The sequence below is a fragment of the Podarcis vaucheri genome, assembly GCF_965113315.1.
Source record: "Podarcis vaucheri genome assembly, chromosome: 17".
NCBI classification, from domain to species: Eukaryota; Metazoa; Chordata; class Lepidosauria; order Squamata; family Lacertidae; genus Podarcis; species Podarcis vaucheri.
This window is the reverse complement of record NC_138755.1, coordinates 41,015,199-42,078,351: the sequence shown is the minus strand read 5'-3', so window position 1 is coordinate 42,078,351 and position 1,063,153 is coordinate 41,015,199. Positions and strand designations below refer to the sequence as shown.

Here is a 1,063,153-nt window from a genome sequence, read left to right as displayed (position 1 = left end):
AGGACCCCCCAAACATTTTTTTAAGAAAAAAAAGGACTGGATAAATCTTATCAGCTCTCCTTTCCTTTTTTAAAAACCATTTTTATTTGATTTGACAGATAAAAACGTATAACAAAACCAAATATGCAGTTCATTTTTCTGGGGGGGGGGACACGGGTACACATGCCCCTAAATATTTTGTGAACCTAAGTTTGGCCTCATTGAGGGGCAGTATTTCAATGAGTAGGAAAAGCAGAGTACGGTACCTCTAAACATTTTTAAATAAAAAAAGCACTGCAAATGCGTATCCATATAGAGAGTTTTCCTTGTATCTCGAGACTCCCCCCCCCCATCCCCTCCATGAGTCCTATTGTCAATGTTTCCAACTTCATATTATTTCATAATCTATATTTTATATCTAGCCACATTGTCCATAGTATTTGTTACACTACAAGTGAGATTAAAATCCTGCTAATGTTTTAATCTGTTTACAATGGTCTCCTAAGTAAATTATAATTTCCCCCCAATATTTCTTGAAATTTTTATCTTCTTGGTTCCAGAGCTTTCCGGTCAGTTTTGCCATTTCAGCATAGTCTAACAACTTGGTTTGCCATTCCTATCTGGTAGGGTATCGGCTCCCCTTTCCAAGCCATCCGACAGTTCATGGCATGGAGCCTTGTAAGCTTCTTGCATTTGAGCTCAGAAACTAGTAATAAACAGAGAACTTATTATTTTTTCAGGTATAAAACCACCTATTAAGGACTTGCATTTAAAGCCAAATGATGCTCCCTGCAGCATTGCAATGGTTCTATATTCTGAACACACAAGCTATTTTTCATGCCCCAAATAACTCTTAGGTAAAGGTAAAGGGACCCCTGACTGTTAGGTCCAGTCATGGCCGACTCTGGGGTTGTGGCGCTCATCTCGCTTTACTGGCCGAGGGAGCCGGTGTACAGCTTCCGGGTCATGTGGCCAGCAGGACTAAGCCGCTTCTGGCGAACCAGAGCAGCGCACGGAAACGCTGTTTACCTTCCCACCGGAGCCGTACCTATTTATCTACTTGCACTTGGATGTGCTTTCGAACTGCTAGGTTGGCAGGAGCAGGGACCGAGCAACGGGAGCTCACCCCGTCGCGGGGATTTGAACCACCAACCTTCTGATCGGCAAGTCCTAGGCTCCGTGGTTTAACCCACAGCGCCACCCGCTACCCAAATAACTCTTAAGACATTGCTATTAATTATGTGAAGGTCAATCTGATCTGTATCACGGAGACCTGGGTGGGTGAACAGAGAGAAGCTTATCTCACCCAGTTGTGCCCACCTGTGTTTTCGACAAAGCATCAGGACAGACTTCAGGGTCGGGGGGCGCTGTAGTCTAGAGATTTTCTTTCTTACTCCAGATTTTCTGACCAGCTGAATGGAGATCTACAGTGTTTGTGCCTGGTGTTGAGTAAATATTAGGGATTCTGCTGGTTTACCACCTGCCTCATTGACCAGCAGTCCCCCTACCTGAGCTGGTCTCATGGGCAGGGTTGAGGACTCTCAGGCTGCTGGTTCTGAGTGGGCTTCAATATCCACGCTGAGGTGTCCCAGGACTTCATGTCTGCCACATGTCATCAGCCCAACACATATTGCAGACTGCATTCTGAATCCTGTATTTTCCACCGGGCCGGGAAGAGGGTGATCTGAAAGTTGGGGGATATTGACGTCACTCCCTTGTCCTGGTCAAATCATCCAGGCTTTGACACCAAAAATGCCCTGGTCACCTTGTATGATGACCTCTGTCAGGAGAGATTGGGGAGATGCATCCCTGTTAATCCTCCTTGACCTCCATACTGTATGCACCAGTAAAAAAGGTAAAAGCACCCCTGGACGGTTAAGTCCAGTCAAAGGCGACTATGGAGTTGTGGCGCTCATCTCGCTTTCAGGCCAAAGGAGCCGGCATTTGTCCACAGACAGCTTTCCGGGTCATGTGGCCAGCATGACTAAACCGCTTCTGGCGCAACAGGACATCGTGACGGAAGCCAAAGCGCATGGAAACACTGTTTACCTTCCTGCCACAGCGGTACCTATTTATCTACTTGCACTGGCGTGGTTTCAAACTGCTACGTTGGCAGGAGCTGGGACAGAGCAACGGGACCTCAGTGATTTAGACCACAGCGCCACCCACATCCCCTTTACCATATACATCAGTACTCCCTGCTGGTGAGTACTGTAACAAAAAATGGTTGTATCTCTGCTGCTATTGTTTTTGCATGACTTGAGTTTGTTTGATCATCTGTGCTGCTCACCAGCACCAAGAAACCTCTTGAACGCACTGGGAAGTTCTTTGTATCTGTCTGTTCCAGATCCTGCTCTCCTGCAGCACCACGTGGGCTGTATTTTTGCATGACTTGAGTTTGTTTGATCATCTGTGCTGCTCACCAGCACCAAGAAACCTCTTGAACGCACTGGGAAGTTCTTTGTATCTGTCTGTTCCAGATCCTGCTCTCCTGCAGCACCACGTGGGCTGTATGGGTCTGTATGCCTGTGTGGGTCTTTGCAGTTCTGCGTTTCTGCCATTGCTGGCCCAGGCCGCTCCTGCAGCAACCATGGGCATAGAAGAAGAAGAAGAAGAAGAAGAAGAAGAAGAAGAAGAAGAAGAAGAAGAAGAATTTGGATTTGATATCCCGCCTTTCACTCCCTCTGTGAGGTGAGTGGGGCTGAGAGACTTCAGAGAAGTGTGACTAGCCAAGGTCACCCAGCAGCTGCAAGTGGAGGAGCGGAGACGCGAACCCGGTTCACCAGATTATGAGACTACCGCTCTTAACCCCTACACCACACATAGCCAAGGGGAGCAGCTGTCCCCCCTACCAGATCAAGTAAAACAATAGAAATACTCAACCAACTGACCAATCACGTCAGTTCTGCCCCCGCAAAAGTCCTTCCCCCCCCAACAATGTCTTGCCTCCCCTAACAAAAATCCTGGCTACGCCCATGGCAGCAACCCTGTTTTTACTTTATTCCAGAAAACAGCGAAGTAAGAAAGGATAAAGCAGGCAGACTTAGTAATGGCAGGGAGCAGCTTGCTGCTAGGACTCTCCCATCAATGAATCTGGTTGTACAGTGGTCAAAACTAGATGAGGGAGAAAACAACAGAAATTCGACAGGAGGGCAGAAGGTGAAATGTTTTCTTTTAAATATTTATATTTTTAAAATGAAATGTTTTACAGCTGTTTCCAGCGATGCCAGAAATGGGGCGAAAACTCTTCTCCATTGCAGAGATCCATAGCTCCAGGTATACAGCCTTTCCTCAGTTCCTATTTACTAAGAGGCCGATAAGGGAATCTGTGGGGAAACATTCAAAAATAATTAATGGTGAATAACACTGGCCAGTAAACCAGTTCCTGCAATGGGGAATTTTCCTTTTGGCTACTGATTCTCCACTTTCCACTAAAAAGAAAATAATTATATTTTGGGCTTTACCCCCCAATCATCTCCTCCTGCTCTGGGCATGAGAGAAGCAGGTCAAGGGCAAATAAGAGAGACCTGGAGGTCTGTACCCCCCCCCCCATGTCTAAGGTTCCCCACCCTATTATTCCAGAACTCACGTGAAGAATTTTCGTTTCTGACCCCGATGTCGCAGTCTGTCTGGCAATCTGGCTGACTGCAAACGAAACAGGGAAAAGTAGGCCGTAGTTGCACAGGATACTGCTTGATAGCTCCTTTACAGTTCCTCCTATTTCATTGCCCCCTTGAATCTCTACTCAGAGAAAGGAGTGTTTTGGGGAAGTCAGGATCTTGCATACTATTTTGCGACATTTTGGTTGGTTTAACAAAGTTCTGCCTTGGGTAAAGCTGCCTAATTTGGCTTCTATATTTGCTCCTTTTGCCTAGCATGGAAGACTGGCAGGCAGGAGGAAAAGATGTTGGAGCTTTTGCATCTGCTTGGCGATTCTCCCCTGCAAAGGCTCTCAAAAGCTGTCCAAGTGCCAGCCAGAAGTATGCCTCGTTTAATACTATTGCTTTATGAACATGGCATTGAGAATCCTAGCATCATCTGAAGTATTATTCATATTGTTTTATTTTGTTTATACCTGCCCTTCCCCCCCAAAGGGAGTAAAGATTCGTCCAACTGAGTGCTAAAAACAGTTTGGGGGGGCAGCAGGACAAGAGGAAGTGTGGCTAAGGTCTTAGTAAGGGCTAAACCATGGGTAGGCAAACTATGACCCGGGGGCTGGATCCGGCCCAATCGCCTTCTAAATCAAGCCCGTAGACGGTCCATGAATCAGCATGTTTTTACATGAGTAGAATGTATGCTTTTATTTAAAATGCATCTCTGGGTTATCTGTGGGGCATAGGAATTGGTTCATTCCCCCCCCAAAAATATAGTCTGGCCCCCCACAAGGTCTGAGGGACAGTGGACCGGCCCCCTGCTGAAAACGTTTGCTGACCCCTGGGCTAAACCCCTAGGATGCTGTTTTTCTACAAGGATGTACTCCCACCTTTTATGCAGGTAAGACAGATAACAAGGTTTCCCCCACCTGCTGCATGGGTAGCACTTGTTTTTTGGAGAAAGAATCCATGGAGGCACTCTCACATACTGTGTCACTGAATTTGGTACCTAGAAAGAAAAGATAAGCGAGAGAAGGAGATATTTTATTTCAGTGATTTGGATCTCACTCAAACACACTAGCACCTAAGCAGTGTTTATTATCTGGGGACAAGTTAGATGCGATGCAGAAGTTCCACATTCAGGATCACTTGTGGCTTTTAAGGCAATTCAACAACAGCAGAAGGGTGCCAAAATCTGATTCACATTTCCCATATGCAGTGGTTTTCCCATTGATAACTGTGGGGCCAATTTGCAGATGGAGACAGAACAGGTTCTCAGACAATACCTGCCTATTTTTCCTCATGGGGCAAACAGTAGCTTCAGAGATGGGATTTTAATCAAGAAAACAGCTCTGGAGAAGAAGAATCAGAGGGCATGAGAAGGAGCCGGCATCTTTTCCCAGCACTATGCTCCTGATCTGAATCAGGACCAGTGTTGCTGTTACATTAGGAAGAAATTGCAGGAGGTCCTGATCACAGATCTGTGTCAACACATTTAACTGTGCCCTCTGCAGGGCGAAAAGAGAATGGGTGAATTAACAGCATGGTTAGAAGAAAAGGAATCTGTTCTGACAGTGACACAGGAGGGAACGTTCAACCACTTCAATCATTGAAAACAAGCACCAAATAGTTACATATCAAAGGGAAAAGATGCGTCATTTTGCATTTAAAAAGCAAGATAAGACTGCAATTCTATGGATGTTTACTTGAAGGTGAACTCCATTGAGTAAAAATAAAAAAATTCCTTCCAGTAGCACCTTAAAGACCAACTAAGTTAGTTCTTGGTATGAGCTTTCATGTGCATGCACACTTCTTCAGAATACTGAACTAACTTAGTTGGTCTTTAAGGTGCTACTGGAAGAAATTTTTTTATTTTGACTATGGCAGACCAACATGGCTACCTATCTGTAACTGGATCCATTGAGTAAAGTAGGGGTTACCTCTGAGTAAACATGCATAGACATGGTTGTATATAATTGAAAATTATTATTTTCTAATGTTCAATCTATACTGAAAGGTTTTTTTAAAATTACAGCTGAATGAAGATTTTAGCTTCTTTCAACTTTGGATTTTGGAATTTGTTAAAAATTCCTCATGTTATGTTATGGCTCATCTGTTTGCTCATAATGTTATAATAGACAATTTATTGCATTCCTATTATTAAAGTAAGGTCATGGAACTGCAGAATAATTACTAGCTCCTGATATCATTTTTGCTTCAATTTATTAGGCTTTCTAAATCGAAACTTTGTAGACAAAATAGCTAATTTTGATTACTGTTAAGACCTCCTAAAATCTCCCCAGATAAAATTATATATATACCACAACTAAATATTTTGGAGCTTGCTTGGAAAAAATAAAGGTATTGTGTCCCTTAAAAGAAACCACCCCCAAAAAACCACAATGAAATGCAGCAGGGAGCTCAGAATTCTAGCCCAGGGGAACAAAATGTGGTGCTCTCCGGGTGTTTGGTTTTTTAAACTCCATTTTGTCCCGGATCTTAGAGAAGTCAATCGGAAATTGCTCACTGAGCGCTAAAAAGCAGCTACCCAACCCCCGAAAACCAGTGGGAAAACCATGAATTGCAAATATGTTTTTCTGCTATGCTCCTATGTGCCATGGCTCAAATGAAACAATTACTCTTGCCTTATTGGTTGAAATATTTTGTTCTTTCAACTGAGAGAATAAGTGTTTCAGATAATGAACATTTATTTGTTTGGGGGAGAATGCATTTAGAAGCTCAAGTTCATCACATTTTAGAAGTTTCTGTGTGTTGGTTTAGTTTCTTTGGCATTGGATGAGCAGGTGTTATTGAGTTCAAAAGTGTATGTCATGTGGCGGGGTTCTCAGTGAGAGATATGGAGTCAGTCTTGTCTGAAAGCCATATTGGGAATATCTTACATGGAAGCTGGAACTTTAAATATCATTTAAAAATTCAACATAAGCGCTAGTGCTATATTAGCACTAGGATTGTGTAGGAACAAAGGAATGTTTATGTTGATTAAACCTACATTTTATATACTCTGGTTTGGGATGTTTCACTTATTTGTTAGAGTCTGTGTCGTTCATATATAAAGTTTGAGAAGCTTGAATTAAATGCCAGCAGGAGAACTCAAAATTCTAGGCCAGGGGTAGACAATGTGCTGCTCTCCATATGTGGCATTAAGGGGGCATTGTGTAAGTTTCTAGGTGTCAGTTTTATGTACCAAGCTAAGAGTACATCCTGTAGTCAGAATAAGTGCGGGAGGAATCTTTGGTGTGGGTTCAGAACAAGGACATAGCATGTTTAAGAGAACATTCTCTGCTTAAGAAGACTCTTAAGAGAGTTAATAGGTTAGATTTTAAGGTATAGAGGCTATTTTAATGTCTTCAGGGTGTTTTTGCCTTTTAAAGAGTAATCCATTAAGTTGGTAGTTATAATAAGAGATTAATAGTCATTAGAAATGAGGTAAGAAGGCATACGGGACGTGGGTGGTGCTGTGGGTTAAACCACAGAGCCTAGGACTTGCCGATCAGACACCTCAGTGTATGGGGAAGGATTGTTGGGAACTCAGTGACGGTTCCCCCTTAGTCAGGCCCAGAGTTGGTAGCAAGTTTAATTTTCATCCCTAGCACCTCCCCTGTCCACAGATGTACAGAAAATAATTGCCGAAAACCCAGAAGGAATTGCTTCCATTCTCGAACGTGCCTTGGAAGTCGAACAGCTTCTTCTGCGTGTTTTTCGATTTTCTCAATGGATTTTGCTGACCGCCCATTGCGCCTCAGTTTTCAAACATTTCAACAGTTGAACGGTCTTCCGGAACGGATTACATTCGAAAACCAAGGCTACACTCTTTCTTTTAACCCCAAAGTGCTCAGAAAAATCTCTCAAAATCTTTCTACAATTTCTACTTTTAGTTACAGAAAGTATTTTTTATTTATTTTCTTGATTTAGTGGGGGCAACTGCCCCCTCCTTGGCCGCAACCATGTTAGGAGAGTACATTTAAAAATGGTATGGCTACCTTCTGCATTGATCTGCACACATGGGATACTGGCAAAAGTTCCTTCTGATTCTCCGCACCTCTTCCATAAATTTAGCACGTCGTTCTTAAGTTCTGCTCCTCCTGGCTCTCTTCCCATATCTACTTCATGACATAGTCCTAGTAGACCACCAAATGTGGCAAGTGTGGCTTGGCAAGTGTAGGAATTGTGAAAGCTACTTTTGTCTAGCAAAAGTCCAAAAAGATGCAACTTGTGTAACTCCTGCAATGTCACAAAGACTTTGGATACTTTGGAGGACCATAATGTGGAGGAACGATAATATGCATTTGATTTAGATATACGAAGGACCCCCGGAGGGTAGGAGGGAAATCATAAGATTCGGAAGAATCTCGTTTGATTTTAAAATTCAAATGTGGTAAATGTGAGATTTATTTTGTAAAACCAATAAAAAATATTTTAAAAGAAAAAGGGGGAAAGTAATTATAGTAGTAACAACAACAACAACAACAACAATAAAAACATAGACTATGATAGCAGAGGGAAGCTTGAAAAACTAGTCTCCGCTTTCTCACGGAAGGAAATGCATTTCCTCTTCTCTGCTTGTCTCTGTTTATGGAGGAAGAGAACTGGGAAGTGGATCCCAATTGCGTTGCAATATTTTGAATTAAAAAAACAGAGACATCACCTTGCTGACAAAGGTCCGTATAGTTAAAGCTCTGGTTTTCCCAGTAGTGTTGTATGGAAGTGAGAGCTGGACCATAAAGAAGACTGATCGCCGAAGAATGGATGCTTTTGAATTCTGGTGCTGGAGGAGACTCTTGAGAGATGGTGGGACAGTGTTCTTGAAGCTACCAGCATGAGTTTGACCAAACTGCGGGAGGCAGGGGAAGACAGGAGTGCCTGGCGTGCTCTGGTCCAGGGGGTCACGAAGAGGCGGACATGACTAAACAACAACAACAATTTTTTGTCCATGCCGGGTCGCTTAACCATTGCTGCTGTGTCCTTTTTTTTTAGCAGATCAAGATGATCTGGTGATAGCCAAAACTGCAAGATTTTTTTGGGAGGGCAATTATTTGATTATATATGTAAACCCGCAAAATGTATTTTCTATAGTTAAGTTTTTACCTCTGTCTTCAGTCCGTTTTATTTTGTTTTATTGCTATGGCTAGTGGCTGATGCATATAGCGATTCTTCTGAAGTGTAGCCTATCTCGACCTTAGTGCCCAAGTCGCTGTTGGACTACGACCCCCATCATCCCTGACAGCCGGCCCTTCCTGCTAGGGATGATGGGAGTTGTAGTCCAACAACATACTGGGACCCCCCAAAGTACAGGAGTGCCTGGCGTGCTCTGGTCCAGGGGGTCACGAAGAGGCGGACACCCCTAAACAACAACAACATGCTAGCAGAGGGAAGCTGGGAAAACTAGTCTCCGCTTTCTCACGGAAGGAAACGCCTCGCCTCTTCTCTGCTTGTCTCTCTTTGGTGGGGGAAGAGAACTGGGAAGTGGATCCCAAATGCGTTGCAAAAATTGCACTATTTGAATTTCTGCCTTGCTTTCCAAGAGCAGCTCCCTCCTCGGGGGAAGACCCAGGAAGTGGCGCTTCCGCGTCTGAGCCCCGGGGACGCGCGAGAGGCTGCTGCTGCCTGCGATTCTGGCGGCGCGCTCGGCTCTCTCCTCCTCTTCCGGAGAGAAATTTTGCGCGCCTGGGAGAGGCATGGATCCGCCGGGCTGCGCTGCCGGGGAAGCGGGCCGGGGGCCGCCCGGAGCCTCCCTCCCGGCCCTGGAGCAGCAGTGGCTGCAGGCGCTGCGGGGAATCAGCGGGAGCGACGCGGAAGCGGCGGGCGCAACGCTGCGCTGCCTGATGCGCGGGAGCCAAAAGGACCTCTGGCAATTGCAGGGCTACAGGTGAGCCAAGGGCTGGGAGAATTGCGGAGTTGGAAGAGACCGCCGGGTCACGTAGCTGAAGCCCCTGCGATGCAGGAATCTCAGAAAGATCACAAATGTCAGGTTGTGCACTTGGGCAGGAAGAGCCAGGTGCACAAATGTAAGATGCTAAAAGGTGTATTTCACATATTGTTAACTAGCTTTGTGTCCTCTTGTGAAATTTGGAAATCAGTTTTCTGAAGGGTATTTTAGTAATTGTTAATAAGTTTCGGTTTATATGTTGGTATTTCAACATATATATTTATTTTATTTTAATTTTATTGTGTATTATTAAATTATAATATATTATTGAATATTACTTTATTTGTTCATTTTAAAGTTACGTTTTTATTATGACTTTGTATTTCATCAGATTATTCTAAGGTGTCTGCACTTTGTTGTATATTTTGTTGTTGTAAACTGCCTTGTGTATAGTAATATAGAAAGGCGGTATACATATTAAAGGTGAAATGAAAATGGAATGAGCACAACGAGGCACTTAAAAAGTTTTGAGACCTATTCTTTTGGCTGATTCCCCCACCCCCAAGCTGAGCCAACTATTTTTTATGTATGTATTTTTTTATGGATGAATATTGACTCTTACATCTAGACGTCTTGCGGAATTCTATGTGGAAAATCAAAATTTTGTTTCCTAAATCAATCATTATTTCCCTTCCAGCCTTATTTCTGTCTCTGACCTCCAGTCTCAGCAGCGGATGCCTTGCTGCAGCCATCTAAGCTGGAGCTCCGATGAGTTCAGGGAATGGGTTCGCCAAGGTGAAGGCGTCTTGTCCAGCCAGAGAAGGTTGCAACGGACACACTTGATACTCGTGGGCTACTTGACGGACGAAAGACTTGGGGAGAAAGAAAAGTTGGTGGATGGTAGTTTGTATGTGCAAGACACCACTGGCGAGTTGCCCTGCACGGTACGGCTTGAGGACTGCCTTCTCTTTTGCTTTCTAACACTGTTTCTAACAAACAGAGATGTGGGTGGCGCTGGGGTCTAAGCCACTGAGTTTTTTGGGCTTGCCAATCTGAAGGACGGCAGTTCAAATCCCCACGACGGGGTGAGCTCCTGTTGCTCTGTCCCAACTCCTGCCAACCTAGCAGTTCGAAAGCACACCAGTGCAAGTAGATAAATAGGTACTGCTGCGGCGGGAAGGTAAACGGCGTTTCCGTGCGCTTTGGTTTTTGTCACGGTGTCCTGTTGTGCCAGAAGCAGTTTAATCATGCTGGCCGCATGACCCAGAAAGCTGTCTGTGGACAAACGCCAGCTCCCTCGGCCTGAAAGTGAAATGAGCGCCGCAACCCCATAGTCACCTTCGACTGGACTTAACCATCCAGGAGTCCTTTACCTTTACCTATTCAAAGTACCAATTTCATAGAAAATGTGTTCCTAATAGAGTCTCTTTCTCTTTTTGGTTCAGCTCCTGCGTTTTAAGCTTGAGTGGCTAGGGTGTCTGTTGCTGTTTCCCAGCTGGATATACATCCCCAAAGCAGGCAAGACCACAGCTGGATATTTGGAGATCATGCAAGACCCAATCCAAGTGATGCCTAGTCCAGAGAAAACTCTTGATATCCTCCCTGTTTTCTACCCGAGACAAGCTGCACAGCTGCTCAATGCCAGGTAAAGGTTCAGTGTTGCCTGCCAAATACTTCCAGCAGCCATGATTGTTCAACCGGTTGTCGTCTTCCACCAAGGGAGCAAGCTGTCTGAGAAAATGAATACAGTCGTAACTTGGATCCCAAACGCCTTGGTACTTGGACGTTTTGGCTCCCGAATGCCGCAAACCCGGAAGTGACTGTTCCGGTTTGCGAACTCTTTTTGAAAGCCGAATGTCCGACGGGAGTTTCCTGCAGCCGATCAGAAGCCGCGCTTTGGTTTCCGAATGTTTTGGAAGTCGAACAGACTTCCGGGATGGATTCCATTTGGCTTCCAAGGTATGACTGTACAGAAATACGATGTTCTGCAAGCTTCTGTTAGAGTGGTGAATGACTTGGCTTAAGTAAAGACAAGTCATTCAAGCTTGTAAAGTGAATTATTTTCCTGCCTTTGGCAGAACGTAACCTAGAGAAGGATGGTCTAGCCAGATTGGTTGCTGCTGTTGCAATTTTCTGTTTATATAGGTAGATCCACCTTGATCTCCTTTTTTTTTTAGGCCTCAGTATAAGGAGATTGCGAAGCTGAATGTGGCAGGCGAACTGTGTAGGCTGAGCACTATTCTCTACATCCACCAAAATACCTTTTTTTTCATCTTCCTGAAGTGCTTTAGTTCAGCTACGTGTATCCCAGTATTTGTGCAGGTAAGCTGTCCCAGAAAATTCACTGTTACAGTACTGTAGCTCAGCCAAGCTGAGTCAGAGCTATATTTCTTTTCTACGTTTCAAAATATTGCCTCTACACTAAGAGTTCATATTGTGATATATTCATTATGTAGAAGGTCATGATGTAAAGTTAGTCGTACCCTGGTTTTCGAACAGTTTAGTTCTCAAACGTTTTTGCTCCCAAACGTCACAAACCCGGAAGTGACTGTTCCAGTTTGCGAACAATTTTTGGAAGCCGAAGGTCCAACGGGGCTTCCACAGCTTCCGATTGGCTGCAGGAGCTTCCTGCAGCCGATCAGAAGCCACGCTTTGGTTTCCGAACGTTTTGGAAGTCGAACAGACTTCTGGAATGGATTCCATTTGACTTCCAAGGTACAAGTGTAATAGGTAGCACAGTCCAGGGTTCAAATCTCCCATTGTTCTAGGCGCATTTTGCGACAGTGAAATTCATTAGTGCGAGCAGTTTCCGAGTACTGGGCGCCTAAGATTTCAGATTAAAGCTGTAGAGTAGAAGGAAAGGAGGACTTTTTTCTGCCTCTCCACTTCCAGCTACGCTCTGAAGACTGGAGAAGAGACCCTCTTAAGAATATTAGGGGGGTGGGCAGGGGAAGGACTAGACCATGTGAAAAATGATCATAATATTTTAGCTGCAGCTCATTCATTTTCAGCTTTGTATTCTTGTTATAAAAAAGCACACCTAGACATTCCGTTGTTGCGCCCATAACCCAAGTCTAAGGTGCCATTTAGCTCCTGGCTTCCATATCTCAGTTTCTAACACTGGTGCAGTCATCTTAGAGGTGATGTGTAACTTCCATGACCCATAAATACCAGCTGAGATGCATTGCAGCTAGTTTTGAGGCTGGAGGATAAGGCCCTTGTTGGAAGAATATATTTCTTGAGAGTGTGCTGAATTCTGACTCACCTCCTGGTTTTTCTGTCCTAGAGATCTTCCCAGTTGGTTTGGCATCACGTGCTACAGCTTGGGCATCGGTATGTCCTCACTGCTCTTAAAAAAGCTTGCTTTAAAGCTTCTGGAATGAGGGTATTCATCACCAGCTCCTCCTCACACCTTCTACCTTACTGTGTGGAACGAGTGAAGGAACAGTCTTTGGGCAGTACTTCAGAAGGTAGTCCAACGGTGTCTGTTTCCACCAAGGCCTGTGAGCAGCTGAGCAGCTCGTTGGAGCTGGAGGAGAAAGCAAAGACGGTGGTTCCAGCTCGGAAGTCCCAGATGATCTCCTATGCAGTAAGCAAACAGTATCTCCTGCACAGAGAGAACCTCACCCTGAACTTGGTTCCTCTACCTTGAGATTCAAGAAGGTGTCTTTGGAATTCTCCAGAGCAGAGCACATCTTTTGTAATGTTTCCTTTCTCTGTTCCTTTTCCAGGGCACTATCACCCAGGTGCTAAATGCCCAAGCTGGGCTCTATGAACTGGACAACAAGTTCACTCTGTGCCTTGCTTATCAGCAGATGTTGAATTATGGCCGTGGGCTCCGACCAGGAGCAGGCGTAGAGGTGAGACTGAGGTCCTAGAGTTGGCGCTTTAAGAAGAAGTAGGGTTGGGTGACATCACCTAGAGGCATCACCTTGCCAACAAAGGTCCGTATAGTTCAAGCTCTGGTTTTCCCAGTAGTGATGTATGGAAGTGAGAGCTGGACCATAAAGAAGGCTGATTGCCGAAGAATGGATGCTTTTGAATTATGGTGCTGGAGGAGACTCTTGAGAGTCCCATGGACTGCAAGAAGATCCAACCCCTCCATTCTGAAGGAAATCAGCCCTGAGTGCTCCCTGGAAGGACAGATCCTGAAGCCGAGGCTCCAATACTTTGGCCACCTCATGAGAAGAGAAGACTTCCTGGAAAAGACCCTGATGTTGGGAAAGATGGAGGGCACAAGGAGAAGGGGATGACAGAGGACGAGATGGTTGGACAGTGTTCCCGAAGCTACCAGCATGAGTTTGACCAAACTGCAGGAGGAAGTGGAAGACAGGAGTGCCTGGCGTGCTCTGGTCCAGGGGGTCATGAAGGGTTGGACATGACTAAACGACAAGGGTTGGGTGATATCTGGTTTTCGACATCATAAATATATCAGCAGCTAAATACTACGATATTCTGATATATCTCAATGTCTGACTCTGGCATGTATCTCAGCTGCTGCTCACTCCCAACCTTAGAGAAGGAAAAAGCAGCTGAAGCACATCACTCAACCCTACTGCTCAAGCCCCCATGCTGCTCTAGCTCACATGAGCTGGGAGGGCATCAGGGCTTTGTTGAACTGAGCTGGGGGTGGGAAGCTCCCCGCAAGCCCCTATGCTGCTGGGGCTCACACGAGCCAAAGGGGCAGGGAGCAAGATTTTAAGCAATCTTGCTTAACATGTATATAGGAAGTGCAGTGTAAGCGATGGAAGTCAATGAAATTTTATTATTATTTTCATATTTGAGATATTTGTGGAATAAATTTGGAAGAAATTCTTCCAACTTTTCTTCTTCTTTTCTCTTTATTTTTTCTTCTTTTTTCTTTTCTTCTTTTCTCTTTTGTTCCTTTTTCATACATATGTGCTTATTTGAAGTGTATATGTGTGTATGCATTTGCAGTGTTTTGCTTATATTTTGTAACAATTATGTTAAATAAAATTTATTTATAAAAAAACCAAAAACAAAGAGGCAGGGAGCTTCCTCAAAGGCGCTGACAGGCAGGCTGACCTGTCTGCTTCTCTTGCAGCTCCAAGACGTCCACCTTGTGCAGAAGCCCTTGACCGCCTCGCCTTCCGTCCTTGGAGCTTGCCTGCGCAGCGTGCTTGTGCTGAAGAGCTTTTCTCCGTGCAGCACGTTCTACCAGCCCGTAGCCTTATTTGGGAATTTTTATATTCAGCTGCTTTTGCGTTTCAATTTGAGCCTGCCGCTCTATATCTGGCTGGTCAGCTTGCTAGAGACCTTTGAGCAGAGGTGAGTGAAGTGTCGGTGGGTTCCCACGAGGCAAGATGCAGCCATAACAGCAAGAACCTTATTGAACTACATAACTGGGAAACGGGCAAAGCAACAGCTTATATACATTCCTGAATTCTCTACAAAGGCCCTACGTTGTTGTGGGAAGGTCAGAGTCTCAAGGTAACGGGGCCTTGAGTGATTGGTCTTAATTTGGAGGTACAACAACAACAACAATTTATTTATTTATACCCCGCCCATCTGGCTGGGTTTCCCCAGCCACTCTGGGCGGCTTCCAACAAAATATTAAAAATACAATACAATACAAAAATACAATAAAACATCAGACATTAAAAACTTCCCTAAACAGTTGGAAGTTTAGAGCTAAGATTCCAACAGATGCCCTCATCATATTTAGAGGGGAGATATTGGGGAATTTCCCCATATGGATCGCAAATGTATATATGGATGCAATCAGGTAAAGGACATTACACACTATCTGCTGATTTGCACAGGAAGTGCCAGCTGTACTCCTAGCAGATACAGGTAGATGGCTGTGTTGGTCTAACACAGTTGAAATAAAAATAATAAAAATAAAAAATTGTCCAGTAGCACCTTATAGAACAAACTTAGCATCTATACATTACCAGGGAGCCAAATTTGCGCTAGCAGCCAAGAAGCTCCTTTCCAGATGTGCGAATGCTCTCCGATCTTAATTTTTAATGTTGTAAATTTATTTTACGTTGTAAACTGCTACGGCTTACGTTGTATACATTTTACAGGAAAGTTTTCCTTTTATTCTCTGTTGGCCTTTGGCTATATACAATAAAACTGACTGACTTGGATCACCGATTACAGTGGTACCTCGGGTTACATACGCTTCAGGTTACATACGCTTCAGGTTACAGCCTCCGCTAACCCAGAAATATTACCTCAGGTTAAGAACTTTGCTTCAGGATGAGAACAGAAATCGCGTGGCGGCGGCAGCAGGAGGCCCCATCAGCTAAAGTGGTGCTTCAGGTTAAGAACAGTTTCAGGTTAAGTACGGATCTCCGGAACAAATTAAGTACATAACCCAAGGTACCACTGTATATTAAATGTCTTAAAAACTTACAACAGATTAAAACTCTGACCCAACCCCTGGTAATTTCACGTACTGTAGAAGATGGCAGTTAATAACATAGTAATGAAGAACTTGAGAACAAAGTGTGAGGGTAACGAAGGACTTTGATCACAGAAGGTATAAAATGTCCCATTGTGTGGGAATATCTTAGACTGACCTTTTCTTGGATGTGTACATTCACATCCCATATCCTTTTCCCTTACTGTTGTCTCGGCTTGTTCTGCGCTTCCTTCCTACTATCTCCACTATCTGTTGTTTGCATTTCCCCCTTCCTGGGGTTTTTGTTTGAGGGTTGCTTGAACCTGGCAGGCGCTAATGCGTCCATAATTCCTCCTAGGTTTTGTATCCTTCCGCACCAGCAGTCCTTGCACTGCCTTAGCCACCAAGCCCAGGGGGCAGCAGAGAAGTTTATTGTTCCTATTCTGAATGTTCTGGTGCCGCTCGGAAAAGAAGAGAGAAACATCCATCAAGAGATTCTGGCAGAAGAGCACCACTGCCCCCTGCAGCAGGTAACTCTACTCCTGACTGTGCAGGGACGCGGGTGGCGCTGTGATCTAAACCACTGGGCCTCTTGGGCTTGCCACTCGGAAGGTTGGTGGTTCGAATCCCCACGATGGTGTGAGCATCACACCCCATAGTCAAATTCTTCTGGACTTAACTGTCCAGGGGTCCTTTACCTTTACCTCCATGAATGGAGGACTTGCTAGTAATATTGAGAGGATGTCTAAACCAATCGGAAGGTCGGTGGTTCGAATCCCCGCAATGGAGCGAGCTCCTGTTGCTTTGTCCCAGCTCCTGCCAACCTAGCAGTTCGAAAGCATGCCAGTGCAAGTAGATAAATAGGTACAACTGCGGCGGGAAGGTAAACAGCGTTTCTGTGTGCTCTGGTTTCCGTCACTGTCCTGTTGCACCAGAAGCGGTTTAGTCATGCTGGCCACATGACCCGGGAAAGCTGTCTGTGGACAAACGCCAGCTCCCTCGGCCTGAAAGCCAGATGAGCGCCACACCCCATTGTCACCTTTGACTGGGCTTAACCATCCAGGGGTCCTTTACCCTTTTTGACTCCTGATTGTAGCCCCGAGTGCTTCCATCTCTTCCTGGAGATAGAGGATAATTAGACCCTCTCAATCCTTTCCTAGTATGAGATTTTGGAGCCGCCATGTCAGATTCCGCCTTTCTCTCTGCTGTCTGCCATGGCTGAGAAGAAGGGCTGGGAAAGCCTCAGTCCACTGCAACAACTGAACTCAGCCCCCGAGCTCTGCAACGTGATCGCTGAGGAGCTGAATCGAAGATTGGCCTGGTCCTACTCCAGTTTATCTGCTGAGAGCTTTCAGCCTCGGATGGTGAGTGCTAAATTCAACTTCATAAAAGCAGCAACGTTCCTGAACTTGTTGTGGGTTGAACTAGATGACCCTCTGTCAGGGACCGTGCTGAGGAAGGCTGCACTGAGGAGGAATGGTAGGAGCCATCCCTTCCCTCTGCTCCTGAATCTTTCCAGGAGCAGGAGAACAATATAGATTTGGAACAGTGGTTTGCAGAGGGACTTAGTTCAGAAGGCAGAAGCTGGGAATAACTGGATGGGGAGCAGCTAGGAGAATAAACACTGGAAGGAGCGTCTCCTCCCCCATCGTTCTACCCAGACACTGAGGTCCAACGCCGAGGGCCTTCTGGTGGTTCCCTCACTGCGAGAAGCCAAGTTACAGGGAACCAGGCAGAGGGCCTTCTCGGTGGTGGCGCCTGCCCTGTGGAACGCCCTCCCACCAGATGTCAAAGAGAACAACAACTACCAGACCTTTAGAAGACATCTGAAGGCAGCCCTGTTTAGGGAAGCTTTTAATGTTTGATGTATTACAGTATTTTAATATTTTGTTGGAAGCTGTCCAGAGTGGCTGGGGAAGCCCAGCCAGATGGGTGAGGTATAAATAAATTATTATTATTATTATTATTATTATTATTATTATTATTATTAAAAGAGAGGGTTAAGAGATTCACAGTCGTTGGACAGCATTCCTCCAGCGCCCTCCCCAAGGTTGAGAAGAGCTCAGAAACTCTCAGAACAGAAAGCGCAGAGGGTACAAGATCAGATTACAAGATGTAGGAGCAACGTAGATTAATAGAGATGGAAGGGGTGTAAGCCTTAATTGGGAGCGCTGCCATTCTGGGTAGATGCTTTCTTTTGTCCTTCACTGTGTTTATTAAAGAGACTAATTGGTAATAATTCCCTTTCATTTGATCTGCTCACTAAGAGCCACAGGGGAGGAAGCCAATTTCCTGAAGCCTAACACCCTCAGGGGTCCCTTCCAACTCTACAATTCTGCGATCCTCTGATTTTAAGTGCTTTGCACACTCCCATCGTGTTATACAAATGCTTATTATTTCATTACAAAGAGATCCCTGGAAAATGTGTGGGAATAGCATCATTTAATCATTATGACTCGTCCATGTTCTTCACCTTTCTCTTTTCTCTTTTTGGGTGCGTAGGTGTTGCTTGGGTGGCTGGACTCTTCCAGCAGTGGCTCCCTCAAGTTACAAGACAGAAGCAAAGCAGTCCCTTGTATAATATTCCACAGAGATGGCCGGCCATTTGCTGATACGTCTTTAGTAGGTGTGTCCATCCTATATCGATTCTGTGATTTGAGTGCTGTTAAAAACCAACAATATGATGCTGGCTCTTGGACTTAGAAAATTATTACACAGCTTTGATTTTAAGAGGATAGCTTTCTTCAAAAGAAACCATTGTATTGGACCTTTAAACAAAAACCCCGGGAAGATAGATTAGCACATAGTAAGAACATAGTATAGTATTCTGAACAAACTTCCAAAATACAATACTAAGACAGCTTTTACATTTGAACAAAATTGCCAAAATAGATTGTTACACATCACAATAAAAAGGTCTGACACCTGACAAGGAAACCAAATAGCCTGTTCTTAGCCATGCAATCTTCACCAACCAAGTCAAGAAAATGCATTTTTTTTAAACCAGCTTTGTATTAATTAAGAAGCACGGAAACAAATATTTGCAATTCCTCGGACTTCAGAAAGGGGTGAAATAATGTTGCCTTTAATTTTAAAAGGGCTCTTGATTATCTGTGGTTTAATCTTGCTTTGGGTTCTAGCTCTGGAGAAGGCCTGTGCAACATTATGGACAAACATATTGTAACTTGTAACTAGCCTTTATTGGCATACGTTAAAACAGTAAAATCATACAAAGTCATCCAAATAGATTGATAATACAAACACATACAGTATATAAAAGACTATATAACCACCGTTGAATAAATCAGGCAACTTTATATTTAGCTTTAAAGATCTCGGCTAAGTACCCTGAAACAATCTTGGTAGTTTTGGGAGTATCGTCCCTCAACAAATATTGGATTGCAAGTTGATATTTTCAGTTGTTAGGGAGTCACCAGGAGAACTCTGCAATGTATAACCTGCTGCTTCTGTGGTTTGCGGGGCAGCGGGAAAAGGGGCTTTCCAATCCTTGCTAAATTTCTGATGCTGCTGAGAGCTCTAGCTTGGAGAAAGATCTTATTTTATCTTGCCCTCCAGCCTGCCTGCCCCTTCCCATACAGTGGTACCTCGGGTTACATACACTTCAGATTACATACACTTCAGGTTACAGACTCCGCTAACCCAGAAATATTACCTCGGGTTAAGAACTTTGCTTCGGGATAAGAACAGAAATTGTGCTATGGCGGCGCGGCAGCAGGAGGAGGCCCCATTAGCTAAAGTGGCGCTTTAACAGTTTCAGGTTAAGAACGGACCTCCGGAATGAATTAAGTACTTAACCCGAGGTACCACTGTAATTGGAGTCCCCCTCATCCCTATTTTACCTTCATAAACAGATTGCTAACTTTGTCTCAAGTGACTACAGATGGAAATGCACTGGTGTCCGGACTACTTTGTGCTCAAAGGAGGATTCTCAAAGCTAAGCCAGATTTCTCAGTCTCTCCCCCTGGAATGTACTGGGTCAGATAAGGATGAGTTTGGGGGTTGAGAAATAAGAGAGTTAGCCCAGAGAGTAGAATGGGCTTGCTTTAGATTTGAGGACCAAGCCTTCTGCAAGCACCTACATCTGCTTCACAGTTGACTTTTTATTTAGCCAGCTTTGCTTAACTGTTGATGTGGTGTCTATTTCTATTATTGTTGTTTGTTTATTGCAGGGTGCCTCCTGCAGGTAGAAATATTTCAGTTTGTAATCGAGCAATTCCTTCGAAGTGATTTCCCTTCTTGGCAGCAGCTGGGGTCACCCGAGCACATAAAGGAGAAGAAAACAAGGCAAGTCTCCACAAGCTGGCCTCCGACTGTAATAATAAATTATTATTATTATTAAGGCAAGTCTCCCCCTTTCTCTGAGCCCCCAAAAGAACCATGGCAGGGCCTTGGAGTGGTACAAAGCACACAAGTGGAAAGTTGGTATATACATCACCTACTTTTTGCATATATTATTGTCATTACTCTACTGTTTTACATTGGAGGTGTTATTCCAGTCCTGCTAGTGTCTTGATATTTTTGTTGTTCTCCTTGGTTTTCAAACAGAATTCATTCCGGGAGTCCATTTGACTCCCGGAACTGTTTAAAAACCAAAGCGTGGCTTCTGGTTTTCTGCAGGAGTGTCCTGCAGCCAATTGGAATCAGTGCCAGATGTTTGGCTTCCGAAAATCATTCAGAAACTGGAACACTAACTTCTAGGTTTCGATCGTTCAGGAGCCGATTTGTTCAGGAGCCAAGCCATTCAGCTTCCAAGGTACGACTGTAGTGTCCTTTTGGTAAATAATGGTACAGTCTTGGAGTCTGCTGCTCTTCTGCCCATGGGGCATTTAAAGCAGCTTCACAGCATAAGAATTCAAACAAAGAAAAAATTACCTACTGGGAAGTGGGCATACACTTTAATAACATACGTAAACTAAAATTCAGCAATAATATGAAAACTGGCAGCAGCAGTCAGCAAAAAAGTCCTGTCCAACAGAGAGATGTTTTTAGCATACACCCCCCGAAAGGCTTGCCTCTGCAGTCCTTTCCCACAGCTATGTTCACAGTGGTACCTTGGTTGTCTCAAACGCCTTGGTACTCAAACAACTTGGAACCCAAACACTCCAAACCCAGAAGTAAGTGTTCTGGTTTGCGATCTTTTTTTGGAAGCCAAACATGCTCCGTTTTGAGTGTTACACTTCCGATTTGAGTGCCATACTTTTTGGGTGTTACGCTGAGTTCTGTCTGTTTTTGCTATTTATTTTGCGTTTTTGTTTTTGTGGCTCATTTTGTTTTGTTTTTGTAACTGCGTGGAACCCAGTTCAGCTACTGATTGACTGACTGTGTGACTGCAGTACATTGTTTATTGCTTTCATTTTAGGGATCCATGGTCTCGTTAGATAGTGAAATTCATGTTAAATTGCTGTTTTAGGGGTTGTTTTTAAAAGCCTGGAACAGAGTAATCGATTTTGCATTACTTTCTATGGGAAAGCGCACCTTGGTTTTGGAACGCTTTGGTTTTGGAACGGACTTCCGGAACGGATTAAGTTTGAGAACCAAGGTCCCACCGGATTTATTTTTGTAAATAATGGGCTTGAGCTGTACTCACCCCTCTTCTCTGCTCTCCTCCAAGGCCTTGCATACAGTTTTGTTTTGAGGATGTGGAGATCCTTTATACTCCCGAAAAGAGAGCCTCCCAGGGTCGCCGAGCGAATGAAAGGACCTCTTCTCAAGCGGAAGGCGATGGCTCCTCAGCCGCTGAGCCAAGATCGCAAGAGGGGAGAATACCCAGCGCAGGAAGGGCAGAGTCGGGCGCTAGCACAGCAGAGCCTTCCCAGGGCAGCGCTGCGGAAGCCGGCTGCGTGTCCCGCCTGTTCCTCGTGACGCAGAAAGAGGGACTCGTCTGGCGCAACTATCTGCCGACTTCTGGAGACGGGGGCAAAGGCAGCCGGGCAGCGCAACTCTGCTTTCAAGCCACAGTGGTATGGATGGGCAGCCCTGAACTCTGCAAGAGTCTTGGAGAAACCGGGTGCCGGCAAGAGTTCACCACTTCCGCTCTGCAAGAGACCAGTGAAGCCCAGCAGAAAGTAAGACCGGCGAGGGGGCAAGGGATGTTTTCAGAATCCTCTCCGGGGTTGGAGTGGAGGTAGCTGGGTTGACTTTTGAGATAAGTGCTGCTTCCTGCATTGTTCCTCTACTGATGTGGCTGCCCTTGAGACTGACCCAGAAACTCCAGCGGGTGCAGAATGCTGCGGTGAGACTCCTTACGGGGTCTTCGCTGCGAGATCACATTCACCTGGTGCTATACCAACTGCGCTGGCTCCCGGTGGAGTACAGGATCAGGTTTAAGGTGCTGGTTTTAACCTTCAAAGCCTTATACAGCCTAGGACCCTTGTACCTACGGGACCGCCTCTCCTGGTATGTCCCACAGAAGAACTTACGGTCTTCAAACAAAAACATCCTGAAGGTCCCAGGCCACAGAGAGGTTAGGCTGGCCTCAACCAGAGCCAGGGCTTTTTCGGCCGTGGCCCCAATCTGGTGGAACGCTCTGTCCCAAGAGACTAGGGCCCTGCGGGACTTGACATCTTTCCGTAGGGCCTGCAAGACAGAGCTGTTCCACCAGGCCTTTGGCCAGGGCACAGCCTGACTCCCTCCTTTGGCAATCCTCACAGAACTCTAGCCAAATGGTTGCCATTAATCTGATTGGAATTAATTTTAGAATGAAATGATTTTAGAATGTTTTATCATTTTACTGTTGTTAGCCGCTCTGAGCCTGGCTTCAGCTGGGGAGGGCGGGATATAAATAAAATTTATTATATTATTATTATGTATATTGCATTTCCAGTGTTCTGCAGCCAGTTTTAATTCTCGTGTTCTCTCAAATGATCACCTGTTCTGCATGGAAGCCAATTCTGTTGCTTCTTAATGTGTTTTGCCTTTACATTTAAAATTGGCTTTCTTCTCTTACTGGCCTCCCCCCCCTTTTTTTTTTAAATCCTCTCACTTCAGCTGTTGCTCCTGTTCCTGAGGAAGTCGCTCCGGTGGTTCCCCTTCCTGCACCCGGATCACCTGTACCAGCTCACCATCCCCCAGTGCACGGTAAGGATGAAAAACGGCTCTGGCTCCAGCCCATTCCTGGAAACCTCACAAGAGACCTGCCAGTCATTTCTGGAGTTCTTTGATTTCCTGTGATCAAAATGCTTGTTCTTTGCTGGAGGCTTGTTTATGCTGTTCTTAACTTGAATCACCACTTTAGCTAATGGGGCCTCCTGCTGCCGCTGCACGATTTCTGTTCTCATCCTGAAGCAAAGTTCTTAACCTGAAGCACTATTTCTGGGTTAGCAGAGTCTGTAACCTGAAGCGTATGTAACCTGAAGCGTATGTAACCTGAGGTAACACTGTATAGGACCTTTGGTGGTCCTTCCAACTAACAGTACAGTGGTACCTCTGGTTACGTACTTAATTCGTTCCGGAGGTCCATTCTTAAGCTGAAACTGTTCTTAACCTGAAGCACCACTTTAGCTAATGGGGCCTCCCGCTGCTGCCGTGCCGCCGCCACCTTATTTCTGTTCTCATCCTGAAGCAAAGTTCTTAACCCGAGGTACTATTTCTGGGTTAGCACAGTCTGTAACCTGAAGTGTATGCAACCTGAAATGTATGTAACCCAGGGTACCACTGTACAGTCATACCTCGGGTTACAGCTGCTTCAGGTTGCGTTTTTTCAGGTTACGGACCGCTGAAACCCAAAGTACCGAGCGGGTTACTTCCGGGTTTCGGCGGTTGTGCATGTGCAGAAGCGCTAAATTGCACTTTGCGCATGCTCAGAAGCGCCGAATCGCAACCCGTGCGTGCCCAGACACTGGTTGCGAATGCTGTGGGTTGCGAATGTGCCTCCCGCATGGATCACATTCGCAACCCGATCATCCACTGTATTCTGTTGCACAATATTTTTCTATTCTGTACCACATCCAGTGCTTTTTTTAGGTAAAAGTGCCATGGCTGTCGGCATAAAATGGCTGCCATGTGCCTCAAGAAAAAGAGGTGACCGTACTCTTTAGTGAGTACTGTGACAGCAAGAAAAGCTCTGGCTGACTGTATCTTTGGTGCTCTTGCTTTTGCAGGACTTGGGTGTCTTTGATCAACTGTGCTGCTCACCAGCACCAGGAAACCTGAATACGCTGAGACGTTCCTTGTTTCTCCCTGTTCCAGATGGAGCCCTCCTGCACCACGTGGGCTCTATTTCTCAGGTAGGCCTGTGCGTGTTTCCTCGCTGTGAGAAGTGAAGTTACAGGGAAGCAAGCGGAAGGCCTTCGTGGTAATCGCCTTGTGGAACACCCTCCCACCAGATGTCAAGGAGATAAAGAACTATGCAACTTCTAGAAGACATCTGAAGGCAGCCGTGTGTCGTTTTAAGTGTTTGACATTGCATTGTGTTTTTATAAAGGAATGTTGTTTTCCAGCTGGTTTCGACAGTGCCGCAGATGGATCGAAAGCTGTTTTCCATTGCAGAGATTCTCAGCTCCAGGTAATCTAGCCTTCCCTCTGTTCCTATTTACTAAGAAGCTGATAAAAGAATCTGTGGGGAAACATAAAAAAAAAAAATTCACAGGGACCAACGCGGCCCAGTCAACTAGTTCCTGCAATGGGGAATTTTTGTATTGCTGCTGACTCTCCGCTAAAAAGAAAATGTAATGATATTCCAGCTTTTAATGCCAACATCTTGGGCTGTGGATATGAGAGAAGCTGTTTTTTGAGTACCAGTGCCTTGTATTGAGATGAGAGAGAGGGCTAGCTGAGGACATGAGGTGCACACAGACCTCGTCTTAATCTGAAGAGTAATTCGCATGCGCATGGGCAGGAGGATGAGGGAAGCAGCGCTCTCTTGAGCCCCACCAGCCCCCTCCATACACGAGTGCCGCCTCCGTAATGTATGGATTAATGTATGGATGCTTTTAAACAAGACCAAAAGGGATCATGTTAAGATTAAGCACCAGAGATGCCAGTAAGCACACACGTTGCTTGATATTCACCATGCGGCTGTGTCATGTTGTGATAGGAATTTTGAGGTCTTAATATGGTAATGTTCATAAGCGTACTAACCAAGCACATACATAGATCAGCACAGGAAGACCAACCTGGAACCATTTTGATTCCTAAACTGACCAAATGTTTTCTCTGCAAGGTCAAAGTGGGAAACCTCCCCATTGTCTCTTTCCTCACAAATCCTGTCTTAAGGGCACATTTAAGATATGAATAGGGTGTGAGCCTGTGACCTGGCCCAGGAAATAAGTATTTTACCACTACAAAAGACTGGCCAGGCTCCCCAGGAAATCCAGTCAAGTAACCTGCCAGACCGGAGATAAACAATGACAGGAGAAAAACAACATTCAAATTTCTGTTTAGACCACCTTTTTTGTGATGTAGGTATGATGTATCTGAGGGGTGGTCTTAGGTTACACCCCTTCTGTGATGTATGTATGCTGTTTCTGGGGGTGGTCTTGATCTACAGGGTGGCAATTTCAAAAGTCTTTATAAGGCCTTGCACACTATTTTTCTGGGTCTCTCCTCTCTCCTGCGTGTGAGGGGAGCACCCTGTTGCAACAGATCAATAAAGATCAGGCTTACGAGCTGCTTTGCTTCTCAATATTCTCTGGTTGGCCTCTGTTATCTTCTCCTACCAATAGGGAACCTACGTAAGGACTCTACATGGGCTCTTGGATATCCCATAAGGGAAAAGGGCATATTTTTATTTACAACAATGTCCTGACCCCTTCAATCCCATACCTCTGCCACACACCTTTGCTTGAATCTGCACCTCTTCTGCCTTCAGGTTCATGCCTGGAAATTGTTCCTTCGGAACTGGGAAGTTTCCACCATGATGATGCTATTAGGGAAGTGGTTACTGACTCAGCCTGTGCTGTTTTTGTGTGTGTGGGATGAGGAATATCTGATGCTTAGCTCCATCTGCTGCAATCTCTGTCTTCTCCCTGGATGTTAATGAAGGGTACAGTTTGGCAGTCCTTGCCTTTGTCTTGTGCCCGTCTGTCAGTTGCCTCCTTTCGTCAGCTTTTGCCTTCAGATTTATTCCACTTTCTCTGCTCTTGTCAAAGAACTTGCCCCTCTAATGGCGTTGATTTGCTGCCTCTACTTTTGCTCCCGTTTCCCCCGCCCCAATTTTGACCATAGATGTACCAAGTAGATACCACTTCGGGGTTTGCTACCCTGGACTACTTTGGGAAGAAAGGCAGGAGAGGAATTTAATCAATAAATCCTGCTCTCGCTCAACATGATGCCCCCTCAGGAGCCATAATTTTTTCCCGTTGAAGCATCTCTCCTATTGAGACATGCTGACACTCCAGGTGCTTTAATAATAATAATAATAATAATAATAATAATAATTTATTCCCCGCCCATCTGTGGCTGGGTTTCCCCAGCCACTCTAGGTGGCTCCCAACAGAATATTAAAAACAAGATAAAACATTAAACATTAAAAACTTCCCTAAACAGGGTTGCCTTCAGATGTCTTTTAAAGAGAGGATAGCTGCTTATTTCCTTCACATCTGAAGGGAGGGCATTCCACAGGGTGGGTGCCACCACCAAGAAGGCCCTCTGTCTGGTTCCCTATAACCTCACTTCTCGCAATGAGGGAACCGCCAGAAGGCCCTCGGCGCTGGACCTTGGTGTCCGGGCTGAACAATGTGGGTGGAGATGCTCCTTCAGGTATACAGGACCGAGGCCCTTTAGGGCTTGAAAGATCAGCACCAACACTTTGAATTGTGCTCGGAAATGTACTGGGAGTCAAAGTAGGTCTTTCAGGACCAATGTTCTATGATCACTTTAAGAGTACAAACATATTGGGTTGAGAATCTGGCCGTTCCCAGAGATGGAAAGAAGGTAAAGTCCCTACTAGAGAAGAATGGCAGATTAAGTTGATAGACTATGCCGAAATGGCAAAAATGACCGGAAGAATCAGAAATCAGGAGGGCCAAAACATTAATAAGGAATGGAGAAAATTTATAATTTACCTTAAAACCCGTTGTAAACAGTTAAAATTCTTGGTGCTATTGCAATAACGCTTGTAATGTAACGACAAATTATGGATATAACAGAGATACAAAAATATGGGTTATTATAAAAGATGCAGAAGGACAAGATTAGCAATAAGACCCACTAAAGGGAGGAGGGAAGTCCAGGAGTTTCTTTAGAATCTTGTTTTTATATTGTATGTTCTTTAGGTGGGTGTAAATTTTAATATGGAAAATCAAATAAAATTTTGGGGAGAGAATCTGGCCGTGCTCTCTCCATGTATTTGAGAACCTGGTAAAACTCTTAAACCTGTTCCCACTCATTAGTTTCACAGGCTCCCTGGTCTCTTTCTCTGGCCTAATAGTGCAAAGGAGTTTGGTTCAATCTTACGTTGGAAAGAAGTCGCCTGGAGAGGTTTTGATGCAGCAGATGGGTGAGAACCTTGAATGTACTGTAGAAGGAGCATTTCTGGCCCATGGCTGGGGACATGAATAAGACACATGGACCTGATCGGTGCGTCTGGGTCAGGCAGAATGATTCTGCAGAGCTGCTCTTGTGCCAAGTCTGTAGATCTGCCTTTCCTAACTTGGGGTATTTACTGGATGAGATCCAAGTGTGGCCTGTCTTCCTCACACTTAGGAAACCTCTTAACCCGGGATTACACCGTGAAGCTACGTGTATCACCTACAGCTGGTGCCCCAGAAGTGCTGGATGTGTACATTGAAGCGGCATTCTTGCCCTATCTATGGGGTCTGCTTCCTGGCGCCAGAATTCTCTTTCAGAACTTGCAGCGCAAGGTTTCCATCAGGTATGTGGATCCAAAAGGCGTTGAAATGGGCTTAGGCGCCTACTCTGGGCTGGTAGGTGTCTTTTTGCTGACCACCACCCAGGGCTGTAGCTACGGGGTGTTGAGAATTGCTCCCGCCAGGGGCACAGGCAGGGTGTGTGTGTGTGCAAAATCGGCTAAAACATATGTCCATAAATATGTCTATACAGTGGTACCTCTGGTTACGTACTTAATTAATAATAATAATAATTTATTATTTATACCCCGCCCATCTGGCTGGGTTTCCCCAGTCACTCTGGGCGGCTTCCAAAAGAATATTAAAATACTATAATACATCAAACATTAAAAGCTTCCCGAAACAGGGCTGCCTTCAGATGTCTTCTAAAAGCCTGGTAGTTGTTTATTTCCTTGACAACTGGTGGAAGGGTGTTCCACAGGGAGGGCGCCACCACCGAGAAGGCCCTCTGCCTGGTTCCCTGTAACTTGGCTTCTCGCAATGAGGGAACCGCCAGAAGGCCCTCAGAGCTGGATCTCAGTGTCCGGGCAGAACAATGGGGGAGGAGACGTTCCTTCAGGTATAATTCGTTCCGGAGGTCCATTCTTAACCTGAGGTACCACTTTAGCTAATGGGGTCTCCTGCTGCTGCTGCGCTGCTTGTGCGCGATTTGTGTTCTCATCCTGAGGTAATGCTCTTAACCCGAGGTAATACTTCTGGGTTAGCGGAGTCTGTAACCTGAAGTGTTTGTAACCCAAGGTGTTTGTAACCCGAGGTACCACTGTAAATAAAAATATTATTTCCGCATAGGAAAAGGTTTTAAATAGAGGGTCTTGAATGGGTGGAGGGTGGGGTTGGAGGAGAGGCGGAAAGAAGAGCTAATTTGTCCGTGGCGCAATCTGGACAGTTCTGCCAGGGGCGCAAGGTCACCTCGCTACGGCTCTGCCGCCACCCCAACCACCCCATGCTCTCCTTACTAGATACAGCACCTCTGTATCTGTGGATGTCAAGTCCGTTGGGGACACAACTGATTATATGTTGCACTGTTAAGTTATATGAAATTCCGAGGGCTCAACACGGACGTTTTAAGGCTGGCGCAGTTACAAACAGGACTGAGTCAACCCCGGATGTGGGAGTGGTGTGCTGTACTGGGGTGGGGTGGGGGTGGAATTAGCACCTACTCTGAGCTCCAGTTCTTTGGGAATCCCATTTCTGTCCCGTGGCATTGATACATTTCTTTAAGGATAACAGACAGGCTGCTTCCTCGAAAAACCAAAACCTCTGTATTACAGATTCAAAAACGTCTATTGTACATACATTATGTCCAGCTGCGTGTCTGTTCTGGCTGCTGCACCCCACGACCTTTCTTCCCTGTGAGTACAAAACTCTTCACAGCTCTGCCCTCTCACTCAACTCCTTACTGTGTTTGGCAAATGTGTTTCATTTTTTTCTTTTTTAAAAAATCTTTTTTATTTGCTTTTACCAGGACAAGTTTACAGTCAAACAGCTTATATAATCATTTCATGAGACTCTCTGTACAGTGGTACCTCGGGTTAAGAACTTAATTCGTTCCGGAGGTCCATTCTTAACCTGAAACTGTTCTTAACCCGAGGTACCACTTTAGCTAATGGGGCTTCCCCCTGTCGCCACACCGCCATGGCGTGATTTCTCTTCTCATGCTGAAGCAAAGTTCTTAACTCGAGGTACTACTTCTGGGTTAGTGGAGTCTGTAACCCAAAGTGTTTGTAACCCGAAGCGTTTGTAACCCGAGGTACCACTGTATTCCTGACTTCTCCCATCCCCTACATGGGTCCTTATTACAATATTTAAAATGACATATCCGTCCGTTCTCCAAATTTTCCATTTTTCCAAATTATCCATAGTTTTCGTTACTTTACAAGTGTATCTCAAAGTCCAGCTAGAGTTTTAACTTGCTTACAATGGTCTCCTAGATATATTATAAAATTTCCCCATTCTTTTTTAAAGTCCTTATCTTCTTGATTCCTGAGTTTCCCAGTTAGTTTTGCCATCTCAGCGTAGTCCAGCAACTTGGTTTGCCATTCATCCCTAGTTGGGATTATTTCTTCTTTCCATCTTTGGGCTAGCAACACCTGTGCAGCTGTTGTCGCACACATAAAACGTCTTTTCTGTTCCCTTGGGATCTCAGTACCTATAAGTCCTAATAGGAAAGCTTCAGGTTTTTTAACATAAGTTATTTTAAACATTTTTTCCCAATTCGTTATATACCATTTCCCAAAATGGTTTTGTTACCTTACATGTCCACCACATATGGTAAAAGGTTCCTTCCTTTTCTTTACACTTCCAGCAGAAATTTGAACTTGTTCTATACATTTTAGTTAATTTAGCAGAGCTCAAATACCCACCGGTACATCATTTTCATATTTAGCGTATAGGATGCTGTGAATTTCAGATCTGTTTCCCAAAGCCTCTCCCAATCTGCCCCCTGTATTATAAAGTCCTTTGCCCAATGCACCATAACCAATTTAACCTGTTCATCTTTTTTATGCCATTCCAGGAGCAAATTATCCATTTGCGACAGTATTTTAGTATTGCTTTCTAGAAGATCTTTTTGAAACTTTGATATCTCATAACTGAAACCTTTCTGTTTGTCTATCCTTTTTGTCTTTTTAATTTTAGGCAGCTGGGTGCCGCCTCTGCTCCTTCCGTGCTGTATTTGTCCAAGATAACGCCTGAGCCTTCTGGTCTGGGCCAAGCACAGGTTGCCTGTCACGTGACGTGTGTCCTGTCTTTGTCCCTGCACTGGAGCTGCTCCCTTTGCAACTGCATCTTCATAGAGGTGCCCAGCAAACTCCTATCCTCTAACTAGAACCTTTCTCCTGATATTGTTCTGTGCAAAGGGGGGCATAATTTTTAATAACAATAATTTTTATTAGCTTTCAATGATAATAATCCAATGTTAGCCTCATTATAACAGTGCCAAGTTATTATACAATTACTAATCCCAATCATTCAGATGCCAAATTATATAATTTAGGTGGCCTCCTGCATGCTAGAATTGATGGTTCGGTGATTTACTTTGTTTCTGCTTTCCAACATCTTATTCATCTCCATTACATTCCAGTCAAAATAACAACCCCTTATACTATAACTGCAATATTAACGACATCCGCTTCTCTTGACACATTAAATGATTTATAAACCCAGAGGTGAAGCATTCAAACTACAGTGGTACCTCGGTTTTCAAATGTCTCCATTGACGGACATTTTGGTTTGCAAACGCCGTAAACCCGGAAGTAAATGCTTTGGTTTTTGAACACGCCTCGGAATTCGAACATGCCATGAGCTTCCGCTGAGTGCAGGATCCTGAGGCTTAACTGTCGGCTTTTGAGTTTTCGGTTTTTGAACGTTTCAGAACTTGAACGCTTTTCCGGAATGGATTATGTTCGAAAACAGAGGTACCACTTTATATCCTTCTTCCTCCTGTGTGTGATAGTTACCGTATTTTTCGTTCCATAAGACACACTTTTCTTCCTAAAAAGTAAGGGGAAATGTCTGTGCGTCTTATGGAGCGAATGTGTGGTCCCTGGAGCCCAAGGGCAAAAAGCAGATCGTGCTTTTTCTTTTTTTTTTGAAAGAGGGAAGGGGGGTGTTGAAACAAAGCCGCTGATTGTTTGCCTATTGGGAAGGAGATAAGGGACACTAGAGATAAAGGAGGCTGCCTGAGAGGGGAGAGGCAAAGACAGCAAACTTGCAAAGGGGGGAGACAGGAAGACTAAAGCAATAAGGAGAGAAATTAGAAGAAGAGGAGGAGCAAAAAACTGCTCTAGCTAAGGAAAAGACACTAAGGCAAGCAAAAGGGAAGGGAGTGTTGAAAGGAAACAGCTAATCGGTGGGATCGGGAGAGCGATAAGGAGCGCTAGCGGAGGCTGCCTGGGAGGGGGGAGGTAAAAGCCCATGGAGCCTCAGGATTTTTACATTGGGTCACCCCAAATTCACCATCAGATCACATAGCATGTCCATGGCTACAGCCTGCACCAAAAAAATCATACATCCACGGTTTCGTTCAGAATATTTTTTCTTGTTTTCCTCCTCTAAAAACTAGGTGCGTCTTATGGTCAGGAGTGAAAAATACGGTATTCTGTCCGTGGTGTTCCCTCCTGTCCTTGTAAAATGTTATGTCTATCTATTCGCATTTTTGTGTGGAGAAAGCATTCAACTGTAGGAACCCCGCACCTCTATCCCGAAGGACATTTACTTGTTTACCCCCTCAGTGAGAAGTGACCTGAGTTTGCCATCTTTTTCTCTCTCATCCAGGGAAGATGCAGCCAGTATAACCCACCTTGCCTGTCGCGTACAGGAGTGTGCAAGGCCCGTGCCAGGTGAGTACAGTGGATTAGAGTTGAGGTGAATTTGCCTTCCACAATCTCCCTTTGCTGTGGCTTTGAAGGTTCTGTTTAGCCAGAGTCAGGATTTGAATGCAATGTCTGTGCAGCCTGAGCAAGTCTCAAAGTTTGCCTGGTTTTGCTCAGTCCCTTCCAGCCCCTTCAGCCAAGTTTTTACCTGCCCCATACCTGACATGGTATATGGCACCAGGTATAGGGTAGGCGGGTGTGGCTTGGCCAAAAAGTCCCCACGGGCCAAATGCCAGTCGTCTAGGTGGTCTAGGGGAGGTTCCTCACTTGGACTATACTGTAAGCCAGTTGAGTAGACCGTCAGGCATGGAGAGCCCTCCTCTCCCTTCGGTAACTCCACAAACAAGAAATAACAAGCCGTTTATAATTTATAGTTCTTTTATTCAAGCATCAGGTTGCGAGCAAAAATCCACATCTTTCCACAAGGAGAGCAGTTAGCCACTATAAATCCTCCCACTTCTGTCTCCCGCAACATCCTGGGCACCAACGGAAAGTCCCTCCTCCTCTTTGCATCCTTTGTTCTCAAATATGGACAGACCTCCTAGTTCAAGGGTAGGCAATCTAAGGCCCGGGGGCCGGATGCGGTCCAATCGCCTTCTCAATCCGGCCCGCAGACGGTCCAGGAATCAGCATGTTTTTACATGAGTAGAATGTGTGATTTTATTTAAAATGCATCTCTGGGTTATTTGTGGGGCACAGGAATTCGTTCATCCAACCCCCAAATATAGTCCGGCACCCCACATGGTCTGAGGGACAGTGGTCTGAGGGACAGCTCACGGCTGAAAAAGGTTGCTGATCCCTGGGCTAAACCCTGTTTTAGTTGTGGGGAAGGCGGTTCCCCCACACTAATGACGTCTCGGCTAGCTGCTCCCTCCCTTCTCTTTCCCTTGCTACTACCTCGTAGTTACGCAACACCTGTCTAAGCTGCTCTGCGTCTGTGTCTCTCGCTGAAGACGAGGGGGTGTGTGTGTGAATCTTCCCCCTCCGGCTCCTCTTCGGAGCTAAGCTGATCTGTCTGAGAATGCATTCCCCAGTCCTCTGCTTCAGGCCATTCCCTGACATAGACAGACCACCATTCCGAGTCAGAATAATTTTGTGATCTCCTTACTCCTTCAAACCTTCAGAATCATAGTAGAAGATGGAACAAGCGAATTTGTGGTGGTGTGCAAGAACCAACAGGTGCAGAAAGTGCTGGCTTTGAACGCCAAGGAGTGGGATGTTGTACAGAACCATGTTAAGAACACGGGCAGTATTGGCATTCAGCACAGTGAAGTTAATACGGCTCCTGGGGTGAGTGGCTTATTCTCCTCTTGTTGAACTGCTAACTCCGTATCTGAATTTCGAATTCTCCCTGGTGATCTTCTCTGTGTATTTCACTTGCTCAGTCCACTGCCAACAATCTTCTGTTTTTGATAGCAAACTGAGGAGCGTGAAGACCTGTTCACCGGGTACTTGAGAAGCTTATGCAGAAGCCCAGTTGTCTGTCGGCCTGTCCTGTTGACTTTCAGACCAGATAGAAAGCCCTCGGGAGATCACGAGGCAGGTATGTAGATATGTGTCCTCAGCTTATCGGAGCTGAGATGTCATGGACTGGTTGGATGAGTGGCGTTGTGGTCTAAACCACTGAGCCTCTTGGGCTTGCCAATCAGAAGGTCGGCGGTTTGAATCCCCGCGACGGAGTGAGCTCCCGTTGCTCGGTCCCTGCTCCTGCCAACCTAGCAGTTTGAAAGCACGCCAGTGCAAGTAGATAAATAGGTACCGCTGTGGTGGGAAGGTAAATGGCGTTTCTGTGCATTCTGGTTTCCGTCAGTGTGTTCCATTGTGCCAGAAGTGGTTTAGTCCTGCTGGCCACATGACCTGGAAAGCTGTCTGTGGACAACAGCATCTCCCTCGGCCTGAAAGCGAGATGAGCACCACAACTCCAGTCGCCTTTGACTGGATTTAATTTTTGTTGAAAAATATTTACGTATTAGGAATCAGAGGAAAAGGGCAAGTTGGCTGTTGGCCTGCACATTTTAAAACAAACAAACAAAAAAAAGCAGGTTTGGCAATTTGATTAATATACCTGTGGTTTTTTTTTTTGTGGGTTTATGATGGGTTGGAAGGGTTTGTCATCCATGGTCCTATAGACCTCTGGTGATTTATACTTTAAGGACCAAGAATCTGGAGATTGTGGCATGTTGTAAAGGCAATGAACTCTAACAGGATGTCAGCTTCTTAAATGTCCAGGTATCTTTTTCCATCTTATAGTCTGAGCTTAGTGTTGTCCTAACCAACTTTCCCTAAGAAAATATCTTGATTTTTTAGGTAGCTCAAATAATGTTTTAAAAGTAAATCAAATGAAAAACATAATACAATGGAATTGTACAATTGGCTACATGGTTGTTTGGTTTCAACACCCCAAATCTTACGTGGAATGTTGAGACTTCATGGTTTAAAGTGAAACTGTATTTTTGTTTTTCCCCAAGGCTTAGGACAGTTGAGGAGGTTTTTCTCCAATGGCTTGGAGTTCCTAAGTCAGACGAGGCAGCGGTGGAACTTGATATGTCTGGATGTCCAGGAGGCGACATGAACGTGAGGCTTGTAACAAACGGCTGTACATCTCGGGTCTTATCCTGCTGCGGAAGAGCAATTATGACATTTCTGCTTCTTCCATGCAACCCATCATTTGGAGACACGTCATTTACATTTCTCATATAAAATGCAGTAAATGTAATAAACCTGAACAAATCTATTTTGTGGCTTTTTAAAGATATTCCTAATTGCTGTCGCAAAAATAATACTAACACTCATTTTAAACATCTAGCTTGTTTTTCTCTCATGCAGATATGACCATTAATTTTCACCACCTTTCGTGTATTCTAGCCAATTTTTTGCAAATTCTGGCACTGACCGTTCTAGCTACTATGAATGCATAACATGCTAGATTTTATTTTTGCTGAGTGGTAGGTTTGATATACATCCCGAGACTCTGATGAGTTTTGGGACGAGGGGAATTCCATAGCTGAGAGCCCCTCAAAACACTTCCTTCACATTCTTGAGGTCTTGATTCATCAGAATTAAGAAGATTTCTGCGCAATCTTAAGGGTCATGTCAAAAACATGGGGACTGAGGTGCTCTCAGATTTGCTAAGCAGGCTTTTTTAAAAGCCTCTGGACCTCCACTAGTCGCTAAGTGGAAGCTGAGCCCTCTAGCTGAAAAAAATCAGTGAACATTTTTGCTACATAAGGAAGGACAGGTCAAGTATATTCTAAATCCATTTTTTATTCTCAGTTACTTCAACAATGTACACAGTTTCTAGCAACAGATAATGTACTTACTATACAGGCTTCCCCCCCTCCCCTCCCCACCTTGTCTCATTCCTCCACTTTTTGGTGAACCAAGAATTTGCAGCAGCACAGTAAGTTATTTTTCTAACACTGAAAAATAGACACAAAACAAGGAGACAAAATATATATGAAACTGAACTGGCCAGTTTTAGGCAGGTACAGCACAATAAATAGACATCTTTATTTCAGATATAGTTCGTAAAATTTTACAGCATCCTCTTAAAGTAGTTATCGGTTTCATAGGCATGAAATGCTACAGCACAGTACAGTCAATTAGGTTTTCAGCAAAAGTGGGGTTTGCACAAATCATTCATACGCCACGCTTGAGGAAACTGACACTCAATGCAGAACCAACAATAATGTCAATATGCAGTTAGGTTTTAACTGGCATTTAACTTAAAGACAAGATACGCCTGGGGGTTAGGAACCTAGAAACTTCCTGACAATGTTATTTTATTTTTGGGTGGAGAGAGAGATGGAGCATTTAACTTGTACAAGTGTCACCTGCAATTATAACCATTCTGCAACTCTGTTAAGTGGGTTTTCTGCTGTTTAGAATAGGAAACTGACCCAGAAGGGGCATTAGGTCTTTTTTGCTAGGAACCCGTGTTTTTGCAGCAGTGACACGATGGCACTAGATGTTTATTCAGTGAAAACTAAGGTTCTTCTTCATTACTGAAACTGTAATCAGAACATGAGCACCAGGAAAAGTAACTAACTTCTCCAAGGTGAGAAAATACTACCCTGCACACTAGAAGGTAACTGAGCAGTACTGCTCACGTGTCCTGCAAGACAAGACTAGCAGAGCAAACGTCCCAGTCATCAGCTCTGTAAAATGACAAATTCTCTATATTCTCTTACTCCACCACAGGGATGGGGAAACTTATAGGCTCCAGCTGCTATCTGCCTACAACTCCTATCATTCCTAACCACCAGCCATGCTACCTGAGACTGATGGGAGCTGGAGTCCAGTAAAATTCAGACAGCCAAAGGCTGGGAAAAATCAGAAAAATTGAGAGGGGACTAGGTCCACCCCCCATTCCCCCCCCAAGCTGTCGTCGTCCCCCCGGAAAAGCGGCTTTGGGGGGAAAATGACCCCCCCCAATTTTTCCAGTTTTCCCCCAGACCTTCCCATCTCTACCCTATAATGTTAATAACTACTGTTCCACAATTCCAGTGATTGAAACAAAAACAAAAATCCAAAGTAAAAAATGTGTGGCTTCCAATTTTGCTTTAATTGTTGCGGTAACTGCAAAGAATAACGCAGGCAAGGAGGCAGAGGAGAGGACTGCTGCCTTGTCCCACTGAAAAACAATGATTAAGTTTCTGCCTTGTCCCACTGCATATAGGCAAATATATATATTAAGCTGCAGCACACAGAGATGCGACTTAATTTCTGTGTTTGGGGGTAGAGATGCTCTAGGAAGGGAGTGGAACCTATTACTAGCTGGAAGCAACAATGGTTGTGAGTAATAAATGTAATTCGTATTTAAGGAAAATTGTGCTTCCTCAGATAAGATGAGCAGAAAGATTGCGGCTGGGCACTCCTCTTTGCCCCACAAGCCTGCAAATTTTCAACACACTGGATGAAACAGGAAAATAATGAAATAATATTGTAGCTAAGTAATTTATAGATTTGATTGTTTTCAGGGTAGCAGCAGCAGCAACAACATTAAAGTACAATAAATAAATCCCATCTCTGATGCATCAGAATTGCCTCAACTGAATAGCAGTAATCCAGGAAAAAGGGTTCAAGTGCCCCAATGCCATCTATACATATACAGCAGCATATGTGGGTTTTCTCTCTCTCCCAGAAAAACTCTTGATCTCCCCTGGTTCTCTTCCAAAGGAAGGGGAACTGCCGGCTAAGAGGTCAAATCTGGTAAAGGAGACTTTCAACCTCAGAGGGACCTTTACAAAACCTGTTTTACGCTCTTAAGCTCAGATTTACACACACAAACACACAGCTATCAAACTAAATGGGAATGTTTTCAAAGATAAAAGGAAATCTTCAGTGAAGTGTTTATCTTCTATCCATGGAAAAGCAAGAAGACGGAGATGAGGAACACACTCAGTTGGGGCTCCAGAAGAGTCGTGACTCTAGTCTTCCAAACTGCGGAACGCATTCTGCATGTCTTCAAAGAGCTGGGCGTAGTCTGCTTTGATCTTGGCCTCTCCATCTTTCACTGGGTCCTGAAATTGGACAGACCAAAACTCAGAAATTGCTGGAGCTTTGTGGTGCTTTGTCAGGAAGGAGGTTGCCTGGAGTGTTTCCTTCCTAGGCAATTTCTACCCCCAGTGCCCATATATGAGCTTACATTTATCAATACAGTGGTGCCTTGGAACCCAAACACTGCATACCCGGAAGTAAGCGTTCTGGTTTGAGAACTTTTTTCAGAAGCCAAACATGCTTTGCTTTGAGTGCCACACTTCCAATTTGAGTGCCACACTTCCGATTTTGGTGTTACGCTGAGGTCTGTCTGTTTTTGCTATTTTGCATTTTTGTGGCTCTTTTTTTGTGACTTTGTGGAACCCAGTTCAACTACTGATTGATTGATTATGTGTCTGCAGTACATTGTTTATTGCTTTCATTTTATGGATCAATGGTTTTGTTAGACGGTAAAATTCATGTTAAATGGCTGTTTGAGAGGTTGTTGTTAATCGTCTGGAACGGATTGCTTTACTTTCTATGGGAAAGTGCACCTTGGTTTTGGAACGCTTTGGTTTTGGAATGGACTTCCGCAACGGATTAAGTTTGAGAACCAAGGTACCACTGTACGTGGAAGGCATTCTACTCTCCTCTTCCCATTGGACTGAGGTAACACAGTTTTAAACTACTGTCTGGATGGACTAGAAAAAAGCAAAACTGTGAGCGTGGACAACGGCCATGTTCATGCCAGAAACAGCCAACTGCAGCCGTGGCAAGACTAGTCTAATCACTGATCTCAAATTGATAAATGAAATATGGCTTGTTGTCAGAGGAGAAGAGAATGTGGATCACTGTGACCGCTAATGTAGCCCTTTCCTTGAGTTTTGTTATTTTTAAAAAGGCTCACCTGGAGACAATTTTAATCTTACTTTATAGCTCATGTCAAACGACCACATAATAACACAATGGCCATTATGCTCATTTGCCTTCAGTAGTAGTAAAGCTCTGCTGAATTAAATATTAATTACCTCTGGTCTATTTTGGTGGAATCCTGCAATGTTTTTTAAGTTTTTACTCTGCTAACTATACATTGGAATCTGCTCTGGCTCAATATTGAGTAGAATTCTATGACACAATAACCTGCTGGCAGTGGGAGTGAAGAATGGAATATGAAAATTGCCTAATGCATCTTTTTGTTTTCTCTTAAATATAAAAACACAACACTGCCAAGTTGGGCCTCAAATGCTTGCCAAGTTAAATAGGGGGCATCCTGACAATGTCCAAAAATGGAGACCACCTAACACAGCAGGAGAAGGAATCTCGGTTTGTTTTGCTGTAACTCCCCCTCACGCAGAGGACATACCTTGAATTTCATTGATGTGAGTCGGTAAAGAATCTCATTCATGTTCTCTCTGATGATGGCCCAAGTGATCTTATTGTCACTCTGGGCAGTGGTCTCAACTGCTCGACGTGCCATATCATAAAAGGCGATCATGTTGGACAGTATTCCCACTGTCTTATAAAATGGGCAGAACCTAACAGAAAAAAGCAGAGAAGGCTTGCAAGTCCTGTCTAAAGGGCGCATTTGTGAATGAACAGGGTGAGCCTGTGACCTGGACTCAGGAACTAAAGTATTAACCATCATAAAAGAATGGCCAGGCTGCCCAGATAGGTCAATCAGTGACCATTATCAGTCATCCTGGCAGACAGGATTTCTGCTGTAGACCGCCTCCTTCTGTATGTATGATGTTTTGGGGGGCGGTCTTGGGCTACAGAGTGGGCAATTTCAAAAGTCTATATAAGGGTGTGCGCACCATTGTTCAGGGTTCTCCTCCCTCCTGCGTGTGGTGAGTGGGGACCCTGTTGCAACAGTTCCTTGAATAAAGATCAGGCTTAGTAGCTGCTTTGCTTCTCAATATTCTCTGGGTGGCCCCTGCTTTCTCCTACCGACAGGGAACCCACTTAAGGACTCTATATGGGCTCCGTAATACCCCATAAGGGAAAGGGAGCAGTTTTTCTTATAACACTACCATAAGCTCAACAGATTTCTACAGGTTAAGGAGTTCCAGGGCAGCTAATCAAATCTGAAAGCTGTTCTTGCTCCTGCTTTCTGGAGATGACATTTTATTATTGGCAGCAGATGAGTCATGGAACAGCAAACTGCGGCAGGAAGAGACCAAAATTCTAACGCCCTTCTTCGCCCATGAAAGTTAACTGGGAAACGTCTAGCGTGATACTGTCTACTTCTTCAGTGCCCATTTCAGCTCCTGAAACATCAGAAACTCTTGTGAAAATAGCTGCAAACCTGTCATATGGAGTGTAGCCATTCTGTTGCAGGAAGTCATCTTTAATGAGCTTGGCAACTTCCAATGTAATTTTGTCTGTTTCAGCCAAGGAAGCCTAGAAGTGAAAGAGACTCGTTAGCTTCCTGGCTCCCTGCTGCTCCTGATGTTACAGGTTCATTTATTTATTTTTTATTTTAAAAATTCTCTAGTCCACATTTCTAGTTCACCTGTTACTGAATCATCTGTCCGCCGTATTTCCCAACTACAACTTCTGTTCCGGCTTCTGATAACCTCCTCATCTCCGGACGCTTCTCATTTACTCACTGCCAGTCCTTAACTGCTCACTCTAAGCCTTGTTTTGCCAATAAGGGAGAAAAATCCCCTTTGAGAGGGAGCTTATCACTTATAATCTGCGTACCAGCACCTACCACTGTTTTAGGTAAAGGGACCCCTGACCATTAGGTCCAGTCGTGGCCAACTCTGGGGTTGCGGCGCTCATCTCACTTTATTGACCGAGGGAGCCAGCGTACAACTTCCAGGTCATGTGGCCAGCATGACTAAGCCGCTTCTGGTGAACCAGAGCAGCACACGGAAACGCCGTTTACCTTCCCGCCGGAGTGGTACCTATTTATCTACTTGCACTTTGACGTGCTTTCAAACTGCTAGGTTGGCAGGAGCAGGGACCGAGCAACGGGAGCTCACCCCGTCATGGGGATTCACTGTTTTAGATGCTAACTAAAATGTTTTAGTACTGCCGCTATCCTCGCCCACGTCCTTCACCCACCCCATTGATGCCAAGAGGCAGGCATCGTCGCTGGACTGTATTGCATTATCCCACAGACATGCCTATAGCAGTTGAGAATATGGAGGAAAAATGTCTCCCCAAAACATTGCTCCCCCTGCCGCTCCTCTACTCACCTTCCCCACCAGCTGAACAATCTCTGCAAGATCCTCCTCTTCCTGCAAGATCTCCTTTGCTTTAGTCCTCAAGGGGACAAACTCTGGGAAGTGCTTGTCATAGTACTCGTCCAGAGCGCGCGTGTACTTGCTGTAGCTGATCAGCCAGTTCACAGAGGGGAAGTGCTTCCGCTGAGCAAGCTTCTTATCCAAGCCCCAGAACACCTGCCAAGCAAGCAGGCCTCTCTATTCATTTAGTCAACTTACAGACGGCTTGCTACACAATGCGGGTCTCTCTCCAAGCAGTTTGCAATAAGAAAGTCAGAGACTCTAAAATAACCAGGGGTCAAGGTCTCTAAAACAGTGTTTCCCAACCGGTGTTCCGCGGCACACTAGTGTGCCGTGAGACACCGGCTGGTGTGCCGTGGGAGGGAGGCGGGCGAGTCGGGCGGCGAGAGGCGGCGGCGGCGAGGATCCGCATCAAGCCGGGGCCGGCTCCGTGGTGGTGGTGCCGAGCGGCGGGGCAGCACCCGCAAAAGGGAGGAGCGCGAGACAGCGGAGGAGGAGGAGGCCGGCATGTCCGGGCAGCAGCAGCAACTCCCGGCGACGGCTCCTCCTCCGCCCGCTATCGCCGCCACCACCACAACAGCTGCCGCCACCTCAGCTGCCGCCGTCCCTCAGTCCCTCGCTCTGCTGCCTCCTCCCACCCCGGCAAGGGGAAGGGAAAAAACGTTCACTTTTGTGCGTCCCTCCCGGCGTGACGCTGCGCGCTGACGTCACAGGGCGGGGCTTTAATGGTGGTGTGCCGCGAGATTTTTTTCCGGTAAACAGGTGTGCCGTTGCCCAAAAACGTTTGGGAAACACTGCTCTAAAACATAGAGCAGAGCGATACACACATACAGATAATAAATCACCACTGATAATAAAATCGTTTTTAAAAGAAGAAATACTGACTTCTGATACAAACTAAAAACAATAAACAGTATAATCGCATGATCCAGAGATTAACTGTCGAGAAACCCCCAAGCGAAAAACGCCATTTTTCATTCAGTGTCTAACACCGTCCAACAGTTGACATACAAACTGAAGCTGACTCCTTGCTACTGAAGTCATCTAATGACTACAACTGACCTTGGGGGTAACCTGAAACTATGTATAAGAGGGAGTGCAAAGGTAAAGGGGACCCCTGACCATTAGGTCCAGTCATGACCGACTCTGGGGTTGCGGTGCTCATCTCGCTTTATTGGCCAAGGGAGCCGGCGTACAGCTTCCGGGTCATGTGGCCAGCATGACTAAGCCGCTTCTGGTGAACCAGAGCAGTGCACGGAAACGCCGTTTACCTTCCCACCGGAGCGGTACCTATTTATCTACTTGCACTATGACGGGCTTTCGAACTGCTAGATTGGCAGTAACTGGGACCAAACAATGGGAGCTCACCCCGTCGCGGGGATTCGAACCACCAACCTTCTGATCGGCAAGCCCTAGGCTTTATGGATTAACCCACAGCGCCACCGGCGTCCCAGTCAAGAGGGAGTGTAACCCCATCCCAAACAGGAACTTTCCCAACTCTTGAACCCAGGAACCATTCACCATAAGGATTTAATTTCAGATGATTGGCTCTCGTCTGCCCATCAGCCCAGGTAATGCATGGCCCTGTCATGATTCAGATGTTAAAGAGAATCCCTCAAATATCAGCTCCCCTCTCCTTTCAGGTGTCCTGTGCCCTGGATATCAGCTACGCCAAACTTCTGTTGCCCTGTAGCTAGGCAGAGTCAGTCTTGGGATGGAGGGAAGACCCCACTCCCCTTTAATGGGGTACTTGCTAGAGAATCTTGCCCATCAGCCCAAGAGAAGGTAATTCCCAGAAATAAGTGCTGCCCAACCACTAGAGAAAGGCATTTGGCCAAGACCCCAATGAGCCACTGTTGATAGTGGACAACGCTGGGCTAGATGAATCAAGTCACTGGGCACAGGCAGCGGAAGACCACTGGAAAGTGAAGCTTGCGTTCGGTTAAGGAACCCGAACCTCAACATACCTGAACGATGCCCAGAGTAGCAGAAGTAACAGGGTCAGAGAAGTCACCGCCCGGAGGAGATACACTGAGCACAGATAGGAAAGAAGGAGAGAGAGAGAGAGAGATGTCAGTTTTTGTAATAATAATAAAAAAATTCTGACCTCCTTTTGTCACCTCAGCCTGCTCCTCGGACCCTTGTCGGCATAAAAGAGTCCATGAGAAGAATATCCTTGCAGAGTACTTTCTGCTTTTATTTTTAAAAGACTTTCTGCAAAAAGCGACTGACCAACTGTACACACCTCAACACCAGCAGCTTTCACTAACTAACTAACTAACTAACTAACTAACTAACTAACTAACCAACCAACCAACCAACCCACCCAACAACAAACTAACATTTCTCACTCTCTATATACAACCCAGTGCAGGCCACTGACTCATGCTGACCCAGCTTTTTAAGCATTAAAGAAATAGCGGCTAATTTTTAGCCGTGACACGAAAGAGAGAGAGAGAGAGGGAGGGAGAAAGGCATGAACAGCAGCAATAGACATTTCATGGGGAACGGCAGTTGTGTGACTTGGCAACTCGGTGCTCAGATTTGCACCCACCACACAACTTCTTCTGAAACGCAATCTGAGACAAGGGGATGGGGAAAATACCAAACCCAGATTTCATCCTTGATGCAGTGTGCTAAATCATAGTCTAGCATGAACTAGATGTTGCAGAAATAAGCCCAGTCCTTGGTGCCATACCAAGGGTTAAGACTAATTCAGTGCAGTTACAGACACACTCAAGCCACATTTATCATTTTACTCCTTTCTAGACCACAATGAAAATGTACCTATGTGGCGTGTAAGAACTCAAAGCATAACCATGAAATCAAAGCGAAATATTTTAAAGAAGCAGGAACACAGAACGGGTCACCTGACAAGAAGATTATCAAACACAATAAATGTAATTCAGTAAAAACAAGAGATCCACAGCAGTCTATGTCTCAGCACCAGACCCACCCCCAGTGACACTCTTCAAAGAGCAATGCCCAGTGTAAAAGTCTGGAAGGATAAAAATGTTTGTGTGGTGTCAGAAAATGGCCAAAATCTTGTGACGGAGGTTGTTCCATAGTTGGGGTGCCACCACAGAAAAGACCCCGTCCCCACACAATGTGCTCCAGGAATAGGTGGGAGAACAAGGGCCTCTTCAGCAGATCTTAATAGAGGGGGAGGTTGATACAAGGAGAGGCACTCCTAATATTTAAATCAGGTTTAGGGAACCAGCGGCCCTCCAGCTGATCTGACAACAACTCCCATCATCCCTGACCACTGACCAGTGCTGGCTGGGAATGATGGGACTTGTAGTCCAACGACTTGTTGAGGGCCACAGGTTCCCCATCCGTGACTCACTCCTTTTTTGAAGCTGCAGTGAAAATCAAGTAGGCTCAGCGAAAGCAGCCGTAACACAGACACATCAAAGCTGACTGGGTCAGACTAATGAGACTCTAATTGAAGACCTTTATCCAGTTTTGAAGAAGAAAGCACAAAGAGATGGGGTGGTTATCCCTACTCATTAGTTTCCCCTAGAAATGGCATGGTAATCCTACAGGTTCAAATTCTGACATGGGTACTGCATAGCTGGTTCCACTAAAGCAGCTGGCTCTGGATTCGACCTTCCCTAGCATGGCAGAGAATCAACAAACTGAAGACTGAATGTCTCCCTCTGGCTTTGTCATCCTCCACTGACTCGTCCTGGGCTTGGCCTTCCCTGCATTGCTTCCTATGACTAAACCCTTGTGCCATTGTGACCCTGACTTATCTCTTTCCAGCCTCTGACTCGCCTTCCTTATGCAGCTCCTTGGGGAACAGGGAATGTTCTGCTTTGCACAAGACAGACCTTGCAAATCCCAGCTCAAGAAACGAAGGACCAAGGGGCTTTGCCATACTTACGCTCCCACAATGCTGACGCTCCCTTCCCTCTCTGGGTTCCCCAGACACTTCACTCTGCCGGCCCGTTCATAGAAAGAAGCCAAGCGGGCGCCAAGATAGGCTGGATAACCGCTATCTGCAGACATCAACACAGACAAATGGAAAGTGAGCTCCCCCAACCACAGGAAGGTTCAGGGCTTTTGTCGGAGAAACCTCCCAAGGCGGTCGTCAGAAGCGGAAGACCTACCAGCAGGCATCTCAGCCAGGCGTCCCGAAATTTCTCGAAGGGCCTCCGCCCATCGGGATGTAGAGTCAGCCATCATGCTGACATTGTAGCCCATGTCGCGGAAATACTCAGACAAGGTGATCCCTACAAAAGAACAAGAATTGCAGGTCAGATGTCACAAACCGTAGAGAGCCTGGCTGATGAGGGCTCGACTGAGAAACCTCCTAGAAGCATTTATAGATTCTCAGATTTGTAAAAAAGTAATGGAAAGGTAAGCATCAGGAGGAAAGTTTCACCACTCGTTTCAATTCTCACCTGTGCCCTCCAATATTATTTGCAGACCATTTTGTCTCGTGTTCTTGCTCTTACCGTTACAGTTGTACCTTGGAAGTCAAACAGAATCTGTTCCGGAAGTCCGTTCCACTTCCAAAACATTCAGAAACCAAAAAGCGGCTTCTGATTGGCTGCAGGAGCCATGGAAGCCCCGTCGGACGTTCGGCTTCCAAAAATAGTTCGCAAACCGGAACAGTTACTTCCGGGTTTGCGGCGTTCAGGAGCCAAAACGTTCAAGAACTAAGCTGTTCGAAAACCAAGGTATGCCTGTATTTCATAGCAGAATTTACATGTTCCTAGACAGAAACCCAGAACCATTTTTAAATTTTATTTATTACAAAATTGGAAATAAACAGAAATGCCCATCATACTATAGAGCAAAGGGACCAGACTGCTTTCATTTAGCACATGTAGTTCTCAGTTAACAATAGCCCTTTTTCTAAGCACTTTGCATATACAACATTAACACTGTTGTTGTTAATAATAATAATAATAATATATTATTTATACCGCGCCCATCTGGCTGGGTTTCCCCAGCCACTCTGGCTGGCTTCCAACAAAGTATTAAAATACAGTAGTCTCTAAACATTAAAAGCTTCCCTAAAGAGGGCTGCCTTCAGATGTCTTCTAAAAGTCTGGTAGTTGTTCTTCTCTTTGACATCTGGTGGGAGGGTGTTCCACAGGGCAGGTGCCACTACCAAGAAGGCCCTCTGCCTGGTTCCCTGTAACTTGGCTTCTCGAAGTGAGGGAACCCCAGAAGGCCCTCTGCGCTGGACCTCAGTGTCCGGGCAGAACGATGGAGGTGGAGACACTCCTTCAGGTACACTGGACCGAGGCCATTTAGGGCTTTCAAGGTCAGCACCAACACTTTGAATTGTGCTCGGAAATTGTCAGGGAACTGACATCGGAGGAAAGGGAAGTGGTAGGGCTCCCAGAGACTGGGAGAGAGTCAACAGCCAAAGCAGGGACCAGCAGGGGGAGCGCGGGGTCTCTGGAGGAGGATCTCAGTAATGCTGAGAGAGACGCAGCAGCCCAGGCAGGAAGCAGCAGGGGAGAGAAAGGGGTGAGAGACACTTCGAGCGAAAATAGCGGGGAGGTGTCAGAAGCAACTGCAGGGAGACCTATGCTTCGCCGGAAGCTGTCACGTCGTGAGTCCAGGAGACGCGTTTCCGTTAAGGAACTTCTTTGCTGGAAGCGCTTCCGCAGGCAGCCACTGTCGGACTCTACAAGTGACTAGAGCAGACATGTCTGAGGAGCTCTGTCACACACAGAGGTTTGTGGGGTCGCACAAACTCTGAAGGGGCACTATTTTAAGCACAAGCAGCTAATCATCCCCTGATAGCAGTCCGACAGTCTCTGTACGCTGCCTGTGCAGGAGAAGGCATCATGAGCGACCCAGCAGGAGCCGGAGCCGCAGGGGGTGGAGCTGGTCCAAGCTTGGAAGACAGATACCGAGCATTGGAGGTCCAACTTGCGCTGCAGACGGCGAGGCTCGAGGAGAGGAGGGCTCAAGATGCAGACAAGAAGGGGAGAACCACTCAGTTCCCCAGAAAGGTACCAGGATTAGTGCAGAAGTTTGGGGGGGACCCCAAGGATTACCATGCCTTTAGGACTGAAATGCAATATGCCCTGAATGTGCAGTTTGATGAGTTCCCTGATGAGGAATCCCGAGTTGCTTTCGTAATTGGGCATCTTGAGAAGGGGGCGCGAGATTGGGTTCGACCCCTGATGGCAACGCACAACGATATCCTGAAGGACACTATGAAATTCTTTCGTGCAATGGATATCATGTTCTCCAGCGATATTGAGGAGGGGGTAGTGCGCAGACAGCTAATGGCTTGCAAGCAGGGAAGCAGATCTGTCCGTGAGTACTGGACTGAATTTACCATGCTGATTCACAGATTGGGGTGGGATTTATCGGCAGCACCCATTCAGATGCTATTTGAAGAAGGTCTTTCTTCAGCTGTGAAAGACGAGCTGGCCAGGAGCCCCAGGGCGGTGTCTATGGATCAGCTGACCAAATCTGCGCTGACCATTGGAGCGCGCCAGGAGGCAAGAGCCTTGGAGAGGCGGGAAGGGAGAGGGGAACGTTGGAAGGAGTTACGCATTCCAGACATTCCTGAGCCAGCTTTCCCGCCGGCAGAGCCGATGGAAATCGGAACCGCCCGCGCGCGCGCAGTTTCAAAGCCCAGTGAGGGGGCGAAGAAGGAGGGAAAGGGACCCCGGAAATGCTATCTCTGCCAACAGCCAGGCCACTTTGCCAGAGTCTGCCCCCAGAGGAAGGAATGGCAAGGGATGGTGGGAACTGTTGAGGGGGAAGAGCAGGGAGAAACGGAGCAGGTAAAAGCCAACGCCTGGTTGCCAGCAGGGCACTGCAGCCAGGCCAAAGAGCAGTGAAAGTGCCCCTTCCCCAAGTGCCAGTGCCAGAAGCTCCTCGACCTGCTCTAGTGATTGAAGTGTCGCTAGAGTTGCAAAATGGACACCCCCTAAAAATAAAGGCGCTGTTGGACTCAGGCAGCTCCTGCAATTTCATGAGCAAGGAGTTTGCGACTGAACACCAGATACAGACTATCCCCTTAAGCAACCCCCTGCAGGTGACCACGATCGATGGCAGAGAACTGTTGGGAGGAGGCGTCAGCTTGCAGACCATCCCAATGATAATGAGGGTGGCAAGGCACACAGAACTGATAGCGTTTAATGTGGCCACCTTGGGAGGCGCTCCCATTATTTTGGGAATGAGCTGGCTAGCCCTACATGATCCGCTGGTGGGCTGGCATCAAAGAGTGGTTTCCTTCGGTTCCGCACATTGCTTAGAACACTGCAGGGGGGAAAAGGGGTCAGCAGGGGCCCAAGCCACCCTAGCAGGGACGGAAGTGATGGAGAAGGGGAAGGTGCCATCACAGTATGCTGATCTCAGCGACGTGTTCAGCGAGAAGGAAGCTGACCAACTACCCCCGCATAGGCCCTTTGATTGCCAGATCAATTTACTCCCTGGAGCACAGCTTCCTGTAGGCAGGTTGTATGCCATGTCAGACAGGGAGATGCAGGAGTTGCGAGCGTTCATTGACAAGAACCTGAAGAGAGGCTTCATCAGAGAGTCCAAGGCAGCGGGGGGTAGCCCAGTGTTTTTTGTGGATAAAAAAAACACGGACAAGCCGAGGCTGGTATGTGACTTTCGGGCCCTAAATGCAGTGACAGAGCCGGTGGCTTTTCCTATGCCCAGGATTGATGATATTTTGACCAGGGTGCGAAAAGGAAAGATTTTTACAAAGCTGGACCTAAGGGGGGCGTACAACCTGATACGTATAAGGAAAGGGGATGAATGGAAGACCACCATGTTCACCCCTTTGGGGGCATTTGAATATCTCGTTATGCCTTTTGGATTACAAGCAGGCTCCGCGTGTTTTCAAGCCTTTATGAACCATGTACTGGGGCCTTTGCTCTACAAGAATTGCGTGGCCTTCTTAGATGACGTGTTGGTGTATTCGGAGAATGAGGAGCAACATGTGAGAGACGTCAGAGAAGTGTTGAGCAGGCTGCAAGCCAACAGACTGTGGGTGAAACTGGAGAAGTGTCAGTTTCATACCAAGGAGGTGGAATTCCTGGGGTACCGCTTGTCAGACAAGGGGTTGGCCATGGACCCCGGCAAGGTTCAAGCGGTGCTGGAATGGAAAACACCCAAGACTAAGAAGGATGTGCAGAGGTTCCTAGGGTTTGGAAACTTTTATCGTAAGTTCATCCGAAACTTCGCTCACCTGACGGCGCCCATCACGGACTGTCTCAGCAGCAAAAAGAAGTTTGTTTGGACGGGGGAGGCGGAGCGAGCGTTTGAGGAACTGAAAAAGGCCTTCGCCTCTGACGAACAACTTCTACATGTGGATTTACAAAAAAAGCTGAGGGTCGAAACAGACGCTTCTGACAGAGCCATAGGGGCGGTGCTTCTTCTGCAGCCGGGGAAGGAAGGGTCCGAGTGGCGACCGTGTGCCTTCTTTTCGCGAAAGCTGAACAAATCTGAGAGAAACTACACGGTGTACGACCGGGAACTTCTTGCGATTTATGAGGCCTTCCGGAGATGGAGGCACCTACTAATTGGTGCACAACAGAAGGTGCAAGTGCGCACGGACCATAAGAATCTAGAGTATTGGAGAACTGCGCGAGTGCTCAACCAACGGCAGTTGAGATGGGCCCAGGAGTTCTCCAAATTTAACTTTGAGATTTGTTACGTACCAGGCCCGGAGAACGTTAGGGCGGACGCTCTCTCACGCAAACCTGAATATTTGGAGGGAGAGGGTGCACCCGAAGAGACCCATGTCATTCCCGAGGACCGCTGGGTGTGTGGGGCGGCATTGGTGGGGCTAAGGGAACTGATAGAGGGAACGGTGCAGGATGAATATGCCCAGGACAAACTCAGGGGTCTCAGGAGGGAGGGAGACAAACCCGGGGGTTTTGAGGAGAGAAACGGGGCGTTGTACTACAAGGGAGCGTTATACGTACCTGAAGGAGAATTGAGGGGAAAGGTACTCAAGCAACTGCACGATAGCCCCACAGCAGGGCATTTTGGGCAACACAAAACCATGTGGCTGGTTACCAGGGAATTCTGGTGGCCCAAGGTCAGGGAAGATGTGAGGGAGTATGTGAGAGGGTGTGACCGATGTCAACGAGCCAAGGGGGAGAGGCGGGCACCGGCAGGTTTATTGGAACCACTACCCACGCCGGAAAGACCATGGGAGGCAGTGGCAATAGATTTTATGACTGATCTGCCCAGGTCCAAAGGGAAGACAGCCATTATGGTTGTGGTAGACCTGTTAACCAAGATGGCCCACTTTATAGCCTGCTCACATGCGGTCACAGCAGAAGAAACCGCTAAATTGTTTGTGGAAAATGTGTTTAGATTGCATGGTGCCCCCTTGAGGGTGGTTTCGGACCGAGGGAAACAATTTACTTCCAGGTTCTGGAGGAAGCTCATGAGCTTATTGCATGTAGAGGTGAATTTTTCCACTGCCCGCCATCCAGAAACCAACGGGCAGGCGGAAAGAGCTAATGGTGTCCTCCAGCAATATTTGAGGTGTTATGTGAATGACAGAGAGAATGATTGGGTGGAGAAGCTGGCGTTGGCAGAATTTGCCTATAACAATGCGGAGAACGTGTCCACGGGAATGAGCCCTTTTTTGGCCAATCACGGGTGTCATCCCCGAGCCTTCCCAGGGGGGGAGGGGGAGAACTGGAGCGTTCCAGCCGCAGAACAGTTCGTTGAAGAAATGGAAGCGATCCATCGCCAGCTCCAACTTAATTTAAACAGGGCGAAGGAGGAATATAAGAGGCAGGCAGACAAAACCAGAAGGGAAGGAGAAAGCATTAGGGTGGGGGACCAGGTGTGGTTGTCCACCCAAGGGTTACCATTTAAAGGAGGTTGTAAGAAGTTAAGACCCAAAAGGCTGGGCCCATTTGAAGTCACGCAACAGGTCAACCCAGTGGCTTTCAGACTCCGGTTACCGAACCACATGAAGTTGCACCCAGTGTTCCACAGATCATTGCTGTCACCGTATATAGGGGACAGAGAGGGGAGGGTCAATAGGGGACCAGCTATGGAGGAAAAAGAACACAGCTACCATGTAGCGGAGATTCTCGATTCCAGGTGGAGGGGAGAGCAAGTAGAGTATTTGGTAATGTGGGAAGGGGAGCCGGAGTCGGAAAACACCTGGGTCAGGGCAGAGGATGTAGATGACGAGGTTTTGATTGAAACTTTTCATCAGAGATTCCCTCGGAAACCCCAGCCAGTGGCGAGGTTCCGGAGGGAATACTTCGCCACCACCGACGAAGAAGAAGAGTTGGAGGGGTTCGCTGATTCCGAGGTGGAGGAGGATTCAGCGAGTCGGAACGAAGACCGATGGAGGGAAATGTTCGAGACGTCGGAAGATGAAGAGGATTCTTTTAGGGGTTTCAGCTCCTCACCGCCCAGAGGAGAGAGTAGGGGCGGGGGAGAGGGGGGCCCTGGAGGGGAGGTGGATGTCAGGGAACTGACATCGGAGGAAAGGGAAGTGGTAGGGCTCCCAGAGACTGGGAGAGAGTCAACAGCCAAAGCAGGGACCAGCAGGGGGAGCGCGGGGTCTCTGGAGGAGGATCTCAGTAATGCTGAGAGAGACGCAGCAGCCCAGGCAGGAAGCAGCAGGGGAGAGAAAGGGGTGAGAGACACTTCGAGCGAAAATAGCGGGGAGGTGTCAGAAGCAACTGCAGGGAGACCTATGCTTCGCCGGAAGCTGTCACGTCGTGAGTCCAGGAGACGCGTTTCCGTTAAGGAACTTCTTTGCTGGAAGCGCTTCCGCAGGCAGCCACTGTCGGACTCTACAAGTGACTAGAGCAGACATGTCTGAGGAGCTCTGTCACACACAGAGGTTTGTGGGGTCGCACAAACTCTGAAGGGGCACTATTTTAAGCACAAGCAGCTAATCATCCCCTGATAGAAATGTACTGGGAGCCAATGTAGGTCTTTCAAGACTGGTGTTATGTGATCTTGGCAGCCGCTCCCAGTCATCAGTCTAGTTGCCACATTCTGGATTAGTTGTTTTGCATTGCTTTTGATTATTACAATGTTTTTGGGGTACTGATGTTTATAGCTTACAGGTTAAGAACAACAACTACTACTACTAAAAACAGTCCCTTAAGGTATTTCCGAGAAAGCATGGCTTCCCAAAGTGGTGGAGCTGAGATGCAAAATAGGAGTCTGAGCTACACAACAAACCGGGCCTGTCTTGCAGCACCATGGGGTTACCGGGCTGCGGTGTGCTCAGTCCACAGAAATACTGGCAACCAACCGATTCAGAGGGATAGAGCTATAGGAACAGTTCCAACCATGGATAGAGGAAGCCAGCCCAAAGAGAGTCCGAACCAATTCTGGCACCACTGTTGTACACCTGGTACCTCATATCCAAAAGCGACGAAAAAATTGCGTCCCACTTCACTGTGTGAAGTTCTTCTTTTTGCCTGTCATTAATCCTTCAATACAGAGGTACCTTGGTTTAAAGGTACCACTTAAAGGTGGTTAAAGGTGTCGAACAGCTTGGCTCCCGAACAAATCGCTCCCAAACACTGCAGTGTTTTGGTTTGCGAACGTTTTTCAGAAGCCGAACATCCGACGTGGCTTCCGATTGAATGCAGGAAGCTCCTGCAGCCAATCAGAAGTCGCGCCTTGGTTTTCAAACCGTTTTGGGAGTTGGACGGCCTCCCGGAACAGATTAAGTCCAAGAACCAAGGTAGCATTGTATTTAGCTTCACTGAATGACAATGAAGAGAAGGACAAGCCAGTGAATCACGTCTAGTTGAAAAACAGCAACCGCCACAGATGCGTCAGAACTGGACGTGCTGTTGCCATATGACTTTGTTAGGGTCACCTTCCTAGGGGAGTCAACAGAGGCTCAGAGGCTGTAACTGTAGGCACATGCCTTCTGGAATGGTGAGGGGAGGGCGAGGAACTGAGGTAGGTACTGAGGTAGAGACAAGGTGCATGTAAAATAAATATCCATGTCAGTCCTCATCCCTTAAACTGCACAATGGGGATCTCTGATCCTAATGAAGGGGCCTAGAGCGCCAGTATTTGGAACAGAAGCCTTGGCACTGGGGTGGGAGGGAGACAGGGTACCTGCCAAAACTCTGGTCTAGCTCCAAAACCTTCCCAACTGAGGCTCTGCCCAGGCCGAGGGACTGCAGAAACCACAAAGGAGAACCAGTGGGAGGTAATTTACTACAGGCACCAATCTCTTCTACAGCAAATAGCAAGTCTTAAGCACAGAGTAAAATCCGTAATGATAAACTTAAGGACTGTCTGCACTGCCTTTGGCTGAAAAACCAGGAAAGAAGCCCGAGCCCCAAATAGCCTTTTGTATTCTCAGCTCTTACCAGTGTAGATGGAAGCTTCCCTGGCAGCCACAGGCATGTTGGAGGTGTTTGCTACCAGAGCAGTTCTCTTCATAATGCTTTCGACCTTACCATCAACCTCCATTGTCAGCTGCAGAGGCAAGAGAAACAGGACTGAAAACCCACTGGAAAATATGCAGGTAATAAGAGGCACATTGGACAAAATTGGGAGAAATAACAGGGTTGCAAATTAATTGGTCCAAATTATGGAGAAAACTAAAATGGAATATTAAGATTACCCCTTATAGCTTTGTTTACTCAATTTAAGTCAAGCTAAATTGTCTTGACATTAATCCCCTCCCCAAATCCACATACTTTGCTTAGATTAGAACTGCATTGAGGCACAAAGACCACCGTCTACATTTTGCTTGAACAGCATTTCCATACCCAATACTGACCTCTGGGAAGTCTCTGAGGACTTCAGACATTTCATTTCCTCGTTCCCCGCAGCCTACGTATATGATAACATCGCTGTTGGAATATTTGGATAGAGACTGAGAAATCACAGTCTTTCCGCAGCCAAAAGCCCCAGGAATAGCCGTCGTGCCTCCTTGAACACACCTAGAGGAAGAATATAGACTGGATTAGTATTTTAACTTAGAGGGAAAGACACAAGGGACAAACAGATAGAAGGGAAGTGCAACATATATTTTAAAACTGGCACAAGCCCCAAGATTTAAAGAGGACATGTTGAATCTGACCATTTAAGGTATCCTGCCCCACTCCAGCAGTATTTAAAATGTCAGAAGAGTAGCTGTACCCTGAGAGCACTCTTAATGAACGTTGAAAGCCACTTTGGAGCTCTTTCAGCTAAAGAGTGAAATAAAAATGTTTCAAAGAAATATGGGTCTGTTATAGCAAAAACAGAAACCTTTGCTCTTGCTTCTATGTAAACTGGCAGTTTGCATGGGCTGTATATGTTTGCTCGTTCTTGCCAAACCCTTTTCTCTCTATATGCAATGTTTTAAATGGAAAACACAACCGAAGACGTGGTTCAGCATTAATAGAAAGATCTTTCGCTTTTTAATATTAAAATCGTTATCGTGGTTTTAGTGCTCTAAGCATTGCACATGCCGTTATTCCAGTTATGCTGCCAGCGACAGTTCTACTATGCATAACTGGAGAACTTTTCTTCTACTAAAAGCAGCAGCAAAAAACAGACTTTGCAATCATGGTTGCTACTTACGGAAAGAGGGCATCAAGGACTCTCTGACCAGTTAAGAGAGGGTGATTGGCGGGCAACTTTTCTGTGACAGGGCGGACTTGCCGTACAGGCCAGACCTGGACCATAGTGAATTTTTCCTTCACTCCCTCAAACTCCAGCTCCAACATAACATCCTGCAAGAGGGCGGTGAAACCAAGAACAAACAAGAAATACTGGAAGCTGTGCTGGTAAAAAGTCAGCTAGGACGATGGCATGCTGCTGACTTCAGCAAAGTCACATTGATATTAAAAAGTGGGGTCCTGGCGTCATTTATAGTCAGTAGACAGGAAGCAAAGAGGTTTGCTGGTGGTGGCAGGTCCTGCGTCAAGCCACTTCTGCAAGCTGCCTCCATGACAGCAATTTTGGCATCCCTCAAGCAACCCTTATCTGCTAGGAATTTGTGGGAGTCAGTAGGACTCCCTGGTGGTGGAGAGACAGAGGGAATTTTACCAAGCCGGGTAACCTGTCTCTTCCCTGCCCAAGAGATTGCATATTCTGCACAAGTGCTGAGGCAGTGCTTGTAGAATATGGAGATCTGCTGGAAGGGCCACAGTTGTCTATACAGAGGGAATAACAGAGTGCATGGCCTCATAACAGAGCACTGGAGTTTTTCTTGCACACTAAGCGTATCAGTGAAATTGAGTCTATCGTACCTTCACCACCTTCTTCCCTAATCAGGCCCATTTTTCTCACACACACACACACACACACACACACACACACGTCCTGGCTGCTGTGAAATCCAGCCCAGTCAAGGCAAGAACGCAGGTGCTGGAAAAGGGAGAATGAGAGCAGAGTTTTTCTCTAGCTCCACTGTTTCCCCCTACTTAAAACACAGACCTGCAGAGACTTCATCGTCTGAGCAAGCGCAAAAATTTATGAAATGGGAAGTGTTTCCTCCAGCGTACTACCATGTCTGATACAGTTCACACAAAACCTGGCATCATGCAAGGACAAAACATTAGGCAGCGGAGAAAAACTTATTATTTGCAGAAAAACTTACAGACGCGTCGTAATTCCCAGGTGGAGCAATGTAGGTCACCGTCCCCCTGTTTCGCGGGGGCAGCATGATCTTGTGTTTGATAAGAGAGTTTTCAGTCACTAGGCCATAAATATCACCGCCTGTGATATGACTGCCAACCTGAAAGTCAAAGAGACTGCTAATATTAATATACAGAGGTATTATATGTCCACAGTACAAGATGCATTAAAAACATTATGGATACCCAACTGCAAAGCGGGTCAATTCAGGTTGGTCAACAGCGCTGCCAAAATACAATCAACAGCAAACATGTTCTCCGTAACTTACCCGCAGGTTTTTGACAGGCGAGAAGTCCCATTTGAGATCTCTGCTCAGAGCTGTCACATTTACTCCTCTGGGGATGTAAATGCTCTGGGTTTGAGTGCTGATGTCTGACAGAGGCCTCTGAATACCGTCAAAAATGGCTCCCATGATTCCGGGGCCAAGCTCCACCGAGAGGGGCTTGCCAGTACGAAGTACGGGGTCTCCTACAGAAACACCAGCTAAACAATTGGTTAAGGAAGGCATCCTAAAGGTGGTGTCAAGCTAACTAGAAATGTATTAACTGGTTCACTAACCAATTACCCTTCATGGTGGGCCACAAAAAAATCTTGCAACGGAACTTCAGGTTTCAGCCAACGGCTCCCATTCTGGGAGGGAGAAAAACATTTTGGTGAGGCAACAAGTACAGTCGTACCTTGGTTCTCAAACAGAATGCGTTCTGAGAGTCCAGAACTGTTCAAAAACCAAGGCGCAGCTTCCAATTGGCTGCAGGAGCTACGACGGATGTTCGGCTTCCAAAAATCGTTCAAAAACCGGAACACTCACTTCCAGATTTCGATCGTTTGGGGGCTGATTTGTTCAGGAGCCATTTGAGATCCAAGGTACGGCTGTATTTTCAGACATTCCAGAGAATAGCAAGAATGTTGTTTCAACTCCAGAGGTCTTTGACTTAACATAAACCAACCCAGAGAGTTTAGCAAGCCAATGTGGTTCTGAAGGTGGGCAGAATAAAGGTTGGCGCTATTTTTGCCTCCTCTTGGGAAAAAGGAAATGAGTCGCAGGCCAGACTACAATAAACTGTATAATTCTGATAAACCTACTGTGACATGAGTCTCTCTAACCTTCTACACATCATCCTTGTTTTGCTTACTTGTTTATACTTGTGATTTTTAATTTTTTTACAATTTCAAATACAAAATACAATTGTAAACCAAGAAAACTTTAATTATAATAAAAAAGAGCTAGGGTTTTGTTTTAAAAAAAATACAAAATGAATTGCTCAGTTCCCCAGGCAGATAGGATTATTCCCATTATGGATGGGGTTCCACTTGCTCTTAGGGATCAAACTGGAAGTCATGCCAGACCAAGAATGGTGTTCTGTTGTCTAGGCAATAACTTTGGCCCAGAAGCTTTGGCTGGTACACCAAGTGCACCCACTACTTGAAACCAAGGATCTTGGCTCCCACTGAAGTCATCATCCCGTTTTCATTTTTACTCTACTCAACATACCCTTGAATGGCAGAAATCACACACCAGCTGAAAGGATACAGGTTTCCTCATATACCTGAATAGTTGCCATGTCCCCCTCCAGCCGGATAATTTCTCCGACAAGCTCACAGTGGCCAACTCGTACCAATTCATACATAGCTGCACCTGCCATGTTGCAGGCAGTGACAACTAGGGGAAACAAAAGAAAGAGATGAATGCAGATTCAAAACTGTGATTTCCCGTTGGAAGATAAAAGGTAAAGGGACCCCTGACCATTAGGTCCAGTTGTGACCGACTCTGGGGTTGTGGCGCTCATCTCGCTTTATTGGCCGAGGGAGCCGGCGTACAGCTTCTGGGTCATGTGGCCAGCATGACTAAGCCGCTTCTGGCGAACCAGAGCAGCGCACAGAAACGCCGTTTACCTTCCCGCCAGAGAGGTACCTATTTATCTACTTGCACTTTGACGTGCTTTCGAACTGCTAGGTTGGCAGGAGCAGGGACCGAGCAACAGGAGCTCACCCCGTCGCGGGGATTCGAACCGCCGACCTTCTGATTGGCAAGCCCTAGGATCTGTGGTTTAACCCACAGCACCACCCACGTCCCTTCCCGTTGGTAGGAAGGGACAATTCAGTAGCTTTGCATTTTTAAATTTCTGCAAATACAGTGTTTTGTTTGCAACTGGAAGTAGAGCCCAAAATATTGCTGTAATGCATGATAGACTCCTATTACTGAAGTGGTAAGGGAACCACGTGTTTGGGCTTCTCGGCTGCGAGTCCTGGAAGTCCTGCTCCCTGTCTTGCTAGCCTTTTCCAACTGGCCTGGGAGGGTGGGGGCCGACTTACTAAAGCTACAAAATCTGGGGCTGCTGAGCAGACGAGTGGGTTGAGGTGTCATTTAGGGAGTTTTGTGGGGATAGCAGGTGTTGCTGCTATTGATATTAATCTTTGCATCTTTATTTTAGATCTTATGATTTATATGGAAATGTTCAATTTGGTTCTGTACTTTTTTGATGCTTTGCTTTAGCACTAATTTTGCTATGTTTGTAATTTTGCAAGTAGTTTCTGTTTTGCAAGCCGCCTCGAGCAAGGCATGGGTTGAACTGTGGAAAGGCGGGTCTACAATTAGAATGATGCATGTATGTTCCTTCCTTAAAGAAAGGTGGGTGCCAGGAAGCAGGGTTCTAGCCTAGCCTTCTCCCTGGCATGCTACTTTGTAGAGCAATTTTTGTGTGTGTGCAGAGGAGAATACTGTCATGAGGTCACAGAACAACAAAGATGGAAAGCTGGAAAAACCACAAAGTCTAGTCCAAGCCCTGCAATGCTGGAATCTTTCACCCAGCCCGGGGCTAGAACCCATGACCTTGAGATTTGCAGTTAAGAAAAGCCGTAAGGCCAGCAAGAAAGGAGATGGCTGGTGGATCCTAATGCCACAAAAGCTCTGATTTTTCTCAAAAGCAGGGGTGGGATCAATCTATGCAGATTTGCTCTTCCTTGAGAAAGGGGGCATTTAAGGGACTCTATCAGGTGAAAGGATGCCGGTTCCCAAATAACTCCTATCATCCTGTCCAGAGCTTTCAGACCACGCCTCTCCTGGACACGACTATGGAGGATAGTTCTTTCTAAGCACCATTTCACTGCTGCTCATTTAAAGTACACATACCAAGGGCACTTACCAGGTCCTGAAACTCCAAAGACATAGCCAAAGGCATCCTCTCTGTCTTCATCACGTACTTTGGGAAGCTTGGAGAAATCCATCTTTACTGTCCAGCTAGCTGAGAAGAGGGGGAGAAAAGTCTAGTTTGCATGTTTGGTTAAAGGTAAAGGGATCCCTGACCATTAAGTGCAGTCATGGCTGACTCTGGGGTTGCGGTGCTCATCTCGCTTTACTGGCCGAGGGAGCCGGTGTACAGCTTCTGGGTCATGTGGCCAGCATGACTAAGCCGCTTCTGGCGAACCAGAGCAGCGCACGGAAACGCCGTTTACCTTCCCGCTGGAGCGGTACCTATTTATCTACTTGCACTTTGACGTGCTTTCGAACTGCTAGGTTGGCAGGAGCTGGGATCGAGCAATGGGAACTCACCCCGTCGCGGGGATTCAAACCGCCAACCTTCTGATCGGCAAGTCCTAGGCTCTGTGGTTTAACCCACAGCGCCACCCGCATCTCTTTGTTCGGTTAGCCTACATCAAATCACAGCAAGGCCACTCACAATTAGCGCACAGTGGAATCCCCCCACATTACATGCATTCTCTCACTTTTTGAGTCTGAATCTTGTGTTCCCCCCACAACTGTCAGTTAAGTAGCTGAGCAACTATGCAGGACTGTATACCAAGGTTATTCTGCATCTTGAGGTGTATACGAAATCTTGCCATGAAATAATCAGAGTGCTAAAGAACTCAGTAAATATTCTTTTCAGTTCCCTATTTTAGCTGCTGATCTCTGTGGAATGCTCTTCTGGCTTGGACTCTTTACAAATGAGAATGAGATTATCACCCCTCTCTTATTGTCCATTCCAGGTCGCCTAGCCCCTGCCACAGCATCCTTTCTCCTGGCAGATCAAAAGGAGCAGATGACAGCAAAGGTTGCAAGGTTTTTAGCTGGAGCAATCAGAATAAGGTCCACTATTTGACTGCTCATTCTGGAGCCTAAAGTGTGTTTCATATAATCAACTTTTTATTTCTGTTCTCCGTATATTGCACTGCTGTTTTATTGCTATGGCTGATGGCTGACGAAAATAAAGATTCATTCAAGAAGGATATCTGTGAAAATCTGCAGGTACACAATATGTAATCACAACTGCTAGCTCAGCAGCCCTGGAATGTATTTGGTGTTGAGGAAGCTCTCAACACTATTCAGACACAGCTACAAAATAAGTGTGCTTATGGTTCAAACATTTGTTGCAGGCCTTCCTTTGTGCTGATCTGAAGCATCACCAAGATAGCCTTATACAACCCTGGCTACCTACAAGTGTTAGAAATTAGCCAGGCGCCAGGCGCGTTTTGCTACTGGCGTGGGTCCAGTTGCCACCACATGGGGGATCTCTGGATGCCAGGTTGGCAAATGACATCTCCATCTGGCTGGACCCCTTTCTTAATCAGGTAAGCAGAAGAGCTTATTTATCACATTTATATCCAAACTTTCCCCCCTCCAAAGCATAATTCAGGAGTTACTCCAGAACAGAGGGTGTGGAGAAAAACTATGAATAATTAGCACACTGTGAGAAAACATTATGCCCATAAACAAGAAGGGAGTATATTATGGTAACATATTTGGGTTTTGACCCTTTCAGCGGGTTCCTCTTTCCCTTAAACCTGTTTTTAACATTCCCACTATTTTATGAAGCTATCCACTTACAAAGGTTACACACTGTTTTGGAGATCAGGAAATGGGAGTTGCAGAGTTGAATACTGTACACACATTTCTACTACATTCTTTAAAGAATTCTGCTACAATAAACTTAAAACACATTTTCACCCATAACATGGCATGTTGATTGCCTGAGATCAATTTTAGCCAAACCAAATAACCATTTTACAGTGCAACGCCTAACAAGAGTTACCTTGTTCAGCTCACACTGGGGAGTCCAATATGTTTTGACCTAAGGTTTTTTTGTTAAAAAAAGACTGATTTCCCCCCCAACAAAATCTGAATCAGTTTGAAATTAAAATCACATGTGTGTCGCAACCAAGATTCTCGTCTGAAGCAATCAGCCAGAAAGCAATGCATGGAAAAATACAAAAAGGTCCATACCTTAGGGGAAGCAACAACAACAACAAAATAATCCACCAGTCTTATGAAGGAATCCAAACACAGGAAAAAGCAAACGATTTGCCTTCCTGGCTCTGAAGAGATAGGAAAAAAGGCATTTCAGGAAGACACAGCAAAGAAAAGATTGTCACCTGACCAGATGAGTCATCCATCCCTCCCCAAAAGGACTGCTGCAATAGCAAGTCACGTTGCTCAAGGCCCAACTAAATTTAAAATGTGCTCTTTTTGAATTTCAACACACTCCGTCGTGCTAAGGCTGAAAGCAAAATCAACTCTCAGTCACAAGCTGTTTCCATGCTTTGGCAAGACCCAAAGAAGAGGAGACACACTGTTTTTGCTATCTCAAGAGCCCATTTATAAAATGATCAAGTCAGAAAATAAAATGCCTCTGTTTTATTGCATTCTTCACTTCTGCAGAACTAATGAGTCACTGTCCAGTCTAACTGCAGCAATTACCTTGTGGGGCAAGAATGGGGATCTGGTGACCCTATGAAATTGTAGTCCAGGTAAAGGACCCCTAGATAAAGGGGTCCAGTCTAAGTCCAGTCAAAGGCAACTATAGGGTTGTGGCGCTCATCTTGCTTTCAGGGTGAGGGAGCCGGCGTTTGTCCGCAGACAGCTTTCCAGGTCATGTGACCAGAAGGACTAAACTGATTCTGGTGCAACGAAACACCGTGACGGAAGCCAGAGTGCATGGAAACGCTGTTTATCTTCCCGCTGGAGTGGTACCTATTTATCTACTTGCACAGGCGTGCTTTCGACCTGCTAGGTTGCAGGAGCTGGAACAGAGCAACGTGAGCTCACTCTGTTGCAGGGATTCCAACCGCTGAACTTGCGATCGGCAAGCCCAAGAGACTCAGTGGTTTAGATCACAGCGCCACCCATGTCCCTTTAAGTCCAGGTATGGCAGAAACATTGCCCACACATTCGCTCAGAATATGTTTTTGAGCTGTAAAACACTAATTCCACACTTTATTGCAATCATATATGAACAAATGTGGTGACACAACCAGGCACTGGTCCAGACCTGCTTAGTTGCAGCAAGGTGGACTTCATGTGCTTTCAGCTTATACCAATGGGGACATCCAGATTTTATTACAAAACCTTACTGCTCATGAGGGGTTGCTATGTAACAAAAGAAGCTGCCCCCTCCCATTACTACAGTGGTACCTTGGTTCTCAAACTTAATCCAAAGAGTTCCAAAACCAAGGGGCGCTTTCCCATAGAAAGTAATGCAAAACGGGTTAATCCGTCCCAGACAATTAACAACAACGCTCAAACAGCCATTTAACATGAATTTTAATATCTAATGAGACCACTGATCCATAAAATTAAAGCAACAAACGATGTACTGCAGTCACACAATCAATCAAGCAGTAGCTGAAGTGGGTATCACACAGTCACAAAAAAAGAGCTGCAAAAACAGAAATGCAAAATAAATAGCAAAAGGAGACAGACCTCAGTGAAACACTCAAAACAGAGGTGTGGCCCTCAAAATGGAGCACATTCACCTTCCGAAAAAAGTTCGCAAACCGGAACACTTATTCCAGGTTTGCGGTGTTTGGGTTCCAAGTTGTTTGAGTACCAAGGCGTTTGAGAACCAAGGTACCACCGTACTTTGCTAATAATCCTAATCCAAAAATATCAACGCTGCCTAAAGCTAAGGAACATCATGACAACTGAATGACCCAATCTGCAAGCCTGATTCTTCCAAGCCTTTAGGGTTGATTCTTCTACAGCCAGTCCAGGCACTGCCAAAAAATAGTGAAATCCAAGACATCATATACACATTTTGAACCACATTCTTCCCTTAATGACTTCAAGTACAAATTTGGTGGTGTGAACTATTGTGATACAATTGCCTATTATGAATTTTGTCCTCTCCTTTATAATTAAAAAGCTAGTTCAAACTCCCACATAGAAAAAAGTTGTAATTTTCAGTCAACAGACTTCTCCTTCAGCATTCAGTATCTTAGACTGTTTGAATAATTGGGGCTATATGCATTGACAGAGGACCAAACCGTTCTCGGCCATTTCTAAAAACTCCTGCAACACGACACTAGAGACAATTGTTTCAGAAAAGATCAAACCTAATCTTTCTAATTTGGTTCAAACTTCGCCCCAACTCAGACACAGTAGTTAGATCAGAAAGAATGATTAACAGTGAGTGACTAACAGTGAAACATACATGAATTATTCTCTTAAGTCTATTGCTTGGCTTGAGTTCTTCCATTCTACCATACAACAAACTGCTTTGCAACTAAAGGAGAATCAATTTTCCCAAGGCAAATTAAGCATTAAGTTGATGGAAAATACTGACATTACTTCCTCCACTTCTCAATTTGTTCTCTATTGAACTTTATTAAGACAACAAGAAATAGAACTCAAGCTATTTGCATATATAAGAACAATTAATTACACCATAGGAAGCCAATGGTGTTTAAATGGGGGAGGGGGAATATATGAACATATTACGTACTGCATATTATTGTGTAATCTTTTTAAAATGAATTTTGGATCACCTGCATAAAGAGAAATTGTACCAAAAAAAGGCAGAATATGTTTTCTAATTACGTAAAGCTCTGTTCAGATATAGTAAAGCTCTGTTCAGATAAAGTAAGATTACATCTATCAATTTAAGAGCCCCCATTTTCAATTTCCAAATGCACAATAAGCAAACCAGGGTTTAGAGAAGCTTCTCATCTTTCATTTTCTGTTCTCTCAGCTTAAGCTCATTCAGACACCACACAAAAATATAATCAGTGCAAATGATGGCTTGCAAGCCCACCTCCAATCATCCTTCTATTTTGGATTAACAGGTAATTGCAGACTATAGTTTTGAACTGGAAGAGGAACTTACAAAGAAATATGACTCAAGAAAGCAAGCCAAGCCCCAAGCTGCAAAGGGAGGCATAGCTATAAAAAATACCATGGATCACTAAATTAATCTAATTGGAAATGTGAACTCCTTCTTAACCACCAGACCTTGAGCAAAAGCAACTCAACCACCAGTCATGCCAAGGAAAATATTACTATGAGCAACTGTCATATTATCCAGCATTTGACTGCGGCTATTCCCAATACCTTGACAAAAATGATTTTACCTAGGAGCAGACAACTCCTCATTGTTCACAATGGGCCCCAAATCAGAAACATAAGAAAAAGCCAGCTTCTTGGCATGGTTTTAAAAAGAGATTATTAAAAATTAAAAAGCTTTCTTCCAGGCAAATTTCTCCCCAGCTTTTTGAATTCTGAATTAGAATAATAATAATAATAATTTATTATTTATACCCCGCCCATCTGGCTGAGCTTCCTTAGCCACTCTGGGCGGCTTCCAAAAAAATATTAAAATACTGTAATCCAATCTTAGAGTTAGAAGGGACCCAGGGGTCATCTAGTCCAACCCCCTGCAATGCAGGGATCTCAGCTAAAGCATCCAGGACAGATGGCCATCCAACCTCTGCTTAAAAACCTCCAAGTAGGTAAAATGTAAAGGACCCCTGTAAAGTTAATTCCATAGGGCTTGCCGATCGAAAGGTCGGCGGTTCGAATCCCCGCGGCGGGGTGCGCTCCCGCTGCTCGGTCCCAGCGCCTGCCAACCTAGCAGTTCGAAAGCACTCCCGGGTGCAAGTAGATAAATAGGTACCGCTTACCAGCGGGAAGGTAAACGGCGTTCCGTGTGCGGCTCTGGCTCGCCAGATGCAGCTTTGTCACGCTGGCCACGTGACCCGGAAGTGTCTCCGGACAGCGCTGGCCCCCGGCCAATAGATGTGAGATGGGCGCACAAACCCCAGAGTCTGTCAAGACTGGCCCGTTCGGGCAGGGGTACCTTTACCTTTACCTTTAAAGTTAATTCCAGGCAAGGGCGACTATGGGGTGCCGCACTCATCTTGCTTTTCAGGGCGAGGGAGCTGACATTTGTCCACAGACAGCTTTCCGTGTCACGTGGCCAAATAAGAAGAGTCCACAAGCTGAGCTTATTTAGGGAGAAGCATCCCACTCACGTCTCCTGGACCTCTCAGCAGCTTGTAAACATCCTTAAAGGTTTTCTAAGCTAAGGTGGTTTCATTCCTACCTGAGCTGATAAGATACCACTTCTCAAAACCTGGGCCTGTTTAAAAGTTCAGGGGGACAACTATGGTTATGTAAACACATAGGATTTGAAGTGGCCAGGGCTCATTTTTTCAGAGCACTTTTGCACATACAGTGGTACCTCGATTCCCGAATGGCTTAGTTGTCAAACAAATCGGCTCCCAAACGCCGCAAATCCGGAAGTGTTCCGGTTTGTGAACGTTTTTCGGAAACCAAACATCCGACGTGGCTTCCGACTGAGTGCAGGAAGCTCCTGCAGCAAATCAGAAGCCACGCCTTGGTTTTCAAATGCTTCCAGGAGCCGAACTGACTCAGATTAAGTTCGAGAACCAAGGTACCACCACTGTAACACTTTGCAATTGTACATATATTTGCACGATAATGTTGCCTTAAGCAGGCGTTTCTATATATGCTGTCTGTAACAAAGTAGTGGGCATCAGTGTTCTCCCCTCCCCTCCCCTCCCCTCCCTTACTCTATCCATGCCCCCTAAGTGATGGAAAGAACATAGCAGTTCACTGCACCCTATGCAGTTTCTTCCTTCCTTTCATAAAATAGTGCATCTGCCTATATGTTAAAATATTAAACAGAAGTGCTTCAGGTGCCGCCAGCATCAGAGGGGTGGTGAGCGACTACTGGAGAAAGGTCTTTTTTAGTGTGAGACACCCCAACTGTAGAATATTTTCCCCAGGGAGACTCACCTTCATGTCTGAGACCCTTTATTTCCCCAGGCTTTTAACCTAATCAGTTTTATCTCTGCCGATTATTTCTCTGCTCCACTTTAAAACAATGCAACACCACCATTTTTTTAATTTAAAAAATGTGTTTCCTGTAATTGTTATAAACCACCTGGGAACCTATTGAAGGTTAGGGTGCAAGTCCTTTACAATACACACCCAGAGACACAGATGCATTGGGGATCTACCTCTGCTCTTTCGCTTTTACAGTATTTTGTTTTCATGGCTGCACATGGGTAGTAGCTTGCTGCAGCTCTCATTAATGCACCCCTCCTTCTACAGTGTCAGTGGCCACCACACATGCATTCATTATCAGGCCTCATGCAACACATCGAAATGTCAACTGCATTGTTATGTGAAAGAGCAATTTTACGCAAGCAAATGAATACAGAAAGTGAGTCTTATTTACACAACAACAACACCCTAAGAACAACAACACCACCACCACCCTACGCTCCTCAACCACAGATTTCTAACTAAAACAGCAAAGACATAACTGAGGCAAGGATTTCAGAGGAGGGAAATGCCCCACCTCTGTAGTAATATGAGCTTTCATCCTGTTTTTCTCTGTAAGCTGCCTTGAGTCCCGTCAGGGAGAAAGGTGGGGTACAAATAAATATGATGATGGGTTAGTGACCAGCTGTAAGATGTTTTTTGCTTGTATCCGTTTGATTACGAGACTTCCCCTGCTGTTTGGTGCCATCTCATCAGCAATAAGCACCCAAAACACCGCCATATAAGCCCCCCATTTTTTTGAACTGGCCTAGAGGAGAGGACAAACCTAGACAGCATCTTCAAAAGCAGAGACATCACCTTACCAACAAAGGTCCGTATAGTTCAAGCTCTGGTTTTCCCAGTAGTGATGTATGGAAGTGAGAGCTGGACCACAAAGAAGGCTGATCACCAAAGAATGGATGCTTTTGAATTCTGGTGCTGGAGGAGACTCTTGAGAGTCCCATGGACTGCAAGAAGAACAAACTTATCCATTCTGAAGGAAATCAGCCCTGAGTGCTCACTGGAAGGACAGATCCTGAAGCTGAGGCTCCAAGACTTTGGCCACCTCATGAGAAGAGAAGACTCCCTGGAAAAGACCCTGATGTTGGGAAAGATGGAGGGCACAAGGAGAAGGGGACGACAGAGGACGAGATGGTGGGACAGTGTTCTCGAAGCTACCAGCATGAGGGAGGCAGTGGAAGGCAGGAGGGCCTGGCGTGCTCTGGTCCATATTCGGCCCTCTTTGAGGGGCCCCGGAGAGAAAGGCGCCCTTCAGCGCAAGGGCGAGGGGGGAGAAGCGCTGACGGGGCGGGAAGGAGCCGTGACACCTCCTGGGAAGCCGGTCTCAAGGGAGGGAGCCAGAGGGAGAGAAGGGCGGCGAGGCGGGAACTCACCTCACCTCACCTCGGGGGAATGACTGGAGCAGCTCCGCGCGCGGTGACTCAGGAAGCGGCCGACCCCCGACTGCCGACGCGCCCTTTCCCCGGCGGACTAATCCTGCAGGCGCCTCCGGAAGTGACGCCAGAGCACTTCCCGTCGAGCCTCTCGGGCTTCGGAGGACCTTTCTCGCGGCGCCTGCGCGCTGGGGGTGGCAAAATGCCGTAAAGGAAATCAGGGGCGGGGCGCCGAGGTTGCGACAAGCTGGGCGGGCGGGGGCGGCGGCGAGGATGCGGCCTTGACGGCTTTGCCTCACAGACGGGGGTTGAGCCCCGCAGAGGTACGAAAGTCAAGAGGTGCGCATCGTCCGGCCAGAGAAGGAGCTTCCGGGTTCGCGTGGCGCGCCATTGACAAAACTTCCCCGCAGAGTGAAAGCTGCCCGTCGGGGGAAGCGGGGGGGGGGGGGGAATCAAGGATTTCATCACAGCTGTTTGAACCCTAAAGTGCAACGCCCAAATAAAAGAAGCAGAGAGCGGGGCTTGGTATCTTTTTTTAAAAAAGCTCATTTCGTGTGAACATTTTTTAAAAATTAGGTTTTTAAACATTGGGAAATGACCCTCCCAAAATAAATGCAAAAGCAAAGCAAACACTTTCATGCGCTTTTACACAAGCGCGCGCACATATACACATTGCTGTTTTTCCTGGGGACACACATTGGGTACGCGTACCCCTAAACGCCCCTTCATGGATCACTGCCTTGCCGTGGCGAAGGGGCTTGAAGAACTCAGAGAAGCTATGAACTACGCCGAGCAGGGTACACAAGATGAACAGGTCATAGTGGAGAGTTTTGACCAAACGTGATCCACCTGGAGTAGGAATCGGCAAGCCACTCCAGTATCCCTGCCAAGAAAACTCCATGGACAAAGACAACAGGCATATAAAAGTTATGACACTGGAAGATGAGCCCCTCAGGTCGGAAGGTGTCCAACATGCTACTGGGGAAGAGCGGAGGACAAGTACAAGTAGATCCAGAGCTGATGAAGCGGCTGGGCCAAAGCCGAAAGGACGCTCAGTTGTGGATATGCATGGAAGCGAAAGGAAAGTCCAATGCTGTAAAGAAAAATATTGCATAGGAACCTGGAATGTAAGAACCATGAACCTGGGTAAGTTGGATGTGGTCAAAAATGAGATGGCAAGAATAAATATTGACATCCTGGGCATCAGTGAGCTAAAATGGACGGGAATGGGCGAATTCAGTTCGGATGACTACCATATCTACTACTGTGGGCAAGAAACCCGTAAGAGAAATGGAGTGGCCCTCATAGTCAACAAAAGAGTGGCGAAAGCTGTACTGGGATGCAGTCTCAAAAATGATAGAATGATCTCGATACGAATCCAAGGCAGACCTTTTAACATCACAGTAATCCAAGTTTATGCACCAACTACTGGTGCTGAAGAAACTGAAATTGACCAGTTCTATGAAGACTTACAAAACCTTATCGAAGTGACACCAAAGAAGGATGTTCTGCTCATTATAGGGGATTGGAATGCTAAAGTAGGGAATCAAGAGATAAAAGGAACAACTGGCAAGTTTGGCCTTGGAGATCAAAACGAAGCAGGGCAAAGGCTAATAGAGTTCTGTCAAGAGAACAAGCTGGTCATCACAAACACGCTTTTCCAACAACACAAGAGACGACTCTACACATGGACATCCCCAGATGGGCAACATCGAAATCAGATTGATTATATTCTCTGCAGCCAAAGATGGAGAAGCTCTATACAGTCAGCAAAAACAAGACCTGGAGCTGACTGTGGCTCAGATCATCAGCTCCTTATAGCAAAATTCAAGCTTAAACTGAAGAAAGTAGGAAAAACCACTGGACAGGTAAGATACAATCTAAACCAAATCCCTTATGAATACACAGTGGAAGTGAGGAACAGGTTTAAGGATTTAGATTTGCTGGACAGAGTGCCTGAAGAACTATGGATGGAGGCTCGCAACATTATACAGGAGGCAGCAACTAAAACCATCCCAATGAAAAAGAAATGCAAGAAAGCAAAGTGGCTGTCCAACGAGGCCTTACAAATAGCGGAGGAGAGAAGGCAAGCAAAATGCGAGGGAGATAGTGAAAGATACAGGAAATTGAATGCAGATTTCCAAAGAACAGCAAGGAGAGACAAGAAGGCCTTCTTAAACGAGCAATGCAAAGAAATAGAGGAAAGCAACAGAATGGGAAGAACCAGAGATCTGTTCAAGAAAATCGGAAATATGAAAGGAACATTTCGTACAAAGATTACCATAATAAAGGACAAAAGTGGTAAAGATCTAACTGAAGCAGAAGACATCAAGAAGAGGTGGCAAGAATACACAGAGGAATTATACCAGAAAGATATGGATGTCTCGTACACCCCAGGTAGTGTGGTTGCTGACCTTGAGCCAGACATCCTGGAGAGTGAAGTCAAATGGGCCTTAGAAAGCACTGCAAATAACAAGGCCAGTGGAAGTGATGGTATTCCAGCTGAACTGTTTAAAATTTTAAAAGATGATGCTGTTAAGGTGCTACACTCAATATGCCAGCAAGTTTGGAAAACTCAGCAGTGGCCAGAGGATTGGAGAAGATCAGTCTACATTCCAATCCCAAAGAAAGGCAGTGCCAAAGAATGCTCCAACTACCGCACAATTTCACTCATTTCACATGCTAGCAAGGTTATGCTTAAAATTCTACAAGGAAGGCTCAAGCAGTATGTGGACCGAGAACTCCCAGAAGTGCAAGCTGGATTTAGAAGAGGCAGAGGAACCAGAGACCAAATTGCAAACATGCGCTGGATTATGGAGAAAGCCAGAGAGTTCCAGAAAGACATCTACTTCTGCTTCATTGACTATGCAAAAGCCTTTGACTGTGTTGACCACAGCAAACTATGGCAAGTTCTTAAAGAAATGGGAGTGCCTGATCACCTCATCTGTCTCCTGCGAAATCTCTATGTGGGACAAGAAGCTACAGTTAGAACTGGATATGGAACAACTGATTGGTTCCAAATTGGGAAAGGAGTACGGCAAGGCTGTATATTGTCTCCCTGCTTATTTAACTTATATGCAGAATTCATCATGCGAAAGGCTGGGCTGGATGAATCCCAAGCCGGAATTAAGATTGCCGGAAGAAATATCAACAACCTCAGATATGCAGATGACACAACCTTGATGGCAGAAAGTGAAGAGGAATTAAAGAACCTTTTAATGAGGGTGAAAGAGGAGAGCGCAAAATATGGTCTGAAGCTCAACATCAAAAAAACGAAGATCATGGCCACTGGGCCCATCAACTCCTGGCAAATAGATGGGGAAGAAATGGAGGCAGTGAGAGATTTTACTTTCTTGGGCTCCATGATCAGTGCAGATGGTGACAGCAGTCACGAAATTAAAAGACGCCTGCTCCTTGGGAGAAAGGCGATGGCAAACCTAGACAACATCTTAAAAAGCAGAGACATCACCTTGCCAACAAAGGTCCGTATAGTAAAAGCCATGGTTTTCCCAGTAGTGATGTATGGAAGTGAGAGCTGGACCATAAAGAAGGCTGATCGCCGAAGAATTGATGCTTTTGAATTATGGTGCTGGAGGAGACTCTTGAGAGTCCCATGGACTGCAAGAAGATCAAACCTCTCCATTCTGAAGGAAATCAGCCCTGAGTGCTCACTGGAAGGACAGATCGTGAAGCTGAGGCTCCAATACTTTGGCCACCTCATGAGAAGAGAGGACTCCCTGGAAAAGACCCTGATGTTGGGAAAGATGGAGGGCACAAGGAGAAGGGGACGACAGAGAATGAGATGGTTGGATGGTGTTCTTGAAGCTACTAGCATGAGTTTGATCAAACTGCGGGAGGCAGTGGAGGACAGAAGTGCCTGGCGTGCTCTGGTCCATGGGGTCACAAAGAGTCGGACACGACTAAACGACTAAACAACAACAACCCCTAAACATTTTGTGACTCTTTGTACTTTTGTCCATTGAATGTCTTTATTTTTCACGATGTGAACTATACAATGGTGGGGGTTTTCTAGTCAAAAGGAGAGTACCCCTAAGCATTTTTTTAGGGGGGGGGAGCACTGCATATGCATACACAAGTTTAATTAAATATGCATTAAATGCAAAGTGTAATTTAACAGGGAGGGGAAAAACCTTCGCTGATGTTGACACCTGCTGTTTGTCTGTGCTGGGGCAGTTTAGTAACTGTGAGTTTTCACTTGTCATCGGTAAAATGATCAGCACAGAGTTCTCCCCCAATTTTACGTTAATGTAACTTTTCTGCCTTGAAGGAGGAGCAGAGAAAGTCTCTCAAGAGTGGATTTCAGCTTCTCGCAAGAATCTCTCCTGGGTTTTAAAGCTCTTTGGAAGGCATTGCGTGCAGCGGTCATACTGGGGAAAGTCTTCTGGTAGGAATATACAGTAAAAACAAAAATTGTTTTTCAAAAACAAAAACATAAATGCCATAAATGATCCCATGTTGCAAATAGGGGAGGGGCTGTGACAGCCCTGCGGTGTAATCCACGGTTCATAGGGCAGGCGGGAGTCAAAATGAGGGTGAGAGTGGTTCATAACAGCTCTGGAATACACCAGTAAAATTCTATCTTTTTTGCAGATTGAGGATTAGGCACAGGCAGAAAATGGCAGGCGGCGTCATGTAAAATCCTGAATTTTCATACTGATAGCTTTCATTTCTGCTTGAGAAAAAGCAGAAAGAACCCGGAAGTCGGTCTCGGAGTGACTTCTAAACGGGGGGCGGGACGAAAGAACCCGGAAGTCGATCTCTGAGTGACTTCTAAACGGGGGGGCGGGACGAAAGAACCCGGAAGTCGGTCTCGGAGTGACTTCTAACCGGAGGGGCGGGACAAAAGAACCCGGAAGTCGGTCTCTGAGTGACTTCTAAACGGGGGGGCGGGGCGAAGAGACGTTCGCCGGAGCGCGTGCGAAGCGTCGCCGTCGTCACGTCGGCGTGGGGTGAAAGGTCGAGCCGAGGCGGGGGCGGCGTTGTGCGCAGGCGCGCGCGGGAGCTCGGAGCGGCCTGAGGCCCATGTGGAGCAGCGGCGGCGGCGGCCAGAGCAGGAGCAGCGGCTGAACCGCCGCTGCTGGACCCCGCGGCCCCCGGCGGCAGCAGCAGCAGCAGCAGCTATGAAGGGGTGAGTGCGGGACCGGCGGCGGCGGCGGCCGCCACCCCTTTCCCTTCCCTTTCCTTCCCGCCTCCCGGCCCAGCCGGGTCTCCTCAGGCGCCCGCCAGGCTGGCTTTTCCCCTCAGGTTTCTCCCCCCCCCCCCGGGGCGGCGGCGGGTCTTTGTTTCCCGCGCTTCTTTCCGGGGGGGGGGAAGTAGAGGCGAAGCGGGCCCCCCGGATTCCTCCCCCGTTTCCTCCTCCGGAGAGGATGCGGTTCTGCTCCGAGGGAGGGAGCGGCTCGGGCTTGGCGGGTTCTGGGTTCAAGGTGCGCCATAAGGTTGCGGCGAGAGGGAGCCTTCCGGCCGCCTGATTTCCGCCAATGGGCCCGCAGGTTCTTGTTTCTCCCCTTCCCCACCCCCCCCCCAACTTTAGCTTCATTTTTTAAAATAATGTTTTTTTATTGGTTCTACACAGTTTTTTACCTTTTAACTTTAACCATTTCAGACATTAAAACAAAAGGTTCCTTCCATAGTTAATTCCACATTCCAAGTGTCATTACATCCCTGCCAGTGAATTTAACTGTTTACAGTGGTCTTTTAAATAAGTGAAGAATTTATTCCAGTCCTTTAAAAATACTTGATCTTCCTGGTTTCTGATCTTCCCCGACAGCTTTCCCATCTCTGCACAGGCCATCAGTTCCGCCTGCCATTCTTCTTTTGTTGGCACCCAGCCCAACTTTTTTCAAAAAAATATTTTTTGCTGGTTTTACACATTTTTTTACATTTTAACGTTAACCATTTTAAACGTTAAAATAAAAGGTTCTTTTGAACCTTTGGACCTCCTTCCCCCCCTCCATGGGTTCCATATTTAAGATTACAATTTTTTTGTATCTTTTCTGATTTCCCCCGTCAGTTTCACTCTGCCTAGTCCATCAGTTTCATCTCCCACCCAAATTTTAACTGTGCCAAGGAGGAGGTCACAGGACATTTTTTCCTTTCTTTTTAAGCAACAGCAATCCTTAATGCACATAAATATTTTGTATGTGTAGTAAATCAACATTATGTGTTGTGCCAGCTTTTAAAAGAGGTAGATTCTCCTCAGCATCTAGTCAGCCTAAAAGGGGGGGGGGCATGGAAGATGTATGTATGTAACAAAACAAACAACTCCCCCCAAAAGTTGCAGGTTAGGGATAAAAGTGAGTCCTTTGAAAAGACTGGTTGAACTCCCCCCCCCCTTTTGGAAATATTTTACAGTACTTGATTTAACAGATAGAATTTTTTTACAATATCACAAATATACTCAAAATACAAAATTCCCCTGAATCTCAGACTCCCCCCCCCCCCGCATTCCTTCCATGGGTCTTTATGTTGTCCTTTTCAACTGCATGTATTTCATCACCTATACTGTATTTTAAATCTTATCTCCATTGTTACATTACAAGTGTTGTTAAAAACTTGCTAATGTTTTCATTTGTTTACAATGGTCTCTAAGATAAAGTGATAATTTCTCCCATTCTATTTTGAAGCTTTCATCTACTTGGTTTCTGGTTTCTTCCGGTCATTTTTGCAATTTCTGCATGTTCCAGTTTAGTTTGCCATTCTTCTCTGGTAGGGACTTTGCCTTCTTTCCATCTTTGGTTAAACTTAAAACAACTGGAGAACTGTTCCAGGCATCAGGGCATCCTGGCACTGCTGAAGTAACATCTTGGATTCGAAATGACTATTTTATTTGATGTGTAATAGAGAAAAATAGCTACTATTGCTTACAGAAGAAGAGATTCCTACTGTGTGCAAGCCAAAGGATGGGCTGCTTTTGGTGTAACATTTGAAATACTGAGTTTTAATATACTTCTGATGGCAACCCATATAATGTATGGGCTTATGTGTTTGGGTGTTCATTTAAAACTACCACAGCTCTTTCAGAACTGAGCGCATACTAGGATGATTGTGAGATGTGACCCTAATGTAACTCAAATAGTGGTTTCACTGTGTTGGTACAAATCCTCCAGCTTTTGGATACTGACCTTTTACACATGTAATAGATATTGTAACTGGGCTTATTAATACCAGGCTTGAGCTGTATCTTTGTTTTGGAAGAGACTGTAAGAACAGTTTTTGATAGAACATCTCAGTATCGCCTAAAATCCCAGAGGCCACAAAGAGAGTGAGCTGTGGTCCCCAAACAGCCATGTCAGTAGGCTAGAAAGGGGCTTCTATTTGCTCTCCCTCCAGGAGCACAGGTATAAGGCAAGGAGGGTAAATCCTCAAAACCCACTACCACAATAGGCATAATGCTATCATAGGGCTTGCTGTGCCCCAAAAGGGCATCCCCTTTGGCTAGGCTCTCTTCAAAAGTGGTCTGCCATTTCCCCCTACGTAGAAGTCTCTCTTCTGTGGCAAACAAGCAAGTCATGGTGTGGATCAGGGGTAAGCAACTTAAGGCCCGTGGGCCACAAGCAGCCCACAGGGGTCATTTAACTGGCCCACAAGCAGCCCCCAAACCGAGCCGCCCACTCGGTGAGTCCCCATACGCTGCACTAAAGTGGTGCAGCGCGGTGCGGGGACTCGCTTGCGTGGTGCCAGAAATTGTGTCTGCGCAGATGCAGCCGCCGGAAATCATGGCCACGTGCACTCAGGCGTGCGCGATCTGGCCCACGGAAGGATCACTACTGGAGTGAACCGGCCCAGGTGAGGTAAAGCTTGCCGCCCCCTGGTGTGGATGGTACGCTGACTAGACCAGATCTGTCAGTAGCTTGAAAAACTGCAAGACTCCTTACTTAGAGCCTTAAAATCAGCTGGGGGAGCTGTATTTAATGGCCATTTAATGGTATGACTGTATATTGATGTTACACAGATGTTAGCAGCTACTATTGTAGCACCATAGGTTTGCTTTAGAGTTGGTCTTTCCTTAGGCTCTGATGAGCAATAGCAAACTTCCTTGACTATGCATTGTGCTAGTAGTCAGTGAGTGTCAAGGAAGGTCTGTTATTGTGCATTATTTTTCTAATCCCAGGCTCCCTTTTGGTGGTCCTGCAGTTTTGCTCTATAATTCCTGATAGAGGTCTTGGCGTTCTTCTCTGTCCTGATCTATCCTTATTACACTCTGATATTGTCTTTTGACTTGGCCTTGATGTAAATTTTTGGCAGGCTCTTAGTGGGTTGTAGACTGATCTGAGTCAGAACAGCAGTACCAGTAGACTACAGACATATGGTAAAATATTAAGAAATTGGCCCGCAAAAGCATGTTTAAGTTAAATGCAAGGCTGGATCTGAAAGGCTGAAGACTGCTGGTTTAAAAGAAGGCAATGCTAAATCAGATACCGTATTTTTCACACCATAGGACGCACCGGACAATAGGACGCATTTTGTTTTAGAGGGGGGAGAACAAGAAAAAAAAATTCTCCCCCTCTCTGCCCAGCGCCCCTTCAGTGAAGCGGCAGGAGGCGCTGCACAGAGAGGGGGAGAACTTTCCCCCTCTTGTTTTCCCGCTCTAAAACCAGGTGCGTTTAGGCGGCTACCTTGGAAGCCTGGAGAGCGAGAGGGGTGTGCACTGACCCCTCTCACTCTCCAGGCTTCAGGTTCCTTTCGACCTGCTCTTTGAGGCTGGCGGGGGGAAGCCCACCACCAGCCCCAAAGAGCAGGTCAGGGAGCAGAGGAAAGGCGCAGCAGAGAGGCTCCTGCCATAGCCGCGCATCACCTCTCCAGCCGGGAGAGGGTCGCGGGGCTATGGCTTCTTTAGCCCTGCGCACGCTCTCCCGGCTGCAGAGGTGACGCGCGGCTGTAGAGGCTCCTGCCATAGCCGCGCGTCACCTCTCCAGCCGGGAGAGGGTCGCGGGGCTATGGCTTCTTCGCTCCATAGGACGCACACACATTTCCCCTTCATTTTTGAAGGGGGAAAAGTGTGTCCTATGGAGTAAAAAATACGGTACTTTATGCATGCAGAGGGTCTCATGTTCAATCTCTGATATAATCAGGTAGGGCTGGGGAAGGCTTTTGTCTGAACCCCTTAAAGAGCCACTTCCAGTCAGAGTAGACATTTGCCCTTGATGGACTAACAGTATGATTCAGTATAAAGAAGCTTCCTCTACTTTATCAATAAATGTGCGCAGTATTCAGTGTTTTAAGTGTAAAATGCATTGATAAAATGCAGAAGACCCTTTATACAACTGTAGAGTATACTATAAATTTCTTAGACATTTAACTCCCAAATCCATGGTTGTGTAATACATTTTTTAAGAGCAACGAAGTGTCACAAAATAGTGCTCAAATGTTTGATTTCTCCAGAACTCTTCCGCAGGGATTGGGAGTATGTGAGTACGGGGGGGGGGGGATTAGACATTGAAGCCTTGTTCTCAGAGTTAGTCGGATGATGAAAATTGCAGGCTGATTTAATCTCTGCTAGGTGCTTGCAGGTATCTGGTTATGTTTAGTATTCTGTGATAAAGAAAGAAGGGCTAATCCCAATTTTAAAAAATTATTTTCAGTATGCAAAAGCAAAACAACATAATGAACTATCATTTGCAACTGACACTTAATGGAGAATTGCTGATCCTTTAAATATATATATATATATATATATATATATATATATATATTTGCTTTCGTAGATTTTCACGGGTACAGGAATGCAGGTTTTGGTGTCTTCGGGTGTCTTCCCGTGTAAGAGTCGGGGTGTCTGTGCGACGTTTCGACGAGGTCTCACTCGTCATCTTCAGGCTGGTGCTTTCGGCTTCTTGTTACTGGAACAGAGCAGAGTCTGGTGTTTGAGTTCCTATAAATACTGTTGAGGGGTGTGGTGTATAGCCTCCAACGTTCTGGGCAGAGGGGAAGTTCCTAGATTAGTGTGCCTTTTCTATTCCTATTAAGGAACAGCAGTATAATTTGACTGTAAAATCAAGATAAATCATATACATTCCCAGTTCAGCCCCCCTCGGTACACAACAGACACAACTGCAGCTTCAGAAAGATTACTACAATTTCTCACTTAATTAGAAACACATACACAAGCAACACTCAAAAAACTTGACTAATCTAAAACCTTTTGCAAAGTTGTTATTAGTGGCTGGAGCATGAGTTTATGCATAGATGCTTTTTCAGTTATTGCCTACTTAGTCTGCAATAAGCAACTACAAGTTGTATTTATATATTAAAAGGTGTTCCTTTCAAAACACTCCAAGACTTAAGTGAATAGGGTTTTTTATAAAAAAAACACACCTGCAAATAATGACACTCTCTCTCTCTCTCTCTCTCTCTCTCACACACACACACACTCGCATAGAATAGAAATATGAAAAGCATCAAAGAAAGCAGTATAAAGTTCTTTATAAGACACAGCTGTAGCTAGCCTTGAGATTCTTTGACTATATTTCTCATTTCATATCTCCTGATATAACCAGTTTTCTAAGTGTATGAGCAAGCCTGTTAAGGTTTTCAACCTCTACTATTCTGTCATTGCATTTGGATTCAGCTCCTGGGAGCTCAACACAGCTACTTCTCGGTTGTCGTCTCATGGAATAATAATACATAGTAATAATATTTGCCAGGTCAAGTATTATCCTCTCAGTGAAGTCAGTGATTGGATAGGAAATTGACCCCCCCCCCTTCTTGCTCAGTTTGGAATGGCAGGGCTTTCATTGCAGTGGTGCAGCACATCTCAAGCAGTGTATGAGCCCCGCGTGAGAGCAGAAGTCAGATGCTTAGACACACAGTATGGACTCGCTCTGGCCGTATTTCTCTCTGGAAATAGCCATGTGCCAGACACGTTTTACTACTGGCGTGGGTCTAATTGTGACCACATGGACAGTGTTCAAAACTCCCATTGTTCTAGGAGCGTTTTGTGACAGGGAATTTCATAAATGTGAGCAGTTTCTGAGCTCTGGGTGCAGTACTGCACCTAAGATTTCAGATTAAAACTGATGCTGAGGGTGTAGGAGGAGAACTTTCTCCCAGCTAGACTTCCAAAAGATCTTGGGGGCATCTTGTTCGAAATCCAAAGCATAGCTTCTGATTGGCTGCAGGAAGCTCCTGCAATCAATCAGAAGCTGCAGAATCCCCGTCGGACGTTTGGCTTCCAAAAATAGTTCGCCAACTGGAACAGTCACTTCTAGGTTTGGGAGACAAAATATTCGAGAACTAAGCTGTTGGAAAACCAAGGTATGATTGTACATGGAAAAATACAGTAAGTCTTAGGTTTGTGAACTGGACACTCAAGGTGGGTGTCTCTGCCATCAGTATAGGCCTTTAATATGTGTTAATTGTGGTGCCAAAAATATATATTTATATGAAGGAAAGGGGGAGTTGGGAGAATCCAGGGCTTGTCTGCAGAGTGGAAGGAAAGGAGGACCTTTTTCTGCCTCCCTGAGACCCTGACTCCTTTTGGGGGTGTTAACTTTCTTAATGTGAACAATAAACTATGGCTGTATGCGGTTTCACTGCTGGAAATGTGTTTTGGGTAATGGCTTATTATATGTGAAAATGTATTATATCTTATGTATGTTCCTGCTTACTTGTTCTGTTGTCTTGTTTATATGTTTGACTGAGCCTTGTAATGTGAACTTGGGAATTCTTTTCGTACAGCCAGTGGTTCAGGGCTCCAGCATGGCTCATGTTACTTCCTGCCATTCTGAGGAGCTAATTTAGCTTCCTTCTCAACTCTAAAGTGACAGGTTGCTTCCCAGGATCCACACATTATGGCTTGGTTTACTAGGTAGCTGCTATTTGTGGTTACCACTACCAGTCTCTCCCTTTCACTGAGGCTTGCAGACATGCCACAAAATTGTGGAAGAGGCAAAGTGTCCTGTTTCACTTTCTGATGAGTTTCAAAGTAAGTTTTTCTGGCTTCTTTCCTGGCGTCTTTAGATGTGTTGGGGAAGGAAGCAAGCAAGCTGTGAGTGTGACTTATGGGTCTTCTGTCCTCTGAAACTCCCAAAAGTCACATGTGCCAGTATTTCACCTCTTCTGTGGCTTTGTGTGAAGCAAGACACGCGACTTCTATGTTCTCTGCAGTGTTAGAGGACTTGCCCTTGAGAAGCTGGATAGATGATGGTTTGATCCTGTTGCTCTGGGTACAATCCATGTACCTCGGGTTACATACACTTCAGGTTACATACGCTTCAGGTTACAGACACCGCTAACCCAGAAATAGTATCTTGGGTTAAGAACTTTGCTTCAGGATGAGTACAGAAATCGTACTCTGGTGGGGCGGCAGCAGGAGGAGGCCCCATTAGCTAAAGTGGTGCTTCAGGTTAAGAACAATTTCAGACCTCCAGAATGAATTAAGTACTTAACCCGAGGTACCACTGTATAAATTTAATTGCCATAAGATCAGTGTAACCTGAAAGCACTGGGCCAAATTTCAGTTTGAGTAACTGCAAGGTGTTTGCTTTTTTTAAAAAAGAGTCCTACGAAATCCTGCATGATAGATTTAGGAGGGTTCTGTTCAGAATGGGGATATTGCACCAAAGTGCTTGGAGATGACAAGGTGACCAGTTCTACTGTTTCTAGTATAGCTTAATCACAGTGGGATTTCTAGAGGTATTAAGCATGTTTTGATTTGTTCCAGTAGCCGGATCGAGCTGGGTGATGTGACGCCACACAACATTAAGCAGCTGAAGCGGTTAAACCAAGTCATTTTCCCCGTCAGCTACAATGACAAGTTCTACAAGGATGTGTTGGAGGTTGGCGAGCTGGCCAAACTGGGTATAGTACCTTGCTTTTTTATTTGGTGGGTTCATAGATAGAGGGTTTTCCATTGTTCTTGGTTTATCTGCTAGATTCAGTACATCATCTGTTACGTGAGGATAGCTTTACCAGATACCTTAATTATTCTCACTGTATGAAGCCTTGCACGCCATGCAGCCTGGGCCTGCACATACAATGCAGATACTGCCTTTTATTCCGCCATCTTCCTCAGGTATGTACCTCTTTGGCCTGAGATAGTTGTCCATCCCATTTTCCCCTTGTCCGTGCCTTTTCCTTCCCCTCCAGCTCCTCCTGTTCTAGCCATAGAGAGCTACCAGCTTTTACCTTCCACAGCTGCTCAGAAAAACTAGTGCCCTTGTTGGTTGTTTAAAAGCTTCAACAAGTGCGGGAAGCAGTGGCCCATTTCCTCATGAAGATCCTTCATGCCAAGTTGTGAGTGTTTTAGCATCACCACTAGCCGCCTGTTGACTGCAGTATACAGAACTGACAGCTTATGCAGCCCTAAATTACTTTTCATATGTTACATTAGAAACCCGTTTTCCCTTTGTACTACATCATGGCCTTTAAAATGAATAATGTCATTCTTTCATGCTCAAATGCTTAACATATCTTCTCACATGTCTCAATGATATGCACAGAGAGAAACCCATTCATCAACTCCTCAGGTGTAAACCTTCCTCCTGCACACACAACAGGGTTTCACAGATTTTTTTTAAGGTGGTCCTCCCCTTCAGCCTATGCATGCTTTCTCAGAAGTACGTCCCATTGAACTGAATGGATTGGGTCCCAAATAAGTCATGCTTTGAGCAGCCCCATTGGAATCTTGGTCCATGACTAAAATACCGTATTTTTCCCTCTATAACACACAGATTTTTTTCTCCTAAAAAGTAAGGGGAAATGTCTATGCGTGTTATTGAGCGAATGTGTGGTCCCTGGAGCCGGCTGGCCCGAGTGCATCACACATTTTCTTCGAGGGTCGTCTTCGTTGCGGTCAGCAGAAGCCAGAGAAGTGCTTGCTAGGAGGTTTGGCCACTCTGATCGCTTGATTGTGTGTACAGCGCGACTGTGTGTTTGCTAGTGTGGGTGCTTGGAGGGAGTGAGAGAGTGACTGACTGCTGCATCTTCTCCTGCAATTTGCCTTTTAAAAAATTGGAAGCAGCGGGGCAGTAAAAACCACCTCCGAAAGCCCCATTTTCCCCTTCTAAGGCTGCAGCTCGGCTTTGGGAGACCTGAACCCCTGCCTTGTTCTTGAGGGATCTTTGAGGTTTTCCCTTTAGTTTTAACCCAGCCCCCTTATTTTACCAGTTTATCTTCATTCTCGGTGGGGTAAACTGATTGCAGGCAGCCACACGTGCATTCGAGCCTCCCGAGAGAGAAAGCTGTTGCTTTCCTGCATTCTGCCTCAGGGTCTTACTGCCCACCCTCTTCTGTTTCGTTACTGTGTTTGCTCAAACGGAACAAAGAGCAGAGAAAACCCCTCCCCTCCAGGCAAGCAGAGGGGAAAGCAGAGCGTCCTTCCTTCTAATTCCTCTCCGTGCTCCGGTGCTGCTGCTGCGTCTAGGGACTCGCAGGCAACATGCAGGTGGGGGGGAGAGAGAGAGAGCTGGCTGACTTGGGTGGGTGGGTGGGGGAACTTTTGCCTTCCTTTCCTCCCTCCGGTAAAACCCCTCTCCTGCATTCTTAGCCAGCTGCTTCTCCGCACACCCCTCTCGGTGCTCCTTGTCCCTTCTATGTTTTTCCTTCCCTCCCCACTTAAAACGTGGTTACAAAGCATGGATCCACATGGATCCTCAGGATCTTTGCATTGGGTCACCCCAAATTCACCATCAGATCACATAGCATGTCCATGGCTACAGCCTGCACCAAAAAAATCACGCACCCACTGTTGCCTGGGGCTGCAATGGTACAAAAACGTGGTTACAAAGCATGGATCCACATGGATCCTCAGGATCTTTGCATTGGGTCACCCCAAATTCACCATCAGATCACATAGCATGTCCATGGCTACAGTCTGCACCAAAAAAATCACGCACCCACTGTTGCCTGGGGCTGCAATGGTACAAAAACGTGGTTACAAAGCATGGATCCACATGGATTCTCAGGATTTTTGCATTGGGCTACCCCAAACTCACCGTCAAATCACATGTCTGTGGCCACAGCATGAAGCACAAAAATGATACACCCACTGTTTCATTCAGAATTTTTTTTTCTTGTTTTCCTCCTCTAAAAACGATGTGCGTGTTATGGTCAGGTGCGTGTTATCGAGCGAAAAATACGGTAAGCCCTGTTGATTTCATTGGGTCTGCTTTTAAGTATGGATTCAACCCAATGAGTCCTACTCTGAGGTGGGTATTCATAAGACTGCAACTCTGACCTCTTGCTGCACCCCTGCAGGAGTTCAGGGACCAGCCCCAGCTTCCCTCTCCAGCTCCAGGCTTTTGGAACTGAGGAGGGGGAGTAGGAGCTTGCTTTGGAGCTAGCTGGCTGAGGCATTCTGAGGGCCTTGACTATTCACCAACATTTTGGTGGCAGGCAGCAGAAGCAGGAAGAGTGCCATGGTCAACTCTAGCCTTCCTGTTTAGCTTGGAGCTGGAGAGGGGATTGAGGTCATCCCCCTTATTGCAGTCACAGACACCCTTTGAAATTCAGCACAACTCAGTTGATGATCCAAGGTAGAAAGAGGTTGCTTCCCCTCTCATTGTCCTTGCCATAAGGTAATGAAACACTCACTGTGGTGGGGGTGACAAGCAGAACTGCGGACCACTGTGCGTCAAAGTTTTCCTAAAGTATTGCAAGATCTAGCTCTTACTGCAGATGTAGAATTCTGTCTTGATTTTATCACTTTAGGCTGTACTTCAGGTCTGATGATGGAATTGTCCATTATACATAGTATTTCTGGCACATAGAATATGAGGGGAAAGGGTTGTACCCCAGCATTCTCTTTAATACGCTAGTTTTATGCATGCAGGATTATAGGTCTTATTTTTACAAGGGACTATTCTGTCCCCTTCAGCCTGCAGTTCTACCAGCATAGTACAGACTTCCCTTCAGTGAGAATTAGACCTTGTTTGACCTGATATTTGATATGTGGAGTTAAATTGGGATGTGTCAGGGGTTCAGAAGCAGAGACGCAGAGAAGGGTGGAAACAGAGAGCGAGGGGGAGGAAGCCGAAGGGAGAATGAGTGATGATGACGACCCGAGATCTCCAAGCCTAAGCAGTGAGTCAGAGGACTCCCAAAAGGGAGCCCCAGTGAGCAGAGCAAGGGGGGGATCCGGGGGGACACCCCAGGAGGAAGGGAACAGAGGAGATTCAGAGAGCAGCAGCTGGAAGTCGGGACCCACGCTCAAGACTGAGAGCAGCAGGGAGGAAGGCAGCCAGGCATCGGGTTCCGGAGGCCGTCAGCAGGAGGGAGGGCACGAGTCAGGGGTGGTCACGCCCTCCTCAGAGAGCGAGGCAACGGTCAAGAGGAAAGTAGAGAGTTGGGCGCGCGCGCCAAGTTCAAATGCAGCGGAAGCTGGAGCAGTAAGCAGCCCGGAGAGTGAGCCAGGTCCCAAAGCCCGCCGAAAGGAAGCGGAAGGATCAGGGGGGTCAGCGTCAGAGGAGAGTAGAAGGGAGGAGTCCCAGGGGGGCAGAAGGACCCAGAGACGTAGGGAGAGGCGAAGGAGGTGGAGCAAGGCTAGGGTATTAAGCTGGTGTGCAAGAGGCGGGGACTCAGATGGGTCTTCGCCGACCTAGGGCAGAAGGTGTAGAGCTGCACGCTGCAGTTCGGAAATGAAACCTGTAACTCAATAAAGACTCTTTTAAAGTGGACGCTGTGTGGCGTGGTCCTATGTGAGCTGGGACCTGGTAGCAGCTCTGACAGTAAGACCCATCTCTCAAAGCTTCAGAAACCTGAAACCTCGCAGCGGGAGCAGAAGCCGCTAGGGGAGGAAGAGGGGTGTCTGTAAGCAAGCTCACAAAGGTTAGCAAGATGACGGAAGAACAGAGGATCTCCGCGCTGCAAGAGGCAGTGACCCAGCTGTCCTCAGAGGTATTGGCTTCCAAGAAACGGGAGGAGGAGACTACAGCCGCCTACAGAGACCTACACGCCAGGTTTGAAATGCTTGTTAAGCAAGGGCAACCGGGACCCAGACCGGAGGGCGTGGGATTGGCACGGAGAGCAGGAGGGCTTGTGGCTCACTTCGATGGGACTTTGCAACAGTACCCTAATTTTAGAGCAGACGTAATGTGCGCACTGCAACTGCTGGCAAAAGACTTTAGAGATGAGGAAGAGAAGGTGGGGTTCATATTGTCCCATTTGCATGGGGATGCCAAAGCCTGGCTGCGCAATTTGTGGAGGGATAAAGATCCGGCGCTTCAGAATGCAGATGCCTTTATCAAAGCGATGGATGCGTGTTTTTTGTCTACTATTGATGTGGATCTTGCCAGACGGGAGATTCATGGACTAAAACAAGGGAGGGCGAGCGTCCGGCAGTATCACGCCCGATTTTTTGCGCTGGTCAGTGCTTTAGAATGGGATCGGGATTCGCCCCCTGTCAGAGACCTCTTCTGGGAGGGTCTAAGTTCTGCGGTTAAGGATGAAATTGCAAGGGGGGAGAGGCCCCGAAGCACGCAGGAGGTGGTCCAAAGGGCGCTGACTGTGGGGGTGAGGCTGGAAGAACGTCCATGGTGCAGAGATGAAGGACGTGGAGGGCGCGAAGCAGCGAGAAGTTTCTCTTTCGTTCCGAGGGAAGCAGCGCGTGCGCAATCCACACCTCCGCCAGGAGGGGGAGGGGAACCGATGGAGGTTGGAGGTGCAAGGGCTCAGTCAGCAGCCAGAGCCCTAGCACCGGCAGCAGTGAAAGCGAAGCCTCCTAGAGGGAACAGGAAGTGTTACATCTGCGAGGATCCAGGCCATTTGGCGAAGGAGTGTCCCCGGAGGCTCCACAAGCACACTGCAGCCTCAGCAATGGTGACTGCAGCAACGCAGCAAGGAGAACCACAGCAGGGAAACGACGATGTCTGGCTGGAGACGGAGGCACTGGGGCCCAGCCAGACGCATCTGTGAAGCAGTCCCCAGCGATATTGCAACCCACGGATCCCCTCCCACCCAAACCAGTAGTGCAGCTCACAGCATCTCTCCAGCTACCCGACGGCGTCACTATCGAAGTGCCGCTTTCTGTGGATTCTGGAAGCAACGCAGACTTTATAGCGCAGAGCTTTGTGGAGCAGCACGCTATACAGCTATTGCCTGCCACTCTGCCCCTGCAAGTCGTCACAGTGGATGGCAGAGAGTTGCTAGGGGGGCAGGTGGTGAAGCAGACGCCACCGATGGTGATGCGCCTTGGCAACCACAGGGAAGTCATCAGTTTTAATGTCACCCAACTGTCGGACACGCCCATTGTGTTGGGCATGAGTTGGCTGGACAGGCACAGTCCGACGCTGGCTTGGTACCAGAGACAACTGATCTTCGGCTCCTCTTATTGCGCAGAACACTGCATCCTGCCCCGACGGGAGGGAGAGGAGGAGGAATCACGACTGCAGTTGGGAACGTTGCAAGCGGTCCCCCACAAATACGCGAGCTTTTTGGAGGTCTTCTGCGAGAAGGAGGCGGACAAGCTACCCCCTCACCGGCCATATGACTGCAAGATTGACCTCCTACCGGGGGCGACGCTGCCGAAGGGGCGGCTATACTCCATGTCTGAAGATGAAATGCAGGAACTCAAACAGTTCATCGAGCATAATCTGGAGCGTGGCTTCATCAGAGAGTCCAAGGCAGTGGGGGGCAGTCCCGTTTTCTTCGTGAAAAAGAAAGACACGCCCCAAAAAAGACTCGTTGTGGACTACCGCCTTTTGAACCAGATGACCAAACCGTCTGATTACCCCATGCCCAGGATTGACGACCTCCTCGCGACGGTGCGCAAGGGACGCGTGTTCACCAAGTTGGACCTGCGAGGGGCGTACAATCTCATCCGCATGCGGGAGGGCGATGAGTGGAAGACGGCCATGTTCACACCGCTGGGCACCTACGAATACAGAGTTATGCCCTTTGGATTACAAAATGGCTCTCACTGTTTTCAAGCTTTTATGCATCACGTGTTGGAGGGACTCCTCTACAAGACATGCGTCTGCTTCCTGGATGACATCCTGATTTTCTCTGACTCGCAGCAAGCTCACGACCGAGACGTGAGGGAGGTGCTCAGCAGGTTGCAACAACATAGACTGTACGCCAAGCTGGAGAAGTGCCAGTTCGACACGATGGAGGTGGATTTCCTGGGATACAAGTTGTCGGACAAGGGGATAGCCATGGACAGCACCAAGGTTCGTGCGGTATTGGATTGGAAGAGCCCGCGCAACCGGAAGGAGGTCCAGCGGTTTGTCGGCTTCGCCAACTTCTATCGCAAGTTTATCAAGGGGTTCGCGATGCAGACGGCAGCAATTACGGACACGCTCAGCTCCAAAAAAAAGAAATTCATCTGGACGGAGCAGGCGGAACAGTCCTTTCAAGCGCTCAAGCATCTCTTCGCATCGGAGAAGCAACTGCTGCATATCGACCCCAGTAAACCGTTGAGAGTAGAGACAGACGCGTCAGACAGAGCCGTGGGAGCTGTCCTGCTGCAGCGAGACCCGCAGGGGGTGTGGCGGCCGGGAGCGTTCTACTCCAGAAAGCTCAGCAAGTCGGAGCAGAACTACACCATCTGGGACAGGGAGTTGCTGGCCATTCATGCAGCTTTCAAGGCGTGGAGGCACTTCCTAATCGGCGCCAAGCACACGGTGCAGGTCTGCACGGACCACAAGAATCTGGAGCACTGGCGCACGGCTCAGTTCCTGAACCAGAGGCAGATACGTTGGGCGGAGTTCTTTACTGACTTCAATTTCCGAATAGAGTACGTCCCAGGCGACACCAACATCATGGCGGATGCACTGTCCCGAAAACCGCAATACCTAGAAGAGGTGACGCCAGCGGCGGCCATGCACATCTTCGCACCGAAGGCGTGGGCGTGTGCCTCAGCTACAGTAGACCTGGATGCGGTGCGACGTGCATTGCGGGACGACTCATTCGCGCAAGACAAGATGGCGGAACTGCTCAGAGGCACGGCTACCACGGACGAGTTCCAGGTGCGGGACGGCTTGCTCCTACGCAAAGGGGCTGTCTATGTACCAGGAGACGACCTTCGCGCCAAGGTACTGCAACAGTTGCACGACGCACCCACGGCCGGTCACTTTGGCACGGAGAAAACGATGGAATTAGTCGCGAGAGACTTCTGGTGGCCCAGGCTGAGAGGGGAGGTCGCGGACTACGTCGCGAGGTGCGACACCTGCCAGAGGGCCAAGCCGGTACACAGACCACCGGCGGGACTGTTAGAACCGCTGCAAACACCGTTTGAACCGTGGGAGAGGGTGGCCCTGGACTTTGTGACGGATTTACCCAGCTCGAGAGGCAAGACAGCTGTGCTAGTGGTGGTGGACTTGTTCACCAAGATGGCACATTTCATTCCGTGTGCGAAGGTGGCCACGGCGGAACAAACCGCCAAACTGTTCATAGATCACGTGTTCAAAGTGCATGGCCTGCCACGGTCTATACTGTCCGACCGCGGACGCCAGTTCATCTCGTCTTTCTGGCAGAAGCTGATGGGTTTTCTAAATGTCAAGGTCAATCTGGCATCAGCAAGACACCCGCAGACCAACGGGCAAGCAGAGAGGGTCAATGCCATCATGCAGCAGTACCTGAGATGCTATGCCAATCAACAGCCTGCGACGTGGGTGGATTACCTGCCGCTAGCCGAGTTCGCTTACAACAACACGAAGCACGTGTCCACAGGAGTGACGCCGTTCTTTGCCAACAATGGGAGGAATCCCAGAACCTTCCCGGGACTGGAGAGAGTGGGGGAAGGAGAACCACAGACGGCGGACGCGTTCGCGTCAGAGCTGCAGGCGGTCCACGATCAACTCAGACGGCAGCTGGAGCTAGCTAAGCACGCCTACAAGGTGCAAGCTGACAAGCACAGGCGGGTTGGCGAAGTGATCCAAGTGGGAGACTGGGTCTGGTTGGCAGCCCACGCAGTGCCGACCAGGTCACTTGCCAAGAAGAAGTTGGGGCACAAGCAGATCGGTCCGTACCAAGTCGAAGCGCAGATCAACCCGGTAGCCTTCCGACTGGCGCTGCCGGAGGGTTCCAGAATGCATCCGGTGTTCCACAGGTCGGTGCTCACTCCCTACAAGGCACCTCACAGGTTCCAGGAGCCAGGGACGGCGCCAAGTCCGCTCAGGGAACGGACGGAGACGCGGGAGGTGAAGCACCAGGACCACATCAACGAGGTCACGGAGATTTTGGACTCCAGATGGGGGGAAGAGGGAGTCGAATACCTCTTAGCCAGAGAGGGCACCCGGGCCAGCGCCAATAGCTGGGTACCAGACTACGCTTTGGAGGAACCCCTGCTCAAGGACGAGTTTCATGCCCTCTTCCCACACAAACCCATGCCAGCGAGCTTCTTCGACGACTGGTTGTTCACACCCACACTTTCTTCCAGCACGTTCCATGGATTCGACTCAGAAGGGGAACCCGCACGGAGCACCCGTTCCCCAGAAGGTTCACCGGCAGGTTCGGCATCAGGCAACTCGTATTGGTGGGACGATCGACCAGAGGAGCAATGGCGCAGGAAGTGGCTGGAGATGCCAGGTCGAGCGACCGACGCAGAGACTGACATGGACGTGTTCGGGGAGGACCTCGGGTTCGAGCACGGCGGTACAGAGATGGAAGAGCAACAAGTCAACGTCGACGACCGCGAGGGGGAAGACTCGGAGGTCTTCAGTTGGCGGCCACCCACGGGGAGCGACCTGTATCCAGCATTCCCTCCCATGATGAGGGAGCACCCAGCACCCACACCTGACAGCGGGGAGGGGGGAAGGGGGGGCTTCGAGGGGGGGATGGATGTCAGGGGTTCAGAAGCAGAGACGCAGAGAAGGGTGGAAACAGAGAGCGAGGGGGAGGAAGCCGAAGGGAGAATGAGTGATGATGACGACCCGAGATCTCCAAGCCTAAGCAGTGAGTCAGAGGACTCCCAAAAGGGAGCCCCAGTGAGCAGAGCAAGGGGGGGATCCGGGGGGACACCCCAGGAGGAAGGGAACAGAGGAGATTCAGAGAGCAGCAGCTGGAAGTCGGGACCCACGCTCAAGACTGAGAGCAGCAGGGAGGAAGGCAGCCAGGCATCGGGTTCCGGAGGCCGTCAGCAGGAGGGAGGGCACGAGTCAGGGGTGGTCACGCCCTCCTCAGAGAGCGAGGCAACGGTCAAGAGGAAAGTAGAGAGTTGGGCGCGCGCGCCAAGTTCAAATGCAGCGGAAGCTGGAGCAGTAAGCAGCCCGGAGAGTGAGCCAGGTCCCAAAGCCCGCCGAAAGGAAGCGGAAGGATCAGGGGGGTCAGCGTCAGAGGAGAGTAGAAGGGAGGAGTCCCAGGGGGGCAGAAGGACCCAGAGACGTAGGGAGAGGCGAAGGAGGTGGAGCAAGGCTAGGGTATTAAGCTGGTGTGCAAGAGGCGGGGACTCAGATGGGTCTTCGCCGACCTAGGGCAGAAGGTGTAGAGCTGCACGCTGCAGTTCGGAAATGAAACCTGTAACTCAATAAAGACTCTTTTAAAATGGACGCTGTGTGGCGTGGTCCTATGTGAGCTGGGACCTGGTAGCAGCTCTGACAGGATGGGATTGTTTTTATTGTTACATATTTAGTTTGAGGCGTGGAGTTAAGCAGGGATGGGATCACATTTATTGTTATATATTTAATATATAATATGCAAGTGTGCCTTGCTGTGCTAGTTATGCAGTATTCTTAAATCTATATATTTATATTTATCCGAAACCCTCAGGATATGGTGGATTTAAAAAACCCAAAATAATATGCTTTCTTCCTCTCCCCACCCCTCTTTTTGGCAGCCTATTTCAATGATATTGCAGTGGGTGCAGTGTGCTGTAGAGTAGATCATTCTCAGAATCAGAAAAGACTGTACATCATGACGCTTGGATGTCTGGCCCCTTACCGAAGGTTGGGGATAGGTAAGGCTGTTTTGTAAATGATGCGGTGGCTCTTGGCTATGGAACACGTGCCTCTAAAGCTTACAAAATTTAGTACTTGCTTATAAAATAACAAATATTGCAAGATGCTGCAGTATTTGAAACTGGGAATAACTTTCTTCCATTTTGTCTTGCTTCCTTTGTAGGAACTAAAATGTTGAATCATGTGTTAAACATCTGTGAAAAAGATGGCACTTTCGACAATATCTATCTGTAAGTAGAAAGACATTGCTGGCCTAGGCAGGAGGAATTGGTTGCTTCCATGTGTAGTTGGCATGCATGGAAATGTTGGCGCTCAAGTCTTGTGGCGTAGTATTAAAGAACAACTAATATAAGACTTTTGCTTTCGAGTACTAGAGTTTGCTGGGACGCAGTAGGGGCACTAATTATATTGACACTACCACGCAGTGCAAATGCTAACCACAGGAGGTACATACATTACAGTCATACCTTGGTTCTCAAACGCCTTGTGACTCGAACATTTTGGCTCCCAAATGCCACAAACCTGGAAGTGTTTTCGAATGTTTTCAGAAGTTGAACGGATCTGGAATGGATTACGTTCGAGAACCAAGGTGTGACTGTACAATCTTGTTACTTTTTGGTAAGTGATGCCCTCTTTATTTTATCAGTATTGTGTCTGGATTGTTTATGATTAGTGCCTATATCCATTGACCAGGGACATGCTGAGCTCTGCAAGAGCTAAACTTATAAACAGCAGTTAAAAAAGGCTCCTAAGCATAATTCTTTACATGTAAACACAACCCTGTAAATATGTCCTCTAAAGTTACTAGCTGTCCCCCAATCTGAGATACAGCACATGAGCATGTAGGATAGGACTTGCTTGATCATGGCACCCCAGTTGTGGGATGCCTTCTCAAAGAAGGCCCACCTGGTGCAATTGCTGCTGTGCATCTGCAGCGCTATCAAGGTATAACTTTCTTGGGGGCCAGTTTGGTAGTATTGTTACCTTCTGGTTTATGAGAGCTCTGCAGTACTGTATGTTGTTTTCCTTCCCATCCTGGACTTAACTTCCATCATCCCTGGGATGGCCATGCTATCTGAGGCTGATGGGAGTTTTAGTCCAAAGTACTTGGCAGACAACAGGTTAGGACATGTGCTCTAGAGTAGCTTTTTTGTGTTAGAATAGTAGTTGTTTGTCGCTGAAGTCAGAAAGGCAAAAGGTAGGTAGTCGTTTACATAGGATGGTCATAGACAGTTGTACCTTGGATCCCAAACACCTTGGTACTTGTACATTTTGGCTCCCGAACGCCATAAACCCAGAAGTGAGTGTCTGGGTTTGCAAATGAACTTTGGAACCTGAATGTCCAACGGGGCTTCTGCAGCTTCTGATTGGCTGCAGGAGCTTCCTGCAGCCAATCAGAAGCCGCACTTTGGTTTCTGAACGTTTTGGAAGTTGAACGGACTTCCAGAAAGGATTCCATTCAGCTTCAAGGTACGACTGTACTTGATTTCTGGGCACTTGCGTTATAAGCCGGCATGCAAGATTTTTTCCCCAGCCGTAGTAAAGATGATAGGTGAAAGTAACATGGGATACAGAACTTGGATGGTTTAATCTCTTCTCTATCCTTGCTTTTCCATTTTCCCTTCCACTCTTCGGATAAACAGTTCATTAGCATATAGATCCAAGTTCCAGCCTTCATAAATGGTAATGCTTTTCTCCCTTGGTTTCTTTTTTTTTACCCAGACATGTCCAGATTAGCAATGAATCTGCTATTGACTTCTACAGAAAGTTTGGATTTGAGATCATTGAGACAAAGAAGAACTACTACAAGAGGATAGAACCAGCAGATGCTCACGTGCTGCAAAAAAACCTCAAAGTCCCTTGTCTCGGCCAGAACACAGATGTGCAAAAGTCTGACAACTGAACAAAACCCAAGGAACGCTTTCTTGCACTTTCTTGTCACCAAATAGGGAAAGAGAGGTCTGCTGTCTGTTTTTGGTCCCCCCCTCCCCCCCCCGCTCCTAATGTGTGTTGTATCCTCTCCAACAAATTAATAACTTCCCAAGGACTGTCAAATTGTGTGTTTGGGTTCTATAGCTCTACTTCTTTGCAATTTTGGGATGGAAGTAGTATGCGGTTCCAGCTGGGGTGGGGCCTTCATTCGGTCTTCCAAAGGTCAGCTTTTCCTCGGTATGTGTGTGATCCTCCTGCATTCCCACTGAAGGGCAGAGTTTAAGCAATACCTTGCATCCAGGCTCCTAACACCATGCCACTTTTTTATTTTTTTGTAATGGAGTCTCTCGGTCTCTAGTTTTGAACTTGGTTTGGCGGTTTTGGCCTTGTTTACTATTTGAACATGCATCAGTTTGGAAGCTAATTCAGAGCGTTTGAGCTGCCATTTCTTCATTGTGTTTTGAGACAAAGTGGCCGGCAAGAAGATTCAGCTTTCTGAGCGGTCGTCAAGTGACCAGCTGATGCAGTGTTTTCTTGGCTGATGTAGGTGAGGATTCAGAGTGGACTGTACCATCTTCCACTCTTCTCTCATTCGTTATAGGTATTGCACTAACAACAGAACGACCCTTGGCTCTGGCAACGGTGGAGGAGCCAAACATTAAAGATTACTAAAGAAGATCAGTCTGTGACTCTTACTTTGAAAGAAAGAAAGAAAGGAAGAGAAGGAAGGAAGGAAGCTTTGCCTTTAAATGGCTCTGCTGGTTTGAACTCTGTTTGCTTGCTGAGATTATATGCTCCCTAAGATAGAAGATGATTGAAACTGCTTCTCCCACCCCCCTCCATTACACTTCTGAAGATTTGGCACTCATCTTGGAAGAATATTAAAAGGGGATGCAATGGAACACCAGATGGAAGTGGCTTATTGGGGAGCATTGTGAGGATTCAGAAAATAACTGGTTTTCTCCTGATATTGTAATGTAAGAACTGTAGCCTACTTTACCAAGCTCTCGCTTTGTATTTTGTTACGCTTTTGTTTGCAATTTCATTTTGAGCTTCTAGCAATTCAGTACAGCAATGCCAGCTTAACATTGCAACTCTCCTCTCCATCTGGTGAAACGTACCAGAGAGGGGAGGGTACCTGCCCTATCACCTAAATCAATATTAAACTGCATTTCTTTCCTGATTTTGAACTTTTAACTGTATCTTGCGCTTTTCTGCTTTGAAAAATCTTTATTGAGGGTGGGTGGGTGGGGGTTACAATGTAACCTTGCTAGCAGATGTTATAATTTCACTGTGATGCTGAATTGAGAAACAAGGGGACATGGAGACCAGGAAAGTTCAAGCAATTTGCAATATTGCGCAGCCTTTAATTGCAGAGAAGTCAGGAAACAAGATTCCTTATCAGGCTAGCAGAGTATCCTGACACCTATTTGGTCCATTAGACACTTTGCCCAACTGCATGCTTATTCTTTTGATCAGAAAAAAAACAGCAAGTTCACCCTTTCCGAACCCTTGTACAGGAAATGTTCTTGTACTGCTTTTCTGGCCATAGTTTGCTATGTTTTATATTGTATTTCCTGAGGATTTGTTTTCCTTCTGCAAAGATGTTGAAGCACATCTAAATCTCAAGTGCCAACACTGTTTTCCCTGATCAGTTGTAGATAAGGCAAAGAAGTTCAAAGGGGAAGGTACTGCATTAAAGAATGTATATACAGCCCAAGTCAACATCTGCTCATAACTATCTTCTGGTGCTAAGGAAAGTGTGTCCCTTTCTTTTTTGGAACCGAATGGTAGATACGTGGAATTGGGGGTTGGGAAGTCAATGGCTTCTCTTGATCTGCAAATCACTTACAGGTAGTTTTCCGCTTAGACTTTAAAAACAAAACAAAACCCATTTATATATTTTTTAATCAACTGTCATTCTGTGAATGTATTTCTCAACGTTTCTTGGGGTTTCCATTGTGCAGTCAACCTTCCTTAGTAACTATGTTCTACAGGAGGTAGGAGGAAAAGAAATTGGAAATCAAAGCTCCACTTTTCATGACTATCAGTCCTGCCAGTGATTCCTTGCTTAAAAAGAACACAGGTTTTAATCCCTAGCCCCTGGAGCTGCATCCCCTCTGCTTGAGTGTGGCAAAGAGCAGCAGTTCGGATGGTTCCTTTCTTTGAGTGCTGCAAAAGTTTGCCAATTTGGAGGAAATGTCTTGTCTTTTGAAATAGTCAAGCAGGGGGTTGTCTAAAATGGGTGTTTTTTAATGCTTCATGTGACGACAGTACTTTCCATTCTCTTGCAAATCAGCTCATGTACAACTGCAGTAATTAGTTGGGAGGTTCAGTTAAATTACCATCATCAGTGCTTCTCTTGTAGAAGTTTACAAGGAGAATGCGCATAGCATACTTTACATATCCTATAGCAGGGTAAATGTAAAGGGGCTCAGTACAGGACTTTTCTCATCATATAACTATGAAACTGCTGGACTTCATAAATATTTTTTTTTCAGTATTAGGCAACTGATATATGCAACAAGAATGGGGGGGAAAATCACCCAGGACAGACACCCTTTACTTGGCATGGGAGGGGGAATATTTTTGTATACATAAAAGTGGCTGGGATTACTTGATTCAGTTAATGATTGAATATGTCCATTAAAGATGACATACTGTTACAGCTGAAATAAATTCTAGTTCTGTTTTCATTAACATTTAATGGTGCCTTGTGATGTCTAGTAAATGTGAACCTAATTATATATTTTTTACCCTCTGCACAAAATCAGTTTTAGTCTGCAGCTGCAGGGATTGTCTAAAACCACTCCTCTCCTGCCCCAGGTATATTGATTTAGGGTTTGTTTTGAATATGTTAATGTTCATCTTACATAGCAGTGAGTTACCATGCTGAGAACATATCTTGATCTTGGAGGAAATTTGCTGTCTACTCCTAGATAACTGAAACTGCTTTTATCCTTCACTTTGTGGATAAAAGTTATTCTTGCTTAATTGGCAGCCTGTTGTAATTATGTGAGAAGGGATGCTGTGGCATATAAAAAAGGAGGATGTTTTCTTTGTGACACGACTGTGATTATTGCTGGGGCATTTCACAAGGTAGAATACCTTGTTTAAATCTTACATGAATAAGCAAGGAAAACATGTTCACAAATTTTAGGCCGCCGCCGCCTTTGTGCATCAGAAGCAAGTTCACCTTTCTGAAATCCTAGGAAGCTAAATATTTTTTTTAAAAAAACCATTCTTAATAAAGGTGCACCACAAGTTACATGGCCCATGAGCTGGCCTTGTGTTTCTGGCTTCCTTTCTCTCTTACCTGCTTTTCTCTGTTAAAGATGGGAGCATTCTCCATTTACCACCCTCATGCAGTAAGAGTAGGACCAGCTTGCAGACTAACATCTCCAACCCAGACATGCCCTTTTCTCTTAAGGCAGGCTGAGAAAAGCTGCAGTGACTGTCAGGCAACAGCCTGAATTGTGTCTCACTTCTCACCTCTTCCTCTGCCCCCGCAAGAGAAATTGCCGGTCTCCAACCCTGCAAGGTATATGACATAGTTACATGCTAGCAAGCAGAGACTCTTCTGAAGCAGCTATAGTTGGGTCAGAGGATTTACAGAAAGCCCAAAATGCAGATTCTGCTAATAAATAAGAAAGACCGTGCAGAAGAGACCTGATTGCACTATCATGGTCTCGGGGAGAATCGGGCACCTAACTTTTAAACTGGGTGAAAAGCCTATTGCAGTACTGTTCCTGGCGGGGGTAATGACAGCAAAGAGACTAATAAAGCAGTTCTTTGTATATATGCTTGTGTAAGAATCCACAAAAGGGGCTCAGAAAACAAATATCATTAGATGTAGACAGGATGCAAGCATTAAAAAATGAGGCTGGATGAACTTCTACCAGAAGCTTATCTACCCAATTCGCAGGCACAAACTGTCCATACACTGACACAATTGTCAAATCCTCCATATAACAAGACTGTGATGCAACTTGACAAATTGGATAGTCCTCTCAAGCAAACTTCCCACCTAAGCTAGCTTTGTCCTTGCATGCTTTGAGTGAAGATGAGTTTATCTGGGGAGAAGGCCAGAAACTCATTTCCACAGACTCCAGCAAAGTAAGCTTGTAGCTCACAACTAGATTTACAGGAGAGAGGGAGCGCTCAATAAGGTTTAGTTGGCATACAATATGGAATCCTAAAGAATTTAGGACCAGGTTATTTGATTATTCTCCTATATAGGCCTGCCAGGTCACAAAGGTCATCTGATGAGGTCCTAGTGGTGCTGCCTGCTGCCGAGATCCTCTGGAGTGATACGGAACAGGCAGCACCTCTTGTCCCTTGTGGAATACCTTCTCCAGACACCATACATAAATTGTATAAACACCAACTGGAAACACTAGCCTGTGAGTGCTCCAATTGGAGAACAGCCTTTACCAAAGGTGTCATGGGTTCTGAAGATGCTTCAACTCAGGACAAAAGGGGAAGGAAGAGGAAGGCATGCTTGGCAAATCCACACCGTGATCAACTCCCACCTGGAAACCTATGTCCCCACTGTGGAAGGACGTGTGGATCCAGAATTGGCCTCCACAGTTAAACCCATGTTTATGGAAGACAATCTTACCCGGTTATGAGTGATTACCAAAGAAGAAGAAACTATTGTCAGTCTTAACTATGCAATGCACGTTAAAGACTTGCCTTCCCAAGCATTCCTGTTTTATTGACCTAACCTAGCCACTTGGTCACGCATTGGTTCTATTGGTTTTAAATTCTGTTTTATTGTTTGTATTGTTTTTGTGTCTGCTGTACAGCGCTTTGAAATGTTTATGGTCTGAAAAAGAACAAACAAATAAATAACATCATAGGTCCCTGCCAACAGGATATTCAAGGTAGGACAAGTCAAACCAGGCTTAAAACCTCACATTGGTTGCTGAGCTGTGTTCTTTCACAGATGGCATTTTATTTAGCAAAATGTACACAGCGCCTCATTTGTTAAAAATTACCTTTCAAGGCGTGAACAAGCTTAAGACATGTTGAGGATAAATGCGCCGTATGATCCAAGTGGGTCACTCAGTTCATTAGAGCATGGTGCCGATAACACCAAGGTTGCAGATTTGATCCCCGTATGGGACAGCTGCATATTCCTGCATTTCAGGGGGTTGAATTAGATAACCCTCAGGGTCCCTTCCAACTCTACAATTCTATTTCTAGCTAAATACGCTCTCAATATTTCGCTTCCCCTGTTGTAGTTTACATGTACAGAGTATGTTCTCTTTTTTTTATTCTCACCTGAGAAAAGCTTCATTTTTTAAAATGGAAGCTTCCTTCACTTCTTTCACACTTGATGGTATCTTTCTTCCTGAGCTATTATGGTTTTAAAATAACATCAAAGCAATTTGACTCTCTGTTTTTAGCGTATTTCCTTAACCAGTGCCCTCATGCTTCAAATTTATCTTCTGATGGCAAATGTGATACTTTTTTTGGCGATTTCACACACATACATATGTCAAATGCAAGAGCAAATCAGTCCTCATTCCCAGTGAGTTCTGAAGTATGTGCACCAGGCTCTGGGCATAATTTGGATTAACTCCAGGGTTGCATCTCTTCTGGTGTGGTTTCGTGACCAGCTGCTTTTAATTTGGCATATCTAAACCATTTATCTCTGTCATGCTCTAAGTTCATGCTCTAACTGTCACTTATGTGGGGATAGGCAAGAGAAGCTTGAAAGACTCCAGTCTAAACATTTAAATAACATTACCCCCAAAGGAATATTGGGAGTTGTAGTTTGTTACACGTGATGGGCATCTTCAAAGTTTGAGCATCTTCGAAGTCCATGACACCTTTGCTAAAAGCTGTTCTCCAATTGGGGCGCTTGCAGGCCAGTGTTTCCCAGTTGTCAGTGTTAATACATTTATTTTTAGATTTGCCTTGAGAGAGTCTTTAATTCTCTTCTTGACCACTTTGGCATTCCGCTTTCCATTTTTAAGTTCGGAATAGAGGAGTTGCTTTGGAAGATGATAGGCATCCGCACAACATGACCAGTCCAACGAAGTTGATGTTGAAGAATCATTGCTTTGACACTGGGGATCTTTGCTTCTTCCAGTTTGCCTGTCTTCCCAAGGGATGTGTACCATTTTTCAGATACACCCTTGATGGAATCTTTCCCAATGCCTAACCATGGGCATCAGTAAGTTCTCCATAAGGGCTGGCATAATTCGGAGGGAATCTGGAAAGAAAACAGGCCACACGGGGGGGGGGGGTGTTCACATGCGCCACTTCGAAAGCATCCTTTGTTGTTGTTTAGTCGTTTAGTCGTGTCCGCCTCTTCGTGACCCCCTGGACCAGAGCACACCAGGCACTCCTGTCTTCCACTGCCTCCCTCATGTTTGTAGCTTCGAGAACACCATCCAACCATCTCATTCTCTGTCGTCCCCTTCTCCTTGTGCCCTCCATCTTTCCCAACATCAGGGTCTTTTTCAGGGAGTCTTCTCTTCTCATGAGGTGGCCAAAGTCTTGGAGTCTCAGCTTCAGGATCTGTCCTTCCAGTGAGCACTCAGGGCTGATTCCCTTCAGAATGGAGAGGTTTGATCTTCTTGCAGTCCATGGGACTCTCAAGAGTCTCCTCCAGCACCAGAATTCAAAAGCATCCATTCTTCGGCCATCAGCCTTCTTTGTGGTCCAGCTCTCCCTTCCATACACACTACGAAAGCATCCTATTACCGCGCATATGTTTCCTGCTGCGCTTCTATCCGGCACACTTCGGCTTCTGGAGCAAGGCTCCTCCGCCCCGCCCTGCCAGCCGCTCATTGGCCTCTCCCGCAGTTCCTGTTCCCTCTCTCCCCGCCCCCCGCGCCTCACGTCAATCTAACTTTCGCGTTCTGCCCAAAGCCCGTGCGGGCCTCCGTCCGCGCCATATAAGGCTGGAAGTGGGCTGGGCCTCAGCCTTTCCTCCCGGGCTCGACCTGCCCTTCCCACCTCTCGCGGTCGCCGATTGGCTGTCGGGCGGCCGAGCCGGCTCTCCATTGGCTGTGGTGGCAGCGGAGGGGCGGCACCTGAGGAGACGGTGCCGAGGAGTCGGCGTGAGGGGAGGCGGAGGGGAGGAAGAGGCGGACGGCGAGCAGGATGGTCCCCGCGGTGGGGCCGCAGCCGCTCAGCCCCAAGCCCGGCGCTCCGGCGGTGAGTCCCTCAGGTCGCGGGCGGCGGCGGCGGCGTCGTGAGGGGGAGGCCGGCCCCGCTCCCCTCACGCACCCGGCCCGGCCCGGCCCGCGCCTTCCCCGCCTCACGGCCAAGTGACAGGTCGCCCGGCCGGTTGCCAGGGGCCCGCCGGGGCCGCCTCAAAACGGGTGTATGTGGGGGGGGGGCCCTCCCGCGACCCCGCCCCCGCCCCTCGGAGCTGCTGGGGGGCGTCAGGCGGGGGGGGCGCCCCCCTTCCCACCCCCGGCTCCCAGGAGGGGCTGCTGCAATACATGGGGGGAAGTAGCCAGGGGTTTTTTGGGGGGGACGCAGAGCCCTCAACGTTTTGGGCCTCTAAGTTTGGCCCCATGGAGGGGCAGTACAGTGGCACCTCGGGTTAAGGACTTAATTCGTACTGGAGGTCCGTTCTTAACCTGAAACTGTTCTTAACCTGAAGCACCACTTTAGCTAATGGGGCCTCCCGCTGCCGCCGCCAAGCAATTTCTGTTCTCATCCTGAAGCAAAATTCTGAACCCGAGGTACTATTTCTGGGTTAGCGGAGTCTGTAACCTGAAGCGTCTGTAACCACTGTATTTCAATATGAGTAGGAAAAGGAGAGTGCAGTGGTACCTTGGGTTACATACGCTTCAGGTTACATACGCTTCAGGTTACAGACTCTGCTAACCCAGAAATAGTGCTTCAGGTTAAGAACTTTGCTTCAGGATGAGACCAGAAATTGTGCTCTGGCGGCAAGGCGGCAGCAGCTAAGGTGGTGCTTAAGGTACCACTGTACTGTACCCCTAAACATTTTTTTTTAGAAAAAAAGCACTGGAATGATCATCTGGTGGGGTGAGAAGCGAGTACCTTCTTCTTTCACAGATTCACACATTATATTTCTACAAGAGTTCAGCTATGAGACAACCAACTACCGGAGACGGGTTATTGGGTTGTTGCTTTTATTTCGATGATCTATTTTGTGGTTTTATATTTGGGTTTTGTTCTGTGAATCCCCCTGAGACCTCCGGGTATAAGGCGGTGTATAAATTCAATAATAATAATAGGTTTTGTGGTGGTGGGGTGGCCTCCCTTCCCTGGGCTGCCCCAAATGTCCAGTGCTCCCTGTTGTGGCTTTCCCCCAGCTCCCAATATTGGGTTTTGGGATGGTGGGGCCCTGGAGCCCTCCCACCCTCAGGTTGCCCCAAATGTCCAGTGCTCCCGGTTGCGGCTTTCTTTGCCAGGCAGGGTGGGGGGGTGTTGAGGGGACTAGGCTTCCAAGGCTGACCCCGAAGTGCTGCAGGCCGTGCACTTCGTGTCTGGAGCGGGGAGGTCTGAACAGGGTGGCCTCCATGTGCAGAGGCAATGTACCTCCTGGAGCAGATACGATGCTGGGGATGCGCAAGGGAAGACTTGTAGCTCTGTGCCTTGTTTGTAAGTTTTGCAGGAAGGAGGCATCTTGGGGGCTGCTGTCGGAAACCAGCCTCAGGACTAGGTGATTGGTTGCAGTGGGACTCTCCCTGTGTAGCTGTTATCCATACAAGATAGATAGATAGATAGATAGATAGACAGATAGATAGATTGCAGTATGCTAAGCACTTTGCAGCGGACTATATAATGCATTATAATCTGGATTTTGCTTGTAGGAAAGGGAGCAAGGAGTCTAGTTACCAAAATACCCATTTGATAACATGGCTGGGTGCCACAGAAAAAAAAGCCTGGCAATAGTAGTGCATATTAATAATAATAATATAATATAATCTCAGTCTGGGACTGGCAATATGAAGAAAATAATAATGCTAAGTTTTTGTACAGGGCTTTTGTGAAGATTATTGAATTGAGATATGGAAACGTTTTGGAAGTTATGAGATGCCAGATTAAGATGCCATATAAAAATCACATCCTCCTAATTTGTATGACTAGTGAGTTTCCTTGCCCACATGGCTGTCCTGAGACACTGTTCTGTTATTATTGTTGTTTTATAGTTAGGACATACACTTTCATTATTCAAGCTAAATGTATTAATGGTAAATTTATTCTCTTGTTTTGTGCCCATTTTTTTATTAACCCCTTCATGTTTTATTTACACACACACACACACACACACACACACACACACTCCTACTCATCATAGGCAGACATACTCTGTACAGCTTTTTGTGATAATGCAATTATATTTTGTGTTTAAATGCTTGGCAAAAAAATGTAAAAAACATGAAAAAGGGGGCAAGCATTGGGGGAAGTTTTGGTACTCTCACTCGCCATTGAATTCAGTGTGTTTTGACTATATACTATTTTGGCTTTAGCCACTGTCCATGGAACATAACCTCGACATAAATTGGGAGTCGCCTGTACTTTTAAATTTTCTTCTATATACTTAACTTTACATTCTGACAACCATGTTAAGAAACACAGACTACAGTCCTAACAATTCAGTCCCACTTGTGTCGGTTGAGTTTAGAGGGATTTGTTCCCTGGTGATTGTATAGGATTGCAGCCTCCTCTTCAAAAGTAAATCAGTAAATACCACTTTCAAGTCAACATGGTTAGGATTAAGATTGACTGGTAGCATGCCCAAGCATTGTTTTTCTGGTTCCACTACAAATTTATAACACCAGCCCCCTCCCACACGCATCCCATAATCCCATCCAATACATACAGTTGCATGAGGCATTAAATAAAAGTTTGTCTTTTAATTCTGAAATTATATTTATTGCATTTCCAAAATTATACCATGGCCTACTGTAATTGGGGCTTTTCAACCATAGCCCCAAACACCTAGCCTGAATATGAGTCCTATAAATGGTTTTGCCTATTTTAACTTTTTGGTTGGTTCTTATGAATATAGTATCCTGTCAGTGCTTTTATTTTTTATTCTAATGGACCAACATGTGTACAAATATATATAGATCAGTTTATTTTTTGTGTTTTGTGTTCTTTTTCATTGCCAAATTAATTAACTCCTCAAAGTAAATTTCTCTTGCAAACTCACTCTTGTTAAGAGAAAGTAACTACACTGGTTAACTATTCTTATTCTGTAAATCACTTGCAGTTTTTGATGTCTGCCAGCTCACTGAAATTCATTTTCTACAAGAGTCATTTCCAATTGCTAAGAAAATCCACAAAGCAATGCATACATTACAGAAAATTCATTGCAGTTGGAGTGTTGTATGAACTGCATTTAATAAGAAGTGAGGATAGTTTATATTCTCCTCAAACGACATATCATAAGGAAAATACTCAAAAGATCTAGAGTGTATACTTGTGAGAGCCTGTAAATTCCACCAGCAATGCTGAGTCCCACTGTCCCTGGAATCAATGTCTTTGTTTATTATGATGCTTTGTCCACAGAGTTGCTTGTTCTGCTCTAACACTGCTTGCCATTGGCTTCTACTAAACTCACAATAGGTACAAAGACAGAGGGAAATAAAGTTTCCTTATCCCCAAGCATGATTTATATGATGCTAACTTACTAGATGCTATTAGTAGGAAACTGTCTATGGACAAACGCCGGCTCCCTTGGCCTGAAAGCAAGGTGAGCAACACAACCCCATAGTCGCCTTTGACTGGACTTAACCGTCCAGGGGGCCTTTACCTTTTTACCTTACTAGTAGGATACTAGGGTGGGGGGGGTCTGATTTGAAGTAACAGGTGCAAGTAAAAGAGAAAGAGAACCAGGTACCATATTGGCCTGAACATAAGCCGCACTTTCCCCTCAAATTCTGACCATGAAAAGTTAAAGTGCAGCTTACATTCATTACCTTACACCGCCAGCAAAGCGCTGCCTCTCCGCCGCTCCCAAGTGGGGGGGAGGGGAAGGCCGCTGGCAAAGTGGTGTGGGGACACCCCCCCCCCCGGAAGCAGCCCCGGTATTATTGTTTTTTTCTTTTTCCCCATTTACATTTAAAGGTGCAGCTTATATTCGGGCCAGTATAGTATCTCTCTTGATGTAAAAGCCATGATCACCCTTCCAGGCCTTATACATGAATGGAGCTGGCACATGAACAACAAATGTGGCTGTCTGGCCATGTTTAGCTTGGCCCTGTGCCTTAATCTCTGAAATTATTATTAATAATGAATATACCACTTAATGCCCAGTTGGTTTCTAAGTAGTTTACAAAACAAAAAACAACACTGTAAAAATACATAATGGTATGCCATAATTGAAGTCCACTGGAAAACAATCCAATTGGGATGTTAAAATGCAAACTCCAGTGATTAAAATATTCATTGAAACAGCCCCATTAAAACAGCGCAAGAATTAAAGCAGGAGACTTAGGTGAAGAGATCAAGGGTATGCCAGGTGTGTCTTCAAAAGGCAATGGGATGCCAGTACATTCCACAACACTGGTGCCATGAGTGAAAAAGCCTGACACCACATCATTAGGGCATGAATGATAAAACTAATCAGGTTCTGTTTGTTGATCTTAATGGTCTTACTGAGCAGTGGAAACTGATTTTTCAGGTAACCATGTCCAGTGTTGTTTAGGGCTGTATATGTAGGTAACAAGATGTTAAAACTGGTTCATTGACCTATAGAACCATAGCAGAACCTTTAGTGCTGCCCAGTACATGCCCAGTAAGAAGCACAATTAACCACCTGGGCTGTGGCATTCTGTACCAACTGCAGTCTCTGGACTAGTTGTAAGGCAGCCTCACACAGAGCACATTACAGTAATCCAAACGTGAGGTTTCCAGCACATGAGTCTCAGTAGCCAGCTCAAACCCAAGAAAAGTTGAGTTTGAAAATTCATAAATATTTGTGGAGTTCCACTTTACAAAGAGGGAGGATGTTGAACCAAATTTAAGCCATACTAATAGTTATTAGTGGTACACAAACCAGATCATTGTATCATTATATTGTAATGTGTCTTGGGAGGGCAGATATGCTGAAAGGTGGGGTAAAAAAATCTATTTAACTACAGTAAACTAAACAGAGCTTGGTTTCTCTCCCCCTCCTATTACTCAAGTTTCATTTAAAAGAATGTATTTAATTATTCCAATGACTGTAACCTTTAAATGTAAGCAGAGGTCCTTAGAATTCCAATAAATTCTATCTGTCTCACTTAGGATTGTGAAGTATGGTTTGAGAAACATCAACACAGTAGAAGCTGGAGTACTATTGCAGTCTTGTAAACAGCCACTCACCAGTGGTGAGTATAAATAATCTACCTAGTCACCTGTAGAGAAGCTTTGCATGGTTGCATCTTCTTTTAGGCTACAAATGAGGCCTAGCAGGCTAGCTAATGTCCTTTGTGGTGCAATTTATTAGGTTATGCTGATCTAAAAGAAGCCAGTGGAAGTTTAACTGTGTAGGAAAAAATACTTGAGAGTCAGGGTTTTCAGATGGAACAATAATGATCGGTGCTTCTAGACTCGTTACTTTTGGTTCTGTTCTTCTAGATCCTCATCTCTCAAACTATGCCAGAGATGACAGAGAAGGCTCCTCTTAAGAAACAACACCGGTAAGTGTCCTGTTCACAAATAGAATTACAATGCAATTCTTCGCCTATCTATTTGGAAGCAAGCTCTGTTGAGTTTTAACCCACATTTTATATCCTTGCATCTGCCAAGTTTCTTATATAAGACCTCTCCAGATAGGTTATGTTACTTCTCATGTTCACTAATGCATCTGCAGAGAAATGGAAGCTCAGCTGTGCCACTGTTCTTATTGCTGAGTTTCTTGGTCATCAATAAGTACAGTGGTACCTCAGTTTAAGAATAGTCCTGTTTACGAACTCTGCAAAACTGGAAGTAGTGTTCCGGTTTGCAAACTTTACCTCGGTCTAAGAACGGAAGCCGAACAGTGGAAGGGCACCAGCGGCGGGAGGCCTCATTAGGGAAAGTGTGCCTTGGTTTAAGAACGGTTGGACTTCTGTATAAAGGTGTGTCTCAGTAAGGTAGAGAAGGTATTTTGTTGTCTTTACCCAGCTCTGCATAGCCTGCACATGATGAGAAGTGGTTATAACTTAATTTGTTCTCTTTGGTCAAGTTTCTAGTCCCATGATTGGCATGCAAGTGTGCAGTCAAACCTACAAAATAAGGAAACTTAGTGCAAAAACATGCTTAGGATAGTAAGAATACATAAAATTATGATAATTTCCATCAGTATGAAAAATACAGCACCAACAGGGCAAGAGTTGCTTTGAAGTAAAGGATGGCTGTTCCTTTTATAACACAGTACACACATCATTAAGTAGTACTATGCCTTTGGCAGGCAATTGGCAAGCCAAAGTAGTAGGACCTTTTCTGGGGTGGCTCCCAGATTCTGAAACTTTTTTCATCATAGAGATTAGCATGGCCTCTATGCTGTGGATTTTTAAATGGGCTCTACAGACTCACCTTTTTCTTTCTGCCTTTTCCTAAAGGCTTTTTCTACAGAGGTATCTACAAAATGTAGCCCTGTTTTATTAATCTTTGTAACTGTTTCAAATGGCCTTTGTTAATGTGCTGCTTTTGTTAGGTTGTTTTATATTTATTTTTCTTTTTATGATATTGCAAACTGCCTTGGCTAGGCTGTGTCCCAAAATGTGGCATATATATAATTTATATTTACAGAAAAAATGCAAGCCAGATATATATCTTGGGGATCCTTACAGCAAATGTGGTTATTTCTTTTCTCCCTTTTGTTTATTTGCTGGCAGATTAAAGAAAATAGATTGATTAAATAAAACTTCCTAGATAGCAAATATTGTAATTTAGCCATTTACATGTTACCTTTTTTTTAACAGAAAGAAAAACCGTGAGACTCACAATGCAGGTAAGAGCTTCAGTGAAGTTGTTGTCAGAGTGGAGCGTTCATTCCACCAAGCATGCAAATATATGCCTTTGCAATCAAAAGAGAAGTCTTATTGTTTCTGGATATGCTATCAATGTATTGTTATACACCTTATGTGTTCTGTTTTTGCTAGTGGAGAGGCATCGAAAGAAGAAAATCAATGCTGGAATAAACCGAATTGGTGAACTAATTCCATGCTCCCCAGCGCTGAAACAAGTTAGTCTGCTCTTCGTGGTGGCTGAATATTTATTTATTTAACAGAATTTATATACCGCTTGGCTGTAATAAAACCTCTAAGTATGAAATATTTAAATTATCGATGAAAACAGTTAAAACAATTTAAACATTTAAAGATTATTAGAATGATCAGTAAAGAGATGAAAAGACGTCAAAATCTACATGTGTGGATAGGCTTGCTAAACAAAAATGATTGAAGCAGTCACCGAAAAGAGTACAGCGAAGGTGCTTGGGCGATGTCAGTAGGCAGGGATTTCCAAACTGGGTGCTGCCACACAAAAATATCAATTTCTTACAAGTGTGTAATGAGTATTATGTGGCACCTGCAGTGCCAGTTCCAGTCAAGTGGGCATATGCAGGAGACATGCTCCAGCAAGTAAACTGGTTTCAAATTGTTAATGTCTTCATATACTAATAGTAACACCTAAAGCTTGGCCCATAAACATATTGCCAACCATTGAACAGAGGTGTTAGGTACTGACAGGGTCTCACTTCTGTTCAGCAACCCTGCATTGCAGTAATCCAATACTGAAGTTGCTAGTGCCCGAACTGCTGTGGTATACAAATTTAATAATAATAATAAAAATAAATAAATAAATAAATAAATAAATAAGAAGTAGGCCTGTTTGTATTTCAGACTGAGTCTCTGAATGTTTTTCCTAATCATCCACATGTTCCCTTGCAGAGTAAGAACATGATCCTTGACCAGGCATATCAATATATAACAGAAATGAAAAGGCAAAACGACGAGCTCCTGCTGAATGGAGGAAACAATGAGCAAGGTGAATGGACTGGCTAGAATACTCTTGCTAGAATACCTCTGTTTTTATTGTACATACATTTCAAACTAAGCATTCTTTGTCTAACTGCTACTCCACCTTTCCTCCGGAACTGTTATCAAATGATAGATTCGCTATCCTGCAGATTGAATGCTGTTTGCTTAATATTTGTAGTCCCAATCTTTTATTAAAAAGCAGATTTGCTAATTTTATACCTTGCTAACAACATAATCTTGGTGTGCCGGTGTCCTAATTCTCTTTCACAATATAAATTTTATATGAAGAAGTTGAACATGATTGAAAAAAGCAACAGTAAAGTTAATTCTAAAAAATGTTGCCACACTTGTAAATTAAGTTATAGAAGAACTGTAATTTGATAGTTTTTCTAAGTGAAGTTGCCTCTCAGCTATAATTGGAGCTGTTTTCTTCATCCAAACTAAACAGAACGAATAGGGTATTTCTGAATATTCTGCAACATGGATGAAATCCAAGTCCCAGTAGTAGTTGTTTATTGGGATTTACATTAGATGACGCCTGTTCATTCTATGATCCTCTAATTTTCATATGACTAATTATCCGTTTTGGAAAAAAGCAGTGTGAACTGGAACAATAAAGAAATAATAGAATGAAAGCAATAGAAATATTTCCTTGCTGAGAGTATTTATAAGGCTGTAGTTTTCTTCAGATGATGAGTTTGTGAAATACAGTTAACATATTGCTCTCTACCAATTCAGGACAGTTGACCCCTCTGCCCAGTAATGACTGGCTCCAATTTGCAGTGGGTTTTCTTTCCTGTTACCTATAAATATTGTAGCTAGAGATGCCTGGGATGTGTTGCATGCAACTTGTGTTCTCTCCTTTTAATTCTAAGTCTCTAAGGATGTAATCTGAGTTTGAGTACATATTACCAGTGCTTTTTTCTTCAGGGATGCAGGGGTACACATACCCCTAAACATTTTGTGAATCTTTGTACTTTTGTCCATTTATTTGTCTTTATTGTTCCTGATTTGAACCATAAAATGGTGGTTTTCTTGAGTCAAAATGAGAGTACCTCTAAACATTTTTAAAGGAAAAAAAGCTCTGCATATTACAGCAGAAACCTATGTTGAGGTGATGAAATGGCCTTCTTTAATGCTATTTTCACTTGCTCCTAAAACAAATCAGCCGTACTAGACTTTTGCAGAACCTTTGGTCATTCGGATTTATTAATTTTTTATTTCTCTGCAGCTGAAGAAATAAAAAAGCTCCGGAAGCAGTTGGATGAACTTCAGAAAGAAAATGGGCGCTACATTGCATTATTGAAAGCCAACGACATTTGCCTTTATGATGACCCCACTGTCCACTGGAAACGGAACCTCAAGCACGCAAAAGTTTCTGTTGTTATCCCCAATGATCAGGAGCAAAAGAAGAAAGGGAACCTGAAAAATGCAAAAGTGTCTGTTGTTATCCCCAGCGACCAGCTGCAAAAGAACATCATTGTATATTCCAATGGCAGTCAGCTTGGTGGAAGCAACCAGGGCGCATCAGTCCAAGGAATAACCTTTAATATCAGTCATAATTTACAGAAGCAGACTGCTAATGTTGTTCCTGTCCAGAGGACTTGCAACCTAGTCACTCCTGTGACCATTTCTAGTATCTATTCCACGGAAACCAAATCAGGGCTTCAGACTTCAGTTTCTCCACTGGTATCAGGCCCATCAAATCCAGCCAAGAAAATTATTGAGCACTCTACCTCTGAGAATGAGCAAGGCCTACCTACTAGTTCTAGTGCTGACAGCTCCCTGAATCCCTTGCAGCTAGTGAGGCTACAGCCTGAAATGCAGAGTTCTCCACAAGATGAAGATGACATCTCCAAATCTAAAAATAAACCAGAGACTTTCAAGTTAATTGAGAAAGCGGGTTTGCCTAGCAACAGCCTTCCTGTCAGTGCTAGTGTAGACAGATCTCTGGCTCATCTGGCAGACATGCCCCCTAAAGAGGATCCAAGAAATGGATCCCTAGAAAGCTGTGTGGTTTCTGCAACTGATACCACTTGTACTCCATCTGTAATGCTCTCCATTGATGGAAAGCTGTCTGCAGGAAACATCTTCAAAAGCAGCGTAGGACCAGCAACATCTGCTGTAGAAATCCAGAAGGCTGTAACAGAAATTAACACTTTGCCTGCTGCTTCTGTAGATAAGTGGCCTTTTCCCAGTTCTTCAGCTGCTAGCACTTCAAATTCCAAAACCATGGGTAGCCTGACGCGAATGACTTCTGCTGGAAACACCCAGACTACTTGGACTACTTTGCAACTAGCAGGGAATACTGTTCAGCCTCTAAACCGTACTCTGTCCAGCATAAACGCAGCCCTCTTAAACCAGCCAGTTAACAATGCTAGCATTACAGCACCCACTCCTAACAGGATTTTGGCAACTGCTCCCAGTTTAAACAATCCTCTACCTGCTGGTGAACAAACAGCTGAGCAAATCATGGTTACTTTGCCATCTTACCCAGCCTTACCTATGCAGCCGCTAGTCACTAAGACGCAGGTTCTCGCACAACCTGCAAACGGCCTCCTTCCATTGAATCCACCCATGCAGCTGATTCAGGTGCCCCAGCCAGTAGGTCCATCTGTCACTGCACCACCTGCTAAACAAAATGTAGTCATTTTACAGCCTTCAAATGCCAGTGCAGGTCCACCAGTGTTGAGAACTGAAGTTCCCAACCAAACTGTTAGCCAGCAGATTGTAATTATACAGACTGCTAACCCAAATCCTCTCTCCCTTTTCTCTGCTCCTCCTCCTCCTCCTCCTCCTATCAGAATGCCTATAAATGGAGCCGCTCCCTCAGCAAGTGCTAGTAACCCTATGCAAAATGCCTCTGGCCCTCATATGTTTGGTGGGAAGCATCTTGTCCATATTTTGCCAAGGCCATCTTCTGCGCCATCTTCTGGCTCGACACAAACGTTTTCAGTTGCAATGGCGAACCAACATCTTCCGCAGACTATTTCTTTAAATGGGCAGCTGTTTGCATTGAAGCCTGTGAAGTCCTGTTCTGGAGGTTCGGATCAAACCCCTATGCAAGTTATTCAGCCTACCACCAGTGAAGATCCCAATACAAACGTAGCCCTCAATACATTTGGTGCTTTAGCTAGCCTCAATCAAAGCATATCGCAGATGGCTGGACAGAATTGTCTGCAGGTGTCTACCAGTCAGCCTACAAATCCATCAACGGTCAGCAGCCAAACCACACCAAGTACCCATGTTCTGTTGGCAACTACAGCAGCATCCTCTTCTGCTGCGGAGAATGTAATGTTAACCAGTGTTTCGTGCTCAGTGGGTGCTTCTCCCCCCAAAACCTCATTTGGTCTGGCTTCAAAATGGTCTAATAAAAGTACTAAAAAATGCTTGGTGGCCAGCAGCAATCTTGCATGTCGAGTGAATTCTTGCAAAGATTTGAAGAAACTAGATAGTGGGGATGTGGAGGCTACCCCTGAGCATTCAGGAAGTGACATCTTGCTTGAAAACATGCCTGATAATGTGGTGTTGCAAAGCTTAGCCATATCACAAGCAAATAGGGTAGCACCTAACGATGTTGCCCAAAATGATGCTTCCAATTCCCATCCCAAGGAGAGACTGAGAGCTGAACAAGACATGGAAAGTACCCTGGCCTCTGACCTGAATGCAGCTATAGTGCCGAGATCGTTGCCACTCGAATCGGCCTCCTCAGAACAGTTTGAAGTGGTTGCTCCCGTCTCCAGAGAGTGTGCATCTCTGCCTCCTCAAACTAATTCAGCAACAAATTCTAAGTTAACAGAATCATCCAAATGCATCCCCACCAGCCCTTTAACATCTTCTGACTCTCAGGTGACAGCTTCTCATATTTCTGGGACATCTGTGGCAAACAGTGGGGCGAGTGCAGAGGGTGTTCCCAGAACAGAGGTGTCTGAAATCTGCACAATGGAACAAAATTGTTCCATAGTCATGCAGGCCAGTGATTTGCTAGAAGAGCAAGGCCTGACCAAGATTTTCTCTGATTTCAGTAAAGTGGGAGAAGCTGTAGAAAAAAACTTCTCGGTCCAAGTTGAGCACCCTAATTTTCGCACCCAAAACACTAAATCAATTATAGACTCGAATGACTTGGCAGAGAAGCAGGAGGGGCTCTTGCTGGTGAACACTGAAGAGGAAAACCTTGCACAGTCTCATTCCTGTACCTCTGAACAAGAAACAGTCACGGCTAACAGACAAGCAGACTCTCCCATGTCAACTAGCTCAGGCAGCAGTTGTGGATTCTCAGTTGCATCCATGTTGCCAGACACGTGCAGGGAAAATGTTCCCAACAACACTTCAGTGAATACATGCAACAGCTGTACGTTTTCAGAGCAAACGGATATTGTAGCTTTGGCAGCAAAAGCCATTTTTGACCAAGAGGCCCATGCAAAAGCAGCCGTGTCGGGAGCTGCTGTTTCCAAGGATGGTGAAGTGGCATCTCTAAGAAGAGACCAGTCTCTTAAGTCTCACACCATTAAAGAGGCAGACCAGATAGAAACAGTGCCAGGAAATTTCAGCACCCAGAATGCAGTGAAAATAAACGTTGATCGGTCAGTCGAGAAACAAAGCTGTTCCGTTGGAGTGGAAGTGTCCAGTGTAACCTTGCAAATTCCAGCCTCCCAGTCTTCAAGCACATCAAGCTTAAGTGTCAATAATCTCATCCATCAAAGCTGCATCATCCACCCTGTTGTGAGCTGCTCAGGTTTACCCCCAACTTCAGACCAATCAGCTGTTCCTGTGACTATGACTCCATCCATGCCCACTAATCCATATATGACTCAGTCTCCAGGACATTCTCCAGTGCTAATGACAGATTATGCTTCAGAACAACTGTCTGCTGTTCGGACCGGCACCATGCCGACTTCTCAGATGCATGAGCCACACGTAAAGCAGCAAAGCCAGGAAAGCCGCAAAGACTCTGTCAAACGTTCTGTTCCAGACGATCACCTGCTTTCCACGCCGAAGAGACAGAAACACTGCCAGACGGCACCTATGCAGCTTGAAGGGATGGCTTTGCTGAACCAAACAGCTGATGATATTTCAGATCAAAGTCGAATCCTTGTCAACCAGATCTCCTCCAACTCCTCCAATATGGCAGTATCAGGGAGCAGTCAAGGGCACACAGATAGTCTTAGCCGGCTGTTCCCAAGCAGCAATTTTGTGCCCCCTGCTCTGAGGCAAGCTGAAATCCAGTGTAATTCTCAGCCTTCTGTCCCGGATCAGACAGGACAGCACCTGCAATCTATTCAACATGCTCCCACTCAAGGAATGACCCACCTTCATAGCAATCCGTATATAAAGCAGCAGCAGCAGCAACAACAACAACAGGCTGGACAGTTAAGAGACAGACATCAGTTGTATCAGCTCCAGCACCACATTCCTCATGCAGAAAGCCCCATCCATTCCCAAGCCCTCAGCGCCCACCAGCAAAGAGTGATGCACCAGGAGGCGCAAATGCAGAAGAAAAGGTCTCTCATCCAAGCAGCCCAGCCCACCCCACTTGCTCTGCAGCAGAAGCATCACGGAAGCGACCAGTCGCGGTCAAAGAGCAGCCAAGCCCACCCCCACCACCCACAGATGCAGCAGCAAATGCAGCAGCACTATACCTCTTCTCAGCCTGAGAAGACATGCGAGAACCCCACTGCAAACAGAACTCACCACAGCCATCCTCAGAGCCGTCTGAATCAGGACATTCTGCACCAGCAAGCACCAGATGTGGGCAACAGACAGACAGGCTCTGGAGTTTCTTCTGACCACGTGCCAGGACATGGCCAGATGCAAAGACTTATGACCTCCAGGGCTTTGGAGCAGCAAATGGTGTCCCAGCCTAGTATTGTCACCAGGTCATCCGACATGACCTGTGTCCCCCACAGACAAGAAAGAAACAGGGTTAGCAGCTACTCCGCAGAGGCACTTATTGGAAAGACGCCCTCTAATTCAGAGCAGAGACTAGGAATATCCATTCAGAGCTTGAGGGCTTCAGATAATCTTGAAATGAGAAATTACCTTGATGTGTCTAGGAATAAAGGATTGGTCATCCATAACATGCAAGGACGCATGTCAGTAGACCACACGGTTGGAGCAGATGTTCAAAGACTTTCTGAGTGCCAGACATTCAAGGCAAATGGCGCGAACCAGCAGTTTGATGTGCAGTCCTCAAGGAACAGTGAACTAGGGACCTCAATGTCATCCCTCAGAGGGATGCAGGCACAGGCTTTTCGAATAGCTCAGAATGCTGGACCACCCCTAGACAGACAGAAGAGGTTGCCCTATCAGCCAGTTCAGGCCATTTCAGCAGGAAATGTTCTTCCTCCCCCAAGAGACAATGAAAATACATGCCACCAAAGTTTTATGCAGAGTTTACTTGTCCCTCATCTTGGAGAGCAAGTCGGTGGAGGCCAAAGACCAATTGCAGAGCACCAGAGAAATCCACAGTGTGCCACTTCTTCTATTGTTGAATATAATTGCCCCCCAGCAAGAGACAGTATTCACATTCGAAGAGAAGGTGATGGTCAGAACAGGGAAAGTTGTGATATGTCTCTTGGTGCTATTAATAATAGGAACAATACATTAAATATTCCATTTTCAAGTTCCTCTGGAGATATTCAGGGTCGCAATACCAGCCCCAATATTTCTGTTCAGAAATCCAACCCCATGAGAATGACAGAGAGTCATGGAACCAAGGGTCACATGAATGCTCCAGTTTCTAGCAATGTGCATGGAGTCGTCCGACCTCCTCTCACCCACCCGCCCGTCTCTCGGAACGCCGAGCAAGTCCCACCATCAGTTCGTCAACCAAATTCTTCAGTTACTCAGCGATCAAGACATCCCCTCCAGGATAACAGTGGTTCTAAAATTCGCCAGCCTGAAAGAAATCGTTCTGGAAATCAAAGACACGGAAATGTCTTTGATCCTAGTCTTCCCCACCTTCCTTTGGCTGCCAGTGGTAGTATGATCCTTGGAAGGCAACAACCTGCTCTAGAGAAAAGAGGCAGCATTGTGCGATTCATGCCTGAAGGACCACAAATGACTAATGATAGCGCAGCTCCTGATCAGCACAGTCTGTCTCAAAATTTTGGATTCCCTTTTATTCCAGAGGGTGGAATGAATCCCCCCATAAATGCCAACGCACCGTTCATCCCACCGGTGACTCAGTCTAGTACTACTCGAACACCAGCCCTGATTCCAGTAGATCCTCAGAATACGTTGCCATCTTTTTATCCGCCATATTCTCCTGCCCATCCCACCCTTTCCAATGACATTTCAATCCCTTATTTTTCGAACCAGATGTTTCCAAATCCAAGCACAGAGAAGCCAAGCGGTGGAGGTTTAAACAATCGCTTTGGCTCCATCTTGTCTCCTCCCAGGCCAGTGAGCTTTGCCCAGCCAAGTTTCCCCCTCTTGACAGACATGCCCCCAATGCACATGGCCAATTCCTCTCACTTGTCCAATTTTAATTTGACTTCTTTATTCCCGGAGATTGCTACAGCTCTTCCTCCAGATGGTTCTGCAATCTCGCCTCTGCTCTCTATAGCGAACACATCTGCTTCTGAGTCTTCCAAGCAACCATCAAACCGGCCCGCTCACAACATAAGCCATATTCTGGGTCATGATTGCAGTTCGGCTGTATGAAATGCAGTGGCCAGGAGTTAGAATGGTGAATTGTTTTATGTGTGTAGTATGCATATTTGTGTATATACATGCATGTGTCCATGTATGCATTTGGGATTGCCATCCTTGAAAAGACCACTCGAAGCATCACTGTTTGTGGGGAGTATATATACAATAGCAGGTGCTTCTGTATTTCTACATACCCGTGTTGCTAAAGTAGCAGCTGCCTATCTCCATGCTTACTAGTAAGAGTAAGAATCCAACACCTTGATCTGTCTTAACAGAGTTCCAGATCATCACCCCCTGTGCCAAGATGAGCCTTGTGCAAAATTAAGTCCAGGGAAACTGAATTTATAGTTCTTGGAGAGTGATTTTTCTTTTTTGCCCGGGAAGTAGGCACGTGAGCGTCTCAAACACATCTCAAATTGGTACAAAGGTTTTGAGTCAATGCACACTAGATCACTTTTACTATTTGTGTTGAAGTTTATCATAGACATATTTCATAGGGCTGACTTCATGTGATAATTTCTGACGGGCATTTAAAGCTTAGTGCTATGCCTAGCTTCTGAGGAACTGTATTAACGTATCGTGTAATGGGAAATACTGCCTCTCTTCTGAAACACATAGTTTAATGCTCTCCTCCTGAGGCTTTTATTTTTAGCATTGTTTCTGCTAACAATCTATAGAATTTTTTTAAAAACCATTTATGTTCAGTTCAGTTCATACATGTTGATTTCTCCCCCGCAGCTTGTATGCTGTGAGTTTCTCAGGGTATCCTTTTTATGTCCTGCTTATCACTTTTTTGAGAAGGGGAATTATCTCCATTTTTACCATTGTAATGTTTTTCTTTCCTTTTCCCTCAGATAACTTTTGTAACCTGAGAGCATGTAATAGGAACATATTGTGTGACAAATATTGTTGGGTGAAACTGTAGGCAAATACAACATTAGTATTAAGTGCTTATTTAATTGTATTGGTTTGCACTTACAAAGCACCTTCTGTCCAGAAACTCTTTGCTGGGAACAGAAAGAGGAGTGTGTGAAGTTTTGAGCACTTAGCAAAATGGGATGGTCTTGATGAGGCAAAGTTACAGCGGAGAAGCACTTGTCAGTAACTTAATAGATGAAATGTGGCAAGTAACAGGTGAATGGCTCATTTTCTCTTGTAATTGTTACAAATGCTTTTTTTCTTTTTTGCACCCTTTTGGATAGTTTAAAGCATACAGCAATATTGTTTCAAAGAGTCTTCCTCAGCTGATGGTTGCCAGGCTGTGACCCTGGCAGTAAAAAAAATTGGCCTGGGCAATTCCTTGGTGATTGCTAACTTCTTTGTGGGACTTAAGGGAAAAAAATCTTAGGCAATTAGATAGCCAAGAAGAACCTTAGAGGTAGCATATAAAGGGATCTTAGAATGGGTCTAGTATATAGTCATTGCTTAGTAAATGTGCTGAAGTTACAGCGTGGGTCTGTCTCGGAATAGCGATTCAGCAATGTCCTCAGCAGCACCAGTTGCTTTTAGGGCCTCCTGTCTCAGAACAGGGATCCTCATGGGAATTTTTAATCTCCAGTGGGAAATCTGAAGTGGCTGGCTTGGTCAGAATCAGAACTGTGGGAATATCCACAAGCTCAGCTTTCTAATGAGTACCCCAGAAGGTTCACTTGGCCAAGTTAGCTTCCTAGTATTGCAGTGGCTGATTCACAAAGGGTAAGGTAAGACAGAACTGCTTCCATGGACCTGCGTGACACATGTCTGAAAACCGAGGGAATTTGAATCTTGGACTTTGACTTTCTGTGTACATCTAAAAGAAGGGTGTGCAAGCTTACCATTGATTTATAATAGCATATTTCTGCTTTGAAGGATGTGCCTTCAGTTTGCCCTGGAGTTCAAGTGTCCTTATGTGCTTCAAAATGCTATCCTCTTGGCTCACCTTTTCAGGGTAGGACCCATGGCTTGTTGCTTTCTTCTAACTCCAGCTATAGTAGCTGCCACATAACATACATTTCTGTCAATCAGCAATGGCAAAACAAGCCGTTTCCTCTTAGAATCCAGTGTGTGAAGGTAAACTTAGAACCCCAGGGCATCCAGATTATTTTTAAAACTGCGAACCATAGTTGGCCATAGTTTGTGCATAGCGTGTTGGGAAGCATCCAGCCTCATGGTGATTTCAGTTCATTGGCTTAGCAGGGTCATTCTCTGGGTCTCCAAGTGCTTGGGGAATTCATCACTGTGAAAGAATGTATGCTACCATAGTTGTAATCAAGAGCTTGATTCCATATATATTGTCTCAAGAAAAGGGTGGACACAGTAATTATTTTCAAAGGGCATACTAGCATGATAAGACATATGTATGTATGTGCAGACATCAAAAACACATGGATTCCTGGCATAATTTTTTCAAAAGCAATTGTCAAGTAACCAGTTATTTGGATTCTTCATTCTATATGTCATTCCAGCTACTTGGTTCAGTTTGGAGACTTCTCTGTGTTGTACGATTTAACTACTTAAGAGATGTCATAGAATTTCTGATAATATCACTTGGATAATGTCTGAAATGAACATCTGACTATTTCTTCGAAGGCTTTATCTCTTGCTGCATAAAAGTCTTGTCATTTGCCATGATTAATAAGTAAAAGTGGTGTATTTGACATGCCTTACTCCACATAACTCATGTCCTAAGGATGTGGAGTTGTTCCTTAGTGTTCTGCTCCCCCCAAAAAGCTGCAAGACCCCTTAAAAATCCTTAACTGTTCAGCCTGTTTAAGTTTGTTAGACATGCACTAATTGTGTTTGAGGGGTTTTTTTGTAGTGCAGAAATCAGAAGGACTACCTTGGTTGTCGATAGAAAAGTTAAAAATTCAAATCAAATTATTATTTGCTAAATTTATAACACACTCTACTGAAGGAGCCTAGGACAGCATTCACATCAAATTCCTGAAACTGCTACAAGTAATTTAATTCTGTAATGAAAGAGGACATAGCAGGTTAACTCTTTTCTGTTGGGGGCCCCATGCCAGGGGGTAGAAGGGGCACTTTGCTGTGCTACTTGTATACACATGCCAAGTTTCTGTTTTGTCCCAGTGAAAATGGAGAGCTCTGTGTTGCATTGGTTAGTCAAGTATTTTTTTTAAAGCACTTGAAAAGGTCTTGAAGCACTTGAAAAGGTCTGCAGTGTCTGATACAAACTTTATGGTCTGATACAGACTGATACAAACTTTATGGAACTATGAGCTATGAACATTAACTTTTTAAAAATTATTCATAATTAGTACACACTGGTTTTTCAAAAAAATATTCTGGTCTTGAAAATGGAAGGGAAAGAAAACTGCTACTTTATAAAAATTATGATGTTGTGCCTTGACACTGCGTTGGTCTTGCCTCACTGTTCTATAACTTACATTGTTAAACCACCTTCCACCCCCCGTTTTTAGTTGGTTGTGCTATACAGTTAGTGGGACTCCTAGTATTGAGAAGAATCAGTTATCATTTTGCATCAGAGGAATTGAGGTTAAACACTCAAATAATGAGGAGCTGAGGAAACTTAGAGTGACTTTCCAAGACAAACATGGCAAGTTAGAATCCTAGTTTTCCTGGGTTACCTTTATACGATTTTATATTTGTCATAGAGGTTCATTTCTATGCAAAAGGTTGTGCTTAGGTTGGGGATTCTGTAAACTGGTTAGATGTGGTTTAAGGGCAGAGAATGGGGAAGGGAGGAAAACAGGCCATTCAATATGAGAAAAGGCTTCTGCATGTTATTTCTTCTGAGCCAATATCTATTGTGACCCTCTCCATGGTTTTTATTTTAGTTCTGCCTCCGCCATCAAGTTAGCAAGACATCTACAGAGCTGGGAGGGTGTATGTTTTAAATTCTGTAAATTGGTGTCTATTTCCCACTTTTCTGACGAAGGAAAAAATTAAGACTGCTAAACCATTCAGTGTGTTCTGTGGTATAAGCTAATAGATCAACCACTTCTGTGGGCTTTACCTATATTGAATCTTCTTAGAAGGACTTTCTGGTAGACAGAACTGTGGTAGATAGTTGCTAATGTGAACCTTAGTGCTGTTAAGACATTTTTTAAATGTCTGTCTTGACATTGTCTGCGGTGGCAGTTTTGCTGTCATAAGTGCTGGAGGAGCTTGAGCGATCGCAGGGAGTTCCGTTTAGCCAAAAATTGTCATGTCTCAGTAGAATCCTTGGAGTACAAACTGATCCAAAGCCCATAAATTCAATCACATCTTATCTCCTCCTTTCAGGCGGTCGTGTTCTTCACTAAAGAGCCAACGTGCAGAGATCTTCTCTCTCTCCTTTGCAGAATGTGCTGAACAAATTGGTCTGTTATGTACTAGCAAGCCATTTGATTCATATATCTCTTAGCTTTATTTTCTTAATACCGCTGTCCAGTTTAGTAACATTGCTGTCCAATTTTGTAATCTCATCAAGATCTTTTGCATTATGCGTGACCTTCTAACCAGCACTGCTTAAGGGAGCTTTAAAAAAGCAACACCTGGCAGTTTGTAGGTCCAATGGGATGCCAGACTGGACACATGAACCATTGTGCTGTTCTCACAATCACATGCAAGTGAGTTGCATGTAAATATAGAAGCTTTAACGGAGTGTGCATATCACATCTTGTATTGTTTCTGCTGGGTGCAAGCAGACAGCCCCTTTTAATGGGAGCAATTATGGAAAACTGGATACCATACAGATTATAGGTTGTGTGGCATCCAGCTTTGGTAGATTGCTTCATCTCCAAGCCAGAAGCGGACATCCCGATCCCCTTATGATTCCCTTAAACAACTCAGAGTGAGCGACGCTTCCCTCTTCTCTTGAAAGTAACAAATGTATTCCCTTGATTTGCGCCACAGTTTTTCTGCAGTGCATCCCCTAAAGTCCTACATACAGCCTCTAGATTCTTTCAAGCCCTAGTACAGAAATGTGTGGTGATGCTGATCAGGCACACAAATGATTGTAAATAAGATTTTGTTCCATTTATTTTGACATCTTTTTACAAATTCGTCGCATTCAGATGTAAATATTTACAACAGTGGTTTTGATGAAAGGTCTCAGATTTTTATTAAATGTAACAATTTATTGATTGTAAAAATTGTATAGATACGAACAAAATGGTATTTTATTTTAAAAATGTACAGTTTGTGTACTTTCATTTTTGCGTACTCTAGATACTTTCTAGTTCCACTTCCTCTCCCCCTTCCAGGAAAAAAACCCCAATGCCTGTGATCCTGTGCTTAAATCCTGGCTGCAAGTTGCAGCCAAAGTTTATAAACTGTAATTTTTTAAAGAAAAATGTAAAGAATTTAAAGTCAAGAAATTCTTTTTGTGGTTTTTAACTAATTTTAACTTCTTTGATCTGCCTACTTCTGCACTGTAGATGGATTTATCATTTTAAATCGGCTAGCAAGTTTCACTTAAGAACGCCTCTATGTTTACAAACTGGGTCCATATACTCTCATGTTCCTTTTTTATCTGTTAGCAACTTTGACTAGCTGATCCAAATTCTGCCTGTCACCCCAACTCTGGCTAAAAGTTTGGGGGGATGAGACCAAAAGAAACAGCCTGATTTGGCCTATTCTCCTGGGTTCCCTTCCTTCTAGAACTTTATAGCATATGGTTGGTCTGTTCAGTATCTGGACTGTGCTTTTAAAGAAAGAAGAAAAGACTGGCATGAACATGAAATGAAAGGCTCTAAACTTACAAATCAAAAGCACAAGGAAACTACTGTTTAAACATCTATTTAGGTAATGGAACACTGAAAAAATGCAATGTATAATACATATAAAGTAACAACAGTGCTTCACTTACATTCTGTCAAAAGTTCTTAGCTGAAGGGCAGGCTGATATTTTAGCCATTGACAATGGAAGGCATCCTGAGTCTCAGAGACAGAATTGGGCCCATAGCTACCAAGTTTATGTCCGAGGTGGAATTTGAAACGGAGCCTTTCCACCTCACACTCTCCATTGCTGGCCACAAGTTTTATGAAATACAAAGCTTGATAAGGATTTGAAAAGGGGTTCAAGAATACCGTCTCTCCAGACTCTTGAGTTCAACCTCCAGGCAGCAGACATGGAGGAGGTACAAGTTAGGGGTGCAGAAGAAGCTTTGGGTGGGTTTGGTTTCTTTAGTTGATATAAGAATGGAACTAATCTTGTTCTGAGTTCTCAGGTTTCTTTTAAACATTTGATGGCATTTGACACGACGACATTGTAAAACACATCAGTGCAGAATGTCAGCACCTGGTACTTTGATACAAAAGTACTTTTGCCCAGGTAAGCAAACAGCACAGTCTGAGCTGGTTTAATAGCTGGTTTAAGAATTAACAGCAGAATGGGCAGATATTTTGGTAGATTCGATCGATACACTTTTGGAATAATTACTGCCTTACCTAGTCATAGTGAGCCAACTTTTCATTCAAAAATTTAGCAGAGCAGGGGGCAAACAAGAAACGCAGTGCCCTGCTATGTATAATCTAAAATAAAGCAATTTAGGAAAAATGTAAGAGTTGCTTCCTAAAACCATTCCTCTTCCTCTTCTCAAGAGAAAGGCATACTTAAGAAAATAATCCATTTGGCATTCACAGCAAATGTTAATAATAATAATAATAATTGCAGCTTTCGGAAAAGAATTCATGAGCAGTCTGCTGCAGCCACAGCCAGAAGAGAGAGGGGACTCCTAGACCTTGAAGTATCGTAACACTGCAATACACAGAGCCTTTTACCCTCTTTGAGAACAGAACCAACACTGTCATTTCAGTTCAAGGGGCCTGAAAAATGGCTTTCTAAATAATAACATGATGGCAGGGAGAGGAGTGGCAGATTGTGGATGAGGAAGAGAACACCTGTAGCCCAGATTGGAAAGCTCCTTTCTGAGGCGTGTGCTTTTCCCTTCAGCTGTGCTATTCAAATTAGCCAAGAAATAACTCTGAGGAAGAACGGTTCAGGGTGTGTGTAATTTTTAAATCGGAATTTAAAGAAAATGGTGGGCTGTTATTGGCAGACCAGGGTGGAGTCAAAGCATTCCTGTACAGGAGCAGATAGGATGCTGCTCCATTGTAAACTAATAGTGATAAATTAAGCAGTTGGGTATGAGTAGTAAAAAGGGTAACAGCTTACCATAAACATTGGAAGAATCAGATTAAGAACCATAGCTTCAATGGCCAATACATGCTTGGTTTTTCAATACAAGAGATCTCTCAAGTCTCAACACTATTGCACTTATACCCGCTGTTTCCAGGCAGTGAGTGGAAGCGTAAGTTCCACCACTAAAATTCACATTGGGGAGTAAATTTTATTCTTCATCAGATGGCTGAAAAAGATCTGAACCCTCAGATAATTATTCTCATCTCTTTACTTTCTACCAACAATCTGGCATACAAGCCTGAGCCCTCCAGGTGCAAAAAGATTCCTGTCCTCTGTTCAGGTCTTCCTTCTTTGCCAGTTGAACACGTTTCTTCCCAGTGTGTACTTGATGCGCTTTGTGTACAGTGACAAGTTTGTTTTCCATCAACTGCCCTGGGCTGGCAACACAATGGGTTTGAGCAAGCAACGCCAAAACTGCCTGCGGTTCAGAAAACGGGTATCTTGTCTCTCCGCACAGAATCCAAGTCGTCATCCAGAGTCAACAGGACCTGGAACAAAGCAGGGCAGAGATTGGAGTCTGGTCTTCCGGGTGGTTCTGCAGAACACACTCTCCCGTGTCAGGAAACCCCAAAGCAGGCAGGCAAAGGTCTACTCAGCCTCCTGTGGAAGCAGAGCCAACCCCCATGATTCCCCAGAAAAAAGGAACCTTTCAGTTTCTAGATGGTGTTGCCCACTCCCACCAACCTTTGGGAACAAATAACGGTGGGGAGATAGCTTAGTTGATACAACATGCGACTCCTCATGTCAAAGTCATGGGTTCAAGCCCCGTGTTGGATGAAAGATTCCTGCACTGCAGGGGATGGAAGTAAATTATCTTTGTGTTTCTCTTGCGTGATTATTTTAAGCAGGAAATGAGTACAGTGGTACCTCAGGTTAAGTACTTAATTCGTTCCGGAGGTCTGTACTTAACCTGAAACTGTTCTTAACCTGAAGCACCACTTTAGCTAATGGGGCCTCCTGCTGCCACTGCGCCACCGGAGCACGATTTCTGTTCTCATCCTGAAGCAAAGTTCTTAACCTGAGGTATTATTTCTGGCTTAGCAGAGCCTGTAACCTGAAGCGTATGTAACCTGAGGTGCCACGGTAAGTCTGACCTGCATGTCCATTAAAACCGCAACAAGTATTTAAGGTAATGTGTGGTAATGCACTGAGTGTGCTATGACATGGAACCAGGTGAGACAGGAAGCCTATCCAGCGTAACACTGATAGAGGGACTTTAAGGAAAACCTCACCAAGAAGGAGAAGAAGAGTGCAGCTGCCGAGAGGAAGTGCCAGACATCATGATCATCAAAGAATCCCAGAAGGATACACGGGCGGTTGATCTCTCGGGACTCTGCGGGAGTTTCCTACAGAAAAAATGGGCACAGGCAGTGAATTCCAGTTCGGTCTCAAAAGTTCTGTCTTTCTGGTGCTGTAGAGAAATTCCTAACACGTGTGTGCTCCCCACTCTCCCAGAAGCAGGGGGAAAATATTTTTTTTTGGGGGGAGAGGGGGATATATGCCACAATGCCTTCAGCAGATAATCATGACTTTGGAAGAGGCCTGGTTAATAATTCTTCAGCAAACCATTGGCAGTATCGTATCCCTTGACTACTGGGGCTGACCAGAATACAGGCAACTCTCCATTTACACGTGGATTATGTTCTGCCCCCCTGCATGCAGAAGTGAAATAAGGAGGACCCCACGGCGCCTCCAGCTCGCGAGGAGACCTTCCCCGGAGCCTAAACGGGATGCCCTCTCTGGGCTCCAGGGAGGGTCTCCTCACAAGCCAAGAAGCACACGGGGACTTTTTGGCTAACAGCTGATGCACAGGAACTGGAGCAGCAGCACCTGCTTTTCTGTGCCTCAGCTGTTAGCCAAGAGGATGAAGAGCCTCAGCAAAGCCCCGCTGCACCTCCGACTCATGAGGCAGAGCTTGGTTGAGGCTCTTCACGTCTCCCCCCCCCCCACTTCCGGGTTTCTGGGGTCGTGTGGTTTTAATATATGTTAATGGGGATGCCTGTGCAACAGCTTTCATTGCTTGCAACACTATTATTCCTGTAGTGCTTGGGGAGAGGCGAAGTTGTAAGATTATCACTTCCATGGATGTCCGGTGCATTTGGCTGCAAACCCCACTCATGCCTGCAATCCTGAATAGCAAGGATATTGGGTACATTGTATAAACTTTTTCACAGACCTCCCAAGAGCATGAGGTGGACAACTCTGCGTAAACAAAGGGCAGGTTCTGCACAACTGGTTCTCGTTAATATTTGGCGTGTCGCAGCATTTGAAACAACACAGAAATAAAACATTGCCCAGGAGCTTGAGATGCAAGTCTGAAGACATGGATTCAAATTGGAAGGCAGAGCAAATAAAGAGTTACAGGCTGCTCCCTCCAATACCTGCAGCTGTTTACTGCAGCAAGTCTTCAAGATTGCAAAGGCCATGCCAAGCAGACAGTCCTAGAAGGCCTTGCCCATCTAGCCTAATGCCTGGCAGCAGTTATTCAAGATCTCCAGCACAATTCCCAAGATCTTCTTTAACAGAAATTCCAGGGATTAAACTTTAAGTATGTGGATCATGTGCAGGTTTCTATTATTATTATTATTATAGGGCTGTGGAGGGTGGCTTTGGGCAGTTAAGATCATTTTGGAAATTCGTGAGTATTGCAAGGGTTAGAAAGCTTGGAGGAAATCAATTATACACTGTATTTCTAAATTTATGTATTTTGTGCCTGAAGCGCAAGAGAGGGCAACAAATGAGGAAACCTACCTCCCAGCTGCTAAGGTTTTGGAAGAAGAAATAAAGGGCTGCAGCCCAAACCACGGCTGTGGCCACAATGCAGAATAGAGGGATGAGCAGAAGCCGCTCTGAGCTGCGGAGCTGAAAAGGGAAAAGCATTAAAATAATCCCCTCAAATAAATGATATTTGAGCAGACACTTCCCAGGAGAACATTTAAGCCAAAGGGGTGCATCATAAAGACTTGGATCCCCACCCAAACACATCTCTGCTGCTGCTGCTGCTTCTTTTCTGCCAGTCACTGATTTGAACCTAGAGTGATAGAAATATGTTTCAGTTTGCTGGAAGTTACTTTTCATATTGTGGTGTTCTTGGCAATGCCAGCTGCCAGATGGCGATGGGAACCCTACATTCTCCCATGGCTACGGGAGAGTTACCCTGGAGGAAGAAGAACCAGGTGTTTGGTTCTGCCTCCTGTCCAAGAGCAGTGCTCTTCTAAGGGTTAGAACAGCCTCCTGGAATCACAGAAAACTGGAATTCGTAGCAAGGGATTTACCTTTTCAACAGGAATCCAATAATCCCCATGACATCTACGGTGGAGCCTCAGAAAGTAGATCAACCACTAGAGTGGGCGTGCAGTAGGTAATTATAGCCCAGCAAAGTGTTCAATCTAAAATTGCCTTCTTGCAAATACGTGCTATGACATAATATGGGAGATAGCACTTTGACACTAATTGGCACAACACAAAATAGCAAAAGGTGGCAAAACATAAATTTAATTTAATGTGGCTATTGGTCAAAAATAACAAAACAAAACAAAAATCAGCCCCCCCCCCCAATTCCCAGTCTTCTTGGAGAGGGTATTTGATACAGCTTTAGTTTTAGTAACTCTCTCTTTGGGGAATCTATCACACAGATTGGGGACTATGCTAGTTTGTGTGTTCAACGACAGCCATTCATTTGTAAAGTGAAAACTCAATAAAACTTATTATCCATAAGACTTGAGAAACACGCCCTGCGTTGCTATAGTTTGACACAAGACAGGTAGAACTGGTAAGTTCACACAATGCATCTTTTGGGCTCACGTATGAAAGCTAGTTGTTCAAGTTCTCACAATAATGACAGAAAAGAGCTGCAGGTGATACTCCTTTACCTTCATGATGACGTAGAAAGCAAGATACAGCAGAAGATTGCAAATGAAGATGCCCAGCATGTAGGAGGCAAAGTCTTTCGGCCGATATACCAGTCCAAAAATGGCACTAAGAAAGGGAAAGGACAAGGGTTATGTTTATCCAAGGTGCAGGCCCCCATAACTTGCCATCCTGATACATAGCTCATGATACCAATATCACCCGCCACCCTCACTGCACATACTGCAGAGGGATGCTGCCATCTTGCAGGTCAAGCATATAAGATGATGCTTGCATAGAATTAAGGAGCAACTAGTACTTATTCTAATTGGGTCTCCCTTTACAGCATTGGGACCTCCAGCCATGGGCCAATTTGCAGGATCAGGCCCCTCCGAATGGCTGACGAGGGAACTCTGAGCAGACTCCGCCCACCTGCCAAACATGTGATGTCATTTGACACCTGTCCGTTACATACGTCACATGTCCTGTATTTTACATGCAATTCTCCCCAAAACTAAGGGGGGATTGAATGGAAAATGGACATAAAATATATTTAAATGAAGTATGCAACATTTGCTTTTTTGGCTCTGGCCCTGCTCACCATTCAAAGCCCTAGAAGGCTGACCGGGTCTGAATCCAATCCTCAGGCTAAAAGTGGCTCCCCCACCGTGCATTTAAGGGAACTTAGGTTTCTCCACTAACAATAATCAGGGTGATATTTGGGAAATGTCTTAAATTTATCGGGCCGGGGCTGGAGAGAAGACGACAAAACGACTAGAGAGCAAAATCTTTACATTATTTCTAAGCTTCCTGCTTCAAAAGTATATAAAAAACCTCAACTATGAGGGGGGAATTTCTGGGGCTAATCCATGTAAGACCATTCTGATTGTATTTCCTGAGCGTGCTAAACATCCACAACCCCCCCCCCCCTACTTACAAGGACCAGTTTACTAGGTTCCCAACGACAAGCAGGACCATTCTGTCCTAGAGGAAAGAAGCAAGAACCCTCATTAGCAACCCAGAAATGTGCGTCAAGTCACAGTTGCCATTGCAGCTGGAGACTCAGAGGCCCAAGAGACAATACAAACATATGAGACATTTTTAAACCTCGCCTGATGTTTAAGTCCCATTGGCTTCAAAGGGAGAGAGTTAAGTACATGCTTAACTTTGGGACAGAAAAAAAAATGCCTCACTTTGGGCCGGATCATCCTTTTGATTCCAAAATACCTGCGAGGAAACTTTAAAAATGTTTTCAGGTAACTGTTGATGCTTTGCTACTAAGCATTTACCAAAAATGGAATGTTCTGAATACTCCACATAATTATGAGGTTATGTGCCTGGTTCAAATGCAATGGAAAACAAGTTTCTGACTAGTGAACAAGTCTGCAACCTTCCTCTTTTGTGGCCACAAAGGGGAAACCAGAAGCTTTCATTTCTGGTTTTAAACAAACTAATGAAGAGCACCTCCTACACGTCTTGTCTGATCTTTCACAAAGAGGGAGGCAGAGGGAGGGAGCAAGAGACAGCCCATGTTATCCTGGTGTTCCAACCTAAGAGGTTCTGCCCAGCCCAAGTGAAATGGGCAGGAGCGATGGAATCATTATTTCTTCAGCCATCTACCCATGTGAAAATTACCCTTGTGCTGCCGGCCAAAAGAGACATGATGGCTGAAGCCATGCTTGATCAACTGTGTGCCCTTAACACGAGAACGGATTTGTGGGAAGAGAAGAACTGAGCTGTGTCCTGCCTCCACTTCTGGAATGAATGCTGGGTGGTTGATGGCAGGGAGATAAAGTGTTCTACTCCCCTCACCTCCCCCTGTGACATTAAAATTTCCTCTCCTATGCAACTAGGATAGATATGCAAATAAACAAATGCAGTGGCTGCTTGACTAAGAAGCAGAGGGGATAAAAATTAAAAAAAAATTAAAAAAAAAACATTTTTTTTTATTTAAATTGGATTTTTAAAATGAAATGCTTTTGGAGGAAAAATATTTCTAAAGAGAGTTTTCTATTTAAGTTACATTATAGTCCAAAAGCTATTCTTCAGGAAATAAGGATATATATTTTTTAAGTTTTTCATGTGTGCTAAAACTCAGTCTAAGTTAACATCAGTTAACAAACATGGATACATAGGCTATAATGTTATTGTTTTAGTTAAATAAATTGTTTAAATTGTTATTAAGGAAATTATTCTTTTTTCCCTTCCAATAAAGTACAGCAGAAAAGTTGTCGAAATATAAAGTTAACTTATTAAACCTCACAATAATTTCATAATTATGTGTCTGTGTATTTCTAACAGTATAGCCAAATCAGTAATTTTTGATGTACCTGTAAAAACTACTCTGAAAAATTATTTTTCCAAAAAATGAAACCTTCCTCTGGTTGTAAATATTAAGAAGATGCCAGCAAGAACAAATCTTTCTGTAAAAAATGACTTAAATCAAGTCTTACTGACTAGTGATTTAAATCGATTTGATTTAAATCAAATCCATCATGCTAAGAAGTAATCTCTTTGCTAAAAAAACCACCTAGCGAGGTTCATGGCTGAGGTGACTTTTGAATCTCAGGCTTTCTGCCTCAAGGTTTGTGCTCTTAACCATTGCAACGCACCATTTCTCCTGAAAAAGTTAACCAGGAAGAACAACTTCTCTTGTTCCATTCATTCCCCACTCCAAAATTCTGATTTCCAGATGTTTTTGCTCCACGCCAGGTCAGTTGCTGACAGCATAGAATTCCACTCCACACTGATCTCACTGGTGTAAATCTCTCTTGGAGTTTGGCTCCAAAGATCCTGCCAGCACCCCTCTTGCTCTGTATGTGGTGAGTCTCTGGCCCTCTCTCAGTTTACTCCCAGAGACCAACAAGGGGAGCAGGAAAGTAAGTACGGATTTGAAATTTCTAAGTTTTATAATAAGGATTAGGCATGATCCGTTCGGTGGCGCGGGTGGCGCTGTGGGTTAAACCACAGAGCCTAGGGCTTGCTGATCGGAAGGTCGGCGGTTCGAATCCCCGCAATGACGGGGTGAGCTCCCGTTGCTCGGTCCCTGCTCCTGCCAACCTAGCAGTTCAAAAGCACGTCCAAGTGCAAGTAGATAAATAGGTACTGCTCTGGTGGGAAGGTAAACGGCGTTTCTGTGCGCTGCTCTGGTTCGCCAGAAGCGGCTTAGTCATGCTGGCCACATGACCCGGAAGCTGTACGCCGGCTCCCTCGGCCAATAAAGCGAGATGAGCGCCGCAACCCCAGAGTCGGCCACGACTGGACCTAATGGTCAGGGGTCCCTTTACCTTTACCTATGATCCATTCAGAGTTGAGGACTTTCCTTTTGATAATAAAAGCAAGATAGCAATTTCTCTCTCACCCATGTTTGCATGCTCAGATGCAAAAGGGAATAAGCAGCTCTCCAAGCCGGCCAGAGATGGCTAAAGAGAACAGGGGGAATACGTACCGTGTACATTGGCCAGCTGCACTGCTGGATGCAATCTGTGTAGAGGACCATAACCGCACGCTGGAAAATCCCAAAGTCTGCCAGAGATTGAGAGCACAGGGGGTGAAAACCTAACAGAGCACAGCTCCTAGGAAGGAGCTTCTTTTTATCTAAGGACACCGCCCACTCTACCATGACGATGTACCCTGCCAGGCGCTGGCGATTTCTGGCCAATTTCCGGCCAATTTCCATGCCAATTTTGGTTGAGATCTCCCCCAAAATTGTGAGATCTTGCACATTCAGCAAGATCTTGCCCAAAATAGATGCACTCTTGCCAAAAATCTGGGCCGGTAGTGCTGTTGTTTAATAGAGGAGTACAGTGTCTTGCTGGCATTGCTTATTTTACCGAGTTTTCAACTTCTATGTGTTTCTGCTTTTATTGCTGTTGATTGTGTTAAGGGTGCTGCATTCCTGCCCTCAGACCAGATAGTGAAGGGCAGGTTATAAATTCCACAAAAACAAATGAAACATCCCAGCGCTGTAAGGCAGGGGTAGCTAACAAGGTGAGATGCAAATGTTGTTGGACTACAACTCCCATCAGCCCCAGTCCGCACGGCCAGTGAATGATCTGGCGTGATGGAAGTTGTAGCTCAAGAACGACTGTGCCGTAAGGCTTGCAAAGGTTCTTAGAATAATAATGTACAGTGGTACCTTGGTTCTCAAACTTAATCCATTCTGGGAGTCCGTTCAACTCCCAAAACAGTTCAGAAACCAAGGCGCGGCTTCCGATTGGCTGCAGCAGCTTCCTACACTCAATTGGAAGCTGCAGAAGCGGCGTCGGATGTTCGGCTTCTGAAAAACGTTCACAAACCGGAACACTCACTTCCGGGTTTGTGGCGTTCGGGAGCTGATTTGTTCGGGAGCCAAGACATTCAAGGATCAGGCTACAGATGCTTCAGGTTACAGACTCCGCTAACCCAGAAATAGTACCTCGTGTTAAGAACTTTGCTTCAGGATGAGAACAGAAATTGTGCTCCGGTGGCACAGCGGCAGCAGGAGGCCCCATTAGCTAAAGTGGTGCTTCAGGTTAAGAACAGTTTCAGGTCAAGAACGGACCTCCAGAACGAATTAAGTACGTAACCAGAGGTACCACTGTACTAATAACGTAATAGTGCTGTGAGCTGACTACTAGTTGGCCTAATGTGGTACAAGAAATTGTTTCCAACCTGTTCTGAATGGAGTTGCATAAATCAGGTCTGCTGTTTGGACCCTGCTTGATCTAGAACCAATTCTTGATGGTCAAGGGGGGGGTGGAGTGACGCATCCTGTTTCGCCACTTGAGCTGAAATGGGAAGTGCCACACTGCCCTGCCGCTTAATCCGTTCCAGAAGTCTGTTCCAAAACCAAAGCGTTCCAAAACCAAAAGTCTGGAACAGATTAAGTTTGAGAACCAAGGTACCATTGTACATAGTTCCATCCTTCTTTCAGACATTGTGATATATTGTGATGTTTAGCTGGTGATATATCGCGATGTTGAAAATCAGGTATCGCCTAGCCCTAGCTCAAGCTATTGACCTTGCCCTAAAGCGTTAGAAGAATGAACATCCCTCCTATTCTGGCTGCCAAGGGTTCTGCATGCTCAGCCCAAAGGGAATGAGGATTCACATCAAGGGCTAGTTACCTGGATCAGAGACATCTGCAGCCAAGCGAAGCAGAAGAGAAAGGGGAAAAGATGCTAGTGAGAGGAGCATAACAGCACAGCAAAGAAGGATAAATGTATGTGCTGCCGTTGGAAAGCCCCCCAGCCCCCCAAATGCCCACTAAAGCAGAAGCTGGTTTGATTCCTACAGCATGCACTTACATACCCACATATACCCCAACCAGCCTCCTCCCTGTGTCACTGGCAGGAAGGTGAATAATTCCTCGCACAAAGCCCGGCACTAGCATGCAGTTAAGCACATTAGGCAGAGGCAAAGCCAGTACCAGATTCCATTGGGCAATCTATATTGGTCACAATATAGATATGGAAGCATGGGAACAATTGTGGAATATGGATATAAAATTTACAGCAGAAAAGTATATGAAAATGATATATCGATGGTATCTAACACTGAGTAAATTGGCAAAATGTATAAATCTAAATCAAATAAGTGTTGGAAATGTAAAGAGAAAGAAGGTTCTTTTTATCATATGTGGTGGGTCTTGTAGTAAAGTTAAAGCTTAGTGGGAAATGATATATAATGAAATGAAAAGGACGTTTAAAATAACCTTTGTAAAAAACAACAACCAGAAGCTTTCCTTTTGGGAATTATTGGGACAGAACTACCTAAACTGTATAGAAACTTATTTATGTATGTTACTACAGCAGCAATAATATTATTTGCCCCAAAATGGAAAGAAGCAGAAGTCTCAACAAAGGAAGAATGGATACAAAAACTTATGGAATATGCAGAAATGGTGAAACTTACCGGAAGAATAGAAATCAAGATAACAAACTTTTTATAAAATAATGGAAATGGTTTATTGACTATTTACAGATAAATTGTAAACAGATAAGAACATTGGCAGGATTATTGTAATAACCTGCAGTTTTATAAGAGTATATATTTAAAGAAGATGAGTAAATGAGAAAATTAAGTTAATTTGGATATGCAGAAGATATTAAAAATAAATTTAAGGAACTGCAGAAAGAGGGGGAAGGAAGTCAAGTTTTGAAATGTCAACATGATTGTAAATTAGTAAAATGTATAAACTTGTAAAGTATATATATATATATATATTTAAAGCAAGATTTCATAGGGAGTCAAGGTGAAACTCCCTAGTACCAAATCTCCAGGTCAGGCAATAAACAGAAATCATAAGGTCATGTGGCCTTTGTTTTTATTTAATAGACCAGAAACAAACAGTATGAAGGGAATAAACACCACTCCTATTCTATCTCTGGGGCTACAATCCTAAAGGTAAAAGGCTGAGCAGTTCCATGGATTTACCTCCTGGTGAATATATTTAGGAGGCCTGAAGTGTCAATCACCTGTCATCAAACTTACCTATCTTGAAACGGCCCATGTAGTAGATCTGGGTGCTGAGTCCAAGTGAGGCCACAACATGGATGGCTGAGAAGAGGATCCAAAACCACAAAGCATTTTTTCCAAAAACCTGGTAGTAAACAAAAAGAGAATTATTGTGCGTTATGTCCAGTTATGAAAAAGGTCTCCTTCTCTGCAATGAGAGGTTATAGATGCTCTACAGACAGGTGGCATTTTCCAAACCTATCTATGTCTGGTTGTTAGAATGGTTTGAAGATGTAGATACTCAAATAACCCAGAGTACAGAAACAGCCATCCCATGTCCTGGGAGACCTTGCACCTTTCCCGGCATCTGCGACAAGCAGCTGAAGTACTGGGGAGAGACATGCGCCGAGGGTAGCGCTGTTCCCAAAGCAGTTAGAGCAAAAGAATGGGCTTTAATCAGAGCACTTCTTTTGTATAAAGGGCCGTGAGTGTTAGTGTTTTGTACTGAAGTTCTCACCCTGGGCCAGCAGGGGGATACTGTAGATAGTTTTCACTCAGGTCCACATATTCAAATAAGGGATCGAAAGTGACGTTCAGTGATTGGATAGTTACTGAAAGTTGTTACAGTTACGTTGTACTGGAGCTCTATATAAGCAGGCTGGCTGAACCCTTCAGTTCTGTTCTGTTCTGGCTTGTGAATAAACAAGAGGTGTTTGGAGAATCGCTGTGTTGTCTGATATGTTCACCCACAACTTAACACTGGCGATGAAGGTGGGATTGATGGACCCAGATGCGGCCACTCTCTGAGCTGAGCTGAATCACTGAGCTGAAACACGGAGCAAAATCACTGAACATCACTTTCGATCCCTTATTTGCATATGTGGACCTGAGTAAAAACTATCTACAGTATCCCCCTGCTGGCCCAGGGTGAGATCTTCAGTACATAACACCCCTCCCCGCCGAGATAAGGCATTAGTTACAATCGTAATGGTTTCCTTATATACAGCACTACACGTAATGGTTCAATTAGGCACAAAAGCATTGCATTTCACATACTTCCATTAGACCAACAGTGTTACATGTCCAACAACATAGTCCTTTAAATAAGTTGGGCGCTTGGAAACTCTTAACAGTTAGGATAGCATGGAAGGAGCTGTAGCGGTTGTTTTTCTAATACTTGGCTGCTGCAGAACCCGAGCCTAAAACCACGGGAATCCTGCAGAGGTTGAGAGTAAGGCAGATGCTACAGCCTCTTTGCCTTTGACCCCATTCTCAGAGCTCTCCCCCAAGTTTTGCTGATTCGGTCCCTCTCTCTGAAGGGCAGAGGGTGTCAGATACGTGCGTACCACTCCGAGCACAGCAAGGCAAATGACCACTGCGAAGGATGCGTAGGCAGAGTAGGCGCTGGCGTTGATGTCCGGGTGGCGGGTCTGGTAGAGCTTCAGCATGCACAGCCCTGCGATCATGTACATGAAGGAGGTGTCTGTCAGAGGAGGAGAAAAGGCAGCAGATAGCTTCAATACACGGCCAAAATATATTTCTAAAATATATAAAAAAAGAGTATAAAATATTGATAGATACAAAAATAATATGAGGTTTTCCCCTGCCGGATATGAGACTGTCTTTGTTGGTTGAAGGAATGGATGACATTAGAGAATTAACATAGTCTAGATTTAGAAGGTCATGACAGTATTTTTGGTTGGCACACTTATTTATGGTATGAAAAGGTGAAAGTTCATAAAGGGATTTACAAATCATATAATTAGGAAGAATCTGTATAGAGTATTTTAGTGCTTTTTGGTTTCTATGGAAGCCGCCCAGAGTGGCTGGGGAAACCTAGCCAGATGGGCGGGGTACAAATAATAAATTATTATTATTATTATTATGGGATAAATATAAGAATTTATTAGAGGTAAAAAACCCCACTTTGGCTCTCACCGTTGGAAGCTATAGCGGTAAAAAAAAGAGAATATGATAGAAGGATGGACAAATTATTTATTAAAATTCATTAAAACAAGAGGGAGGAGAGTACATATTAAAAAAATTTAAGGAATTATCAGGAAAATTAACAACACGGATACAATATCATCATTTAATGAAGTATTTAAGAAAGATAGGATACAAGGGTTTGGGGAACAAATATCACAACTGGAGAGAGACCTGTTGGAATGTAATGTAAAAGTGCTGCCTAGAATGTATAAAGTATTATTGAAATGGGAGACACAGGATGAGCAAGTAAAATCCTCAATGATACACTGGGCAATAGATATTGGTCATAATATAGACAAGGAAGCATGGAAACGATTGTGGAATATGGAGATAAAATTTACAGCATGTTATGGTCTAAAAGAAAAGTATATGAAAATGATATATCGATGGTATCTTACAAATTGGCAACAGTGGTATTACTGGCAAATCTTTTTCTAAGGGAGAACTCCTCTCTTTGCACCAGAGGGCGCTATCACCACCCCATTGTGGCTCGTAAGGTTCTTGTTATTGTGAACTAAGACCACCACAGTGGGGTTCCTATTTTTCTTCAAGGTAAGCGTTCTGGGCTCCCGTGGGTGTGGCAAAAATTCGGACGAATGTGACTGAAGGAGAGTCTTTGTTCCAGTGCCCCAAACAACACATTATCTAAAGAATGTGGTCACTGATTCCCCTGCTCCACTTCTTAAGTTCTCAAAGCAACATCTCTCCCAAGCTTCTATAGTGTTCAGATCTATGTTCAGCCCAACTGAAAGAGGACCTTGAGCACACTGAGACCCAAAACATCCAGCCAGAGGCAGATTCAGGGGAGCGCAACCGGTTTGGTTGCCTTGGGGGAGATGCAGGGGCTGCTGCAACTATGATATGTTATGGAGCGCCAAATATTGGTGTCACACGGGATACCGCTGAAATTTGAGATCCCAAAATCCGCCACTGATTCAGCTATCCGAAATCAGTTCTTGGGGACTCTGTTCAAAATATCCATAGAAGAAAACAAACCTCTTAGCTCCTCGGCTAGAGGAAGCCAGGCACTTACCAAACTGGAAATTAGAGTAGTTGGGGCAGACGTGATAGCAAGCGCTGAGGACACCTTCCATCATCAAAGCTATGCCCATGGCATAGAAGAGGCCAAAGTGCTTGGGAATCCCATATTCCTGAAAGAGAGGGAGCAAGAACAGTATCTTACATTGGTAGTGTGCATAGAAGCTTGGAAAGTGTCTTTCATTCAACACTGCAGACAGAAATCCATCTGTCTAACTAACAGGCACTGCAGTTTTTGCTGGATGTGACAACTGTGGTAGCAACTCTGTTTGAAAAATATCTTGCTCTTTTACACCAGACACCTTCACGAGAAGAAATGTAGTCTGCCATATACATCCTTATTTGTGCTGCTGCTTAAAATGTTCAGCCAGATTAATGAATATTTACGCACTGCGGGTTGGGACCGATATATTGACAAAGATAAATAATTGCGGTATACAATTCAGCGGCAAGTTACTGTCTAATTAAGGCCTTATGGTGGATGCAGATTGCCACTAAACACGTAATATCTGCTTGAAAACTTATTGTATGACATGTAGCAGCCTCCGTAGGGTAGTAGCTATATGGTAAGCCCAACATTGCTATACTCTCACACCTAGTTGGAAAGCCAAGGAAGTCCTGGAATGTCAATGTTAGGCTTACTGTGTGGCTGAAAATGTCAGATAATCACCCCTCCATGTGATTAGAGTTACCGCTAGGTATATCATCCAAAACCATTTTGAAGGCCTTATACTGTATACTGTATACTGTATTGGTTTCATAATTTTTGACCAGGCAATATATTGCAAATCATGATGTTTGGAGTGTGCTATCCAAAAATCACAATGTGGGAGGAACTGTGAAGACAGCCAGTGCCTCTACATAGTTCCACCCTTATTTCAGACATTGTGATATATCAGTATACTATGATGTTGAGCTGGAGATATGCTGCAATGTTGAAAACCAGATATTGCCCAGTCCTGGTCAGCCCATGGCAACGCCCTCCCACCAGATGTCAAAGAGAACAACAACTACCAGACTTTTAGAAGACATCTGAAGGCAGCCCTGTTTAGGGAAGCTTTTAATGTTTGATGTATTACAGTATTTTAATATTGTGTTGGAAGCCACACAGAGTGGCTGGGGAAACCCAACCAGATGGACGGGGTATAAATAATATATTATTATTATTATTATTATTATTATTATTATTATTATTATTATTATTATTTGTACCGTTGTGTAGGCGTCTTTGGCTTCCAGGGAGCGTCTGTGGAGGATGTCTCTACGCAACACAATCAGGAGGAAGAGGAAGCCCAGCAGCAAGTGTCCCACATTGCTGAGGATGTTGTTAAAAGCACTGCAAAGAAGGAAATCTTATTAAATATTATTTTTGTAAACGTTACCAGCCAAACCAGAAGTTCAAAAATGTAGAAACTTCTGTACAGAACAGTCCATTTACAAACAGGAATAGATCACTATCTACTTCCTGATTGTAAAGGAAGGAGAGAGAAAACGTAAACCCAAGCAGTGGCCTGTGAGTCACCCACACCCACCTCAGGACGCCCAGTGGATGAGCGCACAGGAAATTATAATAGCAGATGTCCTGGTTTCCAGTCACATTCACCACCTAGGAAGAGCAGTAGAGAAGGCGTCACTTGCATTCTGGATGCACCATCCCAAAGATGATGAGCAAATGGAAAGGGAGGCAAAACAGCCTAAGAATGGAAAGCAGGACTGAAGACATGGCCTTCAAACTTCCTGCACAACCCGGCTACATTTCACTGTGGACACTGTAGCCTTCCTGACCTCAGCATCTTAATGGTTTGAGAATGATGGTGCGCCTGTAAGGGGATTGGCTGTGAGGACTAAGGACCAACCTCAGCCGACCTGAGATTTGGAGAAAAGGTGGAGTTGTCTAAACAAGGGTCCCTATACCTTTAAAAAACAAGAGGTAACAGGGGATCTGGAGACCTAATTTAAATGTCACCCTCTCTGTCATTGGTTCTCTGTTATCCTCTCTATCAAAGGGGTAGCCAATTAGCCATGACTTACAGCAGAAATTAAACAATAGTCAAGGAGCACTTCAGAGACTAGGAAATGTATTATCCCATAAACTTTCATAGATTACCAAAAATTATAAGTCTGATGAAGAGGATTTTAGCCCCCAAAATCTTTTACCTTAGTAAATTTATCAAGTCATCAAGATGTTAGCACCAAGATGAGTTTTTGGTCCTAAGATGTGGAGTGAAGGCAGAAAACTCACCGTCTGGTACGTGATCACCAGCTGGATCACAGGCAGGGCATAGAAGACTGCTATTGTGATGATGTTCCTTCAGGATCAAGAGACCGTAGGAAGAGAATAAATGGGCATAAGAAGATGCACACACATTTCCACCGAGTTTTAACCAACGGCATGTATTTTATCAGCTAAGAAAGGCAAATGGACCCTACAATTTGCCTGTACTGTAAATCCCATTATTTCCCCACCGCCATACCAATCCTCCAATTTCAAGACTTCCTACTTCTTGACTGCTCATATAAAACTTGAAGCTGGATCTTAGTGTCTTGAAATTTCTCATACAGCAATTTCTGTGTTGAGCAACAGCCAGGTTTTATAGGGTGCAGAACTTTCCCTTCCACTCCTAGATGACCACCATTCCTCCTCCCTCTTCAGCTTCTCTACACATGCCCAAAATATCTTCTTGACGGAGGATGTCACTAATGCTGGATTTAGGCAGGCAGCTCTTATTATACCAAGAAAACCTTGGGTCATCTGCATGGCCCTAAAATTAAGATATAGAAGGCTGAGCTTTGGCTATCAGCTACGTACCAGAAATAAATGTTATATTTTTTGCTGACAATTCTCCGATCCTTCCTGGATAAATCTGACAGATATAGCAGTCTCTAAAAAGAGAGAGAGAACAACTTTTTTTAAAAAATATTCTGTGACAGTTTATTTAAAGGCATGCAAGCTAGCAAAAAGCCCAGGACAGGACAGCTGCGCCAAGAACTTTTAAGAAGGAACTCAGGTAAGAATAGATGAATCACCATAGTGCCACCTTGAGCTGCTTCTGCAAAACCGGTTCCAGGTCATGTCTTTGTGTAGGTGGATTTCTAAGGGGAAACACTTTAAAAATTGCCGATTTCTGACAAAAGAAAAAAAATAGTGACATTGTGGGGGCAGCCATCTTTTGTTCTGGAAAGGATTCCACAACATGATGTACAGTCACTTCCTGGGAGCATTTTCCAAAGAGATATTTTACCATGTGGCCATGGAGCTGTTCTGAGCACCTTAAATTGTTAAACATGTTAAAAAGGCAAAAGTACTGCACGGATCTGTGTGTGGTTTGATCAGTGGATTAGATGGGTTAATTGGCAGATCAATGTTCTGATCTGCGCATAGGCCAGGGATGCATGTGAAATGTGAGAGTTCGCTCCAAAATGCAGAATGCACTGGAACCCTCCTCATCCCTATTCTCAGGATAAGCACATGAAGAAAAACCTCCTCCCTTAAGGACAGCACACACATAACTTACCTGTGCATGTTCTGCACAAGCTCAGAAAGGCATGTGCATTCATGCACTGAGACCATGAAAAAGAACAGGAACACAGACACACAGGGAGCAAGAAAGAAGAAGAGAAGAGTTTGGTTTTGATATCCCGCTTTATCACTACCCGAAGGAGTCTCAAAGCAGCTAACAATCTCCTTTCCCTTCCTCCCCCACAACAAACACTCTGTAAGGTGAGTGGGGCTGAGAGACGTCAAAGAAGTGTGACTGGCCCAAGGTCACCCAGCAGCTGCAGGTGGAGGAGCGGAGACGCAAACCCGGTTCCCCAGATTACGAAACTACCGCTCTTCACCACTACACCACACTGGTGTGAAGGCAGAAATGGGGAACCCTTGGCTCTCCAGATGTTGTTGGACTCCCAACTTCCACCCGCATGTCCAATGATAAAGGGACAATAGGAGTCCAACAACTGCTGAGAGCAACAAGTCCCTTCATAAATAAGGACCCAGCCATGTGCACATCAGAGTCTTCTGCACTGCTGCTCTCACTTTGGTTATGGCACCAGCACTCAGCAGATCAAGAGTAGCATGAAAGAGAATATTGCACAGCTTCTGACATGGGTTGCCTGCCCTGCACAAAGTGAGTGTGTGCCTGGGCTCCGCTTGCCACTTGCCTCTCACCCCGCAGTCAAAGAGATAAATGGTGCCCTCCATCTAGAGCTGTGGCCAGAATTGGCTACCTGTGGTCAAAACCACACGGGGTTCATATCTTTCATTTGGTGGGTTGTTGTTTTTACAACAGCTGGGTTCTTTAAATGCTTTGCAGTAAAATGCAGCAACATGGACTGCAAGAGCCCCTGTCATTTGAAGTGTGGCAGGTGGCGATGAGATGGAGGTGAACCTTCTTGACTATGGTATCGGAACCAGGGAACTGCCTGTCCCAGAAGGGGCATGTGGCGCCCTGCTTACCAGCGGCAGGTGGAAGCCTTTTCATCTCAAATAACCCTTGGTTTTTCGCTAGAGTCCCTGTCTTTCCTTCCTCGCCTTCATTGTTTTTATTTCATGAATGGTAACTTATCGGTTTTTATTGCTTCCCAGATAAATTATAATGCCAGGTGGGATGCGTGTGTTTTTGTGTGTGACACCTGGAAGGAGAAGTTCCTTACATAAATGATCCTGGACGAAATACCTTTGTGCGAATGACGTTCTTGTCGCTTTCAATTTCAGGCATGGTGTCAAAGTCGCTTTCCTCCTCCACTGAGCTGTCTGTGTCAGAGCCACGACGAGGCCTGCGCTCCAGAGACAGCTGCTGGCCCCCACTGGAGCTTGACTCATCTGGGAAGAAAACAGGAATATTTAAAGTACGAGATGCCTCTCTCGGGAGTATCAACCTCTTGGCTTAATGCACTGCCAAATATAATAATAATAATAATAATAATAATAATAATAATGGCATGTATTATTGGAACAAGACTAAGTGGACGAGCAAGACCTCCTCAAGATGCGGAAAGACATCAAGCTACAAAGGAAGTTGTTCAAACTTGTATAATTGATGTTGCTTTTCTTATATTTCATGGCATAGATGCACTGCATCATAATAATAATTTGCAGAATGAGGTGCTCTGCTCTTTCGTTGCTTATCTGTACCAGCTGTTTTCTTGGGTGTCTGCATCTCACCTCACATCCTGTTTCAACAAGTAGTAGTAGTAGTAGTAGTAGTAATAATAATAATTTATTTATACCCCATCCATCTAGCTGGGTTTTCCCAGCCACTCTAGGTGGCTCCCAACAGAATATTAAAAACACGATAAAACATCAAACATTAAAAGCTTCCTGTATACAGGGTTGTCTTCAGACATCTTCTAAAAGTCAGATATTTATTTCTTTGACATCTGATGGGAGGGAGTTCCTCAGGGCAGGCGCCACTACCGAGAAGGCCCTCTGCCTGGTTCCCTGTAACTTCACTTCTCGCAGTGAGGGAACCACCAGAAGGCCCTCAGAGCTGGACCTCAGTGTCCGGGCAGAACAATGGGGGTGGAGATGCTCCTTCAGGTCTACTGGGCCTTTGAGGCCGTTTAGGGCTTTCAAAGTCAGCACCAACACTTTGAATTGTGCTCGGAAATGTACTGGGAGTCAATTTAGGTCTTTCAGGACCGGTGTTATATGGTCTCTGCGGCCGCTCCCAGTCACCAGTCTAGCTGCCGCATTCTGGATTAATTGTGGTTTCCGGGTCACTTTCAGAGGTAGCCCCAAAACTACTCTCATGGTTCCACATCTTGCTATCACATACTTTAACTAACTGTTCTAATGTAACTTTACTACCTGCTTTATAAGCCACAGAGATATATCTAGCTGTGCCTTTGCAATTCCAGAGTTACTTTACCAATAGCTCCATAGCTGCTTCCCTCCGGCGTGCTGGCAGTGATCGGATGAGAGGAGGCTACAGTCCCAGACCCTGCAATGGGAACAAACATGTGAATAGCCTTCATCTGACTGGTCAAAAGTCCCCACAGACGTGGCAGGGAGACTACTCCTCGGAATGGAGAGCAGGTGCTTCCTATTCTATGGGCCTCTGGCACTGACGGGAAGGAGCTCAAGGAACAGAGGTTGCTGCCTCATGGAAGAGGTGAAGAATAGTGTGCTTGTTAGCACATTTGCTTCTGTCTGAAGCCACAGGGAGCCACCACAGGAACCAGAGAATGCTAACACATTCCCCAACTTTTACCCCCAGCCCACCCCAAGACAGGGCTTGCCCAATGCATTTTGGCACCTGAGGCGGTACCCACCCCCACCCCCCCGCTAGGGAAGAAGGGGTGAGGGAAGATCAAGAACAAGTAGGGAAGAAATTTCAACATTGGGATTTGCTCCCCCTGTGGATTCTCCCACCGCTTGTGATAGCCGCCTCCCCTTGCCTCATGGGTGGGCCGGCACTGCCCCACTTGCAGTGCTTTCCCCCCCTAAAAAAATGTTTAGGGGTACTGTCATTTTCCTACTCATGTTGAAATACTGCCCTTCAATGAGGCCAAACTTAGATTCACAAAATGTTTAGGGGTCTGCGTCCCCCCCCTAGGAAAAAGCACTGCCCGCTCGCACCTCAGTGTTGTACATGTGGATATACCTGGCATGTCACTGCATAAATTATCAGTTCTGAGTAAGAATGCTTTACGAGAGCAGTTGAGACATCAAATAGGAGACATTTGCAGGAGGCTCGTTTCAAACAAGTCTCCTCCGGCAAACTGGCAAAATGTACAACCCGTGTTTGATTAACAAGGTGTGATGAAGCAAAACTGGTTTCTGCAGCCCATCTCCCTCAGTGTAAGCGATGGGAGGAACCCAAAGAATGGAACAATCAGAGGGTGAGGTTACAAAAGGAAAAAGGTCAACAAAGCCCAGCTGGATTGCACATAATATTCAGGAAAGGGGAACAGGTGGACTATAGCATTTAGTAATGCATGCCATGCGCAAAGTGAGCAGTGAACCATTATAGAAGGAATAGAGGACTTATTGGCCTTCCAGATGCTGATGACTCCAACTCCCATTTCCTGGCAGGGCCGTTGGGCAGGGACGCTGAGAGTTATTTCAAATGCTGAAAGGCTATGAATACATTGTTTTGATTTCTGTTGTAGGTCAGTACGTATTGCCATTCCCTTTACTTCCCATCTTCACTTGAGACTGAGAATGCCGACACTTATGTCGCCAAAAAGGAATGGTGAATACTGGAAAAAGAGGGTGGAGGAAGACAGACACAGTTCCAAAAATTATAGTGAGAAATACTTCATTGTCTGGACAGGTAACTTCTTGGTTCACACACACACACAAACTATTTTTAAATGTCCCCAGGGATAAATAAATCCATCAAGAAACCCAAGGTTTTACTATGGTAGAGATTAGCAGCACTCCTAAAAACAAAACAAAAAAACCAACAGGTAACACTACAAAGTCCCTGCTCTTTATTAGTTCTTATTTAGGGTAAAACGTTTTTACAAAGAACTTTGCTCATGCAAATGCAGTTTAAATTGTATGTTGGAAGGGTGAGTGTGTGATGGGCCTTCAGTTCACAGGTCAGTCTCTGAATGGTTTACAACACCCCTGCAGTGTTGTCCATGGCTATTATTATTTATTTCCTGTGTGTTTGTGTGTGTGTGTGTGTGTTAGATAGGACTCCTGCAGTGGGCAGGAGTTTGGGTCCAGTAACCCACGAAGTGCCTTCCAGGTCTGTGATATAAGAACAGTATACTAGAAGGTTACCATCATCAGGACTGTGTCCGGCAATTGAAGGCTTCCTATGGTTCCTGCAATCAAGCACAAACATGGCTAATTATCTATCAGGCTACGCAGCTATTACCCTCATCTGTGAGATGTCCAGTGCCATCGTCCACATATGCTTTACAAAGCAGAGAAATTTGATTCTAGATATCATGCGAACCAAAGTCCTGGTGGATTATTTCCTGGTTTTTTTAACATCACATGGGTTAACCAAAAGAAAATGCTCTCCTGGAGAAGCAGAAGCAGGATGCTGGAATTGGTATTTGTAAAGTCCTGGCCTATCTTCCTTCATGCACAGAGTTTTCTTCCTACACTACAAACCAGGGGCAATCATTTCATCTAGAAACCATGGTAAAATGGAAAGGATGTGAGCCAAAAGAAGACATTGGGGGAGAAATAGGTGCAAAACAAATCCTTTTTCCAGGAAGAGGAATGAACCATGGGCAAAAGCGTGGAGAGAATTTTTTTTTGGGGGGGGCACTTTCTCTTTTGTGCAGGGAGGAATTATGGGAGGAATCAAGAAGCTCCATAGGTGAAAGGTCACGTGTAAAGAAGATGACGTTACAGTCAAAGAGGAAGTGGCAAAAAGGAAAGAGAGTACAAAGAGTGCCAAGCTAATTTATACCAGTCTTTAAAGGGATGGCACCTTCTTTGGCCAACTCTTCTCCTGACTTCCTGCAGGGTCAGGCATGTCAGTAAATGGAAAATGAGGCAACTGGCTTGCCCTCCACGCAGCCACTGCTGAATGCTTCACCCACCTGACGTAGTGCACAAATGCAACCACCAGTGCGCCCAGATAGAATGAGAAGAAACTCAGAAAGCTGAAAAGGATGGCGTTCACATAAACAGAACCTGGGGGAAGGAAAAAGGATCTGCCATCAGCATATGAAGAGGATGAACCCATAAGTCCATCCCTCTGCCGTTAGGCTGCTCTTGCTCCTAAAACGGTAGCACAAGTCTTTTCACTCTCTCCAAAGCCTTGCTGCAGCAGACCAGGGGTACCACGTCATTTTGAGGTGAACCGGGAAAATGTTGCCACTAGCTGTTGCCCTGCCCCCTTGCTGCCTCCCCACCACTCCGACCTGGGCGGTGGCGGTGGCTTCTGGTGAGATCTTGCGAGATCTCACTGAAGTCCCCCAAGATTACATTGAGATCTCATGAGATCTTGAAAGAAACCGGTGCTGCACCTGGCGCAGTTTCTCCCCTGGCAGCAGATGTGGCAGGGTGGGAGGCGGAGGCAAGGCGGGCAGCAGAGGTGAGTTGGGCGCTGCCTTTGGGGCTTCCACAGTTTGAGGCAAGCACCTCACCCTGCCTCATCAGTGGGCCAGGTCTGCAGCAGACCAAAAACTGGACAACAGAGAATATCCAGTTATTCCTCCTCCAATACACAAGCATATACTTCTGTCCTGCAACTGGAGTCAGAGCCAAGTGTGACCCACGCTCGGCAGTCTGCCCCACAACATAAACTGACTTTTCTCTGCTGCTCTGCAAGTTAATCTCTGTCTGTTTTTACCTAAATTACCATATTTTCTGTCTATAAGACGCCCCCATGTATAAGACACACCCTACTTTTGGGGACGCGGGTGGCGCTGTGGGTTAAACCACAGAGCCTTGGACTTGCTGATCAGAAGGTCAGCGGTTCGAATCCCCGCGACAGGGTGAGCTCCCGTTGCTCAGTCCCTGCTCCTGCCAACCTAGCAGTTCGAAAGCACGTCAGAGTGCAAGTAGATAAATAGGTACCACTCCGGCGGGAAGGTAAACGGCGTTTCCGTGCGCTGCTCTGGTTTGCCAGAAGCGGCTTAGTCCTGCTGACCACATGACCCGGAAGCTGTACGCTGGCTCCCTCGGCCAGTAAAGCGAGATGAGCGCCACAACCCCAGAGTCGGCTACGACTGGACCTAATGGTCAGGGGTCCCTTTATCTTACCTACTAGAAAATGGCCTCGGCACTATTTGTGTATAAGATGCTCCCTAAGTTTTGACATAATTTATTAGGAAAAAAGACCTAGTCTTATACACAGAAAAAGACAGTACGTTTTTAACTAGCTGTCATTTTTTTCATCTGCTCTTTTTGATTGTTGCATGGTTTTATTGTCATATTGCTTATTTGCTATGTATGGATTTTGTTGTTATCTGTCTTGGGCATTTTTCAGGGAGAGGGGTATGCGTAACAAATAAATACACTGAATAAACTGGGGGGCATGATAATCAGGAGGGAGATGTAATAGCTGATTGTGTCAGTATGTTCCAGTGCTTCTTTCAGAGAAGCAAGTTTCCTCGGGACTGCAGAGGGGAAGGAGAAGGTTGCATTGCCATTCTATGCCTGCTATGAGGCCAGCAACAATTATCAGCCCCACAACCTACAGATAAAACATAAAGGTGCATTTCAACATGTACCTACTTTGGCCTTGAAAGTGGAACAGTTCTGTGAAAACCAGCCATTTTGTACTAATTTTTAAAAGATCCTATTATTATTATTATTATTATTATTATTATTATTATTATTTTGAATTTATACACCGCCCTATACCTGCAGGTCTCAGGATGGTTCACAGAACAAAATCAAAATATAAAACCACAAAATATGTAATCGAAATAAAAACCCAGTACCCCCCCAAACCCCGCATTTTAAAAAGGCATGGGATGCAATTAGCACTTTCTAGACCCCTGTCCTATCTACAGGGACATTGTTCCCAAATAGTTTACTCCTCTTTCTGAGGCTCATCATAAGAAGAAGTTAACCTTATAGCCAGATACCTTTAATGGAGGGCACAACTGTCACTTCAAGACTCTTCATCCGCTGCAGGTTCCAGGTGTAGTTAGCCTTTCCTAGAGGAAGAAGATTGCAGGGTGGGAGGCAGAGAGAGAGAAAGAATTTATTGTGGCCTTGGTCATGGGCAGAACACGTTGGGGTGCTGTCTAACCCCTCACTCACTTGACCTCTCCAAGACGCAGCACAGGAATTGTTGTACAGTACTCTGGTATTTTTGAATGAAAATGCTTTCATAATTTTTCAAGGAAAGCAGGAAATGAATGAATGAATGAAATCAACAAATGCTAGATCAATTACAAGAATCCGCGTAATTTCAAAGAACAAATTTATTCAATGTGCACTTAAGACTTTTTGGAAAATTTTAACCAAGTTTTTCCCCAATTAATAAAAGTACTCTCAACTTTTTTCATATGCAAAATTCAAGCAACTACTGTTGATTGGTGCTATGCTGAATTTTTTTTTGGTTAGATTTGAGTTTTGCTGTGAAATTTGTCATTTTGGGATGTCTGAAAATGCACATTAAACCCTTGACCTTCCACCCTTTAATTTATCTGTCTGTCTGTCTGTCTATGCGTGCAACTGTGGGCAGCTATTGTTCCCATAATCCACTACTGCTTAGGGAACAAAAATGATAGAACACACTGAAGAGGCAACTGGGCAATATTCCTTTGAACTTTGATACATATCAAAGGCAGGATCCCATTGAAAGGTATGTGGTGCAGATGATATCATCTCTTGATAAGAACCCTTGTCAGATATTATTTATAGGGTTCGTAAGGAGATGCCCAACCTGGGAAGCTCCTTCCTTCTTTCCACAGCTGCTTGCTGGGCTTCTCTGGGATCCAACCACATTTAGACAACGGGTGAAATTTCATGCGGACATTGCCATTGCAGTCTAAGTGTGTCCAAGATGGTGCCTTATGAATAGGCTGCTTTCCCCAACCATACTGGTTCCAGTCCTCTTACCTCGAATGGAGGAAGGTATCGATCCGCCACAGGCATAGTCCTCAGGCTTTATGACAAATACAACAAAGAACTGCATGCTTGGGAAGTCCTTTTTCTGCACAAGAAGCAAAATTCATCTTAAAGGCTGAGTCTTTCAACAAATGAGAGGATCTCTGTAGTTCTGTAGAAACTTAGAGAGGGTCATAGAACCTTTCTCCATCTATTGTACATCCCTGTCTTAAGCTCAACATTTTTTTAACCTAGAGCTGCCTGTGGCTAGAACAATAAAGGGAAAAGGGAAAACAGGGAAATGGCTTAATGGATAACATAAGCAACTCACCTGCACAGTGATGGCTGCCTGTTTTGTCATGGATTGGTAAACGCCATTAAATTCCACATTATGGTCCAAATCATAAACTGGACACTGCAACAGAGACATTGCTTGTTAAAGGGTTGTCTTAGGTTCTCTCTTAAAGTTACTTTGCACAAATCTTTTCCTGAACTGCAATTTTGCACTGTACAATATACACCATATATTGAGGGCAGATGCCGTTTAATGTGGCAGCCTCCAGTCTCTACCAGTGTCTCCTCTTACTTTGTGAAAAAGCTAAGTAAGTATCCCCTCAAAAACCCACAATGCACATGGGATTGTTTGCCCTTTATTCTCAGTTCCTGTTTGTACTGTCTTGACCTGTCCTGAATTGATTACTCCCCTTAAACATGACTGCTTTTCATCGAAAGCCAACTTCTGTATTTTAAAACATTACTTGTTAATTCCAGCTGACCAAGAACAACCGACTTTCACGAGTCTGGAAGAAACTGGGTACAGCTCACAAACAGGGCAGTGGCTTCGGGAGGGGCTAGCCAGTTCTTTTGTATGATATTTTTTTTATTTGGTTTTACAAATATTAATGTATAACAATCCAAATTACATATCCATATTTAGAATTTGCTCCAAATCTCTGGACTTCCCACCTTCCCTTCCAAGGGTCTTATTGTACACCTTCTTAACTGCATATTTTTCCACAATCCATATTTTGTATCTTTCCATCTTATCCATAATATTTGTGTTATTAAGATCCTGCTAGTGTTTTCATCTGTTTACGGTGATCTCCTAGATAAATTATAAATTTCCCCCATTCTTTATTGAAGTTTAGGTCTTCCAGACAGTTTTGCAATTTCAGCATGGTCCAACAGCTTGATTTGCCATTCCTCTCTGGTAGGGACGTTATCTTCTTTCCATCTCTGGGCAAATAGCATCCCTGTGGCTGTTGTTGCATACATATGCGACAATAGCCAGTTCTTTTACCCCAGGTGAAGCACAGGTGAAGGCTCCCAGCCTGTGTATGTACGCAAATGCACATACAGGGGTGCCAAACTGGGTCTTTGACCCGGGTGAAATAAAGCCTAGTTTTGCCCCTGTCACAAGCCTTTCCCCTGACCAGTGACCACAAACACACCTAAGCATATTCTCACCATTTCAAAACATTTAGATCTTAAAAGCCCAGACAAAGCTCCCAGTACCTGAGACATAGTTATTGATGCGCAATGCTAAGCCTGGAAAAGCCACACCAAAATGTTCTACCAGGCTATTACAGCCCTTCTGTATGACCCAGCCTCCTGGAGCTTACCACAATATCTTGGATGGAGACAACGGAGCATGGGTAGACTGTCTCAGAAGTCACTCTGACTATGACAGAATCCACATCTGGAGGGAACTTGTACAGAAAATACTATGGAAAGAAGGAAAGGATTTTAAGGTTCTTTCTTGTCATGCGCTAAAAACATCCTTATGTCATGAGAAAAGCCATGCCCACTGGAGAGCCCACAGAAGAAGTAAAGGGAGTACGACCTGTTTGCCTGCCTTGGGCGCCAAGCTGAGAGGGCACGTCAGGGGACACGGCAACCATGAGAAGCAAGAGAAGGCGAGAGGTGGAGGGGCACCAAATTTGGGCTTTGTACAGGGCACCGCTGAAATTTTAAAGCCCAGTGTCCACTACGGCCAACTTAAGCAAGTCCCTCGTCGCAGAGCATTGGTCTGAAGGCACATGGCATAGTGTGCTGAAGGTAAGCAAGTCTGAACCTTCTCAGGGCCCAGAAGGAAGACTCCCTGGGCACACTGCCTTGAGTTCCAACATAGAGGAAAGGCTGAATTTCACAAGAAATAAATACTGAGACGTGGGGACGCGGGTGGCGCTGTGGGTTAAACCACAGAGAAGTGGGTTAAACCACAGAGCCTAGAACTTGCTGATCAGAAGGTCGGCGGTTTGAATCCCCGCGACGGGGTGAGCTCCCGTTGCTCAGTCCCTGCTCCTGCCAACCTAGCAGTTCGAAAGCACATCAAAGTGCAAGTAGATAAATAGGTACCACTCCGGCGGGAAGGTAAACGGCGTTTCCGTGCGCTGCTCTGGTTCGCCAGAAGCGGCTTAGTCATGCTGGCCACATGACCCGGAAGCTGTACGCCGGCTCCCTCGGCCAATAAAGCAAGATGAGCACCGCAACCCGAGAGTCGGTCACGACTGGACCTAATGGTCAGGGGTCCCCTTTAACCCCTTTTTTTAAATACTGAGATCTATCATGGCTTGGAGAAGATAGAAAACAGCCTTGTACCCGATTTTCCCTTTCCCTCCCTCCATCTCATTAGGGCACACCGTTGTTGTCATGACACACAAACTGAACCTCCCCTCTCACCAACTGTTGCACAAGGCCCAGTTTAAACGACAGCTGAGTGGCATGGGCATTGCCACTGTGACCCATGCCCACCAGCAGTTGGCCAATCAGCATCCATCACAGGCAAGGTTCAGACCCATGTGGCTGGAGACTTAAATGGGACTGTAGCAATTCAAGAGTGACCACAGTAGTGGCAACTTTCACACTGCCAAGCTGTGGTTGGGGTCAGCCCCAGTTAAGCAGTATGAAGAGTATGAAGTGGTGGCGCAAGCTGTTTATTTCCTCAGTATTCCTCAGTATTCCTCAGAGCAGTTACATGGTGGCAAACATAGATTAAACTGCATGCACATATGGCAAGGAGTTGCAGCCACTCCCAGGATCCGTCAAGTGCTCCTCTTCGGTTTACACAGTTGAAAAACATTCACCATTCACTCACACAATGGCAACTGCACAATAATATAAACTATGCATTGTGTTGGCTGCTGCTCTGGACGCCTTTGAGAAGAAGGGCAGGATAGGAATTTAAAATAAAATAATAATAGTAATAATAATGGCCATTAATCTCCTTGTTTGTACTGCACCTGTCCTTTGTACCCATCTTCACAGGGTCAAAAAGCTCACTGTTACAGTCATCTCTTGTTGAATGAGCTCAGCCTGTGTTTTGGCACAAAAAAATCCTAGCAGACACCATTCCGAAAACCAGAAAAACCAGTTCCTCAAAGATTCTCATTACTGTGGCCTACGAGGACTACAGTGTAGTCATTTCACAAATGCTTCCACTAGCCAGTGGGGGAAATAATAGGAACCTTTCTATTTATTTATCGTTGGCATTAATGAGCTGCTTCTCTGCTAAAAGTACCCCTAACACTGTTGCAATAAAGTAAAAAGAGGAGAAACGGGAGGGGTGGGAACTGGGCTGAGGCTGAAGGTTAATTGAGGAAAGGGATGGAGGAAAGTCCATCGACATATTTGGATCCAGAGATGATACATCTTTGAAAAGATAACTCACAAGATGCTTGTCCTCACACTCAGGTAATCAAGCTCAGATACAAATCTTCAAAAGCAGAGTAAACCAAAACAGGATGTTAAGTATGTAGGAATTCCTTATGCAAGATCTGGTAAACAGAGTTAAGACTGTTACACCTAAAGATGGCGGAAGCTTGAAAGAGGTGCTTGAATTCCACTATGGTCCAAGGGAGTCATTGCTTTTTGTGTGCTCCCTATTACTGAAGGAGCTGCTTTTGAATACATTTGCCCTTGTCCGCTATCAGTCCCATAAGCTGGTGCCTTTCAGCTAAGCAAATAGCTTTTCTCCCTTAGCAAATCAAACAAGAAGTGGACTTTGCAGCCATGGGTAAAAATGAACAACAATGTTCGAAGGAGGGGGGGGATGGGACACTTATATGGGACTGAAATACTTCTGCTCACAATGCACAAAGCTTATCCTCTCTACTATCTCTGCCACTTTTCATAGCTATGGTGTTTTGATTCAGAACTCTGCAAGTGTGTGAAATGTGGCAGGAAAAGGAAGGGACATGATTCGCCCACAGCAGGGGAGGGATGGGACCTTGTAGCCAGAAGCAGGACTCACAGAGGCCAGGCTCCAGCATCTGACCTCCTGGGCAACCAAGGCAAGTTGTCTGCTGAAGAAGATGCAGGCTGAACTATGCTCCTCAGTGGCGCCACCTTAGGGCGCCATTGCAAACCCCACCAGCTGGCTCAGAACCTCGCCAGAAAACCCAGGGTCAATGCACCTACAGCTACAAAGCCTGAGCCGCAGCACGGCCCACTATTCAGTCTGAACATTTCATAGACTTTGAAAATCCTGCTAGGCTGAGCTCCTGCTCTCCACCACTCCTCACACAAGCCACCACTTCTTACAAGGTGGTGGTGGTGATAATTATTATTATTATTATTATTATTATTATTATTAATTCCCCAGCCACTCTGGGCAGCTTCCAACAAAACACTAAAATACAATAACCTATTAAACATTAAAAGCTTCCCTAAACAGGGCTGCCTTCATATGTCTTCTAAAAGTTTGGTAGTTATTTTTCTCTTTGACATCTGGTGGGAGGGCGTTCCACAGGGTGGGTACCACTACCGAGAAGGCCCTCTGCCTGGTTCCCTGTAACTTGGCTTCTCACAGCAAGGGAACCACCAGAAGGCCCTCAGCGCTGGACCTCAGTGTCCGGGCAGAATGATAACAACAACAACAATTTATTATTTATACCCCACACATCTGGCTGGGTTTCCCCAGCCACTCTGGGGGGCTCACAACAGATTAAAAACAGAATACAACATCAAACATTAAAAACTTCCCTAAACAGGGCTGTCTTCAGATGTCTTCTAAAAGTCAGATACGTAGTTGTTTATTTCCTTGACATCTGATGGGAGCGCATTCTACAGGGCGGGTGCCACCACCAAGAAGGCCCGCTGCCTGCTTCCCTGTAACCTCACATCTCACAGTGAGGGAACCGCCAAAAGGACCTTAGAGCTGGACCTCAAAGTCCAGGCAGAATGATGGGGGTGGAGATGCTCCTTCAGGTATACTGGGCCGAGGCAGTTTAGGGATTAGAATACACTGCTTGCTAATGATTTGTTTCTGGGGACATGGCCTCCCCGTGTACCTGGACAGGCCAAGAGCCTGGTAGAAGTATGCAACGCAATATAATTCTTTCGAATGGCCACAAATAATGCCCTCTGCTGTCCTGAACGGGCGTTATAACAGGGTTCTGTACACAGACAGACTTTGTATTTGTGAGCAACCACAGCTGAAGGACATCCAGCACTATTTATTACACTGCCCACTATGTACAGAACCTAGGGAACGCTTTGTAAATGCCTTGTTTGTCCAAAAAAGCTACCTCTCCCACCCACGGAGAGTCTGCTATGGCTGCTCAGTGTTGCTAATGCTTCAGTGACTCAAACTGTGGCCCTGTTTGCACTGGCGGCAAGAAAGATCAGGAAGAAGAACCTGGACAAAATTGAAGTAAACTGTGAGGGAGATTCAGAGGCCTAAATAGGAAAATATTGTATATTGTGTGGAGTCCCCACTCTACAAATCATTCGTTAACGCATCTGCATTTTATTATTTTGATGGTTCAGGGAGTGGCTTTGTTTTTTATATATAATATATATATTTCTTTTCCTGGTGGTGTTTGTATGGTTTTGTTATGGCATTTGGCTAGTACAATAAAGCTTATCTACCATATTTTTCCATGTATAAGATGCCCCGATGTATAAGGTGACCCCCTTTTTTTAACCCAAAATTAAAAAAATCATTATTTTAGGGTTGCCATATCTCTAGAAATGAAAACCCGGACAATCAGAAGCGGCAGAAAGTTGTTGACCCAGACATTTGCTAAAGAATGAACAAATCCCACCAGTGGTCAGCCTGTAATGGTTGGTGGAACTGGTTCCAGCAGCTTCTTCATGGCAGCTGCAGGAAAGTAAGTAGTGGTTGTGGTTGTGTGTGTGTGTGTGTGTTTTAAACCCCATACACTCACCATCTGTGTATAAGACGCCCCCCCAATTTTTGACTAATTTTTTTTTAGCAGAAAATATCATCTCATACATGGGAAAATACAGTACTTACAATGGCCACAAGATAATGTTTTCTGGTATTGTGCAATTAGGGCATATCAGCATCTTAAGAAAGGAGAGGTAGAGATCCTAATAGTCAAACTACTAATTATACTCACTTGCCACTGCGGGGGGATGTATAATCTATACTTAACATCCAGTACTCTAACTTACCTGCGGTTGGGAAGGGCTGGCACTGAAGCTAAAAGGAGTGTTCAACCTGAAAACACAGGAGGGGGAAAGATTAGTATGGATACCAACATAAAACCCAAAATACACCAGAACATTGGCAGGAAGGTTTTTGAAGGTAAAGCCCATCATAGGAGCCAACTCCAGGGGGCCATGGGTGCTTGGGTACTCACAATAATATAATTGTGGAGGCCAGGCACCCGCAAAGTCAATGAGAAAAGCCGGCAGGTAATTTCCCTGCTCATCAGTTCATTTGGTATATAATAGGTGCCAAAGCAAAATTGAGAAGCTGGATTATGAAAGCATCTCTTTCTCCTTGAATCAGATGCCCTGAATTACCCTGTTCACCCTTCATAGAAGAAAGTGATCTCTGAACCTAAGGTCATTTCCTCAGAGGGGAAAAAGTCAAGCAGTTTCATTGCATCGCTTAAGGCAGGCTTCCTCAACTTCGGCCCTCCAGATGTTTTTGGCCTACAACTCCCATGATCCCTAGCTAGCAGGACCAGTGGTCAGGGATGATGGGAATTGTAGTCTCAAAACATCTGGCAGGCCGAGTTTGAGGAAGCCTGGCTTAAGACAATAGACCAATCATCAGGTGACTGATGGCTTCTTCAGCAGAGATCAAATTACAGATGTTTTGAGGGAAAATCAACACCTCCCTCCTGAAACCATCCTCTGTCCAATTCAATTTAGTTTCTGTCTGGAAATACAGAGGAACTGCCCCAACTTCCAGTCACTATGTGTCAATCTTGGGTGGAGTAAAAGCGCAAGAGGGAATATGCCAATCCCTCTTTTTCCACATTTGTTTTTGATAGCAGTGGTTCTCAGACTTTCTTTTCTGGGCTAGAATAAAAAGTTGTTCATACAAATACATTGGAAAACAAAATGAAACAACTCCTGGCAGTGTTTGCTTTATAACACAATTACTTTCTAATATGATCATGGGACATCCAGTAAGTATAAAATAAATGCAGCTACATAAGAACATGAGTCATTTCCAAAATATAATTATAAACGAGCCTCTTACATATGTACCTTATGTATGAACACATATTCAATGAGCTTGATTGTCTTTGAATCTTCCCACCAGACTTGCCACCCTCTCCTTCCACACCAGTTTGGTACACCACACTCTTTGAGAACCACAGATTTGTAGGGATCTGTTTTGTGCTACAAGTCTGTTTCAACTCTGTAAGCTGCACTAATGTTGTGGAAAGCGGTTACTTCCTTTATCTTTTTGTATGCTTTGTGATAATGGTGTGTGTGGTTTTTTTTTAAGGAAATCAAATTACCAATGGCTGAACAAACAAACTCTTAGAAAAGCCAGCAGGGGTTTCCATGGATATTCAATAGCACAAGGCAGAAAAGTGAGAAACTCCATGTATATAAAAGGGGGTGGGCTTCACACATCTGCATTTGTAACTGCCCAGCACAAACCCAGTGTGTCAGGACAAGCTAAGACAGATGGGTTGCAAGTTGAAGGTACACACACACACACTTGGGGATCCAACTAAAATTTATCCAAGAGTAAAAAAGAAGTTTTAGGCTTGGGCTCTGCCAGAAGAGAGTGATGCTGTCCACCAGGAGTGCCAGCTTGGCCCTGTGACCATGGGTGCCCTAGGCCATGGGTGCCATGCAGCGTGCCTGGCCCTGACACTGAAATGTGTGAGTGCCTGGCCCCTTCGTGGGGAATTTTGTGGGTGCCCGGGCACCCAGGGCCCCAGGGAGTTGGCACCTATGCTGTCCACCAGCTTTCCCTTGCAATCTGTCTCCAAGCTGTGCTAACAAGAAGCCAGAGCAACCTGAACCGATGATACCATATCTCAAAGTAGCCTAAGGTCTTCTAGTCAGAGTGGTAATACGTATGTGTAACTGACAGCAGCCGTGAATGCAGAACAAAAAAACACAGACAAGTCAAAACGTGAGCTACTCACATAAGTTGGAAGCTCTTCATCTTGGTGACCTGCAGTCTGTAGAGGGCATTATAGGGGGCCATGGAAGCCACATCTACAAATATGATCTGCTCAGAAGGTCCACTGTCAAGTGTGGGCTGTGAGGGGCAGAGGGTGCGGCTCACTTCCTGGTAGTTATAACTTCTTTGGTAACTGAAAAAACAAGAATAAAATCCAGAATTCTTCATACCCAAGAAAAATGACAATGCTAAATCCCAGAGGAACAGCCATGTTGAACCATATTCAGTATGCACTGATGAAAGGGCTCTAGGATTCTGCAGGAGAGACCCAGCATGCCAGCAGAATTGAGACACAACTCTGCCCCTGAAGACAGCCTCCCACCACTCCACAGATACAATGGGTGGGACCTGTGATGCAATGATATGCTCTCATCCCCTATTGGATGGAGGGGACTAAATATGGAAAACCTTAAACAGAATAGCATCCAGTATACACCAAGTCAGGCAATGACAATACTACAACTACTTACAGGCCTCGAAAAATAAGTGGGACCTGCCAGGATAGCACTCCTTTCTGCTGCCGAACTACAAACAAGACTGGATACTGAAGATCTTCAGAGTTACTCTGCACATTAACCCGGACTGCATCCACCTGCAAAGAGAAAAAAATATGTACAATCACTCACTAATTAAAAACCCACATAGCGTCATCTCCAAGGGTGCCCATGATGGGGAGGCAAGAGGAGGAACAGATGGTCCCCTACCCTCTGAACTTGAAGTTCCAGATTTCATTTAAAGAACAAGAACCAGATTGTTTCTAGGATTTGTCAAACCTGGGATATGAGGCAAACATTTGCAGGCACCATTCTCCTCATTAGCTTTCTGAGAAACTTGCCTCTGTTTTGCCAATGAACTTGCCATAGACGTTTAATATGTGGTTACCTGCCCCATGTAATAATCTAATTTGAGAGATAAGGCACTTGGAATATTGTCAGCAGTGTCTCTCATAGCAAATGCCACTTGGCATTCTGCTGGAGTGTCCTGTCCACACACACACCCCGCCCCGCGTCTTATAAAGATGCCCTCCACGGGGGCGTAGGAAGGCGGGTACGGCCCACCCCAGGCGTCATCCTTGAGGGGTGTGTGTGACAAAATGCCACACCGTGGGAGGCGGCACGGGGCCTGGCCTGCAGTGCGCCTGAGCCACTCGCCTCTCCTGGGAGTGACGCGGTGGCTCAGGGCCATGCGCTGCCCATAACGGCAGCATAGTGCTTGAATCCACCAGGCAGACTCTGTGGGCAGCTCGCCACGCCACCCCCCTGGGCGAATTGCCGTGCTGCCTCCGTGCAGCACCCCCATGCACGGATTGCCCCGTCCCCATGGATGGATCGCCCCACCCCTGCCACTCTGTGCCCCTGGCCCTTCGTCCTGAGATGGGCAGTAATCTTTCCTTGGGGTTGCCCTTACTGCCACTCCTGTTATCTCACATCAAAAACGTCAGAAGCCAAGCTTTTCCTGCTCACAATGTTCAGCAAAAGAGGAAGAATGTAGTATTGAAATGTAGGAGAACCTGTAACTGCCCATCAGCTACAGACCCAAAACATCCGCAGGGCAGAAGTGGCTCAAGAAGCCAGATGTCCTCATGGCAGATGTCTATTAATGTTGCCATGGCAACACAAGCTATGTGACAAGCATATCTCTCTCTCCTCCATAAAGTTTAATAAAAGCTGGCAAGGCACCCTCGAGTCCAGGATCCATGGGGACAAAATGAAACCTGTGATATTTCACACGTACATTCTCCCTGTCAACCCCACGCTTTATACTCTGCACCACGGCAATAGTGGCGACGCCCTGAGGCACTCCACAGGCTCAGCGCTCAGTGTGGCAGAACTGGTTGCACTGCTCTAAATCTACCTCTTGCCTAGGCCAGAGAGAGGGTGGGTTTTTTTTGGAAAAACTTGTAAGCAAGACAAATCCCTTCTCACCAGATCAATGTGGAATTAGAAGGATTAAGAATTGTAATTACCAGGAATTATAAAACCTCAAAGCTTATACATTTAGCCATTTGTCTTTTTATTTATTTATTTGGAACCTCTATGGCATTCTATCATTCCCATGTTCTCCACAGTCATGAAGTCTGAAAGCTCCCATCATAAAACAAGCCTATATTCTCAGAATATAGGATGTGGCCCACACCAAGGCTTTTTGCTGGCTAAAGCAAGGGGCAACCCCACCCCACCCCATTCCTCTTGCTGAAGCCAATAAGGTTCACACAGATGAATTTTACTTCCACAGGATCCCATCCTTCACTCCACCTCAAGAGAGGGGAGCAGGAGCCCTTCATAGCACACAGAGATCTATACTGCATTAGGGAGGGTGTCTCCCCCCCCCGTGTGTGTGTGGGGGGGCTACCACTGCCCCACTCCTTCCAGCAATCACTGCCTCTGGCAACTGCCTCACTCTGTCAGCCCTGAGCTACACAAAAGCCCTGATGCCAGCCACATGAGACTTCTGGTCCACACATTGCCATCTTTTGCACTGAATAACTTTTAAAGAACAGAAGCTCGTATTTTGAATCCTATAGCCCTTCTTTGAGGTGGTAGTTTGCAAACCACCCAGTATCATGGAAACAGCCTGAGATGCAAATTATAACACCTCAGCATTCTTTAGCGTGTGTGTGTGTCTGTGTCTGTGTGGTGTTGTGTAACGTGCATAAAAATGGAAAGTAGATGGTGACCAACCCCCTGGTCATAGTCTCCTTGGTTACCACCTAATGTTTGCTTCTATAAACTACACCATTAAAATATTTTACCGTTGTATCCCTTTTCTGGCAGCTAAAGGTAAAGGCAATCACAGCTTTGAAAAGGTGCACCTTATGTTGTGCCAATTGATGGCCACTTAAAGTAAAGCTTTATTTGCAAGTTTTCAAAGCCTTCTCAAACTAGAGATGTCTTGTAACTATCATTGCCTGAGAAATTTCTAATCAGGCAATGCTACCTTTGATATCTTGTATCTATGTCAATGCTTAAAGAGTTAATGAAATCCCCTCCAGGCTATATACATGTTCTTGAGAATGCAGCCCAGTCCACAACAGAAAAAAGGTTCCCCTTCTTTGCATCAAGGCTAAATTTCTTTCAGTGTTTCATTAAAGCAGAGAATGCTTTAATATTCAAGAATGGCTCTGAGCATCTGAATGTGTATCTGAAGAAGTGTGCATGCACACGAAAGCTTATACCCAGAACAAACGTAGTTGGTCTCTAAGGTGCTACTGGACAATTTTTAAATTTATTTCGACTGTGTCAGACCAACACAGCTACCTACCTGGCTCTGAGTATGAAAGTCAAAGATTTGTACCATTTTCACCCCAGAGGTGGGAGAAAAATGCCCCATGATTCTGGTCTCCTGCTGTGGCTGAGTGGTTAGGAAATGGCTCTGTGGTATCTGCTAGGTAATTTTAATCCCAGGCATGCCCCTCTCTTCTGCCCCTAATATGACTGGGTTTTGTGGGTGTGTGGGTGCGCCAGGAATGTAAAACATGAGTGAAGTGTGCTTTTTTTCTAGGAAAAAAGGTGCCAGAACTCACCACCTAAGTCGTGTGGGATGTGACATAAGCAGTCAAGCACAACACTTCCTGTTTGCCCAGAGTGGACACGCGGGGTCACTCCCGTTCCAGAAGGACTTCCTGTCATACCTGGTCTTGAGCTTCCTCCCCCTGTGTGTAACCAGGTAGTTGGGTGTGAACCTGGGAGACCCCATAAGAGGAGCTGGTTGCGCAGCCATCTTCCTCTTGATGCCATGCTCTCTGGATACTGATGTATTTTGCTGTCTGCTGGCTCTCAGCCACCAGGACATGGGCTCATTCCCATATGGGATGAGCTCAAACCTTCTTCTGTAACTCTAAGCAAAAGCCTGCCTTCAGGGATCCAACTGTGAACTGAATGTGAGTAAACTTCTTCTTCTTGTTTTGTTTTTTTTAAAGCTTCTTGTGTCTATATTCTTTTTAGGAGGGACAAAGGGGTCTTACCGGGAATATACTCCAATCTGGGCATGCCAGATTGGATTGCTTAACTAAAGAGATTCAAACGAATCTGCAACTAGCTTCCTGCTGTGTATAGAAGGGAATGAACTCTGCTGTATGACTCACTAGCGTGAGTTAGGAAGGATAATATTTAATCAATATTTATCCTCTCCTAGTATCCACAACATTCCCACAAGTCGCCAACCCAGGCACCACCATCACCAACATCTTGTAATGCAAGTCACGTGACAAGATGCCAGGTTGGCTGCTCTCCCCACTCCACTCAGGCCACTTTGGCTGCCATCCTGCGCACCTCACCACTTAGGGGCCTCCTTTCCTGGGTTGAGCAGACTTGTTGAGCAAAGCATGGCAAAAAAAGGTGCCAGAACTGTGTTCTGGCTGAAAAAAATCCCTGTGTGAGAGCATGATGTCCCTGGAGCCATTGGACTTGGGGTTCAATAGTATCCCTTTCCCCTTCATGGATCACTGCCTTGCCGTGGCGAAGGGGCTTGAAGAACTCAGGGAAGCTATGAACTACGCCGAGCAGGGCACACAAGATGAACAGGTCATAGTGGAGAGTTTTGACCAAACGTGATCCACCTGGAGTAGGAATCGGCAAGCCACTCCAGTATCCCTGCCAAGAAAACTCCATGGACAAAGACAACAGGCATATAAAAGTTATGACACTGGAAGATGAGCCCCTCAGGTCGGAAGGTGTCCAACATGCTACTGGGGAAGAGCGGAGGACAAGTACAAGTAGATCCAGAGCTGATGAAGCGGCTGGGCCAAAGCCGAAAGGACGCTCAGTTGTGGATATGCATGGAAGCGAAAGGAAAGTCCAATGCTGTAAAGAAAAATATTGCATAGGAACCTGGAATGTAAGAACCATGAACCTGGGTAAGTTGGATGTGGTCAAAAATGAGATGGCAAGAATAAATATTGACATCCTGGGCATCAGTGAGCTAAAATGGACGGGAATGGGCGAATTCAGTTCAGATGACTACCATATCTACTACTGTGGGCAAGAAACCCGTAAGAGAAATGGAGTGGCCCTCATAGTCAACAAAAGAGTGGCGAAAGCTGTACTGGGATGCAGTCTCAAAAATGATAGAATGATCTCGATACGAATCCAAGGCAGACCTTTTAACATCACAGTAATCCAAGTTTATGCACCAACTACTGGTGCTGAAGAAACTGAAATTGACCAGTTCTATGAAGACTTACAAAACCTTATCGAAGTGACACCAAAGAAGGATGTTCTGCTCATTATAGGGGATTGGAATGCTAAAGTAGGGAATCAAGAGATAAAAGGAACAACTGGCAAGTTTGGCCTTGGAGATCAAAACGAAGCAGGGCAAAGGCTAATAGAGTTCTGTCAAGAGAACAAGCTGGTCATCACAAACACGCTTTTCCAACAACACAAGAGACGACTCTACACATGGACATCCCCAGATGGGCAACATCGAAATCAGATTGATTATATTCTCTGCAGCCAAAGATGGAGAAGCTCTATACAGTCAGCAAAAACAAGACCTGGAGCTGACTGTGGCTCAGATCATCAGCTCCTTATAGCAAAATTCAAGCTTAAACTGAAGAAAGTAGGAAAAACCACTGGACAGGTAAGATACAATCTAAACCAAATCCCTTATGAATACACAGTGGAAGTGAGGAACAGGTTTAAGGATTTAGATTTGCTGGACAGAGTGCCTGAAGAACTATGGATGGAGGCTCGCAACATTATACAGGAGGCAGCAACTAAAACCATCCCAATGAAAAAGAAATGCAAGAAAGCAAAGTGGCTGTCCAACGAGGCCTTACAAATAGCGGAGGAGAGAAGGCAAGCAAAATGCGAGGGAGATAGTGAAAGATACAGGAAATTGAATGCAGATTTCCAAAGAACAGCAAGGAGAGACAAGAAGGCCTTCTTAAACGAGCAATGCAAAGAAATAGAGGAAAGCAACAGAATGGGAAGAACCAGAGATCTGTTCAAGAAAATTGGAAATATGAAAGGAACATTTCGTACAAAGATTACCATAATAAAGGACAAAAGTGGTAAAGATCTAACTGAAGCAGAAGACATCAAGAAGAGGTGGCAAGAATACACAGAGGAATTATACCAGAAAGATATGGATGTCTCATACACCCCAGATAGTGTGGTTGCTGACCTTGAGCCAGACATCCTGGAGAGTGAAGTCAAATGGGCCTTAGAAAGCACTGCAAATAACAAGGCCAGTGGAAGTGATGGTATTCCAGCTGAACTGTTTAAAATTTTAAAAGATGATGCTGTTAAGGTGCTACACTCAATATGCCAGCAAGTTTGGAAAACTCAGCAGTGGCCAGAGGATTGGAGAAGATCAGTCTACATTCCAATCCCAAAGAAAGGCAGTGCCAAAGAATGCTCCAACTACCGCACAATTTCACTCATTTCACATGCTAGCAAGGTTATGCTTAAAATTCTACAAGGAAGGCTCAAGCAGTATGTGGACCGAGAACTCCCAGAAGTGCAAGCTGGATTTAGAAGAGGCAGAGGAACCAGAGACCAAATTGCAAACATGCGCTGGATTATGGAGAAAGCCAGAGAGTTCCAGAAAGACATCTACTTCTGCTTCATTGACTATGCAAAAGCCTTTGACTGTGTTGACCACAGCAAACTATGGCAAGTTCTTAAAGAAATGGGAGTGCCTGATCACCTCATCTGTCTCCTGCGAAATCTCTATGTGGGACAAGAAGCTACAGTTAGAACTGGATATGGAACAACTGATTGGTTCCAAATTGGGAAAGGAGTACGGCAAGGCTGTATATTGTCTCCCTGCTTATTTAACTTATATGCAGAATTCATCATGCGAAAGGCTGGGCTGGATGAATCCCAAGCCGGAATTAAGATTGCCGGAAGAAATATCAACAACCTCAGATATGCAGATGACACAACCTTGATGGCAGAAAGTGAAGAGGAATTAAAGAACCTTTTAATGAGGGTGAAAGAGGAGAGCGCAAAATATGGTCTGAAGCTCAACATCAAAAAAACGAAGATCATGGCCACTGGGCCCATCACCTCCTGGCAAATAGATGGGGAAGAAATGGAGGCAGTGAGAGATTTTACTTTCTTGGGCTCCATGATCAGTGCAGATGGTGACAGCAGTCACGAAATTAAAAGACGCCTGCTCCTTGGGAGAAAGGCGATGGCAAACCTAGACAACATCTTAAAAAGCAGAGACATCACCTTGCCAACAAAGGTCCGTATAGTAAAAGCCATGGTTTTCCCAGTAGTGATGTATGGAAGTGAGAGCTGGACCATAAAGAAGGCTGATCGCCGAAGAATTGATGCTTTTGAATTATGGTGCTGGAGGAGACTCTTGAGAGTCCCATGGACTGCAAGAAGATCAAACCTCTCCATTCTGAAGGAAATCAGCCCTGAGTGCTCACTGGAAGGACAGATCGTGAAGCTGAGGCTCCAATACTTTGGCCACCTCATGAGAAGAGAGGACTCCCTGGAAAAGACCCTGATGTTGGGAAAGATGGAGGGCACAAGGAGAAGGGGACGACAGAGAATGAGATGGTTGGATGGTGTTCTTGAAGCTACTAGCATGAGTTTGATCAAACTGCGGGAGGCAGTGGAGGACAGAAGTGCCTGGCGTGCTCTGGTCCATGGGGTCACGAAGAGTCGGACACGACTAAACGACTAAACAACAACAAGTATCCCTTTGTGTGCTCTGTAGTCTGTAAGATACAAGATGGTGTGCTGGAGGTGTCCCCAATTGTCGCACTGTCACTGGCTGCTTCCATCGCCACACATAATGGGGTGTGTTGCCAGTCCCACCTGCAATTGGAGGGCAGTAGCAAAGCTTGGGCTTATCAGGGCTGGGTATCCTTCCATTTTCTATCTTTTTTATAAAAACGTATTTCCCCCTCTTGCCCTAGGCTGAATAAGCGTAGTATTTGGCAGGTGTACTGTGTATCTGTGGGCTGGTATCAAGGTGAGTAAAAGATTACTCTGTAATGGACTGACCTGTGGACCAGGAAGTTAAATCTTGCCTCAGGCACCGGACACAAACACATACACACCTTGCAACTATGAGAAAATACAGGGTTGCTGTAGGGCTTCCTGAGGCAAGGAATGGGAAGTGCTTTTAGTATTAGATAAACGCAAAGAATTATTGCAACATGTACCCACTGTACCCACCCCATGTGATGTTTTCTTCCAGCACGAATAGACGCCAGAAGGAGAGCTTGTTTTAAGCAGGACTATAGCAGAAGGAAAAGGTTGACAACCCCCCCCCCCATGTGTTACAGTACTAATGAAAATCGGGGCTCCCTGCAGCAGTTAACTATTAAAAAATAACTACAAGTTCAGGTTCACATCTAGCTTCAGCCTTAGGGGGGTATATTCACATTATGGCTTACTCCTCCATCTCATTATTTAAGTCCGCTCTAACAAGTATACCATACAACATAGAAACTGGGTACTCTAATAAATGTATCTAGCTATATCTGGGTAAGGTAAAGGTAAAGGGACCCCTGACCATTAGGTCCAGTCGTGGAAGACTCTGGGGTTGCGGCGCTCATCTCGCTTTACTGGCTGAGGGAGCCGGCGTATAGCTTCTGGGTCATGTGGCCAGCATGACTAAGCCGCTTCTGGTGAACCAGAGCAGTGCACGGAAATGCTGTTTACCTTCCTGCCAGAGTGGTACCTATTTATCTACTTGCACTTTGATGTGCTTTCAAACTGCTAGGTTGGCAGAAGCTGGGACCGAGTAACGGGAGCTCACCCTGTCGCGGGGATTCGAACCGCCAATCTTCTGATCGGCAAGCCCTAGGCTCTGTGGTTTAACCCACAGCGCCACCCATGTCCCATTATATCTGGGTAGGTAACTGCTATATCCCAATGTGTTCTATGGCATCTCCAAAGATTTTATGAATGCATTCTCATTAAACAATAGATGTTTCTTTTTTTTCCCTGACAAATATTCATCTATATATATATATACAGTACTGGACAGAACTAAGATGTTTCATGACTCAAAAGCTTCAGACAAACGTGGCCTCTCTCTCTTTTGAATAAAACTCCCAAATCAAGCAAAAAGCTTAAGACAAACGTGATGCCTCTTGCTTTTTCTGAATTAAACTGCCAAATCGAGCAATCAGCCACAGAAAATGTTTCATCAGAAAGAAGGGCAAGAAGTTAAGGATGGATGCATTTAAAACACACACACACCAAACAATGCAAGTGTTTCCTGGGCAACTGGGGAAGATAATGGACCAGACAAATGGACCTTTCTCCCACCCCCACTATAGACGCTCAAGGAGGGAAGATCAGCAGCCTGCGGTCGGTCCCAAACCGCATCTAAAGCGCACCCCCCCTCCAAAGAAGGGTTCGAGACATTAACGTTTCCCCACCGAATCGCCCCAAGGTCGATCCATCTCTCCCAGTATCAGCTGTCCAGCTGCAGCAGCCAGTCAGATGCAGGCGCGCAGGCGAGACGGGTCTCGCTTCCCCGCCGTGGCTCTCCTGCCCTTCCTATCCCAGCTCTGGCTGGCTGCTCTTCCGCAGAGAGGGCTCTCTGGACCCCCCGACCATCCATAACGGCGGCCACGCAGGCCTGCCTCTGCCTGGGGGGACGGGGGGGGGAATCCACGCTCCTCGCCCCGCCAGGTGAATCTGGCTCGGGAGTCTGATGGGGACCGCGCGCCCCTGGAGCCGGTCGCCCGGGCTCTGCTGCCGGGCGGTGGCGAGGAGGAGAGCAGCCCTGGGCGGTGCTTCGCCTTACCTGGCCCGGCTTGCTGGTGTAGTTGAAGGCGTAGAGGCGCTCGGCGGCTCGGTTGACCTGGCCGGAGTAGACGACGTCGAACTGGGCTGCCTCTTCCGCGCCGGCGGCCCCGGCGCCTCTCCTTTGCGCGCGGGGAGGCTGCAGCTCGCGGGATCCGGCCACGGCCAGCAGCAGCCCGGCGAGCCTGGCCCAGCCGCTCATGATCCCCCGGCCAGGTGAAGGGGAGGAGGAGGAGGAGGAGAAGAAACCGGGAGCGGCTGGAGCAGGGTCCGCTCTAGCGCCGGGCCTGGCGTCGCTAGGCGCTGCTCTCCGCGCCGGGGCTCTCCATGCGCCCGCCTGCAGCCGGAGTAGTGGTGGGTGAATCCGGATCGGAGGCGCCTATGCCGGATCTGCCTTCTCCCCCCGCTCTGCGTCTAATTGATAGACGCCGATCTCCCTCGGGTCGAGACGGCAGCTTCTCCTACTCGGCGCGCAGGGAGGTATCCGCGGAGAACGCAGCAGCAGCCGGCTGCGCAGCGCGCAGATCCCGCAGCAGAAACCCACCTGGGGTCTGGTCCCCGGGGAAGGGGAGCCGGCCGAGGGCTGGGAACTAACTGGCTGCCTTTCCCTTCTCGGCTGCCAGGAGGACGTGTCCTTCCAACTTTAGGTCTTGCGCAAGACGGAGGTCGCCGAAAGGCGCGACCCCCTTTTCGCCGGGGTAAAAAAATCCTTTATTGCGCGCGGGGCTCGGCAAGCAGAAAAACCCGGGCGGGAGGCGAACTCCGGCGGGAAACATCACTCGCGATCAACCTTTCACGATTGTTGTGTTTATTGTTATTTGGAGAGCCCCCCGCTTGCCTTTCTCGCAAGACATCGTCTCGTGGGCAGCGATCTGTAAAAATAATGCCCGGAGCCAATCCCACACTTTAGTGCCTGGGTGGTTTGCGCCAGCCTCTGCCACGTGTCCATTTGCAGGCTCCTGCTCATATAATCTCTCCGCTTCCTCCCGTGCGCAGCACTTTCGAGAAGGTTGCGAGTACTTATTATTGAAACGTCACATTTAGCTTTCGGATGGGGTGGTGGTGAACGGATTACTGAGATAGATGGTTACGGAAATCGGCCACTTGCATTAAGCCTACTGTATTTCTGTAGCCCTCATTAAATGCCAAATTCTACAGCTTCATTCTTGAGCAATTACTTTGATTCATTGATTTAAAAATAAACATAGCCCTCCCTTTCGTATGTTGTGTCATTCGAACAGCAAAAAACAATAAGTTATGCATGAAGAGTGAAATGACCAAACCTGGCTCCAACCCCCCCCCCAAAAAAAAAATGCTTGTTGCATTTGCAAAGGGATAGGTAAAGGGACCCCTGACCATTAGGTCCAGTCGTGGCCGACTCTGGGGTTGGCCGAGGGAGCCGGTGTACAGCTTCCGGGTCATGCGGCCAGCATGACCAAGCCACTTCTGGCGAACCAGAGCAGTGCACAGAAACACCATTTACCTTTCCGCCAGAGTGGTACCTATTTACTTGCACTTTGCCGTGCTATCGAACTGCTAGGTTGGCAGGAGCAGGGACTGAGCAACGGGAGCTCAACCCGTCAAGGGGGATTTGAACCGCCGACCTTCTGATCAGCAAGTCCTAGGCTCTGTGGTTTAACCCACAGCGCCACCTGCGTTTGCAAAGGGATAGCATCCCATAAATCAGAGAAAGACCTTCCTTTCTTCGCTGATGGTACCTGGACAAGTTACTGATTCAAACAAATAACACAATAAATTATGCAAGAACAATAACATAACCAAGGGAGGGGTTAATACAGACAGAGCCAACTAAATAAAGTCAGACTGTTTAAAACAGTAAAAACACTCAAATTACTTGAGTAAACAAAAAAAAAATGTTTTAACATGGTTCTGCAATAGAAGTGCTGAGGTTGTAAGCACCTTCCAAGGTAGGTGCCACTGCAAAGAAAGACCTAATACATGTGAACACAGAACAAGCTCCTGCCCCCACTGGAATGGGCATGTTGATACAGCGAGTCCTTCAGATGCCTAGCCATTTAGGGCTTCATAGGTAACCTCCCAAAACCTGGAATGGGCTTGGAAGCGAGTAGGCAGCCAACACAGTTCTTTTGTAATCTGCGCAATGTGATTTTATCTTGCTGCACTGGTCAAAATTCTGTCAACAACAATTTGCATTAAAGGAAGCTTCTGAGTAGTCTTCAAGCACGGCTCCATGTACAATGCATTATAGCAGTCCAGCTGGGGTCAGGCTATCCCTATCCAAGGATGGTGATGGCTGAAGAACTATCTTTTTCCTTTCCACCTTGCTGTATGTTGCAGTGAAGCTCTTTTATGCCAGGCCCCTTAGCAACCCAGGCCACTATCAAGTGTAAGAAGATAAAGCAAGCTAGTTCCTTCCTTTTCAGTATCCTGTTTCCCCACCTCACCCTTCAATGGACACCCTCAACTTTCCAGTAAATATTTCCTTCTAATCTTGGAACAACACAAGTTTTCTCCTTAGCTGCAATATTGTCATGCAACCTTTGTTAAAACTGCCAAAAGGCAATCTCCTTACCTCATGAGGCATTATGGGAATTGTAGTCCAACAACACCTGCAGGGGCCACAGGTTGCGGACACCTAGTCTAAAGCAATAAAATACCAGTTATTAAGATGGTAGCACTGAAGGCTTGCCTAAAAATAACTGTTTTTAGTGGTTCCCAACTTTTTTTTGGCCATGCCCCACCTAAGCGTCTCTAAAATCCTGATGCCGCCCCCCCCGACATATAATTCTTATATGTGCCCCGCATTGGGAACCATGGGTCTAGAAGGTTCACATTTTTTTTGGAAACCCAGTCATAATACATTTGAAAGGATGCATCTTTCAGATTGCTACAGCCTCCAGACTTCTGTAAAAAAAGGTATGGCTGGCTGACCTAAGGTAGCTTGAGATCTAATAAAAAGGGGGGAATTTCAGCACCACCCCACATCACCAGCCAGAGCCCAGAAGCCAGGTCAGAGCATGTGCCCATACCCATTCCCTTTGCCATCCCTTTGCATCCCATCCATCCTGTTGCCTCCATGCCTGCCTTTCCTAAATGAATGAGAACTTGCGGGAGGGAGGAAAAGGAACGGGGCTGCTGCTTATCATAACTTTGGCCAGTAGGACTCATAGGGCCTTGAGTGAATGGTAAAAGGAGGCAGTCAGTGGTGTCACAGGGGGGCGGTGTGCCCCAGGTGCCATGTCTGGGTGTGTGTGACAAGAAGGCACCCCGTGGGGTGCTCACCCTGCCACCCCCAGGCGTGGCGGCGTGAGCTGCCATCACGCTGCCGCAGCCGCATGTGAAGGATCCTCCATTCATGGCTGCAGCCATGAGCAAAGGATCCGGCCACTGTCCATATGGTGTTCAAGCGGTGCTGGCGGCAAACCGCTACCTAAAATGCATGCGCTGTGTCGCGCACATGCGCTGTACATAGCAGCGCCACGCATGCGTCGTACGTAGCGGTGCCACACATGCGTCGTATGTAGTGGTTTGGCTCACCCTGGGTGTCGGTTAGCCTTCGTTCGTCCCTGGAGGCAGTGGTGAAAGTAGCAAGGAGTTGGGCCCTGTCCAAAGGGCCTCTCAAACCTGGTTCTGCAGGTACCCTTAAAGGAAAAGGCAAAAACATTTAAACAGTTCTGAGGATAACTTTTTTGTGGAGGCTGAATATGGAAGGGAGTCCCCCACCTTATGGGTCTGAGTTATCATGTATAGTGAAAGGACAAGAATCAAAAAACCAGGAAGAAGCCCTACTCGCATAGAGAACAGTTCTTAAGAGATGACGGAAGGCAAAGTTTGGCTTGCGGGGGGTCCCAGGGCTCCTTTCTGAAATAATAGCACCTAGACGCCTTACCTTTTGAAGCACATTCGAAGCACTGTCTTCCCCTTAAGGAATTCTGGGCTCTGTAGTTTGCTATCGGTTGCTAGGATTTGTAACTCTATGTGATGGGTAAACTACATCGCCCAGAATTATGTGAAAGAAAAGATGTGTTTCCAATGCAATTTAAAGGTAAGGTGTGTAACATAGGAGTGACTTTCCCTCACTTGTATTAACTATTGCAGCCAGCCCCATTCTTATAGGTTATGACCTATAACAGGGGTCAGCAAGGCTTACCTTGCCTGGGCTGGTTCACTCCAGCAGAGATCCCTCTGTGGGCTGGATTGCAGGCATGTGAGGATGCACGCCCACAATTTCCAGCATCTGCATCTGTGCAGATGCATTTTTCAGCATCTGTGCCTGTCCAGACACAATTTCTGGCACCGCTAAAGTGAGTCCCCGCACTGCATTGCTGTGGTTTAGCGCAGCATGCGGGGACTCGAGCAGGCAGCTCAGTTGGGGGGCGGCTTGGGGGCTGGTTAAATGACCCCCATGGACCGCTTAATAACCTTTAATAACAATAATAATAATGATTTATTATTTATACCCCACCCATCTGGCTCGGCGGCTCCCAAAAGAATATTAAAAGCATCATAAAACATAAAAAACTTCCCTAAACAGGGTTGCCTTCAGATGTCTTCTGAAAGTCAGATCGTTGTTTATTTCCTTGACATCCAAAGGGAGGGCCCCACTACTGAGAAGGTTCCACAGGGAAGACACCACTACCGAGAAGGCCCTTTGCCTGGTTCCATGTAACTTTGCTTCTCGCAGTGAGGGAACCAGCAGAAGACCCTTGGAGGAGGACCTCAGTGTCCAAGCTGAGCGACGGGAGTAGAGACACTCCTTCAGGTATACTGGGCCAAGGCCGTAGGGCTTTAAAGGTCAGCACCAACAGTTTGAATTGTGCTCAGAAACATACTGGGAGCCAGTGAAGATCCTTTAGGACCGGTGTTATATGGTCCCAGTGGCCATTCTGGATTAGTTGCAGTTTCTGAGGCACCTTCAAAGGTAGAGTGCATTACAGTAGTCCAAGCGGGCGATAACCAGGGCATACACGACTCTGTTGAGACAGTCTGCAGGCAGCTAGGCTCTCAGCCTGCGTACCAGATGGAGCTGGTCTAGCTGCCCTGGACAAAGAATTGACCAAGACTCTGGAACTCCCTCCCTAGGGGATGTTAGACTGGCTCCCTCCTTGTTATCCTTCTGACTTGTTCCAACAGGTTCTTGGGAACTGACTGCTTTTAATGAAAGGGACCACACTGAGATCTTTGGATGAAGGGTGGTATACAAATTTAAATAATAATAATAATAATCTATGATTCTACTATGATGCTATTTGTATGGTTTAAACAGATTGTAGCAAAAAACCTGCTAGCACATTTGAAAAGCTATGCAGGGTCTGATATGGTTTCAGTTTGGAGGGGTACCATGTGTTGAGATTCCTGCATTGCAGACCCCTGGACTAGATGATCCTCATTGTCCCTTCCAACTCTACAATTCTATGATTGTGTTTATTTGGGTTTTTTAAATGATCTTTAGCTCAGTGGTCCTCAAACCTTTTCTCTGGGTCACAATTTCAGAATAAAAATTTGCTTGCACCACACCGTTTTTGTTTGTTGATAAGAAATACATCTAGGATTTCCTCACTATCACTTGATGCTCTTGCTCTCATTTTGAAAATGCCATACGTCCAGACATTACCTGGATTTCAAAGGCATCTCTGTCCTGAATCTTAGGCAAGTCAATCGAAAAATCAGTTTAAAAAAATATAGGGTATTCCTAAAAGAAGCTCAACAACCTTTGGGGTGTCCTGGTTTTTACTTCTGGAAATATGGTTACGCTATAAGGCCGTGGTTCCCAATCTGATTTTTAAGAGGGGTAATTCGAGAATGAGTTATTAACAGCTAATGGCATTTTAGGCTTTTCCCCTGTGAACAGGAGTTCACTTTTTGAATACAGTGGTACCTTGGGTTAAAAACTTAATTCGTTCCGGAGGTCTGTTCTTAACCTGAAACTGTTCTTATCCTGAAGCACCACTTTAGCTAATGGGGCCTCCCGCTGCTGCCGTGCCGCCGGAGCACGATTTCTGTTCTCATCCTGAAGCAAAGTTCTTAACCCGAGGTAATATTTCTGGGTTAGTGGAGTCTGTAACCTGAAGCGTATGTAACCCGAGGTACCACTGTAATAAGAATTATATGTCACAGTGGGGGAAGGAATCAGGATTTTAGAAATGCTTAGGTGGGGCATGGCCAAATAAAGTTTGGGAACCACTGCTATAAGGTATCTGACCCATAATCTGCAAAACAAACAAAACAAACATACATACATTCCTATCCTATCCTATCCTCTACAGTGGTACCTTGGTTGACAACCATAATCCGTTCTGGAGGTCCATTTGTAAACCAAAACAGGTTGTAACCCAAGGCGCACTTTCGCCAATGGGGCCTCAAAAAAATATGTGTTCGTAATCCCCCAAAATGGGTTGTGATCCAAAAAAAGTTTGCAAACCGGGACATGCACTTCCAGGTTTGATGTGTTTGTAATCCAAAGCATATGCAAACCAAGGTACCACTGTACTATACTATACTATACTGTACTAAAATGTTTAAAAGCCATTGAATCTCCTCACACTTGTCATCCTCTCCTGCCACATCAGTATGGACAGGCCACACCATGCGAGAACCACTGTTTTAGCTGTTCTTGTTTTTACAGTGGTACCTCGGGCTAAGTACTTAATTCGTTCCAGAGGTCCGTTCTTAACCTGAAACTGTTCTTAACCTGAAGCACCACTTTAGCTAATGGGGCCTCCTGCTGCTGCTGCGCCGCTGCACGATTTCTGTTCTCATCCTGAAGCAAAGTTCTTAACCCGAGGTACTATTTCTGGGTTAGCGGAGTCTGTAACCTGAAGCGTCTGTAACCCGAGGTACCACTGTATCTGTAAGCCGCCTTGAGTCCCTGGCAGGAAAAAAGGCGGGGTAATAATAATAATAATAATAATAATAATAATAATAATGATTTCATTAGGACGCGGCTTCCTCCGGAGGGAGGCACTGCGCTTGCCGGGCGCCCTGCCGACTCCTGAGGGGAAGCGGCCCGCCCGCCCGGCCTTCGCTCCGCCGCCGCGGCGCCGCCTCCCCTTCCCGCCCAGAGCCGGCGGGGTTGCCGGGGCAACGGGCGCCAGGCCTGCTCTCCTCCGCGCCGCCCGCCTCGATTTGTGCGCCGCGCCCGGCGCTTCTCTCTCCTCGCGCGGAGCCCCAGCCCTTCAAGGCACCGGCTTCGGGGGCCGCGGCTATTATTCTTATTCTTATATGATGTCCCTGCTGAGGGCGAGTCGCTTGCCGGCCTCGGGAGCCAAGAGGAAGCCGCCCAAGAAGGCGAGGAGGAAGAAGCAGGACTGGGACGTGAGTGCGAGCGGGGGGCGGGGGGGGGAGCCAAGCTGTGAATAATAATAACAATAATAATAATAATAATTAATAATAACCTATTTCCCTTTTTAGTCGCAAGAGTCGTAGATAATAATAATAATAATAATAATAATAATAATAATAACCTATTTCCCTTTTTAGTCGCAAGAGTCGTAGATAATAATAATAATAATAACCTATTTCCCTTTTTAGTCGCAAGAGTCGTAGATAATAATAATAATAATAATAATAATAATAATAACCTATTTCCCTTTTTAGTCGCAAGAGTCGTAGATAATAATAATAATAATAACCTATTTCCTTTTTTAGTCGCAAGAGTCGTAGATAATAATAATAATAACCTATTTCCCTTTTTAGCCGCAAGAGTCGTAGATAATAATAATAATAATAATAATAACCTATTTCCCTTTTTAGTCGCAAGAGTCGTAGATAATAATAATAATAATAATAATAATAATAATAACCTATTTCCCTTTTTAGTCGCAAGAGTCGTAGATAATAATAATAATAATAATAATAATAATAATAATAACCTATTTCCCTTTTTAGTCGCAAGAGTCGTAGATCTGATTCCTAAATGCAATTCACGCTTCCCAAATGCTTTATGACAGATTTGTTTTTTTAAAAAAAAATGAGTCAACCAAAAGCTTTCCTTTTCCAGTTTATCACCACAGCAGTTACTAACACTATTAATAACCAGCAGAGCAAATGATTTAATCAGACAGCGCCTCTAGGACATGGAGCCACAGAATAATCTGGCCCCAAGAAGGAAATGGGGTCCGTGGGGGGATTACTTTCCACCTGGCCGTCTTGACACTGGGTTAAATTGGCAAAAGTGAACGGTCCCCAAATGCAGACGTGCTTTCACTTTGGCAAGTTTGACTATACTGCACTTGAGAGTCGATTTCCCAAAAATCCCCTGTGGAGATGGCAGTCTTGAGTCAGTGGCTGATGTGCTTGTGGCTGCACTCTTTGTAAAGATTTGAGGAGTGAGGGGATTATTCCTCTATTATTGTCCATTATGGGTCACTCAGCCATTGCTACTGTGTCCTTCCAAGATGATCAGGTGACAGCAAAAACTGGAAGGGCAATTAGAATAATATCTCTTATTTGATTATTGATGTAAACCCCCCAAATGTATTTTCTATAGTTAAGTTTTTACCTCTGTCTTCAGTATATTTTATTCTATTTTATTGCTATGGCTAGTGGCTGATGCAAATAAAGATTCCTCTGAGTTGGAGAAGAAAGCAGGTTTTGCCCAGCGGGTTTGGAATCAAAACCTAAAAGGAACCAAACCCAATAAAATCTAGGGTGTAAGCTTTTGACCTTACCAACATTTCTGTTCAGGCTGGACCCCCTTTGGGGGTGGGCCCCACGTTGGGAACCATGGATATATATACAGTTGTGGTACCTCGGGTTAAGTACTTAATTCTTTCTGGAGGTCTGTTCTTAACCTGAAACTGTTCTTAACCTGAAGCGCCACTTTAGCTAATGGGGCCTCCCGCTGCTGCTGCGCCACTGCAATGCGATTTCTGTTCTCATCCTGAAGCAAAGTTCTTAACCTGAGGTACTATTTCTGGGTTAGCGGAGTCTGTAACCTGAAGCATATGTAACCTGAAGCGTCTGTAACCCGAGGTACCACTGTATAGAGGGAGAGAGAGGGTGGGGGGAGAAGGTGTTAGGGGTATAAAAGCTTTCTGCTTATGCAGGAATTGCTGCCCCAATGGGATACGGAGGGAGAGATTTGCGAGGCGTGGAAGTTCTCAGGCTGTGTACCACTTCATGATATTTTTGTTAGCCTCCATCCTCCACGGAGGAATTAATTCTGGAACTTTTAGTCCAGCTTGGTAACTTGTGCCTGAGTCTCCCCGATTTCACATGTCAAAACAATCACAGATGTGAGAGCCCAGGCTATCAAAATTTATGAGAATTTAAAACCATTTTTAAAAATGTTTCCTTGGAAGTATGCTTGCTTTAGCTATTATTTCCTTTGGTGTATGTGCACAGACATAATATTGCAGCAGTGCCATACTCAGTTTTCTTCTTCTTTCAGTAATGCAGTTCTTCTTGTCAGTAGCTTGCTGGCTTGGCAAAAGATTCCTGCATTGCAGGGGCTTGGATTAGATGACCCTCGTGGTCCCTTCCAACTCTTAGGATTATAAGAGGAGGCAGCGGTGCTCTTTCCATTGTATTGTATAGCCCTGCCCTCTAGGTTCCTGGGTGTGCTAAAATGGGGTGGGATGGTTAGAACTGACCCATAGAAGAACTTGGAGAACATATGTGATTAATTTGATGTACTTGGTTTCATGTTCTAACCTTGCATTTGGTATGCTTTGTTGCAGAACACTGTTCATGATCTCACCGTGCATCGTGCAACTCCTGAAGATCTCGTAAGCTGGAAATTTGTCTGTCTTGACATACTGGGGAGGCACTTAAGGAGGCTTGTCTTAGACATAATATTATACAAGCAAACCACAGACTTGCTCTTTTCAATTCTGGATGTGTCCCAGTCATGTATAAGGTGGAGGCTGGGGTCCAGTGCTGGATTTTGGATGAAGAGGAAATTGACTAGGGAGAGGGGTTACAAACTGCAATGCTGGAAGTGCAAAGGGTGTGTGCAGTTAGCATCCTGTATCCCTGTATGCTCCCTTCTGCTGCTGATAGTGCAGGTCTCCACTACATTTGATGGCTACCCCATTGGCCGTCCCTTATCCATCCCTTCCATGCTTCTCTGTTGCTTGTTCTTCTCTCTTTCTCTGACATGCTCATAGTCCATTGGAAATCTTGTATTAGGTGAACCATTTCCAAGTGTTTAGAAGAAGAAGAAGAAGAGTTTGGATTTTATATCCCGCTTTATCGCTACCCTAAGAAGTCTCAAAGCAGCTAACATTCTCCTTTCCCTTCCTCCCCCACAACAAACACTCTGTGAGGTGAGGCTGAGAGACTTCAGAGAAGTGTGACTGGCCCAAGGTCACCCAGCAGCTGCAGGTGGAGGAGCGGAGACGCGAACCCGGTTCCCCAGATTACGAGACTACCGCTCTTCACCACTACACCACACTGGCTGCTTGTGCTTTTGTAACAGTCTGCATATGGCGCTAAGATAGTGACCCTGCTGTCTAGTTTTGCCCAGTGTGTAGAAGTGTAAAGACAGAAAGCCTTCTAGTTGTTTTGTACCGTCACTATCATCTCCTTCATTTGTTCCTTGGCTCTGGTTTGAGGAAAATCTCTTCCTTTCCAGGTACGACGCCATGAGATGCACAAGTCAAAGAACAAAGGCATTGTACACTTTGAACTGCAAGAAAAAGCACTGAAGAGCAAATGGAAGAAGCAGAGACCAAGAGTTCCAGAATCTCTGGAAAAAAAGAAACTGGCCTTGATGAGAGAGGTAAGAAATGGTTATCGAGTTTCCTTGTGGCTTATATAGTAAGCTGGTCATCAGCTGTGGTTCAGCTGGGGGTGAGGAGAGCTCTGTCTGCCTGGTGGCATGCACAGTTCTTTCCTCCCAACTACCTGAGATCCAGCTTACTTTTCATGTGTGCAAGGCTTCCTGGTGAACTATTCATTCATTATATGCCTGGAGTTCTCTAATCTGGAGAGGGCACACTCAGCCTCATAGTGTGCTTCAACCTTGTAAAGTGAATAAGATCACAAAAGTATGTTTATGCTGGTTAAAAGGGAGTTGGAAACCACATCCTCTGTGACCAGGCGGCTGGGTTTTTCTAAAGCCTTCTACCAGGTGTCCTTGTAGAAAGGGGGTGGAATGGTCCATAATTTCTCCACTAGCCCAGTGAATTTGTTTGTTTGTTTATAAGGTCTCAGAGCAGGTTGCAACAATACAATTATACCTTTATAAAACCAAGTAAACCCAGTAAAATTGTTTCAGACAAAAACAGAACAGTACAGATTAAACAAAACCTGGATCCCTTTTTAAAAATTGGTGCTACATTGGCTACTTCCCAGCCCTCAAAAGATCTTAGGGACAAGTTATATATTTTTGTTATCCTTTTGTTAGCTATAATGTTGCCTTCATTAAGGCGGGTCATAAAATAACATCATTTTCAAAGAAGCATTTTGTGTTTTAGACAATGCTGTACAAATAAGCCTAAGATGAGTGCTAAAGAGCGACTGGCATAGACTGCCTTGGTCATGCCTCAAAATAAGTAATTTCAAATATTTGCCACATGTAGATGTATTTTTAAATGTGTTACTTATTGAATTAATCATGCCCATCTATTGGTCCTAATAAAAGGTAGCAGTATTAATAATTTATATGATTAATAGTGGCATGTAACCTGTTTTGAAGAGTGGGTAGGGAATGGGGAAGGAAAGAGAAGTATAAAATGTGTGTGTTCTGTGCTTTCATTTTTTTAGATTCTTTCTGATCAGTACCAGTTACAGGAGGTTCTGGAGAGATCTGATCAGGCCATGGCTGTGGTGAAGGATCTATTTGGAGATGCTCCTCGCAGGCATTTAGGTGAAGTTTTACTGAGTGAGATATAGTTTTGTTTAGCAGACCCAAGCAAACCCAAAATGAAAGCTGTTTACTGGAAACGTTAGCTTCATGTTTCCTAGTGTGATAATAACATAGAAATATGTTCTTTGACGACAGCCACAACCATGCCTCCAAATTTTCCTTGTAGCATACAGGCAACCCCCCCCCCCATTTACACGTGTTCACATCTATATGTGCATTGTGCCGACCCCGGAAGTAACCTGGAAATGTCATACAATACATTTTATGTATTTAACATAAAGGGTGGGTTGGGGCTGAATGGGGTGTTCACAGGCTTTTGCAGGCTTTTTCAATTACACACAATTTTACAGCAGTGCTTGATGATCCAGAAACCAAGCTCTGCACAAATCGGGGGTTGCCTGTATGTATAAGCAAGTGATCTATTTAAACTGAATTCTGTTGGTTTTGCTAAGAGAGTGATGGCTGGGTCTTGACTGGTGCTCCAGAGAGTTACACAGTGTAAATTGCCAGTGTGGAAACCATATTTTCTCCCTTTGCGTCTACAGATGTTTCACCTACAGCAGCATATACACGTCCATCCCATTTGGCCTGATAAATTCCACCACATACAGTCCTTTCCTCTGCATTTGTTACTCAGTTGGCAAACTATGAGCTGTATCACATTTCCTATGAGGAAAGAGTACAGGTTTATAAAGTGATACATATATTGTGGAGAAAGTGGATAAAAGACCCTTCTCTCTCTTTCTGGCCCACAAAAGCGTATCATGCAATAAAAACTTTAGTGTTTAAGAGCTTATGGTGCCACACAATGTTCTATTGTTTTTCTACAACAAACTAACGGTATCTATAATTCGTAGAAATATAAGATAGTGTCTCCATGGAAGGCAACAAAGGATTGCTACGTTTATGCAGTAGGCTCAACAGCTAATCTTGGGCCTAATGAATGGAAGTCTTTATTTCTTTTCTACCCTCTAGGTTTCCCAAATGTGACTGTGGCTCCTGATTATGATGTAGAATCCTCTCAAGGTCCCATCGTACAAAAATGTGATCCCCCCACACAGCTCTCTCTTCTTAGTGATTCTGTCATGGATCCACAGGTGGTGTATTTTCCATGTAAACTTTGTCACTAAATAAATAGAATAGACCAAGGAATGCGTCTTTTGCATTTGATACATAGTCATGCCTTTTCAAATTATACCAGTGTTAGTCATTCTGTGGAATGAAATGAAATGCCAAGCACATGCCAGTTAAGAGAAGATATCTGCAGATAAATTGTTGAGGATAAGATCCATAGTTGCAGCAGTGACTCTTAGGACATAACAGAAGAGGCGCTTGAAATAACTCTTAAGACTGCAATCCTTTGCATACTTATGTGGGATTAAGTACCATTGAACTTAGTGGGATTTACTTCTGAGTAGACATGCACAGGGTTGTGCTGCAAATACAAAATTGAATGCAGAAATATATGTTTGTACTCTTTTTATTTTAGCAAATTACCTCCTGACAGTAGTGGTACAAATAATGTTTATTGAAACCTGAACACTTCAGTTTTGACTTTAATGAAATCAAGGCAACATAGATTGAAAGCAATAGTGTGTTTGCACTTAGTTGTTTAAAAATGCTGTAGCATTGCAGTAAGTTTTCCCTTTCCACTTCTGGGCAATTGCGAATTGTCTTTCTGCCCTCTGTTGGTGTGAAATTAAATTTCTTGGGACACAAAACTGTGTGTTTCCTTTAGCTGGGCTTGCAGCAGTTGTGATTTCTGGCTATTGGCTCACTGTGTTTTGTCAGCCTATGAAATATGTCAGTTTATATTTCTCCCATGCAAATGTTTGAGATGTTATATCTGTCTCCTGAAAGGCTCTCAATGAAGTAGAAGGAGAAAATTATTTGATGTGCAAGACAAACAGTGAGAACGATACGTATTTGAGCTTCAGATCTGACACTGATACAGAGAGGTAAGTGTGTATCTCTCTACCTTCATAGTTTTGTATACCCTGCATAAGCACAAATAGTTTATTGCTTGATACATGATCTACTAATCCAGCTATTCAGCTCTGCTATTATCTCTCACGTATATGATCTTCTAAATGTTGCTATAATGCTTAAATAAAATCAAACTTTTGCCTTTTAAATTTATATTAAAAACAATATCACAATAAACCAGAACAAGATATAGTACATATCCTTTACATATTTGTAACATCACTGGGAGATATAATTTTAATATACAAATACAGGCATGTAACAATGAAGGTTAAGCTAACACACACTGTGGCAATAAATATTTCCAAAATATCTTCTTAAACTTAGGCAATATTATATTAGCATCTTGTCTAGTTGAAAATGTTGTGAAAGGCCTCCATATTGCTATGAAGTTATCATGACTTGCAGCACCTTTGAGGACTCTACTTTGCTTCCCAGCTACCACAATAAACCACATTTTGCCTGCCAGCGTTAAACTGTAAATGGTGATGAGTGAAGGCAGTGCTGGGCTATTTCTATTCATGGTGCTGCTAGCAAAAATATAATCAACTCTTTATAAAAGAGCTCTTGTGTGGCTTCTGGAATCACTGTCCAAAGAGCTAATGCTGGATCTAATGCGATCAATTTTGTTCCACTATAGCTGATATTTACCAAAATACACTTTGCCAAAAGAAGTCTAGTATGCGGCTATCAGGGGATGATTAGCTGCTTGTGCTTAAAATAGTGCCCCTTCAGAGTTTGTGCGACCCCACAAACCTCTGTGTGTGACAGAGCTCCTCAGACATGTCTGCTCTAGTCACTTGTAGAGTCCGACAGTGGCTGTCTGCGGAAGCGCTTCCAGCAAAGAAGTTCCTTAACGGAAACGCGTTTCCTGGACTCACGACGTGACAGCTTCCGGCGAAGCATAGGTCTCCCTGCAGTTGCTTCTGACACCTCCCCGCTATTTTCGCTCGAAGTGTCTCTCACCCCTTTCTCTCCCCTTCTGCTTCCTGCCTGGGCTGCTGCGTGTCTCTCAGCATTACTGAGATCCTCCTCCAGAGACCCCGCGCTCCCCCTACTGGTCCCTGCTTTAGCTGTTGACTCTCTCCCAGTCTCTGGGAGCCCTACCACTTCCCTTTCCTCCGATGTCAGTTCCCTGACATCCACCTCCCCTCCAGGGCCCCCCTCTCCCCCGCCCCTACTCTCTCCTCTGGGCGGTGAGGAGCTGAAACCCCTAAAAGAATCCTCTTCATCTTCCGACGTCTCGAACATTTCCCTCCATCGGTCTTCGTTCCGACTCGCTGAATCCTCCTCCACCTCGGAATCAGCGAACCCCTCCAACTCTTCTTCTTCGTCGGTGGTGGCGAAGTATTCCCTCCGGAACCTCGCCACTGGCTGGGGTTTCCGAGGGAATCTCTGATGAAAAGTTTCAATCAAAACCTCGTCATCTACATCCTCTGCCCTGACCCAGGTGTTTTCCGACTCCGGCTCCCCTTCCCACATTACCAAATACTCTACTTGCTCTCCCCTCCACCTGGAATCGAGAATCTCCGCTACATGGTAGCTGTGTTCTTTTTCCTCCATAGCTGGTCCCCTATTGACCCTCCCCTCTCTGTCCCCTATATACGGTGACAGCAATGATCTGTGGAACACTGGGTGCAACTTCATGTGGTTAGGTAACCGGAGTCTGAAAGCCACTGGGTTGACCTGTTGCGTGACTTCAAATGGGCCCAGTCTTTTGGGTCTTAACTTCTTACAACCTCCTTTAAATGGTAACCCTTGGGTGGACAACCACACCTGGTCCCCCACCCTAATGCTTTCTCCTTCCCTTCTGGTTTTGTCTGCCTGCCTCTTATATTCCTCCTTCGCCCTGTTTAAATTAAGTTGGAGCTGGCGATGGATCGCTTCCATTTCTTCAACGAACTGTTCTGCGGCTGGAACGCTCCAGTTCTCCCCCTCCCCCCCTGGGAAGGCTCGGGGATGACACCCGTGATTGGCCAAAAAAGGGCTCATTTCCGTGGACACGTTCTCCGCATTGTTATAGGCAAATTCTGCCAACGCCAGCTTCTCCACCCAATCATTCTCTCTGTCATTCACATAACACCTCAAATATTGCTGGAGGACACCATTAGCTCTTTCCGCCTGCCCGTTGGTTTCTGGATGACGGGCAGTTGAGAAATTCACCTCTACATGCAATAAGCTCATGAGCTTCCTCCAGAACCTGGAAGTAAATTGTTTCCCTCGGTCCGAAACCACCCTCAAGGGGGCACCATGCAATCTAAACACATTTTCCACAAACAATTTAGCGGTTTCTTCTGCTGTGACCGCATGTGAGCAGGCTATAAAGTGGGCCATCTTGGTTAACAGGTCTACCACAACCATAATGGCTGTCTTCCCTTTGGACCTGGGCAGATCAGTCATAAAATCTATTGCCACTGCCTCCCATGGTCTTTCCGGCGTGGGTAGTGGTTCTAATAAACCTGCCGGTGCCCGCCTCTCCCCCTTGGCTCGTTGACATCGGTCACACCCTCTCACATACTCCCGCACATCTTCCCTGACCTTGGGCCACCAGAATTCCCTGGTAACCAGCCACATGGTTTTGTGTTGCCCAAAATGCCCTGCTGTGGGGCTATCGTGCAGTTGCTTGAGTACCTTTTCCCTCAATTCTCCTTCAGGTACGTATAACGCTCCCTTGTAGTACAACGCCCCGTTTCTCTCCTCAAAACCCCCGGGTTTGTCTCCCTCCCTCCTGAGACCCCGGAGTTTGTCCTGGGCATATTCATCCTGCACCGTTCCCTCTATCAGTTCCCTTAGCCCCACCAGTGCCGCCCCACACACCCAGCGATCCTCGGGAATGACATGGGTCTCTTCGGGTGCACCCTCTCCCTCCAAATATTCAGGTTTGCGTGATAGAGCGTCCGCCCTAACGTTCTCCTGGCCTGGTACGTAACAAATCTCAAAGTTAAATTTGGAGAACTCCTGGGCCCATCTCAACTGCCGTTGGTTGAGCACTCGCGCAGTTCTCCAATACTCTAGATTCTTATGGTCCGTGCGTACTTGCACCTTCTGTTGTGCACCAATTAGTAGGTGCCTCCATCTCCGGAAGGCCTCATAAATCGCAAGAAGTTCCCGGTCATACACTGTGTAGTTTCTCTCAGATTTGTTCAGCTTTCGCGAAAAGAAGGCACACGGTCGCCACTCGGACCCCTCCTTCCCTGGCTGCAGAAGAAGCACCGCCCCTATGGCTCTGTCAGAAGCGTCTGTTTCGACCCTCAGCCTTTTTTGTAAATCCACATGTAGAAGTTGTTCGTCAGAGGCGAAGGCCTTTTTCAGTTCCTCAAACGCTCGCTCCGCCTCCCCCGTCCAAACAAACTTCTTTTTGCTGCTGAGACAGTCCGTGATGGGCGCCGTCAGGTGAGCGAAGTTTCGGATGAACTTACGATAAAAGTTTCCAAACCCTAGGAACCTCTGCACATCCTTCTTAGTCTTGGGGGTTTTCCATTCCAGCACCGCTTGAACCTTGCCGGGGTCCATGGCCAACCCATTGTCTGACAAGCGGTACCCCAGGAATTCCACCTCCTTGGTATGAAACTGACACTTCTCCAGTTTCACCCACAGTCTGTTGGCTTGCAGCCTGCTCAACACTTCTCTGACGTCTCTCACATGTTGCTCCTCATTCTCCGAATACACCAACACGTCATCTAAGAAGGCCACGCAATTCTTGTAGAGCAAAGGCCCCAGTACATGGTTCATAAAGGCTTGAAAACACGCGGAGCCTGCTTGTAATCCAAAAGGCATAACGAGATATTCAAATGCCCCCAAAGGGGTGAACATGGTGGTCTTCCATTCATCCCCTTTCCTTATACGTATCAGGTTGTACGCCCCCCTTAGGTCCAGCTTTGTAAAAATCTTTCCTTTTCGCACCCTGGTAAAAATATCATCAATCCTGGGCATAGGAAAAGCCACCGGCTCTGTCACTGCATTTAGGGCCCGAAAGTCACATACCAGTCTCGGCTTGTCCGTGTTCTTTTTATCCACAAAAAACACTGGGCTACCCCCCGCTGCCTTGGACTCTCTGATGAAGCCTCTCTTCAGGTTCTTGTCAATGAACGCTCGCAACTCCTGCATCTCCCTGTCTGACATGGCATACAACCTGCCTACAGGAAGCTGTGCTCCAGGGAGTAAATTGATCTGGCAATCAAAGGGCCTATGCGGGGGTAGTTGGTCAGCTTCCTTCTCGCTGAACACGTCGCTGAGATCAGCATACTGTGATGGCACCTTCCCCTTCTCCATCACTTCCGTCCCCGCTAGGGTGGCTTGGGCCCCTGCTGACCCCTTTTCCCCCCTGCAGTGTTCTAAGCAATGTGCGGAACCGAAGGAAACCACTCTTTGATGCCAGCCCACCAGCGGATCATGTAGGGCTAGCCAGCTCATTCCCAAAATAATGGGAGCGCCTCCCAAGGTGGCCACATTAAACGCTATCAGTTCTGTGTGCCTTGCCACCCTCATTATCATTGGGATGGTCTGCAAGCTGACGCCTCCTCCCAACAGTTCTCTGCCATCGATCGTGGTCACCTGCAGGGGGTTGCTTAAGGGGATAGTCTGTATCTGGTGTTCAGCCGCAAACTCCTTGCTCATGAAATTGCAGGAGCTGCCTGAGTCCAACAGCGCCTTTATTTTTAGGGGGTGTCCATTTTGCAACTCTAGCGACACTTCAATCACTAGAGCAGGTCGAGGAGCTTCTGGCACTGGCACTTGGGAAAGGGGCACTTTCACTGCTCTTTGGCCTGGCTGCAGTGCCCTGCTGGCAACCAGGCGTTGGCTTTTACCTGCTCCGTTTCTCCCTGCTCTTCCCCCTCAACAGTTCCCACCATCCCTTGCCATTCCTTCCTCTGGGGGCAGACTCTGGCAAAGTGGCCTGGCTGTTGGCAGAGATAGCATTTCCGGGGTCCCTTTCCCTCCTTCTTCGCCCCCTCACTGGGCTTTGGAACTGCGCGCGCGCGGGCTGTTCCAATTTCCATCGGCTCTGCCGGCGGGAAAGCTGGCTCAGGAATGTCTGGAATGCGTAACTCCTTCCAACGTTCCCCTCTCCCTTCCCGCCTCTCCAAGGCTCTTGCCTCCTGGCGCGCTCCAATGGTCAGCGCAGATTTGGTCAGCTGATCCATAGACACCGCCCTGGGGCTCCTGGCCAGCTCGTCTTTCACAGCTGAAGAAAGACCTTCTTCAAATAGCATCTGAATGGGTGCTGCCGATAAATCCCACCCCAATCTGTGAATCAGCATGGTAAATTCAGTCCAGTACTCACGGACAGATCTGCTTCCCTGCTTGCAAGCCATTAGCTGTCTGCGCACTCCCCCCTCCTCAATATCGCTGGAGAACATGATATCCATTGCACGAAAGAATTTCATAGTGTCCTTCAGGATATCGTTGTGCGTTGCCATCAGGGGTCGAACCCAATCTCGCGCCCCCTTCTCAAGATGCCCAATTACGAAAGCAACTCGGGATTCCTCATCAGGGAACTCATCAAACTGCACATTCAGGGCATATTGCATTTCAGTCCTAAAGGCATGGTAATCCTTGGGGTCCCCCCCAAACTTCTGCACTAATCCTGGTACCTTTCTGGGGAACTGAGTGGTTCTCCCCTTCTTGTCTGCATCTTGAGCCCTCCTCTCCTCGAGCCTCGCCGTCTGCAGCGCAAGTTGGACCTCCAATGCTCGGTATCTGTCTTCCAAGCTTGGACCAGCTCCACCCCCTGCGGCTCCGGCTCCTGCTGGGTCGCTCATGATGCCTTCTCCTGCACAGGCAGCGTACAGAGACTGTCGGACTGCTATCAGGGGATGATTAGCTGCTTGTGCTTAAAATAGTGCCCCTTCAGAGTTTGTGCGACCCCACAAACCTCTGTGTGTGACAGAGCTCCTCAGACATGTCTGCTCTAGTCACTTGTAGAGTCCGACAGTGGCTGTCTGCGGAAGCGCTTCCAGCAAAGAAGTTCCTTAACGGAAACGCGTCTCCTGGACTCACGACGTGACAGCTTCCGGCGAAGCATAGGTCTCCCTGCAGTTGCTTCTGACACCTCCCCGCTATTTTCGCTCGAAGTGTCTCTCACCCCTTTCTCTCCCCTTCTGCTTCCTGCCTGGGCTGCTGCGTGTCTCTCAGCATTACTGAGATCCTCCTCCAGAGACCCCGCGCTCCCCCTACTGGTCCCTGCTTTAGCTGTTGACTCTCTCCCAGTCTCTGGGAGCCCTACCACTTCCCTTTCCTCCGATGTCAGTTCCCTGACAGCGGCGCTGATAGCTATCTAGCTCCAAGGTAGGAATGATGCTGTAAACTAAGCACAGCATAGGGTACCAAACCATGTCCATTATGGCTAAAATAATGTTTCTGTTAAGGGCATGGCGATAAAATTGTAATCTTCCTAAAGTTGTTCTGCATCTCTGCTCTTCACTTAGGATGCTTCACCTTCTGAAAGAAGAAAACTCTGGGGCCGGTGCCCAGCATGAAGTTTCTAAGCAACAAGTATCATCACAGGAAGTCTATGTGCTTTCAACCCCAACAACAAACGTTCAGCCATTGGGATCCACAGGTTCATTTTACTCTCTTTTTAAACAACGAACCAGTCAGAAATGAAACAGTAGCTTCTGTGGCTTGCTGTAAGGAGGCCCTCCAGATGTCACACACCATCTCCTCTTAGCCCCAGCCAGCATGGCCAGTCGCCACAGATGATGGGAACTGTAGTTCAGCAAAACTGGAGGACCACAAGTCCCCCACCTTGCTGTAGGGCATGGATGGAGAATTGCAGGATCGGGAGCCAGATGTGGCCTCTAGATCTCTCTGCCTGGCCCTCAGGCCGCAGCCAACACTGGCCTTGTTCCATGCCCTCCTTATCCTGGCTGAAATGTAGCCAAGAGTCGTGGCTGGATGGAGGAATGAAGGAGGTGTTGGTGCATAGAAAGCGCTTTGCATAGATGGAACATAGGCTAGTGTACAAAGGTAAAAGTCCCATTCATTTCTCTGCTCACTTTTGCCTCTGGCCTCATCTGTCACTGGCATACAGTCCCCGGAAATTTCCCCATGAGTAAATGCAGCCCTCAGATTGAAAAGGTTCCCCAACCCTTCTGTAGGGGAAGGTATGTTCTGGATTATTTTAGACTAATTAAAACACTGCCTACATTTTTTTTTTTTTAATTCATTTAGCCCTTAATGCTACTAATGTAGTTAAGAAAGTCCACTCAAAACTTCGGTATGAAGAGCAGACTCCAGATGCCACATACATTGTGCAGCAAGTCCTGAACGCCAATGTAAGGAAGCAAAAGCAAACCACCAAAGGTATGTCTTAGTGTACCTCTCCTCGCGTATATTTCCCAGTCTCTGTTCGGTTGCAACCTCCCTTGTGCCCATCTGTGTGGAACAATTTGTCTTTTGGAAGGAGTGAATTAACCTTTTTAAAACCAGACTTTACTAAAGATACGTAGTGTGAAGATTCTTATGTGAAACAATCTGCACCCTTGGAAAATAATAATTCCTATGTATAATGTGTATGTATGTAGCACTCAAATCCAAGATGTGTTTCTACACCTAGAGGGTGCTGCTATCTCGAGGAAAGGAGCCAACAAGACCTGCATTTCTTGTGAACTGCTGCTAGCCTTCTGCTGCTCCTTAATCTAGTTTGGAATTTAATCTAGTTTATGCATAATACTGTTCTGTGAATTTCATAAATATGCCAGATAGAATTACAAAAGCAGTAAAAGCAAGAGTTTATATTTAATAAGAAAATAAGTACTGCATACATTCCAGCATATTACCCAAATTTATTGTTTCTCCTTCACATCCCCCCACCCCACAATGCTCCCCCCTCCATGGCCTAACAAGATAAGTTTTATTTTGTGCTGTTTTGCAGGTATCTGCAGTAAGGTAATAGCGTAGCATTCACAATTGGATCACCTTGTTGGTCTGCCTCTTACTATTTTGTGACTAGTATACCTTTGAAGGGACACGGGTGGCGCTGTGGGTTAAACCACTGAGCCTCTTGGGCTTGCCAATCAGAAGGTCGGCGGTTCAAATCCCCGCGATGGACTGAGCTCCCATTGCTCGGTCCCTGCTCCTGCCAGCCTAGCAGTTCAAAAGTATGAAGTGCAAGTAGATAAATAGGTACCGCTCCGGTGGGAAGGTAAACAGCGTTTCCGTGCGCTGCTCTGGTTCGCCAGAAGCGGCTTAGTCCTGCTGGCCACATGACCCAGAAGCTGTACACCGGGTCCCTCGGCCAATAAAGCGAGATGAGCGCCACAACCCCAGAGTCGGCCATGACTGGACCTAATGGTCAGGGGTCCCTTTACCTTTATATAATAATAATAATTTTCCCAGCCACTCTGTCTAATTGCTGTCTAAAGCTTGAGTTGTTTTGCAAGGATTTAAAATGTCTAAACCTTCATCAAAGTTTAGCAAAGTGGTGGGGAACCTTTGTAAGCACTTTAATTCCCTTCAGCTAAAGTCCCCCTCCCTCGCTTTTATTTGCGTCTAAGCACTCTGTTTAAGTGCTAACTTCTGCCTTGCTAAGGAGAACATGCTTCCTTGTCCTCTTCTCAGTGAAGAAGAAGCAAAGTGTGCAGACCCCGGAAGCACAGAAGAGGAGTAACTGGAGTCCTGCTGCTGCTGCAGCTTCCCTTGACCTCCCCAATGGCAACAGATCCAGCCTTGAGGTCTTGAACCAAATGGTGCGCGATATGGAGAATGAAATGGAAGAATATGAGAGATGGATGGGCCACGAAGTCCAGCAAGTCCACAGCAGCCGAGGTCTCTCTGGATTCACCCGCTCGCTGGTGAACGCTCTGTGTCGGGTGCTGCGCTATTTGAAGGAGGTGGGAAGATACAGCAAACGGCTGCTTTTAGCCACCGCAATATTTTGAGCAATGTTGACTGTGCTTTTTCAGTAGTTTGGGGCTGTTTGTTTTACGTTGTTTCCCATTGATTTCGAAGAAAGTAGTATTTGGTTTGGATTTATTCTATATATACCGTATTTTTAGCCCTATAGGGCGCACCGGCCCATAGGGCACACTTATTGGGGGGGGAAATAAAGGGGGGGATTATTCCCCCCCCCCGAGCCCCAAAGAGCAAAGAAGCCATGACAGTGAGTGGGATGGATCCCGCTAGCTGTCTTGGCTTTGGTTTTTAGCCTCGGGGCTGGGGGTCCGGGAGCGAAGGTGAGGTTGTGCTCAACCTCGCCATCGCTCCCAGAGCTTGCTGCTATCCGAAGCTCGAGGGGCGCAGCGCTGTAGCCCGCTGCACACCCCGGGCTTAGGGCAGCTATCCGCAAGCCTGTGGCGCCCAGCGGGAACTCCTGCTGGGCGCCGCAGGCTTGCGGATAGCTGCCCTAAGCCCGGGGTGCAGAGTGCCTAAGCCCGGGAGTTCCCACCGGGCTCCACAGGCTTGCGGATAGCTTCCTGAAGCCTGGAGAGCGAGTGGGGTCGGTGCGCACTGACCTCTCTCACTCTCCAGGCTTCAGTGAAAGCCTGCATTTGCCCCATAGGACGCACACACATTTCCCCTTCATTTTTGGAGGGGGAAAGGTGCGTCCTATAGGGCGAAAAATACGGTATTCTATTTATGCTATAACAGATTTATCCCTTCTGTTGCACCAGCCTCAGAACAGCTATTTTGAATATACATATAGTCAGATGATTAATGAACAAATGTAAACTTGTTTTTTTATATTAAAAAACACCACGAACTCCCTTATACCTCTAATAGTGAACTCGTGTGGTAGATGCCAAAGCAGGGCCACTGAGAAACAAGAGGGAGTGAGTGGCAAGCTAAAACCTTTAAAAACCATAAACTTAAGACCCCTGTCAGGATTGAGTACAGTCATTAACGAAGTAATATTGAGTGTTAATTGGACAATAGGTAGTGGGGTTGGACTATCACGACTTGGCTGTCTGGATGAAATCCTTTAAAATAACACATTGACATATGGATAAAGTTACATTGCATAATTTTGTTGCAGGTTCCACTTATAGTACCATTTTCAAAATTCCAGTTTGAGGTGCCAGTTACTGGTTTGATGCCACTCAAAGGTTTAGGCACAGCTGTCCATCCCGGGGAACACCATCCATCATTCCTTTTTCTCTAGGCCCATCCATATAGGATGGAATGACACCTCGCTTTGTTTGCCATAATAGTGCAGAAAAATGCAACCAGTTAACTCAGGGAATATTTCTAACTGTGGCCACCATGTTATGTTATGCTCTTCAAAGGAGACTCACCAGTTACTGTGGTGTGCTGTGCTTTGCCCAGTGCAATGGCTGCCTTTTAATACATTTAATAATTATAATTGTTTTTATGGGCGTTAGGTTGGATTTACTAGGTCAGACTTTGTTTAAATTGCTAGTTTTGTACTGCTGCATTGCAAAAAAGCATATGGGGATTATACCTGAATTTATTTTTATTTGAAAACATTTATTCTTTGAGCAGGAGAGAGGAAAAGGCACATCATGAGCCCTACATCCCATCAATTTACCTGAGATGAAAGTATATTTAGGATGAGCCAAACTTCATTACTGATGACATAGAGGCCCTCATTCTGATAATCTGCAAGTGTAGTTGGGGGAAATTGAGGGTGGCTCTGTACAGAGGATGTTATTCAATGCTACTCAGGTTAGACCCATTGAAGTCAATGGGTATGATTAATTTAGGTTCATTGATTTCAATTGGTCTACTCTCAGTAGGACTTAGTTGAATACCACCCACTGTACTTAATCCCTGGTTAATGCTGCCAAGGCAAAGCAGACAACACCAAAACATCCTCTTCCTTATAATTGAAGCTGGTAATAAGATCAGTTTCTGATCTATGTCCTGCAAGGAGAAGGGGCATTGAACATTCAGCTAGTGTAACATGCATCCTTTTCCTACTCCCCCCCCCCTTTATGCCCTAGTATTTTGGCTTTGACTTTGTAGGTACAGGAGGGAAAGCTTCGCCTTTCACTTTGAAGTCTGCCCTTCATTCAAATGCTGCTGAACCCTGATAACTCCTGCTTTCACAATGAATACTTCAGCTGTCACTTTACTGTGGCTGATTCCTCCCTCTCCCTCTTTCCCTGTCCCCAAAAGACGGAGACAAGGCTGCGTCAAGAAAAGCTGAAGAGGCAGCAGCTTGAAGGAGAGCTAAGTGAACACAGGGCCCTCATTGATGCTCTAACTGCTGAAGTCCTCCTGGCGAGAGAAGAAAATATTGCTATGCAGGTACTACCCAGAATCACTGTCAAGCTATGTATCCTAGGCACGACCTGCAATTGGAATTTAATGCCAGCTTATATTCCCTTTGTTTGGTGATGTGATATATTTCCAGACACAGTTCTTTGAATGCATTGGCAGAGCAGCAAGGGGCTAAACGACTTTAGGAGCTGAACTTGAGCAAGAGATGGACTTGTACCCCTTGTCATCTCATCTCTACGGGGATTCAAGTCTGTATCCTCACGATACATTTGCTGTGTTCTCCTTGTTCACACCTAGTATTTTTGCTTCCGCTGTGAGGGCATATCTGACCTTTTGGTTCCAACTTCAGAATTCATGTGATAAACACTTTAGTAGCACTCAGTTATTATTTATGTTATATGTCTATTGCATTCGTACAGTAGAAAGCAAATGTGTGCTTATGGGACTACTAGGGGTGTGGGCAGATGCTTGGGAATAACCCATTATGCTTCATGTTTGCCTGTTGCAAGTGAATCAGAATGGTGATTTTGGTCCCTTTCTTGCTCCCTTTTTGTCTTCTAGAATAAGTTTCAGCACTACACGGTTGTAACAGATGAACAACTGACTTCACTCACACGTGCATTTAAAGGGCTTCCCATTACAGATTCTGGAGAACTTTCAGTCAGGAGTCCAGAGGCAGCTCAAGGTAAAAGTCTTCACCAGGGAAACCTCAATAATCTGAGTGGCACGACAGTTTCAAAACTTAAAGTTTTAAAAAACAGCTGGACTGCTGCTTGATAGCTGTCTGATTTGTTCTGGTGGTGATTGGTTCTGAATGTGTAGGTACCTACACATGGTGTTCATTGTGGTTTTTCAGGCCTTTGCCCAATACAGTGGAACCTTGGTTCTCGAACTTAATCTGTTCGACTCCCAAAACCATTCAAAAACCAAGACGCGGCTTCCAATTGGCTGCAGGAGCTTCCTGCACCTCAAGCGGAAAACATTCAAAAACATTCAAAAACCGGAACACTTCCGGGTTTTCGGTGTTGGGGAGCCGATTTGTTCATCAGCTAAGCCGTTCACAAACCAAGGTTTGACTGTACTATATAAACATGGAAGAGTAAATAGCTGTTACGGTCCCCATTCCAACACTGCACTAAGTAAAGTAAAGGGATCCCTGACCATTAGGTCCAGTCGTGACCGACTCTGGGGTTGTGGCGCTCATCTCGCTTCACTGGCCGATGGAGCCATCGTTTGTCTGCAGACAGCTTCCGGGTCATGTGGCCAGCATGACAAAGCTGCTTCTGGCGAACCAGAACAGCACACGGAAACGCCGTTTACCTTCCCGTCGGAGTGGTACCTATTTATCTACTTGCACTTTGACGTGCTTTCAAACTGCTAGGTTGGCAGGAGCAGGGACCGAGCAATGGGGATTCGAACCACCGACCTTCTGATCGGCAAGTCCTACACTCTGTGGTTTAACCCACAGCGCCACCCGCATCCCCCAACACTGCACTACTTTCCCACTAAAATACCTCCAGGCCGTTGTTGGTCTCTGAAGGTGATATTTGAAGTCAACAGCAATTCTGGGGGAAATGGCAGTCACTGTCCATTTTTCCTTTAAAATGAAAAGCATCAAGCACATTTTTTAAAAGCATGGTTAACATAACATTTAGTTGGCCCTAAGATTCACTGTTAGATTTGATTAACTGTTTCAAGTTTTCCTCTGTCTAATATAATACATTGCCCTCTTTATTCTCTCGTCAGAAAAATGCCTCTCAAACTACGTTGGGCCAAAGAGAAATAGTCAAGTGGATATTCCCAATAAAGCCCCAGTCTTTCCAAATCCTTTGGATAAAATGCATCCAACCCCAACTTTACCTGCTTGCTTATTCCAACCAGCTGTTTTGTTATCTCCACCACAACAGAAGAGCAGCCAGGCATTCCCTCCTCTTCAGAATGGTAAGAGGGTCATTTTGACTGCCTGACAGCTTCCTGACTTTGTTTCCGTAATCAACCCTCCATCAGTCACATTGTGGACAAGTCCTTTTATGTCTTCTAATCTAGTGTAGTATCTAGTCCTAAAAACATCGGTGACTGTGGCTATTGTTCAGTTAGACAATGTCAGGTCTTTGGTCTCATGCCTAGGAAACCCAGACTGAATTTATAGGAGGACACTCCTTACTTTTAAACCAGCAAGCAATTGCTACACCTTGTACTTTTCCTCTTTCTCAGCTGGTTGGAGGCATCTTGTTAAATTTTGCCACCTTGAGGACAGGATAGTGCTTCACCTGGGAGCCCCATTGCTTAAAATAGATCTACTTCGAAGAAAACTAAGGGCCGTCAGAGTTGTGGAAGAAGTGATTAATATCATACCATATGTATTAATATATATTCTTCCCAATCATAAAATCGTCACAGCACAGATCTAATGAAACAGTACCAGATATTTGGGCAAGATTGCTTTTAAATTGCAGGGCACAAGCATTTGAGTTTCACCTCACTTGAAGGTCAACTCTGTAGGTGAACATTTCCAGTTAATAATCTGTGATGCTGAATACAAAATAAATGCACCTCCTGAAGTCTAAAAGGCCTCTAGGCCCAAGGCATTGACATTAGATTGCTTTGAACATTTTGAACTGTTTCATTTAGACCTGGGGGCAGGTATGTTTCTTTTGTATTCAGATATCAATCCTTGAGTGTTAAATTAAAAAATGAGAACTGACGCTCAAATTGGCATTATAACCAGCCTTCGCCTCTCTTTGGAACGTAGCCTTTTCGCTCCCATTTTTTATTAGTCTAGGAATAGGATTTAATATAGTCGTACAGATTTATTTGGTCTCCTGTGTTGTCTTTCCCTAGACTCCACTGGGAGAGAATCAGAAGGAGAGCAAAAGTCCTCTCTGTCGAACAAGCCACAGACAGTGGAAGAGGATGGCAGTTCGTTCACCCAGAAAGGTGCTGGTCCTTTGCAGAGTTCTGGACAGCCAGATGGCCAGCCATTAGTAAGTGCCTTCTCTGCGGTGCCAAGCCAAAGCTCTGACGGTTTTTCAGAGAGGCCTAATTCTGATGCGACCATGATGCTTACCCAGAGTGATGATCTGCAGGGACAAATAGCTGAGCTGACACTCCAGAACACTGTCATTAAAGCTCAGCTGAGCAAATTCAGGCATTGCCCTCAGGAGGCATGGGATATTTTGCAGCAGCCATTTTCGGCGCAGAATGGATCAGTGCTAGAGGGACAGGTAAGAATGTAAGAGAGTGTTGGATCTTGACATTCTCAATAAACATTGATAATTTGACATTATGCTTTGTGACTTGTGGAAAGGGAAGCTTGGGTGTGTATGCACACACACACGACTGTCAATTTTGCAAGAATTACAGTCATCAACCATCCATTCATGGCATTTGTGTCCCTGTGGGGCATCTTATTGGTGACCCATGTACTGAGTTGCCACTGAGCCTCTTGGGCTTGCCGATCAGAAGGTTGGCGGTTCGAATCCCCGTGACAGGGTGAGCTCCCGTTGCTCTGTCCCAGCTCCTGCCAACCTAGTAGTTCGAAAGCACGCCAGTGCAAGTAGATAAATAGGTACCGCTGTGGTGGGAAGGTAAATGCCATTTCCGTGCACTCTGGTTTCCGTCACAGTGTTCCGTTGCGCCAGAAGCAGCAGTTTAGTCATGCTGGCCACATGACCCGGAAAGCTGTGTACAAACTGGCCTGAAAGCAAGATGAGCACCGCAACTCCTTAGTCACCTTTGACTGTTCTTAACCGTCCAGAGGTCTTTTACCTTTTTACCTTTTACCGAGTTTTCTGAAGCCTAAATAGTTATAGAATCATATGGCTGGATGGGCTGTTGGAGCTCATCTGGTCCAACCGCCAGCTCAGCGCAGGGTCTTGAATACAGGATCTGCAATCATCCCTAACAGATCGCCGTCCATCCTCTGCTTAAATACCTCCTGCAAAGGAGAGCTCACTCACCGCCTCCTCAAGGCAGCCTGCCACTATTGAACAGCTCTTGCCAATAAAGTTTCTATTCCTGCCTTCTAGAGCAACAGAGGACAAATCAGTTCACATCATTAGTGTGATATTTTGATACCACGGTCATGTCTCCCCTTAATCTCTTCCTCAAGCAAACCATTCAGCCCCATCCTGATTACCCTCCTGTGGGTTCATTGCCCTTATTTCACTTCAGTGTCCTGATTTAAAAGGCAGGGCCTAGAGCTGGACATGGTATTTCAGTGGTACCTTTGGTTACAGATTTAATTCGTTTTGGTGTGCCACGCACACACCCAAAAATCCGTAACTAGAGGCACCACTTCTGCGTGCGTGCTTCTGCACATGCATGAGCGGCGAAACCCGAAAGTATACACTTCTGGGTTTGCCGCGGCTATAACCCAAAGATTCCGTAACCTGGAGGTTTCGCAACACGAGGTACCACTGTATCTTCCTTTTTACTTCATTGTTGTTAGCTGCCCTGAGCCCGGCTTCAGCTGGGGAGGGCGGGATATAAATAAAAAAATATTATTATTACTCTGGGAATGAGTGCAGCGCCAATGACAAAGTGTTTGTTCCCTCCACCCACAAATCTTATATGTGATATTATTTTAACTTATCACCTGTTCTTCACCTTAACATCCAATTTAAAAAAATGTTTAAAGCAACTTACTGAATGTCATTACTCCATTCAATGACATACTTTTTGAATGCTATTTTGTGTTCTATTTGAAAGCTGCTTAGCTTGATATATCCGGAATTCTGTTAGCTCACTTTTAAAACTCTACTCACAGGTCTCTAAAAAAATACTTTGAATAAGTTAAGATTGGTTGCTGTTCTCCAGCTAGAATTAATTATAGACTATTACATTTTGCTTCAAACCAGTGATCTATCATCTGTACCTTTACCTACCTGTACACCTACCTTTACTTGACCTTGTGCTGCCAGAATGCTTTTTTTGTGATTAAAGACCACATGAGGTGGCTAAAAGTAGATTGTAGGAAAAAAGGTTGCTGATAGCTGCTACTGTTGGGTAACTCAGATGCACTGAGTCTGCCAAGCAGCCAAGTTCAGTAATGAAAAGTATGAAAATGACTTTTAACTACCCTCTTGAATACTCGTTTAGGGACATGGTGATTCCGTAAGCAGCTTGAAAGAGTTACCAAGGAGCTTGGATGAACGAATAGCTGAACTGAACCGCCAGAGTGCAGAAGCACGCAGCAAACTGGTGCAGCTGACCAATCAGCAAACGTTACCAACATTCGTCTCTGTGTCTCCGCCAGTTTCACCAATTCCATCACCACCTGTAAATTTGCTTGGTATGTTACCCACGATTTAAAAGCTTTTCTTACATCTGTGTTGGCAATATGGGTTGGTGTATTCTGATGATGGCAGCTGTCTTCACTTGACAATCTTTTTTTTCTTATCTTTTTTTGAATTTTTGAAAACATTCTGTTTCTCTATTTAGTAATCGCTTGATGGGCTTTCTCATTACTGGAACACCTGGACACCTAATAATTCTCTAATCAGATACTGTCTTTTCTAGAAAACGGAAAGAGAAGAACAATTGAGGTGTCTGTTCCAGTTGCAGAAATTCTGGATAGTTCTAAAGAAAATAGTCCTTCTCCCGCCAGTGGAACCAGTACAAAGAGGTCAGCTGCTTAGCTATTCTATTTTTACAGGCAGGGTGGGTAGTACCGTATTTTTTGTCCTATAGGGCGCACCGCCCCATAGGACGCACCTCGTTTTTTGGGGGGGAAATGAATTTTTAAAAATTATTTCCCCCCCAAGCCGCGGCTGCAGCCCCAAGCCTTGCGCACACCTGCCTGAAGCACGGGGCGCCCTCCGGAGGGCGCCCCGTGCTTTGGGCTGCAGGTTGCCGCCCCAAGCCTCGCGCGCACGGTGGGACCTCCCGCCAGGCTAGCAAGGCTTGCGGATAGCTTCCTGAAGCCTGGAGAGCAAGAGGCATCGGTGCGCACCGACCCCTCTCACTCTCCAGGCTTCAGCGAAAGCCTGCATTCGCCCCATAGGATGCACACACATTTCCCCTTCATTTTTGGAGGGGGAAAAGTGCGTCCTATGGGGCGAAAAATACGGTATAAGCTTTTGTAAGGAATACAGCTGAGGGAAGGGGAGCAGGTTCTAGACAGGAGGCTAGATCCTGAGCCCTTCTCCCCTTCTGTATGAAGGGAGGTTTACCCCAAACTGCCTGGTGGGCCATTCTCAGCAGCCTGGTGGATCTCATTGGGTCCATGGGCCAGATGTTCTCCACCCCATGCTAACTTAGAGTCTGAAGATGTGGCTGCGATTTCCGGTGAATCGTTACAGATTTTGGCTCTAGAAATAGAAGGTGCCTAGCAGACAGCTTTCCTCACTTGAAATTCCTTGATAAGCAAATACAGTCGTACCTCTTAAGTCAAACGCCTTGTGAGTCGAACATTTTGGCTCCCGAATGCCGCAAACCCGGAAGTGAGTATTCCAGTTTGCGAACGTTCTTTGGAACCTGAATGTCTGACGCGGGTTCCTGCAGCCAATCAGAAGCTGCGCCTTGGTTTCCAAACATTTTGTAAGTCGACTGAGATACGACTGTACCTGGTTATTCTCTCAAATAATATCTGCCTCCTAATTAATGGAAAGTTAAATGTACATTAGAGCCTTGTTAAGGCATGTCAGAGGTCTGATGTGTTTCCATTAGCAGTTATCTATGGACTCAGATCATTAAATACATATTCATATTTCCATTCCTTTCTCACCTGTCTAGGTCTTAATTCATTTAGCTAGCCAATTCCATCAACGTGCATGCCTTTTTACTGAGTGACAGAGAAGCAGTCAAGTAATACACAGGCTTAGTTAAAATACACGCGCACACACACACATGGGGAAAGTTATGGGGATGCCCCAGCCTCTGATCTCCCTAATTTTAGTCAATTCGTGGGCCCCACTGGAGTCTTCTACAAAAAGTACCTAAGGGACCAGGCACCAAAGTAAGGAGGGCATAACCCTTTCTGACCCCCCTATAATTCAAACACTTATATAAAATTATTTCTGAAAATTGAATGACTAAATCATCCTGGTGGTGGTGGTTGTTATTGTTATGATTATGATTATTATAACAGTCATGGCCAAACGTGGCCCTCCAGATGTTTTGGGACTACAGTTCCCATCATCCCTGACCACTAGTCCTGTTAGCTAGGGATGATGGGAGTTGTAGTCCCAAAACATCTGGAGGGCCAAGTTTGGCCATGCCTGTTAGCAGCACCCGGACTCTAGGAGCTATATAATAAATTTAAGAGAAGACCATCTCTGCCTACATGTTTATAATATAAAGATAAAAGGCAATTAGGAAACGGGACAAGGCACTCAGCACCTGTAATTCTATACACTTCGTGTTTCCTAGCTCTCTATTATTTATGCCTACAGATCTGCAGATGTGTCTAGCCAGGTGTGCTTACCACTAAATACCTCCCTGGGAAATGTACAGTTGACTTACGACAGCCATAGAATAAAGGTAAGTCATTTTTAGACAGCCATACTTCCACCTTTTGGCAATGTTCAGGGTGAGTGTCAAGCCTTAGATAGTCTAAACAACCAGTAAGTTTAAACAAGGAATATTTGGTGTTATGTTGGAGGAGATGCCAGGAAACTGGGACTTACGTTCACATGTGGTGGGGGTGTAAATATGTACAGGGGTTTTTGGCAAAGGGTGTTTAAGGAGAAAACAGAAATCACTGGGTTGAAACTGACCGAAAGTCCATTGTTATCGATTTACAATGAGGTGGAAGGTTCGCAGGCTAGGAAGGACTTGCTCACAAATTTATTGACAGCTGCACGAGTTATTCTAGCTAGGAAGTGGAAGGGGCAAGCAGAAGATAAAATGGAAGAATGGTATAAAGAGGTGTGGAATATAGCTATTAATGATAAATTAACATGCGCTATTAAGGCAAGACAGGAAGTATGCAGGGGAAATTATTTTGAGGAGATATGGAAGGTATTTGTAGAATTTGTGTGTTAAAACGGAAAGGGGTCAAACCATCGCAAGAGGTGTTGAAAATTGGGAGGTTGGATAGTTACAATGGAATGGTCTTGGGGTGGGGTGCACATTATTATTTTTACATTATTATTACTTTCTTAAAATTAATAATAATAATAAGAAGAAGAAGAAGATAGTCAAAACAGAACCCCAAGATTGCAGAAGTAATATATGTATATATTTAAGGGGAGAACTGAAGGGGAGGCAAGGAATAAGTGACAGTGCAAGGAATGTAACACTTCACTTTTTCTCTCTCCATTCCTGTAGCCTAAAAAGCAAGGAGAAGATGGCTGGTTTGCCTTGTCAACACATATTGGTTAGCCCCAAGCCCAGATGTTGTTTTAAAAGTGTTTTAACCCTTATAAAGTTCTAGAACAGGGGTGGCAACTCGTGAACCTCCAGATGTTGCATTGGCCATGACAGGAGTTGGGGCGTCTGGCGGCCGCCCCTGTTCTAGAGCCTTTTCTGCCCGGCCATGGACAAGGTCAGTCCTGCTGGTTCTGCTGAGGTCTTTCCACATCTGTGGCTATGTGCTTCTTGTCCATATTACAGTTGAACATGGTCTTGCACTTGTGTCATGTGTGCAGTCTGGAGTACAGTCGGCACTTGAATCGAGCAGTGTTGCAAAGGCAGCTACGTGCAGCAGAATTGTGCAGACAACTGCTCGTGTCATTCCTTTGACGTGAACCACACAAGGATGGAGCTGCTCACATAGACAACTTGCTGTGCAGCTGCCTCCATGATATTGTGTTCCCACACTGCTGGCCTCAGCATCCATTTGAAACCAACATCCTGGATTTGTCCCTTGTTCTTTGCTACTCATATCTGAAACATTTGGTATTGTATGAAAAAGGAAACTGTAATTGATAATTGATATATGCAGTTAATATAAGAAGATTGAGGCAATGTTTTAACCCTGTTAATGCTGCTGAGCAAATACTTTCTGGAACTAAAGTATTTTTTAAATGGTTTCAATAGTGATAGGCTTTATATCACATAAAGCAAATCCCTGGACTGGAATGTATAACTTTTGGGGTCTAGTTAATTGTATACTGTGCCCATACGTTTGCCGGGCAAATTTATCCTGGCATTAAGTCTTATAGTCCATGTGCTGCTATTAAGAACTCGCCTATGCAAAACCACAGAAGGCAGCTATTTCCTGTTCCATGCGGTGTCTTAATTTTTTATCCAAAAAGTGGTGCTGTTACTATTGGCTCTGCAGAAGAAATACAAGCGTAGTATTTGTCTGTTCCATTACTGCAGTGAGAAAATGTATTAAAGTTATTTTGAAGGATAGGATTTTACTGTGTTACTTTACATTTACATTTTGCTCTTCTGGTGCAAATGCAACAAAAATCTGTCAGAATAAAACTGTACTGTATTTAGCAACTGACAAAAGACACTGAGGGGAAGGGACCAGTTGTACTTCATGGAACAAGGTATTCTGTAATCTAGGTGCAGCCACTGAGGAGACCTCTCTCATCCCACTCAAACCTCCTTCTACCCTAGGTGGGATGCAGAAAAGGGACTCTCCTGAGCAGAATATACAAAAGGAAGTTGCCCCTAAGGTGTATCCTAAGCTATCACAAGCACTTTGAATCTTGCCTAAAAGCTGACTGGTATCCTTTCAAACCTCCATCCCCAACTCTGTGTGAAATGGTATAATCACATTAATCTACATACAAATGTGGAAGGGCAATTTATAATGGCCACGTGAGTACCTTCCATCAATAGGTATTCGTCCCTTGATTCCCAACAGCTTGGGGTGCCTTTATGTTACTATCATTTCAGACAGCTGATTTGACAAGGTATGCCAGCACCATTGAAGCTGAACAAACCTGAAACAAAAAATCAACACGCAAATGTGAAAGTTTGACAGGTTCATTCTTGAATGGAAAAATCTGCCGGTGGGCAACATCGGAAGTTCCAATCAGGACCCACAATAATTTAATAGCTGAGTTTGAAGAATTATCCTGTCAGAGATGCTCAGATTTCTTAGCGGGTTGTTTAGGAGGCTAACTAAAAGTGACAACTGTATTGAAACCTGATTTCCATTCTTCAAGTATATTAATAAGGAGGTGAGCATATTTCAGGTGTGCAAGCTTCTTTTCAGGAAGATCTTCTGCAACTGAAGCTGTTAATAACTTTCCCATGTGTAGTGGAGATAGATGTGTTACACCTTACCTTGTTGCAGGAAGACATATATTTATAATTCTATTTTTCTCAATTGTTGGACAATTTACTCTGATTAAAATTCAATAAAAGCTATATTTTACAAATGGTACGTATGTATAAAAGACAGAATTCTTTCCTGTACTTCATTCACTTTATTGTTCAGAGGTTTTGAAGACTCTTTCTGTGCCTAAGAATACAGAATGTGAACTAGGCCTTTGCATGTGATTTGTTGCCCTGTTTGACGTGTGCATGTCGAGAAGCAACATGAAAACAAACGAATTTCCATAGACATTTTTACTGTCCTATTGTCTAGTCTAGTTTTCCTCTTCTTTCCGCTGCATCCGAGAACTGTGCAAAGCTGAAGAATTCATCTGTTGAAAGCAGTAAGGGCTTCTCTTTTCAAGTAGCTTGTGACCAGCTAACATTCTAATAATGATTGTACATATTATGGTATTTCCTCTCTGGAAAAAAATAAGAGAAAAAAAGGAAGTGTTGTGCAAGCTATCCCTCAAACAGTGCAATCCTATATATATCTATGCAGAAGCAAGTCCCATTGAGTTCAATGGGGCTTACTCCCAAGTAAGTGAATATAAAACTGTAGCCAGCATTAGATTTTGACTGCTCCACCCACTCTCATATAATTAATTCATACTGCAGGCAAGCAGATGCAAATAAACTGTAAAGGGATGTAATGTAGGCAATTTCTGATTCACTTGGTGTCCCAAAAGCACATTTCTTATACAGGAGCATGACAGGGAGTTGCGCTCCAGCCCATAATAGGCTGCATCAGTAGCAACTATCATAATTAAACAACTTGCTTTACTGCTGACATCTTTCTTTTTGTGAAAGAGATGGGAAGAAAGATTGGACCCGTTGTAAATTTAAGTGGGTTGGGGTCAAAAATGAGTCCGTTTTTGAAAAGGCTGAAATAGTAGCTTGTGTCAGGCAGGACAAACACTGTATAATCATGCATAATCTTATTTATGTATTTTAAAACATCGTTACCTTAAAGATGCACTTCAGGCATTCTTACTGGAAACTGAATCCCAATGAATTCAATAAAATCACCTTCTAAATATAGGTTTATAATTTAGTGCTAATCTGCATTAAAGAAAGAGAGGGCAATTTTGTGCCTTGATATTTTTGGCATCCTTACGTCTTTTAGGCAAGTAAGGAAAATGCAGTAGGCTGTTGCTTCTGATTTATGAACAGCCTCATGGCCCCCCCCAATCAATAAAAATAAATAAAAATACATAGCAAACAAGTTCTCCCCCCCCCCTAACAAAAGGCCTCCCCCGGAAAAAAATATCTGGCTATACCTTTGAGCAGCCTCATAATAATGATGATATACGGATGTTCTTCTGCACTACTGGAGAACTAGGTTATAATTTACCTGTGAAGTGCCCAATAATTTGATAGGCAAGCACTCTCCTCTTCCATGGGAAGATGTGTGACCAGAGGGACGCTCACACAGAGCTGGTCTGCATTAGAGAAGTGCTTCCCTCTTGTCCTGCTCTATCCCTCAAAATGCAAACAATTTACTGAAGGGCTCTGGTCCCTGCATGTTCCTGAAAGGGAGGGTTTAATGCAAGAAAGGAATGCTGTACTGCAAGCAAACTGAGTTTTAAGGATCTAAGTATTCGGGGAGAAGGTGTTCGCTAACACGATCCAGAAGGAAGGCTGGCATACATTAAGAAGCGCAATATAAAGGAAACCCCAAATAAATTCATATTCTGACAAGTTTGTCAGTAATAATACTAATAATAAATTTATACCCTGCCCATCTGGCTGGGTTTCCCAAGCCATTCTGAGTGGCTCCCATCATCACTGTCGTAATAGTAATAAAGTGGTAAAACATCAAACATTAAAAACTTCCCTAAACAGGGCTGCCTTCAGATGTCTTCTAAAAGATTGTTGTCTATTTCCTTGACATCTGATGAGAGGGCGTTTCACAGGGTGGCTGCCACTGCCGAGAAGGCCCTCTGCCTGGTTCCCTGTAGCTTCACTTCTCACAGTGAGGGAACCACCAGAAGGCCTTCTCGGTGGTGGCACCTGCCTTGTGGAACGCCCTCCCATCCGATGTCAAGGAAATACACAACTATCTGACTTCCAGAAGACATCTGAAGGCAGCCCTGTCAAGCCCGCTCAGAGTATGAAGCCCAGGTCTCCAGTTATCCTGCACCTTTCCCATTAGATCAAGCGGCCTTCATTTGTCCTGGAGAGGACAGGTGTGAAAGGAGCATGTCCTTTCTTGACCACAGGTCTGATGTCATGTTGCATCAGACCTGTCCAAGGGGAGAGCAGCAGACAGCAACAGATCACTAACTTGGGACTTTGTGGATGGATCGAACAGGCCTGTTGAGCACGTCGTCTTCTTCAATATGGCAAGTGTAGATCTCGTGGAGCAAGACAGGGTAGTGCAAGATGGATACCACCCTGTGGGACCCATCCTGCTTCTCCTCCAGGATGTCTGATTTGGCGTAGCTGGAAATGTCCTCTTCCTTTCGGTTCCGCCAAGTCACCTTTGGCATGTGATACCAGCCAGCGGAGATGCACTTGGCCACAAGTGTGTCGTTGACGGTGCTGAACTGCACCTGTGGCTCTTCAGCATCTAATTGTTATGGAAGGAAAAACAAAACAATTAGTGACTTAGCTAATTGCAGCTTGGTTAATAATTGCTCTGGGGTCTCTGAAGAAAGAGGCAATTTTGGAAAGAAAAAAATCTTGTTAGAACAACTATTTCCTTAAGATTAACCTACAGAAAACCAGCTCCGTGACCCTACCCTAATCTTAAATACCAAGTTTCTGAAGGAGAAAAATAAGAGAACTTACACAAGTCTAGACTGTGGGAGGGAATAAATTTTAACAGTTTTTATTCAGGCATATGCCATTTTGTAAAACCCATCCTGAAATTGCCCCATTCACTCTTATGGCCCATTTCTACACAGCATCTATATTCACGATCTTATCTTTTACTCTTTCCATTTTCACTTCTGCTTCTCTGAAACTTAGACTATTTATCCCTCTGTTCTTTTGTGGATGGCCAGGGTTGTGGGGCTTTTTTGGTGACCTATCCCCAATTCATTTCCTTTTATCCCTTACTCTGCCCAATCCACATTCATCTCATTCTTTGGTCCTCTTTCCTCACACAGCCACCCAACATACCACCATTGTAAAATATTTAAATGGTGGCTATACCAAGCCCATGTGTGGCTGCTATTGACTGCTTCCAAGTGATGGAGAAGTCTTCTAACCAAAGGCCACTGTGTATTGGATTTCCTCAAACCTGGAGTCAGCACTCTCTGTGATAATAGGGATATCAGACATACACACCTTCCTATTTTCACCTGTGCAATATTAAAGTGCATTTAAATGTTCTTACCTTGCACGAGGAGCTTCACTTTCCTTTGCCCTCTGCCCCTTGAATTGTATGCCTTACATATGTATATTGCCTCATCAGAAAACTGTGCTTGCTCCAACATGAGTGCCAGACTGCCATCGGAGATCTCCTCCTCATCTACCCAGACTCTCCCCTCATATAGCGAATTCCGCTCCTCCATCTGTTCCTGGTTGTTGCTAAAGCTGTATATCAGCTTTGGGTAAAACTGGTAAAAGTCGTGGAGCCCAACAAAAAATTTGTAAAATTCTTTATCTTCCACTTCATGTTCTTCCTTAATATCTTCCCTCTCCCACGTAAATGTCAAGCCATCGATGCCGTCCACAAAGGAGAACTGGCAGGGCAGAGAAATATTGTCGAAGGGACGTACTTTGAATTCCATCATTGCTGCATCTGTGGAATGGAACAGTTAGTACTCCACTGGCTCAACTGCTCTGCTGATGAAATCAATCCATCAGTTAATCAAGCCACTGGTTTCTTGAATCACTTACCTTTCGGGGTTGTTCTAAGAATTACATCAACATAACATGTGAAGCATTCTGAATATTTAACACACACAAAAACACCCTATATGAATGCTAAATCTTGTTATTGTGCCTAGTTCTGTAACTAAACCTTTGCCTTCCTAATTTAGCTCTCCTGTTTTCATCGACTTAAATTACTAGAAGTTTTTTTTAAGGATGTAAGTGCTTTACATTCACTAGTATTTTAGCTAGTAGAATTGTGCTGAGGTATTTTTAATCTTTCGTCTTTTTAAATAAACATATTAGTATGATGCTGTAGTCTTGTCAAAGCTCCATGCTCGGGGTAGATATATTTCTTGGTTTGTGCAGCAATTGTGGTTAAGTGAGATTCGTTAAAAAAAAAAAAAAAGTACCGTATTTTTCACTCTATAACACGCACCCAACCATAACACGCACGTAGTTTTTAGAGGAGGAAAACAAGAAAAAAAATATTCTAAATGAAATAGTGGATATATGATTTTTGTGGTTCATGCTGTGGCCACAGACATGTGATCTGACAGTGAGTTTGGAGTAGCCCAATGCAAAAATCCTGAGGATCCATGTGGATCCATGCTTTGTAACCACGGAGGGGGGAAGGAAGGGGAACCATGGATCCTCTGCTCACGACTGCAGCAGATCCCCACCACCACCCGCAGGCATTCGCTCCATAACACGCACAGGCATTTCCCCTTACTTCCTAGGAGGAAAAAAGTGAGTGTTATGGTGCAAAAAATATGGTAAATACTTAAATGGCAAAAGGTTAAAAACTGTTATAACCTAAGAAAGACACTTGCAGCTCTCAAAAGCTTGAAAGAGCATAAATGTGAAGTTTCAACTCCTCTCCAAACGAGAACATTTCATTCCACACTGACCACAGACATTCCACTTGCCTTCCTGACATTTTGAGCCACTTACCAACGTGATATATCAGCAACGTGAGCAGGAAGGGATAGATGAGGTTCAAAAGGGAAGCCATCCTTCCACAAAGCGAGAGATGCAGAGCTTTGGATCAGGCTTCCTGCGACCCCTTCCAAGCTCCAGGGCTCCACGCAGTCGGGTGCCACCTGCCACCGAAGAACGACTTCTCAGCCAGTGACTGCTCCTAACAACTGCACCACTGAGCTTCTTTGCCTCTGTGCTCATCCAGCACCATGTGTCTTAATTCCAGGAGGAGAAGTAATGAGCTTGCAGTACACATCACAGGAGCAGAACTCAGATGGAGGAGGTTTTTCCCCCCTATTTCAGTTCATGCACATTCTTACATTGATTACTTTGGTCTAGCTCTGTTGGCCTTTAAAACAGGTAAGGAGTGGTGCCTCCTTGGTTTTCCTGCCCATTTGTCCTGAAAATAGTGGTTTTCCCAGTAGTGATGTATGGAAGTGAGAGCTGGACCATCAAGAAGGCTGATCGCCGAAGAATTAATGCTTTTGAATTGCGGTGCTGGAAGAGACTCTTGAGAGTCCCATGGACTGCAAGAAGATCCAACCTCTCCATTCGGAAGGAAATCAGCCCTGAGTGCTCACTGGAAGGACAGATCCTGAAGCTGAGGCTCCAGTACTTTGGCCACCTCATGAGAAGAGAAGACTCCCTGGAAAAGACCCTGATGTTGGGAAAGATGGAGGGCACAAGGAGAAGGGGATGACAGAGGACGAGATGGTTGGACAGTGTTCTCGAAGCTACCACCATGAGTCTGACCAAACTGTGGGAGGCAGTGGAAGACAGGAGGGCCTGGCGTGCTCTGGTCCAGGGGGTCACGAAGAGGAGGACACGACTAAACAACTCAACAACAAAGCACATGGTAGTAATAATAATAATAATAATAATAATAATAATAATAATTTTATACCCCACCCATCTGGCTGGGTTTCCCCAGCCACTCTGGGTGGCTCCCAAAAGAATATTAAAAACAGAACAAAACATCAAACATTAAAACCTTCCCTAAACAGGGCTGCCTTCAGATGTCTTCGGAATGTCAGATAGTTGTTTATTTCCTTGACATCTGATGGGAGGGCGTTCCACAGGGTGGGCGCCACTACTGAGAAGGCCCTCTGCCTGGTTCCCAATGCAAATTAACTATTAGGTATGCTGTGGATGGGGGCCATTTCCCACCTACCCCCATCTTCCTGGTCAGTTGGCAACAATATGCAAGCAGACATAAGGAAGATAAAAGGTAGAGGGACCCCTGACCATTAGGTCCAGTCGTGACCGACTCTGGGGTTGCGGCGCTCATCTCGCTTTATTGGCCGAGGGAGCTGGCGTACAGCTTCCGGGTCATGTGGCCAGCATGACTAAGCCGCTTCTGGCGAATCAGAGCAGCGCACGGAAACGCCATTTACCTTCCCGCCGGAGCGGTACCTATTTATCTTCTTGCACTTTGACGTGCTTTTGAACTGCTAGGTTGGCAGGAGCAGGGACTGAGCAACGGGAGCTCACCCCGTCATGGGGATTCAAACCGCCGACCTTCTGATCGGCAAGTCCTAGGCTCTGTGGTTTAACCCACAGTGCCACCCGCATCCCTCATAAGGAAGATAAAAGGTAAAGGTACCCCTGTCCGTACGGGCCAGTCATGACCGACTCTAGGGTTGTGCGCTCATCTCACTTAAGAGGCCGGGAGCCAGCGCTGTCCGAAGACACTTCCGGGTCACATGGCCAGCGTGACGAAGCTGCTCTGGCGAGCCTGCACCAGCGCAGCACACGGAACGCCTTTTACCTTCCCGCTAGAAAGCGGTACCTATTTATCTACTTGTACTTAGGGGTGCTTTCGAACTGCTAGGTGGGCAGGAGCTGGGACCGAACGACGGGAGCTCACCCCGCTGCGAGGATTCGAACCGCCAACCACACGATCAGCAAGTCCTAGGCACTGAGGTTTTACTCACAGCGCCACCCGCGTCCCACAGCTATGGATAAAATCTGAATGCTTTCTGAACTGGGAAGAGGGTGAGGAGGGAGGTGCCAAACCCTGTCCCTTAAGTTGTCAGTTAAAAAATAAATCACCCAACCAACCCGAACTATTTTTCTACCCACAGTGAGGTAAAATAAGGAGCTAGCATTTTCTCCTGCAAGTGAGGAAGCAGGTGGACAGTAGTGGTTTTAACTGGAAACGTGGCCCATGACTAAAAAGTTAGGTGTCTCCTCACCCCTAAGTGCTGTATATTTGGATTAAAAGTTGAAAGGCTGCATTAAAATAGAAATTGCCACCAACATTTGGAGATACTTATTGTGCACCCGACCACCATGTCTAGTTTAACCCTCTGTTTGTTCCCTTTGCAAAGCCCAACATGGAAAATTATAGATACTTCTGACGGGAACACTTGCATTCTGTGCATGGGCAGAGGAACCACAGTTCCATTAAGTTCTTTTCTGCAGAAAGCAGCAACACAAAGGTTACTCTATCTGCCAGCTTCCCTGGACAAATGAGCCCGTATCCGGTGCCCAAATGTGCTGAAGCACCAAGGTGATTTCAGGAGACAACGATGCAGAAAAACTATTAGGAAAATGGGGAAGCTGTTTGGCAAAAGTGTTACTAAAAGGCATAGATAAATGAGATTGAATTCTCATTGGACAGGAAGATTATACATTCATTCATTCATTCATTCATTCCATGTATGACCTCCCTTTCTGCATAGAGCACTAATAACAGTTAAAATTAGGAAATAGAAGAGTGTTTAAAAGAGCACAATTCAAAGTGTTGGTGCTGACCTTTAAAGCCCTAAACGGCCTCGGTCCAGTATACCTGAAGGAGCGTCTCCACCCCCATCGTTCTGCCTGGACACTGAGGTCCAGCGCTGAGGGCCTTCTGGCGGTTCCCTCCCTGCAAGAAGCCAAGTTACAGGGAACCAGGCAGAGGGCCTTCTCTGTGGTGGCACCCGCCCTGTGGAACGCCCTCTCATCAGATGTCAAGGAAATAAACAACTACAATACAGTGGTACCTCGGGTTACATATGCTTCAGGTTACAGACTCCGCTAAGCCAGAAATAATACCTCGGGGTAAGAACTCTGCTTCAGGATGAGAACAGAAATTGTGCAGCAGCGGGAGACCCCATTAGCTAAAGTGGTGCTTCAGGTTAAGAACAGTTTCAGGTTAAGAACGGACCTCCAGAACGAATTAAGTACTTAATCTGAGTTGCCACTGTGTTCGGGTAGAAGGTGTTCACTAACACGATCCAGAAGGAAGGCTGGCATGCATTAAGAAGCGCAGCACAGTGGTACCTCGGGTTACGTACGCTTCAGGTTACAGACTCCGCTAACCTAGAAATAGTACCTCGGGTTAAGAACTTTGCTTCAGGATGAGAACAGAAATCGTGTTCTGGCAGCATCGGGAGGCCCCATTAGCTAAAGTGGTGCTTCAGGTTAAGAACAGTTTCAGGTTAAGAACGGACCTCCGGAACGAATTAAGTACTTAACCCGAGGTGCCACTGTATCTGACTTTTAGAAGACATCTGAAGGCAGTCATGTTTAGGGAAGTTTTTAATGTTTCATCTTTTATCCTGTTTTTAATATCCTGCTGGAAGCCGCTCTGAGTGGCTGGGGAGACCTGACCAGATGGGCAGGGTATTATTATTATTATTATTATTATTATTATTATTATTATTATTAAGATATTCCAGCCGTTCAGCCTTGCTTCGCCCCCCCACTCTTTGTGTAACCTGATGCGCCCCAGCGACGCGCCTTCTCGCCCTTAACCCTCCACTCAATCCCAGCCCCCGCCCCACTTTTCCTCCCCAGCCAGCCATGGGCTGCCTCGCTGGCGCCGCCACCCTCTCTCTCCCACATTCTCCAGAGATCTCCAGAGATCCCCAGATCGCGTTGCCAAGGCGCGCCTGGCCGTGCGTAAAGCAGGGCGCAGCTGCTCCGTGCGTAACCAAGTGAACGCTTTCTCTTTCCAGGGGAGGGCAGCAAGGAAGGAAGGAAGGAAGGAAGGAAGGGAAGGGAAGGAAAAGGGGCAGCTGACGGGCCTGAAAACTCCCCGAGAAGCCCCCGCCACTTTCCGAGGTAAGGGGGGTGGAGGAACAACTCCGGGGGGGGGAGCGAAGCGGAGAGAGACTCCGCCTGGAGAATCTGTTCTCTTGGCGCATTTGGCGACACCCAAGGAATGGGGAACGGTGGAAACGAAAGGGCGAGGGAGAAGCGAAATGCCACTTTATTTCGGGCGGAGAGGAGGGGAGCCAAGGGCTGAGTCGCTCCCCCCGGGAGAGGGCAGGGCGCTGGGTTGGTGGAGGCAGGGGCCGGACCTGCGTTGCCTCGGTTCAGGAGGAGATCGGCCCTCGTGGACTTTGTCCAGGGTCAGGAATGGAGTCCTCTGTGCCCCTCGGGTCTCCTGCAATTGAAAGGACAGATCACAGTTGGAGGCAGGGCCGGGAAAAGGGAGTGTGGCGCAAGCCATCTCGCAAATTCTGCTCTGTGCGCTTATGAAATGGTCAAAATAAAGCAAAGACAACGCTTTGTGGCTTCTTAAGGACAGTATGGCATGATCATTCGTGGGCTAGAGCCAATTCTAAATGAGAGACAGTTTGGCCAACTCAGGGCTTTCCTTCTGGGATAAGAGACTCAATCCCTTCTGACTCCCAGTGTAACCAAAGCTCTTGTGACATAAGGGGGCAATTAGTTTTGTTCAAGGCTGTCTTCAGATTTGCAGCATTATTATCACACACACACACCGTGACATACACCCAGCTTTATTCTGAGCACAAATACGTCAATATGAACTTAGCGCAGCAAGAACATTTGTGGAGTGGTTCGAATACCATTAGAGAGTTATAGAATGTGCTGTTTCTGTAGAGACGGATATGGGAGAGACATGTTTTGTTGCAGCTGGGGCAGATGCAACGTGGTATTTCTCTCTCTCTCTCTGCTTCTCCCAAGCACTCATTCCTCCTCTGGGCACTGCTATGGATACGCAATCTATCTGTCTCCAGGCACTGAGGTTGTCTGCAAGGGATTTCCATACGGCAGGGTTCATGTCACATTTGCAGACATCTTTGTAACTGCCTGAAGCCAGCTTTTTCATTAATATTTTGGGTGAAGCATGCCTTGCTGTAAATAGAGTGGAATAACCTGGGACTTTGAGGCTTCTTCCTTTTGTAGGGTGGGGGAATACTTTATTTGTATTTCCTCCTGTTTTTAAAGGGCAATAATGATTTTCTGATCGTATTGTGTATTAATTCTTCTTATTATAGGAATATTGGGTGGTTTTTTTATTTTTATCATCTATTTTGTGGTTTTATATCTTGATTTTATTCTGTGAAGCGACCTGAGACCTCCGGGTATAGGCTGGTATATAACTTCAACAAATAATACTAATAATAGTACTAACAATTGTTATTAAAAAGTTATTGTTCTTTGTTTTCCAGGAGATGTCTAACACTCAGGGTTTACAAGGGGAGCCGACTAGCGTGCGCAAGGCCCTTCCTGAGGCAAAGGAATGTTCCAGAAGCAAGTGCCCCCTTTGCGCTCAGCTCTTCTCTGCCCCTAAAATACTACCTTGTTTACACACCTTCTGCACAGCTTGCCTAGAGCAGCTGGAGCCCTTTTCAGACCTGGGCTTGCCAGGCGAAGACTCAGACTCGAGTTCAGAAGGGCCTTGTCTCCAGAGCTGCCGCCAGCCGCCATCGCCGCTGCTCAGCCTCCTCTGTCCCGTCTGTGATGCTGAGGTAGATTTGCCACCAGGAGGGATCAAAGACTTGACCACCGATCACATGGCTCTGAAAGAGGTGCTATTGGAGACCTTGCAAGGCGATGGCCTTGGCTTAGCATGTGACCTCTGCGTGGATGGAGAAGCCGTGAAGCACTGCCAGGCCTGCCGGGTCTGCCTTTGCCAGTTTTGCTGCCAAGCTCACAAGTACGTGTCCTGCCCAGACAGTGCTATAGAGTCACCCTACATACCATATTTTTTGCTCTATAAGACTCACTTTTTCCCTCCTAAAAAGTAAGGGGAAATGTGTGTGCGTCTTATGGAGCGAATGCAAGCTGCGCAGCTATCCCAGAAGCCAGAACAGCAAGAGGGATTGCTGCTTTCACTGCGCAGCGATCCCTCTTGCTGTTCTGGCTTCTGAGATTCGGAATATTTTTTTTCTTGTTTTCCTCCTCCAAAAACTAGGTGCATCTTGTGGTCTGGTGCGTCTTATAGAGCGAAAAATATGGTAATTTTGTGGTACCTTCCTGCCTTTTATGCCCATTTTACAATCACATTAAATAACATGCAGGAGACTTGAACAGCCCCCCCCTTTTATCCTTTAAACTGAACAACAGAATTGGAAGGCAGTGAAAAGGCTACAGAAAGTGGGGTAGACCCTTCACTCCCTGCCATTTCACTACTTCAGCTGCTTTCATGCCTGCAGGTAAAATGATATACAGTGGTACCTTGGGTTACATATGCTTCAGGTTACAGACTCCTCTAACCCAGAAATAGTACCTCGGGTTAAGAACTTTGCTTCAGGATGAGAACAGAAATCGTCCTCCGGCAGCGCAGCAGCAACAGGAGGCCCCATTATCTAAAGTGGTGCTTCAGGTTAAGAACAGTTTCAAGTTAAGAACGGACCTCCGGAACGAATTAAGAACTTAACCCAAGGTAGCACTGTAGTATCCTTTTTTCTTTTATACTGCAGGTGCAGTAGGTCTTTCAGGACCAGTGGTCCCAGCGGCCACTCCCAGTCACCAGTCTGGCAGTTGCATTCTGGATTAGTTGTAGTTCCCAAGTCACCTTCAAAGGTAGTCCCATGTAGAGTGCATTGCAGTAGTCCAAGCAGGAGATAACCAGAGCATGCACCACTCTGGCGAGGCAGTCCGCAGGCAGATAGGGTCTCAGCCTACGTACCAGATGGAGCTGATAAACAGCTGCCCTGGACACAGAATTGACCTGCACCTCCATGGACAGCTGTGAGTCCCAGGCTGCGCACCTGGTCCTTCAGGGGCACAGTTACCCCACTCAGGACCAGGGAGTCCTCCACACCTGCCCGCCTCCTGTCCCCCAAAACAGGATTACTGTCCCGGTGTGTGTGAGTAGGAATGGTTTTTCTTGTGCTTTGTGGATGTTCTTTTCTGGGATGCATAGACGGCTGAACTTTGCACCTTACTCTTCTAGGCGGCAGAAGAAAACCGCTGCCCACCCTGTGGTGGAGCTTCAGGACTTGAAGGGCTACGCCCACATGGAGAAGGCCATCCAGTGCCTTTTGCACCCTTCGGAGGAGCTGACGCTCTTCTGTGAGCAGTGCGACACGTCTGTGTGCCAGGAGTGTGTGGTGGGGACACACCGGCAGCATCCCTACAATCTCACCAGTAACGTTATCCACAAGCACGGAGATTCCATTCGGGAACTCTTGAAGATCACCCAGCTGAATATGAGAACTCTGGAAGGCGCGCTCAGCCGAATTGAAGAGGTGGGCAGCGCCCTCAGCAGCCACGTAGAAGCCGTGGCTCGAGAGATCTGCGCTTTTGCAGACGGGTACGTGAAAGCCGTCGAAGAGCACCGAGAGCGGCTGCTCAAGTTTCTGAACGAACTGAAGGTCCAAAGGGAGAGCCTGTTGCATTTGCAGAAAGCGCAGCTGCTCCAGCTGCTCCTGGATATGCAGACAGGAGTGGAATTCACTGAGCACCTGCTCACCAACGGCTCGGACCTTGAGATCCTCCTTACCAAAGGGGTGGTGGAGAACCGCCTGAGCAAGCTAACCAGCGTGGACTGCAATATCCACCCTCTTGCGGACGACAGAATCCACTTCTCTCCTCAAAAGAAGGCCGGCGTATACCATGGCTACGAAATCTTTGGGGCCGTTCTCAACAAAGCAGCTCATCCAGCCAAGTGTGTCCTGCAAGGAGCAGGTAAGGGGGTGGTTTGTAGCAGCATGAAAACATTATAAGATGCTCCACATCCAGTTGTGGAGCAGAGCACAGCCATCGTGGCCAGTAGCCATCAAGAGTGCTTTCCTCCGTGAATTTGTCTAATCCTCTTTTAAAGACATCCTAACTGGTGGCTTGGGACGTGGGTGGCACTGTGGGTTAAACCACAGAGCCTAGGGCTTGCCGATCAGAAGGTTGGCAGTTCGAATCCCCGCAATGACGGGCTGAGCTCCCGTTGCTCAGTCCCTGCTCCTGCCAACCTAGCAGTTCGAAAGCACGTCAAAGTGCAAGTAGATAAATAGGTACCACTCCGACGGGAAGGTAAACGGCGTTTCCGTGCGCTGCTCTGGTTCGCCAGAAGCAGCTTAGTCCTGCTGGCCACATGACCCGGAAGCTGTATGCCGGCTCCCTTGGCCAGTAAAGCGAGATGAGCGCCACAACCCCAGAGTCAGTCACGACTGGACCTAACGGTCAGGGGTCCCTTTACCTTTACCTGGTGGCTACCACTGCCACCGTAGGAAGGCTGTGAACCTGAGAATGTCTTTCTTTTTTTAATAATCATTTTTATTAGTTTTCAATTACAACAATCCAATAATAGCTTCATTATATCAAGGCCAAATTATAATACAATTAATAATGCCAATCATTGAGATGCCAAGTTATACAATTTAGGTGCCCCCCCCCCCGCATGCTAGAATTAATGGTTTGATGATTTTCTTTATTTCTGCGTTCGAAGATCTTATAACTTTCAATCACGCTCCAGTCCAAATCCCAATCCCTTATATCGCAGCTGCAGTTTTAGTGACTTCCATTTGTGGCTAAATATCTCTATTTGGTTTTTTGTCGTCAAAATACACTGCAGACATCTGATCTCCCTGGAGACGAAAAGATGTGACTATAGACAGCTCTGCCTCCTTTTTTTTATCAAATGTTTTGTGCCACTGGGGAAGTGGTAATTCTGTATTGATTTGTTTTGGATGTTTGTATGTGAAGCCAATAAAAGGTTTGATGTATTGACACATTGAATGATTTCTACGCTTACAGCTGAAGCATTCAAACTCTCTCCTTCCTGTGTGTGGCAATTATTCTGTCCATAGTGTTTCTTCCTGTCCTTGTAAAATATTATATCTATCTTTTGTCAGCTGTTGCTGTTCTCCAGCATGCCTTGGGCAGAGCTAGTGTCCCATTGTTCTTTCAGAAGATCTCTAACCTGAGAATGTCTTTACACACGTCTGTTTAAATGCAGGATTGTAGCTCAGAGGCAGAGAACATGTTTTGCATACAGAGAACAACACCTGAAATTCAGTGCCAGAAGCCTTGGACAGTAGTGAGGAAGAAAGGGCAGAGTCATTTAAGGGAGGTGAAATATACTCAGAGTCGAGAGTGGATTTCATGCTCTTTATGCAGCTCATGGTGGTGAGGGGGGATGGAAGTCTCCTCAAAGTATCTGCTTTATATACATTATTTACACAATGGGCTGCACGTGATTGGCTAATTCCAGAATTCTCCTGTAGGCCAATCAGGTTGTGGATTCACTTCCATCTGGAGCTGGATTGGGTGGCTCCTGCAGACCAATCATACTGTTTCATTGTTCTAGGACCAATCAGACTGCTGCATTCTGAATCCTATTGTTCTAGGACCAATCAGACTGCTGCATTTTGGATCCTATTCAACTGAGTACATAACAGGAGGACAAGACTCTTCACATTTGCTTCCCAATTCCTCTGCTCTGCTTTTCCAGATCTCGGCAGCACTCATCAGAACGAGCCAGCCGGCTTCACTCTGGTCTGCAAGGACGCTTCCGATGAGCAGATGGACAGAGGAGGGGAGCCCGTCCGGGTGTCCATTTCCCATAAAGACAGGAAGGATTGGTTGGTAGCTATTCTGCAAAGTGTTGTCTGCTTCGGTCTGTTTTGTGTTTCCTTTTAAGAGACCCTTCGCAAGCACATTCATGAGCACGAAAAGGGTAAGGAGGTGAATTGCCAGAATCAGAACAGTGGCGGAAGAATTGTACCTGAGAGCCCAGGTGAAGGGATGCATGCGGATTTGCGGCAGCCTGCGTTGATTTAGGAGTATATGGGCACTTGAATAGTGAATAAACGGGAAGACATGAGCCTCAGCCAATGAGGAGTGACTTGCATCTGGTGGTTGTAGCAGGTCCAGATATTCAGTTGCATAGTGGCAACTGGAACACCTGAAAACTAGGAAGATGGGATATGTATATATGCCTTTGCCCAGTGCTTTTTTTCTAAAAAAAAATATGTTTAGGGGCAATCTCCTTTTCCTACTCATATTGAAATCCTGCCCCTCAATGAGGCCAAACTTATATTCACAAAATGTTTAGGGGTATGCGTACCCCCAGAAAAAAAGCACTGCCTTTTCCCTATTTTAGCCTCTCTTGCCTATTTTATTTCACTTTAAATATGTTGTAAACTGCCTCAAGATCCTGATTAATAATAATAATAATAATAATAATAATAATAATAATAATAATAAAATTTATTATTTATACCCTGCCCTTCTGGCTGGGTTTCCCCAGCCCACTTTGGGCGGCTTCCAACAAAGATTAAAAATACATTAAATTAGTAGGAAAGGCATAAAGACTCCAAATTAATAGATATTAGGCATTTCCCTTCTGTCTTTCCAAAAGGAATCTTTGCTGGTGGCAGGCATGTTTGTCTCCTTCTGTGAGTCGCCCTCTGATAGTAGCTGCTCCTGTGAGTAAACCAGTCCTAGGCATTGCCATGGGTTGAGGTAAGCTGGCTGTGATGAGCAGCTCCCTGAGTCTCAAAGAGCTGGATGACAACCTTAAAATTGGATTAAGTCCAGTTTCTGATGGAAACACTCCATTGTGAGACTTACTAATTTAAGGCTTTCATCAATTCAATCTATTTCTATCACATCTTTCAACCAAAGTATCCAAATCGGTCCATCAGACCTTTTGGTACAACAGCAAGACATTATAAAGGTTTTCAGAGAACTGTGGCCCAAATACAAAAAGTTCCCATATATTCAGAAGTATAAAGTCTTCCTCTAGTGTATTTAAAAAGCCCCATAGATTATATCAAATTTGCTGGACTCTGGAGTTGCTTTATACTTTATTCTTCAGTCTACTAATTCCCAAGCATGTCATGCCTTTAATGAGCTGGATTCTAAATGTGTTTAACATTCCAGCAGGGTAATTCATTGCAGATATGCAAAAAGAAAACTTGTTGTTTCACAGCTTGTTCAAAGCTGGTTTCTGAGTTCAGGTTTACAGAGCAGTGTTTTTGTGTCTAAGGAATTTGCAGTCATTTAAAGTTCCTGAAGAAGGAATCTTGTGATTTGACATGCATAGAGAAGCAACAATAAGTACCCCTTTGTCCAATCTACCACACGGTGCCAAATTCCTGTAAATCAATTATTGGGGACTGGGGACTTGGTTAAAATATTCACTCAGGGCAGATAGGAAAGGAGCACTCAATCCTTTCCTAGTACAGTGGTACCTCGGTTCTCAAATGCTTTGGTACTCAAACGCCGAAAACCCGGAAGTGAGTGTTCTGGTTTTGGAACGTTTTTTGGAAGCTGACTGTCCGATGCAGCTGTCAGCTATTGTTTCCAGGGCACCTGCACCAATCAGGAGCTGCACCTTGGTTTTTGAACATTTCAGAAGTCAAACGGACTTCCGGAATGGATTAAGCTTGGCGCTTTTGTTTTTGCTATTTATTTTGCGTTTTTGTTTTTGAGGCTTTTTCGGTTAATTTGTTTTTGTGACTGTGTGGATAATTATCATCTACAATACAGTCTTATTTAATTTATAGTATAGTACATTGATGATTGCTTTCATTTTATGGACCAATGGTCTCATTAGATAATAAAATTTCATGTTAAATTGCCGTTTTAGGGGTTGTTTTCAAAAGTCTGGAACGGATTAATTTGTTTTGCATTCCTTTCTATGGGAAAGCGTGCCTTGGTTTTGGAACACTTTGGTTTTGGAATGGACTTCCAGAACAGATTAAGTTTGAGAACCAAGGTACCCCTGACCATTAGGTCTAGTTGTGGCCGACTCTGGGGTTGTGGCCTCATTTCGCTTTATTGGCTGAGGGAGGCGGCGCACAGCTTCCGGGTTTACCTTCCCGCCGGAGCGGTACCTATTTATCTACTTGCACTTTGACATGCTTTCAAACTGCTAGGTTGGCAGGAGCTGGGACTGAGCAACGGGAGCTCACCCTGTCGCGGGGATTTGAACCACCAACCTTCTGATCGGCAAGTCCTAGGCTCCGTGGTTTAACCCACAGCGCCACCCGCGTCCCTCCAGTCACCAGTAGTATACTTCAAATCCAGTCTTCATTTCTGCTTTACAGCAATGTCCTGATTCTGACACACAGGTCTACCACCATCAGATTGACTCTTCAGGTCCTGAAGTTGGAAAGAAGTTCATCAGTGGTTCAGAAATACCAGTTGTGGGATATCCTCAATTCTATTAAGCAACTCGCTACTTGAGACCTCTTAAAATAATCACCAACTTCATCAGTCACTGGATCAAAGTCTCTATACAAATGTCTTCTTTATTTTTGCATGCCAAGCAATTATTTTTCTTTCCTCTCTGTCTTCAATCCAGTGTCATCAAGGCCAGTGTAAGTGACAACCAAGATGGGACATACCATATTTCTTACATCCCTGAGGAACCGGGCAAGTACAAGGTCTGCGTCTTTGTCAGAGGTCAACATGTACAGGTAACACTTTCTGCTAGCTTTTGTGGGTGTGGCTGATTTTGGAGAGTCGACCAAGAATGAGCAGACCTATGGCCAGAGCAGAAAAGGAGAGAGAGGAGAGAGGAGTGAGAATTGGAGCTTAAGGCACTTCTGAGCTCAGCGCCCGCCCAGGGATGGGAATGGCTGAGAATGGCTGAGGAGCCTCAGCTGGCTTGAGCTTCAAGCTATCAAAGGGGAGTCAAGACACTTCTTCCTCAAACCTGGCTTTGAGTGTCACTGCCTTAGGTGAATCCACTGGCCTTTAGGGGGACAGAACATGTTCCCTCCATTTTCATTGGTTTGAGGGCTTTGGAAACATCTAAAGGCTTTCGCCTTTCATTGTCGTGAAGAAAGTGTACATGGGGAAAGTGTTGACAAGTTTGATTGTCAGAGAACCACAACAACGTAAGTTGGCCCAGAGGGTACATACCTACTTTTGGACACAACACAGCATAATTTATACAAACACTTTAATAAATACATAGTGTGATTGTGTGCAAAGGACTATGACCCTGCAGGCATTACACACATATACAGTGGAATCTTGGTTTTCGAGTGACTCGGAAGCTGAACGTTCTGGTTTTCAAACGCCAAAAACCTGGAAGTCATTGCTTCCATTTTTTAACAGGCCTTGGAAGTCGAACGGCTTCTGAGGCACATTTCTCAACTGAGTTTGCCGACCGACCGTTGCTCCTCAGTTGTCGAACGTTTCAGAATGGTCTTCCAGAACAGATTACGTTCGACAACCAAGGTTCCACTGTATTTAAGACTGGTACACATTACTCTAGGCAGAGGGCCTTCTCAGTAGTGGCATCCACTCTGTGGAACGCCCTCTGTCAGGTGTCAAGGAAATAAACCGCTATCTGACTTTTAGAAGACATCTGAAGGCAGCCCTGCAGAGGGAAGTTTGTGTTTTAATTTGTACTGTGTTTTAATTTGTTGGAAGTCACCCAGAGTGGCTGGGGCAAACCCTGTCAGATGGGTGGCATAATAATAATAATAATAATAATAATAATAATAATAATAATAATAAATAATAATAATGTAGTTGTTATACTGTTTCAGAAAATGGTTGCTAGTCCTTTCCCCCACTCAAAGTAAGTGTAAGGCCTGTAATAACACCTGCTGCTGCTGCAACCTTTGATGTCGTATTATCCTCTAGTATGACATGCATAGGGACGCAGGTGGCGCTGTGGGTTAAACCACAGAGCCTAGGACTTGCCAGTCAGAAGGTTGGTGGTTCGAATCCCCATGACGGGGTGAGCTCCCTGGCGGGAAGGTAAACAGCGTTTCCGTGCGCTCTCTGGTTCGCCAGAAGCGGCTTAGTCCTGCTGGCCACATGACCTGGAAGCTGTACGCCGGCTCCCTCGGCTGATAAAGCGAGATGAGCGCCACAACCCCAGAGTCGGCCACGACTGGACCTAATGGTCAGGGGTCCCTTTACCTATGACATGCAAATCTGTCCCTTTGGCAACTTGTTCTCTGCAGGGCTCCCCCTTCACCACGATTGTAAAGAACAAGTTCCGCCCCCACCGAGGCGTCTTCCATTGCTGCACGTTCTGCTCTAGTGGGGGGCAGAAGGCTGCTCAATGCGCTTGTGCAGGAGTCATGCCTGGTAAGTCACCCCTTTCCCATAAGCTACTGGGTCAGGCACAGTTGTCACTTTCTCTCTCTCTCTCTCTCTCTCTCTCTCTCTCTCCAGGGAACTTTTAACGGTCTACAGCAGTGGTTCCCAACCTTTTTTTGGACATGCTGCACCTAAGCGTCTCTAAAATCCTGGTGCCTGCCCCCCCCCCAATACTATATAATTCTTACTGTTCAAAAAGTGAACTCCTATTCGCATGGAGGAAGCCTGAAAGGCCATTAACTGTTATTAATAACTCATTCTCAAATTGCCTGCTGTAAAAATCAAATTGCCCCCCTGTGGGGCATGTGCCCCAAATTGGGAACCATGGGTCTACAGAAACGGGGCTTATTCGATTTATACAGCCATCAGGCTTTGCACATCGCAGAAATTAAAATTATCATGAAGACAAAGGATATATAATTTATTTCGATTCATCCGTCTTGTCTGAGAATAATTTTTACAATGCAATCCTGTGTGTGTGTACTCAGAAGTAAGTTCCACTGTGTTTACTGGGGTTTACTCCTAAGGAAGCATGTCAGGATCAAATGGCCTTTGGAGTGTTTCAAACACTTGACATGTGCAGGAGCTAGGTTGGTCTTGTTTATGCTGACAGAGTGGCTTACTTGAGCAGGTTGAAAGCAACAGTGACACTTGAATCAGGGATTCGAGTCGCACCTCAGCCCGTTAGCCACCTCCCTACACAGGATGCAAAAATGTCTCCGGCAAAATGGCCATAAGTGTAATAGCGCAGATGAAAGATTCCAGCCACCATCATTATAAAACAGACATCCAAGGTGGTAGATGGAAGGCAAAAGCTATTTTTACAGTCATAACCTGCAACATAATTTTTTTGTTTGTTCCCTGCTTTACCTTCATCTGTGTACAAGGTTGAATGTAATCTTATCTCCTCTGTTGATAAATGACCTAAGGCCAGTGGTTCTCAAACTTTTTCCTCTGGGTCACACTTTCTGAATAAAAAAATTATTGCACCACATCGAATATTTTATTGATAAGAAATACATTGGGGGGGGGAGGGGAGAGAGAAACAACTCCAAGCAGTGCTTGGTTTGTGATATAGAGCACAACAACTTTACGGGACACCCAGAAAGTAAAAACAACGCAGCTAAAGAAGAACTTGAATCATTCCCAAAATATAATTATAAACAATCCTCTTACTATGTGCCTACAATTCCCATCATCCCTGACCACTGGTCCTGTTAGCTAGGGATGATGGGAATTGTAGTCTGAAACATCTGGAGGGCCGGAGTTTGCCTGCCTCAGCATGCAGACAAGATCAGTGAGAGACTTATATTAAGTCTAGTTTGAGACAAACAAATTCTCATCTCCCCACCAGCAGAAATAAGCCTTTCTCTTTTCTAATTGCCCTTGAATCTTCCTGCCACGCTTGCCATCCTCTTCTGCCATGCCAGTGTGCAGCACACCACACCTGTGGAAAACCGCTGCCCAAAGTGCAGGAAATGGTGAGTTTACTTGGAGAGCTTTTCTAGCCTGTAAAACATTTTCTTTTCCAATGGGCAGGTGGCTATCAGGGCTGTGGTCACGGACACAAGGGCCACCCTGGCGCTCCTCACTGGTCCTGCTGTGGCAGCGTTGCTGAAGCCTCCGAGTGCTCCATTGTGCCGTCTGGCGAGACTTTGGGAAGGAGCCCCCTCAGGACCGTGGTGCTCTGAAGGGACTTCTGGCAAGGCAGCAAGGCTTCAGCCCACAAGGAGTTACTCAGCTGCACTAGTTGCCAGAGAATCTCCTGCACTGAGAAGATGAAACATGTCAAAATAAAAAAGTGCCTTCTATCCCACCTTTGCGCTGTTTGTGAGAATGTGTGTGTGTGTGTGTGTGATTGGGGCAAGCTCTGGGAATTGTATACAGTGGTACCTCAGGTTAAGAACTTAATTTGTTCTGGAGGTCCGTTCTTAACCTGAAACTGTTCTTAACCTGAACACCACTTTAGCTAATGGGGCCTCCTGCTGCTGCCGCACGATCGCTGCACGATTTCTGTTCTCATCCTGAAGCAAAGTTCTTGACCCGAAGTACTATTTCTGGGTTAGCGGAGTCTGTAACCTGAAGCATCTGTAACCCAAGGTACCACTGTAATTGACTTCTGCTCAGTTACTTTTAAAAAAATAGCTCAGTTGTTGGAACTATGCCAGGAAGTGCAAAATCCAGTTAAAGGTTTGTGTGTTTTCAAAAGCATCATTACACCCAAGGTCAAATATGATGTGTGCTCAATGCTTTCACGCTACACATGTAAAAATGAAGTTGGCAGGATCCTCCCTCTGCCCACCACAAGCTAGCTTGGCCTCTTATGGGTCTCTCTCCAACCGTTTAAAGGAGAAGGACACACTTAAAGTCTTCCTTTTGCTATCTGGCTCTTACTACTTGATATGCAACCCAAATCCTGTCCATACTTACCTGAAACTTGAAAGGTTGCATAGGACTGCAACCTGAATTTACATGCCTTTTCCCAGGTAGTTCTGGGCAGAATAAACACACTTGATCGTATCCAATTTCACATGTTCTTTCACCTCTAACTGCTTTCCTGTAAAATAACAGTCCAACTTCAGTGATGATTATCTGGAAAGTGACTTTATACATTGTGCTAAGATTTATCTGGTTTTGCAAGCTACAATAATTATGCAATCATGTCATGGCGGTTAAAGTTAAGTTAGAGATAGAACAGAGAAAGAACACTTAACTTTAAACCGAAAAAGACGCTCTTAAGGGTCAAACACCAAGGTTTTTAATTGTCAAAGTGAAATGAAATTTATTCTGTAATTATAAAAGGATGTCACATAGAGGAGGGAGAAAGGTTGTTTTCTGCTGCTCCAGAGAAGCGGACACGGAGCAATGGATCCAAACTACAAGAAAGAAGATTCCACCTAAACATTAGGAAGAACTTCCTGACAGTAAGAGCTGTTTGACAGTGGAATTTGCTGCCAAGGAGTGTGGTGGAGTCTCCTACTTTGGAGGTCTTTAAGCAGAGGCTTGACAACCATATGTCAGGAGTGCTCTGGTGGTGTTTCCTGCTTGGCAGGGGGTTGGACTCGATGGCCCTTGTGGTCTCTTCCAACTCTATCATTCTATGATTCTAGTGAGTGGAGCTGTACATCTAAAAGGGATGCAGGTGGCACTGTGGGTTAAACCACAGAGCCTAGGACTTGCCGATCAGAAGGTCGGCGGTTCAAATCCCCGTGACGGGGTGAGCTCCCATTGCTCGGTCCCTGCTCCTGCCATCCTAGCAGTTTGAAAGCACGTCAAAGTGCAAGTAGATAAATAGTTATCAGAGTATAATTCAGTACCACTTTGGCGGGAAGGTAAATGGCATTTCTGTGCGCTGCTCTGGTTTCACCAGAAGGCTTAGTCCTGCTGGCCACATGACCCGGACAAAAGTTGGCTCCCTCGGCCAGTAAAGCAAGATGAGCACCGTAACCCCAGAGTTGTTCACGACTGGACTTAACTGTCAGGGGTCCTTTACCTTTTTCTTACATCTATTGAAGTCACTCCAAACCCTTCCCATCCACCAACCAGGTATTATATTTCAACTAAGCAATTTTCAAGGGAAAGATGGCCAGTATGCTACAAACTGGAGCAATGATTTAAAATTACTGCCCCCCTTCTTTTAAAAAGCCATTTAAAAAAACAAACAAAAAACAAGCACCGAGTCTTCATTCACTCTATCACAGAATGTTGTGTATACACAGCATCAGGCCCCGGATTCAGCTACTGAAGGCAATGGGGCCCTTTATATGTCCAGCTGTCCTTTGTCAACAACAAATTGTCGCTTTTTTGTGTTGATTACATGCTATATGGTAATTTATGGATCTAATAGGTATCTAAAGCCATTTGCACATAACATGTAGGCACACTATATATAGAAATGAGCAAACCAGTGATCTTTTAGGGAGCAGGCTAGCAGGCTGGCACATGACTTACATCATACGAGCCCACACAACACAAAACACTGTTGCTATATGTAGGTTTTATTCTATTTGTTTATCTTATGTTTTGGAAATGTACATCCAGTTTTTTTTCCTTTAATTTTTTGGGGGGTCCCAAGAGAAGGGGGCCCTCAGCTAGAGCTTGTTTAGCTTATGCGTAAATCCGGCACTGGCTGCATGCTAGGAAATGTACTCCAGCCAAGAGTAGCTCAAATAGATAAACCTTTCCTGCAATTGAAGGGGCGTTTTGTATGGTGGGTTTTTATTTTATTTTGCTTAAAAGGAGAATCCAAGCGAAATTCAGCTCAAGGCCCATCATTTAATAGCGGGCTACACTGCAGGGCGATTGTCAGCCCAACTGCCAAGCTGCAATTAACTTGTTCTGTACTTGTTTAGCCCGATTCCAGATCCACAATAGGACAACGACACCGGATCCCATTACTTGGTCCCTGTCGACCTCGCCCTTCTCCCAGTTTGCAACGTTAACCGCCGGCCACACACTTGCAAGCCGCGCGCGCGCTCCTTTGCAACCGGCTGCCTTTGTTTTTGAACTAGCAGGGCCGTTTAGCAATAAATGCAATAAATAATCGACACCAGTCGAGGTCTGGGTTGGGCAGAGCATAAATTCTTGGAATGCGCGGAGGGCACTCCAGTCCTTGCAATGCAAGGCCCGGGCACATTTTGGAGCGAAATCCGGGCTTGCTTCTCGGATTTCTCTGCGTGTCTCTCTCGATCTTTGGGCTTGGAAAAAAAAATGGCTTCTGCAGCGCTGAACGAGAGAAATCCTCTCTTCCTTCCTTCCTGCGCTGCGTCAGCCTCCTCCTCTCCTCCCTCTCTCCGCCTGCCCAGCTGCATCACTGGCCCAGCTGACCGAGGGGCGGCCAGTGGCGAAGGGCGCCTTTGCGCACCGGAGTTTCGTTTTTACGCGCAAGGCGCCGCCCGAGGATGAAGTGCGGAGGGACCAGCGAGGCCAAGGCAGCCACGGCCGAGACGCAGCAAATCGCCCAGGAAGTAAGGAAGGGATCCTCCTGGCACTTGGACGCAGCTGGAGAAACCTCTGGAGGGGGACGGGGGGGCTGGATGGATAGATGGATGGATGGGGAGGTGGGGAAGGTGAAAGCGCAGCCTGGAGAGAGTCGCTCCCTTCTCTCTCCTCCTCCTCCTCCTCCTCCAGCGGCGCTTGCTCCTCGGCCTCCCAACACCTGGCATGAAAGGCGAGGCTCTCCCTTCTCCGCTTCCTCCCTTGACCCCCCCGGGGCTCATGAGGACTAGCCGCCCCCTTCGCCCACAGAAGTCCTGTAGTCGTCGCCATGTTAGTCCAGGTGCCAGAGAGGTCGACCTGGAAGTGCTGACGCGTGCAGAGCAACATATTTGTTAAAATAAAAAAATTCCTTCCAGTAGCACCTTAAAGACCAACTAAGTTAGTTCTTGGTATGAGCTTTCGTGTGCATGCACACTTCTTCAGATACGAAGAATCTGAAGAAGTGTGCATGCACACGAAAGCTCATACCAAGAACTAACTTAGTTGGTCTTTAAGGTGCTACTGGAAGGAATTTTTTTATTTTGACTATGGCAGACCAACATGGCTACCTATCTGTAACTGGAACATATTTGTTGTTTCCATACCTCTTTCATTGATGCTCAGGTGCCGATCATGTCGCTCCAAGGTTTATTCTAATACTAGGCGCATTTTGGGCAATTTCCCCAAAACGAAAAGTTGTGCATGGAGAAGGAAGTCTTTGTGCACTTGGGCAACTGGGGTTTCATTAAGGGGCTGGATAGATTTTAGAAAAGAAATGGAAGGAAGCACTTCGGAGCTGTGCATTGGTTTAAAAGTACATAAACCAGCCCCCCCCCCGTATTTCCGGGGACTAGTGCTTTAACTTATGGAGTCTTCCTTATCCAAAGCAAAAGACGGTGCTGAGATTGGTTCCTTAGTCCTAGTTCCTTATTTGTCCTTCCCAGGACATAGTGAAGTGGAATTAAGTGAGCAGCCTCAGTTAAGAGTAGGACTATATGTGAACCCGCATCCCAAAATAAGTTTGGGCTCCCCCAAATGATAGATCAACACTTCCAAGAGAGCATTCCCCACAATATGCATAACTTTTAAAAAAAGGGGTGTGTGTTTTTTTAACATTAAAAATACAAACAAAACATGATCAAAGTTACAAAATACAGGAGCAGCACAGAGGTTGTGTTTTCCAAATAAGCAGAGAGCAAATAATGTAGAAAAATAAAAACAGCAAAACGCATAATCAAAGCCAAATTTCATGATGTGGGGAGGCAGGGCAGTGTTTTGTATATGCAGATTTGATAAATAAGAAATTAATTCCCAACAAAAGGTGCAGAAATGCTTTGGGTCTTCCTTTCCCTTAGAAACAAGCATCCACATAAGAAGTTCGTTTCTTAGATTGGAAACTTGCCGTTTGATCATCCCACCTTAAAAATAGCAAGGAGGGCGTTTTCCCTGAGTCAGCCTTGCACAGAATTTGACTCAGTGCTTCCTTGTGGTTGACGTTTCCCAATCCCAAAGTGGACTTGCCCTAAGTTATGGAGATATATAGCAATGGGACGGCTCAAGGCTTATTTCAAGGGCACAGGAACACTTCTGGTTCCTTACTGGGGGTTGCTCATTCAGCTGTTTTGAACCAACATTACCCTCATCAACGAAATAAAATAAGCATTTGTGCAGTTTAAATCGTTCTTTTAGATCCTGTGATCCACCCCCCCCCCTGTAATTGCTCAGTTACTTTGGAACTTTGTGGTTTCAGCACGTTCCTCTTTCACTTCCTCTATCCCTCCTTGTAGTTGCATATTTTCCATTCTTGGCTACTTGGAACTGTCTGGGACATTTCATCCGGAGGCCACTCATAACTATGATCCATCCACAAGTATTGACAGGGCTCAGCTTTTCTGATAGGTCTTCTGCTGGTCCAGAGCAGTTGCCCAGCCTCATTGATGGATGAGCAGCAGAGGATGACGCTTGTTCCTTTGCAAGCGAGACTCCCTATTGGTGCTGATCAGCTGATAGATGTTGACAGGACACCCCACTGGGGTTGGCTGTGCTAGGGAACAGTATTAGAAAGTGATATATGAAAGTCCTGGGACGTCCAACTCTCAATAGTCTGTGATCTACTCACAGTATAAAAAAAAATTGGCAGTGATCTACCCGAAGTTGCTGAGCTTTTTTTAGGAAGCCAAAGTTGGGGGTTTTTTTTGGGGGGAGGAGAACACTGAGGGGCCAAAAATCTACCAGGATCCACCAGGTGCACCCCGCAATCTGATCTATCTGATCATGATCTACCTGTTGGACATCCGCTACCCACCGCCCTAATATTCTTAAGAGGGTCTCTTCCCCAGTCTTGACAGAGTAGCTGGAAGTGAGGAGTCAGAAAAAGGTCCTCCTTTCCTTCCACTCTGTAATTTTAATCTGAAATCTCAGGCACTGTACTGCACCCAGAGCTCAGAAACTGCTCGCGCTGACAAAATTCCCTGTTGCAAAATGCGCCTAGAACAATGGGAGTTTCGGAAATTGCTAGGGCAGGCTTCCTCAACCTCGGCCCTACAGATGTTTTGAGACTACAATTCCCAGCATCCCTGACTGCTGGACCTTCTAGCTAGGGATCATGGGAGTTGTAGGCATAAAACATCTGGAGGGCCGAGATGGAGGAAGCTTGGGAGTTTCCTAATGTTGGGTGGGTGGTGATGGGGTTTGCTCTATTTCAAAGCAGCTCGGATTCTATTTTCCACATTGTATTATAGGTCACCTAAAGCAGAGGAGAGGGAGGGGGGAGAAGCTTCCATGGGGTGGGGATACGGTCTTGAGCAGTTTCCCCACGGGGAGCAGAACTTTCCCAGCTCTCGGTTCTTCTTTCACCTCTACATCTGGTCTTTAAAACCCCTCCAGGCACAAATGGCAGAGATTTTGGCAGGCCTCACAATATTTTAAGCAGCAAACAAATTCTGATTCCTCCCCACCCCACCCCACCTTTTTCTGTTCCCAAAGGTGAAAGGACAAGTGGAAGAGAAAGAAGGCAGAAGCTTTGAAGTCTTCGAAGCAGTTGAGTTTAAGACGCAGATGGTTGCTGGAATAAACTATTTCATCAAGGTACCGTATATGCCTGCTGTTTTTGTTGTTGTAAAGCACACATTCGCTCTTGTGGCTAGCAAGTCAAATGCAGTATATCTGCTAATAATGAACAGTTTCTCCATTATATGTCAACACATTAAAGCATCCAGGGTATTTCCAGGTGATTTTGCCCAAGTTGAGCCTTTGGAAGCCAGGCTTAGGGCTGAGGCGGTAAATCCTGGGTAGTGGCTGGGTGTCAGGTACTGGGCAAAGGAGGAATGGTGGAGACCGCCTGCCCAGCATGACCCTTCCAGAGAAGAAGAAGACAGTTCAGAATTACAACAGTGGTTTGCGGGAGTTCGCAGCTCAGAGGCAGATAAGGAGAAAAGTTGGGAAATCATGGGAGAGCCCAGAACAACACCCGGCTGACCTGTTGTCATTGGAAAACATTCCAGACCCTCCACCTCCCAGAACCCGGCGAGCCTTAAAAGTAGGAGAGCAAAGAGCGCGAAGACAGAGGACCTGTAGCAGCACCCGTAGAAGTGATGAATGGGGAAGGGGGAGAGATGGGGGTGTGGAGATTCACCCGGGACAACAACATTATCCAAGAGGCTGGGTTCTATTAAGGGGCTGGAATTCTACTCTTGCCTTCTCCCCAGCATACTGCTTTTAAATGTGGAGATAAATTATTTTGGATGGTGGTAATAGCGTGATGCGGGTGGCGCTGTGGGTTAAACCACAGAGCCTAGGACTTGCTGATCAGAAGGTCGGCGGTTTGAATCCCCGCCACGGAGTGAGCTCCCGTTGCTTAGTCCCTGCTCCTGCCAACCTAGCAGTTTGAAAGCACGTCAGAGTGCAAGTAGATAAATAGGTACCACTCTGGTGGGAAGGTAAACGGCGTTTCTGTGCGCTGCTCTGGTTCGCCAGAAGCGGCTCAGTCCTGCTGGCCACATGACCCGGAAGCTGGACGCTGGCTCCCTCAGCCAGTAAAGCGAGATGAGCAGCGCAACCCCAGAGTTGTCCGCGACTGGACCTAATGGTCAGGGGTCCCTTTACCTTTTAATAGCATGAAAGAGAGTTCAGTCATTTGATTCCTCCCCCCACTGTCTGAACTGTTACATCTGCTACAGAAATTGATTGCTTCACTGAGAATTAGGCCCCATTTACTAAATCTTGGTTTTCATTCTAACAATAACAGCAGTAATGCATCTGTGCTGATACTGCAGTTTGCACCCGTGAAGCAATCTGTGTTGGTGCTGCTGAAGCCTCAGAGAAGTGAGGGATTGGATGATTTCCCTGAGGAACGTTAGGCAGATGAATCCTTTAGGACAGAGTAGGCTAAACAGGAGCTCCTGGCATTTGTTTGGCGTCACGGAGATGTGAAAAGCAATCCTTCCATAGGAAAGAAGCCTGATTCCTCCTCCCCTTCCCAACTGCAGTACAACTATAATGAAGCGAGACGAGTGCTGATGCCTAAGCTATAGAGGATGACCTTTCCCCTAAACGGCCTCCGTCCACTATACCTGAAGGAGCGTCTCCACCGCCATCGTTCAGCCCAGACACTGAGGTCTGAGGGCTTTCTGGTGGTTCCCTCCCTGCAAGAAGCCAAGTTACAGGGAACCAAGCAGAGGGCCTTCTCGGTGGTGGCACCCGCCCTGTGGAACGCCCTCCCACCAGATGTCAAAGAGAACAACAACTACCAGCCTTTCAGAAGACATCTGAAGGCAGCCCTGTTTAGGGAAGCTTTTAATGTTTGATGTATTACAGTATTTTAATATTTTTTCGGAAGCCGCCCAGAGTGGCTTGGGAAGCCCAGCCAGATGGGCAGGGTATTAATAATAATAATAATAATAATAATTACGCCTTCACTTCACACAATTTACAGGCCCCTTTTTCTTCCTTCCCAGGTCCACATTGGCAATGACGAGTTCCTTCACATGAGAGTGTACAAAAGACTCCCTCATGAAAACAAACCCCTGGAGCTCACCAGTTACCAAAGCAAGAAAGCAAAGCACGATGAACTGGCTTACTTCTAAGCAGTTCTGCAGAAGCCTTTCTCCCTCTGCAGTTTTTTTACTCAGTTGAAAACCGATGTTTATTTTGCCAAATGCAAATGATTTTTCTTTCTTTCTTAAAAAAAATAGTATCGTGCTATAAAACTGTAGTAATGTAGCCATGCTTTGATTGTATTAATTTTTGTTGTGCACAAGTATTTATGTGCTACTTGTGTGTAAACCGTAAGCGCATAGATCAAGGACTGGGACTGTGCTTTTTACCTCATGCTATCACCTCCCTCCCACACGTGTTTAGCAACATTTTGTATGAGCAGAAAGCCTAATTCATGACACTTGACTAATCAGGTGTCCCAGATGTGGAGACCCCCTACTTGTGAGCAGTTGCGCACATATTACTGGGGTTTCTGCTCACACAACCATGACCATGTTGTTACTAAAAAGAAAAAAGAGGAGGGGGAAGATGCTGAGTGGGGCTAAAACCAGGTCCCAATCCTCTATGCGCTTATGCCTGACATGTGAGCAACGTCTGAATAGGGCTACGTAGTCATTATATACCCAAGAAATCGTCTTGATGTGCATTTATTTTTGTATACCACTTCTTTGGATCCTTCTCAATAAATCAAGTTGCTTGCTTAAAAAAAAAAAAAAAGCCGATGTTAATAGGGGAAACTTCATAAGTGTTGAAGGTCAGGTTCAACTCAGCTCTTCATTAGGTTGGATGGTAAATGGGAAGTGAGTGAAGACTGGCTGATGGTGTCTGGATCTGGCCACAGTAGTTAAGATGGACTGTTATGGGCATAGCCAGGATTTTGGTTGGGGAGAAGGCAAAAAAGTTGTCGAACTTTTAGGGGAGATCACCTCCCAAGGTTACTGAGCTTTTTTTGGGAGATCATGGGTAAAGGCATTACAAAGGGAGGCTTCTGACTAGGGGAAACTGGCTTCTGCGACGGGAACAGAACCTCACCTAGTTGAGTATTTTTAATGCTTTTCAATAATTTCTGAGGATCTAGGGGGCAGCCTGCCGCCTCCCCTTGCCCACACCCATGTGGACTGTAGGAGGTGGTAACACAGATTCGAATGAGGCTGTGCAGGTTTCAGATTGTGCCTATGGCTGCTGACAAGGATCACAATGGTTGTGCCTTCATATCTGAGAATACCAGCTCTGTCTTCCACACAGTAATTGAAAGAGAAGCTTCTTCCCTGTATGTATTTCCTTTAAAAACAAAAACGACCAACTGACTGCCTTGTTTGGGTGTAGCAGGAAAGAGTGGACAATCTTTTTATTTATTTATTTGGATTTTCTATCTAAGACAAATGTTATGTGGGTCCCGTGAGTGTGAGGTAAGTTGCCTTTGCAATCATATCCTTAAATTCCGGAGAGATAAATTATGAAATTGTGCCTACTGGCTATCGTTTGCCTTGTTTTCCGGGAAGCCTGTAAGTGCACAAAGTATACTATTGACTTTCTATCCCTGTGTCTTACTAGTGGAAAAGGAGTATGAGGAATAAATGTTGCTATTACACAGAATACAATGCAGAATCACAACCTAAAACTTCCCAAACGAGATGTTTTATTTGTAGCTGATTTTGACATGTCAGTCTGCATCCTGTATTTGTTTAAAAAACATACACAAGATGGCAGCAGAAAGGGCTACTTCTCCTTAGAAGTAGTTCAGTGGATCATTCGCCGTCTTCCCAGTCTGGTAAGCGGTCAAAGAAGGGGCTTCGTTCTTGTGAGGAAGGGGCTGGAATACGCGCAAGTGCAAATGTTCACCCTGGCCAACATCGACCTGTAGGGAAGAGAGAATGGGCCAGGGTTAAAATGTTCGATGTTAATTACTGTCAGAGCTGCCCTAGGTCCCAGCTCACAAAGGACCAACGCTGATTCGTTGTTATATACAAAGGTCTTTATTGAAGTTCAGTTTCTCTTTCACAGTCGCAGCGTGCAGCTCTATGTCTGAGACTCTAGACCGCTGAAGCTCCGTCTGAGTCTCCTCCCCCCAGACACCAGTTTAAGACTCTAGCCTTGCTCCACCTCTTCCTCCGCTCTTTCCTCCTCTGGGCCCGCCTGTCCGCTGGGGTCTCGCCCTTCCTAGACTCTTCTGACGCTGAATCCCCTGATTCTTCTCCCTGCCTCCGGCGGGCTTTAGGACCTGGTTCCCGATCTGGGCTTTCTGCTGTCCCGCGTGCCTGTACATTTGAACTTGGCGCGCGCGCCCAGCCGGCAACCTTCCTCCTGACTGTTACACTGCTCCTGTCACTGCTTCCCCCTTCGGGGAGGCTGGCTGTACTCGACCTCCCCTCCGTTCCCCCACTCTCCGCTGGAGGTGTGGTCAGTCTCGACTCATCTTCTCTCCCTGCTGGAGGAGACGCTGGCCCTGACACCTGGGACTCCTCCCCCCCACTACGCTCTGGTGGGGAAGCTGGCCCTGATCTCCAGCTGCTGCTTTGGGAGTCCCCGCTGGCCCCTTGTTTCTGGTGTGTCCCCCCTGGGACCCCCCTTGCCCTGACCATTGGCGCCTCCTTCTGGGAATCTTCTGATTCGCTGGAGAAGCTCATGGAATCTCTCGGGTCACTGCCATACTCCCCTACGCTGCCCTCAGATCCTTCCCCTTCGCTCTCCATCTCCTCTCTCCCCTGTGCCTCTGTTCCTGAGCCCCTGACAATTACTACCCGAGTTCACATTAACAATCCTAAAATGTGACCCTCCAGCTACTGTTGGGATCCCAATTCCTAGCAGCCCCAGCCAAGACAGTTCAAAGTTTGGGGAGATTATGAAAGTAGGAGGCCGGCAGAATCACAAATTAGCTACTCCTGTGAAAAGCTTTTAGTTGAGAGAGGGAGGGATGATTGGAACCTAAGGCAAAAGTAGCTTGCATAAAAAGAATTGTGTTAAATAGGAAATGCACATTGCTTAGAGACCCTTCGACTGGACAATCTACTGGCCGGCTTTGCACAGTGAGAGGGACAACTTTTTCAGGGTTTTACTGTAGTAACCAAATGAAAAGGTAGAAGGACTAGGTAAAAAAAAAAAAAAAGGACCCCTGGACGGTTAAGTTTAAGAGGGGCTGGGGAAACCCAGCCAGATGGGCAGGGTATAAATAAAATGGATGATGATGATGATGATGTCCAATCAAAGGCAGCTATGGGCTTGTGGCGCTCATCTCACTTTCAGGCCGAGGGACAGACAGCTTTGTGGGTCATGTGGCCAGCATGACTAAACTGCTTCTGGCACAATGGAACACAGTGACGGAAGCCAGAGTGCACGGAAATGCCATTTACCTTCCCGCCACAGCGGTACCTATTTATCTACTTGCACTGGTGTGCTTTTGAACTGCTAGATTGGCAGGAGCTGGGACTGAGCAATGAGAGCTCACCCCATCACAGGGATTCAAACCGCCAACCTTCCGATCGGCAAGCCCAAGAGTCTCAGAGGTTTAGACCACAGCGCCACCTGCGTCTTACCCAACAGGCAGCACCAGGCAGCATTTCTCTCATTTTGAAGAACGAGTGAAGGGACGATACACGTCCATCTCTAAAGGCAAGCCAGCCTATTTTTAAAGTGATGCAAGAGCTTCCTGATGAAGTAGTTTTAAACGGCAAAGGTATTCAATAATTAATACTTCAAAGCAAATATATATATATATGGCTTGATTAAGCTTCTTCAATAAAAAATAGTGTGGCGATAACACACAGGGCCCCCGGACGTTTGACGGTCTAGTGACCCTGTGCCGCCACTGCGATTGCTTTTTCCGCTGCCACCACCCCGTATCTCATGGGGACACATGGAGTCCAGTCAGTTGTTAACATAACCAAATAATCAAGTTTATTTTTAAATGCAGGAACAAGCTTATGGTTACAGTTAATTTTTCTCTTGTCAGTTTCTTATTCTTAGTTCCTAACAACTCCAAACGGATTATTCCAACTATCTATTTGACTCCACCTAACAATTCCTCTCACTCTCTCACAATACAACTCGACCAACCCACACCTAAACCTCCCTCCTCCTTCTTCAACTCCCAAACCTCAACCTCAACTGACTTTCAAAACCTCCCACTCTAACTTTTATTCCCCCCTTGCATTCTCACTGGCCAATCACATCACACCTATTTTAACTCTTTCCTTATGACCCATCCTAGGAGGCAAACGCCACAACTAGTTTTAAAAATGTAGACTTTTTAGAATAGAAAGTTCATTAATAAAATTCCCGATCATTTCTCAGTTGGAGCACTGACCTTAATGAAATAGTTTGTTCCAGCAACCACCTGTGTTTTGTACTCAACAGCAGTGAAAACAGTGAAAGCCTTGTTTTCCTTCTGTTCTATCTGAGATTTCATCTGAAATTAAAAATAAGAAGAGTTGTCATTCTTGGGCAGCAAAGAACTGAGCCAAAGCCATAGGAAACGGTGGGCGTTTGCATTGCTCCGTTATTCATTTTATGTCTGAGAAATTTTGCAGACCCCCAAATCCATTTGGGACAAGTGCAGAAACAGCCGCTGTTTCAAGACAAGTCCTGATCTGAGGGCAAGGGTGGACGCTCAGGGCTGCCCTTCCCAGAGAAGCCAAACCTGCTTGCCTAGAAGAGAGACGCATTTTTGTATGCAACCAAACGCTTATGAGATGGAAGTTTTTATGAAGAAGAAACGCAGTAAAAATGGCACAAAAGGCTATATGACATTGTGGTCAAAATGCGTGGGCTGACTCAATACATTTGGCCACACCTAACAATTTAGTCTCTGAAAATATCATCATCAACCTTTATTACGGTCCAGAGACCCAACAAATCATTACAAAGCAATACACAATTCATACAGCCTACCTTCAGGTTAAACAAGCATTTTGTTCAGAATATAGGGATCATTGGTTCTTGCAACCACCGATAAAAACTTTGCCACTGCTACCGTTCTAGTGTTTGTCTGGTCTTCCAATAGGAGCCTGACATAGTGAGTCTCTGATTTTCCTGGGAAAGGTACCAGCAAGGGTAATATCAGTTCAGCCCTGGCTTGCTCATATTTTTCACAGTGCAACAAAATATGTTTTACGGAATAGATGTTTTGAGCACACGAGCAAAGTCTGTCCTGGTAGGGAACTCCTCTCAACCTGCCATCCAACACTGCAGAAGGAAAGACATTTAGTCCGGCTTTGGTGAAAAGCCTTTGGTAGTTAGGTACTGTCAGGTTTTTGATGTAAGATGTTAGCTTAAAGACATACCCATATTGAACTCCTACTGCCAACGGACTACAGACTACGTGTGATCGAGATTGCAAGTCACTGTGTGCATTGTCCCATAATCTTTGCTTTAACGTCTTTAGGGCACCTTCGTAACCCAGGTAATACAGTTGGGGGGTGACAGACCAATAGAGGTGGCTTTTTAGCCATGGTTTTCTGCCATTTGCTGACAAATTCCTCATTGGTCAGGTGTTGGTACAAACCCTTCCCTAGATTAAACACTGAAATCCTGAGCCAATGTTTTAGGGCAGCCCACCACGCTTTAGTTGAAATTGGGCATTCACCAGCTTTTAACAGAAGTGTGGAGTTGGGGACGCAGTTGGGTACCTGCAGCAGAGATCGCAGCAATTTTGCCTGAAAGCCATCTAGCTTTGGCAGGTCCCCATTATGCCAGACATTGGCAGCATACAGGAGTTGGGAAACGGGTTTTGCGTTGAAAACCCTTAAGGCTGCTGGAACATATTTGCCGCCCTTTGTGAAAAAGAATCTGAGTATGGCTAGCTTTGTGATCTCTGAAAATATTAAACTGCTCCCCTAGAACAAATAGCGTTCTTTCAAAATAAAGCTACAAAGTCTTGTGGCATCTAAGTTTTTGTAGGCTAGAGTCAAAAAAACCACACACCACCTTACTTGCGCCACAAGCAGTTTGTAAGCCTGTAAGGTGTCACAAAAACATATTCCATAATAACCTCCGAGCTGCCACAAGACTCTTTGTGACAGCTCCTATGGATTTTTATTTTACTTTATTTACAAAATAAAGGGAATCTGAAATCGTGAGACTATCAGCATTGATATTCATTTTCCAAATCTGGTCCCTGTGTGGATGACACAAGACCTGTCTGTAGCAGGACAGGAGAGCAAAGAGTTGGGGGGCGCTCAATGCCCCTCCCCATCACCATTAGTTAGAATAGGGCATTGTCACTGGCGCCCCCAAACTTTGAGTCAAGGGAGGTTATTGATTCTGAAATAACACATGCAATCTGTAGCCAGATAAACAGGTATTCTTATTTCACAACTGAATGACAGCTACTAAGTAAGGTGCATTTTCCACATTGGTTTAATTTATATACAAAATATAAATTTGTCAATGTTTAATGGGCTTTTACTTACCTTGTCAGCCAGCTGCTGAACATCTGGAGTAGAAGGACTGGCATCTGTTAAGCCTCCAGCCATCATGGTGACAAGTCAAACTTGAAGGTGCTGAGAAGTCTCCACAGGCAAATCAGCAGCAACTATGATCCAATAGTTTAGTCGGGTGTATTATATACTCTAACAGTGTCACATGACTCTTATGTAAATGAATTTGAAGAGTCATCACCTGAGAATAAGAAGAAAGAGGTAGACTTCTGTTACAATGGGTTGTTACAGTATGGGGAAATACAAATTTAACATGATTTATCTCCCTGAACATGCAGAAGATAAGATTTCCACACAACACAATCAAGCTTTTGTTTTGTGAGAGCTGAAGAGGGGTGAGGAATCTTCCTGACTCACCAGAAGCTTAACTGCTTGAGTGATGGACACATGACTGACTTTTGTTCTTTGGAACAGCACCTCTTCTTGGGTTGCTCAACCCAGAGTCAGATTCCTTGTTTCATTGGTCCAAGGCCAAACAAGAAGGGAGGACAGGATGCATGAAAAAGCTCAAAGGTCTATGAATTAAAACCAGTCTTCCTAAACCTGATGTGCCCCTCCTGATGTTGCTAGACTACAACTCCCATCATCCCTGAACACCGGTCACCCTGGATGGCGCTAGCCCAAAACCTCTGGAGGTCACCAGGCGGTTTAGGTCTATGTAAATAGCAGCTGAAGGAGGGCTTGGCAAGTGAGGAGGTTCTATCTTTCCAGTGAAAACCATTCCCACCCCACCCACCCTGCTATTTGCTATGGGAGGGGGGAAAACCATACTAACAAAGGGCCTTCTCGGTAGTGGCACCCGCCCTGTGGAACGCCCTCCCCTCAGATGTCAAGGAAATAAGCAACTATCTGAATTTTATAAGACATCTGAAGGCAGCCCTGTTTAGGGAAGTTTTTAATGTTTGATCTTTTATCGTGTTTTTATTGTTCTGTTGGGAGCCGCCCTGAGTGGCTGGGGAAACCCAGCCAGATGGGCGGGGTATAAGTAATAAAATTATTATTATTATTATTATTGCTTTTTTCTGTACCAGTGCCCACTTGGTATCAGCCTGGCAAATTACAATAGCTGACCTGTTTGATGTAGCCTAAGAACTAAAATGAGGTCCGTGAAAACCCACCACATCTAGGACTTTTTAAGTTAGGTGTTGGGAGCTGGAGTCACTGGCTTTCTATGTGAAGTTTCAGTGTTGCCCTGGATATGGATCAAGGGGCAGTTGTTGCACATTTTATGTCCTATGGGGGAAAAAATGGCTATAGAATGTGAAGAGCTGGCTTGTGTTTCTGTTACCCTACAGAAACCCCTAAATTAAGATGACCAGTCTTTTATTTAGAAATAATTAAAATCTCTTGCAGCATGAGGAAATGGGGGCTGCATGTGGCAATTTAAAAACTAAGTGATTTCTCAACACAATCAGATGCTGGTTACCTGCATCTGATGAAGTGGGCTATCCTTCAGTAATTTTGGCGGTCTTCAAGGTGCCACAAGAATAAGGCTGAAATCCTGTACATAGGTGAGTTCAGCGAGACTCTTCCATCCCTGTGTACATAGATTAGGACTGCGCTGTGCATTTAAATAAACTGGGCATTCCTATCCTCTTTGTGTTTACTGAGAGGCAAGGCTAAATCTTCTACATTGCGAAAGATTCAAGCGCTTTGGTTACCATTTCGCAATACCACAGATAATTAAGTTCTTTCTCTGTCCGTGTGTGTTTTAAAAAACCAGACTTCAGGCAAATTTAATAGTATCTGAAGAGTAATGATTGGGCATTATTTAAACAAGCAATTCCGAGTCTATACATCAATGACATTAAGCATTGCATGAGAGCCCACGCCGTAGAAAGACAAGCACTGAGAATCATTAAAAGGAAGAAGGCACAACCTGCCAATGGAACTGTGAAACAAGTTTTTTGGCCTAGAATCACAGGGTTTTTTTATTTATAATGTTTACATATTCCCTCCAAGGAACTAAGGATAGCATCCTCCCACCCCAATTTATCTGCACAACCAGCCTGTAAGGAAAGTTCAGCTGAAAGAAAGAGTGGCCTAAAGACGGGCCAGGGAGTTGTGGCTCCATGGAATTTTGGCCCCGGATCTCCTTAGTTATTTTCTTTTCTTTTATCACTATTCCACCCTGGCTTTCCTGAAGTGAGACTGCAGAGTACTTGGTCCAACCTCAAGGCAGCTTCTCACGGACAGGTGCTAGACCAACTTTGAAAAGGTAGATTTTATAGCCTCCAACCAGTTACCTTCTTGACTTCAGTTTTTCTATACATAGATGGAAATGGAGGACGCTACTAAGATCTATTTGCATGCCGCTCTTAGCCATCAATAGCTTTTGTCAACTTGGTCTAAATCAGTATTTCTCAATCTTGGGTCTCCAGCTGTTTTTGGACTACAACTCACACCATCCCTAAGCTAGCAGGACCAGTGGTCAGGGATGATGGGAACTGTAGTCCAAAACCAACTGGAGACCCAAGTTTGGGAAACACCAGTCTACATAATTGAACTGAGGGAAAGTTGGGTAGTTTGTTCTAGCTGGGACTTGAGAAGAGAATGCCTGAAGCAACAGCACACAGGGAGGTAACTGGAAGGACAGGAGATCAGCTTCCCTTTTTGGTGTTCTTCTATTGGGAAAATTAGACCCCACCCTCATGCTTTTATGACTCAATGGGGCAAGCACATGATTAACCAACATGGGTGTTCTTGTCACATCATGTCTGGCCCAAAGGTCATTCCAAATAGAAAAACCCAGGACTAGTGCATAGTTTTAAAATAAAATAAAAACCCTCAATGCTGATAAAAGCTAAGCAACTTTTAGGCATTAAGGAAGTGAAGGGGGAGGGTTTGAAAGTGTCAGTAGGGCCACACATTTTGCCCCCCCCCCCCCCCCGGACACAAAATAAGCCTTTTACACTTAAATCTTCCAAAATGCTGACAGCTCTCAAAACTTGGATATTTTGGCCAGGGTGGTTGTGATAGGGTTCTGCAACAGGAAATTCTGTATTTTCCCATTTGATGGAAGGTAAATGATCAAAGGTGACCTTTCCTAACTGTAAATGATAGTTTAGAAAATATGTTACCACATTTTAGAGAAAGTTCTCTCATTTTTCAAAACAGGTAAAATAAAAAGCACCCTTGTGACGTTTTGCAATATGTGTATTTTTAAAAAGCATTACCAGGGCTACCAAGAATTAAGAGAATGCAGAACCTGTTATGGGCATTAAAGCCCAATGTTAGAGGTTTTGTTTTATTTCCCCTCTGTCACTTTGGATCTCCAGCAGCCACAACAGGATTGCAGTCTTTCAGCTGTTTTGCACATAAAAATGCAGAAAGTGAGGAACCGTGAAATAAGTAAAGAACCAAAAGATAAAACTCTTCAGCTTAGGAAATCAAGTCCATCGGCCTGGAGGCTATGCAGACACCAAGCAATTTCATAGCTTGTCAAAAGAAAAAGACAAGACGGCCACATGGCTCACTCGCAACGCATCACATTACATGAAACTGGGAAATGTGGGAAGGCTCCAGGATTGTGCTCATTCAGAATGGGAGCCCGCCACATGCTATCAAGAGGACACACTCTATCGCCCCACCTGGGTACTTTCCTCTGCATTTCAGCTGCATGAAGGTGAAAACAGGGTCTCTGAATGATCTACAGGGCAATGATTACCATTGCATGAGGCATTGCAGTTGAAACATGCAGCACCTCCATTGTCTTATTAATGCACAAATGTGTGCTAAACAAAATTGCTTTGGCTGAAGCAATCTTAACTCCTAACCCTATGATCCCTGAATATATTCACAGAACAACATCATTCCAGTGGGCCAAGTAAATAACCGCTTGCACAATTTTCAAATCCAAGTCTACGTTTGGAAATGAAGTACTGTTTAAATAAAGGCATGCAGACTTTACACAGGACCTAAGCACACCGGCTTGGATGTGTGGTATCTGCTTCTATCATCTGTCTTGGCACATTATAAACAGGTTCCATTCATTATCTGGAATGTACAGCATTCCCTGAAAGGGTATGGATTATTCAATTCTTCTTTATTTTTAAAAAATGTGTTTCTACAGTTCTTCCTTTTGTTTCAGTTTAGATCATTACTTGCTGGAAATTCAGAGCTAAGGTGAGGTGTGTGGCAGGCCAACCCAGAAAACCCTCGTTACAGGAAATCCTACCCCCATATGCTAAAAATATAATTGGTCTTAATTAAAATAATTACAATCCAACCTCTACTTCCTGATAAAAGGATTTTTAAATAATGAATTAATCATTATAATGGGATGTGAAAAAAAGCAATCTGAAGCAGCCGTGTCTTGTCAGGGAGAGCATAAAGGTTTCTATGCACAGGTGGGTTTAGGAAATTGAGTCATCACACAGTGAGAGGCTTGCATCGATTCTGGAATGTTGGTAATTATGGCAGGATTTTATTTTTTGCTTTCTATACACCTTGATGCCTTTTGAAATGAAATATCTACACACTTTGTAGAGTGTAACCATGTGTTCTGTGTGCTTTTCAGAGCCAATTTCCCTCACACTGGAATCTCATGACGAGAGTAAGGCAATCTGTTGGTCTCCTAAAACAAGTCAATTAGATAGTATTTGTGCTTTATTATAAGGCTAAACTTTTAGAAAATTGTCAGTGCTTGAAAATTTATTTTATACATTTAAAATGGCATTAAAGAATTGTATTCAAAATTATATAAGGATAGAACTATTGGAAAGCCTGCCATGTTGTCCAGGTGGCGAGTAGTGTAAATTTCCTTTATTTGAATATCAGACAGTTAAATCTAACGAAGGCATATTCTCTCAAGTTCAATTTCTCTCTCTCTCTCTCTCTCTCTCACTCACTCACTCACACACACACACACACACTTTTCTCTCCCACGAATTAGAACTGTGACTCTTCTAGAACTTGATCAATAGGACTTACATTTCAAAAACTCTGTTGACATATTGGGGGGGAATTTCCGCAGGTGAGTAATTCTGCTGTGTAACTCCCTGGTAGGTCACTTATAAAGAGAGACTTATAGTTAACATGATATGAAGTGAATTTACCTATAGGTCTGTCCGCATTGGCATGTCATCCGTGAAACTGATGAAAGGCACTCAGTATTTGCTTCATGTAGCAAATTCATGAGTTGAATATCTTTCACTCTCAAATTATTTCAGCATCCAAGCCAAAAAGATACAGATGTCAACATCCACACTCCAAAAGTGTCCACTATAAAGCAATTCACAACTGGCACCATTGGATATGTCAGACTGCAACTGGAGTCCACAGTTTAAACTGGCTACATCGCCAGTCAAAATTGGATTTGTTTACAGAATGCTACATGTAGTTAAAAGGTAAATTCCCACTTTGTATCAAGTATTACCTATTAACTTCCTTTTATCACAGCAGTAATCTTTTAAGACCTATGCCAGTTTTAGAACCAGGCCAGATGATACAGCCCAAATTTAGCCATCCTAGAAACCAAAATAAAAAGGTGAAACTTTCTGGTCCAAGAAGAGATAGAGACATTATTCTCTCATCCTGTCTAAAGGATACTTGTAGATCTGGAAATGCTGAAGTTAAAATGCTGGCATCACATTCCATCTGGTTTTTTCTTTTCTTTAATAAAAAAGACTTCTTTCCATACAAAATAGCAGTTGATTTATCTTAATTAGCAAAACAATTCACTGGGCTGAGCCCCACAGATCTGATTTCCCCCCCTCAAAAGGTCCCAAGTGGCTTGTTCCATGTTTCTTCTCTTATTTGCATGATTGAAGTTCACTTTCAGGGGAAGACGCCCCCTCCTTTGCATCACTGACTCTTCGGAGGCTTATAATGAGCTCTGCAGCGTTCATTAAATACCTAAGACACCAAGACAGAGGGATTGGTTCTTGAAATAAATATTGTTAATACAAGTGAAGGTGCAATGAATGTTCAAAACACCTAATCTGCTGGGGAGCAAAATGCTGGGGAAACCCAGCCAGATGGGTGGGGTATAAATATATTATTATTATTATTATTATTATTATTACTCCTCCTCCTCCTCCTCCTCCAGTAATCGCACATCAGTGGGAAACAGCCCAAATCTTAAACTGGACGCCTGATACCGCTCACTCTGGAATATAGCTCTAATAGAGAAAATCATGCATAATTCGAGATTTTGGCAAGGACAAGAACCTCCAAACATTTTTATACGATCTGGCAGTCCCTTAAGAAGCATAAAGCAGAACCACCATTCTCAGCCTGGCAAATCTGGCAAATCTGGAACGATGCTTGACGATCTGATAAAGCTGATACCCTTTACTTGGACTTTGTTATTTTAACTCATGTGCGTATATTTTATAGTTTTGTTTTTCATCTTTAAATTTTTGACTGTTGTTATATTTTTAATCTCTGTTTTATATGCATTCTAAAATTATATAATACTAATAAAACTTTACCCCGCAAAATAAAGGATTAATTACAGTCCAATCAACTATGCATATGTTGCCAACAGATTTATCCATACATAAAATGTGTTTTGTTTTTATCATCTATTTTGTGTCCATCTTAGATACCTAGGCTAATTGTTTTATTTATTTAGAGCAATATTTCCCAAAGTGGGCAATACCACCCCCCCGGGGGGGGGGGGGAAGCTGCTATGATCCAGGGGGCATTAGTAGCCTTGGCTGCAATTGGGGGGGGGGTGTTGAATAAAAACAGGGGGCAGTAAAAGTATAAAGAAAGAAGAAAAATTTGAAAAAGCATTCATACGGGTTTCATCTGCTATGCAATGATGCTTACCACCAGGTTGGGCGCCACTGTGGGACAGTGACAATGCCTTGCCTGGATCCGGAGTGAGGGGTTTTCCCCAGTGTCAGGGACTGGACTGAGGAGGAATTGTGGGAGGCCTCCCCCACCCCATTGTCCTGAACCTTCCCAAGGGCAGGAGGGCAGTATTGGTTTAGAACAGTGGTTTGCAGAGGGGCATAGTCCAGAGGGGGAAAGCTGGGAAATACTAGGTGAGGAACAGCTAGAAGAGGAAACGCCAGGAGAGAGACGGCTGGCAGAGTCCCCCCTTCGCCTAAGACTAGACGGGCTTTTGAGAGTGATAGAACAGAGAGCGCAGTGACAATAAGGTCAGATTACTTGGCATAGGAGTGACGTAGATTAAGGGGGACGGAGGGGGTGAACCTTTACTGGGAGCAACACCATTTCTAGAGAGAGATGCATTCCTTTGTCTCTCACTGCGATTATTCAAGAAACTAACTGGTAAGAACGCTCCTTTTGTTCGATCTGCTTATTTACTGCCACTGAGGGAGGGATCCGATTCCCTGAAGCCTGACACCTGGGTTTGGGTGAACCCTTTTCAGGTTCTCTCAAGCCCTGGAAGTGAATTGCCGCTTGCCTGCCTATTCAGCCAATGGCAGGCGGGCTGAGGCGCTGGACCTGCCCCTGGGGTGGACCAGACTGAGTCGGCAGGCTTCACTCTGCTCCGCCCCATGGGTTTTTAATCCTGGGGCCTAGTCCACTTTGCAGAACCAAACATTAATAAACTGATAGCAGCACACCAGGTTCATCCTTCTCATTAGTATTATTTTTCATGTTATTCATAATTTTTATTTTAATATTATCTTTCGTTATCTTAGTTTTCTGTGTGTAGTGCAAATGATACTATGGTTGATTTTTATAAATAATTTTATAATTTCAAGCTTCAAGATGTCTTATTTACAACATCTTTCTTAACTATGTTGCAGGACGTAGGTAGAAATACAGATACATAAAAGAACCAAATTTGTCGCTGCATCTTTCTGTTTCTTTGCTTAAGAAGGTAGATTTGCAGAATGCGCTGAGTATGTATTTTTTTCTGAAAAGTGAGCAGCAGGCCAAACAAGTTTGAGAACTGCTTATTCACAGTATTTCTACTCCGCTCCTTATTTTAACCTAGCCTGCAGCCATCACGCTTCATCTCAGCACAGTCTTAATGTGTTGCATCAAACAAATATTCACACAGAGATCCGAAATCTCGAGTCAAGAGGATGCCATACCTTCCAGCTTCTATCATTTACCACTTCTTCAACGTTCAGCTCTGACTGCATTAATCTCAACTGTGGGAGAAAGGAAAGAAGGTGAGTACTCTCTGCGTTAGGAGCTTGGCAAGATGGATGGGTTCCTATCAGCAGCAGACTGACAGGGATCATGTTCTTTATCATCCAGTGAAACCATGTAGAAGCTGAAACATTTATTCGTGTAAATAAAAACATTATGATAAACACTGAAGATCCCAGAACATTAACTAGTAGTGGTCCAGACCTTACCATCCAGCAAGTGAACCTTTCCATGCAAATATGTGAATTTAACATAGGTATCGGGAGCCTGGCCTTGAACAGATATTAGAACATTTCACTGGTGGAAGGGGATTTTTTTTCCCTGTCCAAGAGGCCATAAAGCAGATGGGGAACCTTTTTTGGACGGAGGGGCAGGTTCCCTTGCCTTTGTACACTAGGCTGTTTTCTGCACAGTCTCGCACACACCCTCTAGCCTCCTTCCATGAAAATGCAAGAAGCGTCATCAGGGCTCAAGGGGATATTCTAGCCAGGCAAAACACTCACAAAGTGTTGGTAAGGGGTGCAAGGCTGAGGAGAAAGGATGGGACTGGTGAGAGGGAGAGGGGCCAGGGAAATCTCCCAAGGGCCAGACAGAAAGGCCTACGTTCAGTAAGCAAGACCTGCATGCACAGTGGTACCTCAGGTTAAGTACTTAATTCGTTCCGGAGGTCCGTTCTTAACCTGAAACTGTTCTTAACCTGAAGCACCATTTTAGCTAATGGGGCCTCCTGCTGCTGCCGGAGCACGATTTCTGTTCTCATCCTGAAGCAAAGTTCTGAACCCAAGGTACTATTTCTGGGTTAGCAGAGTCTGTAAACTGAAGCGTCTGTAACCTGAAGCGTATGTAACACGAGGTACCACTGTGCTATCTTTTTTCTGCTTGTGATTATGAATTGTACACTATTTTTCATATAATAATACCAAGGAAATAAGTCCTGAAACTCTTCCACTCACCTTTGTCTGTTCTTTCCTGAGCCTTTTTAACAGTGCCGTATCCTCCAGAGATTTCCTCCTCTCTTCCTGCAAAGATTCTACTACACTGGAAGCTTGGGCAATACAGGTTTTGATTATTCTCTCTCTACTTTCATGAGCCTGTGCCAGCTAAATAAATAGTGGAAAGAAAAGAGTCAACTACCCAATCACCTGTTAAAAGCAAGAAATAAATGGAATGATTTTTGTACAGAATGTAAATCTTTCAACGTGCATGCAGTGGATGTTCCACAAGATCGTTTTACTCCCAACCAGCTTTCTCGCCTTCCTACTCACAAATGCAGCCAGAAAACCTACAGCTCACCCAGTAACAGTGCAGTCAGTGATACCCCAGAGGTTACGCAGAAATTTAAATGGAAAGAAGAAGAAGAAGAGTTTGGATTTGATATCCCGCCTTTCACTCCCCTTCAGGAGTCTCAAAGCGGCTAACATTCTCCTTTCCCTTCCTCCCCCACAACAAACACTCTGTGAGGTGAGTGGGGCTGAGAGACTTCAGAGAAGTGTGACTGGCCCAAGGTCACCCAGCAGCTGCAGGTGGAGGAGCGGGGAAGCGAACCTGGTTCCCCAGATTACGTGACTACCGCTCTTAACCACTACACCACACTGGCTCTCAAAAAGGAAAATTTCTGCTACAGCGGAAAGCAAGGAAAAAGTCTGTCAATTTAGATGCTAGAGAGAAATCCTCACTGCTTGAGAATAATACAGCTTTAATGAACTGGTTCCACTCCTGTTCACTTTCTTTGAAATAGTAAGTGGAGGGGAGAGTGGCAACATACAGTTCTCGTATTTAAATGTTGTACATGAGATACATTCAAAACTACCTTTTCCAACTTTTAATGTACCCTGAAGTTCCAAGAGCTCCTTAGGCTGCTTCTCCAGGGTAGACCATATGCTGCTGGTTGCACCAGTAAGAATTCATTGCCTGATGTGTAAAAAGGTTCTCGCCTTTTTACATGGCAGACAATGAATTCTTACTGGTGTAACCAGCAGCATATAGACTCAACTTTTATTGTACATCCTTGTTAAGAGTACTGCTAAAGGGAGTAAACAAGCAAATGAAGAGCGAGCCTCTGAACCCATAATATAATGCTATTTAAAATGACAGAAAGCCAATTTAAGATATTTCAATTTAATTTACTTAAAATGCAGAAAGCTGTTTAAGAGGCTGTCTTAGATATGCACTAAGACCATAAGTGGGGTGGGGACAGATTCCTTTTCATACAGGATAAGGCCCAGATCATTGAGAACATTGGCACTGACTCGCCTGAGACTGACAGGAGCATTGAAAGATACTGACAGTATTTGGAGGAAGGGGGCAATGTGAGTGAGAGGCAGTTACAAGACTCATTCTTGAAGGAAGTGAGGCCATGGAGAGAGAGAGAGAGAGAGAACACAGAAAGGTAAAACTTTTTAGTTTATATTATTATTAAATATTATTCTATTTTACTGTTCCATGGGACTCCCACTGGTGTCCTGTCCAGGGGAATGACAGTTCCAATTTGCTTAACTTCAACTGCACTACAGTCTCTGATGCTTCTAAGACATTCACAATGCTGGTCTTTTCAGATTTATGGTTAACTATTATTAACTCGTCATGGGGATTATTGATTACAAGCAAAGCTTGAAATAAGATGTTGCAGCATAGGTTTCCAAGTTCCAGTCAGCCATGCTCTTTTCCAGAATAGTCCATATCCCCCATCCTCCTTCTCCCCTGCCCCACAAAAGCCTCGCAGAATTTTGTGCCCACTAAGCATGCTCAGTCCTTATTCATCTGTTTTGCGTGTTCCTCCTATCTCTTAGGGTTTACCCCAATTTTTTTTGTACTTCTGTTTATTATTAGACTTTAAAATAATTTATAACTATCCCTGTCTGAACCTACCTCTTGACAGTGACAAAAGCAGTAACAATCTCCTTCCAGAGAATGAAGTAGTTAAACATAGTCACTATGTAGCATGGCATTAATGAGTGACCTGCCTATTACCACTTGGTAACATTTTATGAGTTAAAAACCAAAACACAAATAATAGAACAGCAACAAATGCATTTACCGACTGATGAAGTTCTTTACACGTTTTGCTAGCATCAATTTTTCCTACAAAAGAAGCTGTTGGGACAGTGGTGTTTAATTCATGGACTATTCTGTCATCGATGGTTCTCATCACCCTGAGCAACTCCTGTAGAAGAAAGACAGACACGTTGATTCTAAGGTGAAAAAGAGTGAAAAAGAAAAAAAAAAAACCCAGGGAAATGAGTGAGGTTACAGGGAACAAGGCAGAGGGCCTTCTCGGTGGTGGCGCCCGCCCTGTGGAACGCCCTCCCATCAGATGACAAGGAAATAAACAACTATATGATTATTAGAAGACATCTGAAGGCAGCCCTGTTTAGGAAAGTTTTTAATGTTTGATGTTTTATCGCTTATTATTATCCGTTCCGGAGCCCCATTCGCATCCCGAAGTGAACATAACCCGTGTCCGCACGTGTCATGTTTTGGCGCTTCTGTGCATGCGTGTGACGTCATTTTGATGGTCTGCGCATGCGCACACGGCAAAACCCAGAAGTAACACGCCCTGTTACTTCCGGGTCGCTGCAGAGTGCAACTTGAATTTGCATAACCTGAAGCGTATTCATCCCGAGGTATGACTGTACTACTAATACAGTGGGACCTCGGGTTACATACGCTTCAGGTTACAGACTCCGCTAACCCAGAAACAGTGCTTCAGCTTAAGAACTTTGCTTCAGGATAAGAACAGAAATCATGCAGCAGCGGCAGCAGGAGGCTCCATTAGCTAAAGTGGTGCTTCAGGTTAAGAACAGTTTCAGGTTAAGTACAGACCTCTGGAATGAATTAAGTTCTTAACCCAAGGTACCACTGTATTCTGTTGTAGCCGCTCAGAGTGGCTGGGGAAATAATAATACAGTGGCGCCTCAGGTTAAGTACTTAATTCGTTCCAGAGGTCCGTTCTTAACCTGAAACTGTCCTTAACCTGAAGCACCACTTTAGCTAATGGGGTCTCCCACAGCACGATTTCTGTTCTCATCCTGAAGCAAAGTTCTTAACCTGAAGCACTATTTCTGGGTTAGCGGGGTCTGTAACCTGAAGCGTCTGTAACCCGAGGTACCACTGCACTCTCCTTTTCCTCCTCATATTGAAATCCTGCCCCTCAATGAGGCCAAACTTAGAGGCACAAAACGTTGAGGGGTCTGCGTCCCCCCAGAATAAAAGCCCTGGATAATTCCCAAAATACAACACCATGTATTGCAGCAGCAAATACAGTGGTACTGCTGGTTACGGGGTCTGTAACCTGAAGCACTATTTCTGGGTTAGTGGAGTCTGTAACCTGAAGCGTCTGTAACCCGAGGTCCCACTGTAATAATAAAAATAATATTTGGCCCCAGCTTGGCTGCAGGAGTTGCCTGAAAGAAGCGTCACGAGGCGCCGCCTGAAGAGGCTCCACTCCGGATTCGCGTGGGATTTTTGCCTCCTTAACCCTTTTCCCTTCTTCGGCCGCCCTCCCAGCGGCACGTGCGGAAACTGCCGGCGTCCCTTCCCTCTCCCCGCGCGGCTCCGAGCCCAGCCAGCTTCCCCCTCCGAGGCCGCGGGAGCCGGGCGACCCTGCCTGCCCTTGCCGCCCCCTCGTCCCGGGGGAGGGGGAAGGGGGCGCCGCCGCCGCCGCCGCCGGGCTGAATGGCCAGCCGCTTCTCCGGCCCCCCTCAGGCAGAGGCCTCTCCGGCCGTGAGGGCAGAGCCGGGCCGCCCGCCCCGACGAGGCACCCCCGCTCCCCCCCCCCGCTCCGCGCCTCCGACCTGGAACTCGGCGTACTCCTCGCAGTTGAGGAAAGAGCTGGGCGCCGCCATCTTGGAGAGGCCGGAGAGCCTCGGGGGCGGCCAATCGGGAGGCGCGGCGCCACGGCGGCCACGCCCCCCGCCCGGGCCTCCAATCCGGAGAGAGGCCGCTTGGGCCCGAGCGCGGCTTGCGGGGCTCGTTTCCCCGAGGGGCATCTAGTCCAACCCCCGGCCACGCTGCAGGGAGTTACGCTCCTGATTGACGTGCAGTGGTACCTCGGGTTACAGACGCTTCAGCTTACAGACTCGGCTAACCCAGAAATAGTCCCTCGGGTTCAGAACTTTGCTTCAGGACGAGAACAGTTTCGTATTTTTTAAAATGAATTAGCAGTTTACGAATATTCTTATAAATAAATGTGCATGAGCCCAAACTCACAAATATCCCAACCACCTTTGCTACTTGAAAGAAACAGGAACTATTAAGAAAGTGCAAATAAGGAAAATTAATATTATTAAAGTATTAAGTTCCATCAAACATGAGAGTAGTTTGTTTTATAACTATTAGCTTTTGAATACAAGTGGTTATCAGTTTATATGTCCATTATATGTCCACTTCCTTTCACAGCTCCAAACTTTGCACGGTAGTACAACCTGTTGGAAAGGTTATGTACAGCAGGCTGAAGCATAATTCACAGTACAGTGGTACCTCGGGTTACAGATGCTTCAGATTACAGACGCTTCAGGTTACAGACTCCACTAACCCAGAATTAGTACCTCGGGTTAAGAACTTTGCTTCAGGATGAGAACAGAAATGGGAGGCCCCATTAGCTAAAGTGATACCTCAGGTTAAGAATAGTTTCAGGTTAAGAACAGGCCTCTGGAACGAATTAAGTACTTAACCCGAGGCACCACTGCATTCTGGCTATTCTCTGTGTTGTACGAAACAGAGTCTGAAGAGAAGTGATACCACTCAGCACTACGCTGTCTATTATCATTGTTATGACTACTGCTATTATTACTATTGTTATCCTATGAAGATCACAGGGCAGTTCACAACATTAAAATTGCAAAATGAAAACACAAAATACATAATAAAAGAAAAACCAAAATGAACCAATAACCTCCCTTCCACAAACTCATTGAAAAGGATATACATACAGTGGTACCTCGGGTTACAGACGCTTCAGATTACAGACTCTGCTAACCCAGAAATAGTACCTCGGGTTAAGAACTTTGCTTCAGGATGAGAACAGAAATTGTGCTCCAGCAGCGCAGCAGCAGCAGGAGGCCCCATTAGCTAAAGTGGTGCTTCAGGTTAAGAACAATTTCAGGTTAAGAACGGACCTCTGGGACAAATTAAGTTCTTAACCCGAGGTACCACTGTATAAGCTAAACAAGTTCTAGCTTAGGGCCCCACACTCTTGGGGGGCCCCCAAAATTTTTTAAGGGGAAAAATAACGATGTACATTTTCAAATGTACATGACAACCTTGATGGCAGAAAGTGAGGAGGAATTAAAGAACCTTTTAATGAGGGTGAAAGAGGAGAGTGCAAAATATGGTCTGAAGCTCAACATCAAAAAAACTAAGATCATGGCCACTGGTCCCATCACCTCCTGGCAAATAGAAGGAGAAGAAATGGAGGCAGTGAGAGATTTTACTTTCTTGGGCTCCATGATGACTGCAGATGGTGGCAGTAGTCACAAAATTAAAAGACGTCTGCTTCTTGGGAGAAAAGCAATGACAAACCTAGACAGCATCTTAAAAAGCAAAGACATCACCTTGCCAACAAAGCTATGGTTTTCCCAGTAGTGATGTATGGAGGTGAGAGCTGGACCATCAAGAAGGCTGATTGCCGAAGAATGGATGCTTTTGAATTCTGGTGCTGGAGGAGACTCTGGAGAGTCCCATGGACTGCAAGAAGATCAAACCTCTGAAGGAAATCGGTCCTGAGTGCTCACTGGAAGGACAGATCCTGAAGCTGAGGCTCCAAAACGACCAGCATGAGTTTGACCAAACTGCGGGAGGCAGTGGAAGACAGGAGTGCCTGGCGTGCTCTGGTCCAGGGGGGCACGAAGAGGCGGACATGACTAAATGACTAAACAACATTTCCAAAATATAAGATACAAAACAAGTAAAATAAAACTTACATACGGTAACAGTGGCAAATGGCTTGAGATACCTATTAGGTCCATAAGTTACCTTATAGCATATATTCAACATAAAATAACAGTGACAATTTGTTGTTGACAAAGGACAGCTGGACATAGAAAGGGCCCCATTGCCTTCAGGAGCTGAGGGCCTCATCAAACCTAAATCCGGCCCTGGCCTTGCAGGAATCTCGATGACGTAATCCATGGCAGAATCACAGAATTGTCGAGTTGGAGGGCAGTCCCCACCCCGAAGGTCATCTAGTTCAACCCCCAGCAATGCAGGAATCTCGGTGGCAGAATCACAGAATTGCAGAGTTGGTGTCAGAGCTGCTGGAGCGCAGCAAAGGGAGAGTTGGGTTCATAGAGTCTACACACAACACAACATGTACAATCCAACACAACATGAAAATCATGCATGGAATTTACTAGTTGAAAGGGCTGGTTTCATAGAATGTTAAGAGTTGGAAGGGAACTGTGGGGCATTGACTCAAAATTGCCACCCATTTCTTTTTTTAATTTTCTCTTTTTTTGCGAGAACATTCCTGGATTTTTAAGAATTGGCTAGTGCCTAGGGATAAGGTTTTGCAACACTCTCTCAATGCTTTGCATGAGTTTCTAATTTCGTGTTTTTCATAAGTGGTCAAGAGCATGCCCGAGGCAGTGCATAGGAGAGACAACAATCAAAAGAGGTTAAAGACAGGAGGCAGCTAGGCCAGAGTAATTATCAACAGGATTACTGAAAGAACCAAGGAACAAAGTGATTCACTGACGAAGGAATGAAGAGCTGGCATGGAGATTGAGAGGGAGTGAAGGGAGGCAATGTAGAACATCAGCAAATAGAAGCAGTGTTGCACAGAATGCACTTCAACAGGTAGAAAAGTAGAGGGATGGGAAATGAAAATTCTTTTCATTTAGAAAACAATGTGAGGGATAAGGATTCTGGCCTGAACTTCTTGATGTACTTCTAAGTGTGGGATTTTTGTTGTTGTTTAGACTACTCATAAGATGGGTAAATGCTCTTCTAAAGTTGCGCAACCCTGACCGAAATTGGCGAGAACTAGGACCAAGGGCTGGAAGTAAAGAAGTGGTGTGTATGGGGTGGCTGCTTTGGCCCTGTTTTGCTAGAAATAACCAAGAGTAGTATTTCTAGTTCTCCCTGATTTGTGAGAGAGAGAGCAGTGAGAGTTGAAAAGCAGGAAAGACAGAATTTGGTTGGCATGGACCTTTGACCAGAGTCCAGGAAAGCCTTGAAACCACACAGTTGCCACAGGGGGAAGGAGTTGAGGTGAAAGGTTGCAGATCATACTGAAAACTATTTCTGCAAACTTAATGTTTCACCATGTATACATTATCTTTGTATTTGTGGGGTGTTCAGATCTAATCAGAAATAATCAAAATCAGCACTGGGAGAAAACCAGCAACAACATCAAAAAAACGAAGATCATGGCCACTGGACCCATCACCTCCTGGCAAATAGAAGGGGGGGAATGGAGGCATTTTTTTGCTGCAACAGACTGACTCGTGGTTACCCCTCTTGGAATCTAAACTTTTGAAAATGTGATATATACCTATAGGCTGCAGTATGCTGTATGCATCGATCAGGTTTTATTCTTGGTTAATTCAGCCTCAAATAATGGCAACTGCATGTACAACAAGTTGTGTATTCTTAAGCAAGTGCCAGCTGTTCATCCCCAGAGACAGAAGACTTGAGCAAGGCAGATTGAGCTTATTATGGTGTTTTTAAAAATTTATCCAGCACTATAATTCTTGCAGCTGCTTATAGAAAAATAACAAAATAATAAATTTATAAACAATAAAAAATCATGTCAGCGAACAGCATCCCCACCCCCAACAGTCAGCAGCCAAGATGTCTAGTGAAATCTCAGAGGGCATTTCTAGTGGAGAACAGCAGCAGGCTCCAGTTGACAGGCCTGGATTATCTGGATTGTAGTCAACTAATTTTAGTTAGAGTAGACCCATTGAAATTAATGACCTAGGTCCATTAATGTCAATGTGCAACAGGTACTGTTGTGGAAGCAATACAAGACCAGCAGTTCGCTGATCCAATTAATGTTGCTGGTTTTCTCCCAGTGCTGATTTTGATTAGTTTCCACCAATCTTACAAGATCTGAACACCCCACAAATACAAATATAATGTATACATGGTGGAACATTAAGTTTGCAGAAATATTTTTCAGTATGATCTGCAACCTTTTACCTCAACTCCTTCCCCCTGTGGCAACTGTGTAGTTTCAAGGCTTTCCTGGACTCTGGTCAAAGGTCTCATACTGTACATTGTTTCTCCTCCCCTTCGCAGGATTCTACCAAATGACCTCAACCCAGACTGCTCTGCCTTTATTTTAGTTATTTATGCAGTTATGCAACAGCTTTATTACACTGGCTTTCAGGGCCTAAAACCCTGTAGGCTTTTCTCCCTTTGTCCACAAGCAGAGAAAAAGATTAGCACTGCAGATATCCATTCAAATTTTTTCATCATTTTAGAGCCAGCCTAGACTGGGAGGGAGAAATACCAGGTGGAGCAGACTCCATTGAATTCAACAGGACTTGCTTCTGAGTAGACATGCCCAGGCCCATGTGGCTACCTTTGGGTGGTATCCAGCTGCGCTTTACTCAGCTTTAATGAACACAAGCAAGTTAGGTCCATAAAATTCACGGAGTCTATTCTGAGCAAATGTTCAGGCTTATCCAGATTTCATTTTGCACTTTCCAGGCACTGGCCTGGGCTTTAAAACTCCCTGCTCCTTGGTACTATGGGTTGCATTAAACTAAGCCATATTCAAGTCTGTTGAAATGAAAGAACCGAAGTAACAATGTCTCTTAACTTCTGTACTCTCAATTAGACTGTAATGGTGGGTGAAGATGGGGTGTCACACACAAATATACAGTGGAACCCTGGGTTGAGAAGGTGATCCGTGCGGGAGGCATGTTCACAACCCACATCAAGAAGACCTTTATGATCGTCAGAGCCATGGGTAGTGTCAGGATTTTTGTTGGGGGGGAGGAGGCAGTTTTTTTGTTGGGGGTGGGCAAAAAATCAGTTTGCTATGTTTTTTTTATTGATGGTGGGGCAGCTGCCCTTCCCTGTCCCCTCCCCATGACTACGCCCATGGTCAGAAGGTGGTGGACTCTCTTTTCCATGGAGGTTTTTAAGGGGGGTTGAATGGCAATTTGTTAGTACAGAGGCTTACTTGCTTCCTTGCTTTATTGATTGATTGACTGATTGATTGTCTCAAGGCGGCTCACTGAATAAAATCGAGATATAAAACCACAAAATACCTAACACAGTAAAAATAAAAACAATCCAATAGCTCCCCACCCAATGCTTTAGTTGAGATCCCTGCATGACAGGGGGTTGGTCTGGATGACCCATGGGAGCCCTTCCAATGCCGTGACTCCGTACGACTCGTGGCCCACCGATCCAGAGACCAGCGTTCTCCTGTTGTTTAGTCATGTCTGCCTCTTCCTGACCCCCTGGACCAGAGCACATCAGACACTCCTGTCTTCCACTGCCTCCCTCATGCTGGTAGCTTCGAGAACACTGTCCAACCACCTCATCCTCTGTGTTCCCTTCTCCTTGTGCCCTCCATCTTTCCCAACATCAGGGTCTTTTCCAGGGAGTCTTCTCTTCTCATGAGGTGGCCAAAGTCTTGGAGTCTCAGCTTCAGGATCTGTCCTTCCAGTGAGCACTCAGGGCTGATTTCCTTCAGAATGGAGAGGTTTGATCTTCTTGCAGTCCATGGGACTCTCTCCAGCACCAGAATTCAAAAGCATCCATTCTTCGGCGATAAGTTCGTACGGTAACCAGAGGTACCACTGTATTTGATGCTGCAATACATGGTGTTGTATTTTGGGAATTATCCAGTGCTTTTATTCTGGCAGGGGGACGCAGACCCCTCAACGTTTTGTGCCTCTAAGTTTGGCCTCATTGAGGGGCAGGATTTCAATATGAGGAGGAAAAGGAGATTATAGTGGTACCTCGGGTTACATATGCCTCAGGTTACAGACTCCACTAACCCAGAAATAGCACCTCGGGTTAAGAACTTTGCTTCAGGATGAGAACAGAAATCGTGCAGCGGCAGCAGGAGGCCCCATTAGCTAAAGTGGTGCTTCAGGTTAAGAACAGTTTCAGGTTAAGAACGGATGTCTAGAATGAATTGAGTTCTTAACCCGAGGTGCCACTGTATTGGGGTGGAAGGTGCTCGCCAACACGATCCCGAAGCGAGGCTGGCGCGCACGAAGAAGCCTCGCCGTCCTCCTTCCCCCAGTTGGACCCAATCCGTTGTTCCCTCTCCAGTTCTGCCTGCAGCTGCTTCTGGTCCCTCAGGGAGCTTTCTCAGGTGAGCGTCGTCCTCCTCGCGAGTAAAGCCCGGCAGCTGCGCGCCGACCAAGGAGGAGGAGGAGGAGGAGGCGGGGGGCCTGTGGGAGGCCGCCCAGTTGCCTCTTCCCCGCCCGCCAGCCCTTCGGCCTCCGGCCTCCCTCGGCCCGGCCTCCCACAGCTCCTCCTCCTCCTCCTCCTCCTGCTGCTGCTGCTTCTTCTTCTCGGCTCCGCTTCTGACCTTCCTTCCCTCCTCTCGTCAGCGGGGAGCCGGGGCCTCCGAGGCGGGGCCGAAGCGCCTCTTTCCTGGGGGCCATGGCGGGTGAGTGAGTGCCTCAGCAAGGCCGGGCCGGGCCTAGTCCTTGCCCGACCTCGGAGGGGAGCCGGAGCCCGGGGGTGGCAGACACCCAAAGCCGAGGGCCGGCTGGGAAGTCCCGGGGAGCCCCGGGCTCAGGTGGGGCAGCTCCCCGGGCGACCTCGGCGCCGCCTCTCCGCCTCCCTGGCGGGGACTCGGGGGGACTCGGGGCGCCCTTGCAGGAAAAGGGGAGAGAAAGGCCAAGTATTCTGGGCATCTCCAGGGGGCGAGAGGAGTAAGAATGTAGTGGGAAATATTAATACATTAAGAACGTATTGGGAAATATTGATGAGGGACGTGGGTTGCGCTGTGGGTTAAATGCCCTCCCACCAGATGTCAAAGAGAACAACAACTACCAGACTTTTAGAAGACATCTGAAGGCAGCCCTGTTTAGGGAAGCTTTTAATGTTTGATGCTTTACTGTATTTTAATACTGTAATACAGTATTAATACAGTATTAATACTTAATACTGTAATACAGTATTAATACTTCCCCAGAGTGGCTGGGGAAGCCCAGCCAGATGGGCGGGGTATAAATAAATTATTATTATTATTATTATTAAACCACTGAGCCTAGGACTTCCCGATCAGAAGGTTGGCAGTTCGAATCCCCGCGACGGCGTGAGCTCCCGTTGCTCAGTCCCTGCTCCTGCCAACCTAGCAGTTCAAAAGCACGTCGAAGTGCAAGTAGATAAATAGGTACCACTCCGGCGGAAAGTAAACAGCGTTTCCGTGCGCTGCTCTGGTTCGCCAGAAACGGCTTAGTCCTGCTGGCCACATGACCCGGGAGCTGGACGCCGGCTCCCTCGGCCAATAAAGCGAGGTGAGCGCCACAACCCCAGAGTCAGTCACGACTGGACCTAATGGCCAGGGGTCTCCTTTACCTTTACCTAAATATTGATTTGTGTTTGACTTATGGCAGGCCAAATACTTCTTCACTAAAAATGTTTTAAGGGCGCCTGACCAACTCTTAACTAGCTTGGAAAACCTAGTCTGTGGCTAATTTTTGACACTTTGAAAAATGTGTAGCTTTTTCTGCTTTTTCGTCTTAGTGTTTTGAACAATCCACTAGATACTTTGGTTATGACTTAAGTGTGAGATGGCAACTGAATATGTTTGAGTACCCAAAACCGTATCTTTTCCAGTTGTGACCTTATGGAACCTATCAGGGTACCTTCTGATGAGCTTTCTCCCCCACGGGATTTTGTTGCTGTTGCTCTTATTAAATTTTCCAAAAAGAAACAAAAGCAAAGGCAGCCAGAGAATACTCAAGGGCAGGCTTTGGGTAGCAGGTCGTCCTGGGTGAGCACAAAATTTGGCGCACCCCCCAAATAGGTCATTGTTCTTCCTACTGCTTTTGACCCCTCAGCGTGGCGCCTGGTGTGGGAGAACTGCCTGCACCATCTCGAATCTGGCGCTGTCGTACTTCTACCAGCACATCTTGCAGAGTTCAGTGGCGCTTTCCCTCTTAAATTCACGGTTTTGCTCAAGGACCTGAAGCCGAGAGTAGGGTCTTCTGCTTCATGTTACGTTTCTCTCTCTATGTTGCAACTTTTTCTAACGTGTCACCTTTCTCTCCCCCCCCCCTTCCTCCTCCCAGGTGTAGTTGTTAGGATTTTGGACAAACGTCTTCCTTCTGCTCTGCGTACAAGTGGAGGACCATGCCGGTTCGTGAACAGGAGGATGTGCAGCAAAACCCAAGCAGAGAATGTGCAGAAGCCAAAACCCCAGGCTTCAGGTAAACCAGAATTATCTTCGTGCTTGATTGGTAATATGGTGTTTCACGGAATCTGCTCCCCAAGTATTTGTGTGTAGGGTAGTAGCTTTCCCTTTGTGTAAACAACTGCTTTTTGATGACCCGTCATTGACTACTATGTATAAATTCATTTCTTTCTTTTCTGCCATGTTTGGTCATGCTGGAAAGAGCTGGGCATATAGCTATAGGTTCCAGCAGCATGCCTGGAAATCCAACATGTGTATTTGCATGTGACTGCCTCTGGTGCTGATTGGTAGTTTTTAAATTGTTTTATATGCATGCCCCAAATCAGATTTCTTTTTCCAGTATCTGAAAGAATGGTGGCATATCCACAAGTGTGCATGTAGCCCATTAACACTGAAGGAAAAGGTATAGCGCAATGGGAAGTAGTTGTTGACTGGAAATTAGGACAGTGAATGAACAGCATGCATCTTCTATATTGAGGATCTTACTTTCTTCGTTAAATTTGTGCAATTTAAAAATGAGGAAGTAGATCCATGTACATTGTATGCAATGTGTGTGCTAGCTTTATCTTCATGTGGTGACTTGCTGTTTGATTTCCTTTCCCTATAAACTTTTAACTAACCTTCCTTTCTATGGCTATGTTTGCTTAACTATGTATGCTACCATATTTTGCAAGCCAAAGTCCGTATGTGAGACTTGCTGAAATCAGGCCTTGTCTGTCTAAAGGGTTTTGGTGACTAAGGCTGCAATCCTAACCCAATTTATCTGGGAGTAAGCCCTACTTCTGAGTTGACAGGCAGCCACTAAGGCAGGCATCCCCAAACTCGGCCCTCCAGATGTTTTGAGACTACAATTCCCATCATCCCTGACCACTGGTCCTGTTAGCTAGGGATGATGGGAGTTGTAGTCCCAAAACACCTGGAGGGCCGAGTTTGGGGGTGCCCTCACTAAGGACTTGGAAGTGGTTGATCATTAGTAAATGAAGGTGTCTTTGTGTAGGAAGGTGGATAGCTTGAAGATACCTCAGCCCATATTTTCTGAACTTGTTACTGTCTAGAAGCATTAAATCCTTTAATCTCCTGTTGCACCTTTGCCTTTCCCACTGTTTAGCATTTGGGACCAGCTGTCCCCCCACCACACACTTTTTTTGGGTAGATAGACACTCATGAATAGGGAATGGGACGTGATTGTTGTGTTCAAACATACTGGTTGGTATGAGCTGAAGAATTTTCTTATCGGCAGTCTGAAACGCAGATAGCTTGCTACTGGTATTTTAAGCTCCTAACCCCCCCCCCCGGTCAAGACTCTTTAATTCTTTAATCATTCAGAAGTGGCTCAGTGTGCAAAGTGTTTTATCTAAATGCAGAAAAAAACCCATAGGGCTCAAAACCATAGTTGGTAGGATCAGGACTAGCAATAAGTAGAGCTAGCCTACACTCTTGCAGACATGTACATACATTACACCCCCTCCTTGCAGAGGAGACAGGCGCCATCCTTCTATCTCTCCTGCACACAGCTGAGAAGAGGGTGTCTTCTCAGAGTCCCAGGACTTACTACGCTGCTGGCTTGTTTCCCGATCAGCAGAGTGGGGAGAGATTGTGTAATCCCAGCCCATGTCTCTCCTCTGCCACTGCTAAGATGACCAGGAATAGCTGAGCAGCGGATAAAAGGGGAGAGTTTCAGGTACCTTGAGGTGGCAGCTCCTAATGAAACCAAGTTCCCCTGCCCCTCTCTTTCCCCAACAGGAAAGGTCAGGGACAAGATAAGCAAGCTAGGCTGAAGCTAGCTGGATTGGCTTCTGTATTGGTCACTGAGAAAGGGAATCCACTTCCTCTTCAGCCAGTACAGAGCTGATCAGGCTGGTGAAGCAATGACAGAGTGCTCTGCTTTGTCATCCTGACTGGTGCAGCAGGGACACTGAGGAGAGTCCAACAGAGACAGATGAAGGCCTGAGGGGGCCAAAGGCTCCCCATACCTCAAGTAATTGGCTGTGCTGCGAGAGATCGCTATCTCGATTCCACCTTCTGGATAAGGCGTTTGGTTCTCAAGCGCTGCATTTTCTCTCCCCTGCTTTCTACAGCCTCTTTCAAAGTTCCAGGACACAAGCCCAGTGACTGGGACAAGAAGTTGTTGCTATGGACGGGCCGTTTCAAGAAAGAAGAGGATATACCAGAAACAGTGTCGTAAGTTTGAGTTTCACAAACCAAGCATTTAAAAAACTGCTTTAAACTGTACTTCCAGTGTAGCTAAAATGACTCCATATTTGACTCCAGTAATTATTTCATGCTAAAGCTGGGATATGCCCTTCGCAAAGGAATAAAGATAATACTCTTTTCTCTCCACAACCCATTTTTTTAAATCAGTGAAATGCAGATAGCTGTTACAGCAAGATGTTCAAATTATTATTGGCTGCGTTCACACACAACGCAATAAGTCATGGCTTGTTTTAACCACGTCTTGTTCAGCAAACCATAGGTTGTCTCATAGGCAGGAAAGCAAGTCGCAGCTTGTGTCTTCAGCTTGTTTTCCAGCTACTCTTGCCTCGCACATCTGTAGCTTGGTGAAGGATAGGGGAACTATACAGACTGTGGCGAAGCAAGACACTTTGGTTTGAACATAATGCTAAACAGTGGGTCTTGTAAGTTAACCACAAATATTGGCTCCGCATTATGGTTTGTTGCTAGAAAACAGACCTTGCTTAGTTTGGGTTGGGTGTGGATGTTCAAACAAGCCATACTCTGGGAAAGCAAACCACAGTTTAGCATTAAGCACAAACCAGGCTAAAATTGCCATTTGCATAATTCTGGTTGTAATTCTTGGTAATATTCAGAGAATCCAGAATATTTTATAAAAGATGAGTGATCGCGGGTATGTGGATTAGGAGGTGTAATGTGGCTTGGCTACGTTTTAATCCCATCACAAGTTGTCCTGTGCAAGCTGCGCTCTGACTGAGGGTTCTGAAATTCTCCTTGGAGACAGGCAGACAAAGAAGGATCAACTTGTGTGCTCTCTACCTCTGCTTATTTGTCTTTCCCTCTGCCAATGTCTAGAAAACCAGTTTGTTACACAGAGTTGAACAGAGGCAGCCTATTTTTTCACTGCGTCATGTGATGAGCATAAGGTGTAGGCTGGTTTTTAGGCCTGAGCCCCTTGAGCACTGGCCATCTTGGGGTTCTGAGCTTTCAGTAGATACAGGCTGGATAAAATTGGTGTTCAAAGCCTTTTCCAGCCTTATGAAGACTATGTTAGTTTTACATGAAGCAGTGAAGCATTTCAGACAGCCTCACCTTCCTGTGCTGCTTTGGTCTGTGTGCTATTTGACTACATGTCTCAAGGAAATCCTATCAGCAAAGATTATTATTGGGCTTGCAGAGTGCTTTTGTAGCTTCCTATCATATGTTCTTTGTAGTAGTAGTCACCCAGTGTGAAAAATAGTAGCGTAGGGCCTCTGCAAGGCTGATCAAGGGATCCAGACACTCAAAGCTTGCTGCTTGTTTTCAGCTGTGTCAAAGAGCAAAGCAATCGGCAGCAGCTGCCAGAAGCAACTGACTTTGAACTGTGATTACATTATCAGTTCTGTTTCCAGAAGTTACTGACTCTGTCATGCATGTTACTGATTCCACCAATTAACTACTCAAACAGCAAACTCTTAATGAAATTGTAGAAACAGGCACAACGACAGATTCGGGCAGAATACAGTGGCACCTCGGGTTACGTACGCTTCAGGTTACACATGCGTCACGTTACCGACTCCGCCAACCCAGAAATACTACCTCGGGTTAAGAACTTTGCTTCAGGATGAGAACAGAAATTGTGCTCTGGCGGCGTGGCAGCAGCAGGAGGCCCCATTAGCTAAAGTGGTGCTTCAGGTTAAGAACAGTTTCAGGTTAAGTACGGACCTCTGGAACGAATTAAGTACTTAACCTGAGGTACCACTGTAGATTGCACAAAGCTTCCCAGGCTTTTGTGTTAGCTCTTCCTTGATACAGTTCTGGAGCAAGAATTATTTCGCAGATGGGCTTTTAGTGTTGAGTTCTTAAAAAGCTGCAAAGCAGATTTTGTGGGAACCCTGTTAGATTTATAGTGAGGGTGCTGAAGCACTAACCCAAATATTCTGAGATTTTGTCAGCTGTTTGCTTATTATCTTATTGAACATTTTTTCACACTGTTGTCAGAGGTGATGACTACATGTTGGCTTGGAAAGGCAACATTAGAAATGTTTCCTCTCATAGGTTCTTTCCAGCTTTGACTTAATTGTGGTAGCAAGTTCCACAGTTTAACTATGTGCTGTGTGAAGAGGTTTGGCCAAAATATTTCACCGTCCAGCTTCATTGGATGACTCCGAGCTCTAGAACCCCGGAGGACCCTTCTCTCTAGAACCCAGGTAAGAGTCTAGAACCCTGGGTTCTAGAGAGAAAAGTATCTCTACCCACATTCTTCTTTCTGTGCATCATTTTACATAGCTTTGTGGTGTTCCCCTTTACTTTTTTTTCCAAACTAAAAAGCCCCAAATGTTGTAACCTTTGCTCATTTTGATTGCCATCTTCTTAACCTTTTCCAGCTTTGCAATATCCTTTTGTGGGGTGAGGAGACCAGAAATGTAGACGGTTCAGTCACACCATTGATTTGTACAATGGTTCTGGCCGTTTTATTTTCAGCTCCTTTTCTCATGACTCCTAGCATGGAATTCGCCTTCCTCACAGCTGCCACAAATTGGGTTATCTGCAGTGACCCAAGAACCCTTTTGTAGTGACTGCCAGCTTAGATCCTATCAGATAATAATAATAATAATAATAATAATAATAATAATAATAATAATAATAAATTTTATTTATATCCCGCCCTCCCCAGCCGAAGCCGGGCTCAGGGCGGCTAACAACAATAAAACAGTATAAAAGTATAACATAAACAACACTCTAAAATCATTCATTGTAAAATTAATTAATTCAGGCCACTGGCAACCATTGGGCCAGAGCTCCGCAAAGATTGCCGAGGGAGGGAGTCAGGCTGTGCCCTGGCCAAAGGCCTGGTGGAACAGCTCTGTCTTGCAGGCCCTGCGGAAAGATGTCAAGTCCCGCAGGGCCCTGGTCTCTTGTGACAGAGTGTTCCACCAGATCGGAGCCACAGCCGAAAAAGCCCTGGCTCTAGTTGAGGCCAGCCTAACGTCTCTGTGGCCTGGGACCTTCAAGATGTTTTTATTTGAAGACCGTAAGTTTCACTGTGGGGCATACCAGGAGAGGCGGTCCCGTAGGTACGAGGGTCCTAGGCCGTATAGGGCTTTAAAGGTTAAAACCAGCACCTTAAACCTGATCCTGTACTCCACCGGGAGCCAGTGCAGCTGGTGTAGCACCGGGTGACCCCCTGGACCAGAGCATGCCAGGCACTCCTGTCTTCCACTGCCTCCCGCAGTTTGGTCAAACCCATGCTGGTAGCTTCGAGAACACTGTCCAACCACCTCATCCTCTGTGTTCCCTTCTCCTTGTGCCCTCCATCTTTCCCAACATCAGGGTCTTTTCCAGGGAGTCTTGTCTTCTCTTCTCATGAGGTGGCCAAAGTCTTGGAGCCTCAGCTTCAGGATCTGTCCTTCCAGTGAGCACTCAGGGCTGATTTCCTTCAGAATGCAGAGGTTTGATCTTCTTGCAGTCCATGGGACTCTCAAGAGTCTCCTCCAGCACCAGAATTCAAAAGCATCAATTCTTTGGCGATCAGCCTTCTTTATGGTCCAGCTTTCACTTCCATACATCACTCCATGGACTTGCATACAAAACTCCATGGACAAACGCAACAGGCCTTATGGCTTAGCAGCCTTTAACTAGATTCTTCCTTTTATTTCCCCCCATTAACAAGATGGTCAAGGCAGTGGAAGCAGCTATGGCTTGACAATGCTAATCCATGACGATTAATTTAGGATAATTCATTCTTGTAAAGGTTTGAGATGGTTGACGCGGCGAGGAACAAGATGCGTGTGAAGATCAGCTACGTAATGATTGCCTTGACAATAATGGGCTGCATATTGATGGTCATTCTGGGGAAGCGGGTGAGTACAAGAGAGCTAAGAGGTTGGCAGCAGCGTGGGGGGGGGGGGGAAGAGCTAAAGGACCAGCCTAATCTCTCAGGAAAAGCAATTAAATTGTGGGAATACTGTAGCAGGGAAAATGTGGGTGGTTGTATTCTTAATAAAGTAAATGGAAGGATAAACTATAGTTTACCTAAGAGATGGCGGGAGGGAGAGAGGAAGAAAGAGAGAATTAGAATCAAAGTCAGGGTAGGATAGGTATGAGAATGGGAATGTCCCCAAATGTGGAATTCAGTGCATTATCAACAGTTTATGTCAATAGCTCTGTGGGAGATTGCTTATAGTTTTCATAAAAAATATACCGTATTTTTTGCTCTATCGGACACACTTTTCCCCCTCCAAAAATAAAGGGGAAATGTGTGTGCGTCCTATGGAGCGAATGCAGGCTCCTTGGCTTCAGCGATAGCAACGCGAAGCCTCCAAAGCGCAGAGGGAGCGCTCCTTCCGCGCTCCGGAGGCTACGCGTTGCTTTCCCTGAAGCCTGGAGAGCAAGAGGGGTCAGTGAGTACCGCCCCCTCTCGCTCTCCAGCCTTCAGGGATAGCTGCCTGAAGCCTTTGGAGCGCAGCGGGACCTTGCGCTGGAGTGGTTGCGCGTGGCTAAAGAGGAAGCCAAGACAGCCAGCGGGATGGATCCTGCTCGCTGTCTTGGCTTCTTTGCTCTTTGGGGCTGGGGGAGGGTATTAAGATTTTTTTTCTTGATTCCCCACCTAAAAACTAGGTGCGCCTTATGGAGCGAAAAATACGGTACTGTAATGTTAGCTGGAAACTGCAATATGGAGAGGGATTGAAATGGCCCCCCACTGGCAGACAGGATTATAGCATCATGTTTGGCACCTCCATTTATTAATAATAATAATAATAATAATAAATTTTATTTATATCCCGCCCTCCCCAGCCGAAGCCGGGCTCAGGGCGGCTAACAACACTAAAATAGTGCAACATTATAAAAACATCATAAGAATTAATTAAAATCAGAATTGATGGCAACCATAAACTAAAGTATTGTAAAGATTGCCAAAGGAGGGAGTCAGGCTGTGCCCTAACCAAAGGCCTGGTGGAACAGCTCTGTCTTGCAGGCCCTGCGGAAAGATGTCAAGTCCTGCAGGGCCCTTGTCTCTTGTGACAGAGCATTCCACCAGGTTGGAGCCGCAGCCGAAAAAGCCCTGGCTCTAGTTGAGGCCAGCCTAACCTCTCTGAGGCCTGGGACCTATTGATGCTTAGTTACTCTTTTCTGCCTTTTCTTGAAAGCTCTGCTATTATCTGCTAGGCTCTTAAGGTGAGCAGGAGAGGATATATATGGGGGCTCTTCGTCCTGTTATCATTACTTGTTTCCTGAAATAAAGAAATTAACCTGTCTGACATAGAACCAAACAGTCTGGGTTCAAGTCTTGTAGTCCCTTCAAGTAGTGCGCAGTCTTCCATTGAGTGGTCATGTCACAAGTCCTGGAGTCTAAAAAGCCTTTCAGTTCTTCATACAGCAAACCCACAACTTACTTATTCCAGGAATCACACCTAAAGCCAAAATAATGTATAGTCACATGGTTACTTTCCTTGCATGCTTCTGTGGTCTCTCCTTTGCTGCAGGCTGTGGAGAGGCACGAATCCCTGACGAGCCAGAATCTGGAGAAAAAAGCACGCTGGAGAGAGGAGGCCGCTCAGAGTGTCTCTGCCAAACCATAGTCAAGAGGAAGGACAACACTTCAGAAGGCACAAGATGTATTGTTCTCTTTTAATTATAGAGGAGGAGGAGGAGGAGGGGCTGGGGGGAAGGCATATTCATTAGTCAAGGGTTGCTTCCGAGCTTCCAGAAAATAAAATTATTTTGTAGTAATCCTATGAAGATTTCATATTTTGCTAGTATCCAGTAACTATCCAGTTTCAAAGAAAGCTAAATACAGTATACAATTCCGTTCAGTTACTGTATGTATTAAAATATTCATTGCACCTTCTGTATTGGTCGATAGGCTTGTTGAAGCAAGGTATTGAATTCACCTTGAGTGACTAATAGCATACATAGGAATCTCTCTCTCTCTCTCTCTCTCTCTCTCTCTCTCTCTCTCTTACACACACATACACGGTAGTAGCACAGATATCTTAATGGTATGTGACCTAACGCTTTGAAACAGCAGTAATGGAATGTAGACGCTACCGCTTGCTCTCATATCATCTACCAGCCGTGAATGTTTTGGGATGCTAATATCTGTAATAATTCTGGTTTTCTGTTCTGTTGATATCATCCTAAAACCTTCGATTCTAAACTTCATAATCTCTGGCATCTTCATTATTTCAGGATATAACTGGCACATGTGATTCAGCTCCAGTGCAGAACAAGTGCTCAGAACATAAAACTCATACACTGAAGTTGACATGGCGCCCAATTCAAAAGTCTTTGATAAACACAGGGAAGTTCGGAGGTCAGAAAGTCTGGCTATGCATGAATAGAGAAGCCTTTGCCCTGAGGATCATGCACTCTAAATCCAACACAGAGGATAGCACTAAAAGGAGATACTATTCAGGACTTCAATCCTACACCCACTTACATGGGTGTGATACCCTAATGGCTTCAAGGAAGTATTCACAATTTTGGGGATAAAATGGGGGTCTGTGGAACCCACAGGAAAATTGGCAAGGGTCCTTGGAACACTTTCCTAACACTACTCTCTGGGATTAGTTGCTGATGTAGGAACAGAAACACAATAAAAGTGTGTTCCTGGTACTTAGCAATCTCCCTAAAATTGGCAACAAAAGCTGCAGAAAATTACTTATACAGTCATACCTTGATTCTCAAATATAATTGGTTCCAGAATTCCATTCGACTTCTGAAAACGTTCGAAAACCAAGGCGTGGCTTCCAGTTGGCTGCAGGACCTTCCTGCACTCAATTGGAAGCAGTGTTGGGACGTTCAGCTTCCAAAAGACGTTCACAAACCTGAACACTCACTTCTGGGGTTGCGGCGTTCGGGAGCCAAAATGTACGAGCACCAAAGCATTTGAGAACCAAGGTATGACTGTACTCACCCAGGGCTTGATCAGTCGGAATAAGGCCAGTTCCAGAAACCAGGCTTAGACCCAGACTGAAATGGGCCTAGATAATCAGCATCATCCACGATTACCTCCAGTTGCTCTGCCATTACCCTCTTGACCAATAACGGGGCATTTGCAACTTGTCAGTCACCATCTGGTCCAGGTTTGACTTCTTTAAGAAATAGGTGCACTGATGCCTCTAAGAGCAACAGAGTCCACAAAACAATGCTAGGCATAAGATGCCACAGCCGTTGCATTAAGATCATTCCAAAGACAAGTGTCTTCATCCTCGAAAGTGCTGCCCAAACATGTCAAAGTGGGACGTGGATAGATCCTCCAGGGTCAGCAGCGGCCATATGGCTACTTGATGCAATGGGAGGCAGCGCAGGATGACCCTGCAGTGCTCACCACCATATGGTAGGTGCAATTATGCACTCAAACCAGTTTTCATTATACCAGTATAGGTAAATAATTCCATGTAGGTAAGAAACAGCTACAGCAAAGATGTAGCAGAAACCACTCTTTCAGTTTGGGTCTACTTAGCCTTGCCATCATGCACAGGTAAAGGGACCCCTGACCGTTAGGTCCAGTCGCGGACGACTCTGGGATTGCAGCGCTCATCTCGCTTTACTGGCCAAGGGAGCTTCCGGGTCATGTGGCCAGCATGACTAAGCCGCTTCTGGCGAACCAGAGCAGCGCATGGAAACACCATTTACCTTCCTGCCAGAGCAGTACCTATTTATCTACTTGCATTTTGACGAGCTTTCAAACTGCTAGGTTGGCAGGAGCAGGGACCGAGCAACGGGAGCTCACCCTGTCGTGGGATTCCGACCTTCTGATCAGCAAGTCCTAGGCTCTGTGGTTTAGTCCACAGCGCCACCCGCGTCCCTTGCATACTAGTGCTCAAATTACACAGGCTTTCTGTTGTTGAAAAGTTGTGATATGATTTGGCAAAAACAGAGACGCCAAGGGAAGGGGTTATGGATCATTAGTGGCCCCTCACCCGTCTTTCCCCCATAAAGCACTGTGCATAGAAGCACACGCAGCATAGAACTGTAGAGTTGGAAGGGGCCACAAAGGTCGTCTAGTCCAACCCCCTGCCAAGCAGGAAACGTTTGCCCAGTGTGGGGTGTGAATCCACAATCTTGAGATCAAGGCCAAGTAAAAGTGGGGTTGTATGGAGTGTAGGTTGTAAAAAGCACAATTTGTTATGCTGCCCATCACTGCTGATCACAAGGCATGCCTTGGTCTGTAATCTACTAGCTTTGTGGAGCTTGAGTCAACATGAGATGACCTTTAACCAGCAGGGTTTTAAAAAAATAATTGAATAAATTATGTAATTCAGGAGGTCTCTTATCTCTCCTCCCCCCCCATCCCCCACCTACTGGTTGTCAAAAAAATCTACTGATGCCTTATGCAGACAACATGATCCTCATTCCATTTTCCCAATGATTATTATTGTTCTTAGCATTTGTTTGCTGTTTCATGCAAAAAAAAGGGGGTGTCTCCAAGCAACTTAAAATGATAAAACAGAAACAGGTAAAATTAATTAGAAACCACATTGAGAAAAGAAACATAATACACGAAGATTCTTAAAAGTGCTCATCCAGCGACACAAATGTACCTCCCTCCCTTGTCCCCATCACAGGATAGGCTAAAATAGCACACAAATGTTTTTCCTGAAGTGTAGGTAATCCAGATACTTTATGAAATATTAATTGTGCAATGTAGAAATGTTTTTTAATTGTGCGTTTTTGGTCTCATTTTATCTTGCACACTGCTCTGATGGCTTGTGATTTATAAATAATCTGATCAGTAATTTATAAATATGTAAAATAAAAAGGGCGAGGAGGGGAGAATGATCCATCACACCTGTGTAATATTTACCTTAGTGTTACATTGAATACAATCTTTTTTCAAGAGAGAGATGTTATTCCACTGGTGGATCAGGACTGGACACCAACTTCATTTGGGGTGCACTATTGCCACTACAGGAATGTTTTATAGAAAAGCCTTGAGCCACTAATCGCTCATTAACCCACTTGATAAAGAGTTCTTCTGAAGATAAAAATGGTAGGGGAGAACTCCATGCATTGAATAACCATGTAAGATGCATAGAATTCAAATTAAAAAAGGCCCACTTCCTAGGGCAGAGGGTGTTACTCTCAGTAGTTGCCTGTTATTTTCAAGGGCAATATATCTGAACTCACCTGGTTTATATAGGAGAAAGTAATGGCATACAGTCCAGGCATGGTCAAACTTGGCCCTCCAGCTGTTTTGGGACTGCAACTCCCATCATCCCTAGCTAACAGGCCCAGTGTTCAGGGATGATGGGAACTGTAGTCCAAAAACAGCTGGAGGGCCAAGTTTGGCCACGCCTGGCATACACTCAGGGGGGTTATGGGGGCTCCTGCTAATTGAAGCCTCTGCAAGCAAGGGCAGGTTTTTCTCAACTGAACCCCCAGCTCCAACCCAATGACTTTGTCCTGTAGAACTCCATGGCATTTTGGGAACATGCTCATATGGAGATCCATTTGCTCAGTCTATACCGTATCGCTGGCTTTTGTTACAAGGCAAACAGTCCACTTTTGGGGTTACAAAATTATCTCATCTGTAGCCTTTCAGAGTACAGTAGTTTGGCTTGGGCATAATGTATACCATATCCCATTTTTCTGGGTACCAAGAAGTTCCTTGAACACTGCGGGGTATGTCATACTACTATTGAGAGACTTTTAACTTCTCTAAGAAGAATGCCATGATCTCTGAATATACAAATTCAGTTCTTGATAGAGCCTAGAAATAGTTTTCATACTAATTCAGGTGTCTTGGGCTACATGTATACAGAATTGCTACCCAAAGCACATGGCTAAATGTACATATTTCAAAATATGTATCTTTAAATAATATATTCCTCCCCCTACCTTTTGTGGCCTGCCCCCCCAGTAAACAGGACATAATCCTCTCATGTTATTATTAGACACCCTATAGCTTTGGGAAATGATTTATAGATTATGGTATGGACCCTAAATGCTTCCTTCAATCAAATCACATTTGAATGAGGGTGCCGTCTCCCTTAAACCCAATATGCAACAATGGGGGGGGGGTCTCTCGGCCAGGGGCATTCAATACACCAGCTTTGGGCTAGTAGAGACAGAAGGCACAATCTCTGCCAGGTTCATATCCATCTCCTTCCTGCCCTTGACCCCCCCCCCAGCAAAAAATGCAGGCAGTGTTCTGCTCGTCCAGGTCAGCAGCAGGTCAACACTGAAATAATATTTAAGTGTTAGTGCAAGCCTTCAAAGGTTTAGGAAGTGTGGTTTGACGCTTCAACTCATTGTCCAGAACTTTTACGCAGCCACCTCCATCTCAAAGAGTTGACCCAACTTCCACATACCTGCCGCCTCTCAACTTTGGATTGTATATTCCGATTTGCGTATGTACATCACCACACCGGCTAACAGAAAGAAGCACCACATTAGCCCTACTTTTAAAAATGAAAGAAAAAGACAGCACTCCATTTCACTTCTATGTATTTATGGTTTAATTCACTCCTTTAAAGAGAGAATTCATTATTTCCTAGCGGGAACACCAATGCACCACGTTCTCACTAGCTTGGGAGAAAAACCTTCGGTGTGAGAAAGATATAGGATGTGTGTAAATATACATATATACATACACATTAGCACACACATTGGAGGAGTGTGCCTGTGCATATATACTCTAGGTAAGCACACACATATACACACTGTCAGTGTTTGCGCATGTGAGACATTTCTGCACCACATGCACCCTTCACTGAAATTGGCTTACAAAATATGCAGCTTGCTGCCCCCCGAAAAACTATCAATTAAAGTACATGATTTGAAACAAATCTTATAGAAATGACATGTCATCAGTAATTTACACTTTAAAAAACTCAGCCACAAAAAAAAATCTGGAAGCTGAAACGAGATTGCTATTCATCAGAGCTGCTACCTCCCTTAAAGAAACATGGTTTACTATGGGATATAAAGGCAACATTGAGGTTGCTATAAAGATTAGCCACCTAATTTAAAGAACAAACCAACCAGACGGTACTTCATTTTTTGCCCACAAGACACCCCATGAAACTACTCTTCTCACACCTCGCTTACACACCTTTCTTGTACATTGTTTGCTTCCTGTTCACTGCGGAGTCTTTCTCCCATCTGCAGTTTTGGTGCCTTCCCCCCCCTTTTTAAACATCAGTCCAGTCAATCCTGCTGGATTTGGTTACATGATGATCCCACGAGGCCAAATCAGAGAGAGGCCACAGATTGCTTCTCTCATAGCAGGGGGCCAACTTTTTTTGCCTAGTTTTAAATTTCCCCCGGAACAATAACCAAAATGGGAAATAAGTTTATTGCAAAACACATGCCCGCCCCCCCCCATCTCAGCCCAGCCCTAATTTTAAAGTTACAAACAACTGAAGTTGAAATGGTAACCTAAAGATGCTTCTTCATAAAGCAGCACAAAACTAAAGGAAGTTAACTTAAGAGGGTGGAGGCTGATGAAGAAAGGAGATAACGGGCGGCTGCAAGAGCTCCCATCCTAAAAGCACAGACATAGATACAAAGTGTTCAGGAGAAGGGTCAGTCACAGAGAAGAACACTGATGAGACCATACCTCCTAATAGGTTGACAAACTAGGTTTCGTTGCAGGCGATGTCAGTTTTCTTCCGTTAATTATAACATGAAGAATCTTGTCAAACCAATTCTGACAACAGAATTTATTATGTATTCACAATGTTTGTAATGGAAGGTCAAGTCCTGGAAAGTCAAACTGACTCAAGGTGCCGCCCGGTCAGGGAACAGGGTGCAAGCGTCCCGCAAGATCCATGCATTCACAAGAGAGTGAACAACACTGCTGATCATGGCTGATGCCAAGTTAAATTAAGACTATGCTGTCGGAGTCGGCTGGCCTTGGACTAGGTGAAGAGGTTCAAAACAATTGGCGTTCATATCCAATGTCTTCAGTCCGAGCGTATCGGAGAGCCACCATCTTGGTGCTAGTCAAGAGCGCATTCTACGGACACACAGAGACGGCACGACAACACCCCTGGTTGTTGCAGGAAGCTGATGTGATGGCGTTTGGCCAGAGATCAGCTGTACTAAGGATTAAATGAGCGGTGTCAGTCAAGAATATTAGATGATTTCAGAACTTAGGTTTCATTAGTCATAAGAGCGTTCTATGTGCCTTTAAGTGAAGTTTATAGAATCCAGGTGTCCCTTTCTGGCCTGACTTAGAAGCTACAGTCCACGTAAGCAGAGGTGGCCCAGGGAGCCAGTTATCTTCTTTGCTTCAATATTTTAGCATATCAAGAATTTACAACAGAATGTGATTTACAGACAGCCCTGTTCAACCAAGACGTTTACAAAAACTCAAGCGTGGATTTCTCAGCAGGAACCATGTTAATGAGGACCACTTTCGAAACTTGAAAGGGATTTCAGTCTGAATGTAGAGGGAGCCAATTGATGCTGTGGCAGATGGACAGGAACAGTTCCTCTATCCCTGACAGGATTTCGGACATCTTCAAAAGAGCCCTGGCTGCCCCACGGGAGGTACAGAGAAATGGGCTCCGTTCCTCATGCAGACAGAAGAGAACAAACCCCATGCGGTCGGAATGGCAGCATAGGAATCCTGCCTGCTGTCAACTGTTCATTGTTCCAAGAACCTGGAGCAGCTCATTCACTGGCGGCTGTAAGTGCAGGGAACAGAGAGCTCCTTCCTGTATCTCTGTGCATCATATATGTATATAGATAGCATACATACATATATATAGATTAACAGAAGCCCAAGCTGCCACACACAGAACCACCACCATTCAAAATTCTGTGTGAGCCTCAAATGAGACAGGCACTCAAGGACTGCCTGGAAAGGAAGAGTCTCTCGAATCCTCTTTGTCGATAGCAAGAACACTGCAACACACACACAGACACACAAAGGAAACTCCACCCTTGTTTTAGAATCTAGGATTACACCACTTTAGTGTGTACTTCATTGGGGAAAACTGACATCTTTGCAGAAGTGCCCAAGCTCTGGAGAGATGGGCACAGCAGCTAGGGTAAGCCCTTACCGAAGTGGCGTCCTACAACAAAGAGCCAAATGTTTTCCAGTTGTGTTTGTAAGGAAGCGTGTGTGCAAAGCAAGCAAATGTGCTCACACGGGTTTATGGAAAACAGGACCACTCTGTGGGCGACTCAGAGCTCTACAATAGGGCTGGATGGGCAAGTGCAACGCAGTGCACAGGAGCGCCTCACAGCTGGAAACCTTCCATGGGAGCCTCGCACTGCTGGAAGATGTACTGCTGCTGGCCAAGATCGACTTGGGGGGCAATGCTGCTATCTTCCTCCTCCGTCCCAAAGTAGTGCTCAATCAGATCAAAGGCCTTCTGGTAGATTTCTTGGTTCTCGTGACTCTGCAGGAATTCAATCTTATCCAGGCCTGCAAGAAAAATACACAGAGCCCCTCAGTTCTTGAGCATGAAGGTATACCCGAAGTGCTTCATCTTTGTCAACGATGGAGAACCTCTGGCTCTCCAGATGTTGGTGGATTCCCCATCACCCCGTATCATTTGCCATGCTGGTTGGGGCTGACGGTAGCTAGAGTCTCCAAACACCTGGAGGGCCACAGGTTCCCTATATGTGCATGTTGCTGAGAAGGCGGTGGGGCAAAGAGGGAGCGAGATACACAGACCAGGCTATCTGAGCTGTAGCTTCAATTAAAAACCAGGAGACTCCGCTGAGACCCCACAAAGATTCTAAAGGCAGAAGTTTCCATTGCTACTGGAGCTATCCCATCCCACAACTGCCTCTTCATTACTTCAGACTTTGCAGGTGCTGCTTAGGTAATGATGTGGTATAGAAATATTAAAATGCGCCCCCCCCCCGACACCGAAAGAGTACAATTTTGCTTGGAAAGTCTTCCATTTACTTTGAGGTCATAATGAACCATGAGAAACGAGGCAAAAGCTGGATAGTCTAATAGGGATGTCGCCCACCAGCACATCCCCTTACCGTAGGCTTCCTCAATGAGTGCACAGTATGGGTTAATGCCAGTGCCACTTCGCCTGGCTTCTTGCTCCCCCAGTCTCAGGATGTTTTCCAGCCCATTAAGAGCCACCTGCACAATCTTCGAGTCCATGACCGTCAGGAGGTCACAGAGGGGTTTGATGCAGCCAAGTTCTACCAGGTACCTGAAAACCACAATGGAGTGAGAATCAAGACAACGAGAGGATTCGGCTTGGCAAAGTGGCAGCACCACTTCTGGCACCTTGGTTAAGTCACCGTCAAAAGCACAAACAGCTTTGAAAGGTATGATGGAAATGGCTCGAGCCAAGAGGTGCTGGTTGTATGTTAGGAAGTGTTCTTGAGAGAGAGGAAGAGCGTTCCGTTCACCCATCTCCAGTGGATAACACTCAGTGGTATGAAGAATCTGGGCAGTTCTTCTAGAAAGTGAAGCCTTAGAAGAGGCTGGCCAAAATAGTGTAGCCTGGAGTGGGGAAATCTCCAGATATTGCTGGACTACCACTGCATAAACTCTGGCCATTAGCTATGCTGACCAGAGGTTCCCCACTCCTGACAGAGATATGAGAAAACATGTGCGAATAGAGCAGGCATCTTTTGGTCAAGGGGGATGAGGAGGGCAGGAGAAAAGAGAAACTTTGCAGCACCAGCTCTCAACCTTTCCACCGCGAAGATCTTTCTTTGGAAACCTTGCTGGCACTTACTTGATCTGCTCAGCAGAGCCTCCAGATGTTGCATTAGTAATAGCCCAAGCGGCTTCTTTTCTTGTCCGGAACTCGGCAGTTTGCAATATACTTATCAGGGCTGGGAAAATGTTGGCATCTATGACAGTCTGAAAAATAAACAAGGTCTTAATAGCAGATTTAAAAATCGGGATTATTTGCTTCAACACAGTAATGTGACACAGAGTGCTACAATGAGGGGGGAAAGTATTTGATCCCCTGCTAAATTTATCTGAGAACACAGCCGGTTACGTCTCGTGTGTTTATTGAGGATGCTTTACGTGACCATAGGTTTGTTTGTTGTTTAGACCAAAAAACCGGCTTGAGTCCAGCAGAAAGGGGGATGGCGCAGGTTACTCTAATCATGGAAATCTGGATTCAACAGTGGTTTTTGTTTGCTTGTTTTGTTTTGTATTCAACAGTATTGAGCATCCATCTCCAACTGGTCTAATATTTTGTGGGGGGAGGAGTAGAGTTATTCTCCTGCTCTCCTGACATTTTCCAGTTCTGATCTTGAATTTATAAAAGTCTGCTGAAAATGCCAAACGAGATACAAGCAAGAGCGTGCAATATTCTGCCAAAGTCTGCATGGACAGCAATAGATCTAAGAATCTGATTTTGTGTTGGCAAGTGAACCTCTGAGCCAGCCAGCTTCATTACCTGAATCTGCGCTCTGTTTCCAGCTGTGATGTTTGATATTGTCCAACATGCTTCCTTTTTTATTGATTCTTTAGGACTGCTAAGCAAGTGTAGTAAACTCTGCAGAGCCGAACAATTCAATATTACCTGGGAAAGGGAAAGAAAGAGATTGATTTTAGACTGCATCCAAAAGATGGATCTAAAAAATCCATGCACACTTACCTTAAGCAAACATGAGGAAGGCATAATAAAGAGATTTTCCCCCCTTATCTAAAATCAAAAGAATATGCTGAGAAAAAGCAGAAAGCTCAAGGAAGTAAAGGGGAGAATAAGATAGCAGTAGGTCTGCCTGAAGATAAAATCAAGTGGGAAGAAACGAAAAGAACGAAAGAGGCAGAAAAGGCAACATAAAGGCCTTTTCCATGCACAGAAAGTACTGTCAATGACAGGAGCAGATACTGAGCAGGGCATGAGAGTTTGAAGAACTTGACGGAGAAGACAGGTGCACTCAATACCTTTCTCGTCTCAGATTTAGTAGAAAGTAAGCTGTCACTGATGAGGCAGATATTCTAAGTAATGTAAGTATTAATAATGTTAAAGACTGCATAGGTAGGCATTTTCATGTTAACGAATCTAACCAATGAACCTAGATGTCTCACACTCTAACCCTGTAAATATAAGATGAGCAAGAAAGTAAATGTGAAAGAATGGAAAATATTATTTTGAAAGCTTAAATTTCTCCCGCAATGAAGTGGCAGGCTTTGCCAAAGAAGAGCAAGGAGGGGTTGTTTATCATTAGACTTTATGTAACAAGTCTCACAAGACTTGCTCTTGCAGCCCATGAAGGATACAAAGGGTGGGTATTGCCACTGTACAGCAGGTGCACAACTGACTGGAGCAAAGGACAGGAAGAAAGGATTCTGGAGAACATTACAAATATGTGTTTACAAATGCAGGTGCAAGAGATGCAAAGAAAGTCTACTCAAAATATCAGAGACCACCATGCTCAAAAGATAGGTTTACAATCTAACACTGAGCAAGGGTGCATGCTCAAACTTGACTTGAAAACTCCAAGATTCTGAACTGAAATAAGAAAGTTGAGTAGCACAAATAGTGCTTGGTTCCTAGGCACTAAAAAAATAATAATCAGTGAAAAGGATATGCACAGATACCCTATAGCCAACAAGCTCAGACAGTGTTTCCCAAACTGTGGGTCCTGGCACTTTTCCTGAGCAGATTCCAGAAAGAAAGTCTCCCTGCCACAACTAGGTGAACAGCACACTATCACTGGGAGCACCACTGAAGAGACGGACTCCTTCCCTTCCTGTCATGCTGAATTTCTATTCGGCTACATAGTGCCTATTTATACACCTATATTAGAATCATCATCATTTTACTCACTATATTGATATGCTCACGTTTTCTGTTGCAGGGGAGGAAGGTCAGGCTCAAAAAAGTGGAGTTAGCATATAGTTGGCTCTGACTACAAACATTTTGAGAAGCATGATACTAAAGAATGCCACGAGCAATTATGTATGTCTCAAAGATTTAGCCGTATCCTAGAGAGTTGGAACTAGCAACCACAGGAATGAGTATTTCAAGGAGAGCGCAGGCCAAGGACACCAGGAGTAAGGCCAATGTGGCTTTCTGAACACAGGATTTCAAGGCACAAAACCTCAAGGAGGTTTAAGGGGGGGAAAGGGTTGAATCCAACGAAGTCATTGCATGGGCAGAAAGAGTTCTATTTGCACAATAGAACTTCTCCTCCTCCAACCCCCATACCTGCTCCAGAGTGTTGGGAGTGAGGAGATTTCACCCCTCCCATTCCAAGAATCTGCTGATGTTCTCTGCTGATTCTCCAGAGAGGAGGGGGGCAGTTTCTGCTCACTACTTATTTCTCTCCAGCCTCACATCAAAGAGAGAGACTGAGTGTTAGAGAGAGAGAGTGTTATCTCAGTATAGATAAGGTTGCTGCTAAGAGCAGCTGCAGACACTCAGTGCAGTTCAGCTTCTTCATTTAGCTCTGTATATAGTTTGTATGATAGTTGTAGATAGAATAAAAGTAGTTATTCTACAGAGCTGTTCTCCGAGTGGTTTATGCTCTGCTGTACTCTGCTGTGCAACGACTGTCTTCGGAAGTGAATCTGGTGCTCACAACTCTGAGTTGTGAGTCCCCAGCACTTTGACCTGTTGCTGTGCAGAAGGTGGTCTCTGGAAGTGCTACCCCAGCTCGCCTGGCCCAGAGCGTGGCTGAAGTGGATGAGTCCAGTCGGTGGCACTGGCTCAAGGGTGATGCTGACAGGGAGAACCCCCAGGAAAGATTTGGAGGGGAATGTGTGAGGTGCACAGAGGGTGGAGAGGAAGGAAAAGTCCCATTGCATGAGCAGAAGCTCTTCTGCTTGTGCAACATTTTCATTGGATATAACCCACAATACATGTTCAACTCTATGAAGCCTCTTAAGGCTGAGGACTGAAAGAAAGAGATTTACTCCTATTCAGTTACTGTGAAAACTGGAATCAGTAAATGTTGTTGCCGTGAGCAGTGTCTATACCTGGGTCTGGATATCATCCCCTGTAACAATGTTCCCAACGGCTCGCAAAGCAGGAGATACCACTTTGTAGTCGTTATGCCTAGAAAAGGGAAAAAAAGAAAGGCTTCAGTTTAACAGAGTCAAATGTTATTTGTTTCACAGTCACGTCTTCAACTGTTGTGTCTTGCTGCCAGGATGCAAGGCCACTGTGTTCTATTTATTTCTTTGTTTCTTTAAGTAATAGGGACATAATAACCACTGTTCCTGCAATGTGGTTCAAAACAGGTAGCCCCCCAAATAATGTATTTACACCTGCACTTTCAGCAAGAAATAAAAGCCAAGGCCAACCTGACATGACGGCAAGTAAAAGGACATCATTTAATAGACTTGCTTGATTAAATAAATTTGCTTGATCTCAAGTCCTTACATCAGGAGTTCCACAAGTCTCCTACATACTCCTGCATCAATCACAGCCTGGATTTTATCATTGGGTCCATCAGACAAGTATGAGAGGGCCCAACACGCGTCTGCTAGGACATCTGTGTCGTTGACAAAGAGCAGCCATGACAGCACACTCAGACAGGGGGAGACCTACAAAGGAACGAGAGGGGTGAAAAATCAATGGAATAAGCATGCCTGTCATCACAATTACTACTATGCGCAGATCTTTTTCAACAAAGGACCTAAACCAGTGTTTCTCAAACTTGGCCCCCCAGCTGTGGTTGGACTATAACTCCCATCATCCCATCTGGAAGCATACATGACAGCAAACAATTTTTTTTTTAAACGAGATGAGAACTTTGTTTCCTTAAAAGCCTCCAGATATTTAAGAAGGCTGCTCCAGAAAGGAATGTTGTGAACTCCTTTTCTTATCCACAAAAGGCAATGCTTTTCAGACTTTATTTCCTACCTTAGCAAAGTCTGGGGGAGGATTCTTTCCTCTGCAAAGATTAGAGAGTGCCCACACGGCATTCCGAGTCATGGTGAGACGATTCTGTTTGGAAAGCAATCTGAAAATACAAAAAAGGGAAAAAGTATTGCAACAGAAAGCTTATGAGAAGAAGAGGACACTGAACACAAACTACCGGGTATCTGCTTTCTAACTTGAAATCATGCTTATAAAAGAAAACCCTGTTAAATTCCCATAGTTACAGTGGCACCTCGATTTCTGTTTTGAGTTTTGAGTTTTCGAACATTTTGGAACTCAAACGGTCTTCCAGAATGGATTATGTTCAAAAACCGAGGTACTACTGTATTTTTTATTCCCCAGAAGTTCAGGAGGAAATGTCATGCTTTCACAGAATGACATGGGGGGGGGGCAGAGAGTAAAACTTGCTGCTAATGAGGGAAGATATGGAGGTCGGTGTAAGAAATGCAAGTATAGCAACACCTCCTATGCGCACAATCCTATGTTTACTCAGAAGTAAGTCCCTAAAATTCAGTTGGGCTTACTCCTATGTTAGTGGAATTAGGATTCCAGCCTAAGCTTACCTTTTGCTTGTAGGGCTGGCCAAATGATGAAATATTTTCTCCTCTCTATGCATCCTTCCCAACAGACCACATTAAAGCAATAAATATCAACTACAAAGTTATCTAGGTAGAGTCAGACAATAAGTGTCTCTAATAGTTTGCACATGACACCAAATTCTTCTGTGCTAATACTGTAGTGCTCATCTGCATGAGCACATGCACACAGACACACACAAAACCACTCCGGTCAGGGTTATTCTATTGGGCACTGCTGGCAAATAAACCTGAACACCATCTAGAAAACTTACTGCAATAGAGGGGGTAAGATGTTGCAGTCCAGCACGTAATCTCTACACATAGTACTGTCCCCTGCAATATTGCCAAGGGCCCAAACAGCCTGAGAAAGAAGACAGGATACTGTTAGATCAACTTTTCTGAGAGTGCAACCCTCCCTTGTCCTGTATCTCAGCACCAATAATTATCTTAACGTCATATTCATATATGAGCCAGCCTGACTGCTCCCACCTATCAGTATTGAGCCAAGTCACACCTTGCTAGATAAGTTGAGTTGTTTGAACATGAGGCAATAGGAATCAATGAGGTTCTAAAGAGTTACTGTTTCCCTTTATTTATGTATTTAAATAGTTTATATACTAGAATCAGAAGTGTGCACCCACCAAAAATTACACCCAGAAACACATAATACCAACACACTGCCTTCTGCTCAGCTCCCCCTTCCCTTGGGATCCATGAAAATCAGTTAAGGAATGGAGGCATTATTTTAACCCCACAGGGATGAAAACCAGGCCCTCCACACGCCTCCCCTGATCCAGGCTGATCAGCCAGGAGGGCTGATCTGAATTCCCCAAGACGCTGCTCTAGGCAGAGAGGTTTACACCTCCCCTCCTGCTGCGCTGTGATCAGAAGGATGAGCACGCAAACACAGATCAGCTGGAAAGTGGCAAGCAATTTTCTTCCTGATTGCAGTGCACGGGGAAAAACTCAGAATACACCCAGGATTTTGTGAAGAGGATGAAAAGAACCCATCCCTCTTGCCCGGATTAAGTCCATGGGCCAAAGGTTCTGCATCTCGCAAGTTAAGACTTTTGTTTGCCATCTTTTTAAACCAGATGAGCGTCAGCAGCTGGAGGACTTGAAACTAGGAATAGGAGGAGAAAGAGTGGCATGCGCTATATGCAGCAGCCTCTATGCTATCTTGCCTTTAGAGACACTAACCTGTTCTTGCACATCTTCAAATTCTGAGCTGAGGAGCTCTATGAAGATAGGAACAGCTCCTGCTTGGATCACAATCCGAGTCTGAAGGGAATTTCCGGAGGCAATGTTAGTCAGCACCCAGGCAGCTTCAAACTGGAACAGGAGAGAGAGAGAGAGGAAGCCATTCTTCAGCAGCGGTTTGTCTATGACACGATGCTTGAACCAGAAATCTGCACTAATTTGGGGTAGTTGCCATGCCATGCACTTGGTCAGAGGTGGCAACAAGCGCAAGTCATCTAGCAGACACTTTAATCAGCTTTTCTCCCACATCCTGCTCATCTGCTTTCTATGTAAAACACAATTCTGCAAATAATATTGCATTATCAGACAGATATGCTGCAATGAGCATTCATTAAAAAGTGTGTGCAGAAGAAAAGTGTATGCCTCTAACAGGAAGGCTACTGTGAGAACAGAATGCTGGACTAGTGGCCTATGTTCTTAATACAGGGTGTATAGGTAACAGCAGAGTCAAATGTGTACCTATTTTTCTCCTGATATCACAAACCGAAGAGCTTTGTTGGGACATAATTTGAAGGGATCATATCCCAAATTGCTTCAACATAAAAAAAAAAATTCCCTGGACTTTTTTTTAAAAAAGTAAACTAAATGCAAAGAAACACGACAGCTAACCTTGAAGACACTTAAAGTTACTTTCACTGGGCACATTGTATAAAGGCAACTCAAACTGATGTAAAATGATGGCTGAGAGAGACCTGGAATTTGATTCTTGCCTCTTTCATGAGCTCACTGTTTAAGCCTTAGGCAAGTCACTCTCAGCCATTTGTAATATCATCACCACTCCCTCTAACTGTGACCTCAAGGTAGAGAGTGCCAACAGAAATGGGCCAAACTGGATCCACTTAGAAATGAGAGGGAGGTATTAGCACAGACCGGGAAACTCCTGAAGTTCACAGACGTACAAAAAGCTCTTTTAAAAAATACAAACCCAGGTCAAAAAAACACTGCATAACAACCCAATGAAGGCAAACTGTGCCCAGTAGCCAAAGAATGTTAGGGTTTTTTTGTGGGGGAAGCAAAAAGTCTTGCACAGAGGAAACAGGTCCCTGAGCAGATGTTATTATTCCCACTTGTTCACTCCAATGGTCAACTGTGAGACAACTGGAGCCCAAAGAGAGCACATCCCCCCTTAAAAAGAAACAAAAAACAGCCCAGTGAGGGCAGGGGATGCTCAGTGGCCTGCAGGAGCCCCAGGAGTGTCTACTGGAAAAGAGAAATGGAAAACCAGGAGTTGGGAGAAGGAGTGAATAGACTTTCCTGACCTTCTTATAGTCAAAAAATATCATGGAAGGAGGCACTGCTGGCACTCAGACCTATAAAGGCTGAAGATAAGTCTATAGCAGGCCATCTTCTCCTCGATGGAATTTCAAGGATATTTTCTAATTAACTCCCAAGGTTAAATCGAATGAGTCCTTTAGGATGGACAGCATTTATTGCAAGAACCCCACAGGCCTTTACTTAAGAAAATCCCACCTCTTTTTTTCCCTTTAATTATCAAAGTCTATTCTATAAAATTGAGGAACAGAACACACATACCTGTAAAGTGCAGTTTTCTTTCCGTTTGAGGAACTCTACAAACCTGGGCACCACTCCTGGTGTACTGATGACCTCATCTATAGGAGGATTCGGTTCTATTGAAAGCACAAAGATACCAGAGTAGGTTTTTCCACCCTTTTAAGTGAAGCTATGTGCTTGCACAAGAAACAGATAATATCAGTTGTCCAAGGCATTCAGTTTATTACTTTACATGCAATCTTCTACACCCTCCATTCTTATACTTGGGTCTTTCATGCCTGCAATGTGACATTTCCCATTTAGAAACAGGTAACAGCCATTTATTGTTTTATTAATTTAACTGATACCCTAGGACCTGTCCCATAAGAACTGCTGCCCCACTTAAGTGTTCCAAAACCACAGGTCCCAAAGTTTAATGACAAGATTAGGTAAAGGTAAAGAACCGCTGGACGGTTAAGTCCAGTCAAAGGCGACTATGGGGTTGTGGCGCTCATCTTGCTTTCAGGCCGAGGGAGCCAGCCTTTGTCCACAGACAGCTTCCCGGGTCATGACGAAACTGCTTCTGGCACAATGGAACACCGTGACGGAAACCAGAGCACGGAAACGCCGTTTACCTTCCCATCGAAGCAGTACCTATTTATTTACTTGCACTGGCATGTTTTCAAACTGCTAGGTTGGCAGGAGCTGGGACGGAGCAATGGGAGCTCACACGGTCGCAGGGATTTGAACCGCCGACCTTCTGATCGGCAAGCCCAATGGGCTCAGTGAAACCACAGTGCCACCTGCTGCCTAATGACAAGATTAGAAGCACCTCTATCCCTAAAACCCTTACATAAGAAAGGAGAACTGGGGAATGAGGTTGTAGCACAGGCACTGCCTGTCTAACATCAGTTTTGAGTGGCTCCACCATAACATCCCTCTTCTAATAACATCCTGGATCCAAGACTGCACAGGGAGAGGAGGGCAGCTGCTCAGTGGCTGCAGTCTCCATGCTGAGGTCAGCAGGAAGGCAGTGGCGGGTTGATTATTTGTATATAACCCCACCTGTTCTACCTTTGCGCACAGTGATGCCCAAACAACGAACAAGACGAAATATGACATAAAACACAAAAGGGTACATAAAACAAGCAGGTCAACAACACAGAATAAAATAGCCAACTGCCAATAGTCAAAGCAGTTCCAGCTCTCCCAACCATGCCCTGGCTCCACTCGTCCCCCTGACCCCAGCGCTTGGGGGGTGTTGGCTGGTTGTGAATGCAACTGGTGAGGAAAGGACCAACAGGGGATTCATGGGGTTACAGAAAAGTTAGTGGCAAGCATGCATATTGGGATACAAACAGGAACAGAAGCTGAGCTTTTTCATAACTACCTCTAGCACTCACCTTTTGAGAGTAGTTTTCGGAATTTCTGGGTAGCTGAGAGCTGCTGTTCTGGGCTATTGGAGAAAATCATCTCAGTCATATCAGATGTGATCACTGCACTCTGCAATGACAAAGGAAAAATATTGTCACTTTTGCCTCAAATTTAAGGGCAAATACTTCTCAGTGTGTTACTATAAAGAAGAAATGCAATGAAGGCAACTCCAAGTGCAAATGCAGAAGGGAGTAAGAGTATCTAAAATACAATTTCCTGTTTAAAATCCAGCCGGAAAAGTTCCTTCTCAAAACTACCACTGAAAACAGGAGCAGGAGATAGCGTGGCAGGGGCAAATGGTTAAAGCAGCTCCCCCCATGGCGAGGTCCTGATTTGATCCCCCCCACATCAGCTATTTAACAAAAACCACCTTTGTAATCCCTAATTATGTCATATACCTAGCCCAGTTCCAAATTTATCAAAGGTATCTATGTATTCACATTGCAAAGTAAGAAACTGAGTCTGGCTGGCACTAAAAAGCCCTAAGAACTGACTTTTTGCATCGTTATTATTTTTTTTTCATACCTACTGGTCTGCAAACTGCTTGAAGGAAGTGGAAAAGAGGTATATAATTAAGATAGCACCATTTGTTACTGGATGGGTTGAGCAATCCAAACACCCCTTACTCCAGACCAGGGGCTAGAATGAGTGGAAGTGACTGCCAGCCCAGCTTTCCTGGCTAAGCTGGCCTCCCAAGAGTCACCAGTGCTGACCTCCTGCTTCTGCCTGCCAAATATGCCAGGAGGACACTGGCAGGATCCCTGCCAACAGGGGTGAACAGAGAGCCCTGAAACACTGGATCCTAAGCTGGTTCCAATGCCATCATGTGATGGCGTGGTGCCCAACCTGGGCCTGAAAACTGCCAAAGATTCGCTTTCTACCCTGGCCCTCATGAGCAACAAGGCTGTGTTTGTGGCAATGGCCCCACTGCTCTGCAAAGTCCCACAGGCAGGGGCAAAGTCTAGATTGCTCCCTTAACAAGACTTTTACAGGGCACTTTCAGTGGCAGAGTGCAGCAACCGCTGCAAAATATACACAAGTTAGGCATGTCCAAGCGATCGTAGATGAACCGCTTTCCAGGGAAGTGTGTTTTGAGATTGCAGCCTTACAAATCACAGTTGGCACTACAGGAAAAGCAAACTGAATGGAGTTGTCAAGTCTTTGCTCCACTTACAGAAGTCATTTCCATGTTATTCATTTGGGTTTCATGGAAGCCGCCATCTGACATAACTTCCTCTTCCGCTTCTTCATCAGCTGTAGCAACATTTCTGCGTTTAAACAACTGGAGAGAGATATGCAGAGAAATTACAGAGTTACAACTAACACTGTTTATATGCTGAGAGAATATAACCAAAGATAGTGATTTATTAAACACTATATAGAAATCATAAAGTGGGGCCACAGATCAGTGAATTCCTGGTCTCCCATGTCCCAATCCGACACGCTACATCACACAATGTCAGAGTAAAACACTCTTGTGGGGAAGGTCCACACATCATCTTCTTTCAGCTGTGGCGAGCTAGGCTGCAAAATAAGGCTGTAGTAGATGCTGTTTTGCCAACCACACAGCGTTCAGCATGGTATGAATTCAGAGAAATGATAGTCTAGACACTCTTGTGCTCAGATAATAGTGAGCAAAGGAGAGCTGGTGCCCAAAATATCGCTGGCTTGAGGAGCGGAAATGATGACACACTGGGAGATCTTTATGTACATCCAAGGAAGACAGCTTCCATCAGCCTCTGTGTTTTGTCTCTGTTGGAGCTGCTAGACTGGTCTGACAGGGTAGCCTCCTTTGGGATAGTCTTACTACAGCAGAAGTCAGTCAGTTCATCAATGAGCTCATGCAGGTTCCACAGTGGCCTTGCCATGCTCAGTCTATACAGAAATGTGTGAAACAAGGCACAGAGGCAGGAGGCAGGGAGTATAAACATGAGAATCCTGAAGGCTACATCAGAGGCAGAAGCAAGATGGTGGCTGGTGTTCAAGAATGAATCATAGCAAGACTTGATGAAACTTGCTGTTTAAATTTATTATTAATTGATGTCATTACTTTCTATAGTTGTTTTATGATTACAAAGTAATGCTGTATGCTTAAGTAGGGTATGTTTTATCCAGGGAAACACGTGCTTTTTATTCAAATGTAGGTTTATCAAGCTAAATGTTGTCCAATCACAAAAATAAGAACAGGTATGAATTCCTCACACACAAAAACGTATTTTTAAGACCCCTCACTGAATAAATTTGCAAAAGTAAATTTGCAAAAATTATGTTTCACGCTCTAAAATGGTATGCCCTACTCCCCCGCCCATCCAAAGTTGGGTGACACCCAAGCCAAGAGATCCTGCAACTGAATATGGGATTTCTAATTTTCATTGCCTATGGAGGAGCGTACCTGCTCCTCTCGCTTCTGCTTCCGTAGCTGGAGGCCCTCTTCCTCCCGCCGGCGGCGCATTTCATCAGGATTCAGAGACTTGTTTTTATAGCTCTTCAGTCGGAAGTTCTCTTTTCCTGAAGTTGTCATGATTTCTAAACAGCAATGTAATTAGAAAGAAAATATGGGTCAAAGGAGCATTTTCTGTTCTGTTCTTTTGTTCAGTTGAATTTTTTATTGACTTTAGCAATGCCAATAGATTTCTTTCCAACCCTACAAGAGGTATAACATGTTAAAGGCAGGTATCAAGAGAGTAACTCTACCCCTAGCTCAGCAAATTTACTTGGCTATGATGAACAGCAGATTAAAATAATAATTCTGATGAAGATATAATCTCAAAGTGTGGTGTCAAACATACAGGGATAAAGGCAGAAGATCTGCACTTGGGTCAATTCTTCTGCGGAACTCTTTATTAAGCCCCCTTAAGTACCCCAACAGTGTTTTTAGGGAATTTCCTAATTCCTGGCCAGAGTAACCTCAAAGAGGCAAAAATTTAATATTCTTCCTGCAACATTTATTTGAATAAGTATGGTAGAGGGAAGGTTGGAAAAGTGTTTGTTCCTATGCAAGTGCTTCCAAGCATTTGAAGGTAGCAAGCAGTGGAGAAAAAACAACTTTATAGCTTTTGTAGGAGTAAGAGTGAATATAGATGTCAGATTAAGTGTCAGTTCTGGCTCCCCTTGAAGCCCACATGGCTTCAGCAGAAAGTCTTTGCTCTACTGGCATAGAACCTATCCCCAAATAACAAACAAGACAGCAAAAATTCTGTGCAGTATTTTAGCTCATATTTGCCCTAATCTGTGTAGTCACTTAAGTCCAGTACTTCTGGTCCCACTGATTTAATAGCCCTGGTTGAAATTATTTTTACACCCAGTTATGAGCAAACATGAGACATGTAAATGGAATTAAGTTAAACTGAGATCATGTTATTGTGGTTAAGATGGCAGATTAACAGTGTTAGGCTTTTCCCACATCATGAATTTCATTTATAGAGGGTTCTTGTAAGTCACTCCTACCACCACTCACAGAGCAGTATGACCCAGACATAGAGAGCAGTCAATCAGCTGCAAAGGAAGGAGGCAGATCTTGCCTTTCCTGGCAATCATCTCTTTTCGACTCCACCCCTGCCTGCCCCAATGCGCACTGCAATGCATCATTCCATTCTCAGAGGAACATGCTCTGCAGGCAGCAAGGGGGAAATTTCATTTCCAGGAGAAGCAGACGCCAGTTTCAAATGAGAGCTAAATATTCTCACTGTTGCAATATTCATCGACCCTTACTTACTTACACACACACACACACACACACACACACACACACACACACAGTTTGTGGCATCAAGGGAACGGAACACACAAGGTATGTGTGTGAACTTTGGGTTACAAGGAACAAAAAGCATACCACCCATTTAGATCAGCCACATGGTTTGCTTTCTGTAGACCTAAACAACCTCAATAGTGTGTGCAACACTATGGGGACTCTTTTTCCAATTAAGGGCTTTTGACTCATGGGAAAAGTCAACGGGAGCTGCTTTCAATGGAGGGCAGTGCTTGCAGCATTCCAGGACTAAATACCGCTTCCTTTCTCTGTGCCACCCCACTCCTCTCCCCCCCACACTCTGGGTGGTACTCTTTTACTCAGAGTAGACCTAGTTAAATTAATTAGCCACGTTCATTTGTTTAAATGGCTCTACGCTGAGTAGGACTTAGTTGATGCCATACCATCTCTGCATGAGGCATGAATCAGGGCCCCAAGAAACCTGGTCAAGGATTACACCTGGCTTGCAGCCCACAGGTAACCAGGTAACGTGAGAGACAACCCTTATTTATATATAAATTGAAGGTATTATCAAAGAATTATATAAAACCAAAAAGCAGAGGCAGAAATAAATCACACACTTTAAAAATTTCATAAAGCTCCAAGCTGCACTTAATATGAAAGCAACACGAGTTACAACTGTGTCACAAGTTGTCCATGTGTTATTGTGGTGTGCAAAAGTCCTTCATCCACATCTAAGGGGCTCAGCTTTGGAGACAAGTCGTTTTGAGATAGCTCAAAAGACACAAACATGCTGGACTCAAATGTGTTCTGATCCATCATGAATGCAGCTGCTCTTATCCTCCCCTTCACTATGCAAACCCAGTTGAAAAAATCTCTAGATGTCAGGCTACGTGGCGTGTGGTACCCTCAGCTGAAGCAGGAGGGTACAAAAGGGAAGATGTACTGTGCATTCCAATGCTTTCCCTACATACCCGTTCCATAAAATGGCAATGTTACATTTGCTGCTATATCTCTTAGTTGAAGAGACTGAGACATTATCAAGTTCAAGAGAAACATGCTCAAAGAATTGCCAGGGAAGTCTAAAATCATCATAATTAGTTTCAAAAAATAAGATTTCAAAAATGGAAGGAGATTTAAAATAAGGAAACTAAAAGGGAGAGTCAGAAGGGTAAAATATGTTCAGAAAATCTAGAGGTTGTCTTAAACATTATCTTAGGAGTTGATTACATAGCCAAGTCTAAGACGATACCAACATGTTTCAATAGCACCACTAGGGAAACTCTTGTTTTTAAAGGCAAGAATGCTTCCTTTAAAAATGCAGAAGTCTTGTCCAAATGGGAATTTAAAAAGAAAAGCAGAGACTCTGGAAAAACCAATATAAACTGATAAGGCACAGGAGGAATTTGTGCAAGTTGCTATAAAGCTGGTAAGAACAGATAATAAACTTTTCTCAAAATAACTCAGAAGGAGGCTAGCAAGAGTGAAAAGGAACATTAAGTGACAAAGGAACCGAACTATTACTGAAGGAGGACAAAGAAATGAAGTGAATTCACTGCAGAAAATATTGGGACAGATTCTCACACCTGAATCACTGGTCAGAAGCAGTGAATCTTCTCAGACAGAGGTGATAAAGGATGTGCTTCAGAACTAATTGACAAGAAAGGAAAGGAAAAGAAGAACTAATTGACAACTTAAAATCAATGAGGCTGCATCGTTCTGGTAGTGCCTGAATACAAGACCACCTGGGAATTCTACATACACCCATCACATTGAGTTCCATGATGGGAGAAATGGGAGATATAAATATACCTATACAGTCAAAGCAGACAAACTACATGAATTTAGCGGAAGCTGTCCTGTTTGTTTATATTTAATAAATTTCTATACCACCCTTCATCTGAGGGTCACAAGGCAGTTTACAATATAAAAACAGAAAAAAATACTTAACATAGTAACAAACAAAAGGAATAACGCCCCCTCCTATTATTCCTTCTCTCAGAAGAGAAAAAAGAGCAATCATTAATAAGGGGTATTCTTATTATTATTCCCCCCCAGCCCGCAACAGCTTTTCATGGCTGCTGTGAATGGTGAGTCTTCATTGGGTTCCTTGGCAGGGGCTTCCCCAAGGCTGCTTCTTCCTATTTTTCCCCCAGTCCTTCAGCAAAATTCGGATTCCTCTGAACCTGCTGAAACCTTTCCCCTTGTGTGTGGATGGTACCATTTTGCTTACATAAGGACTAGCATCAAGAGAACAGTTTGGTATTACAGTGGTACCTCGGGTTAAGTACTTAATTCGTTCCGGAGGTCCGTTCTTAACCTGAAACTGTTCTTAACCTGAAGCATCACTTTAGCTAATGGGGCCTCGTGTTGCTGCTGCGCCGCCGGAGCACAATTTCTGTTCTCATCCTGACGCAAAGTTCTTAACCCAAGGTACTATTTCTGGGTTAGCGGAGTCTGTAATCTGAAGCGTATGTAACCTGAAGTGTATGTAACCTGAGGTACCACTGTAGAACATAGAAGCAGGACCTCGCAACAAAATGCCATAGCGTATTAACACTGAATATAGTGTAGAGAGCTGCTATAAGCTACCCTGCCTCAGCACAGTTCTCCATCCCTTGATAGGTGTATAACCGTGAGCTACACTGCAGGGTTTTTGGGTCCTGCTCTCCAAGCCTAACCTGCAGCGTGGGGGGAAAGGCAATGGATAACACTGCAGCACAGCTTTAAATTACTATTTCAGCTTCAGCCCAAACTTCAATAAGGGGTTTAATAACGTCTGGACAACACTGCAGCATTGCTGCAATGCCTGAGCTGCAGTATTCAGTGTGAGCTACACTGCAGGTCTATCACGAGCCACTCTCTTCTAGCAACAGCCCTTGCAATTTGGGGAGAATGGATTGCATCTCCTTTGAATTTTGCATTGGCATTAGCGGCCATTTTTAAAGCATGTTTCACACCAAGAATTTGGAAACAGTAAGAACTCCCCCCACCCCTGTGCGTGTGTGTGCTGTTGGTGGACACATGCGATCCATCCCAGCTACTTTACAATCTTGGATTTCTCCACTGAGGTATATGGGCAGCTCTCCTCAAAAACAGCTTCTCAGTGTGAACCTGGAAGGGACCCATCCAGACACTTCTTTATTTATTCCCTTTGTATTGAGATTGAATCCTGACAAGACAGAAGTACTGTTTCTGGGGGACAGGGGGCAGGCAGGTGTGGGGGATTCCCTGGTCCTGAATGGGGTAACCGTGCCCCTGAAGGACCAGGTGCGCAGCCTGGGAGTCATTTTGGACTCACAGCTATCCATGGAGGCACAGGTTAAATCCGTGTCCAGGGCAGCTGTGTACCAGCTCCATCTGGTACGTAGGCTGAGACCCTACCTGCCCGCGGACTGCCTCGCCAGAGTGGTGCATGTTCTGGTTATCTCCCGCTTGGACTACTGCAATGCGCTCTACCTGGGGCTACCTTTGAAGGTGACCCGGAAACTACAACTAATCCAGAATGCAGCAGCCAGACTGGTGACTGGGAACGGCCGCCGAGACCATATAACACCGGTCTTGAAAGACCTACATTGGCTCCCAGTACGTTTCCGAGCACAATTCAAAGTGTTGGTGCTGACCTTTAAAGCCCTAAACGGCCTCGGTCCAGTATACCTGAAGGAGCGTCTCCACCTCCATCGTTCTACCCGGACACTGAGGTCCAGCACCGAGGGCCTTCTGGCGGTTCCCTCACTGCGAGAAGCCAAGTTACAGGGAACCAGGCAGAGGGCCTTCTCGGTAGTGGCGCCCTCCCTGTGGAATACCCTCCCACCAGATGTCAAAGAGAACAACAACTACCAGACTTTTAGAAGACATCTCAAGGCAGCCTTGTTTAGGGAAGCTTTTAATGTTTGATGTATCATAGTATTTTAATATTCTTTTGGAAGCCGCCCAGAGTGGCTGGGGAAACCCAGCCAGATGGGCGGGGTATAAATAATAAATTATTATTATTATTATTATTATTATTATTATTATTATTATTATTATTATTATTAATGTTCCTGTCCTCCAGCCCCAGTTGCACTGCTCCCTTCCCTCCGCCCAGCCTGCTAGCAGTTTCCCCCTCTTAGCCTTCTGCGACTCTGAGTTATTACAGGCTGCTTTGGAGGGTGGTGTGTGTGTCTCCCCCATTCTGGTTTCTGCCCTGCCTCCAGATATTCTTGAGCTTCTGCGTATCTTGGGGTTACCCTGAGTCTCCGGACACCACTCACTGGGTACCACAGTTTTGGCTCTATAGGCAAAAAAATAAATAAAAATCAAACGCTTATTAGAAGCAAAGACGACAATGGTCAGTTTTTACATTCATGGAAACAAGCCATCTTGTTTCCCAAAGCCCTGTGTTGGAACATGTGCCATCCAACTTTAATAAATGAATTGGTGTCGGGGGGCGGGCAATAAGAACTTTACTAATTATTCAGGATGATCAAAAGCCCAGCAGCCATTGAGAAGAACATCACAACCATCTTCCAAGCTGGGTGAATGAGCAACAAAATGTCAGCCTAAATCCAATGTAAGTTTACAAAGTAATGCAAACTAGGGCAAAAAAAAAAATTATTTCACATATAAACCTGATGCAACAGGGGTCAAAATTGGTTGTTACTACCAAGGAAAGAAATGTTATGGTCTTAGTGGACAACTTAGTGATCAAGAGCAGGGACTGCTTTGGGGAGACGGGGACACATTCAGTTGTTGACAGCCAGGGTGGATTTGATTTAAATTAAATCGATTTAAATCACTAGTCAGTAAGATTTTATTTAAATCATTTTTTTACAGAAAGAGCCATTCTTCCTGGTATAATCTTAATATTTACAACCAGATGAAAGTTTCATTTTTGGAATAATAAATTTTCAGAGTAGTTTTTACAGTTATATCAAAAATAACTGATTTGGTTATACTATAAGAAATACATAGACAAATAATTATGAAATTATTATGAGGTTTATATTTGGACAACTTTTCTGCTGTACTTTATTGGAAGGAGAAAAACAATCATTTCCTTAATTACAATTTAAATAATTTATTTAACTAAAACAGTAACATTATATCATATGTATCCATGTTTGTTAACTGATTTGTTAAATGATTTAAAAAAAACCAAAAACCTTAGACTGAGTTTTAGCACACATGAAAAACTTAAAACAAATCCTTATTTCCTGATGAATAGCCTTTGGACTATAATGTAACTTAAATAGAAAACTATCTTTAGAAAGATTTTTCCTCCAAAAGCATTTTATTTTAAAAATCAAATTTAAATTTAAAAAAATTCCATTATTTTAAAATAATTGATTTTTATCCACCCTGTTGACAGCTGCTTTTATACCCTACAAAACCCCAAAGCAGGACCAAAGTTTTGGGATCAGTCCACTGCACTTGGGTCCATTTCAGATAAGGCCTGCTTCACTTTGAAGCAGGCTGAAATACCTCTATAGCTGCCTCCTTTGGTTTGATACTCAGCTTCACTGAAAGTGGATGCAGAGCTTTGCTATGTTTCTGTTAATGCATATGACAAATGCATTCGCTTTCACAACAGCCACATCACACTGCTAGCTCATGTTCACTTTGCGATCAACTAAGATACCTAGATCCTTTTCACATGCGCCCACCACTTTTGCCCCTAAATGCAAGACATTTGTCTCTGTTGAATTTCACAGTGTTGGCTTTGGCCCAGTATTCCAATCTGTCAAGACCCTTGATTCTGTCTTCTATGGTGTCAGTTATCTTTCCAAGCTTTGTGTCATCTGCAAATGGGATAAACATCCCCTCAATGCCCTCACCCTAGATAAAAATGTTCAACAGCACAAAAGCAAGAACAGAGTCGTGCTTATAAGCACTTGCTGGGTACAGCTGTGGAGCCACCTAACAGTAGTATCATCCAGCTCACATTTTATCATCTTGTCAGCAAGCGTACCACGGGAAACTCTGTTAAATCCTTTGCTGAAATAATGATAATGCTATGCCCAGAACGTTTCCATGGTCTACCAAATTAGTAACTGTCAAAAAAGGAGATGAAGTTGGTCTGACATGACTTATGCTTGATAAACCCATGCTGGCTCCTAGAAATCAATGCATTCTTTTATCAATGCTCACAAACTTAATAAGCTATAACAGAAATTTGCCCAGGAACAATGTCAAGCTGACCGATCTTCAGTTTCCAAGCCTAGCTCTTTCCTCACTTTCTGAAGACAGGGGCTCTTGTCTGTCTCCAACCTTCTGGCACCTCAACTGCCCACCATGAATCCTCAAAATTTACAGTGGCTCTGAAATAATGTCCAAAAAATTCTTTTGGCAGTCTTGTAATTACATCTAGCGTTTGAGACTTGAACTAGGAATCTGTTAATCATCCCCTTACCTATATTGGGCTGCAAATTCTCCCTCCTGTTGCGAATTACACTTGCAGGCATGTATGGGGGTCTATTAGGATGGTCCACCCCAGGGACCAATGGATCCTAAGGGGTTTTTTGGGGAGGGGGTGCTTTTGCGGATATGACTGCTGCTCCTGCCAAATTTCTGGCTGATCTGTGAAATACCAAAATGACCTGAATAATTAACACAATTTGTTCCATGTGTCCTCCTCTCCTGTTTAACAGAGCCAAGGATGTTCCATGGTACATACCTGAGCTGAGGGCAATGAAGCAAGCTGGGAGATAACCAGAACACAAGTGGAGGAAAGAAGAATCCAATCCAACACTAGTATAAACTCAGTATTAAGCCACCGAGGGTAAGGAAAAGGTGTGGTTTTTCACCAGCTCCATTGCCCCTCAGTGTAACCCAGCAGGGTTTTTCCAAGTGGTTCAAGACCTTTTCAACTCTGGCTCTATGGATGAAATAGTAGAAGCAAGTATGTTGTTACTTGTTTGCAAGACATTTTAAGGATAAAACCACTTGCAACCACCACGACTTAGCTGTTGCTGGCCCATCTGTGGAAATACCCAGCGTACTGTCTAGTCTAGTCCTGATGGCCAGTTTCAGTTGGTAGGGGATGCAGACAAGGCAACTTGGTTGGGTGTACACAACTATGAGTTTGCTTGACCCCTTGCCCTTCCCGGCTTACTGCTTCTAGCAGCAAAGGGACAACTGGTCAGGTCCTGAAGATAATAAACCTCACCAAGAGAGGGTGAACAGGTGGCAGTGTGTCCATTATTGAAGAAAGAATCCTTGGACTTAGAATACTTTAACAACTATAGACCACTAGCTAATGTCCCTTTCCTGTACAAAGTGATGGAATGTGTGGCTGCCAACCAGACCCAGCAGTCTTGGATGAATCTGATTTTCTGGGTCCATTACAGTTGGGGTTCAGGCCTGGTTTTGACAAAGAAACTATTTTGGCTGCTCTGTGGGATGACCTAGCTGCCAGGTGAGAAATAGGGGAAATGTCTCCATGTTGATTAGGCTTCCTCAACCCTGGTCCTCCAGATGTTTTGAGACTACAATTCCCAGCATCCCTGACAACTAGTCTTGCTAGCTAGGGATCATGGGAGTTGTAGGCCAAAAACATCTGGAGGGCCAGGGTTGAGGAAGCCTGATGTTGATCCTCGATCTCTAAGCAGCTTTCAATACCATCAACCATAGTATACTTCTGGAATGGCTATAGTTTGGAAGGAAATGAACTGGAATGGTTTCTGCTTATACCTGGGCTGGCCAGCACAAAAGGTGGTGCAGGTGGATTTCTCTTTGATCCCATGGAATTTGCAGCATAGAGTCAGGTTTTATCTTATCACCCACGCTGCCAGATATGAGGTGAAGCCATCCATGGTTTTGCAGTGCATTGTCATCAGGTACCGTATTTTTTGCTCTATAAGACTCACTTTTTGCCTCCTAAAAAGTAAGGGGAAATCTGTGTGGGTCTTATGGAGCGAATGCAGGCTGCGCAGCTATCCCAGAAGCCAGAACAGCAAGAGGGATTGCTGCTTTCGCTTTGCAGCAATCCCTCTTGCTGTTCTGGCTTCTGAGATTCAGAATATTTTATTTCTTGTCTTCCTCCTCCAAAAACTAGGTGCTTCTTGTGGTCTGGTGCGTCTTATAGAGCGAAAAATACGGTATGTAGCAATGGGTTTGCTGGATCAGTTCTTGGGCATGGCCTGAATGATAGCCAATAAAGAGAAACTCAGTGAAGTGTAGGGGGCGGGAATAATTTCCTATGTTCATTCATAATAATGAATGGATGCCAATTGCAAATACAGTACAACACATCAGGCAATAATTGGCAGCTTCAAACTTTTTAGCTTCATTTACTAAATAAAAGAAAAATAAACATGCTAATTAGATAACTCTCTAGGGTATCAGAAAATGTTGTGATGCAAACTGAAAAATTAGAGTAATTTGCATAGGGATATTTTCCCAGGAAATGTCTCAAGAAAATGCACTTCACTACTGAAATTCATTTCAGACAAGATAAAACACACCATGAATATGAAATTTCTTTGTTTCAAATACTGGTGTTTAACCTGCTCTGGACTAAAAGGAAATTCCATGTCTGCATGATGTGACAATGGTCTCTTGCTTTGATTGTGTTTCTTAAAAGTATTAGACTAATTCATGGTCTAGCAGTGGCTATCAGCTAGAGTAATTAAATTGAATTATTGTGCTCAGAGGGATGGTACTGGAAAGTACTTGTTTTCATGGCCTCTTGTGAGCTTCCAGAAGCACCCAACAGGCTATTTTTTCAGAGGCTTGATGGGCTGCTGGCAGCATCCAGCAATGATCAGAATGGCTCTGTGGGTACAGGATGAGACCCTTAATCTCAGGGTCATGGGTTTGAGCCCCACACTTGGCAAACGATTCCTGCACTGAAGTGGGTTGGACTAGATGACCCTTGTGGTCCCTTCCAACACTACAATTCTATTATATTTCATGCTGTTGCTAGGAAGACTTGCATGTGTGAATAACTTAAGTTATCCACAAAACAAAAATGATCCCTGATCTAATTGAGATGCAGCGATAAGCTACTGGCAATATTCATCCACCAGTGTTGTGCAAATTCATGGCCAGCAACTTCTTTTCTGCTCTGCAATGGCCTTGTGAAGCTAAGACATGCTGGGTGTTATGGCTACACTCATGGGATAACTCAGGAATAAGTGCACTTAGTTCATATACAGCACTATAAACTATAGACAGTCTTCAAATCAGAAATCCATTACTTGCTTTCATCATACTTATTTTGAAGCTTTTGCTTAAAATTCACTGAAAAAGGCCAGTAGCTACTTTAAATATTTAGGAAAATACTTTTTAATGTACAAACCGAGGTTCAAATTCAAATTGTAGACCCTGAACATTCCTTCTTCAGTGTCACTGAGTTAAAGCAAAATGATTGTTTGTGCACTGTTTTGGTGGACACAACACAGTTAAGAAACTGAAAGCACTTTTCTAAAAAGCCCCCAAACAATTGGTTGTTCCTTTGTATTGAGATCTTGTTCGTGATTAAGAGCTCCCACATTTTGCAGGTGAACTTATGCACTTTTATCTTTAAGTTAGCTAAATTTTAGCAGTAACAATATAATTCAATTCCCTTCTAATTTCTGCCTCAGTTTGTGTCTGAACACCCTAACAGAATGTGTGGGTCAATTGGTATAAAAACAGCTAGTGATCCCATTAATACATTGGAATATACATGCCTGATATCATTTAGCCTTTGGACATAGCTATCAAAGATTTGTCTAATCCTACCAGTAGTGGTCCGACACATTTCTGATTTATATTATGACTGGGATATACTGTACCACCTTGCTATATAATCCCGATAAAAGGAGGTTTACCTAAAGTTGTTTGAGGAAGAAGCCTTTGGATCTATGTACCTCTACCTCAATTTGTGTTTCTATGTCCTGAAACAATCAAACTACATAGGATGGTGTGGGACCCTAACAGGTTATATGACCAAGATAGTTCTTTTCGATTGGCTAAATTGTTTGTCAAGAAGTGTGCAAACTCAGTAAGGCTCTACAGACATTAGCCAAGTGATGTATATACCGATAACATATTTTAATTTAATCTTGACCTCCCTCTTTAAAAGATGCCCGTCCATCAGTTTTTTAAAACCTTGCAACTATTTCCCTCCAATAATTTAAAGAATCTACAAGCCAAACAGGTCTAAAATAGGCTTATCCTAAAAAGGTGAAAACTGGTAAGATTCCAGAATTTTATACTAGCTACCTCAGTCAGATTGTCAAGGCTTAGACCATGTAAGCATAGCTTGAATTGTTTGGCACCTACTTTTGTGCTTCTTTTCCAGAGAAAACCCATCACTCTATAGAGAACAATTTGTTAGAGCATTACTCCTGTACAGTCTCCCCACCCTTTATGTGGAAGACATCAGGATATAAAATATGTGGCACTCATATCCTGAGCTTTTCTTCACCCTCACTAATAGCTTCTGCCAGTCACTCAATGATTCATTGTAACTACTGCTTAGGGAATAAATATATAAATTTGGACAAAATACTAATTTTCCCTGGTTGCGCCCTCATCAACTATGACACATTTGGCTTTCCCCAGTCTGTCATATCCTTTTAAACTGAGCACATCAATATAATATGTTTAATCAAGTCCCTATACAATTACAACCCCAAAATGTTTCTAAGTACCGTATTTTTTGCACCATAACACTCACTTTTTTCCTCCTAGAAAGTAAGGGGAAATGTCTGCGCGTGTTATGGAGGGAATGCCTACAGGTGGCGGGGGGGATCTGCTGCAGTCGTGAGCAGAGAATCCATGGTTCCCCTTCCTTCCCTCCTCCGTGGCTCGCTTTGAAACAGCAAAACGGAAGAAGAGCCGCTGAATGGGGAGGAGAAAGGGACAGAGAGCCTGCTTCTTTAAAGGAGCAAAGCGGGAGAGAAGAGTGTAAGCGGCTCCTGTCCAGTTGGTTCCTTTAAAGCAAGCTCTCTTGTCCCTCTCTCCTCCCCACTCAGCTCGCTACATAGCAGCAAAGTTTTTCAGCTCGCTAAGCCGGGGATGAGCGGGAGGAGGAAGAAAAGCAGAGCCTGCTTGCTTTAAAGGAGCAAAGTGGGAGAGGAGAGGAGCCTTCTCCTCTTAAACCCCTTTTCTGCATTATTAGCAGCATCCTTCTCCTTGTCCCTTGAGTGCTTTTCCTTCCCTCCCCACTTAAAATGTGGTTACAAAGCACGGATCCACATGGATCCTCAGGATTTTTGCACTGGGTCACCCCAAATTCACCATCAGATCACATAGCATGTCCATGGCTACAACTACAGAGTTGTTCTGCCAGGCCTTTGGTCAGGGCACAGCCTGACTCCCTCCTCTGGCAACCTGCACAGAATTTTGTTTAATCGGTTGCCATCAATTTGATTTTAACTAATTTTTATAATGAAATATTTTTAGAATGTGTTATTATTTGATTGTTTATTTGATTGTTGTTAGCCGCCCTGAGCCCGGCTCAGCTGGGGAGGGCGGGATATAAATAAAATTTATTATTATTATTATTATTATTATTATTATTATTATTATCTTGCACCAAAAAAATCTGGGGCCGCAGTGGTGCAAAAACGTGGTTACAAAGCATGGATCCACATGGATCCTCAGGATTTTTGCATTGGGTTACTCCAAACTCACTGTCAGATCACATGTCTGTGGCCACAGCATGAACCACAAAAATCATGCATCCACTGTTTTGTTTAGAATATTTTTTTTCTTGTTTTCCTCCTCTAAAAACTACGTGCGTGTTATGGACAAGTGCGTGTTATAGAGCGAAAAATACGGTAGTTACCATTCCTTCCCATTTGTATTGGAAATGTGATATTAACAATTCAGTTCTATGTCTACTTTATGTTTTTATTATTTTGCTCTGTAAAATATGCTTTTAATGTAGTAAACCACCCTGGGATTTTTTGGTAGAGGACAGTATATAAATCGAATAAATAATAATAATACTCAGCCCCCATAGACTTAAATGGGACTTACTTCCAGGTAAGGCCTCCCGAACCTCCCTTTAAATGTGTACTGCCAGCATCTCAGCCTTTGGACAGTGCACTTTTAACACCTGAACCTTAATTACATTGTGAAGTTACCCTCTGATGTGCTAGCAAAGAAGATTGTGGGTTTGTCACAAGAATACTACCATCTGCAAACAAGAGGATTTTCTGGTTTATCTGCCCCATTTTGGGGCTGCTGTATTATTGACTCCTCCCCTACGGCTTGTGCCTAAGGTTCCACTGTCAATGCAAAAAATAAATATAAAAATGTAGAAGAGATACCTCTGACCTATCCTAAAGTCACAATATTTATGGTTTGATCCCTTCCCATGACTAATTTTCTATGCTTTGGGCCCTGACACTAGATAAGGTGTACTAGATAAGGGTGTGTCTCCACTACCAATTAGAAACTAGGGCAAATATACCCAAAATAAGAAAAGGAAAATGGAGTCTTAACTCTTCCAACAGGTAGAACTTACACTTGAAATGCACAGGTTCAATCCCCAAATCAAAGGGCTTCACTAACACTGCCTCTCTGCCTTGGACAGAGCCCACTAGCCTGACAGTATGAAAGCTCCCCGTACGGATCCTGAGAAGTTCGGGAGACTGTCTAAAGAGCTCAGCAGAAGCAAGTCACGGTTTTCTTACAGGAGATCCTCTCCCTTTACAACCTAAACGATTTCCATGCAGTAGGAGTGCAGAAGCCCTAAAGAGAGACACTGGCCACCAGTCGCAGAAAAGCATCACTAATGTCTTGATTATCACTATTATTTATTTAATCTGTATCCCACCCCTCACCCAAAGATCTCAAGGCGGTTCACTAAAGAAAAAAAACCCATAATAAAATAAAACACCTAATAAAAAAAAACAGTAGCAAACCAAATCTGGGATAGCTCAGTTGAGGCAGAGCATGAGGCTCTTAATCTCAGGGTTGCGGATTTGAGCAGAATCTTCCTAATTATTGTGCCCAGAGGAATGGTACCGGAAAGTACTTTTTTAAGAGATGGCTATAATTTTCATGGCCTCTTGTGAGCTTCCAGAAGCATCCAACTGGCTATTTCTTCAGAGGCTTGATGGGCTGCTGGCCGGATCCAGCAATGATCAGACTGGCTCAGTGGGTACAGGATGAGACTCTTAATCTCAGGGTCCTGAGTCTGAGCCCCACACTGGGCCAAAGATTCCTGCCTTGGAGGGGGTTGGACTAGATGACCCTCGTGCAGTCCCTTTCCCCACCCTACCATTCTAAGAAGCCCCACATTTATGAAGGGCTGGGTAGAGCAATGGTCAGACCTGGCAGCTTCAAAAAAGCATCTCCGGGCGAGCGCTTCCAAAACACCCTCGCAGCCCAAGCAAGGGCAATGTACCCAGCCCCAAAGACCCCGCAAAATGGGGCGAAGTGGAAGCAGCAGCTCCCTGTGACACTTGCCCTGCCTGCCTGCCTGCCTGGCCCCGCGCCCTTTCCCACAGCCACTTCTGACACGCATCTCCCCACCGCTGTCAAACATACACGCCCCTTTCAGAAGACCCTCGGGGTTGACGACCCGCGTCTCCCATCAAAAAAGGCCCTTTGCTTTGACAGGCAGGCAAGGCGTACGTACACACACACACACACACACACTTTGCATGGGAAAGTATTGGATCCACGTTTTTTATAGTCTGTACTGTAGGCGTGTGATTTCCAGGTGTGATTTGACACTGGATTTGTTGGTTATTTTTTAAAAAGTGGAGGATCCACGAGGATCCGTGTAGATCCGCCTTTAACCCAGACTCTCTCATATATATATATATATATATACGAAAGCAAATATATATATATATATATATATATATATATATATATATATGTGTGTGTGTGTGTGTGTGTGTATATACAGACACACACACACACAAATATATATATGTGTGTGTGTACGCCTTGCCTGCCTGTCAAATCGAAAGGCCTTTTTGACGGGGCGTGTGTGTGTGTATATATGGGGGGGGGGGAGGGACCACACGAGGTTGACATATACACGCCCCGCGCCCTTTCCCACAGCCACTTCCGACCCGCGTCTCCCTACTGCTGTCAAACACACACGCCCCTTTCAGAAGACCCTGGGGGTTGATGACCCGCGTCTCCCGTCAAAAAAGACCCTTCGCTTCGACAGGCAAGGCGTGCACAAAGATATATATATATATGTGTGTGTGTGTGTGTGTGTGTGTGTCCGCCTTGCCTGCCTGTCGAAGCGAAGGGCCTTTTCTGACGGGGTGTGTGTGTGTGTGTGTGTGTGTGTGTGGAAAAGGGGCTACACGAGGGTGACCTATACACGCCCCGCGCCCATTCCCACAGCCACTTCCGACACGCGTCTCCCCCCCTCCCCCGCTGTCAAAGACACGCGCCCCTTTCAGAGGCCCCTGGGGGTTGACGCCCCCGCCCCCAAGAGGCCCCTCAGAATGGCGCCTCCCCTCAGAAAAGGCCCTCCTAGATAGATATATATATACACGCCGCCGCCGCCCCCCCCGCTCCCCCTCCTTCCCCCCCCCGGGTCTCCGCGGGCCCCTCCCGGGTACCTGCCAGTGGGGCGGCCCGGCGGCCCCGCGACGTCGTCGCCCTCCCGCTCCCGCTGCCTGGGCCCGAGGCGCGCGCGCGCCGGCGCCTCTCCCTCCTCTGCGCCGCGAAGCCGGCTGCGAAAGGCCGACCCTGCGCACGCGCCCAGCGCGCCCTTTGGCGCAGCTTCCGGCGGAGGATCCTCCGCCCCGCCTCTTCCGCCGACGCCACCGCTCTCCTTCTGCGGCCCATAGACGCGCTCGCTTATAGCTCTATGGTCCCGTCGCGGCCTCGGAGACCCGGAAGTGGCGCTCTAGGGATGCGGAGGCGGCGGCTGCTGCTCCTCGCAGAAAGGGAATTGGGCTGCTGGAATTGCCATTCAAATGGATCTCCCAGCGGCTTGCGAGCCATAAAGGAGTCGCAGCGTCATTTAAAAGGAGTCTTAAATTAACTTAAGAGGAGTAATTTAAGAGGAGTCTTGAATTAAATTTAAGAGAAAGGTCTTAAATTAATTTAAATTTAATTTAATTAATTTAAATTTAAGAGGAATCTTAATTTAAGAGGAGTTCACATCTGGGACAAGCTGATTGGAGATTGAAAAGAGTTTTCATTTTGGGTCTGTTTCTTAAACTTTTGCCATGGTTTTTTTCTTCCTCATTTAGGGAGTTAAAACTAGCAGTTTGAACAAACATACTTTATCTGCTCTCTTAAATGCGCTGCTTAAAAATAGGCACCAGTGAGGTTTGGAAGATTAAACAATGCTATACTATATTTCTGCCATTCACTAGATAATACGTTTAATTTCTATAGTATTACGTGAGGCTGACGTAGACTATTTGACCTTGGGACAATGCATGCCACCCACAAAGCGCCATTTAAAGGTAAAATTTAAGAGGAGTCTTAAATTAAAGGAGTCGCAGCGTAATTTAAGCAGAGAATCACCAATACAGCCTAAATCATACAAAACGATTAACAAATTATCAGTAAAACAGTTGGTCTACGGAACGCTGGGAACAAAATAAGCTGAACATCACAATTCCAGCCAAAGTCACGTTATATGATGAACAAAGCAGTCTAATCTCTAACACAGCAGCCGCCTTGGCGGAGGAGGAGGAGGGCGCTGCGCCATGTTCACTGGGCTGCAGGAGTTCGGAGTGGCAAACGGGGAAGACCTGAAGGAGACGCTGAGCAGCTGCGCGGAGCCCCTCAAGGCCATCGAGCAGTTCCAGACCAAAAATGGCATCCTCCTGCCCACTCTTCAGTCCGCCTTGCCGTTCCTGGACCTCCATGGCACCCTCAGGCTCAAGTTCCACCAGTCTGTGTTTGATGAGCTGAGGGAGAAACTGCTGGAGAGGGTCTCAGCCGTTGCCTCTGAAGGAAAGGCTGAAGAAAGGTCCAAGCAGCTGGAAGACCTCCTGGAGAAGAGCTTTCCCTTGGTCAAGGTGCCATCAATCCAGCCTGTGGATTTAGCGGTGACCTCTCTGTCCTGCACAACTTCTTCAGCCCTCCTCCCAAAATGAGGCGCTGTGATAGGAATTTTATGGTCTTAGACATATGTTAAATGTTCATAAGTGTACCAACCAAGCACATACATAGATCAGCACAGGAAGACCGACCTGGAACCATTTTGATTCCCAAACTGTCCCAATGTTTTCTCTGCAAGGTCAAAGGAAAATGGAAAAGCCTCTCCATTGTCTTTTCCTTCACAAATCCTGTCATAAGGGTATGTCTGTGTTTGAATAGGGTGTGAGCCTGTGACCTGGCCCAGGAAATAAGTATTTTACCACTACAAAAGACTGGCCAGGCTACCCAGGCAATCCAATCAAGTAACCTGCCAGACAGGAGATAAACAAGGACAGGAAAAAAACAACATTCAAATTTCTGTTTTAGACCGCCTTTTCTGTGATATAGGTGTGATGTATCTGAGGGGTGGTCTTAGGTTACACCCCTTCTGTGATGTATGTATGCTGTTTCTGGGGGTGGTCTTGATCTACAGGATGGGAATTTCAAAAGTCTTTATAAGGCCTTGCACACTATTTTTCTGGGTCTCTCCTCTCTCCTGCGGCTGAGGGGAGCACCCTGTTGCAACAGATCAATAAAGATCAAGCTTACTAGCTGCTTTGCTTCTCAATATTCTCTGGTTGGCCTCTGTTATTCTCTCCTACCAATAGGGAACCTATGTAAGGACTCTATATGGGCTCTTGGATACCCCATAAGGGAAAAGGGAAATTTTTGTTTACAACAGCGCCAAGGAGCGGTGGTGCAGAAGCTCACCCAAATGATCAGGAAGAACATGAAACTCTACGACGTGGTGCTGCAGTTCCTGCGGACCTTGTTCCTTCGGACACACAATGTCCATTACTGCACATTGCGGGCAGAGCTCCTCATGTCACTGCATGGCCTAGATATCAGCGAGATCTGCTTGGTTGACCCCTGCCACAAGTTTACCTGGTGCCTGGATTCCTGCCTTAGAGAGAGGTTTGTGGACAACAAGCGGGCGCGAGAGCTGCAAGGCCTCCTCGACGGAGCGAAGAAAGGGCAAGAGCAAGTCCTGAGGGATTTAGCCATGATACTGTGTGATCCATTTGCCATCAACACCTTGGCTCTGAGCACCATCCGCCACCTGCAAGAACTGATTGGGCAGGATATGTTACCTAGGGGAAGCCCCAATCTTCTGCTTCTCTTGAGGATGTTGACACTGGGACAGGGAGCCTGGGACATGATTGACATGATTAAGGAACCCAGAATGGAAGTAGACTTGATTACCAAGTTCCTGCCGCTGTTGATGACCTTCGTGGTGGATGACCACACATTTACCGTCGATCAGAAGCTGTGTTTGGAAGACAAGGGCCCAGCACCTTACCCCACCACAATCCCAGATATATTTCCCAAATTTCTGCAAGAGCACTGGATCGCCTGCCAGGTTGGGCTCTACTACGTGCTTCACATCACTAAGCAGAGGAACAAGAACGCTCTTCTCCAGCTGCTCCCCACCCTTAGGGAGACATTCAGGGATCTGGCCTTCGGTGACATCTTCCTGCACCTGCTCACCTGCACCCTCACTCTCCTCAGCGATGAGTTCACTCAAGAGGAGTTCTGCACTAGCCTTTTTGATGACGTCTTCCTCACCGCCTGCTGGAGGAAGGGGAATGTACCGTATTTTTCGCTCTATAGGATGCACTCCCCCCTCCAAAAATGAAGGGGAAATGTGTGTGCGTCCTATGGAGCGAATGCAGGCTCCTTGGCTTCAGCGATAGCAACGCGAAGCCTCCGAAGCGCAGAGGGAGTGCACACCAATCCCTCTTGCTCTCCAGGCTACGCTTCGCTGGAGAGGCACTGCACAGTTTCCCCTCTCTGCGCAGCGCCCCTTTGGCGAAGCGGGAGGAGAAATGGAAAGGGCTCCGTTTCTCCTGCAGCTTCGCTGAAGGGGCACTGAGCAGAGAGGGGGAGATTCCCCCCCTCTGTTCTCCCCCTCCTATGGTCGGGTGTGTTTTATAGAGCGAAAAATACGTCACATAGACACATGCTAAGGCTCCTGCTTCACCTCCACCAAAAGGTGACACCTGCCAAGTTGGAGTCCCTGCTGAAGTCGCTGGAGCCTCCCAAGCACGGTGGAGAAGCCTTGAAGGAGCTTTACAACCAGCAAAAAACTGGAACTCCGCAAGCCCAGTGCCTGTCCAGGGCGCAGCCGACACCCCCACTGTGGACTTGCCCCGGCCAACAGTGGCCCCACTGACCTCACTCCAGGCTGCGCTCCCCCTGAGCCTGTAGAACAAAGCTTCTTGTGTTGATCTCACCGCAGAGATCAGACCCAAGTCCAGATTCCTGATACAAACCAGTCATGATCTTTTGCCTGTCTTTCGGACTTGGGTTGCCTCATCTATTCTGGCCTGTTGCCCCAGAAGACAGCTCTGCCCTCAAGAGTGGTCTTCTGGGGCAAATTTGATAGAGCTGTTCTTATTAAAATAAGAAAACTGCCTTTAGTCCCTGTCAGGGAAAAAGTGGGGGTATAAAGAAATAAAAATATAATAATAGTAATAATAATAATAATGAATTTGGTTTTCTGGGGGAGAGGAAACTGACCATATATGTACGTTTTTAAAAACAAACAAACCCCTAAGTGTTATTTTAGATGTTCGCATATAGAGAAGCCTAGTAATTTAATGAGAATGAATTATTTGTGAAGCTTGGCTTTTTTGGAGAGGACATGGAAATAATGTTTCAAAGGCTGTCAAAACAACAAGAACAGCAACACCATTAACAAAATTACTAAATTTCACATGTAATTTACATGTACCATGTACAATGTACTTTCATTTTTTTTAGTTTATTCTTTTTACTTCTGGGTTCATACAATCGTAGAATGTTAGAGTTAGAAGAGATCCATGGGAAATTTACTCAGAATCGCCATTCTGTTTGTTTTTAAATTCTTCCTTCGATGAAAAAGTTCCTGGTTCTTTAAGAATTTGCAAGCCCCAAAGGTTTTTGCAATAATTTTTCGGTTCTTTGCATGAGTTTCTAATTTCATGTTTTTCATAAATGTTGACAGTTATCCTAAATAACTGAGTCACTAGGTGCATTCCTCATAGAATTGTAGAGTTGGAAGGGATGGGTCATCTAATCTAACTCCCTGCAATGCAGGAATCTCAACACATGGTCCCTCATCCAGTTTGAGACCATGCCAGCCCCTGCTTAGCTTTGCAAATGGGCTAGCAAGTGGCTGCAGGAAGCACACAAGGAACCGCTTGTGGCCAAACAAGGTGGGCAGGTGGGCAAGTGCTGTGGCCCTGGAACTTCTTCCTGCTCACGGAAGCACATTAAAATCTTTATGCTACATACATGGAGGCTGATAATGTTTTGCCATGAGTGTATTGCTCACACTGGCTTAATTCAGACAACTCTAATTAACTAATTACATTATTAGTAACACACATGTCAGCTGAAAGTCTTCAAGGTGGCAACAAGATAAAACAACATTACAAAATAATACATGCTCTCCCCTATAATACTTGTTCAGTGCTAATTATAATTTGCCACCATGACCCTTCAGTCGGCACATTACGTTTACTCCAAACTAGACTCGGAAGCATCCTCCAACCATAGTTCTGAATTCTGGTTAGCGTTTCCCATTTTGGATCCCATAGCAAACTATGGGCATGTCAAAGACATGGAGAAAGAAGTTGCAGTTCATTGTCAGGCTATGACGGAAGGTTTATCTTAATTGTGCCACTCTTTGCTATGAACCACACAAGTTGTCTTTTAACGTTGTAGAGATTGTGGAAGTCATCAGTATTTTTACATTTTCAGTGCAGAAAACTAATATCCCGCATCAGATAAAGAGATACTCATTAGCTTTAATGCAAAAGGGGGGGGGGGGATAAATAAAGTCAGAGTATTTCATATAGGCGGGACGCAGGTGGCGCTGTGGGTTAAACCACAGAGCCTAGGACTTGCTGATCAGAAGGTTGGCAGTTTGAATCCCCGCGACGGGGTGAGCTCCCGTTGCTCAGTCCCTGCTCCTGCCAACCTAGCAGTTCAAAAGCACATCAAAGTGCAAGTAGATAAATAGGTACCACTCCAGAGGGAAGGTAAACGGCGTTTCCGTGCGAAGCAGCTTAATCCTGCTGGCCACATGACCCGGAAGCTGTACGCCAGCTCCCTCGGCCTATAGAGCGAGATGAGCGCCGCAACCCCAGAGTTGGCCACGACTGGACCTAATGGTCAGGGGTCCCTCTACCTTTCATATAGGCAGCATGAGGAGGAAGATGCTGAAGGGATGTAAAACTTATTTCCTCAGTAAGAAAGAAGACTTCATTGCAAAGCATATGCAATGCAGAGAATGTTTTTGTACTGAGATGTGAATCAGCTGTTCTGCTCAAGCTCTGTTAAACAGCACAGCATCAATGACAGTTAAAATAAATATTGTGGAAGGGCAACATTCTGTAAATTGAACCATGCTGCCGAGTGCACCAGTTTTATTTTTAACAGCTGAGGCCACTTGTGCGCATTTCAGGGTGTTTTTTTTAACCTCCCCTGCCTCCTCAGATTTCCTCCTCCTTCGTTCTGCTGCTCCCACCCATCTCTGCTCCACCTCACTTCAACTCAGCCTGAAAAACCCAAGAGACCATTTATTTGGGGTACAGGAAAAAAGAGACTGCATGCTGAGGGTAAGGCTTTAAAACGAAAACCTGTTTTGGAATCAAAGCTGAAAGGTGAATGCTATATTACCATGCCAGAGTTAGGAATGAAAAACATTAACGTGTATAATAATAAGGGGGGGGCGTGTGTCACAGCCAGTTATGCAGAGTGTTTAAAGTACTGATAAATGTTAGACTCTCATCTTGACGTTCTTCCATTAGCTTTGTTAAACTGGGAATGCTAGAGAGGGGCTGAGCTCCGTGAGCTCCAGTTTTCCCGTGTTTGCACAGCCTGTGTGCAGGATTGCAGCTTTAGTCTTTATTGCTTCTTTGCATTCCGAAAGACAGTGGGATTAATCGGAGGCTGTCACCTTAAATGCCAGGGCTCATCCTTGCAAAATATGAACCAATAATAAAGGAGGAGGCTCTGAGCAGGTGCAGAGTTCATTTTCCTTTCTACTTAAATAACCACAGGTTGCTCTCATGCGCATCTAGAACGGGCTTCTAGGTTACAGAGTAGTTTCAGAAAGCTAGCACCAAAGAGCTCAGCTATTAATATCCTAAATTCGTGATCAAGGTCAGTTCCAAAACACAAGAATGTGTCCCTTTTGAGAGGACTAGTCTCTGAAATCAGTTACAGCAGGGCAGATCTGAAACTTCAGAGCAGAATTAGCAGAGGTTTATAGCCATCTAATCACGAGAGTGGCTCTAATCAGGAATTTTCAGCAGGTTCTGTGAAGCAGAAGGCAGGCGAAGAGCTTTGAGATGTTAAAAAAAAAAAGAATTTAGAAGATGGAAGAACAAACGATAGCACAGAGCTGACAGTATTATCACTAATATTGCAAACAACTGCCACGTGGTTTTGACATGAAAACCCTTATAAAAAGTAATTGATACTCCCCAAACCAGTAGCTCTCAAGTCCTTCCCCTCCCCAGGAATAGCCAAGATTCTTGTAACCTCTTATTCAAGGATCTATTTATCTATAGTTTGTCTATAGCTAACTCTCAGAATAGGAAGCTACATTGAAAGCTTTTATGCTTCCCTTCACTTAAAAAAATGTCCAGGGCAGTTTACAATAGCTCATTAAACACAACAAAACACCAATAATCAATATAAAGTGTCCACAGCAGTGACTTTTTTTCTGTGACCTTTTTTTTCTGGCTTTGAACACATCTCAGAGCAATCAATACTATTCTGCTGTGCTCTGCTGAAATGAGCAGGAAGAGTTTGCCTTCCAGCCAAGGGTGATTAGTTGTGTTGTGGCTTTTTATTTTTATTTTGTAAACTGGCACCCTGCCCTCCCTCCCAGAGCAGCCCAGGGCAGCAAATGTCAAAATGTTAAAACAGTACGATTAAAAAACAACAACAGATTTAACACGTTAAAAAAACTAATTAGAACATCTTAAAGCAGACTCATAGCCTCATAAGTACTATATTAATTTCACTGTGGCCATGACCAGTATCTATCAGCCATCTATCCTGCGTAAACAGGAATGTTTTGAAATTTCTCTTAAAAGTCAATAATGTAGGAGACAGGCGCACCTTATCAGGGCTCTGGTTTCACAAACAGGGACCCACCACTGAGAAGGCCCTGTCATAGATCAACGCCAACCAGGCAGCGTCCAGGCACAACAGTGGTGGCGCAAGATAGTTGAAATGGGGGGAGCTGCTGCTTTGGGTACTTGGGTCCCAATCCATTTAGGCTGCCCCACCTACCAACTTAACAGCCACATTCTGCACAAGCTGTAACCTCTGGGTCATTCTCAAGGGCAGCCCCATGTAGAGAACTTTGCAGTAGTCTAAGCAGGAGGCCACCGTAGCAAGGACCTAGAGGCCAAGCTATCCCAGTCCAGGAAAGGCCAGTGACAGGTTGGAATTCAGTAGTCCCAGGTGACAAACCTGCTCTTTCAGGGGAAATGTACAGGTTGTACAGGCATCTTCCAGACACCCACTAACAGTATAAACCCCCAGCCAGCCTTTTCCTCCTTCCAGACACTGGTCTAACATCTTCACAGTCTCTCCTGATTCAGATGGTATGAAGAGACAGAGCTATGTGTCTTCAGCATACTGATGGATTATGGTCCAAATTCCTGCATAACAGCTCCCAACAGACTCGCATAGATGTTAAATGGCATAGTAATAATAATAATAATAATAATAATAATAATAATAATAATTTATTATTTGTACCCCGCCCATCTGGCTGGGTTTCCTAGCATAGGAGATAGGAGGGACTCTTGCAAGACCCCACAGCTCAAAAGCTTCAGGGCCGAGCAACTATCTCCTCCTCCTTCTCTTTCCTGGGGACAACCCTGCAAGCAGGAGTGGAACCACTGTACTACACTGCCTCCAAGTCCTATTCCTCCAAGTCATTATGAAAGGACACCATGGTCAATGGTGTAAAGTCTTTTGGGGCTGATAATTCCTGATCTTCCAGTTTACCGGCTGGTTCCAATGTGAAGCTAAACCAGTGGTTTCCAGGTGTCTGTGGCCCCCTGGGAGTGTTAGGATTACCTAGGGGCTGGCAGGGAGGCACTGGAAGTGTAAACGATGATCAGACTTTGAAGAGCTGGTACGACACTGGATCAAATCCACCAGTTTCACTGAATTAATTAAACTAAATAGTTTTAGTTGGATTTTGAATAAATGTGGAAATTAATTGTTACTCTTTTGAATTCTCTTGTGTTATTATCTTCCTTAATGGGTTGCACTAAACATTTTTCTGAATAATGCTTTTTTATAGGGTTTTATAGAATTCACTGGGGATGAGATTATGGGGCCAAGGGGATGGTGGCCCACAAAATTTGGGAACCAGTGAGCTAAACCCAGTACCCCCCCCTTATAAGAAAAATGGCCCCCTTTCCCTTATGGGGTATTCCAGAGCCCATATAGACTCCTTATAAGTAGGTTCCCTATCGGTAGGAGAAAACAGAGGCCAACCAGAGTATACTGAGAAGCAAAGCGGCTAGCAAGCCTGATCTTTATTAAAGGAACTGTTGCAACAGGGTCCCCATTCACCACACGCAGGAGGGAGGAGAACCCTGAACAATGGTGCGCAAGCCCTTATATAGACTTTGGAAACTGCCCACCCTGTAGCCCAAGGCCACCCCCCAAAACATCATACATACATCACAGAAGGAGGCGGTCTACAGCAGAAATCCTGTCTGCCAGGATACCTAATGATGGTCACTGATTGCATTAACTGGGCAGTCTGGCCATTCTTTTATGATGGTTAATACTTCAGTTCCTGAGTCCAGGTCACAGGCTCACCCTGTTGTTGTTGTTGAGTCGTGTCCGACTCTTCGTGACCCCATGGTCCACCATATTCATACACAAATACACCCTTAAGACAGGATTTGCAAGCAAAAAGACCATGGGAAGGCTTTCCGCATTCGCCTCTCTTACTGCAGAGGAATATTTGAGGTCATTGGGAGAGTCAGAATAGCTTCAGGATTGCTCTCCCGTGGTATTTCAGACACATGGTTCATATATTTAGATATGTGTGCCTTTATGAATATTTATTCTGTATTTGAGACCTTAAAATTCTTATAACACCCCAGAAAAAATGGTGCTTGAATGCACTTTGCTCAGAAGAACTACCCCGGATCTCTTCAAGCTCCGCAGAGGCCAGAGGCTTGTTGAGGCTGCTCAGCTGAGATGCAGAGAGGCTTCTGAGCAGCTTAATGGTTGTGGGGACTTGCTCAGCTGAGGCGCAGCTTTCCCGTGTGTTGTCTGATAGCCAGGAGGCTGAAGAGCCTCAGCAAAGCCTTGCTGCACCGCCTGCTCACGAGGAGACCTTTTCCAGAACCCGTGGAGGATGTCCCTTCAGGTTCTGCGGAGGGTCTTCTTGTGAGATGGAGGTGCAAGCGGGGCTTTTGCTGAGGCCGGTCAAGTCTCTCCCCACACCTCCAGGGCCCACCAGAGACGTGCCAGGATGCCACTGTGGTGCCTTCGGGCTGGAAGAAGCCCTGGCTAAACCATAGGTTAGCATGAGCCCTAGCAGGCCTCTCGCGTTTCCTTTCCATCTCCATCACCTGCCCCCTAAGAAACTGGCTTCTTTCAGTCATGCTAAAGAACTTTAAAAATGGTCCTTCTGTTGAATGATGGATTGCCCCATGTAGGGCATTCAGACTGCGCAATGTTTGCTCCTTATTTGGGTTATCTGCCTTTTGCTCCAACCCTTGTAATGTTCAAGTGCTCCCGATACATGCATAGTTTTTGTGCTATGTAACTGCGCCGACATTCTGCAAGTCATGGCTGCAGCTATTTTTAGAGATTATGTGCATCCAAAATACTCCCAAGAATCAGAGCAACAGAAGTCTGGCTGTGACAGACAAACGGACGAATGCTTTTACTGTTGTACACCGGGAAGGCTGTTGCTGCAGATTTGCACTAAAAATTCTGCAGAAGGAAGATCTTGCCTCCTGAACAATAGCTGTACAATGCTGAAGAACTGTCAGCTGAGATCAACTCAGTGGTACATCTTTTCCATCACTGCAGTTTACAAGTAACAGATGCTAGCAGAGAGGGTGCTAGAAATCTCAGCATGGACAATGGAATATCGAGCAATTTTCTTCACACTTGTTACTTTCTGGGTTGTTGATGACCAGTGGCACTGAAGTAATGGTGCATATTGTTATAAGAAAAATTTCTATAATTCCCTTATTGGGTATCTAGAGCCCGTATAGAGTCCCTCAGTCAATCTCTATCAGTTGTAGAGAAAGCAAACCAGAGTATATTGAAAGCAAAGCGGCTAGTAAGCCTGATCTTTATTAAAGGAAATAAACTGTTGCAACAGGGTCCCCACTCACCACACGCAGGAGGGAGGAGAACCCTGAACGATGGTGCGCAAGCCCTTAGTCTGTGATGGCCAAACTTGGCCCTCCAGCTGTTTTGGACTACAATTCCCATCATGCCTAACTACTGGTCCTGTTAGCTAGGGATGATGGGAGTTGTAGTCCAAAAACCTGACATGCGATAAATGTCCTCCACACCATTTGACAAAACGATACAGGAGAACAAGCAACCTGTGACAGTTTGGGTCGGTCACTTGCAGTTGCGTAATGAAATGGGCATCTGCATCTACAATGAAGTGGAGTGACGACATTTCCCCCAATGATTGGACATGCCTACACCATATGGGTTCCGTATTCTGCTTTGGAATGGAATGGTTGAACTGCAAGGCTGTACAGTACTTAGATCACAACTATTTGATACTTTTTGTGAAGCCTTTTCGTTTTTCTTGCAGGGATACCAAAGGCAGACAACTGCAGCTATGGTAAGAGAAGAGATTGTTTTGTCGTGCGATGCATTCAACGAACTGGTCTCTCTAGTTCAGTTCCACTCTTACAGCACACCATTAATTGTTCTAGGCCAAGGGTGCTAACGTTTTGGGGTTTTTTGCCCAAGAGACACGTTCCTCCTTGGTTGCTGTAGTCCATTTTTGGGAGAAGAAAAGGCTAAGAAGTGAATCCAGAGTGGAGCCCCTAAGACAGTTGGGTGGCGTCTTGTATGCCTCCTTCCAGCAAACCCTTTAGCCAAGCTGGTGCCAAATGTATTGCTTGCTGATGTGGTTTAGAAGCTGGTCTTGTTGTCAGGGTAGCCCAAGACTTCCCTACGCCCTGCCCAAGTTTGCACCCCAGAGAGGTCCTTTCGCTGCTCCTGACGCAGTAGAAACAACACAGGAGGCAGCAATTACAGGTTACCGGTCTCTGCAACCACAGCAGGCACTGTGATTCTATTTTAGTTTTAACTATTTGTCTTTTTATGTCAACCTCCCTGAGACCTTTGGATGAAGGGTGGTATATAAATCTTAATACAGTCGTACCTTGGTTTTCGAACAGCTTAGTTCTCAAACGTTTTGGCTCTCGAATGCCGCAAACTCAGAAGTGAGTGTTCCAGTTTGCGAATGTTCTTTGGAACCCAAACATCCGATGCGGCTTCTGCAGCTTCCGATTGGCTGCAGAAGCTTCCTGCAGCCAATCAGAAGCCACACCTTGGTTTTCGAACATTTCCGGAAGTCAAGCAGACTTCTGGAACAGATTCCGTTCGAGAACCAAGGTACGAACGTAGTAATAAATGCAGAGCTCTTTAAGCCACAAACATGGACCATGTCCCAGGTTTTGTCAATGCTTTGGTGAGCTACTTCTTTTTTTAAAGCTTCAATATATTAGGACTAGGTTGCCTAAAGGTAAAGGTAAAGGAACCCCTGACCATTAGGTCCAGTCGTGGCCGACTCTGGGGTTGCTCATCTCGCTTTATTGGCCGAGGGAGCTGGCATACAGTTTCCAGGTCATGTGGCCAGCACGACTAAGCCACTTCTGGTGAACCAGAGCAGCACACAGAAACGCCTTTTACCTTACCGCCAGAGCAGTACCTATTTATCTACTTGCACTTTGACGTGCTTTTGAACTGCTAGGTTGGCAGGAGCAGGGACCGAGCAACGGGAGCTCACCCCGTCATTGTGGGGATTCGAACCGCCGACCTTCTGATCGGCAAGCCCTAGGCTCTGTGGTTTAACCCACAGCGCCACCCGCATCCCTTGGTGAGCTACTTCTCTTTCTCTTCTCTTTCTGTCTCCTCTCGTGTCCGCAGGGCAGGAAGCACCGAGCTTCCTCTGGACTCCACAAGCACTGTGAGAAGTGTTTCAACCGGCACTGCCAGGCTCCAGTCGAGCCCACGGTCTCTTGCGTGGTGATCAGCTGCCGGTCTCACTGCGGCGCTGCGTTCCATATGTGTAAAGAGGACGAGCACCAACTCCTGTGTCCACTAGAGCAAGTCTCGTGCCTCAACTCTGTTTATGGCTGCCCTTTCACCATGGCCCGCTTCAAAGTATCCAAACACCTCAGAGTCTGCCCGGCCAGTATCGTCTCCTGCTCGATGGATTGGAATCGTTGGCCAAACGTGGATTCTGAGGCCGTTCTGCAGCAGAACATTATGAAAGAGGAGCCCGGTGAAGCCTGCTTAGATGCGGCCCTCGCCTTGAGAGATCAGAAAGCTCTTTTTAAGACACTCAGAATGGCTGAGTTTTTCCCAGAATGCACGGAGGCCTGTCCCATAGATGAAGAAGGAACTGATGGTGCCGAGTCCTACCTAGGAGAAGGAGCTTGTCAGACTGAAGCAACTATGGCTGAGGCAGCCGGGCTCAGCCAGGAAGAGCGTGAGAACCTTGCAAAGGACAAAGAAGGGGTCGATTTAGTCGGTTACAAAACCTGGGAAAACATCTTCAGTAAAGAATTCAAGGCGTGCACAGTAACAGGCCAACTGGCCGAAAACAAGGAAAGTGGAAGGGAGAGTAAGACTCTGAAAACAGAGCCAACTTCTAGTGGCAATGAGAAAGGAAAGCCGCAAGAAGAAGGTAGCAGTGTGGGAGACAGTGGGAAAAACCAAGCCCCTCCTGAAGTGAATTTAGCAGCTGAAAAGACAGGTTTGGCTCCTTGGCAAGATGGAGTTTTGGAAAGGTTAAAAAAAGAGGTTCCTATAGGGGATTATAATATGTATCTGGTGCACCATGGAAGGATGCTAATTCATTTTGGTCAGATGGCTGCTTGCACTCCCAGAGAGAAAGACTTTGTATATGGAAACCTGGAGGTTCAGGAAGTGAAGACTGTAACCACCTTCAGAGTGCCAGTCAGCTATTGTGGCAAAAGAGCTCGCCTTGGGGACGTCGTGGCGCACAGGAAGCCCACGAAGAGCGTATCTGTGGATACTTCAGAGTTAGGAGTAAGCCTGGAGGCTCTTCCTAAGTCCGATGCAATCAAAACTACTCTGCTGTGTGCCTTGGAGAAGGAACTGAAAGGGCACGAGATCTCTGAATCAAAGAGCATCGATGCTCTCTTCATAGATTTTGGGACGCAAACGTACAACTTTGCTACGGAGCCTTTTGCTTCCACGGCCGTTCTAGCAGACACACTAGATGCCGAAGACCCGCCGAGTCTCCACATGCAACTCAGCAGCGAGAGCGTAACCCAAAGGCACAACAAAAGCAACTCTGCTTTCACGTTCTCCTGCAGCCACGTTTTCAGGAGAGACGAGTTTCCTTCGCATTTCAAGAATGTCCACGCCGACATCCAGTCCTGCTTGAATGGATGGTTCCAGCGCCGTTGCCCACTCGCCTACCTGGGCTGCACTTTTGTTCAGTATCCCTGGCGCCCGGCTGGGCAAAGCTCAAGGGTCATCTACAGCCAGCGTCTCAAGACATTTGCCCTTAAGCCAGAGGTTGACCCCGTGCTCTCGGAAGCAAAGAAATTTAACTTGAGCAGAAATCGCAGGGGGAAAGAAATGGATGTTCTGAGCAGCCTTCCCCTGGAGATCCTGAAGTACATCGCTGAGTTTTTGGATAGCTACAGCTTGTCTCAGTTGGCTCAGGTGTCGGTGCAGATGAGGGACATCTGTGCTACTCTGCTGCAAGAGAGAGGAATGGTCCTTCTCTCGTGGGAAAAGAAGAGATATTCTCACGGGGGCACTTCTTGGAGAGTCCGCAAAAAGGCAAGTGATGGGGGCATTTGGGAGGGGATGGTGGCATCATCCAAACATTTACATTGGTCTCTGGATTTGGGGTTGTGAGCATCATGGGTTTCTACTACTATATATAAAAAAACATTTTAGCAATTTTTAGTTAGGCTTTGTTTACACTGGCTAAAGCACTGCCACAAGATCAGGGTCTGTCCTGATGTTTTAAAGTTTTAACCTTCACAGAATCACAGAGTTGTAGGGACCACAAAGGTGAGATTAAGAGTTAGCTTTATATTGGAATGTTCCCTGAAGATGGAACGCAAGCATGTTCTTAGTTCTCCAAGAAAACTAAGCCTTGATTCGAAGTAGGAGTCTGCCAAGCACATTGTTCCAGCACTGCAGTGGAAATAGTATGGTCTAACAGAACCTCTGATTTCTGTTGCTTTGGACATTCTTCCCCCTTCCCACACACAGACAGCAGGGAGAACTGTACCCTTAATCAAAGTGGGATGATAAATACAGTATGAGTTTAATCAAACTGGGATGTTAAATACAGTATGAGTTTGAGTTTTAAATGAAGGTGTCAATTTAACAGGGACTCCACAAACTATATCTAGGCCTATAGCTACATCCATACCTATATCCAATATATATAGGCCTATACAGATACCTCAGGTTACAGACGCTTCAGGTTACAGACACTTCAGGTTGCAGACTCCGCTAACCCAGAAATAGTACCTCGGGTTAAGAACTTTGCTTCAGGATGAGAACAGAAATTGAGTGGCGGCAGTGGGAGGCCCCATTAGCTAAAGTGGTGCTTCAGGTTAAGAACAGTTTCAGGCTAAGAACGGACCTCCAGAACAAATTAAGTTCTTAACCTGAAGTACCACTGTATTAATATCCATAGGTAAGTGAAAAAGGCCAGTTGCTAATAGGTTAGGAAGTTAATAAATTAAATAGACCAAATAATTTATTCTACATAAATTGAATAAGTTGTTAATGTACATTCATTCCTAAAGGATAATACTCCATGCCGAAAGTTTGAAAATGTTTGTTAGGATCCATATCTTAACAAGGAGCATTCAATTAATTTCCCCTCCTCCTCTCCCCTTTGACTGCATTAGATAGATATTTCTAGCAAAGCGCTTGGGGGACAAAAAGGACTGGAGAGAAGGGGGGGGGGCGCACAGGTCTAACAAGCCAGACCCACAGGATCTTGGGGACCCCTGTGCCCTTGACTCAGCTGCTAAAAGCTGCTAGGTGCACATGGAGTACAGACTGCTAGGCCATGATTAGCACTTCTGCTGCCTGTTTGCCATTTCTGCCACACTGCCTTGCTTCACCCCTTCTCTCTTTCCAGGCCAAGTGGAAGAGATGGAGCAGAGCAGCAGTTTTTAAACAGGGGGGCAGCAAGGAGGAAGAGGTGGCAGCAGGAACAGGGCGGAAGGGTTGGAACATCCCAGTGGTGCACTTGTGGGCAGGTGGTGGCAGTGAGTGAGTGGGCAAGTGGTGGACTGGCTGGTCCAGTAGGTTCAATGATGGGCTACAAGCCTGAAGCATTTGGGCAAAATCTGGATGCCCTCTTATGCATGCACCGAGCTTCTTGGAATGGGAAGAGTTGTTTGCAAGATCTTGCACAATTGCAAGACTGATTTTTCAATGCCTAAATTCCTTGTTTATGCCTCTTGATAGATCTGGAAATTTAGCAGCCTGTTCTCCACAGTTAATAGCTGGCAACTCAGTGACATCCCTTCGATGGCTGCACACTTAAAGACCTGTCCTTTTTATGAGGTGGAGAGCAAGGAGGACCCGGTTTTGCTGCCTAGACTGTTTTCACCTGAAGAACAGAAGCAAGACACTTTGGTCTCCACAGTCAAACACAGCCTAAAGAAACTTCAGAGAAGACCGAATTGATTTTGAGAGAGAGATTCTTTTGGATCTGGAAGAACTGTATCAGAACTTTAGCTGTTCTCTCTGAAATGGATTTCATATTCTTTATTAGTATGTCAACCGGGGGAATAAACTTAGCTGTATGCTTCCAGGATAGAATGAAACAGAGGGTGCAATCCAGAATCTTTCAAATAAATGGGAACTTTACTCCTGACTTCAACAGAGTGGTGATTTTTAAAAGAACTCAAGATATTTTCATTTCAACCAGCTTTTTATTCATTGTTGTGTCTTGCTGAAATCTTACTGCTTGTTTTAAAGGGTAGAAGGTGGATTTTAACCTAATGGTTTTGAATGCTGCCTTACAGGGGCAAATGCCTTGAAAGATGTCTTAAAAATGTTTTAATGAATTAATGAAAAATAGAATTGCACCCAAAGTCTTAAGGACTGTGACCAGCAGCATGAAGAACAGTGATGAATAATGCCTAGACATATCTGTTGCACTGCCTCCCTTGCCTTTCAAGGTGGCGTGAAGGAAGAAAAGTCCTGCTATCCTTTGGTTCAAAACGTATTGGGAATGGAACCTTGAATTAAAAACAAAGAGTAAGTAAAATGAAAAGTTTATTTAAAGTTTTCACGTTGTCATTTCTTCAGTCACATTTATGGGTTCTGTTCCCTTACAAAGTTTAGAATCTGAAAAGATTTTTGGCAGGAGCCCTCAAAATCTGTGTTCAAATTAGTTCCTTAAAGGTTCATCACAGCAGGGTACATAAGGAATGGTCAGAGCAAGAGGAGCATGGAAGAGACCGGCAGTGGGGAAGGAAAGTGGGTTGCCTATGATTGTACAGAAGACCAGGGGAACAGCTGCAGCTACAGCTAAGCAACCTGATTTTCTTCTTCCTGGTCCTAGGCAACATGGGAGGTGCCAACTTAGTACCAGAGGTGTGGCAGGTGGCATTTAGGCAACCGCTGAGCTCAGCACAGCCTGGGAATGGAGATGCATCCTTAAAAAAGAAACCAGTCCTTCACCTTCAGGGACACGACATTCAGACCTAGCAATTCTGAGTCAAACAAGTGTTGTTGTTTAGTCGTTTAGTGGTGTCCGCCTCTTCGTGACCCCCTGGACCAGAGCACGCCAGGCCCTCCTGTCTTCCACTGCCTCCCGCAGTTTGGTCAAACTCATGCTGGTAGCTTCGAGAACACTGTCCCACCATCTCGTCCTCTGTCGTCCCCTTCTCCTTGTGCCCTCCATCTTTCCCAACATCAGGGTCTTTTCCAGGGAGTCTTCTCTTCTCATGAGGTGGCCAAAGTCTTGGAGCCTCAGCTTCAGGATCTGTCCTTCCAGTGAGCACTCAGGGCTGATTTCCTTCAGAATGGAGAGGTTTGATCTTCTTGCAGTCCATGGGACTCTCAAGAGTCTCCTCCAGCACCAGAATTCAAAAGCATCCATTCTTCGGCGATCAGCCTTCTTTATGGTCCAGCTCTTTATGGTCAAAGAAGTAGTCCATGTTAATTTTTTCCAGCCATGATGGGCAAGGGTCAAAGGAGTATGTGTTTTGCACACTCCCTGCAAATGGTTTAACAACATTCTCAGGCCACAATAACTGAAATGGATTCCATAAATCGGGGGCGGCTGACCCAGAGGCCGTATCCGGCCTCCTAAGCAATTTCTAGTGGTGCAAGGCGTGCAACTTGATTTCATTTTTTTAAAAGCAAGAAACTGACCAGCAGGTGGCACTGTTGAGCCATACCATCACGCCGGTGGGAGCCCCTAATTTTCATGTTTTCAGTTGAACGGCATGGCACATCGACAGCATTAAAAAGAAATATTCTCCTCATGTCCCTGTCCTTATTCTCCCCATCCCCACTGACAAGTACTTATTAATTTGCAGAGTACCATGTACAACCAGATACCCAGATTCAGCCAGATAATTCTGCTCATTATTGCTAACCCTTCACAAGCAATTTTGGCAGGTGTTTCCTAGCTTAGGCTTATTGTGATGTAAATTCATTTTGCGCTTTCCCCCACCCTCAACTCTCTTGTAATGCAGTCTGAGTTATACTGCCACAAGCATGGAGGCTCTCTCTGTGTGATAATTTTGCAGAGAATAGATATTTGGATTGGTCGCCTCTCTGTGCAGCACATTCTCTCCCTCTCACACCCTTCCACCTCCTTCACTTGTCGTTTGAGCTACAGAGTGGTTTACTCTCAGGTTCATTTTGACGAAAAACTGAATAGGTGCACCTGTAGCTGAAAGGTCTCCCACGTCATGCATGCACACACACACACACATACAACACGTTTAGAATGCTTTTTAAAACAACCTCCTTTTAATTCTTTGTTTCTGTCTAATAAAGCAGGAACTATTCTAAGTGACTGTGCGTATCTCCAGTGTGCGCTGTGGCAAAGCCCTCGGTCTTCCTCACATCACCTGCTGTCGTCTGGCTTGAGAAGAGCATCAGTCCCTCTCCCAGGTGACACACGCTCTCTTCCTTGACAAATGCATTGCTCGTGGGAAGGCCCGAATGCCACAACTGCCACAGGATAACAAACGGACTTGCAGCCAACCTTCCCCCACCTAATGTCCTCCAGAAATTTTGGACTACAGCTTCCATTAGTTCCAGCCAGCTCAAAACATTTGTAGGTAGGCAGCGGCGGAGCAAGCCAATCGGGTGCCCTGCGCCCGGGGTGGGGCCAGCCGCCCGCAGAGTGGGGCCAGCCGGGGCAGGACGCTCCGCGGGCGTCCGAGGAGTCTGCCTGCCTCCTTCCACTCACCTGCCCTACAGCTGAGGGGGAGGCAGCAGGCGGACTGTTTGGGGGCAGTTCGGAGCCTGCAGGTACCCAAGCCACCGCGCCACTGCCAGGAGAGAAGCATAGTTTGGGCGTGCTGCAGGCCCTGCAGTGAGTATCGCCCACCATTTTGTCACCCCCTCAGTGGTGACACCCGGGGTGACCTGCCCCCACCGCCCCCCTAGGTAGGGCAAGCAGGTTGGGAAAATCTGATGGAGATCAAACCCCTTTAAGCTCATAGGGCCAGCAGATTAACACCAGAAGACAAAGCCACCAATCAGCTATGCCCTTTTGGGCTTTCCTGGTCAGCCACACAGGCTACCTTCACCTGGTTTAGCCAGCTAGTCAAAGCCATTTCCTGGGTAACTATCAATTCTTCATCTACTACTAAAGTTACAGTTCTATGAACAGTTGTACGGGTCACCCATTGAAGTCAGTTGGACATGCTTAGAATAAAATGCGCACAATATCACACCTCTTCCGTTACAGCAACTAAGAAAGGCTTCCTAACATCCAGTTTCATTTTCTCCTTCATCTTTCCATGGTGAACTGAAATGATGCCATTTCCTTTCTTGATTAGTCTTCAGAAGCTACCATTTCGCAGAGTCTGCCTTCTGCACATTATGAAAAGGCACCTTTTTAGAACACTGTGTAATCTGTGGCGAGATCTCTCAAGTCAATCCCGGCTACAGCAGCATAGAGCTCAGGTACAACCAGCTCCGGAATTTGCAGAACAGCCTGGTCATTGCTGGTCTTGATTCCCGTTTGCAGCCTCCTGATCAGCTCAGTGGGCGAAGGGCGATCTGTTGGAGTCCAGCGCCAGCAGGCCACCATAATGCTATACCTGTCAAAGAAAGCGTAGTGGTTCATCTCACGGATTTGACCTGTGCACCTATCCTTATGCATCTTGCAGAATGAGGTGGCAGGGTCAGCAGACAAGTTTCTAGTCTGTAACATTTTGGATTGTAAGTGGAGGGCTGCATATTTTATAGCAGTCATAGCTGGTGGCGCTGTGGTCTAAACCACTGAGCCTCTTGGGCTTGCCAATCAGAAAGTCGGCGGTTCGAATCCCCGCAATGGGGTGAGCTCCCATTGCTCTGTCCCAGCTCCTGCCAACCTAGCAGTTTGAAAGCACACTAGTGAAAGTAGATAAATAGGTACTGCTGTGGTGGGAAAGTAAATCGTGTTCCCATGCGCTCTGGTTAACCGTCATGGTCTTCCATTGCGCCAGAAGAGGTTTAGTCCTGCTGGCCACATGACCCAGAAAGCTGCCGGCTCCCTCAGCCTGAAAGCGAGATGAGCGCTGCAACCCCATAGTTGCCTTTGACTGGACTTAACCATCCAGGGATCCTTTACCCTTTTTTACCTATTTTATAGCAGTGGGTAAACCTTAGTCTTGGATGGAGGGGAGGTTGTAGTCTCTGCCTGCCCCTCCAAAATTAAGGTATATCATTAAAGGGACCTGGGAGGAATTGCTCCTGTCCATATGCCCAGGTGGGACACAGCACCCCTCAAAGCGGAGATCTCGCCAGGGGTCTCCCTATTGATGTGGGCCATAGGACTCCCCTGCTGCTGGGCTGACCCTAATTCACTTCCGGCAGGCGGGTTGGAAGCCAATGGTTGTGCTCAATGCCTATGACAAACCTCTCACACCTGTAAACAGTTGTGGACTTAGTTGACCCAATTAAACTGTGTTGTGTCTATTCTTCCTAGCCAGTCAAGGGGTGCTAAAGGTAAAGGTAAAGGGACCTCAGACTGTTAGGTCCAGTCGTGGCCGACTCTGGGGTTGCGGCACTCATCTCGCTTTATTGGCCGAGGGAGCCGGCGTACAGCTTCCGGGTCATGTGGCCAGCAGGACTCTGGTGAACCAGAGCAGCGCACGGAAACGCCGTTTACCTTCCCACCGGATTGGTACCTATTGATCTACTTGCACTTTGACGTGCTTTCGAACTGCTAGGTGGGCAGGAGCAGGGACTGAGCAACGAGAGCTTACCCCATCATTGTGGGGATTCAAACCACCAACCATCTGATCAGCAAGTCCTAGGCTCTGTGGTTTAACCCACAGCGCCACCCGCGTCCCTCGAGGGGCGGTAAGGACACCTGAATACGCAATGCTATCCCTGTCAAAGAAAGGGCAATGGTTCATCTCACAGTGCAATGCATATTTAGGCATCTTGCATCACAAGGTGGCAGAGTGAAATGGCAGATTCTGGTCTGTACCGTTTTGGGTTGTAGGTGGATAGCTACATATTTCCTAAACTCCCAGGATTATATCACAATCGTGTCCTTCCAGTCATGGAAAGGTTTTTTTAATTTAGGGGACCCTTTGCAATACCATGAAAATCACCTCCCCTTTCTGTTCTCGGATGCCTCCCCTGGAACAAAGAGCCTTTTGTGAGCCAAGGGACACACCTAGAGACAGCCCCCTATGTCAAGAAATCTAGCGTATATGCTAGTTTGCCACGTGTAGAAAGAAATAACAAAGGATCTTACAGCACCTTAAAGACTAACAAATGCATTATGGGATAAGCTTTTATTGACTAGAATCCATTTCATGCAGGGAGTTTTCTATGTGAGGAAATATTCAAAATGATCTTGCACGCCATCCTGAAGTGCATAATACGTTCTTCTACTCCATCTCATTCTGTATATTGTGTAGCTTGGCTCCCTTGGGAGCCTTCTGTAACAAACTGTGACATGTTTATAATAAAATATAGAGTAAGGAACATAGGCACTTGCAGGCAGAAAACCAGGCATAAAGTGCTCTAGACAATTGCTTTTGCCTCATGTTTACTGTTGTTTTGCCTCATGAAATTAGTTTTCAGGAAGCCTTTTATTTGAGAGGTATATGACCCAAAGTAACAGGCAGAATGTAGACTTCAGGGCCAAATCACACAGCCCATTATTCATTCCCCCCTTTTTTTAAAAAAGGTGTGCTTAAACTAACTACATTTATTTTAAGGGGGGCAGTTCAGAGCCTTGCACCTATTTTCTGCCCCCCAAAACCCAAAGGAGCTATTTTTTGGGTGTGGGGTGGGTGGGACCCCACCTCTGACTAGGGCAAATAGCAGCCACGGAGGAGAAGATATTTAGCAAGAAACTGGTGTGGTCCTCTAATCTGGATTGGGAGCATGTTCTGGATCAGTGGTGGGGAACCTTTGGCCTTCTGGATGTTGCTGAAATACAGCTCCCATCAGCCACAGCAAGCAGGGTCAGGGATGATGGATGCTGGAGTTCAGCAACATTTGGAAGGCCAAAGCTCCCCCCCCATCTCTTCTAGACTGTGGGCTCAAGCCTGCTTTCACTTCAAAGTAAGAGCGGCTAGTTTCAGGAACATAGTTTTTAAAACGGCAAATGTTTGACCTTACTCTCATAGGGCAAAATACTGTGAGAATTTATTTTATATCATAAATATGCAGAAATTTCTTTAAATCAAATTTACTGGAACATCTCTGTGTTCACTCACATGCTTCAGCAGATGGGTGATTTAGCAGCACCCAATCTCTCTGCTCTTCTGCATTAAGACAGAAGTTGAGTGGCAACTTGACTTCCAGACTTCAGACTAGGTGAGAAGTCCCTCTTTCCTCAGCCCCAAGTGTGCGAGCGCGGCATATACCGTATTTTTTGCTCTATAAGACACACCAGACCACAAGACGCACCTAGTTTTTGGAGGAGGAAAACAAGAAAAAAAATATTCTGAATCACAGAAGCCAGAACAGCAAAAGGGATCGCTCGCAGTGAAAGCAGCAATCCCTCTTGCTGTTCTGGCTTCTGGGATAGCTGCGCAGCTTGCATTCGCTCCCTAAGACGCACACACATTTTCCCTTACTTTTTAGGAGGGAAAAAGTGAGTCTTATAGAGCAAAAAATACGGTAGATTACTGTGTGGGGGGAAAAGGATCAGCATTCTATTCCCCCTCACTACACTTATCCCGACTGCCCCCCTTCTAGAATTTTTTGGGGGGCGGGTATCAAAGCAAAGATATTTGGCAAGGGAGGGGTTAAACCGAGGAGAGGAAAACAGCTCACAATAGTGGCCACATCTGCTTTTGCTGCCCATCCACACTTCTGCTTGTTCTATGCCTAGAAAGCACAGCTCTGAGCACTTGCCTGCTTGCCCCACGCCTTCTAGGAATGGGTCTGAGCAGTTTTGCCCTTGCTCTGTCGCTGTCCTCTCGAAAACCTGCTCTCTAGCGATAAATCAGAGCAAACACCAATCTGGAGAAAATTCTATTGACGTTTGCTCTGATTCAGCAGTAAAGATTGAGTTTCCTTGGGTGGGGGGAAGCAGCAGGGCAAATCTGGATGAGCCCTATAGGGATGAAAGTACCGTAAAGTAAAGGGAAATGTGTGTGCGTCTTATGGAGCGAATGCAGGCTGCGCAGCTATCCCAGAAGCCAGAACAGCAAGAGGGATCGCTGCTTTCACTGCGCAGCGATCCCTTTTGCTGTTCTGGCTTCTGGGATTCAGAATATTTTTTTTCTTGTTTTCCTCCTCAAAAAACTAGGTGTGTCTTGTGGTCTGGTGCATCCGATAGAGCGAGAAATATGGCAAGTCCCACTACATTCATTGGGGCTTATCCTCATGCAACTCAGTGGGATTTACTTCCAGGTGAGCCTTCATAGGTGTGGTCTGTTTCCTGGCATATGGAGCTAAGGGATGCAACCCTCCTGATTTAGTCACATGTAAACCACAGCTGTAGACTTTTGTTCATAAAGGAGCCACGAAGTCGCTTGTCTTGGGGTGGGGGCGTGAAGGTTCAACATTTTTCAAATGCTGGCTGAGGTGCAAAGGTGCTTCTTGCAGATAGCAGGAAGGAAACAGAATGATGTGTGGTGGGTCGATCCTTTAGGAAACGAGGTAATAATTTAGAATAAAAGGCGCAGCCCGCATTATAAGACGGGATGCGGAGCAATCTTACATGGCTGGCTGACAGCTGGAAGGCCTCTTCATAGTGTGCTGCCTCTGAAGGTGTTGCAAGATATCAGACGGGGGAACCTCTGGAAATGGTGGCGCTCCTGGGTGGCAAAATAAAATGAAAACCCACGAGAGTTTTTACACTAATTAAATGAAAACATTCATTTAAATCCAGATGAGACATGAGATGGGCTCTCATATGTGGTTTTTCTTTTAGTTGGAAGCAGCTAAGACAAAATGCAGTAAGGTTTCGTGTGGGGTGTTTTAATTTGACCATCCTTGATACAGAATCATACGGTTGGAAGGGGCCATGAGGGCTGTCTAGTCCAACCCCCTGCAATGTAGGAATATTTTGCCCGAAGTGGCTTCATGACCCTGAGGTTAAGAGCATCATGCTCTGCCAACCGAGCTATCCACTTCCAAAGCCTGCTTAAACTAAAAACTCAGTTGCAGCTTTGACCAGAGGATCTCACGCTCTTATCTAACACAATTACTCAAGCACATTTTTAAAGTAAACATGATTAGGATTGCAGGCTCTTCTCAGGATTGCTTTCCTCTACTTACCTAATGTTTTTTCCTTTTTTATTAAATTTGCTTAGTAACATAACATTATTATATATATTCTATAAAACAAAGAATACAGAACAAAATTCATTCATACTACAATGCCTAACTACATAACATTAATATATATGGTTTCTGAAAAAAAGGCTTACATAACAAAATCAATTCAAAATACCTTCCGATTTACTTCCCCCCCTTTCCCCCCCTTCCCACTCCAGCCCTCCCAGCCCCCCAGTCAGGCCTTCCTTCTTCATATCTTTATCCATGTACACAGTCTGTTCATTCGAGCTTGTATGTTAGGGTTGGCTTCCCCTCTTTCTATCTAGTTCCTGTAAAATGCCCATTTATTTGTGATTCTTTGGCATTTATTCTCTACTTACCTAATGTGATCATCTCATATAGTAAGATTCCAAAGGACCATCTGCCATAAAACAAAACGACAAAAGTAAAAGAGAAAAACGAAAAGGGTTAACAGAAGAGGTCACTTCATTCCTTCCACTGAGAGCTGCGGGGAAAGTACCTTAAAGTTAGTCTGGGCCCTACCAAATTCAAGGAGCCAGCAACTTCAGCAAGCACCAGGGGAGTCCTGATGGGTGTACATTGGAAAAGTTCAACTCTTTGCAAGCTAGGAGGAGCTGTTGCTGAACCACAGCGATAGTCAATGTGAGACCCTGGCATCCTGAGTGATGAGGACCTGATGATATGGGTAACAAAAATATCATACCTAATAAAATCCTTAAGAGAACAACAGCAGCAGCAGCAGCAGCACAGAGGATGTGGCATCATAACATTATTGGATTGTTTTGCTGGAGTGTGTCAAAGTGACTCGTGTCAGGTTGCACCACCGTAAGTGATGGAAAAGGTTTAAAAACTCTATTCCAGTTACTGATCAATGTAAGAGGACATTCAGAATTTCATTCGTGCAATCGTTCATACTCTTATTCGTTCACTCAAACACCTTCTCACCTTCACACACGCTCACTTTTGGCTGAAGATAACACCATCCTTAAACTATGGCACTGGTTGGATAATGGAACTTTATTCCAAAATGCTAGGAAGTTTATGAAGCCATTTTGGAAACTAGGTGAACAGGAACAAGCCAAATGTTCAATTCAATTAGCATAGGAAGAACCAAGGATTCTTATTCTAATTAATCTGATTGATTGCCTTCTCAGTACACTCGTAATATTAAGCTTATGCCATTTTCAATCTGTGTTACATTAGTGTATTGCATTTTCCTTTATGTTACTATGTCTTTCTTCAAAGTTCATGATACTAAATTAATTTTGTAGAAAATATTATTCTCTGAAGGAAGCAATGTGTATCAATAAAACAACTGATTTGTTTCAGCCTTGAGTCTCCAGAGGGGTGGCTGTGTAGCAAAAAGCACTGACCAAACTTACACCCAACAGTGCAGTTGAGTAACCCAGTATTATTGTTTGGGCTGAAGCAGTCAAATTACCAGCTGGAAATACGCCTACATCTGTTGAAAAATAGGCAGGCGTACTCTGGCAAACCTTTGACCAAAAAGCCTAGCTTATGAGATATCTGAATGGACCCGTACATGTCTGACTTGATGTTGGGTGGTTTCTTCATAAGTCGCTCTGGAGCCTGCCACTTGAGTGGAACGGTTTGTGTGATGGAGCTGGGACCGCAGGTGTGGCCTCTGTATGCCAGTCCCAGTCTGCAGAGCTTCACAGTAAATGCATTGCCAATCAGGACATTCCTGGCTGCCACATCACCATGAAATAGTTTCTTCCCCTGAAGAAAATCCTGGAAAATTTAGAAATGATCTGTTGTCAGCTGCTACATTGAGAGCACCTCTCCCTGTTTTAACATGAAGTATGCATCAACACTTACATCTAGATTTGGCAAGTCCTATCAGATAACTGGGCGGAAACAGAAAAAGTTTTAGGGACGCGGGTGGCGCTGTGGGTAAAACCTCAGTGCCTAGGACTTGCCGATCGTATGGTCGGCGGTTCGAATCCCCACGGCGGGGTGAGCTCCCGTCGTTCGGTCCCAGCTCCTGCCCACCTAGCAGTTCGAAAGCACCCTTAAGTGCAAGTAGATAAATGGGACCCCTTTATAGCGGGAAGGTAAACGGCGTTTCTGTGTGCCGTGCTGGTGCTGGCTTGCCAGAGCAGCTTCGTCATGCTGGCCACGTGACCCGGAAGTGTCTCCGGACAGAGCTGGCCCCCGGCCTCTTAAGGGAGATGGGCGCGCAACCCCAGAGTCGGACACGACTGGCCCGTACGGGCAGGGGTACCTTTACCTTTTATCAGATATTCAGCACACACAATCAAATTAGGTTTTAGAACAGGAAATCAGTTATCTTGGGGTGGGGAGAAGGTTTGGTTAGTATTTTCCTAGTTTCATACAGTATTTATCTCTTGCAAGGCTGTGCTTTCCTAGCTGTAGGCATGAAATTGTTTCATACAGTATTTATCCTTTGCAATGCAGCAGCACCCAGAGGTTTTCTTCCAGTTGTGTTAGGAATATAGGAATCTCCTTGGACCAATGGTCCATCTGCTCAGCACTGTCTCCTTGCTGTCAGCGACTCTTCAGGAGACAGGAATGTGTATTTCCCAGCCCTTCCCAGACATGCCAGGTATTGAACCTAGAAACTTTGCACGCAGATCATGTGCTCTGTCACGAAGTTGCAGCCTCCCCTAGCATTGTTACATCGGCAAGCGTGGGTCCAAGCTTCAAAGACTTTAGTAGGCATTTTATTTTATTAAGTTTATAATTTTCATTTATTACATATAAACATTTCAACAACAACAAAAATAAACAATTCTCACATATCAAACCTTGACTTCCCTTCCCTTCTTCCAGCAGTTCCATGAATTTACCCTCTTTTTTTCTTCTTCTGCATATCCCAATTAACTATTTATTTTTTCCTCATATATGTTTTAGAAACTGCAAGTCTTTACAATAATAATGCTAATGTCTTAAGTTGTTTACAATTTATTTGCAAATATTCAATAAACGATTTCCATTCCTTAATAAAAAGTTTGTTGTCTTGATTTCTTATTCTTCCGGTAAGTTTAGCCAATACATAGTCCATTTAGTAGACATTTTATATCTCTTGTGAACCAAACAAATTACCTAGAGTGGGTGTTACTCTCATGCTCTGAAAGAAGCTAGTTGTGGGTGGGGCTGGGCTTAATTAATAAACTTACCAGAGCTGATGCAATTTGTTGTCCAATTTTATAGACCTGTCTCTCTGTAAGATCAAGCGGCAATCCGTCCATGGTCACCACATCCTAGCAAGACAGAAACAGGGGGTTTGATACACACTCACTACTTCCCCAGGTAGTGAGATGGGAGGGACAAGGCTACCAGATTCTTTCCTTTGGAAAAGGGGCAGTAGTGTCTTTCACGTCAGAAGGTCACCTGGAGGGAAGTGCTCATTCAGGCCTGAGAGAGCAGCAGGGAAGATGGCTGACCCTAAACTGGAGATGGACTGGGAGGGCACCCAGGGAAAAGGGAACGATGGCCTTGCATAGGCAGCCCTGTGTCTCCACAGGTAGCCACACATGAATAGGAGTGCACCTGGAAACAGATGGGTGTCTAAAGTTCTAAGTACAACCTACAACTCCAAACTGTTTCTGTACTCATCCTTCTTAACCAAAAAGTGTCACATTCCCCAAATTGCTATAGTTATTGCACTCCCAGCTACAGTATAACGTTCCCAGATCCTCAGCAGAATGGTAGCTTTAAAATATACTAATTTTTGCACACGTCCACTCCAGATATTGGTTGCACAGATTTTAGCTCAATTGTTTACTGTACTACTATATATCTATTCCCATGGTCCTTATAGTTAGGTAAAGGTAAAGGGACCCCTGACCGTTAGGTCCAGTCGTGAATGACTCTGGGGTTGCAGCGCTCATCTCGCTTTATTGGCCAAGGGAGCTGGCGTACAGCTTCTGGGTCATGTGGCCAGCATGACTAAGCCACTTCTGGCGAACCAGAGCAGCGCACGGAAACACCGTTTACCTTCCCGCCGGAGCGGTACCTATTTATCTACTTGCACTTTGACGTGCTTTCGAACTGCTAGGTTGGCAGGAGCAGGGACCGAGCAACGGGGAGCTCACCCCGTCATGGGGATTCGAACCGTTGACCTTCTGATCGGCAAGCCCTAGGCTCTGTGGTTTAACCCACAGCGCCACCCGCATCCCTCTTTATAGTTAGGTAGTTATTTATTATTGTTAGTTGCACCACAGTTTCCGAACAGTGAGAACTTTTAGGGTTCCAGATTGTACCTTGGTGTAAGCTTACCAGATTTTTTTTCAATGAATCCAGGGACACTTTTCAACTTTTCAATGGGTTTTGTATGGGGACTGATTTGTAAATCCGGGGACTGTACCCGGGAAACGGGGACATCTGGTAACCTTACCTTGGGGTGCTTTCCTTGGACTGAATGTAACTGTGATGCCACACTTACTTACACATCTATAGAGGCTAAGCTCAAGATGAAAAGTTCACAGCATTAGATCTCCAGTGGATCCTGTTCTCCCATTAAGGTTCCTTAGTACTCACAGAGAACAAGTCAAACCTCCTGTGTGTTTTATAGATTCACCTGTCTATTGTTCTCTTTTAAACATATACACACACCTTGGTGATATCATTTCCAGCCAGGGAAGGGGAGAGGAAAGACATGCCCACTTCCAAAAGAATCTCTGGTCATGAACTCCTTTGGCAGCAGTTCACCTGTACGTATTACAATATATTGGAGACCGATCAGATCTAGCTAGGCACAGCCTTTCTTCAGACTTACCCTGCGGCAGGTCCAAAGGAAGTTCAAAAGATTTCCATTGGAAGCATCCTCCAATATCATGTAAAGAGGCATCTGGTGCACACAACACCCGATTAACTTAACGATGTTTTCGTGATTACCAAGAAACTGATAAAACTTAATCCTTTCCATAAAATCTTTAATCTCATGGGAGCTGGCAGACTCTGAAAGGGAAGTTAAAAATGAGTGAGAGACGCTGGTATGACTCTCTTAATCAGGGGTCAGCAAACTTTTTCAGCAGGGGGCCACTCCACTGTCCCTCAAACCTTGGGGGGTGGGGTGGACTATATTTTGGAAAAAAATAAATGAACGAATTCCTATGCCCCACAAATAACCCAGAGACGCATTTTAAATAAAAGGACACATTCTGATCAAAAACATGCTGATTCCCAGACCATCCGCGGGCCGGATTTAGAAGGCGATTGGGCCGGATCCGGCCCTTGGACCTTAGTTTGCCTACCCGTGATTCTCCTTTGGGAAGGTAAGAAGAAAGAAAGGAAAGACTACTCTGGTTCAGAGAGGCCCCAGAATGTTCTGATGTTCTGCCAGAATTGAGTTGTTTTAGCAGATGTTAACACCTAAAATATCTCAGGCATCTTGACCAGAGCAGAGCTATTATCTTAAGCTCCACCGAGAAGCAGAAAACAGATGGAGTCTCATTTTCTTCTTGCTTCTAAATTCCACACACACACACCCAGCTAGGTCTCATACACGAAAGAATAGGAACCATTTTTGTGCTAGAACTGAAGAGAAAGATCTTCAGAGGCTCTAGCACTGGTCTCTGAGCCTGGATGGAAATTAAAACAGCTTGCAACAGCAACACACACACACACACACACACACACACACACACACACACAGACTTTGCAGAACAGCATAGCTAAACACCACATCACGTATGTTAAACCCTCTGCAGGGGTGGCCAACTCCCAAGAGACTGCAATCTACTTTCAGAATTAAAATCTGGCAGTGATCTACCCCCGTTTTTTAAGGAGTTCAGCTCAAACTTGTTGAGTTTTTTTGGGGAGGAGAGCCCTGTTTTGGGGGGGTTAAGGTGCAGGCTTCTTGGGGAGGGGAGGAAGGCAAGGGAAGTTGGGGTTAAGTCACAAAAACATAGCTATGGCTGAAAACAGCCACACAGAGGGAGCTCCGTCTTCCCTTCCTGAGTTCAAACAACAACGGAGGGCGGGACGAGGGGGCAGATTTACCAATGCAGAGGAAAGGGAGTCAGAGATCGACCGCGATCTACCAAAAGATCGCAGGGATCTGCCAGTAGATCGCAATCGACCTGTTGGACATCCCTGCAGAGGGTTTTGCAGTGTTCTCTGCAGTTGCAGATGCAGGACTGAACAGAAGGTATGGATTCTACACTATCAAAGCACCAATGTTACTTCTTTGTCTAGAGTAGACAGGTCTTGCCAGTTCAGTGCAAAGCTCCCACAATAAGACAGAGGCACACAAATAAACGAAAAGTTAAAATTTCCAGCCCTGCATGAAGCTGGATGGCATTCGCATTACCTTTCAAGGCCTTCAGTAAGACTGGCTGAGTTTTCCCAGGGTTGCTGGTCTTCAGCTCTGCTCTGTAGATTCCCCCAAAGCTGCCATTTCTTATAAGCTTCAGTGACTCCCAGGATATTCTCTCATGTGGAATCTCCAGCTCCTTGAAGGTTAAGGCTGCAGTTTTAAGCAAGGAACTCCTGGTTGTCTCATTTAATTGGATGGTAGTATGTTCTGATATTCTGACCGTTTTCCCTGGGCTTTTCTTCTTTTCTGATACTGGGGCATGACCTGTTAGCAAATGTAAAACTTGTGGCAAAACACGGAGTAGGTATTTCCCACTTGCCACCCCTTACATTTTAGTTTTAGCCATGTACTCTCTAACCCTCTGTTCTGGGAAATATCTTAAAATTTCAAGGACTGGCAGAAATGACCGGCAGAATCCGAGACCAGGGAAGAGAGACAGCGGAAGAAGACTGGAAGAAATTTAAGGACTATCTTAGGAAACATTGTAAAATTATTGAATGTTAGAATGACGTGGGTTTAGAAATTATGTGGTTTCTAGCTGTAATGATTAAGTAAAAAGAAAAGAAAGTCTAAAAATTTAAATGGATAATAAGGGAGAGGATTTGCTGAATTAATAATTGGAAATTGGAATACAGAAAGGGGAGGTATGAGGAAGTCGGGGAAGTAAGTTACAAGAAAATAAGGGATTGAAATTATACTTGTTTTTGTTTCTTTGTTTGTTTGTATTAATGTCTTGTTTGTTATTATATAATTTGTGAAACTTCAATAAAAATCTTTTAAAAAATAAAATAAAACAGGATTTCAAAAAGACAGATGTTCTTGCAACACAAATAGCCAATATAAAACATTGGCTCTTTTTATTTATCAATAGAAAATTGTTGTTTAAAGAACGCCCCAAAATAATGCATGGCATGCGGCAATGGAACTACCGCCACATCCCCAGTTGGTGATTCAGATGCATTCTAGATCAGGCTTCTTCAACCTCGGCGCTCCAGATGTTTTGAGACTACAGTTCCCATCACCTCTGACCACTGGTTCTGCTAGCTAGGGATCATGGGAGTTGTAGGCCAAAACATCTGGAGGGCCGAGGTTCAGGAAGCCTGGTCTAGATTAACATCATGGTGGAAGAGAACTATGGAAGCTATGTTAAGGCAGCACCGCAACATGAACAGGACTCTAAGTGAGAAGGTGGCATGTTCTCAGATCTGTAGGGGTGTTTCAGGTCTTAGGGTATGACTTGAAAATTCAAGACCTTCGTCACCTCAAGGTCCTCAGAGAAAGTACTGTATAGTTGTTTCCCAGCAACTGGTAATCAGAGGAGCACAGCGCACGATCCTGGAAGTGGCATATAGCCATCATGACTACCCCTCCAAGTTTCTTTTCCTGGCACCTGGCAATTTTGACAGCTGTCCTTACCTTCTTCTCTGGACTCTGGAGAATCCTGTTGCTTTGCCTTCATGCTCTGGTAATGGAGCCAAAGGATGACACTTAAGATAATGACAAATACCCCTATCAAGAGGACTGGTACAATGATTACTTCAGTCTGATTCTCTCGTACAACTGTCAATGGAAATAGCAAATGATAATAAAGTTATAATAGCTGGTGTTCATCTGGCTCATCACAAGCAGGTGTGTAGCGCAAGAGTTATTCAAGCTGTTCTCTCACTCTCTGCAACAAAAGCATCTCTCACAAGGACAGAAATGACAGGCCAAACGATCTATCAAGTTAAGATTATTCTGGCTTCTCAGACTGCAGCATAGTCACGATAACTTGTGAACATCTTGACCTTGAACATGTTAAAAACAAAACACTTACTTGCTGTAAAGACCTGTGCCTAAAGATAATTTTCAGCTCAAAAGCTTGCGATCTTTTAGAAATGGTGGAAGGGCCATTAAATAAAATGACATTTAATTTATTCCACATTCCATTTTCTGGAAGCCACATGCCCTTGACTCCCCAGGGTCCCAATCCACCAGAATTGCTTTTGGGTTTACTGACTTTAGACTTCACATACAGTACTGTACATAATTAGTGGGAAACCACAAAATTATAGTACTTCTTTGTTATCCATAGCCATGTATGGTTTTTGACTTGTGGAAAGGGCCAGGGAGCATCTCTCTGATGCTCTTCCTACGCTCTCTTCTCTGCTTTGAATGTAGCTATTATTATTGGTTTGCCAAGGGGATTGCTTATGAATATATGGTTTAAAATAAACAAATTACAGTTACGCATTCTACTTGGTTGTACATATTGAGCTTAGCTGAAACAGTTAAGGGAAGACACAATGCAGGCTAGCACATAAGAAGATGAGAACACGTAAGAACGTTAAGAAGAGCCCGGCTGGATCACACCAAAGGCCCATCTTGCAAGATCGTTTTGATTAAGGAAGGCTGATAGAATTGTCCAACTAAGCCAGAAAACATTTTCTATAAACTATTGATTTGCTGCAGCTCAGCATGCGCGATCTTTCCAGATATAGAGTGCACTAAAAGAGAGAAAGTCGTTTTCATTCTTACCACACAGTTCATCATTCTTCTGACAGTCCAGCAGCGTGCGTGAAAGCCTCCTTATTTCTCCGGCCATGTTTGGTCAAATTTGGCCTGCTCTTCATCAGTTGCTGGAGTCCACTACACAAATATAAAGGGTTAAGCAAAAAATGAAAACAAATATATTTTACTGGTGCAAAGCTTTTGAAATTCCAGCAGTGGACATAGGAAAAATACAGATTTCATTGGCATATACAAAAAAGAGAGAGTACTATGAATTTAGAAATGAAAATTCAAGTTCATTCACATGAGCACTTAAGAAATTGAGTAACAGTACTGTCTAGACTTGAGAGTCCCATGGACTGCAAGAAGATCAAACCTCTCCATTCTGAAGGAAATCAGCCCTGAGTGCTCACTGGAAGGACAGATCATGAAGCTGAGGCTCCAGTACTTTGGCCACCTCATGAGAAGAGAAGACTCCCTGGAAAAGACCCTGATGTTGGGGAAGATGGAGGGCGCAAGGAGAAGGGGACAACAGAGGATGAGATGGTGGGACAGTGTTCTCGAAGCTACGAACATGAGTTTGACCAAACTGCGGGAGGCAGTGGAAGACAGGAGTGCCTGGCGTGCTCTGGTCCAGGGGGTCACAAAGAGTTGGACACGACTAAACGACTAAACAACAACAATGACTAAACGACTAAACAACAACTATACAATTATATAGAAACTGATCAAACAATAGCAACTTGCAGTGCCTAATTAGTACAGCCTACAAAAAGCTAGTTGCTCTACTTCAATGACCATTTTGAATAAGGACCTAAATTTAGTTGAAATTTGGTTAGATACAGCAAATGTTCCAGACCAGGGCTAGGGTACATTTGGCCCTCCAGATATTGCTGAACTACAACTCCCATCAGCCCAAGCAAACATGGCCAGTGGCCAGGGTAATGGGAGTTTGAAGGGTTTGAAAACAATTCTGTTACTAGGAATTATCCTTAGCTGTCTAAATGTGCAATGTAAGAAGGATTTGTTGTGACAACTATTAATCAAGATACAAGAAAAGGGAGGAGGAGGAGGTCATAGAAAGAAGGTAATGAAAGTGGAGAATTTGAAAATGATGGTTTTATTTTTTCTTTTTCTGTTTTGTCCTTTTTCTTTGTAATTTTTTTTTAAAAAATTCTTTTTTCAAAAAATATCATTTTAAAAAAATAAGAAATAAATGTGCAAGGTAAGACCCTTGTGTATGGATCTGTGCTATGCTCTATATGGATCAGCTGTCATTTTGTAATAGTGGTATCTTTCATTTTAGCATGATCGCAAAAATGGAAAGACGGAGGTATTGCAGCTGTTTTACTTTTTCATGTTAGTGGTATTTGCTGCCCCCCTCCTCAAACCCTCAACAAGTCTGAGCTGCCCCTTTTAAAAAAGCTCTACAGCTTTGAGTTGCCCCCCCCAAATTGGGGGCACTGGGTGAATTTTTGCACCCCAGTGCTGCATATGCTAAAGACGGCCCTGCTATGCCCTGAATCATTTATATATTACCTCCCTGATAATAGAGATTTTTTGGTTTTGAAATCTTTTATTATATTTATTTTCAATTACATTTTCATACTCACCGACATGATGATCATACTCACCGACATGATGAAAATACTAACACTCTGGTATCCATGCAATACTCCTACTCTCATTCCAGTAATCATTACCTGGCCTCATTTAACACATTGACACTCATTTAACACTTAAGGCTTTACAATAGTTTCTCTTACACTGGCCTCTGAAACTAACCTGACCATAATAATTTCCCCCTTTAAAAAAATGTTTAATAGAATGTTTAATCTCACAGTGGGACTGCTTTTGCTTACAGAACAATGGGTAAGTAGAAAGTAGAAAGCCTACATTTTTTGGGAGTGGTTCCTATGTCAGTAAACAGCCAAAGTCAGATAAGGGAAGTCAATAAAGTATCGTTCCAAAGCTTTTGAACTCACCCTGTGAACAAACAAGCTAAATAAATCTGCCACATCACAAAGTCACACCCACCCCACCACATGAGACAGACACATGCAGTTGTATGCTTGAACAGCTATGTGTAGGCAGTGCACATGTGTACAAAAATGAGGCATGTAGAAGGGTCAAACATGCGAAGAAGGAAATAGATGGTGGAAGAGAGGACTCCCTGGAAAAGACCCTGATGTTGGGAAAGATGGAGGGCACAAGGAGAAGGGGACGACAGAGAATGAGATGGTTGGATGGTGTTCTTGAAGCCACTAGCATGAGTTTGATCAAACTGCGGGAGGCAGTGGAGGACAGAAGTGCCTGGCGTGCTCTGGTCCATGGGGTCACGAAGAGTCGGACACGACTAAACGACTAAACAACAACAACAACAACATGGCACAAAAGTAATTCTTAAAACATTTACCCTAGCAAGGTGGGGAGTTTTCAGGCTGCAAAATGTCTTGTGACAGAAGCAAAACAAACACAAGATGCAAAGACTTAATTGTTGACTATGAAAGCAGTATCTTTCACACTTGTCTGTTCTTGGGGGGCAGAACACAAGAGGAGCATTCTTGGAACAGATCAGAAGTCCACATGCAACGGGGCGCAGAAACATCAGCCTCCCTCCCTGCTCATCTCCTTCCATGCCACTGAAAAGTGCCACCCCCAAGTAGCCAATGAGATCCACCTGCCATGAATGTTCCTAATTACATTTATCTCAAGTTATCTAGGCCCTGAGCTGATAGTGAACCCCATGAATTATTTGTGGGAGTAAAAAAAAGTTGGGCTGACCTTGCTGGAAAATCGAAAATTGTAGTTGACTTGACAGTCTCTCCTTGCCTATGAAACCCCCTTCTGCCTTCACCAATGGCTTGGCTAGATGGGCAGGTGTGTGCTTTCAGGAGCCACTAGCCTGAAGGTGCTGTGAGTGCTTTCAGGCCATGGAGTCCAACTCTTCCTGTCCATTTCCAGGCTGGCAAGGAGTGCACTCTGGCACTCGTCATGGTGTCCTGTTGTGCCAGAAGCGGTTTAGTCATGCTCGCCACATAACCCTGAAAGCTGTCTGTGGACAAACGCCGACTCCGACTCCCTCAGCCTAAAAGTTAGATGAGCGCCGCAACCCCATAGTTGCCTTTGACTGGACTTAACCGTCCAGAGGTCCTTTACCATACACACACACACACACACACACACACACACACTGCACCTTTCCCCTGATGGGACTTACAGCGGCTTACAAATAAAAACAAGGATCACTAATAACCATTAAAAAACAACTAAACATTAATGAATTACAACTGTTGTTTCGGTTTATAGACTTTAAAAGCTCCTTCACAAGGAGACTTGGGTGGTTCTGTTTTTTGTTTTTGCTTATATTATTGAGTAACTTCGGTTAAGTACTATGTAAACTGAGGTGCTATATAAACAACAAATGATCTAAAAAATGAACTTCAAAAACATGTTGACTGGACTGAGTTTGTTGTGCCCCTGATATCTTGCAGGCCCTCAGACCCAATTCTAAAGGTCCTCCTATTCCTCCCCCTCCTTATTTAAAGTCTGTGAGATTGCACAATCCACATATTCATCAGAAGAGTCTCTTTGTTTCACATAATAGTGCAAAAATAACCTCAGAACTATTTTTACAAGCATTTTTTGAAAAGTCAAGTCAAGTTTATGTGCATCTTTTCTGAAGAGGCATTCAAAGTGGGTTCACAACAATAACATTGAGTTCGTGACAAAGAGTAATGCAGTTTTTTAAAAAGGACAGATCCTAGGATGACTGAAGCAAACCATAATGGCTAGAATGGCCCAGCTGTACCAGAATAATCTAAGATAAGCAGACAGAAGCCAGATAAAAACACATGAAGTAAAAAGAAACATCACTGCAAATGAGGTAGATAAAGGCAAATGCTGAACTACAAGCATGATGCTAAGCTCTTTGTGCATCGCAGACAAACACAACAGCCACCTGTGAACTGCATGGTGACAAAAGCAGAGTTCATTGTCTCCATGCTACATTGTTCCTAATATAGGAGTTACCATCTGCTTCGCCACCAAATATTTGTGCATGCAAGCTGCATCTACAGACTTTTGACGATTTCATATATCCAGTGTAAAGATATATGAAATACATTATTTTTTATCCATCTAATGCCATTTCAAGATAGAAAACAAATAATGACTAAACATTACTTTGACACTTCAAAATGATGCAAATGAAAACATTTTAAACAGGAATAATAATGACTTTCGCCGTGTTTCCAAGTTATTAGGTATAAAATAAACAAACGGTATTCACAGTCTAATCTGTAATCCGTCCATGGTTAACATTTGCATGCACACGTGCGCGCGCGCACACACACACACACACACACACACACCCCTTCCCAAATGGTAAAAGAGATGAATTTATTGACAATTAAGAAGAATCTGTGATTGCATAAATGCATTAAAAAGAGCTGTGAACATTAATCACAGAAAAACAGAAGAAATTTCTAATCCTTAAAAGGTGGGATGTATAAACCTACCCATAAAGTAATCAAAGTAATGGTTTACAGTTCTATATCCAGAATAGTTTCAACGATTAAAGTCAATATTACCAAAAAAAACTTCTAAAGGGAAGTTTTTGAAAGTTATGCAATAGAATCAGAAGCATTCATCCAAAGACCTGTAGTCAATCCAGTTTACTAGTTTATTATTAATTAAAACTTCCACCATTTGCAAAGTGATCTGTTATATCTCAGGCCGGTTTCTGCTAAGCTAATTATCAGCATATGTGATACAATAAAACAGTTCTATGAAGGAAAGCAATTTAGTGCTGATTTAGAGGTGATGTTTTCAAAAAAAGCCCTTACCAAGGTAGGCGCTGCACTTGGCGGTAAGAGATCTGAAAAGCTCTTATCTATGCGCTGGCCCGGGTGCGTGCAACTTTTGCGCATCAATATTCTATTGCCCAAGTACTCACAGCAACACTTCCTCATATTTTTATCTAGATACTATATAAACATTCTCCATTCACCAACGTCCCCTGAGCATGAACAGACGCAAGTGGATAGGGCAAGGCTGAGTTGATCTCTTGGCTGAACTGCTATATATGTGCTTGAATGTTTGTTTTAAAAGACGAAGGCTTGGATCTACCCCAGAAGGACACTGACTACACCTTTGGCAAACTTACCTGTGTAGACAAGAACTTTCCCATTCTGAATGCTCTAATGCTTTTGTTTGAACATGCCCATCTATTGTGGATTAGGAGAAAATGTAACGCGGTTTCAAGAGCAGACCTTTACTCACAGCAGGTGAGCGCAAGAACTTCCTTCTCACAGTTTCATATACAGTACCAGTTTGAAAAGTTGCCTACTCTAGGCTGCAACTCCAGGGCGCAACCACATATGTTTCTGTAGATGATGACAGCAGCAATTACTGTATTCTAAATCAACTGAGAAGAAAGCTAGCAGCTTAAGCGCTAGGAATAATTCCCTAGATTATCTAAGCCGTTTGGCAATGGAAGACGCTGCCCAGTGAAGTGTTCCAATTTCCTTCAAGGGTTTCATGTAAAACCTGCTCAACATGCCTCTCTTATTTACTCCCTTTGAGGCTAATTCACTTTGCAACCACTGCTTGAAGCTATTCTTTCTCGGATACCAATACTAACACTTAAAATAATAGTCTGCAAGATTGAGAAAACAGAAACCACACAGCAAAACTTCGAAGGTATTACAAAGCTTGTCAGAATTCATCAATACCTTGAGAACTGGAACAAATGATTGATTATGTGTCATTAACCTAGCAACTACCCCTTTCCCCCCTGCCACTGCAGGATTTTCTGATTTCTCTAACCTTCTGTCTCGCAGCCTGTCCAAGGCTATGATTACTGAGTTATGTTTCTGGGTCCAGAAGTTCTCTGCTGGTGATACATGCCATTCTGACTCATTACTCTTCATTACTCATTCAGTTCTTTTGAACTCTGTCCTCGAATGGGATCATGCTATTTTATTTGTATCATAGGTTATGCATTGGTTAAGCCAGTATTTCAGGTTCCTGCCAACACGCACAACTAGGAAAAAAGTATATTGCTCCGGCAGAGCAGTCTCTCTTATTCTGGGGAAGTCAGAAGTTTCTCAATTACAAAAGATAAACCTGGCAGAAACATGGGATGATAGCAAAGGCAGTTGATCTTTTCTAGTCTCCCAGGATACAACTGCACTCTGCAAAGAAAACATGGGTTCCCCAGGTCCATGTTTCCTTTGGAATATTGATATAGGGGAGGCATTTGCAAAAGAGAATCAGAAGGTAGAGTTACTTAAATCTGCTTATTCTGCCTGAGAATTCTTCCTGTCATATGTCCTGATCATTTTTTATTTTTTATTTAATAAACAGAGATAGCAAGAAATCTGGTTCAGGGTGAAGCCAATTGGTGCAGAGTGCAGTGAAATGGAATTTACAAACAAGAATTGGTCCCTCATGCAAACTGCTTCCCTTTCATTTTGTGACATTCTGGTTTAGAATCATGTTCAAATACTTGGCATAAATCCACAATCTACCCCCAACGGGCCCAAAGAACATTTTATACCAAATTTATTCTTTCTGATGAGAAAAGGTCTCATTGGAGAGGCTGAGCACAAGCGATGGCTAGAGGCCGCCCAGCCTTCCTCCGAAGCAACACTCCATCCCAGTGCCTCCTTCACACATCTCTGATAAAGTTTCTCAGTCCTTACCGCAAATCCTATTCTTCTTATATTTAGAATCCTGAGGGCTCCCTCCACAACGTTGTCCATCGGCACATCCCTTCTTCATTCATCATCGCAGAGCAAGATCCCGGAACAAAGAGCCTTTCTCGATCCTGACTTAAAGATTCTTGTTCCACCGCAAGGCTAGAAGTCATTTCCTCAGCCACATCGATTAGCATATCATACCCCTATGAACAGGTTATGCAGGTGTGCAGCAACATATTTGGTCAGCTACGTAGTTAGGAGGCGGCAGTGGCTGCTTTGCAGCAGGAAATGGTGCCCTCTGCTGTATGTGGCACGAAAGGAAGAAGGGATGAGGAGGGAAGACAAAAACCAGGCAGCTCAGGTTATCAAAGCTTCAAATTGTGATGAATCTGTGGTGTAAGACACCCTGAATTCAGGATTAAGTTAGTGTTAGAACTGAATTAAAGTTGGAATGTTAGAACCAGGAAATAAGCAGACTCCTGCGTTTTTACAATAGACCCAAGTGGTATGGTGGACTCACTGATAAGCCTCTGTCTCCAACTTTGCGGGTGTGGGGAATTCTACTTTTTGAAATACGGCAACCCTACTTCCTCCCTCCTTCAGGGGATAAAAGCCAAGGGTTTAGTCTAACGGGTTAGAGTTTAGAATGGCAGTTAGGAGTTAAGGAACAGTTACTAAGCAGTGGGCTGGAGAGAAAGTAAAAAAAAGCAGAAAGTCTGTTTTGAATCCAGTGCTGTGGCTATGGGAGAGGCCAGTCCCTCTTGGAAAGTGATGCTGGACAGCCCTCCATTGGACTGCATATATGTGTAAATAAACCACGTATCATAAAGACACCACAGACTCCACTGTGCCTCATTATTCCAAAAGGAAGCACATACCCTGGTAAGCGTGCTTAGTATCCCTTGATTCTCACACTGCTGTGGAGATTGGGTTGGCGTGTAACAATATTATTAAAGTTAATGAATGCAAGGAACAGAAACAGTTGACGGAGAGGAGACGCTTGAAGGGCTGGGGTGGCCTTGCTTCCTAGGTTTCTTCCTCTGCTGCAAATTGATGGAATGGTTGTCCCCAGATTACATCTGATGGAGGAAGCGTTCCTTCTCATGGAAAGCAATCTAACAGCTACTGGGCAACACAATGCCACACACCCATTTAAAAATTAAAAAAAGAGTTGCAAATGACCTGTGAATCTGCTGGCCCCCTGAAGTCCCCAGGGTGCTGCCATGAGTGCCTGCCGGGCTAGTTGCTCGCCTCTCCCCCAAATTACCATTTGTTGTTGTTGTTTACTTGTGTCCGCCTCTTCGTGACCCCCTGGACCAGAGCACGCCAGGCCCTCCTGTCTTCCACTGCCTCTAGCAGTTTGGTCAAACTCATGCTGGTAGCTTCAAGAACACATCCAACCATCTCATTCTCTGTCGTCCCCTTCTCCTTGTGCCCTCCATCTTTCCCAACATCAGGGTCTTTTCCAGGGAGTCTTCTCTTCTCATGAGGTGGCCAAAGTCTTGGAGTCTCAGCTTCAGGATCTGTCCTTCCAGTGAGCACTCAGGGCTGATTTCCTTCAGAATGGAGAGGTTGGATCTTCTTGCAGTCCATGGGACTCTCAAGAGTCTCCTCCAGCACCAGAATTCAAAAGCATCCATTCTTCGGCGATCAGCCTTCTTGATGGTCCAGCTCTCACTTCCATACATCACGACGGGGAAAACCATAGCTTTAACTATACAGACCTTTGTTGGCAAGGTGATGTCTCTGCTTTTTAAGACGCTGTCTAGGTTTGTCATCGCCTTTCTCCCAAGAAGCAGGCGCCTTTTAATTTCACCATCTGCAGTGATCATGTAGCCCAAGAAAGTAAAATCTCTCACTGCCTCCATTTCTTCCCCTTCTATTTGCCAGGAGGTGATGGGACCAGTGGCCACGATCTTCGTTTTTTTTTGATGTTGAGCTTCAGGCCATATTTTGCGCTCTCCTCTTTCACCCTCATTAAATGGTTCTTTAATTCCTCCTCACTTTCTGCCATCAAGGTCGTGTCATCTGCGTATCTGAGGTTGTATATATATATACAGACGAATAAATGCACGTATCGCAGAACACAAGAATGCCGTCAAAAAAGAAGAGAAAACTTCCTCTCTTTTCCAACACATGAAAGAAACAGGACACGAAATTAATTTTGCAGATTCCAAATTGCTCTTTAACATGGAACATCACCACAAGAGAATAATCATGGAAGCCATCGAGATAGAGAAACACCCTCACAACATGAACAAGCGTGACGACACGTCCCGCCTGCCAGACATCTGGAAATTAGCCCTCCCCACAAAAACCGACACCAGAACCAGAGGCACACAGAACGCCGTCACCAATCAACCACACCAGACCCAAACCCAGACCCTCTCCACAGACATATTACAGACTCCATCCAGTAGCCAAACTATAGTGGCACCTCCGGATGCTGCACCCCCCTGCAATCCCTACACAGATCTGGCTGGCACAAGGCACAAAACCACAGCTCGCCCCTATACACGAAGCCAAGCCAGAGCACAACTAAATGCAGCACAGCCATCTTCTCAGAAAAACTCTTCACAAGCTCAAGAGGTCAAGACACAAAAGCTTTAGCAACTAATCTACACTTAATGACCCACCCAGTGGTATTCAGAATATCACTCATGAAATCACTCAAGATATCCCTCAAGTAATTAAGGAACAAAAGAAGAAAAGGCACACTAATCTAGGAACTTCCTCTCTGCCCAGAACGTTGGAGGCTATACACCACACCCCTCAACAGTATTTATAGGAACTCAAACACCAGATTCTGCTCTGTTCCAGTAACAAGAAGCCGAAAGCACCAGCCTGAAGATGACGAGTGAGACCTCGTCGAAACGTCGCCCAGACACCCCGACTCTTACACGGGAAGACACCCGAAGACACCAAAACCTGCATTCCTGTACCCGTGAAAATCTACGAAAGCAAATATATATATATATATATATATATATATATATATATATATATATATATTTGCTTTCGTATATGACCATATTAAAATGGCTCCTGCCCCTTCTCCAGGCCTCCTTTCCTTCCCCCGCCCCCGTCCATTCTAACTGGGCAGCGCTAGGCGGCCTTGGGATTGGCCGGAAGGGAGAAGGGCCAGTGGTGGCTGAGCTGCGCCCAGGTTTGTGTAGCTGTCTGCTGAAGGGGGAAGGTAGGAAAGTGGGGGGATGCGGCCTTGGGGGGTTGGATGAAGGGGCTGCTTGGGGCCTTGGGGAAAGAGAGAGAGGGCCGTCGGAAGAAGGATGAGGAGAAAGGAAAGGGACGGCCTGTGTTGGTTGTCCACTTCCGTATTGTGAAGTAGGGGAAAATAGGATGGGTTACACATTTTCATCTCCCATGCTGGGGCGATTAATTGATCAATTAATTACATTTTTATAGCGCCCTTTCCCCGAAGATCCCAGGCCGGTGGGCAACGGAAAAATACAAAATAAACAATAAAAACCAACCCAATATAGCTTGGTCAGTTGGCCCAAGGCCTGGATGGAGAGAAAGTGAAATCGATGTTGGTGAAGGCCGCAGGCGAGTCTCCCTGGGGAGAGCAGCCCCCAAGCGGGGCCACCACAGAAAAGGCCTGGCTGTGTGGGGCTGCCCTCTGGGGAGGGAGGCCTGGCGAAACCTGAGGGGACATAAAATAGAAAATGCTTCTGAGCCTTCCCTCTCCTCTCCACTTCTCTGCGGTACGGTGTCCCAGTAAACCAGGCCCTGTGATATTTGGGTGGTATATCAATTCTTATAATAATAATAATAATAATAATAATAATAATAATAATAATAATAATAATATGGTATGCTGAGGAGGGAAAGCACAACCACCGCAGGGGTAAGGTCTGGTTACTCCTGACAAGCCCCAGCTGCTCCCCACAATGTATTTCCTCTATTTTTCCTCTAAATAAGGTCTTGAAATTATATTTGTTGCTTTTTTTTGTTATTTTCGTTTGTGTTTGTGTGTATTGTTATGTTTGTTATAATTTGTAAAACCTTAATAAATATTTATATATATATAAAAACAACAATGTATTTCCTCTAGAAGAAGCAGTGTAAAATGCTTTGAGGTGTTTTTTTGCTTTTTTAAATCAAGTGGTGTATAATTTTTTATGGAAATTAAATTATTATTATAGGAAATAAGCAGCTATCATCTGAAGGCAGCCCTGTTTAGGGAAGTTTTTACTATTTAATGCTGCATTGTGTTTAACACTTGACTGGAAGCCGCCCAGAGTGGCTGGATGGGCCGGGTAGAAATAATAAATTATTATTATTATTATTGTTATTATTATTATTATTATTGGAAATAAAATATGTATCAAGGGTGGGAAGGGGCTTAGAGACAATGACAGTAGAGACTTTAAAAAGACTGGGAACCGTTTATGCTGTATTTACAGAAACGTCGTAAAGAACTGGACTCATTAATAGGGTAACACTTGCAATTAAGAAAACAAAGGTAAAAGTTAAGAAATAACAACTTGGAAATTAAGCAGAAGTAGCAAATATTCAAATACCCGGTAGGGGAAGTTGAGGGAAGTCATGGGGGGGGGTATTTGGATCTTTAATTATTTTTATTTTATATGATAAATGTGTGAAATATTAAATTGTAAAGCTAATATACCTCCCTCTCCCCAGCCAGTCTTTCAATAATAATAATAATAATTATTATCATCATCTGATATTATCATCATCGAGTGTACTTGTATGCCACTTTCCCACAGAATCGTGCTCAAAGTGGAGTACAACATGCCGGATGAACAGCATTGAAATATAACAATTCAAAAATAATAGGATGAACACTTAAAAATAATCAGCATCGCTGAACCAATTCGGAAGTGTAATTATGGGATGGGATGAAGGGCCGGAGTGGAGATAGGGGCTTAGGGAGAGAACAGTTGGTAGTTTTACCAGATGCAATACTGACTGTGCAAAAGACAACGGAAATTGGCTGTTGAGAAGCACTTTTTAGAGTGTTCAAAGCACTCCACAATTTTCCCAGTCCTTAAAAAAAAATCCTGGAGGGCAAGTATATTTGTCCCTGTATTATAGATGCAGGAGATGAAGTGGAAAGTGGCAAATCCAAAGTCCCATAGCGAGTTCAGAGCTGAAGTTCAAGCCATGGACTCCTTGAATGATCGCTCCGTTTCCGAAACCAGCTGTATTTATTATTTTATTTCAAATATTCATATCTTGCCCTTTCACAATATTAAACAAAATCCATCCTATGGTTTTAAAGATGGGATCATTCAGGTTTTTTGTAGAGTATTGTGAATGTGTTAGGTAATATGGTTCCCTCTCTGGTCGTCTTCCCTTGAAGTGTTTCCAAAAGGAAAGTTTTCTCCAGAACCTGCTGTTCTTGCAGAGATCCCTTATCTGTACATTAGAGCTTTTATGAGGAACCTTTTGAATCTACCGTGAAACTTTCAGCTTTTCAGCTTTTGTTTTGGATGGCCATAATTCCCTGGCCCTCATCCAACAATGGCTCTCTGCCACCTCTCTGCCTGATGCAGGCACTATTTTTGGCAAGATTTCACTTCCACAAGCATAGTATAAAACAAAAACAGTTTGAGATCTGGAGTTTCTGAAGTTAAGCATTTAAATTATTGTCAGCATGATCTTCTTCAAAGTGATTTAGTGTCTATCTTTTCTAGCCCTGATAGATGAATTTATTGTTTAAGCTAGGGTGCCTAACTGGCACTGTAGCCAAAAATTCAAGTATGCACTTAAAATATATTCTCTTTGGCACTTGGGGACTACTTACTAGGGATGCTTGTTTGTTTGCTTGTGACTAATATACTTATTTGATTTTATTCTACATTTACTGTGGTAATTGAGGTTTTCTTTTCCCATGTGCCCACTATTGCACAGCTGTCAAGAGGTATAATTTTGCAATCTGAAGTGTTAGAAGTTAAGTGTTTTGATCTTTACTTTGACACATAAGAAGTGCTCTGATTTTCAGAAGTATTGAATCAATCATTTAAGTTCATTTTCTCTAAACATACTTGTAGCCCCCCCCCCCCGCAAGTATTAATTATTTTATATCCATTCATCCAAAATTCATTGGGGTGTTTTGCAGTCTTTTTTTGGGGGGGGGGAAAGGGTGAAAATTACAATTTTCTGATTTTGGTCCAGTTGTATAAAGTGTTTACTCAGTCACAACAACCATGGGAAGGACCCTGCAGACCCTATTCTGGCTTCTGCAGCGGGGTGGAACTATTGGACCCAATCCATAGACTGTGCATCTCACCAGCAGCATTTAGTTCCTCCTCATACTCAAATCTTTTGATATGCAATGTTCATTATAATAACTTGTAACTTTTAAGAACAAAAGATGAGCTCATCTGGTCTAGCCCGAGACCCCTGGGTACAGACAGAGTGGTATATAAATTCTAATTCTAATAATAATAATAATAATAATAATAATAATGGCATCCTGTTATCAACCACTGAGAACTGGTGCCTGAGTTTGCTTGTTTTCCTACTCCCTGTTGAAGCCTGTGAGCTGGGACTGTCTACTTACTGTTCTTACTGGCCTTCACCTACAGTAAGCGGCTCTGGGACACTTTGCCTGAAGATCAGGGTAGAAATGCTTAAAATATACAAAACGTTCTCTTCTATACCATGCAATTATTAAAAGAGTGTAAGAACATTCTGTGTGCTTTAAACTTCGGTTTCACAAAGTTGTACTGCCACTCATCGCTTCCTTCTTCCCTGTTAGATGGCCAAATGTGAACCCTGTGAAAGAAATTACGACAACATGGTAAAAATGCTTGAGGATCTGAACAGGGATTTAGAGAAGCTCCTGGAAGACATGGAAAAACTATCAGGTGTGGTACTATTCCTGCAGAGGATTTATGTGTTGCTAATTCTATCCCCCTGAGCCACCAAGGGAGAAATTAGTGTACAATGCTCATCCAGGATCCATTAAATCTGATGTGAGGGTCTGATGCTCATCCACATCTGAGTATAACTAATCAATACATGCAATTAAGAGCTGAATAAGTTCTGTAGTGTCAGGACAGGAACATGCTAAACTGCTTGGGCATATGTCCGTAGAAACTGTAGATTACTTATACAGTTGCTACTGTATAAGAACTATTCATTAGAAAAATTGCTAATTTAAGCACCTTTAAGTATGCTCTCTATTTCTTTCCACAAAGCATTGATTTTTCAGGTCTCACAGAACAGACAATAACAAAACCCCAACGTAACAATTATCCCTTTCAAGATGCTACCATTCTTTTGAATGCTGAGTTCCTAACTATAAGAATAACCAATGGACAGAATTTCTTGTTTTTATAGTATCCTGTCAAATATGACAAGAAAGATTTTCCTGGTAGAATATAATAAATTAGAGCTAAATTACACATTGATTTTTGTGAACATAGATTTGAACCTGCAGGGAGAAGAGCAGTGTGAGGGTGGGTTTCAAACATGGAACTGGGTGGAGAGAAGATTTAAATCTTATCCACCACTTCTCTTCTCTCAGGTTACTTTCTAAAGAGGTTTTTCAGTTCAAGGACAGGTTGTCAAACTACTATAGACTTCAAATGGATTCTTTTTTTAAAAAACAACCCTGGAATCTTTGTAGAGAGGATTGCAACGGCACAAAGAAAGTCAAATACTGATCGAGCCTCTTGGATAATTAAACAATGCCTCAGAACTTAATCTAGGTTTTGATGTGAGACAATATTTGCAGGAGTTCTATTACAGATTCATTCAAACATTTCCACTAATTAGTACATACTTAAAAAAAAACCCTATTCTCAGCCAGATTGGATAAAAACGGCAAGCTAGCTGTCATAAATAGCATTAGGTTGTTCTGCCACCATGGTCTAGTTAACTCGAAAAATAACATTTAAATTACTGAATGTGCCCTATAACAGCGATTCTCAAACTTGGCTGAGATTTGCTGCACAGGTGGGTAGGGGTGATGAAAAGTGTGTGTTGTGGGGGGTTAAGATCGCAATGCAAACAGAGCCATCCTCCCGCCATCTGGGAGGATCTTCATTAGTCTATATTTTTTTGTGGGCAGGGGGAAGGACAGCTGCTTTTGCTATCATTGCAGTCTGATTTGGGAAAACTCGCTGATTTGTTTTAATAATTCCCTATGCACATTTTTTTTTTTGGGGGGGGGAGATATTCTGTTGCTTTTCTAATGCAAGTGTTGGATGAGTGGCCCCACCCCACAGATATGCACACCCAGAAGCAGCATGTCATTCTTCCCTGAGGGTCAGTGATGTTGTGGAAAGCTGTCAATGAGTAAACTAGTTAGTTATTGCAGTGAGTGCAGCACTGGTTTGAAACTTAAAAGTGTATTTGAAGAGGTATTTAGTCTCAGAGCTGGCGACTCTTCCGTTTTGTTATCAGTTTCATCTTTTCCTTCTCATCCATGCCACTGCAACAAATCTCATCAAATTAGTGACTCTGCATTTTGCACCCTGTCCCAGTGCAGGCTACATGGATGGCTTATGATATGGTGGTGATGCGTGCTAACCCAGACTTGGCCAACTCTATGAGACGACTGGAAGATGCTTTTCTCACCTGTAAGGAAGAAATGGAGAAGAACTGGCAAGAAATGTTGAAGGAAACGAAGGGTGCTGAACAAAAGCAAGAATGAATGGCTTCTAAACTCCCGGTGGAAATGCAAGCCTTGGAAGAGTTGATCTTGACCAATCACTTGGTTCAGTGGTTATTTTAAAATTCATTTTAAAGATATATGTCTGGTGTGTTTCTATATCAAATTTTCCATATGAGTGAAAACGTATTGGTGCTTTCATTTGTCCATTCATATATATTTCCCCCACTGTATCAACCACTGAAAGTAAGGTCTACTCTCAGTTTGGTTTGTTATATTGTCCTATAAAATTAATGCCCCGGGGAGCGAGAGAGAAGAGAAGCTGCAACAGCTTGGGGGAGGGAGATTGATGGCTTGATCTTATACATATTTACACAAAAGCAAGACCTCTGGGCTCACAGAAATTACTCCCAATCACATGTGCACGTGAGTGATGCCGTAATTCACAAATGAGGAAGAAAGTGGGAATTGCTTCTCCTTGACCACCAGATGGCACTCATGCACAAATAAGATCAGCTCTAGGAAAGCAAGTCCCAGCTTTCTAATGAACAGGTTTTATTTCCTGAAAATATTTGTTTTTAGGGATATAGCCAAACAAACAGGGGAAGTAGGTAGGAATTCCCCAAAGGACAATATTCTAGAGTTCTCCAAACTAAATATCTTTCTAATATAGCATTTGGAGATGAATGGCGATGGCATGTGCCTGTTATTAAACTAATAGAAGCCAGCTCTCTTTTAATAGCATCCAATAATGAAGAGACCTTAAGAGTTGTATGTAAGCATTAAGGCTGCTGTTGTATACTTATTATGTGCATCTCTCCCGTGCACATGCCCCATCTGTGACGGTCTTGTAAAAACACTCATTCATATTGCAAAGGCTGCTTCTCTCCCTTCTTTCTTGCGTGAACAAGTATGACATGTTAACATAAATAGCATTAGAAGCTCAAAGGCATTTTATACCTCAGCATGTGAAAGACCATAAGGGATCTAGTGAACTTGGTGGCTAGGTTTGGAAGTGAACATAGGTACTCCCAGTCCAACCCTAACCACTATGTTACATTAAGTAGACAAAATGAGATAATGTTTGCTGCTTTAATCACTCAGGGGTACATATAATAGGCAGTTCTCTCTCTTCTTGAAGCTTTAAGGTTATGTGTTTGGAATACGTTAGACAGCCATGTGAGGTAACTAGTTTGGAAGGGGGGGATATTTAATTTATCTGGCTGGGAATGGGAGGGATATTAAGAGGGAAAACTGAGCAGGGAAAAGTTTAATTTCTTTGGTCAAAACTACCCCATCCCAAAGCTGTTTTATTTTTAAAAGATTGGTATTGACATTACATTACACACATATGCATGCAATGTATTGCTGCGCCATTGCACATGGATGGCTGGGGTAGGAGAAAAAGCAAATGAGAACTGCTCAGAACATAAAGGGTTAGAATTATTTTCTAAGCTTTAATACTGTACATAAAAAGGTAAAGGTACCCCTGCCCGAATGGGCCAGTCTTGACAGACTCTGGGGTTTGTGCGCCCATCTCACTCAAGAGGCCGGGGGCCAGCGCTGTCCGGAGACACTTCCGGGTCACGTGGCCAGCGTGACAAAGCTGCATCTGGCGAGCCAGCGCAGCACACGGAACGCCGTTTACCTTCCCGCTGGTAAGCGGTACCTATTTATCTACTTGCACCCGGGGGTGCTTTCGAACTGCTAGGTTGGCAGGCGCTGGGACCGAGCAGCGGGAGCGCACCCCGCCGCGGGGATTCGAACCGCCGACCTTTCGATCGGCAAGCCCTAGGCGCTGAGGCTTTAACCCACAGCGCCACCCGCGTCCCAATACTGTACATATTCATATCCAATTTTACATACCATTTAACCATCAGTATGTACCATAGTTCCTATAAGAATATAGCTTAATACTAAAAGCCCATTTTCTTTTCTTAGGAAAAATTCTCAAAGCATATGCAGTTGCAATTTCCATACCCACAAACCAAAACATATGTTGGAAAGCTTGAGGGTTATTGTGATCAATTTTTCCAAAACTTCCCAATTTCTTACCCTATCTGAATAAGTGGCAAAATACTGTTCATAAATTTATTTTTTAATGAAACCCCTTAATTGCTTTTACCATCTTACAGAAAAATACAAGTGTGATGGAATATTCCACATTTATTCAAATATAATTAGGCGATCCAAATCAGGTGGCTAATTTGTATTATTTAGAAAACAGATAAGACATGGATTGACATTGAATTGGCAGACACTGAAGTATCATTAAGAGTCCTGCCTTTTCTTAAACTCATTCCCCAAAGCATTACAAATAATATGAAATCTCTTTATACAGTGTGCTTGTTATGACATGTAAATATCAGCAAACACATTTGTTTGCCCTGTATTCCCTATATTCCTCTTTAATACCAACTATATTTCATCCAGCGTTTTCTAATGAGGATTTGCAGAAATAACGGGAGAGTTGGGAGTCCAAATGACTTCATAGGCTATAACATCTATTTCAAAATGACAGACTGATTTCTGATGCCTGGGTGCAGTTTCAGCTTGAAGGGGTTAAAACCAATCAGCTACCATTTCACCTAATAAATCATTTTATCATGGACTGCAACATTATGAAGCAGGTAACCAGAATATGTATGTCTGAGAAGAAGTGACATTGGAGTCTGCAGCAAAATCTAAAGGCTTAGCCTGCAAGATAAATGGAATTTTATTAACACTATCAACAGGTACATTAATGGACAGATTATGTCTCCCCTTTTCAAACTGAAAACCAATGGTTAGAAATTAGACATAGTTTCATCTGGTATACTGCACATATCAGTGGCAAGTTAAGCTTGACAATTGCATCCAGCCAGAGATATTGCTGTGCTTTCCTTTGGCCCACAGAGACCAAGAGGGGGTTCTTGTCGTCTGGGCAGGTCAGGACCTCCGTAGGGCAATGCCCAGTCTTGTGCTGCATGGAAGTCACTTCAGTGCTGCCAACACAGTGTTTTGACATTATCCCAGGAGGCGCACCCTACTGTCTCTTGAGACAAATGGAGGCCAGCAACAATAAATCTCCCTCCACCATGTTTCTTCCACTGCACCACAGAACCCATGTCTCTGCACACCACATTTGCCACACTCTTATGCTCAACCCTTAACCTTATGATGCAACCTGAAGTACTATGCTCTCTCATCACTTTCTGAAACTGCTTATCCATGACCCCTTCAGCACAAGTTCTACTATGTATACCCAGGGAATGCCATGGTGGAGTTAGTGCTCTACTGTTGTTGTTGTTTAGTCGTTTAGTTGTGTCCGCCTCTTCGTGACCCCATGGACCAGAGCACGCCAGGCACTCCTGTCTTCCGCTGCCTCCCTCATATTAGTAGCTTCAAGAACACTATCCAACCATCTCATCCTCTGGTGTCCCCTTCTCCTTGTGCCCTCCATCTTTCCCAGCATCAGGGTCTTTTCCAGGGAGTCTTCTCTTCTCATGAGGTGGCCAAAGTATTGGAGCCTCAGCTTCACGATCTGTCCTTCCAGTGAGCACTCAGGGCTGATTTCCTTCCGAATAGAGAGGTTGGATCTTCTTGCACTCCATGGGACTCTCCAGAGTCTCCTCCAGCACCAGAATTCAAAAGTATCAATTCTTCACCGATCAGCTTTCTTTATGGTCCAGCTCTCACTTCCATACATCACTACTGGGAAAACCATAGCTTTAACTATACGGACCTTTGTTGGCAAAGTGATGTCTCTGCTTTTTAAGATGCTGTCTAGGTTTGTCATTGATTTTCTCCCAAGGAGCAGGCGTCTTTTAATTTCGTGACTGCTGTCACCATCTGCAGTGATCATGGAGCCCAAGAAAGTAAAATCTCTCACTACCTCCATTTCTTCCCCTTCCCCCTCCCTGCCAGGAGGTGATGGGACCAGTGGCCATGATCTTTGTTTTTTTGATGTTGAGCTTCAGACTATGTCTGAAGCTCAACATACCATAGTGCTCTACTACAGCGGATAAAAGACAATAGTGTGTCCCTGGCCACAGCCAGCACACCCATGCATCTGAGTAACCCATACACACATACCTGCAGTGAGCTGGACTTAGGTTTCTGCTCTCTGAGACTTGTTTATTTGCATTTAAAAATGAAAACATGTCGTTCATACTTCATATTGCTGCAGGGATATATAGCCCAGGTGTACTTGCAGCAGACATGGCTGTCTCACAGTGATCTTAAAGCCATTCTCTCTCAACCCAGCCTACTTCAAAGAGAGGATAAAACAAAAGGACATAATAGGACAAATGCTTGTAATATCACCCTGAGCTTCCTGTTAGCATAAATATGAGGACCCTTCACTGGTATGTTTTGATGTCCCTGTGGAGTATTCTAGTGCAGTCTATTCTCCCGTCGTTTATCTATTAATGAGAAAAGTCTGATGATTGAAATTCTAAAGTCTCGGGTAATATTATTTTGTGTGGCCAAGGGGTTTTGAGTGTCCTTTCTTCCACCCCACCAATCACCTCTCCCGTGGTCTGCACTCTGCAGCATTCCTGGGTGTCCATGTTTCCTGAATATCCCATGACACTCTCAACCTGCCTTTACTTAAGTGTCGGAAGAAGTCAAGATGTTCATTGTTATTTTGTTTGAAAAGTGGTCTCCTTACTTTTAAAGAAATCAGCACAGACTTTTTTTCAAGGTGAAATGAAGAACTTCCCTTAAAAACAAAGCCAGCAAGCGCACTAATCCCAGGGATTCGCTCCCTCCCCGACTTCCTGTGCTTCAATTAAAAATCCGTAGGAAGATGTCACAGGACAACGTCTCTCATGTCCTGTGTCTCCCCCCCCCCAGATCAGGAACATCATCAGCCAGAGAGACCCAAAGGCGCTGGAAACATGTTTAATGGACAGAAAACTACACATGCCACCCACAGCCAAGTAGCTAAGCTCCACCCTAATGAAAGGATAAAGAAATTCTAAACTGCGAGGCAGAAAAATAGAAGCCTCTTCTCTTGGGAAATGCAATTTTTGAGAAATTAGAGGACCAGTTTCAGAAGAGCAAAAACCAACCATCATAGCTAATTAATAAAGCAGCTGCAAACATTGTTTCATCTCCTAAGACTATTAATATTTTTGAAGTGATCTGCAAGTTGCAGTTAGATTACACTAAAAAAAACCAACCATCCTTTGTCAAATGTTTGCACTGAGTCTATGTGTGTGCCAGTCTTCTGCAAAGGGAATGTGGTTTCTTCATTTCCAGTGTTATTATTCGATAGCCACAATGTGAAAGTGTTGTTTGTTACAAAAGAAACAAAAAACACCGAAACTTTGTAATTGTTACAGTGATAAGCAAACATCATTAATTGAACATTATAGATGAATCCTTGGTGAAATAAGAACACTTTATAAATTAAGAATTGTTTCCTCAAATAATTATTTCCCATGTTCAAATAGTCAGAGTGATTTCATCTTTAATTGGCTTTTCATTTAAAGGATGAACATTGCATGGATGGGAAATGATTTCGGGGCTGTCTTATGTAAATTACCTGCACAGAATAACTGTTCACGAAGTTACTAGGAGAAAACCATCCCTGCCAGAGTCCTTGTGACACTGAATGAAAATTTCCCGCATCATTAGCATCCAGTGGGAGAGGAGGTTGGATAGGCTAATAGAAAATGTTATTTAATTGCTATTATCTAATTCTGCTCCTGCTGAGGTTAGCAGTAGCACCTCCTTTAATTTTCAAGGAGCATCAATTCCACTCTGATTGGATTCACAATGTATGCGCCTGTGCATTTTACCCAAAGGTAAATCTCGCAAATTTCAAGGTGGTTTACTGTCAGATAAATGTGCATAGGGTTGCAGTCGTAAACTGCTAACTTGCTTGTGTTTGTGTTGCCATGCACATATACACAAAGTCAAAGGGTAATTTCAGGCTATTTCTGTTTTGGTAATCTACCCGATGACCTCCTGCATCTGAAAGACAACGGTGGGGTAGTGATCTGTACGGATATCTTTTCTATGAAAGGCATCCAGGACCAGATCATGTGAGAAAGCCTATAGGAACAGAATAAGCTGTCTTCTGCAGAATCAGACCATTGGTCCAGTTGGTCAGTATTGTCTACTTGGACTGGTAGAATCTCTCCAGGGTTTCAAGACCAGGGGTCCTTCCCAGCTGTACCTGCAGATTCTGGGAACTGAACCTGGGACCTTGTCTGCACTCCTACGCTGTGCAATCACCCTACCTTCCTCGAATACGGACATAATGTTCATTTCTATATACACAGCCACAAACAAAGAGGATAGGATGAGCCATCTCAGGAAGAGAACACCAAAAAAAACCCCTGGAAAAATCTTAAAATGACATCATTGTGTGAGATAGGAAGACATAATGATGGATGAAAAATATCAGCGCCATAGTCAGCTACACATACTTCTGTTGGCATCCATCTGTCTCAACGGAATATGTCTCCAGGAGTGACTAGGTGCAAGCCTGGGTAGTGTGTATGGAGGTGCCCACACAACAAGACCACCCTCTCGGCCATGAAGACAAGAGCAACATCTGTTTGGGCAAGCCAGTGCCGGAGTGTGTCCAAGTGTCCTGTATGGATAATCACCGATGCAGCAGGTGTCTCACTTACTCCCTTTTCCCCAGGTAGATTATAGTCACTCATGATCTATGTGGGCATAAATAATGAAGTTTATGGAAAAATAAATAGCCCAGTTGTTACTCAATCTAAAAGACATATATGTGGGCATTTTGGGGGAGTTCTTTTGGGGCCTTGTGGAGAGGGATGTTGTTTATTCAAATCGATTGCTTTGTCAGAGCATACTAGTAGGTCATACCATTATTAAACCATTAATTGGTTTGGGAATTATATCAGATTGCCTGAAGTTGCTTTAAATCTCATCATATGTCAGTTGCTTGAAGTTGCTTTATTTTCAAACAGTCCATCTTATGGGTTTTGTTTCCCTCTCTACAAGCTTTCCTAATGCCATCCCATAATATCATTAAGCTTCGTAAAATAACAAGCCGAGGGATTCCTTCCAGTCACAATCTTCAGCCTGTGGCTTTTGCTGGAGAAGCTTCATTTCCTGTTCCGCTGGGTTGCGGTTGAGCAAATTTGAAGCTTGATTGGGGAACCCAGCGAGTGCTGGAGCAACGGCCAGGATTTGGCATGATCCACCCTGGCATTCAATGGACCCCAAAATCAACACATTGAGCAGAAAGGATGTAAATAAAGACACCTATTTTGGAAACAACACCCAATCCCACGAAACTAAACTGAGTCCCTTTATTTAAAGATGGCCTCATTTTTAACCTCTGTAATTTCCCAACATATAGCAGAGCAGCTTTGGCTTCCCCAAAAGTTATGAAGTCTGATTATACACTGTTGGAAAGACTAAGCAGCCAGCGTGGAATTGGAGGCCAGGAATGATCACCCAGTCCAAAGGTGCTTAGAAGCACTGTTCCCAGTTTGGAAATTGGGATGTAGAAAGGGGAGGTATGGGGAAGTCGGCGAAGTAAGATTTAAGAAAAAAGGATATGAAATTATACATGTTTGTTTGTGTGTTTGTTTGTTTGTATTGTGTATTGTTGGAGTCTATAAAAACTGTGAAAAACCAATAAAAATTTTATAAAATAATAATAATAATAATAGAAGCACTGTTCCCAGTTCCACTTCCAAACAATTTTTCCTGTACAAGGCATTGCAGCTTCCCTTCCCCCTTTCCCAAAGGAGGTTCCAAAAGGGTTGCCTTCTGCCCTGTATAATACAGAATTGCCCTGTGTTTCCATGTAAAATGTACTTTGTCCTGTGTTTCTGCACTCCTCTCTCCTGGGGAGACAACTTGAGTAAAATATGGGGGGGGGGCAGGTAAGCTCCGCCACTCATAATCAATCAAATGATGGGGCACACCCACACCATTTGAATGTCAATGCCCATCAACTTGGGGGTGGTGGTGGCCCCCTTATTTTTTTTATTGGGGGGCCAAAGGGACCGTGGCTCCTAGGAGCTGCCTCCTATGTGCCCCCTCTCACTGCCAAATTAGGGATCCTCTCCAAAAGTATGTGTGTGAAAGGTCATATATTTAAGCTCTGGGTGGCAAAGCACAGAAAGATTTACAAATTTTATTTGTGTGTGTGTGTGTGTGAGAGAGAGAGAGAGAGAGAGTGAGAGTGAGAGAGAGAGTGAGAGAGAATTTCCAGAGGCTGCAATATATTGTAATGGATTGCGTTGAAGTCATTTCAACACCAGATGGGGGGGGGGGCATAGCTGTCAACCGTCCCTTATTTGGCGGGAAAGTCCCTTATCCCAGCGCTGTGTCCCGCTGCTGTCGCTTATTGATGATGTCCCTTAAATTTCCCGGGTTTCAAAGGAAGCAGCTCCTCTCCCTCCCTCTCTGCCGGCCAGGGAGGCTCCAACTGTGTTGCTTGGCTGCGTTGCTCACCCAATAAGGAGTCTAAGAATGACTCAAGGGGTAGAGCTTGCATGCCTTGTGCTGATCAAATCAGCCGCATTGCCTGGGGACTCGCCCTTGCTCAGCGCTTCCCAGCGGAGAGGTGACGGTGGTTTCCCTTGCTGCGTCCCCTTTGCTGGGTTGCTGCGCTGTGGGAACCACCGCTTGAGGCTTTGTTTGGCTGGTGGCTGGGCTTTCTGCCTTTGGCTCGGAGGGGCTCAGAAGTTGAACATACCTGTGTTTGGAAAATCCCTTATTTTGGCTGCTGATCCCTTATTTTCGAGGCTGCTGGTCCCTTATTTTCAAATCTGTAAGTTGACAGCTATGGCCCTCTCTAGCCCTCCCAACTGCTGTGTTCAGTGCAAACTAAACACCGGTTTCACAGCACTTCAAATCAGCTCAAACGTGGCTCATTTAAGTTAAGCTAATTCATCAACCCCCTTCTGCCTCTGGCAGTTATGGCATAAATCTTGGTGGAATGTGCACATCTTCCCCTTCAGCACATGGTTTGTGCTCATGGTTTTTACATACACAACCTTGCTTTCAATCGTCTTTGCACCTGAAAAAGTTTCTGGTTTGACATGGTGCTTGGCTTGCAGTTGGTGCATAGCCCACAATTCCTCCTGAAATCCTGCAACTTTTTATAACCCTACTGTTCAGGGGTGGGTGTGTTGTGCCTCTTGTCTGCCATAGGGCAAGAGAGCAACTCCAGATGGCAATAATGCAGTCACATTAGATAATAACGCATCACAGAGCAACGAATAAAGTGGATTGATGTGTGGGCAGTGCAGTATAAATCGATCACATGTTGCAAAACATGCCCACAAAAAGCATCAGTCTAGAGGGTCCCTGACTCAACCAGGCATCTGGAAGCGAAGCATTTCTTCTGTGGGAACAGCTCTTGTTTGGGGATGAAACAAGTGGCACCTGCCAAAAACTGCTGCCCTGTATCCCTCTATAAGGATGAGCATCCCCGAAGCATTCTCCATGTTAACACAGAACGGATCTGAGCTGTTCCGTCCCCAAACTGGGGGAGAGATAATCTCCCTTGTTCTTCCTCTTGCTTCGGACATAGGTAAAGAAACCTTTTAAAGATTATTTTAACCTCCCTTGCAAGCCTGAGCTCGATCTGAGCTTCAGCCAGCCTCGCCTTCACCCTGAGAAGAGTGCTACATCATGACATGGCAGCATTCCTTGCAGCTTTGCAAAGGAGAACAAGATTACTGCCTCCACTAATCATGTTCCTGCTGCTGTCCACTTGGGAATTAAGGGGAAAGGGTGCCATTTGGAGGGGGGCATCGATGGGTGTGTGTGTGTGTGTGTGTGCAGGTGAGAGCCAGCCATCTCAAACTCAAATTTTATTCCAGGCCAGGGAGAACTTGGGGCATTTGTTTTGTCTGCCTCTCTTTGGAAGTTGACTTCAGTAAGACTCCCAACATCCATTCTCAGATCCAAGCCTGGAAATGTCCACTGGCATCCGTATCCTGGAACCTGCACCACAAGGGGGGCTGTTTCCATACTCTGTATGCCACACTCTCTGTATCAGAGAGTGGGGAAATCTGCTGGACCTGGCACCAATGTCCATTTGCATGGGAACATTGTTACGATATGAATGCAACGCAGCTGCAAACCAGCTGGATGTTTATATCACATGATGTGGCTAGCTGTGGGAAAGAAACTTCCCGGAAGTTCACAGGCTGGAAAAGTCTTTGTGAAGTGTGTAATATGAGACCTTCCTCTTGCGTATGTGAAGGAAGTCTTAGTCACTTGCTTGCTGAACAGTGAACTTATCGGACATGTTTTCTGTAGTGCTGCAAAGTCAGAAATAAACAAGATGTAAAGGACTTTCTGACTATCTCCTTTATCTTGCCAGTATGCAAGGAGGGAGGGGGTGTGCATTTTCCACGCTGGGAAATGTCGCCTATTAAGATCTACCCTGGACTTGCAGGGATGCCAGCCAGGGAGGCCACCAGTAAACAAGCCGGGAGCCTGGGAGAGTTGCCAGCTTCTCCTGAAAAGGCTTGTTTTCCAACAAACATCTTATTCGGCATGTGGCAAAAAGCAAAGATTCACTTCCATACCCCGTCTGCCACACAGAGTAATGTGCAGAAGAGTACAAGGGCTTGAAAAATTCTCGTACATCTCAGTTGCACTGTGAAGCTATAAATGAACCCGAACCTTCGTAACAGAAAATATTCACACTTTAATGTATAAATAAAAGGAAAGAATCCCAAGGTACCTTGCTTATGTTACACTTTTCAAATTGCACATACACACATCTGTTAACTATGTCCTTTCAGAGATGATTTTACACATCTAGTCGGTTTAATGCATGGCCAGTTAGAGGCGGCAGCAGTGTGTGTGTGTGTGTGTGCGCGCACGCACATGGGTGTGTGTGAAACAGAGAGAACGAGAACACATGCACACAATGCACACATGTGCACACACACACACACACACGCGCATGCGGAGCAGAAGATCCACCCAGGGATTTCACAAATCTTTCTGATATCAGATGATGCTGTCTTCCATCAGAATTCTCCGAAAGACTGGTTCATGTCTTACTGCAGTTCCGTGATCTAATAAAAAAAAACACAAGATGAATTGCATAATCAAGTAAATGTACATGCATTTTTATGTTATGTAAAAGAGACAAAACATGAAAACCAAAACAGAAAAAAATATAGTCCAATAACTGCATTCAAATTAGGTTCAAAAACTCAAACTGAAAAGAGTTCTCTTGACGGTTGTAAGCCTCTGGAGAATCTGAAATCTTCCTCTTCCCTGAGGGTGACACGAGGTGGCCCCTTGCTTGATATGACAGATGAGAGAACAAGGCTGACTCACTCTGTGCATGGAATTGTTAGACCACTCGGCAGGTTTCCAAGAAGAGAATTATTTCCCAGCTCTGTACTGTAGATACTTTCTAACCTAGAGATGCTGTGGGTTTGAATGTGGGAACTCAAGCAAACAAAAGATGTGTTCTACCACCAGACAACTCCATTTAGTGCTACAACCAGTGCTTTCCCCCCTAAAAAAAATGTTTAGGGGGTACTCTCATTTTGACTCAATAAAATCACCATTTTATAGTTCAAATCGGTGAAAATAAATACAGCAAATGGACAAAAGTACAAAGATTCACAAAACGTTTAGGGGTGTGCGTTCCCCTGCATCTCCCCAGGAAAAAAGCACTGGCTCTAACCATCTTTCTTTCTACTTTGGCACATCCAGACTAGCAGTCATCACACTTCATTTCAGTTCCCCCGCCTGCTGGTGCAATGGCACCAATTTGCCATTAAAAAGAACGAAAGGCTCCAGTGATAAGAGACTGAGCGAAACCATGACTGGGAAGTGGAAGAGTGTGAGATTTCTGTCCAGACCACACTCAGAAACACAAGACACAGTGCTGAAAGATCGCCAGGTTGCAGCATGGATTGTACTTAGGTTAATAGGAATTTGGATTTTCTACTGAAGTTGAGATTTAATGTTTGGGGTTAAAAAGAAGAAGAAATTAGTCTCGGATAGTGAAAAACCCAGGGACGCGGGTGGCGCTGTGGGCTAAAGCCTCAGCGCCTAGGGCTTGCCGATCGAAAGGTCGGCGGTTCGAATCCCCGCGGCGGGGTGCGCTCCCGCTGCTCGGTCCCAGCGCCTGCCCACCTAGCAGTTCGAAAGCACCCCCGGGGGCAAGTAGATAAATAGGTACCGCTTACCAGCGGGAAGGTAAACGGCGTTCCGTGTGCGGCTCTGGCTCGCCAGAGCAGCGTTGTCACGCTGGCCACGTGACCCGGAAGTGTCTGCGGACAGCGCTGGCCCCCGGCCAATAGATGTGAGATGGGCGCACAAACCCCAGAGTCTGTCAAGACTGGCCCGTTCGGGCAGGGGTACCTTTACCTTTACCTTTAGTGAAAAACCCATTACAAAACTCTATTCGTTTAGCGGTTAGATGCAACACACTTGGAGTCTTGCAACAGGAGCTGCTTTTTTGACAAATGCAAGCTGGGAGCAAGGAACCACGCCAATGTACCAACGGCACAGCATCTGTAACTGGTGCAGGGGAATAAAGCAAGTGAAACAATTTACCAAGCACCTGACCAGGCAGCCACTTGTAAGCAGGAGTAAAACCTTTGCTCTTTTTTGCTGTCACCGTGGCTGGCTTTGTGACAGCTTTACAAAATGAAGAGAAAGGAGACGTGCCAAACTGTGAAGGTTTTATGTCCGTGTTTCTCTAAGAGCAGCCCTGCCACAATTTCAAGAACAGAACGGGATGAAATAATAAACACTGAGAGCTGAAAGGTAAGAGAGGCAAAAGGCTCAAGAGTTACATGTTGGCTAAAAGGCGCAGGAAGCAGCTGAGGGAATGAAGAGAAAAGACCAGTGATTTTAGCGGGGGGAAACACAGAACCAATTGCTGTCTTCAATTTCAGGAATAGACTCAATTAAAGTAGAACAAAAGCCCTGGAACCAGTACTCAGGCAGTGAATAACAAAGCAACAGAGTATATGTTCATTTGAAATAACAGTAATAATACTGAGTATTGGTTGCTGTCATGAATGGAGGATGCGTACACCACCGTTAAACGCAGCCATATTTCCATTCAGCTCTCAGTCCTTTCAGCTCTACTGCCCCTTGGTGGTCCTTTTAGTCACCAGAGGAGGAACATGTACCGTATTTTTTGCTCTATAAGACTCACTTTTTCCCTCCCAAAAAGTAAGGGGAAATGTGTGTGCGTCTTATGGAGCGAATACAGGCTGTGCAGCTATCCCAGAAGCCACAGTGATCCCTCTTGCTGTTCTGGCTTCTGAGATTCAGATTATTATTTTTTATTATCTCTTGTTTTCCTCCTCCAAAAACTAGGTGCATCTTATAGAGTGAAAAATACGGTAGTCCATCAGAGGTCTGAACATACAAATTCCTGATCCTAAGATAGGTTTCTCGTAGTTGCTTTTAAAATAAACTACTGCGGAGGGAAGCCAACATGATGCCCTGTAGATGACGTCAGACTCCAGCTTCCATCAGCCCCAATGAGCGTGGCCAACAATGAGATACTCTTAAGGCCAGACGTGCTCTATGTGGGGCTGCCCTTGAGTCTGGTCCAGGAAGCTCCAGCTAGTGCAAAACGCTGCGGCTAGACTGGTGATGGGAACAAACTACCACAAAAACATGGCACCTGTTAAGTTGTGGGTGAACATAGCAGACGACACAGCGATTCTTCAAACAGCTCTTGTTTATTCCCAGGCCAGAACAGAACTGAACTGAAGGGTTCAGCCAGCCTGCTTATATAGAGCTCCACTAGAATGCAACAGTAACCACTTTCTGTAACTATCCAATCACTGAACGTCACTTTCAACCCCTTATTTGCATATGTGGACCTGAGTGAAAACTATCTACGGTATCCCCCTGCTGGCCCAGGGTGAGAACTTCAGTACATAACAGAATCCAAATTCACTTCTGCCTGCCTTCGCCACCCCACACCCCATCAGTGGCGTAGTGTGGGGGGTGCAGGGGGGGCCGGCCGCACCGGGCGCAACATCTGGGGGTTAGGGTTAGGGGGCACAAATCCACGGGTTAGGGGGCGCAAATTACTTGCCTTGCCCCGGGTGCTGACAACCCACGCTACGCCACTGCACCCCATGGCTCACTCCAGCCCTGGTATGACTATTTCGGACCACAAAGAAGACACTGTTGGGCAGCCCCACAACATGTGAATCAAAGTGCCATTCATTTTTGGCATAAACCTCGTTTCCTTTTCAAAAGGAAGTCCCCAAATATGAGTATCTGCTGTATTCATCTCCAACTGAGATAAAGTGTGGATGTTTCAATATGCTGCTTTCAGTGGGCTCTTCATTTCCTTATTCCAGACCTCCTTTATTGCCCAAAATGTTGGTTAATATTATTCTACCGCATGAGTTTGACCAAACTGCGAGAGGCAGTGGAAAACAGGAGTGCCTGGTGTGCTCTGGTCCAGGGGGTCACAAAGAGTTGGACGTGACTAAACAACAACAACAACAAATTATTCTTGCTCTCTCCTAACGCCTAGAGAAGGAGATCCAACTTGCCTATGGCCCAGGGATGCCCCACCAGATGCGAAAGGATTGCACGATCAGTGAAACCTAATGGCGTCTTGGAGGTGGGAAATTCTCCATTTCACATCACGTGAAGTCTCTCTTCATTATGTACTGGAAGGTGGATTATTTCTAAGGATGTCACCTCAGGGACCAGGGTTTTTAAAGCTTTTTTAAGCACATGGTTCCAGTCATCGGGACAGCACAGGCAAATGACATTCCAAAGAATGACATTAACTAGAAACTGAATTTAGTTTGTGCTTATAAAAAAAATGTTTCATGGTAATTCATGGTATAATGATAGAGGGGGAAATTCCCAAAGACTGGAGTTAAAAGGAGCAGGTTGACTAGACAATACCTGATAGCCCACTGTGTTCAGGGAAAGGCTAAATGAATATCTATGGGCAAGAGGTGTATGTCATACACAGTACCTTGAGTTCCATGTTGTGGAGTGTACCCAGCAGTAGTCTCAAAATTGACCGATGGGGTGAGTGGCATATACACATTGATTTTCAGATCTAGAAAGGTATAGTGCAAGAGGAAGACAGGAACATGTAAAGATAACTGATGAATAAATGGTGATTAAGAAAAACCCTGTAAAAAAACTGACTACCATTAATGCATTTTTTTAAAAAAAATCTGTACAAAAAGCAATCTTAGATCAGGTTTTTATTTTAAGACAATCTCCACAACTAATGATTACCTGGCAACTTCACCACCAACTGTATCAAGTGTGTTTCAGCGAATCCATCGGGCTCTGTTAGCTCTCTGCTACCGAAACCGCCAATCTTAAAACACTATTGAGCCAATTACGCACATGGGTCAATCGCCAATGACGAAAACGGAAAAAATCAAACGATTTTCTCATTTTGCTGCAATGTTCATGACTCCTACCTCTCACAGGTCAAATTGTCTTATCAACATAGAACAAACTAGAGTTGCAATCATAAAAATGCCTTAATTCCGAAATCTGAAGACTGTGTGGCTGATACATCCACATCATCTGAGATATCCATTCAGACTAGACCGTTTTGTTCTGCCCAAGTGAATGTCTAGATGGACCTGTAACTCCTAAATCATTCTGGTTCTCCCCTAAGCAAATAAAGGCTGTTGTTGATGCCCTGGAACCTCATTTATACCCCAGATGGGCAGGGTATAAATAAATAAATAAATAAATAATTGCATAGATGTTATTACGTAAAAAACAAACTTCTAATATAGGAAACTAATGATAAATACTTGATTAAAAAACACAACCTATCTTTTTTAAAACAACAGCAACAACAGCAACAACAACTCATATTTAGGCCTATGACCACCCTATTTTAGCTGCTTGATGGTTGTCACTCAAATCTTTCAGAATCATCGAAACCTCACTCGCTAAGGTGTGACAAGAAAGTCTACCTGCTTAGGTACAGATATTGTGCAGAAGGAATATTCTGCTGATGTCTCCTAGGACATTCAGCAAGGGAGACGGCCCTTTGGGGAAAGACATAGCTGGACTTCAAAGGTTTGGCTTGCATATGGACTTCAAAGAAGATTTGAACTCAAGCAAACCATATACCCAATTTAATGAACGGCTTCTGTTGCCTCAAGGCCAGGCCCAGTGTTCTGAAAATTATGTGACAAGCCTTTTGTGTGATCTCAATAGGCAGAAAAATAAGTTGTTCCAGTATTATTATTTTTTTAATGTTTCTTCTATTCACGACAGCGCGCGCGCACACACACACACACACACACACACACACACTCCACCATTCTCTGTTGACATTCTGAGATCCGTTTGGCCTCCATGCAATTCTTCTTCTCTTTCATTTGCCAAGAAGAGAAGGTGAGAGAGGAAAAGGAAAAGGTGAGAATGTAAATGTTTCAAATACGATCATTCTACACAGTTGCTAAGAGAAAAAGAAGTGAGAACAGGGGTTGCCGGGGGTGAGATGAGCTCCCATGCGCAGACTGTTATGGGATGGAGTGGCGAGGAAAAACAAGGTGAAATGACTGCGAAGGGAGTTTGCCACACTAGCTTCTCATCATGAGTATGTTGTTTGAAACAAATGCACTGTCACAGACTCATAGCTATTGCCTTTTAAAAAATCCTATCAGAAAACACATCCCCAAAACTGCATTTTTTCCCTTTTTAGATTTGGAAGATGATTCTACAATATCAAAGTTGCACAGCTTACATATTCAGGTAGGTAGCCGTGTTGGTCTGACACAGTCAAAATAAATTAAAAAATTGTCCAGTAGCACATTAGAGACCAACTAAGTTTGTTCTGGAAGGCGGGTGGTGCTGTGGGTTAAGCCACAGAGCCTAGGACTTGCTGATCAGAAGGTCAGCGGTTTGAATCCTGCGACGGGGTGAGCTCCCGTTACTTGGTCCCTGCTCCTGCCAACCTAGCAGTTCAAAAGCACATCAAAGTGCAAGTAGATAAATAGGTACCACTCCAGTGGGAAGGTAAATGGCGTTTCTGTGCGCTGCTCTGATTCGCAAGAAGTGGCTTAGTCCTGCTGGCCACATGACCCGGAGGCTGTATGCCAGCTCCTTCGGCCAGTAAAGCGAGATGAGCGCCGCAACCCCAGAGTCGGCCACAACTGGACCTAATGGTCAGGGGTCCCTTTAAGTTTGTTCTGGGTATAAGCTTTCGTGTGCATGCAAACTTAGTTGGTCTCTAAGGTGCTACTGGACAATTTTTTAATTTATTTAGCTTACATATTGCTTGATCAAACCCTTAAGGAGCTAAGCGATGATATCTGCTGCACCAGAATGAACCCACTCTGTTCTCATTGTTCATGCCTATGAGATGCAATATCCTTTTCACGTGTACTACTTCCAAATCAGGTGTGCACACACACAAATCAGGTGTGCACACACACGTCCATTCGGTCTCTGTACTTTTGTGGATTTGGGGAGTTTTGTTTTTGTTTATATGCAGAACTTTGCATTCAATACCACTTTCTTAGTTTCATCTCAGTTTCCCATTCTGTCAGGGCCCTTCTGAATTTTATTCCTGTCTTCTGAGGTGTTAAGCTGACCTAGTTTTGTGCCATCCACACTTCAATCAGAATTACCTCTACCACTTCACTGAAGCAACTGATGAAAATCTTAGTTAGTATCAGGCGCAGGGACAGGATTGATGGTTTCCCAATCAGCTGTGAACCCACCTATCCCACATATATTCTATCCCACATTCAATTAGTTTGCTAGCCGAAATGTCATATGCTTTCTTGAAGTCAAGATACATTGCACCCAACGCATTTCCACAATCCACTAAGCTAGAAACCCGATTTTTTTTAAAAAAAGAGAGAGGTAAAATTAATCTTGCTGGTTTTATTCTTCACAAATTCATGCTGGCCTACAAACTGATTCGGTTTTTTATAAAAAAAAAATCTAGCCTAGTATCTTCCCCACCATCAAAGTTAAACTCAGTCTGTATTTTGCCAAATTTCACCCCTCTCCCCCTTTGAAGACTGGGGCAATATGTTCCTGCTTCCAGTTTTGTTGGCCGTTTACTTGCTCCCCACAATTAAACATAAGAACAAATAAAGAATTCTGCTGCTTCAGCCAAAAGGCAGATGCTACACAAAGGCTGGTGTTCTCCTGATTTCCAAGGTTGCCACAACACAGAAGTACCTCCTCTGGTTGAAGTGAATTGGGATCTTAGTCACACGGCTAAGATTAGCTTTGGAGCCACAGGGTTCTGATTCTGGTCTGTTTTATATTCTGTTTTGACCTTCCGCCTCCTTTCCCTTTTCTTTTTGTGTTTAATAAACTTGGACCATTTGACCACTGAAGTTGTGTGTGATTGCCAACCCCAGGTTGAGAATCTCCAGGTTCTTAGATGCTCGGAACTCATACTACTAAAGGTTTGCAACCAGAGTTGCTCTTCTGAGAACTGGGAGACATCAGGGAGTGTAGGCTGCCTTGGCACTCTGAATAACTCATAAGCGAACTGTCTGAGAAACACAGGGTGCATTGGTCTCAGAGTTCTTGGGTTTTAGGAAGTTTAGGCCGAGCTGTAGCTACGGGGGCAAGGGCTAGCCAGGTTTTTTTTTGCCATGGGTAAAGTCTAAAGAGGAGCACCGTTGATGCTCCCAGCTTGTGTGTGTGTGCGCACGCAAATCAATAAAGGGGGTGCCAAACTGGATCTTTGAGCCTGGTGAAATAAGCCTAGTGTGATGGCCTGGGAATCTGATTCAGAGGCTGAACCGGAGGAATCCCAGCCTGCACAAGAGTCCCTGCCTCCAGGGCCGGCTGAGCCGGGGCTGGCACATGAGCCTGAAGGGTCCTCACCTGTGCTGGGTCCTCAGGAGCAGGCACCAGGTGAATCCACTCTGGCTCCGGAGGTGATGGAGGACCCATTGCCTGCAGGTGCTCCTCTCCCAGCCCGGTCAGGGGAAGGTGAGGTTGCCTCTGGGTCCAGTAACCCTCCAGCCTCTCCGGAGCTGCAGAGGCTCAGGGCAGAGAGGCGGAGGGAACTGGGTTCTCGCAGGAGGAGTGCTCGCCTCCAGGCCAGGAGAGGCGAGTCACCTGTGGACCAGGGACGCCCTATGCCTCAGAGGAGATAAAGGCCAGTCAGCCCAGTCCCAGGTTGCAGGAGCAACATCGTTGGTAACCTGTTTCTGCCAGCACCCTGACCTGCTCTTCCGGAGTTCCTGACCACGCCCGGCTCCTTGCCTTGGACCCCGCTTCGCCCTTGGCGGACAGCCTCCATACCCTCAACCCAGGACCGGACTCAGACCACGCCGCACGGTAACCCCCCCCCCGGGACCAGCACACCTAGTTTCGCCCCTGGTTTAGGGGGGCTCTGCCAGGGAAATGAGCAAGCTGCTTTGATCTTGGACTAGGATAAGGCATCTGGAAGCTAGCCCTGCTTTCCCCAGCAATTTGTGCGTACGTTGAACCGAGGGGTGCTGGGTGCACTGACCTTTTTAAAAGCAATTGAATTGGTGGATCCCAGATCCCCTTCCGTCTGGGCCGCAAGAGAAAGGGGGAGGGTGGCGGCAGCCAGTGCCAGAGATTAAGACCACTGGCGACACCGCAGGGTTGTTGGTTTGCGGTTGGGCAAGGAACGGGGTGGGGAAAGCTCTTTGGAGTGTTCCCATAACACCCATGATTGTAATGGCCGTGGCCCAGAATGTGACTGTCAGTGGCCCCTGTCAGCTTTGGACCCTGAATGTTCTGGCTCCACTGCAGTGCAGCATCTCAAAAATGGGAACACTTATACTTGAAATACCAGCAAGACCACCGCCCCGCACACATACCCACGCAGCAATGCCTTGCCGCCTTGTGAACCTTTTGCTTCCCACACCTGAGCAAGCCATGACCTTGAATGGATGATGATGATCACTGATGGTGGTGGAAAGTGGTGACCATTGACACCCTAAGCCATTTAGATGTTCCTGCTGGAGCCTGGTGATCACCATGGAAAGGCGTGTGGAGCCTTTGTTGCCAAGCAAACTGGGAGTTGGAGGCAGATTGGTGGAGAGCTTTTCAATAAGAGATTTGAAGCCTGAGGTTGATGCAAAAGCTGCAGGGAACCAGCAGATATTCTTAGAGCCATGTGTCAGAGAGATGAGCTTTTAGAAATGGCGTTTTCAATCTGCTGGAGAAGGGAGATATCTTAGCTCTGCTGTAATAATTTGAGTGCATTGCTTACCATCCTCTCCCCAGGGTATGGAGCAAAGGATCCTTCCTCTTCTTTTTGACGTCCTTTTAAATATTTGAAAATGTTCAACCTGTTTCCTCCTTTCCCTAGGCTGAATGATTCCAGCTTTTCTGCCTGCCTTCTAAGCCCTTTTCAGTCATCCTGAATTCCTTTAGGTGGATGCTGTACAAATAAAGGCTTAATTGGACTGGGGTTTTAATTTCTGAATCTTGCAATTATGATATAACCTTGAACGTGGCCTGGCCTTTTGTGGCGCATAACTGCATTTTTGGTGTCTGTTCAGCTTGTTAACAGCTGCAGGTTTCTATATCTTCCATCACCTAACCAGTTTTATTCCTGACTCGGTTCTGAACCCTATATTCTGCACATCCCAGTCCAGTACTGATCCTTTTATAACCATGCTTTCCAAGTGGATTTTCAGCTATTGCAGTGTTCACTTCTAGTGTACGTTTCTGAAAATTTAGCACGGTGATGCCATAGGCAGGGCCAGCCCAAGACATTGTGGCCCCCGAGGCAAACCACAAAATGGCACACCGCTCCACAAGGGAAGAGGGGGTGAGTGAAGATGCACATCAGGAGCAAGGAAAAAATAATAAAGATCTGTAGATTCTGCTGCCTGAGGCTGTTGCTTCACCTTGCCTCATAGATGGGCCAGCGCTGCCTATAGGTGACCAATGCAAACAGAACTTTGGAGTTCAGTTACAGTTGAGGGGAAGGTAAATTAGATTTGTAAAGATTTTGTTTCTCTGGCTAAAATGCAAACTGGCTTGTAAAGGTTGAAAATGAAAAATAAAATTATATATTTAAAAATATACAGTATATTCCACACCACTCTCCTTGTTTACCAAATCAGTTAATTTTCAGAAAGGAAGTTGGTTATGGCAGGATTAGTAGCAGTCAGCATGTCTTTCTAAGTCAATTTTCCTCTAGTCTAAGTCCTCATGTATTTGTTGGCTATTTGCAGTTTAGTTGCGCTGCAGAAAGCTTGCTGGGGAGACCACGCATTACAAGGAACTAAAAAATAACTTTATCAAGGTTTAAATAACAAAAACAAAAACTCCTTTTACACTAAATGTATTACCAACAAGCATGACCCAACCACCAACCCATCCCCCAGAGGACAGAGAGCTAGGTGCTGCTCTTTATATACTATACCCAATTACTGACACAGCTTAATTAACACAACTTAGCAGCACCTGCTATATTGTTTCACAGCTGTCAAACTGGGTCTCGTTATTTGCTCTGGCCCTCAAAGACATACACATCTTGTGGAACAATAATGAACCTTCACATTTAAAGAGACCATTCAACAGTATTAGCACTTTATTCTAGTACCTCTTCAACTATAGAAATCAAGTAGCAGGACCACAGCTTTCTGAGTCTTCCTTCTTTCCATTTTGGAACATGTACCTGTGAATCTGCACTAGTATTTTTGTGCAAGGTAACAGGTGGCTCTGCAATGATCCTATCTAATTCTTTCAGGATCCAGCTGAATCCAGTTAGGCAGATTTGAATTCAGATTGTCCAAGAATCCGAGTTGGAAGATGATTCTTTCTTGCTTTCATCTGTGACCTTGCCAATAAAGAGTGCTTTGATATGTCTGCTTTTGTGTTGTACAGCAAGCTGGTAAGGTTTTTGGTTTTTTTGCTCCCTTTTGATATAATGGTGTCTTAGAAAGATTTTTGAGCTGCGCAAATTCCCTGTCAGACACCACAGACTGATGGGGAAGTGTGCTTATTGTACAGTTTAAAAGGTTTTTGTATAATTATACCATATATATTCCAGCAAGTTGTGCTTACAGCTAGCAATCTACCAATGAAAATGCAGCCGCAGAGGGAAATTCACTTCTCTCAGCCAGTAACGTGCTTGAAGGCCTTGAATACATTTCCTTAGGAATGTGGTGCTATCACTCTTCCCAGGGATACTAGATTAAATGGACAAGACTAATTAGTCAAAATGGACTAATTAATCAAAACATACTTTCAAGCAGTATTCTGTCTTCCGATAATGTATATATTACGCTATGGTTTAATTGCATATTTATTTTTTGATTAATATGTTTGGAGAGTTCAATACAGTACTACTTTCATATTTCGGGTCTTGTTTTTTATTTCATTTCACAAGATTTATATACTACTTGATTGTAATGAAACCTCAGAGCAGTTTGTGTGTGTTTGTATGCATATATATACAATACCCACCGTCTTCCTCCCTCCTCTAACTGCCCTAGGTGAGAATCCTGCATCCATATTGGTAAGGAACAGGGTGTTTCGTACTCTTCCCTCCTTCACATACAAAAGTGTCCAAACCTTTTTGCCCTGGCATTTGACATTTGAGGTGTATATTTTTAGGATCCACCTTGTTTATGTAATTCTGTTATAATATGATGTTGAAATGCTGTGCTTTAATGTTGTGACATGCCCTGTGAGCTTAGGTAATAGATGTATTATTATTATTATTATTATTATTATTATTATTATTATTATTATTATTATTCTGGGGGGGCACAGGGGTGTGCATGCCCCTAAACATTTTGTGAATCTAAGTTTGGCCTCATTGAGGGGAAGTATTTCAATATGAGTAGGAAAATGAGAGCACCCCTAAACATTTTTTTTAGGGAAAAAAGCGCTGATTACTACTACTACTACCACTACTGCAGATATGAAAACTCTTGTATATCTGTATATATCTATATATACAGATATACAGTGGTACCTCGGGTTACATATGCTTCAGGTTGCATACGCTTCAGGTTACAGACTCTGCTAACCCAGAAATAGTGCTTCAGGTTAAGAACTTTGCTTCAGGATAAGAATAGAAATCGGTCAGTGGGAGGCCCCATTAGCTAAAGTGGTGCTTCAGGTTAAGCATAGTTTCGGGTTAAGAACGGACCTCCGGAACAGGTACCACTGTATACAAATACACCAAGTCTATTTGTATCTTTTACTTGGTTCGCTGAGGCAGGAAGGATGGCATTCACCATCCTTTGGGATATGTCCTCCTGTCAAGGCAGGTGGCAGGACCAAATAATAATTGACTCCATCCTGGGAGGGAGTCCCAGAAGGACTCAGACAGGTCCTGCCTAGCAACCAGGAGCTCGTCTCTCAGCAGAGCACCTGCAACAGCAAGATGCAGTGGTGAAAAGGCCTCTCTGTGCCTTCTCACATTTGCTTTTCCTATTATTTCAGTTGGACTTCTCCCTCTTTACCTCTGGGAAAGGCACATGGGCCTTCTCAACTCACTCCGTGTGGTATGGGGGAGCCCAGGCCATGACTTTTGGGACTCTGTGGCTTGGAAAGTCAACTGCCTCGAGATGCACGTTGCTGGGAGAGATGCAAAAGGCGCCTGGAAAGATGGTTTGAATCCTGCTCCACCTCCCCAAAGCGGCCTTTTCCTTCAGGACCAGCTTGCCTCGCCCCACACTGCCTTCCTCGCACTGGTGCCTTCTCCACCATGGAGGAGAGCGAAGACTTGCCAGGCTCTTGCCTTCCCCGCTGTGCCCCTTTGCCCCCTGGCCTGGGCAGGTGAGGGAGGGACTTGGCGCAACCACCTGCCCTCCTCCTTGCCTCAGCCGTGTCTTGGGGAAGAAGAGGGGCAGCAGCAATGGCGCCCGCTGAAGAGGACAGCACCACCATAAACTGAGACCGTGAGTCGGAGGTAGAACTTGTATGAGATGGCAGGGAGGTGGGAAAGGCAGGAGTCGCTCACGGCTTCCCTGCCAGTTTCTCCCTTCCACTGGAGACACACCTTGGCTTAGGGGCTGGTTGCTAAGTATAGAGATTTAATGTACTGAAATTGGGGATGCTTAAACCACATTACGGTGTGTTTTGTTCTGCAGTGTTCCCAGTAAATCTTGTGTGATTGGTTAATTTTGGTCACAGGGGAGGTATTTTTTTATGACATTCTCCATTTTGTTTTGTGTGAGAAACTTGACGGCGATGGCGCTATCTCCATGAACACTGAAGAATCAGCAGCACTGGATAACTCTCTCTCTCTCTCTCGCCAAATGCAATAGAGGAGAGGCGTGCTAATGTTTCTGTGTGAATGTATGTGACAGAAAAGATGCACAGAGGTTGATGTTCTCCCAAAGAAGCAGTAAGGAGAAATCAGCTGGAAGGAAAAAGTGGAAACCTCTCAGAATGACCTGCCTGGCCTGGATGGGTTATGTGCATAAATAAGGCTTAGTGCAAGTACAGTGGGACCTCGGGTTACAGACGCTTCAGGTTACAGACTCCACTAACCCAGATATAGTGCTTCAGGTTAAGAACTTTGCTTCAGGATGAGAACAGAAATTGCTTGGCGGCGGCAGCAGGAGGCCCCATTAGCTAAAGTGGTGCTTCAGGTTAAGAACAGTTTCAGGTTAAGAACGGACCTCCAGAACGAATTAAGTACTTAACCCGAGGTGCCACTGTACTGAAAGAGGGAAAGGCACAGTTTGCTTGAATGTTGAGGGAAGAAGCTGTAATCTTCTACCAGGAAAAACTCAGCCCATGCTTGGATGTGAATGTAAATACTTTGCATATATTCTTCTTTAGCTATATGTTCTGCTAGTAAAAGCTTTAGAATACAGTGGTACCTTGGTTTTCGAACACAATCCATTCTGGAAGTCCATTTGACTTCCGAAAAGTTCAAAACCCGAAACATTTACTTCTGGAAGCATTTACTTATGGAAAACTCAATACGGAAGCCGTGTGGCGCGTTCTACTTCCAAAAAGCGTTCCAAAACTGAAGCACTTACTACCTGGTTTTCTGTGTTCAAAAACTGAAACGTTCGACTTCCGAGATGTTTGAAAACCGAGGCACCACTTTACTTTGACAAGAATTTGGACATTGTTTTGATTTCAAGAAAAGAGTCAGGACTGCGCATGATTTGGCTTCGTAGCTGCAATTTAGCTACTCTGCCAACACGGGTGTCTCAAGGGATGTGAAAAGCTATGCATGCCGGCTCCTGTGGGGACAGGGGGTGTCATTCAGTTCAATGATCACATCCACTCTCCCCACAGAAGAAGCCCTATGAGGAGTGCCACGCAAGTGACTTGGGCACAGGGACCATGACAGGGGCTCTGGAGAAATAAAAAGCCACAGGCGGCAGCCTAGTTCCTCCTCCAGCAGCAGCAGATCTTCCAGTCCTCAAGGAGATATGGCTTAGTAACGTCCATCTCCTCCCCACAGGGCTTCTCTTCTGCGCCAGGCATGTGGGGGTTGCTTGAGAAGCAGCACGGTTATTCTGCACCCGCCTCTTGGACCTGTAAGTCCGAGAGGGCAACCAGGCAGGTGCGCAGAACATAGCCCACCCCTCAGTTCCCACCAGCCCCAGCTAGCATGGCTAACAGACCCTCCGAGTTCCCCTATTTTCCAGGGACAGTCCCGGATTTACAGAAGCTGTCCTGGTTTCTGATTTGATCCAGGATTGTCCTTAGAACGTCCCTATTTTCATCAGAGAAATGTTGGAAGGTATGGAGTTAATCCGACCCCCGAGTCAAGGAGATAGGTAACTACACAACCTTTATAAGACATCTGAAGGTAGATCTGTAGAGTGGTACCTCGGGTTACATACGCTTCAGGTTACAGACTCCGCTAACCCAGAAATAGTTCTTCAGGTTAAGAACTTTGCTGCAGGATGAGAACAGAAATCATGCAGCGGGAGGCCCCATTAGCTAAAGTGGTGATTAAGAACAGTTTCAGGTTAAGAACAGACCTCTGGAACAAATTAAGTACTTAACCTGAGGTACCACTGTATAGGCAGGTGCCACCACCGAGAAGGCCCTCTGCCTGGTTCCCTGTAACCTCACTTCTGGCAGTGAGGGAACCGCCAGAAGGCCCTCGGAGCTGGACCTCACCCTTTTGGCACGTTGTTCCCTGTCTGGTGTTCTCATCCGCATTATGGCCTTCTCTTGATGGATGTCCTTCAGGAAATTGGTGTGCCCTCTTTCCTTTCCAGGGAGCAAGAATGTACAGTGAGTCAAATTTCTCCATTTTCCCAAACAAAGAATTTATTCCTGAATGTGCTTCTTTCCCTCTCTACACCAGCAATTTAAGCAGATTTTTAAAATCTCTATGCTGACTGTACGTGATATCCACTCAAACTGCAATAACTTGTCATTCACTAGCTTCTGAAGAACACTGATTGTGAACTGATCATGTTTCTTTTTAAACATATCTTTACAATATGCAATAATATGTTTTCACAAAGGATTAGATTGGACAGATAACTGTGATTCTGAAAGAGTGTGTTTGTTTAGCGTCTGTGTGAAATTCCAGGGCGGCTTCCTCAATGAAAATCCTCCCATAGCTGCTCTTTGTCCTGTAGGGATCTGCAGTCACATTGCAGGAAAGCGGAAGGTGGCAACACATAGCAGTTTGATTTAAACAAAACCAAAATGGTCAGTGCTCTTCTTGCAGGACAAAATAATGTAATAAAAAGGGGGTCAATTGCAGATAAATGCAATAATTTCAACATTTATGAATTCTGCAAAACTGATTTCCCTAGAACGACTACTCTTGGGAAAGTGGGTGATTCAGGACAAATGTTTTAAACTGGTAGGCTGCCAGGTCTTACAAGACAAAAAAAATCTATTTGAAAACTGGAAATGTAGAGAAAATCGAAACGTCCCTTAAGTGTCCCCCCTGCACCCCCAGATCTTGACAGAAAATATTCTGAAACCAGTGACTACTGCCTAAGTCTTCTCTCTCTCTCTCTCTCTCTCTCTCTCTCTCTCTCTCTCTCACACACACACACACACACACACACACACACACTACTTGTCTTTGAAATGGCCTCCACCCCCACCCCAAAGCTGTGCTTTGGTTCCCAGGATGTTTCCAAGCACAATTCAAAGTGTTGGTGCTGACCTTGAAAGCCCTAAACAGCCTCAAAGACCCAGTAGACCTGAAGGAGCGTCTCCACCCCCATCGTTCAGCTGGACGCTGAGGTCCAGCTCTTAGGGTCTTTTGGCAGTTCCCTCACTGCGAGAAGTGAGGTTACAGGGAACCAGGCACAGGGCCTTCTCGGTGGTGGCGCCTGCCCTGTGGAACGCCCTCCCATCAGATGTCAAGGAGATAAACAAGTATCTGACTCTTAGAAGACATCTGAAGGCAACCCAGTTTTGGGATGTTTTTAATGTTTGATGTTTTATTGTGCTTTTAATATTCTGTGGGGAGCTGCCCAGAGTGGCTGGGGATACCCAGCCAGATGGACGGTATATATATTTCTATATCTATATATATATCATTCTGCTTCCTGTCCCCTTCCCCTAAGTACCAACTCCATGATCAGCTGCACAATATTCTCGGTAGCTAGGCCTCTGGGCAGTCTGGGACCTCTTTGGTTATTTAAATGTAGTTATTGCCCACTCATCACCAGTTGGTCCAAGGGTGGATAACTAAATGGGGGCAGGGGAAAACCAGTGTAATAAATAAACAGAATCAAAACAAATCCAAGTTTTTAAAAGCACACATAATATAACATTATTAAAAGAAGGGTAAACAAGGAATCGGAATTCCCAGAAGCTTGGTTTAAAAAAATGCACCTTAGCACGCCTTCTAACCATACAGAGTGTTTGTGCAAGGCACATAATCTAAAGCAGAAAAGGCCAAAGAGCTGGAGGTCTGCTGCTTAGCTGCGCTGGATTTGCACTCACAACAGGAAGGCTAGCTCAGCCAGGAGAGCCTGAGACTCTTAATCTGAAGATTGTGGGTTTGTTCCCCACCTTAGGCAAAAGATTCCTAGGGTTGGACTAGATGACCCTCGTGGTCCCTTCCAGCTCTATGATTCTATGACATAACACCACGCTGAGAGCACCGGCTGAACTGAGCAGACGAGCCAGCATGTTGCAGCACATGTTAGTCAGTGGGTAGGCATTCGGGTGGGTCTTGGTCACCACGCGACTCCGTCCTGCCTCTAGGTCTCATCCTGTTTCTTTCCAGAGGCTAATGACTGTGCACTTCTGTTGCTGCTCAGCTCTGCCTTCTCTCCTGGAGGAGGAGGAAGAGGAGGAAGAAGAGGCAGGATGGTCCTGGCCAGTGCGTTCTTCCTAGATCTGCAGATTTCAGCCCTTTGCTAATGATTTCAGGGCATTGGCAATGGTAGGAGTTTAGCCTAGCCTTTCCCAAAGAATAAACCTTGGTTACAGCTTGCACTTTGATGAGGGACAAACCACAACCCTAGGTTTGAAAGACACAGCAAGCCAAACCATGGCTAGCTCACAGCAGCAGATGGAAATACGGTGTTCCTTCTGGGAACGCGCACACATATTCCCACTAAGCCATGTTTTGGCTGAGAGGTACATGCAAACTTGGTTCTAATGATAAAAGGAGCATAGATAGAACCATCTTATTGTCTGGGTATGTAACTTACTTGTAAACTGGCTCTGGGGATGGAGGTTTTTAAATTCTTCCATGGTGAGACCACCAACATTCTCAAGCTAAGCATGTCTAGGTCTGGTCAGTGCCCAGCAACCACATGCAATGCCCCTTGTGCTCCATGAAGGAAGGTAAAGGTAAAGGGACCCCTGACCATTAGGTCCAGTCGTGTCCGACTCTGGGGTTGCGGCGCTCATCTCATTTTACTGGCCGAGGGAGCCGGCATACAGCTTCCGGGTCATGTGGCCAGCAGGACTAAGCTGCTTCTGGCGAACCAGAGCAGCGCACGGAAACGCCGTTTACCTTCCCGCCAGAGCGGTACCTATTTATCTACTTGCACTTTGACGTGCTTTCGAACTGCTAGGTGGGCAGGAGCAGGGACTGAGCAACGGGAGCTCACCCTGTCACGGGATTTGAACTGCCAACCTTCTGATCGGCAAGTCCTAGGCTCTGTGGTTTAACTCGCGTCCCATGAAGGAAGGTAGGCAGGATATAAATGGAAGAAAATGAATAGTAAAATAAAAATTGCAAGTTGGAAGGGACAGTTGCAGGGAGGCAGTGGCTTCCGACAACCCTGCAGTGTAGTGCATTTTGTTGCAGGACCAAGAACTTACTATCAGATAGCCAAGTTTCCAGCGAGTTCTGTGTCATGTTCAGTTCAGTGTCCTTAATTCATGCTTCAAACATCTGGCTAGTAAGTATCATAAAGCAGTGTGGGTGTGTTGTGGGTGAGTGGATGTCTATTTTATGAATCTGCAAAGAATTTCACAGCAGTTTAAAACAACGATTTTAAAACAGAATTTAAAATATCAAGATTTTAGTCCTCAAGCAAAGGCTGTTTGTCTTTATGGCTTGGGAGATAATAAACAGACACCACTGAAGAATCAAGGGGGCTTGGATTCGGCTTGGAGTCCTAGGGTTTAGCACAGGCTTCCTCAACCCCAGCTCTCCAGATGTTTTGAGACTACAATTCCCATTATCCCTGACTACTGATCCTGCTAGCTAGGGATCATGGGAGTTGTAGGCCAAAAACATCTGGAGGGCTGAGGTTGAGGAAGCCTGGTTTGGTATAATATGCAGAAGTATCTTGAAGCTCTGAAAGAAGCCGCGTCCCTCTCTGCCACTCTACACTAAGCTACATTTGCAGTTGGCAACTGGAGCTTCCTTATCTGAAATAATTATGTAGGCAGAACCTTCTTGTTACAGGAACACAGTACCAGTCAGTGGATCATTGCCTTTTCATGCAGTCCCCTGAACGTGTGGTGTGTGGGTACAGGGCTGGATTAACCGTTAAGCCAAAAAAAGTGCATGTGCTTAGGGCATCATAGAATCATAGAATCCTAGAGTTGGAAGAGACCCCAAGGGCCATTGAGTCCAACCCCCTGCCAAGCAGGAAACACCATCAGAGCACTCCTGACATATGGTTGTCAAGCCTCTGCTTAAAGACCTCCAAAGAAGGAGACTCCACCACACTCCTTGGCAGCATCAAGGGAGGGGCTGGGGCATTCTCCATTGCCGCACCTTTAATGGTCACGAATTGCTCAGCTGAGTGTTCATTTTCTCAGTTGAAGTATATTAAAAATCCTAACAGAACACCTATGCATCAAGTCAGGCTGGATGCCTTATCTCTGCTCAGTATAGAAGCAGATGTGTTATGTAAGAATAGTTTGAATGATCTGATCAAAGGCTTTGCAATTAGAAAAAGTGGGAGAATTTTTTCCAAATGTAAATAAAGTGGAAGTATACAAAAATAAACATCATTTCCCCTCTTACCGTAGGTTTTGTTGCATTTCGAAAAATAAAATTTAATTTTACAGTTTTATTATTGTTTATATTTTGAATTAGATTATATTAGTGTTCCCCTAGGCACTAAAATCTTTTAAGTGCTTAGGACCTCTAAAGGCCTTGTGTGGCTAGGGGGCGGAGGCTCCAGCCCTGACTTACACACATTCTGCTAAATGCCTAAAACAGGTCCCAAAATGTGTACAGCAGTTATGTGTGCATAGGGACTTTCCATGCTAGAGCAAAGGGAACGCATGAAGGGCTCATGTTTACCAGGAAACCTGGAGAAAGGCTTCTTGGACATCCAAGGAGGCAACATGCAGGGACATCTCCCTGTAGTTTGGGTCCCTCCTCTATTGACACACTGAGATAGTAAAACAGCAGTCAAATAATAGCCCTGTGCAAATGACAACCAAGGAGGCAGGGGCTAGAGAGCCGGAGGGGCAGGTGGCTATGCTCCCCAACTCTCCAGGTTCTGGTGGGTTTCTTTGCACCAGGCGAGGTTGGGAGATGGGACCCACAAGTGCAGCCCCACTCCTCTTCATGCCACGATGGCCATCTGCCCAGGGCTAAAGAAATGGATATGGAAAACCATGAGCGTCTTTTCTGTTCTCACGAGAGTTCACTTAATTGTTCACTGAATTCTGAGACGTTCCTAGAAGCATTTGCACACACTGTTGTCACAAAAGGTGGCCTTTTATATTAACCAGAAATCATCTCCTAAACCACTCAGTCTTGTTTCAGTTTGTTGGTTTATTCTAAACGTTTTCCTACTTAACCCACTGGAACAGCGATTTAATTCCTCTCTCTCAATAAATAAACTTCAAGTACAACTGGGTGGATTTTTTTTATTTATTTTGCAAAATCCTGCAAGCAAGTATCAACAAAAGAGCACTTAGGTTGGGGCGTGGAATGCCAGAGGGGTTCTGTCAACATCTCTCCAGAGGATACAACTCAGCACCGCTATTCCATCTCCTCCTGAAATGTAGAGGGCCTTTTCCCAGCGCTCAAGCAATTGAGACTGATGCCTCCTTTCCAGATAACACAATTAACAAATGCCAAGCACTAAAACATAAAAACACAAAGGATCTTGGAGAGGCTTCGCAGGGCTTTCCTTTTCTCTTGGACACAATACAGTATCAAGCTAGAAGTGTCACGAATGCAATCAATGTGCACTTTTTGCTGTACATAGAACAGCCAAGGGGGAACCTCAGCAACCATGGGTGGGGAATGGGGAGTTTAATTCTCTTTTTCCTGTCTCACCATCCTGACAGAAATTTCCTCTCTGATGTGTCTGTCTGCCTGCATTTTAACAGAAGCCACTGGGAGCTCCCCTGGAAATGCAAACAGCTGTTTCAGAGAGGAGAATTTTGTCTTGGGCTCCTGGCATAAACCGGGAGGCTGAGTTCCCACACTCCCCTTGAGCACTGTAAACTCACTGAGTTTCCGTTGCTGGGCTTTTATCCCATGTTCACAGGACTGTTATGCATGTGTGTCCTGTTCTTTGTTAGGAGCTACTACTGTTTGATGTGCTGTTTCTCAAGCCAGCCTCACCCCGAGTCGTCTCTAGCCAAGGTGCCAACACTTTTGCCCAGGATAAAGACATCCCCACTCAGTCCACATTCCCTGGTGTGGACACCAACAGAAACAAAATAAAGCCAGGCTCATGTGAACAGCTAAGAAAGAAAGAAAAAGCTGTGGGAAAATAACTTCAAGGTAATGTGAACCCACTCAGTTAATTTCTCCCACAATACACACTCCTGAGGTTGCTTGGAATCGCCCTTGGGTGCCGTTTACATACATATAGGTAATTAAATGCACGTTAATTGCATTTATGAAATTAGTGCCACGTCTAGTTTGGCCCACATCGTTATGGAGACCATCAAAAGCTACATACAGGACGGACCATGTATAAAAAAGTATGGTGAAAAATATAGTCTGAAGTCCTCCTAATATGAAATGCTACTGCAAAAGCAAACAATAACAGAAGCCTCCAGTATAACACAAGATACTTCCCATGGCTGCCTCATCGTTCTAGGATTTTGGCTTAATTTCCCCCCAGATCCTCTCTGCATAATTCTGTGCTGAATAAATCCTTTTATTTGCATAGCTACCTTCAGCTCCAAAAGAGCTGAACTCCTTTTGCTGAGGATGGAAAGAGGGAGATAAATTAGGAGAGACTGATTGTACAGGACATATATACAGTGCCTTCTAAATCGTAATCAGTTGTTTATTGGTTGGCAAACAAATTTCACTATTACAACAAATATTAGTAATGAGGTCATTCAACTTGGCGACCATACAAAATGCATCATAAATAAAAAAAAGTAGAATCTGTGCTGCTAATTTACCCCCTGGGAAGGCCTACATTACTTTAAATCTTGTCAAATAAATACATTTCCTGTTAGGAAGGGTTTTTTATTTAAAACCACTTAAAAATAGGGTTTTATATGTTCTTTTTTTAATATTTGCTATGAATCAGTCTTTTTTTTTTTGCTTTTCACCACTGCAGTACAAGTTCCTAGTTTGGGGACTAGACTTTGACTCCTGCAGAGGCATTGCGGTTGCATGCAGAAGCCCCCTTATTTCTCTAATAATATCCAGACTCCCAGGAAGATACCCTCTGAAGGTGTGTTGCCACAAATGCAGCATCTCAATCGATTGTGCACTGTAAACATAAAGGTTCGTCCAGCTTTCCAATTTGAAAAAGGTCTTGTTGGCAAATTTATAGACTGAATAATGAAATAAAGTGTGTCGGAAAATATATATAATATTTATATATATATTCATATATCTCAGACTACTGAAGTGTGGGTGTGACTGAACTGAGAGATAAAAAGATCTTTAGAAAGTGAGTTACTTTATTTTACCCAGTGAATTCTTTTTAATGGAAAAATGGCCAAAAAAGGATATATGAAAAATCTTGCTCCTACTGGTAGACAAACTTGCAAGACCAGCACAACAGAAAAAAGTTTTGTTTTGTTTTTTTCCACTACATTAACAGGGACGCAAGTTCTGGCGGAACAAAAAGCAGACTATATGTGCAATGCTAGTATCTGTACATTACATAGGAATTGTTCCATTTTTTTCTCTGCCATTAGAATTATCATCAGTTAATACAGCAAAACATAAAAATATGCCGTGTCGCATACAATTACAGACTCCCTTTCTATTTCATTAGGTTTTGTTTGCTCCACAGCTAAGTGAGCTGCGGTGAAATCAAGTGGTGAGAGACCAAAAAACTATTAGGTGATACAGATTCAGAATAAACAGTTTTGCTATTTTTGCTTCTGTTTTGTGCAGCACTCCAATCTAGATGCATCGTTGAGAGTTGTTTCAAATGGCCTTTTGTAAATCAGGTCCTTGGTGATAAAGAGAAAGAGAGCACCCAAAGATGCTTAAACAAACACAGTATAATTTGAGAAGGCCACACAGTGGACCATTTCCTGGTGCATCCCTTTATTTAGCATACTGAAGTCTTTCTTGGGTGGGGCAACAGGGACCAGGGTGGGGGGCTGGGGGTGAGAGAATCACAGCAGTTAGCATTCTTCCTGGGTGGGCCTACAAATTCCATTAAAAAGGTATGAGAACTGTTTGTTCTTTAGAACAGCATGAAGTAGGAGGACACACAATATTACCACCGCTTTGATTTAACTCCAAACAGTAATCCAGGTGTGGGACGGGGGCAGGAGGGGGGGCATTTGTTTTGTTAAAATGTTTGCTTAATGTTCTATAGACTAGTGACCAAGTGAGCCGGTCCTTTGGAGGTTTCTTCTGACGGGCTCCCATCCTTGTTTGGTGGGACTATAAATCCATCACTGCTGCCTCGCCCCAACTGGTAATAAGTGTGTAGCTGCTGGACATGGTTTCTGGAGCCCAGGTTTGGCATGCTCTTGTAGTACACGTCGTCAGCATCACCACTTTTGGCTGGCGGGGGGTCGGTCTGAGTGCTGGTGGTGACGCTTTCCGCGGCGGGCACGCCGGCCAGAGCAGGCATACTAGTGTAAAGAGAGTCCCTTTTGGGGGACTGGAGATCTTCTGTGTGCTCATTGGTTAGCAAAGGGAAAAAGCTCTCGCTGTTGTCCTGCGGAATCCGTCGCCGGCTGTAATGGTGAGGCTGGTGGTTCTCTGCAGAGTAAACCCTCGGCGGTAGCAATGGCACGTCGGATTCCTCGTGGATGAGTTCCAAGCCCAGGGCCTCTTCTTGGTTGAAGGAGGTGGCGTCGTCGAGGACAATGGCATCGTCCTCACTCCCGCTGCCTAGGTTGTTGACGAATTTGTTCACCAGATTCCTGTTCTGTTCGTTAGAGCACTCATGGTTGTTCAGGTAGGAAGGTATATAATTGGACGTGATTTCTTTCAGGATCTTCTTCTCTAAGGCAGTCTCACTGTGGTTATAGCTACGGTCAATTATTTGCACACAGTTGCTCAGGTACTCGCTGCTGGCAATGCTGTAGCTATTGCCGTGGTTACCATTCAGTGGTAGAGTATCCATGACACTTGTATCCCTGGCATTGTTCAGAAGCCCCTCTGAAAAATATCACACAAAAAAGGTTGACTTGTACCAAAAGGTATATATGCATGGGGGTCTTGCTCTAAATGCCTAGCCACCTAAGGAGCAATGCTATACTATTTCGCTACATCATACAATAACCGTGCAAAAAGGAGAGAGAGGGAGGGAAAGAAAGAAAGAGGAAAAGGAAAGGAAAAAGGAATACATAAATTGTTGGGTTTGGGGACCAGGAAAACAGTTTGGATCAAGTCAGGTGTGGCATCGCCTTGCTTGGCGCAAAACTACTTTTGAGAAAATTACTGATTTAGTACGGAAATGTAGAGCCTGAGAAAGTGCTTTTTGGAGGGAGGGTGTAAACAAAATACAAATCACCAGGATAAAATTCAGTTTCTCATGCTCAGCAACCCTACTGGGGTTAGCTGAGTTGCCCAGGTGGGGAATGGTCGCTGGAGCATCCGCTTTCCTGGTGAAGCTCTCAGCCCCTCCAGATACAGCTGGGACATAGCCCAGTCTGAAATTTTGCAGAGCTGCTGTCAGTGTAGATAGTATTGCAGACAGGCCAATGACCTGACTTGGTATTCCAGCTTCCTAGGTTTCTATCAATTACCGATTTAACTTTGTCTCTAGTTTGCTTGTTTCTGCATATAATAAATTATTTTGAATGGGAACTTTTATACCCCTGAAAAATATCTGCAAGCTGTGGCAGAACTAATGTGTTGCACGATGACTGCTATCTAATTGCTTGTTATCGCTGTTTGAGTTAAATAAAAGATTTAAGATATACAACTGCATCACAAGTTTATTGTATTGCTTTAAGAGTGAAGGTTGACAAGGCACCAAGGAACCTGATAAGATCTCTTACTGCTTTTAATTTATTTCCTGAAATTATACCCAACCCTTTCTCCCCAAAGCAGCCACATGCAGATGGGAGGATCAGTTTTGGGGAGTGATTTTAAATCATTTCTTCCACACACATTTCCTGTGTTAAACCACTCACAGAGCTGCTCGTTGACCTATATACCGTATTTTTCGCTCTGTAAGATTCACCAGACCACAAGCCACATCTAGTTTTTGGAGGAGGAAAACAAGAATTCCCCCCCCCCCTGAATTTCAGAAGCCAGAACAGCAAGAGGGATCACTGCGCAGTGAAAGCAGCAATCCCTCTTGCTGTTCTGGCTTCTGGGATAGCTGCACAGCCTGCATTCGCTCCATAAGATGCACACACATTTCCCCTTACTTTTTAGGAGGGGAAAAGTGAGTCTTATAGAGCAAAAAATACAGTAGTTTTCCCTGGAGGGCAATAAATCAAGGGGAGGGGAATGAATTTGAGAACACAGCCCAGAGTAAGGTTTAAAGAAGCTCGTTCCCATGGCTTAAAATACAATACCTGTGAGAGATCTGGTCATGAATCTCTTGGCGTTTCAGCTACTTTGGCCCTAAAAAGTAGTATTGCTATTATTATTTTTTAAAATCCTTCCCAGCAGCAACTAATGCCACAAATCCGATACATAGCAATCGTAACTAGTCCAAAAAAATAATGATGATGTGTCACACAGTTCCCTGTTTATTCAGAAGTAAGCCTCACCGTTTTCAATGAGTCATTTTTGCAAGTCTGTAGCCAGTTAGAAAGTGGGAGCTACTTCCAAGTACAGTGGTGCCTCGCAAGATGAAATTAATTCATTCCGCGAGTTTTTTCGTCTAGCGAATTTTTCGTCTTGCGAAGCACGGTGTCGGAAAAGTTTTGGGAAAGCTTCAAAAATCACCAAAAACCTCAAAAAAGGCTACCACACCGCGTTCTATGAGTTGCTCCTCGAAGTCAAGTCGCAACTGTATTAACGGTGTTAAGAAAAAGGAAACAAACTTGCAAGACGTTTCCGTTTCTCGTCTTGCGAAGCAAGCCCATAGGGAAATTCGTCTTGTGAAGCAGCTCAAAAACCGCAAAACCCTTTCGTCTAGCGAGTTTTTCGTCTTGCGAGGCATTTGTCTTGCGGGGCACCACTGTAAACAGGCCCAGGATGGAGCTGTGTGGTTGCCATCCTTAGTGCAGTTAGAAGAAAGCAGGTCCCATCGAACTCAGTGAGATTTCTTTATTTTTCTTTTTAAATAACCGTGCCTGGGATTATGCTGCATGCAGATGAACAAGTCCCTGACATCTCAAGATTGCAAAAACGGGACTCTTGCGGCCTCTTGTCATACAGGAAGGCTGGCATTAAGTAGACCTTGCTATTCCACTCCCTGTTAATTCTAATCTTGATGTTTCTGTTCGATAGATATTAACTGCAACTATCATTTCATTGTAATACTGAAAACAGCTTGTTGAATTTGATATATTTTGTAATGGATTCTTTTTCAGTTTTGTGGTGCTGCATTTTTACGTTTATTATAAGCTGCTCTGGGCTTAATCCACCATGGAAAAGTGGCATATAAATAAATTGAAAGAAACTGAACATTTGTTATGCAAGGTGTTGGGTTTTTTTTAAAAAGATTCAGCATGCACTTTATAATATTAATTCTTAAAATGGCGTGGAATTAATGAGCTTGCATAACCAAACTTCATAATCAGTTGTGAATGATATACTGAAAGCTGCCTTGAAAGGGCCTGACCCTAAAAGACTTCCTATGCATACATATTAAGGCTACAATCCTATAATTACTTACCTGAGATAAAGTCCCATTGATTCAGCAAGTCTTACGTTGTAATAAACATGGACAGGACCAATCCTGTTAGTCACTTTAGACTAGTTGCGACTGCTATGTATAGAATTGTGTTTAATAGCTGCATTTGTGAATGTGTCATTTTATTTTTGCTGCAACTTCTTGAAGCAACACAATAAAACTGTGATGGTTTAATATCTTATTTTGGAAGATTTAACGCTGGGTTTTGGATTTAATGTATTCTTTTTGGTGCTTGTTTCACTACTGGCAGGTCTGTATAATAAAGATGTTCCCAGGCTTCATCAGAATCTACATGCAATAACTTAGACATACCCACTGCCGAGGAATAAGAAACCTTTGTTGGTAAGGTTAGTTGTACAAATTTCTAATACATATCATGTATTGGTACAATTATACATTTTTCATACTTTTATTAAGGACTGTAATGAAAACTGGGCCTGACTTCCCCCGAGTACCGAAATAGTTTGAGGGATGTTCTTCTACAGGCAACTCAGGGAGCTAATTCTATTGGGGGGGGGGGGGAATCCAAATCTTAAACTGTCCTCTTGGTGCGAAGTTGTAGGAGCTCAGGGAATCTGAGCATTTTCCTTGGTCAATCTGCCTTTAAGTTTTGCTTTTCAGGTGGGCGTTAAGGCGAAAGAACAACCGGAGGAGAGCAGTGCGAATGAGCCTTCAAAGTGTTTTACAAGCCGGACTGGCTTGCAATAACTGCTTTAAGCCTCATGTGCGGAAAATGCTCTGAAGGCACATGCCAATGGCAGCTTTCTGCTTACAATTTCATGCTGCAGCACATGGCTGTCAATGTGGCCAGAGGCCCCAGGGGAAAGAAGGAATCTCTTCCACCCAGCTTTGGCAATATAAAGGCTACCATTCCCCCTTCTCTTTTGCCTTACCTATGAGTTCCAATTAGTGCTTGGGAGAGATGGGTATAGTTCATATTTTTTTCAAAGGGAGACGGGCTGTTGTTTCGTTGCTCCAGCATGTTCTGCTGCAACCTGGGACTTTTCAACTGAGCACAAAGTAAGCTACCGTATTTTTTGCTCTATAAGACTCACTTTTTCCCTCCTAAAAAGTAAGGGGAAATGTGTGTGCGTCTTATGGAGCGAATGCAGGCTGCCCAGCTATACCAGAAGCCAGAACAGCAAGAGGGATTGCTGCTTTCGCTGCGCAGCGATCCCTCTTGCTGTTCTGGCATCTGAGATTCAGAATATTTTTTTCCCTTGTTTTCCTCCTCCAAAAACTAGGTGCGTCTTGTGGTCTGGTGTGTCTTATAGAGCGGAAAATACGGTAAATAGCCTACAAAGCTTCCTCCTTAAGGATGTAACATCCTGCAATCAGGCCTTACACCACACCCTACAGCTGTGCGCATGCAAGATCCTCCCTCCCTCCTTTTCCTCTGTGTACATTAAGCACGAGGAAGAGTTATTTGAAGCTAAAAAAACACCTAGCCCACTGCTTTGTAAACTTCAATTGGTCCTGTTCAGGGCACTAGACTGAGGCAGCCTGCAGAACTTAAGAGACAGTCGGGTCGGAAGTGTCGAAAGAGCAATTGCACTGGAGCCATATGGGTGAGAGGCTCTCGGGGAGACAATAAGTCAGACATCAGATGCTGGCGATCCACCTGGGCTTCCTTAATTAATATTGTAATCCTTTTGACACACACAAAACATGAGACAGGATTAATGCTTCCACATTGCTCTTCCTGTTATTTCAGCTGCTTCTGCCAGAGACAGCAGACAAGGCTGAACCAACATTGCCGGATTAGAAAAGCAATTTGTTGACAATTTACTGGCCATTCATATCAGCAAGAAAAACCTTTTTATACACTGTTAGTGTACCTTCTGAAAATACTGAATTCAGTCTGCATCTGTGAGGCAGAACTGCCAGGATGTGTGATTAGGATTGCAGTTTGGCATTTCTCTGAATTGAAATTTCTCCAAAAGGTCATTTTTATTTTGATACTTAGGTATTTACCAGATGTACATCAAATCTGTGTTTCAGACAGAGAGAAAAGAAGAACTCATGGGTAAAAATAGAACAACCATCACAGATGAAGAATGGAGCCATTTATTTTCACAGTATAAATCTCTATCCATCACCGACAGTATTTGAGGAGCAAAACAAGAGGTGGTTGCAAAATCTCGAGAGTGGTCACAGCTCTGCATTAAGACATTGTTCCTTCTTTCTTCTGCTAAGAAGAAAGAATTATTAGCTGCAATATTGCTTTTTAAAGGAAAATAAATCAATTTTCAATTGCTTTGCATTGAAAATGTTCAGCTCTCATTAAAGATGCCACAGCAACATGAGTAAACAGTATGACTTTGCAGACAAAAAGTGTTTTTAACATAAAAGAAATTTCATTCTCACACACAATTACACAAAACTTAAACACACTGGATGAAAGACAAAATGAAAAAATAGACACAAGAGAAGCATCTAATTTCTATCAATATTTATAGAATATGGCTTATTATTCTTGATTTCTGCATTGTGAGAGATGAACTGTTTTAAATATCTACATCATTGATATATGATGCATAAAAAAGTGAACTAAAAAAAAATTACATTTGATATGCAATGTTTAGCTTTACTCCCATACTTGTCTCTCTGTAGGGCTCTAAACGACAGCATGAAGAAAAGGAAAGAAAAAACAACAAGTAAGCTTACAGCGACAATAGGAGGAATATGGTTCAAAAGCAAATTGATGATATGCAGGAAAAGTGTTAACAGAAAGCATTTCAACTTTTGAAGCAAATGACGTTACATTGCATGGATTAGATATACCTGCTTGACGTATTAGTCACAACATGTTTTATTTACAGTGATAGATGTTTTGGTTTTATAAACCCCGTCCTCAAAATTTCAAAAGCAAAATCAAATCTGAAGATCACCATGCACTAGTTATGCCAGTAAATATCCAAGGCTATTTCCTGAGTTTTCAAACAAGCGCTTTTACTTACTGTCAATTATGGCACCTATGGCTTGCTTGCATGCTAAAATGCTTGCCTACTTGTCTAAGTGAGCACTGCATTACTCCTGTAAACTTTTTCTTTTCATTCACAGCATTCAAAGCACTCTTGTAATGACCACTAACATTTCAAAAGAGCTCTCAAGATTTTCAAGGCTCCAGTACAGAGCCCACTGCAACCAGAACACTCCTTGAGCTGGTGGGGAATTTTCTGTGAAAACTACAGTTAGTATGTGAATATGAATATTTTTGATGAATACAAAATGGACCCTTCAGAAACGTTCAAGCTTCAAGATAATTTCATCGCCAACGTTTTTCCTGGGGGGACTCCACACTCTTAGACCTCTGCTCTACTTACCCTTATCCATATTCAGTCCAGAGTGAGTCAGGCTTTGCTTCAGCCCAGCCTAGAACCATTGAGAGTCCCATGGCTTTCTGAATGCTGCACTTCTAAGGGAACAAGGGTGAGGCTAAAGTATGATTCTACCTTCAGCTGCTTAATTCAGATAGGAAATGCCCTTCCTTCCAGAACAGCAACTTCTAAGGCCCATTTCACAAGTTCAACTTGCAAGGCAGTACTTGCCTGGAAGCGGACTGAGCGGTACCAAATCCACATGGGAATTTCCTTGTGCAAAGCTGCTGCTTCTCATTTGTGCCAGAAACAGTCAGCTTCTAATTATTATGCTGGTGTGGTTGAAATCAGCGCAGCTGCTTAGAGAACCACTAAGCGGGACAGATAAAAAAGCCCATAGGGACTCACCATGTTAACATCTTCATGTATGGGGAAGGCCAACATGTTAGGGAGCTTTACTAGCTTTGATGGAGCAGGGAGGTTGAAATTTAGGTCCAAGTTTAATTGCGTTAGCATCTGTCAGTGCGGGTTCCAGGTCTGGGAAGGCCCTAGGGTAAGATGGCGTGCCCTGCGAGTAAGCCTATCTCCTCCGCACCAACAGGAGGGCCATCTTGGCCCCGCGATTGTGGGTGCCCGGGGCCATGAATGCCATGCAGCATGCCTGGCCCTGCCACCAAAATTGGTGGAAGCCTGGCCCCTGGATGGGGAATTTTTGGGGGGCTCGGGCATCCAGGGAACCGGCACCTATGCTCACCCACATCCCTTCTGCCCATTCTGGGTCCAATCTCTGCAACTGCTGTGAAGCGCAGTGCAGGATGTGGTGAGAATGCTGCTCTGTCTCTACACTCTGTGCCCCACACTTAGATGGGGCACACATCCCAAGAAGGAGAGAAATCACCTGGCCCTGGGGGCACTAAGGGTGGAGAGTGGACCCCCAGCTTTGGCAGGTGCACAGCAATGTCCACTTCTGGTACTGCCCTGATCCCTAAATAGAGAGCACATTTGGAAAACTCCCACCATCCTTGAACATTGGCCATGATGGTTGGGGCTGATGGGATTGAGAATTCAACAACAACTTGAAGGCCACAAGGCTGTCACAAGCAACTCTATCTATACGACATGGCTGGATTATTCCAAAACGGTTTCCCATGTGGAATAGCACCTGCAGGGTTTTATTTTCAAATAGCAGTCCTGACGCAAGTGAAAAGGACAACTGAGAGAGAGGGCCTGCTCCACCATGAGGCTTGCTATTGTTCCAGAAAAGGAGTACCTGCCCTCCTCCTGCTTGGGAAAGGTATGAATGAAGTTACTTATTACTGATATATGTTAAACTGCCCCAGAAAATAAGATCTCTGTACTGCATGTAGTATAGCAGGTGGGTGCCATATTGTGAACACTTCTATGTCCACCTGCAGAGTCCTTCAGGTGGATGTAGTTGGTGTGAAAAACCTTAGGAAGACAAGTCTGGATTTCTGGCCACTTAGCGTCACTAGTGACATGTGTTTCCAATGTGCATCTTGGCTCAGATCCTAAGTAGCGAAGGTGTAGGAGACTTGTGCAAGGAGACCTTCAACCTTCTGCATCCCCCCACCAGCTGCTTCTTGAGGATGTACTCCTGCCTGATTTGGACAATCTCCTCTTACTCCAGCTGCTCCTCCTCCCCATCTCCCAACCCTCCAGGGAGGCTCTTTTTTTTAATAAAGCGGGGGTGGGGGTATCATAACCAGGTATCATAATGAATGGAAAACTTCCCATGCATGACACTTCTGCTCATTAGGATACAAGCCATTAATATAGCCTCAAATCCTTGTATCTTAGTTTTTAAGTCTAGTTCTCACATGTAGAAAACATAATGGACACACACACATACAGAATCATGTCACTTTTTAATATATTTCAGGTATCAAATAAAAAGATAGAAGTGGATTGCCTGAGGCAAAAGGAGTAGAATTTTTGTAGTGCAATGAAGATGGAGGGGATGAAACTGATCTCTACAAATGTTTAAATGCCCAGAGTGCTGGAACTTGCAAGTAACGGGAAGAATCACCAGTAAGTTATTTATTTTTGCAGACATATTTACCTTGCTTTTTCAAACAAGTTCCCAGGGCAGCTGCTTTTATCTGACAGGATAGGGTTGCCAAAACAACTAAAGACACTGGCAAGTACTGAATTTGTGTACCTCTTTAGCAGTGATTGTTATAAGACGTGCCCATGGAGACAACTCTCAAAAGAACATCTCTGCCAGAAACATAAGGCAACTGCTCATGCTGGAGGGGTGAAGACTCTCAGCCACTTGTTCAGTCACAAATATCACTTCATCAGTGGCAGGTAATGGGAATAGAAGCTAGTTGAAAGCTTCAATCACATCATAATTTTGAAGGCCACATTTAATGGAACATATGTTAAATACCAGCTATACTGAATTTCAAATATCTATATGTTTGACGGCTCAGTTCTTCAAATATCAAGTGCACCAAAGTCATATGCATAATGTGTGCATTATGTGTTTGTCATTGAACCGCATTACAACACAAACTGTACACATAAGTATTTACCGTATTTTTTGCTCTATTAGACTCAACTTTTCCCTCCTAAAAAGTAAGGGGAAATGTGTGTGCGTCTTATGGAGCGAATGCAGGCTGCGCAGCTATCCCAGAAGCCAGAACAGCAAGAGGGATTGCTGCTTTCACTGCGCAGCGATCCCTCTTGCTGTTCTGGCTTCTGAGATTCAGAATATTTTTTTTTCTTGTTTTCCTCCTCCAAAAACTAGGTGCGTCTTGTGGTCTGGTGCATCTTATAGAGCGAAAAATACGGTAACTGAAGTATGAGAATGCAGCAAACACAATCCGAAGAGTTAAGGACCCCATTGCATGGTGCTTTGGCATTATGTGGCTTGAATGAAATGGAGACAAAATGACAAGGAGGTGAAGGTCTCGTGCTCACCATCTTTCAAATTATGGCAGAGAAGGTATTGCCACATTGTGCTGTTGTGAACCAAGTGACTAACCCTGCAGTCCTATGGCCCCTTGGAGGGTATCCTGGGAGCCAAAGTAAACATTGGCTTTCCCTTTGGGAGAGCAGAGAGGGCCAGACTCTCCCTCCCCACTGCTGTGGCAACCTCTGCAGTCCTGGCCCTACAACCATCAGAGATCTGACCTGAGCAGAGCCATGAACATGACCCATAGCCTTTCCAGTCACCCAACATGCCCTCAAGCCAGGGAATAACACTATACTAGCCCTGGAGGCGGGGGAAATGGAAAAATGAAACATTTTTAAAAGGATGGAGGAGTGCAAAAGCACTCTTCTGCCGTGACTCTATATATTAGTTTTGTTTAGTCGTGTCCGACTCTTCATGACCCCATGGACCAGAGCACGCCTATATATATGTATTCTAAAGAGTTCTTAGTAAGGCAAATGGAGATCTCAGTGCCAAGCCAATATATATTTTCCCGCTGAGGAAAGATTGTATAAGAAGCCTGCAAGAATGCACAACTGCTGAACTCAGCTGTAGGAAGTGTTGATTTAACTTGAAAGACAGTTTCTTTGACAACAGTGATCTACAGCGAGCACTATCATAGGGGATGGTGCTATTTTGTGTTGGTTTTCTTTAGAGAGCTGCTCATTTTCTCTCCAAAGCAATTTTATGGAAAAGAGAAGAAAAAAACTGAACATGGCAAAATGATGAAAGCGATAGTGAGCTTGATGAGGAGCAGCCAACATGGATGGTTTGTCTGAAAGAAAGTAGCTTAAAATAATTGAGTCCTAGCACAATGGAAAGAAATGCACGCCACTTCATATAATAAGTGCTCTAGCTGGCCCATAGGTAAGGGCTCCTCTGGACTTCTTTTCGTACCACATTTCTAAGCACAGGCCTGCGCTTTAAAGCACTGTGCCCGAGTGCTTTTTTGGGGGGGGGAGGGGGCCTGGAGCTTTCCCCACAAAAACCTGCTCTTTACCACTGAATTGGAGCAAATTCTAACCCATGGGAAATCAGAACTGCGCTTTAAAGTGTGGACCTGTGTCTAGAAAGCATGGGGCAAAAGTATGGCTGACCCCTAAGTCATAGATAACCTGGTATAATAGCCCATAATCTGTGACAATTTTTTGTGGCACAGTGATAATCTGTTGCAAAATATGTTAGAAAGAAGAAATTGTAAGATCTCTCTCCCAGGTAGACCTGATCACCTTTGATGCTTTTGGTGCTGGGCAAGGGACAATGCCAGGTACTAGGGGTAGATTCTCCACGAAGCCTAAGTTGTTTGAAACTATTTTGCCTTGGTCCCAAATCAATCAAGTCTGGGTAACCTTGCCAGAAATCACTTCCATAAACTACTCTACTGTTGCCAGAGAAGAAAATTCCGCTACCACTTTGTATATTTCCTAGCATCTTGGCTTCAAAAGCATTCCCTAGGAAAACCAGCTGTTTACTGCTGAATTAGAACAAACGTCAATTGGGTTTTATGCAGGCACAATGAAAAAGGGGAAAGGGATGGCGATGGAACAGGAGAAGTCAAATTTGGGGATAATAATAATAATAAATAATAATAAATTTTATTTATATCCCGCCCTCCCCAGCCGAAGCCGGGCTCAGGGCGGCTAACAACAATAAAATAGTACAGGATTCTAAAAACATTTCATTATAAAAATTAATTAAAATCAAATTTTTCTTAAAGTCACAAAGTTCTTATAAGGACTAGCTGAGATGTGGAAATACTTCAGGGAGGAGTCAAAAGGCTTTGAGTGGAGGCAGTGGAGTTGCCCAACTCCCTTCCTCTGCTGCAGCCTGAAGGGAATGGGTATTGTTAGGGGCAGCTGAGAGAGAGAGTAAGAGCCAAATGTACCTACTTTTCCAGCAGAGCCAATATACTACTACTGACATTTTGCTGCATTTTCTAAAAAATGGGAGAGAGAAACCTGGAAAAATTCTGATCTCATATCCATTGGTTCCTTGAAGATCTTATGTGAAGACTCTGTTAGTAAAGGTAAAGGGACCCCTGACCATTAGGTCCAGTCGTGGACGACTCTGGGGTTGTGGCACTCATCTCGCTTTACTGGCTGAGGGAGCCAGCGTACAGCTTCCGGGTCATGTGGCCAGCATGACTAAGCCGCTTCTGGCAAACCAGAGCAGCGCACGGAAACGCCGTTTACCTTCCTGCCAGAGCAGTACCTATTTATCTACTTGCACTTTGATGTGCTTTCGAACTGCTAGGTGGGCAGGAGCAGGGACTGAGCAACGGGAGCTCACCCCGACGTGGGGATTCGAACCACTGACCTTCTGATCGGCAAGTCCTAGGCTCTGTGGTTTAACCCACAGCACCACCCGCAAAGACTCTGTTACCTAGACTAAATTATTTAAATTCACATAGGCTTGGAAAGTGCCTGGGATGAGAGAAACTTATAACCTTTCATAATACAAAATGCATAAACAAATTGGATGATAAATTAAATGTGTTCAGGGTTCTGGAAAACCCTTTGGCTTGTTTCATAGAATTGTAGAATTGGAAGGAACTCCAACTTCCTGGAGTGCAAGACTCCACAGCTGCCCCTGGGTGGGCTCAAACCACCAACCTTCTGGTTGACAGCCAGATGCTTAAAAGCTTAAAGCAGACTCAGAGGCAATAGTTGGACCACCTTACACTGGGTTGCAACTTTTCCCACCCTTCAGAATTTCAACTGAAAAATTCTCATGGAAATGGAACAGTCTTAAGTATCGAACTGAGCCAATACAGCCACCCTGAGGTGACTGTTTTCCTTGCCATCTTTCTAGTCGGGCTGCTAATCTCTTCTTTCAAGGGCTGCCAATCTTTAGGCATTTGGCGACTGTGTCCTGTCCTGTACAGCTATGACCCCTTTTACTACTTACAAGCTAGAAAGGAAGGACCAGCAGTTATACTATATGCCTGCAGGAATGAATTTCATCCTCTCCACCTTCATTGCTCTGCAAAAGTTCTACTCCTTCTGCCTCAGTCATCTAATAATTAGTTATACCTGAAATAAAAATACATATACTTTAAAATATGACAGAGTTATGAAACGAAACCCTTCTTTTGAAATAAATATCCAGACTTTTGCCTGCCTTGACTAGGAAAGATATGCAGGAAGAACCTAACTTTTCACATTTTTAGTGTGAAAGGCAGAAGGGCGTTTGCCTGTACATGCTTAAAATCCTCACAATCAGGAACCCTGTTGAAAACATCTTTTAAAAGCAAGAAGGAATTCTGAGAATATGCAGAAAGAATGCAAGGTATTAATGTTTCTTGATTAAGACAAACAAAAATCTGATGGAGAATGAATTATGTATGATCACCCCAATGATTACATTGGAATGCAGTTTCAGAACAACCAGGAGCATTATGTACAAGACCTTTCTAATTCTTGGTTTGTTTGTTTTAAGCACATAATGGAGCCTGTCCTTCATTTCGGGCTATTTTGAAAATGCACACAAAGGACATGTTTTATTTCCCCATTGACATGTAATGAACCAAAGTTCCCTGTTGCTCTTTGGGCTGGGCTCAGATTTCAGGGGCGTGAAGGTAGCAATAATGACAGGACAACAATCTGGGATTGAAATGGCCACAACTTTTATTGATTTCAGATGCAAGTAGGCTTTGGCATAGGCATCAGGCATGTATCCTAAATCGGCCTAGCTTGGTTGCTGGCTGATTGCTCTATTAGCATTGATCCTGGTTTAAAGGTACAGTCATACCTCAGGTTGAATCCGCTTCAGGTTGAGCGTGCTCTGCGGCAAGTAATGGAGTGCGTTACTTCCAGGTTTCGTCCCTTGTGCATGCGCAGACGCTCAAAATGACGTCATGCGCATGCGCAGAAGCAGCAAAAAGTGACGCATGCGTGCGCAGACGTGCCATCGCTAGTTACGTTTGCTTCTGGATGCAAACGGGGCTCTGGAACGGATCCCGTTCATATCCATAGGTACCACTGTATTCCCTGCTGATGCAGTTCAAATGGGGGCGATCCCACCATAAAAGTTGGAGTTTTGTGTTCCATTAGCCCCCATCTGGGCCTTTGGACAAAACTTTCCTCCTGGATCCTTTTACTGGGATACCCTGAACCTTTGTTTCAATTCTGACTAAAGATCTAACCCAATGTCTTTTCTGCCAAAGGTTGTGTCAATTGCTATGAGGTAGGCAAAAGCCCCCTACAGGCTTAATTTTTCTCCCTGGCCCTGAATACGGTGACCAAATAATTCTACAGCAAGGTCGCGCAAGCACTGTCAACATACCTTCGGAGAATGCAAAGACATACAGGGTGGGCAGGTGGAATAATAGTTGCCGACTGCGCTGCCCACTTGCAGCGCAGCCGTAAGATATGACCTGGAGGCGGATCTGCGTGGAGACAGGCTCCTCCATGTCCGTCTGCAAATCAATGCCTCCTAGATTGGCCCTGACTGGCCCCTTTCAATTCAAAATTTGGGTGGGAAGTCCCTGAAATCTCTGCAACCAGCTGAAGGTACTGCCAGGGGTCGCGCAGCAGAGAACTCCCTCTGCTGCTGCCAGAGATACAATAAGCTGCCTTTCAGGTCTTAATGTTTTCCTCACAATGATTATAACACATTTCTCCACAGCTTTAGGGCTTCCATTTTGGTTTTAATTATTTCATTATTTAGATTTAGAGTCCATGATGCCCTGAGTGCTTTCCCTGTTTCCTTCTTAGTTTCCAAGTGCCTCCTTCTCTATGGATGTGTAAAAAGCTAATGCACTATCCAAGCCTTTCGTGGCAAGAGAGTGACCTGGCCTCCTCCTCTTCCTCTTTGCAGCATCTCTGTAAGGGAGAGAGGCTTTCTCCTTCCTGCCAGGAGGACTTCTTCCGGTGCTGTCAGGGGAATTTCCCTCGGTTGGGTCACTGTTCTAAAACCAAACGCTTCAGGTAGACTCCAAGGTAGGTAAAGGTAAAGGGACCCCTGACCGTTAGGTCCAGTCGTGACCGACTCTGGGGTTGCGGCGCTCATCTCGCTTTACTGGCCGAGGGAGCCGGAGTACAGCTTCCGGGTCATGTGGCCAGCAGGACTAAGCCGCTTCTGGCGAACCAGAGCAGCGCAGGGAAACACTGTTTACCTTCCCGCCGGAGCGGTACCTATTTATCTACTTGCACTTGGACGTGCTAGGTTGGCAGAGGGATTTGAACCGCCGACCTTCTGATCAGCAAGTCCTAGGCTCTGTGGTTTAACCCACAGCACCACCCGCGTCCCAAAAAAATATAAAGTATAAATTTCTAGGGGTGGAATTTAACATCTTGCTACTGCTAACGTTCTTTCTGCACAAGCTTATCAGCTTGCCAGGCAGAACCACCCCCATCCCTTCTGTGCTGTTCTGGGGCTTCTTCCAAACCACTCGCCCCACAAGCCAGGGGCAGGAGAGAGGGGGGAGCCCCACTGTGAAAGTGGAAGCCCAAAGTCTGAAACCTGAAGATCAGGATTTGCAAGTCATGTAAATTAGAAAGACAGGGTATATCATCCACAAATTTGTAATAAAAAACAAAACACATATTATACCAAGGACTAGGAGACTAAGCCACCTCCCTAGGACAAGATATCCCGCATCGGAAGCACCCCAGAATGTGCAAGCTTGTCTTAAAATATCTCCAAGGAGCTCCCACTATTGTCCTCTAGCAGTTTAATCTCTTGTTCACCTGCTGTTAACAGTTCAGAATTTTTTTCTGAAGTTCAACTTAAGATTTCCTATCTGGACTTTCAAAGCTTTACTCGCCCACCTTCTAGTAGAGCAGGGGTGTCCAAACGTTTTTCAAAGAGGGCCAGATTTGATGAAGTGAACATGCATGAGGGCTGACCAAAGTTGTTGACCTTTTTTAGGGTTGACGAGCTGTTGGGCTTCTTTTTGGATTTCCCCCCAAAGTTGTTGACCTTTTTTTAGGGTTCAAGTTGTTGACGATTTTAGAATTTTTACCCCAGGATATAAACTGGCCCCCGGGCCAGACTTTGGACTTTGCCTGCAGTAGATAGTGTAAAAGAAGTGAGTGTTGCCTCTGCTTTTCTAAGCATTTTTTCCCATTTTGCTAAGACCAACGGAAAGGGGGAGGGGTCATTCTAACCCCACACCCTGACAGACTCAGGGAGACTCGCAAGGGTAGCCAGCCATGTTGGGGAAGCCCGAGGGCCAAGCTAGACACATAATTGGAAATCATGTCAAAATGGCTCTAAAAATGTTACCACGCTAGTGGTGGGTTCGTTGGGACTGCAGTGCATGGGGAGGGGAGGGTAAAAAACACACACATGGATTTCTATGACAGTTTTGGAAGTTTTTCTTATAAAGGGGAGGGGTAAAATCCCCTAATCGAGCAACCTATTGTAAAGCTTAAACACCCTTCCCTCCCCAGCTGCAGGCATGACAAATATCACCACCACCACATTCCTGCACTGATATTAGCGCTGGGAAAAATCTCCTAGTATTTTTTTTAATGGAGGAGCTGACATGTTTGGCATCATGTCTAGTTTGGTGCTAAGCTCTTCCTGATGAGTGATGCCCTGTTTCCCTAGCAAGGACAGAGAGATACAAGCCGACCGTCTATCTTCACTTCAAGGGCTGCTCTAGTCTTGTTAGTGCCCTGCCCTACGCCTTGCCAATCTCAGATAAGATAGAGCTCCCAGGCACCTTCTCATTCTTGAGATTTCCGGTGCCATTTCCCACACCCAGGCTGGTCATTCTACTGAAGTAGTCTTAAAAGAGCAAAATATATAGCACACATAAAGGTAAAGGGACCCCAGACTGTTGGGTCCAGTCGTGGCCGACTCTGGGGTTGTGGCGCTCATCTCGCTTTGCTGGCCGAGGGAGCCAGTGTACAGTTTCTGGGTCATGTGGCCAGCATGACTAGGCCGCTTCTGGCGAAGCAGAGCAGCGCATGGAAATGCCATTTACCTTTCCGACAGAGTGGTACCTATTTATCTACTTGCACTTTGATGTGCTTTCGAACTGCTAGGTTGGCAGGAGCTGGGACCGAACAACGGGAGCTCACCCCATCGCAGGGATTCGAACCGCTGACCTTCTGATTGGCAAGTCCTAGGCTCTGTGGTTTAACCCACAGCGCCACCCGCATCCCTATAGCAGACATAGCCACATGGAATAAATCAAAGCAAAACAAACAAATCCCGTCCATGAAAAGGGGAAAGAAAGAAACACACTGGCTCAATAACCAATTGGGACAAGCAGGAAACATTCCTTCCTGGCCTCCCATAGAGAGCAGTGATGCTTCTCTGTCCCAAAGGAAATGGCAAAGGAAAAGGACACTGCTCTCCTGCCCAGTCCAGCTAGCTGCCAGGGTGGGAAACAGACTATGGAAAACTTTGTTCCCATTTGCAGGCATCCCTCCACTTTCTCGCGATCAATACTAAATAATAATAAATTTTTATTTATACCCCACCCTTACCGGTTCAGAAAACCGGGCTCAGGGCGGCTAACAACAAAATTAAAACACTTGATTGCAATACAACATAGAAGCAGCATAAAATACAATATAAAAACATGAATAACAATAAAATTCAGAGTTCAAAAATCAATTGGGGGGAAATCCATCCAATAAGTATTAGATAATCCCCAGGGCTAGCTGGCTGAATTAGTCCTACTTGGGCCAGCGAGGAGACCAGGAGAGAATTAGCTGTGGGGTCTCAGAGTGGGTGAAGGAAGGGAAGGGAAATAAAAGATCAGGCTGAATTCAGATTAAAGGCCAGGCGGAATAGCTCTGTCTTACAGGCCTGACGGAAGGAGGTTAAATCCTGAAGGGCCCTAGTCTCCTGGGACAGAGCATTCCACCAGGTCGGAGCCATCAACTTGCATGTGACTGTGCATACGTGTGTTGCCAATTTTTACGCTGCTCAGCCTCCCCGCCTAACAGCTGACACATGGGGTTAGTGCTGCTGCAGCAGCAGCAGATTTCTAGCGCATTCTCCAGCCGGCCCCAGAGCTTCAATTCCAGTTGTGGATATTTTTGGTACAGTATTTTTGATCTGGACTGCAAAAAGGGTGTTTAAAGGATGTTAAGAGGGTGTTCCCCACTTACGCGATTTTCACTTACGCATGTGGGGTGCCGGAATATAACCCCTACATAAGTGGGGGGGGGGGTCACCTGTTCTGCTCACAGCCTACAGTTTCTTTCCTTGTCCCAGAGGCTTTGCTGTGGTAGCAAGAGGCATTTGCTCCTTGCTACCACAGGAAGAAGCAACCAACGGTAAATGAGATTAAAGAAGCCAAAATCTCCCTGCTACTCTTCCTGAACATCTGTGCCTGCTGGATTCCACAGGCGATTTCACTACCAATGCTGTAATTTCCAAGTTTTGGAAATAACGCTCCTACTCGGGTACAGAAAAACGATACTTTTTTGGTACTAAATGTATCCTGTTGACCAGTGTCTCCCATTATATCCACTCAAATTCTTCTCCCAAGGGTTGTAGTTTAATCACTTATTTAAAGAATGGCAGCAAAACATTTTAATTCTTCTTGTCCACGATAAAGCTTTTACATTTTCCCATACTGAGCTTTGTTCTGCTGCTAACTGTCCAGCTCTTCCTCTTGAAAACAATGGAGGCTTGCGCTTATCTCCACACTGAGTTCCCCAGAGCTTGTAGTCCTGAATTACCTGAACATCTCAGAGCACCATTGTATGGAATCTGTCACATTCTTTTTTCTAATCTTACAACATTTAAAGTATGCTTTTTAAAAGTAAATGCATACAGATATCTTGATGGCTTTTTCTAGTCCACAATTCTTCCTTTTTTCTTATAAGAATAAAATTGTGGAATAAATCCCATTGTTGAAGAAGCGCTCTCTCTCTCTCTCTCTCTCTCTCTCTCTCTCTGTGTGTGTGTGTGTGTGCTGCCTCTGTTTGCTAAACTAGCTTGTTTCTAAATCCCTAAGCTTACCTTGAAAGGTGTTGAGGTTTTGGGTGCTTTCAGATATAATAATAATAATAATAATAATAATAATAATAATAATAATAATAATAAAAGATACGATGACACTTGAAAAGTGCCTGCTCTACTGCTGCCCAAGGCTCCAACGGTACCTTACTTTTGGGAAGCTAGAGGCAACAGGCGGTATTCAACTAAGGACTCAACTACATTGGTAAAGATTGGTAAAGATAATGTGCTTTATATGCATTACAACTCCGTGACACCAGATGGCACTGTGGAGTCCCATTTTTCGACAACTGGATTTCCCTGTATGAAGTTTACAATGCATTTAACTGAATCGTTTCTTTGATGTGTCTGGATCCAACCTAAGTTTCACTCAGAGCAAACCCATCAAAATTAATGAACACGGCTAAGCTTTGCCCTCTCTCTAGGAACTTCATTACCTCCCAGTTTTGATTGGCTATGTGGCAACATGACATCATCACATTGCACAGGCAAGGCGCCATTATGATTACCTAAAGAAGAATGAATCTAAGAACACATAATGGCAAAGGAAGAGGGGGCCAGGGAGGGACAGTGACACAGACAATCATGAAGGGTTTTCCCCAAAGGAGGTTTTCATACCGACCCACCCTGAAAGGCTACTCAGAATGAATCAGGAGAATACAGCATATATTCTTCAATGAATTTTGACAGACTGAATAATTAGAAAATATGCATCATAAAAATGGCATGAAATGTCTGTTGACTCAGAAAGATACCTGAGGTTTCTGTTACCTTTCTGCAGTTTACTGGGTTAGAATTAACAGAAATAGTTGAAGCAGCTTTTTAATCTTTTAAATTGTCTGTTCTTTTAATTAAACAAGAAGGGAAAGCAAGATGTGACCCGTCTTGTATGCTTTTTTCTGGTCTAACCTTGCTGCTTAACTTTCACACAGGTGAACAAAGATGAAGATGAGGGAAGGGAAGAGAAGGAGGTCTGTATTGGGGGGAGAGAATATGCTTTCTTCAGTATGTAGACCTGGAATATGAGAGAACATGCATAGGGTTTCTGGGTATAACCCACTGAGATCCACACACTAAAGAGCACATGCGCGTGCCACACACACACACACACACACACACTTCTCTAGCAAACTATACTCCTCCTCTTGGCCAATTCATATTGCCATAGACTTTGTTAGATACATGTTTGGTGAAGTGATGGTCTGAGCATTTCATACTCCCACATATCCCCAAATGGCCATGGAACTAATCAGGGTCTGGTCGTCTTCTCAGATGACTCCTGTTTCATGAATCTATTCAACCTGCATAGGCTAAAACCCAGCATGGATTACAAATAATAAGCCGGAAAATGATTGCGTGAGTCATGCCAAGCTGATCTGGGCTGCAGCAGCGCCCTTGAGACCCTGCAGAGTTTCCTCATGGTTCGTTACTTTATCAGTTCCATCATTCAAAATAAACTGCCATGACGCCTAGCATGACAGCTGCTTTGTGAGTAATTCAGCTCATCCATGGCCAAGCCAAAAAGAAAAGATGGCTTGTGGGAAAAGGTGTGAAGAATTTTAGCTGAGTTTTGTCAGGCTGTAGGTCAGGTTAGTATGGGCCAGGTTTCAGTGATGTCTAATAAGGATAATGGCTCACTACTCTTACCTCATTATCAGATAACATTTTAGACATGATAACAAACTGACAAAATCCTCGACTCTGATCATGGTAACACAGCAAAGCATACTGAGGCGAGCTATCAAATGCCAACGGTTAGCAGAGATTTCCATTTTCCTGTAGCACTGAAATGTATTTGCATATGAAATAGGTGGATGTGAAGCAATGTGATATAAAGTAAGCAATTGCTTCATTCAAAAAGTATACAGTTTTCATCTGTGATTAAAATGGAACAAACGGTAACACGGTTCACTTTGATCCCAGGGACCGTGCGCTGTTTTTATTTACAATTTGGGTTCCAGTTAAAAACAGAGAGTATGGCCAATGAGATCAATGGAGCATGGTGCAGATAAATGTAGAAGAATCTCTGGCATAGATACTGATATTTGAAATGAAAGATCTTGTCAAAGGGCTGGAGCCGGGCTAAGTTGAATGCAGGTCCCTATGAAGTCAATGGGATGAGATAGTCAAGACTTGAGATCTGCTGTGAAATCTGTGAAACTAACTTAGCTTGGTTCTCACTATAATATAACACAAAGTAATTTTAAAAATTGTATCTTGCCATAGCTACCAGAGAACATTTGTGCATCAGAAATGAAATTTTATTTCTTCCAGTTTTATGGGAGGTACAGAATTCTCAATATTATTATCGAGTATAGAAAGTTACTTTTTGAGACTAAAAGGTAAATTTTGACATGATTAATGCTTTATATTAAGAAAAAAATTCTTTCACTGTTTATGATGGGTAAGTACCAGAGCAGTTTATGTGCTATATTAGCATTTTAATGTAGCTAAATGCATTGCTTATATGAATAAAAAGTGCTATATGAAAAAATTGCAAAAGAAGTAGAATGTCAAATAACATTTCATCTCTAGGAATGAAATGCTAATAAGACCATTCAGCATTTCATACTAGAAGGCTACATAATCCAAAGAGGTGCTGTTTACACCAGTATTATCTTTGTGTAAAGAGATTGTCATGGCCAAAATCTCAGATAATCGTGTCAGACAAACTTCTCTGGCTTTACTGGTAAGATCTTTGCATTCTTATGCCAACTTCCTTGATTGCAGAATTCTACTTGACCCATCTGGAATGATACGCTGCGACTTCAGTCCTACTAAAGATGATTGCACTTAAGTCCTATTAAAACTAGCAGAACAATTTTGTTGTGACTACAGTAAGTCCCACTTATTTCAATGAGGATTAAACCAACTAGGATGTTGTCCTGGGGCTTTTATTACTACTGCTAAATAACTAACTGCTGCTACTGCTGTTGTTTTTAAACAGCAGTTGGGGGGTATATTCGTTACTGGCCCAATCCTGCTCTGAATTTCAAAACTCAACAATAGCTTTGGCGTTTTTTAGCATTAAAAGGCTATTTTGATATCACTTACCTTGGACAGTGCTCCTGTTTCTCAAATGAATGTTTGACAAACAGATATACAAGAGATAAATGGATACAAGTGACCAAACACAACACTGAAAATATTAAAACAAAAGGTCATACACATCTGAATAGATCTGACTGATGGGTGTCTTTCAAAATTAATTTAGATTCGTTCAAGAAAAAAGCCTGGGGAAAATGGAAAAATGTTCTGAAATGGGTAGGGAAATAATTATTTGTGCTCAAAAATAAAGGGGAGGAAAGAAAAAGAAAGAAAGAAAAAAATGTGCCTATAAAAGCCACATAAAATGGGACTCTCACTAGAAAAATGAGAGAAACTCCACCACACCTGGTGTGTTGTACATGCTGATAGAAGGGTTGTTATAGACGGCCGATTCCCCGAGCAATGTGTTATAAGGGTTGTTAGTGCCATGAGGACGAAGGAGAGCATTGGTTATAAGGTGGTTAGCCATGGCTCCTGGAGCAGCCCAATAGAAAGACAGAGAAAAAAAAGCAAAAAAAGGTCAATCAGGCAAATATGATTAAAAAAAGAAAACATTCAGACTGACAACAATTTCAACAGTCCCGATTAAAAGCAGCCAGCTACTTCGACTGGGAAGCTAAATGCCACCAAAGCACAGATGTCACTGAGAATGCAAACATAAAAGGATGGAAGTGATGCTAAACCAGCCATTCAGGATGTCCCCAACCAACTGCTTAGAGTCTAAATGGAAGAGACACGCAGCATGTTTGCCACATAAAAAAAAGATGATGATCACTCTAAAGGAAAGGCCAAACAAATATAATGAGCGTAACTTAAAATAAAATGGCACATTTAACACCCACTAAAGTGAGTCATGAGTTTCCTCCAGATTTCGGGCTCCGCTGCTACACTCCCAATACAGACTGCTCTTTATTCACTTTTGGAACAGTTTACTGACAACGCAACAAATAATGTGTCTAATATAGAAAGTAATGTGATGTGATTCATATTTACTTCTGTGAGAGGGGGGTCACCCCTGGGGCAGGATGGACCCTTAGAAAGCACTTTGTAATGACAGACAATGTAAAAGTCAGATGTATACAATACTGGGAGTCAATACTCAGATATTATGGTATCCCCCTTCCCATTTACAGTTCCTTGTTTTTTTACAAACACAACCCTCAAACTGGTAAGTGGCCAAATCAATGTTCATTTGCCATGCCAGAATGTTAGGTCAGGGTGAGGGGACCTAGACCTTTGATATAAAGTCCACTAGTACGGAAGTTCTTTATAGTGTAATTCACAAAGACCAAGAATAGCAAAATAAACAAGTCTATACAAACTAGTGTTAATAAAAGAAGATTAATATGAACAAGGGAAGGGCAGAAATAAGGATACTTCTGAAAGCAGCCACAGGTCCCATAGGGACGGTAAAAAATTCTGGGGAGGATTTCCAGACAGAGATGCAGAGAATATAGTTTCTCAAGTACTTCATTTTTTTCTGTCTTGGCAGCAAGGAGTGATATAAAAAGACTAGGAAAGAATTGCTGAAAAACTGTGATAATGAAAGAGGACTATTTTTTTGTGTTGGTACCCTCAATAATAATATAGGGACATTTGCAACAATTACCTAAAGACACAGTCCAACCACCAACTACTGTGATCTGGTAGAGCTTTTATGCATTCTGATGGGGCTTGCATAGGATAATGCCCAGTTAGATTCTGCCCTAAGACAGAAACCCAAAACATTTTGGAGAGAAAAAAGAGAAAGAAAGAAAGAAAGAAAGAAAGAAAGAGAGAGAGGAGTGGGCGTACAATCAGATGGGGCTTGCTAAGGGTCAGCGCTCCATGGGGAAAAGGGCCTTGCGACACAACAGGCCCACAGAGCTCAGTGATAGTTTCTAAAGCATGCATATTATTGTACCAGCTAGGAGCTGCAGAAAAGCGATTTCTGCCTGATGACATCCTTATGTTGTTAACACAAATTGGTGCATAACTGATAGGATTAGATACTGTTGATACCAAACTACACAGCTGGCTCCCATGTGAGACTTAATGCAAATTGAAAAGGAAAAAGGAAACCATACATCCATATATGTATCTTGTTTAATCTCTCCAGCTAATCTACGCTGTTGTGCTAATTTTTCTGCTACAGCTGTTTGCCATACCTTGTGATACGTGAGCCACAATTAATAGCTGTACTATAAAATCTTTTTGAACAACCTGTTCGTTGTTCTCTAAAAATAACAACACCAAGAGAGGCTTTTGCTGAATTGCCTGTTGAACAATGTCGCCAATGGTAGTCAAAATCATACTCCATTTTTTAAAAAATGTACCACATTCCCACCACAGGTGAATCAATGACCTCTGTGCCTATCATCACCTTGAGCGCAACAAGAGACATTCCCACTCAACAGGAGTAAGATGCATGTGTGTATCAACTTTAACATGACCTCCCAGGTTCTCACCGAAATAGTTTTCAGGTGAAGCTTAACTACGTACACAGGAGTTCCACTCAGTCTCTGTTAATCGTGTCTCTAGATCCACTTCCCAAGCTAGATTTAGTCACCTGCCATTTTCAAGAGAAGTTTAGCTGCACCCTTGTTCCTTTAGAGAATCTGCCTTGTTCGCCTTCTTGTAGAGAGTAAGAGAATGGGGGCAGATCCTTCTTTCTCAAAGGAGTCATGACAAAAACCCGGTTTGAGTTCTTTAAAACCAGCTAACTTTTAAGCTAGGGAAGAGCAGCTCCAGTTTTTCCTCAGTAAGATTCTGTACTCTCCAATTTCCTCTACTTTTCTAGTATCTAAATTGTGTCTGTTTATCACAAGTCCACAAAGTGAGGATGCTCCAAAAATGATAGGAGTGGTTGTGGTTTTGGCTTCATTTTCTCTATACTAACTGGTTGAAAAATAACAAAAAGCAAATCCGTAACTCTCAAGGAAGAGTTTAGCAAGGAGCGTTGGGACAGAAAATGAAAAAATAAAAATAAAAAATGTCCTGTCAATCAATGCTGGGCCTAAGAATGCCCCTAGTGGTTTATATGCTTAGCAGACAAGGTTCAAAGAGCTGGAATGTGGAATATGCAGAGAGAAACCCCAAGAGCTGCAAGTCAGTCACCTTCTTACCACCAAAGTTACAACTGCTTATTTATTTTATGTCCCGCTTCATCCCCAACACTCTGAACAACTTTACACAATACTTTAAAAGTTACACTAGAAAAGGTGAAAACGTACATTGTTCTGCCTAAGCATTTTATGAAGACTAGCAAAACAGCTCATGCAGGGCTGCGACTGAGACGAAACAGATGGCAGTTGAACTTGTTATGTGTGTTCACATTTGGACGTGAACCGGGCCAGTGTCTGGGGCCAGGTTTTTCTTTGCTTTCTCTCTGATTGTGGTGGCAGAGTTATTGCTGGGAAGGAGAGATTAGACTGGGAAGCCATAGCACACAGGTAGGCAATGCGGAGATCTCCAAATGATGTAAGACTACAACTGTCATTAGCCATGCTGAAAGGGGATGATGGGAAATGGAGTCAAACAAAAATGGAGAGACCATGTTGGCTATCACTGTGCTATGGCAGTTTTTGGATCCTAGGTTTACCGCCAAAGATTTGTCAGGGTATTGCGAATCAATACGCCTTCTCCAACTTATGCAAGCCCTGGGCAACCCCAATTTTTGTGTCTCTTTCACTCTCCTCTTATAACTCAAGATCTACCTGACAAATCTCCTTTTCTCTAGGCTCCTCTACTCCCTCATACCAGCTTCCATCTTAGTCCAGGCCTTCTCCTTCCATAGACCTTTCTTCCTCCCCTGACCCTATCTAGAAGCAGAATAGTTTAACGACTGACAGTCATAACTGGCTACCCCATGATCATGGCCAGAGTCATCATCATCACTGAAACCCCCGGAATAAAGAGCGAAAGCACCAAGTTTGAGGTCAGATAGGACGGACACAATTCTGTCAACGATGATTGACACTTAAGGGTCTGCAGTTGGATGAGGAAACCTGAAGAACTCTAATGCACATTTGCATATCACACAAAAAGATTAGGAGACACAATGATTTGGGACAGCTACAGAAAATAGGGACTGGCCGTATGTCATTGACTCACTGGGGACGTCAAACTACCTAACATCCGTATCTTGCAACAAGAAAGAAGGAGATCCCACACAGGTAAGTGTTTGAGGTTGACTTTATTGGTTTGCCCATTACCTCACTGGATTGCCTAGTGGTTAATGCAAATAGCAAACAGGTCAGGGCAAAGAGTCTATATGGCTCCCTGAATGTCACTTCCTCATAGCTCTTTTTCTGTGGGTTCCATTTCGTGCTTTTCTGCCCACTCCTGGTGTTCCCCGCTTTTCCATGGCTTCTGTCTTCTGATGTCCCAGCTTTGATGTAGCAGTGGAGTAAGTGGACAAGCTCTACCAGGCGCTGTGCGGAGCATGAGTAACTCCTCTGGGAAAAGCTCTTGAACTGAAGATACATGGACAAGAGTTGAAGTCAGGCTGTGTTCCCGTGGATTCAACTTCCCTAGCTGTGTCCGCCGCCTCTGTGAGCAACGGGGGAACCCCAGCTGACAAAGCGTCTCAGTCCGAGTGACAAACCGTCAAAGTTAATATGCGAGTTAGGCACGCAAGGCACACGCAAGCACACACACACAGGCACACAGCTCACCCTTCCTCAGATGATCTGTGCAGATCACCTTGGAAAAGGTGATCACCTTCTCTCCACTCATCAATGGATACAATGGAGGGGTGAGACTGGCATCCCCATAGGGGCATAAATATACCCCACCACTGTGTTTTCTCTTTTATCATTATATATAATTTGCTAGTTTGGTCATAGGTGTGGGGTCCCATAGCTTAACTCATTTACGTACATTGCTGACAATCGCTCATATTTGCAAGCAAGATTTTGGTTGTAGTGACCATTTTAAATGTTTATGCTTTTGTTTAATTAAATGAACAGTGTAATTCAGGAGAAAGCAATGGATCTAGTGGAAGAGGCTATTCTGTGATCTTTCCTAATAATATATGAATTATTTTCCAGAACACTTTTTTTTGCTATGGGAAATTCCCACTATATATCAAAAGTTCCAGCTCTGCTCCTTCAACATTTCCAAGAGATTATAGAATAATAATTATTAAATTTATTTATTAATACTAGGGTCTTATACCATCCTGCTGTTACTTCAAAGCCTTTTCCTCTAATTGCTGAAGATGATTTATATTCTTTATTTTCCCAGATCTTCCTAGATATATTATCTGCTATACTTTGGACAATCAAGTGTTTTACTTGCTTTGGTTCAGACCAGTATTTTAAAAGTAACTTATACATCGAAGATAAAAAGTCATTCTTAATAATCATAAATATTTTTGAAAGCGGATTCTTCTCTTATGGTGCAATCCTATACACATTTACCTGGGAGTAAGCACCACTGAACTCGGTGGGGGTTACTTCTGCATAGACATAGCTAGGATTGCATGCTTATTTGCACATTAGAGCTTAGAGGTTCAATGAATAATGCGTTTGAACACGGTCAAACCATGGAAGACTCAAACCTTGTAATTTCCTTTTAATCTGGAATAAGAATGTTATGCATCAAAATATCTTTATATTGGAAAAAGTCTTTCTGAACTTTAAAAAAAAAAATTTATTTTTTATTTTGCAAATACAAACCAAAAGAAGAACAATGCAAGGAAGAAAACAATTGAACAACAACATATTTCTAGGGGTCACTACACAGCGACTCACATTTGGTACAATTGCATATCCTAAGCTTATAAATTAAACTATCACTTATTATTGTACTTTTGAATGAACTGAGCCGTATGGATTAATATGCCTAATATGATTTTAAATAATCTATCACTGATCTAAGCAGTGATATAGTTCGACCTAGATACAGCTTGTACTGCCCCTATAGTCTTAAACTTCATATTTTAGTTTTGCATCCTTTGTGGGTAGTCAGTGGAGGTGGAACCAGTTAATTGGGGTTTACACATCTTCTGCCATCGTGTCCATAAGAAATGCCTAAAATCTCTTGACTACAAAGCTAATGTCAGTTTGCCTGAAATGATTGATTTAATAGCACCTCTGAAGCTAAATGTAACTCGACATTTCCTGCTTGGCAGGGGGTTGGACTCGATGGCCCTTGTGGTCTCTTCCAACTCTATGATTCTATGATTCTACGTCAAAGGAAGTTTATCAGAACTACCACCAAGGGAAAGGAAACTCACCTTCCTCCAGAGTGGTTTCGTAATGAATTGTATATATATATAGTGGCTGAGAAGGTCAAGTATTCTGGCTGAATGTTTGGCGGTGCTATTGTAACACCAAGGACTCTTTTACTGCCACAGTCCTACAGCAGAAGGGAAACATTCACCGAAAAGCTTCAGCCTTTGCTTGCGTTACACATCCCTTTCCATTCGGTCTCTTGCAAGATGCCCCTCAGAGAAACAAACTCTTATTGATTCTAGCAAACTAAGGCCATACGGAGACAACAGACCAAGTTGTAACTATTCCCTAAAACGCACATTGCCAGGATGACATGCTTACAGCTCCAGTTCATGCAGCTCTAAAAAGATGTGGCAATACAATGGCACCTCCATCCAGGATTAACTGTATGGAGTAGAAAGGATGCCATGAAGTGCAACCAAGACGTTCTGCTGTGGGCAACCTTCTGGGGGCAGGGGTATCATTGGGGTGTGGGAGGCATAAATGGGGCAAAAGCAAAAATGGATGTGATTCTTCCTTTTGTACAGTAGGCTATATTCCAGCCATGCAGAAATAAGAAGTTTCTACATTCTGCAACCCCCCCTCCATTCTCCACCTAGGCAACCAACAGGCACTGTTACACTTCATTGACATTCCAGCTAGGTCTTTAGCAGGACAGGAGAGCGGTCTGTGGCCTGGGGGGAATCCCAATGTTTCGAAGGAGAGGCCTGGTACCCTGCTCTACATGTTCTTGAGACTTCTATATGGTGGCCAGGAGGCTGCTCTGGAGGATGATATATCTGAAGCCAAAGAAAATAAATGTTCAGTGCTCAATGCTAAGTGTTGCACAGGAACTCCTCTATGGAAGAAACAGACGCAGAAGCATTGGGCAAGGCTAAGCTCTACACATCAAGCTGGAACGTAAAAGGATTGGGTGTGCTTATTCCACAAGGCAGGTCACTGTCTTTATGGACTGATGTTGAAGGAGGCCAATTTTCATGGCTGATAAAATAAGGCTGATCTGATAAGATCCCGGTCCCCACCCCCGCCCTAAGGAACTCCTTTCCAACACCAAGTCATAATGAAATGGTTGCTGCTGGAATCAAATAGGACAACGGATGTAAAACCTGAGGCAAACACAAGATTGGTGTTACATGTTATATGAGGGTAAATGCTCCTGGATAATGTTGTTGAGAACATCAAAGCAACGGGTTACATGCCTATCAATGAACCTATCAAAAGGTTCAGCGACAGAATTGTAACTGAGCCGCAGATTGATAGGGTGAGACACCACAGCCTACATCTCAAATCACACTAAATGATCATGTTGTAAGGTCTTCAGAAAGAACGGCCACTTATTTGGGGAGAAGGTGAACTTGTGGGCAACCCCCACCCCATTATCTGAGTGGTTTGTGTGCAGAATACACAGTGCTAAAGAATACACAACCCCATTCACACAGCACTGCACTGCTCATTTTCCAAAACAGGAAAACCGGAAGACTTGACACCCAAGAGTGCAGCTCTTTATTTTCCTTTAAGGCTTGTTCACTATCAAATCACGATATGGAGAAATGCCCATTGTGATGCTCCAGCAGGGCTAGCCTGGAATGCTTTGCCACTTGAGGCAAAACAGAAAATGGCGCCTCCTGCCTTGTCCTTCTCTGCTGCCTCTGCCACACCCCACTGCTGCCAAAGTGGGGAGATGGGTGATAGGAGTCATGATTCTAGGGGAGGAACGAGCCTTGCAGGAAACACAGTTCTGGAATAGGAGGGTAGATTCATTCATAATATTCAGTACTCAAAGAATTTAACCAATTCACGGCTGTTTTGGGGAGTCAGCAAACGAAGGATGGTGCCAATAGGTCACAGCCCAACAGAGTTAAAACTCTTTACACTCAACTCTTTTGTTGGCTTGTGGTCAGTGGAGTGAAGCATATGGAACTGAACACAGGATCGCAGCACAAATTATCAATGGATATTATTAATTGAGTCTATACACGGTCTTTCATTGAAAGAAACACAACCGAGGCTTCTCACAAACAAATGAAACAAGTTATAGCCCTACAACCGATAAAACCAAGTTAAAACATCAACATTGTAGGCAGAAACAGCTGGAATTGGTATTAATAGTGAGAGGAATGTCTGGGGTAAACAGATACATTTTCAATTGTTGGTGAAAACAACCAAATGCAGGGAGATTGTTCCTCATGGTGGGTGCCATCACAGAGAAAGCCCTTCTCTGCACCATGGTAAGATGTCTACAGGTTGTGGCAGGGTTAATAGGGCTTCCTCCACAGATGGAAACAGCCAAGTTAGTCTATATTGGGAATGCCTGGTTATGAGATTTTTAGAACCTTATCAACCAGGAGTAAAACCTTGAACTTGGATCAGTAGCTAGATGGTGCCCAGTGCAACTCTTTCAGAAGAGTTGCATTGAGCAACCTGGTCCCTGCATTCTGCAGGAGTTGCAGTTTCCAAACAAACCTTAAGGGCAGCTCCACATAAAGTCTTTTGTAGTAATCCAGTCTTGAGGTTACCAGTGCACAAATCACTGTATCGAAGCTATGGTGTTTCCTGCTTGGCAGGGGGTTGGACTCGATGGCCCTTGTGGTCTCTTCCAACTCTATGATTCTATGATTCTATCCCTATCCAGGAATGATCACTACTGACAAACCAATTGAAGCGGGCAAGAGGTATTCCCTGCTGGTGATGTCGCTTGGGCCTGCCGTGACAAATCCAGGAGCATCCCTCAGACTGTTCCTTCAGAGGAAGTGTAACCACTACCAGAGTTGGTTAACACCCCAACCTTCAGATCCAAGGACTGATCACTCACAGGGGCTGTTGTCTTTTCAGGATTCAACTTCAGTTTACTGGCCTTCATCCATCCTACCACTACATCCAGGCTCTGTTTTGGACATGACAGACACTCCAGACACGGAGCAGCAAATTAATGACACCTTGCCCTAAATCTACTGATGACTGCTCCCAAAGCTTTAAATAGATGTCAAAGGTAAGGTAAAGGACCCCTGGACGATTAAGTCCAGTCAAAGGCAACTATGGGGTTGCAGCACTCATCTTGCTTTCAGGCCAAGGGAGACAGCGTTTGTCCACAGACAGCTTTCCGGGTCATGTGGCCAGGTTGACGAAACCGCTTCTGGTGCAACGGAACACCATGACGGAAACCATAGCCCACGGAAATGCTATTTACCTTCCTGCCGCAGCAGTGCCTATTTATCTACTTGCACTGGAGTGCTTTCAATCTGCTAGGTTGGCAGGAGCAGGGACCGAGCAACGGGAGCTCACCCCGTCATGGGGATTCGAACCGCCGACTTTCTGATTGGCAAGCCCAAGAGGCTCAGTGGTTTAGACCACAGTGCCACCCGTGTTAAATGGCATTTGTCATGGTGCCGAGCACCCCGTGTTTACCCAATGCTTCTCTCTGGCACAAACCCTGCAGGTAGATATACGCACCACTTCCCATCCCCTTTGTTTTTTGTGAGAGGAGTGAACAAAACGGCTTACAGTTGTGAAATGCCACTGCTTCTGCTACCCTCAGAGCACAACCCCGTATTTCTCTTTCACTGCCGAGTGGAGTGAGACAGATAAGGTTTCAGAATATCTGGTACTGTTTACAGAACAAGAAGCCGGACTTCCTCCACTGGTGACAAGTTGCTTTTAATAAGATTTCTAGAGTGATGCTTTCAACTCACCCAAGTACTTTTTACCTTATTTCTTGGGCTGGAGTGCCCTCTAGAGTCTTTAAGAACCTCCTGCAGTCCTTTGATTGCTCTTTTCATTGCAATCTTTCTGTGTTCCTGAGACAGTACGCCCTTGTCTCCAGAGAGGGGCCCTAGCATATCACTGGGCTTACTCTGCCAGATACTTCTAGCCAGATATTTTGCCCTGCCTTTCTTCCTCTTCTGTTTCCTCTTGCTGCTGCTTTTGCTATTTCTGTGATTTACACAGCAGCTGGGAGAGTGTGGCGAAACCAGGTTGCTGGGAATTTCTGCATCCTGTTCGGTGGCGTTTATATCCATCCGGGCTGAGTGTGGCATGGCCGTGATTCCCACCCATGCCCAACTCTCTACAGAAGATTTAGCTGAGCAGTGACCCATGAGCGAACCCTCTGCGAAGGAGCATGTCAAAATGGGTGTGATAAAAGCCATAAACTTCTCATTGGCAATTTTCATACAGCACGAAAGACAACCAAGGGTTTCTTGAGTAAACGAGAACTGGTGGGGCAGCCTTGAAAGGGCTGCAGAAACTGCTGTCTGGGGACCTTATATAGGAGGACGGTTTGCTCCCACTTTACCCTCTTGGTATATTTCCAAATAAAGAAAACATTACAAAGACAGCGCAACAGTCCTGCGCTCTCTTCTGTAAAGGAAACCCTATAATACTGGGAAGCGAGGGGTTTGTAACAATACCATAATTAAAACAAATCCGTTTAAAATCTAAAAATCTCAACACAGCTAGCCTAATTAGCATATTTCTTTTATATATTTAAAAGCTATCGTTCCGGAACATGTCCTTCACTTTAATTGGATCACGTCCCAGTAAAATGACATTTATCACTGTGAATGCCCTCCTAAATAAATATTTTTCCAGCTTTTCTGAAAGCCCCCAGCCAGCTAATCATTGGGATGTTCAAAGAGACGGCACCACCACAGAGAAAGCCCTTTTGGCGTCACCCTGGCTGTATCAAATGTCATGGGATACATCAGAATGAGATACAGAGAGAAATTAAAGACCATCCCCTAATTAAGCCTTACAAAAACAACACTCTTTTAAACAGAAAAAGCATGTAAATGAACGGCTCCCCATGTTTTTAGGTAGAAGCAGAGTGACCAAATGTAAATTTTGACACTGAAGTTTGAAAATATGCCTTCATCAGTGGATCATTTTAAAGTCTGCCTAGAAATAACACCCAGACCCCTACCTGCCTCCAGGTATCCCTGCTAAGTTAGCTTTGCTGTATATTGTTTCAGCATCACAAACGACAGCTTAATTATATTTGGAGAGAAGACGAGGTGGTGGGAGACCTCATTCTGAAAACACTCAGGTTTCACTTGGGATGGAAATCATGGTATTAGGTTATGAATTTTAATTTGCTTTCAGACTCAGATTCCCACTGTTTGAATTTGAGATTAATTTGCTCGACTCATTATGAGAGAATGTACATGAAACTGAAATTAAACTGATTATATATAAATACAGTTGCCATAACACTCTATTCCTTTTTCCTGTTTAAGTTTCAGATTATGTCTTTGCAGATCACATAAAATACTTTAAATATTTAGTCAAATATTTATACATTCAAGGTTGCTATTGCCAATTTCCAATTGCAAGTGGGCCTGATCAGGATTGGGGCTACAGTGAGATAGTCATAGCTTTTTAAAAACAACAACAACACCACACTTTTCTCTCGCGAGAGAATCAGAATTAATTAAAATGCTATTGGTGGAGATATTTCAGTTTAGATACGAAGAAGAGAAGAAGGTTTAGAGTTTGTGCTTTCTTCAGACGAAATGGGTGTTCATATCACCACCAGTTAAGTCAGGATAAACCTGAAGTTGTGGTTTCCCCCCAGTGTGCTTCACATCGCTTCCCTTTCCCCCAGCTGTTCACATCAACATATCTTAATTAGTATCAGATCAGTTTCTGTTTGTGTGCACACCAAGGGGAGTGGATAGGGCAGGAATGTCTTCACCCCATGCAAAGGTGTTCACATCTTGACTGGAGACACCTTGGACCGTCTTAAGGACCAAACAGTGTGAAGCTGAGTTGAGAAACAACTGAATCAAACTGGATATTTTAGCTGAGTTTCCGGCATTTCAGGGGGTTGGACTAGATGACCCGCGGGGTCCCTTCCAACTCTACAATTTTACGAAACTGTAGTATTTCCAAACCAAGGGTACATGTGCATTTTTGATGAAAAAAATCCAAGCACCGGAAACACAGTAAGTGCACAGTGAAATGTGTGGACACAGTCAAATACCTTTCCTAACCTGTTCGGTTCTGAAGAAAAAGTTACCGAACACATGGGGGATTTATATATAAAAAATGTCTGCCTCATTTTTATAAAGGCCACAGCTCATGTAAAGGGAGATTTAAATATTAGGGACTGAGAGTTTTCAGAAAAGCTTGGGTCCGCTCCCATTAGCATTCTCTGTCCTCGCCCCCCTGTACTTTTACTTCCCCGTGATTTACATGTCATACATTCCCCAACCTGTTGCAGCCTCGCTACTTCTTTAAGGTAAAGGTAGAGGGACCCCTGACCATTAGGTCCAGTCGTGGCCGACTCTGGGGTTGTGGCGCTCATCTCGCTCTATAGGCCGAGGGAGCCGGCGTACAGCTTCTGGGTCATGTGGCCAGCATGACTAAGCCGCTTCTGGCGAACCAGAGCAGCGCACGGAAATGCCATTTACCTTCCCGCCGGAGCGGTACCTATTTATCTACTTGCGCATGACATGCTTTCGAACTGCTGGGTTGGCAGGAGCAGGGACCGAGCAATGGGAGCTCACCTCATTGCAGGAATTCAAACCGCCGACCTTCTGATCGGCAAGTCCTAGGCTCTGTGGTTTAACCCACAGCGTGTTATTGCTCCTGCACTGTCGATTTCCATATGAACCAGCCACCTACTGTTTTATTACTGTTTTCAGTGCAAGTGGCTTTGACCTTGCAGGACAGCGTTTCTTTTGTTTTTTAGGCTACTTCTCAATGCACAGCTTTGTACGTCCACACACATGTGCTTCAACTGAAAGCCAGTTCCCCAAACCTTCCCTTTCCAGGCAAGGAGGGGCATGACTATGATCGTGATATTCCCAATTTAATGCCCTTCTCTCAGGAGCACAGTTCCCCAGCCCAGCCCAGGCCCTTACTGAGCATGAAAAGGCTACACCTCCCACCAGGGATCCTTGGGCTCAGAGAATTATTGTGTATGGGTTTTTTGGTGTGATTTCCCCACCAGCAGCAGCCAGTGAAGGCTTTCTCTCTCTCTCCCCTTCCATGCAAGTAAAAAGGATAATAATAATAATAATAATAATAATAATAATAATAATAATAATTTTTATTATTTATACCCCGCCCTCCCCAGCCAAGACCGGGCTCAGGGCGGCTAACAACCAATAATAAAAACAAGTTGATTAAAATAGAATTTAAAAAAAGATTAAAATACAACATTAAAACATTAGGATGCAGCCTCTTCACAGGAGGAGAAAGGAAAAAGAAAGAGGGGGAGGGAATCAAATTGGCTCCAAGCCAAAGGCCAGGCGGAACAACTCTGTCTTACAGGCCCTGCGGAAAGAAATCAGATCCTGCAGGGCCCTGGTCTCATGAGACGGAGCGTTCCACCAGACTGGAGCCAGCGTTGAAAAGGCCCTGGCTCTGGTTGAAGCCAGTCTAACTTCCTTAGGGCCCGGGACCACTAGGGTGTTGCTATTTATGGACCTTGAGGCTCTCCATGGGGCATATCGGGAGAGGCGGTCCCGTAGGTACGAGGGTCCAAGGCCGTGAAGGGCTTTCAAGGTCAAAAGCAGCACCTTAAATCTGACCCTGTACTCCACCGGGAGCCAGTGCAGCTTGAAAAGCACTGGGTGAATATGCTCCCATGGCAGAGACCCCGTGAGGAGCCTCGCTGCAGCATTCTGTACCCGCTGGAGTTTCTGGGACAGCTTCAAGGGCAGCCCCGCGTAGAGCGAATCACAGTAGTCAAGCCTGGAGATGACCGTTGCATGGATCACTGTGGCCAGGTCGAGGAATGATCTATTCATTAACTCACAATGGGGGTGGGGAGATTGGCTAAATATCCCAAAAAATGCTAGCGGTGGGAGAAGCCCATCTTTACCAGGGATGGCTGGGGACAACAAGGTTCCTGCTGGTGGGGGAACAGATTCCACTACAGAGTATTTCCTTTTGGATCCAGCCTCTTAATGGAGGGATTGCACCATTAACTTGTATTAACTTGTCTGCGGAGATGGGAAGGTGTGTATGCATGCATGTACTTGAATAAAAAAAAAATAAGAAGGTCTATGCCGTACACATCACTAAAGACCCTCCCACTTTTTATTGCGGTTCACAGGGGCATGTCACATGGAATGCTGTGATAAACAAGGGAGATACATCATTCTATTCTATACAGTGCGCGCCATGAGCAGCAGTTGCTTTTGTGAAAACTACCGGGACAGTTGTACCTTGGAAGTCGAGTGGAAAATGTTGTGCAAGTCCGTTTGACTTCCAAAACTTTCGGAAGCCAAAGCGTGGCTTCTGATTGGCTGCAGGAAGCTCCTGCAGCCAATCGGAAGCCGTGTGTGATGTTTGACTTCCAAAAATAGTTTGCAAACCGGAACAGTCACTTCTGGGTTTGCGGCGTCAGGAGCTGATTTGTTCGTCAACTAAGCTGCTCGAAAACCAAGGTACGACTCTATTGTGATACCTCACCAGAGAAAGAGGCGGGGGGATTGCATAAGTTCAAAGTGCCCAGCAGCCAAAGTCCTCGAGAGCAATGCTTTGCTATTTGGTTTAATTTTATTTCATATACAAACAAAGTGGCTCAGGAGCAACAGGGACCACAGGTGAATGTGAACGTCTGGATTTAGTACAGCTTAATTTTGCTGCCTAACTTCTTTTTTGAAATAAAAACAAATTGTAATCTGAGACTGGTTTCTCTTAGTGTAAATGTGCTTAAGGTTGGTGGAGGAAGAGTGGTTTGCTCTTCCGAAGGAGTGTGTAATCCTCTCACCTCTGGCCATGTTTCATCCACAGTAGCCTTAAATTATCTATATTTCTCTTCACCTTAATTTGACAGTGGGTATGTTTATGAAAAAGCACATGAGGGTTACCAAAGCATTGCCTTGAAAGGGACTAACACACATTTTCCAATATGATACCCAGAAAAAACAACAACACATTTTAGGGTCCCCCCTGAAATTATAGAAAGAGTAGGGTTGCCAGATCACACCCTGAAGATTCCACCTAAGCCCTGGTTTCTCTGAGAAGCAGAGAGGGCTCTCCTATTCCCGCTTTTCCTCCTCAAGTGTTGCAGAGCGAAACAAGGAGCCTATTTGCTCCAGAAGATGGGAAGGGATGAGTGTGAGGGGGCAGAGGAGGAACAATGTAGAGAAGCCGCCTCTTGATATTTTTTGATGTTGCTTCAGAGCTGTTAACAGATGGGATCTTCGAGCAGCAATCTGGTGCTAGGAGGCAACTGCCTTTGCTAAACATTTCGCGCTTGTGTTGACAAAGGTGATAAAACTATTCCAAAGACGTGCATTTCTTACAACACTATTCAGCTGCTGCCTAATTTCTAAGCTTGGAAATCCAACTCCACTCAGCTCGTAATGATCATTTCAAAGATGAGGCTGGATTATGGTGCCAAAAACTCATATCTGGTTCAAATTTTAATCCAAAGCAAAGAACACTATCAATCCTCTCTCCAAAAACCTTCATCTCTCCAGGTTAAGTGATGACGCCCTCATTTGCACACCCGAAAAGCGGGGAGTGAGAAGGACGGCTAATATGAGAGATTCAACTTCATCATTCCCGAGGGCATCAGGAAATGGCAGCTGGCGGGTGCTGGGAGAAGAGCTGGACAGCAGTGGTGAATTTTGCCCTCACCTGGCTTTTGACCCCCCCCCATGACAAGAGCTTTTAGATGGTTTTGCCTTCTGCGCTGATTTGCCACTACTCAAAACCCTTCCCTGTCCCACATACCATCTTTGTGGCTCCATCAGCAGTTGACCAGGACCACCGGGAAAGTAGCTTTCCCAGCATCACTGACAGGTGTCAGTAGCACTGGGAAAACATCATTTCCCAGGGCTCCTGGCACCTCGCATGCAGCCGGGGAAGCCTGTGGTAGGCCAGAAAAGAGTGAGGGGAGAAAGCCCTCCCCCCTTTCCTTTATTCCACCATTTCAGCTGCTATAGCAGCAGGGTAGGAGAATCAGAAGGAAGGATCACAGAGAATGAGGGTTGCCAGATCATCAGGGATGTGGCAGGATGTGTGTTGGGCCTGAATAGATCATCTTATTTCCCTAGATTTCTGAACCCAATTTTGAGCCTGGTTCTCCTCATCACATTTTAAGCAGAGAATTTCCCACAGTCCTCTGGAGAGCTGAGAGGCATCCATTTTGGACACAGAGGATGATGGTCTGGGCACACATTATGCAGAAGGTTTTCACCTTTACAAAGCCTTCCAAATTGCTTTTTACCTGGGATAACAACACTTAGCAGACTATATCACTCCATAATTGCCCATTTCATTGCTAGCAATGAAGCTTGACAACCTCCATTTCTTGGCACCAGAAGTTGACTATAGAAATATTCTGCCTCACTCCCCGCCTCATCCACGCACTCCCCCCCCCCCAAATCCCTGCTGCAACCACAGCAATATTTGTGAAAACACATGCTAAAAACTAATAAACATTTTTAAAAAATCATTTTCGCTTAATGAAAAACAGTGCATAAAGCACTTTTAAAAATTCTCCATGGACATAATTTAATCCAAAGGAACGAGGTGTAGCACATTTCAAGGTCGACAAAGCATTGCCGTTTAGATTCCTTAGTAATTACAAAGGTCATACATATCTGATAAGTCCATAATTACCTCTGTTAAGTGACGCTGAACTGTTTATATCACCAGTGATGAAGGATGACTCCGACTGCTTTCGGACAGTGTCATTCCACATCCTGCGAATGCGACTCTGGAGAAGGGCAAAAGGAAGGGGCAGAAAGTGAATCTCAACCAGAGCATCTACAGCCGCCTTTGCCAACCTTCTGCTTCCCAGATGGTTTTGAGTACAACTCCTATTCACCTGTATATACATGCAGCTCCCGCTATCTAGACACTTCTTCTATGAAAATTCACTTATCCAAACATGAGGAATTAGTACCCAAACCTTGCTATAGACATCACAGAGTCAGATATCCAAATAGCTGGACCTGTGTGCAGTACTGTAAACAAATAAGCAGTCTTAAACAGGTCTTTCTTTCTGTTTTTTGCTGGTCTGCAGCCTCTGTTTTGCCACAAACCATGGTGGGAGGGAGGGGAGAGATCAGACAAGTAAGAGCATTTGCCCCTTCTTTGTTTGCTTCCTGCAAGGTTTCAGAGGGTTTCCCCATCATTTTGCGGTCAAAATTAGGTGCTTGGGAACACATTAGAATTTTCCCCATATGAAATAATGGAAATGGTTGACTCTTTATGCAAACTCTTGCCTAAGTGACGATTTTCTGAGAATGCGCTGTATTCAGCAGTGAGAACTGCGTGTAGTAGTCAGTCACCCCTTGCATATAGCAGAACATGAATCTGCTTTGTCCAGAATCCTGATTCCAACTAGAAGCTCACAAAGGTGCCCTACAGCAATAGATCTTCTATTTTAAAAGCCTTAAAATGCAGACTATATACTAAAGCGCAAATCACTGATAATGGGATCAAAAGCTGAAAGGGATGTGCCCAGAAAGTTCTGTGAGTCCGACTTCCAAAACATTCAGAAACCAAAGTTTGTGAGTTCTGGGCACAACCAAAGCACGGCTTCTGATTGGCTGCAGGAAGCTCTTGCAGCCAATCGGAAGCTGCAGAAGCCCTGTCAGATGCTCGGCTTCCAAAAAGAGTTCACAAACCAGAACACTCACTTCTGGGTTTTGATAATTTGGGAGCCAAAACATCCGAGAACGAAGCTGTTCCAAAACCAAGGTACAACTGTATGAGCTTCCAAGGGTAGCCAAGATGCCAGAAATGTACCATTCCCCACAAACAGGAGTACAGTCAGTGTTCCAGTCATGCAACTGGAGAACAGTGACTCAACTGTAAGATTCAACACATTGAAACTTCTTGTCTGCCTCAAGCACTCAGAAATACAAGCCTCTGAATATGGAGGTTCTGTGTGAATGCACCTGAAATTTCATGGGAATTCCTCCCTTAAAAAAGTAATGGCTAAAAGAACACTGAGCCAAGTTAAGCAAAGGCATATAAGTCCAGGGTGTTTGGTGGGACTAGAGATGGGAAGGCCTGGGAAACCCCCGGGAAAAAATGAAAAAAACAACAACCCAGTTTGATATAGTTTGAATATTCCACACACTTCCCCCCCAAGTTTTACTGGGGTGGGGGAACGGCTTGGGGGGGGGGGGAAACGAAAAAAACCTGGTTTTTCTCTAGGTGGGACACATTATACATTTGAACAGCTATGTGAAGTGGACTCATGAGGTAAGAGCTGCTTTGCAACCTCATGTTTAAGGCTGTTTAAGAACTCACGGATGGTGCAAAGCAGATCTCTTGCTATTGGCAGGGAGAAATGCAATCTAATCTCATGAGTATAAATTTGCTTAGAATCTAGGATAAATTTGGAAAGAGAAGTAGTCAAGTTAAATCATTAACAGCAGCTTTAATATTTTGCGGGAATTTTAAACTCAGTGGAGAACTGGGTTCCTTTATAATGTGAACAATATGTGCTATGTTTTTTGATATATCAAAACCAGGGCCATGAAAATCTGATTATATAACGATAACACCACTATGATGAATGAGCAGCCATCACCATACGTCAACCCGTCACTAAAGTTGGATTCAGAAATTAACTGATCAGGGTTAACAATTTAGATAAAAATCTTGTTCCTAGAATATATCAGATTTTATGGAGTTTTCATGAAGAAATGGATCAAAGGTAAAGAGTTATGATTGTCTGCAAGGCAGCATTTTATGAAATTACTCATTTTGATATTTGGGAATAGTTTTCGAATTACTGTGAAAAAACCTTGTTATGTTCTAGACGATGAGAGAATTGTTTTTTAAGTGCATGACTAGAAGGTAGAGTAATAAACTACATAATGTAGCCATAAAATATATAAGATTACAGGAACATAAAACCTCATTCTGGAAATGTAAAAAGGAATAAGATAATTTTGTGGCATGTGATGCTCTGTATCTGGAAATGCCAGCAGAAGATTAATGTGGTAACTGCAAAGACGACTGAGCGGGTTACATCTTTCTTTGGCCTTCTTAATATTTTTATTTCACTAAGCACATACTCCGTTTATTATTAATCGAATGTTTCGGTTTTCAAACGCCGAAAACCCAGAAGTAATTGCTTCCGTTTTTGAACGCGCCTCGGAAGTCAAACAGCTTCTCAATTTTCTCAATTGAATTTTCTGACCGCCCATTGCGCCTCGGTTGTTAAACCTTTCAGTCTTTGGGAAAGGATTATATTAGACAACTGAGGTTCCACTGCATATGATTCCTTCAGCCTGAAATGTCTGTGCAAAATTTCGGACAGTCACAGATATCCTCACATTTGCTGAATGTGAAAATAAATTCTATGCCATCTCTTCTAAACTTCTTTAATAACAGGATAAAAGAGAGAGGAAATTCTTTAACATACTTGTTCATAATTGGGCTATTTTTATTATTGACAGAATACATCTCACATATCTACAAACATAAGTTTTTTGGAGTAACTTCACGGCTTCTTAAATATGATAATTGTATGATTTGAACCATGTTATTTTATGTAAAATTTCGCATACAAAAGGTGCAAGTCCAGAATACTACATATGGGCTGGTTCCTTTCTGGCAAGATCCAGAAATTGCCAACAGACTTTGGGTCCAGCTTGGAGTCCAGACCCAGGAGCAAGATCACACCTTCCTTTCCCCCTCAACATGCAGCTAAAATTCCTAAGTGTCTGATGCTTCTATATTCATGACCATGTGTAGGCAAACTAAGGCCCAATCGCCTTCTCAATCCGGCCCACGGACAGTCTGGGAATCAGTGTATTTTACATGAGTAGAATGTGTCCTTTTATTTAAAATGCATCTCTGGGTTATTTGTGGGGCATAGGAATTCGTGCATTTCCCCCCTAAAATATAGGCCGCCCCCCCAAGGTCTGAGGGACAGTGGACTGGCCCCCTGCTGAAAAAGTTTGCTGACCTCTGCTCATGACAATATTTAACCTGGGATGGATTGGTGAACTCCTAGGATTATATATATATATATGCAGGTTTTGGTGTCTTCGGGTGTCTTCCCGTGTAAGAGTCGGGGTGTCTGTGCGACGTTTCGATGAGGTCTCACTCGTCATCTTCAGGCTGGTGCTTTCGGCTTCTTGTTACTGGAACAGAGCAGAATCTGGTGTTTGAGTTCCTATAAATACTGTTGAGGGGTGTGGTGTATAGCCTCCAACGTTCTGGGCAGAGAGGAAGTTCCTAGATTAGTGTGCCTTTTCTTCTTTTGTTCCTTAATTACTTGAGGGATATCTTGAGTGATTTCATGAGTGATATTCTGAATACCACTGGGTGGGTCATTAAGTGTAGATTAGCCCTCCCCACAAAAACCGACACCAGAACCAGAGGCACACAGAACGCCGTCACCAATCAACCACACCAGACCCAAACCCAGACCCTCTCCACAGACATATTACAGACTCCATCCAGTAGCCAAACTATATTGGCACCTCCGGATGCTGCACCCCCCTGCAATCCCTACACAGATCTGGCTGGCACAAAGCACAAAACCACAGCTCGCCCCTATACACGAAGCCAAGCCAGAGCACAACTAAATGCAGCACAGCCATCTTCTCAGAAAAACTCTTCACAAGCTCAAGAGGTCAAGACACGAAAGCTTTAGCAACTAATCTACACTTAATGACCCACCCAGTGGTATTCAGAATATCACTCATGAAATCACTCAAGATATCCCTCAAGTAATTAAGGAACAAAAGAAGAAAAGGCACACTAATCTAGGAACTTCCTCTCTGCCCAGAACGTTGGAGGCTATACACCACACCCCTCAACAGTATTTATAGGAACTCAAACACCAGATTCTGCTCTGTTCCAGTAACAAGAAGCCGAAAGCACCAGCCTGAAGATGACGAGTGAGACCTCGTCGAAACGTCGCACAGACACCCCGACTCTTACACGGGAAGACACCCGAAGACACCAAAACCTGCATTCCTGTACCCGTGAAAATCTACGAAAGCATATATATATATATATATATATATATATATAATCACATAAAGTCTGCTTTTCAAACTTATTTATGGATAAGAAATATCTATAAAAAGTGATCAGCTTTTTAGTTTCAAATACAGCTGCTCCAGTATTTCGGGTGTCTCAGAAGCTGAGAAGGCTCTGGCTGAGAGAGGCTGATATTGATGAACTGGAAGAAGGAAAATAAGATTCCATTTAATCCATGGATAGGCAAACTAAGGCCCGGGTACTGGATCCGGCCCAATCGCCTTCTCAATCTGGCCCCCGGACGGTCTGGGAATCAGCGTGTTTTTACATGAGTAGAATGTGCCCTTTTATTTAAAATGCATCTCTGGGTTATTTGTGGGGCATAGGAATTCATTCACCTCCCCAATAGTCCAGCCCCCCACAAGGTTTGAGGGACAGTGGACCAGCCCCCTGCTGAAAAAGTTTGCTGACCCCTGCTTTAATCAATGGGTCAATGAAAAGACAACACTTGCAACTTATGAACAGATTGCTTGTAGACTTTCTTTGGACGAATCTAGTGAAATCTGGAATGTGTTTATAAAGAATGCAGTACGTTACGAATAACTACATTTGCTTTAGGAGTATAACACCATTTATTTCTATAGAACAATGAAGGGAAATGTACTGATTTTACCTACTGTATTATTTTTGCACCTTTATTTCTCACACTTCCCCTCCCTTTTCTTCTATTACTTATATCCTTATAAATAAAATTGATCTAATAAAGTATCAATTAAAATTATATTTCACTTTTCTATTTAAAATTTATCTAAGCCAGCTCACAATGCACAATTCCAAGATACCAACAACCTGACTGAAGGACCCTCTTCCCTGCAGAGGCAGATTTCGGGGAGTGTGACCAGTCAAACTGGGCGCGGAGCCTCGAGGGCACTGCAACTATGAGGTAGAATGGAAAGTCAGAGTCTGGGGTGGTGCCAAAGTTTGCCAATGCACAGGGTGCTGCTGAAATTTGAGACCTCAAGATCCACAACTGTTCCCTCTTAAGATCTTCCCGATATGCCCCATACGCCCTTCGAAAGGGCGATGATTGTGGAACTTCCTTCTGGATCATCTTTGCCATGATAGACCTTCATTACTATCTTTAAGTTCCTTGCAAAACCTGCTTCTCACAAACATTTGATGCCGTTTAAATGTTCTGGTGGCTTGTGCGTTTGTTCCCTTGGAGAAGTGACTTGCCACAGCTGTTTTGGTTTATCTAAGGCATTTTAGAACTGTCTTTTGGGCCCAGCTTCTTTGAATTTGTTCTGAGACTTTGAGCTTGAGATAAGTGTTTGTGCTGTGACAGCCACTCCAGACACCAGAAGAAACATCTCTCAGCTGACATATTTGGGTATGAATTAAGCATGTTGGCTCTATTACACAGATGCAGATCACAACAGCCTTGCTAAGAATTTAATGGTTACTCCCTGTGTGTTTTAGTTCAAAGCTAAATTGGTGAGGTGTCAGATATAATTACATCTATTAGCAGCACAGACTGAATTTGTGTTTCCTTTCTATTGATTAAGTTGTAAGCCGCAGTGTTTTATATGAACTGCCCTTCATAAATCTGTTTCTGCGCATTACTGCATAAAAAGCTAAACCTGGCACTAGAAGCAGATAATGGAGTGTGTTCTCAGTAACTCAGAGTAAACAAGCTAAGGTCAGGGTTTTCAAAGAAGGGTATGTAACCCCCAGAGTGTTGCAAAAACATGAGATGGAGGTGGACAGATTTCAGTTCAAGCACCAGGCTGACTGATTAAATATAGGTGCAAAAGCCGCCTGGGGGCAAAAATCCACTGCAGCGCCTGAAAATAGGATTTAAATCCACCGACAGGAGGAGGAAAATGGCAGACTCTCCAACATTTCAGAGATCAAAATAGGGGCATTTCTGTATATTGCTACCATCTCCACATCCCGAACACTGGCCAGTTCCTTATGACATTGTCTGTTTTTATATTTTACTTACGTTTATTGTGATTTCGTATTTGCTGCCCACCACTTATATGCCTTCCACATGTTAGCAATATTTAAGTATTTTTTAAAATAAATTTTATAAATACTTAAAAATAATTTTGTAAGTTAGATTTTATATTACACAGACCAAAGACAAATACAAATACACGCTGTCTGAATTCAAATAAGGAAACTATATGATCAGGGGTAAAGTAAGAATGACATTGAATGAAATGTACAAATATATGCAAATATACAAGTTGTTGCAAATTTCTCCATATTCATATTATGGGTTATAAGAGACCAGAAAGGTTGATCGTTCATGGGCAACCTAAAATTCCACATTGCACATTGGTTCTGCTTATCCTCTTAAGGTTCACAAATAATTAATGATTTTCTCAGAAATTGCAATAAAGAAAGGGTTTTTTTTTTGTACCAGTTCTCTAAAGTGATTGATGAAGCATCTTTCCAGCCCAATGAAATAACCAGGCATGCTGCTACCAATGAAACTATTAAAAGTTTTCCAAAAACGTCAGCACTTGCTCCCTCAAATAGAGATAATAAACCTAACTTAGGAACCCAAAACCACACTGTGCCCTGTGACGGCATTAATCTCTACAACTACCTGTTCCCAGAAGATTTTTTACTGCTGGGCAGGTTCGTTCGTAGGTACACCTTTCATTGCATTTCCATCAACAGAGCATTACCACTACCCTGAATGTGGACCATTCAAACTGGAGTACAGTAATACCAATGCCATGCCACATTTGACTCAAGTGATCTGACTCCCATTCTTCCCCCATATATGTTTCTTCCACCACATCTTGCATGCCTTCCTCCTACCCAGACTGCCCTGACTCTTCTTCCTCCTCCTCCTGTCCTGGCTCCTGCCTTGCAGATAGCACCAAACACCATCCATCGCTGGTCCACTCTCCTGAGTCACTCCCCTGGTCTCCTGCCTCTATCCCATACTATTCAGACACCTGCCAATCCCTGACACCTTAGGCCCTAAATCCTTTCCCATTTCATAGACCAAAGTGAGGCCAATAATTTTGAGTTCTTATTCCCAAATTTACAACACTTTTGGTTCAAATATCTTCCAATTTCTAAGGCTTCAAGAGACCCCTGTTTACCTTCAAAGACTCTATTGACCCTATAGGATCTGGAAGATTTATGTCTTCTCTCTAACTTCTTACTGTAATCAGATACGTAGCGGAAGGAAATCTTTCTCAGTTTGATAGATTCACTAGTTGCCAGCCCCTGAAGCACCAACTTCATGGCACTGCAGACTAATGAGCACTTTCAACCTTAAGATCTAAATATTCTGCCACTCTATCATGGTTCATTTGCATAGTGCTCTGATGCGTTCATAGGTCTGAATTAAAATACCAAAATGGAGAACTGCATACTGGGCCATGAATCTGAAATGATATCTAGACCAGCACATTGGACTGAGATCTTTCGGAAGCCTATGGTAGCTTGGCAAACTCCATGTAACAAAGAGCTTTCAGTCAATAGGCAGTCTGTTCTTAAGAGAGAACAATATGTGAAACCAAATTTGATAGCATGTCATCCCTGCCACACACCCTTCCATTTGTATGTGTGTAAAAGGTCTGCAAGTCTTCTTTATCCTTAGTAAACCCCTTCTCGCCCCTCCCACCTATCATCCAGTTCCTCCCAAGTAATATCCACCAATCAAAAGTTCATCTTCTTTAAATGCTTCTGAAATGTACAATGTGTTTGAGCAATGCCCAACCTGGAATAGGGCTGAGTAGAATAATGCTCTTCAAAGTAGCCATGGTGCAGGGTAAATTTTATAAATAAATTAAAAGATCACAGCCTGAATTTCTCTACCATGGTCCAAACATTTCTGAAGGCTCTTTTCTATCCATTGTTTGATGTATTCATAGCCTGACCTACACGAAGTTAAAAGTAAAGTGGGTGTTTAAAGATACTAGAAAAACCTAATGGTCCTCTATGTTCCCAATCGTTCAAAAATGAATGAAGTATGTCATTTGGCATGCTGAACATTAGAGTGAATGTGCATGGATTGACTTAGATATGCGCTAAAAAAAGAGAGAGATGCACCTGCTCATCCTCACTCAAGATATTTTACTTTTAAAAAAGAGCGGGGCAGAAAATGCTAACGAAATTTGAGGTTGCATATAACATGTGGACATAGATTTCCCAGGGTCAAGTACCAGAAAATAAGATCTGCTCATGATAAACACAGAGGGTCAGTTAGAGTTAGGATTTGTTGGAGCAGTTATAAGAGGAGTGGGGGCTGGGCCCCAGGAAAGGAGGATTAATAAACTATATATTTCATCAAATGCATATATTGCTTCACAACAATGCTCTCAACCCTGGCCTGACCTGAGGACTTTGACAGATATACATGGATAAAGCAGCTTTGATTTCCAAAACACATACCCTCCAACTCTTCTCCCATGAAAATAGGGACACCCCATTCCATAATGATAATTTTACTATTTATGCCCCACACATGTTACTGGGTTGCCCCAGTCACTCTGGGCAGCTTCCAACATATATAAAAACATAAAACATTAAACATTAAGAAAACTTCCTTATGCAGGATTGGCTTCACATGGCTCAGGGGTCGATTAACTCCATACCCTCCAACATTTATCCAATGAAAATAGGGACATCCTAAGGAAAAATAGGAAATTCCGGGATCAAATCAGAAATCGGGACAGTTTCTCTAAAGTCAGGGACGTCCCTGGAAAATAGGGACACTTGGGAGGGTGTGAAAACAGTGCCAAAATGTTTTCTAGAAACAGTTCTCTAGATCATCGCATCATCATCAGGTCATATTTTTCAACTCACCTGAAAGTGACAGTCAATTGTGTAGGAAGGTGGTGATGAGAAGATTTGATGTGATGATGACATGGCTTGGGGGAAGTAATTCCACACATTATGGGTGGTAGGGATACCATCTTCAGTGGAGAATATCACATCCAACTCAAATAATCTCCCTCGCGCAATTATAGGGCAACCACAACCTGGCGGTGTCATAACCATAAGCAGAGCTAGGTTCTCAGATACTGGATAGAGGTATAATGACTGTGCCTCGGCAGTAAACTATATTGGCATGACAAGCTCTCCAGACCCCCCTTCAAGCCAAAGGAAACTACTTACCTGTGAGCCTGTGGAATATCGTCCTGGTGTCCGTGACCCAGATGTTTTCCCTGAGCCAATGGAGCTCTCTGTACTTTTCCCGCTACAGCAATGCGTACGCAGGCATTTCCCATATTCTTTACGCACCTAAGCAATCAAATGGCAATAGACATGAGAAGGAAACCCCATTTTTCAGCTTCAAAAATTGATTTTGCATGTGCACACGAAGAGAAATGCATTAAAGTAGCCATTGCTTCTGTATACCTATGACATCTGGCAGTTTTACATTTTAACACACACTGAGGACCTAAGGGATTTGTTTCTGAGATGTTCACCAACAACGTCAAACTAAAGTACTGTAATGCAAGATAAATGGGTAATTACATTTATGACTGAAAATCAGTATTACTTAAATTACATGTGAACTGGCACTTAGGTAATTTCTTTTGCTTTCTGGCATGGGTATATAAAAAAGAAAAGTCTATATTACACATCCAAAGAGAAAGGAAAACTTTTTTCAATTTTCTTTTGCCTCCCTGTGAGAATATATGACCTCTGCACCTGTGAATATTTGCCATGGATGGCATTTCATTTTGGACCACCACTCCTCCCAAGTTATATTTTCTCACAGAAATGAAGAATTTTAGACAACACAGCTGATTAAGAGCCATTGGTATTGACAGGCTTACCAACGTGTTTGGAGTTGATAAGCATGGTCCTCAAAAGTGAAAAAGTATGAAGAACAGCCATGAAATGAATGAAAAATACTAAATGACTAAGACTAAAGGTTTGCCCCGACTAGCGTTATTTTGTGCAATCAGCTACAGAGAAGTCTCATGCTTCATCATCACTATTCTTATTCAAATACTCATATCCTGCCTCTCAAGTAACAAATTCTTCCAAACTGGCTAAATAAAAACATCAGCATTTAGTCCTCAGAAACCTTCTCAAAGCTGGTGGTAGACGGCCCTGTTATACTCTCCCCCTGGCAGGGGCAGACTTCTTTTGTGTGAGGTTTCCCCATAAAGCCCCGGCATCCCCAAGCTAGAACTGCGAGATGCTGCGCAGCGCTCTGTCTCGCTGTTCTGGCTTTGGAGACAGCCTTTCAAGCCTCCGCAGGGCAGAGGGGTGCCTTCGCCCCGCTGCGCTGTGGAGGCTTTGCGCAGCTAACCCCGAAGCCTTTGGAGCGCAGCGCGAGTTCCCGCTGCACTCCAAAGGCTTCAGGTGGGTATGCCTGAAGCCTGGAGAGCAAGAGGGGTCTTTGCGCACCGACCCCTCTTGCTCTCCAGGCTTCAGCAAAAGCAACGCATAGCCTCCGGAGCGTGGAGGGAGGCTTCGCGTTGCTTTCGCTGAAGCCAAGGAGCCTGCATTCGCTCCGTAGGACGCACACACATTTCCTCTTCATTTTTGGAGGGGAAAAAGTGTGTCCTATAGAGTGAAAAATACGGTATTTCTCCAATGACCTAGTAATAATTCAGTGGCACAGAACTGAGATGTGTGTGTCTGGGGGGGGGGGGAGACCTTAACACTTGGGTGGAAGGAGAAATAGAATGGAACGCTTGGAAGGGGAGAATAGAGATCTGCAGATAAAAGGGCAGGAAGAAAAACATTCTAGGTCACAACCTGGTAAACACTGAGAAGTTATTTTTAAATACCCCGGGAGCTGAATAAAGAGTTAGTTGCCCATAGACACCAGTGGGGGAAAATAAGGATTTGATGCTACTGATATTGGGCACACATGAGCCCCCCCCAAGAACTCTCACCTCAAAACAAACAAACAAACAAACAAACAAACAAACAAACAAACAAACACAAAGGAAGGGAGAAACCTCAAACAGCCTAAAGATGATTGGGTCTACTCAGTGCGCATGGAATACTGATTAAGGCTTGGAGGAAAACTGGGGGGGGGGATACAACAGAGTGGCTGCAACCCCATAGCTGCCAACTTACAGATTTGAAAACAAGGGACCAGCAGCCTCGAAAATAAGGGATCAGCAGCCAAAATAAGGGATTTTCTGAACACAGGTATGTTCAACTTCTGAGCCCCTCCGAGCCAAAGGCAGAAAGCCCAGCCAGAAGCCAAACGAAGCCTCAAGCGGTGATTCCCACAGCGCAGCAAACTGGCAAAGGGGATGCAGCAAGGAAAACCACCGTCACCTCTCCGCTGGGAAGCACTGAGCAAAAGCGAGTCCCCAGGCAACGCCGCCGGTTTGATCGGCACAAGGTATGCAAGCTCCACCCCCCAGTCGTTCTCAGACTCCATATTGGGTGAGCAACGCAGCCAAGCAACACAGTTGGAGCCTCCCTCCTCCCTGGCAGGGAGGGAGGGAGGGAGAGGAGTTGCTTCCTTTGAAACCCGGGAAATTTAAGGGACATCATCAATAAGGGACAGCAGCGGGACACGGCGCTGGGATAAGGGACTTTACCGCCAAATAAGGCACAGTTGACAGCTATGTGCAACCCTGGAAAGAAGCACTCCACGCTCCACTCCATTTACTGCAGCGTCTCACATGTTTCTATACTAATACTGATTCAAGTCTTCCGGTACTTGTGCGTATGTAGCCAAAACAGCACCATTCCCGCGCAAGGGAGAGCTACTGACTGAACCAGGGGTAACCCCCAGGTGCTCACACGTTCAAGAAAAAAAATTCCAGGGGGAGGGGAACCGCTCCCAAACTCAATGGCACAGAACGTGAAGAGACTGAAGGACTTTTGGGCCATTCTTCAAAGATGTGAAGGGGGGGGGGCAGCAAGGAGATCAGCTGCAACGGTAGCCGGGATGCAAAACTAGCAAACGTGTCCACGCCTCTATGGGGGTGGGTGGGTGGGTGGGAATGGCACACTTGAGAGGGAAAACCCCCTGAGAACTGGACAGGAGAAGGGAATAGAGTGGGGTGGTGGGAACAGGAGGACAGATAACCCTAAGCACAAAGGGCAGAAAGAACGATTTCATTGTCTGGAGTGAGAAGCTATTATATTTAAATGTCTCCTGGGGCTGGAAAAGACAGAGCTGCCCATAGACACCAACGGAGAAAGAATTTAATGTTGCTGAGGTTTGAATGTCCTAAAAACAACCTCCAAACCAGAAATAAGAGCTTCTGCTCTTTCCAACTCAGTTCTTACTTTAGTATGGAACAACAGCAACAAACCTCCGCACAACTCCCTTTCCCCATGTTGCAGGTTTCATGGGGCTGGTGTGTGAGAGAGAAAGTGCCTATGAGAGCCCGGCAATGTAATGCTCACAATTTACCTCAGGTCAGGCTCTGAATGGTTTGCAAAAGACTTCAGGCTTGCAGAATTTTTCACTAGAACTCTGAGACTCATCAACTGGAGCCAGGTGCAAAATAGCGGTTCAGGAAGGCGGTTTCAGAATTGCAGTATGAGGTACTTGGAGCACATATGCAACTGAGGAAGTCGTTTCCCGTAAGACATGGAGCTTGAACACAAATCCTTTCACATGCAAATCTATTACTGTTTTCCCAAGCTTTCCTGATTTCAGTGGCCTCATGGAGAGCAAGAGGGAAGCTTTTTGCTGCCACTATCATTCAACCAGAGACATCACCTGCCAGCAAAGGTCCGTATAGTAAAAGCTCTGGTTTTCCCAGTAGTGATGTATGGAAGTGAAAGCTGGACCATAAAGAAGGCTGATCGCCGAAGAATGGATGCTTTTGAATTCTGGTGCTGGAGGAGACTCTTGAGAGTCCCATGGACTGCAAGAAGATCAAACCTCTAAATTCTGAAGGAAACCAGCCCTGAGTGCTCACTGGAAGGACAGATCCTGAAGCTGAGGCTCCAAGACTTTGGCCACCTCATGAGAAGAGAAGACTCCCTGGAAAAGACCCTGATGTTGGGAAAGATGGAGGGCACAAGGAGAAGGGGATGACGGAGGACGAGATGGTGGGACAGTTTTCTCGAAGCTACCAGCATGAGGGAGGCAGTGGAAGACAGGAGGGCCTGGTGTGCTCTGGTCCATGGGGTCACAAAGAGTCAGACATGACAAAACGACTAAACAACAATATCAATCAACCATTGTGCAGGGATGGCCTGTTCTGTTTTGTTGCCTGAGGCTTACTGGGGTTGCGTGGCTGCAGGCTCTGGGTTAAGGCAAGGGATCGCAAGAGGTCCGCTTCCCCTTGCTTCTCTGGCAGCATCAGTGGTAGCAGGCTATGGGAGAAGCCAGGAGAAGTGGCCAGGGCAGCAAGATCTCGCCGGAACCCATTGCTGCCCTTTGGGATTCTGCTGCCCAAGATGGCTGCCTCAGTCTGCCATTGGGAGTTGGAAACTTGGGATTATCTTTCGCAAATCATCTGGCAATCTACCAGTCTATCTACTGATAAATCCCAATCTAGCTTCTACCCACCCCGGCCTACAAAAACCTCACAGTGTTGCCATGAGGTACTGGACCCCTACTGCAGGTTGCGCCAAAGCTGAAGGAGCAGCTTACAAGAACTGTGCATTATTATCCGTTGCTTTTATCTCCTCATTGCAGGTTAGGCTGAGGATAACTGCTGTTGGTTTAAGGGTTGTTGGGAGAGAGCGAGAGAGAGAGAGACTGCAGAAAGGTTTTAGCAGCCCTGCACTGTTATATTTCAGGCTAGCAGTGGCTAAATTGTCCCCCTGGACACCCTTCTAGGTCAAATCAAGCACTCAATTGCACACAGAAGCCTCATGCTCCATTGACTTGAAAACCAACCGGTTGCCCTTTTAAAATGTTCAAAAGCTAAAAAAGGAAGCTTTCCCCCCACAGGAAGTAAGACCCAAATTAGAGGAGGCCCTCCTGCCTTTGATGCTAACTTTTCTTCAGTCCCCTCAGGTTCAGGTAAGCATCTGCATGTCAGGGAGAGATGGCAGGATTTTATAGCAGGGCCCAGCTTTCTTTTTTCTTTAATTCAGCAGGATTGCAGATATTTTTCTTTCAACAAACTTTAAAGCGTGCATCCTAACAAACGCACATGAAGCATATAGTAAATTTAATATGAAATTTACTTCTTTCAAAAAGTAACAGCGCAGAAATATTTTTTAAAAGGGGGTGGAGGACCTCTCTTAAGAACAAAATCAGTGAGGACACAGTTCTCAAGTTTCCAGTCACTATGCTCCTTGATTTGCTTCAGTGCTTCAGTGAAAAGCCACGGAGAAGTGCCATGAGGTACCATGGGCTTTTTTCTGATCAGGAGACACAGGAGAAAAGTTTAATGGAAAGGAAAACATGCATTAATGTCAGCCAACTAAGGAAGATTGAGGCCAGCTTAACTCCACACCCACCAATATTCTGAAAAACTCTACAGCGACATGTGCGTGAGGCACGAAAACCAGAACTCTCTTTTGTAGGGGCATAAATGTTCTGAGAAATGGGAGGAAAGGTTTCAGCACAGCACTGTAATAAACCAATTATAACCATCAAGAGGAAAATGGGATGATTATCGCTACTTCTCTGTAATTTTGTTTAGCCCAAAGAGCACGCTTGGTGTTCGCATGGATTACTAGGAGCTATTATTATCAGCAGGATTTGTAATGTACTATCCTATGACACATTTTTAAAATGTGGAGAAATATAGAAGAGGAGTTAGCAGAAAGTAGGTGCAGGGCTGGGAAAAGGGATAAAAATGAGTTCATGAGTGTAAGGCATCAAGTGGAGTTCCCAGATTATTCCTATGGTTCAACAATTTCATACGTTACTTGGAGGAAATTTGCAAAGGGAGTATCATAGAATTGGGCACAAGGGTCATCTAGTCCAACCCCCTGCAATGTAGGAATCTTTTGCCCAATGTGGAATTAGAACCCACAACCCTAAGATTAAGACTCTCATGCTCTACCAACTGAGCTATCCCAGACCAAGAACTAATGGAGAGCATTAAGAAGAATAAGTGAGACTTGTGTTGCAAAGTGGAACACCCGTGTTCTTTCCCACTCCCCTTCCTTCCAGTTTTATGCGCTCAACAGTCAGCCGGTGTTCTGTATCCACTGCTCATGCTCAGCTCTCATTGAGCTGGGGGTTTCGTTTTTGTACTTCTGCAAACCTTGGCCTTCCCTAAGCCTGCTCATTCCTCCTGCCTGCCATGAGAATGGTGTCGTTGTGGCAACATGAAGTACCATCACTTGGAGAATTAGTTTGCTATAAGTATGTAGGCTTAGCTGAGACAGTATAGATTGCATTTCAAGATGACATTTCAGAAAGTACAATATAGATGTAAATTGATGTACTGAAGTCCTATGCATATTATCAGCCAAATCAAAGAGAACCTGTGCATTTTGCTGCCTGGAAAGGAGTATAAAATATATCTCTTCTCACCCCCCACAATGCTACAGTCAATAATTTGAAAAGTCTTGTTGTGCCAGACACTGATTCCTACTTCTTAGAGTTGGCTCCTGGTTTTTCTTAAGAGTTAAGCCAGCAAACCAGCAAGTAGGTTCCCTTTGGCCCCATTTCTTTCTCTAATCGTGCTCCTGTTTCTCCCACCGGCTCCACAGACTTTGGCCGCTGAAGAAGTGGGACCTGGCAGCTCAAGAGTCAAGAGGAGGCGTTGTGGGGGTGGAAGAACTCAAACAACAATGCTCAGCTGCTGTCTGCATTTACAAGTCTCTCACCACTGCTTAATGCCATCTATATATGATACCCTGCAACTATAGGCCAATGCAATCCAGACAATAATGGCATTACATATTTTTTGGGGGGAGAAATATGTGCAGAACAGGTACCTCGGGAAAGTTTGCTAAGCCACATAAGATATGCATTCTATCTTCAAAAAACTGAGCACACCGAAGAACCTCTAGAAAATATTTGCCCGTTTTAATAATGAGGAACATAAACTCAAATTTCTTATTATCTTAGGAGTCTAAGAGATTATATCATATACAGCCTTTCCTCTTTCTTTACTGCACATGTGGAAATGAACAGGGGGGTGCTAATACCCTATCCAGCTTGTAAACTTCCCAGGTGTATATTGTTTTTAAATATATATTTTTTATCCTGAGCGTTCGTTAAGGAGCTGAGGGGCTGTATATTTTATTCTCCTGGTTCACAACAAACCTGTAAAAAGGCAGCTAACCTATGCCACACAGTGATCTTCATGACCAAAGAGGGATTTGAAATGAGGTCGCCACTGTCCTAGTCTGACACAATTTCCATTCCTGCACACTGCGTTTCATTTGGCCGACTACTGTTGGAAACAGAATGTTAGAATGGATGGGGAGTAGTTTATAGCCTGTCTTTTTTTTCTGCCAAGGAAACAAAGGTGACGCACATGTCGTCTCCCATCCTGGCACTGACAACACACAGACCTGCTTAGCTTCAGCAAGGTGGTGAACTCAGGTGCAGGGTCTGCAACAAATGAATTCATCTAGCACCTTTAGATAACACCCCTTGAAAAATGGTGGATTGCTACTGTATCAGTGTTGTTGCAAACAGGCCAGGTTAACTGGAGTTCCAAAACCCAGGAAAAAAATTCAGAGGGCATAAATTTGCAGGGTATCCATAACTTCCATATATACCTTATATCAGGGGTTGCCTGGGGCTGACAGAAGTTGTAGGCCAACATCTGGAGAGCATCACATTGGCTGTCCCTGGCTCATATCAACACTCTGTATCCAGCAGTAAAAGGTAAAGGACCCCTGGATGGTAAGGTCCAGTCAAAGACGACTATGGGGTTGTGGCGCTCATCTCACTTTCAGGCCGAGGGAGCCGGCATTTGTCCACAGACAGTTTTCCGGGTCATGTGGCCAGCATGACTAAACTGCTTCTGGCGTGATGGAAGTCAGAGCACATGGAAACGCCGTTTACCTTCCTGCCGGAGCGGTACCTATTTATCTACTCGCATTGGTGTGCTTTCGAACTGCTAGGTTGGCAGGAGCTGGGACAGAGCAACAGGAGCTCACCCCGTCATGGGGATTCGAAGCGCTGACCTTCTGATCAGCAAGCCCAAGAGGCTCAGTGAAACAACAGCGCCTCCCAGCAGTACCCTCTTGCTTTTGCTGCTGGTTCAGACACATTTGGCCTCACCTCTAATGTGAACCGGCCCAAAGTCCAACCATGGCAACACAAAATGCAAGGCACGGTCAGCCAACATTTGCTGTGGTTGCTAGGCAATGAAATAGCCCCATCACTTCTCTTCACCGTAGAATAATTGTCCTTACCTTTTTCTGGAGGACACAATGGAAAATGAATATAAACATTCCCTGCAGAGAATTGAAAATGGTGAAGAGGTATGCCATGATGACGGTGCTTTCATTAATATACATAAGTCCAAAGGCCCAGGTCAGTCCTAATAGGCAGAGCAGAGCTATTGCACCTATAACCCACGACCTGTGGAGAGAGAGAGAAAGAAAAGAGAAAGACAGAAAGGAAAAGTGTCTTTGATTCATAGAGAAAACAGCATGATGCACAGAACAAGCATTTCATGCTATTCCTTGCGGAGAAGGAAAACACTGCACACATATTTGCGAATGCGCTTTTTGAATTCAATGCACTTTATTATTATAACTTTTTGGGGGGGGATACACAGATGAAAATGTCATGAGCATGAAAACGCTTCTTTTAACACACATTTTTAGGCAGCAGCAAATGTTTGTAGCAAATGTTCTGGGGCAGCAGCAGCAGTGTAAATGTAATGAAATATGCAGATGCTACATGATAAGAGAAAAATGCAAAATATTTTGAATTGGCCTCCGTTCCTTCCATGCCTATTGGCTCAGCTCACAGTCTTACAAAATCTCCTATGAAAGCCCTATTGAGAAGAATGGGAGCAAATCAAGAGCACAGTGGCACTCTTGCATAGCTTCCCTTCCACTCAATCTGCCCTCAGGATTATGCTGTAGGCTATTTGTCGTGATATTGCACATTATCTGCAGTTCGCTTGGTTTCTCAGTCCTTTGTAAGTGATCTTAATGTGGGGTATCCAACTAAAGTTTACTTAGAGTAGAGCTATTGATATCAATGGACCTAACTCAGCCATGTTCATTTATTTGAATGGATCTACTTTGAGTATAACTTAGTTGAATACCACCCATTGCCTCTACCTTCCTCCTTCTGTTGGGGCAGCAGCAGTAGAACAAGTGCTTTTCAAGCGCCCTCACATTTGAAGGCACCCCAAACCCATTTCTTGTGGCAGTTTCAAAATCTTACGATTGCTCCCTGTCAGGACAAGGAGTAGTTTTAAATTCTGCCTGGCTAAGCTAGAGAAATCTCAGGAATGTTTCTATAGTACTGGAGGATGAAGAATATGCATGATCCCAAAGGGGGGAAAAGAGAAAATATTGTGCTCATCTCTATAAAAAGCAAGAAAAGGAGCTACACAAAAGTCAGGCGGCTATGCCTAAGAAAAATTTGAAGTTAATGAGGAATAAACTAGATGTTAGACACAGATGCATTTAAGATTACCTTAATCCCTTCTTTTGAAATCAAATCAGCCAATCAATGCCAGAGAAAATGGTGATGAAATTGAGATTTTAAATACCAGAGACAGTGGTGATTGTTCTGGGATTGGGAGAGGAAAAAATGGCAGGCTGACAAAGGGTTAAGCAGTCTCCTTTCACTGCCAATTCCTTTCCTTATCATTTCTCTGCTTGTCCCTCCAGAAGTAGGTAGCTACTTCTGGTTTTAAAATGGACATTGAGTGGGGTGACGTTATATGGATCTGCATGTAATGTCCATTTTGGCCAGTGTGCAGATAAGGATCCCTAAAGCTTCTTGAGTACACATTAGGTAATCCCAATAAGCATGCAAAGTGTTTCTCCCCATAGAAGCAGTCATGGGGCTTCCAGGGGGTGGATTCTAAGACGAGATTAAGATGATCTTAATAGCAGCTAACAACAAATCATGCCAGATCAGTCTAAATATCTGGCTCAGTTGGCGGGGGATTTCGCTGAACTTAATACGTTTTGAAGCAAAGTTTTTGATCTTTTCCCACATGATAGTCTCCTAAGGAACCTTCAGAACTGCAGACAAGACGTGATTACGATAAATTAAGTACTCACATGTGTAAAAAATTTGCACTAATTGAGGAACAATTAATGGATCAACAACAGATTAGATAGCGGTCTTATGTGGTTTTATATACAACCATCAGAAGACGGTGAATCTGCAGTGCAGTTGGAAAAGTTTCAAAGGAAACCAGCTGGACCGACTGCAGGAGTAGCAAAACTATTCGAAGCGTTTTGTAGAGTATAGGACAAAATGAGAGAAAGAGGAAGAATCTGGTACAAGGACCTGCACCAACAGAATGGTAATTAAAAATGAGAGTTAAAATTATTATGTGGGTTGAAAATTATTATTATTCTGAGACACATGATCAAAATAGAAAGAGGTCATTAGAAATGAGACATTCAAGGAATACTTTCCCTGGAATACTAATGGGAAATAAAGGAGCTTAATGTCTGGAAAACTTTTGGAAGTCTACCTTTGGCTTATTTTAAATATTCTGGTGCCTTCTTTGTTTTCAGTGAGTCAAGAGCCCCCACCCCAACCTCCAACCTTGAGGAGTTATTAGAATTAGGATGGCGATTGTGTAGGACTGACTACAGTAAATCTATAGGAAGACAAATTCCCTGTTCAGACAGTGTGGCAATGCGTGTGGCTCATGCCCGCTGGCCTGGTCTCAATCTCATATTAGATGTGATGTATGCAAAGTGGTCTAAAAACAGGATCTGTACACCTGATCCATATTCTGGGAGGTAATGGAGCTATGTTTGTAGCCCACTGAGCAGACCCCTTGCAGAAAATAGTATAAGAGAGCCACGAACGGGCAGAACCAATGGGGACAATTCCAAGCCCCCTCTACTGTATGGACACCTGACACAAGGCTTAGTTGTCTCTTGAGCACCTGCTTCTTGGGCTGTTTTCTTCCTGCTGTAGTAAGCTTGGCTTATTCACTCAAGTCAACTTTACTATATTGCACTTTTCTGTGGCATACTGGAATGCACATGTTGCAGAAGATACAGATGGTCTGCAAATGGTCCTGTTTTTCAGTGTGTGTATGTGTGTCTGTGCCCATGCGCGTACATACACACACTGGAGAAAGAGCAATAAGAATCAGATGTGATGACCTTTTGGTCATCGTTGGTTCTACGATTAATCAATGACTGATACAGTTGTCAAGCAGGGGATAAGCTGGCTGCTGGCATTTCAATTGATTCTGATATATTAGAAAGCTGAAATTAATTTTATAGGATAAAGGCAAATGTTACACACAATAAAAGAAAAAGGAATGAACAAGTATAAGAAGAGCCTGCTAGGCATTTTCATTGCAGATAACAATTTAGGAGGGGGTTATGGGTAACAAACAACACAAGTTAACAATATGTTGCTGTGAAACTACAGGCTAATGTCACTGAGGAGTATAACATACTACTAGGATATTAGGACCGCTTTGATCAACACCGACACTGGGAAGAATTGTTCCATCAGCTTGCCAAATGGCCGGACCTGAAATTGTCCTCCCCCTTTGTGCAGTTCTGGGGGTTTTCCTGACCCTCCAGACTGGTTTGGTGGAGAATGGTGGTGGTGGTGGAGTTCCACTGCACTAGTGGGTTTCTGCTAGTGCACTGAGCGAGTTGAATCCAACCCACTACCTCATTTGCAATACTGCAGAGAGGGCTACGGTGACAGACTGGAAGAAAAATTCGGAACTGATCTACGATTACGCTAAAAATCCAGATGATTAATGATACAAAGGACTGGATCACGTTTAACTAAGGAAAAGAAAAAAGGATCCGCTGGTTCATAATATCAATCATAACTGGAACATCCCTTTAATTACTCTGCCATGATGCAAGCATTAGGCTACAACTAGAAGCTGCAGCGAACTGGTACAAATCTCAATTCTTCAATAAATTCAGTAGGTGGTCATATGGAAGTTACTTTCCCTAAACCTCGACTCTGCATCTAACATACAGGGACAATCCTTTCGTAACGATTGTTAGGATGTTGTCTATGAAGCACTTTATACTGTACTACATAATTGCTAAGCTGTCAGGGGTCCCTTTACCTTTACCTTTAATAACACAATGCTTATTGCTTCTTAAACTACTGGGTTAATATGTCTTAGCATCCCTGGCTTTTACTGAGTTGAAATGTTAAACACTGCAATTGTTTCTTGAAATGATCTACTTCCTGATTATTTATTTATCTATTTATTCATGAGCTTACATGTATTCTGAAGGGGGGGGCTTGTTTATTTAGGCAGTTTAAAAGGAAATCAATATAATTCATGTAGCAAACCAGGATAGTCATGCTGTATAATTTCTTCGCAATATTGCAAATATGTACATTGTTTTGAAGTTTCATGTACACATTAGTAATGCTCAATTCCCCCCCAAAGATAGCCAACGAATAAAATATTACCACAGTGTGGCATATTTAATTGGTTTGTTTTTATTTTGATTTGTTGTTGTTGTTGTTACAGCAGCCGCAATCTAACAAAGCAACTTTAGAATGCCTGCCAGATTGCATCACTACCTGCTTTTCATTCAGTTTCACCTCAAAATTCTCTGACCCTAGAAGAATCACAAAACCATTTTCCTTTCAGCATCCTTTGAATTTTAAGAGGGTTTTTTTTTGTTTAAAGAAAGGCAGTGAGAGCTGCTGTATGTAGTGAGCACAATGACCAGTTTATGTGTGTGGATTTGCAGCATATGAAGTACTCAATCACGGCCCAATATTTTTTTATTAAACTGTGTAAATATTGTGCTTTGTTACGACTCTTCAGTTTGGAGGAGCTGTAAATGTGTGTATACAGACCTCAGGGCTATGCTAGTGTTTGTAGGGTTGCCACATTTCAAAAAGAGTTTTTGAGCTATTTTTTAAATGAAAATCGCCAAAATCTATACTACCGACATGGGCTGCCATATTTTCTTAGACATTTCAATGATTTCCACCCTGCTTAAGGGGGCTAAACACTGGCTACGTTCAGAAAATTCCAGACGTATGGCAACCCTATCATTGGTGCAACATTAGTTCTGTATGTAATTGCATGTTTATTAAAGGTAAATGGACCCCTGACCATTAGGTCCAGTCGTGACCGACTCTGGGGTTGCGGCGCTCATCTCGCTTTATCGGCCGAGGGAGCCGGTGTACAGCTTCCGGGTCATGTGGCCAGCAGGACTAAGCCGCTTCTGGCGAACCAGAGCAGCGCACGGAAACGCCGTTTACCTTCCCGCTGGAGTGGTACCTATTTATCTACTTGCACTTTGACGTGCTTTCGAACTGCTAGGTTGGCAGGAGCAGGGACCGAGCAACGGGAGCTCACCCTGTCGCAGGGATTCGAACCGCCAACCTTCTGATTGGCAAGTCCTAGGCTCTGCGGTTTAACCCACCACGCCACCTGCATCCCTATGCATGTTTATTGCTGGGAGCTTCAGGAAGTTCCACCCTGAGCTGAACACAAATTATGATGACGAAAGCATAGAGGCTACTTCCGAATGCAGTATTCCGGCTACGTCCGAGAAATTCCGGACGTATGGCAACCCTAGTTTTTGCATTAACTGAAATGTTGGTTAGAGCTCGCTGGAGCCATAAAATGTTCAGGTGAAATTGAACCTGCCACTGAAGCAAATTGGAAAGCACTAGAGCATACACATTGGAGTTTCCTTAAACACATGCGATACTTGAAACTGTTCACACCAGCACTGGGGGCTTTTTAAAAACATCAACACCTGAACTACAAAAAACTAACAATGCGGAAGAAGAAGCTTTATGTGGTGGAAGCAAATGGGGAAATGGCAGCTGTTTGTAGACCAGATGCTAGATTATGGTAAAAAAAAGTATTCTATAAATATAGGGTCTCCAGTCTCTATATTTGCACGGGGTTCTCTTGCATTTAACTTTCCCACACAATACACTAGTGAGGGCAGCTCTTCATGCACAATGTAATGGTTGTTGAGCTTGGCCTATCATGGTCCCCAGGAATGTAGAGGTTGGGGTGGGAGTCATCAAGAATCAATCAAAAATAATATTTTACCTTGATTCTATATAGCCTTTTCATAACCTAGGTATGCCACGCACACACACAAAGCCATGACTTCATGTAGAAATTAAAAGCTTGGGTTTGTATCATGGAACTATACAATGAGTTAATCGCTGTCAGTTTAACTCTGAACAAAAATATTTGGGTTCATGCAGAAATTGTACAAATTGTTTTGGTTGTTTTTTTTCTGTCAAAAAGAGACTTGCAAGAAAGTGAAGCCAGCCTAAAATAAATTGTATTCCCCACTCTTGTAAAAGATCCAAAGAATGAGAGAGATGAGAATGAGACAAAAGAAATGAACACAAAGGACTCTTCACCAGAAGAACAAACTGAAAGTCCACTGCAAAATAGAGGCACTTGCATTAGTTGTGCTACTGATTCAGTGTTTTTTCTTGCAGGATATATGGTGCATTATTATCCAAGGCCCATAATTGATGCTTTGTTGTTTCTGTTAACTTTAAACAATTCTGTACAGACTTGTGTTATTCAAAGGGCTATTTTTGAAGACAGAAGCAAAATATTCAAACATTGCCATGCAGTCATTGACTGAATGGAACAGGAAACTAAAGAAGAATTTTCTTTGTATTGTCCAGAATTGCCAATTCAGGACAGATATTGGGTGAAATAAATAATGTTAGCATTCCTTTGAACATTTACCCCTCAATTGCATTTAACCATTCAAAGGTAAAATGATCACGTCAAGGACTTGCAATTCAGTGTGCAGAGATGTGCATTATGACCCAGCAGGGAGCAGTGTGGGGGTATCCAAAGTCTGTACTACAGCAGATCACAAGAAAGTCCAGGTGACAGCCAATCAAGGAACACGAAGCATAGAAACTGTAGGCCTTACGGTTTTCCTGCACAGTTTGCTCTTCTGCCTCCCTCAAATGTGAATGACAGAAGCTGTAATGACTTTTAAAGTACTGATCTGACAGCCAGTTCATGGGACCACGCTGATAAATGGAATTTATCAGTCATTCAGGTCATTCTTACTTGATGAAGGGTCTGTTATCCTCAAAGCTGAAGAATGCATAGACATAAAGACAAGAACGTCAACATTAGAATATAATGACAAAAAGATACCATGTAGGTAAGCAATCAGACAAGCTGATCCCCAGGTAGTAAGATCTACGCTTTGGCCTGGTTTTCAATGAGGTGGTAAACCAATTAGGGGTGCATGCGGCAGTTCACAATTGAATGGTCAAAGATACAAAAATAAACATTAAAAAATCCACCATCCATATAGAAAACTAACACTTAGCCTGGCTCTCTCCCTGATGTGCAAAAAGATTTATGTGCATAGAAAACTTTCACAAGGAAACGCTCCATCTGAGGATGGGTAGAGAGGCCAGACACAGATTTACCATCTCAGTGAGAAGTAGTCCTGTATGGGACATCTTAGACCCCTGAAAGACCTAGAGACAGTGATCTTCCTTGTGGGCAGAGCCAAACTTAAGTTCCACAGCTGCTTGGCCATATTCTTGCTTGGCTTACAAAACTGATACTAAGATCTGCTGCCTTTGAATAACATTACTATTCAAGTTGGAATAAAGACAATACAGCAGGCCTTTGCGTATGATGACAAGCTTCCCTGCACCTTAGGCATTATTTACCCAGTATATAAGGATACATTCCTTAATGTTTTATTGTCAGTTTTTGGCAATAACAATTTCCTCCTTACATGAGTCAGACTCCATTATCTTTTATAGGTAATGGCATTAGAATCTTCTCAAGCCCTCTACTGCTCACTGCTGACAGTTGGCCTATTTAAATGCCATTTTAAAATATACATATATTTGGTTGCCTACCAAACTGAAGGAGTAGCTAAACATGCAGATGAAAAATAGCCTCCATTGTCTCTCATTAAAAATACATTTCTGCAGTTTTTGGTTACAAGCAATCTCCCTCTATCCCCTGGCAGATGTATTTTCTGTTGTGACGAATCACTGATTTTCATGCAGAGAAATTCACAGTCACTCCAGAAAAGAAGACATAAGAATAGTGAAGCAACTCTCAAATTCTTATTTTAAAAGGTAACATGAATGTTCTACTTATGCCTCGTGGCATCTAGATGCTAGTGGGATAATACTATGACTCAAAACCATAGTTTTCTTCACATATCTTTACCCAGGAACCCGCAAACCACATTACAAGTAACTGCAGACAGTTCTAAAGGCTGACTGGCTTGGCCTTTGCATTCTGCTGAACTGGCCAGAAGGCTTTATTTATTCATTCAAATATTTATATCCTGTCCTTCAAATGCATTCACACGGCTGAAGAGTGAATCACAGCAAACTTATAACACCACAGTCCATAATAAAACAGCAATATGAAAACCAAACACAATAAAAACAGGAAAAAGTCACTGTGGGTTTTTAAAAAAATCCTCTGAACAGGGATAAACTCATGTAATTTCATTTGGCTAATTTTCCCTAGCAACTGAAAGGCAGTGGAGGTTAGGGGAGTGAGATAGCAAGAGAGAGGAAGTCCATTGTTCAGCAGCACTTTCTTTGAACATTCCCTTAACTTATCACAACTGACTCTGCTAGGAAGACGTCTAGCACCTAGGATGCTCCTCTGTCAGGAATGGCCAACTTGGGCATGTAAGCAGGGGCTGATAAAATAAAACCAATTAAAAAAGGCTCTCTCCTCAGCTTTGAAGACACCATCCCTCTAGCCAGGCAAACTAGTCTCTCTCTTATTCCCCTGTTAGGGCCAATGAAAACACAATCTATCTGGGAGAGGCAGAAGCCTACTAGGGCTTATGCAACTGATCAGACCAAGGGTGGTCAAGGTGGCAGACTCTAATGTTGTGGAGTACAACACCCATCAGACACTGTCAGCACAACCAAAGGTCAGGAATTAGGGGAGCTGAAGAGAACCATGTTGGCTACCCCTGGACTAGATTGATATTTTATGGAAAGATACAGATAGCGAGATGCACCTTACAGCATCTAAGTCAAGGGAGGGGAAGGTTATTCAGTTATAGCAGAGTTGGGGAACCTGCATCCTCCTCTTTATGTGAGTAAAAGTCCCATTAATCCTGACCATGGCTATGGTGGCTGAGGCTGATGGGAGTTGGAGTCCAAATAGAATAGGCTGATGGGAGTTGGAGTTCTATAGAATTTGTCTTGATGAATACTGAAGCTCAAGGGTATTGAAATGACTTGCCCAGACAAGTGTAATGCTATTGGTCTAAGAGGTCCTCAACGCATCTGTTTGCCCCATATCCACGGAATGAGGAGGAATTACAAGAGCATATTCAAATGGGATGTCCCAAAAGGGACCTGCTCCAGAGAGTACAATTAACGCCAAAGGGTGGAAATTGCAGGTTTTGGCTAAACACTTGGAGAAGCGTCTTATTGGTAAGAGCTGTAGTTGTACAGACTGCCTTGAGTAGGTGGTACTTTGGAGGAAGTATTTAAGCAAAGGTTGGGCAGCCATATGTCAGGAAGGCTGAAGTTGCAGACCCTGCATTCCAGACCCTGAACTGTGCAGGAAGTTGGACTAGGTGACCTCCAAGTAAATTTACATCAATACAATTAAGATTATTTGTCACTGCATGAGAGATCTGTAGCAGTAATCAGGAATATTTTTTTTTGTAGTAGCATCCCAATCGTTTCAACTGCAGTTTTCAATTAAAAAATGGGGGGGGGGGCATATTTCTGTTTTCTATTATATTCTAACCTTATATTGGTATGATCCAGATTCCCACCCAGGCAGGACTTCCTGGCAGAATACTAAATATATTATTCCTGAAAGCAATTCCCATGCTTAATGGCTTCGTAGCAAGACCTTGAGTATTTAATACATTCCAGGGCACATCACAAATCAATAATCATTGATCAGGTGTGAGCTTGGCTTTTTATACACACATGGAAAAATTCTGACAAAAGAAAATTAGGGTTTAGCACTGCAATTCAACACGAACATAACCCTCATAAAACAGGAGCTACACAAATCAGAGAATAACCTACAAAAGGCAGTGAATGAAGTAGCACAGAACAGAAGCAATCCAACAAAAATGCTCAAGTCTACTCAAGAAAGGACAAAACAGAATTTGAATATAGACTTAGCTCCCCCACCCACAGTTTGTTGTTTTTTAAAAACAACCTGGAGTTGGGGAACAATATAAACGGAGAAGAAAACACACACACACATACAGGTTTGGCTTCTACCAGCCAATCGATAAATATGATGGTGTAAGTAGGAATTCCCACTGACATCTTTTGCAGTTAAAGTAATCTAAGTGAGCAGGCATCTCCCAAAATCTCCTTGACGCGCTGGGGACCATTTTCAAGGTTCTGTTTCACATGACACTTGACACATAAATGAGAGAGTATGGTGCCAAATCTCGTGTGTTTAATGACAAAAAAGTCAAGGGACAGACAGTTATCGCTGCCAGTTTGGAATTAAACTACAAAGCTATTGATTTCTACCTTTTGTGAATAACTGCAAAATGCAGATCCAGGTACATGAAAACGACCCCAAAGAAAAGGTTCGCTTATTTACACCCATTCTATAGTTGTGTATGAATCTTTCAGGGGTTAAAATCAGAGGTAGAATCTGCTCCCCCCCCCCATTAAGCAGAACTATCACCTTGTGGAAGGGGAACTGTATGGCAGGCAGGCAGGCAGAGGGCTCTGGCAATGATGGGAAATGGAACTCTGAATGTCTTTCCCCACTGGGTGTAATGGGACATGCAGCTTTCCCAAGATGGAAAAGATGCTGAGAGCACAATTTCTTCCTGGAGGAGATGCCCACTGTGTCTTTCCCATTATTGTTGAGGTCTCCTCACTAGCTACCCACTCTCCCAAGGTGCAAGTTTCTTTTCTTGGGGGAGGGAGAGGTGGTAGTACAGTGGTACCTCGGGTTAAGTACTTAATTCGTTCTAGAGGTCCGTTCTTAATCTGAAGCTGTTCTTAACCTGAAGCACCACTTTAGCTAATGGGGCCTCCCGCTGCTGCCGTGCCGCCGGAGCACGATTTCTGTTCTCATCCTGAAGCAAAGTTCTTAAGCTACTATTTCTGGGTTAGCGGAGTCTGTAACCTGAAGCGTATGTAACCCGAGGTAACACTGTAGACTCAAAAGGGCTAGCCTTTCGCCTTTCAGACCTTAGAATGTTCAAAAGCATCCCTGCAAAGGTCTCTAATGTTCAGCTTCAATGCTTGAGGGCCACAAATGATTTTGGGGGAAAACCCTGGTTTCATTGACTGATTGATTCATAGCCTGCCCTTCCTCCCAAAGGAGGCAATAAAATCACTTTTTAATTCCAGTACAGATGCAGACTGGAAAAAGAGCTCAACTTTAAAGGTTTGTGCTCTTCCACTGCATGTCTTGCATACTGCTGTAAAACTATCTTACAGGTGCCCACAGCAAGAGCATCATGTTTTGGAAGACCAGCCTCCCAAGATGTTATTGCAGAGACCCAGAACAGAGGGTTCCCAGGCTCTGGAGGATCATACAATGGGACGCAGGATGTGGAACTGGGCAACTGAGGGGTGGTGCCTGGCAGATCAGTTGGTGGAGCCTGGTATGGCAGTGACATAGCCTAGTGATGCTTGGTTAGGAGAAGAGGTTAGGGCTAGTCATTTTACGTGCCTGGTAGATACAAGCGAAAACTCTAATCAAGCCAAGGAGAAAATAGCCAGCCCCCTTGACTCTTGTGCTTCACTCGAGTGTACTGCTGCTTTCTCCTGGGGTGGGAAGAACTGCTCTTTAGCACTCGATCAAAGCAAACAGCATTTGGGGTTTCCCCCCAGATTGATATTTGCTCTGATCTCTGGCTAAAGAGTGGGTTTTCCCTGGGAAAGGAGCGGGGAAGGGGGAAACCGCTTGGACCTGTGCTTTCTGTGCACGGCATAAGCAGAAGCATGGAGGAGCCTTGAGATGAAGAATACGACAGCAATCCTGTGCACATTTATTTAGGAGAGTGCCCTGCTGAACACAAGGCCTTAGGTCTGAACAAACATGCAAAGGGGTGCCTAAGTTTATGTCACACCTCTAAAATACAGAAACTGTATTTTCTGCTTCGGTTTCTTTCTTGAGTGCTCTGTATAGCCAATATTTTAGCTAGAGAAAAGGAAATTGAAGGGGAAGGTATGGGTAGCTGTAGAAAGAGAACAAATGTTTACCATTTCTACTGAGGACAGAATTAGCCACAATTTAACCCTAATACAACCCATGGGATAAGTGAGATTTACTTCCAAGGAAACCTGCATGGGATAATGAACTTTCTCCGAATTGCATGTTCTGAGCTGATCAGGACTTTGCAACTGAGTTTAAATCATTCATTACAAGGCATTTATTTCGTGGGGGGGGACAGGACATGGGGGAGGGGGCCTGTGAGAACTGTTCATCAACAAAACGAAGTTTTCTTCAAGGTGACAAAGCTCCTTCCCTGAAGGGGTTAAAGGAAAAGTTGAGGAATCCTCAGGTTAAGGTCATTCATTTTTAGCAGTGAGGGGCCAGGAAGACCCCTGAAACACCTTCATGGCTCACAATTCTGTGGTCCTCACACTGAGGGCAAGCAATTCAAGAAAGAAAATGATTACCAAAACAGAGCAAAATATAATTAAAACCTCCACACTGGAAAGAGGCCTTACAAGTGATTAAATCATCTACCTGATATATTAGGCTAAGATTAATGCATCAAAAATACAGTTCATCTTCAAAGCCCGAGTCTCTCCCAGGATGCCAATGGCTGGAGGTATAAACTGTTGCCAGCAATTCTCACCCACTGATAGCTCCCTTCTGAAAAGAAGCTAAGATATGAATCAATATGATGCTAGATAAGTCATTTAAGATGCTCTGGTAAGGCACATGGCCTTTACTGGAACTTGACAGACAGACGGGGAGAATGATTTGCTATGGCCAAGCTGGCCTCTAAGCACATAATCCTGCAAAACTGAAAAACCGAAAGGATATTTTCTACAAAGAGATCTTTTAGGTTACATTACAAATGGAAGAAAAGTTTCAGAGAATTTCCTTGAGCTAGACATGGAATGAAATGAACCAATGTCTAAGGGTCTGAATACATGCCGGTTATGCAAGATGGCTTGTGCTTTTTGTCTGTATTCCTTTTAATGACTTATTTACTTGCATATGTGCTTGTTGGTTTATATTTCCTCTTATAACCATTTTCTTTCAGTACTCTTTTCTATTTTTCTGATATGAGAATCTATATAAGACAACTGTTCATTCTGCTGTAGGTGGGGCGGGTGAGGGGTGTTCAGGAGTGACAGGGGCTTGTTAAAATTCTGAGATAAACCATTAAACAATAACTAAATAAACATTTTCCTTTGGGAGCTTCTCTTGTTGTGGACTTTTAGATTAAAAACATATAATTCCCTAAATGCATACTGGGGGATGTAAAGTGTGAATGCGGCAAATGGTTTTTTTAAAAACAGAAATGCATCTTGGATAGTAAATAAATGTATAATTTATACAACAATCCAGGGGTAGAATACAATGCTAAGCTAAGGCGATTGTTCTTTCAGTGCAAGCGTTTGGGCTTGCTAGACGGAACCATCTCTCCTCCTCTTCTCTTGCCTCGTTCTGTTCTGAGGATTACTCTGACCTCTGCTGAACAAATTTTGGGAGGGCAGGAGGGGCATGGGAAGGAAAGAGAGAAAAAGCCAGTCGCACAAGCCGAAGTTCTTGTGAAGGCTCCCACTGACTGGACTCCTTAGTTGAATCCTGCCCTAGGCTTGCTCCTGTGTAATGTGTGAAAATGGATCACAGCCAAGAAGTGAATTTGGCTTTTATATGCCCGTTTTTCAGCCAGGCTGTTGACCTCCGCTCCTACTGATCACAAAGGCAAAAGGATCTTATGAGAATAACCACACACTTTCCCAGAACTTTTCAAGACTAAATGAAAAATAAACCCTATCATGAGGCATTTTCACATGTTTGAAATTGATGTTCATATTTTACCTGAAGGAAAGGAGCTATCAGCAGCTGGGCTCACACAAAGCAAATGTAATTAATGGTGAACGTTATGGCTGCAAGTGAAGGCAGAGGAGGACTTTGCAACAGATGCCCTTCTCTCTTTCCCCCAGTGACACACTGCCATCCCACCAGCTGAGCCATAGCCTGTGCACTTTGCTCATTTATTAATGCCCATTCTGCCATAACTGGAAGGATCAGAGTGAGTATTTACACAGCCACACACAAAATTAATAAAGAACAATTCAACTAACAATGCATATGCAATTGCCTCCAACTGAATTTCTCTCCAGATTTTTCGGGCTTCCAAATTCTGGTGTGGCTAAAGATAACATTATACAAGTGATACAGCATTGTGACAAAGCCAACTTGCCGCATAAAACAATGCAGGTGTTCTGTGGTTAGGAAGTTGAACTTGCACTGAAGAGCATTTCCACTCAGCAGCAGGAGGAAGTGTTACTGCTGAGAAATGTGTCCCTCTTCAAACCCCTCTCCATCGATGAAATGCTGCCCAAGTGTGGGCCACAAACAGGATCAAGCCCAGGGGAGATTCTGGCTTGGCATTTTGCCACAGTTTTTAGTTCATATCCGCCTTTGGTCACTAGTGATGCACATCAGCATGTATGCACAAGGTTTAAATCAAAGCAGGCATTTAATCAATGCCACACTGATTAATTAATGATCAAATGTGTTGCAAAACTGCAGCAAACTGGGCATGGCAAATTCATATTTTTAAGAAATTTTGCAAGTTGAACCGGAAGGCAGGCAGACTGGGCCATGGGACAGAGTGAACCTACTGGAGGAAATGCTCATCCTTAAATTTAATGGCTAAAAATAACATTTTAGACTACAAGTGAGGGCTGATGACTTCTATATCACTCTCACACACAAAAGCGAGCATGTCAGGGAGAAATGATGCCATCAGCATATACATCATGCGGTGGTTTTGCTTGTCTTGCTTGGCTGTAACAATGGTTCCCGAAGATGTTTTTGTGTGGGCTTTAGGGAGATCCCAAAAGTGGCAGGGGCTGCCTCCCCCTCTCCCTTCACTTGCTCTGTAACATCTGGTATTCAGAGGTATTCTAACCATGAAAGGTTCCATCTTGCTCTCCTGGCTAATAACCATTGATAGCCTTTATCCTCCATGAATTTGATTAATCTCATTTGAAAGCCATTGAAGCCAATGACCATCGCATCTCGTGGGAACTGAATTTCTGTCACATGGTTGCTCCTTTGCTGAAGTGTACAGCTTCATCACTCAGATGCCGAGAGTGGAGGTTGAATCAATGTGCAGCACATTTGCAGAAGTGTATTGTATTTTAGTAATTGTTAGAGCCTTGAAGGATCTTTGGCACAAAAAGGTGGGATTATAAATGAATAAATGAAAGAATACAGTACGCACAGCTACTGATTTGCTCAAGTGCACTAGATGTCTTCTTCTTCCAAGCACCCGGAGTAGATAGATGTACTGTTGGGTGTCCAGAAAATTACTGCATATAAATGTGTTTGAACCACCAGAGAATGTCAGCCAGCCTTGTCCTGGGCTTCAGCTGCACTCAGAGCTGGGCAATTCTGCAAGCCAGGACAGGCGCTAGGATTCCCATAGTCTCATATACACAGATGGTATATATGCCTTTGGGAACAGGCATCTCAGGTAAGAGGGCAGCCCTATTCTCAAGCGGGATGCCATGCTGAAGATGGTTCATCATCAGGATGTCAAGTATGTCAAGACGCAATGGAGATGAAAATTCCCATGGGAAGTGAGGCAGACTTGAAAAGTCATTCCTGTCCAGCACTGCAGCAAATCTGAAAAGTCGCAGAGCGAGGTAAGCAGCGCTGAACTCCACCGGGCAGACCTTCCTGTTTCTAACTACATCGCCAGCATCTCTCCTTACATCTTGTATGCCATGATGTTGAATACATGTCAGTGAGTCAGTTGGAGCAAGCCAAGATGAAGAAGTGCCAATCATCTCTGAAGCCTCTGCGGTGCAGAGTACAGTAAGCACTTATGAATGCCCCAGAGGCCTCGCTATAGTAAGTTTGCCTCAGGTCCTTGGCGTGCGGATCCCCTTCTGACCAGGCCACAAAGACTGCCAATCCTCACAGATGCTCATTCCACTTGATTTGCTGAGCAGTGTTCTGGGCTTGAGGCCACCACGAAGGAAAATTCATTCATTAATGCGGAATGCTCCCTTTTCAGAGACCCGCTGAGGGAAGTTGTGATATTCTTGGTCTTAAAGGCTCTAGCCGAGTCACTTCCAAACAATAACTTGGGAGGTAAAAGGACCCCTGACCATTAGGTCCAGTCGTGCCCGACTCTGGGGTTACGGCACTCATCTCGCTTTCTTGGCCGAGGGAGCCAGCGTACAGCTTCCGGGTCATGTGGCCAGCATGACTAAGCCGCTTCTGGCGAACCAGAGCAGCACACGGAAACGCCGTTTACCTTCCCGCCAGAACAGTACCTATTTATCTACTTGCACTTTGATGTGCTTTCGAATTGCTAGGAAGGCAGGAGCAGGGACCGAGCAATGGGAGCTCACCCCGTCGCGGGGATTTGAACCGCCGACCTTCCGATCCGCAAGACCTAGGCTCTGTGGTTTAACCCACAGCACCACCTGCATCCCTTAACTTGGGAGGTAATTGTCCACAATAATCAGAGCAGCTCAGGACAATTATCTCCCACGGAAGTCATTGAGGGTGGGTAGACAGAAGATTCCTATGCCATCATGACTTTGAAGGAAGTGGCTCACCTAACTGCTGGTTCTTATTGGGAGCTGGAGTGCTGATGCTTCAGTGCTACTCAGGAGGACCTCGCTAAGTGTTGACCCCACGTAAGAGATGTGGGACATCAAGCTGGTGGTTCGGGGCAATGATCATTTAAAGAGTCAGACATAGCAGTTCTACTTGGTGGACATCTTTGCAGGTCTCACTGATGTTCCATGGGCAAATGGCTTGCCCTGGATAGAGAAAAATATCAGGAGAACCAAGCATCCTTCCTTGATATCAAGGCAGAATACCAGATGGGAAGATACCACAGAAAATGTGGTATCTTCACATCTTATGGCAGCAAATTCTACAGTTTAACTATGTGCTGTGTGGAGAAGTAATTCTTTTTGTCTGCCCTGAATCCCCTGAAGGGCAGTTTCAATGGATGGCCCAAAGTCCTAGTATTATAAAGAGTTTTTGTCCACACCATACCTAATTCTATAAACTTCTGCTATGTCCCCCTGCCCCCTGGACATTTTAGTTTTAGGATAATTGCTCCGGCCCCTTGATAATGTTGCTTGTCCTTTTCTGCACCTTCTTGCTCCTCTATAAGATATTTTTTGTTGTGCGGTGACCACAACTGTACATAGGATTCCAAGCATAGAATTCTATAGGGGAATTGTGACACTGGCGGTTCTGGTTTTGATCTCTTCCCTAATGATTGCTAGCATGGGATTCGCCTTTTCACAGTTGCTACACGGTTAGCCAATAACCAATGAAAATGTTCGCTATGAACCACTATCTCTTTCCACCACAGGTTCAGATCCCCACAGTGTACAGGTGCAGTTAGTGTTGCTGTTTTTGCCTCAAGATCTATTACTTTACCGTTTACTACATTTGCCTGATTGTTGGAGAGATCCTCTTGGAGCTCTCCACTGTTCCCTTGGGTTTTCATCCTCTTGAATAATTTTAATACAGGGAGCCAGGCAGAGGGCCTTCTCGGTAGTGGCGCCTTCCCTGTGGAACACCCTCCCATCAGATGTCAAAGAGAACAACAACTACCAGGCTTTTAGAAGACATCTGAAGGCAGCCCTGTTTAGGGAAGCTTTTAATGTTTGATGTATTATAGTATTTTAATATTCTTTTGGAAGCCGCCCAGAGTGGCTGGGGAAGCCCAGCCAGATGGGCGGGGTATAAATAATAAATTATTATTATTATTATTTATATGATCAGCACACTTGGCCACCTTCCTGCTCACCCCCAACTTCTTGTAAAGAGGTTAAGCACAAGTCATCATACAAATCCTTGGAGGACTCTCCTCCATTGTGAGAGCTGTCCATTTAGCTTTACTCTACTTCCTGTTCTTTCACTAGTCCTATCCCTTAAGAGGACTAGTGAAGCTTATCCTGCCTCCATGAAGCCATTCGTCCAAAGGGACTCCAAGACTGAGCTCCTGCTCTTCATACTTTCTCACAGTTGATGCTCCCTTGGCACCTGGCAGTCTGCAGTCTTGGACTGTGCTGCTTCATTCTGGCCCCTCTGCTCACTTGCTCCCACTTCTGAAACCTGTCTTAATTACGCTGTTGGTTGCTGGTCAACCAAGCTGATAGTTTGCGCCTATCTCGCTTGGGGGCTCCGATACTGTTCCCCCTGGGAACCCTCTATTCCTAGGGAAGCTCGATCCACAGTGTGGACTCAGGAGTCTCTGCTACTTCCAGTACTCTATTCACTCCAGCATAGTGTCTCAAATGAACCATCTTTAGAGAACTGAATGTGACTATCTTCCTTCCTTCCTTCCTTCCTTCCTTCCTTCCTTCCTTCCTTCCTTCCTGGGCTAAAAGCTCTGCCATGACTGTAATAATATAAATTATTAGATCATTTACCAACTGTATAATAAACAGTTTTAATAAATAACACTTGAACACACCATTTTATGTTATTAATAGCAGGCTCTGCAATGCGTTTTTTGCCTATTTACATTAAGCAGTACAGAATGGAAATTCAAATGCAGAATGGCATTGTTGGTGGCTGATTATTCAATCATGCTGGAGAATGAGCAAATGAACGAATGCCTGGTGGCATGATTAATGCTACTAGATCCTATAATAATGTTGTTTGAGTGGGTATGGAAAAGCTGGCCTCTGAGTCTTTTGCTCAGCTTAGTCCTTGGTTACGTTTCTCTATTAGTTGCTGGTGAGTAGAAGGTTTTTTAGATCAGTGGCTGGCAACCACCCAGGGTCCGAGAGGGAAGTAGCATTGTTCAGAATAACTGGAGATACTTGGGAACAATTTTGGCTGAGATCTGTAGGTGACAAGTGATATTCTGTTATGTTCTCTCCTAGGTTTGCCCTGTGGTAGGATATAAATGAGTGACACCTGTTAATCTGTTTCTTTATTTGGTTAGGCGGGTATGCTAGTCTAAAAATGCCTGAAGTAAATCCTGTTTAAGCAGCTACAGCAAACACAGCTGTATCATTGGGCTAGCTATAATCCATGTGTGGTGTGCTCTGGATGATATCTGGATTGAAAGTGAAACTGCTACATTGACATTCCTGTTGAGAAACACACAATACTCATGGCCTGTTGAAGAATTATGCATATTGATCAGGAAATGTGGAGGATTCCCTCTTCATGGACAAATTATGTGCATATTCTCCATGATGTGTGGTGAATGTGCACAATGATTCAGATGAACTGTTCAACTCATATTACCTTAAAATTCACACACAGTGGCCCTGTGGACTCTAGGCCTTTCAAGTTTTTGTCACAATAAATGCTAGTCTTTTCAGTGCAACACGACCCTTTTGGATTTCATTATGTTACCATTATGGTGCAGAATGACACCAAAGTGGTCACAACCACATTGCTAAAAACAGAATCACACCTATGACTTCTCAGATCACAGTGGAAAGGGTCAGGATGACTCTTCTTTCAATGAATCTTAGAAGATCATCTGCTCTCGACCCATTCCAGTCCGGCTTCCGCGCTGGTCATGGGACCGAGACGGCTCTGGTCGCCCTAACAGATGATCTCCGCAGGCAGCTGGATCGAGGCGGGTCGGGGCTGCTGATTCTTCTAGACCTGTCAGCAGCCTTTGACATGGTCGATCACGAACTCCTGGACCGCCGCCTTGCCGACGTGGGGATCCAGGGCACAGTCCTTCAATGGCTGCGCTCGTTTCTCTCCGGTCGGGGACAGAGGGTGGCGCTTGGGGGGGAATTGTCATCGCGCCACTCCTTGGTGTGTGGAGTGCCTCAGGGTGCGATTCTCTCCCCGATGCTTTTTAACATCTTTATGCGCCCCCTCGCCCAGCTTGTCCGGAGTTTTGGGCTGGGTTGCCATCAGTATGCCGATGACACCCAACTCTATCTGTTGATGGATGGCCATCCTGACTCGGCCCCAGACACACTGACCAGATGTCTGGAAGCTGTGGCTGGATGGTTACGTGGGAGCCGGTTGAAGTTAAATCCTTCGAAGACAGAGGTCCTGTGGCTGGGACGGGACGATATGGGATTGAGGGGGCAACTCCCGTCTCTTGCGGGGGTGCAATTAGTGCCAGCATCATCCGTGAAGAGCTTGGGTGTAATCTTCGATACCTCCCTCTCTATGGAGGCGCAGATTACAGCTATAACAAAGGCGGCATTTTTTCATCTCCGCCAGGCTAAGCAGTTGGCTCCTTATCTCTCTCGCCCTGACCTAGCCACTGTGATCCATGCGACGGTCACCTCCAGACTGGATTATTGTAACTCGCTCTACGTGGGGCTGCCCTTGAGACTGACCCAGAAACTCCAGCGGGTGCAGAATGCCGCAGCGAGACTCCTTACGGGGTCTTCGCTGCGAGATCATATCCATCCGGTGCTGTACCAGCTGCACTGGCTCCCGGTGGAGTACAGGATCAGGTTTAAGGTGCTGGTTTTAACCTTTAAAGCCCTATACGGCCTAGGACCCTCGTACCTACGGGACCGCCTCTCCTGGTATGTCCCACAGAGAAATTTACGGTCTGCAAATAAAAACACCCTAAAGATCCCAGGCCTCAGAGAGGTTAGGCTGGCCTCAACTAGAGCCAGGGCCTTCTCGGCCGCGGCTCCAATCTGGTGGAACGCTCTGTCACAAGAGACTAGAGCCCTGCAGGACCTGGCATCCTTCCGCAGGGCCTGCAAGACAGAGCTGTTCCACCAGGCCTTTTGTCAGGGCGCAGCCTGACCCCCTCCTCTGGCAATCTGCACAAAAATTTGCTTGATGGTTGCCATTAATTTGATTTTAATTTGATTTAATTAATGTTATAATGAATGTTTTAGAATGTTGAACTATTTTTATTGTTGTTAGCCGCCCTGAGCCCGGCTTCGGCTGGGGAGGGCGGGATATAAATAAAATTTATTATTATTATTATTATTATAATCTAAATCGTGCCTGAAAAGCTATACGTAGTAATTGCTGCCAATCTAGCAGTGATAAAATGTGCTAGAATAAATCATTTCCCCCCAGTTCTTGGCCTAACCTTTAAACATTTTGATATACTGGAAGAACAATTACATTTTGAATGGAAAAGATCTACTTGGTATTACTCGGTGTGCACATGCATTCCATATCATTTTCTTAACTCCTTGTTGCTAAGACCCAGAGTGTCCTGATCTGGACCTGCAGAGGAACCCCTGGGACGAGGCAGCAAGGAAGGTCAGTTGTCACCACGTTGTGGAAAGTTCCTAATGAGCAACTTGCTTTGACAAGGATTGAAAGTGAACTGAGGTACTTTGAGTCCCTGCCTTTAATCCACCTCTCCTAGGCTCTGCCTGTTTGGGGATAACTAGGGTCTAGGGACACAGGTGGCGCTGTGGGTTAAACCACAGAGCCTAGAACTTGCCAATCAGAAGGTCGGCGGTTCGAATCCCCGCGACCGGGTGAGCTCCCGTTGCTCGGTCCCAGCTCCTGCCCATCTAGCAGTTCGAAAGCACGTCAAAGTGCAAGTAGATAAATAGGTATTGCTCTGGTGGGAAGGTAAACGGCGTTTCCATGCACTGCTCTTGTTCACCAGAAGCGGCTTAGTCATGCTGGCCACATGACCCAGAAGCAACCCCAGAGTCGGCCACGACTGGACCTAATGGTCAGGGGTCCCTTTACCTTTAGGGTCTCTTTAAACGCCAACCCTCTGCACTTAAAATTGGCTGGTGCTCCCTGACCTGGAGCACTCCCTTCACTGTTGGACTGGCGAGGTACTATGGAAGGCACTCCGTTTCCTGAGCTCAGGGAAGATGCCCATGAGAGTCCTTGCACTGGGGCCCTGACATCTGCTTCAGTGGGCTCCTGTCTGCCAGCCTTGAGCTCAGTGGTCCCCTGATCAACAGCATCAGCCTCATTGCCAGGACTCTGGTTTGGCTGTCTTGCAGGTGAAACTATGGTATAACTGAGTGTCCAGGTCTCTTCTGGATCCTGGGGTCACAACACCGAGACTTCAAAGGCTCATTCACGTCCTCTTCATTTGGCCTGGTTTCAGCTGGAATCACATGCCAATGTAGAATATGTGCTTGCTAGCACAGCCACTTGGGAACTGGGGCCATGCTCATCCTGACTTGTCAAAGCCAGTTGAGAGAAGCAGTGCCCATTATTGCCATATCTACAGTTGTTTGGCACCTGCGCAACAATATGGATCCTGGGTGTGGGTTTTTCTGTTAGCTATCCTTTTCTCTACTTTCAGTCCTCATTTTGAATTCAGAGAAGTTTGTTGAATGATCCATAGTTGGATGGGAGCCATTTCAAAGACCTCTGCTAGTCCTTTTCGCTTGGGCTTGGCACCAAGACTGTACTTGTGGCCTTAGTTGATAACCTCCATTTTAGGGATGAATAGAGGCGATTGCACTCACTGACCCTTTTCTGAAGTTGCTGATATGGGAGTTCATCAGGTGGTGCAGGTTCTACTCATTTCTGGAAGGAACAGTGGCAAAAAGGTTTCTCTTCATCTTCCCAGAGCCTTCTCTGTGATATTCCACAAGGTCAACCCTGTTCTGCTCTACCTCAGTGGTACAGCACATGTTTCACGTGTAAAGAGTTCTAGAATCTTCTGTCACAAAAAAATCAGGCAGCACAGAAAGGAAATAACTTTGCCAGAGACCTTGAAGAACTGCTGCTATTTGATGTTGACCAGAGAGTACCCAATCTGCCCTCTACAAGCTTCATTCAGGTGGTCCGTGACGTGTCTGTGGATTTGTGGTTGAAGATGGGAGACGGCACATCTATTACACTAGATTTACAGATTCATTTTTCACTGTGTTTTATTGCGTCTTTTCTTTATTTCATTTTCTTATTTCATTGCTTCTTTTATTTCTTATATTATATTACAATCTGAATTCTATGGAGGGGAATTCACTGTCTCACTAAGGCAATTGTTCCTTCAAGGCAAGCATGTGCAGTTCGGGGGGCGGGCGGTTCTCCTCCCTCAATTCTGGCAAATGAAAGGGGCGCACGGGGGAGAAGGGAGGGGAAGCCCCATTGCACAAAGGGAAATCCTTGCAGGGGGTTTCCACTGATAAGATTCGTTAGCTGAATCCTGCCCTGTTGAATTCAAATTGCAGTACAATAATATACAATATATGAGGAAAGAAACAAGTAAAATACCATTAAAAATCACACAGCATCTAGACCAGTGCATTGCAATTGATACAACAGGCAGAAAAACCATTAAGCCGAAACCCTAAACAGTTCTTAAGGGGACCGTGGAGGAAAATGTTTGGAAACCACTATGATAGCTAGTACTGACTTAGATGGACCAATGAGCACACTCCCTCTAAGGGAGCTTCATCTGTTAGTTCAATCTGTTTATAAGGATGTTGGGTGAGATTCCCATGGAGATATGCTCCCTGCTCACTAGTATGGGGCGGATTTGGAGCAACACGCCTCTATTTCACTCAAACTAGGTTCCGTTTCTGAGTTGATCTGTTTTATAGTCATGGAGGGGACTGTGGGACATGAACCACCTGAAGGTGAATCCTGACAAGTTGGAAATAATGATGGTTTGGCAGCACATTCTGCTCAATGAGGTTTGCAGCCTTGGGATGTTCTTGGAAGTTAAGGTCACAATGGAGGTCATATTTTTCTTTCCTATACTCCATGAAAGCGGAGGTGGCAGTCTTCTATTAATTGGTGACTAGCTGTCCATCTTTTACTTTGTTTGAAGCTAAACTACCAAAAGGAGGAGGACCCACAACAAAACGTTGCCGTCCGAAGGCAGCACAGTACATTCCATTTCCCCTTCCACCCAGAAGCTGCCTTCAAAAAGGAAGCACATCTTGTCCTCCTGAGGACAAGGAACAAAATATGGAAAAGGAAGAAACTGAGGGAGGAGGACGACATGCTAGCACTCATTTCAAAAACCTTTACAGACAGTCACATAGAAGAGACTTATTCTTTGTTGTCCCAGTGGAAGGAATTAGATCTTAAGCTACAAAAACAAAGATTTCTTTAGGAAGAAAATACAGGCTGAACAGTCCACAGATGCTGAAGCTCTGGATTTTTAGCACTTCAACAGGAGACTGGACTAAACAGTCCACTAGGTTCTACTGAACTCCACTACAGGCCTACTTTGGCTCATTCCCAGACTTTGGAAAGTAGTGTAAGGGTTTGTTTTTAATGTCAGGTCCATAGTAAGTAAAATATTCTGAGGCTTTAGTTATTTTCTTGAACTTTTACATATGTTGCACTGATATTTTTTTTAAAGTGTACCAGTAATGGAATTTTTTTTTTTGGGGGGGGGACAAGATATTCTGGTTAAATACCAAAAGTGGATTTCAAAAGATAGTATTGTTTTTGGTAGAAGGAACTCAAATTGCTAATAGGTAGGTTAAAGGTTTTCTCTAACATTCAATTACACTCAACAAGAGATAAGAATTGCATTTTAAAGATCTAGGTTAAATAAAGAAAAAAAAGGCAGTATCGGTGGGCTTTTCCTTTCTGGTTGTGCGTAGAATACAGAAAAATCAAACAATGATTTTTCTGTAAACAAGGGAAGGGTTTTAAAAGTGAGTTAGATTCAGATGAAGTAGAAGCAGTCATTGTAAATGAAGGAGGAACACATTAGGCACAAGAAAAAGAGTAATTAATGATCAAAATTTGTACCAAAAAGTTTCCCAATCTTAAGCTGCTAGATGCTAATGGATGGGAATCATTGACATTTAATTATAAGATCTCAGCTGATGCTATGGATGTAAAAGGATACATTTTAGCAGAGTTTCTGATTTGGAGGGTGAGCACTATCCATATGGTCCGCCAAGTCAGATGTGACAGCAAACTATTGCTACTACTAAACAGGAAAATGGGACAGAAGCTGAGATAAAGATGAATAAAGAAGAGAGGAGAAGAGAGAGAAGAGAAGGTAGCGGGAAGTTCACAGCTCATTCTCTGTCCTCCAAATCATAGTTTGGATAATTGGTCTGAATTGAACCAGACTAATTATCACTATCTGGCTTCCATTCCTCAATGTCTATGGTTTTGAATTTAAGCCACAACAACAGAAACAGCTAACCTATAGAGACAATAACTTCTCAATCTGATTTAAAACTAGTCAAGTCCTAGAAAAGAGGTCCCATTAGCAGACAAAATAACATATGGCGTAATTTGCTCTCTGGTTGGACTTTGTTGTCAGTAAAAAAACATCAGGAAGTAGTCTACTAGGACATTCAAAGTTCCCTCTGATACAAGTTACAGAACCATTTGCACCCAGTAAGTCACTATCCTGGAACACTAAGAACAATGAAATAATTAAACAACCCACAACTGTATCCATTTCCTTCCTATTATTTACTTCTACTTTCAGTATGAATTACATATATACTTTTTATTGCAGAAGAATAAATACATCTTCGTTTTAACGAATGAGGGCTGCTGCTTGTTTTTTAAACAGCTGTCTTTGGGCACTGGGCATTTTAAAGAAGTATCACTGCACCTCGCTAAACATTCCTAGATGCCTTTCAGATGTAGAAACAGCTGCTTTTGCATTAGAGGTTGTGTGGGAGTGCGACATTCATGTCGACTGGGTCTTTCACACAGAATCACACTGCCAAAACTAGGCAACGCTGCACTATAGCTACATAAGTTACCTTCATGGGAAAGGAAGTCTCACGTGGTTGCTACTACGCCTTAATGGCATTGTACAATAGTGCAAAAATGTTGGAACACAAGAAAATCAACACTTTGGGTTGGATCCAGGCTATATAAGTTTCACCAAACTCCCACTGAAGGCAATGGGACTCAAGTCCAGACTGACTTGTCTCATCGATTTCAGTGTGGGTCTTGATTTCAATCAACCTTTTCTGGATCCAACCTAGTATTTTCTTGCTGGCATTATCCTGGAATAATTATGTGTTGTTTACATAACACAGCTGAGAAGACAATGAGTGAAAATTCACTTACTTGATATTGTCGAGACACCCAGATTCAGGTTTCAATATGGCTGTATGATGAAACATTTTATAAAGAGCAATCCCAAGGAAGATTACATTAAGCTGAAATTAAAAATAAGAAGCAAGTTATGAGAAAAAGAAGGGGATTAACACAAGGCTCTAGTTTTCTCTACGGTGGCAAAACTATGATTGGACTGCACTAGTTCACACAGCAAGTGGAGACTCACAATACTGTATATTCCTCCACAGAAAAGTAAAAATTCTTACATATAAAACACTAGTTACAGATAGGTAGCCGTGTTGGTCTGCCATAGTCAAAATAAAAAAAATCCTTCCAGTAGCACCTTAAAGACCAACTAAGTTAGTTCTTGGTATGAGCTTTCGTGTGCATGCACACTTCTTCAGATTCTTTCGTGTGCTGCACACTTCTTCATGTTATCTGAAGAAGTGTGCATGCACACGAAAGCTCATACCAAGAACTAACTTAGTTGGTCTTTAAGGTGCTACTGGAAGGAATTTTTTTATTTTGAATATAAAGCACTAGATGTCAAAGAGAAGACTCTAGACTAGCTGCCTCTCTGACATCCTAGTTTTCTTTGTGGGATGATTTTGTTTCGTATGCAGGACTGTACCAACATGTGTGTGCCCACCTGCAAGCTGAAATGGTACAGCCCAGACAAAGATTTATGACATTACTGAGAGCTGGGCCTTAGTCTTTTATTTGCATTCTTCATAGCAGAAGAAGCGGATTAAGAAATTAGTTTGTAGGGTCAGCCCAAGTAGACAGTTTTCAAAGGTGACTTGGAGAAAAGGGGCACCGGAAGCCCACAGGGCAACACAAAGACACGACATTAGACAGACTGATCTTAACAAGTTCTTTTACAGGGGAAAAAAGCAGATGTTTAAAATCTGACACGTTGCTTTTCTGGATCTCTATAGCGTGTTATTCAATCCTTGCTCTTCAGTCACAGTGGTGACACTGCTGTGCAGGACTTTTGAAAATGTGCAAACACAAAGGCAGAACAGAATAATAGGATGTGCAGGAAGGGAAGCAATTGCTAAAAATCCATGCTGCGATGACTAGACAAAGCAAATCCTGTTATACTCTGTAAAGATACAAAAATCCTCAACCAATGTACCCATAGGAATCTTTCTTGAAGGTGCAGGATCACGGAACCACACAACCAAGATAACAACCAGAAGACAACAGTTAAACACTGTTTCTGTATATGTCTCTAAGACCCATAAAAAAACAACAACACATCTTGGCTCTGTTAAACCTTTAGCAGATTAAGGAACAGATGCAAAGAGAACTGCAGGACTGATTGAAAAAGGACTTCGAAACAGCCCCACACTGCACTTTGGTTGCACAAGCTTTCCCCCAATGTGCACAGCCTCACAGACCAGAATTCAACTACCAGGCAACACCAGGCACTGTCTGCTAAGTGTGCGATGAAAACATGCACTGAAAGTCATGCTAATCAGGAATTCTTACCATAATTATCAAGGTTGCAGGTCCTATAAAGCTCCAGATGAAATACGTGTCAAGTCGAAGCCAACATCTGTAATGGAAATGCAGGGAAATATGGCATGTAAGAGGGCATCTAAGAAGCATATATCAAGTGTGAGTAAGTGACAGAGAGGAATGGGAGCAGTGTAACGTTCCACTAGGAGGCAGGAAATATCACATTGCTTGTTCATTTAAAAGCTGAATTATATGCCTGGTTTCTGACAGTGCTATTGATGGAGTAAGATAATTACCTCTGGAGGAAGCAGGAGAAAATAGCACAGATTCTACTTGCTAAGACCTTCCGTTTCTGTCATAGAAAATCTTTATAAAAACCCTAAAACAGCCATTAAATCTAGCTGCAAGCTATTCACTGCTGCTCAGCCAGTCTGTCAGCTTCCATAGTAGGTGAAGATCTGAACGATTTAGTGAAAAGGGAAATAAATTTAGGATTAGAAGGTCTGAAGCTTAATTAGATTCAGGAGTTTTCTGTTTTCATGAATATTTCTAGAAATGCAACTGACCTTTAGAATCAAGCTAGGTGATTCATGACCTGAACTAAATTATTAATAGCTTCATTTTATCTGATTTAATATCCCCTAATGGTTAATGATTTGGGGAAATTACATTTCCATTCTGAATTTTCCCAATGACAAAATGGGCATAAGGTAACAAGACAGTTGAACATAAATCTATCCTTATGATCTTCTGTTTTTGGTAGTTTAATGTATCAAGAGCTGCACGCTCACAAGAGATTGAATACCTGCTAGCCAAAGAAATATGAGAATACAGTCATTTTCAAATATGCAGATTTTCTTTGAAATAAAATTCTAGATGGAGGCAGAGGACCTTCTGAACTGATGACTGAGATCAGTGATGTGGGTAAACAATCTAAGGTTGAATCCAGACAAGGCAGAAGTACTGTTGCTCAGAGATTCAAGAGACCAAGAGACAGCCTTCAGTCTCTTTTGGATAGGGTTGCATTCCCCCTTAAGTAGCAGGTACACAGTTGGAGAGCGTTTCTGGATTCAGCGCTGGTCCAGAAAGCTTAGATAGTGGTGATGACCAAAAGAAGCTAGAACAGGTTCCCAAAATGGCACACCTTGAGTCAACGCTTTTAGATAAGATCAGATAAAGTTTATTCTTGTTCATACCTGATGAAAAAAAAATAGTCTCCAATTCTCTCTCTCTCTCTCTCTCTCTCTCTCTCTCTCTCTCTCATTTCTGGGGTTGCCATTACTTTAAACAGAGGCTTTCTACCCTTAACATCATTATGGTGGGATATATTTAAGTGGTGAAATTTTATATGAGTTTTCCTTGGGAGTAAAGCTCCAGTGCTTCTGCTACATTTCAGAAATGGTGGGTTGATAATAAAAATCTCCCCAGCTGATAATGCTTCGATGTTTGCAAGATGAGTTTCCTTCCCAATTTTTTCTTTCTGTGCTCAGAATGCAAAATGAAACTATCATGAGTTTATATTCTGAGTTTTGCACTGGTGTGGTCTACATGCGTCTGGCGAAGAGAAGCTCCAAACTGGCAAAACTCCTGTTGGGAGTCGCTTGCTTTAACCCCTTCATATTTTAAACCTTGCAGACTGCTGACTTATAAAACATGAAACATAATTTACCGAAGAGTATCTTGCCCAACGAGCAATCAATCTGACTTTTCAAAAAGTCGGGAATGCCGTAAGGGCGCACAGCATGTAAATGTGACCTTTGAAGCGACTCAGGAAACTGATCATTGAGGGTAATATTTCATACTGTTATTTTTAAAAAAAGGCATCTACGGCTCTGGCTCACTTGGAGCTGGGGAGGACTTGGACAAAATTGAAAGAGAGCCATGCCATAATAAGAGGTTCTCCTCTTGGGTGGCAGCTGTCACTCATCTGCCAGACAAACCCACCTAACAAGAGCTGTCTTTTCTGGTCCTCGCACTACAGCTTCCATGAGACTTTGCAAGGATGGACATGTAGGAAACCTCTGTCACAGGTTTGCATATTATAATGTTACCATGCAAGCAGAACTATGGCAGCTGCAAACATTGGCCTATTCTTCCTGGGCATTTATACATTGCTGTTTTAGCTACCGATGCAGCTGTTTCAGCATCCTGTTCTGTGGTTATTTTTGTTTGTGGAAGAGTAGGAAGCTTAGCATTTTCAATTAACACAACAGTCTGCCAAACACAAAGCTTGCATTAATGTGGTGTCGTATGTATATTTCATGCGCAAGCCATTTTGCGATTAGGCCCCTGTTTAAATGAATAGCGAAGATTCTTGCATTATTTCCATTCTCTCCTTAGAATTAGTTAGCATTCTTTGCTGCCTGACAGAGTTTCCATGTAACTTGGAAACCTGTATATATTCTCCCTTCCAATAAAAGGTATCAACTTACCTATTCTGTATTTCACGCCGAAGATTATACTTCATTATTAAACGTGCATTACAGATTTGCATAGCAAAACATCAGTCCTTTTATTAAGGGTCAAACTAGACAATACGTGGGAGATGTGTGAACAGTGTCCAAATGGATTCACTCATTTATTACTGAAATGCAGCAAACTGTATCAGAGGCTGCAGTCGGGAATGAAGGAGATTTTCCCATTCCCTCCCACGCAAAATTGCCTCTCCAGCCACCAGAGGAAAAAATATCAGAACCCTAACTATGTCTCTCCCCCCCCGTCCCCTGCTAGGGGCAATTTCATCAGGGTGATTTTGAGCAGAAAACGGGCAGCAGCTCCTTCCCCCTGCCTTTCCTTCATTAAAACTAGCAGCCTCCAATGGCTGATTTTTCCACTTTGAAAAAGTTGGCAGACCATGAACAAGTATCACCCATGTTGTCAGCTTTGCCCTTGAGGTGTTCAGTGTAATTTTTAACTCCCACGGACAGAAAATTAAGAAAAGCACACTTAAAAAGATTTTTTTAAAAACCATTAGAATGGTGGAGGTGGATGTTGGAGGAACCAGACACAGAGGAAGGGGTAATTTATTTCATGGGCACAAATCATCCTATGGATGAGAGAAACACAACAGGTGTCAGGTCAGCCAAGTCAACTCCTATGGTGATGGTCCATTGCTGACTATACAAGAGATTAAGGCATGTCAGCTCAAAGTCAATGAAATACTTTCTATCTGCAATGTCAACATGCTGTATCTATATATCAAGCCTGGAACTGTTCTACTAAAGCCTTATCTTCTGCAGCAGTAAACTATTTGGATCTTAAACTGCCTCTGTGTGGTGACTAGAACTGGGGACAATGTCTGCTACCTGAGTATCTCATCCCTTGATTTTCAACAGGTTATGGGCCCAGCTCCCCAGCTATCAGAGGTAAGAAGGCAGAGGACAGCAAACCTGGATGGACACCAATCAGGCTGGAGTTGAAGCAGTAAATCAGAGGCAGATTATGGGGAGTGTGACTGGTTTGGATGCACTGGGCACAGAGCCTTGGAGATGGCATTGAATTTTGGCATTGCACAGGGCGCTGCTGAAATCGGAGACCCAGGTCAGCCACTGAGTCAATTTCTCTTGACAGATTCGAGGGAAGCAGACAATGGTGAGTGCATGTGAAGTGTCTGCAGACCTCACGGGACCATTTTCTCCCAGTCTGGGTGGAGCTAAGTACTGTCTTGTAATAGCTGATGGCTCTCTGACTTTTAGAAGACATCTGAAGGCAGCCCTGTATCAGGAAATTTTTAATGTCTGATATTTTACAATTTTTTATGTATGCTGTAAGCCGTCCAGAGTGGCTGGTAAAACCCAGCCAGACGGGTGAGGGATAAATAACAAAATTATTATTATTATTATTATTATTATTATTATTATTATTACTGATTCTTATTCATATTTCTGCTTTAACACAAAGGTGAAACATTTGAAAAAATGAGTTACTTGGGCAAATATGAAATTTGACAAGCCAGTTATGGCACTCAAAAGTAACAGAGGTGTGGAATTCCATTCTTCAGATTTTAAAACATTCTTGGAAGAGAAATGTTGACTAATCCCTACTCTCCTGAAGAAAATGGGGTGCAGAAAGAAAATACAGGCTTTTTCAGGAGATGTTGCAAACCATGCTAACAGATGCAGCCTATCTGCAACTTTCTGGCAACTGCTCATTATGTGCAAAACTGCTTGTACACATCTGACACCCTGGAAACTTCCTTTGAGTTATTTCATGAAACCAAACCTAATGCAAAGCATCTTAGAACGACTGGAAGTGCAGCCTTGGTAAACATGCCAAAGGCAAACACACTGCAAAAAAAGCCCCAGAGCTAAAAGGGGATTTGACATTATGTGGGTTCAGGGGTCAGACTATACAACTTTGAAGTTCCTTTGTGATTCTAGAAACCATATGTGTGTTTGTGTGTGTGTGTGTGTGTGTGTGTGTGTGTGTGCACAGCTCTTCAGGTATGCTAAATCTGGAATATTAATTAATTTTCGGGACATTCATTTCCCCCTCAACATCTAAACAATTTGAGGAAGTATATTCTATTCAGCTGTTACGTCTTAACGTATTTACAAATATCTCCATAAACATTTCTAAACAAATTTTAGAATTGGTTTGAATACTACATTTAAATCACATTAACTTAATCAAATTGGTTTCCCCCCTTATCAAATATTTCACTTCAACTACTTTTGGCAATTAGAGCTATTTATAAGGCAGATAAATTAAGATGCCTTGCTTTACACTTTTGTTTATTAGGTATGTCATGTAACTGTTCAGTATCGAAAGATATAGCAATTCTTGCTACAGTGGAACTGCTGGGCTTACAGAGAAATCCAAACACACAGTTTTTTATTTGGGTGGAGTTGTCTTTCCACCAGCTCCCCAGCCATCCAGTTGTCTACTGCCTTCTGTGGAATGATACCAACATTAGGCAGATGTGGAGCTCCCACTTCCCCTCATCCAGTATGTGTCCAGGATTCCCACGTGTAGCAGCCAGCAAAAAGCCCCCAAATTTCAGTGAGTAAAAACCAGGACACTCCAAAAACACGATTTTTCAATTGACTTGCTTAAGACCCAGGACAAAGCTCCATCTTTCAAAAATTCCCCCTGGAAGTCATCTCCGCCTTTGAAATCCCGGTAATGTCCTCACTTCCAAATGGTGCTTTCCAGGGAGTGGGAAGAGGACAGGGGTGAACTGGCCTGTGATCCAGTGGATCCTGATGCCATCACATGACAGCTCTGGGCCTGATCACTGGGCCAGCTCGACGCACAGAGATCTCCCTGACATCCCTTTCCTTATCACTCATTCCTTGAAGTTCTTGTTTTCTAAATAACAAAAGCAGTTTAATTTGTTGCAAATCTCCACTTTTCCTGCCACAGCTTCTACCATCTTCCCCCTGCCCCAAGCATATGCTAATCATGTTCCATGGGACCACGCTCTTTGCTTTGCTTTTTATTTTTGTCACAACCACAAGGACAACTGGGGATCCATTCAATCACGCTTGCTCTTTCCAAGTAATAACAGCTATAACAATTTGCTCTATTTCCTGCCTGAAAAGAAATCAAACCTTAAGGTATCCCTGGTGTGTATTAAATGCATCCAATAAACAATCATTAGATGCCACTGGAGCATAAAATTTGAAGAGCTCCGACTTATCGCGCTGTTTGTGAATGTGCAATAGGCTGCTTAAAATGTCTGCACGGCTTCCCACTCAGTAAGTGGCAAATCTGACTATATATGGAAGTTTAATGTGTGTGTTCAAAATGGAGTGTGCGCTCTCTTTTATTAGATTCCAGTAACCATGTTGCTCAGATGAGACTTTCTAGCCCACCAAAAATAAATAGTATATCTGGTCATTATTTCAGAAGACTTAAGTGAGATAAAACAATGAAAGAGGCTGTTTTAAAGACTACACAAAAACCAGGAAATTGAGCGGCATGAGAGAACTCATTTGAGGAAAACAAACATATCATTATAGGCCTGGTTACCTGCCATACGCAAATGGGTGAAAAACTTGCCCCTTGCTCTTCCTAGAGAGATGCAGCTTTGAGAGGGGGAGTGGCTAAATGATGGTGGAAAGGTATTCAACCTTTCCCTTGCTTCCAGCTTTTCTAGATTAACTCCCTAGTTTCTCCCCTCTGCTACAGGGTTATTTTATATTTTCATATCCTTACGTTTAAATCTCACCTCTCTTCCATTATGGAAACCCCAGACCAGAACCAGACTTTCTTTATTTCAGCAAGAGTTCTGACCAAACTCTGCAGTCCCATTTCTCTTTTAATTGGCTTTAAATATCGTGGATAATTTAATGGCCATTTCGAAACATTTTTATTTTGGAAAAATAAAAAAAATTCCTTCCTGTAGCACCTTAAAGACCAACTAAGTTAGTTCTTGGTATAAGCTTTCGTGTGCATGCACACTTCTTCAGATACATTTTGGAGGTAGACTTAATAAAAGTGCAGTTGTTGATTGGGCATCTTCCCTATAGGAAGTGCTAGCTCCAGAAAGAAGTTTTTTCCTGGTGTGTGCTTGAGAGCCACAACACCCTCAGGTCTCCACCTAACACTGGTTGAAACAGGATGTGCAAATTAAGAATTTCTTTTACAATGTATCCGACTTTCTTATGTGCCCTGTGAAAAGTGAGAATGGCAGTGCAACACAGATTAGAACCCTGCAAAATTAATCCAATTCTGCCACCATTAAAAAACCCCAAAACAATAATGCACATTTCTTTTCCTAAAATGTGCTCAGCACAAAAGTCTGTAGTTTGGCAGGCTCTCTCCACTCTGGAGGGGATAGTATGCCTGCAAATTTTATCTATTTCTGTCCAAAGGAAAAAAATACATAGTATTTTTTTTCAATTTCCCAGTGGTGAATTCTGTGTGCAGGGGGTAGCAGGGAATGAATTAGACATAGATGTACCCCAAGTTGAATTGGGGAGCCTATAAAGAACCTTGGAATGAGGCAGACTATTTTTCAAATCCCCAGATCAGGGTCCAGACCAAATATTCTGGCCAGTGCACACACCTACTGTGAACAGGCTTTCTATTGCCTGTTTATTTCTAGAAGTCTGACAAATCCATGCTCACTAGTATTGGTTTTTCAGACTCCCCCAAACCACAAAATGAAACTCACACTTTTCCTGTGCCATAACTTCTGTAGTCTACGGCCGCCGAAACAGCCACAATTAGAGCGGGCATGCCATAGCCAACCAAGTAGAAGTATTTTCTCCGTGAATGTTCACTCTCGAAGACCTCCACCAACATGATGTAGAGCTGCACTCCCTCCAGAAACATCCACGTGAAAGCAGAAAGGAAGAAAAAGTGCAGGAGGGCAGCAAACACAGCACAGGCTATCTGGGAGAGTAAAAAGACAAAGCAAAGAAATAATTACTTGTAATCTGAATCTGACATTGATCCTGCGTGGAATGGCAAAAAAGGCAAATTCTACGTTGCTGGTCAATGCTCAAACCCAAAGAAGGGGGCAGAGGGGCCCTAACATTTTGTGATTGCCCCTATATCTGCTGTTTTTAGAAGTCTACAGGGAAAGGCATGATATGATGGGAGTAACCCTAATTACTAGTTACTAGCTTGACTTTACACTTGGTTCAAACAGTACTGAATTAAAATGTTCTCCAAGTAAGCCTTAACAGCTAACATACCACTACCCTTGGATTATGATTCTCAAATGCTGAAAATGGTATATATATATGCTTATCCATTCTTGGATCACTATACATTTTTGCATAGTTGATTATATAGCAGTGTTGGTTCATTAGCAAAACCAACAAACCACAGTCAATAGTATTATTTGGACCAACTAAAATGTCACAAAGTTCTAAACAAGCTTCAAGTTCTTCAGAACTCTTCTTTGGACTAGATGTAAAACAACAGGGGTTTGTGGGATGGAGGAGAGAAAAAGCTGAGCTTGATAGATTGGTGCTCAAATGTCTGTTGTTTTTATTAATATGGATTCAATGAGGTGTTAGCTGCAATTCTATGCACACTTACTTCAGAGAAAGCCCCATTGTATGTGTTGTGACTTGCATTTGAGTAGGCCTGCATAGGATTCCACTGTTAAATCAGATTAGACGGCTATGTGAAAATAAAGTGTCACTATTTCTTCTGATGACTTAGAAACTTTTAATGCAGCCTAAAATCGTATTAGCATTTTCCTTTTCTGCAGTTCCAACACACTTGCTGACTCAAGTTCAGATTGCAGTAGACACAATCCAGATATAGTTTTTATGTATAATTACAATCCCAAGATCCTTTTCATATGTGTTAGCAAAGCTGGAGTTTAATTTTATGAAGGTGGGGGACTAGAAATTAATATGGGAAATGTTTCCTTGTGGTTTAGAAGTGAAGTGCTCTCCCAAAATTAAGTTCCATATACAGGCAGCAGAGGATAATCGTCTTCCAGTTTTAAAATCTGTTACCTGGACAACTAAGATTGATTATACTTTGGGAACATTTTAATTGGTCTTAATATAGGTATTATGCTGGTGTGGCTTTCAGAGACCCCCCCCCCAACCCTCCACCAATAGACCAACTATGCTTTTGGAGAACACCAAATTTAGTTGTCCAGGAGAAGAATCTTAAAACTGGAGGAAGATTCTATTTATTTATTTTATCAGCAGTTCCTCCTGGGTTGACATCACAACAAGCATTTTCCCCCTTCTCTTTCCTATCCTTGTTTTCCTTAATATTCAGCCTGAATTAGAGCACTAGGAAGCTTGTTCATGACCTACTTGTGACATTTTAGTTGGTCCTAATAAAGGTGGGTTTTGGATATTTGGAAAACTTGGGACATTCCATTTTATTATCACGATCAGTAGCATTTGATTCAGCTTCACGGTGGATAAATCAGTGGCGCTTTATTGCATGGTCAAAGGCAAGGAATAGGCTTCACTACTGCATTTCTAACTGGATAGTTACCGGCTGATCGGCCCTGTTGATCCCAATGAGAAAGAGAAGCTCTGCCACAAACAGACTGATGCACAGGTTTTTATGGATAGTATTTCTGTCACTCTGGAGCCCACGGAAGAAGCAGAAAGTAAAGATGCAGATCAGGAGGCAGACAAGGGACAGGAGAATGCCAATCCAAGTAATGACATCCAGGAGGAGGTCGTGTACTGCATCATGCTGCAAGGCATAGCAGAAAGACAATTAGTCACCAACTGGTACCCAAGTCTGAGAAAGCTTGGCGCATCTGAAACTGTTTGACCTTATCTCCATTTGCATGCCAAATCTGTCATATGAGGGACTAATGAAGCGAGCGGTACATTAACACATGCACACTCTGTCTCTTCACTGTCTGTCTGTCTTGTTTGCAAAAGAAGCTGGGGAAAAAAAGTTCATTAGCAGACTTTTCTGATCTCGTATACCTGAGAACATGACACACTTCAGGTATTACAGATTAGTGGTGTTAGTAACCTGGTGTTGATCTGTATTTGTGAAATATGTAGTGAAAACAATTACTGTATTTCTCAGACCTCTATGATAGCAATCATTTTAGAAAGGAGAGGAACATTGATTCAGCAGAAAAATACCATCAACCTCCACCACTAAAATCAATAAGTACCAGAGAAATTGAAAACTGACATTTTTAGCTCCATCAGGATTGCAAAAACCACTTAAAAAATATTTTCAAAAAGTCCTGGAGACCCAGATTAACTATAGAATTAACACAGGGAAAGACTGGCAACTTTGCCTGCTTTGCATACTTTTAATCTTTAACTTAATTGTCAGACCCTTCTTTTTTTTTTACAATTCATTTCCATCTAACCTCACTGTTCACATTTCTCTCTACGTCCATCTGCATGTGTCCTGCCAACTGAAGATGATCCCTTAATGCATCTGAAAAAATTGGCTGTAGTCCAAGAAAGCTTATGTCATAATAAATCTGTTAGACTTTAAAGCACTGCAAGAACCCTTTGTTGTTTTTTGCTGCAACAAACAGGCATTTTTGTGTAAAAGATTTTCTATCAATTTGGATATTTTTGTTCTTCAACAAAACAGCCTAATTCCACACCACCCTCCAGAACTACAAAAACAGGCTGCTCATATAGATATTCTACAGGACATTTATTTCAGACAGACACAGATCCAAAAATGGCAGGCCTCAAACTACAAAATGTAGGGTGCAATCTATAGTTCAGATCCATTGGCACCGGGGCTTTAGGAGCTGGCATAAGTCCTGGCAGATGTGGAGCTATGGCACTGGCTTAAGAATTTATGGACAGCCTTGTAGGCCAGTCTGTGTGAGGGTAGTTGAAGTCATCAATTACTACAGTAGTTTCTCTTTTGGATGTTCCTTGTATATGCTACATTCCACGTCACCTTTTTAGCTAATGTAATGGCTTGATCTCCCAAATTACCAAGTAGGTGATGGTTCTCTCTGAAGACCTTCCAACATTTGGTCTTTCCAGATGCAGAATGTGGTGCCACACAAAACCAGGGTGTCTAAGAGAAATTTTCCTGCTGCTCAACGATTCATTCAAGCTTTATTGACACCTTTTTGTCAATTCTGTCATTCCTGACATTGGGCAATGCCTTTTGAGGGATCTAAGATGGTGGTTCCCTGCCATGGATGGAAGTCAAGAGGCTGCCAATCAAAAGTGCTGAGGATGTCAGGGGATTGTGAATGGTAGCAATGGGAGGGAGGCAGCAGGATTAGCTTACACATGGGTCTGCCACTGATATACCTAGCTCTACTCTTTGTTGTTGTTGTTTAGTCGTTTAGTCGTGTCCGCCTCTTTGTGACCCCCTGGACCAGAACACACCAGGCACTCCTGTCTTCCACTGCCTCCCGCAGTTTGGTCAAACTCATGCTGGTAGCTTCCAGAACACTGTCCCACCATCTCGTCCTCTGTCGTCCCCTTCTCCTTGCGCCCTCCATCTTTCCCACATCAGGGTCTTTTCCGGGGAGTCTTCTCTTCTCATGAGGTGGCCAAAGTCTTGGAGCCTCAGCTTCAGGATCTGTCCTTCCAGTGAGCACTCAGGGCTGATTTCCTTCAGAATGGATCGGTTTGATCTTCTTGCAGTCCATGGGACTCTCAAGAGTCTCCTCCCTTAGATCTACCCTTAGTTACAAAGAATTCTAATCAATGGTAAACGCCTTTATGTATAGTACTGAGGTGACTCTGGCTCCCAATACATGCCCCAAAGGGAACAGATATAACAGATATACAGTTGGAGGCCCAAATGTGCCCCACCTTTTGAAGATACAGGTTTTGCCCACACTACCAGTTTACCACATACAAGCACCAAAGCAATAGGGTTCCTCTGCAATGCGTTATTTGCTGCAGCTTAATACATGCTGCAGGCTAAGGCAGTTGTAGCTGATTTGAATCCCATATATTTACTCATCAGTCATTAAACTTCAGTCAGGAGAAAATGATTACAAGAGGTTTTTTTAAAAAAAATATATGAAAAGAATATAGCTTTAAAAAGCAAAACGTTATTAAAGTACTTCAGCACTGAATCCTACTTTTTTTTGTCGCTGACAGACACATACATTTGTATGTCAGCCATACAACCATGTACCAATGGGGAATCTGAAATTTACAATCCTCCCGCTCTTTCTTTTTTCCTTTCTCCTCCTGTGATGAGGCTGCATTTTAACGTTTCAATGTTTTAATGTTGTATTTTAATCTTGATTTTAAGTTGTATTCATTCAACTTGTTTTTATTATTGCTTGTTAGCCGCCCTGAGCCTGGCCTTGGCTGGGGAGGGCGGGGTATAAATAAAATGTTGTATTATTATTATTATTATTATTATTATTATTATTATTATTATTATTTTGTATATTCATCATGGACCAGCCTATAGGGCTATAGCATATGATTCAAGAGGGGAGAAGGCAGGTCTTAACTATATCAAGAAATTGCACAGCAGTTTGGTAGTAGCACATGGGGCACGAAACTACATGCCCAAAGAAGGCTTCCTGTTGCAGAAGCACAGGGTGGACAGGTCTGAGGAATGCAATTTGTACTCTTTCAAGTAAAACCAAATCTTTTCAGAAGCAATAGGGACATGCGTCTTCATTTTAAGTGAGCTGCAGTTACCAGAAGCTTGAAAGTCTGTATTAGACACTTGGCCATTGCCCCCGTCTCCCGTCTTGCCCTCCTTAACAGCATGTAGCCTCTTTACATATTAGGCTAGGGATGGCATGGACCTCTGGCTCTCCAGATGTTCAACAACTCACGCTAATTCCCAGCTAGCAAAGCCATTGGCCAGGTAGGATGGGAGACAGCGTTCAACAGCTGGACGGCCCAAGGTTCACCATCTCTATGTGTGATTTTCCCTTAACTGCTTCCTCCTTCTCTACTTACCTTTGTTAAGGCTCCTGTGTTTCGTTTCCCTGTGTATATTAATTCCCTCCATTCAATCACCTTCATAGTTTCCTTGCCACCTACAACCTTTTCTCAGCCTGTATTCTTGCTGACTTGCCTGACACAACTTCTGCTCTTCATGGAGGTCTGTCCGATGATTTGATAACCAAACTGACAATGAGACCTTCCTTCACAGAAACCGCACTGTGCACTTTCTGTAGTAGCTGATGATTTCGTACCCTGGGAAGGGAGGTGAACTAGAGACTTCAAACCGCTGGAACAAGACACTTTAGTGTATTATAATACAGATGTTGAAACACCCTCCAAACAATTCAGAACATTGGATTCTGGTTCTTCCTCAGAAAGCAATATTGCACTGTGCAAAATATGAGCAAGCCAGGGCTGAACTGATATTACCCTTGCTGGTACCTTTCCCGGGAAAATCAGAGGCTCACTATGTCAGGCTCCTATTGGAAGACCGGACAAATGCTAGAACATTAGCAGTGGCAAAGTTTTTATCGGTGGTTGCAAGAACCAATGATCCCTATATTCTGAACAAAATGCTTGTTTAACCTGAAGGTAGGCTGTATGAATTGTGTATTGCTTTGTAACTATTTGTTGGGTCTCTGGACCGTAATAAAGGTTGACTGATATTTCTGTATGGCTGAGGGAGAACCTCCTTTTCTTTCTGTTCACTTCTGTCCTTGATCAGTTACATACTTTTGGGTAACCATCTCAATAAGCTTTCATCGGCACCAGGGAAACAGAATAATATAACAAAATAAGAAAGATGAAGGATTCTGCAATGTTGCAACATTTCATAAGATGCACATCGTTGTATAAAGGTGGCTTAGCATATGTAGAACACATAGAATACTGCTGGCACTTAATTAGTGGTGGTAGTAACAGCAGCATATGAGAAAGGAGGCAACTGCAGAGCAACCCCCGATGATTTTTCTCATAAATTCAAGTGATTCAGTCTTAGTCCTAATTTAATAGCTGACACATCATAAAAGCCTTTCTTGACTCAGAGAAATTTTCGGAAGAGTAAATCTAAAGAGAATGCCAGAGACTACTAAGAGGAGTGCTTCTTCTGCATTTCACGGCCATCGGGGGTCATTATTTACACACGCGGTGTGTGTATCCTGTCCTTGACGATGGTCTGGAGACTGCAGCTAGCGCAAAATGCTGCAGCCGGAGTGTTAATGGGTCTGACGGCACACAATCATATTACATATTGCCCTGGTTGCTGATTAATCATCAGGTTCAATTCCAGGTTCCAGTCTTGACATACAAAATCCTCAGAACCATTCACTTCACCCTGTATTGTCCAGTCCAACCTCAAGCTAAATTAGGGCTATCTTGTTAATTGAACCATCTTTGAGCGTGGTTCACGGTTCTGTGGCTAGCAGGAGGGCCTTCTCAGCAATGTTGCCCCCAGTCTGAAACATCCTGTCAGATTGAACTAGCTGATTGACCATGGTGGCTGGCAGCTCTTTCTCTTTCTCACTCTTGGCCTCTGTTGGGAATCTGTGTACGTGCAGCTACTCACACAGAGTCAATTAAGGTTTGGCAGCCAGCCAGAAGGCAATCTGAAGGAGTAAGTCTGCCTGGTGATAACAGAGGCATGGAGACAGCTCCCTGATTGGTCAAGCTCTCTCAAGGGAGGGATAATTAATGGCCCACTAACTGGAATGTGTTAGTTCAGGAGTTCAGTGTTCAGAGTTCTGTGTCAGTGTAGGAGTTGTGAGTCGTGTCAGAGAGAGCTAGCATAAGATCCGTGTTCTGTTCCTGTAAATAGTCCACTGTATATAATAAACACCTAACTACAAGTTCCTGGTTCCTGCTTCGTCTATCCTGTCTGCAGCCAAGTCACCAACTGCTTCCGTGGATTCTGCGTTTACTCTGCTACGTCTGGCTAAGGTCCTGCAACAAGTCGGAAAGTTGCGAAACACCAAATAGGTTTTGCCAATAGCCTCTGCCATGGGCTAGGCGGGGGCGGCCCTCTCTCTGCTTCCCAATGGGAAGCCTCCCTCAGGGCTGGCAGGTGCAGGGAGCCCCACTGTTTGGGGCCAAGGAGAAGACGGGAGATGGAGGCAGGTGCCAGAGGGTGGCAGGAACAATGGCCATCACCACCCTCTTCCGAAGCTGCCTTATCATGGCTCCATCAGCCGCCTGCCTCAGCTGTGAGGAGAGAATTGGGGGGGGGGACACCTGTGAGGCACCAACAGAGAGCAACCGCCTCCTTTACCCCAGTGGCTGGCCAACTGACGGCAATTCTGCACATACCTGTGTGCAAGGCCCCACCTCAAAATGCAAAAGTGCAAATAGGATTTCAGCCAGACTGTTCATTAAAACATTATGCTAAAAAAGTGCAGTTAAACCGCGTGTGTGTGTGTATAAGAGGTTTTAAGCAGCACTTGAATTTTAACTCAGAAATAAGCAGGCAACCAGTGGAACTGGCACAGTATTGTTGCAATATGATCAGGACATTTGTCCCCCCCCCCCGCACCCTGGTGGCTGTGGCCTATGCCATTTGAAGTTTCCAGTCGGAACTATAATCTAGCTCATATTCAATTAGCTTATTAACTCAGTTTTGCCAAATGTGATGCTGTAATCTAGATAAATTACAACCACAGCATTATTCAAGCCACTAAACTAGTAACCCAGATAAAAAAAAACCACACACAGCAAAATGGGTTAGGCAGGATTTATTCTTGACAAGAATATGCTGGTTTCTACTAATTCCGCTGCAGTTATCAATATGCATAGAACCTGATCCCTTTAGAATATGTTCTAGTACCTTCCCTGGTATCAGTCTATAGTTTTGAAGATTCTCCTTTCCCTGTTTTTGAAGACTGCCATCTCACCTATTACCTAGGAATTTTCAAAAGATGATATACAAAGTTTCTGAGAGTATATCTGCACATTTAGCATGCTAGGATGCCGTTCACCTGGCTCTGAAGAACTCACTAGGGATAGTCATGCATTTCCTGACTAACTGCTTATCAATCCTGAATTGCAATCCTGACTCCTCATCAGTAACACAATTTATGCAATGTTAGTCGAGTTTCCTTTTGGGAGAGAACAGAGGCACAATAGAAGTTCAATAGTTTCAGCATTCTCTTTGTCATTTTGCCATCCTTGGGGAGCTGTGGATCTATTGCTTTCTTCCTTTTCTTTGAACATACCTTAAAATACACTTTTTTTGTTGCTCTGGGCACTCCGGCTTCAGCTCATTCTGAGCTTTATCTTTCCTGACACTGCTTTTTCCCATTGGGCCATTAGCACGATTCCCACTGGACCGTTCTGTGGCAAATGGGAACATCACCAAGTCTCGCCAAGCCCCCATGTGGCATGGAAGAACGTCACTGAAGCAAAGCATCCTAAATGATTCCGCCAACTGTAGCAACAAGAACTAGAATAAGTGTCTTCTGGTTAAAGAAGATGAGTAATTCCTACCTTCACTTCCACATGGGCCATCAGGACAGCAAAGTTGGTCAGGTGGTTACAGCAGCAAGTTGTGTGCGTCTTGTTTGTTGTCAAAAGCCGACATCCTTGAGTTGACCAGTATCCTGTCATTGTGCGTTTTGAATAGCTCCAGAAAGAACAGTTAGGGTTGAAATTTTCCTCTGACTGCTATCGGGAAGAAAGAAATACATGCAATAGAAATGACGACGCTTTAAACATATTTTCTTTCTCCCAGCTACAATCAGCAGAGGTTGGCGAGTTAAAAATTCTACCTGTGCATGCTTTAGAAAGTTTTCTGTCTTTTCCACTTTAGCTAAATGGGGTCTTATTTCTTTGTTCCTTATTTATTTTGGTCATAAAACTATAATGAGTACTTCAGAACTAACCTACTATATTTCAACTGAAGAACAAAGGAATTACTCTATGAGAACAGTTAAAACAGTGGTAAGTAAAGGTAAAGGGACCCCTGACCATTAGGTCCAGTTGTGACCGACTCTGGGGTTGCGGCACTCATCTTGCTTTATTGGCCGAGGGAGCAGGCGTACAGCTTCCGGGTCATGTGGCCAGCAGGACTAAGCCGCTTCTGGCGAACCAGAGCAGCGCACGGAAACGCCATTTACCTTCCCGCCGGAGCAGTACCTATTGATCTACTTGCACTTTGACGTGCTTTCAAACTGCTAGGTTGGCAGGAGCAGGGACCGAGCAACAGGAGCTCACCCCGTCACGGGGATTCAAACCGCCAACCTTCTGATCGGCAAGCCCTAGGCTCTGGTTTAACCCACAGCACCACCCACGTTTTTGGTAAATGGACAATTGCCAGTCTCCCTCAGCACCAGGATAAAATAGTACTAGGATTGTTACTAGCCACTTGGAAGGAAAGCTACACATCGAATAAATGAGTCTCATTTTTAAATAAGCATAGTTAAATTAACAATCAAACAATGAGGTTTCTAATTAGTAGATAAACATTTTTCTATATGATGAGCATGAGGCCTTTCTTCATTTAAAACTGTAATAGACAATAAATATCTAAAGCTCTACCATCCATGACTATTCTACCACCAACTGCCTTTTGTTAAATATCCTGATTAGTTTTTATATGCTGATATTGTTGATTGTGGTCTTTAAAAATGTAATTTACTCTTCTTTTCTTTTTAATAAGCCACCCTGGAAGGTTTCATATCCTGAAATACAGGATATAAATGAAAAGGGAATAAAAGCAAACATCAAAATATAATTTGAGCCACAGTGCTTTGACTAAAAAGAAATGATATATGTGAGGAAAATCAACAAAATATTTTCTGGCATGTTTTTAGGAGAAAGAGAAAAACAAGCAGACTGAAATATGTGATCTTCTGGAAGGCAAATAGCTCCTTACCTTGATGTGCCTGACAGTGAACACAACAGGATCAGCCAGATAAACCTTATTGCTGAATTCTTTATTTATTGCTGCTGTAATAATGGGGGAATTCACTATGACAGAGTGATTGGTAGACAAGGCTTCCATCCCGAGTTTCATGCTGGCATTTTCTGTGGACAGGTAGGGGCCCAGGTTGTTGTATAGGACAAAAGCCACTCTGATTTCACCTGGAAGGAGAAAACGGGATAATGGGGAGATTAAGATAGCTCCCCTCCCACCCATAACCTTTTGCTCTGAGTTTGCTCATCTTGCAGTGAACACATTACAACAAATATGCCGTATTCTATCCACGTTTCTCACAGGAAAAGCTTTTTACTGCTGCTCCCAACGTTTTCCAAAAGCAAATGTGAATTTTCACGGACACAACAACCGTGGTAATGGCCCGATCACTTTGAAGTTACTTTTCACAGACGCTGGTGGCTAGGAGAGGTTCTTCAGAAGCTGAGCAGGGGAAGTCACAATTACATCACAGAAAGAGCTATGGCAGTGGTGCTGGGGGAACCTACAAATTTTGTGGCAGTGCTTCTTCCACAAAGTACAAAGTTGCAGGAGGGTTCGGCTTGCCATTAACTGCTAGGACCAGGCATTTGAATTCTTCAACAGGAGGAAAAGGGGGGGGGGGATACCTGTATCTATTAATGCTATCAAAAAATATGTTTCCTGTACATTCTGATCAAAATGCCTGCTCCAGCATATTACAAACACAATTCAATTAACCAGCTAATTTCTATACATGTTAAGCAGGAACCTTCTCCATTTACAGACCACTTCAATTCTTACTATTATAATTAAGATTAATTACAGTTTCCTAGTGTTCTGTCGATACTTTACATGTTTTTAATGAAGCAAACAAAAACGTACTGGAGGCATAAATATTAAACATTCAATTTCTGTTAACTCTTTAAACACCCTTCTAATTTTTTGTACACACTCTAGACAGGCACACGTAGTAGAATGCAGTCTCATAATCTCCAGAAAATGTACTTTTTCACCTGAGTAAGATGTATCTTGTAGTGAAATGGTAGATATAGAATAAATTGATTAGTAAATGTTCTATGTGTCTACTAGTATCTCCACATAAGAAATTTATTCCATTTTCTTTTAAACCTATATTTTTGATCCCCCTTCTATCCACATGTTCCTTTAACAATGCTGTAGACAGAGATCTAGAGTGACCACAGTGTCAGACTAGGACCTGGGAGACCAGGGTTCAAATTCCCACTCAGCTGTGAAGTTCACTGGGTGACTTTGGGCCACTCGCTGCTTCTCAGTCTAACTTACTTCTCAATGTTTCTTGTGGGAATCAATTGAGGAGGAGAACCAGCTAGACCACACTGTGCTCCTTGGAAAAAGGGTGGGATAGGAATGCAATAAATAAACAAACATTGGTGTAATGAGTTATGAGTTACTCGTGCGTAAACTGCCGCCTCTCTAGGCTTAGTTGCCTTGGTTAAACCGTTCGGACTGCACAGCCCATCTCCGTGTGGCTGTCTCAGTCGCTGGCAGAATCTGTCTGTGGGAGTTTCTTAAACCTTTTCCAGCATAAAAGCTGTTTGACTCCCAGTCGTCTCCGCCTCTCACTGCGCGGGAGTCTTCTGCGCAGGGAGGGCGTGGGTAGTGGAGGACCTGTGCTCTCCTCACTGATCTCCAGAGAAGAATCCCGGAGCTCTCCCTCCGCTTCCCCCATTTGCCCCCCTTTATCCCTGGTGTTGCACTGATTTCCTTCCTCCTCCACCGAGCTGCTTCTCCCCCTAGTGCTGGGTCCTTCGCCCGCAGAATCTGGGAGCCTCCCCTTCGCCTCTCGCTCTGATGTCAGTTCCCTGACAATTGGCCTTTAACGAATATAATCTTGATAAAATTGAGGGATTGAATTCCTAATTGCCTTATCTGTGTAAGAAAGGGTATTAATTGAAGATAATATAACAATAACAGCCCAATAGTGTCAACCATAGGTTTACAGATCACAGTACAGTCATACCTTGGTTGTTGAATGCCTTGGTACTCGGACGTTTTGGCTCCAGAACGCCGCAAACCCGGAAGTAAGTGTTCCGGTTTGCGAACATTCTTTGGAAGCCAAACATCCAACGCAGCTTCCAGTTGAGTGCTGGAAGCTCCTACAGCCAATCGGAAGCTGCGCCTTGGTATTCGAACCGTTTCGGGAGTCAAACGGACTCCCGGAACAGATTAAGTTCAACAACCAAAGTACGACTGTATTGTATCTCCCCATTAAAAAACAAAAACATTCTTTTTGTGTGCCAAAATTCTAGACTTGCTGCTGAGGATAATAATTAGTGTAACATTAGTTCTATATGTAATTACATGTTTATTACCAGGATGTAATTAAGTTTAAACCAAGTCCCAGGCTGGGAGGTTCAGGGAGGTTCACTCTGAGATGCGCACCAGTTACGAAGAAGAAAGCATTGAGGCTAAAATGAAGATCGAGCTTAATGCAAACATATTCTGAACAGCAAGCTGCTGTAGAAGGAAGAGGAAGAGAGCAAGTCCACAAGGATCTCCAGGAATTGTAGCAAAGGGCTCGTCCACACTAGTCCCGTGCTTCGAAGCATGGGTCCAAGTGGTTTTCCATTTGCCCTGTTCGCTTTCCTCAGGAATACCAGCTATTTACCACTGAATCAGAGCAAACGTACCGTATTTTTCGCTCTATAGGACGCACCGGACCATAGGAGGGGGAGAATGGGGAGGAATTCTCTCCCTCTCTGCTCAGTGCCCCTTCCCTTCCATTTCTCCTCCCGCTTCACTGAAGGGTCGCTGCGCAGAGAGGGAAAACTGTGCAGCGCCTCTCCAGCGAAGCACCGACCCCTCTCGCTCTCCAGGCTTCAGGCGGCTATCTGCAAGCCTTTGGAGCGCAGCGGGAACTCCTGCTGCGCTCCGAAGGCTTGCGGATAGCTGCCTGAAGCCCCCGAAGTGCAGCGGGAGTTCCCTGTGCTCCGGGGGCTTCAGCGAAAGCAACGCGAAGCCTCCAGAGCGAGGGGGGAGCTCTCCCTCTGCGCTTTGGAGGCTTCACATTGTTATCGCTGAAGCCAAGGAGCCTGCATTCGCTCCATAGGATGCACACACATTTCCCCTTAATTTTTGGAGGGGGAAAAGTGCATCCTATAGAGCAAAAAATACGATAAATCTGCAGAAAACCCAACTGACATTTGTTCTGATTCAGTGGCAAACAAGTGATTTTCCTGGGGGAAACTGAAGGATGAGCCCCGAGGGACAGGAGGACTATGCCACCTTCTGCGACTCCAGAAGAACAAGTGCCAGAGCTCTTTAAATCCCGCTGAAATGTCCTACGCCCAGAAAAAAGCCACAGAAGCGTGGAAGTGGACTGGCTTCAGAAGGAAGGGCAGGAGCCATAATAACCAGGAGATCCCAGAGACAGTGGGAACCTGTGTCGCTGACAGAATTTCTAGGGCCCAAAGAAGTGTCTATGAGAAAACAATAGGCCTCCAGTTTCCCTAGTGTGCAGAATTGACACTCGATTCCAAGGCCAAGGAAAGGGCAGCTGTCACTCGTACATAATTGATATGGATATACATGCCACACTTGTTCTACATACAAACCAGTCAGCCAGAAACGTGAGGAGCTTAAGCAAAGAGAGATAAATGAGTTAAATGGCACCAATCAATTCTTTAACTTTTCAAACGAGCCTCTGCAGGGCGGGAGGAGAGGTGGCCCAGTCTACAGGTGTGGGCCAGTGATGCTTGGGCACTGAGTAGCATGCCTAAATATTTAGCTCTCTTTTCCCATATAGTATGATGCGAAAAAGAAATTCCAAAACAGATAATCCGTATTTAAACCCAGTAACCCAGGATTTTGCTTCATTCAGCTTATAAACCATAGTCTTTTGTATGTAATATTCAGCCCTTCATTGTCACTGTGATAACAACACGATCTGCACAAAACTAAAGCCCTTTCTTCAGTCCAAAGTTTAATTTCTTTTTACTCTGTTATCATCCTTTACATTCGTTGCAATGCTGTCATCAATTAGGCCAAAGAGGTGGGTTTTAGGTAAGTCACTTTTATTCAGCCTCCATGTGAAATATGTGGATAGTAATACCTATTATACAGGGTTGCCATAAGGATTAAAGCAAAATGCTGTGTGTTGCATGTGCTGGACATGTGAAAGGTGAACATAATGCATTCTTCTTCTTGTTATAATTGTTGATTTTATTATTTATATATTTATTTGAGGTATCCAAAACCCTTAGGGCCTTTTCAGATGTTACATCCTGACATTGCACACCAAAATCTCCATATAATGCCTGTCAGGGAACTGACATCAGAGGAAAGGGAGTTGGTAGGGCTCCCAGAGACTGGGAGAGAGTCAGCAGCCAAAGCAGGGACAAGGAGGGGGAGCGAGGGGTCTCTGGAGGAGGATCTCAGTAATGCTGAGAGAGACGCAGCAGCCCAGGCAGGAAACAGCAGGGGAGAGAAAGGGGTGAGAGACACTTCCAGCGAAAATAGCGGGGAGGTGTCAGAAGCAACTGCAGGGAGACCCATGCTTCGCCGGAAGCTGCCACGTCGTGAGTCCAGGAGACGCGTTTCCGTTAAGGAACTTCTTTGCTGGAAGCGCTTCCGCAGGCAGCCACTGTCAGACTCTACTAGTGACTAGAGCAGACATGTCTGAGGAGCTCTGTCACACACAGAGGTTTGTGGGGCCGCACAAACTCTGAAGGGGCACAATTTTAAGCACAAGCAGCTAATCATCCCCTGACAGCAGTCTGACAGTCTTTGTACGCTGCCTGTGCAGGAGAAAGCATCATGAGCAACCCAGCCGGAACCGGAGAGGCAGGGGTTGGAGCTGGTCCAAGCTTGGAAGAAAGGTATCAAGCTCTGGAGGTCCAACTTGCGCTGCAGACGGCGAGGCTCGAGGAGAGAAGGGCTCAGGATGCTGACAAAAAGGGGAGAACCACTCAGTTCCCCAGAAAGGTACCAGGATTGGTGCAGAAGTTTGGGGGGGACCCCAAGGATTACCATGCCTTTAGGACCGAGATGCAATATGCCCTGAATGTGCAGTTTGATGAGTTCCCTGATGAGGAATCGCGAGTTGCTTTCGTAATTGGGCATCTTGAGAAGGGGGCGCGGGACTGGGTTCGACCCCTGATGGCAACGCACAACGATATCCTAAAGGACACTATGAAATTCTTTCGTGCAATGGATATCATGTTTTCCAGCGATATTGAGGAAGGGTTGGTACGCAGACAGCTAATGGCTTGCAAGCAGGGAAGCAGATCTGTCCGTGAGTACTGGACTGAATTTACCATGCTGATTCACAGATTGGGGTGGGATTTATCGGCAGCACCCATTCAGATGCTATTTGAAGAAGGTCTTTCTTCAGCTGTGAAGGACGAGCTGTCCAGGAGCCCCAGGGCGGTGTCTATGGATCAGCTGACCAAATCTGCGCTGACCATTGGAGCGCGCCAGGAGGCAAGAGCCTTGGAGAGGCGGGAAGGGAGAGGGGAACGTTGGAAGGAGTTACGCATTCCAGACATTCCTGAGCCAGCTTTCCCGCCGGCAGAGCCGATGGAAATCGGAACAGCCCCCGCGCGCGCAGTTTCAAAGCCCAGTGAGGGGGCGAAGAAGGAGGGAAAGGGAGCCCGGAAATGCTAGCTCTGCCAACAGCCAGGCCACTTTGCCAGAGTATGCCCCCAGAGGAAGGAATGGCAAGGGATGGTGGGAGCAGTTGAGGGGGGAGAGCAGGGAGAAACGGAGCAGGTAAAAGCCAACGCCTGGTTGCCACCGTCAGGGCACTGCAGCCAGGCCAAAGAGCAGTGAAAGTGCCCGTGCCAGAAGCTCCTCGACCTGCTCTAGTGATTGAAGTGCCGCTAGAGCTGCAAAATGGACACCCCCTAAAAATAAAGGCGCTGTTGGACTCAGGCAGCTCCTGCAATTTTATGAGCAAGGAGTTTGCTGATGAACATCAGATACAGACTATCCCTTTAAGCAACCCCCTGCAGGTGACCACGATCGATGGCAGGGAACTGTTGGGAGGAGGAGTTAGCTTGCAGACCGTCCCAATGATAATGAGGGTGGCAAGGCACACAGAACTGATAGCGTTTAATGTGGCCACCTTGGGAGGCGCTCCCATTATTTTGGGGATGAGCTGGCTAGCCTTACATGATCCGCTGGTGGGCTGGCATCAAAGAGTGGTTTCCTTCGGTTCAGCACATTGCTTAGAACACTGCAGGGGGGAAAAGGGGTCAGCAGGGGCCCAAGCCACCCTGGCAGGGACTGAAGTAATGGGAAAGGGGAAGGTGCCACCACAGTATGCTGATCTCAGCGACGTGTTCAGCGAGAAGGAAGCTGACCAACTACCCCCGCATAGGCCCTTTGATTGCCAGATCAATTTACTCCCTGGAGCACAGCTTCCTGTAGGCAAGTTGTATGCCATGTCAGACAGGGAAATGCAGGAGTTGCGAGCGTTCATTGACAAGAACCTGAAGAGAGGCTTCATCAGAGAGTCCAAGGCAGCGGGGGGTAGCCCAGTGTTTTTTGTGGATAAAAAAAACACGGACAAGCCGAGACTGGTATGTGACTTTAGGCGGTTAAATGCAGTGACAGAGCCGGCGGCTTTTCCTATGCCCAGGATTGATGATATTTTGACCAGGGTGCGGAAAGGAAAGATTTTTACAAAGCTGGACCTAAGGGGGGCGTACAACCTGATACGTATAAGGAAAGGGGATGAATGGAAGACCACCATGTTCACCCCTTTGGGGGCATTTGAATACCTCGTTATGCCTTTTGGATTACAAACAGGCTCCGCGTGTTTTCAAGCCTTCATGAACCACGTACTGGGGCCTTTGCTCTACAAGAATTGCGTGGCCTTCTTAGATGACGTGTTGGTGTATTCGGAGAATGAGGAGCAACATGTGAGAGACGTCAGAGAAGTGTTGAGCAGGCTGCAAGCCAACAGGCTGTGGGTGAAACTGGAGAAGTGTCAGTTTCATACCAAGGAGGTGGAATTCCTGGGGTACCGCTTGTCAGACAAGGGGTTGGCCATGGACCCCGGCAAGGTTCAAGCGGTGCTGGAATGGAGAACACCCAAGACCAAGAAGGATGTGCAGAGGTTCCTAGGGTTTGGAAACTTTTATCGTAAGTTCATCCGAAACTTCGCCCACCTGACGGCGCCCATCACGGACTGTCTCAGCAGTAAAAAGAAGTTTGTTTGGACGGGGGAGGCGGAGCGAGCGTTTGAGGAACTGAAAAGGGCCTTCGCCTCTGATGAACAACTTCTACATGTGGATTTACAAAAAAAGCTGAGGGTCGAAACAGACGCTTCTGACAGAGCCATAGGGGCGGTGCTTCTTCTGCAGCCGGGGAAGGAGGGGTCAGAGTGGCGACCGTGTGCCTTCTTTTCGCGAAAGCTGAACAGATCTGAGAGGAACTACACGGTGTACGACCGGGAACTTCTTGCGATTCATGAGGCCTTCCGGAGATGGAGGCACCTGCTAATTGGTGCACAACAGAAGGTGCAAGTGTGCACGGACCATAAGAATCTAGAGTATTGGAGAACTGCGCGAGTGCTCAACCAACGGCAGTTGAGATGGGCCCAGGAGTTCTCCAAATTTAACTTTGAGATTTGTTACGTACCAGGCCCAGAGAACGTTAGGGCGGACGCTCTCTCACGCAAACCTGAATATTTGGAGGGAGAGGGTGCACCCGAAGAGACCCATGTCATTCCCGAGGACCGCTGGGTGTGTGGGGCGGCATTGGTGGGGCAAAGGGAACTGGTAGAGGGAACGGTGCAGGATGAATACGCCCAGGACAAACTCAGGGGTCTCAGGAGGGAGGGAGACAAACCCGGGGGTTTTGAGGAGAGAAACGGGGCGTTGTACTACAAGGGAGCGTTATACATACCTGAAGGGGAATTGAGGGAAAAGGTACTCAAGCAACTGCACGATAGCCCCACAGCAGGGCATTTTGGGCAACACAAAACCATGTGGCTGGTTACCAGGGAATTCTGGTGGCCCAAGGTCAGGGAAGATGTGCGGGAGTATGTGAGGGGGTGTGACCAATGCCAACGAGCCAAGGGGGAGAGGCGGGCACCGGCAGGTTTATTAGAACCACTACCCACGCCGGAAAGGCCATGGGAGGCAGTGGCAATAGATTTCATGACTGATCTGCCCAGGTCCAAAGGGAAAACAGCCATCATGGTTGTGGTAGACCTGTTAACCAAGATGGCCCACTTTATAGCCTGCTCACATGCGGTCACAGCGGAAGAAACCGCTAAATTGTTTGTGGAAAATGTGTTTAGGCTGCATGGCGCCCCCTTGAGGGTGGTTTCTGACCGAGGGAAACAATTTACTTCCAGGTTCTGGAGGAAGCTCATGAGCTTATTGCATGTAGAGGTGAATTTCTCAACTGCCCGTCATCCAGAAACCAACGGGCAGGCGGAAAGAGCTAATGGTGTCCTCCAGCAATATTTGAGGTGTTATGTGAATGACAGAGAGAATGATTGGGTGGAGAAGCTGGCGTTGGCAGAATTTGCCTACAACAATGCAGAGAACGTGTCCACGGGGATGAGCCCCTTTTTGGCTAATCACGGGTGTCATCCCCGAGCCTTCCCAGGGGGGGAAGGGGAGAACTGGAGCGTTCCAGCCGCAGAACAGTTCGTTGAAGAAATGGAAGCGATCCATCGCCAGCTCCAACTTAATTTAAACAGGGCGAAGGAGGAATATAAGAGGCAGGCAGACAAAACCAGAAGGGAAGGGGAAAGCATTAGGGTGGGGGACCAGGTGTGGCTGTCCACCCAAGGGTTACCATTCAAAGGAGGTTGTAAGAAGTTAAGACCCAAAAGGCTGGGCCCATTTGAAGTCACGCAACAGGTCAACCCAGTGGCTTTCAGACTCCGGTTACCGAACCACATGAAGTTGCACCCAGTGTTCCACAGGTCGTTGCTGTCACCGTATAAAGGGGACAGAGAGGGGAGGGTCAATAGGGGACCAGCTATGGAGGAAAAAGAACACAGCTACCATGTAGCGGAGATTCTCGATTCCAGGTGGAAGGGAGAGCAAGTAGAGTATTTGGTAATGTGGGAAGGGGAGCCGGAGTCGGAAAACACCTGGGTCAGGGCAGAGGATGTAGATGACGAGGTTTTGATTGAAACTTTTCATCAGAGATTCCCTCGTAAACCCCAGCCAGTGGCGAGGTTCCGGAGGGAATACTTCGCCGCCACCGACGAAGAAGAAGAGTTGGAGGGGTTCTCTGATTCCGAGGTGGAGGAGGATTCAGCGAGTCGGAACGAAGACCGATGGAGGGAAATGTTCGAGACGTCTGAAGATGAAGAGGATTCTTTTCGGGGTTTCAGCTCCTCACCGCCCAGAGGAGAGAGTAGGGGCGGGGGAGAAGGGGGCCCTGGAGGGGAGGTGGATGTCAGGGAACTGACATCAGAGGAAAGGGAGTTGGTAGGGCTCCCAGAGACTGGGAGAGAGTCAGCAGCCAAAGCAGGGACAAGGAGGGGGAGCGAGGGGTCTCTGGAGGAGGATCTCAGTAATGCTGAGAGAGACGCAGCAGCCCAGGCAGGAAACAGCAGGGGAGAGAAAGGGGTGAGAGACACATCCAGCGAAAATAGCGGGGAGGTGTCAGAAGCAACTGCAGGGAGACCCATGCTTCGCCGGAAGCTGCCACGTCGTGAGTCCAGGAGACGCGTTTCCGTTAAGGAACTTCTTTGCTGGAAGCGCTTCCGCAGACAGCCACTGTCGGACTCTACTAGTGACTAGAGCAGACATGTCTGAGGAGCTCTGTCACACACAGAGGTTTGTGGGGTCGCACAAACTCTGAAGGGGCACAATTTTAAGCACAAGCAGCTAATCATCCCCTGACAATGCCCAAGAAGGTTGGGGTAATTGGGGTGGTGAGCTAAGATGAACCTGCAATTTCACAGCCCAAAAACTCACACCTACCCACTGGAACTCCCAAGTTTTCATTAAAAAGGGCACTTAAGGAGAAGTAGCGATAGAATGCCCAGTGAAAAACACTGTAAGATTACTGATTAGGCCTCTGAGATAACTCATTTGCATCTGGAAGAAGCAAGGACACAAAGAAGCTGAGTCCCCCAAAACAGTATGGACAGTTAAGAAATGGAGAAGTTCTGCAGAATAAAAAAGGAGCATGAACAAAACTACCAGAGGTACAAATATCAATACCCTAGAGGAATAGGAAGAATATAATATAACCCCAAAAGATATGAAGCATCAGCACCAGAAAAAACAAAACTACTGGTTAGGGATGGATGGATGACTATATTTCTGATTTGTGTCAGTTTCATGAATTCATTCTCTCCTGTTTGCACAGTATAATTCATAATATATTTTCACATCCTGAAAGAACATGGCATCCTGGAAAGAGCACAGGTCACAAACCGGCAGCCTAAGCCTGTTATTTTGGAGGAATAGAAAGTAAACAACTGTTACCCATGAATGGGGGGAAAAATACTATTTCCTGGGCTCATGGTAAGTTTAAAATTGATAGGCTAGCCTTCCAGTCTAGCGCCTCCCCACATCCATCCTGTCTTGAGCACAAAGCACCAACATGAAGTAAGAAATGCTGAGACACCAGAAGAATAGCCCCTCTCTGAAGGTATTAGGACAAGCATCATTTTGAGCTTCATTTGACAGCCGTGTGAGGAATAAACCTATTCAATGGAACAAACTTGACTTGTTCATTTGAAGCCCATTCAACTTTACCAATGGAAGCAACGGTTTAGAGGCATGGAATAAAGCTTTTTTTAAAAAAAATTGGTGTGTGTTTTGACATTTTTAAAAATATAAGTGAACCTGTACACCACTTTGGTAGATTTTTTTTTAATAAAAAAAATATCAAGCAGTTTATACATTTTCTAAATAAACAAATTTCTGAGTGAAACCTATGTAGGTCGCAGCATTTTCTCATGCCAGGTGGTGCCCTTTGGCAAAACATGCCAACAACGCTGCTGATGGACAAAAGCATGGCCTGCACCTTCTTCCAGGTGATTTTGCACCTGACATTATTACGAAGTGGGGTGGGAAGAAGCAAACTGCAGCCACTTCCTCACTAAGGAAAATAGCACCATAAACACTGTTCGCTGGACCTTGGGCCAGTCAATCAAAGCAGGACCTTCAACAAACTGGTCATGGTTGATGGACCATGTAAAGACATGACCTTCTTGCCCACAGCTAGAAAATGAACGTGAAGATTCTTTACATACAAAAGGTCCAGGTTTCCCCTTTAAAAAATGTCAGATCTCATAGCTAAGAAATCCCACTCTGCCTGACACCCTGGAGAGCAGCTACCAGGCAGAGTGGATGGGATTAGGCCAGGTGGACCAATGGTTTTGACTTTGTAATGCAGCCCAATATATGCTGTTAGCTGGTTGGAACAAAACATTTCTTGTTTTATTATTTTACACAACACTTACATGTCAAGATGGCTTCTAAGGGGTTTACAACTACAAAAACCAATGCATCATTAAAACACACACGTTCCATCAGCGTACTAAAACATCCTTAATTGAAATATATAATAAAACAGGAAGAGTGACAATTCAAACAGCTTAGGAAAAATGCCCAAATCACACCCTAGTTAAAACTATAAAATCAGAAGCCTCAACAGCATCGGGACAGAAGTGTGCCTTGTGGCACCTCGCAAGAGGTAGATAGGTTGTCCCCCAATCCTATTCTCTGGTAATGGTCATGAAGGTAGGAGCATTGCCACTGGAGAACAGTGCCTCCAACTCCCAAACCACTGAGATGGTCCACAATGACACCACAGCCAGTGGTACCCAAAGCCACTGTAAGATCCATCAGCAGTAGTAGAGTTTCACGCTCCCTGTCTCTCCTTTGAAGGGGGACATCTGTCAGGGCAACCAGGGCCCATAGCATGCCTGAACTCAGATTGGAATAGGTTCAGATAATCTGTTCCAACAGTGCCAGCGGCTGAACCACCCGCACCCCCAAAGGGCATGTTACAAGACTGGGCAGTTGCTGTCAAACACCTCAGGGTCCGGCAGGGCTTTTTCAGAAGTGGGCTTGCCACTACCTCCTTCAAAACAGTTGGGGATTTATCATAGAATCATAGAGTTGGAAGAGACCACAAGGGCCATCGAGTCCAACTCCCTGCCAAGCAGGAAACACCATCAGAGCACTCCTGACATATGGTTGCCAAGCCTCTGCTTAAAGACCTCCAAAGTAGGAGACTCCACCACACTCCTTGGCAGCAAATTCCACTGTCAAACAGCTCTTACTGTCAGGAAGTTCTTCCTAATGTTTAGGTGGATTCTTCTTTCTTGTAGTTTGGATCCATTACTCCGTGTCCGCTTCTCTGGAGCAGCAGAAAACAACCTTTCTCCCTCCTCTATGTGACATCCTTTTATATATTGGAACATGGCTATCATATCACCCCTTAACCTCCTCTTATCCAGGCTAAACATGCCCAGCTCCCTTAGCCGTTCCTCATAAGGCATCGTTTCCAGGCCTTTGACCATTTTGGTTGCCCTCCTCTGGACATGTTCCAGTTTGTCAGTGTCCTTCTTGAACTGTGGTGCCCAGAACTGGACACAGTACTCCAGGTGAGGTCTGACCAGATCAGAATACAGTGGCGCTATTACTTCCCTTGATCTAGATGCTATACTATTGATGCAGCCCAGAATTGCATTGGCTTTTTTAGCTGCCGTGTCACACTGTTGGCTCATCAGATTCAGTGAGTCCCTCACCCTAACAAGGGGGTGCAGCAGGAACTCAAATTTTAACGAATACTGGTTTGACCATGACAAAGGGATCAATGCAACCCTTCAGGATCCACCCCCCCGCACCACCAAGGGTGCATTCTGCCTGGTGTGTTGGTCCACCAACAACCTGGGACAGTCCTGGGGTTCTTCAACTTAAGACCACCTCCAACAACTCAGCCAAGGAGGCCACTGGCCAACAGGGTGGATGGAAAGCCAACAGCATCTTCACTCTGACCCAACCCTTGAAAACCCACTCCAAGGAAAGGGGTTTTCTGGCAAGCTGAATGGATCATAGCAACTCCTCCGCCCCAGCCTTCTAACCTCGGTTGGTGTTGCACCAGGGTAGCAGAGCTGAGTCAAATCTACTACTCCCTATTCACATACCCACAGTTATCCAGACAATATATATAATATTGTCCCCACACCCCCAGATATCCCTTGTCCATAATCCAGTCATAGATGAGGGTGGTCTTATTATACACTGACCAGACATTGAACAACAGCACCATCAGGTTAGCCGTCTCAGTTCCCTGCCAGGTAGGAAGATTCAAGGGCACAGAATGAAGCCACTGTCCCCTTCTAAAGAAAGTGAAACCATGAAGAACAGTGAACAAAATAAGATAGAAAAGCAAACAATTGTGAGGTGCTGAACTTACCATTCCGGCCATTCTGTTTCAGTGTGTTTGCTGAGAGCTGGATGGCGCTTCCATAGCCAGTATTCTGTGGAAACTTCAGGTCTTCCAAGTTCCCATCTGTGCTTAGCCTTGCAACTTCCAACTCTGTTGGTATGAAAGAAGTGAAAAATGAAATGCATGCAAAACATTCCAAAGGATATAACTGATTAGAAATTCAGGCAGAAACGAATATATATAATATTGTCCCCACACCCCCAGATAAAAACGTGAGACCCTGTAAATAATAATAATAATAATAATAAGAAGAAGAAGAAGAAGAAGAAGAAGAAGAAAAAGAAGAATAATATCTTTATTGTCATTGCCCCCTTCGGGGACAACGAAATTACTTGACTGCTCCATAAAAACACTAAATAAACAATACAGTATAATACAGCAAGGAAGATTAGATGACTTTCAAAGTCTAGGCTTCCCATTCAGGGCCGAGATCGCTCTGGAGAAGAAGCTGTTCTTAAGACGACTCGTTCTTGTCTTCATCGTCCTGTATCTCCGTCCCGACGGCAGGAGCTCGAAGAGACAGGATGCGATGGATCTTTTACTATGTCCAGTGCCTTCCTATGGCACCTTGTGGCATAAATCTGCTCTAAGGTGGAGAGTGGGCAGCCAACAATGCTCTCTGCTGCCTTAACAACCCTGCACAACCCTATCCTGTCCTGGGCAGTACAGCTTCCGTACCACACACATAAGCCATAAGTGAGCACGCTCTCAATGGCACAGTGATAGAAGGCAAGCAGCAGTTTCTGCGGAAGATGGTTTTTCCTTAGTATTCTCAAAAAATACAGTCTCTGCTGCGCCTTCTTCACAATGGATTCTAGTATGGGCCACAGTTATTAATTTACCGTACATTCCTAATCTGCAAGGTGCATCAGGGTGTGCAGTAAAATTCCCTGCAGGAAGCCCTCTTGCACACCCAAATTCACTGCTGTGCAGAGTTGCTCTCCTCTACATTAGCTGATTTGAAGAGAGAGAGGTGGGCGAGAGAGCCTTGTTTCTCCCCTCCCGGTCAAGCCATTTACCAACCCCATGCTCAAAGCTTCCTAAAGTGTTGAACGTGGGGCTGACAACATCCCTTGCGATGTGGTTCCCAAGTGGAACCCGCCTCCACTAGGGATTTTGAAAGGGAAGCTGTGCCAGCTGCCTACCAGGTGACATCATAAAGATGCCACATGATTGGCAGATAGGTGGCCCCTGTCAATCTGTCAGATTGGGCCAGGCTGATCCTGATAAAAGTTCTTCAGTCTTTGAAATTCCTCTGCACATTTAACCCAAGCCACCAGATTGTGCCTAGAAAAATTAATTCTGCCAAAATTTAGTATGCAACACTACTTCCTTGACCTACGATTTTGGCCATGCTTTACTGATGCTCCATAGACTGCAAGTCTCACAGAAATTGTTCACGGGCTGTTAAGTGTGAAAACTAAGTAACTCTTGCACAAACTAATTTATATCACTTGTTCTTAGGAAGCCAGTGCCAATGCAAGTGAGCGGATGCTACTGAAACAAGTTTCACCCCAATTATTTCTGCTACTCACGAATGTTTTCCGTGCTTTCCCTCACGATATCAGTCTTGAGAAGGTTGTCGGCCAGTACAAAGGCACTTTCTTCCACGGTGTCCAATAACATGGTCGCTGCACGAAGCTGATCACTTGCAGGGAGGTCCCTCCATGCATTTAAAGCTTGCGGCTGCAAGAGGTTATTGACTGTTTCCACCATGGCCTGCGAAGAAGAGGAAGAAGAAGAAGAAGAAGAGTTTGGATTTGATATCCCGCCTTTCACTCCCCTTCAGGAGTCTCAAAGCGGCTAACAATCTCCTTTCCCTTCCTCCCCCACAACAAACACTCTGTGAGGTGAGTGGGGCTGAGAGACTTCAAAGAAGCGTGACTGGCCCAAGGTCACCCAGCAGCTGCATGTGGAGGAGCGGAGACGCGAACCCGGTTACCCAGATTACGTGACTACCGCTCTTAACCACTACACCACACTGGCTCAGGAATAAGATTGATTTCCTGCGAGAGCCCCATCCACTCATTATAGAACGCAATGCACCCAGATTCACTGCCCATCCTTCTCAACTTAATCAATGTTTCTGGCTCTGTGTATGAGATGGACAACTCTCATATCTCCCTACCCATTCACTCCACGCATTTCCCAGATTTGGGATCCAGTCTTTGCCCTGAACCCATTTTTGCCAGCCTCCATTTTCTGCAGCGCCTTGCCTTGCTGACGTCTTCACAGCTCTCTACTTGACTGAGGTGACAGCCTTGTTCCTAATTGTTCTTTATATATAGAAAAAGCCTAACCAGAAACTTTCCTTTAAGTGGCAATATTGGTTTTTAACAGGGACCTAAAAAGAAGCATTGAATCAATGACAGTGACGGAAAGCTCTGTGGACCTGGAATAGGTAATTACTGTCTGCAGCTAAGAAACTGCACTTAGCAAAGAGGCAATCACTCTCTTGCTTGGAAGACTCAGGCCTTGTAAATGACTCAGCTTTACTTGTCACACAGCAATTCATGCCTGCAGAAGTTCCTCAGTTCTTTTCTGTGGACTTGTACAAGTGGTTTGTTCTTTAAGAGATCAAGGTGTATCTGCAAGTCTTTGTTGACAGGGGATACACACTTCTTCCCTGTGAGTCCCTTCACAAGCAGATTGTGTCACGTTCTCAAGTGAAGGAATGGGGAATGAGATGCAATATACGTTCACCAATACATTCTGCAGCAAAATAAATATATGAACTGCAACCCATGCACAGCTGAGATCTGAAGTGGCACTATCTCTTGACAAAGGGGATCTTGGGAGTTGTGCTTGCTATCTCACTTTATTGTGGCCATGAAATAAGTAAAAGCTGTTTGACAGCGCAGCGCACCACCTCAGTGGCAGTCTGTACTGACTGGTCATTTCTCACTAGTCTTGGCTGGCAAGGAGGAGTCTATGAGCAATAAAAATGGACACATGTTCTTATGTGAAAATTAAATGCAGTGGTGCCTCCCAAGACGAAAAGAATCCGTTCTGTGATTCTCTTCGTCTAGCGTTTTTTTCGTCTTGCAAAGCAAGCCCATTGACGGATTAGCGCTATTGGCGGCTTATCAGCTTATTGGATCAGCTGATAAGCGGCTTAGAGGCTTAGAAAAAGGGGGGGAAAGGAAAAAAAACCCTCAGGAACTCGCAAGACATTTCCGTCTTGCGAAGCAAGCCCATAGGAGATTCGTTTTGTGAAGCACCTCCAAAACGGAAAACTCTTTCGTCTAGCGAGTTTTCCGTCTTGTGAGGCATTTGTCTTGTGGGGCACCACTGTGCTTAGGAATAAACAATGGTATGTTTCTTTGTCTGTGTGACTGCAGGACTTGTAATCACATTCCTGCTGACCCAAATGAAAAGCAGATTTTCCTTGCTGTAAATATACATTAAACTCAAAACTGCTGAACTTCAACAATGGGCTACCAATCCACAAAAACCTTTCTGTGATTCAAACTGAGAGGCCGTGACTAACTCAAGGTCACCCAGTTTGCTTCATGGCCCAGTGGGGATTTGAACCCAGGTCCTGCCTGACACTCTAACCACTACACCACACTGGCTCTCATAGTGGCCTTGGAAAAGGAGACTGTTTTTAGCTTCTTGACGCTGAGGTCCAGCGCCAAGGGCCTTCTGGCTGCTCCCTCACTGCGAGAAGGGAGGTTACAGGGAACCAGGCAGAGGGCCTGGCATGTATCAGAGAGTTGGGATTAGGTGTTGCAACTCCAGGCATGTTGCATCCATGGCAAATTTAATACAAGTCTGAACACATGATACAGTGATATTTTGTCAGCCTGATATGCTGTAGTCACTCAATCTCTCACCCATGGAAAAAACCCCTCTGAGTCAAATATTTCTGTGAAGCTGTAAGCTCATAACTCACCAAAAACACAACACCCACAACCTGTTGTGTAAGCTTTGCTTAAATGATCTGCTGCAACTGTGATTTCCTGGACCTCTATAAATGGTATTTTTCTGCACTTGGTATCAGTCCTCTATTTATCTTACCCTTCCTTCCTTCAGTTGTTTCCCCCTCATTATTTACTTTTCTTCTTAGGAATAAAAAAATGTCTATTTCCCCCCATTACAAATTCTACGTGGTTTTGGTGTCCACTGATGGTGCTGTAATAATAAGGAACACAAAGCCAAACTATGATAAACACAGAGGGGAGGAATGTGCAAGTACCTGGACATAGGCTCTGCAGGAACGCTCCCGTTTCTGAAGCTGGATCCATACAGATGGTTGTTATAAACACAGAATAAAAAAGTTAGTGACAGGAGAATGCAAAATTATATCAAACATCTACTGCAAAACTCGTTTCTCTTACAACTTGTTTCCAAGAAAGCACACTAAGCTAGGCAGTAGCAGTCTTTCAGTATCACTGAGGACAAGTTACCTGCTTAATTGTTATTTATAAGAAAAGTACTAAGACAAGCAGTAAACAAAGAATCATAGAACTGTAGAGTAGGGGCCACGAGAGATAATATTTTCAGTCAAAACTCTTTTTAAAAGAATTCCTTCATCCAATGACCAACTCAAGCTTATTTTGAAGATTTCCCTGAAATTGCTCCTTGTATCTGGTCGTAGTTTTGAGATGTCCACCTCTGAGCACTACAAATAAAGGCTTTTGGATATGCAAAAATGTTTCCTCTGGGATACTTATGAAGTACTACTACCATATGAATTCAGGCCCCAAGAGACCTCATCGCCACACCAAAATAACCATCATTTTGCTGACTCAGATGTCATTTGCAGGATCATATGAACTCCATTTCATTGAACATTGGTGCCCTGATCCAGAGAATGCTATTCATTTGTGTATCACGACCCCCAAATAACCAATTTACTTTCAATGGGGCAAAAGTTTGGATGCACCCATGGAGGTGCAGTTCTTCCAGATATTTATATACCACCTAATATAAAAACAACCTCTAAGCGATTTACAAAACGACATTCTGCCGGGCATCCAGTTTACCCTTGCCACTCCTGATTTCGTTCTCTGGATTTTGTGAAAAGCCATTACATTCTGGAGAATTATGCGAGGAAAAAGAGCAATTGAATGACTAAGAATGTAAGCTGACTCAGAATTCAACACTCTTCAGCACAGCCTTCAGATGTTTTGGATTACAAGCCCTACCCTGAAATCTGACTTAGCATCTCAATGCCAAATCCTACCCAATGCAGCAAGGTCCATTGAATATTGAGAGAGGTTAAATGAATACCTCAAAAGTCAAGGTTCAAGGGCAGAAATGTGGCTGAGTCCGGAATAACCTTGTGAAGTGAAAGGATATGAAAGAAGGTTTTACATCTAGATGTTAGGATAGAGAGGATAAAGAAAACAGGAAAACAGGAAGACAGAATGAGAGATAAAGGAGGTGCTGTGGGATTGATAGAAGTCAATGTCTTGTTGTTGCTGCTTTAGTGTTTATAATATTAACTTGTAAGATATGGATTTGTTTGGTTTATTGTTTTGTTTTTGTTGTCTTTTTTAGTTTCCGAATGTTGATTTTTGTGTGTTGTGTATTGTTATCTTTTGATATCTTTCGTGTTGTTGTTGTTGTTGTGTGGAAAATACTAATAAAATTCATATTAAAAAAATGAATATTGGGAGAGGTTTGGGTGGGGACAGGAAAGTCATCTTCCATCCAACTCTTCAGTGGGAACTTCTCTGAATCCAACTCATTACGATTATACATTTTATTCAATTCCTATTTCATATTCAAGAACTAATCTTTACCCCTTCTGCTTTAATCAACAATGTGCTGAACGCCGCAACAGAACCCACAATTTACGCAGATTATATTGTTTTTTTTAAACAAGCTGAAAAAACAAACTTATTTTAGATGATTTAATTTATAAGGCAGGAATCTGAATTAAAGGATTTAATTATGCAAGCTATCAGAAAGTTAGAAAATCTGCCTAACAGAACACAATCTGGGGAAATATATGACAGATTGAAGGCGAATGAAGAACAGCAAAAGTATTTGGAAACATATAAAATATATAAACAGCTTGACTTCTCAAAATAAATATTTGTTTGACAAGATAGGTAAATCATTTGGCCACTATCCATATGATGAGCAAAAGAAAATAATAATAAAGGAATATAATGAGTTTGTTGTTAAATCATAAGCAATGTTATAAGGATGTGAAAATTAGTTTAAAAAGCTTTCCACAATTACATTTCTTAAACAAGAGAGAACAAAGTAATTCTAAAAGGTGTTAATAGTTCAAAGCTAATGAGAGGGGACATGGAATTCACAAATGTGAAAAATAAGGCTACAGGTTCAGGAGGTTTTTCTGCAGTTTTATTCCAACTGTTTAAAAATAAAAATACCATCTCCACAGTGTCTGTTATAAATTAATGTTAATCCCTTATAATCTTCCAACCTGCCTGGAAGAAGCAAGTATGACTGCTGTTCCTTGAACCAGACAGCAGCTTGGAACTTACCTGATCAATGGTGCTGAAACAAAACTAGGTCCCCAATTTAGAGCCAGCAATTTTGGTGGCTCATTTCAGCAACGCAGGTGAGGAACATGTGACCCTCCTATCAGCCTCTGCCAGCAAAGCGAATGGACATCAACTCCATGCTGGGAGTTGATGTCCAACAACATCTGGAAGGCCACAGGTTCTCCATCTTTGAAGCAGCAGCATTCTGTGAGCCATGTGGAAAAAAATATGGTGGCCGACTATGTCATGGCGAATCATTCCAACAAAGCAATTAATTATTTTTTTTTGCAAGGGGGGCATTTTCTGTGCTGAATTTAACCACTTGACTTTCAGCCCAACACCCCAACACATACAGTGGTGCCCCGCAATACGAATGCCTCGCAATACAAAAAACTCGCTAGACGAAAGTTTTTTCCGTTCGCGATTTGCCTCGCAAGACGAATTTCCCCTATGGGCTTGCTTCGCAAGACGAAAACGTCTCGCGACTTTTTTTCTTTGACTAAAAACAAAGACATGTTTTGTTTATAAAGTTAATTTATTTTCCCTTAAATTTTTGAACTGCTCTTTACAGTATGTGTGACTTTAAAGAGCAGTTAATAAACTGTTGTTGTACCAAATTTGGCTTTGTTTGGACTTTTTTTTGACCATAGGAACGCATTAATTGATTTTCAATGCATTCCTATGGGATTTCGTGCTTCGCAAGATGAAAAATTCGCTAGACGACAAAAATTGCGGAACGAATTAATTTCGTCTTGCGGGGCACCACTGTATATCATTTTTCTAAGTACTGTATATTTCTACTTGGATATCTACCTACCTACCTACCATCTATCTATCATTCATCTATCTATCTATCTATCTATCTATCTATCTATCTATCATCTATCTATCTATATCTATCTATCATCTATCTCTATCATCTATCTATCTATCTATATCTATCTATCTATCTATCTATCTATCTATCTATCTATCTATCTATCACCTATCATCTATCTATCTCTATCTATCATCTATCTATATCTATCTATCATCTATCTATATATCATCTATCTATTTTGAAAACATATGTAGGTGTTTTTTTAAATCTCATTAAAATAAAACAACAAGATAAATAAAGTAGCATGAATACCGAATACAATATTTTACTTAAAACGATATACCAAATGGCTGGCACCAAGAGCCAGCAAAGGCCCCACTAAACAGGTACAATGTAAGCCCCTTTTCTTTGGGGAAAAGATTATTCCAAAGAATGGGCTCCACAAGAAAAATAGTCCTCTGCCAGGTCACTGAAAGATGAGTTTCTGCAAAGTGTGGCCACAACCAAGAGAGCCTAAGAAGATTACTTTAGTGACTGAGCAGGTCTGAACAGGAGAAGGTGTTCCCTTCAAATTGTTTTGTGCCAGAGTGCCTTGTCAAACATTTAGTCTACTCAAATAAGCTATTCCTCCACCCTCAAACTTATATATAATACACTGGCAAGCTTCAAAGTAGTTCACCACGCCATTTTCAAACTATATACAGTAGGACCTATTCTCCCACCTCAAATTCTCGTTATAATGGAGGGATGTGATTCAGCTGACTGACCCCGAACATGGGGCCACTATAGCAGGACTTCTTAGAGTCACCTGGATTTTAAAATTGCTCATAAAAAGCTGTCTAATGAGACGCTTTACCAGACAGCAGTAAGTACAACTGCCATGTTCTCTTTGTCTCGCTGTCTTGAGGTGAGGCGAGAAGCTGCCAGCACCCTCCCCACCACCAAAGCCTTGCTTACTGAGGTCGGGCAACTGGTTCTCCTGACAAGATCTCAGAGAACTTTTGTGAGATGGTGATCTGTGGGGGCACCACCCGGCAAGATTCTGCCACCTGAGGCGGCTGCTTCAGCCCACCTCCTGGGCGGGCCGGCCCTGTATCTTTGACTGCAAATACGAGGGAATACTAAGGGACGCAGGTGGCGCTGTTGGTTAAATCACAGAGCCTAGGACTTGCTGACCAGAAGGCTGGCAGTTCGAATCCCTGCAACAGGGTGAGCTCCCGTTGCTCGGTCCCTGCTCCTGCCAACCTAGCAGTTCAAAAGCACGTCAAAGTGCAAGTAGATAAATAGATACCGCTCCGGCGGGAAGGTAAACGGCGTTTCTGTGCGCTGCTCTGGTTCACCAGAAGCGGCTTAGTCATGCTGGCCACATGACCTGGAAGCTGTACGCCGGCTCCCTTGGCCAATAAAGCGAGATGAGCGCCGCAACCCCAGAGTCAGTCACGACTGGACCTAATGGTCAGGGGTCCCTCTACCTTTATGATAGGTAAGGAGGGAATATTGCCTTGCTTTGGGTGGTACTAGGGTAATGACTGTGTTGATTTTCACTCATCAGTGGTCAGATGAGGTGGTGGAATCACATTATCCACAAAGGTTTAATCTTTGCCCATTGAACTCTACCAGCTTTGAAGTGTGTTTGTGACGCTGGACACCAGGAGTAGTCAGTGGTTTCTACAGGCCACGTTTCTGCCTAATGAGAACCACTGGCTGAGATGACATTGGAGTTGGTGCTGAAGTCTCTCGCAATGGTGGCTCTGTGAGATATGCACATCCAGACAGACATTGCTGTGTCTGAGTCTGGCCCAGATATAGCTTCAGAATCTTTGCATTCAGTGTGATGAGGAGACCATGGTTGTAATGATGTCTGAGCTGCAAGCCATGGATAGTTTCCTGCTCACGTATTGACGGGGGAAATGTCTCAAACCACATGCTCATCTCTGCCTTTCCTGGCTAATAAAAATTTGTAAGGAGAGGCTGCTTTCCAGTTATCATGCCGTTCACAATTATTATTAATTTCGGTGCTCTATAACATTTTAAATGATGACAGGGAAGCTGTCTATGCCTCTTAAGGAGGCTGTTACCCATTCGCTCCCCAGGGGATCTTTGAGTGTTGATAACCCAGTAAATCACGGTCCAGTATCTGAGCTCCCGTTTCCAAGCAACATAATTGAGCATAGGGTTGCTTAGCAACTCCAGGCATACCTAGATGATAAAAACATTCTTAATCTTTTTTTAGCTTGGCTTTTGCTTAGGCTCTGAGAACAAAACTGTTTTCGTGGTCTTATTAGACGGTCCTCGTATGCAGATCAACAAGAGAAACTGCACCATCTCCAGAACTTTGGAGGCAATGGGTTATTGGGTACTGTTAAAGCAGTGGCACAAACCAGTGGCCATGCAAGAACCTGACCCACAATGACTTCGCCAAGGACTGGCAGCCAATTAACTACAAAAGCAGCAGCAGGAGGTAACAGAATGGACTGTACCACTTCAGAATACAATGGGTCTGTGTATGTGTCATGTTTTTTAATGTTGCCCTACATGAAAAAGCTCACTGCAAACAGAAAAAAGCACCTTAGCAAGAAAACCTCTCTCCCTCATGTGCCATATAAAACACAGGGTCATTAAAAATGGTACAGTGATGCCTCGCAAGATGAAATTAATCCGTTCCGTGAGTCTCTTCGTCTAGCGGTTTTTTCGTCTTGCGAAGCAACCCTATTAGCGGCTTAGCGGATTAGCGCTATTAGCGGTTTAGCAGCTATTAAAGGCTATTAGTGGCTTAGCGGCTTAGAAAAAGGGGGGGGGAAGCGAAAAAAATCGCAAGACTCGCAAGACTTTTTCGTTTTGCGAAGCAAGCCCATAGGGAAATTCGTCTTGCGAAGCAGCTCAAAAACGGAAAACCCTTTCGTCTAGCGGGTTTTTCGTCTAGCTGGTTTTTCGTCTTGCGGGGAACCACTGTATCCTCCACTTGCAGTATGAAGTGATAAAGTCTGTTATTCCACCTTGATATTCAACCTCTGCAGCGACAGCGGTGAGTAACCGTTGTCCCTGCATACATTGGATTCCAACAACATTAGCAGAGCCATTGGCTTTCTATTTTCGTGCTGTAAGTTTAGACCTCATCCCAGTCAATTAATCAAATGCATTTCAATTGACAAATGATTATTAATTACAATTAAGTCATCAGCAATTAATTAGATATACAAAACTGGCGTATGGATAAGGAAAAAAGTATTTTTTCTTCAGAATTATAATGACACAATTATAATTCTGCAACAGAAGGAAGAGATTCCCTCCCGCATAAAACAGAAGAAGGAATGTCTCTTTTGTTTTTGCTTTTACTTTGCAAAGTGCTTTGGGATTCACTTGAATGCAAAGCAGCATATAAAACAATAAATAAAACAAATCATTCTAAAATGGGACCTGTCACCCTTATTTTTTCTAACAATTTGTACCAAAGATAAATGGAAAACCTAATGCTCGAGTAATCTTCTTAAATGATAAAATATTTTAATTGATCTATCTAATTTATTGGTAGTGCAGTTCTCTACATGCCTATGCAGTAGTAAGTCCCATTGAGTTCAAAGCTTTTTATTTTTTAAGGTAAATGGGTTAATATTTTATGTACATAGATTTTTAAACTACATTTTATTAAATAAATAAATCCAACTGCTTGTCTGATTGTGCAACCGATTTCCACTTGCACAGTGAGACTTTTCCTTCCTCCCGTTTCCACTGCAGCCCCACACCTGCACTCCTCCCTCCCAAAAATATGTGGTCCGGAAAGTTCCGCAACCCTCCAGATCAGATTTTGGGTGTGCATGAAGGGCCTGCAGTGGGGAGGAAGGGAAATCTATTTTTGTGGCGCTGGAGATCGCCCACCGTGGCTAAACTTTCACTGCAACCTTGTGGGACACTCTCAAAGGAAGCCACGCTAGTGAGTCTTTCCCTCCATTGCTATTCCATATTGTGTGTGGAAGAGGCGTAACACTATGTCCCCAACTACCCCACCCTTTCCCACTTATCCAAGAGAACAATAGTCTTGGTTCTTAATTGTTCCAAGTTAGGGCGGCTAAAGAAAATTAAGAAAAGCAAACTAAAGCAATCCAGAAAAGATTACGGTGATCAAAGCAGGTCTTGGGTTGCCTTTAAATTAGCTCTTCTTTTTTTATTACATTTTTTCAACCTGTGGTGGACACAGACAGGAGTGCTTTTGATCAATTTCAATGGTGACCTTTCTTTTATCACTTTATCTTTTATCACTCCTTTACGAGCTGACAACCCGTAGCTCATTATGATGAATCATTTTTTAAAAAACTATATCCCACCTAGTTTCCCAAAGGAATAGGAGAAGCAATCAGGGCCCGAAAGAATGCTGTCTGAGGCAGTTGCTACATTTCCCCTATCGAGTGGGCTGGCGCTGTCCACCACCAACAGATAGAGAACATCAAGGTCAACAGAACTGCATATATGGGGAGGACGAAAGTCCTGGCTGTTTCCCCCTCTATCTGCTGTTGTTTCCTCTTCACTATTGTTAATTTCCCCTGTTCTTCCCTGTCAGGGAGCTGACATCGGAGCGAGAGGCGAAGGGAAGGCTCTCAGATGATGCTGGCGAAGGACCCAGCAGCCAGGGGAGAAACAGCTCAGTCGAGGGGGAAGCCAATCGGCGCAACACCAGGGATAAAGGGGGGGGCGATGGGGGAATTGGAGAAGGGGCTCCAGGACTCTTCACTGGACATCAGTGAGGAGAGCCCAGGGCCTCCGCTACCCACGCCTTCCCTGCGCAGAAGACTCCCGCGCAGTGAGAGGAGGAGGAGACTGGATGTCAAACAACTTTTATGTTGGAAGAGGTTCAAGAAACGCCCACTGACGGATTCTGCCAGTGACTGAGGCAGCCACGGGAAGAAGGGGCTGCACAGTCAGAAAGGTTTAACTAGGGAAATTAACCGAGAAAGGCACCAGCTTACGCACGAGTAACTCATACTCACTACATTCCCAGTCCCAAAATTTAGGAAAAATAAGCTGAGATTTCAGCCGCCTTCGGTTCCCTCTGCATATTGCTGTCAGAGCCTTCAGAATTCTCAACAGGAAAATTCTTACTAATCTGGAAGAGGGGAAAAGGATGGGGAGAGGCAGGGGGCAACTGCCTATTCCCTATAGGTTTGATTTTTATCTCCTCCAGCAATGCCTACTGGTGCAGGAGTTACTCAGACGGCCACTATAGTTCTGGGAGCGCTGCCAACACGGCTCTCTCAAGTTACTCTACAGTATATACATCGCCAGGGAAGTATTATTCTGCTATGCGCTCCTACTATCCGCTGGGACAAAGCTACAAAGAGCTGTCTCACGCTGGCCCTGCATTCTAATGTTATCCGAAGCCCGAATTGTTCTTGGAATAAACAAATATTTCGCAGGGAGTCCAAAGATGATCTGTTTTGATCGCAGCAAAATGGAAGAGTAATGAAACCCCCTCTATACAAGATTGGATCCAAAAGCTGACAGAATGCGCCAAATTAGATGGTTTATCAGAAAAAATGAAGAATAAATCAAAACAGGAATTTGTTTCAAAATGGGAGGTTTTCAAAGAATATCTGAAAAATAAATATAGTAGTTTAAATTCTGTTGCAGCATTCGAGGGACTTCAGTAATAGTTGCAAGGTAGATATAAGAAATTAGATTTATTGAGAATAAGTTTAATTATGATAAAGGTGTGTATTGGCAATAAGTAATATGAATTTGAAATATGGAATAGACAGGAGGTTGGGTCTTTAGTGTTAAGACCAATAGATGTTTTATTGTTTGCTAAGAAAATTATGTGTCTATGGTTATTTTTGTAATTTGTGTGTAATTTGGTATTTGTTTTTTTTCTTGTTGTATAAATAAAAAACTTTATTTTTTTAAAAAAGAAAAAGATGATCTGTTAAGTTAGCAGAGTGCGGAGGTCCTCAGCTCCCGTGACAGATGCAAGAGGACTTCTCACAGCAAAAAGCAGAAGAGAAAGACAAAGACGGCGGTGGCTTCATTGGCCATTACATGTATTACTTACCTTGTTTAAGCTACGCGCAGCGCTGTCTTTTCCGCCGGGTGTCAAGTTTCGCAGCTGCACGTCCAGCAAACCCACCAACTGATCCATGGCGCGAACGGAGTAGGTGATGTCTCCGGCGTTCAGGTGGCTTTTGGTTTGCTCGGCAAGTTCTCTAGCGACGTTGGCAGCTGTCTCTCCCGATTTCAACTACGGTTCAAAGAATGCGAGAAAGCGTCAAGATATTTCACTGCCTCGGCTAAAAACCGAGTTTGCGCTCTGGTATTAGGGAGGTTTGGGATCGTGACAGCTTCACAACAGCAACATTTGCCTAGAGCTTTCATGCGTTTGAAGTGCTTCACGTACATTATCGGGTTGTAATCTTTACAACATCCCTGTAAAGTCCGTCAGTATTATCACCTCCCCATTTAGCACATTCATGCGCGTGCGCTTAGAGGCTTAAGGCCACCTAGTGAGTTCAGGACAGAAACAAAATTCAAACCAAGGACTTCCTGATTCACAGCTCGGTTGTATTTATGTAAAAAAGCGTCATAACAGGCTTTAGTTGTATATGCAAATGTTCTTCATTAATGCTCTGCATCAGTGCTTTCTAAAACTTGGTCCTCCACTTGTCGGTTTTTTTTGGGGGGACTACAACTCTCATCACCCCCAGCTAGCAAAACCAGTAGTCAGGGATGATGGGAGTTGTAGTCCAACAACACCTGGAGAGCCAAGTTTAGAAAGCACTGCTCTATTTCAATGTCTTAAATTATAAAATCAATTCTGAAAAATTCTAAATCTTCTACAACCCGAAGATGTCATCCTCCACTCAGTTAGCTGCTTTTCTTGGGACTATCATGAATTAACCTGCAACTACAACAACAACAACAACACCTTACCCAGCCTCCCTTACAGCTGTAGGGATCAGATGGGATTACCATGAGGAATTATAAAATATACATCAAGCCATCGTGTCCACAATGAAGACATTGTGTTGACTGGGTTTGATATATTGACGATAATTTCTGATTAAATTCCATAAGATTCTACATTCATGTCCTTTCCATGCCCTTTTGCCTCTGCTGCCCCTTTCTCCTTGCCTGACAAATCACGTACACACTTAGACAGGCAGGCGTCCTGTGCCCTCAAAGACTGGGCAGTTTCGTCTTTGTAGTTTCTAATAGGTAATCTTAGGATGTTAATCTTAGGGCCAGGAAACAGATTTCACATTAAGTGATAATGGTCACTGTCCTCCTGGCCATCCTTCTTATCATGTGTACTGATTGTTTATGACCTCCGGAGTTGCTGTATTCACTCCTTTGTAGTATTCATTCATTTACCCCAAAAGTATGCATGGATAACTAGTGTTTATAGTTTAACTTTCTCCCCACGTGGGTTTGTGGAAATGCTCAGAAGAAATCTGATTGGTTCTTATGAACACTCTGTAAAAAGTTCTTTTGTGAATAAAAACGGCCTGGGCCAGGGGGCTGGAGCATCGGACAAGCACAGAGAGACACGATTATACGCACCCTTCCCAGAGTCTTGCTGGTTCAAGTCTCTGTGTGTATTCTTATTAATCAGAGTTCAATCCTTCCTTTACTTTGCGAACGCAACAACAGCAAAATCATATACATGCCTATTCAGAAGTAAGTCCCATTTAATTCTGGGAGATTTACTACCAGGTATGTATATATAGAAGTAAAGCTTTATTACCTCTTTATGCATAAATACCCTCCCTCTTTAGTCATTTTGAGAATGTATTTTTATCTTTTTGGATGATGCCTTTTGTGTTTGTTCTTTTCCATTGCCAAGGCTGAAGATGATCAACAGGCAGGAACTGCCTTTTAATTTCTCCATTAAAGGAGGATGCCTTTGATTAAAGAAGGACGCCTGTTGAGATTCATAAATCAGCACTAGCAGTGAAACTTCACAGTAGATTGAGGCACAATATAGTGGCAGTTCTTCTTTATTTTCCTTCTCTCGGTACTAGCCTGATGTGCAATTACAAAACTGAAAGGATGGTTTTGAGCATTAGTACTTAGAACCACCTTATGGGGGGAAATATCTATATCAGAGGATCTCAGACTGAAATCTGCTGAAAGTCTGGGGGTCCTGCCTCTCTCCACCAGGCCTAGGGCAGGGTCTGACAGACTACAAAAAGACTACAAAAAGACTGCTGTTGCCCGGCAGAGAATACTGTTTACATTCTTTTAAATTGCTTTTTAATGTGTTTTTTTTAATTTTTAAAAATTATTTAAAACCCTTTTTATGTGGGGTTGTTTTTGGTGTGGTAGGGGTAAGTAACCACAGCTCTAAACACCAGATTTTTTTTTAGGACATCTGTTTGGTGAAGACAGTGACTCTCCCTGGAGACTATTCTTAATTATTTGTGAAACAAATGTTCGTTTTGAAATAGATGCAGGGGCTGATTATCACAGGACTCATCTACACAGCTGCAAATAAACATTTACAATTTATTACAATTTTCACAGCTTTTTTTATATGTTGTGTAGATTCTACCACAGTTATTTCAGAGAAGACCTGCACATGACTTCAGAACCCCCTAGATTAGCAATAGGCAGAAATCATTTTACATAGCCCATGGGGTATTCTTCATTGTTTTGGATGCTTCACCACAGAAACAAGCTAGAAAGATGAGCAGTTTGTGTTCACCATGTATGCGACGGAAGGTTGGATCCTGAATAATCTCTACAATTGTGTAGCTGCCACAATAGGAAAACACATTTGAGTAGATTTTTTTAAAAAGCTTAATGGGAAAATATGTACTTCAAACACCTAGAATAGTCATTTTCAAACTGGATGACTCAATAAGCCTTTGGCACACAACCCTGACAAACCAGAGCACTAAAGTGACAACACAACCTTTCTGAGTTTCTCTTTTCAGCACTGTCATTTGGGATCACAAGCACACCCAAAACCTTTCAAAGAAAGGACTTCTTAAGAGTTCTAAAAGGATTCATTGATGAAACCTTAATACATCACTGGAAGATCAAGACCAGATGTTGGCCATCAACTTGAATCAAATCCATGAATCCAGTCTCAAGCTAATAAGGATAAATGCTTTTTTTCTTTTTTGCCAAGATGAAATAAAGTTTTTTTGGCAGATAATCGCACAATATGAGACAAAGCCATGCCCAGAGAAAACAAATTGTTATCTTCCTATGTAAATGCCATCCTAGAGCCAAGAGCACTGATTAACCCCATGGCCTTCTTGGTATAGTCAACACTCTCAAACTAGGTTAATATTTCCAAGACATCTCCACAAAGTCAAAACCACTACACCTACCACTGAAATACCATGCTCTAATTTGGGGGTCCAGATTTGAAGTCTGCTTTTAAGAGGATTTATATGATAATCAGCAGACTTCACTATGAGAAGTACCTTATTTACTAGGAGTGTGTATTCCACCCCACCCCAAATTTGATGAAGAAAATAACCGACAGACCCCAGCTACTGTCCCAGGACAAAATAAAACACTGAGATCATGTTCTGTTCAGACTGATCACAGACTACTTAAAAGAAACCAATGACTCAGATTTGTAAACATAAATACAAGTCAACCCAGTGTATGGCCACCATTTTGGCTCTTGCTCCATTTGGTATATTTTGGAGTTCCAGTAAAAACAAATTCGATCACACCACGCTGAACTTTCCATCCCTGAACTAATATATTCTACGCAGTTATTTGTTGATGGCTCACCCCTCCATTCCTAATTTACGAAACCATGTGTTATGTCAGCCACCACTAAAATTCCTACGCGAGGGACTGATTGTTTGACGCAGTATCAGGCAGCTTCACAAAAATTACAAAACTCTTGTTTTAATTTGGCAATTCATTAAGAAGGGCTAAAAATGTGTCTTGAGCTATGCCAAAGCCATTTCCCGTCCCCGGGGAGATGACGTTGCGGGCTGGGAGCAAGCCCCCCCCCATGTGCATGGAGCAGGAAAGCCCCTGCGCCGTTGGTTGGTCCTTGGCCATGCCAACCCAAGGCTGTCCAATCCGGACGGTCCGGGGGTGTGGCGTCGGCTATTTAAACTGCCCACGGCCAAGGGCATGTTCCTTTTCTCTCTGCTCGGTCAGTTCTCCTGTCCCCCACTCCCTTAGGTTCTGCTCTTTATCTCCTGACCTTGCTATGGACTTCGGTTGCTCGCCTGTTTTTTAACAGGGACCTGGTAGGAATTTTTTCCACTTGGCAAATTGGCACCGGCCATTTGGTTTTTCGCTTACCTCGTAGCAATTCATCACAACTTTGTAAGGTTTGGCGGTTAGGCATTGGAGTATTAGGTTGAAGGGGAGGGGAGGTAGTGGCCATCACCTACCCCTCCTATTTCAAGGGTATTCCATTAAAGAAATCCGAGGGGTGTGGTCCCATCCATAGCCCCAGACAGGGGGCTAGGGCCATGGCACGACCCCTAGTGGTGACCCTGGGGGAGTTCCTAGTTGATGTGCATCAGCAGGGCTCCCCCTTCTGGTGGTTAACCCTTCCAAGACTCCGGCAGACGGGCGGTTGTCAGATATAGTTGTGTGGTTTCCAATGCCTAAGCCAATACCACTCACATTCTGTAACCAATAAAGTTGTGGCCTTTTTCACCCATTTACCTAAGACACTGTTTCATGTGTCTTTATTCCACTTCCTGGGAGGGTTTTGGACCTTGCCACGCAATTCTGAATGCAGGCAGCGGCTCACATGATGAAATGGAATTATAAAACACTTCTGTACCCACACAAAACTAGAAGCGTTCCAACCTTGCCTTCTCCACAACATTCTAGTTTTCTAAGTGTAGGAAGGTGTGTATCAACCATGGGTAGTTGAGGCAGGAGTTGTGCACCTGACTTCTTGACACCAAGCATGCCTGCCACTTACATGGGAAAGCCGTGTGGCAAGGTCAGTGCAGTGCGAGGGCAGCAGCAGGAACGTCAGATTGCCTCCGCTGCTGCACCCGGGCTGACGCTGAGCTCCTCACAGATCCCTCATAGCTCCACAACTCAAGGGAAAGAGAGAAAGGAAATGCAAAACAAGACAAGACAAAACCCTAGTCTGATTGAGACTGAGAGGTGTGGAAACAGGAAATGAAAAAGCGATGGTGCTTTTTTTGAAAGTATGTCAAGATAGTGCTATCGACATACACTCCCCGCAATCTCCATCGCATCTAAATTCATGCCAAATAGGAAGAGGTTTAAAGCAATAATTTTTAAAAAATCCTAGAAGATAATAACTGCTGCCCCTACCATATTCTAAGGATGGGAGGGAGATTAAATATTATTTGAGCCTATCACAAATAGCATACGGACACAGCCTCAATTCCCAGTGATTTATCATCTTCTCAATTGGGTCATAATGAATGTATGAGTAAGATGGTCGAAATGGAAGTTATTGGATATGAAGATGGGGCAAGGCTAAAACCTTTTCATTCAAATATTAAAGGGTATCTTTCATGAAAAGCCAACCCAGAGTCCAAAAACTTTAATAATTCAAACGGATCTGGAGTGTAATGCATCAGGATTTATAGGAAATTATGTGACCCCCTATTAATCTGATACCCTTGAATCAGGATTCTGAACAAGAGATATGAAGTGCATTTTGCCATGTGGACGGCTGGAAAGGCATCAGTTTTCAGCTTGAAATGCGGCAGACTACTTTGGCAGTCTGATGCACTGCGGTAGAAAATTCAAAGAGCCTCTGACCGAATAAATGCTTCTCTCCCAAGTGATCATATAGCTTTGTCAGCTCGCACCCTTTGTGTAGGAGACTCATAGGCAGAAAACGTCCAGAGAACTATTGGTATGCTCTTCCTTGGATTGGGAGGAAGCCCTGATAGGCCTGGAGAAGCCGTTAATTAGGAATACAGTGCAACACAGTGCAGCAACGAACAATAAACTGAATTAAAGACTAAGTGTGTGCAAAGTAAGCACAGTGGCCATTCACAACTGGAGATCCCAATCAAGGTTTTTTTTGAAGCAGATTTTCAGACTGCACAAATACCCCATCAGGCATACCACACTAATTAAAAGAAAAGAAAAATATGAACACAAAGCATGCTTTGCTCCTTGCTTACACCCTGTATCAGTGGTGATTTCTAGTCTCTAGTTCTTATTGATTATATACTGACAGTTCAGTTATGAATCTGTCTTAGCTCAGTAACAACCAGGCAGAAGAAGAAGAAGAAGAAGAAGAAGAAGAAGAAGAGAAAAGAAGAAGTAGGAATTTTAAAGGATGCAATGAAGCATTATCTGTCCAGTGATGAAGGTACAGAAGATGCGGTTTTGGCTAAAAAGAAGGCATGTTTAATATGGTTTGAGAAGTTTGTTGTAATGATGGAAACTGAGCATATTCTACTCTACATAGGATTTGTGTAATACTGTCTCTGACACTGCCTGTCATTTAAGTGTTTAATAAACGGATACACCTAAACGTGTCTCATCTCCCCATTTTTCAATCTGTACATTATCAGCTTTCCAACCGCACCCCCCCCCCCCGCAATTTCACATCTTGTGTCCAACAGCACACTAAAAAAGAACTTTTTCACAAACATCCTAGGATTTGCTAGGTAGGTGTTAATTAGCATAGTAAATCTTGGATGATTGTGAACTTTTTGCATTTTGCAGCCACTTGCCTCCACTGCTATACATATGCACCTGTCAGCTGAAGTTAACACTCCACGAATCTGAAGAAGAGAACTCTAGTCCATGAATGCTTATGCCATAATAAATGTGTGCCAAGGCTTTTCCCCACAGCCAGAACTCCGTTCCGGCGTCTCTCATGTGGGCGCCATTGCCATTAAAAGAGAACAAGGAAGGCGTTCATGGCGAGTTCCAGCAATTCTTTTTCTACAAAAAAAATGTTATGCCATACAACTTTTCTTGTTTTTTCTGTTACTCATTTAGAAATTGAGAATATTGTGATCACATATTACAAAGAAAGGGATTCCATACTTGTTTGAAAAGCAGCTAAAATAATTTTAGAAATGGGGAAAAATACCTTATATTCAGGAAGTGATATGACCTTGATACAGAAGAGCAAGGTAAGTCATTTTATATGGTACAACCAAGTATTATAAAATATAGCTTAGATCCAACATCAACAGTTTCTTCTTTTTAAAAAAGAAAGTCCACAATCAATTAAAAGTTTATTTTTGTCTGTTTGTTGCTACTGATTTTAAAGCGATTTTTATATTAGTCTGACTCTCTTAATTTTAAACTGCTTTGGAAATTATTTTCTTTCCGTTCAGATAACTTCCAAAGCTGAATAAAAAGCACCTTAAAACTGACATAGAAATTCAAATATCTTACAAACATAAATGGTTCAGATAAAGATGCACTAAGTTAGAAGTATTCATGTAATAAACAAATGATCAATACTGATGGGGAATATGGATAACACGGTATGCTGAACACCTTCCATCTTGGCATGGAAATGTTGGAGGGGCAGAGAACCACCACTTGCATTGTCACAGCGTCCTGCGCCACGGGCAGGGACAGTTCTGCTTCCTGATGTCATGTGAATTCAGGTGATTGACAGTTGGGTGGCCCCCTAGCGGGATCAATTATCCTTCCACTGATGCACACAATAAGGCATCAATTCTAATAGGGTCTTCTTGACAAGATGTAAAATATTCTAATATTTTGAAGACTCCCTTCCCCTGCTATTTTGAAACCTCCTTCTTGACTAGCACCTTACATATGGGTATGTATGTACTGCAATTTATGCTCTCTTTTTTCATATCAGTCTGACATCATATGCTCACTGCTCCCCTTTCTATAGGCAAGTCTCCTAATTTCTTGCATTTACTGTACTTTAGATCCGGGCGATGCAACGCAATGCTATGATTTTTGGTTCAGTCGCAGCAGAACCATATTTTTATATAAAGGCAACACAGAAGGAATGGGAGCATAAGGTATGAACACAAGGACATGTCAGATAAAAGCAAAACCTTACCTTCTGCGTGATATGGTTGACCCAAAGTGAAGAGCAGTTGCTAAGATCTGGCCCTTGAGGATCCCAGATCCCGCCAGGAGCAAGGCACAGGAATGTTGAAACACCTAGAATGACAAAGATATGATGAGACACCATATATTTTACCTGCCCCTTGAAGTACTGATCAGTCAGTTGTTTCAAAAGAATTTTTTTCCAATGTAAAGATTAATTTCTGGGTGGTAGAAGTCTTTTAATGCATGAAGTAATCTGTGCAATGAATTTGCCCAAATCCTGAACTGAAATAGTCCACTTCACAGAGTTTTGGGGCTTGTTTGAGCAGAAGTGGGATCTCTCTGGATCACCCTAAAATGAAGAATGGGCCGCCAAAGCAATCAGGGTGCTTCAGAGATTCAGATATGGAAAAATAAGTGTTTGCAAAAACTGGACAGTTGTGAGTCTAAAATGACTCCCAGGCTGCGCACCTGGTCCTTCAGGGGCACAGTGACCCCATTCAGGACCAGGGAGGCCTCCACACCAGCCTGCCCCCTGTCCCCCAAAAACAGTACTTCTGTCTTGTCAGGATTCAACCTCAATCTGTTAGCCGCCATCCATCCTCCAACCGCCTCCAGGCACTCACACAGGACCTTCACCGCCTTCGCTGGTTCTGATTTGAAAGAGAGGTAGAGCTGGGTATCATCCGCATATTGATGGACACCCAGTCCAAACCCCCTGATGATCTCTCCCAGCGGCTTCATATAGATATTAAAAAGCATGGGGGAGAGGACGGAACCCTGAGGCACCCCACAAGTGAGGGCCCAAGGGTCTGAACACTCATCCCCTACCACCACTTTCTGGACACGGCCCAGGAGGAAGGAGCAGAACCACCATATAACAGTGCCCCCAGCTCCCAGCCCCTCAAGACGGTCCAGAAGGATGCTATGGTCGATGGTGCCAAAGGCCGCTGAGAGATCCAGCAGAAGGACAGGTGGGAAGGCCAGGTGTTTCTCTTCCAGCAGCATACAATGGACCGTTCTGCCCCTGTTGCCATTTATAATACCACATTCTCAACAACATTTTGCGGAAAGCCAAGGAACACAGGCAAAGGACGAACAGGACACTGATTAAACAAAACGTGGACGGCTGGCTTCGCATGGCAGAGAAGTAACTTTGTTTTATGAGCTCACCTACGGTGCCCCTGGGGCACGGCTGCTTGGCCACTTGTCCTTGCCGGGTCTTGAACCATGTGATCTCACGGGCTTCCACCGTCTCGCAGCTCTCTGCCCCTATTGCAGGCAGCTGGGAAGCCGCAGGCGGCAGGTGTGTCGTCATTTCATTGGGGGCCTCCAAACCCGGGGAAGGTGTCGTTGTGCTCTTGTTTCTCCTGCCCAAAGCTGCCGCAGTGGTGGTCCGTGCAGTGCTGCTGGTGGTCAGTCGGGGAGTGGTGCTTGTGGTAGTCCCACCCAAACCTGTGGCTCCAGCCGTTGATGCTGCCAACGAAAAGCAAGAACAGGTTACGAGGGAGGGAATGACAGCTTCTTAGGGATCTAACAACCTCTTGTTAAAAGTACTTCTATATGGAGACTATGTGTAACATGTGAAGTAAGCCCAGGGCCTATGTCTAGTTTGAAGTCCATATTGCGATATCGGTTTCATATTTTTTGACCTGGAAATATATTGCGAATTGTGTGTGTGTATGCTATGCAAAAATTTGTTGTTGTTTAGTTGTTTAGTCATTTAGTTGTGTCCGCCTCTTCGTGACCCCCTGGACCAGAGCACACCAGGCACTCCTGTCTTCCACTGCCTCCCGCAGTTTGGTCATACTCATGCTGGTCATGTTTGGTCAAACTCATGCTAAAGTGATCCCTTCATGGATCACTGCCTTGCTGAGGAAAAGGGGCTTGAATAACTCAGAGATGCTATGAGCTATGCCGTGCAGGGCCACCCAAGATGGACAGGTCATAGTGGAGAGTTTTGACCAAACGTGATCCACCTGGAGCAGGAACCGGCAAGCCGCTTCAGTATCCCTGCCAAGAAAACTCCATGGACAAAGACAACATGCAAAAATTACTATGTGGGGAAAACTGTGAAGCCAGACAATGCTTCTCTTGATTTCTGCAGCCCTTGTTAACTCTTCTAGCTCAGCTCTTCCCTACCTCATGCAAGGAGCATTGAATCACAAGAGCAGGTGCCGGCAAAAATCATGTTGTGGGGGAAAATGAGAAGCCAGCCAATGCCTCAACATTGCCCCATCCTTATTTCAGATATTGTGATCTATTGTTATAACGTGATGTTTAGCTAGTGCTATATCGCAATGATGAAAACCAGATATTGCCCAGTCCTACTTATTTTGGCAGAGCTTCACTGAATGCTGGCATACTCACACTGCAGCCACTCACAGAATACTTCTCCTAAAACTTGTGAAGGATAGAACCACTCATGATATTTGTGCCCCCTTTCTTGCCTCGTAGCAAATCCTAGGGACCTTCCAGTCAGTACAAATGGCCTGTTCCTTATCATGAGCAACAAGCAAAACTTCCAGGGGGATCTGAAGAGAAGCCGGAGTCATGTTCCTTATTCCATGCATATGAACTTCAGCAGACACCATCTACTGCAGTAGTTCTCAACCTGTGGGTCCCCAGATGCTGTTGGACTACAACTCCCATAATCCCTGAGCTCTGGCCTTGTTAGCTAGGGGTGATGGGAGTTGTAGTCCAACAACATCTGGGGACCCACAGGTTGAGAAAGGCTGATCTACTGGCACGCACCACTTCATTTTGCATTTGGAGACACACGATCCACACTTTAGGGTGAAAAATCCTGCAGCGTTTATAGCAGTGGAGGGAATCTGTAGTCCTCCACATGTTCCCAGACTACAGCTCACATCATCCCTGACAATTTGCCATGTTGACTGAGGCTGATGGTGGCTGGAGGGGTGAAGGTTCTCCACCTCTGCCATGAACGGAACCTTTCCCTGCTGTTGAGACTCACTGTCTTGTCAGATCATCCCTGGAATATGTTGCTCAGGGCAATGTTGCCATCACCTTCCCTATAGATTTTAAATACGAAGTTGGACAGGCATCTGTTGCCACTTTATATAAGGTATCCCGATTTAGACAAGGGGGGTTGTTGGGTTCAGATCAATGGAATTCAACTACATTGATCAATATGCCAATCTAGGGAGCAACACAGCGGGAACGAGTGAGCCCCTGCTACAACCACCATAAACTGATTACCAGAGCCTTAAGGAATGTACAAAATCTGTGCAGGATAGTAGATTAGTTTCATTAAAGGGGAAAAAAATGGCTTGAAGCATAACTCAAAAATCAATTTTATGAAGACCACAAGATACATGATCATACTAACGGCACGTGCTTTAAATTTCACTTACTCATTTATGTGATTTAAAACCAGCTTAATTGGTTAGTTAGAAAAGAACAAGGCATCTGATTCATTTACATATAAATGGTTTTTCACTCTGGCTGCAACTATGATTAAATGCCAACCTGAGCAAACTTATTTGACATTCTATACAGTACAGAATACAAATCTGTCAGCCAGGTCAAAAGCAAACGGTTAAATTCAGGATAGAGCAGCCTGGGCAGTTCCGGATACTACATGGGACATTTCATTATCCTTACAATATTATCACAATTTTTACCATGCTTAGCTATATTAATGGTTTGGATCTAAAGTTAAATCATTAACATAACTAAGCATGGCAAATTAGTAAATACGTTTATTAAAAAAAATGCAGGTGGGCTTTTAAAAACAATTTAAAGACTTAAGTAAAATGTTACTTATATAACTTCTGTTTCAGAAAATGATTTTGTGATTTTGATGGAGCTAAACGTTTTTTTAATAAAAAGCATTTTTAGGATTCTCAGCAGAACACTCTGATTTAATTTCTTACCATTCCTTCCTACAATGGGATATATATTCAGAGATAAACTCAGCAACCAAAACCACCAACCTAATCAAATGACCAACATGCTGATTCAATATTTCAAAGTGAAAAAAAGAATAAATGCGCATTGGGGATTGTGCACAGAAAATTGGCTGTCACATAAAATTTAGTTATATTCACCAGTCTCCTAAAAATGTGTCTGTGCCACTCCAAAAGATAGCATACCCTCTTACGTTGGGCAGTTTGTTTTCCCTTTTCTTCTTTCTTGGTAATTCTAAGAAATGCTTTTGTGTTGCAACAACATTTGCAAAACCTCTCTGCAATTTAAACGATACTGGAAGTGTAGAAAGGATGTGGTCACATAAATCTGCTGTGAAACAGGACTGCTGTGAAACAGACTGCAAGCTTTCATCAGGATTGGTTAAAGCCAGCCATCACCACCCTGGTGCTCTCTCCAGATGTTCTGGACTGCAACTACCAACAGCACCAAGTTGGCAAAGCCTGGTTTAGGTCATAATCCACTCTCCTTGTATAGGCACCGAGGAAACAAGGAACTCCTCCATCCACCTTCTGAAGATGCCATTTCATAGAACTGTAGAGTTGGAAGGACCTAAGAGTCACTAATCCAACCTCCTGGAATGCAGGAATCTCAGCTAAAGCATCCAGGACAGCTAACCAAGGTAAAGGTAAAGGGACCCCGGACCATTAGGTCCAGTTGTGGCCGACTCTGGGGTTGCAGCGCTCATCTCGCTTTACTGGCCGAGGGAGACAATGTACAGCTTCCAGGTCATGTGGCCAGCAGGACTAAGCCGCTTCTGGCGAACCAGAGCAGCGCACGGAAACGCCGTTTACCTTCCCGCCAGAGTGGTACCTATTTATCTACTTGCACTTTGACGTGCTTTCGAACTGATAGGTTGGCAGGAGCAGGGACCGAGCAACGGGAGCTCACCCCGTCGCGGGGATTCGAACCGCCGACCTTCTGATCGGCAAGCCCTAGGCTCTGTGGTTTAACCCACAGCACCACCCGCGTAACCAACCTCTGCTTAAAAGCCTCCAAGGAAGGAGAGTCTACCACCTCCCGAAGGAGACTCTTCCACTGTCGAACAACTCTTACTGTCAAAAAGTTTTTCCTAATGTTTAGTCGGAATCTTCTTTCTTATAACCTGAAGCCATGGGTTTGAGTCCTTCCCTCCAGAGTAGGAGAAAACAAGCTTGTTCCTTCTTCCATGTGACAGCCCTTGAGGTATTTGAAGATGGCTATCATTCCTCCAGGCTGAACATACCCAGCTCCTTCAACCATTCCTCATAAGTCTTGGCTTCCAGACCCTTGATCATCTTGGCTGCCCTCCTCTGCACATATTCTAGCTTGTCAATATCCTTCCTAAATTGTGGTGCCCAGAATTGGACACAATATTCCCATATTTCCTGGCTTCTACTCTTTCCCACAGTAGAATAAACAACCCACGCAAAGTCCAAGCGTATCCTAGGAGCTGCAAGACCACTCATGTGACTGGCCACACGAATCACAAAATCTCTGCCAACAGCTGTATGTCTGCAGTGCCCTACCTGCAGCCAAAGAGGATTTGGTTAGGAACTGCTAAATAAAATAAAAATTCCTTGCAGTATTTTGCAGCAATACTTTTCTAAAGCATTAGAGTAATTATACACATAAGATCTGGGATGACAAGGAATAAGCTATCCAAGATATTACTCTTTTTGATACCACTATGAGTACCTGCCCACTCAACCACTTAGATGTGCGGAATTGGCACTTTTACAAGTACTGCATAATGTTTGCTCTGCACTTTCAAGAAATTGACCTTTCAGCGTGGCAGAACATATGCTCTGGAACTCCTTGTGCATTGATATTAGGCAGGAACCTTCACTGTGTTGTTTTCAGTGCCTTTTTTGTTGTAGCAAGGCATGTAATTTGGACATGCTGTTTTAGTAAGTAAAAATGTTTCCAAATTTCAGTTTTTTATTTTATATATTCACATTTTTTATGCAACTTGTTTTTAATGTTTGTTTTTATTAGCATTTTTAATTAATATTGTAAACCACTTAAAGGCATTTTGTTCTAGTAAGCAATATAAACATTAAACAACCCAAGTAGTTGAGTGCCAAGGAACAAGAGAGAGAGGTACAGTACCTGCACTCTTGGGGGAAACCAGAGGCTCAATCCCTGACTGTTCAGGTTGGAATTTGCAATGTTAAAAATGAATCATGAATGACAGGTCTGAACATTTCTATCCCTCTCTTTGATGAACGTTGCAGTTCAGAAGGGCAGTTGTAAACCTTAGAAGACTAAAGCTTACTGTGTGTACAAAGGTCCGTATAGTTCAAGCTATGGTTTTCCCAATAGTGATGTATGGAAGTGAGAGCAGGACCACAAAGAAGGCTGATCGCCGAAGAATGGATGCTTTTGAATTCTGGTGCTGGAGGAGATTCTTGAGAGTCCCATGGACTGCAAGAAGATCCATCCTCTCCATTCTGAAGGAAATCAGCCCTGAGTGCTCACTGGAAGGACAGATCCTGAAGCTGAGGCTCCAAGACTTTGGCCACCTCATGAGAAGGGAACGACGGAGGACGAAATGGTGGGACAGTGTTCTCGAAGCTACTAGAATGAATTTGACCAAACTGCGGGAGGCAGTGGAAGACAGGAGTGCCTGGCATGCTCTGGTCCAGGGGGTCACGAAGAGTCGGACACGACTCAACAACAACAAAAATCACCCTGAGATCTATGGATGAAAGGTGGTATACAAATATAATAAATAATAATAATAGTTATTAGAAATACAAATGTTGCCTTACAGCTGAAGGAGCCTTTCTTAAGCAAATGCTCAATGAGTTTCAGATGAATATAGTGAGGAGTTATCGTTTAATTAGCTCACAATTACTTCGTGAAACCAGATTTTGCCCTTCCTTTTTAACAGACACCTTTACTCAGTTTTTTAAAAACTGAAATGTTTTCTCTATCTTCCTGATGCTAAAGTAAACTAAGGATTTTGGCTGCCAAAAATCTGGTTTCACAATGCAATTGTTAGCCTTTGCTCTTAGTCTAGAGTTTCTGCTAGCTCAGATTAACAAAGATAATTGGTTTCTCACCAGATGGCAATCCTCCCTGAATGACTAGCTGCTTCCTGAATCTCTAAATCTTGGGGATGTTCACATGTTAGATTCAACATGTGTTTAATCTGTGTACGTGCGTGCATAAGGTTGCTCTCTGTATCGTATCATATATGGTTATTTAAACATAACTCCTGTTTAGACAATCATCATGTTGTTGTTGTTGTTTAGTCGTTTAGTCGTGTCCGACTCTTCATGACCCCCTGGACCAGAGCACGCCAGGCGCTCCTGTCTTCCCCTGCCTCCCGCAGCTTGGTCAGACTCATGTTTGTAGCTTCGAGAACACTGTCCCACCATCTCGTCTTCTGTCGCCCCCTTCTCCTTGTGTCCTCCATCTTTCACAACATCAGGGTCTTTTCCAGGGAGTCTTCTCTTCTCATGAGGTGGCCAAAGTCTTGGAGTCTCAGCTTCAGGATCTGTCCTTCCAGTGGACACGAAGAGGCGGACACGACTGAACGACTAAACAACAACAAAACATGCACATATTTTGCCCCCGTGAAGAGAAAATAAGGAAGTCAAGCCTTTCAGTTTCTGATGGGCCCAACTGTCCTACACAACTCTGGAAATATGGCAGATGAGATTATGAGAACACCATTTACTGAGGAAACAAACATGTATTTCACAAAAGAGCACTTGGTGTTAAAATCTAGTCACACGCTAGGTAAAAACCCCAATCATTTCAACCCAACCGAGGTAAGTCTGAGAAGAACCCAAAGCCTGGCTGCAGAAGGCACAGCTCAAGTTGCAAGTCCTCTGCGGAAATCTCCAACAAAAATACAAAGATTTGCAGCGGGAAAGCCAGCGAAAAACTATAGACCAAGCAAATTCAAAGCACGGCAAAACCCATGTTTGCATTCTGCCTCTACACTTGCAACCTACATGAGATGTCCGGCAAAGTTAGTGCAATTACTGCTAAAAGTCTGGCTACTTTGCCAAGGTTTGAAGCACTAGGAACTCCAGCAGTGCCAAAGTGTCTAATCCTGCCTAAAGCCACCAACCCAGTGGCCATAATCACATCTTGTGACAGCAAATTCTATATTAATTTTGCATTACATGAAGATGTATTTTCTGGAGTATGTCTTGAGTCTACTGCCAACCAATTTCACTGAGTGACCCAAATTCTAGTGATATGTGAAAGGCAAAAAGAATGGTAGCAGTCCATTACTGTGTCTATATATCCCAAAGCAAGGCAATTTTAGTCAGGGCTGGGGTGGGAGTGGGGGTAAACTCTACTTGCTGCCTGCTGCTTTCTCACTCCTGGTTAGTCCCTGAAGCTGCTATTTACCATCAAAAACATATAAAAAATTACATTAAATCAATTATTTACCATCAAGTTTAGTCCCGAGACTATTTACCTGCCCTCTGTTTCTGGCTCAAAACCATGGCAGTTTAATCTCCAAGAGCTATGCTCAGAATTTCAATTGTGTCAATGGAAAGCAGATGACTATTTTTACATTCTTATGTGACTGGAGAAACAGATGTCCATTCAGGTTGCATTGAAATCAGTTCTGTTAATGGTCACTCTAAGCTTCAGTTAAATTTAAGCATATACAAGATAGGAGCAGAGCTCACAGTTCTGCAGTAACAGAAGATGATCTATCGGATGATCAGAGAAAGATGCTTCTTATAGTTAATATGGAATTTCATTACTTTGATGCAACAAATCATTTTTGAGTGCTAGGTTGAGTTTTAGTCTTCAAGCAGGCACGACTTCACACATAGGAAATCTAAGCAAAAAGCAGACTTAGGGTAGTTAATTGAGCACACCAGATAATATTAAAGGGGCTAGTGGAGATGGGAATTTTACTTAAGTTTTACTTAAAAGGAGTTTTACCTAAAAGGAGATTGTAGGTTCAAGTTCCCATTATATCATTAGAGAAGAGATCAGGAAAAAAAATCTAACTACAGTGGTACCTCGGGTTACATACACCTCAGGTTACAGACTCCGCTAACCCAGAAATATTACCTCGGGTTAAGAACTTTGCTTCAGGATGAGAACAGAAATCGTGCTCTGGCAGCGCAGCGGCAGCAGGAGGCCCCATTAGCTAAAGTGGTGCTTCAGGTTAAGAACAGTTTCAGGTTAAGAACGGCCCTCCGGAACGAATTAAGTTCTTAACCCGAGGTACCACTGTATTAGAGAAATAAAGGTAAAGGTAAAGGGACCCCTGACCATTAGGTCCAGTCGTGGCCGATTCTGGGGTTGTGGCGCTCATCTCGCTTTACTGGCCGAGGGAGCCAGCGTACAGCTTCCAGGTCATGTGGCCGGCATGACTAAGCCGCTTCTGGTAAACCAGAGCAGCGCATGGAAACGCCGTTTACCTTCCAATACTGCAATAGCCTTCCTAGAAGCAAAATGGAAAAACTCTTTACCATTGAAAAGCAACTCATTGAGTTTCCAAAGGGATGTTATGAGATGATGAGATGTTTTTAAATGGTGCTTCAATCATGGCCTGAGAAATTATTTTATTCTCTGCCCCCACCCCCACTCCTTACTCTGAAATAAAAGGAAAGGGGATTGGATATAAGCAGGTATCACTTCTGAAAAGAGGATTAAGGACATTTCCTCTAGGGGAGGTCAGGTGGACAGGCTGTGTACTCTCACCGAGTGTTTCTTTACAGGCTTGGAAGGGGTTTATGCATCTGGAAATGTACATAATGTGCATAAGGATTTTCCTTCACTAGATGAAAAAGAGAGTCAAGTAAGCTCAGAAATTTTGTTTCTAACAGCAGCCTGCTAGCTGCCTCTGGAAACCTCACAAGCAGTGCATAAAACAATGGTCTCTCCTATCATTTCTCACAAACCATAGTTAATGATCGTGGCTAGTAACTATTGATAGAATTATCCGCCATGAATTTGTCTAATTCTTTCTAAACCCCAACAAGTATATTTACTGTGTGTTCTATGGCCTGCTTCTAAGGCCTCTCTAGTAAAAGCTGCATAAAACAATCCCATGGCATCCCAAACTTCTGGGGAACGTCAGTGTCTTTGTTGCCATCGCGCATCCCTTTTCAAAGGAGCAGATGATAGCAGCCTTGCACAGCAGAATGATGTCAGACAAAGTTTTCCCTAGGTGCAAACTGGGAACAACAATGACAAACATAATTAGGGCTCTGTTAAAACGCCTTCCCAGTGATTTGCTGGTGATTGCTCAGAGCTGTTGCTTATGGAGCAGAATGCGACCAATTCTGGCCCTGTTGTAGGAAGAGAACCCTGGCTGCCTTGTGGGACATCTTCGGGAGAAGAAAAGGCTAAGGAGTAAACCCTACACAAATCCAGACTGGGGCCCCTAAGGCAGCTGGATGATGCCTTGTATGCCTCCTTCGGGCAACTTCTGCAGCCATGCTGGTGCCAAAACTATTGATCTGTTTTTCTTTGGCCCGCATCAGAGAGGCCCAGAGGGGGGTCTTGTCTTCTGGGCAGCCCAGGATCTCCAGACACACTGCCCAAGGGAAGCCACTTTGGTGCTGCTAATGCAGCAAAAGCAATGCAGGAGGCAGTAGTTGCAAGTTGACAGTCTCTGCAGCCACAGCAGGCGCTGTGACTCTCCAGTGGTTTGACTTTGCCCCCGGAGGTGCACTCCATTGTCTCTTGAGACAGATGGATGCCAACAACAACATGTGGGAGGAGAGCACAGCTAATGAAATGGCCATGGCTCAGTAGTAGGACACATGCAAAAATGCCCACCCTGGCATCGCCAAGCAGGGCTGGGAAATAGGACTGTCTTAAACCACTGCCAGCCAAAATGGACAACACTGAGCTAAATGGACCACTGGTATAAAAGCAGAAGTTTTCAGCCTTTTTGAGTCCACGGCGCTCCCTTGACCAACTACATTCTTTCTGGAGCACCCCTGTGGGCCTCAGGAGCCCAGTTCTGTCACCCCTTGCCTGCAGAGCTGGCAGCCTCTCACCCTTTTCCCTTCAGCCTCCTCTCATCTCCCCTCTCCTTGGGAGTCCTCTGAGCAGCCACTGCTGCTGCCCTGGTCTGTGAGCTGCCCCCCCTTTCCCCAAAGAAAGGCACCTCCTCACACTGCCCCACAGGGGCCTGAGACTTGTCTGTCTGTTCCCAAGAGCAAGGGCTGGTGGACTGGCTGGCTGGGCTCCCTCGCCCGCTTGCTTGCTTACTCCGAGGTCGCCTCAGCTCCTGGCAATCCAGCACCCCCTGGCCAGCCCCAGAGGCGCCATTCACCTGCAGAACTTGTAGCCAGGGCTGCTGCAACAAACAGCTGTGCAAGCCTTTGGGAGGCAGAGATGCAAGAGGGCATCAGAGGAGGGAGGGAAGGAAAGGCGGACAGAGGCCAGTGCTGCCTGCGGCACCCCTGAGCATCATTCAAGGCACCCCAGGGTGCCACGGCACACTGGTTGAAAACCACTGGTATAAAACGTCTTCCTGTGTTCCTATCACCTAAATTTATTTCTTATCTGTACAACACAAGATGACAGCAGCTTCTGCTGATGTCTCTGCACACTCTGTTTGGATAGATAATGGAAGCTTAGTTTAGCTGGCCAAAGCGTAAGCCGACGGGACTGATATTCTGAGTATTTTGCAATCATTTGTTTAATTAGCTGAGGGTCCTTGGGGAGAGGTTCATGAAATGGCATACTACCAAAGTCTGATGCAAAACCTTTTTTTGCTTATACGGCGGAGACTCGGAATAAAGAGTTTTAAGAAGCTCCAGTGAATTGAGCTCCTATTTAATTATCAGTTAATTATTTTAATAATCCGCCGAAGAACAAAAGATAAATCCATTGAAGAAGATGCGGGTGAACAAGGGGCGCTCACCTGAGGTTTGTATCCTATTTGAACTCCTTTTTTGGAGGTTCTAAAAGAGGAGACTCCTTCTAGAGCAGAGGAGGGGGGCACACAGCTCCCCCATCACATTAGCAGGTGAGCTTGATAGCTTGTTCAGGTGTACAACTGAATGTCAGAGAAACTCAGGGCTGGCCTGAGATATTTTGGCACCAGAGGCAAACCACAAAATGGCATCCCACTGCCAGAGGAGAAGGGAGGGAGTGAAGAATGACGTCAGGAACAAGAGGGAAATAAATATCTACATTAGGATCCTGCTGTCTGATGTAGTCGCCTCACCTTATCCCACGGGTGGGCTGGCTCTGGAAAAAGTACCCTTTCATACAATTAAGAGAACAAAGTAGGTTGCCTTCTCTAGGGTGGCCAGTTAAGCATCACCGGAAAAAGAGGAGGAACGAAGACACAGATTTGCAAAAAGTAAAAACAAACAAATCCAGTTTCTCACTCATAGGTATACATATACATCTAGAAAGACTATGAACAGGTGAGTCATGTAACTGCATGATCAGCCTGCTATCTAGGTGTTAACCAAATCGGGCCTTCAACTAGAGGACACCTTCAGATGGAGAGCTATCCCTTGTAGAGTAGAGCACAAGGCCATTCTAGTCCTCTTCCTAGATTTGTACATGGCCAAAAATGGCTGCTATCTTTCACAGAAGTTAGTCCGGATCCACACTTATATTAGTCCACAGTCTTCTCTCACCTTCTACAATGGTACAATGCATGGAGACATCACACAGAATCATAGAATTGTAGACTTTGAATGGACCCCAGAGGGTCATCCATACCCATCAAAGCAGGAATCTCAACTGCTCCCCCAAATCAAGTAAATAAATAAAAATACTTAATTAACTGACCAACTGCGTTACATATAACTTGGTTCTGCCTCTCCCCCCCATAAAGCCTGGCTACACCAATGCAACACGTGGTCCCCTCACTCAATTTAAAACCATACTGGACCCTGCTTATCTTTGCAAATGTGCTAGCAGTCAGTGCGGGACCTTGTGTGATGCTGAAAGTCAATGCTACCCCCCCACCTCTCATGCTCCATTCTAAGGCATAGTTGCGGCATCCCCTGTGCCCAGTAACAACTAGTAGCTGCATTCTGGTTCGTTTGCATTTACCATATAGATTTAACTAACTACATGCTCCAATATTTTGGCCACCTCATGAGAAGAGAAGACTCCCTGGAAAAGATGTTGGGAAAGATGGAGGGCACAAGGAGAAGGGGACAACAGAGGACGAGATGGTGGGACAGTGTTCTCGAAGCTACCAGCATGAGTTTGACCAAACTGCGGGAGGCAGTGGAAGACAGGAGGGCCTGGCGTGCTCTAGTCCATGGGGTCACGAAGAGTCGGACACGACTAAACAACAACAACAACAACAACTACATGCTGGTCTAAATTGAATGACACAATGTTCTTGAATCTTCTTGTCCTGTAATAAATCTCTTTGCTGTGGATTTTGGTTAAAGTCCCCTGTGCACATTTGGGTTTACATGTGTGATTTACTCTACACATGTACATGTGGACACATGTTTGTCTTTGAAACAACAGCCAGTGGATAATTTATGGACAGAAGCACTGACAAACCAATTCTCTCTCCTGCAAACTAAATGATGTAGTCTTGAGGAGGCCAATGAGATGGCAAAAACTAAGCATTCGTCTACAAAATATTAGTCTAGGTCTCCAATCCTGTAATCCAACTGTGGGACCTAAAAGCCTCATCTTTTGAACCAGTTGGAGAAGATTAAAGCTTACTCTGCTACCAATGAGCTCTCTGCAGGTCGAGTTTCCATGTCCTATGCTTTAGGAAAGGGGTCAGCAAGCTTTCTCAGCAGGGGGCCAGTCCACTGTCCCTCAGACCTTGTGGGGGGCCGGACTATAATTTTTTTTTTGGGGGGGGGGAATGAACGAATTCCTATGCCCCACAAATAACCCAGAGATGCATTTTAAATAAAAGGACACATTCTACTCATGTAAAACACGCTGATTCCTGGACCGTCTGCAGGCCGAATTTAGAAGGCGATTGGGCCGGATCCTGCCCCCGGGGCTTAGGTTGCCTACCTGTGGTCATGAATATAGAAGCATCAGACACTTAGGAATTTTAGCTGCATGTTGAGGGGGGAAAGGAAGGTGTGATCTTGCTGCTGGGTTTGGACTCCAAGCTGGACCCAAAGTCTGTTAGCAATTCCTGGATCTTGCCAGAAAGGAACCAGCCCATATGTAGTATTCTGGACTTGCACCTTTTGTATGTGAAATTTTAAATAAAATAACATTGTTCAAATCATACAGTTATCATATTTAAGAAGCCGTGAAGTTACTCCAATAAACTTAGGTTCAAAAAAAAGGACACATTCTACTCATGCAAAAACATGATGATTCCTGGACCGTCCGCGGGCTGGACTGAGAAGGCAATTGGGCAGGATTTGGCCCCTGGCCTTAGTTTGCCTACCCATGCTTTAGGAGTTAAAATTCCAAAGAAATTGCAAGCTTTCCACAACACTTTCCTATTTATATGCAAACATGACAAAAAAAAAATGCGCACTTCGCATTAGTGTTTACTTTTAACAACAACAGAAACGCAACGCTGCTATTTGCTTCTGCCATCAGTTTCTGGAATCATTTGCATATTCCTTCCATTTATTTGCACAAGGAGCTGGAAGCTACTCCATGTAAAAACACTCGCATGTCTTTTAGGGAATGTTGACACTAGACGGAAACGGCACAGAAAGAAAGTGCAAAGCATTTTAGTCACACACTGCTGCCCCGAAGCTAAATATTCTTTAGAAATTAAGTGGAAAGGAGATAATATGAAAAAAGGCAAAGTAGCTGATGTTATAAAGAGATAATCAGCGGAAAGGAGGCACAAATGGGAGTGTGCCAATAAAACGGGAGTGTTATCTAGAGACAGATTGTAGGAAGGCTGGGCTTCAGATGTCCGGTTCATTGCTTTGTGCTCCCTGGCTGGCAAAGCTTTTCTCATTTTTCTGGAGTTTTTTTTGGTATTCTCACCTCATGCTATCTGATTCAGACAATAATGCGGCTGTGGTGAGTGCTTCTGAAGTTAAATATCTGAACGTAATAAGAGGCCTGCAAGATCAGACAAAAAGTGAATCCAGTCCAGCATCTTATTCTCACAGTGTTCACCCAGAGATGCCCCAGCGGAACCCAGAAGCAGAACAATGGGGCACCAGCACTCTCCCCAGGAACTGGCATTCAAAGGCGACTCTAATACTGAAGCCTGCTTCTTGGGAGAAAAGCGAAGACAAACCTTGACAGCATCATCTTAAAAAGCAGAGACATCACCTTGCTGACAAAGGTCCGTATAGTTAAAGCTATGGTTTTCCCAATAGTGATGTATGGAAGTGAGAGCTGGACCATCAAGAAGGCTGATCGCCGAAGAATTGATGCTTTTGAATTCTGGTGCTGGAGGAGACTCTTGAGAGTCCCATGGACTGCAAGAAGATCAAACCTCTCCATTCTGAAGGAAATCAGCCCAGAGTGTTCACTGGAAGGACAGATCCTGAAGCTGAGGCTCCAATACTTTGGCCACCTCATGAGAAGAGAAGACTCCCAGGAAAAGACCCTGATGTTGGGAAAGATGGAGGGCACAATGAGAAGGGGACGACAGAGGACGAGATGGTGGGACAGTGGTCTCAAAGCTACCAACGTGAGTTTGACCAAACTGCGGGAGGCAGTGGAAGACAGGAGTGCCTGGCGTGCTCTAGTTCATGGGGTCACAAAGAGTCGGACACGACTAAACGACTGAACAACAACAACAAATTCCAAATCATGGAAAGTGCCTCCACGGAGCCAGCTGGTTCTCATCAGGAGCAAGATGGCTGATCAGCAGCAGCTGGAGTCACTTTGCCTTCTGCTTCTTCAGGCTGCTGCTCAGCAGGTGAAGCTGACTCCTGGCCCATGACAGCCATCTCCAATTGTTCAGGTACCATAAGAATAAAAAACGGGTCTAGAAATGTACTGGAGACCAGGAACCAAGTGCTGACATAATAGGTGAGCAACATCCAGTCCGTCAGAAATCACACAGTTCTCAACCAGCTGGACTGACAGGTTTGACTACCTGTTTGTAACACCCCACTGCACCTCATTGCATACGCAGAATCTGTTTCTCCTTGTGAATATATCACTGTGACTATGGCATCATTTGCTTATGACCTCGGTGATTCTGTAGCTTCAGCGACTGATTAATTAACTATTCCTTCTATTCATCTTTTGGATTCTGGGCCTCTAAGGAAATACTGAAGGATTAACTTCAGAGATTTTCTGTACAACCTTGATTAAGCTGAGAGTCTTATGCTTCAGTCAGTGGAGTTCTTAAGAATAATAAAACTTGTCGTAAAGTCACAAGCAACTCTGCATTCCCCTCTTGACTGACAATTAGAAGTCACCGGGGATGAGTATTTACTAATTTATGTCTGGCAGGGACTTCAGAATTGGCTTTCAAATAGCTATAACGGTTATTTTTTATTCTCCTGTCCAATAAATCAATACCACTTTTCATGGATGAGGCATCTACTACCCCTGTCAGTTGCTAATGGCATCACTAATCACTAAATTTTTTTTTTTTGCCACATTTACCAGTAGGTGTCTGATAAGACACAGGGGCTGTGAAATAAAATACTAATTATCAAAATGATCGCAATGACAGCTGATTCATTAATAGTAGCTTATGTGTAGTTATTTCAGAAGAACAACGGAGCAGTTCAATGCGTATCTACGCAGGAATAGGTCTCGTTGAGTTAAATGGGACAGACCCTCATTTGGGCTTGCAACGTTAAAAGAAAATATCATCTCACAGTTTAAGCCAAAGCAATTTCTAAACTCGCAGGACAGCTAACTATTCCTCTTAGTAATAAATATCTTTTTAAATCAGAGGTCTGCTTGGAAAAGCTTCACTGCACTGTTTTAGGTCACTAATGGATATGTCAGGCCAAGTGTTCCCAAGCTGTGGTCTGTGGATTTGTGGTTGAAGGTGGGAGATGGCACGACAAATATCTGTATTGATTTCCAATTGTACTTTTATTTCTTCTTCTATTTTTTATATTGTATTTTGCTGTATTGCAATTTGAATTCTATGGAATTCAAATTGTAATACAATAAAAAACGCAATATATAAGAAATAAACGAATATATAAGAAATAAAAGAAGCGATAAAAATACAATGGAAAATTGCACCACATTACAATTGCTACTTCAGGCAGAAAAACCCTTCGGTGGTTTTCAGGTGGTTCATGGCAAGTTGGGATTTGGAACCCATGTGAGGCCACAGATAATTATGAAGATACTGAAAATAGTTTTATTGGTTCTGTCTGATTTGTGCTGTTGTTAATTTTAACTTGATTTACATGTTTTTTTTTATTGTACATTTCTGAGTTGTTGATAAAAATGGTGCCATTCTCTGGTCATCCCAACCAACTAACTCATCCAATGAAGGGATGAGGAATTTGTGGTCTTTCCATTTTTCTTGGATTCCATCTCCCTTAATTTCTAACTGTTGGCCATGACTGCTGGGACTAGAAGAGTCCAACAACTTCTGAAGGGACACAGGTTCCTCGACTCTGACCTAGAGATTTGACACATATATAGATTAATATGCCTTTCTGCCATCATGGAAAGAACTAATAGCAAGTTAGCAAAATTGTACCATTCAAACGGAGAAAGTATAAGATCAGAGCATTAATACCCTATCTGTTGTGTGTGTTAAGTTTTCCTCTGGGGTGGGCAGGGGGAGTATAAATTATCTTCTTGACATGTTGTTACATACAATTATATCCAACATAATGCAGTTATAATGGCAGGCATTTGCACATTGCCCATCTACCAGGTGCAATCATGACAGGCCACACAAATCATCTGGAGAAAATGTGAAAATGGACCACTCTTCTGATTAAGGACTACCACACGTTTATTAATTTAACAGCTTGTCTTCAGCTTTGTCCATCTGCTCCTTCAAATGTTTGTTGGCTCTACATTTACTTTAGGAGAACTGTATCCAAACTGATTTATATAATGCCTGGTTTCGAGCGTGTAGAACCATCACCTGGCTGCCAGACCAGACCGGACCAGGGAGCACATTTTCATGTGGCATTATTTTGTTGCTGCTTTTCCGGAAACTAGCAACTACACTGGTACCTCGGGTTACATACACTTCAGGTTACAGACTCCGTTAACCCAGAAATAGTACCTCGGGTTAAGAACTTTGCTTCAGGATGAGAACAGAAATCATGCTCCGGCGGCGCGGTGGCAGCGGGAGGCCCCATTAGTTAAAGTGGTGCTTCAGGTTAAGAACAGGTTCAGGGTAAGAACGGACCTCCAGAACGAATTAAGTGCGTAACCAGAGGTACCACTGTACTGTACTACATAAGAAAATGAGAAGTTCTACCTGTGATAATCTCAGCTGAAAATAGTATAAAAGGTACATTGATTTATTTAAAGTTAAAATATTCCACAACCACTTCAGTCTTCCCAACCAAAGAGAACAAACAGCACTTCCTTCCTTAAACAAGTGAAAGCATATCTTTCAAAGCGGCGGGTACAAAACGCTTCCTTGGTGCAACTGTAAAAGCAGAGACTACCACTATTACTATGACTTAATGTGATGCATGAACTAGGCCAATGTTTCAAAATTAAATGAGCCATCAGAAGCTGCCTATAGATATGTATGAAATACAAGCAAAAGTGAAGTATACAAAGGGTGAATTTATTAGTGCAGCAATTTCCTTAAGCAACATAAAGGGAAAAGGAGAGTTAGAGTAGAAAGCATTACAGTTAGAAAAGGAATATATATAGAGAGAGGTGACCAAGAAAACCTATGTAAACTAGGTGCATATATACATGTATTGGATGATCAATATATACTGATGAAACTAAGGAAGTGCTTTTGTATATTTGTTTGTTTTAAATAATACATTTTTGGAGGGAGGAGTAATAAAGCAGCCTGTTATTACAATATGTCCCATCTACTTACATATAACACTCAAGTTGGCAAATCATTTGAAACAAAGACAATAGACAAGTTATGCTATCTGTCTGGATTGGTAACAGAAACATTACTTCCTTTAATGAGGGCATTTTAAATTAATTTCTTCATTGTTACACCATCAGCTAAGCCAGATCTGTCTTACCAGTTATTTCTTGAATAATACTATACATAAGATGGATCAACATGATCTGAATGAGTTAAGTTCAAGAAAGTAAGTGACTGAGACATGGGGAAATATCTGGGACTGGGTAGGTTTAATAACTGGTTGTTATGAGAGGCTTCAGACTATGGTAGCAACTCGATTCATTCCTTCTGTTTCATAGGTGCAGCTTCATTGATTCATGGTAAAAGGTAAAACAACTGCAATTACCGTATTTTTTGCACCATAACACTCACTTTTTTCCTCCTAGAAAGTAAGGGGAAATGTCTGTGCGTGTTATGGAGCAAATGCCTGAGGTGGTGGTGGGGATCTGCTGCAGTCGTGAGCAGAGGATCCATGGTTCCCCTTCCTTCCCTCCTCCGTGGTTACAAAGCATGGATTCACATGGATCCTCAGGATTTTTGCATTGGGCTACTCCAAACTCACTGCCAGATCACATGTCTGTGGCCACAGCATGAACCACAAAAATCATATATCCACTATTTCGTTTAGAATATTTTTTTTCTTGTTTTCCTCCTCTAAAAACTATGTGCGTGTTATGGCCTGGTGCGTGTTATAGAGCGAAAAATACGGTAGTTGTAAAGATGGATTAAGACCCTTAAAACACCTGCTCATTTAGACCAGGTGAGAGGAGAAGAAGAAGAAGAAGAAGAAGAAGAAGAGGAGGAGGAGGAGGAGGAGGAGGAGGAAGAAGAAGAAGAAGAAGAAGAAGAAGAAGAAGAAGAAGAAGAAGAGGAGGAGGAGGAGTTTGGATTTGATATCCCGCCTTTCACTCCCTTTAAGGAGTCTCAAAGCGGCTAACATTCTCCTTTCCCTTCCTGCCCCACAACAAACACTCTGTGAGGTGAGTGGGGCTAAGAAACTTCAAAGAAGTGTGACTGGCCCAAGGTCACCCAGCAGCTGCATGTGGAGGAGCGGAGATGCGAACCTGGTTCCCCAGATTACGAGTCCACTGCTCCTAACCACTACACCACACTGACCTTTGGTCCTCCACATGTTGCCAAACTGCAACTCCCATCACCCCTGGCTGTCAGCCACGCTAGCTGGGGCTGATGGTTGTTGTAGTTCAATAACATCTGGAGGGCCAAAGGTTCCCACACAGCTGATACGGACCAAATTCCATTCCAGCCATTGTCACTGCTGGACAACTGCTTATGACCCCTTTTACTTTTCAGGATTGCACCATGACACATACAACGAACAAGAAATCATTGCATATCAAGTTCTGCTGGAGGTCCTTACAGGGGATGAGTAAGAATGATCACACACTTCTGCTTGTCCTACCACTTCCCACCCAATAAAACCTGCTCTGGAACAAATGTCAATCACCTGTCCCATACCTTCTGATTGTCTTGACATTCTTGGGTGCCATTGTGTGCTTCAGGGCTAAGGGGCTGCACATAGAGTGTAAAACTGGGGCCTTGGACTCTTCCACTCTCTTTCTTGGTGAATATGGCTGGGTTAATGGATTAGGTCAGCCATGGCCAAACTTGGCCCTCCAGATGTTTTTGGACACCATCCCTAGCTAACAGGACCAGTGGTCAGGGATGATGGGAACTGTAGTCCCAAAACATCTGGGGGGGGCAAGTTTGGCCATGCCTGGATTAGGTTAATGGATTGGGCAGCCGGAGGGCTTTCAGAAAGTCCCCTCTGGTGGCCAGATAGCTCCAGGGTTTGGTGGCCTTTGGGCAAGCTCACTTCCTTCTTGCTACTGCTGCTTTGCCTATTCACTTGCCCTCTTCTTTTAGACCCAATCTGCAGAGCTACCCAGAGGGAAATGGCAAAGTGGGTGTTGGTTGCTGCTCTTTCTTCCTGCACCTCTCACACATTGAGGAGGCAGAGGAGAAGCAGGGGCCGGGGGCTGCAGGAAATGACCATGGTGGCTGTATGGTAGGAAAGGCAGATGAACCCTTCCTGCTTTCCGTCTTCCATCTCTGACATGGCTGTTGCTGGTGAAGCATGCAAAAGTTGTATTTTGCCTGCGCCCCACAATCCCCCCAGGTAAGACTCAAACAGGTATGGCTTGCTCTCCATTCCAATGGTGTCCCCACTGAGCTAACAAGGTTGGCTCCTTTAAGAACGTGGCTGCCTTGAGCCAGTTTCTTCTTAGCGGTGCTTTCTGCGCCGTGCCCTGCTTAGTCAAAAGAGCCTTCATTTGTTGTCTGTACGTGTGAACGCTTTAAGGGAATTCATGTGCGCACACTATGAATATACTGCCCTATATGAATACACTATATAACAAATTATATAATGGTAAATGAATAAAGGTTAAATACTTCTGTTAAGAATTAGACACTGGAGCCAAGCGATTCTATGCCCAGAAATCCACCAGGGAATCACCCTGGCAGATGTTCTGCTGTGTCTGAGTCTGAGAGTGGAGGGTAAATTCAAAGAAAAACAAATTACATACTAAGCCGTGACAACAGACATACCTGGGGAAGTTATGCCAGTAGCAATCAATTGGGGACCATGCCTCCAATGACATTCACCAGCTGCCCACAGACACCGTCAGGCAGTGAGCTCATGCTCTCCATGCCATACCCCAAGAAACACCTTTGCATCACCCCACCCCACGGGGTAATGCAGTTGCACACGCAGAATCACAGAATTGGAAGGGACCCGGGGGATCATCTAGTTCAACTGTCGCTTACGGGGATAGAACCTGCAACCTTTGTGTTCTCAGCAACACACTCACCAACTGAGCTATCCATTACTTATATACCAAGGAGGCAGCTGGTTCAAATACCCTACAGCAGTGGTTCTCAAAGGGTGTGGCAAGAGAGAATGGCAAGCGTGGCAGGAATGTTAGACAGGGCACCTAGAACAAGAAGGGTTAGCAATGTGCTCTAGTTTCCATGTGTGCACATTGCAAAGTGCTCCCTTTTTGTGCAAAGCACCCCTTCTCCTGTTTCATTTTAAGTTGAGCTACACCAGAGACATCACCTTGCCAACAAAGGTCCGTATAGTTAAAGCTCTGGTTTTCCCAGTAGTGATGTGTGGAAGTGAGAGCTGGACCACAAAGAAGGCTGATCGCCGAAGAATGGATGCTTTTGAATTATGGTGTTGGAGGAGACTCTTGAGGGTCCCATGGACTGCAATATGATCCAACCTCTCCATTCTGAAGGAAATCAGCCCTGAGCGCTCACTGGAAGGACAGATCCTGAAGCTGAGGCTCCAGTACTTTGGCCACCTCATGAGAAGAGAAGACTCCCTGGAAAAGACCCTGATGCTGGGAAAGATGGAGGGCACAAGGAGAAGGGGACGACAGAGGATGAGATGGTTGGACAGTGTTCTCGAAGCTACCAGCATGGGTTTGACCATGTGGAAGACAGGAGGGCCTGGCGTGTTCTGGTCCAGGAGGTCACGAAGAGGCGGACACGACTAAACAACTAAACAGCAACAACACCAGCATGAACGAGCACGTAGGCTAGGAGTGGGGGAAACCAAGCAAAACCAAAAATCCAGTTACCTCTTGTTGACAGCATCTTGTTATGCCACAGGCCTGTTTCTCAAAATCCTAGGGTGGCGAATCTGGCTCTTCAGAGTGACCCTTTTCAGCGCAGAGGGCTCTCCTGTTGAGCAAAGAGCCCTTTCTCCATAGCTGCCCACTACCATCCTTGTGAATACCAAGTATTCAGGACCAGAGGCCAGAGATACAGCCCCATGATTATCTATTACATTTGTATCTCGCCCACATTGACTTCTATGGGAGGAGAATTTCTTATACCAGTCTGGGGCCAGGGTCATTGCAGGGTTTAGGCACTACCAGCCCTACATCTGCACCACAACCCATTTTCAGAGACTCCACTGGCAGGACTTGGCTGGGGGAGCCTTTCCTCACTTGGGGGGGGGGCTTTTGGCAGTGTTCTGGGGAGGGGAGGCGACACCAGCATCGCTTTCATCCTGCCGATGTACCTTCGTCTCCACTGGCTGCATGACACTAACATTACTTTCTTGATTTCAGTGCCTTGTGAAATCAAAAGCGAAACAGGAACTAATTGTTACCCATAAACTCAAATGATATATAGAATAGATTTGAACAAATCAAGGCTCTCCTCTTGCCCTGTTTGGGTTCAGGGAAAACATATTTTCTTCCAACTTCTTTATTAGGACATGAGTTGATGGGCTGATTGTTTATTAAACAAGGCAAGATTTTGTTAAGCAACTGCTGGAACATATTTTGGCAAGAATAAAGCTCAGAGAATCCAGTCTGCAAGAAGAGATTAGTATAACTCAGTACTGCATATCCATTAAAAATTGCCAGGAAAGTTTTCTGGGCTTGAGTTCAGAAATGCTTTCTTTCTTTCTTGCAAGTGATGGTGGGGGCAGCAGTTGCAGTCTGTGGGGAAAGAACAGCAGGGTTCACTTTTCCATCTCCTAGTTGCAACAGGTAGCAGCCCATGAAGGAACCAAGCCTGATAGCAGATTGCAAGGGCTATGAAGGCAAGGCATTCATTTGACAAAGGAAATGGCCAGAATTCCATGACCATCAGCATAACATGAACTTTACAAGCGGTGTTTTTAAGTATCGGCTTACCTCAGGGTTGGCTAGGTTGGTGCCTGCCCAGAGCGCAAGTCCAGGGGACACAAAAACCATGCCTCTCCACTCTGGCTTGGAGTGCCTGCTCATTCACATGCTCTGGGCGCATAGCTGTCAACTTACAGATTTGAAAATAAGGGACCAGCAGCCTCGAAAATAAGGGATCAGCAGCCAAAATAAGGGATTTTCCAAACGTAGGTATGTTCAGCTTCTGAGCCCCTCTGAGCCAAAGGCAGAAAGCCCAGCCAGCAGCCAAACGAAGCCTCAAGTGGTGGTTCCCACAGCGCAGCAACCCGGCAAAGGAGATGCAGCAAGGAAAACCACCGTCACCTCTCTGCTGGGAAGCGCTGAGCAAAGGCGAGTCCCCAGGCAACGCGGCCGATTTGATTGGCACAAGGCATGCAAGCTCCACCCCCCCAGTCATTCTTAGACTCCTTATTGGGTGAGCAACGCAGCCAAGCAACACAGTTGGAGCCTCCCTCCTCCCTGGCCGTCAGGGAGGGAGGGAGAGGAGCTGCTTCCTTTGAAACCCGGGAAATTTAAGGGACATCATCAATAAGGGACAGCAGCGGGACACGGCGCTGGGATAAGGGTCTGTCTCGACAAATAAGGGACGGTTGACAGCTATGTCTGGGTGGCAAGGTGAGGTGTGCAGGCTCCTCTGGCCTCCTCAGTGAAGGAATCTAGTCGCTGGCGTGGGCAGCTGCAGCAGCCCTGCAGGGTCCCCTCCCCAGTAAGCTGGTGATGAGAGGGGAGTGCCCAGCAAGGTTTTGAGAGAGCCAGGAGAGTTGCAGGAGGAGGAAAAAGGAAAGGAGGAGGAAGAAGGGAAAGCAGCAAGTGCAGGGAGGGAGGCAGATAGACAGACCAACAGAGCAGGTGATGGAGGAGGGGAGGCGGAGCACAGCAGACCCCACCCGGATGGCTGCAGAGGAAGTCACTGGTGGAGCAGAAAAGGGGATGAAATGCAAACTTTTTGAGTTTCTGGTCCATGGTCTCTCCCAGCCAAAATAGCTCCTTGCCAAGGGCAAAGGGAACTGAGATACTCCTCTGTTTTTAAGGCATTAACAAAGACCTAGTACAGCGGGTGGCGCTGTGGGTTAAACCACAGAGCCTAGGACTTGCCAATCAGAAGGTCGGCGGTTCGAATCCCTTATGGCAGGGTGAGCTCCCGTTGCTCAGTCCCAGCTCCTGCCAACCTAGCAGTTCGAAAGCACGTCAAAGTGCAAGTAGATAAATAGGTACCACTCCGGCGGGAAGGTAAACGGCGTTTCCATGCGCTGCTCTGGTTCGCCAGAAGCGGCTTAGTCCTGCTGGCCACATGACCCGGAAGCTGTATGCCGGCTCCCTTGGCCAGTAAAGTGAGATGAGCGCTGCAACCCCAGAGTCGGCCACAACTGGACCTAACGGTCAGGGGTCCCTTTACCTTTACCTGGTACAGTGGTACCTTGGGTTAAGTACTTAATTCGTTCCGGAGGTCCATTCTTAACCTGAAACTGTTCTCAACCTGAAGCACCACTTTAGCTAATGGGGCCTCCCGCTACCGCCGCACCACCGGAGCATGATTTCTGTTCTCGTCCTGAAGCAAAGTTCTTAACCTGAGGTACTATTTCTGGGTTAGCGGAGTCTGTAACCTGAAGCGTATGTAACCTGAAGCGTATGTAACCGTACTCACATTGAGGTATTGTTTCAACTATACCCCCTTCTCCTTATTTTTTTTGGGTTACACAGTAAACAGATAAACAAGGAGCAGTACAACTATTGTCTCCCCATTCAATTCATAGTCTTTTTCACAGTTCTTAATTTACATTTGGTGAGAGACACTTCCGTCGCAGACACTTTCTGTTAAACTGAGTGCACTATAACACACACACAGACACTTTTATGTCTGCAGTCAGATAAGTAGAATTCTGCAAACCAAAACATGGCATTGATTACAAGGCTGGAACGCATGTTACAAAACAGACATCGAAGTTTTCAAAAACAATGATTAAATATTGCTCAGGTGAAGCATATAAGGACAAAAGAGCACCAAAATTATAAAAAGAAAAAGGACTGTGAAGTGGGATGCACCAAAAATGACCAGAGCAAGACAACATCTCAAATTTCATTCCTACTTCAGGATAAACAGTGCACAATTAAACTTAACAATTGGGATAGCTTAAGTGAGTGATTTAAGTTTCGTAACTCAAGAAAAAATAATAATAAGCAAATCTTTGCAATCTAGGTAAACATGTATTCCTGGTCCAAGAGTTGCGATCTTCAATTGTACCTTAATGCTGAAGTAAAATGCATACAGCAGAGAGCAGTTCCCTCAGTCCTTGATCATGAGAAAACACACAGTAGCAAGAATTTTAAAAACCTGTCGAGATAGGCTTAGGGGACCTTCTATCATAACCAGTTTGGTGCTTTTCGGCATACCCTATCTTCCATGAGGGACGCGGGTGGTGCTGTGGGTTAAACCACAGAGCCTAGGGCTTGCTGATCAGAAGGTCGGCGGTTCGATTCCCTGCGACAGGGTGAGCTCCCGTTGCTCAGTCCCTGCTCCTGCCAATCTAGCAGTTCGAAAGCATGTCAGAGTGCAAGTAGATAAATAGGTACTACTCCGCTGGGAAGGTAAACGGCGTTTCCGTGCGCTGCTCTGGTTCGCCAGAAGTGGCTTAGTCATGCTGGCCACATGACCCGGAAGCTGTACGCCAGCTCCCTCGGCCAGTAAAGCGAGATGAGCGCCACAACCCCAGAGTCGCCCACAACTGGACCTAATGGTCAGGGGTCCCTTTACCTTTCTTCCATAAGTCTACCCCGCCCCTCATAAAAGCATGATGTCCAACAAATGATGTTGGACCCAAACTCCTCAACCAGCATGACCAATAGTCAGGGATGATCACAGTGGTGTAGCATGGGTTGTCAGTACCCAGGGCTGCACAGAGAGGTGGTGGGATGGAGGGAAACGGACAGAGAATGCATGCGCATTCAACTGCCTAGCAGTGTCCACATCACCCGGAAGATCGCGACTGCAGAGATAAGGAAAGAGTCATTCCATTGTCTGCAGAGGTCACTTCCTGGTTTGCATGCAGAAGCCATTTTCAGTGGAGCCCAGTGGCAGAATCACACAGCTGTATTGAGGCAGCAGTGGGTGTTGAAATTTTGCGTCCCTAAATTTTGCTCCAGGGGCAATTGCCCCTGTGCCCTGCCACCCTCCGCCACTGGACGATGGGAGTTGTAGTCCAACAAGAGCTACATTAAAGATGCCAGAGAAGTAAAACAGAATAAAAAGGTAACAGATGGTTTTTCTGATTCTAAAGCACACTCTTCTGAGGCCTCACATACCAGATCATAACTCTTTTAATCTCCTGGTAACGTTCAGAATTCAAATAGCAAAAGGGTAGAACTTGCGAGAATTGTCATTTTGATTACCCAGTAAGGCATCATCTACACTGACGTTTAAGAAACAGCAAGGGATGTTCTTGACAGTTACAGTCCCCAAAGATCTTACACATTCCTCCAGACACATCAGCAGCCCTGGGAAATATTATGCTACGCGTTTAAAGAAGAACAAACACACTTTCCAAGGCCTGCGGAAGGAGATAATTACTTTACAGGTTTGGTCAGGATCCTCAAGGATATGCTGTTGAACATCGGGTAATTTTGCAGGAGTAAATCTCCCTTCTCTCTCTTCCTTCATTCAGCAACCACAACTCTGATCCAAAGAGTCTCTCAGACCCCATAATTAAATGAAGATAGTGCCAGCTCAAAAAGCATTTAAACAGCCTTGTAATGGGTGACCGTTTTCAGAATTTGTTATTTCACAGCTAGCATTCCTATATAAAACCGTTACATAAACGCAGTTCTTAATTTCGTTTTTCAACCTAACCCAATGGATTTGAGGTAATCTGTCGGTCATTTCTGAAGCTGCTGAATGGATGCCATTTCACTCCAGTAGAGCTCCACTCCAAGAATAATCTCTCCACACTGTAGAATCGTGAATTTCTCTTCCCTCGTGGGAGAGATACGTGCATTTGGAGATAGCTCAGATATAGTGCAAGAGGCCAATTCTGCTTGATCCACCATTAACCCTTCTCTCAATCTCTATGGACACCCAGGATCAAGTCTTCCTCAAAGAGGTCAAATTGTTACTGATAGTGGCGGGTAGCATGGAAATCACACCAAACTGGAAAACTTCTTTATACCTTGATTCAATTTTCTGTGAAACAGAAAGTTTTCTATTCCTATGCTTACTCCCCATTTGTTCTCTCATTAAATGACAGCATGTTCCACCAATATAAAAAGAGAACTGTTCCTGTTGGCAGATTTACGTGTAGCTGCTGCTTAGAAAAAAAAAAAAAAGGTTGTGAAAATTCACTACAACTGATGTTTACCTGCATTATTTATGCCTGCAATGCATTTTCGGTGTCTTTCTGTGCAATGATGCTGGCACGTAAGCTGTGTGTAAACTCCACTAGTTTACTAGCACATTAGTGTCATCCTACATTACAAGGTAATTACTTCAAACCACTGCTCCGTACCGAAACATAGTGAATCCTGTAAATCACTTAAGAAAGCCGGATGCTGAATCAGCACTCACAATTAATGTTGACTCTATTTCGGTACTTCCCATTAACTAAGAATATTTAAAAAGATTAGTTGCACGTATTAGTTGCGCTATTAAACACCAGTTTAAACCTATTTCTAGTCAAGCAAACATACCATTGACACTATTTTATGGGATTGCTAGTGCTTATTCGTAAACATATTAATTCTACAGGAAGCAGAGACAAGCCTTCTTTGGCATGTGGGAAATGGTTGCCATTGGTAGCCAGAGACAGAAAAGACACAAACGCTTGTTTGTTTTATTCTGCTACAAGGCCACCGTCCAACTTGTTGCTTCTTTTCCTTCTCAGTTTCCCTTGCACAGCCTCAGTTTGGAGGTGCAATGACATACTGTATTTTCCCATGTATAAGACTAGGTTTCTTCCCTAAAAAATAGTGTCAAAAATTAGGGGCCATCTCCACCCATTTTCTTAAATCTGATTCCCCCCAAATAGGGGGTGTCTCATGCATGGGGGCATCTTATAGACGGAAAAATACGGTTCCCACCACTTTGACAATGGCTTGCATTGAGATGGCCAACTCAATGGTTTTGTGAAAATCAATAACTTCCATTGTTTTAGTAAGGGATACAATGCTGCTTACATCTGAAGGGTGCTCAGTCTTTGTACTTGCATTCCACAATGAGAGGGTCTGGAAATGATTAAGAGGTCACTGGACAAGTGGCCGGACAATTGCACCCTCTTATGTACTTTCTAACGGAACTGGCTAATCTTGCCCTGTGTTGAAATTGTGTTTTTTCCCCACTGTTCATTTTTACAGGCAGATTAAAAGGGATTGAAGCTAAAGCGAAGGGCTTTGTAATGGTACCAGCAGAAGCAAATTAACATACAGGAGTCTTTGAAGTTTTATTTCCCCTAGAGATAATCCTTATGTTTTGAAATCATGACATTATATTGGTGATATTTCTCATTTGGGATAGCGATACTACTAGGTTAAATTCTTTCTTTCTTTTTAACTGACAGTCTCAGAGACTCCAGTATCAGATTTGAAATATATTTCAGTGAAACAAATTGAAATTATCTGCCCATTAAGAGCATTAGTAAGACAGGAAAATTACAGAACTGTGACAAAGAAAACCTACAGATTATAACACTTTCCTGAATTTTCAAAGTTCACAACCTAGACTTATAAAGAGAAAAATATTGTGGGTTGATTTTTGAGAAAACACAGGAATTGTGTGGAGAGGTCACACAAAAAGAAGACAGAAATGGAGACTATTCAAAATATATCATCCTTAAAACACTCCAAAAAGCCCAAATAAACTTCTGCTCCAAATAAAGCACGGTTGGGTGACACAACAGAATGACAGCTCACAAAGACAAGGACTGAGGAAGCCAGACATAGTGGTGAGTATTGGACAAACCGCAAATATAACTGACGCACAAGTGGTAGGTGAACAGGTGGACCTGCGGAGGGTTCATGCCCCCAAAGTCCAATTTTTTTTTGCTCCCCCCTTTTTCTAAGCCGCTAAGCCACTAATAGCCTTTTAGCCGCTAATCCGCCAAACCTTTAATAGCTGCTAAGCTTTTAATAGCCGCTAAACAGCTAACAGCGCTAATCCGCTAATAGGGTTGCTTCGCAAGACGAAGAAACCGCTAGACAAAGAGACTCGCGGAACGGATTAATTTCGTCTTGCGAGGCACCACTGTACTTAACGCAAGTTGTGACTCCCGTGCACGGCCATGTTGCGTCTTGCCTCATCATTCCCAGTCTGGTTGAAACTGCAGAGTGCATTTGTTGAGTCCTCAACGAAGTTAAAGTTCTCTGCAAATCAAACTTAGGCCAAATCCAATATATCATTTTCAAGGCCATGGCTGAATTTATCATGGCAAGCTGCCAGAAGGTTAATTTAGCTTTACCCTACCCCCAAAAGACAAGCCTTTTAGTTTGTGTGTGTGTGTGTGTGTGTGTGTGTGTGAGAGAGAGAGAGAGAGAGAGAGAGAGAGAGAGAGAGAGAGAGAGAGTTTTTGAGGAGGGAGACCCCCCAACAGGGACAAGGGCTCAAATCCCACATTTGTCAAAAGATTCCTGCCTTGCGGGGGGCTGGACTAGATGATCCTAGTGGGCCCTTCCAACTCAATTCTATGATTTTATGAATGCAAAATACAAGCTGCAGAACTGCACCAGACAAGAAATCCGTGGGCTGGCTTATGCAAACCATTCACAGACAAAGCTACTGATTGCTGGTGATTATAGAGCATCAAGGAAGGGTCTCAGGTCTGCAGAAAACTAGGGGTTGCCAAGGTGACGGGGAGGGGTGTCAGGTGATAGGAAAGAGTGTCATCTTGCAGAAGGCTTGGGTTTTGGGAGAGGTGCACTGGGAAGAAGGAGGACAAAGACCAGACCTCCACGAGCTGCTGGACAGGCTAGAACTCTGTGCGGGGCCCAGAGGTCAGTACAGTGGTACCTCTGGTTGCGAACGGGATCCATTCCGGAGCTCCGTTCGCAACATGAGCAGAACGCAACCCGCGCCTGCAGGTCGCAATTCGCCGCGCTTCTGTGCATGCGTGTGACGTCATTTTGAGCGTCTGCGCATGCGTGAGCGGTGAAACCTGGAAATAACCCTTTCCGGTACTTCCAGGTTGCTGCGGGACGCAACCTGAAAAGACGTAACCCGAAGCAAACGTAACAAGAGGTGTGACTGTACAGTGGTACCTCAGGTCAAGAACTTAATTCGTTCCGGAGGTCCGTTCTTAACCTGAAACTGTTCTTAACCTGAAGCACCACTTTAGCTAATGGGGCCTCCTGCTGCCGCCGCACCGCCGGAGCACAATTTCTGAAGCAAAGTTCTTAACCTGAGGCACTATTTCTGGGTTAGCGGAGTCTGTAACCTGAATCGTATGTAACCCGAGGTACCACTGTACTATCTTGGCTCTGGCTGGAGGAGGCTGCACTGCAAGACTGGGAGCTGTGACTGACTGCTGCTTTGGAACGAAGCTTGCTGAAGCTATGACAGAGGCAATGAGAGACATTCTTGGGGTACAGTGGTATCTCTGGTTATGAACTTAATTCGTTCCGGAGGTCCGTTCTTAACCTGAAACTGTTCTTAATCTGAGGTACCACTTTAGCTAATGAGGCCTCCTGCTGCCGCCACACGATTTCTGCTCTCATCCTGAAGTAAAGTTCTTAACCCATGGTACTACTTCCGGGTTAGCGGAGTCTATAACCCAAAGTTTGTAACCCAAGGTGTTTGTAACCTGAGGAACCACTGAATAACGTTCTGCATTCCCTCCACTGTAGACTTAACAGGTGTAAATATTGAGATAATAAACCATATTTCAGAAAGACACCAGTCTCTGCTGTTCCTCCACCTTCCCAACACAAACTCAGCCCTGCCTAAGTGCCGGGAACCCCTGGAATTTCGCACCACTCATGAAGACTGGGGTGGCGTGTAACTATATATATATATATATATATATATATATATATATATATATATATATATATATGCAGGTTTTGGTGTCTTCGGGTGTCTTCCCGTGTAAGAGTCGGGGTGTCTGGGCGACGTTTCGACGAGGTCTCACTCGTCATCTTCAGGCTGGTGCTTTCGGCTTCTTGTTACTGGAAGCCGAAAGCACCAGCCTGAAGATGACGAGTGAGACCTCGTCGAAACGTCGCCCAGACACCCCGACTCTTACACGGGAAGACACCCGAAGACACCAAAACCTGCATTCCTGTACCCGTGAAAATCTACGAAAGCATATATATATATATATATATATATATATATATATATATATATATATATATATCCTTGAAGAATTGCTTATTTTTTATTATTATTATTAATATTTTATTAAGTTTTATCAATAGAAAAGTTCAGAAAAATACAAAACAAAGAAAAATACAAAATTACAAAATACAAAAATACAAACATTAAACACGAAAAAGAATAAGAAAAAACACATATAAAAGAAAACAAAACTCCCTCTTTTTTGATTTCTCATCTTTAGTTAACTTATTTTCCTGACTTCCTCACGCCTCCCTTTTTTTGTATCCCTTTTGAAAATTGGTTCAGCAAGTTCATATCCTATTAATTTATCTATTATCAATCCCATCTTACATTTTACCTCGTTGCTAGAACCCCTTCAATTCATTTCAGTGTCATCTGCATCTTGAAGAATTGCTTAAACTCACCCCCCCAAACCAGTAGCTGTGTTACACATAAGTAATTCCCAGAAGCAAATTGTGTGACTGCAGCAATTGAACAATTGATCTCATTGCCTGGTCTGAAACAGGTTGAACTTTTGTAAGTGTTCCAGCTGAGACCACTGCAAGGCTTTAGGGCCACCCATGGCTTGTTTATTTACTTGCTATTTATTTTAAATATATATATATTTGTATTATCGCAGTATCATAAACATATATCACAGTGGTTTACAACAATATATAAACATAGAACTTTCTTCCCCTGCTCCAAGGAGCCTTGAGCACAGAGGCAGTAGGTGGTGGAAGCTCAAAAGATCCTCCACCAAATCCAAATCCCTTCTGAGATCCAAAATAAATCCTCTGCTTGAAGCATATTAGCTACATTGGCACTAATATGGGGTCCCTGTACATTTCCGAGCGCAATTCAAAGTGTTGCTGCTGACCTTTAAAGCCCTAAACGGCCTCAAAGGCCCAGTATGCCTGAAGGAGCATCTCCACCCCCATCGTTCAGCCCGGACACTGAGGTCCAACTCCGAGGGTCTTCTGGAGGTTCCCTCACTGCGAGAAGCGAGGCAGAGGGCCTTCTCAGTGGTGCCCTGTGGAACGCCTTCCCATCGGATGTCAAGGAAATAAACAACTATCTGACTTTTAGAAGACACCTGAAGGCATCCCTGTTTAGAGAAGTTTTAATGTTTGATGTTTTGACATTTTTTTTAATATTCTGTTGGGAGCCCCCCAGAGTGGCTAGGGAAACCCAGCCAGATGGGCAGGGTAGTAGTAGTAATAATAACCATCATCTCATCCACCTCCTTTCTGCAATATTTAACACATTCTCACCACCCATTTTCTCCTCTAGCTGCAACACAGTTAGTCCAAAGAGCAACCCAGTAATAGATGTTTGGTGATCATTGGCTGCGAATCCGTTTCAAAACTTGGCATTAAAATGAGGTCAATCTAAAGAGACAACGCAATCAAGCAGACTGCTTCACAACTGGAAACCAAGATGTAGAACTCTCTGGCATTCCCTGGGGGGCTGACAATTCAAGGCTTACCAATTATGCTTATAAACCAATGGCAAAAGCCTAAAACCATACCTATCAACATGCTGATCCTGTGACTTGACTGGTGACAAAAGGCAAGATTAATCATTCAACTTGAATCCAAGAGTCACAGGGAGACCACCAATTAATCACTGCCAAGAGTAGCATTTAAGTCCTCCGTAAACAGCAAATGAAACTGCAGCCTCCAGAAGAATTCCTACCAGCTGCTCAAAACATGCATTTATTTTTGTCATTTATATGCCATCCAATTAACCAGGTCCTCTTGGTGGTTCACACATTCAAAACCAATAAAATAGGAATGGAATCAAAACGAAAATCAATCAGCACAAAAACTGTACCAGCGCAAATAAAGTCCATATCACCTTATACAGACCAGGAAAAATAAGAACCACCCCTTTGTGGAATGCAAACATTTACACATAATATGGAGCCTTGTGCAGTGGAGATTGGAACACCTCATAAGTGAGGTCAATAATGCCAGCGATAACAGATCCCAAACAAGCCCCAAAATAATAACCGGATTCTTGACTAAAGGGGGAGACTGAGGCTAAGATTTAGCAAAGTTCATTTTGCCTGTATTTTTCTCTTTGCCTTCTTCCAAGTATCTCAAATATGAAAAGCTTCCCATGGTTTACAACCTCCTTACTCTTTCCTTTGTTTCTCACTACTTTAATGGAGGTATTTTTTTAAAAAAATGTGTATTGTCATTTAAAAAACAAAAGCAAAACAGACTTGTGGAGGTGGAGAGGCTGTTGCTGCTTTTATTCATCTCGACTTCTTCTTCTGCCACTTCCTGATTTTGAATGAAAGGGAGAGGAACTGCAACCAAGAATTACCGTATTTTTCGCTCCATAAGACGCACACACGTTTCCCCTTACTTTTTAGGAGGGAAAAAGTGAGTCTTATAGAGCAAAAAATACGGTACATTTATCCCCTTTGGAGTACAAGCTGGAACAGGAAGTGGGTGCCATTCATGTTCCCATCGTTGCCACTCCTTTAGCAGTGCCTTGCAATGAATGGGGCACTTCACATCTCCCCTGACTGTCCAAGCAAACCAACAAAGAAGGCGCTATATACCAGATATATTCTGTTTATATTTTTGAAGGTTTTTCTTTCAGAACTTTTCCCAAGTGGGATATAGATCTGGCGGACTGGTTCCAAAGAACGCTGCAACTCAGAGAACGTGACGGATGCATCCAAGGCAAAGAATGAGCCTGGGATGCTTCAAAGCTGTTAAATTGCAACCCACTTGGGACAGAATACCCTTCGTGGGGGCAGTAATGTAGCCAAACTGTGCTGAGTCCATGAATCCTTTCGCCCAAGAATTATTACGCTGCTAACTCACCCTTAAACGATTGCCTCTCGAGGTCCGAGTCCAGGTGAATGGGAGGAACCAGGTAGGAAACTTGGCCGTGGTGTACCTGCCCTGTGGAAAAACAAGATGGATGAACGTCTAGTATTTGAATGTGAACTGTTGGTAGAGATTAATAAATCAGAGGAAGATTATAGTACACCAGAGAAATAATATAAGGCATCAACCTATTTTAACAGGTCTGGATAAACGGAATATCTCTGAAAAGGGACTTTCAAAAAGACACAAAATGTCTTAATCAACTAATTTAGGTAAACAAATAAAATACAAATGGAATAAGCAGAGCCCGCTATTTGCTTTTCAACTAAAAGCAACAACAAAAGGGGAAAATTCCCCAACTAAAGTTGGTAAACGATACAGTCAAAACTTCAGGGAAGAAGTCAGTAGAATCCTTAAAATATTAGTCTATATTATAGAAATCAAATAACCTCAATAAAGGAGTAATATTGAAGTTTATATCTGAAATAAATATTCCAAAATTAACTGAGGGAGATCAGGAGCTACTGAATGAGCCCACCCCCAACAGTGAAATACTATAAGTCATAAAGGCTTTGAATGAGAATATGGTGCTAGGCTGTGAAAGTTTATCATCAATCTATAAAATCTTTCATGATTTCCTACAGACCTATATCACCGCTGAACAATGACTAGAAGATATTCACTGGCATTTCGGCAAAAAGATTAAATGGTATAAATACATACAACAAGATCAAAGAGGGATTTTACGGAAGGGAAATATTAGGGACATAACGAAAACACAACATACCGTGGACTAAAAATTGTTTCATTTTTTATGTGTTTTGTGATTTAGCATATATTATTTGTAGGTTCATTAGTTTGTCATATTCTTTTATGATTTTGTGTGTTATATTGGCTTAACTTCAAACCTGTTATTGTGTACGCTACTACTATGCAAATTCCAGTTTTCGGTGTTTTACAATTCCTATTTTGGAAATACGATGTTTGTTTTCCTTGTTAAAAAATTAATATAGAATATTAATTTAAAAGGAAAAAAAGAAAGGAAGACAGATCTTCCTACTATCATCTATGTTATCAATCTTGGTTTAAGAAACCCTGGCAATTAATACAAGTGATAAGGAAACAGAAAAAGGACACTTTTATTTTAAAAAATGTCAAACATATTAAAAAGCTACGGATAATGTTGTTCTGGCATTAACCAAACCAGTTATCATTAGAATTAAACAAAAGAAGAAACACCAATGAAATATCTGGGAACAAGCGGAACAAAAGAAAAGGAAGATTTATATGTATGCATTCCCAAGTCTCAGCAGCTGATGACTTTTCACCAAACTGGCCATTTTAGTTAGATAAGCCTTTGACTGATAGGCTGACTTGTAAATATGTTGCAACAGGTTTAAAGGGATTGCTTATATTGATTGTGTTGGTGTTTTACCAACATTATTCTTATGCTACACAGCGTTATAGAATTGGAAGTGACCTTCCACCCGCACAGACATTTTTATTTAGGCACTGAAAGGGAACTCAAAGGCAATCTTGTTCAGTTCTCTTGGGATGGGGGAAAATTCAGTGTGCAGAGCATGGAGGCTATTGGCTTGCGAATCTGGTTAGACTTTTCTGTTGCAGTCACACACGCGAAGGTGCTGCTTGTGGAAACACAACAAAGTGTTTATTATAGGAAGTCTATGACCTGGGTGCCGGGCCGCGGGTGGCGCTGTGGGTTAAACCACAGAGCCTAGGGCTTGCCGATCAGAAGGTCGGCGGTTCGAATCCCCGCAATGACGGGGTGAGCTCCCGTTGCTCGGTCCCTGCTCCTGCCAACCTAGCAGTTCGAAAGCACATCAAAGTGCAAGTAGATAAATAGGTACCACTCTGGCAGGAAGGTAAACGGCGTTTCCGTGCGCTGCTCTGGTTCGCCAGAAGCGGCTTAGTCATGCTGGTCACATGACCCGGAAGCTGTACGCCGGCTCCCTCGGCCAATAAAGCGAGATGAACGCCGCAACTGGACCTAATGGTCAGGGATCCCTTTACCTTTTTATGACCTGGGTGGGATAGATACTTTTTAGAGTTCTAAAATACACCGAGGTGCGCAAAACAAAGGCGGCCATGTTTGCCCGCTTGGAGAGATCAATCCAAGAAGATTTCGTAATTTGAGGTCCCCCAGGGAAGTGTGAGAGGAAGGTGGAATTTAGAGAGGATGCAGCCTGAGAATATCCGTCTCAAGATCAAGGGATAGGTCATCACAGAGATATTTTTAAAAGCCTCAGAGGAACCCAGAGCTGCCTTACTGTGTTTTAACCCCATGCAAACCTTTCTTTGAAAGCTGAGCTGCACCTCGACTTCCAACAAATCCCTCCCATAGCAGGAAACCCACTCCTGGTAAGTGGCCAGCCAACCTCTCCTTTAAAAACTTCTAACAAAGGAATGTCCATCACTTTAGATAAATATACCAGTTGTGGGGAGGGAGGGGGGTCGTGACTCGGCAGAGTCAAAGGGAATGTATGGTGCTATTACAATTTGTTGGAAAAGAATATGTAAGGAAAACAATAGAAATTCACTTGGGGAAAAAATAGGAATGTCCATCACTTTAAGACAGGGGTCAGCAAGGCTTAACTTGCCTGGGCCAGCAGACGCGATTTCCGGCATCTGTGCATGCGCAGACACGATTTCCAGAGCCGTGGAAGCGAGTCCCCACACCGCACTGCGCCAGGACTCACCAAGTGGGTGGCTCGGTTTGGGGACAGCTTGTAAAACGACCCCCCTGGGCCGCTTGTGGCCTCTGGGCCTTAGGTTGCCGAGCCCTGATTTAGGAGGTTCCTCTGTCCTCAGTGACAGTCAACACTCAAGGCTGTTTGTTGCTTAGATCAGTAGCAGATAGAATAGCTAAACAGTTTTTTATTAGGAGGGGTCCTTCTCCTAGGACCCTTCACCATCTTACAAGTGCACTGAAATATAATTACCAGCAATGCCAATACCACTCTTATCCCTGTTGCGTCAGAAGCAACCGTAATCTCCCACTGTTTAACCTCCTTTACACTAGCATTCCTCTAGCAATATAGGAAGACTTAGATGCTTAATATGGCATGTGTAGGTGCATACATAAGGGACGTGGGTGGCGCTGTGGGCTAAACCACAGAGCCTAGGAGTTGCTGATCAGTAGGTTGGCGGTTCGAATCCCCATGACGGGGTGAGCTCCCGTTGCTGGGTCCCTGCTCCTGCCAACCTAGCAGTTCGAAAGCACATCAAAGTGCAAGTAGATAAATAGGTACCACTCCGGCAGGAAGGTAAACGGCGTTTCCATGCGCTGCTCTGCTTCGCCAGAAGCGGCTTAGTCCTGCTGGCCACATGACCCGGAAGCTGAACACCGGCTCCCTCGGCCAATAAAGCGAGAGGAGCGCCACAACCCCAGAGTCGTCGGTGACTGGACCTAATGGTCAGGGGTCCCTTTCCCTTTACCTTAGGTGCATACATGTTCGTGTCTGAATGTCTGGTTGCAGGGTATGAGTACGTGGTTGTGGAGCATGGGCACCTCAGCATATATACCACAGTTTCAGGGTGCACAGAGGCAGTTGCAAGGGAAGGTGGTAGCCATGATCATTTCTCCCCATATGTGATGACATGGACCGGCTAGAGTGTTGGGGGGCTCCAGCTGGGGAACCCCCAAGGGGAAGCAGCTCAGAGCCAGGGGATTGGTGGTGGGACAATGATGAGTGGTCAGGGGGAGAAGAGGGAGTAACTGGGAAGAGGTGGGGTCAGACGCTGACGATATAACATGGCTTAGTCAGCTGGGAGAGTCTGTGGCAGAGATCATTCCCAAAGTGGAGGCTGGAGAGGAGAGGGGCCAAGAGGCAGAGCCAGGATGATGATGATGATGATGAGGAGGATACCGCCCTATACCCAGAGGTCTCAGGGGGGTTCAAAGAACAATATCAAAATATAAAACCACAGTATACATAATCAAAATAAAAACAACCCAATAACCGCCCCCCCCACAAAGAACCACATTTTACAAGGGCACAGGATGTCAATCAAATCAAACAAAGGCCTGGTTAAAAAGGAACTATTATTATTCATTATTTCTTGTGAAGAAGCCAGGGGGTCTCCCCCTCCTGCTGCTACCAGCTCCCCTTCCCTCTGGTCTCCCAGAACCAGAAGAGGTATGAAGAGGGAGAAGCAAAGCAGGCATGCATGGCAACGGAGTCTCAGATTGCTTGGGAAGGACCCAGGAGAGGAGGAGACTTAGGGAACTGTGGGGTGGCGGGGACCTTCAGTCCCCACGACTGCCTCCTAGGGGCAAGATCTACCAGGACAAGTAGCTGTGCTCACTAGACCCGGCCTCTTGAGTTGACCTTGTTTCCTTGGATAAAGAGTTAACTTCACTGATGCCGTGTGATTTATTGCTGACCTGCTCCTGACAGCCGCTCCTGACATGTGCCCACAAGCCCAGAAAGGTTAGTGACCCCTCGTCTAACCACAGCACCACATTGAAATATTCCACAAGTAAAGGAATAGGCCTTGCACATAGTTTCCACCAGATGGCTCCCTCTGCAAGCACTGGGATACTGGCAAAATTCTCACTTCAAAATTTAAACTGGGCATGTGACTCCTGAGTATGAAAAATATGTCTGCTTCCTTGCAGAAGCAATATTGGCATGCTTTTGCCTCTGTTTTATTTTAAAATTAATAATATACATGTATCTACCATGAGACCAATTAATGACAGTCCGATAAAAAACATGAGAGTAGTGGATAATTGATAGATGGTAAACCTTGTTGCAATAAGCAGTTATTTTCAAGGCTCAGAACCACGGCAAAGTTTCTTATTCTGTTAAATACATAATTTCAGTTCCCCAGTGTGCTAGAGAAAGTGCTGTAGGCAGAAACTTATTTGCATTAAAAATATGCAGTTATCACTCACCGGTTTTCCATAACAATTTACACTGCTGTTAATCTCTTTTCTATACAGGTTAAGTTAATGATACGTAGATTGTGGTAACAGTTAGAGTAACCTTCCTATTCCAAATAATATTTGTGCTATAATAAAAACGAGTTACTTCCTCTTGTGAGGCATATTGGAAGTAATTAATATTGTTCCCCACTGAAATGTGTTGTTGTTGCTCTAAGCTGTTTCCCAGTGAGCATCATCTCGAGCGCGGACCTGCTGTCGTTGTAGCTGGGATTTTTTAAAAAACGACTTTCAGAAATGTCCCACATTCAACCGCTTTTGTGGGCTATAATGCATTCATAATGCACTGGAAAATAATGTCTGCAAGAAATCTGCTATAATGTACTCCTTGGCACTGCGGTTGCTTTTGAAATTAGCAGCACCAGATAGGGGGTGCATTAATTATTTCACTACCTTGACAGAAAAATCAACCAAAAGCTCAGGAATTCAAATTCCAGCTTTGCTTGCGCACTTATTTTGGCTCGATGGCACCCTCTGTCTCAAGAGATAATGGAGCGTGTCTCCGGGGGTGAAGTCAAACCGTTGTGTTGGCAAAGTGACCTCCCTGGGGCACAAGCCTGGTCCTGGGCTGCCCAGACCTCCGTCTCGGCCTCACTGATGAGACCCAAAGAATAGCAGAACAACATTTGGAACCTGCTTGGCTGCAGGAGTTGCCGGAAGGAGGTGTATCAAGACCGCCTTAGAGACTCCACTCCAGATTTGTGTAGGGTTTACTCCTTAGACTTTTCTTCTCCTGAAGATATCCCACAAGGCAGTGGAGGTTTAGGATCAGAGTTTTCCTTCTCCTAGATGGGCTACTTTCCCAGGTTGATGAGCCCAATCTGCCCCTCACTTTCCTCTAAAGCACGTGCAGAAACCACCTCCTTGACCACGGGACTCACTATTGGTCTCATCTACTCAGTCCGCTGGGTCTCATCTTTGCATGCAGGGGAAGTCCCTAACTCACTGAGGGTTTGAGACCCATTGCCTACCCAGGATAAAGGCTGCAATTATGCCGGCTTATGCCTACTACACTTGGTCAATAAGTTGGACCTGGTTATATTAAATGGCCGCACAGAGGGGGAGAAGGTCGGAGAATTCACATTTATATCTAACAATGGCGCCTCCACAATTGATTATATAATTGTGTCGTATGATCTTCAAAACAAAGTTCTGGAATGCAAAGTGGAGGAGCGCTTAGACAGTGATCATCTGCCATTAAGTGCACTTGTGGCTGCGGGAAAGGATTTATCCTGCGCTGAAAAAATCGAGCATTCGAGCCCTACAGCTTTGGAGCTCAGATATTCGCGCATTAGATGGACAGATGAACTGCATAAGGAAATTTCAAGTAGGCTATGCTCAAAGGAATTCCTCATTAAGAGAGAAAACCTCATAACTTCCTCAAGCCATGAATTAAAGATAAATTTATTTCAGGAGCTAATTTTACTCCTTCAAGATCCCCTGAAGGAAAAAAGGAACAGGCCAAGTAGACAATCCTCAGTATATAAAAACTCCAAACCCTGGTTCGATCAAGAATGTCAGGATATGAAGCTAAATTTACTGAAAAAATACAAGAATTATAGATCTGCCAATTTACCCCAACTCCCCACGGGCTGGTTTGAAGATAAACGGAATTATAAAATTTTGATCAAAAACAAAAAACTCCTGGCACAGAAAAGAGAATGGAAATGCCTAATAGATGCATCCAGAGAGAGAGATTCGGCCACCTTCTGGAGACTGGTAGCAAATGGAGTGCGACCTACTTCCTCAGAAGTGGAGTATACTATACCTGCAGGGACTTGGGAGGCATTTTTTCAATCTTCATATTCAGCTCTGCCTCTGACACAGCCACTAATACAGTGTGCGGCAGATGATGAGTGGCCTCCGGTGTCGGTTGCGGAGATTAGGAGGCTTATTCAGGCACTCAAATACAGAAAAGCCCCGGGAGCAGATAACATCTCTCCTGAACTTCTCAAAGCCAATATTGACTGGTGGGCCCCAGTCCTTGCCACCCTTTTCACCAGCATAGATCAAACAGCAATAATACCAGAGGACTGGGGATTGGCAATCATTGTTCCCATATTCAAGAAAGGCTGTAAACTTGATCCAGCCAATTACAGACCAATCAGTCTCTTAAGCATCATCAGCAAACTTTATGCAACTCACTTACGTGAAAAGTTTGCGGACTGGCTAGAACAGGAGCACATCCTAAAGGAAGCCCAGGCTGGCTTCAGGGCACATAGATCAACTCTAGACCAAGGACTGGTATTGCAACATCTAGTGGAGAAATACACCTCAAAGAAAGGAGGCTCTCTCTATGTAGCCTTTATAGATTTCAAATCAGCCTTCGACTCGATACCCCGGCACAGACTTTGGGAAAAACTAAATGTCACAAACATCGATAGACGTCTTTTGCTTCTTATCCGTAGACTACATGAAAATACTCGGATCCGTGTTAGATGCGACCGTTATGGGAACCTATCAAAGGAAATCCAAAGTTCCCATGGTGTCAAGCAAGGCTGTGTTCTTGCCCCTATTCTTTTTAACTTCTATATAAACTCCTTAGTCGGAAAGATGGAGGAAGCAAGTACTCACTCCCCAAATCTAAATAATACACCAATCCCGGTCCTTTTGTACGCGGATGATGCGGCACTTATTTCCTTCTCTTGTGTGGGTCTAAGAAAACTTTTACGAGCTCTTACAGAGTATTGCGAAGCTGAACACCTAATAATAAACTACACCAAATCAAAAATTATGGTGTTCTCCAAGAGAAAACTCCGACATAAATGGAAAATTAATAACCAACCTATTGAGCAAGTAACATCTTTTAGATATCTTGGAATAATTTTCGATGAGAAGGGATCTTGGTGCCATCAGATTAAGAATTCCATTGTAAATGCGCAAAGATCTTCCAGAGCTATCATAAGATTCTTTTATAGAAAAGGAGGTCAATATGTTCCCGCTGCCTCCCAGGTCTTTGTTGCAAAAATACTTCCACAATTGACCTATGGCACCCAGATATTTAATTGTCAAAAACTCAAGTCCCTGGAATCTGTACAAACTAAATTTTATCGTTCCCTACTAGGGTTACCTACCTGTGTCTCTAACACTGCCGTTAGGCTGGAGGTTGGCCAACTCCCTATTAATGCCAGGATATGGATCCTGAAGATTCATTTCTGGCTAAAACTCATATTTTTCCCAGTGGGAGTGGCTCCATTGACTCTACTAGACCCGTTCCAGTCTAAATGGAGATTGTCGCTCTATGAAAAACTGAGGGGCCTGGGGCTTTCCTCACAAGAACTTATAGCCTCAGGCTTTGAAAAGGCTAAAATGATGGTGAGCCAGCGAATAGGAGATGTAGAGCTTCAGGACCATATGAGCAAGATAGATAAATATCCAGCTATCCAAGATTATGGAAAAGGGTTTAACCTAACCCCATATTTGATGGACCTACAAATCGCAAAATATAGGCGGGCGTTTACCCTTACTAGATTTGATGTATTGCCATCTGCCTTACTAAAGGGCAGATACGAGGGCACACCCTATGCTGAACGAGTTTGCCCATGTGGTCTGAAGGAGGTGGAAACGGCTTCACACGTGCTGTTACACTGCGACCTTTACGGGGATATCAGGTTACTGTTTATCTCCCCTATCATTCAGAAATTTCCAGGTCGATCTGAATCTCAGCGGCTGAAAATCCTACTAGGAGACAAAAACCCAGAAGTAACATTGAAAGTGGCCAAGTTTTCTGCGGCCGCGATCAAGCGGAGGGCATTAGCTGTAAAAAAGTAAATGATCTGACCCCTGGATAAGCCCCCCCTTTTTTTAAGCCCATACATATACTGTAGTGCATATATGAGTATGTATATGTGTGTGTGTCTGTGTGTATATGTGCATTGTTTTTATGTATAATTTTACAACTTTTAACTGACACCACCATTCCCTTGTAAATTATTGCTGCCTTTTATGTTTTTTTTTTTTTTCTTTCTTCTGGTCTATGACCGTAATAAATTCATTCATTCATTCATTCATTCATTGCCTACCCTCACCTGGTTTAGCTGGTCAGTCAAAACTGTTTCCTAGAATGTAGCCGCTATCACATGCTGACAGCTTCTAGGAGCCACAGGCAAGAACTGAGTTCAGGGTGGGGACCAAAGGTGAACAAACTACTCCAGAAGGTGCAAGACATGTCCCTCACCAGAGGTACCACCCCTCCCCTGACACCCCATACTGTGACTCATGTTATCATGATCCTGTAAGCCAGCATTTCTCAACCTGTGGGTCCCCAGATGTTGTTGAACTACAACTCCCATCACCCCTAGCTAGCAAGGCCAGAGCTCAAGGATGATGGGAGTTGTAGTCCAAGAACATCTGCGGGCCCACAGGTTGAGAAAGGCTGCATGTAAACTATCAATTTAGAACTTTTGAATAAACCTTGTTCTCACATGTTCTTTACACACACAAACCACTTTAAATTCTTCTCCTGTTTTTTTTTTTTTTTGCACACCCCAGCAAGCTACAGGCAAATCTAAAGAGGAAACAGGAAGCCGCTGTGGGAAAGATAAGGGGGGTGAGAGCCCTGAAAAGCCTATAGCGCATTTGTGATCCTCTTAAGAAACCAAGGTGTGACTGACGCATGAACCATCTGTTTCAAATTTTAGACAGAAATATAAGGTTTGAGGGCATTAAGCGTTTAGGGGTCACCCAAAGAGCTGCTGTAGGGAGCTTGCTTCTCCCTCCCAGACATCAAGGATAATTGGTTCCAGTTCCCAGCTGATCTGGGCCAGAAGAGCTGAAGGGAGATGCCCTCTGATCCCATCTATGGGCCAGAGGAAGGTTGCACCCCCTGCCTCCCAGGAAGAGAGTCACAGCAAGGAGAAGATGAGCCTGGCCTCATCATTGTCCAGAGAAGGAGTAGCTGCAGGTCATTTGCTTCCACCCTCGTCTCTGCTAGAAAGAACATTCAGTTGCCCTATGACTGCAGAACTGAAGGGAAGCCTGCCTTGGCCCCATCCATCAGCTGGGGAACAAAGGATGGTGGAGTTCTTTTCGTTACGGACAGGGTTTTGCATGGTTTCTATTCTGCTCTGGTCAGACCTCACCTGGAGTACTGTGTCCAGTTCTGGGCACCACAATTCAAGAAGGACACTGACAAACTGGAACGTGTCCAGAGGAGGGCAACCAAAATGGTCAAAGGCCTGGAAACGATGCCTTATGAGGAACGGCTAAGGGAGCTGGGCATGTTTAGCCTGGAGAAGAGGAGGTTAAGGGGTGATATGATAGCCATGTTCAAATATATAAAAGGATGTCACATAGAGGAGGGAGAAAGGTTGTTTTCTGCTGCTCCAGAGAAGCGGACACGGAGCAATGGATCCAAACTACAAGAAAGAAGATTCCACCTAAACATTAGGAAGAACTTCCTGACAGTAAGAGCTGTTTGACAGTGGAATTTGCTGCCAAGGAGTGTGGTGGAGTCTCCTACTTTGGAGGTCTTTAAGCAGAGGCTTGACAACCATATGTCAGGAGTGCTCTGATGGTGTTTCCTGCTTGGCAGGGGGTTGGACTCGATGGCCCTTGTGGTCTCTTCCAACCCTAGGATTCTATGATTCTATGTATCATTGCAGCCTACTGTAAGCCACATTGATGATCATTTGATCAATAGGCGGGATGTAAAACAAGAAAGAAAGAAAGAAAGAAAGAAAGAAAGAAAGAGATGAATGTCACCTGGAAATTCTTGCAAACATTTCCTAAATAATACCACTGAATATTCATTTCAGGTCTGGATGTATTTGTGAGACCTGAACAAATCTGGTCAAAGCTGGAGAACGTTTATCGTGTTTTTTCTCTCCTAAGAAGATTCTATTATCATCAGTTACTACTATTTTAGTTTATGGCCTAGGGGGTCTAAAAATGGGCTGGCTGTTACCATCTGGGATGTCTCTTTTTTTAATAGACTACATCCCTAGTTCCCTTCATGGATCACTGCCTTGTCGTGGTGAAGGGGCTTGAATAGCTCCAAGAAGCTACGAGTTTTTCCATGCAGGGCCACCCAAGATGGACAGGTCATAGCTGAGAGTTTAGACTAAACGTGATCCACCTGGAGAAGGAACTGGCAAACCACTTCAGTATTTTGCCAAGAAAACTCCAGGAAAACTTTTATGGACATAAAAAAGGAGAAGCTTTGAGAAGAAAGAGAGAGTTTCCAAGGCATGCTCTGGTTCATGGGATCACAGAGACTTGGACACAGCTAAGACGACTAAACAACAACAAAAAACAAGAACATCCCTAGTAAAATTACCCATCACTGGCTATCAGCAAAAAGTAGCTTTCACTGAAAATACACTTAAATTGTGCAAAGAAAAGCCAAAAATATGTAGAACCCAGTTTGGGGCTATGCATTTCACACCTTTGCCCAATTTAAATCCAAGAGGGCTCAAGCTGGCCAAAGAAGATACAGTGGTACCTTGGATTACATACGCTTCAGGTTACATACGCTTCAGGTTACAGACTCTGCTAACCCAGAAACATTACCTCGGGTCAAGAACTTTGCTTCAGGATGAGAACAGAAATCGCATGGCAGTGGTGCAGTGGCAGCAGGAGGCCCCGTTAGCTAAAGTGGTGCTTCAGGTTAAGAACAGTTTCAGGTTAAGTACGGACCTCCCGAACGAATTAAGTACTTAACCTGAGGTACCACTGTACATAATCTATTGAGATAATTTCTGAGACCATCACTGAAAAGAAAACACAATAGACGCTGCAAAATCTGTAGAAGGTCTAGAAGTGTGCCCCAGCTGTTAAGCAGTTCTGATGTGAGTGGGACTCTCACATGCAAATCATTCACCCAGCCCTGAAATGCTGCCCTTTCTAAACTGGGGTTATATTTCTGATGAAGCTATGGACATATCAAATCAAATCCCTTTATTGGCATCACAATATAAAACATTTCAGGTCACTGGGATAATAAAAAGGACAAGGGTGACGCTGTCGAGGTCACGAGGTCACACTGGGATTGTGTGCACTTAGATATTCTGCTTCGCCCCGTCTGTTCCCTGAAAGGTAGGTTTGTTGGGAACCCTTCCGGGTAAAACTGTGGCTAAAAAGGAAGCTATATATTTCTTGCCAATGTAAGAATAATGTTAGGCCATCCAGAATAAGAAAAGGGTAAGTCGAGCTAAAAAGTAGAGACATCACCTTGCCAACAAGTGTGCAACTTAAAAAGAATAAGAAAAGCTAAAAAGTAGAGACATCACCTTGCCAACAAAGCTCTGGTTTTCCCAGTAGTGATGTATGGAAGTGAGAGCTGGACCATAAAGAAGGCTGATCGCCAAATAATTGATGCTTTTGAGTTATGGTGCTGGAGGAGACTCTGGAGAGTCCCATGGACTGCAAGAAGATCCAACCTCTCCATTCTGAAGGAAATCAGCCCTGAGTGCTCACTGGAAGGACAGATCCTGAAGCTGAGACTCATGAGAAGAGAAGACTCCCTGGAAAAGACCCTGGTGTTGGGAAAGATGGAGGGCACAAGGAGAAGGGGATGACAGAGGACGAGATGGTGGGACAGTGTTCTTGAAGCTACCAGCATGAGTTGGACCAAACTGCGGGAGGCAGTGGAAGACAGGAGTGCCTGGCGTGCTCTGGTCCAGGGGGTCACGACGAGGCGGACACGACTGAACGACTAAACAACAACAACAAGTCGAGCTATGTCTTTTTAGTCGCAAAGAGAATGAGAAGTCTTTTGTTTCTGGTTGTCAGGGGTTCAGGAGCAGAGACGCAGAGAAGGGAGGAAGCAGAGAGCGAGGGGGAGGAATCCGAAGGGAAAATGAGTGATGATGACGACCCGAGATCTCCAAGCCTAAGCAGTGAGTCAGAGGACTCCCAAAAGGGAGCCCCAGTGAGCAGAGCAAGGGGGGGATCCGGGGGGACACCCCAGGAGGAAGGGAACAGAGGAGATTCAGAGAGCAGCAGCTGGAAGTCGGGACCCACGCTCATAACTGAGGGCGGCAGCAGCTGGAAGTCGGGACCCACGCTCAAGACTGAGAGCAGCAGGGAGGAAGGTAGCCAGGCATCGGGTTCCGGAGGCTGTCAGCAGGAGGGAGGGCACGAGTCAGGGGTGGTCACGCCCTCCTCAGAGAGCGAGGCAACGGTTAAGAGGAAAGTAGAGAGTTGGGCGCGCGCGCCAAGTTCAAATGCAGCGGAAGCTGGAGCAGTAAGCAGCCCGGAGAGTGAGCCAGGTCCTAAAGCCCGCCGCAAGGAGGCAGAAGGATCAGGGGGGTCAGCGTCAGAGGAGAGTAGAAGGGAGGAGGCCCAGGGGGGCAGAAGGACCCAGAGACGTAGGGAGAGGCGAAGGAGGTGGAGCAAGGCTAGGGTATTAAGCTGGTGTGCAAGAGGCGGGGACTCAGACGGGTCTTCGCCGACCTAGGGCAGAAGGTGTAGAGCTGCACGCTGCAGTTCGGAAATGAAACCTGTAACCTAATAAAGACTCTTATAAAGTGAACGCTGGCGGACTTGGTCCTATGTGAGCTGGGACTGGGTGGCAGCTCTGACAGTAAGACCCGTCTCAATAAAAGCTTCGGACACCTGATATCTCGCAGCGGAGAGAGAGGCAGCTGGAGGAGGGGATCGGTGTTTGGGAGCAAGCTCACGACGGTTAGCAGAGATGACGGAAGCAGAGAAAGTTGCAGCGCTGCAACAGGCAGTTACCCAATTGAACGCGGAGGTACTGGCATCCAAGAAGAGGGAGGAGGATGCGGCAGCCGCCTACAGAGATCTCCACGCCAGGTTTGAAGCATGGGTTAAACACGGGCAGCCAGGACCCAGACCGGAGGGGGTTGGGTTGGCACGGAGAGCAGGAGGGCTTGTGGCTCACTTCGATGGGAATTTACAACAGTACCCCAATTTTCGAGCAGACGTAATGTGCGCACTGCAACTGCTGGCAAAAGACTTTAGAGATGAGGAAGAGAAAGTGGGGTTCATACTATCCCATTTGCATGGGGATGCTAAAGCGTGGCTACGCAATTTGTGGAGGGATAAAGATCCGGCGCTTCAGAATGCAGATGCCTTTATCAAAGCGATGGATGCGTGTTTTTTGTCTACTATTGATGTGGATCTTGCCCGACGGGAGATTCATGGACTGAAACAAGGGAGGGCAAGCGTCCGGCAGTACCACGCCCGCTTTTTTGCGCTGGTCAGTGCCTTAGAGTGGGACCGGGATTCGCCCCCTGTCAGAGACCTGTTCTGGGAGGGTCTAAGCTCAGCGGTCAAGGATGAAATTGCAAGGGGGGAGAGGCCCCGAAGCACGCAGGAGGTGGTCCAAAGGGCGCTGACTGTGGGGGTGAGGCTGGAAGAACGTCCCTGGTGCAGAGATGAAGGACGTGGAGGGCGCGAAGCAACGAGAAGTTTCTCTTTCGTTCCAAGAGAAGCAGCGCGTGCGCAATCCACACCTCCGCCAGGAGGGGGAGGGGAACCGATGGAGGTTGGAGGTGCAAGGGCTCAGTCAGCAGCCAGAGCCCAAGCACCGACAGCAGTGAAAGCGAAGCCTCCTAGAGGGAACAGGAAGTGTTACATCTGCGAGGATCCAGGCCATTTGGCGAAAGAGTGTCCCCGGAGGCTCCACAAGCACACTGCAGCCTCGGCAATGGTGACTGCAGCAACGCAGCAAGGAGAACCACAGCAGGGAAACGACGATGTCTGGCTGGAGACAGAGGCACTGGGGCCCAGCCAGACGCATCAGTGAAGCAGTCCCCAGCGATCTTGCAACCCACGGACCCCCTCCCACCCAAACCAGTAGTGCAGCTCACAGCATCTCTCCAGCTACCCGATGGCGTCACTATCGAAGTGCCGCTTTCTGTGGATTCTGGAAGCAACGCAGACTTTATAGCGCAGGATTTTGTGGAGCAGCACGCTATACAGCTACTGCCTGCCACTCTGCCCCTGCAAGTCGTCACAGTGGATGGCAGAGAGTTGCTAGGGGGGCAGGTGGTGAAGCAAACGCCACCGATGGTGATGCGCCTTGGCAACCACAGGGAAGTCATCAGTTTTAATGTCACCCAACTGTCGGACACGCCCATTGTGTTGGGCATGAGTTGGCTGGACAGGCACAGTCCGACACTGGCTTGGTACCAGAGACAGCTGATCTTCGGCTCCTCTTATTGCGCAGAACACTGCATCCTGCCCAGACAGGAGGGAGAGGAGGAGGAATCACAACTGCAGTTGGGAACGTTGCAAGCAGTCCCCCACAAATACGCGGACTTTTTGGAGGTCTTCTGCGAGAAAGAGGCTGACAAGCTACCACCGCACAGGCAATATGACTGCAAGATTGACCTCCTACCAGGGGCGACGCTGCCGAAAGGGAAGCTGTATTCCATGTCTGAGGACGAATTACAGGAACTCAAACAGTTCATAGATCACAATTTGCAGCGCGGTTTCATCCGGGAGTCCAGGGCAGTAGGGGGCAGTCCTGTTTTCTTCGTGAAGAAGAAGGACACGCCCCAGAAAAGACTGGTGGTGGATTTTCGCCTCTTAAACAAGATGACCAAGCCTTCTGATTTCCCCATGCCCAGGATTGACGACCTGCTAGCGACGGTGCGCAAGGGACGCGTGTTCACCAAGTTGGACCTGCGAGGTGCGTACAATCTCATCCGCATGAGGGAGGGCGATGAGTGGAAGACAGCCATGTTCATGCCTCTGGGCACCTACGAATACAGAGTGATGCCGTTTGGATTGCAAAACGGTTCTCACTGTTTCCAAGCTTTCATGCATCATGTGTTGGCGGGACTCCTTTACAAGAAGTGCGTCTGCTTTCTGGATGACATCCTGATATTCTCAGACTCGCAGCAAGCCCATGACCAAGATGTTCGGGAGGTGCTGAAGAGGCTGCAGCAGCATAGACTGTACGCCAAACTGGAGAAGTGCCAGTTCGACACGACGGAGGTGGATTTCTTGGGTTACAAGTTGTCGGACAAGGGGCTAGCCATGGACAGCGCCAAGGTTCGTGCGGTGTTGGATTGGAAGAGCCCGCGCAATCGGAAGGAGGTCCAGCGGTTTGTCGGCTTCGCCAACTTCTATCGCAAGTTTATCAAGGGGTTCGCGATGCAGACGGCGGCCATTACGGACACGCTAAGCTCCAAGAAAAAGAAATTCATCTGGACGGAGCAGGCGGAGCAGTCCTTTCAGGCACTCAAGCGTCTCTTCGCGTCGGAAGAGCAACTGCTGCATATCGACCCCAGCAAACCGATGCGGGTAGAGACAGACGCGTCCGATAGAGCAGTGGGAGCTGTCCTGCTGCAAAGGGACCCACAGGGGGTCTGGAGGCCGGGAGCGTTCTACTCCAGAAAGCTCAGCAAGTCGGAGCAGAACTACACCATCTGGGACAGGGAGTTGCTGGCCATTCATGCAGCTTTCAAGGCGTGGAGGCACTTCCTGATCGGCGCCAAGCACACGGTGCAGGTCTGCACGGATCACAAGAATCTGGAGCACTGGCGCACGGCTCAGTTCCTGAACCAGAGGCAGATACGTTGGGCGGAGTTCTTTGCTGACTTCAATTTCCGAATAGAGTACGTCCCAGGCGACACCAACGTCATGGCGGATGCACTGTCCCGCAAACCGCAATACCTCGAAGAGGCGAAGCCAGCGGCAGCCATGCACATCTTCGCGCCAACAGCGTGGGCGTGCGCTTCAGCCACAGTAGACCTGGATGCGGTGCGGCGGGCGTTGCAGGACGACTCCTTCGCGCGGGCGAAGATGGCAGAGGTGCACAAGGGCACGGCGAAGGGCGACGAGTTCCAGATACGAGACGGCTTGCTCTTACGTAAAGGGGCCATCTACGTGCCGGGAGACGAACTTCGCGCCAGGGTACTGCAGCAGCTGCACGACGCACCCACGGCCGGGCACTTTGGCACGGAAAAAACGGTGGAATTAGTCGCAAGGGACTTTTGGTGGCCCAGACTGAGAGGGGAAGTTGCGGACTACGTTGCGAGGTGCGACACCTGCCAGAGGGCCAAACCGGTGCACAAACCACCGGCGGGACTGCTGGAACCGCTGCAAACGCCGTTTGAACCGTGGGAGAGAGTGGCCCTGGACTTTGTTACGGATCTACCCAGCTCGAGAGGCAAGACAGCTGTACTAGTGGTGGTGGACTTGTTCACCAAGATGGCACATTTCATTCCGTGTGTGAAGGTGGCCACGGCGGAACAAACCGCCAGACTGTTCATAGATCACGTGTTCAAAGTGCATGGTCTGCCGCGGTCTATCCTGTCCGACCGCGGGCGCCAGTTCGTCTCGAATTTCTGGCAGAAGCTGATGAGTTTTCTAAATGTCAAGGTCGATCTGGCATCAGCAAGACACCCGCAGACCAACGGGCAAGCAGAGAGGGTCAATGCCATCATGCAGCAGTACCTGAGATGCTATGCCAATCAACAACCTGCGACCTGGGTGGATTACCTGCCGCTCGCCGAGTTCGCTTACAACAACACGAAGCACGTGTCCACAGGGGTGACGCCGTTCTTCGCCAACAATGGGAGGAATCCCAGAACCTTCCCGGGACGGGAGAGAGTGGGGGACGGAGAACCACAGACGGCGGACGCGTTCGCGTCAGAGTTGCAGGCGGTACACGATCAACTCAGACGGCAGCTGGAGCTAGCTAAGCACGCCTACAAGGTGCAAGCTGACAAGCACAGGCGGGTTGGCGAAGAGATCCAAGTGGGAGACTGGGTCTGGTTGGCAGCCCACGCAGTGCCGACCAGGTCACTAGCCAAGAAGAAGTTGGGGCACAAGCAAATTGGTCCGTACCAAGTCGAAGCACAGATCAACCCGGTAGCCTTCCGACTGGCGCTGCCGGAGGGTTCCAGAATGCATCCGGTGTTCCACAGGTCGGTGCTCACTCCCTACAAGGCACCTCACAGATTCCAGGAGCCAGGGACGGCACCGAGTCCGTTCCGGGAGCGGACGGAGACGCGAGGGGTGACGCAGCAAGACCCCATCAACGAGGTCACGGAGATTTTGGACTCCAGATGGGGAGAAGAGGGAGTCGAATACCTCCTAGCCAGAGAGGGCACCCGGGCCAGCGCCAATAGCTGGGTGCCAGACTACGCTTTGGAGGAACCCCTGCTCAAGGACGAGTTTCATGCCCTTTTCCCACACAGACCCATGCCAGCGAGCTTCTTCGACGACTGGCTGTTCACGCCCACACTTTCTTCCAGCACGTTCCATGGATTCGACTCGGACGGGGAACCCGCACTGAGCACCCGTTCCCCAGAAGGATCGCCGGCGGGTTCGGCGTCAGACACCTCGTATTGGTGGGACGATCGACCGGAGGAGCAATGGCGCCGGAAGTGGCTGGAGATGCCAGGTCGAGCGACCGACGCAGAGACTGACATGGACGTGTTCGGGGAGGACCTTGGGTTCGAGCACGGCGGTACAGAGATGGAAGCAGAACAGGTCAACGTCGGCGACAGCGAGGAGGAAGACTCGGAGGTCTTCAGTTGGCGGCCAACCACGGGGAGCGAACTGTATCCGGCATTCCCTCCCGTGATGATGGAGCACCCAGCACCCACACCTGAAAGCGGGGAGGGGGGAAGGGGGGGCTTCGAGGGGGGGATGGATGTCAGGGGTTCAGGAGCAGAGACGCAGAGAAGGGAGGAAGCAGAGAGCGAGGGGGAGGAATCCGAAGGGAAAATGAGTGATGATGACGACCCGAGATCTCCAAGCCTAAGCAGTGAGTCAGAGGACTCCCAAAAGGGAGCCCCAGTGAGCAGAGCAAGGGGGGGATCCGGGGGGACACCCCAGGAGGAAGGGAACAGAGGAGATTCAGAGAGCAGCAGCTGGAAGTCGGGACCCACGCTCATAACTGAGGGCGGCAGCAGCTGGAAGTCGGGACCCACGCTCAAGACTGAGAGCAGCAGGGAGGAAGGTAGCCAGGCATCGGGTTCCGGAGGCTGTCAGCAGGAGGGAGGGCACGAGTCAGGGGTGGTCACGCCCTCCTCAGAGAGCGAGGCAACGGTTAAGAGGAAAGTAGAGAGTTGGGCGCGCGCGCCAAGTTCAAATGCAGCGGAAGCTGGAGCAGTAAGCAGCCCGGAGAGTGAGCCAGGTCCTAAAGCCCGCCGCAAGGAGGCAGAAGGATCAGGGGGGTCAGCGTCAGAGGAGAGTAGAAGGGAGGAGGCCCAGGGGGGCAGAAGGACCCAGAGACGTAGGGAGAGGCGAAGGAGGTGGAGCAAGGCTAGGGTATTAAGCTGGTGTGCAAGAGGCGGGGACTCAGACGGGTCTTCGCCGACCTAGGGCAGAAGGTGTAGAGCTGCACGCTGCAGTTCGGAAATGAAACCTGTAACCTAATAAAGACTCTTATAAAGTGAACGCTGGCGGACTTGGTCCTATGTGAGCTGGGACTGGGTGGCAGCTCTGACACTGGTATTTACTTTAAGAGGCATTTTAGTTCTCTAACGGGCATTTTAGTTTTGAAACAAGAAGATTAACTAACTCTCAAATCAATGACAGAAAAGCAGAGGACCTGAGAGGTTTTCCTCCAACTCCTCGGCAGGTGAATAGCCGTATGCCTCTAATGCAAAACTTGCCTTTATCTCTTTCACATCCCATTCTGACTTTAATCATGACGCTCTTGCAGGCAGCACTGCAGTGCCATCGAGGAACAAGTGATATAATCCCCAAATGGATATCTCATCTTCTCATTCTGGTTTCCTTTTCTCTCCCTTCATCTCCTTTCTGTAAGTGAGACACCCCCGTGTGAGCACGATGGGGGCTGCACAGTTGACTTACTCAGGAAATAGAGGCTGTAATTGTGTATCAAAGATCACTGATGGGATTCTCCCCCCCCCCCAAGGACAAACGGGGGGGTGGGAAGAAGGGTGAACTGGAGATGAAGGGAAACTGAAAGAAATACTTCATTTGGGGGTAGGAACGATCCTAAGAAGACCAAGCAACAAGAATAGCATGGGGACAATTATTCCCTCTAATTCTAAGGGTAGAAATGCAAATATTCTGTCAATTAAAATGTCCTGCTATTATAGCTTCGTCTGTGGACTCTAAGGGTGTGGGATTCACTCGTGATTTCTGGATAAATTGCTTCAACCCACACCAATATAAAGGCACCACAGAAATATAAACAATCTCACTCATTAGTCAGGAAGATGTTGATGACAATTACCCACCATTCATGCTAAACCAGTGATTTAGACTATCATGCCAATGATTTTTTTCACTAAAAAACCAGCAGCACAAATTAAAGACTGGGTTGAGTTCTGGAACATGCTGGGGCAAAGGTTTACTTGAAATCCTATTATCATCTCTCTCATCCCCAACAATGATGTCACACTGAAGGAACTTTGATGGTGCGGTTCATAAATCTAATAATAAATGTCTACCCCCTACTTGATACTGGAAATCCAGAGTAAGAGTATCCACAAAAGACACACAGATCTCTGGTGTCATGGAAGCGGAGTAATGGTGGGAGGAACCAGCTGGGGAAACCCCAAGGCAAGAAGGCTCAGGGAGTGATGGGAGTGGTGGTGGGACATCAGTGAGTGGACACAGAGAGAAGGAGAAGACTGGGGAAAGGAGGTGCCGAAAGCTGAAGGGGTAACAAGGCTTAGTGAGCTGGGAGAGTCTGTGGCAGAGAGAGGGCTAGAATCAGATGCAGAAGCTGAAGCTGAAGCAGGAGAGGAGGGAGGTCAAGAGGCAGAGATGAGTCAGGCTGGTGAAGAGTCACAGGTGTTTCCCACTCTTGCTGCAACAAGCTCCCCTCCTCTGCTGACTCCCAGAACCAGGAGAGGGAAGAAATGGGCAGAGCAAAGACAAGTTGCACACAGGTAGAGTCTCTGATTGCTGGCAAGAAGCCCTGGAGAGGAAACTTAGGTGGCTGTAGGGAGATAATGTGATAGGAATTTTATGGTCTTAGATATATGGTAATGTTCATAACTGCACATACATAGATCAACACAGGAAGACCAATCTGGAACCATTTTGATTCCTAAACTGACCAAATCCTTTCTCTGCAAGGTTAAACTGGAAAAGCCTCCCCATTGTCTCTTTCCTCACAAATCCTGTCTCAAGGATATGTCTGTTTGAATAAGGTGTGAGCCTGTGACCTGGCCCAGGAAATAAGTATTTTACCACTACAAAAGAATGGCCAGGCTCCCCAGGAAATCCAATCAAGTAACCTGCTAGACAGGAGATAAACAACAACAGGAGGAAAACAATATTAAAATTTCTGTGATGTAGGTGGGATGTATCTGAGGGGTGGTCTTAGGTTACACCCCTTCTGTGATGTATGCATAATGTTTCTGGGGGTGGTCTTGGTCTAGAGGAGGGGAATTTCAAAAGTCTTTATAAGCCATTGCACAGCATTTTTGGGGGTCCTCTTCCTCTCCTGCGTGTGAGGGGAGTACCCTGTTGCAACAGATCAATAAAGATCAAGCTTACTAGCTGCTTTGCTTCTCAATATTCTCTGGTTGGCCTCTGTTATTTTCTCCTACCAATAGGGAACCTATGTAAGGACTCTATATGGGCTCTTGGATACCCCATAAGGGAAAAGGGCATATTTTTATTTACAACAGTAGGGCAACTGCTTTAATAGGACTTACAGGGCTGCTGTGCTCTGTAAAGTCTGTAAAGATTGTGTTTCCCTAATAAAGAGTTAACTCCGGCTTTGAACTGTGTGATTTACTGACCGGCTTGCTCTGTGACATCTGGCAATTGAGAGTCTCTCCCACTCCTCATTGCTGAAGTGCTATTACTAGTAAGAACTGTCTCCTAATGCTCAACTAGAATCCACCTCCCTGTAGTGTAACATGAGCCTTTTAAATCTAATTGTGCCTTCTAGGGCAGCAAAAGCCTTAGCAGTCTTCAAATATCTGAAGGGCCGTCACACAGAGGGCAATTGTGCCCCTTCAGTTTTCTATACTCCATCTTAAAAGTGGCAACTCTTCCCATCACAACTTTTTCTCAATAACCTTTCCCATCTTCACGGTCGCTTTCTGGATCTGTTACAATTTGTCTACATCCTTCTTCAAGTGTGGCGCCCAGAACTAGGCAGTATTCCAGATGAGGTCTGACTAGTAGAGAATTAAATGGAATTACATCCTGTGACTTCAGAATTATGTCTCTATTAATTGAGCTTAAAATCTCATTAGCCTTTTTTGCAGCTGCATCCCACTGCTGACTCATGTTTAGCTTGCAATGGACCATAATTCTGAGATCCTTTGCCAAGTATTCCCTCATCTCTATTTGAATTTTGGTCCTTCTCTCTTTCTTAGCTTAAGCAGGACAGCTGTGCTTCTCAAGAGTTCATTACAAAAAAAGTAGTGCAATAGGTGCACTGCTCAGCATAGAGACAGTCATCTCTAGATACATGTACCTTACTAAACATATATGCTTTAGTTACCAGGTTTCCTCCTCTGTAATGAGTGGCGCTGTGGGCTAAAGCCTCAACGCCTAGGGCTTGCCGATCGAAAGGTCGGCGGTTCGAATCCCCGCGGCGGGGTGCGCTCCCGCTGCTCGGTCCCAGCGCCTGCCCACCTAGCAGTTCGAAAGCACCCCCGGGGGAAAGTAGATAAATAGGTACCGCTTACCAGCGGGAAGGTAAACGGCGTTCCGTGTGCGGCTCTGGCTCGCCAGAGCAGCGATGTCACGCTGGCCACGTGACCCGGAAGTGTCCCCGGACAGCGCTGGCCCCCGGCCAATAGATGTGAGATGGGCGCACAAACCCCACAGTCTGTCAAGACTGGCCCGTTCGGGCAGGGGTACCTTTACCTTTACTAATGAGTGGCCTATGTTGTTCACATTTCCCCTTTGCTTTCGAAGTTTACTTAATTTCATTCCCAACACATAACTCTAATCACTTTGGAATATTTGTCTGTCTCTCTCTTTTCTTGCTAAGGTGCAACTAGTTCCAATTCAACAACGAATCTGATGGTAATTCGTATGCTGTTCACAGTGTTCCTTCTTTTGAGATCATTAATGGAGAAGTTAAACAGCATTGATTTTTGTGGCTTTGTTTACAGCCTTCCAATTACATTTCAGCCTATATGACTTGCTAATACACAGACCAGCTTGCAAAAGTACCATGAGACTGATGGTTTTATGGGGGCCATATTCTCACTAACAATTTCATTCAATAATGTTTAGCTCCACACCAAAGTGATTACTCTTTATTCCCCCCCCATAAGGAAGTTCTTTGGTGGAGATTAAGTTGAAATCCTTGGCGGAGTTTAAGTAAACACAGTATTAAGCTTCACGGGCTGTTTGAGACAACCTGGCAGCAGAGGTGGCCAATTCCTAGACCTGAGTATTGATCCTGGAGCAAAGGTAGATTACTCTTGTGCAAAATTTCTTTTGTCTGCACCTCTCTCTAAACAAGGGGCATTATCTCAGAGTTGAAGGATTAGCAGACTCTCTTCATGAGCATCTATACTTTTAATTATTATTAAATAAATCCTCTTTAAGACTGAACTGAATGTATGAAGCTCTTTAAATAACAAATCAGACCACTGATCAATCTAGCTCTTCATTACCTATTCTGACTGGCAAGGACTCTCATGAAAGCAAAGGCAAGCAAGCAAACAATGCAAATCTTTAAAAGGGAACTGAAATGTACTAAAATGCCCAATATATTTCAGTGAAGATCTTGAGGAGAACAGCAACATATAAACAAACACAATTCAGATAATAGACATAGACACTAATTATAATTAGCAACCCACATGAAAATCATGCATGTAACATACCTTATTAAAACAAACCCTAAAACCTCAACTAATCATATTACAAATCGACATCAATCACATCTTCATACTTGTTTTTCACTACATGACTGACATGTCTCATTACAAAATGATTAACTCTGTCATTAGGGATGGTTGAGTACTGTAATCTGTCTTAAAAATATTTATACATGGAATTTGGGGGTTCTGACCCAAACATATCAGACTGCCTCCTGCATCTAGCATTGTTGATTATTATTTTTAAAAGCCCACTTAGAATTATAGAATTGTAGAGTTGGAAGTGACCCTAAGGGTCATTTAATCCAACCCCTCTGCAATGCAGGAATTGCATCTATAAAATCCTTGAAGTCTGTTTTGTCCATCACCTTCTGAGGCCCTACATTTCACTGATTATGTGAAAAATTATATGCAGGAATATTTATTTTATATGTATAATATACATATAAAAGAGTCAAGCCCCTAGCAGCACTATATTTCTGCAGCATAATTTCATAAGTATTAATACATAAGTATATTTAAGCAGTCAGAGTCGTTGTTGTATTACGTGCTGGCTAGTTTAGGAAACCTGGTGTGTAATATTTTGTGCATACTAATGTCTGCAACCATATAATATGTGAGACTATCATTCCTGATGGTGCAATAGCACACCTAGCAGCAAACTCTGCCACTTTGTGCTTACAATTAATTGAGCTTTGGGGCAAATATGCATCTTAAGATAAATAGCACTGCCATAGGTTATGACCAACCTAGACAGCATCTTCAAAAGCAGAGACATCATCTTGCCAACAAAGGTCTGTATAGTTAAAGCTCTGATTTTCCCAGTAGTGATGTATGGAAGTGAGAGCTGGACCATAAAGAAGGCTGATCGCTGAAGAATGGATGCTTTTGAATTATGGTGCTGGAGTCCCATGGACTGCAAGAAGATCAAACCTATCCATGCTTAAGGAAATCAGCCCTGAGTGCTCACTGGAAGGACAGATCCTGAAGCTGAGGCTCCAAGACTCTGGCCACCTTATGAGAAGAGAAGACTCCCTGGAAAAGACCCTGATGTTGGGAAAGATGGAGGGCACAAGGAGAAGGGGACGGCAGAGGACGAGATGGTGGGACAGTGTTCTCGAAGCTACCAGCATGAGTTTGACCAAACTGCGGGAGGCAGTGGAAGACAGGAGGGCCTGGTGTGCTCTGGTCCAGGGGGTCACGAAGAGGCGGACACGAGTAAATGACTGAACAACAACAACAACAAAGGTTATTGCATGGCTCCACAGTATGCCAACATCTTCATGGATGACTTAAAATAGTGCTTTCTCTGTCTCAAAAAGTCCCTGCTCTGCCTGGTGTATATAGAAAGCACATTTATCATCTGGATTCACAAGATCACACTGGAAAGATACCCTGGGATATAAATGATACTTTCATATTGGAAACAAAGGACTCGTGACTTTTCCCCTGGTGGGATTTGAGTGTTATTTTTTATGGTTATTGCTATGTTTGTTTTATATGAAACCAGTAAGACACATATTAAATAAAAGAAATCTACTGACCACTACACACCCTGACATGCTTCTGGCTTCCACCCAGAATGTAACGCGAAATCCGTGGCCTGCAGCCAACGCTTAAGACACAAGCGTTATCTGCTCTGACTCTTTGGGCAGACTCACAACATCATCAGGATTTGCGTCAGGCATTTTCCAGACTACAATATGAAGGGGGAAAAGCAAATCTACAAGGCCAGACTGGTACCTAGGAATAATCTGCTACAGGACAGACCCAGAAGAGAAAGCAAACGAATGTCCCTTGTCATCCATCACGCCCAGATAAAACCACTCTTCCAAAGTATCTTCCATTATCTGCAGCTCATCTTGGACAACGATGCTTTGCTCCAATACGCCTTGGGCAGAAGGCCTGCACTTGTGTGCAGATAGCACCCTCCCTGCCCAAACAGCTGCTTGCCGTCAAGAGCAAACCACATCGCAGCCACAGGGACCAGATCCTGCAACAAATCCAGATGCTGCCAACTTTGTTTGCATATTGTTATGAGTTTGCAGGGTCAGATACCCCGGGTCCCTTCCAGTTCCTAGCTATGCCCTATTTGTTGGGGTCGAATGTGTAAGAGCAAGAGTGCAAAACCAAGTCCTTTATTAATGATTTTGGCTGGCTAGTTATGCACCAAGATTAACATGAGAAGATGCTCTGTGCCAGATCAGTGGGGCTTTCCTCACTCCCCTTCCTCATTTTTGCACCTATTCCCACCCACCACTGACACACACACACACACACAGAGAGAGAGAGGGAGAGAGAGAGAGCGCACCAGCAGATAGATTTCCCTTCAGAGACTGGGAGCACTGTTTCAGAAAGCTGAAATCAGAAGTCAGAGGGCCAGAGTGCATTCAGTCTCTTGGAACAGAAGTTGAACTCTGAGAGGGCAACAGCTGCACTACTAGGAATTGACTTGAACAGGGAAATAATCAAGATTAGGTTGAGCCAAACATGTTACGGTGCTGTTTTTATTTGCTACTGCGGCTGTTTTTAAAATTATATTTAATTCATTTTGAAAATCTTTGCAATAATTATTGAAATTGCTGCCCCACAAATACCTTTAGTAAAAGCTAAATTTGTTTGGGAAGAAACATTGGAGGGCTTGGGTGGAATTCATCAGTACAGTGGTACCTCGGGTTAAGGACTTAATTCGTTCCGGAGGTCCGTTCTTGACCTGAAACTGTTCTTAACCTCAAGCTCCACTTTAGCTAATGGGGCCTCCTGCTGCCGCTGCACTATCGCTGTGCGATTTCTGTTCTCATCCTGAAGCAAAGTTCTTAATCCGAGGTACTATTTCTGGGTTAGCGGAGTCTGTAACCTGAAGCGTCTTTAACCTGAGGTACCACTGTACAAGCATTTCAGTTTGCCGGGTGGAATGACCCCCCCCCCTCCTGCCTCTCTCACATACCCTGCACACTGCTCTGGAGTTCCTCCTGACTTTTCCAAAGCCCATGGGGGGTGGGGGTGGGGTAAAAAGGGGATGAAGTCCTATTATGCTAGCAGGACTCTTTGGTTGTATCCGGCCCCTCATGCACACCCTCCAACATTTATCCGATGAAAACAGGGACATCCTATTCTTCTTCTTCTTCCTCCTCCTCCTCATCATCAATATTATTACTATTATTATACCTAACCCATCTGACTGGGTTGCCCCAGCCACTCTGGGTGGCTTCCAATATACCGTATTTTTCGCTCTATAAGACGCACCAGACCACAAGACGCACCTAGTTTTGGGAGGAGGAAAACAAGAAAAAAAATATTCTGAATCTCAGAAGCCAGAACAGCAAGAGGGATCGCTGTGAAGCGAAAGCAGCAATCCCTCTTGCTGTTCTGGCTTCTGGGATAGCTGCGCAGCCTGCATTCGCCCCATAAGACGCACACACATTTCCCCTTACTTTTTAGGAGGGAAAAAGTGAGTCTTATTGGGCCAAAAATACGGTATATAAAAACATAATAAAACATTAAACATTAAAAAAAAACCCCTTCCCTATGCAGGGCTTGACAGCATCTTAAAAAGCAGAGACACCACCTTGCCAACAAAGGTCCGTATAGTTCAAGCTATGGTTTCCCCAGTAGTGATGTATGGAAGTGAGAGCTGGACCATAAAGAAGGCTGATCGCCGAAGAATGGATGCTTTTGAATTATGGTGCTGGAGGAGACTCTTGAGAGTCCCATGAACTGCAAGAAGATCCAACCTCTCCATTCCAAAGGAAATAAGCCCTGAGTGCTGACTGGAAGGACAGATCCTGAAGCTGAGGCTCCAAGACTTTGGCCACCTCCTGAGAAGAGAAGACTCCCTGGAAAAGACCCTGATGTTGGGAAAGATGGAGGGCATAAGGAGAAGGGGACGACAGAGGACGAGATGGTGGGACAGTGTTCTCGAAGCTACCAGCATGAGTTTGACTAAACTGCGGGAGGCAGTGGAAAACAGAAGTGCCTGGCGTGATCTGGTCCAGGGGGTCACGAAGAGGCGGACACGACTAAACGACTAAACAACAACAACATGCAGGGATGCCTTCAGATGTCTTCTAAAGCTTGTCTAGTTACTTATCTCCTTGGTTCGGGGGTTGCATAACTCCATACCCTCCAACATTTCTCCCTTGAAAATAGGGACGTCCTAAGGATAAGTGGGACAATCCTGGATCAAATCAGAAACTGGAATGGCTTTCCTAAATCCGGGACTGTCCCTGGAAAATAGGGAGACTTGGAGGGTCTGCTCATGCCTAACTGCCTTGCTATACAGAGAGTTGGCTGGACCAATCAATTGAGTCCAGAGATTAAAGAATTCTTCAATGAAAGCTGTCAGGGCATGAAGACAGCCTCTTAGAGACAGCAGTGAGGACCACGGTAGGGTCGGTTCGTGATCTGCTTGTCTTTCATCCTCTTCGCCTTTCACGGTGAAGACCATCACCCATGCTCTCACACCCCTTTTCACACATAACTAAGGCAACAGCCTGTCTCAACCCTGACAGATGTGGGAAATCGTGATAAATGAACTGCTGGACTTGAGAGATGAATGCAGAATGCTTATTTAAAACTTCCTTGTTTGGGGATTTCCAAAGTCTGCTCTGCTTGGGAGTAGATACTATCCCCTTCATGGTATTTTGCCCACACATTAAGGATATATGGGTAACTCGCAACCTATGTGCATTTAACTTGTGCTCGTTCAGTTTTATGTGGCTGGAAATGCAATAAAAAGGGGGAGGAAAGGGGGTAGAAATCTGAAGTGGGGAACTTTGGCAATCCCAACGGCCACTGAACTCAATGCGCTTGGACTATATGTGATTTTGGTTTTGGGCACTATTCCTGGAATGTGGCCCCAGTGTGAGAGTTGCCTGAACAAATTCAATGTGTGTTTTGCTTTACTGAATTCTAACTTTTTGTTTGTCCCCATGTTTAAATCCAATTTCTGATGGTGCAAAAATGCTAAGCAACAGCTATTTCTTTCTTTTTAATGTCTGTTTCCCCAATTCCACCCTCAAGCTTCCTGATCCCCCACAAAGCACTCTGATGTCCTCAGATACGGCAACAACAAAGGTTATTGCATGGCTCCACAGTATGCCAACATCTTCATGGATGACTTAAAATAGTGCTTTCTCTGTCTCAAAAAGTCCCTGCTCTGCCTGGTGTATATAGAAAGCACATTTATCATCTGGATTCACAAGATCACACTGGAAAGATACCCTGGGATATAAATGATACTTTCATATTGGAAACAAAGGACTCGTGACTTTTCCCCTGGTGGGATTTGAGTGTTATTTTTTATGGTTATTGCTATGTTTGTTTTATATGAAACCAGTAAGACACATATTAAATAAAAGAAATCTACTGACCACTACACACCCTGACATGCTTCTGGCTTCCACCCAGAATGTAACGCGAAATCCGTGGCCTGCAGCCAACGCTTAAGACACAAGCGTTATCTGCTCTGACTCTTTGGGCAGACTCACAACATCATCAGGATTTGCGTCAGGCATTTTCCAGACTACAATATGAAGGGGGAAAAGCAAATCTACAAGGCCAGACTGGTACCTAGGAATAATCTGCTACAGGACAGACCCAGAAGAGAAAGCAAACGAATGTCCCTTGTCATCCATCACGCCCAGATAAAACCACTCTTCCAAAGTATCTTCCATTATCTGCAGCTCATCTTGGACAACGATGCTTTGCTCCAATACGCCTTGGGCAGAAGGCCTGCACTTGTGTGCAGATAGCACCCTCCCTGCCCAAACAGCTGCTTGCCGTCAAGAGCAAACCACATCGCAGCCACAGGGACCAGATCCTGCAACAAATCCAGATGCTGCCAACTTTGTTTGCATATTGTTATGAGTTTGCAGGGTCAGATACCCCGGGTCCCTTCCAGTTCCTAGCTATGCCCTATTTGTTGGGGTCGAATGTGTAAGAGCAAGAGTGCAAAACCAAGTCCTTTATTAATGATTTTGGCTGGCTAGTTATGCACCAAGATTAACATGAGAAGATGCTCTGTGCCAGATCAGTGGGGCTTTCCTCACTCCCCTTCCTCATTTTTGCACCTATTCCCACCCACCACTGACACACACACACACAGAGAGAGAGAGCGGGAGAGAGAGAGAGCGCACCAGCAGATAGATTTCCCTTCAGAGACTGGGAGCACTGTTTCAGAAAGCTGAAATCAGAAGTCAGAGGGCCAGAGTGCATTCAGTCTCTTGGAACAGAAGTTGAACTCTGAGAGGGCAACAGCTGCACTACTAGGAATTGACTTGAACAGGGAAATAATCAAGATTAGGTTGAGCCAAACATGTTACGGTGCTGTTTTTATTTGCTACTGCGGCTGTTTTTAAAATTATATTTAATTCATTTTGAAAATCTTTGCAATAATTATTGAAATTGCTGCCCCACAAATACCTTTAGTAAAAGCTAAATTTGTTTGGGAAGAAACATTGGAGGGCTTGGGTGGAATTCAAGTGTAGCACTATGGAAAGTGTTTCATCAGTACAGTGGTACCTCGGGTTAAGGACTTAATTCGTTCCGGAGGTCCGTTCTTGACCTGAAACTGTTCTTAACCTCAAGCTCCACTTTAGCTAATGGGGCCTCCTGCTGCCGCTGCACTATCGCTGTGCGATTTCTGTTCTCATCCTGAAGCAAAGTTCTTAATCCGAGGTACTATTTCTGGGTTAGCGGAGTCTGTAACCTGAAGCGTCTTTAACCTGAGGTACCACTGTACAAGCATTTCAGTTTGCCGGGTGGAATGACCCCCCCCCTCCTGCCTCTCTCACATACCCTGCACACTGCTCTGGAGTTCCTCCTGACTTTTCCAAAGCCCATGGGGGGTGGGGGTGGGGTAAAAAGGGGATGAAGTCCTATTATGCTAGCAGGACTCTTTGGTTGTATCCGGCCCCTCATGCACACCCTCCAACATTTATCCGATGAAAACAGGGACATCCTATTCTTCTTCTTCTTCCTCCTCCTCCTCATCATCAATATTATTACTATTATTATACCTAACCCATCTGACTGGGTTGCCCCAGCCACTCTGGGTGGCTTCCAATATACCGTATTTTTCGCTCTATAAGACGCACCAGACCACAAGACGCACCTAGTTTTGGGAGGAGGAAAACAAGAAAAAAAATATTCTGAATCTCAGAAGCCAGAACAGCAAGAGGGATCGCTGTGAAGCGAAAGCAGCAATCCCTCTTGCTGTTCTGGCTTCTGGGATAGCTGCGCAGCCTGCATTCGCCCCATAAGACGCACACACATTTCCCCTTACTTTTTAGGAGGGAAAAAGTGAGTCTTATTGGGCCAAAAATACGGTATATAAAAACATAATAAAACATTAAACATTAAAAAAAAACCCCTTCCCTATGCAGGGCTTGACAGCATCTTAAAAAGCAGAGACACCACCTTGCCAACAAAGGTCCGTATAGTTCAAGCTATGGTTTCCCCAGTAGTGATGTATGGAAGTGAGAGCTGGACCATAAAGAAGGCTGATCGCCGAAGAATTGATGCTTTTGAATTATGGTGCTGGAGGAGACTCTTGAGAGTCCCATGAACTGCAAGAAGATCCAACCTCTCCATTCCAAAGGAAATAAGCCCTGAGTGCTGACTGGAAGGACAGATCCTGAAGCTGAGGCTCCAAGACTTTGGCCACCTCCTGAGAAGAGAAGACTCCCTGGAAAAGACCCTGATGTTGGGAAAGATGGAGGGCATAAGGAGAAGGGGACGACAGAGGACGAGATGGTGGGACAGTGTTCTCGAAGCTACCAGCATGAGTTTGACTAAACTGCGGGAGGCAGTGGAAAACAGAAGTGCCTGGCGTGATCTGGTCCAGGGGGTCACGAAGAGGCGGACACGACTAAACGACTAAACAACAACAACATGCAGGGATGCCTTCAGATGTCTTCTAAAGCTTGTCTAGTTACTTATCTCCTTGGTTCGGGGGTTGCATAACTCCATACCCTCCAACATTTCTCCCTTGAAAATAGGGACGTCCTAAGGATAAGTGGGACAATCCTGGATCAAATCAGAAACTGGAATGGCTTTCCTAAATCCGGGACTGTCCCTGGAAAATAGGGAGACTTGGAGGGTCTGCTCATGCCTAACTGCCTTGCTATACAGAGAGTTGGCTGGACCAATCAATTGAGTCCAGAGATTAAAGAATTCTTCAATGAAAGCTGTCAGGGCATGAAGACAGCCTCTTAGAGACAGCAGTGAGGACCACGGTAGGGTCGGTTCGTGATCTGCTTGTCTTTCATCCTCTTCGCCTTTCACGGTGAAGACCATCACCCATGCTCTCACACCCCTTTTCACACATAACTAAGGCAACAGCCTGTCTCAACCCTGACAGATGTGGGAAATTCCACCCTCAAGCTTCCTGATCCCCCACAAAGCACTCTGATGTCCTCAGATACGGCAACAACAAAGGTTATTGCATGGCTCCACAGTATGCCAACATCTTCATGGATGACTTAAAATAGTGCTTTCTCTGTCTCAAAAAGTCCCTGCTCTGCCTGGTGTATATAGAAAGCACATTTATCATCTGGATTCACAAGATCACACTGGAAAGATACCCTGGGATATAAATGATACTTTCATATTGGAAACAAAGGACTCGTGACTTTTCCCCTGGTGGGATTTGAGTGTTATTTTTTATGGTTATTGCTATGTTTGTTTTATATGAAACCAGTAAGACACATATTAAATAAAAGAAATCTACTGACCACTACACACCCTGACATGCTTCTGGCTTCCACCCAGAATGTAACGCGAAATCCGTGGCCTGCAGCCAACGCTTAAGACACAAGCGTTATCTGCTCTGACTCTTTGGGCAGACTCACAACATCATCAGGATTTGCGTCAGGCATTTTCCAGACTACAATATGAAGGGGGAAAAGCAAATCTACAAGGCCAGACTGGTACCTAGGAATAATCTGCTACAGGACAGACCCAGAAGAGAAAGCAAACGAATGTCCCTTGTCATCCATCACGCCCAGATAAAACCACTCTTCCAAAGTATCTTCCATTATCTGCAGCTCATCTTGGACAACGATGCTTTGCTCCAATACGCCTTGGGCAGAAGGCCTGCACTTGTGTGCAGATAGCACCCTCCCTGCCCAAACAGCTGCTTGCCGTCAAGAGCAAACCACATCGCAGCCACAGGGACCAGATCCTGCAACAAATCCAGATGCTGCCAACTTTGTTTGCATATTGTTATGAGTTTGCAGGGTCAGATACCCCGGGTCCCTTCCAGTTCCTAGCTATGCCCTATTTGTTGGGGTCGAATGTGTAAGAGCAAGAGTGCAAAACCAAGTCCTTTATTAATGATTTTGGCTGGCTAGTTATGCACCAAGATTAACATGAGAAGATGCTCTGTGCCAGATCAGTGGGGCTTTCCTCACTCCCCTTCCTCATTTTTGCACCTATTCCCACCCACCACTGACACACACACACACAGAGAGAGAGAGCGGGAGAGAGAGAGAGCGCACCAGCAGATAGATTTCCCTTCAGAGACTGGGAGCACTGTTTCAGAAAGCTGAAATCAGAAGTCAGAGGGCCAGAGTGCATTCAGTCTCTTGGAACAGAAGTTGAACTCTGAGAGGGCAACAGCTGCACTACTAGGAATTGACTTGAACAGGGAAATAATCAAGATTAGGTTGAGCCAAACATGTTACGGTGCTGTTTTTATTTGCTACTGCGGCTGTTTTTAAAATTATATTTAATTCATTTTGAAAATCTTTGCAATAATTATTGAAATTGCTGCCCCACAAATACCTTTAGTAAAAGCTAAATTTGTTTGGGAAGAAACATTGGAGGGCTTGGGTGGAATTCAAGTGTAGCACTATGGAAAGTGTTTCATCAGTACAGTGGTACCTCGGGTTAAGGACTTAATTCGTTCCGGAGGTCCGTTCTTGACCTGAAACTGTTCTTAACCTCAAGCTCCACTTTAGCTAATGGGGCCTCCTGCTGCCGCTGCACTATCGCTGTGCGATTTCTGTTCTCATCCTGAAGCAAAGTTCTTAATCCGAGGTACTATTTCTGGGTTAGCGGAGTCTGTAACCTGAAGCGTCTTTAACCTGAGGTACCACTGTACAAGCATTTCAGTTTGCCGGGTGGAATGACCCCCCCCCTCCTGCCTCTCTCACATACCCTGCACACTGCTCTGGAGTTCCTCCTGACTTTTCCAAAGCCCATGGGGGGTGGGGGTGGGGTAAAAAGGGGATGAAGTCCTATTATGCTAGCAGGACTCTTTGGTTGTATCCGGCCCCTCATGCACACCCTCCAACATTTATCCGATGAAAACAGGGACATCCTATTCTTCTTCTTCTTCCTCCTCCTCCTCATCATCAATATTATTACTATTATTATACCTAACCCATCTGACTGGGTTGCCCCAGCCACTCTGGGTGGCTTCCAATATACCGTATTTTTCGCTCTATAAGACGCACCAGACCACAAGACGCACCTAGTTTTGGGAGGAGGAAAACAAGAAAAAAAATATTCTGAATCTCAGAAGCCAGAACAGCAAGAGGGATCGCTGTGAAGCGAAAGCAGCAATCCCTCTTGCTGTTCTGGCTTCTGGGATAGCTGCGCAGCCTGCATTCGCCCCATAAGACGCACACACATTTCCCCTTACTTTTTAGGAGGGAAAAAGTGAGTCTTATTGGGCCAAAAATACGGTATATAAAAACATAATAAAACATTAAACATTAAAAAAAAACCCCTTCCCTATGCAGGGCTTGACAGCATCTTAAAAAGCAGAGACACCACCTTGCCAACAAAGGTCCGTATAGTTCAAGCTATGGTTTCCCCAGTAGTGATGTATGGAAGTGAGAGCTGGACCATAAAGAAGGCTGATCGCCGAAGAATTGATGCTTTTGAATTATGGTGCTGGAGGAGACTCTTGAGAGTCCCATGAACTGCAAGAAGATCCAACCTCTCCATTCCAAAGGAAATAAGCCCTGAGTGCTGACTGGAAGGACAGATCCTGAAGCTGAGGCTCCAAGACTTTGGCCACCTCCTGAGAAGAGAAGACTCCCTGGAAAAGACCCTGATGTTGGGAAAGATGGAGGGCATAAGGAGAAGGGGACGACAGAGGACGAGATGGTGGGACAGTGTTCTCGAAGCTACCAGCATGAGTTTGACTAAACTGCGGGAGGCAGTGGAAAACAGAAGTGCCTGGCGTGATCTGGTCCAGGGGGTCACGAAGAGGCGGACACGACTAAACGACTAAACAACAACAACATGCAGGGATGCCTTCAGATGTCTTCTAAAGCTTGTCTAGTTACTTATCTCCTTGGTTCGGGGGTTGCATAACTCCATACCCTCCAACATTTCTCCCTTGAAAATAGGGACGTCCTAAGGATAAGTGGGACAATCCTGGATCAAATCAGAAACTGGAATGGCTTTCCTAAATCCGGGACTGTCCCTGGAAAATAGGGAGACTTGGAGGGTCTGCTCATGCCTAACTGCCTTGCTATACAGAGAGTTGGCTGGACCAATCAATTGAGTCCAGAGATTAAAGAATTCTTCAATGAAAGCTGTCAGGGCATGAAGACAGCCTCTTAGAGACAGCAGTGAGGACCACGGTAGGGTCGGTTCGTGATCTGCTTGTCTTTCATCCTCTTCGCCTTTCACGGTGAAGACCATCACCCATGCTCTCACACCCCTTTTCACACATAACTAAGGCAACAGCCTGTCTCAACCCTGACAGATGTGGGAAATCGTGATAAATGAACTGCTGGACTTGAGAGATGAATGCAGAATGCTTATTTAAAACTTCCTTGTTTGGGGATTTCCAAAGTCTGCTCTGCTTGGGAGTAGATACTATCCCCTTCATGGTATTTTGCCCACACATTAAGGATATATGGGTAACTCGCAACCTATGTGCATTTAACTTGTGCTCGTTCAGTTTTATGTGGCTGGAAATGCAATAAAAAGGGGGAGGAAAGGGGGTAGAAATCTGAAGTGGGGAACTTTGGCAATCCCAACGGCCACTGAACTCAATGCGCTTGGACTATATGTGATTTTGGTTTTGGGCACTATTCCTGGAATGTGGCCCCAGTGTGAGAGTTGCCTGAACAAATTCAATGTGTGTTTTGCTTTACTGAATTCTAACTTTTTGTTTGTCCCCATGTTTAAATCCAATTTCTGATGGTGCAAAAATGCTAAGCAACAGCTATTTCTTTCTTTTTAATGTCTGTTTCCCCAATTCCACCCTCAAGCTTCCTGATCCCCCACAAAGCACTCTGATGTCCTCAGATACGGCAAGAACATTGGTGCTGAATATATTTTCATAGGTTAACTTTCCAATTTAATCCACTTTTAAATCTTCAGTTAATGAATTAAATTACTTTATGACACCGTAATATTGATTCATGCCTTCAGCCTACGTATTTATCTTCATCACCAAGCCCCCAACAATCATTCCCATTAAGCAAAGATAATTTAAGAGATGCTATTAAAATGCAAGATATTATTGCAATTTTGCTGTTGCCCAGTAAAAATGAAGTAATTTGCTATAATGCAGCACTTTTTACCATGCTAATGAAAGGCAGTCAATAAACATAGGCCTATTGTTTCAGGGAGTTGTCTCTGCAAATCATCTTCCATCCTTAGCAAAGGATGACAAGAGCACATCTCAGGAGCTGCTGTTGCTCAGTCCTAGAATGCCCCTATCCCAAATATTAAAGATGGAGTGCTCTGACTTCTCTTCATTCCCTTCCTGCCCTTTTATATGGGATTGGGATCTTCCTACCTCATAAAAAAGTTGAGGATGTATTGGCGAATGAAATGTTTTTCTGGCCTTTTCCCCTAAGTTGTAGATTTTCTGTGTGTAGTGTATCCAGTGGAAAAGACAGTACTAGCACCCCAAAATGTTATTATTATTATTTTAAAAAATCTGTTTATTTTCATATAAAGATGTTGAACATAGTGGAAGAGACAAGGACCCAGGCAGATGATGGGATTCGGAGTGCAGGGGGTATCTGCTGGCAAAATTGGGCTGTCTCCCCCTTTTCCCCGATACAAAATATCACCTACATCTTCATACGATTTGGGCCGGCAAAGAGAGCCATTTTCTCCCACCAACAAACATGAACATGCAAACTACAGTCGTACCTCGGATCTCAAACGCCTTGGCTTCCAGCTCTTGAATGATCGAAACCTGGTAGCGAATGTTCCGGTTTTTGAACGATTTTTGGAAGCCAAACGTCCAACAGGGCTTTCATGGCTTCCGATTAGCTGCAGGAGCTTCCTGCAGCCAATCAGAAGCCGTGCTTTGGTTTTCGAACGTTTTGGAAGTCGAACAGACTTCCGGAACGGATTCCGTTCGACTTCCAAGGTACAACCGTATAGATTTAGATACACATTAAAGCTTTCTAAAATGTCATTCGATACACAAAATGGACCCCATATTTCTATCTTAATGTAATACTTCAATAATTCCAGCTTCCACAAAAGACCTCAAAGCCACACACAGGCTCATTTTTCCTGTTTCTTCACATCATATATAAATGCATTGCAAGAGCGTGTGAATCACAGCCAGGTATTTGGGGATCCCTGTAATGACACTCAAGGCGTTTCTTTTCAAAATAAAAACTATGTTATGAACAAAACAAATGGAATACATTAGAGTGTCCTGACAGCTGTCTTTTCTTTTTGTGCTGCTGCCGGCAACACGCCTCCTTTATTTGTCAATCCACAATTCCACCTTCTCCGTTAAATTTATTTTCAGTACCCACCTCTTTCAATATCATTTTAGCTCGTGTCAAGTCTCACTTTTCCTATTCCTCTGCTGCCAGCTGATTATCTCTTAACTCTTCCCGAAATGCCTTTACTTTTATTGCTTAAGGCCAGCACAGGGAATATGTGAGCCTAGTCCAGACCTCTGGCACTGATCCATTCAAGCCTTTGTCCTTCTGCTAGCCTTCCCCTTCCACACAGCTGATTGGGAAGGTCAAATCCCATCCCTGCCACAGGGTGCTGAGCAGCGGAATGAAAACATTCCCACCTCCTGTGCTGTGATCAGGAACAAAACAGTCCACCTTCACCTGACCTGGCAAGGTTTATCCTCATCACAGTACACAGAGTGGACGTTTTTCTTCGTTTACTTCCTTCCTCCTGGGCCATGTCCAGAAAGTGGTGGTGGGGGATGAGTGTTCAGACCCCTGGGCTCTCACTTGTGGGGTGCCTCAGGGTTCCGTCCTCTCCCCCATGCTTTTCAACATCTACATGCGGCCGCTGGGAGAGATCATCAGGAGGTTTGGGCTGGGTGTTCATCAGTATGCGGATGATACCCAGCTCTACCTCTCTTTTAAATCAGAACCAGTGAAGGCAGTGAAGGTCCTGTGTGAGTGTCTGGACGCGGTTGGAGGATGGATGGCGGCTAACAGATTGAGGTTGAATCCTGACAAGACAGAAGTGCTGTTTTGGGGGGACAGGGGGCGGGCTGGTGTGGAGGATTCCCTGGTCCTGAATGGGGTCACTGTGCCCCTGAAGGACCAGGTGTGCAGCCTGGGAGTCATTTTGGACTCACAGCTGTCCATAGAGGTGCAGGTTAATTTTGTGTCCAGGGCAGCATCTACCAGCTCCACCTGGTACGCAGGATGAGACCCTACCTACCCACGAACTGTCCCGCCAGAGTGGTGCATGCTCTAGTTATCTCCCACTTGGACTACTGCAATGCGCTCTACGTGGGGCTACCTTTGAAGGTGACTCGGAAACTACAACTAATCCAGAATGCGGCAGCTAGACTGGTGACAGGGGGCGACCGCCGAGACCACATAACACCGGTCTTGAAAGACCTACATTGGCTCCCAGTACATTTCCGAGCACAATTCAAAGTGTTGGTGTCAACCTTTAAAGCCCTAAACGGCATTGGTCCAGTATATCTGAAGGACCGTCTCCACCCCCATCGTTCTGCCCGGACACTGAGGTCCAGCACCGAGGGCCTTCTGGTGGTTCCCTCATTGCGAGAAGCAAAGCTACAGAGAACCAGGCAGAGGGCCTTCTCGGTAGTGGCCCCCGCCCTGTGGAACACCCTCCCGTCAGATGTGAAGGAAATAAGCAGCTATCTTCTTTTTAAAAGACATCTGAAGGCAGCCCTGTTTAGGGAAGTTTTTAATATTTAATGCTGTATTGTTTTTAACACTTGATTGGAAGCCGCCCAGAGTGACTGGGGACACTCAACCAGATGGGCCGGGTATAAATATTATTATTATTATTATTATTATACTCCACTTTTCCCCTCCAAGGTGGCCTACGTGGTCCTCCTCCTTGTTTCATCTCCACAACAACCCTGTGATTTAGGTCAGGCTAAGAGAACACAGTGACTAGCCCAAGGTCACCCAGGGAACTTCAGGGCCAAGTGGGGATTTGAACCTTGCTTCCCCAGGTCCCAGTCCAACACTTTTAACCACTATGCCACACTGCCTCTCTCGTCTCCCTGTGTACGATGATGGGGATGAAAGAACTGCAGTGGCTTTTCTCTTAACAAAAGCAGAGGTCAGTTACATGCTTCGGTGTGCGACGAGGCATTTTCCCTGATTCTCAAAGTCTATAAGTGCAAGACAATCCAGTACAGACACTAGAGTTATTTGTGCAAGCAAGCAAGCAACAACAAACCAGTGGTTTTTTAAAAAAATAAAAAAATAGTGTTCTGCTGGCATGGATAAAAATCACATATTCATTTCAGCGCAACCTGCTACCTCAGCCGTCTATCATCTAACATAGTACTAACAGCCACAATGATGAGAATTCTTCAGGGTCTCAGATTGGAATATTTTCTAGGCCTACTGCCTATAAGATCTTTCAAATTATAAATTGCTGTGTTCCATTTGGAACTGATTTATATGTCTGATAACTGTGATGATTTCATCTGTTTTTATAATTGTCTTTTTAATTGCTTTGACCTGCCCTAGGACCTTATGGTTAGGGGCAGCTAAGACATCTTATAAACAAAAGAAAAACAGCACCCCTTTCCACACAAACACACACACACACACACACACACACACACACACACACAAATCAAAACTAGAGATGTCAGGAATCAAATCCGAAACCATGCACAGGTGAAGTATGCTATGGGCAGTTCTAACCACAATGTGAATACACATCTCCCATCTCAGGAATAAGGACCTCAGGGAGGTGGAGGCAATTTAAATTGGGAAAACAGTCTGGTTCCATTCCAAATCAGTCCTTCCTGCTGCCACAGCGCAGCTTAGCCTCAAGCCATAGCGCAACATGGCTGCCAAGTCATAGGATGCAAAACCCAAAAACTTAACAAAGAAGCCTTACCTGTTCTGCTGTCCATGGGTCCAAAATCCAGAGAGTACTTAACCACATGGTAGTTGTTCCATACGTAAAGAAGGTTGTCCCTTGGGTTATAATCCACCGCAGCAATGTACTGGTAGGAGTTCGGAAAAGGAACATCCACGACACTTTCTTTGCTTTGCTCAGTGTTGTAAATATAGTCTATTTTATTACCTGTTGCCTCATTATCATCATCTTCATACACCGATTTCACCACATACAAAATGCCACAGATCATGAATGCATTGGAAGCTGACCTCTTGTCATAAGACGTATCCCACGTCCCTTCGATCCTCAAGGTATAAGGGTTCAGCTGACTAATGACTATTTTGCCGTTGTTTTGCTCAGTTGCATAGATCACCCAAAGACCATTCTCATCCACGGCCAAGTCTATGTCAGACTTGCCTCCCCACCGGTAAGGGGACGTGTCGTGGTAGTTGGCGTTCGCAATGATGGCTTCCCCACTTTTGATTCTTGTCCGTAGGTCAAATTTGACAATGTTCCTGGTTCGTTCCTTGTTGAAAAATAAAGCCCCGTCATACACCACAAACCCCGTGCCGTCCACCCTGTGCGGCAACTTGTAAGTTGTAGTTGGTCTTCCAGCAATGAAATCATCCTTGGAGGAATACTCCGTTAGAGTGTCAGTTCTGTAAGGAGTCCATGGCATGTAGTATATTTTGTCAGAAGCCTGCAAAGGATCCTTACACCAGGCTCCTGACTGGTGATCGGATTCAAATAAATGTTCACTCTGATATACTCCTTTTAGTAGTCCAGGGCAAAGAAAAACTGAAGGGAGGGAAAAAGTTAAAAACAAAGCAGGTTACTAAATGTGCTGGCCTTCTCTAGCATGCACTTAGAAGTTCACAGCTCAAGAACAAAGGGAGAGCTCAAAAGAAATTCAGCCTTTCCTAAACTCTGATATGAATGTGAGAGTGGCTTTTCATGCTGAAAAGAGGATACAGGAAGTTCCCAAGAACTATTCTCCGTTCCTCTTTTTCAAAAAGCCCCTTGGCAAACGTGCCTCCTTTGAAATTATATAATTAACAGATATTACTGCACGGCAAAGTAAAAATTCCGTAGCAACCAAAAAAAAAACTAAACTAAGCTAAAAAAACAACCCAACAACTCTAAAAGCATACAAAAGGGAAACAAACCTCTTACAGGTCAATGCTTTAAATAATGAAAAAGGTTTCGGAAACAGAATGCAGCCACAGAAGTAAAGAAAGAACATTTAATGAATATGTCAAGAGGAAGAGAGAAAGAATAAGGGGAAAGCTCAATGGAGGAAGGCTAGGATCAAGATTTAAATCAATAGGGAAAGTCCTCTGAAATACAGGAGAATTAAAGCCTTAAGCAAATCAAGATCGACCAGCTGAAATAATCCACTCCACAGACTTCAGAATAATTTTACATCCCTGTAACCCCTAGCCAAACGTGGTTTGAGACACCAAGCTGCCAGTTCTCAATTGCCATTTCTCAATGATCGCATCTGAAAGAACTTGATCTGAAAGAAGACTGACACTTTGGAACTCCCTGGCCATTGATAGAAGGCATGTGCCTTCACTCTATTATTTCTGGCACCCACTGAAGACATTTCTACTAAGTTGTTTAGAAAGTTGATGCGATTTTTAATTTGTTTCCCTCTATTGTGGTTTTAATTTTGTGCGTGTTTAAAATGATTGTTGTAAACTTCTCTTAGTGATATGTTTAATAATAATAATAATAATAATAAATTTTATTTATATCCCGCCCTCCCCAGCCGAAGCCGGGCTCAGGGCGGCTAACAACAATAAAAATAGTTCAACATTCTAAAACATTCATTATAACATTAATTAAATCAAATTAAAATCAAATTAATGGCAACCATCAAGCAAATTTTTGTGCAGATTGCCAGAGGAGGGGGTCAGGCTGCGCCCTGACAAAAGGCCTGGTGGAACAGCTCTGTCTTGCAGGCCCTGCGGAAGGATGCCAGGTCCTGCAGGGCTCTAGTCTCTTGTGACAGAGCGTTCCACCAGATTGGAGCCGCGGCCGAGAAGGCCCTGGCTCTAGTTGAGGCCAGCCTAACCTCTCTGAGGCCTGGGATCTTTAGGGTGTTTTTATTTGCAGACCGTAAATTTCTCTGTGGGACATACCAGGAGAGGCGGTCCCGTAGGTACGAGGGTCCTAGGCCGTATAGGGCTTTAAAGGTTAAAACCAGCACCTTAAACCTGATCCTGTACTCCACCGGGAGCCAGTGCAGCTGGTACAGCACCGGATGGATATGATCTCGCAGCGAAGACCCCGTAAGGAGTCTCGCTGCGGCATTCTGCACCCGCTGGAGTTTCTGGGTCAGTCTCAAGGGCAGCCCCACGTAGAGCGAGTTACAATAATCCAGTCTGGAGGTGACCGTCGCATGGATCACAGTGGCTAGGTCAGGGCGAGAGAGATAAGGAGCCAACTGCTTAGCCTGGCGGAGATGAAAAAATGCCGCCTTTGTTATAGCTGTAATCTGCGCCTCCATAGAGAGGGAGGTATCGAAGATTACACCCAAACTCTTCACGGATGATGCTGGCACTAATTGCACCCCCGCAAGAGACGGGAGTTGCCCCCTCAATCCCATATCGCTCCGTCCCAGCCAGAGGACCTCTGTCTTCGAAGGATTTAACTTCAACCGGCTCCCACGTAACCATCCAGCCACAGCTTCCAGACATCTGGTCAGTGTATCTGGGGCCGAGTCAGGATGGCCGTCCATCAACAGATAGAGTTGGGTGTCATCGGCATACTGATGGCAACCCAGCCCAAAACTCCGGACAAGCTGGGCGAGGGGGCGCATAAAGATGTTAAAAAGCATCGGGGAGAGAATTGCACCCTGAGGCACTCCACACACCAAGGAGTGGCGCGATGACAATTCCCCCCCAAGCGCCACCCTCTGTCCCCGACCGGAGAGAAACGAGCGCAGCCATTGAAGGACTGTGCCCTGGATCCCCACGTCGGCAAGGCGGCGGTCCAGGAGTTCGTGATCGACCATGTCAAAGGCTGCTGACAGGTCTAGAAGAATCAGCAGCCCCGACCCGCCTCGATCCAGCTGCCTGCGGAGATCATCTGTTAGGGCGACCAGAGCCGTCTCGGTCCCATGACCAGCGCGGAAGCCGGACTGGAATGGGTCGAGAGCAGATGTTTCATCCAGAAACCTACCAAGCTGTTCAGCAACCGCTCTCTCAATCACCTTACCCAGGAATGGAAGATTCGAGACCGGGCGGTAATTGGATAGATCTAAAGGATCTAATGATGTTTTCTTTAAGAGCGGACGCACCACTGCCTCCTTCAGTTCCCCTGGGAATATCCCAGTGCCAAGGGACAAATTGATGATATCACCCAGGGGGGCCCGCACCTCGTCTGGACACGCTCTAATCAGCCATGACGGGCACGGGTCAAGAGGACAAGTGGTGGGCTTTCCAGCTTGGAGGAGTCTGTCCACATCAGCTGGGGATATCCGGTCAAAGTGGTCCAATACTGGACCCGAGGACAGTCGAGGGGCCTCCAGTTCCTTCATTGTATCCAAATTGGCAGGGAGGTCATGGCGGAGCAACAGGACCTTCTCCGCAAAAGAGCTCGCAAATGCCTCGCAGCTGTGTGCCGAATTGTTATTTAAATTTGGCTGTCCTTCGAGGGACGTTAAAGACCTAATTATACTAAATAATTGCGCCGGGCGAGAGCTAGCGGATGCAATGGAGGCCGAGAAGTAGGACTTCTTAGCGGCCTTCACTGCCATCTCGTAGGTTTTCATAAAAACCCTATAAGATGTTCTTGAAGCTCCGTCACGGGCACCCCGCCATACTCGCTCTAGCCGTCTGAGGTCCCGCTTCATTTTCCGAAGCTCCTCGGTAAACCAGGGAGCCCGGTTTCTGCGGGGTCGCAGAGGGCGCCTAGGTGCGATCTCATCGATGGCTGCCAGGAGCTGGATATTCCAGCCCTCAACAAGCTCAGTCAATGAGTCGCCAGGGAGAGCAAGGTCCCGCAAGGCCTGACGGAATCTATCAGGGTCCATCAGCCTCCGCGGGCGAGCCCAAATTGGCTCGCCACCTAAGCAGGGTGGGGGTGGAAAATCAATCCTGGCTTTCAGTGCATAGTGATCAGACCATGGCACCTTCATCGAGGGAGACATGATCACATCTATACCGGCGCCAAAGATCAAATCCAGCGTGTGGCCTGCTTGATGTGTGGGGCCCGAAACAAACTGGGAGAGCCCTAGTGTCGCCATGGAAGACACCAGGTCCAGAGCCTGTGAGGAGGGAGTGGCATCAGCATGGATGTTAAAGTCCCCCAGTACCAATAGGTTGGGGAACTCCAAGGCCCAGCCGGCCACCGCCTCCAGCAGGCCTGACAGGGTGGCTGCTGGTGCGCTAGGTGGCCGGTACACCAGCCAGACAGCCAAGCTCTCCTCGGAGCCCCACACTAGGCCAACACATTCAATGCCGGGGATCGATGGCGATGGTAGAGCCCTGAAAGAACAGTCTTCTCGGATTAATAATGCCACCCCTCCCCCCCGGCCCACAGTCCGCGACTGGTGGAGGACGGAGAAACCCGGGGGCGGGTTTTTTTTGTAAACCACTTTGAGGTTTCTTCTACGGCCAAGCAGGTTAGAGATTTTATGAAATAAATAAATTGCTTTAAACTAACAGAAACAAAAAATCCTGATTATTACAGATTCCCCCCCTTTGTTTTCCCTTTTTCATACTCAACGTTTTTAACAGGCCTATTCCTTTTGTATACATATGTTCTATACAGTTTCAGGCTCCTGCACCCATATCCCTAGTTTGATGGGAAATAAGGCAGGAGAACAGCTGTCCTACAGGCAGCTGCTCACACCTGATCAAACAGGCGATGGAATTAAACGTATCTTTGCATTTAAAGTGCAAATAGCATTAGCTGAAGGGGCTGATAATTAATGGCGTCCCAATAGGCATGGACAGGGAAATGAACCTTTTCTCTCTGCTTCATTTCTAATGGGAAATACAGGATACAACTTGTTAATTGATTGAATACACAGTTTTACATAGCTATATGGACTTGTGTCGTAGTCTGCAGTTCCCATTACAAATGACTTGAGAATTTCAGCACTAATCCAAAAATTGATGTGTGTTTGTGTGTGAGAGTGAGCTCACCCACGACTGTGTTTCATTTCCAGCTATTGATCCTAAATTAAAGGTGTCCTAAGTCCTATTTTCTGTAATGCCACCTTTGCAAAGGAGCTCTTACTTGCACAGAGTCAACTGGAAGCCCCAAATTATTGGCCGTAATTCATTTAGTGGGCTTCTTCCCACAGAAACCAGGATGGGATTTCCCAGCGGGAAGGAGGCTCCCAGCTCATCAGAATAAAACTGCAAGGGCAAACATCAATTTAGCAACACATTTCCACCAACACTGGTGCTGTTAGCCAGAAATCAGATTGGTAAATGATAGTGTGAAATGGCACCGTGCAATTTCATGCTGCTCCTCTGCAGCCATTCAATCTGACGACTGAATGCACTCAAGGCACTTTTCCCAATGCCATCTTTGATTGTCATGGGACAACATGCGTACACTCATATGTACATGGGATCCATTTACCACCCCACCAAGAAATTGAGGGTTTGGGTCACCTGCATACATCTCTGTGCAAGATGGACATGGAATGTACACTCCTTGGCGCGATCCTGATTATTCATATGTATACTGGATTCAACATCTGCCTAACACACAATGCATGTGCAATTTAGCTGTCGACCTTTTGAACAGAAGCCACCTATAAAAATTGCACAGCACTTTATACTGTTAAACACTTGACAAATAGAAAACTGCTGTAACATAACAGAGGGGAATGAACCTTCTGAGGATCTCTAAATTACCCTTGATGCCTTGGTGATATACTAAAAGCAAGTTGCATGCAAGGATGGCAGGAAGGAAAAGAACTGCGTCCTTCTAAATTATTTTATACTGCTCCGTAAATGGTGCAGAAGGAAAGGGGAATAGATTTGCAATCCTTCAAGGGGTGGGGTGGAAAGAAGCATGGTGACAGTAAACATTTCCAGGAAAGAAGCGACATGTTAGGTGAAATTGCTTAGCAGCAGAAACACCCCCCCTCCCCCACAACTTTAACCAATAGATTAAAATGGCGAAAATTAATGATGAAAGGATTTCAAGTAAAGCATTAGACTGTTAAATATTTTACCCCATAATTGCTTAGAATGGGTATGTGTATATATAGAAAAACATGTGAAAGGTATTTAATTACCTTTTTGTTCCACTTCTATTGTAGAGAAAGAAGAAAAGCAGGAAAGGAGAAAAAGAGAACAGATTAATGGTATTGTATTGGCGAGACACTTTTGCTCTTGCACTGAACTATTTAGCCTTCATTTTGCTTACTGCTACATTCTGCATTCATTAGTTTGTAAGGCCTTAAAAAAATACAAATCAAGCCCTTATAAAGGTTTATTACAGTCTTTTTCTTTTTTGAAAAAAAAGCATGCACCATTGCATCCATAACCCATTAACGTCAGTGCAAGGTTTTCATTGATTCTATCAGACTAACGACTAGGATTCCATTGAACACAGGAATTTCAGGAAATTCTTGAATATACGGCCTCTTCACAATTGGCTGGTCCCCAGTGTATCAGTACTCCCAAAGAATTATATGTTCCAACTTCCGAAGAAGATGTTGACATAGACTGAAACCATCTTTGTTTTTTAAAAAACAGAAAAAATCTTGAAATAAATGTACATAACAGCAATTATTCCCATTAGATCAAATAACATATGTCATCTCCTCACCAAAAAAAGAGAAAAAAAAGCCCTTACCTAATGCCACATGGTAATTGATTAGCCAATGATGTAATTAGATCCACATAAATCAGTGTATGATTAAACAATAGTTCCGAAGGAAAAGACATGCTTTGTGTATTGAATAATTGCTTCCTTTTTTTACCTGGACTCATTTCCTGCTCTCAAGGATGCAGTTAGGAATTTGCCAAGTATTATACATACAGATATGGATGAACTAAGAACTGATTCTGAAATGACGAAAGAGCGCAGGGCTAATCTAAAACCGCTTGACTGATTTCAACACTTTTTGAACCATGCTTTTACTGATACCAAAAGGCCTTTCGTGAAATCTCCAGAGAAGCAAATTTCCAATCTGTTGCAATGGGACATTCTGTGCGTGTGTCCTTCCTAACGCCAATGCTTGCTGGCCTAGGGGTTGTTCTGTTCCCACCGGGGCTTTTACACAACACATGGAGTTAGGTAAAATCTGATTGAATTCATGACTACTACTACATTTTGCTTAGCATGGCTCCAAGGAATACATGAACGTAATGTCTGAAGTGGGGCCCACACCTTCCAACAGTTCACAGACGAAAACAGGGACACTCTTGTCAAGGGGTTGGCATCAGCAGTTGACATAACGTGTTCTCCCTAGCAGAGAGCGCGTGTTGCGGTGGGGGATACAAGCCACCCCAGTGTTGCTAGGCGGATTTGCGGAGGGACCCAGGCAGTGAATTGGTTAATCGGGTCGCTGGGGAGAATTGCTTGTTGCCAATTTTGAAGGAGGGGTCAGAGGTTTTAAATATTGGTCACCCAACTTGGAGCGTTCTCTTGGCTGCTTGCACCGGATCACCCGCCCACCCTCCCTGTATTGGGGGTGGGGTTGTTTGCTTGACCTTGCTATGCCTGTCATGGGGTCGTCTGCTTTGAGGCAGGGGCCTGGTAGGAATTTGTCCATTTGGCTGGTGCCATTTGGTTTTTGCCTACTGCATAGCAAATCGTCACAACTTGTAAGGTTGGCGGTTAGGCAGTGGTTCAAATTGGTTGGTGGAGGGGTAAGTGCCTACCCCTCCAATGGTGGTGCGGAAAGGGAATTCCGTTAAAGGAATCCAGGGGCTTGCCATTCTTTTCGTCCTTGTCCCTGGCATCGGACTTGGGCCGTGCAAGCCACCAGGAGCATGAGGGTGAGAAGTGAGGGACTGGGGCCCAGCTTCATTTTCTCCCCAAAATTTGTTTCCCACACTGGCTTTCGCTGGAATCCGGAAGTCCAGTTCTGTCCCCTGGGCAAGGACAGATAGTCGGAACCAATGCCTAAGCAACCACTCACTTGGATGCATTTAAATAAAGTTGTGGCCAAAATCATGCCAAAAACCCAAACCAAAATTGATGTGTGATGTGTGAGTTATTGGGGCGTGGCTTGGGGACCTCGACACGCAACACTGGTAAACCGCTGCACATTGTTATGCAAACACAACGAAGTGAGACTCCACACATAATGGGCTTGTGCAACTGGCTGCCTACAGTTCTTGCAGCAAGGCATATTTATCGGATATTTATCACAATGACATTAAGTAGTTCTGGGACCCCTTGCAAGGCTATCTCAGCCTGATTTAAAAACAAAAAAGGAGAGTGGTGGTGACTGCAGGGAGATCCAAACCTCACTCACCCCACACATTTCTCTACAGATGTCTTTGTCTGACAATAATAATAATGATTATATTATTTATATGCCCCCCCATCGGACTGAGCTGCCCCGCCACTCTGGGCAGCTCCTAAAAATGATTAAAAACACAAGAAAACATAAGAAAGAACCTGACTCCCTAGGGTTTCCATACGTTTGGAATTTCATTGGCGAAAACAGCTCAACAACTTTTGCGTCTTGAATTTTACCTCTGACCCTATGAGCCACCCCCTTAAAAAAAGCAGAGTGAAGTTCAGCCTCCAAAGCGGTCTCTGATCCTAAGGGACCATTCTCCCAGGTCTCAGAAGCTGTCCATTTGTAGATGGAAATCAGAGAATTCCTGTAGTCACCCCTCCACCCTTGGTTCTGAGGCTGGGGTGCTGAAGTCTATCATGTTCAGCTTCTTAAAAGCCTTTTCAAATCTCAGCACGCTTTGGAAGTCCAATAACCCCCTTTTCAGTTCATGTATGGCCTTTTCTTGGATTAATGTGCATTAGGAGGGCATCACCCATGAATAAAACAATAATGTGGTGTACTCCTCACAGCTTTACTCCTTTTACCTTCTGGTCTGCACGGATGGCTTGAACTAAAGTCTCAATCATCACCACAAGCAGCAGTGGTGACACTGGGCAATCCTGCCTGGCCTCCCTTCCAAGGTAGATTGACTTGGGAGTCATGACCATTCATATCAACCAGTGCTGTAGACTGGAATATACCTGAGTTTTAGGGAAACCCTCCCCCACCCCAATTCCGTTTAACCCCACCAAATATCTTAAGGGCATGTGGAGATAAAAGTACGGCTAGCTGTTTGCTTTTATTGCTAAGATGGCCTGCATTCAGGAACCTGTGAACCAAATCAGCCACTTGATGATTGGGGATAAACCCTGCTTGGTCCAGGGAAGTCTGCTTGGAGAGAAATCAATTTCACCTCTTCACCATTATAGCAGAGTGGAGCTGGGTGTTTGAGCAAAGAAACAGGGTCAGCCCCTCCAGCTTGAGCAGAATTATGAGTCTTTTCAGTTCTCTCCTCTTTTATACTGGAGCTCTCAATGATTCCAGAGTGCTGAAAGACTTCATCGTCAACCTTGTACCCTACTCCAAGCCAGATGATCTTGACAACCACCTTTTAAATAGCTCTTGTGCTCTTCAGGGTTCCACTTGCAGCCTACCGGTGTTTACATCAGGCAGCCTGCAATGACCAGCTGTAGCCGCCTCTGCCTGTGTATTAGCCTCATGCTGTAATTAAGTTTCACTTATGTTCTTGCTATTTGTTGTTTGCAAGCCGCTTTGGCACTCATTTGAATGGAAACGTTATAGAAATACAATAAATCAAATCAAATCAATCAACCAACCTTACGCAACTACCTCCATTAAAAATAACCTGAGTGGAGAAGAGCTTTTGAATTACACTGCGAATGACAGGTCATGCCCTCCATTTTATTTCATTTTGAGTAATTACTATTTATTTGATGGTCATGATAACATGTCCTTTGGTTTCCTTGACCTTGAAAAACATGGACTCCATATTAATTCACTGATGTACTATACTGACAACCTGAACTCACGGGTGGCCCAGAAACTGAGAGCTGGAGGGAGGGAGAGAGTGAGATCAACAAATGGGAACAGCAGAACATAACTGACGGTCCATGGTAGTTGGGTAAAATACTCTGTATGTGCTCAGAAGTTAATTGCACTGTGTGTGAGCTGTGAGGGGGTGTTGGGAAACTGTGTATGTGCAGCTACTCACACAGAGTCAATTAAGGTTTGGCAGACAGCCAGAAGGCAATCTGAAGGAGTAAGTCTGCCTGGTGATAACAGAGGCATGGAGACAGCTCCCTGTTTGGTCAAGCTCTCTCAAGGGAGGGATAATTAATGGCCTACTAACTGGTAGTTTGTGAGTTCAGTGGTTCAGTGTGTCAGTGTAGGAGTTGTGAGTCGTGTCAGAGAGAGCTAGCTAAAGATCTGTGTTCTGTTCCTGTAAATAGTCCACTGTATATAATAAACACCTAACTACAAGTTCCTGGTTCCTGCTTCGTCTATCCTGTCTGCAGCCAAGTCGCCAATTGCTTCCGTGGATTCTGCGTTTACTCTGCTAGGTCTGGCTAAGGTCCTGCAACAAGTCGGAAAGTTGCGAAACACCAAATAGGTTTTGCCAATAAGCCTAAGGTAGATAGGGATGGTTATCTCTCTAATGTTGTGTTATGCCATGCGCCCTCCATGGCAGTCATTTCGTGACTGGTGGCCCCGGCACTCTCTCAAAATTTGAAATGTGTCTGCTAGTCCAAAAAGGTTGGCAACCCCTGTTATAATTTATTACATGTAGAATTTTGAAAATAGCATCATATGACCCTTGTTGCAAAGATGACTTCCTGGATTTTCTTTTTGGAAAGTCTACTTTGTGAGGACAGTTTTCTTTCTAAAGATTGTCTATCAATGGGCACTTACCATAAAATCATTATTTATAACAACTTACTAGGAATGCCTGGCTGACTACTTGAGCAAACCACCCTGACAGGCCTTCTAGAGTTATTGTACAGATTAATAGAACAGAACAGCCCCATGTACGCTGCCCTAAGCTCCTTGAAGGATGGGGAGGATAAAAATGTAATAAATAAGATACCGTAAGCAGTGCCCCTTCCTAAAGTCTTTACTGGGTCTGGTGTTATTTAGTTCATCCATGAAAGAAAGCCCTGCATTGATTTTTCATGCAAGTCTTCAATATAAAATGACTCCTTTCTGCTTTCTTTGCTGTATTAATATCATTCAGAAATGACACATCCCAAGACTTAAAATGCATCTTAGGGTCATTTTGGACTTTTCTCCTTGGGGGAAAATTAGAATTCAGCCATATGCTATAGCTTGGTTTTTCCTGCTGCGCTGTAATTCATCACCCGTCAAGTTCTTCAGTCCATAAGAGGTCAGAAGCAAATCAAAAGCACGACTGTGCTATCTTGTACGGAAGTCCCTGGAGCCCATTTTCCTCCCTATGATTAATACAGCTCATATTTAATCTCCACAAGAAAAACATTTGATCCTTCAGATGACACAGATTGCCTCTGCAGCTGCCAGAACCAAATGAAGGGAAATATCATTCAAATATATTTATGATCCTCATTACCTCAAATCTATTGGTAGCACTGCCGGGCTGAAGCCATCTCACACAGCACAATCCTACGCTTGTTTGCTCAGAAGAAAATCCCATTGTTCAATGAGGCTTACTCCAAAGCAAATCCCAAATGGACTGCAGCCTTAATGGTTTAAATACAAGCAATGATTGTTAATACCCAATGCTTTTTGTTGAGGCAGTAATTTAAAAGCAGTTATGCCACACTATGGCAGAAACACCCTGAATGTGTATATCATACATTGCAACAGCCTCCACACCTTCCAGCTATTCCTGTAAAGTTGGTATTTTTCGATACCTGTCTATCGTAAATCATTCTCCTTGTTTTTGCTTTTAGGGAGATTCCCTAGGAAAATTAATCTCTGCAGGGGGACAGTTGATTCTTGATTTTAGCACACAGGCAGGCCACTTAGGTAAAGGTAAAGGGACCCCTGACCATTAGGTCCAGTCGCGACTGACTCTGGGGTTGCAGCGCTCATCTCACTTTATTGGCCGAGGGAGCCGGCGTACAGCTTCCGGGTCATGTGGCCAGCAGGACTAAGCCGCTTTTGGCGAACCAGAGCAGTGGACAGAAACGCTGTTTACCTTCCTGCCAGAGTGGTACCTATTTATCTACTTGCACTTTGACGTGCTTTCGAACTGCTAGGTTGGCAGGAGCAGGGACCGAGCAATGGGAGCTCACCCTGTCGCGGGGATTCGAACCGCCGACCTTCTGATCGGCAAGTCCTAGGCTCTGTGGTTTAACTCACAGCGCCACATGGGCACAATGTGTTTTCTGAACTTCCAATGAAGATTAGCAGCTGAGATAGGGGTGTTTAAACAATCTGCTATATGAAATTATAGAAAGGGAAGACTCCAAATGTGATCACAGTGACTGCCCTAGAAATAAGTGAACTTTCCTTTGAATAACTTGGGAATTTCCCCCTGCTTCAGCTCAGATTAGGAATCAAGGTGGATAAAAGCCAACAGATGAATCTGTCCATCATTTTGACAAATTGCAGCAGTCCAAGATAGAAACTTTGACAGGTAAATATTCCATTTTCTCCCCAACAGCATAAGGAAAAGCTGCAAGTGGATTTCTCAAGATAGTAACTGCTATACAAGAAATAGTAGCTACTATTGCGCTGTTAAGTCAACAGGCCCAAAAACATTATTTAATTTTAATACATTAAACAAGACTGCAGGGCTTGATGGCTCAACGGTAGAATTCCATTACGTTTACAGTTTCAATAATAACACCAGTTTGGAGGGGACTGTTTGTTTATATTATATTTATATTATAAATATTGCTTCTTGGACTGAAACAAAGAAAACATAGATATTAAAGCCCCAAACCCAGTAAGAAATTGTGTAGCCCTAAAAATCAGTTTCACTGTTAATGCCAGCGGTAAGATTCTAGCCACAGTGGTGGCTAAGAGGCTGAAGATGATTGAAAAAGATTAAGTAAGGGCAAACAGTTAAAGGATACTATCTAAAAGGCAATTAATATAACAGATAATTATAATAACAGCTTGATTCCTTCTATTATTTATTTTGTTGATGCTGGGTCTCAAAAGAAATTTGGAGATGGAAATGTGTCTTTGGCTTGGGCATCCTAAATGATAGTTAAAACACCTTCTGACAACCCCCTATATTCCCGTATAGGTCAACAGCACCATCTAGTGCATCTCACACTCTGAATGCCTGCAGAGAACTCCTAAATAGACAAATATCCTGGGTTTTTATTGCCAGACCAGATATCTGGTTTAAACCCTAGCTAGTCTGCACCAGCTAGTTGTTTTATAGTGGAAGTTCAGAACCATTAAGAAGGTGGAACCTGCCGCTAAATAAAGTTGTTGTTGTTTAGCACCATCAGAGATGGAGTTTGGTCTCAAATTCTCACAAATCTGTGGGGCTTCAGTCCCATTGCGTCTGTGGGAAATTCCAATTCAGGTGGCCAAAGAGATACACACACACACACACACACACACACACACACACGCACATACACATACACACAAACTCATACGAAATATCAAGGAGGTGTATAGCAATATATAAAAGTACAATAAAAACATTGCAAAAAAATTAATACAATGAATTGTTAAAGATGTTCTGTAAGGAATTATGAATTGTAGCATATAAAATTAATCAAATGAAACTGGAAATGCTGGGACTAAATAATGATAAACAGTTAAATATAGAAATAAAAATATATTACGCAGGCAAACCAGGAACATGATAGTATTAATCATTTGGGAATTTTGTCGTCACAGAATCTTATGGTTCATACATACAATGTGATGATTGTGGGGGCGAACTATCACAAGGAAAATTGTAGTGGTTGGATGAAATGGTAACAAGCTGAATATTCACCCTAAAACAATATTTTTTGTTTTGATTTTTCCATTAGCAATTCCACCAGAAAATATGAAGGGTTTGCGACCTAATTTTAATGTGCAGAAGGGGCAATGGAAGAAATCTGGTAAGGGTGAGGAAATAAAAAAGATTTGTCAGAACAAACTTATAAATTTACATTAAAAAATTCCTTCCAGTAGCACCTTAAAGACCAACTAAGTTAGTTCTTGGTATGAGCTTTCGTGTGCATGCACACGAAAGCTCATACCAAGAACTAACTTAGTTGGTCTTTAAGGTGCTACTGGAAGGATTTTTTTTTATTTTGACTATGGCAGACCAATACGGCTACCTATTTATAAATTTACATGTTATTAGAGCGAGATCATTAATTACCGAAAGATTGGTAAGAAGGTTCTAGAGTTAATTTAATAAACCCATTAATGAATGATACCTTAAGTTCTTTGTACTGTCAGTTTTTTTAATGTGTGTGTATTAAGGAGCTGAAAAAGTGCTGGCAACTTTAAAAACGCACCTCTCATTTGAGGTGTGCTTTTATGATACTCTAAAGTTCATATACAAAGCTGGCTGGTGGAAACACCAGGGCTCAGTGTGAGTCTTGCAATATCTTTTGCTAATAACCAGTCAGCCAGGCACTGCATGAGATTTGACATGAGGAATATTTTATGCACTACTTCCCACTATATTTCTCTGCCAAGTATATGAGCCTTGGCTTTTCACATGTGTTGTAATACCAACAACACTTGCACTAGCCAGAGCCCTGTGTTCGTTCGTCAGCTCTGGTGCAAAATATATTGCTCGCCTAAGGCCAAAGATGGAGGAGAATTTCATTTGGCTCATATTTTCTAAGCAAACTAACCTAATGTACACGTCCTTGCATTATACACAGGTCGGAACACAATTATCCTTCAGATTTCACTTATCCAATTTTTGTGATACAGTTCTCAGCTCGAGATGCAGGCAAAAATGTACATTTTAGAATAAATTTTTTTAGAAATGAGTACATTGAATATGTATTTGGGAATGTAGCTTGTAATGAAATATTACTGAAACGTGTAATTTGTGATAAAATGCAATCTGAAGTATATACAGTGGTACCTCAGTTTTTGAACGTCTCTGTTGATGAACGTTTCGGTTTTCAAATGCCGTAAACCCGGAAATAAATGCTTCAGTTTTGGAACATGCCTCAGAATTCGAACATGCCACGCGGCTTCCATATTGAGGCTTCCATACTGAGTTTTTGGTTTTCGAACGTTTCAGAACTCGAATGGCATTCCAGAACGGATTCTGTTCGAAAACTGAGGCACCACTGTATCTAGTTACAGATTTAAGCAGAAGAGGTTGGGGCGGTGTTATCCTGACACCAGTATCACTGCCACTTTTCTGGATGGGGTGGGGGGGGAGAGGCAAGGTGCTGGTGAGGGTCGGGTCGGGTCATGGTTGTCAGGAGGGTAGCAGTGCTGGAGGTAAGCATTTTGAGTTCAGTTGGAAGAGAGTTGAGGGTTAGAAGCGTAGAGTTGAAAGAGACCCTGAGGGTCATCCAATCAAACCCTCTGCAATGCAAGGATCTCAAGAGGGTCCCCCATCCAATTTGAAATCATGCCAGACCTGCTTAGCTTTACAGTTTTATTGTTGCACCTCCAGGGTTGGTTGGATTGGGAGTGGAGTCTGGGAGTGGGTGGTAAAAGGTGTGAGAAATACTCATATAATATAATAATTATTCATCGTGGGTGTGAAGCAGGGTTGGATAGTTTAAAATAGGATCGGCATTATATTAGCCATTGTTACCTTATGTAATGAAAAAAAGGACCCTGGTCAGTTAAGTCCAGTCAAAGGCGTTGGGATGGGGTTGCGGCGCTCATCTCGCTTTCAGGCCGGGTCATGTGGCCAGCATGACTAAACCGCTTCTGGCGCAACAAAACACAGTGACGGAAACCAGAGTGCACAGAAACGCCGTTAACCTTCCTGCCTCAGCGGTACCTATTTATCTACTTGCACTGGCATGCTTCCGAATTGCTAGGTTGGCAGGAGCTGGGACAGAGCAACAGGAGTTTACCTCGTTGCGGGGATTCGAACCGCTGACCTTCTGATCGGCAAGCCCAAGAGTCTCAGTGGTTTAGACCACAGCGCCACCCACATAATTACTTTATTTATGTAATGAAGTAACACATTAAGATAAAGAAAAGACTGAAACCATATACTTATGTACACTAAGTAATCATAAAACGCTTGTTTCTTGTTTCATAAATTAATTTAATTATACCCTATACCTATTATTTAGCTATGCTAGGGGTGGAGTACTCAGATAAATATTATCTGTGGTGGCAGCGGGGATAAGGGGGATTACTGAAATACCCAGCAAAAACCCAGTTCAGAACTGTACGTCTTGTGAGGAGGTGCCCTGGGGGAGTGTGCCAGAGCATCTCAGAGCAGGGGGTGGGGGTGGCACAACGACTGCAGATCTAGATGCTCTGCTTTAATATGATAGTTTATCTTTCCTTGTGCAGCCATAGGAAGTTATCTGTCATGGATTCTATGGGGATGGTACCTGAAAACTATCCATCATCCCTGGCAAACTGAACACAGAGAGTCAAGAACTCTGGGGTCATAAAAGGAGCATTTATTGACTGCCACTAGTCAGCGTCCTTTAAAGGCCGAAACGTCTTTCTTTCCCCACACTTCAACGGAAGGATCTTTCTCTTTCCGTCACGCTTGTGCACCTGACAGCCAGGTAAGCTTTTGACAGCATGTTGCTATGCTTGATCTGTCTGCCAGGTCTGTTATCACAGCAGCAAATATGCTTTCCAAGTAGCCCTGTAAATACGCAGCTATGGTAAACAACTCTGGGCCATCTGAGTCAAGTCAGGGCAAATTTGGCGATCATCAGCCCGTGATATGAGATCTTTGCTTCAAGCCTGGATGTCCTGTTCTGATATGATGCTTGATGAGTATATGAGCTAGGATGACTAAGATATTGCAGTATTATGGGTCCACCTTGCCAACAAAGGTCCGTATAGTTAAAGCTATGGTTTTCCCAGTAGTGATGTATGGAAGTGAGAGCTGGACCATAAAGAAGGCTGATCGTCGAAGAATTGATGCTTTTGATTTCTGGTGCTGGAGGAGACTCTTGAGAGTCCCATGGACTGCAAGAAGATCAAACGTATCCATTCTTAAGGAAATCAGCCCTGAGTGCTCACTGGAAGGACAGATCCTGAAGCTGAGACTCATGAGAAGAGAAGAGTCCCTGGAAAAGACCCTGATGTTGGGAAAGATGGAGGGCACAAGGAGAAAGGAATGACAGAGGACGAGATGGTGGGACAGTGTTCTCGAAGCTACCAGCATGAGTCTGACCAAACTGCGGGAGGCAGTGGAAAACAGGAGTGTCTGATGTGCTCTGGTCCAGGGGGTCACGAAGAGTCGGACACAACTAAATGACTAAACAACAACAAGTGAAAAAGTATAGCATAATTAAAGGCTCCAGGAAACTGGACCCCAGTGAAGAGTAGGGCAAAGGTGGTTGTCCAATAATAAGCCCTTCGAAATGCCTGCTTTTCATAATGAAGCTTTCAATGAAAGCCAGCTTGAACACAAACCAATAAAATCAAGAACTGCAAACATGACTACACTGAGGCTTTGGACTGGTAGTTTTTTTGTAACATACGCAAATTTACCTGCTGTGACATGAGACATATAAAATAAAGTTTGGACGTGAGTTGAGCAAATATAGAATTATATGTATGCAGTTATCAGGTCCTTTGTGTGGATGAAGTCTCTACTAAATTTTCTGGCCTATATGGGCTACACACTTCCGCCTGCAAGCTCTTTGCCTCTGTAAGTCTATACCTGCAAAGGCTGATCAGGAAATGGGCAGCGTCAAGGAACAGCTGGCTTTTCCACTTTTTTATAACGAAGGCAAAATTACCTACAACAGTAGGTCCCAGCAGTAGCGTAGCCAGCCTGGGGGGTGCATAGGGAGGCATGGGGGTCTGTAGGGTGGCACGGGGGTCTGTACTGCGTCACGGTGGCTGCTGTGCGTTGGGGGTTGGGATTCTGGGTGGCAGGGGAACTTGAGGGCAGCACAGCAGTTGCTGGGTGTTTTGGGTGCTGCAGGGGGTGAAGGGACCTCCTGTCCCTGAAATCGGTGGCTGCCCTAAAAAAAAAGATCAGCAACTTTGGTCCGCCCAGGGGCCAGCGGGGGTTGCTGCGCCGCTGGCCCCCCAACCTATATGTCTGAACTTTTGAAGGTTTCTTTCCAGGACTACATCCCTCTTGACCCCAGTTTTCAAACTCATAGCCCCCCACCAAACAAACAAGGAGAGGGAATGAGATTTATAGGTTCCCAGCCCCCAATGGTAAAGTCTGCCATTGCAAATCTAAGTCGTGCTTATATTTCTTAAATTTGGCAGGCTTCATCCTTTCAGAAGCAGTGACCTTACCTACAATTAGCATCTAATTCTGGCAGAAAATAAAAGCCAGAGGTCTTTTTCCCCTTTGTTTTAAGAATAAATTTTAAAGTTCTCCTGCATGAAAAACACCTGCATGAATCTTCCTGAAATCTGGCAGGCGTCATCAACTTTAAAGTGGCTCCTTTGCTTGCAAATTCCATCCACTTACATTAAAAGGATAAAATGTTATAGCAATTTTAAGAAACCTCATTATTCGGGGGCACGCAAGAGCTTTGGATTTAGCAGATTAGATTCCGTCCTCTGAATGACGGAGAGTGGATCCAAAACTTTTTATGCTTTTGAATGCTGCAGGTACACAAGAGCAGAAGGCCTCAAATGTGGGGTCATTCCTTCTTTCCATTGCCGCACAAACCCTGGGATTTGGGCCATGCCAAAATATAAGAAGTGATCCAAGTTCATAAAGTCAGCTTTTTGGCTGAGTGAGGATCTGCACTGGCACCTTCTCACTCCTGGTCAGGCAAATTTGGTCCTATGCAGCACAATGGCTCTTAACTGAATAAAGTAACATTGACACTGTGAGTCAGTTTAGCATGCTTTAAAATTGATTTTTAATTTAAGCATTTCCCAATAACGGTCCACCTAATATTTTTAATCAAGCTGAGGGGACTTTGTCCATCACTGCAGGAGACTGTGATTCTTCGGGTGGTTCAACCTAAGCACCCTGGGTTATTCAAAAAAGCAATAGGGCCTCCCCTGTAAATGGTTGTCTCGTGTGCTGCCATAGTAAGTAGCAGGAGGTCATGCCGCTCTTAAAAGCCAGAGCCTCCTTCAGCAATTACGGCACAATTTTCCTGTTAAAATGTTGTCATCAACAATGACTTTGCAGCCCAATGAAGCATCTCTGATTAGATTTTCAGTGCTGTTACACATCAAGCCATTTCTTGCAGTACAGTTTCCATACTAAGTACCAATTTTGCTATTCAGCATTTTTAACAACCATGTTCTGCGGGGAAGATAGAACAAAGCTGTCAGCGGCGCGTCTGCTTCCAAATCTAGGCAGGAGGGTTTTTTTTACTGAGGGAGGCAGGAAGAGGCTCGCAAGATTGCTAAGCTTCTTGAAGAGGGTGCTTAACAGCAATTATTTCCAACGAGTACACTGGCTAACAAACTGAGCTAAAATATTGCTTGCAGTCTACATATAGGTTTAACACTAGGGAACAAAGATGCAGGTGTATCCCGTATGCATTATTTGCAAGCCAAGAACAAAACTCTACTTACCGCTTGTGGTTTGTTTGGGGGAAAACAAAGCACAACTATTGGTTTGCACGTAATGTGAAGCTTGCCTCAGGCTGATTCCCTCTCCCCTACAAGCTGAGGACGAGCTGGTTTCCCAAACTTGGGTCTCCAGCTGTTTTTGGACTACAACTCCCATCATCCCTAGCTAGCAGGACCAGTGGTCAGCGCTGATGGGACTTGTAGTCCTCAAACAGCTGGACACCCAAGTTTGGGAAATCCTGGGTTGGAGTGGGGGAAGGAGCGATGGGCACATAATTTCAGCGGTATGCACCAGCACACTGCTCATTCACCATAAACCGTACTTTGATCATAGGCATCCAATGAAACTGAATGTTAGAAGATTAAAGACAGATAAAAGAAAGTACTTTTTCACACAGTGCAACATCAAATTGTGGAAGTCACTCCCTAGGAGGCAGTGATGAGACCAATTTGGATGGCTGCCAAAGAGGAGGATATTATTATTATTATTATTATTATTATTATTATTATTATTATTATTATTAATTTATTATTTGTACCCCGCCCATCTGGGCGGCTTCCAACAAGGATTAAAAATACAACAAAATGCCACACATTAAAAACTTCCCTGAACAGGGCTGCCTTCAGATGTCTTCTAAAAGTCTAGTAGTTGTTTATCTCTTTGACATCTGATGGGAGGGCGTTCCACAGGGCAGGTGCCACCACTGAGAAGGCCCTCTGCCTGGTTCCCTGTAACTTGGCTTCTTGCAGTGAGGGAACCGCCAGAAGGCCCTCAGAGCTGGACCTCAGTGTCCGGGCTGAACGATGGGGGTGGAGACGCTCCTTCAGGCATACTGGACCGAGGCCGTTTAGGGCTTTAAAGGTCAACACCAACACAAATTCATGGCCGAAAGGGATGTCAAAGGCTATGCTCTATGTCTACAGTTTGAAGGAGCAATGCTCCCAAATACCAGTTTCTGGGAGCCACAGGAAGAGTGCTATTATGTTCATGTTTTGCTTGCTGCTTTCTCACAGGTATCTGGTGAGTCCCTCCAAGAAGAGGGTGCTGGACTCCATGGGGCATGGGCCTGATCCAGCAGGCTACTGTTATGGGCTTATGCTTTAAACTATGATTTAAAGTGAGATACAATCTGGGTCAGCAGCTGGCTGCAGCAAGATCACATTTCCTATTAATTCAGATATGAATTTGATATAAGTTGTTCATTTTGAAGTTATATTTTATTATGACTTTTTTGTATTGGATCAGATTACTATAAGGTGCATGTTCTTCACTGAATATTTTGTTGCCGCAAACCACCTTGTGTATAGTAAGAAAGAAAGGCGTTATACGAATTAAAAGTGGAACGAAATGAAATTAATATGCTCTCTGACCAAACAGATTTTTATTCATGATGTAATGAGATAACTTTTTAATGCAGTGTACAGCTCCACTTAATGCTGTAGCAAACATAGATCATCAGGTAATAAAGGGCACCCCTACCATTTGCTGCAGCTGAAGACGTTTAGAGACCTGTGCTTTTAATTTTACATTCACTGCTAATTTTTCTAAACAGCCACACGCACCATCTGTTAGCCATTCTTAAATGATGAGATTCGGGCTGTGTTTCATTGTGAAAAGTCATTTTACACAAATTTGAATGTGTACTTAACGATGTATTGTAAAGTATTCCTTAGAGAATTTCTTCCTTCGCGGTGACAAAATACATCAATGTTTGAGTGCTCTGCTTTACAGCGTTGTTTTATCAGATTGTTTTATCTCTAAGCAAGTGGTGCTCTGATTTTGTGTGGGCAGCCTTGTGCGCTTGTTTGAAGATGAAATTATAAGGGGAGGGGTCGCAGAGCTCAATGGCACATAGCTGTCAAGCGTCCCTAATTTGGCGGGACAGTCCCTTATCCCAGCGCCATGTCCCGCTGCTGTCCCTTACAGATGAGGCTTCGTTTGGCTGCTGGCTGGGCTTTCTGCCTTTGGCTCGGGGGGGCTGCTGATCCCTTATTTTCGAGGCTGCTGGTCCCTTATTTTCAAATCTGTAAGTTGACAGCCATGCAATGGCAGACCCCATACTTTGCATGCTTCAGTCCCAATTTCAAGACCACCTATCATGAGCAACAGCACTAGAAAAATCTGACCTCCTGGGACTTACAAGAAATGCCTCCAGAAGCTCAGGGTAATTGGCTTTGATAAGGTCACTCAGACCTATTTGAGACTCTGTTATACAGGCGATGACCATTTTGCATGCGTTTGATTGGGACGTCACCACCAATGCGCACACCATTTTCGGCCCCAGAAGGGCACAGGGGCAGAACGGGTCAGAAGGCAACTGCCGCGCATATGGGGAGTTGCCTGCATCTCAATAAGTGAATGTCTGTTTTGTGTGTTCTTTATTTTTAGTGACTATGATAGATAGAGGGATTAAATGCGTCCAGTCGGAGCAGGAAAAACTGGGGTACACAGTACTGGGCCTCAGCAAACAATACTGCCTAATGCAAATATATTTGGGAGATTGCAGGCACACGGACGTCACCACTCTGGGCTCCCAAACGGCCAGTTTATTGAGCATTCATCCTGAATCACTTGCATAGAATTCAGGGAGGTTAGAATACGTGCAGTCTTTGTTAATTCTGATTTGCTTATAAAACAATGAACTTTCATCCCAATTTGCTTGCATGGTATTTAAAAGGCTTCCTGTTAATTATCCATCCATCCCATACTTTTGTTGTTGTTGTTTAGTTGTTTAGTCGTGTCCGCCTCTTCGTGACCCCATGGACCAGAGCACGCCAGGCACTCCTGTCTTCCACTGCCTCCAGCAGTTTGGTCAAACTCATGCTGGTGGCTTCAAGAACACTGTCCAACCATCTCATTCTCTGTCGTCCCCTTCTCCTTGTGCCCTCCATCTTTCCCAACATCAGGGTCTTTTCCGGGGAGTCTTCTCTTCTCATGAGGTGGCCAAAGCCTTGGAGCCTCAGCTTCAGGATCTGTCCTTCCAGTGAGCACTCAGGGCTGATTTCCTTCAGAATGGAATCCCATACTTTACAGTGCGTTTCTCCATCAGTTCCCTAACCACAAAAAGTCTGGGGTTTTTTAAGGTGGATTTGTTGCACCAGGTCAACAGAGCACTTTTTATCCACTTTAATAGTGCAACCCTAAATTTGTAGTATGCGTTTGAATCTCTCCTGCAAAATAAGGAGAGTCTGGAGGTGACCTTACTCAGTTAGCACTTGGACAGCCTACAATGGCCTTGCCTCTATGACAACTGATTAGTTCAGAACCCTGGAAAATCCCCGGAAAATCCCCATCCCGAACGGTATAATAGACCTCAGCAAGGACCCCTGAATTCATCAAACGAAGCTTCTCTACGAAAGACAAAGAGACTTTAAACCCCAGAATCCCTTCAAATCCCATAAAAGTGAAGATGTAAAGGTCAGTGGATGAGTACATGAGGCGTATATCTGGAAAGGTTTATGTACAAGACAAAACTCAAAGGGGCAATGTTTATCAGTCTTGACAATCAAGTTACAGCTCTGAACAATTTATTTCACAGTGACTTGCTGAAGTCAATGGCATTGTTCTGCAGCAAGTGATGCGATGATCTAGCCTCACCAAATCCATCAACGATCTAGACAGTAATTCTAGAGGACCTCTTCAAAAAGAGGGCTGCTCTCTGACAGCACTACAAAATAGGGGACTGTCCTATATACAGGGTGAGGCCCCGTGGAGAGAGTACACACGTTCCAGGGGGCCTCTTTTAAAAGACTCACCCTGTATATGAATGCATGGCCACCCAACTTTACATCAAGAAGACGCAGAGGAAAAGGACCACAGAGCATTTGTGCTGGTCCTGGGGGGGGGGTTACCGTGAGGCGTGGTCAAAGTCCGGTCCTGGGCCGAGGGTCTGGAGACTGTCCACCAAGGGGGAAGCTGGGTTCAAAGCAAAAAGCCGGGTGTGGTCGGGAACTCTGGAAAGACAGGTCTGGGTGTTGGCAGAAACAGGTTTCCAACGTCGTTGCTCCCGCAACCTGGGACCGGGCTGACTGGCCTTTATCTTCTCTGAGGCCAGGGGCGGTCCCGGCCCCCAGGAGACCCGCCTCTCCTGGCCTGGAGGTGAGCACTCCTCCTGGGAGAAACCAGCTCCCTCCGCCTCTCTGCCCTGAGCCTCTGCAGCTCCGGAGAGGCTGGAGGGTTACTGGACCCAGGGGGAGACTCACCTTCCCCTGACGGGGCTGGGAGAGGAGCACCTGCAGGCAATGGGTCCTCCATCACCTCCGGAGCCAGAGTGGATTCACCTGGTGCCTGCTCCTGAGGATCCGGCACAGGTGAGGGCCCTTCAGAATCAAGGCCCTGCCCTGGCTCACCTGGCCCTGGAGGCGGGGACTCCTGTGCAGGCTGGGATTCCTCCGGTTCAGCCTCTGAATCGGATTCCCAGGCCATCACAGCATTGCTACGTATGCAGAAATTCAATCCCCAGCCTCTCAAAGTAACATCGGGAGAGAACCCTGCCTGAAATCATGTATAGTCTCTGCCAGTCAGTGTAGGAAATATGGAGACAGATGAACCAACGGATGGATGTGGTATAAGGCAGCCAGCTCCCTATGTTCCTATTGCCAGTCCTCTGCCTCTGCCTCATTTTGGGGCCTTACGCTGGTGGTTATGGCTGGCAGGGATATAAATGGTAATAGTGTCTTGCCCAACTACACATCAGGGGAGATAGCTTCACCTGCTCCTAACCCCCTCTAGCAGCATGGATCCAGCAGAGTCCAGACTGCGCTCTGAAACAGCTTTCTCTCTAGAAGAGGCAAATTTATAGTGAAACAAGCACATCTGTGGCCAAATTTTCAAAAACAGAAGAGGTCAATTCTTAGAAACAGACAAAGCAAAGCCTCAAACTGTTCAACGCACACGCACAGATTTGAAGATGGCTGTCGTCTCTCCTCTCAGTCTCCTCTTTTCCAAGGGCTGTCACATGGAAGAGGGAATAAGCTTGCTTTCTCTTGCTCTGGAGGGTAGGACTCGAACCCATGGCCTCAAGTTACAAGAAAGGAGATTCCAAGTAAACATCAGGAAGAACTTTCTGACAGTAAGAGCTGTTCAAGAGTGAAACAGTCTCCCTCAGGAAGTTGTGGATTCACCTTCCTTGGGTGTTTTTAAGCAGAGGTTGGATGGCTATCTGGGGTTGGACTAGATGACCCCTGGGACCCTTCCAACTCTACAGTTCTAGGATTCATTATTATTATTAATAATAATAATAATAATAATAATAATAATAATAATGGGGAATGTTATTATTCACCAGAGTGGCTAGGGAAACCCAGCCAGATGGGCGGGGTACAAATAAAATAATAAAATAAAATAATTAAATAAATAATTTATATACCGCCCTATACCCGGAGGTCTCAGGGTGGTTTTCACAGTTCTCCTTGTTGACACTTCTTACAAGCCTCCATGGCAAGAACAGTCCATTTAGTCCTACTCTCTGCTTCCTGTTCTTTAGACAATTTCATAAAAAGGCCTCGCCACATTCCCCATGACTGCAAGGTTTATTTGGGAGTGAAGGAGCAACTCTGTCAAAAGCATCTTTGAAAGTCCAAATACCGTGCTTCTAACACAGTGCATAAAACTGTTGTGATTCCTGTTAGCATTGCCAGAGGTCGCACGGCCCCCCCTGTTGCACCAGAGTTGTGGCTCTCGCTGAACTGCGACTCCCATCATCTCTGGGCACTGGCAATGCCAGCTGGGCATAATGGGAGTTGTGGTTCAGGAACATCTGGAGGGCCAAAGGGTCTAGGAAAGGGCTTTGAATGTTTGCAAGGAAGCTCCTAGATTGCCAGGGAATATGCTTCCCTTCTGATGCGCAGAGAGCCTTGCAGGCTTCCAGTAATTTAGAGGGAACAATAGACCCACACACTCACTTGACTGGCAGCAGACAGCAACGCTGTGTGTGTGTGTTTTCAGGGACAAAGAATCTTTGTGACTTATTTTCAAAATAACACATTCTTGAGAAAGGATTCTGAGTAATCTGCTCTGGGAGTTCTGCTGGATCATATTCTCTGTCACTGAAGTTTTTTTTAAAAAATGAAATGCACGCTGCAATTTGCATATCTCAATAAATTATCTTTTGGAGGGTATCAGTTTAGCGTCTTAGCCTCTCATCATTTTCTCCCAGCCGCCTTTGCCATTCTGTGAGCAACCAGCATTGCGTTTCCTCAGGGAGAAGCTGATCTTGGAAGGAGAAATCCCGAGGGACGAAACTGAAGCAAAACCAAAATGATGTTTAATTTAAGAGTTTGAAGGGAGGAGGGTGTGAAACTCGTGAATGGACAGTGTTGTGCCATAGCTGGTTGCAAACCTTATTAATGTGTTTCCACCACAGTGCGAAGGGAGAAGCATTGCAAGAAAGGGAGGCACTTGGAAAAACAATTTCCCAAAAACAATGTCTGGCACCCAAAATAATTAAGAACTGTATCTCTGGGGGGAATTGTTCTTACTGTTTTTTCAGGTTGGGTTTTTTTTTACTCTTTCCCTTTCCCTTCAGAAACTTTAATAATAAGAAGAGGTAGCTGCGGTTTGCTTTGCAGCGCCCAATTTCTCTTAAAAGCGGTGCTTTTCAATTACCTGTCTGTTTGCTGGCTCTGAAGTCCAGCGAAAGGGAAAGCAAGCTTCCATTTAATGCCTTTAAATGTTCTTCTGCCCACGAGTATGCAGCAATAAAGCTTTATTGAATTCTGATTCCCTGTTACCCTGAACATCATTCACTTTTATTGATATGCAAGCCCATCCACGCTCCTGTCAGCAACAGAAATAATTTCATGTAACAAAATTGCCTTTTCTTTTGGCACTATGGCAGCAAGCAAAAGTAAAACCGGCAATGTTGATATACAAAAGACTTAGGCAGACCAGTTCACTCCTTCCCACACACTGGGGGGAACCCGGCTGTGATACCCGTGAAGGCGAAGAGGATGTAAATAAATTCACCAGCCAGTCTGGGAGGAAATGAACTGCCAAAGAAGCAAGATGCCAATACCAGTGTCAGGATCTGGAGTCAGGGGCAGGTAAGCAATAAAACACCTGGTGTCAGTGAAGTTAATTCTTCTGGTGTACTGTACTTACAATTGCTCAAACCCCCGCAGTAACAGAATATGCTACAGCATTCTGTAAGCCTGAAAGCGATATGAGCCCCACAACCCCATAGTCTCCTTTGACTGGACTTTACCACCCAGGGGTCCTTTACCTTACAGCTGTGGGTTAAACCACAGAGCCTAGGACTTGCCGATCGGAAGGTCGGCAGTTCGAATCCCCGTGATGGACTGAGCTCCCGTTGCTCAGTCCCTGCTCCTGCCCACCTAGCAGTTCGAAAGCACGTCAAAGTGCAAGTAGATAAATAGGTACCGCTCCGGCGGGAAGGTAAACGGCGTTTCTGTGCACTGCTCTGGTTCGCCAGAAGCGGCTTAGTCCTGCTGGCCACATGACCCGGAAGCTGTATGCTGGCTCCCTCGGCCAGGAAAGCAAGATGAGCGCCGCAACCCCAGAGTCGGCCACGACTGGACCTAATGGTCAGGGGTCCCTTTACATTTATCTACAGCATTCTAGCATTAGAAGACGTGGCGAATCTCTTCTTTGGTCCTATCAACACTGAATTCAGCATGAGGTCAACTGTGCAAATGCTGGCAATATTCACTGGGAATGTTATCTTCTCCCTCTAGAACAGTAGTGTTCAACTTTTTCAGACCTGCGACATTTCCTCCTGCATAAACAAAGGTTCACTTTTCTCTCTGTTTTTTGTCTTCTCTCACCCTGTTTTATTCTACCCTTCTCCTTCATTTATGTTGTTCTCACCTCCGAAAAACAACCATGCCTTTTAAAAGGAAGGCAGTAAAAATGACTGGGATCTGTCTTTAGTAGGTGAATCACCCCGTTGTGGATACAAACCCAACATCTGAAGTCTTCTGAGGAACATTTTGGGGCTTTCTAAAGTAGTTCCCACCCCACCAGAAACAGCAGGGACCTCCACAACAGCAGAGCCCTCCCCGCCGGAGCAGGGTCCAACCCCCCACCCCTTTAGTAGCACAGACTGGGGTTTAGGTTTTCTAAGCAAGCTGGGTAAGGGGGGTGGGGAAAAAGAACAACTTTTAATTCCTATAGCATGCTCTTTCCATGATAAGAATGTTTCCGCACACAACCTCATCCTGCCTCTCATACAAATGGGAAGGAGTTCTTGGGGCATGCAAGTAAACTGCAGCCTACTTGTTTCAAAACTGTACCTCCAGGAGTGGCCTGGAGTCTTAATAGGAGCAAGAAGTAATACAGTTGTACCTCGGCTCCCGAACGCTTTGGGAGTCAAACGTTCCAGCTCCGGAACCATCGAAAACCGGAAGTGAGTGTACTGGATTTCGAACATTCTTTTGGAAGGGCTTCTGTGGCTTCCGATTGGCTGTAGGAGTTTCCTGCAGCCAATCAGAAGCTGCGCTTTAGAAGTTGAATGTTTCGGAAGTCAAACGGACTTTTGGAATGGATTCTGTTCGACTTCCGAGGTACAACTGCAGAGGTCTTGCCAACACTCTAAATTCACAATGTCTGTCATGACGACATAATTTGATGCATGTGTGAAAGGCATAAAAAGAAAACCCTTTCAGAAAGGAAAAGACTTGTATTTCAAGAGTTGGTGGAGGGGGCTGGCTACAAAGTAGGGATAGGGGAAGTCCCTGCTTTCGATCTGGTCTCTACCAGATTCTGGCACACGCTTTTTGCTTTCAGCTTCCGCCCTGCACGCCTCTCAGCTCATGTGCGATACGTGGATAATGATGCCAATTTATGTTTAAGGATTAATCCCATAATGTACATGAAGCACTTTAAGCGCCTAAACACACTACTGTTATTATCGTTATCATTATTATTGTTTCCTTTCCGACGAATGTTTCCTGTCACATCATGCCCGTGACCTTTTTCGTCTGGAGGCGATTGTCTGTGTGGATCACTGCCTGATGGGATTATCTGGGATTTATACAGATGCTTATGAAAGGTTGGATAACCTTGCAGCCCTACCAGTGCTAATTAAAGCTGATTAAGTGTCAACACTATTCTAATCACGATATGGAAGACAGAAGGGACAGGGACTCTGCCTAGAGAGTTTATTGTCGAAGTCTTACAGGAACAAGCCGAAGTGCTGAAGCCATCTTGGGATGATGAACGAGCACAGCGACGATTCATGAGGACACCTTACAAACTTGTGGCAAGATTGATGTTCACCTCCTCCTGGCTCATTCCCTCTACGCAACGGTACGAGTGAAGCAATGAGTTTTGATTTCACATCGCTCCGTGAAATGCCAGAGTCTTGCTAGCCTAATGCTCGGGGATGGGGGATAATTTCAGAGCAGAGAAATCCAGGCCTTGAAGAGAAAAGATGAGGGTGCAATGAGAAAATTGCAAGCCCAGTACAAGTAAGTATGGGAAGGATGCTCTGAGAGTTTATTTATTTTTTAAAAATGCTTTCTATGTACAGTAAGTCCCCGATTTCAAACTCTAGCATCTAGTAGTTGGAGGGTCTTCAATAGCAAGGCTGAAAAAGAGTTCCGCTTCAGATTGCAGGTGGGCCCTGGCATGATAAATGCTCCTCCACAGCATCACAAAGAGAAACAGAAACAACACAACCAACTGCCATGTCTAGGAGACGATCCAGGGTAGCGTTATAGATCAAGTGTCAGACTGGAGATCCAGGTTGACATCTGATCGGAGGGCGTTCCACAGGGCGGCTGCCTCGTGAAATGGCAGCAGAGCAACTGACCCCAATTTTCCGCTGTTGGGACAGACACCACTTTTACAGAGAATACGTTTTGAGCAACTGGCAGATATTTTCACCTGACATAAAAACATCCCTTAACGTACCACCGGAGGGATTTGCGTTAAAAAGGTAAAGAGACCCCTGACCATTAGGTCCAGTCGTGGCCGACTCTGGGGTTGTGGCGCTCATCTCGCGTTACTGGCCGAGGGAGCCGGCATATAGCTTCTGGGTCATGTGGCCAGCATGACTAAGCCGCTTCTGGCGAACCAGAGCAGCGCACGGAAACGCCATTTACCTTCCCGCCGGAGCGGTACCTATTTATCTACTTGCACTTTGACGTGCTTTCGAACTGCTAGGTTGGCAGGAGCAGGGACCGAGCAACGGGAACTCAACCCGTCGCGGGGATTCGAACCGCCGACCTTCTGATCGGCAAGCCCTAGGCTCAGTGGTTTAACCCACATAAGAACAATTTCCTCAGAATAAACATGGAGCTTAAACCTGACAGCAACCTATAACGTCTCTCCACAAGGAGCTGGTTTCACAGGGTGCAAAACCACTCCGGATATTATCTGTGCATTAAGGCGCTCCTGATTCCCCTACTCTGCTGCTTCTAAGATAACCTCCGTTCATTCTCCTATGGATAAACTGAAGGGGAGGAGTGGTATTTGCTATTGATGTGGCCTATTCTGTTTTCTTCCTAATGCTCATTAGCTTTCTGCCCCCACTGCCAGAAAAGTCACTGCTTTAAATTCAGCACAGAGAACAATTCAGGTCTCTGTCTTCCTTGCCCCAGCTTAGAGGACACTGTCCTAGGTTTACTGTTCTCTTACTCTCACCAAGGACATCATTTCCAGATAGCAGTTTTTGTGGCAACAAGTCATCTGTACTTTCCAGTCAAGCAAAGAGATTCTTAAAATACTTGCCCAGAGCCTTTAACTTTCCAAGGAGACTGGTTCGACACCTTCAGCAGTCTCTTTCCCCACCAAATCCCATTTTACATATATAAAATCACAGAGGGAACCCTAAAGATAACCCCCTCACTAATCCTGATCAAATTTGCAGATGACACCAAACTGGGAGGGGTGGCTAACACCCCAGAGGACAGGATCACACTTCAAAACGACCTTGACAGATTAGAGAACTGGGCCAAAACAAACAAGATGAATTTTAACAGGGAGAAATGTAAAGTATTGCACTTGGGGGGGGGGAATGAGAGGCACAAATACAAGATGGGTGACACCTGGCTTGAGAGCAGTACATGTGAAAAGGATCTAGGAGTCTTGGTTGACCACAAACTTGACATGAGCCAACAGTGGGACGCGGCAGCTAAAAAAGCCAATGCAATTCTGGGCCTCATCAATAGGAGTATAGCATCTAGATCAAGGGAAGTAATAGTGCCACTGTATTCTGCTCTGGTCAGACCTCACCTGGAGTACTGTGTCCAGTTCTGGGCACCACAGTTCAAGAAGGACACTGACAAACTGGAACGTGTCCAGAGGAGGGCAACCCAAATGGTCAAAGGCCTGGAAACGATGCCTTATGAGGAACGGCTAAGGGAGCTGGGCATGTTTAGCCTGGAGAAGAGGAGGTTAAGGGGTGATATGATAGCCATGTTCAAATATAGGAAAGGATGTCACATATAGGAGGGAGAAAGGTTGTTTTCTGCTGCTCCAGAGAAGTGGACACGGAGCAATGGATTCAAACTCCAAGAAAGAAGATTCCACCTAAACATTAGGAAGAACTTCCTGACAGTAAGAGCTGTTTGACAGTGGAATTTGCTGCCAAGGAGTGTGGTGGAGTCTCCTACTTTGGAGGTCTTTAAGCAGAGGCTTGCCAACCATATGTCAGGAGTGCTCTGATGGTGTTTCCTGCTTGGCAGGGGGTTGGACTCGATGGCCCTTGTGGTCTCTTCCAACTCTATGATTCTATGATTCTATGAAATACTGTTATTGCTGTGCCTTAGCTGTAAAATGTAAACACCATCCTTTGAATGGTAAAAATACAATTATAATGCATCATCATATGCATTTGACTGGCCTCATTTCTTGCTTATAGCACAGCTGATTATGGATTGTACTTGTCCACTGCTGCCCATCAGCCCATGTGTGTGGACTGCCAGACTCCATCCCTAGCCCCTACCTACTCAAGTACAAGTGTCCCTATATTCACGTCTGAAATGTTGGAGAGCCCCGGCCTGGTGGAACGCTCTCCCTCAAGAGACCAGGACCCTGTGGGATTTGACATCTTTCTGCAAAACGGAGCTGTTCCGCCAGGCCTTTGGGCAGGATGCAGTTTGACTTACTTTCCTTTGTATAAACCAAGCCCGAAGGAGGCCCCCAATTCGCTCACAGGTCCTTGTGGAAACAGTTGGTTGGTCCTAGCAATTATTAACCACTCTCAGTTCCAACCTGATAATTGCCACCTGCCCAGATTTTAACTTGTCTGAATTAATTTTAAGATGTATTTTAATTGATTGATGCCTGTTTTTATGCATATTGTGTTGTTTTTATGATGTTAGCCACTCTGAGCCCAGCCTCGGCTAGAGAGGGCAGGATACAAATAAAATAATAATAATAATAATAATATGCCAGTTCTCACACACTTCTTTACGGAAATCCCAGATGTGATGGGGCACATGCGCCTCCTTTCATACATTAAATATCCTACACACAAAAGGTGATCGAAGGGCACAACACTTAAAACTGAAAAGCAGCACAAAAATGACAAATACACAAATGCGTGTAGGGCGAGTAGACATACACACAGTTGGAGCTGCTCCGTGTTCAGATATCTCTCTTTTATGCGGTAGGCTCAAAATTCAGTGGTTTAGGCCCCCTGCCCTGCACTCAGGTTGTGATTTGAGGCGCCTGTGGTGGTTTTTACAATCAAACACCATCTATGTTTCGGGAAATAAACAAATGTGGTTCAGCCTCTGGCATCCCTGATCAAAAAGGATCTCGGGTCCAAAAGTCACCTGAGACCCAAATGAGTCACTTCCAGGCAGAGAAGAGAACACGTGGTCTTTCACTAATGAACTCATGTATGTGTGCTGTCTCTGCACAAGTGAACCATCTAAAAGTCATCCTTGCAGTGCTAACTGTAGAGAGAAGACCCTGATAAAGTAAATTTTTACTTGCTACAACACTCTTTCTCCCCCCCCCTTTTTAAGTGTTATTGTTTTTTTCAGCAGGAGTGTAAAAAGCTTTGCCTACTTTTTTGAAAATCAAACAGTGTGATACTTCTTTTTTAACAACTTGACATTGTTCTAGTCCAGCGATATTCTAATACGCAGCTACAGCAATGCCTCCGAAACTGAATTTTAGCGCTGAAAAGAGCTTGAAGAAATGCCATTGGTGTAGAAAGGCAAGTTTCAGTAAGAAAACGGACATGGCTTGTTTTCGTATCAATACACTTTCTATTTCTGTTCCAAAAATGCAAGGAGGTGCTCTACTTAAGCATAATTATGAAATGTCAATAATGAAACCACCACATTCGGGTAACATGCACCTACAATGTTCATACTGCTTAGCATTTATATAACGTTTTGTGTGGGGGAGGGGGCATTCAAAATACTTTTAATAAGAATTTGAGAAAAGCCATGGTGAATCAGACCAAATACTCATCTAGGACAGCGTCTCATTTCCCACAGTGGGAATGATATATGTTTTATGGGAAGCACACAAACGAAAAGCACAAATTAAGAAAAACTTCTGTCATTGTTTACTTCCTCCCCAAAACTGCTTTGAACCCTGGCGGTTAAATATAGCCTCTTTAGCAATAGCTTTGGGCAAATGAATCCAACACAGACATGTTTAATGGCGTCTTAAGCTTATCTAAGCCATTGCCATTACCACATCTTGCGACATGAGATCTTATCACTGAAAACCACCATAGTATTATTTTGGAAATGGGGGGGGGGTGTAAGGCAGAGTGGGAGCGGCTTTCCTTGGACCAGCTATTGGCAAAAGCAGGATTCAGACCAGGAACTTCCTTACCCAGTGGAAATAGGTAAAATAGCACACCGATTCTCATACAGGACGACAAAGTGATTTTACAATCCCTTGGGGGAAACAACTGCACAGTCAAAAATTCTCATTCATGCACAGAAAGAAAAATAATGATAAGAATGTGGTATACATACTGTAAGGGACACATTCATATTGCACTTCTAGATATTTGTATGTTCCTGGGCAAGGGTCAGGAAACACATCTGGACCTGCCACCACAGCACACTGCGTCCGGTTGCTGCACCTGAAAGAGAAAGGAGCAAAGTAAGAGCAGAAACACAATGGAAGGAAATATTTATATGGTGGATCCAAATTTAAATAAACATCCAATGTGCTGCAATTATGATTATGATTATGATTATGAATATGATTATTGGTGGAGTGGAGAACCTCAAGTCCAGGAGATGAATGCAGTCCTTCAGGGCTTCCTAGGCCATTTTCTCTTTCCTATGCTTCTGGCTCTGCTCTGTTAACACCTGGCTGGAGGACACCAGACTTTGACAATACCTCTTGTAAGGGAGGTAATAATAATAGTGCCACTGTATTCTGCTCTGGTCAGACCTCACCTGGAGTACTGTGTCCAGTTCTGGGCACCACAGTTCAAGAAGGACACTGACAAACTGGAACGTGTCCAGAGGAGGGCAACCAAAATGGTCAAAGGCCTGGAAACGATGCCTTATGAGGAACGGCTAAGGGAGCTGGGCATGTTTAGCCTGGAGAAGAGGAGGTTAAGGGGTGATATGATAGCCATGTTCAAATATATAAAAGGATGTCACATAGAGGAGGGAGAAAGGTTGTTTTCTGCTGCTCCAGAGAAGCGGACACGGAGCAATGGATCCAAACTACAAGAAAGAAGATTCCACCTAAATATTAGGAAGAACTTCCTGACAGTAAGAGCTGTTCGACAGTGGAATTTGCTGCCAAGGAGTGTGGTGGAGTCTCCTGCTTTGGAGGTCTTTAAGCAGAGGCTTGACAACCATATGTCAGGAGTGCTCTGATGGTGTTTCCTGCTTGGCAGGGGGTTGGACTCGATGGCCCTTGTGGTCTCTTCCAACTCTAGGATTCTATTATTCTTGCTTGGATGGATGGATGGATGTGTGTATGTGCAGAAACACGGTTTTGCATGGCTGGAAGACTCACACCTGCTTTGCCCCACTCACTTTTGACCTCTCATATGACCAGCCACTGGTATGGTGCAGGATGTGACCCTTGGGTTTCCGAGCACAATTCAAAGTGTTGGTGCTGACCTTGAAAGCCCTAAACGGCCTCAAAGGCCCAGTATACCTGAAGGACCGTCTCCACCCCCATCGTTCTGCCCGGACACTGAGGTCCAGCTCTGAGAGCCTTCTGGCGGTTCCCTCACTACGAGAAGCCAAGTTACAGAGAACCGGGCAGAGGGCCTTCTCGGTAGTGGCGCCCGCCCTGTGGAACGCCCTCCCACCAGATGTCAAAGAGAACAACAACTACCAGACTTTTAGAAGACATCTGAAGGCAGCCCTGTTTAGGGAAGCTTTTAATGTTTGATGTATTATAGTATTTTAATATTTTTTGGGAAGCCGCCCAGAGTGGCTGGGGAAGCCCAGCCAGATGGGCAGGGTATTAATAATAATAATAATAATAATAATAATAATAATAATAATAAAACTATTGCCACTAAAACCCATACTTCTGCCTTGAAGACATCCAGTGGCCTTGGGCAAGTCATCATCTCTCACATTCATTACAGGAGTATTTCCCAAACACTAGACAACATTAGACCAATGGACCAATGACCTGCCTCAATAGAGGGCAGCTTCAAGTGGAACTTTGGGAAGGAAAAGGTTAATGTATCCAGTAGTACCTAAGGACACTGATTTACTAGTTTCCCAGAAACACAGTTTGCTAGTAAATTATAGGTAAATGATTAGAAAATAATTGCACACTCCTCTGGAAGGTGAGAGCCATTTCTGCAAAAGGCCATGCCTCCCAATGCTTAGTTTAACTCCTTCCCTCATTTTTTAAAATATATATTTTAGGATTATGTAAATCTACATGTTTTTGAAGAAGACTGCAATCCGGAGAGACTGAGACCGAGGCTGTTTCTGCACTTTGGGACTTGTGCATGTGTGGGTTGCTGTTTCCTTGTGTGCATTTCTGCACCTCCATCCACACATGAGCACTTGTGATTTTATGCCTCCCAAATCAATCTTTCCATCCACACACACTAGTTGGTGGAATATATTCACAGTGTGTGTTGTCCCCAGTTAGTACTTCCCCTTAGTAACACTTTAAGCTCTGGAAACCTGAGGTTCATTGTGAGCATGTGTGCAGGTATTTTTTAAAAATGTTTTTATTTTACTTTTTAATACAAGTTTTGCAACACACTGGGTTTACACAAAGCGTGTTCTCCTTCATGGAGAGCACGTTTTGCGGTGGGGGCCGCCAGGACACTCCAAAGTTGGGGGTGGGCTAACTGATCGTTGGCCACTGATGCGATTGGGGCTTCCCTTGTTGTTGGGAAGAAGTTAATGTTGCCATTTGTTGATTGACAGCCAGAAATAGTAAAACTCCTTGCACGAGGCTAGGGCTTCCTCTTTTCGACCGTGCATCGGATTGCCCGTCCCCCCCTCCCTAGAATAGGGTTGTTCGCTTGACCTTGCTATGCCTGTCATGGGGTCGTCTGCTCTTGGGGCAGGAGCCCAGTAGGAATTTTGTCCATCTGGCTGATTGGCTGGGGCCATTTGGGTTTTGCCTACTGCGTAGCAAATCGTCACAACGGTTGTAAGGTTGCGGTTAGGCATTGGTTTATGGTTTGGTTGGTTGAGGGGCATGGATAGGCTGTGCCTGCCCCTCTAATGCTGCTGCTGCAAGGGTTTCCGTTAAAGGAATCGGGGGCTAACTATTGCTTGTCCACCCTGTCAAGGGGGCTCGGGCCATAGCAATGAGCTCCTGGTTGCATTTGGGGTGAGGGCAGGTTCCCTGCTCCGCGTAACCCCCAAGTGTATTCCCCCATTCTGACTTTTGCACCGTGCGGAATGTCAGTCTGTCCCCCATGGTGGGGGCAGATAGTCGCAACCAATGCCTACGCAACCACTCACAAATTTGTATTTTAATAAAGTTGTGGCCAAAATTATGCCAAAAATCTTAAACAAAAACTTCTGTGTGATGTGTGAGTTATTGGGGTGGACCTGGGGACCTCGACACGCAAAGTGAGCCATAAAATAATTTTTAAAGATGTGTGTGACATTCCAAGCCAGGAAAGCTGATGTCCCTTTTGAGCAGGGGTCAGCAAACTTTTTCAGCAGGGGGGTGGTCAACTGTCCCTCAGACCTTATGGGGGACTGGACTATATTTTTTTTGGGGGGGGGAATGAACCAATGCCCCACAAATAACCCAGTGATGCATTTTAAATAAAAGCACACATTCTACTCATGTAAAAATGCCAGGCAACCCCCACAAATAACCCAGTGATGCATTTTAAATGAAAAGACACATTCTACTCATGTAAAAGCACACTGATTCCTGGACCATCCGCTGGCCGGATTTAGAAGGCGATTGGGCCGGATCCGGCCCCCAGGCCTTAGTTTGCCTACCCATGCTTTTGAGTGTAGCAGCAGCTCTTTGTTACCTGCCTGAATGTGTTTATTTTTTAATTGGAAGACAAGTTTTCTTATATATATATATATATTTATGAAATATTTATTAAGGTTTAACATAAAACATAAGTTTACACAAAACATAGGTTTACACAATAGGGTTTACAAAAATCATAAATTTAAAATATAAGAAAAATTTTAAAAAAACTTTACAACCTAAAAAGAAAGAAAAATGAAAGAAAGAAGAAAAAATCACATAGAAAAGATATCTAGACAAGAAAGAGAAGATAGTAGCTAAACAGAAAAAGAAAAAAAAAATAGAATAAAATCCATCTTTCAATAATCTTTCAGCTCGTTTCCTTATTTCTTTGACCTCCTCACACCTCCCCTTTTGTATTCCCGTTTAAAAGTCCTTTCAGCAAATCCTTACCCTCTGTTATTTATCTTTACTCAATATCTTAACCTATTATAACCATGTATTTTCAACCATTGTCGATCCATATTTGCATATTCTTAATAATCTTTCTACCAATACCACTTATTTTGACAAGTTTTCTTATATACCAGATTTACACCAAAGAGCAGGCAACAGAGATATATGCCGCTCCAACCAGGCAAGGATTCTTAATTGCTCCTGTGAAACACTGTTGTTGCACCTTTTATGTTAATAAAACCCAGCCACACAATGCGCTACCACACATCCACAGTCAGGGAGCACCCATTTCACATTGGATTTTCTTCCCATATCAGATTATCCCAATGGATCAGGAAAATCTGAATTTAGCAGTGGTGAGGGAAGTGTGGTGACACTTGGATGAGGGGGACGTTGTGTGGATGCACACACACACACACACACACACGCACAAATAGTGACACAAGCAGCTTGAAATCCTCATTAACCCTCAGTGGAGCTGAGCCCTGAGAAAGGTAGAAAGTCAAGTTTGATCTCTACAGCTATCTTGGGGTGCTGGTATTGGCCCTGGAGATTATACGGGGTCAATGGCTTTTGGCTGGAATGTTTAAGCTTCATTCTCACCTGTGTTAAACCTGCAAATGCGCATAAATGTTAAGAAACACCATAACCACCCACTGCCTCCTTCCAAGCACATGGAAGTGCCATGCCCCTTGCCGCTCAAAATGCAGTAAAAGTAGCAATATGTTCATTTATGTCATGCATGGAACTTATACCAGGAACATCTGCATAATGCCAGGAGCATGCAAAAAAACTGGAATGGCATTTTGCATAATATATGCACATTTAAGACTAGAGAATCTGGCTCAAAAAAAATCAAAATCCAACAAGACAAGTAGAGCTGTGAAGACTTTTCTCAAGTGGAATGTAAAAATATCAATCTGCTGTCAAAACTGTAGCTGGCTGATTGTTTTAATGAGAGCAGGATTTATAGGCTGGTGAACAGAAATATTCTTCAGCTTCGTCACTGAAAAGCAATCCTCCCCAAAAGCTGTAGGAAGCCAGAGATATAATTAAAACCTGTCAATAAACCAACTGCATTCAGCATGTGGCAGGACTTCCCTGTACAAGCATTGCAGAATCCAGATAATTGCTTCACAGCGTAGGCCAGAAAGCCATTAATTTCATATTCAGAAAGATCCATAAATACAATAAATAATAGAGCTTTCCTAATGAAGAAAATAGCGGATTATTTGGATTTTCATCTTTGATTACATCTTTAACCCTCGGGTCCAGGAAAAGAAAAACATATCAGTTCTGTTTAAGGAATTCCTTCTTCTGAAGCATTAACATTGAAGTATATCTGCTATTAGACAGCACATCAGTGAAAGCAAACATGGTGAATAAACTGAAATTCTTATATTGTAGTTTGTGACATTCTCTGGGAACACCAGCTGTTTTGGACCAGTGGGCACATCATGAATTTTGAGAGAGCGCTGGGGGTATCAGTCACAAAATGGCTGCCATGGTGGAGGGGCATGGCAAAACACAAAAAGGGCTGCCATGGAGAGCATGACATAACACAACATTAGCAGACCCTCCAAGTGTCCCTATTTTCCAGGGACAGTCCTGGATTTACAGAAGCCGTCCTGGTTTCTGATTTGATCCTGGAATGTCCCGCTTTTGTCCCTATTTTCATTGGAGAAATGTGGCAGATATGGTAGGACATCCTTATTTTCATCAGAGGGTATGGAGTTATGTGACTCCTGAGCCAAGGAGATAATTAGCTAGACAACCTTTAGAAGGAATCTGAAGGCAACGCTGTATAGGAAAGCTTTTTATTGCTTAACTTTTTTATGTTTTTACATGTTGGAAGCTGCCTAAAGTGGTAGGGTATAATAATAATAATAATAATAATAATAATAATAATAATAATAATAATGGAATAGGACGTCCCTGTTTTCATCAGAGAAATGTTGGAGGGTGTGCATTAGAGAGAGCACAGTCATGGTGATACTTTCCCCACAATTGTATTTCCACCGCAGAGGAGGCTTAACTGGCTGCCGCACAGCCTTTCTGCGGTGAATTCTCTGAGTGCCTTGTTTTTAGACCTCTGCACAGCAGGAGACATGCCTAACCTTTTTTTTTTTGCAAAGTTTTTACACATGTTTTTGGGGTGAGGGGAGATTATTTATATCCACTGGCAAAGACTGTGTACTGTGGCACTTCGTGTTACGTACTTAATCCGTTCCCAAGGTCCGTTCGTAACAGGAAACCACTCGTAACACGAGGCGCGCTTTCTCTAATGGCGCCTCCCGCTGCAATTTCCGTTTGCATCCCGGGGCAAAGGTCGCAACAAGGGACATCTACTTCTGGGTTAGCGGAGCGCGTAACCCACAGCATTCGTAAGGGGGGCAGTACGTAACATGAGGTACCACTGTAGGAGTATTTGCAGAAAATAATGTCTAGGGACCTGATCTCAGATGAGTCTACTACCAGTTGCTGAGTGAAAAGGAAGAGCAAATTACGGAGAGTCAAAAAACTAGAAACGAAGGCAGAAGCAGGAAAAGTGTCCTAAAGAGGAGGGGGAAACAGCAGTGCTTTAGGACCCCATGAATGCCAATACCTTGGTGTCCAAACAACTAACTTATTAAGCTGTACAGCTCTGACTCATCAGCTAAAACATAGGCAGGGAGCAGCCAGGCTGCTTCATTTCACAGAAATTTATTAGAAGGGTACCTGCACATTTTGCTTCATAACTTCCTTTCTAGGAAGTCTGGATGAAATGAAAGCTTAGAGTCTGGAGCCCCGATGAAGTCCTTGATCGGTGCATGGTGACCATGAAGGGGCTGTAAGGTAGACCAGTGGTCATAAATTGGTTACATCAATGTCATTTATGCTGTTAACTCCTCCTCAGTCTACTGTCACTCTAATCCAGCTATCCATGTGTACAGGCAGACTTCTGCCTAGAACTTTCTGCTTTAGGGACTTAGGACACAGATCTAATGGCCAATTTATCAGGCACACAATAACGTGAGCTCTATGGACAATGTACAAAATAAAAACAAATTAAAAATCACAGTCATTAATAGAATAATAGAATAGATTATAACATCACAACAAATCAGTTTAAAATGGAGATTAAGATATTGAAACACTGTAGCAATGTTGAATTAGAATGGAAAGCAAAAAATAAAACAAAATCAGAGAGCTAAATATTCAGTAGTGCGTGTATTCAAATGTCACACTTCAATGCACTGTTTAAAGGTTACTAGACATGGATTGGTGACTGTGTACTTTCCCATTTCAGTGATGTGTCGGAGATGATATAAAACCTCTCTGTCTTTTGTGATTTGATATGATCAGTGATGTCATTCATACTTTAAAAACTAGCTACCTTTAGAGAACATTGCCAACAGAAGACAACAGCAATCACACCAGGAGTTAGGAGCAAGGCAGTGCTGCCTGTTATATGGACTTAATCCAGTCCCTGGAGGCTGTTGCCATTAAACAGGTTCCCCTCTCTCTCCCAGCAGGAAATGCTTACAGAAAAATTGCCTACTCTCTGGGTGTGCAAGGGAGCTTAGACATCGCGTGCCAAAGGGTGCTCCTACCAATCCATGTTCCAGCGATAGGGAAGGGCTCAGACAGATGGGCCTTGTGAGTGCATCTTGTATTTCCTTACTACTGGAAGCCAGTGGTTCTCCAAGGGTGTGGTGCACCGCACTAGTGTGTCGGGAGAGGATGGCAAATGTGTGTGGAAGATTCAAGGACAATCAAACGAATATTTCAACATTTCAGTGTAGTATAGTATGCAGGAGAGACCATTTTAGGGGCAATGTGTGATTGGCAATTCAAGCGTCTTTTTGGACCCAGAAGAGGGCGCAATGGGGGCAGGACTGGGTGGAATGGGGCAGGGCACACTTATCTGCACCCCACTGATGTGCTTGGGGACTGGGAACGAAACCACCACACAAAATGATTGCTGTCTGTAGTATACCATCAAAATATTATACATATTATATAACAAATACACACACATGCCTTCCTTGAACAGCACTAGCAATTATTCTACCGTTCTCCACAACATATTTTTGTGAACAGGGATTTTCAACTCTGACAAATAAGAAAGATCAGAAAAGAGAAAGGCTTCTTTGTGTTGATAATAATAATAATAATAACAATAATAATAATTTTTATTTATTATTTATATCCCGCCCTCCCCAGCCGAAGCCGGGCTCAGGGCGGCTAACAATTGATGAGGAGATGAGCGTTTGTCTCAAATTAGACCTAACATAAATGAATTACTCTGGTTGCATAGCGAACCCCTCAAGGCTGACTCTTTCCTCCCCCCCCGACTGCGAGCCTTCAGAGTCTACTATTCTATCTGCGGTTGGAAACTCAGGAGGAAGGGGAGTCAAACTAACCCACTCTTGTTCTATGACTGCATTCCCTCATCTATAGAGTCAGATTTTTCCTAGGCGTCCAACTCAGCCACACCCCTGACACACCAGAGCCAGAGCCTGAAGCCCTGTGCATTCACCAGTCACATATAAGACAACCCCAATTTTTAGTAAAAAACATAAGGTCTTATACACGGAAAAATACGGTATGGGCTGCAGAGCCATGGGACGGCTCCCAACTGCTCTGTTACGCATGGTTATTTGGATCCTTGCATTCGCTTTTCCCATGTTAACAATCTTAAAGCATACACAGACCTAGCTCAACTGTACTTTGGCTTAATTTTAAATTTTCATTGGTACTTTTGTGCATCTCCTTTCCCCTATGATTTTGTTGTTGTTAACTGGTTATTCCACATCATGGTTCAATGTGCTTACAGACCTGCTTACATGGTAGCAGACTATATTTCATTGTTTCTTACTCTAAGTGCTGGCTGAATGGTTGGGGGGGGTGGCAAAGGTCTTGCGTGGTGACCAGCCCTAGAGTTATATCTCCCCTCACTGGGCTTGCGTCAGTGGGCTTCCTGTCTGAATTTTGCATTTGTTCTCGGATTCGAAATGGGTATATTTCTACATTTGTTTCGATCTGTCTAGCAGTAGATTAAAAACAACATTATAATCTTTGTAAGTATTAATGTATGCAGCGCTAGCTTCTAAATACAGTGTTTGACTTGGAAAATGAGGAAAAGATGCTTTGCATACAAAAAAGCTCTAAGCTTCTGGGGGGAAAGGAATTTTTGCAATTTAGACAGTAAGGTTTGTACTGTGTATGATTTAAAGGTGAAAGGTTTTGAATACCATTACCAATCCTCTTTTGTTATCTGTCTCTTAATCTCCAGCTGCCTTGCAGCATCTCAGTAAACTAAATGGAGTTTGCTTTGCAATTAATGCCCAGAAATCACAGGATTTTAGCAGATAATCCAGTGATTTACACAGAGCTCAATCACTCAGCAACTGCTGTTGGTGAGATGGTTTGTTTGGCCTGGAAATAAAGGCTCCCTGCTACCTCCTCTTCTTCTTCTGAAACCAGACAGCAGCATCCCTTCCAATGTTGTTTGCATTGTGCGCCAGCTTCTATACGTAAATGTCCTTAATCTGACTCAAATTAAATGCGAGGAGCTCAGAGCAATCAGGAAGGAAAGTGAAACCAGCAGAAACATTATGAAAAGCATCTTTCTTACCCTTAATATTCTAATAGTTCATGTGGTGGATGATACAAGGATTGCTTTTGGTAATTATTTTTTAAAAAACTGTATTTTTACCACCTGAATATGGAACTTTATTCTCTAGGGTACACTTCCCTCCAACCCCTAGGTGTTGTTGTTATTTTGGTAAAGCTACCTAATCTGACCTCTCTTATAAAAGTAATATCTGACTTGGCTAATATAAACATGTAAGAATGGCAAAGTTTCTCGTTACTGCCACTCTCTGAATTATATATACAGTGGTATACCTTGGAAGTTGAACGGAATCCGTTCCAGAAGTCCATTCGCCTTCCAAAATGTTCGGAAACCAAAGCGTGGCTTCCGATTGGCTGCAGGAAGCTCCTGCAGCCAATCGAAAGCCGCGTTGGACATTCGGGTTCCAAAGAACGTTTGCAAACCAGAACATTCACTTCCAGGTTTGTGGCATTCAGGAGCCGATTTGTTCGACAACAAAGGCGTTTGGCTTCTAAGGTACCACTGTATTTTAAAAGGGGGTGTCAACCAATATCTGATTTTTTGATCCTGTCACCTCTAGGTGGAACCTGAAACCTGCATAGCTCCTAGGAGAGCCTATCAAGTTTGTTAACTCTTTTCACACTCCAATTTAATACTGAAATCAGTGAAGATGTTGGGGCTTTAACACCAACCTATCCTTGCTTGGCTTAACCTCTAGCCTGAAGAGTTCTGCAAAACTCAAAGCTTGCTTAATGTTTTGTAACAATTTTGTTCATATGAGCAAGCACCTGTACATTCAACGTTGGCTCCGTTTACAGGTGCAGGGTATGTTTTTGCCACATGAAGGAACACTTTGAGGGTAGAAAAGACGAAAGCTGCTTGCAATACATACAGGGACTACATTCCAACAAAACCTTCAACTATGGTTTATGTCTACAGGAACAAACTCGGGTGAGCTTTGGGCCCATGCATGTCTGCAAAGAAATCAGAACCTTTTGATTCCAGCTTTGCTTAACTATGGTTTAATGCTATGCAGAAACCCAGACAAACTATGGTTAGCCTTGATTACGGTTTATTGAAACAACCCAAGTTCAAATTGTGATTTATGAAGCTGGCTTTGTGCAATAAACCACAGTGGAAGTTAACCAATTCAGGGTTCAGACAAAATGCTTAACTGCCATTAAGCAAAAACTGGAAGCCAAACAACTGAATTTTCTCAGATGTTGAGATATCAAAGGAACAGCTGCTGATTGTTTCACATTAAAGCTGCTTTTGGGCGAGGACACTTGTTCTCTAATGACCTGTACATCTATCCCTTCAGCCACAAGAAAGATGTACAACCCCACTCTACAGATATTGCTATGCCACTGGAAAGTTAAGGGCTGTTGCCTATGACAATTTGAATAGTAACATTACTGTCCTCCATTTTAAGGCACAGAGACATGGGCTAATGTTTTTCTTACCTCCCGCAATGGTACATCTGCATGCATGTATATATAATGCTTGCATGTTTATTTGTTGACCAGCTGTTGCTCATCACTCATTCCCTGCACAAAGAACTGTCAGCATGGCTTGCTATTCCACTGGATCCTAGTCTTTTGCTCACCACAGTTCCTTATTCTAAGTACCAGCTGGCTGGTTTCAGGAACAGCAGCTTATTGCCCATTGTCTCTGTAAGCAAAGCTTTTCTTCAGCCAGAACCTCCTGGAACTCAGTTCCGGCACCTCTCAGGTGGGCGCCATTGCCATTGTAAGAGAACAAGGAAGGTGTTCATGGTGAGTTCTGGTACCTCTTTTTTCCTGGAAAAATAGCACTGTCCGTAAATCTCTTAACCCCCAAATCCATTGAACCAATTCTCAGGAATATGCTTTATTTGAACAGGACATTCCAATTTCTCTGGAATTTTGCATTCAGGAAATCTACTGAAAAAAATTATACCTTTTCCCCATTCAGAAAATTTCAGCAACTGAGCATAATGGAGCAGTCCCCAGTTGAGGACACAGGTGAGACTTTTTCTATCCCTGTGCATTCAGGAAATGCAGCCAGGAATCCAAGAGAGACACACAGGTACTATATATTTAAGGTCATTCAAATTTTGCTCTTCTTTTTATTATGAATTTTGTATTTTGTATTGTAGTTTTATGTTGTCAATCACCCTGAGATCTACAGATGAAGGGCGGTGTACAAATTTAATTAATAATAATAATAATAATAAGGAGGGGTAGCATATGTTGCTGCGCTACAACTTCCACCTTCCCAGTGACCACGCTGGCTGGGAGCCGGAGCCGAACACATCTGGAGGGCATCACAATGGTTTCTCCTGGTCAGCAAATTGCATTTTATGTAGGATGCTGTCACGGCTGCCTCAGGTCCCAGCTCACAAAGGACCAACGCCAGTTTCTCTTTATATACAAAGGTCTTTATTGAAGTCCATTAGTTGTTCCACAGTAGCGGCGCGCAGCCGTACGTCTGTTAGCTTAGACCGTAGAAGCCACTTCTGAATCGGTCCCTCCCCTACACCAGTTTAAGATGCTTGCTTTGCTCCACCTCCTCCTGTCTTTCCTTTTCCGCAGGGTCTTTCTGCCCGCTGGAGTACCGCCCCTCCTGGATTCCTCTGACGCTGAATCTCCCGATGGCTCTCCCTCCCTCCTGCGGGCTTTGGGACCTGGCTCCTCCCCCGGGCTCTCCGTTTCCCCGCGCGCTTGCACATTTGAACTTGGCGCGCGCGCCCAGCTTCCAACCTTTCTCCTGACGGTTACGTCACTCCTCTCACTGCTCCCCTCCCCTTCCGGAAGAGTGGCTTGTTCTGACCTCTCCTCCTTTCCAGCCAACGGAGCTGCTTCTCCTGACACACTGGAACTCCCCCCCCCCTTCGCTACGCTCTGGAGGGGAAGCCGGCTTTGATTTCCAGCTGCTGCTTCGGGATTCCCTGTTGGGTCTTTCCCCCTGATGAGTCCCCCCTGGGGCTCCTCTCCCCCTGGCTACAGGCGCCCCCTCCTGGGAATCCCCGGATTCGCTGGAAAAGCTCATTGAGTCCCTTGGGCCACAGTCCTCCTCCTCCTCGCTGTCCTCGGACTCTGCCCAATGGTCCTCCCTCTCCTGCCTCCCATGTGCCTCTGCCCCTGAACCCCTGACAGATGCCTATTCTGCAAATAAAACAACAACTTTATTTGTTTATTTGTTTATATATACATACATACCCCACCCATCTGGCTGGGCTTCCCCAGCCACTCTGGGCAGCTCCCAACAGAATATTAAAACAGAAAGAAACATCAAACATTAAAGACTACGTGGAATTGGCGGAAATGACTGGCAGGATCCGAGACCAGGGAGAAGAGTCGGTGAAAGAAGACTGGAAGAAATTCAAAGACTACTTACAGAAACATTGTAAAATTAATGAATGTTAGAAGGATGTTGGATAGAAACTAAGGGGTTTCCAGCTGTAATGCTTTAAGAGATATGAACAAAAAGGAGGTTTTACAAATGGGTAAAAGTTTAATGGTAAGGATTTGCTGAACTAACAAATCGAACTGGAATACAAAGAAGGGAGGTATGAGGAGGTCCGAGGAAATAAGTGTATGGAAGTTATGTTATTGAAAATTAATGTGTGTTTTTAACTGTTTTTTATTTTGTATGTTTATTTTTCTTTTTTCTTGTTATATCTTAAAAACGGAAAAAGGTAAAAGGCGGATCTAGACGGATCCTCGTGAATTCATATGATTTTTTCATTCAAATTAAATAAAACCACCATGAAAAAAAAGAAACATCAAACATTAAAAACTTCCCTAAAGAAGGCCGCCTTCAGATGTCCTCTAAAAGTCAGATAGTTGTTTATTTCCTTGACCTCTGATGGGAGGTGTTCCATAGGACAACCCTATTTTCACCAGAGAAATGTTGGAGAGTATGGTAGGGCATCTCTGTTTTCATCGGAGGGTATGGACTTATGTGACCCCAAGCCATGGAGATAAGTAACAGCACAACCTTTAGAAGACATCTGAAAACAGCCCTGAATAGGTTTTTTTTTTAATGTTTCATTATGTTTGAATATATGTTGGAAGGTGCCCAGAGTGCTGGGGCAACCCAGACAGATGGGCAGGGTATAAATTGTTGTTGAATAGGATGTCCTTATTTTCATCAGAGAAATATTGGAGGGTATGACTATTAGTTACTTGTGGCCACAATCCGTCTGTCCTTGGGGTGCTTTTTTCTTCTGGAGGTTTCCTCTGGAGCCTACTGCAGAGTTAATCAGAAAGGGGCTTTTTGCGCTGGGCATGTGGAAGGGAGCAGAGGGGGTTGCCAGAGAGGGGAGCAATGTTCACCGCTGGTGAGCAAGGGAGTGAATTTATGGGACTTTGCTAGAGAGACTTCTCAAGCCACAGCAATTCCTCCTTCCTTGGTTGCATTCATGGCCAAATGCGCCCAGCCTAGAGGTAAGTAGGTCGTCCATTATCGGCAGCACAATGCCATGTGAATTGGACTCCTTGTACTGCGATAATGAATGTGTTGCTCACAGCTGGACAACCCAAGCTTCTGTTGCTGGAGGACCAAAGAATGTAAGATTCTGCTAGCTGATCCATCTTATATTGAGCCCTATGACAGCTAAAGCACTTCCTAACGAGCCCAGTCCCTGTCACAAAGGAGCGCTCTGCATTTATCTATGTCAGGAGACTGGCCTTGCATACCAATGTGAGCGAGGGCAGGCAGTGAGGTTCCACAGGGCTAGAATCAATGAAGACTTTAGGCCTAAATTCGGAGGTTTTCAGCCAGAAGTGATAGCTTCAGTGTTAATGCATGGCTAAGCAGGCGAAGGGCTAAAGCAGCACGCCTCACTATAAGAAGCGAAAGTGAAAGCTTGGGCTTCACTTCCCCTTCGCTCTTAATTTGAAGAGACAGCTCTTCACTTTGAACATCAGGATATGAAAATAACTTCCAGAAGAAGGAAGTAGGGAGTTCTTTCATTAATACACAAATGGTCCATTAAACACTGGCCACGGTTTTTTGAGAAACTGTGCCACAATTAAAATGACTATGACCCTCCCCTCCCTTCTTTTAATAGAAGTGGATAGAAATTGCAGGCATCATAGCCATCCTGAGTGGATGAAGCCTGTCAAATTCTAGGCAAATATATTCAGGGGTTTTTTTGTGCTAGACACTTGTAAAAATATTACACCTCCCCAAAAATGAACCATCTAGATTCTAGAATGTTATTAGTTTTGGACAGAAGTAGATGAAATTTGCAGGCAACCGTCTCCCTTTAGAGGCCACGAATCTTCAGTTTCTGCTATTGCCCCTGGCAGTCTCCAATGTCCTTCCCTGTGCCATATGTGAAGCATCACCCATCAATTGCTTTAGATGGCTTGTAAAGACAAATATTTTTGTCCAGGCTTTCCTGGAACCATCAGATTGGACCCTGTTATTACTAGATTGTGATGACCACCAGGATGATATTCAACCATGATTTATTTAAAGCAAACCCACTAAAATTAATGAACATAGCTAAATTAGGTGCATTAATTTCAAGAGGTCTACTCAAAGTAAACGTTAGTTGAATACTGGCCACAGAATTTATTTTTATACACCACTTGGAAATTTTAAATATTAAGTAGTTTAGATATGCTTTTAAACAAACAAACAAAATCCTGCCATAATTCAAAAGGATCATTTCAATGGTTTTCTTACAGGGGCTGCTGTCAAGAGTTTCTTAATCTGCTCCACACCCCCACCAGTCACTACTGGATTTTTTTTTTCTAAATGAGTATAATTTCCCCAATCTCTCTGATACAGTGAACATAAATCACAACCATAGTAGCTTTTCCAGTGCAAAGAACACCTGCCAAATTACAGGCAGAGAGGTCTAGGGATATTTGTGCTGAATACCTCTAAAATGTGTTTCCAAAAGGAACTGTCCATAACTAAAAAATATTTTAAAATGGGCAGAGTTGGGTGATCCACCCCAGAACAAAACCCTGCAAAAGTTCAGAATAAAAGCTGCAGTGCTCTTTCTGCAAGGACTGATAATGCAGTTGTGTGGGGGGTTTTTTGGGGTGGGGTGGGAAGAGGGTCACTTGATCTCCCTTAGCGTTTTGTGACCAATTGTTCTGAAAACTACAGATATAAAAGGTTATGCCCTTGAGTGGGTAACCTTGAAAACTGCAAACAGTAGGGCCGGGGGCTTTTGTGCAAGTTGGTTTTGGGGTGGGAAGAACTGCTTTCTTGGTAAAATAATTCCCTCTGATTACAAGCTTGACCTGTCAGCCACAACTCTGCCTCCGTGCTATTTCTCTCCTCTCATGCCAGCACCCTCTTCAAGCGGTTTTGCTCTTGGAAAACTGCTGCCTCCCCAAAGTTTTGAGGAATGCTGTCAAAACCATTCTTTTTTGTTATAAAATAATCCAGCAAGCCACAATGGAGCTCTCTCGTTTTGCATCCTTTCGACACTTTGGTGTTTGCCGTTCCTTTTCCCCAGCACCCCACTCTGCCATTATGGTAAGTTTAGAGATATTACTTTTGATTTTGAGCAGATGCTTGTTTGCAGCACTTTGTTGATGTCTGAATCACTGAGGTGCCAGAAAGCACTTCAGGGGCCCTTGCTTTGGCTTGTCCCAACTTATGGAGATTCCTGAGGGTTATCAGAGGTCTGACGGACTCTTGGAAGTCAATAACCCAGAAATGGGTTGGAGTCAAAAGATAAAACTGTTTATCCGATTCCAAGCTGTACAACTATTGCATTGACTTATTGCCACCAACAGTGCTTTTTCCCAGGGAATACTCAAGGGATACGCGATACCAGCACCTCTTTTTTGTTCTTATTAAGAAATGTGGTACTATAACAACTTCATGGTGAGAACCAGTGTGGTGTAGTGGTTAAGAGTGGTAGACTCGTAATCTGGGGAACCGGGTTCGCGTCTCCGCTCCTCCACCTGCAGCTGCCGGGTGACCTTGGGCCAGTCACACTTCTGCGAAGTCTCTCAGCCCCACTCACCCCACAGAGTGTTTGTTGTGGGGGAGGAAGGGAAAGGAGAATGTGAGCCGCTTTGAGACTCCTTCGGGTAGTGATAAAGTGGGATATCAAATCCAAACTCTTCTTCAAACTCTTCTAACAACATCTATTTTTCTAGAAACAAAGCACGGGTCACCAAGATATACATATCCCAATGTTATTTAACCTCTGTATGAAGCGGCAGATTTGGGGCTCAGAGTCATCAATATGCTGATGACATCATGGTCTATTTCTTCTGAGATTCTATTATTATTACCAGCTGAACCAGAGGAAGTACTAAGCCGGTCCCGGGTACAGCAATGGACCAAAAGGGGGCCGATAAAATGAAGCTGAATTCTGACAAGACAGAGGTGGTTGGTTGGTTGTTGTTACGATCTTATATTCAGGAATTGGTTGCACGGCAAATGTGCCTTGAAGAAGTAGGCTAACACTCAGGGGCCGGGGATACTCAAGAGTTGCAGAACTGTCACTTGAGGCCAAGGTGGCTTCAGCGACAAGGAGTGCCTATTTCCAGCTCTGGCAGGTGCTCCAGCTATTTCCATTCCTGGACTGGGATAGCCTGGCCACAGTCCGGAAACTTTAGCTACTGAAGAATGCAGCTGTTGGGATATTGACAGGTGCATCTGCATAATGTCAAATGACACTTATTTTGTGGAGCACGCGCTAGCTGCCTATCTGTTGCCTGGCAGAATTTAACATGTTGTTATTGATTGAAACCTTTAAGGCTAACCCCGTGCTTTTTGAGGCGTGCCAACTCTGCATGCCAGTAGCAGGTGTAACCACAATCTCTCACAAGCATTTTCTTGCATGCACACACAGCACCTCCTCAACTGATTCGTGAAGATCAACTGGGGGGGGGGCTATTTTCTAGCACTGTGTCTACTTTACTTTTTTCCCTTTTGCTAATGCTGTCAAAAAGGGACGTGGGTGGCGCTGTGGGTTAAACCACAGAGCCTAGGGCTTGCTGATCAGAAGGTCGGCGGTTCGAATCCCCGTGATGGGGTGAGCTCCCGTTGCTTGGTCCCTGCTCCTGCCAACCTAGCAGTTCGAAAGCACGTCAAAGTGCAAGTAGATAAATAGGTACCGCTCCGGCAGGAAGGTAAATGGCGTATCCGTGCGCTGCTCTGGTTCGCCAGAAGCGGCTTAGTCCTGCTGGCCACATGACCCGGAAGCTGTACGCCGGCTCCCTCGGCCAATAAAGCAAGATGAGCGCAGCAACCCCAGAGTCAGTCACGACTGGACCTAATGGTCAGGGGTCCCTTTACCTTTACTTAATGCTGTCAAAATTGGTGCAGGCTTGCCACCCTGATTTAAGGCCTACATTGAATGCAACACAGGTATATGTGGGAGAAGATCTCTTCATATTATCCATCCCAGGCTCTAAGGTTGACAGAGGAAGCCCTTCTTAATATCCCCACCATTGCCCGTTGCCTGTAAGATAGTGATGGAGATGGAGCAATGGAGATTCTTTGCGATGGTGCCCTGGCTGTGGAACTCTCTTTTGGAGGTGTGGAATGCCCCAATTCTCGTTAAAAACATTTACGTTCCTCCAGGCATATGCTGATAGAAATTAAGGCTACTCAAAGTTTTAGGAGAAGTCAAATCACTGCTGTTGTTTACAGTAGCTTTATAATTGATTGTTTTTTCAATAGTATGTTGTTTTGTAATCTGCTCTGCAATTTGTAATAAAGAGTGGACTAAAGTTTTCATTAATAAATAAAATAAAATAAGCACAGGAAGGAAATTAGGTCAATGCGGATCAACCTACAGACTCCAGCTGAGCTACAAGGGAAAAAAAGCAGGAATTCAAACAGCAGAAAGCAAACAGGTGACATTATAGATACCTTATTCCCACATCAAACTAAATGACAAGGAAAGATCCAGCTTTCAGCATGCAAAGAGACTTGATATTTTGTACGCCAGCCTGAAACCACTGTAGCCTGCCTTCCAGCAAGAACCAGAGGCAATTGAAGCTGACAACACTGTTGACATCAGTGACTATATGTCTTCTTAAATTGGGGCCATCTACAATTATGATGGAATCTGAACGTTCTTCTTTCTTTTTTGCAGCCATTTATGTTTTGTGATGTGACACTAACAAGGAATATTCTATATGCAATATTCCCAAACTGTTGAAAAACAAAATAAAAAGGTGCCCTTTATTTCTAACCATGGGGTGTGTGTGCGTGTGTGCGCGAATTGGTTATAAAATTGTATGCTGTCTCACAAGGAAGAGGCACCTTCTCCTCTTTCATGATCACCCCAGAAGACATGCATTTGGAGGTTTTGTTGATATTCAAATTTATTTATACTTAAAAGCCAAGGGATTAATTGAATGGCACCTCAAGGCAGTTGATCTCCTGGTCCTTATCTGTGTGAACAAAAAATATACCTTAAACTAACAAGTGACACCCCTGCACATTTACATTATTCGTTTATTAATTCAGAGTCAACACCTCTGTTATCTACAGAGCTCTGAAGTACCAGGCTTGGATAAATATTGCATCTGCAGGAGCACCTTCTCCCATGCATTCCTCTCTACTTATTACCCATGCTATTTGCATCCCATCCCATCCCACCCCCCTGCCCAAGTCTCTGTGAGCAAAGGAAACCACACGTCATTGGTCTATCCTTGCCCAGTATCTTCCACAAGAGGCGGCATCTCCCCAAGGGTTTCAGACAAAGTTTATTGCCCAGCATACCAGCTGAACAATTTCCCCCTGGCTTTTTTTATCTATTCGGAAAATGTTAAACCCAAATAAAAACTATAAATAAGTAAAAATGCAAAGTGTGTGCTCTAATGCCAAACTTCAGTTCTCAAAGCAGTTTAAGCAAAACGCTGAGGCAATTAAAATGTAATAAAAACATAAAATATTGTGTACAAGGTGGGGGGGAGTCAACAAAGGGGGAGTCACAGTTCATGTGCAAAAGGAGGTAAATGACACGGAAAACCAGAGCTCTTTCAGAAGGCCAACACACTCCACAGCCTATGGGGCCACCACAAACTAAGCCCTGCTTCTAGCTGATGACAGACTAGCACTCATCTTGGATAGAATCCTTTATGTCTCAATTTTCTATCGATATGTTCATGCCAGGTGATATTATAAACCTCTGACAAAAGCTTTCCCCGCTCTTATGACCCAGAACGATTGCCTTTGAATAAATCTGTACATCTCATCTTTTTCCAGATAGCAAAGTTTTTCTGCTAAGGATGAGGGAGGAATTTGCAAGCTTGGTTTCTGAAGCAGATTCACCAGATTTGCAACACTCAGACCAAAATGCAGATTAGGGGGTTGGTCTACTTTGGAATCTGCAGTTTGCTAGATTCCATGAGGAGATGGCCTGAGGGCGGCATCTCTCCTTTATCAGTTTTAGCTGAAAATACTGACAATGCCAGCCACCTGGAATTGCAGGGTCACACAGAGCTTGTGCCACAATAAGCATCAAAAGGTACCCCCTGGGATGAATGGGACCTTAAAATCAGAATTGTAGAGTTGGAAGGGACCATGAAAATACAGTGGTGCCTCGCAAGACGAACGCCTCGCAAAACAAATAACTCACAAGACGAAAGAGTTTTCCGTTTTTGAGTCGTTCCGCAAGACGAATTTCCCTATGGGCTTGTTTCGCAAGAAGAAAGCCCATAGGGAAATCTCCGGGGACCTCTTTTAAAATGCTGGCGGTTGGGAGCAAAGACTTTTGCCCCCTGCCGACCTTCAGAAGAGGTCCTGGACCTCTTCTGAAGGCCGGTGGGGGGCAAAAGTCTTTGCTCCCCCCCCGCCTGCCTTCCCGGGACAGCGGAGACTTCTCCGCTGTCCTGGGCGATCTTAAAATGCTGGCGGGCAGCAGCAAAGCCTTTGCTGCCGCCCGCCAGCATTTTAAAATCGCCCCGGGACAGCGGGGGCTTTTAAAATGCTGGCGGTCGGCAGCAAAGCGCTCCTGTCCCCGGAGCTTGCGGGGCGGGAGGTGGGGAGAAGGGCTTTTCTTCCCACCGCCAGCCTTCAGAACAGCCTTCTGAAGGCTGGCAGTGGGAAGGAAAGCCCTTGTCCCCCCCCCAGCCTTCAGAAGAGGTCGGGCGACAGACTGTCCCCGGACCTGGTCTGAAGGCGGTTTCCATAGGAACGCATTGATTGATTTTCTTTTTTTTTTATAATATTTTTTATTAGTTTTACAAAAGTTTTTATAACAGACAAACACAAAAAAGAAAACAAACAAACAAACAAGTATAATTTCATAATGTCATTTCATAAACTTCTTTCCTCGGACTTCCCCATACCTCCCCTTTCTGCATCCTCATGTCCAAATTTTATAGCAACTTATAAATGTTTTTTCCAACTCTAATTCATCATAGTCCTTTCTTATTCTAGTCTTATATTACTGCAGCCCTTTCTCTCTATAGAATCTCGACATTCTAAGCTTCATCAAGTTTATAGTAGTCCTTAAGATAAATCTTGAATTTCTTCCAATCTTCTTCCGCAGTCTCCTTTCCCTGGTCTCGAATTCTGCTCGTCATTTCCGCCAATGTCATATAGTCAATCACTTTCATCTGCCATTCTTCCACGGTGGGTAGATCTTGTGTTTTCCAATACTTTGCGATCAATATTCTTGCTGCTGTTGTTGCATACATAAAGAATGTTCTATCCTTTTTTTGCACCAATTGGCCGACAATGCCCAAGAGAAAGGCCTCTGGTTTCTTAAGAAAGGTATATTTAAATACCTTTTTCATTTCATTATATATCATCTCCCAGAAGACCTTAATCTTCGGGCATGTCCACCAAAGATGATAAAAAGTACCTTCAGTTTCCTTACATTTCCAGCATTTATTGTCAGGCAAATGGTAAATTTTTGCTAGCTTAACTGGGGTCATGTACCACCTGTATACCATTTTCATCACATTTTCCTTTAAGGCACTACATGCCGTAAATTTAATTCCGGTGTTCCACAACCTTTCCCAGTCAGCAGACATAATATTATGACCAATGTCCTGTGCCCACTTAATCATAGTTGATTTAACTATTTCATCTTGTGTGTTCCATTTCAACAGCAAGTTATACATTCTTGACAAATTCTTAGTATTGGGTTCTAGCAGTTCTGTCTCGAGTTTTGATTTTTCCACCTGGAAGCCAATTTTCCTGTCTTGTTTAAAAACGCATTGATTGATTTTCAATGCATTCCTATGGGAAACCGTGCTTCGCAAGACGAAAAACTCGTAAGAAGAAAAAACTTGCGGAACGAATAAATTTTGTCTTGCGAGGCACCACTGTAATCTAGTCCAACACCCTGCAATGCAGGAATCTTTGTTACCCAATGTGGGGCTCAAACACATGAACCTGAAATCAAGAGTCTCATGTTCTACTGACTGAGCTATCCTGATGACATTTTACTGGTCTAATGCACCCATGATTTTTGTTTTCTGCACCACTTTCCAGACTTCTTAGACATTTCCTCCCCTGCATAGTTAAAACGAAAGAGAAAGCAACCCTTGGACCTCCCTCCAAGTCTTGATGGTGGTCGTAGTTGGCCAGGTGAGGTTGGGCAATGGACCAGGAAGTCAGAAGGCTCCACCAATCCTGGCTTTATCCTGACATTGTGCTGTGCTGCCATCACTACTCACTGACTACTCTCCTCCTCACACAATTCTGGACCAGAGGCATGTTGAAATAAGAGTAGCCAAAACATAGTCAAGAAGCTTAAATCGCCCTTCTTTGGAAATTAAACCAAAGCGCCCAGATGTTAACATCCAAAAACTTTACTTGCAGAAACTTATAGTGACAGATCCCCTTCATGGATCACTGCCTTGCCGTGGCGAAGGGGCTTGAAGAACTCAGAGAAGCTATGAACTATGCCGTGCAGGGCACCCAAGATGGACAGGTCATAGTGGAGAGTATTGACCAGACATGATCCACCTGGAGGAGGAACCGGCAAGCCACTCCAGTATCCCTGCCAAGAAAACTCCATGGACAAAGACAACAGGCATATAAAAGTTATGACGCTGGAAGATGAGCCCCTCAGGTCGGAAGGCGTCCAACATGCTACTGAGGACCCTGATGCTGGGAAAGATGGAGGGCACAAGGAGAAGGGGATGACAGAGGACGAGATGGTTGGATAGTGTTCTCGAAGCTACCAGCATGAGTTTTGACCAAACTGCGGGAGGCAGTGGAAGACAGGCGTGCCTGGTGTGCTCTGGTCCAGGGGGTCACGAAGAGGTGGACACGACTAAACGACTAAACAACAACATAGTGACAACATCCTCTCTTTTCTGAGCTCAGCAGTCTGTAAGCCATGCCTTGCAGCTCCTATAAGAGATTTCCACTTTTATCTTCTCCAGCTTTGCTCTCTTTCTTTCAAGCAAAGAAGAAGCACTCCAACGCTCTATTCAACTTAGCAGTGTTCACAGTGGATTCTGAAACACACTCACCTTGCTTCACATAAAATGGAGTCTCTCCTTCCCCAGATACCTCCCACGTGACCAATGTTAACCAATCACATGAGAACTACTAGGGAACTCTCTAGAATTAGACATTAGATTAGAGAACTGGGCCAAAACAAACAAGATGAATTTTAACAGGGAGAAATGTAAAGTATTGCACTTGGGCAAAAAAAATGAGAGGCACAAATACAAGATGGGGGACACCTGGCTTGAGAGCAGTACATGTGAAAAGGATCTAGGAGTCTTGGTTGACCACAAACTTGACATGAGCCAACAGTGTGACGCGGCAGCTAAAAAAGCCAATGCAATTCTGGGCTGCATCAATAGGAGTATAGCATCTAGATCAAGGGAAGTAATAGTGCCACTGTATTCTGCTCTGGTCAGACCTCACCTGGAGTACTGTGTCCAGTTCTGGGCACCACAATTCAAGAAGGACACTGACAAACTGGAACGTGTCCAGAGGAGGGCAACCAAAATGGTCAAAGGCCTGGAAACGATGCCTTATGAGGAACGGCTAAGGGAGCTGGGCATGTTTAGCCTGGAGAAGAGGAGGTTAAGGGGTGATATGATAGCCATGTTCAAATATATAAAAGGATGTCACATAGAGGAGGGAGAAAGGTTGTTTTCTGCTGCTCCAGAGAAGCGGACATGGAGCAATGGATCCAAACTACAAGAAAGAAGATTCCACCTAAACATTAGGAAGAACTTCCTGACAGTAAGAGCTGTTCGACAGTGGAATTTGCTGCCAAGGAGTGTGGTGGAGTCTCCTACTTTGGAGGTCTTTAAGCAGAGGCTTGACAACCATATGTCAGGAGTGCTCTGATGGTGCTTCCTGCTTGGCAGGGGGTTGGACTAGATGGCCCTTGTGGTCTCTTCCAACTCTATGATTCTATGATTCTATGAATTCAGTTACCAACCCATCAGATTTAAACACATAGTAACACCTACAAGTATTTACCATTTCGGCAAATTAAATTACTATACTTAACAATGTGCTGGGCAGGAAGGCATGTTGTGAGCCACTTTAGAAGCATTCACCAGAGTTGTTGTTGTTGTTGTTGTTGTTGTTGTTGTTGTTGTTGTTGTTCTTTTACCAAACTGTGTGTACTTTGAGTGACATGCATCAAAGCTGCGATAGACATATAGTAATGATGCTTAAACATTTTGTCAGGTGCCATAAAGAGCAGGAGAGGAAGTTTGTTGAGATTGCATCTATGGAGTACTCCTACTACCAGAACCGGAGACCTTTATTACTGCAGCATTTTATTACAGAGAAGGTTAAGGAAAACATGTGACTCCAGAAGACAGCAATTAAAAGAGCAGTCAACACCCTGGGCTCACTGAGCTTCAGTGTTGATTAATTAGGTTCAAAGTGGCAACATGAACCCGGCAGTCTCTAGGGGAAAAGACCACTTAGCTTTCCAAAAATCAGCAATTGTGTTTTAACACTTGAGTATCAGCTAAGCAGATGCGAAAGCAGGAAATCTATTATTTGGCGCTGTCCTACATTGGCTACACCACTTTACTGCAGATAGGCTGGATTTAATTAGCCTTTATTACTTATAAATATGCTAAAGCAACAAACACTCCTCTGGACTACATTATTACAACTGTAGGACAAAGTGGGAAATGTTTTAATAACTTCAAACTTTGAACAGATCCCATCAGGCTTTGATGCAGGAATGATTAAAATAATGCAACATATCTGTTCATGATATGAAGTGAGTTCCTAGGCTACACAATTTTAAATTCAGAGCAGCTCATTTTTTTTTGGGGGGGGTGCAATTGTTTACATAATTATTAGAGGTTGAAGATGCTCACCTATAAGCAGTGATGTTGTGGTTGAGGACACGGAACTTTATATAATAACATCACAAAGAAAACGGATTCCTCCCCTATGGGTGACCCCAGGCCACACTAGGTCTTATCACATACTCTGAGGTACATGACTATCCTGCATCAGGTCGCAATTTAGCATGTCCTTCAGCCCATTACACAGTGGACAGTTGATGCAATAACAACATTTCACTGTTTCTGAGTCCTGGGAGCATGATGCCCCCTGGCCACACGAGAACTCTCTGTGCAATTTTGTAAATGGATTTTAAAATGCATTCCAATTTCAGAACCTTTCGTGAAGAGGAATGAATCCATTCCTGGTAGTGTAAAAGCTGAAAGTGGTCACCTGCCAGTGAATCCCAGTTATCTTGCTGTGAAAGCGGGCGGGGGGGCACTTTACCTATGGAGTGATGATACAGTGTTGGTGATGACCTTTAAAGTCCTAAACAGCCTTGGCCCAGTAGAACTGAAGGAGTGTCTCCACCCCCATCATTCAGCTGGACACTGACATCCAGCTCTGAGGGTCTTTTCATAGAATCATAGAATCATAGAGTTGGAAGAGGCGGTTCCCTTGCTGCAAGAAGTAAAGTTACAAGGCAGAGGGCTTTCTCTGTGGTGGTGCCCGCCCTGTGGAATGCCCTCCTATCATATGTCAAGGAAATAAACAACTATCTGACTTTTAGAAGACATCTGAAGGTAGCCCTATTTAGGGAAGCTTTTAACGTTTGATTATTTTATCGTGAGTTTAGTATTCTGTTGGGAGCCGTCCAGAGTGGCTGGGAAAACCCAGTCAGATGGGTGGGATATAAATAAATCATCATCATCACCGCCACCACCTTTACCACCGGGGCCTTGTAAAGACCCCAAGATCTCCTGCAACAATTTTGCAAAGTTTTTTGCAGATAAAATCACTCATATTCGGAAGGAGCTAGACACCACCGTGGGAGCAGGGCTGGGGCGGGAGAGTGCTAGAGCCCTGTCTGGTCAAGTTGCATGGAATCAATTTCAATCCGTTACCCCCGAGGATGTGGACAGGCTGCTTGGACGCGTGAAATCAACCACCTGTCCCCTGATCCTTGCCCATCCTGGCTGATAAAAGTGAGCCGGGAAGGGCTGGGCGATGGGCTCTGCGGGGTGGTGAATGCTTCCCTCCGTGAGGGAGCTTTCCCAGACCCGCTGAAAGAGGCGGTTATTAAACCGCTTCTTAAAAAACCATCTTTAGATGCGGCCACGATTGCCAACTATCGCCCAGTCTCAAATCTTCCATTCCTGGGCAAGGTGATTGAGCAAGTGGTTGCTGAACAACTCCAGGCACACCTGGAAGAAGCGGACCATTTGGATCCCTTCCAGTCGGGATTCAGGCCTCATCACGGGACTGAAACTGCCTTGGTCGCACTGGTTGATGATCTCCGGCGGGCTAGGGACAAAGGTGAGAGTTGTTTCCTAGTTCTGCTGGATCTCTCAGCGGCCTTTGACACCATCGACCATAACATCCTTCCGGACCGTCTTGAGGGGCTGGGAGCTGGGGGCACTGTCATACAGTGGTTCCGCTCCTTCCTCCTGGGCCGTGTTCAGAAAGTGGTGGGGGGGGGATGAGTGTTCAGACCCCTGGGCCCTCACTTGTGGGGTGCCTCAGGGTTCTGTCCTCTCCCCCATGCTTTTCAACATCTACATGCAGCCGCTGGGAGAGATCATCAGGGGGTTTGGACTGGGTGTCCATCAATATGCAGATGATACCCAGCTCTACCTTTCTTTCAAATCAGAACCAGTGAAGGCGGTGACAGTCCTGTGTGAGTGCCTGGAGGCAGTTGGAGGATGGATGGCAGCAAACAGATTGAGATTGAATCCTGACAAGACAGAAGTACTGTTTTGGGGGGACAGGAGGCGGGCAGGTGTGGAGGATTCCCTGGTCCTGAATGGGGTAACCGTGCCCCTGAAGGACCAGGTGCGCAGCCTGGGAGTCATTCTGGACTCACAGCTGTCCATGGAGGTGCAGGTTAATTTTGTGTCCAGGGCAGCATCTACCAGCTCCACCTGGTACGCAGGATGAGACCCTACCTGCCCGCAGACTGTCTCGCCAGAGTGGTGCATGCTCTGGTTATCTCCCGCTTGGACTACTGCAATGCGCTCTACGTGGGGCTACCTTTGAAGGTGACTCGGAAACTACAACTAATCCAGAATGCGGCAGCTAGACTGGTGACTGGGAGCGGCCGCCGAGACCACATAACACTGGTCTTGAAAGACCTACATTGGCTCCCAGTATGTTTCCGAGCACAATTCAAAGTGCTGGTGTTGACCTTGAAAGCCCTAAACGGCCTCGGTCCAGTATACCTGAAGGAGTGTCTCCACCCCCATCGTTCTGCCCTGACGCTGAGGTCCAGCGCCAAGGGCCTTCTGGCGGTTCCCTCATTACGAGAAGCAAAGCTACAGGGAACCAGGCAGAGGGCCTTCTCGGTAGTGGCGCCCGCCCTGTGGAACACCCTCCCACCAGATGTCAAAGAGAAAAATAACTACCTGACATTCAGAAGACATCTTAAGGCAGCCCTGTTCAGGGAAGTTTTTAATCTGTGATATTTTAGTGTATTTTTGGTTTCTATGGAAGCCGCCCAGAGTGGCTGGGGAAACCCAGCCAGATGGGCGGGGTACAAATAATAAATCATCATCATCATCATCATCATCATCATCATCATCATCAACCCAGCTTCCACTTCCACTGATGGAAAGATACTCAGTGGAATATTCTCCTAGTCCATCTCCTGCACATTCTGTACTTAACATTCCTGACTAAGAAGGACATTTCATTACTTTTCTGTGCTGAACAGCTCTTGCAGAAGGATGTTTTCATGATATTTAAGTAAATCTTCCTCCCTGCGGAGTTTTAGGGATGAGTACATTTCCCCCCAGTCTGTTCTTTTGTTGTTTAATAGATTCACACTGTTCTGTCTTCTACTCCTCTGATTTCTAGATTAATTAGGCGAATTTCTACAATTAATTCCAGAATTGGAGCATGTGCAATTGGCTACAGAACTCAGTTCCTTCAGTTCATCTGCATGTGGTTTCCTTCTGTCACCAATGCATACATTTGTGTGTGTACATGCACACTCAGAAAAAATACCACTGCCAAAAATCAAACTTTTGTGATCAACTGCATTAGTATTATTGCTGCACCCTGCTTCACTGATGGCTACATGCATCCTCCACACACAAAAAGAATACTGATATAACCTTACATAAATCACATCAGTACTTCCTGTGATGTTTATCAATGCAGGTAAAGGTAAAGGGACCCCTGACCATTAGGTCCAGTCGTGACCGACTCTGGGGTTGCGGCGCTCATCTCGCTTTATTGGCCGAGGGAGCCGGCGTACAGCTTCCGGGTCATGTGGCCAGCAGGACTAAGCTGCTTCTGGTGAACCAGAGCAGCGCACGGATACGCCATTTACCTTCCTGCCGGAGTGGTACCTATTTATCTACTTCCACATTGACGTGCTTTCAAACTGCTAGGTTGGCAGGAGCAGGGACCGAGCAATGGGAGCTCACCCCGTCATTGCGGGGATTCGAACCGCCGACCTTCTGATCCGCAAGCGCCACCCCCGTCCCTTCTATACTAAACATCAATACTTCCTGTGATGTTTATCAATGCACATGTGAATTAAAAAGTAGTTCTGACATAAACATAACATATACAGGTTGCTTGTTTTTCTGCCGTGTGTACGTGTGCATTTGTAGTAGGTGTGCTACACACATGGATGAATTGAATGAACTGACTCTGAAGCAGCTGAGAAATCTCAGCTGTATAAAACCTGGAAGTGAAAAAAAGGAACAACAGGGGGTCTCATAATGCGCTTCTACTTTGGAAACAATTCTGGAAATAAAACTGGGTATGAATAATTTCAGAAGCATCTGTGATTTTATTCCATGGATAGTGATGCTTCTGAAACTTGAAAGTTCCTTGATTCCTGGACTTCCGGGTTAGCGCCATCGCCGAATGGCGGACTCCCTCCGAGCTCCGGAGGGAGTCGGCTCGGCAGGGGCTGGGTCCTACCGCGCCGGCGACGCGGGGACCCCTAGAAACCACGGGAACGGATCCCGTGGACATGGTGACTCGGCTGGCACCGTTATCGCCCTCCCGGCTCGTGAAGGAGCCTTTTTAAAGGCTGCGGATCGGGCGCCGGGGAGTGGCGTGGTGCTTTGAGTCCTCCGCTTCCCCTGCCGAGCGCAGCCGCATGCCATCCGGCGGAGAGCGCTGGCTTCTTCCAAAGGAAATTCGGACAATTGATCAACAACCCGTGAGTAATTGGGCAACCGGGCATAAAAGGAGGAAAAAAGGAATTTTTTTCCGGATTTGGCACGAGCGGGAGGGGATCTAAAAAAGGAAGTCAGTCCCCTCCCTGATTGTAAACATGCTAAAACAAGGACTGAGAAACCAAGATCTTTTCAGAAGCTTATTGATGACAAAAATTATCAACTCCACGATGTGAATTATAAGAACTGTGCTGGAGGAGAGGAGTCGAGGGTGAGGAGAAAAAAGCAACCCCCCCCTGGGAACCGGGGCGATTCGGATAGCCTGGCAAAGAGAGATGGAGATTTTGACAGCTGTCAAAGGAGCTGTCAAAACTGGAAAACATAAAGAGGACTTTGCTACAAGTTTTTTGTTGGTTAATTTTGTTACAATTGGATACAAATATGGATATAAACTGTCGGGGAAAAAGAAACAACAAATTGACTTTTGGATTAGAGGATACAAAGTTATTGTAATCCCTCTAGAGGGGTTTCGGGATATTACAAGTGTCGTATGTGGAAAACTACTTTGGGATATGCACAGGCCTTATCTCCTGGGAAAGCTGCAGAACTGAAATATTATTTTGTCTACAGAGGTGACCATAATACAATAGAATCTTCTATTGAAGCAAGAAAGGAACTGGACGTAAGTCTTTGTCCCTGAATAACAAACCTCTGTGGAGACATTAAATTTTGGAATAAGAATGTTTTGACAGCTGAACAAGACAGAAACCTGAGAAACCAAGAAATAAAAGAGCAAATGACTGAATTACGACACGGAAAGAACAACGGGAGGAGCAACAAAAGATTAAAGGAAATTAAAGGCCTCTATTAGATTGGATTTTTGAAGCTAAACATTATTAAAACAACCAAATTTGAAGAAACCAACAAGATGGACTGAGAAAAATCTGGCTGTGGACTTAAGATCTCCAGGCCGACAACATACAGACAAATGGACATGGGGAATCAAAACCGGGGAAGGGAGGGGGAATCTTAGAATCCAAAGGCTTTGTAACCAACTTTTTGAACTTTTCTATATTTTCTATCTGATATTCTTTATAACTTTGATATTATATGTTTTTGTTTTTTCTTTTTCTAGAGAGGGGGAACTCGTGGAAGGAATGAGAGCTGATCTTGGGGGAAAATTTTGTTCTATTATAAGATGAGAGTGATGTTAAGATGGTGTAAATTTAAATTGGTCTGTGAGTAAAATATATTAGGTTTAAATTGGGGATGAGAACTTGTGGAACCAACTTAGGGAAAGGGGAATACAGTCGGGAGGGGAAGGAGGAAGTTCCAGAAAGAAGGTTATGAAAAGAAGGGTCTAAACTAGCCTCTCTTTTTCTTTCTTTTCTTTATCTTTCTTATTTTCTTATTCTGTTATTATTGGAAATTTTAATAAATATGATTATAAAAAAAAAGAAAGTTCCTTGATTCCTAAGTCAAATCTAGTAGGTTCATAATTCTCAAATGTATTATGAGTGCTGGCTTCAATCCAACAAACCTTGAGATTTTCGTATTTCAAATGGAGCACGGTTGGCATCACTAAGCAGCTAAATTTCATAAGCTTTGTGCATGCTTAGCTGCTTGTTGATGCAAGCCTTTATTTTCTGAAGTCCCATTTGAAATGTACATTTGCAGAATGATTTTACTTTAACTTTTTGTTGTTGTTGTTTAGTCGTGTCCGCCTCTTCGTGACCCCCTGGACCAGAGCACGCCAGGCATTCCTGTCTTCCACTGCCTCCCGCAGTTTGGTCAAACTCATGCTGGTAGCTTCGAGAACACTGGCCCACCATCTCGTCCTCTGTCGTCCCCTTCTTTCCCAGTATCAGGGTCTTTTCCAGGGAGTCTTCTCTTCTCATGAGGTGGCCAAAGTCTTGGAGCCTCAGCTTCAGGATCTGTTCTTCCAGTGAGCACTCAGGGCTGATTTCCTTCAGAATGGATCGGTTGGATCTTCTTGCAGTCCATGGGACTCTCAAGAGTCTCCTCCAGCACCAGAATTCAAAAGCATCCATTCTTCGGCGATCAGCCTTCTTTACGGTCCAGCTTTCACTTCTCACTTTAACTTTTTAGTTACAGGCATTAACAGGGAAGGGGGTATTTTGTGTTCTCATTATGTATTATATGTTATGAACCACCGTGTGATCTTCAGATGAAGGGTGGTATACAAATTTAATAAATAATACTAATAACGATGCATGAGGTAAAGAAGAACACAGCATTAGACATGGCATAGTCCCAAGATATGCTTTGGTGACGTGCATTAAAAATGGGAAAGCTTTAAATAAAAGAGAACTTTCCTTGGTTATCGGTAAATTACTGATCATGGCTTCCAGGCAGGTTCTCTGTAGATAATCTATTCTTGCTCTCAGCGTTTGAGGGGATCTGAAAACTCACATCTTTTTTTTTAAAAAAAATAATAAACCACATTTTTAAAAATTAAAAAACAACAATTATTCAAAAGTTACAATACAGCTTCTCACATCTGAAAGGAGCTGGCGTAGTTACACTGCATGAACCAGTACTTCAACGTGGGGGCCGTAACATGTAGCTATTGCAATTTTATGTGATCACAGCAACTCAAAACAAGTGCTATTATAGGTGCAAAAATCATGCTGCTTCTGCTTATAGCCCACAGACGGAGATATTTATTCATGCAAACGGTGCCTCTGTGCAACTTTCGGCTGAGAAACAGAAGTGGCCCCACAGGCTCCTTCATTCAGTGATCACAAGGTGGGGGAATCAATGTATGAATCAGTCGCATCTACTCTAGCCCTGAGATAGCAAGGATTTCATTATTATTATTCTTTTACTGTACTACCGGACTGTTCACTATCTTAGCTCTCTATGCAGTTGTTTCTATGTATATTTGCAATCGCTGTCCCCCGAGCGAGTGCCAGCTGCGATGTGCAGGTCTATGGGGCAAGGCAGAGCTGTCTGTTTCCTTCTGAAGTATTCCCAGAAGTCTAATTATAGGGATACGGTTGCGTCAGCCTGAGAGAAAAGTATTCTCCTGGTAGTCCACCCTGAGCCTCTCTGCAGGAAAGAGCAAAAAGCAGGTCGGAGCCCCCAGTGTGGGAATATTTGGCAAATGTCCCAAGCATGACTTTGTTTTCGTCGATTCTGCACACAGAGCTACATAAACAACATGAAGCACAAGTATGATGGCAGTCACAAGCGGGGGCTGCAACATAATGTTGCAGCATGGAGTGCGTCTGTTCGGGGTTGCAGATGCTCCATGCTGCCCATGGTTTCGTCTTACCACCTGATCTGACCCTGGCTGCAGAAGTGTTTCCAGGCTGACACAGTTGTCATTTAGGCTGTTTTGAAGGTGTGAGGTTATTTTTTTTTCTTTTCTAAAAATAAAATGGTGCAGGGTTTCGCAAACTCTGCTGATATGTCCTGTTGTACACGGATTCTGTGCTTTGACTTAGAAAACTGAGAGGGCTGTTAGTTTAATGTAAAACAAACTCATTTAAAGAAGATATACAAGACACTTTTTATTCTTTATCTCTCTCTCTCTCTCTCTCTCTCTGTTTCCCCCTTTAATTTAAACCAGGCTTCCTCGAACTCAGCCCTCCAGATGTTTTGAGACTACAATCCCCATCATCCCTGCCCACTGGTCGTGCTAGCTAGGGATCATGGGAGTTGTAGTCCCCAAACAGCTGGAGGGCGAAGGTTGCGGAAGCCTCATTTAAACAGAACCATTTGATATCACTCATAATGTAACATTATTTTCAGTTCATGTAGACTTTTTAAGAGGCTCTGTGAAACAACTAACACTCATTATGGTGTTGGAGAGACCTCAGAGGTCATTCTGCCTGAAGCCCTGCTGGGTTAAGCATTCCTGATAGGTAGCCATCTGTCAGGGGTTCAGAAGCAGAGACGCAGAGAAGGGTGGAAACAGAGAGCGAGGGGGAGGAAGCCGAAGGGAGAATGAGTGATGATGACGACCCGAGATCTCCAAGCCTAAGCAGTGAGTCAGAGGACTCCCAAAAGGGAGCCCCAGTGAGCAGAGCAAGGGGGGGATCCGGGGGGACACCCCAGGAGGAAGGGAACAGAGGAGATTCAGAGAGCAGCAGCTGGAAGTCGGGACCCACGCTCATAACTGAGGGAGGCAGCAGCTGGAAGTCGGGACCCACGCTCAAGACTGAGAGCAGCAGGGAGGAAGGTAGCCAGGCATCGGGTTCCGGAGGCTGTCAGCAGGAGGGAGGGCACGAGTCAGGGGTGGTCACGCCCTCCTCAGAGAGCGAGGCAACGGTTAAGAGGAAAGTAGAGAGTTGGGCGCGCGCGCCAAGTTCAAATGCAGCGGAAGCTGGAGCAGTAAGCAGCCCGGAGAGTGAGCCAGGTCCTAAAGCCCGCCGCAAGGAGGCAGAAGGATCAGGGGGGTCAGCGTCAGAGGAGAGTAGAAGGGAGGAGGCCCAGGGGGGCAGAAGGACCCAGAGACGTAGGGAGAGGCGAAGGAGGTGGAGCAAGGCTAGGGTATTAAGCTGGTGTGCAAGAGGCGGGGACTCAGACGGGTCTTCGCCGACCTAGAGCAGAAGGTGTAGAGCTGCACGCTGCAGTTCGGAAATGAAACCTGTAACTCAATAAAGACTCTTTTAAAGTGGACGCTGTGTGGCGTGGTCCTATGTGAGCTGGGACCTGGTAGCAGCTCTGACAGTAAGACCCGTCTCATCAAAGCTTCAGAAACCTGAAACCTCGCAGCGGGAGCAGAAGCCGCTAGGGGAGGAAGAGGGGTGTCTGTAAGCGAGCTCACAAAGGTTAGCAAGATGACGGAAGAACAGAGGATCTCCGCGCTGCAAGAGGCAGTGACCCAGTTGTCCTCAGAGGTATTGGCTTCCAAGAAACGGGAGGAGGAGACTACAGCCGCCTACAGAGACCTACACGCCAGGTTTGAAATGCTTGTTAAGCAAGGGCAACCGGGACCCAGACCGGAGGGCGTGGGATTGGCACGGAGAGCAGGAGGGCTTGTGGCTCACTTCGATGGGACTTTGCAACAGTACCCTAATTTTAGAGCAGACGTAATGTGCGCACTGCAACTGCTGGCAAAAGACTTTAGAGATGAGGAAGAGAAGGTGGGGTTCATATTGTCCCATTTGCATGGGGATGCCAAAGCCTGGCTGCGCAATTTGTGGAGGGATAAAGATCCGGCGCTTCAGAATGCAGATGCCTTTATCAAAGCGATGGATGCGTGTTTTTTGTCTACTATTGATGTGGATCTTGCCAGACGGGAGATTCATGGACTAAAACAAGGGAGGGCGAGCGTCCGGCAGTATCACGCCCGATTTTTTGCGCTGGTCAGTGCTTTAGAATGGGATCGGGATTCGCCCCCTGTCAGAGACCTCTTCTGGGAGGGTCTAAGTTCTGCGGTTAAGGATGAAATTGCAAGGGGGGAGAGGCCCCGAAGCACGCAGGAGGTGGTCCAAAGGGCGCTGACTGTGGGGGTGAGGCTGGAAGAACGTCCATGGTGCAGAGATGAAGGACGTGGAGGGCGCGAAGCAGCGAGAAGTTTCTCTTTCGTTCCGAGGGAAGCAGCGCGTGCGCAATCCACACCTCCGCCAGGAGGGGGAGGGGAACCGATGGAGGTTGGAGGTGCAAGGGCTCAGTCAGCAGCCAGAGCCCTAGCACCGGCAGCAGTGAAAGCGAAGCCTCCTAGAGGGAACAGGAAGTGTTACATCTGCGAGGATCCAGGCCATTTGGCGAAGGAGTGTCCCCGGAGGCTCCACAAGCACACTGCAGCCTCAGCAATGGTGACTGCAGCAACGCAGCAAGGAGAACCACAGCAGGGAAACGACGATGTCTGGCTGGAGACGGAGGCACTGGGGCCCAGCCAGACGCATCTGTGAAGCAGTCCCCAGCAATCTTGCAACCCACGGATCCCCTCCCACCCAAACCAGTAGTGCAGCTCACAGCATCTCTCCAGCTACCCGACGGCGTCACTATCGAAGTGCCGCTTTCTGTGGATTCTGGAAGCAACGCAGACTTTATAGCGCAGAGCTTTGTGGAGCAGCACGCTATACAGCTATTGCCTGCCACTCTGCCCCTGCAAGTCGTCACAGTGGATGGCAGAGAGTTGCTAGGGGGGCAGGTGGTGAAGCAGACGCCACCGATGGTGATGCGCCTTGGCAACCACAGGGAAGTCATCAGTTTTAATGTCACCCAACTGTCGGACACGCCCATTGTGTTGGGCATGAGTTGGCTGGACAGGCACAGTCCGACACTGGCTTGGTACCAGAGACAACTGATCTTCGGCTCCTCTTATTGCGCAGAACACTGCATCCTGCCCCGACGGGAGGGAGAGGAGGAGGAATCACAACTGCAGTTGGGAACGTTGCAAGCGGTCCCCCACAAATACGCGAGCTTTTTGGAGGTCTTCTGCGAGAAGGAGGCGGACAAGCTACCCCCTCACCGGCCATATGACTGCAGGATTGACCTCCTACCGGGGGCGACGCTGCCGAAGGGGCGGCTATACTCCATGTCTGAAGATGAAATGCAGGAACTCAAACAGTTCATCGAGCATAATCTGGAGCGTGGCTTCATCAGAGAGTCCAAGGCAGTGGGGGGCAGTCCCGTTTTCTTCGTGAAAAAGAAAGACACGCCCCAAAAAAGACTAGTTGTGGACTACCGCCTTTTGAACCAGATGACCAAACCGTCTGATTACCCCATGCCCAGGATTGACGACCTCCTCGCGACGGTGCGCAAGGGACGCGTGTTCACCAAGTTGGACCTGCGAGGGGCGTACAATCTCATCCGCATGCGGGAGGGCGATGAGTGGAAGACGGCCATGTTCACACCGCTGGGCACCTACGAATACAGAGTTATGCCCTTTGGATTACAAAATGGCTCTCACTGTTTTCAAGCTTTTATGCATCACGTGTTGGAGGGACTCCTCTACAAGACATGCGTCTGCTTCCTGGATGACATCCTGATTTTCTCTGACTCGCAGCAAGCTCACGACCGAGACGTGAGGGAGGTGCTCAGCAGGTTGCAACAACATAGACTGTACGCCAAGCTGGAGAAGTGCCAGTTCGACACGACGGAGGTGGATTTCCTGGGATACAAGTTGTCGGACAAGGGGATAGCCATGGACAGCACCAAGGTTCGTGCGGTATTGGATTGGAAAAGCCCGCGCAACCGGAAGGAGGTCCAGCGGTTTGTCGGCTTCGCCAACTTCTATCGCAAGTTTATCAAGGGGTTCGCGATGCAGACGGCAGCAATTACGGACACGCTCAGCTCCAAAAAAAAAAGAAATTCATCTGGACGGAGCAGGCGGAACAGTCCTTTCAAGCGCTCAAGCATCTCTTCGCATCGGAGAAGCAACTGCTGCATATCGACCCCAGTAAGCCGTTGAGGGTAGAGACAGACGCGTCAGACAGAGCCGTGGGAGCTGTCCTGCTGCAGCGAGACCCGCAGGGGGTGTGGCGGCCGGGAGCGTTCTACTCCAGAAAGCTCAGCAAGTCGGAGCAGAACTACACCATCTGGGACAGGGAGTTGCTGGCCATTCATGCAGCTTTCAAGGCGTGGAGGCACTTCCTAATCGGCGCCAAGCACACGGTGCAGGTCTGCACGGACCACAAGAATCTGGAGCACTGGCGCACGGCTCAGTTCCTGAACCAGAGGCAGATACGTTGGGCGGAGTTCTTTGCTGACTTCAATTTCCGAATAGAGTACGTCCCAGGCGACACCAACATCATGGCGGATGCACTGTCCCGAAAACCGCAATACCTAGAAGAGGTGACGCCAGCGGCGGCCATGCACATCTTCGCACCGACGGCGTGGGCGTGTGCCTCAGCTACAGTAGACCTGGATGCGGTGCGACGTGCATTGCGGGACGACTCATTCGCGCAAGACAAGATGGCGGAACTGCTCAGAGGCACGGCTACCACGGACGAGTTCCAGGTGCGGGACGGCTTGCTCCTACGCAAAGGGGCTGTCTATGTATCAGGAGACGACCTTCGCGCCAAGGTACTGCAACAGTTGCACGACGCACCCACGGCCGGTCACTTTGGCACAGAGAAAACGATGGAATTAGTCGCGAGAGACTTCTGGTGGCCCAGGCTGAGAGGAGAGGTCGCGGACTACGTCGCGAGGTGCGACACCTGCCAGAGGGCCAAGCCGGTACACAGACCACCGGCGGGACTGTTAGAACCGCTGCAAACACCGTTTGAACCGTGGGAGAGGGTGGCCCTGGACTTTGTGACGGATTTACCCAGCTCGAGAGGCAAGACAGCTGTGCTAGTGGTGGTGGACTTGTTCACCAAGATGGCACATTTCATTCCGTGTGCGAAGGTGGCCACGGCGGAACAAACCGCCAAACTGTTCATAGATCACGTGTTCAAAGTGCATGGCCTGCCACGGTCTATCCTGTCCGACCGCGGACGCCAGTTCATCTCGTCTTTCTGGCAGAAGCTGATGGGTTTTCTAAATGTCAAGGTCAATCTGGCATCAGCAAGACACCCGCAGACCAACGGGCAAGCAGAGAGGGTCAATGCCATCATGCAGCAGTACCTGAGATGCTATGCCAATCAACAGCCTGCGACGTGGGTGGATTACCTGCCGCTAGCCGAGTTCGCTTACAACAACACGAAGCACGTGTCCACAGGAGTGACGCCGTTCTTTGCCAACAATGGGAGGAATCCCAGAACCTTCCCGGGACTGGAGAGAGTGGGGGAAGGAGAACCACAGACGGCGGACGCGTTCGCGTCAGAGCTGCAGGCGGTCCACGATCAACTCAGACGGCAGCTGGAGCTAGCTAAGCACGCCTACAAGGTGCAAGCTGACAAGCACAGGCGGGTTGGCGAAGTGATCCAAGTGGGAGACTGGGTCTGGTTGGCAGCCCACGCAGTGCCGACCAGGTCGCTTGCCAAGAAGAAGTTGGGGCACAAGCAGATCGGTCCGTACCAAGTCGAAGCGCAGATCAACCCGGTAGCCTTCCGACTGGCGCTGCCGGAGGGTTCCAGAATGCATCCGGTGTTCCACAGGTCGGTGCTCACTCCCTACAAAGCACCTCACAGGTTCCAGGAGCCAGGGACGGCGCCAAGTCCGCTCCGGGAACGGACGGAGACGCGGGAGGTGAAGCACCAGGACCACATCAACGAGGTCACGGAGATTTTGGACTCCAGATGGGGGGAAGAGGGAGTCGAATACCTCTTAGCCAGAGAGGGCACCCGGGCCAGCGCCAATAGCTGGGTACCAGACTACGCTTTGGAGGAACCCCTGCTCAAGGACGAGTTTCATGCCCTCTTCCCACACAAACCCATGCCAGCGAGCTTCTTCGACGACTGGTTGTTCACACCCACACTTTCTTCCAGCACGTTCCATGGATTCGACTCAGAAGGGGAACCCGCACGGAGCACCCGTTCCCCAGAAGGTTCACCGGCAGGTTCGGCATCAGGCAACTCGTATTGGTGGGACGATCGACCAGAGGAGCGATGGCGCAGGAAGTGGCTGGAGATGCCAGGTCGAGCGACCGACGCAGAGACTGACATGGACGTGTTCGGGGAGGACCTCGGGTTCGAGCACGGCGGTACAGAGATGGAAGAGCAACAAGTCAACGTCGACGACCGCGAGGGGGAAGACTCGGAGGTCTTCAGTTGGCGGCCACCCACGGGGAGCGACCTGTATCCAGCATTCCCTCCCATGATGATGGAGCGCCCAGCACCCACACCTGACAGCGGGGAGGGGGGAAGGGGGGGCTTCGAGGGGGGGATGGATGTCAGGGGTTCAGAAGCAGAGACGCAGAGAAGGGTGGAAACAGAGAGCGAGGGGGAGGAAGCCGAAGGGAGAATGAGTGATGATGACGACCCGAGATCTCCAAGCCTAAGCAGTGAGTCAGAGGACTCCCAAAAGGGAGCCCCAGTGAGCAGAGCAAGGGGGGGATCCGGGGGGACACCCCAGGAGGAAGGGAACAGAGGAGATTCAGAGAGCAGCAGCTGGAAGTCGGGACCCACGCTCATAACTGAGGGAGGCAGCAGCTGGAAGTCGGGACCCACGCTCAAGACTGAGAGCAGCAGGGAGGAAGGTAGCCAGGCATCGGGTTCCGGAGGCTGTCAGCAGGAGGGAGGGCACGAGTCAGGGGTGGTCACGCCCTCCTCAGAGAGCGAGGCAACGGTTAAGAGGAAAGTAGAGAGTTGGGCGCGCGCGCCAAGTTCAAATGCAGCGGAAGCTGGAGCAGTAAGCAGCCCGGAGAGTGAGCCAGGTCCTAAAGCCCGCCGCAAGGAGGCAGAAGGATCAGGGGGGTCAGCGTCAGAGGAGAGTAGAAGGGAGGAGGCCCAGGGGGGCAGAAGGACCCAGAGACGTAGGGAGAGGCGAAGGAGGTGGAGCAAGGCTAGGGTATTAAGCTGGTGTGCAAGAGGCGGGGACTCAGACGGGTCTTCGCCGACCTAGAGCAGAAGGTGTAGAGCTGCACGCTGCAGTTCGGAAATGAAACCTGTAACTCAATAAAGACTCTTTTAAAGTGGACGCTGTGTGGCGTGGTCCTATGTGAGCTGGGACCTGGTAGCAGCTCTGACACCATCCATCCAGCCTCTGCTCACAAAGACGAGCTCACTGTCTTCCAAGACAGTCTGTCCCGTTGTCTGAAAGGCTGAACTGTTAAATCTGAATCCCTTTTTCTTGTAGCTCTTGGGTCATACACTCTGGAAAGACCAGAAAAATGAATTTGGTCTATTATTTATTGAACAGCACTTCAAATATCTGATTATTAGTAGTAGTTGTTGCTGTTTGTTTTTAAATACAGTCTAAACATCCAACTGACTTCAACTTTACTTTTGTAGGACTTGGGTCTCCAAGACCCCTCAACCATCTTCTGTTGCCCTCGTCTACCCCAAACTTAATCCACAGAGTCCGAAACTGGACACAGAACTTGAGGTAAGGTTTGAGCAAAGCAGAATAGAGTTGGCAACATTATTTCTTACAATATACCTATACAGGTATGATGCAATGAACCCTGTACAGATGAAGCAGCCTAAGATTGCATTAGCCTTTTAGTTGCTGCCACATCACACTGCTGATTCGTGTTTAGCTTGGCATCTACTAAATCCCCTGTCTAAGTGAGAAAGTTTACATATATTTCTGTTTTAATTCATTTTGTTAGTTTTGGCCCAGTTCTCCATCCTGTCAAGATAGTATGGAATCCTACTTCCATTTTTGAAAATATTAGTGACCCCACTGAGTTTAGTGTTATCTGTAAGTTTGATGAGCCTCTGCTTGACTCTTTAAGTGAATTGACCCAAGTCACTTATAAAGATGTTAAAGCAACACAAGAACCAGGGCAGAACTGTGTGGAATCCACTTCTCACTTCTCTCCAGGTTGACAAAAAGCTATTGATTAGCCATCTCAATTCACCTAAACAGCAACATCACCAGCCCCACATTTTACTAGCTTGTCAACCATGATAAATTAAGTCTTGTTGAAACAAGATATATGATGTCTGCAAGCTAGCAGATGTCTGGTAGATGTCTATCCAGCTAGTTATCAAAATATTATCAAAATAATTATAATAATTATCAAAATATTAGATAGGGTAAATGCCGTTTCCGAAGATGTAGATTTGTTGCAGCAGAAGAACCATATATCCAATGACAATAACTAACATATTTTCTTACTGCGGCTTTTGCTGTAACCCTTTCAAAGATTGCATACTAAAACCAACAGTTTGGGACTACATTAAAAGGACACTGATTACCGATTGCTATTGACAAATGCCCAGGCTTTGATACCCCGGTACAGCGGTCGCTAAATCTTTTGGTCCCATGAGTGCATATGCAAACAGTAGACACTTGTGGGCACCACACCCATCCATATTGCAACCTATTTTATTGGCTGCGACAGAAAGCCTCTTTGAAACCTAATTTCAGCATGAGGAGTTCACTGAAACGTTGCCCGACTCTTTTTCTGGCTGTTATGTTGTTGTCGTTTTTTTTATAGCTATTTACTTAATCTGACTATTCAGTATTTGTGTCCTGGGTTTTTACTAGTGATATCATCAAAGTTTGTAATTACCTGGTTTGGAATACCGATCTGTCAGGCTCACGATGCATGGCTGTATTATGAATGATGCACAGTTTCCCCCAGATATCATTTTGGCTTGGAATGATAAATGAGATTCCGTGCACGGGCAGTCAGCAGGCCACGTTCTCAAAGCCAGTTGCTTTGTAAGTGCATACACACGCGTTCTTTTAACCCACTGCGGGAGAAATTTACCCAATCCACCTTTTCTCCACCTGATCAGTTCACTCTGCTCTGACCCCATCATTTTGTTGAGTAAGAACAGGAGCACTCACAAGTCTCACGCTAGGCCTCTGCCAGTAATTAATCACAAAAGGGTGACATCAGTTTTTGCCGCCATGCACGGAGCAGTAACACAAACTACAATTCCCCGGGGGAAACACAATAATGTGAGTGTAGTGTACCAGAATGCATGGGCCAACTCTGGTCTCTACCACCAGCCAGGTGACTGGTTGGGTCACGGTGTGTGTGTGTGTGTGTGTGTGTGTGTGTGTGTGTGTTTCATGAGGCCCCTGGGGTGAACATTATGGTAAGGGGGAAACCAATTTTTTCATTGTGCCTTCCAGATTGTAAGCTCACATGCAGGGACTTATCTTTCAACATATGTACAGTGCTTAAGAGAATTTCAGGTGCTGCAAAAAGGTGTGAAAAGAGTGGGGGGAAATGGCTAGCAATCCCAGGAGCCTTTGCAACTGCAATCTCACGAGCCTTTGTACCAACCTTTGAGGAGAGTTGGGAGTTTGAGAAAGGAGGTTTGGAGGGAGCGATTGTGTTGGAGTTTGGTAGATTTTTGGCAGAGTTTGGCAGAGTGCTTTTCTGAACTCTTTGGCACACTCAAACATATGAATGATATCATTGCGCAGTTATGACCCCTCCATGGAATGCAGCCTGAAGATGGTGTGGTTGCAGACAGTGTACGGCCATACAAGGAGATGGTTGACCAGAAGAAGACACAAGAGGGCCAGCTGCCCATCACCATGTTCCTTGGCAAGATACCACACGCACCACCATCAGCAGCAAGGGAATCTGACCCACAGCCAAGCACTTTGGGGTCCTGGTCTACTGCACTTGTCATTGTTTCCACATCGTCCTCCAGCGATGAGGAAGACCTTGAGAGCCACCACTGCCACCATTCATGCCAGTCTGGTAAGGAGTTTTCAAGGGTTGCCAGGGGGTTAGAGGGTGCTTACAGGCTTTCTAGATGGTGTCTCCCACTATACGTGATTTCATGTACAGTGGTACCTCGGGTTAAGTACTTAATTCGTTCCAGAGGTCCGTTCTTAACCTGAAACTGTTCTTTACCTGAAGCACCACTTTAGCTAATGGGGCCTCCTGCTGCTGCCATGCCGCCGGAGCACGATGTCTGTTCTCATCCTGAAGCAAAGTTCTTGACCCGAGGTACTATTTCTGGGTTAGCGGAGTCTGTAACCTGAAGCGTCTGTAACCCGAGGTACCACTGTATATGAGCAGTACCCGGGAACGTAACCCACATGTAAGTGGAGAGATGACTGTGTTAGATCAACTCATTATTAACTGCATGATTTCAGTCTTCTACTACAACTGGCCAAAGTGCAAAATTGTGGGGAACTGAAAAATAATGATACCACAGGGGAACTCTCAGCGCCCAATGCAGGATTATCGAGTAAACTAGCGAAACATTTCCTCTACTGCTTTCACTTCTAAGCCACTTTCCCCTCCTGAATTCAATGGGTCACATTCAACTATGTTTTACTTAGAGTTGACCTTTGGGAATTGATGAACCCAACCCAGCCATGTTCATTAATTTCAATGAGTCTACTCTGACTAAAATTTAGTTGAAAATGCACAGGATTTCACTACGAATCACCTAAATAATACAGATGTCAGAGGCTATAATTAAGAAGTAGCTAGTCGTAATCAATTTCAGGGAAACGCTGAAATCCAGGGCCCACTACCCTTTAACTCGCATTCACCTTAAGGAAAGCTATGCATAATCTAAACGTGACCTTTTAAAAAGGGGAAATTAGCAGTGTAGGTGAAGCAACGTCTCCCATAAAGAAAAGAAATAAAAGAGGACCACGACCTGCAGCTGACTCTGAAATCCCTAAAAAAACTCATCCAGAAACTCATCCATGAAAGCATCTCCATAGGCACTAAATTATTTTAATATTCCTTTTCTTGATATAGTTAATATTCTGCTGAATAAGATTTCTTGAATTTGATTTAACTGACTGCACCATGCTATTTCTTTCAGATGACGTGCAAATAGTTTGGTCTACCCATGGGGCTTATTTTTTTGGTAACTCGGATAGGATCCAGGGAACTATTGCTTATAAAGGAGCCCTTTATTTGGCCTCATTTGGGTCTAAATTCAAACAGTTCCCCCTTGAAAGCGGCGCTGGGATTAGGGGACCATAAGTCACCAGTAGTCTCTCCCTAAAAGCTCATACAAAGCTTAGGTCATCAAATTCAATCTCAGTGTGGTCCCCTTTGCTACCAGAGGGGGGGGAAGTTCTAATAAACTTAATTTCCCTTAGGCCAAATTGTAAATCAATAATCTGTTTAATTATTACTGTCCAAATTTTCTACTTTGTCTTAATTATTCCTCTTTGCAGAGTGGATTGAGAAGGTGAGAGCATTTCCTAATATGCTGCTATCATTTTGCACTCCGAAAATTCCATTCACTATGAAATGAAAAACAATTTGTTCTATCATTATGCAATTTGGCAGAGGTAATCTACCTAGGGAAGGTTTCGCTCTGGCCAGATATCAGGGGCAAGAGAAATCTGCTGAATTTTTTTTTGATTTCAGCAGTTTTTAAAGTTTGCTTTAAATTAGTTTGCTTTCACAATGTTTGCAGCTACGGCCAAAAACCAGCACGCAGCATTGTCCACCAAGTGCTTAGCCCCCAAAACTCCCACCAAACACACACGGCTGATGCTGGTACCACTTAAATGAATGTTTTTTTTTCAGGGTCTGAAGCTGATGTCAGGGCTGGTGATATCAGTGACTGAGATCTCCTTTGCCCTCAAATGCTGTCAATCAACATACTGTTCCTTTGCAATGTTACTTGGAGGACATTTGGACGAGAGAGTATGAATATCAGTGTAACGTTGTTTGTTGTTAGAATTTTTTAGTCATTTTATCTTGCCCAATGCAACACAAAGTATGGAAGTATGGAAGTGAGAGCTGGACCATCAAGAAGGCTGATCGCCAAAGAACTGATGCTTTTGGATTATGGTGCTGGAGGAGACTCTTGAGAGTCCCATGGACTGCAAGAAGATCAAACCTCTCCATTCTGAAGGAAATCAGCCCTGAGTGCTCACTGGAAGGACAGATCCTGAAGCTGAGGCTCCAAGACTTTGGCCACCTCATGAGAAGAGAAGACTCCCTGGAAAAGACCCTGATGCTGGGAAAGATGGAGGGCGCAAGGAGAAGGGGACGACAGAGGATGAGATGGTTGGAGTGTTCTCAAAGCTACCAACATGAATTTGACCAAACTGCAGGAGGCAGTGGAAGACAGAAGGGCCTGGCGTGCTCTGGTCCAGGGGGTCACGAAGAGTCGGACACGACTAAACGACTAAACAACAACAACAACAACAAATCATATGCTGTCTCAGTTTCCTCTTTACCAGGCTAAACATACCCAACACCCTCAATCGTTCCTCAGAAGGTTTGGTTTCTAGATCTTGCTGTCCACCTTTCCTAAGAGGCAGAAGGGGTGGGGGCAGATACATCAAAATTAAGGTGCAAGTGACCCCGATATGGGAGACTCCAGAAGAGGTGTACTACTCATATTGTATGGAAGTGAAAGTGAGTGCTGCAACTTAACAACGCCCATGCCTTTTGGTGCATAAGTGAATCTGTAAGCAGCTGGTATAAGACTAGGATCTGTTCTTCATTAGCAATAGAAATATAGTTTCCCTTTCAGCTCTTTAATGCTAAGTAGCATAAAGATAAAAACGTTAACTGTAAGCTGTGTTAGAGCCAGAGAGATAAAGTAACAGAGACACCTGAAATTGAAATTCAGTATCAGAGAACAGCAGTCACTGATGGAAGATCACAACGATCTGAGAAACCATGGAAATGCAAAGCAATGTATTATAAAAGTAATAATAATCCTGCGCTAATTGAGGAAGCAAAACGATGAGAAAATAAGGACATTTTATATTTAAGGAATGTGTAAAAGAGATATACAGCTATAATTAAGAGAATTATCAACCCAGTGAAGAAACTTCTGTTTATTCTACTTCAGTGGTGAGTAAAGCCATAAACCAATGTTGTTTTTTAAATGTTTAAAAATATTTCCCCTTTAAATGGCAGGGGGAGAGTACACATATAAAACAAATGGCAAAAAACCCCAGATTATATTCCATTCGAAAATATCCATAATGCAATTTGCAATCAATTTATTTGCAAGACTCATTATTTGACAAGAACCATATATTGTATGAATGCTATCAATCAAGTTTTCCATTTCTGCCAAGTGCAAAGAGTTTCGTAACTATTCCTGGACTGGCTAATAATGAGCCCCCACCCATCCAACCCCCGGGCAAATCTACAGTATTCCAGCTGTTAATAATAAAAGACTTAAACATTCTCAGTGTACTCAATTTCAGGTTCAAAAGAAGATTATATCCCTGGCTCATTAGCTCTTTTGACTTTCCCTTCATATGCGAATGAGATTTGTACTGTATCTCCTTCGCTCATAAATACAAGAATCCTTTATAGATAAACAACCTGAGTTCCATTCTGAATCCCTGCCTTCTAAATTTAGAATTGCCAGGACCCTTTCCCAATGATCTTTTCTTTAATTTTTGACTTTGATTGTCCAAATAAGGAACACACACACACACACACACACACTTTCACCAAGAGTCACAAATTCTGCTTCACAGGCTCTCAGTTTCCTAAGCTGTAGAACTTATTCTGCTTAAGAAATTCTCTCATCCAAAGTTTCTGAATCCACCCAACCTCTGGTTTTCTAAAGTATATTTCCGTCCTAGTTACAAGCCTACCTTCAACACCATAACCATGAGAATGAAATTTATTCAATTCCCAGCTTGTAAAATTTCTGAAGTGGCCATCTTGATTAAAATCACCATTCCTTATTACGGAAGCTAAAAAGGTGACAAGCCATGGCTGAGGTTTCCCTTGCATTTAAAAGCTGCTGTGACATTCGCTCCAGATCAGTTACATTACCTTTACACGGTTTATGAATCCAGTGTAGCACATCAACGCAGACTGAAATCTGTAATGTCTCAATTTAAGTTTCTCTTTGAAGTATCCATAAGGACAGTGACCCAACTGAGCTGCTTCAAAATTTGCTATTAGGTTTGGGAAAACCTGACCTCCCCTTTCCACTAGATTATACTCCAGTTTGTCTTCTCGTGTAAATTGATCAAAGATCTTTTGCAAGCCATTCAGCTCTCAGCAATCTAGTCCCAGTGTCGAAGATACAAACAGAAACAAACATTTGGAAATAGACAACATTTTCACCAGATAAGCCAGGAGGGATTTAGCTTCCCACCTATCTATTAATGTCCTCTTGGTTTTTTTTTTATAAAAAAGATAAATTGACCTTAGCAAGTTTATTAGGATCTGTTAAGAATTTAATATCCAAATATCTGATTAGTTTATTAGTAGCCATTAGCCCGCACCTTAGGGCAATATGCAGTATATCTTGAACAGGCATGTAAGTGATTTAAAATTCTGACTGATTTAATTGCCGTAACCAGAAATAGAGCTATAATATTCTACAACCTCAAAAAGTTAGAAAAGAGGGATTTAATGACGCAGACTTGCTTTGCATGCAAAAGGTCACAGGTTCAACGCCTGGTATCTCCAGGTCAAGGCTGGGAATGTCCCCTGCATGAAACCCGGTAGAACAAGTACCCAAAAATGGATTGTGGTCACTTTTCAGGAAGGGGTGTCACGGAGCAATGGATCCAAACTACAAGAAAGAAGATTCCACCTAAACATTAGGAAGAACTTCCTGACAGTCAGAGCTGTTTGACAGTGGAATTTGCTGCCAAGGAGTGTGGTGGAGTCTCCTCCTTTGGAGGTCTTTAAGCAGAGGCTTGACAACCATATGTCAGGAGTGCTCTGATGGTGTTTCCTGCTTGGCAGGGGGTTGGACTCGATGGCCCTTGGGGTCTCTTCCAACTCTAGGATTCTATGATTCTATGAGATGAGGCTGCAGGTCAAACAGTGGAGCCAATCCGGAGCTCCTGTTGCTGTACCAACCTGCGCCACCCTCACCACTGCCTTGCCCACCCCCTTCTCATACCCAGCCAGCAGCAGTGATGCACCTGCCCAGAAGTTAGCATCAGCGTTCAGCCCCACCTAAATGAACCAATGGTAGTTCAAAATAGAGCGGCTAAATGCGAACCCATTTAAGTTCATCAGATGATAACCTTCACGGATGTCAGACGACAGCTATTGCCTTCAACGTTTAACAAAATCTGCTATTACTGCTGCTAATGAATGAGTCCGTTGATGGCTTTTATTCTGTTTTTGTGAATTATAGAGTTGGAAGGGACGCCAAGAGTCATCTAAACCAACCCCCTGAAACACGTGGTCTCCCATTCAATTTGAAACCATACCGGCCTCTGCTTAGCTTCGCAAATGTGCTAGCAGTTTTATTGCTGCACCACTAGGAAGTTTTAAATGCTTTTTTTGTTTGTGTGTTTTTTAAGAAAAGAAAAATAGTTTGCTAATTCATTACTACCTTGCAAGAGAGGAATATTTTAATTAGTGCTAGCCCAAACGTTTTTAAAAATAAAACCCTGAACCAGTCAGAACCAGGTAGAGTTCTGGGACGGAAGAGGGTTCAAAATCACCCACCCCTTTTTGAATTTCTCCGGTCAGTGTTTTTGGGGTGTCAGTGGTAGCTGCAAGGATTTACAGCCAACAGCACCCCTCCAAACACACACAAATCAATTACACCCCCCCATGGTGATGGTGAAATTTGGGGACTATTTCAGTTCAACACTGATATTAATCAACGAATAGAAGATTACAGCTTCTCATTTTTACTTCTACTTCCTATTCATCCCTCAGGCTTCACAACTGTTGTAACAGACAAAGTATGAAGTGCTCTCTCTGTTTCCTTTTGCACTCTGAGTTGCCACAGTCAAAAGTGTAAAAAAATGCATAACGCAGGAGCAGCCAGTTTGGGAGGGTGGAAGTATCTAGCTTGGAGAGAGGAAGAAGGATGTGTTTTGATGCTTGACTCCCAAACGCCACCACCTCAGTGCAGCTGGCTTCATAGGTAAAGGTCAAGGGACCCCTGACCGTTAGGTCCAGTCGTGTCCGACTCTGGGGTTGCGGTGCTCATCTTGCTTTATTGGCCGAGGGAGCCGGCGTACAGCTTCCGGGTCATGTGGCAGCGCATGGAAACGCCGTTTACCTTCTTGCCAGAGTGGTACCGATTTATCTACTTGCACTTTGACGTGCTTTCGAACTGCTAGGTTGGCAGGAGCAGGGACAATGACATATGCTGGATTATTATATTTGAGAGTTCAAGGTATAAAGGTAAAGGTACCCCTGACCATTAGGTCCAGTCTCGGCCGACTCTGGGGTTGCGGCACTCATCTCGCTTTATTGGCCGAGGGAGCACACGGAAATGCTGTTTACCTTCCCGCTGGAGCGGTACCTATTTATCTACTTGCACTCTGACGTGCTTTCGAACTGCTAGGTTGGCAGGAGCAGGGACCGAGCAACGGGAGCTCACCCCGTCGCAGGGATCCGAACCGCTGACCTTCTGATCGGCAAGCCCTAGGCTCTGTGGTTTAACCCACAGCACCACCTGCGTCCCTACTTCATACTGGGTGGAAAAGGGCAAAGAGTGTGTGAGGGGGTTGCTGAGGAGAACGTTATCATTTTGTTTTGTGGAAATTATAACTTTGGTTTGCTACCACAAGCATGACTGAAGCCGTAAGCAAGCACAATCAACGAGAGCTCCATCAAGACCAAGGAGTGAACATGGAAGAGCCATGTATATGGATACAAAGCAGTGGCCTTTGGGCTCCTGAACACTGATGCACGCGCAGAATCTTGCTCTCCATAACCGAGCCGCAAAATAACTTCCGGGGAAATGGCACCTGATTTATGCATTTATGAGCCGCACGGCTTCCTATACTAAACCAGATAGTTTCTGAACTTTGGTGTCACTAATAAAAGTTGGAGGAAGCAACGCTTTCTGCCGGCACGGCTCCTGCGCACGTGTGTCGTTCAGCTTCCTCTGCTGAAATGAATGAGCGCATCCTGTGCACAGGAATTCTGTGAGCGTATCAAAGTGGGCGCTGAACTTTTGATCAGAGCAAACGTGTACTTCTTTCAATGAATTTATAGCGCGTTCCATTTTCGGTTTGAAAAGAGTTACAGCATGTGTCAAGCACATACTACTGGGGGTGGGAAATTTCAACAGTTCTTCAATAAGGCTTTAAAAAGTCAGAAAGCTTCCTGATGCAAAGGCAGCTGGGACTGATAAGGGGGACAATGGACAAAACCCATTGACTTAATTAACTTAGTGACCTAGAAACTATAATGGGCAGCGATTTCAGGCAACAGAACAGAGAAACACTCATTAGAGATTCCATTCCCCTGAAAAGATTCACAAATCTGACTTCCGCACCCAAAGAGGCTATTCAGAAACTTGGACACTCTATTGAAGTCTTTATGTTCCTGACTGCCAAGAGTCAAACAGAAGTACAAAAGCCCATATAAATAAGGCACTCACTTTTTCTCCTTTTTTGTTCCTTCCTCTTTTTCGTTTTGCTCTGTTTTAGGAAATTTCGTTCACAATTTCCCACATATAATAAGTTTTTATTTATTAAAATGTTAACTTTCTTGGATGAGTGTTGTTCATAAAAATAATTTGATACAGGAAAGTTTAAATCACACTAAGGTGTGTATCTACAAACACCTAGAACACTATCTAACCAAAGTTAAACACTAAAAGGCTGTGTTCGGGCACAGTGCTAAACCATAGTTGCGCATTATATGAATGAGACTCATGCGCATGAATGAGCTCCCCCCTCCCTTCTCTTTCTCCAGTGTGGCTCCAAGACGGAAGTTAGAAGCTTTTGCTTCCATTGTCAGCTAACTGTGGGTTGTCATGATTTGCAAAACCAGACAAAATGTGGTTAGTCTTAACTATGGTTTAAGAAACAAGTCAAGTGAAAACCATGGTTTCTGACCCTAGTTTGTTTCCCTAAACCTGGGACAGACAACATGGCGCCCTCTAAATATCACTGACTACAACTCCCACCAGCTCTAGATGGTCAGGGATACTAAGAACTGTAGTCCATCATGTTGGCCACCATTGGCCTAAACCAAAGTTAAGACTAACCACAGTTGCAGATTAGCACCGAACAATAAACAGTGGCAGTTGAAAACCGAAGTGAAAGGTTCTAATCTCTACCTTTATTTATTATTATTATTTATTGAATTTGTTAGTTTTATCTTTCCCAGGGCAACCCAAAGTGACTTACAAAAATGCCACATAGACAGTTGTACTGGAGGAAAAGAGAAGGGAGCACATAAGTGTGAGGCTTATGAATGTAATGCTAAACCATAGTTTAACTTTGCATTCTATCCAAACACAGTCATTATCTTCTTGCTTTCCATGGAAGAGTTGAGGGTGTGCTTGAAATGTCCTCCTCTTAAATCAACAGGATTTGGAAAGCAGAATTATGCTTCTTTTGAAAATGCTCTCTTAAATTAGTGACGTCTATTTTAATCAGTGCAAGTATACATGACAGAGAATACTGCTGAAGTGTGCAGTCATCTCAAAAAAGAATAGAGTTCAAAATGAAACTGAACTGCATTAAAATAATTACATCCAGATACAACTATATGAATATAGGCATGCTATAAAGTTTTGGTCTCAAATTCTGTATTTCTGGGAGATGGGCATTGTAAAAAGCATCTAAATACCACTTCTAGATTTGAAAAGTGTTGGGTTTTGTGTTTTTTTAAAAAAAAATCCTTCCCTTCCTTAAAGGTTCAGGGTTCAAAACAAGATTCCCTGAGTGGAATTCAACATTGCAACCTTTCAATTGTTTTACCTGCTCAAACATGGCAGCTTGCCAGATGGAATTATTCCCCCTTTCCAGTGCTTTTTTTTTAAGGGAGTACAGTGGTACCTTAGTTCTCGAACACAATCCGTTCCAGGAGTCCGTTCGACTGCCGAAACCATTCGGAAACCAAGATGCGGCTTCCAATTGGCGCCGCATTGGAAGTTTGACTAAGTCCTTCATTGTAGTGGCACCACCTTTTTGGAACACACTGCTCTTTGAAGTTAGAGAGGATCCAATATTGTCCCCATTTCATCAGTTGTTAAAAGCTCTGTTATTTCTACAAGCTATTGCAGACTGATGAGTTGACCCGAGGACAATATCTGATTTCCCTTTGGAGTAGTATCTCTTCTTTTATTTCTTGTGGGTTCCCTCCACTCCATTGTACAGCCCTATGGCATTTGTTAATGTTTAGCTGTCCATAGATAATTCTGAGCAAATAAATATTCTTAATATAGTAATAATAAAAGTGACCAGAGCAGCAATGACCGCTGGGGGAAGCGCAGAAAGAAGAAACGCCATTGTACACTTGCATCAGCGAAACCAGGCACCTTCCTCTGCCCCAGCTGCAACAAAACATGTCTCTCCTGTATTGGTTTCTACAGCCACAGCAGGCGCTGCAACTCTCCAATGGTTTGACTTCACCCATGAAGGTGTACTCTTCCATTGTCTCCCAAGACAGACATATGCCATCAAGTGACAAGTCTAGCAGCTACAGCAACCACCATCTTCTCCCCACAAAATGCATTCTGTATGCTGCCATGATTCTAAGATCCATAGCACACAGGCAAACAAACCATGTACTGTGAAACTGTGCTTAGTTCTTACATGTGGTTATAAGAAGACAACAGTAATCTAAAAATGAATTTTCCATGATTTTCATTATTTGCATCATGAATGATTTACCTTGCTTGGGGAGACTGTCTATCTACAAAAGGAATGTGGATTTAGAAATAGAAAGCAGTACTGGATTACCTCTTAAATATGAGAAAATGTTTATTTATGGAGATTCACAATAGCATCTTGCCTGTGGGCAGAGTAGAATTAATTAATTAAATGCAAATTGTTGGTGCATCCGTATTGTTCAGTGCAACATCTTGCAAGAAAGCAAAATATATTACAGTGTTAAAATCTGTTTTAAAACTTTCATCTGCAAATGGAAAGCAGAGCTTTATTGAACCCATAGATTACATTTATCGCCGCTGAATTTGGCACAATGTTAAAACTACAAAGCCAAGTGCAATTCATTAGTTTCAGGAGCCTCTCTGAAAATGTCTCTCGCACATTGGCTATGTCAATGTGTTGGATGTGGCTTTATTGGGAAGGAAAACAAATGCTTTCATTTAGAAACTGCTTTTACATTTTTTCAATCAGAAAACAGTAAAAATGGCCCATTGCTTGTTTTAGAAATTTCAGCATCAGTGAAAACAGCCATTCATCTCCACCTTTTAATATTTAAGTCATTGACCATCAAGACAAGCAGCACAAGCGGTACAGGAAACAGATCGTTATGCTGGTAAATCTTTTTCCTCTGGCTGTGTCCACAGAGGACAGCTTAGAAGTGATTGGTTTGCATCCATATATTTAGCAGTGAATTTTCCAACTAGTTTAGTCATTCCCTTCCCCCACCCCATATTAAATATAGCTATGCTGGTCTCTGTTCTGCCATCCCTTGATAATCTTCTGATTGTGAGCTACAAAAAATATATACCACTGGGCTTTCTTAGAAATGTAGCATGGATTTCATATTTTGGAGCATGGATTTCGCATTCTGAAGCTCAGCGTTTCAGCAACGTTCCAATTTATTTTTATAAATGTCGTAACAGCAATTGTTCCACGTGGAAAATGCAAAAGACCATTATACTGCTTACAACACAACGCCTGAGCCTCTCCCCTCCTTTTCGATTTCTTATCTTTTTATTGAAGACATGCTTTCAGTTCTCATCTTGGGGCTCGAAAAACCATATAACAAAGATGTCTGTTAGACTCTCCGCCAATCTTCTAGCTATGGCGGAGCAGAGAACATTCTCATCCAATTTGCTGCCCAGTTCACAGGCAAAGAATTGGTAGGGTCATTTTAGCAAACTGACAGAGATGGGGCTGGGATTACTGGTGGTGGCAACAGCAGTGAGTGTGTCATCACATAATGTTGTTATAGATGTCTTCGTATGTGAGTGTGTGTCTGTCTGCCTGTCAATAAGTGTGCTCATTGCAGCTGCTACCTTAAGTCTTGATTGAGCTCTGAAACTGCAACAACAAGGATAAAACTTCAATGTCATTTTTGGCCCCTTCCCCTCCAATAATCTCAAATTGAAAGTTCTCAGATTACAACTTTTACTTCAGCCTTCTGTACAACAGATGGGCACATTTCCATTGGAAGGAATGTCCTGACACTTTTATTATGTAGTTATAGAATCTAATGAAACTACCGCATTTTTGCTCTACAAGACACCCCAGACCATAAGACACACCTAGTTTTTGGAGGAGGAAAACAAGAAAAAAACTATTCTGAATCTCAGAAGCCAGAACAGCAAGAGGGATCGCTGCGCAGTGAAAGCAGCAACCCCTCTTGCTGTTCTGGCTTCTGGGATAGCTGCGCAGCCTGCATTCGCTCCATAAGATGCACACACATTTCCCCCCCCCTTTTTTTAGGAGGGAAAAAGTGAGTCTTATAGAGCAAAAAATACAGTATTATCTAGGAAAATGTTATTCACGTGTGAGGAGGGAGGGTTGTGCATGGTACATTTGTGTGCAGAGGGCAGGGGGTACTTTTGAAATTCCCTGCCTTGAATTCTCACCCTCCCCCAACCCAAGATCTTGGGGTTCCAAATTTCATAGTCATGGCTGAAGAGTAATACAGTTTGTCTGTTTCTAACCTGGACTGTAGCCAACTAGGTTCTAATCAGAGTAGACTCATGGAAATCAATGGATGTTAAGCCATGGACATTCATTTCAATGGGTGTGCTCAGAATGTAACTGCTGTGGGATAACAACCCTTTGCAAGTGTGTACATGCGCTTGCCGTTTCACTGGGAGAGTAATAAATTTCTGGAAAGGCTGTCTGCTTTGTTATTGATAAGATTTCTGACTGCTGTTGCAGGCTCTAGGCCTCAATTGCTTTTTTATTAAAATAAACAGTTAAGTTTCATTAGTAAATAGCAGCGTCTGTTCCTGCTGGAAGCCTGAGGACACCTCTGGCTCTTTACCACAGCAGTAAACATTGGTGCACATGTGCAGTTTGCTCTTGCCATATCTTCCATTCATTAGCAGCAATATGCTCCTTTCAGATATACACGTTTGCATGATTAACTCTACACATTAAAACATCATTTCGAAAATCCTATTTTTTGTGTGCACAACTACAGCAATATTCCTTAATCGATCATACTCTTCCATTCTGTTCCTTTAGTGGCTTTACACAAGGAGGTGAGTTGCAAACATGCACACAGATGCTCCCCGCAATTCCTTCTCCCCATGTTGTCCTTTCAAGCCAATTTTCCCACTCCAGATTTCTCTCTCTCTCTCTCCAGTGAAGCACCTCCATAAGACGCACCTGACCTTAAGACGCACCTAGTTTTTAGAGGGGGAATGCAAGGAAAAAAATATTCTTTAAAGGGAGCGCTGAGCAGAGCCTGTATGCATACCTGATGGGATGCCCTTCTCTCTCCTCGGGGAAAAGCCCCCAAGAGCGGCACACACGCTCCGCGCGGCTCTTGGGAGCTTTTACGGGAGGTGGGGGAAGGGACAGAGGGCAGCTCCTCTGTCCCGTCCCCCAGCTCCCGCAAAAGCCAGGGATAGCCGCAAAGTTTCCTCAGGGCAGTGGGATGAAGGCTCCCTGTGCCCTGAAGAGGCTTTGCGCGGCGAAGCTAGAACAGCAAGAGGGAACGCTGCGCAACGCTCCCTCTCGCTGTTCCGGCTTAGCCGCGCAGCCTGCATTCACTCCATAAGACGCACACACCTTTCCCCTTACTTTTTAGGAGGGGAAAACTACATCTTATAGAGCGAAAAATACGGTAATCCCAACAGCCCGTGTTGCAGAGGGAAATGAGGGGCAGATGGGGCTCACTAACCCCGGAAGGAGGAGAGGACAAGGAGAGCAAGCCCCGTGGTGCAGGCAGAAGTCTTTGCACTAATGGAACCACCCATATAAGTTCACATTCCACTTTTCTACCTTAAAATTGGCTCAAGACGACTCACAGTCAGGTATAAGAAGTCGGACCGTGCAAAAGCCTTGACTCTGAAGCCAACAGGCCTGCTTTGCAAATATTTGGTCCAACTTGAATCCTGAGAAGTCAAAGGCAAGGTAGTGTAGTCCAGAGGCTGTGGTAGTGCCTTGGAGATTCAGAATGGCATTTTTACTTTTTCACCTGGGCAAAAGGTGACATGTTGGATCCCCTGCCAGCACCTACAAGCGCTCCATAAATAGAAAATGCCAGGAAAGGGGTGGGGGCAGCAGGGGCAGAGGAGCAGGGGTCATTCTCTAGCTGACACTTCAACAGTCAGGAAAGGACCATTGGGGCATTTTTACTTCCAATCGCAATGCTTTTAGGGGGATACAGAACAGTGACGGCCAAAACATTTTCTGTTGAGGGCTGCATCCTCTGAGAGGGGATATTTCATCTGGAAGCAACCAGAGAATGGCTTGCATAAGTCGGTTGGAGCATCAGCACCAGAGAATCCTTAAGCCCAGTTTACACCCCTTCTTGCCAGGGAGAAAAAGAGAGAGGAGGAGTTTGTTTGCCTGGTTTTATAGATGAGGGACACTGAGCTCAGGAAATTCAATACATTTAATCTGGCTTAACTCTAAAACCGATTACAGATAGGTAGCCGTGTTGGTCTGCCATAGTCAAAATAAAAAAAACCCCTTCCAGTAGCACCTTAAAGACCAACTAAGTTAGTTCTTGGTATGAGCTTTCGTGTGCATGCACACTTCTTCAGATACACCCTGGAACCATTGTAACTGGAACCATGGAAGGCACCACATTGAGCCGCATGAAATGGAAGTCCATCAACCTCACCAGTGTATCTGAAGAAGTGTGCATGCACACGGAAGCTCATACCAAGAGCTAACTTAGTTGGTCTTTAAGGTGCTACTGGAAGGAATTTTTTTATTTTGTCTAAAACCGGTGGTGTTGATATCACTCTATTAAGTTTTATCATTGAAGAACTCTATCCAAGCACCTGTGATAAAAGCTTTCATAGCAGAGGGGCAGATTGTGGCAGCATTTCATTTGTGCCAGGAACTTTTCAGGTAAGGTAAAGGACCCCTGGACGGTTAAGTCCAGTCAAAGGCAAGTATGGGGTTGTGGTGCTCATCTCACTTTCAGGCCGAGGGAGCCGGCGTTTGTCCACAGACAGCTTTCCGGGTCATGCAGCTAGCATGACTAAACCACTTTTGGTGCAAAAGAACACCGTGACGGAAGCTAGAGCACATGGAAACGCCGTTTACCTTCCCGCCAGAGTGGTACCTATTGATCTACTTGCACTGGTGTGCTTTTGAACTGCTAGGTTGGCAGGAGCTGGGACCGAACAACGGGAGCTCAGTCCGTCGTGGGGATTCGAACCACCGACCTTCCGATCGGCAAGCCCAAGAGGCTCAGTGGTTTAGACCACAGTGCCAACCACATGGCACTTTTCCAGTGCTAGAGGTCAACTCTGGAATGCTTGCAAGAATAACAAAGATTATATTGCCCCAGCTGCAACAAAACATGTCTCACTAGTATGGGTCTCCTTAGCCACAGCAGGCTCTGTAACTTTCCAGTGGTTTGACCTCACCCTCAAAGGAGCACTCTTCCATTGTCTCCTAAAAAGAGATGGATGCCAACCAAATTGCCCGCCCCTGCAATCTAGGATCATTGTTGAGATGTACAACATCTTAAATATGGAGTGAGTCATCCTGTCCTTGGCTGCTAGAGCTACTCTAGGGATGGCACACAAACTCCTCACACACATACTAGAGTGAACACTCAAATGGACACAAGGCCAGTTCTTCACACAGAACACACACACATCCAGCCCACCACTGCACCCAGAACCAGCTCAGGACTTGCACACCTACACTTGACTCAGGTGTTAACAGAGAAATAGAGCTGAGTTTTATCAGCATACTGAAGGCATCGTCCTAATGATCACTCCCAATGGCTTCATGGTACAGATGGTAAATAGCATAGGGAACAAAATAGTGCCATGTGGCATTCCACAGCATAACTGCCAGAGGTAGGACACATGATCACCCATTGAGATCAGAAGGTCGGCAGTTCGAATCCCCGTGATGGAGTGAGCTCCTGTTGTTCTGTCCTAGCTCCTGCCAATCTAGCGGTTCGAAAGCACACCAGTGTTTAGTCATGCTGGCCACTGACCCAGAAAGCTGTCTGTGGACAAACGCCAGCTCCCTCAGCCTGAAAGTGAGATGAGCACCGCAATCCCAGTCACCTTTGACTGGACTTAACTGTCCAGGGCTCCTTTACCTTTACCTTTTACTCCTGCAGGTCAGAGTGGAACCACCGACAAAGAGTGTCCTGAACCCATAGAGCCGATCCAGGAAGATCAAGCAAGTGTAACAGGGTCACACTCTCCCTGTCCCTATCCTGATAACGGTCAAGAATGGCCCTAAGAGAAAGGGGACCCAAGTCACAAAAGAAGCAGGCAGTAGACTAAGAAGCAGGGAATTGGGAAAGAGTGGGTAAAGGAAGAAAAGAGAGGTGAGGTTGGAAAGCTGGAGAGGCAGAGGCTGGTTGGCAAAGAGGCAGAAAGGTAAGGGTGGGCCGCTGGAAAATATTGACTTGAAATCCCTAGCTAAATCTTTGGCAGCAAGTCTGCAGTCAATTTACATTACAACTAATTTAGAGCTTATTTAAAGTGCTATTAACTCTTCTTTCCTGCTGTTTGATGGGAAGACACCCCCCCCCATCTTTAATGCTTCTGCTACATTTTAGGAGGCCCAGGGTTTTGTTTGGGTTGGAAGGCACTTTGTCATTTTTTTTTAAAAAAATGATATGAAAGCATGTGAAAAGATTACAGGAGAATCAAAGAGAGATACAGCAAAGCTTTTTCTGCTTTGCTCTTTTTGAATTTGACCTTTCCTACTGCATAAAGCAATACAAGTCCATACTCTGCCATCCAGATTTTAACAATGTGCATTAAAAAAAACCAAAACAACATATTGTAGAATATGTATGGAACAGTGACTGCTACATACCCTGTACATACTATTTTAAAAACATCTGTTGAGCTGGGTGGTATGCACTGATTTTGTCTTTACTAGTGAGGTTCACGTAGCATGGTAATAGCTGCTGCCATGTTTCAGAACTGAATCTTGCTACCTTACTAATGTGGATTGAATTAGGCAAAGTGTGGCAGTGGTGCTGTAACTCTGAAATGCACAATGAAACAAACAGCTTCTAGATGTGAAAATGCGCATTCCGATTTGTAAGGAAACATTTCAAGTCTACGGGTTTGTGCGTGTGCCCACACACACACAGGGCATTACAAGAAAAACAATGAGCTCTTTCCGTGCCTGAAAGGACACAACAGCATTATTAAACTAACACATGGCTAGATCACCAATGGAAGGCTGAAGCAGTCTGCAAAAAAAAAATTGTAGGTCATCAGGACGAGAAAGGAAAGCATATTTGTAGTGCAGCGGGAAAGCCCTGAGTGGAAACCAACACTTCTTACCTTATCTCAAGAGAAAAGGGGGAGTGGGAACTAGTACACAAACAAACAAACAAACAAACAAACAAACAAACAGGCCATTCCTTCCAAACTGTCTATGCTAGTGAGAATAAAAGGGCAACTCTGTATTTATTTCAGAACACGGCTGTTAATATTTATTCTGCCAAATTAATCTACATGCACCTAATCTGGAATATCTAATTATATTTGAGTTGTACATGTTGGCATCAGTTTGAGTCCTCCTGTATTAATATAGCACAGCACTTTGCAGAGCAGCAAACAAGCAGCAATAAGACAAGGGAGTTGACAATCTCCTTAGCAGTCTCTGCTGTAAAGCCTGAAAAGCAGGAAATTGAAGCGAAAATGACAAGTCACTGGCAATGATATTTTCAGCAGCCATCAAAGCGAACCGTCTCCTTCATGGGCATGATCAAAACAAGACTGATACGTGTTGTCAAGCTTGGCATATTTTATGCAAGATTTTCAAAGGTGGAGAAACAGAGCATTCCCTATCAGCATTGTGCTACTTGTCACAAGATTTTTCACCCTGTAACATCAAAGTACAGTTACAATTTCCTCCTGTGATTTCCACCCAGTTCTCTTGTGGTGCCAAGTATTTCAGATTCCCCCACCCCTGCTGATCCACAGTAAGCGTTAGTCACCTTGGACAAATGTTGCTTAGCATACAGAAACGCTCAATAGATCCCACGCTAGGGTCAAAAAACCTGGTAACCTCCAATTAAAGGGCATGGATATCTGTCAGCCAGGCACTTGTGTTCTCAGCTGATTCCTTTCATGACAAACTCCCAGGCCTAATCTGGCTTGAACGCTGCTTTTGCTGGTTGACCAGAGAGCCAAGGCTGTCTGCTGTTTGTCAGCAGATGAGTTTTCTGCCTAGATAAGAGAGTTCTCCTCCCCCTCGCTCCCCGAATACAGAGCCACAAAATCCTTCAGAATGGAAATCTCACTGAGGCACCAGCTGTGCTCTTGCAGTTCCAGACCAGTTGCTGTAGAGACTGCTGCTACATCCTAATTAGAGGAGAAAATACCTGCTTCAATCTTATCTACGTCATCCCCCCCAAAAAACACTTTTATGGCCACAACCAGCGCTGGATTGACGTATAAGCTAAACAAGCTATAGCTTCGGGCCCCACTCTCTTGGGGGGCCCCAAAAAGTTAAAGGGGAAAAAACTGGATGTACATTTCCAAAATATAAGATAAAGAACAAATAAAATAAAACCTACATACAGCAACAGTGGCAAATGGCTTTAGATGCCTATTAGGTCCATAAATTACCATATAGCATATATTCAACACAAAAAACAGCAACAATTTGTTGTTGACAAAGGGCAGCTGGGCATATAAAGGGCCCCATTACCTTCAGTAGCTTAGGGCTCATCAAACCTAAATCCAGCCCTGCCCACCACCATCCCTGGGTGGGTTCAAACCACCAACCTTCTGGTTAACAAACACACTGACTCATTGCACCACGAGGCAGTTGGAAAGTCTTGAACCTCTAGAATGAAATGACCCAGTTAGACCATTGTTGTAGCTCTCTCTGTGGCAAGCTTCCCCTGGTGAGGGATGCAATTCTGTCACTTCACAGGTTCTAAGGCTGAGTTATACCATCAAACATCAGCTGAGCTCCTAACCATCTTGAATTTCTAAGCCCAGCACTACCACTGCCTATGTTGTCAAGCCTTTCCCTGAAGGAGATGCTATACTACTAACTTGATTCTTACCCACCTGTTTTAGGAGACATGGAGGCTGCTGACAAGGTTGTTGCTGCTGACAGCAGACTCATAGGATTCTGCAAAAACTACAAAACACCTTGTAACAACACGGAACCAGACTGGAGTTATCATTGTCAAATGGCAAAGAGGGTGGTGTGGAATACATTATGCCATAAGGGCCCTTATGTACCAAATGCAATCGGAAATAAGATCCACAAAACTGTAAATATACTTGCAATGTACTTCCAAGAACAAACATATAGAAATAGGACAACGAGCAATAATACTGTGGTGTTTTCTAACTTTGCCATGCATGCTTTCTATATTATTATTATTATTATTATTATTATTATTATTAAGCTCTGGTTATGAAACAGAGCTCCATTTAGGGTGTGGATGGGGTCAGTAATTGCTTCAGCGACCCACCAGGTACAAGCAGAAATTCATGGTGCATTTTATACCCACATTTGAATCTGTAGAGGACTAGCACTACTGGTTGCTGTCTAGAACTGCAAATATTAAAAAGTCAATTAATAACCTGCACTTTCATATTTTTTGATGTTTCAATATTATTATTAAATGTGAATAAACTCTTGTTTCTTTCAATGCATTAAGAATCAGTCTCATTGCTTTGTTTCCCAGCGGCAAAGGAACAATTTTACTACAAAGGAACATCAAAGTCTCCTCACAAAAAAGTAATTAATCAAAGTCATTGACGTAATAACCTAATCCCACTTGATCCTGGAAAGAAGTGTCCAGCAATTTGCTGTAAGCTGATGTAATTGGTGTCCTTCGGTCCTTTTATGCGAGGAAACCTAATGGCAGCATTATTACAAGATCTTACAAGATTCTATAAAAGGGCACAGGGTTCAAACAAAAGACAGCCCAACCAGAAAGTCTTCAGTGTACCTAATAAACTGCACTTGAGTAGGAAATTGAATCTGATCGTCTGCTAAGAGACAGATTAGGTTTATCTGTAGAAAAATGTGACATTCTGAACAATGTAATCAACAAATCAAGGCATGACGGTTTGAGTATATACAGCAACTCTGGCCTGACTGCATCGGCTGCCAATGAGTTTCCAATTCAAAGAGCTGGTTTTGACCTATAAAACCGTAAACGAAAATGAAAAGAAAGAAAGATGTTAATTGATTAAGTAAATTTTATGAGAAATTTGTTTTGCAAAACTGTTACAATGATATACACTGAAACTCAGCCAGGGGGACTGGAGGAAGTCACTTAACAATGTTATTAAGAGTGGAATAATTACAGTTAGGATTTATGTTTGTTTGTTTGTTTATAAATTCTGGAAAATCAATAAAAAATTATTTGGGGGGAAAAACAAAACCTTAAATGGCACAGGACCCCAAAGACCACCTCTCGGCATATGAACTGACCCGGACCCTGCAATAATTATCTGAGACCCTTCCTCCTTTTACAAGCGCAGCAGGGGACCCAATCCACACCCAGTGTACTGGGCCCAGAAAAACCTGTTGGCTCACCTGCCTCTGATATCAGTTAGGCTGAGCAATGATAACTTGCCCAAGACCACCTAAAACATTTCATTGCCTAGCAGGGATTTGAACCCATCTCTTCCCACTCTTTCCCCTCCAGCAATTCACTGGCGAGTGTGGTTGATATAAAGACTTCTGGTTACTGCGGGCAGCAGTGACACCATTGCAATATAAAAAAAAATTAATTGATTTTAATTCAATTCTAATCTGTCATCTTGCTAACGATTACAACTGAAGATGAATGTCGTGTTGCTGACGACAATATCCCTGTATTCTTTCAAATAAGCTTTCATGTCCAGAAACTCTGTAATCTGTAATGGTCTTTGAAAACGTTCCCCATATAAGTGCAAGAATTTAATTTGACTTCTAATTATTTATTGTAATAAAGCTGTTACATAAATTTCAGTTGTGCTTTGAATAGTTTCTCTCTCTCTTTCTACCTGTCATGAAATTGGTGACTACAAAAATTAAGAGATGAGCCCAAAGTTTCCCCCTCCCCCGACCCATTTGCTGAGTGAAGAAAATTATATACAGGGGAGGCGGGAATATATTTTCTTGAAACTGAATTGAGCAGCTTCTTCCTTTGGGAAACAGCAAATACTTCCCGCATGCTCAGAATTCAAATGAGATCCTGAAAAGGTACATTTCCTCACTGCATGTTATCAACATGCCACACATTTGAGAATCTCACAGTCCTTGCCCAACCCGAGGAAGCCCCCCCAGGACTGGATTAGGAGTTAACTGTGGGCCAAACAGCTTATATAATCAGGAGTCCCCGTGCTGACACGAAGGAAATTAAATTAATGGAGATGCTATTCAAACACACACATGGAAAAGTGGAACTGAAATAACTTAATATGATTAAAACTTGAATTAATTTGTGCAAGCATGAGAGTTCTTGCCTTCGCGAAAAACAGTTTGGATCGGCAGACATTTTGTGTAAGATTATGTTTTCATTCACGTTTGGCAGCTGCGCTCGGCTTCACGGTTTTTAGTTAATTGGTCCTTGTTTTGGGAGGTGAAACAATCAATTATTTTGAGTGAATTTTTAAAAATGAGAAATAAATTAAAAACCTTAAAAATTAATCAGTGCTGATAAAAAATAAGAAGGAACTGTGTGAAATCTATATGATAAATAAATCTATAGATATGTTTAGGGGTGCTTTTTTTGCATCCTGCCTGCGGCTCTAGTGGAATCCCATGGAGGAGGGCCACTTCAGGCACTCCAACCAACATGGCGGGAGGGAGGGTGCGGTGGCAGCTTTTGGTGAGATCTCATGGACCTCTCACAAGATCTCGCCAGAATCCTGCCATTGTGCAACACTGGTAAGTGAGGCTTCAGCGGGGGCGGCAACACCTGCCTGTTTCGCCACCTGAGGCTGCCCCCTAGAACATGGGAATGGTTGGACGATGGGAAGGGGTAAAGTGAGGAGAAGAAGAGGAAACTCCCCTACAAGCTTCCATCTCAGGCCCTGTCCCATCTCTCCGCTCTTAGAATATGGGTGAAGGTCAGTGCAAACTGCCTGTTCTTGCTCCACTCTTTGTACAGGGTACTGAGAAAGACGAAGTGGGTCTGCCTCCCTTAAACCCTAACAGAGGCAGACTGGAAGCAGCTCAGGGTGGGCAATATGCACAACAAAGCAAATGGAGAGGAGCTGGTGTCTTTTAATTTTGCCCCTGTAGGCAGCTACCCCGTTCACTAGGTAAAGGTAAAGGGATCCCTCACCATTAGGTCCAGTCGCGACTGACTCTGGGGTTGCAGCGCTCATCTCACTTTATTGGCCGAGGGAGCCGGCATACAGCTTCCGGGTCATGTGGCCAGCATGACTAAGCCGCTTCTGGCGAACCAGAGCAGCGCGTGGAAACGCAGTTTACCTTCCCACCGGAGTGGTACCTATTTATCTACTTGCACTTTGACGTGCTTTTGAACTGCTAGGTTGGCAGGAGCAGGGACTGAGCAACAGGAGCTCACCCCATCGCGAGGATTCAAACCACCGACCATCTGATCGGCAATCCCTAGGCTCAGTGGTTTAGACCACAGTTCCACCCATGTATCACCCTGAACGTTACCATGGTTAATAGTATTGAAAGCTACTAAGAAGCTGCATAAAGGTAAAGGGACCCCTGACCGTTAGGTCCAGTTGTGGACGACTCTGGGGTTGCGGCACTCATCTCGCTTTATTGGCCGAGGGAGCCGGCGTACAGCTTCTGGGTCATGTGGTCAGCAGGACTAAGCCGCTTATGGCGAACCAGAGCAGTGCACAGAAGCACTGTTTACTTTCCCGCTGGAGCGATGCCTATTTATCTACTTGCACTTTGACGTGCTTTCGAACTGCTAGGTTGGCAGGAGCAGAGACCGAGCAACGGGAGATCACTCCGTTGCGGGGATTCGAACCACCGGCACCTAGCTGTCTACAAAATGACACCAACACTTGCACATACTATCCTGAATATAATGGAGAAGTAGTTCCATTAAAATTTCATCTCCCAGCTTCATCGATCTGGACACATTTCTTCCACACATGGTGCCACCACTAAATCACTGAATATAAAATCCTCCTCCTAAAACCTCAACTGGATTCCCACCTATTCTCAGTCTTGAAGGCCACTTACAGCATCTCACCTGTGATGGTCTCCCTTTTCTGAGCCTCAGCCTTCTTACCTTTTGTCCAGAATGAAAGGGTCAAATGCATTGCCCACTGCTGTTAGGCACAACATCACTCAACCCACTTTTTAAAGATTTCCAGCTATATGCTAAACTGTAGTCGGATGGAAGTCTTGGGCAAAATTCAGTAAAACCGAAAATTCAGACTAAAATAACGTTAAGTCCATTGCAGACAACCTTGACTACGGCGAAACTTCATCTATATCCATTTCTCACAAATATGGTAATATGAGAGCTAAACTGCATATTCTTTTGGTTCTGTTTTCATGTCGTAGTCCCCTGATCTAAGCCCCTATCATCCCCACTGATGCCCACTTTGCTTCCGCTTCAGGTTTTCTCCCTATTCCGTTCCTCTTCAACATATCCCATTAAATCAGGGAGCAGATACTGGACATTATGGTACAATGACACCGGGCAGCCAAACATACCTGTCTAATTGCTGATGTCATGCAAATAAAATTAAGTCCCCTTAGAGTGAAGGTGAAGCTTAATGTACTGGTTACATGTGGGCACTGAGGGATCACGGAATGAGCACTTTTCACAGCGTTCTCTCCCCCCCCTCAAAAAATAGAAACGGCAAAAGAGGTCTCTCTTTGTATCCTGCATATTTTGGCTCAGCCCCAAGAAATATACAATATTACTGGCAAGGCACACCTAGCTCTTGTGCGTCCTTTCCAATTTGCCAGGAGAATGGATTTACAATTCTAAAACCATCTGCTGCTCTCTTGATCATCACACTGCGCCGCAGCTGAAAGCAGGATGATTACAAAACGCTCACGAGATATTGCTCTTAAATCCGAGCGTGGAATACAAGAATGCGGAGGCAGCTGCATGCAGCAAGCAATTTGCACGAGGCCTCCCACCACGGGGGACTGGGGTTTTTCATCATACCAGCAGAAACTGTGTGGGGTGGAAGTGGGGGGTGAGGAATGACAGCCGTACAGCGAGAATCATGGAGATAAAGTGAGGCGTTCATGACACAAACAGCTTGTTACTTTATCCCTCTTCATACATCTGAAAGAATGTGTATGGACCTAATTATTAATTATTATTATTATTAATATACCGCCCTACACCCGGAGGCCTCAGGGCGGTTCACAGAACAAAATCAAATTATAAAACCACAAAATATATAACCAAAATTAAAACAACCGTTCCGGAGGTCCGTACTTAACCTGAAACTGTTCTTAACCTGAAGCACCACTTTAGCTAATGGGGCCTCCTGCTGCTGCCGTGCCGCTGGAGCACAATTTCTGTTCTTATTCTGAAGCAAAGTTCTTAACCTGAAGCACTATTTCTGGGTTAGCAGAGTGTGTAACCTGAAGCGTATGTAACCCAAGATACCACTGTAGAATGTGTTGTGCAGTTTACTTAGATTCGAATTTGCTTGCTGCAAGAACAGTGGTTAGTCTTCCTTTGAAAATATAAACATGAGCAGCTACTTGGCTCTGTCTTTAGCACTAAATGAACACTGGGTTCCCCTGTGAGCAGAAATAAAGAAATAAAGAAAAGCACAGTCTTTTTTCTGTTAATGCTACAGATTAATTTCAGGTGGTGCAAAAGTCAATTGAAGGCAAATTAGGTAGCTTAATCCAGTGGTTGGAATGCATGTTCATTCCCCTATAGGCAAAGTACCATAATTAGGTGGTAGACTGTAATATTCCTACAGTTCTATGATCACTTTCTTGCACGGCTACGTTCGGTGCTTTCCAAAACAGACCACCCAAGATTTATTTGCACCAAGCACAGCCTAAACTATTAAGTCTCCTGATCCATTTTAAGACTATTATAATTTGCAGATTTTGGCTTTTGCATCTTTAGAATCCCCTCACTGCCAATTTTTTAAAATTTTATTTGCAGAACATCCAGCTTGTTGAACCTGAAAGCTTACTTCTAGTTGGCCCTAATAAAAGTATTGCCCAACTATTGCTACGGGATTATCTCTTGGCACTCTCTCACAGAGCTTCTGTGAATCGGGGAGGGAAAGACTGGGATACGGTTGCTGCATGGTGCCGTGAACAATTTAGAGGCAGTGTGAGGTTTTGTTGTTGTTGTTTAGTCGTCTAGTCGTGCTTGACTCTTCGTGACCCCCTGGACCAGAGTACGCCAGGCACTCCTGTCTTCCACTGCCTCCCTCATGCTGGTCTCTTCGAGAACACTGTCCCACCATCTCGTCCTCTGTCGTCCCCTTCTCCTTGCGCCCTCCATCTTTCCCAACATCAGGGTCTTTTCCAGGGAGTTTTCTCTTCTCATGAGGTGGCCAAAGTCTTGGAGCCTCAGCTTCAGGATCTGTCCTTCCAGTGAGCACTCAGGGCTGATTTCCTTCAGAATGGAGAGGTTTGATCTTCTTGCAGTCCATGGGACTCTCAAGAGTCTCCTCCAGCACCAGAATTCAAAACCATCAATTCTTCGGCGATCAACCTTCCTTATGGTCCAGCTCTCACTTCCATACATCGCTACTGGGAAAACCATAGCTTTTACTATACGGACCTTTGTTGGCAAGGTGATGTCTCTACTTTTTAAGATGCTGTCTAGGTGTGAGGTTAAAAGGTATAAAATTAATACATCCCAATTATCCGTGTAAATAAGACTTAAAATTGTAGGCACATTCACAGGTAAGATAAAAATGTTCACCGGCAGGAAGTCATTTAGTGACATACTCGTTTGCAGAATCACGGTGCTGCTGGTCTGGCCAGTTATACACCTCAAATAAATTATTATTCTGTCTGAGCAAAGGGGCTAATTGCAGTGCTGACCTGGACGGTAAATGGCTCTCACTTAGCTACTCTCAGTTAGAGCCAAGAAAGTATTCCACCCCTCACCCCTCCTTTGCCAGGCTACTTTTCTGAAGAGTCCCCAGCTCCGGTTTTCAGCACATTTTGGCCTTTACCTGGCACTCAAAAGAAACTCTTGCTCTGGGCTCTTGCACCCACCCATGGCAGGCTGATTAAAGAAATGCAACACACCTCTCTCAGGCGGCAGAACAAAGTGTCAGTGACAACTCTTTCTCATCTGAAGTGTTCCTCCACAGGTATTAATTAACCGTCACTGTGTTCAACAAGCCTCAGATGCGCCACAGAAACAATGACAGGAGCAGCTTTGGCGCTTCTCCCGCACAGAGGGAAGGTGCCGTGAGCTCACACAATGATGGGGGTCAGGGGTTTGGGATTTTGTTCCTTAATCTGAGAAACTGCTTAATCAGATACTGCAGAACAGAAGCCAGCTGCAGGGGGAATGTGTGGGGTTCGCAGAATCACCTTTGAGTAATGGAGAGGGAAGGAAAAAAGTCTTCAGAAAAGCTCCAGATAAGAGGTGGGGCCTTTCTTGCAAACAACACGTTTCAACATCGTTCTGTGTGAAACTGCTGGGGGGGGGCGGTACCCCAAGGTCTGAGTTGCACTGTCAACACAATTCTACCTCTCTTTCTATCCTCTGGTCTCAGAGAGGCAGCTGAAATCCTAAGACAATACCTGGAGTAAGTTCTGGAATAAAAGGTAAAGGGACCCCTGACCATTAGGTCCAGTCGTGGCCGACTCTGGGGTTGCGGCACTCATCTCGCTTTACTGGCCAAGGGAGCCAGCGTACAGCTTCTGGGTCATGTGGCCAGCAGGACTAAGTCGCTTCTGGCGAACCAGAGCAGTGCGCGGAAACGCCGCTTACCTTCCCGCCGGAGCGGTACCTATTTATCTACTTGCACTTTGACGTGTTTTCGAACTGCTAGGTGGGCAGGAGCAGGGACCGAGCAACGGGAGCTCACCCCGTCGTGGGGATTCAAACCGCCGACCTTCTGATCGGCAAGTCCTAGGCTTTGTGGTTTAACCCACAGCGCCACCCGCGTCCCTAAGTTCTGGAATAGATGTGGGCAAATAAACGGAGCTTAAATCAAGGTTGAGATCTGCAAGGTGCAAAATCCTTGGCTCTGGAAGGAGATTTACCAGTGGGTCAATAGGAGGTGGCACCCCCCCCCCTTGAAAGACCAAATATTCAGTTTCAGAATTCTCCTGGACTCAGCACTAGGGAAGCCCTAGTGGCATTGGTAGTCAGGAGTACACTTGATCAAAATTTGACGGTTATTGAAACAGAGGGGTTTCAGAGGGAAACGGAACTAAACATTGTTAAAAAAGTGAAATACTTGGGGGTCAATCTGTCTTCTAAGAATTTGAATCTATTCAAAGATAATTATGAAAAATGTTGGTCAGAGGTTAAAAAAGACTTTGAAATTTGGTCAAGACTGAAATTATCCTTGTTAGGCCGAATTGCAGTTATAAAAATGAACGTTTTGCCAAAAATGTTGTTTCTGTTTCAAGCCTTGCAGATCGTGGACAGAGTGGAATGTTTTGGAAAGTGGCAGAGGGATATCTCTAGGTTCGTCTGGCAGGGCAAAAAGCCCCGAATAAAGTTTAAAATATTAACTGATGCAAAGGAGAGAGGGGGGTTTGCCCTGCCGGACTTAAGGTTATATTATGAAGCTGCGGCCTTCTGCTGGATGAAGGATTGGATCTTATTGGAAAACACTGATGTCCTAGATCTGGAAGGCTTTAACAATTCGTTAGGTTGGCATGCGTATTTGTGGTATGACAAGGGGAAAACATATGGAATGTTCAAAAACCATATTGTCAGGAAAGCAATATATATGGTCTGGAAAAAATACAAAGACTTATTGGAAAGTAAAACTCCGAGGTGGATTTCACCAATAGAGGCCAAAGCTCGGAAAACAGCCAATATGGAGGCACATTGGCCAAAATATTGGGAAATAATAGAAAACATTGGAGGTAATTGGAAGTTGCAGAGCTTTGAAAAACTAAAGGATAAGGTGCAAAATTGGCTACACTATGCCCAAATTAATGAGGTTTTTAAGCTAGACAAAAAGGTAGGATTCCAGGTGGAAAAATCGAAACTTGAGACAGAGTTGTTAGAACCAAAGACCAAGGTATTATCGAGAATGTACAACTTGCTGCTTAAATGGAACACTCAGGATGAGACAGTTAAGTCAGCCATGATAAAATGGGCTCAAGACATTGGTTACAATATTATGTCCGAAGACTGGGAAAGGTTATGGACCACCGGTATGAAATTTACGGCATGTAGTGCCTTGAAAGAAAACATTATGAAAATGGTATACCGGTGGTACATGACCCCAGTCAAACTTGCCAAGATATACCATTTGTCTGACAATAAATGTTGGAAATGTAAGGAGGCTGAAGGGACATTCTTTCACCTCTGGTGGACTTGTCCAAGATTGAAGGCCTTTTGGGAAATGATTTATAACGAGTTAAAAAAGGTGTTTAAGTACACCTTCCCCAAGAAACCAGAGGCCTTCCTTCTGGGCATTGTCGGCCAGAAGGTGTTAAAAAAGGATAGAACTTTTTTTATGTATGCTACAACAGCAGCAAGAATCCTTATTGCTAAGCACTGGAAGACCCAAGATTTGCCCACACTGGAGGACTGGCAGACGCAATTGATGAACTACATGGAACTGGCCGAGATGACTGCAAGGATCCGAGACATGGGAGAAGAGGCAATGGAGGAGGAATGGAAAAAATTTAAAGACTATTTGCAGAAGTATTATAAGTTGTATGAAACATAAGACGTCGTATGATTGGGAACGTTAGCCCCAGCAATGAAATTTTATTATCTATGAAACTGACAATATTTATGAAAGAATCAAAGTTTAAACGGGTAAAAAGGATATTATGTTATATTTTTAGAGTAATTGGAGAATAAGAGACTTAAACTTAAATTGCAACTGAAAATGTAAAGAAACACATGAAATAAGGGTATAATTTGCTGGCAAATTTCATTATCAAGAATGCACTCATGTGGGAGATGTGGGGAAGTCCAAAGGAAATTTGAAATAAGTTGCCGAAATGGTTGAGATTTTCTGTTTTTTCTTTCTTTTTGTCTTTAGCTCTGTCTTTTTTTTGTTCTCTATGTAATTTGGAAAAAATGTAATAAAAATTATTATAAAAAAAAAAAAGGAGTACACTTGATCAGCTTGGGCTGGCAGGGCCGGCCTACCTATGAAGTGACGTGAAACAGTTGCCTCAGGGGGAAGGCTTCCTTTGGGCACGCACCGCCACGCAGGACAGGCAACAGAGGAGGCAGCAGTTGCGGCGAAGCTGGTGGTATTTTCAGTTTTGCCTGAAGTGGAAAAACATCCTGGGGCAGGTATATGTTATGTACTGAAGTTCTCACCCTGGGCCAGCAGTGGGATACTGTAGATAGTTTTCACTCAGGTCCACATATGCAAATAAGGGATTGAAAGTGACATTCAGTGATTGGATAGTTACAGAAAGTGGTTAATGTTGCGTTCTAGTGGAGCTCTATATAAGCAGGCTGGCTGAACCCTTCAGTTCAGTTCTGTTCTGGCCTGTGAATAAACAAGAGCGGTTTGAAGAATCGCTGTGTCGTCTGATATGTTCACCCACAACTTAACAGTATACCTCCCTACCTGGGGAGACCTAACCTATACATAAAGCCTATATCCTGGTCACATCCATTGACTACTGCATTGCACACTGCATGGGGGTTGCTTTTTAAGACAGTTCAGAGTCTCCAACTATGAGGAGAAAGCTTTGTTTATAGTGACCCCATGGCTTTCAAACTCTGTGCCAGTGAATTTGTGGCAGGCTTCCACACTTCAGGGATTCTGGGGGGCCTTTAAGACACTCCTCTTCCAGCTGGCATTTGGGGACTTTTTTGATTGATATTTTTATTGGCTGGACAGTTGTTACTGCTGTCTATGTCTTATTGGTATTTACTTGTGTTTGTGAATCCGATGGTTTTAGATTTTATATTTTTTTATTTCCCACTTTTGTAAATTTTATTGCTGGAAGCCACCTTGGAGGGACACTGTCCCAAAATATGTGCTAGAAATATTTTAAGAAAAGTAAGTGCAGTCAAGTTTATGTGCAATCAAACTGGGACAATCATTCAGTCCTTTGATTCCCTTAAACCACATTACAAAAAAATGGTGGCAATACACACACACACACGTATGTGCACATGCACAACACACACACACTTTTTAAAATAATCACTAAAACAATCCAACATAATTACTGATTTGAAATTTCATCATACAAATGCCAGTGAAAAAGCATGGTTACTTTCAGTATTAGCTAACAAGAATTCAATTTTTGCCAATTTGGCCGTTAAAAGATGCCTGAGGAGTTGCTCCAAATATTTCCATCTGACCTCCTTGTAAACAAAGAAGCAAATAATGATAAACATCTTCAACTATGCACTCGCCACTAACGGATTATAAGAAATATTTGTAAAACTGTCCAACACCGCCAAAGGCGTTTAGTGAAACTATAAGTGGGTCATAACTAAGGAGAAACTTGGTAAGATCTGTTGGATAACTTTGGATGCATTCATCCCTGAAAAGGGAAGATCTGGCCAGGGTTGCACGTGATTTGGGTCCTTCGAATGTGTGCTAGTATAAAGCGAGACTGTGAAAGGCACCAGGAGACTTGGAACAAGGGACTTAAGACAACAGAGTAAAGGTAAAGGTAAAGGTACCCCTGCCCGAACGGGCCAGTCTTGACAGACTCTGGGGTTTGTGCGCCCATCTCACATCTATAGGCCGGGGGCCAGCGCTGTCCAGAGACACTTCCGGGTCACGTGGCAAGCGTGACAACGCTGCTCTGGTGAGCCAGAGCCGCACACGGAACGCCGTTTACCTTCCCGCTGGTAAGCGGTACCTATTTATCTACTTGCCCCCGGGGGTGCTTTCGAACTGCTAGGTTGGCAGGCGCTGGGACCGAGCAGCGGGAGCGCACCCCGCCGCGGGGATTCGAACCGCCGACCCTTCGATCGGCAAGCCCTAGGCGCTGAGGCTTTAACCCACAGCGCCACCCGCGTCCCAAGACAACAGAACCTAGTCATAATAGGGTGTTTTTAATTATGTTATTTGTATAATTGAAAAAGACTGAACGATAGGAGTGGAGACGCTCCTTCAGGTCTCTCAACTAAAGCACCCATGACAGATGGCCATCCAACCTCTGCTTTAAAATCTCCTAGGAAGGGGAGCCCACCATCTCCTGAGGGAGTCTGTTCCACTGTCCAATAGTTCTTACCGCCAGAAAGGTCTTCTTGATGTTTAGTCAGAATCTCCTTTCTTGTAACTTGAAGCCACTGGTACCCTCCAGAGCAGGAGAAAACAAGCTTGCTCCATCCTCCATGTGAAAGCCCTTTCAATATTGGACGATGGCGATCATATCTCCTCTGAGTCTCCTTTTATCTATCCTATCATGAAGTTCAATCTCAAGCCTGACAGGCCACTCAGTAACAGCATCTGGAAACTTCAGTGGGTACAAATTGCCATCAAAAGTTGGAGGGAGCTTATGACTGCTCCACAAATCAAGGCCAATGATTTGCTTCCAAACATTCGAAGAAGTTCAGGGCTAGAATGCTTTTAAGAGCTGCTTCCTCCTATACTATTCTGCCCACCCCCTGGGGTCATCTAGGGCAGAGGCCCTTCTGTGTTTCCCATTAAGAAGACATTGGTGAGGACAAGTGAAAGGGCTTTCTGCGTGGCGGCACCAAGACTGTGGAGCTCCCTGTTCTGGGGTTTCACCACCAGGGAAAGCTTCTCCATTGAGGCATAGATTTGGTTTTCAGCCTAATATCAATTTATTATGGCTTTGGTCACCACTGATTCCACGCCAAGAAATCAGACTCGATAAAACTCAATCAGTGTTTTGGAGTGATGCCAACATTAAACGTAACATCTTGCAAGGTGTTAACACATGATACTACAATAAAATGAAGCTTATTACTGTATTGTTTCACACACTCTATTTTCTCATCAACCAATAGCGAGGCCCAATACTGAAAGCCTGAACCCCAAACCGTGCATAAGCAGGGAAGAACTATGGTCATTCAAAGATTGTTCACGCACACGTGTTCATCGATTAGCGCCTGCAGGTGAATCAGATGGTGATTTCCATGCCCCATGCGCTATTAGAAACCAGGCACCCATTGACAAAATATGCATATCATTTCAGGGCCAGTTTATCATTGATGCTTGCTCCATGCAAGAAAACATACAGTGGTGCCCCACAAGACGAACGCCTCGCAAGACAAAAAACTCGCTAGACGAAAGGGTTTTGCGGTTTTTGAGCTGCTTCACAAGACGAATTTCCCTATGGGCTTGCTTTGCAAGACGAAAATGTCCTGCGTTTTTTGCAAGTTTGTTTCCTTTTTCTTAACACCGTTAATACAGTTGCGACTTGACTTCGAGGAGCAACTCAAGGAACGCGGTGTGGTAGCCTTTTTTGAGGTTTTTGGTGATTTTTGAAGCTTTTCCAAAACTTATCCGACACCGTGCTTCGCAAGACGAAAAATTTGCTAGACGAAAAAACTCGCGGAACGGATTAATTTCATCTTGCGAGGCACCACTGTACTGGGACAATTTTCACACGGAGACACCATTTGTATAAATTAATGTGGCATTTGCCAAGCTGGGACTCTCCAGATGTTTTGAACTGCAACGCACATCAGCACCCAAGCAGCATGGGTGCCTGGGGGCTGCTGGGAGTTGCAGTCTGGGAGTTGCCGGCGTTTGTCCACAGACAGCTTTCTGGGTCATGTGGCCAACATGACTAAGCTGCTTCTGGAGCAACAGGACACCGTGACGGAAACCAGAGCGCATGAACACGCCGTTTACCTTTCCACTGCAGCGGTACTTATTTATCTACTTGCACTGGTGTGTTTTCGAACTGCTAGGTTGGCAGGAGCTGGGAAAGAGCAACGCTCACCCCATCACGGGGATTCGAACCGCCGACCTTCTGATTGGCAAGCCCAAGAGACTTCGTTGTTTAGACTACAGCGCTATAGGCACCCAATCCCAAAGTCCTTGGTTCCCTAGATATACTGGGTTTTCAAAGCACCCTTTGTTGACTTAACCATGGTCACACAGATGTTCTGCTCAGGCATTAGAAAAATCTAAACACATCACAGGTGCGAGACTGCACAGGTCCATGTGCGCTTGCACAAATCCCCTCCTCCAACCCAGGCTTGTTTTTATTATCATTTGTTTCCCAAAGAACTTGATGTTTCCAGATAAGCCAAACACATATTTTTTTTTTTGAAATGCACAAATCCTGCATTCCAGCTAAGCGATTAACAAATGACAGATAAATAATCCCACAGCTGAAATGTCCACAGAAAGCAACTTTGTATACAGTACAAAAATTACAGATGTAAACCACAAGGCCAAAGACTCTCCGGTTACAGCACGCCATCATTTCCCATTATAATAAATCTCACAGAGGAGAGGCTCAGCTATAAAATGATTATTCTGGGATGAAGGTTAGCCTAGTATTTAAACGGTCCCACCACTGAAATTAATGGGGATTACAAATAAACCGATGAAAAGTGCATCTTGTTTTGTTTTTTACCACAAATGTAAACAACCAGAAATTTAGAAATAAAACAATGACAGTCTTTTAAAGTTCTAACTTCCTTTGCAAACAAAAATTAGTCAAGATTCAGCAAACATTTAACAGATGAATCATATCAATGTCACTTTTGAATAATCAGCCGTATTCAAGAATCACATTTTCATGTTTGCATTCTCCATGCACCATGTGTTTGCTTGTGTGTGTGTATGTACTGAGTTTATATTTTACATACAATTAAGTTTGTTCCGGGACGCAGGTGGCGCTGTGGGTAAAAGCCTCAGCACCTAGGGCTTGCCGATCGAAAGGTCGGCGGTTCGAATCCCTGCGGTGGGGTGCGCTCCCGTCGTTCGGTCCCAGCGCCTGCCAACCTAGCAGTTCGAAAGCACCCCCGGGTGCAAGTAGATAAATAGGGACCGCTTACAAGCGGGAAGGTAAACGGCGTTTCCGTGTGCGGCTCTGGTTCGCCAGAGCAGCGATGTCACGCTGGCCACGTGACCCGGAAGTGTCTTCGGACAGCGCTGGCCCCCGGCCTCTCGAGTGAGATGGGCGCACAACCCTAGAGTCTGGCAAGACTGGCCCGTACGGGCAGGGGTACCTTTACCTTTACCTTAAGTTTGTTCAAGTTGGGAGGCGTTAGGTATTTCAGAATTGCATAAAGGATACCCAGTGTTAGAAACACAGATATATAAACTAATCACCAAATGGCACCTTAAACCTAGGTTGCAGTTGTCACAATGTGTGCACCATTTTTTCCAATGAAATGTATTAATTATTATTAACTTCATTTCTATACTGCTATATATATATACACACACACTACACACACACACACACACACACACACACTGTTAAAAAGTGCCTAGCGTGCTCTGGTCCACGGGTTTATGAAGAGTTGGACACGACTAAACGGCAACAACAAATACTTAAAAAATCAAAGCAGTTTACAAGACATTGAAACATCAAATAAAACAATCAAGAATAAAACAAATTTCAAGTTTGAAGGAAAATGTTTCAGACCCTTCATATTGCTTTCCCCATATTTTTTACTACTTAATTTATATACTTGCCCCACAGCAGAAGTTCTCAAGCCAGTGTGGTCTAGTGGTCAGAGTGTCAGGACAGGACCTGGGAGGGCAGGGTTCAAATCCCCACTCAGTCATGAAGCTCACTGGGTGACCGTGGGCCAGTCATAGCCTCTTGCCCTATCTCACAGTTGTAGGGATTAACTAAGAGGGGGGTGAGCCATGTACGTCTTGGAGAAAAAGGTGGGAGATAAATAAGCCATTCTGCTTACCTGATAAGAAAACTGGAGGGGCCAGCCAGATGGAGATGTCAGTTGTCCACCTGGCATCCAGAGATCTCCATGTGGTTGCAGTTTGACCCACACCAGTTGCAAAATGTGCTTGGTGCCTGAGGGATTTCTAACACTGAGGATACAAATCTAAGGAATATTTAGTAAGATGCAAGTGCATTGATCTTCAACTGGTGGGAGGAGTCCTACACATTAGGCTCATGTCCTGATCTAAGATGGGTTGCACCAGCAGAATGATATGGGTATAGGTTTTGGTTCCGGTTTTTTTAATTATTATTTTAAAAAAAGAGGAAAGGAGAAGGGAAAAGAGGAAGATGAGCCAGGTGTGGCTGTTGAAAATAGTAGGTCCTCTGTTGGTGGGGAGAAATTGTCACAGTCCTAAAGGTAAGTTATGAATCTGGATATTCTTAGTTTGAATTTGGACCCTGGCATCAACTCACTTGGTGACCTTAAGGCTCCAGCCTTTCTCAACTTGTGGGTCCCCAGATGTTGTTGAACTACAACTCCCGTCAGAGCTCAGGGATGATGGGAGTTGTAGTCCAACAACATCTGGGGACCCACAGGTTGACAACCGCTGCATCCACCTGATCTTAAGAGGACGGTTGTAACAATTGCTGAGAGAATGTGAACACAAAAAAGCTGTAGAAATATGAAGGGTTATTTAGGGGTCCCAGTTTGGAGAACACTGAAAGGCTACAGGTGTGGTGGACCAGGTGTCAAGAATCACAGAATCTTAAGAGTTGGAAGGGACCCCAAGGATCATCTAGTCCAACCCCCTGCAATGCAGGAATCTCAGCTAAAGCATCCAGGACAGACGGCCGCCCAACCTCTGCTTAAAAACCTCCAAAAGGAGAGTCCACACCTCTCGTGGGAGGTCAGTCTAGGAAGAAGAAGAGCTTGGATTTGATATCCCGCTTTATCACTACCCTAAGGAGTCTCAAAGCGGCTAACAATCTCCTTTCCCTTCCTCCCCCACAACAAACACTCTGTGAGGTGAGTGGGGCTGAGAGACTTCAGAGAAGTGTGACTGGCCCAAGGTCACCCAGCAGCTGCATGTGGAGGAGCGGGGAAGCGAACCCGGTTCACCAGATTACAAGTCCACCGCTCTTAACCACTACACCACACTGGCTCCCTAATGCATTCAAGACACACCTGAAGTTAATGAGCAGTAATTCACAATTTCCTGATCAGGCTATTGTCATAGGAAGCCTCAGCCAAAGTTTAGGGGCAAGACTGTGTGCTGGAGGGAGAGGAAAAGCACGGAGATAAGCAGAGTAAGGGAAATTGATCTGTTCAAGAAACCAGGGTGGCAGGGGTTTAATATCAAATAGGGATTCAAAGTAATGGTCTGGGCCACAGGGTTGCTGTGCAACAAATATTTGGCCTCTGGAAGCAGCCATTTCGCGGAATGGTTTTAGTCTCTCCAAGACAGACATTCCAAGAGCCTATACAGCCTCATACAAACACAGAAGTTCATAAATAGCAAGCAAGATTAAGACAAAATCCACCGCGCAAGAATGTCAAACACCTACCTTTGAGTCATAATCTTATAGGCATCTGGCAGATAACAGCGGATATTCTCCATCTGAGCAGGATCAGAGTCGCAGATTTTATCATCCGTCCTGCCATAGTTGGCACTTTCAATCATGATAACATCTGTTCCTGGACAGCGCAGTTCAATTGGGTAGCTTTCACAGGAAAGTTCCCTTCGGACCACTGCCATTGGAACAGGGGCACGGCTGAAAGCTGTAGACAGGAGAAAAACCTCAATGTTTAGCATGCAGAGTCAGGGATTTTGTTTCATAACATGGACTTATGTAGAGTTTTGTGGGAAAAGTTTTAAATGTGCAGAGTCATTTTTCTGAACTGCTTGCAGAACTGGAAATTTCTTTCCCCCCCCCACCTCCCCAGTGGCTTTTAAATACACAGTGCTAATAGTGTTGACGTGAAACCCCAAAGCTGTCTAAAATGTATGTAAATTTTTTAATATATTTTTTGCAAACCAGACCCACTCCAAACGCCACGAGAACTGTGAGGTCAGCTGCCCTGTGGGGTCTGAAATGCCCCCCTTTTCAGATTTTTAAAAATGAAAAGCACTTAACTTACTAAGTTATTAAGGATCCAATTTCCCCCCTCTTGAAATGAATGGTAAGTGAAGCTACCAAACACCTAAGATAACTGGGGTCTGTTCTATCTCAAGTCAGTCCTTAAAACAGGATACGGAAAACATTTAACATTCTGGCGACACCAAGAGCACTGGAGTACACCTCTTTTAGTTATAGCCGTACCAGCAGTAGTGATAATAATAAATTGGCACATTCTTCTAAAAAACCAAAAAAACCCAAGCAAAAGCAAAACATTGCAAATGACTGCAGGCGTCCCTAGAAAGTTAATGTTGCTCCAAACTGGTTTGGCCTGAAACAGTAGTTACAACTTTTGTAGTGCAAGCTTACAACACCCTTTTCTTATTTGAAATTTTCTTCTGGATGAGGTATATTGGACCACTCTCCTTCCACTACTTCCTATGAGTCCAGTATTTCACTTCAGCCTTTTTTTGTGTTTATTTTCTATTCTTCTGCGAGTCCTGCATTTGACCTGTGGATCTATTCTGTTTGCTCACCTGGGCTTAGCATAGCTGTCAACTTACAGATTTGAAAATAAGGGACCAGCAGCCTCAAAAATAAGGGATCAGCAGCCAAAATAAGGGATTTTCAGGGCACAGGTTGTTCAACTTCTGAGCCCCTCCGAGCCAAAGGCAGAAAGCCCAGCCAGCAGCCAAACGAAGCCTCAAGTGGTGGTTCCCACAGCGCAGCAACCCGGCAAAGGGGATGCAGCAAGGGAAACCACCGTCACCTCTTCACTGGGAAGCGCTGAGCAAAGGCGAGTCCCCAGGCAACGCGGCCGATTGGATCGGCACAAGGCATGCAAGCTCCACCCCCCAGTCATTCTTAGACTCCTTATTGGGTGAGCAACGCAGCCAAGCAACACAGTTGGAGCCTCCCTCCTCCCTGGCCGGCAGGGAGGGAGGGAGAGGAGCTGCTTCCTTTGAAACCCGGGAAATTTAAGGAACATCATCAATAAGGGACAGCAGCGGGACACGGCGCTGGGATAAGGGACTTTCCCGCCAAATAAGGGGTGGTTGACAGCTATGCCCGATAGCCCAATCAAGAAGTTATCATTGTGGGGTCTAATTATACCCTGTAATGGCATTTGTAGTTTCTGAAATGTGACACAAATGAAATCTATTTTTCTTTTATAAAGTGGAGCCATTTTGAAATCAATAACCTTTATTTCCAGCTTGGACTTTTAAAGGGCCCCATTAGCAAATTGATACCCTGCCGAAGGATATATTTACATCTATTTGCAGAACATAAACCTCAACTCACTTGTGTTCCTTAATAAAAATTGGGACAAAATTTCCTCCTTCAACAAGCAAAACGTCCAAATACATCAAACATCCCCTTTGCCTTTGCATTATCTGTCCCATTCCCAACACAGAGAAACTTGGGTCTGGTGCAGATGTAATGTTTGTTTCCTGCCAATCATAGACTGAAAACTGGGAGTTTTGGGAATTAATGTTTCTCCCATTCCCACTGGGCTGATTTGCTAACCCTCTTCACTTCCCGGAATTAGGATGCCTCACAACCATGATCTACAGATCTTCCCCAGACTAGGACATCAATGTCTAGTTTACAAAAGAAATATGGTTTGTTGAAGCAACTGTGTACAGTGGTGTGCAAAACTAGGGTAAGCACCAGGAAGCAAATGGAGGGAGAAGAATCTCTCACACAGACAGAGGTGGCAGGTGGCAGAATGATCCTGGATTTTAGACACAATAGCAACAATTTTGTGTAGTCTTACTGCTGAGCAAGAGGAAAAGAGAACTTTGCAACTGATATTGTAGAGAGGAGAACACATTATCTTCATAATACAAACCTCTGTGTGTTATTTATTGGGGTGGGGGCAACCACAGATTGACCTCTTTTGTGTAGCATTGGGAAGAAACCTGATCTTGTTTTACATCTACTTTGAGCCTTTCCAACTTAACATTTTATTTGCGGCCGAATCAGATCTGTCAGAATGTGTTAAGTTTTGCTTGCTCCCCACTGACTATAACAGGGAATCTAAAAATGGCTATAACTTTAATTTTCACAGAAGCGGGTGCTTTCTTCTCAGGCAAAGCGGCTCCTCCAAGGTGGCTTAAGCCTGCCAAAACGCACACATTTTGTGCAGAGGAGTTTATTTTTCAAAAGAAAAAGAAAAACAACAACCCTTATAACAATTTTTTCTCTCTGCCAGAATTGAATGCAATTTGCAGCCATGGTTGACCTCTTTGAGGGGATGATTCCTGCCAAATGGAACAGATGATCTTCCACACTTGACCATTCTGAAGTGTTTAAGATATAAATCACTTGAACTTTCCTAGTGTTTTGTGGGCAGTCATTCTGAAAACTGGTGACATGAAGGAGGTGCCCCCTGGGTAATATTAGGCTGGCAATGTGATACACAGATGGGAGTTTACTTAAGGGACCAGCAGGCTTAGTGGAGTGGAAAAAAGTTCCAGACTTACAGGAGCAAGGAAAACTTTAAAACATCCTTTCAGCAAAACTTAAAAGAAAGCTACAATCCAGATGGCACTTAATGCAAATGCCATCTCCAACTCCTCAAAAGATTCCCTCAATGGTGTCTCCAAAATTTTTTATATATCACTTGGGAAGACAGGCAAACTAATGCCAGTGTACTGGAAGAAGCAAAGATCACCAGTGTCAAAGCAATGATTCTTCAACATCAACTTCGTTGGACTGGTCATGTTGTGTGGATGCCTGATTATCATCTTCCAAAGCAACTATATTCCAAACTTAAAAGTGGAAAACGTAATGCTGGTGGTCAGCAAAAGAAGTTTAAAGACTCTCTCAAGGCAAATCTTAAAAAAAAGTAGTATAAACACCGACAATTGGGAAACACCGGCCTGTGGACGCTGCAATTGAAAGTCCATAACACCTTTGGTAAACAGCCTTTACCAAAGGTGTTATGGACTTTGAAGATGCTCAAACTCAGGACGAAAGGGAGAAACATGCTAAGAGGAAGGCACATTTGGCAAACCCTCACCATGATCAACTCCTGTCCAGAAACCTATGTCCCCACTGTGGAAGGACGTGTGGATCCAAAATTGGCCTTCACAGTCACTTAGACTCACTGTTAAGACAGTGTTTGTGGAAGACAATCTTACTTAGCTATGAGTGATCACCACGAAGAAGAAGAATGCATGCTAAATAAGATGTATATAGACTGCACTAAAATAGATGCTGGAAATATCCCAGTCCAGGGGCTGATGTGCTACATATGTTCTGGTTATGTGCTCAGGCAGCAGTAGCAGGGCTGTTGCTGGCTGCGAGATACGCCTGGAGAACAGCAGCCTATTGGCAGGGCCTGGTTTGGCAAGCTAGCTCCAGCCATGAAGAAAAGGATCTTTGCCACAGTTGGAGCTGGTTTCCATGGGAGGGAGCACCTATCTATCCGAAGGCAGTCATTAACAGTGGGCCCACCCTGCTGGGGCAGCCCTAAGGTGTGCTGAGGGTGAGGACCCTCCTTCTGGGCAACTGGTTGTGAATGGGGTTGCGCCTAGGTCAGTTTGAGTGCCAACAGGTCAGGGTAGTTGAAATCTCCCATGACTACTATATCTCATTTCAGAATATTTGGTAAAATGCTCTAGGCAAGGCTCCATCCAAGTCTTCAGTCTAGCTTGGAGGTCTATAGCAGACTCCCACAGTAAAGTCACACGCCCACAATGGCTGGATGAAGCAGAGTGTTGGGGGGTTCCAGCTGGGGTACCCCCAAGGGAAGAAGGCCAAGGGGTTGGCTTTGTGGGGAGTTGAAGATGGAGACTCATAGGGGCCAAGGCTCAAGCTTCAGCAAAAGTTTTATATAACATCAGGCTGGAGAGACGCTGACAATACAGGCATGTGCCAGAGCTTCTGGAGTAGTGGTGATGGCCAGGACTGGCTTTGAGGGGCACGCATTTTGCCACCGATGCTTCCTCGAAATAAAAGTCCTTGTGCCTTGAAGATGGAGAGGAGGATCCCAGAGCCATTACACCACAGAAGCAACGAAAAGGCTTTTGCTATTAGCTGTGCTCCCACCGGAGTCTGTGGCTTCTACGTCCTGATCTATTTCTGGCTCTGCGAAAGGATCAACAATCTTTTTTTAAATCAAAAGTTGCCAACCGTAGTTAACACGCTGAATAATGTACACTTTTTCTTTAGACCAAAGACTAATGTGTTCCTGTGTGCATGACCTCACAGAGCCATTCATGTTACATTAATTATTAGATGCTCTTTACACATTCCACTGTGGACGCCTACACTGTAAGAGACGACAGAGGCAAAGCTTATGAAAACATGCTGAAAGTGTTTGTGTGTATACTTATGAAGATGAAAGCATGTTGGTCCTGCCCCTCGCTTTTTATTTCAAAGATCTGCCACATCTGACTACAAGGGCAATAACAACAGGTTAAAATGGGGAGGGGAGTTGTGTGGACCGAAACAAGTGTTGGTTTTTTTTAATTGAAAAATAAGAAAACAGAATGACCTTCTCTGATGCTTTCCAATGATAATCTAAAACAGGTGTTTCATCCGCAAGGGTTGTGAGTATAGATTTCTTTTATGGCCATTGTAATATGCAGTTTAAATTATAACAATTAATAAATAATAATACCAGGTTGCATCATGCGAGATACTTTCCCCAGATTAAATTAAAATTGAAAGGTTGAGAAATGCTAGGCAATATTGAGAGATTTGGGGTCAAGAGAGTCTAAATGAATAAATTAATACATAATCACTGGTGACACACAGAAATTAATTCTGATGTTGCTTCAGTCCCACAACTATATCTAGTTGGCATAGTCTACCAGGTTCTGTGACGAGCAGCCAACATCTAAAGCCATGCTATAAAGCTTTGGAGCGGCACTAGAGAACCCTTGGACGCCTTATTGTACATTAGTGCAGCAATGAACAGACTAGCTGAATTGCCAACAGAGCTCTTTGGTGACCACCTCCACGCCCCCTTCCAAATGGAAGACTGTGTCCGCTCACCCAGATCACGCTTATTGGTTGCCAGAGACGTGGCAAAATGAACCATTACACTGATATCTGTTGTTTTGGCTGGATTCTAGAAGCTCTGGTTATATGCCAGCTGTTCTGGCAATCTGGATTACTCTTCAGGGCAGCCAATGGCCATCTGTGTTTTGTGACAACCATCCAAGGACGGCTTGAAATGGTAGCGGGTATTTATCAGCATGTGCATATTTGGAGGAGTTAAGAGACACTGTTGTTGTCGTTATCGACTCATCAATCCCTAACATACATTGACTGCCCCGTTCTGGCACTGTTCCTGCACCTACAGATCTCTAGATAGTAATAACCATGAACACTTGGAAGAGCCTTCTTTCATGACCATTTGAGCAGGAAAAGGTGTGTAATTACACGATGCTGTGTAACTGCTCTTCTTCTTATGGACTGTGTGCCATGGCTTTCTGAGACGCCTCATGAAGAGCAGACGGCTGAGTGGATAACCGGGATTTACTGGCACACATAACTTTGTGAACGCATCTTACTAGGATCATGGTGGACTTTTCTGAGCTCCTGGAGAATAATACCTTTGTGTGACTTGGGCTGGGCCAGAGTATTTTCTGGTGTACATGTCCCCAGTTCCATTTTTAAAAATTTTATTTATAATTTACCAACAATACAGTTACTCATACGCTGATAATAAGCAATACGTTAACCAGTGACTTCCATTCCACCCTTCCATGGTTTCACTGACTACCAATTGCTGCTGTGTATTATAATCAAACCATAGCTTCTTTTTCTCATGTTATTCTCAATACAGTGGTACCTCGCAAGACGAATGCCTCGCAAGACGAAAAACGCGCAAGATGAAAGAGTTTTCCATTTTTTGAGTTGTTCCGCAAGACGAATTTCCCTATGGGCTTGCTTCGCAAGACGAAACGTCTTGCGAGTTCTTGCGAGTTTGTTTCCTTTTTCTTAAAGCCGCTAAGCCGTTAATAGCCGTGCTTCGCAAGACAAAAAAACCGCAAGACGAAGAGACTCGCGGAACGGATTAATTTCGTCTTGCGAGGCACCACTGTATCCTTTTACTGCTGAATTTACTCGAAACCTACTAGCGATTTAACCTGTTTACAATAATTCTTCATATAATCTACAAACATTTTCCAGTCTTCCTTAAAGGCTGTTTCGTCTTGGTCCCTAATTCTACTGGTTAGACTTGCTAATTCTGCATACTCCATCAGTTTCGACTGCCACTCCCCTTTCATGGGAAATGCCCCCTTCCCGCCATTTTTAGCATATAGAATTTGGGCTGCATGAGTACCATACAAAAACAAACTCCTTCGATTCTTTAGTCCAGTGGTTTTCAACCAGTGTGCCATGGCACCCCGGGGTGCCTTGAATGTTGGTCAGGGGTGCCGCGGGCAACACTGGACTCTGTCCCCCTTTCCTTCCCTCCCTCCTCTGATGCCCTCTTGCATCTCTGCCTCCCAAAGGCTTGCACAGCTGTTTGCTGCAGCAGCCCTGGCTTCAAGCTCTGCAAGCAAATGGTGCCTTTCTTTGGGGCTCAAAGACCAAGGACAGCAGCAGCAGCTGCCCAGAGGACTCCCAAGGAGAGGGGAGAGCAGAGGAGGCAGAGGGAACACACCACAAAGGAGGATGTTCGAAAAAGGGCGAGAGGCTGCCAGGTCTGCAGGCAAGGGGTGACATAACTGGGCTCCTGAGGCCCACAGGGGTGTCACAGAAGGAATGTAGTTGGCCAAGGGAGCTATGGCCTCAAAAAGGTTGAAAACCTCTGCTTTAGTACATTTGACTCAATTAATCCTAAAAGAAATGCTTCTGGTCTTTTGTGGAGCGTCCTTTTAAACATTTCCCCCATCTCATTATGTCCCCAATTCCTACCCTGCCTACATATACAGTGGTACCTTCGGGTTAAGTACTTAATTCGTTCTGGAGGTTCGTTCTTAACCTGAAACTGTTCTTGACCTGAAGCACCACTTTAGCTAATGGGGCCTCCCGCTGCTGCCGGAGCACGATTTCTGTTCTCATCCTGAAGCAAAGTTCTTAACCCAAGGTAATATTTCTGGGTTAGCGGAATCTGTAAGCTGAAGTGTATGTAACCTGAAGCGTATGTAACCCAAGGTACCACTGTAATGTTTGTTACTGACATGGGGACACCATGCTTGACAATTTCTTACACCAGAACAAAGCACTTGACCAGATGTGATTTTATGTTTATATATATATATATATATATATATCCCACTTCTTCTTCTTTTTTTAAACCCCCCACCGCAAAGCAGTTTACAAAAATAAAGGGAGGGTGTCCATGAAGCAAACAGATAATTCATCACCCAGACTCCCCCCCCCCTTTTCATCCTGAGTATGTCAGAAGCAAGCTGGACTGGGAGAAAAAGTGCCTTGGGCAACAGAGCATAGGAAGATCAGATCAGGAAGGATTCTGTTCTGCTTGTGCATATACCCATTAATTGCAAAAGTTAGCCTGTCATGGACTGGCTGGACGCAAAGGAATGGTGGAAATAACCAGCTGGGGAACCACCAAAGGAAGACGGCTCAGAGCTCAGGGAGTGGTGGTGGGATGACGACGAGTGGTCAGAGGGAGAAGAGGGAGCAGACTGGGAGGTGTCGGAAGCTGAAGAGATAACAGGGTTTAGGGAGCGGGGAGAGCCTGTGGCAGACAGCAGCCCAGAATCAGATGCAGAAGTTGAAGCTGGAGAGTGGTATGAGGGAGGCCAAGAGGCAGAGATGAGTCAAGCTGGTGAAGAGTCACAGGTGTCTCCCCTCCTGCTGCGACAAGCTGTGCTCCCCACTTGTCTCCCAGAACCAGAAGAGACAGGAAAATGGGACAGGAAAGCTTGGCTGCTCGGAGGCGCAGTTTCCAATTGCTAGGGGAAAACCCTGTAGAGGAGAGAACTTAAGACAGCTGTGGGAGGCGGGGACTTCCAGTCTTGGCAAATGATCCATGGGGCAAGACCTACCAGGGATGAGCTGCTGTGCTCATTAGGCCTGGCAGCCCACCAAGTCTGCACAGATCGTGCTCCTGCTAATTAAGAATTAATTCCAACTTGAATGGTGCAATTACTTCTGGATTGCTCCAGACATAGCCTTCCTGGTTTTCGCTTCATACATGAATGGGGCAGGCACGACTGAACAAATACGGAGCAAGAACACGCAGGTTTGTGCTTCCCATCTCAAGCCTCACATGGCAGTTCTTTTACTGTTTATACGAAGGGATTGGGGGTTCCTCTTTTTTGGTACACAAGGATAAATTCCATACACAAAGAGTAACCTAAGAATTGGTCCTAAATCAATGGCTAAAGCAGCTTTAATTTGAAAGTATTCTCAACTGATAAAAAAACACAGTTGAGTTTCACTTCAGGAAGAAGCTGGAGGGTAACAAATGTACTCTAAAATGAAAATTATATTCCTCTACTGTTTCCTTGGGGAAAGATTTCTCAGCAAGGTTTTATGAGAGCACTTCAAGCACCCACAAAGGGCCAATGATAAGAGAAATGCACGTAGGAAGGAAGACCATTATTTCAACTTGTTCAGAACAGCTGGAAAGATGGGACTGGTGCGTTTACTTACACACCTTTCACTGCTCCCAAATGCCAAGACAATGTTCCTAAATATTCTACAAATTCATAAATTATACATAAATTCCATATACTAAAACTTTTATCGCCTTTTCAAACAACTAGAGCACTGTTAAGTAGCCTTTGAATTTTCCCTTTCCCTGCAATAGAACATGTTGGAACATACCTGTAGGTTGATATTTTTAATTGCATGGAACTAAGTCAAATGCTCTTAAGAGCATTATGGGTTTGGGTTCATTATTCCTAGGCAGTAAAGCAAATTTGTTGAAATATAAAATGTGTTTAAATATAAAACCATTGGCTTGTTTCACACAATCATCTGGTTGCCTCATCCCTCCCTCCCACAGGAAGGGAAATGGCAGCCAGGGCAATTTCACAATCGCCATATATTTCCAGTGATGACAAACTTAGGTATAACCCTAAAGAAACAATAGACTTCTATTCCTCTGTTCATCCAAATCATCTCAAACTTTTCTAGAACAATCAAAGAAGGTGAAATGCAAGATTGAGGGTGAATTACAAATATGTGAGCAGGCTGCACATTTTCTCCCTTTCAGTTATTTAAGGATAACGAATAGTTTGCATCATATTATATCAAAGCGAGGCAGAAGAAGAAGAAGAGTTTGGATTTGATATCCCGCTTTATCACTTCCTTTAAGGAGTCTCAAAGCGGCTAACATTCTCCTTTCCCTTCCTCCCCCACAACAAACCCTCTGTGAGGTGAGTGGGGCTGAGAGACTTCAGAGAAGTGTGACTGGCCCAAGATCACCCAGCAGCTGCAGGTGGAGGAGCGGAGACGCGAACCCGGTTCCCCAGATTACGAGTCCACCGCTCTTAACCACTATACCACACTGGCTCTCACTGGCAGTGGCCACACTGGCAGGCGAACTCTCTACCACGATTGCCACAAAGTGATCTATCATTGGAATTACTACGAGGTGGGTTAAGCAACAAGTAGTATGTTATTTGTGTTCTGTCTTCAAAGCGGTTTACAAAAGGAATAAAACAATAAAATAATCAGTAAAAAAACAACCCAGTTAAAAACAACATTCAAAAATAATTAAAATGAACAATAAGCTAAAAACCAGATTAAAACACATGACACTTCAGTTCAGTTCGATTTATTGTGTTTAGCTAGCAAGCAGCCATTACACACGTCAACAGTCTAATTTTAGGTAAAGGTAAAGGTAAAGGTAAAGGGACCCCTGACCATTAGGTCCAGTCGTGGCCAACTCTGGACTTTATCTCGCTTTACTGGCCGAGGGAGCTGGTGTACAGCTTCCGGGTCATGTGGCCAGCATGACTAAGCCGCTTCTGGTGAACCAGAGCAGCGCACGGAAACGCCGTTTACCTTCCTGCCAGAGTGGTACTGTCAGGGTTACTTCCAGATCCTAGCTCACAGAGGATCACGCTAGCCAGTGATCGTTAAATAAAAGTCTTTATTGAGTTACAGTCTCCATTCTCGAGCTGCTGCGTGCAACCCTACGTCTTATGCTTAGATCGGCGAAGCTCCGTCTGAGTCTCCGCCCCTTGCGCACCAACTTAATATCCTAGCCCTGCTCCACCTTTTCCGCCTGACAGTTCTCCTCTGGGTCCCTCTGCCCCCCTGGGTCTCTTCCTTACGGGATTCTTCTGACGCTGACCCCCCTGACTCTCCTGTCTCCTTGCGCCGGGCTTTAGGACCTGGCTCCCTTTCCGGGCTGCCTACTGCGCCACCTTCCTGTGCATTTGAACTTGGCGCGCGCGCCCAACCTTCCACTTTCCGTCTAACCGTCACTTCGCTCCCCGATGAAGGTGTGGCCACTCCTGACTCGTGCCCTCCCTCCTGTTGCGAGCTGCCAGCGCTTGCTCCCTGGCGCTCCTCCTCTTTCCTACTCTCTGGCGGTGACGTTGGTCCCGATCTCCAACTGCTCCCCTCTGAGTCCCCTCTGGCTCTTTCTTCCTGGGGTGTCCCCCTAGTCTCCCCCCTTGCCCTGGCCACTGGTGCTCCTTTTTGTGAATCTTCTGATTCACTGGAAAGACTCGGAGATCTCGGGTCGTCGTCATCACTCATCCTTTCTTCTGCCTCCTCCCCCTCGCTCTCTGTTTCCTCCCTTGCCCTCGCCTCTGCTCCTGAACCCCTGACATCCATCCCCCCTCGAAGCCCCCTCTTCCCCCCTCCCCTCCTTCCGGTGCGGGAACTGGGTGCTGCAGTGTCAAGGGGACGAATGTCGGGTACAGGTCGCTTCCCGTGGCGGGCCTCCATCCGAAGTCTTCCGTTTCTTCCTCCCTGCTCTCGTCAACGACGGTCACCTCTGCTTCCATCTCTGTGCCGCCGTGCTCGAGACCCTGGTTGTCCCCGAAAAAGTCCATGTCGGTCTCTCCCTCGCTTCCTTCTGGAGGCGTTGCTCGTCCTGGACCCTTCAGCCACTTCCTGCGCCACTGCTCCTCTGGTCGATCATCCCACCAATACGAGGGTTCTGAAGCAGATCCCGAGGGCGACCCCTCCGGGGAACGGGCGTCTCGTGTCGGTTCCTCATCCGAGTCGAACCCTCGGAACGTGCTGGCTGAAAGCGTGGGCGTGAAAAGCCAGTCGTCGAAAAAGTCCGCTGGCATTGGCCTATGGGGGAAGAGGGCATGAAACTCTTCCTTGAGCAGAGGTTCATCTAAAGCGTAGCCCGGCACCCAGCTGTTGGCACTGGCCGGGGTGCCCTCCTTAGCGAGAAGGTATTCTACCCCCTCTTCCCCCCATCTGGAGTCCAAAATCTCCGTGACTTCGTTGAGGCGCACCTCCTGTGCCACTCCCCGTTGCCTGGTTCCCTCTCGGAGCGGACTCGGCGCCGTTCCGGGTTCCTGAAACCTGTGCGGTGCCTTGTAGGGAGTGAGCACCGATCTGTGGAACACCGGATGCATTCTGGAACCCTCCGGAAGCGCCAGCCTGAAGGCCACCGGGTTGACCTGCTCTTCGACTTGGTAGGGCCCCAGTTGCTTATGCCCTAGTTTCTTCTTGGCCAACGACCTGGCCGGCACTGCGTGGGCTGCTAACCAGACCCAGTCTCCCACATGGATCTCTTCGCCAACCCTTCTGTGTTTGTCTGCCTGCACCTTGTATGCGTGTTTGGCCAGCTCCAGGTGCCGCCGCAGCTGATCGTGGACCTCCTGCAACTCTGACGCGAACGCATCTGCTGTTTGCGGCTCCCCCTCCACCAGTCTTTCCAGTCCCGGGAAGGTTCTGGGGTGCCTCCCGTTGTTGGCGAAGAACGGCGTGACCCCCGTGGACACGTGCTTCGTGTTGTTGTAGGCGAACTCGGCGAGCGGCAGGTAATCCACCCACGTCGCAGGCTGTTGATTTGCATAGCATCTCAGGTACTGCTGCATGATGGCATTGACCCGCTCCGCTTGCCCGTTGGTCTGCGGGTGTCTCGCCGACGCCAGGTTGATCTTGACGTTTAGGAAGCCCATCAGCTTCTGCCAGAAGTTTGAGATGAACTGCCGCCCGCGGTCGGACAGAATAGACCGTGGCAGACCGTGAACCTTGAACACGTGGTCTATGAACAGTTTGGCGGTTTGTTCCGCCGTGGCCACCTTCGCACACGGGATGAAATGTGCCATCTTGGAGAACAAGTCCACCACCACCAGCACGGCCGTCTTGCCCCTCGAGCTGGGCAGATCCGTGACGAAGTCCAGGGCGACTCTCTCCCATGGCTCGACCGGAGTTTGCAGCGGTTCCAACAGTCCGGCCGGCGGTCTGTGCACTGGTTTGGCCCTCTGGCAGGTGTCGCACCTCGCCACGTAGTCCGCGACCTCCCCTCTCATTCCGGGCCACCAGAAATCCCTGGCGACTAATTCCACCGTCTTCTCCTTGCCAAAGTGCCCGGCAGTGGGCGCGTCGTGCAGCTGATGCAGTACCTTGGCGCGAAGTTCGTCTCCCGGCACGTAGATGGCCCCTTTGCGGATGAGCAATCCATCTCTCAGCTGGAACCCGTCGGTCGCTGCCGTGCCCCTTTGCATCTCTGCCATCTTTGCTTGCGCGAAGGAGTCATTCTGCAACGCTCGTCGCACCGCCTCCAGGTCCACTGTCGCCGCAGCGCACGCCCACACTGTTGGCGCGAAGATGTGCATGGCGGCCGCTGGCGTGGCGTCCTCCAGATACTGTGGCTTACGGGAGAGCGCGTCCGCCATGATGTTGGTGTCCCCCGGGAAATACTCTATTCGGAAGTCGAAGTTCGCAAAGAACTCAGCCCAACGTATCTGCCTCTGGTTCAGGAACTGTGCCGTGCGCCAGTGCTCCAGATTCTTGTGGTCCGTGCAGACCTGCACCGTGTGCTTGGCTCCAATCAGGAAGTGCCTCCATGCTTTGAACGCTGCATGAATAGCCAGCAACTCCCTGTCCCAGATGGTGTAGTTCTGTTCGGACTTGCTGAGCTTCCTGGAGTAAAACGCTCCGGGCCTCCAAACCCCCTGCGGGTCCTTCTGCAGCAGGACTGCTCCGACGGCCCTGTCCGAGGCGTCTGTTTCAACTCTCATCGGCTTGCTGGGGTCGACATGAAGCAGCTGTTCCTCCGACGCGAAAAGACGCTTGAGTGCCTGAAAGGACTGCTCCGCCTGCGCTGTCCAGATGAACTTCTTTTTCTTGGAACTGAGCGTGTCCGTGATGGCCGCTGTCTGCATAGCGAAGCCTTTGATGAACTTGCGATAGAAGTTCACGAAGCCGACAAACCGTTGGACCTCCTTCCGGTTGCGTGGGCTTTTCCAATCCAACACCGCTTGAACCTTGGCGCTGTCCATGGCGAGCCCCTTGTCAGACAACTTGTAGCCCAGGAAATCCACCTCCGTCACGTCGAATTGGCACTTCTCCAGCTTGGCGTAAAGCCTATGTTGCTGGAGCCTGCTCAGCACTTCCCTGACGTGTCTGTCATGCTCCTGCTGCGATTCCGAAAAGATCAGGATGTCATCCAAGAAACAGACGCACGTCTTGTAGAGGAGCCCCGCCAACACGTGATGCATGAAAGCTTGAAAAACGTGGGAGCCATTTTGCAATCCAAAAGGCATAACTCTATATTCGTAGGTGCCCAGGGGCGTGAACATGGCTGTCTTCCACTCATCTCCTTCCCGCATGCGAATGAGGTTGTACACCCCTCGCAGGTCCAACTTGGTGAACACGCTGCCCTTGCGTACTTTTGCGAGGAGGTCGTCGATTCGGGGCATGGGGAAGTCCGATGGCTTGGTCACACTGTTCAAAATGCGGTAGTCCACCACGAGTCTTTTTTGGGGCGTGTCTCGCTTCTTAACAAAGAATACTGGACTGCCCCCCGCTGCCCTGGACTCTCGGATGAAACCGCGCTCCAAATTATGATCTATGAACTCTTTGAGTTCCTGCAGTTCGTCCTCAGACATGGAATACAGCTTCCCTTTGGGCAGCGCCGCCCCCGGCAGCAGGTCAATCTTGCAGTCATATGGTCTGTGGGGGGGTAGCCTGTCTGCCTCCTTCTCGCAGAAAACCTCCAAAAATTCTGCGTACTTGTGGGGAATCGCTTGCAGCGTGCCTAGCAGCAGCTGTGACTCCTCTTGCTCCCCTTCCTGCCGGGGCATGATGCAGTGTTCAGCACAAAAGGAAGAGCCGAAGGTCAGCTGCCTCTGGTACCAAGCCAGCGCCGGGCTGTGCTTGTCCAGCCAACTCATGCCCAATACAATAGGCGTGTCCGAGAGTTGAGTGACGTTGAAGCTGATGATTTCCCTGTGATTTCCAAGCCGCAGCACCATAGGCGACGTCTGCTTCACCACTTGCCCCCCTAACAGCTCCCTGCCATCCACTGTGACAACCTGCAGGGGCAGCGTGGCAGGCAGCAACTGTATAGCGTGCCGGTCGACAAAGTCCTGCCCTATGAAGTCTGCATTGCTTCCCGAGTCGACGGTGATTGGCACGTCCATGGTGATTCCATTGGGTAGCTGGAGCGATGCGGTGAGCCTCACTACTGGCTTGGGCGGGAGGGGGTCCATGGGCGGTAAAATCTCTGGGGACTGCTTCACTGACACGTCTGGCTGGGCCCCAGTGCCTCTTCCTCCAGCCAGACATCGTCGTTTCCCTGCTGTGGTTCTCCGTGCTGCGTTGCTGCAGTCACCATTGCTGAGGCTGCAGTGTGCTTGTGGAGCCTCCGGGGACACTCTTTCGCCATATGCCCTGGATCCTCGCAGATATAACACTTCCTGTTCCCTCTAGGAGGCTTCGCTTTCACTGCTGCCGGTGCTAGGGCTCTGGCTGCTGACTGAGCCCTTGCACTCCCAACCTCCATCGGTTCCACCCCTCCCCCTGTTGGAGGCGTGGATTGCGCACGCGCTGCTTCTCTGGGAAGGAAGGAGGAGCCCCTGGCTGGTTCGCGCCCGCTGCGCCCTTCGTCCCTGCTCCACGGACGTTCTTCCAGCCGCACCCCCACCGCCAGCGCCCTCTGAACGATCTCCTGCGTGGTCCGGGGTCTCTCCCCCCTCGCAATCTCATCTTTAACCGAGTTGTGCAAGCCCTCCCAAAAAAGGTCTCTGACAGGAGCCGAATCTCTGTCCCATTCCAGGGCACTGACCAAGGCGAAAAAGCGGGCATGATACTGCCTTACGCTGGCCCTCCCTTGCCTTAGTCCATGCACCTCCTTTCGGGCAAGATCCACGTCAATGCTTGATAAAAAACAGCCATCCATCGCTTTAATAAAGGCGTCCGCATTTTGGAGCGCAGGATCCTTATCTCTCCACAAATTGCGCAGCCATGCTTTTGCGTCTCCATGCAAATGGGACATGATGAACCCCACTTTCTCTTGTTCATCTCTAAAGTCTTTGTGCAGTAGTTGCAGTGCACACATTACGTCTGCTCTAAAGTTGGGGTACTGTTGCAAATTCCCATCGAAGTGCGAGACCAGACCGCCTGTGCGTCTCCCCAACCCAATCCCCTCTGATTTGGGTGTCTGTTGCCCTTGCTTCGTAAGCACGTCCAACCTGACCTGGAGATCCCTGTAGGCGGCAGCTGCTTCCTCCTCTCTCTTCCTGGACGCCAGCGCCTCGGCATTCAGTCGTGAAACTGCTTCTCTGAGTTCCGTTATTTGCTGTTCGGCCGTCATATTGTCTGCCGTTCGTGAGCTCTCTTGTAGGCACCCGCTTTCCCTCCTCTCCGCGAGGCCGTGGATGTCCACAATTTGAAGAGAAGGAGCTTACTGTCAGGGTTACTTCCAGATCCTAGCTCACAGAGGATCACGCTAGCCAGCGGTCGTTAAATAAAAGTCTTTATTGAGTTACAGTCTCCATTCTCGAGCTGCTGCGTGCAACCCTACGTCTTATGCTTAGATCGGCGAAGCTCCGTCTGAGTCTCCGCCCCTTGCACACCAACTTAATATCCTAGCCCTGCTCCACCTTTTCCGCCTGACAGTTCTCCTCTGGGTCCCTCTGCCCCCCTGGGTCTCTTCCTTCCGGGATTCTTCTGACGCTGACCCCCCTGACTCTCCTGTCTCCTTGCGCCGGGCTTTAGGACCTGGCTCCCTTTCCGGGCTGCCTACTGCGCCACCTTCCTGTGCATTTGAACTTGGCGCGCGCGCCCAACCTTCCACTTTCCGTCTAACCGTCACTTCGCTCCCCGATGAAGGTGTGGCCACTCCTGACTCGTGCCCTCCCTCCTGTTGCGAGCTGCCAGCGCTTGCTCCCTGGCGCTCTTCCTCTTTCCTACTCTCTGGCGGTGACGTTGGTCCCGATCTCCAACTGCTCCCCTCTGAGTCCCCTCTGGCTCTTTCTTCCTGGGGTGTCCCCCTAGTCTCCCCCCTTGCCCTGGCCACTGGTGCTCCTTTTTGTGAATCTTCTGATTCACTGGAAAGACTCGGAGATCTCGGGTCGTCGTCATCACTCATCCTTTCTTCTGCCTCCTCCCCCTCGCTCTCTGTTTCCTCCCTTGCCCTCGCCTCTGCTCCTGAACCCCTGACAGGTACCTATTTATCTACTTGCACTTGGACGTGCTTTCGAATTGCTCGGTTGGCAGGAGCTGGGACTGAACAACGGGAGCTCACCCCGTCGCGGGGATTCGAACCGCCGACCTTCTGTGCCACCCGTGTCCCTCATTCTAATTTTAGTCCTGCCTAAATAAAAACTATTTTAGCTGTCCTGATGTGAATAAGCAGTGAGTTACAAAATGCAGGTGCTGCCACAGTAAAAGATCAATTTCTTACAAATCCAGAACGGGTATTATGTGGCACCTGCAAACAGTGCCAGTTCCACAGACTCAAACAGTCAGGTGGACTTATATGGGGCAAGGCAATCTTGCAAGTAAACTGGTGCCAAGCTGCTAAGGGCTTTATATACTAATAGGAACACCATGAATTTTGCCTGGTAGCAAACTCACAAGCACCACAGGTCTCCGAGTGGAGGTGTTATATGTTGATAGGGTCTCTCTCCTCTTAGCAATCATGCTGCCGCAGTTTGCACCAACTGCACCTTTAGGATCAAAGCACAAGGGAAGACCCACACAGAGCGCATTGCAGTAACCTAGTCTTGGAGTAACCTTATTTCTGAGTTGACATGTATAGGATTGTACTGTCCAGTGGTACCTCTGGTTGCAAACGGGATTTGTTCCAGAGGCCCATTCGCAACATGAAAACAATGCAACCTGCAGTGGCGCGCCTGCGCATGCGTGGGTTGCGATTCACTGCCTCTGCGCATGTGCGTGACGTCGTTTTGCACATCTGCACATGCGGCGAAACCCGGAACTAATCCTTTCCGGTACTTTGAGGTCGCCGCGGGACGTAACCTGAAAGAACGTAACATGAAGCGGAAGTAACATGAGGTATGACTGTACAGTGTTAGCTCTGGTTACGTACTTAATTGGTTCCGGAGGTCCGTTCTTAACCTGAAACTGTTCTTAACCTGAAGCACCACTTTAGCTAATGGGGCCTCCTGCTGCCGCCGCACAATTTCTGTTCTCATCCTGAAGCAAAGTTCTTAACCCGAGGTACTATTTCTGGGTTAGCGGAGTCTGTAACCTGAAGCGTCTGTAATCCAAGGTACCACTGTACAGTGTTTAAGAATGTTGGATGGTGACCTGAAGGACCAGGGTTCAAATCCTCACCCATGAAGCTCTCCAGGAGACCTGGGGGCAGTAACTGCCTCTCAGCCTAACCTACCTCACGGGATTGTTGTTGTTGGGATTAAATGAGATGATGGAGAACCATGTACACCACTTTGTGCTCATTGGGGGAAAAAGTGGTGGAGATAAATGCAAATAAGAATAGGAATTAATAATAAATATAATACAGAACAAGTCTTTGTGGAAAGAGGAAGGTCCACACAAGGATAGTTTTTTGCTGGAAGAAAGTGAGGGTGGGGAGATTGATGCATGAACACAAGTAAATTTCAAATCAATGAGATTTTTTTATTTAAATGCCCAGAACAGAAGTTAATCAATACTTGCCCATATCAACTAATTTAGGATATGGAGGTCACCCTATCTGGGCAAAAGGGAAGCAGACTGTTTTATATACCTGTTCTTAGAGAAAGAAATAGAACATTTAGATGTCATCTAAGATATACCCTTCCATCTCCCCAGGAAGCAGAACCAAGGAATTTCAAGGAAAATAACAGCCAACAAGAACAGTAACTTGCCAACACTGCTGGCACAGGCAGAGAGAAAAAAGATCAGAAGCAAAAAAATCAGAAGAGAAGCGGAAAAGAAGATTATTCCAAGAAAGCCTATCGGCCTCTTCACAAATGCTTATCACCCAGAAGGACAAACTGCTCCCACAAAACAAAAGACCAGGGAGAACAGCCTGCATTCCAACTCGGCTCCTCATTAAACTGCTCTGATAGATCCCAAAGGGTACCTGAATGCCCTCTTTCCTCCTCTGGAGAACACAGGATTTATTTCCCTTAATACGTAGAAATTTCTGATCTTGGGCAAGAAAGGAGGGCAAACTGTTCTGCAAAAGGCAGTACCCACCGAAGCAAAAGTCTGAACCAAGTTGCTGCCTGACAAAACTCACAGCTGAGAGAAAAACAAGCCCTAAATGCCACCGTGGCAGCTGCCCCATCTCAAGGCATGTGCTGTGACGACAGGGGGGTCCTTGTATATCAAGCCAATTATCTCCTGCAGCCACCAGGAGAAAGTGCTGATGGCATTTTTTTGACACAGCATTAAGTGGGAAAGGAGTAAACAAAGCCTCTGACTTTCTAGTAAGAAAGATCTAGTTTGTGCTCTTGAGACCTACGAAATGATGAATTTTTGGCTTAATGCACTTTGTCAGAGTGGAAAGCAGATTGGAGAACAGCACTCCCAACCATTTTTGGAAAAATTATGGCCAGTATCTTAACTTTCTGCTTGGGAGCAAGGTTCTTGAACATGTGGTGGCCTCAGTTCCAGGTTCTTCTGGATTAAGGGGGAGGTGGGTTTATTGCTTTGTTTTGTTTTTCTTCTTGCTTTCAGTATGCATTTTGTGGTTTTATCTTGTATTTTTATGCTGTGAACTGCCCTGAGGTCTACGGACGAAGGGTGGTATACAAATTTAATAAGTAAAATGAATAGAATAGAACAGACAAAAACAGATGTATTAATCTGGATTCTTTTCAACCTGCCTTGGAGGATTACTTAAACCAGGAATTGGAGATGGGGAGCATATCCCTGCTGGTTCAGTGAAATGGACCTCTCAGTGACTTCCAATACTATTCACCACTTTGTCAGGAAGCAACTTGAGAACATAGTATTATGGTGGCTCCAATACTCCCTGAAGGATCGGTTTCAGAAGGTGGTGTTGGGGGACTCCTGTTTGCCATGAACCTATGCTATCCCTCAGAGTTCTCTCTCTTCCTCCCCCCACCCCCAATGCTATTTAACATCTACTTAACTGCTGGGGGAGATCATCTGGGGTTTTGTAGCTCAGTGTCCCCCCAAAATGATGACAACCAACTCTGTTTCTTCTTTCAATGCTTTTTTCAGTGGAGATGTGAAGGTCCTGAACCATTATTTGGAACTGGTAATGAATTAGATGTGAGCAAACAAATTAATTCAGACAGCACAGAAGTGTTCACAGTCAGTACAGTGGTACCTCGGGTTAAGAACTTAATTCGTTCCGGAGGTCCGTTCTTAACCTAAAACTGTTCTTAACCTGAAGCACCACTTTAGCTAATGGGACCTCCTGCTGCCGCCGTCGTGCAATTTCTGTTCTCATCCTGAAGCAAAGTTCTTAACCAGAGGTACTATTTCTGGGTTAGCGGAGTCTGTAACCTGAAGCATCTGTAACCTGAAGAGTCTGTAACCCGAGGTACCACTGCTTTGAGCTGAACCCGTGTTTTGATGCTGTAGCATCTCCCTTTAAACTACAGAGGTGCCTGGAAAAATTCTGTGCTCCCATCTCATTATCTCCTCCTAAAGTTGTAGTAAATGACGTTGTAATAGCCTTGTAGAATCCAGAATAGCCAACAATGTCCTGACAGGAGACATGGTTAGGATCTACTAGTGAATCACTTAAGTCGTGGTGAACCACTCAACTTCTGGGCCTGAACTAACACTGCCTACTTCTGGGCAGAAAAGACTATAAAGGACTTTCTGTTCCAGTTGAGCCTTGCTTGAGCAACAGAGTCTTCCTGAACTTCACTATATTATTGCATGCTTGGTTATTATTTGGTCCTGACTACTAACTTGTTCCTTGACCCTTACAAAAACAAGAGAGGAAAAACAACTGTTTATCCTGTGACCTATAAATAATGTAAGCAAACAAATGTCCTTAAAAGTCCTTGAGAATTGAGGAAGCCCTTTTATTCCAGACAGATGAATATAGTACATGCCTGGAGGCATCTGCCACAAGAGACCATGTGGATAGAACACTGTATATTTTTTTAATCTCCTACTGCAGTAAGGGAGGACAGGAGAAGGCAGAGTGCGGGCCTTCAGTTGACCACTGGTCAAAATCTGCTTGATCTTCTAGTGCTGAGCTTCTTGCAATGAATGTTTGACTAAGTGGATTTTGGTCTGATTTTACAAGTCACTTCTTATGTCCTTATGCATAAGTGAATATTCTGGATACATGAACACAGGCTAGTTTATACCTTGGCTGTTCAGAGATCCTGAATGGGCTCCTAAGATGTTGGATGGCAAGGGAGATGGGGGACAACAAAAGAAACAAGGAAAGAGGCCTTTTCAGTGAGGCCATCTAATGTGAAGCCCAGTGTGAAAGCTAGATGATACAATGGTGGCAGAAGTTCCACCAGCACCATGAGACCATTGTTCTAATAATAAGAATGTCAGCACTGGAGCGGAGGCAGCTGCAAGGTGAAAAGCCAGGCAGAACTGAGGCACAACACCTCTCTTTGCAGTCTGGATTGATTTTAGGGCTATGACAATATGAGCTTAAGTAGGGTTGTGGCATCCATGCAACAACTTCTCTACCCAGGGTAAAAACAGCATTATCTCAGTTATATTACATTGTAGTTAGAGTACTGCATCCGCCCACCCCGAAGTGATTGCACCATGAAATGTTAGTCTGGTGTGGAAAGGCTTTTCAGGAGTTCATTTCCAAATCTAAGATAGCCAGTAGATTCTCTGATATCAAAGAACCCTTTTGGGCTCTTTCACCTCTAGTTGAATGAACAGGGTTTAAAGCCTTTGTTATAAAGCCCTAGGGGACTGTGATTGACTTATACAATTGCTAGCGAGGAATGGAAATCTCAAATACAGACTGTATTTGAATACTAATCTAACAAATAAGTTGGAAGATGGGAAGAAGAAAAACCAAGAATGCATTTTAGAGTTTGAAATTTCCATGTGGTCAAGATTATTCCAAATTACGTTTCAGAAACAATATGACCTAGCTGTTTTGATCTATGGAAACTGATTCAATTATGGAATTAGATTGCTTTGTGCAAGCGTTCTGGCATTATGGATTCTGTATACAGAGATGTGTCATGACAAACTGGGTGTTTTGCCAAAAGCACTGCACAGAAAGGCCTAAAAAAACCCTAATATAACAAATGATTTCACATACCACTGATGACATTCTTGAATTACAACATTGTAAATCCATCCATGCTACAAAATAATGACATGCCTCTCTATGCAGCAGAGAAAGTATTAAAAAATTAGAACAAATTGGTTGGCTGGGATATTCGTGTCAAATTCCAAGGGCGATTTTTGTGACTTCCAATTAGAGAAGGTTGGAACATACAACAGTATATCAAAATGTTGAATTCTACATCTCCATTTTAGCCCAAATTCTTATGTGGTATGAAACTGTAACAAGCTCCATTTCTCTGTACATAGAGTAACAAGGCATAGAATAGCATTAGAAAAACCAAGCCTTCAGCTTTGCCAGAAATGCACCAATTACTAGATGTCATCTCTGAATGCCCCCCCCCCTGGATAATGGTATCTTAGTGCAAATTCCAGTAACTATTTGTAAGCTACTGTTATGAACACATCTCCATATATTTTTTCTGACAAACAAAACATTACAGTTCTTAATAATGGAATTTCAGAATAAATCTTTTTCAGTTATGTGCATTGTCTTTCACTCGGCTCTTAAAACGCTGCGTTATTCCACTGTCCACTTATCCGTCCTTTAGCTTATTAACAGCTGGAGCCTATGCATATTTATTTACAAGGAAGTGCCATTATGTTCAATTCCAGGCAAGAGAGCGTATCATAGCAATTTAATAGCGCAGACCTGAGCATTTAGAAGCAAGTCTGATTGTAATGAACTGGACTCGCTTCCAGGTAAGCATAGTTTGAATCAAACTATAAATCTCCCTTTCAGTGTGAAACCTGTCAATCTGATATAAAATGTTCCTGGACTAACATGCAAATAAATGTAAATATAAACACTAAGATCGAATGGAGTGACAGTATCATGCTAAGTTTACACTGGGTTTAGTGTTTTAGGATTTGGGATCTTAGATACATCGTCATTGATAATTCCAATCTGGCGGTGCAGGTATGGAGTGGGAGAAGGTAAGGGCAGCTTATTTTAGCTGTCAATTGCAGGCATAGGCAAACTCAGCCCTCCCGATGTTTTGGGACTACAATTCCCATCATCCCTGACCACTGGTCCTGATAGCTAGGGGTCATGGGAGTTGTAGTCCCAAAACATCTGGAGGGCCGAGTTTGCCCTTGCCTGGTCTACTGAGTTCAGAAAGAGTGTTTTTAAATTGTACTACCTCTCGATATCATATCATTATGCTAGCATAGGGAATGGAAGAAGAATTTGGGGGAGTTTAGAATAAGTCTATTTATTACTCCCCTAAAATGTCATCGGTGTTGCCCCTTTTTGCCTCTTCTACTAGCATGTCTGAGAAATGGTTATGAAAGTATAATGTTCTCCTAACTGCAATCTAGTACAGAATCTACTTTTGTTTGTCCCCATGCTAATTTCAATTTGTTGGTTAGCTTTTCTAGTAGGCCTGTTCCCCATACAGTGCTGCCAGCCATGGCGGAGCTCAGTGGATGGAGGAGCCAGCCAAGTCTCAGGGGGGGTACTTGCCTGGAGGCAGAAACCATATACAAAGTCCAGTCCAGTCCCAAGGTCAGGAAATATCTCAGTTCACGTGGTCAGATGATCCGGGGTCAAGAAAGGCATTGAGAAGCAAGAAGCGGCAAGGTCTGGTCAGGAACAACGAATGTTGTTTCCAGCAACTGACTTAGGCTGGAAGCCCTGCTTAAGAAAGCTGGAGCCAGCTGGTCCTCATTAGCAGCAGGTGGAGTCACTTCACCTTTTGCTCCTTCAGGCTGCTGCTCAGCAGGTGAAGCCAACTCCTGGCCCATGACATACAGTTTGGTACCAGTGGTCCATGTTCACTCTTGACCGTGAGTGAGAGAGCTCCCTGGGAGAGCTCTTTCGATAAGAAAGGGCACTTTGCAGGAAACAGTGTAGTCTCAGAACACATGTAGGAAGAATGCACTAAAGATACTTGCTTCCTCCAGGCATTCTTGGACTACAACTCCTAATATTATGAAGCGCAGTACAGTCATACCCTGGGTCAGTGGCGTAGTGTGGGGGGTGCCAGGGGTGCCGGCCGCACCGGGCGCAACATCTGGGGGGGGCGCGCTCGCTGCCTCTGGAGTCGCCGAAGAGCCTCGGGCGCAGGCTGTAGCAGAGCCGCATGTCTCGCGGCGCCCGGCTGAAGGCGCCCGGCAGGCAGCGGCTCTCAGCGCTCGCCGCGGAGGACGCGCCAGGCAGCCCCTCCTCACAGCCCCGCCTCTGCCGCTGCTGCTGCAGCGGCAGAGCCATGTTGCATTTTCCTCGCCTCTCTGCCCCCCTCCTCCTCCGGGCAAGCAGCGTCGTTTGGGCGGCAGCGCCAGCGGCAACTCGCAGGTTAGGGGTTAGGGGGGCGCAAATTACGTGCCTTGCCCCGGGTTAGGGGGCGCAAATTACTTGTGTTGCCCCGGGTGCTGACAACTCACGCTACACCGCTGCCCTGGGTTGAAGTAGCTTCGGGATGAATATTTTTGGGTTGTGCTCCGTGGCGACCCGGAAGTAATGGAGCGCATAACTACCGGGTTTCGCCGCTCGTGCATGCATAGCTGTCAAGTGTCCCTTATTTGGCGGGACAGTCCCTTATCCCAGCGCCATGTCCCGCTGCTGTCCCTTATTGATGATGTCCCTTAAATTTCCTGGGTTTCAAAGGAAGCAGCTCCTCTCCCTCCCTCCCTCCCTGCCAGCCAGGGAGGAGGGAGGCTCCAATTGTGTTGCTTGGCTGCGTTGCTCACCCAATAAGGAGTCTAAGAACGACTGGGGGGTGGAGCTTGCATGCCTTGTGCCGATCAAATCAGCCACGTTCCCTGGGGACTCGCCTTTGCTCAGCGCTTCCCAGCGGAGAGGTGACGGTGGTTTTCCTTGAGGCTCCATTTGGCTGCTGGCTGGGCTTTCTGCCTTTGGCTTGGAGGGGCTCAGAAGCTGAACATACCTGTGCCCGGAAAATCCCTTATTTTGGCTGCTGATCCCTCATTTTTGAGGCTGCTGGTGCCTTATTTTCAAATTTGACAGCTATGTGCATGCGCAGACGCTCAAAACGACGTCACACGCATGCACGGAAGTGGCAAATCGTGACCCATGCACGCGAAGACGCGGGTTGCGTTCGCTTCAGGATGCGAACAGGGCTCCAGAACGGATCCCGTCTGCATCCAGAGGTACCACTGTATACAAACTTAATGAATAAAATAAAAGTTATGCTTTTATCTATTTATTTGGCACCATCAAAGGGGTGAATCTGCGTTCAGTTCAGATGCATGTTCTTGGGACTAAGTGCTCACCGTATTTTTCGCCCTATAAGACGCACCAGACCATAAGACGCACCTAGTTTTCGGAAGAGGAAAACAAGAAAAAAAATATTCTGAATCTCAGAAGCCAGAACAGCAAAAGGGATCGCTGTGCAGTGAAAGCAGCAATCCCTCTTGCTGTTCTGGCTTCTGTGATAGCTGCGCAGCCTGCATTCGCTCCATAAGACGCACACACATTTTCCCTTGCTTTTTAGGAGGGAAAAAGTGAGTCTTATAGAGCAAAAAATACGGTATATTATTGAGCACAGCACCTATTTACATGGGCTAATCATATGCAAGGCTAGGACTTTAGGTGTCCTCCTGAAAGACGCTCAACAACTTAGGGTTGCCCATCCAAAAATGGTGGGGGTTCCTGCACCCCTTTTTCTAGAAAAAAGGACTGTGCACAGCAGAGGAATATCACTGAATACCCTTTACACCAATGTATGCAGTGTTTTCAACATGCACTGAATGTTACACATGTGAAAAAATACAAAACATCAGCTCAAAACTGTGCAGTGCAGATATCCAAAACAGTGTTAACTGTTTTGCCTAAGAAATATGATGCTCAGAGCAGGCACGCGGCTGAAACTAGAGCAGAATTAGTCTGACGATATGGGGGGAAAATACAACTTTGTTTACTGCTAAATCACTGCTTCACTAATCAGTTCAAAATGCAAATGCAGGCTATTTCCATCCGTATCTGATAAATCAAAACAGGCTTTTCAGAACCATCACTCCCCCCCAAATACAAATCATTTGTCAAATTAGCAATCTGCAGATGAAAAGCATTTGGAAGGTAAATATGAAAAACCCCTCGATTGAAACAACACCATGATAGGATTTGCACCCACTATTGTGTGTTATTTTCATATTAATTCAGAAGGTAATCTAAGTGCCATATTGATATTCCTCATGAATAAGCAAGTATTGAATTAAAAAAACATTGGTTCAATGTGAAAATGAAACCAGAGTGTTTTCCTCTCTAAAGGACAGCTGTCCCAAACCTGCTGATATCAAGGTATTTTGGACCATGATGAGCAGTTGTCAGAGATGAGAAAAGCTGTGATCCCAAATATGTGGAAGGCACCAGGTTGGGTAAGGCTGCGGTAGGATTTCATTAAGTGGGAAATATCCCACTTATGACTTTGTTTGCATCCTGCTAGCTACAATATCTGAAATTCCTTTTTATGACAGTACAATGGGGACAACGGATGGGGGATAAGTGAAAAGAGGATGTAAGCAGTGGAATAAGAGAATGGTGATAACACACCTTCCACAGCCTCTCTTCTGACAAGGTAGGTAGGCGTTATATATAGGGACAAGGGTGGCACTGTGGTCTAAGCCACTGTGCCTCTTGGGCTTGCCGATCAGGTTGGCGGTTCGAATCCCCATGACGGGGTGAGCTCCCATTGCTCTGTCCCAGCTCCTTCCAACCTAGCAGTTCGAAAGCATGCCAGTGCAAGTAGATAAATAGGTATCACTGTGGCGGGAAGGTAAACGGCATTTCTGTGCGCTCTGGTTTCCATCATGGTGTTCCATTGCACCAGAAGCGGTTTAGTCCTGCTGGCCACATGACCCAGAAAGCTGTCTGTGGACAAACGCCGGCTCCCTCGGCCTGAAAGTGAGATGAGTGCTGCAACCCCACAGTCGCCTTGGACTGGACTTAACTGTCCAGGGCTCCTTTACCTTTACCTCTTTAGACATTATATTGGGTCCTGAAGCAGAAGATGATGATGAAATTTGAAACCACTTGGTCTGCAATGCCGTTGACATTGGAGATATGTATCCGGAGTGAAATTTAGAACCAGAGGTTGAGCATTTCCAGCTCTATTTTTTCTAACCTACCCTCAAAGTTAAATAACATAATTCTTAACAAAACATGGAAGATATTCAGTGTGTGTGTGTGTGTAAGTGTAAATTCTGAAGCGTTGCTCTGCAACCACAAGAATCCGAGATTTTAGAATAATTTAAATCTTGGCTCTCCATATAGCATGAAGACCATATTAATGATATAAACAAGCCATTAGGGAGGGGAGGGGGTCATGGGTCAGAGGTAAGAGTCCAAGTTTAAATGCCGTCAGCCCTAGGTTGAATTCCAGGCACTTCCTCTTAAAAGAGGTCAGGTGGTTGGGCTGGGACAGATCCTGAAAAGCTGAAGCTATTCAGAGTAGATAATAATAATAATAATAATAATAATAATAATAATAATAATAATATATTTTTTTAATTTATATCCCACCCTCCCCAGCTGAAGCCGGGCTCAGGGCGGCTAACAACAATAAAATACAACACTCTAAAATAATTTCATTTATAAAAGTAATTCAAATCAAATTGATGGCAACCATTGGGCTAGAGTTCTGTGAGGATTACCAAAGGAGGGAGTCAGGCTGTGCCTTGGCCAAAGGCCTGGTGGAACAGCTCTGTCTTGCAGGCGCTGCGGAAAGATGCCAAGTCCCGCAGGGCCCTGGTCTCTTGTGACAGAGCGTTCCACCAGATCGGGGCCACAGTCGAAAAAGCCCTGGCTCTGGTTGAGGCCAGCCTAACCTCCCTGTGGCCTGGGACCTCCAACTCTAGGCTGGACAGACCAATGGCCAGCTTTGTGCGTTCACATTCTCCTCAAGCTGCTTCTTGCTCCACTCCATCCCAACATGTTTAAAACTTATTTGAATTCCAGTGTGACAGCTGTCAAAGCACATCAAACGTTTTCCTTGAAAAAGAAAACTGTCTAATGCCTAACATCCAGCATTCTTTCTATCATTATCATTGTATATCATGTTCATTTATGGGCAACTGCAACAACTAAAGGGTTCTCTTAGGATGAAAATATTCCTTTTCCTTCCCATCGATCCACAGTCCTTGTTTCTATGCTGAGAGATCTGCAGTTTATTCCAGTGCAAGTGGAATTCAATTAAATATGAATTCTAAGTACTTCGGCATGAAAGCTCACTGTCTCTGAGACATTCCTTGGTTATGTGAATTAAATATTCCTTTGGCTTCTGAAAAATGAACAATTTGTTTTTGAGCCAAATTAAATAAAACAACTAAACATCATTAATGTCCCTGGCCCCTGAAATCTCTCATTTTTTATAACATATACTAGGATTTCTAATTAATCTTCAATGAAAAATGAAAAATGACAAGATTATATTCTGTTTTATTCAATTGTATCCTGTATTTCCTTTAACAAATATCCAAGGTGGCTCACAGCACAGTCAAAATATTTAAACCCAATCAATAAGAACTATATAAACTGATCTAAAGGAGAAAAGACAGCTGATAATTTTAAAAACAAACGAGCGAACAAACAAAGAAATGAACAGGGGGAATTAAATCCCACCAGCAACTCAGCAGAAAAATGTCTGCCAGAAATGAGATGTTCTCACATGCCAACAGAAGTAAAACAGAGAGGGTGAAACAGGCATGAGAGGAGAGTGGCCATGGAGGGGACAATTCTTTATGTCCTCTCTGGGCACAACTCATATGCTGGTGGGGGCATAAAGAGATCTTACTAACTGGGCAGGTTCATGTAGAAGAAGAAAGTCCTTCAAGTATCCTGGTTCCTAAGACAGTTTAGGGCTTTAGAAGAACAGGACAAACAGCATTTGCCCAGATATGTACCCAAAGCCAGTGAAGTTAAAAAGGAAGTCCCAGCTAAAGCCAACAGTCTATCGGCCACATTCTGGGCCAATATTTCCAGACACATTTCAAAGCCGGCCTCACACAAAGTTGTGGAGATGATTAGGGAGGAAAGTGCATTGTAATAATCCAGCTCTGGTGTTAAGTATGGCATGTGGAGTCACCAGAGCCAGATTTGATTTCTCCAGGAATGCCCACAACTGCAACCTGAGAAGCCAGATAAAAAGCTGAATGGACACAGCCTGCAAACCAGAGTATCCAAGGGGACTGCTATCCCCTTTCCAAATCAGTCTGAACTCCTATTCCTAGATCAACCTTACCAGTGTCCAGGAGCACATCTGCCTTGTCTAGATAATGCTTTCATTTGTTTTCCCTCACACAGTCCATTACTGACCTCAAGGACTCATTTAGTATCACAACCACCACGCCAGAACGTAGCACAAAGGAGAAACAGAGCTGAGGAGCATTCTTATGTGGATGGAACGGTACTCCAAATTCCTGGAAGACAGGTCCCAGCGGTTTCATGTAGCTACTGCGTGACTTGAGAAACAAAATATTTGGGAACCCAGCAAGCCAAAGAGAGTTCTCCAGTACCACTGGCTAGAACTCCTCGCGCAGGGAAGTGATGGAACCAGCACAAAGCGAAGACACCAAGTCCTATCCCGGCTAGGTTATATTGAAGGATGTCAATAGTACAGACTGCTGCTGAGAGGTTTAGCAGAACCAAAAGGGACTCACTCGCCTTCATCACTTTCTAGCAGAGATAACAGTTATTAGCCAGGCAGGAAGGAGAACCTCAAACCTCACACCCTCTGCTCAAGAGAAAACCAATATTTAATGTCCATCGGTGCTTTATGTTGACAGATAAAAGGGCTCTTAGTCCCCAAACCATTCAAGTATTTTCTCCCACTATTTATGGTAAGGGCCCTCTGGAAATTTGACTACTGAAGAGGGAAAGAGGGAAACACTTTCTCTGGCAGCCAGGGTCTTCTTCCCAGTCTTGCTTCTCAACCAAATCATTAGTCTCAGCAAGATGATGCCAGGTGGGAACATTGCTAGGTACTGACAGAGGTAGTGGCAATTCTAGATCTTTGGTTAAATATATGTATGCGTCCCATCATGCAGATGCTGGCATAGCGCTGAGCCTGGGATGGTGAGGAGATCCCCTGCCTCCAGCCTCTGGGCTTTTGCAGAAAGGTGCTTATAGCACCTCCCCACCTCCACTGCCATTGCTTGGAAAAGGCCACAAGGAATGGAGACAAACGTCTCCTCTGCTCTCCCCAAACTCTTTCTGAACTGCCATTGTCACCAGACAATGGGCGGGAAATTGCCACTGACAAGTGGACTTAATTGAACCCTGGCATTTGTCACAGTGTGGATGCTGGCTTTCTAAAAAAAAGAGTCTGCCTGAATCAAACATTCTACATTTCTGAACCGAAGCAGCATAACCAATGCAATATCTATCTATCTATCTATCTATCTATCTATCTATCTAGAAGCCGCAAATCAACAGGAACTCAACACTTCTGAAATTTCATCGTTCCACAGCAGAGTTCAACTTCCACGGGCAGGGCGGAGAGGGTGGGGGAGGACTGAATAAGCCCTTCATGTACTCACCGTGGATGACTGTGGATGCCAAGAGCATTGTGAGGAACAGCAGCTGTGGCGGCCACATGACTGTGGACCAAAACTTGAGGGTAATTCAGCAGCGAAAGTTTCCAAAAGAATGAATCAATATTTCTCTCTGCTGATAATCCTCCAGGTGATAATTCGCTTTAATCCGAATGGTGTGGCTACCCTCTAAACCAACACCCTCACCCAGTGTCCAAAATTCAAGACCTAGAAAGAAAAAGAAAAAGGGGGAAACAGTTAAGAGACTGGGTGTTTCTAAGCACCACAATCACCGTGCATTTGGCAAACAGTTGCACCAAGTAATACTTTCCAACAAGCCTTTGCTCATGTCTCTGTTCGATAATTAGAACTAGAAATATGTCAGGATGAAGCAGACATTCTATTGAAAATTTAAGCATAGGATTAATGCGAATCTGTGGGATGCACAGATTGCATGAAGGCATCAAGAAATTATAACTGGAAAGCAAGACCTAAAGAGAAGACACAAAATAGCAGTGTGGAACAATGCTTTGTTATTTCTTCCACAAGTTTATGAGGTCTAATTACAGGCTTATCAGGTCCTTGAACCACAGTCCTGAACAGATGTAAATGTATAATAAACAAAATAGCAAAGTAAACTCTCTCAAGGCACAAGACTTTCCCTGCTTCACTTCCCAATCCAAAAGGGTAATAAGTAAAAAAATAAAAGTCTTATCATTTACATAGCGCTTTTCGGATGTGCGTAATCATTTGTCTTGCAATCCTCAGAGTAGGTAAATTATGTATTTTTTAAATTGTGATATTGCAGATGACAACCTGATGTTGAGGGAGACAGCGGCTGCAGCACAGATTTATTTTATTTATCAGCTTTCATGTGAAGAAGCAAGCACAGACTGAGACAAAAGTTAATTTCCTGAGGGGGCTCTGGAGCCCCTAACAAAGGACTTCTGCTGTCTTCTCCGCTGCCCCCCTTCCCTGTCCAGGGACTTGCTCATTTTGCATTATATGGTTGCAGTATGTTTACGATGTGGCTGGAATCAAAAGGGGGTGGGGGTAGGATAGCCGAACAAACCCAAGTGGTTTGCATTGAGTAAATCCTCAAGGACTGCTGTCCTGGCCTAGCTGTCAGTGGGCTTCAAGAAATGGAATCAAATGGAAAGGATATAACTGCGGCTACGTCTAAAATACTTGTTTGTGGCTCTGCATTCAAAGAGGCCCTTAAGAAGCTGGAGAGAGTTGTGATATGCCTTCCAACTTATCGATTTTAGAAAGTTTCATCTGACAAATTTGCCCAGACTGACTGTAGATGCTAACAACAACAACAAGAGCTACTGACAACTGAGCTGAACTGCTTTTCAACTAACCCACAGGGATATTATGGCCATAAAACCTATTCCCCGTCCCCTCCAGCACCATTCACTCCTGAAGGCTCATGCGCCAGATTGCAGCGAGTGAGTAAGGTAGTGTCTATTGGCAAAACCGATTTGGTGTTTCGCAACTTTCTGACTAGTTGCAGGACCTTAGCCAGACCTAGCAGAGTAAACGCAGAATCCACAGAAGCAATTGGCTACTTGGCTGCAGACAGGATAGACGAAGCAGGAACCAGGAACTTGTAGTTAGGTGTTTATTATATACAGTGGACTATATACAGGAACAGAACATGGATCTTATGCTAGCTCTCTCTGACACGACTCACAGCTCCTACACTGACACACTGAACCACTGAACTTACAAACTATCAGTTAGTAGGCCATTAATTATCCCTCCCTTGAGAGAGCTTGACCAGTCAGGGAGCTGTCTCCATGCCTCTGTTATCACCAGGCAGACTTACTCCTTCAGATTGCCTTCTGGCTGTCTGCCAAACCTTAATTGACTCTAGTTACAGATAGGTAGTCGTGTTGGTCTGACATAGTCAAAATAAAAAAATTCCTTCCAGTAGCACCTTAAAGACCAACTAAGTTAGTTCTTGGTATGAGCTTTCGTGTGCATGCACACTTCTTCAGATACACTGAAACAGAAGTTGCCAGATCCTTCTATATAGTGAGAAGGTGGGGAGGGGTATTACTCAGAAGGGTGGTGGGAATGGGAGATTGGCAGATAGCTGAGATAAGCCTGTTGATGACTCTTGACGACTGCAATAGGTCTCACCCCTTGTCTTTTCCTGTAAGACCTATTGCAGTCGTCAAGAGTCGTCAACAGGCTCATCTCAGCTATCTGCCAATCTCCCATTCCAACCACCCTTCTGAGTAATACCCCTCCCCACCTTCTCACTATATAGAAGGATCTGGCAACTTCTGTTTCAGTGTATCTGAAGAAGTGTGCATGCACACGAAAGCTCATACCAAGAACTAACTTAGTTGGTCTTTAAGGTGCTACTGGAAGGAATTTTTTTATCTTAATTGACTCTGTGTGAGTAGCTGCACATACACAGATTCCCAACAGTGTCCCATCCAAATCTTGCTATATCAACAGCAGACCCTCCAAATGTCCTTATTTTCCAGGGGCAGTCCGGGTTTACAGAAGCCGTCCTGGTTTCTGATTTGATCCCAGAACTGTAGTTTGTTAGAGTTGTGGGGATTTGTAGCTCTGTGGTGTAAACTGCAGTTTCCATGATGATTTGGGAAGAGGTGTGCTTTAAATGTATGGTGTGTACTTCAGCCTAAGTGGGGATGAGCCAGAGGGGAAAGGGCTAAACTCCTTCAGCCCTGATGTTAATGCCCACACTGTGGTTAGAGGTTAGCTGAATAGTTCAAACCTGCCCTTGTTGTTGTATCTGCATCTTGTCTTTGTACCAAATGTGCAAATGGGACTTAGGTTTTTTTTAAAGAAAATAAAAACTTTGCAGCTTTTACAAATATTCTGTGCTTGCAACAAAGCAGGTTAAAGGAGCAACTTGAAAGAATATCAAGGTGTGTCTGTAATTGATTGTATAAAAAAAATGTTCATATGTGAAAAATATCCCCCCCCCCTGATAATAGGCTAACTGATAAATAAATAAATATCCTGCTGGGAAGCAATTTCAGCGGGAATGTTCTCCACATGAAAAGCAAGTTTAATTGTCTTTCAGAACTGTAAGTTGTAATAAATTTCTGTTAATGTTTAGGAGCAAATTTGGTTTAATGATCATTGCTATTTTTGGCTGCAGGGTGACATGAAGTTTAAGTGTAAAACAGATTAATGTTTTACACTACGGTGGTTTTCTTGCAGACTCTCCTTGAGTTAACCTTTTCACACCTCAGAAACCATTTAATATAATTTTACTTCTAATAGGCCAGAGGCAAACAGAAGCATATTTGCCACTGCTGAATGAGAATTTCTTTTCAGGTACAAAAATGTTTTATATGTGCCCATAGGCTTAAAAAAAACCCCAACAACCTAGGAGGTGGTCAATGAATTAATAAAGGGATTTTCGGTAGATGTGGAGATGTGGAGGGATCTCTTGTTCTGCATACAGACACAGCCATGAACTGGGAGAAGGATCTTTGCCAGCAAGCAAACAAGCTTTGTTGAGCCACTTCAAAAGTACAGGAGTGCAAAAAGAACAACACTCTTTAAACCTCCCCCAATTAAAATGTTCTGGCAACATCTGGGGAAAGCTGGAATCTCTTATCTAAATGGAACACGGAATCCTTAGGAAATGTATTTTTGTTAAAATTGAGGTGTGTGTGTGTGTGGGGATGTATACTTGGAACAAGAGTTTTATAATGAACAATAAAGTTTCTCCTGAAAATTGGTAGTGTGTTACTTCAAAACCCACTATGAAGTGTCAAGCTGTGTCCCATCTCCTCCAGGCTGTAGGCTGATCTAAAAAGAAGCAGGAACAGAGAATTTCTGTGGTGGAGGCAGGGAACTAACAGAAAGGCTCCTTCACCCACCGCTGATGAATAATACAGGCTCAGAAAGCAGCTGTAATAGCTCCACAGAATTAAATGTCATAATATAAATAAAACAAGTAAAAGACGGTTTAGCATATTAAATGCTCGGCTCCTCCAAATAAAGCCCGGTGTGGAAGGCACATGCACACGCAAAAAGCCGTTCCCCCGATTTCAACTTGCTAATGATCCACGGCATGCTACAATTAAAGCTAAGTGCATTTCCTTTAAATTTGGCAACAACCAGGCATTATTATTTCCCCCCAGAAAGGTAAGCTTATCCTAAATAATTCCTCGCTTTCAGCCACTGAATTACATGGCGGCTAAAACGCATGCTGTGAAGAGACACGCCGGCTCCCTTCAGGAGTTCAGGGCTTGCCTGGTACAGAGGGATCACAGGGGCAGACTCTACTCCAGATGTTTTGGCCTACAACTCCCATGATCCCTAGCTAACAGGACCAGTGGTCAGGGATGATGGGAATTGTAGTCCAAAACATCTGGAGGGCCGAAGGTTGGGTATGCCCGCTCTACCCAGTGCATTCACATTCCTCAGCACACAGGAACATTATAGACACATGAAGGAACACATGTAGGGCAGGATGACACCAGCTTCCATGCTGAATTCCTAGATACATCCACTGGGTGGGTGAGAACGCTAATGATATCTGAAGGGGGTTAGTACGCCAAGACAGCTGGGAGTCTTAGCAGAGAAAGCGGACTCATCTGCTTTGCATAAAAGAAATGTCCTGTGTAGCAGGAAACACCCCCCCCAATCATTCAGTTTGTACAAACTTCACACACACTCACACACTACATTCGCTACACTTCTGTTATAAATTCATAGAAAATCAACCATACATCGGATTTTTACTCCATGTTCCACTTTTATTTTACTCCATGAAGGAAGGACTACAAAATGGGGAAGGTTTGATACAGAGCACCCATAATCCCTTCACCATCCCAGCACATCCACAGGAGCCCTGCCCCGTTGCTATGCCAACCCTGATGGTCCCAGACAGAAGACAATCAAGATCACAAAGAACTTGCATATGGGAGTGGATTCAGCACAGACTGGAACAAAGGACAATAATCAGCTCTTCCCTCTGGGGGCAGGAAACTGCAAACTCCCCTCTGTCACCTGGAAAGTACTCATGGGGAGGGGGAAAGGGGGAACCAGCCAGGTGACAGGACACTCAGGTTACCACCACAACCCCTCCTTTCTGTGATGTATGCATGATGTTTCTGGGGTTGGGCTGGATCTACAGGATGGGAATTTCAAAAGTCTTTATAAGACCTTGCACACCATTTATTCTGTGTCCCTCCTCTCTCCTGCAAGTGAGGGGAGCACCCTGTTGCAACAGTTCAATAAAGGCCAAGCCTACAGGCTGCTGTTTTGCTCCAAGTTATCCTGGTTGGTGTCTTTGTTTTTGTCCAAGGGAGCCCTCGGATTTTTCCGTTAACACCTGTTTGGGGGCCTCAAACTACCCTTCAACAGAGGATCACAGAGCGCTTTGCAATGTAAAAAAACACGAAAGTGCATACCATCGTTAGCATCTCTTGATACCAGTTAGTATCTGTTGAATTTTCCACAGGTTGGGACTTTCATGGTGGATACTAATGACGGTATTGCACTTTCGTGTTTTTATGTTGTGAAGCGCTCTGTGAACCTCAGTTGAAGGGTAGTTATATAAATTTAATAAATAACAATTCAGTAAATAATGTTACAAACCTTATTACGGTCAGACCAGCACGAGATACAAACACGCGAATAAAACAAAGCATATAAGACTTAAAGAAGAGAGGGATAAAAGCAAATAGTTAAAAGTGGTTATAACTCACCTAAACTTAAAGCAGGTAGAGACAAAAGACAAGTGGTTAAAAGGGAGCGACTATAAGGGAGTCGAATCCCCGCGACGGGGTGAGCTCCCCTTGCTCAGTCCCTGCTCCTGCCAACCTAGCAGTTCGAAAGCACACAGTGCAAGTAGATAAATAGGTACCACTGCGGCGGGAAGGTAAACGGCGTGTCCATGCGCTGCTCTGGTTCGCCAGAAGTGGTTTAGTCATGCTGGCCACATGACCCGGAAGCTGTACGCTGGCTCCCTTGGCCAGTAAAGCGAGATGAGCGCCGCAACCCCAGAGTCGTTCGTGACTGGACCTAATGGTCAAGGGTCCCTTTACCTATTACTTCCCTTGATCGGGACACTGGACTTCTGTTGATGCAGCCTAGACTAGCACCAGCTTTTTTTTGCTGGTGCATCCATTCTTGACTCATGTTAAGCTTGTGGTCTACTAAGACCCCTACGTCCTTTTCACATGTAGTCCTGGCAAGCCAGGTGTCCTCCATCCTATATTTGTGCATCTGGATCTTGCTGCCTAAATGTAGAACCTGACATTTGTCCCTATTGAAATTCATTTTGTTAGCTTGTGCCCAGTTCTCCGCGCTGGAGACCTAATGGTCAGGGGTCCCTTTACCTTTTATAAGGGAGGGAATGTGAAGCAGCACAGGTCTTGCATTGTGGGCCTTCAGTTTAGGCCTGGTTTATGCCCATCATGGAAGCGCAAAACCTAGCAACTAAGTAAAATGATAATAGAGCTGGGATAGCTCAGTTAGTAGAGCACCTCTTAATCTCAGGGTTGTAGGTTTGAGCCCCACGCTGGGCAAAAGATTCCCGCATTGCAGGGGTTGGATTGGATGACCTTCGTGGTCCCTTCTAACTCAACAATTCTGATTCTAATAATGTGCCTGTCACCCACATGGCTCTTCTTTCCTGGGATTGCTCTGCTCTACATTTAAAGTACTTGATACAATAAATTCATGGAAAGCAAATGGGGAATAGCGTATAAACAATGAAAAAGAGGGAGAAATCCACAAGCAGCTAAGCACATAAAATATTCACTTTTAAACAGACAGGGAAATAACCTGAAGGTAGTCAGTAAAAAAACAGGCATACAACTCAAGTTATAATAGTCAAATAAAGAGAAGAAAACAGAATGACATAAAGGAGTATAGGGGAAAAAATCTTTGAAACCGTGTTGTCAAAAAATGTAGCATGCTTCCATGGCTTCTTGTGGAGATAATAAGATTCTTTGTAAAAAGCTGGATCAAGGAAGTCGAGGAAAATAAAGGTAACTTATCAACAGGAATGAAAAGGAGAACTTTAAAAGAGGGGAGGGAAAATGTCAGAGCAAATGCAAAGAAGAATCTTGTAAATTGTGGCACTTTAAAGACTAACACATTTATTACGGCATAAACTTTTGCAGACTACAGTACACTTCATCAGCCGCACGAAGTGTTATTATGCTGAGTTGCAGATGTGTGTGTGTATTTTTTCAATTTTTTTTAAATATAAATATATATAATTCAGCTTCCAGCACTCAACTCCCTTCTCTTGAGGGTTTTCATGCAAAGTGCTGGTTGAAGTTCAAGACAGCTTTGCAGGACAAGCGGCAAAGTGCTTACCCATCTCTATTAAGAATGCATGTGGAATACCACCAATATTGGCACTTTAAAAAGAAACGCTGAAGTCCCACCATTTATACGAGGATGGATTATATGGTGGAAAACTCAAATTAAGATGAAGTGAAACAAATTATCAGAAATAAGGCTGGCAGGCAGTTGCAAGAAACACCGTTGCTCAGGGATCCGCCCTGGCTGCTGATTTATTAAAGGGCCAAGTTCTAGTTGTTACTATAAAGCCTTGGGGCGAGGTGACCTGTGAGATCACTTCAGTTGGCAGGGTCAGCCACCACTGCAGGTGCCACATAAAATCACAGAATTGGAGACTTGGAAGGGACCCAAGAATCATCTAGTCTAACCCCTGTGCAATGCAGGAATACACAGCTGTCCCGTATGGGGATCGAACCTGCAACCAGGGCCGGATTTAGGTCTGATGTGGCCCTAAGCTACTGAAGGTAAAGGGACCCTTTATATGTCCAGCTGTCCTTTGTCAACAACAAATTGTAGCTGTTTTTGTGTTGAATATATTGCTAAGGGACGTGGATGGCGCTGTGGGTTAAACCACAGAGCCTAGGATTTGCCGATCAGAAGGTCGGCGGTTTGAATCCCTGCAATGATGGGGTGAGCTCCTGTTGCTCGGTCCCTGCTCCTGCCAACCTAGCAGTTCGAAAGCATGTCATGCGCAAGTAGATAAATAGGTACAGCTCCGGCGGGAAGGCAAACGGTGTTTCCGTGCGCTGCTCTGGTTCGCCAGAAGCGGCTTGGTCATGCTGGCCACATGACCCGGAAGCTGTACACCGGCTCCCTTGGCCAGTAAAGCGAGATGAGCGCCACAAGCCCAGAGTTGGCCACGACTGGACCTAATGGTCAGGGGTTCCTTTACCTTTTATATTTGGATAGTGTTCTCAAAGCTACTAACATGAGTTTGACCAAACTGTGAGAGGCAGTGGAAGACGGGAGTGCCTGGCGTGCTCTGGTCCAGGGGGTCACGAAGAGGCGGACATGACTAAATGACTAAACAACAACAACAACAACAATTTATGGACCTAATAGGTATCTAAAGCCATTTGCGCATGTTGCCCTGCAACCAGTCCATGCAGAATGTAGGCACCCTATATATAGATGTGAGCAAACCAGTGATATTTTATGGAACAGGCGAGCAGGCCGGGCCCATTACTTACATCATAGGAGCCTACACAACTCAAAACACTGTTGCTGTATGTAGGTTTTATTTTATTTGTTTTTTATCTTATATTTTGGAAATGTACATCCAGTTGTTTTTCCTTTAAATTTTTAGGAGCCCCCCAAGAGAGTGGGGCCCTAAGCTATAGCTTGTTTAGCTTATACAGTGGTACCTTGGGTTAAGTACTTAATTTGTTCTGGAGGTCCGTTCTTAACCTGAAATTGTTCTTAACCTGAAGTACCACTTTAGCTAATGGGGCCTCCTGCTGCCGCCGCGCAATTTCTTTTCTCATCCTGAAGCAAAGTTCTTAACCTGAGGTACTATTTCTGGGTTAGCGGAGTCTATAACCTGAAGCGTCTGTAACCCGAGGTAGCACTGTATGTAAATCCGGCACTGCCTGCAACCTTGGCATTATCAGCACCATGCTCTAAGCAACTGAACTATCCAGGCAGCAACATAATACCCACCCCACATTTGTAAGAACTTGATCCTTTAGTGTAGGAGCACCTTCAAGCAGGAACTTTCTCGGTGGTGGCGCCCGCCCTGGGGAACACCCTCCCATCAGATGTCAAGGAAATGAACAACTATCTGACTTTTAGAAGACAACTGAAGGCAGCCCTTAGGGAAGTTTTTAATGTTTGATGTTTTATCATGTTTTTAATATTCTGTTGGGAGGCGCCCAGAGTGGCTGGGGAAACCCAGTCAGATGGGTGGGGTATAAATAAATTACTACATCTACTACTACTACTACTACTCATATTCTTTTCAATGTCTGCTAAAGCGTATTTGCTTAGGCAAACCTGCCCAGATGTTTAGAAAGGAGATGTGGGTTTTAATCTGTTTTTAGTCTATATATTATTATTCATTTTATTAAATGTGTGTATACTGCCCTCCATGCGAAGATCTCGGGGCAGTTCACAGCATTAACTTTTCAAATGTCTTAAAATCATTCTTGCTATTTTTTTCTAAGTGATTTTATTGTTCTGCCTTTTTTTGTAAACGGCTTTGAGGTTATGGTTGTTTCTTCTTCAATCAAGCAGCGTATAAATTTAATGAAATAAATACTGGGTTGTTGGTTTGTTTGTAGTTTGCTCTCATTGGAACTGGTCCAATGGAGGGCTTTGTAGCCTGCGGGTCCACATCTTCTCCCAAGACAAACCCACCCACAGCTGAAATTCCTCCTTTAGCCCATTCCAGCTTTGGATGGGAACTGGCTGTCCATCTTTCTTTCTTTCTTTCTTTCTTTCTTTCTTTCTTTCTTTCTTTCTTTCTTTCTTTCTTTCTTTTAAATATTGTTCTTTATTGATTAAAAAAAACTGCAAATCTATACAAATGTTGTATACTGTCTCTTAACCGATAACAAACGAAAGATATACAAAATAGAAAAATTATAAAGAAAGAAAAAAGAAGAAATAGAAAAGTAACAAAGAAGCAAAGAAATAAAAAAAGACAAAATTATTTACATAAGAAAAGTACTCATTGGCACAATCCTTCCCATCCTTCTCATTATACTGTTTGATATAACATTCTTTTTTTACACAGGTTATATCCTTTCTTTCTGCTTTGTGTACATTCCTTTGATCTTTTTCTTTACAAATATCACTCGATTTCTGCTAATACGGAGTTATTTGTACACTAAAGTTTTACATAATTCTTAAATATTATCCATTCTCTGGTTGTTTTTTTCTTTCGATATTCCTCTGATCCCGTCAGTTTTGCTAATTGTAGATATTCTAACATGAGTATCTGCCAATCTGTAATCTCTGAGAGCGTTTCATTCTCCCAGTTCATGCTAGAAGGGTTCTAGCTGCTGTTATACCATAAAAAAACAATGATCTTATATCTTTAAAAATTTCTGTGTCCATCTTTCTACAGCATTGTGGACCCTTGCTCCTTCCCTCTGTGAAGGAAGACCTCTTTCTCCAGCCTCAGAAAGGGGGGGAAGCAATATTCCCTGGAACGCCTTCATGGGGACTACCGGATGGCAGCCAAACGTGTGTAACAATAACACAGATCCTAATAAAAATTATTCTTGGTATTTGCTGTTGAGAAAAGCATTCCTACCCCTTGAATGGACTCCTATTACTATGCCGGTGTAGTTCTTCAAGAATAGTATAAGAAGCGTCATAAAATGTCTAGAGGGGTGAAAGGCAAACATTAATTAACTTTTTTTTCCTTTAGTGTTTTCTAGGAGGAATTAATTGGTAGGGCAATCAGGACAGACGTGCTTTTAAACCAAAAGCTTTTTGGGTCACTGCAGTTCCTTTTTCACAGCAAGTTCATTCGTGCCTTGCGAGATGAACGTTTTGGCTCCTGAAAGCCGCAAACCCGGTACTGAGCGTTCCAGTTTGCGGACGTTCTTTGGAACCCGAACGTCCGTCGCAGTTTCCGATTGACTGCAGGAGCTTCCTGCATCGAATTGGAAGCCGCATCTTGGTTCCTGAAGGTTTTGGAAGTCGAACGGACTTCCGGAACGGATTCCGTTTGACTTCCAAGGTACAACTGTAAGTCCTGTGGAAGGGTTAACTTCCTCACCATGCCACTCCTGATGCACAGTTTAGGGGACACACTGTACTTTGTTTTATTTGCTTTATTTTTAGGAGGACTGGGAAGGGATTTCTCATGTGAGGCTACAATCCGTTTCCACGACATTTCTCTAACTGCTAATTCCCACATTATATTTGAGCTTTTGCACGACGTAAAAGCCGCTTCCGGAACCATAGTGGACTATGGTGCAGGTTTTGCACTCATTTCCATGTTGTTTGCAAATAGATTTCTTCCGGAAGCAAATAACATGGAAATGGGTACTAAACTTGCACTCTATTCCACTGTGGTTCCAGAAATGGCTCTTACATCCCATGAAAAGCTCAAAGACAAGGCAGCTGGGGGGAAGTCATGAACATGGAATAAACTGCAACGTGAATGCACCATTAGTTCTGATAAGCTAGCGAGCCTGAATGTTTCTTGGCCTTCGCTGGGTGATTTCATTTTTGGATGAGTTTTAATTTTGAAGCAGTTGGTTGATTTTGGCTATTTAGCCCTTTTCTAACATTTTTTTATTTTTTATTTATTTTTTTGCAGTAGTGGGGTAGGAGAACTGCAAACAACAAGCCCTTTTTATTTTTCAGGTAATATGCAAATAATGGGGTCCGAAAATGCATGGGACACAATTATTTCCACATCCCTGTGCCCTGTGAGGATAATTCAGAGCGCAAAATCTATGTCAATATCTTCTAGAGGCATGTAACTACTTGCCCAGTACGAACAAAAGGAAATATTATGCATTCAAACATTAAAATGAGTAAATAATAAAATACAATCAATGATAATATAATTGTTAAATATTAATAATTATGAGTAACAAATAACTAATAAACTTGATCACAGCTACTTAAAGGACAAGAAGAAGGTAGAAGACACGGCAGGCAATTTCTGACGCAGTTGGCATCTCCCAATACAACAATGTCTTCTTTGAAAATCTGGTAATCTGTTCTAGGAAGACATCTTCCAAGTCCTCTGCCTGGTTTGGCGGTCTGTAACAAATTCCCACAGTGACATCCCTATTACTTCCCTCTCCTTTTATTTTTACCCAAATGCTCGCAGCAGACCTTCCTTCCATGCTCAGATTCATGGATTTCCTCACATCCTTTATATCGATAACCGTCGGTGGGACATCACAATGTTGATTACCTGGCAGCACACTGCCAAAAGGAAGAGGGGCAAGGCAGAAGACAGCTCAACATAGTGGGGGCACAGCAGCAGGACCTGCCCCACGCCAAACTCTCTGCTGCCCCACACCTCTCAGTAACCAGCAGCAAAACATGCCACTAATCTAATTGATGTGATGTATTGGATTAGGATATTTTGCTTTTCATTTATTAACCAAGGACTAGTGTTCGAAACTCCCATCGTTCTAGACACATTTTGCAACAGGGAATTTCATTAAAATAAGCAGTTCTTGAGCTCTGGGCACAGTACTGCGCCTAAGATTTCAGATTAAAACTGCAGAGTGGAAGGAAATGAGGACCTTTTCCTGCCTCCCCACTTCCAGCCACTCTCTGAAGATTGGAGAAGAGACCCTCTTAAGAATATTAGGGGGGTGGGCAGGGGAAGGACTGGACCATGTGAAAAATGAATAAAATATTTTAGCTGCAGTTCATTCATTTTCAGCTTTGTATTCTTGTTATAAAAAAGTGTGCCTAGACATTCCGTGAGAGCCAGTGTGGTGTAGTGGTTAAGAGTGGTAGTCACGTAATCTGGGAAACCGGGTTCGTGTCTCCGCTCCTCCACCTGCAGCTGCTGGGTGACCTTGGGCCAGTCACACTTCTTTGACGTCTCTCAGCATCACTCACCTCACAGAGTGTTTGTTGTGGGGGAGGAAGGGAAAGGAGAATGTTAGCCGCTTTGAGACTCCTGAAGGGGAGTGAAAGGCGGGATATCAAATCCAAACTCTTCTTCTTCTTCTTCTTCTTCTTCTTCTTCTTCTTCTTCTTCTTCTTCTTCTTCTTCTTGTTGCGCCCATAACCAAGGTTTAAGGTGCCATTTAGCTCCTAGGTTTCAAATCTCAGTTTCTAACACTGCCTGTGAGAAGTTCTCAATGAATGTTAAAGTTGTGCATAACCGAATGTTCCTCCAAAACAAAACACCTTGCATTTAAAAAACCTAAACTGCTTTGAGGTTGTTATGGTTTTGTTTATGGTGAAGCGGGATATAAACATCAGGAAATGAAAGGAAATTAATAAACTACACATGAGAGAGAAGAATCCTAACCTCCTTCCAAGCATGCCAGTTTTTGGCTTCCGAAATGTTCGACAACTGAGGTGCAGCTTCCCATTGGTTGCAAGAGCTTCCTGCACTCAGCAGAAGTTACGTCGAACGTATGGCTTCGGAAAAATGTCCGAAAACCGGAGCATTTACTTTCAGGTTTTTAGCGTTCGGGAGCCAAAACGTTCCAAAACGGAGCCGTTCGGGAACCCAAGGTTTGACTGTACATGGATTTTTCTCACATAGGAGAATTTGCTCATGTGAGCCAGGGAAGCTAAGCTGCCTGGTCAGCCACTATTGTTGTTGTTTAGTCGTGTCTGACTCTTTGTGACCCCCTTGACCAGAGCACGCCAGGCACTCCTGTCTTCCGCTGCCTCCCACAGTTCGGTCAAACTCATGCTGGTAGCTTCAATAACACGTCCAACCGTCCTCTGTTGTCCCCTTCTCCTTGCGCCCTCCATCTTTCCCAACATCAGGGTCTTTTCCAGGGAGTCTTCTCTTCTCATGAGGTGGCCAAAGTCTTGGCGCCTCAGCTTCACGATCTGTCCTTCCAGAGCTGATTTTCTTCAGAATGGAGAGGTTTGATCTTCTTGCAGTCCATGGGACTCTCCAGAGTCTCCTCCAGCACCAGAATTCAAAAGCATCAATTCTTCAGCGATCAGCCTTCTTTATGGTCCAGCTCTCACTTCCGTACATCACTACTGGGGAAACCATAGCTTTTACTATACGGACCTTTGTTGGCAAGGTGATGTCTCTGCTTTTTAAGATGCTGTCTAGGTTTGTCATTGCTTTTCTCCCAAGAAGCAGGCGTCTTTTAATTCCATGGCTGCTGTCACCATCTGCAGTGATCATGGAGCCCAAGAAAGTAAAATCTCTCACTGCCTCCATTTCTTCCCCTTCTATTTGCCAGGAGGTGATGGGACCAGGTGCCATGATCTTGGTTTTTTTGATGTTGAGCTTCAGACCATATTTTGCGCTCTCCTCTTTCACCCTCATTAAATGGTTCTTTAATTCCTCCTCACTTTCTGCCATCAAGGTTGTGTCATCTGCATACCTGAGGTTGTTGATATTTCAGCCACTATAGCTTTATATATACATTTGTACTTCTACTTACGGCAAACCCCGAAGTGTATACGTCTGGGTTTCGCCGTGCGCGCATGTGCAGAAGCGCTCTGGACCCCGGGAACGAATTAAGTTCGTATCCGGAGGGTCCACTATAATGCTATTCCCTTCCCTTCTTGTTTGGTCTGCTCCTTTCAATCCCAGCATTTCAATTATGAGTCTCATCTTGTAAGGCTTCAGTAATGCCCATTCAATCCCATTTGCCTTCCTGGATAAATATTTTGAGTGGACCCAGTTTATTTTCCATACTCCATGCCTGACCCAACCTGCTGCCTGCTACCCAGAGGTATCTTTAGACCAACAAGAAATGAAAATGCCTTCTGACATGTTAGATAATTTGCAAAATGTATCCCTCCCCCCCTCACCCCCCCGGCTCTGACACTATTGGTAGCTGGCTTCACAAGCCTGTGAAAAGCTCTCTTCCTCGCAGATGCCGATTTAAAATGTCTTGTCTCTGAAGCTGAAGATGTTAAGAAATAAAACAGATGAGTTGATAATTAGCTGCTCTCAAGCATTTCATTTCTGCAGGTAATAAATATCTACGTTTTAATGCTCTGTCAGCAGATAATGATGAAATGTTCGCCCTAACTGACCAACAGTAAAAAGTGAATTTTTCTTTAAGCCTGGAATTACTTTTTCTTTTTTTACAGTACTCTTAATGGAGCCCAATAAAACATCAACATGTTTCATCGTTATCTAGATTCAATAAACCCTCTACCCATTTAATTAAGATAACATTACAAGCTATATGTTTCAGGTTGAAATACAGGGCAAGGTTAACATCTATCTGCCCTAATTATTTTCAGAAAGATACTGAACTTCATAAAACATTTAAAAAAACGTGTTTTGGAACTGGTAAGAAGCCTATGAACTTCAGTATAATTAAGTTCATTTGCAGTTCTTTTGAACATTTGCCAGTGACTAACCTCCATGTGTCAGTATCAACTAACATGGTGCACATCTGCATGTAAAATGAACAAAGTCTTGTGGCATTTTCAAAACTGATGAATTCATTACGGCAAAGGTTTCATGGACTACACTTCAGTCTGTAAGTTACTCTATTTAACCGTCTTAACGGAGCCAATAACAGGGCTCAAGCCACCAGCCACACCACAACCAGTGTTCGAAACTCCCATTGTTCTAAGTGTGTTTTGCGACAAGGAATTTCTTTAGCGCAAGCAGTTTCTGAGCTCTGGGGGCAGTACTGCACCTAAGATTTCAGATTAAAACTGCAGAGTGGAAGGAAAGGAGGACCTTTTCTCTGACTCCCCACTTCCAGCTGCTCTCTGGAACAATATTAAGGTGGTGGGGGCAAGGGAAGGACTACACCATGTGAAAAATGAAAATATTTTAGCTGCAGTTCATTCGTTTTCAGCTTTGTATCCTTGTTATTGAAAAAGCGTGCCTAGACATTCTGTTGTTATGCCCATAACCTGGGTTTAAGATGCCATTGAGCTCCTAGCTTTCATATCTCAGTTTCCCAGTGCCCACAAAATATCCATCACAACTTATACCTGACACTCTGAAATAGGTCTTTAAAAAAAAAAAGTTAATAAATTGCATGTTCTCCACAGTGATAGCTATCAGAAAGAGATGCACAGAACAGATAAAACTAATTATTTACATTTCTAAGGCACTGCATCTCAAGGGTTTAATATTAAAGATAGTAAAGATAATTCAGTTTTATAGTAGTATAAGGAACTTGCATGGACTAGAACAGGCATCACCAAACTTGGCCCTCCAGATGTTTGGGGGCTACACTTCCCATCATCCTTGACCACTGGTCCTGTTAGCTAGGGATGATGGGAGTTGTAGTCTCAAAACATTTGGAGGGCCGAGTTTGGGGGTGCCTGGACTAGAAATACCATGTCAACTCCCCTTTGGGTTTTGAGCCACTCCATTTGACCACCACCCAGCAAAGGTTAGCATTCTGTCCCAACTGAGCCCAACCTTACTGGGCTGTTTTTCTAGAGAGTTCCCCGACTTTGCACTACTGCACACCTTAGGATGCTCCCAGGCCTATGGCTGCTTCCTTCTCCTAAGTATGGAAGATGCATCTTGACTGCATAAGGACCACCTTGGCTATTTGCAGTTTTAACTCCTTTTCTTTGCTGTCTGTGAGGGATGCGGGTGGCACTGTGGGTTAAACCACAGAGCCTAGGGCTTGCTGATCAGAAGGTCAGCGGTTTGAATCCCCGTGACGGGGTGAGCTCCCGTTGTTCAATCCCTGCTCCTGCCAACCTAGCAGTTCGAAAGCACGTCAAAGTGCAAGTAGATAAATAGGTACCACTCCGACGGGAAGGTAAACGGCGTTTCCGTGCGCTGCTCTGGTTCGCCAGAAGCAGCTTAGTCCTGCTGGCCACATGACCCGGAAGCTGTACGCCAGCTCCCTCGGCCAATAAAGCGAGATGAGCGCCGCAACCCCAGAGTCAGCCATGACTGGACCTAACGGTCAGGGGTCCCTTTACCTTTATTTTTCCTTTGCTGTCTGAGCAGTCCAGGACTGCTTGCGCTCTGGAGAGGTCAGTTCGGTGCTGCTAATACAACAAAAATAATGTGGGATGCAGCAGTTATGAGTTAGCAGTCTCTGCTGCCACAGGAGGCGCTGTGATTCTCCAGGGGTTTGACTTCACCCCCAGTGGCGCATTCCACCCCCCCAAAAAAAACCCCAAGATGACTGACAAGCGAAAACTTTTAAATATGCACAACCTCTGGCCGGCCAACTGAGCGCTCCCAAAGCCCTTGCATCGATTCCACTTCTCAGCCATCATCAAGTAAAATTCCTTCGGGCACGACAGATTCCAAGCATTTTATGACAGGAAAATGAATGACTCCTCAAAGCACTGGGCAGTCAGATGAATAAGAAGGGCTACAATGAATGGGGGGGGGGGAGAATATAGCTGTGGCCTCAACCTACTTTTGCTGCAGTGCTCTGAAGTATATTTGGAGACTTTTCAGATGAGATAAGGGAAACAGAGCTAGACACATTGTGGGGGAGGGGGGACGCAACATTTCCGCCAGTGCCCATTACTGGAGATTGATTTTATAAGCCTCACGGTGCAGGGTGGTTTAACCCCCCCAAAAAAAACCTCTCAGCTATTTCTTCAATGCATGATTTCTACCACAAGGATTTAGTTCATTAAAGCCCCCCAAGAAGTACTTTAAAACATGCAGCAGAACCATCTGGACTGCTCGGGGCTCAGCTCCTGTTGCACTGATTAAATTTTGTCGGCACCTGCTATCTACTTAAAGTAATAATAATTCAAAATTAAGATGAAAATATCAAGAGTTGCCAGCATAAGGACAGACTCAAACACCTGACAGAAAGTGTTGGCTGAAACCACCTAAAGGACAAGTCCTTTTCCTAATTAGGACATTCCTACTTTCCCTTCTTGGGAAGGAAACTTAAAAGAAATGCCCTAAAAATTGGCAGGGCTATTTTTCTAGAAAAAGAGGTGCCAAAACTCACAAGGAACATCTCCCTTGTTCTCTTCTGTGAGTTTCATGGCTTAGAGGAGATTTGGACCTAGGCTGCGATCCTATACCCACTTATCTGTAAGTAAGCCCACTCAAAATCTTTAGATAGATAGATAGATAGATAGATAGATAGATAGATTTTAACATATAAATTATAAAATGTACCACAAAACTTATCACTTATACAATCTTTTTAGACTTCCATCAGCACCTCTGATGATCCACCCTTTTAACCACTTCTTATGCATTTCTTAACTTTATATTGCCTTTACATCTCTTAACAAATCATCCTTCCCCTTCTCCATTTTGCAATACTTCCAATAATACTCCTCACACTTCTTGCAAACCTACAAACGTTGTCTGATCTAGTAAGCCCACTCAAAATCAATGGGACATACGTCTGAGAAGACAAATGTACAGGGTTGTGCCGAAGAACTCTCACCAACTACCCTTGCAGACCACAATGACTTTAATGCCCTCAGCCAGGCCATGAGGTGGGGAAATGAGAAAGGGGACACTTTGCTTCAGTTCCAAATTGTACAACATCCTGGCAAATGGAAACCTGCAGCCAGCTAATGCTGTAATTTATGATTTGTTCACATTAACTATTCAGTGTTACAAATCAAACTCTCCATGTTCTAATATCCTGTAGTAATGAATCACAGCTTTCAAACAATAACATCCTATTTGCAGTCATCTGCAATTTTTTTTAAACTGACTAAATCTCTTCGATGTAAATGTATATATATATATATATATATATATATATATATATATATATATATTTGCTTTCGTAGATTTTCACGGGTACAGGAATGCAGGTTTTGGTGTCTTCGGGTGTCTTCCCGTGTAAGAGTCGGGGTGTCTGTGCGACGTTTCGACGAGGTCTCACTCGTCATCTTCAGGCTGGTGCTTTCGGCTTCTTGTTACTGGAACAGAGCAGAGTCTGGTGTTTGAGTTCCTATAAATACTGTTGAGGGGTGTGGTGTATAGCCTCCAACGTTCTGGGCAGAGAGGAAGTTCCTAGATTAGTGTGCCTTTTCTTCTTTTGTTCCTTAATTACTTGAGGGATATCTTGGGTGATTTCATGAGTGATATTCTGAATACCACTGGGTGGGTCATTAAGTGTAGATTAGTTGCTAAAGCTTTCGTGTCTTGACCTCTTGAGCTTGTGAAGAGTTTTTCTGAGAAGATGGCTGTGCTGCATTTAGTTGTGCTCTGGCTTGGCTTCGTGTATAGGGGCGAGCTGTGGTTTTGTGCCTTGTGCCAGCCAGATCTGTGTAGGGATTGCAGGGGGGTGCAGCATCCGGAGGTGAACAAGCGTGACGACACGTCCCGCCTGCCAGACATCTGGAAATTAGCCCTCCCCACAAAAACCGACACCAGAACCAGAGGCACACAGAACGCCGTCACCAATCAACCACACCAGACCCAAACCCAGACCCTCTCCACAGACATATTACAGACTCCATCCAGTAGCCAAACTATAGTGGCACCTCCGGATGCTGCACCCCCCTGCAATCCCTACACAGATCTGGCTGGCACAAGGCACAAAACCACAGCTCGCCCCTATACACGAAGCCAAGCCAGAGCACAACTAAATGCAGCACAGCCATCTTCTCAGAAAAACTCTTCACAAGCTCAAGAGGTCAAGACACGAAAGCTTTAGCAACTAATCTACACTTAATGACCCACCCAGTGGTATTCAGAATATCACTCATGAAATCACCCAAGATATCCCTCAAGTAATTAAGGAACAAAAGAAGAAAAGGCACACTAATCTAGGAACTTCCTCTCTGCCCAGAACGTTGGAGGCTATACACCACACCCCTCAACAGTATTTATAGGAACTCAAACACCAGACTCTGCTCTGTTCCAGTAACAAGAAGCCGAAAGCACCAGCCTGAAGATGACGAGTGAGACCTCGTCGAAACGTCGCACAGACACCCCGACTCTTACACGGGAAGACACCCGAAGACACCAAAACCTGCATATATATATATATATATATATATATATATATATATATATATATATTCAACCTACACATTATGTGTGAACCATCTTCTAAAGGGAGCCTTTAGCTAAATAAAATCAACATAAAGGCAAGACCCAAAAATGATCTGAAACAGATCAAGCAGTTGAGGAAATAAAATTCTGCCTCTGATAGTTATCTCTCTGCAGTTTTCCTACATAGAGTTCAGAGTAGCCTTTTAAAAGAATTTTGCCCAAGGCCACCCAATGAGCTACATGAATTAGCAGGGATTTGAATCCAAGACTCCCACTTCCAGGTTCATAGTCCTGGGCATCTTATACCATCTGAGGAGGGGATTTTTGTCTTTCATGTCATGTCATATATAGGGCCCCTTCCAGACTCTTGCCATTTTGGGCTCTCCGGTTAAAGTTAATTAGACTCTCATGTGCAACAAACCTTGGAGTTTTTGAAATACGGAAAGTATAACACTTGCTGGAGGCAGCATTGTATAATCTCTGCACAAACAAATCAGGATGAAGGCCAAGTAGCCAACGTCACTTAACCTCCCCACAAACTTTGTGAAGACATATCAGAATGAATGCTCCATAAACAGGAAGTGAACACAGAAATTTCCAAATTTCGGGGGGCAGACCACCATCCGTGAGATCAAAGAGCAACCTCGTATGAAAAGCTGGAAGCAGGAGACATTGAGGATGGGAGGGTGTGCTCTGTTTCTGTACTCACCACCATCCATCTCTACAACCAAACCCACTGCTGCCAGATTCTAATTCGAAGCACTAAAGTTCTAACCACTTTTTGAAGCTCAGTGATGCAGTAGGAATCCATGTTGCAATTGTCACACACTTATTTCTCTACAAACTACAATCCAGTCCTGGCCAAAGGTAAATGGCTCACCATATGCATAGAGATTCCAGACCAATCCTTCATCCATAAAAATTACCAGCCCCCATTCATTACCTGGACAATAAAGCTGGACCATAAAGAAGGCTGATCGCAAGAATTGATGCTTTTGAATTCTGGTGCTGGAGGAGACTCTTGAGAGGCCCATGGACTGCAAGAAGAACAAACCTCTCCATTCTGAAAGAAATCAGCCCAGAGTGCTCACTGGAAGGACAGATCGTGAAGCTGAGGCTCCAAGACTTTGGCCACCTCATGAGAAGAGAAGACTCCCTGGAAAAGACCCTGATGTTGGGAAAGATGGAGGGCACAAGGAGAAGGGGATGATAGAGGATGAGATGGTGGGACAGTGTTCTCGAAGCTACCAGCATGAGTTTGACCAGACTGTGGGAAGCAGTAGAAGACAGGAGTGCTTGGCGTGCTCTGGTCCAGGGGGTCACAAAAAGTCGGACACGACTAAACGACAACATTCATTACCTACACAAAGAGTTACCATTAGATGATGGCTGGGGAGGAGAGCCATATGACCAGCCAACCATGTGCCTAGACTAGGTCTACCCTCTGGTGTCTGCTGAATGACCGCAGACCTCCAAAGAAAGCAGCTCATCCACACAGCTTCTGCTTCAGACACCCATCCTCTAATGTGTGGACATCAGGGTGGGGCTAGATCAGGCATGTGGTACCAGGAGCAGAGCCAATGGTGCCGCCCCAGTCACTACATGAATGGTGTTACTGGTGTATCAGCCTTTCTCAACCTTGCCGTCTCCATGTTGTTGGACTACAATATCCCTAGCTAGCAGGACCAGTGGTCAGGGATTATGGGAGTTGTATCCAAACATCTGGGGACGCAAGGTTGAAAAAGGCTGATCTAGGTCTTAGCACATTATCCATTCTGCAGTGCCACAAATATACAGAACAGTTTATAAATTAACAAACAAAATAGAGGCTCTACATCCCCAAGGAGACTATAATATATTCCAACAATGCTAGAAGAAGAGAGAGAGAGAGAGAAGTGCTAACAAAGGATGAAAATAAGCAAGTGATGCTACTTATATTTAGGCATCCTTATACTCTTAAATTCATACACTAGGGAGTAAGTACTACTGAACCCCCTGAACTCAGAAGCAAACATGCTTAGAACTGCACTATTATGCTAGCAAGATGAAATTAACAAACTTAACTTTGTTTTTAAAAAGCCAGGATAAAGGTTTAAGCCAAAGACGAGACTGAAGTGATGGGTTTTGTGGTGGGCTCTGGTGAATGTGAGGAAGGTGACCCCATGTTGGTATGTTATAAAAGAGCTTGCAGGTGTAAGGGAGAGCAAGAGAGAATGGTTGAAATCGGTTATGAGAGCAAGACATATTCAGCTGACACGAGAGAACAGAGATGAAGAAACAAAGGCCGTGGTCGGGAAGGTAATGAAAATAAGGGCAGAAAGGCCAAAGAGAGCTTTCAAGGGAAGGATGAGGTCTGTGCTGGGTGTGTGATGGATCACAGTATTTGGGAATACTGAAAGATGGCCATTTTAAATCCTTTTTGGAAGTGTTTTAGCAATGGTTGTGGGGCTTTGGTCAAGGCATGGAAGCCCTGGGCTTGCAGCAGGAAGATTCAACTAGGGCGTTGTGTCTCAATTAGTGGTATAACACTTCATCCTTATTGGGGTGGTTTAGGGGTGAACTTGAGTTTAAACATTGTTTACAATGACATTTTGGTTCAGGTCAGCTAACACCTTGACATCTGAAGCTGATATAAAAAGCCCAAGAGAGGGAGCTTAAGGGGTTGTAAAGTAATGAACTTTGATAACCAGGATTTTACCATCTTACTTGCAAAATAAAAAAGCGAGCCCTAGAAGGTCACATCTAGAATTTTCGGCACTGTAAGGGGATTGATGTGTGCTTTCTCCCTGAGAACATCTGCCGTTTAGTCAATAAAACCTGGAGTCAGAGAATAACAGGTACCCATTCCTCTTAAGGGCATCTTTTCAAATCTTTCCGTCACATAAATAAGAGTGACTGCCAAGTCTACTGGCCACAAATCTAATAAGTAAATTCTTTTTTAAAAGTTTGTCTTCTTTATTGGTTTTGTAAAGGATATCTAATACACTTCTTAATGGCACACTGAATGATTTCTTTGTTCACCTAAGTAATTTAAGTTCCTGAGCACCTTCCAAAACATTTCTCCCTGACCTATAAATCAGAAACATACAAATTTTATATCATATTCTTCAGCTCTCAGATAAACATTGCAAAAATCCTCACTTCACTACAGAGTGAGAATAAGTAACTCATCCCTGAGCCTAAAGAAAATGAGGAAACCAACCAAGGCACATTCTAAATCTTACGGGATCTTTTAAAAAGGGAACTGCACAGTAGGAATAATTAGAGAGGTAAATTATTTTAGCAACATTGTCCTGGAAAGAAATGAGTAGACCATTGTGTGACAATTAAAGTCCAGAGGGAAGAAGACTGCAGTAATCAAGGTTTGTTGTTGTTTAGTCGTTTAGTCATGTCTGCCTCTTTGTGACCCCCTGGACCAGAGCACGCCAGGCACTACTGTCTTCCACTGGTTACCCCAGTTTGGTCAGACTCATGCTGGTAGCTTCGAGAACACTATCCAACCATCCATCCATCCTCTGCCGTCCCCTTCTCCTTGGGCCCTCCATCTTTCCCAACATCAGGGTCTTTTCCAGGGAGTCTTTTCTTCTCATCAGGTGGCCAAAGTCTTGGAGCCTCAGCTTCAGGATCTGTCCTTCCAGTGAGCGCTCAGGGCTGATTTCCTTCAGAATGGAGAGGTTTGATCTTCTTGCAGTCCATGAGACTCTCAAGAGTCTCCTCCAGCACCAGAATTCAAAAGCATCAATTCAAGGTAGGAGAAGATAAACCATGGACCAGATTTTAGCCAGTTGGAAGAAAACAGCATAAAGAGGCGACAGGTCAGAAATCAGGAGCAATATTCCACCGAGCACTTGGGAAAACTTCAGAAATGTGTAATGAATGTTAAGCCTGAGTCTATGCTGCTTTATTTGGAGGTAAGCAACTTTGTGTTCAACTGGGCTTATCCAGAAATAAGTGTATATAAGCCTTCCCGACCCACCGTACTACATTCACAGCACAAGAGCAGCAAAGTCCCTTCCCACATCGCAAACCATACACCATGTGGGAGGAAAGCTTGAGCCTATATTAGCATCACCTATCTCTCCATTAACACTGCTAAGTCAGTTGCAACTAATTTAGAAAAGGAAGACGACTGGAACATTTTAATATCTCTTTGGAACGTTAGTGTCATTAGTGGGGTAGGAGAACCAATGTGTCCCTTTGTTTTCAGAAAGCACACGGGTAGACAAGTCTTAAAAGCCCAAGGACACAAATTTTCATGTCCCTCTAGTGCATGGGTAGGCAAACTAAGGCACAGGGGCCGAATCCGGCCCAATCGCCTTCTCAATCCGGCCAGCGGACGGTCCGGGAATCAGCATATTTTTACATGAGTGGAATGTGTGCTTTTATTTAAAATGCTACTCTGGGTTATTTGTGGGGCATAGGAATTTGTTCATTTTTTTTCTTTCCAAAATATAGTCCAGCCCCCCACAATGTCTGAGGGACAGTGGACCGGCCCCCTGCTGAAAAAGTTTGCTGACCCCTGCTCTAGTGGCTATGGTGACTCGTTTACCAGAAATAATGTATTTAGCGTTAACTCTGTGCAGAATCAAGTAGTTAATGCTAAATACATTACTAGTGGTAAATGAGCCACAATAATCGTTAGAAGCCATGAATAGTACCCGTGAACAGTGGTACCTCAGGTTAGACACTTCAGGTTACAGACGCTTCAGGTTACAGACTCCGCTAACCCAGAAATAGTACCTCGGGTTAAGAACTTTGCTTCAGGATGAGAACAGAAATCTTGCGACGGTGGTGCAGCAGGGGGAGGCCCCATTAGCTAAAGTGGTGCTTCAGGTTAAGAACAATTTCAGGTTAAGAATGGACCTCTGGAACGAATTAAGTTCTTAACCAGACGTACCACTGTACTGGTTGCCAGATGTGAAATATATTGGTATTATTTTCAGCTCTCCTGCCCCACTACAGAGAGCATTTGACTTCTTTTTAAGGATGTTGCAAAGTGGAATCCCCTCCCCGTCCCCCAAAATCAAAAAATCACAAGAAACTGAAACACACGCAGATTGCTAACCAGTTGTGAAACTGTACTAATGCTCCCTTATACCCAGAAGGGCCTTTAATTTAAAACATATAAAACACTGAGTGAGGCACAGGTAAAGGGTAAAGGGACCCCTGACCATTAGGTCCAGTCGTGGCCGACTCTGGGGTTGCGGCACTCATCTCGCTTTACTGGCCAAGGGAGCCGGCGTACAGCTTCCGGGTCATGTGGCCAGGATGACTACCGCTTCTGGCAAACCAGAGCAGCGCACGGAAACGCCGTTTACCTTCCCGCCGGAGCAGTACCTATTTATCTACTTGCATTGCACTTTGACGTGCTTTCGAACTGCTAGGTGGGCAGGAACAGGGACCGAGCAACAGGAGCTCACCCCGTCGTGGGGATTCGAACCGCCGACCTTCTGATCGGCAAGTCCTAGGCTCTGTGGTTTAACCCACATCACCACCCGTGTCCCTAAAGCACAGGTACTTGAGAGCAACATTATGAATTGGGGGGAAATGTTCAAATCAACAACCCAGGAAGTGGGGGGATGGAATATCGTGTCCCTAGAGGGATTCCACGGATGCTGCTGCTGCAAAGGATGAAGGTGAGGAAGACGGCAGTGGCAATGATTTTAGTCCATAAAGCTTCCAAAAAATGTAAGTATGGTCTTCCATGTGCTTCCTATTGTTGATGCCATAAAAACGGCAAGGTTAGAAGAAACAAAAAAATCCCATTTTGGAATGTCTACATCATCTACACTATACATAAAATCTTCTAACAGCAAATCACTCTAGTGTAAGTGGTTTGACAGCAGCAGACTGGCAAGAAAAATACCCAAGACAAAGTGCTTATCAGGGCAAATAGCAGCACAATCTTTACTATGAAGCCACTATTGATTGCGGCCTGCATATCGCATTATATAAGCAGCTCTTACTTTGTATTCCACAGCACACTTACAAGCTGCTCACTCTAGTCTGCAAAATGAGAACCAATTTAGAACTGTACACCAGCGCCTTCAAGAGCAGAATGTCAAGACTATATATTTTTAATTGAGGCAGCTTCTGAGGAAGCTTGTGAGTGCAGGGTTCCTTGCCTGAGCGGAACAAAAATAAGGACAACAGCAGCAACATTAGCCTGGGGAAAGACTAGGGATGTCGTGGGAGGAACCAGAAAGGGGCACTGGAAAAAGCAAACGCCACTAGCTGTGAAGAAGAGGGCCAGACTGCTAATTCTGACTTGCAAGCACCCACCACTGCTGCCGTCCTTCCTACGCACATCACAGAGACAGAAAACCTACCCAAGACAGTATAGAAGGGGAGGTGGCAATGATGGAGGCGGCAAAGGATGCTTTGCCCACCCATTCCCACATGGGAGGAGGCTGTGACAACACATCCCAGCTAGGGCTGCATGATAAATCACCATATCTTTGAAGACCAGTACAGTGGTCTTCAGGGACGTGGGTGGCGCTGTGGGTTAAATCACAGAGCCTAGGACTTGCCAGTCAGAAGGTTGGCGGTTCGAATCCCCACGATGGGGTGAGCTCCCGTTGATCGGTCCCTGCTCCTGCCAACCTAGCAGTTCAAAAGCATGAAGTGCAAGTAGATAAATAGGTACCGCTCTGGCGGGAAGGTAAACGGCGTTTCCGTGCGCTGCTCTGGTTCACCAGAAGCAGCTTAGTCATGCTGGCCACATGACCCGGAAGCTGTACGCCGGCTCCCTCGGCCAATAAAGCGAGATGAGCGCCGCAACCCCAGAGTCGTTCGCGACTGGACCTAATGGTCAGGGGTCCCTTTACCTATTACTTCCCTTGATTGGGACACTGGACTTCTGTTGATGCAGCTTAGAATAGCACCAGCTTTTTTTGCTGGTGAATCCATTCTTGACTCATGTTAAGCTTGTGGTCTACTAAGACCCCTATGTCCTTTTCACATGTAGTCCTGGCAAGCCAGGCGTCCTCCAGCCTATATTTGTGCATCTGGATCTTGCTGCCTAAATGTAGAACCTGACATTTGTCCCTATTGAAATTCATTTTATTAGCTTGTGCCCAGTTCTCCGCGCTGGAGACCTAATGGTCAGGGGTCCCTTTACCTTTACCTTTTACAGTGGTACCTCGGGTAGCAAGACACTTCAGGTGACAGACTCCATTAACCCAGAAGTATTACCTCGGGTTAAGAACTTTACCTCAGGATGAGAACAGAAATGGCACAACGATGGCAGCGGGAGGCCCCCATTAGCTAACCTCAGGTTAAGAACGGTTTCAGGTTAAGAACGGACCTCCAGAACAAGGTTCGTAACCAGCGGTACCACGGTATTGAAATAACTTCCTGTAAAGTGTTTCAACAAGGCAATATACAGGTGAACAAAAGGTGGAGACTTGACAGCTTCCCAGGAGGCAGCTCAGCTGGACAGCTACTTTACAGATAATTTGCAGATAATTTGCAAGCGCATGTCTCCTGCTTTGTTTGCTCTCTGCCTCCTTCCTCCTCACCGCAATCCAGACAATCAAAGATGCAGCCACAAAGTAAACAAAGAATGTAAAGGAAGAACTGGAAAGTATTTATTTCTTTCCTCACTCACCCCCCACCAGTGGAAAAAAAGGAGGAAGAGTTATTATTTTTATTCTCTGGTGGTGGTTATGTTGTTGGTTCCCCCTAAATAGCTTTCCTCCATATTAAAAAGGAAAGGTTTTTTAAAATTTCATTTAAAGGAGACTATATTTTTGCTTGCTTGCCCTCCCTCCCTCCTATAAAAAGGGAGAGATTGGTGGGATGAGGGCTTTTTTTGGGGGGTGAGGCTTCTATGGTGGGGAATGGAGGGGAGGAGATTTAGCTGGCTGCCTTATGCTGAAATGAGAGGTTGGGTACAATATGAGAATGATGTGGGGGGGGTGTTTGTGGGTAAGCAATGCAAGCAAATGCTTATCTACTCACAAGCAAGCCTTACTGAATTCAATGAAGCTTACTCCCAGGAAAGTAGAAGTGTAACTTAACTCAGGGGGGCTTATGCATGCACAGTTTCCACTTAGACCTCTGAGTGGGGAAGCAAATGCAACTTGACCAGTAAATCACTTAAACTACTCTTAAATTAGTTGAAAATATATTCAATGTATTATATAGAAGTTTATTTAGTATTTTTCATTAAATCTACTACTTCCTTACTTTTTAAGGCCCTCCACCATCACGGCGAGCCTTGTCAAGGCCCTCGGCTGCTGTGGGGAAGTGGGGTGCACCCTCTGCCGCTGCAGGGAGGTACGGTGGGACCCTCTGCCGCCACGGGGAGACGCGGCAAAGCCCTCTGCTGCTGCAGGGAAACATGGCACACTCTCCACCACCATGGGGAACTACCGTGGGACCTCTGCTGCCACAGGGAGGCCCAGCAAGGTCCTCCACACACACACACACACACACACTCCCAAGATACAGTGGTGCCTCGCAAGACGAAAAGAATCCGTTCTGTGATTCTCTTCGTCTAGCGGTTTTTTCGTCTTGCGAAGCAAGCCCATTGACGGATTAGCGCTATTAGCGGCTTTTAGCGTCTTATCTGCTGATCGGATCAGCTGATAAGCGGCTTAGCGGCTTAGAAAAAGGGGAGGGGGAAGGAAAAAAACCAGCAGGAACTCGCAAGACATTGTCGTCTTGCAAAGCAAGCCCATAGGAGATTCGTTTTGCGAAGCACCTCCAAAACGGAAAACCCTTTCCTCTAGCGGGTTTTCCGTCTCGCGAGGCATTCGTCTTGCGGGGCACCACTGTATTGTGACATGTAGCTGGTGTTATATCATGAAGTTGTAAACCAGATGTCACCCAGCCCTAATCCCAGCCTGCTCATAAGGGCAATGATACTATTAGTTAACACATTTTTAAGGTAGCTGGTGGGTCTCAAAACCTTGGTGAGTTAGAGATTTCCCTTTAATGCAAATACATGCTCTGAAGGATTGAGCAGATGAGACCAGGAGTGGGTCCAACGATGATGAAGGCAGTTTCTGCACATGCTGCAGATGGGGCAGGTGGGGCTTGTCAGTCTGGGAAAGTAGCCCATCTAGGGGAAGGAAAATTCTAATTCATGGGTAAGCAAACTAAGGCCTGGGGGTCAGATCTGGCCCAATCGCCTTCTAAATCCAACCCGTGAACGGTCCGGGAATCATTCTACATAAGTAGAATGTGTCCTTTTATTTAAAATGCTTCTCTGGGTTATTTGTGGGGCATAGGAATTCATTCATTCCCCCCCCTTCAAAATATAGTCCGGCCCCCCACAAGGTCTGAGGGACAGTGGACCGGCCGCCTGCTGAAAAAGTTTGCTGACCCCTGCTCTAATCCTAAACCTCTGCTTCCTTGTGGGATATCTTCGGGAGAGGTAGAGGCTAAGGAGCAAAAACCCTACACAAATCTGAAGTGGAGTCCCTAAAATGGTTAGATGGTTCCTTTTATGCCTCCTTCCAGCAACTCCTACAGCCACAGTGGTACCAAACATATTGCTGTGCTTTCTTTTGGACCACTCAGCAAGGTCGCGGGGGGGGGGATCTTGTTGTCTGGGCAGCCTAGAACCCCCATACACACTGCCCAGACTTGCGCCCTGGGGAGCTTACTTCATCGCTGCTAACGCAGCAGTTTGACTTCACCCCCAAAGGCATACTCCATTGTCTCTTGAGACAGACAGACGCCAACAACATCTAAGGATCATAACCAAGTGAAGCTGGACTTGCTCAATTCCTGCAATCATATTATGGAATCATTTAAAAACAGTAACGATGAATTGAGCTAAATAACACATTTCATTCTCCAAGTATGCCGTGCAAAGGATTTGTACAGGCAGAGGGAAGGCTGGAGGGAAGCAATGCGGCGTGAGCCAATTACCTGGTCTCCATGACAACTGAGGGATGATATCAGAGGACCGCCAGTTCTTGTCAGGGGTCAGAAACATTTCCTCCTAGTCACATGAGTTATGGCAGTCCGAAGGGGTCAGAGAGGGAGAGCAGAAAGTGGGAACTGGTTCACAGGCCAGCATTTAAGGGCTGGAGGATTGAAGGAAAGGAAGAAAAGGAAAAAGCCTAGTGCTCTTTTATCTCCTTCTTACTCTCCGGCCCATAGCAATCCCTCTGAGGATGCAATTTACTTTACTTTGATCATTTGGATTCAGCTTTATCTTATCAAAGATAACTCACAGGGACAGAACAATAAATAAAACATTAAAACAAGCACAATATAAAACACAATAAAAAACCCCCAAGATTAACGCAGAAGTAGGAAAACAAAAACAGGATAAAAAATAATGAAATCCCTTCCTGACAGGAGATAAATTATAATTCAGTGTCCACAACTAGTAAAACAGCAATTAACCGATCTGGCAACCAGCATAAGAAGCGATAGATCCAAGTAGAGCTAAATCCACAGAGCTCAAGGGAGTCCTGGAAGGGTACAGTTTGGGCCCAGTGGACATCTATGGGGGAAACATCCCACTCAATTCAATGGGGCTGCTGCCCACACAACTAGGTGCCAGGACTGCAGCCTAGAAGTAATGCTAATCACTTATGGATGTCAAATATTAAAAAAGCAATTAGTTCTCAATTTATTTTTTAAAAATACACACATGAGAAACAACTTATTTCCCCCCAAATCCAAACATTCTGCTTCTCATCTGCAACACTTGAGCAGTCTGATTCAAAGAAATAAATTGAAGTGTGGGTAGATTAAAAGCCCCGAAGTCAGATCTCTTTGATGTCAATGGAAATGCCTGATGTTCACCAATAGCAGCTTCAAATTTATTCATAGCTTACAAGAGGGGAGAAACAATCCAGAGACTGAGCCGTAATTAGAATGCAGGAGCTAATAGACTTTGGCAGGGAAAAATGTAACTTGCCAATCCTTCTGCAGAACACCGGAAGAACACCGAATAAATAAACCTGTGAACTGAATATTATGCTTATTTTTGAGGCAAACCATTCCTGGTAGAAAGAAAGCTCGAAATCCCTCTATCCAAAACTGAATGCATATGTCAAGCCGAAAGATAAGCAATTCATCTTCTATACATTGATCCTATTTAAGATCTGCATATATCATCTTTGCCAATAATTGTGTATGGAGCATGCAACAAACACACTGTTGGGCTACCTAGGGCTTTGCTTCCCTCTCTTCTGGCACCCTTTTTGTTGTCACCCCACTCTACAATACAGCACAGCCTCACATCCCTCTCTTAGCCTCAGAGAGCGGCAGAGTGTGGGGACTGCACCCTCTGTAACACACTTCCTATTCCATGGGTGGGAACGTCAGTGGGGAACAGTGTTAGAAACTCAGATATATAGGCTAGGCAGATAACGGCTCCTTAAACCAGGGCTACAGTTGCCAAAACAGAATGCCCAGTTGCCGTTGGGGGGCCAGACTGCTGGGAAGTTGTATTTTTCAATACGACTTTCTGGTTCCTGAAATTCATTTTGATTGTGCGCATAAAACATAATGGAGAGAATTCTACAGGATATGTTGCTTGTTGTTGTTGTTTAGTCGTTTAGTTGTGTCCACCTCTTCATTACCCCCTGGACCAGAGCACGCCAGGCACTCCTGTCTTTCACTGCCTCCCGCACTTTGGTAAAACTCATGCTGGTAGCTTCGAGAACACTGTCCCACCATCTCGTCCTCTGTCGTCCCCTTCTCCTTGTGCCCTCCATCTTTCCCAACATCAGGGTCTTTTCCAGGGAGTCTTCTCTTCTCATGAGGTGGCCAAAGTACTGGAGCCTCAGCTTCAGGATCTGTCCTTCCAGTGAGCACTCAGGGCTAATTTCCTTAAGGATGGAGAGGTTTGATCTTCTTGCGGTCCATGGGACTCTCAAGAGTCTCCTCCAGCACCAGAATTCAAAAGCATCAATTTTTCGGCGATCAGCCTTCTTTGTGGTCCAGCTCTCACTTCCATACATCATTACTGGGAAAACCAGAGCTTGAACTATACAGACCTTTGTTAGCAAGGTGATGTCTCTGCTTTTTAAGGTGCTGTCTAGGTTTGTCATTGCTGATACGTTGCTAGTGTGTGAAAATAGGCAAGATCCAACGATCCCCAGGCATTCACCTCCAGATGGTGGAAATGTCAGGCGCCATCCTGGCATCCAGGAATCTTTACTTGGTGGCAAGCGGCCGATTGGCAGGTGCAAAATGCACCCGGCACCTGGTGAATTTCGGACACTGGTGGGACTCTCATGGCTGGCCTCAAAGGGTGGTCAAGGCATAGCAATTGACAATGGGGACTTCCACAGTAGGGAACTAGGTGTGGAGTTGCCCTATTCATCTACTCTCTTTTTAAGGAGCATCTGCACAATGCCATCATCCCATCACTTTCATCTTGTAGTTTCTCCTGTATTTTGTCAGAAAACGGTAGGGTTTTGTTTTCTTTTCTGGAAGAGTGGAAACCACCACAAAGGCTATAAAGACTATAACCAGCCACTGCCTCTCAGCCTAACCTACCTCACAGGATTATTGTGGGAATTATACAAAATAGGAGAGAACCATACACACCACCTTGAGTTCCTTGGTGAACAGGTGGGATAATAAATGTGATAATAAATAAGTGTGTTGAACTTCAAATGGCTGCACAGGTGAACTGCACCTTCCAGCCATGTCACACTGACTGGTATGGGCCGAACATAGAAGGATATTAATATAGGGGTTGGACTAGATGACCCTCAGGGTCCCTACCAACTCTACAAGTCTGTGATTCAATGAAAATTGCAATACTCCCAACGGTGTGGAATGCCCATTGCAATCCCACTTGCAGTTTACAATGGAAGAGCAATGTCTAGGTAGCACTAGGAGTCACCCATCTGGAAGAAGCCATTCACTTATGATGGGCAGACCAGATTTAAAACAGTCTCTGCACCAGGGTCAGCACTTGATAAATTCTACCTGTATAGCTACAATTTAAGTATAGCATCCAGCCCTGATAATTGCCGCAAAGCAGAAAGTTCAGCTTTCTTCTGCTGCTTTTTAAATTACAGCTATATGGAAAGTCATGATTTATTCATTGCCAGATGCACTCAAACATGTGTTGTACTTACGGCTGCACTTAGTTTCACACAGCATACTTTTAATTTTAACATTTTATAAGCATCTCTCTCTCTTTGCACATAAGAAAAGTGAACAGGAATGCAGGGGAATCAAAAAGTAGACTCCGATCTCTGATAGTGAATGTGTTTTTATCACTGTTGAAACAAACTTTTAACATATGGCTTACTTGCACAACAAATGGCACTTAGCTTCTTTACACAATTAATACAAAATCGTTTATCATTTGTTGCATGGTATCTAGAGTAAAAAAAAGAAATGAGAAAATTGCTATCCTAATTTTCATAGGACAGTTTTCTCACCCATGAAAATATGGAAGGAATTTCTCTTGATTTCAAGGATGGGCAAAGTTTCTAAAAAATAAATAAATAGGGAGGAGAAGGCTGTCTTCTTACCTTAGCTTAATGTTTCAAGATCAGTGAGTGTCCTTTCCCTTATTCTCTTCCTCAGGCACTGAAGCTTCCAGAGCTCCCCCAACCCATATCCCATCCAGTTGTGCTTAAAAAAGACCCTTATGACTATCCAAAGATTCCTAGCTACACAGGTTCCTGGAGCACTCAGGAAAACCACAACACATTAGCATTATTTCTGTGGACACTCCAGGAAATACTGCAAGGCTTGAAAGCTATGGAGAGCTGTAAGGCTCTCTTTTTAAGCACCCCAAAAACAAAAATTGAGGGGAAAGGGAGAAAAATGGCAGGGTCAGTATTCCAAGTGGAATGTCTGCTGCTGCTGCCAGGTGACATTTGAGTTCCTCGGTCACTGCCCTAAACACAACAACTAGAAAAAGTTCACTTAGAGGGAACTTGAACAGCACCACTAGTTCTTCCTTATTGCTTGCTCACAAGGACCCAGTGTGCACCCAGGTCTGGAAGCTATGTCTTCCACCTGATGACCATTGCATCTCACTCTATATATCTCCTTTGCTTTCCACAGACAGCCCTGCTGTTTCTGCTACTGCCGCTTTTGCTTCCTAGCCGGTCTCCTGGCAGTCTGGCAGTCCCAGATTATTTGCATGCACTATGACCCATCACCGTACCTTGGATTGTCCTGAATACCACCATTTGGTAGCCAAGCCCCAAACCCAAAGCCCTGTTGGGATGCATTTTGGCTTGCCTGCTGATGAAACCGAGTTTGTGATGATTGATAATATTGCCATTTAAGGATAACAACAAAGAGATGGGAAGATGGGACTTGTGAACATCAAAGCAGCAGAAATATGAGATGATTGGACCCTTTCTGATCTCGAAGCATGGGTACCCCCAACAAAAATTTAAAATTCAGCTAAATGTTTGGAATTTATTGTGTATTGGTATAATTTGGAATTAATGTGATATGATTGGTTTGTTAATTGGAAATTTAATAAAAATTATTTTTTTTTTTTAAAAAAAGATAGTATTGTCATTTATCCGTTTTAGACCCCTAAGTAGTAGCAGTTGTGAGGACATTGTCTTGTGTAGTTCCTTCCTTATTTCAGATATCGTGATATATCAATATATCACAATGTTTAGCTTGTGATATAACGTGATGTTGAAAACCAGTTATCGCCCAGTCCTAATGCCTATATGCTGACTATTCATGATGAGGAACTTCCAGAGAAGGAAAGAAACCATCACTCATCCATTGCTTAGGAGCAGAAGCTCAGAGAATCTTTCGTATTTTGCCTGTGGTGGATGATAAATATGAGACAGCTTTGAATGCTTTAAGGAATTTTTCTGTGCCTAGAGTTAATATTGTGGAAGAACATTATAAATTTCACCGGCAGGGACAGACGGAAGGGGAAGCTGCAGACCAATATATTGCTGCTTTAAGGGAAATTGCTGTTACTTGTAATTTGGGGGGCATGGCAGCAGAAATTATTCAGGATCGGTTGATGCCCTCGCAGAATGCTTCTTGAGAGAACCTGATATTACCTTACAGAAAGCTATAATGATTGCCAGTCAGATAGAAATTTCAGTGGCAGAGGCAAAGCTAATGGGTCAAGAGCTGGCAAAAGGCTATGTTCTCTTTGCAATTGCAGATAGAAACAAGGTATTTGGACGAATTTTATGATTGTGCGAAGAAAAGCCAGCAGGCTCCAAAGTCAGGACCTGGCAACATGCTAAGAGTGTGGCTCAGCTCACTGAATTGTGGTGTCCTTTGGGAGGAAGGCTGAAATATAATTTTACTACAACTTAACCCCCTTTGCTAGGGATTCAGGTGGTGCTGTGGGTTAAACCACAGAGCCTAGGACTTGCCGATCAGAAGGTAGGCGGTTCAAATCCCCGTGACGGAGTGAGCTCCCGTTGCTCGGTCCCTGCTCCTGCCAACCTAGCAGTTTGAAAGCATGTCAAAGTGCAAGTAGATAAATAGGTACCACTCCGGCGGGAAGGTAAACGGCATTTCCATGCGCTGCTCTGGTTCGCCAAAAGCGGCTTAGTCATGCCGGCCACATGACCCGGAAGTTGTACGCCCGCTCCCTCGGCCAATAAAGTGAGGTGAGCGCCGCAACCCCAGAGTCGGTCACAACTGGACCTAATGGTCAGGGGTCCCTTTACCCTTACCTAACCCCCTTGCTGGGGTATTTTTAAGTAGCAAATGTGAGCAAGACCAAAAGGATAAATACCATCAGACCATACAAGACCATACAAATTTAACAGGCCATAAACATCCTACTTTTAGCTGCTAAAACTGCCACTCTGATGTTTCAGGACAATCACAGGAGCAAGGGACCCTGGGCAGGTGTTAGCAGATGACACGGCTTCCCTGTGTTATTCCACAATCCTCCCGTTCCATGAGCACTGCTGTCATTAAAGGCAGCCTACTGGGTTACATTGCCAACTGTCCAAATTAAGCTTTTTTTAAAAAAATAATAAGCTGTTTTTATTTTTCTTTCTGATTGCAAATTCAGTACCCTCACCCATGCCAACGTAAACCTCAGTCAATAGATGGCTTCTCATGAACAAGAAGTGTCAGCATGCTTAGGAGAATACAGTGGTACCTTGGGTTACGTACGCTTCAGGTTACAGACTCTGCTAACCCAGAAATAGTACCTCGGGTTAAGAACTTTGCTTCTGGATGAGAACAGAAATCGTGTTCCGGCGGCGCCGCAGTAGCGGGAGGCCCCATTAGCTAAAGTGGTGCTTCAGATTAAGAACAGACCTCCGGAACGAATTAAGTTCTTAACCTGAGGTACCACTGTACTGAGATCGGTGGAACTAATCAATAACCTGACATTAAACAGATAAACAATTAAACAGATAAACAATTACCTGACATTCAGAAGACATCTTAAGGCAGCCCTGTTCAGGGAAGTTTTTAATATGTAACGTTGTACTGTTTTTAACACTTGATTGGGAGCTGCCCAGAGTGGCTGGGGAAACTCAGCCAGATGGGCGGGATATAAATAAATTATTATTATTATTGTTGTTGTTGTTGTTGTTGTTGTTGTTGTTGTTGTTATTATTATTATTATTATTATTATTATTATTATTAATATTATCATTACTATATACCATAAAGGTGCACAACCACTTGAAAATAACCCCAAGGCATCTCCAAACTCGGCCCTCCAGGTGTTTTGGGACTACAACTCCCATCATCGCTAGCTAAGAGGACCAGTGGTGAGGGATGATAGGAATAGTAGTCCCAAAACATCTGGAGGGCCAAGTTTGGGGGTGCCTGGGATAAGCAGACTGAATGGGCACCATAAACCATGGAATATGACTCTTAATTAGTGGTGGTGGGCAGGGTCGGATTTAGGTTTGATGAGGCCCTCAGCTCCTGAAGGTAATGGGGCCCTTTATATGTCCAGCTGTCCTTTGTCGCTGTTTTTTGAGTTGAATATATGCTGTATAGTAATTTATGGCCCTAATAGGTCCATACCCAACACAAAACAACGTTGCTGTATGTAGGTTTTATTTTGTTTTTAATCTAATATTTTGGAAATATAAGGTTTTATTCCTTTAATTTTTTTGGGGGGGCACAAGGGAGTGGGGCCCTAAGCTATAGCTTGTTTAGCTTATACATAAATCTGGCACTGATGGCAGGGAACCCACAAGATAAAACCAAAGGGAGAGGGAAAGTGATCAGCTTATAATATTCTAGAGAAGGAAAGGTTGTCTGGCACCTTAATTTTCTGTTTTCAGTTTCAAAGCTAAAGTCCATTCAACCGTCTTGCACATCTTTCTTTCAGGCAATTTACCAACCCTGCATTATTTGTTTATGATGTTGCATCAGAACTCTTTTTTTCCATTAAAAAAAAGGTCATGGAAATTTTCCAGTAGACTGGGCTGCAGATAATTTGTGTAAGAAACATGCAAATAAAAATTTAAACTGCTTTTGCACGGTCCATTTTGTTAACATTAGTCTTTTGTTCTACAGTTCATCTCTCCACCGAATACTATGCAGGATTCTTTTAAACTGGATTGAATAATTATTTTAATCGAGTCTCCGCAAAATACCTGAAAAGATTAAGTTAGGTGCCATTGATCAACGCATCTTCAAAATTTAGAAGTGTGCACACAATAAAGTATATAGCATAATGTGTCATTATGTCCTCTTGATTCACTTGATATGGAAACTGAAATGCACGCGTAATTCAATAAAAGCCAGAGATACAGAGAAACAACAAAACCTGCATGGGCAAGAAGACTGAAATTATCTGCTCAGTATGTATCCATTTACGCCCTTGCTTTGAATTACAAATACAATTGTCTGCCTGTTTCATCACTGGGGCTTCTAGCAAGTGAAGAGGGCCTTAATGTTCTCTTGAAAGATAATTTCATGCTAGTGGAGTGGGAAACACTGTAAAACAAAACTACTCAGTTGAGAAAAACAGTATTATAAAACAAAACTACTGAGTTGAAATTGATTGAGCAAGGACTCACAAAAAGTTAATATTGTGTTTATTCGATGGAGCCCTTCCGGAGACCCCAAGAAACAGCCTTCCTCGCCCTTTTATTTATCCTTGCCTTTGTGGCAGTGGTTCGAACCACATCTGCTTTTCCGGCTCACCAACATACAAGGGGGGTTATATCCAGCAAATGGCAGACTCCTTGCTCGATTCAGCATTTGTTGTTGTTGTTTAGTCGTTTAGTCGTGTCCGACTCTTTGTGACCCCCTGGACCAGAGCACGCCAGGCACTCCTGTCTTCCACTGCCTCCCGCAGTTTGGTCAAACTCAGGCTGGTAGCTTCGAGAACACTGTCCCACCATCTCGTCCTCTGCCGTCCCCTTCTCCTTGTGCCCTCCATCTTTCCCAACATCAGGGTCTTTTCCAGGGAGTCTTCTCTTCTCATGAGGTGGCCAAAGTCTTGGAGCCTCAGCTTCACGATCTGTCCTTCCAGTGAGCACTTGGGGCTGATTTCCTTCAGAATGGGGAGGTTTGATCTTCTTGCAGCCCATGGGACTCTCCAGAGTCTCCTCCAGCACCAGAATTCAAAAGCATCCATTCTTCGGCGATTCGGCATGTAGCAGCCTAATAGAAACCTCCTCAAATTACCTTCTAACCACCCAATCAAGAAAACTCTTAACAAGATAGCATGACAGGAAGATGAGCTTTGCTGTGGGAGTCATGGGGGATTTTCTATTTTCAACTTCTATTTCCTATTTTCATCCTGCATACCTGCATCTGCCACATCAGACCTGGCCTTTCAGGTTGATCCCAGTGAGAAACCTGCCGGCTTTAATGCGAGGCGGAGAGAAGCCCATGTCACTTCAGATGAAATGATAGCAAATTACTCTGGAATCTTTTGGGCCAGGGGTCATGGTGCCCGCCTGCACCTCCGATGGAGCGCAGAAGAGGTCTCATTAAATAATCCCTCAGAAATCCACAGTGCTTGAGAGACCCTTTGTTCTTCTGTTTGGTTCCTGCGATGCTGATTGTTTGGGTGGAAAACTGTGGAACTGGCAATATAGAGGCTGGAACCCTGAACTGAAGAACCCCGCACTGCAACATTTTGTCGAAGGATCCTACTTATTTGCACTGATTTTGAAATACAGCATTTTCAGTAAAATGGGGGGTTTTGGTGGTTGTGTGGAGGAGGAGGAAGAAGAGAATAGCCATTTTCTCTGTACTGAAAAATCATAAATGGGTATTTTCAAAGTTATTTTTGTGCTTGTGTGTTTTGCGATGAGATATTAGGGAACGGTGCATATGTCGTGGACCAAGTTTTGTTGTGAATAGTGAACTATATATATATACACACACACACACACACACACACACACACACACACACACACACACAGTGGAACCTCAGAACTCGAACATAATCCATTCCAGAAGACCGTTCGACTGTTCGACTTCCAAAAAGTTCAAGTTCCAAGGCGCAGCTTCCGATTGGCCAACAGCTAGGTTTTTGCACGGCAAAAGCCATGCGGGTGTTCGGGTTCAGAGGAACGTTCGAAAACTGGAGCACTTACTTCTGGGTTTTTGGCGTTCAGGACTGAAACGTTCAAGAACAGAGCCGTTCGAATTCCGAGGTACCACTGTATATATAAAATGGGCTTTATGGTTTATGTGTATTACATTTGCAATACAAAATTTAAAAAAAATTAACAATTCACTGCACACGTTTTAAGCAAGATTAGCAGCATATATACTACATCCCTTCCCAGCCCTCAACACAGAACACATATGCACAATTAGAACTTCAAAGATGGGAGTACAGTCGTACCTTGGTTTTCAAATTTAATCTGTTCCGGGAGTCCATTCAACTCCCGAAACGGTTCAAGAAGCAAAGCGCAGCTTCCGATTGGCTGCAGGAACTTCCTGCAGCCAACTGGAAGCCGTGCCGGACGTCTGGCCTCTGAAAAATGTTTGAAAACTGGAACAATCACTTCTGGTTTTTGATCGTTTGAGAGCCAAAACATTCAAGTTTAAAGGCGTTTGGCTTCCGAGGTACGACTGTGCAGTTTCTCAGTGACAGAAAAGAAACACCCTCAAAAGCAGCAAAACAGAAACACAATGCAATTTTAAAATATGCATTATTTGCACATAGCACAAGCCAACAATACCAAAAAAAGTTAAGAGGAATAAAATCATCTAAATGCTAAAAATATAATCTAAAATGCTTGGGGAAACAACAAGGATTTAACTGGGCATCAAAGTAGTTCCTGTGGGAGGGCATTCTACATCGGGGTGCCACCACAGGAAAGACCCTCTCTCTTGTTCATAGACAATGCCTTTCTCGCAAAGACGGAACATCAAGAAGGGGCTTCTCCGATGATCCTAGTACACTGGCAAGCTGTTATTTATTTCATAAATTTATATGCCATTTGATTGTAGAAGAACCTCAAAGTTGGGTATATCGTAACATGTTTCCTGAAACTGCTAATCGAATCACCTCTAGAATAACTACAGGCAGCTTATGTCTATTCCTAGCCCTGAATACAGAAGGGAAGGGATAAGGTTCCCAGAATATATGCCTTCAAACTTTTATTTTTTAAAAATACAAAGGTAGTTTTGCAGCATCAGGTGCACTGGAATCCCATGGGGACACAGGTATTTGCCCAAGGTACTGTGTGCTGGTGCAATCACAATTTCTGTTGTCTACTCTTCAAAGCATCAGTGCAGGCACTAAGGCTGCCATAAAGCACATATGAGTATTATTATTAATTGCCTCGTGTGCACAAACCATCCCTTTCCAATTAAAAGCCCTCCCATAAATATAGATTTCATTGCTACCTCTGTATGGTAAATAAATTCTATTGGTCAGTAAAACTCCAAAAGAAATTGCCTTTTAAAATTACTTTTAATTTCCAGCTATTTCTTTCTAATTAAAACAGATGTTTTTCTATACAAAGCTACAGCTTGTAACGTAATTTAAGAGTGTCTGAATGCACAGATGTCAAACCAATAGTTAAACTAACCTCCTGCCATAATTCTCTTAAGTACTCTGTGGAAGCAGCAGCCCTATTAATATTAAAGAAAATTTATAAAAGCTAAAAGCTATATATGGTTATTTTATTTCTTTGCACTTTATAAATTCTAAAGAAGAGCTTGGTAGCTGCCACCAGATCAGAGAGATTGCATCACAGAAAAATTGCACAAATTGGCAAATCTTAACCCAAATCTTAAGAGGGAGTCTAAAAAAGTGCATAATGATGCAAGACGCGTCCTGCCGGATCACAACAAAAGTCTGCATCTGGCCCTGCATCCTGTTGCCCACAGTAGCCCATAATATGCCTCTGGGAAACCTATAAGCAGGGCATGAGCAAAGTGGCCCTCTGCCAGTGTTGACCCTCAATTGTGCAGTCCAGTCGTATCTTGGATCCCAAACGCCCTGCGACTTGAACGTTTTGGCTCCCAAACGCCGCAAACCCAGAAGTGAATGTTCTGGTTTGCGAATGTTCTTTGGAACCTAACAACAACAACAACAACAACAACAATTCTCTATTGTTCCTGTCTCTCTCCGTGCCATGTAACTGACCAAGGAAAATGTATCTAAGCTTTGCTCCAAGCTTAGAGCATGCGTTTGAAGCTATCTTTCAGTATTTTTTACCCAAGAGTATTCTGCCTGTGTTCTCCATGTTGCTGTGTGGATATTTACATGAATCTGACCTTTGGAATGTTTTGTAAGTAAAGCATTTTAAACTTACTTAACAGTGTGTAGTCTGTTCATTGCAAGAAGGCTGGAAAGACTGCTTAGTCCTGCTGGCCACATGACCCGGAAGCTGTACACCGGCTCCCTCGGCCAATAAAGCAAGATGAGCGCCGCAACCCCAGAGTCGTCTGCGACTGGACCTAATGGTCAGGGGTCCTTTTACCTTTACCCACAAGTATACACTGAGAGTCATCACACTCAAACACCTAGTGGGCTAGAATCTGAGAGCAGGAATGCCTAGTTGAGCAAAGTTATAGGAGTCGGCAAGGAAAAGGGAGGGAGGGAGGGTTGATGGAAGGACTCTCTTTGCTTGTCTTTCGTGGAGCAAGAAATGAGGCCATGCTGCCTTTCCAAGGCGCATTTGAGTAAGCTGCTTTGTAATGGGCCTTTTGTGTATCCTGCACTTCAACGAATGTGTCGACGGCAAGGGGGAGGAACCTCAAGGAACTGAGAAACGGAGAGAAAACGTAAAAGTGAGGGGAAATGGGCTTCCAAACGTCAGTGGCAAATGTTCGCTATAAACATGTGAAGTATTCTGTTTAATGCTACCATTTTTAAAAATGAGGAAATGTGTCTGCATCTAAACCCATGAACTACACGAACTATATTTTCCCAAGAGCTCACGATGCACAAACTGCGGGGAAAGTAGCTGCTTTCAGGTGCTTCTTGCTTCCTTATTTTGGACGACGCAAGAGCAGAGAGATGGATGTTCCAAGTTACTTTGCTCCCTGACGCATATTCCTACCTTGGCATCTGTAGGAACGTCTGTAAGGATGAGGCCTTGGAAAGCATTCATGGGAAGGCCCATTCGCTGCCGACGTTTGCACAGTATGTGTTAAGTTGTGGGTGAACATATCAGACGACACAGTGATTCTTCAAACAGCTCTTGTTTATCCACAGGCCAGAACAGAACTGAACTGAAGGGTTCAGCCAGCCTGCTTATATAGAGCTCCACTAGAACGCAACAGTAACCACTTTCTGTAACTATCCAATCACCGAACGTCACTTTCAATCCCTTATTTGCATATCTATCTACAGTATCCCCCTGCTGGCCTAGGGTGAGAACTTCAGTACATAACAGTATGTGTGAACATCAAGTGGGTGCAATGTCAGGAGCAGGACTACTCAGTTCATCCTGAGAGTGACAAATACCTAAGTAGGTCTAATAATATTTGACAATGTTGGGCCCTGACTCTGCAAAAAAATTCAGTTGATTTTGCACTTCTTGGTAACTACGTCTCAAAATGTTGCCAGCTGCAACTAACACTGGTCATTTTTGCCTCTTAAAATGTAACTCCAAAATCTGTACAGTGGTACCTCGGGTTACGAACCTACCGTATTTTTCTGTCTATAAGACGACCCCTATTTTGGGGACCAAAATTTAAGAAAACGGGGGGAGATGGCTTCTGTGTATAAGACGCCCCCAAATTTTGGGCATTATTTTTCAGGGGAAAACCCTATACACGGAAAAATATTGTAATTTGTTCCGGAGGTCCGTTCTTCATCTGAAACTGTTCTTATCCTGAGGCGTGCTTTTGCTAATGGGGCCTGGTACGCAGTTTCCGTTCACATTGTGGGGCAAAGTTTGCAACCAGGAACAGCTACTTCTGGGTTAGCGGAGCTCGTAACCTGAAGCGTTCGTAACCAGAAACGTTCATAACCAGAGGCACCACTGTATCTTAAAACATTCTTTAGGGTCACTTCATAATTTGAGCACACGTCCATTTGAAACGTTTATAATGAGTCTTAAATATGCCCAGTTATTAATCCTTCAGTATAAACACCTTGAAAAATAATTACACGCTCTGTCAGAACTCTGTAATATATTTTCAGATCTAGCTATAAAATAGCCACCTGAACTGTTTCCTCTTAACCTCCACCTCCTTTCAAAATTACCTTGAAAGGTTTATTAAAGGACATTAGTGCCTGCAAAATCCATCAACTGATGCCTTGCTCAGTCAAGTGCTGTCTGTTTAATTCAAATCAGCAGCTGCAAGCCACAGCATCTTACACAGCAGTCAAATTTGGGATTTTATCCCCCCCCCTTTGCCACCACTTTTCTGCCCCACTTTTTATAGCATTAATATTCAAAGTGAAATACAAATAATATAACATGAAAGCATCCGCCTATAAGCAACTGACAGCAGATTTAACGCAGGGGAAATCACACGTGGTGCAGTAATAGAAACAGAACCGTAGAAATGAAACGAACAATTCAGGAAGTAAGGTAATGGTAAAGGGACCCCTGACCATTAGGTCCAGTCGTGACTGACTCTGGGGTTGCGGTGCTCATCTCGCTCTATAGGCCAAGGGGGCCGGCGTACAGCTTCCGGGTCATGTGGCCAGCATGACTAAGCCGCTTCTGGTGAACCAGAGCAGCACACGGAAACGCCGCTTACCTTCCCGCCAGAGCGGTACCTATTTATCTACTTGCACTCTGACGTGCTTTCGAACTGCTAGGTGGGCAGGAGCAGGGACTGAGTCACGGGAGCTCACCCCGTCGCGGGGATTCGAACCACCGGCCTTCTGATCGGCAAGTCCTAGGCTCTGTGGTTTAACCCACAGCGCCACCAGCGTCCCTAATTCAGGAAGTAGAAGCCCACTAAATATTAAAACCATATTTAAATAGATTAACAAAGCTCATCTAAAACATGGAAAGTGAACACTGTGAGGAGGGCATTCCTCAAGTCTGGAACTACCATCAGGAGAGCACTGACTCTCAGGCATGTGCGTCAGATCTCTGACAGTGACAGGATTCAAAGCAGCAGGAAAATATTGCAGCATGGCCAGATTCACAGAGGAGGGTGCGGTTCCTGAAGTGCCTGGTCATAGGTCATTAAGGGCTGAAGTAATAAAATTCAGAAACTCCTGAGTTGCCTCTGCCTTAGAACGTTCTGCGTAACGGAAATGGCAAATTCTATCTGACGTTTAGCTGGCTGGGGAGGCCTAGCGCACCCCTCAAAGGTGAAAGAAAAATAAATGAGTCAGGTCCATAGGTATGGCTGCTTCGGCTTAAAGCATTAGAAAATCTCGCCAATGTCACGAGGATGTAAAGTACTTTGATTTTGAAACTGCTTTCATAAATAATACATATTACGTTTTAATGGATTTTCACCAAATATATGCACTGATCCCTTTGAATATAAATGTGCAATAACAGTTTTGATTTCCCAATAATCAGGGGTAGTTCCCTATGGGGGGGGGGAAATCCCTAATGTGTGGGAAATAGTTCATTTTTGCAGCTGACCTAACTAAAATTCCAAGGTTAAAAAAATGAAGGCAATAGACCTCTAAATTAGCACTCTAAATCTGATTAGCAGACAGTATTTCAGAAGTACAATTTAACTGCCAAATTACCTTTGAGTTACTCCCAATCCAATTATCCCTAAATGGCATTATTCCTAGGGCTCAACCACTGCATCCCTCCGACTTCATAGCCCTGCTCATGGGTTGCAAAATAAAACCTTTCTCAGTTATTTTTTGGGGAGGCCTGGCAAATAGAAGAATTCATATTCAGGGGCACTTTCAAGACTATGAGACAGCCAAAGTTCACCACACCAATGTCATTTGTCATTAAAATGGAATGCACTATCTGCCACAACTGATGTGTCTCTTTCCATGTGTAATGCCTAGACAATTGTCTCCCTTGTGCCTCAGCAAGCCAGCCATTCTCTCCACCTTCCTCCATAGCCCTGCTTTCTGCTCTTATTCATATAGTCATGTATCCAAACTGGCTTAATGACAAAGCCCCACAGGACCAGACGCACTGGCCTCATTCTGAACAGGCGTAGTGATATCATCACACAGCTTAATCTGGTACTGTCATGAACTCAATCTGAATTTAGGGCAGAAAACATTTCCCTCACTCTGGATGGAGAAAACACAGTCACTAGATGATCTTTGATTGGGAGTCCACTCCCAGCTCATAGGGGAAAAGCAACGAATGTTTGGGTTTCTTTTGGGTTTTTTTGTTTGTTTGTTTAAAGAAGTGAATAACTGTTTTGCCTTTCATTAAAATAGCATATTAAAGAACATTTGGAACGAACTTAATTTCTGCTGACTTGTGTATATACCCGGAATCCTGTTGTTTCAATGTAATGCCGTATTCCAGATGAAGGTTTTCCAGTGCAAGAAAAGCATCATAGACTCAACCCTGGAAGAATAGCACTTTTACCACCTTTCAATGATTATTCTAACAGGCCAAACCATTACACAGAGATGCTGTGTGTATTTATTTATTTAAAACATATTTATACCACTCATCATCATAGCAGATTTCAGGGCAGTGTGCGGCATAAAATAAATGTAACTCCCTGTCCCACCCCCCAAAAAGAACCCCACAACAAAGCAGCAGATAGAACCATAAAACAGATTAAAAGTTGCTCAGTGGGATTTTTTAAAAAAGCCCTCGTGAGCATGTCTGGTTATTAACAATCTCCCCTCTCCCCCCCCCCATCACACAGAGCATAAATTATAGCAGAGTTGGCACCAAGCAGACTTATTTAGGGAAGGCATTGCAACTGGGGCGTAGAGACGGAAGAGGATTTAAAGCAACTTGACCTCATTCACATCTCGTGGACACATATCAGAATGTAATTATGCTTTGTGTTCGTCTCTCCTTTGTACACTGGTACCTCTGGTTACGAACTTAATTCATTCTGGAAGTCCGTTCTTAACCTGAAACCATTCTTAACCTGAGGTACCATTTTAGCTAATGGGGCCTCCCGCTGCCGCGCAACTTCTGTTCTCATCCTGAGATAAAGTTCTTAACCAGTGGTACTACTTCCAGGTTAGCAGAGTCTGTAATCCGAAGTGTTTGTAACCCGAGGCATTTGTAACCTGAGGTACCACTGTATTTTGAACCCAAGAAGTAGCAAAATGTGCAAAAGAAAGGTGCACTTTAGGAAGAAATAAATTTAGAAACGTGTACATTGAGGAACACTCCCACTTACTTAAATATCTCTATCTCTGTCTCTATCTATGATAAAGATATATGATAAAGGACCCCTGGACAGTTAAGTCCAGTCAAAGGCGACTATGGGGTTGCGGCGCTCATTTCACTTTCAGGCCGAGGGAACCGGTGTTTGTCCGGGTCAAATGGCCATCATGACTAAATCGCTTCTGGTGCAACAGGAAACTGTGATAGAAACCAGAGCGCATGGAAATTTTACCTTCCTGCCGAAGTGGTACCTATTTATCTACTTGCACCTTGACGTGCTTTCAAACTGCTGGGTTGGCAGGAGGAGGGACCGAGCAACGGGAGCTCACCCTGTCATTGCGGGGATTCGAACCGCCGACCTTCTGATCAGCAAGTCCTAGGCTCTGTGGTTTAGACCACAGCACAGCCCGCATATGTATTTAAGTATGTATTCACGTATACATTTTCGTACTAGTAGCAGTAATAATATGAGATGGGAGAAACCTGTGAAATTAACAGCGATCAGAAATAAACTCAGCTATCACAACCAAGCGAGTCTTCTCCTTTGTAAGATAGCTTTTGTACCTCTGATGGAAGAGATGCATGTCAATATACTTCAAAGATGAAGGCCATTAAAAGCAGCTTCACTCCACTGGCTTCTCAACTAAGCCTTAGAGCTGTGCTAGTTTTACCCTGCTGAAGATAAGGTGCTGCAGCACTTTCAAGGAACAGCACCTTTCTTTTCTGCTGACCTCCGTCGTCAGCTTTAACAACTCTCAAAGAATAAAAGAAACTTGTGTCTCGATTTAGCAGCACCTGGTAATGCCATGCACATATTTTGGTATCTTCCTGTTTGTATTTAATTGGCAAGCAATGCTAATGAACCAGTAGCAAGTTCGCCAGCATCTGGTTGAAGAACTTTAAATCCACGTTTAAAAAGAAGTGTGATTTTTGTAAAGACTTGAACATTTTGGAGGGCTAGGAAAAAAGGAATTCTGATGCATGCTGATAAAAACTCTAAGGAAATGCGGGTTTCGTTTGTTTGATTTTGTAACCCACTGCATGTGAAGCCTTGGTAATTAAGCCAACCTAAAGAATAATAAATTTAAGTGGAGGAATGATAACAGACTGAGTGCTGCTTAAGCCCTTCTGTTCTACCTTTCTGTTCAAAAACTGCTTTTCTCCCTCAGGGGTGGGGGAGACTGGGTAGGGGGAAAGTTGAGTAGGAAATTTTCAGGAAGGAAAAGGATTAAGCAGCCCCTCCCTCCTCCTCCTTGCCACATACCCTTCTAGTCCATGGACTCTGCAATACAGCTGCAAAGAAAATGTTTTAAATGTGGCACTAGGTGGCGACAGTGAGCTATGCCAAATTCAATGTATTTTTCAAAATGTTTTAAGAAAAAGCATTTTCACAGCGTTTTCAATATGCATGTAGATTTTACCCATATCCTATCTTCCAATGCTCCTCAATTAACACCCCCCCAAAACAACAGCAATTTAACCCAAGTGTCAGGCAACTGTTCTCATGTCTTCTGCTTTTCATATTAATTGGCCTTTAGATTAGGGTTGTCATATTTCAAAAAGTGAAAATTCAGACACAAAAGTTATTGGGCTAAGTTGTTGATCTTTATCTGCTAAATCTCTAAATAAATGAATATTTGTAAGCAATTTTTTAGGAAATTTCACCCCAAAAAACTTACATTTCCAATATGGCAGGGCCATTTTCAATGGGCGAATCCCGGCTATGTCTGGGAAATTGTAGCCGTATGGCAGCCCTGCTTTAGAGGGAATTCACAGACATGGAATAGTCGGGCAGCTGTTGCTGTGGCATTCCTATCTTTGTTTACTTTATTTTATCCCTATTTTGCATTTACTAGCTACATGATATCCCTAGGTTACATTCTCTCTAAGCCTCAAGTTATATACTACATGAAGTAGGTCTCTACATTGTGGAGCATTTTTACAAATCTGCCATGCAGATGGCTCAACACTGGGAGGAAAATTGAATTCCTGTGACCCATGTGCGTGGGGTAAATAGCAATATAATTGGCTGGGTGCTTGGATTCAGAACGCAGGGCTAAAGTCACTCTCCAGCCCCCAGTAGCAGAGTTTAAACTCACAAAAGTCAAGCAGCAGTATGGTGTTAGGAATATAGGTTGTTAGACCCTTTTATCCCATTTAGTTCACTTGCAGATAGTACTACCGTATTTTTCCATGTATAAGACGAACTGTGATGGCCTGGGATTCAGACTCGGAGGCTGAACATGAGGAATCGCAGCCTGCACAGGAGTCCTCGCCTCCAAAACCAGCTGAGCCGGGGCTGGGGCTTGAGCCTGAAGGGTCCTCACCTGTGCTGGATCCTCAGATGCAGGCACCAAATGAGTCTGCTCTGGCTCCTGAGGTGATGGAGGACCCATTGCCTGCAGGTGCTCCACTCTCAGCCCCATCAAGGGAAGCTGAGGTTGCCTCTGGGTCCGGTAACCCTCCAGCCTCTCCTGAGCTGCAGAGGCTCAGGGCAGAGAGGCGGAGGGAACTAAGTTCTCGCAGGAGGAGTGCTTGCCTCCAGGCTAGGAGAGGCGAGTCACCTGTGGACCGGGGCCGCCCTATGCCTCAGAGGAGAAAAAGGCCAGTCAGCCCAGTCCCAGATTGCGGGAGCAACATTGTTGGTAGCCTGTTCCTGTCTGCACCCTGTCCTGCTCTTCTGCCAGAGTTCCTGGTCTCACCCGACTCCCTGCCTTGGACCCAGCTTCAGCCTTGACGGACAGCCTCCATACAGCACCATCGACCTCGGAGTGGACTCGGACCTCACCGCACGGTTAACCCTCGGGAGCAGCACACGAACTTTTTTCTGATTTTTTTGTGATAAATTGAGGGTTGTCTTATACATGGGTTAATATGCTAAGTAAGTGAGGGCTGGTGCTGTGGTGGTAGCAGGGAAATGTCAGAGAGGGGGCTGCTTACCTGCTCTTCCCAGCTTAGGAAGAGTATTTGGTGAGTGTCAGTATGCGGTGTATTATGGCACCAGTTCCACCAGCCAGAGCAGGGAATCGTCTAAAGGCTGCTCAACAGCTCAGCGAACTTACAAAAGCAGCTCAACAACTATAGAGGGCTCCTGAAAATTGGGGTTGTCTTATACATGTGGTTGTGTTATACATGGAAAAATACGGTACTTTCTTTCCAGCCTTCTTGCAATGAACAGACTACACACTGTTAAGTAAGTTTAAAATGCTTTACTTACAGAACACTCCAAAGGTCAGATTCATGTATATATCCACACAGCAACATGGAGAACACAGGCAGAATACTTTTGGGTAAAAAATACAGAAAGATTTCTTCAAACACATGTTCTAAGCTTGGAGCAAAGCTTAGCTACATCTTCCTCGCTCAGTTACATGGCACGGAGAGAGACAGGAACAACAAGAGAAGCAGTTTCACTTCCTCCCTCACAGAGGTGAGGGTGTGTGACCTAGCTGAGTCTATGAATCTAACTCTGTGCTCTTAACCCCTTCATGCACTAACTAGCACTCATGCATAGTTATGTTTAACTGCAATCTCTCCCCCCCCCATGAAATGCGCACTCCATCCAGTACTCATTTGCTAGGTCCCTCATACAATCTCTGTATCCCAATTTTTAAAGGGGGAAAAAAGAATGTTGCTCATTTCTAAGCTGAAACCACAGATCAAATATATGAGCAAGCCTTCTGCCCACAGATACAACTCTTTTACTCCTCCTTATCCACTGCAAGCAATCAAAGCAGGAAGTGTCCAATTAAATTTCCTGTTTCATACAAACTGGGGAAGTGTGGTTATAAGCTTCAGAACAAGCCAACCATGATGCAAAATGGGTTTGATATTCTGGCTTGTCCAAAAGCTAATAACCTCCATTTCCTAGGTCAGATGAAACAGAAAACAGTGGTTAATTAGAGGCTTCCTTACAGTGCTGAGGAAGGAGCAAAGGAGCTGTGTGCACAGGAAGAAGGTTTGCACATATTAAGCTGCGATATATTCTTCCACGCATGCATTTTAACAAATGTATAGCACTTAATTTTTTCCCCTTTTTACAATTCATGAAACATTATGTAGACAAATTCCAATTATGATATTAACTTTAAAAACGATGCTTTTAAGTGGAACAGAAAAGTAATTAATAGTCAAATGCCCAGTCATAGGCTCTGAAGGTAAGCTTGCTAATTAAACACATTTTGCAAAGGCATTACTAATGAATGCCTGGATTCTTGCATTTTTTCTTATTATTCAGTTTCTGCAATGCCATACATTGGTGACCTGGCAACCATGTCTGGAATATACAGAAGATGAGACAGGGCCACACCAAGCCCATCACTGATGTCTAAAAGGTAAAGGTACCCCTGCCCGTACGGGCCAGTCGTGTCCGACTCTAGGGTTGTGCGCTCATCTAACTCTAGAGGCCGGGAGCCAGCGCTGTCCGCAGACACTTCCGGGTCACGTGGCCAGCGTCACGAAGCTGCTCTGGCGAACCGGCACCAGAGCAGCACACGGAAACGCCGTTTACCTTCCCGCTATAAAGCAGTACCTATTTATCTACTTGCACTTAGGGGTGCTTTCGAACTGCTAGGTTGGCAGGCGCTGGGACCGAGCAACGGGAGCTCACCCTGCCGCGGGGATTCGAACCGCCGACCATGCGATCGGCAAGTCCTAGGCGCTGAGGTTTTACCCACAGCGCCACCGCATTACTGATGTCTACTTCGGAGTAAATATTTCACAGCACTCGAAGCAGTGCAGGATGGCTGGTCTACCCACTATTTCGTTTCCTGTGTTGCCTGTGTTGTAATACCACTCTGGAGCATTGTGGGAAATAAAATTGTGGCAACATCCAGCCATCCATTGCTGCTTCTGCTATCTGCCACCACTCCCAGGTAAGCCCATCACAGCCCATCAGACAACACATTGCCCTCTCAGAACACAGAGACAGCTCAGAGAGAAAGAACTGAGTGCACACTGCCCAATATTCTTGAAAAGGCAGTCCAGAGTGTGGAAGCGACTGAAAAAGGAATGAAAATCTAACTGCAAAAGTAAGACACAAGTTACCTTTAGGGCACCGCGATGTAGTAAATCTAGAACTGAGCCAAGTAATTTGTGTAGGCCATCATCATCATTGGTGTTAGGGGAGGGGTACCTCTGGTAGTACCTACCTCTGGTGGTCCTTCTGGAGGTACTTTGACCAGCTTTGGTCCCCACCCTACACTCAGCTCTCACCTGTGGCTCCTAAAAGCTGTCAGCATGCAACAGCGGCCACATCCCAGAAGCAGCTTCGACTGGCCAGCTAAACCAGGTGAGGCTAGCCGATGAGTCTTAAGCCCTCTGAGAGGTAGGGACTTCCCCTGAATGTGAAGACAGGATCTGGCGGATTGAGCAGATGAGACCGATAGTGGTCAAGAAGGCAGTTTCTGCATGTGCTGTGGAGAGAAATGAGGGGCAGATAGGGCTTGTCAGCCTGGGAAGGTAGGCCATCTAGGAGAAGGAAAGCTCTGGTCCTAAACCTCCACTGTCTTGCAGGATATCTTTGGGAGAAGAAAAGACGGAGGAGTAAATCCTCTACAAATCTAGAGGAGAGTGCCTAAGGCGGATGTACACCAGCAACTCCTGCAGCCAAGCTGGAGCCAAATATTGCTCTGCTTTCCTTTGGACCATATCAGAGAGGCTGAGAGTGAGGGTCTTGTTGTCTGGGCAGAGCAGGACCTCCATACACAGGGCCCAGGCTTGCACCCCAGGGAGGTCACCTTGGTGGTTTGACTTCACCCTCACGGGTGCACTCCCTTGTCTCTTGAGACAGACGGGTAGTTATTATTCTTAACGGCAAGTATCTTAACTCAGAATTGGGTTTGTACTTCATATGGGATGCAAACTACCAGGTGTGGTCTTTCATTCGCATAGGTAAAGGTAAAGGGACCCCTGACCATTAGGTCCAGTCGTGGCCGACTCTGGGGTTGCGGCGCTCATCTCGCTTTGTTGGCCGAAGGAGCCGGTCATGTGGCCAGCAGGACTAAGCCGTTTCTGGTGAACCAGAGCAGCGCACAGAAACGCCGTTTACCTTCCCACCGGAGTGGTACCTATTTATCTACTTGCACTTTGACGTGCTTTCGAACTGCTAGGTTGGCAGGAGCAGGGACCAAGCAACGGGAGCTCACCCTGTTGCGGGCATTCGAACCACCGACCATCTGATTGGCAAGCCCTAGGCTCTGTGGTTTAACCCACAGCGCCACCCGCGTCCCTATTCATCTGCATACAAGGCTTCTAAAACTGCCCCCTTCCAGTATCCCCTCATGCCTCCAAAATGCTTTCCCAAGGTTGCAGACCTCTCTGAAAGTGAAACCTAATGGAGACAAGGCACTGCTGACAGAAGAAAACATTGGCTCGCTCCTTCAAGTATGCCTGACAAACATGCAAAGGTAGGGAATGGATCCCAGACTTTACGAACAAGGGCGTCTTAAAGTTATTTTTATAATTGAGATGCCATCTCTTGCACCCCCAACGACCTGATCTTTGGATTGTTATTACAGTGTGCATTGAGACATTTAATCTTCTTGACAAACCAATGAGAAAACTGTAGCGATGCTAAGGATTCCGACGGCATCCCTGAATGTCCCAAATTCCTCCCCTGCGAAAAATCCAATCGCAATGCCGGAGCCTTACAAGAAAAGTAATCTCGCTGACCTCAGAAGGATTATTAACAAGTTTTTCATGTGGATTGCAGACGTGGTTGGTGCTATTTATAGTAACAACTGGAAACCCAACTCCAGCTAAGGAGGAAATTAAGTCATGCCGCCATGCCTCAATTAGGAGCGGGCTTGGCAAGGTATCCCAATGCACTTGGTGAATATTTTATGCATCAGGAAAACGGAATAGAATTTATCATTGAAACTCAACATTTCTCAGAGTAACCCTAGAAGATGCCGTAAGACCAAGCAGGACTCTGCACAGCTCCTGCAGAGAGGGATTCACATTCTGAAAACACAAACGCAGACTCGTTTTACCCGGCTGAGAAACAATCGCTTTAATGGATTATTTTGTCGGAAATTTCTCTCAATATCTTTGCTTAGGAATGTTTATGTACAGTTTCGGGGGATATATTTACATTTCCACCATATGTCTATTGATATCCTGCAGCTGCCTCTGTAATTTACATTTAAACGCTAAACTTTGCCACACATAATCATTTCACTATTCCAGTAATTGCATGCTTCTAAATCCCTCAAGTATCTTAAATAAATGTTAAAATTAGATTGGGGGGGTGTTTCACCCTCCCAAGTTATAAGAGCAGCAAAGGACTCGTAAATGTTCATCATTGTATACATATATAAATAATTATTGATTTGGTATTGACCCGAATTATCATCTGCTATAATGCTGGGTATAGATTGAGCAGGATTTGTTTCGCTTAAGCCATATGTATGAGTTGCTTAAGAAGATCAAATCTATCCATTCTGAAGGAAATCAGCCCTGAATGCTCACTGGAAGGACAGATCCTGAAGCTGAGGCTCCAATACTTTGGCCACCTCATGAGAAGACTCCCTGGAAAAGTCCCTGATGTTGGGAAAGATGGAGGGCACAAGGAGAAGGGGACAATGGAGGGTGAGATGGTTGGACAGTGTTCTCCAAGCTACCAGCATGAGTTTGACCAAACTGTGGGAGACAGTGGAAGACACGAGGGCCTGGCGTGTTCTGGTCCATGGGATCATGAAGAGTTGGACACGACTAAACAACAACAAGAATGAGTTGCTTGCGCTGGCTCAAAGGGGTGGGGTGGATGTGGGGAGATATAGCTTAAGCATCCACTCTTATAGTCAGGAAACCCCCGCCATCTTTGTTATTTTGCGGACTCTCATTTTGCTTCACCAAACCCTTCAAGATACAAGAGCCCCACAAACGAACATCGCATGCTTGCCATATTTTACGGCTCCAGATAAAGGCTACCCCAAATCACTTGTGTACAAATCAAAGCCAAGATGTGACGGAGACATCCGTGCACAAACTACAGGGATTCTATTTCAGCTCTTCCATTCGTGCTAATTTCCTCTTTATTAAAATTCAAGCCTTTTGGAGCCTAGAAGCAAAATTGTCATATGTAGGCCGGGATAATGCTTTTGCTGTCAAAGAAGTCTGCGTGAAACTCAAGCACGTGCAGTTCCAGAAGATTTGCACGGCTCGAGAGCCACCGATGAGCTGAGAGGAACCTGCAAAAAAGTCAACCTGCCTGCTGAGGTATTCAAAAACAAAACAAAACCGAAACCCCAGCTCTTGGAAGGCAAGTCACTAGCATACTTGCAAAGGAGACAGAAGCCTTTGCTTACTGGCTCCTTGAAGCCAGAAGAGTTTTTTTTTAAACATCTCACCAACTAGGTTTCTTTGTCAGGCGTAAACCTCATGCTCTTCATTTTGAAGGAACTCCTCATCACAACTTCTGTACAGAAGATTTTGCATAGCAAATAAACCAGTAAGGGAGATGGGTGTCTTGTGTGCAGATTTACAGCAGCCAATAAGTTGATGGTTTTAAGGAATGTAAAGATACCTTTCGGGAAGTTGATATGAAGGAGGGATAGGTTTATTATTATCTTCCCAACCTACATGGCAAATATTTCTCTAGAGATTTGGCCTTGGTTATTGAAGCCTCGCCATGTTGACACGTTGATTCATCCTTACAGGTGTGACTGTCAAGCAAAAAGCTTTTTATTCACTGTGACCGTCTATACCAGATCAGAGGCATTTTTTGGTGTTTTTTGTTTATTTGGTTTTATTACATACCGTATTTTTCGCTCTATAAGACACACCAGACCACAAGACGCTCCTAGTTTTTGGTGGAGGAAAACAAGGGAAAAAAATTCTGAATCTCAGAAGCCAGAACAGCAAGAGGGATCGCTGTGCAGTGAAAGCAACAATCCCTCTTGCTGTTCTGGCTTCTGGGATAGCTGCGCAGCCTGCATTCGCTCCATAAGACGCACACACATTTCCCCTTACTTTTTAGGAGGGAAAAAGTGAGTCTTATGGAGCAAAAAATACAGTATTTTGTATTCCCATCTTGTATTTTTCTGTTGTGAACCTTCAGATGAAGGGTGGGATACAAATTTAATAAACGATGATTATTATTATGATGATGGTGTTAACTCATCACATCAAAGTGCATGAGTTAAAAGTTCAAATCATGGAGATTCTTTGAAATGGGTAAGGAGGCAGCTATAATCAGCTGTCTGCTGGCCACACTGAATGCCCCTTGGTGGGTCCTCTCGTTTCCTCTGTGACAAAAGGTGCAGACTGGCTGGGCAAAGCCTTGGGGTAGACTACAAGGGGAATTCTGCGCTCTGTGTGGGGCTACCTTGGAAGGTGACCCAGAAACTACAACTAATCCAGAATGCGGCCGCTAGACTGGTGACTGGGAGCGGCCGCCAAGACCACATAACACTGGTCTTGAAAGACCTACACTGGTTCCAGGACGTTTCTGAACACAATTCAAAGTGTTGGTGCTGACCTTTAAAGCCCTAAACGGCCTCGGTCCAGTATATCTGAAGGAGCGTCTCCACCCCCATCGTTCAGCCCGGACACTGAGGTCCAGCGCTGAGGGCCTTCTGGCGGTTCCCTCCCTGTGAGAAGCAAAGTTACAGGGAACCAGGCAGAGGGCCTTCTCAGTGGTGGCGCCCGCCCTGTGGAATTCCCTCCCATCATATGTCAAGGAAATAAACAACTATCTGATGTTTATAAGACATCTGAAGGCAGCCCTGTTCAGGGAAGTTTTTAATGACTGATGTTTTAATGTATTTTTAATCTCTTGTTGGAAACCCTACCAGATGGGTGGGGTATAAGTAATAAATTATTATTATTATTATTATTATTATTATTATTATTATTATTATTATTATTATTATTGTTATTATTACTACTACTACTCCTCTGATCTACTCCTAGACCATAAATTGAGGCCTCCATCCAGCGTTTCCTTTGCTTGTGTTTGGAGCAGAGGTCCCTGAAGAGGTGTAAGATTATGAGCCAATGGGGTCAGGGAAGCTGAAACAGAGCCAAACCACTGTTTGAGGTACCAACATTGAACCCCATCTTATTTAATGAAAAATGTAAAATTTGTAAATAATTGATTTGCGTGCTGCTATTGGCCAGGACTCGACTGGACACGAGCACCCCACCTACCGTGTCCTTCTGACGTTCTGCTCCACATTTTGTTATCCTCAAACCTCCAGTCAGCTGGAATATGGGAGGGGGCTTTTTCACTCATGCGAACCCACCAGACTGTGGAGCCCCAGGACTGGCTCTCTCTTTGTTGACTTTTTAGCATTCTGTTCCTTTTCATCAGGTCTTCGCGCTGATTTGGGTTATTTCCCCAGCTTTCTAGGAGTCATGCTTTAGCTGACTTCGTTGTTTTTTTAAGAAAACTGTTTCATTTTGTATTTATTTGATGCAGCTTTCCATTCAGCAAAAACAAACTAACAAACAAAGGTTCTGAGGGTGATTTATAAATATCAGTATATAAGACAAGACACAACACAAAAGGAAAAGGGACTGGGAGGGATGAGGGGGGAAGCAAACTCAGGCACTAATTTTTAGTTTGAGGAGAGGAGGAACCAAAAGTTGAGGTCCTCTCAGCTAAGCTGACATCAAAGCCTGCAATTCCATCTCTTCCCCTACAGATTTTATTGCGCTATGTTTTCACTTGCAATTCTGGGCTACTTTGGGGCCAAAAGGCAAGATGGAAATGATTTCATGAATGAATGAATGAATCAGGGCAGATGGGAGATGTTGCAAACTCCGGTTTTGTTTAAACCTTCCAAAAGAGCAGTTTTCATGTAAGTTTTTCCCAATGACTCTTTCTGGAATCAAAGTATGAAATCAAATATTTTTGCTGACAGTTTTTAACATAGTCCTTTTATATTGTGGAGTTTTTATATATTGTTTGTTTTGATTTGATTCATTGTAATTTAAAATTGCTCTAAGCCACCCTGAGAACATGTTGAAGGACAAGATATGAACCAATCCAACACAACAGCCAAATGTAGCTCTACTTTTCATTTAATGCCAGTACCAGCCATCTTGGTTTTTGAAACTGAAATCACTAAAATCAAGCACACAATTTGTGAAGCTTTCGGAACACACAAGCCGCATATGCAACATGTGCAAAACATGGTTTCTCCCTCCCTCCAGCTTTACGTTTACAAAAGAGCTATAAATAATAATTGACTTTCAAAATTAATTTTCCCAGTCACATCAGTGGAAGAATCACTTCTCACCGGGGATTCCATAAGCAAGCAACTTATAAGGTTCTCCACTAATAGAGTTAGTTGTAATGTAAACACTTATGGCATTAGACAAGCCTTTCTGATTTGCATTTCATGCTGATCCTACCATGCCCCAGTCAAAGCGCCACAAGATTCATGTTCATTAAAATAAACAAAATTCAGTAAACAAATGCTTTGGCTAAATGGTGCCTTCAGTACACTGAGAACAAGAATGCAATTAGCTGGAGTGTTTACGAAATTTTAATCCAGGGGACTGGGCTCTCAAATTGCTGTTTACATTTGTTTAGCTGCTTCCATTGCCAAGAATAAGTAATTTTGTAAAGCTTGGAGGCGTCACATACAGCAGAGACGCTAAGTGTTCCGCTGCACATCTGAATAAGCCCAAACAGCTCACTTTCCTCTCAGATGTCACAGGTTGGCACCGTACTCTCTGTTGCATGCTTTCCGCATTATATGCATTCAAATCCATCCACAATGGACTCAAAATATAATAGGGCATGATCCTCAAAACATGATTTTTCAACTTTGATTTACTCAGCCAGAGGCCCCTGCTATTTGCACGGGAACAGCGCACATTTAAGGGAAAATGCGGAACATTTCTAAACAGTGTTTTGAAAAGGAGCAAAATAGAAACAGAAGTTTGAAATACAATTTGAGTGGGAATTCTTCAAATATACAGTGGTACCTTGAGTTACAAATGCTTTGGGTTACAGACTCCGCTAACCCAGAAGCAGTACCTCGGGTTAAGAACTTTGCCTCAGGATGAAAACAGAAATTGCGCACCGGCGGCATGGCGGCAGCGGGAGGCCCTATTAGCTAAAGTGGTACCTCAGGTTAAGAACGGTTCCAGGTTAAGAACGGACCTCCGGAACGAAGTAAGTTCATAACCAGAGGTACCACTGTACTTCTATTTTGCCCTTATCCAGTTTATCCTCTCTGATACACTGCCGTCCAGTTTATCATGCTCACAATTATGCAGTCAAGCATGAAAACAAAGTGTTTCTTTAGCACCACACTTTCATCACAACCCTCTCTTGTTCCATGCTAGGGAAGCTACGATTCACAATCTCTGCATGTTGAATCAACCCAGAAATCAAGGAACCTCCTTGGTTGGATGGAAGCCCCTGTGCTCCCTTCCCTGCCAAAATTCCAGAGCCGATCACAGCATCTGGGGTGGCCTCTGCAACGCATTCCTGGCATGCTCAAACAGACCAAGCATGGCTGATCTCCCTGTGCGTGCCAGAAACCCTGTGAGACAGCAAGGGAGCACTGTTTTCACAGATCTCATGCAGTATTGCTGGGCTTTGTGCTTAGGATGCTCGTCCCAGTGATGGCCCTGTTGTGTCTTAGAACTCTGGATCCCCTGCCTCCAACATCCAGTGTCTAAACAAGGCAGATTTTTACCACCTCTTTTTATGCTTGAGACCACAAACACGCATTGTGGTGATCTAGTGCGGTCCAAGGATGTTCCTAGGCTTTGCTAGGCTCCCTTTCTGCATGGGATTATATTTGCCTGTTGTAGAATTATTCAGCTGCAGCTTATTAGTTCTGCAGTGTTCATAGACACACATCAGACATCTCTGTTTTCACCAGACGGTTGTCATCGAGCTTCCTAGCGGCCAAATGTCAAGAATCTACTTGCACTGCTTCCTCCAAAAAGAAAAGAGCTACCACATATCATTATATTTAAAGTAATGATTATGAAAAGTAATTAAATTGTTAGATTTTTCAACGCAAACTATTTTCAAAAGTCTAAAACAAACCCTCCGTTAATGAGCGAGATTTCCTAGAAGATGCAAGAACTCTGTAACTATTTCAATTATTTAACTGTCTGCATCAAAATCTATATGGCGCGGAAGACCGTGTGTGACAGCAGCACTTAGAGAATATAAAAACCCTACAAGTTTTCAGAAATATTAACTATCATGTCAAGCTTAATATAGCTTAGAGTGAGATTTAAACCCTTTAGAAGTATCAACAGCTCCTACCTCTAGATTATTAAATATGAGAGCAAGAGAAGGGAATTGGATTATAATAACATGAAGCTATTTGAGATGATAGCTTTGGGAATGTGTTATTTTCACTGCAGGCCAAATGAAAGACGCAATGCTAAAGATGAATGAAATATGAATTATTCCAACTGGAAGTGGAATTTAACTTACAAAATATTCTTGAAGGACAATTGAGACAAGTGCTGCAACTAAGACACACAATTCAACAGGGCATACTTTGAGGGAACATGAGGGTTAATTAACGAGTTAAACGAAATAAAGTAATTTCTGCAATTGAAACGCAAAGGATGGTTGTAACCTCTCTATACCTGCAACGGTGGAAATAAACAACTGGCAGAATATAAAGCATGAATGTGATGGATTATCTTCCTCCCCAACCCCGCCCTCAAGGAACAGAAGCTCAGGTACTGGAGAGGGAGAGGTAAGTGGAATGCTCACTCACGCTTGAAAGAGATTTTCTAAACCCAAAATGGGTGTCTGGTGTTCTTCTAAGCACAGTATTGGCCACAACTTTCAGAGCTTCAAACAGAGATCTAATACCACACAGAGCAAAGGATTTCATTTGTTTATTCATGGAATTTATAGACCACTTAAATCATAATTAGCATTTCTAAGCTGTGTGCATAAAAATAAACCATGCAGAGAAAAATAAAATAAAATTCTATCATAAACCTGAAGACAAAATCCCCCAAAACCTACCGGAACAAGAAAGTATTTTCCATATGCCTGAAGTTCAGCAAGGAGTTTGCATGTTTAATCTCCGTTGGCAGGGAATTCTACAGGCTACACGAAATGCATGGCTTCTTGAAGATACGAGACATCCGTCTGTGCCGGGGGGACCACCAACAGAGACCTCCCCTCCCCCTGGGACCTCAGAGTTGTTAAGAGCCTTGTAAGTTGATGCAAGAACCTAGAACCTGGTCTCATAGCATATGGGCAGCCAGGACAAGCTTTTGAGCACCAGAGGGGTGTGCTGGCAATAATCTGTCTCTATTAACACTCTAGCTGCGGCATTCTGCACCAGCTGGAACCTCCGGACCAAGCACCCTGTCAGTGGGATCCAGGACAGCTCCAAATATGTGTGGTTCTTTCATTCCCATTTTAAAGCTACACTTCAGATATGCAGTAGTCAAAAGTGACCCAGATCACTCTACCAGGTCAACTCTTCAGGGCCTGCCAAGTTCATATAGGATGCCCCCATGGGGACAATGTGCTGTGCTCCACTCACAGTATGCCTCAGTCTCAGTCAGTTTTATTGCACATAGCCAAAGGCTGCCGCAATGTACACAGAATTATTTGACAATTAAAAGAAAATATACTGAATTGGTAAAAAAAGACTTAAAACATTTATATTATTAAAACATTACATACTCTAAACAAAGCTATAAAAGTACCCCAATGTACAAATAAAAACATTAAACGATAAAATTCATAAGCATGTATGTCTTGATTAACGGAACAGGAAGGTGGAGGAAATATAGAGAGATTTGGCCTCAGTAAGAATGTGCTGTGTCTGATGCTGAGTTACCTGCAAGCAGGTATGGAAGGGCGCTGGATTGCAACGAAGAATCTACCCCACTTCTGTCCTAGGTTGGGACCATAGGTAATGGTCTGCCTCCATTGCTCTTTTTATTAGGATGTTGTTGTTGTTGAGGGGGAGGAGGGGGAGATGGAATAGTACTAGTAGAAGTACCACCACCACCCATCCTTCATCTAAGGTGGTCAGGATGCATCCTTCTTCCTCCTGCCCTCTTTATCCTTACAACTCTAAGCTAGCTGGAACCACAAAGCTGCTGTTCACTGAGCTTCAGGGTTTTCATGGTGCTTTTCATGGCTTCGGTTTTATACGGCTCTTAAACCATCTCCTGGATACCAAAGGATGGAGAGGAAGTCCATAAATATGTCAGCCTGAGCAAATAGAATTCATAGTCACAAGCTGTGGTGGCCACTACATTACAGAGTTTTAAAAGAGGATTAGACACATTCATGGAGGGCAGAGGTGTCAATCACAGGATATTAGGCATGCGGCCAAAATGGCATAGTGGATAGAGTATTGGACTAGGACCTGAGAAACCAGGGTGTGAATCCCCACTTGGTCCTGAAGCTCGCTGGGTGACCTTGGGCCAGCCATGGCCTCTCAGCCTAAACCCACCTCACAGGGTTGTTGTGGGAATTAAATGACGAGGGGGAGACCCCTGTATGCCACCTTGCGCTCCTTGGATAATACAGGTGGGGTATAAATGTAATAATAATAATAAAATAAAATAAATGGCGTGGGCACTGCACTTCTGAATACCGATTGCCAGGAGGCGGCTGTTGACTTTATGTTTTGCTTGAGGCCGTGCCAGAGGCATCGGGATGGTCCAGCATAGCTCCTCTTAAAAGGTAATGGTGAAGGGACCCCTAACCATTAGGTCCAGTCATGACCGACTCTGGGGTTGTGGCGCTCATCTCGCTTTACTGGCCGAAGGAGCCGGCGTACAGCTTCCAGGTCATGTGGCCAGGAGGACAAAGCCGCTTCTGGCGAACCAGAGCAGCACACGGAAACGTCGTTTACTTTCCCGCCAGAGTGGTACCTATTTATCTACCTGCACCTTGACGTGCTTTCGAACTGCTAGGTTGGCAGGAGCTGGGACAGAGAGACAGGAGCTCACCCCATTGCGGGGATTAGAACCGTCGACCTTCTGATCGGCAAGTCCTAGGCTCTGTGGTTTAACCCCAGCACCATCCGCGTCCCAACAGCTCCTCTTACGTTCTGTAAAATGAGTGTTTTAGGGGAAAACACAAGTACTGCAGCTGCGTACGTGTGTGTTGATTTGGATCAAGGAGTGAGGAGCATGCACTTCTGTCCAGAAGTTAAGCCCAGGAGCATGTTGCAGGGATAAGGTTCCATCCCTGGCTCCTCTGGGTCAGGCTGGGAAAAACTACCAGTCTGTGTAGACAATAGTGAGCTAGATGGACAATGGCTGGACACCGAGGAATGTGAGGCCAACCTTATCTGCTTTTTTGATAGATCTACTAGTCAGGTTGATCATGGGAATGCCATGAACATAGTATAACTTTGTTCTTCAAAGAAGCATCTGGCAAGATGGTGCTGGAGGACTTCTCCTTTCACCCCTTTCACCTCTGGGATGCCCTAAGGTCCTGTTCTGTTTAGCATCTACCTGAAACTGCTGAGTGACATAATCCAGAGGTTTGCCCTGAAATGTCATCAGTACGCAGAAGACACTCATTTCCTGTCCCACAGAGGCTGCTAAAATTCTGAACAGGTGCCTGGAACTGGAATGGGGTTGATTGAAAGTGAACAAGCTTAATCCAGTTTGGAGAGAAATGCTGTAAGTGGGTGAGAGAACTGGGGAGGACCAGGTGTCCAGAGGTGCTTTATACCACCTTAGGTGACCTTGTCTGGAGAGGCACTACAGTGGTACCTTGGGTTAAGAATTTAATTTGTTCTGGAGGTCCTTTCTTATCCTGCAACTGTTCTTAACTTGAGGTACCAATTTAGCTAATGGGGCCTCCCACCGCCGCCGCACGATTTCTGTTCTCATCCTGAAGCAGTTCTTAACCTGAGGTACTATTTCTGGGTTAGCGGAGTCTGTACGCTGAAGCACCTGTAACCGGAGGTACCACTGTAGTGACATCCAGGCTAAGCAAATATAACACACTCTAAAGTGGTACAAAAAGTGACACACACACTCTCTCTCTCACCTGGATCTGGTGACAAGTGCATGTCTGGGCCCAATTCAAAGTCCTGGTGATTACCTTTGAGACCCAGCACAGATTGGTGCAAGGTTCCCTGAAGAACCACCCGCATCCATATAAGCCTTAAAATCTGATTCTGAAAGCCTGCTGAGTTGCCCACATCCTAAGATGTGGTTTGGCAGCAGTGAGTGTGTAAATAATAATACCAACAATAAGAAAATTTTATTTGTACCCCGCCCTCCCAGGCTGAGGGCGGCTAACATCATAAAACTAACACAGTATACAAAGGACATAAGCACATAAAAACAGGCAGTCAATTAATTAAAATACATCTTAAAATTAGTTCAGAGCACATTAAAATCTGGACAGATGGCAGTCCACGGGTAAAATTGAGGGGTCTTCATTGGTACTTAGCTGAATACAAACCAGCAGTGTGATGAGGCTGCTTAGAAGCAAGCTAGCCCTGCGTGTGTCCTGACTGCCTGTCCTCCTGATTCCGCCTGAGATTCCTATTCCAGGACTTTGGCACCTCCCTCTCTCCTCATCTCCTTCCTACTCATTGTCTTCCCCTGCCTCTCCTGGAATAGTCACCTCTGCATCCAGAAACCAGCCACAGCACTTATCTCTCTGCTCTCATTTCCTGAATCATGAAGATAGCTCAACCAGTACAGCGTGAGACCCCTAGATCTCAGGGTGGTGGGTTCAAGCCCCACATTGGATGGAAGATTCCTGCCTTGCAGGGGGTTCGACTAGGTGACTTCCAACTCTGCAGTTCTATGATTCTATGGCCAGCTCTACCACTTGCAGTTGTATTTGTCCATTGAGTTTTCTTGGACTGCAAGAAGATCAAACCTCTCCATTCGGAAGGAAATCAGCCCTGAGTGCTCACTGGAAGGACAGATCCTGAAGCTGAGGCTCCAAGACTTTGGCCACCTCAGGAGAAGAGAAGACTCCCTGGAAAAGACCCTGATGTTGGGGAAGATGGAGGGCACAAGGAGAAGGGGACGACAGAGGACGAGATGGTGGGACAGTGTTCTCGAAGCTACCAGCATGAGTTTGACCAAACTGCGGGAGGCATTGGAAGACAGGAGTGCCTGGCGTGCTCTGGTCCATGGGGTCACAAAGAGGTGGACACAACTAAATGACTAAACAACAACAACAACAACAAAATCACTTGCAGTCACCCAAAGGTCTCCTGCTCCCTGAAAAAGCTCCACCTATTTCCCTTTGGCAGCCCACGATGCCTGGAACTGCCTCCAGGAGTGGCTCTGTGCAACCACGTCTCTTATGCCCTTGAAGACCCTACCCAAAACTCACCTTTTCTGGGAAGCCTTTGAGTCACCCCCCCCAACTCCCTACTGTAACTTTGCCAAAGTGATGTTTGTATACAGTACAAAAATGCAGATTTTTCCAGGTATCTCTCGATATGTAAGCAAAAAGCATTGAAAAGAATTATGGTTGGATCTACAAGATGAAAACTATAAAATCAGTATAGGTAGTGCGATACAATTAAGTTCATGGCTTTCCAAAACTATTTCGCAGCAGTTAAATCCAGCTAGAATAAATGCTGTAATTACCTGAATTTGTTCTTCAGCTGCTAAAAATCCATATATCTTTTCTGCAGATTACCGAATTCAGCATTTCTGAGGAGGAAAGAGAGAAGAAATAATTATGCTTACACGCGCTAGTCTCCAAGAAATTATCACAAAGTATAGAGCAGTCTTTTCATGCTTGTCTGCAAAACAGCTGGGCCAACTGTATCATGTGCAATCATACTATATGCAAGGGTTTAATATGAACAATTGAGGCATGACAATGGGAGTTTCGTGAGCATTAGCTTTCCTACTGGGTCCGAGTGGGATGGAAAATGCATTCCTGGGTGCTGCTCTCTGTTGTCAACAGTCCCTTTGGGAGGGTAGAAGAGTTCATTGATGGTCAAGGCAGCCCAGTACAGCCCAAGAGAAGTGGCGGGCCTTGGGACCTTAAATTCTAGCAGTGCCCTGCGCAATGCCAAAATCTGGCTCACACACAAACCTCTCACCTTCTATTCTTCATCACAGTTGTGGCACCGGTCTACTACCTTTAGTATCACAAAATTGACATGAGAGCACTTGGACTAAAATTGTCAACCAAAAGCTTTATTTTTCTGGTTTATCACCACAACAGTTCCCAACACTGGACTTCAGTAAAGCAAACAATTTAATTAGACAGTGCCTATATGATATCGAGCGACAGAATAATCTGGCCACAGTAAGGAAAGTTTGTCCATGGTGTGATTATTTCCCACCTAGTCATTTTGATGCTTTGGCACCCTATTTGCAAAATTTAACCATTCCGAAATACAGGTGTGCTTTCACTCTCGCAAGATTGAATATACTGCCTTCGGCTGTACTTGAGGGTCGATTTCAAAAAATTCCACCGGGAAAACGGTTATGTCCCTGTGGAGATGGCAGTATTGAGTCAGTGGCTGATGTGCTTCTGGTCTGCACTCTTTATAAAGATTTGAGGAGTGAGGTGATTATCCCTCTATTATTATCTGTAATGAGTATGGGTTGCTCGTGCGTAAGTTGCCGCCTCTCCAGGCTTTGTTGCCTTGCTAAACCTTTCAGTCTGGACAGCCCTTCACTTCGTGGCTGCCTCAGTCACTGGCAGAATCCGTCAGTGGGCGTTTCTTAAATCTTTTCCAACATAAAAGTTCTTTGACACCCAGTCTCCTCCTACTCTCTCTGCGCGGAAGTCTTCTGCGCAGGGTGGGCGTGGGTAGCGGAGGACCTGTGCTCTCCCCGCTGGTGTCCGGTAAAGAGTCCTGGAGCCCTCTCGCCCATTCCCCCATCAGCCCCTCTATATCCCTGGTGTTGCGCTGATTTGCTTCCCCCTCTGTGGAGCTGCCTCTCTCCCTGCTGGGCCCTTCTCCAGCATCATCTGAGAGCCTTCCCTCCACCTCTTGCTCCGATGTCAGTTCCTGACATTATCCATTCCGGGTCCGTCAACCATTGCTACTGTGTCCTTTCTTTGAGCAGATCAAGATGATCAGGTGACCGCAAAAACAGCAAGGTTTTTAGCAGGTGCAACTGGAATAATATCTATTATTTGATTACTGATGTAACCCCCCCCCAAAAAAAATGTATTTTCTATAGCTGTTTTTACCTCTGTCTTCAGTACATTCTATTTTATTTTATTGCTACGGCCAGTGGCTGATGCAAATAAATATTCTTTCAACCTCAACCAACCTAGTTGTGGGACCCCCTGGAGCTCCCACAGGGCTCCACCCCCAGTGCGCCCCCCTTAACCTGCCTCTGCTAAAAGGCTTGCACACATATATGAACCAGGCCAGAGCGCCTTATTTGTGGTATTTTCAAATTTCTAGTCCCAGTGGACTAAATCTGGACTCACTAGCTCCCCCTTTTCATTCAGAATTTTACGAGATTCCGTTCCGTATCCAGAGCGCATTTCAGAAAGGGAGGAGGAAGATCTGCACGGAGGCGCATAGCGAAAGCTTTTAGCCTTTGTGAAAATTTTCAGATCATAAAATATTAAAAGCACCAGCAACTTAACCTCCAGCAAGAGTTACAAACAACTGCCTGCATCTCAGGATATGGATTATATCAACTGACCATTATAAAAACATTAGCGTCTACCATTATGGTCGTGTATCACAGTAGCGTACATGATGCCACATAACTGTCTAAAATGGTATATTGCGGCAGCACAATAAAAAGGCCTGACATTTAGCAGCACAGAGGCGGAGGATTTTTGCATAGCTCCGTGCAACTACTTGCGGGGTGGCAGGGAAGGAGGCAGAGGGAGAGAGACCGGTTGATTGGGTATGTGTTCCTGAAGAAAGCAGCACAGCTCCCAATCTAGGCTTTGCATGGTGTTAGCTGATAATGAATCAGGGGTAGATGGATTGCCTGTCCTCCTTTCAACACTTCTGTGTTACAAGAAAACAACAGCTCATTTCCCTAACCCTAGAATTACTTGGAACTCTTCCAAGGCCACTTTGCCCTCAGCGATTCGTGCTCTACTTCCATCTCTTCCTTCCTCAAAGGCTTAACTGCTTTCAGATTTGCTTTGTGGATGTACAAAGAGCTTAAAAGCTTGTTCTGACAGCAAGCCCTTTGGGTTCATCTCAAAACAAATTTACTTCTGTCAGAGGCAATGTAAAATATATTTTGCTGTAATTTAAAATAAATTTGTTACGGAAATTTTTTTTAGAGCAAATTTCTCCTCGGGTCCACAGAGCAAATTGCATTTTATTGAAAAGAATCCAAACTGCAATTTTGCAAAACAGAGACATTTGCGCTGGGAGATTTATTTTTTGAAAGAACTCTGCTGTATATGCACAGCCTTGCGGTAAGCACCAATCTACTTGTGTAAGACAACTTGGTCACTGATTCCTGTTGAATGGCATTTCTCGTAATTGTCCACGGTGCTTCCCTTGGCTCTGTTTCTTTTGTTTTGCACTATCCTGGAAATCCAGGAGTATCTCAAAATTCGAGCAGGGATAATTCACTTCCATTTCCAAGGAGCACAGGTGCTGAAAGCCAAATTGGCCAATGGGGGCAGCAATCTTTTCACACCCCAAGAGAGTCCCTGGGGGTGACATTACCTTATGATGAAGCATAGTACCCATGGGGCATTCTGTCCCAGATTGAAAGAAAACATCACTGGGAAACTGAGGATAGCCAAGTCGCTGTTTTTAGTTGCATCGGGGGGGGGTGGTCTTAAAAGGGGGTGCTGATAGCCTTGTCTTCAAGGTAAGCTCATTCTTAATAAAGATGCCTTTGATTGCGCCTGCCCTCTGAAGGACACAATATTCTTGCTCATAATTGCAAAAATTGCTCCCTATAATTTTTGGAGCAGTGTTGTGAGGCTAGCACAGAGAGAAACTAAAAGACCAAAATGCAAAATTCATTTTAAAAGCGGGGAGGGGAAAGATGAGGTGTTTGGATTTGATATTCCGCTTTATTACTCCCCTTAAGGAGTCTCAAAGCGGCTAACATTCTCCTTTCCCTTCCTCCCCCACAACAAACACTCTGTGAGGTGAGTGGGGCTGAGAGACTTCAGAAAAGCGTGACTGGCCCAAGGTCACCCAGCAGCTGCAAGTGGAGGAGCGGGGAAGCGAACCCAGTTCACCAGATTACGGGTCCACCGCACTTAACCACTACACCATGCTTGCTATGAGGTCCAAAATATTCCCTAAAACCCTTTTTGTGCCTTTGTGCTGCGTGGGATTGCGATTGTAGCAAATTGAGGATAACTTGGCAGCTGGCATGATGATGTGGTTTTTTTCCTGATGGTACACCCCACTGCCCACTTTTTCCTGGAGCAATGTGATGTCAAGGGGGGGGGGAGAATCTACCTCTCCCTGGAACTTCCCAATCTGGTTAGTGAGGGTGGGGGAGGAAGGAAGGAGTGGCTCAGTGCCATGCTGCCCATCAGCCAGGTGGAGCTGCCCACAGGAGCTTCCTTCAGCCCATATAGAGGCGTTGTTTTTTTTTTTAAAAAAAAAGAATCATGGCAAGAAAAATTGATGGACTATGCAGAACTGGCAAAACTGACATACAGTGGTATCTCTAGATACAAACAGGATCCGTTCCGGAGCCCCGTTCACATCTAGAAGCAAACGTAACTAGCGACAGCATGTCTGCGCACGCATGCGTCGCTTTTTGCCACTTTTGCGCATGCACGTGACATCATTTTGAGCGCTTGCGCATGCGCAAGTGGCGAAACCCGGAAGTAACGCGCTCCATTACTTCTGGGTTGCCGCAGAGCGCAACTCGAACGCGCTCAACTTGAAGCGTATTCAACCCGAGGTATGGCTGTATAAGCTACGGGACAAGGATAACTGTGACTTTAAAGATGAATGGGAAGCCTTTACAAAGTATTTGAAGACGCAACAAAGCGAACTGGACTCCTTGGCTGGTTTTGAATAAACATTCACAAACTTTTTATTGATAATAATCAGCTAAATAGTTTGAGGATCTATACAACTGTGTAACATGCAGAAAACAGCATTTTCAGAGAAATCAAAGACTGGAACTGAGGGAAGCCGGGGGCTGGGGGGTTGTGTGGGAGGGTGGGGGGAGGGAGGAAAAATGGGGGGGGATAAGGATGATATGTTTCTGGATAATATGTTTTAATTTTGAATTAAAAAAGTGTTTTAAAAAATAAAATAAAATAAAAAGATTGAGGATATCCCCCCACAAAGTTATGTTGCCACCTGCTAGCCTTGTGGCACTTCCATTGGCCACAGTATGGGATAATAATTTTATTTTATTTTTTAAAGGTGTGAGAGAAAGAAGGAAGGCCCTCGGACTTCACTGCCTTCCAGCCATGTGCCGCGGTGGGCAACTTCCTTGCTTTTTCCAGAAACAGGGCTTTCTTTCGTGTCAGTCAAGAAGGAATTGACATGGGCCAGCCTTGCAATTTCATTGCCTGGGGGTGGGGGGTTCGTTGCTTTGTCTGTTGCCTGCCATGTGCTAGTGGCAGTGAATTGCTTGCTTGTCGCTAAAGGGACTTCCCTGGATTTGGGGTGAGGGTGCCGGCCAGTGTGCTGTGTTTGTTAACACCGTGTTTACACGAGAGTCAGCGCTTGCTTGCTGCCCATTCCAAAGATCTAATTTGTCAGAGAGATGGCTGGAGAAATCTGCTATGCGCACACATGAAGGTGGGGAGGGCAGAGGGTGTGTGTGTGTGTGTGTGTGTGTGTGTGTAAGAGAGAGAAAGGAGGGGAGAGGAAATCAGGTATGCACCACTTTTTCCTTGCTACTAGAGAACAACAATGATGCTTGTAGTATCAGTTGACTTCTAAAAGCAAGTATGAGGTTGGATCTGGCCAGGGTTGGGGTATGGAGAGGCGCTGCACTGTCAGACATAGAATTTAAGAGACGACATAATTCTGGGCATGTTGGAAAGATAAAGGAGGTAAGTTTAATCCAGTCTGATAGTCTTCGAAGCTTCACGTCTTAACCTTTCTTCTTTGTCGCAACACAGACGTTTCTAACCTCGGGAGAGGAGGTAGAATTTATTCTTGCGGTTATCTTCAGATGTGTGCATTTTCTATTTATCTCTGAGTTATACGTTTCTCGGGTTATAAATATATAGACTCACAGGGCCTGAACTGGCAGTGGCTAACCGGGAAGGAAACCTTGGGGTCATAGCAGATAGCTCAAGGAAGATGTCAAGCCAGTGTGCAGCAGCTGTGAAAAAGGCGAATTTCGCGCTCGGAATCGTTAGGGAAGGAACTGAGAAGGAACAAAGCGGCTAATATCAGAATGCCATTATATGAATCTATGAGCCTCACGTCAAAATGGGACACCATGGAGCCGAAAAGGGCAGTGAAAATGATCAAGGGGGTGGAGCAACTCCCCAGTGTGGAAAGGTTAAGACATTTGCAGCTTTTTAGTTTAGATTAAAGGTGAGTAACAGGAGACGTGACAGAGGTGTATAAAATTAAAATTCTGCGCAGTGTGGAACAAGCGGGATGGATAAAACCTTTTCTCCCTCTCTCATAGCAGTAGAATTTGGGGACACCCGATGAAATGGAACGTCAGAAGATTCAGATAAAAGAAAAGTACTTCTTCACAGAGCACACGGTTAAATTATGGAACTTGCTCCCAAGGGAAGTAGAGACGGCCACCAACTTGGGAGGGTTTTAAAAGAAGATTAAATAAATTAATGGAGGACAAGGCTACCAACACCACGAGCCATGGTGGTTATGCTTTATCTCCACTGCCGGAGGAAATACGTTTCTGAATTCCAGTTGCTGGAACGGAAGAAGAGGAGAGATCAGGTCCTGTCTTGGGGCTTCCTATTATTATTATTATTATTATTATTATTATTATTATTATTATTATTACCTCACCCATCTGGCTGGGTTCCCCCAGCCACTCTGGGCGGCTCCATTATATTAAAAACACAATAAAACATCAAACATCTAAAGCTTCCCTAAACAGGGCTGCCTTCAGGTGTCTTCTAAAAGTCAGATAGTTGTTTATTTCCTTGACATCTGATGGAAGGATGTTCCACAGGGCAGGCGCCACTACCTAGAAGGCCTTCTGCCTAGTTCCCTGTAACCTCACAATGAGGGAACCGCCAGAAGGCCCTCGGAGCTGGACCTCAGGCTGAACGATGGGGGTGGAGACATCTGGCTGGCCACTATGAGAACAGTATGCTGGTCTGGATGGACCACTGGCCTAATTCAGCAAGTTCTTCTTATGTTCTAGTATCAGCTAAATAAAATGGTTTTTAAATATTTGCTTTATATTGATCTTTCCATCTTGAAGATGAAGCAAGTTTGGTGGTAAAGGGACTACTTTCCGCTCAGGAGGTGGGATCAGAAGCAAGTTCTCCCTGGGAGCAGACAAGATGACCTCAGGGTATATTAGAGGTAGAGGAGGCAGCAGAGTGGAAAGGAGCTGATGGGGTGGCCTAAGAGGTGGGAACTGGTGAACTAAACCAGAGTCACAGCTAGAGGGGGGCTGGCCAGGCTTTTTGCCCCAGGAGAAACCTCCGGAGGGGCCACATTCAGGCTTCCAACCTGTGTTGGTGTGTATGCATGGTTTTGGTTGTTGTTGTTGATTTTTTTGCCAAACTGGGTCTTTCACCCGGGTGAAATAAAGCCTAGTTTCGCCCCTGACTTAACTCCTTCCTCTCTTGCAGACCTCACCTGGAGTACTGTGTCTAGTTCTGGACACTCCCGTTTAAGAAGCATATGAGCAAACTGGAGCACGTCCAGAGGAGGGTGGCAAAGATGGGGAGGAGACCCAAGTCCTAAGAGGAAAGGCTGAAGGAGCTGGGTACGTGAACATAGAGAAGAGATGACAATGGGACAATATGTTGCTCATCTTCAAATATCTAAAGTGCTGTTACATAGATGGTGGAGCAAATCTGTTTTCTATTGTTCCAGGTAGTAGGTCCTGAACTAATAGCTTCAAATTATATGGGGGGCGGGGCGGGGAAGAGTTTGGATTAATCATGAGAAAGAGCTTCATACCTGAAGGTATGAAGACTTTATGAACCAATCAGGGGGCCATATTCAACCAAGTGGCCCTGACGTGGAAAATCTATGTGATTTTATGTTGTGAACTTCCCTGAGATCTACAGTTATAGGGTGGTATGCAAATAAATAGGGACATGGGTGGCGCTGCGGGTTAAACCACAGAGCCTAGGACTTGCCGATCAGAAGGTCGGCGGTTCGAATCCCTGCGATGGGGTGAGCTCCCGTCACTCGGTCCCTGCTCCTGCCCACCTAGCAGTTCAAAAGCACATCAAAGTGCAAGTAGATAAATAGGTACCACTCCAGCGGGAAGGTAAATGGGGTTTCCATGCACTGCTCTGGTTCGCCAGAAGCGGCTTAGTCATGCTGGCCACATGACCCGGAAGCTGTACGCCGGCTCCCTCGGCCAGTAAAGTGAGATGAGCGCTGCAACCCCAGAGTCGGCCACGACTGGACCTAATGGTCAGGGGTCCCTTTACCTTTTTATACAATAATACAATACAATACAATACAATACAATACAATACAATACAATACAATACAATACAATACAATACAATACAATACAATAACCTACACAAGGACTTTTGCTAGCTCCAAAGGGCTTCCCTGCACTCTCCCTTTTCCGTGCCCCTGCCCAACTGGATTGGTGTGGGTGGGCTGGGGGAACCCCCAAAGTAGGACATATGGGGAGGAGAGGGCAGATCATTCCATCAGGCAAACAGAAATGCTTGCACTACAGTGAATTCCCCCCGGGATCCTATGGAGGAGTTTGACATCGGCAGGGAGTTAAGACTCCATGACCTTCAACAAGATCCTTTCTAACTCCATGATCCTATTGTCTCCCAGTTACTACTTGCGTATCTTCTGCAGTTCAGAAAATATCACTTTCTGTGCTGCTGTTGTTGAGAGGATCACGATTCCTCTGATGGTTCTTTTCCAGTTTTGTATATTAGCACATCGGTGAAGACAGACCATGTGGAATAAACCTTTCGCTACATATTTCTCTGTGAGGCTAGGAATTCTGACGCCGCTTCTAGCCATCCAAATAATAAGTAACTTAAACAGAAGGAACCCAAGTAATGAAGATGATTTGGATGTGGTCCAGATGCAGCTACCTTATTTGCTTAGACACCATTTATTATGGTTACATTTTATTACGGAGTAGTAAAAATTTATAAGGCAACATCCTGTGTTGTTTCCCCACTGGGATAAATGATACAAATGTACTATTAAATCTCAATGCCTTCTACCAGCATGCCAAGCTCCATTCCATTTCTGTTTTCATAACGTGTCAACAACTTGCTATTTTTGCTCAGCGGAGCCTTTTCTGTATTTAGGATATTTAAATCTTCTGCAAAAACAGCCCTCATATCTCCTTCCTATGACATTTAACGGCATGGTAGTTTAAACAAAAACCTAAACAAAGAAATTTGAGGTTGCATTTTCTTGCTTTTCCTGTAATGAATTACAGGTGCAGGGGCTTTGATACTCACTGGGACCATTGCATAGCTAAAACTTCCCTCCCCTGCTGCAATCTGGATAAAATGTGGTCCTCAAAAGAGATATGAAATTGCGCCACCTGAGCAAGGAATGACGCAGGGAGCACAGTAATAAATAGGCAGCATCTGGAACATATAGACCCTGAACCCACAAGCACAACAAGAGTAGCCGGCAAGGTGAGTCATGGGTTTGGGGTCACCCTCCTGACAGTGGTATTGCTGCTGCTGCTTACCAGAGTGGTCCCAGGGCAAGGCAGAGTGGAGGTGAGTTTAGGTCTACATGGGTGCACTGGCAGAGCCAATCCAGTGCTCCTGATGTAGCCTTATTGGAGTTCACCGATTGGGTCTGCGTTGCTCCCGGACAGGAGGAAGGAAGTCAAATGACACCGAGAGTTGGTTCAGAGAAAGAGTTCTTTATTTCTACTCTCCGGAACAGCAGAAAGGCACCTGCGTGGTGTGTCCACAGCAAGTCCAAAGAAATGAGAAATTTCATGCAGTATATATATCCTCCAGGCACCCTCTCCCCCCTTCCCCAGGAATCCAACCATGTCAGCCTATACGCGCAGGCTGACATCACATATGTTCCTGCTCCAGTATTCTTTTTAAAAAAATATATATTTATTAACTTTTCAAAGTTTATACAAAAAAGACAAAAAACAAAAATACAAAAAATTAAAAACACATATAATCTCACTCACTTTTTTTCTTTTAACTTATTTCTCGGACCTCCTCATACCTCCCCTTTTTGTATTCCAATTCAAATTATTCCTTCAGCGAATCCTCTCCCTTAATTTTCACTTAATTTTACCGCTTTCTTTCTTCTCTCCCCCCCATTATCTTAATCATTACAGCTAATAACCGCTTAAATTCAGTCCAACATCAATCTAACATTCACTAATTTTATAATATTTCCCAAGATAGTCCTTAAATTTCTTCCAATCTTCTTCCTGTTCCAGTATTCTTAACCATAAAAGGGTATTCCTTCCTGTACTTCTGACCATAAAAGGGTATTCCTGTTCCTACTCTTATATTGGAGCAAGAGGTCACCAACTCCAAGAACACACTCTGGCGCTGTTTCCAGACTAGGTCTGTGCGTCAGGACGTAAGAGAAGACCTAGACATGTCATCCCTACTCCACTGAAACAGCCAAGGACATCCTTGCCGTCACGAACTGATAAAGGGGAGGGCTCTGAGCACTTGTTTATACAGCCGGGTTTTTGTTTATACATTATCTCAGAGCTCAAGTTAATGGATTTTAGCTAAGGAAAAATAGGGATTTTGGTGCCCATTTTAAACTGCCTGCACAGTCAGTTTTGGGTTTGGGAAACCCATTCCTTCACTGACAGTGGGCTCATGCAACTCTGGCCTTGCCAGCACGCTGCCCAATCCTCACCCAAAAGCAACTGTCAGGAGGGCAGCTCCAAAACCTTGGCTCCACTATTCCGGCTGTTCATGATGCAGAATACAAAAACAAAATAAATTTAAAAACCCACAACAAACCAGAGGACAGTCCTCTATTCAATGGACTGTCAGAGGGCAACCTTCGTTTTTAAGTAGCAGTTCTCTATTTGAAGGGTGGTCTGGTCCAAAGCCTGTTTACAGAGAGAATTTAGAGAGTTGCCCATCAATAATTAGGACCTCATCAGCAGGCTGAGCAGGACTACAGACTACCTTGTCAACATTTTCTCCACCTTTTTGAGATGTACTATTTCTGCTCTATGATAGCTATTGTTTCCAATTCTGCATCAATACATATAAATTAGCACATGCAAACTTCGTACAAATCTGAGTCCTCTTTTTCCTTCTTTTCAGCAATGCATAAGTAGCCATGCTGAATCCCAGTTCTCTTTCATGGCCAGACATGGGCTTTCTAAGGAAGAAGCACTGCCCCACAAGCTAAATCTGAGCCTAAAGAACGGAACTGCTCGATCTTTGAAGCAAATATGATTGATCACCTCACACTGTGCAGAGGACAAAGAAGTACAGAGGATCCTGTCCAGAGCTTTACATCCTGTCACCAGCTCACCAAGGGTGAATGATCCTTCACTGTATAGCACTGAGATGCACAGGGTATATTCTGCATGGGGGGAAAGTGCCAACGCCTGGGCTTGCAGAGGGCAGCTGAACCAACACTGCTTCCTGATCTCAGAAAGAGAGGCAGCCAGCAAGGAGGGAACAAGTGGCAGAAACTGCAGCAATTTGGCGGTGCTGCAGAGTTGATGATACTTGCAACGTTCATCATTTCAGTAGAACAAACCACCCAGACCCTCCAGCAGATGTTGCAGCCACAAACATGACAGCGGACTCATCAGCCTTGCCACCAGAAGCAGTATTGCCTGCTGCAGCAGCTGCCACAGCTGATCTCGCAGCGGGTAATGAAACACCATACTTCTCCCAAGCCTCTAAAATAGGAGGCGGCTCCGGGCTCTTTTCAGATCTTAACGTCTCCAAAGCTCAGCAAGATATCGGGGGACGGGGCAAAATATGGACCCTCCACTTGTAGTACCACTTATTCCAAAATCAAACTGATTGCCAGCATTCTCAAGGTTGCATAGTTCTGGGAGTGAGCAGAATCAGATAAACTACTGTATTTTTCGCTCTATAAGACACACTTTTTAGGGGAGGGGAAATGTGTGTGTGTCTTATGGAGAGAATGCAGGCTGCGCAGCTATCACTGATGGCAAAACAGCAAAGAGGGATTGCTGCTTTCACTGCGCAGGGCTCCCTCTTGCTGTTCTGGCTTCTGGGATTCAGAATATTTTTTTTCTTGTTTTCCTCCTCCAAAAACTAGGTGCGTCTTATGGTCTGGTGCGTCTTATAGAGCGAAAAATACGGTACATTCAGAAGCCTCCATGCTCCAGTTTTTTATGCAATTGCTCCTTGACTATTAAAGGAAGAAAGGAGTTGTCCATTAAAGGAGATGTCAATCACCATGAGGCACAGAGAAGAAACAAGGTTGACTGTGGAAGTTGCAAAATGCATTTACCTTCTCTTTTAAACAAAACATAAACAGTAACTTACTCAAATGATCATGTGAGAACGCACACATATAAACAGAAAGAAGAAACGCACAGCGGATTAGGAAACACAACAAATGTTAGGATAAGCAGCCTATACGTGAGACATGAACAATAAGAAAAAATAAGAATAAAGCCCTCATATATCACCTAGCGACCACATTTGCTGCTTTCAGTGTAGCCACGTCGGAAAGGCGGAATGAACTCAAGCCTTTGGCCTCCCGTTTTATGGCTGTAAAATATCTAAAATATGGTGGTAAGTGAGGAGAAAGCAGGCTACAATAGTGGCTCGCAATACTATAAAGTTTAACAAGTGCCAAAATAAGAGATTTTAAAAATATATATTATATGTCCGTTACAACTTTGGATCGGAAATTTTAACAGAGCTTTTACAGCTCTATTGAAGGTAGCAAGAGCTATACAGCTGGCGTAAAAGGAATAACTGTATAAAATGTGACATATTAGCGACTGCGCATTTTTTTAAAAAAATAAATCACAGAGTTCTCTTTCTTTTTAAGCCACCCTAGTGGGTTGAAAGTGTTTGGAAACTTGTTTTGTGAAGCTGTCCTTTACTTGCTAGGAAAAGAGCGTTGCAGGTGCCGAGAGGGGTTCCTTGAGTGCAGGAATCACCTGGCGCTGCTCCCTGAGCAAGAGGCGTCTGGGGCCAGGGAGCAGAAACCAGATAGCAAGGAAAGGTTGAGTTCTGCAAGACCTGCGAGAACCTCCAGTGACAGCTTCCGAAAAGAGATGTGCTGCTTTGACAGGTGAGCATGGCCGCGCACCTGAGGAGCCAAGCAGGCCTGCTGCGTGCTCTCCCTTCGACACAAGGTAGGGCGGGACAGACTGGAAGAGGCAGACCTCTGACCTGGAGCGGTGCTTTCTATTTAAAATAAAAAAATTCCTTCCAGTGGCACCTTAAAGACCAACTAAGTTAGTTCTTGGTATGAGCTTTCGTGTGCATGCACAGTCGTTAAGAGTCGTCAACAGGCTCATCTCAGCTATCTGCCAATCTCCCATTCCCACCACTCTTCTGAGTAATACCCCTCCCCACCTTCTCACTATATAGAAGGATCTGGCAACTTCTGTTTCAGTGTATCTGAAGAAGTGTGCATGCACACGAAAGCTCATACCAAGAACTAACTTAGTTGGTCTTTAAGGTGCTACTGGAAGGAATTTTTTTATTTTGACTATGACAGACCAACACGGCTACCTATCTGTAACTGCTTTCTATTTAGTGACTGAATTTTCTCAGGCTGTACAGTGGGACGTATGTGCTGGAAATGTAAATGGGAGTGTGAGGTCTCAGGCAGCTAAAAGCTGTGAGGGGTTCCAGTACCTTCAGCCTAAAGTCTGCCAGGAATAAACTCCTATAGATCCACATCTGTATGGGACGTTTCGGCCTTAAATGGATTTTGCACTTACCAAGTTTTGCCTCCGTATTTCTTGGGAATTTTAATTGTGTACCTGGGGGAATGAGCCAATGAACCTAGAGTGGGATAGGGTTGCCCCCTATAGCAGTGGTTATGGGTTAGTGGGCCATATGGTGTTGGGGTCTTCAGAAGCCAAGCTAGGCTAATCAGGCTAGGACTACTCCCTTGGCTTTAGAAATGGACAAGGCCAGATGCATGAGGGAGCAGTTTCCCAGAACAGAGAGAGCAAGGGGTACCAGGAATTCCAGTGGGATCCAAGTTTCCCTGCCATGGGTTGTGTGTGCAAAGGTATGTGGCCTGACTACTGTAATTTGCTCTACGCGGGGCTGCCCTTGAAGCTGACCCAGGAACTCCAGCGAGTGCAGAATGCCGCGCCGAGGCTCCTTACGGGGTCTCTGCCATGGGAGCATATTCACCCAGTGCTTTACCAGTTGCGCTGGCTCCCGGTGGAGTACAGGGTCAGGTTTAAGGTGCTGGTTTTGACCTTTAAAGCCCTATGAGGCCTAGGACCCACATACATACGGGACCGCCTCTCCTGGTATGCCCCGCGGAGGACCCTAAGGTCCACAAATGACAACACTTTGGAGGTCCCAAGTCGCAAGGTGGTTAGACTGGTCTCAACTAGGGCCAGGGCCTTTTCAGTACTGGCCCCGACTTGGTGGAACGCTCTGCCACAAGAGACTAGGGCCCTGCGGGACTTGACATCTTTCAGCTGGGCCTGCAAGACAGAGCTGTTCCGCCTGGCCTTTGGTTTGGACTTGGTCTGACCCTTATGTTTCCCTCAACCGCAACCCCAGAGACATCTGCAACTGGACTTAACTGTCAGGGATCCTTTACCCCTTTTTTAACCTTCTGGGTAGGTTCCCCAAGCTGGGTATGGGGTGCACTGCTTGGCAGTTCTGCTTGGAGGGCAGATTCCTGAAGGGGGCCCTGGGTGTCCGCTCTTGTGCTTTGAGATTCCACCGGGTACAAGAGATCAATGGGATGACATGAGACCATATAGGTACATGAAATCACATGCATATTACACCCAGCTTTGTCTCTCTTTTTCCACTATGTGTAGGTGGGGCTCTGGGTATCATGAATCAATGTGTGGGCATGGTAACAGACTGGGTGAGAGAGAACACACTGAGACTCGGTCCAGAAATATGGGGTGAACAACATGAAAGATATGCAGAACCAATTATACAAGAAGCATAAGACCACAGCATACTTATGGGCCCAAACAGACAAATGTAAATAATGGGGAAAGGGTTTTCCTTTGCTTAATAAATTGGGAGCAGTGAAAAAGGCCGCAGACAGATTAAAAACAATGCAGGTGTATAATTAGGCATTAATTACCTTACCACACTTTTTACTAAAGGGCTTCAAATTTTAAAGAATTAAGCTGAATCAAACAAAGCCCCCTCAATGAATCGAACCAATAAACAAGAGAGATGCACATTCTTCTGGTTAGCTAAGCTAGCCAGCTGGCTTCAGCTTTTTCTTTCTTGCAAAGGCGTTCAGGCTTGCAAATGGAATATCTGCGAGGGATGTGAACTGATTTCACTTTACAGGTGAAGCCAGGAAGTGAAATTGCCCTACAGGGACACAGAAAGGATATGAGAAGGGGAGAGACTTGTGCTGTAAAGGTGTGGAATTGCAGGCTGAATTTTTTTTTTAATTAAGATTACTGTTTTATCAGAGGGTTTAAATGCTTTGGGTGGAGCTGCTCAGTCACTGGTGAACCATATAAATATATTGTTGTACTGAAAGGTTTCACAGCTGAAGTAATTCCTATGTTCCCAAATCAACCAAATCTTGATCTACACACCTCAAAGCCAATCAGAATTTTGAAAAGAACTGTCACCTGTTAAATATTTATTTTATTTATTTATTCAATTAGATATATAATTATATATTAAATTAGATATATTATAGATTTATTCAAAAAGATAGACATAGGAGAACTATGCAAGCCATCCCACTTTTAAAGGGCAGGAAACATTTCCATCATTTTCTCTTCTTCAGAATGTCACCTGGGAGATCCGTTATACAACTGCAGCAGACTAGCGCTCTAGGCACACCTGAGCTCCTTTTCCCTCCAAACTGCATATGCAAGGCAGCGACTGCACCAGTATTTCAATCTTCTCTGGCTGGAGATTCAGTTTGTTCATTCACATCCAGTCCATCACTGCCCCTAGCTGCCAGAATTTCCATAACCTCCCAAGGGTTAAATGCAAAAGAGCAGCAGATGTAGATGTCGCCTGCATAATAACAATCCGGCCCAAATCTCCAGGCGGCCTCACCCAGTGGTTTAGCGAGACCAGGTGCTGAGATCCACACTTCTACACAGTTGTAAAGGTGCAGGAGGCCTGAACTTCTGTGCGTCTGACTACCCTGCAGGCAGAGCCGCTCCATCTCAGGCAGCTGAAACACAAGAGGCAGCGCCCCCACCCCCATGGCTTCCTCTGCAGCCACAACACCCCTCTCACCAAGGAGGAGGTGCTCTGGCATGCCACATGGCTGCTCATCCTGCGGAACACTACTCCATGCGCAAGGTCGGCAAGAGGAGGGTTACTCCAGAGTGCATAGAAGACAAGTGGCAATGTCTTGCGGCACACCTCCTCTTACACAGAGTTTGGGGAGAAGGTGTGTGGGTTCTGACAAGTGGCAGAAATCAGGGGGGTGGGCACGGTGGCACCAGGGGGCAGCACATTCCTGTTTTGACCCCGCCTACAGGGCACCCTGTTATGTACTGAAGTTCTCACCCTGGGCCAGCAGGGGGATACTGTAGTTAGTTTTCACTCTGGTCCACATATGCAAAAAAGGGATTGAAAGTGACGTTCAGCGATTGGATAGTTACAGAAAATGGTTACTGTTGCGTTGTAGTGGAGCTCTATATAAGCAGGCTGGCTGAACCCTTCAGTTCAGTTCTGTTCTGGCCTGTGAATAAACAAGAGCTGTTTGAAGAATCGCTGTGTCGTCTGATATGTTCACCCACAACTCAACACACCCAAAAGAGAATTTCCTTCTAGCCTAATTGCAGCGTGGGCATTGCATCTCTAGTTGTGAGACACACACACACTTGAAAACACCCTCTGGGCTATAATCCGGGTTGAAAGGCTGCAGCAGAGGGAAGGAGGGGACCCTGCAGGTCAGATGGGGAGGCCCCCAGGGGTCAAATGTGCCATGGTCCAGTGGTTCCCCACCCCTGCCATAAGCCAGCAGCCATAGGGCAACGCAACAGCCTCCCAGAGCCACCTTTGGGGATATATTCCAAGACAAACTGACCCCAATTCATCCTTTTCCTGATTAAGTCAGCAGGAGGGCAATAGTGGCAAGTCCTTTTCCCTTCTTTCCCACAAACCTCCAAACTGCTCACTTGTCCCTCATATCCACGAGCTTCCTGCCTGCCTCCCATTTGCAAGTGTCTCTCTTCTTCTTCTTCTCCTTCTCCTCCTCCTCCTCCTTCCCCTCTATCAGCACCTGACGTTCAGGGACATTTGTGGAACGTGCTCTTTCCCACAAGGTTGCTGCGGATGGGATCAGTCCTACATTTTACAATCTACCTGTGCCTGCAGTGAAGGGTTGGCCAGAACCCCAGGTACTGGGGTGTGGGGAGGGAGTGACTCCCCATGGCTGCCGCAGTCACCAAAGCAAAACATCTAAGTAGATGGGTGAACATATCAGACGACACAGCGATTCTTCAAACAGCTCTTGTTTATTCACAGGCCAGAACTGAACTGAACTGAAGGGTTCAGCCAGCCTGCTTATATAGAGCTCCACTACAACGTAACTGGAACAATTTTCTAAAACTATCCAATCACTGAATGTCACTTTCGATCCCTTATTTGCATATGTGGACCTGAACTATCTACAGTATCCCCCTGCTGGCCCAGGGTGAGAACTTCAGTACATAACAGTGGGAGAGAAGGGAGCTTGGAGGGAAGGTGAGGAGTTCAATATGGAAGATTTTAAAATCTGAAACAGAGAAGAATTGTAGGTTCTAATAGTCTTCTCATACCCGAGGTGAGCCGTAAAATATTACAAGGATTACGTTTTTGAGAAAGGAAAAGCACCTTTGGGTGACATCACTCATCTTAACCAATCTGAAGCTTGAGGGGAAAGATATAAAAAGCCCCCACTGTCAGATTGTTCAAGTAACATAACCAAGGACCACACATGCAACAAAACTCTAGCTTGTTTGGCGAGGCCTTTTAGGACTTGGCTTTATGCTGCTTACTGGATTGATTGATTGCCTGCTCCCCTTTTAAATTACCGAATTGATTTGTCATTGTTTTTATTGATCTTGTTTTACTGTAAGCCACTCCGGGGGAGCCTGCTGGTTGAAGAGCAGCGTACAAATACTGAAAATGTTGGCACCCCGGTGAACTTCCACGCTCGGGCGCAGTATACCACGGGGCAAGATGTTAGTGAGCAACTACCATCTCCACGCTGCTGCCGTGAGCTCACAGCGACGCCTGGTTCGTCGTTGCTGGAAAAGGGAACGCTGGATTAGAGAGAGTCCTTTGGTTTCATTCGGCAAGGCAATTCCTATGTGTTGGCACCTTTTCTAATACCTTCAGAGGTTAAAGGTGGCATTTGATGAGAGCAGCCGTGCGATGTGACTCACGTACAACAAGTACATTAGGTCTGCTCCGTAATCCAATTTGCAGGGAGTGTGGGCCAATTATCGCTCCCCTCAAACCAAGTCAAGCAGCCTGTAGTCAGCAGCCTCAAATTCTAAGGTTCCGTTTTTTGTTCTCTCTGTTTGCTCTCGACTAGCGGAGACAGCTGCTGCCCGGGTCCTGGCTTGCTGCTAAGCTTCTTGAAGCAAATCCTCTCCCTTTCTGACTTTTCTCATTCATTTCCTTTTGGAGCTTGATGCTTGCCGGGGGCGCCATTAAAAAAGTTCCCCTAGCCTAAAACCTCTAACATGAGCTTATTTTGCTTCCTTCAGAGATACCCTCCGCAAGTGACAGTTGTTGCTGCGCTTTGCCCAGATTTTGCCTTTTGCTGCAGCAAGCCTGACAGCTCTTAGTGTTCAGTGACAGCAGCCACTGAATAATTAAGGCAAGCCTCAGAATCAACAGAAATGTTTTCCAAACAATTCCAGAGCAACCTAAAGCCTAAAAATAAAGCAGAACAAGGCTAGGAACTGTACTGAACAGACGATAAAACAAAAACCTTTATTTTTCGTAAGAAAGTGGTGGTGAATGTAATAAATAACAGCAATAACAATGATTATAATATCATTTGTTTGTTTAAAAGATTTAGATAGTGCTCTTTCCATGGGATTTGCAACAGCAACAGCATATATTTGTATCCTACCCTTCAGGCGGCAACAACAAGAACAGCAACAACAACCACCTATATTTGTATCTCACCCATCTGTCTGGGTTGCCCCAGCCACTCTGAGTGGCTTCCAACATATATAAAAACATAACAAAACATCAAATATTAAAAAGCTTCCCTATACAGTACAGGGCTGCCTTCAGATGTCTCCTAAAGGTTATATAGTTACTCATTTATTGATATATTCAGTGAGTAATAATACTAATAGTAGCACTGACTTCCCCCTGAAACTGCCCACTTCAGTCTTACAAGGGAACCCTGGATTTTCCTTGGAAAATGTAGTTACACCCTTAAGTGCCTGCGTTTCCTTTATTCAAGCCAGCAGCTGTAGTTTGCAGGCAATACCGGTAAGCCAACTTAAGAGAAGCCTCTCTTGCTTTTGGTCTCAGAAGACCAGTTAAAGGTCTTTTAGTAGCTCTCAGTGGTTTACATTCTGGGTCTGAAAAGGATGCTCCACATATTACCTGTTACTACTGGGCTGGAGACATTCCTACTCGGATCACAAAAGTTCACAGAATTCTCATCGCTTCCGTAGCAGCATTTGAGCCTCTGCTGGGCATTTCTGGTGATGGGTCTGCTCCAGAAATGGCCATTTGTGTAGAATGTGGCTGCCAGTATATTGACAAGGAAAGCTCTCGGGGACCACGTAACACCAATCCTGATGGTTTCATATTGAGCTAAAGTAAAGGGAACCCTGACCATTAGGTCCAGTTGTGGCCGACTCTGGGGTTGCAGCACTCATCTCACTTTACTGGCCGGTGTATAGCTTCTGGGTCATGTGGCCAGCATGACTAAGCCGCTTCTTGCAAACCAGAGCAGCGCACGGAAACGCCGTTTACCTTCCCGCCGGAGTGGTACCTATTTATCTACTTGCACTTATATGTGCTTTCGAACTGCCAGGTGGGCAGGAGCAGGGACCGAGCAACGGGAACTCACCCCGTCGCAGGGATTCGAACCGCCAGCCTTCTGATCAGCAAGTCCTAGGCTCTGTGGTTTAACCCACAGCACCACCCGCGTCCCATATTGACCTACAAAGCCCTAAATGCTTTGGGGCTCAGGTATTTCATAGAATCATAGAGTTGTAGAGTTGAACGGTACCAGGAGGGTCATCTAATCCAACCCCCTGCAATGCAGGGATCCTTTGCCCAACATGGGGCTCAAACCCACGACCCTGAGATTAAGAGTCTCATGCTCTACCAACTGAGCTATCCTAGGAAGAACTGCTTCACTCTTTACCAGTATTCATTTGACTTTTGAGCTGGGGGCCAGACCCATCTCAAAAGCAGAAGAACACCAAGTGACAACATGAGATAGGACCTTCTCCATGGAGGCATCCATATTTTGGATTGCCCTCCTCAAAGAGATGAGCATTCTGGTCCCAGGAGAGACTCACCCAGGCATTTATGAGTGGTTAGTTGCCTATGCAGTGAGGATGTAATGATAACAGAAGAACAAGTCTTGTTGAATTGGATCCAGCAAGTCTACAGCAACAGGTAAGTCTTGCTAACCTATTAAGAGTTATTTGCAAGGTCCCTTGAATTTTATATAATCATAGAAAGTGCCCACATAAATAAAAACAAATCAACAATAATATTCTGGCACTGTAGAATTTCCCCTCATTTGCCTTTTCTGAAATTATTTTCTCCCTCGAACATGCATTCTCCTCCTAGATCCCATGGAATTAGTTTCACCTCTGCTTATCCTCCTGTCAGTTGTTCCCAAAAACTATTTACTCCTGATTTCCCCCAGCCTTCTTTAAGCCACATCAGCCTGACCTGATACGATGAAATGCCTCAGTTCTCCTGGATGTTCAGCAGCCACCAACTATTATGGGGTAGCTTGCATAATACCCTCCTTCTCAGTTCCAATATTACCTGTAAGGCCAACTCGGTTTAAACTTTAAATTCAGTTAATGTGTGTGCCATAGTAAGCTGTGTCCAAAGTAACTCACAATATCATCCTTTTATTATTATCGAACGACATACAGATATTTTTTTCCAGGAGGGCTCGCCTGGCAAACTTGTTACATATCTTTAGGCACCAGGCAAAAACATTCCTCTTCTCCTTTTGGCCTTATAAACGGTGTGCGTGGGTTTGTTGTTTTTGCTTGTTACTATGTTATGTATGTTTGTGTTTTTGTGTTGTAAACCACCCTGTAACACTTAGATGAAGGGTGTTGCAGCAAAATGCTGAGAGTAACTTCTGAGTTTTCAATGTTAAGTCTCCAGGCACATAGCAGAAACTGGGTGATTAACACACTGTTCTGGTATTCTAGAGATATGAGGACAACCAACCATTCGGACGAGGAAACATTTTCATCACTTGATTCAACAGTATAACACACTAGGTACCAGAACACTGAATGAAACCTAATGGATAGCTATTCACACAGCATCTCAATACTTTAGCATATGTACGCATCTCACAACATCAGTATAAAGATGCACAAACATGTCACAGCTAGTTGCAAACACAACACTGGAAACAGTGGCTTACGAAGCAATACAAAAATGGGTAATAGAGATATTCAGTTCTTTTTAAAATAAAAATCTTCTGTTCTTGCATTCTTTAGAGGCATATAAAACCACACTGTAACACCTTAAAAAACACACACAGCCATGTCAAAATTTCCGTTTCCTTAATTTCTTCCAAAAAAAAAAAGCAACCACTCAAACAAATACAAAATGCTGTTTTCTGGCAGCGCACTGCCAGTCAGGAGGAGTCTTATTTGCCTTGCTAGGGCTAATTTGACCCAATACAGGTGTGTGCTTGTCTTCGCAGTTGGAAAATAGTGCAGGTGCATAATTAGGCACCAGCAGAAACCCAGTTTTATTGAGACTTCTCAATCCCAAGTATACAAACAATCACCTGTTGTGGGGTGTCTGTCAACTTAAGCCAAGGTATGTGCTCTTTGTTCTATTTGCAAAGAGTCCTATACTCATTGCGCAGTCACTTGCTGAGCAAAGCAAAAGAAGTCAAGTAGTTCTGGGGCATGTGCAGAGTGCCAGCTGAACAGACCACGCTGGTAATAAGCCACAGCCGGTCGGGATAGGCTGAAAGGCCTAAGTTTTGTTTGTGTCTATTTTTCATGTGATCATTGCAAAGAGCTTCCTATCCCATCTATGTGTGGAGGGGTGTTTTGTTTTGTTTTTTTACAGACGTGGGGGAAGGAGGAATCAACATTAAGTCCTCTAAAAAGAAAATAAAGGAGAATGAGAACTTACGCAATATTAATTCTATTGAAATTTTTAGAACTCAGAAGACTCCAGCCCTTTTGTGTAAAGGAAAAGCAGCCATAAATCAATAAAAACCAGCACTTTGCCTCTTCTCAATTTAGCTCTGTCTGGGTGAGCAGATAATTCCAAACAGCAAATATCTGAGGTGTCTGAATTTCAGACAGAGCTCTGGGCCCATTTCGTTCAGGTACAAACCTCAAGCCCCCCCCCCCTCACTTCTGCCCCAGAGCATCTCTCACTATGGAGAAAGTTGAATCATCACACAGTATTGACTGGCGATCTATTTTCAGCCTGCAGTGCTATGCAGGACCTATCAGGCACAGCAAAACCAAGATGCAGCAAGAATGTAATAAGGTGCCCAATTATAGCAAACAAAGAAGCATAGATGAAGGCAGAGCGCGCGCGCACACTGCCCCCTCACACACAGTTGCTTAAGGGAAACGCATGCATGGGCCGTGGTATCGCAGTGCTCCAACTGACCCACCCAACTTCGCCTGTGCAGAAGCCACCATCAGTTACCATTAAGAAAGCCGGCTCACAGCTTGGACAAGTTTGCGTTAACTCTTACAAACACACTTCTCTTCTGCACTGAAGAATGAGGGAAATCAGCAAAGAGAATAAAAGCTGGATGAATTCTTTGCATTACTACAGAAGATGTTGGGAGGGCCACCCGTATCTTACAAAATATTCCTGGTATTACTTTTGAACGCTTAAGCAGCAAAAGATAATATTTTAGAGTAAAATGGCAAATTGCAAAAGTAACAAGTTATTGTGACGGGGCTCCATTGTTGATGCAACTGTGAAATGGTTGCTGCTTTAACTAAAATGAGTAACAGATAGGTAGCCGTGTTGGTCTGTCATAGTCAAAATAAAAAAATTCCTTCCAGTGGCACCTTAAAGACCAACTAAGTTAGTTCTTGGTATGAGCTTTCGTGTGCGTGCACACTTCTTCAGATTTTAAAATGAGTAACTATGATAAAACCAGTTCCCTTACTGGAAGGCGCTTCTAAAGGAATGCAGAAAATTATGAACATATCCCAGCAAAGAGCTTTATTAAGACTACTGTGAAATGTCTAGAGCAGGGGTAGTCAACCTTTTTATACCTACCGCCCACTAATGCATCTTTCTTGATGGTAAAATTTCCTTACTGCCCACCAGTGCTCAATGGAAGGAGGATTCAGCTTGTATCATAGAACCCCCTACCGCCCACCTGGAATCCTGAAACACCCACTAGTGGACTGTAGGGACCAGGTGGACAACCGCTGGTCTAGAATATGATGTCTTCCTGAGGAATAATCAATGTGTCTTCTACAAATGGAAATCTTGTCTCAGCAACCTTTTAGAATTCTTTCAGGTGTCAATATATGGGGGCATGATTACTGATTAGAGGTTCAGCGTTTTTAACAAGGCCTTTGCCAAAATTACAGAAGAGTAGCCAATCATATTGCAACAAAAGCAATACCTATGGCTCCTTGTTAATTGCAGCATGATTTACACAGGTGAGTAGCCTCCCTACACAAAGCCTCCAGGAAACCCTTCAGCACAGCAATTTTGAAAGGGACTTTTATGTGAGTCGGTGCTTCTTCAATACAAGCCTGCAGAAGTTTCTGTGATTTTGGTGGCTCCACAGTGCCATCTTTTAAGATGGCTGCAAAAACACACACCAATTCAGCAGTGACCCATTGACCTAATTAGGTCCACTTTGCTTTCGGAGGACATCAGGAGCTCTGAATAATTTTTTTGCCTGTGTTCAAACAAAGCATCTAGCAGCCAGACCCAAGCCCTGGTGGCACAGGTTGTCTCTCAGTTGCCTCACCCAGAATACATCACTCCAAGGAAGGACACACTCTTTTCTTGGCCCTGCACAGAATGTAGAAGTGGAGAGTTGGCTGCCACTCTGAGGTGGTGAAGACTCTTGTTCTAACCTAGGTAGCAAATGTTTCCATCCCTTGTTCTGACCTCAAATAAATTAGACAGCAAATGACTTCGGTGGAAATGTTTCAATATTCCATAGTACTACTCTGATAAGTGATCGTGCCCTGTTCCCCGCAGCAGGAAAGAGTTAATCCTCTACAAATTAAACAATTTCCTCTTAATTTGTATGTGTTTTGCCTTTTCCTAATTGTGCACATTTTAAATACTGTTTTACCTGCTGGTATTTCAAGTGCCACTTAAGGTAATGTTAACATACTTTACAGTAAGCAAGTCTTACTAAAATGTAATGGAATGTACTTCTTAACAGAAATATTGCTGAATATTGCGTTTCCTGGCTGGGAAATATAAACTTCAGTGGCTTGTAACAATTGCATCACTGCAAGATGAGTATTACAACTCCAACCGTTTTCTAGATTGAACCATCTTCATCTGAGCTGAAGAACAATTTAAGGACTCCTCCCTCCCACTTGATTTCCCCTTCCCTCACCATATATTTGAGTTCACAACACATACAGTAATTAACACTGCACATAATTAACATTATGCATTTTTATCGACATTCTACGAAATACTTTGTGACTCTCAGACTGGAAACCCTGACTCCTTGAAGAGCCTTTGGGAATATGATTTTGGCATGGAGAATGATTAAGCAGATTGGTGCAATATTTGGGCTAAAAAGCCACTTAACCCCGCCCAAGTTAGAAAAAACACATTTTAAAATGGTACATAGGTGAAAATTGGATCGTGTATCATTGATGGGGCTTTGGGTGTACTGAGATGCTGAACCATATGTGGTTCAGACTGCAGTATTTCAGGAAATAAATATGTTCACAAAACTGTCAATTCAATGCATGCCATAATTGGCGTTATTAACAATTTTTAAGGATGAACAGAAGGATCTTCTGTACAAAAAACTGATCGTGTTTCTACTGGTTAAGATCATAGAATTGTAATGTTGGAAGGGACCACGAGGGTCATCTAGTTTAACCCCCTGAAATGCAGGAACCTTTCTGACTAACATGGGCTTGAACCCACAACTCGGAGAATTAAAGAGTCTTGTGCTGTACCGACTGAGCTATCTGGTCGCAGCTCGTCTACTGATTGCACACACTTGGAATGTTTTGGATAATTTGCAGTTGCCTGCTAGGGGACAAAAGGTCTCATGGAAATGGCTGTCATGGAAACACCAACTAAACAGCTGGAAGCACTGAATGGAGAACAACTAGAAAACAACTTTGTAGAATTATGCCGCGCTTTTATAGCATACATAGCAAAAACCAATTCCAACACTCCAGCAAAGCATGTCCAATTGCGGTGAGTTATATTTGACTGATCTCTGTACCTTAAGGTTACCAGAGTTTTTTTCAATGAATCTGGGGACACTTTTCACCTTTCTACTAAACAGATGGATTTTGTCAGGAGACTGATTTGTAAATCCGGGGACTGTCCCCAGGGAACAGAGACATCTGGCAACCTTACTGTACCTCGTTCTTATGAGGGGAGAGGGGTTATGCTTTTTGGACGGAAAACTAAAAACATTTGTTTTAAAAATTCATATATTTGGTTTTGTTTAAGTCAAATAAACATGTTGATGATATAATCCTACATATGTCTACTCAACAGGATTTATTCCCAGGTAAGTATGCATAGGATTGCAGCCTCCATTATGTTGTTGTTGTTGTTTAGTCGTTTAGTCGTGTCCGACTCTTCGTGACCCCCTGGACCAGAGCACGCCAGGCACTCCTGTCTTCCACTGCCTCCCGCAGTTTGGTCAAACTCATGCTGGTAGCTTCGAGAACACTGTCCAGCCATCTCGTCCTCTGTCATCCCCTTCTCCTTGCGCCCTCCATCTTTCCCAACACCAGGGTCTTTTCCAAGGAGTCTTCTCTTCTCATGAGGTGGCCAAAGTATTGGAGCCTCAGCTTCACGATCTGTCCTTCCAGTGAGCACTCAGGGCAGATTTCCTTCAGAATGGAGAGGTTGGATCTTCTTGCAGTCCTTGGGACTCTCAAGAGTCATGGATAACTGCCTTGCCGTGGCGAAGGGGCTTGAAAAACTCAGAGAAGCTATGAACTATGCCGTGCAGGGCCACCCAAGATGGACAGGTCATAGTGGAGAGTTTTGACCAAACGTGATCCACCTGGAGCATGAACCGGCAAGCCACTCCAGTATCCCTGCCAAGAAAACTCCATGGACAAAGACAACAGGCATATAAAAGCCTCCATTATACCTCCATCAATTTAAGGCAGTGGAAAATGTTCCAATTCATTTTCTTCCAGAAAGCCCCCATCACTGAGACTAGGTGGTAATTGTAATTGCAATCCTCCTGGTCCAAGGGGAGCTACTTCAAGAGTAATCACACAATCACCTCCTTCAAGGCAGACTGCCCTACATCACAAAACAGGCAAAAACTGCCTCTTGGGTCCATCTGGCCAACTTGTTCCTGTTAGATGGCATTAGCTAAGAAGGGCCTTAATTCAGTAGGCTTTTCCAGGCTCAGGCTCGAACTTAGACTAGCACAATAAAAAGTGTTGCTCTGTACTGAAATAGAGGTTTCCCCTTCCGCGCTCATCAGAAACTATTCTGATAGCTGCCCTTGTTGGAGATGTGCAGCTGTATGGCAATCTGAGGGCTTTCGTAATGCATAAACAAGGAATCAACCTTGCAGTAGGCATAGTCTTGTCAATTCTCATTTATTCACTTGGTACTTGGCATTCTTCTTTTCTGCCGTAAGAAGCTGTAAAGATGTATGCAGCTTGGGGGTGACAGTCAGCTAAGTTTTACTCACAGTACAGAAATTAAAATTAATGAATAATAATAATAATAATAATAATAATAATAATAATAATAATAAATAATAATTTTTATTTATACCCCGCCCTCCTCAGGCAAGGCCGGGCTCAGAGCGGCTTACAAGCAATAATAAAAACAAGATGAATGATTACAACTTAAAAACAAAAATGAAATACAACATTAAAATAATGGAACATTAAAATATTAAAATGTAGCCTCATCGCAGGAGGAGAAGGAAAAGAAAAAAGAAAGAGAGGGAGGGAGGGAATCAAATTGGCTCCAAGACAAAGGCCAGGCGGAACAACTCTGTCTTACAGGCCCTGCGGAAAGAAATCAGATCCTGCAGAGCCCTGGTCTCATGAGGCAGAGCGTTCCACCAGACCGGAGCCAGTGTTGAAAAGGCCCTGGCTCTGGTTGAAGCCAATCTAACTTCCTTAGGGCCCGGGACCACTAGGGTGTTGCTATTTATGGACCTTGAGGCTCTCCGTGGGGAGAGGCGGTGCCATAGGTACGAGGGTCCTAGGCCGTGAAGGGCTTTAAAGGTCAAAACCAGCACCTTAAATCCGACCCTGTACTCCACCGGAAGCCAGTGCAGCTGGAAAAACATGACTTAAGTTGGGTATGTTCATTTCAATAGGTCTACTCTGAGTACAGCTTAGTTGAATAGGTTGGCATCCATCTGTTTTGGGAGACAATGGAAGAGTGTGCCTTTGGGGGTGAAGTCAAACTGCTGGAAGGTTACAGCGCCTGCTGTGGCTGTAAAGACCAATATGGGGGAGACATGTTTTGTTGCAGCTGGGGCAGATGAAGGTGTCCAGTTGTGCTGCTGCAGATGCCCCATGGTGTTTCTTCTCTCTGTGCTCCTCCCAGTGGTCAATTCCTCCTCTGGTCATTGCTGCGGATACACCACCTGGCTGCCTGTGTCCAAGCACTGAGGTCACCTGCAATAAATCCCCATGGGGCAGGGCTGATGTTGCCAGCCTTTATGCCACAGCTTTGTGGCACAGAGTTGATCTGCTAACATGCCTGGTCCCCATAGAGCACATCCTTAAGGATCCTGACATCTTTCATTCAGCGGACATGACCAAACTAGCATAGGCGTCGCTGCGACAGAAATGTGAACATGCAAGGGAGGTGGACTTAGAAGAGCACATCTTTGACGCTCTGTCCTGCACAGACCTCAGTTTCTTTCTTACTGGTTTTGTGAGCATGGAAATCCTGCTCACTGATGACTGAGTACAGAACTCATGACATATATATGAAAGAAACACCATGCATAAATGTAATGGCATATGGGGTGCCCTTCTGGTGTGTTTTGACAATAACAGATGCTGGGAACCCAGCAATCCAGCTCTTTGCCCAGCAGACAGACAAGACCCTCACATCCCCTCCTTTTCACCTCTCATTCTAGCTTGTTCCTTCCTATTTATCTGGCTGCAAACTAAGGAAAAGATTTTAAACCAATCTGCATGGGCCCAATATTGTAAGAAAAACACACAAAAATGATTCGAGGCTTATTTTCTTACCAACTCAAAGGCATAATCTCCCTCTCTTTCAAAACATTGGCTGTTGTTCTAATTTCAGTTATCCTTTCTGTTCTTATTAATTGATATAGATATCGGGTGGGGGTGGGGGAGATTGATAATTGAAAGGGGATGAATGGTAAGGGTTGGGCAAACAAAGAGCAACTTGCACCCCACCCATCACATTGTCAATATCCTCGGGCCACAATAAATGGAATTCATGCACCAAAACATCACTAGATGGTGTTCTAAACTCATCCATAAACTGAACTGCAGAAATAGCCACATGCAGCACCATCGCAAAAAGATCTTTAAGAGACTCAGGAGCAAGGAAGGAGTTATAAGACCTTCCTACAATGGGGTTGTGCCAGAGGGCAAAAAGAGGCCAAGGTAGGAAGAGAGCTTTCGTCCCTCTGTTTCCCCATCTCATTCTGTTTTTTCCACTCTGGGGTAGGAGGAGGAGAATACTGCAATTAATCCAGAATGCGGCAGCTAGACGGGTGACTGGGAGTGGCCGCCGGGACCACATAACACCAGTCCAGAGAGATCTGCATTGGCTCCCAGTACGTTTCCGAGCACAATTCAAAGTGTTGGTGCTGACCTTGAAAGCCCTCGGTCCTGTATACCTGAAGGAGCATCTCCACCCCCATTGTTCAGCCCGGACACTGAGGTCCAGCGCCGAGGGCCTTCTGGCGGTTCCTTCATTGCGAGAAGTGAGGTTACAGGGAACCAGGCAGAGGGCCTTCTCGGTAGTGGCACCCGCCCTGTGGAACACCCTCTCTTCAGATGTGAAGGAAATAAGCAGCTATCTTCTTTTTAAAAGACATCTGAAGTCAGCCCTGTTTAGAGAAGTTTTTAATATTTAATGCTGTATTGTTTTTAACACTTGATTGGAAGCTGCCCAGAGTGGCTGGGGAAACTCAGCCAGATGGGCGGGGTATAAATAATATATTATTATTATTATTATTATTATTATTATTATTATTATTATTATTATTATTATCATTATTATCATCATCATCATCATCATCATCATCATCATTCTACTATGCCATGAGAAAATACTGTTATCTCCTCCTCCCCCAGGAGCTGCTATGGGGAGGGAAAATGCTGTGTGTGTGTGTGTGTGTGTGTGTGTGTGTGTGTGTGTGCCTGCCTGCCTCTCTGTGTATGCATACACACATGATGGTGTGTTGGCTTGCTTTGGCCATGCCCACCTCTGATATGTGGAGGTAATGGAGAGACCAACCATCAGGTGCCCTTGGGCTACGCCTGCAGGAGGGAATGGTCACTAAAATCTTAAACCTCATCAGGAATGCTAAGGAAGACAGAGGATGCAGTCCAGAACACCAAGCTAAGAGCATGACTCACATTTCATGATTGTCATGGTGCCCATGTAGGACCGAGTTGAGCCTCAGCATGCATGTTGAGGACCCCCAAAACAACGAGCCTGGGGGATTCACAACAACAAACTGAGCTAACCTCTGGCAGATCACGCAAGGAGACCTGGACAGAAGAGCAGAATCCTTAATCTGTCCAGTAAGTGTTACACAAATGCTTACAAGTGGAGCTCACCTGGACACGAGCCTTGGAGGCCGTCCAATATAGCAGGGGTGAGCAACCTCATGCTTGGGGGCCAAATGCAGTCATCTGGGTCTCTCTATTTGGCCCTCAGAGTTCTTCTGTCAGGAGTGGTGCCTTATGTGGCTTCAGTGAAGTTAATTCTTTATTCAAAGAAACAAGACAGCTCAGAAGGACAGGTGTAGAGAACATATCAATTCTTGCCAGTAGAACTTGCCCTGATGAGGCAGAGTTGCAAGGACTGGAGGTCCCCGCCTTCCCACAGTTCCTAACTCTCCTTCTTCCCCTAACTTTACTTCTCAAGCAATCCGAGGCTGTTGCCTTGCCTTGCCTTTGCTCCACCCTCTTCATTCTTCTTTGTGTTCTGGGAGCCCAGGGCGGAGGGGAGCTGGTCGCAGCAGAAGGGGGAACAGCCTGGCTTCCTCACCAACCTGACTCATCACTGCCTCTTGCCCCCTCTCCTTTCCATTCTCCACTTCTGCCTCTGATTCTGGACTGCTCTCTGCCACAGACTCTTCCTGCTCACTAAGCCCTGTTATCTCTTCCACTTTTGAAACCTCCTCCTCCTTCCAGTCTGCTCCCTCTTCTCCCTCTGACCACTCATCACCATCCCACCTCCAATCCCCTGGCTCTGAGCCTTCTTCCCTTGGGGATTCCCACTCCTCTGCATCCAGACAATCCATGATATCTCCCCAGGCCACTCCCCAATCATCTCAGGCTACATACACCCTGGGTGCTTCTTTCTAGCTAGAGTGTGCCCATGTACTCCAATAATGCTTGCCCGGATGAAGGATAAAGAGGGGTTTCCATGTGAGCGACAGAGAGTAGAAACTAGCTTTCTGGAAGGACAGATCATGAAGCTGAGGCTCCAAGACTTTGGCCATCTCATGAGAAGAGAAGACTCCCTGGAAAAGACCCTGATGTTGGGAAAGATTGAGGGCACAAGGAGAAGGGGACGACAGAGGACGTGATGGTGGGACAGTGTTCTCGAAGCTACCAGCATGAGTCTGACCAAACTGCGGGAGGCAGTGGAAGACAGGAGTGCCTGGTGTGCTCTGGTCCAGGGGGTCACGAAGAGGCGGACACAACTAAACGACTAAACAACAACAACAACAACAAAAGTAACATTTGCATTGGTTACTCTGCCCGCTTTTTCCTCTATCCCTGCCCACCCTGGTATGTGGCCCTCAAATTGTTTCTCAGAAGGAAATGTGACCCTCGGGCTGGATAATGTCATCCCCCCCATGCCCTGTAGCCTGGAGCAAGTGCTCCTTTTCAAAAGTCTATGCTGGTGCCGCCCTTAAGAATCCAGATGGACACAGCTGAGAAAGATCCACTCATCTTAGCTCATCTCAATAATGCTGGCCAAGAATTTAGCGTTCCAGTACAACCACCACAGAACCAGAAGACGACAGTCAAGCATCTGCCACTGAGATGTTTTACCACCACCAACAATGGCACTAGATCTAAGCAGTATATCATGGCCTATTGACCACGAGGAAATACCACCATTTGGCCACAACTGATACTGTACCTGGTGCATAACCTACAATTAAGTCTGCACGTTTACTCATTTTAGGACTAGCCTTGTTTTACTTCTGGCCCTGTGCCCTAAAAGGGACCCATGAGCTCTGACTAGACAGCTCTGAATAACTGCTGACTTTGGTATTTGCAAAGGTAGAAAAGCATCGCTGCTTTCTCCCACTATGCTTAAGATGCAATCAGGTCTTTTTGTATCAGACAGACTAACCTCATTATGTTTCTGAATGTTTCATCCAGGCTATCGTAAGCAACTTACAAAGTGCATGCTGGGGTGCCCAGTCTTCTCAGCAACATCTTTCATCTCCTTCCCTGCTTCCCCCATTTTACTGAACTTCCCATCTTTTGCTTATCTAATCCAACCTGTTGAACTGAAAATCCTACACATTTATGATTTAACGAAAGCAATGTTTTACTGTCCCTTTGTGGGGGTTTTAATGAACCGATATGCCTTTTTGTCTATGACGTCTAGGTGCTTTCGAAATTGCAGATTTTCGGAATTCCGTGCTTGTTTACAGATTCCGTTCTTGGTATGAAATTCTTGCTCGGAGACTTAAAATCTTAGCCCTGCTTATTTGGGCTCTTTTCCTCCCCTTTTCAGAGACAACCGCAGTTGTCAAAACGCGCAAGCAAGATGCAGTGAGACTTTGCTTCGGTGCCTGCGGTGGCCAGATGTTACCAAGCCCCAGCTACTGTGCGTCATCCAGATAGTCCACACACAATTAGGCTGCCCTGTGATCTTCTCAGTCCTTGGCTTGGTCCATGCTGCTAAAGCATATTGTCCTGGCTCCATCCCCTCTTTGTGAATACTAAAACCAAGGCAGCATCCGGTAGCCCAGCCTTTTGTTCTCACAGCCAGTATCTCCCCGTCTGCATTTAGCAGTAGATTCCAGGGATCCCTAACCTTCCTCTGGCTTCTAGCAGACTTGTAGATCCCCTCACCCCGCTATTTCACATCTATCACATATGTTTCAGTTCAGTCTGTGCTTTTGCAGTTATTAATATATTCAGATAAGAAGCATACATCAAATGAAGTAAGATGTGACAACTCTGGACTAGATGCAGGAATGATTTCAGTTTTTCAGAAGCCCCAGGCATGCAAATAACGGGACTCTCGATTCGGCACAGGAAGTATTAAAGAGGAAATCGTGGCTGTAAGATTTCGATGCAATGGAGTATAAGAGGCAATTTTTATATTCCATTGACAGGTGCTATCAGAATTACTACTTCAATACACTTTAAATATACAAATTCCAATACTTCTCCCTCCACACATATATGCACACACACACAACTGAAACAGTATTATCGGTCTTTGGCTTTCCCCTTCTGTGATAATCATCATCCGCACTAGATAATCCGCTTACATAGATACTATCTATGAGCCAAGATTTCTAGGCATGACGAGTGGGTGCTCCAGGCATTCTGTGCCATGCAGTGGAAAACAAAACACACAAAAAACACAATTTGGAAGATGTAATCCTTGTAAGACTGAAAACTCGATGCCCCAAACCCCATCTATTACCTTCCATGTCACAGTAACAAATTCTGCAAGAATCGAAAGCTGAATTCCGTGGCTGGTATAAATTGCAGAAAACAAGGAAATGAACTCTCATGGTTTGCATAAATTGTTCTGCTTCCGCTTGCCATAGGGGAGGGAAATATAAATAAGACACTGAAGGCCTGTCTCTAGCCACCAATAATATATCAAGACAACAACAACAAGCAAGCAAGAAAGAAAGAAACTAATTTCTGGCTCTTTAAAAACGAACCAATTTATGATCACATCAGTCTCAGACATGTATGTGAGAACTGCACAGAAATGTAACAAATTTACTGGACCTTCTTGCATTTTGTGGGATTGGCTTCGCTGTTAATTCTCTCTCCCGTTGCATTTACATGTAGGCCAGCCAAGAACTGAGTGGGCATCTGAGAAAGCAGTATTTAGACCACAAAGCTTGCCATAAAAGAGATTTGAGATAACCACAAGATTCCTATGGTTTCTGACATTCAGCAGGCATTGCTCACGTGCTCGCAGGTATATCTATACATTGGCTCCCAGTACGTTTCCGATCACAATTCAAAGTGTTGGTGCTGACCTTTAAAGCCCTAAACGGCCTTGGTCCAGTATACCTGAAGGAGCGTCTCCACCCCCATCGTTCTGCCCGGACACTGAGGTCCAGCGCCGAGGGCCTTCTGGCGGTTCCCTCACTGCGAGAGGCCAAGTTACAGGCAACAAGGCAGAGGGCCTTCTTGGTAGTGGCGCCCTCCCTGTGGAACGCCCTCCCACCAGATGTCAAAGAGAACAACAACTACCTTTGCGGTTTGCAAAGGTTCTTTTGGAACCTGAACATCCGGCGCAGCTTCCGTGGCTTCCAATTGGCTGCAGGAGTTTCCTGCAGCCAATCAGAAGCCGCGCCTTGGCTTCCGAATGTTTTGGATGTCGAACGGACTTCCGGAACAGATTCCATTCTGCTTCCAAGGTATCACTGTATAGCAAAAAAAATGGGGTGGGGGGGGAAGAGTTTCACAATCACAGGCATTTCATCTACTATATATTTTGTAAAGTTGTCTGTCCATCTGTCTGTCCATCTGTTCTTTATGCAGTCAGACACCTCTTGAGAGATCATCACCAAATCTGGCATGACAGCTCCAGAGATGGAGGAGCAGGTTTTGATCTAGGCTCGGATACAGTTAGATGTCATTTTGAATCAAGATGCTGGACCAAACAGTATATAGAGGTAGCTCTAATTAAATCTGGGTTTCCTTTGGATTCTACAAAATGAATTAAAATACTTTATGACTCACTCACATCTAGAGTTAAAGTGAATGGTATTAGGCTTGTTACTTTCCCACTGTCTAGAGAAACTAGACAGAGATGCCCACTATCACTTTTGCTTTTTAAAATTTGCCTAGAACCCTTTGTGCTATTAGACAACATAACAAGATCTGCGGAGCAGTTCACAATTCAGCTGAATATAAATTGGTTTTATTTGCAGATGACATTATTTTGTTTATTTCTAAACCTCAGACTATGTGGAGGCAAACAATAGATGCATTTGGTAAAACATCAAGATATTCTATTAATTGATGGAAATAGGTGAAAAATTCATCACCCGTCCATTTAAGGTATATCACTGGCGAACCAGAACAGTGCACGGAAACGCTGTTTACCTTCCTGCCAGAGCAGTACCTATTTATCTACTTGCACTTTGACGTGTTTTTGAACTGCTAGGTTGGCAGGAGCTGGGACCGAGCAACGGGAGCTCAACCCGTCAAGGGGGATTTGAACCGCCGACCTTCTGATCAGCAAGTCCTAGGCTCTGTGGTTTAACCCACAGCACCTGCGTCCCTATATAGAATATAGTAGGTTATTATTAATCATATATGTATTAGGACAATAATATTACTTACATATCTATACAATAATGTATTGAGGTATAACTGATTACACTTAGTGTATTGTATTGTAATACACACACACACACACACACACACACACACACACACACACACACACATATATATATATATATATCCTATTGTAATTTAAAAAAGGGGGGGGGAGATGCTGAACCGAAGCTTTCCAAACTGCATGGATTTAGACACCCCTGAAGATAACCCAATTTGTCATTTATTTTACTGAGATGCAGAAGCTGGGTTCGGCCTACTTTTTCTCTAAATTCTACCTGAACTGCCTTACCTAGTTCCTGCAACCATCATTACCAAGTTTAGCACAACCACAGATACAGCAGAACTTTGCTGATGGCTGGGTAATCCGTAATATCAAAAGCAACACAATGGCCAGAAGCAATGACAATGTGAAAAACTTTATGGAATAATTCAAAACATCAAAACTAACAAACTGAAGCACACTGTTGCAGAGTATTTTTCATTCTCATGTATATTATATCTGTTCGAAAAAAGATTGGTTAATGAAATTACCTATCTTTCTACTTACAAGTGTTGAACTAATTGGCTGATGAAGAATTCAACGAAACAGTAGTTGTTATCCGGAAACACTGTTCAGCAGAGTTCAGAGTTGGACATCAGAATTGGACATTTGGTGATTATACAAAGCTTCACAGCTTGCTCTCCGCCGGGTAAAGTCTGGCACCGTGATTCATTTAAGGACTTTCAGAGACTTTCAGAGGCTTCAGTTTGTTAGTTTTGATGTTTTGAATTATTCCATAAAGTTTTCCACATTGTACTTGTTTCTGGCCATCGTGTTGCTTTTGATATTGCTGACTCATATTTTGCAACACGATGGCTGGGTAATGACAGGCCAGGTGGACACATCCATATATTGAACTGCAGGGGCAGTGTCCTATTACCACTTCCAGGTGGGGCTCGGAGTCAGGAAATGGCAGTGGGAATTCAGAACAACCCTAATTAGAACAACTTCCTTTTCTTCCCAGGCTTTTCTTTCCAGAGCTAATAATAATAATAATAATAATAATAATAATAAAGCAGAGACATCACCTTGCCAACAAAGGTCCGTATAGTTCAAGCTATGGTTTTCCCAGTAGTGATGTATGGAAGTGAGAGCTGGACCATAAAGAAGGCTGATCGCCGAAGAACAGATGCTTTTGAATTATGGAGCTGGAGGAGACTCTTGAGAGTCCATGGACTGCAAGAAGATCAAACCTCTCCATTCTGAAGGAAATCAGCCCTGAGTGCTCACTGGAAGGACAGATCCTGAAGCTGAGGCTCCAATCCTTTGGCCACCTCATGAGAAGAGAAGACTCCCTGGAAAAGACCCTGATGTTGGGAAAGATGGAGGACACAAGGAGAAGGGGACAGCAGAGGACGAGATGGTGGGACAGTGTTCCTGAAGCTACCAGCCTGAGTCTGACCAAACTGCGGGAGGCAGTGGAAGACAGGAGTGCCTGGCGTGCTCTGGTCCAGGGGGTCACGAAGAGTCGGACTTGACTAAACGACTAAACAACAATGCTTTTGGAGAAAGGCGGGGAATCCATCGCCTATACACCATTACAGATATTCTAAAACACCTTTAGTTCCCAGCCAAGGCAAAAAACAACAACAGGATTTGTATATCTAAGATTCAACTACCAAGTCCTTATGCCAATATGAAATATGCTGCAGTAACTTTGGGCATTTCTGCAGGAAATGTTTCCCACATGTTTCCCATTGATCAAAGTCGGTGTCAAGCCTTTTAAGAATTGCATCTCCCCCCTCCCCCCTTCTTGTAAGACAAGGACTGATTGCATGGAAGTCAGTTCTGATGAGGGAACATGTCCCTCCCCCCTCCCTTATTTGCATTCTGACACACTGTAATGGCAGACTTGAGTGGATAAGGAGTCAAAGCACAGTCGTGCGTCCCACTGGGAGCCTCTTTAGAAGATGATGACTGCACAAAGCTATAAACATTTCCACGTCACTCATTCTGAACATGTTCACTTTTCTCAAGCCCATGGGGATAAAGACTACAGAACAGCTAATACTGCAGAAATCCGGGGGGGGGGGGGGTTGGGGCCATATGACATCAGAAATATATACCCCTCAAATAGTTATGATTTAAAATAACACTACATATATGAACCTGCTTTTTAAAAAACCCATTATCGTAGAATTGTAGAATTGTAAGGGACAATCATACTTACCTAATCTAATGCCCTGCAATCTTTTTGCACAACTTTATTTGTCTTTTGGTACCTGGTACGCAGGCTGAGTTCCTATTTGCCCACAGACTGTCTTGCCAGAGTGGTGCATGCTTTAGTTATCTCACGCTTGGACTACTGCAATGCGCTCTGCGTGGGGCTACCTTTGAAGGTGACCTGGAAACTACAATTAATCCAGAATGCGGCAGCTAGACAGGTGACTGGGAGTGGCCACCGGGACCACATAACACCGGTCCTGAGAGATCTGCATTGGTGCTGACCATATAACACCGGTCTTGAAAGACCTACATTGGCTACCAGTGCATTTCTGAGCACAATTCAAAGTGTTGGTACTGACCTATAAATCCCTAAACGGCCTCTGTCCTGTATACCTGAAGGAGCGTCTCCACCCCCATCGTTCTACCCGGACACTAAGGTCCAGCTCCGAGGGCCTTCTGGCGGTTCCCTCGCTGTGAGAAGTAAGGTTACAGGGAACCAGGCAGAGGGCCTTCTCGGTAGTGGCACCCGCCCTGTGGAACGCCCTCCTTTTGAAATGCATATTTGGACACCAGGTGGACAGCAGGCAGGAGTAAGTGATTTTCAGCAAGTGGGGACCTTCCATGAAGGAAGGTAAAGGTAAAGGGACCCCTGACCATTAGGTCCAGTCGTGGCAGACTCTGGGGTTGCGGCGCTCATCTCGCTTTACTGGCCGACGGAGCCGGCGTACAGCTTCCAGGTCATGTGGACAGCATGACTAAGCCGCTTCTGGTGAACCAGAGCAGCGCACAGAAATGCCGTTTACCTTCCCGCCGGAGTGGTACCTATTTATCTACTTGCACTTTGACGTGCTTTCGAATTGCTAGATTGGCAGGAGCAGGGACTGAGCAATGGGAGCTCACCCTGCCATAAGGGATTCGAACCGCCGACCTTCTGATTGGCAAGTCCTAGGCTCTGTGGTTTAACCCACAGCGCCACCCTCATCCCTTTTTGTCATCAATATAGGAGTAAGCATTTTCTCAATTCCTTTCCCACCCCATGCTCCTAGTGGATGCATCGCTTCATGACATTCCCTCCAGCAACAGATTTTAAGAACAGCAGCAGCAGCAACACCCCACTTCTATTCCTTGACGGTGTTTGCATGTGTGTGTTTGCAAGACTAAAGACCTGTAACATGAAACTGGTCTATTTTTCTTTGGGGGAAAAACCCACAAAAACCCACACTAAAGACTGGAAAAAAGTTGGCTTCTCTCTCGCTCTCTTTCTCTCTGGCTTGGGAAGCACGTGCAAGAAAACAGCCACCTGCTGCATAGAATTTGTCGCCTTAATGGTGGTTTTCAAAGAATATTTGTTCCAGCTCATAGCGATATCAGGCGTCCTTGGAAAATGAAATCAGTAACGGGAACCCATCATCCCAGGTGATGGTGTACTGCATACCATGCAAAACTGACAAAAAAGAACAATTGTAATGAAACTTTAAAACCACTCTTCTAATAAAACAAGCTATCCATATTCCAAGGATATGGAAGCTTTCCCTAATTTTCCTAATTAGAGCTTCACCTCCCCTGCTCCTGGCATTCACATAATTTTTAAATATTCAGAGACCCTTTTCCAAGCAGGGATGTTTATCTGTGTTTCAGGCATGATCATGTTTAAATTAGGGTTGCCATCTTTCAAACAGTGTAAATCCGGACGGAAAAGTTGTCGAGCTGTTTCTTCTTTTGAAAGAGTTTTTTAATTTTAGTTTTAGTTTTTGGTTTTGTCCAAAGTTGTTGAGTATTTTTAGCACATTTGTTTGGGCACATTCGCCAGGACACTGCTTCCAACAACAGTATTCTGTCCAGGAAATTCCAGACGTACGGCAACCCTAGTTTAGTAAGCAGGTGCTCTCTCCCCAGAAGAGAGTTAGGGAGCATGAGGGGAAGTCCCATTGTGAGAGGAGACGTCCTCCTTGAACCGATGAGGGGCTTACCATATTTTTCACTCTATAAGATGCACCAGACCACAAGACGCACCTAGTTTTTGGAGGAGGAAAACAAGAAAAAAAATATTCTGAATCTCAGAAGCCAGAACAGCAAGAGGGATCACTGCGCAGTGAAAGCAGCAATCCCTCTTGCTGTTCTGGCTTCTGGGATAGCTGTGCAGCCTGCATTCGCTCCATAAGACGCACACACATTCCCCCTTACTTTTTAGGAGGGAAAAGGTGAGTCTTACAGAGCAAAAAATACGGTATTTAGTTGGACCAAGGGATGTGGGTGGCATTATGGTCTAAACCACTGAGCCTCTTGGGCTTGCAAATCAGAAGGCTGGCGGTTCTAATCCCTGGGACGAGGTGAGCTCCCATTGCTCTGTCCCAGCTCCTGCCAACCTAGTACAGTGGTACCTCGGGTTACATACGCTTCAGGTTACAGACGCTTCAGGTTACAGACTCCGCTAACCCAGAAATAGTACCTCGGGTTAAGAACTTTGCTTCAGAATGAGAACAGAAATGTTCTGGCGGCGCGGCGGCAGCGGGAGGCCCCATTAGCTAAAGTGGTGCTTCAGGTTAAGAACAGTTTCAGGTTAAGAACGGACCTCTGGAACGAATTAAGTACTTAACCCGAAGTACCACTGTAGTTTAAAAGCACAACAGTGCAAGTAGATAAATAGGTACCACTCCAGCGGGAAGGTAAACGGCGTTTCCATGCGCTGCTCTGGTTCGCCAGAAGTGGTTTAGTCATGCTGGCCACATGACCCAGAAGCTGTCTGCGGACAAACACTGGCTCCCTCGACCTGAAAGCGAGATAAGCACCTCACCCCACTCCATAGTCGCCTTTGACTGGACTTAGGCGTCCAGGGGTCCTTTACCTTTAAACCTATTTAGCTGGACGCAATCCTTAAAGTGTGTGTGGGTTTCTGAATTAGGGCAGCTTTAGGGCAGGTTATCTTCAATCTTTCAAATCCAGGGCCCCCTTCTAACTCAAACATGCATTTGGGAACCCATTTATTAACTTTTTTAACCACACATTTGCATGGCAGTAGTGCTCCTGCTGTGAACCGCTTTGGATAAGGCTGCAACCCACCAGTGCAGTGGCTTTTGAACCTTTTTATCAGGGCCACACTTTCAGAATAAAAATTTGCTTCTGCCACACCAATATATATATATATATATATATTACGGATAAGAAAAACATTGGAAAACTAAAAGAAACAACTCCCAGCAGTGCTTGATTTATCACATACAGCACAAATACTATATAATATGATCAGGGCTTTTTCCCTGGGAGTACTCAAGGGTTTGCAATACTAGCACATTCTTTTCTAGAGGAAAAGAACTGAATATGATCATGGGAAACCCAGAAAGTGTAAAACAATGCAGCTACATAAGACCACGAATCATTCCCAAGTGATAACTATAAACAAGCCTCTTACATATAGAAGACTGTGAGTGGCGTGAGCTTGCTTTTGCCAGGCAAGCTCATTAACGTTAGATCTAATTTGAAACATAAAAACTCTTATCTCTTTTCTGATCTTTCATAATTGTCAGAGTTGAAAATCCCTGCTCACAACAATATCTCGTGGAGAACTGTAGAAGAATAGCCAATGCTCTTTGTTCTCATTTTGGTGCCCCGCAAGACGAATGCCTTGCAAGACGGAAAACTCGCTAGACGAAAGGGTTTTGCGGTTTTTGAGCTGCTTCGCAAGACGAATTTCCCTATGGGCTTGCTTCGCAAGACGAGAAACGAAAATGTCTTGCAAGTTTGTTTCCTTTTTCTTAACACCGTTAATACAGTTGCGACTTGACTTCGAGGAGCAACTCATAGAACGCGGTGTGGTAGCCTTTTTTGAGGTTTTTGAAGACTTTGGTGAGTTTTGAAGCTTTTCCAAAACTTCTTTTAAACTTTTAAAACTTTTTTTGGTGGGGTTTTGGATTTTGGCTTGGGGTGTTTGGAATTCAAGGACTTGGTGTTGGGGAGGGATTTGCAAGAATCTGGAAGCTTGTGTGTTTTTTTCTGCATTTTTATGATTTTCTGTGACCATTGGGCCACTCTGCTGTTTTTTTAAAAAAATTCTGGATTTGAATTTCTGTGTGGTGGGTGGCTGGGGGAACAGTTAAGGAGGGGTTTGCAAGAATCTGGAAGCTTGTGTGGGTTTTTTCTGCATTTTTATGATTTTCTGTGACCATTGGGCCACTCTGCTGGGTTTTTTTAAAAAAATCTGGATTTGAATTTCTGTGTGGTGGGCGGCTGGGGGAACAGTTGGGGAGGGGGTTCTTCAGCAAGAAGCAAAGAGTGGAAGAGGAACCTTCTTCGAGTTGTCCCCCAGAGTCTTAGAAAATGTACTGTACACTTTGTTGATTTTTAAATGTTTTTCTGTCATGTTTAGAAACTTAATTTATTGCCCCTTCAATTTTTGAAATGCTCTTTACAGTATATGTGACTTTAAAGAGCACTTAATAAACTCTTGTTGTACCAAATTTGGCTTTGTTTGGACTTTTTTTGACCATAGGAACGCATTAATTGAATTTCAATGCATTCCTATGGGATTTCGTGCTTCGCAAGACGAAAAATTCGCTAGGTGAAAAAACTCGCGGAGCGAATTAATTTCGTCTTGCGAGGCACCACTGTATTTACCCATACTCTGCAAATTAATAATAATAATAAGAAGAAGATACTAGGCTATACCATAGCACATTGAAATGTTTCTTTGATTGTCTTTGGGTATTACCACCACACTTGCCACTCTCTCCTGCCATGCCAGTGTGGTCTGCAAGACATTTTGGGAACCAGTTAACCTTCCAGTTGAAGACCAGCGCTTTAGGGAACAGGAGTGAAAACAACCCACCTTCCCCATCAGACCTCCTGCTGTTTTAACACGTTTTTCACCAACCTGAACCTGATATCATAGCAGGAACACCAGCATGACTAAACCACTTCTGGCGCAATGGGACATCATGACGGAAACCAGAGTGCACCATTTACCTTCCGGCCACAGCAGTACCTATCTATCTACTTGCACTGGCGTGCTTTCGAACTGCTAGGTTGGCAGGAGCTGGGACAGAGCAAAGGGAGCTCACTCTGTTGCGGGGATTCGAACCGACAACCTTCCAATCGGCAAGCCTAAGAGGCTCAATGGTTTACCCCACAGCACCACCCGCGTCCTCTGTGCGCCAGTAGCGGCTTAGTCATGCTGTTGCTGGCCACATGACCAGGCGATTGGGCTGGGATTACTCCATGGGTAGGATCCGGCCCAATCACTTTCTAACTCCAGCCCAGGGATGGTCCGGGAATCAGCATGTTTTTACATGAGCAGAATGTGTCCCTTTATTTAAAATGCATCTCTGGGTTATTCGTGGGGCACAGGAATCCGTTCATCTATTTATTTTTTTCAAAATATAGTCCAGCCCCCCACATGGTCTCAGGGGCGGTGGGACGGCCTACGGCTGAAAAAGGTTGCTGGCCCCACTCCAGACTAAGGTGCAGATCAGGCTTTGGCTGTCCTACTGGATTTTCTTATTCCGTTATTCCTCCCCCCCCCCTTACTAGCCACTTGGAGTGGTTAGAAAGCCTGGCTCCTGCTGCGTGCCTGATAATGGGTCCAGGAGTGTTCATTATAATGCCCCCCCCCCCCCCGAGAGTGATTGGATGTGATGACAAGCTGTCACCCTCCGGGAGATGGTATGGTGGGGAGGGGGACACATGGCAGCCCCCCCTTTCCCCAAGAGTGATGGCACATCATCACATCGCTCTCTGGGGGATTTGCAGTCCCATTATTTCATGTGTGGGAGGAGTTGCAATTTCCAGCTGCTGCAGGCTAAAAAAATGAAAATGAGGTGTCGGCCCTAGGAACATTTCGTAAACACATCTTCATTTTATTTCATTATTAGTAAATTCGTAACATTGGGGGGGGGGGTTCCTGCATGTCCACAGCCTTATTTATTATTATTATTTATTTAATTCGATATTATTTTATTTAATTTGATAGTGTTTATTGTATAAATTGATGCTTTTGAATTCTGGTGCTGGAGGAGACTCTTGAGAGTCCCATGGACTGCAAGAAGATCAAACCTCTCCATTCTGAAGGAAATCAGCCTTGAATGCTCACTGGAAGGACAGATCCTGAAGCTGAGGCTCCAATACTTTGGCCACCTCATGAGAAGAGAAGACTCCCTGGAAAAGACCCTGATGTTGGGAAAGATGGAGGGCGCAAGGAGAAGGGAACGACAGAGGATGAGGTGGTGGGACAGTGTTCTCAAAGCTACCAGCATGAGTTTGACCAAACTGCGGGAGGCAGTGGAAGACAGGAGTGCCTGGCGTGCTCTGGTCCAGTTTAGTCAGACACGACTAAACGACTAAGCAACAACAACATTGTATAAACCATTAGACGTAAATTTACATAGCTATTAATTGCAGATAGCGACATCAAGTCTTGGCACTGCCATACTGTGTCACACAGTCTAAGTTAGTATAGCAAGGCATGTTTCCATTTAAAAGCATGCAGGGACAGGTTGGTTGCATTCCACATTTTCCCTTCAGTTCTTCTACTTTTTAAATATATGCAATTTCATTGCATCTTCTTCTGACATTCCTTTCAAGGAACTGCAGGCTTGGGGGACTTTCAAATGGATGAAAAGCGATGAAAGGGATATGAGGACCAGATTGAGACCACTCTGCTCATCTGCATACCCAAAGCCAGCCTTGGGGGGGGGGGCAGTTCTTAAAGCATCATCACACAGCGAAGTAAGATGGAGAGGTGAGTTTTGCTCTTGTCGACCTCAGGTTCCTTTTAGTGTTGAAGAATAACTTTGCAGCAAAACTAGCTGGCAGTGCTGAATAAATGCATATAGAATTGTGGTGGTGGCCCAAAGGGCCACAATAAATGTGATGATGTGAACCCCTCTAAATCCTTGAATGTGCTGTTGCTTTAAGAAACTGATGATTTTGCAAGATGTCCCCACTGGGACAGAAGGACATGGTGCAAATGGCTACACGTAACACAGTTTCCCAACATGCATACTAACACAATGTGACCGAAAACAGAAAGCGCTGGGAAACAGAGCTGAATCGACAAAATTGCTAACGCATATTGCGCATGTGTATTAAACATGAAATGAGGTGGTGATGTACATGATTGGTGAAAATTAAAATCCTTTCTTTGAAATGTTATAAATGCCACTGCCCTGACCCTTGGGCGGGGTTGCAGTTTTGCGAAAGGATTTGACTGTAACCTATTGCTTTGCAATAAACAACAATGGACTCCTAACTCCTCTTGACTCTGAGTTTTATTGGCGTAAACTCAGAAGATACGCCATTTTTGGCTTACAACAGAATCGCAGAAGCATAGATAGCTGGAGGAGACTCCAAGGATTGTCTAGTCCAAACCCCTGCAATATAACAATAATAATAATAATAATAATAATAATAATAATAATAATAATAAAACAACAACAATTTATTATTTACACCCTGCCCATCTGGCTGGGTTTCCCCTGCCACTTTGGGTGACTTCCAACTTCAGCCGTGGTCCGTTCCACTGTCCCTCAGGTGGGCCGGACTATATTTTGGGTGGTGGTGGTGGTGGTGAACCAATTCCTATGCCCCACAAATAACCCAGAGATGCATTTTAAATAAAAGCACAAATTCTACTAATGTAAAAACACCAAGCAGGACCCACAAAAACAGGCTGATTCCCAGACTTTCCGTGGGCCGGATTTAGAAGGTGATTGGGCTGCATCCGGCCCCCGGTTCTTAGGCTGCCTACCCCTGGCCTAGAATAAGAACAGTATTGCAAACTAGCCCAATCCTAGCCCAATGTTACACATTTCCTCCCGTTTCCCTTCTAATTTCTTCCACTGTAAACTAGTCTTTCTTTTTCTTTCAGCTTTGAAATCAAGCAACTTAATCTAAGGTTTAATTACACTTCAAATAATTTATGCTGCCACATGAGGTAAAAACACTTGCTATGCAACATATTATATGCAGATATCCTTTTTTAAAAAATGAGAACACAAATTCCCTAATCTGCTCCTTGAGAATGACTGCATCTGCACTTGATCCTATATAAGCAATTTAAATGGGCAGGTGTGTCCCCCCCCCCATCACTAAACAAAGTTGCATGTCCATTGTAGCTTTTGCATAACTACATTACACCTGCCAGAGACTGCCTAATGCAGTAAATCACAAATCATTCTCCCAGTACACTGTGGTTTATTAAGATCTTGTAAACTGCGGCCCATTCTTATTTTGAAAATCTGAGGCCTCTGATGACTGACACTTGGGAATATTGCTAGGGTATCTCTCCATCATTAGCATTCTGAAATTTGTTACGCACCCTGTCTGGACTAAGTCTGGGAAGAATGAGGTTAACCGCCCCCCCCCCCTGAATCTTATTGTGTCACATGGAGCAAACCACTCTCTCAGCCTACGTCACTGAATCATATTATGATTAAAATGCTATCCTGTATTCCTTGGAGCAGTGGTTTTCAACCAGTGTGTCGTGGCACCCTGGGGTGCCTTGAATGATGCCCAAGGGTGCTGCGGGCAACACTGGTCTCTGTCCCTCTTTCCTCCCCCCCATCCTCTGATGCCCTCTTGCATCTCTGTCTCCCAAAGGCTTGCACAGCTGTTTGTTACAGCAGCCCTGGCTACAAGTTCTGCAGGTGAATGATGCCTCTGGGGCTGGCCAGGGGGTGCTGGATTGCCAGGAGCTGAGGCAACCTCGGAGTAAGCAAGCAAGCGGGCGAGGGAGCCCAGCCAGCCAGTCCACCAGCCCTTGCTCTTGGGAACAGACAGACAAGTCTCAGGCCCCTGTGGGGCAGTGTGAGGAGGCACCTTTCTTTGGGGAAAGGGGGGGCAGCTCACAGACCAGGGCAGCAGCAGTGGCTGCTCAGAGGACTCCCAAGGAGAGGGGAGAGGAGAGGAGACTGAAGGAAAAAGGGTGAGAGGCTGCCAGCTCTGCAGGCAAGGGGTGACATAACTGGGCTCCTGAGCCCCACCAGGGTGTTGCAGTAAGAATGTAGTTGGCCAAGGGAGCTGTGGACTCAAAAAGTGGGTGGTGGACTCTCCTACACTGGAGATTTTTAAGCAGAGGTTGAATGGTCCTCTGTCTTAGTAGAGATTCCTGAATATCAAGGAGTTGGACTAAATGACGCTCATTCCAACTCTGCAATTCTATGATTCCATGAAGTAATATGCATCCCATGCAAATTAGGGCATCTGGATTAGGAGAATTGGAATATGGCAACTTCACATGCCTCTCTTTCACCTGTTCTCCAGGGCTAACAGAATAAAAACATGCAAGAGAAACTATACAACTTTAGATCTACAAGTACTGGATACAGAATACGCGTTGCGACTGTACAGCCTTGATCGTAACTCTGACCTTGTTAAGATATTGCTCTTTATTGGACTCGGAGAGCAGATTGTAACAAGCAGAAGCAGGTTGTGTTTACAACAGATGAAACCGCATGCTTGATTCCATAAAAAGGAACCATATGTATTCTGTGCTTCCACTTTAATGAGTCCTGACTGTGGCCTGAGGCTCCAGCTTTTCAAGTAGACCGCAAGGAGCAGATGGGAGGACCTCAAGCCTACATCTGCCTTGCTCACCTTTCTAAATAGCTTCATCTATTAAGTTTAAGAAACTCCCTGATTCTCCTTTGTCTGTTGGGTAAATACTTGGCCTGCTTTTGTAGAAGCTAATGCCCTGGTGGCTTCGCTTAAATCTATTACTATATTAACAGAGGCAGATCGCCTTAGAAGGTGGAATTGAGCAGGTTAAAATGTGTAGGTGAACATGATGCTCAGCAAAAGGACTCTCATTCCAGATAACAGTAACCACTCACGGTTCCTGCATGAGCCACAATTAAAAATCCACGCAAAACAATCACTTCCTCCAAAATTAATTAGCCCTGGAAAGGATTTAAGTTTGGTAATAACGGGGAGGAAAATACCCACAACAGACATTCCAAAAGCCAGGAATGTTCAAAATGCATTGCACACCATGCAGACCAGCTCACACAGTTAATGTTAATTAATCTGGAGATTGCTTTCTGCAGCAACACCTGATTACTCCAGTCTTGTAATTTGCAATTCAGCTGGGCATCAGTGGAGACTGAGAAGTCTTATCAGCAGTCGGATGGAATGCAAAGAGTATTTTGATGAATTCTATAGCCATTACTTTCAGCATAATTTTAATATCAGCAAATACAGCTTTTCTGGTACTCTTCGGTATACCTACTGTGATCAAAATCAATTTATTGCAGAAGAATACTCCATTCTCATGCTGCTGAGAGTCCTTTTATAACAGGCAAAGGCTCAGCACATCAGCAAAAGGTCTGGTAAAAACAGGATCAAGCCAAATCCTCAGTTTTCCCAAAAAGGCTTGCCCTTTCAGTGAGGTGGAACTGTTTGTCAAAAAAACAGGCAACCTACAGGGAGAATCTAAAACACTTCTGAGGCCATTCCAAGGGAGGTGGCAGATTACCAGCCTCTGAGCCAGCAAGTCCTTAGACAGACCCTCTGGGGGTTTTGCTGCCTCTTCTAAAATAAGCCTTTAGGCTTTGTTATGAAGGCTTAGAAGACACAAGAGTCAGGAAGCAAGATGGGAACTTCATTGTCTCTCTTAAAGAAGAACAGAGCAGACAAAGGAAATGCCTGACTCCACCCAGATTAAGTGCCACCTTTTGGGGTTCATATGGGATGTGGGTGGCACTGTGGGTTAAACCACAGAGCCTAGGACTTGCGGATCAGAAGGTTGTTGGTTCGAATCCCTGCAACGGGGTAAGCTCCCTTTGCTCGGCCCCTGCTCCTGCCAACCTAGCAGTTCGAAAGCACATCAAAGTGCAAGTAGATAAATAGGTACCACTCCGGCAGGAAGGTAAATGGCGTTTCCGTGCGCTGCTCTGGTTCGCCAGAAGCGGCTTAGTCCTGCTGACCACATGACCTGGAAGCTGTACACCGGCTCCCTCGGCCAGTAAAGCGAGATGAGCGCTGCAACCCCAGAGTCGTCTGCGACTGGACCGAATGGTCAGGGGTCCCTTTACCCTTTACCTTTTGTGTCCATAAGCACCTTTGCAAACTAGAGAAAGTGTTGTGGGCACCACACACACACACAAACACACAACCAAGCTCCTGACCCAACCAATTTTATTGGCAACAACAGAGTGCTTCTTTCAAGTCTAATCTCCGCAGGGGGAAAGAGGGTAGATAACCGTGTGCGTGCCAGCAGAGGGCCCTGTGGGGACATGTTTGCCTGAAAGTGTCATGTTGGTGCCTAGGCCATATACAGTGGTACCTCGGGTTACATATGCTTCAGGTTACAGACTCTGCTAACCCAGAAATAGTACCTCGGGTTAAGAACTTTGCTTCTGGATGAGAACAGAAATCGTGCTCTGGTGGCAGCAGGAGGCCCCATTATCTAAAGTGGTGCTTCAGGTTAAGAACAGTTTCAGGTTAATAACGGACCTCTGGAACGAATTAAGCACTTAACCTGAGGTACCGCTGTAATGACAATAACAGCACAGGATGCATTTGGAACCTAACTCTGCAATTCTTTCAGACAGGGCTGTGGCGTCCCTTGGAAGGCATTTTACTGCAGTGCTCCTTATTCCTATTTCTCCCTGCATTATCGAGTCTGAATTAACCAGTGTTGTTTCCCAAGTGGAACAAATGCATTAGAAATTCTACATTTTTCTTCTTATTTTTAAATCCACAGAATTTTTTATACAGCCTTGTGTTTGTGCAGTTTACCATGGCTTTCAGTCTGTCTGTCCCCTTCCAATGTGTCTATTCAGCCATCCACATTAGAGATATGCTCCAATGCACTGGGAAAATGAGGCAAGGGATTCGTCTTGATTTGACTGTATGTAAGGTTGCCTCCAGATTGCTTTAATTTGTAGTTTTTATCAGTGCTTCCAACTGATAACTGGAAGCACATGTGCACATCAGGAGAACTATGAACAAAATTTAATACATTTGCATGCCCATTTGCATACAATCTTCAAGTGGTGAAGCAGGTGGGTGGAGCTTATAGGAAAAGCACTCTATATTTCTTCTCTTAAGCCAGAGTTTTCCAAACTTTTCATGTTGACGACACGCTTTTTAGACATGCATCATTTTGCAACACAGTAATTCAGATTTACTAGCAAACCAGAGGTTGAACTAACCCCTTTCCAGTGCCGGGAGGAGCACAGGGAGTCTTCACACAAAACACCTACACACTGCAGCCGACACACTAACGTGTCACAACACACAGTTTGGAAAGTTCTCTTCTAACCCATTCCCCTGGGATTTTACCACTTTCTCAGAAAGGTTAAAAACCTCAGAAGGTTAAAACCTGGCAACACATGTGTGTTCATGGATCTGCCCCCGGCCCCAAACGGAGGTGATGTTCACCCTATGAAAAAATAAATTTGCAAATGAATGGTTTTGGCTCAGGCTGCTATGATGTATTCCTGCTCAGTTTCTAGCCAGAGGTAGGATGTATGTTAAGTTACAAACTGTAGCCTTACTATGTCTAGCTAAATTGCATTTTAAATCCTTACTTAGAATAACGAGATGAACACTGGAACAGGCAGTGAAGGCCACTGGATAATCCATGTTTGCCTGGATTAGTCAAGTACCCTGCAGATCACACCAGTGATAACTTGGACTGGTGCCACTCTAAACGAGATCAGATGATTCAGAACCCACAAATCCAGGGAGAAATCTGGATAGGAAGAATTTTGCTGCAATCTCCTAGGGTTATCTTTCAGGCAGCACATCTAAAGCCAGAACGTACTCGGACCCAAGGCAACTGACCAGAAAAGAAATGTTCCAAAGCCAGGACTTCTGTGACTTAATTTTTGGCTGAATGGAAAGGGTATGGATGATGCAATAGAGCAGACTATGTATAATGGGTCGCGTTGTGTGAGAGGAGGCATCTTCACTTGTAGGCCCTCAGCACCTGTAACTACCCCTGTGAACCGCCCTGAGACCCCCAGGTATAGGGTGGTATATAAATTCAATACATAATAAATAGTACTCCACACGAAGGAAAAAGGCTAGGCTTCACTGCACCTTTGGCTCAAATCTCCACTGAAGCAGAGAGGAGTGGGCCCCGTAATTCCCTTTAAACAGCCAAGAAGAAATAGAATTGAAACAGGATCTAAAAGTGCAACCACGACCAATGTTAACAAACACGTTTACGTGTTTCCCCCTTAAACTGCCCTTCGTTTAATTTTTTAATCCCAATTAAAATCCAAATCGAAAATGGATACAATTAGAATATGGTAAGATTAAAAACAACAACCCCTAAAGATGGTTAAAACAGGAGAGTAATCCTACCGCCAACTCCTGCAAACTATTATCATTCACACTGGCAGCCTACTTAGCAAAAGCCTTTCTAAAAGTTTGTGTTTGTGTCAAATCATTTTGGGGACTGCAGTCAAGACACTGGAGGTATTTTACACTGCAAGTGATTACTCCTCAAGGAAGAACTTCTCTCATATGGCCCTGTCTGCTTCTGAACAGCCCTCTAAATGCATTATATCGTGGTGTTGCATGATGAATGGAAAGCAAGGTGAAATGCTGGCCACCCCTAGCATTGCATCTCTCCTCGGCCATCTGTGGGGGAATTCAGTACGGGCCTCTGAGGAGGGGAAGCTTGCCTGCATCTTCTCATGACTGTGCTCAATCCACAGACGTGGGGGTGGAGAAGCATGTGCCCCTGCTTCCCATCTAACACATGAACAGAACTAATGGTTCACTTCTGACATCAGCTCAAACTGTGGTTCTGCACGCTGCCTGAATTGGCATAATCATTGCATCAACCTGCTTCCAGAGGGGGCCGTATCCTGGAGACAGGAGTAAGCGTCTGAAGCGGAGATTGCAGCTTTTCTGCTGCACATTTGGAAGTGGGAAGCGAACCCAGTCAGGCACAGAAACCCAAAATATTGGGTTGGATTGTTGAGATTATTCTGAGCTAAACTGGGCCCACGCTGCAGCCCACACATGTTATCAGAAATGTGACGGTGTGCAGCCCCTCTGTGAACTCCCTGTTGAGTCCTACAACCACACACACCCACACACCCCGCTAACTTCCCTCCCTCTCTATCTATCTGGCTTGCTGTTCCAGTAGCAGCAGCGGCAAAATTCCCAAAGGGAAGGAAGGTTCCCTCCCTCATCTCAAAGATGTCACGCTGCTATGACTGCAAGCCAAGCCCCTGGAGCACTGCACCTTTACAAACTGAAGGGAATAAGTACACTAGTCCTTGTTGTTTAGTCGTTTAGTCGTGACCGACTCTTTGTGACCCCCTGGACTAGAGCATGCCATGCCCTCCTGTCTTCCACCGCCTCCCGCAGTTTGGTCAAACTCATGCTGGTAGCTTCGAGAACACTGTCCCACCATCTCGTCCTCTGTCGTCCCCTTCTCCTTGTGCCCTCCATCTACACTAGTCCTTAGGGTGGGAGCAAAGATAGCGAGGTGCCAGAAGTGGAAGAGACAGCTCAAGTGGAAGAGACAGGGAAGGAATTTCCATATTCAACAACAGCAAGATTAACGAGGAAGGAAAGTGAGTGCAAGGGGGTTGGGGAGAATTCGAAATCTCCTCTGGGTCAGATTTTGTTTATCTCAAAGAGTAAATACCCTGTCTTCTGATCAAGGCAGTTTACAACATATTATAAAAATACGTCTTTTGGTGATGGGGCAACCAAGAGAGTTGCGGGGGGGGGGGGCATTATGTTCAGGCTGCTGCTGCCCTTACATGGCATACAACAACCCAGAAAAATTATGCACACCCCACCCGGAAGTGTATTTCCAGGCAGCTCTGAGGTAGACATAATTGTCCCTAGAGGATGAAGCTTCTCCTCCTACTCAGGACTCTTTGCATGGTTTGTTTCTATGGATCATGGCATCTGTGATGTCTGCATGAGTTTAATATAAAATATACCCCTCACAAACTGCCTGTGACCCTGGTACAAGCTCCTATCTCAGACATGGCCTGGAAAGAATAATTAACACCCTGACTCCTAATAGCTGCAGAAAAGATCAGCATACTAATCTTTGTATTTGCCAGCAGACTTAATTATCACCCTCCCGTAAGCAGGAACACAGGCAATGAATGTATGATTCAGGAACCGTAGAGACAAGTCTTCCCAAAATTAAGGTTGCGTCCTCTTCACTTCGAACTTCTCTTAGAAAGCACAAACGACTTTTGTTATTCACTCACCAAGGAAGGCCTCTCTCCACTCTCCGTATAAGTTAGTTAAAATAAAAGAACACATGAACCCCAGATTTCCAATGGTTGGCAAGCAACTGGAGAACCATTTTGCTCCTCAAGGATCTCAGTGATCAACCCTACAATTCACTGGACCACAGAGTGAGTGCTGTTGCCTTGCTGACATAGGATATTGAAGGTAAAGGTAAAGGGACCCCTGACCGTTAGGTCCAGTCGTGGCCGACTCTGGGGTTGCGGCGCCCATCTCACTTTACTGGCTGAAGGAGCCGGTGTACAGCTTCTGCGTCATGTAGCCAGCATGACTAAGCTGCTTCTGGGAAACCAGAGCAGTGCACGGAACACCGTTTACCTTCCCGCCGGAGCGGTACCTATTTATCTACTTGCACTTTGACGTGCTTTCGAACTGCTAGGTTGGCAGGAGCAAGGACCGAGCAACGGGAGCTCATCCTGTCGCGGGGATTTGAACCGCCGACCTTCTGATCAGCAAGTCCTAGGCTCTGTGGTTTAACCCACAGCACCACCCGCTTCCCAGGATATTGAAAGGGAGAGCTTAATTCTAACAGAAGGCACAGACGTCCAATCCCTGACTTTGTGCTTTGCTTGCTCCAATATCAGGTATGGCCCACCCACCCTTATTTTAGTATGGGTACTGTAGCACATCTCTCTCTTCACTTTTTTTAGTCTTTGGCTAGTTAGGGACTCTTTTACTTTTAAGAATCAAGGTGTGTGGATGCACTTAATGATTACAGACCCTCCAACATTTATCTGATGAAAATAGGAACATCCTAAGAAAAAGAGGGGCATTCTGGGATCAAATCAGAAACTGGGACAGCTGCTGTAAATCCGGAACTGTCCCAGGAAAATAGAGACAGTTTATTTGCTACACAGATATCTGCAACCTCGCTGTCTAAAGGTGTAATAAACCCACCTTTTTCTACTTCCTAGTGTAACAAGTTCTTTACTGGGCACAAGGGTTAAAGGGATACATACATTTTTAATGACCACGTTTTGACTCCACCAGAAGGTTCAGTTCCTCTCAGGCCTGTAGGTTGTGTCAATGCCAATACAACAGATTGCAATGTGACCCCTACTGCATAGGGTGGGTGGTTATGGGGGTAGCGCCCAAGAGAATTTCTCCAGTTTGCAAGTGTGACCATGGCACCAAAGAGGTTGATGACCCATGTGCTGGGTGGAAAGCCATGCAAAAGCCTCTCCCAAGCTACCTGGTGTTTTTGCTGCTGCTACTGCTGATCTAACATTAAGAAAAACCTGCAATACTGCAACACGTGCCTCATACTTGCCAAAATTTGTGTTTCTGAGTCAGGAAATAAAGAAATCAGTGACATCACTAATGGAAACCATCACTTAGCATGGTGTCTGAATTTAGCCAATGTAACAGCTGCCTCTCTGGATGAGCAGATGATAATGAGCTGAAACAAAACTTGGAAACGTTGGCCATCTTTGTGAATATAGGTTATTTTTTCAACAATCCATCTCTGTGTACTTCCCTTTCCTCATCTATTTCAGCAGGTCTGTCCTCACCTCCCATATATTTTTATGATCAGGATTTGAATGCAATTTAGCCTAGCTTGATGACAACATCTGGAGCGTTGGCAACCTTACAGGAGAAGGGTCTCTTTGACAAGTATTTTAGTCATGCCTGATGCCAGGTTTTGTATTTATGGTCTGAATACATTTCAAGCTCTGGTCTCAAATACACACATCATCTCATATTCACTGATGTGCTCACTTTGGTCGTACAATAGCAGAACTATGGATAACAAATCCTACGTGTCATTGACAAAAGAGATGGTATGGTTTGTACACAGGAATCTTTTTTTCTATCAAAAATATGCAGCATAGCAGCAACTTGATTATGTATCTCCTCACATGATCTAAGGAACATTATTGTGATTTTCAAAATCTTACTGAGCACAAGTAAGATTTTGCCTTCAGGTTTGGGTTTTTTAAACAAACAAACAAACAAACAAACAAACAAACAAACAAACAGTGTCCTTGCATCAACCTAAAACAGTTGTTTGTCAAATACAAAAGGAGCTCTTCATTCTTGTGTGCAATGAAAATTTCGGCTCTGAATACAGCCTGAAGTACAACGTGAATGTCATTCTTCATGCCAGTAACTTGCATTCAACGTAAACCACATTAGCATCCTGTGATCACTCGGCGGCAGCTACCTTTTCGCCACTGGCTCCCACTACTTTCCCCCTTACTTGTGTGCCAATAGGTGATGGAGTCAAGTAATGCACTCCTGCGCCATGGGTCCTGGAATATGAATTGCAGCATTTTACATATGCCCTGTCCGGCCATCATGTGAAGAAGGGGGTGAAGAGCTCAGAGCTACCGTTAAATATCAGAATGTAGTATCTCTGAAGCCCATGTTCACTACTGCTGTGTTATAGACTAATAAGAAAATGGTTCTTTTCCTTGGGAAAGGGGGAAACCACCCACCTGAAGCTAGAAAGCTCTGTATAAGATCTAGCGCTCCTGTCTGAAAACACGGAACTTCAAAACAGCAGACTGAATGACTCCAGCAACGTTCTTCCCTCCTACCAGCCTCAGAAGATTTAGAGCGGCTGACATAGAGACTTATTCCTGCTCCCAAGCAGGATCCAATTACTTAAAGTAGCTTTGCAGAAAATGCCTGCACCTTAATGGAAACGATTTCTGGATAGCATGTGTTTGCTAGAATAATACAGACCTAGCAGCAGAGGTGATTTAAGTCTGGCTAAGAAAAACATTCCTCATTCAGATTAAAGCCAGGCTAGAAAGGTAAAGATTTCATGGCAAAGCGATATCTATCTAAGCCATCTCATAACGTAGACTAGATGACGTTTCAAGCAGCCATCTTCACGTTCCTATTCGGTTCACGCACAACACTCGCTTCTGTCGACAATCAGATACCAACAGTTAGCTGGTTGCCAGCTGTTAAGGCCCAGGGAACTGCTGCCTGGCATCTGCCCAGTGCCAGCAAAGGAAGCTCTGCTCCCATCGTGGGCTGAGTGAGATCCAGCTGCTCAGCCCCACTGAGGATGCGACACCAAGGAAGGTCAAGAACAAAGGCAGGAAATGTTGCCTGCATTAAACCTGGTTCCATGTGGACACCATGTGATTTCTGTTCCTGGACTTGATTTGTGTGTGCTCTGAGTCTTTCTGATAGTTCTAAAACAGGATGGAAGTATTCTAAATTAAAGCAGTTCGAGTAGAGGTGTTCAGAGCAGCCTCTGGCCTTGGATCTTAAGCACAATACAGTGGTACCTTGGGTTAAGTAATTAATGCATTCTGGAGGTCCGTTCTTAACCTGAAACTGTTCTTAACCTGAAGCACCACTTTAGCTAATGGGGCCTCCCGCTGCACCACTGCCACACAATTTCTGTTCTCATCCTGAAGCAAAGTTCTTAACCTGAAGCACTATTTTTGGGTTAGCAGTGTTGGGATACTGCCAGGGAGATAAAGTCCATCATGGCCCCCAAGCCGGCTGCCGGACGTCCATCGATCTCCCGTAGTCACGCAGATTCAGCATCAGCGACATGAGTTTCTTCTAGAGCTCACGCACGCTCTATCAGCAGATAATGCACAGCCAAAAGTTGCACGCAGGAGAGCATGAGAGCATTATTTATAAGCTTTTATTCAGCGTTGATCAGAACAAAGAAAGACATGACTGTTGTGCGTCAGTGTCTCCGACAGACTGAGAAACGAAAGCAATAGCAACATAAACATCCTGTGAACAGGAAATACGCAGGCTGTGACACAAACATCCTGCTCCCTTTTAAGGTGGAACGGAAATATCCCAACAAGCAGAGTCTATAACCTGTAGCGTATGTAACCCGAGGTACCACTGTAGGGTGGGCAGGCATATTTCAGAGGTCTGTCTGCCTTACCATGTGTTATATTAATTCCAATAAAAAATAGTGAGGTGGATATGTCAGGAGTGGGACTGAGGGCTCTCCGTATGGCCCTTGGAAGTCTCCTCAGGAGTGTTAGAAACTCATATATATAACCTAGGTGCCAAATGGCTCCTTAAACCAAGGTTAGTCGCCAAAATGGAATGTCTAGTTGCCATTTTGAGGCAAGTCAGCTCCAAAGTTCTATTTTTCAAATGGTGGACTGGCTGTGATTATCAGTTAAACATCCGGCTAGTTCAGATGACAAAATTGAGCTAGGTTAAGAACTTCTGAGAACTGAAAGGTCTTGATCCGAGGACAGTCCACATATATATTGCCCGGTCAGTTTAAGATGCACCTGGATGAAAGAGATTATCCCTAACTTAGCACCTGTTTTTCAGCGTCACGCTAAGCTGTATCTTTTCCTTCAGGCCTATGGAGATAGCCGACTTAAAGAGCTGATAGCTTCTGCTCTGGAATTGCTGTTTTATCGTATTTATTGCTGTATCTTTGCTGTGCTGTATTTTAATCAGCTGTTTGTGCACTGCCCTGGAAACATTCGGGTTGAAGGGCAGGTTATTAATACAATAAAGAGTAAGAACTAATATCACTATCATCATCATGGGGAAGGCCAGCCAACTGTATTTAAGAACGCAGAGAAAGCGTTCAAACTTATTTATTTAGAAGGCAAGGGGAATAATCTCTACTGGCTTGCATGTAGGAATGGAATTCAGACCTACTTTGCTCACCCTCTTAAAAAGACGAGTGTCTGAAGACTTTTGTGGTCAATATATGCTTAAGGGACCTGTCCCCCCAATACCTTTGGCCCTTTTATTGTGCCCTGTAGATAACCTTTCCTTGCACCTGCACTGCCTACCTCCTAGTTACAACTTTTAAGCTACAACGGCTGCTTCCTTTTGTGTCTAAAATGTACAACAGTATCAAGATACCATGGATCATTCTGAAACTCAGAGTCACGAATTCCAATGGGCTCTTTTAACACCTCTACAAATACTGCCCCATGTTGTACCTAAAGCACAGGGGGAAATTGCAGTTGGGTTGCCAGGTTAGCCTGTCGCAGTGAAAAACAACACTGAGTGTCTTGTGGCACATTAAAGTTGAACAAATTCATCTGACAAAGTGGGATTTAGCCCATGAGAGCACTGTATATATATATATATATATTCAGCACCTCCAAGGAACCTCCAGCATGTTGGTTCAGATTTGGAGTAATCCCAGGATCTGAATGTAAACTGAAACAGGCGAACTGACTATACTTCAAAAGATTCTAACATTTCCAGTGTGGATTTTAGCAAGAATACATTCATTAATCTAATATACAGTACAAACTAGCAATCAGAGCAATGACTCCATGGCACTTATCTTTCAACAATTTTGTCAACAGTGCTGCAGCATTTTAAGAGGGATTGAATTCTGATACCTCCCCCTGAAAGGTTCAGGCTGCAATTTTTAAGCCAGACATTATTTAATATTCGCTTCCCATGACAATAGCTCCTTTAAAAGCAGCATTATCTTAGATTAATAACAGAAGTGCTGTTCCCAATGGGCAAAGCATCATCTCTTCTGCATATGCTGGTCTCCATTTCATCTGTTACAGATGAAACACTCTTCGGGGTTTCTGCAAACTCTAAAGAATGGCAATATTTCCACTAACCCAGAATGCTCCCAGCAGGAATATTATACTAAATTGCTTACTTCTTCAAAAGCTCTTCTGTTTTTCTTTTGTGGCAATGATTTTTACGACACTGGTCCTGAGTCAAGGTAGCGTTAACAGGCTGGTATATTGCATTTAAATGGAAATATCAATATGGTGAAGCGGATTGTGCCACATTTAAGATCATTATGTGGGTTCATAGTCTTCATAGTCCCTCTAGGAGGCAACAACCATCTAGATACAACACAAGAGCAACTTTATCTGCTGTTAAAAAAATACCCCACTCCCTAACCAGCTGACCAGGAATGATGTACCGTAGCATAATTATGCAGACATTAAAACAGCCAAGCAGCAAAGACCATAAAGAGAAACAGGGGCGCCGACTTATAAAAAATATCGGGGGGGGGGGGCCATGCTGGTCAAGGAAGGCTCCCCTCCTCCAAAGCAGACCCGATCCAGGCGGCTCCATAAAGCTCCTGGAGAGAGGCGGGGGGGCGCGGAGAGACAATGCCAAAACTCAGGGGGCTCCTTGAGCCAATTGTCAGAGATGAGCCCCACAGGGGGAGGCAGGGTCCTCTATAGCCCACCCCAGCTGCCCTTCTTGTATCTACAGCCAGTTTGGCAGGGGGCGGTGGAAGGGTCTGGAAGGAGCGGGGACCACCGCGGAGCACACATACCGGGAGCTGGAGAGGCGAGGCCCAGCCGAGAAGGGGCCAGCCCGGAAGCCGAAGCTGTCCTTGGCTTGGGGAGCCGGAGAAGCTGTCGGGTCAGGGCCCTGGCGCAGGCCTAGCCGCTCCCGCGATGCCTCTTTGCTCCCGGGATCGGGGCCGCCAGCTCAGCGCTGGAGCCGAGGGAGCCCCCAGGCAGGCCTGCGAGCAAAGGCAGAGCCGCCGGGCAGTGGCCGCTTCTGCAAGGCGGCCGGAGAAGCGGGGACCCCCTCCCCTCCCCGCGTCCCCCCCACTCGCTCCCCCCTCTGAAACTTTGTTAACACTTCCACGCTGAGCCTCTGACAATAGGGGCGGGCCGAGGGCACGACGCGGCTGGGCCCTCTGGACTCGCCCCCCCCCCGATATTGCGCCCGGTGCAGCAAAGCATAATATAACTAATAATTTTCTTAAATTATTGGGGGGGCAGAGCCCCCCAAACGAATTTTTGAGGGGGCTCGGGCCCCCTCAGGCCCCATGGAGTCGGCGCCTATGAATAATAACAGCAATAATATACACGGTGTTCCTTCTAAGGATCTTCAGTTCCTCGTTTCTTACATATACAGTAGGCGTACCTTGGTTCTTGAACAGAACAGTGTCCTGCAGCCAATCGGAAGCCGCGCCAGATGTTCAGCTTCCGAGAATCGTTCGAAAACCAGAACATTCACTTCTGAGTTATGATTGTTCAGGAGCCAATTTGTTCGGAAGCCAATGCATTTGAGATCCAAGGTACGACTCTATAATATACAGGTGTCCTTCTCAAGCTTGGATTTTAATCCAAACCAAAACAACGAATTCCTTCCTCTCTCTGGTCAACTTGGCGGCTGCTTCAGTATCAGCAGAGCGGCAGAGGGAGGTCTATCTCCTGCCTGCCAGGCACATGAAATGCTTCTAGAACAGCACACCTGTCAGAGTCCCCCAAAATACTAGAGGTAGAAGGACAGATCCTGAAGCTGAGACTCCAATACTTTGGCCACCTCATGAGAAGAGAAGACTCCCTGGAAAAGACCCTGATGTTGGGAAAGATGGAGGGCACAAGGAGAAGGGGACGAGATGGTTGGATAGTGTTCTCGAAGCTACCATTGAATCATACAATCATAGAGTTGGAAGAGACCACAAGGGCCATTGAGTCCAACCCCCTGCCAAGCAGGAAACACCATCAGAGCACTCCTGACATATGGTTGTCAAGCCTCTGCTTAAAGACCTCCAAAGTAGGAGACTCCACCACACTCCTTGGCAGCAAATTCCACTGTCAAACAGCTCTTACTGTCAGGAAGTTCTTCCTAATGTTTAGGTGGAATCTTCTTTCTTGTAGTTTGGATCCATTGCTCCGTGTCCGCTTCTCTGGAGCAGCAGAAAACAACCTTTCTCCCTTCTCTATGTGACATCCTTTTATATATTTGAACATGGCTATCATATCACCCCTTAACCTCCTCTTCTCCAGGCTAAACATGCCCAGCATGAGTTTGACCAAACCGCAGGAGGCAGTGGAAGACAGGAGTTCCTGGCGTGCTCTGGTCCAGGGGGTCACGAAGAGGCGGACACGACTAAACGACAACAACAAAAACGGGGAGCAAGAGTGTGGCTTAAATGTTTACTGCTGTAAACTGCTGTGGATACTACTGGAACCACCAGAAAAGTGTGTGTGGGGGGGGGAGAGAGAGAGAGAGACTAGTGGTTGGGATGGCAATTACAAGTAAATGTAGAAATCTTGGCGAGAGGGTTGATTCTCCTGAGAATTATCTACCGTTCCTCATAATTGCTATATTCAACCCAAATTGTGCCTAGCAGGCCTCCCACATTTCAAGAGACAACTTATAGAATCGTAGAGTTGGAAATGACCTCATCTAGTACAGTCCCTTACAAGGCAGGAATCTAGAATTTGCCCCAGCCCGACAACTGATTCAAGAGCACAGAGGCTGGGGTTTCTTCCTCTCACCCCAGAAAGTGGTTAGTAAACCGAGTCAAAACAAAATCAGTGTCCACTTATTTATACAAATAGGCAAAATGAGGCATCCAAACACTTTGGGAATAGTGGTAGCAAGTACTACTTGCCTCACCGCAAAACGGATATTGCAGAGATGGAAAAGGTTCAGAAAAGGGCCACCAAAAATCCAGAGGATAGAGTAGCTCCACCATGAAGAAAGTCTGCAGTGTTTGGAACTTTTTCGTCTAGAGAAAAGGCAAGTAAGAAGCGACAGGGCAGAAGTACATATAATTATGCGTGGTGGCATGGAGAAAGCGGAAAGAGAAACGGTTTTCTTCCTCCTGCATAATACCAGAACTTGTGGACATCACTGGAAGATTCAGAACACATAAAATAAATGACTTCTTCACGCAGCACATAGGAAAAACTATGGAACTCACTTCCCAAGGTCCATAATTAATCGAAAGAAAAGTGGTACTTTTTAACCACACTGATAAAATGTGACCTAGACGAGATCACTGCTTGTATTTCTGTCAAAGCCTAGACAGCATGCAATCAATTAATTAATTATTCTTTTCTTTAATGAAAACAAGTCACACAAAAAAGATGCAGAAGGCGGGGGGAGGGGGGAATGCAGCGTCTGATATTTTAAAGTGGAAAATCTTGGGGAACTTGAGGCAATAGCTACTATTGGCCCACATAATACTAATAATAATAATAATAATAATAATAATAATAATAATAATAATAATTTATTATTTATACCCCACCCATCTGGCTGGGCTTCCCCAGCCACTCTGGGCAGCTTCCATGAAAATATTAAAATACTGTAATACATCAAACATTAAAAGCTTCCCTAAACAGGGCTGCCTTCAGATGTCTTCTAAAGGTCTGGTAGTTGTTGTTCTCTTTGACATCTGGTGGGAGGGCGTTCCACAGGGTGGGTGCCACCACCGAGAAGGCCCTCTGCCTGGTTCCCTGTAACTTGGCCTCTCGCAGTGAGGGAACCGCCAGAAGGCCCTCGGCGCTGGACCTCAGTGTCCGGGTAGAACGATAGGAGTGGAGACGCTCCTTCAGGTATACTGGACCGAGGCTGTTTAGGGCTTTAAAGGTCAGCACCAACACTTTGAATTGTGCTCGGAAATGTACTGGGAGCCAATGTAGGTCTTTCAAGACCGGTGTTATGTGGTCCTGTTGGCCGCTCCCAGTCACCAGTCTAGCTGCCGCATTCTGGATTAGTTGTAGTTTCCGAGTCACCTTCAAAGGTAGCCCCACATAGAGCGCATTGCAGTAGTCCAAGTGAGAGATAACCAGAGCATGCACCAATGGCATGACAGTCTGCGGTCAGGTAGGGTCTCTGCCTGCGTTCCAGATGGAGCTCAGCTGCCCTGGACACAGAATTGACCTGCGCCTCCATGGACAGCTGTGAGTCCAGAATGACTCCCAGGCTGCGCACCTGGTCCTTCAGGGGCACAGTGACCCCATTCAGGACCAGGGAGTCCTCCACACAGCCCTCCCACCAGATGTCAAAGAGAAAAATAACTACCAAACTTTTAGAAGACATCTGAAGGCAGCCCTGTTTAGGGAAGTTTTTTAATGTTTGATGCTGTATTGTTTTTAATATTTGGTTGGAAGCTGCCCAGAGTGGCTGGGGAAACCCAGCCAGATGGGCGGGGTATAAATAATAAATTATTATTATTATTATTATTATTATTATTATTATTATTATTATTATTATACTGTGCTGAAAGTGCGCTGCGCCACAAATGGACAACAGAAGAAGAAGAAGAAGAAGAAATTACTGTGTGGCGTGCAAGGCTAGCCTGAAAAAGTTGGGTAAACTTTAAGATGAGAACTAAAGTGTGAATAGAGATGAAAATCTATACACTCTCTGGTCTCACACTTGAAACTAAGCAGCACAAGATTCTAATAATTCTATTAAGGTAATCAAGAAAAAGGCTGAACTGTAAGATAGCATTCCAACCTTCAGCAAAGTAAAGTGCAGACAACACAGTGCTGATAAAGCATTATATTAGCAGAGCGACAGATATCTCACCTACCTGCATTTTATAGATAATTGTTTTTATTGTTTCATATTCCTTTTTTTATTAAAGGCTAACCAGATGCTTATGAAAAGCCACAAGAAGGACGGGTAAGCAATTGCCCAATACTTACTGTATTTTTCCGTGTATAAGACTATATTTCCCCCCAAATTTTTTAAGTTTAAAATTGGGGGTCATCTCATACACGGAATGTTGCAATTAAATATATAAATTTAATTCTTAATTTTGGGCTCAAAAAATAGGGGTCGTCTTATACATGGGGGTGTCTTATACACGGAAAAATATGGTATTTGTTTACCTGTGTAGGTGGAGATTCCATTTAGCTGCCGTAGCTAATTGCCGCTGACAGACCTATTCCCCGCGATATTGTCTAATCTACTTTTAAAGCCATCTAACTCATTGGCTATTACCGCATTTTGCGGCAGCAAATTCTGGAAGTTAATTAAATGCCCTGTGAAGTAGTACTTTCTCTGCCTCTTGTGAATCGGTTTCAGCACCTATCTCTATTATTACACAGAAGCCAATAATCAAACCACTGCGTTGAGCCGGAGTATCACGACAACCGGCACCCTTGTGGTGTACATACCACATGCTTTGTCCATGGAAATTTCTTGGCAGGGATACTGGAGTGGCTTGCCGGTTCCTCCTCCAGAAGGTCCGTATAGTAAAAGCTATGGTTTTCCCAGTAGTGATGTTTGGAAGTGAGAGCTGGAACATAAAGAAGGCTGATCGCCGAAGAATGGATGCTTTTGAATTCTGGTGCTGGAGGAGACTCTTGAGAGTCCCATGGACAGCAAGAAGATCATACCTCTCCATTCTGAAGGAAATCAGTCCTGAGTGATCACTGGAAGGACAGATCCTGAAGCTGAGGCTCCAAGACTTTGGCCACCTCATGAGAAGAGAAGACTCCCTGGGAAAGACCCTGATGCTGGGGAAGATGGAGGGCACAAGGAGAAGGGGACGACAGAGGACGATATGGTGGGACAGTGTTCTCGAAGCTGCCAGCATGAGTTTGACCAAACTGCGGGAGGCAGTGGAAGACAGGAGTGCCTGGCGTGCTCTGGTCCAGGGGGTCACGAAGAGGCGGACACGACTAAACGACTAAACAACAACAACAAACCACATGCTGATCTCTCTGAGTACAAACAGTGGACTAGAAGCTTGACAAGGTGATCCTGAGCAGCAGTGCAAATGAGATGCTGGCCAGGGATGGCTGAACCAAGCCAAAGGCAACTGTGCCTATATTGTTTTCCTGCAAGGACTAAATGTCACACCTAGAAAAGCGGAAACTGATGCTGGAATAAAGTAATCGCATAAAATATGATGCTTTAAATGTGCATTTTATATTCGACTTCACTTAGAAATGGTTTTGGTTTTTTTGGAAATGTTTAATATTTTTTGTTAACTTTGTGTTAAATATGTATTCTGTAGTTGACCTCCTTTGTAATGTTTTATTTTGAAATCTTTAAGATAACATTGTGGTTTTCTGTTAATTATGTTGCTTTGATTGTATACTCTGTATCTGACTTTCTTCAGAAATGTTTCATTCTGGATTGTTTTATTGATGCTTTAATATGCTGTAAACCACTTTAAGATTTTCCTAAAAATTTAAAGCGGTATAGAAATAAAATATAATAAATAATAATAATAACCCACAAAAGATTTCAGTAGGAAAAGTCTGGTGAAAATTTCCTCTTGGGTGACATAGAAAACATGGTGTGGGATTTAAAAGATTGGGAGGACTTCCTGTGAAAGTTGGGACGAGTCAGTGGAAGCCATGTGGATAGTGTTTGTATGGTTTTGTCATGGCCTTTGGCTAGTACAATAAAGCTTACTTACTAAGGAGAATATTCTTTGAATTTATTTCAGTGGAAGCCATGGCCATCAGACAGACTCTCCAACTCCCCTCCCATGAGCCATTACACCCATAGAATCAATGTCCAACTATAGGTTTTGCAATGTACCAAAGCCAATGGTAATGCCCCCAAAGCTGTATAAATGAACTTCTGAAATTATACAGCAAGGTAACAATATAATTATATATAAGCCCAAGTTGGAAAAATTGCAATTGGGATTTTTTTTATTAACACACACAAAACAATGTGTTGAAAAAATATCATATTTTTCAGTGTACAGTGGTACCTCGGGCTAAGCACTTAATTCGTTCCGCGGGTCCGTTCTTAACCTGGAACTGTTCTTAACCTGAAGCACCACTTTAGCTAATGGGGCCTCCTGCTGCTGCCGCGTCGCCGGAACACGATTTCTGTTCTCAACCTGAAGCAAAGTTCTTAAATCGAAGCACTATTTCTGGGTTGGTGGAGTCTGTAACCAGAGGGATGGGGGAGGCAGCGCTGAATGGAGGCGTGACCCACGCACACACAAACAAAATGCCCCACCAACCTCCACTTGCAAAACGTCAGAGGCAGGGGCTGTCATCATCAAGTCAACACTGCTGGGGAGCCCATGCGTGGAGCCTGGAGCTCTGATCAGCACTGCTGCTTCTCTGTACCTCCAGTCTCCAGTTGGGGGCAAGCTGCTTCCCTGCAGCAAGGATTGTGGGTAGGCCAGAAGAAGAAGAGGAGGAGGAGGAGGAGTTTGGATTTGATATCCCACTTTATCACTACCCGAAGGAGTCTCAAACCCTTGGGCATCACATGGCAGGACAGAGTCTCAGGCACATATGTGCTCTCTGAAGCCCACACATCTAGCATGTCCACACTCCTGTCTCAACAACTTCTATGCTGGCTTGGTCATGTCCAGAGAATGGAAGATTGCAGGATCCTCAAGGACGTGTTCTACGAGGAGTTGGCTTCAGGCACCAGGCCTGTTGGCAGACCAAATATATGCATTACAAAGATGTCTGCAAATGTGAAGAAGAAGAGGAGGAGGAGTTTGGATTTGATATCCCGCCTTTCACTCCCTTTAAGGAGTCTCAAAGCGGCTAACATTCTCCTTTCCCTTCCTCCCCCACAACACTCTGTGAGGTGAGTGGGGCTGAGAGACTTCAGAGAAGTGTGACTGGCCCAAGGTCACCCAGCAGCTGCAGGTGGAGGAGCGGAGATGCGAACCCGGTTCACCAGATTACGAGTCCACCACTCTTAACCACTACACCACGCTGGCTCACCAGTGAGTGGAGCTCCAGGCTGTATGTCACCTGTGATGTTGGCATATGGAGGGAATGGAATCCTGATTGATATTGTTGGACTAAGAATTTTGGCATGCTACCCCACTCATCTCACAGCTCCCATCAGCAGCACCTAGATTGTATGGGAAAGCAAACAGCCCGCTGGCTGCAGAAGCGGGAGTGGTGACAACTTCTATTAAGCACTACTGCCCCCATCCTGGGCAAGCGCAGTGCCTTCTGGGGAGAGCACCAGAGTCTATTTATTCAAGGGCTCTCAAAACCTGGAGCTGGACTTGTTTCTCAGTTGCAGACAAACACTAATAATAAGGACTGTCAACCAATTAAAGGATTTACAGATTGATTAACCATCTGTCTTAACTGTCCGAGTCTAAATACATTTGCGTGTTGCCCAAATCTAAGTGCAGGTGCTTTTCTGAGGAACTGAAGGAAGTGTAACACAACGTGTGGTTTATTGCTTTTGCTGTTGCTTATTACCCGTTACAGTTAACAATTCACCCAAACGAGAGAAGTCCAACTGATAAAATTTTGTCTTCACTGAATAAAGGTTTTTTAATCTACCAACGGAACCAAATAAAGCTCAATCATAAGCACTACTTGGCATTTCTCTAGTGGTTTGAAAGTGCTCTTGGTGCGTCAGATATACCACCTCGTTCTTTAATACAGCTTTGTAAGATAGGCCACTGAGCCGAGACTGCGGTGGGGTGTACAGCACGTGGTACATCTACTAAATTCAAAACAGGAGCAAAATATGGACCAATGTCTTCCCAGCTCACAATCTCAGCCTGGTTCTTCATTTATTTTAGATACATTTAGCCCACTTTTCCAGCCAAAACCTTGTTATGGCAAAGTATAAAAAAATCAATACTCAACCACAACAGATAAAAAACAACAACAAAAGCCCATTTTTTTAATTCCTTAAATCCTGCAGAGTAAAGGCTTTGAATAATAGGTCTGCTAGCATCAAAAGAGCAATCGTTTTCACTTTGAAAGGTAACAAAACAGAGCATTTTATTCAGGGATATTGAGTAACATTTTCAATCCAGATTTGTATTGTAAGATTTTCCTTCTCCAAGATGGCCCATGGTTTTGAAGATCTTTGCCTCTTGATGACAATTATCCTGCACACACTTATTTCCACTCAAGTCCGAATGAAATTAATGGGACTCACCAATAAATGTCTTCAGGACTAGGAAATAAATGTTTATTCGGCATAGAATACTGAGTAGGAAAGGTCAATGAAACTCACAGAACTTCATTCAACGAGTGATAAAATACCACCAAGGAAATGTTTTGGGTTACCCACAGTTGTATAAAATACAATTTTTTTTTTCATCATAAGAAAGGATGTGTTACTAGTTTCATACGTGAAGTACTTATTACACCCACACATGGTATAATGAAACTATAATATAATCAGCATGAACTCCCCAATGAACAATTAGGATAGGAAATTTTGCTGTACATTTGTCGAGCTGAAGGAAAAGAGGAAGCAATTACCTTCAAATATCTGACTAAAGAACTGTGGGTACATTTGCTGCTTTCTAAGACAAGATCACCCCCTCCATGTTAAGTAAAACAGAACAATGACAGGTGAAACACTTCAAAAACGGAACTTATTGGTAACAGAAAAATATATGCAACTGTGAAAATTCTACCCTCATGAGTCTCCTCCTCCTTTCCTATCCCAGCAACCAACTCTGCTTCCCAATTTTAGTTGCCTGCAGACCAGTTTAACCATCAAGAATGATGAAAAAGAGAAAAGCCAATACAGACAAGAAAGATTTATCATCAAGGTACTTTCCAGAATTCCCATCAGGAAAACATACTGGCGATAAATCTTTCTTGTAACCACTGCTTTAGAGTTTTCATCATTCTGTGGTCTACTTCTAGTTAGGCCTATTAGGACTAATTCGTACAGGCATCTACTATCCACTATCATAACTTTATTTGGTAGACCAGCGTGCTGGGTGCCGTGAAGCACACCAACATGGCATCATTTCAACCAAGAGGGGCTTAACAAATGCACAAGGCGAGATACCGCTTAAGAGAGTTTTGTGGTTAAGCAGTCTCTAAATGAAATAAAATGAAGTACATCACCTCCTGGCAAATAGAAGGGGAGGAAATGGAGGCAGTGAGAGATTTTACTTGGGCTCCATGATCACTGCAGATGGTGACAGCAGCCACGAAATTAAAAGACGCCTGCTTCTTGGGAGGAAAGCAATGACAAACCTAGACAGCATCTTAAAAAGCAGAGACATCACCTTGCCGACAAAGGTCTGTACAGTTAAAGCTATGGTTTTCCCAGTAGTGATGTATGGAAGTGAGAGCTGGACCATCAAGAAGGTTGATTGCCGAAGAATTGATGCTTTTGAATTATGGTGCTGGAGGAGACTCTGGAGAGTCCCATGGACTGCAAGAAGATCAAACCTCTCCATTCTGAAGGAAATCAGCCCTGAGTGCTCACTGGAAGGACAGATCCTGAAGCTGAGACTCCAAGACTTTGGCCACCTCCTGAGAAGAGAAGACTCCCTGGAAAAGACCCTGATGTTGGGAAAGATGGAGGGCGCAAGGAGAGGAGACGACAGAGGACGAGATGGTTGGACAGTATTCTTAAAGCTTCCAGCATGGGTTTGACCAAACTGCGGAAGGCAGCGGAAGACAGGAGTGCCTGGCATGCTCTGGTCCAGGGCGTCACGAAGAGTCGGACACAACTAAACGACTAAACAACAACAACAACAGCCTAGCAGCCATACTCCTAATTCCCTTTCTTCTCTTAGTCAAGGGGCAACACTGTGCAGTTCTGCCTTAAGGGCCCTGCTGGGAGGCTGTTCATCATAGAATTTTGGAGTTGGATGGGACCATGAGGGTCAACTAGTCTGACACTCTGCAATGCAGGATACTTTTGCCCAACATGGGGGCAGAATGCACGACTGTGAGATTAAAAGTCTCTTGCTTTTACTGACTGAGCTCTCCCGAACTTTCATAAAAAGGCAACAACAACAACAACAACAATAATAATTAGTAGTAGTAGTATTGTCCTTCACCAGTGGGTCCCAGGGTGAGTAACAACAATTTAAAGTTCAGAATTAAAAAAGTTAAACAAATGACAGTCACAGGAATAGGGAGGATCCTGAAAACACACATCTCAGGTGTCAAAAGCCAGGCTGAAGTTCATATGTGTCAGGAAACTGACATCAGAGCAACAGGCGAAGGAGAGGCTCTCCGATTCTGCAGGGGAAGGAACAAGCACTAGGGGGAGACGCAGCTTGATGGAGGGGGAAGGAAATCAGCGTAACACCAAGGAGCCAGGAGAGCAAATGGGAGAAGAGGTGGAAGGGCTCCGGGATTCTTCCTTGGAAGTGAGAGCATTTGGGTCAAAATTAAGGGAGAGAAGAATAACAGAGACCTCATTGTGGGAGTTTACTATAGATCCCCAAGCCAAACGGAGGACATAGATGATGCCTTCCTGGAACAGATGGCCAAGCATGCAAAAGGAAGGGAGATAGTAGTAATGGGGGACTTCAATTACCCGGATATTTGTTGGACGTCAAACTCAGCCAAGAGCATAAGGTCAAACAGATTCCTCACTGGCCTTGCAGACAACTTCATTGTCCAGAAAGTGGGAGAAGCAACAAGAGGAACAGCCATTTTAGACTTGGTCCTAACCAATGTTGATGACCTGGTTAGTGGGGTAGATGTGGAAGGATCATTAGGCGCGAGTGATCATGCTCTTCTGAAGTTTACTATACAGCGGACAGTAGCAGCCAAGCATACTAGGACTCAATTTCTTGACTTTAAGAAAGCCGACTTCATAAAACTTAGGGAAGTGCTGGGTGAGATCCCATGGACAGCAATACTAAAAGGAAAGGGAGTTCATGATGGCTGGGAGTTTGTTAAGACGGAGATAGTAAAAGCACAACGTCAGGCAATACCAATGAGACGAAAACATGGAAGGTGCCTAAAGAAACCAGGGTGGCTATCTAAAGAACTTTTAACTGAATTAAGATTAAAAAAGGATGTGTACAAAAAATGGAAAAGGGGGGAAACCACCAAAGAGGAATTCAAACAAATAGCCAGCACGTGTAGACACAAAGTCAGAAAAGCTAAAGCACAGAATGAACTCAGGCTTGCTAGAGAGGTTAAAAGCAACAAAAAAGGCTTTTATGGGTATGTTCGTAGCAAAAGGAAGAACAAAGAAACAGTGGGGTCACTCAGAGGAGAAGATGGTGAAATGCAAACAGGGGACACAGAAAGGGCTGAACTCCTCAATGCCTTCTTTGCCTCAGTCTTCTCCGATAAAGAAGGCAATGCCCGACCTGAAGAATTTGAAGCAAATGATTCAGCAAAGGAAACACAGCCCAGAATAACTAAGGAGATAGTACAAGAATATTTGGCTAGATTAGATGTATTCAAGTCTCCAGGGCCAGATGAACTGCATCCAAGAGTATTAAAAGAACTGGCAGATGTGATCTCAGAACCACTGGCAGTCATCTTTGAGAATTCCTGGAGAACAGGCGAAGTCCCGGCAGACTGGAGGAGGGCAAATGTTGTTCCTATTTTCAAAAAGGGGAAAAGAGAGGACCCAAATAATTACCGCCCAGTCAGTCTGACATCAATAGCAGGGAAGATTCTGGAGCAGATCATTAAGCAAACAGTCTGTGAGCACCTAGAAAGGAATGCTGTGATCACCAATAGTCAGCATGGATTTCTGAAAAATAAGTCATGTCAGACTAACCTGATCTCGTTTTTTGACAGAATTACAAGCCTGGTAGATGAAGGGAACGCAGTGGATGTAGCCTACCTTGATTTCAGCAAAGCATTTGACAAGGTGCCCCATGATATTCTTGTAAAGAAGCTGGTAAAATGCGGTCTTGACTATGCTACCACTCAGTGGATTTGTAACTGGCTGACTGACCGAACCCAAAGGGTGCTCATCAATGGTTCCTCTTCATCCTGGAGAAGAGTGACTAGTGGGGTGCCACAGGGTTCTGTCTTGGGCCCGGTCTTATTCAACATCTTTATCAACGACTTGGATGATGGACTCAAGGGCATCCTGATCAAATTTGCAGATGACACCAAACTGGGAGGGGTGGCTAACACCCCAGAGGACAGGATCACACTTCAAAACGACCTTGACAGATTAGAGAACTGGGCAAAAACAAACAAGATGAATTTTAACAGGGAGAAATGTAAAGTATTGCACTTGGGCAAAAAAAATGAGAGGCACAAATACAAGATGGGTGACACCTGGCTTGAGAGCAGTACATGTGAAAAGGATCTAGGAGTCTTGGTTGACCACAAACTTGACATGAGCCAACAGTGTGACGCGGCAGCTAAAAAAGCCAATGCAATTCTGGGCTGCATCAATAGGAGTATAGCATCTAGATCAAGGGAAGTAATAGTGCCACTGTATTCTGCTCTGGTCAGACCACACCTGGAGTACTGTGTCCAGTTCTGGGCACCACAATTCAAGAAGGACACTGACAAACTGGAACGTGTCCAGAAGAGGGCAACCAAAATGGTCAAAGGCCTGGAAACGATGCCTTATGAGGAACGGCTAAGGGAGCTGGGTATGTTTAGCCTGGAGAAGAGGAGGTTGAGGGGTGATATGATAGCCATGTTCAAATATATAAAAGGATGTCACATGGAGGAGGGGGAAAGGTTGTTTTCTGCTGCTCCAGAGAAGCGGACACGGAGCAATGGATCCAAACTACAAGAAAGAAGATTCCACCTAAACATGAGGAAGAACTTCCTGACAGTAAGAGCTGTTCGACAGTGGAATTTGCTGCCAAGGAGTGTGGTGGAGTCTCCTACTTTGGAGGTCTTTAAGCAGAGGCTTGACAACCATATGTCAGGAGTGCTCTGATGGTGTTTCCTGCTTGGCAGGGGGTTGGACTCGATGGCCCTTGTGGTCTCTTCCAACTCTATGATTCTATGATTCTATGATTCTAAGTCAGTGAGGAGAGCCCTGGTCCTCCACTACCCACGCCCTCCTTGCGCAGGAGACTCCCGCGCAATGAGAGGCGGAGACGATTGGGAGTCAAGCAACTCTTATGCTGGCAACGGTTTAAGAAACGCCCACAGACAGACTCTGCGAGCGACTGAGGCAGCCACGCTGAGATGGGCTGTGCAGTCAGGACGGTTTAACCCAGGCAGCCAAGCTCCAAAAGGGGACAGCTCACGCACGAGTAACTCCAAACCACTACAATATGGTACATAGCAAATTTGTCAGATGCACCTCTGGGAGAAAGGATTTCCACAATTTAATGGTTGCCACAGAGTTTGCCCTTTTTAGGGCCACCACCATCCTGAGCTTCTGAGGATGGTAGAGCTACCAAGAGGGCCCCTTCTGCTGACCTTAACACCTGAGAAAGGGTCTGTACAAAAGGAGGTGGTATCTCAGATTTGGGGCCTAACTGATTTACGGTTTTAAACACCAATGCGATCACCTTGAATTAGGCTCAGAAACCTTCTAGAAATCCATGCTGTTTCAGAACAAGAGATATATTCATTCTAAAGGCAGCCCCAGCCAGTAATCTGGCTACTGCATAAGTGCTGTGGCCAAGTCAACGCTGTCCAAAAAGAGGGTGTCACTGGCCCACCAGCTGAAGCTAGATATAGGCAATCCCACACACCAAGGTTACTTGGGCCTCCAGAAATAATCCAGTATCACTCCTAAGCTACACACTTGCTGCTTCCAGGGGAGTGCAACCCCATACACAACGGCCTGCCTTTCCACCTCCTAGACTTGAGGACTTAAAACACCTAAGACCTAAGTTTCAATTTGTTGAGCGACATCCAGGCCACCACTACCTCTAAACATCTATCTAGCATCTCAGCTGCCTCCTCTGATTCAGAAAGAAGATAAGAAATATAGCTGGGTATCATCTGTAGTTGCCAGCTTTGAAGCTAGAATCAGTAATCAAACATATGATCCCTCTTCATATGACCCAACGTTAAGTACAATCAACATACTCCTGCCCAGCTCCTGCTGTACATGCATTCGTTTGAAGGAAGCTCTGTAGAGACTCATCAACTGTTTTGCCCTGCATGGAATTCAGTTTCACCATCAACCTGACAAACACCAACATCCTGGGTCAAGCTGTCGCAAGCACTCCACACATCAGCATTGGCAACCGCACACTTGAGGTGGTAGACAATTCTGTCAACCTGGGCTCCACCACAAAAGTATTGGCAAGACAGCTGCAGCAATGGCTCGCATCTCCAAAAGAGTATGGGAGAATGTGGTGCTAACAACCAATATCAAGATGGTCTACCAGGCTTGCATGTAGAGCATGCTGCCTTAGGGAAGTGAGTTGTGGGCAGTTTACAGGAGCTCCTCAATGCCTTCCATATGTGCTGCATCCGGAAGATTTTGGGCATCACATGGCAGGACAGAGTCTCAGGCACATATGTGCTCTCTGAAGCCCACACATCTAGCATGTCCACACTCCTGTCTCAACAACTTCTATGCTGGCTTGGTCATGTCCAGAGAATGGAAGATTGCAGGATCCTCAAGGACGTGTTCTACGAGGAGTTGGCTTCAGGCACCAGGCCTGTTGGCAGACCAAATATATGCATTACAAAGATGTCTGCAAATGTGAAGAAGAAGAGGAGGAGGAGGAGGAGTTTGGATTTGATATCCCGCTTTATCACTACCCTAAGGAGTCTCAAAGCGGCTAACATTCTCCTTTCCCTTCCTCCCCCACAACAAACACTCTGTGAGGTGAGTGATGCTGAGAGACTTCAGAGAAGTGTGACTGGCCCAAGGTCACCCAGCAGCTGCAGGTGGAGGAGCAGGGAATCAAACCCGGTTCACCAGATTACGAGTCCACCGCTCTTAACCACTACACCACACTGGCTCTCAAAGACGCAAAGGCTGGCAACAGTGTGGGAATCCCTTGCAGATGACTGCAGTGCCTGGAGAACCAGAGAAGGGAGAACCACTAGGAGGACTGCAGAGAGAAGAAATGACACAGTGCACCAGCAACAAAACAGGAAACCTTAATCTGCCCCACCTGCAATAAAACATAAAACATGTCTCTCCTGCATCGGTCTCCACAGCCACAGCAGGCACTGTAACTCTCCCAAAGGTTAGACTTTTGCCCTGAAGGAGCACTCTTCCATTGCATCCAGAGGCAGACAGATGCCAACAACCAGGTGCTTATACAAACCACATGCAGTTTATGGGGGAGTGTCCTTTGCAGGATATCCTACTGCAGGTAGAAGACTGTTAAAAGCATATTCTAGGAATGTGCCAGATAACCAGGCAAATTGGGGGAATTTGAGTTGAACCACAAAGCATCTCGAGCTGAATCAGAGTCCCCCCCAGAAGCCTTGCGTTGCTCCCGTCACTCTGCCTACTTTTCCATCTACTGGATTTCTACATGTTTGCAAGAAGTTGGTTTCATCCAAGTGCTTTGTCCAGAATGCTGCCCGCAGAGCACTGAAGAGCCCTGGGTTTTATTTTATTTTAATTGAAGCAGAGGAGCAGAGAATAGTCTTTCAAGTTAAAAGCTTCATTTATCTTTTTCACAAAATCACCTGCTGCTCTGCTTCGATATCTGCAGAGCGTGAGTGCCCAGCAGAAAGATTACCAGAGACATAAAAGACCTAGGTAGATTATTTAATTATTTGAGGCATACTGCAGCCTTCATATGGAGAATGAGAACAAGATATTGCCAAAACAACGGAACCATGGATAACTGCACTGTAGTTGTTTACGAGGGGTAGTGCCTTAGCAAACAGGGATGAAATGTTTAATGATAAGATTCTTATGGGATATAGCTCATGCAGTAACATGGGATATGGCGAGGCACCAGTTATGGAACTCCCTTTCCCTGGAGGTAGGAATTGCATCAACCAGTATACCTGAAGGAGCGTCTCCACCCCCATCGTTCTGCCCGGACGCTGAGGTCCAGCGCCGAGGGCCTTCTGGCAGTTCCCTCATTGCGAGAAGCAAAGCTACAGGGAACCAGACAGAGGGCCTTCTTAGTAGTGGCGCCCACCCTGTGGAACGCCCTCCCAGCAGATGTCAAAGCGATAAATAACTACCTGACATTTAGAAGACATCTTAAGGCAGCCCTGTTCAGGGAAGTTTTTAATCTGTGATATTTTACTGTATTTTTGGTTTCTATGGAAGCCGCCCAGAGTGGCTGGGGAAACCCAGCCAGATGGGCGGGGTACAAATAATAAATTATTATTATTATTTTTATAACGCTGTTGGCATTTCAGTGTTAGATAAAGACATAGCATTTTGCCAAGGCTGTTGTGGATTTTAGTCTGTGTTGTTTAGTCGTTTAGTCGTGTCTGATTCTTCGTGACCCCCTGGACCAGAGCACAGCTGGCACTTCTGTCTTCCACTGCCTCCTGCAGTTTAGTCTACTTCTGCAATAAACCATGGGACATTCCATAGGGTTTTTTTTACCTGGTTGAAATGTGGTGAGATGGTTTCACCTACTTTCAGTTTTATTGGAATTGTGTTGTAACCTGCCTTGGAACTGTACGATCAAAGGGTGCCCAAAAGCAACTTAATTTATAAATATACTCAAAGGCAATGCAAGGGAAACTACAAGTGACGGTTTAGTCCCAAACCTTTAGCATGTGTGCCAAGTACCAAAGACAGCTAACGGTCTAGAATCCACCTGCAGAGCATGGTAAGTACTAGTATTGAATCAGCAAGACATGATGGCAAGCAGTGTCTACCTACTCCTAGTTCACTACTACAATCACTACTTCAAGGTGAAGCAACTACAACTTGCACTTGTGAGCCCTGTAGGAAATCACGCCAAGGCTAATTTGCCAGACACAGCATTTGTTGTGAATTAATCAGACAATGGGCCTCAGCCAGCCGTCTACACACCCAGTCGTTATGATTGACTTGGTGGCCAAATAATTTATTTCTGGTCAACAACCAGAAGAAACTACACTTGCCCTTTATTCTAGCCTTTTCTTTTCAACTACCAGCATTTTGTGCCCCTGAATCTTAAAGCTGCCTTGCCTCCATCTTCAACTGACTAATTAATAGCCCTATCAGTTGCCAAACTGGGCTCTTCTGGAGGAAGGTGTAGCATATAAACCTATTAAATAAATGTATTAATAGTTGTGGTAGTAGTAGCAGTAGTAGCAGTAGTTGTCGTCGTCATCGTCGTCGTCATCATCGTCATCATCTTCAAAGACTTCAGTATGAAAAGTCTGGTGAAAATCTCCTCTTGGGTGACATAGAAAACATGGTGTGGAATTTAAAAGATTGGGAGGACTCCCTGTGAAAGTTGGGACGAGTCAGTGGAAGCCATGTGGATAGTGTTTGTATGGTTTTGTCATGGCCTTTGGCTAGTACAATAAAGCTTACTGCAATGGAAGCCACGGCCATCAGACAGACTCTCCAACTCCCCTCTCCCATGAGCCATTACACCCATAGAATCAATGTCCAACTATAGGTTTTGCAATGTACCAAAGCCAATGGTAATGCCCCAAAAGCTGTATAAATGAACTTCTGAAATTATACAGCAAGGTAACAATATAATTATATATAATCCCAAATTGGAAAAACTGCAAATGGGTTTTTTTTATTAACACACACAAAACAATGTGTTGAAAGAATATCATATTTTTCAGTGTATAAGATGCCCCCATGTATAAGAAGACCCTTATTTTTTTGAACCCAAAATTAAGAAATCGGGCCAGAGCCCAAACCCAAGCCATCTGCACCTGTGTCAAAGCCCAAACCGAACCCAAGCCCAGGTCAGAGCTTGGGCGCCCACACCAGAGCCAGAGCCGGAACTCCTGAGCATTCACCAACCGTGTATAAGACGCCCCACAATATTTCACTAAAAAATTTTACACATGGGAAAATACGGTATGTTGTTTGCAACTAAATAAGAGTGCAAAGAATGAATACGTAAATGGATGGAAAGACAGGGATTATGGAGCCGACTAAGGAGCTGCAGCAGGAGGAGGTGGTCGCGGAACAGAGTCCAGCCCAGTCTAGCCAGGGATCAGGCTGCAGGCAGCCATCATGTGCTGGCATTCCGCTTGTGTTTAAAACTCCATAGCAACAGAACAGGCCGCTCATGTGACCGTTAACCCCTGCCATTGTCTGTTTGATCCTCTCACTCTGGATTCTGAGCCTGACAACGACGGCAGCATGGGCAACGTGGGCAGCCGAGTAGAGAAACGGGATTTCTTGCCGACTTCTCCAGGAGGTCTACATGGCATGCGTCAGCCAGACGGCTGCTCCGGAAAGGAACGTCACAGCGTGGAGTTTTTGGCTACTTCCATTGGGGCAAGTGGGACACCTAGGCTGAGAAGAAGCACCAGTCATCTGGAGGTGGCTTTAAAAGGGACTATGAGAGTGACCAGGAGAACCAGTCCCCCAAGCGGTATTTCCGGGACCATCAACAGGCAGCTGATTTCTCCAAGAGCTCATTGCCTGAACGTGGACGCTTTGACAAGTGTCGGATCAGACCCTCTGCCTTGGTATCATGGAAGAGCCTGTTGTGCATACGGTCATCAGCCAAAGGCCAGAAGCTGTCCAAGAGTCTCACTGCAAAGCATTGGAAGACACAAGATCTACCCACTCTGGAAGAATGGAAGATGCAATTAATAGACTATATGGAAATGGCGGAAATGACTGGCAGAATCCGAGACCAGGGAGAAGAGTTGGTGGAAGAAGATTGGAGGAAATTTAAAGCTTATTTACAGAAACATTGTAAAATTTTTGAATGCTGATGACATTGAAATGAATTGAAGGGGTTCTAGCAACAAGGTAAAATTGTAAGATGGGATTGATAATAGATAAACTAATAGGATATGAATTTGCTGAACCAGTTTTCAAAAGGGATACAAAAAAGGGAGGCGTGAGCAAGTCAGGAAAATAAGTTAACTAAAGATGAGAAATTAAAGAAAGAGGGAGTTTTGTTTTCTTTTATATGTGTTTCTTTTTTCTTCTTTTTGTGTTTAATGTTTGTAATTTTGTATTTTTTTGTTTTTGTATTTTTTTGAATTTTTCTATTGATAAACTTAATAAAATATTAATAATAATAAAAAAAAAACAGAAGCTGTCCAAGAGCAACAGGAGCCTGGCCCAGAACAGCACCAGCACCCCCGCACAACGCAGCCAGTCACCTGCTGCACACCATCAGCCTGGATGAGAGCACAAACTCTATCCAAAGCTTCCCCACCGACACTCCACGTTTCAAACCTGCTCCAACCCAGCTCAGTGCTTCCGTAGGCCACAACAACCACACTGGCGACTCCTTAGACAGGGCTTCTCGGGGGCCACGCGACCCTTTGGCTGTAGACAAAACACCTCTGTCTTGCAAGAGCCGGATCCCCCTGCAGAGCTCTGGGGAACCACACCCTCCGAATGAACCCACGGACTCCTTGGAAGATGTGGTGAAGCGGCTCGAGGACCGGCTGACTGAGAAGGGCCTGGAGAGAAATCTGAGTGAGAATGATGATCCCTTCACACAGATGTTTGAGGACAAATGGCGTTTGTGGATGGATGAGCTGGATGAACTGAAGCAGGAGGTTCAGCTGCAGCTCTGCAAAGCTCAGCAGGAAGAGAAACGGCTGCAAGAAGAGCTGGACCTTCACCAGAGGCAGCGTGAGAAGCTGAGGCTGCAGCACCACCAGGCAGAGCGCCTGAGTCCCATATTGGAGGAGACCCAGTGGGACGTCTGTCAGAAGACTGCAAGGATTTCATTGATCAAGCAGCAGTTCCAAGATGCCCGGGAGGAGATGGCCCAGAAACAGGGTGAAATCTTCAGCTTGAAAACACAGCTGCGGGAAGTCCAAACAGAGTTGCAAGCCGAGGACTCGCAAGTGGCACAGTTGGGGGACTCTTTCCAAGCCTTTCCAGAGCATGGCTCCCCTGTTCCTCCATGGGGCTCTCCCATGCAAGAATGCCAGGACGTTTTGGCTTGTGAAACAGACGGCTCTAAAAGTAGGGGGATGCAGGGGGAGAGTGCAGAGGGCGCTGAATGGCTATGGGGAGAATTGCTGTGCGAGAGGCGCTAGGCCCAGCTGCAAGAGGCAAACTTTGAGCAGGAGCGGAAAACTTGGGAAGAGGAGAAGAAAACAGCCCTGCGCTATCAGCGGGAGAAGCAGGCCAGGTATGTGGAGATGTACTCCCACAACCAGGCACTGGAGAAGCAGCTAAGTCAGTTCCGGCAGTTCCAAGCTGAGCCCGGATGTATCAGCTAAAGGTCTGATTCACCTCGTCCATAGAGGATTTTGAAGACTGCTGCCGTCCATGGAATGGAATCCCAGCATTGCACCTGCCATTTTTGAGTCCATCCATAGTTGCTACTTTTCATAATTTTGTTTATTCCACCACTGTATTAGTGTTTAAATTTCCATTCTTTTAACTTTGTTTCCCACCCATTCGTACAACACTGTTCTATCTATATAATTATTTGATATATTATTCTTTCCTACGTACAAATATTTGAAATTTATTAATAAAATATTGGACACAATCTTCCTGATTGAAGATAATCGTAGTTGAACAGGTTCTAACACGCAAACTCATTAACTGAATTTAGATCAACATATCAGCTGCTGTGCTGCTGCTGTTATATCGCAACATTTCAGTTATAGGGTCAAAAGTCTATTGTAGGTCCATTTATTCAGCCAGAAGACAAGACTTGCTGGCTTTTCATTTGAAGAGTCAGATGTGATCACTTTTAATATAGAATAACTTGTCAGGACTTCTGCTGATGTGACTACAGTATATTCTTCCAGGAATATTCATTCAAACTGAAAGGAAATTTGGCCTTTCAGCCCTCTTCTCCCCCACAAGCTGCAGGGAAACCCAAACATGTTTTCATTAAATCTTATTATAGATAAGTGACGCGCATTCTTACTACAAGTAATTGTCTTCTGCAAAGTGCAATTTACATATCAATTCTTAAATACTTACTCATTCTTATTAGACTAAGCAATTAGAAGTTCATAAACATGCTCACCATGGTGAGCATCTGGTAAGCCTGACAAGTCCCATGCCCCACTTTTCAGCTCTAAGATATGATGGGCTGGGGATCACACCTGACTTCACAGTGCACTTTGGAGATCCTCCAAGGACCTCTGCTAAGAGATACTGGAATTGGCCCCTTCCCACAGGGGAAGCCAGCCAAGACTACCAAAGCCACCCACACTTTGCAGAAATCAACCAGTGGACAGCACAACGTTAGCTTGCCTGTGGAACAGCATTCATGTATGAACAGGTGGCAAACAGTCACACCATCCCAGTATTACAGTACAAAATATTTTAAGTAAAGAATTTAAGAATTTCATCTCAAAATATCTTCTGAAAAACTGCACGAGAATGCCCTGGAGTAGTGATAAATGCTTTTTGTTGAGCTACTACTGACTAGTGTGCAATCATTATGCAAATCAGGTTATATTTCCATATATTTTCTTACTTCCCTAATTTATTCTGCTGCTGCTAGTCATGGGGAGGAGTAAAGAGCTAAATCACATCGCTGAACTGAAGTTCTCCCCATTGAAAACACTGCTCCAGCCCCACTTCTGGCTTCTGATATTTTACCAGGAATTGTAAACACTTTCAAGCTTACGCTCACAGCTAAAAGGGCTAAAAACTTACTTTGAAAAAAGTTTGATAAAATTTAACATAAGCCACTGCCCAATTCCACACTTGCATTGTACAACTGCAAAACATCACGGGATCAGTATCTGACGGTGAGAAAAAGGACCGCAACAAGGGGTCAAAGTTCTGCATTGCAAAGAACTTCAGAAAGAAAACAAGTTTATTTTGATACGTGACGGACACCACTGAACAATAGCTATTCTGATACCAAACTCTGGCCAAGTTGATCTCTTGAGACTGCTTAGTTTTCTGCGGTTTGGGGGCTCCAATACAGTGGTGCCCCGCAAGACGAATGCCTCGCAAGACGGAAAACTCGCTAGATGAAAGAGTTTTCCGTTTTGGAGGTGCTTCGCAAAACGAATCTCCTATGGGCTTGCTTTGCAAGACGACAATGTCTTGCAAGTTCCTGCTGGTTTTTCCCCTCCCCCCCTTTTCCAAGCCGCTAAGCCGCTTATCAGCTGATCCGATCAGCAGATAAGCTGCTAAAAGCCGCTAATAGCGCTTAATCCGCTAATCCGTCAATGGGCTTGCTTTGCAAGACGAAAAAACCACTAGACGAAGAGAATCACAGAACGGATTCTTTTCGTCTTGCGAGGCACCACTGTATAGATAGATACCAGTGTGAGGCTAGGTCTACAGGACAGATTTACTGGTGACATGCTATAAAGGGAGGTGCCAAGGATTATACAACAGGACATGACTTTTCTCATAGGGCATCTGTGTTTAGGATGCCCATGCCATGTATTGAATGACAAACAAATGCGGAGTTCTTTAATTACATCAGGCTGCAAAAGAGAAGAGAGGAGAAACATCCATTGCCGCTGCTGAACACAAGATGCCCTTGGCTCTCACTCAACTGTCACCTTGTGGCAATCATTACATCAGACTACCACCCCAGTGGGTCAGTGTAACAACTGTTAGGAAAGAATGCCTGAATCTCCTTAACTCCCATTTTTCCCTTATGCGCCATGTCCTTTAGATTGCAAGTCTGAAGGAAGGGAATCTACGAGTTTTTGTAAGCTGCTCTGGAAGCCTTGACTAAAAGAGTGGGTTTAAAATGCTTAAAATAAATAGATTACAGTAGACGTGGCAAATGCTATAACGCTACTTATACCATATTAATAATGTTGCACAGTGTTTTCAGATCTATAATTATCCTAAAAGTTGATCTCCCGGTTACCATGGTACACTACTTATAGAATAGACGAGCACAAAACAGGGGAAGCATCTATGGCAGACAACTCCTGCTGGAAGTGTCCCAGGCATCTGGTGAGAATCTCCGCTAAAAATGTAGATCTGCAGAAATGTTTCTTCCAAAACACATTTGGCCTGGAATAAATTTTACTTCAAGCACCTTTTCTTTCTTTCTTAAGCCAGCGTTTTACTCCCGTCCTCTTCTACACTCTTAAGTATTTTTATTTTGTTTTTCTGACAAATGTCATTTCAAGATGTGTACATCCCACCAGAAGTGTCAAATCGAGAACAGCCTTTGCCAAAGGTGTCCTGGGCTTTGAAGACACTCGAACTCAGGATGCAAGAGAGAAACATGCTAAGAGGAAGGCACGCTTGGCAAATCCACACCGTGATCAACTCCCACCCAGAAACCAATTGTCCCCACTGTGGAAGGACGTGTGGATCCAGAATTGGCCTCCACGGTCACTTACGGACTCATTGTTAACACCGTGTTTATGGAAGACAATCTTACTTGGCTACAAGTGATTGCCAAAGAAGACCTATTAAAGTATTAAATTTTCTATGCATTCTTAAGTCAAAATGTTCAGTTCGTCACCAATTAATGCTTGCGTTTATTCAATGTGAGCATGTGTCACGTTGCTGCACTACTGAGCAGCAATCACCTGTCCACACACTCTTACAGTGTTGTTGTTTTTTTGACAAATGGCATGTCTTATGTGCAGAACTGAATAATATCACAACCATCTTCTCTTTAACACAGTCCCCCTTCCTAGCATCATGTATGTTTCGAACACAGTTCCCATTCTGCCTTACTATCAAAGGAGCAATACCATTGGATACAACTCAGGATTTTTTTCTTTTAATACAGTAGACCGTCCGGATACAAACTTAATTCGTTCCAGGAGTCCGTCCACAACCCAAAAAGTCAGTAAGCAGAGGCGCTGCTTCTGCGCATGTGCAAGCGGCGAAAACTTGGAAGTATACTTCCGGGTTTGCCACGTTCGTATCCCAAAAATACGCAGGTGGACGTGACAATAGATTTTCTTAAATAAAGAAGACTAACGGTGCAATCCTACACATGTCTACTCGGAGGTGCAGCTAAGTGGTTACAGGTTTGCAACCTAAGTTATTTAACAGGTCAACATGTTAGAATTGTACTGATTTAAACTGTTATGAAATTATATGCCTGAACACAGAATGCATATGAGTGCAGTAATGAATGTCACTTCCAATTGATGATGATGATGATGATTTGCACCCTGTTCTCTTCCCTTTACTGGTAAGTTGCAACAGCCACTGTGACATTCTGAGGTGAACAGTACATTCATAGCCAAGCATTTATACATGTTTGTCAAGTCCTTTGCTTTCGAGTGCCACTGCTGATAACCCTGTCCACAAGTCAATGACTGCCGCGTTGCTATTTCTCCCAGAACTCGTCTGACAGGAGCTACTTCTCCAAACTGCTAATGCATTTTCAAGAAAGAAATGGAAAGTTGTTCCAACTGAAAAGGTGCTTCGGCTTTCCCCCTTTGGTGCCTAGTTGATAGCACTGTCCATCTTCAACTGACATGATCAATACCACAATACCTCTTGTACTAGTTCTGCTCCAATCAGCATCTGATATATGAAGCCTCACTGTATCACCAACATTACCTGGAGAATCTGGCCGTTTATGAAGAGGTGCCATTCATGAAGAGATTCCACCTTGTTCAGTTTTCTTCTTTTTTAATCCACATGTTACCTGCAACACCGCATCCTTATCCTCCTCCTTTATCAGGTTCATCGCAAATAGTATTCACTAACTGGTTGCTCTCTGTGAAGACCTGCAGGTATTCCGACATTCCTTTGGACAAGCGCAGCATTTTGTTTGGGTTGTAACTACAATTTCCATGTCATTTTCCAAGTTATTCTTGCATTCTCAACTTCACCCTATGTCCAACCACTGTTTTTATCATAGCTCCTTCTGTTTCAGTTTCGTCCAAAACTTCACAAGGTATCTGGTATCCAAGCGAATTTTCACCTTTGTTCCAAACATATAGGCTGTTTGATCTTTTTAAAAGTAATCCAAGTTAATGAACTGCACAAGTTCTATTAGGATGATACTAAGCATCACACAGCATCTTAAAAAGCAGAGACATCACCATGCCAACAAACGTCCGTATAGTTAAAGCTGTGGAAGTGAGAGCTGGACCATAAAGAAGGCTGATCGCAGAAGAATTGATGCTTTTGAATTCTGGTGCTGGAGAAGACTCTTGAGAGTCCCATGGACTGCCAGAAGATCAAATCTCTCCATTCTGAAGGAAATCAGCTCACTGGAAGGACAGATCCTGAAGCTGAGGCTCCAATACTTTGGCCACCTCATGAGAAGCCTCCCTGGAAAAGACCCTGATGTTGGAAAAAATGGAGGGCGCAAGGAGAAGGGGACGACAGAGAACGAGATGGTGGGACAGTGTTCTCAAAGCTACCAGCATGAGTTTGACGAAACTGCAGGAGGCAGTGGAAGACAGGAGTGCCTGGCGTGCTCTGGTCCAGGGGATCACGAAGAGGCGGACACGACTAAATGACTAAACAACAACAACAAAGCATCACACACTACAGTAAGATATAACACAACCGCTGGGCATCATGTCACTGGACGCCCACAGAGCTTTTGACCACTTATTGAACCTTGGCAACTGCTTTTTAAAATTGTATTGTATTGTATTTTTATTACAGTTTGTAGCCAAGACTATTATACATCAAACTCCCAGTATCTATTTTACATAGCTTATTCAAGCACTCTCTCGCCCTCTCCCCATATAACCCAACTACAATGAAGGTTTGAGGTAAATGGATATGACTACTGTGGCTTTAAGACTTACAGGATGCCCCCCGCCCCCCTCACTTTTGGTTGTTTCTCTAGAATCTTTGGCATCCATAAAAATAGACACCGGGCATAATGGTAAACAAGCAGGAACATAAAGATTTTTTACCTGCAGTTGACATAGCAATACTGACAACAGATGCTCTGAAGACAATTCCTGCCCTAGTCAATGAGATAGAAGGCTCTGAAAAGATTGTAGTTTAAAAAATTACAGCAACTGTGGTATTTTACGTGTAAATATCCCACCAGGGCAACATAGCCAGTAACAGAGTAAATATGGCTTTCCACTGTACAACAAAACAGTTTGTTAACTGGGGTTAACGATTGCCAAAAATCTAAAGGAACTATTGCAGCTGAATCTTTGCATCACATGTATACTTTGTAAAAAGGAACTAAATAAATGGAAATCGCAAACTTTGTATAAGGTTGAATAAATGTTTCTACAATTATCCTTCTCCCCAAAATCATCCCCAACCAACCAAGTGTGAGGCCTCAACTCCCACGCCCCATACACTACAAACATGCCAAGCAGCCAGGTTGGGGAGAACAACAACTACTACAACTACAACTACAACAACAACAACAATAATAATAAAAATATATTATTTATACCCCACCCATCTGGCTGGGCTTCCCCAGCCACTCTGGGCGGCTTCCAAAAAAATATTAAAATACTGTAATACATCAAACATTAAAAGCTTCCCTAAACAGGGCTGCCTTCAGATGTCTTAAGTCTTTTGACATACTATGAAGTTTTCCAGCTACATAATATAATATCCTGTGTAGCCGATGATATTAATAGCCCATAGCTAAACATGGAAATTGCTAAAATAGACAAGTCAAAATGTGAAATTCTTGTATTAGGCCAGCAATAATTCCGCATGATAAATGAAATCCAGAACCCATTTCCAAAGGCTACTCTTCTGGTCTGAAAGAAATGGAGCTAGAAACTCATGAAAGATATGTCTCCATTGCTTCCACTGGGATTAAACTTCCACTGTTGAAACAAGCTGGTTCGGTTTAACAACTGGTCTAGCAGAGGGTTTCACAGTTCATGAGACTTTTTTGAACACTGGCAACCCCTATCTATAGAGAAATGAGTCAATAAATTGCAAGGCCTGCACATCAATTGGCTCAAACTTCACTAAGCACATAATTTCATTACGGAAACATCAATAAAGAAATCTGTGCAAAGGGACTTAACTGGTTTTGAGCACTTAATTTTAGAATATGAACACAGTACAAAAGTATTAGTTTCAAAGATATGCTCTTTATTGAACGATAAAACAACAAACTCATTCTCCTCATTAGAGGGAATTTGGGAACAAGACGTAGATCAAGTAATTTCAGATGAGGCACAGTCAAGTATCTGGAACTAGTCGTACCCACTTCTGAAATAGCCAGGGAGTGTTCTTTAAAATGGATTTATCTGCTTTTAGTTTAGTTTATTTACTCTTGCATTTAGTGCACACATCTGGCTCCAAAGAATACAACTGTTGGAGGGGATGTGAGGTACAGCAGTCTTACGCAAACATGTGTTGGAACTGCCCTGTAATGTTTTCTTACTGGTCTGTGATTTTCAAAGAAACAACAAGAGTCACAAAACAGAATATACATCTATCTCTGCATTCAATACTTCTCGCTAAAATGAAGATACAACATACAAGTCCTTAATTATTTTTTTGGCTGTTGCCAGTTAGATTGGAGAGTGTCAAAAACTTCTAATTGGCAGGTTATACTTTAGCCTTTGGTGAATGGTGACATAGACTATATAACATCGCTATGGCACAAAAATTGAATTTCACCATAAAACTTGGCAAAGGAGAAGAGAAACTCAACTAAAGGAGTTCTTTGCAGTTTGGCGTCCATTAAGTGAAAGCAAATAAACAGGAAATAAGTATGTCACAATCCTTTTTTCAGCTCTGGGATAAACCATGATTTTCTATGGAAGACAATCCAACAATTTGAGCTTTCTTCTGTGTAGTCATAAGCATGTCATGCGTGTTTTTTTCCTCTCAAGCTAGATTCACCAAGTGGTCACTGGAAGGGGGGGTGGGAGGGCTGTTCCATATTTGGGGCTTCTTCTTCTTCTTCTTTGTTCCAGTGGGTGTACAAATGTTTTAAAAGAAAAATAAAATTTACCACCAAAGACAGGAGTTCCTACTCTAATGTGGGTCTAACTTCCTATTCTGTGTTTAAAGTTTTTGAACATTTAGAAGTACAAATGTTTGACATGCAAGTCAACAGAAGTCAAATTTAACAGAGGGAGGATGGAAGAAGGGAACCCAGGAGGTTCTGGGGTATACCATTGTGACCATATTTGCGCCCAAAGGGCACCATGTTGGCAACCCAATGCACAGATAGAAACACATATACATAGTCCTTCATTTATATTTATTTAACTAGCTGACGAAGGTCATGGCCACTGGGCCCATTACCTCCTGGCAAATAGAAGGGGAAGAAATGGAGGCAGTGAGAGATTTTACTTTCTTGATCACTGCAGATGATGACAGCAGTCACGAAATTAAAAGACGCCTGTTTCTTGGGAGAAAAGCAATGACAAACCTAGACAGCATCTTAAAAAGCAGAGACATCACCTTGCCAACAAAGGTCCGTATATTACAAGTTCTGGTTTTCCCAGTAGTGATGTATGGAAGTGAGAACTGGGCCGTAAAGAAGGCTGATCGCCAAAGAATGGATGCTTTTGAATTGTGGTGCTGGAGGAGACTCTTGAGAGTCCCATGGACTGCAAGAAGATCAAACCTCTGAAGGAAATCGGTCCTGAGTGCTCACTGGAAGGACAGATCCTGAAGCTGAGGCTCCAAGACTTTGGCCACCTCATGAGAAGAGAAGACTCCCTGGAAAAGACCCAGATGTTGGGAAAGATGGAGGGCACAAGGAGGAGGGGACGGCAGAGGACGAGATGGTGAGACAGTGTTCTTGAAGCTACCAGCATGAGTTTGACCAAACTGCGGGAGGGAGTGGAGGACAGGAGAGCCTGGTGTGCTCTGGTCCAGGGGGTCACGAAGAGGCGGACACGACTAAACAACAACAACAACTAGCTGATATCCCAGCATGCTCCTTAAAATTGCTTGCAGAATGCTAACATCATCCTGCTTAATAAGACCCAAAACCAGTTATTTTTAAGTGAGGGAGAAAGAAAGCTCCAACAATATAACCAATATAATTTTATAATGCATAAGTAATACTACCAACTCCAGAGACTGAGCAGCTCAATCGGGGGGGGGGGGGGATGCAGAAGGCTTCCAAATGTAAGAGAATCTTAAATCATTAATGAAACTAAGCTTTTAATATATGCAAATTAAATTATATATGCATCTTTCCTCAGACTAAATTTAATGTGCGTGCTTCATTCACAATTCAGTCTTGTACAGAACTAAGGAAGAAACTGACAACTTGCATTTTTTATTACTCTAGACCACAAAATGATAATTTATGTTCTCTTTTAATAATATAAAACCTGGTAGCTAAGCCAGAACACTGGATACTGCTTTCTGGCACATGGCTTCAAAGAAAGGAAGGCCCTGCCAGATCACGTGACTGAAGCTGCAGTCCCAACTAGGCTAAAATATGTTTTTGTTTTGTTTTTAATGTCATGCCAAATTTGACTATTTGCCTGTTTCAATACAGTGGCATGATCCAGCCGAACTCAAGCACTTTCAAAACCTAGCCCAGGGGTCTGCAACCTTTAAGACAAAAAGAGCCACTTGGACCCATTTCCAAAGGGGGGAAGAAAACTGGGAGCCGCAAAACAAGCCAAATGTAAATAACCACACATTCTTCCCCTTCCCCCATTCTCTCTCTTTTCCCTGAGTCTATTTCAGATAGCAAAGAGGGGTATGGTACCTCTCATATCCATTTTTTGCAAAGCACCATGTGCATAGAGGGCATTATACAAATTAATACATAGAAAAGTGTCTGTCCCTCCCTGCAGTTCAACTCCCTCTCTTTTTACTAACAGCACATATCCATTCCTTCTGCTGGTGCAACTTTCTCATCATTTCTCATAATTCACCCCTTCCAGACAGGGAGGGCAGGCCCATTTTGTGGTTCCCCTCAGGTGCTCTCCCTCAACTCGGCGGCCACTGAGAAGCAAGGCACGGAAAAGGATCCCGAAGCACCACCGCCACCCCACAAAAACCCCGCCCCGCCAGTTCCCTCGAGCGCACGTGCGCGCTCTTTCCCTCGCCTCAGGTGCCTCGCGTGCGGGGCTGAGGAGAGCGTGGCCTGGGTGGGCGGCTCTCGACGTCACGCGGCGCGCGGGGCCTGAGGGCGGGCGGACTGCACGACGGCGAAAGGGAGCGGCCCTGGCGCGCCTTCTTGTCACCGCCCTCCTCCTCTTCTTCCTCGCTCCCTGCACCATGAGGGGAGAGGCGCCGCCGTGAGCTGCTCGGCTGCTTCCTCACCGTCCTCCAGACGAGGTGTCCCCCTCGCCGCCACCGCCCGCCCTACCCCGGGGGAAGCTATGAGCCATGAAGCCGCCTGGCAGAACTTCCCTCCGGCGGCAGAAGCAGCAGCAGCAGCCCTTCTCCAGCCGCTGCCGCTTCCTCCTCCATCCCAGCAGCCGCCGCCTCTCGAGCTCCGCTGCCGCCGCTGCCCAGCTCCATCCCCCTACTCTTTCTGGCGCTTCTGCTTTTCTGCTCAGGGTCCCCGAGGATCTGCGGAGCCGCGGCAAAGGTGCAAAAGAGCCGCATGCGGCTCCGGAGCCGCGGGTTGCCGACCCCTGACCTAGCCAGTTTAAGGAGAGTGAAATCCAAAAATTTTAATAACTAAACTCAGTGAGGCAGAGGTTGAATCCTGACAAGACAGAAGTACTATTTTTGGGGGACAGGAGGCGGACAGGTGTGGAGGACTCCCTGGTCCTGCATGGGGTAACTGTGCCCCTGAAGGACCCTGAAGGTGCGCAACCTGGGAGTCATTTTGGACTCACAGCTGTCCATGGAGGCGTAGGTTAATTCTGTGTCCAGGGCAGCTGTTTACCAGCTCCATCTGGTACGCAGGCTGAGACCCTACCTGCCCATGAACTGTCTCGCCAGAGTGGTGCATGCTCTAGTTATCTCCCGCTTGGACTACTGCAACGCGCTCTACGTGGGGCTACCTTTGAAGGTGACCCGGAAACTACAACTAATCCAGAATGCGGCAGCTAGACTGGTGACTGGGAGCAGCCGCAGAGACCATATAACACCGGTCCTGAGAGATCTGCACTGGCTCCCAGTACGTTTCCAAGCACAATTCAAGGTGTTGGTGCTGACCTTTACAGCCCTAAACGGCCTTGACCCAGTATACCTGATGGAGCGTCTCCACCCCCATCCTTTTACCCAGACACTGAGGTCCAGCTCCGAGAGCCTTCTGGCGGTTCCCTCACTGCGAGAAGCGAGGCAGAGGGCCTTCTCGGTAGTGGTGCCTGCCCTGTGGAACACCCTCCCACCAGATGTCAAGGAAATAAACAACTATCTGACTTTTAGAAGACATCTGAAGGCAGCCCTGTTTTGGGAAACTTTTAATATCTGAAGGACTATTGTATTTTAATATTTTGTTGGAAGCTGCCCAGAGTGGCTGGGGAAACCCAGGCAGATTGCGGGGGGATATAAATAATAAATTATTATTATTATTATTATTATTATTATTATTATTTATTATATGAAGTCGAAGAGACGTGAAAATGGTAATATCATGCCCAGCAAAGAGCTTCATTTCTGCCTGCGGTTTGAAATGTAGATTCCTTTGGAACTGTAATGGTTCTAGGGGTTGCTCGTGAGTAATCCGGTGCTTATCCCCCCGGCTGGGTGCCAACACCTGGCTGAGTTGCCTGAGTGAACCTTTTCTGTCCGGACAGCCACTCACCCGTGGCTGACTCAATCGCTGGCAGAATCCGTCAGTGGGCGTTTCTTAAACTTCTTCCAGCAAAGAAGCTCTTTGACGCCTAGTCTCCGCCTACCCTCTCTGCGCGAAAGCCTTCTGCGCAAGGAGGGCGTGGGCAGCGGAGGACCCCTACTCTCCCCGCTGGTCCCCGGCAAGGAGTCATGGGACCGCCTCGTCGCTTCCCCCACCTGCCCCCCTTCTCCACTGGTGCTACGCTGATTCTCTCCCCCAGAAGATGGGCTGCTTCTCCCGATCCCTGGATGCTCTCTGGAATCCCTCTGGCTCTTGCTCTCTCCCTCCGGCGCTGATGGCAGTTCCCTGACAGGAACGTTCCTCCCCCACACTCTCTCATGGAAAAGGCAGAAAGCAAGCAGCCCACAGATCCTGGATGGGAGAAGCCAGAAGAGGTTTGGAGACTGAAAGCAGCAGAACTAAGAGACAGGCAAGACTGTCGCCAAAGAAAATGTGCCCTTTGTTTCAAAGCAGCATGCAGGTTTTCCTACTCTGAAGAGAAAGAAAATAATTTGGTGCCTCAATTAGCAAAGCAGTTGCGAAAATGCTCCATATAACAGTTTGCAAATAATGGTATACCTGAAGGAACGTCTCCACCCACATTGTTCAGCCCAGACACTGAGATTCAGCTCTGAGGGCCTTCTGGCGGTTCCCTCACTGCGAGAAGTGAGATTACAGGGAACCAGGCAGAGGGCCTTCTTGGTGGTGGCACCTGCCCTGTGGAACGCCCTCCCACCAGATATCAAGGGAATTAAAAACTATGTGACTTTTAGAAGACATCTGAAGGCAGCACTACATCAGGATTTTTTTTTTTTATGTCTAACGTTTTACAATTTTTTATGTACTGGAAGCCGCCCAAAGTGGCTGAAGAAACCCAGCCAGAGAGGTGGTGTATAAATAATAAAATTATTATTAATAATAATAATTGAGTCACTGGAGGCAAGGAAGAATTGCCCCTGGCCCCATTCTCCCTTTTAGTCTTGGAAAACTTTCAGGCTCTGTAAGGTCAGGGGAGAGAAGACATGGAGGCTTCAGAATATTCTGACGTTCCTCAAGCATGCTCATCACTTGGTGAAAGCTTCTTTTTAATTTGGTGCCTGTGCAGAAGGGTGTTATAGGCAAGGATAGCAGCTTGGACCCGAGCAATACTAAGACTCCAGCTGGTTCTCACTTGAGCTATGGAGGGGAACTACACTCAGAGAAGGGAGGAGAGTCTCCATTACAGATCAGGCATGTCTCTCGAGAAGAAAGGCCACACACAGGGAGACACTACAGGTGTCTCTCCCTGGTCACAAACCAAACATCCGAGAAACACCACCCTAGGTATCTCCAAGCGCTTCCAAAGTCAATGAGGGGAGAGACTGCGCCAGGCAAGGGCTCCTTCCACCTGCCTTGACACACCCTCTCGTCTCTGCTTCTCAATTTGTACTGTATTATTTTATGTACTGTGGCTTGCCGTTGTTTTATTGATCATAGTTTGTAAATTATTTATTGTAACTGTTGGGTGGATTTCTGTTTAATTTTTATATGTTGTTATTATTTGTTAATACTATTCTGATGATTGTTGAATGTTACTTTTTGATGCAGGCTGCCTATTTTAAAGTTATGTTTCATTATCACATTTTTGTATTGCATTAGATTGTTATAAGATGTACAGTGGTACCTCTGGTTATGGAGGTCTGTTCTTAACCTGAAACTGTTCTTAACCTGAGGTACCACTTTAGCTAATGGGGCCTCCCGCTGCTACCACTGCGCGATTTTCTGTTCTCATCCTGAAGCAAAGTTCTGAACCCGAGGTACTATTTCTGGATTAGCAGAGTCCGTAAACTGAAGCGTCTGTAACCTGAGGCACCACTGTACATTTTTTGTTTCTTCAGCTTGTAAACCGCCTTGAGTACTGTATTGTAAGATAGAAAGACGGTATACAGATTAAAAAAATTCTTTTAAAATGAGAGAAAGACACTTTCCCCCCGGAATTCAGGAGAAGGGTTGAGGCTCTTCCTGAAATCACGCTAAACCTTGGAGACACACGGAAAACTTTCCATCATTCAAGCTAGCACAACACACACCGCTGTCGGGCTCCCTGTGCAAATGTGAACTGCAGCTGGCAGCCGTCTCAGGCCTTGGACAGCTGGTAGTCACCTAGGCTGGCTATTAGACTTTCTGGACAGGAAGGGATATAAAGTCTCAGCTTTTCTTAGTCCAGCTGAGCTTTGCTTAAGGAACATGATCTCTGGCATATTCCTGTACCCTTCATTACCCTTAAGCCCTGACTTCCGGCTTGCTCCGGATCATGCTTCCCAATGTCTCCTTTGGGGTCCTGCCTTCTACTGTTGAAATTGGTTATTTGAATCTGGCCCGTTATTTTTTTGTTTTGTTATTTATTAAATTTCTTTAGCCACCAATCAATAAATATCCCTTATATGGCTTACAAGCAAAACACACACTGTGTGTGTGTGAGAGAGAAAGAGAGCGAGAGAGAGGGAGAGGGAGAAAGAGTGAGAATTGTGTCCGCCGCCCAAAAAGAGTCCATTTTTTAAACACAATTACAAGGCAAATAAGAGCGTACCTTGAAGGTCAAGTGGAGCCATAAGTAATCTGACTTGGAGAGAGCCCAAATATAGGGAGCAAGGCAGGGGGAGGAATAAGTAATTAACTGTTTTGGCTGTAGGGCATAACAAACACTGTCATATACAGGTTTTAAAAAGCTATGTCAACAAGTTACATAATAGTCTGTGCAGTGTCATTTTTTAAAAAAAACATTGCAAAAGAAAAACACAAATATTTACACTTCTGGAAACCTGCAACATGATGACTATCCACCCAAAGAACGCAAAACCACCCAAAGCAGCAAAACCGGGGTACCACTCTCTTAACATCCTATTACTTACATCCTTTGCCCTAATCCTTATTCGCCACACAAACAAAGCCTGAGGACCAAATTACACGGTACATTAGATATGTGGTTTAATTCTCTGTGGGTGTGCGTTTCTTTTTCCCATGCCCCCACTTTTCAAATTACTGTTTTAAAAAACTCTCACCACAATTAAAAACCAGAGAGCATTAAAAGCCATCCTGAAATATTGAATTGCATTAAATATCTTAGCTGGCCACCTATATAAAGCAGAGGTGGTGTCAACCTGACCTCTCCAGGTTGTGTGGGTTGGCTGTCTTATAACTGAAGTGTTGCCACCCATTCTCTGTCCCACCAACTGCACCTCTCTGGTGGCATAACATAGCACAGGGCCTCTGAAGACCACCACAAGTGACAGCAGGAGGATGCTGTTCTTCAAATACCCTGGCCCCAGGCTATCTAAGGCTATGATAACTAACATCTTGATTGGGCTGGGAACAAATTGGAAGCCGGTGCAATGTAAATATGACTGGTATAATACGGACAGAAAAGCATAAGCGATTCTGGTTGCAGCACTTTGTACCAGCTGTGGTTTCAAGGGCAGATCCACAACTTTTAGAAGACATCTGAAGGCAGCCCTGTATCGGGAAGTTTTTAATGCTTGATGTTTTATTATGATTTTTTATATGCTGGAAGCCGCCCAGAGTGGCTGGGGAAACCTGGCCAGATGGGCAGTGTTAAGTTGTGGGTGAACATATCAGACAACACAGCGATTCTTCAAACAGCTCTTGTTTATTCCCAGGCCAGAACAGAACAGAACTGAAGGGTTCAACCAGCCTGCTTATATAGAGCTCCACTAGAACGCAACAGTAACCATTTTCTGTAACTATCCAATCACTGAACATCACTTTCAGTCCCTTATTTGCATATGTGGACCTGAGTGAAAACTATCTACAGTATCCCGCTGCTGGCCCAGGGTGAGAACTTCAGTACATAACAGGCAGGGTTTAAATAATAAAAGTGGTGCTGCTGTTGCTGTTGCTGCATTGATCTAACCATACTTTGAGAGTGTAATCCTCTAATACTTCCATGGGGGTAAGCCCTACTGAATGCAATGCTGTATACTTCTATAATTTGACCAAACTGCGGGAGGCAGTGGAAGACAGGAGTGCCTGGCGTGCTCTGGTCCAGGGGGTCGCAAAGAGTCAGACACGACTAAACGACTAAACAACAACAAATACTTCTATAAAACCAATTAAGTGGATCTTCAACAACTTCAGTGTCACACATATCTGGGCATAAAAAGGAAACACTCCAGAACTACAAAGGTATTTGTTTCAACTAAAGGAAAAGTTCTTAGCTCCAGCTATGAATATTATAATCACATCTATGATTCACTATCATCTGGAACGAAAAAATATGCATTTTAAAATTAGCTTAAGAAGTCAGTTAAGGTTGGATAAACAGAATTCTCAATCTATTTTTTAAGTTCATGTTTAACAATTGTGACATTGGAACTAGGAGAGTAGAGTTAGAAGGAACTATTTAATTGGAACTACACAGGTTTCTGGAATGGTATCACTCTTTTTAAAAAGTTAGAATATGTTTGCTCTTGAAAATTCATTTTTGGAAACCTTCAGTCATCCATGAGTATTAATTTAAAATAATAGTTACGAAGGTATAGTTACTAATCTAAACTAGCAATATGCCAGTTTCAAAGCAACAATATTGCTATATCCCCTGATTCCCCCAAAACCTCAGTCTAAAAGGTTTGTTTTGAATAATTACCAGTTCATCCTCCATAATGTCTCCATTCACAGGTTTTACTTCTAATTTTGTTGCTGGGATTTCCAATACAGTATGTCATTCTTAAATTTAAATGTTGGTGTTTTTGTGTAGCTGCCTTGGAAGTTCCTGCTGGAAGTTGGGAGATAAATTTAAAAAGAGTATTTCAGCTCTTATGTAAAATTTGGAGGTATATTCTTCCAAAATCATCAGATACGGAAAGCTTGAAATCACAGCATCTGAGATGAAAGGGACCTCAAAGGTCATCCAGTGGTGGCTTGGTCCTCAAATGCCTTGTTACTCAAACAACTTGGAACCCGAACATTGCAAACCCGGATGTAAGTGTTCCGCTTTGAGAACTTTTTTCGGAAGCCGGACGTGCTCCGTTTTGAGTGTTACTCTTCCAATTTGAGTGCCACACTTCCGTTTTGGGTGTTACGCTGAGGTCTGCCTGTTTTTGCTAATTATTTTGCGTTTTTGCAGCTTTTTTGTTTTGCTTTTGTGACTGTGTGGAAGCCAGTTCAGCTACTGATTGATTGACTGATTGATTGTGTGACTGCAGTACATTGTTTATCGCTTTCATTGTATGGATCAATGGTCTCGTCTTGGAACAGACTTCCAGAATGGATTAATTCTTAGAACCAAGGTACTACTGTGTAGTCAGATCCCTGGCAATCCACAAAATCCACTACCACAGCATTTCTGATAAGTGGCCAACCACCTTTGCTCAATAACCTCTAACAAAGGAGTGTGAACAACCTTTCGAGACAGTCTGTTCTACTATCAAGCATTTTGAACGATCAAGAAAATCGTTACTTAGTCTAAATCTTATTGTTTTCTTAGTATCTGAACCAATTGGCTTTGCTCCATCTATGTGAAAGCCCTTCAAATATATGAAGACAGTGATCATATTGCCACTGGTTTTTTCTTCTCCTCCTTCCAACTCCTTCAACACTTCTTCACAGAACTTGGTCTCCAATAAGCCACTGTTAAAACCGCGGTTTGCCTACCTGTTTAGGGATCCAAAATATGGTCTGGGTTCTAAACATCTGAATTTTCACTTTTATTTATTGCTATTGTCCCAGCAACATACATATTTCTTTTATCAAAAAACCCCCCAAACAAATTAAAAGCATAAGCAACAAAACTATAATTGCTTCATCAATGAGCAGAAATTACGAGAGCCTAACAGAAGGACTTATTTGATCATTTCTATCTTTATATCCCAAACTATAAACAAATCAAGACCATGGATTAACAGATTTCACTAATATTTCTCAAGATAAATAAGCATATTTATATCTATTTGCCATAATACTTCTTCATAAATATTAGTGTATTGCAAAACCATAATTATTATTTGGCTGTAAAACAGGTCCTTCACTATAATCAGTAAATTTATGCCATTTTAGCTTGCCTTCCTTCTCAATTTGTCAGCTTGGCCAAAACTGCAAGATCCTGAATTTTATCAATCCATTATCTGATTTTTAGTAATGTTTGTAATCTCCAGAATTTGGCAAATATAATTCTGGCTGCAGCAACCATGTAAGAACCAGTTCTTTATCTTCTGACCTAATAAAATTGTTTCACACAGTTTAGTAAAACCTAAAAATTTTGTAGCCATTGCTAGAGCAAACTATGGTGGGTAGGCATAATGATGTCTGAAAATATATGAAAGATCACTGCAAAATTCAATTAACTGTTATTGTTATAATTTGGCTATTATTGGGGGTATATTGGAAAACTATTTTTTTTTAAAAAAAAAGTCTGCAAATTCAGCCACCGTTTGAATTTGAGGCATCGGTTAAACAGCCAGTTAAACAGTTATTTGCAGATGCACTGGGGGGGCGGATAGTAAGAAAAATAAGTGGTCAGATGAAAAAGAAGGCAGGATTCCTGGCACTTTAATAGTTGTGCAGAAGCAGCAATTTAATTTCCACATATATTGTTACCCGAACAGAGATCGACAACACAGAGCAGCAATGCCTAACAGCAGAAAGGAAAATTATATTGATCTCTCCGACTCTCCCATTTGCTCCAATCATAGAAAGGCTTGCTGGAAACAGCAGACAGAATCCAAAGAAAAGTGTTCATTCATAGATGCAGAGACCCATGGAAGACATCTAGCAGGCTTCCTGAATAATGAACGCCACTTTAGTTCTCTCAAGGCCTCTGCTAAGCACTTGTTAAAATTTAAATGGGAGCACTGTACAAACTGGAGGAAGGATAGATGCTTACATTGGGTCTACAGTCTTTTAATCTTTGTAACAGATATAATAAGATGTTACTTAATCTTTTGCACCCATCTGTGCTGATGATTCAAAGTTTTGAGACAAAATCACTGACTGCTAATTTATCCAATGCATAAATAACGCAGCATCAAGATTAATTTGCAGGTTCCAGGACTGCCAGGAAATGATAAAGCAGTTATCCGGGCTCTGAAAACTGCATGCTACAACCACAGATCTACATTCAAATGGCACTTATATTGATTATTGATTTATATGGTCCTATATATATATGTGGCGTTCGTACGGAGCCCCTGGTCGTCTCACGGACTATTGACCCGTACACCACTAATCCGCTGTCACCAACCAGGTCCTCCCTGGTAAAATCACTTCAGCCTCAGTCAGGTTCTCAATTAATAAAGATTGGAATGGATGCTTTTGAATTCTGGTGCTGGAGGAGACTCTGGAGAGTCCCATGGACTGCAAGAAGATCCAACCTCTCCATTCTGAAGGAAATCAGCCCTGCTGTGCTCACTGGAAGGACAGATCCTGAAGCTGAGGCTCCAAGACTTTGGCCACCTCATGAGAAGAGAAGACTCCCTGGAAAAGACCCTGATGTTGGGAAAGATGGAGGGCACAAGGAGAAGGGGACGACAGAGGACAAGATCGTTGGACAATGTTCTCGAAGCTACCAGCATGAGTTTGGCCAAACTGCGGGAGGCAGTGGAAGACAGGAGTGCCTGGCATGCTCTGGTCCAGGGGGTCACGAAGAGGCGGACACGACTAAATGACTCAACAACAACAACATTTTATTTCAGACACAAACAAACTTTTACGGCATTCCAAATGTTGTTGCTCTTTACTTTCTTAGTCTTATTTTCCTCTCTCTATCTCTCCTACCTCCCCTTCATCAAGAACCCACGTGCCCTAACTGTCTCTCTATTCCCAACTGCCTGCCAACTGATTCTCCAACTGCCTTTCCCAACCAGCCAACCCACTAAAACCAACCAACTCCCCACCAACAACTCTAACAAACCTCGGGCGAAGCCCTTTTATACACAGGTAGGCCCCGCCTCCAGCTTTCCTATTGGTCTACGTTTTTAACCCTTTCTCTCCCCCCCCCGTACAGACAGGCTCTAAACGAACGGGCAAACGCCACAATATGAAATACATTTTTTTCTTCTTTCATTGAAATAACTTATTTCATATTACTTCATAGTAGAGATTGGGGGGGGGGGTGGAGGGATTTACATTAAATAGTGAGCCGAACTGAACCTCCACAATGTGCTCTTCCTGGAGAAATACGTGGCCCAAAATGCAACTATCTGTTGTAATTTGCACTTCTCTGGATTTTGCAATGCAGTTAAGTGTGTAGGTCCCCAAGCCACCCCTCAAAATAATTCACGCATCACACGTAATTTAAGTTTAAGGTTTTGGGGCACTATTTTGGCCACAACTTTATTAAAATACAAAATCTGTGAGTGGTTGTTTAGACATTGGTTATGACTATCTGTCCCCCCCGCCTGGGACAGAACTGACTTTCTGAACTCCATCGGAAGCCAGTGAAGGGAAAGACAATGTTGGGGATCAATTGAACTGAGCGTCAGTCCCTCACCGCTCACCCAACCAGCTCCCCAAGGCTTGCCGGCCCTGGTCCCATTTCAGGGATTGGACAAAATCATGGCAAGCCCCAGGATTCCTTTAACGGAATTCCCTTCCAGCACCATTGGAGGGGCAGGCACAGCCTATCCTGACCCCTCCACCACCAATTTTTATAACCAATGCCTAACCGCAACCTTACAAGTTGTGACGAATTGCTAAGTAGTAGGCAAAAACCAAGTGGCACCAGCCAATCAGCCAAATGGCAAAATTCCTACTAGCCCCTGCACCAAGGCAGACGACCCCATGACAGGCAAAGCAAGGTCAACTGGAACACAGGGCAGGGGGGCAGGCAGGTGATCCGATGCACTCTGCTAAAGAGAAAGCTAAAGGCAGAGTGCCCCCATATTTATTTATTTATAAATTTTTTATTAAGATTTTTACATTACAAAAAATAAAACAAAAAGAGGGGGGGGGGAATACAGAATAAGAATTGTTAAAAACAATCAATCTTTCCATCACATTATTTTCCATTTACTTGTTTCTCGGACCTCCTCATACCTCTCTTTTTTTGTATTCCAGTTCAATTTATTAGCTCAGTAATTTGTTTTCCTCTTTATTCTACCCAAATCCTTATTCTTAAATTGTTGTAATCTTGAAATTTTACTTTTATAAGCCCATTTTTTCATATTCTTTTAACCCATTACAGCTAGAAACCACTTGATTTCAATCCAACATTATTCTAAAATTCATTAATTTTACAATGTCTCTGTAGATAATCTTTAAATTTCTTCCAGTCTTCTTCCACTGACTCCTCCCCCTGGTCTCGGATCCTGCCAGCCATTTCTGCTAATTCCATGTAATCCATCACCTTCATCTGCCGTTCTTCCAGAGTGGGTAGATCTTGTGTCCAGAGTGCCCCCATATTTAAAGACTATGGTCCCACCCACCAATTTGCTACATGCAATTTGCCCCAGCAACCCGGTCAGCCAATCGTTGCACCAGACAATAGCCCTTAACCTGCCTGGAAACAGAGGGCTGGCCCACACCGCAACCCGTGCTCTCATTTTAGGGAGAACACGCTTTCTCCAACAAAAAATGGGCAGAAAGATGTGTATATCAGAGGGAAGCAAAAAAAAATATGCAAAAATTAGTGAAATAGATTTTAATACAAGCTCCCGCTGAATTTACACCTTAAAGGCAGCTTCGGGCAAGCAGCGCTCCCTGACAAGTCTCCCTGCATCATAAACATGTTTGTCATATTCCTCTTTTACATCTGTTCATGCGTACACCTAAATGCCCTTGGTGATCAGCACCATTTATCAATCTGTCAGAAGATCATGTATTCCACAATACATGCATTCATGCTCTCCACACAAAAAAAGGGAACGAGGACGGCATCTCAATGGCTGGTTTGGAAGACGACTGCTGCACCCATTCATACACAAACGAATAGCTCGGTCAGTGTGGTGTAGTGGTTAAGAGCAGTGGACTTGTAATCTGGTGAACCGGGTTCGATTCCCCACTCCTCCACATGCAGCTGCTGGGTGACCTTGGGCCAGTCACACTTCTCTGAAGTCTCTCAGCCCCACTCACCTCACAGAGTGTTTGTTGTGGGAGAGGAAGGGAAAGGAGATTGTTAGCCGCTTTGAGACTCCTGAAGGGGAGTGAAAGGCGGGATATCAAATCCAAACTCTTCTTCTTCTTCTGATAACGCCCAGCATTATTCCTGCCTTGCAGGGGGTTGGAATAGATGACCCTCAGGGTCCCTTCCAACTCTACAATGGTATGAGTCTATGAAGTTGTGGCCTTTAGGTCCAAGCCTTCCTCCTCTGCGGAGTTGAGAGCATTTCTCTTCATTTTCTCCCCTGGCTGAGTGTCAATCTCTGACAGTGGACCTTTTCAGAATTTCTACTTCACCTGAACATGCACATGAATGCATGTCACACTTTTGTGCAAGTTGCTTTTGCCGGCCCTTTTGAAGCCGGGAAGTAATTTATTAATTTATTTTATAACAAATCAATTCTCACCACGGCTTCCCTGACATCCCTCTTGGCAGAGGCACCTTTATGCGCCCAGTGCATAAAGCAACATCAATGCGTAGTGTACTCCGCTCTTACAAAGAACAAAAAATTAAGTGCAGCAGCTTAGACCTGTAGCCTGAGGCGTAAGCAAAGTAATTCTTTTTTCCTTTCTACTGCAATACACGGGTGGCTAATTCTCTTTCACGTGAGTCTCTCTTGCACAGCCATGCCCTCATGTTATATCTTTATCAAGACTCCTTTTAGGCATGGAAAAGCTGAAGAGAAATCTCCCTGTAATCTAGTGTTCCAGAAATGTCTTTGCCGAATTATTCCTGAAAGGTGTTTGTTCAGAATATCGCTAGCCCAGATTATACCCCTCCCTTTTCTGGGAGTGTTCAAGCCCCCCCATGAAGAAGGGAGGGGAAAATATCAGTGACTTTTGGGCTGGGGTGGGGAAATTTTCAGAACCCTTTTTGAGGGGGTATCTTTAAAGAAGAGGTGGCCCTCGCAACACCCGGGTGGAGAGCCAACAACAATTTAGAATTGCGATAAAATGTATTATTAATAAACAATACACAAAATGCAAAGCAAGTAAAATGCACATTACATTTTTTATTTAAAAGCAACAACTGCAGTGATCAAACACGTAAAAATGCCTTTAGCAGGAAAAAAGACTTCTGAAAAAAAAAAATGCCTTTACCAACTGGTGGTACAGAACCAGAGAGAGGGCCTTCTATACTTCATCTATGTCTTGCCAATAACATGGCGTACAGAGATGAACTCACTCACTCAGAAGGCTCCTGTCCGAAACAGTAAATGTAGTTCCACGCTACAGATACCTAAAACTGGGGACACAGCTAGCTCAGTCAGTGACCTTGAGATGCTTAATCACAGGCCTGTGGGTTCGAGCCCCATGTTAGGCAAAAGATCCCTGCGCTGCAGGGAGTTGGGTTAGATGACTCTCATGGTCCCTTCCAACTCTGCAATTCTGTGATTCTAAGGCAAACTCTGGAAATGAAACAATTGTGTGTGTGTGTTTCAATATTGAGGGATGCGGGTGGCGCTGTGGGTTAAACCGCAGAGCCTAGGACTTGCCGATCAGAAGGTTGGCAGTTCGAATCCCCGCGACGGGGTGAGCTCCCGTTGCTCGGTCCCTGCTCCTGCCAACCTAGCAGTTCGAAAGCATGAAGTAGATAAATAGGTACCGCTCCGACGGGAAGGTAAACGGCATTTCTGTGCGCTGCTCTGGTTCTCCAGAAGCGGCTTAGTCATGCTGGCCATATGACCCGGAAGCTGTACGTCGGCTCCCTCGGCCAATAAAGCAAGATGAGCGCCGCAACCTCAGAGTCGGCCACGACTGGACCTATGGTTAGGGGTCCCTTTTCCTTTACCTTTTTCAATACTGAGACGTTGATGCACCCCCAAAACAGTGTGGTGTAGTAGTCAGAGTGTCAGACTAGGACCTGGGAGATTTGAATCCCCACTTGGTTACGAAGCTCACAGCTGACCTTGGTCTGGTCACTGCCTCTCAGCCTAATCTATCTCACAGGGCTGCTGTGGGGCTTAATTGAGATGGGGGGAGAAACACGTGCACCACCTTGAACTCCTTGGAGAAAAAGGTGGGATAGCAATGCAAAGCAATGCAATAAATAAAATAAAATACTGTTGAACTAACACAAAACCTTTCAAAGTATCCTATACATGACACACACTTGCTGTTAGAAAGCTTAAAATGATTTCCTTTAAAAGTTAAGAGCTGTGTTGGTTTTATGAGAGTACTCCATTAATATAATTGTCCTATATAAGAGTAGAAAAATAGGACTTTATATATGAAAGATCACTGCAAAATATAACTGCCAATCCAACTTGAGATGTTGTCTTCTACATTCCATCTAAGGCTGTGACTAAATACAGGCTTCAGATTTCGAGCCAGCTGTTTTCAGCTTTTACTCCTCCCTGCTATTGCTTAACATCCAACCTAATGAGGCATTCTGGAGAACTTGAAAGCTTGCTCGTGATTCTGGCAACCCTTTGATAGTCCTAATAAAGCCATTGCTCAACCATGGAGTTTGCCGTTTGTCTCGTGATTTCTTTTAAATGACTGTTGTTTTCATTTATTATGAAAACAAAAATAGAACGGGGGACATTTGGACATCCTCTCTATCAACTCAGGACGACAAAAACTGTTTCCCCAAAATGAGAACAATGCTCATGGGAGCTATTGCTTAGATACGCTAGCTATAAAGTTGAAAGTCAGTATTCAGTGGTACCTTGGGTTAAGTACTTAATTTGTTCCGGAGGTCCGTACTTAACCTGAAACTGTTCTTAACCTGAAGCACCACTTTAGCTAATGGGGCTTCCTGCTGCGGCACCAGAGCACAATTTCTGTTCTCATCCTGAAGCAAAGTTCTTAACCTGAAGCACTATTTCTTGGTTAGCGGAGTCTGTAACCTGAGGCGTATGTAACCTGAAGTGTATGTAACCTGAGGTACCACTGTACATGCATTCCAAGGCACTCTAGGTACTGGAAAATTCTGGGGGAAATGGCATTTCATATATATGCTGATCAAAGCCCATGAAGCATAAGAAAAGGCAGCAATAACAAGAAGAAGAACCCAAGGTATATATGAGTGGACTGCTGATCTGCAAGACTTTCTTCCCCCTTGTATCAGCTGAGGAGGTCCATATCCAGCAGCAACCAGAAACATCACTACATGGTTGCAGAACACAATATGCAAGTATATCATACAAGTATGATAGACCATACATTTTGGAGAAATGCTCTCCTATCATCAAAGCTGTTAGCATACTTCCAAACCAAGTAGAAGCTTGGTGTTTTGTAAAGCTGATGGGGTAGAGTGGATTGAGCTAAAGCTTGCAGAATGAGGAGGCTGACCTATGGGTGGGGGGGCACTTGCAAATCCAATGAATTCATGGCAACTACCTCTTTCCAAGGCATCAGCGGCATAACTGGACGCCTTCATCTGCTCCAGCTGCAACAAATTATCTGTCACAATAGGTAAAGGTAAAGGGACCCCTGACCATTAGGTCCAGTCGTGGCCGACTCTGGGGTTGCGGCGCTCATCACCCTAGTCTCATGGGACAGAGCATTCCACCAGGTTGGAGCCATCACTGAGAAGGCCCTGGCCCTGGTGGAGGATAGTATGACTTCCTTAGGGCCCGGGACCTCTAAACTATGGTTATTCATGGACCTCAAGGTCCTCTGCAGGGCATACCAGGAGAGGTGGTCCCGTAAATACAAGGGCCCTAAACCACAAAGGGTTTTAAAGGTCAAAACCAGCACCTTGAACCTGACCCTATACTCCACCAGGAGCCAGCGCAACTGGTAAAGCGCTGGGTGAATATGCTCCCATGGCAGGGACCCCCGTGAAGAGTCTCGCTGCAGCATTCTGCACCTGCTGGAGTTTCTGGGACAGTTTCAAGATGCTTGTTGAATAGTTGTTGCGTTGTTTTAAGTATTTAATTTGATGCAACTGGAACTAATTTCACACCAATGCTGCCCTCCTGGTGATGACGGAGGACAATATCGAGCAAATCTCTAATCCTCTCTCCGCAGCATGAAGAACAGATGGTCCAAAATAGACGGGTGTTAAGGATAAAACTGGTGGAGCCAGCACATCTGCAGAAGACTTGCCATTGTAAAGGGAAGTTTTATTATCATTGCTGGAAGAAGAGGTATGGCTTTGTATTGATTCTTCAGTGGTTTCACAGACTTGGTGTCTTTGTTTTGCGATATATGAGGAAGCAGTCTCTGCAGATAAGAATCACAGTTATGCCAATGCTTCCCTTTCTTAGTATTTCTAAGCAATGGGCTCAACCCAGTATAAATTACAGTCAGTATTCTAATAAGACCCTCCCCGACTACCTAGCAAGGAATAGGTTCTTTTAATTTAGCAAGTAAGAATCTCCTGGGGCAAGACAGTGCTGTATGCAAAGCTTATGACCTGATCTCATGCAAAGTTAGGCGTGTTTAAGCCCATTGTTTCAATTAATTGCTCCTCTTCCAAACCCTAGTTGTAACACCCAAATGATGCCTCACTTCCTACTGACTTTTCCTCCCCAGTGCCTCATAGCTAGGAGAAGGATGGCAACGGTCTCCCTCTTCTCTTGACCAAGCAGCTCCCCTTCCCATTATTAGGCGCAAGGTTGGAGTGTGGCAAGAAGCACTGGAGCTCAGACCAAACGGAGGTGGTAACAAGGCCCGGTCTCCACCTTCTCCTGGGCAAGATGCACACCCTCTCACTTCTGATGGACACGAAGTATGCACCAGGACTACCGGCCAAGAACCGAAGCGCTTGCTGAAAACAGAGTTGAAACTCGGAGATCATAAGTTCCATGTGTCAGGGTGTGCCTGCAAGATCAAGGGTTTATCCTGCCCCTTGGCCAATTTACCTCAGCAAAATGGTACCAAGTGGGGAAGGTCCCTCAGCATCACAGCCCAAATCCAAGTCAGGCCACCATCATAAATGCCTTCTAAAGAAATATAAATATAAAGAGTTGAGAGATCCACTCACACACGCACACTTCCAATATCCCATCCGCCATTCCTAAACCAACCTGCGGCCACCTCCTCTCCTCAGTGCTGCGTGCGTTTTGTTGGTTAAGTTTGGAGACATCTTAATACTTTGGCTCTGGAATTTTTTAAAAAATATATAATTTAATTCATTGCTTTTTTTTGTATTTTAAAGTTTGATTACTGTTGCATTTTTACACTTGCAGTTTGTTCCCTGGCCTTAGATGGTCTTTTCTCAGAAAGGAAACATGGGGCTATTTTAATAAATACTGAGCAGCTGCGGAATCAACATGGCTTCCTCATGTTGTTATTGCGGAGTCTTCTTTTGCACTTTCTCACGCACGCTCAGATGACTTGAGAAAGAAACACTCATTGTGAAAACACCTGGGCCAGAGATGGATTGGATTATCTCAGAGGTGGGGCTTGACATCCCCCAAGACTCTGAAGCACAACGAAAAATCTGGTAACTCTACACCCACAGGATTTCGAGATCGATTCTTTGAGGGAGGTTTTTGTGTACAGCCTTCCAACAAGCTTGAGCAGTACATTCCCCTGAGGGTGAATCCGTCATAAATCCATTGAGAAACAGAGCACATAACAGGAACCCCAAACTTGAGGGGAAATATATAGTTTGTCAAAGAAAGGAACGTGTGAAATCTTCAGGTGTCCAGGGGCCATTTAAGGCTAATTCACCTCAGACATGTCTTCAGAGAATGGCATGTTCTTTCAGCCCCTGAAGTTCCCAAAAGAGGTGTTTAATAGGATGTTGGGTAGTACCTTTGGTACTAAGGTCTTACTATATAGAAACTTAGGCCCCAAGACAACATTTCCCATCTTTTTAGCAACTCTCCTTTAAAAACAAAAGGCAATGGATTTCTGAGTTAATGGTAGGATTCCCCAAACATTTCACAGGAACATGTCCTAGCTGCATCCCTAAAGCTCCAGACAGCCAGTGCAATTTGTTGGACAGTGTGTTACTTTTTTTTACTGGGGATATCAGAGTACAGATTCCTACGCTACTCAGGAGGTTCTCAGTGTGTTCTTAAGGAAACCATTATCTCACAACCTAGCAAAGCTTTAGAGTTGCAAAGACACAAAAATACTCAGCAACATAATCCTCAAAATGATATGACTTTTTGAGCACTGCACTGGCTGCACTTGCTGTGGACATGGCTGCCCCCCCATGGGAAAGAAGCTCTCAGGAAAACTGTAAAACTGGATTATTTCCTTTAAGGACCTTTCTGCCTCGGTTATGCTTTGCAAATACGAAGCCGCAGTGGAAACGACGGGAGGGTGGTGATGGTGGTGAGGAATTTCACATATCCATATATGACTCACATATCAGTAAATTCACCCTAATCACTTGGGTGAGAAAAGCAACAACGCAAATATTCAGTCGGTCTCCAGAGTTAGAATGAGAACGTTTCCAGCATCAAAGTAACTCCAGACCATATCAGATAGCCAAGTTCTGAAAGCAGCTCCATGGCTTATATCTCACAGCTGCTACGTTATCTAAATGCACTGAAACTTCCAAGTGTGATGTTTCAGTCCTAACACCTGCAGATTATCAACTGGAGTTTAGGGCAAGGTACCCCAGACTAGTTAATAGGTCCATAAAGAACAGCAGCATTTAACCCATTTAAATCTGAAGTGACTTTATTAGTGCATGAGTAATGAATGACTGAAGAGTCTTCCCCACTGGAGTGGCAACAGAAGTACCAGTGTTTGGATTTCTATAGCATCTCTAGATCCTTCAAAAGTGTCTCTCTACAAATGTTTCCAACACAGAAGGCTTCCAGCCCTCTTTTGTCATCCCCGAGGGTGCAGATACCGTATATGAAGGGTTTTGCAGAATTTATAGCATGCCTCTGCCGGCAAAAGAAATGTATTTTCCCTACCCAGATAATATCCTCCCGAGTCTTTATAGAAGGGGAGGGAGATTCAGATATGTCTTGCTTGCCACAGGCCACACTTTTATCCGAGCTAAGAACTCTCTTCCTGCCACGCAAAAACTGGAGATGTTCAAGTCATGACTAAATTGTATTGCTGCTGACGACATCCAAGATTAGGATGTGACAAAGATTTTGTAGCTTATGGTGCCATATCAACCATTATGGTGCCATATCAACCCGTGAAATGTCAGCGTTGGCTGCCATGCCGAAAAGGGAATGTTTAAATCACACAGCACAAATTACTTAGGGCTTTCTAGGTCAGAAACCACATCTTGAATGGCACCTCAAGTCTGCCAGTAGCGAGTTCAACCCTGGGTCAACCTGATGAGGCAAACCACAACATTCTCTTCTACCTGTAACCTGTTGAATTGTTCACAGGAAGCTCACCACCACCACACGAATTACAAAATGTCAAAAAACAGACTCATTGTCAGTTTCTTTCTGATTCGGTCTATGGACAGCAAAAGCTACCCAAGGGGGAAATCACCCTAGCTTAAAGGGTGATCGCCGAAGAATTGATGCTTTTGAATTCTGGTGCTGGGGGAGACTCTTGAGAGTCCCATGGACTGCAAGAAGATCAAACCTCTCCATTCTGAAGGAAATCAGCCCTGAGTCCTCACTGGAAGGACAGATCCTGAAGCTGAAGCTCCAATACTTTGGCCACCTCATGAGAAGAGAAGACTCCCTGGAAAAGACCCTGATGTTGGGAAAGATGGAGGGCGCAAGGAGAAGGGGACGACGGAGGACGAGATGGTGGGACAGTGTTCTCAAAGCTACCAGCATGAGTTTGACCAAACTGTGGGAGGCAGTGGAAGACAGGAGTGCCTGGCGTGCTCTGGTCCAGGGGATCACGAAGAGTCGGACACGACTAAACGACTAAACAACAACAACAGCTTGAAGGGCTAGAAGGACATTGAAGAAATGAACTTCTGGCTGCCACCCTTTAAATTCTTCTCTAAAGGCAGGTGGGTTTAGATCTGACCAGCAAATGGAGGTTCACTTCCTGAAAAACCTAATGTATTCGGAGACCTTGGAAGAAGGAGAATGTATATGTTTTTGTGTGTGTTATATACACACACTTCCAACAACCATGAAGGTCAGATCCCATGAGAAGCCTTTCTTTACAATAGTAATGAGTGAACACGTCTCTGTTTGTGCATTTAGATATTCTTATGAATAATTATTATCATCCCCATATCCTTGCCATATCTGTACACAGGCTCTGATCTTCAGAGCACTCTTAGCCTTTGGCCTTCGTACAATGTCAGAAACGCATCTGACACTTTATAAATTGATAATACTTCTACCAGCCCTGAGATTCCGCACTACGCCGAGTTGAATAATGTAATACATTATTAATCCAGAAGCCTACTCTGCAAATATGGCTTGCAGCAAGCGCACAGGTAGCACATACTCAGAGCTTTGGATACATTTCTGCGCTTCTTGAGCGCATGAAATTAACCAACATGATCTCACCACAAAAGTGCTTTCATAATTAGAGAAATTTTGCTGGCACAGGCATAAAGAGAATGTTTCCCCAGTACGTGGTATGGCTAAGCCTCAATCCTTTTACTAGACTGAGGTGGCAATCCTAATCACAATTACTGGAAAGTAATTCCAATTAAACTTAGTGGAATTTACTACAAAGTAAGGAGGCAGTGAGAGATTTTACTTTCTTGGGCTCCATGATCACTGCAGATGGTGACAGCAGCCACGAAATTAAAAGATGCCTGCTCCTTGGGAGAAAGGCGATGGCAAACCTAGACAGCATCTTAAAAAGCAGAGATATCACCTTGCCAACAAAGGTCCGTATAGTTAAAGCTCTGGTTTTCCCAGTAGTGATGTATGGAAGTGAGAGCTGGACCGTAAAGAAGGCTGATCACCGAAGAATTGATGCTTTTGAATTCTGGTGCTGGAGGAGACTCTTGAGAGTCCCATGGACTGCAAGAAGATCAAACCTCTAAATTCTGAAGGAAACCAGCCCTGAGTGCTCACTGGAAGGACAGATCCTGAAGCTGAGGCTCCAAGACTTTGGCCACCTCATGAGAAGAGAAGACTCCCTGGGAAAGACCCTGATGTTGGGAAAGATGGAGGGCCCAAGGAGAAGGGGACGACAGAGGACGAGATGGTTGGACAGTGTTCTCAAAGCTACTAGCATGAGGGAGGCAGTGGAAGACAGGAGTGCCTGGCGTGCTCTGGTCCAGGGGGTCACAAAGAGGCGGACACGACTAAACAACTAAAAAGCAACAAAACATGCCAGGGGTAGACTGTGAGGGCCAAACTACATGTGATCTTAGCCACTTGTTTAAATAAGCATGAAGCAGCTCTTTTTAATAAAGGGGCGGGGGAGAAACAATGCGGGTATTAATGCTGAATGTACTCCCAACTTGGATTAAAGCTCTGCAGAAAAATCACCTCCTACATGGCTTTTGCTTGCTTCCCAAAGGACTGTGTCCTGTAAACAATATTTTGGGTGTTTTTTTAAAAAAAAGCAGACAGGAGGAAACATCCCTCCTTTGAGTCCTAGTCCTGTGTGGGAGAGAAGTGTCATTGTGCAGGACGGGCACAATGTGATAAATAGGAGTGGTTTTGACTGTGGTTGTCTGCCATTTGTCTGAATGTGCTCAGACACAGTCCCTGAACCTAAAACACCTGCCCATCATCAACAACTAGCCATATAACAGAGACAGGAGCCCAGGGATAAGACACGCCAGCAAAGCCAGATGCAAATTTGGACCCCGTGTCTATTCTGGGAGGAATCAATTTTACATGGCAGGACCTGTTACATGTCCTGATGTCATCCACTACACCGGGGGTTCATTCACCTGCTTATAGTCCAATGTGATATATATGCCAATGCAGGGCTGAAGGTCAGGATGACCAATGGAGAGCCAGGCTAAGGACCTCTAAAGCCAGGCTAAGAACCTCTGAAGCCATATTATAGAGCCATCTAAAAAGCTAAAAGCACATTTCTCTTTCTCCTGTTTACCACTTTGCCACCTTTTGTAGAGGCAGCTAGCTTGCAAGGATGCGGTTAGGGTAGCTTGCACCTGAGGTTAAGCCATTTCTGAGAAACGACCCCTGACAAACAGGACATAGCTAACCACTTAGAGAAACTGTCAAAACCACAGGATGCGCTTCCTGTAAACACCTGCTCAAGCCCAGTTCCAGGAACTGGTAAATAGGTTATAAGCCAGTAGCGCCACCTAGTGGAATAGGCAACTTGGAACCGAAAGGACACACCAATTTATTAATTGGTTGAGCTTTAATGAATATGCATCAATGACCATAGGAAATTGTCAATCATTGGCTAAAGGGATGCCAAGGGGCTGAACTGTGCTTTGCAAGAAGGTATATGAGTTAGCTACCCCCAAGGAGGGGCGGGCATTCTTCATTTTCCTGAATGCACCCTATTTGCTTTTTGTCTGACAAAAATCCAAATAAAAAACTTTTTCTTTAAGAAACTTTGCTGCCTGATTTTTTCATTCCTGGTCTGTATTTCTGAAGTCCCTTTCATTTCTGGTGCCAAAAGTGACTCGGATCAGAAGGACTTTAAGTGTCCTCAGAAACCAGGAGGCAGCTCCCTTGCCCTCTGGGCAGTGACGGCGGAGGGCCAACAGACCTCCTGGCTTCCAGGTGCACACCGAACCTTTTCTTCGGAGGGGGACAGAAGGCAACTTGACCCTCTTGCTGTATCCTGGGACAGAGGACAACGGATTTGAAGAGCCGAGATTGGGAGGACAGGGCAGAGAACAGCCGGCTGGGGTGAGTACATGGCAACAAGCCCTGAGGGGATAGGAAATCCTCCTTTTAATTAATTAAGGAGAAGGGAGATCCTGATCAAATCTCCAGCGTGGATAGTGGCATTAAGGAGAAGGGTTGACCCAACCACCCACGCTTTGGTATTAGGAAGGAGAGAAAGGGGGGGCACAGGGTGGTTAGTGTATGGTACAACGTCTGGCGAGAGAGGCATTTTGTGCATGTATGTGTGTTACCCCGGGGCATTCCCCTGGGGTCGTAGCAACAAGTACTCCGTTTCCCAGTCGGGCGACCGCACCTGGGCGAGAAAAGTTGCGAAATGAATGTGTGAGTGTTTGGTGTGGGGACGCTGTACAGGGCCATACTGAAAATGGGAGGGGGGAGGCTTGAAAGGTCCAGTAATTCCCCTTCAATGTATGTTAAACAACTTCAAGAAAGTATTCAGCGGAGACTATGGCATAGACCAGGGGGGGACATCCTGACCAGATCCCCTATATAGACAACTGGCTGAAGGTTGTAGATGACAATCCCCCCCCCCGGGTTGAAGAAATGCAGAACTGAACATTGCAAAGTCACTCCCTCATGTCAGGTTTTGGAGAGGGAAGATGTCCAGAAGAAGTGCAGTGTTTATGGAGAAGAGTGTACAGAACAGTAAGCAGTTATTACTGCATTAACAGAGGAAAATAAAAGAAAAGAGCATGAAACAGGATGCTGCTATAGAATTAATGTAACAGGATCTTGAACAGACAAATGAAGGACTTAATAGATTAAACACAAGTCATTTAGAAGAGAGGTCTCAACTAATTCAAGACCTCCAGAGGCATGGAAGAGAATTTGACAACCTCAGAGAGGTTTTAGTTGAGAAAGACAAAGAAATTTCTGCTATTATTTCAAATACAAATGTGTATTCTGAGAAGATTAATATTCTGAAATGTCAGATCAAATGCAAAGAGTATGAAATGCAAGACAGGGAAATTACTGAAAGATTTACAAACCAAAGGTGTGAACAGTGGAGGCAGAAAACTTTCAGAACTTTCTGAGCAGTTAAGTGCAATAAAATCATAACTGGCTGAGAAAAAAAAAATTTTTTTTTGAAAACGCTAGTAAAACAAAAGAGAATGAAGAATTTGTTAGGCAAAACAAAGAGACTAGCCAAACAGTTAAAGATCTTCATTCTGCAATCAATACTTGTGATGTTACTTAAAACAACAAACTCATGGAGTGTGAGTCACAAATTAAATTGCTTAAAGAACAAATAAGTAAATCAGCTAAAAAATTGCAAGAAACAGAAATAGAATGTAAGGAGGGAACAGACCATCTTAAATCCCAGGTTGATGAACATATCTCTGCAAAGGAGACATTGAACAAGTTACTAAAATTAAAAGAAAAACAAAGAACAAAGTTTTGTGAATGAGCTGAAATCAGTGAAAGATTCACACAACCAGCTCACTTTACAAAATGCAAAAGAAGGGATGAAGATTTAGCTAATTTATCCAGACAACTTGCTGAACATACTGACCATCTAGAAATTGTCAGAAGGTCACTGCAAGGAAAGGCAGAGATTGTGATATCCCTAAAAGACAAGCTTAAAGTTGTGGAGCAGCAGCCTTTGCAGAATCCTGATCCCAGGCTTCAGTATTTTAACAAAACCTCTAAATGAGAATACCAGAGGAAGGGAAAGAGACTCCTTTGAGTGGGGACCGGCCCAACAAGAAGCCTTTGAGACTATCAAGCAATTAGATTCCACAGTGAAAGGCTGGCCACCCTGTCTGTGGGCTGTCACTGCCACCGTCACACTAGTGGAAGAAGCAGACAGGTTCATGTTTGGCCAGGAGATGCATGTGAATGTGCCCCATTCGGTTCTCACCCTTATGGAATATAAGGGGTACACAGGCTGAAACAGGCTTTGCCCAACCCATTGAGAAGTCTGCAGGCGCAGTGGAAGCTTGTGAAGCAGACGTGCCTGATGTTCTAGAGAGACCAAAGGGTCCTAGCCATTTTAAGGGCCAGCCTTGATTCTTGGCTGTTGCCAATATTCCAAGGGAGGAAGCCCTGGGTCGTGTGGCAGGAACTGAAGACAGCATGTCAGGCCACAGTGGCAGCCAGACCAGAAGGGGCTGTGGGACGCCCAGAAAGCCCAGAGGGGGCTTGAGGATGCCCAGAAAAAGTACCAAGGCCAGAGGGGGCTGAGGCTGTTTTGGGAAGGTGTTTCTACGCTTCAATAAATCTGTATGATGGACTGTGGGCTGGAAAGAGGCTGAGAAGGGAAGAGGAAGGCACTTACAAGTTGTTCCTCAGGCAGCAGAGAACCCAGAAGTGGGGGTGCAAGCCAGGCAAGCCGTTCCAAGAGTTCTAAGAAAGCCAAAGTCTCCAAGAGTTGTTTGTGCTCTGAGGCGAAGTCCAACAGCAAAAGGCATTGCCCTGCAATTGGCAACTAGATGCAAGGGTAACGTCCAGAAGTTGAGATGTTACTAGAAGCAGTATGGGACCCCGAAGAGATTGCCGTGATGCACTGCAAAGGCCATCGGAGAGGCCAGGACATGGTCACTAGGGGCAACTGGAAGGCAGACAACGCAGCTCGTGAAGCAGCTTTGAAACCTCCACCAGCACTCAACGCAGCCCTCATCCCACAACTCACTCCAGACGATGTGGAACCACGCTACACACCGGAGGAGCAACAGTGGGCACGCCAGGAAGGAGCAACACTCCAGGAGGGATGGTTCCATCTACCAGACAACCGTGTTTTTGTGCCCCAGCATCTAGCCAGCGTGATTGTAAAGAACTACCACGAGTCTACTCACATAGGAAGCCCAGCTGCTAAAGCACACCTTGGGAGAATACTCTACATCCCCAACCTATCCCAACTAATTGCTGCTATCTCCCAAAAGTGTGTCCTGTGCGCCAAGAGCAACCCTAGGCAAGGCCACCTTCCCCCACCGGGTGTACAACAAGTGACCTTTACCCCTATGGAAAGCCTGATTGTGGACTTCACTGAACTACCTCCAGTTAGGGGCATCAAATACCTGCTTGTGTTTGTCTGCACCCTGACGGGTTGGACAGTGGCCTCCCCAGAAGTATTGGCAGTGACAATGGCCCTGCCTCCATTGATGAAGTTGTGCAAGAAGTGTGCAAGGCACTGCAGATAAACTGAAGGCTACACGCAGCCTACAGACCCCAGAGTTTGGGAAAACCTGAACTTATGAATCGCACCTTGAAGACCCACTTGGCCAAGCTGACCCAGGAGACGGGACTACACTGGATAGATGTCCTGCCCATTACCTTGTTTCGGATTCGGAGCGCTCCAACCAAGAGACTGAGACTATCACCCTTTGAACTTTTGTATGGCAGACCACCCGCTTTCGTCCGAGACATCCCCGCCAGTTTGGGGCGGGTGGGAGATCACATCACTCAGGAACAAGTGCAATTCCTGTCCCCGTGTGTGTTTGCTTCCCTTTCCAGGTACTACCTCGAGCCTACACCGTGCAGTCTCGCTGAGCCGGTCCACCAGTTCCAGCCGGGTGACAGCGTGGAAGCGCAACCCCCTCATCCCCAAGTGGCGAGGCCCGTATACCGTCCTCCTCTCCATCCCAACTGCGGTGAGAATAGCTGACGTGATTCCCTGGGTGCATCACACGCGTCTGATCATCACCTTGTGTCTGACGCTACCGGAAACGCGTTAGGCCACGGGCAACTAGATCCTGCGACTGATCATCACAAGGACTTTCACAAGGACTTTCCCCTTTTCTCTATTATGTTCTGTATTGATTTGCTCTATGTCCTATTGTCCTGACCCCACTGAGCCATACCGACCCTATTGGCCTGCGGACCTCTGCTATGACTGGTTCGTCTTGCCAGTGGTAAGAAATGGCGTGCTCATTGGCTATTGGGAACAGGGGTTTGATGAGGTTGCCGTATTGAAACATCCCACTACCCCACTGTGGCTTCTCTTCCACACCACTGTCCAGCGCACATGGGTACTGCTCCTATGGGAAGTTGCAGAGACGGTCGAAATCTATCGAGTTCTGGACCGCTCTTGCTGTTGTGGGGGGGTAACCAACTGTCACTTGGGGGGGTAGAGCACTGTACCAACCCCATCTGGTAGACCAGATCCTAATCTTAATCCAGGTGTTGCATGGGACGGAGCCTATCTTAATGCAAATATTGCAGGGGAGGGAGCCTGAACCAGGTGCGCATTGAAATTGCTGAACAAGTGCCAGTAAATCCTGCAGCCCCACCTGTGGTTGTCGTGGTGGCTCGAGCCTCCCATAATCCCGGAAGAATACCTGGCCTGGTAACTCCACACATAATACCCTTGAATGTGGTAGGGTATTCTTGTGGCTGCATAAGGGTTGCCACCCCAGGCTTCAGCCTCCATAGGCCCTGGTCAGAGACCACGTAGGTGACCTCCACCCAGTAGGACCAGCCTTTGAACTTTACAGAGTCTATTGCCATCCCTATAACTCCCGAGGCCTAACAGTGTATCAGTGCCAGGCGGCCACTTTTCCTTGTGTAGAGTGGGAACGTTTTGTGTGTAGACGCTGTTCACGCCTCAGTAGGGCCAGGAGTTAGAGGCCCACATGACCTGGCCTTCGTGGGCCCCCATCCCTTTGGCCTGTGGTATTACCCTTTTTGTGGTATTTCTATGTTGGTGGTACAGTTCTTTGTTCTGGGCCACCGAACATCCCTCGAATCAGGATGTGGATCATACCCTGCCTCCTGATGGTTCTCGCCTCTCAGATGGCCACAGGGTGGAGGGAGAACACCTTCCTGAACATGACCACAGCTGTGGCCAAGAGCCTGAACAGGTCTGAGTGCTGGGTATGCGTGCGAGGTCAAGATTCTGAACACCACCTACGTGGTTCCCCAGCACCATATTTGAAGACTTGACAGGGTCATAGAGGGAGGCCCGTGTATCCACAGAAGTGTACATTTCCTGGCTCTCTATGATATTGTACCTATAGGTCCATCAAGCGAAAATGGGGAACCGTGACCGGTCAGCATTTTCGTGATGGAAAGGGGGGAATGCAGGGCTGAAGGTCAGGATGACCAATGGAGAGCCAGGCTAAGGACCTCTAAAGCCAGGCTAAGAACCTCTGAAGCCATATTATAGAGCCATCTAAAAAGCTAAAAGCACATTTCTCTTTCTCCTGTTTACCACTTTGCCACCTTTTGTAGAGGCAGCTAGCTTGCAAGGATGCGGTTAGGGTAGCTTGCACCTGAGGTTAAGCCATTTCTGAGAAACGACCCCTGACAAACAGGACATAGCTAACCACTTAGAGAAACTGTCAAAACCACAGGATGCGCTTCCTGTAAACACCTGCTCAAGCCCAGTTCCAGGAACTGGTAAATAGGTTATAAGCCAGTAGCGCCACCTAGTGGAATAGGCAACTTGGAACCGAAAGGACACACCAATTTATTAATTGGTTGAGCTTTAATGAATATGCATCAATGACCATAGGAAATTGTCAATCATTGGCTAAAGGGATGCCAAGGGGCTGAACTGTGCTTTGCAAGAAGGTATATGAGTTAGCTACCCCCAAGGAGGGGCGGGCATTCTTCATTTTCCTGAATGCACCCTATTTGCTTTTTGTCTGACAAAAATCCAAATAAAAAACTTTTTCTTTAAGAAACTTTGCTGCCTGATTTTTTCATTCCTGGTCTGTATTTCTGAAGTCCCTTTCACCATCATCTGCTAGCAATCCACTGTTGCATGCAAAATAATAAAAGGACGCAAATCTGCTATCAGAAACAGCGATATCCAGCTTCCCAGGACACACTGCAATGAACCCTGTGGTGTGCGTATGTGTTTTTAATCACACTATGCAAGTTCATTGGTTTACCAGTGCCAGAGATGTTTGCATTATCAACAGTTGTTTTGTGTTAACCATAAACGATTTCTGTATTTATTTTGTTTCAGACTTCAATGCTTACAACCAACCACCACAACAATTCTATGTATATATTCCTGTACCTCAGGTTAACCCTACAAGAACCTGATGAACGGGACCCTAGTCCATGAAAGCTTATGCAGTAAAACTCTGAGAAAGTATGGCAGCACAGCTGTTCATATGAGTCAGGATGGAACCCAGATGTGGCACAAGGTTATAAGGAGGAATGTTGGAAATTCTCCAAATATTCATTTATACATGAACTGGGGTGTTCTGAGATCCAGAACACCCCAGAACAAAACATTCCCCATCTCATACGCTCTGTGATTTTGGTGGTGAATTAAGTTTTGGCTCCAACAAAAAAGGAGTTTTTATTTATAATATAATGACATAGTGTGCATTATGCTGGTGGTTACTGCTTCCACATGACTTCTGTGACCATTAGCTATACAAATCAAATCAGCTATACTTGACAAGCTCTTCAGTTATGAAAATACTCATTCTTTTAAAAAAGTGGGGCAGGGGAATGTGCCAGGTTTGACCATTTCTTTCAATTCTCCTCTTCTGCATACGCAAACCGTACTGCTATAAAATCACAGGACTGGGTGAGGCTAATAAATGCATTTAAAAAAGGGGGGGGGGTTTACAAGTCTCAACAATCACCTGAATATGTGTGGCCACATTTTAAGCAGGGGTAATATTATTACTGTATTCTTATTCTTATTACTATTCTTATTCTTATTTCTTCTATGCAGCCCTTCATCCAAGGATCATACAATATAAAAACACAAAAATACATAACATAGGAACAAAGAAAAACAATACGTTTTGCAACACACACACAAACACACACAGTTTGAAAGGCCATAGATTGTTTAGTTGGCCAAACACCTGGCAGAAGAGGAAGGTTTTCGCTTGCCGCCTAAAGATATGGGGGCACCAGGCGAGCCTCCCTGGGAAGAGTATTCCACAAGTGAGGGGTCACCACAGGAAAGGCCCTCCCTCGTGTTGCCACCCTCTCATGGAGGGGGCACACGAAGAAGGGCTAGGGTGATTATCAGTTTCTGGGTCAGTTCATATAAAGAGAGGCGATCCTTGAAGTATTGTGGTCCTGAGCCCTTTAAGACTTTATAGGTCAAAACCAGCACTTTGAAATGGGCCTGGAAACTATCTGGTAGCCACTGACGTTAGGCCAGGATTGAGCAGGTTTATTCTCAAGCTGTTTTACCCCAGTGAGCGACGTGACCACTGAATTTATGAGCCTCAGTATAATCAAGCTCCTTATATATTATGCACTCATTTCTTCTTCCAAATGAGGTCTATGAGCTGGTTGGCATCCGCCCGTGTCATGAGACAATGGAAAAGTGCGCCTTTGGGGGTGATGTCAAACTCTTGGGCAGTTACAGTGCCTGCTGTGGCTGTAAAGACTGATATGGGAGAGACATGTTTTGTTGCAGCTGGGGCAGAGGAAGGCGTCTGCTAGTGCTACTGCACCATGGATTTTTCTTCCCTCTGCACTCCTCCCAGAGGTCATTACTCCTCTATTAAGTTACTACGGCAGAAAATCACCTATATTTGACCAACTCTTTATACAAAGGGCCTTTTTCTCAACAGTAGGGGATGTGCCAGGCTATCTACTAACAAAATAAACTGGTTATCTTAACTCTTTGTTCAGGATCTTGCACTCAGCAGAAGCCACATGGCATGTTCGACTTCCAAGGCATGTTTCAAAACTGAAGAATCATCATAATTTATTATTTATACCCCGCCCATCTGGCTGGGCTTCCCCAGCCACTCTGGGCGGCTTCCAACAAAACGCTAAAATACAATAACCTATTAAACCTATTAAACAATAAAAGCTTCCCTAAACAAGGCTGCCTTTAGATGTCTTTGACATCTGGTGGGAGGGCGTTCCACAGGGCGGGCGCCACTACCAAGAAGGCCCTCTGCCTGGTTCCCTGTAACTTGGCTTCTCGCAGCGAGGGAACCGCCAGAAGGCCCTCGGCGCTGGACTTCAGTGTCCGGGCAGAACGATGGAGGTGGAGACGCTCCTTCAGGTATACTGGGCCGAGGCCGTTTAGGGCTTTAAAGCTCAGCACCAACACTTTGAATTGTGCTCGGAAATGTACTGGGAGCCAGTGTAGGTCTTTCAAGACTGGTGTTATATGGTTTTGGTGGCCGCTCGCAGTCACCAGTCTAGCTGCCGCATTCTGGATTAGTTGTAGTTCAACTAATTAGGGGTTTCCTTCAGGGGTTAATGGCGTTAGAAAACCAAAATGTTCATCAGCGGAGATGTTTGAAAACCGAGATACCACTGTATTACCATCTAAATTTCAGCACGTGGGAGACATTTTCTTAGCCCACCTTTCAAAGTCTCTTCCGTTACAAAACAGCTCACGACATAAGCAGCACGTTCAGTCAATTTCCACATATTGGCCTTAGCTTCAATAGGATACTCTCCCCCAATCCAACGCCCTCTATATGTTTTGAACTACAATTCCCATCAGCCCCCAGCCTGGATCGGGCTGTCGGGAAGAATAATCCGAAACATATTGAGGGAAACCAGGCTGCAGAATATCGCAGGAAGGGATGGTGCTGATGAAAAGGGTTGTGCCAAATCTGTCACAGAAATGGTGGCTTTCGAAAGCCAAAGAGAAGAGGGATCCCGTACTACCTATTTACATATAGGTAAAGGGACCCCTGACCATTAGGTCCAGTATTGGCCGACTCTGGGGTTGTGGTGCTCATCTTGCTTTATTGGCCAAGGGAGCCAGTGTACAGGTTCTGGGTCATGTGGCCAGCATGACTAAGCCGCTTCTGGCGAACCAGAAAACACCGGAAACGCACGGAAACACCATTTACCTTCCCACCGGAGTGGTACCTATTTATCCACTTGCACTTGACGTGCTTTTGAACTGCTAGGTTGGCAGGAGCAGGGACCGAGCAACGGGAGCTCACCCCGTCATTGCGGGGATTCGAACCGCCGACCTTCCGATCAGCAAGCCCTAGGCTCTGTGGTTTAACCCACAGCGCCACCCGCATCCCCACCTATTTACATATTTGGCCTCAACAGCACTTTTAAAAGGGAGTAGTCCTCATCAGCCATCTTCACAGGGGGAAGAATACTACGAAGCACAGGCAAATATATAAGAGTGTGACCATAGCAGGGTTAATTAGTTAAGAAGGCTATTGAAGAGTGCAGAAGTTCAAGTTATTTGGTGTGTATTTCAGCACAAAAGGGTTTTGGAATTAATGTCTCATTTGCAGGGTGGGTGGGGAAGAGGTCTCTGACGGAACCGAGAAAAATTCTGAATCACTTTGGGACCGACAAAGCACCAGTGACACAAATGCTGGTGAGACACCGATAAAGAAAAGAAGTTAACATGGTCTTTGAAAACCCCTTCAGTTCTCCAGAGCAGGGAAATCTATTCAGAAAGATAGGGGGAGGGGGGAGCCTTTAGAATAGCTTTTGAGAGCTCGAAGGGGCGGGGGGAACAGGGAACCATTGAAAAAGCTCCTCACAGGGCAAGTTATCAATGGAATGCGTTTTAGCATTCAGGATACCCACCCATGCAGAACATCAAAACTGGGCAGTGATCCCTGCTCCATTCTTAAAGCTCAGGCTAACGTTCTGTTTCTGAAACACTACGGCACAGTAGCACACAACTGCCTCTGCAATTCTTTGAGACAGCAATGCAAACCAGTCCATAAGAATTGAGGTGCGAGTGTGATTTCATGGCAATGTTTTCCCTTTTTTCTGCGGCGCACTGTAACGATTTTGGAACCCTTTCACGATATCAGCTGTTCCAAAGCTCTATATGCTAAAATGGGAGCTTTCAACTTTTGCTTCGTTTGTCAAGGAAAGGAGAGGTCCGTGAGGGAAAGTAAAGAAAGTTGCTACTGCTTTATAGCAATTTCCCAACCCTCATCTTCGAAAGCACCGCTTCTGGACTCCTGCCATACTCGCCTAAAGCAAAATATTCTGGAACATCTTTGTCTTTCAAGATCACAGCTTGTTTTACAACAGCCAGAACTTCACAGTGCAACTATTACCCAGTTTAAGAACACCTGAAATAATGTTCCCATTCACAGAGAGACTGCATCAAAACATTATTTCTGCAAACCATAATTTAGGAGGCAACACATGGTCTGAGCTTTCAGAACATACAGGCCATCGTTTAAAAGATCCTTCTGTGTGTGTGTGTGTGTGTGTGTGTGTGTGTGTGTGTGTTGTAATCTTGGCACTGCTTCGTAAGCTCACTCTGGTCTCCTTGGTATTGATCGAGTCTCTGAAGACCAAGAGAAAGGTTTGCCCATTCAGATATCATGCCTAGCCATAAAACAGCACAAACCACGATTTACCAAACCACTTCAAACCATAGTTTCTGGCCAAACAATAAGTGACAAACCATAGTTTGTCAATCAGTTAATCTTCCTTTATCATGGTCTGGTGTGATGTCTGAACAGAGATACTGTTTCGTTTTCCATGCTCTCACCCTTCCATTTTATTTATATGTGTATTTATTTAAAATATGACTAGCCCGCTTTTCCTAACAGCTTACATTAATTAAAATAACTTCTCTAATATGTACAACAAAACAACCCAAACGTTAGCAAAACAAGAGCACATGCCACCTCAAAAAAGGGCCTTTCAAAACAAATGAGTCCTACAAAAGCACCTAATAGCAAAAATGGAAGAAGATGGAGAAAGGAGGTCACTCAATGAAAGCCAGACAACCATTGAGAAACCCCATCTCCCCATACCATCTGAATTAGCTAGCATCCTGCAAAAGAAGATGTTTGGAGCAGGGCTCTTCAGGCTGACCATAAAATGGAAGCAGACTCTGGGAGAGAGAGGTGTTCCACCAGCTTTTCAATTCCAAGATACAACCTGCACTGTGGAACCTTTTTTAACGTCCTCAACCCCTCTGCAATGCACTGCAGGCTAGTCAGAGCTTTAATGCCAGTTGTAGCCGTGGCGCTGTGGGTTAAACCACAGAGCCTAGCATTTGCCAATCAGAAGGTCGCCAGTTTAAATCCCCGCGACGGGGTGAGCTCCCATTGCTCTCTCCCAGCTCCTGCCAACCTAGCAGTTCAAAAGCACATCAAAGTGCAAGTAGATAAATAGGTACTGCTCAGGCGGGAAGGTAAACGGTGTTTCCGTGCGCTGCTCTGGTTCGCCAGAAGCGGCTTAGTCATGCTGGCCATGTGACCCGGAAGCTGTACGCCGGCTCCCTCGGCCAATAAAGCGAGATGAGCGCTGCAACCCCAGAGTCGGTCATGACTGGACCTAATGGTCAGGGGTCCCTTTACCTTTACCCACCACTTTGGGCATAGTATATTCCATTTTTCCTGATCATCAGCAAAGAAAGAAGATCTTTAAAAATCAATTAAAAAATGGCAGCACCACTGGTGTGCTCCACCTCAGATTCGGTTGTTACTAACTTGGGTGCTGGTCACAACCAACTTTTCTCCATATCCTCTCACCACGAACAATCTACCCAGGTTTTCAGATCTTTATGACAGGTCCTTCTCTCTATCCTGCCAATGCCCAAAGATCATTCATCTGAGACTGGAAAATGACTTTTTCCAGTAACTGCACATTTAACACTTCTTTACTAACTTCTGTTGGCAAACCAAGTCCTTGCATTTGAGGTCTCATCTGGACATATGCTTCCAATATGACTAGCCCAGTATGACAGCCTGGGTAGCAAAGGAGAGAGGTGGAATAGGAGGAGATCTCTACCAATGAGATAGACAGTCTAGCATTGCATAAAAATAGGAGGGATAGAATCAACCTTTGGTGCCTTTTCCAAGTTCTACCTCCACTCAAATCACTTAGGGGGTGGAGGGGGGCTTCCTCCCCTGCAATCACTTCATCAGAGCTGTTCCACCAGGCCTTTTGTCAGGGCACAGCCTGACCCCCTCCTCTGGCAATCTGCACAAAATTTTGCTTGATGGTTGCCATTAATTTGATTTAATTAATTTTATAATGAATGTTTTAGAATGTTGGACTATTTTGATTGTTGTTAGCCGCCCTGAGCCCAGCTTCAGCTGGGGAGGGTGGGATATAAATAAAAATTATTATTATTATTATTATTATTATTATTATTATTATTATTATCTATGAAGAAGGAGAATTGGGTTCAGACATAGCTTTTTGAGCCCAATATCCCCAGCATGGAGAAGGGAAGAGGAGAGGGGGCAAATCATTTTTAGCTCAGTCGGTAGAGCATGAGACTCTTAATTTCAGGGTTGTGGATTCGAGTCCCACATTGGGCAAAGGATTCCCGCACTGCAGGGGGTTGGCCTAGCTGACCCTTGTGGTCCCTCCCAACTCTATGATTCCTTCCATAACTGCTTGGGAATTTCCACCCTACTTCATTCATGGGAGGGATTGGGTTTTTTGTTTTGTTTTATTTAAGCCAAAATTTATTCTCAAACGCCAGTGATTTGATTGGCACCCAGAGTAGAGACTACTGTAGCGTGCACTACCAGTGGCGTAGCATGGGTTGTCAGCACCCAGGGCAAGGCAAGTAATTTGCGCCCCCTAACCCGTGGATTTGCGCCCCCTAACCCATAGATTTGCGCCCCCTAACCCTAACCCCCAGATGTTGCGCCCGGTGTGGCCAGCCCCCCCTGCACCCCCCACGCTACGCCACTGTGCACTACAGGGGGCCATTTTGAAAATAGCTTGGAAACTTCAACTAGTACAGCATGCAACAGCTCCAAGGGTCAGTGGGGCATTATGAACTCCAGTGGTCAACAACACAAGAAGAAGGCTGTGTCAAATAGTTACACACACCTCCCCTGACATCCAGCTATGCAGCACAAAGATCTGAAACTGGCGGCCATTTAGCCAGTTGTTCTATATTATAATTCCATAGTGGAGGTTCAGTGTCTTCTTACAAAGAGTAGAAGAATGAGACCCACAGGCTAGGGGGAATTTGTGAGGTTAAGGGGGAAATAGCTTTATGGGTGCCAGAAGCTACCAGTTTCCAGAACAGTGTCTGATCTTTTGCTTTTGCCACACCAATTAATTCTAGCCAACATTTTCTGGTATAGGCATTCTTTTGGTGGAGTATTAGGTCTTTATACTCTTTTTTAAGGGCACGGACGGCAAGATAGGCTTGGTGTCTGACAGAATTTTCGATCTGTAGGGAGGAGGCCTTTGTAGCTGAATACTATGAGGCAGGCATCGCTAACCTTCGGCCCTCCACATGTTTTGGACTACAATTCCCATCATCCCTGACCACTGGTCCTGTTAGCTAGGGATCATGGGAGTTGTAGGCCAAAACATCTGGAGGCCCGAAGGTTAGCGATGCCTGCTATGAGGCCTTTCTGGAATCAAAAGCCTTCACTCCCTAGGGACAGCCATGCAGCGTACACAGACATTGGGTAGGGACCACAAACCATTGAAGTGAGATTATTCTGTGCAGCCTCAGTTGTTGAACAGGAGCACATCATCATGCCCAAATGAGGCTTATATTGTGCAAATTTCATTGGCTACCAATTTGTTTCTCGATCCAATTTAAAACGCCAGTATCAACATTTAAGCCACAAATCGCTTGGCATCAGGTTATTTGAAGGATTGTCTGCACTCATAAAAATCTGAATATTAGCTTCATGGGCCTGCTATCAAGATCTATTAGACAGGCTGGCACAAGAAACGGAGCCTTTTCAGCGTGGGCCCAAACCTCTGCAATCCCTTCCCCAAGGGCTATAAACCTATCTTTCAACAACAAACTTATGTGTTCTGATCCACTATGTTTTTGGACTGTTGCCAAGTTTAGTTTGCTAATGTTCTGTGCTGGATTTTATTTTTAGCTGATGTTACTTGGTTTTCAAAAATAACCGTCGGACTGGTTTTGCAAAATGGTTGTTTATTGACGAATACAAATAGAATTTAAAACAGTAACTGTTACGTTACTGTAAACCACTTTGTGAAGGCTCACCCTAAAAAGGGGGGTATAAATGGGAGAAATAAGCATAACAGCATGGCCAAATTTCCAGTAGCAGCTCAAAAGCTGGGAAGCGTTTGTGTAGTAAGAAAATGTTGTTTGTGGGGGGGGGTGCTAGTTATAATTATTTTATTGCCAAGATAACGGCTCTTCACATATTTAACCTTTGATACATGCAGCTTATTCTACCAGTTGTAAACAATACTGTCATGAATCTTTATTAAACAATAAATGCTATCTGTTCTCATTTCTGTCTTTGCAAAGGAAGTCCTGCTATGACTTGCCTAATTCCGCCTAGTGTCAAAAGCAAGATTTAAATTCAAACTATTCAGCCTCTGTTTAGATGACTCTCCAAAATATGGTTTCGAGCATCATAAAGGAGTCAAGAGCTCATATGCTCCGTCTTCCAATCCCATAGGCAGCTTCACTTCAGTTTGCAATTGAGCACTGACATACTCTGCAGTGATGCCAAGATCAGCAAACAGTGGTTAGCATTTTGCCCTCCAAAGCAGTATCTGAAGCTATGGCTGGAAATAGATGGATGGCTCTGTTTAGAATGGCCATGGCTATTTTGTAGATTCCAGTGTCACAAACTATGAAGGTAGAGGGACCCCTGACCGTTAGGTCCAGTCGTGACCAACTCTGGGGTTGCGGCGCTCATCTCACTTTATTGGCGAGGGAGCCGGCGTACAGCTTCCGGGTCATGTGGCCAGCATGACTAAGCCGCTTCTGGCGAACCAGAGCAGCGCACAGAAACGCCATTTACCTTCCCGCTGGAGCAGTATCTATTGATCTACTTGCACTTTGACGTGCTTCGAACTGCTAGGTTGGCAGGAGCAGGGACCGAGCAACGGGAGCGCACCCCTTCGCAGGGATTCGAACCGTCAGCCTTCTGATCAGCAAGTCCTAGGCTCTGTGGTTTAACCCACAGCGCCACCCGCGTCCCGTCACAAACTATGGTTGATGCTAAATTCTAAACCAGGCTTCCTCAACCTCGGCCCTCCAGATGTTTTGAAACTACAATTCCCACCATCCCTGACCACTGATGTTGCTAGCCAGGGATCATGGGAGTTGTAGGCCAAAAACATATGGAGGGCCAAGGTTGATGAAGCCTGTTTCTAAACCGAATATGCATGTAGGAGGGATTGCTTATGATCTTCCAAAACCATTATTTTGTAGGATCATCTGAACTGAAGCTTAGCCATAACTCATTACTACTCTCGTGGAAAGTAAGGAAATGCCACCCAATTAAAGGAGGTAGATTAATCTAGTAAAACTCATATAATTTAATCCATCAGTTCAGGATTCAACATTCTGACTGGTGATTACAAGGCATGTTGTGCTAAGCAAGGGTGAAAATAATGGTTGGGAATATGAAACCCGGTGCAACAGTTGCACTAGCAGAAGCTTGTTGTGCAACAGGAAGTGTCAGGGCTACAGCGATGGGTTGCGCTAACAGCCACAAGAACCATGCTGGCTTCCTGCACTTTTCTCTTGCGCAAGCCATCCCACTAGCACAGCTTGTTACACTATTGTGGGAATTAGTGCTACAGTGAATTCCCCCCAATTAATTCCAATTTGTTTCTGAAGTTGTACGTCCAAATAAGCAGCATATGTACAATGTGTCAGAGAGAGAAAAATCATATTGGCACAGGCATTATCTCACGGACGGGAAAACCTCCCTGAGTACCAGGGTTATACTTCCATGGCTAGAAGCTGTCAGGGTCATGCTCCAATAGGGGGTAGGAGTAGACTCCACACTGGGCAGGCCCAGGCACCCTCACAACCTTATTCATTCCCATGACCATGACACGCATTAGGCCAGGAGTTGACAAGGTTTACCTCTCCTGGGCCAGTTCACTCCAGCGGAGACCCCTCCATGGGCTGGATCCTGAGTGCATATGAGCACACACGCCTGCAATTTCCGGCGTCTGCACAGATGCGATTTCCAGCGCCGCGGAAGCAAGTCCCCACGCTGCACTGCGCTGGCAGGGACTTGCCGAGTGGGCGGCTCGTTTCGGGGGTGGCTCGTGGGCCGGTTAAATGACCCCCGTGGGCTGCTTGCGGCCCATGGGCCTTAGGTTGCCAACCCCTCCCCACTCATCAGCCGAGTGGCGCAGATCAGCTATGGGGAGATAGCTGCAATGGGGATGAAAAGAAGTCACCCACCTTCATCAGCTGAATTTCCTTTCCAGTAATCATCTGACACAAGGTGGGTGGGCAGCTATCTTCAACCCCATTCTGGCATGTTGGATGAGGAGGTTTAAGACTCCCCACCCAGCATACCAAAGTGAAGGTGTAAATCAGGCCTTACCCACGCCACTGTGGATTGTACAAACCAGCCAAGGAGCAGGGAGGACGTATTTTCACCCCTATCCTGGTTTGTGGCAGACCTGGTAAGGACGTCTGGGGGGAGGGGGGTGTGCTTGAGAGGTTCAATTGGCTGGATTCGGCTCATGGACTAGAATTTCCCCAAGGGATATTCCTCTTAAGCATTATTTTTTTGAATTGTTTTCACAAATATTTGTATTGAAAATAGCATTTAAAAAAACAACTGCTGTGCTTTTAATTGGGGGAGGGATCATTTTTTTGGTCAATTAAAGGATTTTCTTTTAATCTGTCAGGTGTAGTTCTAATGGAAATTCTAATGGAAATGCATATCTATGTCCTTGTAACGCCAATACATCTGCACATTGTATGCTCACTAATCCGCTATTAATTTTAAGATCCTGATCCACCAATCAGTTAAAACACAAGTTTAAGAGCATCTTGTCCTGTTGATGTTAACGGTTTGGAATTAAGTCAATTCATTGGGTCTTTATAATTGCTTTCAAACACATAAGGATTAACATTTGTCAGCTTTCCTAGCTGAGTCCATTTCAACTGCAGACAAATACATGGATATCATACAGATTAAGACCCTCATCTGTATTCAAATGTTTAATTGCGCTCACAGTGTAATTTAGCCCCACAAATAATAACTCAAGTAGACAAGAAAACTGTTTTAAGTATCTTGTTTTTCAGTATAGAAATTAATTAGTCTATTGGAGGTATATATAAATGATTTATACAAAAACACAAAGATACTACAATGAAGAATCTTTCCTTGGTTCTACTACCCTTTAGATCTTTGTGTTGCTCACAAAAAGTTTTAGCGAGCTACATTTAAAAAGCATTTTTTTCAACCATCCTAGACAGTCAAGTGCCCCCTCTTACATAAGAGAAATTTAACATTTTTATTTCCTGAAGTGAAGCATTTACCCTGTTACTCAATTACTTTAGCACATTTATTAAGCACACCTTAAAGCATAATTTCAAATTGTCTTAATACTTTCTTCATAAAGCCTATTAAGCTGGATGAAGACTATTCTGAGTTGCTCACTAAGTGATATTAAAAAAACTGCACTCCACCTATAAGTACCCTGCAAATTCCAAAATCTAGCCCTTGCCATTGTCTTGAGTCCATAGTAGAACTGCCTGCTTGCCAAGTCACACTGCTCCCTCACATGTGCAAAATACAATTGCTTTTAAAAGAAAATCAATATTTCCCATTCATTCCTTAAACCATCAGCCAACATCCATGGGGTTGGCCATTAGACACATGCTCAGAGGAACATCACATAAGAACCCGAATCAGAGCCTGAGAAAGACTCTCCAATGGCAACCTCTTCCATCAGGTATTCAAAGGCCAAGATGACAGATGGAATTCCTTGGGAATACCATTTGATTATGTGCAAAAGTCCTGTTCTAGTCTCAAATGGGCATCCTCTTTGGTTCAACATCTCATGGAGTAACAACTTATTCCATGCTTCTACATTTTAGATGAGACATTGGAATTCTCTTGCCTTGCCCTTACTGGAATAAAGTCACCGTGACAATTTGTGGCATGGTGGCCTCTTATAACCATCTGACCACATGTGATGAGATTTTTATTACCAGGCAGCCAGAATTTAGTTTCAGAAACATGGCAGTGGTTACTTAAACTGAGTAACTGGAAGCTACAGGTGACCACATAGGTAAGGCTCCAGGTCACAAGTTTTTTACTGAAACAATGCTTCGGCAGATACAAGAAAACAAAGATTCCAAAATGGAGTGTTTACTAGAATGGCCTTGGTCTTTGACACCAACTTGAGCATGACTTACGTCATTCAGGCAGTTGTGCTTTCCGGACCCCAGGAATCTTGAGGTCAGTCACTAAGCTGGAACATGATGCGCAGTGGGCAGAAGGCATTGTTCTGTTGACCAGTCATGGGTGGAAGGGCAGACCTCTAGCATGTATATAGCAGGCCTAGCCATCCCAAAGGCCTTGGACCACTTGTCTGTCACCCTTCTTCACTCTGTGCTTGAAGAAGCATCTGAGGGAAGTCTGAACGCCAAGAGTCCAGGTAACTCACTACCCATCCCAAAGTCCTCAACGCCACCTTAAAATGTTCATAATTTTCTGTGGTTAGAAAGGCAACACAAAAGGCCTTGAGCATCCCAAATTTTAGGTACCAGCATAAAATCTCTCCAAGGCTGGGTGGCCAAGTGCTTGGGATTTTCCAAGTCATGTAATTTTGAATATGTATGAATAAATATTTTATTATACAGACACCCTTCTTACCAGCTCTGATAGGTTACAACTGGCTTTTATAAAGCCCAAATGATCGAAATGTTAATGAAATACAGGAGATTTATCAAAACTAAAATTTGGCATGGAATATCTGCATGTTAATGACATACTGGCTAAATATCATACAAATTAAGAAATGGCCAATATATCACCATTTGATTTATTAAAACAAGTCTCTTATTCGGCAAATATCTGCTGTTTACTCATATGTTAGGGTTTTTGCACCTCTATTTGAAAAACTGGTGGGGGGTTTTAGCCTCTTTAAAAGCCCCCCCCCCAAAAAAAAAATAAGTAAACCACAGGAGTCACCCTCTTACTCTTTATGAACAACTGTGGTGTCTTTATGAAGTTATTAGCTTTCAGATTTCCCCTTTAACGAAGCAGTGCCTGATTACACTTTCCTGGGTCCCTGAGAAGGAAGCTGCTAGCTAGCCAATAGAAAGCAAAGATTTACCACACAATCCTCGTATGTCTTCTCAAAACTAAGTCCCACTGAGATCTGTGGCACTTCCCTGGAAAGCATGCATAGGATTGCAACCTTAGCAGCTGGGTTAAGACACATAGTGGGCTTCCAACTTCAATAGACATTTCATTTATTATTATTATTATTATTATTATTATTATTATTATTATTATTATTATTATTATTCCACCCACCTGACTGGGTTCCCCCAGCCACTCTGGGTGGCTTCCAACAAATTAAAACACAATACGACATCAAACATTAAAAACTTCAGGTCAATTTCAGGTCAAAAGTGAGAGGTGCCCATAGCAATCAATGAACAAATCCAATACTTTACCATATCTGATCAGGCACCGGCATGTCCAGCCACCGGACAAAAGAGAGAAGCAAATAAGTACAGCGCTTCATTCCCTTTCTAACTCAGATCTCATTTCAAGCGGAAAACATAATTTTAAATAAGTTTTAGAACGTTTGAAAGTACAGTGTTTCTGCACGAAAGGGCCATAGCAACAGGGACACTGCATTTTGACAGATTGCATCGGTGATGGAGAACTTCTTAGCCAAGCAGGCCACAAGTTCCTGAACGTCAGACAGTGCCACTCCAGTGGGCCCAACCCTCTATGTTCGGATGCAACTTTGCCTCTGGTCTACTGAGCTGTGAAACAAGCAGTCAATAGCACAGGAGAAACAGGTTGAGGTGCAGATCTAAACCCGCTCCTGCCTAAAAGTGCCCAAAAAACTGCTGCTGCTGCTGCCATATTGCAGTGCCATTTATGGTACCTGTGCTATAAAGATGGCTGCCCATGAAATATACACTGGGCCTATTATATAACACTTATTTTTCCCCTCACAGATATTACCTACTATTGAGTGATTGCAGAAACTGCAACAAGGATACATGATATCACTAAAGGACTGTTTCCAACATTATCACGTTGAGAAAGGAAGTTAAACCAGAAGTCTGAGGAGTTCAAAGGAGCACAAGAAAATATTCTGAAAACAAGATACAGACATCTCTTCTCCAGTCCTACTGACAACAATTACAGCAACCAATGGCTTCAGCAAGAGCTACCCAACAGCAGCAACAACAGACTTGCCTCTATAAAATGACTGGTTCCCATACAATATGTTGTGTGAAATTAATTGTGTGCACACGTATTCTGTAATTATGTGACAACTCCCTCCCCAAACAATGAGACCCTCTGTCACTTCTATCTGCCTCAGTAAATTAGCAGATCTACAAAAATTCAAGAGCTTTGTAAGTAGAGCTATTGCATTTCCAAAGAAAATCACTTATTCCCAGGTACAGGTAGATTTACAGAGCACAAAACCTTTGTCAGAAACTGCAATTACCCTGCAGAGATTCACCTGCTACAAAGCACTGAAGAACAAAGATTAAGAGATCAAAAATTGGTACACCTTCCCCTTTTCCGCTCTCTTAGCCCCCCAAACAACCTCTGTGGCAGTTCCCTCGAACAGAAATAGGGGTGTAGTGAGGGAATATAGGGGTGCAGCTCCAGGGCCTTCCCCCCAACCAGAGCAGCAGTTGTGGTAACATCTGCTAGAGTACCAGGGTAAATGATAGACGCTCCTTACAGTAGGAAGTGCATCAGCTGATAATGAGGCTTTCATGTTTATTTGTGACAGATTAGCATAAAATAAGTCACAAAATGAGGAAAACAATCAAGCAGAGGATGTAGACATCTGTCCTTTTCTTTTAAGGGGTCCCTACTTCACACTAACCATTGAAATGGTAGCATTTCTCTGCAAGAAAGGCTGCATTTCAGCTGGCTGAAGATCTCTCTGTGTTGTACAAGTTAAACCTACACATTCGGAGGGAAGAACCACTGAGTTCTGTGGAATTTACGCCCAGGTAATCATGCCTAGGATTGTATTATTAGGTTAGGTGGTATTATTATTATTATTAATTGCTTAATACAAAAATAGTCTCGAAGCAACTTGGAAAAATAATAAAAAATACAGAGTTAAAAACAGCAATCAACACATTAACAACTTCAATAATCTCATCAGCAACAGTAAAACATCAGCAGCATATCAGCATTGATATCCCATTACAATGCGCCAGATGCCTGAGGAAAGTGGATGATCTTAACTTGTTGCCAAAAAGTTCTTAAAACCGGTGCCAAGCAGGCCTCACTTGGGTATGCTATGCCATCTACTCCTGCTATTTGATGTGCATGCATAATATGATGGATCAACACAACTACCAGCAATTGTTGACTCTCCTGGGGGAACGGCAACCAAGGAGGGGGAACTGTCACAATGAGCTCATGCACTTCCAAATTTACCATGACACCACGGAACAGGAAATCAATTCCACTGTAATACCTGGCTTGCCGTTCAGAATCTAAAGAGAACCGGAGCCATAACTGTCAGTATTTACACCTAAGCACATCTCAACTTCAATGAGGGGTTTGTTTGTGGCGGTTAGTGCAACCGGTTCCTCTTCACCAATATCCGTTATGTGACTGAGGTCTGGGCTGCATTCTGCTAGTTGGCCCCACTACAAACACCAACTCCATAGGCTACACACACATAACAGGGATAGAAAGCCGGTACATTATAATTCTTTGTGGCTATACAGTGCAACACCTGATAGGCATCATCTTGATGACATCACGGCCTGTGGAACATGCAAGCACTATGAGATACAGCCTGCTAAGAAACAAAGGATGTGGATCAAATCTCATTTTTTCCAGACACCCTGAATGTACTTCCAGGGCGAATTTCCTACTACTCAGTAGAGAAATGCCACTCTGTGACCCCGCAGAGTTAGAAACATCAGAATGTAACCTCACAAAAAAAGCCAACTTCTGCTTCACATCATCATTATCTCAGAAGGCTTTGTAGGCAAAACCCATTTGAGCGGTGCTAAATTGCCCACATTTTCAGATGAAATGTCACACATCTTTATAAACTGAAGTATCAGAGCTCTTTCAGTTTTTAAAAACACAATTAATTTTAATTAGCAGGAATTAGTAGGCCAGGGTTTTCTCTCTCTTTTTTAATTAAAAAACACCAAAAACCACACAATGGCACTCTGATGTCCATAAATGATCTGCATTTGTGCAGTCACCTCTTCCTCCTTTTAACAGGATGCAACACAATAGAGTCCCTTTGAGTATGCTAAGCTAAATAAAGGAATAGCGTTCATAACAAACAACAAAACAGCAGCAGCTGAAGCCACAGGAGAGGGATTGCATCACCTCAGTGATAGTAACACAGTGGATACAGAAATGTGAGAACAGTTCGCTTGCCTTAAGAAAACATAACGGGTTTGAAACACAGTGCCTACAACTCTCTTTTATAATCAGTCTTTGGCCCCGAAAAATGGCCTTTCTTGCTTGGCTTCCATCTGAAGAAGCAATCTGTGGTAAAGGGCAGAGAGACACATACATGCACACCTGATGGAGCACTTTGCGAAAGGCTTCTCTAACAAGAACTACAATATTTCCGCCCTTTACACACCCAAACATCTGTAAGTGTCACTCAGCCGGCCTCTGGCCATCCTTTCAAAGCAGCTAATTGCAGGAAAGGGCACAAAGTATGGAGGGCAAGGATGCCAGCCGGTCTCGCTGGCTGAGTATCAGCGCCAGCAGATCTCCTCCGTGGGACATGGATGCCCTGACGCTTACAGCCAGAGGCTTGGCTCACCTTCCACCAATCCACATTTGTCCCCCTTAACAAACCCCTGCAGAGAGGAATGGCGTGAAGCACCCCAACCCCGAGACAGGGTCTTTGCAACTGGAGAGTGGGAGGGGGGGTTTGAATCTAAACATCTGGGCCAAAGCATCCTTATGGCGGAGAGAAAAAGAAGAAGCCGTTGCTATTGGCGACATTGAACTCCCGCCTGCTAATGAGAACAAAACGCCAGGTAGGGCCAAGACTTGGGGCGCTGCAAGGCAGCCTCCATTAGCAGCCTTTGAAGGAGGGGGGCAGGAGAGGGGGGGCGATGCCCCTTGAAAGCAGGGACCCTCGTGGCCCAGCAAACCAAGCCGAGGCAAGATCCCCATCCATCCATCCATCCATCCATCCGTTGAGCAAAGGGGAGGAAGGACACCTCCCCTTTGCATCCATGGAGCGCTTTTCCCTTGTCCTCCCCTCTCCCCCCCCCCCACACTAACCGGAGAAAGGGGGGGGAGGAAGCCTAATTCCCTCTCCATCCTCCTCCTCCCCGCTTCAAAAGATGGAACCGCTCAACGTACCTGCTACCCAAAGATGGGGGGGGGGGGTTAGCGGCAGCGAGATGCCATCCTCTTTCCGTGGCATGGCCGCCCTCCCCCCACCCACCCACCCGTAGCACACAACCGTGCCGCCCCCCGCCGCCGCCGCGATCCTTCAACCCAGCAAGCCGGAGCCTCGGCGTTACCTGCCGCCAGCGAGGACCAGGCTGCTGCTGCCGCCGCTGCTTCTTCTTCTTCCGCAGCGGAAGGGGGGCGCCCCTCGCTCAGCCCGCGCATCCCTCGCCCGCCGGCAGCTCCCCCTCCGCGCCTCGCCTAGCGCCGCCGCCGAGGATGCCGCCCAGACCCCCCCCCCCAGCGCCCAGGGCCATTTCCCGGGGAGGCTCCTCCGGTATATGCCCCGCGCAGGAGGAGGAGGAGGAGGAGGCGGCGGCGGCGGCTCCGGGATGCTCCCTCCCGCCCAGGGATGCACAACGCACAACACGCACCCGCGGGAGAGAGAGAGAGAGAAAAGCTGGGGCTCACCTTTGCGCTGCTGCGCCCGGAGAAGCGAGTCCCGAGGAGGAGGAGGAGGAGGAGGAGAAGCACCGGGAGAGAGGCCGCTGGCCGCCCGGCGGGCCGTGCTTCCTTCCTCGGCCGGGCTCCCCGCCGCCACCGCCGCCGCCGCCAGCCTTGCGCCCTAGCGCGCGCGCGCCCCCCGCCGCCGCCGCCGCTGCGGCTGCGCTCCGCTCACTGCTCGCAGGAGGAGCAGCCGCCGCTGCAGCGCCGACGCCGCCACCACCGACGCCCGGCCCGGCCCGGGCAGCCTCCGCACCCCGGCGCCGCCGCCATCCCCGCGGCTGCTTCTGCCGGCTGGAAGGGAGGAGAGCTCCTCGCCGCCGCGCCCTGCGCTCCCCCAGAGGGGCTCTCCCGGCCCAAGGGGGCGCCGCGGGCTCCGGCTGGCTCTCGGCGCAAGGCTCCGGCGAGGACGGAGCGCGGAAGCCCCCAGACCCGGCCGGGAGGAGGCGAGGCGCTGGCCAAGCCCGGACCGGGAGCGCCTCGGAGCGCGGGCTCCACCTACAGCCCGAGGAGGGGAGGGGGCGGGGAGGCGGGCGAGGGGAGGGGGCTTCGGCGGCCTCGGCCCGCAGAGAGGGCGGGGGGGGGGGGGCTCCTGCTGAGCCTTTCGGGGGGGGGTCTCGCTCGGGAGCCCCCAGCCCTCTTGGACCAGCTTGGACCCCGGACCTCGGCCCCGGACCTTTTCTCTCCCGTCCCGTCCCGGCCTCCTTTCCCATTCCCTCCCCCCCCCCAACATGACGTCTCCCCACTTCTCTGGGGGCCTCTATTCTGCTCCTGTGGGACCTCACTGCTCTTCAGGGGCGGGGCGTGGGGGTGCAGGGGGGGCGGCCACACCCGGCGCATCATCTGGGGGTTAGGGTTAGGGGGCGCAAATCCACGGGTTAGGGAGCGCAAATTACTTGCCTTGCCCCGGGTGCTGACAACCCACGCTACACCACTGCTGCTCTTAGGGGGAGCCGGTGGACCCCCTTCTCCCCCTTCGCTTTTCCCATTTCCATGAGACCTACAGTTGCCAGGGCAATCGAGAGCAGAAGCTCTCCAACTCCAATACCTCGGGTTCCATACGCTTCAGGTTACAGACTCCGCTAAACCAGAAATAGTGCTTCAGGTTAAGAACTTTGATTCAGGATGAGAACAGAAATTGTGCTCTGTTGGCAGCAGCAGGAGGCCCCATTAGCTAAAGTGGTGCTTCAGGTTAAGAACAGTTTCAGGTTAAGAACGGACCTCCGGAACGAATTAAGTACTTAACCCGAGGTGCCACTGTACATCACTCTGCCAGTTTATCCATCATTTCTTTGTATTTACATTCCACTTTTTCTCCAAGGAGCTCAAGGGGGTTTCCATGGGTTTCCCCCCCCCCATTTAATCTCCGCAACAACCCTGTGAGGTCTGTTAGACAGGCAGCGACTGACCCCCAAGGCCCCCCAATGAGCTTCATGGCAGAGTGGGAGTTTGAACTTCTCCTCGCCCATATCCTAGTCCAGGGGCCAGCAAACTTTTCCAGCAGGGGGCCGGTCCACTGTCCCGCAGACCTTGTGGGGGGCCCGACTATATTTTGGGAAAATAAATAAATGCACGAATTCCTATGCCCCACAAATAACCCAGAGATGCCTTTTAAATAAAAGGACACATTCTACTCATGTAAAAACACGCTGATTCCCAGACAGTCCGGGGGCCGGATTGAGAAGGCGATTGGGCCGGATTTGGCCCCCAGGCCTCAGTTTGTCTACGTATGTCCTAGTCTGACACTCTAACCATTACACCACATGAGCTTCTGTCGTACACAGGTCTGCTGAAAGCCAATAATATGTTTATGTGGCCCTGTGTTTGATTAATTCCCCCACCCAACAATGGAGACGCAGGCCAAGTTGACCAGGGCTGGATTTATCAACCAAGCTAATGAGAGATCCTCGTAGAGGGACTGTGATTTTCACAATATGGCACAGCTGCCATGTCTACTTATTTTTGTCTAAAAGTGATTACTTAGTGAATATCAATTATATTTGATCCTTTACAGACCCACATGTGTGGGTTAGCACAAAAGGAAAACTGCTTGTGCCTGTTAATAATAATAATAATAATAATAATAATAATAATAATAATAATAATAATAATTTATTTATACCCCGCCCATCTGGCTGAGTTTCCCCAGCCACTCTGGGCGGCTCCCAATCAGTGTTAAAAACAGTACAGCGTTACATATTAAAAACTTCCCTAAACAGGGCTGCCTTAAGATGTCTTCTGAATGTCAGGTAATTATTTATCTCTTTGACATCTGATGGGAGGGCGTTCCACAGGGCGGACGCCACTACCGAGAAGGCCCTCTGCCTGGTTCCCTGTAGCCTCACTTCTCACAATGAGGGAACCGCCAGAAGGCCCTCAGAGCTGGACCTCAGTGTCCGGGCAGAATGATGGGGGTGGAGACGCTCCTTCAGGTATACAGGACCGAGGCCGTTTAGGGCTTTCAAGGTCAGCACCAACACTTTGAATTGTGCTCGGAAACGTACTGGGAGCCAATGCAGATCTCCCAGAACCGGTGTTATGTGGTCTTGGCGGCTGCTCCCAGTCACCAGTCCAGCTCCCGCATTCTGGATTAGTTGTAGTTTCCAGGTCACCTTCAAAGGTAGCCCCACGTAGAGCACATTGCAGTAGTCCAAGCGGGAGATAACCAGAGCATGCACCACTCTGGCGAGACAGTCTGTGGGCAAATAGGAACTCATCCTGCGTACCAGATGGAGCTGGTAGACAGCTGCCCTGGACACAGAGTTAACCTGCGCCTCCATGGACAGCTGTGAGTCCAAAATGACTCCCAGGCTGCTTTGTTAAAAAACAAAACAAAACTCGGAGCTCACACATGAAGAGCCCCAGTAGCCGAGTTAAAATCTCATCTTTAGGCAGATTTAGTGGAGCATAGGGATAGGTTTTTTTTAACGTTTTCCAGCTCCTTAAGAAAGCTGGCCCCCTTTCCCCCTATTTCAATAAAAGAGCCCACAGACTGTGAGGTAAGTTTAAAATGATTTACTCACAGCAGCTAGTCTCAGACTTGCATTTTCCTTAGGAGGGACAATAAAATGCTGGTAAATGTTCTTAGTTGAAAGATATACAGCAAGGCAGCCTCAGATGCAAATCTATGGCAGAAAGCTAATTTAAGGCATGTCTGCCTCCATCCTCTGCAGTGTGAGAGGGAAAGGAACAGGAAACAAGCCTTACTTCCTCTCTTTGGAGCAGAGGGCATCTGACATCACAGAGCCTGCTAGAGTAGTTTAAAACTCTGTGGCCCTTAACTCATTTGCGTACTAACTAGCATTGTCAGCAGCATCTTAAAAAGCAGAGACATCACCTTGCCAACAAAGGTCTGTATAGTTAAAGCTCTGGTTTTCCCAGTAGTGATGTATGGAAGTGAGAGCTGGACCATCAAGAAGGCTGATGGCCAAAGAATTGATGCTTTTGAATTATGGTGCTGGAGGAGACTCTTGAGAGTCCCCTGGACTGCAAGAAGATCAAACCTATCCATTCTTAAGTAAATCAGCCCTGTGTGCTCACTGGAAGGACAGATCCTGAAGCTGAGACTCCAAGACTTTGGCCACCTCATGAGAAGAGAAGACTCCCTGGAAAAGACCCTGATGTTGGGAAAGATGAAGGGCACAAGGAGAAGGGGACAACAGAGGATGAGGTGGTGGGACAGTGTTCTCGAAGCTAGCAGCATGAGTTTGACCAAACTGCGGGAGGCAGTGGAAGACAGGAGAGCCTGGCGTGCTCTGGTCCAGGGGGTCACGAAGAGGCGGACACGAATAAACGACTAAACAACAACAACAAGCATTATTAGGTTTGCTGCCAATATCCCACAAAAGTTTGCTCACTAAAGAGGTATTTTCAGTGGTCTGGCCTAAGATCCATTTTTTCATGATGTGGTAGTGGTTTTGATGAGGCCAATGCTGAAGGGAATAAGAGTTTATTAAGTGACCAAGTGGCCAAGACTTCCATGAATTTTCAAGTGGATCATGAAAAAGGTTTGAGATGTGCCAGTCTACATCACTTGATATTTTAGTCTTTTCATACCTAGTTCTCATCTTTGACCAGTCTTCTCCAGAGACTCCTGTACCATGCTGATACGTTTTCCTCCTCATTCTGTTTTTTTCTACTTTTCCTTCACACTTAACTCCTTTCTCCTTCTGTTACCCATGCTTTCCCACTTCTGAAAATAGGCAAACAACTTAAAAGAAAATGGAAGCAGCATCAGTGCTGGACTCGCAGTAGGTCAGGGTACATCTTAGTTGTGGGCCATGAGATTCGTTGGTTGAAGGCCATGGATCATTTCTATAGTGCATAACTAGAGAACTATACTCAAAAGTGACTGACTGCTAGCTAACCAATGGAATTCACTTCCACAAGATGTCCTGAATGTGGTGGCCACCAACTTGGAGGGCTTCTAAAGGGGACTGGACAAATTTATGGAGAGTATAGCTATCTGTGGTTTTCTAGTTGCAGTGGTTATGTTACAGATAGTATAAGAGGCAGAAGAAACCAATGAAAACATAATTCTGGATTCAATAGCCCTCTTGGTCTGATCTTTTGTTTTTAAGGTCAGGCTAGAGTTCTTGCCATACAATCAGCTCTGGAGAACCATGTACTCTCGTTGTTGTTGTTTAGTCGTTTAGTCATGTCCGACTCTTCGTGACCCCCTGGACCAGAGCACACCAGGCACTCCTGTCTTCCACTGCGTCCCGCAGTTTGGTCAAACTCATGCTGGTAGCTTCGAGAACACTATCCAACCATCTTGTCCTCTGTTGTCCCCTTCTCCTTGTGCCCTCCATCTTTCCCAACATCAGGGTCTTTTCCAGGGAGTCTTCTCTTCTCATGAGCTGGCCAAAGTCTTGGAGCCTCAGCTTCAGTATCTGTCCTTCCAGTGAGCACTCAGGGCTGATTTCCTTCAGAATGGAGAGGTTTGATCTTCTTGCAGTCCATGGGACTCTCAAGAGTCTCCTCCAGCACCAGAATTCAAAAGCATCCATTTTTCGGCGATCAGCCTTCTTGATGGTCCAGCTCTCACTTCCATACATCACTACTGGGAAAACCATAGCTTTAACTATATGGACCTTTGTTGGCAAGGTGATGTCTCTGCTTTTTAAGATGCTGTCTGAAGCAGCAATTACAGTAGCAAAATGAAGGCAGGTTTACAACTAGTATATAAGTTACAAAAGTACAAAATATATATGTACTCTCATTGCATCCCTCCAAATGCACAACTCCCTCACTGTTCACTGTGGTATCCTTCTTTCCTCTCCCTCTGACTGTGCCCTTCCTGCACAAAGTTCATACGTATTAATGATTAGGCTATAGGGAGCTGTTGAAATATGGGTCTTTGGGTCCATATCCAAGCTCTGTCACGAGCACACACTCAGCTGCAAATAGGGATATATCTTGGAACTTCGCAGATCAGAGGGATAAATCTGGAAATTCATGATCAGAGGCAATATGTCTGTGAGCACCAGTTTCTGGAAACCCCAGGAGGAGAGTGTGCTCTGGAGCTGAGCTCCTGCTTGCAGGTTTCCCAAAGGCAGCTGGTCGGCCACTGTGAGGACAGGATGCTGCGCTTTAGATGGGCCATTGGTTCACAGTAGGCTCTTCTTCAGAAGCGCAGGTCCTTGTATGATAGTCACAGCACTGTCTCTCACAGCCATGTTCCTTTCTGGATGGGCGAAAAGGAATGGAGAGAGAGAGAGAGAGAGGTGCTGCTTGCCCAAGGCTGCCTAGTGAACTTGCTGCAGAGGTGAAATTCAACCCATGAACAACTTGGTTTGTAGCGGTGGCTTGTAGCTACCCTGTGACATAGTGCTGTGCTGAAACCTTTTCCTCCAGTTTATTGGGTGGGGGGGGAGTTTTCTTCCTCTGTGAAAGAGGCTTCTATTTGTCTGCCTCATTTACAGGGTACTTAAGAAGTCCTGTTCATGCCGAGTTGATCATGGGCGGTGTGTCTTTATTTCCATTTTCGCCAGCGCACCTCAATCCTGCCCCACTGCCTCCACTTGTGTTAAACTGCAGGAAGTCCAGAGGGACTGTCCACCAAGCATCTGAAATACAGTGGTGCCCCGCAAGACGAATGCCTCGCAAGACGGAAAACTCGCTAGACGAAAGAGTTTTCCGTTTTGGAGGTGCTTCGCAAAACGAATTTCCTATGGCCTTGCTTCGCAAGACGAAAATGTCTTGCGAGTTCCTGCTGTTTTTTTCCCTCCCCCCTTTTTCCCTTCCCCCTTGATCCGATCAGCAGATAAGCCGCTAAAAGCCACTAAAAGCCGCTAATAGCGCTAATCCGCTAATCCGTCAATGGGCTTGCTTTGCAAGACGAAAAAACCGCTAGACGAAGAGAATCACAGAACAGATTCTTTTCGTCTTGCGAGGCACCACTGTAGATGTGCTCACCTTAATTTGTTTTTAGGGGAAGTTTGTCTTTTACCTTTAGAAATGTCTTCCTGTACTGATTTCTTTCCACTTAAATAAAGTAACAGCGAACAGGAACCCGGTAGGCAGTCTTCCCACCTTTTTAGATTTACAGGAAAGTTTAAGGATGCCATGAAGTTTTCAGGAGGCATTAGGCACCCAGAAAGACGTCAGAGTGCAGATCACCTTCTGTTTCAACTTTTAAGTGCCTGCTGGATGCTTTCCCAGGCAACAAAGAATTCTTCTTTCCATAGTAGTTTCATTTTTTTTAATAGTATGGTTTTGCATATAATTGCCGTGAACTGCTCTGGTATTTTTTATGAATAGGGGTATATAAATGTTTTTTTTTATAAATAAATAAGATAAATGCAACAGAAACCTCACACAACACTGATGAGGATTTCACTGAAATCTCCGCTCGCCTACGATAATTTAAATTTCTTTTCTGTTTATGGAGAGAAATATTCATCCCTGCACAACTGATAAGGCAACACCATTTATCAAATGATAACGTTGCCTGCGCAAGCTCGCTAAAGGCCTCTGAAGGCAACAAAAAAATGGGGGCTCTGTTTCTGTCATGTTGGCCCCATAGGCTACACCATTGTGATGTGAAAAGCAATCCCACAAAAATTCAAGGCAGCTGTCATGGACTGGCTGAATGCCAAGGAGTGGTAGGAAGCACCATCTAGAGAACCCTTACCCCCAGGGGAAGAAAGCTCAGAGCCAGGGGCTTGTTGGTGGCACAACAATGAGTAGTTAAGAGGGAGAAGAAGGGGAAGACTGGGAGGAGGAAGCTGAAGAGGTAGCAGGGTTTAGTGAACAGCAATAGGCAGTCCAGCATCAGGGGCCGAGGCAGAAGTGGAGGCAGGCTGCTGAAGAAGCCAGGGGGTCTGCCCCTCCTGCTGTGACCAGCTCCCCCCGCCCCTGGTCTCCCAGAACACACAGAAAAATGAAGAAGGCGGAACAATGAGAGGCAAGACAAGGAAGCTTTAGGCTGCTGAGGAAGGAGCCTTAGAGAACGACAGACCTTCAGTCCTCGCAACTGCCTCATTGGAGCAAGACCCACTGGGAAGAGGTGATGTGATCACTAAGCCTGTGCTGTTTTGGTTTCTTTGAATAAAGTGTTAATTTCACTGGCACTGGATGTTTTATTGCTGACCTGTGCCTGACTCCAGCTCCTGGCAGCAGCCTTACAAGGAACGGCCACCCCCTGCGCTCCAACATAGCTGTGCTGTCAGCTCTTTAACTCTTGGTGACTGAAGGTCAAACTAGTTGCGATGTTGATTGCATAATTGGTCCTTCCGTGCTTGTTTGTCCCCTACTAAACATCAGCCACCAGGGAAAGTGCTCTTGTTTGGATTGGGACCGTATTGTCAGCAGTTGGTGGCTTTAAGCTTTGTCCCACCACCACTGTGGTCTTGATCCAAATAGCCCCTCATAACTGCTAATTGCAGCTTCCCTCATGGGGCAAATAGCAGTTGCGAGAGGCAATCTGGATTGGAACCACATTTGGGAGCAAATGACTTTTTTAAAAAAAACACCTCCCCCCGCCTCATTATTCCATTGTGATAGTATCATTCCATACATTAAAACAACACCTTTCTATACAATAGGATAACAGATCTATAAAAACAGCACCCCCCATTAAGAGGTACAAAGTGCAGAGGGGCAGTAGAAACAAAAAAATCAAAACAAAAACTCAGACAAAGGTAACGTAATTGGCAAATGTAATTGGCAAATTATTTACAATTGCAAATAAATCTGCAATACACATTCTTAAAAATCTAAAGTGTGTTGGCGCTGATGAACAATGTAACCGTGCTCAATAAAACAACTGGCCTGTTTTATTTTATTTTTTAAAAAAACATTTTTATTGCAAAATTTTAAACAGAAAGAAAATCACCAACATATATGTATACAATATCTTCACCAAAAAGTAACAGACAAAAGAAACATAAGTAAACAAAGACATAGACATAGGATAAAAAAGAAAAAAAAATCACAGCCGTTGATACTTCATTTTTTCATAACAGTTTGGACTTCCTCACATCTCCCTTTCCTGCGTTCTCTATAATAAAATTACAGACAGCAATTTATTACCTTATTTCAGTTCTTGTTTTATAGTTCTCAAATATTATGCCTCAAACTTTAAATGTTTTTATCAAATACTTAACTGCTTGAATTGAACATAACATTACTTCGAATTTCATCTTTATCCTTAAATTCCACTTATTCTCCTATATCTTTCAACTAAACTGCTGATGCCGTGTTACTTCCTTTCGTGCATTTTCTTAGCATTCATACAGCTTATAATGTTTTTGTAAATAGTCTTTAAACTTTTTCCAGTCCTCTTCCACTGCTTCTTCTCCCAAGTCTCGGATTCTGCCAGTCATTTCAGCCAGCTCCATGTAGTCTATCAATTGCGTCTGCCATTCTTCCAGCGTGGGCAAATCTTGTGTCTTCCAATGTTTTGCGATGAGTATTCTTGCTGCTGTAGTTGCATACAAAAAAAAAGTTCTGTCCTTCTTTAACACCTTCTGGCCAACAATGCCTAAGAGGAAGGCCTCTGGTTTTTTGGGAAGGTAAAAAGGCTCACTGGCTTGGCCTGTAATCCTGCGCATGCCAGGCCACCTGAACGGCAGTCGTGGTCATTTTTGTGCATTCACAATCCATTCCATATTTCAAGGAAGGTGGAACTGAGAAACCTCTGTGGTCTTTCTGGAGCTATTTTTTTGGCAGCATCTTTTCACGCTTCTGACGCACAACTGCCTAGGATGAACAGACTGACCCTTCCTTGAGAAGTAGGGTTGGTCTACAGATGACAATTGTTCCTTGACTACTCTGTAGTATGATTTCTGTAGTTATCCCCAAACATGTCCAAATACCTTTTTTTTTTTTTTTTGGTAAAGCTATCCTGTATACCTGAAGGAGCGTCTCCACCCCCATTGTTCTGCCCGGACGCTGAGGTCCAGCGCTGAGGGCCTTCTGGCGGTTCCCTCACTGCAAGAAGCCAAGTTACAGGGAACCAGGCAGAGGGCCTTCTCGGTGGTGGCACCCGCCCTGTGGAACACCCTCCCATCAGATGTCAAAGAGAAAAACAACTACCAGACTTTTAGAAGACATCTGAAGGCAGCCCTGTTTAGGGAAGCTTTTAATGTTTGATGCATTACTGTATTTTAATATTTTGTTGGAAGCCGCCCAGAGTGGCTGGGGAAGCCCAGCCAGATGGGCAGGGTATAAATAATAAAATATTATTATTATTATATTATTGAAGCTTGAAAAATGAGGGGGGAAATAATATACAGAAATCAACATCAAATATCAAGCATTTTTAACATGAAAACAAAAAGAAAGGAAAATACTTCTGATTCTATCAGCATTAAAAAACTTATGCAAAACTCTTACACCCTAATACATTCACCTCTTCTGCTTTCCATAAATCAAGCATTTTTTCAGTCTTCAAACCCAAATATCACAAGCTCATTTTCCTTCTTGTGCAAAAAGTCCATCAGGGGTTTGCAATCATTAAGGGGTTCCCCATAATTTCATCATACTATGTCATACCCGGGGCATGAAATATATTTAAAGCCAGGCTTTGTTTTTTTCCTTCCGTATACAATAATTCATTTTTATTAGCCCATGCTTTTTAAAAACAAAAAAACAAAACCTATACAAAATTTAGTATACTATTCAACAGTTTTACTAAAGCATGCAGCCTTTAAGGTGTTTAGGATAATTGAAACACATTTCCTTATTCCGGGCTTTGTTGGACAGTCCAATACCGTCAGGGCAGTAGCAGTACAGGGGGCACTGGCCAGCTCTTGGCTGCCAAAGAAGATCTCAGTGCAACTCCCTGGAACTTGAACCACACTCCACACAAATTACTGAACTGCTTTTAGAGCAGAGATAATTGTTCCCTTAGTTGGACAAGGGCACTAAACTACCATGGATCAGCCCCGCACTCACTGCATTGGAATGAGGCACTTAAGCACCAAGGACTGTGGAGAGTAGCAAAGGGTGCCAGGAGACATGCCTTTGGAAGTATTTCAGTGGGTCCTCACATCCTTCCTCATCTCTGTACACCCAAGACCGGTAAGCTGTTCTTCACACTTAAAGGCACAAGCAGAGCAGATCTAACGTGCTAATTGCTGAGAAATGTCTTGTTAAAAAGCATGCAGTGGAACTTGAATCTTAAGTCTACAAAAGGAAATACCCAAATGTTCTTTCATAACCCTGGAGAATGCTAAGAGACTGGCTGCACCATCACAGTCACTACTTGAGACCAGCCCCATTCTGCGAGACCTCAGAAGCAGCGGTGGTGAACCTCTGGACAACAGGCCTCAATAGACCTGGACAGGCTCCTAATTTTGCCCGTGAGGCCATTTTCCTTAAACCTCATCCACCTACCCCGTATTTGTGGTCAAACGTGATGTCGTGCACAGGGATAGGTAAACACATGGCTCCAAAGGAACAATTAGGAGCTTTAAAAAGTGCCTTCCCAGTTGTTCACTGGCAAGTAATTCTCTTTGAAGTTCATTTGCAGGTACAGTTAGGACTCAAATGGACAAAGTGAGGCGCGCTCACAGCGAGCCCCTTTGAGGTTATCTCTGACATCGTAATACGTAAGTGTGGCAAAAATGGGAGTTGGAAACAATCGCACACAAAGTAAACTGAAAATAACAAATACCAGGCCTCTGAATTATAAATATCTTCTTGTTGTTGTTTAGTCGTTTAGTCGTGTCCGCCTCTTCGTGACCCCCTGGACCAGAGCACGCCAGGCACTCCTGTCTTCCACTGCATCCCGCAGTTTGGTCAAACTCATGCTGGTAGCTTCGAGAACATTGTCCAACCATCTCGTCCTCCGTCGTCCCCTTCTCCTTGTGCCCTCCATCTTTCCCAACATCAGGGTCTTTTTCAGGGAGTCTTCTCTTCTCACGAGGTGGCCAAAATCTTGGAGCCTCAGCTTCATGATCTGTCCTTCCAGTGAGCACTCAGGGCTGATTTCCTTCAGAATGGAGAGGTTTGATCTTCCTGCAGCCCATGGGACTCTCAAGAGTCTCCTCCAGCACCATAATTCAAAAGCATCAAGCCCCTTCACCACGGCAAGGCACTGATCCATGAAGGGGGAATAAATATCTTAAACCCCTTTTAAATGTGTTTGTGGGAGCAGATGCGGGGGAGTTACTGGTTTGTGGGGAGTTTTTTTGTTCTTGTTTTAATCATTTATTTAAAACAATATAACTCAGGTGGTTAGGAAGGCCCAACAGAGACTCTGTTTCCTCAGGGTCTTGCGAAAGAACAATGTTAAACAACAATTGATGACCTCCTTCTACCGGTCCACAACAGAAAGTGTCCTCTCATATTGTATCACAGTGTGGTAAGTTGGCTTGACAGCCACGGACAGAAAATCTCTACAGAGGGTGGTGAACACAGCACATGATATCATGGGCTGTCCCCTGAGCCCGCTAGATGACATCGCAAGGGATCATTGCCTTAGGAGAGTGAAAAAAATTCTCAGGGACGATTCACACCCTGGCCAGCACCTTTTTAATCTTCTACCCTCGGGCAGGAGATATAGAAGTATAATCAGTCGTACCAACAGGCTAAAAACAGTTTCTATCCGTGGGCTGTTAGGAAAATAATATAGTGCAACTGACTTTTGGGGTTGGTGTGTTGTGCGACAACCACACAGAGTGCAATGAGATTAAGTGTTTGTGCGAGGGAGGCACTGTTAATTTCATTGTACACAGGTGGTACATAGACAATAAAGGTATTGTTTGTTTGTTTGTTTGTTTTGTGCTTTTATCTTGTATTTTTATGTTGTGAACTGCCCTGAGATCTGTGGGTGAAGGGTGGCACACTAACTAACTAACTAACTAACTAACTAACTAACTAACTAACTAACTAAATGTGACTTACCGTAGTCAGTTGTTTATCTCTCTTCCAGAGCAGCGAATTTCCCCTGCTCCACCCGCTTCCAATGTCAGTGTAGGGCAGGGGAAACAGAAGCTAAGCTTACAGGTAACATAAGAATAGGTAAGTAGGCATGATCTCCGTGGATTGTCTCATTTGAGCCTCACAAGCACCCGCACTAAGCAGAGAGAAAGTGACTTCCCCAAGGCAGCTCAGTGAGTGGAGTTTTGAACCCTGGCCCAAGTCCAAAACATTTGTCTGCTACACCAAAATCAGGGCCAAATCTAAGGTGACAAGTGCAGTTCCTTTCTTCTATCTTTAAATACACATAATAAAGCTAAAGGAACCCCTGACGATTAGGTCCAGTCGTGACCGACTCTGTGGTTGCGGTGCTCGTCTCGCTTTACTGGCCGAGGGAGCTGGCGTACAGCTTCTGGGTCATGTGGCCAGCATGACTAAGCCGCTTCTGGCAAACCAGAGCAGCGCATGGAAACGCCGTTTACCTTCCCACTGGAGCGGTACCTATTTATCTACTTGCACTTTGACGTGCTTTCGAACTGCTAGGTGGGCAGGAGCAGGGACCGAGCAGCGGGAGCTCACTCCGTCGCGGGGATTCGAACCGCCGACCTTCTGATCAGCAAGTCCTAGGCTCTTAATAGGCTCTCAAATACACTTAATAGTAGGTGTTTAATTGAGACTGCAGAGCATAGCAAGGGGCTTAACCCTTTCGCTCCTCACTATTATACTGATGACAATGGATTTAAGCAATCGCTACCACTCGATGTTTCCATTCCTAAGCCAATAGCAGTTAGCAGAGGTTTTTGTGGGGACTGCAGTGGGGGGGGGCAAAAGGATTAAACCCACCCACACCCCTTGCGGCTGTTAAGTGAAAAAGAAAGAGAAACAGAGCTGCCCTTGTCGATAAATATATTTTTTAAGAAAATCTGGGCGAAGGCTCATGAGGATGTAAATGTGCAGTAAATATACACATGCAAACTTTTATGTTAGGATACAAAGTTAGGCCAACTTTCAGAGAGAGAAAGCACAAGTTCAGTCTCTAGCTGCCTGCACTTACCGTATTTTTCGCTTTATAAGACGCACTTTTTCCCCTTCAAAAATTAAGGGGAAATGTGTGTGCGTCTTATGGAGCGAATGCAGGTTCCTTGGCTTCAGCAATAGCAACGCGGAGCCTCCGAAGCGCAGAGGGAAAGTTCCCCCCTTGTTCCAGGGACTTCAGGCGGCTATCCGCAAGCCTTCGGAGCGCAGCGGGAGTTCCCGCTATGCTCCGAAGGCTTGCGCATAGCCGCCTGAAGCCTGGAGAGCGAGAGAGGTCGGGCACACCGATCCCTCTTGCTCTCCAGGTTTCACTTCGCTGGAGAGGCGCTGCAGTTTTCCTCTCTGCGCAGCGCCCCTTCAGCGAAGCGGGAGGAGAAATGGAAGGGGCTCCGTTTCTCCTGCCGCTTCACTGAAGGGGCGCTGAGCAGAGGGGGGGGGAATCATTTTTTTCCTGTTCTCCCCCTCCAATGGTCCAGTGCATCCTATAGAGTGAAAAATACGGTAATTTGAATTTGGGCAAAGTTTCACTGGTACTGCACTCCCAGCTGCCTTGTAAGCAAAATTTAAAGGGGGGGGGGGAGAAGCCCAGCCTAAAAGACCCATGTTTTGGCCCCCTGACACCCCACCATAGCCCTGGTTTCGCATCCTGTTTGGTCCTAAAATCCTTGAAAAATCCTTAAAATAATGAAGTAAAAAAAAAAAAAGGCCCAGTCCTTGGATGTCTCAGAATACCATAGATGATGTTTCCAGTGTGGCCTTTGCCTTACTATCACAAACATTGCTCACTAGTCTGTAGGGAAATGTACATTTTTATATTAGGTTTTCTAAAATTACTATGGAGCAACGCAGCCACTAACCACCATGTTCTAGCTCTGAGGAGCTGCTTTGTTTATATGCACATATAGTAAAATTTATTTTCACCTAGAATATTGGAACTATTTATTTTCAGCAAGGGTGGGATTAGGATGGGTGGTCTGGGAAAATTGAGAATTTAGTGCTGGGGGGACATTCATTTTGGTCGGATTAGCCTTAGGAAGGATATGTTAGGAGGCTGGATGGGAAAAACTTTGGATGAGCATGGTGTTTATTGGAAAAGGGAGAAAAGAGACTGAGAGGCAATATGATAAGGTAAAGGTAAAGGGACCCCTGACCATTAGGTCCAGTCGTGACCAACTCTGGGGTACAGCTTCTGGGTCATGTGGCCAGCATGACTAAGCCGCTTCTGGCGAACCAGAGCAGTGTACGGAAATGCTGTTTACCTTCCCGCCAGAGCGGTACCTGTTTATCTACTTGCATTTTGTCGTGCTTTTGAACTGCTAGGTTGGCAGGAGCAGGGACCGAGCAATGGGAGCTCACCCCGTCATGGGGATTCAAACCGCCGACCTTCTGATCAGCAAGTCCTAGGCTCTGTGATTTAACCCACTGCGCCACCTGCGTCCCAGGCAATACGATTGCCATCTTCATATATGGCCAATATTGGTGGTTGTGTGCTCCCCACCCCCCAGTATGCAGATATCCAACACTCTGCTGCCCAAATTTCCTACTCCAAAAAGTCCATGGGGAGGAGCTCCCATTTTGTTTTCCCTCCGGACTTTAATTGAAGTTAGATTTTTTTTTAATTTAAAATATATTTTTATTTGTTGTAAAGTGCAAAGTGATTTTATTACAACCAAACAGAATATAAAATACTGTGAACCAAAATAAACTAAGCAAGTGGGGGAATCTGCAGAGTGCAGACCACTGGAGAGGTTATTTGTAGAACGAAATAAAAGGTACAATCACCCCTCAGCCACCTTGAAAATAAGGTAAGTGCATGAAAAGCCCGTGAGAATTTCACTGAATTTTAATCTCCCCTTTGATTATGTTTCCACTGGAATTTCTTTTTCTCATTAAGTGATAAGGTAAAGGTAAAGGTACCCCTACCCGTACGGGCCAGTCATGTCTGACTCTAGGGTTGTGCGCTCATCTCACTCTAGAGGCCGGGGGCCAGCGCTGTCCGAAGACACTTCCGGGTCACGTGGCCAGCGTGACAACGCTGCTCTGGCGAGCCAGCGCAGCACACGGAAACGCCGTTTACCTTCCCGCCAGTAAGCGGTCCCTATTTATCTACTTGCACCCGGGGGTGCTTTCGAACTGCTAGGTTAGCAGGCGCTGGGACCGAGCAGCGGGAGCGCACCCCACCGCGGGGATTCGAACCGTGACCTTTCGATCGGCAAGTCCTAGGTGCTGAGGTTTTACCCACAGCGCCACCCGCGTCCCCTCATTAAGTGATAGAAAATGGTAAAAACAAAAATGCAGGAGGCGATTTCTTTTTGACTCAGCACTAATCTACACCCCTTTCCCTATTTGTATCGGTCTCTTCGAGCCCTTACTCTGTGTTACATCAGATTTCTGGTTCTCAAATTCAGGATTGTCGCATTTCATTCCTGGTGACATAATACTTCAACTGTCAATACCAAGACAGTCATCTCATTAGAAACATAAGGCCTGGTTAAACATCTTGCAAAAGTTGTGACGTCAGCAAGACTGTCAGTCTTATGCTCAGCTGCTGGGACATTTAAAGGGGGGCAGCCTCTATGCACCCCTCCATTGGGCGCTCAAGACTATCCAAAGAAGGAAGAGTTACGAAACTGGTGCTAGTTTGTAGTGTTCATTCTCCTGCATCGTAAAATTTCCAGTCTATGTCACACAAGCAATTCCCAGATGAGACTGCGTTATGTGGTTAGTACCACAGCAGCCGGCTATGGCAGTTTATAGCAGAATTGTGTAATGGATTGTTGCTGGCATCGAAAGCAGAGCTCAAGTCGTATTTTGTACTCCTATTACCAAGTGATTGAAGGGGATTTGTGCCTCTTGCTTCTGGAGAGAACATAGATTTAGGTAGGGATGAGGGAATAGCAGTTCCCATCCTCCTATTAGGTCATACATCCGTATAGTTAAAGCTATGGTTTTCCCAGTAGTGATGTATGGAAGTGAGAGCTGGACCATCAAGAAGGCTGACTGCTGAAGAATTGATGCTTTTGAATTATGGTGCTGGAGGAGACTCTTGAGAGTCCCATGGACTGCAAGAAGATCAAACCTCTCCAGTCTTAAGGAAATCAGCCCTGAGTGCTCACTGGAAGGACACATCCTGAAGCTGAGGCTCCAAGACTTTGGCCACCTCATGAGAAGAGAAGACTCCCTGGAAAAGACCCTGATGTTGGGAAAGATGGAGGGCACAAGGAGAAGGGGACGGCAGAGGATGAGGTGGTGGGACAGTGTTCTCGAAGCTACCAGCATGAGTTTGACCACACTGCGGGAGGCAGTGGAAGACAGGAGTGCCCAGCGTGCTCTGGTCCAAGGGGTCATGAAGAGGTGGACACGACTAAATGACTAAACAACAACAACAACAAATTGTGGCAAGGAAAACAGAGTGAGGTGCCTAGAGAATGAGGAAATGGGGGAGAGGTTGGGATAAATTCTTATCATGAATGTTTACAAACCAAAAGATGGTTCTCCCCTGAGCGTGATCAAAGCAGTAGATGGAACACAGAAATATGCCTTATGCAGTCGTAGAATCACAGAATTGGAAGGGACCACGAGGTTCATGTAATCCAATCCCCTGCAATGCAGGAATCTTCTGCCCAACGTAGGGCTTGAACCCACAGCCCTGAGATTAAGAGTCTCAACCTCTACCAACTGAGCTATTCTGTTGGCCAGATCATCTAGTTCTGTATCATCTCCAAGGACAGGCAGAAGTGCTGCAGTTTCAGGCAGTATTCTCTCTCAGCCTAACCTGGACATGTTGGGAATCCAGTCTGGGATTTTCTGTGTACAAAGTAGATGTTCTGCCATGGATCTGCAGGAACTATGCAATTATGTCATTGTGATGGCCTGGGAATCTGGTTCAGAGGCTGAACCGGAGGAATCCCAGCCTGCACAGGAGTCCCCGCCTCCAGGGCCGGCTGAGCTGGGGCAGGGCCTTGATTCTGAAGGGCCCTCACCTGTGCCGGAACCTCAGGAGCAGGCACCAGGTGAATCCACTCTGGCTCCGGAGGTGATGGAGGACCCATTCCCTGCAGGTGCTCCTCTCCCAGCCCCGTCAGGGGAAGGTGAGGTTGCCTCTGGGTCCAGTAACCCTCCAGCCTCTCCGGAGCTGCAGAGGCTCAGGGCAGAGGGAACTAAGTTCTCTCAGAAGGAGTGCTCGCCTTAAGGGCAGGAGAGGCGAGTCACCTGTGGACTGGGACCGCCCTAGGCCCCAGAGGAGATAAAGGCCAGTCAGCCCAGTCCCAGGTTGCGGGAGCAACATCGCTGGAAGCCTGTTCCTGCTGGCACCCAGACCTGCCCTTCTGGAGTTCCTGACCATGCCCGGCTCCTTGCCTTGGACCCCGCTTCGCCCTTGGTGGACAGTCTCCAGACCCTCGACCCAGGACCGGACTCAGACCACGCCGCACGGTAACCCCCCCCCCCCGGGACCAGCACAGTCATTCAGCAGAGCTGCAGTAAGAAAAAACAGTGTTTGTGGGATATGACTAGAACTGAGCTACCTAAAGATCCTGATGATGGACAGAAGAGCTCCCAAGGACTGAGGAAACTGACCCAACTGACTTCCCTTCCTTTCTCCTCCCCTTTAAGCTAAGTGTACGAATGTCCCAGCTTACCTAGGAAATAATTCCTGGAATCCCCACCTGAACACACAATAAAATAATGTATCCTATTTGTTTTGGCCAGAGGCTAGTACCAAGCTCGTTGACATGAACTTAAAAGAGCAATTGACTAAAATATTTCTATCAGCGTTACTCTCAGATGATAAATTAATGTAATCTACGCCAAAGGAAATACACAAAAGGCCACAAAAATTACCCAAGCCGTAAACAGAACCCTTCATAGTTGGGCAACCTTGCCATATTTTTCATTGCTGCATTTCTGAAAGAGAATGAGTATTGGGTGCCTTTCTCCTCAGAGGAAGTCCCAGTCCCGGTTCAGGAGGGAAAGGGGTTCGAAAAGGCAGGGTACTACTTCGAACCATCTCTGACTCTGTATCCAATATGTCATCCATGTCAAGTGACTTTATCTGAAAAATTTATTGCTAATTCCTCTCATTGGAGGAATTCCACACAATGGGGAAAAAAAGATTTTACGATGCATGTAGGATACCTAATTTATGGACGTGGGTATACCAATGACTAATATAACGGAATAGATTTTTATGAATACGAGCAGTTTGGGAGGTTTCTGTCTTTAAGGAATATTGTATGGAATTACAATAAAAATATCTTAAAGTAGTATGTGAAAATCCATACTGGTGCTATTTATATGGTATGGGTCAACTAGTCTCGATCTTTCTCCATATTAACTCCTGCTGTTATAATAAACAAATTAATCAGAGAGTGATATTACATAGTATGTCAAATTGGGACACTTGTGGTATATGCGCATAAATATAATTTTATAAGAGCGATACTGCTGTATCTTTGAAGAAGGTATAAACAAAATGAATCAATATGCTTCTAAAATACATCAATATTTTCAAGGTGGCTGTAACTGGAAAATATGATGCAGTGTAGAAGCCATTAGAAGTTGCAGAGGTCAGTTAAAAATGGCCAGTTAGTATGATATATGGAATCCTTAAGGAACCATATTCTGAAGACACATAACCATACAAGAAGAGATGGGAGCAAGATCTGCGCATCACAATTCGGGCTAAAGGATTGCATTGGTGGGACGAGAAAGTTGGGAGAAATTAAATTGCAATACATTTGAAGGAGAATTTTTATAAAATGTGACACCACTGGCACTTAACCTCATATAACTTAAAGCTTATTTTAATAACCTGTTTTATGATAATTGCTGGTGCTGTGGATAAGCACATGCAAATTATATTCATATATTCTGGGACTGTGATGAAATTAAAAAATATTGGCAATTGATATATTATTATACAGTATTGTATTATATTTCAAGAACATTACAGGATATGACAGCTCTGGAATCCCTTAACAAGTTATATCCACTTACCTGGGATAAAGCCCCGTTGAACTCAACTAAGAAGACATGTATAGGATCACATACTTAGGGAGCACTTCTAAGTGTCCGGCCAAGCGGGGCTGAACCCACTGGGTCTGTGGGTGAGGAAGAAGGTCAACCAGAGGAGGCCTCCTTGTGGCAGTTGCGCAAATCTCTGGTGCCACTGTTGGTGCTCTGACAATGGTAGAGAATGTGAAGCGGTACATCAAAGGTGAACTTGGGGAGGTCCAGCGTCTGCTGAATCCAAAGTCCTCCTGGATCACACTTGTGATTTCAATGGGACTTCCAAGAAAAGGTGACTAGGTTTGCAGTTTCAGTCATCAGTTTCTCCAATATGCTGTTAACAGAAAACCCTGAGGGGAGATGCTGACCTTTTCCTGAGCCCACCTGGTCCTCACTGTGAGCATCCCTTTTCTGCCTGGTCTCCCTAGCCTCTTGGCTTCTCCTGACTCCAGTCTTGCTCTGCTCCAAGCCTCCCTTAATACTCATCTAAGTTGGTCACTGTCAGCCTTGACCCAGATTCTTTTTCCAGGTTGCTAAAATAAGATTGGCTCTTGAGCTCAGCTTCAATGCCCCTTCATGCATATCTTTCCTCCTCAGAATGGAAGGGCTCCTTTGTCTTTGAATGAAAGATTCCCACTAGAGGAGAGGCTCCCGCTTCCTCTCATGGGGTTCCAGGGGGTCCTCAACCCTCTGGAGCAGCTTTTCACACATCACAAGGCAGGGCCGTCTTTAGCATATGCAGCACTGGGGTGCAAAAATTCACCTAGCACCCCCAATTTGGGAGGGGGGCAGGTCAAAGCTGTTGAGCTATTTTTAGGGGAATAGCTCAAAGTTGTAGAGCTTTTTAAAGAGGGGCAGCTCAGAGTTATTGAGCTTTTAAGGAGGGGGGGACAGCAAAAACCGCTGACATGAAAAAGTAAAAAGCGGCTGCGATACCTCCGTCTTTCCATTTTTGCAATCATGCTAAAATGAAAGACACCACTGGGGTGCCACCAAATACATTGATTCTGCAGCCATTCCACAATAGAGAACGGAAATGACCCATCAAACACAATCACCCGGGGGTCACAGTTAACAGTTTAGGCGGTTTCAGTGGCTGGTGCCCCACAGAATTCAAATGCCGTCCGTCCATCAGTGAAGATGTTCCTACTGACGAGGCTTCTTCCAGCAAAACCAAAAGCAGCCCAGCCTCCTCTTGTGACATGATCTGTCCTGAAGGCCACCTATTTGATGAGAGCAGAGGCTAAGGGGGTCATCCCCCTCCCCTTCCTCATTCCCAGACACAGAGCTTCCATGTTCGTTCCCGCTCTCCACTGGTTGTCTGCCATCAGGGTTGTTTCCAGTCGACATTCCTAAGGGTTGGGGAGAGGACTCCTGATTGTACTCATCTAGTCTTGCGTTTAACCCCCTCTCTTTCTGTCCGCCCTCTCCCTCTGCCTGTACTTCTTCACTGGGAGCCGGTGTATTGATGACATTATTCCTTTTTACTTTACGGTTTAGACCATTTACGTTCCAACTCAGTACCTTTAAGACTGCCATTATGTTTACTTGTGTCTTTCCCCCTAACGTCTTGTCTAAAGTTTTTGTTGTCTTGGTTATCTAAATTATCTACCTCCCCCACTGTTGCTCCTTCCCCTGCCCCTCTTACTGCTCTCAACGGGTCCTGTGGAGTGTATGGGTTGTCAAAATCTCTGCCATGTCTTAGCCAGAATTCCTGTGCCTGCTCCTCATTTACCAATCTATATCTTTTTTTTCTTGCATGTAAAGGAAATTCCTTCTGGGAATTCCCATCTAAATTTAATATTGACTCTAATCAGGACGTTTGTCAGGAACCAGTACCTCTGGTGCTTTTGAAGCAAATGGGGAGGTATCTCTCTAAACATTGCCACAGGGTTTCCGTCAACCTGGAATCTGTTTTCATACCATCCTTCAATTTCTTAGAGTTAAAAGTTACCAAACAGTCTCCAGGCTGTTTCTTAGCCTTAGCTGATTTAGACCAGACCCTGTAGCAACTGTCAATCAATCCTTCAACATACTCCCGTTCCTCTCCCAATCAATCTGCAATTGTCTTGGCTTGTATGTTTTAAGAACTTGTTCCCCCTCCACCTCTGGAAGGCCTCTTATTCACATCACATTAGATTTTTGTCTCATCTCTAAGACTGCGACACAATTTGATCCTGTCTGCCAGCTAAACCTCTCATATCCTCCCTTATTATCTCTTGTTTCCCTCTAATTTACACATTCTCTTTTTCAATTTTTTAAGGATTTGTCCTCCAAGTTTTTCACAGAAATGTCCAAAACTTCTAATTTGCTAGACAATTCTGTGACCATTTTTGTCTTCTTCCCCAATTTCGCTACAACTTTTTCATTCTGCTTTTGCATTTCTGTCAGCATCTCATTTTAAAAATCTGACAGAATATACTCTATAGTTGACTTTCTTCAGCTTGTTTTATCCATGTTTCAATATTCTGTAAACCGCTTTGAGATTTTTCTTAAAAATATAAAGCGGTATAGAAATTGCATTCAGCCATACATACATACATACCTGGGATGCTAGGATAGGAAGCACCCACATGATCCAGCCTATCAAGACAGACGCCAGTGATGCATCAGGGGATCATCCTTAGAGCAGCAGGCACAGTGCAAAGGTTGCTTGAATTGGTCCTTAGATGCCACAGCGGAGTTCAAAACCAAGCTTATTCACTGAAATCATGACCAAAAAACCTTCCTGTCCTAATGCTTTGGGAAGTGAGGGATACAGGGAAAAATAGAGGGGCATGATGGTTGCATTGGAAGTTAGCGAGGACACCGTAGGGATTTGAACCCCATCCTGGGAACCAGGAGTGCTGACTACCAGTGTCTTTTGCTCTTTTTTTTGAGCAATGCAATAAGGGGAAAAGCAAAACCTGAGAGAACATTCTGCGAATGTTCCCTCAGGAAAAAAAAACCCTTAAGATGTTGAGAAGAGCTCTTTGGCGAGACCTGTGAAGAGAACACCAGAAACGAAAATGGGGGGAATTAGAGACCAATACAAAACAAAATTGCCTTTTAAAAAGACCACTGAGTGGTGGAATGTGAACTTACCTAAAGCAGCACAGTCCAAATGCAGGTGACTCTGACTTCAGGTACAGTGAACTCTGGGAAACCTGAAGGAAAGTGGAGCTGGAACAAAAGAAGTGCTCTCCTACCTGCAGTGAGCCTCGTTGTGGTGACGCAGAATAGGGCCTCTTCTGACAACTCAGTCACCGCAACCTGAAAGAGTCTTATCACAAAGAGTTGCAGAAGGAACACAAGATAAATTTTCTTGCCATGTCCCTGAGCAGTCACTCTCCAGTCGCCATCAGCAGATTCATCCTCCAAATGCTTTATTCGCCTTTTTAGCAAGTTTTCAACTTACCAATCTTTCTCTCCTTCCAAGGCAACCTGAACCAACATGAAATGAGAAGGAACGGTTCTGTCCTCTCCTTGTCTTCTTTCTTTCCCCCCCACAAGCACGTTTCTATCTTCAGCAACAAAAACCCCAACTTTATCTTCATGAAATGACTTCTCTAGTTGCCTTTCAAAAGAAATGCCTTCTATTTTCCCTACTCATTTTCTCTCTGCTTTAAGCAGATTTCATATCCATGTGCTCCTTCTTTTCATCCGAAGACTAGTTTGAAAGGTAAATAAAACTTGATTCCCCCCCTTCACATTCCTTCATCTAGCTTCATTTTCTCTTGGCTTTTCCAGTTAAGTATTTTTCATTTTCTTGATTCTCTTTAACATCTCCATTTTGGTATTTTTCTGAGTTTTCAGTTTAAATTTTGCTTGGCTAAACTCTTTTTTTTTTGGGGGGGGGGGTCTTTCTCAAGGTCCGCCCTCGGTCTACAATTTACTGTTCCTGTCTTACTAGGATTACGTCTTCTTTGATCTTCTATTTTCCTTTGGTTTCCTTTTAATTTAAAATTTAATGCCTCTGCTAACACTTTTCAGGGACAAATACCTGATTAAGATATATGTGCGCAGTATTTGAAATCAACCACAGCAGAGATCACAGGTGAAAATTACCCGTGTCCCTTTTTAAAGTTGTGAATGATGAATTTCAGCAGAGAGAAATCCCTTCATTTCCTCTAAAATAAATAAATAAACAAATCCCCCTAGTTTTGAAAAGCAATCTAACCTAAGCTGGTTTCAGTTTCCTCTTCCCCCACCTCCCTCTCCTCATCCTTCTGCCCAGTGAGGGGGCTGCACCAGTACTATAGCCAGGGACAGGCTCAATCACCGGAATGCGGCTCGCTCCTTCCACCACCTCTTGGCCATAAGAGCACAGAAAAAAGTCCCTGGCAGCATTAATACAGTGGGTGCAAATGTCATTCTTTTCTTTTCTTCTTAAAATATTTTTTATTAAGTTATTCAATTTTATGTTCATCACAATAACATTGTCTCAGACAGAAAAAGAAAGAAATCCAGCCCCCCCCCGTGACTTCTGGTCTCTTAACAAAAGTTATCTTAAACATTCTTTTCATTTCATTATCAATCATTTCCCATAAATTTTTGATTATTTTACAATTCCACCACATATGAAGAAACGTGCCTTCTTTTTCTTTACATTTCCAACACTTGTTGGAGCTTGTTTTATACATTTTGCCACCTTTGCCAGAAGTTGCTGGGTGGGGCGGGGCGTCGGGGAACCGTATTTCTTCTTCTGTTTGACAATGTTATTGTGAGTGTGGACAGTGTTATTGTGATAACATAAAATTGCAAAATATAATTAAAAATATTTTTTTAAAAAAGGAACCTGCCCATTAAAGTAGCAGTGTCCATATGATGTTCCTGTTTCCCAAGTGCTGTCCCGCACTTTCCCCCCTTAAAATGTGCATGTTAACAATCCAGGGAAAATCTGACAAGGCAAGCAAAGGTAAACTGCAGCTGCTCCTTGCTTAGGGGTGGCAAACATGTTGCTGTGGTTGTGTCCTGGTGGCAGACTAAGGGAAGACATTTATGGGATGGAACTCCTCCTTGCCTGTCCCCTGATTTTGCCATTTTATTCACTTTTGTTTTCCGGTATGATACTGTCAGAAATAAAGGAGAGGTAGCAAAATAAAGAGTGTGAAGTAGGATATTAGGGAAGGATAGGTTGGGAAGTCCATATAAGATTATGACCAAATAATGAATGTATGTAAAATATAATCTGAAAAATGTACACACACATACACAGGAATGATACTGTCAGCTTCCAGTACAAACAAAACAAAGCCTTCTTTTGCTAAAATTAGTAGGTCTTATCACTCTTATTCCATACGTGTCAGGGAACTGACATCAGAGTGAGAGGCGAAGGGGAGGCTCCCAGATTCTGCGGGCGAAGGACCCAGCAGCAGGGGGAGAAACAGCTCGGTAGAGGAGGAAGGAAATCAGTGCAACACCAGGGATAAAGGGGGGCAAATGGGGGAAGCGGAGGGAGAGCTCCGGGATTCTTCTCTGGACATCAGTGAGGAGAGCCCAGGTCCTCCACTACCCACGCCCTCCCTGCGCAGAAGACTCCCGCACAGTGAGAGAAGGAGGCGACTGGGAGTCAGACAACTTTTATGCTGGAAAAGGTTTAAGAAATGCCCACAGACAGGTTCTGCCAGCGACTGAGACAGCCACGCGGAGATGGGCTGTGCAGTCAGAACGGTTTAACCAAGGCAATTAAACCTAGAGAGGCAGCAGTTTACGCACGAGTAACTCATAACCCATTACAATACGTTACTTTTTTTAAAAAAAGAAGATATAATTTGTGCACAAAAGTCATTTAGAAAAAGAGAGTGCGTCCTTATATTGAGCACTGTGCATGTTATGATAGATCATAAGCAACTCTGTATTTCATGCAGGTTTTATTAGTTCCACAGGGATCTTCAGATATATTTTTTTAGTGCTCTGACCATGTACACAGAAAGGCATCATTGCTGCTGTACCCTTCTAATTTCATTCTGGACAAAGGCAATGGCTGTCCGTATGGACATGGAGGAATGGAATTGGTTTTCAGGTTCAACTGCACCTGTGTGGACTAATGAGATCACGCCTGAGAGGAGAAAATGTGTATTCCAAGTGAGATCCAGCTCAAATGTGGACAAGCCTTGGGCCAACCGAACAAAGGAGAGGGTGAGGAAAGGATGACTGAGCGATCACTTCCATAAACACAGCTGGGACTTTACCACCCTGAAAGGAGGCGAGAATAATTTACTCCCCATGCTTGTCTAGTCGCCCTCTGGCTGCTATAATTAGTCAAGATGGGTGAAGATTGAGAGCGCATGAGCTTGGCCCTAGGCAAAGCATTGTTCTTTGCCATAGACAAGTCATTGTTAATTCAGCAGCAGCTTCTCATCTCCAATATGGGGACAATATTGGACTGCTTTACTTTGTAAATGTTGGGATTACTGAGATAACACATACAGAACCTTTTTAAAGGGTTGTCCACCAAGCATGCGATTCATTTTGGACCTTGGTTCAGTATTTTGGAAAGCAGCCCACTTTGTAGCCTGCTTGATTTAATCTTGGGATCTTCATTAATCTTCATTCACCCTCCCATTCCCAATTCACTACTGGAATGACAACAACAACCCACAGCTATAACTTTCCCCCTTTCAACAGAGTGGATAAAACCTGTGAAACGACAGACAAATACCGTATTTTTTGCTCCATAACACTCACTTTTTTCCTCCTAGAAAGTAAGGGGAAATGTCTGTGCATGTTATGGAGGGAATGCCTACAGGTGGCAGGGGGGATCTGCTGCAGTCGTGAGCAGAGGATCCGTGGTTCCCCTTCCTTCCCTCCTCCGTGGCTCGCTTTGAAACAGCAAAGCGGGAGAGGAGCCACTGAGTGGGGAGAAGAGAGGGACAGAGAGCCTGGTTACAAAGCACGGATCCACATAGATCCTCAGGATTTTTGCACTGGGTCACCCCAAATTCACCATCAGATCACATAGCATGTCCATGGCTACAGCTTGCACCAAAAAAATCACGCACTCACTGTTGCCTTGGGCCGCAGTGGTGCAAAAACGTGGTTACAAAGCATGGATCCACATGGATCCTCAGGATTTTTGCATTGGGCTACCCCAAACTCACTGTCAGATCACATGTCTGTGGCCACAGCATGAACCACAAAAATCTTACATCCACTGTTTCGTTTAGAATATTTTTTTTCTTGTTTTCCTCCTCTAAAAACTATGTGCGTGTTATGGTCGGGTGCGTGTTATAGAGCGAAAAATACGGTAGGTCCAGGAGCTTTGGGACACATTTAAATTCTGATACATGCTTTATTTATAAAGGAAACTTCTGCAACCTTTTATTTTGGGGCAGAATTGTATGACATTTGCAGGCAGCCACCCGTTCTTAAATCCTGCTAAATCTCAGAAGGACAGTTGCAATGGTTCTTGTGCAAGGAAAGCCACTACAGTTTTAGTGTGAGCAAAAAGGGAATGACGTAACACCACTCTCCCTGTCTATTGTAGGCAATTAGCCTGAAAATTGCAGCCACGGTAGAAGTGCAGACAAACAGATCCAGTACTAGGCCCCTCTAAAGTTTATTCTGGGGGGAAAAAACTAAAAGTGGTTTGCTTTCCATGTAAATTCATTTTCTAGACTCTTGTGTTTACTGTCCCTTGATCCTTCACCACACTGTGGTGTTACGCTGCTGTAGTAAGTAGCCAATACTTTCACTTTTAGTAAATGCTTGTCTGCAACTTTTTTTTGAACTCTGAATCTCCGGGGCACAAAAGAATGCTTCAGGAGTCCCTGCTTCAACTTGTACTCCTTTGTACAGATTACACTGTGCTTCTGACAAGCCAAAAAAATCCTTCAAAGAACCAGGCTGTTTTAGATTCAGGATTCATCTGCATTTTGTAAGGATTTAAATATACTGAGTATTATTATTATTTGTGCCCAGAACTGTACCCAAAAAGGATGATCTGAATTCCAGAATATGGATAGGAACTTGATAAATTTGACCAACCCTCCACTTCTCACCACACTATGTTCTTTGCCCTTTTGGCTGCATGCCGGGAAAGTTTTGATGCCAAAGCTTCTGCCACATAGTTGCATCTTGTAAACTATCTTACACTGTTGCCTCACAGTTTTCCATCAACTGCGCGAGAGAATCTTGCATTGTGCTAGCACTGGGCTTTGATCTCAGTTCTATCCCACTAACTGCAGTGCAGCGGGAGATACCTTTGTGATTCTAAGGACTAGATAACCTTTCTTGTGCTAAGTAGAAGCTCAGCCCATTGAAAGCGGATCCAGTCATTCCTGATGGCGTGACATTGCTGTGCAGTATAATTTAATAGCCTTTTAGTATGACTGAATCTGGTTCCAAGTCAATGAAGTTCCAGGAATGCATAAAGATTCAGAATTCACATTCTTTTTGCTCCATCAGATTTATTCAAGTCAGTGAGAGCCACTGTGATTAGAGTGCTGGACTAAGACTTGGCAGACCTGGGTTCAAATCCCCAGTCAGGTATGAGGCTCACTGGGTGACTTTGGGCCAGTCACTGCGTCTCAACCTAATCCATCTCACAGGGTTGTTGCGGGGATAGAATGGGGGGAAGTTATGTATGCCATGGTGCGTTTATGGGCACCAATTGTAGCCAATTAGCCATTCCCACGGATGGACGAAGTTTGGGGGAGCCCAGACTCTTCATCCCATGCGCGCAGGTGCTTCTCTTGATATAACTTGTGAGCTGTGCTTGGATGTGTGTGGGAAGTTGCCTCCTCCGCCTAACCGCGATTTTATTTGCCCAAGTGGGGGGAATAGCAGGGCTCTTCTCTGGGTCGGCCACCCTTGAGGAAGGACAAGACTGTGAAGAGGCAACAATGGCCACACAACCCAGGCTTCCCTCATGGCGCACCTCGCCAGCTGTGAGGCTGTTGCTGAGGAACTGGCTCAGTGTATCAAATGGGAGATTTTGTGCGCTGCTCCATTGCCAGTGTTGAGTTGGGCCGAGTTATTATTCGTGTGCCATTTCTCTGCACTAACTTGGAGCGCAGGGAAAGTCTTGAGTGACTGCTTCCCAAACTCTACATTCGCACCCTGTCCCCAGGGAGGCCCTATTATTTCTACAATTGCATCAGTTGTGCCAGGATCGAGTTTGGGCACTGAAAAACATTTTGGGGCTTCTGGGATCCTGGGGAATTCTGCCTCAGACTCTGCCATGAACACTTTTACATGTGCTCTCAGCTTTCTGTTGGAGAGAGTTGGTAGTAAAACCAAACACTATTATATCAGTGCTGTGTGTTTTAGAACTGAGCTCCAACTAACTTGTCGGATTCCTGACCTCAGTGTTTCCCACCTGTAAAAGGAATTGCCTGAGGGAGGGAATGAGAGATATGGGGAGGGATATGGATGAAGGGCGCCAGTGCCAAAGGTTTCTGATTTGGACAGAAAATGGAGGAAGCTGAGACAGTCCATAAAGGAAAAAACCAAAACAAATCTGTGACGAGGTACATTTTTGAAAATGTAATATCCAGCTGTTACTCATAACAGTCCACCCTTAGGCCAAACTCACAGGTTTCTTGTTAGTTGGAAAACAAGCATGAAGAGAAGGGAGGAGATAGTTTCTAGTTTAGGCAGTATGAAAGTTTCAAGTTGAATCTAAGGCTGCTAGTGTCAGGTGTGTGTGCAGGAGCCAGGCCCTGTGACCAATAGGACTTTGCAGGACTGGGGCCTTCCTAAGTTTGTTCTGAAGAGGCCACATAGGTGAGACTGATTGGTAAGTCACAGCACCTGGTGGCAAGAGTCAGGAAGGGATATAAGGTCAGTATTTCCCTTCAGCTCTTTGCCACAGCAACACGTTCCCTGCCTTGATGCATTTGGTTCCTTGACTCCTTGCTCCTTGCTCCTTGGACCCTTGACTTTGTGACTCCTGGCTCTCTGACCCTCACACTCTTGGCTTTCTGACTCCTGGCTTCTGGACCCCTGTTCCTGCTCCCACCCCGCCATCTTGCCCCCGGTCCCTACGTCCCCAGCCGGGACTTCGATCGCCCGTGAACCAGACCGTGACAGCTAGTATGTATAGCGGGAATGGGAAAACTGTGGTCCTCGATATGTTTTTGGACTCCAACCCCCAATATCCTTGACCACTGGTTATGCTGGCTGAGGCTGATAGAAGTTGGAGTCGATCTCCGGTGAACCACAGGTTTTCCATCTTCTCTATACAGGACTGCAACCAGTGTGGTGTAGTGGTTAAGAGCGGTGGACTCATAATCTGGGGAACCGGGTTCGCGTCTCCGCTCCTCCACATGCAGCTGTTGGGTGACCTTGGGCCAGTCACACTTCTCTGAAGTCTCTCAGCCCCACTCACCTCACAGAGTGTTTGTTGTGGGGGAGGAAGGGAAAGGAGAATGTTAGCCGCTTTGAGACTCCTTAGGGTAGTGATAAAGCGGGATATCAAATCCAAGCTCTTCTTCTTCTTCTGGTCTGCTACGTTCTCCCACGCTGCAACTTAAGACTGACCCTAAATGCAGTCTACATGATTTCAGTATCGAGCCAGCGTCCTCCCAGCCTCTGCTTTGCTAGCTTGATGAAGAGTTCCATTTTGAGGCTCCATTTTCCTTTGTTTTTATCTCATTTTGATTGGTGTGATCGCGCATTGACATTGTGCTGTTACCATGAGACTGGGTGTTCAGTGTGGACTGGGAAGACTTGGGTCCAGGTCTCTGTTCAGGCATGAAGCTCAGAGTGACCCACTTCACAAGGGGATAAAATGGGACTATAAATGAAATATGCCACCTTGTTCTCCTTGGAAGAAAGGCAGCCTATGGATGTGGATAAACAATGAATGATAAGTTGCTTCATTTCAGAGGAAGACTGAAGGAGTTCCAGATTATTTAGCGTCCTCTGTACCATTTCAGTTTTGTAAGCATCTCTTGTGCCAGTGGAGTGCTAGATAAACAGAGGGTGTCATCACGCAATACACTGTTATAATACAGAATTGATAACCTTGGGCACCACACCTCACATCAGAGAAAGTAGCTCACTTAGAAGAAAGTTGGTGATGCGGAATTCTGTTCATCCTTCTCTTAGCGACCAGCACCATTAGTTTATATGGGAAGATAGCTGTGATAAAGAAGGCTGATCACCAAGGAATTGATGCTTTTGAATTCTGGTGCTGGAGGAGACTCTTGAGAGTCCCATGGACTGCAAGAAGATCCAACCTCTCCATTCTGAAGGAAATCAGCCCTGAGTGCTCACTGGAAGGACAGATCCTGAAGCTGAGGCTCCAAGACTTTGGCCACCTCATGAGAAGAGAAGACTCCCTGGAAAAGACCCTGATGTTGGGAAAGATGGAGGGCACAAGGAGAAGGGGACGACAGAGGAAGAGATGGATGGACAGTGTTCTTGAAGCTACAAACATGAGTCTGACCAAACTGCGGGAGGCAGTGGAAGACAGGAGTGCCTGGCGTGCTCTGGTCCAGGGGGTCACGAAGAGTCGGACACGACTAAACAACTAAACAACAACAAAGCTGTGATTTGAACTACAACCCCATAAAGGAGTTAGGGGCCCATTTCCTGCCCTTTTTAATATTGGGGTGTGGTGCTTTGGAGTTCTGCCTTCTGGGCAGAGAGTGGTGTCTGGAGTCTTTGGCATATTGCTGGACCTGCTGAGAGCTGCCCAGGGTCCTGATCTCGTCTTTGTTGCTCTGCTCACAGTACAAGAGGTTCCTGCTATTGCTTCTACTTCTCCTGAGACCCCCTGCCTGAGCCGAATAGGATGACAAGTAAGCGTTGATTTCATTTCACTTTGGTGAACTGAAATTATGCACTTTCTTTGCAGGAATTTAAGTAACCCACCTAGTTGCTGAGATTCATCATGCTTCTTGTCAGGCATGAATATGAGACGAATGCTGATACATTTCTCTGGAGAAACTAAACTGCCTTCTGCTTGGAAATGGCTTATATACGCAGCAGAATGAGAAGCTAGAATCTTGAGGTGTTAAAAAGTGTATTGTGCAGCTATAGACAGTAGCGGGTGCGATGTTTTTGAACACTCAACCATGTTAAAAGGGCTTCAAAGCAACAAACAAAGCCCATCAGGGCTTGCAGGGACCTTGATATATACAAAGGGGCTTAAAAAAAAAATGATTCTCCACTTGCCACCTGAAATGATATAGTCCATTCTGTCACCTCAGAATCCTGCCAACTCCTTCCCATCTCCTTCAATTGCATGAGTAGTTTTAAGTGTAACCACCCAAGGGTCCTTTACCTTTAGAACTACAGAGCAGCTTCTTCTGAAAAAAACATGTGAATTAACATAAGGGAAGGCTGTAGATCTTTCACTTAAAATTCTCCCACCATGGTTTTAGGACTGAGCGATCAAAGTTTTAATTTTGGTCCTTCTGAGTTTCCAGTTCCCTCTTCTTCACTCTCCTGCATCAACTGGAAGAAGAGCAACTCACATCTCTCGCTTTACCGTCTGGTTCAATTTCCGTGTCATTCGATCTTTGGGTTTTGTAATGTAAATGCCAGGTACAGTGTCAATTACTGCTAATTGGGTGGATGTTTCATGTAATTTAGACACCTCTCCTCTAGGAACTGGGCTGGCTCCAAGTCATTAGGATTAGGCAAGCAGGGTTAATGGCTTTTGGTTACCTTTCAAAGGATAATAAAAATAAAAGGCAAACCATTCCAAAAGCAATCTTGAGTATAAGCCTGTGGAGCTGTGCGGTAGCTTGATGCACAAGGTTGTGAAGGGCAATGGGACAAGGAGCGTTTGGCTTTCAGAAAACTTACTTCACTGCAATTGTTATGTTTGGTCTCATTTGTTAAACATTGCAGACCCGGGAACAGAGCCTGCTTTAATACAACAGAGGGTAATGATCTTCCCAAAGTCAAATATAATCCTCAAAAGCTCAGTCCTGTTTTCAGAAGGTTTCAAATAGATGTTGTGTAATTTAGAATCTAAATTGTGTAAAAATGGTTCAGACAAACACATTCTGGGGCATTTTCTTTGAGGGCACACAATGCAGGTTCAAGCATTTCCTCATTTAGAGCGCAGTCCCATGCTCTGGTGTGCCAAGGCTCCCAGTTATGCTCAAAGCATGAGCAGATGTTGAAGATACACCCGTGTTTGTTGCTGCGCATTGTCAGCACATCAGGTTTCTTGCAGCACTACTTAATGTAACTGTGTCAAGGGAACAAATCTTTGCAAGGCGGTGGTGGTAAGTGGACAGTTTTAAAGGCACTTCAGGAGAGGAGTGCGTTGACGTGCTGAGCTGCCTCAAACCTTGGTCTTGTTCCTGGCAATGGCATAACATTAGGCTGGCAAAGAATGAAGAGTCAAAATCCACTCTTACTGGGTTTTACCCACGACTCAGATGGAAGTTCATGAGGTTATATCCCCTTGACATCTTGCTCCTATGAAATGTAAGCTCAGTGGTAACAATGCCCCTCAAATTCAACAACAACTGTTGGCTTCCTTCACCACACAGGTCCTTTCTTTGGTGGATTTGAAGTGGTAGAGGAAAGGAGTCATCTTGTTACTACTATTTTTAAACAGTTGGGAGTCAGGAATCCTTCCTGATTCATTGGTGGACACTGATCTAACATTTGCCCATGCCTGCCATGTATAATATGGGAAAACCACCAGAAGACCATGAAGGTACCACTAATTTAGTGGAAGGAAGGAAATTGGAGGTGGAAATGGCACCTGCTGGAGAAAAATTTATTCCAGTCCTGATACATTTTGGTGTTATTTATTTATTTATGCAAACCCCCCCCCACGTTTTTCTCCAAGGAGCTCAAAATGGTGTACATAGTTCTCCCCCTCCTCATTTAAACCCCATAACTATCCTGTGAGGTGGGTTATAGGCTGTGAGGCAGTGACTGTCCCAAGGTGACCCAGTGAGCTTCATGGCTGAGTGGGAAATTGAACCTTTGTCTCCCAGGTCCTAGTCTGACACTCTAACCACTATCCCCATGCCTATTACATGCTGTAAAAATAAATAAATGGTTGGGGCGGATAATCTTTTTTTGATGGGCGTATTATAAATGTTTTTTTTAAAAAAGCACACAGATAAATTATCGTCTCCCCCTATTTTTAATACAAAAGGTACTTTACAATTCTTCAGTTATATTCAAAGGGTGATATCCAGCTAAATCGTTTTCACCGAAGGCTCCTAGAAATCAATCAACTAATGTTGGATATTTCCCGCAAAACATAACTGTCTTGTTGTGCGTGGATGAACTGCAGCTTTTTGGAGAGATACCTGAGAGCTAGATTGGCATACACTTTGGAAATGGAGGGACATCTTCCTGATGTGAGGCAATGGATGCAAGCAGGGCTCAGCTGCGTGTCTGTCTGAAAAGAAAACAAATCTTGCAAAAAATGCCATCGGTGATCTTTCTTCCACAAAGAAGACAGCGTTGCCTCCGAGATTCCAAGCAGTGTTGGATTCAACCACCACGCACATGATGCTTGTTGCCTCTCAACCATATATAATATTGATACTACAGCTCCATGGTCTGAGGCTGTAACAGTGCCATTTTTTAGATAACCTGGGCTCATTGTCAGGAAAACAAATATGTGGTGTTCATGCAAATGTCTTATAGCTGTGAGAGTAATATGTGTAATCCTTTTCCAGCTGGGTGGCATGCTTCTATGTATACATTTGGCTATTTCCATCCCTGTATCTGTGGTAGTCCTGAATCTCCTATTCTCAGGTTATTCTTCATCTGTCTTTTCTAGTCCTTGTGGAAATATCTGACTGAAAGTCACCCCTCTCTACCTTTAATTTTTTCCTAATTTTTGAAATTCTGTTAGATACCAAAAGTATCTAAGTATCTAAAGGGGCATAGCTTGAATGACTCTCTCTCTCTCTCTCTCTCTCTCTCTCTCTCTCTCTCTCTCTCTGTGTGTGTGTGTGTGTGTGTGTATGCCATGATATTATTTCTTATACAAATATTGAGACATATAGTCACTCAGTGCCACTGGTATATGCAGATGTCTGGCTCATTTAGGACACTATAGAAGCTTTATTTTCAATAATGATAGAGAATTCAGGTGGAGAATACTTTTATTTTTATATTCTTTTATTATTTGTAAAGGGAACCTTTGTATGACTTGCTACTTTATTATGCCATTGGAACTGCACTGTATCTTTGTACTTTTATCCTTCCAGGCTGTGGTGCTTTATGGTTTAACATGTAAAAAAAGAGAAGAAATTCTATTGTTAAGGAATCGTCATATGGTGAAGAAACTATTCTGAATGTGAACCATATATTAAACCTATTGTGAATATTTGCCCTCTTACATAACCTTTTGCATTTATATACTATCCCCTGGAGTCTCTTTGTATACTTTAAGGCAAAATAAAAGAATCTTACCACTCCACTCTTGAACTAGAAGTTTCTGGCGCCAATAGAGATTATCCTATCCAGCGATAGTTCAGTAGCCTAACTTATTTTCTTTTGTGATGTGTTTCCTGCAGTAGCACAATATCAGGTGTCCCCCATTTAACCATTGTTGTTGTTTAGTCGTTTAGTCGTGTCCGACTCTTCGTGACCCCATGGACCAGAGCACGCCAGGCACTTCTGTCCTCCACTGCCTCCCGCAGTTTGGTCAAACTCATGCTGGTCCCTTCGAGAACACTGTCCCACCATCTCGTCCTCTGCCGTCCCCTTCTCCTTGTGCCCTTCATCTTTCCCAACATCAGGGTCTTTTCCAGGGAGTCTTCTCTTCTCATGAGGTGGCCAAAGTATTGGAGCCTCAGCTTCACGATCTGTCCTTCCAGTGAGCACTCAGGGCTGATTTCCTTCAGAATGGAGAGGTTTGATCTTCTTGCAGTCCATGGGACTCTCAAGAGTCTCCTCCAGCACCAGAATTCAAAAGCATCCATTCTTCGGCGATCAGCCTTCTTTATGGTCCAGCTCTCACTTCCATACATCACTACTGGGAAAACCATGGCTTTTACTACACGGACCTTTGTTGGCAAGGTGATGTCTCTGCTTTTTAAGATGTTGTCTAGGTTTGCCATCGCCTTTCTCCCAAGGAGCAGGCGTCTTTTAATTTCGTGACTGCTGTCACCATCTGCACTGATCATGGAGCCCATTAACCATTTAACCATTAGCAGCCTTTTAATGGCATACCAAGCCATGTTCATTAGTTTATCGTTATTTTGATTGGCCTAACAAATATGGATTTTAAAATTGTTCTTATGCGTCAACAGATTTAGCTTTTAACTTTGTGTTATATATCTTCAGCTTTGATTGCACCCAACCACCTTTTGTTTTCCTTTAGTAAATACAGTAGAGGGATGTTGGTTTTTTTTGTTAACAATCACAATGAGTACTCATATATTGATAAACGTGCTGTGGGTGACAGCACAAAATGGCCGCAAGGGACAGCAAAAAATAAAAAGGGCGCTGGTACCCCATGCTGGTGAGTACTGTTACAAAAAAAGCACTGAATAAAAATAACGAAGAACAGACATAACCAAGAACAACCACCTGTCAGCTGGGTTCTTAATGTCAGGAGTGCGTGCAGGAGCCAGGCCCTTTGACCAGTAGGGCTTCGCAGGACTGGGGCTTTCCTAAGTTTGTTCTGGAGTGGCAAGGCGCAGCCGGACAGGTGAGGCCACTTGGTAACTCACTGCACCTGGTGGCAAGAGCTGGGAAGGGATATAAGGTCAGCATTTCCCTTCAACTCTTTGCAATAACACCACGTTTCCTGCCTTGGGCTTCTTGACTTTTTGCTTTCTGGTCTTCGGATCTTGGCTTCCTGACTCCCTGCTTCTTGATCCTTGGACCCTTGACTTCATGACTCCTTACTTCCTGACCCTCGGACCCCTGACTTCTGGACTCCTGTTCCTGCTCCCACCCACCATCTTGCCCCTCGTCCCGACGTCCTCAGCCGGGACTTTGATAGCCCATAGACCGGACCGTGGGACGCGGGTGGCGCTGTGGGCTAAAGCCTCAGCGCCTAGGGCTTGCCAATCGAAAGGTCGGCGGTTCGAATCCCCGCGGCGGGGTGCGCTCCCGCTGCTCGGTCCCAGCGCCTGCCAACCTAGCAGTTCGAAAGCACCCCCGGGGGCAAGTAGATAAATAGGTACCGCTTACCAGCGGGAAGGTAAACGGCGTTCCATGTGCGGCTCTGGCTCGCCAGAGCAGCGTTGTCACGCTGGCCACGTGACCCGGAAGTGTCTCCGGACAGCGCTGGCCCCCGGCCAATAAATGTGAGATGGGCGCACAAACCCCAGAGTCTGGCAAGACTGGCCCGTTTGGGCAGGGGTACCTTTACCTTTACCTTTAGACCGGACCGTGACACTTAAGACCACTTGCTCCATCAGGATGCAATTTGGGAATATAACTCTATCCTGCTTCCACTCTGCATCTTTCCAGAGACTTGGAATGCTTACTGTCAACATAATTTGGTTTAGTTGAGCAACATAATGGGCCTGCTATGGGTTTAGCCAAAAGATTACATGTCATAAAAATCTGTGTACCATTGCATTGCGTTTTCGGCACTTGCCAACCAGTGTTTTTTTCCTGCTTCTCCTGTGTCTCTCACTCCACCCCCGCCCCCCAAAAAATACCTTTCAGGAGTTCTGTGGGAATCTCTGTATATTATGTTTTCTAGGCCTTTTATTTCATGGAGGCCTCTTTTTAATTTTTTTCCAGGACCACCCATAAAACTTGTGAGTTGATCTTCTCCTCGCTCACATCTGTCTACATCCATACTTGATATTTCTTTACTGGGATTGCGATTAAGATGTGCCAGGATCTTCCATGCTTCTCGGTCGGTAGGAATTGCATAAGTAGTGTTGTCCTGTATAATAATACTACTTGAAAGGCAAGCTTCAAAGATGTTGAATGCTTGCTTCTGTTGTTTAGTGAAGTTATCTGAAGGAATGCCTTCTTTGTAATATCTCTCTGAGTTAAGTTCTTGTAAACGCAGGAGCTGCTCCCCCTTGCATTCAGTATTTCCAAAGTATCTTAATAAAAAAATTCCTTCTAGTAGCACCTTAAAGACCAACTAAGTTAGTTCTTGGTATGAGCTTTTGTGTGCATGCACACGAAAGCTTATACCAAGAACTAACTTAGTTGGTCTTTAAGGTGCTACTAGAAGGAATTTTTTTATTTTGACTATGGCAGACCAACATGGCTACCTATCTGTAACAAAGTATCTTAGTTACTCAGCTTCTTTTATTGACCATTAGGTGATTCTTATGATAATGTCCCTAGTTTGTGCTACTTCTGGAACTCTGTATGTTCGTTCAGTGTATATCCAGGTCTCAAAAGTTGTTTGCAAGTCAGCTTACTAGGAAGGCTATCCGATCTTGGCTTTCCAGATTCCTGAAATCTGTTTGCCTGACTGTTGGGGGGTCTGCTCTGATTTTCATGGTCTTCCGGACGTAAGCAGAGATCTATGTTTGACTTTGCCAGAACTTTGAGAACCCGTAGTTCAAGCACTTCATTGGCTATGTCAGTCAGCCATTTCACTTTGCCTAATGCTTTGCTTTCTACTGGTTTATAATTGTGGCAATCCACTTTAAGATCAGCTCTTTAAGACCTGCTTTATTTAGTTTATAACCTGCCCCTTTGACTCTTAGCCCTCTTTTGCAGACTTTGGGATTTTGCATTGCAAGCTGTCCTGTGATCTTTGGATGAAGGGCAGAACAGTGGTACCTCGGGTCACATACGTTTCAGATTAGACTCCGCTAACCCAGAAATCATGCTTCAGGTTAAGAACTTTGCTTCAGGATGAGAACAGAAATCGTGCTTTGGTGGTGTGGCGGCAGCAGCAGCAGCAGGAGGAGGCCCCATTAGCTAAAGTGGTGCTTCAGGTTAAGAACAGTTTCAGGTTAAGTACGGACCTCCAGAACAAATTAAGTACTTAACCTGAGGTACCACTGTATAGAAATTGAATAAACAAATAATAATGATGTACTGTAGAGCCTTATTTGTTCCCCAACTGCCTGGTGCTTCTTTGATTGCCTCTCGCCCCAAAACACAGTTTTAAATACTGTTCTCGTGATCTTATTCTTTCATTCATTTTAACCTCATTCTTTTTAGTTTTCTTAGTTAACCAATAGTTCGATCCTGCACATGTATACTCAGAAGTAAGTTCCACTGAGCTCCACAGGACTTACTACCGCATAACCATGCATAGAACTATAGCCTTACTCACATTGGTTTCGGGAGCTGCAAAGTAGCATGCTGTGCTAGACCAATGATGTCATCAAGAGATAGAATCATAGAATCATAGAGTTGGAAGAGACCACAAGGGCCATCGAGTCCAACCCCCTGCCAAGCAGGAAACACCATCAGAGCACTCCTGACATATGGTTGTCAAGCCTCTGCTTAAAGACCTCCAAAGGAGACTCCACCACACTCCTTGGCAGCAAATTCCACTGTTGAACAGCTCTTACTGTCAGGAAGTTCTTCCTAAGGTTTAGGTGGAATCTTCTTTCTTGTAGTTTGGATCCATTGCTCCGTGTCCGCTTCTCTGGAGCAGCAGAAAACAACCTTTCTCCCTCCTCTATGTGACATCCTTTTATATATTGGAACATGGCTATCATATCACCCCTTAAGCTCCTCTTCTCCAGGCTAAACATGCCCAGCTCCCTTAGCCGTTCCTCATAAGGCATCATTTCCAGGCCTTTGACCAGATTGCTGCTAGGAAGAAGAAGCCTTTAAAAAATGACACTGAAACAGCAACTGTACAAACATTTTTTTTTTTTAAAAAAGAAGATACCTGGGAAGGGAGTGCTAAAGGTGGATTGTGTGGAAAGCCACTCAAAATGATGTTGATCGGACAGTTATTTTCATCTCATTTTGTGCAGCAACCCTCAAAACCACCGAAATGGAGCGAGCTTCCTGTACATTGCTCCCTCCCCCTGGTGAAACATGCCCCATTGGGTGAAGATGAAAATTCAGTGCCTATAGCTCTAGTTGGTGCAGGGAACCACTTTGGATGTGATTCACCAGTGAACATGAGCTTAGGCTTATCTTTAAATGCCAGGATGAGTTCCGTTAAAGTTAATTGACCAAGCATGTAATGAGATGCTTCTGAATGTGAATAAGAATCTGTTCTCATTTTGTAGGGTAATTTGAAAAGTTTCATGTTGTCATACTGATGATGTTTAAGCTTCTAATTGCGTTCCCCCCGCCCAGTTACGCTTTAAAAACATTGCATTTACTTAAATGATTCAATTTTAAACACCTAGAGAATGCGGTATAGGAAGCAAACTCCTGATGTCTCCCTAGCAATTAGTTTCGTGGTGCATCTTTTTTTTTTGTAGTTATGCTCCAATGTGACTTTTAAATTATTTGTTTTTATCATTTAATTTTAATAGGCTCCAGATAAAAGGATAATAAAATATGAATAAAGGCAGACACAAACCGAAATCAAAAGCAGATGCATAAATAGTATGCATATTATTGTCTTGATGCTTTCCCCTCTTGCTTTATTAACAGTACATTCCTGTCTCTGATGTACACTGGCTGGATGACAATGGGATACTGATGAGATCACTTGTATTAGCGGATCCTAAATACATATAGGCATAGGAAGGGCTTTTATTCAGGGGAAAATCACAGGAATTCTGTTCTGGCACTGCTCAGGTGGGCACAATTGCCATTCTAAGAGAATGCAGGAGGTGTTCATGGTACGTTTCAGCACCTCTTTTTCTAGAAAAATAGCCCTGGATAGGGATCTACACTATTGTAACGTCAAGGTTATGCCAGCGCAAACATGCTGCTGCACAATCTTGTCTGCATAACATCCATAAATGGATGATGCCAGGGGGTGTGAGTATGGGGGGGGGGAGTTTGCAACTTGGCATCCTCAGCTCCCTGTGGCATTGCAGGCTGCCTCCCAGGATGCTGCAACATTGCACCAGGAAAAGGTGCGCCTGAACATTCTCACATCAAAAGGCAGAAACCACTGCATCACCTCTCTTGCTCCACTTATACACCCATGGTGAATCGTAGGACTCTGCTGGGGCTGAGTTGTGGATGGGAGGCTGAGGTGAACCAGCAGCTGGAAACCAGGAGCTGTGGGACAGAGCATTGTCTGGCCCAAAGACTCAGTCAGGTTCAAAGCGTGAGCCAGAAGGCAGGGGAAGGATTCAGGAATAGTTCAGAGCTCAGAAAGCCCCTTTTGGTCAAGCAAGACTCAACTGAAACAAAAAGCCTTAGTTGCTCCTCCCTGCCTATGAAGATTAAGTGTCTTGACGTGGATGGGCACAGTCAGTTTAATGCCAGAAGGTTCTTTAGTCTAGTGCAGAGGTTTTCAAACTTTTTGGGTCCATGACTCCCGTGACCAACTACATTCTTTCTGCAGCACCCCGGTGGGGCTCAGGAGCCCAGTTATGTCACCCCTTGCCTGCAGAGCTGGCAGTCCCTCACCCCTTTTCAAACACCCTTGTGGAGTGTTCCCTCAGGCTCCGCTCCCCTCTCCTTGAGAGCCCTCTGGGCAGCTGCAGCTGTTGCTCAGAAGCAGAGCAAAGTGGGTGCAGTGGGTGTGGTCCCCCCGGATGCCATCCCTGAGCAGGGGTGACATAGCAGTGCTCACGGTGGCTGCGCACCCCCTGGAGGCTAACTCCGTCCCCCCAGGGACACTCACCCCGCCCCTGGGTGAATGTCGCAGTTAGCTCCGCCTCTGCTGTCGTCTCTGGTTTCTGAGCTGGCCTCCCCCCCTGCCCCAAAGAGAGGTTCCTCCTCACACTGCCCTACAGGAGCCTGGGAGAAGTAGCTTTGTACAGTGGTGCCCCACAAGACGAATGCCTCGCAAGACGGAAAACCCGCTAGACGAAAGGGTTTTTCATTTTGGAGGTGCTTCGCAAGACGATTTTCCCTATGGGCTTGCTTCGCAAGACGAAAATGTCTTGCGAGTGTTCCGATTTTTTTTGCTTCCCCCCCTTTTCTAAGCCGCTAATAGCCTTTTAGCCGCTAATCCGCTAAGCCTTTAATAGCCGCTAAACCGCTATTAGCGCTAATCTGCTAATCCGCTAATAGGGTTGCTTCGCAAGATGAAAAAACCGCTAGACGAAGAGACTCGCGGAACGGATTAATTTCGTCTTGCGAGGCACCACTGTATCTGGAGGTGTGGACTGAAATGCTAATCAGCAAGTACCTCGCTTTTTCATCTTCTAATCCATGGGTAGGCAACCTAAGGCCTGGGGGCTGGATGCGGCCCAATCGCCTTCTCAATCCGGCCTGTGGATGGTCCGGGAATTAGAGTGTTTTTACATGAGTATAATGTGTGCTTTTATTTAAAATGCATCTCTGGGTTATTTGTGGGGCATAGGAATTCATTAATTCCCCCCCCCCCAAAAAAAAAAATGTTCTAATCCCAGGTGGCCAGTGGAGGTCCTGAAACAGTATCAGTACAGGAGTTGATAGGGACAAACAATCTGAAATGTAATTCAGATTAGATGGGTGTCTGTCTGCCAATTTTGGGCAAGTTGGCTGCTGTTTTGGAATTATACTCCCTCTGCACCACCAGGTATGCAGTTCTTAGACTTCCAAGCTGTCACTGAAAATTGAGGTTGCAGCCTTGCCTGGTTCATCCGCTAAGTCGTTTCCTAGAAAATTCAGACACAGCCTCATGCAGTTATGCCCTGTTTATGTCCACGATAGATTACTGCAAAGTGTTCTGCATGGGACAGTGTTTGAAGATGGTTCAGAATTTGCAATTGATCCAAAAAGCATTTGCCAGAGTCTCTGCTGGATCCTAGCAAGTTGAAACCTATCAATCTTATAACGCCTCCACTAGTTTACCTGTTTGTTTCTGGGCCCAGTTCAGTGTGGTGGTGTTTATCTGTAAAGCCTAGGAGCTTTGCTCCAACCACCCCTTAGAATGCCATCAGACACCCTTCTACTGTTAGAGACACAGTGAATGATGGTCCCAAGATTTCAAAATGTGCTTCTTGGGAAGGTCTGTTAGACCCTCTTCCTTTCTGTGATCAGACAGATGCTTTGAAATCACTTATTTTTGAGCGGGTTTTCAAAACGTTCAGTTGTTCATAAGTGTGTGCATCTAATTCTGATGAAACAGGAATTCTGAACCAAAGTGACCTGTTTGGGAGATACTTGAACTGCTTCTAAATTGAAGCAACTCTTGTCCAAAGCAGAATGAACTGAAGTGGGCAGGTTCTTAATTGTGCTGGTGCCTCAGGGGGGTGTTTTTACATTTTTGCCCAATTTGATAAGTTTCGACCCTTCCCCAAAGTCTCCATAAAAGGAAAATCCCAGGCACAGGGAGAGGAAGAGAAACTGGCTGTGTTGTTTGTTCTGATAGAGATTAACTAGGACTGACTTTACTAGGATATTGCTTTCCTTCCAGTCACAATGCTTTTGTGGAGGAAGTGACAGAAGCGATTTTGTTCTTTTCACTGCATTTTGTGACCGGCAGCTGGGGACGCAGCAGCACTCAAGGCTTCCAGGAATGACTAGGGGATCACCACTGGGCGGGAGATGCCTGCTGGCTGTTCAAAAGTCATAAAAAGAATTAAAACATAAGGAATAAAACAGTCAAAGATGCAAGGCAGCAGTGGAGAACCATGAGAAAACTATCTGATCTGAATAAAGGTTAAAGGGACCCCTGACCATTAGGTCCAGTTGTGGCCAACTCTGAGGTTGTGCGCTCATCTCGCTTTATTGGCCGAGGGAGCCGTACAGCTTCCGGGTCATGTGGCCAGCATGACTAAGCCACTGAACCAGAGCAGCGCACGGAAACGCCGTTTACCTTCCCGCCGGAGCGGTACCTATTGATCTACTTGCACTTTGATGTGCTTTCGATCTGCTAGGTGGGCAGGAGCAGGGACCGAGTAACGGGAGCTCATCCCATCGCGGGGATTCGAATAGGTTGAATTCGAATTCAATCTGAATAGGCTCCCTCATTAAATTTAGGTGTCAAGGTGAACAAGTTTCTCTAGATTGTGGGTAAGCTTCCAATCAAAATGAAAGGGAGTTTTAATCCTCATGCATAGCTGGATTGGTAAACTGTAGCACATGGGTAGGCAAACTATGGCCCGGGGGCTGGATCCGGCCCAATCGCCTTCTAAATCTGGCCTGCAGATGGTCTGGGAATCAGCGTGTTTTCACATGAGTAGAATGTGTGCTTTTATTTAAAATGCATCTCTGGGTTATTTGTGGGGCATAGGAATTCGTTCACCCCCCCCAAAAAAAATATAGTCTGGCCCCCCAACAAGGTCTGAGGGACAGTGGACCGGCCCCCTGCTGAAAAAGTTTGCTGACCCTGCTGTAGCATATCTTCGGATAGGAAAATGGGCTCCTGTTGAAAAGGTAGATATGCTGAAGGAAAATAACAATTCCTGACGTAATAACCAATGAACACGTTTCTCGGCTTATACAGTAGGGATATGCTTAGGACAGGATTTTAGGAGCAGATTTGAATGTCAAAGCATATGTCATAGCCAAAGGATTAAATCCTTTTCTCTTTGAGCTGCTAAAACCTGAATGACATGTTTGTGGATGCTTGCTTTCAGGTGTGCGTGCAGGAGCCAGGCCCTGTGAGCAATAGGACTTTGCAGGACTGGGGCCTTCTTAAGTTTGTTCTGAAGAGGCAAGGTGCAGCTGGACAGGTGAGGCTGATTGGTAACTCACAGCACCTGGTGGCAAGAGTCGGGAAGGGATATAAGGTCAGCATTTCCCTTCAGCTCTTTGCCACAGCAACACATTCCCTGCCTTGCCGCATTTGACTCCTTACTTCTTGATCCTCGGACCCCTGACTTCGTGACTCTTTGCTTCCTGACCCTCGGACCCTTGGCTTCCTGACTCCTGGCTTCTGGACCCCTGTTCCTGCTCCCACCCCGCCATCTTGCCCCCGGTCCTGAAGTCCCCTGCCAGGACTTTGATCGCCCGTGAACCGGACCGTGACACTTGCAGACATTATCATTAGGGTGAGTTATTTGGTTTTCTTTCCATCAGCATGCATAGTTATATACTGATTTCTTTGGCTTTTCCATTCCTTGTACAGTAAATCTTTAAACAGTAAAAATAACATCACCGGTGTATGCTGACATGTTTGGGCCCATGAGATATTGCAGGAGGAGGAAGTGCTAGGGTCCTGGTCTCTCCTTTGCTTCCTCCATTAGTTTCCACCACATATTCTCTCTCTTTTACGCGTCTAACAAGACAGGCATGCCAACTTTAGGGGCGGAGGTGTTTTCAGCCCCTCAATATTTGTTTGAAGGGGACCCAGCTCCCCCAATGTTTAGGGGGGATCCAGTGGGGCCTAGTAGAAAGCTACGCCAGCCTGCTCCGTGTCAGGAGACGTGTGTGACGTCGTGTGCATGACGTCACACACGCACAAGCTTGCACCCACCTGCGCAGCGTGTCCAAATGCTGCAGGGACCAGTGCAGTCTAATAGAAGGCTGCACCAGCCTGCATGGCATTGAAAGAAGTGTGTGACATCATGTGCATGACATCACACATGCACAATGCGCACCGGCCCCCCAATCTTTGGAGCAATCTGGTGCCTCTGCTACAAGGTATTCTTCCCCCATTCTGGAAGGTCTGGGAAGTGATCTGGAGACACAGCCTTTGTCAGGAGTGCGTGCAGGAGCCAGGCCCTGTGACCAATAGGACTCTGCAGGACTGGGGCCTTCCTAAGTTTGTTCTGGAGAGGCAAGGCGCGGCCACACAGGTGAGGCCAATTGGTAACTCACAGCACCTGGTGGCAAGAGCCAGGAAAGGCTATAAGGTCAGCATTTTCCCTTTGGCTCTTTGCCACAGTAACACGTTCCCTCCCTTGCTGCGTTTGACTCCTTGACTCCTTGCTTCTTGATCCTCGGACCCTTGGCTTTCCCTTGGACTCCTGGCTTTCCGACTCCTGGCTTCTGGACTCCCGTTCTTGCTCCCACCTCACCATCTTGCCCCCGGTCCCGACCGTCCCCAACCGGGACTTCAATAGCCCATGAACCAGACCGTGACAGTCTTACCCAGCATCTGAGTTCTCCTCTTGTCTTCACTGGGAGATTCTAAAGGAAAGCCACCATCAAGCTTGTTTTTGTCAGAAGCTACTTTGCCTGATGGTGCCGACTCCAGCTTTATTGGTGTAAACTCCTTTTAGCTTTCATTACTCTCAATATTAACCTTCTTTAGGCAGAGTCGGCTTCTTCATTGTAACCAGCGTTGAAATGAATGGAGTGTGATACTGATTACTCTCCTCCAGCAGAGTGGCTTGATTAATTAAATGAGACCTCCCCTGAGCCTGACGACACTATTATTCAACCTGAATTTATGAATTGCCTGTTGATCTTTAAGTAACTGATTTTTAAATTACTTACAAAACCCTAGTGGAAGAGAGTACAAGAAGTGTATCCATGCTTTCAGGCAAAGTTCTACCCATTGGCTTTGATGAGGAAAGTCAAGAATAACTAGAAATACTATAGAATTCCAGAACTAATCTGATTCCACGACAGATAATGTGGACCTGAAAACACCAAACATTTTCTTGAGCCACTGGAATATTTGCCAGAGTCTGAAAAATGTGTTGCTCTTCATAGTATCGTGGCAACACCAACAAAATCACGTGAGTTTCTGCAGCCAATCTCATTAAATGGCATTAGAAGCACAAGGAGAAAGGAAATAAAACTCTTATTTGTTTAGGGAAAACATATGCTCTCTTCTGTTTCCCTAAGGGCCTGGATAACTTATAGAAACTCGGTGCCTCAAATATATGCAATAAAATATACAGTATAATGTATGTGTCTTGAAATTGCATCTTGTGTACCAGGCATTGATATTTGATTTGGAAACATCTTTGAAATTTCGGTGAGCATAGTTAAATAATAAAAGTAAGTTAATAAATAATACTGTTTTCATTCTCTTCCTCGCACCCCTCAGCTCCAACAGCAGCCTGGGATGTCTGCTTTTGCCTTTGTTCTTACATTACTCTGATAATCATAGTGTTCAGCTTTGACAGATATAGTCTTTTACATGCAGTTTATACAATGTTGGACACATCCACAGTCCAAACAGATAGCGAAATTGCTGTATACATAAAAGATCTAAAAATATAACAGACTAGGAAGATTAAAAGTGCATAAAAGTCAAGCCGGAATCCAGGCAACCTGGGAAATGTGCTAACTGTGCTTTGTGTTGCTCATAGCTTTGTGGGGGTATTTATTTATTTAAGCAATTCCTCATCATTAATATCCATACGAGGAGGGGTATACATAATACATAAAAAAAATCAAAGTGACAGAACCTCACCCTAACATAAACAGTGAAAGATTAATTCCTTGATGAAGTGCTAATCCAAGACCAGTCTTTCCAAATCTAAAAAAAGCCCCTAGAGTGCTCTATCATCAAATGCATTATGGGAAGAATTCCCGGGGTAGATGAAGAAGGGAGGCGAAGACTAGATCAGCACCTGCCAGAGCTGGATTACCATCAACCGCCATGTGGGAAAGACCCTAATGTTTTTAATAGGCTACTATTCTTATTGTGCGGGTGGCGCTGTGGGTTAAACCACAGAGCCTTGGACTTGCCGATTGGAAGGTCAGCGGTTCGAATCCCTGCGACAGGGTGAGCTCCCGTTGCTCAGTCCCAGCTTCTGCCAACCTAGCAGTTCGAAAGTACACCTGTGCAAGTAGATAAATAGGTACCACTCCGGCGGGAAGGTAAACAGCGTTTCCGTGCGCTCCTCTGGTTCGCCAGAAGCAGTTTCGTTAGTACGCCAGCTCCCTCAGCCAGTAAAGCGAGATGAGCGCCGCAACCCCAGAGTCGGTCACGACTGGACCTAATGGTCAGGGGTCCCTTTACCTTTACTATTCTTATTGTACTTTAAAGATATGTAACAGGATGTTTCAAATAGCGGGATATAAACAGTTGCAGTAAATAAATAGTATTGTGGCACCTTAAAGACTTAACTAGTTTATTGAGGCATAAACATTTATAGGCTGGAGCCTGCTTCATCAGTCGCATAAAACGTTATCCTCACTTGCCAGAGGGGTGTGTGACACACACACACACACACACACACACACAACACTCTCTCTCTCTCTCTCTCTCTCTCTCTCTCTTACTGGGGTGGATGGGAGCTGTGGATAATTGGACTGAAGGGCCATTATTACTACTACAACTACTGATACAACTATCACCTGAAGATCACAAGGCAGTTCACAACATAAAAATGCAAAATGAGGACACAAAATGCATAATAAAACAAAAGCAAAAACAAAAACAAACCAATACCCCTCCCCCTTCTCCCATAAACACATTTTAAAGGACACAGAATGTTTAATCAGCCAAAGGCCTGGTTAAAGTGAAAAGTTTTTGCCTGGCACCTAACGATATGCAACAAAATGGGGAGCCACCAGAGAAAAGGCCTGATCTCGTGTTGGCACCCTCTGGGCCTCTTGTGGAGGGGGCACAAGATGAAGGGCTTCAGATGATGATTGCAGGGTTCCCAGTGTTATGTACTGAAGTTCTCACCCTGGGCCAGCAGGGGGATACTGTAGATAGTTATGCAAATGAGGGATCGAAAGTGACGTTCAGTGATTGGATAGTTTGTATGCAAATGAAGGATCGAAAGTGACGTTCAGTGATTGGATAGTTTTAGAAAGTTGCTATAGTTCTGTTCTGGAGCTCTATATAAGCAGGCTGGCTGAGCTACTCGGTTCTGTTCTGGCCTCTGAATAAACAAGAGCTGTTTGAAGAATTGCTGTGTCGTCTGACATGTCCACCCACCACTTAACACCCAGGTTGTGGGTGCGGAGCATGCACGGACCTGGAAATCAACAAATTACACTATCCATTTTATTCCCCCTTCCCTTCCAGTTCCTTAGAATTCACAAGCCGTGTCAGGAACTCTCAGCTAGTTTAATGATTAACGAATTTTAGAATTGTGCCAATAAATGCTGAACGAACAAATGAATTATAGAATTGTAGAGTTGGAAGGGACCCTGAGGGACATCTAGTCCAACCCCCTGCAATGCAGGGATCTCAGCTAGATCATCCATGTCAGGTGGCCACCCACCCTCTGCTTAAAAACCTCCAAGGAAGGGAGAGTCCACCACCTTCCAAGAGAGTCCATTTCACTGTCCAACAGCTCAGGACACAAACTTAGAATCATAGAATCATAGAGTTGGAAGAGACCACAAGGGCCATCGAGTCCAACCCCCTGCCAAGCAGGAAAACGTCTTCAAGGCTTTGACCCACAAACTCTTACATCCTGCTTTGTCTAAATTGGTTAAAGTCAAAAACAGTGGCACAGGACTAGCTTCATTCTTTCAGTATAATTTTGCTTCAGTTCTGCATGGGCTGTTTCCAAGTTTGATTTGGGGTTAGTCCGTAACTTGAGATCACCCCATGCAGAAATGAAACAAAATGGTACTGAAAGAATGAGCTTAGCGTTGTGCTAAGAGAAGAGCTTGCAGGGTGAGATCTGAAGTGCCATAGCTAGAAAGACTTCTGTCAGCTCTTTGAACGTGGGCGACGTTGCACAGGAAGCTGGTTCCAGGCTTCAAATGCAATGCACATCCAGGTCATGTTAATTTTAATCTTCCCACAATAACACACATCGGTGTTTTTATGTTCGTGATACTCAACTCTGACGCTAGAAGGTTGAGTAATATTGAATATTTTATTTTAGTTCTTTTTTTTATTGTTGCTCATCCAGGGTTAAGAAATCGTAAATATATATCTTTTCCCAGTCAGCCATCTGTTGCAGGATGCATCCCCCTGCCTTCTACTGTCAGCACAGCTCAAACAGCTGCGGTTTCCCTTGACTAGCCTTGAAGACACAGAAGGTCCAAGGAGCTCTTTATCTGTTCTCTTAATGGCTTCGGCAAGGGTTTAAATGGTGATTTGGTCAAGAGGCAGATGGCACAGAAGGCCTAAGAAGCCCTCATTTTGGAGTTCTATATGATTCTCCCATCTCTTGCGGGGGCTCAATTAGTGCCAGTGCCTTCTGTCAAGAGCTTGGGTGTAACCTTTGACACATCCCTGTCCATGGAGGTTGCAGCCACAGCAAATGTGGCATTTTCCCATCTCCGTCGTATTAAGTAGTTGGTCCCTTACCTTTCTTGCCCTGATCTGGCCACAGTGATCCATGCGATGGTCACCTCCAGGCTTGATTATTATTATTATTATTTTTAAAGTAATATTTATTAAAGTTTCTTAAACAATCAAAAGCTTCAAAATTTAAACATAAAGTACAAAAGCCAAGAAAAACTACAAAAATAAAAGAAAAAAATACAGAACAAAACACATAAGAAATACACTATAAAGAACAATTAACAAGATAGAAGAAAAAAGAATAAAAAACGCCAATAAGCAAAACAGAAAAAAGATTAGTATTTTCATATCTTATATTTCATTCACTAGTTTCTTGGCCTCCTCACACCTCCCTTTTTGTATTCCAATTCAGATATTTAGTTCAGCAAATCCTTACCCTCTATCATTTAACCTTACTCAACATCTTAACCTATAGTAAATCACCTCCAGGCTTGATTAACTCGCTCTACGTGGGGCTGCCCTTGAAGCTGACCTGGAAACTCCAGCGGGTGCAGAATGCCGTGGCGAGGCTCCTTACAGGGTCCTTGCCACGGGATCACATTCATCCAGTGCTTTACCAACTGCACTGGCTCCCGGGGGAGTACAGGGTCAGGTTTAAGGTGCTGGTTTTGACCTTTAAAGCCCTATGTGGCCTAGGACCCACATACATACGGGACTGCCTCTCCTGGTATGCCCCACGGAGGACCTTAAGATCCACAAATGACAGCATTTTGGAGGTCCCAAGTCACAAGGTGGTTAGATAGGTCTCAGCTAGGGCCAGGGTCTTTTCAGTACTGGCCCCGACTTGGTGGAACTCTCTGTCACAAGAGACTAGGGCCCTGCGGGACGTCACATCTTTCCGCTGGGCCTGCAAGACAGAGCTGTTCTGCCTGGCCTTTGGCTTGGACTCAGTCTGACCCTTATGTTTCCCTCCCCTTATGGTTTTGATCTATGGGCTACTTTTCAAATGAGGCTGCATTTTAAATTGCATTTTGTCCTGTATTTTAAATTGAGGTTTTTCCCCTACTATGTTTTTACTGTAATTTTACTGGTGTTAGCCGCCCTGAGCCTGGCTCTGGCCGGGGAGGGCAGGGTATAAATAATAATAATAATAATAATAATAATAATAATAATAATTAATAATTAATAATAATAAATTTATTATTCATTTGAAGGTTCTCTCTGACAGGATAGTGTCAGTGGAGGAGCAGGAGCAGGGTGCATTATGGGTAGATGAAACGGCAGAAAGGGCACATAATGAGCTCTGCAGGTGTCTTCTGGTGATGCTCTCATGGCATCAAGTGAGGAAGAAGGAGCAGTAACATCTGGGGGCATCGCCTGCCTTCTGTTGCCACGTATCCACCTTGTGGACAAGAAGGACAGGGGCTTGTCTCTTTCGGCCCATGGCAGGCTTCTGAGAGTGTGAGAGTGGGGTGGGGAGCACAAGGCAACCTAAATTGTTCAGCCCTAATTAGCTGTTGTCCCTTCTTAGCCAGAACAAGGTTCCTCCTTCTACAGCTTGTTGTGTGATCAGGTGTGGAGGGGCTACCACCCCATCACCATCTTATGTCCATATATGGTCAGTTGTGGTCTCTGCTTATTTGAGATGTTTAGACCATGGATAGGCAAACTAAGGCCCAGGGGCCGGATCCGGCCCAATCACCTTCTCAATCCGGCCCGCGGACGGTCCAGGAATCTGCATGTTTTTTCCATGAGTAGAATGTGTGCTTTTATTTAAAATGCATCTCTGGGTTATTTTTGGGGCATAGGAATTCATTCACCTCCCCCCCCCAAAAAATATATTCCAACCCCCCCAAAAATATATTCCAACCCCCCCCCCACAAGATCTGAGGGACAGTGGACTGGCCCCCTGCTGAAAAAGTTTGCTGACCCCTGGTTTAGACCCTCGATTTCTTCCTGACAATAGGCTTCCATGGCACCATACGGTTAAAGGAAATAATCTCACCGTTAAGCATAAGATTGCCTCGCAAGACGAAATTAATTCGTTCCGCAAGTTTTTTCTTCTTGCGAGTTTTTCGTCTTGCGAAGCACGGTTTCCCATAGGAATGCATTGAAAATCAATCAATGCGTTCCTATGGAGACCGTCCGGGGACAGAGGGGAAGTGCCGCGCGCCTTCCCCTCTGTCCCCTCTTTTGAAGCAAGGGGCGGAGGGGAGAAGATCGCTTCTCCCCGTTGCCGCCCCTTGGTTCAAAGGGGGCCGGGGAGAGAGGGGAAGGTGTGCGCACCTTCCCCTCTGTCCCCGGAGATTGCGGGGCTGGCAACGGGGAGAAGCGATCTTCTCCCCACCGCCCCTTGCTTCAAAAGAGGTCCGGGGACAGCGGGGAAGACGCACTGTGCTTCCCTGCTATCCCCGGAGCTTGCGGGGCAAGCTTCGTTTTGCGAAGCAAGCCCATAGGGAAATTCGTCTTGCGAAGCAACTCGAAAACGAAAAAACCTTTCGTCTTGCAAGGTGTTCGTCTTGCGAGGTGTTCGTCTTGCGGGGCACCACTGTACAAAATAAAAGAAAAAGCCCAGGAAGGTGTGATGATGGGAAAAGGTCCTGTGTTCTAACTGTGTGAGAATATAGCCACACACTGATTATTTCATCCTTGGGGCTGCTGGGTACTCTGTGTCTGTCTTCCTCACAGCAGCAGTGATTGCTAGGGCGCTACTTGCCCTTCATGGCACAGGTGTTCAGACTTATCAGTGTGGGGAGGTGATCCCCAAAAGCAGGGGTCATCAATGTGTACCCTCCAGAAGGTTTGGACTCATCCTCTTATCCCTGACCATGTTGGCTGGGGCGGATGCAGGATGGAGTCCAACAACATTTGGAAGGCAGCACCTCAGCAACCCCTGACCCACTTGTCAATCACTAAATGAAACATCTGTCAAGGGAAATACACTAACATCTTCTGCTTCTGTTCATGGAGAGGCCCAGGGGTGAATCACAAGAATTCTTAATTAATTTGTTAAGTAGTCAGAGAGAGAAAGGGGGAAAAATAGGTTTTGCCAATGCTAGACGACCTTCTACCAAAAGTGACAGAAGCCAAAGTGTCTTCCGAATTGGATGTTTCAAGTGCTTCCTGGCAAATACCTCTGACATTCCAGAGTGCTAAATTGACTGCATTTATCACACTCTTTGGGAGGTTCTGTTTTCAACACCTGCCACTTGGGATCACAAGTGCTGCAGAGGTTCCAAAAGAAGATGACAAAACTTCTTAGGGGCATTGAAAGGGGCTATTGTCTTCACAGATGACATCTTAATACATGTCACATAAGTGGAAGACACTGACAAAACACGGGCCATTGTCTTGAATCTGATCCATGAATCTGGGCTGGAGCTTAACGAGGCACAAGGCACTTTCTGCCAAGGTGAAATAGAATTTTGGGGGACAAATAATTAGGACTGTGTGTTTGCTTTGAATCCAAATGAAAGCAAACCACTCTGTATATTCTGACCGCTTCAAAGCCATTTCCGTTTGAAGAAGTGTGAATGGAAGGATGTTTCTGTTCAGAATTTTCACTATCCCTCCCCATTTGCAAATTTCATATATTTCTGAAACCTCCTCCAAGCTGTCCATAAATGGAAAAGGCCAGGTAGAGGAGGAAACAGCAAGTTTTTAGTGCTGAGGTGTAGTTCTGTGACTGACAGCTCTAGCTTTCCATCAGGGGGTGACTTTACTAAGGATCTCTTTATAATTCCAATCACAGCAAAGGAAGGAACTTGGTTGTTTATGTGTTTTCTTTACTCCTTTTTGTGCCTGTGTCTGGCAACATCATCAGGGGCTTTCAAGGCAGCTAGGGGACTGCCACTAATGCATTTGGTGTCTGACACCAGGATCAGGCCTTTGGGGCTCCACTGAGTCCCCACAGCCTGACTCAAGTTTCCCCAAAACTTCCTTCCTGGGAACCCAGTACGGTAGGATACCACCTTCTTACTAGTTAAGGTGTGCTCTGCATGCTGGCAGTGTTGGACATCACATTTGCTGAATACACAAAGCTTCACAGCTTGCCTTTCATCGTACAAAGTCTGGTACCTCACTTCATTTAAAGATTTTCAGAGACTTTGAGACTAAAGACTTCAGTTTGTACTAGTTATGGTTTGAAGGAATTCTATAAAGATTGTCTGTTGCGTATGTACATGGTCATCGTGTTGCCTAGACGTTGCTGACGTTCTCTTTGCAACACAGCGGTTTGTTTGGTAACTTACAGCATGGGGCAGGGAGCATGAATTTCATATAGCAGTCAGGAAGTAAAACTTAGAGGAGGTAGAATGGATTTTAGTGCCTCTGCCTGCAAATGACACATTTGCCTATGCATCTTAGGAATTTATTGGGCTTTGCTTTATTTATTGGGCTTTGCCTGGGCCAGATTGGGTGCATCTTGGGTTCCAGAGAAGAATTCTAAGTCACCCTTATTTGAATTGTCAACTTTTAAGTAGCCGGTCCCAACTCTCTTTCAAGGTGGCACTATTGTATGGACTAGTGGCTTGTTTGGAGCTCTGCCTCAGCTCCCTTTGCCGTTCCATTCAGCAATGACCTTCTGCTTTGCCCTCTGCAATGAGCTATGCAAGCTAACAGGTGCTGACACAATGCAGAGAGCCAGACCTTGAGCTGGAATGCTTTCGCTTATTTCTCATATTGGATTCTCCTTTATACCCTTCATAGCACAGATTAAAGTTGAAAGCCTAATTCAATAGCCGTTTATGATGTTTCAGAACAAAGATAACCAGATAGTGAATATCCTCTCCCATCTTTTGATAGTGTATTGTTTGTAACAAACACAGGATTTAAAGAAATTAAGGCCCTTAAAAGCCACATTTTAAAGCGATGCTATTGGTAGTGTGTGTAATATAAATGGCTTTTATATATAAATGGCTGTAGCGTTGATTGTTCCAATCCATTAGCAGTACCTTGAAAATAACCTTTGATCTTTGTGAACAGAACATGAGTGGGACTCCTGCTTCCTGTTTTGAGGATGAAGGTGTAGGTGTGAAAGAGGTGGGCCTGGGTGTGAAGAATTGAAAGAGCGATGAGTGTAGCCTAGATTCTGAGTCCCTCATTGGCATAAAATTAAGATATCGGAAGAGCTGTCATAAGCAAATGTAGACAATTGAGTGGATATTGACTAATTCTGGAGTCATTTATAGAACACCAGTAGAGGCATGCCTGTTGTCTTTGTCCATGGAGTTTTCTTGGCAGGGATACTGGAGTGGCTTGTCGGTTCCTGCCCCAGGTGGATCACGTTTGGTCAAAACTCTCCACTATGACCTGTCCATCTTGGGTGGCCCTGCCCGGCATAGCTCATAGCTTCTCTGAGTTATTCAAGCCCCTTCGCCACGGCAAGGCAGTGATCCATGAAGGGGATTAAAAAGCAGAGACATCACCTTACCAACAAAGGTCCGCATAGTAAAAGCTATGGTTTTCCCAGTAGTGATGTATGGAAGTGAGAGCTGGACCATAAAGAAGGCTGATCGCCAAAGAATGGATGCTTTTGAATTCTGGTGCTGGAGGAGACTCTTGAGAGTCCCATGGACTGCAAGAAGATCAAACCTCTCCATTCTGAAGGAAATCAGCCCTGAGTGCTCACTGGAAGGACAGATTATGAAGCTGAGACTCCAGTACTTTGGCCACCTCGTGAGAAGAGAAGACTCCTTGGGAAAGACCCTGATGTTGGGAAAGATGGAGGGCACAAGGAGAAGGGGACGACAGAGGATGAGATGGTTGGATAGTGTTCTCGAAGCTACCAGCATGAGTTTGACCAAACTGCGGGAGGCAGTGGAAGACAGGAGTGCCTGGCGTGCTCTGGTCCAGGGGGTCACGAAGAGTCGGACACAACTAAACGACTAAACAACAAGTAGAGGCATAGGACCCCCTGAGAAGAAACCTGTTATGTCCAAGGATGGGGCATAGGGCTATAACCATCTGGCATCAAATGCTGAAGGGCAGAAGGGGGATTTATTTGTTTAATATAATTTTTGTAACCAACTGAAGAAAGAAAGAAAGAAAGAAAGAAAGAAAGAAAGAAAGAAATCAGAACATGCTAATAATAAGAATACAGTAACAATCAATGCACTAATATTAATTTAAGCATATAAAATAAGTATAAGCCACCCAAATGTCCAAAAGGGTATCTTCAAAGGACTGCCCCGGGACTCCAGACACAAGTATGCTACAAGAACCTGCAAATCTTCTGTAGCTCTTCACATGGGATGGATATAGTCTCATTTATTACAGTAGCTCCTTCAACAGATCTATCTCTAAATGGGAACATTAGGTATTCCATCAATGGAAAGGGGAGAGTGATTGAAAGGAGCTGGAAGAGCTCTTCAGCTATAGAATCCTCACTCAGTCAGTTGCTCACTACCCCACTATATATGTCTAGGTTTTGACTATTACTCACCACCACCTACCTGATTTCAAGACAACTTTGCAAGTATTCATGCCATCCCTTCTTGCTGAATTGTGCCTTCCATGATTGAGCTGCAAGCCACTGTTTGGAGCGGCATTGTGACTGGTGGATGGACATGGTATTGCCAGGGCTGTTGTGATGTGGTTGGATCTTTGCTGTGTTGGGGGCAGGGGAAGCTGCTACTAATACTATTGTGTGCTCAACATTGTTGCTGGGATGGTATGTTGTTGTTGTTGTTCTTTAGTTGTTTAGTCGTGTCCGCCTCTTCATGACCCCATGGACCAGAGCACGCCAGGCACTCCTGTCTTCCACTGCCTCCCGCAGTTTGGTCAAACTCATGCTGGTAGCTTCAAGAATACTATCCAACCATCTCGTCCTCTGTAGTCCCCTTCTCCTTGTGCCCTCCATCTTTCCCAACATCAGGGTCTTTTCCAGGGAGTCTTCTCTTCTCATGAGGTGGCCAAAGTCTTAGAGCCTCAGCTTCAGGATCTGTCCTTCCAGTGAGCACTCAGGGCTGATTTCCTTCAGAATGGAGAGGTTGGATCTTCTTGCAGTCCATGGGACTCTCAAGAGTCTCCTCCAGCACCAGAATTCAAAAGCATCAATTCTTCGGCAATCAGCCTTCTTGATGGTCCAGCTCTCACTTCCATACATCACTACTGGGAAAACCAGAGCGAGCTTTAACTATACGGACCTTTGTGGGCAAGGTGATGTCTATACTTTTTAAGATGCTGTCTAGGATGGGATGTACTATGTACTATGGGATGTACTATATACTATGCTGGGATGGCATAGTATATAGCTAATTATGGTGATCGAATCTCAGCCATAGCAGTGGAAATAACAGGCTGGACTACAATGGAAGCTGCAGTGTCCCATTTTTCACACTGAAGCTATTATCGCCTCAATCCCATTCTCCTGTGGGATTTATGATTTAATTCCTTTAATAAAAGCATTCCTATAACACCCTGCAATCTGAAAATATTCAGGGCGGTTTACAAAAACTGGAAAACGAGGATAGCATCGGACAGTTGTAGCGCCAGGCATTCCACACTTGCTGTCAGGCAGATTTTAAAGTAAGACTGCACAATAGAATGGAAATGATGTACTGCTGGCAGATTTTTTTAATCATCTGTGCACCAAGAGATGTTTGCAGAAAGTGACAATGTCTGAATACTTATCTTTCACTGCAGGTACTGCCTGGAAAATACTTTATTTTCTGTCAGCTTGGATTAGGTATGACCAGTTTCTTTCCTCTGTGAAGAACTATGTGGAGATATTTCTCTTAAAATTGCTCTGATGCATTGTCCACCAAAAAGAATTAGTAGATCTCAGTGTCCTTTCCCATATTAATATTTTTTCATGCTTTCCCAGTCTCTTGCATTCTGCTAAATATTGAGAAAGCAGATATTTTATCTGGTAATTAGCTGGCTTTTTAATTCTATAATGTCTAGCACTAACGGATGGAAATCCTAAAGAACAGTTTATGGTAAGCTTTATAATGAGGCAAGGAGACCCCTTTACTCTACTGATACTGAACTGATGTTCTTTACATTCAGGGTAGCACAAAGGCATGGAAATGTGGTACTGTGAACTGGGGAGAGTAGGTTAAAAAGTGAGTGGCTTTATAAACCGATAAAAGGACTATTGCTTCCCTGAACCAAAGCAGGTAGATTAATCTTAAAGTACTACCACCAGAGGAATCTTGCCATAGTCATCCTTGTTTTGTTCATGTCCCTGTTAGACTTGCTGCAATGCAGCAATCTCTAAAACGTTTAGAAAATGGCAGCCAAATTGCTAGGTGTCAATGTCAGCAATAGAGGAGACATTTTTTCCTACATGTGGTGGAGATATGATGCTACAAAAAGCTACTATGAAATGATTTTTAAAAATCAAGTGGTTGAAATTACTGGTTGTGATGCTCCATTTCATCCTGGTTTGTTTTTTTTAAAAATCTTGAATTATTTAAAACATTTTGTAAATTCAGAACGCAGATAACTTGTTGCTTGCTTTCTTGTTGTGGTGAGGATTTTTGTGCTGACTATTGGAGACGACATACAATTCCAACTATCAAATAATGGAGAGACAAAGCATGGGATTATGCAGTCATGGCTAAAATGATGGCTCGTTTTAGATACCAGGCAAAACGACAGAAGCAGGATAATTTTTTGATATTGTGGCAAAAATGCATTGATTACGGTTAAAAGCATTGTTTTTTACAAAGCATGAGCCTTGGATTCTTAATGTACTGTATTGCGTTGTGTGGATATCCTCTTTCTTTAACTTAAGTTCCTTAGAATTTATTAAGGATATAGCTTCTTTCTGCTTAATGATGATGATGATATTTTCATTATTTGTATCCCACCCATTTGACTGGGTTGCTCCCAGCTGATATCAAAACAGAAATCAAAACATAATAAAACATCCTTAACCATTTTGCTTTATCAGGCTTGTGTGTTTATTATATTTGAGAAGCTATTAAATCAATAAACACATTGCTAGCTGTCATCCAATGTGGTGATTCTATGTCGCATGTGATGGAACATCTTCATTTTCTTCTAGTTTATTTTCTTCATGTTTATTTCCATGCTCTTATTCTGACCTATAAAGCTTGAATAACCTTGGACCCAAAGTTGGGCTTCTGAAGAGCTGGTTCCACACCCAAGAAACTGCCCATGAGTTAAAACAATCCCTTGAGGCTTAACTCCCACCTTATGTAGATGGAACAAGGGTTCCTTATGTAAGGAACAAGGGTTTCTCTTTGGTGGCAAATGAGTTGCATGTTGAGGACCCCCAAGACACCCCCAAATAAAAACACGGCTCACACGTCATTTTGTCTTTGTTTTTTGGCATAATTTTGGCCACAACTTTATTGAATTACAGTATGTGAGTGGTTGCTTAGGCATTGGTTAGCGACTATCTGTTCCCACTCAAAGGTAGGAACAGAACTGACAACCACACCCGTGCAGAAGTCAGTAAGGGTAAACAATTTTGGGGAGAATAAAGCTGGGTGCCAGGCTCTCCCCTCTCCCCAAATGCTCCCAGGGGCTCTTGCATGGCCCCAGCCCTTTGCCAGGGATTCGGACAAAAGCATGGCAAGCCCCTGGATTCCTTTAATGGAATTCCCTTGCAGCAGCAGCATTGGAGGGGCAGGCACAGCCAACCACATCCGCTCCACCAACCAAAATTAACCAGTGCCTAACCACAACCTTACAAGTTGTGACGATTTGCTACACAGAAGGCAAAACCCAAGAGGGACGCGGGTGGTGCTGTGGGCTAAACCACAGAGCCTAGGACTTACCGATCCGAAGGTTGGCGGTTCGAATCCCTGTGATGGGGGGAGCTCCCATTGCTCAGTCCCTGCTCCTGCCAACCTAGCAGTTCGAAAGCACGTCAAAGTGCAAGTAGATAAATAGGTACCACTCCGGCGGGAAGGGTTCACCAGAAGCGGCTTAGTCATGCTGGCCACATGACCCGGAAGCTCCCTCAGCCAATAAAGCGAGATGAGCGCCGCAGCCCCAGAGTCGGCCACGACTGGACCTAATGGTCAGAGGTCCCTTTACCTTTAGGCAAAACCCAGATGGCACCAACCAATCAGCCAAATGCTAAAAATTCCTACCAGGCCCCTGCTCCAAAGCAGACGACCACAGGCATAGCAAGGTCGGCACGAACAAACCCTAAATAAAGGGAGGGTGAGCAGGTGATCCGATGCGCGCAGCAAAAAGAGGAAGCTCAACGCTGCACACAGGGAACATATATAGCACCCCCATCAATCAAATAAAATTGCAACAATAAATTTCCCCCAGCAACAATTGGAGGTGCCCAATCAAATGCGTGGCCATCCAAACTAACCCGCCCAAGCAACAGGGGGATGTCATGGTTGCTTCCACCGCAACATGTGCTCTCCATGAAGGAGAAGGCCTTCTCTGCACGAGTTTGTGTGGCACTTTCCCCAAGACCTTTTAGCATTCAAGTGGAAATGTTTTTTTCTCCAAACCTCCGGTGGCTCCTAATTACTGCTGGTTTTACTTTATCTATTGTGAGGTCACTGCTTGTTTGTTTTGCACAGAACTGGTGTGGAACCTCAGTGCAATTTTTAAAAGCTTTTAGGATTTTTATATAATCCACCATAAACTCCTTTGGGCAAAAAGGCAGGATATATATTTAATAATAATAAAACACCCTATAATTTGATGAAAAGATGGTACATTTTTAAATAAAAAAATACGTGAGTATTACAGTGGTGCCTCGCAAGACGAAATTAATTCGTTCCGCAAGTTTTTTCTTCTTGCGAGTTTTTCGTCTTGCGAAGCACGGTTTCCCATAGGAATGCATTGAAAATCAATTAATGCGTTCCTATGGAAACCGCTTGCCAGGCTGGCGGTGCGGAGAAGGGCTTTTCTCCCCACCGCAAGCCTTCAGGACAGGTATGGGGAACAGAGGGGAAGGGGCGTAGCGCTTCTCCTCTGTTCCCGGGGCTTGCGGTGGGAGGAGGGTTTTTCCTCCCCACCGCCAACATTCAGAACAGATATTTTGGTCTTTGTTGACAAACCTAGACAGCATCTTAAAAAGCAGAGACATCACCTTGCCAACAAAGGTCCGTATACTTAAAGCTCTGGTTTTCCCAGTAGTGATGTATGGAAGTGAGAGCTGGACCATAAAGAAGGCTGATCGCCGAAGAATTAATGCTTTTGAATTCTGGTGCTGGAGGAGACTCTTGTGAGTCCCATGGACTGCAAGAAGATCAAACCTCTCCATTCTGAAGGAAATCAGCCCTGAGTGCTCACTGGAAGGACAGATCCTGAGGCTGAGGCTCCAAGACTTTGGCCACCTCCTGAGAAGAGAAGACTCCTTGGAAAAGACCCTGATGTTGGGAAAGATGGAGGGCACAAGGAGAAGGGGACGGCAGAGAACGAGATGGTGGGACAGTGTTCTCGAAGCTACCAGCATGAGTTTGACCAAACTGCAGGAGTGCCTGGCGTGCTCTGGTCCAGGGGGTTACGAAGAGTCGGACATGACTAAATGACTAAACAACAATTTTGGTCTGTTAATTTATGCATACCTATTTAAACCTTGTTGCATTTTTCCATTATTTTGTAATTGCCAGGAAACTTTGCTGCGTTTTATCGTGTAATTTTTTCTAAAGTTGTGAGGCACTTCACGTGTGATTAACTGTAGGGAAGAGGCCAGCAGATAAGGAGATTGTTATGTTGTTGACCGTGCTGAAGAAGCACGAGAGAATTAGGCCGTTCTTCTTTATGCTTGCTGGTGCCTCTGGCAACAACTGTGGACTTGTTTCTTTTCTGGAGAACTCAAGTCAGTCACGGGATGGCTGGCATTGCTCAGCAGCATGAGGAGGGCAGTAAAAGCTTTTCGAACACTGCTCAGGGTATTTCTTACCCAAGTTATTCTTTGAAGGTTTCTGATGAATCTTCCTCCTCTGCTTTAAGAAAAGACTCTGAAATTGTGAACTTCTTATTCACTAAGAAAGCTTGGAAGCCTATGGGATTTAATTATCTGTAGGCTCCTTGAGTGGGATGGATGTTTCATCTTGCTTTTTATTTGGCAAGTTGCCCCCCTCCTGTCTCCTCTTCCTTTTGTTTGCTGTGGTTGTATTTTATCTGTTTTAATATTTCCTGTTATGCATTAATTAGTTAATTCTGAGAAAACCTGCTGGAGTTTATTTCTCTCTCTCTCTCCCCCCCCCCCCCCCCGTTTTCTCCCTTTTCTGGCTACCTGATCATAAAGTTTCTGTCTCGTCTGGCTGCAGCCATAACTCCTACCCAACGCTTTGTTTTTAATAGAAAAATGGTGCCAGTACCATTATTATTATTTTTTGTTAGCCGCTTTGAGCCCAGCTTTGGCTGGGGAGGGTGGGATATAAATAAAATTATTATTATTATTATTATTATTATTATTATTATTATTATTATTATTATTTTACAGTAAGCGTGACACTTAACATGTGGGGCGGTACTGTGTACCCTTGAGTACCCCCAGAAAAAAGCACTGCTCCTACCTCAGTTTTAAATGGGCACAGTTATTTTTGTGTGTTTTCGTTTGGCATCATTTCTAACCGACGGACAGTTGAAGTTTCCCTGCATTGAAATAGTAATGCCCTTGCGTGGTTTCCTTCTTCCTGGAAGGTACCCAAACTCAGTGTTAGTTTGCTTATTAAAATTGGATTGCACCCTTTCTCCCAAAGGAGCCTAGAATTGGGCCTCTTAAGGGTGATGTTGAGGTTCTTAAACTGCCTAGTTCCACAATAATAAATTCCTGGGCTTAGTCAGGTGTCCATTCATCTAAGGGGTGTTTTACATGTGCTCTTGTTTTTCTTCATGTGTATGCTGGCAATTATTGTCTAATGTAGAATTCTTCCTGCCATGAATGGGGCTTCCATGTCTCACCATAGCTGTCAACTTTCAGATTTGAAAATAAGGGATCAGCAGCCTCACCTGTCCCGGGGACAGTCTACGGGATATCTAACAATCCGGGATAGAAGCGGGAAGCAGCGGGAAACGCCACTGGAATAAGGGAATTTCCCACAAAAAAAGGGAAGGTTGACAGCTATGTGTCTCACCCTATTACTGCATCAATGCTCTCCCTTCTTTATTTTCCCATATTGGCATTTGTTGTTGGTGGGCCTGGTCATTTCATTTCCCCCCAGCTAAGACTTAATTTAATGATAACCATAATCACAATATATAATATACCTTATAGTAAAAAGCTTTCATTTTTTTAAAAAAGGTGGGCCTGCTTGTTTCAGAAGTCTTTCTGCACCTGGTCTGGAAGACGTTGGAAAGCCTGACCAATAGTAGTACCTATAATTTCTAGTGCTCTCAGTCTAACTATAAGAATTTGCAAGTCCATTGCATGGCTTGATGAAGGTTGCCTGGCTTCCATGACTGTCTTTTTCTGAGGTTCAGTGGTGGGTTCTGCTTCGTACATAGCCATAGCAGCACCACACACACACACATCATGATGGTACACACATGATGATGATACCAAGTGTTAGGTTGTGGACGAACATGTCAGACGACACAGCGATTCTTTAAACAGCTCTTCTTTATTCAGATGCCAGAACAGAACTAGGCTGAGGAGCTCAGCCAGCCTGCTTATATAGAGCTCCAGAACAATGCAACTGTTGCCATTTTCTAAAACTATCCAATCACTGAATGCCACTTTTCGATCCTTCATTTGCATAACTATCTACAGTATCCCCCTGCTGGCCCAGGGTGAGAACTTCAGTACATAACACCAGGGTTTGTAGAAGCTCAGTAATTTTGGGGGGTAGGCGAACCCTCAGCTTAATGAGAACTGAGTGGTCAGTGGCTCAGTGGTCATGGAATGCTAACACTGGTGTGATGTGGTGGAAACTCAGATGAGAGAGAAATGGAATGACAGAGAAGGGAAAGGCAGATTAACTGAATCACTCAGCAGGAACGTTCTGCACCGCAACATTTTGTTGAAGGTCCAACTTGTTATTTATAATGAAAAATTATCTTTATATCTTGACTGGGTACCTTTAGGAATTCAAAGCACCCTTTTTATACAAATTGTAGCACCGGTGTTTCTATTCTTCATGGAAAAACAGCATATCTTTAAGTAAGCACCCACAATTCTTCAATGTTTTGGTGAGCAGGTAACTTGCACCTTGCTTGACTCTGGTGTTAAGAGTTGCTCCACTTTAAAACTAGTAAAGAAAGCATCTCCCATATTGTGAACCATTCCCAGAGTTAGCAAAGCAGTAAAATTACTCAAGCGCAAATGCTTATCACAGATCCAATAAGGTTTTATGTGCCTTGTAAGAGCAATATTACATGTTTTATGTTCTTTCTGTCTTTGGTTTGAAGTACATTCAGTTTTTCTCAACACAGATAATTTCACAATCACTGAAGATGTATAAACAACCCTCCGTTACGATAACCTTATGAATATGGGTGCCGTTATTGCATTTGTGGTTTGAACGAAACATTATTCTTCCAGAACACACATGGTCCTCATCTGGGGATGTCTGCTAAGCCGAGAATAATTATCCTTACTTTATTGTAACTTTAGACGTGTATGCTTTTCAGTCCATTAGAGGTTAGTTCCTATTAGACAAGTGAACATATTTAATTTTTAAAGCACCTTAGTATTTTCTCTATGGTTTATAAATGGAAACTAGAAAGAACATGGGTAACTCCTGCTGATGTGGGGCAGAGCAGTGGAATTAAGACAGGGGTCAGCAAAGTTTACCTCGCCTGGGCCAGTTCACTCCAGCGGAGATCCGTCTGTGGGTCAGATTGCGCATGTGCGCACAGATGTTATTTCCGGTGCACGGAAGCAAGTCCCCGCGCCACACTGTGCCGGTTTAGTGCAGCGTGCGGGGACTCGCCTAGTGGCTCATGGACCCGTTAAACGACCCCCTGTGGGCTGCAGGTTGCCTACCCCTGAATTAAGATGTCCATGAAACACAGGAGTATGTTGGAGGGAGAAAGCCCCATTGCTCCAGCAGAAGTCCTTTCATTGACAAGGCTGTAAGCAGAGATTGAGGTCTAGTACTCATGGTGCTGGTAAACTCATATGTGGGATTTGCCATTTAACAATCCATATATGGCTTCCCATGACTTGTGGAAAAAATGATCCTGCACATAGACACTTAGGGAGAAGCTAGGCTAGAAGCAGTCAATTATATGATTTTTAATGTTTTTTTTTGTAGAGGGGAGCATTCAGTGATCCCTCACTTCCTGTCTGAAGTGGCACAGTCAAGGCAATGGTTTGCCACCATGGCCAGAACCAGGAATGATATAACAGGTGATCTACAAACTGGCAGCTGTGCCCATGCTGTGTGCAGTAAAGCTACAGCTTTCCCACTAGTGTGGACAAAAAGTTCACCACAAACTATTCATGTATATGTAGCCTCCTTTTTTTGACATGCCTAAGACTTAAATCAGGGACACGGGTGGCGCTGTGGGTTAAACCACAGAGCCTAGGACTATGGCGGGCAGGCAAACGGTGTTTCCGTGCGCTGCTCTGGTTCGCCAGAAGTGGCTTAGTCATGCTGGACACATGACCCGGAAGCTGTACACCGGCTCCCTCAGCCAGTAAAGCGAGATGAGCGCCGCAACCCCAGAGTCGGCCATGACTAGACCTAATAGTCAGGGGTCCCTTTACCTTTACCTTTAAGACTTAAATCATTAAAATAGGGTAATTAAAATTTATTTGACATTCGGAATCCCTTCCATATCTAAGAATACAGAAGTGAAACCATGCTTTATAGCACCCCTGTCCAGCTAAAACATGCACAAGCACCAGGCTATGATGCGCCAGTGTTTATGCTGAGTGAACAGGAAGGCTGAGGATATCCTAACACTGCAGGGGGACTAGAGTAAGGTAGCGTTTGCCATTTAATGGTGGACATCAGGCTGAGTGGAGGGCAAGTGACTAGGCCAGCCATGGCAGAGAATTGTTGTAATTTGCCATTTTAATTGCTACTGTTGAATTTGTCAGAAACCCTTGCTGATATGTTGCAAATCACAAAGAGATCTGGCAGTGGGTCTTGATCTATCTTCTGCTTGCTCCTGATTTAAGGTAGTAGTCAAAAATATTATTTTGGCAGCCCCAAATCAAGATATTAAAACTCCACTACTGAGCTGTGGTATTATCAAACATGTAACAACCAATTTGAGCTGCTCCTGTGCTGCTGCTTCTGTCTAGCAGTGTACACCAATCTTTTTCAGGAAGAGCCTCTATACAATTCTTACTCTTCTCGTTTCTGGAGCTGTCTTTGTCCCAACTAGGGGTGGGGAAGTGGGGGGAACACTACTCATTATACAGAGCACTTAGCCTCCCTTGATTTGGACATACGTGTGCTCCATCAAGGCATTTTGGATAAGTTGAAGATACCCACAATGTTTTGTGTGGAAACAAAAGTATAGCCTGCTTGCTTATGGCTCTGCTTGTCAAATAAAGCATAGCAGTGGGGTTGGACTAGATGACCCCGGGGGCCCCTTCCCACTCCTCAATTCTATGAATACAGCCTTCAGCGGCTTTAAATCTGATCAGCTTCACATATGAGAGCTGAACAATGGTGAGCACTGCCAAAATGAAAGAGAAGACAATTCAGGATGGGGTTTGGGAAGACTTGAACTGAGGAAACAACTTCCACTAAATACAGGAAGAAGAGCAGACACTGTCTCTCAGCACACACTGTCAAGACAAGCAGTTGCTGTAGCTTGTAGAGATAAGATGAATAGAAATGACATTAAGTCTCTTAAGTAGCACATGATTCATTTTTATCCTCTGATGGTGGTTTCAATGAGCTCGTCATCCTTTATATTTCTAATAATACTCTTTGGGAGTATGATAACTCTTGATCTTTGCTTCTGCTTTCTGCAAACCACAAATAAATATGTGAAACGAAAAGTTACTACATCAGCTAGACTAGAATGGCATGATAGAAATATAAGATGCTTACAAATTGTGCCGATATTCCCCTTGCTGCTTTAACCATCCCAACAAAGGGACAGCTTTATTTTCCTTCTAACAAGCTCCCTGAAACCTCTGGGAGAATGTTGCTGTAACATCAGATGCTGCAAACTCAGATAACTGGGTCTAAATGAATAAATAGCAGGATTGAATGCACACAGTGTTGGATTCTGAGTCTTTGCAGGGGTGGCGGGGGGGGGGGGAGAGACTGCTTCTGAAATAAATCACAACAAATAAGGTTGTGAAATACTTTTTGTTCCAGACCGAGGGTTACTGTTATTCAATGAGATGCCCAACCAGGTGGGATAATGGCTTGGATAGAATGTAGGGAATAACACTGCACAACTCGGGGCACAATCCTAAATTGGAGATCTGCCTGCTGAGTGCCGTTAGGAGGAGGCAGAACTATGTCAAGTCTGGTGTCACATCAGCAGAATGAGACATCCACAGCAGGGCCAGCCCATGACTTTTTGCCGCTTGAGGCAAAACAGCAAAAGGGGCCGCTGCCCCCACTCTACCATCTTCCCTCACTGCCGCCCGAGGCGACTGGAGGTGGCTAGGGGAAGCCCCAGTGCACTGAAGGTGGCAGTGGAAAACAGAGGAGGTTGAAGAGGAGCAGGTGGCCAAGGTGTGTGTGGAGGAGGCAGTGAGCCTGCCACCTGAGGCAACCGCCTCACCAAGTCTCATGGGTGGGCTGGTCCTGATCCAGAGGAAGAGCTCCTCTTGGTCCCTGATGGGAATCCTCTGCTGGCCAAGCGGTGGTGGAGGAGCATCTAAATTAAGGGTTTGCCATAGTTGTGGTGTGGGCAGGATGTGATTAGGACACAGCTATACCAGATCCTCCAAGCGTCCCTATTTTCCAGGGACAGTCTCGGATTTGAAGAAGCTGTCTCAGTTTCTGATTTGATCCCAGAATGTCCTGCTTTTCCTCAGGACACCCCTATTTTCATTGGAGAAATGTTGGAGGGTATGGAGTTATGCAACCCCCAAGCCAAGGAGATAAACTGTGTCCAGTTCTGGGCACCACAGTTCAAGAAGGACACTGACAAACTGGAACGTGTCCAGAGGAGGGCAGCCAAAATGGTCAAAGGCCTGGAAACGATGCCTTATGAGGAACGGCTAAGGGAGCTGGGCACGTTTAGCCTGGAGAAGAGGAGGTTAAGGGGTGATATGATAGCCATGTTCAAATATATAAAAGGATGTCACATAGAGGAGGGAGAAAGGTTGTTTTCTGCTGCTCCAGAGAAGCGGACACGGAGCAATGGATCCAAACTACAAGAAAGAAGATTCCACCTAAACATTAGGAAGAACTTCCTGACAGTAAGAGCTGTTTGACAGTGGAATTTGCTGCCAAGGAGTGTGGTGGAGTCTCCTACTTTGGAGGTCTTTAAGCAGAGGCTTGACAACCATATGTCAGGAGTGCTCTGATGGTGTTTCCTGCTTGGCAGGGGGTTGGACTCGATGGCCCTTGTGGTCTCTTCCAACTCTAGGATTCTATGATTCTATGAAATAGCTATACAACTTTTAGAAGACTTCCAAAGGAGCCCTGTATAAGGAAAGTTGTTTTATGTTTTATTATATTTTTATATCTGTTGGAAGCTGCACAGAGTGGCTGGGGCAAGCCAGTCAGATGGGTGGGATATAAATAAGAAAATTGTGGTGGTGGTGATGAAATAGGATGTCCCTATTTTCATCGGAGAAATGTTGGAGGTTATGCTATACCACATGCTAAGTCCTGCCACTGCACTAACACTGTTTTGAATTTTATTATGTTTCCTAGGGGGTTATTTTCATATGGTAAGGTAGGGGCACTGGGGAGGACTTTATGGAACCCAGGGGGGCAGAGGCCCAAGAGATTGAGAACCACTGTTCTAAAGGGTGGGTCAAAGTTAGCGGGGGGCAAGAACAAGGCAAGCCAGGAAACGTTGTCCTCGCAATATTTAGGATACTGTTCCTATCATTCACTTCCAAGCACCCCGTGTTTTATGACACAATACAGGCAGGACTCCACTCTGAAAGTCTCCCTGCGCCTGCTCTTTAATTAAAAATTCAGTAATACAAATGTAGCAATTCACAGTTGCAAAATGTCTGCGACTCAGATTTTGACCTTTTAAACTCCATTAAACTATGTAAATACTGTATAAAGGAGATGTGCATTGTTCACAGTGGGCTAATGTCAACTGGAGGAGCACTGGCGGACGTGCTCCCTTCCCCCAGAGCATATGTTGGTACCAGAGGAGCAAGTATTTACACAGCTTGTTTACAGATTTGCATATGACAGGTGTGCTCTGAATTCCTGTCACATCGCCTTTGACTTTTGGAAATTTATTTTTATTGCTGCTGCTAATGTCAGTGAATTTAAGGTAGGGAGATTCACTGCCTCATGTTAGGCCTGCCTGTCTCAGGCGCTGTGAGGGTTTTTTAAATGTCATGATAGAGCATAACGCAATGTTGGGAACTGGTTTTTATCCTCTTAAATTCACCACTTAGAGCGATAGGTCCAGCTAAGTATTTTATCCTAGTGTGCAGAAACAAGGTTTCAAAAGATGAAAAATGTAGAAGAAAAAAAAGGATGAGAATACATGGTGGCAGCAATTAAACAAAACTGCCTTTATCCTTCCGGCAAGTACAGTATGTGCCTCAGGTGATCTTGGAGGGAAAAGATGCTGATAACTCTTCACATAAAGTAAATATTTGCTGTTGTTCACAATCCTAGGCAGGCTTCACGGGACATTTTATGTACACTTTGCAAAACTAGCAACAGCATTCTGAGGTGAGCTGGTGTGATGTAGCTGTTAAGAGCATGAGCAATAAGCTCGATGTTCAGATCTTGGTTCCACTACGAACTCACTGGGCTGTCTTTGTTGTTGTTGTTTAGTCATTTAGTCGTGTCCGACTCTTCGTGACCCCCTGGACCAGAGCACGCCAGGCACTCCTGTCTTCCACTGCCTCCCGCAGTTGGGTCAAACTCATGCTGGTAGCTTCAAGAACACTGTCCCACCATCTCATCCTCTGTCGTCCCCTTCTCCTTGTGCCCTCCATCTTTCCCAAAATCAGGGTCTTTTCCAGGGAGTCTTCTCTTCTCATGAGGTGGCCAAAGTCTTGGAGCCTCAGCTTCAGGATCTGTCCTTCCAGTGAGCACTCAGGGCTGATTTCCTTCCAGATGGAGAGGTTTGATCTTCTTGCAGTCCATGGGACTCTCAAGAGTCTCCTCCAACACCATAATTCAAAAGCATCAATTCTTCAGTGATCAGCCTTCTTTATGGTCCAGCTCTCACTTCCATACATCACTACTGGGAAAACCAGAGCTTTAACTATACGGACCTTTGTTGGCAAGGTGATGTCTGTCTTTAGCAAGGCACAACTCCCCAGTGCTGATGGATTACAGTAGTGAAGGCTACTTCACTCACACATTACATGGCAAAAACCCAGCATTTATCACCCACTGTGCACTTAACACAGAACTGCAGCTTCTTCACTCAAGAAGCCCAACACCAAATGAGACAAGTAGTCCAGTTCATTCCCAGTCATGTCACTGACACAATGTCGTGAACAGCCATCGTCTAGGCTAGCGTGATAAAACCAGAAATGATGGTCGAAACCTAGGAGGAGTGCTGGCCCAAACCAGGCAATGCCAGGCTGCAGGGCATCCGCTTCCATAGTGGCAGATATAATCTAGTTTTGACTTTGCAAAGTGTAGCAGACAAATAGGAATTGCCAGACTCCCTCCAGAAGACAGCTTTTGTAGGAGTGTCATCATCCAATTCGATATGTGATCTCTGCTTGGCTCTGATCAGGAAGAAGAAAGAATCACCAACCTAAAGGTAAAGGGTAAAGGGACCCCTGACCATTAGGTCCAGTCGTGGTTGACTCTGGGGTTGCGGTGCTCATCTCGCTTTACTGGCCGAGGGAGCCGGCGTACAGCTTCCGGGTCATGTGGCCAGCATGACTAAGCCGCTTCTGGCGAACCAGAGCAGCGCACAGAAACGCCATTTACCTTCCCGCCAGAGTGGTACCTATTTATCTACTTGCACTTTGATGTGCTTTCGAACTGCTAGATTGGCAGGAGCAGGGACCGAGCAATGGTCCTAGGCTCTGTGGTTTAACTCACAGCGCCACCCGTGTCCCTTATCTCAAAAAGCAGAAACAGAGCAAGTTCAGTCTAATAGCCAAGTCTAATAGTTGAGTCAAGTCTAGTGGTAAAGCCAAAGGCAGTAGTGGTACCTTCCCGCCAGAGTGGTACCTATTTATCTACTTGCACTTTGATGTGCTTTCAAACTGCTAGGTTGGCAGGAGCAGGGACCGAGAAACGGGAGCTAGCCCCGTCGCGGGGATTCGAACCGCCGACCTTCTGATTGGCAAGTCCTAGGCTCTGTGGTTTAACCCACAGCACCACCCACGTCCCAACTGAAAACATGGTCCCAAAGCAAGAGGAGGCAGGAGAAATAGTGGCACCAAACTGGAACAAATGAATATTCAAAGAGCCTTTTGGGGAAATGTTTCTGATTCAACCAAAATTACTTTAAAACAACAACACTGGAAACTACATTTCTTATAGGGTATGTTATATATATAAGAGTATGGATATGGGTTTTACTGGTACATGGATTTCATAAAGGCTATAATGTTGGAAGTAGCCTTCAGGTAACTACTGGAAACGTGTCCAAGTGGCTTAGCCGCTCGCCCAGCAGAAGAAATTTGTGGCAGGACCCTTCGGCTCAAAGGCTTTAAGCGCAAATTGCTCTGCGCTTTCTAGAACAGACTTTGTCTGACAAATGTTTCAGTGGAAGTGGAACAGTTCAAATCTGAGTCGTTCAACTCCAATGTAGTCAGATCTCTTTTGATTAATAGCAGGTGACTGAGTCTGCCTCAGAACACCTTCCAAAGTTCTGTAAGCAAGACTCACTTAAAAGTAATTTTATAGCAATAGGTCCTTTGGTTGGGAAATAAGTGATGTAAAGATTACTGACAACCTGAATCCCCAGACCTGGTTTATGCCCCAGTCTAAACCTTCCCCTCATGATTTCCATGGGGACCCAATAAGTCAGCAATCCTTCTTTCTTTTTTCTTGATGAGATTTTCCTGTCATGGTTCTTATTCTGCCCGGGTCTCCTCTCTTCTCATCCCTTTAGAAACAATCTGAGTCCAATTCTGTTCATTTAATACCTTGAGAATTTCAGGCAGTAGCACTGATATATAGGCAGTAAATGAGAAAAGAAATGGAAGTGATCCCACCACAATACTGTGGCCAAAACTTGCATCTTAAGTTTAGGAGGAGTATCTCCCATGGAAAGCACTGGCAACTCTGAGGAAGGAAATAACCTTGAAACTTTTCACTTTCTTCTGAATGTGCTGGGCAAAAGCCCAATCCTACAACATTATTCTATTTTGGACCTAACTGCCTTGCTGAGGACTGGACTGCTGGGAAATAACTAGGGAATATCAGTTAATCCTGAAGTCCCATATGTGTGGGAAACTACAAATGGAAAACTGCCTGAATTCAAAAAAGGAGGCCTTAGAATCATAGAATCATAGAGTTGGAAGAGACCACAAGGGCCATTGAGTCCAACCCCCTGCCAAGCAGGAAACGCCATCAGAGCACTCCTGACATATGGTTGTCAAGCCTCTGCTTAAAGACCTCCAAAGTAGGAGACTCCACCACACTCCTTGGCAGCAAATTCCACTGTCGAACAGCTCTTACTGTCAGGAAGTTCTTCCGAATGTTTAGGTGGAATCTTCTTTCTTGTAGTTTGGATCCATTGCTCCGTGTCCGCTTCTCTGGAGCAGCAGAAAACAACCTTTCTCCCTCCTCTATGTGACATCCTTTTATATATTTGAACATGGCTATCATATCACCCCTTAACCTCCTCTTCTCCAGGCTAAACATGCCCAGCTCCCTTAGCCGTTCCTCATAAGGCATCGTTTCCAGGCCTTTGACCATTTTGGTTGCCCTCCTCTGGACACGTTCCAGCTTGTCAGTGTCCTTCTTGAACTGTGGTGCCCAGAACTGGACACAGTACTCCAGGTGAGGTCTGACCAGAGCAGAATACAGTGGCACTATTACTTCCCTTGATCTAGATGCTATACTCCTATTGATGCAGCCCAGAATTGCATTGGCTTTTTAGCTGCCGCGTCACACTGTTGGCTCATGTCAAGTTTGTGGTCCACCAAGACTCCTAGATCCTTTTCACATGTACTGCTCTCAAGCCAGGTGTCCCCCATCTTGTATTTGTGCCTCTCATTTTTTTTGCCCAAGTGCAATACTTTACATTTCTCCCTGTTAAAATTCATCTTGTTTGTTTTGGCCCAGTTCTCTAATCTGTCAAGGTCGTTTTGAAGTGTGATCCTGTCCTCTGGGGTGTTAGCCACCCCTCCCAGTTTGGTGTCATCTGCAAATTTGATCAGGATGCCCTTGAGTCCATCATCCAAGTCGTTGATAAAGATGTTGAATAAGACCGGGCCCAAGACAGAACCCTGTGGCACCCCACTAGTCACTCTTCTCCAGGATGAAGAGGAACCATTGATGAGCACCCTTTGGGTTCGGGCAGTCAGCCAGTTACAAATCCACTGAGTGGTAGCATAGTCAAGACCGCATTTTACCAGCTTCTTTACAAGAATATCATGGGGCACCTTGTCAAATGCTTTGCTGAAATCAAGGTAGGCTACATCCACTGCATTCCCTTCATCTACCAGGCTTGTAATTCTGTCAAAAAACGAGATCAGGTTAGTCTGACATGACTTATTTTTCAGAAATCCATGCTGACTATTGGTGATCACAGCATTCCTTTCTAGGTGCTCACAGACTGTTTGCTTAATGATCTGTTCCAGAATCTTCCCTGCTATTGATGTCAGACTGACTGGGCGGTAATTATTTGGGTCCTCTCTTTCCCCCTTTTTGAAAATAGGGACAACATTTGCCCTCCTCCAGTCTGCCGGGACTTCGCCTGTTCTCCAGGAATTCTCAAAGATGACTGCCAGTGGTTCTGAGATCACATCTGCCAGTTCTTTTAATACTCTTGGATGCAGTTCATCTGGCCCTGGAGACTTGAATACATCTAAACTAGCCAAGTATTCTTGTACTATCTCCTTAGTTATTCTGGGCTGTGTTTCCTTTGCTGAATCATTTGCTCCAAATTCTTCAGGTCGGGCATTGTTTTCTTTATCGGAGAAGACTGAGGCAAAGAAGGCATTGAGGAGTTCAGCCCTTTCTGTGTCCCCTGTTTGCATTTCACTATCTTCTCCTCTGAGTGACCCCACTGTTTCTTTGTTCTTCCTTTTGCTACGAACATACCCATAAAAGCCTTTTTTGTTGCTTTTAACCTCTCTAGCAAGCCTGAGTTCATTCTGTGCTTTAGCTTTTCTGACTTGGTGTCTACACGTGCTGGCTATTTGTTTGAATTCCTCTTTGGTGGTTTCCCCCCTTTTCCATTTTTTGTACACATCCTTTTTTAATCTTAATTCAGTTAAAAGTCCTTTAGATAGCCACCCTGGCTTCTTTAGGCACCTTCCATGTTTCCGTCTCATTGGTATTGCCTGTCGTTGTGCTTTTACTATCTCCCTCTTAACAAACTCCCAGCCATCATGAACTCCCTTTCCTTTTAGTATTGCTGTCCATGGGATCTCACCCAGCACTTCCCTAAGTTTTATGAAGTCGGCTTTCTTAAAGTCAAGAAATTGAGTCCTAGTATGCTTGGCTGCTCCTTTCCGCTGTATAGTAAACTTCAGAAGAGCATGATCACTCGCGCCTAATGATCCTTCCACATCTACCCCACTAACCAGGTCATCAACATTGGTTAGGACCAGATCTAAAATGGCTGTTCCTCTTGTTGCTTCTCCCACTTTCTGGACAATGAAGTTGTCTGCAAGGCCAGTGAGGAATCTGTTTGACCTTATGCTTTTGGCTGAGTTTGACGTCCAACAAATATCCGGGTAATTGAAGTCCCCCATTACTACTATCTCCCTTCCTTTTGCATGCTTGGCCATCTGTTCCAGGAAGGCATCATCTATGTCCTCCGTTTGGCTTGGGGATCTATAGTAAACTCCCACAATGAGGTCTCTGTTATTCTTCTCTCCCTTAATTTTGACCCAAATGCTCTCACTTTGGCTTTGAGGTTCTAAATCTTGGATCTCTTCACAGGTATACACATCCCTGACATATAACGCCACTCCTCCTCCTTTCTTGTCTGGTCTGTTTCTCTGAAATAGATTGTATCCCCCCATTATTACATTCCAATCGTGGGACTTATCCCACCAGGTTTCAGTGATGCCTATTATGTCATATTTAGTTTGCTGTACCAAGAGCTCAAGCTCATCTTGTTTATTTCCCATGCTTTGCGCATTAGTGTACAGACATTGAAGTCCATTAATCATTCCCCCGTGTCTCTTATTTAAGGATTTTTTCCTCCCACCACTAGGTCCGTGTGCTGTTTGCTCCATTTGGTCTATGACATTTGGATGATCATCTTCATTAATTGATAGACTCCTACCTTCAGGAGCACTGTCTCCCTCCCCCACATTAGTCAGTTTAAAGCCCTCCTGATGAGGTTTCTGAGATTTTTGGCAAAAACATTTCTCCCAACCGTTGTGAGGTGCAGCCCATCACTTGCCAGAAGTCCATCTTCAAGAAACTGCAGTCCGTGATCTAAGAATCCAAACCGTTCCTGTTTACACCATTTGCGAAGCCAGCTGTTCACTTCCACTATTTTCCCCTCTCTCCCTGGGCCACGTCGTTCAACTGGGAGGACAGACGAGATGACAATTTGTGCATTTAGTTGCTTCAATTTCCTGCCGAGAGCCTCGTAGTCTCTTTTGATCTTCTGGAGGCTATTGCTTGCAGTGTCATTGGTTCCCACATGAACCAAGAGGAAGGGGTATTCGTCAGTGGGTTTTATGATTCCTTGCAGTCGTTCAGTTACATCTTGGATCTTAGCCCCGGGGAGACAGCACACTTCCCGAGACATCTTGTCAGGCCCACAGATCACTGCTTCTGTTCCCCTCAGAAGGGAATCCCCTATCACCACTACACGCCTCCTCTTGGGTTTGGTCGGGGTTCTTGACTCACTTTTTAGCCAAAACAGCTCCCAGCAGAGTATAAAGCAGAAATATGTGCAGTGTTTGCAAAATGTGGGAAATACAGGTTGTCAGACCTTTAAATGTCCCAGTATTAAGTCCTTAAAGTTGTTCTCCTCTGCCTCTACCCCCTTGGAGCGAATAGACCACAACCTTAAGTAAGTTAAAATGGCTGATTTACAGTAATCAGAAGTCTCACTCATGTATAATTCAATGCTTCTGCAGAAACAACACAGGCAGGGTATTCTTGGTTACAAAATACAGAATTTAGTCTCAAACGTGTGGTCTGAGGTTGGAGTGGGCAGGGCAGCGGCAGCAGTGGGAGGGGCAGCGCTTCCTGTTTCACCTAAAGGGCAGAACGGGATGTACCATCCCTGCAACCAAGCAATAAGCACGATGAAATACTTATTGGTTCAGGGCCTGTTGCTTCCTCCCTGTATTTACTTTGGGGTTGCAGGTTTACAGCTTGGAATTCACAATCAGGGAGAGAGGGGTGCTAGTGCAGAACTTTTGTCCCCTACAGCAAAATTTGTAGATCCAAGACTGTCAAGTGCTTAAGCAAGCGTGTTTTAAATAATAATAAAAAAGGAACTGTGAGGCCCCAGTCTGGAACATTCATTATCCCAATCAGCATTGTAGGGCGGGGTGTGTGTGTGTGTCCTATAATGATTTTTGTCTAAAAATTGCTCACTCCTGGTAGAGGCAGATTTACGGCGGTGTTAGTGGTGCAGTTGCACCGGGCATGCAAGTATCTTCTTAACGCCAAGTAAGTGCTTGCAAGTAAATGCTTGCCTGGCTTTGAGAAGGAGGTGTGAAGGCTCTGACAGGGTCCTAGAGTCCTCTGTCCCAAAGCCAGGCAAGCACTTACTGGGCTGTGGGAAGGAGGTAGGAGGCCTACAGGACCCTGCCTAAGCCTTGCACCTCCTCCCAAAAGCCTGACATAAGCCAGTGCCATGAGGGCAGGGGTGAAGGCGTCAAATCACCGTGCACAGGGCAGCATATTACCAAGATCTGCCCTGCTCCTGGCTGCTTTTTGCCCCTGAAGGTGCTCAGCACCTGAAGGCCCCAGTCCTGCCACTCAACACCTGGCCCAGGGCGGGGCCTGACAGGCCTATAAGAACGGTTTCCGCCGCTGCTGCTGGGCAGAAAGGGCTCTGTTTTGTTTTGTTTTTGTTTAAATTGCCGTTATTTTTTACCTATGTCATTTTAAACTGTTACATTAATGCTGTTTTCTCAGTGTCAGAGCTGCTACCAGGTCCCAGCTCACATAGGACCACGCCACACAGCGTCCACTTTAAAAGAGTCTTTATCGAGTTACAGGTTTCATTTCCGAACTGCAGCGTGCAGCTCTACACCTTCTGCCCTAGGTCGGCGAAGACCCATCTGAGTCCCCGCCTCTTGCACACCAGCTTAATACCCTAGCCTTGCTCCACCTCCTTCGCCTCTCCCTACGTCTCTGGGTCCTTCTGCCCCCCTGGGACTCCTCCCTTCTACTCTCCTCTGACGCTGACCCCCCTGATCCTTCCGCTTCCTTTCGGCGGGCTTTGGGACCTGGCTCACTCTCCGGGCTGCTTACTGCTCCAGCTTCCGCTGCATTTGAACTTGGCGCGCGCGCCCAACTCTCTACTTTCCTCTTGACCGTTGCCTCGCTCTCTGAGGAGGGCGTGACCACCCCTGACTCGTGCCCTCCCTCCTGCTGACGGCCTCCGGAACCCGATGCCTGGCTGCCTTCCTCCCTGCTGCTCTCAGTCTTGAGCGTGGGTCCCGACTTCCAGCTGCTGCTCTCTGAATCTCCTCTGTTCCCTTCCTCCTGGGGTGTCCCCCCGGATCCCCCCCTTGCTCTGCTCACTGGGGCTCCCTTTTGGGAGTCCTCTGACTCACTGCTTAGGCTTGGAGATCTCGGGTCGTCATCATCACTCATTCTCCCTTCGGCTTCCTCCCCCTCGCTCTCTGTTTCCACCCTTCTCTGCGTCTCTGCTTCTGAACCCCTGACATCCATCCCCCCCTCGAAGCCCCCCCTTCCCCCCTCCCCGCTGTCAGGTGTGGGTGCTGGGTGCTGCATCATCATGGGAGGGAATGCTGGATACAGGTCGCTCCCCGTGGGTGGCCGCCAACTGAAGACCTCCGAGTCTTCCCCCTCGCGGTCGTCGACGTTGACTTGTTGCTCTTCCATCTCTGTACCGCCGTGCTCGAACCCGAGGTCCTCCCCGAACACGTCCATGTCAGTCTCTGCGTCGGTCGCTCGACCTGGCATCTCCAGCCACTTCCTGCGCCATTGCTCCTCTGGTCGATCGTCCCACCAATACGAGTTGCCTGATGCCGAACCTGCCGGTGAATCTTCTGGGGAACGGGTGCTCCGTGCGGGTTCCCCTTCTGAGTCGAATCCATGGAACGTGCTGGAAGAAAGTGTGGGTGTAAACAACCAGTCGTCGAAGAAGCTCGCTGGCATGGGTTTGTGTGGGAAGAGGGCATGAAACTCGTCCTTGAGCAGGGGTTCCTCCAAAGCGTAGTCTGGTACCCAGCTATTGGCGCTGGCCCGGGTGCCCTCTCTGGCTAAGAGGTATTCGACTCCCTCCTCCCCCCATCTGGAGTCCAAAATCTCCGTGACCTCGTTGATGTGGTCCTGGTGCTTCACCCCCCGCGTCTCCGTCCGTTCCCGGAGCGGACTTGGCGCCGTCCCTGGCTCCTGGAACCTGTGAGGTGCCTTGTAGGGAGTGAGCACCGACCTGTGGAACACCGGATGCATTCTGGAACCCTCCGGCAGCGCCAGTCGGAAGGCTACCGGGTTGATCTGCGCTTCGACTTGGTACGGACCGATCTGCTTGTGCCCCAACTTCTTCTTGGCAAGTGACCTGGTCGGCACTGCGTGGGCTGCCAACCAGACCCAGTCTCCCACTTGGATCACTTCGCCAACCCGTCTGTGCTTGTCAGCTTGCACCTTGTAGGCGTGCTTAGCTAGCTCCAGCTGCCGTCTGAGTTGATCGTGGACCGCCTGCAGCTCTGACGCGAACGCGTCCGCCGTCTGTGGTTCTCCTTCCCCCACTCTCTCCAGTCCCGGGAAGGTTCTGGGATGCCTCCCATTGTTGGCAAAGAACGGCGTCACTCCTGTGGACACGTGCTTCGTGTTGTTGTAAGCGAACTCGGCTAGCGGCAGGTAATCCACCCACGTCGCAGGCTGTTGATTGGCATAGCATCTCAGGTACTGCTGCATGATGGCATTGACCCTCTCTGCTTGCCCGTTGGTCTGCGGGTGTCTTGCTGATGCCAGATTGACCTTGACATTTAGAAAACCCATCAGCTTCTGCCAGAACGACGAGATGAACTGGCGTCCGCGGTCGGACAGGATAGACCGTGGCAGGCCATGCACTTTGAACACGTGATCTATGAACAGTTTGGCGGTTTGTTCCGCCGTGGCCACCTTCGCACACGGAATGAAATGTGCCATCTTGGTGAACAAGTCCACCACCACTAGCACAGCTGTCTTGCCTCTCGAGCTGGGTAAATCCGTCACAAAGTCCAGGGCCACCCTCTCCCACGGTTCAAACGGCGTTTGCAGCGGTTCTAACAGTCCCGCCGGTGGTCTGTGTACCGGCTTGGCCCTCTGGCAGGTGTCGCACCTCGCGACGTAGTCCGCGACCTCCCCTCTCAACCTGGGCCACCAGAAGTCTCTCGCGACTAATTCCATCGTTTTCTCTGTGCCAAAGTGACCGGCCGTGGGTGCGTCGTGCAACTGTTGCAGTACCTTGGCGCGAAGGTCGTCTCCTGGTACATAGACAGCCCCTTTGCGTAGGAGCAAGCCGTCCCGCACCTGGAACTCGTCCGTGGTAGCCGTGCCTCTGAACAGTTCCGCCATCTTGTCTTGTGCGAATGAGTCGTCCCGCAATGCACGTCGCACCGCATCCAGGTCTACTGTAGCTGAGGCACACGCCCACGCCGTCGGTGCGAAGATGTGCATGGCCGCCGCTGGCGTCACCTCTTCTAGGTATTGCGGTTTTCGGGACAGTGCATCCGCCATGATGTTGGTGTCGCCTGGGACGTACTCTATTCGGAAATTGAAGTCAGCAAAGAACTCCGCCCAACGTATCTGCCTCTGGTTCAGGAACTGAGCCGTGCGCCAGTGCTCCAGATTCTTGTGGTCCGTGCAGACCTGCACCGTGTGCTTGGCGCCGATTAGGAAGTGCCTCCACGCCTTGAAAGCTGCATGAATGGCTAGCAACTCCCTGTCCCAGATGGTGTAGTTCTGCTCCGACTTGCTGAGCTTTCTGGAGTAGAACGCTCCCGGCCGCCACACCCCCTGCGGGTCTCGCTGCAGCAGAACAGCTCCCACGGCTCTGTCTGACGCGTCTGTCTCTACCCTCAACGGTTTACTGGGGTCGATATGCAGCAGTTGCTTCTCCGATGCGAAGAGATGCTTGAGCGCTTGAAAGGACTGCTCCGCCTGCTCCGTCCAGATGAATTTCTTTTTTTTGGAGCTGAGCGTGTCCGTAATTGCTGCCGTCTGCATCGCGAACCCCTTGATAAACTTGCGATAGAAGTTGGCGAAGCCGACAAACCGCTGGACCTCCTTCCGGTTGCGCGGGCTCTTCCAATCCAATACCGCACGAACCTTGGTGCTGTCCATGGCTATCCCCTTGTCCGACAACTTGTATCCCAGGAAATCCACCTCCGTCGTGTCGAACTGGCACTTCTCCAGCTTGGCGTACAGTCTATGTTGTTGCAACCTGCTGAGCACCTCCCTCACGTCTCGGTCGTGAGCTTGCTGCGAGTCCGAGAAAATCAGGATGTCATCCAGGAAGCAGACGCATGTCTTGTAGAGGAGTCCCTCCAACACGTGATGCATAAAAGCTTGAAAACAGTGAGAACCATTTTGTAATCCAAAGGGCATAACCCTGTACTCGTAGGTGCCCAGCGGTGTGAACATGGCCGTCTTCCACTCATCGCCCTCCCGTATGCGGATGAGATTGTACGCCCCTCGTAGGTCCAACTTGGTGAATACGCGTCCCTTGCGCACCGTCGCGAGGAGGTCGTCAATCCTGGGCATGGGGTAATCAGACGGTTTGGTCATCTGGTTCAAAAGGCGGTAGTCCACAACGAGTCTTTTTTGGGGCGTGTCTTTCTTTTTCACGAAGAAAACGGGACTGCCCCCCACTGCCTTGGACTCTCTGATGAAGCCACGCTCCAGGTTATGCTTGATGAACTGTTTGAGTTCCTGCATTTCATCTTCAGACATGGAGTATAGCCGCCCCTTCGGCAGCGTCGCCCCCGGTAGGAGGTCAATCTTGCAGTCATATGGCCGGTGAGGGGGTAGCTTGTCCGCCTCCTTCTCGCAGAAGACCTCCAAAAAGTTCGCGTATTTGTGGGGGACCGCTTGCAACGTTCCCAACTGCAGTTGTGATTCCTCCTCCTCACCCTCCCGTCGGGGCAGGATGCAGTGTTCTGCGCAATAAGAGGAGCCGAAGATCAGTTGTCTCTGGTACCAAGCCAGTGTCGGACTGTGCCTGTCCAGCCAACTCATGCCCAACACAATGGGCGTGTCCGACAGTTGGGTGACATTAAAACTGATGACTTCCCTGTGGTTGCCAAGGCGCATCACCATTGGTGGCGTCTGCTTCACCACCTGCCCCCCTAGCAACTCTCTGCCATCCACTGTGACGACTTGCAGGGGCAGAGTGGCAGGCAATAGCTGTATAGCGTGCTGCTCCACAAAGCTCTGCGCTATAAAGTCTGCGTTGCTTCCAGAATCCACAGAAAGCGGCACTTCGATAGTGACGCCGTTGGGTAGCTGGAGAGACGCTGTGAGCTGCACTACTGGTTTGGGTGGGAGGGGATCCGTGGGTTGCAATATCGCTGGGGACTGCTTCACAGATGCGTCTGGCTGGGCCCCAGTGCCTCCGTCTCCAGCCAGACATCGTCGTTTCCCTGCTGTGGTTCTCCTTGCTGCGTTGCTGCAGTCACCATTGCTGAGGCTGCAGTGTGCTTGTGGAGCCTCCGGGGACACTCCTTCGCCAAATGGCCTGGATCCTCGCAGATGTAACACTTCCTGTTCCCTCTAGGAGGCTTCGCTTTCACTGCTGCCGGTGCTAGGGCTCTGGCTGCTGACTGAGCCCTTGCACCTCCAACCTCCATCGGTTCCCCTCCCCCTCCTGGCGGAGGTGTGGATTGCGCACGCGCTGCTTCCCTCGGAACGAAAGAGAAACTTCTCGCTGCTTCGCGCCCTCCACGTCCTTCATCTCTGCACCATGGACGTTCTTCCAGCCTCACCCCCACAGTCAGCGCCCTTTGGACCACCTCCTGCGTGCTTCGGGGCCTCTCCCCCCTTGCAATTTCATCCTTAACCGCAGAACTTAGACCCTCCCAGAAGAGGTCTCTGACAGGGGGCGAATCCCGATCCCATTCTAAAGCACTGACCAGTGCAAAAAATCGGGCGTGATACTGCCGGACGCTCGCCCTCCCTTGTTTTAGTCCATGAATCTCCCGTCTGGCAAGATCCACATCAATAGTAGACAAAAAACACGCATCCATCGCTTTGATAAAGGCATCTGCATTCTGAAGCGCCGGATCTTTATCCCTCCACAAATTGCGCAGCCAGGCTTTGGCATCCCCATGCAAATGGGACAATATGAACCCCACCTTCTCTTCCTCATCTCTAAAGTCTTTTGCCAGCAGTTGCAGTGCGCACATTACGTCTGCTCTAAAATTAGGGTACTGTTGCAAAGTCCCATCGAAGTGAGCCACAAGCCCTCCTGCTCTCCGTGCCAATCCCACGCCCTCCGGTCTGGGTCCCGGTTGCCCTTGCTTAACAAGCATTTCAAACCTGGCGTGTAGATCTCTGTAGGCGGCTGTAGTCTCCTCCTCCCGTTTCTTGGAAGCCAATACCTCTGAGGACAACTGGGTCACTGCCTCTTGCAGCGCGGAGATCCTCTGTTCTTCCGTCATCTTGCTAACCTTTGTGAGCTTGCTTACAGACACCCCTCTTCCTCCCCTAGCGGCTTCTGCTCCCGCTGCGAGGTTTCAGGTTTCTGAAGCTTTGAAGAGATGGGTCTTACTGTCAGAGCTGCTACCAGGTCCCAGCTCACATAGGACCACGCCACACAGCGTCCACTTTAAAAGAGTCTTTATCGAGTTACAGGTTTCATTTCCGAACTGCAGCGTGCAGCTCTACACCTTCTGCCCTAGGTCGGCGAAGACCCATCTGAGTCCCCGCCTCTTGCACACCAGCTTAATACCCTAGCCTTGCTCCACCTCCTTCGCCTCTCCCTACGTCTCTGGGTCCTTCTGCCCCCCTGGGACTCCTCCCTTCTACTCTCCTCTGACGCTGACCCCCCTGATCCTTCCGCTTCCTTTCGGCGGGCTTTGGGACCTGGCTCACTCTCCGGGCTGCTTACTGCTCCAGCTTCCGCTGCATTTGAACTTGGCGCGCGCGCCCAACTCTCTACTTTCCTCTTGACCGTTGCCTCGCTCTCTGAGGAGGGCGTGACCACCCCTGACTCGTGCCCTCCCTCCTGCTGACGGCCTCCGGAACCCGATGCCTGGCTGCCTTCCTCCCTGCTGCTCTCAGTCTTGAGCGTGGGTCCCGACTTCCAGCTGCTGCTCTCTGAATCTCCTCTGTTCCCTTCCTCCTGGGGTGTCCCCCCGGATCCCCCCCTTGCTCTGCTCACTGGGGCTCCCTTTTGGGAGTCCTCTGACTCACTGCTTAGGCTTGGAGATCTCGGGTCGTCATCATCACTCATTCTCCCTTCGGCTTCCTCCCCCTCGCTCTCTGTTTCCACCCTTCTCTGCGTCTCTGCTTCTGAACCCCTGACACTCAGTATTAGATTTTGATTTATGTGGAAATTGTTTCTCATTTGGTGGTGTATTTTTTGATGTGGTTTATTTATTGTTTGACTTTTGTAATTATGTAAATCTTGTTATGTTGTAAGCCACCTTGAGCATTGTTTTTTAACTGTGGAAAGGTGGCATACAAATAAAAGATGATGATGATGATTGTCAGAGCTGCTACCAGGTCCCAGCTCACATAGGACCACGCCACACAGCGTCCACTTTAAAAGAGTCTTTATTGAGTTACAGGTTTCATTTCCGAACTGCAGCGTGCAGCTCTACACCTTCTGCTCTAGGTCGGCGAAGACCCGTCTGAGTCCCCGCCTCTTGCACACCAGCTTAATACCCTAGCCTTGCTCCACCTCCTTCGCCTCTCCCTACGTCTCTGGGTCCTTCTGCCCCCCTGGGCCTCCTCCCTTCTACTCTCCTCTGACGCTGACCCCCCTGATCCTTCTGCCTCCTTGCGGCGGGCTTTAGGACCTGGCTCACTCTCCGGGCTGCTTACTGCTCCAGCTTCCGCTGCATTTGAACTTGGCGCGCGCGCCCAACTCTCTACTTTCCTCTTAACCGTTGCCTCGCTCTCTGAGGAGGGCGTGACCACCCCTGACTCGTGCCCTCCCTCCTGCTGACAGCCTCCGGAACCCGATGCCTGGCTACCTTCCTCCCTGCTGCTCTCAGTCTTGAGCGTGGGTCCCGACTTCCAGCTGCTGCCGCCCTCAGTTATGAGCGTGGGTCCCGACTTCCAGCTGCTGCTCTCTGAATCTCCTCTGTTCCCTTCCTCCTGGGGTGTCCCCCCGGATCCCCCCCTTGCTCTGCTCACTGGGGCTCCCTTTTGGGAGTCCTCTGACTCACTGCTTAGGCTTGGAGATCTCGGGTCGTCATCATCACTCATTCTCCCTTCGGCTTCCTCCCCCTCGCTCTCTGTTTCCACCCTTCTCTGCGTCTCTGCTTCTGAACCCCTGACATCCATCCCCCCCTCGAAGCCCCCCCTTCCCCCCTCCCCGCTGTCAGGTGTGGGTGCTGGGCGCTCCATCATCATGGGAGGGAATGCTGGATACAGGTCGCTCCCCGTGGGTGGCCGCCAACTGAAGACCTCCGAGTCTTCCCCCTCGCGGTCGTCGACGTTGACTTGTTGCTCTTCCATCTCTGTACCGCCGTGCTCGAACCCGAGGTCCTCCCCGAACACGTCCATGTCAGTCTCTGCGTCGGTCGCTCGACCTGGCATCTCCAGCCACTTCCTGCGCCATTGCTCCTCTGGTCGATCGTCCCACCAATACGAGTTGCCTGATGCCGAACCTGCCGGTGAACCTTCTGGGGAACGGGTGCTCCGTGCGGGTTCCCCTTCTGAGTCGAATCCATGGAACGTGCTGGAAGAAAGTGTGGGTGTGAACAACCAGTCGTCGGAGAAGCTCGCTGGCATGGGTTTGTGTGGGAAGAGGGCATGAAACTCGTCCTTGAGCAGGGGTTCCTCCAAAGCGTAGTCTGGTACCCAGCTATTGGCGCTGGCCCGGGTGCCCTCTCTGGCTAAGAGGTATTCGACTCCCTCTTCCCCCCATCTGGAGTCCAAAATCTCCGTGACCTCGTTGATGTGGTCCTGGTGCTTCACCTCCCGCGTCTCCGTCCGTTCCCGGAGCGGACTTGGCGCCGTCCCTGGCTCCTGGAACCTGTGAGGTGCCTTGTAGGGAGTGAGCACCGACCTGTGGAACACCGGATGCATTCTGGAACCCTCCGGCAGCGCCAGTCGGAAGGCTACCGGGTTGATCTGCGCTTCGACTTGGTACGGACCGATCTGCTTGTGCCCCAACTTCTTCTTGGCAAGCGACCTGGTCGGCACTGCGTGGGCTGCCAACCAGACCCAGTCTCCCACTTGGATCACTTCGCCAACCCGCCTGTGCTTGTCAGCTTGCACCTTGTAGGCGTGCTTAGCTAGCTCCAGCTGCCGTCTGAGTTGATCGTGGACCGCCTGCAGCTCTGACGCGAACGCGTCCGCCGTCTGTGGTTCTCCTTCCCCCACTCTCTCCAGTCCCGGGAAGGTTCTGGGATTCCTCCCATTGTTGGCAAAGAACGGCGTCACTCCTGTGGACACGTGCTTCGTGTTGTTGTAAGCGAACTCGGCTAGCGGCAGGTAATCCACCCACGTCGCAGGCTGTTGATTGGCATAGCATCTCAGGTACTGCTGCATGATGGCATTGACCCTCTCTGCTTGCCCGTTGGTCTGCGGGTGTCTTGCTGATGCCAGATTGACCTTGACATTTAGAAAACCCATCAGCTTCTGCCAGAAAGACGAGATGAACTGGCGTCCGCGGTCGGACAGGATAGACCGTGGCAGGCCATGCACTTTGAACACGTGATCTATGAACAGTTTGGCGGTTTGTTCCGCCGTGGCCACCTTCGCACACGGAATGAAATGTGCCATCTTGGTGAACAAGTCCACCACCACTAGCACAGCTGTCTTGCCTCTCGAGCTGGGTAAATCCGTCACAAAGTCCAGGGCCACCCTCTCCCACGGTTCAAACGGTGTTTGCAGCGGTTCTAACAGTCCCGCCGGTGGTCTGTGTACCGGCTTGGCCCTCTGGCAGGTGTCGCACCTCGCGACGTAGTCCGCGACCTCTCCTCTCAGCCTGGGCCACCAGAAGTCTCTCGCGACTAATTCCATCGTTTTCTCTGTGCCAAAGTGACCGGCCGTGGGTGCGTCGTGCAACTGTTGCAGTACCTTGGCGCGAAGGTCGTCTCCTGGTACATAGACAGCCCCTTTGCGTAGGAGCAAGCCGTCCCGCACCTGGAACTCGTCCGTGGTAGCCGTGCCTCTGAGCAGTTCCGCCATCTTGTCTTGCGCGAATGAGTCGTCCCGCAAAGCACGTCGCACCGCATCCAGGTCTACTGTAGCTGAGGCACACGCCCACGCCGTCGGTGCGAAGATGTGCATGGCCGCCGCTGGCGTCACCTCTTCTAGGTATTGCGGTTTTCGGGACAGTGCATCCGCCATGATGTTGGTGTCGCCTGGGACGTACTCTATTCGGAAATTGAAGTCAGCAAAGAACTCCGCCCAACGTATCTGCCTCTGGTTCAGGAACTGAGCCGTGCGCCAGTGCTCCAGATTCTTGTGGTCCGTGCAGACCTGCACCGTGTGCTTGGCGCCGATTAGGAAGTGCCTCCACGCCTTGAAAGCTGCATGAATGGCCAGCAACTCCCTGTCCCAGATGGTGTAGTTCTGCTCCGACTTGCTGAGCTTTCTGGAGTAGAACGCTCCCGGCCGCCACACCCCCTGCGGGTCTCGCTGCAGCAGGACAGCTCCCACGGCTCTGTCTGACGCGTCTGTCTCTACCCTCAACGGTTTACTGGGGTCGATATGCAGCAGTTGCTTCTCCGATGCGAAGAGATGCTTGAGCGCTTGAAAGGACTGTTCCGCCTGCTCCGTCCAGATGAATTTCTTTTTTTTGGAGCTGAGCGTGTCCGTAATTGCTGCCGTCTGCATCGCGAACCCCTTGATAAACTTGCGATAGAAGTTGGCGAAGCCGACAAACCGCTGGACCTCCTTCCGGTTGCGCGGGCTTTTCCAATCCAATACCGCACGAACCTTGGTGCTGTCCATGGCTATCCCCTTGTCCGACAACTTGTATCCCAGGAAATCCACCTCCGTCGTGTCGAACTGGCACTTCTCCAGCTTGGCGTACAGTCTATGTTGTTGCAACCTGCTGAGCACCTCCCTCACGTCTCGGTCGTGAGCTTGCTGCGAGTCAGAGAAAATCAGGATGTCATCCAGGAAGCAGACGCATGTCTTGTAGAGGAGTCCCTCCAACACGTGATGCATAAAAGCTTGAAAACAGTGAGAGCCATTTTGTAATCCAAAGGGCATAACTCTGTATTCGTAGGTGCCCAGCGGTGTGAACATGGCCGTCTTCCACTCATCGCCCTCCCGCATGCGGATGAGATTGTACGCCCCTCGCAGGTCCAACTTGGTGAACACGCGTCCCTTGCGCACCGTCGCGAGGAGGTCGTCAATCCTGGGCATGGGGTAATCAGACGGTTTGGTCATCTGGTTCAAAAGGCGGTAGTCCACAACTAGTCTTTTTTGGGGCGTGTCTTTCTTTTTCACGAAGAAAACGGGACTGCCCCCCACTGCCTTGGACTCTCTGATGAAGCCACGCTCCAGATTATGCTCGATGAACTGTTTGAGTTCCTGCATTTCATCTTCAGACATGGAGTATAGCCGCCCCTTCGGCAGCGTCGCCCCCGGTAGGAGGTCAATCTTGCAGTCATATGGCCGGTGAGGGGGTAGCTTGTCCGCCTCCTTCTCGCAGAAGACCTCCAAAAAGCTCGCGTATTTGTGGGGGACCGCTTGCAACGTTCCCAACTGCAGTTGTGATTCCTCCTCCTCTCCCTCCCGTCGGGGCAGGATGCAGTGTTCTGCGCAATAAGAGGAGCCGAAGATCAGTTGTCTCTGGTACCAAGCCAGTGTCGGACTGTGCCTGTCCAGCCAACTCATGCCCAACACAATGGGCGTGTCCGACAGTTGGGTGACATTAAAACTGATGACTTCCCTGTGGTTGCCAAGGCGCATCACCATCGGTGGCGTCTGCTTCACCACCTGCCCCCCTAGCAACTCTCTGCCATCCACTGTGACGACTTGCAGGGGCAGAGTGGCAGGCAATAGCTGTATAGCGTGCTGCTCCACAAAGCTCTGCGCTATAAAGTCTGCGTTGCTTCCAGAATCCACAGAAAGCGGCACTTCGATAGTGACGCCGTCGGGTAGCTGGAGAGATGCTGTGAGCTGCACTACTGGTTTGGGTGGGAGGGGATCCGTGGGTTGCAAGATTGCTGGGGACTGCTTCACAGATGCGTCTGGCTGGGCCCCAGTGCCTCCGTCTCCAGCCAGACATCGTCGTTTCCCTGCTGTGGTTCTCCTTGCTGCGTTGCTGCAGTCACCATTGCTGAGGCTGCAGTGTGCTTGTGGAGCCTCCGGGGACACTCCTTCGCCAAATGGCCTGGATCCTCGCAGATGTAACACTTCCTGTTCCCTCTAGGAGGCTTCGCTTTCACTGCTGCCGGTGCTAGGGCTCTGGCTGCTGACTGAGCCCTTGCACCTCCAACCTCCATCGGTTCCCCTCCCCCTCCTGGCGGAGGTGTGGATTGCGCACGCGCTGCTTCCCTCGGAACGAAAGAGAAACTTCTCGCTGCTTCGCGCCCTCCACGTCCTTCATCTCTGCACCATGGACGTTCTTCCAGCCTCACCCCCACAGTCAGCGCCCTTTGGACCACCTCCTGCGTGCTTCGGGGCCTCTCCCCCCTTGCAATTTCATCCTTAACCGCAGAACTTAGACCCTCCCAGAAGAGGTCTCTGACAGGGGGCGAATCCCGATCCCATTCTAAAGCACTGACCAGCGCAAAAAATCGGGCGTGATACTGCCGGACGCTCGCCCTCCCTTGTTTTAGTCCATGAATCTCCCGTCTGGCAAGATCCACATCAATAGTAGACAAAAAACACGCATCCATCGCTTTGATAAAGGCATCTGCATTCTGAAGCGCCGGATCTTTATCCCTCCACAAATTGCGCAGCCAGGCTTTGGCATCCCCATGCAAATGGGACAATATGAACCCCACCTTCTCTTCCTCATCTCTAAAGTCTTTTGCCAGCAGTTGCAGTGCGCACATTACGTCTGCTCTAAAATTAGGGTACTGTTGCAAAGTCCCATCGAAGTGAGCCACAAGCCCTCCTGCTCTCCGTGCCAATCCCACGCCCTCCGGTCTGGGTCCCGGTTGCCCTTGCTTAACAAGCATTTCAAACCTGGCGTGTAGGTCTCTGTAGGCGGCTGTAGTCTCCTCCTCCCGTTTCTTGGAAGCCAATACCTCTGAGGACAACTGGGTCACTGCCTCTTGCAGCGCGGAGATCCTCTGTTCTTCCGTCATCTTGCTAACCTTTGTGAGCTCGCTTACAGACACCCCTCTTCCTCCCCTAGCGGCTTCTGCTCCCGCTGCGAGGTTTCAGGTTTCTGAAGCTTTGATGAGACGGGTCTTACTGTCAGAGCTGCTACCAGGTCCCAGCTCACATAGGACCACGCCACACAGCGTCCACTTTAAAAGAGTCTTTATTGAGTTACAGGTTTCATTTCCGAACTGCAGCGTGCAGCTCTACACCTTCTGCTCTAGGTCGGCGAAGACCCGTCTGAGTCCCCGCCTCTTGCACACCAGCTTAATACCCTAGCCTTGCTCCACCTCCTTCGCCTCTCCCTACGTCTCTGGGTCCTTCTGCCCCCCTGGGCCTCCTCCCTTCTACTCTCCTCTGACGCTGACCCCCCTGATCCTTCTGCCTCCTTGCGGCGGGCTTTAGGACCTGGCTCACTCTCCGGGCTGCTTACTGCTCCAGCTTCCGCTGCATTTGAACTTGGCGCGCGCGCCCAACTCTCTACTTTCCTCTTAACCGTTGCCTCGCTCTCTGAGGAGGGCGTGACCACCCCTGACTCGTGCCCTCCCTCCTGCTGACAGCCTCCGGAACCCGATGCCTGGCTACCTTCCTCCCTGCTGCTCTCAGTCTTGAGCGTGGGTCCCGACTTCCAGCTGCTGCCGCCCTCAGTTATGAGCGTGGGTCCCGACTTCCAGCTGCTGCTCTCTGAATCTCCTCTGTTCCCTTCCTCCTGGGGTGTCCCCCCGGATCCCCCCCTTGCTCTGCTCACTGGGGCTCCCTTTTGGGAGTCCTCTGACTCACTGCTTAGGCTTGGAGATCTCGGGTCGTCATCATCACTCATTCTCCCTTCGGCTTCCTCCCCCTCGCTCTCTGTTTCCACCCTTCTCTGCGTCTCTGCTTCTGAACCCCTGACAATGATGATGATGATGATGATGATGATGAGGTGCAAACAGCACTTCAGGAGCAGACAGGTGGAGCACACTACAGATTGGGGGCCCCAAATCAGCCTTTCCTCCAAAATATAAGAGCCCAAAGTAAGCACACTTGTTGAAACATTTAACTAAGATGATGGGTACATTAGCTCTGAGTCTACTTGGCTGCATAGGAGACCTGATCTGCTCTTTAGCACAGGTCCCAAGGAACAGAAGCTGACAGGTTGAATGTGTTGCTTCTTGGGTCAGCTGATCAGACCACTGAGGCATGTTCTAGCTTCACAAGCATTATCAGAAAGGAGCTAAATGCTGAGATGCGACATCGAGGGATGCTGTGACCTCGGCACAAAGGAAATAGGCCCTGGGACACGATGGTCAGGAGCTCCCTCTGGTGACCCAGTGTGAAGAAGAGAAATGCTGGCACACATGTGATCCACTGTGAGCCAGGGGGACACAGAGTACCGTATTTTTCACTCTATAACACGCACCCGACCATAACACGCACGTAGTTTTTAGAGGAGGAAAATCCGTAGGCATGCCACCCGTAGGCATTCCCTCCATAACACGCACAGACATTTCCCCTTACTTTTTAGGAGGAAAAAAGTGACTGTTATGGTGCAAAAAATACGGTACATGTTCTGCAGAATACAACCCATTAAGTAAGGGCATCAAGCTGTCCGTTAAAAGTTACCAAGGAGGGAAGCAGAATCAGCCAGTCAGACGGGACTCGTTGTGTAAATAATGTATATAAAAGCCTGAGGTTTTTTTTTGGGGGGGGGGCAATTCAATCGCTGTTTTACAAGCTGCAATAAAGAGCATGAAATCACTACAGGCCTCTGAGTATATTTCATTACCCAATGATCCCTAGCAGAAATCATGTAACAGTAGCTCATGTTAAAAGTTAGTAAAATGATGGCACAATCTTTCTCTTGGTGGTTTATTTTTCTGCAAATTACTTTTCCAGGTCATTTTATTTTATTTATTAAATTTGTTCCCCACCCTTACCCCAAAAGAGCCCAGTGTGGAAAACACTTCAGTAGTAACAATGTAATAAAAAATAATAAATAAATATGGGAAGCATGTAAAAACTGTTAAAAGCATCTAAAAACAATAAAACACAAGACATCCGAAGCAAGGTTGGTTTATAATGTTTCATTGCAGCAAGTGGCAAAAAGGATGAATTTAATAGCCAATTGAAAAAAAAACCACTGCCTTAAGCTTGTTCTTTCTTCCAAATGTAGAAATACGGTAGGCATTTGCCTTTGATCTTTATTTGCCTTCAACTTTTTGAATTTCAGGTGCTCTCTTGGAAGCCTGTGGGTGGAGCCTTTGTTACACAAGGTTTTGTCATTATAAATTATTGCAGGGAGCAGTCCATAACCCCCTTCTAAAAAAAAGTGTGTGTGTGTGTTCCCAAGAGGTGGAAGAAAATAATTGAAGGCAACCTTTTCGCACAGTTTAACAAAGCAAAAGTTTTATTTGTTTTTGTGGGGGTTTTTTTTCCAATCTAAAAGAGTATTGCAGAAGGCAGGAACTCAAAATTACCATTCTCAACAGGCAAATCCCCTAGGGATTAACAAGCCATGTTGTAATATAATTAGTCAATTCATTATACACATAACAAATACCGTGATTCAAAATTCATCTCTTACAAATCTGTCTTACACTGCAATTACTATTCTTTTCTTTTGTCTCAATTTTAGCATGCAAATGTATTTGGTTTATTAAACTATGTTTTTAGCATATAGATAAATTCCTGACTGCGGTTGCTTAAGCAGTATATTTGTTACTGGGATGATTCCTGTTTATATGCTTCTGTAATATTTGTTTAACTGATATTTGTTTTACTGATATTTAAACACTGATCAGTAATAAATCTATAAATGAAAGACTTGGGCAGAGGGAATGATAAGATCCTACTCTCACCTCTAGATAACAGGCTTCCCTTCTCCTGTATGTGAGAATAATTAGGGCATGAGAGTGAGAGAGAGAAATTACTTGTCTGCACTCATGTTTGCCGGGCCTTTGCGTGTCGAGGTCCCCAGTCCACCCCAATAACTTACACATCACACAGAATAAAAAAATTCCTTCCAGTAGCACCTTAAAGACCAACTAAGTTAGTTCTTGGTATGAGCTTTCGTGTGCTCATACGAATCATAAGAATCAAGAATCACAAAACATCACACAGAAGTTTTTGTTTAAGATTTTTGGCATAATTTTGGCCACAACTTTATTAAAATACAAATTTGTGAGTGGTTGCGACTATCTGCCCCCACCGTGGGGGACAGACTGACATTCCGCACGATGCGAAAGTCAGAAAAGGGGAATACACTTGGGGGTTACGCGGAGCAGGGAACCTGCCCTCACCCCAAATGCAACCAGGAGCTCATTGCTATGGCCCGAGCCCCCTTGACAGAGTGGACAAGCAATAGTTAGCCCCCGATTCCTTTAACGGAATCCCTTGCAGCAGCAGCATTAGAGGGGCAGGCACAGCCAATCCATGCCCCTCAACCAACCAAACCATAAACCAATGCCGAACCGTGAACCTTACAAGTTGTGACGATTTGCTATGCAGTAGGCAAAAACCAAAGGGCCCCAGCCAATCAGCCAGATGGACAAAATTCCTACCAGGCCCCCGCTCCAAAGCAGACGACCCCATGACAGGCATAGCAAGGTCAAAGCGAACAACCCTAATTCTAGGGGGGGGGGACGGGCAATCCGATGCACGGGCGAAAAGAGGAAGCCCTAGCCTCGTGCAAGGGGTTTTAGCATTTCTGGCTGTCAGTCAACAAATGGCAACATTAACTTCTTCCCAACAACAAGGGAATCCCCAATTGCATCAGTGGCCAACGGTCAATTAGCCCGCCCCCAACTTTGGAGTGTCCTGGCGGCCCCCACCGCAACACATGCTCTCCATGAAGGAGAACACGCTTTGTCATAATTACACAAAACATACCCTACAATGAACTGGATTGTTCCAGGCTGGATAATGGGGGTGGAGACGCTCCTTCAGGTATACTGGGCCAAGGCCGTTTAGGGCTTTAAAGGTCAGCAACAACACACCAACTTGTGCTCAGAAATGTACTGGGAGCCATTCTAGGTCTTTCAGGACCGGTGTTATATGGTCTCGGCAGCCGCTCCCAGTCACCAGACTAGCTGTTGCACCTAGACTGCCAGCAGTTTGCGACCTCCCCTCCCTCCCTCCCTGTGTAGTTCTGTGCATTGAGGAGCGGGGGGCCATGGAGCAAAGAAATTGGGCCGTATCCAGATTTGCATCAGGAATGCACAGTATTTGCTTGTGACCATATTACTGCTTTCCCCATCAATGGTGTCTTCCCACCTTCTCAGATGTGCCCTACCCAGACCCTTCCTCTGCCTCCTGAGTGCTATCTGCATGTGATGGCACAAGGTGGCATGCTGTGGGTATGGCATATGCCTCGGTCCTGTATACCCGAAGGAGCGTCTCCACCCCCATTATGAAGCTCGGACACTGAGGTCCAGCTCTGAGGGCCTTCTGGCGGTTCCCTCACTGCAAGAAGTGAGGTTACAGGGAACCAGGCAGAGGGCCTTCTCGGTGGTGGCGCCCGCCCTGTGCAACGCCCTCCCAGCAGATGTCAAGGCAATAAACAACTATTTTACTTTTAAAAGACAATTGAAGGCAGCCCTGTTTAGGGAAGTTTTTAATGTCTGACACTGTATTGTTTTTGATATTTGGTTGGAAGCCGCCCAGAGTGGCGGAGAGTGACTGGGGAGACCCAGGCAGATGGGAAGGGATACATAAATAATAATAATAATAATAATAATAATAATAATAATAATAATAATAATAATTAATTTATGGCCTCTGATTGTTTTTCTGATTGCGTTAACTTCCAGAGATGCAGCCCCAAGCCTGTTGTCTCCTGTTGTGCCTGTTTTACCGGTACTTTTCTGGGCTTTTGTTCTCCCCTCCCAGGTCAGGGAAGATGTTCTGGATGTTTCAGAACATCCATCGGCAAAGCAGGAGCAGATCTCCTCCCACCCCCTCCACAACCACAGGTTGTGGCCTTAGGATTGCTTGGCTACTCTGGTTTTTATAAGCCTACTAATACAGTGCTTGGTTGTTATGGAAACCATTAACCTTGAGAATAAAAACATGGTAACTGAATTTGTCCGAAGCACACTTATTGTATTTCATTCTCTTCAAAAATCACAGCGACAACTTCATATCATTAAGCCATAGAAATATCCTTATGTTATTCCCTGCCCCCCAACCTACATTACAAGACAGAGATATATAGGATGCCTTTCGAAAGTGCAGATCTGATCAGATCCATTCTTTCAAAGCACTCTTCTCTCCCAGTTTGAGTAGTGATGGGGCTGCTCCTTCCCCATTAGGGCAAATAAGTAGTGATGTATGGAAGTGAGAACTGGACCATAAAGAAGGCTGATCGCCCAAGAATTGATGCTTTTGAATTCTGGTGCTGGAGGAGACTCTTGAGAGTCCCATGGACTGCAAGAAGATCAAACCTATCCATTCTGAAGGAAATCAGCCCTGAGTGCTCACTGGAAGGACAGATCGTGAAGCTGAGGCGCCCAGACTTTGGCCACCTCACGAGAAGAGAAGACTCCCTGGGAAAGACCCTGATGTTGGGAAAGATGGAGGGCACAAGGAGAAGGGGACGACAGAGGACGAGATGGTGGGACAGTGTTCTCGAAGCTACCAGCATGAGTTTGACCAAACTGCGGGAGGCAGTGGAAGACAGGAGTGCCTGGCGTGCTCTGGTCCAGGGGGTCACGAAGAGTCGGACACGACTAAACGACTCAACAACAACAAAAGGCTTTTGAAAGGCTCTTCTCTTGGTCTGGGAGAGGGTGGGGTGGGGCTCACTCCCCAGACAGAGAAGCCTTTTGGAGAACTTTTGGGAGATCAGAGGGTAGCAACAGAACGTGCCTTTTCTGCAGTGGCTTGCCATTTGTGGAATGATCTCCCCAAGAAGGCCTGCCAGGCACCTTCCTTACATATTTTTAGGCACCAGGCAAAAATGTTCCTCTTCAATCACCCCTTCAGGATAAACAATCTATGGCCTTTTAAAAGTGCTGGGGAAAATACTGGGGTTTTTTTTGTTTTGTTTTTTGCTATTATGTTCTGCATTTTGTATTTTCACTTTGTATTTTTATATTCCAAACCGTCCTGTGATCTTCGGATGAAGGGTGCTATATAAATTTAATTAATTAATAATCGCAACACAGAAAGAGAACTAAATGGCTCATCAAAATTTCTCTTTTGAATTATAATTAATGTACACATGATGCGCTTCCACATATTGTTTCCCCATGGCTATTATTTGCATAACAAAACATGACCACATTAATTGCAGTCTAGTTTGGCTCTGATATAGAAGAGAGAAGATGTTGGCAGAGTGCTGAAAACTCCAAGGTGAGTGAGTGAGTGAGTGAGTGAGAAAGGTGAACAGGGAGTTGGGGTAGCTTTCCCCTGTCATTCTGCTCTTTGATGAAAACAGATTATCCACTATCTCACCCCATGAGATTTAGTGTGATGAGCCCTAGATTCTGAACTGAGCACCTGTGCTAGAATGTCTGTAATTAGACCATTTCTCTGGAAGCCTACGACAGGCAGAAATCCTCTCCTCTATTCACAAGAAACATTATGAGATTAATCTGTTGTTGTTGTCGTTGTTCTTATGCCCCAGGTAGTCAAAACTAGCCAGTTCATATGTAATGTAATTCAACAGTAACTAAGGAGTGTCTCTGTACATTTCTGATTGGCCCCAGACACCACTGACATCAGAGATGGAGCGTACAATCTTACCACTGGACCAAACCATAGTCTGTCTCCGTCAAGGCTGTCATTTCTAACCAGGTGGTTAAGAAAGCCTCCATCTCTTCAGAGACTCCATCTCCTCAGAGTATTGTGAAAGAACGATGTCAATCAACATTTGATGATCTCCTTCTACCGGTCCACAATAGAAAGTGTCCTTTCATACTGCATCACGGTGTGGTACACTGGTTTGACATCAACTGATAGGAAGTGCCTACAGAGGGTGATGAATACAGCACAAGATATTATGGGTTGTGAATCCAGTGGATGAAATAGTGGAAGAACGTTGTCTCAGGAGAGAGAGGAAAATTCTCAGGGATGATTCACACCCTGGCCGGCACTTTCTTGATCTTCTGCCCTCCGGCAGAAGATATAGAAGCAGGATTAGTCGCACCAACAGGGTAAAGAACAGCTTCTATCTGTGGGCTGTTAGGCTGCTGAATGAAAAGATAGCGACAGGGCAACTGACTTTCGGGTTTGGTGTGTGTGTGTGTCAGTAAACGAGGGGAATTAAGACTAAGAGAGGTGAGTGGGGTGTGTGCTCGTGTAATCTCACCGTATACAAGTTGTACAAGTGACAATAAAGTATTTTACAGTGGTACCTCGGGTTAAGAACGTAATTCGTTCCAGAGGTCCGTTCTTAACCTGAAACTGTTCTTAACCTGAAGCACCACTTTAGCTAATGGGGCCTCCCATAGCCACCACCACCGTACAATTTCTGTTCTCATCCTGAAGCAAAGTTCTTAACCTGAGGTACTATTTCTGGGTTAGTGGAGTCTGTAACCTGAAGTGTATGTAACCCGAGGTACCACTGTAGTTTAAATTTCTACTCATCTAAAACTTTCAAATACTGTATATGTGAAGCTTCACCCATATATATATATATATTTCCTCTACCCACTCTGGAAGAATGGCGGATGAAGGTGATGGACTACATGGAATTGGCGGGAATGACTGGCAGAATCCGAGACCAGGGAGAAGAGTCGGTGGAAGAAGATTGGAAGAAATTTAAAGACTATTTACAGAAATATTGCAAAATTAATGAATGTTAGAATGATGTCAGAATGAAGTTAAGTGGTTTAAGCAGCAATGTTATAAAGGTGTATGTAAAAATGGATTGTTAACAGGTGAGAATCCAAAGTTATAATATATTATGTTAAAGGACTAAGATAAAAGCAAAGAGGGAAAGAAATTGCTGAATTAACTAACTGACTTGGAATACAGTAAAGGGAGGTGTGAGGAGGTCAGGGAAACAAGGAAATGAATGTAAGGTATGGAAAGACTGATGTATTTTTTTAAGTGTTTTTTGTATTTTTTCTTTTATTTTTACTTTTGTCTTTCTTTTTCTTCTTCTTTTTTAATTCATGTAATTCTTTTCTTTGAAACCTTAATAAATATCTTTTTTTTTAAAAAAAAGAAGCTTCACCCAAATATTTTTTTCTTCCTGCAACCACCTAATTTGGGGTCCAAAACTGGACTTGCACATGCTTTGAAACTGAAGCTCTGATCAAGCCAGCAATCTGCTTTGAAACCTGCTCAGGCAGTCAACATGTTAATAAGCTAAGTTAGGGTGGCATAATGATTTCATTTGAAAGTCTGTGTGTGATTGGTGACTTCTCTTTTTCTTCCTAATGTCTCTCCCTGCCTCCCCCCCATAAAATTATTTATAGTTGGACATTTGGCTTAATTGGTTTTTAAAAGAATTTTTCTCACTAAAATCTTAATATGTTAAGACCGCACAGTTGTTGAGAGCACAGGGGGGTAGTAGCTTTAGGATATTTCACAATATCTTATGAAGTCCTGTGTTCTCCGGGGCTTGGGGAAAGCTATCCAAAGCTCCTTACTGTTTTATATGTCCAGAGTTGGGCTCAAAGGAAGTGTCCTTGGCAGCAGAACTCAGCTTTTCATTCTGCTGTGTTTGCTGGTCTTAGGAAGATGGCGGAACTGCCCCATGTCCTGCTCATTTGTTTAACCTGGTGGCTGGGCCTTGACTTTTAAATGTTCCACAGTAGTGAGAGAGGGTGCAGCTGGGACAATGTTTGGCATGCTCCCCACAACCTCATTTGTGTACCATAAGCTTGCAACTTATGTGGGGGTCACATTCCAGGGATGGCGCTTAAAGCCAAAATAGCATATACCTTGGTAGTTGAATGGCTTAGCTCCCAAACAAATTGGCTCCCAAACGCTGCAAACCCAGAAGTGAGTGTTCCGGTTTGTGAACGTTTTTCGGAAGCCGAGCGTCCGACGCGGCTTCCGATTGAGTGCAGGAAGCTCCTGCAGCCAATCAGAAGTTGTGCCTGGGTTTTCGAACCGTTTCGGGAGTTGAACGGACTCCTGGAACAAATTAAATTCGAGAAGCAAGTTACCACTGTAGTAGAAACTCTTTGGGTGCCATGGCGGGTGGTCTTGCCAAAGGCCTTTCTCCTGGAAACCCAACCCCTTTTTATTTTTGTTTTATTTTTGTTTTTGCCAAGTGCATAAAGCTGAATGCACACAAGTTAAAAGCATGGAAGTTCTGTGCGTACTGTATTATAAAACCTGTTTATTGTGGCTGTTCACCATTTTCCCCTGCATGCTCTTAAAAAAATGAAAGTCTAGCCCTGCGTCACATAGGCTGGAGAAGAGAATGAATGCAGGAGATTGGGTGAAGGAACAGAACAGGAGATTGCTGTTTCTTTTCTCAGTTTTGACATTTGAAATTATGCTAAACTTAACTGTGTGTCTGCAGTTTCAGTCAGGAATATAGATTAATTTTACCTGGGTCATCAATCATGATGAAAATGGAAGAAGATGTTTTTCTGACCTGCTAATTACTCCATAGATTATTTTCTACAATTACATTTTCATTTAAAAAGCACTACATTAGAGGAATAGTGTATATTGGAACTGACAAGCAGTTTCTTGGATCCTCTTGACAAATTCAGCTATGCTGCTCTTATTCTGTGCCATTAATTCCATTCTCAAATGTAATGAAATTCATTTTGTTAACCTTGAAATAAAATTAGATTAATTACGCCACTTAGTATTCAAATTAACACTCTGTTGCGACTGATGAGGAGACCCACCTAGCATTATAAATTAAGTATTACCTCCTATATCTGGAGAATAAATAACAAACAAGGTGCTAAACCCTGGCAAACAGATAATCAAGCCAAACAGGAAAAAGAGACTAAATCTTTCAAGTAAGCAAATTTGTTTACCAAGGTTTACATGTGGTACATGTGAACAATAGTAGATTAGTTTTTATCAGAGCAATCCTATGTTATGGGTGATCAAGATGCTGTAGTGGAACTATTGCCACTGCCCAAGCCCCACAGCTAGGGTGGGAGGTGTCTATGTCCAGATTGGGTAGAGTTGGGGGCTTTTTCACTTTTTCCTTGCTTTTTTTAAAAAAATTGACTCCAGTGGGAGGAAATTCCTATGCTAGCTCTAATGCTGTCTTGGTTTTGGACTAATTTTGGGGGCATAAAGGTAAAGGGACCCCTGACCATTAGGTCCAGTCGTGGACGACTCTGGGGTTGCGGCGCTCATCTCACTTTATTGGCCGAGGGAGCCGGCGTACAGCTTCTGGGTCATGTGGCCAGCAGGACTAAGCCGCTTCTGGCAAACCAGAGCAGCGCACGGAAACGCCGTTTACCTTCCCACCGGAGTGGTACCTCTTTATCTACTTGCACTTTGACGTGCTTTTGAACTGCTAGGTGGGCAGGAGCAGGGACTGAACAACGGGAGCTCACCCCGTCGCGGGGATTCAAACCGCCGACCTTCTGATCGGCAAGTCCTAGGCTCTGTGGTTTAACCCACAGCGCCACCCGCATCCCTTAATGGGCCTTAGGATCCTACTGATATACCCCCAACACAAACCTGATTCCCCTTAGGATTCCGTCCCCAAATATATACCCAGGGGCCTCCAGAGTTACAAGGAATCTTGGTTCTCCAGGTAGCTAAGAGTGTATTATTCTTATCGTCGCCTCTTCCATTTCCTTAATCTCACTATGTTTCTACTGTAGCATCATCCATTTGCTTTTGAGCATTCCCCTGGTGCATCGCGGTTTCCATTGCAGCCCTGCCAGATCCCTAGTGCCTCTTCCAAGCTTGCTTCCAAATAATTGTGTATAGGATTTAACCACTACGCTCCACCAACTCTGAGATCCAGTAACTGGAAACAAGAGAGGCTGCTAATACCAGCAGGCCAGAAACTTCCCAATGTCTGAATGTACTGTCTTTTACACACACACACACACACACACACACACACACACACACACACACTTTAAAGGTGGTTAGCACAAAAACACCTGGACTTATCTGTCCACACTTTGATGTGCTTAGATATGGTTAGTGATCTCTGGAGGGGCTATCACATATGTACATAACATACACTTATGTTTGGAAAATCAACCAAGATAGTTACGGCCATTTTACCTTTAGGATTTTTTTGTAAGGCAACCTTTAAGGTGCCTAACACTCTGAGGTGCCTAACCCTGCCCTGGATCTACCTGTCTGAAATTTGATGGGATTAATCCCATCTTGAGGGACTAGCTAGCATCTCTCAAAACGTCATGCACCTATGTGCCTGTTTTGGTTTCCCAATACGAGTCAACAGGAGGACCAAATATTCATGTTTCCAAATTTTGATTTGGTTTCAGGGTCTGAATTGGGTGTGATTTGGTTGCATTTGGGGCCTGATCTGAATTGCTGAATAGTGCCCCAAACTGAATTGGGGGGCCTTGCAAAGTTCTAGCAGAAACTATAGAGGGGAATAGGGGCATATGAAGGGGGTGGAACGCCCCAGGCACTGCCCTGGGTGTGTGTGACAAGATGGCCCACTGCCTCCCCGCAGCTGTAGAGCGGCAAGGGCACACATGCAATTAGTGTGGGTGCTGCTTGCATCCGTCTGGGTGTCCGTCCGGGCTGCAACTTGTGTGTGGCGTCCGGGCGGGCTGCCACGCATGCGCAGTCCATACAGCCATCGCGCATGCGTCACCGGGCGATTTGCCTCGCCCCGGGTGACGGAGAGGGTTCTTCCGCCACTGGCGGTGAAGTCAAATGTTATACACTTATTTTTTAAAAAACGTCTTGCAGAAAGCAGTTGGGCCATGATGGAAGAGACATGATGGCTGTGAGTTGCTAGATGTGATTCAGTCGCTGTCCAAAACCAATTTGCCCCTCTCTCGGACTTCTGAAAGGTCATGATGGAATTTTTTTTACTGCTGCATCCCATAAGAAGCTTTTAAAATACGACATGGTGTTGAGAGATCATTTGCAGTGTGGCAAGGAGACAGTGAACTTGTATGATCTGCTTGTTCGGTAGCTAATGGAAAAAGACTTCCCTTTCAAGCATAGCATTGGTCCCTTGCATGCGCTGCTGCTTAGAAACGGCTGCAGCAAGGAAACAAGGCATGGGGCTAAGAGTGAATTACCTGCAACACCCATGTGGACCTGAGTGGGCCCCAGGGATGGGTGGGCCTAGGTGGCTGAATAGGATGGGCGCCAATTAGGCAGGCAGAATAGATAAGGGGTGGGACATGAGGGCCAGGAGCTGCCAGAGTTCCATGGCAGGAGAGATCTATTGATATGCCAGGAAAAGGGGACTTGTGGCCTTGCAGATGCTGCTGGACTCCAGCTCCCATCAGTCCCTGCCAGCATGGCCAACGGTTGGGGGGGGTGATAGGAGTTGTAGTCCAGCAACACCTGGGACTCCATGTTTGCAAAAGGCTGCTAGGAGATCACCGGACACTTGGATTGTGTTATGTACTGAGTTGAATAGGATCCAAACTGCAGCAGTCTGATTGGTCCTAGAACAATAGGATCCAAATTGCAGCAGTCCGATTAGTCCTAGAACAATAGGATTCAGAATGCAGCAGTCTGATTGGTCCTAGAACAATGCAGCAGTATGATTGGTTGGCAGGAACCACCCAATCCTGCTCCAGATAGAAGTGAATCCACAACCTGATTGGCTTACAGTAGAATTCCGGAATTAGCCAATCACGTGCAGCCCATTGTGTAAATAATGTATATAAAGCAGATACTGTGAGGGGACTTTTATTCATTCCTCCTCACCACTATGAGCTGAATAGTCACTTTGCGACTCTGAGTATATTTCAGATTGCACCTTCTTTTAGTATATCCATTCAAACCACAGCGATTAATCAGTTAACAGAAGCGTAAGAGCAATGGTGTACCTTGACTTCAACGTGCATCGATAAACTGGTTGAAGTTTCCATGGGAAGGCTTTGTGGAAACAACAGTGGAAACAAAACCAAAAAGAAGACTTAAGGCAAGCAAGCAAGCAAGCAAGCAAGCAGCATTTTAGAAACTAAAAATAATAAAATTATGAGAGAGCTTTGTCTGGTTTAAATAAAATTATGCTAAATCAGCCCGGAATTGTGAAAACTGGGCTTTGGGGCATGTTTGGGTTTAAATGATCGTCTTCAGATTGGTTAGATCAGTTTAGCTGCTAAATTGCTGTTAGTCAAGGGAAATCCTGTTGACATACAGCCTGGATTACAGCAGTTGAACCTATATCCATTAACATGCAGAGGCTAGGTGGCCATCTCTCATGTATGATCTAGTTGAGATCCCTGCATTGCAAGGGGGTTGGACTAGATGGCACTCTGGGTTCCTTCCAGATCTACAATTCTGTTATTCTGAGTTCATTCTCCATCTTTCAGATGCGGGGGTGGTGATTCTCCCACATTCTCTCACCACCTTTATGTACTGGGAACAGTTCTTGTTTGTAGTTACCTGCTCCTGGCAAATCACTGTAAGTGTTTTGTTATTAGGTTTGTCTTTTGAGGGAGTCTTGCTAAAATTTTGTTAGCGTGAGTTTGCTGGATTTGTCACTCTTCTGGGTTCATTGCCCTCCCCAGGGCCTCTGGATTAGCTTTCTGAGTGAGGTAGGGTGGATACGCTTACAGGTAGTTGCTAGCGCATGAGGAACAACAATTAAAGTGTAATCCTAGATAGATCTACTTGGAATAAAGTCCCATTGGGCTGGAAGGGACATACTGCTCCTAGGCAACTGTTTGTAAGAGGACTGCAGTCTAAGAAACCATGCTACACAAAGTCTGTCATTTCAGTATTGCTACAGAATTGTGTAGCACACAATCATTGTTATTCTCAACATCCCGCATGTCCTGGTGTCATTCACAAACCGGGCTGAATCATTGCCAGCCATCCACCACAGATCATTTGGGAACATTAGTATCCCAAGAATCGTTTGCTAACAATAACTGATCCTTGAGGCACTCCACTGCTTCCATTAAGATAACTCATCATTTGCCCTCTGCCAGCTGGCGGGCGGGCACATGAGAACCCTGAGCAGCTTCAAAGCCATATCACTGTTTGCAAAGGGCTTTAGGAAAGACCTCATACTCCCGTTTGAGTCTCTGGAGGCTTGAACAGGAATGTCGGGGCTATCTGAAAGCCCTTTGCAATGTTTAAAGGCGGAAGGGTGGTCGGCTTTCAAGGGGGCTTTTGCAAAATGCTTTGAGACAGCCCTTGTGAGTCCTGTTTGAGCCTCAGAGTCACAAATGGGAATGGGGAGGGGAGTTGCCTGACAGCTCATTGCAAAGACACTCTTTGAAGCAGCCACCCCCTCCTCCTTTAAATATTGCTCAAGTTCCTACCCATCAGCTGATGTCAAATTGGACCCCCTGGTGGATTGCAGTGGGCCCATGGACTAGAAACTGTTAGAATTCCTGCTCCATGATTGCAGTCATGGGATTTTTGTCTATCACATGACAATATATGTTTTGACTCCACAAAGTGGGAAGTGACGGAGACAGGATGTTTGTGTTCCTGTGTTCCGCGAAGTGGGACTATTGTCCTTTGTTCTCTCTCGTTGCTGTCTGATACTAGAGAGAGAGAGCCATGTTGCAGTGCTCCGTGTGTGTTTACATCTAAATAAAAGTAGATTGGCCAAAATGCTGAGTTGCTGAGGTCTGTCATGCAATCTGCGAAGACTCTGTGGATCCCTAAGTGTGCCGATGACTGTTCGCATTGGTTGCTGTGATGTTTGGGCAGAAGAAAGCTTTTGAAGCTCCTGAACGACCAGGAGGGAGAGAACATGCCAGTTGGGCATGTGTCTCTGCCAGGGTCCTACTCGAGTGTAGGTCTAACTCCTGACAGGAACTCCCACCCCTGCTATAGGCTATACTTTGCAGAAGAACTCTTTGAGCCTACCACACAAGTCCTGCAGATCTTCAATCACTGTTCCTTTATGAAATTTGTTGTTTTTATTTTGATTAAGTATTTTGTGGTTTTATGGTTTGATTTTATTCTGTGAACCACCCAGGGACCTCCAGGTATAGGGTTGTATATAAATTCGAACAACAACAACAACAACGATATTTATTCAGAACTGGTTGACTCTGCTTGGGACACACCTGCAGTTCTTTCCAAAATAAATATATTGGATCAGGCTCATTTACTTTGATGGTTGTGGGTAGCTATAACAGTGGAGAAAAATGGGCACAAATAAGAAATTGAATACACCTGGATTAAGGGCAGCGTGACCAATTCCACAGCACTGGGCACCAAGCCTGGGGGATGCCACAGGGCGTTGCAACTATGTCACAGTGAATTGAGCGGAACTGAAGGCGAGAGGTGTAGGGAGTGCCGAATTACTGCTTCAAGCAGGGCACTGTTGAAAGTTGAAAGACAAAGAGACAGAAGACTATCACTGACTACTAGTTATAGTGGTTGTGTACCACCCTTGGTTTAGGGGGCGTGGGTGGCGCTGTGGGTTAAACCACAGAGCCTAGGGCTTGCTGGTAAGAAGGTCGGCGGTTCAAATCCCCACGACGGGGTGGGCGCCCGTTGTTCAGTCCCTGCTTCTGCCAACCTAGCAGTTTGAAAGCACGTCAAAGTGCAAGTAGATAAATAGGTACCACTCCAGCAGGAAGGTAAACAGCGTTTCCGTGCGCTGCTCTGGTTCACCAGAAGCAGCTTAGTCATGCTGGCCACATGACCCGGAAGCTGAATGCCGGTTCCCTCGGCCAATAAAGCAAGATGAGCGCCGCAACCCCAGAGTCGTCCACGACTGGACCTAATGGTCAGAGGTCCCTTTACCTTACCACCCTTGGTATCAGCTACAGCATACCCCAAATACCAGTGATTGGAGAACAGAAGTAAGGAGAGTTCTGTTACATTCCTGTCCTCCTTGTTGAATTCCCACAGCCAACTGGTTGGCCAAGGTGAAAACGGGAAATTGGTTCATGTAGGCCTTTGGTCTACTCCATCGGGGTTTCCTTATGACCTTATGTCCCTCATGCTGAATTCTGCAGTGCAGGAGCCTCATAGTAGATTTCCTGGCAGTTTAGCAATTCAGACCCCTCTTCTGCTATATGTAGATTCTCTTTCCTCAAATTAATTCATTTTCTCTTAGAGAAATGTGCAAGCGAATATGATAAAATTAATTCCAACTGATTTTAAACCCCTGTGGCATTTATCTTTAATAGTCACTGCCTTCTACTTAAATATGATTAAGCTGTTCTGTTGTGATATCACTGAAACTGAAATATCAAGCTGTATGTGGAGTTTTAGGTATAATGGAAGCTCCTGCATCTTAGGTGTTCAGCACCTGAAAGGAAGCATTTAGCATACCGGACACAGCAAATTATTTTTGTGTCACATTCTGTTACACACACTGTCATCTCGGTTCCTAAGATAGACTGTGATTAGGAGGGGTAGAAGGAAGGTGAGGCATCGCTAGGAAATGCCAGCTGTAAAAAATATTCTGAGTTTGAGAGTAGTGATACTAAAGATGGGCAAGCCCTCCAAATCTGCCCTCAAATTAATTTGGGAAATACTTTAATTCTGCCACCCCCCTCCCAAAAAAAAAGAGAGAGGGGAAAATATTGTTTATTTAGGACATTCATACACTGTCCCATAACAGAAAGTTCTCTGGACTGCTAAAATACTTCAGTAGTTTTCCAAGTCAGTCTGAAGGTTTGGAAGAATTGCCCCAAGCACGTTGTGTGGATATGAATTGAGACTTTAGAGCTGCAACCCTAAACACACTTACTAGGAAGTAAGCTCCTTTGAGCTCTGTAGGACTTACATCCAAGTAATCATGCATAGGATCATGTCCACATCTGCTACAGAACTTGAAGCAGTGGTTTGCATGCAATAGTGTCATTCAGCAGACTGTAACAATCCTGTCACCTCCTAGACCCTCCCTAAATTTGCTGCCGGGGGTGGGTAGTGTCAGTATATGGAAACATCACAGCTGCAGACAGCCAGATTGTTGACATCACATGATGCGCCTATCTTTGGGAAAGAAGAATTTCCCAGGAAGTTCACAGGCTGGAAAAGTCTCTGTGAAGAGTGTAATTTGAAACCTTCTGTTTGCGCATGCTCAGGAAGTTTGTCAGACTTGCTGGAAGAACTGAACTGAAAGGACGCGTTTTTCTCTAGTGCTGTAATGTCAGAAATAAACATCATGTAAATAGATTTCTGACTTATTCTCTTTCCCCTGCGGAAGCTGGAGGGGAGGCAGTTGTGCATTTTGCCCACTCTTGGGAAAATGTCGCCTATCCATATCTCCCTGGTCTGTCCGGGAAGTCAGCCAGAGGAGGTTACCGGTAAGCAAGCTCCGAGGACAGTGAGAGGGGCCAACCTCTGTGGAGGGGGCTTGCAAATTGACAGGTAGATCCTCCGGGGGGCGGGGGGCAGCTGGGGGGAGGGGGAACAATAGCTGAAAATTCCCTTCCCTGTTCCATTGATGGAAGCCTTACCATCAGCTGAGTGTCGCCATGGAATACAACCTGTGGCTGTACTTTAGGCAGGCAAATTTTTAAAAAGGAGCGCATAGGAGTGCGTCCGCTCGTGTTTAGAGCCAGGTGACTTTAATGGTGCAACAAATTAAAAACACAAGCAAGTAAGGCAGCCTAGTTTTAAATTATGTGAAGGTAAGTAAATCTTCTGCACTATATATAGATAAATCCAAAACGATAATTTGCCAAAAGTGTAGTGTAGAACGGTGTCTAATTATTTCTTTGGCCACAAGTCAAAACAGCTCAAAAATAATAATCAAGGACTGTTGTGGCACAGTAATGAGCTTGTAATAGGTTGTGTGCTTATCTATACATATTTGGTTTTTTAAAAATTTTCTTTTCCCTTTTCCCTTGTTCAAAATGGTTTTAAAACTGTCTTCGCATCTTAGGCTAAACAATTTAGACACCATATCGTAACACTGTAAAATATCTATTGCCCTTTAAAATAAGAAATAAAGACACAGACACCCGGATCAGAGCTTTAGCGTGAGATGAGAACAAAAGGGTCAAGAGTTCTAACTATCCCTCTTTAAGGTACTTTAATGAATTAGATCTGGGACGTGGTAGGGGAAATTTCCTTACTGGTGAACCCTGCTTTTGCAAAGGTTCCTCACAACAGAATCCCGATAGGCCTTCACTAGTTGGACTGACCCTCCCCACCAAAACTCTAGGTCAGCCTCTCTCAGCCTTGTGTACCTGGATATTGTTGGACTGCAACTCCTATCATCCCTGCCCACTGGTCCTGCTAGCTAGCGGTGATGGGAGTTGTAATCCAAGATCATCTGGGGAACCAAGGTTGAGAAAGTCTGCTCTAGGCTGCCTGACTACAGGGGCAATTGCTAAACCCTACTGACAATTAATTACCCTTCCTTGCCTCCCCTTAGTAACGTTAACCTAAAATGAGTTTTGGATGTACTTTCTCAGGGGACATAGAACTTAACAAAACATTGTGAAATATCATTAGAACAGAAGCTTAACAACTGTGCCTCTAGCGCACCGGGAAGATTTTAGTGAGAAATTCATTTTGAACTAATGAAGCCAAATGGTGATGTATTTAAGGAAAGTGTAGTAGGAAACACCCCCCCCCCATCATTCAGTTTGTACAAACTTCACACACACTCACACACTACATACGCTACACTTCTGTTATAAATTCATAGAAAATCAACCATACATCGGATTTGCACTGTTCCACTTTTATTTTACTCCATGAAGGAAGGACTACAAAATGGGGAAGGTTTGATACAGGCCAGCCATAATCCCTTCACCATCCCAGCACATCCACAGGAGCCCTGCCCAGTTGCTATGCCAACCCTGATGGTCCTAGACAGAAGACAATCAAGATCACAAAGAACTTGCATATGGGAGTGGATTCAGCATGGACTGGAACAAAGGACAATGATCAGATCTTCCCTCAGGGGGCAGGAAACTGCGACTACCTTTTGTCTTCTGAAAATGACTCATGGGGAGGGGGAAAGGGGGAACCAGCCAGGTGACAGGACACTCAGGTTACCACCACAACTCCTCCCTCAACCCCTCCTTTCTGTAATGTATGCATGATGTTTCTGGGGGTGGGCTTGACCTACAGGATGGGAATTTTCAAAAGTTTTTATAAGGTCTTGCACACCATTTTTCTGTGTCTTTCCTCTCTCCTGCAAGTGAGGGGGAGCACCCTGTTGCAACAGTTCAATAAAGGCCAAGCCTACAGGCTGCTGTTTTGCTCCAATTTACTTTGGTTGGTGTCTTTATTTTTGTCCAAGGGAGCCCTCGGATTTTTCTGGTGACAAAAGTTTATTTAAGAAAAAGATGAGGGGTGAAGGAAAAGGGAAGGCAACAAAATCACACCCACAGAGACTTGCAAATGAAATCCAAAAGTCAATCTACATTAGCTGGCTATATTTTACCTGTTTACATAGACTATTGGCGTTTCGAAGCGTGTACATGAGCAGGAAAGAGGTTCTGGGAGAGAGCATGTTTGATCACTTAGTTGGAGGGTTTCAATGAGATGAAGGCACTGGGTGAGCTTCATAAATGTGGGTGAAACCTTACATTTTTATGGGAAGCTGATTCCACTTAATGGGGATGATTGTAATGACCCAAGGCTCTGACTTCCCACCCTCAGGAGAAGAGCCTGTGGGTACAAAAGAAGTTGGGTCATCAGAACCATCATTTTGCATCCACATCTCCTTGAAAGGTCTAATACCAGAGGAGTCCATCATGCCAGAGCTTCTCTATTCTGAAGAGATCACCTTGTCCTCTCCAGTCTTCCAAAACTCTGGCTTGAGCACCAGAATTGAATAAATGATAGTAGAAACCCAGCCTTCCCCATACCACCAGAGTTAGTATTCTAAGTTTGAGGATTGGAACTGGACTGTTAACTTTAAAACAACGGCCTTACCGTGTGTGCCAGGCTGATCAAGCCTGAGACCCTTAGCCCTGGGGTCTTTCTTTGCAAGAGAATAGACAAATAACGAAGACCAAAAATAGGAGTTTAAAAACTTTATTTTCTAACCATCCTCTCCTAACAGCTAGGGCATCCTCTCTCTAATGCCAAACTACCCTTGGGAAAAGGGAAATAGAAGTTGGGACATTAGAAGTGTCTTTACTTAAGTAGACTTAGTCCTAGACACACACCTTAAGGATCCTTGCAAGTAAAAATAGGAAAAACAAGGTGAGGCATGAGAGAAGGAGGTGTTGCCGATAGGTGTTACCACTTCTGGGGTTTGCTGTGTAGCCTTCTCCAGACTAGGAGAGAGTGAACGGCTTTTACAGAGAAATGGGGTGCAGAACAAAGTCCTGTCCCACAGGATCCAGAATGCCACAAGGTTGCAAAGCAGCATTCTCCATTGCCAAAATACAAGTATAGCTATCGAAAATGTTTCTGTATTGTCCTCTTCTTCACATGCATGGGAACATAATCTGTTAAATATGGCCAAAGTAAGTAGCAAAGTCCAGATTGCTTGCAAAATGCGCTCTCTCTCTCTCTCTCTCTCTCTCACACACACACACACACACACATGGTGGGAGAAATGTATCATTTCTGCTGTGCAGTTGCTAGGGCATTTTCCTGGCTCAACTTGAACTGTTATCTTCAAGGTTGGAGCCAACTGCTTAAAGCTTTGTTAATATATAAACAGCTTAGTTTTTTAAAAAGACAATTTTTAAAAATGAAAGGGTAGAACAGGCAGAATAAGAGGTTTAGTACAACGATATATGCATTTTAACAGCATTACTTGCAATAAAGAATGAATACACCATAAGCATCAATGTCACCAGGTTTGCCTAATACACAAGTTGGCCTTAGTGCTTCTGCTTCATTAGGGTTAATTGTGGCACTGGACCCTTTAAGAGTAGAGGTGTTGCTCATCAGGTGTGCTCAAAGAAAGCTGTAGTTCTTGCTAAAGATGTGGCAGGGATATAGAGAAGTTGGGTTCCAAATGGGACTTACCTGAATTGATCCAAGTGAATCGTGGCCTTGATGGGACCCCTCTTTATTAGGCATGGGTGGGGCAGCAGTGGGTTGCCATCGCCTGGGGCCACACAGAGGGAGGGAGGGAGGGAAACTGTGTCTGCATCACTCAGAAGATTGCAGCCACAGAGATAAGAAAAGAAGAGTCATTTCGTTGTTTGGAGAGGTCACTTCTTGGTTTGCATGGAGAAACCATTTTCAAAGAAGCCCAGCAACTGAAACAGGCACCTGCTTTAAGGCAGCACTGGGTGTTGAAATTTTGCCCCCTACGAATTTTGCGCCCAGGGCAACCATGCCTCTGCCCCCCCCCCCCACAAACTATGCCACTGCAAACAGTGCACACTGACTTTGTGTGGCATTTATTCACTGAAATATACTCAGAGTCGAGTGTGAATTTCAAGCTCTTCATTCAGCTCAGTAGCAATGAATGAAAACGTCTGGCTATATATACATTATTTACACAATGGGGCCCGCGTGATTGGCTAATTCTGGGCTGTTCCTGTAGGCCAATCAGGTTGTGGATTCATCTCCTCCTGAAGCCTGATTGGCTGCTCCTGCAGGCCAATCAGGTCACTGATTCACTTCCACCTGGAGCTGGATTGGGTGGCTCCTACAGACCAATCAGACTGCTGCATTCTGGATCCTATTGTTCTAGGATTCAGCTCAGCAACTGTGGCAAGGAAAAATGCTGAATTTGCACTTGACTTTTTGTTATAGAATCTTTATAGAGTGCTGAACCTCCAACAGCATGGTGGCTTTTTAGTTTCCATTAAAAGAAGATCCCGTTTCACTTGCTGTGCAAACATGGGCTTTAAAATAACGAACACATAGACACACGTATGTAAAACAAGTACACCCTGCTACCTTACCATAATAAATATCCTAATTCATGAGAGAGCAAGAGGAATTAAACAGGGTGGTTTTTTAAAAAGTTCTGTTTTGTTCTTTTGCATACAAAGTGAATGTGTGTGTGTTTTGCAAGCAGTGCCTTGTCCGGCAAACGGCTTGTGGAGTGAACATCTTATCACACGAACATCTGGTGCAGCACTAGATTAAAGAGAACGAAATGGTGGACTTTTATTTTGTTTTTTGTTTTTACCAAAGGAGTATTTTCTTGGTCAGCCACCAGTGGTGGAAAGGGTAAAGCAGCGTCTAATGGGATGGTAGGCTGCTTGAACAAAGCAAATGACTCTCACCTGCTCACAGTAGACTGCCCTCAGTGGCAGGTTTGCACAACATAGTCCCTGTCAATCTACAACACAGGACTTCTCAAAGGACTGAGGAGGAAGAGGGATCAAAGGAGAGCTGCAAGCCTTCTGAGGTGCCAGTGTTTTGAAGCAAATGACTTATTGGCCACTGTTTAAATCCCCCTGAACCTCTAAGGCACAGGTAAGTCTGGATGATTTAAGAAGCACATTTGTCTTAGAACTAAAAGGTTATGACAGTGGAAAGTTCGCAGCCTATTTGAAAACACTACTGCTTTTAAGCGTAATTGGTATCAGCTGAAAATAAGGAAGCCAAGAGACTTCTAATTATTGCCCCAGTTCATAACTGGCTAGCAGGGGCTGTGAATGAAAGGCCTAGGAGGCGGGTCTCTTGTCACCGTGTTAAGGGTACAAAATATTTAAAGAGTTAGAAGAAGCTCTTTTTCACTCTAACTGGCCTGATCCTGCCAAGCTCTTCCTACAGTCTTGCAGTGTGGTAAAGCTGACAGGCATTCCAATAGGACACACACACACACACACACACACACACACCACACTACTGATTCTGTCTATACTTGCTCTTAACTTCTGACTTGTGGACTTGATATGGAACATTGTTATGTTCCATATCAATTGCTTAGAGATTTCAAGATTTAAGCGGTATACAAATTTTTAAAATAAATAAATTCAGTCTTATGAGTGAAGCTCCGCACACTGCTATATTTCTGAAGCATAATTTTATAAGTTGTTGTTGTTTAGTTGTTTAGTCGTGTCCGCCTCTTCGTGACCCCCTGGACCAGAGCACGCCAGGCACTCCTGTCTTCCACTGCCTACCGCAGTTTGGTCAGACTCATGCTGGTAGCTTCGAGAACAATGTCCCACCATCTCATTCTTTGCCGTCCCCTTCTCCTTGTGCCCTCCATCTTTCCCAACATCAGGGTCTTTTCCAGGGAGTCTTCTCTTCTCATGAGGTGGCCAAAGTCTTGGAGCCTCAGCTTCAGGATCTGTCCTTCCAGTGAGCACTCAGGGCTGATTTCCTTCAGAATGGAGAGGTTGGATCTTCATGCAGTCCATGGGACTCTCAAGAGTCTCCTCCAGCACCAGAATTCAAAAGCATCAATTCTTTGGTGATCAGCCTTCTTTATGGTCCAGCTCTCACTTCCATACATCACTACTGGGAAAACCATAGCTTTTACTATACGGACCTTTGTTGGCAAGGTGATGTCTCTGCTTTTTAAGATGCTGTCTAGGTTTGTCATTGCTTTTCTCCCAAGAAGCAGGCGGCTTTTAATTTCGTGATACATAAATATTCTTATACAGTTGCATTCATTGCTATATGTATCTGTTGATCAGCTAGTTACCTTAGGAAACATGGAGTGTATATGCACAGAATATGTAATGTATAATAATGTGAATAATCATGCACATAATATGCAAGAATTGTGTGTGTGGGGGGGTTAAAGCAGCACTGCTAAAAAAAAAATATCCTTGTTTCTTTTTGAGATCAAAGAGTGAGATAAGAAAAACCTGTGCAAAGAAGCCTGACATTGGCATTGTCAAGAAATTCCTTCCCTTGACCTTCTGGGACCTAACTAGATTTTGTCAGCTTCTAATAATCCCTAGCACAGAATTTGCTCTTTTCACAGCTGCTGTACACCATACTTCCTATTCTTTAACCACTTGCTGATCCAGAAGCGGACCCCTCCTTTTATTTCATGACCATACAATTGGAACATCAAAGCTCTGAATATATCAAGCAGTGCCAGATTTACGTATAAGCTAAACAAGCTATAACTTAGGGCCCCAGTCTCTTGGGGACCACCCAAAAAAATTAAAGGAAACCCCCCCCCCCGATGTACATTTCCAAAATATAAGATAAAAAACAAATAAATAAAACATGCATACAGCAACAGTGTTTTGTGTTGTGTAGGCTCCTATGATGTAAATAATGGGCCCCGCCTGTTATATAAAGGGCCTCATTACCTTCAGTAGCTTAGGGCCTCATTAAACCTAAATCCGGCCTTGATATTAAGTATATAACATCAAGGATGTAGCTTTCTAGATTATGTACCTACTTTTAGAACTAGGGAAGCGAATGCATTTTCAATTTCTCACCCCTGTTTTTCACAGGATGCAAAAGAAGGGCCCTGTGTAGTTTGTTGAGTTTCCCAGGGAGTCCAAAGGATGGGGAAGGCTCCCCCTCCCCCAGCTCTTTCTTCACGCTTTTCCTTCAGCAATTTGTAAAAAGTTTTCATTTCAAAGGTTTCATTTAATGCTTCTTTATCCTTATGTGATGTTCTCACAAGCAGGCAACTTCTGCATTCAAGCACATAACTTTTAAGTTATCCAGCATTTTGTTTAGTCGTTTAGTTGTGTCCGACTCTTCGTGACCCCCTGGACCAGAGCACGCCAGGCCCTCCTGTCTTCCACTGCCTCCCGCAGTTTGGTCAAACTCATGCTTCGAGAACACTGTCCAGCCATCTCGTCCTCTGTCATCCCCTTCTCCTTGTGCCCTCCATCTTTCCCAGCATCAGGGTCTTTTCCAGGGAGTCTTCTCTTCTCATGAGGTGGCCAAAGTCTTGGAGCCTCAGCTTCAGGATCTGTCCTTCCAGTGAGCACTCAGGGCTGATTTCCTTCAGAATGGAGAGGTTTGATCTTCTTGCAGTCCATGGGACTCTCCAGAGTCTCCTCCAGCACCATAATTCAAAAGCATCAATTCTTTGGTGATCAGCCTTCTTTATGGTCCAGCTCTCACTTCCATACATCACTACTGAGAAAACCATAGCTTTAACTATACGGACCTTTGTTGGCAAGGTGATGTCTCTGCTTTTTAAGATGCTGTCTAGGTTTGTCATTGCTTTTCTCCCAAGAAGCAGGTGTCTGTTATTCCTTGGGAATGCTGCCAGAGGAGCATTGTGAATACCAGGACTTCTGAGAAATGTCATTTTCAGGAATTATAAGTCACTGTGGGCCCTGTGAAACTGTATTTCCCAAGAATCTAGGTATACCGAGTCTTTGCTGATCAGGAAAGCTACATTACCTAGGTGACCTGGAGCCTGATATGTTGGGGCAGCATTCTGTCACATAACTGAGGTCCTCCTAGTTACAAGCCCCCCCCCATTTTTTCTCCCAGTTTAGTTTGGGGAAAAGTATAGAGCAAGAAGAACGAAGGTTCAGTTGGAGTTGGGATTGTCATAAAGGATGGGAGGAGTTTTGGGGGCATTGTTGCACTCCAGATGACACTACCTACCGCATGATTAAGACTGAAATTTGGAGCGGGCTTAGAAACAGTACAAATTATTTCCCACGGGGAGGGAAGGTTTCAATTTAGTCAAGCCTATTTTGAATGGAGAAGAGGTTTGCCCATTACTAATACCCTGTTCTTTGAGCAGCCAGTTTCCTAGCTGGCAAATCTCTGAGAGTTCGGTTCTCATGAAAGGTCTGGATAAGTAAATGCATTAAACACAACTCAAGTGAAATTTTCTCATTTGGATGATTGGCTCTTGTACTGCATTCTAAGCTGCGAATGCTTATCTCTGCTTGCAGAGGCCTTTTCCTGCAGCAGAAGCAAAGAATGTCATTAGTATACCCACCCTCTTATAACCCACAGCACATCCTTAAATAATCTAATGACTGTATGGCCCATTGACCTCCATCATTCATTCATTGGTTAACAATGTTTGTTATTTACAGGCTCAGGGGAAATTGCCACTCTGTTATCATTCCTCCTCTCGCCCAACTTCCAGCTCCACTTTTATGCAAAACACAAAAGGTTGTAAATTGCTTCTAATGATATGATCTGATGTACAAACAAATTAGTTTCTCCCCACCTTCCCTGGTTGCTTCTGGAACAATCTTCTCATCAAAATAATATATTCCACGGACCACCTTCTTGCTCTTAGGTTCAACTCCACATCCTGTTTGTTTCCTTCCTTTATAAAATTCAGAAACAAGTTATCAGGTGATTGAGCTTGCATCTATTTTAATTGCAGCTCTTTCTCAGCTGGGTTGATATAAATGTCATTTAGGATAAATGTTGATACTTTTCCAGCATATGTATCGCTTATTACCCTCTTAAGTGAAATCTTCCAACCACCTCATATTTTGGGGAATGGGTATTGTTAGCTATGACAAAGGAAATCTGTGGACTTGATTGCCCTCTTCAGGTGTTTCTCCACACGATTAACATCCCACAGGTGAGAAAGTGGGGAAGAGTGTGGGGTGGGGACCCCACTCAATTTCTAGGAGGTTCCATGCACATTGTAGAACTTTGAAGAACCAGATTTGTACAACGTGGGGAGCATTGTGCTTTAGATGATCTTTTTATTTTTTGTTGCGCTGCTGTAGATCTTGTTTAACATGTCAAGAGCCATCTTGAGAGTTGCAGCTCTGAAAGGTGGCCTTTATAAATACTGAAAGTAATAACAAAAATGAGGTAACTACAAGCCAAGGGCATGTTGTTCTCCATTGAAAATAGGGGCGCCTTAACGAAAAGGGATCCTGGTGGCGCTGTGGTCTAAACCACTGAGCCTCTTGGGCTTGCTAATCAGAAGGTTGGTGGTTCGAATCCCTGCGACAGGGTGAGCTCCCGTTGCTCGGTCCCTGCTCCTGCCAACCTAGCAGTTCGAAAGCTCACCAAAAAGTGCAAGTAGATTAATAGGTACCACTCTGGCGGGAAGGTAAACGGCATTTCAGTGTGCTGCTCTGGTTTTGGTGTTCCGTTGTGCCAGAAGCGGCTTAGTCATGCTGGCCACATGATCCGGAAAAACTGTCTGCGGACAAATGCTTGCTCCCTTGGCCTGTAAAGTGAGATGAGCACCGCAACCCCAGAGTCATCTGCGACTGGACTTAACTGTCAGGGGTCCTTTAGATTTTTAAGGAAAATTGGGACATTCAGGGATTAAATCAGAAATGGGGATGGCTTCTATAAATCTGGGATTCTCCCTGGAAAATAGGGACACTTGGAGGGTCTGCAAGGGCAGCAACCTGGTTCTGGTGTTTGGTGGGGGAGAGAAATAAAGTAGTGAAAAGCTGGAAAGATGGAGGGAGGGTGAGAGAGGAGGAAGAGGAGGAATTGGGGGTAATTAAGCATGTGTCATTGCATACTTATCCTTCCTTACAATCCACCTGAAAACATATCAAATGAGTGAGGTTCCTCAGCAAGTTGAATCTAAAACAAGGTTGGAAAATTCTATTTTGTTAGTTGGATAGGGATAAAAATTCAATAATCATACTTTTAAGAAACAGTGTGGGAAGATCAGACATTCTCCAGCCATGGCAATATTTTGTAAGATAAGAATCACTAAATGAGGTGTATGTGTTAAGGATCTGTTAGGCAGAACCTTTGGCAGCAAGACTGCGCTCCTGAAATCACCACCGAATTTAGGGCTCAAGACGAAGACTAGTATGGAAAATAGAAGGAAGATTTCCAGGGGAGAATGGTTATATGTGGTTTTCTAAATAGAGAAGGCTGATTGCCGAAGAATGGGTGCTTTTGAATTATGGTGCTGGAGGAGACTCTGGAGAGTCCCATGGACTGCAAGAAGATCAAACCTCTCCATTCTGAAGGAAATCAGCCCTGAGTGCTCCCTGGAAGGACAGGTCCTGAAGCTGAGGCTCCAGTACTTTGGCCACCTCATGAGAAGAGAAGACTCCCTGGAAAAGACCCTGATGTTGGGAAAGATGGAGGGCACAAGGAGAAGGGGACGACAGAGGACGAGATGGTTGGACAGTGTTCTCGAAGCTACCAGCATGAGTTTGACCAAACTGCGGGAGGCGGTGGAAGACAGAAGTGCCTGGCGTGCTCTGGTCCAGGGGGTCACGAAGAGTCGGACACAACTAAACAACTAAACAACAACAACAAATAGAGAGTGGCTTGACACTTGGTGGATGTGTTTTGGTACCAAATGGAAGGTCACACAAGAATCTGGGTTCTTACTAATTAATTGATAAGTGGTGCAGTATTGTCTTAAATGGATTAGGAAGGGGAGGAAATCTGTCTTTGCTGATTCCAAGATGTTTCAGACCAATTTTTGAATAGGCTGGTGCACTCTCAATAGAGGCTGCTGCTGTGACTTGCAACTGCATGTGTCCTCATTTGTTAACCCTTGCCAGCTAACTTCAGTCTCTCTCTAAACTCTGACTTTATCTGTAGAGGGAGGGACCCCACCCATTCGTCCTCTCAAGTCCCTTGATCCTTTGTTTTCTTAATGGTTCATTAATGGTTAAGGAAGTTAGCCTCTCTTAGTTAGTTATTAAGACTTGCTGATTCGAGGGGATTAGCATTGTCTAGCACACATCTTAATACATGCAAGTCTGTCTTAATCCACATGAGTCTAGCACCCAGTTTTAACACTTCAAACATTGATTAATTTCTAACACCTACTAGACTCAGGAATCTAGGGTGTTTGGCACCCACAAACTCATAGCAATATTGTCCACCAGTTTCAGTGCTTGACACCAATGTTTCCAGTTCTGCTCATTCAGTAAATCTGGTACATTCTCATCTCAAAAAAATACTCTCTCTGGTAAGGATGGATTGATTTGTCAATCTTGGTTCTCACAGTTTCTCATTTTTCCAATCTTAAATTCAATTTTCCACATTTTTCAGCAATTTGCCATTAAAAAGAAATCCTCATAAAAATTCACCAGCATTTTATTGCAAATTTCTCCTAATAAAGAAAAATTCTTACTTGCAGTTATGACTAATGTACAAATTTTCCAAGAAGTTTTCCCCGATATAATGCACTTTTGTCCCTCGTTTGCACCAAAGTGTTCATTTTTATGCACACATCCCCCTAAACATATGCATTTTTGCATAAACATGGTTTGGGGGGCAAACTACATAGCAAAATTTGGATAAGTGCAGATTTCAAAGGATAGCTGTGGTCCAGTCTGCATATTGTTTTGGAAAGTGTGGATTTGAAAGATTGAGCTTCAAATGAGACTTGACTCATTTTCCCCCTCCCACTGCCTGGCTAATCTCCTATTGCTGTCACCACTGCTGCGTGACTCAGATTCCCATCTTCATGGGGAGCTGTCTAGTATGTCAGTGACTAAGATGTTCAAGATAGTAGGGGAGGTGTCTGTTGAAGGAACCACCAGAAACCAAGCAGGATAAAGTTGTCCACTAGAACAACAACAGTGAACTGTCATTGTAGCCAGTTCTTTCCCATCTAATACAAAAAATAATAATCTAAACATTTGACATGGGGAAGATGATAAAAGGAGGGAGGAAGGACAATGAAGGTGAAGATAACTGGGGAAGAATGTGTGTTCAATTCAATGTTGTGTTCTTAGGCTTAGTTATAGTAGGGTATTGTCTAAGAAAGGGTATATGGCAGGCTTCCTCAACCTCAGCCCTCCAGATGTTTTTGGCCTACAACTCCCATGATCCCCAGCTAGCAGGACCAGTGGTCAGGGATGCTGGGAATTGTAGTCTCAAAACATCTGGAGGGCTGAGGCTGAGGAAGTCTAGTATATGGCGTATTAGGGGAAGGTAGTACCTCAGCTGGGGTTACTTCTTCAGGGGTAGCTTGCCCAACTTTGGACCCCACCCTGCACTCTGCTCTTATCTGTGGCTCCTAGAAGCTGTCAACATGTGGCAGCAGTCACACTCTTTTGCACAAGATGAACAGGAGAAGTTTGAGTTCAATGATAAGAGGCGAGAATTTTAGAATGTGAGTAAGAATAAGAGAATATGTCAATGTCTATTTCTCTCGCTTTCTCATTTTTTCCTAATCTTAAACATAGTTCTCCACATGCCCTCATCAGTTTGCATTTTAAAAGAAGTCCCCATGAAAGTTCACCAGCATCTTAGTTCAAAGTTCTCCTAATAAAACATGCCTGTACAGGCAGTGGGGTGCATGGGATGTTAGACGAGGGGTAGTACCTCTGGTGGAGGGGACATTGTGCTCCTTCTGGAGTAGTTTGTCCACCTTTGGTCCTCACCCTGCACTCAGTTCTCACCTGTGGGTCCTAGAAGCTATCAGCATGTGATAGCGGCTACACTCTAGGAAACAGTTTTGACTGACCAGCTAAACCAGGTGAGGGTAGCTGATGAGTCTCAAGCCCTTGGTGAGTTAGGGACTTTCCCTGCAGGTGAAGACAGGCTCCAGCGGATTAAGAAGACAAGACTAGTAGTGAGTCCAACAGTTAGGAAGGCAGTTTCTGCATATATTAAAATAAAAAAAATCCTTCCAGTAGCACCTTAAAGACCAACTAAGTTAGTTCTTGGTATGAGCTTTCGTGTGCATGCACACTTCTTCAGATACCTGAAGATACCTGGTATCTGAAGAAGTGTGCATGCACACAAAAGCTCATACCAAGAAGTAACTTAGTTGGTCTTTAAGGTGCTACTGGAAGGAATTTTTTTATTTTGACTATGGCAGACCAACACGGCTACCTATCTGTATCTGCATATATTATAGAGGGAAGTGAGGTGAAGATGAGGCATGTCAACCTGGGAAGGTAGCCCATATAAGGAGAAGGAAACTCCTTGTGAGATATCTTTGGGAGAAGAAAAGGCTAAGGAGGAAACCTTACACACAAATCTGGAGTGGAGTCCCTAAGACGCTTGGATGGCGTCTTATATGTCTCCTTCTAGCAACTCCTGCTACCAAGCTGGTGCCAAACGTATTGCTCTGTTTTACTTTGGACCACTTGAGTGAGGCCGAGAGGTGAGGTCTTGCCACCTGGGCAGCCCAGGACCTCCACCCACACATCCCAGGCTTACACTCCAACGAGCTAACTTTGGTGCTTCTAACACATCTGTTTGACTTCATCCCCAGAGGTGCACTCCATTGGCTCTCGAGGCAAACAGCTGCCAAGAACAGCAACAAGTCTACACAGAAACTGCGTTGAGGTTCCAATGGGAAAAAGTGATGTTGCAAGCATTATCCCAATGAGGACCTTTGATACTCTAGCTACCACCCCTTTCACCAGCTGAACGAAGAGCTGTGTTTCAGCTACAAAAGAACCCATGTTGCACTTTTCAGGCAGTATTTCCACAACAGATCTGTAAGCTAAAGACATGTGGAGAAGTGGGAACCCAACCAAACATTCATGGCACATCACAAAATTCTGCTAGGCAGGAAAGTATAGGTTTGTCATTGAAACAGCAGCTGCCAGCAACCTATCCACAGACACGATAATATTACTGATCAATCTTATGCCCGTAGTACTGACAGCCCCCCCTTTTTGGCATGCAAATATCAACAGGTTCCAGCTGTTACAAACAGGAGGAGAGCAGCCACTGCTTTGACTGAAAAGCAATCTCCTGCAGAACAGGAAACACAGCCTCCTTAAGTGCTTTGCTGGCTGCCAATACCTCCTTTGTGGCATATTCTTCTGAGTATTAAATTATCAACAGGTGTTAACTTATGCAAGAGGTTACCTGGCGGCAGGGTTTCAGTTCTGATTCATGCCAATCCAACTGCGGGGAGACCAATTCAGAAGTAAGTAAATGAGCCAAAGCCAACTTTAAAGCAGTTTATGAATGCTGCCTTTTCTGTGAAATACTCCAGAGCAGCCTTGGACTAGAGAGGAAGAAGGCAAGAGGCAGAAGTTGCCTGGGAGGAAGAAGTGAATGTAAAAGGGTCAGGGATGAGGGATGAAAGAAATTGGCAGTTTGGGAGTGGAAACAGGATGCAAGAATGTGAAAGGAGAAAGGGAGGAAAAGTGACATTTCAAAATAAATAAAATAAAGGGTGAAGAAAGAGAATGGAATATATATTCAACATTGTGGTGGGTATGGCAGGCAGGGGGTTCCTCTGTGAATATGCATTCAAACAACTTCCACTGTGCTTAAAATGCCTCCCTGTCTTCACTCCTAAATTTGAAATACCTGAACGAGGCTATCAGAAGGGTGCAAATGATTCACACTAAAAAATAAGCAAGCAGGCAAGCAAAATCTATTGCTCCTCCTGGACTAGGAAAGTTTGTGCAGCTGGAGGATGTAAAACATGGAGAATCTTATGTCCTTCAGATCAATTTGAAGTTTGGGTACTTTGTAGAAACAGCCCCTGGCTGCCAGAACTTCTGTTTGCAGTGTTCTATGCAGTACTATAGGCACACATTCTGTTGGGGTTATGTTTATTAATATTTTATTTATGGTAAATAGATGGGCTTGCATACTTTACTTATGTGTTAAGAAGCATTTGGTAAATATTTAATTGCAGTGGTCACTCCCATATAAATTGAGGGCACTATAAATTTTCAGTCTCCTTTTATATATATATTAAAAAATCTTTTGTTAGAACTCACTAGCAATTATCTGCGTCTGGATACACAAATGTGCACACATACACAAAGCATTGCAGAAGCGGGTTTAAAAAACCCAAGTCCACAATAGTAGTTCACTCACTTTCACCCTTCTATAAATACTATCCTCACTTTCACCCTTCCATAAATACTATCCTCATCTTGGGTTTAAAAAACCCAAGTCCACAATAGTAGTTCACTCACTTTCACCCTTCCATAAATATATCCTCATCTTTAAGTCAGAACCCAGGAGCGGTCTCACTGACCATTAGGCCTGGGTGATATCTGGTTTTCAACTTCGGGATATATCACCAGCTGAACATCATGATATACCGATATATCGCGATGTCTAAAATAAGGATGGAGCTATGTAGAGGCATTGGCTGGCTTCACAGTTTTTCCGGCATTGTGATTTTTGCCAGTGCCTGCTCTTGTGATTCGCCGTCGCCTGCATGAGCAGGGGAAAGCTGAGACAGCAGATTTAACAGGGGCTGCAGAAATCAAGAGAAACATTGGCTGGCTTCATGATTTTTCCCACCGGTAGAAGAAATTAACAGAGGCCAACCAGAGATTACTGAGAGGCAAAGCAGCTAGTAAGCCTGATCTTTATTAAACTGTTGCAACAGGGTGCTCCCCCCACATGCAGGAGACAGGAGGAGGACCCCGAACCATGTGTGCTTGCCCTTAGATAGCCATTTTGAAACCCCCTGCCCTGGAGCTCAAGACCACCCCTCCATACATCATACCTACATCACAGAAAAGGTGGTCTACAACAGAAATTTGAATGTTGTTGTTTTTCCTGTCTGCCAGGTTATCTGATAACGCCTGACGAGAAATTTAATGTAACTATTAAAAACAACATTTGAAAGTGTCAGTGGAACCAAGTGCAATCTATTCAAACAGCAAAGTAGAGATCATAGGCTGGTATTCTTGGGGAACAAGCTTGCACCTCAGGGTTTTTATGAGCCCCACCATTTATAAGATATTAATATGAATATACAGGCAGCTCTGTATAGGGAAGCTTTTAAAGGTTTAATGTTTTATTATGTTTTCATATATGTTGGGAAATGCCCAGAGTAGCTGGGGCAATCCAGTCAGATGGGTGGGGTATAATTATGTTGTTGTTGTTATATTTATTTTATTAGCCATATAAAGAAGAAACACATGTGAAACATTAGAAAACGTTCAAAAGTGAGAAGCCCGCAATACATTGACATTCTTGTCTTTGGTTGCTGAGACAAACCTCTTTGGCTTCAAACTCTGCTAGCATACTAACTCCTCCTTTTAGAGTTGCCAGTTTACAAAGCTCTGACCTTATCAAATAATTATTTTTGTTTAATCTTATCACTTCTCAGATCTTCATTAGTGATTGGCTCCAAAACCAGGCTGCCTTCTTTCTCTCCTGTGGTAATGTTTCACCTTTGCTGAATTCTTTTTGAGGCAGTCAGTTTGTTCTTATTTTCTTTTCTTTTTTTATCTCTACTTGTTGAGTGCAGGGCTCCCCTCCCACCGTTAAGGTTTCTAGTGCTGGTTCTAAGGTTTTCATCTTTTGTTTTCCCCACAGAATGCAACTGACTGGAAAGGGACAAGGAAGTGGACCCCCTTGGCTCAGGCTGATGTCTTCTCCTCCCCACTTTCTCTCCCACAAATCATATCTGCCAGTTCACCAAAACCCAATCTTCCTTGTCTGCCCCCTTCCCCTGCTTTGTAATCTAGGTAAAGTTAAAGGGACCCCTGACCATTAGGTCCAGTCGTGGCCGATTCTGGGGTTGTGATGCTCATCTCGCTTTACTGGCCGAGGGAGCCGGCGTACAGCTTCCAGGTCATGTGGCCAGCATGACTGAGCCGCTTCTGGAGAACCAGAGCAGCGCACGGAAATGCCGTTTACCTTCCCGCAGGAGTGGTACCTATTTATCTACTTGCACTCTGACGCGCTTTTGAACTGCTAGGTTGGCAGGAGCAGGGACTGAGCAACGAGCGCTCACCCCGTAGCGGGGATTCGAACCGCCAACCTTCTGATCGACAAGTCCTAGGCTCTGTGGTTTAACCCACAGCGCCACCTGCGCCCCTTTTTTGTAATGTAGAGGGGGTGGGAAAATGCAAAGGAACAGGAGGCAGAGAGCAAACTCAGTGGTGCACCTAGGGCTGGATCACTGGACCAGAAGTCCAGGGCCCTGCAACCCCATGAAATGACCACCAAGAGAGTGGCAGAAGTGCTAGCGCCTGGACTGTGTAATGAACAAAAATCTGCCCTTATTCCCTTATGGGGGACACAAGAGCCCTTATAGAGTCCTTTGTAGGTTCCCCATCGGTTGGAGAAAATAACAGAGGCCAACCAGAGAATATTGAGAAGCAAAGCAGCTAGTAAGCCTGATCTTTATCGATCTGTTGCAACAGGGTGCTCCCCTCACATGCAGGAAAAGAGGAGGACCCAAAACCAAGGTGTGCCTGCCCTTATGTAGCCATTTTGAAATTCCCTGCCCTGGAGCTCAAGGCCACCCCTCCATACATCATACATACATCACAGAAGGGGTGCAACCCAAGACCACCCCCCACAAACATCATACCGACATCACAGAAAAGGCGGTCTGCAACAGAAATTTGAATGTTGTTGTTTTTCCTGTCTGCCAGGTTATCTGATAATGCCTTATCTGATTGCCTTTCCTGGTAGCCTGGCCATTTCTTTGAGATGGTGATTTCCCGATTCCTGAGACAATGGGAAGGTTCCCTCACTGCCCCCCCTCCTTGCAGAGAAACATTTGGTCAATTTTGGGAGTCAAAATGGTTTCAGGGCGGTCTTCCTGTGCTGCTCCAGACATGTGGTCCCCATATCTATGCACGTGTTTGCTTGAAGGTACATTTATGAACATTTATTATATATCTAAGACCTTAATTTTTTTATTTCAATGTCATAGACTGGTTGGACATAGGGCTGCCATATGTCTGGGTTCCCCCAGACATTAACCAGGATTTCAAAGGCAGAATTGACGTCCGGAGGGGGATTTCCGAAAGGTGGCGCTTTGCCCTGGATCTTGTCCTGGACCACAACATTTTAAGGGTCTTCCTAAAAAAAACCAAACTCAACAGCTTATGGGGTGTCCTGGTTTTTACTTTTTGAAATATGAGAACCCTCATTGGACACAGAGGAATGCTGGGAACAGCCAGCTAGGGAAACCTCAAGGGAAGACGACTCACAGCTTGTGGATTGGTGGTGGGACAACGACGAGTAGTGGTCAGAGGGAGAAGACTGGGAGAAGGAGGTGTCAGAAGTGGAAGAGGTAACAGGGCTTAGTGAGCAGAGAGAGTCTGTGGCGGAGAGAAGTCCAGAATCAGAGGTAGAAGTTGCAGCAGGAGAGGAGCGAGGTCAAGAGGCAGAGATGAGTCCAGCTGTCCTAGAAGCATGGGGGTCTCCCCCTCTTGCTGTGACAAACTGCCCTCCCCACTGGTCTCCCAGAGCTAGGAGAGGCATGAAGAGAGCAGAGGAGAAGTTAGCCTCACACAGGCACAGTCTCAGATTGCTTGGGAAAAACCTTGGAGAAGAGGGGACTTAGGTAGCTGTGGAAGGCAGGGACCTTCTGTCTTTGCAACTTCCTCATAGAGGCAAGACCTACTGAAGAAGAGTTGCTGTGCTTATTAGGCCTGGCACCCCTGTGCAGATTCTGTTTTCCTAAGAAAGAGTTAATTTCACTTACTCCGTGTGATTTACTGCTGGTTTGCTCCAGACATGGGATGCCAGGAGAAACCGGGGCTGCTCACCCCAGCATAATTTCTCCTCCTCCTGCTCTTCCTTCAAAAAGAAAAGAAAATTAAAAAAATATTTTTAGTCTGTGGCAGGCAAACTGTGTATGCGCAGGGTTTCAGATGTTCAATTTATTGCTGTTACTTTAAATACCATTCAAGGCAATGCTGTCTGCGGCCCAAGTTTCCTGTAGCAACATTATATCAAAATGAACATAAATATTGGTAAAATGATGTATTGCTGCTCTTATTATGCTAGCCAGCAATATTCCAGGAGATTATCCTTAAAGAGGGATAAATTTCCCAGGGCAGTAGACATCACTCTGCAAGATTTATCAGGTTAGCTGTTCCTCCCTTAGTCTTCAAAATGCTCCTGGTCCCAGTTACTCAGAAGGAATTAGAACTGGCCTGGAATCAAAAACATGCATGTTGTGGGGAGAACCTTATTCATGTGGGTCTAGGAGTCTAGAATCAACCCTATTCTTCTCAAGGTATGGCTCGCAGAAAGAGGTATATACAGTTTTCCTGTGAGATGGCTTGTGAAGAAAGATCGCCGAAGAATGGATGCTTTTGAATTCTGGTGCTGGAGGAGACTCTTGAGAGTCCCATGGACTGCAAGAAGATCCAACCTCTCCATTCTGAAGGAAATCAGCCCTGAGCGCTCACTGGAAGGACAGATCCTGAAGCTGAGGCTCCAAGACTTTGGCCACCTCATGAGAAGAGAAGACTCCCTGGAAAAGACCCTGATGTTGGTAAAGATGGAGGGCACAAGGAGAAGGGGACGACAGAGGACGGGATGGTGGGACAGTGTTCTCGAAGCTACCAGCATGAGTTTGACCAAACTGCGGGAGGCAGTGGAAGACAGGAGTGCCTGGCGTGCTCTGGTCCAGGGGATCACGAAGAGTCAGGCACGACTAAACGACTAAACAACAACAACAATGTATTTGAAAAGAGGAAAACAAACATGGCAGAGAAATTTATGCTGCTTTCCTACTATTAGAAAGCCCTTTTAAGAAACAAAATTGACTTGATATAAAATAAAAAACAACCAACATACCTTTCCATTCCATAGGAACCTGGTGCTGTTTTCCCAAATTGTTTCCATCCTAATGAGTTTTTTTTTTGGCAGCATCAAATTGTGATTGTATCTTTCAGACTCAAGGACAAATCAAAGTCTAACAGTGCTTCATCCTCAGGGGAGTTACAGCCTAAACTATCTGATCTAATTTGGAGTTTAAAGGAACGACTGTTGACACGTAGATCGTCACTGCCAGCCCCCTTCAAAGATTTCTGGGTTTTATGTTCCTTTTATTTACCCAAATCCACATGATGACAAAAAAGAAGTTTTTATATTAAACTTGAAACTTCCGTTCCAGTGGTGCAACCTTTGTATCTAAAAGCTGGAATTAAAATTGTTTAAAGTAATGGAACTGGAGCCTTTGCAAGTCAAACCTGGGTCCCTGCTTACTGTCCTTCCTTCTTCGCATCCCTTGAATGGGTTGGGTCTGTTTGGGAACAACCTGCATCCACTTTCACCTCCATTTTTGTGCTCAACTGGGCTTTGTGCTGGGATCCAGCCTTGGGAACCCCTTAGCGGAGCATGGATATTTCAGTATCTGGCGTGCACTGTATTCGCCAGATAGTAAATCTTTGCAGATGAGATTAATTGTGAAACTCAGGTCAGCGTGGTGGAACTCAAGAGTGCCGTTCCCTCGGTAAGGAACATCACACTCTCGTTTTATTAGCGCACTTTGACAGAAATGAGTGGAGAGATGCTTTGGGTGGCATTTACTGGTCAGAAATGAAGTAGACACTGGTGATAACTTGGAGGCTTGCTGCTGCTCGCGATGCTTTGTTCTAGTCTTAAGCAGCTCAGCACAAACCTAATTATCAAGTAAAATGCCACTGCTTGCGGGTCTGTGTTGGAGCTGTGTGTTCCTTTTTATCTTCCCCCGGTGTTGTCTTATATGTTATATGTTGTAATATAAGGACAGTTATCTTAAATAGCTGGCATTTCCATAAGCTGCTGAACAGTGGAAACATTCTACTACCACAGGTTAGTTCATTTTCTTCAAAAGCAATTGCGCTCCTTGGACAGCGTTGAGAGAAGGATTTCAACACCAGTGATTATATATATATAGGTGTGTGTGTGTGTGTGTGTGTGTGTGTGTGTGTGTGTGTGTGTCTGATTCACAACACTAAACATATCAATTCTCGAAGAGCAGCTGGACTGGCAAATTCCTCATGTCCATCTCCTGTAGTTTCTGTATCTGCTAACTACATCAAGCTGTCACTTTCTTAAGCTGTCTTCTGGAAATATATTTGGATTAACATAGGAAAAGGATTGAAAATAGAAACTGCCAAAATCCTAATGCCATTATATAAATCTATGGGGCAATCACGTTTTTAAACACTCTGTATAGTTGTGGTCACCTCGGGTCAAAAAATATATATTGTACAGCTGGAAAGGGTTCAGAAAAGGGCAGCTGCAATGATCAAGGGGCTGGACGGACTCCCGTGTGAGGAAAGGTCACAACATTGGAGGCTTTTAAGTTTAGAAAAAGTGAGTCAAAGGCAACATTATGCATGGAATGGAGAAAGTGGATAGGAATAAAAATCCCCCCCCCAAAAAAAACCTGGTCGCAATACTGGAATTTGTGGACGTTCAGGGAAGCTGAATGTCGGAAGATTCAGCTAACTTGGTTGGCTTTAAAAGAAGATTAGACAAATTCATGGGGATAAGGCTATCAGTGGCTGCTAAATCTGACAGCTATGCTCTGGCTCCACAGTTTGAGGCAGTAATGCTTTTGAATACCAGTCGCTGGAAACTGCAGGAGAGGGGCAGCCCAGACAGGTGGGCAGGGTATAAATAATGTTGTTCTTCTTGTTGTTGTTGTTGTTTAGTCGTGTCCGCCTCTTCGTGGCCCCCTGGACCAGAGCACGCCAGGCACTCCTGTCTTCCACTGCCTCTCTCAGTTTGGTCAAACTCATGCTGGTAGCTTCGAGGACACTGTCCAACCATCTCATCCTCTGTCGTCCCCTTCTCCTTGTGTCCTCCATCTTTCCCAACATCAGGGTCTTTTCCAGGG

General features: G+C 45.0%; 18 protein-coding genes, 2 long non-coding RNA genes and 1 pseudogene across 62 annotated transcripts; 12 read left to right on the top strand and 9 right to left on the bottom strand.

The window, feature by feature from the left end:
• The first annotated feature begins 2,723 nt into the window (after window positions 1-2,723).
• CTC1 (CST telomere replication complex component 1) lies at window positions 2,724-34,764 on the top strand. Of its 4 annotated transcripts, none has more exons than XM_082206042.1 (24): window positions 2,724-3,138; window positions 3,855-3,959; window positions 10,157-10,403; window positions 10,905-11,104; window positions 11,637-11,781; window positions 12,746-13,048; window positions 13,191-13,319; window positions 14,525-14,748; window positions 16,188-16,359; window positions 16,990-17,193; window positions 18,332-18,455; window positions 20,020-20,134; window positions 21,462-21,915; window positions 22,838-22,927; window positions 23,950-24,075; window positions 24,289-24,353; window positions 27,181-27,287; window positions 27,494-27,662; window positions 28,929-29,009; window positions 30,295-30,454; window positions 31,933-31,997; window positions 33,155-33,320; window positions 33,447-33,573; window positions 34,499-34,764. In XM_082206042.1, exons 1-24 carry the CDS (start codon window positions 3,098-3,100, stop codon window positions 34,600-34,602), a joined length of 3,723 nt encoding a protein of 1,240 aa, XP_082062168.1. In that variant the 5' UTR covers window positions 2,724-3,097; the 3' UTR covers window positions 34,603-34,764. The 4 variants fall into 4 exon arrangements, with proteins under 4 accessions (XP_082062168.1, XP_082062167.1, XP_082062166.1 ...); XM_082206041.1 differs by lacking the exon at window positions 2,724-3,138 and adding an exon at window positions 3,172-3,255; XM_082206040.1 differs by lacking the exons at window positions 2,724-3,138; window positions 3,855-3,959 and adding an exon at window positions 9,247-9,459.
• On the bottom strand, window positions 3,133-5,269 carry LOC309522698. Of its 2 annotated transcripts, none has more exons than XR_014215146.1 (3): window positions 4,457-5,269; window positions 3,569-3,624; window positions 3,133-3,305 (listed from the first exon to the last, which is right to left on the bottom strand). It is a non-coding gene; the product is annotated as an uncharacterized lncRNA (long non-coding RNA). The 2 variants fall into 2 exon arrangements; XR_014215147.1 differs by having other exon boundaries at window positions 4,502-5,267.
• A 510-nt stretch (window positions 34,765-35,274) lies between the features above and the next one.
• ATP6V1A (ATPase H+ transporting V1 subunit A) lies at window positions 35,275-66,960 on the bottom strand. 4 transcript variants are annotated; one of them, XM_082206078.1, is made up of 15 exons: window positions 66,801-66,960; window positions 58,483-58,581; window positions 56,871-56,999; window positions 55,608-55,822; window positions 55,302-55,439; window positions 54,281-54,432; window positions 53,493-53,655; window positions 53,077-53,185; window positions 44,872-44,994; window positions 44,646-44,760; window positions 42,727-42,790; window positions 40,712-40,915; window positions 39,814-39,908; window positions 38,872-39,043; window positions 35,275-37,552 (listed from the first exon to the last, which is right to left on the bottom strand). In XM_082206078.1, the coding sequence occupies exons 2-15, from the start codon at window positions 58,562-58,564 to the stop codon at window positions 37,460-37,462; spliced, it is 1,854 nt and encodes a 617-aa protein (XP_082062204.1). In that variant the 5' UTR covers window positions 58,565-58,581; window positions 66,801-66,960; the 3' UTR covers window positions 35,275-37,459. The 4 variants fall into 4 exon arrangements, with proteins under 4 accessions (XP_082062204.1, XP_082062206.1, XP_082062205.1 ...); XM_082206080.1 differs by having other exon boundaries at window positions 66,796-66,934; XM_082206079.1 differs by having other exon boundaries at window positions 58,483-58,577; window positions 66,801-66,927.
• Window positions 66,961-71,740: 4,780 nt separating this feature from the next.
• Window positions 71,741-94,269, top strand: NAA50 (N-alpha-acetyltransferase 50, NatE catalytic subunit). 2 transcript variants are annotated; one of them, XM_082206168.1, is made up of 5 exons: window positions 71,741-71,939; window positions 79,473-79,606; window positions 89,517-89,636; window positions 89,801-89,867; window positions 91,360-94,269. In XM_082206168.1, exons 1-5 carry the CDS (start codon window positions 71,932-71,934, stop codon window positions 91,538-91,540), a joined length of 510 nt encoding a protein of 169 aa, XP_082062294.1. In that variant the 5' UTR covers window positions 71,741-71,931; the 3' UTR covers window positions 91,541-94,269. The 2 variants fall into 2 exon arrangements, with proteins under 2 accessions (XP_082062294.1, XP_082062293.1); XM_082206167.1 differs by having other exon boundaries at window positions 79,470-79,606.
• A 4,367-nt stretch (window positions 94,270-98,636) lies between these two features.
• Window positions 98,637-119,497, top strand: USF3 (upstream transcription factor family member 3). Its single transcript, XM_082206014.1, has 7 exons — window positions 98,637-98,742; window positions 103,804-103,886; window positions 104,137-104,198; window positions 105,465-105,493; window positions 105,645-105,727; window positions 106,434-106,530; window positions 107,755-119,497. The coding sequence occupies exons 3-7, from the start codon at window positions 104,155-104,157 to the stop codon at window positions 114,186-114,188; spliced, it is 6,687 nt and encodes a 2,228-aa protein (XP_082062140.1). The 5' UTR covers window positions 98,637-98,742; window positions 103,804-103,886; window positions 104,137-104,154; the 3' UTR covers window positions 114,189-119,497.
• An 807-nt stretch (window positions 119,498-120,304) lies between these two features.
• SIDT1 (SID1 transmembrane family member 1) lies at window positions 120,305-165,484 on the bottom strand. Of its 2 annotated transcripts, XM_082206057.1 has the most exons (26): window positions 164,247-165,484; window positions 154,994-155,115; window positions 154,486-154,656; window positions 152,537-152,582; window positions 147,739-147,840; window positions 146,448-146,531; window positions 146,129-146,222; window positions 145,147-145,218; window positions 143,149-143,242; window positions 142,373-142,416; window positions 140,508-140,579; window positions 139,314-139,459; window positions 137,447-137,520; window positions 136,880-136,946; window positions 136,170-136,243; window positions 135,850-135,973; window positions 134,633-134,750; window positions 132,957-133,093; window positions 131,647-131,755; window positions 130,281-130,295; window positions 128,621-128,697; window positions 126,110-126,156; window positions 125,196-125,301; window positions 124,075-124,185; window positions 122,556-122,669; window positions 120,305-121,811 (listed from the first exon to the last, which is right to left on the bottom strand). In XM_082206057.1, exons 1-26 carry the CDS (start codon window positions 164,445-164,447, stop codon window positions 121,749-121,751), a joined length of 2,484 nt encoding a protein of 827 aa, XP_082062183.1. In that variant the 5' UTR covers window positions 164,448-165,484; the 3' UTR covers window positions 120,305-121,748. The 2 variants fall into 2 exon arrangements, with proteins under 2 accessions (XP_082062183.1, XP_082062184.1); XM_082206058.1 differs by lacking the exon at window positions 130,281-130,295 and having other exon boundaries at window positions 164,247-165,483.
• Window positions 165,485-171,418: 5,934 nt separating this feature from the next.
• SPICE1 (spindle and centriole associated protein 1) lies at window positions 171,419-199,497 on the top strand. Its single transcript, XM_082206059.1, has 17 exons — window positions 171,419-171,541; window positions 173,908-173,955; window positions 174,804-174,950; window positions 175,937-176,039; window positions 177,015-177,136; window positions 177,900-177,997; window positions 184,454-184,587; window positions 185,199-185,330; window positions 186,588-186,859; window positions 189,105-189,236; window positions 189,771-189,894; window positions 190,956-191,150; window positions 192,051-192,433; window positions 194,310-194,502; window positions 194,730-194,835; window positions 196,604-196,691; window positions 197,481-199,497. Exons 1-17 carry the CDS (start codon window positions 171,449-171,451, stop codon window positions 197,532-197,534), a joined length of 2,424 nt encoding a protein of 807 aa, XP_082062185.1. The 5' UTR covers window positions 171,419-171,448; the 3' UTR covers window positions 197,535-199,497.
• A 31-nt stretch (window positions 199,498-199,528) lies between these two features.
• On the bottom strand, window positions 199,529-204,609 carry LOC309522676 (V-set domain-containing T-cell activation inhibitor 1-like). Its single transcript, XM_082206151.1, has 4 exons — window positions 204,204-204,609; window positions 202,771-203,178; window positions 201,715-201,999; window positions 199,529-199,849 (listed from the first exon to the last, which is right to left on the bottom strand). Exons 1-4 carry the CDS (start codon window positions 204,262-204,264, stop codon window positions 199,815-199,817), a joined length of 789 nt encoding a protein of 262 aa, XP_082062277.1. The 5' UTR covers window positions 204,265-204,609; the 3' UTR covers window positions 199,529-199,814.
• Window positions 204,610-208,142: 3,533 nt separating this feature from the next.
• TRIM45 (tripartite motif containing 45) lies at window positions 208,143-220,296 on the top strand. The gene is made up of 7 exons (XM_082206093.1): window positions 208,143-208,280; window positions 209,639-210,126; window positions 211,369-212,102; window positions 213,862-213,991; window positions 216,721-216,835; window positions 218,342-218,468; window positions 220,020-220,296. Exons 2-7 carry the CDS (start codon window positions 209,642-209,644, stop codon window positions 220,169-220,171), a joined length of 1,743 nt encoding a protein of 580 aa, XP_082062219.1. The 5' UTR covers window positions 208,143-208,280; window positions 209,639-209,641; the 3' UTR covers window positions 220,172-220,296.
• Window positions 220,297-223,289: 2,993 nt separating this feature from the next.
• LOC309522696 (cystatin-B-like) lies at window positions 223,290-228,634 on the top strand. Its single transcript, XM_082206180.1, has 3 exons — window positions 223,290-223,447; window positions 226,443-226,544; window positions 228,413-228,634. The coding sequence occupies exons 1-3, from the start codon at window positions 223,382-223,384 to the stop codon at window positions 228,539-228,541; spliced, it is 297 nt and encodes a 98-aa protein (XP_082062306.1). The 5' UTR covers window positions 223,290-223,381; the 3' UTR covers window positions 228,542-228,634.
• Window positions 228,635-228,639: 5 nt separating this feature from the next.
• On the bottom strand, window positions 228,640-235,173 carry LOC309522697 (cystatin-B-like). Its single transcript, XM_082206181.1, has 3 exons — window positions 234,860-235,173; window positions 232,756-232,857; window positions 228,640-230,310 (listed from the first exon to the last, which is right to left on the bottom strand). The coding sequence occupies exons 1-3, from the start codon at window positions 234,923-234,925 to the stop codon at window positions 230,182-230,184; spliced, it is 297 nt and encodes a 98-aa protein (XP_082062307.1). The 5' UTR covers window positions 234,926-235,173; the 3' UTR covers window positions 228,640-230,181.
• A 5,310-nt stretch (window positions 235,174-240,483) lies between these two features.
• MIX23 (mitochondrial matrix import factor 23) lies at window positions 240,484-247,883 on the bottom strand. The gene is made up of 5 exons (XM_082206166.1): window positions 247,762-247,883; window positions 246,006-246,131; window positions 243,922-244,068; window positions 242,908-242,967; window positions 240,484-240,742 (listed from the first exon to the last, which is right to left on the bottom strand). Exons 1-5 carry the CDS (start codon window positions 247,810-247,812, stop codon window positions 240,692-240,694), a joined length of 435 nt encoding a protein of 144 aa, XP_082062292.1. The 5' UTR covers window positions 247,813-247,883; the 3' UTR covers window positions 240,484-240,691.
• A 6,541-nt stretch (window positions 247,884-254,424) lies between these two features.
• On the top strand, window positions 254,425-264,209 carry FAM162A (family with sequence similarity 162 member A). Its single transcript, XM_082206173.1, has 5 exons — window positions 254,425-254,549; window positions 256,183-256,320; window positions 258,383-258,485; window positions 262,231-262,339; window positions 263,963-264,209. The coding sequence occupies exons 1-5, from the start codon at window positions 254,543-254,545 to the stop codon at window positions 264,056-264,058; spliced, it is 453 nt and encodes a 150-aa protein (XP_082062299.1). The 5' UTR covers window positions 254,425-254,542; the 3' UTR covers window positions 264,059-264,209.
• A 4,709-nt stretch (window positions 264,210-268,918) lies between these two features.
• Window positions 268,919-300,365, bottom strand: KPNA1 (karyopherin subunit alpha 1). Its single transcript, XM_082206097.1, has 14 exons — window positions 300,247-300,365; window positions 284,420-284,553; window positions 283,202-283,309; window positions 281,997-282,096; window positions 280,636-280,730; window positions 279,043-279,174; window positions 278,115-278,203; window positions 277,247-277,346; window positions 276,764-276,927; window positions 276,358-276,436; window positions 273,827-273,952; window positions 273,149-273,276; window positions 272,436-272,614; window positions 268,919-271,863 (listed from the first exon to the last, which is right to left on the bottom strand). Exons 2-14 carry the CDS (start codon window positions 284,546-284,548, stop codon window positions 271,676-271,678), a joined length of 1,617 nt encoding a protein of 538 aa, XP_082062223.1. The 5' UTR covers window positions 284,549-284,553; window positions 300,247-300,365; the 3' UTR covers window positions 268,919-271,675.
• A 427-nt stretch (window positions 300,366-300,792) lies between these two features.
• Window positions 300,793-303,994, top strand: LOC309522612 (negative elongation factor B pseudogene; annotated as a pseudogene). The gene is made up of 3 exons: window positions 300,793-301,745; window positions 302,469-303,379; window positions 303,722-303,994. The product of its transcript is annotated as a negative elongation factor B pseudogene (transcript).
• Window positions 303,995-306,268: 2,274 nt separating this feature from the next.
• On the top strand, window positions 306,269-316,925 carry FBXO40 (F-box protein 40). 3 transcript variants are annotated; one of them, XM_082206063.1, is made up of 4 exons: window positions 306,269-306,390; window positions 311,610-311,639; window positions 312,956-314,848; window positions 316,508-316,925. In XM_082206063.1, the coding sequence occupies exons 1-4, from the start codon at window positions 306,382-306,384 to the stop codon at window positions 316,727-316,729; spliced, it is 2,154 nt and encodes a 717-aa protein (XP_082062189.1). In that variant the 5' UTR covers window positions 306,269-306,381; the 3' UTR covers window positions 316,730-316,925. The 3 variants fall into 3 exon arrangements, with proteins under 3 accessions (XP_082062189.1, XP_082062190.1, XP_082062191.1); XM_082206065.1 differs by lacking the exon at window positions 306,269-306,390 and adding an exon at window positions 306,414-306,435; XM_082206064.1 differs by lacking the exon at window positions 311,610-311,639 and having other exon boundaries at window positions 306,278-306,390.
• Window positions 316,926-319,446: 2,521 nt separating this feature from the next.
• Window positions 319,447-341,766, bottom strand: STYK1 (serine/threonine/tyrosine kinase 1). Of its 5 annotated transcripts, none has more exons than XM_082206114.1 (10): window positions 341,371-341,766; window positions 333,816-333,926; window positions 332,715-332,858; window positions 331,293-331,562; window positions 329,757-329,938; window positions 328,156-328,239; window positions 326,538-326,746; window positions 325,354-325,394; window positions 324,414-324,510; window positions 319,447-320,337 (listed from the first exon to the last, which is right to left on the bottom strand). In XM_082206114.1, the coding sequence occupies exons 2-10, from the start codon at window positions 333,880-333,882 to the stop codon at window positions 320,133-320,135; spliced, it is 1,299 nt and encodes a 432-aa protein (XP_082062240.1). In that variant the 5' UTR covers window positions 333,883-333,926; window positions 341,371-341,766; the 3' UTR covers window positions 319,447-320,132. The 5 variants fall into 5 exon arrangements, with proteins under 5 accessions (XP_082062240.1, XP_082062243.1, XP_082062239.1 ...); XM_082206117.1 differs by lacking the exon at window positions 341,371-341,766 and adding an exon at window positions 340,496-340,713 and having other exon boundaries at window positions 332,715-332,760; XM_082206113.1 differs by lacking the exon at window positions 341,371-341,766 and adding an exon at window positions 340,496-340,712.
• SYCE3 (synaptonemal complex central element protein 3) lies at window positions 338,978-349,235 on the top strand. Of its 4 annotated transcripts, none has more exons than XM_082206169.1 (3): window positions 338,978-339,076; window positions 347,238-347,346; window positions 348,970-349,235. In XM_082206169.1, the coding sequence occupies exons 1-3, from the start codon at window positions 338,993-338,995 to the stop codon at window positions 349,137-349,139; spliced, it is 363 nt and encodes a 120-aa protein (XP_082062295.1). In that variant the 5' UTR covers window positions 338,978-338,992; the 3' UTR covers window positions 349,140-349,235. The 4 variants fall into 4 exon arrangements, with proteins under 4 accessions (XP_082062295.1, XP_082062296.1, XP_082062298.1 ...); XM_082206170.1 differs by lacking the exon at window positions 338,978-339,076 and adding an exon at window positions 343,554-343,688; XM_082206172.1 differs by lacking the exon at window positions 338,978-339,076 and adding an exon at window positions 343,584-343,658.
• A 10,490-nt stretch (window positions 349,236-359,725) lies between these two features.
• ADGRL3 (adhesion G protein-coupled receptor L3) lies at window positions 359,726-934,501 on the bottom strand. 22 transcript variants are annotated; one of them, XM_082206018.1, is made up of 27 exons: window positions 934,428-934,501; window positions 800,269-800,334; window positions 735,248-735,469; window positions 704,603-704,816; window positions 626,674-626,783; window positions 599,395-599,409; window positions 593,127-593,927; window positions 553,140-553,220; window positions 519,618-519,920; window positions 518,455-518,558; window positions 510,520-510,705; window positions 501,394-501,432; window positions 498,731-498,914; window positions 497,163-497,285; window positions 483,750-483,958; window positions 482,363-482,539; window positions 475,503-475,709; window positions 473,701-473,921; window positions 466,611-466,677; window positions 465,126-465,217; window positions 446,067-446,093; window positions 439,249-439,417; window positions 431,140-431,265; window positions 421,654-421,750; window positions 405,200-405,328; window positions 389,202-389,219; window positions 380,252-383,943 (listed from the first exon to the last, which is right to left on the bottom strand). In XM_082206018.1, the coding sequence occupies exons 3-27, from the start codon at window positions 735,303-735,305 to the stop codon at window positions 383,144-383,146; spliced, it is 4,557 nt and encodes a 1,518-aa protein (XP_082062144.1). In that variant the 5' UTR covers window positions 735,306-735,469; window positions 800,269-800,334; window positions 934,428-934,501; the 3' UTR covers window positions 380,252-383,143. The 22 variants fall into 22 exon arrangements, with proteins under 22 accessions (XP_082062150.1, XP_082062152.1, XP_082062157.1 ...); XM_082206029.1 differs by having other exon boundaries at window positions 482,363-482,536; XM_082206022.1 differs by having other exon boundaries at window positions 383,746-383,943; window positions 389,168-389,219.
• Window positions 383,935-394,381, top strand: LOC309522702. Of its 3 annotated transcripts, XR_014215151.1 has the most exons (4): window positions 385,297-385,580; window positions 385,935-386,944; window positions 389,216-389,259; window positions 391,109-394,381. It is a non-coding gene; the product is annotated as an uncharacterized lncRNA (long non-coding RNA). The 3 variants fall into 3 exon arrangements; XR_014215150.1 differs by lacking the exon at window positions 385,297-385,580 and adding an exon at window positions 383,935-383,984 and having other exon boundaries at window positions 386,853-386,944; window positions 389,216-394,381; XR_014215152.1 differs by having other exon boundaries at window positions 389,216-394,381.
• On the top strand, window positions 874,616-879,099 carry LOC309522720 (NEDD4-binding protein 3 homolog; the record flags this gene model as incomplete). The annotated part of the gene is given in 6 exon segments (XM_082206191.1): window positions 874,616-874,661; window positions 875,918-875,998; window positions 876,870-876,982; window positions 877,117-877,354; window positions 877,934-878,832; window positions 878,836-879,099. Coding segments are annotated over 6 exon segments (1,563 nt in total). The 3' UTR covers window positions 879,022-879,099.
• Window positions 934,502-1,063,153: the final 128,652 nt, after the last annotated feature.

Excerpts from the sequence above, each read along its gene's own strand:
- FAM162A (XM_082206173.1), top strand. Across the intron at positions 256,321-258,382 it reads GCCAAAACCCCAGGCTTCAG|CCTCTTTCAAAGTTCCAGGA; the intron begins GTAAACCAGAAT and ends TGCTTTCTACAG. Across the intron at positions 262,340-263,962 it reads TGGTCATTCTGGGGAAGCGG|GCTGTGGAGAGGCACGAATC; the intron begins GTGAGTACAAGA and ends CCTTTGCTGCAG.
- TRIM45 (XM_082206093.1), top strand. The coding sequence starts at position 209,642 with ATGTCTAACACTCAGGGTTTACAAGGGGAGCCGACTAGCGTGCGCAAG. Across the intron at positions 212,103-213,861 it reads GTGTGTCCTGCAAGGAGCAG|ATCTCGGCAGCACTCATCAG; the intron begins GTAAGGGGGTGG and ends CTGCTTTTCCAG. Across the intron at positions 218,469-220,019 it reads TTGTGCAGGAGTCATGCCTG|GTGGCTATCAGGGCTGTGGT; the intron begins GTAAGTCACCCC and ends TCCAATGGGCAG.
- SPICE1 (XM_082206059.1), top strand. The coding sequence starts at position 171,449 with ATGATGTCCCTGCTGAGGGCGAGTCGCTTGCCGGCCTCGGGAGCCAAG. Across the intron at positions 189,895-190,955 it reads GAGTCCAGAGGCAGCTCAAG|AAAAATGCCTCTCAAACTAC; the intron begins GTAAAAGTCTTC and ends TTCTCTCGTCAG. Across the intron at positions 191,151-192,050 it reads ATTCCCTCCTCTTCAGAATG|ACTCCACTGGGAGAGAATCA; the intron begins GTAAGAGGGTCA and ends GTCTTTCCCTAG.
- KPNA1 (XM_082206097.1), bottom strand. The coding sequence starts at position 284,548 with ATGACAACTTCAGGAAAAGAGAACTTCCGACTGAAGAGCTATAAAAAC. Across the intron at positions 277,347-278,114 it reads ATCTTACCCCCTCTATTGCA|ATTGCTTTCCAAACAGAATC; the intron begins GTAAGTTTTCTA and ends TTGTATTTTCAG. Across the intron at positions 273,953-276,357 it reads GGGATGATATCCAGACCCAG|GTAATATTGAATTGTTCGGC; the intron begins GTATAGACACTG and ends TCCCTTTCCCAG.
- LOC309522696 (XM_082206180.1), top strand. The coding sequence starts at position 223,382 with ATGAAGTGCGGAGGGACCAGCGAGGCCAAGGCAGCCACGGCCGAGACG. Across the intron at positions 223,448-226,442 it reads CGCAGCAAATCGCCCAGGAA|GTGAAAGGACAAGTGGAAGA; the intron begins GTAAGGAAGGGA and ends CTGTTCCCAAAG. Across the intron at positions 226,545-228,412 it reads GAATAAACTATTTCATCAAG|GTCCACATTGGCAATGACGA; the intron begins GTACCGTATATG and ends CTTCCTTCCCAG.
- LOC309522697 (XM_082206181.1), bottom strand. The coding sequence starts at position 234,925 with ATGATGGCTGGAGGCTTAACAGATGCCAGTCCTTCTACTCCAGATGTT. Across the intron at positions 232,858-234,859 it reads TTCAGCAGCTGGCTGACAAG|ATGAAATCTCAGATAGAACA; the intron begins GTAAGTAAAAGC and ends TTTTAATTTCAG. Across the intron at positions 230,311-232,755 it reads GAACAAACTATTTCATTAAG|GTCGATGTTGGCCAGGGTGA; the intron begins GTCAGTGCTCCA and ends TCTTCCCTACAG.
- FBXO40 (XM_082206063.1), top strand. Across the intron at positions 311,640-312,955 it reads GGCAGACAACTGCAGCTATG|GGCAGGAAGCACCGAGCTTC; the intron begins GTAAGAGAAGAG and ends TCGTGTCCGCAG. Across the intron at positions 314,849-316,507 it reads CTTGGAGAGTCCGCAAAAAG|ATCTGGAAATTTAGCAGCCT; the intron begins GCAAGTGATGGG and ends GCCTCTTGATAG.
- ATP6V1A (XM_082206078.1), bottom strand. The coding sequence starts at position 58,564 with ATGGATTTCTCCAAGCTTCCCAAAGTACGTGATGAAGACAGAGAGGAT. Across the intron at positions 57,000-58,482 it reads CTTTGGAGTTTCAGGACCTG|TTGTCACTGCCTGCAACATG; the intron begins GTAAGTGCCCTT and ends TGTTTCCCCTAG. Across the intron at positions 55,823-56,870 it reads TCAGGTATATGAGGAAACCT|CTGGTGTTTCTGTAGGAGAC; the intron begins GTATCCTTTCAG and ends CCAATTGTTTAG.
- LOC309522676 (XM_082206151.1), bottom strand. The coding sequence starts at position 204,264 with ATGGCTTCCCTTTTGAACCTCATCTATCCCTTCCTGCTCACGTTGCTG. Across the intron at positions 202,000-202,770 it reads AGTGAAGCTCCTCGTGCAAG|ATGCTGAAGAGCCACAGGTG; the intron begins GTAAGAACATTT and ends CATAACAATTAG. Across the intron at positions 199,850-201,714 it reads ATCCATCCACAAAGTCCCAA|AGAGGAAATACCATAATATG; the intron begins GTTAGTGATCTG and ends ATTTTTTTCCAG.
- SIDT1 (XM_082206057.1), bottom strand. The coding sequence starts at position 164,447 with ATGAGCGGCTGGGCCAGGCTCGCCGGGCTGCTGCTGGCCGTGGCCGGA. Across the intron at positions 143,243-145,146 it reads AGTTGTGCCCTCCATTAAAG|GTTCTGTTTATGTGAACGCC; the intron begins GTATCTGGCTAT and ends TCCTTCCCCCAG. Across the intron at positions 140,580-142,372 it reads CGGACACAGTCCTGATGATG|GGTCTGGGACTGTAGCCTCC; the intron begins GTAACCTTCTAG and ends TTCCCATTGCAG.
- STYK1 (XM_082206114.1), bottom strand. The coding sequence starts at position 333,882 with ATGGCCGGAGAAATAAGGAGGCTTTCACGCACGCTGCTGGACTGTCAG. Across the intron at positions 329,939-331,292 it reads CTTACTGAAGGCCTTGAAAG|AGTCTGCCAGCTCCCATGAG; the intron begins GTAATGCGAATG and ends CTTCCCTTTCAG. Across the intron at positions 320,338-324,413 it reads TCCAGCTGTCAGCCAGCCAT|GTATAGCATTATGGTGGCCT; the intron begins GTAAGATTGCTC and ends TTTCTTTGACAG.
- CTC1 (XM_082206040.1), top strand. The coding sequence starts at position 9,269 with ATGGATCCGCCGGGCTGCGCTGCCGGGGAAGCGGGCCGGGGGCCGCCC. Across the intron at positions 9,460-10,156 it reads TGGCAATTGCAGGGCTACAG|CCTTATTTCTGTCTCTGACC; the intron begins GTGAGCCAAGGG and ends TTTCCCTTCCAG. Across the intron at positions 11,105-11,636 it reads GCACAGCTGCTCAATGCCAG|GCCTCAGTATAAGGAGATTG; the intron begins GTAAAGGTTCAG and ends TTTTTTTTTTAG.
- NAA50 (XM_082206167.1), top strand. Across the intron at positions 79,607-89,516 it reads TGGCGAGCTGGCCAAACTGG|CCTATTTCAATGATATTGCA; the intron begins GTATAGTACCTT and ends TCTTTTTGGCAG. Across the intron at positions 89,637-89,800 it reads TTACCGAAGGTTGGGGATAG|GAACTAAAATGTTGAATCAT; the intron begins GTAAGGCTGTTT and ends CTTCCTTTGTAG.
- USF3 (XM_082206014.1), top strand. The coding sequence starts at position 104,155 with ATGCCAGAGATGACAGAGAAGGCTCCTCTTAAGAAACAACACCG. Across the intron at positions 104,199-105,464 it reads CCTCTTAAGAAACAACACCG|AAAGAAAAACCGTGAGACTC; the intron begins GTAAGTGTCCTG and ends TTTTTTTAACAG. Across the intron at positions 106,531-107,754 it reads TGGAGGAAACAATGAGCAAG|CTGAAGAAATAAAAAAGCTC; the intron begins GTGAATGGACTG and ends ATTTCTCTGCAG.
- MIX23 (XM_082206166.1), bottom strand. The coding sequence starts at position 247,812 with ATGGCGGCGCCCAGCTCTTTCCTCAACTGCGAGGAGTACGCCGAGTTC. Across the intron at positions 246,132-247,761 it reads AGGAGTACGCCGAGTTCCAG|GAGTTGCTCAGGGTGATGAG; the intron begins GTCGGAGGCGCG and ends TTTCTTCTACAG. Across the intron at positions 244,069-246,005 it reads GTAAAGAACTTCATCAGTCG|CTGGCACAGGCTCATGAAAG; the intron begins GTAAATGCATTT and ends CTATTTATTTAG.
- SYCE3 (XM_082206169.1), top strand. The coding sequence starts at position 338,993 with ATGCTTTTGTTTGAACATGCCCATCTATTGTGGATTAGGAGAAAATGT. Across the intron at positions 339,077-347,237 it reads CAGACCTTTACTCACAGCAG|ATGGCCAAATGTGAACCCTG; the intron begins GTGAGCGCAAGA and ends CTTCCCTGTTAG. Across the intron at positions 347,347-348,969 it reads AGACATGGAAAAACTATCAG|TGCAGGCTACATGGATGGCT; the intron begins GTGTGGTACTAT and ends ACCCTGTCCCAG.
- ADGRL3 (XM_082206018.1), bottom strand. The coding sequence starts at position 735,305 with ATGTGGCCGCCACAGCTGCTGTTCCTCACAATGCTCTTGGCATCCACA. Across the intron at positions 704,817-735,247 it reads GGCATCCACAGTCATCCACG|CTTTCAGCCGTGCCCCTGTT; the intron begins GTGAGTACATGA and ends TCCTGTCTACAG. Across the intron at positions 431,266-439,248 it reads ATTGTGTCCTCCAGAAAAAG|GTGCGTAAAGAATATGGGAA; the intron begins GTAAGGACAATT and ends TTGATTGCTTAG.